Source organism: Schistocerca serialis, chromosome 1 (assembly GCF_023864345.2).
Source record: "Schistocerca serialis cubense isolate TAMUIC-IGC-003099 chromosome 1, iqSchSeri2.2, whole genome shotgun sequence".
NCBI lineage: Eukaryota > Metazoa > Arthropoda > Insecta > Orthoptera > Acrididae > Schistocerca > Schistocerca serialis.
In genome coordinates, this window is record NC_064638.1 from 1,112,528,360 (window position 1) to 1,113,681,792 (window position 1,153,433).

Here is a 1,153,433-nt window from a genome sequence, read left to right on the forward strand (position 1 = left end):
GACCCTTTTCGCACACGTCATGCAACTTCCGCACCAGATGTATTGCATTGGTTACAGATCAACAGGATCTGGCCGAGATGTCAACGTGAATTAACTACCATGCTCCTCAAATCATTGTAGCATGATTGTGGCCTAGTGACAAGAACAATAATGTTGATGAAATACGCCTTCGGCGTCAGAGAAAATACCAAGAGTGTAGGGACACAGGTGTTACGCAATGAATAATAATATTGAATAATAATAACAAATTAAATGAATAACTGTCATCCTGCTTACGGATTACTAGCATAATCCAATAGAAGCCCAGGTTGTATATCTCATTTCATTTTAACATTTCCAGGATAAAAGTACATTTTTCTTGCGATATATTTTGAGAAAATTGTTCAAATGGTTCAAATGGTTCTGAGCACTATGGGACTCAACTGCTGAGGTCATTAGTCCCCTAGAACTTAGAACTAGTTAAACCTAACTAACCTAAGGACATCACAAACATCCATGCCCGAGGCAGGATTCGAACCTGCGACCGTAGCGGTCTCGCGGTTCCAGACTGCAGCGCCTTTAACCGAACGGCCACTTCGGCCGGCATAGAAAATTGTTCTCTGAGATTTTTAGCAAGGCAGCTATTTGCATTTATGCCCTCTGGATTCTCACATGTCTTCCACTCTGTGGAGACGAAGACAATATCGGTGGGTAGTTCTGCTTCATTAGTCAAATAAGCTAGAAGGTTTTCCAGAAGGATCAGGAATATGCACTTTACGAGATATGAATATTATGAAAGTATAGTTTAATGAAATATTACTTCGGTATACAAAATTTTAACCACAATCGCATTAGAATGTACTGAGTGCATGTTGTAAGTTAACAACAACACTGCTAAAAAAATTACAAAACAAGACACGAAATGCTTTCTTTCATCATTTAACAGTAACTATTAATCCTTCAGAAATTTATTTTCGTAGAGCTTGCTGACGAACAGTGGCGCAAGATCAGAGAAAAACTAATTGTTCTCGTATCTCTTACGTGGTGTCCAAAGAAATAAAATAGAGTATCAATTGTTATCAGTTTTCGATGGTCGGACAGTATGAAAATAATTTTTTGCCAAGATATCATAAATTGTGACATCGTCAACGGTCGCTGAAATTACGTTTCCAACTGACCTGCTGACCTACATACTTTAGTTATTCGTCTTATATGTATTTTATTGTGGATCGAGAAACTATTCTCTTTTCTGTGAATTTTGTTACGTGTACAACGGATAACGGCCCGAGGTGTAAAACTCAAAATGCTGTCCAGAAATCCATTTACATGGACTTGGCACACAAGTTGACCAAATTTTTCTCACTTTCGGGGAAGCAAATTTTACACGGAGTACTATCAGTAGATAGTCTCTTCCGGCTCCATTAATATCTGGAAATAACTATAACGTGCAGATTAGTAGCATCAGTAGTAATATGCACCTTTTCTTTGACCTTAAGTAAATTATTTATAATACGTAGCATTAACGTAGCAATGCTGCCTGTTGTGCTACAAGAAAGTTTTTCTAAATTTTATCAGCCATTGTTGCGTGCAACTAACTTTCAGGACCATCCATGTTGCCCTGTTGCATTTAGCTAATTACTTGAAATACCCGAGAGTAATTGTTTTCAATAACTTTGTGGTTTAACAAGTATTTAAATTTTAACATTGGATTTGCGTAGTCCCTCTGTGGTAAGTCGGATGAAGTGCGTTCAGCAGCTTATGAACATAAAGCTGCGCCAGAGAGCGCAACTGTTTAAACCACTGAACCAATAATGACTCACGTGTCAGCGGAATTGAAGACCATTGTAGGTGTCGTAACTCGCATGAACGCTTGACAGGCTTGGTGAAAAAATAGACACAGTTAACTCTATTCTGGGGAAAGTTAACATTTTGGATATTGTTAGTAAAGAGCAAGCCCACACAGCAGATAAGGTTAACTGAATAGATTGTATTCTTGAAGAACAGACACACATTGCGTTGAAAATTAACTCTTTAGATTCCATCGCCGAAATGGTCAGCACAACTGAATCAAATAAAATCAGTTAACCAGGTCGTCCGCAGCTCGTGGTCGTGCGGTAGCGTTCTCGCTTTCCGCGCCCAGGTTCTCGTGTTCGATTCCCGGCGGGGTCAGGGATTTTCTCTGCCTCGTGATGACTGGGTATTGTGTGATGTCCTTAGGTTAGTTAGGTTTAAGTAGTTCTAAGTTCTAGGGGACCTATGACCATAGCTGTTAAGTCGCATAGTGCTCAGAGCCATTTGAACCATTTTTGCCGGCCGCGGTGGTCTCGCGGTTCTAGGCGCGCAGTCCGGAACCGCGCGACTGCTACGGTCGCAGGTTCGAATCCTGCCTCGGGCATGGATGTGTGTGATGTCCTTAGGTCAGTTAGGTTTAAGTAGTTCTAACTTCTAGGAGACTGATGACCACAGCTGTTAAGTCCCATAGTGCTCAGAGCCATTTGAACCATTTTTTGAGTTAACCAGGTCCTGCCCGCACGGTTGGCCGTGCGGTCTAACGCACGGCTTTCCGAGCGGGAAGGAGCGCCTGGTCCCCGGCACGAATCCGCCCGGCGGATTTCTGTCGAGGACCAGTGAACCGGCCAGTCTGTGGATGGTTTTTAGGCGGTTTTCCTTCTGCGTCGGTGAATTCCTCCTCAGTTACACTATGTCGGCGATTGCTGCGCAAACAAGTTCTCCACGTACGCGTACACCATCATTACTCTACCACGCAAACATAGGTGTTACACTCGTTTGGTGTGAGATGTTCCCTGGGGGGGGGAGTCCATCGGGTGCCGAACCGCACAGTAACTCTGGGTTCGGTGTGAGGCGGCGGAAGGGTGAAGTGGACTGCGGTAGTCGCCGTGGGGTTGTGGACCACTGCGGCTGCGGCGGGGACAGAGCCTCTCCGTCATTTCCAGGTTCAAATGGTTCAAATGGCTCTGGGTCATTAGTCCCCTAGAACTTAGAACTAGTTAAACCTAACTAACCTAAGGACATCACACACATCCATACCCTAGGCAGCATTCGAACGTGCGACCGTAGCGGTCTCGCGGTTCCAGACTGCACGTTTCTAGGTCCCCAGTTAACATACAATACAATAACCAGGTCATAGTTGAGCAGAACCGCTTATCTAAGGAACAGAGTGTAATCAAAAGACACTGTTGAAGCTTTATATCACTGAATAGATGTTATGTCGGTCGCCATAGATCGACATATCGAAGTAATGGTTGCGAGGACATTACTTCAATGCAAACACTAACGTCTGACTGGACCGCTCACCGAAGCAAACAACAAGGAGCGGAGACCACCGAAGAAAACTCCTCTTCAGGAGAGCTAGCTTCAATTGTGCAGTGGAGTGAACAGGAGGGTAAACAAATAAATACCGAAATCAGAACGGAACTCAGAAAGCAGTCATAGGACCTAGGTACGCGTTTAAGAAGTTTCATGGAAGCGTTAAAAAAATTAATAGTTGTCACCGCGACCACGTTGACAGTATAAGCAAAGGTATGAAATCCATGCATCACGTGATTACACACATCAACAACAGTTTCAAACTGTTGGAAGCCGGCATGTACACATTCAATGTAGATGATGTATACAAAACTAACTTATGCTAAGAACAAGACACACACCCATACCCGAGGAAGGACTCGAAACTCTGGCGGAAGGGGCCGCGCAGTCCGTGACAGGACCGTAGGCAGTTATGTCCCCCAAAATAACAATGACAATCCGTGCACTGCTGTCGGACACAAAGTGGGATCAACCCTTCAGGACTTGTTTAGGAGCAGTGCCATGTCTTCCTACATACTTTATGGAGGAAAACATGGTCTGACAGTGACAATTTGATATTTTTTCACCAGGATGCTGTGATACACATCCGATTGTGCTCATAAAATCATTTAAAGATGATCCGTGGCGGATTTAATCTTGGTGACATGGCATTCCACCGTCACCAATAATTACTTGAGTTGCAGAAGCCGAGTTGATCGCATATCGCGTGCTAAGGTCTTTGGGCGAGGTGTGTGTATGGTTGGTTTGCCTGGGCCTCGAGATGCAATTGGCTGGAGGGCACGTGGCTGGCAAGTTGTTGTTCTCGGCGGACTGCGGCTGTCCGGTGCGGGTCTCGAGAAGAAGTGAATTGTTAAGTCAGTCGGAGGCAAGCTTTGGCGGCTCGCTTGCGGATTGGTAGCGGTGAGACGCGGGAACTCTAAGAGACGTCACGTGCAACGTGGTCGGCAAGTTCCCGGCTTATTCTTCTAGCTTAAATTTTATGGTTCCTTGACGACCACTTGTACGGATTGGAGGCAACAACACCCCAGCTGGAATCCTAGAGCTCACGGTTCCTTCACATCTGAGTGGAGTTAAATGTTCTTTTCTTATTTTTGAGTCCTTGATATTGTAAGGCCATGTCTGTGTTATGTGGAACTGGACCTGTTACTTTAACGCGCCTACGAGAGATCGGTCATTGTGCTTTGGAAATTTGTGGTAGGGTCTTATGGGACAATACTGCTGAGGTCATCGGTTCCTAAGCTTAAACCCTACTTACCTAGCTTAAACTAACTTACGGTAGGGACAACACACACACCCATGCCTGAGGGAGGACTCGAACCTCCGACGGAGCAGGCCGCGCGAGCGGCGGAAAGACGCCGTATATCACGCGGCTATCCCGCGCGGAAGCAATTTGTGTTTCAGGCCACATGCCGTGTAAGTGTACGAGTATTCCGTGCTACAAGTTCCATGGACGGAATTAAACTGTAACCTAATCTGTGTGGGAGGCAAAGCAATCCTCGTGGAAGGGTATGCATGAGTTGTTACATCAGCAGGCGCTGATATTTTTGCTTCTGAATAAGGTTAATTGTGAGGAGTGTTCAAATGGTGACTTGTATCGGTTGTTGCTCGTGCGATTACTCCAGATTTTCTAGTCCTTAGGAATTCTTGTGTGTAGCCTTATTTGCGCAGATTACTGGTCCCTTTTGATGTCTTTTGGCAAGGTAGCTTTATCGGCAGACGACGCTTTCCTGTTCTTCTGGGCTCGGAGCATAGGCGGGTTGGCCGCCATTCTGGTGCCTCTGTCAGCGTCGTGGTTCCTGCAGTTAAGCAAAGGTGATCGGTAGATGCGTGCCACGGCGGAGCGTCGCCGATTAAGCGGGAAACAGTAGTCTGCTCTGTTTGGTGCATTTAGCGAGCTCATGAGGTTTAAGGTATGTTTGGCGAACCCGAAGTTCTCCTCACGATATCTCTTTAACTACTCGTTTAAAACTTGTGCCCTTATTACTGCCTGTCGAACCTTGCCTTGATCCAGAGTCAATAGCTATCTCCACTCATTCTGAAACATGGCTGCTCGTCCCTTGTTGGCCGTGATAGCCGACTGCTGCACCTCTCAGCTTACCTGGAATTTTGGGCAATTTTTAAAGGTCATTGTCAACGTTTCTGCTCCTTGTACCAGTTGGGAGTTACATTTTAATTGAATGTACTCCCAACGTGTCATGGATTTTGGACAATCCTTTATTTAAGGGTCATTTTCTGTGTTCTGTTGGCGTGTACCAGTTGAGATATATATTTAAATTAGTAGCCTGAGCGCATCCGAATGTTCATTAGACTGGCGCGTAAAAATTTGATGTAAAACCGTCAAGAACTTTTCGAGATTTTTGGTAACAACGTTTTCCTTTTATGTATTACAAACATGAAAATATATATAGCCTATATTCATCAGAATCTTCATTATACAGTATTGTGTAAAAATTTGATGTAAATTGCTAAAGAACTTTTCGAGATTTTTTTGTATAAAGTTAAACGAAGAATTGTCTTCATAGTGTAGTATAGATAAGGCATCACAACTTCCTGTGTTCAATATCGCAGGTAATAACGACATGTATGTGGCGCCCGATAACATTAAACTTCCGATTATGCCCCTCTACTACTGAAGAAATTTACGTTCCGTACTGATAACGAACGAATGTCCTCATTCGCAGTAGTTGGGCCTTTCGAGACGTTTCGAAGCTCCTGAACTGGAGTTCTTAGAGCATAAAACGGGGTGGCGTAAACCCGCGGATGTCTCGCAGTTCTCGGATAGGGGGGACTCTCGGAGGAGTTACGAGCGACAGGTAGCTCTCTGGAACAGCGGCTTTGGCGCGATCCGCGAGGCAGCTTGGAGCCCGCTTAACGAGATGTCACAAGAGCTTCATTACCAGCCGCTCGTTATGGGGTACCGGTGGGGAGCAGGTGGCAATCACCAGACCGCACCGCAGTCTGGCGTGGCTGCGCAGACCGGGCCAGCATCAGCGCCACTGTGCAGTCTTGTTCAGACATTGTGGGGGAGTGTAGAGCAAAACGGGGTACCTTAACTTTTAAATCATACAATTTTTTTTCAGTGATCAGTAAGTCTGCATATTTAGGTTATTCGGATCTTTTATATATTCAACGATGTTACTGTAGTCAGGTTTCAGCTTAAAATAAACCAGAATAAAAAGTAGGAACCTTGCTGGGCACTAAGTACCCAGTTTTCCCCCACCAGTTGGGTAAATGGGGTTCCCATTTAAATTTCTGTAAAATCTTGAAAACGTAAAGAAGTTCTATTTTACTGCGTAAAATATATGATCACGTATAGAAATCTTTGAAAAGACTACCAGTGAATACGATAAAACTATTTTAAGTACCGAAACCTTTTCAAAGTATTACACTAATATAAAGAAAATTCTAAACAATTGGTCCCAAACAATAATATACAGGGTGTCCCACTCAAACCTCCCTGATTTCAAGGACCCAGGAGAGAAAAACCACAGTAGATACGACAACGAAAAATGCACAACAGTGTAGAGCATCTCAAAGAATTTATATTCCCACGTCAGATGTCCAAGTATCGTGGCCAGAGTGCAGCGTGGTCGCCTGAAGTGAAAACGGCGACTCCACAGCAGCGCCCGCAAACAGTAGTGTGGTTTGCAGTAACAAAATCGCCGATTACTGTGCAAATAAATTATCGTCGTGTTAATGAATGTGATCCACCTGATGTGAAAACAATTAAGGAATGGTATATGAAGTTTCTGGCAACAGGAAGTGTTCTGAAACATTCTGGCGGTGCACGTTACGGAGTTTCAGAAGAGACAGTGGAGGACATCAGGCAAACGTTTCTCAGAAGCACACGTAAGTCAATTCGTCAAGCATCTAGGCAATATGATATACCTCAATCAACGTTGCTTCGTCTAGTTCACCAACGCCTTCGTATGTGTGCTTACAAAGTGCAAATTCTGCAACAGCTGACACCGAACGACAAACCACGCCGTAACAATTTGCTGCTGATATGCTGCAGCATATTGACATGGATGCCAGCTTCCTGGAAAGATGTTTATTTTCAGGTGAGGCAGCCTTTCGTCTATCAGGTAGGGTTAATAGGCATATTGTTCGGATTTGGGGTTAGCAAAATCCGCACATTGTCATTGAACATGTTCGTGAAAGCCATAAACTAAATGTCTGGTGTAGCCTAATGCAAGACAGGATTGTTGGACCGTTCTTCTTTTCGGAACTAACAGTGAATGGGTCAGTGTATCTGGACATGTTGGAGCAGTTTTTGTACCCTCAGATACAATACTTGCAATCCAACATTATTTTTTAACAAGATGGAGCTCCCCCACATTGGTCAACGGCTGTTCGCAAGTTCGTGGATAGGCAATTTCTCTATCGTTGGATCGGACCCGGAGCAGCCATTGTCTGGCCACCAAATCAACCGACATTACGCCGCTTGATTTCTTCATGTGGGGATTCGTGAAGGCCGCTTGTATGCGACCAAAGTGGAAGATATTCCTACTTTTCGACATCGTATCACTAATGCGATTGCAAGAATAAGAGAATAAATGTTACAAAGAACTAGGCAAGAAATTGAATATAGACTCGATATTCTTCGTGCTACAAATGGTTCACATGTAGAGGTGTATTGATGATAAATAAATAAATTCTTTGAGATACTCAACAATGTGGCGCATTTTACATTGTCGTGTCTACTGTGGTTTTTTTTCCCCTGGGTCTTTGAAATCAGCGATATCTGAGTGGGACACGCTGTATTTTGTGAAGGTAAGCATGCAGTGTGATTGCCGCTAGGACTCAGAAACGAGTCCCTGCACAATCAAGGGGTGTTTTGGCAGCCCTCTATCCCATATCGAGAAAGAAGGTTTCCTTTCTTAAGTAAGGAGCGTGTTTTTGAAGATATAAGGCTGGGAAGTTTCGCCCCCCAGAAATTTCTAGAACATCCCAGAATATTCGAGAGTACTGGAGAGCATCCCACAAGATTCCAGAATGTTCCGGAATGTGCTACAATGATCCGGGATATTCTGGAATGTTCCGGAATAGTCTAGAACATTCGGGATGATTCCAGAACGTTCGGGAACATCCCGGAGCATTATGGAATAATTCAGAATAGTCTCGAATGTTGTGGAATTTTATGGAACACTGTGGACCATTTGAAGCCTTTGTGGTGTGTTCTGGACTACCCATTGGTAGGGGTTTATAAATGAAGACCCGTCGTGGGTTCGAACGTCATTTCTTTTCAGTGACGAAGGGAGGAAGCGAAAACAAGAAAAATCTTTCACGGACAGAAACAACGAATTCCCTTAAAAAAATCCATCCAGGAAACACGTAAACTGGCCCACTAGGCCGAGTATACATCGTACATCCGAAAAAAGTCAAACGTTTCTATCTCCGGATGTTGCTGCACGAAATACCGGGACAAACAAGTTTCACAGATCCCAAGACGTTCACAGCAGCATGTTAATGCTTAGGACTACTGGAAAACGGCAATCACTGGGAATTAACACTACAATAATCCTCACTCGCACCTTCAGCTGAACAAATAAGAGACACATTCGCCACAATTCTAACGCTGAACCCATTGAATCCAAATACATTATACGATTCCCCCAAAGAGAGTATTAGTCATGACATACTCTACCAAATACGACAAGCTCATCGAACGGAAAGACGACATCTTCAATGAAATACTCATTCGCCTAGAAGATAAATGACTAAATGTTTAGCAACATGCAACCAGACTTTGGTACCACTTGGGATGCAAGCACCATGAAAAGATGCTATCGCAGTGCTAAACTTCGAAATTACAAAGGAAAAATGCTACAAAACTATGAATTATTTCAACGTATTGTTCACAACAATCCACTCCACAATGACAATCAAAAGTAAATTTATAACGTTGTTGGTGGAAATACGTGCTTGTTAAAATTATCTCCTGGGATGAATAGAAAATGACACATAAAAAATCACTCGAAGCCATGGGCAGAACATTACAAGACTTGCGAGGAAACTCTGAAGTGATGGGAAGAATTCTACTCATACTCTCAGATTTTTGACAAACACTTCCAGTTATCCTCAAGCCAACACCAGCAGATGCGATTAATTCTTAAAAAGCTCACGCATTTGGTCGAACACACGGATACTGCGACTAAAAAAATGAGAGTTGACCTATCGAAAGCCGAAACAACAGCACATTTTGCTCAACAATATAGTTACAAATACTCGAAGGCACATACCCTACTGACCAAACGACCGGCCACATTAAACTCAACAGCGATTTCTGCAGCACAGCCATTCCTAAAAACCAACTCATCGACCAAATATACCCAAACATTGTTCACAACTATACCAATCCAGACTGACATTTGAAAAATCAATTTTGGCAACTAGAAATAATATTGTCGAAGACATCAACTTTAATGTTCAAAAGAAAATTCCCGGTGAAGAGAGAACATACAAATAAATACACACTATGTTAAGCGTTGAAGATAGTGTGAACTTCCATACAAAATGTCTAAAGTATTTGCAAGTACCGGAAATGCCATTCACTGCCTCAGAAATCTCAACTCACCAAAACTTTGTACAAGGATGGTCGTCTAACAGTTATCGAATAACGTCGTCGAAGTCGAACATATGACTGGAATGAATAGACGACACACACTATTATCCCAAGAACACTTCTGATTTCTACTGAAGTGCCATTTCAATTTAAAAGACTGCAATTTCCAATCGAATTAGTCTACATTTTTACAATTAACATAGCGCAAAGACAAACCTTTAAATACTGCGGCATCAACCGCGAAGACTCCTGCTTCGGTCATGGTCAGCTATACGTAGCTTCCTCTCGTGTAGAAAATTCGAAAACTTTGTACACATATAACTCGGACAACAAGATGAAAAATGTTGTTTGTAAGTATCGTAAATAGAATGTTTCATTATAAATTCTCTTACCTCTTGTACTTTAAACTAAATTTTATTCCAACTACCCCATAATCTCGTATCAACTCCCTGAACGAAGTCAGGTATCCTAGCTAGTAAAAAGTTTAAATACAAGTTATCGAGAACAGTAAACGCAGAGGAAGTAGTTGTCTCCCTCAACTTTGGAACATTGTTCATAAGTACAGAGCGACCATATAGAGACTGGATCAATGAGTCCTTCTATAATGAGTCTGTATGTAGCCTATTACAAAATGTGAAAGTGTGTATGCTTCATGTGCGTTCATTTTGAATTTTTCTTCTTTCCCTTTCCTGGCTTTTTCTTCAGCTACCAAATCAGACTTGGTACGGAGAGGATTTTCATATTACTGTTTTGTCCTTGTAGGTGATTTTCTTTGTACATTCTACCAAATCAACCTTTGCTGGAGGCAATAGAAAATTTGATAACACAGAGAATGACGACGATGTACCTGAAGCACCAGCAACCGAAATCAAGTCTACACGATGTCGTTTCCGAAGTCCAGAGAGCACTTATTACTTCATCTTGTAGTTCTGAAAGCATTTGAGCAGTAGAAGATTATGAAACTTTGTCTTGGAGAAAATTGACTCCAGGGGCATCGTATTAGCTTCTGATATATCCCTTTGTGGAGTTTCGCTGTGTGGTTCTCATTATTTCTTTAAAGCACGCCCTTTGTGTGGTTTCGCTGTGTGGTTCTCTTTATTTCTTTAAAGCACGGTTGAAGTCGGGCTGGCCGGTTTTGTTCCATCTAGTGTAGACAATTTTTGTCACAAACAGCAAAACTGACAAAGATATGGCTTTGGAAAGTTAGTATTCACATTATGTGCATCATACATACATTCAAATACACGCTTAATTGAGAAAAAGTTACTTACCTATTTCTTGTCAGTTCATGTGCTAGCCACACGGGGTAGCCGCGAGGTATACGGTGCCTTGTCATGGTTGGTGCGGCTCCCCTCACCGTCGGAGATGCTCGAATTCTCCCTTGGACATGAGTGTGTGTGTTATCCCTTGCGTAAGTTAGTTTCACTTAGATTAAGTAGAGTGTAAGCCTAGGGACCGTCGACCGACGACCTCAGCAGTTTGGTCCCATAGGAACTTACCACCAACCAATTAGTGCATCTCTTCAACACACATCTCCAGGAAGCTCCATCATCGAAGAAGAATTCTGCAAAAATCTCAAAAATGTCTATAACGGAAACGAACAGACGTCCGCTAATGACGACTATCGGCAACTCCCAGAAACGGCGGCTGCTAGTAGTTTCGACCGCTATCAGACCAATGTCAGCTCTAGGCACAGAAATCTAAAGGTACTCTGTTTGATCCACATCTTCAGTTTTACCTTACACTCGCGTATAGCAGTTGTGTTCTATCACGCAGGTAATTTTGATTGTAGGTCTTGATATGAAACTGACACTGTTTCCCCTTGACAATTGATAATGGAAGTTATCTACATAGCGAGCGCTGACGCTGTGTGAATTTCTCGGTACGATATGAAGCGCTAATTTCAATAGTGGTACAAGTCTATTTTTGTTCATTTTGAGATACAGAGTCCTAAAGTTAAATGAGCGCTTAAAAATCTTCATTTGAGATACCAGAAAAATTCAAGCATATGGCCTTTTGCTAGAGATGAACCTTTCTTTCTGTTTGTTTGGATCGTTAATTTTAGAAGCAATATAGGCAGAAAAGTGGAGGTAAAGGACTTGTACCACTATTGAAATAAGCCCTTCATATGACAACTGTCTAATTTCTAAATTACAATTACAGATTCAGATCTAAAACTTGCGTAGTTGCCTTCCTTTGAACACGAACTCATTTGTGCCACCTACTTCTTGGGAATGTTATTTTAATTAACCTGAAATGCCTCTGAGTATCTGTATTTTAAATTCCATAAAAGAATGATTCACAAGAATACGCTGAACAACTAACTGTTTCCTAATTCTGGTTTATCTGTTCAATGTACATAAAATTTACCTAAATGAAAACTGTTACCAATATTGTGTAAAAAATGTTCCTATAGGACCTACAACAAATTCTTACCTTGCAGCGGCTAACTTGATTACCGTCACTGCACTGTGTATGATGATCTGAAATAAACCACAATATCTTAATGATATTTCTTTTAAGTTGAAACTTGAGCCAATTAGTCTTTGATTCTCGTTTCCATACCAGTAACTGCTGTCCAAGCGAAAGTGCGAGGCATAACAAATCAAAATTTTCCAAATATGTTGTTTTGAGCAGTGTGGATGTGCTTCGTGAAATATTTATAAAAGACAAAAGGAAGTACTTCGAAACTGAACTTCTTTTAATGACACAAACGTGCACTTCAGCTTATACGAACAATCGGCATTCTCTCCCTTTGTACTCTATACTGTCTGCTCCTACAAAATATTTCTATTACAGAATTTGTTATATTGAATTCTTAGTACAATATCATGTAACTAATCTAATACGGGAGCTAATTAAAATACTGGACGTGTTGTTGATAGTTCTCCCCGATTGCTAACATGTAGATATTATTGGACACAATGAAATCTTTGCACAGCAATAATAACTGAATTCGCACTTACCGCTAACAAACCAAAGTAAGTTACCTTTCTCTGAAGCGCTGTTTCTTTATACAGTCATCTAAAAATTATCCATCGTTCTCAGGTTTCACATCATGGGATCTCTCAAATCCCAATCTCTGTGCGACACCCCTGCTGTCTAAGCTCCTCATTCTGCCGTAACGCAACACCTTCTCTCCAAGGCTACACATCTACTACCGTACAAGGCTGCGACTTGAATCGATTCATATCTACTAGCTTACACGCGCTTTTCTCAACAGCCCAACCTTGGTAAACCAGAGACTGCATGCCGCTCATGTGTTCAGCATGCAAAGATATCTGACGTGAAAGTACTCCGAATAACCAGATAATTTAAATTATATTGGCATGCAAATATGCACATAGTGGTAATGCACCAAACTAACTGTGACTTACTACCATTGAAATGAAGTGTATAAAATTTTCTACTAGCTCAAGAAATTTTCCCACGTTAATAACTGAACAACAGCCTTGCTCAGGCGCAACATGTTGAAAAATTCCTTAATCGTCAACTTTGTGTTATCATCAAGAGAAAAGTAAATATGCGATTGACTCAACAAATGTTTTACTGGTGTATGGCCAGAGACTATCTTAGACAAATGGCTCAAGGAAACATTATAGAACCATTATTGTTCTGAATCTATGTAAGTGACCTCGCACATAAAGAAAACAGTACACTGAGACACGTAAGCACTCAGTTACGTAACGGAATGTCGCCTCGTTGGGAGCTATAAACATACTGAAAATGATTTGGACATAATATCGACTTTCGTGAAATAAATAACACACTGGTTTGAATTTAAATTGAAAGAGAACATAAATAAAGTCAGTAGGTACATGAATTTATGAATATCGTTGTGAAATGTAGACTAGTAACAGCAACAAAAGTATTATTGGGAAACAAAAATTTGTTAATACCGTTCGTTAATTTAAATGTTAGGAATTCTTTCCTGAAAGTAGTTGAATGTAGCGGTGTGTTGAAGTGAAAATAGTATGATGAACTGTTGAGACAAGAGAAGAATAAAGTCTTTTGAGATGTCGTTTCTATACGAGAATACCGAAAATTAATTGAATACATCGGCTAACTAATGAGATGGTTTTGAACTCAGTTGGAGTGAAAGAAATAAGGGCAAAACTTGATTGAAAGAAGAAATTGGCTGATAACACACATCATCCAGCATCAATTTTTCGTCAATTCGGTAACTGAGGGAAGAATGTGGAGTAAAAATTGTAGGAGTAGAAAGTGACTGCCGTAAGCAGGTCCAAACTAATTTAGATTGTAGTAATTATGAAGAGATGAAGAGACTGGAACACGACAGCGTAGTGGAAAGTTGAATCTGTCCAGTTCTTGTACAGAGGGCTACAACTATAGTCGTTACAAAGCAACATCAAGTGTGGACGGAACATCAGTTGTATGTTGAGTTAATAACCTACTTAGACTTAGCGTGAGAAAGCTATGAAACAGAAGCAGAAAAGCAGTCAGGCAAAAAATGAGCATTTAGCTCGGGTTAATGAATACTGCTCGAGTGGAATTTCTTGTCAGCCCAGGAATGTGTGCTGCAATCCGACTCGACCTCTGAGTTTTATACGAGTATATTCGAGAATGTTCCTATGCCTTGAGTATTTTTGATGCTCTTTACAATGAGTAAGACGAATTCGTCACAAACCATCAGACGTGACTCAGTTCGAAGTTCAGAGAGTAGATTAAGGAACTAAAAAGAACGTAATAGGAAGAAAGACTACGTTCGTTTTCCTAAACTATGTCTATACTCGTATGTAAGACATGTGGCATGGCAGTGAAAAAGTGACAGAAGTATAAGTTTTTGAAGAGAATGTATCGCCATTTACAGCTACGGAGTGTTTCTGTTTGATTTCAAAATCCGTTTCATTTTTCTTAAACCTTACCTTCTAATACAATGATGGTGTCTGCAAAAATAGCTACAGTAGTTGCAATGTTTTCTTAAAGAGTCAGCGTATTACGCATTTTTGATACGTCGCTTTCCTACGTCACTTGAGTAAGATTCATTTACATAGTCGTTTTTTTAGGTTTCAGAAGTATATTATCGTATTCAAATGACAAGTATTAACTTTAAATGAAGTACTGGAAGGAAGTCAATAAATAAAGTGTCGATTTAATTCTCGTTCCCAGAAACAAGTTTAACTGTAGCAGAAACTAAATTGAATGACCGTTCCAAGTTAAATGAACAGTTTTAACTTCCAGATTTGGTTCATTCAAAAGGGCCGACGGTGTATTGGAAAAGGTATCATCGATTTTAAGGCGAAATTTCTCAGGGTGAATTTAGTCACAGTTCCTTTTCTAGTGGCACATGCAGTCATATGTTTAGTTGAAAACAGAAATCATGGTAAGCACCGAAGTGTTTCAAATACTTGGCAGCTAAATACAACGACCCAACAGCTAAACAGAAGAAGTTCGGCAGCCAAATTAACACTTAGTGTGGTAACCACGCGATCAAGAGTGGTAAAAAACGCATTATAGTTAAATATAGTGTTTCAAAGCGCAAGTAGTGTGGTTTGGGTTCGCGATTACGCTTGTAGGCGCTATGTAAGACAGACAAGGTCGTAGGAAGGTTGGTCTGCTCCTCAGACGCGACCAAATTCTCTAAAAAACTCACGTAATAAAATCACTATATTTTAGAAAAAGAAAAACGACATCATGTGCTCTCTAGTTTACTCATAATGGCGTCGTCTTGGGTAACGTATTACAGAGCTGTAACAGTGCTTCATTGAGATGCCAATGCAAAGCTGGCGTGATGAGTGATACAATGACTATAGATGTATATTAATTTGATGCATCTTAAGCATAAGTTTTCTAACAAATCAGCGCCTGGGAAGGACCATATCGGAAACGGCAAGCTGATGTGCTGTTTGGGTGTTACTGCACCTATAAAAGTGGGGTCAAGAAAGATGAAACCATGAGGAGACAAAAAGGTGTTTGAGGTCTGCGCCTCATCGCAGAACGTGCAAGTCGGAGGCTTGCCTGTCCTGCAAAGTAGGATAGGCGATCATCTGTAGCGGATACGACGACAAAGTACAATGTTAGTAGAGGAATAAATGTTTCGTAACTCACCCTTCAGAATACATAGTTGAAAATAGTTTTTGTATGTTGCCCCAGCGTTAACATCAAGTACGATTGCAATACGAATGGAATCACAGAAACTAGTCAGCGGATCAACGCAAACGTGTTGCCTGGTCGGATGAACGGATCGATGATCGTGTATGGGTGCACTGTTATCCAAGCTAAAGGCTGCCCGACAAACTTTCTGATCTGCAGATGCAGTCCCATGCGGATAGTAATATGCTAGGTTGAACACTCGCCGGCACTTCCTTCCAACCTCTGCTAGTAATGAAGCCTTCATGATCGCTCTGGACAACATGATTATTATTCTGGACCACATGAGTCTCATTATACTCGATGTCTTACTCGATGGCGACGACGTCTTCAAGTAAGATCGTTTTTTTGACTGCTTGGGTGTGGCCTGCCTTTCCTGTGCCGATCATCTCATATCCGAATAGCTCTTGAAACCTACGTCTTCAATTACTTTCAGGATGTACCCAAATCTCTGTCTTCCTGTACAGTTTTTGCCCTCTACAGCTCCCTCTGGTAGCACTGAAGCTATTCCCTGATGTCTTAAAAGATGTTCGATCTTTCTATCTCCTAGCTTCATGTCCCTTCTTCTTGTCAGTGTTTTCGACATATTCCTTTCCTCGTCAATTCTGCAGAGATCCTCCAAATTGATTACTTTATCGGCCTTCTAATTTTCTACATTCCTGTGTAGCACGACATCTCAAATGCTTCTATTCTCTTCTGCTCCGGTTTTCCCACCATTTTTTCACTACCATACAATGCTGTACTCCAAATATACATTCTCAGGAATTTCTTCTCGAAATTAGGGGCTACGTCGGATACCAGCAGACTTCTCTTGGCCAGGAATCCCCCTATTGCCACTGCTGTCCGTTGTGCTCCGTCCGCCACGGGTTATTTTGCTTTGTAGGTAGCTGAATTCCTTCATGATCACCAATTTAGATGTTAAGTCTCTCTTTGAAGTCATATCTGCTACTTCTCATTAATTACGTCCTCCATCAATATACTCTCAGTCCATATTCTGTACTCAATACACTCTTCATTCTGTTCGACAGACTTTAGTGAATCTTACCATTGACATCATTAGTAGCGGGATAATGGGGTTTCTGGCAGTCTGCATTGTTGTCAAATTCATTCAAGATGGCAGATTCTCTCCCAATCCTGCCCACTAATGATGTCATTCACAATGTAACCAGAGTGAGCTCAAAATCGTTATGGCATGGGTGCAAACATTAGCAGGAACCAGTAGCAATGCTGCATATGGTCTTTTCAGGATACGAGGTGAGCATGGCACTCATTACCCGAATGTCTCCCTTCCTCTATAATGACACCACATCCTCGAGGTCAGCAGGCAGTGTCTCCATACAGTCTGGCACTGGTGATTGGACTTCATGCAGCTAAAGCTCCTGCTCTATTTCTTTCACTCACTGCAGCATTTCCTTGACTGGATTGGCATCGAACCACTGGTTCAGCTCCCATTATAATTTGCAACAACAACAACATACTGATCCAAAAAATGTATAGAGCACTATGAAAAAAAATTAAAAGAAGAAATGTATTTGCAAGACATCTGCAATTCTTTGGGGCTGGCGTAACTTTACCCTAGACTTCCTTAAAATCCCCTACAATGGCAATAACATATCGATTTAAAAATATGTAGATATACACTAATTACAACACTACGGAAAAATTAACGTAACATGTACTTTCAAGGTGGAATCATCACTGGAGGCTGCTTCGGGGGTTGGTACAGACTCATCAGCCTGCATCCTTTTACCCCCCGCTGCTGATCAAGGTCAGTCAACATTCCAGGAAACCTACTGTGGGCTGCATCAAAACTGGAGCAAAGTCTTCTGGAACAAGTGTTGTTAACAAGGGCAACGCTCAAGAATTGTCTCTGTTGGTGGTGTTCACCAAGTACACCCTGGAAACCAGTTGTCTGCTACATCAAAGACAATGTCAGCACCTTTGTTTTTACCATAAAACATTCCAAGACATCTCTTGAACGTGTGTGTGTGTGTGTGTGTGTGTGTGTGTGTGTGTGTGTGTGTGTGAGTGTGTGTGTGTGTGTGTGTGTGAGTGCGTGTGTGGTGAGAAGAAATGCACCGTCATTCAGCTTTGCTGGCTCAAACATTCTATTGGATAGGTTTGTTCACAAGAGAAAAGCATCTTTCACACAGAATACAGGAAGTACACTGGAGAGGCAAAGACGACACAGAAGTGCCACAACTGACATGCATTCACTCTACTAATGTAGTGCTGAAGGGAATTGACACCATGAACATGCAGGGCAGTCCTTAAAAGTACGAGGGGATAGAGATCTCTTCTGAACAGCATGTCGCAAGGCATCCGAGGTATGCCCAATAATGTTCAGGTCTGTGGAGTTTGGTGGCCGGTGGCAGTGTTTAAACTTAGAAGAGTGTTCCTGGGGTCACTCTGTGGCAATTCTGGACGTGTGAGGTGTCGACTTGTCCTGCTGGAATTGCCCAACTCCGTCGGAATGCACAATGAACGTGAATGGATGCAGGTGATCAGCCAGGAAGATTACGTACATGTCACCTGTCAGAATCGTATGTAGATGTGTCAGGGGTCCCATATCACTCCAACAGTACATGCCATACTCCATTACAGAGCTTCCACCAACTTGAACAGTCGCTTGTCGACAAGCAGCATGCATGGATTCATGAGGTTGTCTCCATACCCTTACATGTCCGTACGTTGAATACAATTTGAATCGAGACTCGTCCAACAAGGCAACATGTTTCCAGTCATCAACAGTCCAATGTCGGTGTTGATGGACCCAGGCGAGGAGTAAAGCTTTGTGTCATGCAGCCAATAAGGGTACACGAGTGGGCTCTCGGCTCTGAAAGCCAATATCGGTACTGTTTCGTTGACACTGACACTTGTTAGTGGAGTAGCATTGAAATCTGCAGCAATGTGTGGAAGGGTTGCACTTCTGTTACATTGACCAATTCTCTTCAGTCATCATTGGTCCCGTTCTTGTAGCATCTTTTTCCCGCCGCAGTGATATCGAAGGTTTCATGCTTTACTCGATTCCTGATATTCACGATGCACTCGTGACATGGTCATACGGGAAAATCCCCACTTCGTTGCTATCTCGGAGATGCTGTGTCCCATTGCTCGTGCCCTGACTATAACACCATGTCCAAACTCACTTAAATCTTGATAACCTGCCATTGTAGCAGCAGTAACCGATCTAACAATTGCGACAGACACTTGCTGCTACAAGCCGACAGACCACATCAAATTGAGACTGATCCAATGGCCTCAAGAAGCTGCTTCCATTCTGGCTGGCAGTGTGCAAGACAAGGCCTAGGTGGAGCACTCCAGGTGCACCACATCATATGTGGTGTAGCGCCATCAACACAATTTCAAGCATGGTAGCTGGTGCCAGCGATGCATTTCCTTTTTTGTTAACCAAGGTATGCAAGACAACCTTAGCACTGTGTAGTGGATCTTTGGCACCGTGTATTGGATATGTTTGTAACTGGGACCTTTAGCACTGTGTATTTCGACGCTTTTACATACATGTGTGATTTGCTGTCAATTTCTTTGCGTGTCATTATTGTCAGGTTCAGTTTCCTGCTATTATTTTTACCTATCATGATGTTTTTAACTACTTCTTTTCGTGGTATGTGTCGTTTCTTGACAAATTCTACGCTTATGAACCGTCTAAAGAGATGTCTGTTCAGTTTCCCATGATTTTTTTTCTTGGGATAATGTTTTTACCTAGAATTTTTCCTTATATATATGATTTACTGTCAGTTTCATTGTGTAATTGGAACAGGACATCTTCCCAAGAGTTTTGAAACATTTTATATTGGGATGACATCATTTGTTGGGCCATGTATTGAATCATATGCTTGATGGTCTTTAAACAGCGTACAGGCCAGTATGTACTGCCAAAATTTTGAATGTTGAGTGGTATTGTGAAATAGTTCACACATCAAAGCTATAGAATTTTTGGCAGTTCTGTTTCCCACAAAGAATTTGAATTTAACACCAATTTAGCCCCAAAAAATATAAAATAAGTAAAATTTTCCAAGAGGATAAATCGTTTGAACTTCACTTTCCTTCTTTCTTGCTTCTAATATCAAGTGCGATATTGGGACTGCCTCTCTGGTGCCTTTACCTTTCTAAAGGCCAAACTGATCGTCTTCTAACACATCCTCAATTTTCTTTTCCATTCTTTTGCGTAACAACCTCGTCGGCAACTTGTATGGATGAGCTGTTAAGCTGATTTTGCGATAATTCTCATAGTTGTTGCAGTCTTCATAATTGCATGGCTAATGTTTTGCCAAATGTCTCATCCATTCAACACATCAATGTGAATGGTCGTTTTGTTGCCAAATCCCCCATATTTTTAGAAATTCCGAAGTAGTGTTATCTATCCTCCGTGCCTTATTTGATCTTAAGGCTTGCAAAACTATTTTAAATTCTGATTCTAATACTACACCCCTATATGTTCCATATCAACTCAAGCTTCTTCTATTAGGTCATCAGACAAATCTTCCCCCTCATAGAGGCTGTGAGTGTAATATTTCTGTCTGCTCTCTCCTATGCATTTAACAATGCAATTCACTTTGAACTCTTAATGTTATCACCCTTCTTTTTAATTTCAACATAAGTTGTCTTTTCAATATGCAGCGTCATTCCTTCTGGCAATCACTTCTTTTTGGATGTCGTCACATTCCTCATGTAACCATTAAGCCTTAGCTACTCTACGTTTCCTATCTGTTTCATTCCTAAGCGACTTGTATTTCTGTATTCCTGGATATCCCTGAATACTTTTGTACTTCCTTATTTCGTCGATCAGCTGACGTATTTCCTCTGTTCCCATTGTTTCCTTGCAGTCACCTTCCTTTCTAGGATTTGTGATTGACCATTTTAGAGATATCCATTCCTCTTCAGTTCAGCGGCCTGCTGAGCTATTGATTACCACAGTATCCATAGCCGCAGAAAACTTCAGACGTATTCTTAATTCCTCAGTGTCTCCGTATCAGACTTGATTGTGCATTGATGCTTCTTGACTGGTCTCTTAAGCTTCAGCCTACTCTTTATCAATAAATTGTGATCTGAGTCTTGTAAGGCCACCCATATTTAGGCGTGCTAATTGGCCGCTCAGTATTTGTACAAGGTAAGCTAGGATTTTATGGATAGATCATGTAATTGCAATCACCAGTGTTGTACTCCGATTGCGTAAACATTCTGTTGGCACCCACCAACACAGGAGAAATGATCATCACCATAAAATAAAAGATATGGCTCGCACTTAAAAATTTAAGTGCTCGTTTTTCCCGCGCGCCGTTCGAGAGTGAAACGGATGAGAGTAGCTTGATGGTGGTTCATTGAACCCTCTTCCAGGCACTTTATTGTGAATAGCAGAGTAATCACGTAGATGTAGATGTAGAACTAATGAGGACGTACTGAATAGGATTCGTGAGAAGAGAAACTTGTGCCACAAATTCACTAGAAGAAGGGATCGGTTGGGAGATGTCCTGAGGCATCAGGGGATTACCAGTTTAGTATTGGATGGCAGTGTGGAGGTTTAAAAATCGCAGAGCGCCACCAGAAAATGAATACACTGAGAAGATTCAGAAGTATGTAGGCTGCAGTAGGTACTGGGAGATGAAGAAGCTTGCACAGGATAGAGTAGCATGGAGAGGTACAACAAACCAGTCTCTGGACTGAAGACCACAAGAACAACAAGGTGAATTTATTCTACGGCTGAACGCTAGCAAGCCCAGGATTCAGGGCGCAATGCAACAGGTCTGGCTAGTTAACTGGTGAGTTCAGCTACAGAGACGAACAGTGTCGCCGGAGTTTGGATGGCTGTTACTCGCATGGCCTTAATGCAGGAGATCCACGAAAACTAACGGCCAGTCAGACAAGCTGAAAGATGGCTTTTCACAACTCATTGAGAATGCATAATAGCTGAAAGGAAATCTTTAGCGCAATTTCACAAAAATGAGACGCATCCAAGGACACAATCTCAGAAAAATGAGGTGCATTCAGTGACACAATATTTTCAATATCTTTAAAACTACGGAAGTTAATATTTTTCACTAAATAAACATTTTCACAATGGACGTCTGAATGAACAACATTCAAACGCTTCATACACACACGAAAAGCGTTTTGCACCACCTCGGTTCCGAGAGTTCCGGAACCTGTCCAGAAAATTGGAATAGAGATAAACATAAACATCATTTCCGCCCTTTTTATTGCTCATGTAAACCACACATTGCATATTGTACCACCATGCAGCGAGACCTTCAGAGGGGGTGATCCAGATTTCTGTACACACCGGTACCTCTAATACCCAGTGGCACATCCTGTTCGACTGATGCATGCCTACGTTCGTGGTGGCATACTGTCCAAAGTTCATCAAGGCACTGTTGGTCCAGATTGTCCCAGTTCTCAACGGCGATTCGGCAAATATTCCTCAGAGTGGCTCACGTCGTCAATAAACAGCCCTTTTCAATCTATCCTAGGCATTTTCGATAGGGTTCATGTCTGGAGAACACGCTGGCCACTCTAGTTGAGCGATGTCGTTATCCCCGGCCGCGGTGGTCTCGCGGTTCTAGGCGCGCCGTCCGGAACCGCGCGACTGCTACGGTCGCAGGTTCTAGGGGACTGATGACCTCAGATGTTAAGTCCCATAGCGCTCAGAGCCATTTTTTTGATGTCGTTATCCTGGGCGAAGTCATTCATTCTCGTCCATGAAGACGAATGCCTCTCCAATATGCTTCCGATATGGTTGCACTATCTGTCGGAGGATGGCTTTCACGTATTGTAAAGCCGTTACGGTGGCTTCCATGACCACCAGCGGTGTACGCCGGCCGCATATAACGCCACCCCAAAACAATAGGGAACCTCCACCTTGGACAGTGTGTCTAAGGCTTTCAGCCTGAGCGGGTTGCCTCCAAACCCGTCTCAGACGATTGTCTCGTTGAAGGCATATGTGACCGTCATCGGTGAAGAGAACGTGATGCCCATCCTGAGCGGTCAATTCGGCATGTTGTTGGGCCCATCTGTACAGAGCTGCATGGTGTCGTGGTTGCAAAGATGGACCTCGCCATGGATGTCGGGAATGAAGCTGCCCATCCTGCAGCCTACTGCGTACAGTTGAGTGGTAACAACACGTCCTGTGGCTGCATGAAAAGCATTATTTAACATGGTGGCGTTGCTGTCCGGGTTCCCCCAAGCCACAATCCGTAGGTAGCGGTCATCCACTGAAGGAGTAGCCCTTGGGTGGCCTGAGCGAGGCATGTCATCGACAGTTCCTGTCTCTCTGTGTCTGCTCCATGTCCAAACAACATCGCTTTGGTTCACTCCTAGACGCCAGGACACTTCCCTTATTGAGAGCCCTTCCTGGCCGAAAGTAAGAATACCGACACGATCTACCACTGTATTGACCGTCTAGGTGTGGTTGAACTACAGACTACACGAGAAGTGTACCTCCTTCCTGGTGGATTGACTGGAACTGATCAGCTTTCGGACCCCATCTGTCTAATAGGCGCTGCTCATGCATGGTTGTTTACATCTTTCGGCCGGTTTAGTGATATCTCTGGACAGTCAAAGGGCCTGTGTCTGTGATACAATATCCACAGTCAACGTCTATCTTCTGGAGTTCTGGGCACCAGGGTGATGCAAAACTTTTTTGGTGTGTATAATGTCATCAAACGATATCTAAGGTGATAGCATTTCACAATAGACATCATCCAGAAACCCAACCACCTGTATCTATTTTATTTAATCACTTATGAAATCTTTTATATCTTTATTTCTTACGCAAGAAGTTTGGCTTATATATTTATGAACACAAGTGCATTTACATTTATTGTGAATTGGTTGATTGTCACGGAATGTTTTTAAGATTTCTTTATTTCAATATTGTTGTAATATATTTGTTCAATCCGGAAAGTGGTGAAGTAGTGGCAAATCATGTCTGTAGAACTTAAGGACGATGTACATTTGGTGGGGACGGAACATTACGAGGAACGCAGTGGAGACTGGGACTATTCTAAAGAGGAGCTCAAGAGAATGATTCCATACACTTAAATGTTCGTTTTGGAAGAAGGCTTACCGCCTTTGGTAACATAAGATATTCGGTCGTTTAGGTGATATACTCTGTGTGGTGAACGGCCGCTACAATAACTTCTGAAAAGGATTTTTATATCGAGAGATCTCATTGTGCTCCAGAGTAGGACTCTAAATTTTTCCGCTTGCTTTACGGAACGGAGGATAGACAGATTATGAGTCACTATTCTTTCTAATGCGTGTGCTAATTTGTAATACGTCATGTTGAAATGGGGACTGTTTTGAGATGGTGAATCTGTCGTGCAATGTGTTCACGAAATGGACTTCGTCTTAACGTATCTTTGATGATTTTTTAGCTTGGGGACTTTGCTATCATTCTCGTGACGCTGTCAGTGCTACTTTACTGCATTTGATAAGTAAATCCTCTGCCTGTATTTTCATTGAATATCGTAGGGTGACTTCCCATGTATTTGAGTTATCCTTTCTTGAATATCTGTTATTCAACATAATTCTCTGTCGTGTACATCAAGTACAGACTTTAGAATAGAGACCTTGCTATTAAATTATTCATTTAATTTTTATTTTTATTTCTGTGTATTTTATTAACTGGCAATTGTAGCCAATGCGTACATTGTTTAAGTGCAGGATCGCAGCTACGGGTTATTATTTGCACAGAATTAGCTGCGGGACATGAAAGCAGACGTGTGCGGCTCGTTTCCATGACAACATCGAATGGTTCTTTTTTAAAAATAGCCGCGTACAGCCCATCTACCTAAAGTAACAGTGTTTTACTTTATCTGTATTATACGAATCTGCTATTAACATTTAATTAAAGATTTAACCACTTAAACTTCGTTTTGATCTTGTTTGTAATGCTTTTGTGAATACATGAAGTAAAACTAAATGTAATGCGCTGAACTGAACTGTTATACAAACAATGGTGTGAGAGCTCAGCGATGGCAGTAGTCGAACAAAGAAAGTCTGTGTGTGTGCAGTCTCGTGTGCGCATGTACGTTGTATTACGCGCTGGTATCGCGCCGCATAAAAGCTCAGGGAAAATTTACGGGCGGTTTCTTTTGTTTCGCATATGAATTAGATATTAACGTTAACGTTATAAAAGCAGTTGGTAGGCTGAGTACTGCTATTTTCTTAGTGTTATGAACGCATTAAAGATGCACATGTGAGTAAATTTTGACTGTCGGCATTAAAACCAAATGGTTTATAGCAGTTCGAACTGCACGGTGCATAAGTTTATGCACATTACAGCTCTGATTTTATTTGTAATTTCTTGAATTATCGCGCGCGTTGACACATTAACCGTCGCTGTGGAAACATTTCCACGGTTTACTACATGTGAAACTGGTTCGGCGAAATTGTGAATTAGTGAAGGCGAATCACACTCTAAAATGGACGAACCACCTTCGTGAACGGCAAGCCGAAGTGAATTTCACACCGTTTGAAACTGATTCTGGAACGTTACTAAGAGTATCGTGGCAGGAACGTTATAATCGTAGCTCTACACGTATGATCTTGGATCTGTCAATAATTAAATATGTCCGACGCGTTTTGGCCAATGGGAATCAGACGGAGGACATCATCACCAGGAGAATCATGTACTAAGCTATAGGATGTAAAAATCGCAATACACAACTGACGGATCTACTTCTGTTCCCCCACCACCAGCGAGGAGCGGCCGTCAGCGTCGCAACTCACCGACCACACGAAGAGATATGATGGAATGCAAAGCCCTCGCTCAATCAGCACTACTAAAATAGTTAAAGAGTTTCAGGTGAAATTTCTTGCTTCTGGTTTTTCTGTGACTAAATGCAGTTTTTCGGAGACAGTGGACAACATTTGTGTTAAAATAGTAGATCCACCTATTAGATAAAGTCGTTACTATTTACCAGTTTTTATTTTGTAATAGCTGTTATTGCAAGTGTTGTTACGAATGTTTTGAAAGGATATGTTTTACCTAGGTGTGCAGCTTTTATATTGGGAAATTTACATGTTGTGCTGTGGTATGTCGCAGGCTGCGCTATCTGTGGCGCCCACTTTTAGTTTCCGAGAACCGACCAACAGTAGAAACGCTACTTTCTTGCTACTGATGCAGGGCAGTAACTCGGGAGGAACTTTAAATATGTGAGCTACATAATTCCGCAGACTTCGTTTAAATTCAGTAGACCGTCATGTAACAGCGTACTCATGACCGAATGCAGGTTTACTTGGTTTTCATAGTTATAATTGAGCAACATTACAGGTCGTTCAGCTGTCGTTTATGAAGTGCACTTAGGAAATTCTGATCCAGTTTATATCAGTAACTTCGGTTCCGAAACAGATAATTTCGAGTTCTAAAATCATTTCACTACGTATCCAAGATAATATTCAGATAAATTCGCGATCAAAATTTAATTCTCTTAAAGCCGATAACTCTATAAGAGGTGGAAACATTACGACAAGATGGTAGAAGAATTACGTAACTACGAGCACTTAGTTATCAAAATCATTATGTGACTGCTATTTGGTGACTATCAAGTGTATACTGGTATCCCTTCACATGTCCTCAAACAAACTGTGTCAAAAGAAAATGCTATCTACCAGCGGTAACCTGCTTAAACCAGCCCTGATACAGAACTCTTTTATACTGCTACTAAGTATTAGAAACATCAAATTTGAACATAAAGCGTTTCAAGTGAGGCCTCTCAATATCTACAGGAAGCTCTTACATTGGATTCGTTTAGGGTCCTTTTTTTATATCCAAAGGCAAAATCAAATCTTTATTTACTGGCGCTGATTTGCATCACAATTCTAACTTGTTACTGCGGTAACCACAGTGGCGGATCACAGTTTTAATTGAAGCGCTTTTGGACGTGTTCCCTTAAAACGGTCATAATCAGAAGTACACTGTACCGTAGTATCAGAACCTGATATTAAATAAGTCTGTTTCGATGACCTCCTAATTATTGGTGGGTCAAAATACATTTCTGGCGATTTTTGTACGTGAGAAATTAATTCTTCTGGGTACAGGAGTGTCAGATAACATAATTGAATACCAGATTCCATTTTAGAACAATCGATTAATACTCTAAAACTGGTAACCTTAGCATCATGTGTGCTATTTGCTTGCACTGCATTTTTACAGAACCCTGGAATATCAGTACAGCATGGAGTCTTGTTTGCTTTAATCCTTTTAATCGTTTTTTATTTCTAGGGTTGCCTATTATCAGTAGCTGTCAGTTTTGTGTCAGTGCGGCCTTAAACATTAGCACGTTGTCCTCCTCTTGCATGAATACATTTTTAAATGCGAAATTTAAGTTGTCTGCTTTCTGTCTGCTGTCTTGGGTTCGAGCTCCAAACGTATCGAATATATCTTGTGCATGCTACTGTACAGTGCAACGGCCTTGCCGCAGTGGATACACCGGTTACCGTGATATCACCGAGGTTAAGCATTGTCGGGCACGGCCGGCACTTGGATGGGTGACCATCCAGGCCGCCATGCGCTGTTGCCATTTTTCGGGGTGCATTTAGCCTCGTGATGCCAATTGAGGAACTACTCGGCCGAATAGTAGCGGCTTCGGTCAAGAATACCATCATAACGACCGGGAGAGTGGTGTGCTGACCCCACGTCCCTCCTACCCACACCCTCCTCCGAGGATGACACGGCGGTCAGACGGTCCTGGTAGGCCACTAGTGGCCTGAAGACGGAGTGCATGCTTCTCTGCAGCTACAAACTGTATGAAATACATTGCAGTGATATTCCAACAGGGCTGCTTTTTAATATATCTCTTTTATTTATTGTTATCAGTTTCGAGGATAGCTCATTTTCTAGCGGAACTTTAATACACTCCTGGAAATGGAAAAAAGAACACATTGACACCGGTGTGTGAGACCCACCATACTTGCTCCGGACACTGCGAGAGGGCTGTACAAGCAATGATCACACGCACAGCACAGCGGACACACCAGGAACCGCGGTGTTGGCCGTCGAATGGCGCTAGCTGCGCAGCATTTGTGCACCGCCGCCGTCAGTGTCAGCCAGTTTGCAATGGCATACGGAGCTCCATCGCAGTCTTTAACACTGGTAGCATGCCGCGACAGCGTGGACGTGAACCGTATGTGCAGTTGACGGACTTTGAGCGAGGGCGTATAGTAGGCATGCGGGAGGCCGGGTGGACGGACCGCCGAATTGCTCAACACGTGGGGCGTGAGGTCTCCACAGTACATCGATGTTGTCGCCAGTGGTCGGCGGAAGGTGCACGTGCCCGTCGACCTGGGACCGGACCGCAGCGACGCACGGATGCACGCCAAGACCGTAGGATCCTACGCAGTGCCGTAGGGGACCGCACCGCCACTTCCCAGCAAATTAGGGACACTGTTGCTCCTGGGGTATCGGCGAGGACCATTCGCAACCGTCTCCATGAAGCTGGGCTACGGTCCCGCACACTGTTAGGCCGTCTTCCGCTCACGCCCCAACATCGTGCAGCCCGCCTCCAGTGGTGTCGCGACAGGCGTGAATGGAGGGACGAATGGGGACGTTTCGTCTTCAGCGATGAGAGTCGCTTCTGCCTTGGTGCCAATGATGGTCGTATGCGTGTTTGGCGCCGTGCAGGTGAGCGCCACAATGAGGACTACATACGACCGAGGCACACAGGGCCAACACCCGGCATCATGGTGTAGGGAGCGATCTCCTACACTGGCCGTACACCACTGGTGATCGTCGAGGGGACACTGAATAGTGCACGGTACATCCAAAGCGTCATCGAACCCATCGTTCTACCATTCCTAGACCGGCAAGGGAACTTGCTGTTCCAACAGGACAATGCACGTCCGCATGTATCCCGTGCCACCCAACGTGCTCTAGAAGGTGTAAGTCAACTACCCTGGCCAGCAAGATCTCCGGATCTGTCCCCCATTGAGCATGTTTGGGATTGGATGAAGCGTCGTCTCACGCGGTCTGCACGTCCAGCACGAACGCTGGTCCAACTGAGGCGCCAGGTGGAAATGGCATGGCAAGCCGTTCCACAGGACTACATCCAGCATCTCTACGATCGTCTCCATGGGAGAATAGCAGCCTGCATTGCTGCGAAAGGTGGATACACACTGTACTAGTGCCGACATTGTGCATGCTCTGTTGCCTGTGTCTATGCGCCTGTGGTTCTGTCGGTGTGATCATGTGATGTATCTGACCCCAGGAATGTGTCAATAAAGTTTCCCCTTCCTGGGGCAATGAATTCACGGTGTTCTTATTTCAATTTCCAGGAGTGTATAATCAAGCTATAACCAGTAAATATACACTTTTGTTTCCCTACATTTGAACATGGTCGCTATATTATCGATCTGTGTGTCAGAGATATTGTTTGTTTACAAATTTTTATCTTCGATGAAAATCGATTTATGTCACATGTAAAATTTAGAATTGTGTTTAGCTTTAATTATGTGTCTCCAGTAAGACATCGTCCAAGTTCGTATTTTTGAGTTCGGTTCGGTCATTCAGGGCGTTAGTTGGATATTTTGCCAGATATGTGTAGATATGTGTTTCCTCCGAAATGTTTATGTAGCTTCCTTTTATGGCTCTGAAACGAACGAAAATATTAGTGTTTAAACCCACCTAGAGCGTTGATTTCCTCTAAGATGCATAGTAAATCAACCTCTAGAGTAGATATAAACACTAATCTTTCTGTCCTTCGCAGAGCCGAAAAACGAAGCTACACACCACTTTGGAGAAAATACGAGGTGTTCAAAAATTCTCTTCGCAGTGCCATATGATTGTTAGCCGCGAGTATCGTACGTTGATGTGAATATACCGAAATGAAGCTCAGTGAAATACAAGTTATTAATTTATTGAATATTTATTTTTAATTACATATTTTCGCATTAAATGTTGAAAGTGTCCCCCCTGATGATGAATGCACAATTCAATTCGTCTAATCGTGTTTGCAAACACAAGCTTTAACATTTCTTCTGTAACAGAAAAAAGTGATTTAAATGGCTCTTAGCACTATGGGACTTAACATCAGAGGTCATCCGTCCCCTAGTACTTAGATCTACTTAAATCTACCTAACCTAAGGACACCACACACATCCATGCCCGAGGCAGGATTCGAACCTGCGACCGTAGCGGTCGCGCGTTTCCAGACTAAAGCGCCTAGAACCGGTCGGCCACAGCGGCCGGCTTCTGTAACAGAAGCAGTCATAGTGGATATTGCCGTTTTCAATTCATCGACGAATTTTGGACTGTAGACAGTTGCTTTCGCTGCACCCCAGAAGAAAAAGTCAGGTGGTGCTAGGTCAGGCGATCGTGGAGGCCAAAGTCCCTGTGAAATTATGCGATCACATCAGCAAGCAGGGACATTGAAACGCGAGCTGCATGCGTGGTTTTACCATCTTGTTGAAAATAACAGTTCAGTATTTCACTTAACACAAGTTCTCCTATGAATAGGTACAGAATATCACTGCAATATCGTTGTGCGATTATTGTTTCATTGAAAAATATGGAACCCACAACCCGACGTCTAGAAATTGCAATCGAAACTCCTATTTTCACAGAATGAAGTGGTTCCTCATGAATACACAATGGATTTGCAGTACTCCGCATACAAGAGTTTTGCAAGTTCATGTACCCTGATAAAAGAAACCACGCCTCATCAATGTAAAACGTTTCATTAATACTATCCCTTCCATTTTGTTGAACGAAATTTTTGAACCATTGACAATAATGCAGTCTCTTGCCATGATCAGCATTTTTCAGTCATTGCACGAGTGTCACTTTGTATGGGGAATGTTCTAATTTTTTCCTTACAGCTGTGTGGGCCGTTCCGACAAAAACATCGATTTCGTGGGCGAGTTTTCTTACTGACGTGTTGGGACGCAAGGACATTTTATCGGAAATATCGAGTAGTTTATCCTCAAACAAAACGCTAGAACGACCAGTTCTCGGTGCATCTGTCACTGAACCCGTACTTCGATATTTGTTAATCAAATCTCGCACAGTATCGCGATGTGGGAGTGTCTCAGGGAAAACTGAATTCATTGTTTGACGAATTGAAACTGTGTACTTAACCCCAGTTTTTCGACTAAAAACACACGTTCTTCAATGGTTAGCATTTTAACAGTGACGAAAACAAAACAAACGAAGAAAGGAACCAAACTTCGCCCGCATCTCGTGGTCGTGCGGTAGCGTTCTCGCTTCCCACGCCCGGGTTCCCGGGTTCGATTCCCGGCGGGGCAGGGATTTTCTCTACCTCGTGATGGCTGGGTGTTGTGTGCTGTCCTTAGGTTAGTTAGGTTTAAGTAGTTCTAAGTTCTAGGGGACTTATGACCACAGCAGTTGAGTCCCATAGTGCTCAGAGCCATTTGAACCATTTTTTGAACCAAACTTCAACGTTCACGTCGACACGTAACGACACGCACCAACGATACTACTGACGCTGGCTGAGGTAAACGAAAACAGTGGAATGTTGGTAGAGTCCACTTGAAGGGAAGTAACCCAGGCAGGCGAACAATCATACGGCACGCGGGGCTAACAATCGTACGGCACTGCGGAGGGACTTTTTTGAACACCCCGTATACATTTACACACATATCCAAAAAATCCATAACACCCTAAATTAACAAATAGTACTGAGAACTAAAAACATATTGAGAACTTCGACAAAATTCGTGTTGGTGACAGGTAATTCTGAACCATATGAATGTGTGATATCTCATCTTCCGGACATGTCCGAGAGAACAGATACCTCGCGGAGTCCGCAGCTGTGATACATTATATGTAAATTGAAGATGGTGGGGAGTAGGGTGGTAAGGGAAGGGATTACCAATGTCAGACGCACCGGGGCATAACGCGGAATCAGCAGCGACGAGTGAAAATGTGTGCCCGACTGGGATCTCCTGCTTGATAGGCAGGTGCGTTAGCAACTGCGCCATCCAGGACTCACGGCAGACCCACACTGCGACCGAGCGCCGCGTAGTCGCAGTCCCGGCTCACGTCCTCCATGCTCGCTGCTGTGAGATTCCCACAGGAGGTCAGATGTACATCGGCACTGAAGAAGGCGGATTCATTCCCCATGTAGATGAATCAATTATGTGCGTGTGTGGTGTCTGTTCTTTTGGAATGTCCGGAAGAAAAGACGCCGGACTGCGGATAGGTGGCCCTCGGTGGGAGTGTGGGTCGGCCGAGACAGTCCACGCAGTTGTGCTAACGCTGTGTGCTGGCTGGCGCAGAGGTTAACGTACCTGTTCTAGTAAAAAGAAGACCCGGGTTCGAATCCCTGTTCGTTCAACATTTTTACTCGTCGCCGCTGATTCCGTTTAATGTCGTGATGCAGCTGACATAAGTAATACTTTCTCTTCCCTTTCTACACCCTCTACCTCCAGTCAGCATAAAACAAAATCCTAAACTGAATGTATGATAGAAATCGATTTTCATCAAAGATAACAGTTTAAAAATAAACCGTATCTCTAACACTTAGGTCGACAATATAACGACCATATACAAATGTAACAAAAGAAAATTACACGTAGATAGTATCTGTTCTTTCGGACATGTCCGAAAGAACAGATATCATCTTCATATAGTTAAGGGTAACCGGCCATTGACCTTCTTTTTCTGTGCGGATGCACACGCGTTGCCCGAACTCTTACGGGACTCGGTAAGATTGTCTGCCGCCAGTAATGACTGTAACGGGCAGGGGCAATACGAATGTAGCGTGTGGACATTCAGTTGGGAATGTCGGTCTCACGAGGACCATGCAAGGGATAAGTCCCCGCAGTCGCACTATTCCCTGTGCCCTCGGTGGCTCAGATGGCTGCCGGCACGGTAGCTCAGCGTGTTCGCTGAGAGGGGTTAGCTACCCTCTACCCTCTGTAATAAAAAAAAAGAAAACTGATCAACGAACAACCTGAACGGGTCTCATCGGACGTCCGCTACGATCAAATTCAACGAACAATATAGAACAAAACGAGATAAAAAAAATGGATAGGTTCAAGTCCCCATCGGGGCACACATTTTCCACTGTCCCCGTTGATGTATATCAAAGTCTGTCGGCGGCGTAGGGTCTTTATTTCATTATCATTTCAAAGAAAAGTACATCCTAATTGAAAGATAGCATTTACTATCTTATTGTGTAAGAAAAAGCTTTTATTGCAACTAAATATTACATATTTGTACGTGTATACAGCGTGTTATGTTGCAAATGCATGTATTTTCATTGGTTACTGAAGACAGTCCGCTGAAAAACATGACATCAGTATTTAATTGCAGACTAAGAAATAACACATTTTTAGGTTGATTAGGAGACGAAATCCTGTTAGAACGGATCAAATCAGGAAGAAGACTGGTGACTCAAAACAGAAAGAGATACTGATTAATGCCTTCAAATGTGTGTGGTAAGAGCAAGCCATTAATGTTTGTTTTTCCAGGGCACTCGGTTCAAATGGTTGAATTGGCTCTAAGCACAATGGGACTGGACATCTGGGGTCATCAGTCCCCTAGACTTAGAACTACTTAAACCTAACCGACCCAAGTACGTCACACACATCCATGCCCGTAGCAAGATTCCAACCTGCAACTGCAGCAGCAGCGCCGTTCCGGACTGAAGCGCCAAGAACCGCTCGGTCACAGCGGCCGGCTGGACAGCGGGTCAGGTATTGAACTGTGGTTGCATGTAATTAAAACGGCAAGTCTACACTGGCACGTGTCGTACACTTACTGCCCCAGCTATGACTGTGTAGAAAACGTCAGCTAGTAAATTATCTTATACTTTGTCGAAAAGACCATTAGACGTAGAAAAAAACCAATTAACACTGTGAAGTTGGTATACAGTAAAATAAAAACGGTCACATAATCTGCTTTTATACACCTAACAATCTTTATATAAATGTATATACTGATAATAGCTTGTTTATGCTTAGATATCTCTTGAAAATAAACCATGCTTGAAACTGATAGCAATAAATAAAAAATATGTATAGAAAGGCAGCTCTGGGAGTATATCACTAAATGCATTTTGTTCGAGACGTATCCGCGAGAGATTGGATGGCATGTTAGAACCCGTCCGTTGGCTTTACGTATGATCAGATCTTATTAGGATTTTCTGATATCGCAAGGATTTGGCTGAGAATATTACGGAGAAGAAATATGATTCAATCTCGGGTGTTGCTGCTTGATTTGCGAGTATTTTACTCAGCGCTTTTTACACCCCTTTCTAGTTTGATATAGCTACCAAACCACTGACAAGTGGAGGTATACTCACGTAAGAGCTCTCAATATCCACCATGTGATGTGGAATCAAGAACATCAGTGTATCCGATTACAAGTAACAGACGCTGTCGTTTCGCAGACGGGAGCATATTCACGCAAGTGTCAAATTTAAAAGCAACAGTCACTAGAATACACTCCGGCCATCCTTAATGCTATAAACATCTTGCCAAAGACACATTCGTACTACAGTAACAGCCCAGGTCTCTAGCCATCATTAAATTCGCGGCTGTGAAGAAAATGATCGAGAAGCTCTCTTACCAGGCGAAGCAGAAAGTAAATAAAATACACATAGGAGCCAAAGAATAAGGTACACGTGACTAATACCTTTTAGGTGCCCCAAGAGCACGCAGAAGTGTCGCAACACGACATGGTATCAACTCCACTAATGTCTGAAGTAGTGCTGCAGGGAACTGACACAATGAATCCTGCAGGGCTGTCCATACGTTCGTAGGAGTACAAGGGGCTGGAGACCTCTTCTGGACAGCACGCTGCAAGGCATCCCAGATATGCTCTATAATGTTCATGTCTGGGGAGTTTGGTGGCATGGGAAGTGTTTAAACTCAGAGGACTGTTCCTGGAGCCACTGTGTCGCAATTTTGGACATGTGGGGTGTCGCTTTCTCCTTCGGGAATTGCTCAAGTCCGTTGGAATGCGCAGTGGACATGAATGGATGCACGTAATGAGACTGGATCCATACGTACGTGTCACCTGTCAGAGTCGTATCTAGACGCAACAGGGGTCCTATCTCACTCCAACTGCACGCGCCTCACACCATTACAGAGTCTCCACCAGCTTTAACAATTCACCGCTGACGCTCAGCGTCCATACCCATACAAGTTCATCGGCTCGATAGCCATACAAGTTCATCAGCTCGAAACAATTTGAAACGAGACTCTTCCGGCCAGCAACCTGTTTCCAGTCATCAATAGACCAATGTTGGTGTTGACGGGCTGAGGTGAGGCGTAAAGCTTAGTGGTGTGCAGTCATCAAGGGTACACAGGTGGGCCTTCGGCGCCTAAAGCCCATATCTATGATCTTTCGTTGAATGGTTCGCACGCTGACATTTCTTGATGGCCCAGCATTGAAATCTGAAGGAATTTGCGGAAGGATTCAACATCTGTCACGTTGTCTGATTCTCTTCAGTCATCGTTGATCCCTTTCTCGTAGGATCTTTTTCGGCCGCAGCGATTCAGAGATTTTATGTTTTACCGGATTCCTGATATTCACAGTACACTCGTGAAATGGTCCTACGGAAAAATCCTCACTTCATCGCTCGTGCGCCGATTATAACACCATGTTCAGACTCACTTCAATCTTGATAAGCTGTCATTGTAGCAGCTGTAACCGAGCTAACACCTGCGCGAGACGCTCGTCGTCTTATATAGGCGTTGCCGACCGCAACCCCGTATTCTGCCTATTTCTACCTCTCTGTATTTGAATACGCGTGCCTGAACCGGTTCCTTTGCTGCTTCAGTGTTCTTGCAAATAAAGCAACAGGAGATTATATGGAACCATGCCTTTGTCCTGCAATAAACTGACACCATACGAAAAAACGGTGAAAATTATCGTAGGCTTCACACACGGTCATATTTACAGTCGTTCGAGTTGCCTTTAGCTTATCTCCCTCACTTTGTACGCAGTCTCTTCTGCAGCGAGAGTGCAGTAGTCTCTGTTTTGACAACAGTCGGCGAACGCTAAATGCTTGCCGCTGTCACAACGAATTTCGAAAGTTCCCTTTTTTGTGTCACTCTGTCATACCACAGTACAAAAATCCAACACCGAATAGGAAGCCACAGGAAAATTCAGTCAATCACCGTTCCGATTGATTCCACGGAGCAGCAACTGTCAGTTGTGTGAAAGCCTTTCTGATGAGATCGCACAGGACGGGTTAAAATAGTTTTCAGATCTGACATGTGTTTGTCATTTACATCTCCGGGACGTCTATCAGACTAATAGAAGACCTATAATGGACGAATGTCGCTCACGTAGCAGAATTTTATTGCGGCTGCAGGCTAAGTAATTTGGGTCCATTCAGTTCCAAACAGGTGGCGCACGATGGCAACAGCAAGTGGCCTGACCGGTAGCATAGGGCCAAGGGGGGGGGGGGGGGGGGAGTGGAGGGGGGCAGGACAGCCGTTAATTCCGCAAATGGCCCCTATTTACCGACAGGACACCGAGCCGCGCACAATGGAGAGCAATTACGGACAGAGGGAGCCGGCCGGCCGCCAGTCGATACTTGTAATTTGCAGCGCGGTCAGGGCTAGCCCGGCAGCGCAGGATCACACGAGCCGCCCGCCCCGAGGACCGGCGGGGGATGAAGCACGGACACTAGCGGCAGGCGATCCACCGGGCCAGTGGGCCTGGTCGTAACTGGTCAAGCGGCAGCGAGAAAGGGGCGCACTAATGATGAGCAATGACGTCGGTCAACACTTAACCACCTCCTCACATTGGCTGAATGTAGTCGGCAGTAGTGTTCAGAGGCAACTGTGAGTACTGGTTCTTACCTGTTTTTGGGTGGGATGAAGAAATTCCTCAGCCACCAAAGCGCATTTTTAAAATTAGTAAATGTCTATCAAATATTGCTGTTTTGAAGAGCGCGCCACAGCGCGTAGTGTGAAGCAGTCGCCCTCCGTTTCTGGCGATGGCGCCGTTGTGGCAAATCGCAGCTTTGGTGTCTCCCTCTGGTGGGAAGGGGAAAGGTTGCCTGTTCATGTGCACTTAATGGGCGTTATGAGCTCGCCAGTGGTCAATTTGGGTCAGTCTCTCGTCCCCAGCTTGCTAGTCTGTCTCTCGTCCGCATTTGTTAGGCAATTAGTGTCTGTCTGTCAGTCGGAGTGCTAGTATGTCTCTCTTGCGGATCAACCTTTAAAGCCGGCAAAATGAGAGTCTTTTCACTCCACCAGTAAGAGAAGTCAGCGTGTGGTCGCCCGGTCGGGGCTTAGTTTCTGCACCTGATTCTGCGCGTTAGGCCGCCAATCTGCTCGAAATTGCTCAGGCAATGGTCATTGGCGATTGGATCGATCGGTTGGTCTGAGACACAAGATGACTTGTCCGTCTTGAGCGTCGGCGCATGTGAGGTCATGTAACATCCACGAGACAAATTTTAGCTACAGTACGACGAGAGTAAATTATGCCTCTAACAGTTATAAACGTTATCTATCCTACAAATGAAAAAACAGTGAAAACGATGATAAATATTAATTATTTATATAATATTTTATGATGTATTTAGACATATCGATATGTATCATACAAAGACAATTTTAAATTCCTTTCATGATCTGCGTTTGTCTTCCTTTGTTTTTATCTTTTGTTGGTTGGGTTTTGTAGGTTGCGGACGCATATCAAACTGAGGTCTGTTAAGAAATTGTAATTATTAGTTAATTATTACTTGAGATTAGATTTCATTATTATTATAAATATGAGTGAATAGTTATTTGTAACTTTAATTCCTCACTCAATAAGCATTATCTGTGTTATTTCTTTCCGCTGCAAGGAGCGCAACCATTGATGATAGCGATTTGTGTCGCATTTTTTGCCTGTGTTTTCCTCAGAAAAAAAATCAAATGTTTGTTTGATGAAGTCTAAATAGTGCACAATACGAAAGTAAAGTTTAATAAGCATTTCAAATACTTATCTTATTTGCTCTAACAAAAGAAAGTCTCTATCAATTGTCTGCCGCCATCTTAACAATTATCTCAGCGGCAAATTCAAATTACGCAACTCTGCAGACATAAATGCCGAACTTAATACAAATGTGTAAAAATAAATGTGCACCGGTGGTCCCGAACTCATTTTAATTAAAATAATTCGAATCGGATTGGTTCTTTAAAAGCAGTGCTCATAGCACGATCCTTATAAGAAACTTTTCTAGCTGATGTATGGAGCCGAAATCAATTACGCACGAGTTACGAAGAATATTGTTTCAGGTAACATACGTCAGTGTTGTGCGCGGCTGATATTCTGTGGTTTTAATGACCATTTTGCTGAAGATAACTGTTTCCATCATAATCCATAGTTTGACTACTAATCCATAGTTGTATAGAATCTGTTGTACGAACTGTGATTTAGTGACACTTACACAACTTACAGACAACACTTCAACACAACGTTAACTTGGAGTTCTTTAGCAACTTGACCCAATCTTTAGCCGGGAGAAAAATTATTTAGTAATTACTCAATGTAATAAAATAAGATTATCATTTTCATTTACAAATTAGTTAAATGCCAAACCAGTGAATAACACAGCGAACGCCACAGTCACCACGTGAGTCGAGTGGGCCGCGCCGTACAGCGAGGGGTAGTGGCTTCGCGGTCAACACGAGAGCAACAGGAGTCAACCCACGACATCAGTTTGGCCGGTGCGAGCTGCGACGCCGTGAGACGGGAGATCCGCGCGTCTTCCTGCGTCCGTTGAAGCGGCTGGCAGAAGACGGTTCGGGAGAGCGATTTGGAGGTGCTGCGCCAGGTCTTCTCGAGTAATCGCAGTTTATTAGAAGTTAAGTGATTGGTGATATGTTGTGTGGTTTACTCTTGTTAAATTCTACTTGTTTTCTTTGTCAGTCTCTCGTCTCAACCTTGCTCGTCTGTCTCTCGTCCGCATTTGTTAGGCAGTTCGTGTCTGTCTGTCGTTCGGAGCTGCCTCTGTCATGTTTGTCGGATTTGGTGTGTTAACGAATTTATTGCTTGGAGTGTAACGGCCGAATAACTGAAATATGTTTTGACCTTACCTTTGATCTTGAGAGGCGATATTTGTGTACTGTAGAGCATCTCAACTTGTTTGGCCAACTGTGTAGAATTTTATATAAGATTGAATTTCATTGGCTTTTATTTAAATGATAATTTTACTATATAAAGTTGCCACCCTTTCACCGTAAGACTTTTCTTAGAAATTAAAATCAAGTTGCACCTTCGGTGGCAAAGTTAATATTTTAGTTTTTAGTGTTTTGTACCATTTCCATCTCTCCTACGGAGTGCATAGTTTGTGTGCTTGTGTAAAGTGTTAAAACTTTTAGTTTAAAGTAATCTGGTGTGTTGTAGATTTGCACCAGTGTAGTCTTTCAGAGGCTGTTGTGAGCGGTCGTAACTACGGCCGTGTCAAAAGGGAGCGGCAAGGTTCCCTGCCCGAAGCCTCATATAGTCAAAACTTGTTTCTTTCTGCCTCTGAATAAATTGTAACTTGATATTTAGAGGGTGCTTTCTGATTATAATTTTAAATCTGTTTCTTTAAAAAAATGATTTTAGGCGCTATTGAAGTGAATAAATTTCTATTTGTTGAAACCAATTTGGTTATGATTTCATCAGTTACTCCCTGGTAACTACTTCCACGCTCACATAGCGTGATTAAATGTGTTAATGTTCTTGATAAATCGCTAGTAAATAAAATTAGTTCTTAAGACTATTCAATGAAATTAAATCACGGTTCAATTGAGAAACTTAAATAAAAGTCGTGAGTAAAGGTGAGTGTGAATGTAGCCCACGGGTTGGAGAAAAGTATGGAAACACCACAGGAGATGCATGTCTGAAACCGCAGATGCTATCAAAGCCTGCAGGCTGCGCTCTTGTGTTTGACCACCAGTGGCACCTGTGCAGTGTCCTCAACACGCTGCAAGTGTCGGTCGTGGTCAGAACAGTGTTTTGTGCAGTTGTGAGTTCATTATGTCGGAGATGTGTGAATTCGAACGTTGGCAAATCGTTGGTCCTCATAAGGTGGGTTCTTCCATAATCAATTTAGCGAGAGTGTTTGGTGTTTGACGAGGCACCGTACCGAAGATGTATACCACATACAGGGATACTGGAGAGACGTCACCCAGTAAGTTACAACAAAAGATGGCTCTAATCACTATGGAACTTAACATTTGAGGTCATCAGTCCCCTAGACTTAGAACTACTTAAACCTAACTAACCTAGGGACGTCACACACATCCATGCCCGAGGCAGGATTCGAACCTACGAAGTAGCAGCGGCGCGGTTCCGGACTGAAGCGCCTAGAACCGATCGGCCACAGCGGCCGGCTCCGATATGTTAAAACGCGGCCGAAAAACGTGTGTTGCGAGTTCATGAGGGACGGTCATTGAGGAAGATTGTGACGAAAAGTAAGAGGACGACAGTTGCGAAAGTTGCTGTAGAATTGATGTGCCACTCCGGAACTCTGTAAGCACGAAACGAAGGGAGTTTCATAAGCAGGGCGAACTGGAATTCCAAAACCTCTCTTCAGTGATACAAATGTCCTTAAAAGGAAGGCATGACGCCGAAGCCATAAAACCAGAACTATGGAGCAATGGAACGTCATTTGGTCGGATGCTTCTGAACTCACAATGATTCCAGCTTCTGGCAGTGTTTACATCCAGAGAGAGAGAAACATGGCTCGGTGATGACTTGGCAACCACATTGTGGTAATCCGTGGGCCCCATGGTCAACTCCAAGGCTGCAATTTTGCCAGGGATTATGTGACCCTTTTGGCTGATCAGATCCATCCCTTGGTACAATGTTTTCCTCAATGGTGAACCTGTCTCCCAAGAGTAGAGGACCCCTCTTCACACAGCTCACATCGTTCAGGACTGGTTTTGTGAGCACCTGCTTGAACACCATAGTCACCAGACCGCAGTGCACCAGACCGCCAATTCTTGATGCTCTTACTTATTTCCATCAGTGCTTCTTCGATGCATAGATTGTTCAGTATTAGAAAATGTCTTATACCCTTTCTAATACCAGCATTTCATTCTCGTTCTTCCATTCTAAGCTATTCTGGCACAAATGACGATCCATCCTCACCGCGGTTCTCTTAGTTCTTTTCTCATCCCATCCTAACTTCACAGAAGCTCTCAGGGTGAACTATCCTCCTGGAAGGAAATATATGGAGGAGGAATGCTTATTAATAGCTCAGGTATTGTTACTAGGATGAAATGTCAACTTTCCCCCTTTCGGCTGCCTGGTAGACTAAAACAATTTTTAAAGTAGAAAATAGGTAAGTGACTCATCCAAGGACAGCTCATTAAGCTGGGGTATTGCACAGAAGCTATCACCCAAATGAAAATTCTAAAATACAAATATCTGGGCTTGTTCCCGATGCTGCAATCAATATTATACTGCCTGGAAGTTCCAAAACATCGATCAGTCCGTGGAGGAATAAATGCGTCACTCTGTGACCAGGTTACTTTGTTGACTTACTAGATGACCTTTTCGGGTTATATCCCTGTCTCCGAATAATATGAACGATACACCAGAGGGCTGCTAGGTTTATGAGTGATCATGAGGGGAGTGCACTCTATTGAAAAGATATTTATTTTGCGTACTTTATCATTGAGCCGATCAGTCGTACATTACAATTGCATTTGTCACAGTGTTTTAAAATATTTCAGTGACTATAGAACATAGTTTACAATAGACACATTTCCACAACAAGATAGTTTTCTAGATCACAGCTTTTTTGCATTTAGAATCAAGACACTGCAAGGGTGATGGATAACACAGAAATCGGAAGAGATTAAGGATTAAGTTCTTTTTAAGCATACTTAAAGCAAACAATAGAACCACTGTTCATTGATAGGAGTAGAATTACATATCAAAGCAATTAACAGCCACGATCTTTCCATATACTGTATGTTTAATACAACCCGTACAGTCACTCTTCATCCAAGGCATTAGAATTATATATCGCAATAAAACAACAAAACAATACATTAAAGAGAACTTTGACTGAAAACAGTGCGAGACAGAGAGAGCGACAAGTGCCAGTTCCATAGAGCAGGGCTGATAGGTGCAGTAATGTGGCTAAGAATTTGTCATAAAAAATTCGAATTAAGCAAAAATGAGAAAAACCACAATTGTTACAGCAATCACGTGAGTGTAGCAATCAGAATGTGGATTCACAGTGACAATGAATTCGACGATGTTCTTGCCGTTGTAGAATTATGAACTGATAATGCCATCAAAATCACTGTTCAAGAGACGATGACTATCAGACGAATGTTCCGAGCTGTATGAGCAGTTGCGTGGTGGTCAAAGACACGCCCTTGTGCAGTCTGCTTACTAAAAGAGGTCATCTTGTATAGTATCTGTTGACTCCTGCAGCATTAGTTGAATCATATCCATACTAAATACACACAAGCATAACTATGTGTACATATTTTTTTCCTAAGTATTTTATAAGGATTTGCACAAATTATTTAACGTAATTTCCAAGTCATGTAATGATTATTAGTTGTTCTTTTACTGTGCCTCGTGTTTTTATTTAAATTCGCAGCATTATAACTATGTAGCAATATGCCAAAGAAATTGCTAATGTAAGAAGTTATGAAGACTCGCACCCCGGTTAAGACAGATATTTATGTATCTGTGAAATGGGGAAGCACTCATGGCGTGGAGGACGCGGTAAGCTAGCACGCACGCCGAAACGTTCGAGTGGCAGCAGTCGTGGTCGGCCTAAGGAGCCAGAAAGCTTAGTTTTGTGACAGTTGGTAGCCATGGTCTCATTAAGGAGCTAGAAGTGAAAAATTTTTCAGTCTGTCGTGTTATTCGTATGAAGTGGGTCGCAAGCATATAGTGGAAGACTGAAGAGGGTTCTGCGATAATAACTGTTAGCATAAAGTCATTTAGTAATAAGCTTCGTATGAGTACAGTGATGGAATGGACAGTGGCTGATGCTTTAGCAATGGTGTGGCTATTTTGTGGTGTGAGGCGAGAAGAATATTAGAGGAAATGACTTATAGAAATTTCCTGCTCTAAGTACCAACAATACACATCCGTACACCTGGAGGAATACAAATAGCAGGTAATGGTGCACCGGCAGTAGAACATGCAACAAAGTATGTGGTATATATCACATGGAGCCCTGCCTATGAGCAGCCACAAATTTTGCACAGAATTCATCGACTTCGATCAGTAAAGGCAAGATCGAGAGATTGTGTATATTACTCATCTAACAGGATCAAGATTCATATTTTCACTAACTTTGACGCCGGCCGGTGTGGCCGAGCGGTTCTAGGCGCTTCAGTCTGCAACCGCGCGACCGCTACGGTCGCAGGTTCGAATCCTGCCTCAGGTATGGATGTGTGTGATGTCCTTAGGTTAGTTAGGTTTAAGTAGTTCTAAGTTCTAGGGGACTGATGACCTCAGATGTTAAGTCCCATAGTGCTCAGAGCCATTTGAACCCTTTGAACTAACTTTGACAATAGACTATATAGATACTAAAAATTTATTGTAGTCGTATGTTAATAATCCATGTTATTTCTCTAGTCCCGCCACAGAGTATAAATTTATATGTGAATGCAAAATACATTGAAAATTTGCCTTATCAACATATGATTACCAGTACTGCTTCAAATTATTTGTGTCAATGTACGTTTTCCAAGTGGCTAGTTTCAATTGCTCTATTGCGACTGACGTAAATCGTAATGTATTTAAGATATGCAGTATGATAATAGTTTTGTTTAAAATCCGAGGAATAGGAAGCATCTGTTGCCTCATATTCTAACAGCAAGTACAGTAACCTATACGTTATTAAAAAGCAGTTTCAAAGAGACATTGTTTAAGGGCGCGTACGTTCATCTTCACTGCTTGTTAGAGCTCCAGCAAGTTTTAAAAATCGTAAGATAATGGATAATCAGACTGTTGTTGATTTCTCTGTCTTAAAGTCTGCTTAACGGAACAATAACTGAGTGATCAGAGTTTTGCAGTTGGAAATAAGTGAAATACCTTTTGATTTAATAGCTCAGTAAGTGGAAATGCATCTTGAGTTTTGCATGACTGCTGCCATTGCTAATTTGTTTAGGAAGTTTTTTTGTTTAGCAAAAGCCATAAGTCAATGTGCCTTTGTATCTTCTGATATTCATTGCCTTTTCTTGCTAAGCACGAGTACTTTAACTATTCATGCTAAAAAATAATTTAAGAGCTTACACAGTGTTTGACTTTCCACTGGAAACAGCAGTTCTACTTTCTCCAATATAATGCACAATAATAGGATTAACGATTTTAAATACTTTCTTTAGTACGGTTCAAAATTAATAGTTAGAAACTATACTCAGATTCTGAAAATTTTCAGTCTAAAGCTTTCAGAGTATTTTTAAAAATCACAACATTTGATTGTTTGGTATTAAATACTAGCTTCCGGCTTAACTGCAAATACTGCACTGCGAAATAACGTACTTATATTAAAGTAGAATGAGCCGTTGTTTAGGAAGTTTTTTTGTTTAGCAGAAGCCATAAGTCAATGTGCCTTTGTGTCTTCTGATACTCATTGCCTTTAACGTTGAATTAGGTCGCGGTTGAGGCACATCGGAACTGCCTCGATGATTTAAATCTGAAGTAATTGTTATTTTTTTGCTTTTAATAACAATTTTTTTTCATTACAACTACTTCGTAAGGCAACCGTTTACTAAATTAAACGTCAGTAATCAACCAGGTGTCCGCAGCTCGTTGTCTTGCGGTAGCGTTCTCGCTTCCCGAGCACGGGGTCCCGGGTTCGATTCCCGGGATCAGGAATATTCTCTGCCTCAAGATGACTGAGTGTTGTTTATCGTCTTCACCATCATCATTCGTCCTCATTACGGTTGGAGGAAGGCAATGGCAAAACCACCTCCTCAAGGACCTTGCCTAATACGGCGGTGCGGGCCTCCCGCATCGTCTCCGACGCCTCTCGGGGTATAGGATCTCATCATCATCATCATCATCAACAAGGCAATCACTTGCACAGTACTAATTGCATAGGTCGTTTGGAATAGTTATTGTTATTGCAGGAACGTATAGCTGAAGATTAGTTAGAAGTAAGACAGTTAGATCCGCCTTTATGATAACAGGACAACTATATAAAGAGGTCTTGCGCTATGTATTCAATGAGAGTGCTAGCTCATACAGTTTGGAACATGTTAAAGGACTATTACAGAGAAAGAGAGAGAGAGAGAGAGAGAGAGAGGGGAGAGAGAGAGAGAGAGAGAGAGTTAACAGTGACGTTAGAAAGACTTAGAGTCTGAATTATTTTGAGTCCGCACGTCAATTTTGAACATTCGCAGCCATCAGGTGATTCGATTAAACTGAAATTCGCCAGTTGAGACGAAGCAGTGGAGTCCACACGTTCAGTTGCTCCTTGATACTGTCATCAGATGTCTGTCCCGGAGGAACATGCATCGCCCTTAGGGAGCAGACTTATCGCCAAATTTAAAGTCATCTGCACAACTGCAGAATTTTTCTAGGTCTCACTGCATGTTCTGCACACAAACTTTGTTTACAAAAGTTGTGAAGGAATTTTATCTCCAGGTATAGCGCTAGGAACCACTTAGTTCCCCTAGAAGCCAGTGAAAGAAGACAATTCTCTCTCCTTTTTCGCTGTTGTGTGGTGCACACCTGAAATGATTGCACAGCTTCCCAACAGAGTGAAATGACCCAATGATGAAGACATTGTTTCCGTAATCGGGAAGATCGCGGCTCGAATCCTTGTCCAGCAGTCAAAATTTCTTTTTCCCTAAATCTCTTACTGTAAAATTATAGCTGCTTCCTCTGATACACACGCGGCCGATTACGTTTCCCATCTTTATCCAAATCTTGCTTTTGCCCCATCTGTTCCATCGACGTCGTCGACAGGAAGTTAATCTTCCTTCTGCTGAAAAAAAAAAGATCAAGGACAAGATGTTGGATACCTCCTGCATCAGGAACGAGTATACAGTAAACTGCAGCATGTAACGTATTTTTTTAAGGTATGTTAAATCATTGAATCGAGAAGTTTTCATTTTGCATTAGCTGGAGCAATATTTCATGCTAAAGTCAGCGATGGCACGTAACCGCACATCAACAGCTGTCTCTCAGCCTTCCCATTTGGCGACCAATGTTTAATTGAACGACTTTGCTTGTATTTCTGTATGCTTTAATCCATGTCAGTTTTCATTTTTATTTACTGTAAGTCTTTTGTATGTATATATTCGTATGATATGAATACCAGCCCAATAACATTGGTTCCAGCAACAACGATCGTATGAAACCCAGCTCTCACTGTTGGTCCACGGGATACAGAAAGCAGTAAATAAAAGACGCTCAGGTAGATATCGCGTTCCTTGACTTCCAAAAGGCAGTGTTCCACACGGCCATCTAATGAACAAAATACGAGCGTGTGAAACATTAGACCAACGGTATGACCGTATTGAAGAGTCTTTAGCAAAGATAACACAGCTTGTCTTTCTGAACGGAAGGAAGTCCTCGAACGTAAAAGTAATTTCGGGAATGGCAATGTGGCTGTTATAGGACCATTTTCACAATATGTATAAATGAGCTAGCAGGTAACGTCAGAAGTTCCCCGAGGCTTTTCGTGGTTGGTGCTGTTGTATACAGAGAAGTTGCGGCGCTAGAAAATAGTGTCAAAATGCAGGAAGACATTAAAAGGATCGACGCTTGCCCCAGGGAGTGGGAACTGACATTCACTATGAGCAAGTGTAACGTATTACTAATACATTTGAGGCGTAGCGCCGTATACCGATCCTGCCTCGGTGGCGGTTAAGTGGGAGATGTGTCTCAGAGTTGCATAGTGACAGATGGTGACGCGAGACTGGTCGCGCACGTAGTTTATGTATCAGCCGATAGAGGACAATATTGGATAGGGGGACTGTGAATTTAGTTTCGATTGTGCCCACTAGAGTGCCATAAAGTAATGGAATGTTTTTAATAAACTGTTCTAGTGTTTTCATGAAGTGTTATTACGTCTTTTTGTGTATGTAAAATGTTATAAATGTGTTTTAACAGTATGAATGATGCGTGAGTGTGGTTTAAGGTTACTATGAAGATAATTGTTTAACGAGTTATGTAGTGGACTTTAGTGTGGGAACATTTCGAAGAAGTATGGATATTGACAAAGGGGATTCTTGTAGAATAGTTTCGAAAAATAAGTTTATGGTAAAGGGAAAGTTAATTCAGGTATAAATAATAATAGTAAATAACTGTAAGCATAAGCAAAAGTTCAGCATATTACATAATTACGTCGGTAAAAAGTGCAGTTGTTAGGTTTACTATTTTGCGATTGGTTATTGATGAAAAGCGGGGATTGACGAGGGAGAATGTTATTTTGCTATTAGCTGTTGATTAAACTGACCAATGGTAAAGCAATATTCTTCGCGCGCCTTTCTCTGCTGGGAGAGAAGACTTAAGGTAATCTAGGGAGTGGGAGCCTAGCCATGAAACAGTTCGGACGTGTGTAGTAGTAGTTCCGATGGAAACGATAAGTTGCCAGATCTAGCAGTGTTTCGTACATCAAAAGTGTGGTAAAGTGACGGCATAATTATTCCGATGTGTGTGTGTAGAAATTTCAGAATTTTTAAGTGAATTTTGTGAAGAGAAAAGACATATATTCCGCAGGGGTATGGTGCAGGTCGGTGGCTAAAAACTGTAACTGCATTTGGTACCGACAGACTTAATATTTGGCGAGAATTCTCAGTCAAAAACAAACAGTATTTTTGTAGCTATTACATTTTCGGGAAACGCAACACCATAACCTTGCTAACGTGAGTGAAAGGGATTGCAAGTGACTGTGTTAAGACCAGCACCGACTTGGCAGTGATACTTGTTCACCTAAGTTTCAGAATATATTAATTAAGGACAAAATTTCCAACCTTTTATTTCTTGTGAAAACTTTCTCCCGAAACGTAGATTAGTGACTTTGATTGCAGTCTGGTTCACGTCGAAGTACAGTAGGTTTCGCTCGGCTTCCCTACTGATGAAATGCTGAAACAATGTTCACAGGTAGGTGCAGGTTCGTCGTAAAGGGACAGAAAGAACCTCTCCGCCGCACACTGACGGAAAGACCCTTCACTGGATGACTACAAATTTGTAGAACAATCACTGGAAGCGCTTCCTTCCACAAAATATCCAGGAGCTGAAACACGTATGTAACATAGCAGCGATGGCGAGGCATTGTAGCATCTGTGACCAGAGAGTATGCGCTTGACCGCGCGAGTGTTGCGAGTCTGTCAGTCAGTCGTTGCGAGTCTGTAGCTCTGTCTAGTTGAGGGCCAGTCTGTCGGTCAGTCGTTGCGAGTCTGTAGCTCTGTCTAGTTGGGTACAGTACTCTGTCAGTAGTCGTCGCGTGCAGAACGCTAGTAGTCGTCATGCAGAGCGGTCGGTCAGTGGTAGCAGTCCAGTGGATTGCGTGATGTGGTCTGGCGACAACACTGGTCAAGATGCTGAATGAGGTATACTGTTAATTAAGATAATCATCGGATAATGTAAAGTTTAACTATTGTAACTAATTTTCAACAAGTGTCCCCAATAATAACTTTGATTTCAAAAGCAATTTTACATAAAATTTTCATTTAATTGAAGTAACTATTTCGTTCCACTTCCCTTAAACAAAAGTTTCAGTTTTCAATTAGATTACAAAAAAAAAAAAAAAAAAAAAAAAAGGAATATTATTATTTGCAATGCAGTTCCTCTAAGCGGTGCGCAACAACAAGAGCAGAAATTTGACTAGGTGTTGCAATGAGGTAAGAATTTAATTTTGATTTTTTTGCACAGGGCCAAAGACCGATATTTCGGTTTAATTGAATAATCATTATCACTGAATGGACCTTAATTTTTTTTATGAAGAACTTATACTTGAGTCAGATTGCGATTCTCACTTTTATTGTCATTAAATTTAATTGCAGGGAGGTTACGTTTGGCTCCCATTTCTATTAAGTATTGTCATTACATTCCTTATAAATTTTTGTGGGGAGGTTACAGAGTATGCGTACGGAGTGTTTTAAGTGGAACGACCGCATAAAATTAATACCGAGTGAGGCAGACGCCAGACCGAGATTCATTGGAAGAATCGTCAGAAATGTAGTGCATCAAAGAAGGAAATAGTTTAACCAACACTCGTTAGACCAATGCTTGAACATTGCTCGTCAGTATGAGATTCGTATCCGAAGAAGAGCAGAACATTCATTTAGTAGGCACGGAAGTGTCACAGTGATTTCCAACCAACTACAGTGGCGGAAGCTGAAAGACAGGCGTTCTGCATCACGTTATAGTCTGCTATTAATGTTCCGAGAGCATACGTTCCTGGGAGAGTCAACCAATATATTGCTTCCTCCTACGAATATCTCGTGGAAAGACCTTGAAGATAAAACCATAGAGATTGCCCCCCCCCCCCCCCCCTCCACTCGTTACTGGAACAAGAAAAGAAGAAGTAACACTGGTGCAGAGAGTACCCTCCGCCTCATACCGTACCGTAGTTTTCGAAATATAGATGTGGATTTGGATGTAGAAGGTCTTTTATTTTCCTACGATGGCAATTAAAACTTATTTAGTGGCAATGAATCCAACACGCGTTTATAGAGTGCTACATGTATGAGCTCTGCTGGAATAAAAGAATCCTCAAATCATTTTGCATGTGATTTTTGTCGACTATTTAATACGTGATTATGTTATCAGTTTAGCCATTTTGAAAGGCAGGAAGAACTTATTTAATGACAAAAATCGAAAAGCTGTATAATACGCTATGCAATCAAAAGTATCCGGACACCAACGAACACATACGTTTTTCATATTAAGTGTGTTGTGCTGCCACCTACTGCCAGGTACTCCATATCACCGACCTCAGTAGTCATTAGACATCGTGAGACAACGGAATGCGGCGCTCCGCGGAACTCACGTACTTCGAACGTGGTCAGGTGATTGGGTGTCACTTGTGTCATACGTCTGTACGCGAGATTTCAACGCTCCTAAACATCCCTAGGTCCACTGTTTCCGACGTGGTAGTGAAGTGGAAACGTGAAGGGACACGTACAGCACAAAAGCGTACAGGCTGACCTCGTCTGATGACTGACAGAGACCACCGACTGTTGAAGAGGGTCTTAATGTGTAATAGGCAGACATCTATCCAGACCATCACACAGAAACTGCAAACTGCATCAGTATACATTGCAAGTACTGTGACAGTTAGGCTGGAGGTGAGAAAACTTGGATTTAATGGTCAAGCGGCTTCTCATAAGCCACACATCACACCGGTAAATACCATACGACGCCTCGCTTGGTGTAAGGAAAGTGAATATTGGACGATTGAACAGTGGAAAAAGGTTGCGTGGAGTGAAAAATCACGATACACAATGTGGCGATCCGATGGTAGGGTGTGGGTAGAGCGAATGCCCGGTGAAAGTCATCTGCCAGCATGTGTAGTGCCAAAAGTAAAAGTCGGGTTTTTCATGGAGTTGGCTTGCACCGTTGTTGTTTTGCGAGGCACTATCGCAGCACAGGCCTACACTGATGTTTTAAACACCTCTTGTTCCCACTGTTGACGAGCAATTCGGGGATGGCGATTGCATCTTTCAACACGGCCTGTGTAGGAGTGGCTACATGACAATAACATCCCTGTAATGGACTGGCCTGCACAGAGTCCTGACCTGAATCCTATGGAACGCCTTTGGAATGTTTTGGAGAGCCGATTCGTGCCAGGCCTCACCGACCGACATCGATATCTCTCCTCAGTGCCGCACTCCGCGAAGTATAGGCTGGCATTCCCCTGGAAACCTTCCAGCACTTGATTGAACGTATGTCTGCGAGAGTGGAAGCTGTCATCAAGGCTAAGGGTGGACTAACGCCATACTGAAATCCAACATTACTGATCGAGGGCGCCACTAGCTTGTAAGTCATTTTCAGCGTGTTGTCCGGATACTTTTGATCACATAGTGTATAGGTTTGAAAGTTTACTACATCCTCTTGTCTCACTGTCCTAACAGAATGGATAGTGAATGGAAAACCAAAATAGTGGAGAAAACGGCGCACGTATAGAAAAATATATGGAGTGGCGTCAGACCGTGACCACATCAGACTGCCTACCAAACATAAAACTGAAGAGGTGGAGTAGAGGAAGAAGGGAAAAACAAGAATAAGAAGAAGAACAAGAAGAAGAACAAGGAGATCAGTTTTCGTGTCGTGTTCATACAAAACATGTACCAACAGTAACTTAAGACATTTACGAAGAAACAACAATTCTCCTTCGTTCGATATATTCCCTCTCCGGTTCCATGTAATACGAAGGAAGATATTCCCAGACGTCTTAACAACTGTCCAATCATTCTGTAGATTTTTGTTAGTGTTTTCAATATGTTATTGTCCTCGATTATGCTGCGGAGACCCTGCACAACTTTTAACATATCAGTCTACCTAATTTTCAACATTCTTCTATAGCACCATATCTCAAACGTTTCAATTGTTACTTTTTCAGTTCTTCCCATGGTATATGATTCACTTCTATGCAAAGTTACACGGTCCAGTTACATGAATATAGCTATCGCCTTTTTTCGATGACGATGTGCAATAACCACTAACAGACGGCCGATGGCAGCACCAGGAGTGAAGGGTACATAAGAACACGCGAAACAGTGCAGTCGTTGTAATGCCGAAAAGGAGCAATTTATCTGACATCCGAGAAAGCATGGCCATTAGCTTTCGGGTCACAGTGGAAGCATTTCTGAAACGGCTATGTTTGTAAAATGTTCGCATGCCACCTTGGTTAAAATATACCGGGGATGGCAAAATGGAACTATCCAAACTTGGTGCAGAGACAACTGTGGTGACAGGGGTGTACGACGGCTGCGGACATTTGTAGAGGCGAATAGACGAGCAGCTGTCGAACAACTGCCTGCCCAGACAAACCAAGGGGCTACCAACAACACGTCTTATCTCCCACCGGCGTGAAACTCTTAAAGCAAACATTGTGGAACTATGTCCGCAGCTCGTGGTGGTGCGGTAGCGTTCTCGCTTCCCGCGCCCGGGTTCCCGGGTTAGATTCCCGGCGGGTTCAGGGATTTTTCTCTGCCTCGTGATGACTGGGTGTTGTGTGATGTCCTTAGGTTGCTTAGGTTTAAGTAGTTCTAAGTTCTGGGGGACTGATGACCATAGATGTTAAGTCCCATAGTGCTCAGAGCCATTTGTGGAACTATTGCTGGAAGGCTCAACCTGGAGGAGGGAGCGTTAAGTTTAGCAAATGTTTTCGTGGCATTCTTTGGGTGATGTCGTCATCCCGGAAGGCACATTCGATCAACACAAGTATGTGTCTATTCTTGGGGACCATGTCAGTTTCTCCAGGCAACTTGTTTTTCCTTGGTTCAAATGGCTCTGAGCACTATGGGACTTAACTTCTAAGGTCATCAGTCCCCTAGAACTTAGAACTACTTAAACCTAACTAACCTAAGGACATCACACACATCCAAGCCCGAGGCAGGATTCGAACCTGTGGCCGTAGCGGTCGCGCAGTTCCAGACTGTAGCGCCTAGAACCGCTCGGCCACTCTGGCCGGCTGTTTTTCCTTCGCTCGGTGGCATTCTGCGAGCCGGACGGTGGAACGTGTCACACAGCTCGCAATGCACATGCGTGGGTCGAAGAGCCCTAGTGTATGTCGGCAAGGCTCCCCGTCGATAACTCCCCCACTGATCTCTTCCCGCACACATAGCAAGGTTCCGCGCAGCGAAAGCTGGTTATCCCAAAAACATTTTCTGAGAAATATTTTTGCGCGGTATTCCTGGGCTCAGTGGACTATTCATTCCATTTAGTATAGCCTTTATTTCTTCTTCGGTTTCACTGAGAATAGCAATGTCATCAGCGAATCTTAGCAGAGATATTCAGCGTGAATTATTCACTTTTTTCAGTTAACCTGTGTATTCATCTTGTCAAAAAATTGGATGCCTAAGCTGTAAGCTGATTGTGTGCCTTTGCTATCTTCGGAATTGAGTTGGTGATATTGTTCCGATAGTCAGATAGTCTGTCTCCAGTCTTATAGATCCTCTATACCAACTTGAGTAGTCGTTTATTTGCCATCCCGCTCACTAGGGACTTTTATATTTTTAAAGGAATGTGATCTATACTTTCTCCTTTATTAGACTGTAAGTCATCAAAGTCTCTGTAAAAACTCTCAGTGTAGCAATGGTTTTTCTATGCCAAATGTTTTCGATTCCAGTCTTTGATCACAATATCAATTCTTTCGACGATAACCGATTTTAATCAGTAATGACAATCTTCAGATCTGCAATATAGTGAGCAGTGTGTCTTTCAACACAATACAGCAACACGTATCACAATATATTATTATAGAACCAGGGAAAATTACCGATAATATAGGGTAAAACGTGCCTTTTCTAAACCATGTCCTAAAGTGATAAGGCCGTAATAGCATCGTCAAAACATATAAATGTACTCAGCACAGCACCGTCACATAGATCTAAAGTAAGGTGTAGAATAGCCCACATCGTCCACACGCTCATTATTGCAAATGAATGCTGAAATACAGTAGCTACCAGAAGTATGTTTGCCTACATCCTACATAGATGTTGCTACTCTGGGCTTAGATGTATTCATCACTCACGTAAGAAACATAATCTGATAAAGCATATTACGTAAAATACATGTAGCAGACTTTTAAATATTGATAACTACTATAGAAACCAATTGTGATACAGTAAAAGACGAATACAGTTACCCATATAAAATTATTACAAGGAAATACATAAAGATAATAGGTCTGACACTTTTGTGGTGAATTTACGGTCAAAAATTAATATACATTGCCTGTAGCAACCTATAAATTACCTATGAAAGATAAAATGTCTATATGACAGCTGAAGAAAAGACAGATCAATGATCAGCGCCCTTTATTGGATCGGTCACCAGGACTTTATGTAGGCGCGCACTGATCGTAAGAACATAACTACTAAAGGGCTTTACATACATCGTGCTATGTCTCCCACAGGAAACGTTTAAACAACATATTACCAGTCAATAAATAAAATTATGTAGTCTGGCCATACAATCCATGAATAGGAAGGACATAATCAGTTACAAGATTAAAGCGAGGAATGTATGGAAGTAAGTCAAATGCCTACTGTTCTGAACATAAATCATCAAGCAAGGCAAGGTAGAAATACACGAGGCATTATTTGGTTATGGTAGCACGTTATCAAACGAAGGAAAGTAGGCGTTGGGTATAAAATGGTTTTGTTTTTTGAGTACCGTAGTGGGTTCGTGCTTTTTGGCCTTGTAAATCTTCAAGTTATCCAACAAGTCGAGAGCGCGACATTTCTCTGCCTTGTGCAGTATACACATAGAACTCTCAATATTGCTTACAGTGTAGTCCCTTTCTGCCAAATGCATTCTCAATGCAGTTTTGTTATGTGCCTGCAAATGAATCTTATTTTAAAAGAACTGCCAGTTTGAGAGATATAAAATTTGTCGCAACTACTACAAACGATCTTGTAAACCCCAGAACCGCCGCATTTATCAGAATCATTACTCAAACTACGTTTTACACGGAGTGTTGTTAACTTGAAAACCACATCTAACCTTAGATTTATTTACTTTTCTATTTGTTGGGACATTTTTCCGTAAAATTTCACTGGAATAGTTTTCAGGTTTTCTTTATTGTTACTTTTTTCTGGATAATTGCGGGTCTGCCTACTATTTACTTTCCTTATCACTTTAGAACATGGTGTAGAAAAGGTAAGTTTACCGTATTTGATCTGTACATTTCCCTGGTTGTATGATAATATATTGTGATAAGTAACGCCATATTGTGTTGAAAGACACACTGCTCACTAGGTATATATATTTTTATATTGTAGATCTGAGGATGGTCATTACCGACTGAAATCGGTCATCGTCAAAAGAATAGATATTGTGATCAAAGGCTGGAATAGAAAAAAATTGACAGTATTGGATCACTGTTCATATACACGACTACGTCGCAGCTGGTGATTTTCTATGTCTTCCGCGACTTCAATTGTTTCTTGTACCACGCCATCATACAGCTGAACTCCCCCTCGGAGCCCTTCAGTGTCCTCTTTCCACCGCTCCACTCTCTTCTCTCCTCTGCTTTTGATCTTATGGGGTGTCTACTTTTTGTGTGCGCTAAACCTGTCCTTTCCGTCGACAATTTCTCTTTTGATTTCGTCGATTACTTCCTGTATGCTTTCTGCTTAGCTTCAAATGGTTCAAATGGCTCTGAGCACTATGGGACTTAACTTCTGAGGTCATCAGTCCCCTAGAACCTATAACTACTTAAACGTAACTAACCTAAGGACATCACACACATCCATGCCCGAGGCAGGATTCGAACCTGCGACCGTAGTGGTCGCGCGGCTCCGGACTGTAGCGCCTAGAACCGATCGGCCACTTCGGCCGGCTGCTTAGCTTCCCTGCCCTTTATTCCTGACTTATATTGCTGTATTTCTGTATCTCACTGCCGGCCGTAGTGCCGTGCGGTTCTAGGCGATGCAGTCTGGAGCCGAGCGACCGCTACGGTCGCAGGTTCGAATCCTGCCTCTGGCATGGATGTGTGTGATGTCCTTAAGTTAGTTAGGTTTAATTAGTTCTAAGTTCTAGGCGACTGATGACCTCAGAAGTGAAGTCGCACAGTGCTCAGAGTCATTTTTTGTCTCTCACTGATCTGTTTTCTATTTCCTTCTTTCATCGACGAACTGAAGCGTTTCTTAATTACTCAGTATTCCCTCGCATTTACCTTCATTGTACCTACATTTGTCTGTCCAACTTCGTGATCGCCCTTTTGAAATTTAAATACCTCTTCAACTAAACCGCTATCGCACCCTCAGAGAACTTCAAATAGACATCTCTCCTCAGTACTTCAGTATCCCACTTTATGCATCCAGACATGCCCTTTGAATTCCAGCCCACTCTTAATAATTACTAAATTCTGGTGTGAGTCTATAGCTGTGCGGGTATGTCTTATAGTCCAGTAAGTCAATTCGGAATCTCTGTCATCATCATGTAATCCAGCTGCTACCTTCCAGTGTCTGCAGACCTTTTCCTGGTATATATTCTGCTCTTGTGAGTTCTGAACAGTGCATTTGCTGCTACTGCTGCATAACTCTATCGGTTCTTCTCCTCGCTCATATCTAGTACGGTTCCCATATTCTCCCGCAACTCTGTTCTCCATTCGTTCGCCTAATACAGTTCTCCAGTCTCTCATGATTATTAGATTATCGTCTCCTTTTACAAACTGATTTACTCATTCAGTGCTCTCGTGTACTCTCTGTGACTCTATATCTTTTGCTTGTGACATCGGCATGTATACATGAATTATTATTGTTGGCATTGATTTGCTGTCTATTCTGATGAGAACTGTGAGGTAACGGGCGAGTTGCGGCGCCCTGGAAATTTTCTTCATAGTTGGCGGCCACCACTCGGGCCTCGCAGCATCCTCTTGATGCCTCACAACGGCCGGAACACGTGGTCCATCGAGCACGTGGCTGGGAATTTCTTGGTGACGCTGTGCGCTGGGAGGGCCAAAGGTGGCGGACTTTGTGAAACCTTAATGGCAGACATTTCACAGTTCATATAGATGTTAATAGTAGCCAGAGGTATCACGATACCTCAAAAAGAAACATGTACATTACCATTATTTGCACGACGATTCTGATGGTGCAATCAGATATTCAGTATCTGTATTAGTTTAAAGTTTAGTATCTGACTGTAAATTAGACAGGGTAACACCCAGCAACGTATTTTCCAAAATGTAAACGCTTCATCCGATTTCGTCGATCGACGTGTCTTTAGAAAGCTATTAGTGTAAACCTAAATTGGCATAAATTACAGGTATGTACCTTGAATAGTACATGAGTTATAGGAGGTCCAAGTGGCGGATTACTATCAATCCCGTCAGGCCATAAGTACTGCACAGTGACACGAAAAAACGGTAGCAGCATGCTTACAAATGTTTTTATTCATCTATGTCTTTGTTTATATCCAATATATACTATTCATGAAGAAATTGGTTAAATATTTACTGTGTTTTACAAAGGACAGAGACATTAGGCTACTGTCCTACCTTTTGTTCCATTCCTTTGATATATGTTTATTTAATTTGTTTATCTACCTAATAATGTGTGTTAGAGCGTGTTTATGGTCCAGCCGTAGGAATATTTACTTAACTTCATGTTATTTAAATGTAACACCTGTATTTCGTATGTTTCATTATGGTTGTGAGTCAGCGATGGCTTGAAGACAGGGCGGGAGCGCTCTAGCCAAACACAGCGGTTGCGTCCGGGGAGGACACGAGGTAGTTCTGGCAGTGAAGCAGTTCTGGAGAGGACGGCACAGGACACGGGAGTGCTGGACGTATCGGCGTGACGTACGTTCGGTCGGCGGAGAGACTTTTTGAGTGTGGAGCGGTTTTCGCGTGGACACTGCAGGTAGAAATACTTTGGAGTGCCGACTTGTGCACTTATGAGATTTCCGTGGCTTCTACAGTGAAGACGTAGTGTGCGTTTAGAAGTGAACATCTCGCGAGCGGTGTTCATAACTAATTATCTGCTGTAGGAATCTATTGTTTCCCTGTTATTCAACTTGCTGGACCATCGACCATCGACCATCGACACCAATAAGTGTTTTGCAGAAATATACCTCATTCGCAAAAGTACTTCTACTGTCGTACTCATCATTTAAAGTCGTTAAGATAGTAACTGAAGATTTTATTTAACTGCAATCTTTCATTTATAAATTTATATGTTGCATTCGTAATTCGCAATTGTCGAGTGATAGAAACCTTAGACCATTCGATTCATGTGTGTATTCTTATTGTATACTGTAGACTAAGCAGTATTTGGCCCCTAGACAACGAAACCAGCCAAAATTTTTAATACTGGAATCCTGAGTCTGAGGGTGCGTAGTTATTTGAAAGCCCGCAGAGCAAGTCTGTCTGTGAGTCCGTAATAATAAACACACCTTCTTATTCAAAACATATGCTCCTCTTGTTTTATCATTTTCTGCTGCTGTTGATGTTCCCTTACATTTGTCTGACCTTAATCCTTAATTTCTTGTGTTGCATTTCCTTGATCCCTAATACATCTAGGATTGAGCCTTTCCATTCCCTTTGCAGGTTTTCTAGCTTCCTTAGCACCTTCAGACTTCTGACATTCCACTCTCAGAAGCATAGTATGTTTCCCTTCTTTCGTTAACATCAAAATTGGGGACTATGTGGTAGAGAAATTGAAGGTCTGTTTCCTTGCAGAAAGTACATAAAAAAGCAGAGAGACGGAAAGAGTGCATTCCTGGACAAAAGAAATCTACTATTGTCAAACAGCGGCCTTAATTTGAGGAAAAAATTTATCGGTATGTAAGTTTGAAGGACAGTATTTTATGCAAGCGAATCACGGACCTTGGGAAATCGGAGAAGAAGAGAAACGAACCATTTGAGATGTGATATTGTAGAAGAATGTTAGAAACTATGTGAACCGATAGGAAATGAGGAGGCTCACCGCAGAATCTTCAGTTACACTAACATAAAACGTTAACAAGGAAAAGAAACTGGATAACAAGATATGTTTCACAACATGAAGGAATAAATTGTAACTTTCGTGTTTCTTGAGGGAGCCGTGAAGTCTACAATCTCTAACGGACGGCGTAGATTGAAATATATCGAACAAATAACTGATGATGTAGGTTACAAGTGATTTAGGGTACAAGCGTTACTTGAGTATGAAGAGAGTGGCGCAGTAGAAGAATTCGTGACGGAACACATCGAACCAATCACATGACTCACGACCCAAAAAAGAGCTTCGGCGATAGCAACACTGCTACCGGGTTCGAGGCCCAACCCACCACACAGCTTTAACTTGTAAGACGTTTCATATCAGTATGTAGATATTCGTTAAATCTCCCAATATAACGAACCAATTTTCCATTTTATTGTTCGTATGCTACACGATATAATGTAACCAATTTTAAGAGGACCTATAATTAGAGCATTAATTTGGTTTTCTATTTACTTAAAATAATCTGACATAATTGTAGCGGAGCCACAAATGCAAATTCTTACGCGGTCTTCACCTCCAGCCACGTCCGTCACACTTTCGTATTAGTGAACATTCTTTAGTTCTTCAGGCTTTCGCGGCGATCTGTTTACATCTCGAGGTGACGGTATCACCTGATAAAGATAACTAATCTCGTTGTCGAAATGTTGTGCATGAAGGACGCTGATATCCGGCAGAATGCTCGGCACCTCAGAATGTCAGTGAACATTCTTTTCCGATTTTAAATCAACTTTCTGAATTCTGAATATTTGTTTGCGTACTGTCCATCATTGTTTATGTTGTACAGCTAAATCTCAGCGATTCAAACAGCAGTAGTTTTACGGCACCTTCCATTGCCCAGTATTACATAAAAAAATTTATCTGTGGGCAGTGGAAATAATCAGTGGTTGATACAGCCTGAAATGAAGACTGCGTTTACATTGATTCTACAGCTACTCTCTGCGAAACACTGTGAAATGCATAGCAGAGGGTGCGTCTCATATTGCCCGTTATTAGGGTTTTCTTCCGATCCATTCACGTAAGGAGTGCGGAAAGAGTGTCTGCTTAGATGGCTATTGTAATTAGTCATAGCTTGTCTTCGCGAACCCTACGGAAGTGGTACGTAGGCAACTGTAATATATTACCAGATTCATCGCATACTTGATCCCAGAAGCTTTCTACATAGGTTGTCACGGGAGGGTTCACATCTCGCTTAGTGTCTGCCAGTTCAGTTATTTCAGCGTCTTCATGATACTCTCCCGTGGGTCGAACAGAATTACGGCTATTCGTGCAGCCTTTCTATTTATCCGTTGTATATCCCCTTTTAGTCCTATTTGCTATCGGTCCCACTCAAATGAGCACCGGTGTTTTGTAAGCGTCTTCTTCGTAGACTGAGTGATTTTCCTAATAATCTGCCACCTGCTTGATTTACTACTCACTACACTATCTTCAGTTCACACGTTTATTCACAGCGATCATTACAGTTATAGCAACGGTTACAGCCACAACAGTGCTGCATAAGACAGCGCAGTCTACCATCACCAAGAAATGTGTGTGAATTCCTAGGGGACCAAACTTCTGAGTTCATCGGTCCCTAGTCTTACACACTACTTGAACTAACTTGTGCTAAGAACAACACACACACACCACTGCCCGAGGGAGGACTCGAAGCTCCAGCGGGAGGGGCCGCGCAATCCGTGACATGGCGCCCCTAACCGCGCGGCCACTCTGCGGGGCCTACTTTCTCCTGTAAAGACGCCAACAAACGCGTGAGAGACTATGTGAGCGTTCCATTTCAATCACCATATGTAAGGTGTCAGACAAATCCAACACCTTCCATGAAAACCCTGACATGATAAGCAAATCCAGTAGTATGTCGCATAGATCCGAAGAAATCGTGACATTAAATTAACCAAAGTAATACGAGTAACGAGTGAGCAAATGGAATACCACAGACTAACACAAGAATGCCTAAATGCATGCCATACCTTCCCACCCTGAGACAGACGCAGTTCCGAAGGGAGAAACGAGAACAGAAGCCGAGAGCAGAACCGTGTTAAGCGAGAAGGCCCTACGATAAGGGACGGACACTCACGTCGCCAGCTAACCGCTACGACCACACCAACCGCAAGTTTTTAGCGTGAGACTTTTTCGCGTCTCTGTTACGTTAGGGCCACCCCCCAGCCAATGTTAAAAGGTAGAACCCTCCAGAAGAACAGTATAGATCTTACGATAACGCTAAAAGGACCACACCAGCTGCAAGGTTTAGCGTGAGACTTTTTCGCGTCTCTGTTACGTTGCAAACTTTAAAAACATTGCCCCACCACGAAAAGTATAACGTTTCTCATTGGATAGACAGAATTTTTGTAGGCGGAGCTTAAGGATAACATTGAGACCCTGATTGGCCAGATGAAAACATAGCCAGATAGATTTTTTTAAACTAACTTCGGTAAATTGTAGTAAGGAGAAGTTATGAGAGTTGCTTCGGAGACGGCGAGGTGAGTGGAGTTGTGCTGTCCGCCGCCCCCTGACGAACACCTACAAGGTAATGAACGCAAGCGATGCCGCATAACAGCGCATAAAGCTTCACTCAGAACTGCAGAAGTCTCGTCTGTCACATCCCATTTTTGCGTTATACTAGTGTCGATCGTCAATTAAATTTCTTGGTGTTCACATTTGTCACTTGAAGTAAAAATCTGACACGCGATGATTTTTCTGTTATATAGTTATTTAGAAGCCACATCAGCCACTGTAATTTACGACAAGTTAGATAAGTAATTAAAGATAATTGAGGGTCACTGTAGACCATTTTGATAGTTTTCTCTCTTGTGAAACTTAATTTAAACCTAGATTATAGATGTGATATGGCATAGGTCATCCTTCGATCCATTGTAGAACTTGGAAACCCATTCAGGGAATATTCGTTCACATTTTTGTTGAACGCAGTTGGTTTTCATCATCCAGTATTAAAACGTTTCCTTTATCAATAGTGCAATTTATAAACAATGTTTTGTGAGTAGAATAAAATTTCCAATGGTAAACTTAACTGCTTTTTCGACGTTATTTTACCAGCTAACTAAAAATAGGAAAGCCTTGAACCCTTCCACTAAATTTAGGTAGTATTAAGATTCTTTTACAGGGAGTGCAGTGGAGGTGACGCTGAAATCATTAAGTACTTGGTTATATCATCGCTAGTCTCACTGAACTCTTCTGAATTCTACATGTCATGTGTGGTCTGGCGTCTCCCTACCAGTAACAGGTCCCAGGTTCAAACTAGTCAATTCCCTAAAAAACACGCTCAGGGCGTCGTTGCGCGAAAGTGGTAGGGAGACACGATATAGAACAAACAGACACCACGCAGAATGTTTAGACATAGATCGTTATATCCATGTATTTGTATGAGCTGATTGATTTCAGCCGTGATTCACTGCTATTATAGTTTTGGGGTACAATGCTTTTTTCGTTTTGGGAAGAGCACAGTTTTACGTCACCAAAAATTGAAAGCACGTTGCCAGCCATCTTATCAAGATCTACCTGAACGTTAGCCCAGCTTCTTTCAAATGATACTTCGTTACAGATATGTGCAACGTCTGCAACATATCTGAGGTTACTATTAATATTATCAGCACAGTACCTCTAGCACACCCGAATTTACTTCTATATCTGTCGATGACTCTCCATCTTATATTATTTACTGCGTCCTCCCTAACAAAAAATCCTCAATCCAGTGACAAATTTCGCTTGATACCTCATAATGGGTGCCTTTCATAATACGCACTGACGTTGTATTGAGTCGAATACTTTCCAGAAATCAAGGGTACATGGCCTTCGGTATGTTTTGTGAAAAGAGTGCTAATTCGGTTTCGCTTGATCTATGTTTTCGGAATCCATACAGGTTGGTGTTGAGAAGGTCGTTCTGTTCTAGGTAGCTCAGAGTATGTTGTACGATTCTACTAAAAATGAATCGTTCAAATGGCTCTTAGCACTGTGGGACTTAACATCTGAGGTCATCAGTCCCCTAGAACTTAGAACTACTTAAACCTAACTAACCTAAGGACATCACACACATCCATGACAGAGGCCGGATTCGAACGTGCGACCGTAGCGTCCACGCGGTTCCAGACTGACGCGCCTAGAACCGCTCTGCCACAAAACCGGCACTGAAAATGATTGTCAAGGATATTGTGCTACCCTTCTTGCAAACGGATATGACTTGTGCTTCCTTCTTATTGGGCAGGGCTTTTTTTCGAGCGGTCTATGGTAGATTATAATTAAAATAGCGGGTAACTCAGCTGATAGTTCAGTATAGAAACTGATGAGGATTATACAGTGCCCTAAAGTTTTGTTCAGTTAAAATTGTTATCTGTTTCTCAACTCCGCAGGCATAAAAATCAATTTCACTCATCTTTTCAGTGGTCCGAGGGTTAAATTGGGACACTAATTCTGTGCTTTCCTTTGTAAAGAAACTTTTGGAAGTGGAGTTAAAATTTACTAAATTTCCCTTGCTACCCTCAATTTCTTTTGCTATATGGTCCTTGAGTGACTGGGCACCAACTTTGGTACCCCCTAACAACACAGAGGATAAAAGCTGCAAACGAAGACGGAAATTGCAACACATCTACATCCAGCAAATAAATGAGGGCGCATTACGTTAGTCAGAAAATATCCTCTCTTTAAATAGGACTATAAATTCTTTGGTGATCGTGGAGGATCATTGTACAATAATATTCTGCTGTGGTAATTATTGAAGGCTTCACTCATTGTTCTTTTGAGAGCTCTCTGGTTTTACACCTATTGTGCAATACTCTCTTGTTTCTTCAAGAGTTCCTATAGAGTGACTGTATACCATGGAGGTCCTTCCCACAAAGATGTGTTCCACTGGTTATCCATCTACCCAGTTCACGATCAACTATTGTTTCAAACTTCAGCAATAATTCTTCCTCATCCTCCTGTCCTTAGCCAAGAATTTCAAATGCCTCAATGAGGGCACTACTGCTTCTTTAACCATTTTGATTAAGATACATATTCCAGAGTGCCGAAATTTTTTTTGTGTCCTACCGCCTCATTTCATAAAGGTTAATACGACTGACAGTTGTATTCTTTAATGTGACTATCATGCGTGGACTGGGATGAAATTTATCAATCGTTTACATATAAATTCCCTGTCGTCGAATTCAAATTAGAGTTTCTTTATAGGTCCTCTGACAAGAGCAATAACCCTTCTCGAGATAAAAGAGAACATTACGCTGATATATTGGTTGCTTACATGTACGCGTGCGGGCGCGTATATGGATTTGTGTGTGTGAGCGGAGAGAAAGATATGTAGACATAACAAAATTACTTTCACGACTGTGGATTGCTGTTCAATTACAAAATTCAAGGAAACTTTTTAATGACAGCAGTTATTACGTCGTCTTTCTAAAAAAAAGAAAAAAAAATACCAACGTCGAACATGGGTTTAATTAAATGTGAACCTCTGGCAAGCTGCTCGTCACGTCTTCGTCTGCTTCATTTCCTTTATATGAAGAGATAAAGGACATTGATCTGCTAAGCTCAGACACTATGTTATTAAATATAGCCGATCACCTCCGCCTTCAGACTGCCTCGTAAACTCAGCTCTGCCGTGTCGAACACTTGTGGCCACAGTAGCATTCGACGGTAACCACCAGTCATGGTACATAACACAAGAACCAATAGACAACACAGGTCACGTTCTCCCTCCACCGCAATAACCTATTAAAATAAAGTTCCCTCTCCTTCTTCCTTAAGTGACCAATGAAACTAACTACCTTTTTAAAATTATGACGTAACGGCATGCGCAGTGAACTCTGACAACAAAATATAAAGGACACTGCATAGCTAGAACGCACCACTAGACCCAGAAGAAGGCCGCTGCTATCGTGGCCGAAACGTTGGTTTTTATCCAGCAGCAGTAGTTTTTACATTATGACGCGGTACTATACCCAGAAAACTTTTATGTCGACTGACTCTGGCCGCTGAAACCTACGCAATTATATAAATACTTGTTTTGCAAATCAAACTGCCTTTTCCTGCTGCTGGTTACTTTATTTATCCCATACGCGTTTCTCCTTCTCCTATTGTAAGCCATCATCAGTGTGATATATAACGATACAGTTTTGTTAGTTATAGATAATCAAAGAGTTCACTTCGCGATTTTTTGTAAAAAAAATTGATTACTTACGATTTTCTGATCTGCGTTTAATCGCATCTGGTCTGGAGATAACACTACCACTTTTACCACTGCCATATATTCACATCTTTGTGTTCTCGCCATCCACACACTGTTCACCACGTTTCTCACTCTTTTTTGTGGTGGACTATCGTTCTTTTGTCACTCGATACAACTATTTCGTCGTACACTTCGTTTCACAGCGTAAATATTGCGACTCCATTACGTGTTTCATCTTCTTTGGCATGTTTACCTATTTGTTGCCAACCTAACGAAGTATATGTTCGTTACTAACTTCTATTTATGATGTTTATACCGTGTGTGTGTGTATGAGTGAGGTGTAAAGATGTTGGGTTCTATTATTATTACATTGGACAGTATTACTATATTTATCCTTTTTGCAAACATTATTCTATTATTTTATCTATTAGTGTAAATAATGAATTGCTTGGCATGTGTACTTGAGTCATTCAACAAGATTTTCCACTCTGCTTTGGTTTTATGTATACGGTAATTTTCTTGTATGATCAGAAGATGCTTTTTATTGTTGATTCTAATTATTCTCATATCACCTTCTCTAGTGGTTGGTTTGTGGTCATTTTCTCTTAGGTGTTCTGCAAATGTGAAGTGGTTTGTCCCGTATTTGCATGCTCTCATGTGTTCCTTATATCTGACGTCAAATTTTCTCCCTGTTTACCCTATGTATGTGCCTTCACAAGTGTTACACTGTAACTGGTATATACATGCATTCTGGTATGTGTCTCTGTTTTTTGTCAGTTTTGGGGTTTATTTTTGTACAGAATAGTCTGTTGTGTATGCTATGTTTATTCCCCGTCTTTTGAAAATTTTGGTGATTTTATGGGTGATGTTGCCGATGTGTTTATGTCCGTACGACGCGAATTGACAGACTGTGAAAACGGAAAGGTGGTTGGAAGTAGACGTTTGGGATATTCCGTTTCGGAAATCAGAAGGGAATTTTATATTCCGAGATCCACAGTGTAAAGAGTGTACCGAGAATACTAATTTTCGGGCATAACCTTTCACCATAGACAACGCAGTGGCCAACGGCCGTCACTTAACGAGCGATGGCAGTGGTGTTTGTGTTGGGTTGTAAGTGCTAACAGACAAGCAACAATGCCTGAAATACCCGCACAAGTCAATGACTGACGTACGACGAACGTACCCATTAGGTTAATGCGGTGAAATGTGACGTTACTGGGCGATGGCAGAAGACCGCCACTCAGTCTTTGGTAACAGCGCGATATAGTCCGAAGCGCTTCTCCTAGAATAGTGACCATATCCGGTCGACTCTAGGTGAGACTTGAAAACCGTGGCCTGGTCACATGAGTCCCGATTTCAATGGGTAAGAGCTGATGGCGGGGTTCGAGTGTGGTGCTGACCCCATGTTGCCATGGACCCAGGCTGTCAACATGGCACTGTGCAAGCTGGTAGAGGCTCCATAATGGCGTGGGCTGTGTTTACATGGAATGGTTGGGGTCGTCTGGTCCCACTAAACCGACCATTGACAATAAATGTTTATGTTCGGCTGTGTGGAGACCATTTGCAGCCATTCATGTATTTCATATTCCCAAAGAACGATCTCATGTCACCAGGTCACAATGGTTCGCATTTGGTTTGAAGAACATTCTGGATATTTCGAGCGATTTATCTGGCCACCCAGACCGTCCGATATAATTCTCATCGAAAATTTATGGGACGTATTTGAGAGATCAATTTATGTACAGCATCCTACACAAGCAACATTTTCGTAAATATGGCTCAATATTTCTGCAGGGGACTTACAGCAGCTTGTTGGGAGCATGCCACATTGAGTCCACGCCACGTCTTGATGTTGCACTACGTCGGGCAAAAGGAGGTCCTACACACCTGTTTAGGTGGCACCTCATCACCTTTGTCTCATAAATGTGTGTAGACAAGTATGCAAAGTGCGTTGCGAATAGAGGCAACAATAATGAAGTAATAAATTAAAATGGCATGTCTGATGTTGAAGTTTTATCGTATCAACAACGGAAATGTAGTAAGTGATAAATTTTTCCCTTTTATCATTTTGTGGGAGAAAAGAAAATTTTGGCACCGTCTGATTAGAAGGAATAATCGGACACATTTTGAGACATCGCGTAATAACGAATTAATATTGGAGTAAAGCGCGCGAGGTAAAAATCGTATAGCGAGACTAAGAGATGAATACAGTAATCATATTCAGATGGCTGTAAGTTGCCGTTGTCATTTGCAGATGAAGAGACTTGCTCAGGATGAAGTATCATGGAGAACTGCATCAAATCATTCTTCAGAATGTATACCACAACAACAAATAAGTTTTGTGGGGGGCATCAGCGAGAAACAGTTTAATAAAGATAGGAAATTAGGTGTAAAGTTTGTTGTAAGTCTCCAAGTGCTCTCATTCACAAATATTGTATGAATAAAGTCAGCAATTTAAATTTTTAAATTCCTTCTGTTATCACGCGAAATATTGAAAATCAAATTTTTGTTGCCGCCAGCAGCCGCTAGATAGGTAGGCGGAAACTAATACCTGGTTTCGGGTTTGAGTTCCGAGATAGTCGCTTAGTAATACAAATAACAGGAACTCTTAACTGAAAACCTGATAAATACATGTTCTCGGTAATTGGAAGTGTTATAAACAAATTGTACCAATTAAGCGTTACGCGTTATTGGTTCAACATTTATTTTCTTCATTGCGAACTGCTCCAAAGTTGCAACGATAAATTGTGGAAATGAAACTACAGGAAGATAGATTGAATGTAAGCCATCTGTCTCGTAGGTGATACATTACCTGTGATTTAATTGTCCTCCATTACGGTGATACTATCAAAACTAAGCCTAAAGTATCTGATGGATTTAGCTGAGGAAAAGAGCTCTACATTGTTGAAGACGTGTATTCATCAACATTAATTTCAAACGTTTCATTAATTATTAATGCAGTGTAGTTCGAACAGTCTGTGATAAACGAACTGATAATTGTCGATTTTGAGGAGAAACATCGTTATGATGCGAGAAGGGACTGCTAAATATCGAGCGAAATTTTACCTGGCGGTTCCTTTACTAGACTTCCTCCTCGAGCCTTGCATGGTATTCCTATCAGGAGTATTAAATAGCAACAGTAATCTAGGATGTTCGTGAAGGATGGAATTAAGCTACGCATGTTTTATTATTTATTTTTATTCACAATTTGACATCAATTTGAACAGAAATATACGTTTCACGAATATCGTTGGGTATAAAATATTATCTTCAAAGATAGGAACAATATTAGCGTATTTAAATATTTTCAGAGGTTTCTCTTTCAAACTTAATACACTCATGATAGATGTTATTTTCACTGGAAAATTATTAAATAGACATTCAAAAATTTCTTCACACCAATTACATAATAACATACACTTTAAAAAACATTTGTAATCTATATCAATGAGATTAAAGCAGACGGTAGCTGCACTTAAAAAAATTATCACAGTTTCAATTAACCTGTGTATATTCGTATATCATTGGTCACACATAATTTACCAGCAGGATCACATAGAACTCTTCAGCAGTAGTTTATGACTGAGAATTAGACAATGCCGTGTGAAAGACGTAAAAATGTTAGTAATTAAACCAGTGAGTGAATTTCAGGTAATACTGTCACATACAAATATCAGTTACTATGTCGAGGCAGTAATTCTGTAAGTAACAAAGTAAAAGCTATATGTAACAAAAGACGCAAATGCCCAAAAGCTCATTCCCAGGACCGATAGAAGAAAATATAGTGTTTTTACGTCGAGGGCTAACGTTTTGTTAAGAAAACTCTTCAAGAGATTTTCGATTTCATTAAATGCAGTTATCGTAAGTTATATTGTACCATTCAAGTTTCTTGATTTTTCTCTTGTGCCTGTGAGGTCTGTGACAACTTATCAGTGACAAGACAAATTGTGGTGGTTTGTGTAATGGTTTTTTAATCATGATTATTTGTTTTACACCTTCGTGTCAGGATCAGTAGAATAGCGACTTCGTCTACTCGACACCTGTAAGAATAATTTCAACTTGTTCCGTAGTTTGATGGAAGAGAGTCTCTGTCTCTCCAATAAAAATAATACAGTTGCTAAATAACTGTAAATTTCTACAGGTAGGATTTTTATTTGTTTCTTTATATCGTAATACGACTGCAAATAATAATACACGCCCATAAATCACCGCTGTGTTTGAAGCATAATAACCGTATTTACAAAAATAGCACAAAAACGTATTGCTTGATACACTTATTTCTGGTTGTACTCAAACTATGGCACCAGAAGCATGCTCCCACAACAGACGTACAAATAACTGAAAATCAGTGGAGTTAAGAACTAACGTTATTAGTCTGGGGAAACGTTGCACTCATCTACACTTTCACTGTTGAGTGACTAACTGACAAGAACATTTGAATTATTTTTGTCCTAACACTTATAAGGAGACAGTTTTCGTTGAGATATGTGAATCAAGACAACGGTTTGGCATTTTGAATGCATTGTGTTATGCGTCAATATATTTAAATATACCAAAAATTCTGTACATACATCAAACATTGTGAGATTCAACTGTGCTTCTCTGTGATACTGAAACTACGAGTTTCAAATCAAAATGACATTTCTCCAGTGTAATATAGTTTTATTATGTAGCTACAGCAACTTCTAACCTATAAATTTAATGACAAAATAAAATAAAAGCTTGTAACGACAAATACAGTCACGCAATTAAAATTTATTGGTACAGACCTGGATACTGACGATAACCTCGCGCAAACCAAAAAAAGACAGTTATACAGATGACAGCGTGAAGAAGTTTTTAATTTAGTTATTCCTCAAGAAAGAGCAAACATTCTATCACAGTTGTTGCTGTAGTAAGTTGGTCATCAAGTAAGGGCAGCGAAAGCAATTGCGAGCAAATATGCAGTAGCCACCAAAGCAACAACATGTAGAAAACTGAACCTTGTCCGATATTTTCGTCATTATTGTAGAAAAGTCAGCAGCACACCGGCTGCATAAGGAAAATTATTTGAACGTTTAGCATATCACTTTTTTGTTGCTAGACCGACGAAACTTACAACATAGAAGTCTTCTACACAATAAAACAAAAATCTTGACAAATATACGGTAATTGGCCGTTAACATGCTGGCAGCGTCATGTAGGTACTGAATTAGATGGCATTCTTATTGCCAGAAGTAGGATTGAAAACGTTTTGTCAGGAACTGTTCACTTACGGGAATTAACTGTATACAATTTCTGAGCTTATCAGTCCAGTGACAATGGTTCACGAGAATACAGTGTCTCATTGATCGAGAACCATTAAAGCAGTGGAAATGCTTTGATGACAATATCCACGTACTCGCTAGATACTTAGAGCTTCGTTCTTCTGTTGTGGTGCCTCATTTGTTTTGACATGTAGAACAAGAGGAAAGACAAGTAGTGTTCTATGGAAGAAAATGTACATTTATCATGACTGTTGTTCTTACCGTTCCAATGCAGAACGAGTTTTATTCCTGCGCTTTGCGAGACGGACCTATGGAATTTGTGAACCTAAGTCCCAGTTAACACTGTCGATTATATGAGCGGCGTTTCGAGGTGCCGCAACATCAAGTCAGAAAATATTCTTGATTGTGGAACGCAACAAAACACGTCAACGGCTGGAAGACAGCCTACTCGGAGAATGAATAGTAGCAGGTGAAACCGGAAGTGTATTCATAGCCGGCAGGCGTACAAAAATTATCTGCGGTGACGTAAACATAAAAAGAATGTTTATCACGTTACTAAATTCAACCAAGTTTCAAAATATTCCGATGTTGTTCACAGATTATTTCCTAGGATTAATGGTGCACGTAAATGCGCCGGTTTGTCACTTTGAAATAGTTTCGTTATATTGGCTGTAAAGTCTTGATCTGGGAAAAGGAGTCTCCGAGAAAGAGTACAACAGATACTTTTCCTCTTCAAGACATTCTTAGTGTAAGAAGTCTACTTCAGTATCGAGTACACCATGAACTTTGCAAGTTTCATATGAAACATATACTGGGTAGCATGTCCATTGGTTCTGATTGAATGCGTTGGAACATGTGAAGTTAATGATGAAAAATTTTCGACCATAAATTTAATGTAGAGATGTTTTGTTTACAAGGCAATGGGAGGGTTATATTAATGTTCGACTTCTGGAGGTTAAGTTTGCATTTAAAGCCGTCTACATGGGCACAGTTTCAGGTGCACATATTTCGTAGCGCTGTAACTCTTCCAGTCTTCTTGTTAACTCCGGCGGTTGAACGAGCACTGCGGAAGTAATCATCCAGTAGCACTGGATGATCCGAGGCCTCCGCGTGCTTCGAGCGGCGTGCTTCAAGCGGCTTGCGTCACGTGCTCTCGGTGTCACGATGGCGTGCCGGACACACACAGCAGCAGCGCCGCTGCCAGCACGGCGGCGGCCAGAGCAACTAGCGCGGCTGGTGGCCGGGGAACCCCCGCCGCTGAGTGCAGCGAGCTGGCGGCCACGGCGAGGCAGCGGCGCAGTGCCGCGCGCTCCAGCTTGGTCGCCGAGCAGAAGTGCGCATGAGCGCACGCCGAGTCGCACCACGCGCCGCCGCCGCCGGCGCCAGTGTATCTCACTGATGCCGCCCTGTCGTACCTGCGAAACGGCTTCACTATAAAGCGGCCCCGAGACGGACAAGAATACTGCACAGCAGTACTGTGCAAAAATACTGACGATCGCCTTACACTGCTCAATAATTTCTTCAATTACACTGTCAATAATATTGTGCAATAGTACTGTGGTTCGAGGTGTTGGACGATAAATCAGCTGTTGGTGTGATAATTGCTCCACTTTATTGTCAGTACTTGGAAAAGGTGGACCAAAAATCGTGTCAAGGAGCGAAACTTGTCAGAACTGGGGTTGACGGAAACTGTTGTAAGTTTTGTGCATACACGGCCCAACATTTCAACATTATATAAGTCTGCAGTCTTTCGTGGCCATTGTCACTGATGTTGAACTCCTCTGGGTTGTTAGGCTGCGTTATATTTCTTCAAAGAGTCGGCATTTCGACCCCTCTGCTGGAATCTTTTTCAAGATCTGGTGGTGTCGCCTTTTCTTGTAAAGAAGACTTTCCTGTGCTTGTACTGGAGAAGTTGGATTAGTGGACAAAGAATGTAAGACGTCGTGGTCTCCTGACCTTCATTGCTTACATATTCCGCTCTCACAGTCATATTCCACACATCAAGACGCTTCATTCGACCCTAAACTCGATGAGGTAAAGTCAATGTTGTATGAATTCATGTAAACGGTACGCAAATAACTAATAAATCGCAAGTGCGCACTGTGGTTGAAATACTCGAGGCTGGCGTACTCACATACATTCCAGACATGACGGTCACAAAAGCTTTTAGTTCGGGAGAGGCAACCGCACGCCAGGAGCCCGGTCCCAACCCACATACGTCGGCCGGTGACCGCCCGTAGAGCAGACACCGTTTGCCCGAGGGAAAGGACGACCCCGAGTTCAGCTTAAAAGCAAATTCCGCTACATTGTGTGGGAGTGATCAGCCTACAAATTCTTTACACAGAGCACACAGTTGCAGAGATTTTCACAGGGAGACACCAAACGCCAAACGTCGATACTACAGATCTCGGGACTGGTCGCCTTAAATGAAACGTCATTTTCCCGTTTTAGAAGAGCAACGCTGATTGGCAAACGATATTTCTGACGCCTTGAGCTGAAAGAACAATGGAAGCCCACGTCTGGCGTGGAGAGGGGCATTCCAATATCGCTCTTGGAGCGAGGACACGTAACGAGAGCGTGCGCACTCGTACGTGTACTCAAAGAGCGAGGAACAAGACTCTCCTCTGTACTTCACTGGGAGAGCACCTTTGTCGAGAGCGAATCGACGTGCGACTCTATGAGTCCTTGCGATTAAGCACTGTTCACTGTGTGCGGTGCGGACGGACAGAGTTATAGTTAAACGCCTGAGAGCGAATTTTGAGTGGCATCGCGGTAGACTGGTTGTCTGACTGGTGTACCATGCCAATAGTTAGACTAGGGGTGAATAGGAGTCCTTGACTTCATCAAGGCGTAGGGAGAGTTTGATTGGCGAAGGTCAGTCGAGATAGAACGAGAGTTATCATATTTGTCAGCAGCGAGTGGCGCAGACAGCAGTCATCGCAGCTTACGGTATTGTGCACTACAGCCCTTGCGAGACCCATATTTCCTCCACAACAGTACACTTCACTGCATTTCACATGCCACAGCCTCGACCTTACCTAGCAACATTCTAACGGATAATTATTCAAGTTTAGTAGGTGCGGCTCTCTTAAACTTTGTACAGAAATTTTATTAGCGAATCCTATCCTTGAGAGGTAACTTCACATTCCGAAAAGAATGTGTTCAGTTCATGACAAAAAGTGCGATTGTGATTTCTCAGAATTTTTGCAAAATAAATAATAATTTTCGTTAATTTCATGTTTTTCTTACACTAACTAGCACTACTCCAATTCCCAAGTATCCCACTAGTTATGTAAGAAATTTTGTGAATTTTTGTGTCATTTCCTTACAGCGGACGACTCCAGAAGATATTTATTGCTGAAAGTATCTCAGGCATTTCTCTTTAGAACGCTAGGAGTGTCTTTCCGACTTCTGTAGTAGTGTGGGGGTGGAAACTGCATCTTGCAGGAGCCACAGGGAGAAGAGTACATCTCACATTAATCTATTGCACAGAATGACAGAATAGCAATCCCACACGTTCATCACAAGAAACTTGGGCTGACATTGGAGTGTGCCATCGTCACTGGATAATTAGTGAAGTTTGTGCATGCTAAGGTCGAAGAAGGGGGTTATTGGCTTCAACTACTGTGGCTACCATTGATTGGTCAACGTCTTTGGTTAGAAAGGAATTTTTCCTGCACTTATGTTGGAAAAGAATTCCTAGTTAAAATTCCCCCTGCTGCTACTGGTGGGCCCACATCATTGGCCAGAAGCGAAACCGGCAGAGCACGAGAGAGGAAATTTTCATCAACCTATAACTGTCCGTAGAGGTGGCTTCCAGGGCATTGTTTGTATTGCTCGTTCACAGCAGCCACGATGCTGGAAACCTACAGCCGTCCTCTCGATTGAAGATACAAGCTTTCTTAGAAATTTCAATCGTTTCTCGGACTTTTCTTCTGCAAATGTTGGTTTCCTTAGCCAGTTCACGAACGTCATTGAAATCAGTGTCAAGGCCCCAATTCTCGTGATGTTCCTCTGCCGCTGATTTTATGCATAGATTTGCGTGTGGCGTTTGAGTTCCTTAATACGAACAACGCCCTGTAAGCCTCCTCCGCAGACTGTAATATTTTGGATGAACATTCACCCTCTCATGCTCTGTCCGTTTCGCTTCTAGCCAATGATATTGGGCCTACCAATAGCAGCAGGAGGAATATTAACCAATAACTCTTCTCCAGCAAAAGAGCGAGAAAAATCCCTCTCTAACCAGCGACACTGGCCCATCAATGGCACCCACAGGCCTTTTAGCCAATAAACCCCTTCTTCGGCACTAGTGCAGGGACACTTCTCTTAATATCCTGTGATGATGGCCCACCAGTGTAAGCCCAAGGCATTTTACCCAGTAATCCAACTTCTCCAGTACAAGCACCATGACAGTGCCTAATCTGCTGTAAACACCACAAGATCCTGAGGAAGACCCCATCAGAGGGGTCGAAATGTCGGCTGCCTGAAGAAATATGACGCGACCTAACAACCCAGAGGATTTTAATTTCATTTGACGCATTACTGGAAATGGTTCTCCCCATACATTGCCGTTAGCTTTACACATACTGTAGGAAAAGCTTAACCCAAATGCTGTCTTTAATGCAATTTATTTACCCACTGGTTTCAGTCCAGGAGCATGTTCACAGTGCTGTATAAAAACAGAACAAACATTGCAGTAAAATACAGTGAACAACAGGACCTGCAAGACAAAAATATTACGAAAACAACATTCATATGGTACTCACGTCAAATATGCATTTTTATAACCAGCATTACATATCGTACATTTTTCGAAAACCCCAGATACATAACTGAAGTAAAGCAGAAGAATTCTGAACACAATAATTGAAATGTAGGCCTTAATCACTACGAAGGAAGACATTAAACCGGCTTAAAGTACTTAAAAACAGAAACACATGTAATCACAATATCATGGTGAAGCATCATGGAGTACAAAGATAACACAAGGATGGAACATAATTGAAGACAACAAAGATTAAAAGGTCAAAACGTAAAACATATGTACATAAAATACTTAAAATACTATAGAGCATCTTACGTAAAATACATAAAATAGTAAATTAAGTCAGTCTTTCTTTCAACTCTAAAACTAAGCACAATTGTTTTAACATTATAGAAACTGTGTAACACATTCATAATTATGGCTACAATCAGGCACAATATGTCACCACACCATACGGTAAGCTGAAAACACGTAAAAGAAGAAAAAATATTGATATAGCTAACATCAGCTATCAACCTCAGAACCAACGAAGTATCCAGGTTCTCGCCATCCCCCCATCCCCTTCCAACCATCAGATAATTTACTGTGGATGCATGTATACCACATATGCTCATATCAAAAAACAAAATAATAGAACGAGAGACAGTGTTACACCAATTATCTATAAGGGGCGACCAAAAAGTATTAATTTGTGGAAGTTGCTGCAGCGTATATTCAATTTAGTGCGGCTGCGATGCATAATTATGCAAGGGTTTAGTATAGCATTCGGACTTTCCGGAATCGTGGACTATAGCGAAGTTACCACAAAATGCGTCCAAACGGGACCAGTGTGCTGTTATTCTTTTCTTGGCTGCTGAAGGGCAAATAGCGATAGATATCCATCAGAGAATGAAGAATGTGTATGGGGCATAATGTCTGCCGAAAACTACCACTGTGAAATGGTGCACGTACTTTTGTGCTACTGGTGATTCGACACAATTCGCTGGTTGATCCTGTGCGGCAGGCAGTTATGGACTTCTTCACGTAGTGGGACGTAGTGTTTTACCAAATGAGTATTTTCAGCGCATCAACTGGATAGTTGCCTCAAAGCTCACAGCGATTTTGCCTGATTTGCATACCGATTCTGAGCTGCACTGCCTTCTTATGGAAACTTTTTGATTGCCTCTTATATTACAGTACTAATCCTTGTTTTCGGAAATTCTTACAAGGACTTGAAATTTAAAGGTTGGTGTCACCTTATAGTATCTAAGACATAGTTACAGTCATGCAGTAATGCTCGTTTTATGTTTCAGTAATGTATACACAAAGATATATATCTATTGAGTGTATGCTTTCATTCATAACTTGGCATTAATTAAACTTTTTAACGACGTCTTCCTTCGTGGACCTTCACTATCTTTTCTGAACAATAAGGCTAGAATAAAATATTCATAACACCAGTCATGTTTCATAAACAGTCTGAGATACCGAAACGAGCTTTCTGGCAAATAATAGTGGACAAACAGGAGAGTATTTTGCCATATTTTCAATATACAAAACTTCAGTATCTATTGTATTATTCAACACATTACAACTTTTTCCACTCAAACAGTGTAATATTTAATGGTTATCGATAGCTGGTAAACGGTATCTGTTGTGGGGTTTGCAACGACGTTAATTTTTATACCAAGGATGTGCTTTCTCGTAAGCTATTGACCTGACTTGTCAACAGTATCTCAACTAATATATAACTGTTTCAGGATTCTGTTAGAACTGCGTCTGCACTAGTATGTTAGTGACGCAACATTGTGTAAACACTGCTGTACTTTAGCAAACATAGCAACTTTTAATAATGCAATCAGAAAACTTAAGGTTTTTAGTCGAACTTCGCTACTGATGACATTTGTCTAAAGAAGAAAGTAAGAAAGCTAGGACAATTACATCATTCCATTTGTTGCAATTACGTAGGAATCATGTAATCCAGTTTGTTTATATTAATTAACAGGTAGTAGTGAAACTCACCAAAGGATTCTCTTTCCACACCTCAATGGTCTGAGAAATATGAAAAAATTAGCACCAAATAGCACACCACCGTTTCAATTCTATGAGTGAGGGACTAAACTTATTTACCTCAGACATCTTACAGTTCATCAAAGATACGGATCATCTATTTCAAAACAATTTTGAAAGCTGTCAGAGTGACCACAGCTTCAAAGATATAACATATATTGTCTCTACGGGAACTCCTATTCCAGAGCCAAAAAGGAGAATAGTTCTACACATAACAGCGGGTATAATTCCATTTATGAGCTGTTAGACCGTATGATTAGCATATCAAAAGATATTTGAGGTGAAGCAGCTGAATTATTTTTTTCTGAAATGTTCTAATTTTTCTCAGAGCACTGATAGCTAGAACAAAAGTGCTTTGGTACATTTTAGTACCAACTGCTCATTATTTCAAACACACCAGCTTACAGAAATCCTTTAAAAATGCAACAAAAGAAACGATTTACTGTAATCTGACTTGTTAACCGTCTTTAATGTTCAGGAAAGTGTCATCAGTGGCGAATTTTGAGTAAAATAGTTGAAATGTTAAAATCTACTTCTTAGTGCAAAAATACAGAGGAGTTTACACAATGTCACCTTAGTAACATGTGTGCAGATGCATCTGCGACAGAATCATGAAACAATCGTTTTCTAAGTGAGAGACATCCCCGGTCAAAAAGCAAACATGTAAAGTCTTCGCTTATGTTGTAGGAAAACCCACAGCAATTCCCGTTAGAGCAGTTATAAATGACCATTAAAAATGACATTGTTTCACTGAAAAATCGGTAGTGTGTTAAATAACGCAGCAGATAATGAAGTTTTGCATATTACCCATAGAACAAAATACTCACCTGTTTGTATGCTATCACTTCCCAAAAACTCGTTACAATATCCCAAATCATATATGAAATATGAGTGATGTTATGAATCCTTCTGGCACTATTGCTGGAAGTGCGATGGCAGAAGACTGAACTAAATAAAATGAGCTTTATCGAGGGTGGTGACAGATGAGAGCTGCTTCCAAATATGAAGTGAAATTCAGTATGTTACCTAAATTTCATACTCACCAATAGGTAATGCAGCCTGGTGCTAATGCAAAATCATTTGTCCTTGAATGTTTTCGAATTTGGCACAGTGTCTCAGTTAAACGCAAAACGTGGCATTGACTTCATCGTTAACGAAATGATGGGCACTTCACCACGCAGCTGGCATATAACGCCATAGCAAAACTTTTTTAACAACCACTTTGTTTAAAATCGTTCGAAAGAAATTGCAGAATGTGCACCCTCATTCTAACAACGCAGCACATTGCCAACCGACACTTCGGAAGTGAGTAGAAAATGTCGTGTACATTCTGCTCGCAGGTAGATACGGGTCCATTACAGTTGTCACTGTCACCAGGTGGCCATTGTGTGATGCCGCAGTAGGTAAGACGCTGGTAGTGGCACATGCTGTGCAGGAAATCCACTTCCTTTCTGTGAACACTGTTTTTGCAGTGATAAATATGTAAAAATTTCCTGGCAGTTTAAAACTGTGTGCCGGACCGAGACGCAAACTCGGGACCTTTGCCTTTCTCGGGAAAGTGCAAGGCAAAGGTCCCGAGTTCGAGTCTCCGTCCTGCACACAGTTTTAATCTGCCAGGAAGTTTCATATCAGCGCACACTCCGCTGCAGAGTGAAAATCTCATTCTGGATAAATATGTAGTTACGCCCTGAAGATGTCATTCCAACACGACCAAAATGTCGGACATTTTAGTATTTTAGCGTTTTACTGTTTTATATGCTGATGTTTGACTGGAATACTCTGTTTCAAATTCTGAAGGTGGCAGGGGTAAAATACAGGGAGCGAAAGGCTATTTACAATTTGTACAGAAAGCAGATGGCAGTTATAAGAGTCGAGGGACATGAAAGGGAAGCAGTGGTTGGGAAGGGAGTGAGACAGGGTTGTAGCCTCTCCCCGATGGTATTCAATCTGTATACGGAGCAAGCAGTAAAGGAAACAAAAGAAAAATTTGGAGTAGGTATTAAAATCCATGGAGAAGAAATAAAAACTTTGAAGTTCGCCGATGACATTGTAATTCTGTCAGAGGCAGCAAAGGACTTGCAAGAGCAGTTGAACGGAATGGACAGTGTCATGAAAGGAGGATATAAGATGAACATCAACAAAAGCAAAACGAGGATAATGGAATGTATTCGAATTCAGTCGGGTGATGCTGAGGGAATTAGATTAGGAAATGAGACACTTAAAGTAGTAAAGGAGTTTCGCTATTTGGGGAGCAAAATAACTGATGATGGTCGAAGTGGAGAGGATATAAAATGTAGACTGGCAATGGCAAGGAAAGCGTTTCTGAAGAAGAGAAATTTGTTAACATCCAGTATTGATTTAAGTGTCAGGAAGTCATTTCTGAAAGTATTTGTATGGAGCGTAGCCATGTATGGAAGTGAAACGTGGACGATAACTAGTTTGGACAAGAAGAGAATGGAAGCTTTCGAAATGTGGTGCTACAGAAGAATGCTGAAGATTAGATGGGTAGATCACATAACTAATAAGGAAGTATTGAATAGGATTGGGGAGAAGAGAAGTTTGTGGCACAACTTAACTAGAAGAAGGGATAGGTTGGTAGGAAATGTTCTAAGGCATCAAGGGATCACCAATCTAGTATTGGAGGGCAGCGTGGAGGGTAAAAATCGTAGAGGGAGACCAAGAGATGAATACACTAAACAGATTCAGAAGGATGTAGGTTGCAGTAGGTACTGGGAGATGAAGAAGCTTGTACAGGATAGAGTAGCATGGAGAGCTGCATCAAACCAATCTCAGGATTGAAGACCACAACAACAACAACATGATGATTTGCGCTTGGATCTATTTAAATGGCGTTTTTAAAGCGTTTGAAAACTACCAAGATATTTGTTGTGAATGTTCGATGTTGTTTGCTGACTTTTTTAACTTAGGAACTCGTATTAGCCGGCCGCGGTGGTCTCGCGGTTCTAGGCGCGCAGTCCGGAACCGTGCGACTGCTACGGTCGCAGGTTCGAATCCTGCCTCGGGCATGGATGTGTGTGATGTCCTTAGGTTAGTTAGGTTTAAGTAGTTCTAAGTCCTAGGGGACTGCTGACCACAGCAGTTGAGTCCCATAGTGCTCAGAGCCATTTGAACCATTTTTGAACTCGTATTGTCAGCAGTGGATTGACAAATTGAGTATACAAAATCTGTTAGAAAGTATCCAGACACACTGACTAGCAGGCTGTCCAGCATTTGCTGTGTGCACTCGTAAGCATACATAGCTCCACTGGACACCATGGTGAGTTGGTACACAGGAAGTTCTTACACCAAGACAATGGTTCTTAAAATGGACCTGTCCACTCAGAGATTCATATAGGCTCTGTTCACCCTTCATTTATATGGCGACATGAACTCTGCTGGGGATATTTCAATAAGGTGCCTGAATATCTCAGGAGTGATGACAACCCATTCATCCTTAGTGACTGAAACCAAAGAAGGTGATAGAGATGGAAGCTACCGATTTCTAACTTATTGCAAAGGTGTCACAGTGGGTTCAGCTCAGGAGTGGGCGAGGCTATTTTAAGAACCATTGTTTTGGTGTAAGAACTGAAAGAAAGCCAGTAGTCTGTTTGCCGACTCAACATGCTGTCCAGTGCAGCTATACATGCTTACAGGTGCAGCAGTCCCGTTGTGAGTACGATGTCACGCACTCTGTGTGAGTTACGTACTCTTTATCACACAAGTTAAAAGGAACTATTCATTACAAAAAATTTACTTTTACGTTACGTTTAGCTATGTATATCAGCTTCATGGTGAAGTGTCAGTCATTTTGTTAATGGTCATACTTACTGTTATTTTTGTTGTAAGGTGTCAAACAAATAGCGCACCTTACATTAAATTCCTGAAACAATTCTGTTTAATTCCATATGTCACACGACATGAAAATGTATGAATTTTTTGATAGGCAAAGCGCAGTGAATAAACAAACCGACATTTCGTGAATATAAACCACTAACACTCACGCTAGTAATTACATGCTAGTAATTTCCTTGACCCGAGCTATGAGACGCAGTTCTGACAAGGGAACCTCCCCATCGCACCCCCCTCAGATTTAGTTATAAGTTGGCACAGTGGATAGGCCTTGAAAAACTGAACACAGATCGATCGAGAAAACAGGAAGAAGTTGTGTGGAACTATGAAAAAATAAGCAAAATATACAAACTGGGTCGTCCATGTGCAATATATGCAATATTAAGGGCAGTGTGAGATGAGGAGAGCCGTGGTCCCGTGGTTAGCGTGAACAGCTGTGGGAGTGGAGATCTTTGATTCAAATCTTCCCTCGACCGAAAATTTTAACTTTTTATTTTCAGTTTATCTGACAAACCCTTATGTTTCCATCACTTTTTTTGGAGCGAGTATTACATCCACAAGGTAGAAGAATCTTTTTACCCATTCGCCAAGTGTACTAGTTAGGTGGGTCGACAACATATTCCTGTCATGTGACGCACATGCTGTCACCAGTGTCGTATAGAATATATCTGACGTGTTTTCCTGTGGAGGAATCGGTTGACCTATGACCCTGCGATCAAATGTTTTCGGTTCCCATTGGAGAGACACGTCCTTTCGCCAACTAATCGCACGGTTTTGCGGTGCTGTCGCAAAACACAGACACTAAACTTATTACAGTGAACAGAGACGTCAATGAACGAACGGACAGATCATAACTTTGCGAAAATAAAGAAAGCAAAATTTTCAACCGATGGCAGATTCGAACTAAAGACCTCTCCTTCCGCAGCTGTTCACGCTAACCACGGGACCACGGCGCTCCGCGGCTCACATCCCCCTTAATATTGCCTATCTTAGGCATGGACGACCCAGTTTGTATATTTTGCTTATTTTTTCATAGTTCCACACAACTTCTTCCTGTTTTCTCGATTGATCTGTGTTCAGTTTTTCAAGGCCTATCCACTGTGCCAACTTATAACTAAATCTGAGGGGGGTGCGATGGGGATGTTCCCTTGTGAGGGAAAGCGAATTTTACAATGGCATGCCGTCTCAAGCACCTGAATTCCTCGCCACGGGACACCTAGCGGATACAATGAGACGCCACAGCCACTGTGGAGGCCGCCGGAAAAAGCAGCTCTGGTCCCTGCTTTTAACGAAGACCCTTTGGAAGGCTTACTAAGGAACATGGTTGGAGATCACAGATAAACGTCTGGAGAACCCCAGCTCAAGACACTAGTGACTCACTGTAGCCACCTGCGTAAAAACTCATATGAAAGAAAAAGCTGATTATCACAGTATTGCATAGCAGAAGTTAAAATCTGCATTACGAAAGAAACGACACCTATGATAGGCTACAAGAAACTCTAGTGTGTGGAGATACTAGAAGTACGAAAACACTGACTGGGCAGGAAGACAACGCGTGGCCACCAGCTTTGATATGGCCAAATTGCAGACAGAGTAATTGGCTTCGTCTCTTGCAGAAAATCGTCAAGTGTTTGAGCAAGGCGACTCGCACCATGCTGAGACGATTGCGAGAGTCATTACGTGAACACTGGTTCTCAGGCTCGTCATAAGGAGTTTAACAGCAAAGTCTCCCAGTATGGAGAATTGCACCAAGCACTGTCAGTTAACGCTTGCGAGTGATTTGAGGTCAACAACGTACATGCTATTCCAGCCAAATGGCTTGTACCATGCCACTTAGCTATTGAATAAATAGGAGTCTCGGCTTCACTGAAGATATAGGGAATTTATCAGGCTGGTGTTTAACAGCCGAGAGAGATTTACGTAGAACAGTTTCTCAGACTGTCACCTCGTGCTGTCAGCCGCCACTGTCGCCGTCGACGCAAGATAATCACGCGCGCTCATGCTGCTCCAGCGAGTGATTTCAATCGATACTGAGAACTCCAATTGTCTCCATTTCTCCTAATTTCCATTCATTCACCCATGATCTGTAGTTATATTCACGATTGTCGAGCTTAACTGAAGCAGAATGCAAGATGTCGAATCTAACGAAAAGTACTGATCAGCCACTGTAGAGTTATTAGTTGTCTTAATTGTGTACTTCTTTTTGATTGCTCTTTACCGACCCTCATTCAATTTTGCGTATTTTCATTGTGCATTTTAGCATAATTTATTCTTTGGACCCAATTGTATTTAATTTGTTTGTATTTTTATCGACCCCTCGGACAATGTCATCAATCACCTTACCATTAAAGAGCCTTATAATAGTTAGGAATTTCGCTTCACAGTTGTGGACATCCAGTATCAATATTTTACCATCCAGTACGTAATTTTGCTAACATTTCTATGCCATTAAGTCATACTTAGACTAAAAATAAACCTTAATAACGAAAATTTAAGATTTTCATTTTTGCTAACATTTAGGTACACCTGAACCCATACTCTAATTTCTGTTAACAATAATATTACCTTTACAGGGAGTGTAGTGGAACTGACGGTGATATCAGACACCAACAGAAACATACGTTTTTCATAGTAGGTGCATTGTGCTGCCATCTACTTCCAGGTACTCCATATTAGCGCCCTCAGTAGTCATTAGACTTGTGAGAGGAGAGAATGGGGCGTCCTGCGGGACTCACAGATTTCGAACGTGGTCAGGTGATTGGGTGTCACTTCTTCATAAGTCTGTACGCGAGATTTCCACACTCCTAAACATCCCTATGTTCACTATTTCCGATGTGATGGTGACGTGGAAACCTGAAGGGACACGTACAGCACACAAGCGCACACGCCGATCTCGCCTTGACTGACAGAGACCGCCGACAGTTGAAGAGGGTCGTAATGTATAATAGGCAGACATCTATCCACACCATCACACAGGAATTCAATACTGCATCAGTATCCACTGCAAGTACTACGACAGTTAGGCGGGAGGTGAGAAAAGGATTTTGTGGTCGAGCGGCTGCTCATAAGCCACACGTCATGTCGGTAAATGCCAAACGACGCCTCCCTTGGTGTAAAGAGCGTAAGCATTGGACGATTGAATAGTGGACAAAAGTTGTGTGTAGTGACGAAACACAATACACAATGTGTCGATCCAATGGTTGGGTGCGGATTTGGCGGATGCCCGATGAACGTTATCTGCCAGCGTGTGAAGCGCCAACAGTAAAATTCGGAGGCGGTGCTGTTACAGTGTGGTCGTCTTTTTCATGGAGGAGGCTTGCACCTCTTGTTGTTTTGCATGGCACTATCACAGCACAGGCCTACATTGATGTTCTAAGCACCTTCTTGCTTCCCACTGTTGAAAAGCAATTCGGGGATGGCGATTGCATCTTTGAACAAGATCGAGCACCCGTTCATAATGCACGGCCTGTGGCGCAGTGGTTACACGACAGTAAAATCCCCGTAATGGACAGGCCCGCACAGAGTACTAACCTGAATCCTGCAGAACACCTTTAGGATGTTTTGGAACGCCGACTTCGTGCCAGGCCTCACCGACCGACATCAATACCACTCCTCGTGAAGAATAGGCTTCCATTCCCCAAGACACCTTCCACCACTTGATTGAAAGTATGCCTGCGAGGTCGGAAGCTGTCATCAAGGCTAAGGGTGGGCCAACACCATATTGGATTCCAGCATTACCGATCGAGGGCGCCTCGAACTTTCAAGTCATTTTAAGCCTGGTGTCAGGATACTTTTGATCACGTAGTGTACATTCCCGACAAGACTTCCTGTAATGCTGTAGAAGCAAAACCTAGCCTATCGCAGCCCCATTACACAACCTCGCTCAAACTGTATGAGTTGTTGGTAAGGTGTGTTTGTCACCTTAAAGGCGTTCTCGACTATCGTTAGCTCACCAAGTCCAATCTCAAAGGAAACTGACGTTCAAGATCGCTACAGCTTGTATTTAAAAGATACCTGATTTGCCTCCTCATGGAGGCGCTACTACAGCCAGTCTTATGCGACTGGCATGAAATTTCAATAGACACAATCTTTCAGATGTAGTAACACGTTTACCAACTTTCGTTTATGTCGCACAACTCCTTTTTGATGTTGCGACTTTTTTTTCGTATGTGTGTATTTTTTTCCCCTTTATTGAATTTAAATGCCCCCCGAAGGGGGGCGGGCAGGCAGCAGCTTAGTATGCCGCTCATCAGCCTACAGAATTTGTCAGAAAGATGAAGAGAATAAATAATAAAAACAGGCGATAAATCGGAGACTTAAAGAGTAACATGGTGAAAAGAAATCTTGGAACTTAAAACAGACGGATGATGACGCTAAGAAAATATATACAAAGCAGACAGGTAAAACAATAGACAGACAATTAAAAAAAACACGGCGATAGTCTCGTTTTTGTTCGCAAAAGATATAAAATTCACACCCAGCGACAGCATGGTTTCTGTTCGCAACCCGAGAAAGACGAACAACACTGAACAGTCACTGGAACACTGCACTAAAAAGGTGTCAAATGTGACATACCACAGCCGAGAGCAAGTGGGGGGATATGTGTGTATTGGAATATTTTCAGTATAGCTTGAATACGTCCCAACGTACATTACGAAAAGAAAAAATTAAGAACAAGACACAGACTTGTATTGAGCAGTGGGAAGAAGTTATATGAGGGTAACTAATGGTGAAACCGATAGTCAAAATAAAGTGCATATGCGATTCATGACCGAAAAGTACACATGTCAAAAAAAGTTTTGCAACATCCCTGTTCCCATAACTCCAGAAGACAGACACTGACTGTGGATATTGCACCACAGACACAGACCCTTTGACTGTTCTCAGATGTCACTAAACCCGCCCAAAGATGTAAACAACCATGCATGAGCAGCCCCTATTAGACAGAGGGGGTCCGACAGCCGATCAATTCCAGTCATTCCACCAGGAAGGAGATACACGGCTCGTATTGTCTGTAGTTCAACCATGCCTAGACTGTCAACAACACGGTTCGATAGCATCCGCATTGTTACTTTGTCCCAGGAAGGTCTCTCAACTTGGTAAGTGTCTAGGCGTCTCAGAGTGAACCAAAGCGATGTAGTTCGAACATGGAGGAGATACAGAGAGACCGGAACTGTCGACGACGTACTTCGCTCAGGCCGCCCAAGAGCCACTTCTGCAGTGGATGACCACTACCTAAGGATTATGGCTCGGTGGAACCCTGATAGCAACGCCACCATGTTGAATAACACTTTTCGTGCAGCCACAAGACGTAGTGTTACGACTCAAACTGTGCACAACCGGCTGCATGATGGGCAACTTCACTCCCAACTTCCATAGCGATCCCCATCTTTGCAACCACGACTCAATGCAGCGTGGCACACATGGGCCCAACAACATGTCGAATGAACTGCTCAGAACTGGCATCACGATCTCTTCACCGATGAGTGTCACATATGCCTTCTACCAGAAAATCTTCGGACATCTGTCTGGAAGCAACCCGGTCAGGCTGAACGCATTAGACACACTGTCCAGCGAGTGGAGCAAGGTGGAGGTTCCCCACTGTTTTGGTGTGGCATTACGTGGGGCCGACGTACGCCACTGGTGGTCATGCAAGGCGCCGTATTGGATGTACGATACGTGAATGCCCTCCTCCGACCGATAGTGCAACCATATCGGCAGAATATTGGCGAGGCATTCGTCTTCATGGACGACAATTCCCGCCCCCATCGTGCATATCATGTGAATGACTTCCTTCAGGATAATGCCATCGCTTGACTAGAGTGGCCAGCATTTTCTCCAGAAATGAACCATATCGAACATGCCTGGGATAGATTAGAAAGGTTGTTTATGGACGACGAAGTCCACCGACCAGTCTGAGGGACCTACGCCGAATCACCGTTGAGGAGTGGGACAATCTTGACCAACAGTGCCTTGATGAACATGTGTATAGTACGCTACGAAGAATACAGGCATGCATCAATGCAAGAGGACGCGCTACTAGGTGTTAGAGGTACCGGTGCGTGCCGGCTGGAATGGCCGACCGGTTCTAGGCGCTTCAGTCTGGAACCGGGCGACCGCTACGGTCGCAGGTTCGAATGCTGCCTCGGGCATGGATGTGTGTGATGTTCTTTAGTTAGGTTTAAGTAGTTCTAAGTTTTAGGGGACTGACGACCTCAGATGTTAAGTCCCATAGTGCTCAGAGCCATTTGAACCATTTGAAGGTACCTGTGTACAGCAATCTGGACCACCACCTCCAAAGGTCTCACTGTATGGTGGTACAACATGCGATGTGTGGTTTTCATGAGCAATAAAAATGGTGGAAATGATGTTTATATTGAAACTTTTCCAATTTTCTGTGCGGGTTGCCCAAGTCTCGGAACTGAGGTGGTTCAAAACTTTTCTTGATGTGTGAAGTAGTAATGACACGTGATGGAGGCAGAAAGAGGGGTATAAACTGCAGACTATCACAGGCAAAGAGTCTCTTCTGGTCAATTGAAGTATTTTTGTCTTTAATAGGAGGAAAAAATTTCGGAAAACATTGTCAAGAAGAAGACACGGCATGTTTCGAGATTTTTAATACATCGAGTTACAGCTTCCATGGTAACTGAGGCCGCTGTAGAGATAAAATCTGTAGGTAAAGACAGAACTAACTGAAGACTTCGGGTGCTTGAGCTGCTGTGACATGGGAAACTGGCCGCAACAAACCAGTCAGAAGGTTAACGACCGAAAAAAATAGACCGATCTGGTGGCTTATTGACGCCCAGCGATATCTGTACCTGATGATAATACCAGCATATCGTTACCTGAGACAATAAAGAATACAGTTCATTTTTCTGTGTGAGAAAGTAACGGATGCCTGTGAAATTATAGAAACTATTAACAGTAGATTTTTTTTTTCTTTTCGTAAACTAGCTGTATACATAAGTGCGGAAGAGAACTGGTTACAAACTTGGAGGAAACAAAGACCATCCCTTATTGGAGGATACGTTAATGCTGACTACTGACAAAAAACTACAGAACTGTAGTGTCTGGAAGGTGCAGGAGAAGAGAGACCGAACAAGGTAATTCACATGCGAGGGCTGAGGTCGCCTATGCACTCAACTGTCTTACCCAATTGTCTAAGACTTTTGCTGGTGCTTTTATTCACTGGTGCGTTTCACCAGCTGAATTGCTGGCATGATCCGTGAACGCACACTGTACGATGTAAGACGCCGAGTGGCACATGCCTGACGATCGATGGCATAACGGCAGTGAACAGCCTGCATCGTAGGGGCTCAGCGCGACGTGGCTCCTCACCCCAAGCTTCAGGGATATTTTTATGATTTAAATCGCCAACCACAAAGCATAAATAATGTTCAGTTTATCCGCCACACAAGTCAAACACTGTTTATCGGGCAACTGACGCGCTAATATCCGCGTTTGGCTAAAAGCGAAAATAAATAAATTTGCCTGTTTTAATGTATGTCGTTGCTTCATTAACCGTGTTATCATTTTATAAATTTTATTCATAACGACATGTTCCAAACGTCAAAATGAAGGCCAAAATCTTTTATATGTAATTAAAAAATAGTGTCTTAAGAATATTTCGGTAGGAGGACAAAATTCCACTTTTTATCTGCCCAGACAACGTTCTAAATAATTATTTACGCAGTGCCCCTCAGCTGTCAAATGATTCAAGAATGTCACCTTCAAAAGCTGAAACATCAATAGTTCAGTCATATAGCCAGTTTCGTTCGCAGGTCAAATGTTCACTTCTTATTTCTCAATGAATGCAGCTTAAATTATTTCGGACTGCTTCTGATCTATGATTCGTAAATTTGAAAAAGATTGTAGCAGCTTTTTGCCAACTTGGAGATGTAACTCTTGAAAAATTTGACAGCTTTGAAGCACTGCCCGCAGAAATTGTTACATACAGTGCTACCTACAGTGATCGTATGTCCAGCCATTAAAAATATATCTGATAGGGGAATGGGCATAGTATATCTGTCGTCCAATGTGGGGCCAACAGTTAATATCATAGACTGCATTCGCAGAAACAACAGCCTCTTCATTCTCACAAATGAGAAAAACGAGCCTGAAGAATTAAATGTGACAATAGCACTCAACATTACGTAATATGAACAGCCTTTTTTTTCTTTCCTTCGCACACCTTGCTCCAGTGTTATTAATATAATACGTCACTTATATGGTTGCAGTTCCAGTTGGTCGTCCAGCACAGTTGAATATGTATCTTTCAACCGTGTATCACGTATTACTGGGGCTTCATACTGCTCACTCTTCACTTTGTAATAAACAGCGCCCGCCCTTTATACCATTGTGTTCTGTGAATCAAGGATTCTGTGAACTCAGTCCAACGCCGTGCTGATTTGTCACTTTTTACTTCCTACGGTATTGGCCCATGCGAAGAATATTATTGCGATGCTACAGAAATGAACTGCTAAGCAAATAAGCAAATAAAACAACTTTCCTTCGTTTTACGACCACACAAAAATGTGAAAATTAATTGGATCCACTTAACAGCAAGTGAACTCACTTTCACACACTGTATTCAGTCGCAAATAGACGTATATTTCTGTAAATAAAAGTTATTTTACATGAATACATCTCACGACAGGCACTTCGTTCGTTATGCTATTTACCCACAGTGAAACAATATGTGGGAGTCGAAATGGAAAATGATTTCACTATGGTACAGCTCCGTAAAATACCACTAATTTAAACGAAATAATTTATCAACAAAACATTTACAGTTCTATAAACTGTTCACAATATATAAATTTAGGATATGTGTTTTCCTACATCACATCCACTACATTCGTAGGGTTTTCTGAAGAACGAAATTATCGTTTCACTTGGATTGATATGTCAGGACTGCGGCTTATGGGCAATACTGCATAGGAATGGGTGATCTCTGTTCTTTCTGACAGGTTCCACGTGGAATTTGCAGCTTTGATACATATAATCTACATTGAAGGTGAAGGCGGGAGAAAGGAAAGGAAAGGAAAAGATGATATCAGCTACATCGGGACTTCACGCTGAAACAGCGGGTTTAAGTTCCGGAGCGTCACACATTTTCACTCGTCGCCGTCGATTCCACATTAAGCCCCGATGCAGCTGATGTCATTAGTTCCTTCCTTTTCCTTTTTCTTCCCCTTCCCCCGACCAGGTTCGTCACTTATGTTCACCGTTCCATTCTTTGCAGAAGGTATACAAGATCTCTTATGTCGACCGAGTTACGAAGATGAAAGTTTGAGATATTTGTTCCTTTTTGCTAAGGAAAAAGAGAAAAACAGAAATTTCGAATGATCCGGTTATCATGTATGTAAATCTTACCCCTAAGCTTCACGTTGTCGTTACATGGCGGGCGCGTACTCATTGTGGCTAAGAAAAAACCGTGAAGCCGAACTAAGTATTGCCCGTTCCTAGCGAGAATCTAAGAAATGCGGCACAGGTGGAGGTAGACGATTGAAGACTGTCACAAGTCCACAAGTCCGTTGGGCTAGTAACAGAGAAGGTAGGCGTAAATCATGTTATTTATTAAGTATTCTAGATTAACTTTTTATTCATTACTCTCATAACAGACGCGTTTCTGAGTTATTTTCCTCAAATCAGAGGATTTCTTAACGATCATACGAAAATGCTGTACTTCACTTTATGCAGGTAGATGTCAACAATTTAGGGTTAACGCAGAAACAATTTAATCCTATGTTTAAAGAAATATGATGTATATATTCTTAAAATATCGTATCATAACATATGTCTCATGCTGAAAATCATCATGTACACGAAGATCCAATAAAAATGTAAATACACAGTAACGAACGTGACTTCATCTAAACTAACACAGACACAATTCAGTCCTATATTTTACTAATATGTTGTATTAATTTTTAAAACATCGTCTGATGAAATGATTCTGATGCTGCAATGTGTCACGTATACGAAGCACGAATAAAAATTAAAAGAATGAATAACGAACATAACTTTCTATGAACTAAATTGCTCATAACTGAAAAATTCACTTTAGTCACCAGGATTTGCTAATTGTAGTATCTTTACTGGTAATGTTTGGTGTTTCTATGCGCATCCAAAAGTAAAGTTTAAAATTAAAAATTTTTATATCAAAGAAGCGGTGGTTACATTTCTGCCAATGGCATCAATACAAAGGTTGTGAGGTATCATTGATACTCAAGTGATGATATCGTAATGGAACCCACAGATTATTCTCAGATACAACCTGAAGCCACTCTTACGTAGTATAGTAATTGACATTGTCAATTTTTGTTCGAAATTTATAAGTTTATTAATGTAAAAAAATAATTTAGGTTTTTAAAGGAAACTGAAGACATCAGAATAACAATACGTGTTACATTGTTCGATGTTTTATTTTTAGTAGTATAAGTATATATTTTAGACCGTAGCGATATCTACGTCTGAAGCTGATTGGTATAGAAATACTAGACTGCACTTACTACAATTTTGAAGTCAGTCTCAATTCAACATCAGTTACAAAATTTTCATGAAAAAGTTAACTTCCGAGTGCAGCCCAGAGCGATCGGCTGACTGTCATTTATTTGAAGAATTTCACCGACTACATTGCAGCAACCTCTCTGACTTTCAGCGTGTAATCTGACCTTAAAACTTAGGAGGAATATAAGGCGTCAAGAAATTTATTTTCAATTCTGTGTGCATGAAATTAATACTAGTTAAAAACAAATAGTGTTTGTTCACCGAATTAGACTTAGCTTGCTTAGTAACTGGCTTGTGAATAAACAATTTACGACGATGTCAAGCTACGTTACGTACGCTATTACTGTTTCAAGAGATTTTAATGAAGTTTTTGACTCATTCTCCCGGCTGTAAATGAAAATAAATTGAACAAGACCCTGGCGATCGAAGACATCGTCACCCGCCAACTTAATAAACTAAGATTTAGTGCCCACGAAAGACTACAAAAAGGATGAGCCACAAACCATGGACCTCGAGTGCCTCAGCGATGCAGATAGCCGTACCGTTGGTGCAACCACAACAAAGGGGTATGCGTTCAGAGGCCAAACAAACGTGTGGTTCCTGAAGAGGGCAGCAAACTTTTCAGTAGCTGCAGGGCCAACGGTCTGGATGATGACAGGTCTGGCCTTGTAACATGAATCAAAACGGCCTTGCTGTGCTGGTACTCAGGACGATGGGAGCAAATAGGTATTTCGCATGTACTGCAATGTTAGTACAAACGAGATCAGTGACACGTTATCTGTGGTAACACATAGGAGGTATTAACTTGCCGTAGCAGTCCTTGTATATGAACTTTTGGAAAACATTGCGGAAATCTCGCCAAGAACTGATTATATTTGATTGTCTTTCTTTGAGCTTCCAGTATTGGTGTCTATGATTGAAAGGAAAGCAAGTCCATGAAGATTTTTGTGACTGTGCCACAGAATAGAAACTCTGAGAAACGGCAGACATATTTGACAATTTTTTCAGTGTTTCGAAAATGACGATTTATGGACGCCGAAAATCCTCTTACACATCAGTGAATCTTGTTTCATTGAAAATAAAAATAATATTGCAATTGTTTGTTTTAATGTACGTGTTGCCCTGCTCATTGCTTTTCCTTCCTGTAGTCTTCTCCTCATCCAACAAAACAGATCTTTATTTTATTATATCCAGCGGTCTGGCACCCAGCAACAATAAAAACGACCGATAGTAAAAAATACTTACTACGTAATTTGAAGCTAGCAAGAACGCTACAAAAGCAGCTGCTACAATGTTTATGCCAGGCCATCACGCTTCTTGCACAGGAAAGTTGCAAATAGAAATTTAAGAAACTTATCTCTTGAATTAGTCATGTAGGTTCCTTTTGAGATGACGCCCCAGGATGAAAGTTGGTGAAATGGTTAAGCGCCTGGTATTAAGAAAATTGTAAGATTAGATTTTGTTGGGAGAAATGTCATATTTTTAGCGTACGTATCATACGTGCTGAGGTTATCATAATTCATAACGAAAACAGACAGGGTGAAATTATGATGGTGGTGATGATGATGATGATGATTATGATGATGTTTGGTTTGGGGGGGCGCTCAACTGCGCGGTTATCAGCGCCCGTACAATTTCCCAACCTTTGCTCAGCCCGATTTCGCCACTTTCGTGGATGATGATGAAATTATGAGGACAACACAAAACCCAGTCATCTCGAAGCAGGTGAAAAGGGTGAAATTATATCGTAATAGAAAGAAAAAAGTTATATTAAACATAGGTCCCCAAACGAGCAGATTCACCCGTGTCTCACGTTTGAGGAATGTGATAGAAGGGGCAGTACCTACGGCTCTTAGATGTGTTGGCCAAATTTTTTTCTAGATCTTTATGTCAGAGGTCGTCTTAAAAGCGAAGTGTACCCACTCCCATTGATACATTTGAACAACTGGAAGAGCGAATTGTACAGTACAGTCAAGATTTACGAGATGATCTGAGAGTGTCTGAAAGAATTCGTAACCCACTGTTGAGACTGGCACAGTGTTCCATAGAAATGCGAGGACGACGCTGCATCATATCCTTCAACAGGTATTACTTTAGAGCAAATTTCACCATGTCCCGTACTTGAAACAGTATTGTATTTCTCATTATTACACGTGAATTTTTGAGCCCAAATATACGATGACTTAATTAGAAAGTCTACATTTGAAATCCACCTTTACTAACCAGGAAAATATTTCAGTGGCACCTCGTAACAGCTCATTCTCCATTATCTCTCAGACGGATGATTTGCGGAACTATGTTTACTGAAACGTTTCTGCTTTCAATGTCGTGTACTTTTATTGCTGGTATCATGAGAGTTTTGGGTGGGGTTGTTTTGATATCTGGTCGCTAAAGTTAGCGGCAGAGATCGGGCCTGGCTGAGAGGTACTAGGTGCTTCAGTCTGGAACCGCGCGACCGCTACGGTCGCAGGTTCGAATCCTGTCTCGGGCATGGATGCGTGATGTCCTTAGTTTAGTTAGGTTTAAGTAGTTCAAAGTTCTACGGGACTGATGACCTCAGATGTTAAGTCTCATTGTGCTCAGAGCCACTTGAATCATTTTTTTTTAGATCGGGCCTGTCAAACCGTTTTCACAGCAGTGCCTACCATTACTGAATGCCTCCAGCATTCTCCGATTTGTTTTTCTTTGTGTTGTGCGTCGGTTGTTGCTCGTGTCGTGTTTTGAAATGTGTGAAGACGCTGCTCCAGGTCCATCACAGGGTTCCAGTATGACTTCCGCGTCCCTTAAGAGGAAAGGGAGATTTGTAGTACGAAGCGATGCTCATAAAATGATGCACAGTATGTTCGAATGCTGTGAGGTGGTAAAGGAAAGCAGAAAGCCGCTACACCCTATCACTCAGCCCCGTAAGAAAGGTGCCAGTTACACCGACGGAAGTGTACGAACATTAGAAAAGATCAGAAAAGTTTGTCAGAAACGCCCGGTATTCCAGGAAAGGAAAGGACTCAGTTCTAATTTGTACTGTAAAAGTGTACAGCTGTTTATATTTCACGATGTTTCGAACTGCGCATCTGCTAGGTTGAAATTACTTTATTTTTATTTTGTTTCACTTACGAAGAGACGCAGTGACATTCAAGAAGTAGTCGAAGACTTCAATAAATTAGTTATAAGATACACCATCATGTAGTTCTACACGCATCAAAAAGCCTAATGTGGCAAAATTTCTTCCACTGCTGCGTGAGAAGATAAATTGGGGACGGGGCTGTAAGTCATTAAAAACTTTACTTACGTCGATCGGAAATCCGTAAGGAACAAACGAAATACTTTATTAGAATGTGGTGACATTTCTGTTTGTCTGTCTCGTTTCCTAGCACAAATTAGGAGCATTAGGGAAGCTGAACAAAATATTTTTATCTTGATGAGTCGTCGATCGATAGCAATCTGATTTGCGGCAAATAGTAGCAGAGGCCACAACATGTATTGGATGTTATGGCGTGGAAAAATGGCTCCCAGAAGATTGACAGTAGCAAGTGTTGGCTCGAAAGACGGGTTTGTGAAGCAAGCGGGGCTAAAGTTGTGCGTGAAATTGACGCAAGCGGACTATCATGACCAACTGGACTCAGACAATTTCGAGAAGTGGTTTTCGAAGAAGGTGCTCCCTGTATTCCGCCAAATTCTGTTATTGTTATGAACAATGCTTCGCATCGTTGAAGACAGTTGGACAAAACACCATCAGTAAGCTTTCCAAGAGTGGCGATAATAGAATGGCTGCCAAGAAGAAAAGTTGAATGCAATGACAGCATGACAAAGGCGGAGCTGTATGCTTTTGTGCAGGCGAACGAATCGAGTGAAAAGACGTATGTAGTAGACGAACTGTCAAAGAGTGTAGGCCGCACCTTAGTTTGCCTGCCGCCGTACAATTGTGACCTGAACGCAACTGAACTTGCAAGGACGAAAATTAAACAGTACGTCTCTGGCGACGTCTTCCGCCACTCTCAAAAGACTGTCGGCCAATGCCTTCAATTCGGTCACTCAAAACGACTGGGAAGGGCACTGCAGAAAAGTGCAAGAGGCGGAGCATGACTGCAGGAGACACGATGGTCTAATGGAAATAGCGGTTGACATCATTATACGTACTAATAATCCAGGGAGGATTCATCTATTACAGCCACAGCGGAACATGAGCGCTTATCCCGCACGGACACAGCAGATAATCTTCACGTACCGAAACGGCCGAGAGCTACGGTGAAAGTGGCTAAAATAATTCTTCAAACTGTTTCGAGCAGTATATAAACTTTGCATAGACTGACTTACATTTGTTTTCTAGCAAAAATTGTCTTTGTCTGTAATTTATATCATTTCTGATCACTGTTACGCACTTTCTAGCGGTAGATTCCTTCACTGAATTCGGCATTCACCATCACCATGCTTCAAATCTGCTTCCACTGAAGCACGAAACATGGGTGTGGGCTGGCTGCCCTGAGAGAGAGGGGCGGGGCATGACCCCCACCCCTCTCTTCTCCACTCTACAGACCTAGCCCTCGGTTGTTTACGCCCGCTGGCGGCTGCTACAATATAGTGTCCGAGTAATACCCACGTCAATTTTCACGACTAATAATTATGATACAACTTATAAAGGGTATTTACCGCAGAATTCCGTGATTTCTAAATTAAATTTCTCGCTAACTAAGACCGATAGACAAGTGTAAAAAATGGTACGTTTATTACGAATTTTTACAAAAGTTAATAAATAGTTCAAAAAGCTGTAGGCCGTGCAGCTCATTCAGTATCAGCGTTTGTGTCCACGATTAAACTCGTCCTCTGCAATCAGTCTTCGCTGTCACAGCACAGTCTTTTCGAAGTGGCCAGCATTCACAGTATTGAGGTGGGGCATACGAAAAATGCAATTTCTCATTTCATCCCTTAGTGTCTCAACGGAAATGGATTCAGATGCGTCACAGATCACCGATTCAAGCTCGTCGAGCGTGCTGGACTGGTCCAAGTAGACAGCGTCTTTCAACGCGCCCCCAAAACGTAGTCACAAAGAATCAGACAGGGTGAATAAGGTCGCAAATCTCTTCCTGCACCAGTACATTTGCAATAAGCCAGACGAAGTGGCCCTATTCCCGAAATATTCAAGAAAGCGAAACATCTGTTCAGTGCGATGTGTCCTGGCCTCATTTTGCATGAACCACTCAGTGCCTGGTCGATCCTAGCTATTTGGCGATGAATTGTTCCAAAAGTATCACGTAATGTTCACTAGCGACCGTTCCCAGCACGAAAAAGGGCCAACGATTCCTCTGCAGCATACCGAAGCCCATACAGCAATTTTGGGAGAATACAGTGGTTTCGCTTCACAAATGTGGGGGTCTTCCGAAACCCCAAAATCGTCGGATTTGTTTATTCACGACTTCATTCAGGTGAAAGTGTGTTTCGTCATCACCGAGATGCAGCCAACATCAAATCACTCATTAACAATGGTAGTGACGATCTGGTTCGCAGTCAGCCCTTTGTTGCACAGCTCGTAAAGGCATGATTTTGAATGAAAACATGTGTAGCTCTGTTTCAACGTCCTGGAACGCTTCAGACCAATCTCTGCTGCAATTCTTAGGATGGATTTCCTTGAATTTAGCTGAATAATTACAGAAAACATTTTTAAATTTTTGGGAGTAAATACGGTTTGCTGAGGGCCAGCATTCCCCGCAATCGCGTTGCCTCTCCTTTGGAATTTGGAAAGAGCTTGCAAATAGTTTTCTCATCGGATCCTTAAGGAACATTAAATCATGCGAAAATGGAATAAGTGATTTCAACATCATCCTTCGGTAGGATAACCTCCTTTCACGTTTCAGTGGTGGAACTGGTCACTCTCAGCTGCGGCACACTATATATTGTCGCTATGCGACTACAGCTCCACCTGCAAACAGCTTTTCGAACTATTTCGAAACATCCTCATGACTTCTGTATAAAATTCTTACAGCTTTAACAATAAACATACCGTTCGTTGCACTCCTCTATCGCTCTTACTTTTCGAGATATTTAATTCTGAAAGTAGGGACACCTTCACTGGATACCCTGTGTATCTCTTATGAAGTTTTGCTGCGCACTGTAACAGATCAGTATGACTTCAAAGATGAAGAATATCATAAACGATTCTATTGTATTAAGTTAATCATATACGGAAATTATTCACCGAGTTTTACTAATCCTTAATCTGTCACATCCTCTGTTATGCCAGTTCCACCTTGATATCCACCCTGCCCCCCCAAATTCTATAAGTCCCTCCAGATCCTCGAGTGCCATGTACTCCACTTCACCTTTCGTATATGCCTCCCGTCCCCCATGCAGATCCTCTATGACCTGATTCCTCTCCCCCATATGCTCCTTTTTCTCGAACATATCCACATCCTCTGCACCCTCCACCGCCTTGATCCCCCTCATCCCCTGGTTGCTCCCCTACTTTCAAACCCCCACCCCCGTTGTGTCCCCCCTACCCTCCACCTCTACAACCTTCATCTCCTTTCCTAATCTGGCTTCCGTCGACTACCCCTCCTGGATGATGCCCTCTCTCCCTCCATTTATCCTTCCTATCAACCACCCCCTCCCTTCCTCTGTCCTTTTCCTGGGCTCCCTCTCCCCCCTCCCATTCTGTTTTTCCCCGCCTACCCTCTCTCTACCTCCCTCCTCTCCCCCTGAGTCCTTTTGCATTCCCCTCCTCTGCCTTTCCCCACTCCCTCTCATGTCTGCCCTGCTCCCCCCCCCCCTTATGAGTCCCTCCGTCGACTCCTCCCCCCCCCACTTTGTTTTTCCTCTCCTTCCTCCTTTTTTCCCCTCCTCTGTCCAGGTCCCCCCCCCCCCCCAATCTGCCCTTGGCTTTGGTGTGACATTTTTGTGCCAACTTTTTAGTGTGGTGTTTTAAGTGGCTGTTCAGTGTTGATCATCTTTTCTGAAGAGTTGCGCACAGAAATCGTACTGTCGCTGGATGTGATTTTTATATCTTGCAAACAGAAATCAGACTGTGACCGTGTTTTCTTTAATTGTTGTGTACTATTTTACCTGTCTGCTTCTTGTGTATTTTATTAGTATCGCCCCTTTGTTTTATGTTTTACCTTCCACAATTTTCCGCCATTTTACAATTTAAGCCACCGTTTTTATCGCCTGATTGTATTGTTTGTTATCTTCTTCTTCTGGTGTAAGTTGTGTACTAAGCTGCTGCCAGCCCGCCGCCGTTTGGGAGGAATCGAAACTCAACAAAGGAAAAAAAGCTGCCAAGTTTTAAAAGAGCAAATGAATAGCGTGACAGTTGACGACGTTCCCTTTCTGGAGGACTAGTTTAGAATGTCTGATACATCTATTGCTTGATTTCATTAAATAATCTCGAGTGAAAGTTGTGCTGGTTCCTATAACAAGGTCGTCTCATTTCCCAGTTATCAGACACACATTTCATGGCGGAGAAGTCATCGGTATTACATAGTATATCCGGGCAACGTCTTGGACTGAACACGGACCTTCAAGCAACACCTTATGAACCTAGCTCGGATATCTTATAGCAGTTTCATGGAACTACCTGGGGATGCTCAGCAACCATCATGAGTTATTCAGCTTGGGCTTAGTGCACTCAAGTGCTGAATATAATTCACCTTTAGTGGATGAACAGCCTTCATTCTATGCTTTTCGACACTGAACTGAATAATATCTGGTGCCATTAGTTCACTGGCTTCCACTCTTAACAGACATTATGCCACCTGATCTGCTCTGATCTCCTGTTCTTATAAGCGAATTCAACAAGATCTATGGTAATAGAAAACCTAATCTACCCACGCAGGGGGACCCACAACTTTTAATTATGGAAAGTTGCTTATCACAATATCAACTTTCAAAACTAATCTTTCTTCCAGGTATTCTGAATTGGAGTCATACTGCAAAGATGTTCTATACCAAGCGATCGAGTACTGCTGGTGTCGCAGTCTTTAGCTGGTTGAAAAGACATGCATTACGACAGGTAATTTAGTGAGTAGTAACGGATGAAATGTCGTGTCGGGTAGACCGTTCGTCTGGTGCGGGTCTTTGAATTTGACGCCACTTCGGCGACCTGCGCGTCGATGGAGATGAAATGATGATGATTAGGACAACACAACACCCAGTCCCTGAGCGGAGAAAATCTCCGACCCAGCCGGGAATCGAACCCGGGCGACTATATAGAAAGCCAGTGGGCTCGCTTGATCTCTGCAAGTGTATCCGTTTGAAACCACGCAACGTACTCCACTGAGCTGATTTGTCTGTTCCTGTCTACGTTTCTTGGTGGTCGTATGTGAGTGTCTTGCTTCCACGTTTGCTGTTATAGATGACTTATATAGCAATTTACGCTGAAGTTACTTTCCGATGGTCCTCTTCATGCAACAAGTTACAGAAACGTGCTGAGACTGTCGCTCAAATCTAGCAACTTTGGGTAATATTGCTCGTGTATTTTAAAGTTCATAGTTGCCTTTAATTGTGTTCAAACTTCACGTTCGGTGCACAGTGCGGTTCTTAGCATCCGATGCACATAGTACAGAGCCGATATCTTATTAATCCATCCGAAAGGAAGGTTTGTTGAATACATCCCAGTCTAGTTTATTAAAATGACTACGAATTTTTTGTGGTTCGGTTCTCTCTTACGGGGCAAACCAGTATGTCACTTGTTTTAGGTGTGTACAAGTGTATTCTTTCTTTTATCAATGACACTGATTTGATCCTAAATTACCCATCCATCGTTGCTTTTAATTCCGACGTCAGTGTTAAACATGATCAAAATTCTTCTGGATGCTGCAACGTGTAATTGTATAAAATACTAGTCTTGCTGTGAGGAAGGCCTTTGTGATACGGTCGAAACAGTTATCTTAAGTTAATAGTTAAATTACTTTAATAGTTAAATTACTTTACACAATGACACGATAAAACAACTTGGCTACGGTCAAGGAACCTATGCAGTAATGATAAATAAATGTCTAAAGATACGACTATTTTCGTGGCATTGTATGCATTTTGCTCTCTGCGCTCAACTGCGAGTATGAGCTCTCATCTTTCTTATTTCTTCATCAGGAATGTTAATAACGGGCATAACTGCAAACAGTATAAACTACTCTATGTCATCAAAAGAATCTGCACACCTGGCTGAAAATGATCTACAAGTTCGTGGCGCCCTCCATCGGTAATGCTGGAATTCAGTATGGTGTAGGACCTCCAAAAAAATGGCTCTGAGCACTATGGCACTTAACATCTATGGTCATCAGTCACCTAGAAGTTAGAACTACTTAAACCTAACTAACCTAAGGACCTCATACAACACCCAGTCATCACGAGGCAGAGAAAATCCCTGACGCCGCCGGGAATCAAACCCGGGAACCCGGGCGCGGGAAGCGAGAACGCTTCCGCACGACCACGAGCTGCGTACTGTAGGACCTCCGTTAGCTTTGCGACAGTTTCCATTCTCGCAGGCATACGTTCAATGAGGTGCTGGAAGGTTTCTTGGGGAATGGGAGCCCATTCTTCACAGAGTGCTGCACTGAGTAGAGATCTCGGTGTAGGTCGGTGAGGCCTGGCACGAAGTCGGCGTTCCAAAACATCCCTAAGGTGTTCTATAGGCTTCAGGTCAGGACTCCGTGTAGGCCAGTTCATTATAGCGATGTTATTGTCGTGTAACCACTCCACCACAGGTCGTGCATTATGAACAGGTGCTGGATCGTGTTGAAAGATGCAATCACTATCCCTGAATTTTTCTTCAACAGTGGGAACAAGAAGGTGCTTAAAACATCAGTGTAGGCCTGTGCTGTGATAGTGTCAGGCAAAACAACAAGGGGAAGTCCCTTCTACGTAAAACACGACCACACCATAACACACGCTGGCAGATAACGTTCATCAGGCATTCTCCATACCCGCACCCAGTCATGGGATCGCCACATTGTGTACCGTGATTCGTCACTACACTCAACGTTTTTCCACTGTTCAATCGCCCAATTTTTACGCTCCTTACGCCAAGCGAGGCGTCGTTTGGCATTTACCGGCGTGACGTGTGGCTTATGAGCAGCCGCTCGACCATGAAATCCAAATTTTCTCACCATCCTCCTAACTGTCACAGTACTTGCAACGGATCCTGATGCAGTTTGGAATTCCTGTGTGATGGTCTGGATAAATGTCTGCCTATTACACATTACGACCCTCTTCAACTGTCTGCGGGGACACAAGTGTGACACAAGTGACCCCCAATCACCTGATTATGTTCGAAGTCTGTGAGTTGCGCGGAGTGCCCAATTCTGCTTCACGATGTCTGACGACTACTGAGGTTGCCGATATGGAGTACCTGGCAGTAGGTGGAGCACAATGCACCTAATATGAAAAACGTACGTTTTTATGGGTGTCCGGATACTTTTGACCACATTAAAATTCATTTGTGTCCATAAGAATCTGTCGTAGCAAGGTAAGTACTAACTACTTTTGAATATATTTTTAAAACGTAGTCACACTCCGTCAAAAATTCATTTCTTTGGTCGAAAGTTCGTGTAAGAACAGCCTTTCGTGGCATTTTTTTAAAGACATTTTTATTGTACTGAGAACAATACACAAAAGAGTAGTAGGCCTATAATCTTAAAACGCTACGCTCACGACATCCTACCGTGCGTGATGCCTCTGAATGGTTTCCAGAGGTTTTTAAAATTCCCGAAGAATGGTAGGGTCAGTGAGTAACAGTAGCAGTTCTGCACCTGAGCAGATACTACGCAGGTCCATTATTGCTACTGCTCCTCACCGACCCCATGGCCGACGTCTTCTCAGGCGTTGCTCTCCCAACTGGATCTCGCCTATCACACTAGGCCTGGGCTGCCGTGGATCGAATTCCAAAGGGCCACGGCAGGTGCCAAGACGCTCCCACCGGTGGGAAAAGCTGCCCCATCCACATTGTGACTGCCGAGCTGCACACCAAGCTATGTGTCGCATTGCCAGCTAGTGTTGGATTCGAGGATAACCACGTAGTGAATAGAATTTCCTGTTAGCATAACTGGAGACAGTGCACTGAAATGAAGAACTGGACATTGTTATTAAACATATGTGACCTTTGAAAGTTCATCGTTTCTTATTCTTATGTGCAGGCTGTACCATATTTAATGGCGTAACCGTATACAATTGATTGTACATGATAATAGAATAAAAATAGTTTCAGTAAACATAGGTCTCCAAATCAAGGCTTTGCGGCCTAATAGGGACTTTGTGTTTACTAACCACCACTGACTTGATTCTTCGTAAGCGTCATCCCATTTAGGAAAAAATATGAATATTATACAACATTAACAAAAATTATTATCGATACTTTTGTGGACGTGTAGGTTTGTTGAATGAGCACGACGACATATCCTAAGAGGTTTCGGGGCAAACTAATCTTGTTGACTTCTAGCCACAATATTTTGGCTGGCAACCGTTCAGCCATCTTCAGGTGTCCGCCACTGGAGACAGTCGGCTTTACAGCAAAAATTGGCGCGGCACCACATGAACATAGGCGGACGTCACAGGAACGTCCTCTATCGAAATCCACGACCTACGAAAATAGTGTTCCATTTTTGGTGCGCAGGCGCATACGTAAAGGTGAAACTACGTGCAAGCCCTCTGGCGGCACTCTTGGTAACGGGGCAAGAAACAAACGTAAGATGTCGCCAGATGCTCACATGAATAAAATATTTTCTGTCAGAATAAATTAAAGAACTCAAATCGTCACGGTTTGTAAGTCCGAAAAGGATCTCGCCGAGAGCAGGAGGCTTTTTTTTTTTTTTTTTTTTTGCTTGGGACCCGTTGATCTCTTTAATCTCTTCTGAGGGAAAACGCTCTTCTGATTGCCGCCTATGCACATGCGTCGCAGCACAGATGTTTGCTATAAAGCCGACACCGTGAACTCATAGTCTCTATTGGCGTACACCTGAAGAAGGCTGAACGGTTGTCAGCCGAAACATTGTGGCAAGAAATCAATAAGATGCAGCTGAAATCCCAGAACCTCATAGAATATTCAGTACGCCGGGAAAACTTCAAGAATCACAACAGCGCGACAACAGTAACATAACTGTACTCGTAATGAACGGAGGTGTTCAAAGTGTCGTCCCTATACCCGAACGCAGGTCTGTACCGCCGACGCAATGAGTTTCGAGTCCTCCCAAATACGCCTGTTTCGATATGCTTGACAAGCACTGACGAGTCTGTGCTCCAATTCCTAAACCGTGTAACCAGCGTGGCCTACACTACACCTGTAAGGTGGTCTCAAACACAGAAATCCTTGGGGTTCAGGTCAGGTGATCTTGAAGGGCACGTTACAGGTCCTCCTCGCCCAGTCTACCTTTCACATATCGGCGCATTAGATGTGGTTTCACCATAGCATCAAAATGTGCCGGTGCTCCATCATGCATGTATTACATGGTCTAGCGTCACTCTGAAGAAACATCCTCACTTAATCCTGCACAAAGGTGCCGCAGAAACCGAAGGTAATTCCGTCCATTGAGTTTGTTTTGGTAATATTCACGGCCAATCAGACGACCATTTAGTACCATTAATTACACATTCAATGAGAGAATTAGGTATAGCTTGTGAGTTGGAGCCTAGATGACTCCAATTGCTACAATTTTACTAATTAAATACATCATCACGAGTGTACTCTGCTTTATCTGTAAATAAAATTTTACTGTGAAATGAAGGGTTGCCAACAGCTTGTTGTGTCATCCACTGACAGATAGTTAGTCTAGGAGCGAAGACCGCCTCCCTAAGACGCTTAGGACTTTGGGGTTGGTACTGGTACACTGCTTTGCAATGCATTCTTCTCCAAACACTGCGATGTTTCATTCGAGGAATTTGGGTGGCCAGTGTCCCTGTCGTGATGCCTGGAGAGTTTTCATCTGTTTCTAGCACCACTTCTTTACGTACATGTGTAATTCGTGCTGCCCTACCCTCTCCCACAGCATATGCAAAGCTCTCACTTTCTCAGACGCGATAATGCTCCTGATGGCTTTGGACAAGGTATCCTTCTTGGTACAAGCGTACAGCCACTCGTGCATTGTCATTAGCCCTTACATACATGAAATGCATACCCGCATACTTCCTAACGATCAGTGTTACCACCAAAACTCCTACAAGACAACTGACGCTCCACAAACATCTGCCATGAGTGCCACTAAAACACGTGTACTCCGCTGTCGTATCCATTGTGTTTACAATTCCACGTCTCGAAAATGTAAACAAAAACTACACTACGGATCAGCACGCGGTGCTCACACAGAATAATGTCAGTGGCAACTAGTAACCACAAAGTCTCAGTTATCTCGTCAACAGTTAGTTAGCGGACCTATGTTTACTGATTCTCTTTCGCTTTTGTACCTTCTATTTTCAACTGTATGCGTTTACGCCATTAATTAAGATACAGCCTCTATGTATACACCTGTAAGTATCTCCCGAGAATTATGAGTATTAGTCATATGCTAAACAACAATACTTAGTGTACACATCAATGAAAACACATTCACATTCAACAGCCTGCATATTCTTGCTGAGGAAATAAATTAAACGTACTTCCCATCCACCGGTTCTATCCCAGGTTGTTGTGGGGTTTTTCTTTTGTTGTAAGGCGATTGTAAATCTTCTCCCAAATGTTCCAAAATGGGATTCCGTCTTCCCCACTGTCACCTCTCTTAGTATTTGGCTGAAGAGTCCGTTTTCTTCAATGGGTCATTGCTGGAAGAATCTCTAAGAAAAATATATTTACTCCATGAAAAATAATCTAAGACGAATTACCCTAATTGGACGAAAAGCGGGGGAAGTGATGTACATGTGCAGACAAACAAATGATTACAGTTTCTGAAAAATTGAGTGATTTATTCGAGAGAAAGAGCGCCACAAATCAAGCAAGTCAGTAAAGGTTTGTTGGTCCACCTCAGGCCCTTACGCGAGCGGTTGTTCGGCTTCACATTGATTGACAGGATTGTTGGGTCTCCTCGTGAGCAATATCGTGCCAAACTCTGTCAAATTAAAGCCATGCATCTTCAACATCCCGTGATGGCTATGGGGTCTTGCCCATAATATTCCAAACGTACACAATTGGGGAGAGATCCGGATACATTGCTGGCCTCGCCCGAAGACTAGCTGTACAAGCTCTCGCCGTGTGCGGACAGGCATTATTTTGCTGAAATGCAAGCCCTTGACGTATTTCTGTACTATAGCCATGCCATGGATGACTGATATGAAAAGAAATGGCACCCCAGACCGTCACTCCCCGTTGTAAAACCGTATGATTGGTGACAGACGGGTTGTTATCCCATCGCTTTTCGGGGTGTCTCTATACACGTCCTCGCTGGTCATGAAAGCTCAGTTCTAAGCGGCACTCATTAATAAAGACAGTTCTAGTCTATTCAATGAGACTGCAGACTAAGCAATTCTGGAGAGGTCTCGGACAGCGATGGGATACCAGCCTAAATGTCGCCCACTATACGACCCGAGAACAAGAATTGATGTTTTGGTCTGCCATTTCTTTTCAAGCACGGCCCCTATGGTTGTCATCCACGACACCCTTACAGCAAAGCGGTAGGTCGACGATATTCTACGCTGTGTTCTAGTGCCTGACGCAGCAAGTCATCCTGGACTTAAAATTCAGCAAAGAAAATGCCCGCCCGCACATGGCGAGATTTCCTACTACATGTCTTCGTGCTTGCCGAACCTTACCCTGGCCGCAAGGTCACCGGATCTCTCCCCAGTTGAGAAAGTCTGGAGCATTATGGGCAGGGCCCTCCAACCAGCTCGGAATTTTGACGATGTAACACGTCAGTTAGTCAGAATCTAGAAAGATATCCCTCAGGAGGAAATCCAATAACTCTATGAACCAAGGCAAAGCCGGATAAGAGTTAGGTTAGAATTCGTGGTGAGTGGATACCAGTGATAAATTCGCTGATGACATTGCTATCCTTAGTAAGAAGAAGAAATATCACTGGATCGGCTGAATGGAATGAACGGTCTAATGAACAGTGCGTATTGATTGGGAGTAAATCGAAGAAAGACGGAAATTATGAGAAGGAGAAGAAATGAGAACAGCGAGAAATTTAACGTCATGTCATGATGTAGATGAAGTTAGAAATTTCTGCTTCCTAGGGAGCAGCATAACTCATAGTGGATGATGCAAAGAGGATATGAAAATGAGAGAAGCACTTCGAAATAGAGCATTCCTGGCCAAGAGAATTCTACTAGTGTCAAACTTGCTGAGGGAATCAGATTAGGAAATGAGACACTTAAAGTAGTAAAGGAGTTTTGCTATTTGGGGAGCAAAATAGCTGATGATGGTCGAAGTAGAGAAGATATAAAATGTAGACTGGCAATGGCAAGGAAAGCATTTCTGAAGAAGAGAAATTTGTTAACATCGATTATAGATTTAAGTGTCAAGAAGTCGTTTCTGAAAGTGTTTGTATAGAGTGTAGCCATGTATGGAAGTGAAACATGGACGATAAATAGTTTGGACAAGAAGAGAATAGAAGCTTTTGAAATGTGGTGCTACAGAAGAATGGTGAAGATTAGATGTGTAGATCAAATGACTAATGAGGAGGTATTGAATAGAATTGGGGAGAAGAGGAGTTTGTGGCACAACTTGACAAGAAGAAGGGACCGGTTGGTAGGGCATGTTCTGAGGCATCAAGGGATCACAAATTTAGCATTGGAGGGCAGCGTGGAGGGTCAAAATTGTAGAGGGAGACCATGAGATGAATACACTAAACAGATACAGAAGGAAGTAAGTTGCAGTAGGCACTGGGAGATGAAGAAGCTTGCAGTGGATAGAGTAGCATGGAGAGCTGCATCAAACCTGTCTCTGGACTGAAGACCACAACAACAACAACAACAACATCAAACATATATGGTAGTGAAATATGGGTTGTGGGAAAACCTGATCAGTAGAGAACTGAAGCATTTAAGATGTGGAAAATTAGGTGGTCTGATAAGATGAGCAATGAGGTTCTCTTCAGAATCGGTTCTCTGTAGAATCGGCGGGGAAAGGAATATTTGGTAAACAATGACGAGAAGCAGAAACAGGATGATAGGGCATATGTTAAGACGTCAATGATCAACACCATGGTAATAGAGGATGGTGTAGAGTGTAAAACCTATAGGGGAAGACAGGGATTGGAATGCATCCAGCAAGTAATGGAGGGCGTAGTCTGCTATTGCTAGTTTGACATGAACAGGTTGGTACAGAAGGGCAATTCGTGGCGGGCTGCATCAGACTAGTCAGAAGACTGATGATTAGAAACAAAAAATTCGGATCCCCAATTTCTGACCAAGGTTCTCCTTAGTTGTAAGACTCGCCTGGTATGTGGCTGAGAAGTCAGAGACTCTACAGTGGATCATTGCTCGAACAGCCTACTTTACCTTTAACGACAAAAAATGAAATGTAATAATAACAATAATAATAATAAATCCAAATTATTGGAAAAACGAGTAGACTAGAAGCAGCGCTGTTACGTCTTTGTGGCTTTACGTTTCATTAATTGTTGCCGTTGTGCAGTAGTATAACCTGCACGTGGGGGAACGCCGTGTGCATGGGCGCCTGGTCTTACTTGTTGGCTAGTTTGGCACGTGCTGGGTCCGGGAAGGCCTCGGCGAGGCCAGCGAGAGCCTCCGGCGAGATCTCGTGGACGCCGTAATAGGAAGTGAAGTTGTACTCGAGCTGCCATTCGTCGGCGTGTGGCGTGTGGTGGTGGTGGTGCTGGTGTTGGTGCTGCTGTTGCTGCTGCTGAACCAGCGCCTCCCGCGCCGCCACCTGCTGCAGGTCCAGGAAGTACTGTGCGTAGTCCAGCACCTGCAATGAGCAGTCTACTTAGTGGGGTGGTGGCCTCACGTGAGGCGTATCTGCTTCCGCAGATGTCGTTTAACAACAAGTCTAGGAAGCAATCAGTGCTGCCTAACACCTGAATTGTCCTCTGTATTAATACTGTGCTTTTCTATCGTTGGGTGTTTGTGCATCTTGGGCAGGTGCAATGGATGACAGTCACCGTAATTCTAGGAAATGCTGAAATTCACTTTTCCCTCTATGTCTAATCCATGTGGACTACAATAATACTGATATACATACGATGTCTCATACTGATTCATGCAACTATAAAGAATAATTCACTATTGTAATATACACAGCTATTCTTTAATATTTCGTATTCACTGTAGTACACTGGAATGTAGTGGGATACACAGTGTGAACCACCTAAAACTTGTACGGTAAATATTGCGGTAATGGAAAGTGCTATTGATGTGCGGTTTTCACAGAATGGTTTAGAGGACGGGGGCTCGTGTTTTTGGCCAATAAACAGATTGTAATAATACACACATCAACAGAAGTCTGCATCACCTCAGTTCCGAGTTCCGGAACCTGTACAAAAAATTGGAATAGAGATCAACATAAACATCATTTCAGCCCTTTTTATTGCTCATGAAACCGACACATTGCATGTTGTACCACCATACAACAAGACCTTCAGAGGTGGTGGTCAAGATTGCTGTACACACCAGCAGAATACAGCACGTCCTCTTGCATTGGCGCATGCCTGTATTCGTCGTGGCATACTGTCCACAAGTTCATCAAGGTACTATTGGTCCAGATTGTCCGAATACTCAACGGTGATTCAGCGTAAATACCTCAGAGTGGTTGGTGGGTCACGTCGCCCACAAACAGCACTTTTCACTCTATCCCAGGCGTGTTCAATAGGGTTCATGACTGGAGAACATGCTGGCCACTCTAGTCGAGCGATGTCGTTAACCTGAAGGAAGTCATTCACAAAATGTGCACGATGGGGGCGCGCATTGTCGTCCATGAAGAGGAATGCCTCGCTAATATGCTGCCGATATGGTTGCACTATCGGTCGGAGGATGGCATTCATCTATCGCACAGCCGTTACGGTGGCTTCTATGACCAACGGCGGCGTACGTCGGCCCCACATAATGCCACTCCAAAACATTAGGAAACCTCCACCATTTTGCACTCGTCTGACGGTGTGTCTAAGGCGTTCAGCCTGACCGGGTTGTCTCCAAAGACGTCTCTGATGACTGTCTGGTTGAAGGCATATGCGACACTCATCAGTGAAGAGAACGTGATGGCAATCCTGAGCGGCCCATTCGGCATGTTGTTGGGCCCATCTGTACCATGCTGCATGGTCTCGTGGTTGCCCATCATGCAGCCTATTGCGCACAGTTTGAGTCGTAACACATCATGTGACTGCACGAAAAGCATTATTCAACATGGTGGTGTTGCTGCCACTGCAGTAGTAGCCCTTGCTTGGTCTGAGAGAGGCGTGTCATCGACAGTTCCTGTCTCTCTGTATCTCCTCCATGTCCGAACAACAATGTTTTGGTTCACTCCGAGTTGCATAGACACTTCCCTTACTGAGAGCCCTTCCTGGCACGAAGTAACACTGCGGACGCGATCGAACCGCAGTATTGACCGTCTAGGCATAGTTGAAGTACGCGATCGAACCGCGGTATTGACCGTCTAGGCATGGCTGAACTACAGACAACGCCAACCGTGTACCTCCTTCCTTGTGGAATGGCGGGAACTGATCTGCTGTCGTAGCCCCTCCGTCTAATGGGTTCTGCTCATGCATGGTTGTTTACATCTTTGGGCGGGTTTAGTGACATCTTTGAACAGTCGAAGGGACTGTGTCTGTGATACAATATCCACAATCGACGTCTGTCTTTAGGAGTTATCGGAACCGGGGTGATGCAAAACGTTTCTAGATGTGTGTACTTAGAAAGTCTATTTTCGTCCTTACATACCCTTTTTTAAATGTAACACTGCCTAGTGACATTAACAAACTAAAAGAGGGTAAATCAGATTGTCAATGGTGTTCATTGCAGGATCGCTTACCAGGTATCGTATTTTCAAATGATCCCACACCGACACTTTTACAAGACCTATGGTAACACTAAGTTAAGAACAACACAAGTGTATACACTAATTACGTGGATCCTGACCAGTAAAGAGACAGTTGACCATCACAGGTTGCATTCGAAACGACAACCAGTAACGGCAATAGACGCTTCCAGTCTGATACGGAAGTACTGCTGCAAATATGACAGCATCTGATCGGAGATGTCCGCACAGGGTGCAATAGTACGTCGTTGCATTTCATCGGATGTCGTTGGTACGGCCTTTGTAGACAGCGTCTTTAAGCTTTCCTCACAGAGTAAAGTCTACAGGAGCCAAATCCAGAGAATGGGTGGGCAGGGTACAGGTCCTCTGCGTCCAATACAACGATTTGGAAACAATACGCGAAGATATGCTGTAGTATTTCGTATTCTATGACAGCCTCAGGTTGGTACCACAGATTCCTCCTAGTCTGCAGCGGGTAGTCTTACAGCATCATTGAAAGATGATCTATTAGGACACTGCTATACTTGTGTGCGATATGTGTTCCGTCTACCAAAAACGGTCATACGACCTGATGGTTCACCATGACACTTTTCATGGACGTTGACTTTCCACCTGACGAAGCCAACGAGTACTGTCAACAGACAAGCAGTTCATGTTTAGGCGGTTTTCCCTGCCATGATAGGTAAATGTGGCTTTATCACTAAACGAGATAAATGATGTATCCGGAGTGTTCTCTCTTAATTCATATGTACAAAAGTTAACACGAGTCTCATAATCGTATCTTCGTAACTCTTGATGGAAAGATATGGGATGAGGGTTGAACCTACGTTGACGGAGAATGCATAGGACACTTGCCTGACCTATACCACCTCCTCATACATTTTCATGGGAGATAACATGCAAATCAGCTGCAACAGCAGCTATAACATTTATTTCTCACTCTCCTGTCGCCATTTGTTTCATTCTGTTACGTCGTCTAGGTATTACACAATCACTCTTCACGTAACTGCCTGAAGAGTTTGGTAAATAACTGCTGAGATGATTGACGTTTATTAGATATGTTGCCTCCTACATTATACAAGAAAGAACTGTATTCTTCCTACACTCTCCATAGACCATGAGCATGTCAACTTATTCTTCACTGGTAAATACCGTTGTCCACTCACGAACTACAGCTTGGGGTGTCACACATTAACTGACAAGCAAGTCGTAATGCATTCAAATAACACACAAGCATACTGTAAGCAAACATAACAACATCGTATATGGTACGGGTTATAGAGAAAAAACAAATGTCAGTGTAGAAACTTCCAAAATGATATCTCGTAAACGACTCGTACTAGAACCCTGCAATAAAAACTATTGACATTGTAATTTACGCATCTTTCAGTGTGTTAGTGTCAATAGGTATTGGTAGACTTAAAACGTGTTTGTATGCACAAAAATACATTTTACAAGTATTGTTACAATCTGTGTAAAGGCAACAAATATGAGCACCTTACTGGCTATCCAATATGTGGAAACGGCACGTCAATATTTGTGGTGCAAGCTCTATGTGATTCACCCTGTATATGTCTTTCTTAATCGTCTCAGTACCTACGTATTTTCAGTAAGGTGTATTACAAGCTGGAGTTTGGAGGCTAGTATGTGCCAACCCTACGAAAAATTTTAAAAATTTCTTAACTGTTGTTGGCTTATATTAACAACATCTAGTTTAAAGATGTACAGATGTGTAAGTGGGACCCAGAACTTGGAAATATCTATAAGCACACTCTTAGAAATGGCAACGTATTTCCAGCAACGCATACTCCCTACAAACGGGGGTCTTACTTTGTGGCAAAGAGGAGAAATATTTTTAAAAATGCGAATTTCAATAAATGTTCTCGACTTTTACTCACTACATGTATTTTAAAGAGATGCTGATGTATATGTAGGATCCTGAACCTAAAACATTGAATATGACCCTTATTGTGAAAAGTCATATCTACTGAGACATCACTTTTCGGATATAGTTTATAGCGAGGGTTAATGTTTGTGCACACGCCTCAAGAGAAGCTGAAACCACTTTTTGCGCCATTGGTTCAACCATTACTACTGTATGTAATTTTGCTATCTGGCGTGGTTACAGTGGATGCAATTATTCTGGATCCTTACGGGCTTCGGCGAAACCTGTCTCTCGTCACGGAGCTGTAATGGGAGATGATTCGTCAAATGGAACAAAAAAAAAAAGCAGTTCTCAGTTGTAACAGAATAAGAAAGTTAGGCCATCCTAATGCCTAGGCTTTGGAGCCAAGTAAAGATCATTGTAATGGAGGTGTAGATTCGTAATTGCGCTGATGTTAATTCTTGCCTCCACCATCGGCTTGCTATTGCAACATTGTTGCGTACATTTTATTATTACAGATTACCTCATCTTCCACGCTCTGTGTCTCAGCTATTATCCTACCAATACGACACTGTTATATGCAATGGATGACTGTCGATTGCCACGCCTTACACGAGCTTTCACATGTAAACGAGTCCGGTATCTCGTTCGACATTAACCGCAAGTAAAAGGAGAGCGAATGTCGTTTCGATTGTGTAGGACTAATTTAATTGCAGCGAAATACTTGCGTGGCACTGTTGTGACTAATTAATCATTTTGAAAAGCTCAACCACCAGTCGTGGCTTCTGGTTGCATCAGAATATGTACGGAATCACCATTTAGGTGAATCTCATACCAAAAATGTAAGCATCTGCTGACGGATGACGATGTCTTTTCCATGGGGTACGATTTTATCCATCAATACAGCTCCCTGTCACTCTGAAAAACCAAAGTCGTACTACAAAGTGTCTAGGAGTTAGGTGAGTGCCAGATGACCTAACAGCGCCAAAACAGACATTTTGTTAAAATTTTTGGGTCTCGTGGATGTGATCGATGCATAAATCTGGAACACATTCTCAGAGTTGAAACCCAAGTCACTGTGTCAAACGCTCAAGGGAATTCGTATTTATAGGAAACTGAGAAATTTTTTAGAAGGCTCCATGATTTATTATGCAGAGTCGAAAGCATAAGCTTGTGTGTGATAGCACCATTCTCGATTAAAAGTAACCAGTCTTTCAAATCCCTCTGTGCAAAAACGATATCATTAGGTTATTTATTGTACCCTCTTTTCCTTTCCGCTAAAATTATTATATTATACCATTTATAAATTTATGTTGTCTGTCTATATATGCATGCACGATTCTTTCTTCACTCAAACGCTAGTCTTAGAAATTTTACTTCAGACCTCCATACTATAAAGCACATTTAGCTACTGTCGAAATAATAGTATGATCCCCTCAATCTACACCTGCACCCGTACGAATTCAAACAAAGAACTTCGAATTTATTTCAATTCACTAAACGATGTAAGAATATATGTTAGACATTCTGAGTGTTTCCAAAATAAAATTTTGACTCTGAAACGGAGTGTGTACCTATCTTACACTTCCATAACAAATTAATACTGTGATTCTTCAGGTACCTGATGATGGGAACGTGGTAGTTTGCCGAAATATTGTACTCGTTTAACACTAACATCCGGCAGTTCAGCCGTGAACTATTTCAACAGATTAAAACTGTCTGTCGTAACGAGACTCGAGCCTGGATCTTTGTGTTTTGCGGGCAAGTTCTCTCCCGTCCGGGTTATTCGATCAGGACTCATAGTTTCATTTTCGGCAGTACCTCTCCTCCTACTTCCAAAACTTCACAAAACGCCCAATTCACTTAGTTTTAATCTGCCAGAAAGTTTCAAATCAGCGCACACTCTTCAGTGGACCGTAAATGAATTCCGGTAACTATCTTCCAGGCTGGTTCTAAGCCCTTTCCCGACAATATCCTTTTTCCAAGAGTGCTACTCCCATAACGCTACCAGGTAAACGTCTGCGAATTTTTGGAAGGTAGGAGAAGTGGTACTGGTAGAAGTAAAGGTATGAGCTTTACTTAAAATAAATAAATAAATAAAAAGAAAGTTAAAAACATAAAATAACACATAGCTCAGTCGGTAGGGCCCTTCGTGACGAAAGACGAAGAACCCAAGTTCAAGTACCGGGCCTGCACATAATTCTAATCTGCCAGAGAGTTTGACTACACTCTTTCGTATTGTCCCTTCAGTGTTTTGTATTGGTACTGTTTCTACCAAACTGCGTCCTACATTGTGTTATTAAAACATAAAATAAAATAAAATAGAACGAAAACCACGACAGCGGCACAGCAGCAACTCACCTTCCCCGTGTCGGTGTCGAACTTGTAGAGGCGAAGCCCCGGGTTGGTCGCAGAGCCGTGGCCCCTGCGAGGGGAGACGGCCGGAGCCACCATAATCCACGACACGGGAACACCTGTTGGCCAAGACAGTCTCCTTCATCATGCCCGCCTCGCCATCACTGTAGCTGGACTAAGCTTTGCGACTATCGTTGCGAGTTCAGCGGTACCCACACGATTATCGCAGTTAACAACAGCATGTAAAGTTCCACAACGTAAACTAAATTAAGATGTAGTTACCAGAAATCATTATCTAGAAACCTTCCTCTGTAATGGTGGAAGGCAAAATCTGAACGTGATCCTAAGCAAGAAAGGGTATTTATGCCTTTTGAGCACTTGAATTACGCTCCGATGCTGCTGTAGCGCCTGTGTGAAGATAGCCGCTTGGAAGGTGTGTCGAAGGGTTTGCATACCCTCAGGCACTAGAGCGCCATTCAGATAACAGGGTTTCAATGTCTCCTTACATTTAAATTTTTGAAGTACGCACCAAAGAGGCGCAGGTGGTACTGAAGCTGTTGCCTAACTGGGGGTCAGTTTTAGAGGAACCCTTTGCAGTATTATCATGCATGTGTCAATGTTGCGTTAGTTTATGGTCCAGCCATGTCATGTTGAAGACAAGAGTGCTCCATCTGCGGATGAACTCTTCAAGCTCGAAACTCGAACGGAACAAGCTGTTTCTCACGCACAGACATACAGGGTGTTTCAAAAATGACCGGTATATTTGAAACAGCAATAAAAACTATACGAGCAGCGATAGAAATACACCGTTTGTTGCAATATGCTTGGGACAACAGTACATTTTCAGGCGGACAAACTTTCGAAATTACAGTAGTTACAATTTTCAACAACAGATGGCGCTGCAAGTGATGTGAAATATATAGAAGACAACGCAGTCTGTGGGTGCGCCATTCTGTACGTCGTCTTTGTACTGTAAGCGTGTGCTGTTCACAACGTGCAAGTGTGCTGTAGACAACATGGTTTATTCCTTAGAACAGAGGATTTTTCTGGTGTTGGAATTCCACCGCCTAGAACACTGTGTTGTTGCAACAAGACGAAGTTTTCAACGGAGGTTTAATGTAACCAAAGGACCGAAAAGCGATACAATAAAGGATCTGTTTGAAAAATTTCAGCGGACTGGGAACGTGACGGATGAACGTGCTGGAAAGGTAGGGCGACCGCGTACGGCAACCACAGAGGGCAACGCGCAGCTAGTGCAGCAGGTGATCCAACAGCGGCCTCGGGTTTCTGTTCGCCGTGTTGCAGCTGCGGTCCTAATGACGCCAACGTCCACGTATCGTCTCATGCGCCAGAGTTTACACCTCTATCCATACAAAATTCAAATGCGGCAACCCCTCAGCGCCGCTACCATTGCTGCACGAGAGACATTCGCTAACGATATAGTGCACAGGATTGATGACGGCGATATGCATGTGGGCAGCATTTGGTTTACTGACGAAGCTTATTTTTACCTGGACGGCTTCGTCAATAAACAGAACTGGCGCATATGGGGAACCGAAAAGCCCCAAGTTGCAGTCCCATCGTCCCTGCATCCTCAAAAAGTACTGGTCTGGGCCGCCATTTCTTCCAAAGGAATCATTGGCCCATTTTTCAGATCCGAAACGATTACTGCATCACGCTATCTGGACATTCTTCGTGAATTAGTGGCGGTACAAACTGCCTTAGACGACACTGCGAACACCTCGTGGTTTATGCAAGATGGTGCCCGGCCACATCACACGGCCGACGTCTTTAATTTCCTGAATGAATATTTCGATGATCGTGTGATTGCTTTGGGCTATCTGAAACATACAGGAGGCGGCGTGGATTGGCCTCCCTATTCGCCAGACATGAACCCCTGTGACTTCTTTCTGTGGGAACACTTGAAAGACCAGGTGTACCGCTAGAATCCAGAAACAATTGAACAGCTGAAGCAGTACATCTCATCTGCATGTGAAGCCATTCCGCCAGACACGTTGTCAAAGGTTTCGGGTAATTTCATTCAGAGACTACGCCATATTATTGCTACGCATGGTGGATGTGTGGAAAATATCGTACTATAGAGTTTCCCAGAACGCAGCGCCATCTGTTGTTGAAAATTGTAACTACTGTAATTTCGAAAGTTTGTCCGCCTGAAAATGTACTGTTGTCCCAAGCATATTGCAACAAAAGGTGTATTTCTATCGCTGCTCGTTTAGTTTTTATTGCCGTTTCAAATATACCGGTCATTTTTGAAACACCCTGTAGGTTACACACCGTCACGTTACATGCTAAAACTCGGAGACCTCTAGCGGCAGACAGCTGCAAATATGTAGACATGAGAATAAAGATTAAGATGTTTTGTTTTATTTAAGAAACTTTAAGAGTTTTCACATAAGAAATCGGAGGCATTACTTTTCAGCAAGCCCTCGTATTTTCTGGGTACATTACACTAATTTCCGCGTTTAAAGTAAAAATTTATGTTTCCTGTGCAGCTTGTAATGTCCGTCACGTCAATACAACATCTTATATCTTCTACTGAGGTAACTATATGATGCGCGTCAGAGGAACATCATTGTTACCTCGTGATCTCCATGTCTGTTCCTAGCACTACAGGAAGCGTAGTCTCGTTTGGGAATCAGCAATCACGTAATAAGTGGTCTTCCTGGTTATTTCGGTATTTTCACGTTACTAACCTTTCAGACGTAGACAGTATTTGACGAGAGCTCTATTTCAATAAACCAAGGTTCACCAATCATCTCTATAAATATTTCAGGGGAAAATCGTCCATCTCCTTGTCGTAGACCGCTTCGGCACCTCATGACATAGCAATTTGCAGTGATCGATGCGTAACTTGAGCCATCCCAATCCGATTTACTTTCAGAACTGTCTCACACGGCCTATTGTAATCCTGAACATTCTGTTTGTTTCTTTATAAGCGTGATTAGCTCCCAAGTACACCTCGGTGTTTCAAACGTAATAAATATCACAAACCTTATAGTTTGGAATTTTGTGGTAAGGTTTTATGGGACCAAACTGCTGACATCATCGTTCCATGAGCTTATGCAGTACTTAATGTAACTTAAACTAACTTACGCTAAGGACAACACACAAACCCATGCCCGAGGGAGGGCTCGAACCTCCGACGGGGGAAGCCGCGCGGGCCGTGTCAAGGCGCCTCAGACCTCGCGGCTACCCTGTGCGGCACAAATTTTATAAATGCATTGTTTCTTCGATTACATCTACGTGATTACTCTACCATTCACATTTAAATGCTTTGTATAAGAGTCCAAGAAACCACTTTCAATCTATGTTTTCACCGCTGCGCTGTCAGTCAGCAGTTGAGAAGAATGAACATGTCTTTCCAAGCTTGTTTCATTTTTACCTCAATTGTCCTTTCTCCCTAAATAAGAGGGAGCACTTCAATTTTTGGTCTGCCTGAAGTGAAAGTTATTAATTTAAATTTTTAGTCGCTTACCATATTTTGTGATACACAAAGCAAGGCTTACTTTTTCAACGTTCCCGACGTCTTTCGTTAATGTTGTCTCATAAGGATACCACAGCGAGCAACAATTGTTTAGAAAATACAGACAGGTGAAGCGTGAAGTGTATACGTCGAGCGAGCAGACGTACAGCTGTACTTTTCAACAACGATGTTTCCTGAATGCTTATTGCATCATTATGCGATACCCTGTTGTACATTCATGTTCAGAGATGTCAAAACACCTTCAATGACTAGAGATAGCAGGTTGATATTCACAGGGCATGTAACTTAGCAGGTTCTGCGGAAATTTTGAGCACTTCAGTCACCTCTTTTCGCATGTATCCTGTTACATAGTAGGTAAAGGTTCCGCCATTTGCCCTGATTCCTTGTTGAATGCGTGATGGTATCGAAGCGTATAAGACGTGAATGGCGTCCCGTGATGTAGCCATCCAAGGTGCATTCACCTGGTTCCAAAGTTGATCTATGGTGGTTGGCACTGAGTCACAGCACTGCGGCCGTTGTTCACAGTATCCCGCACATTTTCGATTGGCGACAAGTCTGTTGATCTGGCGGACCAGGGCAAAACGCTGACATCCTGTGACACCAAGAAAGCACGTGTTTGTACAGCAAAATGTGGTCATACATTCTATTGCTGAAAAATGGTGTCCGGGGTTTTGTGCAGAAAGCGTATGGCTACGGGTCACAGGACGTAATTCATGTATGTCACATTTGTCACAGTACCCTGGACACGTACCAACTGCGATTTATGGTTGTACACAATAGCACAGCTCACCATAAGACTCTGAGTTAGCGCTGTATGTCTTGTACGAATACAGTCGCTGTGATTCCGCTTCCCCTGTCTGCTGCGAACCAAAATTCGGCCACTATTTTCAGACAAACAGAAACACTATCTGATGCTATTCTTATCGCCAGTGACGTCGATCCACACACCATTGCAGTCTAGAATATTTCTGCACATTCGCCAAATGAAGAAGGAGACTCAGACCGTAAAAAAGGCAACGGACTGTCACCCCTGATGGTGTACGATGTGTTCCACTGTTGCGGCAGAGCGGAGGAACGACGCAAATCTGTCCTGCAATGCCATTCGGATGAGGTGTCGATCATCTCGGGGGTAATCTGGATGGTGCAACCTGGCCCATCTCGTCGTGTTCTATGGCCTTCCGTGAACCACTCTGCACACACCCGTAGCACTGGCGAAAAACTTCGTCCCATACGAGCAGCAAATTCCAGGCGGGATGCGCCTAATTCTCTCTTGCCGCTACCGCGTTGGACCGTTGCCATTCATAATATACATAAATGACCTTGTCGATGAGATCGGAAGTTCACTGAGGCTTTTTGCGCATGATGCTGTGGTATATCGAGAGGTTGTAACAATGGAAAATTGTACTGAAATGCAGGAGGATCTGCAGCGAATTGACGCATGCTGCTGGGAATGGCGTTTGAATCTCAAGTGTAATGTGCTGCGAATACGTAGAAAGAATGATCCCTTATCATTTAACTACAATATAGCAGGTCAGCAACTGGAAGCAGTTAATTCCGTAAATTATCTGGGAGTACGCATTAGGAGGGATTTAAAACGGAATGATCATATAAAGTTGATCGTCGGTAAAGCAGATGCCAGACTCAGATTCATTGGAAAAATCCTAAGGAAATTCAGTCCGAAAACAAAGGAAGTATGTTACAGTACGCTTGTTCGCCCATTGCTTGAATACTGCTCAGCAGTGTGGGATCCGTACCAGATAGGTTGGATAGAAGAGATAGAGAAGATCCAACGCAGAACAGCACGCTTCGTTACAGGATCATTTAGCAATCGCGAAAGCGTTACGGAGATGATAGATAAACTCCAGTGGAAGACTCTGCAGGAGAGACGCTGAGTAGCTCGATACGGGCTTTTGTTGAAGTTTCGAGAACATACCTTCACCGAAGAGTCAAGCAGTATATTGCTCTCTCCTACGTATATCTCGCGAAGAGACCATGAGGATAAAATCAGAGAGATTAGAGCCCACACAGAGGCATGCCGACAATCCTTCTTTCCACGAACAATACGAGACTGGAAAAGAAGGAGAAACCGATAGAGGTACTCAAGGTACCCTCTACCACACACCGTCAGGTGGCTTGCGGAGTATGGATGTAGGTGTAGATGTAGGTGCGCACTCTTTTAAACTCACTGATTTGAATGTATGGTTCGCGCATGCGTCTGCGGGGCATTTTGCACGTCTGCTCAAGTGATACTAATTCTTTGCGTTCAATTTATAGCGACAACGAGAGCCGCAGGCACGTTTTACCATTAGATGGTGGTGCGCCGAAATTTCGATGTTGACCTTGAACAAGCAGGCCGACATGGTTAAAACGTTGATCATTTCTGCAGAACATATTAATGTACATGTCCTATGAAAGTGAACGTCCTATCTCTAGTCGCTCGCCGAACATGAGCGTATAAGTAAGAGATATGTTCCAAAACCATATTACAAGTCGTTGATTAAATATTGTACCGGGCGTCTGGACTGAGGCCTACACAAATAAATGAGCGTAAAGAAATATCTCGATATATTATGTTGATGAGTAGATACGAAATCTATAGAGACACTATCAAAAATGTGATCGTCACTATTTCATGAACAGTGCTGAGTCACATGGCGCGTACATCTGTCTCGACATGTTGGGCGAACTATGCACCTCCGCAGATGCCTCCCAATATCATCTTCCAACAGGATGGTGCCCCATTCCACTATCAAGGCAATGTTACCAAATTTCTCCATGAGATGTTTCCTGGGCGTTGGATCGGATGGGGATTGGGATTTCCCATTTCCTGGCCTCTCGGTCTCCCAATCTGACTCCGATGGATTTCAGTTCATGTGAGTTTATCAAGCAAATAGTTTACAGAAATAAGGGCAGAGTTCTGTTAAATTTGATACAATGGAGCTATTCCTCAGTACAGTGCATAAATCCTGTCACTTTTATGAAAATGTGGCTGTGAGCCGTGGTGGCTTTAAGTTTGGAAGGCATACCACTCCACTGGCGCCACTAACTACTTGTACAGCCGATATCGAACCCGGGCATATGCCAGGGTTAGGGTGTGTGATCGAGGAGTGTGTTGTTGAGCTTGGCGGGCCGTGGTAGTAGCAGTTAGCTGGAGAGCACGTGGCTGGAGAGCTATTGGTTTTGGGAACTCCTTCTGTCCGCTATGGGTTTCCAGAAGCCGCTAGACGTTAAACTGAGGCAAACTTTTCCAACTAGATTAAGGATTGATAGCTAGGAGTTGCGGGAATAGCAGCGGACGTCGCGTGCAACATGTTCAACAAGTTCCCGGCCAACTCTGCAACCCTAAATTTTACGGCACCTGGAAGATCACCTGTACGGATTGGAGGCAATAACACCCATGCTTGAAATTCTGGAAGTCACGGCACCTTCACACCTGGGCGGTGTTAAGTGTTTATTTTTTTATTGGTGAGCATCAAGGTCGAAGAGGCGTCAAGGAGGCTGTCTGGCTCCGAGTTGAATTATTTCGTGTATGAATGTGAGGCATTGTCCGCTCTGTTCGCCCTAGGAAAATTCCAGTTCTGTCTGGAACATAGGGAGTTCAATTTAAATACCGATATTCATGCTCTAAGTGGGATCTGGCCAGACCCAGGAAAACGAGTAGAGTCGCGAAGAAGTGGTCTGGATTTCGGCGTTTCATTTTAAGGTGCGCCACATTAAAGGTTTCGACAGTCAGATAACCGAAGCGCTCAGCTGCATATTTGAGTAGGACATCGAGCCCTTGGTTCCAAAGATGTCGCTTGTGCTGTTCTGAGCGAAGTGCCCTAATTATTTGATGATCTTAAAATTAAGCAGAACCGGGCCCATTTGTGCTGACCGATTGGGAGGCAGTTGTTGTCCGGGGAGGAGGTGCCGAGGTTTTCAATGCAGAATGGAATATTGTGCAGAAACAAGTGCGCAAACTTAGGGAATTCAGGTTTGAGTTAGTCCCCTCCATCTGTCATTACTTCCGCAGTTCGTTGGTGGGTGACCATTTAGCCCTGTACAAGACCTTGGCGAAGATACGAACTCACCTCACCTGGTCGTCATTGTACGGGGAGATCAGTCGACTGGTTGACGGATGCGACCGTGTAGAAGGGGGGAACTACATAACAACCTGCCTATGGGGCTATTACAATCCCAGAACGAACAGTACCATACGGATAAAATCTTTATTGATTTTGTGTGATCCCTTCCCCTTCCTAAGAAAGGAAACCGCTATGTCTTTGTGGTCGTTGACGCCATTTCCCGAATTTGTTTGGCTCGTTCTTAGCCAAGGGGATACGGCCGCTATCACTGTTCGAAAACTGGCCAACATCTTCTCCTGGTTTGGGCCTACTAAGGTTCTGGTGAGCGGTAACGCTCTGGCATTAGTTTCTAAGCAATTGAAACAGTTTCGTTTTCGCAATGCCATTAAGCACATCACTACCAAGTCATATCATCAAAAATGGTTCAAATTGCTCTGAGCACTATGAGACTTAACTTCTGAGGTCATCAGGCCCTTAGTCATATAATCCTCAGTCGTCCTTTGTCGAAAGAGTGCACCATAAGCCTAAGTTGGCCTTCATCGTATACCACAATAAGTCTCCGAGTAAATGGGATCTGCCCTCCCTTGGCTCATCTTTGCATTTAGTCCGCTCAACACAAAGCATCGAAAGTGGTTCTAGCCACCATTACGTTGTCTTATCCCCTCAATTCTCCAGCATCTAAATCATGGAATATTAATGACCTTCTGGTATGTATGGTTCGCGCATGCGTCTGCGGGGCATTTTGCACGTCTGCTCAAGTTATACTAATTCTTTACGTTCAATTTATAGCGACAACGAGAGCCGCAGGCACGTTTTACCATTAGATGATGGTGCGCCGAAATTTCGATGTTGACCTTGAACAAGCAGGCCGACATGGCTTAATTATATAGTGAATGCAAATACTTTTTTAATTTTAGTCGCTGTATGTACGATTACGAAGTCTCGTAAACGGTAGGCCCTGACTAGTAATTGTACGCAATCTGACTGCATAGAATAACAACAAAGAATGAAAGAAAACTTCCGTTAACACAATTAATTAATTAAGTCCCCAGCAACTATAAAACCTAGGAAACAACAAAACACAAGTGTAGCTGTTCTGTGTGTGGAAGTGTGATTCAACGTACACATCTGACACGGTTCTTCCTCAATAAGACAAGATATTTTAAACACCATTTATACGGAAGTTATTAAAAAAAAACAGAAATACTATAATTGCACATAGAAACCAGAAATGCAGTCTAATACAAGAACACGAGCCAGATGCCTTGTTGACTGAACCTGTGACCAAGAGGCATTATTGTTTAAGACGTTGAAATAAAAAAAAGGATTTTTTTATATATATATTGACGAAAAGCACACTCTAATCATTACATCATCCCCAATCGAACAATATCTGGTGTCTAGCCCATCAAACAATATGACAACATCTGAACAAGCACTCTCCATGGGAACTTCTCAACAACGACTCACCACTGCTACATCTCAATAAGCACTCTCCACCACGACTTCTCGACAAGAACTGCCAGTGGAGGCGGCGGAATAATACTCTTTGGCGCAATCTCTGGCGCTGTGGCTCAGTGTAGCCACCTTTCATATGCCCCTCCTCCACGGGCCAGAATTTGATGGTATTTTTGCCAGCATTGGTGGTGAAAATACCACCAAATTCGCCCAAAAAAAATACAGACAAAAATAAAAGATAATATTAATAAGTAAATATCACTTCACTAAATAAATTTTGGCTTTGCACTGACCCTTCAATAACCTAATATATAAAATACAGTAAGGAATACAAATGCTTTCATACATATGATTTTACATAACAGTTTACACAAGTATCATGTGGTTAAACAATTCAATCAATAGCGTCAGCAATGACGAATAGGTGCAGCTAAGAATCTCATAACATCTCATAAACAGTAAACACACAAAAAATCAGTTCTTACAAATATTCACATAAAACCCTTTCCAATAGTTCAATAAACAAGTAGGACTCCTCAGAGTAGTTGACAATTCCTACAGTAGCACTCAGCAATGATCAACAGGTGCAAATAGCAGTCTCATAACATTTCATCAGCAGTATTTAAACAGCTTCAACAGTGGCACCCAAAAATGGCGAGTAGGCGCAGACACCAACAAGTGACGTTATCTCAGTAGAAGCAGTCCATCAGTGGCACCCAGCAATGTTGAGCAGGTGCAGACAGCAACAAGTGACATCATTTCAGTATAAGCAGTTCCATCAGTGGCACTCAGTAATGTTGAGCAGGTGCAGACACCAACAAGTGACATCATTTCAGTAGAAGCAGTCCATCAGTGGCACCCAGCATTGTGGAACAGGTGCAGACACCAACAAGTGACATTTCAGTAGAAGCAGTTCCATCAGTGGCACCCAGCAATGTGGAACAGGTGCAGAGACCAACAAGTGACATTTCAGTAGAAGCAGTTCCATCAGTGGCACCCAGCATTGTGGAACAGGTGCAAGTAAGTCCATAATATTCACTATCACTACTCAGACAGTTCATCAGAGTTTATCAGCAGAAATTAAACATTTCCAAGTGGCACCCAGCAATGTTGAATAGGTGCAAGCACGAACAACAGTTTGAAGGCGCACACAATTGCTTTTACAAAATTATTATCAGTGCTCTTACACTGAACATACAAATTATAATAAACACACAAATGGTATCAGATAATTGTCATATTAACTATTACAATACACAAATAACAGTAAACCTATAACATATATGGGTGTCACTGCAAGCCACAACAAACAAGAAAAATTATATTTAGGAGATAGGTCGGTACCAATTATTTGGGATTAGGAAAGGAAAACACACTCACTCAACTATCATCCACTTTAAGTACTACTGTGTAATTGAATAGTGTTAACGGTGTAAATGCAATTCTGTCAAAGATTTTATGTTCAACTTGTGTATCAAGTAGTAGTGGCAGCAATATATAACAGTCAATAATAGTTAGTCAACGTCGTAGTCATCATGTCAAGACCAATGTTAGCCAAGCCAGATCAAAATGCACAGTTGCTGAATAACTGTCAGTGTGCCAAGATATGCAAATGCTTCCTTTCTCAAAAAATATATATACTACTTAGTGATTTAACAAAGTGTGTGTGTAGACAATCTTCCTTCCACTTGAGTGTTCTAGTCTGCCAACTTCATCTTCCTTGTTCCATACAAACCAACAAAAAAAAATATGCTCCTCACTTACTTTACCTCTTATCCACCAAAACTCCAATAATCATCAGCATCACATAATCTTAATACTTCAATAATACCTCTTACGTCGATACATATAAGCCTTATCATCAATATCATTTTCCTTAGCTCTTGTCCACTAAAGCTCCAATAATCATCAACTTCACATAATCTCAATACCTCAATAATACCTCTTCAATACGTCGACACATATAAACCTTATCGCCAATATCATTTCACTTCCACAACAACTCTTTCCTCTAGTCTCCTCGAACAAGAACAGACAAAATCCTAGTGCAAACTTCAATTCATCATCCCATACAATCCGAAGACACAATGTCCATACACAACCTCTGTGTAATCCATCTGACCCAATCTTCTACTCATTTTGAATTATAAAATACAATTTGGTTACCTTGTCCATCACTAAATAAAAGAAATGCATACATGACCTCTAACAGCCTTTAGTTTGAATAACTTTCAGTAAGTAAGTACAATTACGGAGTGTGAATGATCATAATATTTCACAGTGTGTACACCACTTCAAGAATCATGGCAAAACAGAAGCAAACATGTGAAGTATTTCTTGTGTCAAGTGTCACTAATTCAATTGCTCTCGAACAATGCAGTGTAATAACTGTCAATGGTCTAAACCTAATGTTGGTATTTCATGTCGTTAGCTTCGTCTCTATTAGCATAAATTTATACAGCTTCCATAAAACCTCCAGCTCATGTGACTTCTATGAAGTTTCTTGTACTAATGTCGTTCGTCGAATTATAGTAGTTCATTTTCTTATCTTAAAATATAAGGCACTGAGCGTAAGCAAAACATGCAATAGCGAGTAAATATACCAGTAGAGAACAGAATGTCAACAAGTGGATGCAGCACAATCCCTACAACGAGGCTCTGCCAAGCGAACAACCTATAATTAATATCATAGTGTGACCTAAACTCCATGTTCATACACCGTATATCAGCATTTCTATATATCAAATTGAAGAGTGGTTATGACAACAAAACAGAAATGTGTAAATATGCAGTCCATACGCAAAGCAGCAAATATATATCTAACATAATAAACAGGTCATTAGCATCATATCAGCATAGGCAAATAAATGTTCATACGTAATCTTAATAAGCAGACATGAAGGCGCAAGCAGATAAATGACAAAGTATAACTTACATACATGACCACTGTCAGCACAATTCATCAGGTGACAACTATAATTTAAATAAATAATCACAGCAGGCACATAATAGAAAAATATGACATCAGTGAAAAAGCAGTGCAGCCTAGCGATTCATAATATACACAAGTAACAACCCTGTTCATTAATCAATCATTGTCAAAATCAGTTAACACAAAGTATAAATCACGTAATCGCGAGCAGCAAATTACGTCTAAAGTACATACCTATGGGGAAATATGATACCTGAAAAATAAACTCAATTAATAGTTACCTTTTTAGTTTATTAGTTTCTACTTCAAAATTACATTCTTCCTGAAAATTTCTCGATAGCAAGTCCTCTTAACGTCGGACACACAGAATTTACCTGAAGTACTTAAATATTTTATACAACCGTATCCTGAAAAATAATGAACGTTAATAACATAATTTATCAAGTCACTATAGCTATATACTGAATTTAATCGGAGAAATTAGACTGTGTATTTGTTTACGGCTGTCAGTGCATTCGCACTGAGCGCTCGATCAGCTGTAGGTACGCGTGACGTAGGAAGTAATTGTTTGCGGTCAACGACTGCCTTGTGCGGCGCGCAGACTTGACTGTTGCTTTGAGTATGTGCCGCCGCCAAAACACAGCGCGGTATCCTTGTATTCTCTGCATGTTTACATGTAGCTGTTAGTTTCTCAAAAGTATGTCATTCCACAAAAATTTTAACGTTAGATATATGATGTATTCCCTTAGAGCGCCGATATTTAAGAGTTTCTACTTCAACAGTGTTATCATGAATAATTTTGCGAACTCTATATGGACCGTTATAAAGCAGAAAAAATTTGCGACACAAGCCTTTTCCTTTGTGAGACAATCGGTGAGACTTAATTGACACCTTGTGACCAACTGACAAAGTTTTTAAACGACCAGGACGTTTAGCTGATTTCTCTCTTCTAGCAGCCGCAGATGCAATATTTCGTAGAGCCAGGTTGACAACTTCAGAATGCCGCAGTTTCCGTGTAGGCGGAAAAGGAACAATTTCAGAAATACGATTTGTCAGTGCTTTATTTTTTAATATCAATATAGGCAGTAAAGAAGTTGAATCATTAGGGAGTTCATTCAGAATGTTTTGAAAAATATGAAGATACTGATCCCAAGTTCTGTGATTAGCTGATTTCTCTCTTCTAGCAGCCGCAGATGCAATATTTCGTAGAGCCAGGTTGACAACTTCAGAATGCCGCAGTTTCCGTGTAGGCGGAAAAGGAACAATTTCAGAAATACGATTTGTCAGTGCTTTATTTTTTAATATCAATATAGGCAGTAAAGAAGTTGAATCATTAGGGAGTTCATTCAGAATGTTTTGAAAAATATGAAGATACTGATCCCAAGTTCTGTGATTCTGATGACAATAAAGACGACACAATTTATTGATTTCCTTCATCCATCTCTCTGAAGCGTTAGATTGAGGGTGAAAAATTGAAATGAAAATTGGTTAAATCTAACGACGCCGTAGAGTACGAAGCCAAATTTTAGAGCGAAACTGTGATCCATTATCTGATATAACCTTATCAACATGACCCACTTCTTTAAGAAAATGTTTGATGAAAGCATTAGATACTGAACGAGCTGTTGCTTTGCGTAAAGGTGTAAAACACACATATTTTGATGTCAGTTCCACTGCTACTAAAATGTACGCAAAACCATTAGTAGAACGAACCACTGGACCGAACAAATCGACTGCAGCCATGTCCTTTAATTTCGCTGGAATCATAGGAAACAACGGTGCTCTTTGAGAAATAGTTGGCGGCTTAGCCTTTTGACATAATTTGCATTTGGCAAGAACAGATCGAATACGTTTTTCCATATTACTGAAGTAGCAATTTTCTCGTAATTTATGAAAGCATTTTCTGGGACCAAAATGTGCATAACTGAAATGTGTGTACCAAATCAATTTATTGACCCACTCATCGGGAATACAAACTAACCAAACAGAGTTGTCGACCGATTTTCGTTTAAAAAGAATATCATTGCGAACTAAATAATACTGTCTAATCGCTACGCTTTCCTTTCTCCTCCACTTCTCCTTAATGTCCTTCCAGATTGGATCCTTATTTTGCTCCTTAGCGATGTCCTGGAGCGAAGACAAAATAAAATTCTCAAACGCAACACCTTGAATATACATCAAACAATAATTGTTTTCTTTGCAGTCCTCCTCAGCACTTTGTTTCAAACCCATAGGTGCACGTGATAAAGCATCAGCAATAATATTTGAAGAACCCTGTATGTAAACAATACTAAAATCAAATTCCTGTAGGTACAGCACCCATTGTGACAATCTTCCATGTGTTAATTTTGTTGACATAAGAAATTCCAAAGCTCAGTGATCGGTGTAAACCTTAGTATGTCTGCCATACAAAAATATGCGAAATTTTGTGAAAGCCCAAATAACAGCCAAGGCTTCAAGTTCCGAAATCGAATAATTATTTTCTGATTTAGAGAGAACACGACTTCCAAATGCAATAGTTTTCTGTACTACAACGCCGTTTTCCTCTATCTCTTGAAATAAGTGTGCACCTAGGCCTTTGTATGACGAGTCCGTCGCCAAACAAAAATATTTAGATAAATCCGGATGTGAAAGAAGTGGAGCAGCAACTAAAGCATCACGAAGTTGTTCAAATTCTGACTGTGCTTCCTCATCCCAACACCAATTAGAATTCTTTCCGGATAGTTCACATAAACGAGGTGTGGCCAAATTGTCCAATCTAACAAACTGTCTAAGAAAATTACAGACACCAAGGAAACTACGAACATCACGTTTTGTGGTAGGAACAGCATAATTACGAATAGCGTCTAGTTTCTCTGGATCAGGAAGAATACCTTCTGTAGAAATAATGTGACCAAGAAATTTCACCTGAGAACGACCAAATTCAGATTTTTCCAAGTTCACTGTGATGCCAACTCTTGCAAAAATACGTGATAATGAATCCAAAATTTTGTTATGCTCACTCCAAGAACGTTTAGCAATAAGAATATCGTCAACATATGGAGTAATATTGTCACGAAGATGAAGAGGTAAAATTTCGATTAAACTACGAATGAATGCTGCTGAAGACACAGTAAGTCCAAACGGTAATTTCCGAAACTGATAACAGTTACCAAAGGCTAAAAAGGCAGTGTATTTTCTACAACCAGGATGGAGTTCTATTTGCCAAAAACTTGCGCACATATCAATCGTGGATAAAACTTTAATTCCATGGAAATGTTGAAGAAGTTCATCTAAATTTTGTGGACGGTCAGTTTCAGGAATGATGATATTATTTATCTGTCTGGAATCCAGAACCAAACGAATTGACCCATACTTTTTAAGAACGACGTGTAATGGGCTGGTATAAGGACTGACTACTGGCTCAATAATGCCTTGATCTAACATGTATTGAAGTTCACTCTTAACCTTATCTCTGTAAGCCAAAGGAATAGCGTACGTTTTTCCTCGAAATGGTGTGTGTTCTTTTACTTTAAATAAATATTGTAAGCCTTGTATAGTTCCTGTGTGATGACTAAATACTGTAGCATGTGAAGTCAAAATTTGGTGCAGCTCTTCTCTTGCAACGTCATCTGGCACTTCAGCTTTCTTAACCTTTTCATTAATTAATTCTTCGCTATTAATTATATCATCAATCCCGTATCTGTATCTATTGTCATTGTCATGAATGAACACATTGTCGTCATAATACTCAGCGAAAACATCAGAAGTAAGAAACCTTAAACATTTTGTATCTGATTCAAATCTTGTTAAACACTCGAAAAATTTCAAACATTTCGGCATTCCGGCAACACTCAAATTCACACTTCCTTCTTTAAAGTTCAAAATTGCCTTATGTGTGTTAAGAAACTCCATACCAAATATAATTTGTGTACTGAGTAATGGAACAATAATAAAATTAGCAGAAAATTCGTATCCTTGACAAATGAAATTTAAGGTGGTCTGTTGTTTGACTTTCACACTTTTTCCAGAAATAGCGCCTCGAATTGTAGTTTTAGAAACAGGTAACACAGGACAGGCAATAGTTCTTACACATATACGAAAAACTGATTCACTAATGGCATTCAATGGGCTCCCAGAATCTAAAACTGCAGTGAACTTATTCTTACCCACACATACTTCAATAACAGGATGTAAAAATGCGTCTACATTATTTTCCTTTTCGTCTAGAAAAATGTCTCTCATGTCTTCCAGGCGTACGTAGTGTAAAGTCGTAGTGTCATTACTTTCTGAACCGTCTATATTGCTGCCAGAAGCCGAAGCTACAAGTCATTGTCGATTGCCTGCGTCACGTCTTTGATTATTCGCGTCATTTCGCGGATCAATTTGTACGATTTGCACTTGTCTCTCGGAACGTCTGTCACGCGGAGGATGCCAATTAGATCCCTCCTGTCTGTTAGATGTAAATTCTTGGTTGCGTCTGTTATAAAAATCTCTATTTTCCTGTCTATCTGAACGACTACTTCTTGTGTAATTTCGACTGTCACTTCTGAAATTACTGTTAGATCTACTACCCTGGTTATGTCTGTAGGAAGAATTTCTATTATTGTATGAATAATTTCTGTCTTGATGATACCAATTACTGTTTCCGTATGATTGATCATTCCGGTAGGAACTACCGTTATTGTAATTGTCATAAGGCTGGTATCTATTGTCCTGTCTGTTTCGTCTGTCATTCTCAAAATTACCCATATAACGTCCGTTCCGATCATTATCCCTTCTCTCTGAAAATCTACTGTGATTACCGTTACTGAAAAAATTACGAGAAGTCCCGTCGTCGTTGTCATACTCAAGTTCTTGTAGCAAAGTCTTAAAAGTCTCAATGTCATCTTTACATCTTCCGGCTAAAGCAATTTGTCTTATCGATTGTGGCAGCTTAGTTAAACAAATGCGAATTAATTCAGTCGGGCTATAAGGGTTGGAAAGGAACTGATTCTTTCGAATCATGTTTTCAAAGTATTCTGCTGGCGTGAGGAATTCAGACAGTTTAAAATTACGCTGTATAATAAGACTGTGTTTGACTCTGTCTTGCGTGTTTTCGGACCAATATGCCGATAGAAATGCATGATAAAAATCATTTAGATTATTACAATCTCTAATAAGTGCGCGCATGCGCGTCGCCGGTTCGTTTTCTAAATATCCACACACAAATTCCAGTTTGTGACTTAGTGGCCAGTTTGGTGGAAGTGCGTACATAAATTGATCTAACCATGAACATGGATGTATGTCAGTCTTAGAATTCCGAAAGATCTTAAATTTCCGAACAGTTAAGAAGTGTTTATAGTCAAAATTTTCTCCTCGTGGCGACAAAGACCTACCGCGTCTGTCCCTGTCCCAATGTCGATATTATTGTCAAGTTCGCGCGCCTGGCGCTCTCTTGTTGCTTCTCGTAAATGAAATAAATTACTTTCTTCAAACCCCTCTGCTATCTGTGATTCTAAATTTCTTCTGCTGTCTTTTCCAACGATTTCACCTTCAATTTGTTTGACTTGCCTTAGTAATGCCTCAAATTCCCTTTTAACGCGTTCATTAAATTTTCCCTGTTTTTCAACATGCTTATTTATGTTCTGGTACTCTTCGGTTTCTGCAAATGGTAATGGAGCTGTATCATCCGAATCTCTGTCCCTATTTAAACTAAAATTTGTCAATTTATCTGAAATCTCCTCCACTCTTTCCGATAAGTCACCTATTTTTTCTTTCTGTTTATTTACGTCTTCCGTAAGTGTCGCGACTCGGGTTTCAGTATTCACACATTTAGTAGTTAACTGTTCATACTGTTGTGTTAAGTTATTTATTCTGTCATTTGGTACGGATTCCTCGATTCTTTCAAATATTTCTTCCTTATCATGTGCACGTTGTAAATTTAACTCTGAAAATTTTTGTACTATCGCGCGATCTCTTTCTTCCTGTTCTCTATCCTGTTCCTTATGTCTGATTTCTATTGAAATTAATCTATTATTGTGAGCATTCAAAATCGGTTGTACTTCCTCTCTAATTTCTTTCTTTAATTCATCTTTCATGTTTTTGAAACATGTCCCTGTTCGTAAGTCTAACCGTGTTTCCATTGTTTCCATCTCTGTTTTAATTGTTCCTATTTGTGAGTCTAGGCGTGTTTCCATTGTTCCCATATCAGTTTTTAACCATGTTGCAAAGTTCCCATCTCTGTTTTAAATTCAGATCGTAACTGTGATCCCACTGTTTTTAATTCAGATCCAAAATTAAATATTGCACTCATCAACTGCTCCATATTAACTGGTTCGAAATTCTTTTGGCCCCTAACATTTCCCACAAAACCAACTTCTTCCGTCAAAGCTGTAAAGCTATCTGTGTTCGATACTATTCCAGAGTCTTCTATCGTTAATCTCGTATTCTGAAAATGTTTTGAATGTGAAAAATATTGGACTGGTTCTGGACTATTTTCCCTGCTTATTAAATTGTTTTCTACTTCATTATTCATGATACTGTTTTCCTCTGTTGGCGAGTTCGCCATGTTAACAATTTCGTCATTCTCACTATCCATCATTTTTGCCTTTTTCATCGATCGCGTAACCATTTACAAAACATACAAAACTCGTCACTATATGAAAAATAAACACAATATGACACTTTATCTCCAACAATACCATTCACACGAAATACTTCCCGACAAACACGATTAACGAACAATTGAAATCTTCATAATTGCACAAAATAGTCAAACGGGTACACAAGACATCAAAAATTAAATTCTGCAAAAATACCATTAGAAGAATGACAATTACCAAATCTACACATGCAATATAGACTACAATTACTAAACTACAAATTACTACAACAATACTACTGTCTGCTATTTTTACTATCAGAAGATTCCAAGGGACGATCCGAAGCAGCGGTCACCACTTGCATGGGGGCTTAATTATATAATGAATGCAAATACTTTTTTAATTTTAGTCGCTGTATGTACGATTATGAAGTCTCGTAAACGGTAGGCCCTGACTAGTAATTGTACGCAATCTGACTGCATAGAATAACAACAAAGAATGAAAGAAAACTTCCGTTAACGCAATTAATTAATTAAGTCCCCAGCAACTATAAAACCTAGGAAACAACAAAACACAAGTCTAGCTGTTCTGTGTGTGGAAGTGTGATTCAACGTACACATCTGGCACGGTTCTTCCTCAAAAGACAAGATATTTTAAACACCATTTATACGGAAGTTATTAAAAAAAACCAGAAATACTATAATTGCACATAGAAACCAGAAATGCAGTCGAATACAAGAACAGGAGCCAGATGGTTTGTTGACTGAACCTGCGACCAAAAGGCATTATTGTTTAAGACATTGAAATAATAAAAAAAGGAATTTTTTACCTTTATATATATTGACGAAAAGGACACTCTAATCATTACACCATCCCCAATCCAACAATATCTGGTGTCTAGCCCATCAAACAATATGACAACATCTGAACAAGCACTCTCCATGGGAACTTCTCAACAACGACTCACCACTGCTACATCTCAATAAGCACTCTCCACCACGACTTCTCGACAAGAACTGCCAGTGGAGACGGCTGAATAATACTCTTTTGCGCAATCTCTGGCGCTGTGGCTCAGTGTAGCCAACTTTCGCTGTCACTCCTGATGCCCTGAAGGGAAACTAGTAATGGGCTAGGAACAATATCGAATCGGCCCATCGTCGGCAGGCAAAGCGCTATACCCAGCGTAGATGTCCCTTTCATGGGAAGGTAGCGGATAACATCTTTGTTAGAAATTACGCTGGGTGAGCACAAGGTGAAGTTTGACTTGGTAAATTCATCTCCAGCTTTACAGGCCAGTGTTCCACTGTCAAAGTTCTGGGGCAAGTTAACTTTCTGCTCAAGGATTTAACCACTGCCAATGGCTTCAGGGTCCACCTCAGTCAAGCTGGTTATTTGACCTCACTGCCTCTTCCTGGAGTGGGGGTGGGGGAATGTTTTAAGAGGGCGTGGCTTTAGTTTAGATAGGCCTGACGCCGCTTTTAGATAGGCCTGACGCCACTAACTACTAGTACAGCCGATATCGATCCTGGTCATATGCCAGGGCTAGGGCGTGTTTGGCGGACCGTGGTCCGAACAGTTAGCTGGGGTGTACGTAGCTGGCAAGTTATTCGTGTTGGGCGACTCCTGCTGTCTGGTACAGACCTTGAGAAGCTGCGAGTGGTTAAATCGTTTGGAGGCAAACTTTGCCGCATGGATTAAGGACTGATAGCGGCGAGTTGTGGGAAGATCAGCGGATGCCACGTGCAACTTGCTCAGAAAGTATTCAGCTAACTTTGCAGGCTTAAATTTTACGGTAGCTGGAAGATAACGTTTTCGGACTGGAGGCAATAACACCCCTGCTTGGAATCCTGGAAGCAGCGGCTCCTTCACACCTGAGAGGAGTCAAGTGTTATTTTATTTATTGGTATTTCTTAGCCTAGGGCCACATCTGTGTTAAGGTGGAATTAGACCTGTCATATTAACGCACCGCCTAGTGATTATATGGGTGGTCATCGGTGAGTGTAACTGATAATTATTTGTTGTTCGTGGCCATATTCTGAGCAAGTGAACGAGCATTCTCTGTTGTAAGTTTAATTGATGAAATTGAAATTGTGACACGGTCTTTGCCAAAGGAGAGGAGCCTCTTTTTCCTTATATTACCTTGTTAATTTTCAGGAAACTTTAACGAGTGTTAAACTTGTAACCTGTATATATATATATATACAAATACTAGAATAAGTTAATATTGCCTACATACTAGACATTCTCGTTCGTTGCCTTAATTGGGCAGATTACTGTTCCCTCCTGATGTTTGTTGGAAGGGTAATTCTGGCAGCAGACGACGCTTTCCCGTTTCCTGGGCCCGGAGCAGACGCGCGTTTCCTTTGTGCTGCAGCCTATGACGTCTATGTTGGCCCGCGATGAGGCGTATCTACCAGCCGCCTCATGTTGGCTCAAGTTAAATAAATTTGATCATTTGACACGTGCCACAGCGGAGTGTCACCAAATAATTCCGAAACTCTTGATCTATTCAATATTGTGAATTCAGCAAGCACATAAGCTTTGAAGGGTGTTCTGCATGTTCCTTGTCACTATATTTGCTCTTTAACTACTTGTTATGCAATCCAGCCCCCCCCATGAACCATGGACCTTGCCGTTGGTGGGGAGGCTTGCGTGCCTCAGCGATACAGATAGCCGTACCGTAGGTGCAACCACAACGGAGGGGTATCTGTTGAGAGGCCAGACAAACGTGTGGTTCCTGAAGAGGGGCAGCAGCCTTTTCAGTAGTTGCAAGGGCAACAGTCTGGATGATTGACTGATCTGGCCTTGTAACAATAACCAAAACGGCCTTGCTGTGCTGGTACTGCGAACGGCTGAAAGCAAGGGGAAACTACAGCCGTAATTTTTCCCGAGGGCATGCAGCTTTACTGTATGATTAAATGATGATGACGTCCTCTTGGGTAAAATATTCCGGAGGTAAAATAGTCCCCCATTCGGATCTCCGGGCGGGGACTACTCAAGAGGATGTCGTTATCAGGAGAAAGAAAACTGGCGTTCTACGGATCGGAGCGTGGAATGTCAGATCCCTTAATCGGGCAGGTAGGTTAGAAAATTTAAAAAGGGAAATGGATAGGTTGAAGTTAGATATAGTGGGAATTAGTGAAGTTCGGTGGCAGGAGGAACAAGACTTCTGGTCAGGTGACTACAGGGTTATAAACACAAAATCAAATAGGGGGAATGCAGGAGAAGGTTTAATAATGAATAGGAAAATAGGAATGCGGGTAAGCTACTACAAACAGCATAGTGAACGCATTATTGTGGCCAAGATAGATACGAAGCCCACACGTACTACAGTAGTACAAGTTTATATGCCAACTAGCTCTGCAGATGACGAAGAAATTGAAGAAATGTATGATGAAATAAAAGAAATTATTCAGATTGTGAAGGGAGACGAAAATTTAATAGTCATGGGTTACTGGAATTCGAGTGTAGGAAAAGGGAGAGAAGGAAACATAGTAGGTGAATATGGATTGGGGGACAGAAATGAAAGAGGAAGCCGCCTGGTAGAATTTTGCACAGAGCACAACATAATCATAACTAACACTTGGTTTAAGAATCATGAAAGAAGGTTGTATACATGGAAGAACCCTGGAGATACTAAAAGGTATCAGATAGATTATATAATGGTAAGACAGAGACTTAGGAACCAGGTTTTAAATTGTAAGACATTTCCAGGGGCAGATGTGGACTCTGACCACAATCTATTGGTTATGACCTGTAGATTAAAACTGAAGAAACTGCAAAAAGGTGGGAATTTAAGGAGATGGGACCTGGATAAACTAAAAGAACCAGAGGTTGTACAGAGATTCAGGGAGAGCATAAGGGAGCAATTGACAGGAATGGGGGAAAGAAATACAGTAGAAGAAGAATGGGTAGCTTTGAGGGATGAAGTAGTGAAGGCAGCAGAGGATCAAGTAGGTAAAAAGACGAGGGCTAGTAGAAATCCTGGGGTAACAGAAGAAATATTGAATTTAATTGATGAAAGGAGAAAATATAAAAATGCAGTAAGTGAAACAGGCAAAAAGGAATACAAACGTCTCAAAAATGAGATCGACAGGAAGTGCAAAATGGCTAAGCAGGGATGGCTGGAGGACAAATGTAAGGATGTAGAGGCCTATCTCACTAGGGGTAAGATAGATACCGCCTACAGGAAAATTAAAGAGACCTTTGGAGATAAGAGAACGACTTGTATGAATATCAAGAGCTCAGATGGAAACCCAGTTCTAAGCAAAGAAGGGAAAGCAGAAAGGTGGAAGGAGTATATAGAGGGTCTATACAAGGGCGATGTACTTGAGGACAATATTATGGAAATGGAAGAGGATGTAGATGAAGATGAAATGGGAGATACGATACTGCGTGAAGAGTTTGACAGAGCACTGAAAAACCTGAGTCGAAACAAGGCCCCCGGAGTAGACAATATTCCATTGGAACTACTGACGGCCGTGGGAGAGCCAGTCCTGACAAAACTCTACCATCTGGTGAGCAAGATGTATGAAACAGGCGAAATACCCTCAGACTTCAAGAAGAATATAATAATTCCAATCCCAAAGAAAGTAGGTGTTGACAGATGTGAAAATTACCGAACTATCAGCTTAATAAGTCACAGCTGCAAAATACTAACACGAATTCTTTACAGACGAATGGAAAAACTAGTAGAAGCCAACCTCGGGGAAGATCAGTTTCGATTCCGTAGAAACACTGGAACACGTGAGGCAATACTGACCTTACGACTTATCTTAGAAGAAAGATTAAGGAAAGGCAAACCTACGTTTCCAGCATTTGTAGACTTAGAGAAAGCTTTTGACAATGTTGACTGGAATACTCTCTTTCAAATTCTAAAGGTGGCAGGGGTAAAATACAGGGAGCGAAAGGCTATTTACAATTTGTACAGAAACCAGATGGCAGTTATAAGAGTCGAGGGACATGAAAGGGGAGCAGTGGTTGGGAAGGGAGTAAGACAGGGTTGTAGCCTCTCCCCGATGTTGTTCAATCTGTATATTGAGCAAGCAGTAAAGGAAACAAAAGAAAAATTCGGAGTAGGTATTAAAATTCATGGAGAAGAAATAAAAACTTTGAGGTTCGCCGATGACATTGTAATTCTGTCACAGACAGCAAAGGACTTGGAAGAGCAGTTGAATGGAATGGACAGTGTCTTGAAAGGAGGATATAAGATGAACATCAACAAAAGCAAAACAAGGATAATGGAATGTAGTCTAATTAAGTCGGGTGATGCTGAGGGAATTAGATTAGGAAATGAGGCACTTAAAGTAGTAAAGGAGTTTTGCTATTTGGGGAGCAAAAAACTGATGATGGTCGAAGTAGAGAGGATATAAAATGTAGGCTGGCAATGGCAAGGAAAGCGTTTCTGAAGAAGAGAAATTTGTTAACATCCAGTATTGATTTAAGTGTCGGGAAGTCATTTCTGAAAGTATTCGTATGGAGTGTAGCCATGTATGGAAGTGAAACATGGACGATAAATAGTTTGGACAAGAAGAGAATAGAAGCTTTCGAAATGTGGTGCTACAGAAGAATGCTGAAGATTAGATGGGTAGATCACGTAACTAATGAGGAGGTATTGAATAGGATTGGGGAGAAGAGAAGTTTGTGGCACAACTTGACCAGAAGAAGGGATCGGTTGGTAGGACATGTTCTGAGGCATCAAGGGATCACCAATTTAGTATTGGAGGGCAGCGTGGAGGGTAAAAATCGTAGAGGGAGACCAAGAGATGAATACACTAAGCAGATTCAGAAGGATGTAGGTTGCAGTAGGTACTGGGAGATGAAAAAGCTTGCACAGGATAGAGTAGCATGGAGAGCTGCATCAAACCAGTCTCAGGACTGAAGACCACAACAACAACAACATGCAATCCAGCCTTTTTGATAGTTTTCGAGCATGTTACGTTTCCAAGCCCTTTACTTACGAGTATGAACTGTTGATATTTTCCTTGTACAGTAATAAGATAACTGCGTTCATTGTCAAATTTGCCCTCTTGTTGCCGGTTGGTTGTCACAGCCAACTGCTGCAATTTACCATCTTTCCTTATATTTTTGGCAGCTTCATATTTATTTAAGGGTTGGCTAAAAATGGCTCTGAACACTAGGGGACCTAACTGATGAGGTCATCAGTCCCCCAAAACTTAGAACTACTCAAACCTAACTAACCTAAGGACATCACACACATCCATGCCCGAGGCAGGACTCCAACCTGCGACCGTAGCGGTCGCGCGGTTCCAGACTGTAGCCCCTACAACCGCTACAACGGCTATTTAAGGGTCATTGTCAATGTTTCTGCTGGTGTGTGCCAACTGAGAGTAACATTTAAATTGTATGTCATTTCAGCTGTTCTTGTATTTTGGGGGTTCGTGTATCTTATTGTTTAATGGATGTTATTAATGATTGTAAACTGATAGGTGCTTCCCAACAGTCGCAATCTGTGGCATGGACGTGTCTAATTGTTTAAAGTTTATCTGTTCTTGGGACTTATTAAGATCTTTAATGGCAGTCATTTGTAATTCATTTTACTGGTAAAACCCAGTTTGTTGAACAAGGTTCCAAACACATCTAGTAGGTGTGACTTCTTAGTTGTATTTTGGGACTGATGCATATTCCTGGTTTTAAGCACCGTACAAACAGGTATAAATTTTTAAGGTATTTTATTAATGAATTTACCATGTTCAAGTTCTTTAAATTATTGTGAGCGTTGTTATTAATTTTTGAGAAGGTTTTTAATTTGTAATCATAATAAATGTTGATAATCAGTAAAATGTATTCCACTAAATAACAAATGTCGACATTTGTGGATCCACCTTCAATGTGTTTTTCCTTAAAATTACCCCAAACCTTGTTGTGAGATTTCAGGCGAGAAGTGGAGTACCGTTTCAATACCTGGCGAGCTAGAAAAGGTGCCCACATTGAACTGTATCAACATGCATAAAAATGTTTAAGCGGGGTGTTCAATGTTGGTCAAATAAAGTTATATACCCTAATAGCTACTGAAATATAAACAAATGATTTTGTTTACATCTATCACGGATATCTTGTCTATTGCTTCTATTTTGAATTTGTGTATTTATGTGTAGTCTCACATTCTTTACGCATGAATATTTCGTTTACCGAACATCTGCTTGTGATGTCTAAAAACTTGTACACAAAGCAGACTTTAGTTACCTCTACAGCATTGCGTGGTCGCATTCATATAATTTTCTCACTTTGGTGGACAATGAATCCACCACCTTCAGTGTGGATGCACAATTATCTTAGACCTCCTGTGGGAATCTCAAAGTAGCAGGCATGGAAGACTTGGATGGGGGAGGGGGCGGCGGATATGTGGCACTAGTTGGGAAAGTGAGTCAGCCAGAAGGTGTGCCGTGAAAGTCCGCGCAATTGCTATAAACATTGTATCTAAATGGCACAGCGGTTAACACAACTGCCTAGTAACAAGGAGATCCCGGGTATGGATCCCTGTCCGGCACACATTTTCACTAGCGTCCGCTGATTCCACATAAAGACACGGTGCCACTGACGTCAATAGTCTTTTTTCTTTCCTATGTCCCTCCCCCTCCAGTCTCAGTTTATTTAATATTCAAACAGCCAACCGGTTGCACATAAAAGGTAGGTACATTGAACTAGGTTTCGACCCCTACTAGCGATGCCTTCATCAGAATGAAATGCTGGTAAATCGTAAGTCTGATGTTGTTCCCAGCTGGACGCACGTGGTAAAAGGTAGCAATTTTATTTTACTTTTGACTTGAGGATAGCCACTCCAAATTCTGACTAATACTTTTTAGCAATGTAATTTTACGATTTAGCAACAATTCATTCTGATGAAGACACCACTAGTAGGCGTCGAAACCTAGGTCACTGTCCAGAATGGGATTTTCACTCTGCAGCGGAGTGTGCGCTGATATGTGGTACTGGCGGAAGTAAAGCTGTGAGAAAGGGGCGTGAGTCGTACTTGGGTAGCTCAGTTAGTAGAGCACTTTCCAGCAAAAGGCAACGGTCCCGAGTTAGAGTCTCGGTCTGGCACACAGTTTTGATCTGCCAGGAAGTTTCATATCAGCGCACACTCCGCTGCAGAGTGAATATCTCATTCTGGAAACATTCCCCAGGCTGTGGCTAAGCCATGTCTCCGCAATACCCTTTCTTCCAGGAGTGCTAGTTCTGCAAGGTTCGCAGGAGAACTTCTGTGAAGTTTGGAAAGTAGGAGACGAGTGGGAGTAAAGCTGGGTCAGTGCATCCACCTTTTATGTGCAACCGGTTGGCTGTTTAATCCTAAGTTAAACTAGTATATGGTTGCCGAATAACAGGCATGTTCAAAACTGTAATATTTAGTTACTTCAATAAACCTTTCCGCCCACAGCCCCCTTTGAGCGACTCAGACGTCACAGCGTGGCGGCGCTCGGAACCTTAGTGGTAGATATTCTTCCGCTATACCGAATTCAGACTTTGCTGACACTGAGGAAGCCGCCACACAGGTCTCCTGAAAGCGAAATTGCATCACTCGTGCGCTGCAGTACCGCTGACATTGCGTAAGGACTGGGCCCGAGGATCAAGCCTGGAGGAAATGCGTGGACGTTTCAGAAATAGCGATTGGACAGGAGCACATAAATACTGTCTGTTTTTAACAGGCAGGTTCAGTCACCACCAGGAGCAGGTTATGAGGGGAGTCTATTCCGATCAACGTTCAGAAACGGATCATCATCCGTCGCTTCTAGACGCCATTCGCTAGCTGAAACTCTGAGTCTGAATATCGCTGACTTACTGCCTTCCAGCCTGAGGGCCATCTGCGGGCTAACTTCCGTCTACTGGTGACAGCCTACCCTCGGTGTCCGCAGGCCGTGTCTGCGCTACTTAACTGTCAGCTTCCATCGCCCTGTGTGTGCAAATTGTTGGCTACTGTCCCTACTGGCGCCCACGGTTCGACTCTGCACACCATTACGCATCACGCGCTGGGTCGCGCTTCTGCCCAGCTAACGAGACCGACTTTGCAGAGTCTGCAGTAACGTAGCCCCGACCGACAGCCTGGCAGCTGATACAGCACTAAACCGCACACTGCTGACCACATAACCTGGCAGCCGGCTGGGCGAGGCGACGAAGAACGGGGGCCGCGACAAGAGGCTGTTTGCTGTTCCTAACACGCTTCACCAACAGAGCCCAGCGTGCACGTTTGGGGCGCTGACAGCTTTCTGTCATCACCACTGTTTTATATTTCGTTCGCAATAAGAGTACTCTGGCAGTATATTTTTTTATGCCTAGACATCCGGTCATCCACCGGATACATACCCACCCCACCGCTGCAACAACGAACAGGGCGAAAAGCTAAAGGCCTTCCTGACCACTATCAGCCCAGCTTCACCACTCACTGCAGAGGTCAATCAAACATAACCTGTACGATGACGTCAAAAGTGTTCCTTCCATCGACATCTTGATCGAGAACAACGTCGGTAGTTGCAATGTATAGCATCAAGATGCTGAGCCAGATGCTGTCGCCTGTCCTGTTTTAGAGGATACCACTTAGCCTGCAAGATCCGGGCAGTCATAGAGGGTGGGATTATTGGTAGTTGGGAGCTCCAACGTTTGGCGCATTATGGGTCCCCTTAGAGACTTGGCTGACAAGAAGGGTAAGAAAACCAATGTGCACTCCGTGTGCATACTAGGTGAAGTCATTGCAGATGTGGAAACGGTCATCCCGGATGCGATGAAGACCACTGGCTGCAGATAACTGTAGGTGGTTGCTCACGTCGGTACCAATGATATGTGTCACTTTGAATCAGAAGAGATTCTCTCTGATTTTGAGCGGCAGACAGAAGTGGTAAAGGCTGCCAGTCTTGCTTGCAAGATGAAAGCAGAGCTGACCATTTGCAGCATAGTCGACAGGACCGATTAAGGACATCTGGTACAGAGCCGAGTGGAGGGTCTGAATCAGAGGCTCAGACGGTTCTGCGACCGTGTAGGCTGCAGATTCCTCGACTTGCGCCAAAAGGTGGTCGCGTTTCGGGTTGCGCTGAATAGGTCAGGTGTCTACTATACACAGGAGGTGGCTACACGGGTAGCAGGGGCTGTGTGGCTTGGACTGGGCGGTTTTTTAAGTTAGAGAATCTCCGGAAAACACAAGACGGGCTTCAGTCACAAAGGGTGCAGGCTGAACACAGGAAGAACGCAGATACAGGAACCATTGGTATAAGCGTTGTAAATTGTCGTAACTGCGTTGGGAAAGTACCAGAGCTCCAAGCGTTAATAGAAAGCACTGATGCTCAAATCGTTCTAGGCACTGAAAGCCGCGAAATTGAAGTGGATACTTTCTGTGAGTTAGTATGGGCAGAGGTCATTGTTGGCAACCAGAATAAAATAATAATTGGATCCTTTTACGGCCCTCCCGATTCAGATAATATACTCGTAGTTGCGGAAAGGTTCAAAGAAATCTTGAGTTTGATTTCAAACACGTGCCCGACTCATACGATAATGGTTGGTGGTGACTTTAATTTACCCTCGACATATTGGCGAAAATACATGTTTAATTCAGGAATTACGCATAAAATATCATCCCAAATTGTGCTAAACGCATTCCCTGAAAACTATTTCGAGCAGCTAGTTCATGAGCCCACGCGAATAGTAAACGGTTATAAAAACACACTTGACCTCTTAGCAACAAATAATTTGAGTTAATAACAAGCATCAAAACCGATTCAGGGATTAGTGAACACAGGGTGGTCGTAACGAGATTGAATATTGTAATCCACAAATCCTCTAAGAAGAGCAAAAAATATATCTATCCAAAAGAATCAGATAAAAATTCACTTGACGCCTTCCTGAAAGACAACATCCATTCATTGCAAATTAATAATATAAGTGTAGACCAGATGTGCCTTAAATTCAAAGAAATAGTTTCGGCAGCAATTGAGAGATTTACACCAAATAAATTAACAAACGACGGAGCTGCTCCTCACGGTACACAAAAAAGTGTTATAACACTGTTGCACAAACAACGACATAAACATGCCAAATTTAAACATCCGCAAAATCCACAAGACTGTCGATCTTTTACAGAAGCTCGAAATTTAGCGCGGACTTCAATGCGAGATGCTTATAACAGTTTCCACAACGAAACTTTGCCTCGAAACCTGGCAGAAAATTCAAAGAGATTCTGGTCGTATGTGAAGTATGTTAGCGGCAAGAAACAATCAATGCAGTCTCTGCGCGATAGCAATGGAGATACTATCGAAGACAGTGCTGCCAAAGCACGGTTACTAAACACAGCCTTCCGAAATGCCTTCACAAAAGAAGACGAAGTTAATATTCCAGAATTCAATACTCAATAAAGGTATTAGGAGTAATCCAATAAATTACAGGCCCAAATCGTTAACGTCGATATGCAGCAGGATTTTGGAACATATATTGTTTTCGAACATTATGAATTACCTCAAAGAAAACGGTCTACTGACACACAGTCACTATGGGATTAGAAAACATCGTTCCTGTGGAACACAACTAGCTCTTTATTCACATGAAGTGTTGAGTGCTATTGACAAGGGATTTCAGATCGATTCCATATTTCTGGACACTGTACCACACAAGCAGCTCGTAGTGAAATTGCGTGCTTATGGAATATCGTCTCTGTTACGTGATTGGTTTTTTGATTTCCTGTCAGAGAGATCACAGTTCGTAGTAACTGACGGAAAGTCATAGAGTAAAACAGAAGTAATTTCTGGCGTTCCCCAAAGTAGTGTTATAGGCCCTTTGCTCTTCCTTATCTATATAAACGATTTGGGAGACAATTTGAGCGGACGTCTTCGGTTGTTTGCAGACGACGCTGTCGCTTATCGACTAATGAAGTCATCAGAAGATCAAAACAAACTGCAAAACGATTTAGAAAAGATATCTGAATGTTGCAAAAAGTGGCAGTTGACCCTAAATAACGAAAAGTGTGTGGTAATCCGCAGGAGTGCTAAAAGAAACTCGTTAAACTTCGGTTACACGATAAATCAGTATAATCTAAAAGCCATAAATTCAACTAAACACCTAGGTATTACAATTACGAACGAACTTAAATTGGAAGGAACACATAGAAGATGTTGTCAGGAAGGCTAACCGAAGACTGTGTTTTATTGTCAGGACACATAGAAAATGTAACAGGCCTACTAAGAAGACAGCCTACACTACCCTTGTCCGTCCTCTTTTAGAATGCTGCGCAGTGTGGGATCCTTACTAGATACGACTGATGGAGTACATTGAAAAAGCTCAAAGAAGGGCAGTACGTTTTCTATTACCGCGAAATATGGGAGATAGTGAGACAGAAATGATACAAGATTTGGGCTGGACATTATTAAAAGAAAGGCGTTTTATGCTGCGACGGAACCTTCTTACGAAATTCCAATCACCAGCTTTCTCCTCCGAATGCGAAAATATTTTGTTGACACCGACCTACATAGGGAGGAACCATCACCATGATAAAATAATGGAAATCAGAGCTCATACGGAAAGTTATAGGTGTTCATTCTTTCCGTGAGCTATACGAGATTGGAATAAACGAAAATTGTGAAGGTGGTTCGATGAACCCTCTGCCTGGCACTTAAATGTGATTTGCAAAGTATCCATGTAGATTTAGATGTAGATGTAGAGGTAAGGGGAATGCAGAAACTGCTTTCTTGTTTTAAAAATGGAGGGTCTAGCGGCATTAACATTGATTAAAAAGCTGCAGGTAAATCTCTTGACGGAGAATTTTGAGGATACTGCTTTAGTCATGGCGCCATTAAAGCCTAGTTCTTTCTTTCCATGCGTTGATGACAACGACGTGAGAAACTTCGCGAGTTCATGGAACAACTCTAAGGCATAGTATTATCCAGTTCACCATAGAAGTAGGAAAAAAAACCACAGTGCTACTGTTTGCGGAAGGCGGGCTGTGTGAAGCCCGATCAACAGGCAATACATGCATTGATCAAAAATGATATTGGTATGTAATATACAAACCATATGGGTTAAGCCATTAATTGCAACATTTTATGACATCATCTAACTATGTACCTCTTGCATTCGTAGCACTGAGAATGGCTAATTTCTAGCTGAAATCTAGATCTGCCAATAAAATTTAAAAAGGACGACTGATAGTTGAAATCTATTATTTACAAAAATATTAATATTTACTTGAATTTTAATTTTGTAATCTGTGTTTTAGAAAAGGCAGCTGGAACTGCGAGATCCGCAGACCATAGGAAACATACGAAATGGCCGAATGCAGTTCGCGTTCAGTCATTGATTTTATTTTGCTATAAACAAAGAACCTCCCTGAGATTATTTACTAATCATTTAATACTCTCTTGCGATTATTTTGAGGAAGGGATATGTGGTGTCACCGCCAGACACCACACTTGCTAGGTGGTAGCCTTTAAATCGGCCGCGGTCCGTTAGTATACGTCGAACCCGCGTGTCGCCACTGTCAGTGATAGCAGACCGAGCGCCACCATACGGCAGGTCTAGAGAGACGTACTGGCACTCGCCCCAGTTGTACAGCTGACGTTCATAGCAATGGTTCACTGACAAATAAGCTCTCATTTGCCGAGACGATAGTTAGCATAGCCTTCAGCTACATTTGCTACGACCTAGCAAGGCGCCGTATTCAATTGATAATTAATATTATGAAGCATGTACCGTAACGAGAGATGCTCTACAATTGTGGATTAAAGTTAAGTATTATATCAACTACTTACTTTATTTGCAATTCTCAAGATATTGTCCTGTTCCAGACCTCACGCCAGTCAGCGTGTAATTAAACGCGTGCATTTCGGCCTCCTCTAGAAACACAGTTTTGGCTCTTCTGCCAACACTACAGGATATCTACGTATAATTGTGGCACCACAAAACTGATGGTAGTGTGGAATCACAATGACTCGGAAAGAATAATACCTTCACGAGTCGCCTTTTATCTAAAAACTCTGCATTACTTTTAGACGCGTATGTGACGCAGTAGAAAGATTCCACGCTACCATCAACAATGACCGTTTCTCCACTGATCAATGAGAAAGGAACTAAATCTTTTTATAAGTAGATTTCTAAAAATTTTGATACTTTATTTAAATACTAGAGCAAACGCGTCACGTCTGCTTCCACCACATAAGAAATAGATACCTTGGCCACATCTTCTACTGAAAATCCACTGACATCTATCAATATTTCTTCTCCATTAGCCATCATCATCCAGGACACTAGCGCACTGTGTTACAAATATTGGTGCATCGTGCGAGAATGACGTCAGACAGTGGTAACCTGCCCCATGAGCTTAGAAACCTACGCAAGGTCTTCACGAACATAACGTTTGACAAATAAATGAAGCAATTTCAAGCAAGAGTTACAGTAAGACCACTAACAAGGAGCAGGAAATTAAACTTGCTTTCTTGCCATTCTGTGGCTCGGTGAGGGGTAACGTAAGCCGACCGCTGAAGAAGATAAGATGAAATCGAACTTCAGGCCTCCGAGGAAAATTCGCTAATTAGTGAGTCCAGTTAAACACTAAGCAGGTCACAGAATACCTGGGGTCTACAAGATACCATGCGAGTGCGGCCAGTCTTACGTCGGGCGAGGAGCACGAACAGTGGAACAATGCACGAAGGAGCATGTGTGGTTTTATCGCCTGCACTACCCCGAGAAATCCGCTTGTCTGAGCGTGCTTTAGAAAACAGACAAAATTTCATGAAACATCCGTCGGTGTTCACACTAACAGCTTCTGGGACTGTGTAATTAAAAAAGTAGTTGAAATAAAAATCACCGATACCACCCTAAATAGAGACGGTAGCCTACAGCTCAAAACGGGGTGGGATCCAGCGATCACGTGGATGAAGCAGGCATACCGATCGTCGACTCGACGTATATCCATATATACCGCCAAGCACTAACACTTTTCAGCCAGAAGCTGAGCGTACCAACAGCCCATTGGCGGTCATACTACTCGAGAATGGCCAAGGAGTGCTTGGTCGAAAGTTCGTGTAATTTTAATACCTTGATGCAGCTGGGAACCAGAGAACTTTTTTTGATTTCTTTTAATTTTTGCAATGAAGAACCAGTCTCCTACACATTTCAGATTCCGGTTTGGAAATGCAGTGTGTGGCATTATGGTCAGATGATGATTTGACGGCATGTACAATAAATTTTCAGAGGAATGTATGCTAGTTTTTTCCACTCAGTACGGCCAACGTGACCGTTTTGGAGTGTGTAAGATGTGGGCAGTTATTCAGGTGCGGAAATTGGGTTAGAGCATAAAGTGTGATGATAGTGTAACATTTAAATGTCTTTCTCGTCATTTGACTTCTTCTTGTTCAATTGCTGCTGTTTTGTTTTGCTGCTGTATTTTTGTGTATTCGATGGAGGTTCCACAATGTCAGAGTCAGAAACACAGGCAATCACCACGTGAGAGACGGTGAAATCTTTAGTAGAACAGTTAGATCAGTTGGTCTTGTCCAGTTTTACTGATCCCTCGTTATATTCGCCTGCCTCTAGTTCGGTTAATCCTTTTACAGGGAAAACAACGAACGATGTGGTAGCGTTTATAGATGGCCTGATGACAGCTGCAAGACTGAGCTTCTGGACAGATGAGCAGTAGTAGCAGATGGTCAAACTGTGATTGACTGGTGCACCAAATACACACGTTATACGAAGCTAAGACTTACGAAATGCGCTTACATTGAGATAAAGGACCTTAATGCTGGCCTGGTGCAGAGGAGTAGAATATTTTAATAGAATAATTAATATAAAAGTGAATAACTATGAGTTGACAGGGAATGACCAAGCAGGAATATATCTCTCGACCACGGTCACCACTATTTCTTTGAATTTAGGTACTACAGTCGACGCCTACACCGTTAACGTGTTGTTTTGAACACGCATATTTTCGAACTGCCTATTGGCCGAAGATCCCGAGACAGAAGCCAACAGGCAGTTCGTCAACAAGTGGCCACGAAAGCGTTAACAATTACGCATATTTTCCTTTTCTCTGTGATATGCCTGAATGTTAGGGAATTCAATTTCGTTATAAGGAATGATTTTACAACTTGCCACACCCGTTATGAAACTGTCTGTTGGTTTTGGGTTATTTATCACTAACAGATCATGTATGTTATCGTTTACAATTCTCGTCTGCTCCGGAACTAACTCCTCAAAAGCAATTTCACAGACAGCAGCTACTAAATCCGGTGATATTTCATGCCTCCCTCCTATTCGATACATAAATTTTTACCAAGGTATGAGGGATAACTTGGGACCTTAAGCATTCGTCTGAGACAGTTAACCATTCGAAATGTCTTTCTTGTAATGTTTCGAAATATACATCGCATGAAGCGGCGGGGGAATCGGTAGAAGGAACTAATTTCTAATTTAACAGTGTTGTGGGATAAACTTCTATCCATACTGCCTCATAATGTTAGGGCATACCTACATCAACTTCATTCTATATATATATATTAAAGTACAGAACAGAAACGCATCTCGAAGAAAATACTTAACGATAATAGCATTCGGTGTCCCACAAAAGCTGCAAATTTTGTAGGTAACGAAGGAGGGAAGATACGCTTAAAGTTGGTCAGCGTGCAAAGCCAGTTTCGTTTCGTAAAATCTGAACTTGAATTGAATACGTGGAAGAATGATTTACACGAAGTACGAAATACACGCCAAAACGAAACTCGCTAAGTTGTGAGAGGAAAACGATGCGAAAGGTTTATAACTGCTCGTCAGAGTCACTGCATCGATATCGACGGAGATCGACGTGACTAGGCCATCTAAACTGCACGTGAGATTAATGTTACTGATTTCCAGATTTCTTCGACCTAGTTACAAAGATTCATGCAGTTATACAGGAAAGGTAATCGCAAGTCAAGTAAACGCGTAGAGGAGATGTGATTGATAGATAACACTCTAGAAAAATTCGTAGCTGACACATAGAGGATCTTTTTATCCCTTAAAATGCTTTGTATAAAGACAATGAATCAGGTTCTGTGCAACAACTGCGTGCAGACCGCTCTTCATCATTTCGAGGGAAAGAAAAATTCGCTTGTGCAGTTGAAGAACGCTATGACACATTTGTTTTCAACAATGCCAATGATAAGTATCAGGGTATTACCCTTTCTGCAGCCTTACACCTGTCTTCAGGAACCACAAGGCTAGTTAGAATCAAAAATTAAAAAAAGGACTGTTTACTTGCAGATTTCGCTGTAGCAAAATCTGGAAGAATGGAAGAGAACAATTTTCAGTATTATGTCCGAAACGTATTCTTAAAAGCTGTAGCAAATAATTCATTGCTTTTGTTGGACTCTTGGTCTGGTCATAACATCAATATTGTCTGCACGAGTATGAAATGATTCATCTTCTCCATTAAGAAATTTTTCGTCATTGTTAAACATTTTCTGGAAATTGTTGCAAAATATAATTTTTGTTAGAGCTTTGTAATTTCAGATTTATCAACGGAATAGTGCTGTTAAACTTCAGTTACTTTGCATTGTCAGGCTGCATCACCAGGTTTTACGAATTTGATGAAGTAAGCATGGTAGGCAGCACTGTAAGCAGAACGACCATTTCTTACTCTATCCCAGCTCTGTCTAAATAAAACTAGTGAATGCTGTGCCTTGCCTAAATGCATTAAATTTTCTTTTCCTACTTGCACCTGATGTAGAGAAAATATTTGTTTTCGTCATCCAATAGAAACTTCGCATTTTTGTGACAACTACTAGAGGTCAACAAATTGTCTCGCTGTTAGTAAAATATACCTTACTCAATACTTACCATAAGGGTTCTGCTAGATAAATTGTTATAAAATATTTCATGTCAACATATTAAAGTACCGAATGATAAAAGTCGTTTGTAATGTAACATCATACACTGCCTTTATTGTCTTTCCTCTTCTAGTTGCTTGTGTATCAATTAATGTGCAACAGTTTACCTGACGATACGAACTGCTAGTTATTCAAAGAGTTAAAGATTTGCGCCATTTTTGGTGTGGTTTAAGTGGTTAAAAGCTGCGTGTGTGCACTTACGACTTGGAGCAACGTGGCACTACGCTCTGTTCTCCCGGCTTCGTCTGCTTACTTGCCGCCTCGCGCGTCACGCAGGAAGAGCTGTACAAACAGCTGTTATGAGCGGTTCTTCGTGCGGTCGAAAACGGGTGACTAAAATTTTCTTTAAAAATTAACTGCAGTGCACCTTACTAACTAAAATCATGACAGAGAGCATTTCTTTCTTCCATTTATACAATTAAAATTCAGATTTTACGAAACGAAACAGGCTTTGCACGCTGACCAACTTTAAGCGTATCCTCCCTCCTTGGTTACCTAAAAGATTGCACCTTTTCTGTGACAACGAAACTGCGCTTTTGTTCTGCACTTTAATACACACACACACACACACACACACACACATATATATATATATATATATATATATATATATATATATATTCAGTGAAGTTCATGTAGGTAATCCCTAACACTATGGGCCGGCTGGGGTGGCCGAGTGGTTCTAGGCGCTACAGTCTGGAACCGCGCGACCGCTGCGGTCGCAGGTTCGAATCCTGCCTCGGGCATGGATGTGTGTGATGTCCTTAGGTTAGTTAGGTTTAAGTAGTTCTAAGTTCTAGGGGACTGATGACCTCAGATATTAAGTCCCATAGTGCTCAGAGCCATTTGAACCATTTGAACCATAACACTATGAGTTAGTATGGCTAGAAGTTATATCCCTTAACGCTGTTAAATTAGAAATTAGTTCCTTCTACCGATTCCCACGCCGCTTCATGCAATATATATTCCGAAGCACTACAAGAAATACATTTCGAATGGTTAACTGGCACAGGCAACTGCTTAAGGTCTCAAGTTATCCTCGACACGTTGGTAAACATTATGTATCAAGTAGGAGGCAGGCAGGAAATATCGCCAGATTTACTTGCAGCTACCTGTGAAATTGCTTTTGAGGAGTTAGTTCTAGAGCAGACGAGAATTGTGAACGATAACATACACGAGCTGTATGAGAAATTTCAGATTAGGTTTCGACATGACGGGTTGGATCATTACTTTTTTAGAAACTGAAAACACATCTATTACAGGCACCAACCTACAGCCAGAACCGAAATGACCACCTGGACGCGGAGTGCACCTATTTATCGAACATTCCTTAGTTTTGGTGTTTATAGAAACATCGAATATATCAGAATATACAAACATTACAGCAAAAGATATCTGGAAAAACTTCCAGAAACGATAGGCACTAAATAACAAATAATTACTGGCGGCTCGTGTTTATAGTGGAACCGCGCAGACGACAGCCAGTGACTCTGGCCGCTGCACTACACTGTATCCACTCCAGTTCTGTCTATACGGTTGCATCGAACGAAAATTTTGATGTTACGATGTCTTTACAAAAATTGTTTTTCTGGAGTGTGGCCTTTATGGAACTTAGATGATGAAATGGGTAGATCTGTAGACGCTTCTGAAAAGTGTTGTTAAGTAATAATGCCGAAGATTAAATAAATTGTTGGGGAAACCAATGAATAGGAACTGCATCTAATACGGGCAGAAACAAGTCTATGATACCACTTAACTAAAAGATGGCTGTGTTGATATTACATATGCTGCAACATTAAGGACAAGTTAATTTCCTTGTGGATCGGACTGTGATGGGTAAAACTGTAGAGGGAGAACAAAGGCTTGACTAGAGTACGGAGGTTCAGATGGATGTATGTTGGAATGGTTACCCAGAGAAGGTGATAAACCAAAACATGATGTCCAGTGCCGTCCACCACACTGTATGGCGATTGGTGGTGTTGCGTGCATGTGACGCGGTAACAGAAGTATGTAAGTGGAGCAGACTCGGACGGGGATCACCCTAGCGAAGATATGGACTACAAATGTTGAAATCCATTGAGATAGGCGACTTTGGCAAAGGGCAGATTATTATTAGCAGGGCCTATGAACGAGTACCCAGAAAACGGTGGAGTTGGTTCAGTCTTTACGTGCTACTGTCGTCAGCATATACAGAAAGAGTAGAAGGACAGTGAAACTACCACTAGGTGCTAAATAGTTGGACATCCACGACTCTTCACAGAACCTGGGATTTGGAGGCTCGTCTGCTTGTGACGTCGCGAGTCAATATGCAATAGCATTCATTGCCCTACTTTGCAGTACGGCACGTAGCTTCGTAGCCGTTGGCGGTGATAGAAACAGCCGCTTGTATCTAAGCGTGACTCGTTCGCACCTGTCGCTAGCCTAGCTGTGGGAAGCGGTAACTGTCTCAATTCGAGCGACAGAATATTCAAGCTCCTAAGTATCTAAATAAGCTATATTAAATATTGTTCAACTTAGCTGAAAGTCGATACACTGCCCTTTGTTATTAAAAAGAAAATTGTGTACAAATTTCAGCTTTCTAACTGGCCTACTTTCAGAGTTAGAGAAAATTACCGAAAACACCCCAAACCAACACTTGTAAAATTAAAGTCAGTTAGGATTCATAACAGTTTGTCTTTTAGTACCATTTGGAACCATTACTGATGTTCACAATATGTTAGGTCAATTTGATTGAATTTTCATAATTAAAAATGTTACCTATTTTTCATTTTCGTAACATATAATTCAGATATGATCATTATTTATTTAATGTGTTGCTGTGTGAGTAAATGAGAATGAGTGAGAGTGTGTATGTGGGAAATTCGCAAAAATTCAATATTATCTCATGTTAAACATAATACAACTACGTTATGGGAAACTGTAAAGCAAGCAAGTTGCAATGAAAAATGTAATTTCCCCACCGTGCTGTTGACGTATGTCCAAGGGTACTTTCTTTTGTAAGAAGGCAGCCAGAATAGCCATTTGCAGAGTAACAGTTTTCTAAAGTTATTTCAAGATTAGTTATCTTTTCGCTTGGTTTTTTTAAACATTTTACTAATATTTGCTTGATGAAGTGATGTAAATGCATGTGTAAGTGTTGATTGGCGTAAGACAGTTTTAGGACGAGAAAGAACTCTGAGTATTGTTTTGATTTGCTGTTTATTTTGAACAACTAATCAGCGTTAAGCATTTCCCGCTCACTGCAAGTGGTTATAGACCCTGAAAGGATCGGCAGTGAGGGAGTCGCTAATCAGCGACCGGACGTGCATATCATGTTTAACGCTTCTTTCTTCAGTGTGAGTAAAATGAAGAAATAATTGGCTTCTCGCGTCCAGATTGTGTGGCCAGAATAGTAGTTGAAATTACGGACAGATTGGTGAAGTCTGAAAGTTTGTGGATTGTTATGTTAGAAGGAGAACCGCGTGTGAACTTTCGGCCTTAGAAAAAATTCCGCGTGGCATGTTTCGTATTCGTTTATGGAATATTTGGAGAGCAGTTTATGTTAAAGAAATCCTCTGAAAAGGACTGAATGTGAAATTCAAATATAGTAGCTGAGTATTGACTGTGAAGTCACGTATTCAATCGATTCGGACTTAAGTGCATTTCTGGCTGCTTTGCGTGTGAAATGTATGGCATGACTGTGAACTGAACCTAAAGAAATAAAAGAACTCTTGTCAGAATTTTGCCATTCTTCTAAGGAGATAAAGCAATCGCCTTCCACCTGGAATTTGTTATAAGGTATTAAGGGATAACTTGCTACCAGAGTTAACGCGGACTTCGCTAACGTAAGTATTTACGGTGTTTTTCTTTAGTGCTGCTTTTAACATCGTCTGGACAGTATCTACGTATGATGAGAAACGGGCTGGTGATCAGATTCCGTACTCAGGTAGGTGGAACTTTTGTAGCGCACAATACGACGAGAGTCAGTGAACAAACATTAGGGGCAACACGACTGTCTAACACGCCCCGCAGCATGCTCTGTAAAGTAGGACAGATGGTGATTTGTGGCATCTCTGCCGAAAGAGCGCAATGCTGGTGCACGTACGACTGGTTCGGAGCACACCGTTCGTCGTACATTACTGAACATGGAGCTCTGCAGCAGACCACCCTTACGTGTTCACATGTTGATCCAACGACATCGTCAATTACTATTGCAGTGGACACGGGGCTATCGGGATCCGTGCGTCAATCAGTGGAAACGTGTCGGCTCTTCGGGTGAATCACATTTTTGCTACTGTCTCGATGGTCGTTTCCGCAAACGCCATCAACGGCAACTGGAAACATGCAGTGCGCCACGGGCGCAGGCTGCTACGGGTAGTACTATGCTGTGGGAGACATTCCTTTGCGCTTGCGTGGGACCTGTGGTAGCAATTGAAGACATGCTGACAGCCACGAACCACTGCATCCCTTCATGCGTGATGACTTCCCCGGCGGCGATGTAATCTTTCAGCAGTATAAATGCCGTTGTCTCGGAAACAGAACCGGGCTACAGTGATTTGAGGAGCATTATAGCAAACTCACGTTGATGTCTCGGTGATCAAATTCGCCTGAAGTAAATCCTACGGAGCCCATCCGGGTCGGTATCGGGCGTCATCGCTGCGTACGCAAATTACCGGCCCATTATTTACGCAAATTACATGACCTGTGCGTAGACATCTGATGTCACATACCTCCACTAACCCATCAACAACGTGTCGGATCCCTGATACACAGAATCAGTGATGTATTTATCTCAAATACGGACAAACAAGCTATTAAGCAGGTGGTCATAATGTTTTCGCTCAACAATGTATATATAGGTTGCAGAACTGAAACCGTTAGGGGCAGCTGCAAAAAATTTGCCTTTAAATTGACAACGACAATAAGTGAATAAAATGACATAAGCTCCAAACTGAAATAAAATTAAAAACATGCTTAAATGCCATTGATTCTACGTATTCTGTAAATATGGATCTCTGTGATCTAAAATTCCTGCTAAATGGTTTAAATGGCTCTGAGCACTATGGGACTTAACTTCTTAGGTCATCAGTCCCCTACAACTTAGAACTACTTAAACCTAACTAACCTAAGGATATCACACACATCCATGCCGGAGGCAGGATTCGAACCTGCGACCGTTGCGGTCGCTCGGTTCCAGACTGTAGCGCCTAGAACCACTCGGCCACCCCGGCCGGCCAAAATTCCTGTTAGCGTAATGAGGAATATCAACGTTAATTTTGCTGAAAGTTGGCGACCATGCTCATTTTTCATCTTCACGTACCTTAGTCATCGTCACTCTACTTAAAAAGTAAAACAAAAGGTAATTTACTTCTATTACTGATCAAAGCTTTGAACTGCTTCTACGTACGATTGATTCGTGACCAATAAGAGAGAATTGATGTCTTTACTCATTTTATCATGATTCCAGGGCTTGAAATGAAGACTGTGATATAATTTCCACAATAAAAGCTTTTGAGCTAATAAGGTATGTCATTGAAACCACTTGTTACAACTGAGCTACTCGAATTCACAAGATAAGCAACGAATAAACCGCTTCCTTCGCCTCTCTGTCTCTCCTATTCCTTTCCTCTTTAATGTCCTCTTCTCATGCTTCAACAATAGTGGATGTAAGTCTTCCCTCTCCTTCCAAAAGATTCGTATCTGAATATGATCAAACGATTTTGGAACGTTCCAAAAACAATTACGAGTTAGTTAGCCTTCTCCAGAACGAACAGCCTCTTTATGAGGAATGATATATCATCTTAAACTAAAAAACTAAACTGCGTCCGAACGGGCCGTGAAGGCCCAACGGTACTAACAGGCTGCGGTGTCTTCCTCGGTCTACAGGCGTCACTGGATGCGGATACGGAGGGGCACGTGGTCAGCACACCACCCGACCGTATGTCAGTTTACGAGACAGGAGCCGCTACTTCTCAATCAAGTAGCTCCTTAGTTTGCCTCACAAGGGCTGAGTGCACCCCGCTTGACAACAGAGCTCAGCAGACCGGATGGTCTCTCATCCAAGTGCTAGCCCGGCACAACAGCGCTTAACTTCGGTGATCTGACAGTTGTTCCCACTGCGGCAAGGCCATTGGCGATATACCATCCTAATCACTACAATTTCAAGATGTGTAAACATAGATTTCGTGTATAAGTCAGGCTATTATGTCTGTTAATGGGTGATTTTACATAAACTACATAACATTAATGAAGGATCGCTTCCTCGGAACCACCTATTCATCACCGTTGCAGGGTACAAGTTTGAAGTTTGGCTCGAAGGTGCTTCCTACCTTAATCTCTAATAGTGCAGAAGCGTGAGGCCCTTTGATGTCACCATCCTGCTCGAAACTTCAAGCAGCAAGACGTCGACACGTCGGAAGAAAAGGTCAATGTTCAAAAAATCATGTGAGGTGTAAGGTGGATTAATGACCTCACACTGGCACCAAATTTCACCATTATTCTACCCAGTGTCACCGTGACCTTGTCACATTTTGGGAAGGTCGTCAGACCCTCTCTTACCCTCATCAGACCATCTCAACTTATTCCTTCTTCGGGCGCCTCTGTGGTGGAAGTCAGAAACGCGACGCCAAGCACTGAAGACGCACGTTGTCTTACATGAGACCGAAGAAAACGCTTCAGATAGACCGCCGCTCAGGATCGAAATGAAGTGGCCTTAGTGAGTAGCATAAATGGTGTCAATTAAACCACCCTTTTTCTTGGTGCATTAAATTCCAGACATTTCATTGCCGAGAGCAGTTGTTGGCAGTGTGATGAGCAACAGAAAGATGTTCTTGACACCTTCTGACGCAGCTGACACCCCAGGAAGGTTCGACAATTCTCTAAGCAGATTGTTCACCAGCAATCCCACTGAAATCGATCGCGCCACATTGGAGCGCAGAGCGACAGCAAATTTTGCTATGGTTTACAGGTTGATACCACTAGTGCTCCTTCTGAACTATTCGATGAAATTTGAATGTGATGCAAGGCAACAAAGGTTGCTTATGCTTTTTCAGTCCCGTAGTTTCGTGTCATGATTTGGCGAGATTATGGAGTATTGAGACATTGACGCTTGGTTCTCTGTAAGATTGGAAGTTGGTTGATTTGGGGGAGGAGACCAAACAGCAAGGTCATAAGTCCCATTGGATTAGGGGAGGATGAGAAAGAAAGTCAGTCATGCCTTTTCACAGGAACCATACCGGCATTTCCCGGAAGCGATTTAGGGAAATGAAGGAAAACCAAAATCAGGATGGGTGCACGCTGGTTTGAACCGTCGTTCTACCGAATGCGAGTCCAATGTGCTAACCACTGCGCCACCTCGGTCGGCCCCTCTAAGATCGGAGCAGTTTGGCAACACGCTTCGTGTCAAAGTCCCATCTTTGTTGAGCACATTAAGAATTACCTGAATGTATAGGCTGATGGTATCCTATAGACAGGCAACCACTTGACAACTCTCTGATCGCCACGCTTACTAGCAAGCGTTACAGAAGCATCGTAGCCTCCCTGCAGGCGCCTAGCACTGTGTCCATACAGGTACATTCCTAAACAATAAAGGTGGGCGGCACATACCGGGAATGTTGCTGAAGTGGCTGGTCTCAAAGGGACCTTTTGTCGTTTTATTCATTCATTTGTCATATCACAAATCTCACCTGGTTGCCCCCTTTCCAATGACGTCACAGGAGGGCTGGAAACAAAGAGGGCTGTGCACGTTTTGTTGCTTCCGATCACGTTCGGGTTTTGTCGAATGGTTTTGCACTGTCCCAAGTCGTACTACCGAATACACCAAATTGAAAATTGGAGTCGCAGTGCACTCCAAATCGGTGCGATCACGTCAGTAGGTTCGCTGGCCTACAAATCGTGGGCCAGCAACTCTGTTGAATGTAACCACACCACTTTGGACTGCAGTGCGACTTCAGTTATTGAATATTGTACACACGGTGGTTAGAGAAGGTTTGAAACGTACGGGAGGGGTGTAATCAGTGTCAAAGACTGTCAAGAACATCGCCCTCTCGTTCGTCTCGATGCAAACTATCGTTTTCAACCGCGAAATGTGAAGCAATCAACGCCCCAAGGGAGAGGGAGGTTTTATTGATACCACTCCCGACGGCCGTTTTGTGTCGATTCGAGCGACGGATGTGTCTGAAATATTTTCATACGAAAACGGCGTGAGGTCAACGCTGGGCATCGCGGATCTGACTTCCATCGCAGAGGTGTCAAAATGAGGAATAAAATTTGGGTAAGAGGGGGTCTGACGCCCTTCTCATCGTGTGATATATCCACAGCGGCATTGGGCAGAATAATACTAAAATTTGATGCCAATATGACAAAATTAACTCACTTTACACTCAGCATGAACTTCTGAGCTATGGCCATTTTTTTCATATGTGTCGATACATCGGTGTCTGAAGCTGGCCGAATCCTAAGGTAACATCGAACGGTCCCACGTTTTTGTGTTATTCTATATAATAACGTTGTAGACAATTCTCGAATAAGGTTGTAGCCACCTTCGAGCCAAGTTTCTAACTTGTACATTGCAGTAGGGTAGTTACGTGGTTTGTAAATAGTGATCCTTTATCTGTGTTGCGCAGTATATTTTAAATTCAAAGTCCGAGTCCTGTTAATATCTTCCGGCCACTGTGGCCGAGCGGTTCTAGGCGCTTCAATCCGGAACCGCGCGACTGCTACTGTCGCAGATTCGAATCCTGTGATGTCCTTAGGTTAGTTAGGTTTAAGTAGTTCTAAGTTCTAGTGGACTGATGACCTCAGATGTTAAGTCCCATAGTGCTCAGAGCCATTTGAACCATTTTTTGTTGATATCTACATACTGACTGCATGCTGCCCGCTCTGCATCATTATGAGCAATCGGTTATTGGCGCAAGTCAGCACTGTAAAATACCTTGAAGTTAGCTAAAATGGAACGATGACATAAAAATTGTAGGATCTGCGCCATGTATTATTTGCTGTACGGAAGTCTGGAACCGGACAGAGTTTGGTTGGAAGATTGTATTTCATACGCCAAAGTGGTAGCCCCTATAACGTTTTTTCGATGTGAACTTCAGTACAGCTTTTCAGTCTGGGACGCTTACGAGCAACGTTAAGTTTCAAACAAGAACTGAGCGTTTTGACACAATTTTGTTTACTAAGTCAGAGAGTAGGCCCTGGTGTAAAGGAATTGTAACACCATGCGTAGTAGAACGAAAAACCAGTCCAAAGTTGCAAATTTTGCTTTTTTATTCACTCCATGACTAGGTTCGGGGCGAGGCCCATTTTCAAATCATGGTAACATAGTCGGAAATGGCATTTCCGAAGATGTGAAAACCGTGTAAAGACGGTGCAACTAACAGTTACAGCGGATACAGATACAGTAACTGTATACACGTTTTTGACAAGGTTTTGACACCTTCGGAAATGCCATTTTCGACTATGTTACGATGATTTGAAAATGGACCAAGGCCCGAAATTAGCCATAGAGTGAATAAAAATGTAAAATTTGCAGGTTTTGACTGGTTTTTCGCTCTACTGATTAACAGAATTTGCTGACCAGCAGCTATTTCAGCATGCTTGAAGTTCATATACACTACAAGTAGGTTTACGGTCATATTTTAGAAAGCGCACGTTGAATGAATAGCCGAGCACAATACACGTCCGTCCATAACTCACAAAGTGACCATAATGCAAAAATCAGAAATATTTCAGCTTATGCCATGGAGGTATAATAAGTTGAGCCGCCATTACACCACAAAGCAGACGTCCGCCATAACAGTAGGGTCAAGAATTAGCTTCTGGTGGTAGTGTTTTGAGAAAAAGAGGGAAAGGGCCACATTATATCATTTACAGGTGTACTGGTCATAAGGGTATCACGTATCATTCATAAGCGCACTCGTTCAAGCGATATGTTCCTTTATGTACATGAATTTTAGTTGCGCTGGTTGCTTTTACTGTCGTAGTTTTGTTTCTGTAAATGGACTTCAGTTTTCCTATCAATACAACTCAAAGGATGCTCTGGTTGAACACATGGACTCGATAGAAATTAGGAACAAGAAGCAGTTTTTAACACTAGACTGCTACTGTTGAGGATCTATTAACATGGCGGAGCCAACTTCAAAGCAATGTACAGCGCACTTCCGCTTATTTTATCTCCATGGCTTATGCATATCCTGCACGTCGTTTACGACCGAAGTAAGGCACGCAACGATTTTGTAACTCGATGTAACCTACTGAACGTAACACATAGTGGCTAGCGAAAGAAAAAAAAAATTAGGTATGGATACATAAATTTTTCCTCGCGTTGGTAGTAAACCAGATGTGCTTTTTTCATGTATTTACGTTATTTCCTTACAACTGTCTAACTGCAATCTGTTTACTTTTTTCAACCATATTTGGAAAAGCAGTTGAAATTTTTAATGTTCGAGTTATAGGATAAAGACAATGTAAGTTAGTTCATCTCAGCTGCGGTGATACTAGTAGATTGTTTGTATTGTTCTCTGTCCATAATTAATCATACTATAAGCAAAATACCGGAATATATAGTACATGCTAGTATCCATTTTCTGACAATATTTGGCAAATATAGGTGCCCTGTAATCCACTTGCCTGTGCGGCAAGCAACAGTGAGTTCACGCGGCATCGAGAACAGGTCTAGAGCTTCCACGTAATTACTGGACGCCATATCATATGCCGGTAAATTGCCTCCGTTGCTGATGGGGTTAGCACAGGCTAAAATCATTTGGCTCCATGAATGCAATTAATTACGAGAACAACCGTGCATCTCTGGCACCAGAGCAGGTAACGGCCTCAATAGCCTGAACGCAACTTACACAACATTTGTTCCCTTTCTGAAAAAAAAATCATTCCACGGAGATAAAAGCTTCAAATTCTGTAGACTGCCCTTAATCAGTCGTAAATTACAAGAAAATATTTGTGTAAGATGTGTAGTTTACGTAACAATTTATTTGGAACTGTAAAAATAGCAGTACTGTGCTTAACGTAATTATTTCGTTCCATGTTGTTCTGAAGGAATATTTTCTCCCAATTTCCTCTATTACTTAGATTCTGAATGGTGCTTGTTAAACACTTTACGTCAACAAAAAAAGAGAATATAAAATTACTGTAAACAAAGCTGGGAGAGCCTCAGTAAATTTTTCAGTACCACCCAACTAATATATTTGCCGGTAACGTAAGGGTCATTGTGATAATTAGAAACATTTATGTGACCAGCCTGTAGTCGCACAACACACAAATAATTTACACGTAGCCTGCAAGCTGCATCATTTCTGTGGACATCGTGCGAATGATATATGAAAGACAGAATTAGCAACATTTTGATAACGTAAAATTAATTTCACAGTCTCACACGGACGTTGGCAACTGTGTTTGTACTTTTCTTCGATATTTCACAGGCGGATCTGACGTTGTCTTTCAGTAACATTATGGGAACTTCAACATTCTATTTATTGTAGAAAGCGGAGAACTAAGTTCACTTTAGGGAGAAATTTACTAAATTACCTTCTTTTTCTTAACGTAGTGGCATGTCTGAAATGGACTTCAGAATAATTAAAATAGTAAATTATTATTACAGCTTCTGAAAAGAAAAAGAATCTCGCAGATATTATTGATTGACCACTGAAATAAACATTTATTTCTCTATGTGGGTGCGTTGTACTTTGGGTCATTCTATCTCAGACAGCCGACCGTTGGTGGCCATGCGGTTCTAGGCGCTTCAGTCTGGAAACGCGCGACCGCTCCGGTTGCAGGTTCTAATACTGCCTCTGGCATGGACGTGTGTGATGTCCTTAGGTTAGTTAGGTTTAAGTAGTTCTAAGTTCTAGGGGACTGATGACCTGAGATGTTAAGTCCCATAGTGCTCAGAACCATATCTGAGGTCATCAGTCCCCTAGACTTAGAAATACTTAAACCTAACTAACCTAAGGACATCACACACATCAATTCCCGATGCAGGATTCGTACCTGCGACCGTAGCAGCAGTGCGGTTCCGGACTGAAGCGCCTAGAAGCGCTCGGCCACAGCAGCGAGCTACACGGGATTTCTCCGTTTCAACTTTCATTTAGGGGGGTTGAAACTTTAATAGTGGAAACTATTTATTTACAGCTCCTACAAAATAGATACGTGTTTCAGAGTTGTACAGCACTGTGTATTACCAGTTGCCAGTGATGTGGAAGTCGTAAGATACTCTTAGCAGTGCCAGTTGTGTTGACAGTTCGAGCGGAGCGTTCTATTGCCGTGAAGTGTTTTCTTCAGTTTAGAAATCGAACTGAACTCACGAGGGCTTAAGTCAGGGGAGTGCAGGTGGTATAGCAATTAGCAGCTCCATCAGTCAAACAGATCAGTAACAGCTTGCACTGAACGCGCTTGAGCATTGTCCTGCAAAACGATGGTCAGGTCCTGCAGAAAGTGTCATCACTTCTGTCTCCATGCTGTTCATTTTTGGAAACAACCTACGACTCTGCTCAACAACCATACACTGCTGTGCTCCAAGTGTACATTCTCTGAAATTTCTTCCTCAAATTAAGGCCTATGTTTGATATCAGTAGATTTCTCTTGGCCAGGAATGTCCTTTCTGCCATGCTTGTCTTCTTTTGATGTCATCCGTGCTCCATCTGGTATTGGTTATTACGCTATCTAAGTTGCAAGAATTCCTTAACTTCGTCAGCTCCGTGATCACCAATTTTGACATTTTCTCTCTGTTATCATTTCTGCAACCACTCGTTACTTTCGTCTTTCTTCAATTTACTCACAATCCATATCCTTTACTCATTAGACGGTTCATTCCATTCAGCAGATCCTGTAACCCTTCTTCATTTTCATTGAGGACAGCTATGTCATCAGCGAATCGTATCATTCATTTCCATTTCCATCATGAATTTTACTTCCACTCCTGAACCTACCGTTTATTTCCATCACTGCTTCTTCGATATAGAGACTGAACAGGAGGGGCGAAAGACTACATCACTGTCTTACATGCTTTTAATCTGAGCACTTCATCATTTGTGTTCCATTGTTACTGTTCCCTCTTGGTTCTTGTGCATATTATGTATTATCCGTCTTTTCCTATGGAAATGCAAATGAAATGAGCGTTTGGCGTCATTGGCCGGCAGGCCCCTTGCCGGGCAGGTCCGGCCGCCTTGGTGCAGGTCTTATTACATTCGACGCGACATTGGGCGACCTGTGCGCCGGATGGGGATGAAGTGATGATGAAGACATCACAACACCCAGTTCCTGGCCGGAGAAAATCCCCGACCCAGCCGGGAATCGAATCCGGGCCCGTAAGTCGGTAATCCGTCACGATGACCAATCAGCTATAGGGGCGGACGTCTTTCCCTATAGCTTACTCCTATTGTTTAAGGATTTCTAACATCTTGCACCATTTGGCATTGTCGAACGCTTTTTCCAGGTCGACAAATCCAATGAAAGTGTCTTGACTTTTCTTCAGTCACGTTTGCATTATCAACCGCATCGTCAGAATTGTCTCTCATGCCTCTTGCTTTCCTAAAGCCAAATCGATCGTTCCCTGATACGTTTTCAGTATTGTTTTCCATTCCTGTGTACATTATTCTTGTCAGTAACTTGGATGCACGCGCTGTTAAGCTGATTGTGAGATAGTACTCGCAATTGTCGGCTCTTGCAATTGGAGCTTTGTGGGTGATGTTCTTACGAAAGTCTGCTGATATATCGCCTGACTCATCCATTCTACACATCAATGTGAATAGTCTTTTTGTTGCCACATCCCCCAATGATTTTAGAAATTGTGATGGATTATTATCTCTCATTCCTACCTTACTTGATCTTAAATCTTCGATAGTTCTCTTAATTTCCAATACTGGATTCCCTATCTCTTCTAAATCTACTCCTATCTCTTCTTCTATCACATCAGACAAACTTTCCTATCATAGAGGCCTTAAATGTACTCTTTACACCTATCCATCCTCTTCTCTGCATATTACAGTCGATGTCCCGTTGCACTCTTAACGTTACCAGCCTTGCTTTTAATTTCACCGAAGGATGTTTTGGCTTTTCTGTGGGCTGAGTCAGTCCTTCCGACAACCATTTCTTTTCCGATCATTTTCAAATCATTCATATATCCATTTCATCTTAGATTCCATGTGTTTTCTATTTATTTCATTCCTCGGTTACTAGTATTTCAGTATTCCTGAATTTTCCTCTACATTTTTGTAGCTCCTTCTTTCATCGATCAATTGAAATATTTCTTCTGTTACGCGTGGTTTCTTCACAATTACCTTCCTTGTACCAGTGTTTTTCTTTCCAGCTTCTGTGGTTGCCCTTCTTAGAGATGTTCATTCCTCTTCAACTGCACTGCCTACAGGGCTATTCCTTAATGCTGTTTCTACAGCCTTAGAGAACTTCAAGCGTATCTCATCATTCATAAGTAATCCCGTATCCCACTTCTCTGCACATTGATTTTCCTGACCAATCTCGTAAACTCCAGCCTACTCTTCATCACTCCTACACTGCGAACTGATTCTGTATCAGCTCCTGGGTACGCCCTACAATCCAGTATCTGATTTCGGAATATCTGTCTGACCATGATGTAATCTAACTCAAGTCTTCCAGTATTTCCCGCGTTTCACCAAGTACACCTCCTACTCCAGTGATTGTCGAACAGGATATTCGCTGTTACTAGCTGAAATTTATTACTGAACTCAATTAGTCTTTCTCCTCTCTCATTCCTAGTACCAAGCCCACAGCCTCACCTGACCTCTTCTTCTGCTCCTTCCCCTACAACCGCATGCTAGTCCCCAATGACTATTAGATTTTCATCTCCCTTTACGTACTGAATTACCCGTTCAATATCCTCATTCACTTTCTCTATTTCTGCATCTTGAGCTTGCGACATCGGAATCTATACCTGAACTATGGTTGTTGGTGTTGGTTTGCTGTCGATTCTGACAACAATCCTATCACTGAAGTGTTCACTGTAATACATTCTCCGCCCTACCTTGACGTTTATGAAGAACCCTACTCCCTTATACCACTGGTGCTGATATTACCCTATGCTCATCTGAACAGAAATCCATGTAATCTTTCCATTTCATGCCACTGAGCCCTACTGTATCTAAATTGAGCCTTTGCATTTCGTTTTCTAGCTTCCCTACCACATTCAAGCTTCTGGCATCCCACGTCCCGAATCGTAGAACGTTATCCTTTCGTTGGTTATTCAATCTTTTTCTCTTGGCCACCTCCCCCTGTGCTTTGGCCTCCCAGAGATCCGCATTAGGGGTTACTGCAGAATCTTTTGCCAATGAAGCGATCATCATGACACTTTTTCAACTACAGGGGGCGTGTCCTGTGGATACACATTACGTGTCTTTAATGCAGTGGTTCCATGGACTTCTGGATCCAAATGCCACTGATCAACGCTGATTCTTCCGCCTTTACGGGGAGTTTCCCACCCTATAGGCGAGAAACTGCCCTGAATCTCTTTTCGCTCCTCCGAGCTCTTTGGTAAGACAGTTGGCAGTATGAGGGTCACTTATCATGCTTAAAATTTTCGGCCGCCATTGCTAATTTTTATTCAAAGTTTAATCGTTGGGGGGGTTGAAACCCAGAACCGAAAATGTTTTAATTTCTAATCAAAGACGCTATCCCTAGGCAATGGGTACACCGTTACATCGTGTATTTAAAACAAGCCTGATTTCCCTCTTCATCGAGGCTTGACTAGTGCCACTCGTACACAACAGGCGCGAAATGTAAATAGATATCCATACTGAGACGTAGAAATATGCCTACAAACTTTCGTTTATGTAGCACAGCTCACTGATTTTGCTGCGACTTTTTCAATCACTGTGCAGCACATAACAGGCAATGATTATCATGTTTCAGTCCCAATACCGGTGAATTCATTCCCCCACTGCTGTCCAAAAGTCATCCTGGGCATTTCCATAGAGTGAGATGTGTGGTTCAGATTTTAAACTCATGAAATCATTAATCTGCAGCTTTCGCTGTTTTTGTGCAATGGCCTCCTTTTCTGCAACCTGCACGACGTGTTTGAGTCATAAGCCATCAGGCTTTACCGTTGTCCATTAATGCTGACAAATATACCAACGACAGGTCTAGATTCTTTTCACTCGGAACGACAATTACAATAGTGTTATCCTTTGACATTGTCAATGGGGAGATAAGCGACCTGTTGATGTTAAACATGTGTGAATCAAAATCCTACTGAATCAAAATCCTACATCAAGATCACACGTTTTCTTTATTGATTACCGATTTCGGTTCATTGACGAGCCATTCTCAGATCTAAAATACATAAAATTGCACACAAAGGGTGAAAAATAAAAAAAGACATTCAATATTAGGATTCCAATTCTGAAATGCATACCTATCTAAAGTGCTGTTCAGTGTGTCGTCATAGTTAAATATAGGCATAAGGGGAAAAATATTGATTTACATAACTACGATTTTTCATTTTAGGTAACGTGTTTCATTTTGATCACCATATATTTATGCATGTTTTTATTATGTCACCTTTTAATATTTTTTGCCTTACGCCAGTATAATTTTTTATTTATAAAAATTTTTCATTATATTAACATCTTGTCTTATTAGAGTTACTCATGTATTCCATTAGGTGGATGATGGAGCCATATGGCAGTTAGTGGTTTTGTATAACTATGACGCTACACCTCAACAAGTTGGCTGACATCTGTCACAAAGACATTCCCTTGTCGTGGGGTGAATATTAGAAATGATCTGTTGTTTGCATCAACTCACGGGCGTTGCAAGTATCATTGCTGTCGATCGTTTGTACACATGTGTAACAGTAACAGATCTGTAACAATGTTGGATAAGTGGTTAATGTTGTCAATTTTCGTAAATCTACAAATTTTAGGTAAGGTGTTTCATATCACTCACCATATATTTTTGCACGTTTTTATAGTGCTACTTTTTAACATTTTTCCTGTTACGCCTGTAGATTTGTTATTTAACTAAGGCCACTTAGCTTTAATAATACGACGATTAGTAATGACTGTACACACTGAACAACATTTTAGCCTTGTATCTATTGCATAGTGGAAATTCTAATATTGAATGTATTTTTAATTATTCACTTTTTATATGCAATTATCCGTATTTTGGATCAGAGGATGGCTGGTCAGTGAGCCGAAACCGGTATCAATAAATTATATTTGCGATGTTGACGTAGGATTTTTTATCCACACACGTTTTAATTACAATAGTATTTTCGAAAAGGGGCCGGTGGTGAAATTGCCCTTTGCAGTCTCCTCGTAGTGATACATCACAAAATTTTAGATTGGAACGTTTCAGAATGTTGGTTTAAGTGGTAAGCAGGTTAACGTACGTATGTTTGTTCGCTTACGATACAAGGACATAGTACGTTGATTGCGTTTCTCTTAATTAAGGAGTTGCTGTCGATAACCAGTAGTCAGCGCGGACTTATAGCCCTGTTCAATGCGAATGAACATATACTAAGACTAGTATTTCTATGTATTGTGTAGCTTGTAGCTTTATATGTCTGCGCTTGTGTCATTCATCCAGTTTGTGACGACATATAACTAATAACATGTTAACATTGATCAAGAATGTCAGAAAGTTATCTGATATGCGACCTAAAGACGAGTTGTTCGAGTACAATTTTAGCTGCTGATAAAATGAAATGTCACTTATTAGCTATTACCCGTAAAAACCAACTAAAGACCTGGCCAAGGAGCAAGCACCGCCGTGTTTACATTGCTGGAACAGGGATGTGAGGTAGCTGCAGCGAACCCTCCAATAGTCTTACAGTGGAGGCTGACACACGCCAAACATCTATAGACGCCCTGCGTAGCACTAACAATTAAACGTATACTGGCTCTTTTTTTTGACAACACACTAGGGAAACTGTCCAATTTGTCAGTATTTATTCACATAATATGCTTGAGTCCACATTTCGCCTGAATAAACCTCTGGACACTTTAACACTTACACCGCAATTTTTTATTAAAATATGAGTTTAATATAGTTCATCTTTTGTTTTCAACTATTTTGTTACGTTTGTACATGATAACACTATTCTGACGCCGTTTGAAAGCAAATTTGACACCCACAACAAATATTAACGATGGAAAAAGGACGAAGTAAATCTCCTCACAATCTACTAAAATGGCACTGGATTTCGTCGTAGTGAGACAGCTAAGCACGTATAGTGTTGGACTAAGACGGTTGAGATCGTCGGTTGCATACGAGTCACATGTTAATTAATATTATTTTGTTTGCTTAGGAGTCAGAATTGTTTGATGTATAACATCGTAGTGGAGAAGACAGCTGGATTTAGGTTAGAGGCTGGTTTCGAAAAATTGTCGTATTAAAATCTAATGTACAAAATTTTGATGACGAAGTTTCCCTAAATTGGACAACGGCCTTGCCGCAGTGGATACACCGGTTCCCGTCAGATCACCGAAGTTAAGCGCTGTCGGGCGTGGCCGGCGTCTGGTTGGGTTACCATCATAGCAGCCATGCGCTGTTGCCATTTTTCGGGGTGCACAGTTTTAATCTGCCAGGAAAATATCATATCAGCGCACGCTCCGCTTTAGAGTGAAAATCTCATTCTGGAAACATCCCCCAGGCTGTGACTAAGCCATGTCTCCGCTATATCCTTTCTTTCTCGAGTGCTGGTTCTGCAAGGCTCGCAGGAGAGCTTTTGTGAAGTTTGAAGGGTAGGAGACAAGGTACTGGCGGAATTAAAGCCGTGTGAACGGGGCGTGAGTCGTGCTTGGGTAGCTCAGTTTGTAGAGCACTTTCCCGCGAAAGGCAAAGGTCCCGAGTTCAAGTCTCGGTCCGGCACACAGCTTTGATCTGCCAGGAAGTTTCATATCAGCGCACACTCCGCTGTAGAGTGAGAGTTTCATTCTAGAAACATCCCCGAGGCTGTGGCTAAGCCATGTCTCTGCTATGTCCTTTCTTCCAGGAGTGCTAGTTCTGCAAGGTTCGCAGGAGAGCTTCTGTGAAGTTTGGAAGGTAGGAGACGAAGTACTGGCGGAATTAAAGCTGTGTGAGCGGGACGTGAGTCGTGCTTGGGTAGCTCAGTTGATAGATCACTTGCCCGCGAAAGGCAAAGGTCCCGTGTTCGAGTCTCGGTCTGGCGCACAGTTTTGATCTCCCAGGATGTTTCATATCAGCACACACTCCACTGTAGAGTGAGAATTTCATTCTAGAAACATCCCCGAGGCTGTGGCTAAGCCATGTCTCCGCTATATCCTTTCTTCCAGGAGTGCTAGTTCTGCAAGGTTCGCAGGAGAGCTTCTGTGAAGTTTGGAAGGTAGGAGACGGGGTACTGGCGGAATTAAAGCTGTGTGAACGGGGCGTGAGTCGTGCTGAGGTAGCTGAGTTGGTAGAGCACTTGCCCGTGAAAGGCAAAGGCCCCGAGTTCGTCTCGGTCCGGCACACAGTTTTGATCTGCCAGGAAGTTTCATAGCATCGTACTCTCCACTGTAAAGTGAAAATTTCATTCTAGAATGGTGCCTTATTTCACGACGATAATGCACCCATTAACACAGCCTGGACCGTACAATCGTGGTATTAGGAGCATGCAACTGAACTGGAGCGTCTTCCCTAGTTAGCACCGCCCCCACACTTGAACATTATCGAATCCTTGTTGTCGACATTGGAGCGTCCAACCCCTTAGTAATAAACCATTCCCAAGGTACAGGTGTTCACATTATTTTGTCTATAGCCTGTATTTGGAAAATGTCATATTATCTCTTCTAACTCCTGTAGTGACGAGTTAGGCGGAAATCTGTGCTCCTTTGCCGCCCTCAAGGGTTTGATAACGTTGAAGTCCGGGTACTGTGCTGGCCAGAGAAGTCGCGGCTCTTCAGTTACATGCTCATAATGCAATGATTGTACTCTCCTGCCTGTGTGAATAGGTGCCTTGTTGTCCTGAGATATGGCATCATTGTTGGGGAACATTTGAATCATGGTGTAAAATTCTTTATTTACACAACGAGTCTTGTCGTCTGAACGTCACCAGGCTCATAAATGTACTCCCAGCATCATATTAAGCGTAATATAAGATTACTATGGTGAGGTGACGAAACCATTAATAACACATTGTTATATGGTAACATAAATTACATCCTTATTCTATAAAAGCTGTTCTCAGCAGGATAGTCAGTCATTTTGTAACTGTAACCGACGTTAACACTGTGAATAGATTCATGACCTTAAAGCTTGGTCGCTAAGACATTTACTACTATCAACTTCGATAAGTTAAGTATACACGTGGGAGTCTTTCAATCTCGGAGAGCTTTTGCGATTAATGTGTCTCGTGTAAACAGCACCGAGAGTCTCCTCGCAGGCAGTATCCGACAGTGCAGGTATTCTCAGATAGCCGTCGCAGAGTTGTTTACATTAGGAACGAATTTTCGCTGAAAGTTATTATCGCTTGTCCTTTCAGTAAGTGTCTGAGAGTCTTCGAGAGCAGATGTCGGAAGCGTTTACACGCATTAGGAGGAGAGCGTCTGCAAGAGCTGAGAGAACACTCTCCGCGAATTTGTTTTTGTCGTACGTCTGAATAAGAAGGAAGAGGTTGCGATGGAAAGGGGTCGGTCTGCAGCTGCACTTTTAATACTTTAGTGGGAAAGAAGAAACGTAAAGGACCGTATTCACGCCGAGTAAGAGGGCGTATTGGGCGGTGGGATGATTTTGGAATATGCAAGACTCTTAATGTAGAGCTTGTAACGGAAAATCCATAACAATATTGAAATTTTACGAGAGTGACAGCTATGGAAATGGAAGAAATAGTTGCCAATATGGATACTATTATGCATAAGTTTGTTAATGTTAAACATAGACTGATTCTAACACAAATTTTGCTGCCATCTCGAACGTTTATTCTCTTCAGTACTTGGTAAAGTGACAATTGCGATGATACGATATTACATCAGTTTCATTATGATGTCTTTAAAAGTTCAGAAGCCGAATAGCGTGTGCATCCAATAAATGAAGCATTTCCGAACATACATTTATTCGAAAGTCTTGCTTATATTGACTTAAGGAAACACTAGTAAATTGCTGAAGATCTGATCCCAACACCCAGTATAATAACACAATCAATAAATACCACTCAAAAGTTCTAGATACAGAAGTATTGCTTTCCGAATTCCAAAAAGATTGCATTCAAGCATAAATTTCTCAATATTAATTAATCTGTGTCATAAAATTACTTTGCTAGATTCTTTGTATTATCGATATTCTGATAAATATCTTTACTGGAGGTATTAAAAACTGTAGCCATTTCAGCCAACAAATTTTGCTTCTTATCTTATTTTCTGTAGTCCAGTAATTGCACATTGCATAGCGATGGCCTTTCCTCGTACAAATTAATTTAATGAACAACTTCGTCCTGGGTTCTCTACATGGCAGCTTCTTTTTTTTCCCCTGACACATTCTCTTTTAGTGTGTATCCATCACCAGTCTGGTCTCAATTGCCTGGCAATGGTACTCGTAGTATGCGTATATAGAACGCCTTCTTTCACTGTTAATGTTGCGCCCTAGTCTATTATCAAATTTTTGTATTAACGTGGGATCGAGTCTCGTCAGTGACTTTTATTTTATTTTCGTTTGTAAATTGTATGTTACATGTCTATGAAGTTTTTATATGTTATTTTTTGTGAAAGTCTACAACTTTCGTAACAGGATACCTGCTGGTGGTGTTCGGTTAGCAGATAAAACAAGCGTTTTCTACGCTTAGAAAGATGCCGCGCCTACATATTGTGGTTCAAACACACAGTTTCGAGAGTTTATCTAAAGTGTGTGACTACGGCAAAATGTATTGCCCTTCAGTCTGGAACCGCGCTGCTGCTATGGTCGCAGGTTAGAATCCTGCCTCGGGCATGGATGTGTGTGATGCCCTTAGGTTAGTTAGGTTTAAGTAGTTCTAAGTCTAGGGGACTGATGCCCTCAGATGTTAAGTCCCACAGTGCTTAGAGGCATTTGAACCAAAATGTATTTCTAATTTGTGGTAGTGAACAAACTGTGAAATACAGCACAAATCTGGGACGCAATATGATTCTCAAGCGCTCCCCGAGTCCTCAGTTCTCTCTACAACGCTGGCATAGTTTTTCTTGTCTTAGAGCTACCGCGAGCAGCTCTCGAGAGATGTAGGTTAACGTCTACACGTCTAAACTCGCAGAGCGCCACTATCTCAAGCTAAGTATACACGTTTGAATTTTTCAGTCTAAGAGAACTTTTGCGAGTAATTCCCCTTTGTGTGTGCTGCGGGAACAGAGTCAGCTCGCCGGCAGTATCCGAAAGTGGGACAAGAACTCGTTCTACACTAAACTGGAACGTGACTGCAACTAGTCACATCACCAGGCCTACAGTTCGCTTCTTCGAGGGATAGCTAATATCTTCCACCTTTTTGTTGTTCTTCTTGTTCTTGGATTGTGTTACGTCTGACAGTCACTTGTTCCGCAGTTTTCGCGTAAAGGTTAAGGTGGCGAAGACCTGTCAGTGCAGCGGCAACTGATGAAGCGGCAGCGCGCGATTTACGTACCACTCGTGTCGTAGACGACGCGGAAGCAGTCCGCATGCAGGTGTCCGAAGAACTGGCCCACGATGATGGAGCTGTAGCGGCGCACCAGCTCCAGGTAGCGAGCGTTGAAGCGCTCGCGGAAGACGGCTCGGGCCGGCGGGGTCACCAGGCCGCTCGTCCGCTCGTCACCGCCGGGAGGTACGTGGCCCACGATGTACACCTGCGAGAAGCGCAGCTCTCACAAACGCTGCACAGCACGATGTAATATTCACTCTGGCATACACCGAGGCGGCAAAGACATGGGGGTAACATGTGCGCATGTACAGATTGCGGTAGTATTGCATACAAGAAGTACAAAAGCGAAGTGCACCGGCGGAGTCGTCATTTGTACTCAGGCAATTAGTGTAAAATGGTTCTCGACGTGATTATGGCCGCTCCGACGGGCTTTTGCAGACTTTGGAAGGGGAATCTTCGTTGAAGATAGATGCATGGATCATTTCATTTTGGAAATCCTTAGGGGATTCAAAATTTCGAGATACACAGTGTCAAGGGAGTGTCGCGAATATCAAATTACCTCTCATCACGGACAAGACAGTAGCCGTCGGCCTTCATTTAACTACCGAGCGCAGCGGTGTTTGCGTAGAGAGACAAGCAAGACAGTGTGAAATAACCGCAGAAATCAATGTGGGACGTACGACGAACGTATCCGTTAGAGGAATGCGGCAAAATTAGGCGTTAATGGGATATGGCAGCAGAAGAACACGCGAGTGCCTTTGCTAACAGCGCGAAATGGCCTTCAGCACTTCTCATTGGCCCGTCAACATATCGGTTCGATTCTAGACTACTGGAAAACCGTAGCCTGGTCGGATGAGTCCCGACTGCAGTTGGTAAGAGCTGATGGTTGGGCTCGAGTGTGACGGAGACCTCACGAAGCCATGGCCCCAGGTTCTCAACAACGCACTGTGTAAGCTGTTGGTGGTTCCATAATGGTGTGGGCTGTGTTTACATGGAATGGACTGGCCCCTTTGACCCAACTGAACCTGTCGGCCGTGGTAGCCGAGCGGTTATAGGTGCTTCAGTCCGAAACCGCGTGACTGCTACGGTCGCAGGTTCGAATCCTGCCTCGGGCATGGATGTGTGTGATGTCCTAAGGTTAGTTAGGTTTAAGTAGTTCTAAGTTCTAGGGGACTGATGACCTCAGATGTTAAGTCCCATAGTGCTCAGAGCCATTTGAACCATTTTTGAACCCAACTGAACCGATCATTGACTGGAAATGATTACGTTCGGCTGCTTGGAACCATTAATGGACTTCATAAGCCCAAACGGCGATGTTAACGTGTCATTCAATGGTTTTAAGAACATTCTGGACTATTACAGAGAATGATTTGACCACACATATTCCCCGACATCTATCCCATCGAACATTTATGGACATAATCAAGAGATTAGATCGTGCACAACACCCTGCACCGGCGACATATACGTATCTATTGTTAAATTTTTTGCATTCCACTACGTTACAAATTTTAACTTTTTGTTTCTCCTTGTGTTGAGAAGAAACATCGGGATTCTGAATTATAAGAGAATAGACAGTCAGATCATGTGAACATTGGAGATCCCGACTTTGTAGTGGAGAGGAATCAGTACTATTACAGCCAAAACGATATAAATGATTTGGTCAGAGATCTAGGTCTGACCAAGTCAAATGCCGAGCTTTTGATGTCAAGACTGAACCAATGAAGCGATGGGAACCGTTAGATGCAAGTGCAAAACTCGCAGGTAAGAGAAAGCGTTATGAAACTTTCTCCGCTTTTTTTCCTTCTAACAAAATTGTCTCTGCATTGGTCATGAAATTCATCTACATCTGCATGAGTACTCTAAAAATCACAGTTAAGTGCCTGGTAGAGGATTCATCGAACCACATTCAAAATAATTCTGCAATATTCCACTCTCGAACAGCGCGAGGAAGAAACAAACACCCGTATCTTTCCGTGCGACCTCTAACTTCCCTAATTTTATTATAATGATCGTTTCTGTCTATGTAGGTCGGCGTCAACAAAATATTTTCCCATTCGTAGGAGAAACTGAAATTTCGTCAGAAGATTCCGCCGTAACGAAATACGCCTTGGTTTTAACGGCGTCCACTCCAACCCTGTATCATGTTCTTTACACTATCTCCCCTATTTCTCGATAATACAAAGCGTGATGTCTTTCTCTGAACTTTCACGATGGATTCCATTAATCCTATCTGCCAAGGATCCCGCATCGCGCAGAAGTACTCCAAAAGAGAATGGACAGTCGTAGTGTAGGCAGTCTTTCTAGTAGATCTGTTACGCTTCTAACTGTTAGGCCAAAAAACCGCTGTCTTTGGTCCGCCTTCCCCACAACATTTTATGTATGTTCTTTCCAATTTATGTTGCTCGTTATTGTTGTTGCTAGATATTTACTTAATTTTTCGGCCTTTAGATTGGACTGATTTATCGTGTAACCAGAGTTTGATGGATTCATTTTAGGACTCATGTTGATGAACCCACACTTCTCATTATTTAGGGTTAACTGCCAATTTTCGCACCAAACAAATATCTTTTCTAAATAGTTTGGCAATTCGTTTTGATCGTCTAGTAACTTTACTAGACGATAAATGACGTCATCAGCAAACAACCTGAGACGGCTGCTCAGATTGTCTGCCAAATCGTTTATTTAGATAAGGAACAGATAGATAAGGAACACTACCTTGAGAAACGCCAGATATCACTTCTGTGTTACTCGATTACTTTCCGGCCGTTACTGCGGACTGTGACCTCTCCGACAGGAATTCACCGATATAGAGGATATTCCATAGGCACACAACTAGATCACAAGTTGTTCGTGAGGTACGGTGTCAAAAGCCATCTGGAAATTTAGAAATATGGACTAAAGATTAGCGGTGTCTTTGACGAAACTTGAATCATATTGAATCCAAATGACTGGTGCTTCCTCATGGACAACTCAGCAAAGAGCCTCAAAGCTGTGAAAGTACAAAATGAGAACAAGTACCCATCTTTTCCTATGCCCCACTCAGTGCATCTCAAAGAGAAGTATTGGAATATTAAGATCTGGAACTACGACTGACGTACGCGGGCCATTCGGAAAGTAAGGTCTGGTCGATCGTGTAATGGAAACCACTGTGAATGTCAATAATGTTGTACTTGCAACAGATACCTACACCTTCCAGCTACTTCTCTAAATTCGTCCCTTCGACTTAAAATTTTGTCGTTGCATTGTACCAACTTTCCAAGATCCTCGTCATAGAAGGCAGCCGCCTGTGTTTTACGTTAGTTCTCTACGCTGGTCAGCAGTTAAGTGCCTGCCAAAACGTTGTCCTCGTTGTCAGTGATTAGTGTAAGCAGACAGACAATCACAGGTAGCCACGTCCGTGCTATATGGTGGACGATGAACGTCTTCTCATCAAAAACGATGCAGGAGCGGTCTCATTGCCCTTGCAGCATGCTGAAGACAATCGTCATGAAGAAGGAAATGCATGACACTTACGTTATGTGGGCTGCGTGAAATCACGGCTGACCCCCATTTTTGGCGGGAGACACTATTTTCTTGGCATGTTTACCTATTCACCGTGCATTCAGAAGTGGAAAGAGCGATGTAACTCCGTCGATAGACATGCCAGAGACACTTCCCAATACATCTGTGCAAAACCTCTTAGGATTTTCCCTGTGGTTTCCATTTCGTGTCCGATTGGACCTTAATTTCCCAATAGCCCTCTACTGAAGAGTATGGATTTTCAGTAAATCTCACAGTTTCAAACATGGGTATCTCTCAGCAACAGTGTAGAAGTTTCTGTAGAGGAATCACACAGCCGACCGTTTGGAAATAACTGTTTAGTACATTGACCAAGGTTTCGATACCTCTAAGGATGTCTTCATCACAATGAAGTCTTAAAAAAAGAATTCATAGATAATTAAGTTTGACAAAATTATTAACCAAGATGATAACTTTCGTGGCATACAGAGGTTACTTACTTAAAATTCCAATGCGAGAACTAGGTACTGTTCTAAATAAAAATAAGTTAATTTCAGAAGTAACAAATTCCTGCTAACAAAAACAAAGGTTGACATGAATAATTAAATTTTTATTAACTTTTCAGATATAATCAATCTTAAAATAGCATTTAATTCCCAAAGATAAAAATCGTGTTACGTATTGTTAGCAGATCTCTGGAGGCGTGAAGGCTTGAATAAAATCTCTGTCACGTACTGGGGCCGTTAGTAAGCCAGTGGTCTGATCTACCGTCGTATAGAACATCATCGATTGTCACCGATGCCACTATGTAATTGCCATCTCTGCTGATGCATTAGTAAGTTTATTTTCAAACCGACTCTGCTCTCTACAATTACTACATAAAGTCTCGCTAAACAGAGATGTTGCACCACAAATATGGAAGAAAATAAAGCCAACTGTTAGGGAAAAGAGCCTATCGCAGAAGATTATATCTTCTAAAGAAGAAAAACCCTGCCACGAAAGTGACTGATGAGCTTAATGTGAGTCCAGAGAATGAAGGTCAACAAGAAAAAGAAAACATTAACGATACAGTTGTTATTGTAAAAGCGTTATAGAACATGCGCTAAGCTTGCCTGTTTTTCGAGGTCTGTGTTTTACGCTTTCTAAAATTATCTATATCTTGTAATATTTGCATCTGCTTGTCTGCATTCGATTGTAGTCTAGGTTTTGTATCAGCTTCTTCCTTACATTTACTTAGATGACGAGAGTTTTAAACCGGACACTTAATCACACTAAAATGAAAGCTAATTTGGAATGAAAATGAACCTGCTTTACTCGTAGATAACCTTATCTCTGCAACATGCCTGCCTTCACAGCTGTTTCAAGCAACGTTGGAAATGATTTATACCATGTGAACGAGAGTGAAATAGCACATTCACCATGCAATGACAATCCCCAGAATTAGTACTAAACCTTAATGGTTTGTACTGGAGTAGCACTGCAGATTTATTTAGCTTCCAGCAGCTTGTGTTCAAACATTAAGAGTGGCTTTCTTTGCGAGTAAAGGTATAAAATCACAGTGATTATCATGTAGGTACTGCATGCTTCTGTTCTGAATGCCTGAGGGCGTTCAATACTGTATTTGGTTGGTGTAAAATATCTTTAGCCCAAAATTTTTTCTAATGAAAGGACTTACGAAGCCACAACTTCTGAACCAAATCAAAATTGGTTACAATGATAATCGTAAATTAAAAAATAAAAGTGAGGTGACAAAAGTCATTGGAGATCTCCTGTAGCCCCACGTAGTGCAGCAGTTCGACAAGACATGGACTCCACAAATCGCGGGTAATTGCCTGCAGAAATATTGAAACATGTTACCTCTATAGGTGTCCATGATTGCGAAAGTGTTCTCCATGCTACATTTTGTGCACGAACTAATCTCCCGATTATGTCCCATAAATGTTCGAGGGAATTCATGTCTGGTGATATGGGTTGTCAAGTCAGTCTCTCGAACTGGCCAAAATGTTCTTCAGACCAATCGCGAACAATCATGACCCGCTGACACGACGCATTGTTACCCATAAACTTTCCGCCGTTGTTTGGGTTCATGAAGCCCATTAATGGCTCCAAGTAGCCGAATATAATAATTTTCAGTCTATGATAGGTTCAGCTGGACCAGGGGACCCAGTCCATTTCATGTAATCATAGCCCGAACATATATGGCGCCATCACCAAATTGTACAGTACACTGTTGACAAGTGTGTCCATGGCTTCGTGCGGTCTGAGCCGCACTCGAACCCTACCATCAGCTCTTGACAATGGAAATAGGGGCTCATCTGACCAGGTCACGGCTTTCCAGTCTAGGATCAAACCGATATGGCCTCGAGCCTAGGAAAGGCACTGCATTTAGCGGCTCTTTGAATTTCGCCGCGCTACACTCGTTCCCTCAGATATAAATTATACCGTCGCAGCTGTATGAGCGCTCGACAAAAATGTGACTCTTTTTTTTCTATCCGTCTTTTGTCTCTCGAGAGCGTAAGCTTAATGCAGACGTAAAAAAACTTATTAGCTAGTCTTGATCTCATTAAGACGAAAAAACTTAATGTGTAGACATATTGTGGAAGTTGTTATGAAATTCGGAGGATGGAAGTAGCAACGTAAAATAAATTGCATTCACTATCAATATGATTCTGATTTGTATAAATTAGTGATTCCTGGACGATTGCAAGATTTCGGAGCAGCTACTACGATTTTTCACGCAGAAATGAAGTAGGAGATTTTTGAAGACCTGGACGCCGCACGAAAAGAAGACATGTTAACATGATAAAGGATGAACTCTTATCTACGCCATTTCCCCCTGTTAATCACATTTTGTTATTCTCTGTTCTCTTTCAATAATTTTTGTAGTGGAAATTGGTTCGACGTTTGCTCAGAAATGCCACAAGGACCACCCCAACAACAGCTTTTCCGAATCACAAAGTCCGATAACTTTTCTGTAATACGAAGTCCGATTTGCATTTCATTCTTTCCCCTTTTTCATGGCCATTAACGATTTTAAAAACCCCTTTTTATGCACTATTTCTGCCCACATTTTCAACCTTTTCTTTTCCTCTCTTTATCTTTTTTTATTAACCACTACATGCAGGCTATGTCGTGTTGTCAGCAAAGGAACTCGCGTCGTTCGTCTGCTGCCATAGTCCATTTACGCAAAATTCCGCCGCACTGTCTTACCGGATGGTTCCGTCGTACGTCCCAAATCGATATCTGCAATTATTTCACGCAGTGTTGCTTGTCTGTTAGCACTAATTACTCTACGCAAATGCTTCTGCTCTCAACCGTTAAGTGAAGTCCATCGACCACTGTGTGATGAGAGGTAATGCCTGAAATCTGGTATTCGAGGCACATTCTTGATACTGCCGACCTCGGAATATTGAATTACGCAAAGAGTTCCGAAATGCTTTTTCCAACGTGTCTTACTCAACTACCATTCCGCGTTAAAACGATGAAAATTCTCGTCGTGCGGCGATAATGACATCGGAAACCATAAGTATGAATCATCTGAGTACAAATGACGGCTCCGTCAATGCACTGCAGTTTTATATCATGTGTACGCGAGCCCATGTTTTTGTCACCTCAGTGTACAAAGATGGGAAGCGCTGCCCGTGAGGGAACGCACCGTCTCCCTGTTGTTGAGCGACTTCTGAAGCGTATTCTCCAGCCACGCCCACTGACCCGCCGGGTCGTCGTCAGACCCATGGGAGGCGCCGCCCACGCCGATGTAGAGGTTGGTGTTGATCAGTATGAGTCGTAGCTTCCTCTCCTTGCGCTCGATCGTGTAGTAGCCGCCTGCAACAGAGATGTAAATCGACACATTTGGCGCCATGAGTTACAGAAAATGTGAGTAACGAAACTGTGCATGACCAGAAAGAGAAATTTCCCCCGTATGTTTGACATGCAATAAATTAGTTAATCGCAATTTTACTTTCAGAAACGTTTTACCAACGATGCAAGACACACTGTGCCAGCTAAATTAAAAGAAAATGATTTGCCATTTTGCTACTCCATTGCTCTTTTCTATTTATAGAATTCTGATGGCAAGGGTATAAGAATGGCACCATATGATTGCTGAAGTTGCACAACAATACGAAATGGGAGGTGTTGATTATAAATCTTATAAAATACACTGTGAATCCGGAAATACACTAACAGAAAAAAATAAGAAAAATCGCAACACCAAGGCGTGTTTCTAAATGTGAAAGATGATGTCTGTTCAAATTTAGCGCCAGTCGTATAGGAGAAGCGCTAGTAGCGCCATTTGCTTTAAATGCACGCTGTAACGGTCGTGAGCGGTAGTTACTTTTGAGATTTGACGTGGTGCGTTGATGTCAGTCAAGAGTGCCTTTAAGACGAAAAAGGCGCCATTATCAGCCCCTCGGTGAGTTTGAACAAGGTCGGAAAATAGGGTTACGAAAAGCTGGATGTTCCTTCTGCGATATTACAGAATGAAGCGGCAGGAATGTAGTCATTGTGCATGAGTGCTATTCACCAGAACGTACGATCTTAAAATGACTGGCCTCTGGACAGCCAGGTGGCAACTGCGAGAGGAAAGACAACAGTGTTCGTAGTATGGCTCTGGTGCATCAGACTCCATCTGCAGCAACAATTTGAGCAGCATTTGGCACAAAAGTTACACAACGACCTGTAGCGTGCATTGCACTTGTAACGCCGGAAATGCATATCCTATTTCCATCTATTGTACTATAAATTTTTTCCTTATTTTGTTACCTGAAGATATCACATTTCGGTGCTTTTATATATTGTAATTGTCTTACAATTTGTATGTATGTATATTAACGCATTTACGTCGATGAATAATTGGTTTCTTTTGTGAATATTATTTGTATTTATACGCTGGGTCTGGCCTGGGGAAAACTATGCTATCGAACGATTACATCGATAGGTCGAGTGGAGAACCAAAGTGTTTAGGATCTTTGGTAGTGTTAACTCTGCTGCATGGAGCGCGGGCAGGGAGAGTCTGGCTGAGTAGGGCGGTGGAGCAGGGGTGTTGTGTGACGCTCCCGCGAGTTGCCGCGCTTTCGGGGTTTGGCAGCATGTAATTGCGCTCGACTTGCTATGATAGTTTCTGACACGGTGTCGCGGACGGGAAGCATTAGCTGGCGCACATCAAGAGCCCGTTTCGCCTGGTGACCGTGTCGAGAAAAAGAGGCGCCTACATCCAGCTTCTGCAACAGCGACGGCCGACAATGAGTGACTGTCGCCACCTCCCCGATCAACAACTGCAAACCTTCAATCAGCCAACAAGGAAGACTGGAAGCACGTTAAGTTTTAGAACTGTATGGCACACCTCAGCTTTTCAAACTGGTCAATTAGTGTCACCAAATTACAGCAACTTACCATGAACCTTTGTTGCTCATTGTCCCAATTGCATTATCAAGCAGGGTCCCTTCCTTTTCCGAAATGAACTCAAGTGTTGTTGAAATTCAAACGCCAGCATTAAAGTAATATCATTCCATTTCACTGCTTTAATTTCAAAGTTCAGTTAAAGTATTCATAGCTGGCTACAATATTTGGATTACATAAGCACAAATTAAGAGTGCGAGTTTTGTTACCATATTTTAGCTTACCTGTGACTGCAGCTCAACTTGGTACGTACTAAATTTTACTATTGTTAAATGTTCAGAATCATTTAATTCAAGTTCAAAGTTATATCTCTTATCTCTAAACTGCGTAGATTCAAGTAGCTTTTGAAATGATTGTTGAGGTAGCCCAAGACTAACCTTGTTTTATTGAATTTCGTAGTGCTTCAGAAACATAGTTGACTATTAATTTCAGTCACTAAATTAATTTCAATTTTCCGGTTTTATTAATTCTTTTGCTGAATTAAGTCAGAGTGTAGCGAAATTTATTACTTCTGACAAACATTCAGTTTTCACACAACACGTGTCAACCTTCAGTTGCCACGCTTTTAGTGCTAAATATATGTGCATTAATCTTTCATTTTCAGTTATTATAGTAGTTGTCCATGGGACTGGCGACCGTAATTTTCCCCAAATCTCAAATATCTAACTAACGCCAATTAACTGTTAACGTAACGACAGCACATTTACTTTCTGTATTAACTTTATCCCTTTTCAAAAGTAATTTTCACCAATTTCATTTGCATTTTTCCTTTCATTAAGATGTACCCCTTTCCTCCCTCTTTACCGACAAATTATCTTCGGTGACGATTGCTTTTCCCAAATTTCCATTAGGTGCACGCGGTTTAATTTTTCACTGTCATTAAGGTCGATAAGTGAGGGGGAGGTTACACACTGACCCTAAACCATCGCCATCTGCGACTTTAGTCGTGTCAAACGAGAGCTCATTTGAGGGGAGAATGGAGGTCTGTTATATTTTCTGATGAAAACTGGTTCTGTTTCTGTGCCAGTGATGACCGTGTGTTGGTTAGAGGCCAGTGGTAGACACACTGGACCATGACAAGGAGCTATGGTCCTGGATGTGGTTTCGTGTGACAGCAGGAGCACTCTCGTATTCAAACCCCGCACCCGGACTGCAAATTTGTACATCAATCTGGGGATTAGATCTGTTATACTGCCACTCATGGACAGCATTCCAGCGCTCGCCCACACACCGCTGTCGTAACCCAACGTGCTCTATAGAGTATCGACAAGTTGCCTTGCCCTGCACCATCACCTGATTAGTCTCCAATCGAGCGCATACGGGGACACCATCAGACGACGACATTAGTGTCGTCCACAAGTTGGATTATCCGACCAATTGCAACAGACGCGGAACGCCAACTCACAAACTAACATCTAGCACCTGTACAACACAGTGGAAGCACGTTTACTCACTTGCATTGAAACGTCTGTCGGTTAATGGACCATCATTTCACATTTGCAAATGTTGGACGTCGATTTTTCTCGGAGGATCCACACAGGCATGGTTTACATGCTTGGAAAAAATACAATGGCGACTAGTGTCCACGCAGGCATGGTTTACATGCTTGGAAAAGATACAATGGCGACTACAGTGAACGGAATATGAGATGATCTTGCGTTTTCAGAATGTTACCGACCTAACCCTATAAAACCAAAAACACAACAAAAATCGCGGTAGTGAGACGAGCTTAGCGTTAACTCTAGACTACGGCAAGTATTGAACAACGTGCAATTATTTTCAGTTGTGAGTATTACGCTGAACAGTCCAGATTAATAACAAGTTAATCAATGTAGACATCACTTCATATGAAGCATCAAAATGAAAATCGCTCTGACTTTTTTTTAACAAAATACGTTTTCAGTTTCATTTTGATCTCGGTACTTTGTTATATGACCCTACACTTACTTCAAGTATGTCCGCCTCCGTTGCCAATTGGTAGCGTTACCACCTATCACGCAGGTGGTCCGGGTTCGATTCCCGGCGAAGTGGCGTCACCTCAAAAGGACTCGCAATACGGCGGCCGAACTCCCCCGAATGGGGCATCCCGGCCAACAATGCCATACGATCACTTCATTTTTTTTTCTTCAAATATCAAATCACGGAGAAAATGTTCTAAACATTCACTGCTAGATGTCGTATGGTCTTTGTGAAGAGCTTTGGTTCCCAGTAAGTTCCAAGTGACATGAGTCAAGCTCTCCTTCGTATTGCCTGGGATGGTTTCACAAGATAATAAATAGTCAAAGTTTTTGGTGAAGAGGCACAACACGTGAACCGTGACCGAGATTTTGCAATTATAGAGAAACGGAGAACGGTAAACAAGGACTTTTGTTTCGCAAAATTTACGCAAATCATGTGAAGCTGTGTACCGACTCCATGCAAGTCCAGTGAATAAAATAGACTTTCTTGATTTTAAAGATGCTCCTGAAACATTTTTGTGAATGTAAATGTGTCCTTATACTCATCCATCACAAATAGATACATGAAAATTCATATTTTGGAACGGAATAATGGATAAATGAAAGTTTATTCTGAGAAAAGACTATAACAGATGCATGACATACCGTACATCATATGAAAGACCAGCTGTGATTATCAGTTGCAAAACAGAACTGCCTGTTGAAGAAGTTGACAATTTTTCCTCAATACCACGGGGAATTTGACACTGAACTTGCAACGTCTGATCCGAAGAATAGATGTTGTAAGAAACAGAAGTTACTACTTAGATACTGTTTTCTTAAATTTAACTATGTTATTTCCTTGTAACAGATTAAAACAAATGTGAAATGGCTTTTGTTGACTAGAGTCCTGCTACTACTGACGTATTTCTGCGCTTTTAATATCATAAATAAAAAGTAGTGCTTCTGTGTTAATGGCGCATGAAAGAATAGCTTTCTTGTTGGAACTTAGAACCAGTCAGTTTCTTGATATTGCACTTTGAAAATTCTGAATAAACTATTTATTTTCTTAACAGTTTCATTTTTTTTTTTTTTTTTTTTTGCAGTGATGAGGTCGGCAACACCATTTTATGGCATCAGAATATTTTCTCAGCTTTATGGGTGTACAATAAGAAATATACTATTTTTTTAATTCTCCTAATCATATGATATCAGCAAACACAAAAATACACACATTTTAAATCCTGCTGCATACAGAAAGCTACAGACGATTTTATAAATAATAGATATGCAAATGTGCCACAGATACAGATCCTACGCAAGATGAAGAAAGCAAACTTTAACAACTTCCTCACATAATCATTCCAGGTAATGACTACTTATGTTAGCTATTAGATTACACTGTTATTTATGTAAGTGGACTTGAATAAAACTTGTATTAAATCTCGATGGAAGTGAGAATAATAAGTAGTACATCATTTGTATGAAAGAACCTTCTTGAAGCTGGCTAAATGTAGTAGGTCGTTTTAATGTAAACTGAATAATTTGATGTAAGCATATTCAGAAAATTTGTTGATAACTTTTGTAACACTGTATTGTTTTTCTGATGAAAGATCGCAAAACGATAGCAATAATTGTGGGTTTATTGAACTAATGTGTATATATGTGGAGACTGTTTACTTTAGAATCTTGGTGATTGTTTCAATATTTAACACGTAGTCAGTAATTTGTGATATCACATTTATATCAAGTATTCAAGATCGAGCAGCAGTGCAAACATAGTCTTTGGTTTCGAGATTTTCGTCAGGGGAGGCTTTTGTCTCTTGGATTGGTGTTGTGTTGGCGGCTGTGCTTGACGGCCATCGAGATAGTCTGGGCAGCTAAGCAGTTGCCCTACTAAAACCAGGTTCGGGTATCAATCGTTAGAATAATTATGGTGAGATTAAGCTAGAACTTTAACTTTTGATCGGGGGTAGAATATTTGACGGTGCTTTAGGAGAACGAGTTTTAGTGCCGATACGAGCTTTATTTGTGGGACTAGAAGCAGATAAGTATTTTAAATATTTTGCTGCAGTTAATACTTAGATACGGTATAGTGGGCTAAACTGCTTGATTTGCATTGGTTATTTGTGCTAAAGAACGTAAATTTTACGTCCCGATTAATAGTGAGCAACTATACTGTGCGACTTTGAGTGCTTGCTTTCGAATTTCGTAATTGAAGAGCTTTTATGCGAACAATGCATGCACGTGTACCATATATACTTCTCCGCTGCGCTGCATTACTTGATATTTACCTTTGTTTCCAATTTAATCCGCAGTTCTGTAACGCTACCGCTCATACATGTGTGAAATATTTGCATGCACGTGTTCCGTATATACTTCTCCGCTGCGCTGCATTACTTGTTATTTACCTTTGTTTCCAATTTAATCCGCAGTTCTGTAACGCTACCGTTCATACATGTGTGAAATATTTGCAACAGTCATTTACTGCATTTAAATGATGCTTCCACTACATTATCACTCAAATGGGATTTACCCTTACAGTTTACCTATTTATGAATTATTTCGTCAACCTCCCCACTAAATTATAACAGTCTAAAAGTCAGTTCATCAGTAAATGCATGGGTTTCAGAGCGCTGAAGCACGAACGACTCTTAAGACCCTGAAGTGAACAAAGATAGTAGACTAAGTCGTAGATTGTTCCTCACCAAGACTGCCGGTGTAGTCGCAAGGGTTCCCGTACTTTGCTTTTCCGTTGTTCGATCTCAAGTGGCCCAAAGTTCCTACAGATATTAACAGTGGATCAAATCGACCCAAATTTCTTCTTCTATCACGTCAGCAGACAGTTCCTTTGCCTTCTAGAGCCCTCATTGTGCTGCTTCTACCTATCCACTCTTTCCTCTGCGTTTAATAGTGGATTTCCTTTTTCACTCTTTTATGTTGACGCCTTTGCTTTTAATTTCACTGAATATTTTAAATTATTTATATTTTGAATTTATTTGTAAAGATCGTTTTATTTTTCATTACTACACACTTTTGATGCTACCATATCTCTTTGGAAACCAGCACAATTCCTGTTTAATTTCATTTCCAAGTAACTTACATTGATATGTTCCTATCTATTCCTGGATTTTTTGTAAATATCCTTCGTCCAGCCATAAACTGGAGTAAACCCACATTCCTTGGCTGTTAGCGTCCTCTCAAACTTCTGTTCCTGCAGTATTTAAGAATGTCGATTCCTAAACTTCCTCCACTACACGAAACCAGACCACGGCAGGGAGAACGGAATTGGTTCCACGCCCTTGCATAATGCGTCAAATGACGCCGTTGACAGAGTATGACTCGGCTGTCGGTTGGTACAATGGGTCCACCAGGGCCTGTTGACGAGGTTTACGAACCATCTCCAGCTTAGCTGGCGACCGTGGTGTTCATTTTCATAGTAACTATTTTGTCGGAGAGCTCCACACACCCTCATTAATTCAGTATATCACGGATTTCCACATTGATTCTTCCTCATGATTCTCTTAAACGTCATCATTGTTTCATTTGATATTACGTCTGTTCTAGGGTGCGACTTACAATCGAGTATCTGATTTCGACTTTTTTGTCTCACCGTGATATATTCCATGTTTTCTGTTTTACTCTTTTTCTGTCTCTCTCTCTCTCTCTCTCTCTCTCTCTCTTCATCGTCTGTTTGTGACTTCGTAATGTCTAAACTGTTCTCTTTGGCGTTAGTTTCCTGTCGTTTCGCTGAAATCACAGTAAACCACTTCGTACTATCGTCTTATACATAACGAACCCTACTCTCGTTGATCCATTCTATGCTCTTGTTGATATTATCCTATATTCTTCTGAACAGAAATCCTTACCTTCTTTTAGTCTCACTTCACTGACCCGAACTATATGTAGACTGCGTCTTTGTATTTTCCATCCCTGCCACACTCAGACTTTCGAGATCCCGCGACTGAGTCGTGGAATTTTTCCCTTTCACTGATTCCCATATACTTTTCTTATGGACTCACTCGCGTTGACAATCCTTTCCACCGGAATCCCAATGCGGAACTAATCCGTCATCTTTTCCTGACACTTCATGTTTCATGGGGATTAACAATAGGTGTATAAGCTGTGGTTTTCATTGCCGATATTCTTGTAGCCGTTACCCACCGTAAAGGGAACTGGGCAACCTGATCCCTATACACTTACTCTCTTCGTTCTTTCACCGAGGCCGTTGACACAATGAGACTGACTGCTCATAATTTGGTCATCTTTGTCGATTAAACAATTGGTTGGTTACATACTCCGCTAATCGTTCGAACAATTCTTTTATCAAAATTATGTGGAACTAGTCATTCTACACGATATGTATACCTGATTCATTTTAATGGACTTCAAGGGGTTGATGGAATACAACTAGAATAGTTACGAGGGTCACTCTAAAAGAAACGCGCAGTGCTATTTAAACAGTTTTTCACACCTTCCATATTTTTACGATGTCTTGATGCATTCTTAACATCGTTAGTTACTTTTAATTAGTTAACGCCACCTGCACCGTTTGAAGCATTGTTTGCCACCTTTCAAAACGGAGTCATCATCTTCAAATCTTGTTGCACAAAGCGATTTTTTTCAGTTTACTGAAGAGGTAGTAATCATTCGGTGATAGATCAGAGCTGTAAGGTGGGTGTTTCAATGTCGTCCTCAGAAGCTTTGTGATCTCGGCGGGATTATTCTCTGAAACCGCCTGGCGCAAGCCTTTTCCAACCTCAACTGTTTCACTATTCTACACACACTCGCTTCTGCCACTCCCAGTCAGACTGTCAGTTCTTTCACTGCTATTTGTCTGTCAGCCAACACCATGTGGTGAATACTCTGCACAGGAGTCAAGGCAGTGGTCTATGGAGCGCTCGGTCTGCCGCTGTGAGAGACGTCCCGAGTACTGGCGCGCTCACTCTCGCCAGACAGACTGCTTGCCCGACCGGCAACTGTACTGCAGGCTACTGCGTCATCCCCAGACACCTCCTTCAATTTCTTCTGAATATTTGTCACTGCCCGTTCTCACATTAGGAAAATTATTATAGTATGTCCAGACGAACATTAGGTGCAGCAGCCACCTTGCCGGCCGTTGTGGCCGAGCGGTTCTAGGCGCTACAGTCTGGAGCCGCACGACCGCTACGGTCGCAGGTTCGAATCCTGCCTCGGGCATGGATGTGTGTGATGTCCTTAGATTAGTTAGGTCTAAGTAGTTCTAAGTTGTAGGGGACCGATGACCTCAGAATTTAAGTCCCATAGTGTTCAGAGCCAGCCAGCAGCCACCTTGATGGAGCGGTATCACAGCACAGCTTCCAGAAACAAGTTGAATTAAATTTAAATACATGCACGAAGCAAAGTTGTAGAACAAAAGAAGCACTTTTAGAAAAATGTTACGTATTTCTTTTAGAGTAATCATGTAAAGTAGACAGTTGAGCGAAAGTGACGATCAAAATGGTTCAAATGGCTCCAAGCACTGTGGGATTTACCATCTGAGTTCATCAGTCCCCTACACTTAGAACTACTTAAGGGGCTCCGGAACGCCCTATACTTGCAATGTTAAAATAACGCTTATAAATTACATCTTTCCTCACAAAGTATTTGAGGTAGGAAGTTGTACTTTTTACAGATTATTTATTGGAATATGGGCTACAACTTAACACAGGGATTTTACAAAATTTTAGTTCAGTTATTAAAGATGATTTTTTTTTCAATTGTAATGAAAATTCACAACATTTTTTTGCAATTTTTTATTTATATATTCAAAAATATACAGTTTTTTGGAAGAAGGCTGTGTTAAATTATGCAGAAGGTACTGTGTAACATTTACTGAAAGTTTGAAACAAATATGTTTGGAAGATCCTTAGAAAACATGTAATTAGTATGAGAAAATAAAAGTTTTGGGGATCGAGCGACAAAGATTGGATTAACTTTTTAGTGCATTCCAGGTCCATAGGATGGATTATCTTCATCCTCTGCAAACTCCTCTCCAACTTCCTCTTCTTCCTCCTCCTGTTTACTCTTGCTTGTATTTCTAGACTCTTTACAGCCCTGTCTGCAGCCCGAAGGCGTTCCTTGTCTAAAGCAAGCATCGCTCGTTGTTGTGTTCGTAGATTTTGCTACCATTTTCTTCAGTTGCAGTTACTGCAACACTGTTCCAAAAGGTGGTCATGTATGAACACTTATCACATTTCAGTAGTATTTCACTAGCAAGTCCTACGTCCTTTATTATGGAGAGTTCCAGACCAACTTCACTACAATGAATACATCTTACACAGTTTGAAAAACTTCCTTTGAGAACCGACATATCAAATATTTCATTCACATCCGATTCGCCCATAAAACATTCATAGTTTTCACTCATTGAACCAAGTTTCTTCTGTGAAGTATTTTCTTTCCCACTTTGACTGCTATGGGCAGGTGTATTTGAGAGGTTAGGTTCACTCACTTGGCTATCGTCTTTATTGTTTAGAGTAATAACACATACCTTTGGCTTTCCAACATTTCTCCTTTTCTTAAAAGCCTTCAGAGGATTTCTAATAACTTTACTTTTATTCATTATTATACTTCAAGAAAACGGAGACTCAAGAAACAGTATTAATTACGAATATTTTCGAGATAACGACAGAGTAAATAAACATGAAACAATCGACAATCACACCAGCTATATATATTGAACCATCACAGGTTAGCCTCAACACATACTTTATCTCACATCACTAAAATGTACCTGATGAACACGGACGTTAATAATAACACCATTTGACAGCAGTTTAACAGCGCCACAGTGGGTCACGCCTATGTAGAACACATTTCAAAAAAAAAAAATTTAAAAATAGTTGTAGTCTTCGGAATTGAATAAATTATATATCTATTAAAAGGTAATAGTCCGCAGATTCAGAAAACGCAGAAAAGTAAAAATTGAACTTTTCATGATTTTGAGCCTTTCCGGAGCCCCTTAAACCTAACTAACCTAAGGACATCACACACATCCCTGCCCGAGGCAGGATTCGAACCTGCGACCGTAGCAGCAACGCGGTTCCGAACTGAAGCGCCTAGAACCGCTCGGCCACAACGGCCCGCAAGTGACGTTCACATGAAGTCCCACTGCCAAGTAACATAGCGCGACGAAACTTGTAGCACATAAAGAAAGAACTGCTACAGTATAGTGTAGAAGGTAACGTAAATAAATATGCAACGAGACCAAAACAATGACTTTTCATTCAAAGACAATAGTTGCTCTGAAGCCAAAGGGATTCATGATGGTCCCCTGCACATAAGAAATTGTGGGACACGGTCCTTAACAGAGATTGTGATCACCACGGACGGGAATGCATTCTCTGCAACGTACTGCCATGCTGGCCACAAGGTTGGTAAGTAGTTTTTGTTTTATGACGTTCCATTCCTCAACCATCGCGCTTGACAACTGCTGGATGGCCATTCTTGGATGCCGATCTGCTACAATACATGCCCCCCACTCATACCACACGTGCTCGGTGCGATTTAAGTCTGGAGAATGGGCAGGCCGGTCCAGTCGCCGAATACACTATGTGATAAAAAGTATCCGAACACACCAAAAACATAATTTTTCATATTAGGTGGATTGCGCTGCCACCTACTGCCATTTACTCCATATTAGAGACCTCAGTAGTCGTTAGTCGTCTTGAGAGACAGAATGGGGCGCCCTGCGGAACTCCCGGACTTCGAACGTGGTCAGGTGATTGGGTGTCACTTTGTGATACACGTCTGTACACGAGAAACGAGATTTCCACACTCCTAAACATCCCTAGGTCCATTGTTTCTGAGAGATAGTGAAGTGGAAACGTGAAGGGACACGTACAGCGCAAAAGCGTACAGGCCGACCTCTTATACTGACAGAGACCGCCGACTGTTGAAGAGGGTCGTAATGCGTAATAGGCGGACATCTATACAGACCATCATACAGGAATTTCAAACTGCATCAGGATCCACAGCCACACATCACGCCGGTAAATGCCATACGACGCCTCGCTTGGTGTAAGGAACAGTGGAAAAACGTTGTGTGGAGTGAAGAATCACAGTACAGAATGTGGCGATCCGATGGCAGGGTGTGCGTATGGCGAATGCCCGTTGAACGTCATCTGCCAGTGCGTGTAGTGCCAACACTAACATTCGGAGGCGGTGGTGTTATGGTGTAGTCGTGTTTTTCATAGAGGGGCTTTTATCCCTTGTTGTTTCGCGTGGCACTATCACAACACAGGCCTACATTGATGTTCTAAGCACCTTCTTCTTTCCCATTGTTGCAGAGAAATTTGAGGATGGTGACTGCATATTTCAACACGATCGAGCACCTTATCATAGTGTACGGCATGTGGTGGTGTGGTTACAAGACAATAACGTCCCTGTAATTGGATGGCCTGCACAGAGTCCCAACCTGAATCCTACAGAACACCTCTGAGATGTTCTGGAACGCCGACTTCGTGCCAGGCCTCACCGACCGACATCGATACCTCTCCTCAGTGCAGCACTTCGTGAAGATTGGGCTGAAATTCCCCAAGAAACCTTGCAGCACCTGAATACACGTATGCCTGCGAGTGTGGAAGCTGTCATTAAGGCTAAGGGTACGCACACGCCATGCTGAATTCCAGCATTACCGATGGAGGGCGCCACGAACTTGTAGATCATTTTCAGCCAGGTGTCCGGGTACTTTTGATCACATAGTGTACCCTCTCGTTTGAAGAGCTCCTCCACCTGCTATGTTCGATGCGGTCGCGCACTGTCATACATGAAAATGAAGTCAGAGCCGAATGCACCCCTGGAAAGATACACATGTGGAAGGAGTAGAATGTCCCAACAACGTTTACCGGTGATAGTACCGTACTCATATATTTGGAAGTCAGAATTCCCATGCAACATTATGCCTCCCCACACCTAAGCACCCGGAAACTAAGACGATAATGTGTGACACTGTTTCTGGGCACCTTTAATACCCTCACATGGCGAGACGTTGGGACACGTAATGCACCCAAGAATATTGTCGAATATGTTCTGATGGGCCAGGTGATAACAGGTGGGGCGGCATTATACTGCGTGGCGGTACTTACTTGCAAATGTTTGAACATGGTACTCACTGTGACTCTTGAGTTTCTCTCGGCGTATTTGATAATCAAAATATCCACGATATATATGACTTTTCCTACCGGAAGATCAGCGTTGACCCTACAAAGAAGGTGGAGAACAAGACGAGGTCGCTTCTCAAGGACGCAGATTTACCAGAGGGTGACGTTAAGAAATTGTTACCCCAAGGTCCGGTACCGCCTAGACTATATGGACTCCCGAAGGTTCACAAAGAGGGGGTACCATTACGCCCCACTGTCAGCAACATCAGGGCACCAACATATTTGTCGGCCAAGTACCTGACGGGAATATTAAGTCCTCACCACATCCATAATTCCGTTGATTTTGTTAAACGCCTGGATAGCTTCAGGTTGGATGAGTCAGATATCATGGTGAGTTTTGACGTCGTTTCCTTGTTTACGAGGGTACCTCTGCGAGAGTCACTAGAATTGATTAGTCAGAAGTTTGACGAGAAGACCACTGAACTTTATAGGCGTATCTTGACTACCACGTATTTTCTTTTTAATGGAGAATACTACGAACAAACGGAGGGAGTCGCCATGGGTAGCCCACTCTCACCGGTGGTAGTGAATTTGTACATGGAGAACTTCGAGGAGGTAGACCTGTCGTCATCCGAATGGAAACCTACTTGCTTTTTCCGTTATGTGGACGACACGTTCGTCATCTGGCCACATGGTATGGATGAACTCCTTGACTTCCTCACACATCTAAACTCCAAACATCCCAGCATCAAATTAACTATGTAGACTGAAACGGAGAGTAAATTACCTTTCCTTGACGTCTTGGTCCCGAGAAGGGTGGACGGCACCCTAGGTCATGGGGTGTATCGGAAGACAACGCACACTGATCTGTATTTGCACGCAGACAGCTGCTACCACCCTTCACAGAGGAATGGGGTACTTAAAACTCTAGTACATAATCCGCGCACTATCTCTGACGCAGAGAGTCTACCCCAGGAATTGGAACATCTGAGAACTGTATTTCGGAAAAATGGGTGCTCTCCGCCCAACCACTACAGCACAACCTGTGGAGATGGATGAAATGACGAGGGAGGAGGTAGGCACTGCGTTTATTTCATATACAGGCGCACTCTCGGGGAAAAATCTTCCGCACTTTGAAGAAACACCGGGTCGGAGCTGTGTTTTGTCCTCCGAATAAAACTCGTGCACTGGTGGGGAGCGCCAAAGAACACCTCGGTTTGAGGAAGGCCGGCGTGTACCAGATTCCGTGTCAATGTGGAAAGTCGCATATTGGTCAGACGATGCGTACCGTCTAGGATCGTGAATACCAGAGGTACACTCGACTGATGTATCCGAGCAAGTCGGCGGTCGCTGAACATTGTTCGCCGGAAAATCACGCTATGGAGTATGAACGCACAAGGATTCTGGTACAGACGTCGAGATACTGGGACAGCGTTGTTAGAGAGGCCATCGAAATTCGCACCAATGACGACCTCATAAACCGTGGCTGCGGCTATAATCTTAGCAAGGCTTGGGAACCAGCGATTGGGTTAATCAAGAGTAAATCGAGCAAACGAATAGTTGTGACGACCACGGCGGACAGAGCCATCACTCCGACGTCATCTCAGACGCCGTCGCAATCCGTCCCACCGCGCGACCGTGGCGCGGGGCGCGGACAGTGGAGGGAGCGCGCCGCGGGCGGAGGGTATTTAAATTGGCCGCCGCCGCGACCGAACCCAGTTCCCTCTGAGTAGCCATACCGTACGGATCTCCGTGCCGGCACGTTCACAGGAGCTCAGTCCGTCAGTTCACCCGATGATGGCGACATGTATGATCGCCGAAATATTGTGCCCGTAGGACACTGTAGACCGGCAGTACACCCGTGGATATTTTGATTATGGTACTCACTGGTCAACATTGTTGTAACGCTGTACTCCTTCCCCACGCGCACCTTTTCAGTATGCATTGCGGAGAGCTATTGCAGCACGTCGATTTTGCACCAACGACCGGCGTCCGCCCCGGTAGCTGAGTGGTCAGCGTGACAGACTTTCAATCCTAAGGGCCCGGGTTCGATTCCCGGCTGGGTCGGAAATTTTCTCCGCTCAGGGACTGGGTGTTGTGTTGTCCTAATCATCATCATTTCATCCCCATCGACGCGCAGGTCGCCGAAGTGGCGTCAAATCGAAAGACCTGCACCAGGCGAACGGTCTACCCGACGGGAGGCCCTAGCCACACGACATTTCCATTTACCAACGACCGGCAATTGACAGCCGCGCCGGTGGAGATATGGAACTGCCTACCACAAGAATTCGCTACCAACCAGCATAAAAGGGTATTGCAGAGCATGCATTACCATCTGTGTTGATGACACACCCTGTTAAGAACCATGTCCCGTCTTTTGTAACGTCCAGGGGACCATCGTGAATTGCCGTGAGCCCAGTGTAATTACTGTCTCATTGCGTATTTCTTTCTGTTAACTTCTCTCAGTATTTCTGTAGAATTTCCTTCGATGTACGGTCCAACTTTCGCTGAGTTATGTTACTTGCAGTGGCTTGTCCTGTGAAGGTTATATTCGTTCTTAAGTTCATACCAGTGCACACTGAATTTAAGATATGAAATAAAAAAAAGGATCCAAGTGCTAAAATCATGAATTTGAGGAAAATGACTTTTAAGCATACTACGTAATTAATGGTCGTAATTGCTGTATTAATGTGCTTTGTGTCAAAGTTATGGGTAGTTTGGATCTAGTTTTCAAAGGACATTACAAACATAGTGTTGCAACTGAATGAACAACATACTGGACGTGGAAATGCAATAAGTAGCTCTAAGTCATGTAGTTCATAGATAGTAAAAATTCACTGCGTTTCGCAAAACTTTACGTGGACATTATTTGTCAGGTACCGAGACATTTAAATCAAATCTTTCTTCTTTTCTACACAGATGTGGCTTGTTACATCCAGGGCAGGTAGTTGCATATCGTAAAACTCTACTCCAAATAGGGATCCCTTCCCAGGTCTCAATTTCATTTAAGCTTCTCCTGGTCTTAACCACATGAGACTAGCATTTCTCCAACCATAACCACGGTACTTTAGATATGTTTTTTTTTAATTTTCTGCGTTTAAATTACTATCCACTCCTTTCTTCAAATCTACGAAGTCATACGCATTCATGTTACTAAGGTAAATGGCAATATTTGTCTTGATTGCTTATCATGCAAATCACCCCAGGCAAATGCCGGGATGATTCCCTTGAAAGGGCAGGGCCGCCTTCGTTCCCTGTCCTTCCCTAATCCGATGAGACTGATGACTTAGCTGTCTGGTCTCCTCCTCCAAAACAACCCAACCCTTACCATGTACTTTAAATCTTCTGGACCAAAACACTTGGTAAATCATGAATAAATCTTCTGGCGAGTTATGATGTTCGTTAGTGATCGGTAAAGAAATTTACCTTGTGTGCTGGGCGAGCTTCTGCAGGAATACGTTTATTACTTGAATTTACAAATTAATTCCCTCCTCTTTTCATCTCTTTTCTCATTGTTGCCACAGTATCTTCTCTTTTAATTCATCTTTCTTTCCACTCAAACTACTACAAATGTCTAGGATGTAGGTCACATCTTACCCAACGTTGAGGAGTACCATCTTTTGATCGCATTTGGTACCGAATTTTAATTCGTGGCAGTTTGTGCCTGTTATATGTTATTTGGCTTGACATGTAGGCTCCATTTCAGACAAAACCTCAAAACACCTTACTATGGAATTTACAGCCTTTTTTTTATTTGAAATCTTGAAACGTCTCTATAAAAGTTGCTTCACAGACTTCCAGTGTTGATGTCCAACTCTACATTTCTTCATCCATTACGTGTTGGCACTCCTATGAATTCACACTGAAAGATAGATGATCTTACAGGAATACTGACCTTTCAATACTAAATTACCATATATATTTCATATCTAAATCATCTTCCACATTAGCGACATGCATATTAAGATTTTCATTTAATACAAAACAGTAAATAACCATTTTCTTGCATTTTCATCCTTAGTTTTTCTTGTTCCATCCCTTTGGTTGTCTACTTCGAAGTGTGTTTGTCGTGTGCTGCAGTTTCTGTATGTCAAAACTAAGGTAATGGGGGCATGAGCACAATTTTGATATCAAATAGATATGAAAGTTAATGAAACTGATCAGTTAATTATTCCAACTACCCTCCACTCCCCCCCTGGCGCCCCCAGGATGACGTCATGTGTTTTCCTCAGCCTACATGTGGCTCCCTGCCATCTCTCCCCCCCAAACCCTCCCCCGACCACCATCTAACCTACTGACAGGGTTTTCGAATTTTGTCGGGAATTTTCAAAATGGTGGGAATTTCTTTGACCTAGGGCTGTATTGCCGTTCTCCCCCCCCCCCCCCCCCCCCACCACACACCCGGGAATTGTCGGAGAAGTAAAATTGGCGGTGCCCTTTCTGGAAGTCGAACACTGATCCCTCCGAGGTGAGCGATAGTGGACATCTTTCCCCGATTTTACGCAGGTTGGACATGTATAGGTGGTGTATAGCCCTGACCCCTGCAGTCTGATGATCCGTAATCGGGGGTGGTGCTGTAGTCTTCTTCACTTTCTTGGATTGCAATATAATATGACGCTAATTATGTCCTGCAGTCGAACGTAAAAACTACACCGGTTTTGCTCATAAAACCAAAAGAGAGTGGACTGCACCTATTTTCATACAATGATGATATTTATTGTTGTCGCAAATGTGTTTTGCTTTTTAATAGAGACTCACTTGTGAGAGGTGCGTTGACGTTAAATGCAACTGTTACAGTGAATTTTTTCCCCCTCTGAACGGCGTGCGCTTGCTGGTGGAGGTAGCAGAGATGTGGTGGGCGTCTTCCATAGGAGGACGCAGCGGCCCTTTTAGACAAAAACATGCAGTCAGGATAACCATCATTAACCCCACTTTTGTTCAGGGGACGACAGTGTGACCGTCTGTTTTAAGCGTAGCTTCTGTCGGCATCGATAGTGTTGACCGCCCAGTCACATGCTCATCCGGGACGCATTGTACTGCAGACTCCGCCATCAGATCGGCGGGAGGCTGGTCCAGGGGCAGCGGTCAGCATAGGCAGTGAGCTGCCTGTTTTCCAAGCAGCGGACGTTTGAAAAAGTGATCTAGAGATTTCTCCGAATTTTCGTTGTTGCTCCAGGAGTGATCCAGTCCTTCAGAGAAATACGTTTAATAGATTGTATGAAGCATCTTGTTCTTGTCTTCTGCCTACCTGCGACTGATTTTTGCAGACTGGAGACTGTATATCAATGCGATCAAAAGGATTTCTTTTTGGACCATCAGCGACAAGACAGAACAGGCTTCTATCCCTACCTACAGTTAGGAGAGAGACAGATGAGGGGTGGTAGGGTGGTGGGGAGTAAGACTGCCTCCAAGTTGGTCAGTTCATGACCGCCCGTCGAGGAAGACACAGCTGCAACTGCTGACAAACTGTAATCTTCTGGGGACGGTTTTTGCGGTAGTTCTTTTATTACAAATATTTTTTCCCGATCCCAAGTACATGTGTCGTTATATGACCCGTTGATTACAAGTGCTTCAGTTTTTTCACGACAGTTCCGATACCTAATTAGAACAGAGAAGCATTTTCAATCAGCTGTGGTAGCACGTATTGGTCTTGATTACCTGGACTGCAGGGTGATTGTCGAGCAATGCAGGGTGAGGTGTGTATAGCGAACTCTGACATAAAACAGCAATAGACAAAGTCCTCAGCTGTATGCTTAAGGTAATATAGCTATCAAAATCCTCTCTGTCCAACACCAGCATCTTGTCAGCTGAACACAATTCCAGCCACAAATAAAGATAGTATCTTCCACTCCAGCCTTTTTGTCCCCACCAGCTTGCAGGTGAAGGGTAGTGTTTGAGTAGGTCTGCCGCTAATTTAGGGTAGTATTGTGAAATTTTTGCACCAGGAACCGGTTGTAATTCCCGCCAAAATTCTAAATTTATGCCAAAATTCGAAAGTACCACCAATTGCATAGGTGGGGAAGTGCGAGGGTTAGGAAGGGGGAGGGGCGGGGCTCTCGTGGAGGCTGAGGAAAATACATGACGTCATCTAGGGGGAGGTGGTCGAGGTGGGGGTGGGGGTGGGGGTGGGTGCGTGAGAGTAATTAATTGATCAATTTAATTAATTTGGATATCAATGTTATATCAAAATTGCGCTGATGCCATCCTTACAATACTACTTATGTCTCTGGTCTTGGGATAAGTCTTTGTGAATGTAGGGGCAGCTTAGCCAACTTTTGCGTTTTGCAACGGGGATCTCTTCTGGGTCAGAAAAACATCAGCGATTGATGGTCTGTAGTCCTTGTTACGTTGGCACAGGCACAATATGCATATTGTTTGTGTGCCAACTTCTGGTCCACAGTAGAGATTGTAGGTGATAAGTGAGCAGTCCCACTGCTCTGAGAACAGGTAGCATCTAGTTTTAGTCCTTAGTGCTGCAATTTTGTGAATGTATAAGTTTCAGCTTCATTCAGTCCTTAATTCATTTCTTAGTTAGTTTCAGCTGTTATAGAATAACTAAGAACACCTTGTGTAGGCAGGAGTTGAGAATAATTTCGCGATTTTTAGAATTTGTACTAATGTTTCCTTTGTGCTCTGTAACTTTATGATTATGGGAAACAGGGCGACATGGATCTATTAATGTGATTAGATTGCTATATAAATCGTGTAATTAATTTGAGCAGTGTGTATGGTTTTAATATTCGGTAGTCATATTAAGCAAAAAGGCCACTGGGTTTTGTACAGATTTGAGTGAGTTTTCTTTGAGCACTTGTATGATTTTTTAATACATTTAAGAACATTTCCCAATCTGATTCTCCTACAGATTTAATCAAGACTCACCAATAACCATTTCATTAATTTTTCCTGAATTGAAGCCTATCCGGTAATTGTTTTTCCTTTCCAAGCAAATTGTTGCTTGGTAGGTCAATCCAGGCGGAGAACCGAGATATCTTCTATACTTAAGTCCCAATTTAAATTCATTTAATAAATAACTTATTATGGTCGAAGTAGAGAGGATATAAAATGAAGACTGTCAATGGCGAGGAAAGAGTTTCCGAAGAAAAGAAATTATTTTTACATCGCGTTTGGATTTATATGTCAGGAAGTCTTTTCTGAAAGTATTTGTATGGATTATAGACATATACGGAAGTGAAACATGGACAATAAACAGTTTAGACAAGAAGAGAATAGAAGCTTTTGCCGGCCGCTGGTGGCCGAGTGGTTCTAGGCGCTTCAGTCTGGAACCGCGCGACCGCTACGGTCGCAGGTTCGAATCCTGCCTCCGCCACGGATGTGTGTGATGTCCTTAGGTTAGTTAGGTTTAAGTAGTTCTATGTTCTAGGGGACTGATGACCTGAGATGTTGAGTCCCATAGTGCTCAGAGCCATTTGAACCATTTTTTAGAAGCTTTTGAAACGTGATGTTGCAGAAGAATGCTGAAAATTAAATGGTTAGATCGCGTAACAAATGAGGAGGTACTGAACAGAATTGGGGAAAAGAAAAATTTGTGATACAACCTGACTAGAAGAAGGGATCGGTTGATAGATCACACTCTGAGGCACCAAGGGATCACCATTTTAATACTGGCGGGGTGGGGGGGAGGTTTAAATCGTAGAGGAAGACTAAGAGGTGATTACACTCAGCAGATTCAGAAGGATATAGGTTGCAGTAATTACTCATAGATGAAAAGGATTGCAGAGGATAGAACAGCATGGAGAACTGCATCAAACCAGTCTTTAGACTGAAGACCACAAAAACAACAACAATAATGTACCAGGCTACGTAACAGAATAATTTTCCATCAGCCAACTCCACTATATAAATAACCAGGTACGTTACGGACTTCAGTTATCACGATGTTTTACCTTTGCGCATGGTGTGCAGCGCCTCGGAGGGCAGCCAGTAGCTCCAGAGCTGCGTGAGGTTGTGGTAGGCGCCGGGCGCGTCCTCGTGCCCCAGCACGGGGAACACGAATTGGCTGCTGAACGACTGCCGCAGAAGCGCCGTGATGTTCTGCAGCGCCGACAGCTGCTGCTCCTGGCCGCGAGCGCCCACGTGCGAAGCGCCGTCCCTGCGGAGAGAGCGACAGGCGCACTTAACAATCGTGGCCAGGGCTGTACCACTAGTAGCACAGATGTTGGTACCCCAACATCGAAAAAAGAAAAAGTCAAATTACCCCCATACTCAGAGAATGTGTGTAGCGCAGCAGATGTTGAATCCTGCATCACTGCTACACATACATCTACATGACTGCTCTGCAAATCACAATTAACTGCCTCGCAGAGGGTTCATTGAACCATCTTCAAGCTATTTCTCTATCATTCCATTCTCGAACAGCGCAAGGGGAAAAACGAACACCTGTATCTTTCTGTGCGAGCTCTGCTTTCGCCTACTTTATGATTACGATCATTTCTGTGTATATAAGAGAGCATCTTCAAAGTATTTTCGCTATCGGACGAGAAAGTTGATGACTGAAATTTCATGAGATGATCCTGCTTTAACGAAAAACAGCTTTGTTTTAATGACTGCCACTCCAATTCAAGTGTCACGTCCGTGGCACTCTCTCCCCTATTTCATGATAGTACAAAACGAACTGCCCTTCTGTTAACTTTTTCGATGTCTTCCATCAGTCTCACCGGAGGCGATCTCAAACCGCACAGCAGTACGTCACAAGATAACAGACAAGCGTAGTGTAAGCAATTCTTTAGTAGACCTGTTGCATTTTCTAAGTGTTACTGACTGTACATCGCAATCTTAGGTTTGTTTTACCCACAACATTACCTATGTTACCGTTCCTATTAACATTATTTTTAATTATAATCCTTAGGTATTTAGTTGAATCTACAGCCTTTAGATCTGTGTGATTTAGTGTGTGACCGAAATTTAGCGAATTTCCTTTAGTACTCGTGTGGATGACTTCCCACTTCTAATTATTTAGAATCAGTTGCCACTTTTCGCGAGATACCTTGTCTAAATCGTTTTCCAATTAGTTTTGATACTTTGACGTCTTTACTAGTCGATAAACGACTGCATCATCTGCAAACAATCTAAGACAACAGCTCAGATTGTTTCCTAAGTCATTTATGTAGAACGGGGGCAACAGACGGCCTGTAACACTTGCTTGGGGAACACTTGCTTGGGGAACACCAGATATTACTTCTGTTTTACTAGATGACTTTCTGCAAATTACAACAAACTATGACTTTATGACACGAAATCACGAATCAAGCATTCATCTGATCCGTTAATCCATAGGCATGCAGTTTGACTAGAAGACGCTTCTGAGGAACACCTCAGAAGCCTTCTGGAAATCTAAAAGTATGGAATCGGTTCATCCTCTGTCGATAGACTGATTACTTCGTGTGAAGAAAGAGCTAGTTAAGATTTAAAGGAACGAAATTTTCTGAATCCGTGATGACTATTTGCCAATAAATCGTTTTCTTCGACATACTTTATTATAATTTAACACATTACATGTTCCAAAGTCCTACTGCAAATCGAAGTAATGCTACTGTATTTCAGCAGATTACTCCAACTTCCTCTCTTGTGTAGTTGTGTGACTTGTGAAACTTTCCAGTCATTAGGAACAGATATATCGGAGAGAACTGTTGTATATGACTGCGAAGTATGGAGCTATTGTATTAGCATACTCTGAAAGGAACCTGACTGATATACTGTCCGGACTCGAGTTCTTACCTTTATTAAGTGATTTAGACTGCTTTGCTATATGAAGGAAATCTGTTTCTAAGTTACTTATATTGACAGTTGTTCCAGATTCTAATTCTAGAATATTTGCTTCATCTTTTTTGGTGAAGGTGTTTCGCAACACCGTCTCAGTGGCACTGTAATCAGTGACATCACCTTTGTTATCGCACAGTGCAGGTATTGATTGCGTCTTGCCGCTGGTGTACTTAATATATGACCATAATCTCTTTCGGTTTTCTGACAGATTTCGAGACGTAGTTTCGTTGTGGAAACTATTAAAAGCATCTCGAGTTGAAGTTCGTGCTAAGTTTCGAGCTTCTATTAAACTTCGCCTGTCATGCATGTTATGACGTGTCACGTGTGGATCTACGTCGTGTGGATGATAGTGAATGGTTTGTGTTGTCATGGTCTAAGAGAAGAAAGGGGTGAATCTTGGAGCCGGCACATAGACTACTCCTCTCGTATTGCATCAATGGCGCTACTGAGCGTAACGTCTCCATCCTAGGGATGGATCACCATCCACAGTGTCACATGCTCTCACTTCATGTGACACTGCGGAGAAGTTTGGAATGTAATCCAGGACACTGGTGCGAAGACTGGTGATTAGGAACTCTATTTATTACCCCTCTCCGCTCAAATATTGGCAATGAAGCTTTCCCACCACTCAAACGCCACTGCATAAGCATGCGTTAGCGATCCCGACTACAGAGTTGGGTCCAACACTGCCAAACAAGACAGAATACTCATGGACAATTGAATCAGACACATCTTCTGTTCTGGGACTTCCAAGCAGGTGTAACGCAGAAATTATCTGTTACAGTAAATTTGGTAACTATTGTGCTATCAATGCACGACTTACGACCCTCCCTCACAGCATGAGAGGAAAGTAGGAGATATGTTAAAATGGAAGTAAAACTGTGTTGGTGGGATGTCATGGTTCTAGAGTGCTCAGTCGGTAAATTGATTTCTTGTCACAGGCATGGTTCTATGTTTGTCATGGTCCGGCACAAAAGGTTTGATCTGCCAGAATGTTTCAAAAAACGTGCGCTACCTGATCAAAAGTATCTGTGCGCCTACTAATGCACACTCATGAATTATCAACCCTTCCCCTTTATAAGGGCTTGAACTTCGCCTGAGACACTTTCAAGGGTATCTGAATGGCTCTGGAGCAACTACAGCCCATACTACAGTATATTAAACAAGAGAAGTTAGTGATGTTGCACGCTGGGGTCTTGAACGAAGTCGGCATTCTAATTCATCCCAGATGTATTCTGTGGGCTTGAGGTCGGGAATCTGGGCAGGCCAGTACATTTCAGGAATGTTACTCTACACAAACGGTTACCTCATGGATGCTGCTTAGTGAGAGAGTGTATTGTCATGTTGATACAAAGAATCATTGTTTCCGGGTTGTTCCTCTATTGGCCGCAGTATATACTGCCGCAACATGTGTTCGTATCCTTCTTCATTTGGCGTTTTCTTAAGCAAAATAAGCCATATATAAAAGCTACCATACCACTAAACTACAACCATGGTGCTTCGCTGTTGGCACTACACATGGCGACAGGTAACGCTCTCCAGGTGTTAGCCGGACCCAAACACTTCCATCGGCTATAGCGTGATACTTCAGTCCAAACCACTCGTTTCCAGCCACCCATGGGCGTCACATTTTACACCACCATAAGCATAGCTTAGCACTGACTACAGAAACATCTGGTTTACGGGGAGCAAGTGGACCATTGTTACACAACTTTGTAACTCCCCATGAGCTCACTGACCGACCAATTCTGCCCTTGCTGCTTCCCTACTTCTTTCATACTAGCTGGTACACTTCTCGCGGCGTCTAGCGCTCAATTCGGCATCACATATTGTGTCTTGATATTTTTGGTCAGGTAGTGTGTGTACTGCACTGCATAATGAAAGAATCGACCTGCACAACTCCCGTGTTCCAAAAGACAGTGGTCCTGTCACCGTGGTATGTGCAACAGGTGTCCTTGTCTGTCGCCGTGTTAGCCGTCAGTTTCACCGAGAAGTGCAGTGTGGGAAAACTGTGTGATGTTCGTACATTTAATCGCTATCATATCGCGGGTACTCGGCGGATGGGACACTACGCCTTCGAGTCACACAATGAAGATGTAAAAAGGGTCTATTCTCAGTACCGGCTGTTCGAGACAAATGCCGATGGCCGTGTTGTCTTGATGACTGAGGTCTCTTACGACTGTCGTGCATCGTTGGAGCACGTACACCCATGCTCATAAATTAAGGATAATGCTGATACATGGTGAAACAACGCTCAAGTGGGCAATTTGCGGGTTTAAATCACCTCGGGGTATGACCATGCGGTGCATTTGACCTGCGGTCGTCGCACGGTGGCGCTGGCAGCAGTCCACGTACGCAGAGGTGTGTTGGTGCATGTCCGAGTACGATGCAGCGAGTAAGTGTGCACACGTTTTCAGACGTGCTAATGGTGACTGTGTGTTGAAAATGGCTCAAAGAACACATATTGATGACGTTGAGACGAGTAGAATACCAGGGCGACTGGAGGCTGGTCAAACACAGCAAGTCGTAGCACGGGCCCTCCTTGTGCCACAAAGTGTGATCTCAAGATTATGGCAACGGTACCAGCAGGCAGGAAACGTGTCCCGTCGCTACAGAATGGGACGTCCACATTGTACAACATCACAAGAACACCGATATCTCACCATCAGTGCCCACAGACGACCACGGAGTACTGCAGGCAGCTTTGCTCGGGAACTTATCGCAGCCACTGGAACAGTTGTCTCCAGTCACACAGTCAACGGATGACCGAACAGACATGGTTTATTCGCCCGAAGGCCTGCAAGGTGCATTGCACTGACCCCTGGTCACAGGAGAGCCGGTAAAACCTGGTGTCAAGAACATAGTGCATCGTCATTTCAATAGTGGTCCCATGTTATGTTCCCGGACGAGTCCAGTTATAGTCTGAACAGTGATTCTCGCCGGGTTTTCATCTGGCTTGAACCAGGAACCAGATACGAACCCCTTAAAATCCATGAATGGGACCTGGTTTATGGTGTGGGTTGGGATTATGATTGGTGCACGTACACCCCTCCCTGTCTTTGACAAAGGAACTACAACAGGTCAGGTGTATCGGGACGTCATTTCGCACGAGTATGTCCGGCTTTTCATGGGTGCAGTGGGTCCCACCTTCTTCCTGATGGATGATAACGCAAGGACCCACCGAACTGCCATCGTGGAGGAGTACCTCGAAACAGAAGATACCAGGCGAATGGAGTTGCATGCCTGTTCTCCAAACCCAAACCCTATCGAGCACGTCTGGGATGTTCTCGGTCAACGTATCGCTGCATGTCTTCAGACCCCTACGACACATCAGGAGCTCCGACAGGCACTGGTGCAAGAATGGCAGGCTATACCCCAGCAGCTGATCGACCACCTGATTCGGAGTATGCCAACCCGTTGTGCGGCCTGTGTACGGGTGCATGGTAATCATATCCCTTATTGATCTCGGGGTACATGCGCAGGAAGCAGTGGTGTTTTGTAGCACATGTGTTTCGGTACGGTTTTCTCAACCTATCACCAATACCATGGACTTACAGAGCGGTGTCATGTGTGTTCCCTCTGTGCCTACGCTATTAGGGCCAGTTTTGTGTAGTGCCACGTAGTGTGGTACCATATTCTGCAATTATCCTTAATTTATGAGCATGAGTGTAGATTGGACAGAGACAGGCATGTTACCAGCCTATTTGTTCCGGACGACAGGGGCCATTGAGTGAGCAAGCTGCAGTTTTTTCACACAAACGCATCCGAATACTGGACGTCAAAGAAGTATGAAGCAAATTTTGAAACGGAAACAATATCAGTTGAGATTGCCTGAGAAGGGCAAAAAGAAGGTGAAATTTCAGAAGATTAGGTGTATCTTTTCTCATGTCAACACTGTGGACTGATGTTGTCGAAATGTAGCAGCTTGTACGTTCTACTGACGATGTGCAAAAAAAGTGTGTTTCTAAGAAGTCTCTTTCCGATGTCTACCTGCTTAGCTGGCAGGTAACGTGCTTCCCTCGAATGCAACAGGCCCGGGTTCGATTCCCAGGCGGGTTGGAGATTTTCTCCTCTCGTGGAGTGGGTGTTGTGTTGTCCTCATCATCATTATATCCTTAACACCGGCACGCAAGTCGCCTCACGTGGCGTCGACTGAAACCAGACTTGGACTCGGCGGCCGAACTTCCTCGGATGGGGCCTGTTGGGCAACAATGCCATACGATCATTCCATTTCTTTCTGATACCAGAACAACACAAGAATTCTGTGAAAATCGCGAACATCGGCTGAAGTTGAATACGTTTATCTATGAGCTTACTATCAAATTTACAGAAATTGGCATGATAACCAAATGTATTAATGTGCTTCAGGCTTTTACAATATGCTGCAATGTAGTCTACATTTATCATTCTTGTTTTTATCAATACGTTTTCCCCTTCTTATGAGTTATCTGCAAAATGTGATAGTCTTTGATAACTTTTTCAAAGAGGCAGGTGACGTAAATACCTACTGATGGCAACACATAATGACCTTGAAGACGGACACCTGAAGCAAAAGTAGTGTTTCGCATTAGGCAGAAATTCCATTCTAGTTTTTCAACACTTATGACGCTCATGTGCGCATTAACACAGCAAAAAGATCACAATATGTATTTAGGCCTTTCGATATAGTTTTAGAGTGGGTTTCAGTGGAGTTTTGCTAATATATGACTGGAAAACTTAGAACCACGTTTGAAGCACCCACTGCATTATTCTGATCAAAAATGTATTCACGCGCCACACGACGATTCCGATCTGGCTAACTACGTGATGTTATGGGAAAAATACAGTGGTGGTGTCAATCAACCTGCGTGCTCATTACACAGCGAATAGCAACAGGAATTCACTTCGAATTTCCCAACATGTTTTTCTTTAATGACTTGAAATTTTTTCTAATGATTTTGTAATGCTGCATTAAACAAAAATTGTTCATCTCATATGGTTTGCAAACAGTAAAATTTAAAATACCGTAATGTTGGGCAACCTTCTAGCAGAAGGGTAGAGTACTGCTCCCAACTCACAGCCGACAAAGGTCTGACTACATTGCAAAACAGTTACTCGCATACTGCTAACAACATGTTATTTGCACCATAGATCAAGTGGTCCGTGTTCTTGCCAAAAATTGGCCATAACTTTAGTGATAATTTGTTCGAGTAGCTTGACATAGCATATTGGAAATGTAGCTTGATATAGCATATGCGAAATGTTAGAGAATACAGTGCTATACGTTTAATTTACCGCAGGGAGTGGCGTAATGGCGCACAAAAGTATAACTCCAGGCCAAATTTTGAGCTGATCATGATCTTCAACAAAAGATTAGACTCTCTAGAGATAGGTAAACTTTCAGTGCGATTAATGAAGCCTATCTATATCGGTAGGACGGTATGTGTGTGCTGGACCTCTCTAATATCCACATGTACCACTTTCTTTTAAACTTCGCTAAGCAGCTCTTTGCTAATCCAAAGTTACTTTATATGGTTACATAGAGACTCACCTTCTGGGTGCATGACCATTATCTATATGAAGCAATTAGTTACCTTCCCGAGGAATTCAGCAAATCCGAATTCGTGGTGATAATTCTTACGGTGTACCATCGCAAAATAATAAGGTTATCGGTCTGAAGAGAGACGAGGCGAACGGCTCAAATGGTTCAAGTGGCTCTAAGCACTATGGGATTAAACATCTGAGGTCATCAGTTCCCTAGAACTTAGAACTACTTAAACCTAACCAACCTAAGGACATCACCCACATCCATGCCCGAGGCAGGATTCGAACCTGCGACCGTAGCAGCAGCCTGGTTCCGTACTGAAACGCCTAGAACCGCTCGGCCACAGCGACCTGAGCGAACGGCTCGCGCGATTGCGAACTCTGTAGTTCTCTGATCTAAAGCGTGTGGATACCCTATAGATACAGGGTGACAATTATTGAACTATATGGAAAAAGGTAAATTAGTTCCAAACTATGGCGTGCGCACACATTATTCAACATGTAAATGTCACTACAGATAATCGGATTTACGTTATTTTACGTTCGATTATCCCTGCCATTATTGGCGACGATGTGGCGCAGGAGAATAGCGAAATTCTGCTTGATCCGCTGAAGTATTGCAACGTCGATGCTGTCGATGACCACCGGATTGGGTGTTTCCAGCTCTGCAGTGGTTTTGAAACTATTGCTGTACACTTTGTCTTTAACATAGCCCCACAAAAAGGAGTCTCATGTGTTCAGATCCGGAGAACATGCCCAATCGAGGCCCATGCCAGTGGCCTCTGGGTACTCCAAAACCAGAATGCGGTCTCCAAAGTGCCCGTCCAAGACATCACTACCCTGCTTCGATACGGCCGAGCTCTGTCTTGCATGAACCTCATCTTGTCCAAATCAAAGTCACTTTGGGTAAAGGTGGTGAAATCATCTTCCAACAGCTTCACTTGCCGTTGGGTAATCACCATGCCATCGAGGAATATCGCACCGATTATTCCGCGACTGGACATAGCACACCACACAGTCAGCTGTTGAGAGTGAAGAGACTTATTGCTCGCGAAATGCAGTCCCCCTAAATGCGCCAATTTTGCTTATTGACGAATCCATCCAAATGAAAGTGGGGTTTGTCGCTAAACCAAACATAAATGCGCTTGCTAATTCCCATCATGCCCCGCAGCCAACCGTGCAGTTTGAACGTCATAACGCAAACCGTTCAGAAACTATGCCGATTTCATTTCATATAGTTCAATAATTATCTCCCTGTACTTGTGCCACCCAAAGGCGGGGTAAGGGTTTGCAGCAGGCGACCTCAGTGTGGTGCTGCACCTAAGTCAGTATATATGGTGCGCCAAGTAGTCTTTCGATCGCGAGGTCATGTGATCCACACCACTCGCAACCGAAAGCCTGTTTCTCACGGCATGATAACAAGCTATTCATCCATGAACGCGAGACTAGCGCTTTATCATTCTCACACTATTCACCAGAATGTGATTGAATTCCTGTTGCGTGGATGAGGTATTTATTTGTGAATACAGTGAGGGACATGTTTGCACGCCGAGTAGTGGCAGTGTGAGTCTGCCTGTCATAAGTATTTATGAATCTATGTGTGAGTGCGTGCGTGTGTGTGTGTGTGTGTGTGTGTGTGTGTGTGTGTGTGTGTGTGTGTGCGTGGGTGTGTGTGTGGTTCCCTACTGTTGTTGCTGCTGCTCTTGTTACTTCTGTAAATATAATATACATAAGAAATATCACCTCTCTCACACTGTCTCTCTCTCTGCTATTAATGAGTGTTTATTCCTGCATACACAATGTAAATGAAAGCAAATTACTAAACAATCATTTATAAATCTATGATGTAGTTATGAAATGAAATTACCAAAAAATTTCTTTGTAAATATGTTGTAATTGAAGGAGATAACAAAGAGCTTTTTGGAAATATAGATTGTAAATACGTAATAAAAAAGTATTTGTATGAATAATAAAAACTGTTCATTTTCTTTTCTTCTTGTTTATTTTTGAAATACCCTCTTTCGAAGCCTATATATTTTTCATATATTAATGATGACAGAAATCCAACCCCCCCCCCCCCAACCCCCCGACCCCCCAACCCCCCGACCCCCCAACCCCTCCCCCCCCCCCCCCACACACACACACACACATCAAACATTTCAGTTTTACGTGCATTGAATTCAGCTTGGATTGCATTCAGTCCTATCAGAGCAATTACATACACTCACATTCCCTCAGTGTATTCCACATCCAAACTTAAAGGATCAGCTTTCATGGATCGTGGCACATGAGGAATACACGATTTGATATACAGATCTAGCTGGTCCAACCTCACTTTTCCGGAGTGCAGGTACGTAATACAGTCGTCAAATGCTTCTCTAACATGCTGCTACCAGCGACACAGTTTGTCTGACACAGTCATTAATGTGTGTTACAGGTCACATAAATGCACTACACTTGAATGTAAGATGTATCTGGCTGCACCATCACTGCAGCATTACATCTCCATACATGTCCACTACAACTGCTTTAGCTTCTATCATTTCGTTGTTAATTGGAATAAGCAGAGAACAGTACTCATCAATGATTTTTCTTTCAATGAATTCTGTCCTGCCGCACAAATAGTCTAATCCTATTCACCTGTAGCTCACTACGTTGCAACTTTGCTACACATTCTGGATGTCGATAACAGTTTCAAGAGTCCTTGTCTGACAACATTCTGCTAGCATTAATACTCTTGTGCAGTTTCGCTGCTGCTGCTGCTGCTGGCTGGGGTCGATCGAACGCCAGCAGGTCTGCGAGGTCTAACGCAGACTGTTTCAATCTTCTTATCTGCCAATTTGCTCCTGTTGAATGCGTTTCATCCTGATTATTGCTCGAAGTACTGGACGCAAGTGGCCCTGGTGTTGCACAGGTATCTGATAGTATGAACTACTGCTCCACGTGGAGCCCATTGGGCGAAATGCATCGACACTCAAACGCTGTTGGACCCCTCCACCCCCCCAACCCACCCACAGAATGGTGGGATCGGGGAATGGGGGAGGGGAGACCGAGAGGACACGAGGGCACAGAGAGAGACGTAAGAGACCAATTACATACCAATTAATTGAGTTGTGTCTGCTTGCTTAGCTGAGTGGTAACAGCGGCCCCGTGTTCGATTCCCGTTCGGGTTGGAAATGTTCCCCGCTCGTGTGCTGAGTGCTGTGTCGTCCTCATCATCCGTTTCATCCTCATCACCGGCACGAAAGTCGCCTAATGTGGCGTCTGCTGAAATGCACTCGGCGGCCGAACTGTCTCTGATGGGGCCTCCCCACCACCAATGTCAGACGATCATTTTTTAATTGAGTTGCTATCTTCTCACGGATCAATAAATACGTAAATTTGATAAAATATTATGGAGAAGGTACAGTCATCCAACTGGTTTGTGTACAATTATGTATACCAAGATAAGGTGACACTCATGTGAGATTCGTTCCATTACTGTTTCCTATATTTTGAAAAGATTGATTCCTGCCACAGAATAGTCGGGACATGAAATGGAAGGGGTGGGATGGAAAACAAGGAAGTCGATGTTACTGTTCTACTAGAAAATGGCTCTGAGCACTATGGAACTTAACATCGGAATTCATCAGACCCCTAGAACTTAGAACTACTTAACCCTAACTAATCTAAGGACGTCACACACATACATGCCCGAGGCAGGATTCGAACCTGCGACCGTAGCAGTCGCGCGGTTCCGGACTGAAGCGCCTAGAACCGCTCGGCTACCGCGGCCGGCTGTTCTACTAGACTGGCGGATATAAGATACAGGGTTGGCTGTGATTGACAGTGATAAATAATAAACAGTCTAAGAGAAAAAAAAAAATCACATACTGCTAACAAAATGTTATTTGCAGCATAGATCAAGTGGTCTGTGTTCTTGTCAAAAATTAGCAATAAATTTAATGATCATTTGTTCGAGTAGCATTTCACACATTAACCTCTCCCTGACTCACATTTGAACACCAAGTGCTTCCTCGGTTCTTGAGAACAAAATTCGCCTTAAATCTACAGTAATGATATACGGTATATAACGTCTAAAGCGTCATATGACTAATTTCCCTGATGAATGCGATGCAGGACGATGGGTGGAACATGGACTCCGGGAAAAATTAAGGATCCTTTACAATCCGTGTCGCTCAACCGTTGGCCACAACACACGGATGTTAGTGTCTCCTATACCCCAGAACCTCAGCGATTGACGTTCCAAATATGGTTCGTACGTAAGACGACCTGTGGGGCCACACAAACACACTCATTTTCGTAGAGTGTACTTCAACCCATTCTGACACGATTTAGGAACATTGTTTTTTCTAAAGCTTTAGATTGCCTGCGGGGCGTGATAGTCACACAAGGAATGGTCATAACATTTTAATTAACCTTCGAAGAAATAGACAGGGCCATGAAAAGTGTTAGTGTGTAGTCCTGGTTACTTATTCGCCCTTCAATGTGACATATTTTTCCCAACTAAAGATGACCTGGAGGAGACAGTTGCAGAAGTATGATTTCGAGCTTCTCAAGAAATCTCTCACCACCAAAATCACTTCATCAGCATTCTGGAAATGCCTGCCACACAACGAAGGAAAGGGAAAGCCGTCACTAGATGGAGAATGTAGGGAATTAGGCAAAATTTGATAGACTAAAGAAGCATTGTGTATGACAGTGCCTTGTGCGAAGTGAGTGGAGTTCCAGGACAAAAACAACCTCTTGGAAAGTTTCGTCTTCTCAGCCTCTCGAGATCTCCTCAGGAGATTTCGGTACAATCCTTCAGTAAGGGTTTGCGCCTTACAAACGTAATTAGTTGGCCCCAAACCATGTCAGTCACGAAAAACAGATTGACCACGTTCAGACGATGGTTAGATAATCGCTTTTTCTGGTGGTATAGGAACCACACATTAGGAGCCGCTGCCTGCATTGCTTCTTTGTCTCGGGGTTACAATGATCGACCTAGCAGCTCGCCCATTGGCGTTAGGGATGGGGAGGGAGGAGGGGCGACGGAATAGGGAAGTCATCCTCACATACAGATGGTCTTCCATTTCGTCCTTCGTCATTCACACGTATCACACCAAATCACCAGCATATAATGATGTATTTTTGCCATACATTTCCAGCATCTCAGCATGAACTGATGAAGTGTTGTTAGATTTTAGGCGCAGTGTAACGACACGGGCCCATTCGAGGACGAATTCCGAATTATAAGCACTTGCTGTCACGCGTTGGCTCACCATAATGTCTTGGCAGCAGCTCCTCAATCACGACACAGTCCCTCGGGCCATGACAAGCCTTAGAGACATTTCAATTGCTCTTGGAGAGGTCTGTAGGATATCTGCAGTATGAAGTCGAAAATTCGTTGGCTGCGAATTCCTTGACATGGCCTGTGTTAGGTATAGATCTACTACTAAATAGTGACATATTAAAATTTTTGCTAGACTAGGACTCGGATTTCCTCTTTAACCCGATCTGTAGCCTTAACTACTTCGGCTATCCGTGCACGCTCCCCTGAAACACACAGGCTTCCATAAGTCACCGACTACCCCCTTAAATCGTAGTCCACTAAGATGGACGAAATCTTGTTCCGTCTGGGGAGCATGCACACATGCTAAAGCGGCGAAGACTACCGCTCACAACCGGCGGGACATTCAAAATCGAGTACCGGTCCAGCAGAAGGTTTTGTATTTCACTATTGGGTAGCAGATGTATACCTAATACATCTGGTGTCAAGGAATTCAGTAAATTAATTTCGAAGTATTTCGTACAGCTGCAGATCGTCATCAGTGTTTGTTCTTCCAAATATGCTTGTAATTAAGACCTATGCTGTAGGATATAGAGATAGCCTCCGAACGGGCTGATGATGGGTGGAGCCGGGCTTGAAATTAGCGTCTGCCTTGTGTACTCTTCCGCCGTGAGGTCGCCATCACTATTTCGCCACCTATACGCGACCGCCAGCCTGGTGATACAACCGAAGCTTAGATGGACCAGGGATCAGGTATGACCCTCGAAGCACCGAGCCATTGGAATGCACCACTGCCTCTCTCCAGCCACCGCTCTGCGATGGCACTGGGCAACACCGCCGACAACCACCGGGCGGTGGAGATGATGCGCTGATGTCTGACATAGCACTGCGAGGTAGGTTGAAAGACGCGTCTGAGCAGAGCCGCGCGTGCGAGAAGTGTTGACACCAGCCTTCCCAGGCCGGAATTTCAACCTCGCCTCATATCCGCTTCCCGTGGACGCGCAGTTTCTACACCCGTCTAATAAAAAAGTCAGTCAATTATACCGTCAATCACTGGCTGCCCGCAACTTCTTCACCCGCACCCCAGCTTCACCAGAGAGCCTCACGCCCACATCGATCTACACCCTTACGGTACAAAACGAATTAAAGCGAGATATTTCATTGTATCAGTAGGATAAGCCATTTTGTTTTTTCACCTATTGTAGGAGGATTTGATTTTGTGCGAGACATGGCGTAAACAGACAAAATACAGGACATAATTAATAGACTTTTACTAACAAGGAGGACAGGTTCCTTGCAGCAAAAGACGAAAAAAAGGTCATTAAAATGTGCTTGGTTTTCGACTTACTAATGAAATTTGACGATTTAGGTGATTCTACCTCATCAGCAGATAACTTTTGTTAATAAATTTCCTCTTTTGCATCTAAAAACTCATGCACTCGTCGAATTATGGGCTGTTACACCCTTTCAGCTACTCCTTGATGGTTTAGAAAGGTTTCGCAAGCCACCCTGACAAGTCGATTAAGAGCTTCTGCATCCAGGTCGTCTGCTGCGTAGACCAATTGTCTACGGAACGTTTTGCGGTGGCCGGCCGGAGTGGCCGAGCGGTTCTAGGCGCTACAGTCTGGAACCGCGCGACCGCTACGGTCGCAGTTTCGAATCCTGCCTCGAGCATGGATGTGTGTGTTGTCCTTACGTTAGTTAAGTTTAATAGTTCTACGTTCTAGGGGACTGATGACCACAGCAGTTAAGTCCCATAGTGCTCAGAGCCATTTTGAACCATCTGAACATTTTTGCGGTCTATCTCCAATTGGTACACATAAAAAATCGAGATGGTGCAGCAACAGAAATCTCATGATGCACAGCAATGTTCTGAATTTGCTCTTCAGTTTCTGGCACGGATCGAAGTTGATAACTTATGGCCGGGCAATATTCTATGGTATGATCATGGTAGTTGATCGTGCCCCCAGCGATAATAATCGAAAGGACTGAGGGCAGGGCAACGGGGTGGCCTTAGAATTGGTCCTCCGCTACTTGTCCGTCTGTGACGGTAGATGCCAGGGAGTACTTTTCTAAAGCTGAAACTGAAATGTGATAGAGCTCAATCATGCATTAGCAACACGTTTCTGTTACTTTGCAAGGGTCCGTCTTATAATAGGACTAGGAGGATGTTCTGAATATAGTTCCTGTAAGCGTGCTGGGAGAACGTATGACACTACCAGACAGTCTCTCACAATTCCAGCTCAAACATTACTCTTAGACTGACGCTGATGTCTAGTCCGTACTGTAACATGAGGATTGCGACCAGCTCATATGTGTTGGCTGTGGAAGTTTGTTATTCCATCTCCTCCAAACGTTGTTCCGTCTGGAAAAAAAAAAATCTTAAGAGACAAATGACTCTGTACACTATGGGGCTTAACTTCTGAGGTCATCAGTCACCTAGTACCTAGAACTACATAAACCTAACTAACCTAAGGACATCACACACATCCATACCCGAGGCAGGATTCGAACCTCCGACCGTAGCGGTAGCGCGGTTCCAGACTGTAGCGCCTAGAACCGCTCGGCCACTCCGGCCGGAGGAAGAGACAAACAACCGACTGGCAATTTGTGCAACAAACCATAGGTAAAAACTCTCGTGTGGTGGATGATCAGCAAGCCTAAGTCTCTGCACACGTTCAAAATGAAGCGGATACGTGAGTTGTACGTGAAGTACCCTCCTTGCTGTACTTCGAGATGTACCACATGCAAGGGACACTTGTCTTACGCTAATACCTGGCTGCCCGTGGGGCTTTCTTTTCTTGTTCTTGCTCGGTCAGTAATCTGTGGAGCTATGGACAACGTCTGGGTAATGCGACTGTACGCAGCACCCAAGGTTGGACGACTCGGCTGTCTTCGGTCTGGAAACAACGCCTAATACAGCCACGCAGCCTCGTGTCCATTACCATTCGTGCGACCGTACATAAATTTCATGTCTGCTTGCAGACGAAAACAACGTCCTGCCATGTTGAACGAGGCTCTTTCAGTTAACATATTCGAGCCATGGCGTTTTGCAGGCGCGACAGCATATTTGCAAGTACCTTGTCTTCGCGCTCTTATCTTTGCTTGGGACGCATACTGAGTCTTGGCTGCCTTATATTATCCGGAGGAGTTAACTGGAGGCTCTCCCGAAGAATGTGACAGTGGGCGTTCGATGTTACCTGAGGCCGCAGTGCGTTTAGAGTGGAACGGGAACCGACCACGTGTATGGGGCGGCTTGGTGGAGAGCCTTTCCTGTCGCCTGTGAGGAGGCTTTCTGCTGCCCTGGTTTGCGTGCTGCTGGTTCCGGACACGGCTGTCTACGGACGTCCGCTGCCTTATTTCCGCCTGCTGTACCCGACGCAAGCCATATCGGACGTCCACCGAAAGGTTAAGTGAATATGTCAGTGACATGTGACTGCAGATTTGTCAGCAGTGCGGTAGTGCTTTAAAATATATCGAACATTTTTCATTTGGCTTATGCCATAATAAACTTCCTGTGGTGTGAATGCATTCTGTGGTTTTTACTATTGGTGCAATTCTGAAACCTTGGGTGTATAAGTTCTGAAGGTGTTCAGAGTGATATGCTGTGTAATAAGCCTTGTATGTAGTAACCATTTATTTAGTGAAGTGTGTAATTCTTCTTTTACATTGCATGATTATGCTTCATTGTATTGCCACAATTAATTCAAGATTCAGTATTTTTCATTATAAATACACTCCTGGAAATGGAAAAAAGAACACATTGACACCGGTGTGTCAGACCCACCATACTTGCTCCGGACACTGCGAGAGGGCTGTACAAGCAATGATCACACGCACGGCACAGCGGACACACCAGGAACCGCGGTGTTGGCCGTCGAATGGCGCTAGCTGCGCAGCATTTGTGCACCGCCGCCGTCAGTGTCAGCCAGTTTGCCGTGGCATACGGAGCTCAAACGCAGTCTTTAACACTGGTAGCATGCCGCGACAGCGTGGACGTGAACCGTATGTGCAGTTGACGGACTTTGAGCGAGGGCGTATAGTGGGCATGCGGGAGGCCGGGTGGACGTACCGCCGAATTGCTCAACACGTGGGGCGTGAGGTCTCCACAGTACATCGATGCTGTCGCCAGTGGTCGGCGGAAGGTGCACGTGCCCGTCGACCTGGTACCGGACCGCAGCGACGCACGGATGCACGCCAAGACAGTAGGATCCTACGCAGTGCCGTAGGGGACCGCACCGCCACTTCCCAGCAAATTAGGGACACTGTTGCTCCTGGGGTACCGGCGAGGACCATTCGCAACCGTCTCCATGAAGCTAGGCTACGGTCCCGCACACCGTTAGGCCGTCTTCCGCTCACGCCCCAACATCGTGCAGCCCGCCTCCAGTGGTGTAGCGACAGGCGTGAATGGAGCGACGAATGGAGACGTGTCGTCTTCAGCGATGAGAGTCGCTTCTGCTTTGGTGCCAATGATGGTCGTATGCGTGTTTGGCGCCGTGCAGGTGAGCGCCACAATCAGGACTGCATACGACCGAGGCACACAGGGCCAACACCCGGCATCATGGTGTGGGGAGCGATCTCCTACACTGGCCGTACACCACTGGTGATCGTCGAGGGGACACTGAATAGTGCACGGTACATCCAAAACGTCATCGAACCCATCGTTCTACCATTCCTAGACCGGCAAGGGAACTTGCTGTTCCAACAGGACAATGCACGTCCGCATGTATCCCGTGCCACCCAACGTGCTCTAGAAGGTGTAAGTCAACTACCCTGGCCAGCAAGATCTCCGGATCTGTCCCCCATTGAGCATGTTTGGGACTGGATGAAGCGTCGTCTCACGCGGTCTGCACGTCCAGCACGAACGCTGGTCCAACTGAGGCGCCAGGTGGAAATGGCATGGCAAGCCGTTCCACAGGACTACATCCAGCGTCTCTACGATCGTCTCCATGGGAGAATAGCAGCCTGCATTGCTGCGAAAGGTGGATATACACTGTACTAGTGCCGACATTGTGCATGCTCTGTTGCCTGTGTCTATGTGCCTGTGGTTCTGTCAGTGTGATCGTGTGTTGTATCTGACCCCAGGAATGTGTCAATATAGTTTCCCGTTCCTGGGACAATGAATTCACGGTGTTCTTATTTCAATTTCCAGGAGTGTAGATGCAAACATTTGTTAAAACTGATTATGTGCCTTCATCCGTCAGCTAAATGATAGACCTGTTGTACAGTGTATATATATTTGGAAGTTGATTAGCTGTTTCTGTATGGGCGTCATTCCGGAGGAGAAATGGTTATAAATGTAAATCGAGATATAAAGTACTTGAACTTAAAGAAGGCAGTGTGCCGCTTTACTAGTGAATAATTTAACCTGTTATTTATTACCTTTGGTGGTTGTTTACATTGGCCCTGAGGACCTGTTCTGTGCGCTTGTTAAATGTTACAGCTGGCTGGCTGGTGTTTTGGAGTAAGCACTACCTTTCCACCTACTGGTACCGGGGCTGTGAAATCCTAAGTAACGGGAGGTGACTCCGGGTCGAAGTTCGAGAAGGGGGTCTTGTACGAACTGCCGGCTTTCGCCTTCTGCCTTGGCTTCTCCAAGTTAAGTTTTCGTTAGGTCTTCGAGCGACGTGGCGTCACTCCTCACTAATTAATTCTGGTGATAATTATGTGTACTCCGATAATTATTACATTTATTATTTATTAAAACAGGCCGGGGTGGCCGAGTGGTTCTAGGCGCTTCAGTCTGGAACTGCGCGACCGCTACGATCGCAGGTTCTAATCCTGCCTCGGGCATGGATATGTGTGATGTCCTTAGGTTAGTTAGATTTATGTAGTTCTAAGTTCTAGGGGACTAATGACCTCAGATGTTAAGTCCCATAGAGCTCAGAGCCATTTTTTTTTTATTTATTAAACTTTGCCTGAAGAGCAACATGCAATTGTGAATCAGTTTTAAGCCGTCAGGCGCATAATTGTTAGTGGTTTTAAAATTGGCTTATATATGAGATAGACCTTGTTTCAAAAAGTCATTTGTAGCAGATTAAGATATTGTTGTGTTAAAGGAATTTGTTTATATGATTGTGAAATAAAACGAGTGATAACAAAAGGGGTCCAGTCCTTCTTATTTGTTTCTCTATCCCCTAGTAGACTAACGTACCAACATACCTGCAGTACATGTATGTAATGGAGACGTTGAAGCCGGCCGGAGTGGCCGAGCGGTTCAAGGCTCTACAGTCTGGAACCGCGCGACCGCTACGGTCGCAGGTTCGAATCCTGCCTCAGACATGGATGTGTGTGATTTCCGTAGGTTAGTTAGGTTTAAGTAGTTCTAGGGGACTTATGACCTCAGATGTTAAGTCCCATAGTGCTCAGAGCCATTTGAACCATTTTGAGACGTTGAAGACGTTCAAATGACGAATGCAAACAAGTCTCCCCCGGTAGCGCCCTCTAGGAAACAATGAGTCTTTAGCGTGTGTAGGCAAGTGAACCTGTTGGATGGTACCTGGAAAGCCGCTGAACGTCAGATTTCATTAATAACCCTAAACCAAAATATTCTCGGACATATGTTTACCCGATCTATTTTTCTTTTTTTGGTTTAAGGAAACTGTTCCCGAAGTTTGTAAATATATTTTTGAAAAACACTTTATTAAACAGGTAACTTAATTTTTAGAGGTAAAAAATAAACTTTATTATTAATTCTCATAGAAACGGATGAATTTTATCCGAGTTTAGGTTTCTGTAACATTCATCCCCGATATATGACGACCATCTTTCTAGGGATGATTTTAATGCCATTTAAACCACCTCCACCTGAGAATTGTTCCATTATTTGACTAAATAGCGTAGTGCTAGAGAGTGGGCTTGCGTCACCTGTAACAGTTCTCAGTGCCCTCGATATCGCTGTTAGCAAAACGAATATAGTAAAGTTTTACTGGAAAGGGATGTCACTAAATTTCGTTATTAAATCTTGAAACCATTATTAAAAATAAAAGGAGATATTAGTTCGCAGAACTGTGTTTTACAGCACCCACTCATTAGCCCGATCAACGATAAACTTCAATTTTTTAGCAAACTTATGTGTGGACAGGGTTTGCGAAATGTGTTGCTACTGTAGCTAGTAATGAAGAAGAAATAATTTAAAACGTCATTCATGATGCGGCTGTTTCACTGAATGAACAGCGAAAATTTAGTAAACTATAAACTTAATTCCTTGCATCATTTTGTGGATGGTGCCAGGGAGGAAAAGTTTCATGTAGATTTGAACTAATGTGTGAATTTAGTTGCAAATCAATGCGTCCTCTCATTCTCAACTACTGGATAAATACACTATGTGATCAAAGGTATCCGGACACCTGCATGAAAATGACTTACAAGTTAGTGGCGCCCTCCATCGGTAATCCTGGAATTCAGTATGGTGTTGGCCTACTCTTAGCCTTTATGACAGCTTCCACTCTCCAGGAATACGTTCAATCAGATGCTGAAAGGTTTCTTGGGGAATGGCAGCCCATTCTTCACGGAGTGCTGCACTGAGGAGAGATATCGATGGTGGTTGGTGAGGCCTCTCACGGAGGCGGCGTTCCAAAACACCCCAAAGGTGTTCTAGAGGAATTTAGGTCATGCCTCTGTGCAGGCCAGTACATTACAGGGATGTTATCATCGTGTAACCACTCCGCCACAGCCCGTGCATTCGGAACAGATGTTCGATGGTTTAGAATAATGCAATCGCCGTCCCCGAATTGCTCTTGAGCAGTGGGAAGCAAGAAGGTGCTTAAAACATTGATGTAGGTCTGTGCTGTGACAGTGCCACGCAAAAAAACAAGCGGTGGAAGCCCCCTCCACGAAAAGCACCATCACACCATAACACCGACGCCTTCGAATTTTATTTGTGGCACTACACACGCTGGCGGGTTACCTTCACCGGATATTCGCCATACTCACACCCTGCCATCGGATCGCCATATTGTGTAGCGTGATTCGTCACTCCACACAACGGTTTTCCACCGTTCAATCATCCAATGTTTACGCACATTACACCAAGCGAGGCGTCGTTTAATATTCACCGTCGCTCGACCATGAAATTCATATTTTCTCACCTCCCACCTAACTCTCATAGTACTTGCAATAGCTCCCGATTGAGTATGGAATTCCTGTGTCATGGTCTGGATAAATGTCTGCCTATTACGCATTACGACCCTCTTCAAATGTTGGCGGTCTCTGTTAGTCAACAGACGAGCTCGGCCTGTACGCTTTTGTGCTGTGCGTGTCCGTGCACTTTTCCACTCCACTATCACACTGGAAACAGTGGACCTAGGGATGCTTAGCAGTGTGGAAATCTCGCGTACAGACTTCTCTCACAAGTGACACCCAATCACCTGACCACATTCGGAGTTCGAGATTTCCGCGGACCGTTCCATTCTGCTCTGTCACGATGTCTAATGACTACTGAGGTCACTGATATGGAGTACGAGGCAATAGGTGGCAGCACAATGCATCTAAAATGAAAAAAACGTATGTTTTTGGGGTGCCTGGATATTTTTGACAACATAGCTTATATTCTGGGGATCTGCGCGCATTGATTTAGACTGCCTCAGTGTATCTACCGAGTGGTCAAATTAAAGTGCAACTAGTCATCGAGGTCCAGTGTGGGCTCTAACTATCGTATGATAACGAAACTTGGTAAATATGTTGGTGCTTTAATTTTGAACCGATTTGCTTCGAAAAATATTAGTTGTCGTTTTGGCCACAAGTGCAAATCTGGCACTGTACACTGTTTGTATGACGGTATGATATCTGCTCTGTTATTTTATTTGACACGCCATAGCGTGAGAGAACAGCATAGTTGTAGAGTTGAAGAACAGTACACTGTGAAATTTCAGTGTGGAATTGATAGAGTATGGCCGATTAAGAGGTCTGAGGAGAAGCCTGATGTCATTAATTAGTTCAAAGAAGATAATAAGGAAATTCGAAAATACGGATGAGCTTGGTGTGGCACCTCGTAGAGGAAGCTGCGATTTATTGATGAGATTTGGAGTTGCTGTGACTTACAATGTAGCACGTGCCCCAGGTAGTGCTAGTGCTCGTGTAGTATCACGAGAACCGTCCAGCCCATGGTCAGCGATACGGAACGTTTTGTGGTGTATATCCAGCTGGAATCCATCCAAGGTCCAGACGGTGCTGCAAATGTAACCTCATGATCCACAGCAATGTTCTGAATTTGCTGCTCGGATTCTGGCACGGATCGAAGTTCGTGACTTATGGCCGGGCAATATGCTATGGAGTGATGAGGCATATTTTACACTACATGGTGCAGTGAATATACAGATCTGCCGAATAAGGGTACTGTTGAACGCCATCTTGTGGACAAGAGCCACTGACCTCTCCTGTGTGACCGTGTGATGTGAATTCACAAGCACCTTTTTCCCGGGCCGTTCTTCTTTCGAGAGAATACACCCAAAGGGGTTGTCAAGTGTACCGTGACACCTTCAGATTACCAAGTCCACCTTGTTCAGCTCGTAATTCGCGCTCCGGAAAAACGCAACTGTGTGGAAACCACTGTTCCCATGCAAGATGGTACAACACCTCATGTCACTCGTCCAGTGAAAGATATGCTTAATGCAGCCTTCCAGGAATGTAATATTTCCAGAGATTTTTAAGGCACGTGTACTGTAAGATCACCTCACCTGTATCCACATGACTTTTGGTTCTCGGGATATCTAAAAGGAGACGTTCACCAGGAGCACGTTCGATCTCCAACCCATCTGAAGGCCAGCGTACAGGAATGCGTTGTTCGGCTTTACCAAAGTGCTGCGAGCAATTGTTGATCACGTCGTTTTACGGATGTAGCATCACATCGACGTCTCCGGGGCTCACACTGAATAAATCAAGTAAGCAGCGGTTAATACACTACTGGCCATTAAAATTGCCACACCACGAAGATGACGTGCTACAGACGCGAAATTTAACCGACAGGAAGAAGAGGCTGTGATATGCAAATGATTAGCTTTTCAGAGCATTCACACAAGGTTGGCGCGGGTGGCGTCACCTCCAACGTGCTGACATGAGGAAAGTTTCCAACCGATTTCTCATACACAAACAGCAGTTGACCCGCTTTGCCTGGTGAAACGTTGTCGTGATGCCTCGTGTAAGGAGAAGAAATGCGTACCATCACGTATCCGACTTTGATGAAGGTCGGATTGTAGCCTATCGCGATTGCGGTTTGCTGCTCGCGTTGATCGAGATCCAATGACTGTTAGCAGAATATGGAATCGGTGGGTTCATGAGGGTGATACGGAATGCCGTGCTGGATCCCAACGGCCTCGTATCACTAACAGGCATCTTATCTGCATGGCTGTAACGGATCATGCAGCCACGTCTCGATCCCTGAGTTAACAGACGGGGACGTTTGCAAGACAACAACCATCTGCAGAAACAGTTTGGCGACGTTTGCAGCAGCATGGACTATCAGCTCGGAGACCATGGCTGCGGTTACCCTGGACGCTGCATCACAGACAGGAGCACCTGCGATGGTATACTCAACGACGAACTCGGGTGCACGAATGGCCAAACGTCATTTTTTCGGATGAATCCAGGTTCTGTTTACAGCATCATGCTGGTCACATCCGTGTTTGGCGACATAGCGGTGAACGCACACTGGAAGCGTGTATTCGTCATCGCCATACTAGCGTGTCACCCGGATTGATGGTATGGGATGCCATTGGTTACCCTTCATTCGATTCCTGCGAAACAATACATTTCAGCAGGATAATGCACGATCGCATGTTTCAGGTCCTGTAAGGGCCTTTCTGGATATAGAAAATATTCGACTGCTGCCCTGGCCAGCACATTCTTCAGATCTCTCACCAATTGAAAACGTCTGGACAATGGTGGCCGAGCAACTGTCTCGCCACAATACGCCAGTCACTACTCTTGATGAACTGTGGTATCGTGTTGAAGCTGGGTGGGCAGTTCTACCTGTACACGCCATCCAAGCTCTATTTGACTCAATACCCAGGCGAATCAAGGCCGTTATTACGGCTAGAGGTGGTTGTTCTGGGTACTGCTTTCTCAGGATCTATGCACCCAAATGGCCTGAAAATGAAATCACATGTCAGTTCTAGTATAATTTATTTGCCCAATGAATACCTGTTCATCATCTGCATTTGTTCTTGGTGTAGCAATTTTAATGGCCAGTAGTGTAACTAAAGTAAGTTTATGCCTTTATCACATGTTAGACCTTTATGTCCACTTCCAGTACCTAAACCATTACATATGTGAACATTTCTATATGTCTCTCTTGCATCACAGCGCCAGATTCGCAGCGGGTGGCCCTAGTTGGAACTACTTCTTTTCAGGATAAATCGGTACCGCATTAGAATATCTAATAAGTTTCGCTGTCGTACGATAACAGCCCATATTAATCCTCTCTGTCGGTACACAGTTTACAACTTTAATATTTTTCGTACTCTGTTGAACCATTCACATAAGATTATACCTCTTAATAAGTATATTACATCAGCATTTTAATTTTTAGATTCTGTCATAACGCATATGGAGTATGGAAAATAAAATTATTGTGGTCTCTGGAAGCCGTGCGATAGGCAGCCTGCAAATGGAACCTGTTCCGGGCCCCAGGATAATCATTAGTAATACAGGAAGGTGATGAAAACATAATACACATTTCCAGTACTTTCCAGACCCCGGTAGCAGCTTTAAAATCTTACCGACAATCCCCGTTTTCCCCACCAGTGGGCTAGGAACTATGAAAATAAACATGAAGTAATTTGCTTACCAAGTGAGGTCAAAGCAAATGAAGTTTATTTCCAGGGTTTATTGTAAAAATACCTAACACTTACAATTTACGGAATTCATTACCTCACTTCCAGGCGATTCTATGTAAATTCAATTCTGCCCGTCAATTCCGTGAGAACATCTGCGGCAGAACACAATCACGCAACTGAACGAGATATGGAACCCCACGGTGCAGCGCACACGCAAAGCAAATAAAGCTCTGAAGTAAAATATTCCATTGGTGTTCTCGTCCGTAAATCTCAGTACTTGTTTTTGCGCGCACGTACTATTCAATCTAATGAACAAGCTTTGTGGAAGCATCGAAGTTATTTCAATTTCGATGCAGTCCTTCTGTATCTGATTCTCTGTCCAGATACACGTACAAAACAAGCACGCACACACACACACACACACACACACACACACAGCACACACACACACACATATACTGTAACACCATACGGTTAGCAGTTTGATGAAATATATCCACATGAAAGCGATTATAGTTGTTTAGTCAGTGTGCTTATTTCGATATTATGTAAATGTGCTGAAGGGGCCGCTATTGACATTTTCATCTAAAGACATCATTTTTAGAGTCTTAATGAAAGAAAGCAGGGCACCGGTGCGAACCTTTCACACTTTTAAAGTTTTAAATAATGACGGTATTTGGAATAAGCGTAATCATTGGGATAAGGATAATTGGGGGGAATGAAGAGAAAATATCTTCAAAATTGAATCGAATGACATGAAATAATAATCACGAATTTATGATACATTCTATGTGTAAACTTTTCCAAGCACATAATTTTTAACGAAATTCAGTTATAGTAAAAACGTTAGGCCGTAGTAGCAATGGATAAATCACAATTCAAGGTGACAATGACAAATATACTTATCGTTTCGGAAAGTGTATTCGTTTCTAAAAGCCAACTTACGCGACGAGTAGAGACAATGGACTACTGCAGTGGTCTCGGTTATTTTCTATGACAATACTGTACACTAATTATTCAGTAATTAATAACTTTAAAACAAATAAAATTTTGTTTTCAGTTAGATAATATGAAAAGGGAGTCTCTTGTTCGTGATTAATTAGTTAGCTTTTGTAAAATATGGGTATGAAGGTGGGCATCCGTGATGTTTTTCTTGACTTTGATAGTTAAAAGCCTCTTTTATCTAAAAATTTTCCAGCAATAGAACGTATTAGCGCAAAATAGGGAGGGCGTGTTAGAAACCCGTTAAAAACCTTTCTAACGTTACCACCTTTATCCCTGCTGTATCAGTATATGTTGCGAAAAAAGGATGTTGATTTGAGAAATAATATGCTTCATAAGGGAATGATAAGGGGATGAGCAGTTTGAATTTGATTTTCGTTACCTTTTTCTACAAACGTTTCATTTGTGCGTATCTTATTGGTCTCGCAAAGCGATATTTTCAAATGATGCCAAGTTCCCACATCATCTGCGAACAAAACTTCAGGTGGCACCTTAAACACCATCACACCATCATATTACAAACTCGTCAAATGCAGGAATCAATTATTTTCTAGGGCTGTGACACTGCAAGAGATCTCAGTTTTCAGCAGATAACACTCACATGAAGTAAATGAACTGAAATCCGTAAAAGTTTTGTTAAAAAAAAAAAAAGAAGAAGGAAGAAATCCATAACCTTCTAAGCACATAAGTTTTATCTGATTTTCGACCTAAATTTCCTCTAATTCTTCATCTGTACTCTGCAGCCCACCTGATCGTGTGTGGCGGAGCTTTCTTCTGGCACCACTAACTAATCCCCACTTCCCTGTTCGTTAATGGCGCGTGAGAAGAATGATTTGGCACATCACTGAAACATGGAAGGATATTGAACCCACAGTATTTTATTAACCCTAGCAATACCAAGGGAATTTTTTTAACGCACTCCACCAGTGGAATTGGGAAGGGGGTTACTTTGCGCCCACTCTGAAAAAATATTAGAAAACAACCAGATTCATTAGTTGTCGTTGAACTATATGTACAGCATATTTCGTAAAGACGTACTGATGTGTAATTAGGACCCAGAACTTGAAAAGGTGGTGTAGCACACTCTTAGCAAAAAAAAAATCACTTTTAATAACGTATATTACCTACTTTATGACCACCATAAAACAATTCAAATTACGTTCATTGTTGTTGACATTTGTTTTCACCATACATGTTAAACAAACTGAAATGTAACTAGAACCCTGAACCTGGAAATATTGAATACGATCTTCAATTAAAAAGTGGCATCTACTACTGAGACTTCCATTAAATGGGTTAATAGGAACTGAAGAACAAAACAAAAGGCGACTGGTTGCAAAAATTTCAAGAAACCTTGAGACTTGAACTAATGCGTCAAGTTTAAGCGAAAAACTTAAGACATAAATGGAATCTGGAAGAAAAATTCATTAAAACCAATAATTGTTTTGTTAAAAATTTTACAATAAATGAAAACTGAATGGATTTTAGCACCCGCAAAAGGTGGCATAAAGTACCCGCTCCTGCCCTCGTATTGTGAGGGTTAAGCGTTATACGTTCCAAAATTTCATCATCAGGAGAAAGCGGTAGAATAAAATGTAAAAAGGAATTACCGATAATAAATGTATACAACGTAAGTATGCATACTAGTGATCGATATACTGAATTTTCAGGTAGTGTACTACTTTTGCATCAAATATCAGTGCAAAGCTCACAAAAGCAAACACATGGACTGAATAGAATATATATTTCATATGGACGTATTTGACGGCGCCATTGTCTATTTGAAGAGAACCACAACCAAAGTGACTGTGGAAATTAAGCTATCTAAAAAGTAAACAAAGGCCATTAGGTGGCGCTAGTGTTGATCGTAGAAATGAAATCAAAGGGTAACTTTACAAAGAAACCATACGTAGCGTGGATAACGTGACAAACATACATTTACGCTACCTATGTAGAAAAGAGACTTATACTGTCATTATATAAAATTTGCATAGCATGAAATGTGTGCCGTAAAGTACCACCGTAAAACATGAGATGCTCATTAGTCAGTAATCAAAACAGAAGACATATTTGCAACCGTTAACTAGTGTAGTACAGTGTAAATATAAAACCGATGCAGATCATAAAATAAAAAATATATATGGTGTGAAAGTATAAGTTTCCAGTCATCATAAGGCAAAATGTTACTTGCGTATGACCAAATGTAGTCATATTACAATAGTAGAACATATAATAAATGACATACAAGAGAGCCGCACACGTAAGCCAAGATGAATGGCAACAACTTCAATTAAATGAGAAGCCAATATTACAAATATAAGGATCTTTAAAGATTCTTTTGATAATCGTAATGATATAACACACGATCGTAATAACTGTCTAGCTTTGTCTTTCAATGGTTTTTCCTGTAATTACAAATTCTACTCACAGCAAATGACTTAACTATGGGTATTTCACCTTGGCAGAGGTTTCTGTCAATTGCTTCGAAGGCACATTTTTGTAATCCCATTCATTGTTCATACCAAAATGAAAATCATATCATTGTTAAGCAGATGACTTTGTTGTGCGCAGGATGTGATGAGAAAATTTCCAGTTTATGCACCCATTTATGCTCCATACAGCGTAATATATATTCACCTCTGAAGTGGAAGTGCATGATTTATTAAATTACTTAGCTCTCAGGAAAGAAAATAACCTAGTTTTCAGAGTATTTAGTATAGAAATTACAACCGATATTATAATTAATAAGGATTCACGTCATCCGAGCACCTTAAAATTGTCGAATGTCTGCTCCACGGTATATAGAATTTCAAGGTTAGATATCAGGTAGGAAGCAAGGTGTAAGTAGTTGCAGAGGGAGGCGTAGTAAATGGGCATCAACCTAAAAATATTCGTAATGTGCTTCATTCTTTACAGAAGAAGAAATCCAAAGTATAAGAGGAAAAAGAGGATAGAAAATTTCGTTTGTTAGGCCAATCTATAAATGCCCCACTGCAACAAAACTGTGAAAGTTGTGAATAAGCCTAATGTAAATATTTCCTTCAAAACCAGAGATAATTTACACATGCGATTAAGGCATGACGCAGGACAGAAACAAAGAAGTATTTTTAGTAAAACAGGTGTACAAAAGACATAGTGTGTCGTTTGCAATAATTCCTATGTTGGTAAGACGGGGAGGATTTCATTGATACAGGGGGGCGTCCATATCCCAGTAACGCTAGTGGTCTGGGCCAGCATTTAGAGACGAAGAAGCATGGCTTGTAGCCGATAACTGATGGGCTTCAGGTTTTGCATGTCGCCTTCATAATCGACTGAGCGACATATAATGGAATCATTACAACTCAATTTTCCTTAGGTATCTTCCGCCCTGTTACTTGCCGCCTCCATTTTCGTGGATCGTTCTGATGCGGCTATCTCACCAGGATTCCACTGTAGATTCAGTCCGCCCCAAGAGATGAAGCCAGTGTTCTCGCAAGCTGTACGATGATGTACCTGCCTCGATGAGCAGCAGCGTTAAATGCAGACACTAAGTATCGCATCGGTACTTTGCATTTCGCTAACATTAGTGCTTCCTACTCGTAAGTGCTACCACTCCATGAGTTTCACTTAAGGGCACGATAAATTAGAAATCTGGTATCGCAGGATAGACCAGATAAGGTTATAGTTGTGGAGTGGGCCGTAATCAGGTGTTGTCAGTTCCACAAAACACACAAAATTCTATTTTCCTAAAAACCACTTAATTACACTTCAGCTCGGCTGAAGGCCACACGACATTGAACAACACAGGGCTTAAGGCCTGTAGAACAAGAATTTAAGATAGAATTTTCAAAATTTCGTTTTTTATCAAATTAATCTTCAAATTTTTATTAATGTCAGCTGAAGGCATTATTTTAAAATGTAAACAAACTAAATTTAATAGACGGCTGAAGGCCTCGCACAGTACATCCGACAAAAATGAAGATCACAATCTAAAACCAACAGAACAGTGGTGCTCAGAAGGGGTCCAAGGATCGGCCTGAGAAGGTAACTCAAATGTAAGGTGACGTGAGACAGGAATCCAAGAGTAAGGTTAAATAATCGGATGGCAACCCTACCTAGGGATGGCTGAAGGACTGACCAACAAGCTAATCCATTCCCTTCTGCCCGAATTCGGGACGACGACGGTTCAATCCCACGTCCGGCCATCCTGATCTAGGTTTTCCGTGATTTCCCAAAATCGCTCCAGGCAAATGCTGGGATGGTTCCTTAGGAAGGGCACGGCCTACTTCCTTCCCCATCCTTCCCTAATCCGATTAGAACGATGACTTCGCTGTTTGGTCTCTTCCCACAAACAACCAACCAACCTTCTGCCCGACCAACGGCATGACAACGGAAAGTATCAGCTGAGGACGAAGATACCAGCAGCACTAGGTCTTCAAAATTGGCGTCTAAAAACAGCCAAGGAACAATAACCACTCTAAGAAAGAAATAAGAACAAACAACTAAAAGGCTGTCGAACTACACGCCGTGCCGGACAGCATCAACATGGCGAGTGGGGCGCTAAAGGCCACAAGGTAGAAAATACCGCTGGTGCACTTCACTGATAAGTAACAACCAATTTCATAGTTAAAGGCCATACAGGAAGACAGCTGTAAAAGTTCGCCAACTCCAATGCCCCATATGTTGCTGTTAGCCGAAACAGCCCAGGAAGCAACAACTGGCAATGAACGAAGAGATGTTACAGCAGTTGAGGTTTCATAACAGGTTAACTGATCACTCAACTTCAGTGTCCAGGTTCGGTGGGTAACGAACTTTGTAGTTCTCACAGCTAGCGCCTCACAATCCGACTGCGCGCGCACGCCGCCAGCAGTCTAGGCCTGACCTTGTGCTGCAGAGACTTCCTCAGTGCTCTGTCCCAAGCGACCGACTGCCACACACACCATCACACGGAAATATAGCTGTCACACCAAAGATGGTACAGCAGTACTGGTATCGATAAGTGCTGCTGCTGCCACTGACGGAGGCAAATCAGCAACTCGTTATGGTAGTAAGTGGTTATAGTGGGTGGGGCAGGTAACAGTATTGACAGAGATCCTGGGTACAGCATAGAGTGTGACCTGGCGAAGATTGCATCAGCATCGAGGCATACCAGTGTTGAGTTTGTATCTGTTCTTGGGCGCCATGACCGACCTCATTTGAACTCTTCTGTCAAGAGAGTTAATTTGGAGCTGGAACGGCTGCTCATGTCGGGTGCGGGGTCACACATTGGTGTGGTTCACGTTGATTCTGTCAGTAGGTGGGATTATACTAGGCATGGCCTTCACCTCAACAGGAAGGGGAAGGGTAAATTGGCTGGGGAAATAGCAGGAAAGTTAAAGGGGGGAGGCACTGTCATGAGTGGTAAAATACCAGTGGTTATAGGATTCAGAAAAGACCCTTTTTTAGGGTAGGGAGGACAGAAAGAAAACAAATTTTAAGAGAGGTTAGAACTGAGACAAACCTTCAGTTTGAGAAAGAAATCAAAAAACATAATTCCAGCTTATTACATCAACATAAACAGCCATTGGTTAAGAATTTTCAACTGTCAGCAGATATTTTAACTCCATCCAATTTTAAGTCAGTCAATGTGAAATGTCAGCTATCTTTATTGCATCAAAATATTCGAGGACTGAGAAATAAAATTAATGAATTAACTATCTGCATAGATGAATTAGAGTCTTCAAACCCAGCTGACATAATCTGCCTCTCTGAACATCATGTGACCACTGGTATAGAACTTTTAAGTGTTACAGGGTTTAGGTTAGCATCTCACTATTGTAGATCAGAAATGGAGAAAGGAGGAGTTGCCACATTCATCAGGAACTGTCATAAATTTAAGAACATAGACATTTATAAATTTTGCCTAGAACAGCATATGGAAGCATGTGCAACAGAATTAGATTTTCACAAAAAATCTTTCATAATATTAAGTGTATATCGAGCACCTGCAGGTAACTTTAATCTGTTTGTAAACCACCTTGAAGCTGTACTGGCCCATTTAACAACCAAAAACAAAGAAATAGTGGTTGCTGGTGATTTCAATGTAGATTTCCTTAAAGACTCTCCCAATAAGAACCTATTTGAGTTAGTAACACTATCATTCAACTTAATTCCCACAGTAAAGTTCCCCACTAGGATAACCACTTGCTCACAAACAGCCATTGATAATATCTTTATAGAAAAGTCAAATGAACAAAATTATATTACAAAACCAATAGTCAATGGCCTCTCAGACCATGACATGCAGTTCCTTCTGTTAAATGTTAATACTGAACAGGATATAAAATCTGTTAAATCTGAGCTCAAGAGGGTAATCAGTAAGCCAAAAATTGATGATTTTAGGACACTCCTCAGAGACATTCACTGGACTGATGTTTACAGTGCTCATGGCATGAATGAAAAATATAACATTTTTGCTAATAAAGTGCTTACCTTATTTGAACACTGCTTTCCCCCAAAACTTACCAAGGTTAGAGCAAAGTCTACAAAGAAGCCATGGATTACTCGAGGAATAGGGGTATCTTGTAAAACAAAAAGAAAACTGTATCTGTCAATCCGAAACATTTCCAATGTTGATGCTATAGCACATTATAAGAAATACTGCAAAATATTAAAGACTGTAATACGGATGTCAAAGCAAATATATTACAAGGAAAAGATAGTCATATCAGATAACAAAATAAAGACAATATGGGATATAGTGAAGGAGGAGACCGGTAGAACCAGACATGAAGAGGAACAAATAGCATTAAGAGTAAATGATGCATTGGTGACAGATGTGTATAGTGTTGCAGAACTTTTTAACAAACATTTTATAACTGTTACTGAAAAGATGGGGTTGTCAGGTTCGGTAGATGCTGCTATGGATTACCTTAGACCAGACATTTCAAGTAACTTCCATAATATGAATTTGACCCTCACTACCCCAACAGAAATAATGTCCATCATAAAATCTTTAAAATCAAAAACATCTAGTGGGTATGATGAAATATCAACAAAGTTAATTAAAGAATGTGATTCTGAGCTAAGTAACATATTAAGCTATCTGTGTAACCAGTCGTTTATCAGTGGAATATTTCCCGAATGGCTGAAATATGCTGAAGTTAAGCCACTGTTTAAGAAGGGAGATAAAGAAATAGCATCAAATTTCCGTCCAATTTCACTGTTGCCAGCATTCTCAAAAATTTTCGAAAAAGTAATGTACAGTCGTCTTTATAACCATCTTATCTCAAATAACATACTGTCAAAGTCACAGTTTGGATTTCTAAAAGGTTCTGATATTGAGAAGGCTATCTACACTTACAGTGAAAATGTACTTAATTCGTTAGACAAAAAATTGCAGGCAACTGGTATATTTTGTGATCTGTCAAAGGCATTTGACTGTGTAAATCACAATATCCTTTTAAGTAAAGTAGAATATTATAGTGTAACAGGAAATGCTGCAAAATGGTTCAAATCTTATATCTCTGGCAGGAAACAAAGGGTGTTATTAGGAAAGAGACATGTATCAAGCTATCAGGCATCATCCAACTGGGAACTAATTACATGTGGGGTCCCACAAGGTTCCATTTTGGGGCCCTTACTTTTTCTTGTGTATATCAATGACCTTTCATCAGTAACATTACCAGATGCCAAGTTTGTTTTGTTTGCTGATGATACAAACATTGCAATAAATAGCAAATCAAGTGTAGTCTTAGAAAGATCAGCCAATAAAATATTTGTAGACATTAATCACTGGTTCCTAGCCAATTCTTTGTCACTAAACTTTGAAAAAACACACTACATGCAGTTCAGAACTTGTAAGGGGTGTCCCAAGAGTATATGCCTAACATATGATGACAAGAAGATAGAAGAAGTGGACGGTGTTAAATTCTTGGGATTACAGCTTGATAATAAATTCAACTGGGAGGAGCACACCACAGAACTGCTGAAGCGTCTTAACAAATCTCTGTTTGCAATGCGAATTTTGTCAGACATAGGGGATATAAAAATGAAAAAGCTGGCATACTATGCTTACTTTCATTCCATAATGTCATATGGGATTATTTTCTGGGGTAATTCATCAAGCCAAGCTAAAGTTTTCCGGGCACAAAAACGTGCAGTAAGAATTATATGTGGTGTGAACTCAAGAACATCCTGCAGAAGCCTGTTTAGGGAACTAGGGATACTAACTACAGCTTCCCAATATATTTATTCCTTAATGAAATTTGTCATTAAAAATATATCACTTTTTCAAACCAACAGCTCAATTCATGGAATCAATACTAGAAATAAGAATAATCTTCACAAGGATTTAAAGTCACTTAGTCTTGTACAAAAAGGTGTGCATTATTCAGGAACACACATTTTCAATAACTTGCCAGCAGCCATAAAAAGCTTAACAACCAATGAAATTCAGTTTAAGAGAAGCCTAAAGGATTTATTGGTGGCCAACTCCTTCTACTCCATTGATGAATTTCTGAGGAAAACCAACTGATTTGTATATAAGTACAACATAACTTCTGCACAATTTCAGTGCAGTAATGTGTTCACTGAAAATTTGTGTGTGTGTGTGTGTGTGTGTGTGTGTGTGTGTGTGTGTGTGTGTGTGTGTGTGTGTAAGTATAATCTAACTTCTGCACCATTTCAGTGCAGTAATGTGTTCATTGTAAATAAGTATTACAGTAGTTGTATTACATGTTTCTTACCTTATAAATAAATATAAAACTTTTTTATTTTAAATTCAGTGCAATAGTATTTGTAAAATGACTCTTAGTGTTCATTAAAAAATGACGATCATTCCACTTGGGACCTGTGGAATGGTACATTAGCTTATTTGTTTTAGTTTAAATATTTGTCATGTATTGTTGTTTTTCTGACATGTTCCACATCCTGGAGGACCTCCGCACTACGGATCAATTGGAATGAAAGTAAATCTAATCTAATCTAATCAGGGAAAATGCCAAAGAACAAACTGCATCAATGTGAGCCGGCCATGGCTCAAGCTTTAACTTGTCATCTGGAATATAATGCATGTTCATTAAACTGTAGTTAACCTTATGAACCACAACTCAACACCACACTCCCCATAAACTCTTCTCAGCATTCAAAAGCATCCCATCGACTCGCTGGTAACAGCTCCGCACCACACTACACGCTCCTTCACAATAACCATCCCTTACCTGGCAAGTGGAGCAAAGATAACAACTGTGCAACCTATCTCTACGACATCTACTTCATATCCAATGACTCTTGATTTAGTTACTCACTATTCTCTGTTATCCATGAGTGTACTGACACTACTGACCCATCTCTGGCTCCCAGCTTCCAACACTTCAAGGACATACCACAAAAAGATTTATTTACACCAATGACAGAACTTGACATAAGAGTAATAATTCAAAGAAAATGCAACACAACGGCTGGTAACGACCACCCCTCACCTTTCTTGTGACTCTTGCAACCCTTTATACCACTATCCTCTCCACATGTTACTATACTGAGCTGTGGAGAACCCCCTACATTTCCTCAAACCGCACAAACTCCCTAATGCTACTTCCTCCTATCACACTGTCTGCCTCACCTCCGGGTTTAGCAATGTCTTCGAATCCATACTCTTTCCACGCATCCATCAACACTTGAACCAACATCGCCTTCTTCCCATTGACCGGTGTGGTTTCTGTCCCAATTTCTCCACTGCAGACCAGCTCCTTCATCTCAGCCATCTCCTATACCACCATCTTAACTCCTGCAAACCGCTATTTTTGTCTCCTCGATATAGAGAAGCATACTGAGGGGGTGGACTGGTGGGGGTTGTCTGGGCATGTCAGCAGTCTAGAGGAGATAAAAGATAGGAGAGAGGACAGAGCCTAGGGAAACTTCTGCAGCGAGGAGGAAGGCACAAGAATTGATGATGTTAATAGTGACAAAGTAAGGACGAAAAATGAAGGACGATTAGGTAGGAAGGATGCAATAAAGTGGACATAACTAGTTGAAAATGCGTATATCTGGAGTTTGTAGTAGAATAGACTGCCTTTATTACGTTAAAAATGAAAGACTGACAGTTGAAAGACGAAAAAATATATATTTCAAAAACACGTTACAGGATGGTGACAGCAATTTCCTTGTCCTTTACCCTATGCTCAATCAGAACGATATCTCCAAATCCACTACAATTAGCTTACCTCCTGATGTAACCAATGACTCCTCAAGATCAACCCTTCCAAACTCAGGCAATAATTATAGGATGAAGCACTCCCACCTACCACCTCCAAGACTTGTACTTCATTATTTATGACCATCCTATCCAGTTAACAATATCACTAAAATGTCTTGCACCATCCCTCGACTTAAACCTCTCCATTACTCTCCACACCTACAGAAGACTTATCCTACCCATCATTTGCTATATAAGCTTTGGATGGCTCTTTACCCCACCAAAGTTCTAGATGTCCCTCAAAATCTTTGAATGCCATACTGTCCCACTTGCTTTCCTCATCCTTTTACATTCACCCACATAGATTCTCTACCATTTCATCAAAGTTCCATCTCTCCTCACCAACATAGAAAACCTTTGTAGCTTCTACACTATCCTCAAACTTGATTCTCTTAACCCCACTCTATCTCCACTCCGATCACCGACCCTGGTATACTGTCGCACCTTCACAAACACATCCCTCCGTTCCCATAATTACACTCTATATATCCTTTCCGTTTTTCGGACACTGAGATCCGCTCAAATATTTATCCTTCCTACCAATTTTATCTCTTCCCCACCCTTCTCACCCACCATCAGGGCTCCTCTCCTTATCCTTCCCCAGCCATCCCCATCTGATTCCTCTTGTAACCACCGATCTACCCACACACCACACTGCTCCCCACTCTCTGTCTTAACCACCTCTGTATTTCCAGCTATCCACCTCAACTCCTACTTATCATTTCCATAGTTTTCCGGCCTAAGAGTCCCCTGTTTCTTTACTCACACTCCTGAACCCTATGGAACGTATTTTCTCCCCTCACGGTACTTCTCACTCAGTACAGGCCCTTCATATTTTAAGCGAAAGTGCCATGATTCAGAGCATTTTATCAAAAGAGTTTGACCATTATGCGATGTGTCTTTAAAATGCATATATTTTCTTTTTTTAACTGACTGTCTCTGATTTTTAATTTAAAATAGGAAAAAGCCTTCATGTTCGTTTCTCATTCCATATTTTTCAATTCGCTTGACTGAAGAGCGGAATATTGTACCCCTGGCAGCCCTACCCCATCCATATTGGGCGGGGGAATGGAATAACAATATACTATAAAGAAAAATATTCATATGAACGTTTGGGGTTCACTACCATTTCCTAATGATTATTTTGCTACATATAATTCTGTTTTCCCATACTGTTATGTGCGTTCGCATCATATTATGTACAACATTTACATACGAAATCCATTACTTCCTAAACAGTATTATCGCCGTTTCACCATTACTCATGCCAAGGAACCAACTTTTGACTCTTAGGATAGTAGCTCTACATCCTGAGCCAAGATATGCATGGATGTTTGTACTCCTTATGCTTGGTCCAATATTATACCATTACGCTTTCTAATAACAATAATAAAAGTGGAAAACAATTTTTTTTAAATATTTTAGTTTTACTATTAGCGTCTACTATTTTAATTCACGTTGCTGCCACTCATCTAAGTCTACCTAAGTGGTTCTGTTGTATGTCATGTATTATTATTTTTTCGTAATATGACTACAGTTGTCATTCTTATGTAATATTTTAGCTTGTGACACTTTTAAGCTAATAACATGGATACTTAAATACGAAAATCGGTGTCACATACAGCGCATGTACAAAAATATTTTGGACAATAGTCAAAACATATTACGTGGATAGGACACATATACTTATAACATATATATTCGGTACAGCACTGATAAGCAACACATATAGCGTAGAACCTCGAAACTAATAATACGTAAAGTTGAGCAGTGTGTGAAGTTATATCTGTGTCTTTATTGTAAGACGAAGCGTTCCTAACTATACGGCATCAGAAATCAAGTCCTGGTAAAACATACTTTTTAAGCCACATAAATAACCGACATTTCAAAATAATAAATTAAATCTCGAAACTGTGCTCTACAACAACATGCTTAGAATTGACGAATGTAACTTCAGTAATGGGTTTGATTGTTTTATGCTGTCCCACTGCTTTTTTTATATATATTTCATTGTGTATATTCCTTGCCATGTTACAGTATGATTTTATATATTTTTCCTACCACTGTACTTCTTTTTATCTTTTGATCTTTCTGCCAGCATGATTGTTTACACTGAACAATATATATATTAAGTTTTTGGTATGAATGGATTCGCCAAGTGGGTGGTTTCTTGTCGTTGTATAAATTTATGCTATTGTAGGGAATATCTCTTATTTGTTGAACAGTTTCAGGTAATAGTAATACTCTACGGGAAGTTTTGAGCTGTGCCTTCAGAAACGACCAATATTTCCATACGGACATAATGTGCAGTGTACAGAAATAGACTGAAGCGCCAAAGAAACTGGTATAGGCATTTGCATCCAAATAGAGTCGGCAACGCTGCGGTCGGCAACGTCTATGCAAAACAAGTATCTGGCGCATTTGTTAGATCGGTTGAATATACTGCAATGGCAGGTTATCAAGATATAATTGAGTTTGAACGTAGTGTCATAGTCGGCGCACAAGGAATGGGATACAGCATCTCTGAGGTAGCGATGAAGTGGGTATTTTCCCGTTCGACCATTGTGCAGTTGGAGTGATATGAGACCCCTCATTTGTCTAGATATGACCCTGACGAGTGACGCGTACGTAAGCATCCTGTCTGATCACCTGCATCCATTCATGTCCATTGTGCATTCCGACGGACTTGGGTAATTCCAGCAGGACAATGTGACACCCCACACGTCCAGAATTGCTACTGAGTGGCTCCAAGAACACTCTTCTGAGTTTAAATACTTCGGCTGGCCACCAAACACTCCAGACATGAACATAATTCAGCATTTTGGGATGTCTTGCAAAGAGCTGTTCAGAAGAGATCTTCATCACCTCTCACTCTTAAGGTTTTATGGACAGCATTACAGGATTCATGGTGTCAGTTCCCTTCAGCACTACTTCAGACGTTAGTCGAGTCCATGCCACGTCGTTTATCGGCCCTTCTGCGTGCTCGCGTGGGCCCTACACGATATTAGGAAGGTGTACCAGATTCTTTGGCTCTTCAGTGTATATCTTGTACAGCATTATGCACATTTCATCCGCTTGATGCTATTAGTTTTTATTTTTGTCCACTATTACAACTTCACCTTAATTATTTTCCGTGCGGACATCAGTTATCTATGAGCCTAACAAGTTTGTTTTGCCCGCACTTGATTTCAGATTTCTGTTCCCCATGTCGTGACGTGCTATGTTTATGATCGCTTGTTTTACAATGAATACAAGCACATAACATCATAAGTTTTTCAACTTCGTGCACTAAGATTTTAGTTTCGAGTTTGATGCTGTGTTACGCTCGAAAATAATGTACTGAACATATATGATGTAAATATGTATTTCTGTCCATGAAACATATCTTGAGAACTGTACTAGAAGATGCTGGATGGTACTTAATATGAGACACCGATTTGCTTATGTAACTATCCAGCTGTTAGTATAAGACATGGATATACTCTGAAATCGTATCGTGTTTTTATTCTCTGACTGACAGTTAAAACTTTCCCATCCATTCAAGCACATGTGACAGTTATATAAACAAATGTATATATTCTGATTTGTTGCAAACATTATAAGGTGCATTCCCTTGTTGTTTCTGGATAGATTTGACATTTTAATAGCGTAGTAATGTTATTGTTCTCGTAAGTACCTTCACGTCATGCATCTTATGTTTTACAAGATGATCATTGACGATCGTGCTGTGCACCAATATGCAGCGTACGTGATTTTTGAACGAACTGCAGACGATACATCCACACCTGTTGCTGAGGGTAACTACTATGTTCGTTTAACACTACATCCAATGTAGTTACATGAATCTCATATATTTGGTCTCCTCTTCAAGTATGGTGAGTTGCATGTTTTTTAGATGCACTTTAGAAAGGACAGTGTTCGAAACTAGAAGTGAAAAATAAATATTTTAAAACACAACCTAATGGAATGAGATAATTTTCCATCATTTATTATTCTGAAATTCGTTTGGTGCTATCCTTACACTACAAAAAATGTTAATGGAATGGCATAAGCTGCAGTAATTAATCATATTGTTATAGTTAACTCAGTAATTTCATAAATATAAAGAAGATTAATATTGTAACATAACTTATGTTGTAGATTTATAATAATGCTTCAGTGCAGGGTTATTATGTGGAACAGTTGTTGTACCCGTGTTTTACAATCTGAAACATAATTTTAAGCAAACTGATGAAGTGCGCTAGCCAGAAGCAGTACCGAAACTTTACATGGGAATGGTCCGACATGTAGGAACATGCCCTGAAATTTCTTATACAGAAATAAATACGCGGAAAGTAAGATTCTGCCAAAATTTTAGCTGGTAATGCGCACTGCATGTACTCGTATTTAAAAAAAGTGTTGAAATTGCTCAAGTCGTCGCTCGGCAGGTTCTGGTTACATGCTCATCCTACTGCATCTGTAACTAACTGCACATGCGTAAACGAACGCAAAATCCCCAAGATTGGCGATCTTTTACAGAAGCTCGAAAAATAGCGCGGTCTTCAAAGCGAGATGCTCAAAATAGTTTCCACAACGAAACTTTGTCTTGAAACAAGAGATTCTGGCCGTGTATAAAACATGCTAGTGGCAAGACACAATCAATGCCTTCTCTGGAAATACAATCGATGACACTGCTGTTAAATCTGGGTTACTAAACACAGCCTTCCAAAATGCTTTCACCAAACAGTGCAAAGTAAATATTTCAGAATTCGAACCACTAACAGCTGCCGACATAGAAGTACATATCCTTTGAGTAGTGAAGCAACTTAGATTACTTAATAAAGGCAAGTCTTCCTGTCCACATTGTATATTAATTAGGTACGTTTCAGAGTATGCTGATGCAATAGCTCCACCAATCGTGTACGAACGCTCGCTCGATGAAAGATCCAAATCCAAAGAATGTACAGTCGCACAGGTCACACAAATATTCATGAAAGGCAATAGGAGTAATCCTTTAATTTACAGGCCCAAATCATTAACATCGATATGCAGCAGGATTTGCGAACACCTCTAAAAGCACGGTGTATTGACATACAGTCATTGTAGATTTAGGAAACATTGTTCTTGTGAAACACTAGTTGCTCTTTATTCACTCGAAATGCTGAATGCTATCGGTAAGGGATTTCAAATTGATTTTGTATTTCTAGATTTCCAGAAGGCTCTTGACACCATACCTCACAAGCAGCTTGTAATAGAATTGCGTACTTATGGAATATCGCCTCAGTTCTGCGACTAGATAGTTGATTTCCTGTCTCACAGGCCACAATTCGTAGTAACTGACAGAAAGTTATCGAGTGAAAGAGAAGCAATTTCTGTTTCAGATGAGGAGACTGAAATTTGTTCAAGTTCTTATTTCTAATATTAAACTAACATTATATTTCTTGTCAGGAGAGCAGTATGAACGCCCATTTCTTCCGACTTCAAACAAACAGGCTTGTAGTCTTAAAATTTCTCTGCAACTAGAAACGTCTCGCTACGTAATGCTGTTGCTCCAGAAAGATAGTAGATGAAATCTGAGAACGGTTTCTGTCATGTTCAACAACTGTAAACTAACTAACACAAAGGCGTTTCTGAAAGTAGACTACGAGGGTAGTCCCAAAAGTAAGGTCTTCTATTTTTTTGTACGTATATAGACCTGTTTCTTTCTACAATGGTTTACATCAATTTACAACTTGAATATTTAGCTATTATTCGACATAATCACCATTTCTGTTGATGCACTTTTGTAGACGCTGTGGCAGTTTTTGTATGCCCATGCCCTTGCTGTTCAGAAAGTTCTGAAACTTTTCTTTCACCTCGTCGTGTCGTCGGAGCAGAATCGCTTTCTGGCCAAATGATCTTTTAACTTAGAGAACAGGAGATAGTCACTGGGCGCCAAGTCAGGACTATAGGGTGGGTGGACGATTATGTTCTACTGAAACTGTTGCAGGAGAGCAACGGTTTGCCGAGCGATGTGTGGGCGAGCGTTGTCATGAAGAATGTGTACGCCCTTGCTTGACATTCTTCTTCTCCGGTTCTGAATTGCCCGTTTGAGTTTTTTCAGAGTCTCACAGTACCTGTCAGCGTTAATTGTGGACCCAGTGGTCATAACGTCGACCAACAATATTCCTTTCCGATCCCAAAAAACGGTTGTCATAACTTTACCAGCAGACTGCGTTTGTTTGATTTTCCGCAGCTTTGCCGAAGACGGATGCCGCCACTGGCGTGATTGTTGCTTGGTCTCAGGTGTTAAGTGGTGTGCCCAGGTTTCGTGACCCATGAAAATTGAGTCCAGAAAGTTGTCCCGTTCGGCTGCAAAGCGGTGAAGAAATGTCCGGGAAGCATCAACTCGTTGCCGCATGTGGTCCTCAGTCAGCATGCGTGGCACCCATCTTGCGCACACCTTCCGGTATTTCAATGTTTCCGTTAAAATTATGTGAGCGGAGCTTTGGTAAACCTCAGGAACCAACGTGCAGAGACCACCCAGGATGATCCGCCGATCTTCACGAATGCTTTGGTCAACCTTCAACATTGTCTCCTCAGAAATTGACGATCTCCCGCTCCTTTGTTCGTCGTGAATTTTGGTCCGACCAGCTGCAAACTCTCTACACCACTTACGAACATTTTTGACATCCATGCACGAGTCACCATACACTTCCGTCAATTGGCGATGGATTTCAATTAGCGCAGTGCCCTTTGCGTTCAAAAACCGAATAACTGGGCGCAATTCGCAGTTGGCAGTAACATCCATCGGGAGCTCCATTCTCAATGGCTGCCAAGCCAAGACTGAGCGCCTCAGCACGACGTGCGCATGTTTACACACAGCGCGTGAAGCACTCTTCATAACACTGTGACCAACTGCCACACAAACAGAGTTCTATACTTACAAAAAAATAGCAGACCTTACTTTTGGGATTACCCTAGTATTTTCCACACAACTGTAATTTAGAGTTTGACTAGGGTAATGATATATACAGTCTGCTATATGAAATGTATTCGAGGTTTCGCTCTTCTTACTATGAGGCAGATGATGAATCAGATGTATGCTCACCAAACAACAGTTTAAGTACTTGGCCCCTGTTGTCCTGAAGGCTGCTCTAAACAAGTCTGCAGCTCATGCTATAGTGGCTAGTGTTGCTACCAGGGGTATCACGGGGTCCCTGGCTCAGTTCCCCAAAAGGTTGGGGATTTTCTCTGTCCGGGGACAGGGTGTTTGTTTTGTCCTCATCATTTCGTCATCATCCGTGGAAGTGGCTACATTGGACTGTTTGAAGATCGGGACACTGTACAGGCGCTGATGACAGCGCAGTTGAGAGCCCCCCAGAAACCGAACATCATTATCTTCATCATATTGTAAACAAAACGAAAGTATACAGCAGGACCCATTGATATTCGAATTGAATTTGAATAACCGGAAAATTTCCCACCAGGCACTGATGCATACTCATTATTATTGCACAGTACTGTGTTCAATTACTCGCCTTTACTAGCGTTGTACAGCAAGCTGTGTGAAGGTATGTATGTGTCTCACATGTGCGACATTTCAAGATCAATCCGCATTGCGTAAAAATAGTCGCTGACGTGCAGGGATTTCATAACGACTGCAATCGTTTTGTCGCATTTACAGACTCAGAACGAGTTTTAATAGGTATCGAAGCTTCCCCCCATTCATTCACAACAATAAAATGTGCAAAGACTCAGAAGAGTGCAGTGTGGTGGACCTCGTTCTATTATGGCAAAAGCTGGGAAGAAACAACATTGTGCTTCTGGGATATGCTTTGATCACGTAAAAAGCATCATTTACAGAATAAGATTTTCACTCTGCAGTGGAGTGTTCGCTGATATGAAATCTGCCAGGATGTTTCGATATCGTTTACGTCCAATGCCGTGAAAACGCGGTATGCATGTGTCAAATTTCCGGGAATGAAACTGTCCTGAATTTGGAGTCATTCAACTATCCGTCAATTCTATGTCTCAATAAAGTGTGTGGTTGTGCAGAAGAAGCAAAAAGGGCAGTTTCATATGTTCTTCAGGTAACGTTCAAATGCTGTTACAGTGGTTGAGCGACAAATAACACCTTTTTTCTTTTAATAAATACCTCGTGTATTTATATAGAAATCTCGACATCATTTTTTTTTTCTTCACAGATTTGTTTCCCAGGTAAGGTTTCAACACATGATGTCCATGCGCTTCGTCGGTAATCGGTGAAAGGATTTTCGAAGTCTGTGCGATACGCTACTCAAAACGCCGGTGGTCAGCAGCTGCTTGTAGCCAGATATACCATCTCATTCTTCTCTGTACGCGGAGTAATCCTAGTCAAAAAAATGGTTCAAATGGCTCTGAGCACTATGGGACTCAACATCTTAGGTCATAAGTCCCCTAGAACTTAGAACTACTTAAACCTAACTAACCTAAGGACATCACACACACCCATGCCCGAGGCAGGATTTGAACCTGCGACCGTAGCAGTCCTAATCCTAGTCGTTTACCAAGCGAACTACCTCTTTTGAGAAATTATCCCGCTCCTGCTTCTTCTCCATGTTTGGCAAGTAGTACTGTGTACCGACTCGCTGGGGCTTTTTGCAATACGCTATAGGTAAGTATTTGTACCACCTAGAGGCAATACATGACTCAAAAAAGAAAAAAAAAAGGTTGCTGTCGGCAGACGACATATTCCATGGTAAGTAATGATATTAGGTTTGCGTAATAAAGAGAAGAAAAGGAAATTGGATTGGGCATATATTAAGAAAGAATGACGGACTGATAAAAACAGTTTTAGAAGGTTATGTAGAAGGGAAAAGGAAGCGAGGAAGGAAGAGATTCCAGATACTGGATGACATGATGGACGGTACAACATACAGCAGCCTTAAGAAGGAAGCAATGGATCGCAGAAAATGGAGAGGCAAAGGACTTGCTAATAGAGCAGATAACTGATGATGATGAGTAGTAGTAGTAGTAATACCGAGTTCATTTAAACACACTACAACCTGTCGCAGAATTTTACGGGTAATTGCGTTTCGCTGGCTGTACTGTGCACGAGAAGCAGCAGCAGGGGGCAGCGGTTTGAAATCCTTATCGGTGCTTGCCGCACGGCTGCCGTGTACGGGATTATAAATAGCTCTGAGGAGCGTAATGCCAGCCGCATTCTATCTCAGATCACCGCATGGTACTGACGTCTGAAAAACGAAACGTTTAGCCAGTAGTATTAGTCGTGATAGCTACAATGACCGCAGTAAGTAGCCATACAGTCTCATGATGACAACACCATACAATTATCATTATTTATAAACGATGGTGTGATGGCGTACATCTGAAACGACATTGCAGGGAATGTGGATGAATGTAGGCATGAAGTTCTATTCCTGTTTTGACGTTTATTCGTGATTCTTCTGTGCTCTTTCTTTACTTTCTAGATGCTCTAGTTCTGCTGTGGAAAGGAAATCCTGTGAATGAGGATGATCCCTCGGTAATGCAGATGCGTGAGCAGCAGCAGTAATCCACCCATTATACTACAATAAACTATTTCTTGTAAGAAGAGGTTGATGTCTTGTAGGTGAGAATATTGGCGTTCCACCAGCATCACCATCACCACCACCACCATTACCACCACACCCAGCCGTTTGTGCAGTAGCACAAATGCAATCATTTGTCAAAAAATGGTTCAAATGGCTCTGAGAACTATGGGACTTAACATCTGAGGTCATCAGTCCCCTAGAACTTACAACTACTTAAACCTAACTAACCTAAGGACATCACACACATCCATGCCCGAGGCAGGATTTGAACCTGCGACCGTAGCAGTCCTAATCCTAGTCGTTTACCAAGCGAACTACCTCTTTTGAGAAATTATCCCGCTCCTGCTTCTTCTCCATGTTTGGCAAGTAGTACTGTGTACCGACTCGCTGGGGCTTTTTGCAATACGCTATAGGTAAGTATTTGTACCACCTAGAGGCAATACATGACTCAAAAAAGAAAAAAAAAAGGTTGCTGTCGGCAGACGACATATTCCATGGTAAGTAATGATATTAGGTTTGCGTAATAAAGAGAAGAAAAGGAAATTGGATTGGGCATATATTAAGAAAGAATGACGGACTGATAAAAACAGTTTTAGAAGGTTATGTAGAAGGGAAAAGGAAGCGAGGAAGGAAGAGATTCCAGATACTGGATGACATGATGGACGGTACAACATACAGCAGCCTTAAGAAGGAAGCAATGGATCGCAGAAAATGGAGAGGCAAAGGACTTGCTAATAGAGCAGATAACTGATGATGATGAGTAGTAGTAGTAGTAATACCGAGTTCATTTAAACACACTACAACCTGTCGCAGAATTTTACGGGTAATTGCGTTTCGCTGGCTGTACTGTGCACGAGAAGCAGCAGCAGGGGGCAGCGGTTTGAAATCCTTATCGGTGCTTGCCGCACGGCTGCCGTGTACGGGATTATAAATAGCTCTGAGGAGCGTAATGCCAGCCGCATTCTATCTCAGATCACCGCATGGTACTGACGTCTGAAAAACGAAACGTTTAGCCAGTAGTATTAGTCGTGATAGCTACAATGACCGCAGTAAGTAGCCATACAGTCTCATGATGACAACACCATACAATTATCATTATTTATAAACGATGGTGTGATGGCGTACATCTGAAACGACATTGCAGGGAATGTGGATGAATGTAGGCATGAAGTTCTATTCCTGTTTTGACGTTTATTCGTGATTCTTCTGTGCTCTTTCTTTACTTTCTAGATGCTCTAGCTCTGCTGTGGAAAGGAAATCCTGTGAATGAGGATGATCCCTCGGTAATGCAGATGCGTGAGCAGCAGCAGTAATCCACCCATTATACTACAATAAACTATTTCTTGTAAGAAGAGGTTGATGTCTTGTAGGTGAGAATATTGGCGTTCCACCAGCATCACCATCACCACCACCACCATTACCACCACACCCAGCCGTTTGTGCAGTAGCACAAATGCAATCATTTGTCAAAAAATGGTTCAAATGGCTCTGAGAACTATGGGACTTAACATCTGAGGTCATCAGTCCCCTAGAACTTACAACTACTTAAACCTAACTAACCTAAGGACATCACACACATCCATGCCCGAGGCAGGATTTGAACCTGCGACCGTAGCAGTCCTAATCCTAGTCGTTTACCAAGCGAACTACCTCTTTTGAGAAATTATCCCGCTCCTGCTTCTTCTCCATGTTTGGCAAGTAGTACTGTGTACCGACTCGCTGGGGCTTTTTGCAATACGCTATAGGTAAGTATTTGTACCACCTAGAGGCAATACATGACTCAAAAAAGAAAAAAAAAAGGTTGCTGTCGGCAGACGACATATTCCATGGTAAGTAATGATATTAGGTTTGCGTAATAAAGAGAAGAAAAGGAAATTGGATTGGGCATATATTAAGAAAGAATGACGGACTGATAAAAACAGTTTTAGAAGGTTATGTAGAAGGGAAAAGGAAGCGAGGAAGGAAGAGATTCCAGATACTGGATGACATGATGGACGGTACAACATACAGCAGCCTTAAGAAGGAAGCAATGGATCGCAGAAAATGGAGAGGCAAAGGACTTGCTAATAGAGCAGATAACTGATGATGATGAGTAGTAGTAGTAGTAATACCGAGTTCATTTAAACACACTACAACCTGTCGCAGAATTTTACGGGTAATTGCGTTTCGCTGGCTGTACTGTGCACGAGAAGCAGCAGCAGGGGGCAGCGGTTTGAAATCCTTATCGGTGCTTGCCGCACGGCTGCCGTGTACGGGATTATAAATAGCTCTGAGGAGCGTAATGCCAGCCGCATTCTATCTCAGATCACCGCATGGTACTGACGTCTGAAAAACGAAACGTTTAGCCAGTAGTATTAGTCGTGATAGCTATAATGACCGCAGTAAGTAGCCATACAGTCTCATGATGACAACACCATACAATTACCATTATTTATAAACGATGGTGTGATGGCGTACATCTGAAACGACATTGCAGGGAATGTGGATGAATGTAGGCATGAAGTTCTATTCCTGTTTTGACGTTTATTCGTGATTCTTCTGTGCTCTTTCTTTACTTTCTAGATGCTCTAGCTCTGCTGTGGAAAGGAAATCCTGTGAATGAGGATGATCCCTCGGTAATGCAGATGCGTGAGCAGCAGCAGTAATCCACCCATTATACTACAATAAACTATTTCTTGTAAGAAGAGGTTGATGTCTTGTAGGTGAGAATATTGGCGTTCCACCAGCATCACCATCACCACCACCACCATTACCACCACACCCAGCCGTTTGTGCAGTAGCACAAATGCAATCATTTGTCAAAAAATGGTTCAAATGGCTCTGAGAACTATGGGACTTAACATCTGAGGTCATCAGTCCCCTAGAACTTACAACTACTTAAACCTAACTAACCTAAGGACATCACACACATCCATGCCCGAGGCAGGATTTGAACCTGCGACCGTAGCAGTCCTAATCCTAGTCGTTTACCAAGCGAACTACCTCTTTTGAGAAATTATCCCGCTCCTGCTTCTTCTCCATGTTTGGCAAGTAGTACTGTGTACCGACTCGCTGGGGCTTTTTGCAATACGCTATAGGTAAGTATTTGTACCACCTAGAGGCAATACATGACTCAAAAAAGAAAAAAAAAAGGTTGCTGTCGGCAGACGACATATTCCATGGTAAGTAATGATATTAGGTTTGCGTAATAAAGAGAAGAAAAGGAAATTGGATTGGGCATATATTAAGAAAGAATGACGGACTGATAAAAACAGTTTTAGAAGGTTATGTAGAAGGGAAAAGGAAGCGAGGAAGGAAGAGATTCCAGATACTGGATGACATGATGGACGGTACAACATACAGCAGCCTTAAGAAGGAAGCAATGGATCGCAGAAAATGGAGAGGCAAAGGACTTGCTAATAGAGCAGATAACTGATGATGATGAGTAGTAGTAGTAGTAATACCGAGTTCATTTAAACACACTACAACCTGTCGCAGAATTTTACGGGTAATTGCGTTTCGCTGGCTGTACTGTGCACGAGAAGCAGCAGCAGGGGGCAGCGGTTTGAAATCCTTATCGGTGCTTGCCGCACGGCTGCCGTGTACGGGATTATAAATAGCTCTGAGGAGCGTAATGCCAGCCGCATTCTATCTCAGATCACCGCATGGTACTGACGTCTGAAAAACGAAACGTTTAGCCAGTAGTATTAGTCGTGATAGCTATAATGACCGCAGTAAGTAGCCATACAGTCTCATGATGACAACACCATACAATTACCATTATTTATAAACGATGGTGTGATGGCGTACATCTGAAACGACATTGCAGGGAATGTGGATGAATGTAGGCATGAAGTTCTATTCCTGTTTTGACGTTTATTCGTGATTCTTCTGTGCTCTTTCTTTACTTTCTAGATGCTCTAGCTCTGCTGTGGAAAGGAAATCCTGTGAATGAGGATGATCCCTCGGTAATGCAGATGCGTGAGCAGCAGCAGTAATCCACCCATTATACTACAATAAACTATTTCTTGTAAGAAGAGGTTGATGTCTTGTAGGTGAGAATATTGGCGTTCCACCAGCATCACCATCACCACCACCACCATTACCACCACACCCAGCCGTTTGTGCAGTAGCACAAATGCAATCATTTGTCAAAAAATGGTTCAAATGGCTCTGAGAACTATGGGACTTAACATCTGAGGTCATCAGTCCCCTAGAACTTACAACTACTTAAACCTAACTAACCTAAGGACATCACACACATCCATGCCCGAGGCAGGATTTGAACCTGCGACCGTAGCAGTCTCGCGGTTCCGGAGTGAAGCGCCTAGAACCGCACGGCCACCAATCATTTGTCACCGACAGGATTCTCTCGGACGCATTCTCCAACTGGCACCGTACACCTTCTTCGCCAATGTTGCTTGATATTCTTCTAGCAGCTGATGATGATCCCCCAGTTGATGACAGGTTGCTATAAGCATATTTTATGCATAATATTCGGAAATTATTAATATTATTATTAATATTATGAGTCACCTCATATTATTAATTTTTAATACTGAAGTATTAGATATTTATCAGTTTCATTCATTCTTCTTCTAAGCCCGAATTAACGGATGCTGGCAGGTTCGCACTGTCATCTCCGCCATTGCTTGTGCAGCCAGCCCCATCTGCCACCACCCTCACAGTTGTCTGCTCTACGTCTTCATAGATATTCCCAAGCCACGGAACGATGAGTGGCGGAGGGCACCATGTACCACTAGTAGTTACTTGCTTTACTCTTCCACTCGCAAACAGAGGGAAAAATAATCTCTGTATGCCTCCATGTGAGCACTAATTTCTTGTGTCTATCTTCGTTGTCCAGATGCGCGGTATTTGATGGCGTTTACCCGTGATCTAGGTTTAGTGTCTTTGATTAGTAATCAAAACTTCCTCGGCCCAGAATTCGAAACCAGCCACTGCTTAAATTTTGATTAATAATCAGCACTAATGGCTGAAGACTTCCAGAAAAAGAAGTCACCATCATTCTGCTAACGGCCTTGTCAAAGAGGGCGAAGGAGCGGACAGAGTTTCAGTGCACTCTCTTGTCCTTGGGGTGGAAAACTGCCCCTAAAAGCGGAAGAATCAGCAATGATCAACGGCATGAGGATGCAGAAGGCGATGGAAACCACTGCATTAAAGACATCTGAGTTTATCCACAGGACGTGTCACATGTAACTGAAAAAGTTTCACGATGATCTCTTCATTGGCAAAAGATTCCAGAATAGCCCCCGTTCCTATCTTCGGGCGGGGACTGCCAAGGGGGAGGTAACCACGAGAAAAAGACTGAATAATCAACGAAAGAATAACGTTCTACGAATCGGGGAGTGGAATGTCAGAAACTTGAATCTGGGAGGGAAAGTAGAAAATCGGGAAAGGGAAATGCATAGGTTCGATGTAGATGTAGAGGGCTCAGTGAAGCGAAATGGCAAGAAGACAAGGATTTCTGGTCAGATGAGTACAGGGTACTAACAAAAGCAGCAGAAAATGGTACAACGAGACTAGGATTCGTTGTGAATAGGAAGGTAGGGCAAAGAGTGTGTTATACATCTACATCTAAGTGATTACTCTGGAATTCACAATAAAGTTCCTGACAGAGGGTTCAATGAACCACCTTCATGCTGTGTCTCTCCCGTTCCACTCTCGAACGGCACACGGGAAAAACGAACACTTAAATTTTCCTGTGCGAGCCCTGATTTCTCTTATTTTATCCTGATTATAATTTCTCCTTATGTAGGTGGGTTCCAAGAGAATGTTTTCGCAGTCGGAGGAGAAAACTGGTCATTGGAATTTCATTTGATAATCCCATCGCAACGGAAAGCGCCATTGTTTGCATGATTGCCTCTCCAATTTATGTATCATGTCTGTGGTACTATCTCGCCTATTTCGTGATAATACAAAACGAGCCGCCCTTATTTGTACTTTTTCGATGTCATCCGTCAGTCCCACCTAATGCGGATTCCACACCGCACAGCAGTACTTCAGAATAGTGTAGACAAGCGTGGTGTAAGCAGTCTCCTTAGTAGACCTGTTGCACCTTCTAAGTGTTCTGCAAATGAATCAGAGTCTTTGGTTTGCTCTACCCACAACATTATCTATGTGATCGTTACAATATAGGCTATTTGTAATTTAATTCCTAAATGTTTAGTTGAATTTACAGCCTTCAGATTTGTGTGACTTATCGCGTAATAGAAATTTAGTGGATTTCTTTTATTACTCAGGTGAATAACGTACACTTTTCTTTATTCAGGGTCAACTGTGAAAAAGTTCAAAAATGGTTCAAATGGCTCTGAGCACTATGGGACTTAACATCTGAGGTAATCAGTCCCCTAGAACTTAGAACTACTTAAACTTAACTAACCTAAGGACATAACACACATCCATGCCCGAGGTAGGATTTGAACCTGCGACCGTAGCGATCACGCGGTTCCAGACTGAAGCGCCTAGAACCGCACGGCCACCACGACCGGCGTGAAAAGTTCAGTGACAGGTTTGGTATTATCAGAACCGACAGCAAACCAACACCGACAGCTTGCCGATGTCGCAAGCTGAAGATAAAGAGACAGAGAAAGCATATGAGGTTATTGAAAGGGTAATACAGTACGTACAGGGAGATGAATGTCTAATAATCATGAGGGCCTGAATGCAGTTGTAGGGGAGGGAGTAGGAGATAAGGTTGCGGGAGAATTTGGGCTTGGGATAAGAAATGAGAGAGGAGGAAGACTAATTGAGTTTTGTAATAAATTTAAGGTAGTGATAGGGAATACTCTGTTCAAGAATCACAAGAAGAGGAGGTATAGTGGGAAAAGGCCTGCTGATACGGGAAGATTTCAGTTAGATTACATCATGGTCTGATGTTCCGGGAAACTCAGGAATAGAGAAATACTAGCCGCTGAAGAATGAAATAAATAGGAAGTGCGGGGAAGCAAATATGAAATGGTCGCATGAAAAATGTGAAGAATATGAAAAATAAATGATTGGAAGGACAGATTCAGCACACAGAAAAGTCAAAACAATCTTCGGTGACATTAAAAGCAAGGGTGGTAACATTAAGAGTGCAACGGGAATTCCACTGTTAAATGCAGAGGAAAGAGCAGATTGGTGGAAAGAATAAATTGAGAGCCTGTTTGAGGGGGAAGATTTGTCTGATGTGACACAACATGAAACAGGAGTCGATTTAGAAGAGATGGGTGATCCAGTATAAGAATCTGAATTTAAAAGAGCTTTGGAGGATTTAAGATCAAATAAGGCAGAAGGGATAGATAACATTTCATCAGAATTTCTAAAGTCTTTGGGGGAAATGGGAAGAAAAAGAATATTTACGTTGGTGTGTAGACTGTATGAGTCTGTCGACAGCTTAACAGTTTATGCATCCATGTTGTTAACAATAATAATATACATATGAATGGAAAAGAAAATTGAGGAGGCACTAGATGACGATCAGTTTGGTTCGAGAAAAAGGAAAGCCACGAGATAGGCAACTCTGACTTTGCGGGTGATAGTGGAAGCAAGACTGAAGAAAAATAAATACACGTTCACAGGATCTGTCGACCTGGAAAAAGCGTTCGTCATTGTAAAATGGTGCAAGATGTTCAAAATTCTAAGAAAAATAGGGCTAAGCTGTAGGGAGAGACGGGTAATGTACTTTATGTACAAGAGCCAAGAGGGTATAATAAGAGTGGATGATCAAGAACGAAGTGTTCGTCTTAAAAAAGGTGTAAGAGAGGGATGTAGTTTTTCGCTCCTATTGTTCAATCTATATATCGAAGAAGCAATGATGGAAAGAAAAGGAAGGTTCAGGGGTGGAATTAAAATTCAAAGTGAAATGATATCAATGATACGATTCGCTGATGACATAACCATCAGTGAAAGTGAAGAAGACACATGGTCTGCTAAAAGGGATGAACAATCTAATGAGTATAGAATATGGATTGAGAGTAAATCGAACAAAGATGAAAGTAATGAGAAGAAGCAGAAATAAGAACAGCAAGAAACGTAACTTCATTATTGTCGGTCACGAAGTAGATGAAGTTAAGGAATCCTCCTACCTAGGCAGTAAAGTAACCAATAATGGACGGAGCAAGTAGGACATCAAAAGCAGTCTAGAAATGGCAAAAAGGGCATTCCTGGTCAACGGACGTCTACTAGTATTAAAAATAGGCCTTAATGTAAGGAAGACTTTTCTGAGACTGTACGTCTGGAGTACAACATCGTATGGTAGTGAAACATGGACTGTGGGAAAACTGGAAGAGAAGAAAATCTAAGCATTTGAGATGTGGTACTACAGACGAATGTTGAAATTACGTTGACTGATAAGGTAAGGAATAAGAAGGTTCTGCGCAGAATCGGAGAGGAAAGGGATATGAGGAAAACAGTGGTAAGGAGGAGGGACAGGAGATAAGAGGGAATGACTTCCATGATACCAGAGGGAGCTGTAGAGGGCAAAAACTGTAGAGGAAGGCAGGAACTGGAATACATCCAATAAATAATTGAGGACGTAGGTTGCAAGTGCTACTTTGAGCGGTGACGTTGGAACACGAGAGGAATTCGTGGCAGGCCGCATAAAACCAGTCAGAAGACTGATGACCATAAAAAAAATGATAGCGGCTGTAGAATCGTTCGGCAGTCGGCTTAAAATGCCGGTTTTCTGAATTTTCTCAATAGCGTTTTTCGAAAAGCACATCGCCTTCCCTCCAGGGATTCCCATACGAGTTCCCAAAGCATCTCCGTATCGCTTACATATTGTTCGAACCTACAAGAAACAAATCCAGCAGCCCGCCTCTGAATTGCTTCATGTCTTCCTTCAACCCAGGCCAGCAGTATTCAAGAATGGGTCGCGCCAGCGTCCTATATGTGGTGTCCTTTAGAGGTGGATCACACTTTCCTAAAATTCTCCAGTAAACTAAAGTCGATTACTCACCTTCCCTACCACAGTTCTCACATGCTTGTTCTACCTCATATCGCTTTGTAGCGTTACGTCCAGATACTTAAATGACTTGATTGTGTTAAGCGGGGCAGTAGTGATACCGTATCCGAACATTACAAGTTGGATCGCCCCTAGTCATCCCTATTCACTTACATTTTTCCACAATTAGTGCTGGCTGTCATTCATCAGGCCAACTGGAAATTTTGACGAAGACGTCTTGTATCTTCCCACTGTCACTTAACTTCCACATCCTACCGTAAACCACGGTTCCGAACTGAAGCGCCTAGAACCGCACGGCCACAGCAGCTGGCCACGCTCTCTACCAAGCTGACAACAGACCTGAGAATCTCACTGATGACCGTCCACATCGCCACAGCCAGGTCCCCCCAATTGGTGGCCAACCCGCCGTGCTGCCACTTCAACACCACCACCACCCTCTCCACGGTCTGGCTATACAGCAAAGATGCAACAAGTGCATTTCCCATCATACGCTCTATGCAGCAGTTTGCCACCATCCCGTCCTGTTAACATGGACTGTCAGGTTAGTCAGTTTTTAACTTTCTCAGTGATTGCTGACGCCTTCAAGACCAGGAACTTCTATACCTGCAAAGATAACTCTACTGCTACGTGTAGGGACTCATCTCATTCCTCGATGCATGTATGCCCATTTTGCAAAGAGAAATTCCAAGAATTGTTAGTAGCTGCCGGTATCCCATTATCAAAAGTGGTGCAGTTCTGTGCTATGAACTCACTTCCCCCCTCACAAAAGAAGACAGCACTGATAGTGTTGGTGAAACATTGAATGTCTACAATTGTGGGGGAATGGTATGATGCAGGAGGGTAATTTAATCGCAAAGTGGTTCATTACTTTTGTCTGGAGTGCTATACTGGGCCAGTTTTACGAAATGCTGAAAAGAGGGTCCGCTAAGGTGCTTAGTAGTGTGCTGCTCCTCGATGTGTCCTCGTATGCCTATTAGCCAGTAAATGGTGGATTCAACTTGATACGTCTTTCGCATCAGATTGCCATAGAAAATGACTGCATCACTGCTCAAAATACTGCTAAGGGCGAAGTATTTTGCTTCGCATGGCTGCTTCTGGCTAGTGATATAAGTTATGAGCATAATGTTCATCGTTATACTCAGTCAAAAGTAATAATGTCAGTGAGCACTGTAGTTTCAACGGTTCATCGTTCCCTATATAAATCACATAGATTTCCTGTTAGATTCCAAGGTAATAGACAGCAATATGTCTCGAGTAAGAGGATTTCCGACCTACTTTCCTCCTAAATGAGTAAAGACAAAAACAAATGACAATTTTGTCAAATGTGCCTCCACTTGTATACTTCATGCTAGTATTAAGCTAATACTTAATTGATTGATAAACCCTGGAACCTACGCACGTAGAAATGGCGAGTGGGACAAACAAGTTCTTGGATTTTAAGAGCACCAACCACTAGGAGAGATGTCCCTTTGTAGTTCACACAGACTTCGAGTGCCTCCTAGCTACTTCGGCACGTTGTGAAGGTAATCCCTTAGCCACACGTACAGCCTTCACAGAATGACATGTACGATATGTGGCTGTACTCCAGGTTGTGTGCACGTACTATTCAGCTCAGTCATTTCAGATCGTGCGTATTGGGTAATCCTGCGAGATGATTGCTCACTCAGCTCAAAATCTCGCATGGGAGGTTGATCATCATTACAGCAACAACGGTCCAGTAACCGACTTGCAAGAAACGCAGGGAATTTTACGAGAAAGCCATTGATTGTTGTGTCTGAGGGCTTTCGCTGGATAAAGATACAGACACTCCTCATAGCGATCACTGTCATCGAACGGGGAGCCGGCATGTGTGGCCGTGCGGTTCTAGGCGCTTGAGTCTGGAACCGCGCGACTGCTACGGTCGCAGGTTCGAATCCTGCCTCGGGCATGGATGTGTGTGATGTCCTTAGGTTAGTTAGGTTTAAGTAGTTCTAAGTTCTAGGGACTGATGACCACAGATGTTAAGTCCCATAGTGCTCAGAACCATCTAACGGGGAAATTCCGTGGGGCAGCTCTGTATGCATGATATTGCGATGTACGAAGTCTACCTATGTCGGTATGTGTGAGTTGGACCTCTCTAAACTTCACGTGTACCGCTTTCTTTGAAAGTTCGCTAAGCAGCGCTTAGGTAATCCAAAGTTACTTTACATGAATACATACAGTTTCATCTCCTGAGTGCTTGGCCGCTGTGTAATGGAAGTAAATAGGCACCATCCCGAGGAATTCGGCAAGTCCGGATACGCAGCCGATAATTCTTATGGTGTATCATCTCGAAACAATAAGGTTATCGATCTAAGGAAAGACGAGGCGAACGGCTCGTGCGATTGTGAAGTCTGTGTTCCCTATTGTAAATCCTATGAATGTCCTACATATACAGGTTGACAATTATTGGTCTATATGAAAGAAACGTAAATTAGTTACAAATTACGGAATGCAACACGTAAATGTCACTGCAGATATTCTGATTTAGTTATGTTACTTTCGATAGCGCCTGCCATCATTGGCGATGATCTGACTCAGACGAACAGCGATATTTTGCATGACCCGCTGAACACCGAGGCTGTCGATGACCTCCTGAATGGTTATTTTCTGCTCAGCAATAGTTTTGGAGCTATTACTGTACATGTTGTCTTCAATATAGCCCCACAAGGAGGAGTGTCATGTTTTCGGATCCAGAGAGTATGGTGGCTAGTCGAGGCCCATGCCACTGTGTACCCCAGAGCCAGAATGAGGTCCCCAAAGTGCTCCTACAGGACATCAAACACTCCCTCGCTTCAATGGGGTCGAGCTTGCATGGGGGCTTAATTATTTAAATTTGAAAATCATTTTTTATTTTTCGTAACTGTATGTCCGATTACGCTGTTTCGTAAACGGTTGGCCCTGACTAGTTTTAGTACGCAATCTGACTGCATAGAACAACAACAAAGACTGAAATGAAAATTTCCTGTTAACACAATTAATTAATTAAGTCCCCAGCAACTATAAAACCTACCAAGCCAACAAAGCACAAGTGTAGCTGTTCTGTGTGTGGAAGTGTGATTCAACGTACACATCTGGCACGGTTCTTCTTCAATAAGACAAGAAATTTTAAATATCATTTATACTGAAGTAATAAAAAAAAATAGAAATACTGTAATTGCGTAAGGAAACCAGAATTACACTCTAATACAAGAACACAAGCCAGATGCTTTGTTGACTGAACCTGTAATGACACATTATTTAAGACATTGAGATAATAAAAAGAAAAGGAAAATTTTTTTTCTTTTACCTTCATATATTGACGAAAAGCACTCTAATCATTACAATATATCTCCACACCGACTCTCTATTACCACATCTCAACAAGAACTCTCCACCACGACCTCTCGACAAGCACTCTTCGCTACGACATCTCAGCAAGCACTTTTCACTAGCACATCTCAACAAGCACTGACTACTACGACTTCTCCCCCAGCACTGCCTGTGGAGGCGGCTGAATAATACTCTTTGGCGCAATCTCTGGCGCTGTGGCTCAGTATAGCCACCTTTCAAGCTTCGTCTTGCATGAACTACAAATTGTCGAAACCAGAGTCACTTTCGATAATGGAGACGAAATCGTTTTCCAAAACCTACATGTACTGTTGGGTAGTCACCGTGCCCTCAAGGAATATCGCACCGATCATTCCGTGACTGGACATAGCACACCACATAGCCAGCTATTGAGAGTGAAGAGACTTATCCATCGCGAAATGCGGATTCTCAGTTCCACTAAATGCGCCAATTTTGCTTATTGACGAATCCATCCAAATGGAAGTGGTTTTTTTTCGCTAAACCAAACAACAATGCGCATACTAATTCTCATCATGCTCCGCGGCCAACCGTGCAGTTTGAAAGTCCTAACGCAAACCGTTAGGAAGTTATGACTATTTCATTTCATATAGTTCAACAATTATGATCCTGTACTTGCGCCACCCAAAGGCGGGGTAAGCGTGTGCAGCAGGCGATCTCAGTGTGGTGCTGCACCTAAGCCAGTATATATGGTGCGCCAAGTAGTCTTCCGATCGCGAGATCATGTGATCCACACCACTCGAAACCGAAATTCTTTTTCTCACGGCACGAAAACAAGCTATTCATCTATGAAGGCGAGATGGCGCTCTACCATTCTCACACTATTCACCAAAATGTGATTGAATTCGTGTTGTGGGTGGATGAGGTGTTTATTTGTGAATACAGTGATGGACATGTTTGCATGCCAAGGAGTGGTAGTGTGAGTCTGGCTGTCGTAAGCATTTGTGTGTGTGTGTGTGTGTGTGTGTGTGTGTGTGTGTGTGTGTGTGTGTGTGTGGGTGGGTGGGTGGGTGGGTGGTTCCCTACTGCTGCTGCTGCTGTTGCTTCTTTAAATATAATACACATAAGAAAAAATGGTTCAAATGGCTCTGAGCACTATGGGACTTAACATCTGTGGTCATCAGTCCCCTTGAACTTAGAACTACTTAAACCTAACTAACCTAAGGACGTCACACACATCCATGCCCGAGGCAGGATTCGAACCTGCGACCGTAGCAGTCGCGCGGTTCCGGACTGAGCGCCTAGAACCGCTAGACCACCGCGGCCGGCAATACACATAAGAAATTTCACCTCTCTCTCTACAAGTAATGAGTGTTTATCACTGCATACATAAAGTAAATAAAAATTACTAAAGGATGATTTGTAAATCTATGGTGTAATTATGAAATGAAATTCCCAAAAGTATTTCTTTGAAAATATATTGTACCTGAAAGAAATAACAAAGAGTGTTTCGGAAATGTTTATTGTATATATCAAACAAAAAATTTATGTGTATGAATAATAAAAACCGTTCTTCTCCTTCTTCTCTTTGTTCGCTTATGAAATACCCTCTCTCGAAGCCTATACGTAGCCTATATTAATGATGACGGGATTCAGAAAAATTTAAAGAAATATTTCCTGAACATAACGTTTATTATTATTATTATTGTTATTATTATTTCACACACACACATACACTTATATATATATATATATATATATATATATATATATATATATACTGCCTAAACAGTTCAGCTTCACGTGCATTGCATTCAATTTCGATTGCATTCAATCCTACCAGGGCAGTTACATACACTCAGATCCCCTCAATATATTCCGCATCCACACTCAAAGGATCGGCTTTTATGGATTGTGGCACATAAGAAATACACGTTTTGATATACAGATCTAGCTGGTCCAGATTCACTTTCCTCTTGTGCTCCAGATTCACTTTACTCTTGTGCAAATGCCTAATAAAGTCATCAAACGTGTCTCTAACACCTTGCAGCTAGCTACACAGTTTATCTGACACAGTCATTAATGCGTGTTACAGGTCGCATAAATGCATTACACTTGAATGTCTGATGTATATGGCTGCACCGTAACTGGAGTGTTACCTCTCCATACATGTTCACTGCTAGTGCTTTACCATCTATCATTTCGACGTTAATTGGCGTAAGCAGAGAACAGAACTCATCAGTAATTCTTATTTTAATGTATTCAGACATGCTGCACAAGTAGTCTGATCCTATCCACGTATAGCGCACTTCACTACAACTTTGCTACACATTCTGGATGTCGATGACGATCTCAGAGTCCCTGTCTGGCAGCATTCTTCTAGTAGTAGTCCTCGAGCGCAGTTCCCGTGCTACTGCTGCTCCTGTCTGGGGTCGATCGAACGCCAGCACGTCTGGGAGCTCTAATGCAGACTGCTGCAGTCTTTCTATCTGGCTACTTGCTGCTGGTGAATGCGCTTCATCGTGATTACTGCTTGAAGTACTGGACGCAAGTGGCCCCGGTGCTGCTCAGACATTTGGAACTATGAAATATTGCTCCACGTGGAGTCCACAGGCTGAGAAGCCCTTGGCCGAAATGCGTCGATACTCAAACGGCATTGGACCCCCAAACACAACATCTCGTGTGAGCTATGGGGAAGAGCGGGAGGGGAGACCGAGAGGGCCTAAAGAAAGACGTAAGAGACCAATTATATACCAATTAATTAAGTTGCTATTTTATCAGGGATCAATAAATTTGTAAATTGCATAAAGTATTATGGAAATGGAACAGTCATCCAACTGGTTTGTCTACTGTTAAGTATATCAACAGAAGGAGACAGTCATGTGAGATTCGTTCCGTTACTGTCTGATAAGTTTTGAAAAGATTGGTTCCTGTCAGAGAATATAAAGGTACTTGAAATGGAACAGTTGGGATGGAAACCAAGAAGGAAGTCGATGTTACTGTCCTACTAGACTAACGAATATAAGATACAGGGTTGGTTGTGATTGACAGTAAGAAATAATAAATAGTCTTAGAGAAAAATAAGAATTCGAAAACGTATTAGTTTATTGAAGTCTCGCAGATTAGGGATTCATTACAAAATTTGCTGTTGCCGCTATTGGCGCACACACACACACACACACACACACACAAATATATATATATATATATATATATATATATATATATATATATATATATATATCCTCATACTCCAGGGTAGCCGAGACTGCTAATGCGCTGCTTCCTGGACTCGGGAAGTCACGCCGTCCCCGGATACAATGCGCCTGGCTGATTAACGACGAAGGCCGGCATGCCAGCCAGCCTGGATGTGGTTTTTAGGCGGTTTTCCACGTCCCACTAGGTGAATACCGGGCTGGTCCCCAAGTTCCGCCTCAGTTGCACGACTCACAGACATTTGAAAACGTTCGCGCTCTTGCATGACTTACACTAGACACAGACACCTGGGGTACACTACTTCTGTCCCAGAGGGTTTGGGGTGGCGTCAGGAAGGGCATCTGGCCACCCTCTGCAATTAACACTGCCAAATCTGTACTGACAAAGACCACCCCACGTTGGAGCGGGACAAAGGCCCCCAGTAAGATATATATATATATATATATATATATATATATATATATATATATATATATATATATACCAATACAAATGAATGGATATAACATAGACTCAAACGAAGAAAGAAAGACTAAACAGGACAAGGCATACAAAGCAGTGTGGAATCATTACAACAAGAAGTCTATCTCACAAAGAGCCAAATTACGCCATTACGACACGGTGGTGCTCCCCGAGGCACTACATGCAGCAGAGACCACACTAATCCTAGGGCATACACGTATCAGGCAATTCGAAAAAGTAGAACGGAAAATACTTAGGAAAATATTTGGCGCAACTAACAACAATGGAATATGGATCAGGAAACCTACAGAGTAGCTATACAAACATGCGGAGACAATCACAGAAAAGATTAGAAAACGCAGACTACAATTCTATGGACACTTATACAGAATGCCATCACACAGGCTAACCAAACAGATCATTGACCGAGTAACCACTAGAAATAACAAATGGGTGGCAAAGGTAGAAAACGACCTTAACCAACTCAACATAACAGCAGACACAATAAACGACAGAATAAAATTCAGAAACATCATTAAGAAAAGTAGACTACATGAGATACAATGTGACAAACGAACAGGCGTAAAATGGACCGAAGAACGCAAGCTAGATCACAGCCGGAAGATGAAAGAAATATGGGCAACCAAAAAGGCAATCAAGATGAAGCCGAAGACACAAAGCCGACAAGAAGCATGGACAGAGATCCGGAAACAGAAACACAGCGAGCGAATGAAGGAAGTTTGGGCAGCAAGGAAGGCAGCAAAAGGAACTGGCCATGTAGTCTAGTCCAAATGCGCTCTTTAAGGGCAAAACACCAATAATAATAATAATAATAATATGCCAACACAAAGAGCGCATCACTCGGTGGCGTGTTGTGAAAAATACATCCGATGTAAAATTTTTAACATCGGTTCCCGTGAGGTCACCGAAGTTAAGCGCTGTCGGGCTGGGATGAATGACCATCCAGTCTGCCGCGCGCTGTTGGTAAGCGGGGTGCACTCAGCCCTCGTGAGGCAAACTGAGGAGCTATTGATTGAGAAGTAGTGATTCCTGTCTCGTAAACTGACATACGGCCGGTAGGGCGGTGTGCTGACCACATGCCCCTCTATATCCACATCTAGTGACGCCTGTGGGCTGAGAATGAAACGGCGACCGGTCGGTACCGTTGGGCCTTCATGGCCTGTTCGGACGGAGTTTTATGTCCCCTTTTAGCTTTGTCCACATTTACTTCAACTAAACAACGCCGTTATTAATATGAATCAATTTGTATGGAACTAATTCTATGGTTTGCCTAAAGTCACACTCAATTCACAACCAAAAAGTTGAAAGTCATCTGTTATAAGTGGTTTGTTGGCATTCTTTTCTATGACTAAGACTCTGTAGTCAGTGTCTCTGTCTGCTAGTAAACATGCCTTTGAATGAGTGGTGCCAGCCATGTCTTTAGTCAGCATATTGAATGTGGTGTCTAAACAGCCTATCACATTGCCTGGAGCCGAGACCTTGAGCTTGGTTGGGCAGCGCGGTCAGCCGGACCTTCTTCTCTCAACATCCGCCAAATGTTGTTAAAATCGTTCTGCCTGCACCGACTTGGAACGTAGAGACATTTGTCTTGTGACACTGACTGCGAGATGGGCATTTTGAAATTACGTCTTCCAGGTTTATTGATGAGACAGTTTCTTGTTCGCACTGCACTGGCGTAATTCTACTTTAGGTGATTCTTCAGATTTATGTACGGGATCTATTCACATGGGAAATGATAGCTGTATATTTGATTCACATCTGTATTAGAATACTCTAGGAGCAATGTCTGCTTCTCTTTGGGTCATCTGAGCAGATTGGTCGCTTTGTACATTACTTTCCCGCTCTTTAAATAATACTGCTGGTAATTATCATAAATAATATTGTGTGTAGTTATCATTAATAATTGGTTATCTTCCAATATTTCGCAAATGTGTTGTTACGCAAAGTCACGTGATCTGCCAGCGGATGTTTGTAAACATTATTCACGAGCTTTAATGTCTGCTTCCTGGATAATAACAGAGTTTAAATTGAAGCCTCTACTGATTTAATTTTCCCAAGGATACATATTTCAGTTCTTAGATCTTTAATTCTTAGTCGCACGTGTACTCATTGCAGCTTTGTTCTTGAATGTAAGACGTTCATGTGCAACCCATTTCAAACGTATTTAAACGGGCTGGCCGCAGCAGGCGAAACATTTCTAGAAACTGCTTTCAGCAGCTATACTATTTTCCATTTATATGCAGTCTTCCGTTTTGTGGCTAACGAAAGTCGCAGTGCTCTTCGAGGCACTTCCCGCAACGATAAAAGCTTCGAGACCTTGTTTTCAAATAATTTTTCCCATTCTTTAATTATTAGAACATTCATGTAAAATGTGCAGTGCAAGTATTTTTCCTTGAACGAAGAATATATTGTGTCAGAACAGTTAGATCTTGTTTGCAATTTAATCTTGATTTCAGTTATGCTAAAGGCATCTTTATTATTGGGTCTCTCTATGAAGGTTGCTCCACCACCTCATATTTCATGAACCGTAGTCAGATCTTGTTGTTGTTCCCTCATAAAAACCTAGTTTCACAAAAAGGGGAATATTTTCAGGATATTAAAATCGGAAACAGTATTCATAGAAGGTAGTGGCGTCATTCAGAGTCAATCAAATTTGCTTCAATAAAGTTATTGTGATGCAAGTGCCAGCGCACAAACTCTCAGACAGGCAGACGAAAATCCGTGTGCGAAGATCTGCAGCTCGTCTAGTGCCCCTACAGCCCATTCATCATGACTATAAAATGTCAATTTTTTTTAGAAACTGCCTCTGTTGGTGAAGTGGCTAGTATACGCAATTGTGATGGAATTCGCCTCGAAGATATAGTACTAAAAAATATTTCGCCATCCCTAGTCGGTTAGCTAGAAGACATCACGAAGTTTTTGTTAATGACAGTGCGAGACTGAGCGGTTAATCGTTCGTCGAATGACAAGAAAGCAAAGCGATGACATTGACACGACTCAATGAGGAAGAAATAAACAACACTTCGGTATTTCTAGATGATCCATGAAGGTGGATCGTAATCTCTCGACGCACTCCATTTTAAGGTGAGAGCACAGATAAATAAGAGGAGTAAAAGCAAACCGATGTGCGCTCGGGTACTGGTCCAAAAGAGAATTCCATTTTTACGGTCTGTAGTGGGGAAACTGAGCTAACCGTTTTCCTCCGGTCCTCCTGTTGACGATTCGTTGTCGTTCGCTGCATCATTTCCAACATCAGTGCCATACGCGAGATCTACAGGTTGCCAGCTATACTCTTAGATGCTCATTTGTCACAGTCGTCCGCACCAGAATTCCGTCAAACTCACACTATTTCGCTGTTTTCCGAACTTACGGATGATGCACCCACTCAGTACAAGCCGAGAAGTTCCAACCGATTAAAGGGCGTGATATGACCATGCGGCATGAAACTGCTTAATTTTCGCGAACAGCTGAACTCAATCCATCACAATCTAAACTACATGCGAGAACATGGACGACTGAGCTACTTTTACTGAGACGTGTGTTAGAATGGCAGACGCACTCTTGGTCTGTACAGAGTATCTGCGCGCAGTGACCTGTGTCTGCAGGTGTAGAGATTTTTGCCATTTTTACGAAGGAATTCTGTGTTGAGGAATCTGGCCATACCGCTTTCAAGTTGTCAGATTTTCCAATGGAATGTGACATCCAATCGATAAATAAAGCGGCCGTTGCGAAAAAAATTTAACAACGTCTTTTTAAAGTATCGAGACCGAGAAATAAAAGAGGAAATCGAAACATCTCTTACCGTAACAACGCTGGCTCACTTTCACTGAATCCTGGCATTCGCCGAATTTCATTCCTGTCGATAGAAATAAAAAGAATGCTATGTAGTGTTGAAGACAATATCGGATCCTGAAAACTGGCTACTGCATACGCCATTGTAACGGCCTTGAGCGTCGTTTCTGTGGTCCAAACAGCCATTATCGTGGAGCTGCTGAAATTTCTAACTTAACATAATTAAAGACTCTACCAAACTGAAATAAACCTTACATGCAGGCAAGCAGGTTCCACGCCAAGCAACAGTTTCTTGATACCCAGGTATCATATATCTAAAAATCCAGAATAGAAGTATTGCTTTACCCTAAAGTTTTCGATACGAATCTCTGATTAGAAGAAACATGCATTTATTGGTAATAAAGTCACGTGCATTACTTAAGGATGAAAGAAACTTTCGCACTGCTAATTCACGTAGCTCGATGAATCTTGGACCATACATAGAAAGAATTGCTACAGTATAAAACAGAAGTAACTAAAAGAAATACGTAATGACACGAACAGCAGTAAACTTTTTATTCAAACACAATAATTAAACTACACTACTGGTCATTATAATTGCTAAACCACGAAGATGACGTGCTACAGACGCGAAATTTAACCGACAGGAAGAAGATGCTGTGATATGCAAATGATTAGCTTTGCAGAGCATTCACAAAAGGTTGGCGCCTTTGGCGACACCTACAACGTGCTCACATGAGGAAAGTTTCCCACCAATTTCTCATACACAAACAGCAGTTGACCGGCGTTGCCTGGTGAAACGTTGTTGTGATGCCTCGTGTAAGGAGGAGAAATGCGTACCATCACGTTTCCGACTTTGATAAAGGTCGGATTGCAGACTATCGCGATTGCGGTTTATCGTATCGCGACATTGCTGCTCGCGTAGGTCGAGATCCAATGAGTGTTAGCAGAATATGGAATCGGTGGGTTCAGGATGGTAATACGGAACGCCGTGCTGGATCACAACGGCCTCGTATTACTAGCAGTCGAGATGACAGGCATCTTATCCGTATGGCTGTAACGCATCGTGCAGCCACGTCTCGATCCCTAAGTCAACAGATGGGGACGTTTACAAGGCAACAAGCATCTGCACGAACAGTTCGACGACGTTTGCAGCAGCATGGACTATCAGGTCGGAGATCACGGCTGCGGTTACCCTTGACGTTGCGTCACAGACAGGAGCGCCTGCGATGGTGTGCTCAACGACGAACCTCGGTGCACGAATGGCAAAACGTAATTATTTCGGCTGAATCCATGTCCTGTTTACAGTATCATGATGGTCGCATCTGCGTTTGGTGACATTGAGGCGAAGGCACAAGGGGGGCGTGTATTCGTCATCGCCATACTGCTGTATCACCCGGCGTGATGGTATGGAGTGAAACTGGTTACACGTCTCGGTCACCTCTTGTTCGCGTTGAAGGCACTTCCAATTGTAGACGTTACATTTCAGATGTGTTACGACCCGTGGCTCTACCCTTCATTCGATCCCTGCGAAACCCTACATTTCAGCAGGATAATGCACGACCACATGTTGCAGGTCGTGTACGGGTCTTTCTGGATACAGAAAATGTTTGACTGCTGCCCTATCCAGCACATTCTCCAGATCTCTCACCAACTGAAAACGTCTGGCCAATGGTGGCCGAGCAACTGGCTCTTCACAATACGCCAGTCACTACTCTTGATGAACTGTGGTATCGTGTTGAAGCTGCATGGGCAGCTGTACCTGTACACGCCATCCAAGCTCTGTTTTACTCAATGCCCAGGCGTATCAAGGCTGTTATTAGGGCCAGAGGTGGTTGTCTGGGTACTGATTTGTCAGGATCTATACAATCAAATTGCGTGAAAATGTAATTACATGTCAGTTATAGTATAATATATTTGTCCAATGAACACCTGTTTATCATCTGCATCTCTTCTTGGTGTAGCAATTTTAATGGCCAGTAGTGTATATCTAAAAATCCAGAATGGAAGTATTGCTTTACCTAAAGTTTTCGATACGACTCTCTGTTTAGAAGAAACATGCATTTAATGATAATAAACTCGCGTGCATTACTTAAGGATGAAAGTAACTTTCGCATGGTCTCACTACCAATTTACGTAACTCGATGAATCTTAGACCACACATAGAAAGAATTTTTACAGCATAAAACCGAAGGTAACTGAAAGAAATACGTAATGAGATAAACAGCAGTAGAACTTTTATTCAAAGACAATAACTAAACTAAATTCATAGAGATTGATGATGGTCCCAGGGACATTATAGATGGCGGGACACGGTTTTTAACGGGGTGTGTGGTCCCCACGGACTGGAGCTCATGCTCTGTGCCGTCTTACCATGCTGGCTACGAGGTTGACAAGGAGAAATTGTGTGTGTGTGTGGGGGGGGGGGGGGGGGAATAATATGTTGTCCGACTCTTCTCAGAAAGTGCTCTGTCGACATTTCAACAGCAGATCTCTACGTGATACACAAAGCCTCTCTCTGCCAATGGAGTTTGTTGAGCATCTACGTAACGCTTTCGTGCCGACTAAACGATCCCGTGACGAAACGCACCGCTCTTCGTTGCATCTCTCCTATCTCTTCTATCGGTCTTACATGGTAGGGATCCACGACAGATGAACAGTATTCAAGCATCAGTCGAACAATTGCTTATAAACCACTTCCTTCGAGGATGAGTCACATTTCCTTCAGCTTCTTCCCATTAAGCTGATTCTGGCATTTTATTTTCCCACTATTTGTTTTATGTGGTCCCTCCACTTTAGGTCACTCTGGATAGTTACTCCTAGATATTTTCCGGCTCTTTGTCATCAATAGTATACCTGTACAGTAGTGGATTTCTTTTCCTATGTATGCGCAATGCGTTACATTTGTTTTCGTTCAGTCAACTGCCGGAGCCTGCACCATTTATCAGTTCTCTGGAAGTCATTCTGAAAATCGTTGCTACCTTCTGGCGTTGCTACTTTGTTATAGACAACCGCATCACCTGCGAACATTCTTAAAAAGCATCCAACGCTTCGTATTAGACCTTTTATGTATATAGTATGATTATATGATAGCGGAACAAACACTGGTAGCAGTTACTTCTGTATAATATCTGGGAGTATGCGTGCGGAACGATTTGAAGTGGAGTGATCATATAAAATTAATTGTTGGTAAGGCGGGTACCAGATTGAGATTCATTGGGAGAGTCCTTAGAAAATGTAGTCCATCAACAAAGGAGGTGACTTACAAAACACTCGTTCGACCTATACTTGAGTATTGCTCATCAGTGTGGGATCCGTACCACGTCGGGTTGACGGAGGAGATAGAGAAGATCCAAAGAAGAGCGGCACGTTTCGTCCCAGGGTTATTTGGTAAGCGTGATAGCGTTACGGAGATGTTTAGCAAACTCAAGTGGCAGACTCTGCATCGCGGTATAGCTTGTAGCTTGCTGTCCAGGTTTCGAGAGGGTGCGTTTCCGGATGAGGTATCGAATGTATTGCTTCCCCCTACTTATACCTCCCGAGGAAATCACGAATGTAAAATTAGATTCGAGCGCGCACGGAGGCTTTCCGGCAGTCGTTCTTCCCGCGAACCATACGTGACTGGAACAGGAAAGGGTGGTAATGACTGTGGCACGTAAAGTGCCCTCCGCCACACACCGTTGGGTGGCTTGGCGAGTATAAATGTAGATGTAGATGTAGTAAACAGTAACGCTTCTATCACTCTTCCTTGGGTTACACTGGACATTACCTTCACATCTGCCTATTTAGTTCTGTTAAGAGGGATGTGTTGAGTTCTCTCTGCAATGATGTCTTGAATCTAGTGGCAGATCAGCTCCGATATTCGATAAGCTCGTATATTTTTCATTAAACGGCAGTGAGGCAGGGTGTCAAATGCCTTCCTGAAGTCAAGGGCACAGCATCAACATGAGGGCCGGCGCTGTGCATCTCAGGAAAGATCAGAGCGAGCTGTTTCGCAGAATCTCTGTTTGCGGAATCCATGTTGACTTTTATAGAGGAGATTTTCATTCCCCATAAACATCATAATTCTTAAGCATAAAATATGTTCATAATTCTACAAATGACTGGCATCGACGATAAAGGTCTATAATTGTGTACATCTGTCCTGCAGCCCTTCTTAAAAAGAGGGAATGACGTACGCTTTCTTCCAATCGCTAGGTATCCTTTATTGCTCAAACCATCTACGATAAGGGGAGCAAATTATTTCGCATAATCTTTCTAGAATCTTATACACTCCTGGAAATGGAAAAAAGAACACATTGACACCGGTGTGTCAGACCCACCATACTTGCTCCGGACACTGCGAGAGGGCTGTACAAGCAATGATCACACGCACGGCACAGCGGACACACCAGGAACCGCGGTGTTGGCCGTCGAATGGCGCTAGCTGCGCAGCATTTGTGCACCGCCGCCGTCAGTGTCAGCCAGTTTGCCGTGGCATACGGAGCTCCATCGCAGTCTTTAACACTGGTAGCATGCCGCGACAGCGTGGACGTGAACCGTATGTGCAGTTGACGGACTTTGAGCGAGGGCGTATAGCGGGCATGCGGGAGGCCGGGTGGACGTACCGCCGAATTGCTCAACACGTGGGGCGTGAGGTCTCCACAGTACATCGATGTTGTCGCCAGTGGTCGGCGGAAGGTGCACGTGCCCGTCGACCTGGGACCGGACCGCAGCGACGCACGGATGCACGCCAAGACCGTAGGATCCTACGCAGTGCCGTAGGGGACCGCACCGCCACTTCCCAGCAAATTAGGGACACTGTTGCTCCTGGGGTATCGGCGAGGACCATTCGCAACCGTCTCCATGAAGCTGGGCTACGGTCCCGCACACCGTTAGGCCGTCTTTCGCTCACGCCCCAACATCGTGCAGCCCGCCTCCAGTGGTGTCGCGACAGGCGTGAATGGAGGGACGAATGGAGACGTGTCGTCTTCAGCGATGAGAGTCGCTTCTGCCTTGGTGCCAATGATGGTCGTATGCGTGTTTGGCACCGTGCAGGTGAGCGCCACAATCAGGACTGCATACGACCGAGGCACATAGGGCCAACACCCGGCATCATGGTGTGGGGAGCGATCTCCTACACTGGCCGTACACCACTGGTGATCGTCGAGGGGACACTGAATAGTGCACGGTACATCCAAACCGTCATCGAACCCATCGTTCTACCATTCCTAGACCGGCAAGGGAACTTGCTGTTCCAACAGGACAATGCACGTCCGCATGTATCCCGTGCCACCCAACGTGCTCTAGAAGGTGTAAGTCAACTACCCTGGCCAGCAAGATCTCCGGATCTGTCCCCCATTGAGCATGTTTGGGACTGGATGAAGCGTCGTCTCACGCGGTCTGCACGTCCAGCACGAACGCTGGTCCAACTGAGGCGCCAGGTGGAAATGGCATGGCAAGCCGTTCCACAGGACTACATCCAGCATCTCTACGATCGTCTCCATGGGAGAATAGCAGCCTGCATTGCTGCGAAAGGTGGATATACACTGTACTAGTGCCGACATTGTGCATGCTCTGTTGCCTGTGTGTATGTGCCTGTGGTTCTGTCAGTGTGATCATGTGATGTATCTGACCCCAGGAATGTGTCAATAAAGTTTCCCCTTCCTGGGACAATAAATTCACGGTGTTCTTATTTCAATTTCCAGGAGTGTAGATATCACATCTGGTCCGGACTTCTTTCTACTACTAAGCGATTGTAGTTGTTTTTCTATTCTGCGGTCGGTTATCTCAAGATCTGCCATTTTTGCAGGGCGATTGAAAGGAGGGACCGTGTTACGATCTTCCGCAGTGAAACAGTTTCTGAAGCCCGAATTCAGTATTTGGCCTTCTCTCTGTTACATCCGTTTCGCCGCCAGTATGTTGACTGAGTGATTGAGTAGATGATTTTGACCCACTTACTGATTTAACAAACAACCAAAACCTCTTATGGTTTTTGCTCACATCGTTTGACTAAGTTTTACTTTTCTCATTGCCCTCCTTACACTCATTTTTGCTTCGTTCAGCTTTTGTATGTCAGCTACGTTTTTGATTCTATTGAATTTGAGACGAAGTTCTCTTTGTTTACATAGCAGATTCATAACATGGCTATGGGTTTTAAGACCTTACTCGGAACATACATGTTCGAGGCATACTGCAAGATGCCGTTGAATTTTTCTATTTGTTCTCCACATCTTCGTCTTTCTCGCCGAATATTTGATGTTGACTGCTCAGCTACTCTAAAATTGGTATCCGGTCACTCTTACCAAGCAAAAATATCTTCCTACCTTTCTTAACATTCTTAACATTCTTGGTAAGGCGCGTTGTCATAGATGCTATTTCAGCCTTATGATGACTGATACCTACCTCTACATTAACTGATTCTATAATTTCAGGGCTGTTTGCTGCCAGAAGGTCTAAGAAGCTACCCTCACGAGTTGGTTCTGTAATTATCTGCTGAAAGAATGTTTCGGACAAGACATTCAGAACATGTCACACAAATTCCTGTCTATGGTACTACTTTTGATAGCATGACACTCCCAATCTATACTTGACAATTTGACGTCACCCCCTATTACAACAGCATGATCAGGAAAATTATTAACGATATTCTGCAAATTCTGCCTGAAGCGCTCTACCACTGGAACTCCTGGCCCAGATGGTCTAAAAAAGCATCAGATTACCAATTTTGACCGATCTTTGATGCTGTACTTCACCTACATCTAAACGATTACTCTGCAATTCACATTTAAGTGCTTGGCGGAGGTTTCATCGAACCACAATCGTAGCATCTCTCTCCGATTCCACTCCCGAACTGCGTGCGGGAAAAACAAACACCTAAACCTTTCTGTTCGAGGTCTGATTTCTCTTATTTTATTTTGATGATCATTCCTACCTATGTAGGTTGGGCTCAACAAAATATTTTCGCATTCAGAAGAGAGAGTTGGTGACTGAAATTTCGTAAATAGATCTCGCCGCGACGAAAAACGTCGTTGCTTTAATTACTTTCATCCCAACTCGCGTATCATATCCGCCACACTCTCTCCCCTATTACGTGATAATACAAAACGAGCTGCCCTTTTTTGCACCCTTTCGATGTCCTCCGTCAATCCCACCTGGTAAGGATCCCACACCGCGCAGCAATATTCCAACAGAGGATGAACGAGTGTAGTGTAAGCTGTCCCTTTAGTGGACTTGTTGCATCTTCTAAGTGTCCTGCCAATGGAACGCAACCTTTGGCTCGCCTTCCCCACAATATTATCTATGTGGTCTTTCCAACTGAAGTTGTTCGTGATTTTAACACCCAGGTACTTAGTTGAATTGACAGCCTTGAGAATTGTACTACTTATCGAGTAATCGAATTCCAACGGATTTCTTTTGGAACTCATGTGGATCACCTCACACTTTTCATTATTTAGCGTCAACTGCCACCTGCCACACCATCCAGCAATCTTTTCTAAATCGCTTTGCAACTGATACTGGTCTTCGGATGACCTTACTAGACGGTAAATTACAGCATCATCTGCGAAGAACCTAAGAGAACTGCTCAGATTGTCACCCAGGTCTTTATATAGATCAGGAACAGCAGAGATCCCAGGAAGCTTCCCTGGGGAACACCTGATATCAATTGAGTTTTACTCGATGATTTGCCGTCTATTACTACGAACTGCGACCTTCCTGACAGTAAATCACGAATCCAGTCGCACAACTGAGACGATACCTCACAGGCCCGCAAGCTTGATTGGAAGTCGCTTGTGAGGAACGGTGTCAAAAGCTTTCCGGAAATCTAGAAATACAGAATCAACTTGAGATCCCCTACCGATAGCGGCCATTACTTCGTGCGAATAAAGAGCTAGCTGCGTTGCACAGGAACGATGTTTTCTGAAAACATGCTGATTACGTATCAATCGATCGTTCCCTTCGAGGTGATTCATAATGTCTGAATACAATATATGGTCCAAAACCCTACTGCAAACCGACGTCAATGATATAGGTCTGTAGTTCGATGAATTACTCCTACTACCCTTCTTAAACACTGGTGCGACCTGCGCAATTTTCCAATCTGTAGGTACAGATCTATCGGTGAGCGAGCGGTTGTATATGATTGCTGAGTAGGGAGCTATCGTATCAGCGTAATCTGAAAGGAACCTAATCGGTATACAATCTGGACCTGAAGACTTGCCCGTATGAAGCGATTTGAGTTGCTTCGCAACACCTAAGGTATCTACTTCTATGAAACTCATGATAGCTGCTGTTCGTGTTTCAAATTCTGGAATATTCCATTCGTCTTCCCTGGTGAAGAAATTTCGGAAAACTGCGTTCAATGACTCCGCTTTAGCGGCACAGTCGTCGGTAACGGTACCATCGGCACTGCGCGGCGAAGGTATTGACTGCGTCTTGCCGCTTGTGTACTTTACATACGACCGGAATTTCTTCGGATTTTCTACCAAATTTCGAGACAATGTTTCGTTGTGGAACGTATTAAAGGCATCTCGCATTGAAGTCCGTGCCAAATTTCGCGCGTCTGTAAATTTTAGTCAATCTTCGGGATTTCGCGTTCTTCTGAACTTCGCATACTTTTTCCGTTGCCTCTGCAACAGCGTTCGGACCTGTTTTGTGTACCATAGGGAATCAGTTCCATCTCTTACCAATTCATGAGGTATGAATCCCTCAATTGCTGTTGCTACTATATCTTTGAATTTGAGCCACATCTCGTCTACATTTCCATAGTCAGTTCGGAGGGAATGGAGATTGTCTCTTAGGAAGGCTTCTAGTGACACTTTATCCGCTTTTTAAAATTTAATTATTTTGAGTTTGTTTCTGGTGGATTTGGAAGAAACGGTATTGATCATAGCTACAACGACCTTGTAATCACTAATCCCTGTATCAGTCATGATGCTCTCTATTAGCTCTGGACTGTTTGTGGCTAAGAGATCAAGTGTGTTTTAGCAACCATTTACAATTCCCGTAGGTTCGTGGACTAACTGCTCGAAATAATTTTCGGAGAAAGCGTTTAGGACAATCTCGGAAGATGTTTTCTGCCTACCACCGGTTTTGAAAAAGTATTTTAGCCAACATATCGAGGGAAGGTTGAAGTCCCCACCAACTATAACCGTATAAGTGGGGTATTTATTTGTTAAGAGACTCAAATTTTCTCTGAACTGTTCAGCAACTATATCCTCGGAGTCTGGGGGTCGGCAGAAGGAACCAATTATTAACTTAGTTCGGCTGTTAAGTATAACCTCCACCCATACCAATTCGCACAGAGTATCTACTTCAACTTCACTACAAGATAAACCACTACTAACAGACACAAACACTCCACCACCAATTCTGCCTAATCTATCTTTCCTGAATATCGTCTGAGACTTCGTAACAATTTCTGCAGAACTCATTTCAGGCTTTAGCCAGCTTTCTGTACCTATAACTATTTCAGCTTCTGTGCTTTCTATTAGCGCTTGAAGCTCAGAGACTTTCCCAGCTCAACTACAACAATTTACAACTACAATTCCGACTGCTCCTTGATCCAAGCACGCCCTGAATTTTCCATGCACCCTTTGAGATTGCAGCCCCCCCCCGTACTTTCCCGAGGCCTTCTAACCTAAAAAAACCGCCCAGTCCACGCCACACAGCCTCCGCTACCAGAGTAGACGCCAGCTGAGTGTAGTGAACTCCTGACCTATTCAGCGGAACCCGAAACCCCACCAACCTATGGCGCAAGTCAAGGAATTTGCAGCCAACACAGTCGCAAAATCGTCTGAGCCTCTGATTCAGACCACCCCTCTCTGCACCAAAGGTCCGCAGCCGGTTCTGTCAACGATGCTGCAGATGGTGAGCTCTGCCTTCATCTCGTAAGCAAGACCGGCAGTCTTCACGAAGTCAGATAGCCGCTGGAATCCAGAGAGAATTTCCTCAGATACAAAGCGACACACGTCATTAGTGCCGACATATGCCACCACCTGCAGCTGCATGCACCCTCTGCTCTTCATGGCACCCGGAAGGACCATTTCCACTTCAGGAATGACTCCACCCGGAATGCACACGGAGTCCACACTGGATTTCTTCGCCTCCTTAACCGCCATGTCCCTAAGGGGACCCATTACGCGCCTAACATTGGATCTCCCAACTACCAATTAGCTCACCCTCTGCGATTGCCCGGACCTTGAAGGCTGAGAATCATCCTCAGAAGCAGGGCAGGCAGTTGCATCTGGCTCAGCCAGAGACAGTACCTAAAATCTATTTGTCAGACGCACCGGGGAGGCTTTCTGATCTGCTCCGGGGACGTCTTTCGCTGCCTGCCACGCCTTGGAACGACCTCCCAACCACAGGCGAGGGCTCAGCCCCACTGCGGGCAGCAACCGGGGTAACCACAGCGGCAGACCAATCTGGGGACAGATGGGACGAGGTTGACATCCCCGTGATACCCAAGTCCGGCTCCCCACAGTGGTGCCCATTGGCAACAGCCTCAAGCTGCGCGACCGATGTCAGCGCCGCCTGCAGCTGTTAGCGAAGGGTGCCAACTCAACCCTCATCCGAACACAGCAGTCACAGCCGCTGGCCATTCTAATCGATGTTGAACAACAGTTACTGAAACACGAGTCCGTGCCTAGATAATGCAAGGGAAACACGCAAAGAATGTATGAACTAACCTGTACAAATGCCTAACGACTGCGCTACAATCTGCCTGAATTTACGATTACAGCAACTAAAACTCGAAATTACACCTATACGAAACTCACATGCAATTTAAGTAAGAATCTACGAAGTAAACACAGAAAAGAAGCTATACACGTATCTTTCTGCACTGTCGATGTGCACCAACTGGGAGTTCAGGCCACACTGGTCTCTGAGAGCCTACTAGACAGACAAGACCTAGATTAATTCACAATAGGAATCCGTGATAACCTTGCTAGAATTTAACGAATTCTTTACTGCAATTAACATGCCACCATCAATGGCGACTGATCTATCCTTACGATAAATATTCTGATCTGCACTTATCATTTCGTCCGGTTTCAAACAGCTTTCTGTCACTAATGCTATCTGTGCATTACAACCTTCAGTAATCGATACTAATTCTGGGACCTTTCGTTGGATGCTCCTGCAGTTTACTAGAATCATATTAACCTTTTCTATCTCTGCTTTGCGAGGTGCAACATTCTCTGAAGACGCTGTGTCGCGTTTATCAAGCAAATCGTCATTGATACCAAAGGAGAGTTTCTCTACCCTAACATGATTTAATACGATTTAATGATAACAGTTTATGATCATAATTTTGCTTTGTTGGGAATGTGCTATTTTGTAATACCATGCAAATTTATTTCTGAACCAGAATTGCTCAAAACAGTGAGAGTACCAGTTTAAGTGAAGATAAATATGAGGATGACTTTCTACTGTGCACGAAAAGTGACAATACAGAACAGATATTCTAATGTAAGGGCTTTTCTACGTTTAGTAGTTGCAGAAGATCTGATGAAACCAACTTCCTCAGCATACAACAGTTAAATAAATCCACACACCGTCGTTAACATTCTGTTTTCTTCATATTTTGCCTTTTCCGTTATCATTATAGGACTGGAATGTTGAAAGATTGTTACATTATGAGAAGTGGCAGTTTTGTCTGTGATATTGGCTAGAGTAAACACTTTTCCCTAGTACACATGAATATATAATAAGGGGAGATGGCGCTACACACCTACGCCGTACGGTGCTTTGAAGGCGGCGGCGTCGTTATAGATGCCCCAAAACATTACCAGACTACTGTTTGAATTGCTTCTTCTTCCTTATTTCTGTTGTGTGCAAGCAGCAGTTGTTTCAAATATAAGATGTTAAAGTTCTTTCTTGAATAATACAAGTTCAGGATAGCACTTTCAGACTTTTCCGATGTTAATTGCATATTTCATCCAGTAATACGACGAAATTCGGATCGATAATGTAACTGTTTTTGCTATATGTTTTGCATTCGGACTGACGAAGCTGATGTTTGGTCTATGTTCTCTTCCCAAAAATACTGAGAAAATATTTTTTCTATGCTTGGTCGGTTACCATCCTGTCCTTCTCACGGCGTTCACTCAGAGACTTTCCTAGATGATCGAAAATATACAGTCAAATTACAGAAGTAAAGCTACTAAAGTAAAATTGAACAGCACAACCGAAATTCAAGTAAATAAATGAAAATTTCACTTGAATGAAACTACCTATGAAAAAAACGTGACTCCTTCGCACTTTAATCAGATTGATTGGTGCATAACTGTAAATGACGGAAGCTGGCGGTGTCGAGCAAAACACTTTCATCAGAAGCTAATATTTGAGACAGCTAACACGGCAGGTTCTAGCTTCACATTCGTGACGTCATGACAACTCCCTTCATTATATCTCCACGTGAATGCATGTACAAAGGGGAATCTCTGGATTCCAGAGTTGATACTGTTCTCAAGTAGCCGGTCCGCATGAGCAGAGAGTTCGGTGTCCAGCCTTACCTAAGGTAGTCGTGTGTCCTGGTGTGAAATCCTGATTTTGGATTACTGTTACTACAGCCTGGCATTGTTAGAAGAAGGTAATTTGTCTCGTGCGATAGCTTTGCAGAAATAGGGCTGACTCGTTAATTTTGGTTTGTAAATTTCGTAAATTAGATTTTTTGACTATAACGGTGTGTTTGTTTCAACAACTCGTAAATGCATACAAGCAGAAAAGAATCACATCACTCTTTACTCCTACACGTTTTCAAATACTGAATGTGAATTTCGTTTAAAGAATTAATTTTCATGAGAACGTTTTCTAATGAGTTAATTTTGTTAACTTACTGTTTATTTAAAAATTTTAACAGTTTGTTATTAACAGTTTCCTATGATGTGGGTATGTCCATACCTCCTAACTTTTGCTAATGAGTACGAAGTTAAAGTGCAATTAATTTTCAAATTGTTCGACACTAGGTTTCCACATCCCTCGTGGTATTCAAAGGCTGTTAATAGAAAACTAATTCGGACTCAAATTGCAACTCGCTAGATCCGACCGTTAACTGTAGGCATGTGCGCTATTGCACTGCATATGACAAGATTTATTAAAGTATTGACAAAGCAGAGTGATTTATTTCAGGTTGTAGCAGTGGGATGCAGTTCTTAACGGCAGCCTGATTAGCCTTTAGCACACAAGCAAGCCAAAGCGATTATTATGGCTGGAAATTTACTTTGTGCTCCTTGGAAACGTGATTGTCTATTCAGATTACATTCATTGAAACACTAATTGGTATGACGTAAATTCGTATTTTATTTAGTTCAAAATATTGAGTTTATTCAGATGTGAAGGGTCAAATGCATTGTGTTCATAAGGGTTGCATGTAATGTGTGTAATAATGCACGTAGGTATTTTAAACACAGAAGTTTCAGATGCAGTGCATGTAATGCTTACATACAGGTGCTAGCGAGCACAAAATTGCACAACGTACAGTGTCTGGCTAAGCCTAAAGGTTCCACTGAGAAACAAAAGTAAAAATAATCTTTTTAAAAAATTGCACAGATGAAAAGTCACACCGAATGCAGAACAGAAAGCAAAAACGTAACAGTGTTAGTGGACAAATGCCCTAGCTGACTCCCCCACGTCACCCCCCCCCCCCAACCCTCCGCCGCTACCAACACACACGCACACCAAGAAAGAAATCGGTGTACCCCATCTGTCTGTGTCTGACAACATTTCCAGATATTTGTGTAGGACGTATTGGAGTCAGTATTTACGAACTTGGAAGTGAGAAACTGCCTAGAAGCCATATCCACGGTTGTCGGCTACCTCTCCGCGCCGTTAACCCGTCGGCCGAATTTGAGCCACGTCCCGGAAGTGGGCGCCTTAACGCACTCGGTTGTCCGGGCAGGTGAGCTGTCCACGTGTATAGTGATACTAATTTATTTGCAGCTTTTCGTAGATGACGAACGTTACACGTTGTTTCAAGGTAGGCTATATTTCAGCAAAACCCACTACTCTGGGTATAGCAGAAAGGCAGGTGATGCCGCATGTGATGCATCTTATGCGTGGACGTGAAATTACGCCAAATTTGGAACTGACAAAAATCTGTCAAAAGTCAGAACTGTAGCAAGAAAGTGATTGTTTGGAGAAAATGTGAAGTGGAGTGGGGAAATAAGAGGAAAGTAAGATCCATTTGGCGAAATGCGGCTGGCATGCTTCAATCATACGAGGGAAGCTACGTGGCATCAGACGGCTGGAGTGGCAGATCCTGCAGCTGACCGGCCGACTGACTGGATCGACAGCTGACAGCTTGTGTAGTGGGCGGGAGCCGGCGTTCTGAGATCGGGGGGCGCAGTGTTCGCAACCCCCGCACCTCCCCCCCCCCCTCTTCCCACACGTGTATACACCGCGCGTCTGCTGCAGACAACGAAAGATAGGTCCCATTTATTTCGTTTGGTACTTTCTGGTGTTAAAATAATGGTCACAGCGGAAGGGAGTGATGGTGGAGAGATAAATGATGCATTTCAGTGTCGTAGCAAGTGAAAATAGCATTCCAAATCTTTCAAGTCTAGCACAGTGATCGAATTATCCTCTTTTGAAAACTGCTTATTTTCTTGTACATTATATCGACTGTAATGCCTATACGTGTAGTGTAATGCTACAGAACAAGCCTTCACATATTCTAATAAATAATAAGTACAGTTTTTGGCTTCTCAGAGGGATGGAATTGAGCTTGGAGATTAAACTCTAATGTACTGCGGCGTACAAAACTTAAGAACGAATCTAACTTTCGCGTGATGTGTCAGTGCCACGTCAGATAGCTCGACGAAACTTGGACCGTACGTAGAAGGAACTGGTACAGTATAATACAGAAGGTTACAAAAAGAAATATGCAACTAGACAAACATAAATAATTATTTTATTCGAAGACAACGAACAAAAATTGAAATAATCGTGTGGCATTGTTGGCAGGGAAGTCTCATTCGCGGAAGTACGGCCGTCCAATGAACGCCACACTGGGCGACTTGCACCCAGGATGAAATGACGAGGAAAACAACACAACACCCAGTCCACTAGTAGAGAAAAAATCTGCAACCCTGCCAGGTATTTAACCTGGGTCCACTGCGTGGCAGACAAGCACGTTACCACTGAGCTAAGCAGGCGGACAATATTTATACTGAAGTCACCACAATTTATTACCTTCCCCTGGACATTAGAAACAGCGGGAAATGGTTCTCAGTAGCTTAGTAGGATGTGATCGCCTCAGACGGCAACGTACGCTGTGCAACGTGCTCCCACGCTGGCCACGGGGTTCGACAGGAGTTCTTGTGTTAGGGCGTTCCATTCCTGCACCACTGTGGTTGACTTATGCTGGATGGACGTTGGTGCCTGTGCTCATGCTGCAGTACGTCTCCTCAACACATACAAACGTGCTCGTTTGGACTTATGTCGGGGCAGGCTAGAACGTATGTTGAACTCTCTCTTTTCAAGAGGTTCTCCATCTGCGCTGATTAATGCGGTCACGTACTGTCATCCACAAACCTGAAGTCATAGCCCAGTGCACCCTGAAAAAGACGAACGTGGCAAAAGACTATAGAGTTACAATAACGTTAAGTGGTAAAAGTACCGTGTTCAAAGATTTGGTGGTCATAAAATGCAACATTATCTACTTAATGATGAACGTCGGGAATTTGGAATTTGCATCATACCAAAGTGACGTTCATAAACACATGAAAAAACGTTTAGCATCAACCCAGTTGTCAGAACTCATGAAGACAGACGTTCACTGTGGGTATTGTATCACAGACACGTTCCCTTTAACTGTTCAGAGATGTCACTAAACCCGCCCAAAGATGTAAACAACCACGCATGAGCAGCGCCTATTAGACGGAGGGGGTCCGACAGTCGATCAGTTCCAGTCATTCCACTGGGAAGGGGATACACGGCTCGTGTGGTCTATAGTTCAACCATGCCTAGACGGCAATATCGCGGTTAGATCGCGTCTGCATTGTTACTTTGTGCCAGGAAGGGCTCTCAACAAGGGAAGTGTCCAGGCCTCTCGGAGTTAACCAAAGTGATGTTTAGCAAACTCAAGTGGAAGACTCTGCAAGAGAGGCGCTCTGCATCGCGGTGTAGCTTGCTGTCCAGGTTTCGAGAGGGTGCATTTCTGGATGAGGTATCGAATATATTGCTTCCCCCTACTTATACCTCCCGAGGAGATCACGAACGTAAAATTACAGAGATTTGAGCGCGCACGGAGGTTTTCCGGCAGTCGTTCTTCCCGCGAACCATACGCGACTGGAAGAGGAAAGGGAGGTAATGCCAGTGGCACGTAAAGTGCCCTCCGCTACACACCGTTGGGTGGCTTGCGGAGTATAAATGTAGATGTACGCCGAATCGCCGTTGAGGAGTGGGACAATCTGGACCAACAGTGCCTTGATAAATTTATGGATAGTATGACAAGACGAATACAGGTATGCATCAATGCAAGAGGACGTTCTACTGAGTATTAGACGTACCGGTGTGTACAGCAATCAGGACCACCACCTCTGAGGGTCTCGCTGTATGGTGGTACAACATGCGGTGTGTGGTTTTCATGAGCCATAAAAAGGGCGTTAATGATGTTTATGCTGACCTCTGTTCCAATTGTATGTACAGGTTCCGAAACTCTCGGAACCGAGGTGATGCGAAACTTTTTTTTTTATGGTTTAAGAGAAACGTTAATTGTTTTAGAGTGCTGCCAGCATCTCTGCCATATGCTTCCGTGTCTAGTGTACTTGTAGTCTCCTGGTCGCACCACTGTTTACGACACACTCGAGAAGTTAGTGTCATTGTTTGGACAATTACAGCTAGAGATAATGGTAAGCAAAGCCCAGAAAATTCTTTGTTCGTTCTGTACTATCTGTGATGTAAAACAAATAGGTGGACGTCCAAGCGAATTCCGAAATACTGTTTGTGAAAAATACATACCATTACTCGTTTGTATACCTTTGTGCGCAAGCGAGACGAGACAAAATCAAGTGAAGTGAAAGCAGATATTTCTATGTATTTGTAGCACCACAATACCTCATTGACCAACTGTGGTCATTATTTACTTATAAATAAAGTTACTTTAATTTATTACAAGTCTCTAATAATTCATATGAACATCCGACCTCAACATTGTTTTCAATGATTACGCTCCACTTTTACCGCGATGTTGAAATCGTATTGAAGTGCTAATACCCTGAAGCATTTGTTTTATTACCGATGGCTCACCGAGGAATTACGTTCCATGAAATGCAAATGGATATTTCAAATCTAGGCACCAGTTGCGTAGCGGACTGTGACAGTTTCAAAATAATGCAAATACTGTCAGTATAACGTAAAAACTGTTAGATAAAAATCTTATACTGATTGAAATGTTGTGAGTGTTCATGTTCTCGATTGACTGTTGTGGTGATATTGTACTCCTTCATCATGTGCATCTTTTCAAGAGTGCAGTCGGCCATGGCCTCATTTTTATGGCTGACAACTCTCGATCGCATCGATCAGCTAAAGAGTAGAGAGGAGAACGAGTGGATATTCGGTGAATGGACTGACCTGGTGCCCGTTCCCCCGACTGAAATCCCATCGCCAACAAGTGGGACGCGTTGGGCAAACGTACTGCAGCACGTTGTAACGTAGCAAATTTTCAAAAAATGGTTCAAATGGCTCGGAGCACTATGGGACTCAACTGCTGTGGTCATAAGTTCCCTAGAACTTAGAACTACTTAAACTTAACTAACCTAAGGACATCACCCACATCCCAGTCGGCCATGGCCTCATTTTTATGGCTGACAACTCTCGATCGCATCGATCAGCTAAAGAGTAGAGAGGAGAACGAGTGGATATTCGGTGAATGGACTGACCTGGTGCCCGTTCCCCCGACTGAAATCCCATCGCCAACAAGTGGGACGCGTTGGGCAAACGTACTGCAGCACGTTGTAACGTAGCAAATTTTCAAAAAATGGTTCAAATGGCTCGGAGCACTATGGGACTCAACTGCTGTGGTCATAAGTTCCCTAGAACTTAGAACTACTTAAACTTAACTAACCTAAGGACATCACCCACATCCATGCCCGAGGCAGGATTCGAACCTGCGACCGTAGCGGTCGTGCGGTTCCAGACTGAAGCGCCTTTAACCGCGCGGCCACTCCGGCAGGCGTAGCAAATTTTCACTAGTTGTCACACTAGTATAGAAGTGAGAGAGATAATCTGACTGGCTGCTTAACATACTAGCCAATAGTAATTCAGCATTTCCCGCGCGTCTGAGCGGCAGTTGCTGCCCCAACTCTGTGAGTCGAGGTAGTCGCTCAAGAGCCGTTTATGGTAAACGCCCATGTCAAATGGCACTAATCAAATTTGTACCAAAATGAAGAAATCCGGGCGTCTGATCGGTTCTTGTGTAGTTGATGAAAAGCGACTACATGGTTGAGTATTTTGAGAAAGTTTGAGCTTTGTGAGTGATTTATTTTAGGAAATTACGCATGTGAAATTTTCAAGTCGTAAATAAACTCCGCGTGGCGTGTTTCGTACAAATTGCGAGACATTATGACCAGCAGGCAGCAGAGGATCAAGTAGGTAAAAAGACGAGGGCTAGTAGAAACCCTTGGGTAACAGAAGAAATATTGAATGTAATTGATGAAAGGAGAAAATATAAAAATTCAGTGAATGAAGCAGGCAAAAAGGAATACAAACGTCTCAAAAATGAGATCGACAGGAAGTGCAAAATGGCTAAGCAGGAATGGCTAGAGGACAAATGTAAGGATGTAGAGGCTTTTCTCACTAGGTGTAAGATAGATACTGCCTACAGGAAAATTAAAGAGACCTTTGGAGAAAGGAGAACCACTTGCATAAATATCAAGAGCTTTGATGGAAACCCAGTTCTAAGCAAAGAAGAAAAAGCAGAAAGGTGGAAGGAATATATAGAAGGTCTATACAAGGGCGATGTACTTCAGGATAATATTATGGAAATGGAAGAGGATGTAGATGAAGATGAGATGGGAGATAGGATATTGCGTGAAGAGTCTGACAGAGCACTGAAAGACCTAAAACGAAACAAGGCCCCGGGGGTAGACAACATTCCATTAGAACTACTGACAGCCTTGGGAGAGCCAGTCCTGACAAAACTCTACCATCTGGTGAGCAAGATGTATGAGACAGGCGAAATTCCCTCAGACTTCAAGAAGAATATAATAATTCCAATCCCAAAGAAAGCAGGTGTTGACAGATGTGAAAATTACCGAACTATCAGTTTAATAAGTCACAGCTGCAAAACACTAACGCTAATTCTTTACAGACGAATGGAAAAACTGATAGAAGCCGACCTCGGGGAAGATCAGTTTGGATTCCGTAGAAATGTTGGAACACGTGAGGCAATACTGATCCTACGACTTATGTAAGAAGAAAGATTAAGGAAAGGCAAACGTACGTTTCTAGCATTCGTAGACTTAGAGAAAGCTTTTGACTATGTTGACTGGAATACTCTCTTTCAAATTCTGAATGTGGAAGGGGTAAAATACAGGGAGCGAAAGGCTTTTTACAATTTGTACAGAAACCAGATGGCAGTTATAAGAGTCGAGGGGTATGAAAGGGAAGCAGTGGTTGGGAAGGGAGTGAGACAGGGTTGTAGCCTATCCCCGATGTTATTCAATCTGTATATTGAGCAAACAGTAAAGAAAAGTTCGGAGTAAGTATTAAAATCCATGGAGAAGAAATAAAAACTTTGAGGTTCGCCGATGATATTGTAATTCTGTCAGAGACAGCAAAGGACCTTGAAGAGCAGTTGAACGGAATGGACAGTGTCTTGAAAGGAGGGTATAAGATGAACATCAACAAAAGTCGAATTAAGTCGGGTGATGCTGGGGGAATTAGATTAGGAAATGAGACACTTAAAGTAGTAAAGGAGTTTTGCTATTTGGGGAGCAAAATAACTGATGAAGGTAGAAGTAGAGAGGATATAAAATTAGACCGGCAATGGCAAGGAAAGCGTATCTGAAGAAGACAAATTTGTTAACATCGAGTATAGATTTAAATGTCAGGAAGTCGTTTCTGAATGCATTTGTATGGAATGTAGCCATGTATGGAAGTGAATCGTGGACGATAAATAGTTTAGACAAGAAGAGAATAGAAGCTTTCGAAATGTGGCGCTACAGAAGAATGCTGAAGATTATATGGGTAGATCACATAACTAATGTGGAGGTATTGAATAGAATTGGGGAGAAGAGGAGCTTGTGGCACAACTTAACTAGAAGAAGGTGTCAATTGGTAGGACATGTTCTGAGACATCAAGGGATCACCAATTTGGTAGTGGAGGGCAGCGTGGAGGGTAAAAATCGTAGAGGGAGACCAAGAGATGAATACACTAAGCAGATTCAGAAGGATGTAGGTTGCAGTAGGTACTGGGAGATGAAGAAACTTGTACAGGATAGAGTAGCATGGAGAGCTGCATCAAACCTGTCTCAGGACTGAAGACCACAACAACAACAACATGACCAGCACTTCTGTACAAGAAAACTGCTGAACGACTGTCTGTGTTAACTCGCAAATAGTCGTGAGTTGGTGACTGTTTAGTACGTATAAAATAACGAGTCGGACTAAATATTTTCCGGTTGCTTTTTGGTGTGAACTTGTTACAGAGACAGTCAGTAACACTGCATAGTTAGTGTCGGATATTAAACGCGGACTTTATAGCCGTTTTCCATGTTTCAGAGACAATAAATCAACTAAAACGAAGTTTTGGACTTTTTTTCTAAATGAGTCGTGCAAGAACCGCGAACACTCAGCTGCTGCCTATGGATTGGAGTTACGTGGCCTTTGCGAGGCAGGTATTTAATCGAACTTCTGTCAACCCTGCTTTTGTCGGGTAAGCCACTATCTGCCATCGCAGAGTGAAGAGGCAAATAATCTGAATCCTATCCAGGTAGGTGGACAGATTGTTTAAGGGATAGTGAGAGAGCAACCCGCTCCACCGCAGCACCCACATGCACCAAAGACCACCGAGCAGCTGTCAAACCCCGTGGTTGGGGAACGGAACCTTCTACCGCAATAACTCTTGACCATCCTTGTGGCCAGCGTGGGATCACGTTGCTGAGCACGCACTGCCAGCTGTGGCGGTCACTCACGCTATTAAGAACCTTGTCCTCTCTTTGGTAACGACGTGGGGACCATCATGAACCGTGGTGACTTCTGCGTAATTATTAACTTGAAACAGAAGTATCATTTCTGTTCTTCTCATTGATCATTTCTGTCACTTAGATTCTATACTACGTCGTAGGAGGACTAAATACGTATGGTCCAAGATTCGTGAAGCTATATTAATTGGCAGAGACTCCCTATGAGAGAGTTACTTTCGTCCTTAAGTTTTGCACACCAGTATATACCGGTAGTGACAATAAATTTGCTTTCTTTATTTCGACAAGTAATGCAGACGCTCCGGATGTGTAAATATTTATTTCATGGTTCTTCACGCCTTGCATACTGTGGTGCAATAATGGAAATAGTATTCTCAACATGCGTAGCTTAAACTTTTATTTAGATTAACGGTGTCAACATGCGAGCTATATGTATATTTTTAAATGTTATGGCACAATTAAGTTATGGCAGTAATGCCACGTGCGATTTGTACTCAAACACTTTAGATATTTTGATAAATAATTTTGTTTTTGGGCAACAGCTGTGTTTTCCAGTTACTATTCTCTCCTTTCTGTGTGTGAAACCTTGTCCGTAATTTTCTTCGGCCATTCATCTTGTTTACATTTTCGTATTTGTAACTTTACAAGGTTATATTTATGTACTACGAAAAGGTGAAGTTTAAGTGATATGGTGCACTAACGATCTCGTCAAACCGTCTTCATCTTCCCTAAAATGATGCTTGGTCAAAAAGCTTTTGTGCATGTCATATAGGCCTGTGACGAACCATCTGCTGCCTACTGAGCGTGTTACCTTGATCACATATATATCTTTTTCATTCTGTTGATACATCGTTGACGCGGGAGAACGGCTGGTCCAACATTTATCAGAGAAGATCGCCAAACAGCAGTACGTTTTGAGGAGTTACTTTATTTTGTTTTTAAACCAGTTTCGGGATTTCAGTATATTGTCTTCGTGCCCCATATGCACTTCTTACGCAGTCATTCAGATATGTCGATATCGGTATATTGGAGCCATCATTATTAGGATACCGTGAATTCGTTATTTCTAAGCACTTGAATAACGAATTCACGGTATCCAGATACTGATGGCTCCAGCATGCAAGTATCGGTGCGTATGAATGTCTGTACATGAAGTTCCCATTGGGCATGAAGATCGCATATTGAAATGCCGAAACTGGTTGTCAAAACAAAACAAAATAACTTCTCAAATCATACGGCTGTTTGACGATCTTCTTTGGTAACTTTTTTTCACGTGGGAGTACCAATATGGCGCATAATTTGGGGAACGGAGTCACATTTCACACATCAGTTATATGTTACACAATGTTTGCACGTTTCCAATAGTCGACATCGCATTTAAGCTAACCATGAATATTACAGAACAATTTAGACCTGGTAGTAACAGAGAGATAACCATTGTGTGTGTGCTTACATTTTTTGATGTATTACCAGTCTTATTCACGCCAACGAAGGAAGATTAGATTTCAATGTCCCGTCGACATAGATGTAATTATAGACGGCGCATCAGCTCGAACTCTTGCAAACATGTGGCAGTAAATTGGCTGTGCTCTTTAGAAGCAATCATCTCGGAATTTACTTGCACCAGTTTAGGGAAATAATAGAACATGTAAATCTCGATGGCCAGATACAGATTTGAAGTATCGTCCTCCGAAACGCGAATTCAGCTTTGTAACCACCTCGTTCGGTCATTTGAGTTACCAGGAATTTCTAGCTGCCTGCTTTAAATGAATATAGGTGGGGAGAAGATAAGAAAAATTTGGCCACCAGTGAAATAACATTTACGAGTTGGAACTGAGATGCTTGAGCGCAGTATGGACGCTAGAAAATACGAAAACAGAAATTCGAAGCCTCAATCAAGACAACGGTAGTGAGAGTCAGTGGAAAGAAGATAAAGATATCTGATCAGACGGATATAGGGCAATGTGAAAGGTAGCAGAAACTGGTATATCGGGAGCAGGATCCGTTGTGAACAGTAAAGTACATCATAGACCAATCTATTGTAATAGATCAGAGATAGGGTTGTACTCTACAGATATCACAGACAAAGAACCGCCGTGAACTACAGTCCAGGGATACATGCCGATGTCGCAAGCAGAACACGAAGAGACGAGAAAGTATGTGAAGATATTTACCGAGTAATTCACTATGTAAAATTAGATGAAAATCTAATCGTCTTGGGCAATTGGAACGCGGTTGTTGGGGAAGGAGTAGATGAAAGGATAACTGGAGGCTATGCTTTGTAGCAGACTGCCCGCATCTCGTGGTCGTGCGGTAGCGTTCTCGCTTCCCACGCCCGGGTACCCGGGTTCGATTCCCGGCGGGGTCAGGGATTTTCTCTGCCTCGTGATGGCTGGGTGTTGTGTGCTGTCCTTAGGTTAGTTAGGTTTAAGTAGTTCTAAGTTCTAGGGGACTTATGACCGCAGCAGTTGAGTCCCATAGTGCTCAGAGCCATTTGAACCATTTGTAGCAGACTAATACAGTTCTGCAATACATTTCAGATGTTCAAGAATCACAAGAGGAAGAGGCATTCTTGACAAAAGACCTGGAGATAAGGTGAGTTCCTGCACGATTACATTATAGGCACAAAGAGATTCAGAAATCAGGTATTCGAATATAAGACGTACCCACGTGCAGATATAGAATCAGATCGCAATATAGTGATGATAATGAGAAGCTGAAGTTTAAAAGAATCGTCCGGAAGAAGTAGTGTAGTAGGAAGTGGGGTACTGATGGAAATAAGAAATTCTGGGTAGCTACGGCGAAGTGGTTGAAGGACAGAAAGAAGAAAATTGAAAAACAAACGTGCATCGCGAGGAATGGCTCACTGTAAAGGAAACTCAGTACAACTTTTGGTGAAATTAAAAGCAAGGATGATAACGTTAAGAGTGCAACGGAAATTCCACTGATAAACGCAGAGCAGATAGCGAGAGGGTGAAAGACTACGTTGAAGGACTCTGAGAGGAGGATTGTCTGATGGTGTGGAATGAAAGAGGAGTCGATATAGAAAACACATGGCATCTACAATTACATTCAGAATTTAAAAAAATCTATGGAAAGCTTAAGAACAAATATGTCAAAAGCGACCGTTAACAACCACCGACTACTCAAGTCCATCTACAGCATCTACAAGACTAGCGACGTATCATCAGACTTCCGGAGAAATATCATCCACACAATCCCAAAGAATGCAATAGCAGATAAGTGCGAGAATCATCGGACAATCAGCTTAACAGCTCCTGCATCCAAGCTGCTGACAAGAAAAATGTACAGAGGAATGAAAAAGAAAATTGACGATATGTTAGATGACGCTAAGTTTGGCTTTAGGAAAGGTAAAGACGCCAGAGGGGCATTCTTGACCTTGCGCTTGATAACGAAGGCAACACTGAAGGGAAATCAAGAGACGCTCATATGATTTCTTGATCCATAAAAAGCGTTCGACAATATAAATTGGTGCAAGATGTTCTGAAGTCTGAGAAAAGTCGGAGTAGGCTACAGAAAAGAAAAACGGTAAAATACGCTATATACTAGTACAAGAGCCAAGAGGGAACGATAAGGTTGGAAGAACGAGATCGAAATGTTCTTATTAAAAGGATGTAAGACAGGAATGCAGTTTCTCATCCCTGATGTTTAATCTCTACATGGAAAGAGTAATTACAGAAATAAAAGAAAGCTTCAAGAGTGGGATTAAAATTCACGGTGAAATAATGAACAGTCTAATAAGGAAAGAATATGAATAAAATATAAACCTACAAATGTGATATGTAATGAAGAAAAGTAGAAATGTGAATAGCGGAAACTTCACATCTAAATTTGTGAGCATGAATTAGGTGATGCTAAGGAATTCCACTACCTTGGAAGCAAACCATGATGGATAAAGCCAGGGGGGAATAAACAACAGATTAGCACAACTAGAGATGGAATCCCTGGTCAATAAGAGTGTACTGGTATCAAAGGCAGGCCTTAATTTGAGGGAAATATTTTCGAGAATATGCGTTTGGGGAGTATAGCACTGTTTCATTGTGAATGCGGACAGTGATATAACCAGAATAGAAGAGAATAGAAGCGATTGAGATGTGGTGCTACAGAAGAATGATGCAAGTTAGTTGGACTGGTAAGATACGGAATGAAACGGTTGTCTGCAGAATCGACGTAGAAAGGAACGTATAGAAAACACTCAGAAGAAGAAGGAAAATGGAGAGGATGATAGGACATGTGTTAAGACAACAGGGAATAACCTGTATGGTATTAGAGGGAGCTGCAGAGGGTAAATACTGTAGAGGAGACAGAGAGTGGAATTTATGCAACAGATAATAGAGGACATAGGGTGCTAGTGTTACTCTGAGATGAAGAGGTTAGTACAAGAGAGGGATTCATGATGGGCTGCATCAAATCATTGAAAAGACTTATGACTCAAAGAGAATTGACATAACCATGTGTTTGCTTACGTATTTATGATAAATAACAGATAATTTAGAGGCTAAAATACTGAATTTCTGAATCGACTTTGCCTTACAGAGATCAAACTAAGTTCATTGACAATTGGTACTAAGCGAATAATTTTTCTAGATGAAATCTCTTTAGACTGAAATAATGTTCTCTATAAAAATAAACTAAGTCCAGCTGTATGGTAAATTTCTTGTAATTCCGTGTTCGACTGTCGACATGCTGACAGGAGTATTTTAAATATTGAGTAGATGGGACGAAATTAAGAACACAATTCCAGAATGAGATATTCACTCTGCAGCGGAGTGTGCGCTGATATGAAACTTCCTGGCAGATTAAAACTGTGTGCCCGACCGAGACTCGAACTCGGGACCTTTGCCTTTCGCAGGCAAGTGCTCTACCAACTGAGCTACCGAAGCACGACTCACGCCCGGTACTCACAGGTTTACTTCTGCCAGTACCTCGTCTCCTACCTTCCAAACTTTACAGTAGCTCTCCTGCGAACCTTGCAGAACTAGCACTCCTGAAAGAAAGGATATTGCGGAGACATGGCTTAGCCACAGCCTGGGGGATGTTTCCAGAATGAGATTTTCACTCTGCAGCGGAGTGTGCGCTGATATGAAACTTCCTGGCAGATTAAAACTGTGTGCCCGACCGAGACTCGAACTCGGGACCTTTGCCTTTCGCGGGCAAGTGCTCTACCAAGAACACAATTCCTGGGAGAAGGGCACCAACGCCAGAGGAAGGGATCAGAAAGTGTAAGCGTAAGCTGTAGAATAAAGGAATTAATTGAAGGACGAAATAAAAATGGAAAGAACTTGGCATGGATCCAGTGGAATCAGGAGTAATATCTAAAAATTACTGGGAAAGCAGGAATAAATGCCTTTTATTATTAGGAACTTCTCTTACTACATTTAATAATTGAAACTGCACTCCGAATATCATGATGCTAGGAATTATTATTCTGAAATCACAGATATATTTTACTGCAACGAAACATTATCTCTGGTATGAATATTAAAAATACTTCCTTCTGAGTCAAAATAAATTCAAAAATTCTTTTAATTCTGAAATATTATTTAGTCAGTCTTCAGACAGGGTTAATGCAAGCTTCTGCAAGTGACATTTTTATGTAGAGGTAAATTTTCAACAATCGAAACTGAAAGGCTTCCATTTCAAAGCAAGAACAATTTTTTAAAATTCAACACTGGTAATTATGTTTAACACTAATTCAACTTACATGCATAGGCAGCAAGCCTCAATACATCGAATTGCATACAGAGTCAGGAGCGCAAGAGAAGACAAAAGCTAAGTAACAAGATCAAAAAGACAAGCGATAAGAGATAGATGACATGGCTCTTTCCTTTATATAGTAGTTCGTCAAATCTTTATATGCCACCGAGAAACTGGATGTTTCAATACACTACCTGTGATAAATATTCTTTAAGTGCATATCACTGTAATTACTATTACTGTTAATTAGAAGCCTTACACGAAAAGGAGAATCAGAAAAGATTAATAAGTGACTAGAAATACTTTTTTATCATTAAAGAACATTCACAATTGTTTGTAAAAACTATGCCAACAACAGAACATTATAAGGAAGAAGTCAGGGATCTCATTCATAACATGCTCAAATTGCATTCATGTTCCGCTAATTGGGGTGCCTAATCACGATGTGTGAGGTAGGTTAGTATTGTACGTCACAGCCCTGAATAAGATAGTATTATAAAGTCCTGCCTTTCAGGTTGAATATAATATTTTGTGTGTTTATATGAGACATGTCCCAAATGTTGGGTGGTGGATTATGGGGTCATGTGTATGGAGATGATGTTTTGATTTCCACCTCAGTTTGGGATGGGCATTCTACGCTGGACAAAGGTCTTGGAAGCAATCGAAACAGGGGAATAAAATTAAAATGAGACAGAACAGTGTCTACAAAACGGTAAGTGAAACTTGAACTAATGCCAAGTCGCTGCCACCACTTTTTTCTGTCACTACCTGTTCCTTTCCCTTCCATGTAGTTCTCATATTTTATATTTTATCCTCTTCTCGATGTCTCCCAGAAAATTCATCATCGGCCGTCTTCTTCTTTTCTGTCCCAGTGCTTTCCCCTGAAGAAAGTGAAAGAAGGAAGTGTGGTGTCTGATGACTTATCCAATAAATTTTATTTTTCTGTTTCTCCATTTCTTTTAATACTCTTAATTTCTTCGTTGACTTGTCTAAGGACTTCTGGGCTAGTTTTTTTTTTCAGCCCCTTCTTGTCATTTTCCACCATAACCACATTTCAGCAGCTTTATGTCAAATCCTTTCAAATTTACTCAAAGTTCAACTTTCACTTTCATAGAGAAGTGTCCTCCATAAATATGATTTAATAAAGTATTTATTTTAGTTTTCGGTCTGTTCACTTTCAAATTCCGTAGTATAAGAATGTCTGGGATTGCAACGTTCTATTCATTTCTGTGTCATTGTCAGTAACTATCACGATGTCATGAGTAATTTTGATAAATTGGATCCATTTACAGTTGTTTTAATTCCCTTTGTTTTCTTATTCGTGATCTAAATAGCTTCCTCAATGGACACATCAAATAAATATGGAGAGAGAGGACACGCTTTCAAACACTTTTTCTATTGCTGGATGGCATTTACATCTTAGGTACACTTGAAGCAATGTTACTATTAGTAGATGAACTTGAAGCAATGTTACTGCTAGTACAAAGAACATATTTTGGTTTTCAGTAATGCTTCATCTCACCAGGAAGTATTTTAAGGGGAAGAAGATACTGCATGTGCCACAGAAAAGTTTAATCGTTGTTTGGTTTTTATTACATTTTATCTGGAAACTACCCTTGGTGGCATGTTTATCGACAAACATCGCATTTTTCCATCACACAGAATACTCTTGACTCCCCTAAAATGTTCTTTATCAAACCATTTTTATGTAAAGTCTCATTTTAGCGTAGGACTAACTGTCAACTGCGTGCTTGGACTGTTATGTTACCAGCTCACGTGTTTTTTGTATAATTTCATAATTATACGTGGAAATATCATTATGGCCGTTAATTAAAATCCACACTCATGTTTTACACTTCGAATGTAACTTAAAGGTTAATTGGACTCGTCCGGTAGCTGACAGACATAGAACAGTAATTTAAACTGCCTATTTGTGTCAGCTATCACTGCTAACCAGCTTAGCACAGTATTTTAGCCAACATGTGCTTTTACAGTTATATGGTTGATCATATTAGGATTATACATAGCTTCATTTAGAATTAAAATGAAGTGTCAACTGCTTGGGTAGGATCTTATTTTTAGCTACAAAAATATGCGATATAAGTGATGCACTCAGTTAAAGATCTCTGCAAAACATAACAATTTTAGTATGGTTTGTTGCTCTTTAGTGTCGGAAAAAGTTCCATATAAAATCTATCAAAAACAAAATTAGCCAGACAGTAACAGCGATTATATTCTTCTAGTCTAGAACTCCATGCATTATCTCCTTCCCTCTTAAAATGATATTGGGGGAGGTAAGGCACTACTGAAAAATCTCCGGAAACGTCAGGTGACGATAGTTCGATCTTTTTACAACCAGCAATATAGCATCCGGAAGACCTGAGAACGATAAACAAATTAAACGGAGAGATGTGGAACATTACCCACTGTGTGTGTGTGTGTGTGTGTGTGTGTGTGTGTGTGTGTGTGTGTATGTGTGTGTATTTTATGTGGAAAACCTTCCCGTATTGTTTTCTATATACAGTTCAGGTCGTATTGATACATTTGAACATGACGCCAACTTAGCTTATAGCATCAGTGGGCTAGAATGCAAAATTAGGCTAGTTTCTCCTTCTCGCATTATTTAACTTTTTGAATTTTTGAAATATCCTGCCACATTGATCTTCACTTTTTTAATTTCATGCAAAGTTCACTTTGCATTTGGTTAAATTTCCCACTGTCACTATTTTGGATTTTTTTGATTTTCTGTCAGCAAGATCTTGTATTTTTGGAATTTGGTATCAAAATTCTGCCGAAATTTTTACAAAGGTACAGACGGTGTTTAGAAAGGATAGATTGCGTGCAACCGGTGGTGGAGTGTTCGTCGCTGTCAGTAGTAGTTTATCCTGTAGTGAAGTAGAAGTGGATAGTTCCTGTGAATTATTATGGGTGGAGGTTACACTCAATAACCGAACTAGGTTAATAATTGGCTCCTTTTACCGACCTCCCGACTCAGCAGCATTAGTGGCAGAACAACTGAGAGAAAATTTGGAATACATTTCACATAAATTTTCTCAGCATGTTATAGTCTTAGGTGGAGATTTCAATTTACCAGATATAGACTGGGACACTCAGATGTTTAAGACGGGTGGTAGGGACAGAGCATCGAGTGACATTATACTGAGTGCACTATCCGAAAATTACCTCGAGCAATTAAACAGAGAACCGACTCGTGGAGATAACCCGAACTTTTCGACTCTGTATGTACAGAACAGGGAATCAGTGATCATAAGGCCGTTGCAGCATCCCTGAATATGGAAGTTAATAGGAACATAAAAAAAGGGAGGAAGGTTTATCTGTTTAGCAAGAGTAATAGAAGGCAGATTTCAGACTACCTAACAGGTCAAAACGAAAATTTCTGTTCCGACACTGACAATGTTGAGTGTTTATGGAAAAAGTTCAAGGCAATCGTAAAATGCGTTTTAGACAGGTACGTGCCGAGTAAAACTGTGAGGGACGGGAAAAACCCACCGTGGTACAACAACAAAGTTAGGAAACTTCTGCGAAAGCAAAGAGAGCTCCACACCAAGTTTAAACGCAGCCAAAACCTCTGAGACAAGCAAAAGCTAACCGATGTTAAAGTTAGCGTTCAGTGAATTTGAAAGTAAAATTCTATGTACCGACTTGACAGAAAATCCTAGAAAGTTCTGGTCTTACGTTAAATCAGTAAGTGGCTCGAAACAGCATATCCAGACACTACGGGACAATGATGGCATTGAAACAGAGGATGACACGCGTAAAGCTGAAATACTAAACACCTTTTTCCAAAGCTGTTTCACAGAGGAAGATCGCACTGCAGTTCCTTCTCTAAATCCTCGCACACACGTAAAAATGGCTGACATCGAAATAAGCGTCCAAGGAATAGAAAAGCAACTGGAATCACTCAATAGAGGAAAGTCCACTGGACCTGACGGGATGCCAATTCGATTCTACACAGAGTACGCGAAAGAACTTGCCCCCCTTCTAACAGCCGTGTACCGCAAGTCTCTAGAGGAACGGACGGTTCCAAATGATTGGAAAAGAGCACAGATAGTCCCAGTCTTCAAGAAGGGTCGTCGAGCAGATGCGCAAAACTATAGACCTATATCTCTGACGTCGATCTGTTGTAGAATTTTAGAACATGTTTTATGCTCGAGTATCATGTCGTTTTTGGAAACCCAGAATCTACTGTGTAGGAATCAACATGGATTCCGGAAACAGCGATCGTGTGAGACCCAACTCGCTTTATTTGTTCATGAGACCCAGAAAATATTAGATACAGGCTCCCAGGTAGATGCTATTTTTCTTGACTTCCGGAAGGCGTTCGATACAGTTCCGTACTGTCGCCTGATAAACAAAGTAAGAGCCTACGGAATATCAGACCAGCTGTGTGGCTGGATTGAAGAGTTTTTAGCAAACAGAACACAGCATGTTGTTATCAATGGAGAGACTTCTACAGACGTTAAAGGAACCTCTGGCGTGCCACAGGGTAGTGTTATGGGACCATTGCTTTTCACAATATATTTAAATGACCTACTAGATAGTGTCGGAAGTTCCATGCGGCTTTTCGCGGATGATGCTGTAGTATACAGAGAAGTTGCAGCATTAGAAAATTGTAGCGAAATGCAGGAAGATCTGCAGCGGATAGGCACTTGGTGCAGGGAGTGGCAACTGACCCTTAACATAGACAAATGTAATGTATTGCGAATGCATAGAAAGAAGGATCCTTTATTGTATGATTATATGATAGCGGAACAAACACTGGAAGCAGTTACTTCTGTAAAATATCTGGGAGTATGCATGCGGAACGATTTGAAGTGGAATGATCATATAAAATAAATTGTTGGTAAGGCGGGTACCAGGTTGAGATTCATTGGGAGAGTGCTTAGAAAATGTAGTCCATCAACAAAGGAGGTGGCTTACAAAACACTCGTTCGACCTATACTTGAGTATTGCTCATCAGTGTGGGATCCGTACCAGATCGGTTTGACGGAGGAGATAGAGAAGATCCAAATAAGAGCGGCGCGTTTCGTCACAGGGTTATTTGGTAACCGTGATAGCGTTACGGAGATGTTTAATAAACTCAAGTGGCAGACTCTGCAAGAGAGGCGCTCTGTATCGCGGTGTAGCTTGCTCGCCAGGTTTCGAGAGGGTGCGTTTCTGGATGAGGTATCGAATATATTGCTTCCCCCTACTTATACCTCCCGAGGAGATCACGAATGTAAAATTAGAGAGATTAGACCGCACACGGAGGCTTTCAGACAGTCGTTCTTCCCGCGAACCATACACGACTGGAACAGGAAAGGGAGGTAATGACAGTGGCACGTAAAGTGCCCTCCGCCACACACCGTTGGGTGGCTTGCGGAGTATAAATGTAGATGTAGATGTAGATGTAGCCTCTTGTATCGATTATGTTGGTTTGAGATATCGTTGCCATACCCATGCATCTAGGCAACTGGCAGTTACTGGTGAAGCTGCCTCACCAGGTCCTGAGACAAGGATCTCTAGATCCAAACTCAGGGTTGAGTGTTGCACTGAGTCGCTGTAGCCATACTGCTGCTGTCTGTCATACGAGCACTTGAAACGAATCCACGGAAGCCCCGGTGTACACTCAGTAGATAAAAGTTGCCTCCAAGCACTATTGCATTACTTGTCTAGTTCCACACTACTGAGCGTAGACTTTCTTTGAATTATTCTACAGCAGTTGCACCCGAATCAAGTGGCTAGCAGTCATCCGATGACTGAATGTACCCGGATCAGTTACTGCCATCGATATAAGTCGGCAGTTGGACACTATTTCAACCTTGGTAGACACAATATTTTATGTTGTTGCAATGAACCCTCTCCCTTCTATGATATCTAACCTGTCTTTTGGATATACGTTCCACACATCGTTAAATATTTTAGGGTTTTCTAACTCGGGTTTCATTCAGCTCTTTGTTCGAGTATGAGCGTGACAGCTTCCCTGGAGGGCGGCAAATTCAGGCACATAGTTACGAGCTTGTGCTCCAAGTGTAATAGGAGTACCTAAACCTGTGCTTCATTTCATTATTTAATTGCGCGATTGTAAGCTCGGTCGGATTTGGTAGCCATTCTGTGTATGAAAAACAACAATACGGAACAAATATTGAATGTATACATATTTCTTCAATTTTTAGTTTCAGCAGGCCTCGTGACATAAACGAACTATCTCAGCATAAGTCAGTTCAGTTAAATTAATCTGAGCACCCGGTTGACGTGTCTAGTGCAGCTAATTTTTTAGCGGTTTTTTTTAGCCGAGGAACATTCTACGTTGACATGTCTAGTGCACCTAATTTTTAGCATCTTTTTTATTTTTTATTTCTTATTTTTTCAGGTGAGGAATATCATACGTAACTTCAGGGTAGATCATAAAAACAATGGCTCTAAGCACTATGAGACTTAACTTCTGATGTCATCAGTCCCCTAAACTTAGAACTACTTAAACCTAACTAACCTAAAGACATCACACACATCCATGCCCGAGGTACGATTCGGAACTGCGACCGTAGTAGGGTAGATGATACTTTTGCAGAACTCACTAAAGACATTAATTTCGATGTCAGTCGGAAGGCTGACGCACACTCACCCCGTCCAGAGGATGAAGTCTATGTTGTCGCCGTGCTTGCTCTTCATAGCACGCACAGCAGACTCGACCAGGTCCCACGGAGCGTCGCAACGGTAGTCTCCCAACTGGCCAGGAGAGGCGCCACCTACACCTCCTGCTCGACCAGTGTCCGATCGCCAGCAGTCTGTGACAGTACGAAATGTGGCTCTCAGGTATGTCTCTGAAATAGTGATTCAGATTCAGTTTCTTACTGTCTAGAATTGTTGGTGAAGATTAAAAGATGCAGATAATGAATGAGGACATTGAATGTGTAATTCACTACATAAAGAGGTTTGAAAACACAGTCAGAGGTGATTGGAAAGCAGTAGCAAGGGAAGAAACAGAAGAGTTACCAGACAACACGGCTATGGTAGTAGGAGTTAGAGAGGGCTGGGACTGATTCAGTCTTGCAGTATATTTCAGCTATTTATATTGGAGGAGATATAACCTGTCAGTTCACGGTTTTGTAATGATTAAGAGTGCATCGAAGAGAATCGTCTGGAAGAGGCAATGAGAAGACAGATGGGAGGAATGATGAGGTGTATTTAAATCGCTGTATGAGTATAGACGTTGCGATAATGGATTGCATAATAGACAGTTTAGCTGAAGAGGAATGGACATTTCCAAAAGTGGACAGACAGATACTGAAACAACGAATGTAACGGCAAAAGAACCTAGAGGAAAAAAATAAATACCCAATTATCGACGGACGAAAGAAATACTTATGTTTAGGAAAAGAATTGAGTAAAGCAATATAAATCACATAGGAATAGTTCAAATGACTCTAACCACTAGGGGACGTAACATCTGAAGTCATCAGTCCCCTAGACTTAGAACTACTGAAACCTAACTAACCTAAGGGTACCACACACATCCATGCCCGAGGCGGCGCGGTTCCAGACTGAAGCGCCTAGAACTGCTCGGCCACAGCGGCCGGCGAGGCACATAGGAATGATATAAATATGAAGTGTAGGGAAGCTAAGGCCAAATGACAGCAGGAAGATTGTGAAGATATTAAAGAAGGAGTGGTAGTCAGAAAGACTGATTCAGCATACACAAAACTCAGAACAAGTTTCTGTGAAGCTAAAAGCATAACAGTCAACATTAATAAGGCCAGCAGAATTCTAGTAAAATGCTGAGGAGGGAGCGGATAGATAGAAAGAGTAGACTGAAAATCTCTATAGGGGGGGGGGGGGGGGGAAGGACTGTCTAATGATGTGATTGAAAAAGAAGTGTGGGTAGATTTAGAAGAGAAGAAGGATGCAAAATTAAAGTCAGAGATTAAATGAGGATTGGAAGTGTTGCGATCAAATAAGACAGAACGCACAGATACCATTCCTTCGGAAGTACTAAAATCACTGAGGGATTGGCAAACAAACAGGTTTGTAGAATGTATCGATCTGGAGACATACATCAGGTTTCAGAAAAATTTTTATCCACACAATCCGAAGACAGCAGGAGCAGAGAGTGAGAGAACAATTGCACAAGCAACGACACCAGAGGGCAGATGTGACGTTGCTCTTGATGGTAGAGATAAGACTTAAAACAAAAAAACGCCTCAATAAGATCTGTCGATCTAAATCATTGTTTGACAATGTAAAATGGTGCAAGACATTATAAATTCTCACAACAGTAGGTGTCAGGTATACAGGATATGTTCGGAATCCCACTCACGGTGCAAATATAATAGATCTGAAATCAACAAATTGACCAGATTTCTTCGAGGATGGCGGTTCTGGAACTGTTCTCGCTGACCATGAGGCAGTTGTAGCCACAATGAATGTCAGATAGGGCAACTTGAGGAGAAGGATTTATGATTTCAGCAGAGTAAATGAAGAGGCAGTGGTGTCGTATCTCAGTAAGTAACTCCAAACGTCTACATGTGGAGAGGAGCAGGTAGAAGAACTGTGGCTCAGGTATAAAAGAATGTTTGACCATGAGCTTGATCAATATGCACCCAGCAAAAGAATTTACGATGGAATAAACCCTCCGTGGTAAATATTTATTGCAAAGAAACTTGTAAAGGAACAGATACTACAACACAGTAGATGTAAAACAAAGCCTAGAGCTAAATATAGGGATGATGAGATCCCATATTTCGAGGAGCGTAGGGGACGATGCGGGAAACCCGGACTGCTGTACTGAGCAAGATCCTAGCGGAGGTGGTTTGCCATTGCCTTCCTCCGACCGTAATGGGGATTAATGATGATAGTGATGACGACACAACAAAATCCAGTCATCTCGAGATCCTATGTAATACGCATTTGGCTATCAACAGGGCAATGCATAAAACCTTGAACCAAAAATATATCACAATATCATCGAAGGACCCCTCACAAATCCTAAATAAATTTGGTTGTATGTAAAGACCGTTATTGGTACCAAAGTTAGTGTCAAGACACTCATGGACGTGACAGTAACTTAAATTAAGGACAGCAAAGGAAAACCAGAAACGGTTTTCATGCGTTACTTTACAAATGAAAATCCAGGAGAATTTCCCCAGTTTAATTTCCACACAACTGGAAAGATGAACGACGTAGATATTAATGGTGCTGAAAGACAGCTGAAATCGCTAAAATTAAACAAAGCTACAGTGCCAGGCGGAATTCCTATCAGTCTCTACTTCAGGTTTGTGAAAATTAGCTCTTGTTTTAACCCTAACCTACCACAAATTTCTCGAATGGAAAATGATGCACATTAGTTGGAAGCAATGACTGGTCATATCCGTCTATAAGAAAAGTGTAGATGATACGGAAAACTGCCATCCAATATCCTTGACATCTACTTGTTGTAGAATCGTAAAACACATTCCAAGTTCAAACGTGCATAGGTATTTCGAATAGCACGACCTCCTCCGTGCCACCAGCAAGGGTTCCGTACGTATAAATCATGTGAAATCCAACTCGCATTCTTCTCATACGATATCCTGAAGCCATGGATCAAGACAGTCACGTGGACGCCGTATCTCTATTTTCCTAAAGTATTTGTACTATACCCATGCTAATAGCCAAAAGTACGATTATATGAGGTATCAAGTGATAAATGTGAGGATTTCTTGGTAGGTAGAACACAGCATGTCATCTAGGTTAGAGAGAGACATCGACAGATGTAGAAGTAACTTTGGGAGTGGCCAAGGCAAGTGTGTTGGGACCCTTCCTGTTCATGTTGCATAATAATGATCTTGCATAATATTAATAGTAACCTGAAATTTCTCGCGGATTATGCAGTTATCTATGAAGCACAGCCGGAAAACATGTGCACAGGTATTGAGTCGAATCTTGATATGATTTCAAAGTCTTGTGAAAATTGGTCACTTGCTTTAAAAGTTCATAAGTACAAAAACTGTGCAATCTGAAAACTAAAAAACTGAGTATCGTATGACTAAAGTACCAGTGAGTCACAACAGCAATCAGTCAACTCATACAAATACGAGTACCAGGGTGTAACGCTTTGTATGTATAAGAAATGAGACCACCACATAGACTTAGCCTTATATGAAGCAGATGACAGGCTTTCGTTTATTGGTAGAATAATAAGCAAATGTACATCAATCTATAAAGAAGACTGCTTAGAAATCACTCGTGCGACACGTCCTACAGTATTTCTAAATTTCATGGAACCTGTACTAACAAGAGATATTGAATGTACACATGGAAGGACAGCACAAACGCTCACAGGTTTCTCTAACAGGTGGTAGAGTGCTATAGAGGAAGAAAAAAACCTGAAGAAAGACGCAAACTACCTGCAGACAAATTACAAAGTTTCTGTAACCAGCTATAAATGATGAATCTGCGATTAAATATAGCCCCGGCATACCTCTCCCATCAGCCCATAAGCGTCTTGATGACAAGATTAGGTTAATTATTGCGCGCACAGAGGTATGCTGGGGGAAGCTATGCTTCTGGTAGGGAAATCGGTGTCAGATTGATATGCCGGAGAGAGACCAGACAAAGAGTAGTCCGCAAAAGAGTTCCCCCTTCATGGGTACATGTGGGCGGCAACCAGATGGGCCCTGAGCTATGCTTCCACTTAATTGTGTCAGATAGCTTATGTTCTCTTTTCCATCAGCCTCTGTTGGCCAACTCTTGATTTTTCGACCCCAACAGAATTAGGTTGCGAAGCTCGATGGTGTCTTTCGTCTGAAGAAGATATCGACATCCAACGGTAGAAGAGGCGGAAGACATCTCTTCGGGGCAGACGAAATCGAAGGCTGGGAATGGCAGTCGGCCTAGGAGAAGGAGTCCGAAATATTTAGCAGCAGGCTTGGAAGCAGTGAGGTGGCAGCCCTATCCCCAAGCTTAACTTGCGAAGCTCTCGTAGCGCGGCCAGGAGACCTTATATATACTGACTCTCTTCACGATTTATTGCGTATGGTAAAAAAGGTTGGATCATGGAAATGACCTCCACAAATCAAGGATGAATGATTAGGTATCACAGATAGGCTTAAAATAGTTATATGTAAGCAACGAGGGGTTGGAAACAAATAAATGGAGCTCGTTCGTAAATTAAGAGGTAGACAAAATGCTATAACTATTATAACAGAAATATTAAGTGCCTTGAATCTTCCCTTGTAATGGTGCAAAAACTTCGTTCCCTGCGACGTCAGGGGTCGACGACGCTTCAGATTCCAAGGTGTCAACACATGCGCTAATTCTGTAACGTTACAGGTAAGGTGATTTTGCTTGCTGAGTGCGAATCGATGAGACGAGAACGTCAAGCTGCCGCTCCAGACGAGCCATGTGCAAGGGCGTCAGTAAAGAACTGGTTGGAAACCCTAGGGACCGTTCAAAACCATTCAAAATTGGTTCAAATGGCTCTGAGCACTATGCGACTTAACTTCTGAGGTCATCAGTCGCCTAGAACTTAGAACTAATTAAATCTAACTAATCTAAGGACATCACACACATTCATGCCCGAGGCAGAATTCGAACCTGCGACCGTAGCTGTCGCTTGGATTCAGACTGTAGCGCCTAGAACCGCCCGGCCACTCCGGCCGGCCAAAACCATTCGATGAAATCTGAACGCGATCTGAAGCGGCAAAGGCTACTTTCGTATATTCAGCTCCCTCCGCCCCCCCCCCCCCCCCCCCCCACACAACACACTTTTAATGGACAGGTACTTCAGTTCGTAACGGGTCATGAAAATCTAATAGTCATGAGCTACTAGAATGCGATTATAGGGGAAAACGAAGAAGAAAGTTTTACAGGAGAGTATGGGTTTGGCAGTAGAATGAGAGGAGAGAAACACTAATTGTGTCCTGCAATAAATTTCAGCTGGTGACAGTGAATACTCTGCTCAAGAATTATGAGAGGAGGAGGTATACTAGGAAAAGGCCGAAGATACGGAGAGATTCCAGTTAGGTTACATCATGGTCAGGTAAAGATTCAAAAATCAGGTATCGTATTGTAAGGCTTTCCCAGGAGTAGATATCGACTCAGATCACCATTTAGTAGAGATGATGAGAAGGCTGAAGCTTACGAGACTAGTCAGGAAGAAAAAGAAGTTGGATACGGAAGTACTAAAGTATGAAAGGACACTTTTGAAGTTCTCTGAAGCTATAGATACAGCAATAACGAATGGCTCAGTAAGATGTTCAGTTGAATAGGAATGAACATCTCTAGAAAGGGCAACCATTAAAGTCTGGAAAGAAAAACATATACAAGGAAGGGAAGTGGGAAGAAACCCGGTGTAACACAAGAAATACTCCAAATGATTGATGAAAGAAGTAAGCACAAAAATGTGCAAAGAATTTCAGGAATACGGAAATACAAGTCACTTAGGAATGAAAGACATAGGAAGAACAGGGAAATTAAGGAGAAATGGCAGCATGAAGAATGTGAAGAAACCGAGAGAGAAATGTTTGTCCGAAGGACTGACTCAGCAAACAGAAGGGTCAAAACAGCCTTCGATGAAATTAAAAGCAATGGCAATAACATTAAGAGCGTAATTGCAATTCCACTGTGGAATACAGAGGAGAGAGCAGAATGTGGAAACAGTACACTGAAAGCCTCTTTGAGAGGTAGGACTTGTCTGATGACTTTATAGAAGAAGAAACGAGAGTCGACAGGGAAGAGATAAGGGACCCAATATTACAGTAGAATCCAAGAGATCGTTGGATGACTTTAGATAAGGCAGGAGGGATGGATAATTTCAAAATCACTGGGGAGAGTGGCAACAAAACGATTTTTCATTTTAATCTATAGACTTTGTGAGACTGGCGAAATAGCACGAGACTTCCGAAGAAACATCATCCACACATTTCCGAAGACAGCAAAAGCCAACAAGTGCGAGGATAATCGTTGAATCAGCTTAACAGCTCATGCATACAAGTCGCTGACAAAATGATATAAATATGGATTTAAAAGAAAATTGAGGATCAGTTGGATGACGGTAAGCTTGGCTTTAGGAAAGGTAAAGGCATCAGAGAGGGAGTTCGCCCGTTGCGGTTGAAAATGGAAGCCAAACTGAAGAGAAATCAGGACATGTTCATATGATTTGTTGACATAGAAAAAGCGTTCAGTAATGTAAAATGATTCAAGATCTCCGAAATTCTGAGAAAAATATGGGCAAATTATAAGCAGATGGCTAACATATAATATGTACAGGATCCAAGAGGGAACAATAAGAGCGGAAGACCAAGGGCGAAGAGCTTGCATTAAAAAGGGCCTAAGAGAGGGATTTATTTTTTAGTCTCTACTGTTTAATCTATTCACCGAAGAAGCTATGATGGAAATAAAAGGAAGGTTCATGAGTGGGATTAAACTTCAAATTCAAAGACTGTCAAGTTTCGATGATGACATTGTTCTCTTCAGTGAAAGTGAAGTAGAACTGCAGATTCTTTTGAATAGAAGGAACTGTCTAATGAGTACAGAATATGGACTGAGGCTAAACCGAAGAAAGTAACGAGAAGTAGCAGAACTGAGATCAGCGAGAAACTTAACATCAGAATTACGGATCACGAAGATGACCGTCGTAGTACTAATGGAGGCTGCACAAGGTAAAAAGTGCAGAGGAAGACAGAGGCTGTAATACATCAGGCAAACTGAGGACGTAGGTTGCAATACTACTCCGAAATGCAAAGCTTGCTGCCGGACAGGAATTCTTGGCGGGCCGCATCGTGTCAGTCAGACATACGAGGACTAAAAATAAAAAACAAGCTTAAATAAGGCTGCTGCCTGTGACCAACCTTGTTGAATGTATATATAAATGATCTGATTTAGAACTAAAGATAGAACTTATATACGGTTATACAGATTAACAGAAATGAGTGTGTTAATATCCTCCTGTATGCAGTTGATGTTACAATTTTGAAAGAAAGTGAAGATGAGCTACAATAGCAGTGTATAAACTATATCAATTAGGAAATGGAAATATAACATTCGAATATAAGCAAAGAAAACTAAAATCATGGGAGGAACGTTCTCCTTGTGCCCGCTGAAAAATAGTGATTGATAATACGGAACCTGAGCAGGTCTCTAGCTTCAATATTTAGGATGCGACGTAAGCTGTGATATGGAAAACGACACGTAAAATAACGTTAACAAATATCATGCAGTATGAGGAATGATACAGGAGGAATGGCTACGACCATGTTGTTAGATAGAAGTGAGTCATGGATCCCTAAAGAACGCGGTAAAAGTATACTATAAGTAGTAGAAATGAAGTGCCTTGGGAAAGTGAGAGGTGTTACGAGGTACTACCGTATAAGAAATGAAAATACTAGAAATGAACTAAATTTTTATAATAATAATGAAAAGATTGAAGAAATTGAAACATTATGGTAACAACACCTAGAATTAATGAGTGCAGAGAGAATCCCACGTCAGGCTATGATGCACCAGCCAAGAGGGAGAGAGGACGTAGGAAGATCTAGAATGAAGTGGCAGTGAAAAGTAGATACGGAACGTGTACAATGTCCTAAACAATTGAAGAGCAAAAGATGAAAACAGAGGCGTTTAAACAATTATTCTCCCAAAGCCTCATAAGTGAATAGAATGGGAAGAAGCCCTAATAACTGGTAGAATGGGAAGGACTTTCTTTCATGCACGTCACAACGGTTTGCAAAATATGGATGTGGATGTAGATGTATATGTGTACAATAAGCAAGAAGGAACTATAACTGTGGAAGAATAAGAGCGAAATGCTTCCATTGAAAAAGTTGTCAGACAAGAATGCAGTCTTCCGCTTCTACTGTTCAATCTGCACATCGAACAGACAAGGATTAGTCATGGAATTGGATTCTAATTCAAGGTGAAACGATGTCAGTTATGAGTGGCGGATCACATTGCTATTAGCAGTGAAAGTGAGTAAGAACTGTATTGTGTTGAATGGGTTGAACAGTCTACCGAACAAAGAACACGGATTACGTGCAAACCGAAGAAAGGCAAAAGTAATGAACAATGTCAGAAATGAGATTAATGATAATCTTTACATCAAAACTGGAGAGCGCAACGTAGATTAAGTTAACGAATTCTGCTATCTTGCAAGAAAAATGACACATGATGGACGAAGGAGACCAAAAGCATGTTAACACTGGCGAAGGAAGCATTTCTGATCCAATGATGTATCAAATATCGGCTTTCATTTGAGGAAGAAATTTCAAGGAATATACGTTTGGAGTACAGCATTGTACAGATGATACCAATGATACCAATAGTGAGAATTATAAATTTTAATGAACGTTGATTGTTTTTCGAAGTGCACAAAATCAGTAACGTTGTGGTGCATTTGGCTGAACCGTAGTTTGCCAACCTCATTAATACGAGCAGTGACTCTATGCTTTTACGTCAAAGAAGGACACGATTTTGTTCTTACCAGTGGACATGTTTAGGTTGTTTTATTAACTCTTCTTCAATTTCAGTTGTTTCAAGGTAGCGTTGCTCGTACTTCTCGTTGTGACTTAAAATATGTGACTGTTTATTTATCACCTGATATGAAACAGGAAAATATGTCTCAAATTGAAAGCGAGTGAATCGTCTGAACATAAGAGAGAGAGAGTGAGATAGAGAGAGAGAGAGAGAGAGAAAACACTACGTCGAAATTTAATGAAAAATATAGGAATTATATCTGTCAGAGTGAGGCGGCAATGATAATAAAACAGGAGGAAATTACAAATGTGACTAAATACGTATTTATGGAAAGCGTCAGTGAATGAACGAAAACCGTACCAAGATTTAGAATACCGGTACTTGAATTTAGAGAGAAAAATTTATCACCGAAATGTACTAGAGCGGCCGTATATGTGTTCCGTATTACGTTGAAGACGAATATCTATCGTATGTCTGAACCACTGCTACTGGATGATGTTTCAGAGGGCAAAGGCACATTCGTCTTATTTGAATAGTAAGGGTGGCGATAAGCTATGGCGTTAAGAATCAGTCCCGATGTTCTGGTCATAAATCATGGTCAGGCCTGCCAAAAATTTATTCGTGGTCACTTTTCTGGCGGCCACCTGCACCTACAAAGCCACAAGGAGATTTCTCACAAGAACCGTAACTCGCAGTCAGGTCTTCATTTAGAATCGTTGTCAGAAGTATATAATGTATAAATTCTTCCAGAATGAGAGAATGTTCTTGTCAACTGCAGATGAAGTCTTTTGTAGTACTAAAATTGTTAGTTATGTGTAAAAATATCGTTCGCCGTTTAGAATAAGCAGCAAAATCGTTTCTATACTTCAGCTTCTTTGTCTATATGTGATGTTAGCCTCAACAGAAGTGCAGGCATAAGTCGCTGAAATCTTTAGATTCTAGAAGATTCCTCTGTAGAAGGAGAGTACCAATTCTTCATTCACGTCACTTTTACACGTGGATTAACGTTTGATTATGTGTTTCTAGCCCTAATTTCGATTTTATTATGCAAAAGTGTTAATGAGTGATGTAGACAGTAAATTAAATTTATGAAATGAAGTCAAAATTTGAAGTACTCTGATTAAAGTTTATACGCCTGGACATTCCGATGGAATGTAAGGTATTTTCTGGTAGAGAAGTGGGAAGCAGCAAAGATTTTATTTATCAGTACTTACTGGATTTAGTGTCACCGCTGCGATCGTACTTTGGGTCGTAATGGATGTCCGTAATATGCCAGAAGTATCCTGCAAAGGAGTAAGAAATATCATGTCAGTTTTTCAATGTCTTGGAATGGGCTAGTAGTTTCAAACAAAGGTAGAATTTATATAACACTTCCAGTCACAGTGCGGGATATACATTTCGTTTAATATTCTAAGAAATTAATTTTCTAATTTACATCGATATAGTGTATACGTAGAGGCCTGCATCTGCAATCTCCAATGGCTTTCTAATATAGCCTGACACTAATCTCCTTCTCTCAAAAAGTATCACACAAAAGCATGATTTCACGAAAAAAGACTGTTCACTCTGCCACAAAATTTCGAAAAACTTGCTGATTTTCAATTCTGAGCCATATAACTACCCACAAGCAGTGCAAAACTCCAACCAACAAAACTACGCCATAGCAAGACACAACTTCATTCACATACTGGATAAGACACAAATCCTCCGCGCTGTGTGACAAACAAAATCATCTCAGTTGCAAAGGCAGAAGTTGTTCTTTACAAATAGTATATACTTCCACAATACAAGAAGTCTTCAGTCTTCAAAAGAGGACCAGGAAAATAATGGTTTAACCATAATCACTTCTTACTCATAAGATTAATTTCTCAAAATTCATCATGTACATGTAGTACTATGACCCCAACGTTTCAGATCGAACTGACATATTCGAAGAAATATACGTCGATTATAAGGGGCGATAAAAATATTTCCTTTGGGAGGTCACACTAACTCCTTACCTGCATGTCAGTGCTTATATACACACATCGGAGCCACATCGGGGTGCCTACACGCTGCAGCAACACCCTCGAACGGAAAGTTTTTAATTGGCTCTTTTTCGTATACGCTACATGTAGCCTTTAGCACTAAGAGTTACTGAAAATGAACCCAGTAACTGCAATAGTAAATTACATCTGTGTATTCGTACAAACCCCAACATGGAGTGACTCTACGGCCGAACGTATAACCTACACCGAAAGAATGTACTTCGCACAAGCTAACTGGTGACAGTAATGATCATTTCATTGAAGCCTTCAAGAGTAATTAAATATTCGTACAAGTACAATAGGATCCTAAACAAATTACTGTAAGTCCCCACACAAAATCTTTAATTCTCCACTGCCAAAGTTCAAGAATATCTAAACAGATGTAAGTCTTGTTCATGTCATGTAATCAAAGATGTTGTACATAGAATGTATCAGAGCATTCAAGCACTATTCCACTACCAAAGAACATAGCATGAACTTCACACTATACCATACCCTTCAACAAGCGGTAGAGCTGAGTAATGTAATAGTAATATCCCTTGCAAAGTGCCTCACTGTCATTACCAAGAAAATCAGATGTGCTATTTGCACTAAGAGAGACACAACAGAACAAGGAAGTACTATGATAAACTGATAAACATGGGAAACATTATATGAGGGACAGAATTAGGAATAAATTATTAATCAGAAAGGTAAGAACGCAGATCTTGGGAGGTGTCAAGTACAAGCACCCTCCACCGTGTTGAGAACTAATATGATATCATGCGTGGCTCCCCACAAGTAGGTAAATGAATTTATCAAAGGAACACACACGCTTATGTACATCAGCGCAACGGAAAGTGGACGTGTATAGCTTTTGTAATTGAGCATCAAATAGTAGGTATTCCACGTAAATAAAAATGTAAATGTTCGTTTGCTCAAAATCGTATATCTCCGAAAGTACACTTTTGGCCATTAAAATTGCTACACCACGAAGATGACGTGCTACAGACGCGAAATTTAACCGATAGGAAGAAGATGCTGTGATATGCAAATGATTAGCTTTTCAGATCATTCACACAAGGTTGGCGCCGGTGGCGACACCTACAACGTGCTGACAAGAGGAAACTTTCCAACCGATTTCTCATACACAAACAGCAGTTGACCGGCGTTGCGTGGTGAAACGTTGTTGTTATGCCCGTGCAAGGAGGAAAAATGCGTACCATCACGTTTCCGACTTTGATAAAGGTCGGATTGTAGCCTATCACGATTGCGGTTTATCGTATCGCGACACTGCTGTTCGCGTTAGTCGACATCTAATGACTGTTAGCAGAATATGGAATCGGTGCGTTCAGGAGGGTAATACGGAACGCCGTACTGGATCCCAATGGCCTCGTATCTCTAGCAGTCGAGATGACAGGCATCTTATCCGCATGGCTGTAACGGATCGTGCAGCGACGACTATCAGCTCGGAGACCGTGGCTGCGGCTACCCTTGACGCTGCATCACAGACAGGAGAGCCTGCGATGGTGTACTCAACGACGAACCTGGGTGCACGAATGGCAAAACGTCAATTTTCGGCTGATTCCTCACGATATATGCACCCAAATTGCGGGAAAATATAATCACATGTCAGTTCTAGTGTAATATATTTGTCCAATGAATACCCGTTTATCATCTGCATTTCTTCTTGGTGTAGCAGTTTTAATCGCCAGTAGTGTACTTCACTGATTGCTTTGAAATTATGACGCAACTTTGCATTCGAATACGAGCGTGTTTTTACGTACCTACTGGAGCACCATACGGTATATAGATACTTACACAGCGTGTCCATAATTAAAGGTCCAGTTTCACAACAAAACGCTGTAGAAAGAGAACCATTCCACGGAGAGACGTCAAATTTGAACAGCATTTTATTAATAGGCGCACAATACACGACTGTTTCCCTGTTTGTGTCCATGTGTCTATGAAGGATCGGGCGCTGCTGGTAAAGCAACTTCACAAGAACGGTGACTGTGAGCCAGTAACCCTGCAGAAGTTACGAACACTCAAGGGTATGAAAAAAGACGTTGGTCCGATAGCTGCTGAGGATCTGAAGAGAATGATTATAAAATTAGATAAGACAGGTTCTTTTGAAGCGCAATGTGGCATGTGGCAGATAGAGGAAAGTCGAGCGTAGAGTGGTGATGTGCAAATAAGCAGTGCACGGGGAATTACCTGAATGTTAGAGATGCCCGCCAGCAGGGTGAATAAAATGTTGACCACCCAGCAAAGCAAAGGGTCACTCTCTAATTTCTGGCTCACTTGGAAACAGACAATGAATGGCCGTGGAACAGACGAAGCCCATTTCCGTCCCCAAAGACATATCAATACGCAATAGGAAACGTAAAATCCGCACGCATATCATCCGGTACCACTTCATTCTGCATAGGTGACTGTGTGTTGCTGGCCGACGGTATCGTTTATCGTAGGACTATATCTTTTCGAGGAGATGAGTCCTGCAGATCCTCTTAACTGTACCGTCACTGTCAAACGCCGTGTGATTCTATGGCGCACCAATGCCATTACAGCCATTCGACAGTGTGGATGTGAGGGCAGGATCATTTTTATGGGAGATGGTGCTCCTCATCACACTGCCCAGCCAGTGAAGCGGCTGCTCAGAGGCGTTTCGCAAATGCTACAGTTATCAGCCGTCATTTCCCTACAGCCAAGCCATCCAGACCACTTGATCTTAACCTGTGTAGCTTCCCAATGTGGTGTTATCATAAATGCTTTGAGTTCAGTGTTGCAATTACGAATGTAGCTGAACTGAAGGCATACATAGTGCAACGTATTCTGAACATGACCCCCGAGACACTCAGATCTAGCTATTTCTCGATTTCAGCTTGTGGCAGGAATCGGTGGACAACATACTGAACTTGTCTTTCGCTAGTCTCACGGTAATTATGAACAGGAATCATTTTGCTTTTTATGTGGTTTTTGGTGCAAGGGCAATTAAAATCCGTGTATTTTTGCCTTTTATGTCGTTTTGATCCCAGGAGAAACGATGTCATTTTCCTTTTCATTTTGTTTGTAGTCTCAGGATGTTTAAAAAGAGGTGTTTCCCATTCTACGTAGTACGAAAGAAAGTTCAGGGTTTAAAGTCCCGTCGAGGTCATTAGAGACGGACCATAAGTTCAGATTGTTTCAAGGATGGGGAAGCAAATCGGCCGTGCTCTTCCAAAGAAACCAACCCGACATTTGCTGGAACGATTTAGGGAAATCACATTAAACCCGAATCAGGACGGGCGTCGTTTTCCGGAACGTGGGTGGAGTATGCCAACCATGGCCCGCCCGGTTTGCCGTTCGGGCTAACGTACGGCTTTCCAGGCCGGAAGTAGCGCCCGGCGGATTTGTGTCGAGGTCCGGTGAGCCGGCCAGTCTGTGGATGGTTTTTAGGCGGCTTTCCTTCTGCTTCGGCAAATACGGGTTGGTTCCCCTTATTCCGCCTCAGCTACACAAGTTCTCCACGTACGCGTTCATCACCATTACTATACCACACAAACATAGCGGTTACACTCGTCTGGTGTGGGACGTTCCGTGGGGGGAGGGGGGGGGGGTGGAGTGGAGTGGACCGCGGTAGTCGTTGTGGGGTCGGTTGCGGCGGGAACGGAGCCCCTACGTCGTTTCTAGGTCCCCGGTTAACATAACATTACGTAACATGTCCATCATTGCGCTACCTCGCTAGGTGACGTGGTACGATCTTACCGTGGTGGATGTACTTATCTCACTAACAGAGCCACAGCTGTTGACTGCTGAACTTGTGGTGTCATGCCTACTGAAAAGTAAGGATGGTGCAATCTGCAACTCAAATCATAGCCGTCGAATAGTGATTGATCATTCGTTCGTAACTGACCTGATTTACATTAAGACACTTACAATCTATTCACAAAATTTAGAATGTTTTGTTTTGTTTCATTACGTTTCCCCTGTCTCAGTAATATGCTGTTCAAATCTGACGTCATTCTGAGCAGTGGTTCTCTTTCTACAGCTTTCTGAAACTTTAACTATATGAAGGGGATACATTGATAGTGTAAACCTCATATTCGTTTGTTAAGAATATTAAATCTCCAAAAGTTCTTCACCGACTGCTTCGAAATTTTGTCACGACGCTGCATTTGAATAGTCATATTCTCATATACCTACTTTCAATACATGTATAAACTAAACTAAACACCGTCCGAACAGACCTTGGTAGGCTCAATGGTACCGACCTTCCGCCGTGTCATCCTCAGCCCACAGACGTCACTGGATGCGGATGTGGAGGGGCATGTGGCCAGCACACCGCTCTCTCCGCCGTATGTTAGTTTACGAGACCGGAGCCGCTACTTCTTAATCAAGTAGCTCCTCAGTTTGCTTCACAAGGGCTGAGTGTACTGTGCTTACCAACAGCACTCGACAGACTGGATGGTCACCCATTAAGTACTAGCCCAGTCCGACAGCGCTTAACGTAGGTGACCTGACGGGAACCGGTGGGTAGTTGCGGCAAAGCCGTTAGCTTAATATATATATAGTATATATTACATGTAAATCTTAATTAGAAATTCTATTTCCAAAAATATCGAAGCATTGTTGAGAGATTTACTTCACATTTTTGCACGATACTCTTAATTAACATTTGGACACTCATAGACTATATACTATATCCGATGTGTATAATATTCATAACATAATTACCCTATATAAACCCAATATATATTGCTTTCACATATATATAGTCGGGTCCCGGTAGCTGAGTGGTCAGCGCGGCAGAATGTCAATCCTAAGGTCCTGGGTTCGATTCTCGGCTGGCTCGGAGATCCTCTCCACTCAGGGACTGGAAGTTGTCATATATATATATATATATATATATATATATATATATATATATATATATATATATATATATGTGTGTGTGTGTGTGTGTGTGTGTGTGTGTGTGTGTGTGTGTGTGTGTGTGAGTGTGTGTGGAACCTTATTAGGAAACAGGAAAGTTGTATTTATGGTTTACCCGATTATGTTTAGAGTACTACTGCAGTACCTAATTTTCAACAACAATAACGAAGGGTGTAGGTCAGAGAGAGTGGGGAAGTGGAAATGGACAGAGAGGTGGCAGGAAACGGATTTAGATGAGGAGATAGGGGGAGGGGCATTAGGAGATGGAGAGAAGGTCGACAAGATGACATAGAAAGGGCGGTAGCTTGTACACGCGCATACACACGTTATGTTAAGGACCACCACACACTTTAATACCCTTCTATATGGCATCCAAGTTTCTGGCAGATTTCCTTGGCATTTTGTGTAAACGTTTTTGCATTAGGTATATCTTCTGCAGAACCAGTTGTTTTGGGTGATTACGCAGGTAATAATACAATGGATTGAGAATAGGAGCGCATAACTAGTTCTCTGCTACATATACATGGTGGAGAACATCCACTGCATATCGAAAAATGAAATATGATGGACTCCCAAAGCACTATTGCGACCCCGGGCAGCTGGGCTTGAGAACGGGAGGCTAAGCACAGAGTGTGGGTGAGTGGTCCAGGAGGTGTAACTGATACCGTGTTATCTGCAATGACATTTATTTCTCGTGCACAGGGTTCCACGTTGTGTGACATCAGAGTGGCGGTCGGCGGCGGGTGTAAAAGCGGCTGCTTGCTGCGCTGGCGCCAACGGTCGGGGGTGGAAGAGGGAAAGGGGGGAGGGGAATAAGGAGATGTCACCTGCCCAGTGACAGGCCGATACAGTAAGGCTTCCGCTTCAGTGCTCTCAAAGACAGCTCGTTGTGTGCTCAGCTGAAGACTACTGATGGTGGCCGAGGACGTCGGTTGCCGGGAAGACTAGCACTTGGTCATCCATCATGGATCGACCACGACTGCAGCAGGTAATCACATGTTGGCCAGGACACTGCGTGAATGCGCCACATCTGGTCAATGTGGAGATGACAGCTTGCAGACCGTCTCCAATGACTGGTAGTACGGGAGGGCTGGTCATGTACCAGCATTCTCATCTATGACGACCCAATAGGCAGCAACGACAGACTGCGGCTGTGGTACGCATCAAGCTGGCTGCGGGTAGCAGGCAAACCATCATCAGTCAGCTATTTGTGGTTTCATTGAAACTCAATGGTTTGTTCTTCTCTCACTCTTGTTCTAGCGATTCGGACAGAATTGCAGCACGAGTGAACGTGTCTTTTAGCTCCGATTCCTTCGTTGTTTATAGGACCGAGTCTACGTCGATGATCTGATGGCTCTGGGTGTATGATCGCATTTCCCCTCATTTATCAGACATGTAAGCATTCTTTGCCCCGGTGTCATAATTGAGTAATTATTCCGGGTTGCCGAGCTCTATTCTTTCAGCTTACGTTTAATTTTACAGTCTTCCTCAGACGCTAAAGCTATTAGTGCTACCACATAGTGCCCTGTTATGTAGCATGGAAATGTTTACGTTCCTACCTGCCTCACTCTGAGTTTGTGTGGCAATGCCCGCCCTTGCGCGGACATCTGTTACACTGGTGGTACGCCTTTTTGGCAATACGACAGGCCCGCTAGTAATGAGCTCTCCTGGTAGAACTTTAAAAAACCGAAATATGTGCAATAAAATCATCCTGCTGCACAATTGCACACTGAAAATATGCTACGTGCTGTTTGAAGGGGTATTTCATGGAGCAAGTCGGATTGTATTCTCAGTAACTTTCTAGCGGACAGCACCTACTGTATAAGTCGTGCTGCGAGAACATATAGACGCTCTAAATAGTGATCTGCAAACCCACTCCATATATTAATATTCAGCTTATGCAGATATATACCCTGTGTTATACGATACGGATGGTTATACATTCACAAATGTTGTTGCTCGATACAACTTAATTCCTTGGTTATATCTCGGGCTGCAATGAATAGACACCTACATTTATCACTTACAAATAGAATTTTGAATTCTAATTTTATCAGATCTTTTATTACCGTTTTTGAGCTAGGAATTCACTCTCTTAATTGATACAATTTTCAAAAATGGTTCAAATGGCTCTAAGCACTATGGGACTTTAGGTTATCTGTCCCCTAGACTTAGAACTACTTAAACCTAACTAACCGACGGACATCACACACATCCATGCCCAAGGGAGGATTCGAGCCTGAGACCGTAGCAGCAGCGCGGTTCCGGACTGAAGCGCCAAGAACCGCTCGGCCACATCTGGCCGGCCGATACAATTTTCCTGACACACTCTGTACGTTCACCTCTGCAACTGTTACATTTTTTGTCAGCAAACTGTTTCTCATTTTGTCTCTCTCTCTCTCCATCTCTCCCACCGTCTCTCTCTGTTTCTCATTTCGAGCCACACTACATCTTTCACCTACAGGTTCTGTTACCACGTCTTAACAACGAATAGACACGGACTCCTTTCTACCCATCAAATTACGTATACCATATCTAGCATACACATAAAACGGTTTGCGATGTATAAAAAATGAAATTACTCTTATCTAATCCAACCTGGCAAATTAGAAGAGCCGGCCGTTGTGACCGAGCGGTTCTAGGCGCCTCAGTCCGGAACCGCGCTGCTGCTACGGTCGCAGGTTCGAATCTTGCCTCGGGCATGGATGTGTTTGATGTCCTTAGGTTAGTTAGGTTTACGTAGTTCTAAGTCTAGGGGACTGATGACCTCAGACGTTAAGTCCCATAGCGCTCAGAGCCATTTGAACACTTTAGATTAGAAGAACGACGACATATCAGGTGGGCCTGCTGAATTTTAAGCTTGTTTTCCATACTGAAAAGGATGACGATTAATAATGCTTTTACATGTTCGTCCCAAATACCATATTAGATGAAGACCAGTTGGTCTACAGCCACACAAGTAACAGGTTCCTAGTATTTGTTGGGAAGTCTTGCTCTATGGTGCAGTGTCTGCTGGAACCAACCATCGGTGTAAGCTAGTAGTTTATCTTACGACAGATAAAAGAATTGATCCTGAAAGCAATCCTGAACTTCTGTCAAAGTCACTATCCACCATATTGCCCAGGAGAACGAAAATAGCGTATTTAGCAGCCTAATGCTAGTGTAGATCACTTGGGTAGAATGAGGTATGAGCAGCCTGAATGTTTACATCGATTCACAAGATATTTTTATTAAGTACAGTCCGAAACATAGACTCCAGCACACATTTCTAAGAAACAAAAACAGTTTATTTGGTGTTAATTAAACTTCACTACATCACTTGCCGTAACGGATAAAGCCTTTGTAAACGAAAACTTGGACTTGGAAGAGAATAAATTCGCGAATTCTCTTCATATCAGAAACGAATGAAAGAAGTTATTGAGTCAACATCCATTTAAGGTCGAGATAATTAGTACAGGTGGAATAGTTCTTTTGAGCAAGAATGGGTACAGGAAACATTTAAGTACTAATGAAGATTTTCTGATGAAGAGTGATTGATAGCTTCCGCCTTAATTCATTCACAGATTCCACAGTAACTCTAAAGAAAGATTTCTAAAGTTTCATTAAAATGTGCTGAATATTTTGGGGATTAAGAATGTCTCGTCAAAAGAAAAGTATTTGGGATTAAAATCAAAATACGTGCATCACTCTAGTTATGAAATTCCAAAATAAATTAAACTGTATTTCTCCTTTGTTACAGTACTAGTTAATTGTTGACAGTTTACTAACTCTTACATTTCTCTATGCGCTACAAAAATACACTTCAGCGACGAATATTTCAATATCGTAGATCACCTGCCTATCGCAGAACTAAATTTAATAACACTGTTATACAACAGTGCAAATAAAGGCTTTTGTCTTCCTTTTCTGTCTCCATCTGATGCTTGTAAATCGGATTACCATTGGCTATAGTCTCGCGCAGTTTACACAAGTGCTTATTAAATGTTTTACTGCTATCATGTCACGAACTTTTAATCTCGGAGTAAAAATATCGGATTATTCAGCCCTAAATGTCCTCTGAAACAAATCAGTCTATAGATGACCATCGCAAACACGGGACCTAAGTAATCCTCTTACAGATGCATCAGGCAATGAATTTACAATTGTAGCAATAATTTCAGATCCTGTTTCTGTTTTGTTTTTCCTTTTGAGTGGGCGTGAAGCAATGTGGATGACATGTATGTGTTTAAAAATGATCCTGTATCAATGTGCTAAAAGACGTGATGAAGTGCTTGTTTCAACCTTCGTTTTGCATTATTTTATAGGCTGTTTGCTGAAGCAGACCACGTTGATTGTGGATTAAGGGATAAAGCCGAATCACCAAACGATTTATTTTACGCTTTTTTGGAGTATTTCGTTGACATTAATTAACTTACATGACAAGGCTGGTTCTCAATACCGAGAATAGTACTGCAATTGTTTTCTCTGTTTCTGAAGTCACCAATTATACAAGTAATGTACTGAGACCAAACACATGCCGTAAATTACACTGTTTTTATCACAAATCGGGCAAGAGTTTGATTAACTTCACCTTCTTATTTGAATAAATTATTAGGGTTGTACTAACTTAAGCCTCTGAAATTAAGAGCTTTATCACTGATACTGAGTTTTAAGTGACACTGTAGCTCAATAACTTTTTTTCTCTTCCTCATCAAAATTACAGGAATTTAACCGTCTGCCCCGATAACGGAGAGCAACTTGAACGGATGTCTTGTGACGTCCGCGTAGACCAAACGCAACGAACTGTATCGAACAGAATGAGAAAAAGAAAGAAAAATAAAAGTGCTCAGCGTGACGGATTGTCGTCCTACGGGCCCGGGTTCGATTCCCGACTGTGTCGGAGTTTTTCTCCGCTCAGGGTCTTGGTGTTGTGTTGTCTTCATCATCTCTTCATCATCATTTCATCCCCATACGGGGCGCAGGTCGCCCAATGTGGCGTCAAATGTAATAAGACCTGCACCAAGGCTGCCGGACCTGCCCCGTAAGGGGCCTCCCGGCCAATGACGCCAAACGCTCATTTCCATTTCCACAGGAATTTTACCGATTAATTTGTTGTCTGCCAGAGAAAGACGAAGTTAGTTTCTGAATTATTGAGACCGATGAGTTTATACGGACTTTAGTTCTAAGAAAAATATTTTTTTGGAATTTGGCACTAAGTTTTATCTTCCTGAGACAAATGCTGAAATCAATCATTACAGTTCAAGATTTGTATCTAAGTGTTCCTAGACCTAATGTTTATTACATACATTCTAATCCCTTCATCAGCGACATTGCACGTACATTTAAGTGATACGTAAAAGCAAGTAAAGATCAACTGGAGAAAACCATCGTTTCATTGAACCGAATTTTATGACAGTTTCGTTTTTGAAGAACGAGAAATATAAAACTGAGAAAGACAAAAAATGTGTACCAGAGAAGAGGCAGACAGAGAGGCAAAACTGAGGAAGGCGAATATGGGAAAGAAGATCGATTACTGTAGTGAAGTATGACCCTGTTACGAAGGAAACAGGCCTGGGAATGAAGTCACATTTTTCGTGAACCGAGTGCACGTCAGGAACTCATCGGAAACCATTGAACAGAGAGGAATAACTAGAAAAAGAAAAAGCCGTAAGAGATCAAACAGTTCACGCTGGTGCTCAGAGAGTAAGAGACAGTAAATAAGTAGTGGAGCAACTCAAACAAGAAAGAAATAACAGTCATGTACGATGACCGGGAAACTGCAGAAGGCAATTCTAACTGGCAGGGTTGTTTTTGTTGTGGTCTTCAGCCCTGAGACTGGTTGATGCAGCTCTCCATGCTACTCTATCCTGTGCAAGCTTCTTCATCTCCCAGTACCTACTGCAGCCTACATCCTTCTGAATCTGCTTAGTGTATTCATCTCTTGGTCTCCCTCTACTGGCAGGGTATCAGTAATTATTAGACAACGATAGTGGAACAAACACTGGAAGCAGTTACTTCTGTAAAATATCTGGGAGTATGCGTGCGGAACGATTTAAAGTGGAATGATCATACAAAATCAATTGTTGGCAAGGTGTGTGAGAGGTTGAGATTCATTGGGAGAGTCCTTAGAAAATGTAGTCCATCAACAAAGGAGGTGACTTACAAAACACTCGTTCGACCTATACTTGTGTACTGCTCATCAGTGTGGGATCCGTACCAGTTCGGGTTGACAGAGGAGATAGAGAAGATCCAAAGTGGAGCGGCGCGTTTCGTCACAGGGTTATTTGGTAATCGTGTTAGCGTTACGGAGATGTTTAGCAAACTCAAGTGGCAGACTCTGCAAGAGAGGCCATCTGCATCGCAGTGTAGCTTGCTGTCCAGGTTTCGAGAGGGTGCGATTCTGAATGAGGTATCGAATATATTGCTTCCCCTTACTTATACCTCCCGAGGAGATCACGAATGTAAAATTAGAGAGATTCGAGCGCGCACGGAGGCTTTACGGCAGTCGTTCTTCTCGCGAACCATACATGACTGGAACGGGAAAGGGAGGTAATGACAGTGGCACGTAAAGTGCCCTTCGCCACACACCGTTGGGTGGCTTGCGGAGTATAAATGTGGATGTAGATGTAGCTCGCACAATGTGGACTGAAAGGCAGTGTGGATGCAAACAGTATTTGCAACAAAAATCGTGACAGCGAGTAGCGGCATGAATAAATGAATTATTCGACATCAGTAGTAATTATATATTTATATGTATATGCTGTCTGTTCTTTCGGACACCATTGATGACCTGTTGAAGTCTACAACGAAATTGGAATTATGTTAGTACCTCCAGCTGCTGACGGCCTTTGATATATATCAACGGGTACAGGTGAAAATGTGTGCCCCGACCGAGACTCGAACTCGGGATCTCCTGCTTATATGGCAGACGCTCTATCCAGCTGAGCCACCGAGGGCACAGAGCGCAGTGTGACTGCAGGGACTATCTCGCGCACGCCTCCCACGAGATCCACATTCTCACCTTGTATGTCCACACACTACATTCGTAGTGTCCCACCCCAACACACTCATTACTAGTGGAAAACATGCTCACCAAGTCCCGTAAGAGTTTGGGGAATATATGTGCATCCGCACAGAAGAAGAAGGTCATGGCCGGTATATTTTTTGCAATACTGGCCATGACCTGTGGTGATGCACACATATCCCGGGTTCGAGTCCCAGTCGGGGCACACATATTCACCTGTCCCTCGTTGATATATATCAACGCCCGTCAGCAGCTGAAGATGTTAATATAATTCTAATTTAATTCAGTAGTAATTGGTAATACACACAAAAACAGCGACGTGGTAGGCGGGGAAACAGCAGCAAGGAATGAATATAGAATCATATGCGCGTGCTATCTTCATTGACGAACTAGTACCAAGTTTGGAAAGAAGATTGCGCACCTGTTTGAGCCCAATTTTTGAAGGAAGGTGCTGATTAGGGAGGATGGAGACAGTAAAGTATCACTGAAATAAAGCGACGTACGAAAGTGAATGGTGCAGACAATGCAAGTACCGAGACAAATGTCATGCAGCGCTAATAAAACTTACATATTGTTATCGTTTTCCTTAAACTGAAATAACTGAAAACGTGAAACTTAAATTGCTGAATGCTTACTGCACCTTCTTAAACTGCTGAGTGGAACTGAACGTACTGTCTCTTTATTTGTTTTTATCATTTCAACAATGGCCTGCAGAATTTTCCCTGACAAATACAGCTCAAATTTATTCAATTCATTTATAGCCAACAATATACAAGGATATCGCAATCTGACTGCTCAAATAGTCAACACAAAAGAATGGCCCTGAACAATTTCCTACACTTACCTCACAGAGAATCTTCGTGACACTATCTACAGCAAATACAGCAAGCAGCAACTACAGCCAGCTAAATAAAAAGGTTCTAACTACGAAAGTCTCTAGCTACTAATGCGCATATGGTTAGCAAAGGAAAGATTTTATTGCAGAGCAAACAATGTATTTATCATATTTTACCTTAATCATGAGACATTCAGTTCTAAAAATTATATAATCGTCAATGATTCCATATTACGAACATCAGCAGATACATCAATCATCATTTTACAATTCATGTCCAACGAATACTAAATCTTTATGACTGACACACGTGCAAATCGTCCGCTCGCGCTCACATAACACTTCCAGTGCTATTAACTTCTAACTGCGAGTCTGACCAGCCACAGAGTCTCTTAGCGAGAGCGCAGAGCGCTGTCGGTGATATTAATGGCCGGGCGCGGTGGTCTAGCGGTTCTAGGCGCGCAGTCCGGAACCGCGCGGCTGCTACGGTCGCAGGTTCGAATCCTGCCTCGGACATGGATGTGTGTGATGTCCTTATGTTGGTTAGGTTTAAGTAGTTCTAAGTTCTAGGGGACTGATGACCACAGATGTTAAGTCCCATAGTGCTCACAGCCATTTGAACCATTTTTTTTTTTTTTTATATTAATGCATTCTGTAGCGCCACCAATATACAAACATATAAAAAGGCTACTTTATTTCATTGAACCAAATTAAATATTGTAAAACGCAAGTTTTCTAAATTGATTACTGACCGTCGGGAATACTACTACATAATGATCTATTAAAGTCGACTTTACGTCAAAAGAGTTAGTAAAATGCCGTAATTGTCTTCGTATATAACATACGTATCAATTCAGCAAAAATTATGAAATAAAACCACAAATATGCAATAACGTACTCAGGACTTGTTTTTCCATTAGGGTTAGCAGTTCCTGGCACAGTTACAGTAATTGCCGAAAATGGTCCTACTTCCATCGACGGCGATCATAGGAGAAAGCTCTCCGTATATGAAACAAGAAATAAAAGTTATATGTTCATTTCTACCTGGAGTGGAAATATTCTTTTGTCATGGTACTGAGATTGGAATAATAAAATAAAACAGCGCATAATATTGTCATAGACAAATTGGTGGTGAAGAGTATTCTTACACTGTCCTGCATTAAATTACTATAGATCTTTTAGTCAGTCGTTAGTTCACCGACAAAAATTTGCGCTTTACTCCCTACACGACTATTAGACGTCACGGGTTTGTGGAAACATCGCAGAGTACGTTGGCGGCAGCAGAATCGCTCTGCTGTCAGCCTCGAATGCCAGTTCTCCAAATTTCGTCAGTACATTCTGCGAAAAGGGCGTCTATTTCTACCGCTTTAGTTCACTGAGCATGAAACACGAAATAAAAATATATTTTCATGTCTATAAGGCGTGGCAAAACGTTTCTTGTCTTCGTGCTCCGTAATATTCACGTACTATCAATAAATCTGCCAGAAAGCTACTGAACTTCTTCGACATCTTCCTTTAATCAGATCTGGTGGAGATTGGAAATTCAGAGGGTCCTTCCCGTCCTTAATCCAATTATTTACTACATATTTCCCCAGAGCACGATTTTTAGAGTTTAAACTAGATCCATCGTTCTTCTATGTCCATCATATTGGAAATAAATGGTGCTCATTCACTGTCTATGAAGCATGCTAACAACTTCAATCTGCTCTAGCTAGCATAAAAGCTCTACTAGCCTTCTTGAAGGATTCTATTGTAGTAACGGTAGTCTGTATTATGCGTCATGATCACTTTTCCCGGTCTCTATACAGGAACTATGAACCAGGTCAAATGGCTCTGAGCACTATGGGACTTCACTTCTGAGGTCATCAGTTCCCTACAACATAGAACTACTGAAACCTAACTAACCTAAGGACATCACACACATCCATGCCCGAGGCAGGATTCGAACCTGCGGCCGCAGCGGTCGCGCGGTTTCAGACTGAAGCGCCTAGACCATCTCGGCCACTCTGGCCGGCTCAACCAGGTCAAGCCAGTTTGTAGTTACAAGACCTGAATTGTTTCCACTGCTTATGGGTCGTCAAATAACTGCTCAAGACAGCTTCCGAAAAAACAGTCAAGAACTATTTTTCGAAACTGTCTGTCCTCACCATCTACAATGAATCGATAGACTCCCTTTCTATACTCGATATGCTTAAGTCACCTCCGACAAATGTTGTATGATCTGGGTACATTGCCATTAGTAAGCGTAGACTTTCTTTGAAAGATAGTACATCCGTTGCGGCGGAATCATGTGGTCAGCAGAAATCTGATGAGTAACTTCACGTTGGCCGATTACTCGCGCCCGGGAAACTTTACTGTCAGACTCGATTTTGACCTCGAAAGACAAAATACTTTTGTTGACTGCAATGAACACTCCCCTACCAATGACGCCTAACCTCTCTTATCGATAAGCGTTCCACTGCTCGTTTAATATTACGGAGCTACTTCGATGTCGCCCAACTCTAGGTTACGAGCATAATGTGATCGTGACGACTGTTGGGTGGGCGGTAAATGTGGGCAACTTGTTACGAATCCTTCGGCAGTTTATTGTCAGAATTTTTATATTCGAAGAGTGTTTTCTGTCAACGCAGTCTGATTTCACTCTCTGAGTACAGATTAGCGAGCATTCTTCACGCGACCTCAAACTATCCGCTAGCCTCAAAAACCCCCTTTGCACTCCACTAGTACTCTGCTACCCAAGTAACTTCTTCTTCTGTGTTGTGCACCTCTACCTATCAAGGTTGCAAGATCCCCTCGCTTCTAAACTGATACTGTTATTACTCAGCTTATCCGCGAGTCCGTAGAGGGTGCCATATGTGACGTACAGTATAACTGGTCAGCATTTCCACCCGGAATTTGCGCGTGTAAGTCGGACCTTACTTGATCCGCCTTGGTGGGTCGTGTCGTCGGATTTCCTCCTACCTGTGCGCGGTGCAGCTCTCGTGAATGTCGTCTTGTGCAGATTCTTCATTAGCGCATTGTATGTCTCTGTCGGTGGAAGGTACTTATCTGAAATTGCTGTCGATCAACTTTGGGGTATCTGTTTACTCGAAATTAACATTCAGAATGCCGTAATATCACTTTTATTCCTATTAGATCAATAATGAAACAGTCATGTCACTAACTATTCGTGACCGAGAGAATGGCTACCATCGAACAAGACAGGAAGAGCTCTTAACGCCGACTACCGACTTTGGCGCGCAGTCCGTATCTCTCACTAGTTTCGTCACAGTTCGTGGATTTCCGATCAAGTTCGAAATTACTAAGATATGCATTTTTTAATGAACGAGTGTGAATTTTAACGAGGCAAAATTATGATAAACGTCCAGAGGCTCCTCCTAGTATTCATGTTGTCATAAATGTCTTTAATTATTAAATATAGATAAACTAAATCGGTGACTTTGGCGCCAAGATGGCGGTACTTCCCGTCATGTATATTTCCCAGGCTGACGCTTGTTGCTACGGTCCAGCGCCGAGCCCCACCCCGCTACTCGCGACATATGGTCGCTTCGTCACCTAGCCAGCCAGCATGGGAAATGCTCTTCGACTCATGGCCAGCTACGAACTACAGCACTTCCTAACTGTCGTGAATACATTGATAAGAGGCAATAGTTTATTAAAACTGGTAAAAATGTCTTCCCCACGTAAGAGGCTCCTTACAAGTTGAGTCCTACAGTTCTTAACCCCATAACGAAGGTCTTGAAATCCGCTGCCAAGATGGGCAAAGAATCAACACGATCTCTGACTGAGATTCTCTACTCAGCTCCCAATCAAATTACACAGATCAATTCCGAGTACGACGACGAAGAGTACTAGTGGTGCGCACAAAGTTTTTTTTTTTTTTTTTTTTTTGGGCCAGCCGATTGCTTGAAGTCCTCTGATGAATGCTCGCTAGTCTCTACTCGGAGAGCGAAATCAGATTGCGTAGACTGTGAACACTCTTCGAATATCCGAATTCTGACTATAAACTGTCAAAGGATTCGTAACGAATTTCCCACGTTTACTGTCCACCCAACAGCTATCACGATCACATTATGCTCGGAACCGAGATCTGGATGAGAGGGAAGTACACTACTGGCCATTGAAATTGCTACACCACGAAAATGACGTGTCACAGACGCGAAATTTAACCGACAGGAAGAAGATGCTGTGATATGCAAATGACTAGCTTTACAGAGCATTCAGACAAGGCTGGCGCCGGTGGCGATACCTACAACGTGCTGACATGAGGAAAGTTTCCAACCGATTTCTCATACACAAACAGCAGTCGACCGGCGTTGCCTGGTGATACGTTGTTGTGATGCCTCGTGTAAGGAGGAGAAATGTGTAGCATCACGTTTCCGGCTTTGATAAAGGTCGGATTGTAGCCTATCGCGATTGCGGTTTATCGTATCGCGACATTGCTGCTCGCGTTGGTCGAGATCCAATGACTGTTACCAGAATATGGAATCGGTGGGTTCAGGAGGGTAATACGTAACGCCGTGCTGGGTCCCAACGCCCTCGTATCACTAGCAGCCGAGATGACAGGCATCTTATCCGCATGGCTGTATCGGATCGTGCAGCCACGTCTCGATCCCTGAGTCAACAGATGGGGACGTTTGCAAGACAACAACCATCTACACGAACAGTTCGACGACGTTTGCAGCAGCATGGACTATCAGCTCGGAGACCATGGCTGCGGTTACCCTTTACGCTGCATCACAGACAGGAGCGCCTGCGATGTACACTCAACGACTAACCTGGGTGCACGAATAGCAAAACGTCATTTTTTCGGATGAATCCATGTTATGTTTACAGCATCATGATGGTCGCATCCGTGTTTGGCGACATCACTTTGAACGCACATTGGAAGAGTGTATTCGTCATCGCCATACTGGCCTATCACCCGGCGTGATGGTATGTGGTGCCATTGGTTAAACGTCTCGGTCACCTCTTGTTCGCATTGACGGCACTTTGAACAGTGGACGTTACATTTCAGATGTGTTATGACCCGTGGCTCTACCCTTCATTCGATCCCTGCGAAACCCTACATTTCAGCAGGATAATGCACGACCGCATGTTGTAGGTCCTGTATGGGCCATTCTGGATACAGAAAATATTCGACTGCTGCCCTGGCCAGCACATTCTTCAGATCTCTCACCAATTGAAACGTCTGGTCAATGGTGGCCGAGCAACTGGCTCGTCACAATTCGCCAGTCACTACTCTTGATGAACTGTGGTATCGTGTTGAAGCTGCATGGGCAGCTGTACTCGTACACGCCATCCAAGCTCTGTTTGACTCAATGCCCAGACGTATAAAGGCCGTTATTAAGGCCAGAGGTGGTTGTTCTGGGTACTGATTTGTCAGTATCTATGCCCCCAAATTGCGTGAAGATGTAATCACATGTCAGTTCTAGTATAATATGTTTGTCCAATGAATATCCGTGTATCATCTGCATTTCTTCTTGGTGTAGAAATTTTAATTGCCAGTAGTGTATGTCCGAAATATTTAATGAGATGTGGAACGCTCAGCCTTGCCCCTCTCCATTTCCGCGAGCCATCCGTACCGACTGAGAATGGTCTTACAGTCAAAGCAACGGGCGTCAATGGTATCGGCGTGGGCCAAAACATGAGGATGAGTACATCCTCGACAGCAGCGGATAGGGCCTTCCCATATTCGGATGAATCTCTCTTCCCCTCGGCGGAAGCAACGTGCACACAGTGGACGTCTTTCCAGACCTGGACACTATCTCCCTAAGGAGCTCCATAATGCCTCTAACACTGGAGCTCCCGTTAACTAGCAATGCCGCAACATCCCGTGCACCTGTTTGGACCCTACCGAAGATGCGACCACCTATCCAGTCACAGGGTGAATGAGCAAGGCCTGATAGTCAGTCCCGAGATTGACTCATTTGGTATTCGTTGTCGGCTGTTGGGATATTCCCACGAGCAACACGTGGTTTTCAAGTTGGAAAATTCTAGCCACTCTCCGATGGAGTTTCACTGTATTTGGTTATTTGAACTGAAGTGCACCACCGGAATCTTCTGCCTTGTGGACTGGGTGAAAGGTTAGAGACATCTGTCTTAATATTGTCAAACACTGTGTCATACACCCTGCGTAGACTTCTCATGACGTAGTGCTGTACCCACTAGAAGGCCCTCTCTCTTCCTCCTTCTCATCCACCACGGCTGGAGGAAGATTTATTGAATCGCAACGCAATTTGTGTGTTCCATCGTCGTTAGCAGGGTCGGAAATTTAGAATTAAATGTCAGTTTCTTGTCGGATTCGAAAATCTAGACTCACAGGAGAACGACCATAAAGCCGAGATTGACTCCCCCGCTTCGAGCGAAGCGAAAGCGTTAGTAGCCGCCACCCACCTGCTCTGACTGCCCCACTTCCTCCACCACCGGTACACCCTGAGGCACCAGTCACAGCCAGATGACAGCAACGAACACGTCTTCAGCTGTTTGCGAACTGCGGTCTACCTCTCCGGCATCTGCACACAGCAACTACATCCCCTATCCATCTTACGTTTATGAGTCATCAGATTGGTTTGATGTGGCCCGCTACGAATTCTTCTCCTGTGCCAACCTCTTCATCTCAGAGTAGCACTTGCAATATGCGTCCTCAATTACTTGCTGGATGTATTCATATCTCTGTCTTCCCCTACAGTTTTTGACCTCTATACCTCCCTCTAGTACCATCAAGTCATTCCCCGATGTCTTAATAGATGTCCTATGATTCTGTCGCTTTTTCTTGTCAGTATTTTCGATATATTCCACTCCTTTCCGACTCTGCGCAGAACCTCCTCATTCCTCACCTTATCCGTCCACCAAATTTTCCACATTCATCTATAGCTCCACGTCTCAAATGCCTTGTTTCCCTTCCTTTCAGGTTTTCCAACAGTCCATGTTTCACTACCATCAACGCTGTGCTCCAAACGTACATCCTCAGAAATTTCTTCCTGGTATTAAGGTCTACTTTTGATACTAGTAGCCAACGGCCTTGCCGCAGCGGTAACACCGGTTCCCGTCAGATCACCAAAGTTAAGCGTTGGCGGGCTGGGCTAGCACTTGGGTGGGTGACGATCCGGTCTGACGAGCGCTGTTGGCAAGCGGGGTGCACTCAGCCCTCGTGAGGCAAACTGAGGAGATACTTGATTGAGAAGTAGCGGTTCCGGTCTCGTAAACTGACATACGGCTGGGAGAGCGGTGTGCTGACCACATGCCCCTCCATATCCGCATACAGCGACGCCTATGAACTGAGGATGACACGGCGGCCGGTCAGTACCTTTGGACCTCTCCATGGTCTGTTCGGGAGGAGAGTATGATACTAGTAGACTTCCCTTGGCCAGAAATGAGCTTTTTGCTAATGCTAGGCGGCTTTTGATGCCCTCCTTCATCCAACCGTCATAGGTTATTTTGCTGCCTACGTAGTAGTCCTCATCTGCTACGTGGTCACTAATCCTGTTCTTACGTTTCTCGCTGTTCCCATTTCTGCATCTTCTCAGTACCTTCGTCTTTCTTCGATTTACTCTCAGTGCCTATTCTGTACTCATTGGACTGTTCATTCCATTCAGCAGATCTTGTAATTCTTCTTTACTTTTACTGAGGATCGCAATGTCATACTGCTAATAATGATTTAAGAGTGCACGGAATTTAATAAAAACGGATGTACGTGTATATGTATCTCCCACTAAATCATTGGACCAATATCCACCCAAAATATGCACCCATATCACCCCGGCGAGAATCATGGATGCTTGGGGGAGGGGGGTAAGAATCATATATCAGAGGGGGTAGGTGTAAGATCACTTTATGACTTCCAACAAACTTATAGTTTCAAACCTTTAGCAAACTTCTTCTCACTGACGATCCCCATAAAGTAACGAGAGAAGAAAGTCTGTCGATTACTAAATTTTCGCTGCCGATGCAGTAAATCTGCCGGATGAAGCATGACATTCAATTTATTACTTCTTTACTGCTACGTATATTGAGCCAAATTATATCTTTATACGACACGTAGTTCAGGTGATATGACGCTATGAACACCGAGATGCATGAAAAAAATATCAGATCATGCATAACGTTTAAATTAGTACGTCATTACCTATAACTCTATTCACAACACAGTGGGCAGGCAGTAGTCGCAATTTACCACTGGATGTGACTGCAAAATTATATCATTCTAGAACACATAATTCAGCAGATATGTCGTAAGCATGGAGCAGCGCGGAAATCAAACAGCGGGGTGAAATTCGCTAAATTCAGGCGAAATACGTGTACAAATATGAGTGAAATACGTTAAATACATATGAAATATATTTGAGATGTGTGTACACGGGCAAAGCCACGATTGAAATGACTCGTCCTAAACCCCTACAACGATTTCAACCAAATTTGGTACACATATACGTTATGATCTACAAAGAAATACTGCGGGGGTAAGAACCACCGGCCCCCTATTAGGATGAGCGTGATAACATAGAGAGAGGAGGAGGAGCAGAAGATGGACATAGAAAGGGGCAGGAGGAAATGCATACAGAGAGGGAGTGGTCCAGAGGAGGGAGGAGAAGATGGACGCAGACAGGAGAGAAGAAGGACTAAGAGAGGGAGGAAGAAGGAGATGGGCAGAGAGGGAAGCAGCAGATGCACAGAGAAGGGAGGAGCAGATGGAGAGATGGAAGGAGGTGATGGACACAAGGAGTGGCAGGAGTCGCTGGAATGGGTGTGGAGGTGTGGACGAGTTGGACTGAGAGCTGGGGTGGAAGTGAGATGGACTAATAGAAGACTGGAACGTTGGTTATTCAGCTAACTAAACTACAAAAGCACAAAGGAAAACAGTTAAATAAATAACTCTCTAATCTCCTGTTGGTTCATAATTGGAGCCTTGCACCTGATTCAGTTATCTACAGCGGGCACTGGTTGTTCTAGACAAGCGGCAGCGGCACTACAGAGTTACTAAAACGCGATACTATCTCTCTTAAATACACAAACACTCAAGGAATTTAAGAACTAAACTATGAAATAATGCAAGAAAGAAAGTAACTCGCCACTCTCCTGGTGGCTAGTGATCAAAAGATCAGTGTACCGAGACACCCACACCGAAGAAATATAAGCGGAAAGTTTATCTATTTAAAACAGAGGAACAGGTAAAAATTTGCGTGATCACTTCCTTAGAGACAGTCTCCATTCCTCCAGAGCGTAGACCTGATGTGGCTTGAATTAGACGAAATATTGTCAACAGATACTGGGAGATTTATTCAAAAAAATTAATAATAATTAGAGAAATTTTTGGAACATTGTCCTTCGGAGAGACAGTTTCATTGGGGTGATTTTAATAGAAATAAATAATAGACGGAACTGGTCCCCCATGGTATACAAAACACTGTTGCAGAAGTAACGGAAAAAAGTGACAAATTTAAAATAACGCAAAATCCCCATGATTGGCAAAGTTCTGCAGAATCTCGAAATTTTGTGCAGTTTGCGTAACGAAACTGTGTTTCCGAAAACTGACGGAAAATCCAGAGATATTCTAGCAGTATACAAAGCTTACCGGTGGTAAAATAAAATCGGTAACTTCACTGTGGTATAGCGATGGGCTATGTTACCGGTGACGGTGTCACTGAAGCAGAGTTACTAAGTACGCTTTCTGAAATACGGGGTGATCATAATTAAATTTAAACTTTGAAAACGCTGTAGAAATAACACCACTGATGAGAATGACATCAAATTGGAGCGGAATATTATCGGAGAATGGGAAAAGCGCATGGCAGAAGAAAATAAATAGTGTGAAAATTGATCAATAGATGGTGGTGTATGTGTCATAATAGGTAAATGAAATTACCTGTCATGAGCACGACCCATTTAAGTTGGTATAAACACGCCAGTACACGGCTTTACCTCCCTTCGCGTCTGACACGTTCGCCATGACTGTCTCAATGCAGGATTGCGCTCTGCTTGTAAAGCTGTGTTACAAGAATGATGGCGGTGTAAACGTTGCTCTACAGAAGTTCCGGACACTGAAGGGTTTGAAAAACGGCGTTGGTCCGATGACTGCCGTGGGTCTGGAGAAAATGATTCGGAAATTCGAAAATACGGGTTCATTTGGTGCGCAACCTGGAAGAGGGAGGACACGACTTGATTCGACTTCAGTGGAAGCAGTGGCCACAGCAATGCAGGAGCAGACGAGTAGTAGTTTGCAAACGTGTAGTACACAGGGAATTGCCCAAACATTGGCAATATCCGTGAGCACGGTGCGTAAAATCCTACGAAACATCCTTCTTTGCTATCCATTCAAAATTACCCATGTCCACGAGTTGCTTCCTGTTGACCTTCCAGCAAGAGACATCTCTGCTACAAAATTTCTTGCTCGCATGGAAATGGACAATGATCAATGGTGCACGATTTTGTTTACCGACGAAGCCCATTTCCACCTGACAGAATATGCCAATACACAAATTGTCGAGTATTGGCAAAGGAAAATCCAGAAGCAAATCTACCAGTAGCACTTCATCCTGAAGAGGTCAGTGTGTGGTGCGGATTTACGGCATAATTTATCATAGGGCCATATTTTTTCGAAGAGACCGGTGCTTCCGGTCCTGTTACCTGTACCGTCACTGGTATGCGCTAAGAGTGTCTTTTGCGCAACGATGTCATTCCAGCTCTCCAACACCGTGGATATGTGGATGGGATAATTTTTATGCAAGATGGGGCACCTCCGCACATTGAAAGTCCAGTTAAGTAACTGGTGAATTATCAGCCGCCATTTCCCTACAGCCTGGCCGTCCCGATCACCTGACCTTGATCAGTGAGACTTCTGGCTGTGGGGCTATCTGAAAAACGTTGTGTTCAATGTGCCGATTGAAAACTTAGTTGAATTGAAGGCACGCATTGCACAACACATTCTGAACGTGACCCCGGAAACACTTCGATCAGTTGTGGAACATACTGTTACTCGATTTCTGCTTAATTAATAATTCGATTTGATTTTGACTGATGCTTTTTATGCGGTTTTTGGCCTCAGGACAGTCAAAAACCGATGTGGTTGATGCTTTTTATGTTGTTTTTGGGCTCAGGACAATTAAAAACCGATTTTTCCCAGGCGATGTGATATGACCTTGGCGTGGTAGATGGTCTTACGTAAGTAACAGCAGCACACCTGTACCCCATGCACACTGAGTAGCACAGTTTGCTTAGCGTCAAACGTACACCTTAGGCATTGTTGAATGATTCATTTGTCATCTGTAGCCGATCACTATTAAATTATGATGCTTACAGCTCCATCTATTGCTACGTTTTTTAACTGTTTATTTTCCTTCTGCCATACGTTTTCCCCCTTCCCTTCTCCAATAATATTCCGTCCCAATTCGACGCCATCTAACCAGTGGCGTTATTTCTACAGTGGTTTGAAGTTTAACTTCAATTATAATCACTCTGTACTTCCACCAAAGAAGACGAAGTTAATGTTCTCAAATACAGATCAAGAGCAATCGGCAATGAGTAACTTAGAAGCAGATATCCTCATTATAGCGGAACAGCTTATATCACTTAATAAAGGCCAGTCTCCAGGTCATGACTGTGTACCAAACAGGGTATTTCGGAATATGCTGATGTAATAGGTCCATACTTACCAGTCACATACAACTGCTCGCTCGATAAAAGATTCGTACCAAAGGACTGGGAAGTTGTACAAAGGACACCAGTTCTCAAGAAAGGAAACAACAGTTATCCAGTGAATTATAGACCTGTACGTTGTCGTAAATTAGCAGTAGGAGTCTGAATAATATACTATGTTCGAACATTATGATCTAACTTGAACCAAACTGTGATACATAACATGGATTCATAAAATACACTTCTTTTGAAACGCAACTAGTTCTTTATTCGCTCTAAGTAATGAATACTTTTGCAGGGTATATCAAACAGACCCAATATTTCAAAATTTCCAGGTAGCTTTTGATACTGCTCCTCACAAGCGTCTTCTAATCAGACTACTTACCTAGGGATTATCATCCCTGCTCCGGAACTTCCTTCGCCATTTCATGTTAGAAATGACACAGTTCGTATTAATTGGCGGAAAGTCATCGAGTAAAACGGAAGTGATATCTGGCGTAGTCCGAGAAAATGTTATTGACTCTCTGCTGTTACTAATTTATTTAAATAGTTTAGGAGACAATCTGAGCAGCTCTCTTAATTTGTTTCTAAGGTAATCATAAGACCAAAACCAATTATAAAATGATTTAGAAAAGAATCAGTATGGTGTCAATAGAGGAAAATGACTCTAAATATTGAAAATTGTGAAGCCATCTAGAAGAGTACTGAAAGGAATCTGCTAAATTTCGGTTATACGATAAATTTCACAAATCTAAAGCTGTCAGTTGAAAAAAATATCTAGCTCTTCGCAACTGTATTCCCTAGGTAATACAATTACGAAAAACCTAAATTGGAACGACCACATAGGTCATGTTTCGGGGCAGGCGAACCAGAGATGCAACAAACTCTCTAAAGAAACTGCCTGCACTAAGCTTGTCCGTTCTATACTAGAATACTGCTGTTCGTTATCTGGTCGTTACCAAAGATAATTGACTGAGACCATAGATAAAGGTGAAAGTTGGGTAGTAACAGGAGAAAAGGGGAAAGAGTGTCACAGATATGACGCGTGAATTGTGGTGGTACTCATTAAAGGTCTTTTTCTTAGTTGCTATAAGATATTCTCACGAAATTTTCATCTCCTGCTTATTTCTTTAAATGCTAAGACATTCCGTTGACTCTCATGTACGTAGGGATAATTGATCATCGTAACAAAATAAGAGAACTCAGAGGTCGCATGGAAATATTTAAGTGTACGTTTTTCCCACAAAAGCTGTTCGTGAGTAGAAAGGTAGACGAAGAGTGTGAAAGTGGTTCGATGAACCCCCTGTCAGACATTTAAGACATGTAATAGCTTCTTGGAGACGTCATGGTTGCAAACAAATTTATATATTGTGATGCGTTTCGATATATTATTTTCAGAATACCGCGGCAATAAAGGACGATACAAAAGTCATAAATAGAACAAGCTAGGATGTAAGATAAAGAAAAATCAAGTAGCAGCTGGAATGAAGTTCTTGCTGAAATGTAAGTATTTATAAATTGGTCAAAAATGTTCACACCTCCGATCAGTGCAAGTAAATTACACTCTCTCATGTGAAATGCACATGTTAAGTACAATAAAAAAAACATTTAACCAAGAGACGTCGCATGCCAAACGATATCTAAGTACTCCAATGAAACATTAAACGTATACTGTAGAGCAACAAACTAGGGCTCTGGTAGCCAATAATGAGACTGTAGGCCGCACTTAGAGCCACATATGTACCGATCTTGTTATTAATTGACAACCTATACAAATTAGTATATTATGAGTCTCAATAGGAAATCTTCAGTAAGGGCGCGGTACGGCGGCCGCCAGCCCTTTAGACTAATCCTCCCCCCCCCCCCCCCCGCCCCCCGACCTCCACGCATTTCATTTCACTTCTCGCTCCTCACCTTCCCCTCCAGCTCGCATTCCATCACACTGCTATACACTTATGACCACTCATCATGGGTTCTCCCTCTCCTACACAAAAAACCCTCGATAGATATTCCTTCCCTACTCTTACACAGTACATAAATACACTGAAACATAATTACATAAAATTACACATATTCAATAGTCTGGTAATTAAGAAAAGTTGTAAGCCAAAGGCAAAGCAGTGGAAAGGTTACGCTGGCAACACTACAAAACATAAACCACAACACATACTTAGAAGTACAATAATAAACACAGTACGGTCGTGCACATAAAAATGTGTTGTGAAAAACATAATAAATGCATAGTGCTGCAGAACAACTAAAAATTTACCAAAATTATCAGTGTCTAACGCAGAAAAACAACCATGTGCTAGTAGACGGCATTTCCCTCTGTAAGCGAGAAATCAACCCAAAATCACCGTAAGTACAAATCATCCTATTCTTAACATACTGTTTTTCGATCAAAAAGAAAATCAAAATCTAAATAATTACAGGCCACTGATAATGCTTTACTTCAATAAAGCGTCCACGTCTGGCGAAAAAAATCACGCATTTTTGTAGTTTCAACGACAGAACAAAACTACCCTCAAGAATTATATGCTTAAGACCTGCAACCCTACATGGCTGGGAGACAACTAAGGAGAGGCCATACAACATGACAACGAGATGCTCTACATCAGAGCATCCACTTACAACATTCTGAGACACTGACATCCATTTCATACAGCTGCCGTAAGGAGTACAATATTACGAGAAATCGAATTCAGCTACCTATAGGAAACAAAATAACTCACTGGTAAACGTTAAAAAATTATGTCCGACCGTGACTCGCTCCTCTTCTTTATACCTGTAAATTTCACCGACTCGGCCATCTGGACACGCTTCCTGTCCCCCTAAATTCTCAACCTGTCACGCGCAAGTGGCACCCCATCCATTATCCCACTGCTCATAGCTTTCGATAAGTGCTGCATGAGTTCGGATGATATGGTGCACACGCGCAGAAAGTACCTAGATCCGCCTTCCGGTTTATATTGATATGTGATTTCTGTTCCGACAGACTTGTCACACTGACGTGGATACTCATACATAACATGGCAACAGAAATGTTACGTATTACTTTGTTTGTATATACTTTGCACCTCGTGAAAAAAGAAAGAAGGCACAAAACACTCGCCAATGATACAGCCAACAGGGCAGCGTAACAAATTTGGAAAATACATATTTAGGAGGTAGCGTCTTGTGACGTATTGCTCAAATTTGTTGTGGTCCAATTTTTGGTTGTATGATTGACGGGAATTTTGTGTCCTCTGTATTGTTCATCAGTTTAAATTTGAATTTTTTTTCTTTCTTTTTATTTCATACCTCGTGCCCCACATGGACAGGGGTGTGAGCTATCAATGGATACAATTTGCCGCTCTTTAGCCACATCAGACTAACCATTTTGAAACATGAAGAGGTGAGTGGTTGTAGACTGCTAGGGATAAGTGTCTCCTGGAACTGTGGCGTTCAAGGGTAATGGTAATGTAAAGACAAACAAAGTAATACGTAAGATTTCTGTTGCCATGTTTCTGTGTGAGTGTGAGACCTTTTGAAGAGATAACATAAATATTTTTACGCTACTCTCTGATAGATAGATTTTCCTATCATAGCTCCCTTCACCTATATCGTCACCTACACTGCTGTATGTTGTCAATAGGTGTAAAAAGATGCTATGATATGAAGCTCATAATTGTTGTCGCCCAAATATACTCTCTGTGATACATGCACAGATACTCTGACTTGTGAATGTATTTTCGCGCCAACGACATTAGTTCGCATGTAAACAGCATGTTAGAACATTAATTTGTGACAATTTATGTGAAGAATGTTAACATTAGTAACTATTTACATAATGTACACTATTTCACAATGCACAGAGCTCCACACTCGTATGGTGTTACTGTATTCATACAGAGAAAAGACTTATCCTTACAATGACATGTATACGTGCTTGAGGATTTACTGTCTGACATATGTGCTGAAGCAAAATGTCTGTGATGTATTTTTGCTATCGTGCACAAGTTGGAACCAATAAGAACTCTTCAAAATCATTTGACGTAATTTCAACCTGATCCGAAGCAGCGAAGTGTGGTAATGCTTTTTCAGCCTTCCTGTTTCACCCTCTCCTATGGCGTGGTCACAGTGGGGTCTAACACTAACACATGCTTGAATACAATGGTAAAGGGTTCCTCTAAGACCGTATAGTTTACCAATCTTTTCAGGGGACTCTCACACATTCATTGATAATTTTTAAAATGTGCCGTCACAGAGAAAGTAGCCCAAGGCGCCTGCAGGCAGCCAACTATTTTACACCCGTGCAATGCCAGTTACCTCCCTGCAGGGATCTGGGGCTGATCCACGCGCATGTTGGGTGCATGCCACGAAGGACATTGTCAAACCTGGGGTGGCGGTGGGGGAGTGGCAGGGATGTACTCTTAGACACACCCTTTGCTATTGTATTCATACATCTGTCAATGATGCATCCGTCCGTGGTCATGCCACAGCCATGAGTGAAATGAGCACATTTTTGCCTGTTTCGGATAACGTTCAAACTTCCCAAGTAATTTTAAACGGTTCCTAGTGGCTCCAACCTTTATACGAGATCAAAAATTGCAATCACGTTCAGTGGGAATGCAGCCCCACTAAGTACTTAGAGAAATGTCCTTAGAGAGTGGTTGAAACGTCTAGGTGTATCAGCAGCGTCCAGTACTGTCAAGACCGTCGTCCTGTTGCTCATCACACAACGAACTGTCGTTTTCGACCGTGAAATATGCAGGAATCAACGCCCATATAAAAGAAGTGGCTTCATTGACGCTCTTTATGCCACTGCCTGAGGCCTTTTCCACGTTTGTCTTAATCGACGGTGTATCTGAAATGTTTTCCTCCACCACTCATCAGAAAACTGCGTGCTTTCCACGCTGAGTGTCGTCATTCTGTCCTCCTGCTGTGGCGTCAACACAAGGATGCATTGTGGTTAGCAGGGGGATGTGACGACATTCCCATCGTGTGTCACGTCCATGGTGGCATTGAGCCAAATCGCAGTCATATTTGGTGTCAGTTTTTGTTTGTTATGGTTTTGGGGCGTAAAACTGCTACAGTCATTAGCTCCCGGTCTGTAGCCTAGTAAAAGGGAAAAAAAACCAAATTGGAAATCAGCAGCAATGGGAGCGAAACTCAAGAAAGAGGGGAAACTAAAAAACACAGGGAGAGCTTAGAAAACCACTATAGAAGGAGGGGTTGTTTGTCCCCAAAAAGAGCTTCAAATGACTGACGTCATCTCACTGACACTAATAAACTCGAGAACGCGATCGGCTGAGCGCGTGTCATCTGCTAAAATGGAAGATATATCAGGCGACAGCTGTAGACGGGCGCGTAGCGGAGTAAACTAGAGGCACTCAAGTAATACGTGTCGCACCGTCCACAGTTGAGAGCAATGGGGTCAAAGGGGGGGAGGATCGCCACTTAAAAGATGTCGATGGCTTAAAAGACAGTGCCCTATCCGGAGTCTAGTTAAAAGTACCTCCTCCCGACGACGAGTTCGGGAGGAAGAGATCCAAGCACAGGGAAGAGCTTTCACGTCCCGCAATTTATTACTGGGAGGTGTAAATCAATGTGCGTGCAATAAAAGAGCAACACGACGACATATAACATTCTGTAGATGGGCGAAGGGAAACATGCGAATAGCAGGTTGAAGAAGAGAGACTGAAGCCTTGGCCGCTATATCGGCCGCCTGGTCTCCACGGGTACCATCGTGTCCTGGGATTCAGAGGAACGCCACAGAGACGCTCCCCAAGTGGAGCGAGTGGAGGCAGTCCTGAATCCGGTGGACAAGAGGGTGGACAGGGTAGAGAGCTTGGAGACTGAGGAGAGAGCTGAGAGAATCTGGACATATAATATACTTATCCGCTGATGGCGACGGATTTATTGCACAGCCTAGAGAACAGCGTAAAGCTGCGCAGTAAAAACTGAACACCGGTCGGGAAGCCGAAATCGGTTAGGGGTGTCGCCAACAATATAGGCACTCCCAACACCGAATGATGTTTTTGGGGCGTAAGTGTAAATAAATGTGGTATCCTTCATTTGTGCGCATAGAGCAGCAAATGTCCGACGATAAAAGAGAGAAGGGGTACCATCCTTGGGAAACTGACAAAGGTCACATAGCAAACAGGTCCGGGGGCGGTGCCAGTGTGACATCATTAACCCACCTTACATGTAACGTGAACTTGAGAGCTATGGCCTTTTTTCGCATGTCGCGACACCTTGCTGTTCGAAGCGTCTTCGAGGCCGCGGGTGACGTCACAGGGTGACATGCTCTTTCACCCCTACACAGAAATGATGTACGCATCTTCGAGCCCAATTTTAAACTTACGCGTTGCAATGGGATTCTGTTAGGTCCTTTGTGTTGCGCGAGGAAGATTACACAAGCCTGCGTTTTGAAAATTTTCTGCAAATGATTTCCCAAAAACGTATGTCATAGGATCAACACAATTCCGAAAATTATTTTCATTTTGTTCTATCACATCAGTATGTTTCACAAAATAAGATGTTTCATTTTAAACATCTATATCCATGTTCTGTAAAAGTACTACCTCTCGTGGTTCCTTGTAATATGATGTGATAAGGAAATTTAATAATATTCAAATGGATCAAATGGCTCTGAGCACTATGGGACTTAACAGCTGAGGTCATCAGTCCCCTAGAACTTAGAACTACTTAAACCTAACTAACCTAGGGACATCACGCACATCCATGCCCGAGGCAGGATTCGATCCTGCGACCGTAGTGGTCGCGTGGTTCCGGACTGAGGCGCCTAGAACCGCTCGGCCACTCCGGCCGGCCTTTAATAATATTACTGGCGCTTTTAAGGATCACTAATTTAATCTGAGTCTTCCTAATAGAAGCTTTCATCCTTTCTCTACCCGCTTCCTAATGCCATAACCTGCTACGCTACGAAGTAACAACCACCATACACAGTGGAGGTTGGGAGAGGGGGTGAGGGAGGCAGGGAAAGGAGGTAAATTTGTGTCTGTCGCCGATGTTCTTCTCATGACGGATCGGGATGAAAGGCCATAAGCGCCCTTATTTAGGCAACTAACACACTTGTCTAGTTTGATTGAACTGGAGTGGAGAAAATGGTTCAAATGGCTCTGAGCACTATGCTACTTAACGTCTGAGGTCATCAGTCGCCTAGAACTTAGAAATAATTAATATATTATCCACCAATTAGTATTAGATCTATTTATCTGGTTACTTTCGGTTTAATAGGAAGGGCAGATGTCATCACATGGTACAAGCTCCCGTAATCTGCAAACACGCTTTGTTTACGAAGTAACGTTTGGTCACTTTGACGGCAGAGTGGACTATTGCTCTTAGGGCAATACGTCGTGCAGATGTAATTAAGAATCGTGAGTGCCTCTGTATAGGCAACGCATTGTACTAAGCTGGGTTTAGATTTTGTGGGGAGAGTTCTGGTTTGCTTATATATAGGCATTCACAATTTTTAATTACATCTGGGTGATATACAGTAAACTGATTGCCGCATGGCAATGCAGTGGCACCTGAAAATGATATGTTCACTGTTCTCTTCCGCAGCGTGTAAGTACAGGTGTTTGTTCATCGTAGACGGCAGAGGTGCTGCATGAATCTACCTTGATCAAAGCGGAACCGAAAAACTGTAACGAGGAATTTTCTGTGATGCATCCGAAAGCTGTATCTTTGCTGTGCAGGGATGTGCTGCACTGTATCTGCACAATGTCTTCTCCTAAGCGTATAGTAGGTGCTGCTATTCCATACGCCTGATTTACCATAATCCTCTTTAGGAAGATTTGTTTACTTGGTGGTTAGTCTTGTGATACCATAGTGCCTCATCACCTCTATCAATAAAACTCTCTTGTTGTGACGGCGCTCTGCTAGTTAGTACTACTGACTCCACGATTCTGTGTGAGCAGCAGCATTGAGTGGCTAAAGAGACAGCCTACATTACACTTGTCCGTCCTCTACGATTGACGGAGGACACCGAAAAAGTGCAAAGAAGGGCAGCTCGTTTCGTGTTATCGCGCAATAGGGGTAAGTGTGTCACTGATACGATACGCGAGTTGGGGTGGCAGTCACTGAAACAAAGGTGGTTTTCTTTGTGCCGAGATCTATTTACAAAATTTCAATCACCAATACTCTCTTCAGAATGCGTAAATATTTTGTTGACGCCCAAATACGTAGGAAAAAAAGAATATAATAAAATAAATCAGAGCTCGAACGGAAATATTTAGGTGTTCCTTTTTCCCACGCACCATTCGAGAGTGGATTGGTAGAGTAGTAGTATGAAAATGGCTCGATGAACCCTCTGCCAGGCCCGTAAATTTGAATTGCAGAGTAACCATGTAGATGTAGATGTAGATGAGTGAGCTCCACTCTATGTGCCTTTCGTAACTTGTATTTGCCGACAATTGTGCCTATTTTCTTCGACGCATGCGTTGTCAAAGGCAGTTACTACTTGATCCACGTTAGGAGAGGCGGCACGCCTGTACTCATCTACATGAAACGCTCGACAGTTCAGTGTTCACATATTCCAAGTATTGTGTGTCAGGGATCATTCGTTGTGAAGCAGAAATTTGCATTAGCTCTGTCTCGTTGGATAATAGGTTAGTGTGGCGTAGCGTATACAGGAACTGCAGTAGAATTCACAGGCTCTATATGGGCTAGCTAGCCTTGTACCGGTATACTTTCCATCCGTCTACCGCTAATGCAGACAGAACCAATGCCATTTCCTTATATCAACTTATTTTTTGTACGATCTCTATGTATTTGAGCGTGAGGTTATACTTTTGCGTCCCTGGTGAGACAAACTAGTATGTCTTTCACATGTCTATCACTATATGGTGAGACAAATTAGTATGTCTTTCACATGTCTATCACTATAGCAGTTAGAACAAAATCATTTTGCTTATATCAGATTTATTTTATTTATGACTGAATTAATATTGAATCCACAGATTCAGAGCGCACACGCTATCTTCAAAGCTCGTCAGGTACAGAGTGCTCCTCCGCCGTCCCCACGTTTTTCGAGTCTTCTAAAGGTCAGAGCTGCCAGATGCTACGATGTACTTTCGTGTCGTTTGCAGACAGCTTCGGCGCCGCCTCTTCTTCAGCTTTTGTGCTTCCAGCGACCTGTACGCAACAGCGTCGTCGTCGTCGAATTCAGATAAATCCAAAACTCTGAAAAAGAAAGTGAATATATGAGCAAAAGTTTCTCGGGAATCGTGGATCTCCTGAGTGCTAAGACTCCATGGTATCGTTCGCAGTTTCGTCACCGCCAGCTCTGCGTTTGCGCTTATACCGACTGGTACAAGCCGCGTTGATATCGTCCTCAAATAACTGCAGTGCTCTGGAAAAAAAAAGAAACCAATCGTGAAGAAGAGTTAACTGAGTCGGGGGAGCTTTTCTGTACTCAAGACACCATGACATACCTTCCAACCGTTCGAAAATAACGTCGACGTCACCACCTCCTCAGCTTTTGCACTTCCAGCGGCTTGCACTGCGATGATTTCTTCGTCATACTCAGATAAATCCAAGGCTCTGAGAAAAGAAGAGTACATGAGCAAAAGCTTACCGAATGGTGGGAGCTCGTACATGCTCATAAACCACGCATACCTTCGTATCGTTCGTAACTGCTTCGACGCCGTTTCCTATGCTTTTGCGCTTCCGGCGACTTGTACACGGCGTCGTTAACACATGCAAGTCTCTGAAAAACAAGAGAGAATACATGAGCAAGAGATCACTGCGAGTGGTGGGAGCTCGTACGTGCTCACACACCACGGCATACCTTTGTAACGTTCGCAAACAACATCGACGCCGCCAAATCCTCGGCCTTTGCTCCTCCAGCGACTTGTACACGGCGGCGGCGTCGTCAAAATTCGTTCGCATGCTGCAGCATGCTGTCCGCTCTCAGTGACCTGTCTCTGACTCTCTGCCTAAGCTCCCCAGCGTCTCTCCTTATATAGATGTACGACAATACTAAGCGTGGTTTCCGTGGAAATGTGCTGTGACGTCGTTCCTCTACCCATTGTTCATTACATTTCCTCATGCATGTATCGATACTACACAATAATTCGTAAAATATGAAGCGGGGAAATATAGTCTGGCTTACTCACTGCTTCTATGCTGGATATATGGATTGAAAATGTAGTGATTTTAGTCCACAAATAGTGGACTTGTAACAATTTGTTCCTTAGTTATAATAAGGATGCGTGCGAGTACCATGCTCAATATTATGAGCTTTCCAATATTATTGAGGGAAATGAATTTTTTCTTATTTCATCAGAGTGGTATCCGAGTGGTACTAATAAGTTCAAGTCTCCGGACAGTCTCCTGTATATTCTTATTCCGTGGTTTCTTTTCACAGGTCAACAAGACCAAATAGCCCTCAACCCCCTTTCAGGCTTAGGGTCTTGTGACTTGGATGGCAAAGAGACACGGATTTCCAAGCTTCCTGTTTCGTAATTTTGACTATATGTTACAAAGCTAGACTTTCAGTACAAGAAATCATCGTTATTCTGCCAGAATACTTGTCGAAACGAGCGTAGGAGATGAAAGAGTTTCAGTGGACTTTCTTGTCCTTTGGATGGGGAACTATACCTAAATCGGGGATTAACTAACAACAGTCATCGTTATGACGATGCAGGAGGGAATGGATACCATAGCATTAAACATACATAATGTGTATCTAAAAGAGAAGTGCCTTATTATATATATGGCGGACCACATAAAGCTAGCCGGAAAACCGGTATCTCTCCCCCTATATAAGGCAGTTTGAATCATTTACGTAATAGGTGACGTAGGAAATTGCTAAGCGGAGGACTCTGGTTCGATACAACTTACTGGAAAACTAATAACGCAGGCTGGAAAGAGCTACAGAGCTACGTGCCGTCCTTGCCGTACTCATATTCTGAGGCTGCTTACTCACAGAACGAAGCTACAGTAGGTCGCTATTCCAATGTGGTATGGGACGATTGAGCTATAGACTTCAGTTTATGAAGACAGTTCTTGCGTCGGTCTTAGGCCCGCGTCCTTACGCTCGCGTGCCACTGTGACGGGGAAGGAACTGGTGCATGTACTTGCTAATAATTTTAACAACAAGCTAAACAAAGTAAACTGACTGAAAAAAAGTAAAGTACCTTGAAGACGTGGTCGGATTTGAGTGTAACTTCGTACGTGTGTAATCCTTCGCTGGGGATGTAAATGATTAGAGTTGCAATTCTGTGACTTATAACAACCACCAGAGTGCATCAGTATTATTAGTGTTTAGTGTTTTTACAAGGTCTAAGAGGCTATATAAGTAGTTTGAACAGTATCAGATGTTGAGTAGTTACTATAAAGAACTCGGAGATGCCGTGTACTCGTGTGAAACAGTGTTATTAGCAATTATCTCAAGTGGCTTCGTAGTGGGTCTCCATTCCACTGGCTGATCGAATTGTGCATTATCTCGATTTTTGGAGCATTCGGGTTTTACTGTGGCCCGATGTTGGACTACATGGGAAAGTGAGAGCGGTCATCCTCTTCGTCAAGGTTCCAGTCGATCACGTGCGACCACCACAGTGGAGGATTATCGTATTTTGCTCCAGCCGTATCACAACAGCTTCGGACATGCGCCGCCTATCCGAGAACAAGTAATGGGCTTCCACAAACATTCTGTGTCATCCCAAACCATTGGGTGGAAAATAGGCAGGATGCAGCTAGAGCATTTTCGTTCCACGCGAAACCTACCGTTAACACCACAACACAAACACATGCGTGTGGACTGGTGCTGTGACTGGGAAGAATGAACTGGCGACGAACGGTGTCGTATTGTGTTCAGTGATGAACCAATGTTCTGCACTGCGCACTATGACCATCGCCGACAAGCATGACGGCGACCAGGGGTGTAGTCCCATTCTTCGAATGGGATAGGCACAGTGGTTTTACTGTACATCTCCATGTAGATATATACTCCGTTAGCCACGATATGGTGTATATTGTAGTGCACCTCGTACCAAATAACAGTCATTTCCTTTCAAGTCAAACTCGCAAACAGAACGGCCGAAACAGACTGTTAAAACGCCTCCGTACCAACCCTTATTTCTCTTATCTATTCTTCGCGAGATTTATGCGAAATCTACTATGGTTGCAGTTGAATCGTTCTACAGTCAGCTGCAAATGATTGTTCTCTAATGTTCCTCAGCTGTGTTTCTCGGATGGGACACTGTCTGCTCTCAAGGTATTCATTCCCATTTCAGTTCACGAAGCATCTCTGTAACACTTATTTGTTAAACAACCTACCAGTAACAAATTTAGCAGCACACTTCTCAATTGCTTCTATGTCTTCCTTTAATCCGACGCGGCGGGGAGCCTAAACACTTCAGCGGTACTCAATAATGGGTACCACAAGTATTCTATATGCGGTCTTGTTCGTACATGGGCTACACTTTCCTAAATCACTCTCAGTGAACCGAAATCGATCATTCTACTTCCCTTTTACCGTCCTTACTTTTTCGTTCGATTTCATATCGTTTTACATCGTTGCGCTGAGATAGTTAATCGACGTAACTTTGTACAACTGCACACCATTAGTAATGTATTCGAATTTTACATGGTTGTTCTAGTTACTCATCTGTATTAATTTACATTTTTATACGTTTAGGGCAAACCTCATGACGCCAAACACAAAATTATCTAAGTCATCCTCTGTCCTCCTACAGCAGTCAACGACGAAGCTTTCCCATAAAGTGTAGGGTCATCGGTGAACAGCCGGCGTTGGTTGTTTGTCCTACACGACAGTTTATTTACATTAAGAACAAGAGCGGTCCTATCACAGATCCACGGGACAGTACTGAGTATACGTTGGTCCGTTGGCTTCTGCTGAACACTCGCCGTCCATGGCAACTAACTGATGCTCTGGAGACTTTCATTAATAATCTGGAGTGGATGACCGTGTCAAACGCATCTCTGAAAAATACGATATATGGAATCTGGCTGTACCCTTCACCCACGGTTCACAGGACAAACGGAATTTCGCACCAGCTATCCTTTTTAAGCCCTTGCTGATCTGTTGACAAAAAATATTCTATCTCAAGGAACATTTATCCATTCGAGCTTAGAATACGCTCAAGAATTCTGCAGCAAACCGATGTTTCAGGATATTAGCCTGCTATTTTTCGGGCCACGTACTGGAGAGCTAGAAAGAGAGATAGAGATGAGAGAGAGAGAGAGAAGAAATCGAAGAAATGCATCAGCTAGTGGGCTCGAGTGGCAGGAGTACTTATTTCCGTAATGAAAGTGAAAAGAGGTTGAAGAGAACATGTAGCCCGACGAATGGATGGCAGTTGGAGGAAGGAGGTTTTTTATTAGGTAGTAGGAAAAGACCGAAGCTATGACATTAGGAAAGAAGGGTGCGTACAGCCTAAGATCATAACGCTTGGAAAAGATAGTTATGATAACTCTATTGAGATCAATCAGTTCGAGCAAATTATAGACTGCCTGAGCAAAATAAAAATGGGAGGAAGCACCCAGGAGGCGAAGCGGAAATTTCATGGGATGAGGGAGTATATGACGTTATTTCAGTGATTGCAAAATAGAGAAGAAATTATAATCAACTTGACAGTAAGACGATGACCTGCTCTGAGTTCCACACATGGTCTGGTTCGGTATGAAAAGGATCATAAAGCCGTTGTATTCTCTCCTGAGGCGAGCTGGCCCACAACTGTTGCCTTTAGGCTATGTACTGGGGGCAGAAGCCGTACAGAACTATACGACAAACAAATGTACAATATTAAGGGACACTACTTAAGTAACTACTTCCGCAAATTACGATTTGCATGGTTAAGATAATGGCTAAATGATGTCTGTTCTTTCGTACATCTCCGGAAGAACATGTTCGTTGCATTCATGTAAACAGTTGTTTGTGCCGTGGTGTTCACGGTAGCGTAGGCGTGCGACAACAATTCCCTAGTGTGCCTGCAGCTAGTTTTCTACTAACGGTGCGGAACATTTGTAATTGTTCGCTTAGCTTCCATTACGAAAGCATTTGTCGTTAATGTGAGTGCCCGCTCACACACGGACTAAAGGTAGCGTGTTAACCATGACCGGACTGCGTTTCTGCCGTAGTAATTGGTTCGTAGAATGTAAATTAACGACAGTAGCACACAAAACAGTTTATATGTTATTATACGGAACGCTACGAAGATCGAGAAACCGCAAAAATTAAGAGAAATGGTCAACCTGTGAATCGAATATAAGTAACTACTTCACTATATACATCGACGAAAATTAGTTCTTGCACACATAGAGATACTTTGTCACAGAGGTATAAAGATCTGGAATGAAAGATTAACAACAGGGCAAAGAAGCATTCAGCTACCGCTAAGTGCGGTAAGAACGAACCACAACGAAATGTTAGTCTTCGTTATAAGCTGCCGGTTGAATACATGGCTCGTAGATCCAGAAAGGTAAATAAAGGACATGCTCTTCGGCGAGCACAGAAAAGTGTACTATTGTGTCTGACAGGCGTGGTCGTCAGATGATGCTGCTCTAAAGCCTCTACTGACATTTGGGTCGGCACCTTGGACCGTAAATGTGCCTCTCTTGCGATTAAATGGTAACCTACATCAATTAGTGTGTTACGAATCGCCAGTAGACTAGCTACATTTAGGGTACGGTAAGTTGACAAGGGGCCCCTTGGTACTGATCGTTGAAAGTCGGTACCATGCGAAAAACCTTGTATCGACTGTTCTCTGCTACTTTTAAATGCTTTATGTAGTATGAGACGATCGCAGCTGTTTACTAAATGTTTTGGATGCCATTTTTGTTATACTCATTGCATTGTAATACAACAGCCTTAGACCTTGCGACAAACACGAACCGCATTTTAAATCCACAAGCAAACCTACCAGTAGCGCTTTATCCTGAAAAGATCACTGTGTGGTGCGGATTTACGGCATAATATATCATATGGCCAAATTTTTTTCGAAGAGACTGCTGCTTCCGGTCCTGTTCCCTGTACCGTCACTGCTATGCGCTATGAGAGTCTTTTGCGCAATCACGTCATTCCAGCTCTCCCATACCGTGGATATGTGCATGGAATCATTTTTAAGCAAGATGGTGCACCTCTGCACATTGCAAATCCAGTTAAGTTGCTGCTGAAACGCCATTTCGGAAATGCTAGAATTATCAGCCACCATTTCCCTACAGCCTGGCCGTCCCGATCACCTGACCTTGATCCATGAGACTTTTGGCTGTGGGGCTACCTGAAAGACGTTGTGTTCTGTGTTCCGATAGAACAAAACTACACTCAAGAATTATATGCTTACGACCTGCAACCCTACATGGCCGGGAGAGAACTAAGGAGAGGCCAACAATTTGACAACGAGATGCTCTACATCAGAGCATCCACTTACAACATTCTGAGACACTGACATCCATTTCAAACAGCTGCCGTAAGGAGTACAATATTACGAGAAATCGAGTTCAGCCACCTATAGGAAACAAAATAACTCACTGGTAAACGTTAAAAAATTTTGTCCGACCGTGACTCGCTCCTCTTCTTTATAACTGTAGATATGTCCGACAGTAACTCGCTCCTCTTCTCTATAACTGTAGATTTCACTTACTCGGCCATCGGGACACGCTTCCCGTCCCCCTAAATTCTCAACCTGTCACGCGCAAGTGGCGCCCCATCCATTATCCCACTGCTCATAGCTTTCAATAAGTGCTGCGTGAGTTCGGATGATATGTTGCATACGCGCAGAAAGTACCTAGTGCCGTCTTCCCGTTTGTACTGATATGTGGCTTCTGTTCTGACAGACTTGTCACACTGGCGTGGATACTCATACATAACATGGCAACAGAAATGTTACGTATTACTTTGTTTGCATACATTTTGCACCTCGTGAAAAAACGAAGAAGGCACAAAACCCCCGCCAATGATACAGCCAACAGGGCAGCGTAACAAATTTGGAAAATACATATTTAGGAGGTAGCGTCTTGTGACGTATTGTTCAAATTTGTTGTGGTCCACTTATGGTTGTATCACTGACGAGAATTTTGTGTCTTCTATATTGTTCATCAGTTTAAATTTGTATTTTTTTTCTTTATTGTTATTTCATATCTCGTGCCCCACATGGGCGGGGGGTATAATTATCCGCTCTTTAGCTACATAAGACTAGACATATTGAAACATGAAGAGATGAGTTGTTGTAGTTTCAAGGTATAAGCGTCTCCTGGAACTGTGGCGTTCAAGGGTAATGGTAATGTAAAGGCAAACAAAGTAACATGTAAGATTTCTGTTTCCATGTTTCTGTATGAGTGTGAGACCTTTTGAAGAGATAACATAAATATTTTTACACTACTCTCTGGTAAATAAATTTTCCTATCTTGTCTCCCCGCACCTATAACGTCACCTGCAAGGCTGCATGTCTTCAATAGGTGTAAAAAAATGTTATGATACAAAGCTCACAATAATTATTATTACCCAAATATACTCTCTGTGATACGTGCACAGATAGTCTGACTTATGAATGAATTTTCACGCCAATGACCTTAGTTCGCACGTAAACAGTACGATAGAACATTAATTTGTGACAATTTATGCGAATAATGTTAACATAGGTAACAATTCACGTAATTTACACTATTTCACAATGGACAGAGCTTCACACTCGTTTGGTGTTACTGTATTTATACAGAGGAAAGACTTATTCTTGACGATGACACGTATGTGTGCCAGAGGATTTAATGTCTGACATATGTGCTAAGGCAAAATGTCAGTGATGTATTTTATGTTCACCATTTTTGTAAAGTACTAATGTGTTCATGACATGTTCGTGGAGATCTGTATATACAGTCTGTGCTTCATTTTTACATTCCTTTAGCTTTTTCAGTACCACTTGAAAATATCCCAAAGACTGAAATTACTATTGGGAAGTAAATAATTGCCACAGCCAACGGCGAATATGGTGTCCTTTATAAGAGTTATTAATAACTTTTGATGCTGCTGACATCCCCAGACTTACAATCCCTCTCTAAACTGAATATGGGACTGCGTAGCGACAGAATACGGTCACACCTCCTTGGAGCGCAGTGCACCGCTATTTCTGCGTAGATGTACAAGTTGGTACCAATAAGAACCGTTCAAAATCATTTGACGAAATTTGAACCTGATCTGAAACCGCAAAGTTTGGTAATGCTTTTTCAGCCTTCCTGTTTCACCCCCTTCTATGGCGTGATCACAGTGGGCTCTAACATTGACTCATGCATGAATATAATAGTAAAGGGTTCCTCTAAGACCATATAGTTTACCAGACTTTGTAGTGGCACCCTCACACATTCATTGATAATTTTTGAAATGTGTCTTCACAGAGAAAGTAGCCCCAAGCGCCTGCAGGCAGGCAACCACTTTACATCCTTGCAAAGCCTGTTACCTCCCTGCAGGGATCCAGGGCTAATTCGCAGGCATGTTGGGTGTATGCCACGAATAGCATTGCCAAACATGGAGCGGCGGTGGTGGTGGGGAGGATGTACTCTTAGACGTATCCTTTGCCACTGTATTCATACACCTGTCAATGATCCATTCATCCGTGGTCATGCCACAGCCCTGAGTGAAATGAGCACCGATTGCCTGCTTCGGATAACGCTCAAACTTCTCGAATAATTTAGAACGGTTCCTACTGGTTCCAAACTTTATACGACATCAAAAATTGTAGTCATGTTGCACTCCAAAGCGGTACGATCTCATTCAGTGGGAATGCAGCCCCACAATGTCCTTAAAGACATGTCCTTAGAGAGGGGTTGAAATATCCAGGAATATCAGCAGCGTCCAATATTGTCAAGTTCGTCGTCCTGTTGCTCATCACACTACGAACTGTCGTTTTCGACCGTGAAATATGCAGGAATAAACGCCCATAGAAAAGAAGTTGTTTCATTGACGCTCTTTATGCCACTGCCTGAGGCCTTCTCACGTTTGTCTTGATCGGCGGTGAGTCTGAAATGTTTTCCTCCACCACTTATCAGAAAACTGCGTGCTTTCAACGCTGAGTGTCAACATTCTGTCCTCCAGCTGTGCCGTCAACACAAGGGGTGCGCTGTGGTTAACAGGGGGTTGTGACGACATTCCCATCGTGTGTCACATCCACGGTGGCATTGCCCCGAATCGCAGGCTTATTTGGTGTCAGTTTTTTTTTTTTTTTTTTTTTTGTTATGGCTTTAGGGTGCGAATCTGGTACGGTCATTAGCGCCCGGTCTGTGGCTTACGAAAAGGGAAAAAAACCAAATTGGAAATCAGCAGCAATGAGAGCGAAACTCAAAAAAGTGTGGAAACTAAAAAACAGAGGGGAAGGTTAAAAAACCACTATAGAAAGGGGGGAGGGTTGTTTGTCTCCAAAAAGAGCTTCAGATGACTGACGTCATTTCACTGACACTAATAAACTCGAGAACGCCATCGGCTGAGCGTGTGTCATCTGCTAAAATGGAAGATATATCAGGTGACAGCTGCAGACGGGCGAGTAACGGAGTAAAATAGGGGCACTCAAGTAAAAGGTGTCTCACCGTGCACAGTTGAGAGCAATGAGGACAAAGCGGGGGAGGATCGCCACATAAAAGATGTAGATGACTAAAAAGACAGTGCCCTATCCGGAGTCTAGTTAAAATTGCCTCCTCCCGACGACGAGTTCGGGAGGAAGAGGTCCAAGTACAGGGAAGAGCAGCAAATGCCCGACGATAAACGAGAGAAGGGGGTACCATCCTTGGGAAAGTCACAAAGGTCACGTAGCAGGGAGGTCCGGGGGCGGTGCCAGTGTGACATCATCAACCCACCTTACATGTAACGTGAACTTCTGAGTTGTGGCCTTTTTTCGCATGTCGCGATACCTTGCCATTTGAAGCGTCATCGAGGCCTCGGGTGACGTCACAGGGCGACATGCTCTTTCACTCCTACACAGAAATGATGTAGGCACTTTCGAGCCAAATTTTAAACTTATGCGTTTCAATGGGACTCAGTTACGGGTTTTCGAATAAGTGGTCCTTCGTGTTGCGCGAGGTGGATTACATAAGCCTGCGTTTTGAAAATTTTCTGCAAATGATTTCCCAAAATCAAATGTTCTAGGATCAACAAAATTCAGAAAATTATTTTCATTTTGATCTATCACATCAGTATTTTACACTAAAAGAAATGTTCCATTTGAAACATCTATATCTATGTCATGTAAAAGTACTACCTCTCGCGGTTCATTGTAATATGATGCGATAGGGAAATTTAATAATATTACTGACGCTTTTAAGGATCACTAATTTAAACTGAAATTCCCTAGTAGAAGATTTCATCCTTTCTCTACCCGCTTCCAAATGACATAACCTGCTATGCTACGAAGTAACAACCACAATACACAGTGGAGGGATGGAGAAGGGGGGGGGGGGGCAGGGAGTGAAGGAAAGGAGGTAAGTTTGTGTCTGTCGCCGATGTTCTTTGCATGACGGGTCGGAAAGGAAAGGTCATAAGCGCCTGTGTTTAGGCAACAAATTCACCTTTGTAGTTTGAGTGAACTCGAGGGGAGAGTTTTCAGTAAATATCGGTAGATGGTGTAGTAGATCAAAGGTAACTGTACTTGGACAATAAATAGTTGCGTGCTGATATTATCTGCCGATTAGTATTAGATCTATTTATTTCGTTACTTTCGGTTTAATAATAAGGGCGGACGTCATCACATGGTACAAGCAACTGTAATCTACAAACACGCTTTGTTTACGAAGTAACATTTGGTCATTTTGACGGCAAAGTGGACTATTTCTCTCAGGGCAAAACGTCAGCCAGACGTAATAAAAAATTGTGAGTACCTATATATACGCAACGCATTGTTCTTAGGTGGGTTTAGATTTTGAGGGGAGAGTTCAGGGATTCTGATTTTAAGCGGAGAGTTCTCGGTTTCTCTCGATATGTATATATCCCCCTAAAATCCAAACCGAGCTAAGAAGAATGCGTTGGCTATATATAGGAAATCACTATTTTAAATTACTTCTAGCTGACATGGTATATACACAGTGAACTGATTGCCGCATGGCACTGCAGTGGTACCTGGAAATGATGTGTTCGGTGTTTCTCTTCCGCATCGAGGAAGTACAGGTGTTTTTCCGTCGTAGACGACAGAGGTGCTGCATGAATCTAGTGGCCAAAGCGGAGCCGAAAAATTGTAACGAGGAATTTTCTGCGATGCATCCGAAAGCTGTATCTTTGCTATGCAGGGATGTGCTGCACTGTATCCGCATAATGTCTGCTCCTATGCTGGTATGTATAGTAAGTGCTGTTATTTCATACACCTGATTTACCATAATCCTCTTTAGGAAGATCTGTTTACGGAACATCGTCACATGTTTTTGTCTCTTGGTGGTGATTCAGGTGGTACCATAGTGTTTCATCACCCATATCATTACAACACTCTGGTCGTGGCGGTGTTCTGTTAGTGCTACTGACTGCACGATTCTGTGTGAGCAGCAGCACTGGCTTCGGGTGAGACAGTGATCTCCACTCACTGCGTCTTTCGTTAACTTGTATTTGTCGACTACTGGGTCTTTTCTTCGATGCATGCTTTGTCAAAGGCAGTTACTACTTGAGCCACGACTAGGAGAGGCGGCACGCTTGTTCTCATCCATATGAAACGCTCGACAGTTCGGAGTTCACATATCCAAGTATTGTGTGTCTGTGAAGCAGACATTTGCATTAGCTCTGTCACGTTGGATAATAGGTTAGTGTGGCGTAGCGTATACAGGAGCTGCAGCAGAATTCACAGGCTCTATAAGAGCCAGCAAAACTTATTATACTTGGACCGGTATACTTCCCATTCGTCTACCGCGATTGCAGACTGAACAAATGCAATTTTCTTATATGATTTTTTACCAGCTCTATGTATTTATGAGCGTGTGAGGAAATACTTTTGCGTCCCTAGTGAGACAAACTAGTCTTTCGCATGTCTATCACTATAGGAATTAGAACAAAATGATTTTGCTTATATCAGTTTTATTTTGAATCCATAGATTCAGTGCGTACACGTCATCTTTAAAAGCTCCTCAGGTACAGAGTGCTTCTCCGCCGTGCCCACGTGTCTAGAGTCTTCTAAAGGTCAAAGCCGTCAGACGCCACGGTGTACTTTCGTGTCGTTTGCAGACAGCTTCGGCGCCGCCACTTCTTGAGCTTTTGTGCTTCCAGCGACCTGTACACGGCAGCGTCGTCGTCGTCAAACTCAGACAATTCCAAGACTCTGAAAAAGAAAGTGAATATATGAGCAAAAATTTCTTGGGAACCGTGGGAGCTCCTGACTGCTAAGACTCCATGGTATCGGTCCAGTTTCGACACCGCCAGCTCTGCTTTTGCGCTTATAGTGACTGCAACACGCCGCGTTGTCATCGTCCTCAAATAACTTCAGTGCTCTGGAAAAAAGAGAAACAAGAGCGTGAAGAAGAGTTAACTGAGTCGGGGGAGCTTTTATGTACACAGACACCATGGCATACTTTCGAATGGTTCGAAAATAACTTCGACGTCGCCACCTCCTCAGCTTTTGCGCTTCCAGCGACTTGCACAGGGATGAATTCTTCGTTGTACTCATATAAATCCAAGGCTCTGAAAAAAGAAGAGTACATGAGCAAAAGCTTACCGAATCATGGAAGCTCGTACGTGCTCATAAACCACGCATACCTTCGTATTGTTCGCAACAACTTCGACGCCGTCATTTCCTATGCTTTTGCGCTTCCGGCGACTTGTACGCGGCGTCGTAAACACATGGAAGTCTCTGAAAAACAAGAGAGAATACATGAGCAAGAGATCACTGCGAGTGGTGGGACCTCGTATGTGCTCACACACCACGGCATACCTTTGTAACGTTCGCAAACAGCATCGACGCCGCCACATCCTCGGCCTTTGCTCCTCCAGCGACTTGTACACGGCGGCGTCGTCGTTCAAATTCGTTCGCCTTCTGCAGCATGCTGTCTGCTCTCAGCGACCTGTCTCTGACTCTCTGCCTAACCTCCCCAGCGTCTTTCCTTATATAGATGAACGACAATGCTAAGCGTGGTTTCCGTGGAAATGTGCTGTGACGTCATTCCTCTACCCATTGTTCATTACTGTTCCTCATGCATGTATCGATAATACACAACAATTCGTCAAATATGAAGCGAGGAAATATAGTCTGGCTTACCCACTGCTTCTGTGCTGGATATATAGATCGAAAATTTAGTGATTTTAGTCCCCAAATATTTTTTGCGTAGTTCGCAGACACTATCCAGTACAATGTGCTTTTAATCTTTTTTGCTATCTAGACTTGTAACAATTTGTTCCTCACTCACAATTAGGATGCGTACGAGTACCATGTACAATATTATGTACTTTTTAATATTACTGAGGGAAATGAAATTTTTCTTATTTCATCAGATTGGTATCCGAATGGTACTATTAAGTTCAAGTCCCCTGACAGTCTGCTGTATATTATTATTTCGTGGTTTCTTTTCACAGCTCAACAAAAAGAAATAGCCTTCAACCCCTTTCAGAGTCCGGATCTTGTGACTTTGCTGACAAAGAGACACGGGATTCTAAGTTTCCTGTTTCTTAATTTTGCCTGTCTGTTACAAAGCTAGACTTTCCGTACAAGAAATCATCGTTATTCTGCCAGCATCCCTGTCAAAGCGGACTGAGGACGTGAAAGAGTTTCAAGGGACGTTCTTGTCCTTAGGTGGGGAACTATCCCTAAATCGGGGATTAACTAACAACAGTCATCGTTATGACGATGCAGGAGGGAATGGATACCACAGCATTAAACATACATAATGTGTATCTAAAAGAGAAGTGCCTTATTATACACTCCTGGAAATGGAAAAAAGAACACATTGACACCGGTGTGTCAGACCCACCATACTTGCTCCGGACACTGCGAGAGGGCTGTACAAGCAATGATCACACGCACGGCACAGCGGACACACCAGGAACCGCGGTGTTGGCCGTCGAATGGCGCTAGCTGCGCAGCATTTGTGCACCGCCGCCGTCAGTGTCAGCCAGTTTGCCGTGGCATACGGAGCTCCATCGCAGTCTTTAACACTGGTAGCATGCCGCGACAGCGTGGACGCGAACCGTATGTGCAGTTGACGGACTTTGAGCGAGGGCGTATAGTGGGCTTGCGGGAGGCCGGGTGGACGTACTGCCGAATTGCTCAACACGTGGGGCGTGAGGTCTCCACAGTACATCGATGTTGTCGCCAGTGGTCGGCGGAAGGTGCACGTGCCCGTCGACCTGGGACCGGACCGCAGCGACGCACGGATGCACGCCAAGACCGTAGGATCCTACGCAGTGCCGTAGGGGACCGCACCGCCACTTCCCAGCAAATTAGGGACACTGTTGCTCCTGGAGTATCGGCGAGGACCATTCGCAACCGTCTCCATGAAGCTGGGCTACGGTCCCGCACACTGTTAGGCCGTCTTCCGCTCACGCCCCAACATCGTGCAGCCCGCCTCCAGTGGTGTCGCGACAGGCGTGAATGGAGGGACGAATGGAGATGTGTCGTCTTCAGCGATGAGAGTCGCTTCTGCCTTGGTGCCAATGATGGTCGTATGCGTGTTTGGCGCCGTGCAGGTGAGCGCCACAATCAGGACTGCATACGACCGAGGCACACAGGGCCAACACCCGGCATCATGGTGTGGGGAGCGATCTCCTACACTGGCCGTACACCACTGGTGATCGTCGAGGCGACACTGAATGGTGCACGGTACATCCAAACCGTCATCGAACCCATCGTTCTACCATTCCTAGACCGGCAAGGGAACTTGCTGTTCCAACAGGACAATGCACGTCCGCATGTATCCCGTGCCACCCAACGTGCTCTAGAAGGTGTAAGTCAACTACCCTGGCCAGCAAGATCTCCGGATCTGTCCCCCATTCAGCATGTTTGGGACTGGATGAAGCGTCGTCTCACGCGGTCTGCACGTCCAGCACGGACGCTGGTCTAACTGAGGCGCCAGGTGGAAATGGCATGGCCAGCCATTCCACAGGACTACATCCAGCATCTCTACGATCGTCTCCATGGGAGAATAGCAGCCTGCATTGCTGCGAAAGGTGGATATACACTGTACTAGTGCCGACATTGTGCATGCTCTGTTTCCTGTGTCTATGTGCCAGTGGTTCTGTCAGTGTGATCATGTGATGTATCTGACCCCAGGAATGTGTCAATAAAGTTTCCCCTTCCTGGGACAATGAATTCACGGTGTTCTTATTTCAATTTCCAGGAGTGTATATGGCGGACCACATAAAGCCAGCCGGAAAACCGGTATCTCTCCCTCTATATAAGGCAGTTTGAATTATTTACGTAGTAGAAAACGTATGAAATTGCTAAGCGGAGGATTCTGGTTCGATACAACATACTGGAAAACTATTAACGCAGGCTGGAAAGAGGTGCAGAGCTATGTGTCGTCCTTGCCGTAATCATATTCTGAGGCTGCTTACTCAGAGAATGAAGCTACAGTCGGTCGCTATTCCAATGTGCTATCGGACGGTGGAGCTATAGACTTCACTTTATGAAGACAGTTCTTGCCTCGGTCTTAGGCCTCCGTCCTTAAGCTCGAGTGTCACTGTGACGGGGAAGGAATTGGTGTATGGCCTCGTTAGTAATTTTAACAAGAAGCTAAACAAAGTAAACTGACTGAAAAAAAGTAAAGCACCTTGAAGACGTGGTCGGATTTGAGTGTAACTTCGTACGTGTGTACTCCTTCGCCGGGGATGTAAATGATTAGAGCTGCAATTCTCTGTGACTTATAACAACCACCAGAGTGCATTAGTACTATTAGTGTTTAGTGTTTTTATGAGGTCTGGTAGGTTACATAAGTAGTGTGAACGTATCAGATGTTGAGTAATTGCTATAAAGAACTCGGAGATGCCGTGTACTCGTGTGGAACTGTGTTATTAGCAATTATGTCAAGTGGCTTCGTAGTGGGTCTTCATTCCGCTGGCTGATCGATCTGTGCGTTTTCTCGATTTTTGGAGCATTCGGATTTTACTGAGGCCCGATGTTGGACTACATGGGAAAGTGAGAGCGGTCATACTCTTCGTCAAGTTTCCAGTCGATCACGTGCGACCTCCACAATGGAGGATTATCGTATTTTGCTCCAACCGTATCGTAACAGCTTCGGACATACGGCGCCTACCCGGGAACAAGTAATGGGCTTCCACGAACATTCTGTGTCATCCCACACCATTGGGTGGAAAATAGGCAGGAGGCAGCTGGAGCATTATCGTTCCACGCGTAACCTACCGTTAACACCACAACACAAACACATGAGTATGGACAGGTGTTGTGACTTGGAAGAATGAACTGCCGACGAACGGTGTCGTATTGTGTTCAGTGATGAACCAACGTTCTGCACTGCGCACAATGGCCATCGCCGACAAGCATTGCGTCGACCGAGGGTGTAGTCCCATTCTTCCAATGGGATAGACACAGTGGTTTTACAGTACATCTCCATCTAGATACATACTCCGCGAGTCACAGTATGGTGCCTATTGGAGTGCACCTCGTAACAATAACAACCATTTCCTTTCCCGTCCAACTCGTAAATAGAACGACGGAAAAAGGCTGTTAACATCCCTCCGTACCAGCCCTTACTTCTCTTATCTACTCTTCGCGGGATCTACGCGAAATCTACTTTGGCTGCAGTGGAATCGTTCTACAGTCAACTGCAAATGTTTGTTCTCTAATGTTCCTCAGCAGTGATTCGCGGAAGGGACGTTGTCTACCCTCAAGGTATTCATTCCCATTTGAGTTCACGAAGCATCTCTGTAACACTCGTGTGTTAAACAACCAACCGGCAGCAAATTTAGCAGCACGCTTCTGAATTTCTTCTATGTGTTCTTTAATCCGTGGTGGTGGGGGGCCTAAAAACTTCAGCGGGACTCAAGAATGGGTACTACAAGTATTCTATATGCGGTCTTCTTCGTACATGGGCTACACTTCCCAAAATCTCTTTCGGTGAACCGAAATCGATCATTCTACTTCCCTTTTACCGTCCTTACTTTCTCGTTCGATCTCATATCGTTTTACGTCTTGCTTGTGTTGTGGTGTTAACGATAGCGTAGGCGTGGGATAACAATTCCCTAGTCTGCCTGCAGCTAGTTTTGTACTAACGAGGCGGAATATTTGTAATTTTACCGTTAGCTTCCATTACGAAAACATTTGTCGTTAATGTCAGTGCCCTCTCACACAAAGACTACAGGTAGCATGCCAACCATGACCTGACTGCGTTTATGCCGTAGTAATTGATGCGTAGAAAATAAATTAACGATAGTTTATATGTTACTATAAGGAAAGCTACGAAGATCGAGAGGCCGAAAAATTAAAAGAAATGGTCAACCTGTGAATCGAATACAAGTAACTACTTTACTATAAACATCGACGAAAATCAGATCTTGCACACATAGAGATACTTTGTCACAGAGGTATAAAGATCTGGAATGAAAGATTAACAACTGGGCGAAGAAGCATTCAGCTACCGCTAAGTGCGGTAAGAACGTACCACAACGAAATCTTAGTCTTTGTTATAAGCTACCGGTCGAATGCGTGGCTCGTTGATCCAGAAAGGTAAATATAGCACGGACTCTTCGGCGAGCTCAGAGTACTGTACTATTGTGCCTGACAGGCGCCTATAGAACAGTGGTCATGAGATGACTTTGCTCAAAAGCCTATACTAACATTTGGGCCGGTACCTTGGACCGTAAACGTTCCTCTCTTGCGATTAAATGGTAACCTACATAAATTAGTATGTTACGAACCGTCAACAGACTAGCTTCAGTAAGGATACGGTAAGTTGACTAGGGGCCCCTTAGTGCTGATCGTTGAAAGTCGCCACCATGCGAAAGACTTTGTATCGACTGTTCTCTGCTACATTTGAATGCTTTATGCAGTATGGGGCACGATCGCTGCTGTTTACTAAATGTTTTGGTTGTCATTTTTCTTTTTACTCATTGCAGTGTAATACAACAGTCTTACCCCTTGCTACAAAACCCGACCGAATATTAAAGATAATAGTCGCCTTAATGCGTATTCACGAACCATAGTTACTTCCATGTTAAAATTTATATCATAGCAGGTGCTTGGCACGTACACGCACGCCCTTGAGTTGCCAATATTGGTATTACTGGAGGTGAACCAACAAAAGATTCCCTCTCTTAAATCCTCTGCATCTGCAGAAGCCGTGACACTTGTCCTTCTACCCTGTGGCAAGCGACCAACATTAATCAGCTCACGGCAGAATGCACCAACATCAATTAAAACTAAGTACATCTTGAAATATTACTGTCTCTGTAAGTATTTTTGTTTGTTACTCGGCATGAAATCTACACTCTTAAGAAGCTGTGAACGTTAGTTGGTGTTTTTGAATTCGGCTGTTAGTTGCCAGATGCATATTATGAAATACGACAACCGGAGGCGGCACGAATAGTTGACTCGGGACGTATGCGGCCGGCGGGCCACAGTTTGGCGACCACTGTTCTGGGGAAACCAAATTGCAATAAAGTTGTAATTGCTTACAAAAATTGAGCAAATATTAACCCACTGCATGTACAAATGGGATATGCCACGAAGAAAACAGCCAAGACTTTATTATGGATAACAGACACCATAAACGTATACAGACACTGTAAGCTATGAAACAGTAATAGTTCGCTAAGATGGTAGCTGTTAGCATATATTTCATGATACATTCAATTGAACTATTTGTTTCGTTGCTTACAGTGTCTTTACACTTAAAAACATACAAAACTTTATTATTGGTAACAGACACGATATTATATGCTGACAGACATCATCCTAGCGAACTATTCCTCTCTCACTGCATACGGTATGTTTATTCGTTTATGGTGCTGTTATCCATAGTAAAGTTTTGTTTGCTTTATTCGTGACGCAGCCCATTTGTACAGATACGTAGTTAATATTTGCTTATTTTTATGAAATGATCACAATTTTCTTCGAATGTCATTTCTCCTAGAATTCAGTATCTATTGCAATATTTCATTCCAGTTATTCGATGTCCTGCTTTTAGTATTTTTACACTTTACGATGTCTTTATGCCGGGTAACAAGCTATATTCATAAGTGATGCTTGTAAAAAAATTGGTTCAAATGGCTCTGAGCACTATGGGACTTAACTACTGACGTCATCAGTCCCCTAGAACTTAGAACTACTTAAACATAACTAACCTAAGGGCATCATACACATCCATGCCCGAGTCAGGATTCGAAGCTGCGACCGTAGGGGTGCGCGGTTCCAGACTGTAGGGCCTAGAACCGCTCGGCCACCCAGGCCGGCCGATGCTTGTAAAAAATTGGTGTAACTTTGGAAATGCTCTCTGGAAAAAATAGATGTGTGCATTGAAAAATATTTTTACGATTATATTTCACAAACTGTAAACTTTGTTGTGTCGGTATGTTATGATTTCTGACTTTGATATCAATGCCAACTGGCGCTTTCTTGAGTTTACCAGGTTCACGACATTGCTGCCAGCGGCAGTTTGGTATGGGATGTTTCATGATAAACAACGTTTGAAACTGTACTTAATTTACGTCTCACATAAGTGTCTACATTTTACTTGCACTGCTTCCTAGTGTGAGCAAAAATGGTTCATATGGCTCTGAGCACTATGGGACTCAACTGCTGTGGTCATCAGTCCCCTAGAACTTAGAACTACTTAAACCTAACTAACCTAAGGACATCACACACATCCATGCCCGAGGCAGGATTCGAACCTGCGACCGTAGCAGTCGCACGGTTCCGGACTGCGCGCCTAGAACCGAGAGACCACCGCGGCCGGCTAAGTGTGAGCATTTTCGACAAATTTATAAGTACTAATTTTTCAGCATGTGTATCGTTTTTGCTGCTACTAGAATTTTCTTTGTCATATATTCTAGCATTATCTACTTATGACTTTTGTACTGTTTTTTTATTGCCACAGTTTTTGAAAAAGATGTTTCGAAAAGCGTTACAGTGCCCTGAGGTGACAAAAGTCATTAGATGTCTCCTAATATCGTACCGGACCTCCTTTGCCCGGCGTATTGTAGTAACTCGACGTGACGTGGACTCAAGTTGGTAAAAGATCCTTGCTGAAATATCGAGACAAACTGCCTCTATAGCCGTCCATAACTGCAAAGGTGTTGCTGATGCAGTATTTTGTGCTCGAACTGACCTCTTCATTATGTCTCGTTAATGTTCAATCGGACTTATGTCGGACGGTTTGGATGATCAAATCATTTGCTCGAATTGTACAGAACGTTCTGCAAAGCAACCGCGAACATTTGTGGCCTGGTGACATGGTGCGTTGTTTGGGAACAGGAAATCCATGAATGCCCGCAAATGGTCTCTAAGTATAGCCCGAATCCAATTCATTTCATGTAAACACAGCCCTGACCATTATGGAGCCACTACCAGCTTTCAAAGTGCCTTTTTGATAAATTGGGCCCATGGCTTTTTACGTTCTGTGTCACACCCGCACATTGTCATTATCTTTTACCAACCGAAATCGTGACTCATCGGACCAGGCATCGGTTTTCCAGTCGTCTGAGGCACGACCGACATGATCACGATCCCAGGAGAGGCGCCACAGTCATCGTCGTGCTGTTAACATAGGCAATTGCGTCGGTAGTCTGCTGCCATTGCCCATAAACGCCAAATATCGGTGCACTATCCTGACGAATACGTATGTCATACGTCCCACATTGGTTTCTCTGGATATTTCACGTTGTGTTGTTTGTCTATTAGCACTGACAACTCTACTCAAACGTCGCTTCTCTCGGTCGTTAAATGAAGGCCTTCGGCGACTGCATTGTACATCTACATCTACATGGATACTCTGCAAATCACATTTAAGTGCCTGGTAGAGGGTTCATCGAAACACCTTCACAATTCTCTATTATTCCAATCTCGTATAGCACGTGGAAAGAATGAACACCTATATCTTCCCGTACGAGCTCTGATTTCCCTTATTTTATCGTGGTGATAGTTCCTCCCTATGTAGGTCGGTGTCAACAAAATATTTACGCATTCGGAGGAGAAAGTTGGTGGTTGGAATTTCTGAGGAGATTCCGTCGGAACGAAATCCGCCTTTCTTTTAATGATGTCCAGCCAAAATCCTGTATCATTTCTGTGACACTCTCTCCCATATTTCGCGATAATACAAAACGTGTTTCCTTTGAACTTTTTCGATGTACTCTGTCGGTCATATCTGGTAAGGATCCCACACCGCGCAGCAGTATTCTGAAAGAGCACGAAGAAGCGTAATATAGGCAGTCTCCTTAATAGGTCTGTTACATTTTCTAAGTGTCCGGCCAATAAAACGCAGTCTTTGGTCGGCTCTCCTCACAACATTTTATATTTGTTCCTTCCAATATAAGTTGTTCTAATTGTAATACCTAGGTATTTAGTTGAATTTACGGCTTTTAGATTAGACTGATTTATCGTGTAACCGAAGTTTAACTCATGTGGATGGCCTCACACCTTTCGTTATTTTGGATCAACTGCCACTTGTCGCACCATTCAGATATTTTTTCTAAATCGTTTTGCAGTTTGTTTTGGTCTTCTGATGACTTTATTAGCCGATAAACAACAGAGTCATCTGAAAACAACCGAAGACGGCTGCTCAGATTGTCTCCAAAATCGTTTATACAGATAAGGAGCAGCAAGGGGCCTATAACACTACTTTAGGGGACGCCAGATATCACTTCTGTTTTACTCGTGACTTTCCGTCAATTACTACGAACTGTGACCTCTCTGACAGGAAATCACAAATCCAGTCACATAACTGGACGATATTCCATAAGCACGCAATTTCACCACAAGTCGGTTGTGTGGTACAGTTTCAAAAGCCTTCCGGAAATCCAGAAACACGGAATCTATCTTAAATCCCTTGTCAATAGCACTCAACACTTCATGTGAATAAAGAGCTAGTTGTGTTTCACAGGGACGATGTTTTCTGAACCCGTGTTGAATGTGTGTCAATAGACCGTTTTCTTCTAGGTAATTCATAATGTTTGAACACAATATATGTTCCAAAATCCTGCTGCATATCGACCTTAGCGATATGGGCCTGTAATTTAGTGGATTACTCCTACTATCTTTCTTGAATATTGGTGTGACCTGCGCAAGTTTCCAGTCTTTGGGTACGTACCTTTCGTCGAGCGAACGGTTGTATATGATTGTTAAGTATGGAGCAAATGCATCAGCATACTACGAAAGGAACCTAATCGGTGTACAGTCCGGACCAGAAGGCTTGCTTTTATTAAGTGATTTAAGTTGCTTCACTACTCCGAGGATATTTAGTTCTACGTTACTCATGATGGCAGCTGTTCTCGATTCGAATTCTGGAATATTTACTTCGTCTTCTTTTGCGAAGGCATTTCGGAAGGCTGTGTTTAGTAACTCTGCTTTGGCAGCAGTGTTTCGATAGTATCTCCATTGCTACCGCGCAGAGAAGGCATTGATTGTTTCTTGCCGCTAACAAACTTCACATACGACCAGAATCTCTTTGGATTTTCTGCCAGGTCTCGAGACAAAGTCTCTTTGTGGAAACTGTTATAGGCATCTCGCATTGAAGTCCGTGCTAAATTTGGAGCTTCTGTAAGAGACCGCCTATCTTAGGGATTTTGCGTCTGTTTAAATTAGGCATTTTGTTTCGTTGTTTCTGCAACAGTTTTCTAACCCGTTTTATGTACCATGGAGGATCAGCTCCATCGTTTGTTAATTTATTTGGTATAAATCTCTCAATTGATGCCGACACTATATCTTTGAATTTAAGTTACATCTGGTCTACACATCTATTATTAATTTGGAATGAGTGGAGATTGTCTCTCAGGAAGGTGTCAAGTGAATTTTTATATGCTTTTTTTGAATAGGTATATTTTTCGCTTATTTTTCGAGGATTTGGGGATAACAGTATTCAATCTCGCTGCGACAACACTGTGTTCACTAATCCGTGAATCGGTTTTGATGCTCGTTATTAACTCGGGATTATTTGTTGCCAAGAGGTGATGCCTGAAATCTAGTATTCGCGCCACAATTTTTACACTGTGGATCACGGAATATTGAATTCCTTAACGATTTCCGAAATGTAACGTCCTATGCGTCTGGTTCCAACTACCATTCCGCGTTCTAAGTCCTTTCAATCCCTTCGTGCGACCATAATCACGTCGGAAATCTCTTAATATGAATCATCTGAGTACAAATGACAGCATCACCAACGTACTGTCCTTTTATAGCTATTTACGCGGTACTATCGCCGTCTGCATACGCGCATATTGCTGTGGTACGACTTTTGTCACCTCTTTGTAAATTGGCTGCTGCAAGACGTCTCTTTCATTAGATGCTGAGTCTGAACGGTAGCATACCTTAAACGTGGATGAATTCGATAGTCACATGTAAAAAATCTTAAGTGTGAATTGCAGAGCAGTCATGTAGATGGAGATATGATTCACTGTGGCAGGCTGGTGTCGGATCACTCAGGTCAATTCACTGATTCCAGTAGCATTAACTGCACACCACACACCTGTTTTCAAATCATGAAGAGGCCTCTGGCGTAACCGACAGTAGTTTCCGAATTACAGCGCTGACTGTTTTGTGAGTTCACATTTGGCGATAAATACAGCCATGCTTTACATCACGCACGTACTGCACAGCCAGTTGCAGTACTTCTGTAAAGTTTGCAAGGTAGGAGACGAGATACTGGCGGAACTAAAGCTGTGAGTACCGGGCGTGAGACGGGCTTCGGTAGCTCAGATGGTAGAGCACTTGCCCGCGAAAGGCAAAGGTCCCGAGTTCGAGTCTCGGTCGGGCACACAGTTTTAATCTGCCAGGAAGTTTCATATCAGCGCACACTCCGCTGCGGAGTGAAAATCTCATTCTGGGAACAGTATCTCAATTGGACAGCCGATGCACTGCTGTAAGGTAGTAGTTTGTACGGATCTGTACAGAGCTCTCTGTCGAGATTCAGCTGTCCCGAGCGTCTGATCTATGAAATAGCGCGACGATTTTCGCGGGCTTATTCGCAAAACCGCCAGTAACTGGCCTGATTTACTGACGGTTATAAATGGTACAGCTACTGCAGTCATCGGGACCTGCCGCAAGCTCTATTCGTTTGCTGAGTACTGGAGTGCGCTTGCGTCGTGCGTGAAAGGCCCGAAGTTCACACCACTGTCCTCCAAAATAGAAGCCACCAGATCCAACCAGAAAGTTATGCGGTCACATACCGAAACTGAAGTACGTAGAAACTGGTTCATTAAATTTCTATCAACTCTTTCTTAGGGCGGTACACAATCGAGAAAGTATTTTTCGTATAGCTGATGCATTTTTTCGTCGGCAGCAAGGTAAACATTACATATTGCTCTACTAGCGGTGCTGATTCCCGTGAGATTGAGTAAACTCTCGGATAGCGTGCCATTCAAACAGTCGCAAGACCTGCACAAATATTTCCGTATGTAATGTTCTGTGCTACGTAACTTCTTTGCAGACCAGCTGAATAATTGATGTCGTTCTGGTCTTTAGTCCAAGGCTGCTTTGCTGCATCTCTCCCCGCTACTCTATCCAGCGCAAGTCTGTTCATCTCTGCCTAACTACTGCAGCCTACACCAATTTAAGCTCGCTTACTATATTCAAATCTTCGTCTTTCTATACAGTTTCTCTCTTTAATTTTCCGTTATGTTGCATTCATCTTTGCCATTTTCTTACATGCTTCTACTTCTCTTACGTCTATGAAGCCCAAGATTGTTTTTATATTTGTTTTGTGCCGATTTTCTGTCTCATACCGAAAACAAAAGATGTAAGAAATGCAAGCAATTAATTATGAACTGATCACAGGATCCAACATGCCGCTTTTCGAATTACAAATTCAGCAGGGATCTTATGTAATAAATGACTTAATTCCGTGGCAAGGAAATTCTATGTTGTTTCTACAGCAGAGTTGTAACACTGTATGGCGGAGGGTACTTATACCATCAATATCGCTCTTCCTCTTGTCTATTCCATGCGCAAATGCTGCCCTAGAAGAGCGGCTGACGGTAAGAATTCGTATCTGCGATCTATGAACAAGTGAAAATTACCAAAACTTGTTGACTACAGTTAGTATAATTGCATATGGAGTCTCTAAAAAGCAGGTGCTCAACTTCCAGTATTTAGATGAAGTGGACACTCTGAACGTCAAAATAAGGTCAACAGATCAGCCTTCGTCATAGCGAACGATAGCCACTAATAAAATATAATTAGGTGAAAGTAGACAAAAAATTAAATAATAAAATTAAAAAAAAATAAAAATACCATATCCATCTGCACGAGTACGCGTAGACTCGAAGATTGCCGAGGCACTCACACCAGTGGGGCCAATGTAGAACAGTGTAACAACAGTAGCTCTAACTCTTTATGTGTTTGTAGTTGGTAGGCAAACTGCGAACTCATCCGACGCTACTCTTGAGAAATCTAATAATATAAACTGATAGTTGTTAAATAAGAACTTTAAATCAATTTTTATTTTCTGTTACATTTATTTGATTACATCATTTTCAATAATGTATTTTGTTCTATATTAATGTTAAGAATAGTAAATATTAATATAACTTTATGTATACAGCGTGAGTCACTAACTGTTGCCACCAAGAATAACTCCGAAAGTATGATAGTAGCTCAAAAGTTACATGGGACAACGGGGGCCATAGTATGACGGTGGTCTTTTATTGCTAGGTGGTGTCGCATAAGAGATAACCAGGTTAACTTTGTTTTTTTAAGTGTGGTGTTAAATTTTGGTACTTATTTTGTGATAGCGGCTATCGAGGGGAATCCCATGATGTGTAACAGTAAGGCCATTGAAGGTCAAACAAGGTCACAAAGGTGGCATGAACGTCCATTTACAGAAGGCGTTCGAAGTGATGACCATTGGTATCAATGCAGTGGTGGAATCTACTGATCATGGATTGAGTGGTATTCCTTATCACATCAGCACTTACCGAAACACACGCTCTGACAATTCTCTTTCTTATATCTTCAGTTGTAGTTGGAACGTCTTTATAAGCAATGTCTTTTACGAATCCCCACAAGAAAAACTCCAGAGGCGTGAAGTCTGGCGAACGAGCCGGCCACGACACATCTCCTCCTCGTCCAATCCAACGATTTGGGAATTAATTGCCTCTGCAACTCATTTCTAGCCATCAGCGATAAATGTGCCGGACACTCATCGTATTGAAATTAAAGTCTTTTCCTATTTCCTAAAGGTATTTCTTCCAACAACATGCCTAATGTTTCTTGCAGGAATGTGGTGCACTTCCTAACATTAAGATTTCCTTCGATTAGATAGGGGCCTATAATTCTGTCCTCCAGAATCCCACACCATACACCCACCGACCACGGTTATTGGTGTGCAACTTGCTGCAGCCTACATGAATTTTCAGTTGTCCAATAATGCATGTTATGCAAATTAATATTTCCATGATTCGTGAATGTAGCCTCGTCAGTAAATAAAATAAAATAAATAAATATGTCATCCCTCTGAATCTGATGGTGAGCCCATCGGCAGGATTCAATTCTTGGTGGAGGCTGATATGGTAAGGATGATATTTATGGCGATGCAGAACACGAACAACACTACACTGGCTCATGCCAGATTACCTTGCTATTTGAGGCGAACTAACACAAAGATCTCGAACCACAGTGGCAAGAGTGCCAATTTCCGTTTCCTCATTAGTATCTTCCCTTTGCCGGATATGTTTCGATGCGTTAAAGATCCAGTTGTTCTTAATTTAACTTACACATATTTAAATGTACGACGTGTAGGGTGAGTACGTTGAAGATATCTTCCTGCGTATAAGTCTCTAGCCCTCACTGAATTTCGTTGGCATTCTCTGTAAATGAGAAGCATATCGACCTGTTCTTCGAAGGAACACATCATTCACATTCGCCTGATTTGAGGAAACTAGTTTTATCGTTCCTGTTAGTCTCGTATTGCGAAATTGTCGATTGGTATTTAAATGTCAATGACACATTAGATGGATACGCCGTATTCGGCGAATATTTACTATTTGCACCAAATACGAGAGAGAATTGTCAGAGCACGTGTTTTGTTAAGTGCCGAAGCGATAAGCAATACCACTCACTCCATGCTAAGAATATTGCAGCACTGCATTGATACCAATGATCATCAGTTCGAACACCTTCTGTAAATGGACGTTCATGCCACCTTTCTGACCTTCGTTTACCTTAGTCATGTACAATATGTTTACAGACTGTTTGAGCATTGTCAGTGCCTAAAAAATAATAACGGAAACAAGAACTCCACGGGATGAGGCCAAAACGACTGTGAGGCGCCGTACGGGCGCCGTGTCATCCTCTGCCAGCCACTTGTTGCGTGGAGGGTCTTGAGGTCGGCACACCGTCCTCTCGGCCGCTGCCGGCTTCCGGTTCTCGGAACTGCTTCTTGTAATTCAAGTGGCTTCTCGGTTGGCTTCACAGTGCTGTGTGGACTCCGATCCGAGAAGGAAATGTACCTAGCAGTTTCGGGGTCTGAAACCAGTTCCTTCACATGGAAATCAGACGCGTTGACTAGTCTGTTACTAAGGAGGAGCATGGTGAGTACTTTGAAAGAGTAAATAGGGCTTGACTTGTTGCATATAAAATTGAGAATTACAAATGTTCAAATGCGTGTGAAATCTTATGGGACTTAACTTTTTTCTTGGGGGGGGGGGGGGGGGTGGAAGAGACCCAACAGCGAGATCATCGGTCTCATCGGATTAGGGAAGGACAGGGAAGGAAGTCGGCCGTGCCGTTTCAAAGGAAACATCCCGGCATTTGCCTGGGGCGATTAGGGAAATCATGGAAAACCTAAATCAGGATGGCTGGACGCGGGATTGAACCGTCGTCCTCCCGAATGCGAGTCCAGTGTGCTAACCAATGTGCCACCTCTCTCGCTATGGGACTTAACTGCTAAGGTCATCAGTCACTAAACTTACACACTACTTCACCTACATTATCCTAAGGACAAACACACACACCCATGCCCGAGGGAGGACTCGAACCTCCGCCGGGATCAGCCGCACAGTCCATGACTACAGCGCCCTAGACCACTCGCCTAATCCCGCGTGGCTGAGAATTACAGAAATGAATGCAATTGATTACGTACAGCTGCCCACAACTCTGGGAAATCGTTGCGGGAGTCACCAATCATTACATTTACATCTCTCTCTCTCTCTCTCTCTCTCTCTATATATATATATATATATATATATATATATATATATATATATACATCCATAATCGGTGAAGCACTGTGAAGTGCATGACAGAGGGTAGTTTCCATTGTACAACTTGTTACTACTTCCTGCAGTTCCACTCACGTTTGGAACACTGTAGATACAATTGCTTGAAAGCCTCTGTGCACTATGTGATTAGACTAATCTTGTCCTCTCGATCACCACTGGAGCGATACACTTAGCCGCTTAATCAAAGTCAGTCTTACGGTCCAGACTGTATTCCAGTTAGGTTCCTCTCATAGTTTTCTGACGCAATAGCTCCATACTTAGCAATCGCATAGAACCGTTCGCTCGACGAAAGATCCGTACCCAAGACTGAAAAGTTGCACAGGTCTCACCAATACTTAAAGTTAGTGTGAATAAGCCACTCATTACAGGCCCATATTATGAACGTCGATATGATGCAGGATTCTGGAACATGCATTGTTTTCGAACATTACGAATTACCTCCCAGAGTCCGCCCCCGGTAGCTGAGTGGTCAGCACGACGGGCTGTCAATCCTACGGGGCCAGGTTCGATTCGCGGCGGGGTCGGAGATTTCCTCCGCTCGTGGACCGTGTGTTGTGTTGTCCTAATGATCATCATTTCATCCCCTTCGACGCGCAAGTCGCCGAAGTGGCGTCAAATCGAAAGATTTGCACCAGGCGAGCGGTCTACCCGACGGGAGGCCCTCGTCACATGCCATTATTATTATTATTACCTCCCAGAGAATGATCTACTGAAACACAGTCAACACGAATGTAGAAAATGTTGTGAAACATAACTAAGTAGTTTTTGCACACACGAAGTGTTGAGTGCTGTTGACAAGGGATTGCAAATTGATTCGGTATTTTAGACGTCAAGAAGGCTTTTGACACTGTACCACACAAGCGGCTAGTAGTGAAACTGAGTGCTTACGGAATATCGTCTCAGTAATGTGACTGGATTCATGACTTTCGGTCAGAGAGGTCACAGTTCGTAGTAATTGATGGGAAGTCATCGAGTGAAACTGAAGTGATTTCTGGGGTTTTCCAAGGTAGTGTTGTAGGCCTTCTGGTGTTTCGTATCTATATAAACGGTATTGGAGGCAATCTGAGTAGCCATCGTAGGCTGCTTAGAGATGGTGCTGTGGTTTATCGTCTAGTAAAGTCATCAGAAGATCAAGACAAATTGCAAAACGATTTAGAAAATATATCTGTAATGTGCTAAAATTGGCAATTGGCCCTAAATAATGAAAAAGGTGTGGTCTTCCATATGAGTGCTAAAAGATATCTGTTAAACTTCAGTTACACGATAAACCAGTCAAATCGAAAGACCATCAATTCAACTAAATACCTAGGAACTACAATTACGAACAACTTAAATTGGAAGGAACACACAGAAAATGTTGTGGGGAAGGCTAACCAAAGACTGCGCTTTATTGGCAGCACACTTAGAGAATGTAACAGACCTACTAAGGAGACTGCCTGCACTACGCTTCTCCGTCCTCTTTTAGAATACTGCTGCGCGGTATTGGCTCTGAGCACTATGGGACTTAACATCTAAGGTCATCAGTCCCCTAGAACTACTTAAACCTAACCAACCTAAGGAAATCACACACATCCATGCCCGAGGCAGGATTCGAACGTGCGACCGTAGCAGTCGCGCGGTTCCGGACTAAAGCGCCTAGAACCGCTCGGCCACCGTGGCCGGCCTAGAGAGTTCCTTACTGAGATATGACACCACTGCTTCTCAATCTAGTACGCTAATCATATCAGTCCTACATATTTTAGATACCCTTTGTACTTTGATAATAATTGTTTCATGGTTGCTTCTACTGTCTCATGGTAACTGATGCCAGTTCAAGTGTGGACACCCTCAATCGTGTCAGGTCTATTTATTGCCATTAAATTCAATAGATTTTGGGTCGTGAACCAAGAAGCTATTTGTCCTAGAAGACGTCTTGTCGCGCCCACCACACACAAAATAATAACATCCCCAGGTTATTGTCGGATAACTGAAGTCTCGTCCGATAATCACAGAATGGTTGGGAAACTTACGTGGTAGAAGACTGAGGTGTGATGTAAGGTTTTCAGTCACACTTGGCCGTGGGTCTGGAGGTCGATAGAAGTGTATGTCCTGCTTAATACTGAGTGTTGCCGAAACAATCTCTCATTCAGCTTCATTTGTATCTCCGTTTACTTGAGTTTCTAGCCTACTGCGACGTATATACGACTTCAATTCACATTAGTCTATCCCTTCAATATAAACCTACTCCCCGATATATCTCGCTCGTATCAAATTCGGGTTTTAGCCAGCAGTCTACACCTGGTATTATGTAAGCGCCTCAGTATTTCAGGAGTGCGTGAAGCTCTGAAACTTGGTTCGGAATTTTATGACAGTTAATCACTAGGACTTTAATACCATCAGCTGTAGCGGGCATTTCTTTGGTTCTTGCAATAATGCTTTCCATTATCCGCCAGCTATCATTATTTGGACTGAGTAGAGTCACCAAATCTTTAAAAAAGTGTATGCATCCTACACAAAGCTAGTAAACCAGCTACCTGGGTAGCAGCCCCTGATGTGTAGTAGACATCTGACTCATTTACGGGACCACACAGTTCTCATACCTATGACGCAACTCTACAAAGTCGCACACTAGCTTGTCACATAATTCTCTATATCTGTGGTTCAATCCTACCATTCGACTCATATTGGCAGTGCCTTGAACAGTTACGGAGACAGTGTTGCAAATTGTGAGCTTCGTTGAAATCCAATGAAGCACGTTGATCTCGTCAACCTTATATGCTGGAATGACAGAAGTATAGCATCGATGCTCAGACGTTATGCATTATTTTTCCCAACGTGCACTGCAATTTGCAGTTGGTTGTACCATGTTATGTCAATGGCTGCCGGAACAAAGTCTTTAACGTATTGAACGAGGCTTCCAGGCTTACACATTGGTATTCTTTCCCTTCCCTTGCTGCCATTTTCCTATTGGGCACCACTGCTGGTCTGCACTTGAACTTCTTTTTCTCCTAGGAGACTACAGTTGTCATTCCATCCGGCATCTCTGTCGCCAGGCGCCTCGAGCTCGACGTTCTTATTCTTCTTTTCCTATTCCGCTCCATCGCTTCTTGAGTACCCCTTAGTCTTTCTCTTCCTCTGCTTCCAGAAGGTTGAACTTTACGGCCATCTGTCTGCTTCCATTCCTTTTAAATACCTTAACCATCCCAGCTGTCTTTCTTTCTATTCAATTCATATTGCTTCAATGGGTCGTTCTCTTATTTCCTCATTTCTTACGACGTGAAGTAGGGAAGTTCTACAGCGTCTTTCCAAGTGGCCCATTTCTACAGCTCTAACTCCCACTTTACTTCCCTTAAGAATTCCTAACACTCACTGCCATAACTTGTTATTGTTTCCAAGATGGATTTATGTAATGATATTTTAACCTTTAAACATCTTGGACAAATAGGTAGATGACTTCATAGCAGCCTACCCAGTCTTATTACTTATTGTTTACCTCTGTCACATATTTCATCACGTGACGGTATACATCCTAGACACTTAAACGCTTTACACATTTTAATCTGGTTTCCTTCTATGTCAAAGTTATTCCCGCCCTATCCACGACATAGACATTAACTTTCAGACCCAGTTTCCTTTTCTTTCAACAACTTCCTAGGCATGTAAGATATAGCCTCCTCATCAATTGATGCAACGTCCTAATCATCAACATGGAAAAGAGAGTACATACACTATTTCCCTACTTCAACCCCGATGTCCACGCATTTTCTACAGTAGAGATCCAGTGTCCTCTGCACATACATCATGAGAAGTGTGGGAGACAGAAAGCATCTTTGTTTCAGTTCTGTAGCTATTCTGAATGCCTCTCTAGAAATTTATTTATCAGCTTTAATAACACACTTAGGCTATTTGTAGATGTTTTTGATACTTCATAATATTTTGACAATTTCCCTGGCCACAGGAACTCGAACAATAGCGCTAGTTACATTGTGTCATACACTTTCTCAAGATCTACGTAGAGCAAATAGCTGTTCAGTTGTGTTTCAAAATCTATTATCCGCGTTCTGTCTTAGGCTAGAGATGTTATCTACACAAGACTTGTCTTTTCGAAAGCTACATTCTTCTCCCACTTCTGTTGTAGTTCTCTACGTTCTTGGTTATAAAATCCTCCTGTACAACCTACTTATTGAAACTGTGACACATATGCCAGCAATTAACGAACCCCTAGAGGTTTGCGTTTTCTCCCTCTTGACACTGAAAATAATAAGTTTTCCAACATGTTCAGCGAGTCTCACTGGATCAGTTTCGTCACTAGTGTAAAACACCACCTCGGTCTTGTTGGTTGTGGGATGGATGTAACGGCTTGTCTCCTCTTCTGTATAGGACGCCTTGTTATGCCACTGACGTGCTGCTCACAAGGGAACCTCCCCATCGCACCCCCCTCAGATTTAGTTATCAGTTGGCACAGTGGATAGACCTTGAAAAACTGAACACAGATCAATTGAGAAAACAGGAAGAAGTTGTGTAGAACTGTGAAAAAATAAGCAAAATATACAAACTGAGTAGTTCAAAAGTAGATAAGCAACAATAAGGACGACAGAAACGCAGGAGCGCCGTGGTGTCGTGGTAACGTGAGCAGCTGCGGAACGAAAGGTCCTAGGTTCAAATCTTCCATCAAGTGTAAATTTTAATTTTTTATTTTCAGTTTATGTGACAAACTCTTATGTTTTCATCACTTTTTTGGGAGTGATTATCACATCCACAAGAAAACCTAAATCGGGCAAGGTAGAAGAATCTTTTTACCCATTCACCAAGTGTACAAGTTAGGTGGGTCGACAACATATTCCTGTCATGTGACGCACATGCCGTCACCAGTGTCGTATAGAATATATCAGATGTATTTTCCTGTGAAGGAATCGGTTGACCTATAACCTTACGATCAAACGTTTTCTGTTCCCATTGGAGAGGCACGTCCTTTCGTCTACTAATCGCACGGTTTTGCAGTGCGGTCGCAAAACACAGACACTAAACTTATTACAGTGAGCAGAGATGTCAATGAACGAACGGACAGATAATAATTATGCAAAAATAAAGGAAGTAAAATTTTCACTCGAGGGAAGACTTGAACCAAAGATCTCTCATTCAGCAGCTGCTCACGCTACCACGGGACCACGGCGCTTCTAAGCACAGTTATTCCATGATGTTGCTTATGTGGCCCATGGACTACTCAGTTTATATATTTTGCTTATTTTTTCACAGTTCCACACAACTTCTTCCTGTTTTCTCAATTGATCTGTGTTCAGTTTATCAAGGCCTATCCACTGTGCCAACTTATAACTAAATCTGAGGGGGATGCGATGGGGAGGTTCCCTTGTCAGTGCTAAATGGACGACTAGTAATAAATCCTGTATTTCTTCTAAAAGAAACAGGATCAACAGAAGAAGATAGTACGTGAGATGACTTTGGATGTCTGTCCCAGCTCCTTACCAACGGTAATTACTTTTTTGTGCCTGAAAACAGCATTCAGAGTGGGGGACTACTGTGACTAGTGCAGTGTTTTACAGAACAGTAAACACACAATTTTTCTGTGGTTATACTCACATAAAAACTCGGAAACAGCTTTAACTTAAAGATAAATGTAGATCATACACATTTCCGTAGAAAAAGAGAAATAAGTGTCACGCGATATTAGGTAATACATTTTTCAGTAACTGTAGCTTATAAACAGCTATTTACAATGACATATTTTATGCATAATATTCGCTGCTTTGGAAAATTGCCCACACTATACGGTTATTCTCGTAGATAAACAGAAATTTGGGACAGTGATTTTTAAGAAAAGTAGGATACTATTTACGAAATGTATAAAGTACATTGTAACGTGATCAGAAGTTACAACCAACTGTGTAGCACAAAATACGCATTTCGTGGTACTCAGCGTACGAAAGTACACTATAATGACGATTCGTCACGTGGTTAGATACAATTCACACATAAAGCATGTTTAAATCTTATGTTAAGTCTTGGAATTAAGATTTTCGAAGCATTTATCTGCCACACGTGATAAGGCTTGGAATCAGTTTTATACACTTACTTGTAAGTGCACAGATTTAGGAACTAGCTGCTATTGTGACAACTTCTACACCAGAGAGCCAAAGAGGAGCACTGTAATAGCAGTATAGCGCAAAAAAAACAACGTCCCCATCCTAAGACCTAACTGCTCTGAATACTGTAGAGAGGTCGGGAATTTTATCTACAAAACAGGCATGAAATCTGACATTGGGGCACAATTCTGCTACATCTCCTTTCTTTGCCAAGTATACATCATTGATGTTTTTTATGGTCTAAGACCGATTTGGTAGAACTCTCCCTGCTACTTCATACAACAAACATTCTTACACGATGATATTTTCAGTAGCCACCGTAGGTTTGCTTTACAGCGCACTGTCACGAAGGCAATTTCAAGATAGAAGGGAGACTAATATTATCATCCTGGTGCAAGTGACGTCATGTGCAACAGCGATTTCTATTCTACATTTGTTTTCACCTGTTGAACCTATAGAAATAGTACGGCAAAAATTAACCATTAAAAGAATAGTGAAAACAGGTAGTTCGCGAAATACTGAATGAAGTAAAGTATATGAACTTTTAATAGTTATTATTTTGCAGAACTCAAAAGCTTAAAACTTTAGATAATTTACTTCATTTTGTATTATGATGGCACTTGAACAAATAAAACAAAAAATACATCGGCTTTTTGTAGCCTCAAGAAACAGATCGATTTCGTTGAGTAACCAGCATTGGAGAGACACATTGTAATTGATGCGACCTGCTGATACGTACAATCATACAGCAATATGACCGCAGCTAGGTAAGCTTCTTTTAGAGAGATGTGTTACACGAAACCATTTGCAGAAGAATTGTTGCATTTAAGCTGTTTTAGAGCTAGAATTTCAATAGTGATGGCTTTAATGTTTGCTAGAGCGCTTCTAAAAGAGCGGTGAAATTCTAACGCACGCTGAAATCCAATCTACTAGTAATCCGCTACTATACTGTTCTGTTAAAGCTCATCAATAGCAAATCCCCTCTCGATGACTACATTATCTCTCTTTTAAGTACATTTATTTCAGTTAATTTATTGTTCTGATATGTCTATTGGTATGTAACAAAACTGGCCATATTTTATCAACTGACAATATGTGAATGAATTTTCACAATTCAGCGCTCTTTACTTGTGTTAGAGAGGCAAAACGATGGAACAATAAGTACTCGTAGCAATGTTAAAATCTATGTTAATAATATCTCACCACGTGCTGTTACAATAAGCCGTTCATATGTAAGCAGGTACTTCCGTCACTTTACTGTAGTTTACTTTACATCAGAGTACATCACGGTCAGTCAAATTCATTCTTGATCCTCTCTGGAAATCACACTCACGTGAACTTCATAAGGCTAGAAGAAACAGTGATTTCAACTCCCGTCGACTTCCAGTCCATTAGAAGCGAAGAAACAAATGAGTTAGTCTGGTAAAAATCTTACAGTTTTAAACATGGTTGTGAACCAACAACAGTACAAGAATACGATCTGTGTATTATGTAGGACAAACAGGACGAACATTTGCTGTTAGATATAAAGAACACCTCTTAGGGAAAAAGGTACAAATATATATATATAGCTCATCCCTTGCTGGTTATTTAGTAATTACATGCCTAAAGAATTTCTTTACATCAGTGTCCTACACACAGAAAGAAAGGGTTCAGAATTAATATCCTTGAAGAATTAGAAATCTTCAAACATCTTTCTCTTAACGATGGTTTCATTCTGAATGAACAAATGCAGTTGCATGATAAAAATTTCTTCAGTGGTATAAAGTCCAAAAACTGTCTCCTTGTTCTTCTCAGAGCAGACTATAAAATATCGTCTTCCTCTTTCGTTTTTATTTTCAGACAAGATGCGTACAAAGATGAACAGTTACACTTTTTAGAACGTTTTTGTAACCAAGCAGTTGATTTACTTTAGAGTGTCAACAGATGGCACGGCTTAACTAGTGTACACGTTGTGGCAACTTCGGCCTGTAATCCTCTTAGTCTGACGTCACCTCCAGCGCCTGTTTCCTCTTACAGCCCTTAGTGGCGTATAGTGTGCTGGGTCATGTATGATTTTACTGACAGTTACCAATTTTATGTCATTTACCATATCTGTATTGCTGTATGGTTTAAATATTATCTTCATACGAAATATTTTATATGCTGAGAGCATTCCGCACTTAAATCTGCCCCATTCTTACTACATGTGAGTCTGGTGTATTCATAAATATACTTGACTTGCAGAAATTCTTCGTTACAGCCATACTTATGAAACAATGGCTAAATCGAGCCAGTGCTAACTGTATTTGGAAATACATTCACCTTTCTGATCTATTGTCCGTCTACTGCGTTTGTGTCTCACGTAACTCAGCATATCATTATAGTTGATTCACAACAGGATACCCTTCCCTATGGACAAATTTGAAGACTTAGGTTTCTGATATGCCTTCTAACAAGAATTATAAACGCCTTTACTGACATTCTAAATACATGAAGTCGCAACAAAATATTTTCCCACAAACTCCCATTTATCCGTGTTTGTCTGTAACTTCGAAAAGTTATTACAAGCGACAAAATAGCCCTCTTTCACGCGAGGACACTCGATGTCACAGAACTAATTTGAATCTGCACTTAAAAGGGAACTGTAATGTAATTACACTTGCGTACATGTCAACGCAACTAATAAATGAATCGCAAATAATTGCAGTAGTGCACTGAACAACCCATACTGGCAGCAGAAATTTTTATCCTTCTAAAGCCCTCCCCTCCACTTCTAAGCTCTATAACCCCCATCCCTTCCATTTCATATCTAGCAATACAGCCCTGAGGTACTTCATTTTAGCAAAATCACCCTTCATGTACAAAGCGTGTCTTGCAAATGGGTCTCAAACCACTTGCCATGCTCATATTCATCTCTGGAAAATTTAGTTTTGTAATAAAAGCAGGAAACATGGAGCCTTTTTTATGATTTTTTTTATTTACTGTCTTTACAAGTGAAAATTGTTAAACGGTAAGGAATTCGTTATTATTTATTATTAAAAATTCTCTACATCTGCATCATTTTTTAAATCAACGCAGCGTCGCTTTTCATGTCTCTGACAGTTCCCTTTGTTGTTTGTTTGTGTGACGACACAAAATAATAAAAACTTCTACATCACAACGCAGAAGTCTAAATAGCACTGTGCTGTTGAACTCTCTGATCCTTCGGTAAATGAGGACGTCGTTGCAAAGGTGCGGTAATACACTCTTACACACACGCCTGCACACACACCCAACACACACACACACACACACACACACACACACACACACACACACAGACACACACTCACACACACATACACACACACATAAAACGACGCACCACGAAGGAATTATCCGAATGGGTCGGAAGTCTGTAGATGCTATGTACACTCACATACACAAAGAAACAAATAGTTACAGTTTCATAAAAACTGGATGATTTATTCAAGAAAGAGATTCACAAATTCAGCAACTCAGTAACATGTTGCCGCACCCCTGGCCATTATGGAAGCAGTTATTCGGCTTGGGATTGATTGACAGAGTTGTTGGAAGTCCTCCTGAGTGATATTGTGCCAAAGACTGTCCAACTGGAACGTTAGATCGTCAAAACCTGGAGCTTGTTGGAAGGCTCTGCCCATAATGCTCAAACAGTTTTAGCTGGGTAAAGATCCGGCGACCTTGCTGGCCAAGGTAGGGTTTGCCAAGCACTAAGCAAGCACTAGAAACTCTCGCCTTGTGCGGGTGGACATTATCTTGCTGAAATGGTAGCCCAGGATGGCTTGCCATGAAGGGCAAGGAAAGCGGGCGTATAATATCTTTGACATACCGCTACACTGTAAGGACGCACGGATGGCAACCAAAGGGGTTCTGATATGAAATAAAATGGAACTCTGGACCATCGCTCTTGGTATGGCAAGCGACCGTCTGTCTGATTATCCACCGCTGTCCATGGCGTCTTCAGGCACGAATTAGCTGCTTATCGGGGCTCTGTTAGAAGCGGCGCTCGTCACTGAAGGTAATTCCGTTCCACTCAATGAGATTCCAGGCCGAAAGTGCCTGACGCTATCGCAATCGGGCTTATTGATGTACTGAGGTCAACGATGGTGCAAGGAGTGCTGTGAACGTAGTTCCTTGTCTGTGAACCGCCTATTAGTGGTCCTTGTGTTCACTGAAGCACCAGTTGCACTTCGGATCAATGATAATGATGAATCCGGGTCTCTGAGTGCCTCTCTGACGACTGCTCTGTCGTCGAGTTCTGTCGTCTCCCCAGATCAACCGCTTCCTGCTTGTGGCTGTGTTCGTCCGTGATTCCACCATTGCTGCCAACATCGTCTAGTAGTCACATCGCTCCTATTGAAATGCCGAGTAATTCGCCGAGTACTCCCACCGGCTTCTTTGAGCCCAACTACACGTCCTGTGTCAAACGCTGACATCTGCGTATATTTTTCCTGCGCTTGTCTGCGAGGTATACTGTGCAACTGAGTACACGCAATGAAATTCGCGAAGACTTTATGCCCTGGTATCGACATGTCCCCCTATTTACATTCTTTCCACCTATCTTAATATTTACCATAAATATTTAGTTATGTAACCATCAGATTCCATAAATGTCCAATGGATCGGCCTCATTTATAAATATACCATCAAACCAAAAACTTGAACCCCCTATCAGCTTGAAACTATAAGTACATCAACTAACAGCACAAACTGTACATCTATCTGCATATTTTAAAGCATTAACCAAATTATTAACGCAAACTTTAATTAATTATTACATATAACAGATAAAATCTTAAGAATCCCCTGCTTTGCAACGTTTGCTCTCATCCAATTACTCCTTCCACTGTCTCTCTCTTTTTCTCTTTCTCGCCCTCCGCCTCCAGTCTTTTATTCCCATCTCTGAATCCCAAACAAAATTGTTATTTATGTGTGATTTTACCGCGGTTGCCAGTATAACTACTGCACTTAAAGTCTGCAACATGTTTACTGTTTATGTAAACGATTTTGAAATTTAAGCTACATAAACTTGACAGAATCGGATTTGTATACCACGCGAAATATTTATTTCAACGCACGTATTCAGCACCTCAAGCAAAAGATCTCTACATTCCTTTGAATCTAATTCTGAAATAATAATGTTATCATGTATATTCTTTGTATTTTGTGACAGTGTTTCTCTTTTGCTATTTGATCCGTGCATCAAATAATTTCTAGATGCCATCTTTGCTTACAAAATATGACAGTTTATATGTGATGTGTTACGACAGTGAAAGGAACCTGTGACACAGGAGGTGGTAGATTTACGTTCTGTTTCTAGTGAAAAATGAACCCAAAATCATCTTCTCAAATAGTGTTTTGTTTCTACAGTATACAGTTTCAGTACCCCCAAAATTGTAACACAACACACACATATGTCACACTAACAAATGTAAACCGACTTCATCATGGAGCTCTAAAATTTCGAAACGCGCCGTGGAGATAGACAGTGACGGGTAACAGTAAACTCTTTGTTTCATTCGATATCAATAAGAATTACGGTACAAACTAACCAAAAATATTCGTATATAAAGCACGAGAATTTGTTAAAGCCAAATTCTCAAAGGGTTTTCTTTTTACAAACACGCACTCTTGCTTTGCAGCTATCCTGATTATTGCGACTAGCATTCGTAGGAAACTGATATGAACGGAGGATTAGCGGCGGTTTCCAGTCATAACTAACATTAATTGCAACTGAATGGGAGACAATTATCCAGTGCAGACGGTGTTTTTCCCTTTTCAGGGTGGTTATGAGCAGGTGCTGCATGATTCGCATTGAACGTCAGGGAGCCATGATGCTCCACGAGTGCTCAACCCACAACCAAAGGAAGTTGATCTTAGTGGGAGAGAACAAGCGTACGTCCCATTCAGTTGCTCACAAAATAAGCTCAGGCTCCTCTGGCGTCAGGAACACACAAATACCTTCACGCCCCCGGTGTATAATTGATTTGATGAATAACATCAAAAGCATAATGAAGCGGTTTCGTTGATGAAGCTGTTGTGTGTAGGGAAGCCACACCGACAGAAAATTGTAGCGTAATGTTAGTAGAACAGAGGATGATCCTAGCTAGCCTGGTGTAGTTTCGGCAGCTATCCTTCAACACGCATAAATAGGCTGAAAGAGTCAATTTTAATCGATTACAGTAAAACAAGAGCACACAACACTGATCCTCGAAATACGCATTTTTTTTTCTCAATAGAGCTGTAAAATTACAGAATCCGCTGGTAAACATCTCATATCATTACACAAGTCTTTCTTGGCATCGCCGCACAGTTTAGCACTAGCGCTTTTGTTTGCGAGATAAGTATGTGACCAAGGTGAGAATTTCTTTTGTTCCATTTAAATACAATCCAAGCAGCGATTTGATGTATGTTGGACTGGTTGACTAGTCAGCATTTGGAATTTTTCTTGTATTTGATGTCTGAAATCGTGTTCGTAAGGTTTGAATCGCTTAGACATACGCGCACAGTATCGGCAGAGAAGCTGCGCTGCAAGGAGACTCGTTAGAGGTGATCTTTGGTCTGGGATTTGCGCACCAGATTTATCTGTTGATAGCGAGGAGAGGAGATGAAACAGACAGTCGAGCATTGGTGTTAGATGTGAACAGTCGAGTTTTGATTGAGTAGCAGTAAGCAGCAAGCTATGGAGGTTTGTGAATTATATTACGGATTAATGGACTATTCGTTGTGGAGGCTAAATGAATCGAGTTTTACATTGATACGATTATACTCTTTGTGATGACTGGATTGCGCGTAATAATTAAGTTTGCTTTATTCGCAGCACCAGTTTGACAATGCAGCATTCTTGGCTCGTCAGATCAGGAGCCTTTTTGACTTTATATTCTTTTTGTTAGAATTTATCAATCATTGTGAGAGAAATGGATTTAAGAAGTAGATTTTGGCATTATGTTTAAGGGAAGATTCCACATGTGAAGTTTAATTTTTATAATTCTTGAATTATTACGCGATTTAAAAAATCTTTACTATTATTGATGTTTCATGAACTGTTATCAAGTCAAATGATATGAGATTGCTGTTGGAATCATTTAACCTAGAATCATTGCCCACATTCGAAGAGCAAATTAATTTTCAATTTATTAAAATCCATTATCCAAAATTATGAACCGAGAATGATATCAATGCCTTTAGAGAGTACATTGCACCTTTTCTTATCTCAGTAGTTAGCTTTTGCATCTAAGTTATTAGAAATCATATTATGTCCTTAATTAAGTTTCAACCAACTTTAGTTATAAAGTAATCAGTTTTTCGTCAAATTTCATGGTCAGATTTTCCGATAACAGTAAGTTTCAGACAGGCCATGATTTTCCTAAAATTCTCGCACTTAGAATTCTCTATGAATTTTCACAGTTGAATTTTGTCACCATTGTTAGCGTTACATAAGTTACCAGCTTTAAAATCCGGTGCGCACACCATTCAAAACTGGGAGCCCAATGGTTACCATCTAACAGACAATTTAATCTTAAGAACACAACTGACATAAAATAAATCCAAACAGATAACTTTAAAGGTGGGAGAAGGAAAAGACAATACAGGAATACCACCACTTGCGAGTGACAGTTAAGACGTTTCCCAGTTAAAAAGACGTGAAATGTATATTTTCCTTTGTACATTTTTCTTCAACAAATCGAAAGCAATGACCTCCAGCGAAAACATAAACCCTTACAAATTTTAAGTAAACTAAATTTCCTATAAAACCCTTTGTTTATTTTTTCTGTAGGACTAACAGTTCGTGCGTAGTGAGCGAAAACGTATGAAAATCTCGGAAGTGGTTTTCGAACTCCAGGATCAGAACTGCTGTTTTCATAAAACGACATCGGTAGGGGCAGCTCAATTGGCGTTTTACTCTATGAATGCCACAACCATTATTTGTTATTTTATGATTTTAAGAGCTTGTATATTACCTTAAGGAGATTAAAAGGTAATCTATCATTACGCCTGGAGGTTTGGGGGACTACTATTGTACGAAAATGAAACATCTACAACCATCTTTATGGTGTCATTTCTCCAACCAGGAACTGTTATCTCAAAGCTGCTTTCTGGGCAACCCTCGCACAAACTGAAAGCGCACGCAGACACACACACACACACACACACACGCACACACACACACACACACACACACACACACACACACATGCGGTAAACTGATCTAAAACATAAAACATTGCAAAAAATTAAAAAAATGTAAAAAATGAATAGACAAATTTGTGGCTGCCGATGACGCAAAGCATAGAATGAACCAACAAAACCGCCACATTTCAATTTCTCCTATCTACTACTGTGCACTCACACTCTTCCCATCGTACTCTAAAGAAAAGATGCATTATTTTATTTAACACATTTTGTGTATTTCACGTACTACAGTCATTCTATTGCAATTTTAAACTGCTAGCAGCTCTCATTTACTTCAGAATAGGCCCCTCTGTTAGTTGCTTGAACTATATTTCACTGATAGGAGTACGTCATAGTCCTTTCTAACGAGTGGTCCCTCACGCTGCCACAGTGATCCTTACGACAAATATGCATGGCAGTAAGTACAAAATCTCTTCTTCGTGGCCAAGTAGAGGAAGCTCTGGATCTTGTTTCGGGATTTGCGTGTTGAAGCTATAATGGTCGCTCAATCGTTGATATTCCTATATTCGCACTATGTCACTCACATATAAGAAGCTTGTTAGCACTTCATGTGGAAAATTTGGTTGACACCATGAAGTTGTTCTGTAGTAGTTTCTCCTGCTGCTGGCTGGTTCACTGCTGTATCTTGATGTTAATGTTGGCTCTATATGTATTCGTCTAGAGGTAAAAACATGAGGTCCCGTGTTGTTGATGTGCTTGTTGATAAATAATGAACGACAGCATAAGTGAAATTCAACTATTTATTGGCATGGTAGCCATCTTAACTCCGCTGACCACCCAAAGACGTTGACACAGTACAGAGTAACACTTCTTTTACAACAACTTTGCATTGTTTTTCCACATAAGACAATAACATACACACTTTACAAAAGTTCTATCAAGACTGAGCTGATGAGGCTTCTTGCTGCTTGTATTTATAACCTCGTCAAAGAACTACTACGAAGAGATGTGGTTTATAAATCAGGCATCCATCTGTTATCGTAATTTGTGCAAAAAAGTTATTAATTTACATGGAGTGACATAATTTAATAGGTCATTAAAATGACAGACAGATTTGTCAATTTGTCAGAACAATTCTCTGTTGCAAAGAGGCCGTGTTTCAAAAGCATATCTATTGACTTCACTTCTCTCATTTGGATACATAAGTAAATAACGTGAATTATTAAAAATTACAGTGTTTATCGTTTAAAATAGACGTGTTTCGAAAATAGTCCTCCCACCGATGAACCATGGACCTTGCCGTTTGTGGGGAGGCTTGCGTGCCTCAGCGATACAGATGGCCGTACCGTAGGTGCAACCACAACGGAGGGGTATCTGTTAAGAGGCCAGACAAACGTGTAGTTCCTGAAGAGGGGCAGCAGCCTTTTCAGTAGTTGCAGGGGCAACAGTCTGGATGATTGACTGATCTGCCCCTGTAACAATAACCAAAACCGCCTTGCTGTGCTGGTACTGCGAACGACTGAAAGCAAGGGGAAACTACAGCCGTAATTTTTCCCGAGGGCATGCAGCTTTACTGTATGGTTAAATGATGATGGCGTCCTCTTGGGTAAAATATTACGGAGGTAAAATAGTCCCCCATTCGGATCTTCGGGCGGGGACTACTCAAGAGGACGTCGTTATCACGAGAAGGAAAACTGGTGTTCTACGGATCGGAGCGTGGAATGTCAGGTCCCTTAAACGAGCAGCTAGGTTAGAAAATGTAAAAAGGGAAATTGATAGGTTAAAGTTAGACACAGTGGGAATTAGTGAAGTTCGGTGGCAGGAGGAACAAGACTTCTGGTCAGATGAATACAGGGTTATAAATACAAAATCAAATAAGGGAAATGCAGGAGTAGGTTTCATAATGAATAAAAAATAGGAATGCGGGTAAGCTACTACAAACAGCATAGTGAACGCATTATTGTGGCCAAGATAGACACGAAGCCCACGCCTACTACAGTAGTACAAGTTTACATGCCAACTAGCTCTGCAGATGATGGAGAAATTGAGGAAATGTGTGATGAGATAAAAGAAATTATTCAGGTAGTGAAGGGGGACGAAAATTTAATAGTCATGGGTGACTGGAATTCGAGAGTAGGAAAAGGGAGAGAAGGAAACATAGCAGGTGAATATGGATTGTGGGTACGAAATGAAAGAGGGAGCCGTCTGGTAGAAATTTGCACAGAGCATAACATAATCAAAGCTAACACTTGGTTTAAGAATCATAAAAGAAGGTTGTATACATGGAAGAATCCCGGAGATACTAAAAGGTATCAGATAGATTATATAATGGTAAAACAGTGATTTAGGAACCAGGTTTTAAATTGTAAGACATTTCCAGGGGCAGATGTGGACTCTGACCACAATCTAATGGTTATGAACTGTAGATTAAAACTGAAGAAACTGTAAAAAGGTGGGAATTTAAGGAGATGGGACCTGGATAAACTGAAAGAACCAGAGGTTGTACAGAGTTTCAGGGAGAGCGTAAGGGAACAATTGACAGCAATGGGGGAAAGAGGTACAGTAGAAGAAGAATGGGTAGCTCTGAGGGATGAAGTAGTTAAGGCAACAGAGGATCAAGTAGGTAAAAAGACGAGGGCTAGTATAACTCCTTGGGAAACAGAAGAAATATTAAATTTAGCTGATGAAAGGAGAAAATATAAAAATGCAGTAAATGAAGCAGGCAAGAAGGAATACAAACGTCTCAAAAATGAGATCGACAGAAAGTGCAAAATGGCTAAGCAGGGATGGCTAGAGGTCAAAAGTAACGATGTAGAGGCTTATATCACAAGGGGTAAGATAGATACTGCCTACAGGAAAATTAGACAGACCTTTGGAGAAAAGAGAACCACTTGCATGAATATCAGGAGCTCAGATGGGAACGCAGTTCTAACCAAAGAAGGGTAAGCTGAAAGGTGGAAGGAGTATATAGAGGGTCTATACAAGGGCGATGTACTTGAGGACAATATTATGGATATGGAAAAGAATGTAGATGATGATGATTTGGGAGATACGATACTGCGCGAAAAGTTTGACAGAGCACTGAAAGACCTAAGTCGAAACAAGGCACCGGTAGTAGACAACATTCCATTAGAATTACTGACAGCCATGGGAGAGCCAGTCCTGACAAAACTCTACCATCTGGTGAGCAAGATGTATGAGACAGGCGCAATACCCTCAGACTTCAAGAAGAATATAATAATTTCAATCCCAAAGAAAACAGGTGTTGACAGATGTGAAAATTACCGATCAGTTTAATAGGTCACGGTTGCAAAATACTAACGCGAATTCTTTACAGACAAATGGAAAAACTGGTAGAAGCTGACCTCGGGGAAGATCAGTTTGGATTCCGTAGAAATGTTGGAACACGTGAGGCAATACTGACCTTACGACTTATCTTAGAAGAAAGATTAAGGAAAGGCAAACCTACGTTTCTAGCATTTGTAGAGAAAGCTTTTGACAATGTTGACTGGAATACTCTCTTTCAAATTCTAAAGGTGGCAAGGGTAAAATACAAGGAGCGAAAGGCTATTTACAATTTGTACAGAAACCAGATGGCAGTTATAAGAGTCGAGGGGCATGAAAGGGAAGCAGTGGTTGGGAAGGGAGTGAGACAGGGTTGTAGCCTCTCCCCAATGTTATTAAATGTGTATATTGAGGAAGCAGTAAAGGAAACAAAATAAAAATTCAGAGTAGGTATTAAAATCCATGGAGAAGAAATAAAAACTTTGAGGTTCGCCGATGACATTGTAATTCTGTCAGAGACAGCAAAGGACTTGGAAGAGCAGTTTAACGGAATGGACAGTGTCTTGAGAGGAGGATATAAGATGAACACAAACAAAAGCAAAACGAGGATAATGGAATGTAGTCGAATTAAGTCGGGTGATGCTGAGGGAATTAGATTAGGAAATGAGACACTTAAAGTAGTAAAGGAGTTTTCCTATTTTGGGAGCAAAATAACTGATGATGGTCGAAGTAAGGAGGATATAAAATGTAGACTGGTAATGGCAAGGAAAGTGTTTCTGAAGAAGAGAAATTTGTTAACATCGAGTATAGATTTAAGTGTCAGGAAGTCGTTTCTGAAGGTATTTGTATGTATTGTAGCCATGTATGGAACTGAAACATGGACGGTAAATAGTTTGGACAAAGAGAGAATAGAAGCTTTCGAAATGTGGTGCTACAGAAGAATGCTGAAGATTAGATAGGTAGATCACATAACTAATGAGGAGGTATTGAATAGAATTGGGGAGAAGAGGAGTTTGTGGCACAACTTGACAAAAAAAGGGACCAGTTGGTAGGACATGTTCTGAGGCATCAAGGTATCACAAATTTAGCATTGGAGGGAATCGTCAAGTGTAAAAATCGTAGTGGGAGGCCAAGAGATGAATACACTAGGCAGATTCAGAAGGATGTAGGTTGCAGTAAGTACTGGGAGATGAAGAAACTTGCATAGGATAGGGTAGCATGGAGAGCTGCATCAAACCAGTCTCCGGACTGAAGACCACAACAACAACACGTAGTTGGTGAGTGAAAACAGTCCTAGTGAATAAATAGGCTTCACTGGGTAATTTTTATTTAAGGAGATCCAAAATTCGTAAGTTGACCAATACCATTCGTATTTCATATTAATAATTTCAGTTGAATATAGTGTTTCTACATAATGACATCTGCTGTATCAGTGTTCAAGTGATGTTAACTTTTGTGTGGGTCAGTTATTAATTATATTTTAATGGGCCGACTTTTTATGTAGACATGTTATGCAATCATTGCTACCATACACAATTACTCTTCTATTATCATAATCGCTAGTTCAACTGGTTGAATTAGGAGGGTATCGCATACTTCTTTATAAGAAAGCCTTTAATAGGTTCCATTACAAAGCTCACTGACTCAAAAATCTCAGTCATCTCATTCCTTGGTCCATTGGGTGTCAGCTGTGAGCCACAAGCACCATTCATTGCTTCAACAGATGTTTGTTTCCCTCACTCCTCCCTGCCTATGTATTCGACTACTTTGCCTTTTTGCTATAAGTAGTGAAAAGTATCTTGAATGCGCTGGAATGCTGGATACAAGTACGGGTATTGGGCTATTGATAACCTTGCTCGATCACGTTTCCTCTGATCCAGTGCCTTCAGTAGCACAAGGTGCTCTGCGTCAATTGAACTCCTTCGAAATACTAATCCTCGAACCTTCATGAGAGAACGTTTATCCCTGCTTCGATGAGCCTGTGGATATAAATCTTCAAACTTTTATTACATCGTAAAATATGGTTTAGATACGAGAATTATCGGATTCCAGTAACCTTACATACGCCCAGGGCCTTTACCGTATTCACGGAGAAGACCAGCTCCAGACTTCCATACTTGATACAGCCTAAGCTTATCGCACTCTGTAAAGTGGGTTTCCTGGAGGGATACACCTAATGACTTTTCCTTTGATAACAATCTAAGCTCTTCTTCGTTCGTGAGTCTTGTATCCGATTGTGTTCACTGATCGTTAAGCCATTTTTCGACCATTTTGACGGCTGTGTGTGAGGAGGGTGGCAGAGGTGTTGCAGGCCCGTTTCTGAGTCGAAATATTCTTTGAAAATGGGAATAGTTACCCCAAAATATAATGCCAAAAGACGTAAGCGAATGAAAATAAGTCAAGTAGACTTATTTGTGAGTCGAACGATCACTTACTTCAGATACCATTCGAATAGTAAAAATGGCATCATTAAATCTTTGAACAAGATCCTGAACGTGGGTTTTCCACGACAGTTTACTGTCTACCTGAACACCAAGAAACATGAACTGTTCAGTTTCACTAATCACATGCCCATTCTGTGATATTAAAACGTCGGGTTTTGTTCAATTGTGCGTTAGAAACTGTAAAAACCGAGTCTCACCGTGATGTAGCGTTAGTTTATTTTCTACAAGCCATGAACTTATGTCATAAGCTGCACTAATTGAAAAATCCTTTACCTCCAAGCTAGTGTCATCAGCAAACAGAAATATTTTAGAATTACCTGTAATTCTACAGGGCATGTCATTTATATAAATAAGGACCAGAGTCTGAACTACCGTTACAGCGAGCTTGCGTAGACACTCACCTATCTTGGCGTGAGAAGCCGGGCAGAGCAGCACCAGTAATAGGGCTGCGCCCGCCACCAACATCGCTGCCTGCAACAGACAACTCGCGTCAGATAACCACCTCTGTGGGACACACTATCAGCGCAAAATGGCACTCAGGAACACTGAAAAATAGCGCACCAAGAGGAGAGCATCAGACTGAAATCATATTTATTAGACATAATTATAGAGATGAGAGATTCACTTTAACTAAAAATCCAGACAAGTAAACAGACATATTGAGGACAAGTTGTAACGCCGAATATGCATACCATCATATTTCCATGTATAGTACTATAAATGTTTCCCCTATTTAGTTACCTGAAGATATGAAATTTCTGTGCCTTTATATATTGTAATTGCTTCATATATGTATTTATGTCGATGTATAATGGGTTCCTTTTGTAAATATTATTTGTATTTTTACGCTGGGTCTTTCCTAGGGAAAACTATGCTATCGAACGACTACATCGATAGGTCGTGTGGAGAACCAAAGTGTTTAGGATCTTTGGTAGTGTTAAATCTGCCGCATGGAGCGCGGGCAGGGAGAGTCTGGCTGGAGTAAGGCGGTGGAGCAGGTGTGTTGTGTGACGCTGCCGCGAGTTGCCGCGCTTTCGGGGTTTGGCAGCATGTAATTGCGCTCGACTTGCTATGATAGTTTCTGACACGGTATCGCGGAAGGGGAGCATTAGCTGACGCACATCAAGAGCCCGTTTCGCCTGGTGACAGTGTCGAGAAGAAGGCGACCCAACATCCAGCTTCTACAACAGCGACGGCCGGCAATGAGTGACTGTCGCCGCCTCCTCGACCGACGACTTCAAACCTTCAATCAACCAACAAGGAAGACTGGGAGCGTGTAAAGTTTTAGACTGTATGGCAGACCTCAGCTTTTAAAATTGTTTCATTTGCCTGACAAAATTACAGTAACTTAGCATGGACATTTTTTGCTCATAGACCCAATAGCATGACCAAGCAGGGTCTCTTCCTTTTCCGAAATGAACTCGAGTGTCGTTGAAATTCAAACGCCAGCATTAAAGTAATATCATTCCATTTCACTGCTTTAATTTCAAAATTCAGTTAAGGTATTCATAGCTGACTACAATATTTAGATTACACAAGCACAAATTAAGAGTGCGAGTTTTGTTACCATATTTTAGCTTACCTGTGACTGCAGCTCAGCTTGGTACGTACTAAATTTTACTATTGTTAATTGTTCAGAATCATTTAATTCAAGTTCAAAGTTAAATCTCTTATTTCTAAATTGCGTAGATTCAAGTAGCTTTTGAAATGATTGTTGAGGTAGCTGAAAACTAACCTTATTTTACTGAATTTCGTAGTGCTTCAGAAACAAAGCTCACTATTAATTCCACTCACTAAATTAACTTTCAATTTTCCGGTTTTATTCATTCTTTTGCTAAATTAAGTCAGAGTGCAGCGAAATTTATTACTTATGACAAATATTCAGTTTTCACACAACGCGTGTCAACCTTCAGTTACCAAGCTTTTAGTGCTAATTATATGTGTATTAATGTTTCATTTTCAGTTATTATAGTAGTTGTCCAGAGGACTGGCGACCGTAATTTTCCCCATATCTCAGATATCTAATTAACGCCAAGTAATTGTAAACGCAACGGCCGCACATTTACTTTCTTTGTTAATTTTACCCTTTCCTCAAAATTAATTTACACCAATTTCATTTGCAATTTTCCTTCCACTTAGATGTAACCCTTTCCTCCCTCTTTACCGACAGACTAACTTCGGTGACGATTGCTTTTCCCAAATTTCCAATAGGTGCACGCGGTTTAATTTTTCACTGTCATTAAGGTCGATAAGTGATGGGGAGGTTACATAGTATACAACATCAACAACGCGTTGGTTCTCGTTTTGCTGCAATAGATGCAGTAAGACGATCTGGTATCAAGTTCATTCAACATCTGATGTAGTTTTGAGACACTTGATCCACAAATCTTGAACAGCCGCCTCCGAATCATTCATAGAGTGACACAGCAGCATCTGGCATTTCGCATCTGGCGTTTCAGCTGGTTCCACACATGTGCTGTAGGAACGAGTATGGAGAGCAGGCCAGCCATGGCAGAGTCGGAGCATGTAGAAAGTCTGGAGTAACTTGAGCTGTCTGTGCATTATCTTGCTGGAAGAATACCTGTCTGTGGGGACCATGCAGGTAATGTCCGGTTTGAGGAACGTCATCAGCATAACGCTTCAAGGTGCCATGCACCACAATTGGGGGGGGGGGGGGGGCACTCCTCCCCACTCATCCCCCCAGACCAGTACGACGGCTGTGCAGGCAGAGTGGCACGCGACAGGGTGAGCGGAATTGTAAAATTCAGCAGACTACCTCGACAACAGCATGCGTCTCCAAAATTAATCGGAATTCATCACTGAACACCGCGTTCTGACAGCCTGTGCCAGTCCACGTCGCTCTGGCTTGGCACTATTGTAGACAGAGTTTTCGATGTGTCATGTTAACAGAAATACACGACAAGAGCGCCTGCACTGCGAATTCGCATTCGCATGGCTGTTGGAAATGGTTTGTGGAGCAACTGGCACCCGTACATCTGCTTGAGTCACTGTCGGATCCCTGATTGCTTGCCGCTCGATTCTTCGATCCTCTCGCCTCGTCGTCTTCCTAATCGCTCCACACGCGGAACGTCGCACGTGGGTGTACCATCTCGTGTCGATATCGACAGAACACTGCGAATGATCGATCTGGCTAGCCACACAGCATGTTGACCAGACTGCGGTTTTCGTGACAATGCTTAGGCCGTTCTCAAACCTGCATAGCTGCGACACATGTAACGCATCTACCTACCATTCTGCTCTTTAAAGCCCTTCTTGAGTTGGGATGCTACTGTCAAGTCCATGACGTCCACTATGCTTCACTTAAATAGCGTCCACTGACCGACTGCAGCGCCACTGCAGGGTCTCTGGGCATGTGCATTGGCACCAAACTTGGACCATTTGAGTACAGGAACTCACTATAGTTATTTGCAAAGTTTCGATATCAGACGCTGGTAAGGTCCCATGAGGTGAGCCACCTACGCAAGATCTTCAGCAACAAAGTCTATAACGTCCATCAAATAAATACAGAGATTTCAAGCAAGACTCACAACAAGCCCACTGACGAGGAGCAGGAAAAGCAACTTGTTTTCTTTTCGTTCTGTGGCGCAGTGTCAGGCAAGATAAGCAGCCATCTGAAAAGTTACAGTATTAAATCGACCTTCAGGCCTGAGCCGTGGTAATAATTGCTGTTTTGTAGAGCTCTCCGCAGCGCGTAGTATGAAGCAGTCGCCCTCCGTTTCTGACGGTGGCGCTGCTGTGGCAGTCGCAGCTTTGGTGTCTCCCTCTGGTGGGAAAGGGGAAAGGTTGTCTGTTCACGTGCAATTCAGAGCGCTATGAGCTCGCCAGTGAGTGAGTCTGGGTCAGTCATTCGTCCCCAGCTTGCAAGTATGTCTCTCGTCCGCATTTCTGAGGCAGTTAGTGTCTGTCTAACGTCCGGAGTGCTAGTATGTCTTTCGTTCAGATCAACCTTTAGGCCGGCAAAATGAGAGTCTTTCCACTCCGCCAGTAAGAGAACTCAGCGAGTGGTCGCCCGTCGGGGCTTACTTCCTGCATCTGAGCCTGCGCGTAGGCCGCCAGTCTGCTCGAGTTTGCTCAGCAATGGTCATTGGCGGTTGGATCGATCGGTTGGTCGGTCGCGCACTCGGACACAAGATGACTTGTCCGTCTTGAGCGTCGGCGCATGTGAGTCCAGTGGGCCGCGCCGTGTAGCGAGGGGCAGTAGCTTCGCGGTCGACACGAGAGCAGCAGGAGTCAACCCACGACATCGGTCTGGCCGGTGTGAGCTGCAACCGTGTGAGACGGGTGATGGGGGCGCCTTCCTGCGTCCGTTGAAGCGGCTGGCAGCGAACGGTTCGGGAGAGCGATCTGGGAGTGCTTCGCCAGGTCTTCTCCAGAAATCGCAGTCTATTAGAAGTTAAGTGATTGGTGATATGTTGTGTGATTTACTCTTGTTAAATTCTACTGGTTTTCTTGGTCAGTCTCTCGTCCCCAGTTTGCTCGTCTGTCTCTCGTCCGCATTTGTTGGGCAGTTAGTGTCTGTCTGTTGTTCGGAGCTGCCTCTGTCATGTTTGTCGGATTTGGTGTGTTAACGCATTTATTGCTTGGAGTGTAACGGCCTAATTCCTGAAATATGTTTTGATCTTCCCTATCATCTTGAGAGGCAGTATCTGTGTACTGTAGAGCATCTTAACTTGTTTGGCCAACCTTGTAGAATTTTATAGAAGATTGCATTTCATGGGCTTTTATTTAAATGATCATTTTAGTATATAAAGTTGCCATCATTTCACCGTAAGACTTTTCTTAGAAGTTAAAATCAAGTTGCACCTTCGGTGGCAAAGTTAACTCCTATGGGGGTGGATAGCTTGTGTGCGTGTGTAAATTGCTAAAACCTTTAGTTGAAAGTAATCTTGTGTGTTGCAGATTGCACCAGTGTAGTCTTAGAGAGGCTGTTGTGAGCGGTCGTAACTACGGCCGTGTCAAAAGGGAGCGGTAAGGTTCTCTACCCAAAAGCTCATACAGTCAAACTTGTTTCTTTCTGACTCTGAATAAATTGTAACTTGATATTTAGAGGGTGCTTTCTCATAATAATTTTAAATCCGTTTCTTTTAAAAAATGCTTTTGGGCACTATTAGAGTGAATAAAATTCCCATTTGTTAAAAGGAATTTGGTTATGATTTTATCAGTTACTCCCTGGCAACTACTTCTGTGATTACATAGTGTGATTAAAACTATTAATGTTCTTGATGAATCGCTAGTAAATAAAAAAAATTCTTAAGAATATTCTTTGAAAATAAAACACGGTTCAAGGCCTGCGACAAAAATCCGTCAATTACTGATAGCAGTTAAACACGCAGCAGGTCTCAGATCACCTGGGGTCTACAAGATACCTTGCGAGTGTGGCCATTCTTCCGTCAGAAAGCAGTACGCACTGTGGAAGAATGCAGGAAGGGACATGAGAGGTTTCATCGCCTACGCTACACTGAGAAATCTGTTTTAACTGAGCTTGCTTTGGAATACAGACACTGGATGAAATCCGACGAAACATCCGTCTTGACTCGCACAGAGGGCTTCTGTGGTTGTGTAATTAAAGAGGCCATTGAAATAAAATCATCGATAACACTCTAGAGATGGCGGCCTGCTGCTCTGCACGGTGTACCATCCGGCGATCCCACGGTTGGAGCGGTTGCTTCAGACAACGAGTCAATATATGCCCGTACATGGCGATGCCAAGGGCACCAGTGACGTCAGAGCCGTAACTGGTGTATGTAAGAAGGGTACCAGTAGCCCACTGGCAGACGTATCACTTGACAACGTCCAAGGAGTGCTAGGTCAAAAGCTGGTGTAGCTTTAATTACTTGACGCGACTGGGAACCCGAGAACATTTTATACAGCAAACAAATGTGTTTGTGTGGCCTTTATCCGCAGCAAGTACATACATATTGGTTTTACAAATTCAAACGCCATTTTCTTGATGAAGTGTACATTTTTTTCAGTTAAAGACGAGATTCTTCTTTCACATTATTGGATTTAACAGTTATTCGTTTTTCCGGCCAAAATCTGCGTTTCTCTCATCTGATGAAGTGATCCTGCGACATCTGAACTATTGTCAGATTACAGGTAATGGAGATTTCGGTTAGTATAAGAGGTAACCACTAAATCCCTGAATATAGCTTAACGTAAAAGTGAAACGCGTGTGGAACTTACATAAATATAAATTACAGCAATAACAGTGAGTTTGAATTTATAAAACGAATACGTACAAGAAGCTGTTCGCTGAAACCAATCCGGATAGAGGCGCGCGCTAAAACGCTGCTCTGGGGGTTTGTGGGGACGAGCAGGCCTCGATCGAATCCTCCCTGCGCTGGCAGGCTGGTACGTGAGACCCGCCTCTGTTATAGGATTCGCAAACATTTCGAAAACATTCCTATACTCTCACATAATTAAAGTAGGCGCACATGGTGGGGGTAGATAGTTTCCTTTCTGGTGGGGGCGGGGATGATAGAAAGGGCATCGGCCGACCCTATACCACTATTATTGAAAAACCCGAATTAACACGTCGAACTCTCGAAGATACGGGACAAAGACCAGGAAAAAGGGAAAGGTTGTTTGTAGAAGGCCGGCCGGTGAGGCCGAGCAGTTCTAGACGCTTGAGTTTGGAACCGCGCGACCACTACGGTCGCAGGTTCGAATCCTGACTCGGGCATGGATGTGTGTGATGTCCTTATGTTAGTTAGGTTTAAGTAGTTCTAAGTTCTAGGGGACTGATGACCTCAGATGTTAAGTCCCATAGTGCTCAGAGCCATTTGAACCATTTGTTTGTAGAAATTGGTCAGCAGTTACCAGGTGTTACTACTACACCAATTTATATTGCGGTCAGTGTAAATTGTTGGCTATCGTTACTGCAACAGACTGTTCTATATTCTATGATTGAAGAGCACATTTAATGAGCGACTAATTTTCATTAGTGGATTAGTGCTCTCAAACATAACCGGTCCCTATAACATCGTTTGGTAACCAGTAGACTGACTGCATCGTGACTGTGATTAGCATCTCACTTCTTTAGAGCAGAAACGGGTAAAGGTGGAGCTGTCACGTTTATAACGAATTTCTATATATGTAACAAACTGACTGTCTGTTACATAAACCTTGCTGCTTCTTAGATTTCTGCTATTTGTCAATATTTCTTTATTAAGAAGACGAACAAACATTTAACTATGAAAGGTAGAAACTTCTTCTGCTGGATTACATTTACAGCTTCTTTAAATCTTTATTTTTTTCCTAGTATTTTTAATGAAAGTTAGGGTTTGGAACAAATATAAAAGTTTATCAAAGTCAAATTAATTGTTGTTTACTATTCTATTCCAGCATTAGACTTTCAGTAACTGAGAACTCACAACCTAGAACCATAATTATAAATTATAAATTGTTACACTTTTCTTCAAATACTATAACATTTTTGAGTGGTACCCCTTTGTGTTGGCCTCCTTTCATTGTTGTCAGGAATGATGGTTTGTAGTTCTACATTGATTAGAGAATTACTGTAGTTATTTTCGGAACCTACAACAAATAAGAAAGAAGTATTTCATGGTTTAGAAAATGAGAAAACATAAGAAAATATAGTAAACGAGAATTTGATGGAACTCGTCTTGCATAAAGTCAGTATGATGAGCTGAATCAACTCTACCGTCATTCTCACTGGCATTCTTAACAAAATGTTCCTCCAATTAAGGCCCTAAGAAAACCTGAAGCCACGTCTTTCATTTCTTTACGTACCGGTAATGAACGAACAGCCACCGCTACAACCGGCTGTTTGAGGAACTACATGTCCTTCGCAACACAATGAAGATTGACACGCGATCGACAGTCTACCGAAATTTTCGCTTCCTGTCAATTAAAGGGAGTGGCAGTCAAAGCGTTAAAAAATCGCTACTAACGAATCTTTCTTAAAACAGCACCCGGAAGCATGAGCATTAGAATTATAATTTCATAAGATAACTGAGAAACTACGAATTTTTTAAAAAGAAGTTTATGCTGTTGAACTGAACTGAATGCAAATTTTCTTAATAAGTCTTACGTCAGGGAGTAACATTATTGTCCAATATAACAGATAATGCAAAATTGATTTAAATCAATGAAATCTTTATAAACAGTTACTAAACAAATATGACACATATTCCGAAGCCATTGGTCTCTGAAACCATGACTTGCAGTTTCATGCGTTCATTGTTAAATGCGGTAGGAACTATGAAATCTGATTTCTGTAGGGTAATCACTAAGATAAATGTTATTAGTTTAGGAAATTATTCATAAACATGAATGGGCAATTGAACGCATTTATTAACACATTCCTGGTATTCGAAAACTGTTTCCTCAAAAGCTTACACCCAAATCTACAAAAAGACATGGGTTACTCCACGAATACAGATATTTTATGCGACGAAACGGTAATTGCATGCTTGTCAGCCATATCTCTGATATTAACGCTACAGATCACTACAGGCTTCATCGTAAAATATTAATACAGTAATACATTCATCGTAGCAGATGGATTATGAGAAAAATATAAACACATAAACCAACAAGAGAATGACAGTATCAAAAAAGTGAAGCTGAGAAATGATAGATCCAGAAATGAGGAAGAGTAAGTATCTTTCAGATTCAATGTTACATTCGTAGAATATATGCGTAGTGTTACTAAGTTTGATCATGCATATTACAGCTTTTACTAGGAAGATGAGGTTGTCAGGCTCATTAAATACTACCATGGAATACCTCTGATCAGCCATTATAAATAGCTTCAGTAACATGAATCTAACATTCATGATGCCAGATCAAGTAAAAAATAATTCTTATGACAAGTAAGATACCAACAACGAGCATTGTTCGGGAATTTATCATGTTCTTATCACTGTGGCATATCCAGTTTTGCTGAAATATGAAGTTAAGCTACCATTTAAGAAAAGAGACAAAGAACCAGCTTCAGAATTCAATCGCATTCCTATTATAATGAGAAGTCTCAAAAAATTAAAGGAAAGTTAATATACAAGCTGCTTCCTCACTACAAAGTCACAGTTGAGATTTGGAGATTTGTAAAGCTCTTCGACATGAAGAAGGATACTTATTTGGAAGGCATAACTCTCTCTCCGTTCGAACAGGTCTTGAAGGCCCAACGGACCGACCGAACGCCGTGTCATCCTCAGCCCATAGGCGTCACCGATTGGGCATGTGGTCAGCACACCGTTCTCCCGGTCGTTATCAGTTTTTGTTCAAACAATGGTTCAAATGGCTCTGAGCACTATGGGACTTAACATCGAAGATCATCAGTCACCTAGAACTTAGAACTACTTAAACCTAAGTAACCTAAGGACATGACACATATCCATGCCCAAGGCAGGATTCGAACCTGAGACCGTAGCGGTCGCGCGGTTCCAGACTGAAGCGCCTAGAACCGATCGGCCACAGCGGCCGGCGTCAGTTTTCGTGACCGGAGCCGCTACTTCCCAGTCAATGAGTTCCTCACTTACCCTCATAAGGGCAGAGTGCATCCCGCTTGCCAAGAGTGCGTGGCAGATCCCGATGCTGCTAACCAAGCACGACATGGCATAACTTCGGTAATCTACCGGGAGCCGGTAATACTAATGCGGCAAGGCCTTTGGCAGAGTGCATAAGGCGCGCAGAAATGAAAAGCAGACTGCAGTTACATCTAAGGAAAATTTAACAACAACACTATAAAAACAATTCATGTAGAACAGTGCTACCATACATAATTGCCATTGATACTGTTACACCGATCCCAGCGCGTACAGGTACGAAGGGAGTAGTTGGCTTCGGTGTGAAGACACCTGGATTGCTGATGGACCCAGTTACCGGTGCTTGGCACTTGCGTGTCACAGGTGTAAACCTCTGACCTTTCAGAGATTGTTTTAAGGTGCCGAAGATACGCGATTCACATGGGGAGATATCGGGGCGGTGGGAGGATGTTCCAGGACCTCTCATCAAAATTTTTAAAGGAGTCGAGGGTTTTCTTGGCCGCACATCTCGCCTCATAACGCTGCAACCCCCGGAATACTGTGCACCGTGTGAGACACTGATCGCCGTACACCTGTCGCATCTTGCGACAAATTTGTGAAGCATGCTCCCCTTCTGAGCGAAGAAATTGGATAACCGCAAGTTGTGCTGATCTTCAGGAGTCCATCATGCAACGAACTGCAGAAACATCTCTCCAGAACTGAGGAAACTGCTACGAAGCCGTTAACTCTGTTCGTGCAACTGGGAATACTACACACCTTCTTTCAGTAAACATATTGACCCACTGGGATTATATAAAAGGCCGCTATAGCAGAGGCCGCCTTTTCCATTGGTCATACCTTGTAGTCGATTCATCCGACTACAAATTGCATGTCTCTGGTGTACTCTGTTTTCCGTGGCTCTCCACTGCGAAGCTCAAAACGCATTTTAAGTAAATTCAACTATTGTGGTAGCTTAGGAACTACGATAAAGTTCAAATCATATCTATTTAGCAGAAAAAAGTGTTAATAGGACAGAGTTTGTATTAACGTATTAATTATCATCCGAGTGGAAAAAAGTTACAGCTGGTGTCCCAGAAGATTTCACCTTGGAACGCTTTTGCTTGTATACAGTGTGTAAATTTTAAGTTGACTAACTAGAATAACTCGAAAAATAAGCTACACACGAAAAAATGTGTAGAATCCAAAGTTGATTATTTTCGAGGGTACATCTGCTGGTGCTGAAATTAGCCCGCCACCCCTGCCCTCATAGGCTGGGTTTTTTGAGAGAGAGGAAATAGAGTTTTACAAATGTTGACCCAAATACTGTATTAAATTTCTCCGCAGATACGGATAGGTTTTGTTTGTTCCGTGGTCATGAGGCCACAGAACTTTTAATTATCAAACAAATCATCTGACTAGCTAAATAACGAACCAAACATCCTACTTAATAACGAGTGAACTCATTTTTCATTTATCCGTAACCATTTTCCACGGAAAATTGAGAATACGGATTTTTTTTAATCAAAACAAATGTTTAAGACAAAATGTACGTAGGGTTTTATGTAGAATCTGATTCTGCAATAACAAATGGAGGTTCTCATTTGAAATTATAAAGTAGCCTCCCACCCTAGCCCCAGGCTGCTGGGGTGGTGGGCTAATTTTAGCTCCAGCAGATGTATCCCTCTAAAATAATCAACTTTGGATCCTACACATTTTTTTTTGTGTGAAGCTTATTTTTCGAGTTATTCTGGTTTGTGAACTTAAAATTTACACCCTGTGTATGAAAGACATTACATCACTCATATTATCAGATGCAAAGTTTGTTATGTATGCAGGTAATATAAACACTGTTGTAGTTGATAAATATAATTTTTAGATAGAGATGTTAATGAGAAAGAGTTACTAGACAATTTTTCATTACATAAATTAGAAAACTATTTGGTTCACTTTGCTTATTTTGATTGTATAAAGTCATTTCTATTTTTTCCTAGCTTTCATCACGTCTAGTACGGGGCCCTCCTTTCCATGATCTGGAAAATTTCATTCGATTAACAAACGTCGGGGTAACCTGGAGGGGAGTTGTGTGCGTCCTCTGTCTGTAAATCGTGTTAAACTGTTCTGTCCGTTACCGCATTTCAACTGTTTGCGTATGTCGTACTCTCTGAGATGCCATTACGGGCCCATCTCAGGTTTTCCCTAAACGAGCGAGGGAAACCATCCAAAAACCACATTCAGATTGGCACTCTACCTCCACACTGTCCACAATCCGTTGCGTATAAGCGATGCGCCTCTGTCTCAGTGCCCTCTCTCACGAAGTAGCACGCTGTGGATTACGCCGTGCGAGCAGGCCGTTTATGAAGACGTAAGGGATAGCATTTCGAGGGAACTCATCTAGCCCAGCTAAGGCTTTGCCGTACATAAGCGTGTAATCCGAATTACTGCTGGTGTGAAATGAAGCACCTGCTGCAAAGGTCAGCTCAAGGAACTATAGGATTACACACTACTACTGGCGAGTATTATTCAGCCCAGAGAGTTTGAGTTAAAAATACACTTTTCTCGATGATCAACCACTGCAGTGCACTAGTGGTTGTGTGGTAGACTAGCTCTTGGTCTCTTGCAGTTATAGTTCGTGCAGAGTAAGGTAGCCGATGCGCATTGGCCGATTTTCGTCTAAAGCGCTGGGCGAGATTATTCGTTTGTTCGGTAGGGGAGGCCGACAAGTGTTACGTCGGTCGGCGATGACAAAAGCGAGGTGCACGCCCAGCATCTTTCTCAAACGATTTTACAGGAACTGTTCGGTAAAAAAAAATCATTTTTGTGTTACTTATAGCTTTATGTCTCAGGTTCATGACATATGCCCATCATTTCTTTGATGGTCATAGTTATTGTGGTAATTAAATGGAAGTAACACATTGCGCGAAATTCGTAAACGTTTGCAATAAAAAATTGGGGGTCGCTATGACTTTGCGTTTGGTGCAAATTACGTAATATGTTGCTGAGTATGAAATTTAGCTAACATGTCGATGGAGTTTGATGGAGTTCTCTATCTGTTACCAACTTTGAGAAAATTATCTGATGTAGAACACTCATTTCCGATCGCACCGCGCTGGCGATGAATCCAAAATGAAATAGCCACAACATTCTTCATATTCCGTAAACAGTCTGAGACACCGAAATCAGATTTTGGCAAACGATAGCACACCAGGAAGGGAGTATTTTACCATGCAGTTATCATGCAAAACTTCATTTCTACAGTGTTAATCCACTTTTTCGATGGAACAAAGTAATTTTTAGGAACCGTACGTAGTGATGAATTGAAAAATGCTGTACGTTTTAGAACAAATTAAGTGAAGACACTGCACGCTTATTTTGTACCGGGGATGTGCTTATCTGATAAGCTGCTGCTCTCACTTTTTCTCAGTTCCTCACTTAATAAACTTAGTGAACCACTCATTCGGAACTCTCTTGCAGCTGCGTTTGTACAACATGTTAGAGAGCGGACACTATGCAAACTCCGCTGTGTTTTAGCAAGAGCAACACATTTGAACATGGCAAAAGATATGTGTAGATTTTACTCAAAATTCACCACTTTTTCTCTGGAAGTTACAAATGATTACCAAGCCAACAAAAAAGGAATCGCTACATTTTCAGCGGAGTTCTTTTTCGACACTAATCAAAGCGAGGTGACAGATCTTTCTGGATGGTTACCGTGCAAGCGTGGACTTGTAGGGGCTCCACTTACTGTTTACAAAAAACATGGGCGTAGGCTTCAGTTTAGAACAGCACTTCCCCTCGACTTTTCCGCTACAGCGCCTGCTCGTAACCCTCACCACTGCCGCTCACTCTGCGCGTATCCTGCCGACTGCTCATCTACCGCCCACGGAATACAGCGCCTCACGCAATGTGTTTATGAATAGCGTCTAAATCAGTTTTAATATCAATAATTACAATAGTTATTAATGATTATAATTGTTAAAAACAGCTATTAATAGGATTATTTAGGTATATCGGTTGTCCCAAACCTTTCAGGTCAAACTGAAGCTGGTTGCGATAGTCGCATAAATTATTATATTAAGACAGAGAATCAAAGGATGGGAACACTTATTTATTGTGTTAGGAATGTACGCAGCATACACCGCATAACAATAACGTAGCTCATAGTAACTGTTCAAAGCGATTACCGTCTGTATCAACGGTACATGCACTCCTGCAGCACTCTCGTGAAGTTCCCGGGTGCCTGTTTTACACAGGGATAGGCAGTGGCTGATAAACAATGCACACACTTGACAACTGAACAGACATACTATATGCAGCTTAGCTTTTAGCACGTGTTATGTGACAATAGCATGCATGGCCATTTCGCATGAACTTGTGTGGCCTACACATCCCTGCTGTCACTTGTCCATTACACAGACGGCCTGTGATGTGTACACGGTCAAGTGTGTTAGGGTGTACGGTACATGGCGCGTATTTAAAGACGGGACGTTAATCGTCACGAGAGTAGGCAAACATCCATTTAAAGTACGGTGCGGAAGCATGTAGAGCACGCAAAGCAGCACGAATGTACAGGGGACTTTCCCAAAAGGTGTAACCCTAAATGGAAGGAATTTATGTCCGTGATCACCAGCTAAGGAGAGATGGGGTCGTTCACGCCACAGAGAGTCGGCCAACGTTTCTGCGAAAGACATGTCCGAACACCAGACGTTAAGGGGATGAAGTTGGATCGTGTGGCCGACCATCCAGCAATAAGCACCCGTCAACTTGCCTGTGAAACGCACACTTTGAAGGATAGAGTGTGGAGAGTTCTAGTAGAACAAGTATTACACCTTTATCATAAATAACGTGTCCAAGCACTGGGACTAGCGGATTTTCAATCCCACATTCACTTCCGGTAATGGATTATCCACCGCGGAGATGTAGTGCCAAAGTTCGAACACTTTTTGTTGCTCACGGATGTGGCCTCATTCACCTGTGATCGTGTTTCCAACAGCCGCAACTGCAGTGTCTGGTGTGAATACAATCCCCACGCCACCCACTTAGGTGTCCACCAGCGACGATTCTCTGTCAGAATTTGGGTGGGTACTCTCTAAGGTCACGTAGTAGGTCCTCATTTGCTGCCTCCCTGTTTGACTGACCCACTTTACCTGATGTTCGCCCGAGATGTGCTGCCACAGTTCTTGGAAACTGTACCGCGTACTGCCCGCGAAAGGATGTGGCTTCAACACGACCGTGCACCAGCTCACTTCGACTTTAACGTCCGCGAGCACCTGAACACGTATCCTCGTTGTTGGAGTGGAAAAGGAAGTCCTGTCCCATGGCCAGCACTATCGCCGGATATCGCAATTCAGAACTTTTTTCCTCACGGATTACGTCAAGATTTCTGTGTATGAAGGTCCCACAGAAACGGATGAAAACCTGTATGCTAGGGTTCAAGCTGCCTGTCTCCTGGTACAATGGACACCATCGATATTTGAGTGCGGCAGAACTTTCTGAGCCGTTGCCAATGGGACTGGCGGGCGTCACTTTGAACAATTACTGTGCGCTACGCTGTAGTTACTCGGAGTACGCTGTCTAGGTCCATGAGAAATAAATTTGCATATCCGAATATTGGTTCCCTATATCAATGTAATCAGTTGTCGACCAGTTGTAACGTGTTTCAATTTGACCCTAAAGATTTGAGATACCCTTAACAGTTTTTTTATTTGTGTCTGAAATCTTCCACAATTGTTTAAATCGTTTTAGAATTTTCTAGCAACTTCAAAAATTAACTCTCTCAGAAAATTCTAAAATGTTCAAAAAAATTCAGGCTTCCATTCTCGAAGATATTTGAGACTAAATTCATCAAGAATTTCTTCAATTCGAGAAATAGAGTATATTCCAATATTACAGAATATATAAATCGAATATATCAAATTTTAATAGCTATAAGTCACTCCTCAGCGAGTTTTCATCGGTCACCTTTTAACAGCGATCAAGAGAGAGGATCAATGAGAAAGATACCAAAAAATAGAAACTGATTGTTCAAATGGTAATTACAAAAAATGTTTTGAGTATTCAAACGGTAAAGTAAATTCGGAAAAAATAAACAGTTATTTTTTTTATATATTTAATCGTTTTCTTAAAATTGGTTACCAAGTGAATATAACACTTCTGTCATTTTATTATTGGCTGGTAATGCAACTAGGAATTCAGCCACATCGGCAAAGTCAGTTTGATGCTACAAACTATTAGTTACTAAGGGAAAAAGTTACAATATCGATTGAATGCATTGCCCTATCCAACATAATAAGGGTGTGTTATGTGGGATAGCCGGCCGCGGTGGTCTAGCGGTTCTAGGCGCGCAGTCCGGAACCGCGCGACTGCTACGGTCGCAGGTTCGAATCCTGCCTCGGGCATGGACGTGTGCGATGTCCTTAGGTTCGTTAGGTTTAAGTAGTTCTGAGTTCTAGGGGACTGATGACCACAGATGTTAAGTCCCATAGTGCTCAGAGCCATTTGAACCATTTTTTGTTATTTGGGATATTGGATGGAGCAACGCAATTGAGAATCAAAGACAGCCAGATGACATAATAACGGATTATTGTAAAAAACAACAGAAAGGCACCGTATTTCTTCACGCACCTGGCGGTACGGGTAAAACGTTTTCAATTAATTTAATAGTAGCTGAAATTTGCGCAAACAATGAAGTAATACTCAGCCTGGCATCATTAACAATAGCGACCACACTAATGGATTGCGGACGAACAAGACATTCTGCGCTAAAATTTCCGTTAAATGGAGCCGAACGTGAACTTCCGGTATGTGACATCACAAAATTATCAGCACGTGAACAAATATTGAAACGGTGAAAGGGGAGGAGAGCACAATGGCCAACAGAAAATGTTTGAAGGCACTGAATCGAACTCTCCAGGACCTAAAATACAAAGCGGATTTAATGGGAACTGTACTATTAATACTGTCAGCCGATTTTCGTCAAAGGCTACATGTCATTCCGAAACTGACACTTGCGGATAAAATAAACGAGCGCTTAAAAAAGTAATTCATATGGTAGCAAGTAAAAATAATAAAGTGAAACATAAATATGAGATTGCAGATGCCGGTAGAATAAAGAGGGCAGCAGTTTGCCGAAAACCTTTTGCAAATAGGAGAAGACACCTGTCCTGTAGACAAAGATTCTGAACAAACAGTACCGACAAATAAATTTTGTAATATCGTTAAGACATCTGAACAACTTATAAGAAAAATATACCAGGATACCGTCGATAATTATACCAGTTCAGAATGCTTAAGTAAGCAAGCTATTCTGGCGACGAAACATAAATCTGTCAACGACACCAAATATACCTTCCAAGAGATGATTCCGGTGACAAAGAAAATTTATGTGTCGATCAATACCATGACTGATGAAAATGAAAGTGTAAAGTTTCGTACTGAATTTTTAAGTTCGTTGAATGTTCCAGGAATGCCATTACACTGCCTTAAATTCAATGTTGGGACGGCAGTCATTTTACTGTATAATCTGAATTCGCAGATAACGTGTAATGGTAGAACACTGCAGCAAACAACTGCAGAGTAACGTCATCGAAGCCAGTATAACGACTGATAAAGAACAAGGATATATAATTTTATACCGCGAATACCTTAAATATAGTTGGATTGCCCTTCAGTTTAAAGTGACAGCTTTGGTAAACATTTTTGGAAAACAGTGATCAATTAATTATTATATTTTGACTAAAGTTCATTCTTGATCACACCATTTATGTTTTCAGCGAGGAGAGCTCCGCCTACCATCCTAAGGGAGCCATGGGCCTGATGATGGTTTTGTAAAAAGAACCGAAACCGGTTACCTATATCATTAAAGCATAAATGGAGTGATCAAGACTGAACTTTAGTCAAAATAAAGTGACAGCAATTTCCGATAACTTGGGCTTGCAGAATGACCTTCAACAAAGCACAGCGCCAAATGTTTCAAAATTTTAGCGTCAAGTAAATGGAATCATGCTTTTCTCACGGCCAATTCTACGCAGCATGCTTACGAATTGGATCGCCACAAAATTTGTTCATTTCAAGTTTGAAGTACAAAACTGCAAATGTAGTGTATAATGAAAAATATTTATATCTGTATACAACAAAATTAATATTTCTTATTAAATTAAGTAAATTATGATTTTGACAAGTTTTATTTAGATACTAATATCTCATGGTATTGTTGATTAATTAATTTAGTGTAAGCTAGATACATCTTTTGCGTAATGAATTATACATCTATATTTATCTGCTAGGGAGAATGGTCCTCTTACGATCAATCGTACAATATATTCTCATCGGGGCAGCTCCGACTATTGCAACTAGTAGTAGAATAAAAATAATCTACAAGCAGGTTTAAAATTGCTTCCTTTGGTCCAGAATGACGTTCATTATTCAGCAACTTACCAGCAGCTATACCAATAAAGTGCACTGTGAAGCAAGCTTAAAAGATTTATCAGAGGCAAACTCCTTTACTCGATTGACGAATGTGTTAGTAGAATCAGCTGATGTATATGCACTGCTGGAAAGAAATAGTATTCCTGGAATGACGACGTCGATTTTGATCCCATGATAGCATATCCCACCTGGGGGATAGTAGATGTACTGAAAATGTTTTCAGTGTCGTCCGCCAACAGACAGAGTAGTGGCGTAGCTACCACAGCGCCATCTGTGTCTACCGTTTACTAGGGAATGTTCTCAGCTAGGAGGCTCAGTGTGGTGCAGACGTGTGAAGCAAGCAGGCAACCATGCCACGGAGACGCGCTTGTGCTTCCTGCAGGCAACTGATCAAATATACGAGGGTTGGAACTTTCAAAGTGCCAACTATTTATTTACAGCTCGTACAAAATAGATACGTGTTTCAAAGTTTTACTGACATTCGAAGTAGTCACAAGCATTGTGTATAACCCGTTGCCAGCAATGTGGAAGTCGTAGGATACTCTTAGCCGTGCCAGTTTTGTTGGCATTCGAGCGGCGCCGTCTATTGTCCGACGAATTTGTAGCAGTTCTGAAGAGTGGAACTATTGAGGGCTTAAAACAGGGGAGTGTAATAGGTGGTATAGCACTTAGCAGTCCCATAAATCAGACAAATCAGTAACAGCTTGCACTATACGTGCTTGAGCTTGTACTGCAAAATGATGGTCAGGTCTTGCAGAAAGTGTCCTCACTTCTGTCTCTATGGTGTTCTATTCTGGAACACAACCTACGACCAGCTTAGAGACAGAAGTGATGACGCTTACTGCAGCACCTGACCATCATTTTGCAGGACAATGCTTAAGCACGTACAGTGCAAGCTGTTACCCTTGTTTGACTGATGGGGCTGCTAAGTGCTGTACCACCTACTGCACTCCTCTGACTTAGGCCCTCGTGAGTTCAACTCGATTTCTAAACTGAAGGAAACAATTCACGGCATTCGCTTCAGAACTGCTACAAATTTCGTCGGGCAATAGACCGGGCAGCTCGAACTGTCAACACAGCTGGCACTGCTAATAGTAACCTTTGACTTCCACATCGCTGGCAACGGTTTATACACAATGCTGGCGACTACTTTGAAGGTCAGTAAAACTTTGAAACACGTATCTAGTTTTTAAGAGCTGTAAATAAATAGTGTACAGTAATAAAGTTCCAATCCTCGTAAAAGGGGCCAAATTGTGGCCTTCCGAATGGCAGAATGTTCCTTTCGGAACTACCACACAAGATGGACGGGTTGCGTCAGTCGTGCAACGAAGCTGGTATCAGTGGTCATAGGAACATTCTCACATTCGCAGACGATGTTCTGGACGTCCACGCAGCATGGATGGCCGCCAGAATTGTCGTACTGTAAGAGCAGCAGTAACAGATCAGCTGCCAGAGCACAGACAAGACGGCTTGTGAGCTCAGACGTGTCAACACGAACTGTTGCGAAATGGTTGTTAGCAGTGGGACTACGATCACGCACATCTCTAGCCCGTGCTTCAATCACGCCACAGCGTCGACGTGCAAGGCTCGACATTTGCCATCAGAGGATCACTTGGAAGATGGAATGGCGGTTCTATTCGTTTCAATCGAGAACCGCGCTGCTGCTGCGGTCGCAGGTTCGAATCCTGCCTCAGGCATGGATGTGTGTGATGTACTGTAGTTAGGTTTAAGTAGCTCTAAGTCTAGGGGACTGATGACCTCAGATGTCAAGTCCCATAGTGCTTAGAGCCATTTGAATCATTTTAGCAGGCCACTGTGGCCGAGCGTTTCTAGGCGCTTCAGTCCAGAACCGCGCTGCTGCTACGGTCGGAGGTTCGATTCCTGCCTCGGACATGGATGTATGTGATGCCCTTAGGTTAGTTAGGTTTAAGTTGTCCTAAGTCTAGGGAACTGATGGCCTCAGATGTTAAGTTCCATAGTGCTTCGAGCCATTTGAACCATTTTGAACCAAGATGGAATGGCGCGTCGTGGTCCTCGGCAATGAAAGAACATTCTCTTTGCAAGTGATGGTCGTTTGCACGTAGATATGGTGAGCAGTGTCTCATAGCGTGCATTCGCCCAAGATAAAATGCTATAACTCTCATTTTTCTTTGGTGTTTCTAGAGATGACGCTAAGCAGTGTTCGGTTCTTGCATAATGTTATTACACCCGTTCTTTAGGTGTTCTTCCAACAAGAAGGTTTTATCGCGAAATAGGGGAGAGAGTGTCACTGAAATTTTATAGGATGTGGGTTCGACACCATTAAAACAAAGTTGTTTTTCATGTGCCGGAGTCTTGTCACGAAATTCGAGTCACGAACTTCCTCCACCGAATACGAAAATATATTGCTGACACCGACCTACATAGGGAGAAACGATAACCATGATAAAATAAGGGAAATCAGAGCTCCTACGGAAAGTTACAGGTGTTCGTTCTTTCCGCGCGCTATACGAGACTGGAATAATAAGAAATTGTGAAGGTGGTTCGATGAGCCCTCCGCCAGGCACTTAAATGTGATTTGCATAGTATCCATGTAGATGTAGACATGTAGATGTAGATGTGGTTGTTCCAGCAGAATAATGCTTTCCAACACTCTGCGTGCTTAACTCAATGTGCTTTACAAGACGTTTAGCAACTTCCCTGGTCATCACGATACCCGAACTTGTCTGACTTATCTCCTATCGAGCACGTGTGGGGTATGATGGGACAAGAGGTGACGTATGCAAATCGTCAACCAACAACAGGTGGCGCAGTCTTGGCATAAGTTATGCCAGGACAGTATTCGCCACCTATACTATCGACATGAGGCCAGAGTTTGCCCCTGCGTACTAATATGGCTGTTTGAGAGTCGGATGATTACAGGTATCTCGTGCTATTGATCTCTAAATGTAATCATTTCACGTACTCCAGAGGCACTATTGTAACAATTAATCTTGAAATAACTGGAAACCTCTAAAAGGATGTACTAATTTTTTTGCAGCAATATATTACTAATAATACGCAACAAAAATATATTACATTCAAGCCGATATCTTCGCATCTTGATTGCAGGAATATGGTGTCTGCAAATAATGTTGTAAAATTATCTGATACACTACACATTTGAATGTTTGTGGCAATTTAGGTATTCACATCGAAACGAAAATAAGTTTCAAATATTTCATTTGTTACATTTTCTTGAGGACTATTTCGCTTAGGATATGTCGAATAAGTAGCAGCACATCTCCTTTTTTGTAAATATACATTATGTGTGGCTTTAAGGCAAGTTCTACAGTCTTGAGAATCTACTTTTTAGGAATATATGGAACAATTCATCTGTCTGCCTTTCTGTAGAAGCCGGACTCAATTACCTTCAAACCAGGTTGCTCAAATAGCTCACATCAACGTTATGAATATTTCTTGAGAAGAATTATTGATGCATGTCCACGTAATGTCTGAAATGTTCAGTATGTTGTTAGTTTTGTAAACTAGATTTTGTTCAGCCACAAAAAAAAATCCTTTGTTGTATGATTATGTGATAGCGGAACAAACACTGGTAGCAGTTACTTCTGTAAAATATCTGGGAGTATGCGTACGGAACGATTTAAAGTGGGATGATCATATAAAATTAATTGTTGGTAAGGCGGGTGCCAGGTTGAGATTCATTGGGAGAGTCCTTAGAAAATGGAGTCCATCAACAAACGAGGTGGCTTACAAAACTCTCGTTCGACCTATACTTGAGTATTGCTGATCAGTGTTGGATCCGTACCAGTTCGGGTTGACAGAGGAGATAGAGACGATCCAAAGACGAGCGGCGCGTTTCGTCACAGGGTTATTTGGTAACCGTGTTAGCGTTACGGAGATGTTTAGCAAACTCAAGTGACAGACTCTGCAAGAGAGGCCCTCTGTATCGCAGTGTAGCTTGCTGTCCAGGTTTCGAGAGGGTGCGTTTCTGGATGAGGTATCGAATATATTGCTTCCCCCTACTTATACCTCCCGAGGAGATCACTAATGTAAAATTAGAGAGATTCGAGCGCGCACAGATGCTTTCCGGCAGTCGTTCTTCCCACGAACCATACGCGACTGGAACAGGAAAGGGAGGTAATGTCAGTGGCACGTAAAGTGCCCTGCGCCACTCACCGTTTGGGTGGCTTGCGGAGTATAAGTGTAGATTTAGATGTAGATGTGTGCACTGACTACTTCCAACTGCTTCTATGGCAATGCTCTCGATTATTGCATCATTCTTTAGCTGACGCCTGCAATTGTCTTCTGTCTGATCTCGTGGTTGCTTACACTTTGTTGTGCTGTGTTAATCGGATCTTGTTGGAAGTACGTGAGCGAGAGAACACTTGGGACTAGTCACTGTTAACGTAGAATCGACGAAGGAAACGTGACGTGGAATTCCTGATGAGCTTCAGAGGCGCACTGTTTCTTGAGGATGCCTGGCTCGACTCCTTGGCAGACAATGACACGCCGGGCCCGCGAGCGGAGGGCGGCCCGCCATTATGAAAGTTAATCGGTGCGCGTGGCGCCAGCAATTTGCATAAGCCGCGTCCAGACCCTGGCCGTGCGATTAATTAACTCCGGCAAGGACGTGCGCGGCCCGATGTGCGTGCGACGCAATTACACAGCGGCTTAATCACGATCTATTACGGGTGACCGTTAACAATTCGCATTGCCTGAGGCGCGCCGTCGATTATGCATTATGCAAGTGATTATACGCATCCAGTACGGAGCACAGAAGCCGGCCCCTAGCAGGTCTGAAGTGAGATGAGACCATGAATAAGCCGGCGGGTTACTTTGCGATCTGAATAATTCATCGCACTTCAGACGTCCATCACTTGCAGACGCAATGAGCCCTCTTGTAGCGGACAAGGAAAGGTATTCTTGTCTTTGTAAGAGAGTTTCCAGGTTACTTCTTATCAAAGTTGTTTATGAAACGCCATGTGTGAAGAATTTAATTATCTCTTAACCGACAAAGTAACAGAATAATTCATTTTACCACCAGAAGCCAGTGTAAGTAACATTGATTTACGGGATTACTGTTGCGTATGATCTAATTCCAAGACACGTGTTCCAGTTTAGTAGCTGTTCGTGCTTTCAGCAATTTAGAGTGTATACACGGTTTGGAAAGTTCTGACAGAAAGTAAATAATTCAACAGTGACGCAACTACACACAGAGTGGAAGAGCCCCTCAATCGTCGACAAGTACGCAAAAGAGAGTGAAAATTCGCCAGCTTTCGGGCGAATTCTGTTTCGATCTAGAGTAAGCAAAGACAGAGTAAGCAAAGACACACACACACACACACACACACACACACACACACACACACACACACATACACACGCAGCGTTGGTACATTGTGTATATATGTACGTGTGTGTGTGTGTGTGTGTGTGTGTGTGTGTGTGTGTGTGTGTGTGTGTGTGTATGTGTGTATGTTTGTGTGTACACACATACAAACACGTAGTAGTACAGGTACAAGTGTATGTGTGTGCGTGTACGTGTACTCTAGGTCGTAAAAAGTTACAAAAGTTTTCATTCCTTTCTACGTACCTGTCGATAACTCACCGCTTTTGCTACTTTGTGAGTTTCACTCTTTCCGCAACATACAAACACTCTAAACTAGTGAAAAAACAAGCAAGAGATAATCTGTGAAAATGTTTTATGATGCAGACTGTAAGCACCAGTAATCTCATAAATTAATGGCATTTACACTGACTCCTGAGGGTAAAATGAGTACGGCCTACTTCTGTTACTTCGTCCGTTAACAGAAAATTAGAACGTGCACACGTGACCTTCCATACAGAGGAAACAGTTAGAACTGCTAGCAGGACGAGCATCTTTAATAAGAAATAAGCTAGAAACTCTATAATACAGAAAATAAATAAGTTGAACACTACTATAAAAGAATAATGATACATCATTTGTTCGTCCTTTTGCGAGAGTGCTCATTGCAACTGCTTGTCATAGGCGTCTCAACTGCGATTAATTATTCCGATCACAAAGTAACTAGTCGACTTACTCATGATCTCTCCAAACTTCAAAATATCAGTGGGCGGCTTCTGTATTGGATGCTTACGGACATATGTATCACGCATAATCGACAGCATGTCTGTACAGTGGTTGACAAAAACGTGAAGCACGCAGAAGTGGAGGTGGAAACGAAATGAAACTTCACTGATTGATGGGGTATGCAATGTTATTTCAATGACTACAAAATCCTTTCAAAGTTACAAAGAATTAGACAGTATGAACCTACTCATTAGTATAACGGTGCACCCCGTCTAGCCTGGAGGTATGCACACATACAGTTAGGAAGGGTGTCATAATGTCGTAAGCCGTAATATCATCTCCTGAGGCAGGCTGGTAGAGAACTTCTGTAAATAGTCCGAGCTGGTCCCGCACATGTTCTGTAGGGACAGAGCTGGGGATCTTGATGGTCAAGGATGTACCTCAGTACTGTCAGTTGATAGAGACAAGTGCCATGTGCACTGTCGTGTTTAAAAATTGTATCACTATATTGTCGCATGAGAGGTAACACAAGAGGAGGCAGAATATCCGTGACGTACCGTTGTGGCTTCACTGTTCGCTCAACCCCTACCATCCGTCACCTCAAGTCATATCCAATGGCTCTCCTCAGCAGCAGTAGCATCGCTCTTCCGCTCCAAAGCATTGGAAGAATGGGACCCCTCCCCACTACCCAGATCGCCGCCATACTCACCGACGATGGTCATCCAGGATGGTGCAGAAACGCCACTCATAACTCAATACAATAAGAGGCCATTCATCAGCAATCCATGCTTCCCGGTAACGGCACCACTCCAGACGTAGTGGTGCTACACTTCGGACGATGAATCCTTAGTCCAGCAGCTGTTAGTCTCTGTCCACTGCTAATGGATGACACTGACTGTTGCAGGAAGTCTAATATTAATTTCTTGTTGGTAGGTGGGGATACGAAAGGGTTAAGATATGATTGGTAGCTAGATGCGGAGAGTCGGCCCTCACAGTTCCATACAGTTCTTCTTCAGGCCACTGATACTTCTAAACGTTCCACAAATCTAGATATTGCACTATTCGACAAGCCGGCCAAAACGGGACCAACAATGAGGACCCCGTTCAAGTCTGTGAGGTGCTGACAACGATGTCTCACGCTTGTACATGGCATCTCCGTTTCCTCCATAATAACCACACATTTGACACTGTTCACGCCCCTTACATACCATATCTGTCCTTGTAACAACACTAAACGCTAGCAACACTAATGTTCCCTGGTAGCCGTTCTACCTGTCACACAGAATTGCAAGTCTAATCATATACATACGTGCCGATGGTGAGTACGTGTACGAGCTTATACTGACATCTTATGGTGACTGGTAGTAAGTCGAAACCACATGTGTGACCTAAGATTGAAAAAGCGAGCCGCTGTGGCCGAGTGGTTCTAGGCGCTTCTGTCCGAAACCGCGCCGCTGCTACGGTCGCAGGTTCGAATCCTGCCTCGGGCATCGATGTGCTTGATATCCATAGGTTAGTTAGGTTTAAGTAGTTGTACGTCTAGGGGGTCTGATGACCACAGACGTTAAGCCCCATAGGGCTTAGAGCCATTTGAACCTTTTTTTCAGGCTGAAATATATAATAGAAAGAATTACAAGACGTCACCGTGTTTCCCCATGACAATGTGCCTAGCCTGTTAAAAAAGAATTATTTCGTCCAATAGTACTAGAACAATAGCAAGAAAAATAGATCAGTCTAAATCGCCTCATACTACACGAACTGGTAAACAACGTAAACAAGTGGTACGATTCTTCCTATTCACTGCCTGTCAGTAAACGTGAGTTTTTCCGCTTTGAAAGATGTCCTTACGGAATATATCCACCTCGTTAGACTAACTCAGAATCAATGTAAGATCAGCTCTCCAAATCGTCGCAGAACGCTACTCGTGAGATTCTACGCTAAACATACAAGACTGGGCTTGTGAATCTGTGTTCTTAAAAAAGTTATGTTCATCTACAACTAAATCGCTTCTTTCACCTCTCAATATACTTCTGGCGTTTTCCGCGAGGTTGCACAAGAACACCGTCTTGCTGAAGTAATGTAAGACGTCCCGTTCTCTTGCTGTAAGACTATGTATTACGTACTTCCTGGGATAAATGGTGAGTTAATCTAGTTGATGGGGTACTTAGTTAATTAGTTATTCTTTCATCTATGAATCATTTACAAAATTATATCACAGATGTCATTTTAATTGTACAGGACTCAGAGAATTTTTCATCTTTTTGGTTTTCTGTACATACTTCAGCCCAGCTTTGTGCTGATTGCACCCTCGAAAAATCTTAAGTTTTGGGATTGGAAAAACTTCTTCATTAGGACTGAAATTTGAACAGCTTCTGCAATGTAGCTACTTTCATTACCTGGCAAAACTTTTCAGAGTCCAAAAACCTTTAAATGCCCAATAAAGTGTTCCCTCCTATAAATTACTGATGCTAAGGGTTTTGTTATCCTTGTCGTCGTATTCAGCAAATGTGAAACGCCAAAATAATGAGGCATGTTTATGAGACTTGAAAGCTGTCTGCTACGAACTTCGTCGGCCGATGTGGCCGAGCGGTTCTAGGCGCTTCAGTCTGGAACCACGTGACCGCTACGGTCGCATGTTCGAATCCTGCCTCGAGCATGGATGTGTGTGATGTCCTTAGGTTGGTTAGGTTTCAGTAGTTCTAAGTTGTAGGGGACTGATGACCTCAGATGTTAAGTCCCATAGTGCTCAGAGCCATTTTTTTGCTACGAACTTCTTCCATGTTATCTATCTACAAGCAAGCTGCGAATTTTTCATATGAGTCACTTTATACTCCTTTATTCGTCCGTTAGGTTAGTCTTATCTTTGGCTGAGTAGTGAAAAGCGTGTCCTGAAGCTATAATTTTATTGTGGAGCCTAACCAGCCAATCAGGTTGCTTGGTGCCCAGTTTCGAGTTCGACAGGGCCGTGTGGACAGACACATACTACACTTGGTCTCCGCCTGAAGCTGTTACCATGCCAAGTTGAGACAATTGTCTTGTTTATGACTGAGGTGAGGGTTTCGAAGTTAAGACGTCCAGGATTATTGGTGTGATCACTGTTTGCTTCATTGTGTATTACATGATTCAACACAGAATGGAAGTTATTTATTGATTCCTGTGAGCAGTAGCCACGTCCGGCTGAAGCTATGTATTCACATTGAATTGTAATCATGTTTTTACTAACAAAGAGCACACAACAGTAGAGTGTCGACGTTTGGTTCTCATTTTCACTGTTACCATCATAAAAACTCGAAACAATGGGCCTCTCGAGGACATACAACGTATGAAGAAGTATTGAGAGTGACAGCTTAATTTCCAGGTATAACACTTCATTCACAGAGCTTAAGCACAGAACATCGATGAGACGGGAAAACGGTTACGTTCTTCTTGAAGGAAGCATCCCACAATTCGTCAAAAATAAATACCAGAGCCAAGGTTGATGACTGACCGTGAGTTTGAGTATTCTTATCCAACAAGACACCATTGCTTTATTTGCTGTTTTACTTTCGTGGTGTAACCATCAACACGAACTCCCTCTTACCATGAATATGAGCTGTACCTGTTCCTATATTTGGTGATGGATCGCTAAGCACAACCGTCAGTACATTATTTTACTCTTCGAATACATTGTAAAGATAGGCATTTTGTCCGTAAATACTGCCAAGCGCCCAGGCAAATTATAAGCAGGAAAATGTATTAGTGCTAATATGTGCATACAACTGTTACAAAAGGCTACTTTGTGTAAAGATGTCACGTAGTTTTCAGAGGAGCTTGAGGAAATCGAGCCAACGATGCGTGAGCAGTGACAGCTGGCTGACAATACGATTACCTTAGCAGTCAATGTGTGTTGGGCGTCAATGCTGCTATACGAACATGCTGAAATGATGATTTGATCCGAGCGGTCTAGGGCGCTGCACTCATGGACTGTACGGCTGGTCCCGGCGGAGATTCGAGTCCTCCCTCGGGCATGGGTGTGTGTATTTGTCCTTAGGATAATTTAGGTTAAGTAGTGTGTAAGCTTAGGGACTGATTTCACACACATTTGAACATTTTGATGATTTGATACACAGTTGTTTACCAGTTTATACGTACGTACGTATTTTATTTTGTGCCAGGTCGAGAGTTTTACTGATTATTAAAACCTAATAAGAATTAATTGAAATAGTTAAAGTCGGCTAGGAAAATACAAAATGCAGTGAACGTGTATTCACAATATACCATCCTCAGTTAGAGCAAAACTGGTTCTTTCTTCCCAGCAGTTGGAAGTAATTGTGTGTTGAATCAGGACTGTGTCTTTAATGTATTGGTTAATACACTCTTAAGCAGTTGATTTTACTTAAAAGCAAACTCGAACAGTTTAAGATGTTTAATCGTTGGAGCTAATATAAGAGGAATTAAAAAGTTTCCGTTCGAGTCTTTATGCCAGTCAGGTAAAATAGCGGTGAACACTGAGGCAAACCGAGCAAGATGGCACTGTGGTTAGCACACTGGACTCGCATTCGGGAGGACGACGGCTCAAACCCGCGTCCGGCCATCTTGATTTAAGTTTCCCGCGATTTCCCTAAGTAGCTTCAGGCAAATACCGGGATGGTTCCTCTGAAAGGGCACGGGCGACTTCCTTCTCGATCCATCCGTAATCCGATGGGACCGATGACCTCGCTGTTTGGTCCCCTCCACCAAATGAACCAATCAACCATTGAGGCAATCATACCACCTACACACCAAGTTGAAGATATCCTTATGTTGAAACACCGTGTCCCGCTGGGAGAATTAGTCCATAACTGCTTGCTGCACATTCTCGTCCAATAGGAACTGTGCAACATTCAAGACCTTTCTTAACGGACAGATGACGTGAGAATCGAATAGGGAGAGATCTGGACTATGAGGCAGGTGCCTGAGTGTTTCCCACTTAAGTTGGCGTTACATTTGCTGTACGACTTTTTGCTATATGGGGAAGTGCGTTATCATGAAGCCTTTTGTCGCAGTTTCCCGGAAGTTTCGTCTTGTGCAAACCATAATTTCTCCAGATTGCGCAGCACAGTTCCCCAGTGGTGGAGATATAGGTTCCTTGAATTCAATAAGCTATTGGACATGGTAATCCCGGATTACCATGAAATTCTTGGGACAAGGGGACAATGGATCAGACCACTGCATTGTCGATGCTTTCGACTTCAGTTTCCACTGGCGGCGCCAGCTTTCGTCGCCGGCATCAATGCACTCAAGGAACGCCTTGCCGTCAACATTGAGATGCATCAGGTGCTTCAGGCAAACAACCATCCATTTTGCTTTTTATCTAGTTCCATCTTGTGGAAGTGAAACGGGACTGCAACAGGTCAAAGACTTGCACACTTGGCTATCGCTATTTGTCTTATTCAAAACTTGCTTTTTCTTCGATATTCTGTGCCTGGGCTATCCACTTGCTGCAGACCATACAGAAGCTTAACTCTGGCTGAGTAATGAATTGCACGCTACCTAAGCTGATTCGATATCCTTCCCTAGCTCACGAATTGCTATGCATTGGTCAGCCGATGACATCATCAACCTCCCCCCTTGTTGCCTTTCGTAATGGATGAGGCTGGCCTCCCAGATCGACTGGCGTCTTGTGTCGAATCGCGACCAGCACGGAACTTGAAATGCCATTCCACAACGGTCGTTTTCTACAGATATACAGATTCTTCCTTTTCCTATCGATATATGACTGTGCTTGGTCCCGATTGGGCGCATTTGGTAATACCGTAGCTTCAGCTGACATTTTCGCATTTACCACACGCGCGTCGGAAAGACACAAATTCCACGCTAATACCTTGCATACATGTCGATGCCAGCATACCTGCATCGGAGTCTCACTAACTGGCATATATGCTGTAGGAATACTCTCAAACAATAACTTTCCGTCGTCCTTGATACTTATTAGCAGAGATTTGCAAATATCACAGATCGCGTGCGGAGAGAAATATTTTGACTTTTAGAGAGTTAGTGCCAACAAATTAGCTGACCATCGGGCTTTAGTAAGGGGATTTTTTGACGTCTCTGCCCCTGGATCGAACTTAACAGCTTTTTAGCGGCCATGATCTGGAAGATGCTAAGTTAGACGAAATTTTTACAACACCATTCAATAAATCGCCTCCCGAGCGCCAGATCGACACAAATTATTACGCTACACTGTGTAAAATTTCACTACCATTGTTTGACACCACTAAGTGATTTCTCTTACGACTAAAGAGGAATATAGACTGAAAGCGTGCACATTGCAAAATCGATACTGGTTTCATCGGAGATAGCTATCTGGGTAGCTAGCTTATCCAGCCCCGAACAAAAGAAGCGGCAGCACTAATGCGGTGTTCCGCACGGAAAGCCGATAAGACTGAAGAAGTTGTTGCGGTGCTGTGGCGTGGCAGGCCTGGTCGTGCCGCTTGCAGATAGCGCCGGCGCCGCGGGGCTGCACCTTTAACGAGCAGCCAGGCGTGCCAACCTGATAAACTGGTCACGGGCACGCGACGCCACGGTCAGATTGCCCGCGGGCGCGCCGAGATGAGGCGCGCTGTGTAGCTGTCCAGCTGTGCGGGTGGCACTAGCTGACGCCACGCCATCTGCATTCCTGATAGCGTTACCCTAGCCCCGAAGGGAATCCGCTAATGCGGATACTGGTATTTGCCACTCGTTAGCTGGAACTGATGTACCCATTGCGAGCACTTTTCTACGTGAGACCAACAATGACCTGTATTGATCCGTTCGCAGGGACGAAAAACACTTCGCTAGACAGCGTGACGTGACCACACCCAAACGGAATATGCACAACGGGCTCAAGACAGCTTGTCAAGTAATGTAACTAACCAGATATTCATGACTTCCAGGTAATGAACATACGACAGACCAACAGTTTAGATACTATAATGTATTTACCTTTTTATTTTATCTGACGTTATTATGGCGAGGATTTTTTATCTTACATATGATCAGGCACCTTTTAAGTTCTGCTAATATAAGATATCGCACTAGATATCCTTCAACGCAAATAATATTCATGATGAAGAGCCTGAAACAAATACACTGGTGTACAAAATTTAAGGATGAAAGCAGGTTTCACTTGATGTATTAAAGTCAAATAATATAGCTCAATGAAACTTGGACAATATTTGGAAAGAGCTGCTACAGTACAGGACAGAAGGTAACTGAAAGTAATATGCAAAGAAACCATCAGAAATGGGGCTTTTATTGAAAGACAATAATTACAGCCGCGCGATATTAGCCGAGCGGTCTTAGGCGCTGCAGTCATGGACTGTGCCGCTGATCCCGGCGGAGGTTCGTGTCCTCCCTCGGGCATGGGTGTGTGTGTTTGTCCTCAGGATAATTTAGGTTAAGTAGTGTGTAAGCTTAGGGACTGATGACCTTAGCAGTTTAGTCCCATAAGATTTCACACACATTTCAACATTAGAGCAATAATTACAGTGAAGTCACCTCGATATATGATGGTCATTTGGCCATCAGGTGGAGCATGGTTCTTAATAGGGTGCGTGATGAGTGCGGACAGCAATGCAATGTACTCCCATGCTGGCCGCAAGGTCAGCAACGAGTTATTCTGGTAGGACGTTCCAGTCCTCCACCATCGTGATTGAAAACTGTCGGATGGTCTTCGGTCCTTGTGGTCGTGCTGCAAAACGTCTCGCTAAAGCATCCCACACCTTGCTCTGATTTTGCCCTGTGGGATTTAAGTAGGAGAAAAGGACATGCTTGTCCATTCGCCGAATATCATGTCGGTCCAAGAACTCCTCCGCCTATGCTGTTCGATGTGCTCATGCATTGTCATCCATAGAAATGAGGTCAGGGCGTAATTCACCCCTGAACAGACGCACAATGGGAAGGGGTACAGCATTGGCGGGCAGGAATCCTGCACGTGTGCGGTGCACGTGCTCGTGTGCACTTAATAGGTGTTCTGCTTGCACACAGGGGCAAGCTGGCCACCCTCTTCTCTCCCCTCCCCGCCATACCGTCTCTCCGATCCTTCCTCTGTAATCCGATTTGCTTCCTAGCTTGCTTTACTGAATGAAGGCATAAGTTTAGTAGGAGTGCTTTAAAAAATCATGCTTTGAAAGAGTACCTGTTACCTACGATACGTTTCATTTACTTATCACAGGTGGAGTTTACAATACATTTAATGTCTGGAAAAAAATTTCTACGTACAGACAAACGCTAACTGTTACTTAAATTTTCATAACTGATGTTTGCTCTTAACGGAGACTTATTAATTTTCATAACAGAAGAAAATCTCTCACAAACGTATGTCGAACCAAACATTGACATTATCTTCGCGGCTTCACAATGGAGACAAGGAATCTCCTGCTGTGGAAAGTCTTGATAAGAGTCTATTAAACGTCTTGCCAAAATGAACTTGTCTCTCAGACGAGAATTACACTGTAGATCTATTAATTGCATTTGCAAATTGGGATGAATGTCATCTACGGAAACAGCAAATGGTCTCGAGAACCATTCATAAGCTTGGGATAAATATGATATATCCCCAAGTCGCTTGAGAAATTCCTCTTTTATTGCACTAAGCACGGAAGCATTCTTTGCAATTCTGTTCTCACACAGTAGACAGAGTATGGAAATGCAGTGCGTTCCGTGACGAGAGCTGTCGTTCCCACAACTCAAGCTTGCTAGTGAAAGCTTGCACCTTTTCAGCCATTTCACAAATTAGCTAATTTTCTCATTGCAGCTTGTGTTCAATGCATTCATGTGTCCGGTAATGTTCACTAAAAATGCAAGGTCGGCAACCCACTCTAGATCTTCTAACTTGAAATCGTACCTTCCTTTTTCCTATAAAAACTGATTTATTGGTATTCTAAGCTCAAAAAATTCGAGGCTAAGCCAGCGGCCTTCACTGTAATATTGTATGTCACCGTACTCTTCCCCAATTTCAGCTAAATACGTGTGAAACTATGTGTAAGCCCTTGGGATCTCTAATAATTAACTGCCCGAATAACCACTTGCATGACGTCCCCCAGATTTGCTGATTTTGCACAGAGTACTTCTTGGTGCAAAATGCAGAGGCCGCTGTACAATGGTTCTTCTGTACGCTGAGGCTTTTTTCTTAGTAATCCAACAAATTCCATTTGTTCCCCCTTCATTTCAGGTGCTCCGTTTGTTGTCACTGACACCAAACGTTCCCAATTTAAGCCAGCTGAATCGACAGCTTCTTCAACCGCTTTTAGGATGTTCACGCCGGCGGTCGTGCTTTTTAAAGACATCATACCTAAAAAATCCTCTGTTATGTGCAGAGCAGTGTCCACGTGACGGACATAAATCTCTGTTTGTACGATGTCTGAAATATATGTGGACTCATCAAGTGCGATGGAAAATGCAATATACTCCTGCACTGCACTCCTTAATTGATGGTAAACGTCACCTGCCGTGGTACTTATACGACGACTTACAGTCCGCCGAGAAAGAGTGATAGCTCGATACTGATTTGCATTCAGTGGGCAAAGTAAATCAGCAGCGTCATTGATGCACTCCTTTATGAATTCACCTTCAGCAAATGGTTTTCCAGCTCTAGCTATATTAAGCGCAATCTTAAACTTGCACGTACCGCTGGGCTATCATTGTTGTCGTCCTGAAAAATTGAAAACAGTGGTACATAAAATGTTAAATCAGTTAGATGAGAGACATGACGAAAGAAAGTCGCAGATCTCTCGTGACAATAGCAACTTACGTCAGATTCATCTAGTATCGTCAGATCGCTCTTCTTAAGGTCAGTCAATTTCCCCATCCGCTCAGAATCCGACAATAAACTGTACTCGTGAGATTTATTATAATGGCGTTCAATACCAAACTTCCGCTGACCAGCGAGAATACTGCCACATATTAAACATTTCGAATTTTTCCGGTTTTGCACAAAGAAAAAATGATTCTCCCATTCATTTTTTCATTTTTAAAAGATAGCAAGTCTCCACTACTCCTTTTCCTTGATTCACTCTTCATTTTCCGGTTCTTGAAATACAACGTTCAATACAGTGTCGCAACAGCGTTGGCCGCTGAGTGAACCGTGTTCAAGGGTTTGGAGGTCAGTACGCACACGCAACATTATGTCGCCCCACACCATAGTACCTGGCTACCAAAACTATCGTGTTCGACAATGCTGTACGTATCGTCGTAAGAGGGCGAGAGGTTGGAGCATGTATCGTTCTGGTGATGCACGTGTTATGATGTTGGGAAACATAATATTGTATGACTGTAATGACCTTCTAATCTTTAACGTCATTGTGACACTGTACTCCTTCCACAAGTGCGTCTTTTCAGGGACGCGTGCGGCACAGACTTCATTCTCGTGGACGACAACGCCCGACTGCATCGAATTGTGCTGATGTGAAAAAGCACAGTCTGTCTGCTATGTGCAACGAAACACTACACACACAGTTACTGAATTTGCGTCACGCAGATTTCTTCGAGGTCGTTGTCTTCCGATTAAATATATACCCCGAACATTTGATTATGTGCTGCCTTTCTCTTCATGGTCTACGTGTACTGATCGTGCCTCACAATGAGAAGTTACAGCTTTTAATACAGGACAGATAATCCCGAAATATACAACTTTCTAAGCCATCTGAAAGTGAAAGTAACAGTAGCCCAAGCTGACAACAGTCCAGGAAAGTAATCGGGCAGGTAACTGCTCGCCAGGGGTGGGGAGTTGGCTCTCTCCTCGTGAACTTGCCTGGAAGAGCTTCCATTCTGACGGCAGGGTATCGAAGGTGACCTGAATGGAGGACGGATATTTCCATCTCCGCTCACGTTGCGCTCGAAAGGACCAGCAGAGGGGGAGAACAGGACAGCAATACATGGCTCTGACGTAGAAGAGGTATTGCTTCCCGCCTGTTCCCTTCCACTAGAGCGAACCCATAGTACGAGCACGATTTTAAGATGGAGAGGGATAATACCCTACATATATTGATATTGGCCACTGAGTGGTACGCACGGATCTTTTATCATTCGCGGAGGAAAAGTTCGAAGCCTTCCGAAGCAGCTTATGTCGCTGGAAGACAATCCATTTTATTTCGTTTGTTCCAATGTGATAAATGTGCCTTTGTGAACTTATCATTTCTGAGAACACACGCTGTTACAGCGTGATTACCTGTAAATACCACATTAATTCAATAAATGCTAAAATGATGTCCGTCAACCTCTATGCATTTGGAAACACGTGTAACGACATTCCTCTCAACAGCGAGTAGTTCGCCTTCCGTAATGTTCGCATATGCATTGACAATGCGCTGACGCATGTCGTCAGGCTTTGTCGGTGGATCAAGATAGCGAATATCCTTCAACTTTCCCCACAGAAAGAAATCTGGGGACGTCAGATCCGGTGAACGTGCCGGCCATAGTATGGCGCTTTTGCATCATCTGCAAAAAGTCTGAGGTTGCTACTGATATGCCATGTGGCACATCTGAAATACATCTTTATCTGTCGGTGACTTTTCATCTAAGATAACATACATATATCCTTTTCCACCTTAACAAAAAACTCATAAGTCATCCGTAAATTTCATTTTATACCCCATGTGGTCGTACTTTCGTTAGTAAGCGCTGGTGTGATGTCCTGTAAAACGGTGTTCTAAAGTCACAAATTACTACATACCCCAGACTGACTTCTCCTGTAACTTTCAGGACGTAATGTAAGGAAAGCGCGATTTGGGTTTCGGATAACTAATGTTTTCGGGATCCATGTTAGCTGTCATGGAGGGTGTCATTAGATGCAGAACGTCATTGTGTTCTTTGCCTCATTGCGTTTGAGCTCAGAATATGATGTAACTATCTAAACAGAATGGCCGCACAGTCATTATATGGTTTCTACTAACCCACCTGTAGGCGGCTGTGATACTGTAGTCAAAATGCCGACTAAATAAGTAGAACCTATTCATAAAATCTAATAAGAACTGCGTTAGGTTCTGAGGCTTTGTGAAATTTTAGCGAATTTAGATCTTTTTCACACATCACACATCTTTGCAGTAGTGTGAGAATTTAACTGGGACGGTAATCCTGGATCTTGCTTCGCAAATCAACAACTGAAAAAGTAATTCGGCATTTTTGCTTTTACTTTGCTACGCTCAATGTCATTTATTGTGTTATCCAAGAGTGTCGGGGCACTTTGGTGGCACTGACACCCTTGACATACGTCCAGAAGTTCTTTGGGATTTGTTGGAGGTTTTTAGTAAGATCCCACTAGAATTATCGTTGAGGGCTTCATGCACTGCTCTTTTGACAGTCACATATGTTTCATTTATGGCCGGCCGGTGTGGCCGAGCTGTTCTAGACGCTACGGTCAGGAACCTCGCGGGCGCTACGCTCACAGGTTCGAGTCCTGCCTCGGGCATGGATGTGTGTGATGTCCTTAGGTTAGTTAGGTTTAAGTTGTTCTAATTTCTAGGGGACTGATGACCTCAGATGTTGAGTCCTATAGTGCTCAGACCCATTGGACCATTTGTACTATGTGTTTCATTAATCATTTCTCTATCTGAACGAGAAAAATCACAATATAGCAGTTACTTAAGGCAAATATGACACAGGCGTAAGATTGCAATGGTCAGTAAGCTGTTACTACGACTACTGTTAGTATAACGTTACTATTAATGCTGCTGTTACGCAGATTTAACAGCGTCCTACCGAATGTGAAGACAGCTTATTACCTTAGCGCCCATCTTGCGCGTTAGTAATAGTAGTAGCAGCAGGTCTCGTAGTGGCAGTGATAGTAGTGAATATAATGGCAACAACAATGAAGTTAATCCGGTAACATAGTATTACGGTACAAGCTTTTCGTGTCTCTTACAGTCCCAGGTTCGTAACTTGCTGTTTTGAAGACACTGTTGACAGAGAGTACTGGAATGGAAGCATAGAAAAAATCGTAAGGTCGCTTGTCGGATGTAAATCTGAACAACATCAAGATTTGCATTCTCATTTTTCAGCACAAAAGAAAAGACGACAGAAAGGTAAAGGTTTAATGGAAGTCAGCGTCGTTAGAGAAGAAAGGCAAGTTGGCTGTGGATGGAAATGGTCCTTGTCCTTTTGAAAGGAACTTTTCCGGCATTTGTCTTAAGCGGGTTAGGGAAATAACGGAAAATCAGCGTCTGGAATTCATGATTGGGACCTGAAACGGCGTTCTCGGGAATGTCAGGGCAGCTTGTTACCAGAGCGCTATCTCGCACGGATTTCCAGAATCTGCTTGTTGAGGAACCCACGTCCCACGTGGAATTATCACTCAGAGCTGTTCGTTTCCAATTTCTATATGTACTCCCTTATACCAGAGTACTGCGAACAGGTATTCAGTGCTATACGATGATCTCTGTTTCTGGAAGTTACACTCCTGGAAATGGAAAAAAGAACACATTGACACCGGTGTGTCAGACCCACCATACTTGCTCCGGACACTGCGAGAGGGCTGTACAAGCAATGATCACACGCACGGCACAGCGGACACACCAGGAAATGCGGTGTTGGCCGTCGAATGGCGCTAGCTGCGCAGCATTTGTGCACCGCCGCCGTCAGTGTCAGCCAGTTCGCCGTGGCATACGGAGCTCCATCGCAGTCTTTAACACTGGTAGCATGCCGCGACAGCGTGGACGTGAACCGTACGTGCAGTTGACGGACTTTGAGCGAGGGCGTATAGTGGGCATGCGGGAGGCCGGGTGGACGTACCGCCGAATTGCTCAACACGTGGGGCGTGAGGTCTCCACAGTACATCGATGTTGTCGCCAGTGGTCGGCGGAAGGGGCACGTGCCCGTCGACCTGGGACCGGACCGCAGCGACGCACGGATGCACGCCAAGACCGTAGGATCCTACGCAGTGCCGTAGGGGACCGCAGCGCCACTTCCCAGCAAATTAGGGACACTGTTGCTCCTGGGGTATCGGCGAGGACCATTCGCAACCGTCTCCATGAAGCTGGACTACGGTCCCGCACACCGTTAGGCCGTCTTCCGCTCACGCCCCAACATCGTGCAGCCCGCCTCCAGTGGTGTCGTGACAGGCGTGAATGGAGGGACGAATGGAGACGTGTCGTCTTCAGCGATGAGAGTCGCTTCTACCTTGGTGCCAATGATGGTCGTATGTGTGTTTGGCGTCGTGCAGGTGAGCGCCACAATCAGGACTGCATACGACCGAGGCACACAGGGCCAACACCCGGCATCATGGTGTGGGGAGCGATCTCCTACACTGGCCGTACACCACTGGTGATCGTCGAGGGGACACTGAATAGTGCACGGTACATCCAAATCGTCATCGAACCCATCGTTCTACCATTCCTAGACCGGTAAGGGAACTTGCTGTTCCAACAGAACAATGCACGTCCGCATGTATCCCGTGCCACCCAACGTGCTCTAGAAGGTGTAAGTCAACTACCCTGGCCAGCAAGATCTCCGGATCTGTCCCCCATTGAGCATGTTTGGGACTGGATGAAGCGTCGTCTCACGCGGTCTGCACGTCCAGCACGAACGCTGGTCCAACTGAGGCGCCAGGTGGAAATGGCATGGCAAGCCGTTCCACAGGACTACATCCAGCATCTCTACGATCGTCTCCATGGGAGAATAGCAGCCTGCATTGCTGCGAAAGGTGGATATACACTGTACTAGTGCCGACATTGTGCATGCTCTGTTGCCTGTGTCTATGTGCCTGTGGTTCTGTCAGTGTGATCATGTGATGTATCTGACCCCAGGAATGTGTCAATAAAGGTTCCCCTTCCTGGGACAATGAATTCACGGTGTTCTTATTTCAATTTCCAGGAGTGTATTAACAGTACTCTCTCCGATCATAATGGAAAGCACATCACAGTCGCTGTACGAGGATCAGTGGATTGCATGTATATTTATTGACCCTTTACGCTGTTTCGATATGTAATCGAAAGCGCGGTATAACCTCTTGGCCTCTAGCTAAGCAACGGCCCGTTTCGAGGAGCACGTCATTCGGATTTGGTGGGCGAGGTTCCTGTAATATATTACTAATGGCTACGGAATGCGCCAGCAAATTGGAGTTATTTAATCTTAGTCATTGACGTCACTTCCGGTAGACTGGCTTTGTGAGGATAGTAGTCTGTAGACTGCGAACATTCGCGGTTATCCGCTGTATTGTAGGGATGACTGCAGAGTGTCAGCGTGTGTTTTAGGTTTGAGCTAATCTGTGTCTTTCAAGATAGCTAACCTACATTGCTCAAGCCTACTGTTAGTTCATCGCACAGTCATTTTCGCTTAACAGGTTTCAGCCTGTTTTTAATTTAACGCTCGAACTCGTGACTGTGATTTTAAATCAGACACACCAATTTTGTGCAAGGAGACATGTTTGGTTCTGTATATATTTAGTTACCAAGATGGGTAGCCATACTGAATCGATATGCTATGACGTGTGACAATTATTGGAACTTTTATACCATGATGATAATGTAAACCAAAACTGGTAGCTTTGTAAGGGCGTGCTGAAAAGTAATGCCTCTGAATATTCTGTGCAAAACTCTTAATGCTTTACAAATAAAATAAACGTTGTTAACGTGATACTCTTTGTGGTGTCACCGCCAGACACCACACTTGCTAGGTGGTAGCTTAAATCGGCCGCGGTCCATTTAGTACATGTCGGACCCGCGTGTCGCCACTGTGTAATCGCAGACCTAGCGCCACCACCAAGGCAGGTCTCGTGATACGAGAGAGCACTCGCCCCAGTTGTACGAGAACCTAGCTACCGACCAGATGTACGAAGCCTTTCTCTCTCATTAGCCGAGAGACAGAATAGCCATCAGCTAAGTTAATGGCTACGAACTAGCAAGGCGCCATTAGCCATACAGTGATTGTACTTAAAGTCTCCTGCGTATCGTCAAGATCGATGTACCACAAGGAATAAGTAAAGTTAAGTATTAAACCTGCTCCGTACTTTTCTTCCTAACATTAATTACGTATCCTGTTCCAGTACTTCACGCCCGTCTGCGTTAGCCTAGCTTGCCTTTTCAGCCATCTCAACTTCACGGTGTCGGCCCAGATACCGACACAACATTGGCGACGAGGGAAAAGAGTTATTTCTGATTGCTTACATTTAATTGTGTCATGGCTTCGCCACATTCTCCAGATGTACTGTCCGAATTTTATCGCTTGCAGAATCAGCAGACGCAGGCGTTATTGGATGCCCTTGGACAGCTCGTCCAGGGTCAACGTGCGCTGCATACCCACGCGGCCGCCGCCGCTTCTTCGCTACCGCTGCCACTAAACGCTGTTGCACCTCCCTTTCGACCATACGTGGCAGCCGATGAGACCTGGCACGAGTGGTCTCGCCAGTTCAACTTTCATCTAGCAGCCTACAGAATTCAAGGTAAAGAGCGGCAGCCGTTTTTGCTTTCTTGTGTCGGTGTGTCCACATACCGTGTGATAGTGAAATTGTTTCCCCGACGAGACGTAGCAACTCTGTCCTACGAGGAAATTTTGTCTGCTTTAGATGCCTATTTCAAGGAAACAGTTAATGTGGTTGCAAAACGGTATACGTTCTTTCGTACAAAACGTACGGCCGGTCAAACTAATAGGGAGTGGGTAGCAACATTGCAAGGACTTACTAGGGACTGTGCCTTTGAATGTGACTGTGGTCTTTCTTATTCAGATACAATGGTGCGTGATGCAATTGCACAGAACGTTTCTGATGTTCGCATACGGGAGCAAATTTTGAAACTAGTTAATCCCTCCCTTCAACAAGTGATAGACATATTGGATAGACAGGACACACTTGACTGTACTCAGGAATCTTTTGAAACTTCGCCAGCCGTGTGTAACATTAACCGGCCCGCTGGACGCGCTGCGCGGCCCGGTAACCGGGCCTCGCGCACGTCCGCACAGCTGCCGCCGCGCGCTAAGCCACGTGTGCCGCGCCAGCCCACAAATGTAGTGAAATCGTGCCCGCGGTGTGCTACTAGACATTCGCGTGAACATTGCCCGTCACGCCAAGCTATTTGCTTTTTCTGCAATAAGAAAGGACATGTTCAAAGTGTTTGCCAGAAAAAGCTCAGATCAGACAATCACAATCATTCCAGGCCTTTGCTTCGCGCCGGAATCGAACCAAGGACACTCAGGCTCGTGGACCTTCGCCTATGGACATTCATGTCGTTAATTCCACTTCGTCCAGTGACACTTTCTCTAACAGTGACTGTGATCGTCCCACAAAAACTGTGCATCGACGTCGCCGGAAATCACGTCAATTAGCAAGTGATTCTGTACCAGTGTCTATTCAAATTGCACAAAACAGTCGCTCTTGTCGTCAGCGGAACAATAAACTTTTTGTGGACTTAGACTTTGAAGGCAAAGTGATACCATTCCAGCTCGATACCGGAGCTGCAGTTTCATTGCTCAATCATGACACGTACAAACAACTGGGCAAACCTCCGTTGCGTTCCGCAAATGTTAAGCTAACTACATATTCCGGACAGAAAATTCCTGTGTTAGGACAGTGCAGCCTTCTTGCAACATACAAGAGACAAACAAAACTTGTGTCATTTTACGTTCTTCGTTCTTCTTCTGCAGTGAACTTGTTTGGTCTCGATTTATTTCAGTTGTTTAACATGTCTATTGTAAATCAGGTCCTATCAGTGAATTGGACTGTGCCTACAGACGGTGTTTCTCGCTTATGTGACGAATTTGCAGATATTTTTGCACCGGGCTTAGGTTGCGCTAAAAACTATGAAGCACATTTAGAACTGAAGGTAAACGCGCAACCGAAATTTTTCAGGGCGCGCAATGTTCCCCACGCATTGCGTGATGAGGTCGCAAGAACGTTACACGATCTCGAATCACAGGGTGTAATTGAACGTGTGCAAGCTTCTCTCTGGGCCTCACCCTTAGTAATTTTGCCAAAACCTTCCGGAAAATTGAGACTTTGCGTGGACTTCAAGGCCACAGTGAATCCACAGCTAGTGACTGCTACTTTTCCTTTGCCCCGCCCGGAAGATCTTTTTGCTAAACTGTGCCCGGGAAAATATTTTTCAAAGTTGGACCTAGCCGATGCGTACTTGCAAATACCGGTGGACGACGAATCCCAGCGCGTATTGGTGGTTAACACGCATCTTGGATTGTACCGCTTCAAAAGACTGCCATTTGGGTGTGCATCCGCCCCTGCCCTGTTTCAGCAATATTTACAAACTATTTGTGCGTCGGTCCCTACTGCAGCAAACTATCTGGACGATATAGTGATCTCCGGACAGACAGAAGAAGATCATCTTGCGAACTTACGAACATTATTTCAGGTCTTGCGGCAAAATGGTCTGCGCTTGAGGAAGGACATATGTGTGTTTTTTGCTCGTGACTTACCATACCTGGGACATGTCATTAATGCCCAAGGCATACATCCGAGTCCAGAGCACCTCCGTGCCATACAAGAATTGCCTTCCCCTCAAAATGTGAAACAGCTACAGAGTGTGTTGGGTAAAATTAATTATTACAATAAATATGTGCGCAATGCCTCTTCCATTTCAGCTCCGCTTCATCGCTTACGCCGTAAAGGTGTTCCGTTCGTCTGGACGACGGAATGTGAACGCGCCTTTCGCCAGTTGAAATCGGCGTTGCTTTCTAATACTTGCCTTACGCCATTCGATCCCCAGAAACCCCTTTTGTTGATGGTAGATGCGTCGGATTTCGGGATCGGTGCTGTGCTTGCGCACAAAGTTGGCTCGCATGATCGCCCTATTGCCTTTGCGTCCAAATTGCTCTCGTCTGCGCAAAGAAATTATTCACAGATAGAGAAAGAAGCTTTGGCTCTCGTGTTTGGTGTTACTAAGTTCCAGGATTTCTTGTATGGTCGTCACTTTACCATCATCACAGACCACAAACCTTTGACATCGCTTTTTCATCCGACCAAGCCTGTACCTCCACGTACAGCGCAGAAATTCATTCGCTGGTCTATTTTCCTCTCGCAGTACCGCTACGATATCTTGTATCGGTCCACTGCTAAGCACGGAAACGCCGATGCGTTGTCTGTCCCGTTTGCCTGTTGCTGAGGATAAAGCATTCGATTCTTCCGAACTTGCTTGCATGTTCATTGATTCGGAAACCGATGAAGTGGTCGAATCGTTTCCGATTGATTTTCGTCGTGTCGCTACAGCCACAGCTGCTGACCCTGTCCTTGCTACTGTTTTACGTTTTGTTGCTACGCAATGGCCTTTGTCAAAGTCTCGGATCGAGGATCCGTTGGTTCGCCGATTTTTTGCTCACAAGGAGAGACTTTTTGTTCGACGTGGTGTTTTGTTGTTGCGTTCTGATAATGATCAGTCCAGAGTCGTGGTCCCACGTTCGTTACAGTCCTCTGTTTTACGGCTTCTTCACCAAGGACATTGGGGTATAGTGCGAACGAAACAACTTGCTCGTCAGCACTGTACTTGGTTCGGAATCGATGCTGCGATTACGAATATGTGTTCTTCGTGCCCGGCGTGTGCCGAACAACAGTCCGCACCGCCGCGGAAAGTCTTTGCGTGGCCACAAGCCACTTCCCCTTGGCAACGCTTGCACATTGATTTTGCTGGTCCATTCTGGAATGCTCGATGGTTGGTTCTGGTCGATGCCTTCAGTAATTTTCCTTTTGTTGTCCGGATGTCTTCCACGACGTCCTCCGCCACCATCCAAGCGTTGTCTGCTATCTTTTGCATTGAAGGTCTTCCGCAGACTATTGTTTCCGATAATGGCCCACAATTCATGTCCGCAGCATTTCAGTCATTCTGCCAGGCCAATGGTATTCAACATCTGACATCCGCGCCGTTTTCGCCTCAGTCAAACGGTGCCGCTGAACGATTGGTCCGGACTTTCAAGTCACAGATGTTGAAATTGAAAGAGTCGCATTCTCGGGAGGACGCATTGTTGCTCTTTTTGTCTTCGTATCGCTCTCAGCCCCGAGATGGTCGCTCGCCGGCTGAGTTGCTCCACGGTCGTCCTCATCGCACCTTGATGTCTTTGCTGCATCCGCCGCATCAGGTTCCTGTGCAGCGGCAGACTCCTGCTTTTGCTCCAGGCGACGTTGTATTTTATCGCAACTATAGAGGTTCACGGCGTTGGCTCGCAGGGCGCATTCTTCGCTGCCTCGGCCGCGCGATGTATTTGGTTTTGGGGGCCTCTGGTGAGGTGCGTCGGCATCTCAATCAGCTGCGCCTCTGTCGTCGCTCGGGTTCTGCCGCTCCCCGTCTGCTTTCAGCGACGGTGCCGTCCGGTCAGCGCCCTGGGGACCCATCTACTGGCTCGCCTCATCCCCAGGTGTTACCGACGATGCCTTCCATTTTGCCCCATGGCGACGCGCCGCCGCCGCCGCAGCAGCAGCAGCAGCCGCCGCCGCCGCCGCTTGTTCTCCCGCCGGCGCCGCCCGCATTCGACGCTTCGTTGCAGCCGCCAAGCGCCTCCCAGGGTCACGCGCCGCCGATCGCTTCCCGTGACCAGCTGTCCTCCGCCATGGAACTCCCGCCCGCTCCGGACCACATGACGTCATCGCGCGTCGGCTACCCCGACGCAATGGAGGTTGATCCTTCGGTCCCTCCTGTCTCTTTACGGGCGCGTACGCCGCATGTTGACGTGCACCCTGGACTAGTTTTTCAGGCGTTTCCTAGCTCCCCTCGGACCGAATGGCCGGGTGCGGGTGGCACAGCCTCGCCTGTTGTTAGGCTCCCCACCTCATCGCATACGTCAACATGTGGTCCTCCCCACGGCGGGCGGAAGCCTTATCACACGACCGTTCGCCGATTTGCGGGGGAGGAATGTGGTGTCACCGCCAGACACCACACTTGATAGGTGGTAGCTTAAATCGGCCGCGGTCCATTTAGTACATGTCGGACCCGCGTGTCGCTACTGTGTAATCGCAGACCTAGCGCCACCACCAAGGCAGGTCTCGTGATACGAGAGAGCACTCGCCCCAGTTGTACGAGAACCTAGCTACCGACCAGATGTACGAAGCCTTTCTCTCTCATTAGCCGAGAGACAGAATAGCCATCAGCTAAGTTAATGGCTACGAACTAGCAAGGCGCCATTAGCCATACAGTGATTGTACTTAAAGTCTCCTGTGTATCGTCAAGATCGATGTACCACAAGGAATAAGTAAAGTTAAGTATTAAACCTGCTCCGTACTTTTCTTCCTAACATTAATTACGTATCCTGTTCCAGTACTTCACGCCCGTCTGCGTTAGCCTAGCTTGCCTTTTCAGCCATCTCAACTTCACGGTGTCGGCCCAGATACCGACACAACACTCTTCATTCTCCGTGTCTACATACACTACTGGCCATTAAAATTGCAACACCAAGAAGAAATACAGATGATAAACGAGTATTCATTGGACAAATAAATTATACTAAAACTGACATGTGATTACATTTTCATGCAATTTGGGTGCATACATCCTGCGAAATCAGTATCCAGAACAACCACCTCTGGCCTTAATAACGGCCTTCATACACCTGGGAATTGAGACAAACAGAGCTTGGATGGAGTGTACAGGTACAGCTGCCCATGCAGCTTCAACACGATACCACAGTTCATCAAGAGAAGTGACTGGCGTATTGTGACGATATAGTTGCTCGGCCACCATTAACCGGACGTTTTCAGTTGGGGAGAGATCTGGAGAATGTGCTGGCCATGGCAGCAGTCGAACACTTTCTGTATCCAGAAAGGCCCGTAAAGGACCTGCAACATGCGATCGTGCATTATCCTGCTGAAATGTAGGGTTTCGCAAGGATCGAATGAAGGGTAGAGCCACGGGTCGTAACACATCTGAAATGTAACGTCCACTGTTCAAAGTGCCGTCAATGCGAACAAGAGGTGACCGAGATGTGTAACCAATGGCACCCCATACCATCACGCCGGGTGGTACGCCAGTATGGCGATGACGAATACACGCTTCCAATGTGCGTTCACCGCGATGTCGCAAAACACGGATGCGACCATCATGATCCTGTAAACAGAACCTGGATTCATCTGAAAAAATGAGGTTTTGCCACTCGTGCTCCCAGGTTCGTCGCTGAGTACACCATCGTAGGCGCTCCTGTCTGTGAAACAGTGTCAAGGGTAACCAAAGCCATGGTCTCCTTGCTGATAGTCCATGCTGCTGCAAACGTCGTCGAACTGTTCGTACAGATGGTTGTTGTCTTGCAAACTTCCCCATCTGTTGACTCAGGCATCGAGACGTGGCTGCATGATCCGTTACAGCCATGCGGATAAGATGCCTGTAATCTCGACTGCTAGTGATAGGAGGCCGTTGGGATCCAGCACGGCGTTGCGTATTACCCTCCTGAACCCACCGATTCCATATTCTGCTAACAGTCATTGGATCTCGACCAACGCGAGCAGCAATGTCGCGATACGTTAAACCGCAATCGCGATAAGCTACAATCCGACCTTTATCAAAGTCGGATACGTGATGGTACGCATTTCTCCTCCTTACACAAGGCATCACAACAACTTTTCTCCAGGCAACGTTGGTAACTGCTGTTTGTGTATGAGAAATCGGTTAGAAACTTTCCTCATGTCAGCACGTTGTAGGTGTCGTCACCGGCGCCAGCCTTGTGTGAATGCTCTGAAAAGCTAATCATTTGCATATCACAGCATCTTCTTCCTGTCGGTTAAATTTTGCGTCTGTAGCACGTCATCTTCGTAGTGTAGCAATTTTAATGGCCAGTAGTGCATTAACTTCTGTTAACATAGTCACCGTGGTGGACAACACACGAGAGACCAGTTTGCTTGTAGCGCCACTGTAAAATTACTTTGTTCATAAGAGTCTTAACTTACACCTCTCTTTGCATCGCTTCATCAATCTCACAGAGAAGTCCTCGAAGGTGTTCCTTAAGTTCTGGTAACAAATAAAAATCGGATGGGAACAAGTCGGGACTGTATGGAAGACGATCGACCAAAGTGAACTCAAGGTGTTGGATTGTTGCAGATGTAGCTAGGCTTGTGTGTGGTCTGGCATTGTCACGCTGAGGGACAGTGTGTTCTATGCGTTGGCGAACTCTTCGAATTCGAAACTCAATTACAGTACGTTGTTCCTCACCGACTGACATAGACGCGTTACACACCGCTTTGTTACATCCTACAATTCTGAGCACTGTAGTGGTAGAGGGCTTGGAAATAACTAGTATGTAGAATGTTGATAACGTTTGTTTTATTTAAAAACCTCGGAAAGTTTTCACATAAAAAATTCGATGGCGTTACTTTACAGCACGCCCTCTTACAAATGGCAGTTGAACAGCTGCGTGCCGGGCGTTTCAAATAATACGGGTCACCTGTTGGTATTCATCTTCAAAATACGGGGCTTGGAACTTAAATAGTGGCAACTACTTTTTCACAACCAATACAAAAGAGTTACATGTATGCACCTGCTACTGTCCTTCAAAGTAGTCACCAGCGTCGTGTAGAACTCGTTGCCAGCGATGTGGAAGGCGTAGTATACCGTTAGCAAAGCCTGATCTGTCGATGGTGCGATTGGAGCTGTCTACTGCCTGTTGAATCTGTGCAACAATACTGAAGCGAATGCCACGAAGTGGATCCTTCATCTTCGAAATCAAATCAAAGTCACAACGACTTACGTCCAGGGAGTATGGAGGATGGTACAATACTTCCTAGTCCCATCGACCGAACAGAGCAGCCACAGCTTGCGCTGTATGCGCCCGCACATTGTCTTGCAAAATGATGTGTGGGTTGCGCAGAAAGTGCCGCCGCTTCTTTCGCAAAGCTGGTCGCAGGTGATGCTCCAAAATCGAATAGTAATAATGTCCATTGACGGTCTGGCGAGGAGGAACGTAATGCGTTAGGATAACACCATCACAGTCATACACGAGAATCACGATAACTATCACCATGATGGAGCTCTGACGCACTTTCTACTTTTGCGGCGACCCATAATGACTCTATTCGTTGGACTGGTGTTTCAGTTTTGGCTTCCTGGCATTCACCTCAGAATTGTTCCAGAGATTCGACAGGCAGTAGACCGCTCCATTCGTACCATCAACAGAACAGGCTAACGGTATACTACGCCTTCCACATCGCTGGCTACGGATTCTACACAACGTTGGTGACTACTTTGAATGACAGTAACAGGTGCAAACATGTAACTCTTTTGTATCGGTTGTGAATAAATAGTTGCCACTATTTTAGTTCCAACTGACATGTTTTCATTTTTTCACTTTAATGCCACATCCCTGACGGTTACAAATTCTTCTTTAATGCAGTGTTCTCTGTTCTGCATACTCATGTCGTTGATCACAGCTGATTCTTCCGTTTCTAAAGGGCCAGAGGCGTATCCTGAAACTCTTTCCGCTCCAAGCCCTTTTTGACAAGGCTATTGGCAGGTCTAGAATGACTTCTTGTGGTTAAAATTCTCGTCCACCGTTGCTGGTGATTTTTATTCATAAATTAACCAGTGGCTGAGTTCGAACCTGGGACCCACGATAATTTGATTGCTAGTCCAGGACGCTACTGGTATACCAGACTGAAGACTGCTAGTCTCAAATATGGGCATCGGAAGAAATTTCTGAGAATGCACCGGGCACAGGATTATATAAACGTGAATCGTAAGCAGTGGGAAAATCGAGAAGGAAGAGAATCGAAGCCTTTCATATGTAGTGCATTATAAGGACGTTTACATTTAGGTAGACTGATCAGAAAAATGCAGATTTTATGCAGAATATTTCAGGAGAGGAACCACTAAGCTTTGCCGTCACTTGTCGGAGCGTACCTGTGGACAAGAAAGAGCGGAATGATATGACATATGTTAGGACGTCTAAGAACAACATGCATGAAAAATGAGGGAACTATTGAGGATAAAAGCTGTAGAGGAAGACATATTTTGAAATATAGTTAAGGAAGTAAGGCGCCAGAGCTACTATGAGATAAAGTGGTTGACACAGAAGAGAAAGTCATGGAATGCTGCATAGGAATAGTCAAATGAACAGTAAAAAATCTGGAAATCTGTGTAGAGCTATAGAGATTGAATCAAAAAGGACTTTACAACTTTGGAATACATCAGCAATTTGCTGACATAACTTTCAGAAACGGTAGATGCATTATTTTGTAGCAAATAACCGCCAATCTGATTGAAGTAGATTATTAGTGGCTGATTCAGCCACCAGGAGCGCCGGCGAAGTGCGTAGTTAAATGGCTACTTTCACCGGGGTAGAACGTGCTCGCTGTGTGTTTTGGTTTCATGAAACCAATTCCGCAACAATTGATCGTCGTAATTTCGGACCGAATACGGTAAAAAAACCTCCAAGCAGGCTTACAATCTTGCTACGAGAATTTTGTTGAGATGGGTTGTTCACTGCGGCTTGATAAATCACCAGGTCGCCCGCGAGAGTTTCGCCTGTAGTCCACATAAATCCACGCGACGTGCGTCTCGAGAGACTGGCATTGCACAAAAGACTGGTGATTACTGCGCTGACGTTTACACTAGGAACCGTAGAGTTCACAAGGGCACAGCACATTAGTGTTGCAGATAGGGTTGCTCGTGGGCAGTTCTGTGCGGAAATGCTGTATTGGATGGAGGACAACGAGACATACCTGAATACAATAATCCCCAGCGACGAGGAAACGTTTCGCATGAATGTCATGGTGAAAAGCTACAACAGCTGAATAAGGGCGGCGAAAATCCACATGCAACCTTGCGACACGTTCGTGACAGCCCCAAAGTTGACTTGTTTTGTGCCTTTAGCAAATTGAAAATATGTGGCCCTTTCTTCTGAATGGAGAAAACTGGCGCTGGTATTGTCCTGTACCTGGGAATTCTTGAAACCTTTTTACACTACTGGTCATTGAGACTGCTACACCAAAAAGAAATGCAGATGATAAACGGGTATTCATTGGACAAATATATTATATTAGAACTGACATGTGATTACATTTTCATGCAATTTGGTTGCATAGAACCTGAGAAATCAGTACCAAGAACAACCACCTCTGGCCGTAGTAACGGCCTTGTTATACCCGGGAAGTGAGTCAAACAGAGCTTGGATGGCGTGTAGAGGTAGGTACAGCTGCCCATGCAGCTTCAACACGATACCACAATTCATCAAGAGTAGTGACTGGCGTATTGTGAAGAGCCAGTTGCTCGGCCACCATTGACCAGACACTTTGAATTGGTGAGATATTTGTAGAATGTCCTGGCCACGGCAGCAGGTGAACGTTTTCTGTATCCAGAGAGGCCCGTAAAGGACCTACAACATGCGGTCGTGCATTATCCTGCTGAAATGTAGGGTTTCACAGGGATCGAATGAAGGGTAGAGCCACGGGCGTAACACATCTGAAACGTAACGTTAACTGTTCAAAGTGCCGTCAATGCGAACAAGAGGTGACAGAGATGTGTAACCAATGGCACCCCATACCATCACGCCGGGTGATACGCCAGTATGGCGATGACGAATACACGCTTCCAATGTGCGTTCACCGCGATGTCGCAAAACACGGATGCGACCATCATGATGCTGTAAACAGAACCTGGATTCATCCGAAAAAATGATGTTTTGACTTTCGTGCACCCAGGTTCATCGTTGAGCACACCATCGCAGGCGCTCCTGTCTGTGAAGCAGTGTGAAGGGTAACCGCAGCCATGGTATCCGAGCAGATAGTCTATGCTGCTGCAAACGTCGTCGAACTGTTCGTACAGATGGCTGTTGTCTTGCAAACGTCCCATCTGTTGACTCAGGCATCGAGAAGTGGCTGCACGATCCGTTACAGCCATGCGGATAAGATGCCTGTCATCTCACCTGCTAGTGATAGGAGGCCGTCGGGATCCAGCACGGCGTTCCGTATTACCCTTCTGAACCCACCGATTCTATATTCTGCTTACAGTCACTGGACCCCGACCAACGCAAGCAGCAATGTCGCGATACGATAAACCGCAATCGCGATTCGCTACAATCCGACCTTTATCATAGTCGGAAACGTGATGGTAAACATTTCTCCTCCTTACACGAGGCATCACAAAAACGTTTGACCAGGAAACGCCGGTCAACTGCTGTTTGTGTATGAGAACTCGGTTGGAAACTTTCCTCATGTCAGCACGTTGTAGGTGTCGCCACCGGCGCCAACCTTGTGTGAATGCTCTGAACAGCTAATCACTTGCATATCAGAGCATCTTCTTCGTGTCCGTTAAATTTCACGTGTGTAGCACGTCATCTTCGTAGTGTAGCAATTTTAATATCCAGTAGTATAATTCCACAGATAGATGAAGATGATCGATATGGGATGGTTTACTACCACCAAGACGGTGCACCACCTAATTTCCCTCGACAATCACTTTCCAGGTAGGTGGATTGGCCGTGAAGGACCAGTCGCATGGCCACCTCGTTCTTCAGACCTGACACCGCTGGATTTCTTTCTCTGGAGCTTCATTAATTTAAGCGACGTGAAAAATCCAATTTATGCTGCCTACAAGTAGATTTGCTGCAATTAGTATAAGAAAGAATTGGTTACCGGTGGAATCTATGCCGCTTAACAACTGGTAGTTACATTTAACCAAAATGACACTTGGCACTTTTACCTGAAAGTTGAGGCTGTTTGCTACGAAGTGACCTATCTACCGATTGATTCTGTAAGTTAATAAATCTCTATATCATTCCAAAGGTCTAAAGTCCTGTTTCACTCACCCTTGACTTCGTAGAAGGGAAACGATATCAGGCATTTCCAGCTAGCACCATGAACGTTTTGCCGCATTTGTTGACGCTTCACGTGACAAAGCTCCGTGTGACAGTTGTGCGCAGAGCGACCGCCGGTAGCGCTCCTAGCGGGAAGCGAGCCAAGACGACGCCCGCAGAGGGCGCGCCAGTGGCGCTCTTTGCCAGTTGGCTCGGCCCTTCCCCTTTAATCTCTGTCAGCCGTTCCCCGCTCCTCGCCTTCATAACTCTTGTTTGAAAAGTTCTCCTTACGCGACGAGAGAGTTCGCCAATGACTGTCAAGTGACTGCGGCCCGAAACCCCTCTCTGCGCTCTTCATAAGACCAGCCAGCCTTGCTCTGGAAGTACAGCAACAGGCTGGAGCGCTACCGCTGTACTGCAGACGATTCAGCGCTTGAGAATCTGAAAATTCCACGGACGTTGATCCTAAATTCGACTACTGGTGGTGAACGACCAGGCGACTTAAGCATGGACCAGACGAAGCTCATTTATAACTATTAATGCGCAAAAAATCTCCTTAAGAGCCTGCGTTCCACAATGATACACCTTTGCACTCTTTCCCTATGTCCATACTTTTTATGCGTCATGTATTTCAACATTACTTCCCACTTATAAATAATAAGTTTGCCAACTTTCGGTTGCGCTACCACACCTAAACTGACGGCCATAGTTTCCGTATCCCTGGTGGCCTGACTGAAAAGAGGTTGGCCCAGTTAGTGGATCAGATATATGCCGATACGCCACTGGGATCTCAAGTTATTGATGCTGGGGTGAAGGTGGTGGAAATCGCAACACAAATAAAAGAATTAGGAACTATCACAAAGAGTTATATTCTGAAATTAGCACAGAATAACGTACTCGTAACCGAGGACAGCCTCCACTGACATAGACACATTTACTGAATCACCTTTATAAAGACGAGGCCTGCTCGGTTGGTCTCAAAATAGAAACCACTGTGAAAATCAAAAATGTTTTATTTGAAACATTTAGCTACACGTTCCAGCAATTTCTCCTTATAAAAGGCCGCCTCCTGCGCTTCCTGCCAATTCTCTACGTTGGTCTGCAGCTTGTTATCTGCGCCAGAAAACTGTCTTCATAGACAGCGGTTCATGTGAGCAGAGATGAAACTCAGGGATGGTCAATTACGGGCCCTATGGTGGGTGATCAAACACTTCCCATCGAAAACGCTGCAGGAGCATCTTCATTGCCCCTGTAGAGTGAGGGGCAAGTGTCAAACATCCCGCGCTCAACAGCTCACAAGGGGCAACATTAACTACTGCCCTTGCACGCTTACAAAGTTCAAACCGCGCAAGTATTGAAGCGAAAAGCAGCTTCGCCAACAGTTTGCTACTCAGACGTTGTACTGAATGGGACAAAACCACCTGTATCAAGGAAATGTCGTTTTCTCTGACGAAGCACCCTTTCACATACGAATATGTGTGAAGGTTAATCGGCATCTGTGCTTCGGAAAACCCGTACCGTTTTCAGGAACGTATCAAAGACAGCGAAAATGTGAACGTACGGTGTGCGCTGCTGAAAGACAGCATGGACCACGTTTTTGTCATCGAATAAATAGCAACAGGAACCGTTTATCACCACATGTTTGAGCAGTTTCCTGTCCCTCAGCTTCTTCCCCTTCAACTGCGTGTCATATCCCAGCGGGATGATGCGCAATCCTACTGGAGCTTACATGGTCGTGAATTCTTGGACCGAACATTTCTACAGCTACGGAAATGACAATATGGACCAACGAAGTGGCTACCAACATCTCTGACGTAGCCCATCCCGATTTTTCCTGCGGTATTGTGTAAAAGACATTGTGTATCCTCGCTCGTACGTAATCTTAGCGATCACCGTAGAGGAACTCTGGTTCAAACGCACCCATCATCGCAGAAATGCTTGCACGCACGTGAATTAAGATGGGGAAGTGTGTAGACATTTTATGGGTTACGAAAGCAGGCCATGTTGAAGTGAGTAAATTTTTTGTATCAAACTTTTCGAGTTGCTTTCCTTGGTGCTGTAAACCACAAGAATGTATCCGTCGTAGTTTATTTTCACTGTATTTGGATATGAGGGAGATGTTTATATCGACTTACTGCACGAGCCATTTAAAACATGAGAACATTATATTAAATACCAGTTAGTGCAGTGTTTTTTTTTCAGCACTTAGTGTAGCTTCTTGTCAAACAGGCCCAAAATATCGCAACTTAAAATAAAAATGTCCGTAGGTCCACTATAACAAAGGGAGCGTATAGAATAAACACTGCTTACTGCTATGGTGCGTATATGTATACTCAGAGCGACGTCACTAAACAACGGGCAGCTGGGCCAGGTGGGACTTTCTAGAGTTTTTGCAAATCTCATTCATTCAACCATATTGATTTTCCGTTCTTCTAAGAAAGAAGATTGATTCTAACAAGTTTCTCTGAAGAAATGAGAGTGGCTTTAAACACTCACACCGTATAGACGTCTGTTAAAGGAGCGTTAATGTTACCTGGTACTGAAAAATTATTCGCAGGTGAAACTTTGTACTCAACAATGTACTTGAATTTGGGATTAATACACAGCATATCCCCCATAAGTGTGGTCAGGCGTACTTTCTCTCTTGTTTCAACAGATATTTGAAAATTCGTTTCGGCAATGTATAATTGCATTCAGATCAAAGAAATACTACTAATCACAATGTCAACAAAAAACGTTGTTTTCCTTCCACTTACGAACACAACGATTTTCAAAGCGAAATTTTTAAAGCCCTTTAGATAGGGTGGGTTCAGATTAGTGTAATGCGGTATTCGGTTTAGCCATATGTATTAACAGGGACACTAAAACAATATGAATAACCTGTACTCCACCAGCGGCTGACAATCAGCAGCGCTGTTGCATGACTGTACCAGTTAGTGCAGATGAAGACGGTGTTAATTCTGCTGCAGTACTTCGTGTTTTACTGTCCCTGTTAATACATATCGATAAAATCTAATATCTCCCAACGCTAATCTGGGAGAACTCTATCGAATGGGCAAGTAAAATAAAGCTATAAAAAAGATTTTGTTTGAAATGGGAAATAAATCGACACTTTTCGTTGACACTAGCCTTCACATGAAAGATGTGGTGAGCATTATTTGTTTGGGCTGATTATAGCTATAAATTCCTAAAAGGAAAATGCAAATATATGCCGAAACAGTAGAGGAGATGTGCTTGACAACTCTTGCGAGGGACATCCGCATGTATTCACAAAATTAATAGTAAATGGAATTCTAGCCTAGCCTCAGGCGAATCTAGTTTTGTCAAGTAAAAAGTTATATCTACAGTTATAAAAAGCTTTGATAATTTGTTCAGCGAAATAAATGTGTGACATGAATAGTAGTTTCAAATTCAGATATTTTCGATATGCGGTGCACCACACCTGTAACGTATTTTACGGAAATTATGTTGGATAACCTGGAACCGCGCTACCGCTACGGTCGCAGGTTCGAATCCTGCCTCGGGCATGGATGTGTGTGATGTCCTTAGTTTAGTTAGGTTTAAATAGTTCTAGGGGACTGATGACCTCAGAAGTTAAGTCGGGCTCAGAGCCATTTGACCCATTTTGTTGGAGAACGCCGACAGTTACTGAGCTAATGTCTTTATTCTTCTACCAACTGCGACCTGCATAACCATCATCAGGTCACGAATTAGGATGCGTTTGTATAATACATCACAATATTATAGACAAAAATTTAGGACCATTTTAATCTTACATATCTTAAAGATAGATTATAGTTTTTCGAAACCATGATAGAGTATAAAATTATTTGACAGGATTATGGTTTGTAGCCTCATGATGATATTACAGATCGAAACGGAAGCAGAGTAAAAACATTAACTTGAAAGCGGTCGGTATATTTTCCATTGAATTTTATAGCATAATTATACCTTTCTCCTCAACAATCCCTTCTTTAGTCTAGAGAAATTCTTAAATAATAAGTGATTTACTAACTCGTCTGTCGTGCACCTCACATCTTACATAATGTTCTTACAATTCATTTTCTCAATTTTTCGAGAAGTAAGACTTCTATTTGGTGGTATTTTGCTGTGTCTGCAAACAATTTCCACCGTGTCAAACGTCAGATGCTTAAATTTCTTAACAGATGTGATTGTTTAACGGGATGAAACGGTGGCATATGAAAGGAAATTGGACTTAACGTTCTATCTGCGCTGACATCATTTAAGACCTTTACTAAAGCCAAACTAATTGTCGTCTAACAGATTCTCAACGTTCTTTTCCATTCTTCTGCATATTATTCTTGTCAGCAACATGGGTGCATGAGGTGTTAAGCTAGCTGTGCAATAATTCTTGCACTTGTCCGCACTTTCGATCGTTGGATTTGTGTAGATGTAGTTTTTCCGAAAGTCTAATGATAAATCGCAACTCGCATACATTCTACTCACCAACGTAAACAATCGCTTTGTTGCCACTTCCCTCAATGATTTTAGAAATTTCAGTGGAATATTATCTATCCTTTCTGCCTTATCTGAAGTGTACTAAAGATATTTTAAGTTTTCATTCTAATGCCAGATCCCCTGTCTCTCCTCTATCTACTGCTGTTTACCCTTCTATCTCATCATCAGAAAGTCCTTCACCGAATAGAGGCTCTCTTTCCACCTATCCACTCTCTCCTCCGCATTTAATAGTGCAATCCATATTGCACTCTTAATTTTAACACCTTTGCTCTAGATTTCACCGAAGCTTATTTGGACTTTTCTGTATGCCTTTCAGACCTTCCAGACAATATTTCTTTTGCGAGTTCTTCACATGTTTCATGTGGCCATTTCGCCCTTTCTTCCCTGTGCTTTCTGTTTATTTCAGTCCCAACTGTCTTGTATTTCTGTATTCCTGAATGTCCCTGAACGTTTTTGTACTTCCTTCTTCCGTCAATCAGCTGAAATATTTCTTCTGTTACCCAGGGTTTCCTCGCAGTTACCTTCCTTGTATCTACGTTTTTCTCTCCTACTTGTCTGTGTGCCATTTTTAGAGATGTCCATTCATCTTCAACTGAACTGCCTGCTGAGCTATTCACTGTCGCAGTATCTATAGCCTGAGAGAACATGAAGCGTCTCTCTTCATCCCGTTGTAATTCCGTATCGCACTTCTTTGCGCTTTGATTCTTCCTGGAGAATTTCTTAAATTTCATCCTACTTTTTATCGTTACCAAACTGTGATTTGAATCTACATCTGCCCCTAGGTACGCCTCACAAACCAACTTCTGATTTCGGAATCTCTGCCTGCCCATGATGTAATGTGACTGAAATCTTCCCGTGTCTCCCATCCCCTTTACAAATATAACTCCTCCGCTTACGATTCCTGATTAGGGTATTCGCTTTTACCATCTAAAATTTATTTCAGAACTCAACTGGTTTTTCTTCTCTCTCAAGCTTAATACCAATCCCATATTCTTCCGTGTCACTTTATTCTACTTTTTCCTCCATAACCACATTCCAGTCCCCAATGACTATTAGATTTTCACCTCTGTTTACAAATCTAATTACCCGTCCAATTTCCTCATATACTTTCCCTATATCTTAATCGTCTGCCTGCGACGTCGGCTTGTATATCTCAACTACTGTTGCCGGTGTTGGTTTGCTGTCGTTTCTGACGAAAACAACCCCATCACGAAACTCTTTCCACTAACTCAGTCTCTGTCTTAACTTCTTGTTCATAACAAATCCTACTCCCATTATACCATTTCGGCTGCTGTTGATATTACCCTATACTCGTCTGACCAGAAATCATTGTTTTCTTTCTTTTTCACTTCACTGATGGCCACTATATCTAGATTGAGCCTTAGTATTTCCCTTTCCATATTTTCTAATTTCCCTAGCATGTTCAAGCTTCTGACATTCCACGCCCCGACTCTGACATCGTTATTGTTCCGTTTGTTACTCAGTCCTTTCCTCAGAATCATCTCCCCCTTGACAATGATCTGTCTATTTAGTCACATGACGTTTCCTAGACCTAGCACGATATTTACCTACATTGAAATAGAAAAATTCCAGGATATTGTGTAACGATAATACGATGTTTCAGTAAGAATTCTAAAAGCACACCGGCCGCTGTGGAAGAGCGGTTCTAGGCACTTCAGTCGGGAACCACGTTGCTGCTACGGTCACAGGTTCGAGTCCTGACCCGAGCATTGATGTGTGTGATGTCCTTAGGTTAGTTAGGCTTCAGTAGTTCTAAGTCTAGGGGACTAATGACCTCGATGTTAAGTGTCATAGCTCTCAGAGTCATTTTTTACTAAAATCACGGGCGAATCAAAACACTTCACTCGGTTTCACTATTTATAGTAGTCCACAGGACATCTATAATTTTATCTGGAACATGCAAGAGTCTTTTGTACGTATGCAGTTTCACTTACCTCTCTTTCATTCCGGAGACTGTTGTCGACCTTGATTGAAAGAATACGATGTCTGAGTTTATTTAACGGGTAAAATAATACTAATAAAAATTGGAAAAAGCTTCAGATGCCAACCTGTGGCCGTGATTTTCTTACGTTGATGATATAACTATTACTTTTTTGTGTTTCTTAATTTCTTTTAAACACACTTTAATAGGAATTTTTTCATGTTATAAAGTTTCAGCTTTTTAGCACAAACTATTCATGATTCACCTAAGGTTGCTTGTTTCATTAAAGGCTTAAATACGACCTCTTTCTTGACGGGATGTTACACCATGTGCGGATAGTAACAACTGTAAGCGTTGTAGCATAAAGAGTCAGCACTAACAAGCACACACGTGAGCCTGTGCGTGAGCTGCACAGGTGTTTGCCACAAACGGCGCCCTTTGGTCTTTCATATAATCTCCTCGCTAAAATGGCTGCCGCAGGCATTCAGAACGCGGTCTTTTGATTTACGCAGTGAAAAAGAGTGAGCTGACTGTAAGATTCGACAGTCAGCCTTAATGACCATCATTCTCTCTCCTCTGCAAACCGTTTCAGTATTTACATGCTATAACTAAGGATACTAAAAAGACGTACACAGTCCGTCATAAGCTGTAGTTACGACACTGCATTCAGGTTTACATGCAGAGTGCTTTCGAAAGACCTCTGTTTGGCATTGAAAACCGTTTCACGTTTGCTGGGTGACCTCTTTAATATCTCCAACATGTAACGACGAGAATGTCTTCCTATGTTGTCGAACTTAAGAAAAAGAAATTGTTGCTTCGTTGAATTTACTATTCCTAGTGACTATAATTCTATAGTTATGCAACATGTTTCGAATCACTCCATACGGCACGTGTAACGACGCGAGTCAACACGCAGTAGCATTTATTGCATTACTTTGCAATATGGGTCGTAGCTTTGGAACCGTTGGCGGTGATAGAAACAGCCACATGTATCTTAGTGTGACTCATTCGCAACTGTAGCTAGCCTAGCCGTGGGAAGTAGTACCTGTGCCAATTCGAGTGACAGAATATTCAAGCCCTAAGAATCTAAATAAACTGTATTAAATATTATTCAATTTAGTTATAAGTCGATAAGCTGCCCTTCGTTATTAAAAAGAATATTGTGTAAAAATTTCACCTGTCTATCTGTCATCGTTTCAGAGTTAGAGAAAATTACTTAAAACATTCCAAACTGACACTTGTGAAGTTAAATTCAGTTAGGATTAATAACAGTTTGTCTTTTAGTACCATTTAGAATCATTACTCAAGTTCACAAAATGGCAGAACAATTTATTTAGATTTTCATCATTAAAAAGAGTTAACTACTTTTCATTTTTCGTAATATAAAATTCAGAAAAGATTATTATTTAGTTAATATGCTGTTATGCGAGTAAATGAGAGTGAGTGAGAGTGTGTATGTGGGACATACGTAAAAATTCAGTATTATCTCATGTTAAATATTACGTAACCATGTCATGGGAAAGTGTTAAGCAAGCAAGTTGAAATGAAACGTGTAGTTTCCCCACCGTGCTGATGACGTATGTCCAAGGGTGCTTGCTTTTGTAACAAAGCAACCAGAATAGCCATTTGCAGAGCGACAGTTTTCTAAATTTATTTCAAGATTAGTTATATTTTCGTTTGGTTTTGTAAAACATTTTATTAATATTTGGATGATGAGGCCACGTAAATGCATCTGTGAATGGTGACGGCCGTAGGACAGTTTTGGCACGAGAATAATCTCGAAGGATAGTTCTGATTGGCTTATCATTTTGATCCACCAATCAGAGTTAAGCAGTTTCCGCGCACTGTTAGGTAGTTACACTGGGAGAGAATCAGACTGAACAGGTATCGCTGGATAACTATCGGACGAGCAGGTCATGTTGGATGTGTCCGTCTAAATTAAGAGTAAAATGAAGAAGTTACTGGTTTCTCGCGTCCGGATTGTATTGCCGTGAAAGCAGTTGCATTTATGGACAGATTGGGAAAATCTGAGCTTTGTGAAGTGATCTGTTGGATAGATAAACGCGTGTGAACTTTCGGCCTTTGTAGAATTCCGTGTGGCATGTTCCGTACGAGTTTATGGAATAGCTGGCGAGCAGTTTCTTTATTAGAAATCCACTGAAGAGGACCGAATGTGAAACTCGTGTATTGTAGCAGAGTAATGACTGTAAATCGCGTAGTAATTCGGGTCGGACTGAAGTGTGTCTCTGGCTGCCTTGCATGTGTACTGAGTTGTCTGAACTGTGAGCAGTGATATTATTCGTTAATTAAATACGAACTGATGGATAGTGTTTATTTTGAACCTAAAAGAATAAAAGAACTCGTTTGCTTAATTTTTACAATTTTCTAAAGAGATGAAGCAATCGTCCTCCACGCGAAATTTGTTATAAGGTATTACAGGATAGCCTGCTACCAGAGTTTATGCGGACTTTGCGAACGAAAGTATTGACGGCGTTTTTCTTCAACGTCTGGACAGCATCTACGTATGCAGGTAAAGAAAGGGGCAGGTGATCAGACGCCGTACTGGGGTAGGTGGAACTTCGGTAGTGCACAGTATGACGAGAGTCAGTGATCAAACAAGTACGCCACCCAACTAAACGCGCCCCGCCGGACACCGTTAAGTTATCTCAATATTTTATAAGGTTACTGCTTGTAAAAATCAGACAACTGAGTGATAAATTCAAAAACCAAAATAAAATAAAAACGCTTTATGATTTGTTATTTCCTAGAGAAGGATTATTTTCCCAGAACAACAGCTTCTTTCCTGGGCATTTCAAATACAAGAAACACTTCGACGCAATATATGCCTGAAAACTTCATAATATTACAGAGGTAATTTCCGATTCAGTACAGTAAAGAACACATTCTTACGCTAAAGTAACCGTCTGTTATTGCTTACAATATGAATAAATATATTTTTTGTTAACACAGTTATCGGTACTGCTAAAGTTTCAGAATTCATTTGACTCATTAGATTTAAATTCTTACGGCTACCTGTCTTACGATATCGACCAACTCTACTCTTTGCTCTGCTGATGTCTCTCTTACTCGTCTACTTCCTTGGCTCAGTTTCCTCAAAAACGAGTGATGTTAACTGTAATCTGTTCCTCACTAACAGGCACATGTCATGCTATTTTGAACTCGTGACAAACAGTTCTCACTTCTCATTCATTCTAACCTCATTTCATTTCATTTTATTATTTATTCTTTCCAAAAATATATTAATGTAAAATTTCAAATGCTACCAATTTCATATATAGACTGCCCACTGTCCACATTTATAAATGACTTTAATTCTATTCAGATTAGCGTGTTCAGTCGACAGACTTTACAATTTCTTAATGTCTTCCTCACTTCAAGTGACAAGAGCTGTTTCGACTACAAACCGCTGCATTTGCGTTGAATCATCTTGCTCTTTCATTCACTTTCGAAGTTTTCTATGATTTGTAACAGACATCCGGCATCAGAAATAAACCTCATTATGTCGTTGTCAAAGATGGCAGAGGCATCTGGGCAACCTCTTACTCGTGGAATGAGAAGAAAAAGCATGCATGAGCAGGTAGACTACAATGAAAATCACTGCATTAAGGACAATGTGAGTCCGCAAGACATGTGACCTGTAATCGAAGATACGTCATGATTATCTCCCCATCTGCGGAAGATTCTGGATTATCCCCATCGGATTCCGAGGGAACGGAAGAGAGAGAGAGAGAGAGAGAGAGAGAGAGAGAGAGAGAGAGAGACTATCAGAAAGGACGTGAACTTCAGGAGGATATTGAGATACCAACGAAAGGGTAACGTTCTACGAATTGGAGCGTATAGGGAAGTAGTATGGAAACTAGAAAGTATGAAAAGGGAAACGTGCTGTGTAGATATAGCAGGGGCCAGTGAAGCGAACTGGAAACAATTTTTTGAAAGACAACATGTTTACGCCAGTGACTGTTAAATACTTTATATGCACTATTGAAATTTCGGCCTTAGGCCATTACACTTGCAGATGTTTTGGCTTAAAGCCAAAGTCAAAGCCAAAACATCTGCAAGTGATAATGGCCTAAGGCCGAAATTGCAATAGTGGAAATAAAAAGTTTAACAGTCACTGGCGTAAACATGATGCTTTCAAAAATATTTACATGACTGTGAATCCCAGTTATAAAAAGTTAATGGAAACAAAATGACTTTTCGTCAGAGGAATATAGAGTAGCATCAGCAGCAGTAGGAAATGCTATAACGGGAGCAGGATTCGTTATGACTAGAAGGGGACGGCAGAGAGTGAGTTGCAGTGAACAGTTCGGTAATACGGCTTTTGCTAGAATCGTGTTATTGTGAACAGTTCATTGAAGCGGCTTTCATCAGAATCGACAATAAACAACCCCTACACTAATAGTTCTCGGATACATGCCGACAAGATCAGCAGAGTGAAAAGACAGAGAAAGAGTATGAACAGGTAATACAGTATGTATGGGATACTGAAACACTACAGCAGAAGAAGGAACAGAAGGAAGAGTTACTACAGAATGTGGGTTTGATAATAGGAATGAGAAGACGGAAGGCTAACTGAGATCTACAATAAATTTAATCTAGTAATGGAGAATACACTGTTCTAAAATCACAAGAGGAGAAAATATACTTATAAAAGGCCTGGAAACACGGAAATATTTATTTTTTAATATCATCCAAGGGTAATCTCACAATGATAAGGAAGTGGTCACGTTAATACAGTAAAAGTCAGTAGCTGATAATATAGATATACACTGTGTACTTAAGTACAAGGATAAGACAGGTGGTCGGCCATAAGCTTAATGAAGGAACAGTTCAGGCATTTGCCAGAAGCGGTCTAGGAAAAACAACGGAAAACTCAAATCAGTATGGTCCGACAGTGCGAACTCCATACTTCAGAATGTGAGATCAGGGCTGTAACAGCTGCACCGCCTCATGTGACTCGATCTTATTGTACAATGTTCTTCATTTACAAAAAAATTTTGATAACTAATACTATAAAAACATAATTTTGCTCTTCTTCGTCACACATACTAAACATTCCCGCTGATGATAACTGGATCATGAAGATGCCGCAATACCCCTTGCATAGCTCCAGCCCGTTCACACAACCAATTCCTGGAAATTGCGTCAGCAAGACGTTACCACCATATACGAGGGCAGTTCAATAAGTAATGCAACACTTTTTTTTTCTCGGCCAATTTTGGTTGAAAAAACCGAAAATTTCTTGTGGAATATTTTCAAACATTCCCACTTCGTCTCGTATAGTTTCATTGACTTCCGACAGGTGGCAGCGCTGTACGGAGCTATTAAAATGGCGTCTGCAACGGATGTGCGTTGCAAACAACGGGCAGTGATCGAGTTTCTTTTGGCGGAAAACCAGGGCATCTCAGATATTCATAGGCGCTTGCAGAATGTCTATGGTGATCTGGCAGTGGACAAAAGCACGGTGAGTCGTTGGGAAAAGCGTGTGTCATCATCGCCGCAAGGTCAAGCAAGACTGTCTGATCTCCCGCGTGCGGGCCGACCGTGCACAGCTGTGACTCCTGCAATGGCGGAGCGTGCGAAAACACTCGTTCGAGATGAGCGACGGATCACCATCAAACAACTCAGTGCTCAACTTGACATCTCTGTTGGTAGTGCTGTCACAATTGTTCACCAGTTGGGATATTCAAAGATTTGTTCCCGCTGGGTCCCTCGTTGTCTAACCGAACACCATAAAGAGCAAAGGAGAACCATCTGTGCGGAATTGCTTGCTCGTCATGTGGCTGAGGGTGACAATTTCTTGTCAAAGATTGTTACAGGCGATGAAACATGGGTTCATCACTTCGAACCTGAAACAAAACGGCAATCAATGGAGTGGCGCCACACCCACTCCCCTACCAAGAAAAAGTTTAAAGCCATACCCTCAGCCCGTAAAGTCATGGTTACAGTCTTCTGGGACGCTGAAGGGGTTATCCTGTTCGATGTCCTTCCCCATGGTGAAACGATCAACTCTGAAGTGTATTGTGCTACTCTTCAGAAATTGAAGAAACGACTTCAGCGTGTTCGTAGGCACAAAAATCTGAACGAACTTCTCCTTCTTCAGGACAACGCAAGACCTCACACAAGTCTTCGCACCCGAGAGGAGCTCACAAAACTTCAGTGGACTGTTCTTCCTCATGCACCCTACAGCCCCGATCTCGCACAGTCGGATTTCCATATGTTTGGCCCAATGAAGGACGCAATCCTTGGGAGGCACTATGCGGATGATGAAGAAGTTATTGCTGCAGTACGACGTTGGCTCCGACATCGACCAGTGGAATGGTACCGTGCAGGCATACAGGCCCTCATTTCAAGGTGGCGTAAGGCCGTAGCATTGAATGGAGATTACGTTGAAAAATAGTGTTGTGTAGCTAAAAGATTGGGGAATAACCTGGTGTATTTCAGTGCTGAATAAAACAACCCCTGTTTCAGAAAAAAAAGTGTTGCATTACTTATTGAACTGCCCTCGTATTATATCACATACGACCTTCTTGCAAAAGTGGTATATCGTGACCATGTATTGAAATATGACAGGGCTTCGCAGTTAATTCGTTATTACCCACAATTCTTGAATCTTTCATGTAATTTTAATTGTGTGGTTTGCATATGTTACGAAGCATGATTTAGCTGCATTTTTGAAAATATGTGATTTATTAATGTCTTTCATTTGATTGGACAGTTCATTATACCATTTTATTCCCGGGAAGAATACCCCTTTCCCCGGTTTGAGATTGTTTGTTTTCCGTTGGTAAATTTAAGTCCATACTGGCTCTCGATTCTTGAGCATGCATACAGCTGTTAATGATTACTTAGCAATGTTATCCCTGACATGCACCACATATTGGTGGATATAATCTCTTGGTGCAGTAAAATAGGCTTTTGCAACGAGCCGACTACTGCTTATCGTCATTATTCTAACGGTTCTTTCCTGTAGTTTAAAGATTGTATCCACGTTTCAAGCCTTCGATCCGTTTCCTGCCTCCGATCCCCAGAAAAGTATCCCATAGCTAAGAGTTGAGCGTATGTGTGAATGGTATGTCACCACAAGACATTGGCTGTTACAAACTGATGGTAAATCCCTAAGATATAACATGCTCACAACAACCTTTTTGCCAGCATCCTTGTGTGCTCATTCAACGGTAAATGATAACTGATATTCATTCCTAGAAGGTTTCTGTTTGTTACACAAACTATGGATTTATCGTCTGTACCTAGAAAGTCACAGTTGTTTGAAAATATCTCCTCAAAAATTAATTTAAACAATGTAAAGAATCTAGAGAACTCAGCATTTACGTTGTCATTGTTTTCCATATATGATTCAACTTAAGTATGATTTACCACTGTTCTACAAAAAATATTTATTTTACTTTTCGAGAAGATCCATTTGCACTTTTGCAGTTTTGTGGGATCTAACAAACTGGATTTGATCATCTTGATATAGAGATTCGAAACCAGATATTACATTCTATCGTACTCAGGAGAAGATTGACTACGGCCGCAATTTCGTAATGATGAAGAGTAGGTTGAAGTTTAAGAGAACCGTCAGGAGGAATCGACATGTAACGACGTGTCATACTGATGTGTTGAAAAATTATGAGATGTGTTCTGATGCTATAAATACTGCCTTAGTGAATAGCGAGGGGTTGAAGAGAAATGGCCATCTCTAATAAATTAAGCACGGAAGTTGGACAGATAGATGTAGTTACAAGGAAGGTAAAGGCGAAGAATGCTAATAGACGAATTACTTCAACTGATCTACGAAAGACAAAAGTATAACCGCGCGAAGTGGCCGCTCGGTTTGAGGCGTCATGTCACGGATTGCGCGGCCCCTCCCGCCGGAGTTTCGAGTCCTCCTTCGGGCAAGGGTGTCTGTCTTGTTCTTAGCATAAGTTAGTTTAAGCAGTGTGTAATTCTAGGGACCGATGACCTCCGCAGTTTGGCCCCTTAGGAATTCACACACATTTGAACATTTTGAACAAAAGGATACAAAAAAGTTTAGGGATAGACAGGAATACAGTACAATGAGTCACTTAGGAAGGAAATGTATATAGGTAAAGCAGATAAGACGAGCGGAAATGTTTGAAAAGATAAAAAAGAGCACTCTCGCCTGACTGATTTAGCATGTGTAGAAATACCAAATACCCTTCGAAAAAATTAAATTAGAAGCGAGAGCGGCGAGATTAAGAGTACAACGGGAATTTCACGGTTACACTCAGAGGAAAGAGCGTATAGATGGAAAGAGTACGTTGAAGGCCTCTATGATGGGAGGATTTGTCTGGTTAGGTAATAGAGGAACAGATAGGAATCAACATCGAAGACATCAGGAATCAGTGTTAACATCAGAGTTTAACAAGGCTTTGCAAGACATGCGATTAAAAACACAGAAGCTCTAAAACCATTGGCGGATGTGACGGTCAAACGACTATTCATATTGGTGAGTAAAAACCTGTGATCATGGAGGCATATTATAAAACTTATCAAAGAACATCATCCACACATGGCCAAAGACAGCAACAGCAGGTAAGTGTGACAACTCTGGTACTATCAGTTTGACAGCTCGTTTATTCAAGTTGCCGGCAAGAATAATTTACAAAAGAACGGAAAAGAAAATTAAGAATTTGTTAGCTGCCAATCAGTTTGGCTTCAGGAAAGATGAAGGCACCAAAAAGGAATTTCTAATGTTGCATTTATTAATGGAAACAAGGGTTAAGAAGGATCAAGACAGCTTTACAGGATTCGTCGACATAGAAAAACTGCTAATAATGTAAAGCCAAGCTATATTTTTAAAATTCAGAGAGAAACTGGAGTAAATTATAGAGAAAGATGCGTAATATATTTACAAGAAGCGAGAGGGAACAATGTGAATAGAAGTCAAGAGTGTAATATTCGGATTGTAAAGGGTGTAAGGCAGGAATGCAGTCCTTCGTCCGCTATTGACAATCTACAAATTTGAGAAGTAATGACGGAAGTAAAAGAGAGGATCAAGACAGCGAAAAGAAATCAGGGCGAAAAGATATCGATGGTAAGATGCACTGATCGCAATGCCGCTGTCAGTGACAATGAAGAAGAACTACAGGAAGTTTTAAAAGCAATAAACAGTGTAATGAGGATATGGACTGAGAGAAAACAGGAGAAAGACGAAAGTAATGAGGAGCAACAGCAATGAGATAAGTGATAAAATTAACAAGATTGGTGTCGAAAAAGTATAGAAAAGAATTATACGACCTAATGGAGTAAGACCTGAGGGAGTAACTCCTATGGTACTAGAGGAAACTGCAGAGGGTGAAAAAGTAGAGGCAGACAAAGACTGAAATACATCCAGCGACTAATTCGGAACGTAGGGTGCAAATGCTACAAGGAGATGAAGAGGTTGGAACAGGAGAGGAATTCGTGTCGAACAGCATCAGGCAAGTCAGAAGACCAATGACACAAAAATAAAATAAATTAATAAGTAGAATAAAAAGAAAGTATCACTATATTTAGAATCATGCCTCAAGATTCTTTTAGCATGGACTTGTTTTCCTTGATTTTTCATTTCAACAATTTCGTTTTAATACGTGGTTGTCTTATGCACAAATTCTACATCTACATCTACATGATTACCCCGCAATTCACATTTAAGTGCTTGGCAGAGGGTTCATCGAACCACAATCATACTATCTCTCAACCATTCCACTCCCTAACAGCGCACGGGGAAAACGAACACCTAAACCTTCTGTTGGAGCTCTGATTTCACTTATTTTATTTTGATGATCATTCCTACCTATGTAGGTTGGGCTCAACAAAATATTTTCGCATTCGGAAGAGTAAGTCGGTGACTGAAACTTCGTAAATAGATCTCGCCGCGACGAAAAACGTCTTTGCTTTAATGACTTCCATCCCAACTCGCGTATCATATCTGCCACACTCTCTCCCCTATTACGTGATAATACAAACCGAGCTGCCCTTTTTCGCACCCTTTCGATGTCCTCCGTCAATCCCACCTGGTAAGGATCCCACACCGCGCAGCAATATTCTAACAGAGGACGAGCGAGTGTAGTGTAAGCTGTCTCTTTAGTGGACTTGTTGCATCTTCTAAGTGTCCTGCCAATGAAACGCAAACTTTGGCTCGCCTTCCCCACAATATTATCTATGTGGTCTTTCCAACTGAAGTTGTTCGTAATTTTAACACCCAGGTACTTAGTTGAATTGACAGCCTTGAGAATTGTACTATTTATCGAGTAATCGGATTCCAACGGATTTCTTTTGGAACTCATGTAGATCACCTCACATTTCTCTTTATTTAGCGTCTACTGCCACCTGCCACACCATACAGCAATCTTTTCTAAATCGCTTTGCAACTGATACTAGTCTTCGGATGACCTTACCAGACGGTAAATTACAGCATTATCTGCGAACAACCTAAGAGAACTGTTCAGATTGTCACCCAGATCATTTATATAGATCAGGAACAGCAGAGGTCCCAGGACGCTTCCCTGGGGAACACATGATATCACTTCAGTTTTCCTCGATGATTTGCCGTCTATTACTACGAACTGCGACCTTCCTGACAGGAAATCACGAATCCAGTCGCACAACTGAGACGATACCCCATTGGCCAGCAGCTTGATTAGAAGTCGCTTGTGAGGAACGGTGTCAAAAGCTTTCCGGAAATCTAGAAATACGGAATCAACTTGAGATCTCCTGTCGATAGCGGTCATTACTTCGTGCGAAAAAGAGCTAGCTGCGTTGCACAAGAACGATGTTTCCTGAAACCATGCTGATTGCGTATCAATAGATCGTTCCCTTCGAGGTGATTCATAATGTTTGAATACAGTATATGCTCCAAAACCCTACTGCAAAACGACGTCAATGATATAGGTCTGTAGTTCGATGGATTACTCCTACTACCCTTCTTAAACACTGGTGCGACCTGCACAATTTTCCAATCTGTAGGTACAGATCTATCGGTGAGCGAGCGGTTGTATATAATTGCTAAGTAGGGAAAAATTGCATCATCGTTATCTGAAAGGAACCTAATCGGTATACAATCTGGACCTGAAGACTTGCCCATATCAAGCGATTTGAGTTGCTTCGCAACCCCTAAGGTATCTGCTTCTAAGAAACTCATGCTAGCAGCTGTTCGTGTTTTAAATTCTGGAATATTCCATTCGTCTTACCTGGTGAAGGAATTTCGGAAAACTGCGTTCAATAACTCCGCTTTAGCGGCACAGTCGTCGGTAACGGTACCATCGGCACTGCGCAGCGAAGGTATTGACTGGGTCTTGCCGCTTGTGTACTTTACATACGACCAGAATTTCTTCGGATTTTCTACCAAATTTCGAGACAATGTCTCGTTGTGGAACCTATTAAAGACATCTGGCATTGAAGTCGGTGCCAAATATCGCGCGTCTGTAAATTTTAGCCAATCTTCGGGATTTCGAGTTCTTCTGAACTTCGCAAGCATTTTCCGTTGCCTCTGCAACAGCGATCGGACCAGTTTTGTGTACCATGGGGGCTCAGTTCCATCTCTTACCAATTTATGAGGTTTTAATTTCTCAATTTCTGTTGCTACTATATCTTTGAATTTGAGCCACATCTCGTCTACATTTGCATAGTCAGTTCGGAAGGAATGGAGATTGTCTCTTAGGAAGGCTTCTAGAGACACTTTATCCGCTTTTTTAAATAAAATTATTTTGCGTTTGTTTCTGGTGGATTTGGAAGTAACGGTATTGAGCCTAGCTAGAACTACCTTGTGATCACTAATCCCTGTATCAGTCATGATGCTCTCTATTAGCTCTGGATTGTTTGTGGCTAAGGGGTCAAGTGTGTTTTCGCAACCATTTACATTTCGCGTGGATTCGTGGACTAACTGCTCGAAATAATTTTCGGAGAAAGCATTTAGGACAATCTCGGAAGATTTTTGCTGCCTACCACCGGTTTTGAACAAGTATTTTTGCCAACATATCGAGGGAAGGTTGAGGTCCCCACCAACTATAACCGTATAAGTGGGGTATTTATTTGTTAAGAGACTCAAATTTTCTCTGAACTGTTCAGCAACTATATCCTCGGAGTCTGGGGGTCGGCAGAAGGAACCAATTATTAACTTAGTTCGGCTGTTAAGTATAACCTCCACCCATACCAATTCGCACAGAGTATCTACTTCAACTTCACTACAAGATAAACCACTACTAACAGACACAAACACTCCACCACAAATTCTGCCTAATCTATCTTTCCTGAACACCGTCTGAGACTTCGTAAAATTTTCTGCAGAACTTATTTCAGGCTTTAGCCAGCTTTCTGTACCTATAAAGATTTCAGTTTGTGTGCTTTCTATTAGCGCTTGAAGCTCAGGGACTTTCCCAGCACAACTACAACAATTTACAACAACAATTCCGACTGTTCCTTGATCCAAGCACTTTCTGTATTTTCCATGCACCCTTTGAGTTTGCAGCCCACCTCGTACTTTCCCGAGGCCTTCTAACCTAAAAAACCGCCCAGTCCACACCACACAGCCTCCGCTACCCGTGTAGCCGCCAGCTGAGTGTAGTGAACTCCTGACCTATTCAGCGGAACCCGAAACCCCACCACCCTATGGCGCAAGTCAAGGGATCTGCAGCCAACACAGTCGCAAAAACGTCTGAGCCTCTGATTCAGACCCTCCACCTCGGCTCTGCACCAAAGGTCCGCAGTCGGTTCTGTCAACGATGCTGCAGATGGTGAGCTCTGCCTTCACCTCGTAAGCAAGACCGGCAGCCTTGACCACATCAGAATCCAGAGAGAATTTCCTCAGATCCAAAGCGACACACGTCATTAGTGCCGACATGTGCCACCACCTGCAGCTGGCTGCACACTGTGCTCTTCATGGCATCCGGAAGGACCCTTTCCACATCAGGAATGACTCCACCCGGAATGCACACGGAGTGCACACTGGATTTCTTCCCCTCCTTAGCCACCATATCCGTAAGGGCCCCATTACGCGCCTAACATTGGAGCTCCCAACTACCAATAAGCCCACCCTTGGCGATTGCCCGGATATCTAATCCATGATGTACAACAATACAAAGAAGTAAAGTATTCGATCTATCTACTCAGGCAAATATACATTCACTATATTCCTTCATTTTTCTATACTTTTAATAGTCATAACAGACTATGGCATGTTAACAGATATTTCGGGGCCCTGCTTATATTAAAAACATTGTCTTTCTGTTCAAAGCGATGAAATCTCACATTTCAGCAGCCACATGAGGTAGAAGGATGCGTTTCCTGCTCTAGAATTTTCAGCTCTTCAGTGGAAGGGATCCGGAACTGATTACCTGAACGAATAAACAGCTAAATATTAATCAGCTGTGGAAGTGACGTTACATTCAAATTCTTGCACTACCCTCTGAAAAACACGACATTTAATAATTACTAATTTAGTAAAATATGACAAGCTACAATAGAACAGTTGAAAGAAGTGTTGCACCTAACAAAAGTAGAACGGTCATATGAAGATGACATTTCGTCAATCGTTTGCTACATTACACATTATTGTAAAGTATTTCCTGTATTTATTGTCTCTTCAAACACTGTTATTTTTACAAAATAAGCCAATGGACATTATCGGCCATTAGCATAATAAGGCCATTTTTGGGGGACATTGCGTTATTTCGCTGATGTAATTTTGTCGATAAAGCCCGAAACCTGCCAACATGCTAATATAGTGTGCGAAGTGCTGACGTCAAGTCGTCTTCGGCTAACAGTTGGATGGAGTAAATATTCCAACAAAGGACGTGGATGAGCAGTCAGCCCCTAAGTGAACAAGTTCACTACTTTGAAGTTCCCTTAGTGCTTGGAAGGGGGGGGGATTGATTGTTGAGTACACTGAAAATGGTTCAAATGGCTCTGAGCACTATGGGAATTAACTGCTGAGATCATCAGTCCCCTAGAACGTAGGACTACTTAAACCTAAGGAAGTCACACACATCCATGCACGAGGTAGGATTCGAACCTGCGACCGTAGCGGTCGCGCGGTTCCAGACTGTAGCGCCTAGAACCGCTCGGCCACTCCGGCCGGCGAGTACACTCATACCAGTTCTAATTCACACTGCAGAATGAATTCCTTTCTTCCCTTATCACCAATTGCCTTCCACGTTTATTTCTCATTTCTACTTCTGCAGACTTCACACCAATCATAGGACAATAATAAGGAATGTATAGCTAAATATTCTTCTAATCTCCTCAGGAGAGTCCTACCGTCAATTCGAGGTTTGGGATGTTTGTTCTGATATGTATTGCTTCTGTGAGTTGCTTAGGTATTTGTTGTCTGTAGAAGTAAATATCTGTATGTGTGGTACAGTATAGCTCTGGAACGCGTGGAGCAATGTTATACAAACGTGCAATACGTATGACTTCGTACCTGGAGGGATATATACGAGGTGTGTCCGAAGTGAATGTAGACATGAAGAGGGATGATAGAGTGGCTCACAAAAAGCATATTTCAGATAGCAACCCCCATCCCCATTCCTTGGCGTGTAGCGCTAGGCGTTGTGGAACAGCGTCACGCGCCGCCTAGAGGGTAGGCACACAACATGCCGTTCGAGCCCTCTTGGTAACAGGTCTGCAGGGCAACTTTTTCAATCTACGAGGCCTGTTCAGAAAGTAAGCTCCGATTGATTGCCAAATTGAAACCACAGTGAACATCAGAAATGTTTTACTTGTAACAATTAGCTACACCTTTCAGCTACTTCTCTACGTAGTCGCCGTTCTGACTTAGACTTTTGTCATAGCGTTGTACCAACTTTTCAATAGCCTCATCATAGAAGGCAGCCGCCAGTGCTTTCCGCCAATTCTCCACGCTGGCCTACACCTCGTTGTCTGTGTCAAAATGTTGTCTTCAAAGACAGCGGTTCATGTGACCAGAGATGAAACTCAGGGGGAGACAATTGCGGAATGTATTGTGGGTAATCTCACATTTCCATTTGAAAACGATGCAGGAGCATCTTCATTGCCCCTGCAGAATGCGGCTGAGAATTGTCTTGAAGAAGAAACAGCACGACAGTTATGTAATGTTAGCTGCATAGCTTCAGGCGAAATTTCTCACCTGGCCCTCGTACTTGGCGGCAGACACTATTTTCTAGACATCTTTACGCACTCACTGCGAGCTCAGAAATGAGAAGAGCGACGTGATGCTAACTGGGGTTATACTAGAGACACTACCCAACACATCTGTGCAAAGCTTTATCGGATTTTCATAGTCGTTTCCATTTCGCGACCGATCGGAGCTTACTTTCTGAACGCCCCTCGTGTTTGTGATATCAGGGTAAATGAGAAGTCGGGTTGAAGTGTTATAGCTTTTATTTGGAAACAGTTACAAAAAGTGTTTGAAATTACTCCCTCCTACTCGACTGCAGGTCTTGGAACGACGCTGGAGTAACTATCACTCTCTTTCAAACACTCTTGGCAAAGTGGAAATGATATCGCAGGCTGCCATAGTTCTCGCTATCAGCTGTTCATCAGTCTCAATGGTTGTTTCGTACACAACTGATTTCAGGTGGCCCCAGAAGAAAAGAATGTGAGCGTCAAGTACGCGGAAAGTGCAGCCCATGCCCCTAGCCCATCGCGCCCTATCCAGTTCTTATGAAAGGTTTCATGCAAATGCATTCGCACTGCACGTGAGAAGTGCGCAGGTGAGCCATCATGATGATACCACATTCTCTGTCGCATGAGCATTTCCATCCACCGTCCCATACACACTGCATGTCTGTCCTTTTCTCCCAAGAATAGCGCTTTATTTCCTGTCCGCTCCGCACAATACCAAAAACAAGTATGACCCCGTTTGAAGACAACTGACGCAGGCCGAGCCCGACTCTACACTGTACACAGTTGTTGCCCTCTACGCAACACCAATCAAGCACGCACTTCCACAGTCAAAAGCAACGCGCACACGTCCCATTAAGAGGTGCAATGAAGGTCATGAAACTTAAGCGCTATGTTTCTTTCAGCCATGTCACAAATAAATGGAAATCGTTGGCCCGCAGACCTGCTACCACGACGTCTCGGATGACATGTCGTGTGCTTATCCTCTCGGCAGCGAGCGACCCTGTTGAACAAAGTGTGGTTCCGTACGCTAAGGCATGACGACATACTATGTGAAAAATGTTTGTCACGGCCCACCGTACCAGCCCTCTCATTTTCTGCATTCATTTCAGATACATCCTGTATATGTAATAAACAGCTTGAGTCACTAGCTATTGCCACCTAGAATAATTCCTAGAGTATGATAGGAGGTGAAAAGTTTGTGGAACAAAAGTTGCATAGGACAACAGGGGCCATTATATGACGTTCATTTTTTGTTGCTAGGTGGGGTCGCTTCAAAAATATGAAGGTCAACTTTGCTTTTTTTTTAAAAATGGGATGCTGTAATTTGGTCCTCATTTTCTGATAGCGGCTATCGAGACGATGTGGGACAGTAAAGTCTTTGAAGGTCGACGGAGGTCACAAAGGTGGCATGAACGTCCATTTAGAGAAGGTGTTCCAAGTAATGACCACTGGTATCAATGCTGTGCTGCAATCTTCTTATCATGGATTGAGTGGTAGCCCTTACCACATCGGCATTTATCTAAGCACATGCTCTGACAATTCTCTTTCGCATATCTGCAGGTGTAATTGGAACGCCTTTATAAACAATGTCTTTTACGAATCCCCTCAAGAAAAAATCCAGAGGCTTGAAGTCTGGCGAACGCGCCGACCACGACACACCTCCTCCGCGCCAATCCAAAGATTTGGGAATTGTCTCTGCAACTCATTCCAAGCCATCAGCGAAAAATGTGCCGGACACCCATCGTGTTGATACCACATTCTGTTCCTTGTTCCTAAAGGTATTTTCTTCCAATTACAGACCTAATGTTTCTTGCAGGAATGAGGTGTACTTCCTACCACTAAGATTTCCTTCAATCAAATAGGGGCTATAATTCTGCCCTCCAGAATCCTACACCACAGGTTTTTGGTGTGCAACTAGCAGCAGCCAAAATGGATTTTCAGTCGCCCAATAATGCATGTTACACAAATTAACATTTCCATGGTTTATAAATGTAGCCTCGTCAGTAAATAAAATCAAATTAATAAATATGTCATCCCTCTGAATCCGAAGTTGAACTCATCGGCAGAATTCAAGTGACGCATACAATCAGTACCAGTTAATTCTTGGTGGAGACTGATATGGTAAGGATGATATTTATGGCGATTCACAACACGAACAATCTTACTCTAGCTCATGCCAGATTCCCTTACTATTTGACGCGAACTAACAAATAATGGTTCAAATGGCTCTGAGCGCTCTGGTACTTAACTGCTGTGGTCATCAGTCCCCTAGAACTTAGAATTACTTAAACCTAACTAGCCTAAGGACATCACACACATCCATGCCCGAGGCAGGATTCGAACGCGAACTAACACAAGGATCTCGAACCACAGTGGCAAGAGTACCAATTTCCGTTTCCTAGTTAGTAACTTTCCTCTGCCGGATGTATTCCCGACTCGTTAAAGATCCAATTGTTCTCAATTTATCATACACATATTTAAATGTACGACGTGCAGGGTGAGTACGTTGAGGCTATCTTTCAGCGTACAAGTCTCTAGCTCTCATTGAATTTCGTTGGCATTCTCCGTAAATGAGAAGGATATGGACTTGTTCTTCGAAGGACTACATCATTCACATTCGCCTGATTCGACGATTTTTTTGCACTATATACAAGATAGAAGTGTCAGAGCATTTGCTTCGATAAGTGCTGAAGTGATAAGGAATACCACTCAATTCATGATAAGACGATTGCAGCACTCAATTGATACCAATGGTCATCACTTCGAACACCTTCTGTAAATGGACGTTCATGCGACCTTTTTGACCTTCGTTGTCCTTCAAAGACCTTACTGTTACACATCATTGGATTCGTCTCGACAGCCGCCATCAGAAAATAAGTACCAAACTGAAGTATCCCCTTAAAAAAAATCTAAGTTGACCTTCATATGTCTGACGCGACCCCACCTAGCAACAAAAAACCAACGTCATATCATGGTCCCCGTTGTCCCATGCAACATTTTTCACACAACCGTTTCAGCTGCTATCATACTTTCGGAGTTATTCTAGGTTTAGTTTAGTATTTTCTAAGTATATCTCTTGGTTCATATAGCTGTCTGCCGTGGCTGTTTTCCTGAAGGAAACGAGATGGGTTACGAAGAACTCTCAGACTTCAGCTGGCGGTTTATGGGCGGTTGTATATCAAAGGCCTTCGTTTCTACAATGTGAGATCTTTCCTGCATCTCATTCCATAGAGGCATTTTAGACTGATGATATTGTCTCTTGAAATAAGTTAAAAAAAGTGGCGTTTCCGCGTATCTACCAGCAGTTTCCTTCAGGTAACTCCTGTAATGTAGATCTGTAATAAAAAAAAAAGGAAAATACCGGGTAACGTGCCTAGAAGGTACTCTGCAGAAGACTAGAAGTATTCTGAAACAACGCTTTAGATATGCGAATCCTATACAGAGGCTATCCGTTCTCAATATGCAGTAATACACTACGTACATTCCTGACTGTTCAGCTCCGAGTATTGCACTCAACATTCATTTAATTTGATGGAGGAGTAGCATTTACAGTCATGTGTCCAATATTACATAAAACGCTCGTCCAAAATAGAACTCTTTTAAGAATGACAAAGTTTCTGAATACGGAAAATAGTTCACTCGTTAGGCGGTAATACAAGTCGATAATGCACAAGAAACTGACTCAGCTACGCAAAAAAGAAGTTAGTGTCAGAACACGAGTAGAATGATAATGAATTTTCTAAGTGCACGCGTAAGACTTGATTTACCAAGACAGACAATAGTGTGACATAGCGACTGCTTCCATGTCGACTCCTCACTTGGTTGCTAGGGGTGCAGCCTTCATCTGTCAGAGCTGATGGCGGACAAAACATTTGCCTTTAGTGTTCCAGCGGCTGCTTCCACGACGAGCAACTGCTGCCCACGTGATCAACTTAATTGCTGATAGAGTTCCCATCTGGGACTCCACTATTGTTTCAATATTTTATATCATTTGATTTTCTATGGCTGAACCAATCTCAGACAATAGTAAACAGCAGTACAATTTTTCTTAAAGAGTCAACATGGCTGCTAACAGCTCAGAAAAGAATCAAAAGCAACTTCATTATTTTATGCCAATCCAAAACCAAACAGGAGTATCTACACAGTACTACGTATACAAAGTTACTAAACGGAGATATCAAAAATATAGCTTCTTAAAATAGGTAATGTAAATCATTACTAACAAGACAACTTCGTCTAAATGGAAGCCAGGTCTAAATTTTCACAGGCTGGGTTTCGCGCACAATAGTTACACGCTACGACTGAATTAAAGTGTCCTAACGCCATTTTCAGCCAACGATAAATACACTTACGGGAAATAATCGCGAAACCGAAAAATAATTAATGTATAGTAATAGCACTTCGGTAATATAACCTTGTAGGTAACATATTTAAATGACTAACATTGCACACGTTAATAAAAGAGCGAGATACGCCATTGCAAATGCGAAATACTGGTACATTAATAACCAGTGTAACCACCCTTCACTGGCTTGTCCCTAACCACCACACGGCCGTCACGTGCAGCGAGGCAGAACCAGCTTTCATCGGATTAGATTAGATTAGATTTACTTCCATTCCAATTGATCCGTAGTGAGGAGGTCCTCCAGGATGTAGAACATGCCAGAAAATCAACAATACATGACAAATATTTACAACTCAAGCAAATAAGCTAATATACCATTCCACGGGTCCCAAGTGGCATGGTCGTCATTTCTTAATGAACGCTATATGAAAGAATCATTTTACAAATACTAATGCACTGAATTCAAAAGCCGGCCGGAGTGGCCGTGCGGTTCTAGGCGCTACAGTCTGGAGCCGAGCGACCGCTACGGTCGCAGGTTCGAATCCTGCATTGGGCATGGATGTGTGTGAAGTCCTTAGATTAGTTAGGTTTAAATAGTTCTCAGTTCTAGGCGACTAATGACCTCAGAAGTTTAGTCGCATAGTGCTCAGAGCCATTTGGATTCAAAATAAAAAAAAGATTTTTATTTATTTATAAGGTTCAAATGGTTCAAATGGCTCTGAGCACTATGGGACTTAACTTATGAGGTCATCAGTCCCATAGAACTCAAAACTACTTAAACCTAACTAACCTAAGGACATCACACATATCCATGCCCGAGGCAGGATTCGAACCTGCGACCGTAGCGGTCGCGTAGTTCCAGACTGTAGCGCCTAGAACCGCTTGGCCACCCAGGCCGGCTATTTATAAGGTAAAAAACGTGTAATACAACTACTAAATACTTATTTACAATGAACACATTACTGCACTGAACTGGTGCAGAAATTAGATGGTACTTATATATAGACACAAATCAGTTGGTTCTACTGAGAAATTCATGAATGGAGTAGAAGGAGTTGGCCACCAATAAATCCTTTAGGCTTCTCTTAAACTGAATTTCATTGGTTGTTAAGCTTTTTATGGCTGCTGGCAAATTATTGAAAATGTGTGTTCCTGAATAATGCACACCTTTTTGTACAAGACTAAATGACTTTAAATCCTTGTGAAGATTATTCTTATTTCTAGTATTTATTCCATGAATTGAGCTGTTGGTTTGAAAAAGTGATCAGAAAATACAAGAGACTTCCTCCCTGTCTTACAATGAGCCCTCGTTTGTTACCTCTGAAGTCGTAAATACCGGTGATTAGGAGTCAGTGGAATGTACGCTACAGGGCGTCTGGCTCGGAGCCATCCTTGAAGTAACCGATTTGTAACAGGTCGTTGTGCCACTGTGGTGCCAACTGCTGATCAAATTGCTGCTGCAAATGCAGTACGATGCGTCAGAGCCATACGCAGAACAGGATGGTTTTCCCTCTCGGTAGTGTCACGTAGCCGTCCGGAGCCCGGTCTTCTTGCGACGATACGTTCTGGTGACCGCCACTGCATAAATTATGAACAGTGGCTAGATCCCTGCCAAGTCTTACTGCAGTATCGCAGAAGGAACATCCAGCTGTTCGTAGCCCTGTTACTGAACCTCGTTCAAACTCAGTGAGTTGTTGATAATGGCGTCTTTGCCGACCGAAAGGCATCCTTGTCTAACATCAACTCACCACGTCCAATTTCAAACGTAACTGACGCTCACGACCGTGTTTAAAGCAAACCTGATTTTTATCCTCATTGCGGCACTGCTAGCGGCGCTTTTATGCGACTGATGCGTAATCTGAATAGACATCGTCTTTCAGGTATAGAAACAAAGCTTCCAACTTTCCTATGTGTTTGTGTTACAATTCTTTCTTGTCAGTGTACAGATAAAACAAGCAATACCTGCAAAAAGCATTTGTCTAGTCTTCAGGCAACTTTGCATGGTTACTCAGTACTTTCTTTGCATCGACAAAATTTAATTTACTGCATAATCTGCTTCGAGTAGCTAAAATAAGTGCGCAAGAGGCTGTGCGCCACCGTTGGCGCTGCGCGCGCTTGACTGAGGTTGGTTGTACAGGGGAGGAAGCCTTACTTGTTTTTCCATATGCCATGACTAATACTTTCACACAGGCACATAGGAGATATTCGACTATAACCCTACCTCCAGGCTAGATAAAGGTCTCAATTTGGCGAGAAACGAAGTCCACAAGCGATAGAGCCCTGTTGACATTTTGAAAGACGGGGCTACACAGTATTCTCATCATGAAGATGTAGAGCAAAAGGAAGCTTGTCGTTACCGTAAATGGTTATGCGCCGCCGTGAACAAAGGACTGTTGCAAAGCACCCGACTCCAGTTCCCTCTGCAATATTAGGTCGCAAACCGTTTGACATGAGGCTTCATCACTGTCAGTTCCAGTTCAGGTAGGATTGTAAACTGTCATTGAAAAGACGTAGCACTCGTCTCCAGTCGTATCGGCTAGGGTGTCTTTGTTCTTGAGACGTTTTGCAAGGCTGCGTGAGGTATGTCTTTCATTGCAGACAAGCTGCACGGTTCCCTTTGACGTACCAATGAAACCGGGCAATTTCACTTACGGTGTATTCATGGGCACATCCAAACACGATAGCTTCTGTGTGCGAAACTTTCACGACTCCTTGTCGACCTGTCTCACAACGCTGATTCCATACAACGGACTAGTTGGTACATGCACACTACAGTACTTCATTGCCATGAATTACGCCCGCTGTGGACGGTCAAATGCTTGCTTTTGCACACCATACGCAGCGCTCCAAAGCGTTCAGTGTGCTCATTTAAGGGGGAGACGAATATTTTATGTGACGAGCTACGTGACGTATAAACAATCGAAATATTTCATACACTTAATGATTAATGAAAACCACCTTAGCTGTATTATTACACTTTTATTGTGTTACGACTAGTTCCGTTCGTGAAACATCCTTACGTTGTCAGTATTAGTCTTGTCCGTTCAACAAAAAAGGCAAGAAATAATCGTCAGTTTGTCCATCCTTCTTAGCAGGGACGACAGAGCGACAGCCTTTATTTATGTTCCACAGCCCACCGGTTTCGCCATTCCATTATGTCATCATCGGACCCTATGTGCTAACTTAGTGGCTGAGCTTATACAGGGTGTTAGAAAAAGGTACGGCCAAACTTTCAGGAAACATTCCTCACACACAAAGAAAGAAAATATGTTATGTGAACATGTGTCCAGAAACGCTTACTTTCCGTGTTAGAGCTCATTTTATTACTTCTCTTCAAATCGCATTAATCATGGAATGGAAACACACAGCAACAGAACGTACCAGCGTGTCTTCAAACACTTTGTTACAGGAAACATTCAAAATGTCCTCCGTTAGCGAGGATACATGCATCCACCCTCCGTCGCACGGAATCCCTGATGCGCTGATGCAGCCCTGGAGAATGGCGTATTGTATCACAGCCGTCCACAATACGAGCACGAAGAGTCTGTACATTTGGTACCGGGGTTGCGTAGACAAGAGCTTTTAAATGCCCCCATAAATGAAAGTCGAGAGGGTTGTGGTCAGGAGAGCGTGGAGGTCACGGAATTGGTCCGCCTCTACCAATCCGTCTGTCACCGAATCTGTTGTTGAGAAGCGTACGAACACTTTGACTGAAATGTGCAGGGGATCCATCGCGCACGAACCACATGTTGTGTCGTACTTGTAAAGGCACATGTTCTAGCAGCACAGGTAGAGTATCCCGTATGAAATCATGATAACGTGCTCCATTAAGCGTAGGTTGAAGAACATGGGGCCCAATCAAGACATCACCGACAATGCCTGCCCAAACAGAAAATCTGTGTTGATGACGTGATTGCGCAATTGCGTGCGGATTCTCGGCAGACCACACATGTTGATTGTGAAAATTTACAATTTGATGACGTTGGAATGAAGCCTCATCCGTAAAGAGAACATTTGCACTGAAATGAGGATTGACACAGTGTTGGATGAACCATTCGCAGAAGTGTACCCGTGGAGGCCAATCAGTTGCTGATAGTGCCTGCACACGCTGTACATGGTACGTAAACAACTGGTTCTCCCGTAGCACTCTCCGTACAGTGGCGTGGTCAACGTTACCTTGTACAGCAACAACTTCTCTGACATTAGGGTTACCGTCAACAGCACGAAGAGTTGCCTCGTCCATTGCAGGTGTCCTCGTCGTTCTAGGTCTTCCCCAATCGCGAGTCATAGGCTGGAATGTTCCGTGCTCCGTAAGACGCCGATCAATTGCTTCGAACGTCTTCCTGTCGGGACACCTTCGTTCTGGAAATCTGTCTCGATACAAACGTACCGCGCCACGGCTATTGCCCCGTGCTAATCCGTACATCAAATGGGCATCTGCCAACTCCGTGTTTGTAAACATTGCACTGACTGCAAAACCACGTTCGTCATGAACACTAACTTGTTGATGCTACGTACTGATGTGCTCGATGCTAGTACTGTAGAGCAATGAGTAGCATGTCAACACAAGCACCGAAGTCAACATTACCTTCCTTCAATTGGGCAAACTGACGGTGAATCGAGGAAGTACAGTACATACTGACGAAACAAAAATGATCTCGAACATGGAAATTAAGCGTTTCCGGACACATGTCCACATAACATCTTTTCTTTATTTGTGTGTGAGGAACGTTTCCTGAAAGTTTGGCCATATCTTTTTGTAACACCCTGTATTGCCAGACAAAATATCATGCAAAAGTGAAATACGATATATTGTCTGGCAATGTAAGGTCAGTCACTGCGTTACCATAGAGCGCCTGATGTTCGCATATTACAATGGTGAAACTGGTTGCCTCTGGAATAAAACACTGTTGAAAATGCAGCTGTAAACAATCTTGGTGACTTACCGTATCTGACACTAATCTGGATGATAATGAAAACCACCTCAGCTGTGTTATTGTACATTTACTGCGTATCTTATCAAGAGTTAACAGGATGTACATCGTTGCTATATTTTGACTCTTGATGCTGAGGGGAAAGCTTGTAATTAAAGAAAAAAGGTCTTCAAAGTACTTTGATATGAACTGGATTCAAAGTAGCCTCTTTGCATGTTGTAACTTCCCAAAAACTTTTTAAGTGAATGTATTCCTTAGCTTTATTCAAATTATATTCTGATATATTAGATATCAAGCTTAATCTGAGATCCGGACTAGAATCAATAAGTGGTTCCCCGTTTTTCGAAGAAAGTGCACTAACTGGTTGTGCACCATCTACGAAAGGTGGTATTCAAATCCAACTCCGACAGGTCAAACCCGTCATGAAAATACACCCTTCGTTGATTGTTTCGAAACATTGAACACGTTGTGAAATATTGGAGTAGTGGGCTTGTCACGTTTCCTTGAGTCACACTGGGGCTTATCTATATCCAAGGCATTACAAACAATAACAGCTCTTCAAAACGCATAAATTTAATTAAAACATTTAAGATGGATAAATTTTGCATTTTTCCGCTTATTATAGTTGTACTGCAATCTTTTCTGTAAAACTCATCACTTACGAAGAAAATATTGTTAGCACTAAAACGATTAGTGAGAATGATACGCCGGCCGCGGTGCTCTAGCGGTTCTAGGCGCTCAGTCCGGAACCGCGCGACTGCTACGGTCGCAGGTGCGAATCCAGCCTCGGGCATGGATGTGTGCGATGTCCTTAGGTTAGTTAGATTTAAGTAGTTCTAAGTTCTAGGGGACTGATGACCACAGATGTTAAGTCCCATAGTGCTCAGAGCCATTTTCACCATTTTTTTGAGAATGATACAAGGCATATACAATTTTCCTTCTAGTGCGTTTCTGTAATCCGATATTCTAACGACACTTTTTATGCGCTATTGATATTAGTCATGAATGAGCTTATGCAGTCTGAGAAGAATAGTATCGCCCACAACCACACACTTCGACACTAACCAGTGACGCTGTCAGTGGCCGTAGGAGGCATTACGAAGCAGCTGAAATCTTTCATCACTGTCTCGGTGACACAAAGTGTATGACAAATGAAAAGAAATTTTAAAACTAACCTAAAATTATTCCCTCAGGACAACTCATTGCATTCTGTCGACTAACATTTAATGAAATACAGTGAGTCATATGTGTTGTATAATATAAAAATATGTTTACTTTCTTTATTTCGTACGTAACACGAGTAGAGACAAAGATTAATATGTTCACTCTGTTGATGACTAATTTTTTAATGAGTCAGTATCTGAATACATATAAATAAATTAAGTCTGAACAGCCTTCAAACTGTCGCTTTTCCTCATAATTTCAACAGAAATCTTGCAAAAGATCTACGGAATGTGTAACATAATAGGGTATGAAGCACGTGATATGTGTTTCATATACGCTGATTTGAATGGAAAGTGTTGCGCTGTAAAGTACCAGTCGGATGTTTCTCGAACATCTTGGAGATGATCAATTCATAACTTGTATTAAACGATTAAATGTTTTTTTTTTTCCATCCGGAACTGATTTCCATCATCACCATCAGTATGAGAACAAGAAGATGTTATGCACATGCTTCAAGGAGTTGTGGTGTGGCGTCTCACATCATCTTTCAGGAGTGTGCCATTTGGCACCGGGGTCATGAAACGAGTGAAACAGGGTTTACAATTACAGCCACATACTGGCGAGCAGTAAGGCTCCCTTCAATAACTACCAAGTCCTTCCTGCTGTTATATGGTATAGGGCCGCACATAGTGCTTCAAGGAGTTGAAGAGGTGTATGTCCCAAGAATCGATAGCTCCTGTGACCTACCATCACGTGGTCTACAGAAACTGGCAACGATCTAACTGCCACAAAGAGAGGCGAGAATCGTCACTGAACACCAAAGGTCACCAGTGGTTCAATTGGCTCTGTCTCTTCAACATGCCTCTAGTCCCAGCTTCATGTTAACACGCATTAAATAATAAACTGCATCGTATATGTGATGTTTATACAAAAGACCATAGTAATTACGAATAAAAATGAAGATAATTGTAAGTTTGTACCTACTGAAATTCAAGGCAATAATTATAAAACACGACCAGACATTTAATCATCATAAATAAAATATAGATATACGGATACAAGGTAAACTTCACAAATAGTGGTGTAGCTAAAATTTGCAAGAATTACAATGATATTCTTCATAAAAAATTTTGCTATGAATTTTAAAAATATCTGTTGTGATGAGACGACAGCCGATGGCAACGGGCACGTGAAGCACATCATAAGATTGTTGTAGAAAGCTACCGAAGCTAATCAGCATACGTTATTTGTATAGTGAACATTGCGGTTTAGGCATTAAAATGAATGTTATTAAAATTGATAAATTAGGTTGAGACCGCTGTCTCCATCCTGACAACGTAAAGCTTCACTAATCGTAGTACAAAGTCAAGGTATATTTACATACAACAGAGTAGAAAAAGACAAAATATTAAGGTTATTTAATAATAAACTACTATCGCCCTGTAGATAACGGCCATGCTCTAATGATTCTGACTGTAAAACCATCTGCCCAGGATTATAACCTCTTTAACATTAGTTCTAGTTACGTGCTGTTTAAGTTTCTTCAGATAGGTCAAGGTTATAACATGAACTCGATAAATGGCAAAAGTATCGTCAGTGTGTGTGTGTGTGTCTTTGCATGTGTAATGTAGTGTAGTGTGGTGTAGTACGTGTGCAGTGTATCTCCAATTCTTTTGCTCCTTGTGCTTCCATTTGCTTAACAGTGTTTACATCTCTTGCCACAATTGCAATATCTTTTGTATATGCACATATCGGACTGGATTTCTTCACAGTTGTATTTCTCTTGTCTATTCTTTGCATGAGACTAGTGTTCAGTCAAACAGGAATGCAGAGATTCCATAAAACCGTTTCACTCCGTCTGCGTAGTTACAGCTCTTGGTGATTTTGTTACTCCTTACTTTCGAATTTTTGTCCTTCATTGTTAACGCAACTTACCTCCTTAGCTTGTCACATGCCCTCAATTATTTTAGTGCTTCACACAGTATTGTAGGACATAGGAAGTCGAAATCTATGACACAGTCATAAAAGTTTTCCACTGTTTGTCTAATAACAAGCAACTGTTCAGACGTCCCTCCTTTTGGCCAGAACCCACACTGATGTTATTTGAGGATACTTTCGCTTGAGTTGTTTATCCTTTCGTTACCACCACTGAAAATACATGTGTTGTAGACTGTCTTCATGCAATTTGTGCTTCTATAGGTTTGTAAGGCTTTTCTCCTTTCTTACATACAGGGCATATCATATAAGATTTTCATTTTATTTCTCTAAACGAATAAAAGACAAAACATGTGTAACGTTCAGTTGTAAGGCTAGAAAAACACCACGTAACCTTAAGGTGTATAGTAACCTTTTTGAAGCTGTTAGCTGCTTCCATTATCCAGGTGTCCTTTTAACCAACGATAACAATATGATAAAATGTATTAGAGAGAGGATTCAAACAGAAAGTAGAGTCTCTTACGCAAACTCACATGTATTTAGAGTGCCGGCCGCGGTGGTCTAGCGGTTCTTGGGGCTCAGTTCGGAACCGCGCGACTGCTACGGTCGCAGGTTCGAATCCTGCCACGGGCATGGATGTGTGTGATGTCCTTAGGTTCGTTAGGTTTAAGTAGTTCTTAAGTTCTAGGGGACTGTTGACCACAGATGTTAAGTCCCATAGTGCTCAGAGCCATTTGAACCTTTTTTTTTTTTTTTTTTTATTTAGAGTTCTCTGATGACGAGATAAGCGAAGTTAAGAGTACACTATTCTGTTGTAGATGTTGTTGCATATGGATCAGAAATGAAGACGATGACAGAAACAGACGTTAACAATCTAAGAGAATTTGGAAGTAAAATCATGGGAAAATTACAGGCCTCAGAGAGGCAGAGAGACAGAGCGTTGGAGACAACAATGAAATGCAGCTTATGCAGGAATAAAATGAAATAATATTTTGTAAATCTCACAGAAAACATTAGCTGGAGCACCTGAAGGGTGTGATAGGTGACAGTATGCTCAAACGAATAGTTGACTCTCTCTGAGCACTATGGGACTCAACATTTTAGGTCATAAGTCCCCTAGAACTTAGAACTACTTAAACCTAACTAACCTAAGGACATCACACACACCCATGACCGAGGCAGGATTCGAACCTGCGACCGTAGCAAAACGAATAGTTGAACATACTGTTTTTCACCAGAAGGAGACGCCACCCAACATCTACACCGGTGACCCGAAACATTATTACCACCTGTTTAATAGCTTGTTTCTCCGTCTTTGAAACGAAATATGTCGCTGATTCTGCTTATCAGGGACCTGAGAATTTGTTGGTAGGTTTGTGGAGGTATGAGGCACAGATGTCTACGCACAGGTCATGCAATTCGCGTAAATATCGAGTTGCTGATCTGTACACAAGGTGCCCGATAGCGACCTAGATGGAATTCATAGGATATACATCAGTCGAATTTGGCCACCAAGACATCAAGAGGAATTCATTATAATGCTCTTTAAATTACTGTAGCACGGTTGTGGCTCCGAGACATGGACAATTGCACTGCTAGAAGATGTCATCGCAGTCGGGAAAAGCATCAAAGCATAAAGAGATGCAGGTGGTTCGCGGCTGTCTGTCTTCCATTACGATCACAGGTCCTATGCAAGAGCGGGAGAATGTCTCCCACCAGCCTATGGCTCGCTACACGTTTCGAGTCGCTATTCACGACGATGACGGCATCTTTCGAGAGGAACAGCGACCTAGTGTAGCAAAAATGTGATTCGTCTGAAGAGCCGACATGTTTCCGTTGATCGACCGTAGAATCCCGACGGTCCCGTGTCCACTGCAATCGTAATTGACAACGTCGTTGGGACAACATGTGAACACGTAGAAGTGGTCTGCTGCTGAGCGCCATGTTGAACGGTGCGCTCCGAACCACTTGTGCATGCACCAACATTGTGCTCCTCCCGCAAAGATGCCAGAGATAACCATCTATCCTAGTTTACAGAGCGTACAAGCCTCCCAAATTCACGTTTTATGAGGAGTCGAGGACGACCAACTATTTAGCTCTAGTGGTAGTTTCACTGTCCCTCAAATACGTTCGCCGTTTTCGACATGCTGGTTCACAGGCTCTGCGTAATAATAATCTACATTTTGTAAAAGCCGCTTACCTAGATGGATTTTTCCATTTGCAGCACACATGTTCGCTGGGGTGATCCCCCGTCCGTCTCTGCTCTGCTTATATACTTTCGTTACCGCGTGACGTGCCCGTAACGCCAGCAGGTGGCATCCAATGTCGTGATAGGCAGTGGTCATACCCTTTTGGCTGATCATTCTATAAGGTTGGATAATGTGTCGGCTGCGGGTGGAATAGAAAAGCAGACGAGTGTGGATGCTGATTATTGAGACGCCTAGGGCCGTAAGAAAACGGCTGTGCTTATTGTATGGGGAGTGACCTGTGATATCATAAAATGAGTAGTGTGAAAGTACACTACTGGTCATTAAAATTGCTACACCGAGAAGAAATGCAGATGATAAACGGGTATTCATTGGACAAATATATTATACTAGAATTGACATGTGATTACATTTTCACGCAATTTGGGTGCATACATCCTGAGAAATAAGTCCCCAGAACAACCACCTCAGGCCGTAATAACGGCCTTGATACGGCTGGGCATTGTCAAACAGAGCTTGGATGGCGTGTACAGGTACAGCTGCCCTTGCAGCTTCAACATGAAACCACAGTTCATCAAGATTAGTGATTGGCGTATTGCGACGAGTCAGTTGCTCGGCCACCAATGACCAGACGTTTTCAATTGGGAGGGATCTGGAGAATGTGCTGGCCAGGGCAGCAGTCGAACATTTTCTGTATCCAGAAATGCCCATACAGGACCTGCAACATGCGGTCGTGTATTATCCTATTGAAATGTAGGGTTTCGCAGGGATCGAATGAAGGGTAGTCATGGGTCGTAACACATCTGAAATGTAACGTCCACTGTTCAAAGTGCCGTCAATGTAAACAAGAGGTGACCGAGACGTGTAGCCAATGGCACTCCATACCATCACGTCGGGTATGGCGATGACGAATATACGCTTCCAATGTGCGTTCACCGCGATGTCAGCAAACACGGATACGACCATCATGATGCTGTAAACAAAACCTGGATTCATCCGAAAAAAATGACGTTTTGCCATTCGTGCACCCAGGTTCGTCGTTGAGTACACCATCACAGGCGCTCATGTCTGTGATGCAGGGTCAAAAAATAAAAAATAAGAAATAAAAAAATTAATAAAAATTCAAATGTGTGTGAAATCTTATGGGACTTAACTGCTAAGGGCAGCAGTCCCCAAACTTACAAACTACTTAACCTAAATTATCCTAAGGACAAACACACACACCCATGCCCGAGGGAGGACTCGAAACTCCTCCGGGTCCAGCCGCACAGTCCATGACTGCAGCGCCCTAGGCCGCTCGGTAATGCAGCGTAAAGGGTAACCACAGCCATTGTGTCCGAGCTGATAGTCCATGCTGCTACTAACGTCGTCGAACTGTTCGTGTAGATAGTGTTGTCTTGCAAACGTCCCCATCTGTTGACTCAGGGATCGAGACATGGCTGCACGATCCGTTACAGCCATGAGAACAAGATGCCTGTCATCTCGACTGCTAGTGACACGAGGCCGTTGGGATCCAGTACGGCGTTCCGTATTACCCTCCTGAAACCACCGATTCCATATTCTGCTAACAGTCATTGGATCTTGACCAACACGAACAGCAATGTCGCGATACGATAAACCGCAATCGCGATACGCTACAATCCGACCTTTATCAAAGTCGGAAACGTGATGGTACGCATTTCTCCTCCGTACACGAGTCATCACAACAACGTTTCACGAGGCAACGTTGGTCAACTGCTGTTTGTGTATGAGAAATTGGTTGGAAACTTTCCTCATGTCAGCACGTTGTAGGTGTCGCCACCGGCGCCAGTCTTGTGTGAATGCTCTGAAAAGCTAATCATTTGCATATCACAGCATCTACTTCCTGTCGGTTACATTTCACGTCTGTATCACGTCATCTTCGTGGTGTAGCAATTTTAATGGCCAGTAGTGTATTTTCTTTTCACACAACCTGTTAATTTAATAATGTATCTGGATAAATTAATTTTACTGTTTGCTTGAATGAATCTTTTTTAAATGTTTCCATTTGCAATTAAGTTGACGTGACATTTTGCAAATGATCCATAGACGCATAAACAAATAAGCCAAGGGCACCGCCTAGGGCTTATGTCGTATGGTCTGTTTACTAGCTTATCACATGAGAAGCTTGAGACGAGTGGTACGTGTCACTCCCTCCCACCGCCCCAGAGAGCCCGCCATGCGCGGTCAGCGACGGCTGACGGAGTCTGCGTGTGGCCGCCACTTTTTTTGCGGCCTGCTGCTCCCGCTGACTGCTGACTCCCCCCCAGCGGCTGGCCAGACCGGCGCCGTGAGCACGGTCCGCCAAATCCCAACTGATACCGGTAGGCGGTACGGCGAGCCGCGGCCCGCCAATAACATATTTCCGCTTACCGCGCGCTACCAGGATTACCCGGGGATCTGATCCCCGCGCAAACATCCTTCCGTTCCTTTCCTCCGCCGCTGCTCGGCTGCCTCCTGAGCTCTGTATATTTCGCCGGTATCTGACTTTTCCCGTTCCCTCGGCGGCTCTATCCGTCGCTTCGAGGATTTGCTCGTCTGCACCCCTGTGCAGCTGCGGATAATAGTGTTCTCTCGTACAGCGAGATGGGGCGAATCATGAGAAACGGCCGTGTTTCGATGAAATCGATATTTCGTGATCGTACTCTCGAAGGAATCCGTTTAAGGCCGAATGCAAATTCACATTCGACTATGCTCAGGAATTACGCAAACTCGCTGGCCTGAAATGACCCAGGCTGGTTGAAATGTCCAAAGCATTAAAATTCTTTTTCTATGTCGAAGCACATAGAGACGCAAAAGAAATTTTTTTTTATTGAAATCATAATTTTCCAGCGTCAATATTGTAACAATATTTCTACTTTTGTGCGGTAACATATAACCGGAGTGGCTGAGCGGTTCTAGGCGCTACAGTCTGGAGCCGCGTGACAGCTACGGTCGCAGGTTCGAATCCTGCCTCGGGCATGGATGTGTGTGATGTCCTTAGGTTAGTTAGGTTTAAGTACTTCTAAGTTCTAGGGAACTGATGACCTCAGAAGTTAAGTCCCACAGTGCTCAGAGCCATTTGACCCATTTTTATAATTGGCGGTGGAAATATATTTGCAGAGAAAAGCACATAATGATATAAATTGTATTTTAGGCCAATAGACATAACTAGTTATTGTAGTCGTTTTGAATACCTTTACTGGTCAGGGCTAAATGACTATTGAAAACATAAATGTTTTTGGATAGATCAACATGAATTTCCTAAGGGACCGTAGGTTATCACGCATTTACCAGTAGAATAAGGAGGGGAAAAACTAATCCGCCGTATGCAACTTCCGTCCGATTTCGACGAAACAATTTGTGACTGTGAACCATCAAAATTTGCAGAGACATAAAAGAAAATTAAATACGTATGGTCATGAAGTAGTGAGACATAGGTTCTACCATATACTAAATAATTAGTCCACACACAAGTTCCACTTAACTTTGAATTTATGGCAGTCAATATATAACGAACTTACATCTTTTAACATTTCCAGATACACGTCGCACAATACAGTATAGTTTCTCACATGAATCTACTGCTATGCAGTATGGCACTTTCACATTACACTAAAATAATATTTTTAAACAGTAATAATACGGTGGCACGAAATGCGTGTCCGACACTAATTACGAGAGACAGAAGAATGAGTAACTGTTCATCGAGAATATCTCGTACATCAAAAGAATGTGTAAAAAATGTTCTTCCTTTGTGCGCCTTCCGCGCAGCGGTTTTCAAAGTCAATAGCTCACTGTAACTCTGCAAGCGCTTGCACAATGAAGACATGACGTCACAGGACGTTATTTGCTAACTGTAGCTGTTGCCGAGCGACTGCTCGGTTAGTGAATGATTTAAAATGGTAGGGCAATCACATAATGTTACAATATATAAATATCCGTTTCTGAACAGAAAGCCTTATGTTTGCTGGAATGCTGGTTTACCATTTCCCATACAATGATTTGTGGAGTAGTAGACTCACAATTTATTTATAAAAAATTTTATTTTAGACACTTTTAATTCTGATTGATATATTTTGAAGAACCACATACTGTTCTAGAACACTGGATATGCATTTCATAAGAGGCGAAATCTACCTTCAAATATAATTACCAATTTTGCAGCAAGCGAAAGACGTTTTGTTGTATATGAGTAATTACACATTATATCTTGCTACTTGCTTGTAGGTGCTTTACAATTAAGTGAACAGAGTCATAGGTACTTCCTAATATCGCGTCGGACAGCAACTCAAATGGCTCTAAGCACTATGGGACTTAACATCTCAGGTTATCAGTCCCCTACACTTATAACTACTTAAACCTAACTAACCTAAGGACATCACACACATCCATGCCCGAGGCAAGATTCGAACCTGAGACCGTAGCAGCAGCGTGGTTCAGGACTAAAGCGACAGCAACTCGACATGGGATAAACCCAACAAGCCGCAGTGTGCCCCCGCAGCTGCATCTACAGCCGTCCATAATTGCGTCGCCAGTGTACGATTTTGAACACAGAGTGTTCTCTCGATTGTGTCCCATAAATCATTAGCACGAATTGTCCAGAATGTTCTTCAGACCACTCCCGAAAAATTGTTGTCCGGTGACATGACATTGTTGTTTGGGAACATGAAATCCAAGAATGGCTGCAAATGATATCCGAACATAACCACTTCCAGTCAGCGATATGCAAAGTTGGACCAGTGGATCCAGTCCATCCCATGTAACCACATCCCACAGCACAGTCACCGGATCAGCTGCACCAGAGGACGCAGTCCATTCCAAGCAACCACAGCCTACATCATTATGGAGCCACCTCCAGCTGCTATCTGCCTTGTTAAAAACTTGGATACATGATTTCGTGGCGTCTGCGCCACACTCGAACCCTAGCATCAGCTCTTAACAACTGAAATCACGACTCATCTGACCAGGCTACAGTCTCCCAGTTTTATAACGTCCAACCCATATGGTTACGATTCCAGGAGAGGCACTGCAGATGATTCTGCGCTGTTAGCGAAAGCACTCGCGTAGGTCGTCTGCTGCCAGAGTCCATTAACCACAAATTAGGCCGCAGTGTCGTAACGAATACGTTCGTCTTACGTCCCATATAGATTTCTCTGTTATTTCACTTTGTACTGCTTATATGTTAGCACTGACAACTCTGTGCAATCACCGCTGCTCTCGGTCGTTAAGTGGAGTCTGTTAGCCACACTATTGTCTAAGATGAGGGGCAGTGCCAGAAATGTGGTATTCTCGGCACACATCTGACACTGTGGATTCCATAACGAATTCCGAAATGGAATCTCCATTGGAATTTCCATTGCATCTAGCTGCGAACTATCATTCTGCGTTCAAAGTTTATTAGTTCCTACCGTGCGGCCATAATCACATCAGAAACCTTTTCACATGAATACCTAAGTACAAATGAGAGTTCCATCAATGCACGCTCTTTTGTAACTTGTGTACGCAGTACTACCGTCATCTGTATAAATGCATACCGCTATCGCATGGCATTTGTGACCTCAGCGTGTATGTTACTCCAAACAGATGTCCTAGTGTGTTTTGCTTGTTTGTTACATTAAACTTTATTTCCGGTCGAATCATAGCTCCTCCGTAAATTACAGCTATAGTAGTGAGGCATATATGTCATGTATGTTAGACATATCGTCTTACTCGACAGTCCAATTCGTCATTCCTTCCTTTAATCAAATTTGTTACATAGTACGGCTCATAATTTTTATCCTTATTCCCTGTGTGTTTGTATGTGTTTTGTGAACCAAATGACAGGCTCCGAAATTCTACTCGTAGATTCAACACTATCTAATAACGTTTAGTTATGGGACGAGTCGTGCAATGAATTCTTAATTTACTGTCGCTCTTTTCATATGTTTACATTCACTCAAGAACTATTATGTGGATAGATATAAAATATTGTTGGTTCCTCATTGTAAAAATATTCTCTAATTTTAGATTTTTGTGTAGAAGTGCTCATGCCTTTATCCAACTTACATTAATTCCGATTTTCCAATGCTTCATTAGAATTTTTCAATGTTTTCAGGAAGTGCGTGACTGTTGATGCACTTGGTTGTTATATGACGTCAATTTCTTCCATCAGTCGGAAGATAAACGGTCAGGGAACTTGACTAACATTTTTGAATAGTTTGCAGAAGCTTATAATATCGGTAGGTTTGTAATGTATCGCCACTGAAAGTTAAGTAAATTGGCGTAACTAGTTTTGGCAGTTAGCACCTCATCAACATACTGTAATTTTGTAGCTTTATTGTGACGTTTTATTATAAATGTCTGTGTGACCTATGTAATGTTAGATATTACAAGCTGACATCACATTTCACGTCCGTTAGGAGTAAGATTGAAAACGTTTTATGAACAGTAACTTGGAAATTGTTGTCAGTAGTATGGAACCAATTTCACAGAAATACTTGGAAGAACAGATCGTTATTGTAATCTAGTTGGCGTTACTAGAGAAAAACTAATGCAAACATTGAGCAGTCAGATTTTTCCTCGAGCGGTGTAAATTTATGTACGCGTGATCTGTCGAAACATTTTCTTTCACGGTAAGATATGTTGCCTTCAAGAGACGAAGCTCGACTAAAGCTACAATGTCAGAAATGAACGACGTGAAACGGAGCATGTGCTACCGTTGTCACTGAAATCTATGGTGAGCTGTTTTAAAAAAAAAAAAATTATATGTTCGGAAGCATGTCCAAAAAGTGGGGGACTCATAGACACCAGTAGCTGTTCCGCATATGACGAAGACTTTGTGCGTAAAGGTGCGTTTACACCTGTGCGCTTTGCGTCTAGTCGCCGTGCGGTTTTTCTGGCCCGGTGCGTAAGTAGAGGCGCCCAGTGTGAACACAAGTGTGAATGGAATCAATTGTGGGCACATGTTGTAGAAAAGGCGTCCACCGGCGTGTGCCTGCCTCTCTTTGCGTGTGGGGCAAGTACAGCCGCGCGGTGACTAGCTGCAAGGTGCACAGGTGTAAACGCTCCCTTAAGGACCAAATAAAAAATTATTAGGCATTACTGGCAGAGAGACCCCATCTGCGCCTTCCCGGCCTCCTGGTACGACTATATCTGGCTGATGCCTCTTCGACGACTTCGAACTCTTTGAGATGAAGATGAAATGAAACAATTAGTGCTACGCAAACACTCAGTCCCCGAGAGAGGAAAATCTGCAACCCAGACCGATATCGAATTCATGGCCCCGCAATGTGGGACAGTTACACTAGGCATTAGATTACGAGCAGCAGATCGCGTCTTCATTCCAAAAAAACTAACACACTTTACGATACTCTGTGTCGATAGCGTAGCCCCATTCTCCCGATTGAACTTTACAACTCAACAAATACAGAAACTTACACCATCGGATATCCAGAAATGACTTAAATTTCTAAATGGGAATCTATTACAAGTTTTTACTACAAATGGGAAATAATGCGGGTTGTGTCTGAAACGTCTTGTGTATGCGATGAAGGCCTTTCACTGAAAATCAGTATACATGTGCACAGCTGTCGACATCTGGGTGACTAAGGACCAATACGCAATTGTGGAATCACACGTGACCATCAATATCCCGAGAGCATATTCTCATTTCGAACACAATAAATTCCCACAACAAGGAAAACGTCTGTCCTCAAAGCAGCACAGTTCTAGAAAGCAATGCTCGCCCGAAACTCAGCTTGCACTTTTCTTAAATGATATTCTGCATATCATGGATGAAGGGCTGCAGGTAGATTCCATATTCCCAGATTTCCGGAAAGCGTTTGACACGGTGCCCAACCGCAGACATTAATGAAAATACGAGCATGCCGAATAAGTTTCCAGAAACTTGAATGACTCGAAGACTTATTAAGTAATAGACTCCAGTTCTCGACGGCGAGTGTTTATCAGAGACAAGAGTATCGTCTGGAGTGCACCAGGGAAACGTGATACAACCGGGTTGATTCTCTGCATACGTAAATGACGTGACGAACAGGATAATAAGCAATTTGCAAGTGTTTGTTGATGAAGCTGCGGTGTGCGGGAAGATATCGAAGTTGAGTGACAGTAGGAGGATACAAGATGGGTTTGACAACATTTATAGTTGTGTGATGTATGGCAGCTAGCTCTAAACGTACACAACGTAAATTAGTGCCGATAACTAGGAAAGACCATCTCGTAAAGTTCGAATGCGGCATTTAGCAGTGTGCTGCGTACAACATCTACATCTACATCTACATTTATAATCTGCAAGCCACCCAACGGTGTTTGGCGGAGGACTCTTTACGTGCCACTGTCATTACCTCCCTTTCCTGTTCCAGTCGCGTATGGTTCGCGGGAAGAACGACTGCCGGAAAGCCTCCGTGCGCGCTCGAATCTCTCTAATTTTACATTCGTGATCTCCTCGGGAGGTATAAGAAGGGGGAAGCAATATATTCGATACCTCATCCAGAAACGCACCCTCTCGAAACCTGGACAGCAAGCTACACCGCAATGCAGAGCGCCTCTCTTGCAGAGTCTGCCACTTGAGTTTGCTAAACATCTCCGTAACGCTATCACGCTTACCAAATAACCCTGTGACGAAACGTGCTCTCTTCTTTGGATCTTCTCTATCTCCTCTGTCAACCCGACCTGTTGCGGATCCCACATCGAGGAGCAATACTCAAGTACAGGTCGAACGAGTGTTTTGTAAGCCACCTCCTTTGTTGATGGACTAAATTTTCTAAGGACTCTCCCAATGAATCTCAACCTGGCATCCGCCTTACCTACAATTAATTTTATATGATCATTCCACTTCATATCGCTCCTCACGCATACTCCCAGATATTTTACAGAAGTAACTGCTACCAGTGTTTGTTCTGATATCATATAATCATACAATAAAGGATCCTTCTTTCTATGTATTCGCAATACATTACATTTGTCTATGTTAAGTGTCAGTTGCCACTTCTTGCACCAAATGCCTATGCGCTGCTGATCTTCCTGCATTTCGCTGCAGTTTACTAATGTTGCAACTTCTCTGTATACTACAGCATCACCCGCGAAAAGCTTCATGGAACTTCCGACATTATGTACTAGGTCATTAATATATATTGTGAAAAGCGATGGTCCCATAACGCTCCCCTGTGGCACGCCAGAGTTTACTGTAACGTCTGTAGACGTCTCTTCATTGAGAAAAACATTCTGTGTTCTGTTTGCTAATAACTCTTCAATCAAGCCACACAGTTGGTCTGATATTCCGTAGGCTCTTAGTTTGTTTATAAGACGACAGTGCGGAACTGTATCTAACGCCTTCCGGAAGTCAAGGGAAATGGCGTCTACCTGGGAGCCTGTATCTAATATTTTGTGGGTCTCATGAACAAATAAAGCGAGTTGGGTCTCACACGATCGCTGTTTCCGGAATCCATGTTGATTCCTACAGAGTAGAATCTGGGTTTCCAGAAACGACATGATACGCGAGCAAAGAACATGTTCTACAATTCAACAACAGATCGATGTCAGAGATATAGGCCTATAGTTTTGGCATCTGCTCGACGACCCTTCTTGAAAACTTGGGACTATCTGTGCTCTTTTCCAATCATTGGAATCTTCCGTTCCTCTAGATACTTGCGGTAGACGGCTGTTACAAGGGGGGCAAGTTGTTTCTCGTACTCTGTGTAGAAACGAATTGTTATCCCGTCAGATCCAGTGGACTTTCCTCTGTTGAGTGATTTCAGTTGCTTTTCTATTCCTTGGACACTTATTTCGATATCCGTCATATTTTCGTACGTGCGAGGATTTAGAGAAGGAACTGCAGTGCGGTCTTCCTATGTGAAACAGCTTTGGAAGAAGCTGTTTAGTATTTCAGCTTTACGCATGTTATCCTCTGTTTCAATGCCATTATCATCCCAGAGTGTCTGGATATGCTGTTTCGATCCACTTAGTGATTTAACGTAAGACCAGAACTTCCTAGGATTTTCTGTCAAGTCGGTACATAAAATTTTACTTTCGAATTCACAGAACGCTTCACGCATAGCCCTCCTTACGCTAACTTTGACATCGTTTAGCTTCTGTTTGTCTCAGAGGTTTTGGCTGCGTTTAAATTTGCAGTGAAGCTCTCTTTGCTTTCGCAGTAGTTTGCTAACTTTGTTGTTTAACCACGGTGGATTTTTCCCATCCCTCACAGTTTTGCTTAGCACCTGCCTGTCTAAAACGCATTTTACGATTGTCTTGAACTTTTTCCGTAAACACTCAACATTGTCAGTGTCGGAATACAAATTTTCGTTTTGATCTGTTAGGTAGTCTGAAATCAGCCTCCTATTACTCTTGCTAAACAGATAAACCTTCCTCCATTTTTTTTATATTCCTATTTACTTCCATGTCAATTGAATATCTAGGCGTAACGTTGCGATATGAAATGGAACGAGTGTAAGGACGGTAGCAAAGAACGGGAATGGTCGACGTTGGTTGGCAGGGAAAGCGTGGTTCGTCCGTTAAGGAGACCGTGTATAGAACACAAGTGTTTGGGAACTCCACAGGCTCCGAGTATATCAAGTCATCGAAGCAGTTGAGCGGTGGGCTCCTAAAATTACCGGTAGCATTGAACAACACCTAAGTATTACGGTGATACTTCGAGAACTCAAATGGGAATCTCTGGAGGACAGACGACGTTCGTTTCGGGCAACGCTATTGAGAAAGTTTAGAGAATCGGCATTTGAAGCTGAATGCAGAACTAATCTACTGCCGACATCGTAATTTTCGCGTAAGGGCCACGAGGATAAGAGACATTTGGGCTCGTACAGACGCATATATACAATAGTTTCTCCCTCGTTCTATTTGCGAGAGAAACAGGACAGGCGACGAGTAGTAGCAGAGGTACAGGGTACCCTCCGACAGGCACCGTACAGTGGTTTGCAAAGTATGTATGTAGATGTAAAGTCTTGACAACTTGGTTGTTTTCCAGGGAGTGTTGTATTGTTTTCCCGTTCTCTTGGAGGATGTCACAGGAGGTGAATTCTAAGCTGTATCATTTAAACTTGTGCAGCATTTGATGACTTTAAGGTAGAGCGAGGCAATGCACTGTATGTTCCTCTGAACATCAAACGACCAGTCTGCATTAGCCTTATGCTTTTTTTCTGAGACTCTCACCTCCATTCGAATATAAATCACCATGTTTCGAACGTTCCTTTCCCTTCTATCTCTCTCTCTCTCTCTCTCTCTCTCTCTCTCTCTCTCTCTCTCTCTCTTCGCGCACTCTTGTTCTCTCCATATATCTCACTTTTACGCATGCACACACATACATACACACTCAGATACCCATGCCATGGTCGAGTTGGTTTCCCCAACCGCAGCGGACACTTTCAAGGGGGTTCATAGGTTCTTTCATACCGTATCTCGCTATTGACTTCAGTAAAATTCCATTTCTTTTATTTCTGTAGGCAGTAGAGAGCCAGGGTCTGAAAGAAGCTACGATCCCCCATGAAAATGCCCTCTGCGGTCGACGACGGAACTTTGGGTTTTAAAGTGAAATCCATTCGACAACTGCATCATAGCCCGGAACATTTTATTAATTGTTAACTTTTTATTTAATTTGCCACCAAACAGAATATTTTCCGTTTGAGAAGGAGTGTTGTTTTGAAGCAACCATGACGGAAAACGGCGCTAAGCGAGTAATGCAGATAGTATATAGCCTTTGATCCTGTAACGTGGGGATAGTGCTTACCTTTATGGTGCCTGGCAGGTTCCCATACAGATTTTATTTAAAACTGAAGAGATAAATTTTCATTCAAGGAAGTCTGCTGTCCGTCTGAATACGCTGATCCATATAACAATCCCGTTGCTGACGGTGGTGTGTTAGATATCGCAGCTGCGTACTCCTGTTCAAAGATATATGAGCAAACACTGAATGGTATAGATTATCTCGACGCACTGAGAGGGAGACAATGGCTGCTTTATTAGAGTAAATCAACTAAATGGGAGTAGCCTGACGGGCTGTCAGTGGCATCCAGATGAGATGTGCTTCATTAATGTTTTATAGTCTACAGTCGACATTACCACGCGTAACCTACTTGACAGAATAATTCTCCAACAGTGTGTTAGGGATGCTCAGTCATCTATCAGGTAAGACTTGTGAGTGGTAAGGCCGGCTGCAGTGGCCAAGTGGTTCTAGGCGCACGCAAAACGACCGTAGTTGTCTCATAGCGGCAGCGAAGGTGTGTGATATACTTGACAACGACGTCAAGAACTGGACAGTTTTATGTGTCTTGTACGACAGGCAAAGAAACTACTATTATTCTGCCTTATTCTAACCAAAACTACAGCTTCTGACAGGTTCAACTACAACGTGCGCCGGTTTCATAGCAATAACTGCCGAGATTTGGCCAGACATCCAGTGACGTAACTAATAGTAATGACAATGCATCGAGATGTGTGCGGAAAAGGCCTACTCAATGGTTCAAATGGCTCTGAGCACTATGGGACTTAACATCTGAGGTCATCAGTCCCCTAGACTTAGAACTACTTAAACCTGACTAACCTAAGGACATCACACATATCCATGCCCGAGGCAGGATTCGAACCTGCGACCGTAGTAGCAGCGCGGTTCCGGACTGAAGCGCCTAGAACCACTCGGCCACAACGGCCGGCAAAAGACCTACTCGTGTCAGAATAAATGTAAAAAAGTATAATTTCTTATAACATGACGATGGTTATAACCCGATATCAGCCAAGCAGCTTGCCAATTGCCAATTATAGTTTAAATAAGGAAGTGTAATGGACACGAAAATGGTATGAAGTGTAATGGACACGAAAATGGTCAGAATGACGGGTAGTGTTAGTGGGATCAGTCGTACCAAGGTATACTTAACTCGAAAATCTGAGTTTGAAAAAAGAGGTGGTTTGAGAGATATGTGATACTGTGTCTCGTGGGTAGGATTGTGTAATCTGAGAAGGGGAGCGGCTTTGACAGAGTAACAGAAATCATCGAAGAGTGCAGTATGCCATACGAAAACAGACTTAATGATGGAAGACTACGTCATTGAAAAAGGAAAACAATTTCGACTGTAATATCATTCTTATGTTCGTATTACGTAAAGGTTTGTTTATTGTACAAAATCTGCTGCAAATGGTTCAAATGGCTCTGAGCACTATGGGACTTAACATCTGAGGTCATCAGTCCCCCAGAACTTAGAACTACTTAAATCTAACTAACCGAAGGACATCACACACATCCATGCCCGAGGCAGGATTCGAACCTGCGACCGTAGCGGTCGCGCGGTTCCAGACTGAAGCGAATAGAACCGCACGGCCACCACTGCCCGCAAAATCTGCTGCGACTGCTGTATAATCATACTATAGCACTTCATCATCCTAGAACTGAAATCTCCACCTCCTCGTCGCTTAATACTTTATCCACTGCATTTCTCGGACTGCGCAGCAAAATGATGCTGAATGACGATACTTGAAGTGCATGCTATTGCAGCATAGCAGGTTAACCGTTCTTTGTTACACATGTTTCACCGAAAATAAGTACCGGATTCCATTTTTTCAAGACTCGCGAATTCTTGTTCACTCTTATTTGAATCGCTTGTTACCACGAAGGCTATCACTTTTTAATCATCATTTAAGTTTTATGTAATTTCCTTCATGAATCTGAAATGTCATTTAATCTGTGTTTGTGACATTTAACACTCTTCCGACGATGGCCTAAGAAGCCATAAAACTGACAGTGGCCAAATACATAATACTTTGCAGGGCGTAAGAAAAGTGTTTTCTACTTGCGAGGACAACAAGGCAAGTACAATAACCAGATTTCACAAAAACTTCACCTAGTGGAACAGGGGTCAAAATAAACAAATACATGTCTCGGCTTATCCGTAGATAATTGACTGTTTCTGTGAAAACGACGGTCAAAATTTTGGGGGTAACTTAGAAGCCATTGAGTAAGATCAACCGAAGCGGTGTCACAGTGGCTGTCATCGCCGTTGTCCACTTTAGCGCCCCGTTATTTTTTTCGTTTATCTACCTATGTCTGTAGAAGATTTCTACACAAAAGTGAAAAAAACAGTAAATGAATACACCAAATCTTCCTGAAGAATAAACAGAAAACTGAAGTATAAGAATTTACATACGAATTGGTATAAGGCCAAAATATAAGGATATGAAAATTTAACAATATTGTAGTAACTGAAAATACTATACACATATACTGTATTTAATAGATGCATCACACTTACTGTGAAACCTATTTGTAATTTTACAATTAATGTAAAGCCCTTATATTCCGTAACTCAATAAGAAACATTTGTGCACTAATATTCTACGGCCATGGGTAGATGAAATTAAGAAAAAATTAAGAAAAAACAAAAATCGGGTATCGAACACGGGTCACAAAGGCGCGAAGCTGCGGCGGTAGTCACTGTGCCACCACTTCGGTGGAACATACAGCCCGCTAAATGGTATATAAACTGTACCAAAAACTTTGATCGTCGTTTTCTCAGAAAAGGTCGAGTATCTACGAATAAGCTGAGACATGTGTTCTGTTATTTTGACCTCTCTTCCACCGGCCGAAGCTTCTGGGAAATCGGTTTCTGGCATTTCCCGCATTCTCCTCGTTATCATCAAATGGAATATTGATTCAAAATGAAGACATAAATTTGACAGAAGGGAGAGAGGAGAGAGGGGAAGAGTCCTGTAAAGACTATGGTGACAAAAGAAATAAGACATAGTATGGCTGATTTTCATGGTATATAGGTCAAAATGCAGCTTTACTATATGGTTAAATGATGATGGCGTCCTCTTGGGTAAAATATTCCGGAGGTAAAATAGTCCCCCATTCGGATCTCCTGGCGGGGACTACTCAAGCGGATATCATTATCAGGAGAAAGAAAACGCGTTCTACGGATCGGAGAGTGGAATGTCAGCTCCCTTAATCGGGCAGGTAGGTTAGAAAATTTAAAATGGGAAATGGATAGGTTAAAGTTAGATATAGTGGGAATTAGTGAAGTTCGGTGGCGAGGGGAAGAAGACTTCTGGTCAGATGACTACAGGGTTATAAACACAAAATCAAACAGGGGTAATGCAGGAGTAGGTTTAATAATGAATAGGAAAATAGGGATGCGGGTAAGCTACTACAAACAGCATAGACAACACATTATTGTGGCCAAGATAAACACAAAGCCCACGCCTACTACATTAGTACAAGTTTATATGCCAACTAGCTCTGCCGATGACGAAGAAATTGAGGAAATGTATGATGAAATAAAAGAAATTATACAGATAGTGAAGGAAGACGAAGATTTAATAGTCATGGGTGACTGGAATTCGGTAGTAGGAAAAGGGAGAGAAGGAAACGTAGTAGGTGACTGTGGATTGGGGGTAAGAAATGAAAGAGGAAGCCGCCTGGTAGAATTTTGCACAGAGCACAACTTAATCACAGCTAACACTTGGTTCAATAATCATAAAAGAAGGTTGTATACATGGAAGAAGCCTGGAGATACAGACAGGTTTCAGATAGATTATATAATGGTAAGACAGAGATTTAGGAACCATGTTTCAAATTGTAAGACATATCCATGGGCAGATGTGGACTCTGACCACAACCTATTAGTTATGAAATGTAGATTAAAACAGAAGAAACTGCAAAAAGGGGGGAGTTTAAGGAGATGGGACCTGGATAAACTGACTAAACCAGAGATTGTACAGAGTTTCAGGGAGAATATAAGGGAACAATTGACAGGAATGGGGGAAAGAAATACAGTAGAAAATGAATGGGTAGCTCTGAGGGATGAAGTAGTGAAGGCAGCAGAGGATCAAGTAGGTAAAAAGACGAGGGCTAGTAGAAATCCTTGTGTAACAGGAGAAATATTGAATTTAATAGATGAAAGCCGAAAATATAAAATTGCAGTAAATGAAGCAGGCAAAAAGGAATACAAACGTCTCAAAAATGAAATCGACAGGAAGTGCAAAATGGCTAAGTAGAGGACAAATGTAAGGATGTAGAGGCTGATCTCACTGGGGGTAAGATAGATACTGCCTACAGGAAAATTAAAGAGACTTTTGGAGAAAAGAGAACCACTTGCATGAATATCAAGAGCTTTGATGGAAACCCAGTTCTAAGCAAAGAAGGGAAAGCAGAAAGGTGGAAGGAGTATATAGAGGGTCTATACAAGAGCGATGTACTTAAGGACAATATTATAGAAATGGAAGAGGATGTAGATGAAGATGAAATGGGAGATATGATTCTGCGTGAAGAGTTTGACAGAGCACTGAAAGACCTGAGTCCAAACAAGGCCCCGGGAGTAGACAACATTCCATTAGAACTACTGACAGCCGTGGGAGAGCCAGTCCTGACAAAACTCTACCATCTGGTGAGCAAGATGTATGAGACAGGTGAAATACCCCCAGACTTCAAGAAGAATGTAGTAATTCCAATCCCAAAGAAAACAGGTGTTGACAGATGTGAAAATTACCGAACTATCAGTTTAATAAGTCACTGCTGCAAAATACTAACGCGAATTCTTTACAGACGAATGGAGCAACAGGTAGAAGCCGACCTTGGGGAAGATCAGTTTGGATTCCGTAAGAATATTGGAACACGTGAGGCAATACTGACCCTACGACTTATTTTAGAAGCTAGATTAAGGAGAGGCAAACCTACATTTCTAGCATTTGTAGACTTACAGAAAGCTTTTGACAATCTTGACTGGAATACTCTCTTTCAAATTCTAAAGGTGGCAGGGGTAAAATACAGTGACCGAAAGTCTATTTACAATTTGTACAGAAACCAGATGGCAGTTATAAGAGTCGAGTGACATGAAAGGGAAGCAGTGGTTGGGAAAGGAGTGAGACAGGGTTGTAGCCTCTCCCCGATGTTATTCAATCTGTATATTGAGCAAGCAGTGAAGGAAACAAATGAGAAATTCGGAGTAGGAATTAAAATCCATGGAGAAGAAATAAAAACTTTGAGGTTCGTCCATGACATTGTAATTCTGTCAGAGACAGCATAGGACTTGGAAGAGCAGTTGAACGGAATGGATAGTGTCTTGAAGGAGGATGTAAGATGAACATCAACAAAAGCAAAACGAGGATAATGGAATGCAGTCGAATTAAGTCGGGTGATGCTGAGGGAATTAGATTAGGAAATGAGACACTTTGAGTAGTAAAGGAATTTTGCTATTTGGGGAGAAAATAACTGATGATGGTTGAAATACAGAGGATATGAAATGTAGACTGGCAATGGCAAGGAAAGCCTTTCTGAAGCAGAGAAATTTGTTAAAATCGAGTATAGATTTAAGTGTCAGGAATTCGTTTCTGAAGGTATTTGTATGGAGTGTAGCCATGTATGACAGTGAAACATGGACGATAGATAGTTTAGACAAGAAGAGAATAGAAGCTTTCGAAATGTGGTGCTACAGAAAAATACTGAAGATTAGATGGGTAGATCACATAACTAATGATGAGATATTGAATAGGTTTGGGGAGAAGAGAAGTTTGTGACAAAACTTGACTAGAAGAAGGGATCGGTTGGTAGGACATGTTCTGAGGCATCAGAGGATCACCAATTTAGTATTGGAGGGCAACGTGGAGGATAAAAATCATAGAGGGAGACCAAGAGATGAATACACCAAGCAGTTTCAGATGGATGTAGGTTGCAGTAGGTACTGGGAAATAGAGTAGCATGGAGAGCTGCATCAAACCAGTCTGAGGACTGAAGACCACAACAACAACAACAACAACATAGTTAAAATAGACATTTCATACGTCTCTTACGTGATGAAAAGAGCTATGTAGTCTCTTTTTGGGCAGACTTCCATAACGATTCGTTTTCTATGCCTTACAAAAATGTTCTGGGTTATATCAGAGCCAAGATACGATGATTCTGACTTTACCATATGGTTTCGTTAAAATCAGATGCCATACTGTAGGGAAGCAGCCTACTCAAGCTGTATAAAATTCACATCAGTTTTTCAATTGTGTGCCAGCCAGTCCGCTGTAACTAGCTCTGACGTCATAAATGTTGCGCAATACTTTAAAAATCAAGTAAATAACCTGAAACGTTTCTAGCATGTCAGGAGTTATACTAAATCAATATGTGTTGAATATCAGTTCAAAAACTTTAACCATTTTCGAAATTTGGACGTTTTTCGGTAAAAGTCATTGGCGCAACAGAAAAGAGCTAGAAACTTAAAAATTTGTATTTAGATTCCTTTTGCATAATAATTTAGTAGAAACAGTATTCTGGATCTCACAAATTAAAATTCTAGTTTAAATTCGTGATTTTCTGGTTTTTGTCTCAAAAATTAAGGAAGCAAGATAAATTAAGTAAGCGAATGAATAAAGCTAGGATGTTTCAATTTAAGTAGAAGGGAGATCCGCTATAATCATAAAGATGTGAGAAGTTTTAACTGAATAACTATAAAACTATAGCGATACGTATCTCCAAAGGGAAGATCAGAGCTCGTCTACTGCGTGTAGTGTAATTAAATTAATTCTCTCACCCAAAATATTTGACTTAGCCACGTCAGACTTTTATTATGATTCCTTAACTGTGTGGTGATTGCAAATTTAAATTGAGAGCTTCATTGGCCATCAGCAAAGGAAGCAATGATTTATTCGATAACTTAAAGTGGTGCATTACTAGCCCAGCGGCTAGTCGCGAGAGCCCATTTGATCAGGCGTTCCCTTTGCCATCCACACCGCGGCTTTATATATAAGAACGCTGCGCGAGGGAAAAGGCCCCAGTTCTCTCCAGACGCTGAATAGCGCACCACCTGTGCCAGGACTCACGTCGCGTCAGTATCATTGCTATAAATAGCCTAGAGATACGCGTAACCATGAAATCGTTTTCGAGTGAAGTGTTACTTCTGGGATCACTTTAATGATCTATATTCAGTTTGCGTATGTCGTATTTTTATGTGCTGCCACGGGACAGACATTCTACCATTATTTAGCGTGGTGTTTGATGAACATTATCATCAAATTATGGCTAGCATTCACATAAACATTTAATTTGAACAGTTATAGTTGCATCAGCGCATTAGACCCTAAACTGCTCTGGTATTTGGATTGTGTGGATTCTTTTTTTTGGTCTGCAACTTTCAGAATATAGTGAATATTTTAGACAGAATCGTTTTTGATTATGAATCCCAGACAATCTCCTAATTCCTCAGAGCTATAAGCTGTAGCTATAAGTGTATTTCTCAGATGAAGTGGGCACTATGAATTCTAATTACAGGGTTCACGTTTTGCTAATCACTTTCTGGTTGCCAATATTGTTGTTAGAGAGCCAGTGTTGAGAACGGCAAACAACAGCATAAATAAAAATAACAGGAACATTTATATAACAATAATTCCACCCGCCGCCCCTCATATTGTGCATCGGCCAGGAAATGAATCTTTTCTACATTACATTATACACATTATAACATTAATTCCACATGTGCCCCACATATGGTGCATCAGCTGGGAAACAAACTGAGTAAAAGTGAAAGTGATTTTTAATATTCGGATTCGGAGTGAAATGCGACACGCAGCTGAGTAATAGAACAGTGATAGTGTTACGTGTGCATGTGGACGACGCAATTGGATTAACAATGCATCTGGATTGACGGAGCTGGCACTGAGTCTAGCGGCGCTGCCGGCATCGCGAGAAGCCAGTTTTGCCTCACCGCAGCAACCGGAGCAACGCCTGCAGTTGCGGGCCACGCAGTCACACAGCAGCCGTCGAAGTGACGTCTGCCGTTCTACACACCGTGTCGCATCAGTAATCCTGGTACGCCGCGCTGGCAACGCCATACTTCGTGCAGAAGGAACTAAGTTAAGTAAAAAGCTGTTAAAAATTTTACTAACCTGCTCTAAAAGACTGTCGGCGATGGAACCGCCCAAAGAAACTGAGGTTAAATTTAAATCAGAACCTATGTCTGTTGAGGGAACTGTAAATCCAGACAATGGTTCAAGTATAAATATGCATGAAAATAGTAACGTTAAAGTGGAATATGAAGTATTGTCTCCTGAGAGTAGTGTGAAAAGGGGCAATGATTCAATAATAGAGACCCCTGTAGTAAAGCAGAAATTAGAAATTGTTAATTTATTGGATGATAGAGTTTATCTGATGAGTTAAAAACGAAACAGTCATCAGAGGTGGCAGAGGTTAAAAAGGAGAAGTTAGATATGACTGATCAATCACATGTTTCATTTCGTTTTGATGATTCTGGTATTGGAGATAGTTTTTCGTCACCTGAGTGTGATAAAAAGCCAGCTAGTGAGCAACCCAAAGATACTGGGGCTATTGATTTAAATGTAATATTACAAGCAATAGCTGCCAGTAATGCAAAATTGTCAGCCAGTAATGCTGAATTAAAACCTGATATAATTGAGGTAAATAACAGAATTGTGCCTAGCCAAACCAATTTTAATAAACGGTTTGAGGCAATGGACAGTAAATTAGAATCCAATAAAGCTGAATTAGAAGCTTCCTTCAAGACTGCATGCAATAAGTGAAAAGAGGATCTGGACAGTTTAAATTATAAAATTGATTACAACCATGAGGATATTAAGAAAAAGGTTGCTCAACAGTTATCTGAGATGTATAAAACAGTAAAATCCGAAGTTGCTGAGGTTCGCAAAGACTTCCAAATGGAAGATGCGAAGCTGGAGCACAAGTTAACAGAAAAGATCGAGGCGGAAACTGAACTGTGCTCAGATAGGTTTAAAGATGTTAATATAAAAGTAAACATATGTCAAGCAGCAGTAGATGCAATCAAAACTGATACTACTCATATTGTGCAAAGAGTAGATAATGTTGAAATGAGAGTAGAAAATATTAGTACTACCATTGCTAACATTGAGAGTAAAGTAGCTTCAGTAACTTCTGGTAATGGTAGTATGCAACAAGTTGTAGCTGCAAACGCCGCTTTTATCGGATGTCGGCAGTTCTTGCGGTTCGATCCAGATAAAAATATACGCCCGCTAGGTTTCTGGAACGATTTTGAAGATGTGATTCCACCAGCTTGGTGTGAGCGAGAGAAGATCTCATTTATTGGAAGCCATTTATCCGGTGACGCCATGCGTTGGTCAGCTGATGTTATGTTGAAGTGTAAAACATTAGCGGAATTTAAAACGGCTTTCATTAATGAGTATTGGTCTAGCAATAAGCAAAATACAGTGTTGAGAGAATTTTGGAGTGGAAAACGCTTCAATGCAGGCAAGGAATCTATTAAAGAGTTTGCTAGGTCATGGATCTCACGTTAGTCACATTTGGCCGAGAAGCTAAAACCTGCAATGATAATACTAGGTCTTGAAGACAAACTGCCATGGTATTGGCAAACTAGAATTATATCTGCCCCTAGAGACAATCTGGATCGTTTCATTGAATATTTGGAACGTGTAGAGCGTGTGGCTGCTAATGAAGAGCAAGCACGTAATAACAGAAATGTTAATAACACTAGTAGTAATTTTAAGAACGAGCAGAATGGCAATGTAAACATCAGAACAGTAGGTGTTCGCTGTGGTGTCACCGCCAGACACCACACTTGCTAGGTGGTAGCTTAAATCGGCCGCGGTCCATTTAGTACATGTCGGACCCGCGTGTCGCCACTGTGTAATCGCAGACCTAGCGCCACCACCAAGGCAGGTCTCGTGATACGAGAGAGCACTCGCCCCAGTTGTACGAGAACCTAGCTACCGACCAGATGTACGAAGCCTTTCTCTCTCATTAGCCGAGAGACAGAATAGCCATCAGCTAAGTTAATGGCTACGAACTAGCAAGGCGCCATTAGCCATACAGTGATTGTACTTAAAGTCTCCTGTGTATCGTCAAGATCGATGTACCACCATGATTGAGTAAAGTTAAGTATTAAACCTGCTCCGTACTTTTCTTCCTAACATTAATTACGTATCCTGTTCCAGTACTTCACGCCCGTCTGCGTTAGTCTAGCTTGCCTTTCCAGCCATCTCAACTTCACGGTGTCGGCCCAGATACCGACACAACATTCGCCATCCTAAGAGAGGTAGGAATTGGAGAAATAATTATCAGAACCAACAATGGCATCCAAATGATGGTAATTTGGTTCCAAACAAAATTAAGCAGGTAAACAACAGTGCGGAAAGCAATGCTGTGCCAGTTAACTATAATGGAAATAAAGGAAACAGTAGTAGGCTGAGGCAGGAAAACTAGTTCCTGTCTATGAGGACACTGGCGCTCACCAGGCGGTTACTTTTCCTAAGCCAGTAATTACAGTAATTGGTAAGACAGATCAGAATACTCAGACTGAACATGTGGATGAGGGGTCGGTAGCATCTAAGGATACAGCAGAAATATTAGATCACTCACAGTATTTGATAGATACCGTGTCAGAGACGCTTTCTAAGTGGGAAGAGAAAGAGAAGGCGCAGTAGTGTAACGGTAGGGAAGAGCTACAAAATATTGAATTGTCAGGTGAAGAAGCAGAAGAAATTCATGCTTACATTTACGATGAGGATGATGTGCTCTTATCTAATGTGCCTGTGCAGGAAGTTGATACTGTACTAATAGATTGAGGACAGGAGGTAAGTGAGAATGTAGAGGATAGCCTGTTGGGGGTCGATGAACCCAGTAGCTGTGACCAGTTGTCACTTGAGAAGGAACCCGACGATAATAGTGAAAGTGGTTTAGCTGTAAGTAGTGTTATGCCCGGTCTGGAGGCGCAGAATCGCTCAGACTACAGTAATTTGGGTCATGTTCAGCAAACTAAATGTAATGAAGTCGTCCGGTGTTTCGATTTGAAATTAATAGACCGACTGGAAAAGGCAGCTGAAAATGTAATTCAGGAAACCCCTACACACTTTGACATAAGTGTAATGAAGATAGATGTCGATCATTTTAGTTGGAGACAAATCCAGAAGGAACTATTGGATGAGTTTGAGGAAACACCTGTACTAACTAGAATAAGCCACCCTATAATAATAGTGAATATGTTGGGTATCAGTGTACGTTGTCTCTTAGACAGTGGAGGTGAGGTGAGTGCGATATCTCAGTCCTTCTTTGATGCATTACCTGGTAAAGACAAGCTTACAGTAATGAGGGTATCAGGACTAAGAATAATTGGTGCTACTGGCAAGGTGTCAAAAACGGTAAAACAAGAAGCTTTGCTGCCCTTTAACATTAATGGTAATTTAATTGATCATCCATGCTTAATTGTAAATAATCTCAGTATTGAGGTTTTAATTGGTATAGATTTCTTGTCGAAATATCAGAGTGTTGTTGACTTTGAAAGAAGCCAGTTAAAATTGGTCTTGCCGATAACCGAAGTAATTACGGTACCTTTTATTGATAAACATGTAGTAACTAATGATGAAACTTGGGAGCTGCCTATACGAGTTCTGAAAAATAGGAGATATTGGGACGAAGGTGTTAATATTAGTAAAAGTAAGGTAAACACAAAAGAAAGAAAGAAGCGTCATGACGCAAAAGCTGTACCCACCAGTTTTGAAATAGGTCAGTTAGGCCTTGTCAAAACCAAGGAAAAATCAAAGAAACAAAGAAATTCATGTTCGTGTACCAAGGACCTTTCAGGATCATAGGAAAACCACATGCCAATGCATATAGGCTAGAGTGCCCTAAGAGTAAAAAGCTATTAGGTCTCAGGAACGCGATCGACCTAAGGAAGTTCATAGGTAGTGAATGAATTCTGTAGGGAGGAGGTTGTTCTGTAACCTCTACACAGTGCGGCAGCTGTGCAGTCCCAGCTGTGTGAGATCTTCTTTCCCATTTCAGATTTCACTCTCTCTTCATCTTTTCTATCCATCTAAAATTTCGATCTCTTCTTTCCAACACATTAAATTTTCCGTTATGGTTATCAAGCCAAGAATAAACTAATGAGTTCTTTAGGGAGGAGGTTGTTCTGTAACCTCTACACAGTGTGGCAGCTGTGCAGTCCCAGCTGTGTGAGATCTTCTTTCCTTTTCAGATCTCACTCCATCTTCGTCTTTCCTATCCACCAAAGTTTCGACTCCTTCTTTGTAGTACAAATTTTCCGTTATGGCTATCAAGCCATGAGTTCTGTAACCATTCTATCCAGCGATTAGTGAAAAAAAAACCTAATGTGACAAACCTAACAGTGACATAAACAACAGAGAAGTATGATTTAATTAAGATACAAATGCATTTGAGTAACAAGTATGTATAGAACCCTGGTAATATTGTAAGTACAAAGTTGTTGTTTTATTGGAAATGGTCCACCAACAGTAATTTAAAAAAATATACAAATTCGTGTACAAGCAGGATATGAAGTGGCAGTGAAACTTATTGTATGCTGTAGAGCTAACTAATTAATAGTAAAAGAGATTGCTTAGTGTTATGAAAAATATGCAAATATGCTGTAAGAATGAACTCACCTTGTATAGCAAGGAATGGCAGTGTAATAGAATTGAGTAGTGTTTGTGGTTGAGACGTGAAGGACACGTCCCTGAAGTATTTATAAGTTTGGAACTGGCCGTTGTTTGGTGTAGTGTGTGACAGAATACACCTACACGTATTGAGGTTATGAGTTGGAGGCGTGAATGCGAGCATAGGTACCCTTATGTTGGATGAGACAGAGCAGCTCATGGTGTCCTACAGGTTTAAGGAATTTAGAATTACGCTCGGCCATAATTACTTAATGCACTTTAGCGGTAGGTCGAGAGAGACTACCTGTGATTTCAGCTTCCGATCGAGTGGAAATGGATTGCCACATGAGCAAACTGATCAGCTGCAATACACTATAGATATGAAATAAATGTGCTATCCTATGCGTTAAATGTTAATAGAGTGAGTGTTAAATAAGTACATACACTGGCAACATGATTGAGTAACATAATGGCAGACGTGACACATTATTTATAGCTCAGCATAAATACACTTCGATGAAGTAAGTACATAACTGCAGATGTGGAACTGACACAGCAGCAGAAGACCGATAAGTGGATTTAGTAGTCAACTGAACGTAGTGTGTTTTGAACTCTCAGAACTGTACTATTACCACAAGTTACTCACATGTACAAAGAGGCTGAGAAGACAACTACTAATCAAATATACTCATACTATCTCTAACAATAAGGTAATCGAAGATGAGTCAGCTAAGTAAATGAAATACAAACGTATCAAGAATGTACCGAGAATTGGTTCAGTGTCCAGGCCCAGAAATGATAAATTGAGATTAAATAGGATTCATGATTGTATGCCTTGAGCATAGATTTTCTCTAGTACGTGACTAACGGCGTTTTGAGCCATTTGTTTACCGAATTTATGAAAGTTAAGTAACCGCGAGAGTAAAATTGAAAAAGTTCTGTTAACTTTGTTCCAGTTAAATATTGAAAGATAAAATGTATATATCCCCATTTAATTGTGACCCACCCTAAGATATTAAGTGAACAGAGTCTGAGGCACTCTTTTTGTTTGTTCTACAGGACAAACCAGATAACGGCAGCCTGGTAGCTGCATGAAAGCGTGGAGAGACTTGGACACAACTCACAGTGACCCCTCCCCTGTCCCCATGTAATTTAGAGTGAACGTGAAGGACGCACACCATAGCAACTTCCCCTCCTCTACCCTTGTGAATGGAAGTGTAGAACGCCAGCCAAAGCGGATACAACTACGTGTGTAAAAATGAAATTGTCATGATTTGTGAAATTTTCTTTCAGGTTTAGAAAAGACTGCTAAGATATAATTATCTCTTTATATATCATGAATAACTGTGATATTTTCTTTGAATTTGTGTATGTAAAAATGTATTTAATGGATTTAAGATTTTCATAATTTTACATATTTTATGTGTTTGTCTGTCTAAGGCGATATGTATGCCAGAGTGTTCCATTGATTTTGCTTAAATTTTGAGTGCTAATGTTGCTTATTAAGCAGTAAACATCCCAGAAATTTAAATAATTGAAGTTGGTAATCAATTTTCTTTTAATATTTCTATATGTTTACATATCTATTTTAATTTTCATAGGGAGTTAAGCTGTACTCTTGCTTCCCTTCTTGTAATTTTTTTTTTCATGTACATTCAAAAAAAATTAAGTACATGGTGATGTAAGGAAGCAGCCTACTGACGCCATATAAAATTCACATCAGTCTTTCCATTGTGTGCCAGCCAGTCCGCTGTAACTAGCTCTGACGTCATAAATGTTGCGCAATACTTTAAAAATCAAGTAAATAATTTGAAACGTTTCTAGCATGTCAGGTGTAATACTAAATCAATATGTGTTGAATATCAGTTCAATAACTTTAACCATTTTCGAAATTTGGACGTTTTTCTGTAAAAATCATTGGCGCAACAGAAAAGAGCTGGAAACTTAAAAATTTGTATTTAGATTCCTTTTGCATAATAATTTAGTAGAAACAGTATTCTGGATCTCACAAATTAAAATTCTAGTTGAAATTCATGATTTTCTGGTTTTTGTCTTAAAAATTAAGGAAGCAAGATAGATTAAGTAGGCAAGTAAATAAAGGTAGGATGTTTCAATTTAAGTAGAATGGAGATCCGCTATAATCATAAAGATGTGAGAAGTTTCAACTGAATAACTATAAAACTATAGCGATAGCGTATCACCAAATGGAAAGTTCAGAGCTCGTCTACTGCGTGTAGTGTAATTAAGTTACTTCTCTCGCCCAAAATATTTGACTTAGCCACGTCAGACTTCTATTATTATTACTTACCTGTGTGCTGATTGCACATTTAACTTGAGAGCTTCATTGGCCATCAGCAAAGGAAGTAATGATTTATTCGATAACTTAAAGTGGTGCATTACTAGCCCAGCGGCTAGTCGCGAGAGCCCATTTGATCAGGCGTTCCTTCAGCCGTCCGCACCGCGGCTTTATATATAAGAACGATGCACGAGAGAAAAGGCCCCAGTTCTCTCCAAATGCTGAATAGCGCACCACCTGTGCCAGGAGTCGCGTCGCGTCGGTATCATTGCTATAAACAGCCTCAGATGCCGTAATAAGTTACTCGGGATACGCGTATCCATGAAATCGTTTTCGAGTGAAGTGTTACTTCTGGGATCACTTTAATGATCTATATTCAGTTTGCGTATGTCGTATTTTCATGTGCTGCCACGGGACAGACATTCTACCATTATTTAGCGTGGTGTTTGATGAACATTATCATCAAATTATGGCTAGCATTCACTTAAACATTTAATTTGAACAGTTATAGTTGCATCAGCGCATTAGACCCTAAACTGCTCTGGTAGTTGGATTGTGTGGATTCTTTTTTTTGGTGTGTGACTTTCAGAATATAGTGAACATTTTAGACAGAATCTTTTTTGATTATGAATCCCAGACAATCCCCTAATTCCTCAGAGCTATAAGCTGTAGCTATAAGTGTATTTCTCAGATGAAGTGGGCACTAGGTATTCTAATTACAGGGTTCTGTTTTGCTAATCACTTTCTGGTTGCCAATATCGTAGTTAGAGAGCCAGTGTTGAGAACGGCAAACAACAGCATAAATAAAAATAACAGGAACATTTATATAACAAAAATTCCACCTGCCACCCCACATGTGGTGCATCGGCCGGGAAATGCATCTTTTCTACATTACATTCTACACATCATAACATTAATTCCACCCACCACCCTACAATACCTCTGGCAGTATTCTCAGAGCCGGCCTCTGTGGCCGCGAGTTTCTAGGAGCTATAGTCCGGAACCGCGCTGTTGCAACGGCCGCAGGTTCGAATCCGCCTCCGGCATGGATGTGTGTTATGTCCTTAGGTTAGTTAGGTTTAAGTAATTCTGTCTAGGGGACTGATGACCTCAGACTTTAAGTCCCATAGTGCTCAGAGCCATTTGAGCGATTTGAACAGTATTGTCAGAGCCACTGCACCTCCTGAGAACTGAAATAAGACTGGCATAACAGAACTTATATGTGATGCCCGTCAACATATGTCGCCTCGAGACCGCACGACGAACTGAATATGCACTGAAACTTCCTGACAGATTAAAACTGTGTGCCCGACCGAGACTCGAACTCGGGACCTTTGCCTTTCCTGGGCAAGTGCTCTACTATCTGAGCTACCAAAGCACGACTTACGCCCGGTACTCACAGCTTTACTTCTGCCAGTATCTCGTCTCCTACCTTCCGAACTTTACAGAAGCTCTCCTGCGAATCTTGCAGAACTAGCACTCCTGAAAGAAAGGATATAGTGGAGACATGGCTTAGCCACAGCCTGAGGGATGTTTCCAGAAGCTCACACTCCGCTGCAGAGTGAAAATCTCATTCTGAATATGCACTGTCACAACAGGTTGTATTATACGAAATGTTGTGCTGTGAACTTCTGTCTGGAGATTGGACTGATCCATCTACTCTATCAGTGTGACCTGCCATCTATGTATTGCTGCGTTAACCTAAATCTATCTGAACAAGAATACTTTAGGCTAGTCTTGGTCTCGCTACACAATATTGACTCCCGTCAGTCCGATTCCCCACTCAATTGGCTTTTTCTTCACGTCTCATGCTGCGCCCTGTCAACAGATATCGTCCCTTAGTCACGTTCGGAAATTGTACCACATATTTTGTTTTTTCCCAATGTGACCCCCTATCCGTTAGTTGTCCTAGCTGTGCCATCACTCCGGTCGTACTTATAGCGCGCTAAAGGGCATCTAAAACACACTTGAAACTTTGACTGTCGTGGTTGTCTAACCTACACAACTTTTCTTCAACGTTGTTCCATACCACCACTTTTCAAAAGCTTCTATTTTCTAATCGTCTACACTATTGCTATTTTTCAGAAAAATTTTTCTCACAATTGCTACCCTGTGCTTCCTCTCCACTTTGTCAATTTCTATTATATTGCTACTTAGATATTGTGGTAAGTACATGGTACAGCGTTACTAATAAGATTACTGACGCAGAATATAATTGTGCAGCAAAATTGTAAGGTGTCAGGCAAATCCAACACCTTCCATGAAACCCCTGACATGATAAGCAAATCCAGTAGTATGCCACATAGCTCCGAATAAATCGTGACATTAAATTAACCAAAGTAATACGAGTAACGAGTGAGCAAATGGAATACCACAGACTAACACAAGAATGCCTAAATGCATGTCATACCTTCCCACTGTGAGACAGACGCAGTTCTGAGGGGAGAAATGAGAAGCCAAGAGCAGAACCATGTTAAGCGAGAAGGCCCTACGATGAGGGACAGACACCCACGTCGCCAGCTAACCGCTACGACCACACCACCCGCAAGTTTTTAGTGTGAGACTTTTTCGCGTCTCTGTTACGTTAGGACCACCCTCCCCCCCAGGCCAATGTTAAAAGCTAGAGCCCTCCAGAAGAACAGTATAGATCTTACGATAACGCAAAAAGGGCCACACCACCGCAAGTTTTAGCGTGAGACTTTTTCGCGGCTCTGTTACGTTAGGGCCACCCCCCAGCCAATGTTAAAAGCTAGAGCCCTCCAGAAGAACAGTATAGATCTTACAATAACGCTAAAAGGACCACACCAGCTGCAAGTTTTAGCGTGAGACTTTTTCGCTTCTCTGTTACGTTGAAAACCTTAAAAACATTGCCCCACCACGAAAAGTATAACGTTTCTCATTGGATGGACAGAATTTTTGTAGGCGGAGCTTAAGGTTAACATTGAGACCCTGATTGGTCAGATGAAAACACAGCCAGATAGTTTTTTTTTTAAACCAACTTCGATAAATTGTAGTAAGGAGAAGTTAGGAGGGAGTTGCTTCCCAGAGGGCGAGCTGGATGGAGCTGCACCGGCCGCCGCCCCCTGACGAACACCGACAAGGTAATGAACGCACGCGATGCCGCATTTTTGAGCGCATAAGGCTTCACTCAGAACTGCAGAAGTCTCATCTGTTACATCCCCTTTACGTAATACTAGTGTCGATCGTCAATTAAAGCTCATGGTGTTCACATTTGCCACATGAAGTAAAAATCTGAAACGCGATGATTTTTCTGTTATATAGTTATTGAGAAGCCACATCAGCCACATCGTAATTTACGACAAGTTAGTTATGTAATTAAAGATAATTTAGGGTCACTGTAGACCATTTTGATAGTTTTCTCTCTTGTGAAACTTAATTTAAACCTAGATTATAGATGTGATATGGCATAGGTCATCCTTCAATCCATTGTAGAACTTGGAAACCCATTCAGGGAATAATCGTTCACATTTTTGTTGAACGCAGTTGGTTTTTATCATCCTGTATTAAAACATTTCCTTTCATCAATAGTGCAATTTATAAACGATGTTTCGTGAGTAGAATAAAATTTCCAATGGTAAACTTAACTGCTTTTTCGACGTTATTTTACCAGCTAACTAAAAATGGGAAAGCCTTGAACCCCTTCCACTTAATTTAGTTAGTATTAAGATTCCTTTACAGGGAGTGCAGTGGAGCTGACGCTGAAATCATTAAGTATTTGGTTATATCATCGCTAGTCTCACTGAACTCTTCTGAATTCTACATGTCATGTGTGGTCTGACGTCTCCTTACCAGCAACAGGTCCCAGGTTCAAATTAGTCAATTCCCTAAAAAACACGCTCAGAGCGTCGTTGCGCGAAAGTGGTAGGGAGACACGATGTAGAACAAACAGACACCACGCAGAATGTTTAGAAAATTACAAATTTTAAGCTGTATATATTACTAATGCTGCAAGAATCAATGCTGATATCAATTCTTTAATGGTTTCGGATGTGACAGGAGCGAAAAGTTGGACTGCATGGGAACGTGAGGATAGGCATAATAGTCGTCGTAGTTCGGTTCGATTTCGTCTTGACAATCAGAAGGAAGAATCGCCGTATGACCACCAAGTGCATCGCAACCCATTTAAATGTTATAAGGTTATCCGCGAGCAAGTAGTGGACTTCCTGAAACATTCTGTGTCAACCCACACGATTGGTTGAAGACTAGCGGTAGCCGGACTTCAGAATGACCGTCCCATGTGTAGGTTGCAGTTACAGTACGGCACAAACAGTTGCGTTTGGAGTGGTGAAGCAACTGAAAACCACGGACTGCGGATAAATGCGGTCGCATTGTGTTCAGCGGTGAATAGCAGTTCTGCAAATCACCGGACGACCAGCGCTGTGAAACCTGCGGATAAGTTGCTTTCTTCAGTGCCATGGATAGGCACAGGAGCGTCGTTGTATTTGAAACAACTGGGCATGACTTTACTTCACAGCCAGTAGTGACTGAGGGAACTCTAATAGCACGAGGGTACGTCGCGGACACCCTACGTCCTCAGTATCACAGTGCTATTTTTCAACGGTACAATGCCAGTAAGTACATGGCACGTATGTTAGCAAATTACCTTCGTGATGCCAAGGGACTCTCGTATTAGTAAATATCACGGTTCTGTCCCCGAAAGGATATGTGTGGGACCGCTCCAACCCAGCGCCAGTATGCAGGACGTCAGGGACCAGATACGTCAGTTGTAATCCATTGTGCCACAGGAGAGTCTATAACGGCTTTGTGACATCCTTGAAAACCGAATAAAAATGATTCAAATGGCTCTGAGCACTATGGGACTTAACTTCAGAGGTCATCAGTCTCCTATAACTTAGAACACCTTAAACGTAACTAACCTAAGGACATCACACAAATCCATGTCCGAGGCAGGATTCGAACCTGCGACAATAGCGGTCGCGCGGTTCCAGACTGTAGCGCCTAGAACCGCTCGGCCACCCTGGCCGGTGAAAGCCGAATCAGTGCATGAATTCGGACCAGAGGGGGTGCAGCGTCGTACTGAAAAGTGGACTCACACTGCCAAGTTCTTCGTAAACCTGACTCGATTTTGTAATCAATGGCCGGCCGGTGTGGCCGAGCGGTTCTAGGCGCTTCAGTCGGGTACTGCGCGACCGCTACGGTCGCAGGTTCGAATCCTGCCTCGGGCATGCATGTGTGTGATGTCCTTAGGTTAGTTAGGTATAAGTAGTTCTAAGTTCTAAGGACTGATGACCTCAGATGTTAAGTCCCATAGTGCTCAGAGCCATTTGAACCATTTGAATTTGTAATCAATGAAATCAAATACACTATCAACTCACGTAGTTTCGATTTGTTTCCTTCTGCTCTTCTGTGTGCTTCACTACTTTTGTTAGGCAGTATATTTGGAAGTTCAATACATATAGTACATCATCGCGCACGTTCAGCTACATTTCTCCTATGGGCCTTTAGTTTGCTTCAGATGCACTTCTTGTCAATCATCATATGCATACTTTAAGATCACTGTCGCTATCACAATGGACCTGTCAATACAGAATCTTACAACCATGCTACATTGTTTAAAATATATGTATTTATTGAGTTACGAGTCTTTTTTCTGCTCCATTGAGTGTCACGTTACCAGTTCCGAAATTCCGTAGCAGAAGTTCCACTAATCTGACACTTCGTCTTGTAATGGTCGTCAACGAACTCCCTTTGTCAGCTATTTTCGGTAGTAGTTCGTCATTTCGTACTGATTCGTCATTTCGTACCTTTTCTGTCCGCTTGACTTTCAACATTCTTCCACAGCACCAATTTCAAATACTTTCCATTTCTCTGGATGTCCTACGATCCATGTTACCAGTTCGATTTTACAGAGAGTAGTCTTCGGCCTTATTCTCGTACTTAACTTGCATTTACTGCGAATGTCTCGTCCAGGGGAAAGATCCAGTTGACTGGAAGCAAGCGCCGGTGACTACAATAGTACACAAGAAACGTAAAAGTTCTCGTATGATACATTTCCTTGAGGGAGAAAACTTCTATCTGCAAAGTAAGTTTGGTGTAGCTCATTCTAAATTGCCAGAGATGAAGAGTAACATGTAAATTCCATATTCCTAGCTTTACGAGAAGTTCAAAAATGTTCAAATGGGTGAAATCGTATGGGACTTAACTGCTAAAGTCATCAGTCCCTAAGCTTACACACTACTTAACCTAAATTATCCTAGGACAAACACACACACCCATGCCCGAGGGAGGACTCGAAACTCCGCCGGGATTTACGAGAAGTGTTTGGCACAGTGATTCACTATAAACTATTAACAAAGATGAGAACATAGAGAATAAGTTCACATATTTGTGAGTGGTTCGGAGATTAAAGTACTATGAGCTAGAACGTTGTCCTGGAAGTGTTCATCAGAGACAAAGGCATCGTCAGGAGTGATCCAGCGAAGTATGATCGGACTGCTCTTGTTCTTATATATCTAAACAATCTGAGGGATAGAACGAGCAGCAATTTGTTATTGTTCACTGATGACACTGTAGCGTACGGGACTGTGACATATTAAGATGACTAAAGGAGGATAAAGGATGACGTAGCTAAATTCTCTATTTGGTATCACGAGTGACTGTTTACTCTAAATATGGAAAATTGTAAGTTAAAGCAGATGAGTAGAAAAAAAATCCTTTAATGTGGTAAGACATCAGTGTTGTGCTGCATTCAGGACGATTTAAGGAGTAACGAGGGAAATCGACATGAAACAGAACCAGCGCATAAGGTCGCTCGTAGATAGGGTGAAAGCACAACTTCTGTTTAGTAGGAGATTTATTGGAAAATGTAGCTCATACATAAATGAGTTGACGTAGGGAAATACGTACAATCCATTCTTGATTACTGCTCGGATCTTTGGTTTATCTGTCAGTTCTAATTAAGCGATTCAGAGGCGTGGTGCTATATTTGATACCGGACGTTTGGTCAACACGCGAGTACTATGGAAATGTTCCGAGAACTCAAATGGGAATTCCTGGAGAGGAGAAGACGTTATTTTCCCGAAACACTGTTGAGAAAGTTCAGAGAATCGGTATTTGCGGAATACTTCAGAACGTCGCTACTGTCAATAACATGCATTTCGCGTAAGGAACAGATAAGAAAAGTTAGAGCTCGTACGGAAGCGTACAGACAGTCGCGTATCCCTCGCTCCTTTTGCAAGTAGAACAGGAAAGACAATATCTAATAGTGGTGGAAGCTACCCTACCTCTTGAACGTTATGGTGGTGATTTATGGACTACGGATATCGGTGTAGATGGATTTTTCTGTTTTATATAGTGCTGTGGTCCATAGCCACACGTTCAGAGCACTATTCTACACCAATATACAGTATGTAATCATTAGATCTCTTTGATATAAGAAATCTGTTTCACCTGCTTATGCTACCTTTCTTGCGTCTGCATTCCTGAGCAGTTTTCCTTCTAAGAATTTTTCTATTTTTTTCCTATTCTGCGTCGTTCCCGCATCTGATGTCAAGTAAGCTATTCCTCTACTACTATTTCAAGAACTTTTGCTACGCTTTTTTTATTCTTACAACACATTATTTGCGAAGTAAACTCAGTATTTCGCTCAAAAGTTCTTATCAGTCTAACGCGAAGCCAGAAGGGCTACGTCGTGCTCGAACGTCAGCATTGAAAACTTTTGCTCTTTTTTTTTATTCCCCTAATTTGAATTTTAGTACCTAGATACGTCCACTTTCTAATCAAAGGCACCTGAACACCTGTTAGTAGACTTTAATACAGAGTATATCCACTCTTCGCGTTTGTGATGGCCGGAGACATTTTCAAGGACATATCTGAATATGTGTGGAGGAAAGGGAGCCCATCCTTCCTGAAGAGAAGAAGCTAAAGATGGCTGTGATACAGGTCCCTCGGGTTTCCCGCTGCCTATCGCCGCTTAGCACAGACTATGGAAATGTGTGGCTTATTAGGAGATACTCGACAACTGTATCGCCTTCTTTATTACTCCTTCCGCTATCTAGACTGCTGGCGGCGCTTTCGAACTCAAAATGGATTCTTTCCGCTGATTTCATGCGATTTTTTACGCCTACCCTTCGCAGTGCTGGACGGTCCCTGTACATGACGTTTCCCTGGTCACGGTTTAGCTGCGATCGTTCCTTCACGTTTCCACATCACAGTCACATCAACAACAGTCGACTTGGACAGCATTAGAAGGATTGAAAACTGTCTGATGGATTTGTTACTCTGGTGGGACCCAATGCCTAGTCCGTATTGGAAGTCACCGAACTGCTCTCACTGCTTCTCTGCTGACTGCAAAATACTCTCTGGGCTGATCCACGTCGGTGGGTCCGCCTCTTATAATATCTATGGGCAGGTTCCTAAAAAATGGTTCAAATGGCTCTGAGCACTATGAGACTTAACATCCGAGGTCATCAGTACCCTAGAACTTAGAACTACTTAAACCTAAATAACCTGAGGACATCACACACATCCATGCTCGACGCAGGATTCGAACCTGCGACCGTAGTGGTCGCGCGTTTCCAGACTGAAGCGCCTAGAACCGCTCGGCCACACTGGCGGCGCGGATTCCTCATTACATGGGGAGGTACCGATATTTTTGATCAGCTTGTGTACATGTCATGATGTGATAAGAAATGTCACAACTTGTGTGAAATTAGCTGAGGCCGGGAGACGACAGGAAAGACGATAGAAAATTTTGTTCGTTTGTGTAGTGCCAGGTTCTGCCGTTAAGGGAAAGAAAAACAGTTTGGCGACAGAGTGAAATTTCTTGCCGATGTTATTCTTTTGGGGAAACGTAAAGGATTAAGCAAACAGAAGGCCATTCAGGCAGTCCACATATCGCGGCGTTGCTGATAGATCTGCACACAGTCGGAGGGGCGCGCGCCTCCTCTTCGGGAAACACTCCACAGCCCTTGTCAGTGGGGCTGCGGGAGGGGTCGTTCGGAACGGCCGGGCGCGCGGCGTGTTTGCACAGGCGGCCGGACCCTTGTAATTGCGCAGGCGCAAACACCGTTTTGCCTGTCAGAGGTTTATCGGCGCGATTCTGCGGCGTCGGGAGCCGCCGGTTATCAACGGGGCCTCAGTCAACACGCGACCCGTGGCAGGGCGGCGATTTGCCAGTTAGGCGCCTCGGCCTTTGCTGACTCACAGCTTGTTGCTGGCTCGCTGAGGCGAAACGCGCACGCATCTTGTTTGCCACTTACCTCTCCATTCGCTGCACGATGATGTTTTACCGACAGTTAAACGTCGTATGTATTTTGAAAGTCCATTTGTCAGCGAAAACGAGATCTCAGGTTCTGTCGAATATCCCCATCACGGCGAGTTCAGTTGTCGATGTATCATGGATCTCTAAATATAGTTACTATACTGCTTTTGGAACTATAGAAGTGCAGTATTGGAGTATCGCTACCGTCTTACAGTCATATCTGAAACCATCTAATGTAATGTGTTGTAAGGGGTCCATGACTAAGGAATTTATTGCTAGCGCACTCGGGCAGATAAATTTCGATGGATTGCTCAAGCGCTGCCTGCGATATGCAAGCTATAAGAGAATCTCAGACCAGAGAGCAGTGTCGTATGCGGTAGGAACTGTGTGGCTGTAGGAGTAAGTAGTAGCCAGTGTATCGAGTCGGCTGGGCCGGTCGTGGGGAACGATGGCGTGGTCTGAGTGATGTAGTGTAAGGTAAAAGCAGCCTCGCGCATTTATACGATTGTTGTATCAAGTCCCATGTAAATGTTTTAAAAATATCTTAATAATAATCTTTCTTATAAAAATAAACTTTTGACAATCATTCATCTCAATTTAAAGAATTTACTAATTTCTCCAATCCATGGTCATCCAGATTATTGTAAAGAAAAATCAGTGGTTCCTTTTTATACATGACAAATCTATCGGTCGGCATTGCACTGGGTTGTGCCAGAAAAATTTCTTATATGAGCAGATATATAACTGACTAGTTCTCAGAAATTCACAAAAATAAGATCCTGGCCAGTTGTCGCCAAGTGTAACCTCCCAACAGATAAAATATAATTATTTTATTCTCATTTAGCGTAACCTATCAACAGATAATTTCCGTAACTTATCAATAACAAAATGTGACTAATCTGCCAACAAAATTATGGCTTACTTATTGATGTGTTGGCAAATGTGCCAACACCTTGTAGATAGAGGAGGCCGAAATGCACGCTATCTAACGCAGACGGGCGTGAATTCTGGAACAGTATAGGTATTGAATGCTAATAAGAAAAGTATGCAGCTCCTCGAATACTTATCTTTATTTCATCCTTGTGGTACATCGCTCTTGATAATACAAATAAGACTATCTTCAGATAAGGTTAATGGCGCCTTGCTAGGTCGTAGCCATGGACTTAGCTGAACGCTATTCTAACTGTCTCTCGGCAAATGAGAGAAAGGCTTCGTCAGTGTAGTCGCTAGCAAAGTCGTCGTACAACTGGGGTCGAGTGCTCTTCCGTATCTCGAGACCTGCCTTGTGGTGGCGCTCGGTCTGCGATCACACAGTGGGGACACGCGGGTCCGACATGTACTAAATGGACCGCGGCCGATTTAAGCTACCACCTAGCAAGTGTGGTGTCTGGCGGTGACACCACACTTATAACCTTTCAATAATTAACTGACTGTGAATCTAAACTTGTAAATTTTGGACGTCAGCAGTGCTGCGTCATGGCCCTGAAAGATCGTAGTGAATAAATTGAAAATTCTTACCTCATTAAGGTCGCCGGATAACGCATATATATATATCTGCTCCTATAAGAAATTTTTCTGGCACAGTCCAGTGCAATGCTGGTCGATAGATTTGTCATGTATAAAAATGAACCACTTATTTTTCTTTACAATAATCAGGATGACCATGGATTGGAGAAATTAGTAAATTCTTTAAATTGAGATGAATGATTGTCAAAAGTTAATTTTTATAAGAAAGATTATTACTAAGATATTTTTAAAACATTTACATGGGACTTGATACAACAATCGTATAAATGCACGAGGCTGCTTTTACCTTATACTACATCATTCAGGCACCGCCATCGCTCCCCACGACCGGCCCAGACTGCTGGCTACTACTTACTCCTACAGCCACACAGTTCCTACTGCATACAACACTGCTCTCTGGTCTGAGATTCTCTTATAGCTTACATATCGCAGGCAGTGCGTTAGCAATCCATCGAAATTACATCTGCTCGCGTGCGCTAGCAAATACATTCCTTAGTCATGGACCTCTTACAGTGTCTCTCTGTGTTCGTTTGCATTCCACGGGACCGTTTATTGGTAGAGGATAACGGAAAGTTGCTTTTTCGAATGAAGTAAAGTTCTCTACCTGAAATGAGTTCCGTCCCAGTATGCGACATGGCTTCTATCAAATATGGTCCTGTCGTCCTTCTCTCTCTGTTCCTCTCTCTCTGTCTCTGTCTCTCTCTCTCTCTCTCTCTCTCTCTCTCCCCTCTCTCTCTTTCTCTCTTTCTCCCTCTCAAAAGCCGATGGTGACTGTATTGACTGTATGTATCTGTGTCAGTATTGGAGAGGGGGGGGGGGGGGAGGGGGAGGGCGTTCCAGTCAACAGATCGCTGGCTGTTATTTGAAACTAACTTAGGCTTCATGTAAATCGAATGAATGAGATTCTGTTTTCTCCTTTGAAGACTGCCAGAGGGCATATAACGATCATTTTGTGATACGAAACCACATATGCTAAAGTGGGTGAGTCAAAAGAGTTTTTAATACCAATACTCAGGTCAGTTATAATTTTGAAACAACCAGCAAGTTGCGGCGGCGCGGTTCCTTCCGTCCCTTTACGACGACCCTGCACCTACCTGTGAACATTGTCTCAGCATATCATCAGTAGGGAAGCCTAGCGAAACCTACTGTACTTCGACATGAACCAGGCTGCAATTAAAGTCACTAATCTAAGTTTCGGGAGAAAGTTTTCACACGAAATGAAAGGTTGGAAATTTTGTCCTCCATTAGTATATTCTGAAACTCAGGTGAACAGGTATCACTGCCAGGTCCATGCTAGTCTTAAAACAGTCACTCACAATCCCTTCCACTCATGTTAGCAAGTTTATGGTGTTGTATTTCCAGAAAACGTAATAGCTACAAAAATAATGATTGTTTTTGATTGAGAATGCTCGCCAAATATTAAGTCTGTCGGTACCAAATGTAGTCACAGTTTTTAGCCACCGACCTGCTCAATACGCCACGCGGAATATATGTCTCTTCTCGTCACAAAATTCACTTAAAAATTCCGAAATTTCTACACGCCCATCGTAATAATTAAGCCATCACTTCACCACACTTTTGATGTATGAAACACTGCTCGATACGGCAACTTATCGCTTCCATCGGAACTACTACTACACACGTCCGAACTGTTTCATGGCAAAGTTCCCGCTCTTCTCTAGAATACTCTAAGTCTTCTCTCCGAGCACAAAAAGGCGCGCGAAGAATATTGCTTTACCAATGATCAGTTTACTCAACAGCCAATAACAAAACAACATTCTCCCTCGTCAATCCGCGCTTTTCATCAATAACCAATCGCAAAATAGTAAACCTAACGACTGCACTTTTTACCGACGTAATTATCTAATATGCTGAAGTTTTGCTTTTGCATAAAGTTATTTACTATTGTTATTTGTACCTGAATTAACTTTCCCTTTCCATAAACTTACTTTACAAATCTATTCTACAAAAATCCCCTTTGTCCATATCCATACTTCTTCGAAATGTTCTCACACTAAATCCTACTACATAACTAGTTAAACAATTATCTTCATATTAACCTTAAACTATACTCACGCATCATTCATACTGCTAAAACACATTTATAACATTTTACCTACACAAAAAGACATAATAACACTTTATGAAAATACTAGAACAGTTTATGAAAAACATTCTATTACTTTAGCTCACTCTAGTGTGCACAATCGAAACTATAATCACAGTCTCTGTATCCAATATTGTCCTCTATCGGCTGATACATAAACTACGTGCGCGTCCAGTCTCGCGTCACCATCTGTCACTATCCAGCTCTGAGACGCATCTCCCACTTAGTAACCTCCAAGGCAGGATCGTCACACGGCGCTACGCCTCAAAGTCAGTCGGATTTATTGAAGGCCTTGTGGGGAATTGCCACAAGAATTAGAACTCAACGACGGGCACCCACGTATATTACTCGCACTCTTAAAATCGTGCGGGAATTGTAGAAAAACTCCCAAATGAAAGAAATTCACCACGAAAAAGGTTATGGGAGAACTACAGAAAGAATCAGTCCACACAACAATCAGCCAAATAAAAGACAAAGATCTCAACTGAAAGCTCGTGTGACCTAACTTTTCAGATGCGACTACAAGTTTAACACTGTGCTCGGCCGCTTACACGTACTTAAACGATCTGTTCCCGACAGCATTATGGTGACACCAGATGAGACTCACGGGAAACCCTTACTGTGGCTTGACTGACTGAGCGCTGCACCGAACGGTAGGCTCTACGCTAATCCTAGGCTTGTGAAAGAGGATTAAATTTAAATGTGCAATGTTATTAACGACAACAACGGCTGACCTTAACGCCAAGAAGATAATGTGCCGAGCTTGAAAGATGAGAATATCACGTGGCTTATATATTCCTTTAGAAACTAAGTTATCAATGATGAAGGGTAATCTGTAACCGAACTCAAATTATGCACCAAGAAAGGGACAGAAGTATCAGAAGCGACTGGGAAAAGAAAAAATATGGCTCATTCACACGCTTTTCTTATAAAAAATAAGGATGTTTAAAAAAGGAAAACATCAAACAATTACTTTTCAGTTAGATTCCTACTTTTTTCTAAAAAAAATGTTGTAACCTCCATATAAACATATATCTTATTAAGTGTAACTATCAGTTAAATGTCACACGAAATTACTATCAACCTAAACCTGTTAATAAATATACAATACAACCAAAACTTGCGTAATGGTAAGATTCGTTGCCTCAGCTTACTGACCTCGAGGTAACACGAACTCCCCTTGAAATTCACAAATAAGAAGTAGGTTGCAACTATGCTGGTGGTACCGCTGTGAGTCGCAGAACAGACTGGGACTTCCAAAGGCACATATAAGCGTCTCTTGTGAATACTGTTGACGTAAGCAGCAAATTACTCGCGTTTACCCATTCGTCACTTTATCGCAACTGACCCTGATTCCTGAATTTGGATGGCTGGTTGGTTCTACGGTTCGTGTTCGCGTGTTCAGTGGCATACGTGTGCGATATACCGTAATGAAAAGAAACGATTCAGTTTACGGATAATTGAAATCATTTGTACTTAAATACAGGTATGGTTGCATGTTGGGTATTTACAGTGGAATTTACGGAAGGGAAAATAATATTTCATCTTATGTCAGATTTTAATTTTGCACTATAGTAGCTATCATATTGTAAATACAAATTTTTCCACGAAATAAAAGGAAATGTTAAAAATGGTTCAAGTGGCTCTGACCACTATGGGACTTAACATCTAAGGTCATCAGTCCCCTAGAACTTAGAACTACTTTAATCCAACTAACCTTAGGAAATCAAACACGTCCATGCCCTAGGCAGGATTCGAACATGCGGCCGTAGCGGTCGCGCGGTTCCAGACTGAAGCGCCTAGAACCACTCGGCCACACCGCCGGCTTGGTTACAACATTCTTTTTTAAATACAGTATGTGGTAGTGCCGGTAGCAAAAACCGTTATGCAAACTTAAAGAAATTATTAGTGGCTGATAAAACGTCAACCATTTTTGCGAATGCCACGTACGTACGAGAAGAAGAGTTTTCGCTCAGACAAATGGGAGCCCGAGTGGATTGACGGGGCAGAGGAAGCCGTAAGAGAAAGACCCAATGTCCCACGTGCTTGTTGTAAGCGTTCAATGCGCTACGTCTTATGAAACACCACGGCGCCACGTGCTTCGCTCTAAGAAATACGAAACGACGCCAAATATAGAAATAAAAACTGTTTTCACGAACAAGCAGGAAAGTGTTTTGGTATACAGGCTTCAAGAAGTGGCGAAGAGGAGTTTTCCTCTAACCACTCAGTCTTAAGTACGCAGAACGTCTGAAATTTCGAAATTGTTTCAGCGAAAAAGAAATAACAGTTGGGTGAGACTTTTTCCAGAGTGTTAAGCGTCAACACAAGTATCTGTTCCTAAGAACAACTACGGGTATTTCACAGTGTAGCGTTTCTGGATTGACAAGGGTAACGCTCTCTGTATTGTACGACATATTGTAATCAATATTGGTCGGTTGGGTAGAACATGTGGGATAAAGGCGAAAGCATTACGTTGATGAGACTGGCCTTCCTCTCAATAGCTATTCTCTTGCTTGAGTTGCTACTGAAGGGCAAGGGCACACTATTAGCATAATGAGTGAGGAGATGTGAGAAAATGTCACTATAGTGGTCTGCTGCATTGCTACACTAATGTTCATTCTTCCTAAAATGATATATATAGTGGATGCTGACAAGTTATGGTTTCCGCATGAAGAAGCATTTTATAAAGATTTTTCGGCATTCAAGCCAGTAGTGCTTTTGAAGACGGCCACCTGGCGCACACAGTATCGGTCAGTTCTTGTGTGGACATTATGGCTTTTTGCTTTCGCAGCCTTACGATGCATGCACTCCATCCATTTGGCAAGGCAGTTTTTAAATCACTGAACACCTTCTCCACTCACGTGTCGCATGAACAAGTGTTAAGCACCAACATGAGACCATAACGCAATTTGGTTCTCTCTTGAAAGAAGCGAGGGGAAAATCAGCTACAATCCTGAACGTCGTAGGAGGATTCAGAGGGACGGGAATTTTCTCCCTAAATCGGCTGGAAATTCCGGAAGAAAAGTTTGTTTCTGAAACTGCACAGGAATCATTCAGTGAGCAACTTCTATGGCAGTTGAAAACAGAGAGGATTAGGATGTAGTAAGGAGCATAGTGCCGTCTCTCAAGGGAGAACGATCATATGACTAAGCGATGAGATGGAATTAAGAGATACGAGGCAGGAATATTGGCAGCTGTTCAAAGAATACAGTATTTTTGTAGCTATTACGTTTTCGGGAAATACAACACCATAAACTTGCTAACGTGAGTGGAAGGGATTGTGAGTGACTGTATTAAGACTAGCATGGGCCTGGCAGTGATACCTGTTCACCTGAGTTTCAGAATATATTAATGGCTCATGCAAAGACAGTGGTTTTCCTAACCCTTCTGAAGAGCATGAGGTATTACCTGAACGAACGATCTTTTATACAAATGTCTGTCTATTTTGTCGCATCACCTTCTTTGAACAAAGTGGCAGTTGATTTTACGATTAGGATAATTTGAAGTGAAATGAGGCAGATGGCACCACAACTGTCGGAACAGGAATGAGAAAAACTTCGTCTGTGGTAAATGCGGTTAATACCCAGTTCACCGAAAGAATCTGTTATTCGCTTAACGCCACATGTTGCGGTGATGTTAGCAAAACGCAACCCCAGAATTTTGACTACTTGAAATGTTTTCTGTGTGCATACAATTACGATTCTCATTTATGGTCTCGTTGATGTTTTTAACAGATTCTCAAAAGAAATAAAATAAAGACAGTGTAGTTCGCTTACTTTCACGACATGATGTCATATGGGCTAACAGTGTACTGAACTTCAGTTTTCCAAGTCTAGGAGCATGTGTTGCGGATAATTTGCGGTTTGAAATCAAGAACGTCCTATCAGTGTCTATTCCAGGAATTAGAGATTATTACTGCTGTTTCCCCGTTTATTTATTTCTTAGTGTAAGTCGTCATTAAAAACACGTTTTTCAAACCAACAGACACGTAATCAGAACAAAAAATATTATTAAATTTAGTACTGATTTAAAGTCACTTGCTTTCGTCCAGAGGTCCAATATTCAGGATGAAGAATTTTCAGTAATTTACCAGCAGCCACAAAAAGTTCAACTCAGTTGGAGCCTGTAGGATGTCCTGGTGGCTAACTCCATCTACTCACCTCCTGCTGGCCAACCCAGTGTGCCCCATTTAAGTATGTGAGGTTCCTGTTATTAATAATATGAGTGCCACATTGTAATACATATAGATGCCACCGGTTATGGCGCTTTCATGTTACCTGTACATACTGTAATATCTGTGTTTTTTAAATTATTTGAGCCGGCCGCGGTGGCCGAGCGGTTCTAGGCGCTTCAGTCTGGAACCGCGCTGCTGCTACGGTCGCAGGTTCGAATCCTGCCTCGGGCATGGATGTATGTGATGTAGTTAGGTTTAAGTAGTTCTAAGTTTAGGGGACTGATGACCTCAGCTGTTGAGTCCTATAGTGCTTAGAACGATGTAAATTACTTGAATTAAAACGTAGGGGAATAACTTTTCTTATTGTATAACCTTACGTAGCTGGAAATATTTTTGTGCATGTCCTTTTCAAAACTCTGTTCTTTCGTGGTGTATATAATGTGTGTGTGTGTGTGTGTAGCTCGTTCATGCTTAGGAACTTCAGGAGTGTATATATTGTAAAAGCCGCAGGGAAATCCTTCTGCAAAGAAAAGGCTTAGATGGGAGTGAAAGTTGGTTTGGCGCGAAGTGGAGCCAGAAGCCTTCGTGGAATATGTAGCCTGTAGCCAGCATCAAACTAGCGAAAATCCCGAGTACTTAGCGAAGCAAGGATTGCAGTATAAGGGGAAGAAATATGCTTTGAACTTGGATTATTATTTCCTGTAATATCATGGAATTTCTAGGTTTGCTCCTAAACGTAAAATTCCGATACTGAGAAGGTAATTTACAGAGCGTGTTACATGGCGAGCCATGATTCCATAATGCGGCTTTGTTGTGATGTCACAGGAGAGCACCACTACTACCGCATTAAGACTAAGTAAATATTAATTTTATGTTTACCTGCGTCGACGAGAAGTTTGCCAAAATAAGAAATATAAATATCCCAGTTTTAACTCTGTGTCGTGCACCCTCATCCATCCTTAATCATCTCCTTGATAGCGTCATTTCCAGTTACCGAGATAGGCCGGGTTTTCTTTTTCAAAGCTGATAAACTATACGCTCAATGTTGTTAAAAAGTTTTTCTAATTATCGTGGAGTAATACCGTTCTTAACTTATTAATTAGCACTTCTCTATGAGGTGTTCCACATTAAAGTGGCTATATTCAAGCACAGCAAAAGAGTAAGTGCTTAAAAAATTTAAATTTCAATAATAAATTTCATTTATTGTTATAATCATAGTGCAGTACTTAAATTTTGCATAGTAAAACACAGGTCACTAAAACTATGTATAGGCCACAGAATTTCGAATGCGTACAACTGGATTATTTACATTACAGGTCTGTAACAATGCTTTTGTTTATGTATCTGTGTTTATGTATATATTGTTGCTTGTCATGCTAGACGTAGCAATACAAACAGACAGGAAAGTGCTGAGTCAGCGGGTTAGTTATTCTACACCGAAAATTTGTGCATAGTCCATTAATTCTTCTACAAATATTTATTGACATCAAAATACAGCTGGCAGTGATTTCAGGGTACCATACATCACTTAGGCTCTGAGTAAAACAAAAGCTTGTATACATTCTACGAAAGCTATTGGTTTTCATCTTAGTTAAAATAACAATTTACTCACTATTTCAAAATTACTGTCCTTCAGCAGTAAAGATTTAGAGCCACATTATTTTGAGATCTTTAACAGGCCTACATTTTTTTCTTTTGAGTGGTTCATCATAATTAACATTATCCTTTACACTCTAAGGCAGGCAGTGTGCGTTAGTGTGAAGCAGTTTGTCGCCAGTACATTTAAATGTTTTTATGTCTTGCTCTTCAGAAGCCTTCTTGCCAACACCCACGAGGGGGCGCTGCTGTTTTTGTGTCCGATTTATCACACCGACTTCTAAGTAAAGTGAAGTTTAATTCAGTGCTTATTTCGCCATATCTAGTATACAATTACTTGAAACCATTTTTGCGTAATTAGGTTGCTAACCGTGTTTCATTTGCATTAACACAGCTCTACGTTTCAACTATAATACCGACTGCTCGATTCTCGAGAGAATAACGATCGCTTTCTTTCAATACGAAATCTTTCAGGTGATGAAATTGCGTCCTATTAACTTTCATTAGAACACAATCACCGACACATTAAATCATACCAAAGGGCTACCATTGTAGGATGAAACTGCTGTAACACTAATATCTTTGTGTGCATATTACGTACATCCGGTTTCTTTACCTGCCTATAGATAAGTGTTGTAAATTTTCGACAAGTACGTGAATACCTCATGAATGAATTGAGCTGTGTCGGCTCTTATCGATTACTCTTACGGTCGACTTCCTCTCCTTGGTATCTCCTCTGGTCGTCCGCTGGCGCTGCCGCCGCAACGTGGCCATGGGGCCGAGTGTTCACGATGTGCGAGCCTCGTTTGTTCAAAGGTAGGAGAACGCTAGGGCTCCGAGCTGAAGTGGTCGGAACGACGGTCGGCCAATTGTGCAAGAAGTGCAAGAGGCTGATGGCTATTAGTTTTCCATCGAATGTGTGCCGCCGCCGCCGCCGCCGCCGCCCCATTGAGTTGCCATCAGTCGAAGTGACTTCTTGGTAACAAGCTGCCAGTTGGCGATTCCATTGTAACCTTTTCCCTCGCCTGTGATTTCACCGGAAACGACCGTTGGTTGCTCGTTCGCTCGTCTCAGTGGACGTAGTGTACTGGGTCTTCTGGTGACTCCTGGATTGTGTGTGTTCCTGATTACTTGCTGTTCGTCCCTGTTGTTGCACAGTGACTGGTTTTAGTATTGTTTGAGCTGCTCGTGTTGATGTTTTTTTGGTAGATCTGAGAAATGGCCCCACTAAAAGGAGTCCTACGGATACAGGCAGGGCAATTATTGCGGCGAGTAGTTAAACTCTTTATTTAATTGTGTTTTAGAATTACATTGGCCATCCAATGAGATGTCCATTAGCCCCAGCCTTACAGGGAGACGGCTGTTATGTGGCCGACACTGTGAACTGTTGAAGAATGCCCTAGATTGCTAAGGCGCAGTATTTGTATCTAGTGAAATTTTTGAATGATCAGTCAATCTTAACTCTGCCCAAGTTCTGGATTGTGGAGACAACTTGTTGTAACTAACTTTGATTCATTTGTGTTTAAATATTACCCTCTTGTTTAAATGTTTGTCAGTATATATATATATATATATATATATATATATATATATATATATATATATATATATTGGCAACAGTTCATATATATATATATATATATGAACTGTTGCCAATTTACCAATGTTTAAGGCCCTACACGCCTGCTTGCAGTCACTGTTTTTACATTTGTGGTATTCCTTGTAGGCTGCACCTTGGTCTAGTTGGTTTGAACCGGGGCAATTACTCTCTTAAATTGTTTTAAATGAATTGTAAAATATCGTAATCTATTTTGAAACACGTATGTATTCAGTAGCAGCGATGGCGAGGCATGACAGAATCTCTGACCAGAGAGTTATTTATCGTTGCTAGTCTGCGCTTGACCGCGCGAGAGTTCAGTTCAGTTCAGTTGCAGTCCAGTTGTGAGAGAGTTCAGTTGCATGTAGGGAGTCGGCAGGTGCAGTTGCGGTCGAGTTGCGAGAGTGTTCGGTTGTACGTAGCATTTCGCGAGAGCATGTAGTAGCGCGCGAGAGACTGTCGGAGTTGTGTGTGAGGAGTCGTCGGACGTCGACATCGGGCTCTGGTCGAGATTCAGGACGAGGTATATTTTTTAAATAAGGTAATGAAGCAGCATTGCGCTCATCTGATAATGTAATGCATCTTAAGTGTAATTAATTTGTTCAAGAATCGCCCCAATAATAATTTTGTTTTCAAACCAAGCATTTTAACAGAACAAACATTTTATTGAAAGAAAATTTCCCATGCATTTCCTTAAAGAAAAAACTTACTTAAGTTCAAAGAGTTTTTGCGATGCATTTGCTCCAAGCTATGGCGAAAAATAAGAGCAGATGCAATTTTACTGAGGTAAGAACAGGGCCTAAGATCGACATTTCGGTCTATTTGCGTTTTCATTGTCACTGAGATTTCATTATCATTGAATTGTCTTACATTTTTGTGGGCAGCTTACATGGCTCAGATTGCTAGTTCTCATTTAATTGTCATTGTCAATAAATTATTTTATTTGCTGGGAGGTTACACTAGGTTCTATTCTCGTTAACATTTAAATATTGTCATTCAAATTTCTCTGGGGAGGTTACACTTGGCGACATCCGGCCAGGATCGTATTTCTTTGGGAATCTTCTAAGAAACAGTCAGATATCTGTTCTTATTTGCTTGGATATAATTAGCTTTTGGCGCAACGCTTTTACTAATTTTGTGACTTTCTTTCCTCAGATCATCGGCAATTCGTTGCTTTGTTGTATTTGTGTTGGTTGCTTTTTGCATTTGTGCTTATTTCATTTGTTAATAATTGTGACTATTGTAAAAATGCCGCGAAAGACTATGAATAGTGTATCGCGAGGTATAATGAATGAAACTACCGACTAAAACAACTTCACCGATAATAATTGTGACACGCAGTGTAATGATGACAATCCTGCGTTCACTGACAATCAGTGCATTCCAACCACCAATAATGATGTAGATCTTAATGATGAACAAAGGAACTTGATTGTGTCCTCTATTAATTTGACGACAATTGATGACGCGGGGCGCTCTACTGTACAGACAAATTTTTCTAATGAAAATGAACAGTGTACTGAAAGTACGACGGATTCATTTAATTCCGAAATAGTGACCGACAATGTACATTCGACTGGCAAACCTTTTTGTAAATTACAGAACGACCAAATGGTCACACAAAACGCGACAAGTGTAGGTACACGATCAAACAATACAAAGAATAGAGCCGGTAATATTGACTTTGAACAAATTATGGCAAGATTGCTACAACAACACAGTGAAAATCTCAAACAACACTTTAATGAAAAATTAGACAACAATGATGAAAATCTCAAAGAACTTAGTGAACAGAACAAACAGTTAAATGAAAAATTAAACAATAACTCCAGGCAGCTTAGTGAACAAATTAGAGCCTTTGCCGCGCAGTGCCATGACACTAAGGAACAGTTACGCGAGGAAATTGAGGCTTGTTCAAAGAAAAGTAGCGAAGAAATTAGATCGGTTGCTCAAGAATTAAGGGAAATGCAGACAGCTACAACAGAAACACTTAGAAATGAAATTAGCGGAGTCGCTAAACAATGCTCTGAAAAAGCTACACAATTACGCGACGCATTTAAAGCAATGACAGCAGAACTTTCGCGTACAATGGATGCAAAGATAGACGCGAAATTCGAACAACAGAACACTCTTAATCTTCACATACAAAACAGTGATACGCGTTTCCGCAAATTTATTCAGGATCAAAATAAAGTAAAACGTCAAGTCATGGAAACAATCACTGCTCAGAGACAAGAAGACAAACGTAAAATGTTTGCGAAGGCAAAAACATATGTAGACAACAATATTGCTACAGTGTCCGACGAAATTAATGCCACCAAACAGTCGAACACAGAATTACGTGACGAAATTTGCGATCTTAAATCGAAAACAGACACATATACAACAGATTTTCAGACAGTGACAGACAGACTCGAACAATTAGAACTAACACAGGATTGCGATGTCATCAAAGCTGACAAAAAATCGAACGAAACCACACGTAAATTACAAAAACAGATTAATACTTCTGACACTAAAACCGATGATCAGGTAAAAATACTGACTGAAAAATGTGATGAACTGGCCAGTCGTATTGACGTTATTGAAAGTAATAATGACAACAAATCCGACGATACTTCACTGGTTTCATTTAATCAAACACCTGAATTTCAAAATCTACAGCAGACAATTAATGAGATCGATTCGTCTAATAACACGTTGCATAGAAAATTGTCATGTTTACAGCAAGAAGTAACAGAGATGAAAAATATTTCAGTTAATAACACATCACAGCAGACGCCACTTTGCGAACATTTGTCAGACTCACGCAGCGCGTATCATTTAGGTAATCAACAGAGAGTACAGGACTTAGATTCCGAACAGCCACAGACAAATAGATTCTCTTACAATACTGAACCTGTTCCGTTATACAGAGACGATAATTTCGATTACAAACATTTTCTGTCAGTGAGAAAATTTAAAGTGTTTAAAAATGACAGAACACAGATTCACCCATTGGACTGGATACAACAATTTAGCTTTGCTTCTCCACCGACTTGGCATGTAATGCATAAACTTGAATTTATTTGCAGTTTTTTTGGAGGCAAACCGGCAACTCGTATGAGACCGATCGCGAGGCAATGTTATTCGGTAGAAGAGTTTCAGAATGCTTTTCTGTCAGCGTATTGGTCGAAGACGACACAGCGCGGAATTAAAGATCAGTTAATTAGTTTACGAAATTATGAGAACTCCAATTTCCCAGTGTGACGCAATTTTTGAGCATATGGTCCAACAAAACCAGTACTTAAGTGAACCATTTGGTGAATCTGCACTGATACAATTATGTATATCTAAATTACCACGATCATTATGAGTGTCACTCCTAGCGGGTCAGCAAAAAGAAAACATTTCGGCATTCAGAGATCTGCTGCAGCATTTAGAAGTGCAGCAATCAGATTATTCTTTCGTAAACAAAAACTTTTCGTATAATAACCAAGGTCAACAAACATACAGCAATCATGATCAGACACGTAATTTCAATAGAAAAGGTAACAGACGCTTTAGGAACGACAACCATCAGAACTTTAATAGCAGACAAAATTTTGATTATCAATATCGTCAAAATTTTCAGCAACAGGAACCACATTTTAGTAACAATAGAGGTTTTTCACAACAACAGCAACAAAACCAGCCGGTTAGCATACCTAACCAACAATGTGATGTACAAGGTCAGCATAACTTTAAAGTTTCGCCGCGTGCACGTATAGTCCCAGATCCAACAAATAGTAACGCACGGCAGAAAAGGAACAACTACGTACAGAAAACACAGTATTTCAATTCCTATCGCAATGCACCATATAGGAATGACTATCACGACAGACGTAAAAACGATGAGCACAATTATCAGCGTACATATAATAACAGTCGGTCTTACCAACGGCAAAATCATCCGCAAGAACATATTCTCATGAATGAACCCGACAGTAGGTATCATCCAGAGCGTAACACGTCTGGAAGAAGTAATAGAACTGTTCAAATAGTAGAAATGCCACAGCATCCTCCTGAAAATAGTAACACAAGCACTACTTTTGACACGCAAAATGTTGTTCACGAAAATGTAATTACTTTTGACGATATCAGAGACACTCTCTTGCAGGAAAGACCAGTTGTTCCGAAAACCATTTCACATCCTGTCATCGAAATTAAAATAGGTTCATCGAAATTCTCAGCAGTAATCGATTCCGGATCACCTATGTCAGTAATAAATGAGGAAACTTTTAACGAGTGTAACAAAGAGACTACATATCCTACATTACCTTTAGACAAAACGAAAGTAAAAGGAGCAGTATCGAGTAAAGGAGTAGACGTTAAATTACAGACGCATTTATCATTTTGTATTGCAGGTCACACATTTCACTCAAATTTTTGGATTGTTCCTTTATTGACAACAGACGTTATTTTAGGTACTAATTTTCTTGTACAACACGACGCAGTGGTTGATTTTCAACATTCCTATTTAATGTTGAAGGATGAAAATGTGCAATTGGCTTTAGAATTTCAGCACTCTTTATCTGCGGAAGAACAAACAATTAACCGCACAGAGGTCATTTCCGTATCACGTAACATAGACTGTAATTCGACATTGTTCACAGATATGTACGTACATAACTATAACACTCCAGACGAAGCTGACTACGATGTAACGCAGATGATTTCTGACAAAGTTAAACAAAGTAGTGCAAATACAGACGACGAACGCACGCAACTACACAAAATTCTTTTACAGCAAGCTCCAGTTTTCGACAATGTTCCTGGTACTATGTCCGGTTTTATGTATCAATTCCAAGTCAAACAGCAAGACTCATTTAAAGCAAAGCATTATCGCATTCCATATATCCACAGAGAACATGATAAAAAAGAATTGCAAGATATGCTCGACCAAGGTATTCTTGAACCGGCAGTTAGTCCGTACATAAACCCGCTACATATTGTTAAGAAAGAAGATGGCTCACTTCGCCTCGTACTTGATTCGCGTCACATTAATGACATTATTATTAATTAAACAGATCGACCGCAGACACTAGAAGAACAACTACAGAAATTTCACGGTACTGCTATTTATTCTACATTAGATTTGAAATCGGGATTTTGGCAAATTCAACTTCATCCGAATTGCAGAAAGTATACAGCTTTTCTCTGTTTTGGCGACTGTTATCAATTTTGTAAATTACCGTTCGGGTTAACTATTTCTTCTGCAGCTTTTATTCGCGGTTTGAACACAATACTTCCGACAGAACTTAAGTACAGAATTGCGACGTACGTAGACGACATTCTTATCGCAGAAGCTAACTGGTCTGAACACAATGTGATTCTAGAACGACTGTTGCAAACTTTTCATGCTCAAGGACTTACAGTTAATCTTAGTAAATCGCACTTTGGCAAAACTTCTATAAAATTTCTTGGACACGTAATTTCAGCAGAAGGTATTGCGCCTGATACGGAAAAACTTCAAGCTCTACGTGACATTACTGTTCCTACAACGAAGAAGCAACTACGCAGTTTTTTGGGCTTAATTAACTTTTTTCGTAAATTTATTCATTACTCTGCTTTAGACACACCTAGATTATGCCAATTAACAGGTAAAAATGCTATTTGGTCCTGGGATAAGCAAGCACATTCTGAATTCATGAACCTGAAAGAAGCCTTGTTGAATGCTCCACTTTTATCGCACCCAGATCTTACTAGAAATTTTTCTATTGCCACCGACAGTTCTAACACCGCTTTAGGCGTACATATTTTCCAGGAAATTGAAGAAGATGGCTCTACGGTAATTAAAAACATCGCATTTGCAAGCCGCATCTTGTCGCCTGCTGAACGAAATTATTCCGTTACCGAACTGGTAACATTATGTGTTGTATGGGCTTTTACGACATTTCGGCACTTTCTTTATGGCAGACATACCACCGTTTACACAGAACACAGAGCGATACAATTTTTACTTTCGGCTAAATTCACTCACGACAGATTAAGCAGATGGAAACTTTATTTACAGGAATTTAATTTTACAATTGTTTACATTCCCGGCACACAAAATGTTATAGCAGACGCACTTTCTCGTTCTCTCAGCAACAATCAGCATGACATCGCAACCAATTTCTGCAAAGCAAATTTCAGCGTTATGTACATTCAGCAAGTTGCATTTGAAAATTTTATTTCGTCGTCATTACAGGACATAGCAAAAGAGCAAAGTAAAGACAATGTGTGGAAAGAAATTAAACACCTTTGGCAAGATAAGAATAATGTTACGATTAGAAACCATTACACTGTACGCAATGACATTCTATTTCGCCGCTCTCATCCTGACAGCAACAATTGTTTATTATGCATTCCTGATGAACTGGTTAACAAATTAATATGGTATACTCATTTAAGTTATGCACATTACGGAGCCAGAAAATGTTTTCTTATACTGAGACAGAACTGTTATTTTACCAACATGGAAAAACGTATACGACGAGTTTTAGCGTCATGTAAAATTTGCCAGAAAGCTAAGTCAGACACCACTTCACAAATTCCTCCATTATATCCCACTGTACCTGTTAAATTAAGACATATGGCCGCAGTAGACATTTTTGGCCCGATTCCGAGAACTAACAGAGGTTTTTGCTACATCTTTGCCGCTGTTGAACTCACTTCAAAATTTGTTACTTTCACTCCGTTACGCAAAGCTACTGCTAAAACTGTTTCGAAAGCATTTGTAAAACATTTTCTATTTCATGTAGGGCATGTGATGAAAGTAATTTCTGACAATGGATCACAATTTCGATCTGCTATATGTTACGAGCATGTTACGAGCTAGAAACATTTCTCCGATTTATACACTCCTGGAAATTGAAATAAGAACACCGTGAATTCATTGTCCCAGGAAGGGGAAACTTTATTGACACATTCCTGGGGTCAGATACATCACATGATCACACTGACAGAACCACAGGCACATAGACACAGGCAACAGAGCATGCACAATGTCGGCACTAGTACAGTGTATATCCACCTTTCGCAGCAATGCAGGCTGCTATTCTCCCATGGAGCCGATCGTAGAGATGCTGGATGTAGTCCTGTGGAACGGCTTGCCATGCCATTTCCACCTGGCGCCTCAGTTGGACCAGCGTTCGTGCTGGACGTGCAGACCGCGTGAGACGACGCTTCATCCAGTCCTAAACATGCTCAATGGGGGACAGATCCGGAGATCTTGCTGGCCAGGGTAGTTGACTTACACCTTCTAGAGCACGTTGGGTGGCACGGGATACATGCGGACGTGCATTGTCCTGTTGGAACAGCAAGTTCCCTTGCCGGTCTACGAATGGTAGAACGATGGGTTCGATGACGGTTTGGATGTACCGTGCACTATTCAGTGTCCCCTCGACGATCAGCAGTGGTGTACGGCCAGTGTAGGAGATCGCTCCCCACACCATGATGCCGGGTGTTGGCCCTGTGTGCCTCGGTCGTATGCAGTCCTGATTGTGGCGCTCACCTGCACGGCGCCAAACACGCATACGACCATCATTGGCACCAAGGCAGAAGCGACTCTCATCGCTGAAGACGACACGTCTCCATTCGTCCCTCCATTCACGCCTGTCGCGACACCACTGGAGGCGGGCTGCACGATGTTGGGGCGTGAGCGGAAGACGGCCTAACGGTGTGCGGGACCGTAGCCCAGCTTCATGGAGACAGTTGCGAATGGTCCTCGCCGATACCCCAGGAGCAACAGTGTCCCTAATTTGCTGGGAAGTGGCGGTGCGGTCCCCTACAGCACTGCGTAGGATCCTACAGTCTTGGCGTGCATCCGTGCGTCGCTGCGGTCCGGTCCCAGGTCGACGGGCACGTGCACCTTCCGCCGACCACTGGCGACAACATCGATGTACTGTGGAGACCTCACGCCCCACGTGTTGAGCAATTCGGCGGTACGTCCACCCGGCCTCCCTCATGCCCACTATACGCCCTCGCTCAAAGTCCGTCAACTGCACATACGGTTCACGTCCACGCTGTCGCGGCATGCTACCAGTGTTAAAGACTGCGATGGAGCTCCGTATGCCACGGCGAACTGGCTGACACTGACGGCGGCGGTGCACAAATGCTGCGCAGCTAGCGCCATTCGACGGCCAACACCGCGGTTCCTGGTGTGTCCGCTGTGCCGTGCGTGTGATCATTGCTTGTACAGCCCTCTCGCAGTGTCCGGAGCAAGTATGGTGGGTCTGACACACCGGTGTCAATGTGTTCTTTTTTCCATTTCCAGGAGTGTATATCCAAGTACCATGCTTCTTCGAACCCCTGTGAACGATTAATGAAAGAAATTGGTAAACTGTGTAGAATATACTGCCACAAAAGACATATTGATTGGGACACACACATATTCTCATTCCAAGATGTAATTAATTCCATTCCAAATGAATCCACAATGCTATCTCCGTCTGTTATACTGAAAAATGCTGAACCACCTAACAAAATTAAAGAATTAGTAAACTTTCCTACATCTCGTCGATTACGACACCACGAAATAATTAACATTGCGCTAAACATCAAACGTGCCGCAGAGCGCCGAAGAAGACAGCAAAAACAGGTTTGTACACGCCGTGACTTTCACATTGGACAGAAGATATTAGTACGTACACACTATTTATCCAGCAGAATAAAAGGTAAGTGCAGTAAATTTGAACTTCTATACGCAGGTCCATATCGGATTCGCAGCATTCCTCACCCCAATGTTGTACACGTCGAAACTTTGAGAACCAGGAAAAGTAAGGGCTACCACCATGTGTCGAACATTAAACCCTTTATTGAATGAAACCACTTTATGATTTAACATGCTATGATGCCACTTATGACCACTTATACAATTACATACACGTGATTAATTATTGATGACTATTGTATTTTTTCTTGGCAAGTGCCCGGCAAGGTAAGGTTAGCAGGTCGCTCTTCTTGTCGTTACACATCAGACCGTGCATATTTTTCCAGACAAACTTACTTTTTTTATGAATAATTATGCAATTCTATGTAGTGACGTATTAATTTTATCAATTTCTCTCTCCATTAAAGTCTTTAATTCTCGCCTCTATTAACTACACTACATACAAGCTGAACACAACGAACGTTTCATTTTGTCTCTCTTATGTATGTACGATTGTTTTCATGTTTTGTTTGTATGCACTGTGAAATAGTTAAAGTATAACACACACCAGTTGACCTTGACATTTTTGCCATATGACATCTCAAGATCGTGACTGTTTTACATTTTTTGCTGCTGCATTGTGATATTCTGTGTACATTTTTGCATCTGAACACTGTCAATGTCTTTGACATATTACGTTTTCTGTCATGTTATGCTGTATGCTTAATTATATCACCATAAACCAGTCATTATTTAGTGAGTATATGATTTAAATGCAAGACATTAATCTTTGTTCATCAATTTCAGAAAGAAATGATGCGTAAAGGAAATAAATTAAATAGAAATGGGAATTTCAACTACGGAATAGACGAAAGAAGATACAAAAACCTTATGAGGAAGAGTAAATGGATCAGAATTAACAAGCATTAACAAGAATATACTATACACATCGTAGAATAGCAGTCATAACTAATTTTTTCTTTCAGAATACAAGGCGATTGATGCAGGCTGTCAGACAGAACTACACATCTTATTTTTAGTGATGAAATATGCTAGAGATAAGGAATAGTTGTGTAATGAGTAATGAAGTGATTTTTTGCAGATGATAATGAATGCTGATGAAGAGTAATGATGAAGAATATGCTACTATGAATAATGAAGTTTTTCTTTACAGGTGATGACAATAAAGAAGTTATGATAATATGGATAATGAAGTGATGGATAATGAAGTTTTTTCTTTACTGATGAGGATGATGTTGAAGTTTATGTATTTATGCTATGTAGTTATTTAAGTATTTGTTGCAGTTTGTTTTGACAGTATGTTTTATATCGTATGGTATGATGACTGAAGGTTTTGGAAAGGACAGCTATGGAACACATTTTTTATACACATTTCACTACCTGTTAATTCGAAGTTCACTACTTTTCAGCATAGTATGCGTTTCTTCTTTCAGCTCAATAATCCATTTTGTATTTTTTTCAGGAGAAGCTTTTCATGATACTTACTAAACCTGTTACTTATTAAACCTATACTAGTACTTGCATTTTTTTTACCCAGTTGTGTCACAACCTTGCTATAGCTGACTCATGACGAATGACGTTACACATTTTTCATTTACAGGAACAACCTAGAAGCAATTTTTTTCTTTTTCTCTTCTTGCTTTCCCTTATGATTACCCAAAGCAATGTATTGCTAACAAAAAAAAAGGTGTGTATCACCAATTCCAAATAATGCTACCCATTTAAGAGAGTTCTGAATAAACTGAATGATGAACAATGTTTTGTACTATTCAATACTTGCTGGCCACTAAGTGCCAATAATTAATGTAACTAAATGAATTATGTTAATACTATACCATTCATTAGCTCCTGTTTTCAATGATGACTTTTGATGTTTTGTAACTGGCCACTGAGTGCCAATAATTAGTGTAACTAAATGAATTATGTTAATACTATACCATTCATTAGCACCTGTTTCAATGATGACTTTTGATGTTTTGTAGCTGGCCACTGAGTGCCAATAATTAGTGTAACTAAATGAATTATGTTAATACTATACCATTCATTAGCTCCTGTTTTCAATGATGACTTTTGATGTTTTTTAACTGGCCACTGAGTGCCAATAATTAGTGTAACTAAATGAATTATGTTAATACTATGCCATTCATTAGCTCCTGTTTTCAATGATGACTTTTGATGTTTTGTAACAGGCCAATGACTGCCAATAATTAAAAATGTTGTACTATTCAATACTTGCTGGCCAATGAGTGCCAATAATTAGTATAACTAAATGATTTATGTTAATGCTATGCCAATAATTGACTCTCATTTTCAATGATGACTTCCAATGTTCTCTATAATCAGATGATTTATGAACATTATTCTGTAATACTTCATACATGGTACAGAAATGTTCAGTAACTGGGCGATGAGTGCCACCAATTACTTAAATCAGCTGTTAGACTAATGTAATTCTCAATGAAGACTAGTATGTGACCTAATGTCCTTCACCTAAGGACCTAACTACCCTGAATTACTGCAATATCCATTTTTCCTGTCCATCCTCATGATCATGGAGCACTATATTTGGTTTTTGCACTAATTCTACGTTGGTGTGCCTTGTAAGAGCGTGGTGCTGACACGACATGCTGTCCACCACCGTGAGCGATGAAGACGTTATTATGGTCCCACTGTTTGGTGTACCTGATGTACTGCCAAAATGGTAATAGGGAATATTACTACGACATTTCAGTGTCTTGGATACGCTGATAAATACTTCTGGGAAAAGAACTGCAAATTGTCTCACTTGGTGTTGTATTTCTGTGGAAAGATATGGACTTTCAATGCAGCTGCGTGCAACCTAAGTGCTACAATCATGACGCTATCCTTCCTATTCCTTCCCTAATTCTTGTAAAATGAAAAAGTCATATACAGTGCGTTTGCACTTCCTTTCATTTGTTAATAAGATCAGTTATCCTGAAATTACTTAAGACTTCTATAGTGCATGTGCACTTTATTACACTCCTTGATTTGTTTGTTTGTTGTAGAAAAATACTAGAGCGTACTACAGTGCGTGTGCACTTTTGTCATTTGTCAATATGATTGGTACTCATTAGGTTTATTTGTCGTAAAAATATTAGAGAGTTTTTCAGTGTGTGTGCACTTTATGCCATTTGTACTCATTACGTATATATTTTGTGGTTTTCTGATATGTTATGTACTACAGTGCGTGTGCAGTGCATGTGCACTTATGTCACTTGTCAACATGATTTTTTACCATTGCGTTTATTTGTTATGAAAATGCTAAAGAGTTTTTCAGTGCATGTACACTTATGTCATGTGTTAATATGTTTTGTGCTGAACGTCAGTGTGCACTTTTTCATTTATCAATATGATCTGTATATACATTTTTCTGATTTGCTGATACGTTCTGTACTCATTGTATATATTTTTTTTGTCATTGTCTGAAATATTTTGTATTCGCTGCATGTGCACTACATTTAATTCATGTTCTACATCTGAATATTCTGTGAATTGTAAAGGGTAATTAGTTAAGAAAAAATTTGTTGCTCATGGCAGGTCCAAATGACTCACCATCGCTGCCAAATTTTTGCCCCCCAGTGGAGGGTTATGAATCACGTATGTATTCAGTAGCTGCGATGGCGAGGCGTGACAGAATCTCTGACCAGAGAGTCTGCGCTTGACCGCGCGAGAGTTCAGTTCAGTTCAGTTGCAGTCCAGTTGTGAGAGAGTTCAGTTGCATGTAGGGAGTCGGCAGGTGCAGTTGCGGTCGAGTTGAGAGAGAGTTCGGTTGTACGTAGCGAGTCGCGAGAGCATGTAGTAGCGCGCGAGAGACTGTCGGAGTTGTGTGTGAGGAGTCGTCGGACGTCGACATCGGGCTCTGGTCGAGATTCAGGACGAGGTATATTTTTTAAATAAGGTAATGAAGCAGCATTGCGCTCATCTGATAATGTAATGCATCTTAAGTGTAATTAATTTGTTCAAGAATCGCCCCAATAATAATTTTGTTTTCAAACCAAGCATTTTAACAAAACAAACATTTTATTGAAAGAAAATTTCTCATGCATTTCCTTAAAGAAAAAACTTACTTAAGTTCAAAGAGTTTTTGCGATGCATTTGCTCCAAGCTATGGCGAAAAATAAGAGCAGATGCAATTTTACTGAGGTAAGAACAGGGCCTAAGATCGACATTTCGGTCTATTTGCGTTTTCATTGTCACTGAGATTTCATTATCATTGAATTGTCTTACATTTTTGTGGGCAGCTTACATGGCTCAGAGTGCTAGTTCTCATTTAATTGTCATTGTCAATAAATTATTTTATTTGCTGGGAGGTTACACTAGGTTCTATTCTCGTTAACATTTAAATATTGTTATTCAAATTTCTCTGGGGAGGTTACAATTTCTGTTAATGTGTTTTTTTAATTTTTTTAAACTGGAATGTTTCTAAGTCTTCTGGGGCTCTGTATTGATCCTGACCTTGTTGTAATACTTAAAAATTTCACAGCAATTTCTAAACCTTCTGGCACTTGGTGATTACTGATTTTGATCTCGTTGTAAATTTTTAAGCGAGAATTTTAAAAGAAATTCTAAGCCTTGTAGCGCTCTATGAGTACTCATGACGATTTTGTTGTAATTTAGTTTCTTTTAGAAAAAGGGTAAATTTCAGAGCAAATTTTTAGCCCATCTAGTGCTCTGTGATTGTTGGTTGTTGTTGTTGTCTGGCTTTTCGGGAAATAAATCTAGATGTTGAGAAGCTCAAGCGATGTTGGATCTGGGCCTTGGTTGTTCCATGAAATCCTGCCGCCACCAATGGAAAAAACATTTCAGGAACTTGTAATTTTTTTAGTTGCTCCACTTTCGTGAGAAAAATTTTTGCTAGAATCTGTGGAAGGGAAATTATCATGCCTCCCTTTTCATCCTTTTTTGTAAATACGTATAATATATTTGTGTTATGACATTTCCAACATCAATGAGGATTTAATCAGTATAGATGCACCACTCAAAAGAATACCAAATTTTTGGAATGCATTGTTCCTACAGTAAATCGCTGCTAAAAGGGGGGAGCGGGATAAGTTGCGTAGTGCTCAAAAAGAATAAAATGGTTCAAATGACTCTAAGCACTACGGACCTAACATCTGTGGTCATCAGTCACTACTTAAGCCTAACTATCCTAATGACATCACATACATCCATGCCCGAGGCAAGATTCGAACCTGCGACCGTAGCGGTCACGCGGTTCCAGACTGAAGCGCCTAGAACCGCTTGGCCACAACGGCCGGCTTGATCCAATATATTTCTTTTTTTTTTTTTTTTTTTTTACTGCGGATATAATTATGATATGTGCGTTCTAATTTTCCAGGCATAAATACACAGGTAAACATTTAAAAATCCATCCAAATACACGAGGTAAGTCTTTTGACTCTTCCTTCATAGGCAACGGACTACGCGGTACTGGAGTGAGGTACGAGGTAATAGCGACAGCTCCTCCACCCTCTAAGAAGAAAAATATGGACGTGTTATGAAAAATCGGGCCACTCTGTAATACTGAGACACATGTTGACTCTATAGCAGGCCCATTTTCAGCAGCTGGGGATTTGACTGCGCCGAGTAACAAGCGCCAGGTTTGTTCTCCAGTCTGGAAATGGATTTTGTTACTCGCTGTCAGTACTTTATTGTCCTTCTGTCAGTAAGGAATATATCACCCAATGCAACACAGTTAATTTAATCCCATTCACTACAATCATTTAGTATTGTTAAACTTCAGATCCATACCCAAGAGAGTGAGTGAAGCGGTGAAGAGGGTATGACATCGGTATTGCATTCTGGATGAGCAAAGATCAAATCGCAGTGAACTGTTTGGATGCGAATAACAGTATTTAACTGGCTAAACAAGCTTTGCCTTGTGCTGAGAGCCAGAGTCGTGTACGGCACTGGTTTCATGCTGCCCAACCTGCGTGTTCTTCGCTGCCCCGTAAGGGACACTGGCTGTCCTACACAGCTCACCGGGATGGTGTGCAGAGCGCGTCCACAGACAGCGACAGACAACGGGCTGCAACAGCAGGCCAGACCGCCGTATTGTCGGCTTACGAGCCTGCTGTCCTGGGCGCTGTGCTTGCGGAATCTCCTCTCTAAGCTGCGGCGCGCCTTACGACAAATGGTTCAAGCCGGCCGCGGTGGTCTAGCGGTTCTAGGCGCTCAGTCCGGCACCGCATGACTGCTACGGTCGCAGGTTCGAATCCTGCCTCGGGCATGGATGTGTGTGATTTCCTTAGGTTAGTTAGGTTTAAGTAGTTCTAAGTTCTAGGGGAGTGATGACCACAGATGTTAAGTCCCATAGTGCTCAGAGCCATTTGAACCATTCTGAGGTCATCATCCCCCTAGATCATAGAACTACATAACCTAACTAACCTAAGGACATCATACATATCCATGCCCGATGCAGGATTCGAACCTGCGACCGTAGCGGTCGCGAGATTCCAGACTGAAGCGCCTAGAACCGCTCGTCCACAACGGCCGGCGCCTTACGACATCTGAAGCATCCTTCAATTTACTGGGAGAAAATATGACTTTAATGGTGTGTCTCATTTGATTCCTAAAGTTGTGTGCAAAGCTTAGGAACGAACAAACTTTCGCCCTTGTGTCACTGCAAATTAACGTACTGCGATGAAACTTGGAGCATAAGTAGAAAGTAACTGAAAGAACTACACAGAAAATAGACTTCAAAGGCAATAATTACACTGACGTCATCACAATTCATGGTGGTCCCCTGGGCGTTAGAAAATGTGGGGATTAGTTCTTAATAGGGTGTGTGCTAACTATCGACGGCAGTGCACACTCTGCAATGTCCTCCGTAACTCTCCTCAAGGTTAGTAAGGAATTCTTGTGGTAGGGGTTTCCATACCTCCACCAGTGAAGCTGAGAACTGTTGTACGTTCGTTGCTGCATGCGGGTGTGCGGCATTACGTCTCGTCAACATATTTCATATTCATGTGAAGTGATTAACTTACTTTGTCTGGCAGTCCTGTAGAGCTCATTTTTTGCCACAAAAATCTCATTGAAATGAAGGGTGTAATCTGAACATGAGCATTGCGTGTCCGAGATATATTTTTAGATTTATGCCCATGTTCTGCTTTTATCACCCACTTCTCACATTGTCTAAATCTGTTTTGGAGCACTAGTAATAAGCATTTTGCAGTTGTGAGATGGATATTGATGCTCATTGAGCACATCAATTTACAAGATGATGAGCATTTCTATATTCCTACAATAGACTTTAAGATACTATTCGAAAAGATGATATTCTTTTTAAGTTGATGCAGCTCTGGTGTACAAGGAAGATCATGATAAACCCTTGCTTTTGAGAAAGAAAGTAGTGGACAAATGAAAGTAAAAAAGGGAATGTTGTTGTTGTTGTGGTCTTCAGTCCTGAGACTGGTTTGATGCAGCTCTCCATGCTACTCTATCCTGTGCAAGCTTCTTCATCTCCCAGTACCTACTGCAACCTACATCCTTCTGAATCTGCTTAGTGTATTGATCTCTTGGTCTCCCTCTACGATTTTTACCCTCCACGCTACCATCCAATGCTAAATTTGTGATCCCTTGATGCCTCAAAACATGTCCTACCAACCGATTCCTTCTTCTAGTCAAGTTGTGCCACAAACTTCTCTTCTCCCCAATCCTATTCAATACCTCCTCATTAGTTACGTGATCTACCCACCTTATCTTCAGCATTCTTCTGTAGCACCACATTTCGAAAGCTTCTATTCTCTTCTTGTCCAAACTATTTATCGTCCATTTTTCACTTCCATACGTGGCTACACTCCATACAAATACTTTCAGAAACGACTTCCTGACATTTAAATCTATACTCGATGTTAACAAATTTCTCTTCTTCAGAAACGATTTCCTTGCCATTGCCAGTCTACATTTTATATCCTCTCTACTTCGACCATCATCAGTTATTTTACTCCCTAAATAGCAAAACTCCTTTACTACTTTAAGTGTTTCATTTCCTAATCTAATCCCCTCAGCATCACCCGATTTCATTTGACTACATTCCATTATCCTCGTTTTGCTTTTGTTGATGTTAATCTTATATCCTCCTTTCAAGACACTGTCCATTCCGTTCAACTGCTCTTCCAAGTCCTTTGCTGTCTCTGACAGAATTACAATGTCATCGGCGAACCTCAAAGTTTTTACTTCTTCTCCATGAATTTTAATACCTACTCCAAATTTTTCTTTTGTTTCCTTTATTGCTTGCTCATTATACAGATTGAATAACATCGGGGAGAGGCTACAACCCTGTCCCACTCCATTCCCAACCATTGCTTCCCCTTCATGCCCCTCGAGTCTTATAACTGCCATCTGTTTCCTGTACAAATTGTAAATAGACTTTCGCTCCTTGTATTTTACCCCTGACACCTTCAGAATTTGAAAGAGAGTATTCCAGTTAACGTTGTCAAAAGCTTTCTCTATGTCGAAATGCTAGAAACGTAGGTTTGCCTTTTCTTAATCTTTCTTCTAAGATAAATCGTAAGGTTAGTATTGCCTCACGTGTTCCAACATTTCTACGGAATCCAAACTGATCTTCCCCGAGGTCCGCTTCTACCAGTTTTTCCATTCGTCTGTAAAGAATTCGCGTTAGTATTTTGCAGCTGTGACTTATTAAACTGATAGTTCGGTAATTTTCACATCTGTCAACACTTGCTTTCTTTGGGATTGGAATTATTATATTCTTCTTGAAGTCTGTGGGTATTTCGCCTGTCTCATACATCTTGCTCACCAGATGGTAGAGTTTTGTCATGACTGGCTCTCCCAAGGCCATCAGTAGTTCTAATGGAATGTTGTCTACTCCCGGGGTCTTGTTTCGCCTCAGGTCTTTCAGTGCTCTGTCAAACTCTTCACCCAGTATCTTATCTCCCATTTCGTCTTCATCTACATCCTCTTCCATTTCCATAATATTGTCCTCAAGTACATCGCCCTTGTATAAACCCTCTATATACTCCTTCCACCTTTCTGCCTTCCCTTCTTTGCTTCGAACTGGGTTGCCATCTGAGCTCTTGATATTCATACAAGTGGTTCTCTTCTCTCCAAAGGTCTCTCCAGTTTTCCTGTAGGCAGTATCTATCTTACCCCTAGTGAGACAAGCCTCTACATCCTTACATTTGTCCTCTAGCCATCCCTGCTTAGCCATTTTGCACTTCCTGTCGATCTTATTTTTGAGACGTTTGTATTCCTTTTTGCCTGCTTCATATACTGCAATTTTATATTTTCTCCTTTCATCAATTAAATTCAATATTTCTTCTGTTACCCAAGGATTTCTATTAGCCCTCGTCTTTTTACCTACTTGATCCTCTGCTGCCTTCACTATTTCATCCCTCAGAGCTACCCATTCTTCTTCTACTGTATTTCGTTCCCCCATTCCTGTCAATTGTTCCCTTATGCTCTCCCTGAAACTCTCTACAACCTCTGGTTCTTTCAGTTTATCCAGGTCCCATCTCCTTAAATATCCACCTTTTTGCAGTTTCTTCAGTTTCAATCTGCAGTTCATAACCAATAGGTTGTGGTCAGAATCCACATCTGCCCCTGGAAATGCTCTGCAATTTAAAACCTGGTTCCTAAATCTCTGTCTTACCATTATATAATCTATCTGATACCTTTTAGTATCTCCAGGATTCTTCCAGGTATATAACCTTCTTTTATGATTCTTGAACCAAGTGTTAGCTATGATTAAGTTATGCTCTGTGCAAAATACTACAAGGCGGCTTCCTCTTTCATTTCTTCCCCCCAATCCATATTCACCTACTATGTTTCCTTCTCTCCCTTTTCCCACTGACGAATTCCAGTCACCCATGACTATTAAATTTTCGTCTCCCTTCACTACCTGAATAATTTCTTTTATTTCATCATACATTTCCTCAATTTCTTCATCATCTGCAGAGCTAGTTGGCATATAAACTTGTACTACTGTAGTAGGCATGGGCTTTGTGTCTATCTTGGCCACAATAATGCGTTCACTATGCTGTTTGTAGTAGCTAACCCGCACTCCTATTTTTTTATTCATTATTAAACCTACTCCTGCATTACCCCTATTTGATTTTGTATTTATAACCCTGTAATCACCTGACCAAAAGTCTTGTTCCTCCTGCCACCGAACTTCACTAATTCCCACTATATCTAACTTTAACCTATCCATTTCCCTTTTTAAATTTTCTAACCTACCTGCCCGATTAAGGGATCTGACATTCCATGCTCCGATCCGTAGAATGCCAGTTTTCTTTCTCCTGATAACGACGTCCTCTTGAGTAGTCCCCGCCCGGAGATCCAAATGGGGGACTATTTTACCTCCGGAATATTTTGTCCAAGAGGACGCCATCATCATTTAATCATACAGTAAAGCTGCATGTCCTCGGGAAAAATTACGGCTGTAGTTTCCCCTTGCTTTCAGCCGTTCGCAGTACCAGCACAGCAAGGCCGTTTTGGTTAATGTTACAAGGCCAGATCAGTGAATCATCCGGACTGTTGCCCCTGCAACTACTGAAAAGGCTGCTGCCCCTCTTCAGGAACCATATGTTTGCCTGGCCTCTCAACAGATACCCCTCCGTTGTGGTTGCACCTACGGTACGGCCATCTGTATCGCTGAGGCACGCAAGCCTCCCCACCAACGGCAAGGTCCATGGTTCATGGGAAGGAAAAAAAAAAAGGGAATGTGCTGAGGGAATGTGCAGGCTAGCCCATTCACAGACTGTCATCTCGTTCCGTGAGCTCTTCGTTCGTTGTGGTCACACCTTGTCGACAATGCTGGGCTTAACCTCATAAGCCGAGACGTGGAAGCACATAAGGCACTGAGGGACACTGTCAAAAATGAAAATTCTGGTGCTCTAATTGTTAGGGTAAGGGTAGGCACAACGTTATATGGGTGTAGTGATATCGAACTCTTTGAGAAAAATACACTCACCAGTCAGAGTTTCTAGTCGTTTCGCACGGACGTATTCAAGGTGGCATTCAGCCCTTACTTCATTGTTATGGATGACAATTTTTGGCCGCATCAAACAGCCCAAGTGGTGGAGTTCTTCGAATGAGTAGATTTTTGTGAATAGACTGGCCTGCCCTTTCCAGTGACTTATTCATAAATCCAATCGAGAGCATCTGGGATTTGTTGAAGGGATATATTGCAGCAAATCCACGTGCAACAATGACTGTCTACCTGTTGTCAACCATGGTGGTGGAGGAATGGAACGTCTTACCACAAGAACGTCTTACCAATCTCGTGGCTAGCATGGGATGTCACTGCAGGGCATGGGTTTTCATCTATCGTGATGACACACACACTATTAAGAACCATGTGCCACTGTGTGTAAAGTGCAGTGGATCACCATTAATCGCAGTCACATCAATGTAATTATCGTCCTTGAATAAAAGTGTAATTTCTGTTCGTCTCATTGCGTATTTCTTTCAGTAACTTTCTGTGCTGTGATGTGTTGTACTGTAGTGTAATATAGCATTTCTTTCTATGTATGGTCCAAGTTTTCTTACTTAGAAATGAAAGAGCATGCAAAAGTTACTTTTGTTCTTAACTTTTGTACACCAACGTCCTACATGCCCGTAAATTTCCTTAATTTCCGTCATTGGAAGGCACTGTTTGTAAATTAGTAATTTATCTGTTTCTATAATTTTTTTATTCTTGATTATAAGCTCTTATATTCCAGATAATGGGGTTGGGTTCTCTAGTGTGCAGCTGAGGATAAATATAGTCACATTCAGCTTGGGAGCAGTAGTTTGATTTACTTTCAGTTTACAATGGAGATCATTTGTACACATCCACCAACACGTGTTTGTCGGGGGAGGGGACAGGCGGTGTAGATGGGGCTCCTCGTCAGCGATTCGTTGCCACAGATTGTGGTCCAGGAGAAGAGCGATCTTGCATGGTTGTCAAGCCCCGCTGGCGGCAGAGTTGCAAGAGAGGTGTGGCATTGAACACTGGCGTGGCTGTCCTGAGAGTTGAGCATGCTCGATACCAGCCTCAACAATGGGAGGTGATGCAATCTGTGGATCATGCGAGTGTACTCTGGCACCAAAGGCTGGTCGACCCAGGCGAAGTTATATGCCCAGCGGATTGGTAGCGAGAACAGCTGTGGTTCGACTTTCATCCTCAGAGCTGATGCTGGACGGTGCGGTTTTTGGTGTTGTAGGATGACGGACAACAATTGTTGTTAAAGAGGGTCACGGTAGAGTGACGATGCTTCGTTGCAGGTATGCTAGGCTATTTAATGGGCTTGAAAAGGGGCAGATGTTGAGTGATCACTGCGAATGAGACGGAGATGCTCCATACTCTTGTGAAATAGAGTTATCAGTAACTGAAGAGTTTCAAAGAAGCCTCATTTTGCTTTTCGACTTCGTCGCTGGTCCAAGTGGGCAATTCCAGTTTTTTAAGGCATTAGGATGTGACAGTTGCCCGACTATGGATTGTATGGAAACGTGAGGGCCAACTTACCCGTTATCAAAGTTCCAGTCGACCACTTCGGATCAACACAAATGAGGATCTCATACTGTCCACCAAGCACAACCTAACAACTGTACATTTGCGCCTGCCATTTGACAACAAGTAATGGGCTGCCAGTAACATTCCGTGTGATCTTAAACGACTCGTAGGAGCTCATTTATTTATTTCTCAAGAACAGACCTTCTGCCTCTTATTTTATAGCAGATCGCACATTTTTTGGTTTTATATGTTACATCATACAAACTCAGTTTTATATTAGTAAATTTTTTTTTTTAGAATTTTACAAAAGGATAAAACAAGAGAAAAACAAAGAAATATAGAAACATGTACAAATGTATATATTTATTTTTTAAATTTGTACATCTACATCTACGTGATTGCTCTGTAATTCACAATAAAGTTCCTGGCAGAGGGTTCAATGAACCACCTTCAAGCTGTCTCTCTACCGTTCCACTCTCGAACGGCGCGCGGGAATTACGAGCACTTAATTTTTGCTGTGAGAGCCCTGATTTCTCTTATTTTATCGTGATGATCATTTCTCCCTTTATTGCTGACATTTATAATGATAATAAATAAGATACATAATAGGTTGTGGATGCATTTTAAGCTAAAACTAAAATTATATTTAATGGAAGAATTAAGAGATGACAATTGATTTGACTTAGAGACGTTATCACAGTTCTTCCCTTTATACCTTCTATGTGTTCGCTGTACATGTGTTACATATGTAGTCTTGACTGTGGTTATACATAACTGATGATGTATTTGATTAATTAGGTTACAATTAGTTTACTTAAGTAACACCGGAAATTGGGAGTTGGTTTAATATATTATAACGGCAGCGAGCTCGATGGTTCGGTAAAACTTCTAGCCAGTTACACCTGATGCAGCGAAAGAAGAAGAAATGTCACATCTTGAGATGGTTTTTACATGTTATGAATCCAACTACACAGAGAGTTACAGTTTCAGACTGATTCGGTTTAGTGTTGGAAAGCCTTAGCATGTGTATTGTAAATTGAGCCGGGGAAACAGAAATAATGGAGAGGCTCCGTCCCGACGTAGCCTTCAGTGGTTCACAACCCCAAAACAGGCCGCAGTCCACCTACCCCACCGCCGCCGCACACCGAACCCAGGCTTATTGTGTGGTGTGTGGTTCGGCCCCTAGTGGAACCCCTACCCCCCCCTTCCCCCCCCCCCTCCCCCTACGGCAGCGTCTCATGTACCCAAATTTTTGCGTGGTAGAGTAATTATGGTTTATGCATACATGGAGAAAGTGTTTGCGCAGCAATCGCCGACCTAGTGTAACTGAGGCGGAATAAAGGGAACCAGCCCACATTCGCCGAGGCAGATGGAAAGCCGCCTAAAAATCATGCACAGGCTGACCGGCACACCGGACCTCGACACAATCGGCCGGGCGGATTAGTGCCGGGGACCGGCAAGCCTTCCAACTCGGGGAGCAGGGCGTTAGACCGCGCTGCTAGCCGGGCGGGCACAACCTTAGCTTACTTTCACTGTGTTTGTATGTGTATCTCGTCTTCACCCCCTACGAGTGGTATAGCATCCGATCGTCTGTGCTCGTGTCTGTGTCGTTTACTATGTACTGCTGATCTGTCCGGTGTGGAGCTTGTATTATTCTACCGCATAGTCTCTGCAATTTGTACGCCGCAAGCAGCTCTTGTGATACTTTGTCTGCGATATCGTTTATAGGGTTCCACTAATCCTCTCTGCGTATTAACTTTCCTGTGTGTTGGTTCCATAACCTCGGTCTTGTATGTCCCACGGTATCGTAGACGTGCACGATGTGTTCATGTGCGCTATTCTCACTACAGTTACAACTATGAGTCTGTTTTAGGCGAAACCTGTGGAGGGGCACAGGATAGTGGCCGTGGGAGGTGAGAAAGGGTAACAGGCCGCGTGTTGGGTTTATGTGCTTCAAATTCATCCGCTCTCGGATACGGGAAAGGAAAGTAGACCTCTCTTCCCTCGTCAGTTGTGTCCCATTCTGTCTTCCATGTGTCAGTTCTCCATTTGTTTAATTTCCTTTTGTCGGTGACGTCTTGTCCAGTAATTGCCCATATTTTGTAATGTCTTCCCCTTATCAGACAGTAGGCCACTGCTCTGTGGCATATTGTAATATCTATAGAAAAAAGTTCCAGCACAAATACAAGGCCTCAACCTAAGTCGTGCCGAATGTCCCCGACATTCTGAGTAGAACATTCCTATGGCCGCGCCTCGCAATGTTTTTAAGCGTGCCTAAGCGTAATCAATGTGCCCAAGCACCAGACGCAAAATGGAGGGCTGTGTTGTGTAATATGTCCTCATTGTCTGCTACCCCAGTCACGCAAATGCCCGAAATAAAACGAAAAGGTTTAGTACAAGACGAAGATTTCTTACTTTACAACAAAACACATTCACTTAATTGAGAACGGATAATACCCGTTGGAATACTGTAATGGGGACAGTGTTTCAAAGGGATTTAATATTGTAAACACTCAGTCTTCACCTCATTGAGAACTTATTTGAACAGGCAGTTAGTTATTTAGATACACACTGCTGACGGCGCAAAGATGGGGATGAGAAACGCTTTTTTTCGAGTTTTCTCAGGAGCTTCCCGTGAAGTAAATGAAGATTCCATAAGCCCCTTAAGGCTTACCGTAGACTACATATACTGCAAAAAGAATGAATCTATTTGCTCAATTTGCCTAATCTGGAGGAAGTATGTTACATCCAAAAACTGACCCTGTAACGTAGGATAGTTCCAGTAAGACGATCCTTCTGTTGGGTATACAAATGTTTCCTAGTCCAAAGGCTATCCAAAACACTTGCCCATACTTTTGTATCACCAACAGAAGAGGTGGGAGCCCTGAAAAAATCCCGTTCTTATGCGCGGTGGTTTGGAACACATTAATAGCTCATGCTAACGCTTGCGTATCTACATACCAGTACTCATATCTAGGGCGATTCCATACATATCTGTCCCGAAAGAAATACTTGTTGATATATGGCCTATGCTTTCTTGTGGTAGCCATAGGTAGCCATACAGTTTTGGCCATTAATACCCACACGACACTGTTTCGAATACCTTGTAAGTCTGATTACACAATGCACTCTTCCACGCTAACTAAACGCATTAGGGAGTGGTCTAATTGCTATATAACTGAAATTACTCTTCATGTCCGTTGAGGCCCTAAGTGGAGCTAATATTCATTTACAAACATTCTTCAGCCCTCCTCAAAGATTCTTGAAGTCGTGCTTTTCGTCAATGCTTGGGTGACACGCGCCTGTAACGTATGCATGCTGACAACGGGTTAGAACAAAACGTCTCCGTAGCCAGAAATCTAATAGGTGAAGAAGTCCCGAGAACGTCGAGTTTACGTAAAAAGTTTGTAAATTTGTGTTAAGATCTCATGGGACCAAACTGCTTAGGTCATCCGTCCCTAAGCTTACAAGGGGACTGATGACCTCAGCAATTAAGTCCCATAGTGCTCAGAGCCTAAGCTTACACACTACTTAATCTAACTTAAACTAACTTAATCTATGGACAACACATACATCCATGCCCAAGGGAGGACTCGAACGTCTGAACAAATATATCTTTCCAGACAAATGTTTACCACAATTCTTTGCTTGTTAGGACCTATAATATCTCCTACATTGAAGAGACAAAGAAACTGGTGCACCTGCCTAATATCGTGTAAGGAAAAAGAGAATGCGTAAGTGCCGCAACAGGACTTGGCATGGACCAAAAAATGTCTGAAGTAGTGCTGGAGGGAACTGACACCATGAATCCAGCAGGGCTGTCCATAAATCCGTAACAGTACGAGGTGGTGGAGATCTCTTCTGAAAAGAACGTTGCAAAGCATCCCAGATATACTCAACATTGTTCATGTCTCGAGAGTCTGGGAGCCATCGGAAGTGTTTAAATTCAGAAGAGTGTTCCCGGAGCCACTCTGTAGCAATACTGGACCTATGGGGTGCGCATGTCCTGCTGGAATTGCCCAAGTCCATCGGAGTGCCCAACGGACGCGATTGGATGCAGGTGATCAGACAGGATGCATATGTACGTTTCACCTGTCAGATTCTTATCTGTACGTATCAGGGTCCCGTGTCACTCCAACTGCACACGCCCCACACCATTACAGAGCTCCACAAGCTTGAACAGTTCCCTGCTGACTTGCAGGGTCCATGGATTCATGAGGTATTCTCCATACCCGTAAACTTTCATCCGTTCTACACAATTTGAAACGAGACCCGTCCGACCAACAACATGTCATCAAGAGTCCAATGTCGGTGTTGACGGGTCCAGGCGAGCCGTTAAGATTTATTTCGTGCAGTCATCAAGGCTACGCGAGTGGGCCTTCGGCTCCGACAGGCAGTATCGATGATGTTTCGTTGAACGGTTGTTGATGGCCCTGCATTGAAATCCGCAGAAATTTGCCGAAGGGTTACAGTTCTGTCACGGTGAACGAGTCTCTTCAGTCGTCGTTATTCCCGTCCTTGCAGGAACTTTTCCGACCGCACCGATGTCGGATATTTGATGTTTTACCGGATTCCTGATATTCACAGTACTCTCGCGAAATGGTCGTACGGGGAAATCCCCACTTCATCGCTGCCTCGGAGATGCTGTGTCCGACAGCTCGTGTGCCGACTATAGCACCACATTAAAACTCACTTAAATCTTGCCATTGTAGGAGCAGTAATGCTAACAACTGCGCCAGACACTTTTGTACAGGCGGTGTCGAGCGCAGCGCCGTATTCTGCCTGTTTACATATTTCTGTGCCGGCGGGAGTGGCCAAGCGGATCTAGGCGCTACTGTCTGGAACCGCGTGACCGCTACGGTCGCGGGTTTGAATCCTGCCTCAGGTATGGATATGTGTGATGTTCTTAGGTTAGTTACGTTTAAGTAGTTCTAAGTTCTAGGGGACTGATGATCTCAGCAGTTGAATCCCATAGTGCTCAGAGCCACTTGAATCGTATTTCTGTATTTGAGTACGCATTCCTATACAACTTTCTTTGGCACTTCAGTGTATAACAATGTACAACACTTTATGTAAACACTCTGCATAATAGACGCGTCGTTTTGGTAACATCGGTTGTGCTTTTTTGCTCCCTCAGTTATTCGCAACTTTGTTTCGAATCTCTTAAACGATATATAATCACCCGACATTCGTGAACGTGTGTCCAAGTTGAAGTGAGGGCAAAAGACAACAACCACGTTCGAGACTGTTCTTTGACAGTGCTCAGAGGCTTTGCTGCCTTGTGTTATTGTCAATTATTTACATACGTATTCGCGTAGAGAAAGTGACGTCGTGCTGCTTTGTGAGAGTATCATTCAAATACCTTATTCATTGGCTTGTACACTACAGAAAAGTGTGACATTCGGCTGGTAGACCTGTTCAACTAACGAAGTACGTGCAGTTAATATACGAGAGACCGATCTTGCTCTACAACACAAATTGTGACATGTTGAGCGTTTGTGGTATAGTAAGGACAATACGTACAGTCGCGTCACCTCTTTCCGAATTTTTCCACTGGTGCAGAATGTGTATACACCTTCCATTCCCCACCCCCTCCCCCCACACACAAATATAAATTACAGGGTGTATCAAAAAGAATCACCCGATCTGATACGTCCATATGTCTCAGAGTAATAAACATATACATTGAATTTGGTTTCTTAATGAACAGGAAATTCAATAAAAATTTTTCACATCTTTTCATATGTTTTTAATACGCCCCCCTTGAGATGCACGGCGTATGTCAATGCGGTACTCAAATTGTTCCCACTCTGTAACGAGCATGTGTTGAGTTGTAGCACAACTTTTTGTGGTTGTTCCATACCCCATATTCTCACACTACGACGGTTCACCTTTGTATTTAAATGGAATGTAGCCTCTCACGAAACACTAAGCGTGAAAAAAACTGTCATCCTCCATCTTGCCGCGAACGAAACTGCAGAGCTCCACAGGTTGTTGTGTGTCGCCTTAACGATGTGCTTGCAGTAGTTTCATATATAAGCGTCTACGCAACACATGCCAGACAGACATCGGGGTATGTTGAGCTGTCGAGCTGCACTCCGAACGGATTTCTGAGGACTCCATGTGAAACTATGGCTGAATCGTTCGACGGCTGTGTCAGGCATTCGTGGATGTCCCGGAGATTTGCTTTTACGCAAACAACCGGTTTCTCGGGATTGTTCATGCCATTGTCTAATGCTCTGTGTTGTAGGAGGACCCACACCATACCCATACCTAGTACGAAAGTCATGCTGAGCAGTTATTACTGGCGCGCACTCAGCAAAACGTAGAACACAAAATACTTTGTGTTGTCCCAACACTATTTTCACTACAACTGATGTGGGCGCACACTGCAGCTACCTAGCGGGAACCATGTAAAAGTGGAGAGTTTGCTCTCTCCTACAGTACGTAGTTCACCCAAATATCTCAAATAACGTAATAGTTAAGATTTTTTTTTAAATCGGGTGATTCTTTTTGATACACCCTGTAGTAATGCAGAACATCTGCATATATATACATCTGATTATTACATCAAACATTCTCATAATTCCAATTATTCGTCAGTATATCCCGATGTTTTGACCAGTGTAACAAGTGAGTAATCTGTTTCGTAATTTATGCCGTGGGCAGCATCAGGAAACAAAATACATATGCATCGCCTTTAACACGCAGGCGAAAATAAACAGCAGTAATGAAATATTAATTCATAGGTACCATAGTTTTGTTAATCAACACTTCAAAGCAGTCTTTGCCTCCTGGTGTTCTATTAATACTTATTACTAGAAAAATTACGAAGCTAATGCTTTCTATTTATTTTAATGGAAGCTGAAACAGATACAGAAAGCACAATAACACAGTTACATAGAGAGCGGTTTCAGCTACATACTGCCACTTTTCCACGTACCGGGTAGTTATAATTAAATTTCAGCTATACGCGGAAGTACAGTATGGGCTGTAATTATAGTACACTATGTAATCAAAACTATCTGGACACCCCCAAAAACATACGTTTCTCGTATTAGGTGTATTGTGCTGCCACCTACCGCCAGGTACTCCTTATCAGCGACCTCAGTACTCATTAGACATAGTGAGAAAGCAGAATGGGGAGCTCCGCGGAACTCACGCACTTTGAATGTAGTTAGGTGAGTGGGTGTTACTTATGTCATACGTCTGTACGCGAGGTTTTCACATTCCTAAATATCCCTAGGTCCACTGTTTCCGATGTGATAGTTACGTGGAAACGTGAAGGGAAGCGCACAGCACAAAAGTGTACTCGCCGACGTCGTCTGTTGAGTGACAGAGACGGCCGACAGTTGAATAGGGTCGTAATAAGCACACATCTATCCAGACCATCACACGGAAATTCCAAACTGCATCAAGATCCACTGCAAGTACTATGACGGTTAGGCAGGAGGTGAGAAAACTTGGACTGCATGATGACCTGGGGCTCCGCAAACCGGGTGTTTACCGTAGTCCGTGTAAATGCGGTAAGGCATACATCGGGCAAACTGTACGGACAATCGAAGAAAAATGCCAGGAACACAAAAATGTTCAAATGTGTGTGAAACAAGCTTACACTCTACTTAACCTAAATTATCCTAAGGACAAACACACACACCTATGCCCAAGAGAGGACTCGAACCTCCGCCGCGACCAGCCGTTCTGTCCTTGACTGTAGTGCCCGAGACCACTCGGCTAATCCCGCGCGGCCCAGGATCGCAGAAGGCACACTGAACTGAAGGAGCCTACATAACCTGCGGTTGCGGAACATTGCACTGGAGATACTATGGAGTACGCGAAAACGGAAGTTTTACGGCAGGCCTCGTCTTTTTGGGACTGTGTTCTGAAGGAGGCGATTGAAATATGTGTAGCTGATGGGCTGATCAACAGAGACGCCAGGTTCAACCTCAGCAAAGCCCGGGACCCAGCATTCAGCCAACTAAAAGCACAGCGCCGACGCAAAGCGACTTCCGCGCCTGGCGAAGGCCACAGGACATCTGATGGTCCACAGTTCGCATCCACCAGCCCGCCTCTCCCCACCACCATTCCACGCAGCTCCGCGTGCGGCATGACGCGGGGGAAGTGGTGGGGAGCCATCGGAGTAAAAAGGGGAGGACGTTCCGTCCCCCACGCAGATCCTCTATGACCTCATTCCTGTCCCCCATCTGCTCCTATTCCTCGAACATATCCACATACTCTACACCTGCCGCCACCTTGATCCCCCTCACCCCCTGGTTGCTCCTCTCCTCTCCCATCCCCGCCCCCTGCCACGCCTTCATTGTTGTGTCCTCCCTACCCTCCATCTCTACACCCTTCATCTCCTGTCCCAAGGTGGCTTCCATCAACTCCCCCTCCCGGATGATGCCCTCTCTCCCTCCATTTATTCCTCCTATCAACTCTAATCCTCATCCCCCCCTTTCCTCCATCCTTTCCCTGGGCTCCCTCTACCCCCCTTTTCGGCCCTGTTTTTTCCCCACCTAACCTCTCCCTACCTCCCTCCCGCCCCCATGAGTCCTTTTGTATTCCCCTTTTCTGCCTTCCCCTGGGTTCCCTCTAACCCCCTCTTTCCACCCTGTTTTTTCCCCACCTAACCTCTCTCCACCTACCTTCCTCCCCCCATGAGTCCTTTTGTATTCCCCTTCTCTGCCATCCCCTGTCGCGTCTGCCCTGCACCCCCCACCCCTTTTATGGGTCCTCATCCTCCATCGGCTCCTTCCCCCCCCCCCCCTTCCCTCTTCACATTTCCTCTCCTTCCCCCCTTTTTATTTTTCCATCATCTGCCCAGTTCCCCCCCCCTCCCCCCACCTCCACCTTCTCTCGGCTGTGGTACGTCATATTTGCCAACTTTTTAGTACAGTTTCCAGTGAATGTTCAGTGTTGTTCATCTTTCCAAAGTGTTGCGAACAGAAACCATGCTGTTGCTGGGTGTCAATTTTATGTCTTTTGCGAACGGAAACCAGGCTGCCGCCGTGTGTTTTTAATTGTCTGTCTATTATTTTACCTGTCTGCTTCATATGTATTTTATTAGCATCATCATCCCTTTGTTCTATGTTTTAAGTTCCACGATATTTTCGCCATTTTGCCATTTAAGTGTCCGATTTTATCGCCTGTTTTTATTATTTATTATCTTCATCTTTTTAACGCAATGTCTGTAGGCCGAAGAGCGGCATACTGAGCTGCTGCCAGCCCGCCCCTTTGGGGGGAATCGAAACTCAATAAAGGAAAGACAAAAAAAGCGGAGACGCACAGTCTGCAGGTATCACCTGCAGATGATGGCCAGGAACGCTGTCGAAATATCATGGTTTGAAAACGACTGCACCCGTCTGGAGACCCAAGAACAGTACAAACAGTTAATTCGCCGGGAAAGCCTAAGATCACAAATACATGGTATGTGAATTGAAGAGGATCACTGCCGTCAGCTGCATTGGGACATTATAAAAAATATAAGAAATACATGGCACTGGGTTTTCTTTCCTAATAGCTGTCAATGCGTCTGGATCTCGGACTTATAACTGTTTATTGTGATGGGAGCACATCTGAAAGTTAACAAAATGTATCAAAACATGTCATCCAGAAACGTTTTGAATCCATTGTCTTATTTCATCATCCAAACTAGGCCAAGGGTTGAATGCCAAGTACTGCCACGAAATAGTATTAAGCCCACTCGTGGCTACAAAATTGGGTGGCGTTGTAAAACTTGGAGCAGACATTAAATTCTACTTTTCGTTATTTTATTCACAAGTCACTCAATTTCACTGAGGCCCTTTCAGTATTGACCGATTCATATGGACTTAAGCACTTCCATCAAAATATACCTGTCAATGTTTCGTTTGTCATATAGCAAAACAGAAATCTAGGGGAAAAAACAGAGATCTTCGTTAATGTAATGAGTTTAAGAGATTTTTGTTTCAATGGAAGTGATAAGATATTTACGTTTTCGAACATGAAACATATGCAACGTACTCTATTTATATTTCTGTAACTGGCGAACCTAATACTTTCATTTATTACTAATTGCATTTTCGAAATAATTTGTAATGTAAAACTGAAATTAATATTTATTGTCTCACAAACGTGGTTTTCAGCTAAATTCCACACTACCCAACTGGCATCTAATATGGCACTTGATACTGGACATTACTATTATATGTTCGTATTAGCTTAAGATACTGATATATGCTTACTATACATATATCCCTCGGGCATTCATTTTCTGAATTGCCACAATTTTCGTTTGAATTAACACGAAGTACTGGAAGACAAATCTGTCACTAAAATTTCCATAAAATATAAAAACAAACCAAGCCTCACTCTGGAGGTTATTTGAACACCACAACGTTTTACTAGCCAAGTTTATAATGGAGGTGATATTCTCTCGCTTTCCTCTGATCCTCAAACTGGCATTCCTAGTTATTTATAGGTGGATCTACAGTTAGGCGTGGTCTATGAACCGCGGTGCAATTGGAAATTTTTCCGCACACAAATCATTGCCGGAAGTGAAAATCAATGAATGAAAAATACACAGTACACTTTTTTAAGTTCCTGCTTTGTTCCTCGTCTCTAACAGCTTCGATCGACGACCGTCCACCACCATTACAGGACGGTCTTGACGCTACCAATTCTTCAAAATGACTGAATCGTTATAAACTAGATGTTCAGAAAAAATGACGTTGACGATGATTCGTCTAAAAACGTTTTATAACGACTCTATGTTTGGCGTTACACAAACGATGTGAACCCTTACGAGACGACCACTTTCTATATCTCAATATGGAAAATAAATATGCAACGTTACTAATAAATATCAGCCATTTTGAAAATGAATATTTATGATACCCTCGTTTTACAGCGATATAAGCTTCACATCGGTACACACATTGAGACGCCATATGCCGTGTCAGCAAATCATGAGCGAATGTGTTCATGTTCAAAAGAAGATGTTTGATCGATATCAGTCATTCATCACAGTTTAGTACTGGATTTTGGGTGCACCATTTGCAACGGAAATATCTTCCATATTGATTCAACGATCGAGATGTGGGCCATATGAATTCGTTAAGGACGAGGACTTGCGCCTTGTTTCGTCCAATGTTTCATATATAATTTCCGCTTACGTTCAGCACTGTTGGTTACTTAATGCCGCAAATATCTTCAAGCACTTACAGACTAAATAACGGCACCAGATACAGAGACAACATGGGTGTGCTAAGAATTTCAATGGGGAGCGACTGAATGTCTTTTTAGATTTACAGAACTCATATTCTCTTCATAGTCACATTTTCATTTTTGATACACAGACCGGTGTCAAATAATCGTGGTGTCACATTGCAGTTTGTGATAATTTTTATAAGTTGAGTGCAAATTCAACAAACTACGTAGAGAACAATGTGTGCTGTGATTCATTACTTGGTCACGATAGGGTCAGCATCTAGGTGTATTGTTAGAGTCGCTATGAGATAACCAAGTATAAGGAAGATTAAAAAAAAAAGACTGATTGTTAATGTTTCCTCCACAGAACCCTATTGTTTCTCTCGGGTATGGAAAATTTAAACATTAAGATCCTTACCCCTGACTTGAGTGTACATGCATAAGTACTGTTGTAGCCAATCGTCATCAAATCGAAAGAACTCGCACTACTGCACTTCAGTTATGATAACGTCAGACGCACTTGTAGAATGTGATAGAGTTGGCATATACAATAACTGATTTAACTAAGGAATTCGTTAACGGGACGGGAGGATTTTGACAAAAATAAATCCCAAAGGGATTTCTTAAACAATTCTAGTAACTGCACTTCGTATACTTGGTGACAATTAATTGAAAATAAGTGTTCTTGAATGTGGATACCTTTTCTGTATCAAAATATGTGACTAAATCTTTATGAAGAGCGTTATTACTCTTAGTATTTATTTAGTGAACTGAAATGCTGGTTCGAATGAGAGCTGTGTTACTTGTGATAAATGTCGTTGAAGCAGGACGAAAAACGTCATCGCAAATCGCAAAATACAGTTTGTCACGAAGAGAATGTGTCTAATTTTGTTGTAGTTCCGAGAGATCTGTTTAATGCACACTTGACGATGAATTTTTGCCACCACTATTTGAGTTAATAAAAGGGCATCAGCTCCTTTCCTCTCCATTCTCGATATCGACTCTTACGAAGAACTTTACTTGCGCAAATTTTTCTTAAATGTAGGGATGTAGTGGCAGGAGCGAAGACAGTATGTTGTACTTAAAGTTACCTCGTATCAGTACTGCTGCGAAGTTCAGTTGCCGCAGTAGCCCTAACTTTCATGCACCATTTAGCAACATTATGCAGTGCGCAACCTAGAAATTTTGTAGTCATCGACACCGGATGAGAAATCCTACGAAACTACAAAACTAGATGTACTGTGAATTGAGAGTGGAACACCGTTCATGCTGTGTCTGTACAGGGACGGATAATTTAAATTTAAGACATTAACTTGTGATGTGTCTACATTATGTGAAATTCAAACGATTATGACTAGCACATTGCTGTGATCTATGAATAAAAGTACCTGACAGAGTAAGGGCTTGGATTTCCATTTAGTGTCCCTAGATACTGTTCGTTGCAGAGATAAGAGGCTAATCTATATGACAATAATATCATGTCTACTCACAACTGCCGCTAGAACAGAAGTTATCCGTACTCTCCAAGATCGATGTCGCAATACACTCACAAGGATATTCCTTACTCATCCAGGTATACATGTCGACCCACAACCAAACAAATGTCCACAATACTGGAACCACTGATTCTCTGTTAACCAGCAATTCGATTTTGTAAGCACACCGAATGAATCGGGCATGCATATTATTCATTGACACGAAATACGCATTTACACCTGCAGCGCAAAGCTAAACAAACGCACGGAAACGAGGTTTGATGTTGGTGCGTTGCGTCGTCATTAGCACAAAAATCAATTCGCGGCCACAGAGACATGACAAATATTTATACAGGAAATTACTCGTGACGCATAATCATAGGCGAACATGCGTGGCATTAAAACTTTCGCAATTATGTAGTATGCAGGGGCTGGACTCAAATAACGGAAACACACTGCTCCAAGCGGCAGGAAACCAGTGGTTGTTTACCGAGTGAGGAAGCACTGAGAATTTGTTCACAACCCTACCAAAGCACCATGATTTAGAGTCGCTTCGGTTTCTCAAAATTACTTAAGATGGATGTTTGGTCAGAGTGTTACGCATTCTTCGCCACTTCACATGCAGCTAATTAAATGCCCAGCCCATTATGATCTTCTACAAGTATATTCTGCAAGCAATATTATGGTCTGTGGCAGAGGGTATTTCAGATTCACTATTTTTTCCTAACGTTCACGAACAGCACGTGGGAGAGTATTGATCAGTAAACTTCTGCATGGACTCTACTTACTCTGATTTTCGCACTGTTGTCATATAGGTAGCCCCTATTACCTTGCACGGTTTGCCTGGAAAGCACGATATCGGAATTTCAGCAGTAATCTCTCCACGATGAAAAACACCTATCTTGTAGCGCCGGCCTCTGCAGTTCGTAAAGCAGCTTCATATCGGTCTCACGTTAAATACACAACCCGGTGTAAAAAAGAGCCATTCTTGGTCTTATCTTCTCTATCCCGTCTATTAATCCAACCTGGTAATGGTCTCAGACAATACCCAAGAATTGGTCTTGGAATTCCTTTGCAAGTAACTTCCTTCAAGAATGAATTACATTTTCTTCAGATTGTCCGAATGAGTTTCAGCAAAAGCCGCCGTTCTTAGTTCGATCTTCTTTAGTTCTTCTGTTACTCATAACTCGTAGGGCTCTCAGGTTGATGAACAATACACAAAAATCGGTCCTATACTTGTTTTGTAAATTACTTCTTTCGTGAATAAATTAGGTTTTCTTCAGATCGTCCCAACGAGTCTCAGCAAAACTCGCCATTCTTAGTTCGGTCTCCCTTATGTCTTCTGTTTCTCAAAATTCGTAAGGGTCCCAGGCTGATGAACAATACTCAAGGATCGATCTTGTTTCAGAAGTCATTTCTTTCCCGGATGAAGTAAAGTCATAGTGATTCTCCCAACGAATATAAGCAAAACGAGTCGCTCTTGATTGGATCTTCTACACTCTTCTATTAATCCAGCCTGGCAAAGTTTTTGTTTGGTGAACAGTACTCAAGAACTTGTTTCGCAAGTTTCTTTCGTGAATGAAAAAAATTTTCTTGAGATTTTCCTACAAAATATCGGGCTGGTTTCTGCCTTTCCCTATATTTCTTTTGTTTACAACACTTTATTTATTTGTTTATGCAGTTGGCAAGATTACTTTCTTCAGGCAATCTTTTATATCTAACCAGACATTATAATCTGTATAGTACATGAGCAGTATAGTGGATGTTAGGAGTATAAGTGCAGGTATTTCTATTGATGACTGAGGCCAGTTTGCTGAGTAACATTAAATCACTATTTACTTCATTTTCAATCTAATTATAGTTGTTACTACGACTAGTATGTTTCTAGTTCGTTAAGAATCTCCAAGTGGGGTTGTACCAGCGAGATGTTAATACTTATTTTCCCCTGGTCAGCAGGTCAGGTATCGAAATATGGACTCAAGGACACTTGGTATGCTACACTGACAGGAGTTGTCCATTTTATGGCGCATTTAGGACACTGCAGAAAACAGTGGAACACGTTACCCTTCGCCACGCACCTTGCGATTGCTTGAGGAATGTCTATGTAAATGTAGATGTAGACAACATCAGGTTACGAATTATTAGACCCTGTATAATAATGATAGAAATGGTAATATACAAAATTTAAGAAATGTCAGTCTCATTAACACTGTGTTAAGCAATATGTGTTTTTGAATGTGAGCGGGAAAACCAAACAAAAATATGTGTCAGCAATACAGAAAAAGTCTATGAGGAGAAGGTGTTCACTCGTCGGTGGAAGGTAGAGAGTTAATAGAGTGCGATTAGCAGATGAGATCGAAGGAAGAGAGAAATAGGGATAGAAAAGCATGAACAGTTTCCAATGTGACGGGGTATTGTGACTATAGATCGCTCCATGTGGTCACTCTTAGGCATTGTACGACAGATACAGTTTGTAGTTATTTATCGCCGATACTGTAATGGAACAGTAATGGAGCTTATGCCCAGAAATTGGTCCTAGAAGCTATGAATCTTTTTGCGCATGTCTTGACGTTGGTTACTACGAGTAGACGGAAGGTGTAGCCAAGGGAAACCCACTTTCCATTTGTCGCCGACCTATGTGTGGAACATTTCAAGAGAAAAGCCCTGGAAAGTGTTTTTTTTTTGTTTTTTTTTTTTTTTGGTATGTCGACAACAGCTTCGTCATTTCACCAAGTGGAAGAGATGAAATGAATGATTTCCTAATACCTTTCAGTTCCATACATCAGTTTTACCACGGAAGTCGAAATGGTGGTGTGCTTCTCTTTCTGTATGACCGGGTAAAAAAGAAGAGCTCACGACACATTGGACCACAGCGTATACACGAAAATACACACACCGTGATATATCAGCACGTTGATAGCTATCACCACCATGCGCTCAAGACTAAGATACTGATACACAGGGTTCGCAGCCTTCCTGACAAAAAGATTCTCTACGAAGGATTAGAACATCTGAGTACGGTGTTCCAGATGGATGGCTACACAGACAAATTCATAGAGCCTTACGATCTTCAACAACTGTACAACAGGTTGAAAGAGAGGTGGAGAAGCCGTTTACTGAATGGTGAACCTCTTCACCAACTTAAGCAAGATACGCTCCACTTATTTGCGTTGAGATTCAACTGCCAGTCCCTCGACCAAACGCAGCTCCTTTGTAGACCGTCATACTCTTCACAGCAATCTTCGAGAGAAACCATCATACTGACAGCAACGTCGTGAGCGAAAAACCTCAAGCAGGCCAACGTCATTCACTATGTCATTAATATATAGTGAAATCAGTAATGTCTCTGTCAAACTCGCTTCTGGTAGTTATAAAATGTCCTGTAAATAGGCCGCGCGGGATTATCCGAGCGGTCTAGGGCGCTGCAGTCATGCACTGTGCGGCTGGTCCCGGCGCAGGTTCGAGTCCTCCTCGGGCATGGGTGCGTGTGTTTGTCCTGAGGATAGTTTAGGTTCAGTATTGCGTAAGCTAAGGGACTAATGACCTTAGCAGTTAAGTCTCATCCGATTTCACACACATTTGAACATTGTTTGTCCTTTAATTACGTCGGTCATGTTCCGTTAACAATGAAGCATAGCCTTCTACGGTGGTATATCTGCAAGGAACCGCTGGATTTGATGACAAATCTGTCCTGATAACTCCGTAAGTCCGTGATTTGTTCATTAAATGACAATGTGGAACTATGTCGAACGCCTTCATCTCAGTAAGGCATTATACAGTAGCACTCCCATTCTGAACGATCTTCTATTAATGTGCTATTAATGGAATATTTATGCACTAAACAATATCCTGTACGTGGCGGTAAAATAAAAAAGTTATAGCATTAAGAGGGTTCAGTAACACAGCCATGTTAACTATAATACAATTTTAACAGTACAGAATGTATCAGAAATTTAAACAAAACTTTCAGGACGCATGCTTTACATTTAGGAAAAGAAAATGCGTTGTATGTATCGCGTCAGAAAACGCATTGTTATGTTCGCAGGAAAGCACCCGCTTGCTCGATTAAGTTCATCACGAACAAATGTCTCTGTCACTGTTTGGGCCAACAAATTTGGTAATCGTTCCATTTGATATTTTAGTTTAGTTAAACTGGTATTAGCAGGTTTCAACATGGCAACGGAACAACGAAAGTTGAAGCATACAGACTGAGCTGTTTCGCAGTTGACTTTTCTTTGGTGTGTGTAGTTATCTTTGTTCGAAATGTCGCACTAGTTTCAGAGCCCTGGTTGCTAGAGGAGGTAGAGGAGACAGAGACAGACCAGCGTCTTGGAGATAAGCAGTGAGTGCACGGACTCGGAGCGCGCGTGGAGCAACCGCTGACTGAACGCTCTTCCCTGCAGAGAAGAGCCGCTCACAGTAACGCTGTGGAGCTTTTTATTGCGTCCAGTGAGGAGACGCTTTTGTAGGTGCGGTGTTGCGCTCTGCCTGGCGGAACGAAGTACAAGGTGTCTCCGAGTCTGCCACCCGCTGTGTGCTACCTTGGCTTAGTTGGAAGCCTGAATCGCTGCTCTCAGTAATGTGATTGCCGCTGGTTCGCTATTGAAGGCGCCTCTGCAGGTGCAGCTTGTGAAAGAAGTTATTGCCGCGAGTGGGAGGAACGCGGCCAGCTTTGTATGGCAAGTATGTGTGTTGCAGTCTGTGGGAGTAGAGTAACTGCACTAACGCTGGAGGATGCAGTGAGCGTTTGACAGTTAGACAGCACTTGCTTTGTTCTAAATACACGTGTTGTAGTCTTCTTAGGTGAGGATAGCAATCCTGGTTACAAGACGCATTTTTTTTTCCAGATAAGTGATTGTTTCAGCGTTTTCGTAGAAACGCGACAAAACGACCATTTATTAATTTTAAACAGGACAGTGCACCAAGTGATTTAGGTGCTATATAGAAATATTTTAATTTACTACTTGTTACAGTTGCTCCGTTTTGTGCATTAACCCTGTTTACTGTGGATAGTAAAGTGTGGTGTCATCCATTGGCTATTGCTGACATGTTATTTGCAGTTTCTATTGCTTTTCGGTGCAACTTTTGATTAAAGCACAGGTATCGCACAAGGTACTTCTGGCCATTAAATTTATCATTATACTTAACTCTTTGCTCCTTTTCTTACTATTTAAAATTGTTGTTGGTGAATTAAATTCTTTGTTTAAAATTAAACGAAGAAAACTGCAGTTAATTACGTCGAACGCTGGTGGTTTTACGTATTAGAAGATTAAATCTACTTTCAGGATCCCTTATTATTGTGCATTATTGTTATTATTATTACTATTTAGGTTGCAGGAGCTATTGCTATGTGTTGAAATTGGTACAATGAAATTGATGTAAGGCCCAAATTTCAGCCATAGATGTGGCACCAATGATGTGAGCAGAGCGTTAAAGTTACTGTCAAACTAGTTTATCTAGAAACTTCCTGGCAGATTAAAACTGTATGCCGGGCCGAGACTCGAACTCGGGACCTTTGCCTTTCGCGGGCAAGTGCTCTACCAACTTTTTTTATTTTTTTTATTTTTATTTTTATTTAATTTTTTGTTTTTTATTTTAATTTTTTCTACAGACTTTTTTTTCTTTTTTGTTTTGCCTTTTTTTATAAGTGCTCTACTAATTTTTTTTAAGAAAACAAATAAAAACCTCTTGGGTATGAAAATAAAAGACGACGTTCTTCATAAAATAACACAATATCCTTTGAAAACGTAAAACATAAAAGGTAGCTATATTTCCGCAACGGCCTTCTTTTGTATTTTTATGTTTTTTTAACATAAATGAGTATACAGTCTCACCATCAGCAGCATTTTTTTTGGGAGCACAAGAGAAAGAAAACATATAGGCTGCAGATAGAGAGCTATGTGTGAAAAGGATAAACATGTCAAAGGAGAAAAAAACTTAGAAGAGGAGGAGAAAAGAGAAGTAAAATAAAATAGGAATACTTTCCGCGCCATGCTCCACTTTGGCGCGCCAGGAGAACAAAATGTATTCTATCATTGACCATTGAAGGGGAACGTGGGATCGTCCAGTCTTGGCTGGCACGGTTCGTTGAGATTCCAGCTTTGAGGCGGGTTGGTGAAAATGCTCTGTAAATAGTTCGCGAAAGTGGCCCGATAGTGTCGATGCCGGCGAAGGGTGTGATGATGTACTTAGAGGCGTGTCCAAAAGTCCGCCGGATCGACGATGTCGTCCCGGAAGAGGTAGTTGACAGCCATGCCACCGATCCATGTGATGGCGTGCCACTTAGCCGATGGAAAGTAGGTCGTGTCGAGATATATCATCATAGTGGGAGAAACGTGATGTGGTGGTACTCGGAGGTAGAAAGCCACAATCTTCTGTACGAGGGTCCAGACAGCTGCTGCTGGCCCACACTCAAAACGATGTAAATCTGTACCTTCGACATTGCACTTGAGGCACAGGGGTGAGTCCACCAGTGCGATGCGATGCAGTTTCTGTCTTGTAGTACACTTGCCGTTGACGAGAAGGTACCACATAGAGGTGGTGTCAGTGGTGTGATATGGCTGGTGGATCGTTTTCCAAACTGTAGGCCATGAAACCTGGGGGTGACGTGTTTCGACGGGGTTGCGGGGTGGAGACTTTCGGAGAAGGCGGTAGATGTCGCGGGTGGTCGTCTTCCTGGTCCTGGGGAGCTCGGTGCATATGTAGCTGTACTCCAAAAAGAAACGGCCGATATGTGACATCGGAGGTGGGATGTGTGCCAAAGACGTCGGTGGGCGTCTCGAAACAGGTGCGAGCTCAGTGGTCAACATTCCAGTAAAACTAGCATTTTGGCTTTTCCATAACCGGAGCATAGTATTGGTGTAAAGTGCCGTAGTCCTCGCTCTCACATTAACCAGATCGAGGCCACCATCCCGCTTCCGTAAGGTGAGAGCTTCATACTGGACTTTGAAGATGTGTCCAGAACAAATGAAATAGCCGAATGCCGCCTGTAACCTGGCCGCCATTGTCGCAGTGATGGGCAGAATCTGCGCTATATGGGGTATCCGAGCTGCCAGATGGGTATTAACGAAGGTGACTCTCTGGCACATATTCAGTGGGCGTAGTATGTGATTTTGTATGTTGGCCCGGATGCGTTGCAGCAGCGCCCGAAAATTGATCGCCGAGGTGCGGCGAATGTCTCGCGTGTACACCAATCCGAGACAACGAAGGGTTTCCACCAGCTGAAATGGGACTACGCTGTCTGCGGGAAGGCCGCGGCCGATCTTCATGGCGCATGATTTTGCCACGTTCATAGCGCTCCCTGCCCCTGCACTGTAACGGGTAATCCACTGCATCGCAGCTTGTACGTCAGCCGCTGAACGTACGACGAGGGCCAAGTCGTCCGCGTAAGCTCGGCAGCGGAACATATGATCCCGGAGTGGAATACCTGTCAAACGTCGTCGTAATCCGCAAATGAGTGGTTCCGTCGCAATGGCATAAAGCACCGTCGACAAAGGGCAACCCTGCCGTACTGAGCGTTCAATCCGTATAGGTTCTGTAAGTCTGCCGTTGACGAGAAGTCTGGACGTTGCTCCACGAAGGAGCCTCATAATCACTTGCGTGAACGTCGGGGGAATTATCATTCGGTCCATCACTGCGTTGAGGAATGCATGATTGACGCGGTCAAACGCTTGTTTGAAGTCGATGAAGATTAAAGCGCCTGGCAGTCGCGAGTGTGTTGCCACAGCGATCACATCTCGATTTCACTGAGGGCTGTCTGTATATTACGATCGCCGCCTAAGGATGTTTGTTCGTGGGAAACAATGTCCCGTAAGTCACGTTTGAATCGCACTGCTAGAAGGCGTGTGAAAATCTTGAAGTCCGAAATGAGTAACGTGATCGGCCGGTAACTGTCGAGTCGTGTTCCTCCTGCGGGTTTCGGAATTGGCACAAGTAAGCCTTCCATGAACATTGGTGGCGGGTTCGCCGCGCCGGACAAAAGTTCCCAGTACATGTCCCTCCATCGTGGCATCATCAAATCTTGGAAGGCTCTGTAAAATTCGAGAGGTAAACCATCCGGGCCGGGAGATCGATTCAGAGACCCCTTGGCCACAGCGCCTTGGACGTCGTCGGTGGTCACTTCAGCAGTCAGGAGGGTTGCAGCTGCTGCGTTTAGAGTACCAAGTGTCTCCCGGGCAACCTCAGCAATGGCCTCTGCACCGGCAGGTACTTCTTGATACAAAAGTCTATAGTGCGTTGTGAATGCATCCGCAATGGTAGCTTGCGAAGTCAGCCGTCGTCCATCAGGTAAGTCTAAAGTTGTCATTAAAGCCTGTCGGCGTCGACGAACGTTTTGAACAATATGATGCATAGAAGGTTCTTCACCGTTAATCCTGTCTTGGCTGCGGGCTCGGACAATGGCTCCCTCTAGACGGCATCTGCTCAAGGATAAAGTCTTTGCCTTGATGCGTTGAGCTTCTTTGAGGCGATCCGGGGATGGAGGATGATCCATGAGTTCACGTAGAGCGCTATATTAGAAATCAGTTGTATGGTGATTCCACCTGGCTTTGGCTCTGCCATAGTGTTTCAATGTGCGTCGGATGGCCGGTTTGGCGCACAGCAACCACCACTGCAGTGTGGTCTCGTAACGCATAATGCGGTGAACACAGGTGTGCCACGTGTCGGTGACCTGTTGTCGACATTCAGGGTCCCGCAGTAGCGCGACATTGAGTTTCCAAGTTCCTGCACTGCGCCATATAGATTGTCGACGTAGGTTCATGGTACAGATTTAGATGTCATGATCCGAAAAGGCAGACGGCCAACGTTCCGCGTCAAGGAGAACTGATTTTAGAGCGTTAGAGATGTATATTCTATCAAGTCGGCTGGCGGAGTGGCTCGTGATGTGTGTATACCCCGGGCGGTCGCCGTGTACCACTCGCCAAGTGTCGAGGAGACGAAGGCGGCGGACGAGGAAGCGAAGTTCGGACATGTGGTGAAATGGGGGTATTGGTCTGTGCGCTCGAGAACACAGTTGAAATCTCCACCTACGATGAGACGATCGTATCGACCGAGGAATAAAGGCGTGATATCTTCTGCGTAGAACTGGGAGCGATCCCTCCGTTTATCAGTGCCCGATGGGGCGTAGAGATTTATGATTTTGAGTCCTTCAACTGTTATGGCCACCCCTCGCGCTGTTGGGAGGTATGCGACATCGGAAACTGCAATTCCTTCTCGGAGGAGAATGGCTGCGCCTGTGTGTTCCATAGCTGCAGGGGCGGCGTACGTCTCATATCCATAACACCCAGTCCAAGTCGCTGTTCTCAGTTCTTGTAACAGGGCGATGTCGATGTCCGCTGCTCTTAGCGTGTCACGGAGCAGTTGAAGTTTAGTTTGGGAGCCGATATTATTAGTATTGATAGTAGCTATTCGGTACGCCTGATGGGAGATCCGTGCTGCCGATAGGTTCGAAGCTGGTGACGATTGTTATGGTGGATGCTGGAAGTCCATAGAAGTCGCAAGAGTCGCCATAGAAACTTCCCCCATTTTAGTTTTGGTCTAACGGAGAAACAGATCTTATTTCCGCATCAGATGGAGGTGGGAAATCCGTGTCATCCGCCCATGAAAAGTGTCCGACAGGTTTGACATCGGCGAGAGGTGGCAGCGCTGGCCGAGTCGGCTCAATGGCGTCGGTGACAGCAGGCGTGCTATGTTCCATGGCTTCTGGGCGCGGGGCTTGCGCACGATCTCTGTTGGACGGTTCACCATCTTGTGGATGACGCGTCTCCGTGGCAGAGGAGAAAGTGTTATCGTGTTCTCCGTCGGAGTGATGTGACATCTCTTCGTCCTGCGGAGGGGGCTCAATGGTCGAGTCTGATGTCTTGCGGCGTTTTTTTCGTCTTTTGGGCGACTTCTGCTTTCGGCAATGAGTTTCGGTGTCGGAGGAAGGAAGAGATTCACGTCGTTCCGGTACAAAAGCCCGGGTGCTATGATGCGGTCTTCATTCTCCAGAACACTCTCATTGGTATCCTTGTGATCTTCTAGCGTGGGTGTGTCCGGCTGTTGGACATGTTCACGGGCGGCATCGCCGGTGTCAAGGTGCTGGGACGCCTCCGGGTGTATCGGACCAGAGAGAAGCTCATGAACGGCGCCTTGTGAGGGCTGGACGTGCAGAGTCGCCGCATAGGTGACTGGAAGGGTGGTCGTGGCTCTGTCGGTGTTCGTATCGTCGGGCCTTAGTTGTGTGATGCGGCGTTGCAGGCATTCATTACGGACGTGGCCTTCTTTGCCACAACCGGAACATGTTCGAGGTTGTCCGTCGTAAATGACCACCCCTTGGCAACCGCCGATAGAAATGTACTATGGAACGTGCCGTTTGAGATCGATTCTGACTTCTCTCACACCATTAAGCACCGGATACGTCGTAAACTGTACCCATGTCTCGGCTACGTGTCTGTGGACTTTTCCGAACGGGCTTATCGCCGCGATGACTTCATCTTCATTCACCTCGAAAGGCAGTTCGAATACACGGATCGTCCGAAGGCCAAGTCCTGTTGTCAGATTTATTCGTGAATACTCGTATGAGTTTATTTACATCATAAGAACTTATATAGATTTTTTATATTATCAGTTTAACGGTGGTGAACGCAAAACATAACTGCCTGACAAAAAAAAGAGACACACTAAAAGGGGGGGGGGGGGGGAGGAAACAAAAGGAAACTTAACGAAGTTGACAAAAACTTGGCAGTACGAGCCCACTTACCAGTAAGACGTTGCACCCGCTTTTCCCTGGTTGCATTAAGTGATTTTGTTGGTTAGGATATCATGAATTCACTGTATTCTCTCCCGAGCCAAGCAGATCACATTTCTTGTGACCGGAGCGTGATGTCATGGATCTTAAGTTCGAGTAGATCCCACATGTGTTCTATCGGTGACATATCTTCTTGCCCGCGGGAGTACATTAACATAACGCTGACAGTTCATAAAGATACGTAGCATGTGTGGAGAAAATTTGTCGCATGAGAGTTAAGACACGAGGACGCGGGATGTCCTTGACGTAATCTTGTCCGTCGGAATTCCCTCAGTAACTTCCAGCCCTGGGCTGAAGTCATACCCGATACCAGGAGTAAGACGACTGTACCTCACATTAGGAGAACGGGACCTTGCCCCTGGACCGGCCATACTCGCCGACGATGTTTATCCGAGGTATTGCACAACCGCGATTTATCCCTGACACAGTGTGACGCCATTCAGCAGAATTCCTCGCTTTTCGGTCACGGCACCGCTCCAAACGCAGCCGTTTGTGTTGCAGTGTGAACGGCAGCTACGCTTGGGACTGAAATATCGTAACCCAGCTGTTTATTAGTCTCTGACAGTCGTTCCGGACCACGCGAAATGTTGCTGAGAGTCAATCAGGGAGCCCATCACTTGTTTGCAGATGGCAGGCGCAGAAGTACAGTGGTTAGGATGTGCTTGGTGCACAGTGCACTGATCCTCACTTGTGTTAGTCAGATGTGGTCAAGGGCAAATTTGATGACGAGTAAGCCTGCTCCCACGTTCCCACGCTGTCCAACGTCGGGTCACTGCCACATCTAAATGACCTAAGAATCTGGACATCAAACAATTCGACTAGTCAGCAGTATGGAAACCCACAAAGTGGTCTCTTTAAAACATTTGCTGATAACGCCGTATCACATGGATATACAGCACATCCATGTGCTCCATGTGCTTCGTAGTGACATCTGACGCTGTTCACGTCCCTAATCTAATATATCCTACAGACCTGGCACCAATACAAAGCCAAATGGCACTAATTTACTCTGGCGGCCATCCGGTCACACGGAATTGCAACATGTGTGTTGATGGAGCGTACATGTACGAAGTTACGTTGACATCCGAACATGTCTTCTGACTGCTTCACTTTTTTGTCAGCTGGTGTGTTTACTGTTACGGGAACGGAAGAACAATTTAGTGATTGGATGGTATAATAAAAGTTTACGTGTGGCTACCTCCCATGCCTCTATATAAACTTGAGAGCTATGATTGCGTAAGAGAACGATTTGCAGTATCCTATGCTGCTACCATTAAAATCCTAATTGATAGCGTAAACTCATGAAAAGTTCAAGTTATCAGTTTTGTCGTACGGCACTTATAAAGTCACAAAAAATTTATGTATATGCATTGTATAAAGAAGCAAATCCACCAAGACACACTGACGTGAGTATTAATTTGTGGTAGATACAAGACTAGCTCAAAAAACTCCTAAGCTTTTCCACAAAACTTTTCTGCGCTTACCTTTTACTTGCAGTGCTTGGTCTCCGAAATACGTCCTTCACAGTTGATGCGTCACTCCCAACACCGTTTCCACTTCCGGAAGCAGTCTTGGTATGCATCTTGTTGGACCGCGTGACGTACTGCCTGAGATTTTTCTTTTATCTCTTCTACCGTTGCAGATATTCGCCCTTTCAAATTCGGAAATAAAGAAGTCCGCGGGGGCATATTCTTTGGAGTACGGAGGATGAGGCAGCACAGTTATTTCGTTTTTGTGCAATAGTCACGCACCAGCAGGAATGAATGTTCGGATGCGTTATCGTGATGCAAGAGCCATGAATTGTCTCGCCGCATTTCAGGTCGTTTCCTTCTCACATTTCGGCCGGCCGCGCTTCAGTCCGGAACCGTTCTGATGCTACGGTCGCAGGTTCGAATCCTGCCCGGGCATGAATGTGTGAGATGTCCTTAGGTTAGTTAGGTTTAAGTAGTTCTAAGTCTAGGGGACTGATGACCTCAGATGTTAAGTCCCATAGTGCTTAGAGCCATTTGAACCTTCTCACATTTCCTCGAGGGTGTTGCAACACGTCCCAATAGTATCACTGATTAATAGTTTGTCACAGTGGCACTAGTTCATGATGAACTTCGTAGATGTCGAAGAACGTCCTGAATAAAGGTGATCTTTAACTCCCGTCCGCCCATTTTAAACCGTCTGAACCATTCGTAACACCGAGGACGGCTTAATCACTCATCACCGTAGGCTCCCTCCATAATTTGGTCGGTCTCTGTAAACGTTTTCTTACGTTTTACGCAAAATTTAATGCAGATGCGTTGCTCTTCTAACTCTGCCATCTCGAAATTCGCAAACTGTGCGACGCAAAGTGTTACTCAGTACAGCACTGAACAATAACGAACAGACATACAACAATAAAACTTCTAGCAGTTACACATTAGACGCAGGCGTATGCAGGGATGTCAACCGGATTTCGCTCCAACACATTATTGGCACTAAATTTTCCGTAATTTTTTGAACTGACCTCGTAAAGTGCCAACGGATTATTGTGTGCCGTATGCTTCAGCGATTTGTTGGAAGGATTCCTTCTCCGTCTACAGTACAGTACAGTACAGTACCACAGAGAAAGTTTCGGCAGTGATTCAGAGATGTTTTCAAAATATTTTGCTATAAGAACCTTTTAGTCTCCGGTGGCTCGTTATAGAATAATTAAAGTAAAATCTTGTGGGTGAAGACAAAATAACATTTTTTTGTTTTTTTACGATGGAAAACAGTTGCACCAGATTACCTTCACACCACGGGCGTCTATGAAACGACCTTTGCCTGCGGAAAGTGTATGTATGCGAAATGGGAGGGACTGTTGAAAAGATATGGAGTAACACAAACGCCACGCACGCATAAAACCAGCTGAGACGTCTATGGTGGCGAAAAATCTAGTGAAATGTGGTGCCTAAGGAAACCAACATTGATAGAGGAAGAGTGCGAAAAGCACCTGATATTTCTAAGAACGTATGAAACTACAATTGAGAGGACGGCTACAGGAGTCCGGCTTCGTGGAACCCCGCCATCCGTAGTGAATACGCGGCCGCGGTGTGCGAGCAGTAAAAACAACTTCCAGGAAGCCTCCGCCGTGGACAATAATATTTTTAGAAAAACATTCCCCCTCTCTTGTTCAGCTCGATTCGTTTCTCCCCAATGACGGTAGCCTACCCATAGCAGCCGGAAGAAATTTAACCAATATTTAACCAATAACTTTTCTCCGGGGTAAGAGCTGGAATACTTAATCCAGTGACGATGGGCCTACAGTAGTAGCCACAGGGATTTCACTCAATAACCCGCAATAATCTCCAGTAATTGACGACGTAGGTTGCAAGTGCTACTCTGAGATGAAGAGGTTGACACTCGAGAGGAATTCGTTAGCGGGCCGCATCAAACCAGTCAGATGCTCCCCCCCCCCCCCCTCTGCCCACCCACCCCCTCCCCAAAAAAGCACTTCTCCAGCATAAACGCGGCAAAACTCCCCCTTTAGAAGACAACACGGCATTGGTATTTGATACGGTTCCGTCAACCGTGGACAATCCAAGGTCAAGAAGAAAATCGTGTAGAAGAAATAAGACGCGGCTTCATAACCCAGAAGATATTATCTTAAGTCACTACGGCCACGAAAGCCTGCAGACGTACATAATGGCATTTCGTTTGATTTCTTACCCCTTGTGTCGATATTGCACTGAAAATATCTGCACAAAAGTGCGAATGTCGACGGTACGTGCTCTGCGTCTCATTTAGAAGGAAACTTGTTCGACTGAGTCACGGTAGTTGCAAGGGGAAAATGGTATGACAACGCTATGCTTAACTGTTCCCGGAACTGGTGATTGTCTATTACAGGCTTTTTCACAGTTGTGAAAGTGTTTCCACAGAAACAAAGGCAATTCTGGTAACATAGGGAGAAACTCATAATGACCTTATTACTCTCTAACGAGCCACCGATGACCGCATCTCCCATATACGGAAGTAACCAGAAAATATCCCTCAACAACCTCCGAAATATTGTCTGTGGAGTTCTGGTTCACCCGGTATTTAACAAAGAATAATATATAATTCTGCTTTCTATTATTCACGATTCTTTTTTCTTTAATCTCTACAAGGGAGCCTGCCAGAGGGATCTGGCTCAGCACTTTATTCGTGCCAGCCGCACTCTTCGCCATTATTTTGTTCAACCACTGTACACGTATACAACCAGTGCTGCGAGTCCGCATTTACGTAGGTTTACTGGCGCTTTTGTGCAGCACGAACGGACACAAGAGTATTATGTGAGCGAAGTGCGGCCGTTTCCCGCTTAAGGGCACTGGCTGGGATCCCCGGCGGCTGGAATAACGTTGCGCGCAATGTTAATTCACGCGCCGCGCGTCCGCGCGCGGACAGCGTATTCGCGCCATCGAATTGAACGCTCCGCTGACCGAGTCATTTCATTTGTCGGGCGACGCCGCAGGTTAAAGTATCAGAGGACTTGCAGCGTTAATGGTTGACCGGCGACTGTCAGAGGGTTTGTTAGGGGCGACAGAGTGGCGACAATGCAGCTGCTCGGCGGCTGCGCTCAAAGGTGCGTACGAATCCCGCGCCTCGCAGAACCGCCCGTGCACGTACACTCTGCGGATTAGCATTATGCGACAGGCCGGTATACGTCACAGCGACAGAGAGATGTTCGGCCGGGGGGGGGGGGGGGGGGGGAGCGGGGGAAGGGGGCAGAGTACTGCGCTGCGCTCCCGTGAGCCAGGCGGCAGCCACACAATCAGAATCCGGTGTCGCGCGCCGACGGAATGCCGCGAACAATGCGCCGGCACTCAGCGACGCCAAGCCGCCGGCCTCTGGCGCCATTATTAAGCAGCAGGCCAATAACGAAAACAATGAGCGGCGCGAGTGTCGCAACGCTGAGGAATTACAGCCCTCCACGGGAGGCGGCGCGCCTCCGCTGACTTCAGAAACGCTCCTGCTTTCGCCCGCCCCACAAACAGGACCGAGGCCCGGAAACCTGTTATAACTACACTTGTGACAGAGTTCTGTTGAATTTTATGACCCTTTTTAGCGTTCCGAATGTCAATCCGTAAAAACGGAAATCCTAAAGAATCAATTTGTTGTCCGTCTGCCTGTCAGTCCGACTGTTAAAAACACTTTCTCTCAGGAGCGGGAAGACGTCTCAAGATGTTTGTATCACATTTCAAGATCGATGGTCCATTGACGGTATAATAAACATTAGCGTCTAAGATAACGCAATCGAAAGATACGCTTGCTGCGATTTGTGTCACACAATAACGACTTCTACGCTCCTACAGTGTGTAGAGAATCTGTAAGTGGTTGATCTTTGGAGGGCGACAATGCCCAGTGGCGCAGAGAGTCGCAAGCAGAGGCAGCTGTTGAGAGGCTGTGGAAATTGTAGGCTGCGTGAGCCAAAGGCGGCTGCGTAGCCAAGGATTTATCTCTATGTTTAATAGTTGTGGCACACAGTTTGAATAATAGTGTGTTTATGTTTGTCCACTGTGATAAAGGAAATAAATTAAATTTTACCAGTTCTTAACGTGTCTCCATCAGTTAGTACCACACCATTGCATTTAACAATGAACGAAGTCTGGATATACATGGTCAACTAAAACAAGAGGACTGTAACATAATGATCATTAATTAACCCATATAATCTCCAAGGAGATAGGAGCTTATATTTGGCGACGCGTGTGGCTGACGTCGATTCCTTCGCAATCTTCGGATCGTCGGATAAGACGGCACAACAAACGGTGAGTGAGACAGCTCATTGCGGCCGCGGCGCGTCGTTTCTAATTGTTTTGTACGTTGCACAGGAGAAATTAGGAAAGGACCTCTGAACTACATTAGAGACTGTGGTATTTATAATATGATCTCTTAAATTAAGTGTTGGAACTAATTATTAACGGACAGTGATTTTTGTGAACATTGTTAACATGACGGACACAACGCAAAACAACAGTGAAGTTATTAATGAGGAGGGACAAGTTAATGAAGAATGCGAGTTTGGACTTGAGAATACCACACGTAACGTAATGGATGATAGTGATGTAGTTAGTTTCGATTCAATGACGCCTAGTTCAACACCAGTGAGTAGTCAACAAACGGGAACGATTGTTAGCCCTAATGATTTGATAGTGCAGATGTTGAGAGAAATCAAACAAGAAAATAGGAACGCCAATGAAAAAAATAAAGAATTTATCAAATTCAATGGTTAACTTGTAAACTGAGCTCACTAATTCACTTGATCAGAAACATAACGAGCTCCAAAAGGAATGTGATACCAAACATGAAGGACTTGAAAATAAAATGCAAGATCTTAACACAAAAGTTAATGAATAAGGTAAACAATCGAGCACGTTAGTTAACAAAGTTCAAGAAAGAGCTAAGGCTCAAAACGATGAAATTTCTAAAATTAAGAGTACATATAAAGGCAACAAAGAAACAATTCTTAAGTTATTTCAAGGCGTACAGACGCAATGTACTGAACTGTGTACCGAATATGCGAAATTCGCCAAAAGGTAATGTCATCGGAAAATGGTTTGAACAATGTCCATCAAGACCTTATACGTCAGGAAATCAATGCTGCGTTACGCGAAGTTCATTAAAGTATTGTTAATGTACCTCAAGTTATTGTAGAGAACGGATTGAGCTTTCGCAACTTTCAAGATTACGATCCGAAACAAGGTATCCATGCAGTTGCCTTTATTAAGCAATTTAAACACTCGTTTCCAAGACATCATACACAACGTGCGAAAATTGATACGTGCATTAGCCACATGAAAGGCGAAGCACATATCTGGGGTATTAGTGTTTCAGAAAATTATTCACAGTACAAAGAATTAGAATCTGCATTCTTGAGTAAATATTCGTGGCGAAAAAACAATGGGATGTAAAATCAAAGATTCTTATACCGCTGAACTACGCAACACATCATGGAACAATGCTTGAATCTATGCAGATATTTTGGAACGACAGTGCCTATCTTGATGATCCGGCCAAGGAAGAGGAATTGATGTTAATTTTGATACAGAAGCTACCTTTCGCAGTACGTGAAAAGTTAGCACTCACTCCAAAATTGAACATGGAGCAGACCTGACTAATGATCGATAGAATTGATATACTTAACCATGAACGCGAACAGCGCGAGAGAAATAACGGCGATCGTCATTCGCGTGGTACTGGACCACCGCGACAAGAATTTACGACTAATGGAAGACCAAGCAGATTTGATAGAAGAGGGGACGGAAAACAAGGAAGAAATGAGTATGACGCACCCAACAGATTTAATTACAATCAGTACTCGGATCGATCACAGTATGAAGAAAACAGAAGACAACAACGATCGCTGAAACAAGAAAGGAGCCCAGAGCGTAATCCACACGAACGTGAACCGGTAAACTAAGTCAAGTTTCGAAGACGACCCGCTCCGAAACTCAAGTTACAAGAAATGGGTCGGATTTAGCGATTAACGGAATCAAGTGTGAACGAGTAGATGATATTAAAGACGATTTGTATCGAGAGGACGAAAATAGTGATCAAGAAATCTTAATGCCTTTTGTAGAGGTGGACGTATGCGGAACTATTGTGGACGCACTACTGAACTCAGCGAGCGAAGCGAGTGCAATTTCAGAAAATTTGTTTTCACAATTAAATAATCTGGTGGCATTTCCAACATTCCCCGTGAACGGCGTACGGATAGTCAGTGCTGTAGCTAATAGAAGCAAACCCATTAAAGGTCAAGCTGTATTGAAGTTTAGAATCAATGAAGACGAGTATGAGCAGAGCGTATTAATTGTTGGATCTCTTAATGACGGGTTAGTTCTTGGAATCGATTGGTTGACTGAAATGAGGTGCAGTATTGAATTTGAAAAGGGTTGTCTGTGGACGAGAATAAATAATGTCGAGAAGAAGATAATGTTTAAACGATTTATTAGTGAAGAAAGTAAGGGCGTTGCGTGCGTGAAGATGAGGCTAATGCGTTTCCGAGGAGAAGAGGAACTGGCGACTTATGATGATTCTGAGGAAGATCCTTTCCTGCGTGAGAAGAATAATGACGATGCTCTGACTGGTATTCGAATCAACTTTCAGACGTCAGTGAACTTGACAGAAGCAAAAAGAGAGGGATTAATGGAAGTGCTGATAGGCGAAGTTGACCTGTTTTCAAAATTACCTGGATTAATTAAAGGATGTTTTTGCAAAATTAAAGTAAAGGAACATGAACCATTTCGCAGCAAATCGTATGCAATACCTTTAGCGAAGAGAGAAGCAGTGAACAAGGAAATCAAAAGGATGTTGGCTAATCAGGTAATTGAAAGAACAGACAGTGAATATTCGAACCCAATACATGCTGTAGGAAAAAGGGGACGGTACAGGATGCATTGTTCTTGACGCTCGCGCCATGAACCATATTATTCTATAACATGTTGAGAACATTAAGTTGTATAAGTGTCCTGAATTATCACAAGGAAGTGTCAATTAGTGAACCATTTTTAGTTATAAATAAGCTACGTTACTGATGGACAAATCCTTGGACAATAGTCGGTAGCTATTGTGAGATGTTGAAGATTGTAGTCGGTAGCTGCAGTGAGTGCATTTTATTCTCTGTATTTGATATCGTGTGACTTTCTCTTATGTTATGTGACAGGCGCAGCAGCGGACAACGGATCGACGCTTGTAGCGTATGTTTTGGTTTTCAGGAAGCAGGCAACAGTGCACAGCTAAGCGCGCAGCGCGTTAGTCTTTCGTTATCTCACACTGCCGTAATGTTATTTTATTGTTTTCATGCCTGCCTGCCAATGACCTTCAACGCACGGCGCGCTACGGTTAGGGGGAGTAGGAGGAGGTGTTCCCGGGTTCGATTCCCGGCGGGGTCAGGGATTTTCTCTGCCTCGTGATGAGTTACGTTTAAGTAGTTCTAAGTTCTAGGGGACTGATGACCATAGATGTTAAGTCCCATAGTGCTCAGAGCCATTTAGGAGGAGGTGGCAGACGTCAGGAACAGCTGACTGGCAACCGGCACTTGTCAACATAACGGGAACGTGCCACCGACGAACCGTACGGTGGAATGCTGCGATTCTTCGTGGGCGTAACAACAGCTCCTAGATCTTCCTGTCTCCAGCGGCGTCGATGTCACTCTTCCCTTGCATCAAACGTCGTAACTGCGTGTGACGACCAGCTCAACACGTAGGACAGTGATAAAAGCAGAGTAACAAGTGCTGTTACGTATAGTGTTTGTGAGTCCTCAGCGGCGACGATGCCACTCCCCCTAGTGAAATCGTGTGAAGTTCTGCTCAGCTTATAGGTAGGGCCCCAAAGCAGAGTACCCAATATTTCCTTATGGTGCGGAAAGTGCTCAATCCAACTCAATGTCTTTTGCTTATAAATGATTCACTCAATGTAACCTGGTTGTAAATGGAAAATATTTCTTTAAAGGTATGTACTGATTTTTGTGTAAGTAGTCTGTGTGCTGTGTGCCAATTTACAAAATTCAATTGTTAATTGATAAAATGTTTTATGCCTGTAACTGTAGTTTTGACAGATACATACTGTCAATGCTTCTGTGTATATAGGTTGTACATTTGTATTAGGTTATTTAAAATTAGGCTCATTTATTCAGATACCATTCCTTAGTGTGAATTATGTTCTTTACTGTGATTCATGTGTATAATTAAGAGTAAATTGTGTGAGTCACATTATCTTATCTTTTTTTACATTCTTCTTGCTGATTAACAGACACTAAGGAAATTGTGTGTAAAGTTCTTGCTATTATTAAATAATTTTCAAATTGCTATAGTCATTGATCATGTTTTGTGTGCGTGGAGATAAGATTAATTAACATTAGTTATATTTTGAAAATCATTTGTTCTCAGGGTCAGATACTTATTGCAACTACTTTGACATGAAATACTAGTTAGTGTAATTTTCAAATTCTGATTTTTTATTGTATAACGTTCACTAGGACTTATGAGTCCCCTCAAATGGTAACCTAGCTCTAGTTTTGTTTTGGTGGGGATGCGAGGGTACTGGTGTGTAGTATCTGTAAGTGGTTGTTCTTTGGAGGGTGACAATGCCCAGTGGCGCAGAGAGTCGCAAGCAGAGGCAGTTGTTGAGAGGCTGTGGAAGGTGTAGGCTGCGTGAGCCAAAGGCGGTTGCGTAGCGAAGGATTTATCTCTATGTTTAATAGTAGTGGCACACAGTTTGAATAATAGTGTGTTTATGTTTGTGCAGTGTGATAAAGGAAATAAATTAAATTTTACCAGTTCTTAATGCGTCTCCATCAGTTAGTACCACACCATTGCATTTAACAATGAACGGGGTCTTGATATACACGGCCAACTAAAACAAGAGGAATGTAACATAATGATCATTAATTAACCCATATAATCTCCAAGGAGACGGGAGCTTATAAGTTGTTTATAAAGACTTACTATCCACTCGAATGTGCTATGAAAATGTCATCTCTTCCAGGTATTAGGCGCGAACCATTTGCGGCCCAGCACGCCGCGCGACATTGGAAGAAGAAAAAAGGAAGAAGAAAACAAAATCACCAGATACTGAAACGATGGGACAAGCTGACAAAATACCTGTTGCTCACAGTTCACTCGTTTACTTAAGGAAAAAAATTAGGTGAAGGAGTAGCGAATTACGAAATGTGCCAAGAAGGGAGCAAATAATTTCACGACTGTTTGCGACATGCCTAACGCGGAAAAGATCATAATTGTCTTAGTGTGTATGGAGAGCCATAAATCTACTGTGATATGTGTCTGTAAAAACACATTGCGAGAATACTTTTCTCTGCATATACAGGGTGATTCAAAAAGAATACCACAACTTTAGGAATTTAAAACTCTGCAATGACAAAAGGCAGAGCTAAGCACAATCTGTCGGCGAATTAAGGGAGCTATAAAATTTCATTTAGTTGTACATTTGTTCGCTTGAGGCGCTGTTGACTAGGCGTCAGCGTCAGTTGATGCTAAGATGGCGACCGCTCAACAGAAAGCTTTTTGTGTTATTGAGTACGGCAGAAGTGAATCGACGACAGTTGTTCAGCGTGCATTTCGAACGAAGTATGGTGTTAAACCTCCTGATAGGTGGTGTATTAAACGTTGGTATAAACAGTTTACAGAGAATGGGTGTTTGTGCAAAGGGAAAAGTTCTGGACGGCCGAGAACGAGTGATGAAAATGTAGCACGCATCTAGCAAGCATTTGTTCGCAGCCCAGGAAAATCGACTCGCAGAGTTAGCAGAGAGCTGCAAATTCCACAATCAACTGTATGGAGAGTCCGACGGAAAAGGTTAGTTATGAAACCTTATCCTCTGAAATTGGTTCAAGCACTGTCTGCAGCTGATAAGATTAAAAGAATCGATTTCTGTGATTTTATCCTTGCTCAAATGGAAACAGATGAATCTTTCGTTTCAAAGATTGTGTTTAGTGATGAAGCAACTTTCCACACTAACTGGAAAGTCAACCGTCACAATGTCTGTATATGGGGCACTGAGAATCCGCGGGAAAAAACTCAGTATGAACGTGACTCGCCTAAGGTGAACGTTTTCTGTGCCATTTCAGCCAATAAAGTTTTTGGTCCCTTTTTCTTCGAAGGTGCTAATGTAACTGGACTACGGTATCTGGAGATGTTAGAGAATTGGCTGTTCCCTCAGCTCGAACAAGAAGCACAACAATTCAAATTTCAGCAGCATGGAGCGCCACCACATTGGCACTTATGTCTATAACTACCTGAACGTCAACTACCCGAGGCGATGGATCGGCCGCCAGGCAGCCCGTGACAGAGCCTCCAAGAAGCCCTGATCTTACCCACTGCGATTTTTTCTTATGGGGGTATGTTAAGGATATGGTGTTTCGGCCACCTCTCCCAGCCACCATTGATGATTTGAAACGAGAAATAACAGCAGCTATCCAAACTGTTACGCCTGATATGCTACAGAGAGTGTGGAACGAGTTGGAGTATCGGGTTGATATTGCTCGAGTGTCTGGAGGGGGCCATATTGAACATCTCTGAACTTGTTTTTGAGTGAAAAAAAACCTTTTTAAATACTCTTTGTAATGATGTATAACAGAAGGTTATATTATGTTTCTTTCATTAAATACACATTTTTAAAGTTGTGGTATTCTTTTTGAATCACCCTGTATGTTGAGATTTCACGCGAGCAGAGAATGTAGAACTTTCCGTACACTATTGTACCCAGATGAATACCTGTCACTTCTAATGCTTGTAATTTTATTTTTAGTGGTCGATAAGGCCACTTTCAAGGGGAACTGCAACAGTTTGAACTGGAAAGACAACTTCGTTGAGATAATAGAAGTTCTTGATATCAATAATTTTGTTTGTCAAAACAGTTAAAGCTAATCTTTACGCTAAGGTATTTAACTTCCTTGGATGACTTTCCGGTCACGTTATCCGTCCCACAGAACGTACTGTTGATCATCCCACGGGATCCATGGTTTTCTTCAGAGTAAGAGGCAGCCTATGTGTTAACTCAAAGCATAGGTTATCTCCATTACAAAGTTGATCCTAACCCTTTCAGCTGCCTGTCCGTGAAGGAATAGCAAACATACTAATTTTACGAATAAAGAAATGAACGGAACTTACAGTTCGGTGCAGCGCTAATTTTGTAATATTTGTACGCGCAACAACGTCATGAGCCCACACGTGTGTCCCCTGTTACGAGCGGATACGTTCACGTATCATAATCGAATGCAGCCTCACTAAAAGCCTGCCATGTTCTACATGTAAAAGCACAATTTCTCTCTGTGGTACCGCGTTTAAATGATACGGCCGTTGTGAATCTTCACGCGTCCCAGGAGCTATAAGATACGCCTCAGGCTCAGCAGCTAAAAGACGGTGGGCTTATGCGGGAGAACGGATTAAGCATTTTGAGCATTGTATAAGCACTGAATACATTACATTGAATCATATTATGTAGGAAACATTAACCAGTGAAAGCATTTTCTCAAATGCGATACTGTTCAAAAGTCAAACAGTAGAGTTTCTCAGAGTATTTATTGGTCCACATAACGCGTCATATTCTTCAAATCAATGAAAATCTAGTATTGCACACTTTTAAAAATAGCGTATGTGTTAATTTAGTATATAGGTTCTAAGCCAATTCCTTTCCAAAATTCTTCTAAACCAGTCCATCCGTTTTAGCGTGAAGCAGTAACAAACATACACGACAAGAGATATGATTAGAACGGGTATATTAGCACAGCATTAAACATTTCCAGTACGAATGAAAAATTAAAAAATGTTTTCGAAATTGGAGACAACACCTCATCAGAATGCCAGTTCACAGAATTCCTCATTAGATCCTGAATTACAAGCCGAATGGGAAAGGAGATATTGGAAGGGCTCGAGAAAGATGGGACTGGTTTTGTTTGCGACTTCGGGACAGGCAATAGCCTTATCCTTGAAAGGAAGATGACGATGATGATGATGAATAGATTCTAAAATAATCATAGGATTCGGCCTGAAATTAGGCTTACAAAATCGATTTTACCGTCTGTAATTCAAGTATTCGTCGACCCATATGTAGCTCTACTAAACATTATCGTACTACAAAGAAGAAATGAAAATTAATGTTTAATGTCCTCCCTATGATACAGTAGTTAGTGACTGAGGGAATACAGGGGAACGGCGAGGAACGAAATCGGCCGTGCCCTTTCCAGAGGAACCTGCCCAGCATTTGCTTAACACTGCTGAGAAACAATGGAAAAATCTGGACGTCCTGACGGGGAGTCGAACCACCATTAGCACGAATGCGAGTGCGTTGTGTCTCCACGCTCGGTTCCTGTGAGAACAAGGGGTGAATTACTTCTGAATTCCTCCGATCTTACAGTTTGACTAGGGATCTGATTCTCAGTGATTCTTGGCTTTTCATTTTACATTTGCTAACTCTACCAGTAGTGGTATCCACTTTTAAGTGCCTGTGATATGAGTGATTCATATCGCTTATCTTTTAGTCTAAAGACCGACACAAGTTAAGTGTAATGGAGCAATTTTTTATACTAACGTCTGAGCGATTGTCAGTAAATCTTAGTATTTTCTCTCAGTAGCAATCTTTCTTAAACCAACACTGTCGTCCATTAACAATCTTACATCGATAATTAAGTTTCATTCTTGATGAACTGAATACACTGGAACAAAATTGGCATTTCCCTAGTTTTAGGCTGGTTCGTATCTGCAGTGCGTAGTTCGACTCGATAGTTGAACGGTTTGTGTCACGCAGTGCATGTTTTGCGTGTAATAAGTTACTTCTAGTAGAGTTGCACCAAAGTGCACACATTCCAAAAATGCACAGTGAATTCCTCTTACAAATGAGGCGCTATGAAGTTAAAACATCACACACATCCTCTGAACAGTCTTCTATACAAGACGACACATAGCTTCTGTTACAACTTAGGCAGAAACAAAGTCTCACTTCGCTTAGTAGTTGTTAGAGCGTTTGCAAGAGTAACAAAGGTATAACATATTTGTAACTGTGCTACATTTCCTTATTAAAATACATGATCTAACAATTTTTAAAATGTAACAGAATTTTAGTTTTAGAAGGTTTATTTGGATCCATATACAACTACTTCTGTGCGGTGGCGCTCGACTCGGAGATAAGCCTGTTCGTAATCTGGTGATCTAAAATTTTCAGTATCACTATTTGCTAGCAAGAGGCGGAGATCGCCAATAATTTCGTCAATGTCCTGGATTAAATTCCATACCTCTTAACAGTATTTCATGAAATGAGGGCATAAGACACTGTGGATGGTGATCTGTGCGTCGGCTGGGGACATGATTCTCAGAGGTCCATTTCGAGCTATTCGAGAGCAAAAGGCTAACACTGGGTTTTACTTTCCCCCATACAAACATCCACAAACACAACAGCATACCGTACAAGCACTCATCACTCTTCCAAATGACACAGATATACAACGTGTTTTCTCTGCCCCTAGTGATAGGTTCTATGCAACCAACAAAGCCTTCAAACATCAAACGAAAGAATTTCATTTTCTCTCGCTCGCTTCACGAAAACTATTAGTCATACAGAAAAAAAACTGAGCAGGACCTTTTTGTAGGACATTTAAGGTAGTTAAATTTCATACCGGAATAGGTTTCCGCTAGAGCCCACAGTTTTCGAGTTGCTCGATAATAACGCATTTGGAGATCACTTACATACGTTTTTATTGAATAATTCGTAAACCGTGGCCTGTAGAGAAAACGTATGTCAGTAATTACCTTAAATTTCCTAGAAAAAGGTCCTGTTTATTTTCGCTATGGGAGCAGGAGTTTGAGTGAAGCGAACGAAGGAGTACGAAAATGTGTGGTGTTTGAAGGTGTTGCGGGTTTCATAAAACCAATGGCTGGCGGCAAGCTGAATCACCGTGTATGTTAACACTTCATAACAGGTCGGAGGAAGCGACGGCAAACTACCTCCAATAGGACCGTGCCAAAAGTGGCGCTGCTGGGTTACTGCACCTGCTCCCCTACACTGACTCCTAGAGTATGGGACCACTTCGGCTTCTTGTAGCAATTAGACCCTTTTTTCAATTTTGATACGATTTACTGTATTTTCCATTAACTAGTTTCCAAGCCACTGCAGGCCTATCATCAGATGGAGACGTTACTGGCACGTTATTTGGACTATGTGCATCTAGACGCTCATCATTGCCTCATGGTATCCAAGGCATATTCATTCTCATAATGTAGATTTCGCAGAATACACACACGTACACAGTACTTAACTCCAACAATTTCACACTCATTCACAGTAGTAAACAATGAACGTGTATAACCTGCAAAATCGACATTAGAAACTGCCATGGATACCATGAGGCAGTGCATTCAAAACGACCACATAGTGCAGTTGTACTTGGTATAATAATGTTCTTGTAACATATCCATTTGATGATAAGCCTGCAATGTGTTGAAAACTAGTGAATGGTACAAAAAAAATCACGATTAAAAACGTGAATGGTTTCACTTCACCAGAATAGATCGCTAATTTAAATGCACAGTGGACATAATGGATTCTAATTTTTGACACCTACTGAGACAATTATCTAAAGTATTGTGTCTTCTTTTTCAGGCGAACACTTTTTATAGAAACAAGCGTTTTTCTCAAGCGACTTGACGCATCTGTATGAAGGCTGTCAGAGGACTGTGTCTGCTATACTCATGATCCTTGCATGCGCTAGCCAGCGAGTCTAATATTCTGGAACCGTCTGTACGCTGCGTACCTTTTTTTGTGGCAGGAACATTCCCGAGTTCAAAGGACAGCGAACCAGCACGTAACAAACGGGCATGTGTGTTAGTTGGAGTCTGGAGTTAAAAGTATTGTTCGGAACGTTAGGATGAGCGACGGTAGCAGTGAAAGCTAAAGACGGTGTTGAGGGGAAGAATGATATTAAGAAAACGAACAGTCATTAATAAATAATAATAGGCATCCAGATTATGAGGAAGGAGAGAATGTTAGCTTTTGAAGTCGAAGCAACGCTGAAGTAAGTAACTTGCTAGTATTTATGTGACTTAACAACCTATATGAGACCATATAGAAGTCAAATGAAAATCAACTAAACAGTGGCTTCTCCGCAGTGACAACTTTACAGTGTGGATTGCGGAAGTGTGAATGTGGAAGACATGGTTAGAGACAGGCATTGTTGCCTCAGAATAGAAGAAGGAAAAGTCCTAACTGACTGACTCGTCATCACCCAGTCCAAACCGCTAATGATTTGGAGATGGTGTTGATCTTATGCTGAAGGCATTGTTTAAGAAGAGATTTTTCATAATTCCACCCTTATGGAAATAAATTAGGGGATAAAAGCTTTTTGAAAATTGAGGGAGCTTCGGAGCTAGAACTAGGAAAACTGATACATGGCTCCTCAGCCAAAAAAAAAGAAATGCATGTATCAGCATTTTGGAAGTTTAGCCCCTATGCCAGTGAAATAGTGGGTGAATTTATTTTTTTGATGATTGCTAAAGAGCCACTAAAGCGTTACTTGACTTCTCTTTTGGAAATAAAGAATTACATCTTTCACTGTTTTTGAAAACCTGTAGGCGAAATAGGGGATGAAACGCTTAACGAAAATATTTCGTTATCAAAGCATTTTTAAAGCTAGATCCGTGAGAATTTTAATTTGGCTTCTAGATTGGGAATTAAAAAGAAGTGTTTCACTGTTTTTGGAAATTCGACCTCTCAGGGGATGAAATAGGTGATGCATGTTCTTATGAAAATGTTTAATTATGATCACATTTTTAAAGCGACATTCTGAAATTTGGTGTTTGTCTTCTCAGTTATAAATAAGAAAAAATACTTGTTTGAGTATTTTTGGAAATTCAGTACTTAAGGGGGATCCATAGAGGAAGAACGTTTTCATGAAAATACATCCTTGGATGAAAACAAAGAGGCCGTTGATCTTATACTGTAGGAACTGTTTAAAAAGACATTTTCCGAAATCTCATCCATAAGGGGGTGAAATAGGGAATGAAACGTTTTTGAGATTACGTCACTATTAAGACAGTTTTAAAGCAAGTGCTATGAAATTTGATATTTGTTTTCTCGGTCAGAAATAAAAAACGCGTGTTTCAGCATTTTTTTAAACTAGACCTCTAAGGAGGTCATAAAGAGAGTGATAGATGTTGGGAAAGTAAATCAGTGTTGCAGAACTACTAAAGCTGTTTTAAAGCTGTATTACGAAAATTGGTATTTGACATCCCAGTTAGAAATAAAAAAGTACGTTTCTCAGTCTTTTTTGGAAATTCAACCAGAGGGAGTGAAACAGAGGATGAAAATGTTTATCAAAATATTTCATTATGAAAAGAGGATCACGTTTTGTTGAGAAGTACATTCGAAAAAGACCATGCGTTTATTACCCGGTGAAGTAAATCTAGCAAAATTATTTAAAAGTCACCACGACAGATCGTCTTTGTCAGAATTTCGTATACAAAGAAGCAGATCTTTCATACATAAACTTTTCAATAAGCCAAATGTATGGTTATGAAATATTTTTGATGCAATTACTACGCAATCGACATCTATTGTTACCATATTTAAATAGGATGTCCTGTACAGGAATATCCGTTTTACATAAGAGAATTGGTGCTAATAATTATAGAATCACTTATCAGATTTGCCTCTTTCTTTTTTTAGGTAGCTATGTGAAATTAGATTAAACCTGTGGAACAGTTTAATTGTACCAAGACTGGCGGCCATGTAAATCGCCACTAAGTCTTTTTATAGTGCGCAGATTTACACATAACCAACCAAAGTACATCACACACATCCATGACCGAGGCAGGATTCGAACCTGCGATCGTAGCAGCAGCGCGGTTACGGACTGAAGCGCCCAGAACCACACGGCCACAGAAGCCGGCCAGGTAATTGAAAATTTCCTTTCAATGAAGACAAGACAAAGGCCACATTGACCGAGGTGGTGGAGTGTTTAAGACATTGGACACAATTTCGAGAGGACCGATGTTCATATACCCGTCCGTTTGTCATGATTTATGTTTTTCTGCTTTTTCTTTTCAGGTATTATGCAAAATTGGCTGTCACAGTACCCACCGTTGCCGGACTCTTCCTTTATCTCTTCTTCCTTGGCACTTCTCATTTCTTGCGTTTAAGGGGAGTGTCACTCTTTCTGTGTTCGTTCCATTTTCTCCTAGATCTAGAATTTTATTACTAAGACTAAACATTTTTAGTTCTACTCTTAGGTTTTGATTTTTTCGTCTGTCTTCCATTGTTCAACCCTTAAATCGTCTCAAGAACTTAATTTCTTGAGCCTGAATACGGCTTTCTCGATTTTTGCTAATCACCCAGGTCTCACTTCCATAAAGCAATATGGGAACTGCATCTGTTTTGTAAAATTTAATTTGAGTGTCTTTCCGAGTTTTGTTTTTATCGTTTCTGTTAGTTGTTGCACATACACGGCTGAATTTACAAAGCTTAAATTCCATATCTTTGGTGTAGCATATGCCAACTCGCATCCTAGGTAACTGAACTGGTTTACTTGCTCTAAAATCTTCTGATCTGTCACTATTTTGAATCTAACATGTTCTTTCCTTACGAAGACCGTTGTCTTAGTTTTCCTGGTCAGATCTCAAGGAAAAATTTCGTTCTTACTCGTTTCAGTAAAAAAAAAAAAAAAAAAATTCCCACGCGGTCCTCTTGTTTATCCGCTAGGATCACTGCATCGTCAGTATATAGTAAGATATTTAAAAGAACCCTCCTGTCTAGGTAAATAACTTTTTAGAATCCTGTTTCACATTATGACATATATGTGAATGTTTAACAAACTTGAGAACATACAGCAGTACACCTTTTTTATTTGGTACCTCACTAACATTCTTCCGTTTGGATGCAAAGTGGTAGTCCTGTTATGAGACCAACTTTTTATCCCATTTATTAGATGTTTCGGATATTGTCAATTCCTACTGAGATTGGCAAAAGCTTTTTTCCTTTTTCTTTTAATCGATAAAACCAATATACACTTTTTTATTATATTATCTGCGTTTTAGTATTATCTGCTGTAAAGTAAAAACTGCATCTACCATATAGCGTCCTTTGCTAGAACCAAATTATTCCTCGCGCAGTAATACTTCCATTATGTTTTTAAGTCTTGTGTTTAAAATCTTAACATATATCTTGTATGTTGAGCCCAGTAAACTGATTCCTCTGTAGTTACTGCATGGCCTTCTATGTCCCTTTTCAAAAACTGATATTACTTTAGCGGTACTCTTGTTCTTCCACCATTCGTTTATAAGATGTAGCTGTCGTAGATGTAGCATCATTCCTCCATATTTTAGCAGTTCAGCATGAATCCCATATCTTGCTGTTGCTTTCCTGTTCTTATGTGATGTTCAGTCTGGCGTTATTTCATCATCCAATCCCTTCTCATTTATTGGTTCAGTTAGAGTTTCTTTTGCTGTGTCATTATACCCTAATCTTTTGTTATAATTTGCCCATTGCTCTTGATCAATGCTGTTTTATCAATTTAAGACATAAAGTCTGAAAATGTGATCAAGACCGATCTGTAAAATAAAGTGCCAATGCTGCTTATTTGTATCTTTATATTTTATGTTGTTTTTAACGCTTTTAACGCTTTTAGAACATTTCTGTCTCCCGTGGACATCATTTTCGATATTATAAATAAATCTATCAAAATTTTCTTGGTATGGTTTTCTTACTATATATTTATCAATACTTCTTCTCCCCTTATAGGACTACTTCTGTCCAGCTGTGCGGCTGCTTAAGTATTTTATATATGCCTCTTGTTTTTCTCCAACAACTCTCGTTGTATCCTCAGTCCAAATTTTTAGGCCCTTTCTTCTCCTTGTTCTTCTTCGTCTTTTTTCTTTCTTTCTTTCTTTCTTTCACTGAGAACTTGTCCTGCTGCTGCATAGTTGACATCCTTTAGATTTTGCCGTTCTTCTTCTATATTATCAAGTTCTATATTGCATGTTTGATAACTCTTTGGTCAACCTACTTCGATAAAAGTGTGTGATTATATCCTGTTTAAGCATGTATACTTTATAAACAGTTCGGTCGTTTTTGTTGCTTATTCGCTTTGTAATTTTCTTCCATTCCGCAAAACGATCTGTTCTGAAGATTGCTAGATAATGATCTCATCCTATATCTTGTCCTCTGAAAACTCTTCTTTCCCTTGCTTGACTGGCTAGTTTATCATTTAACAAAATGTGATCAATTAATCATCTAAGTCTTCCACTAACCCCAGTATACATATGTATATCTCTTTTCTTAAAAAGTGAGCTTGTTTCCTGTTGTTGTGGTCTTCAGTCCTGAGACTGGTTTGATGCAGCTCTCCATGATACTCTATCCTGCGCAAGCTTCTTCATCTCCCAGTACATACTGCAACCTACATCCTTCTGAATCTGCTTGGTGTATTCATCTCTTGGTCTCCCTCTACGCTGCCCTCCAATACTAAATTGGTGATCCCTTGATGCCTTAGAACATGTCCTACAAATCGATCCCTTCTTCTAGTCAAGTTGTGCCACAAACTCCTCTTCTCCCCAATCCTATTCAATACCTCCTCATTAGTTATGTGATCAACCCATCTAACCTTCAGCATTCTTCTGTACACCACATTTCGAAAGCTTCTATTCTCATCTTGTCTAAACTATTTATCGTCCATGTTTCACTTCCATACATGGCTACACTCCATACAAATACTTTCAGAAACGACTTCCTGACACTTAAATCTAAACTCGATGTTAACAAATTTCTCTTCTTCAGAAACGCTTTGCTTGCCATTGCCAGTCTACATTTTATATCCTCGCTTCCAGCGCCGGGTTCCCGGGTTCGATTCCCGGCGGGGTCAGGGATTTTCTCTGCCTCGTGATGACTGGGTGTTGTGTGCTGTCCTTAGGATAGTTACGTTTAGGTAGTTCTAAGTTCTAGGGGACTGATGGCCATAGATGTTAAGTCCCATAGTGCTCAGAGCCATTTGAACCATTTTTTTGTTTCCTTCATTGCTTGCTCAATATACAGATTGAATAACATCGGGGAGAGGCTACAACCCTGTCTCACACCCTTCCCAACCACTGCTTCCCTCTTATGTCGCTCGACTCTTATAACTGCCATTTGGTTTCCATACCAATTGTAAATAGCCTTTCGCTCCCTGTATTTTACCCCTGCCACCTTCAGAATTTGAAAGAGAGTATTCCAGTCAACATTGTCAAAAGCTTTCTCTCAGTCTACAAATGCTAGAAACGTAGATTTGCCTTTCCTTAATCTACCTTCTAACATAAGTCATAGGGTCAGTGTTGCCTCACATGTCCCATTATTTGTACGGAATCCAAACTGATCGTCCCCGAGGTCGGCTTCTACGAGTTTTTCCATTCGTCTGTAAAGAATTCGCGTTAGCATTTTGCAGCCGTGACTTATTAAACTGATAGTTCGATGATATTCACATCTGTCAATACCTCCTTTCTTTGGGACTGGAATTATTAGATTCTTCTTGAAGTCTGAGTGTAATTGTTTCATGTAATTTTCCTATATCGCTAAAGGTGAATGTCGAGGATATCCCTTTGAAATGTACAAACTTTCTGCTTCGTCTCTAAGACAATTAAGTCTAATCATTACAGTGACCACATCACCTATTCTCACTAGAAATATCAGCTGTGATTTGAGAACAGTGACAGTCAGATGGCGCCCACACAGCGCTCAGAGCAGAAGCCGGGTGAGCTTGCGGCAGGCCGCCACGCCTCGGATGAACGTCGGCGGCTCTTCGGGACCGCCCGCGGAGTGGGCCGCCTCTTAATCTCTCGGCGGCGCCTGTCGCGGAAATGAGAGCTTCCGGCCCACTGTGCGCTGCGGCCTCCCCAGACGTTATTACGGCCCGATATTAAGTTGGGCAAGAAGATGGCAGCAGACGCCAGCGCCATACATGTCACTCAGTCTCTTACCTCCGACAAAGAAAACCCGCCGACTGTTTACTCTGCTCTTTTATTTTCAGCACCTTTGTGGCAGTTCGCTTTAGTCTTCCTTTGTTGCCCTTCTCATGACATCAGAATCTCTTTGTATCACCTACGAATGAAAATTTCTTGTTTTTATTTGAGCCCAGTAGAACTTCCCGTCTGCCTTTTCCTCGTCACCTAATTTTATTACTTTCACATTTCTTTACAAGACGAGGCTACTTTAATTTCTTTTTGGTAGGCACGCAAGTGTTGATTTCAGGGACTGATAATCGAGAGAATAAAATCCCACGGACAACTGGTATAACGAGTTTTTCAACTTCAAATGAAGTTGTATTAATAAAGCCGGCAAGAGGAATTCACTGCAAGGGTACAACCCTTCAGAACTATTTGCATATAGACTATATTTTTCCGGTGAGTGGAAGATTAATGAGTTTCTCGGACTTAACAACAGACGCATTTCATCGCCTCCACACTGCGTGTGTCAATAATGTGACGCGTGGACAATACTGGAATCGATTAAAGAGCACGAACACCACACCCGTTTAAAGCGTGCTGTGAAATCTACCGTAGCGGAACAGTGTGAACACTACGGCCACCGAGTAGGTGGCTTGGTTCGAATGGTTCAAATGGCTCTGAGCACTATGGCACTTAACATCTGTGGTCATCAGTCCCCTAGAACTTAGAACTACTTAAACGTAAGGACATCACATACATCCATGCCCGAGGCAGGATTCGAACCTGCGACCGTAGCGGTCACGCGGTTCTAGACTGAAGCGCCTAGAACCGCACGAGTAGGTGGCCAAAGGATCTTTCATTCATAGACGGTAAACTTAACAAGCAAGTGAGATCTTTAAAAATGAAAATAGTTTCAAATAGAGATTCGCTTCGACTTGTCATAAAGGAAGTAACTAACCATCTATCTCCACGGCATGACAAATTAATTTGTTAAGATTACCCTTTAAAGGCGAACTTTTTTAGGTTAGGCTTTACCGTGATACTTACTGACCTTATATGAAACAACAAGTTCACTGTTACCAGTCACCGTTTTATTCTGAAATAGTGTCTTGTTTCTCCACTAGGCAGTGACACAAGTTCCTCCAAAAAACGTAACACAACACACGCACAAATGTAATACTAACTAACGTAAATCCACGCGATGATGGAGGTTTAAACCTTCGAAACGCGTCGTGGAAATAAATAAAACGGTAAGATTACTCCTCCACCCTCTTCAGTGCCGGCTATGACTACCTATCGCAGATCCCCATCTATCTAGCTGTACAGCGCACGGAAGCTTTCGACCTCCACCTTTTGTGATTCTGATGGGGGTAGGCGGGTGGGGGGCAGGGTGGCGCCTTTCCGTGGTTTTGCGGTTCTTCAACAAATTTCCATAGACGCACACGGCAGCAGCAGGCCAACAGCCAAGCAACATCGTCGTTTCCTAGATGCTTGGCGGCCATAAGAATCTGCCATTTGTCAAAACTGTTTATGTAAGTGAAGTGCCCCATTTTTGGTCGGCATCGTTGCCAGAATGATTCTCCATTCGTCTCTGTTCCCCTTATACACTTTTCTTACCGCGTCACACCCACTAATGACGCCAGGTGGCAGTCAGTCTCGCAGAGGAGAGTGGTCACAATATTCTTGCTCATTAGTGTAGGATGATGCACGTTCCTTTAAGTCTGATCAGCTAATTCGGACGATATTACATGCACTACCAAACTACCAGTTTAATAACACTTGTAAGTAGGCTGTTTATGTTTTCTCTATGTAAGTAGGCTGTTTATGTTTTCTTATTGGCAACGTTACGTAGCGCTCAATATGAAAATCACTGGCTGTGCTGTGTGCAGTCTGTGGCTAGTTTGCATTGTTGTCTGCCATTGTAGTGTTGGGCAGCGGCAGCTGGATGTGAACAGCGCATAGCGTTGCGCAGTTGGAGGTGAGCCGCCAGCAGTGGTGGATGTGGGGAGAGAGATGGCGGAGTTTTGAAATTTGTCATGAACTGATATATATATTACGACTTGTGATGATATCAAGGTAAATACATTGTTTGTTCTCTATTAATATCTTTCATTTGCTAACTATCCCTATCAGTAGTTAGTGCCTTCCATAGTTTGAATCTTTTATTTAGCTGGCAATAGTGGCGCTCGCTGTATTGCAGTAGCTTGAGCAGCGAAGATTTTTGTGAGGTAAGTGATTTGTGAAAGGTATAGTTTAATGTTAGTCAGGGCCATTCTTTTGCAGGGATCTTTGATAGTCAGATTGCGTTGCGCTAAAAACATTGTGTGTCAGTTTAAGCACAGTCCTGTATAATTGTTCAAAGGGGACGTTTCATATGTCGACCCTTAGCCTAGGATACCTCACTGGAATCTTCTGATTTTTTCTTGTAGTTTGTGTAATTGGTGTAGCTATTGTTTATTGGTAGCGCGTAATCATAGAGAGAATTTCCTTTGTAGTTGTAGTTTTTCATTGTTGTACAGTAAAACAGTTGTGGCATGCATGTAGATTTGCACCAAGTATTTCGCAGCTACGCTTGCAATTAACTAGATATTATTTTCAGTGTTATGTTAATGTGTTCTCTTATTTTTGCTCTTCAAATTGTGTTTTTCTGTGTTGTCGTGTGAAATACTGTGACAATAATGGCGTGTGAAAAACGTAATACTAGGCTCCAAAGTAAACTGAGAAATGGCAGTGAAGACGAAAGCAGTGTGTTAGCGCCACCGAGTAATGAATTAACTGATGTTCAAAGTAGTAATTTGGTAATCGTGCATAGGGAAATGGAGCGGGCTGCAAACAATGGTGTAGACAGTGAAACAGGTAGTGAAGAGGGAAGCATTATCGATCGATCGGTCGGCAACAGCTCGCCTCAGGAATCCGAAATGACAGGACACAATTTCGCAAATACTGTAGATTCAGGTTTTGGGTCATCACCGTTTTCTCAAATAAGTCAAGACACATTTTCTGCTTGTCAAAATGTGAATGTTTTCGGTGCAAATGCACTGCCGAAAAGTGTAGAGAAACAGATTCCAGACACTAATACATTATTATTGCAATTAATGCAACAAATGGAACAAAATCAGAGACAAACACAGCAAAAGCTTGAAAAGTTAGACACAATGGAACAAAATCAGAGACAAACACAGCAAAAGCTTGAAAAGTTAGACACAATGGAACAAAATCAGAGACAAACACAGCAAAAGCTTCAAAAGTTAGACTCATTGGAGCAAACTCTTGAACGAACACGTGAGGATTTAACTGCTGAGTTACATCACATTGAATCGAAATGTCAAAAAGTCTGTAACGACGTAAAAACACAAATTTGTGAGCATTTTCAACCTATTTTTTCGCGGCATGAAAATGCATTACAGAATCACGAAGCAGCCATAAAAGAACTGCAAGCCATTGTTCATCAAAATCATGAGACCTTGTGGGCTAAAATTGACTCAGTTGCATCTACCGATTCGGTTACGCAACTTGCAATAACTCAGGAAAACTTAAAGGACACAGTAGATACGATTTCAACACAAATGGACACTCTGAAACTTGGTTCAGAAAAACACACTGAGGAAATGTGTTCACTATCGGAGAAAGTAGCCGAACTTTCGGATCAGGTCACTAACTTATCTACAAAGGTAGATGATGATCTGAATGACACAAGACCTGTAGCCTTCACTGACACTGAAGAGTGCGAACAAATTAGGAAATTCAAACAAAATCAGAATCAGATTAATACGCAACACCAAAGAGAAATCCGGGAAGTACAAGATCAGCTGACACAGTTAATACAAGAATTACGTATTTCAGAGGATACTCGCGCCCCAATACGGGAAGAGGGACTTAGAAATACGGAACAACCACAAAATAATAACACAGGACACTTCGGAAGTTATGAAAGAAATTGGCAAGGTGCACCGAATTTTGAGATGGAACCGCCGACACGACCTAACAATGACCGATATGCGACTCGCCGACATGATGATTTTGACTATAAGCTGTTCATTACTACACGTAAATTCAAAACATTTAAGAATTCTGGCAACGACATTCATCCACAAGCATGGCTCCATCAATTCTCTCATTGTTTTCCTCCCAACTGGTCATTAGAGCACAGATTAGAATTTATGTGTGGCTACTTAGAGAATGAACCAGCTGTAAGAATGCGGTCGGTCATTCACGATTGCCACAGTGAAGGAGAATTTTACCATGCCTTCCTCTCAGCATATTGGTCTCAAGCCACACAAGACCGGGTAAAACATGGTATCATAATGATGAAACATTTCGAACAATCTGAATTCTCCAGTCTTGTGAAATATTTTGAAGACATGTTGCACAAGAATCAGTACCTGTCAAACCCATACAGCCCCTCAGAACTCATCCGCATTTGCTTAATCAAATTACCTGAACATTTACGACATATTATTTTGGCAGGACGTTGCAAAGACGACATTGAAGCATTTCAGGGACTGTTACAAGAACTGGAAATTGACACTGACAGTCGCCGGATGCGAAAACAGGAAAACAATCACTACAGGTCACATACGTCACAATTCCGTGACGACAGAAACAATAACTGGACACGACAAGGCTATTCTCACAACGCAAATCGTGACCAAAATAGACACCACCCGTACGACAACCGTTGGCAGAGTAATAATAGTTACAGGGAAAGATCACCTCTCCGTGGTAATGACTATCACAGAGACAATCAGAGAAACAGACAATATGGGAACCAAAACAAGTATTATCAAGGGAGGCAGAATAACTTCAGACGCAACAGTTCGGCGCAGAGTTACGATTCAGGGAGAAATTCTCCACCACATGACCGACAAACAAGAAACTATGTAAACTACCGACAAAACGACAGACGTGAATTTCATCAGAACTGGCGGGATTCTAACAGAGCTGGGCCCTCTCGGCAAGGCGAATTCGTAGAAGTTAGGTCTCCTAATCCCATTAACGACGCGCGCCAACAAAGAGACAGACAATGACTCGCGCCGCAGGCACCCACGTGCGCCGGCTGGCTCAAAGAAAAATAACATAGACGCTAACCTTGTGAAAAATTCCAGTATTCTTTACTGACGTATACTGCATGATAATTGCGTTCAACCTGAAACTCTGAGTACTATGAAGAGTAAAGGTTTACACCAGGTTTCACATGTAAAACCATTTATTGAAAGATAATCTGCTTTTTAACTTTGTCTTTGCCATCAAACTTTTCACTTCACATTTCTAGTATGCTTTGTCAGATTTAGAATCTGTTAACATGTAACAATGTTTGAAGTTAAATATCCAATCAAGAACCAAGAGAACTTATTTAAACAGAAATGACGAATGCATTGTTATAGTAAACAGACGTCACAGTGTTATTGTGTGTGTACATTCTTGCTTGTTAGTTGCACGATTACGTAACGACTATCAGGGTTACATACTTAGAACATTTACCAGTACTGCTAATGAGATTTTAATGCAACATTTTGGTTTACTTGAAAATACATTCCGGATTTAAAGTGCTTTCTGAGAGATACCAGATGACACAGAGGTTAGTTTATGTGACAGCTACACGATTTTTATCACGACGCTACTAAGGAGTGACAATTTACAATGTTGCTTTTGCGGTGTATCTGTTTTATATCTGCACAGTTTTCTGAATTCTTCTGGAAATCAAAACATGTTTTATTAGTAACTTTTGTGGTATAGCTACAAGGAGACAGCCTTTTCCATAGCACAACAATACGTTACAGCACAGTACTTTCATCATCACAACAATAAGCGTAATAACTAAGATATCTCTACGCAAAGCATTTCACTTTTGTTTATCATGAGGTAAGTACATTGGCTTCTGCAGAACTTAGCTTTTGGAGGAAAATAACTACGACACTTTCACAGAGATTATGCACATTTAGCGCTACAGGACACGCATTTCAGTGATTAATTTTGTACTTAAAACATTTATTTTTAAAGATTTTTGAATTACAAAGAAAGTTTTCAGTGATACATTTCATTTCATTGCTGTAATCTGTAACACCTGAGGGTATAATTACATTAATCCTCAGGGGGGTACACGCCTACTTTGTGTACCATGTGTTTGGCAAGCACAAGGAACCCTAGCTAATATGGTATTTGCTTATACAACTTTACACTTCGGTACCATATTTCTCTAACACAGAATTACACAGCTATCTGATTATTTGACAGAGAAACAAACATTCTTTTTACTACATCAGTGACAGATGTTTACGCATTTACAGAGTTGGATTACTTCACAGTTATGAAATTGTATTTTGTCTGTACTGTGTGAACTGTTCATATTTTTTCGGAACCATTGTGATACTATGAGAGCTTTGAATGATGTATTTGGTAAAGGGATTATGATTTTTAAAGTACGTTTGAGGCAGATGACACTTTTGACATGAGCAGAGAATTTTTTTAATTATTGGAGGAAGCTACGACGATTTTGAGATTTGACTGAGGTGTTATGATGTTATTTTTACGACGACGATGTGTATTATGCTGCTGAGGTATGTTTATGATTAATAGGCTGAGGCTATATGAGTTATTTGATTATGCTTCATATTTATAATGACGAAATATTGACGAGTGTCGATGGATACGTATATGGGTAATAAGGTAAGGAGTAATGAATAGTGTTTAGGGACTCTGATTTATGAAAAGGATGTTGGAAACCAAGAAACGTACTTTAAGAGTTATGAAATGTGTGTGTATATGCATGAATGTATTACAATGCAGACGAAAATTTTTTGGACACTGTTATATCTATAGCATTTTGTTTCTACAGATTTGCAACGCTAATTCTTGACCTGTGAAATATTTCTATGTGAGACGGTAGCAGAAACTGCTGTCGTAAATATTTCCGTACGAAAGTTAAGTGACCACCTGCACATAATGCGTCGTGGGCACCCAGGTGTGTCAGACACCTGGAGAACAAGCCATTAGTGTGAGTGCCTCGTCAGAAGCACAGGTAAAAAAAAAAACAGAAAGGGAAGGCCATTGTCCGCGCTACTGACATCTCCTTGTTGAAAGCATACTGTGGAGCTCGTAATTTATGATGTTTTACTGAAATGCCTAATGAAACGATGAGAAACATTTCACAGCTATTGTCTTGCTAGTTAAGAAAAATGCCAGATGGCTTGCTTTATGTATTTATTTACACATTTTGTTTAATATCAAGTTTCTAGCTGCACTGCAGCATTGGTTAAAATAAAATTTAATATATGTACTAATATAGTTATTTTATGCCTACAGATCCAGTCAATAAGAAATTTATGATCTACTTACAAGAAAACGAGGGCACATAAATAGACATTTCCCTTCACAGGAATTGCATAAATAATTTCTTTACGATTTGGTAACTTATCTGCTAGTGTAAGTTCTCGTGATGCATCACTCTAATGTTAAGATGTGACATAGGTATTAGACATGGCCATTTTAGTGTAATATTTTTTCTGCTTCCGCTATGTCATGTTTAGGTATAAGTTGCTGCTGTTTGCCAGGCATAGTGTTATTGAATTTGACTTTTGCTAATTTATACTGTAGCTTGCTTTGCAATTTTCCATTTTTTTATTGCTGTTTATAATAATTGTTTTACGTGCTGCTGCATTGCCTCGTCCCTTAGTTTAGCATCTGAGCTCAGTAGATTTAAGTTAGCTTAAGAGGGGGTAGACTATATGAGAAACTGACTATGGAGAATAGGTAAAGAATGCATTGCGAAGTTATATAAAAAGGATTTGGGCCCAAATGAGTATTGTACAATCAGAAATAATTATTTTGAAAGAAATATGAACGGAATACAGAAAGCATGCTTGGATAAGATTTTTTTGGTGGAAGCAAAGGTTGAAATAAGACGAAAGATCTATAGAATGAAGTTTTGGGTTGGACTGCAGTACCACATGTTACACTGAAAACGAACCCTGTCCTTTCTCATTGGTGTTATCCCACTGTGTGTTTGTGTACCCTTGTGTATTTGTTTTCTTCCTGTCTCTGTGTAGTTTCATAGAATTTTTTCTTCTTTTAATATTAAGCTACATTCACTATGATGAGGAATACTGTTATCCTCAAATATAAGTTGCATTAATAATATGTTATTTTCTTTGTAAAGTTGTTTACAATTCTGTTCTGTTTCAATGTTCATGTGTGAAATTAATGTTTCGAAAACTATTCTCATTATTTTATGTATGTACTTATGTCACTATTTTTGTAACACTGATGTATATGTCTATTTCTATTCTTTTGTAAAGCCTGTACTACAGATGTTATCTGTATTATTATGTTTTTAATGATGTATTTTGTACCTTTGTTATTGTATTTTTATGTTACCAAATTGTAATTGTCACCAGTTCATGATATTATTAACTTGTTAGTTACATTTCACTGCACACGTTTCTGTTGGTCATAGTATATGGACAATATGTGAGAAGTAGGGACTGATAGTGTTTGCATGTGTGTTAATGATTCAGCAAGGGACTGGATAACAGCATTGCTGGTTCTAAGGACAATTTCAAAAAACTTTGTGAGTGCACAAGTGGTGGTTTATGGACTTGCTATATTCTCTGCAAGACTCTTTGATGGTGAATGTGCACCTGCACAATCGCAACAGATGGCTGCTGGCCATCTCTACAAGGACTACAGTGGGTCTGCACCTCTGGTGGCCCACCAATACCATTATCTCTACAAGGACTACAGTGGGTCTACATCTTTGATGATCCATCAGTACCATTATTTCTACAAGGACTGCAGTGGGTCTGCGCCTCTGGTGGCCAACCAATATCGTAATCTCTACCAGGACTGCAGTGGGTCTGCTCTGTGATGACCTACCTACCAATATTCTTCCAAACTTCGAATGACTCTGCTGTGGGTCAGCACGGTCTTTCCATTGGAAGGACAACACTACTTCTTCAAGACTGCATGGAAATCCACTACTTCCGTGTGCATTTTCTTTTACTGCTCAGACTTTGAGACAAACACTGCTATTCTCCTGTTATGTACGATTAGGACTGTCTTTAGGGACTGTGAGAAAATTTGAGCTTTTGACCAACATAATATTAATAAGTGTGTGCATTTTATATCTTTGTTACTGTAATTGTGAAAAATTTTTGTCAAATCTGTATTGGCCAGTGCCCAACACCATTTGTAAAAATTTTTGTGGGGAGCATGGGGGCTATGTAAGTAGGCTGTTTATGTTTTCTCTATGTAAGTAGGCTGTTTATGTTTTCTTATTGGCAACGTTACGTAGCGCTCAATATGAAAATCACTGGCTGTGCTGTGTGCAGTCTGTGGCTAGTTTGCATTGTTGTCTGCCATTGTAGTGTTGGGCAGCGGCAGCTGGATGTGAACAGCGCATAGCGTTGCGCAGTTGGAGGTGAGCCGCCAGCAGTGGTGGATGTGGGGAGAGAGATGGCGGAGTTTTGAAATTTGTCATGAACTGATATATATATTACGACTTGTGATGATATCAAGGTAAATACATTGTTTGTTCTCTATTAATATCTTTCATTTGCTAACTATCCCTATCAGTAGTTAGTGCCTTCCATAGTTTGAATCTTTTATTTAGCTGGCAATAGTGGCGCTCGCTGTATTGCAGTAGCTTGAGCAGCGAAGATTTTTGTGAGGTAAGTGATTTGTGAAAGGTATAGTTTAATGTTAGTCAGGGCCATTCTTTTGCAGGGATCTTTGATAGTCAGATTGCGTTGCGCTAAAAACATTGTGTGTCAGTTTAAGCACAGTCCTGTATAATTGTTCAAAGGGGACGTTTCACACTTGCTTGCAAAACACTAACATGAATTATTTACAGAAGAATGGAAAAACTAATAGAAGCCGACCGCGGGCAAAGTCAGTTTGGATTCTGGAAAAGTGCAGAAACACACGAGAGGCTATATTGACCCTACTACTTGTGTTATAACATGGGCTAACCGAAGGTAAACCTACGTTTGTAGCATTTGTAGACTTAGAGACAGTTTTGACAGTGTTGACTGGAATACTCCCTTTGAAATTCTGAAGGTAAAAGGACTGAAATTCAGGTAGCTAGAAGCTATTCACAACATAAACCAAACTGTTCTTGTAAGAGTGGAGGGGCATGAAAGGGAAGCACTGCTTGAGAAGGGAGCGAGACAAGATTCCAGCCTACCCTTGATGTTATTCAGTCTGTACATCCAGCTCGCAGAAAAAGAATCCAAGGAAAAATTTGGAGCAGGGACTAAACTTCAAGAAGAAGAAATAAAAACGTTTAGGTTCGGTAATGACTTTGTAATTCTGTTAGAGACAGCAAAAGGCTTTGAAGAGCAGCTGAAAGGAATTGATGGCTTCTTGAAGAAAGGATATAAGTTAAACATCATCAAAAGCAAAACGAGTACAATAGAATGTAGTCAAATTAAATCAGATGATACTGGGGAATTAGATTGGGAACCGAGACACTAGATATAGTAGATGAGTTTTTCTGTGTGGCCAGCAAAATAACTGATGATATCTGAAGTAGAGAGGATATAAAATGTAGACTGGCAATGGCAAGAGAAGATTTTCTGAAGAAGAGAATTTTCTTAACAGGGAATGCAGATTTAGGTATTATGAAATCTTTTCAGGTGATATTTATTTGGAGTGTAGCCATGTATGATTAACATGGATGATAAACAGTTTAGGCAAAAAAAGAAAAGAGGCTTCTGAAATGTAAAGAACGCGAAGATCAAATGACCGTGTAACTAATGAGAGGGTACTGAATAGAATTGGGCAGACAAGACATTTGTGGTACAACTTCACTAAAACAAGAAAGTAGTTGGTAGGACGCCTTCCGAAACACAAAACGATCACCAATTTAGTGTTGGAGGGAAGTATGGGAGGATAAAAACGTAGAGGGAGACCAAGAGATGAAAACAGTAAGCAGGTTCATAAGGATGTAGGATGCAGAGCTGTTCGGAGATGAAGAGGCTTGTACAGGGTAGATTACCACGGAAAGGTGCATCAAACCAGTCTTCGGCCTGAAGATCACAACAGAATGCATATATCACAGTGTTGTGTCATCTGTCACGTTTCTCCTGGAATTGTTAAAGAAGTATCTTAGGGCTTCATTCGTTGTTTAATCCCTTCATAAGGTGATATGCGAGGCGCTGTGGGTACACTAACTTCACGCACTCCAAAACCTACTGCAGTGATTCTTTCTTTACAAATTTCAGCGTCTTGATGAACTCAGTAGGCTGCTTCGCTCGTTTTGGATGCTTCTGGCGCGTGGCTGGAAATCCTAATGGTAACGTCTAGTTTTTAACAGTAGATTAAAATCTTGAACTGGGAAAAATAGGTCATGTTTTGATTTATTAGGCTGACTTCAAACGTCAATGTCTAAGAAGAGTATTATGATACCGGTACTCAGTTTCTTTGAGCTTATTGATGCTCTTACTCTTTGGCCGTTTGCTCTGAAATTTTTCATCGAGTTTTCTTTTTCACGGAGGTTCTGCACTAACATAATAATCATTGGGGGAAGTGACAACAAAACGACTATTCACGTTGGTGTGTGGAATATATGAGTCTGGCGACATACCATCTGACTTTCGGAAAAGCATCATCCACACAATTCCGAAGACGACTAGAGCTGACAAGTGCGAGAATTATCGCACAATCAGCTTAACAGCTCTAGCGTCGAAGCTGCTTACAAGAATAATATACAGAAGAATGGAAAAGAAAATTGAGAATGCGCTAGGTGACGATCAGTTTGGCTTTAGGAAAAGTAAAGGGACGAGAGACGCAATTCTGACGTTACGGCTAATAATGGAAGCAAGGCTAAAGAAAAATCAAGACACTTTCATAGGATTTGTCGACCTGGAAAAAGCGTTCGACAATATGAAATGGTGCAAGCTGTTCGAGATTCTGAAAAAAGTAGGGGTAAGCTATAGGGAGAGACGGGTCATATACAATATGTACAACAACCAAGAGGGAATAATAAGAGTGGACGATCAGGAACGAAGTGCTCTTATGAAGAAGGGTGTAAGACAAGGCTGTAGCCTTTCGCCCCTACTCTTCAATCTGTACATCGAGGAAGCAAGGATGGAAATAAAAGAAAGGTTCATGAGTGGAATTAAAATACAAGGTGAAAGGATATCAATGATACGATTCGCTGATGACATTGCTATCCTGAGTGAAAGTGAAGAAGAATTAAATGATCTGCCGAACGGAATGAACAGTCTAGTAAATACACAGTATGGTTTGAGAGTAAATCGGAGAAAGACGAAGGTAATGAGAAGTAGTAGAAATGAGAACAGCGAAAAACTTAACATCAGGATTGATGGTCACGAAGTCAATGAAGTTAAGGAATTCTGCTACCTAGGCAGTAAAATAACCAATGACGGACGGAGCAAGGAGGACATCAAAAGCGGACTCGCTACGGCAAAAAAGGCATTTCTGGCCAAGAGAAGTCTACTAATACCAAATACAGGCCTTAATTTGAGGAAGAAATTTCTGGGGATGTACGTCTGGAGTACAGCATTGTATGGTAGTGAAACATGGATTGTGGGAAAACCGGAACAGAAGAGAATCGAAGCATTTGAGATGTGGTGCTATAGACGAATGTTGAAAATTAGATGGACTGATAAGGTAAGGAATGAGGAGGTTCTATGCAGAATCGGAAAGGAATATGTGGAAAACACTGATAAGGAGAAGGGACAGGATGATAGGACATCTGCTTGACATGAGGGAATGACTTCCATGGTACTAGAGGGAGCTGTAGAGGGCAAAAACTGTAGAGGAAGACAGAGATTGGAATACGTCAAGCAAATAATTGAGAACGTAGGTTGCAAGTGCTACTCTGAAATGAAGAGGTTAGCACAGGAAAGGAATTCGTGGCGGGCCGCATCAAACCAGTCAGTAGACTGATGACCAGAAAAAAAAAAAAAAAAAAAAAAAAAAAAAAAAAAAAAAATATTTCAAGTTTTCTGTTACATTCCGTCTCGCAGTGGTACCTTCATTTTCTGACAATTTAGGAAGATAAACTGTTCGAATAACTTTTAATAGACCGTATGTACTGACTGAAAGCCATATGTTTTGAATAAAGAGAAACGGAAGAATAATAATGGTCCATAATTAATATTAAAAGGCCGGCCGCGGTGGTCTAGCGGTTCTAGGCGCTCAGTCCGGAACCGCAGGGCTGCTACGGTCGCAGGTTCGAATCCTGCCTCGGGCATGGATGTGTGTGATGTCCTTAGGTTAGTTAGGTTTAAGTAATTCTAAGTTCTAGGGGACTGATGACCACAGATGTTTTCTCCCATAGTGCTCAGAGCCATTTGAACCATTTTTTTTAATATTAAAAAATTAATTTGTATCAAACTTTCCGCGAGAATGCAGTTTCATTTTTGAGATCACTAAAGGGATCTAACAACGTGTAAATGAAGTTCAACTTTTGATCTTGCATGTAATAACTACATCACAACGATTGGGTACTTCGATGCACTTTGTACGTGTTTGTTCGGTATTCGCAAACTAATCCCAGAAAAAATCTACTCTTCGATAGTGTAGCTCTCGCCACCGCCGCTAACGTCGACAAATAACGTCATAGTGAATGAAAAGTTGGCACATGAAACCAAAGTTGGCTTCCTGGGTGGGAGCCTAGTATCGACATTGCTCCAGCATACGAGAGTATAGCAAGTTTTCTGGTGCAGGATGCCAGTTACCGGTAGACTATCACTAAACATAAAACAGCTGTGTTTTTCCTTCTTAATCTTACTGCAGTTGAAGCGAATTTTCCACCAGACGCGTCTCGCTGTTATTTATAAAGCATCTTCTGTGCTCATTCCGGGAACGTGATATACGTAATATGTGTCAACATTTAAGAATGTATAGATTATATAAAAATATATTTATAACATCGGTGTTTTTGCCTCTAGTGAGAAGTCCAATGGTTTTTTTTTCTGTGTTGTTAGCGGAGGTTGAAGTAAAAACAGTTTTGCCTCACAACCAATTTTGGCAAATTTTCCTCCTCTTTGGCCCTGCTATCTCTTACACTATGTTTTTGTTGTGCTATCATCCCTGAATGCACTTCCCTTAGTCGGGTGGCTTGTGGAGGGGGGAGGGGGAGAAAGTCAATTGGAGAAGAGATGTTAAGTAGGTAAGTGAGGCAGGTGGGGGTGGGCGAGAGTGGTGTGTAGAGTTTGGGAGTGGGAAGGGGGGAGGGGATTAGTGGTAGTGGTGAATGGGAACTGAATGGATGAGAGGGATGGGCGGTAGGGAAAAGCAGCTGTCTCTCTGTCAGAACAGGCCTCGGAAAACCCAACGCTACCGTCCGACCGCCGTGTTGTCCTCAGCCAAGAGACGTTACTTGGTGTCGTTAAGGAGGGGCATGTGGTCAGCACACCACCTTCCAGACCGTTGTCAGTTTTCGTGACCGGAGCCGCAGCTTCTGAGTCAAGTAGCTCCTCGATTGGCCTCAAGGTCTGAGTGCACCCCCCTCCCCCACCCTCCCCCTCTTACCAGCAGCCTTCGGCAGAACTGGGCGGTCACCCATTTAAGTGCTAACCAAGCCCGACAGCGCTTAACTTCGGATATTTGAAGGGAACTGGTGTTACTTGCGGCCGGGCCATTGGCGTATTTAAAATTATACTAATTTAAATAGTGCGTGGGTTGCAGTCTTGGTGTGATCATTTGATTGTGAGCTGTTTCTTTTCTCTTACGGCCTTACGAACGTATTCGAAGGTAACCTGTTTTTTGTTGTGTTAACTGTATGAGCTCTATGTGATATCCTCTGGTGGTAATTTTACGTCGGTGTTGCTGTTTATATTGGACAAAAATCGAGTGATTTGTCCTGTACTTCCATGCTCTACGTTCTTGTGTCAAATGGTCTACTGATTTGACGTCTGTACTTTCGTTCACATGTATTACGTTTTAGTTGGTAGATTCCGGATTTCGATTACAGATCTGCTTTTTCTATTGGTTTTGGAAAATGTTTTATGAAGTGAGTAGGTTTGGTGAGCAATTTTTATACCTTGTATCCAGTATTCTTACTGGTGTACGCAATCAATGAAAATAGTTGCAGTTCAAGTTGTAGGGTGAATAGTGCTACAGTACACTCATACCTGGCTTAAAAATAGCCTGTTAGGGTAACAGAAAAAGTAGGAAAAGGAAAACTTAATAATTACTGGACGACGATTAGTCTTGTGTCGTAAAAGGTCAAGGTAGTTTTCGTAATGGCGATGGCCAGTACACGCCACGTTGCCTTAACCGCGCTGATTGCATCAAACACCTGTCGCAGCATTTCCTTATCACAGCCGTTCTCTGTATGTTGGTACGACCATCTAGTCAGCAAACAGCGGAATTCCCGAAGCCTGAGAGTACCTGCGGAATTGCGACAGGGAGCACCTGCATTTCAGTACACCTCACCCTGGCATATGTAAATACTAGCTGCCAAGCCGACGAGGTGCTTCGATCCGGCAACAGCTGTGGTGCGGGCTACCATCGTATGGCCCAGAGAAGCACCTACACTTTATCAATGTCTGCCGATGCGTCATCAAAGCCCGTCATCCCTTGAAAACATCCTCCGTACAGTCAGCATCAGCTCCGATGGACTGACAATCGAACTGAGAATCCTTTAGACACAGACTCGGTTAGCGATCACAGTCGCTAGGCGCCACGAGCCAGACGTTGAAGACAGGAGTTCGCTCCCTGGGTAGCACCGGCTTCCCGTCCCGTGGTCGCTGGGCCTGCAACCAACGTCGTATGGCCGCTTGGACTGTGAGGCAGGATGGCTTGGCCAGCATTGTCTCATCACCAGCCATGTTAGGTGCGTGCCTAACAAGGACTCACCACTGGTTGCATCTGATGGCAGTCGTGAATGCAGATAGAGTACATTTAGGAGCAATAACTGCTCAGCAAACAAAAATGGTTCAAATGGCTCTGAGCACTATGGGACTTAACTTCTGAGGTCATCAGTCCTCAAGAACTTAGAACTATATAAACGTAACTAACCTAAGGACTGCACACACATCCATTCCCGAGGCAGGATTCGAACCTGCAACCGTAGCGGTCACGCGGTTCCAGACTGTAGCGCCTATAACCGCTCGGCCACCCCGGCCGGCTGCTCAGCAATCAACGAGGGGTGACGGTCCAGCCGGATCCTGATATCACCGTCACCTAACGTATCGCCCGTTTGTCGAGTTGTTATAGTACCTTTGCTGTTAATATCGTTTATTACTGACTTTGCAGACAAAGTTAATAGTAACCTAATTTCCATAATGAAGGCCGGCCGGTGTGGCCGTGCGGTTCTAGGCGCTTCAGTTTGGAACCGCTTGACCACTACGGTCGCAGATTCGAATCCTGCCTCGGGCGTGGATGTGTGTGATGTCCTTAGGCTAGTTAGGTTTAAGTAGTTCTACGTTCTAGGGGACTGATGACCACAGATGTTAAGTCCCATAGTGCTCAGATCCATTTGAACCATTTTGAATCCATAATGAATAAGCCTACTATCACAAGAAAATACATATAAATTCAATAAGATATTGGTAACATTTGAATGTGGTGCAGTGATTGACAACTAGCTTCAAATGCTCAGAAATATAGAACTGTGCTCTTCTTAAAACGAAGGAAAGTATTCAACGAGTCAGAACTGGAATCAGCCAACACATATGAATCTGGATATAACAGTTTTAAGGACTATAAAATGAAATCATCGCTTAGGCCCAGTTGTAGGAAAAACAAGGACGGACTTCGATTCGTTGGAAGGATACTGGGAAAATATGGCCAACCCACAAATGACGTTTCTTTTCGCTGCGTGACTGACCCTACCACAATGCCCTTGTGTGCGAGACCCATGGCAGAAAGGACTACCAGGGGATATTGAAGATATAAATATGTCAGCTGCCATGGTTACAGATTTGTTTGACCCAGAGGAAAACATCATGGAAATGTTGAAATACGTAAACCAATAGGCTCATCAAGACAAATCCCAATCATCCGTTGATAACCTAATTTAAAACATTGGGAATTTAGGAACATAATACAGCCTCGTATGTACTGCTCCCTAGGAGACCGCGAAGACAAGATTAGAATTATTGCAGCTAGCACAGAGGCCTTATGCAGTCATTAATCCCAAGTTCCATACGTGACTTGAACTACAAATATTCGTACTACAAGATACAATGGAAAGTACCTTCTGACATGCACTTCCCAGAAGATTGCAGAGTATAGATGTAGCTGTAGATGGACATATAGAAGTAGATAATTGGTTTGGTTTGCTGGTAGAACAAACGGAACAGGGGGAAATTGAGAGAATGGACAAAACTAATATGTTTAATATGCACATTTTAATATGCACATCAGATTGTCAAGGAAGACGAAGTCATGACAAAGGTAACGAAACTAATACACATCATCATGCATGTTGAGCACAGTGAGTATTTTTGTCCACAAATTTGAGTGTCCTTTAAAATGGAACCTTTGGAGGTGGCAGCGGTGTACGGGAAAAGGAAAGTGTCTCTTATTTTTCAGTTTGACATTATGTAGCAAAGTATCCATTTCGAGAACTAAACTCCGTTGTTACGCATGTTTACTGCGAAGTAAATCAATACTCAGGTTACTACACGTTCGGATCACTTCGCTAGATGTTGATTGCATTATGGCAGTATAGCTTCTCATGGTACTCAGATACTTGCAATTTCCATTCTTGACGTGCTCATGTTGCTGGTAATCGAGTTGCTGAAAAGGGGGAGGGGAGGGTGAAACCGATGCTGGCACATAGCACACCTCTCTACCCTACCGACAGAGGCTCTCGTTCCTCCGTCCAACTGAAGCAGCACTATCTCACGAGGTATCATAGGTTTGGAAACGGATCCATAACACGGGTGCTGAGACAGGAACGTAAACAGTGCTCCCCTAATTGCAATAGCCAGAATACGCAGTTCAAATTACGTACCACACCGATGCTGTGCACGGAATATTTCTGTCACACTCAGTTTCTTTGTAGAGACGTAGTGCCCCTTAACATGTTGGTCACTGATATCGGTACAATAATGGTATTCGAACCAGACTTCAGGAAATACAGCATTCGTAACTTTAAGGGTTGGTTGACTGGCTTGTGACATTCTTTCTATCCCAAAAAATCTATTACACCTGAAATTCTCCACTGTCTCTTCGGTACATTTCAAAAATTCTGCAACGTCCACACAGTTCCATCTACTTACCAGAACTAAATTAGCTATTGTTGATAGGCTTGTTTGTGTAGACTTTCGACACTCTTCTTGTCTTCACTATCTTCCCATTATCCCTTCATTCCAAGTACTTCTAGTTTCTTCAACTCCAGATTCTTCTTGTTTAAAGTTTCACTGCCAAATAGTACTGCGCAGTGATTCGGGAAATGCTTCCTCATTCTAACATTAAAGTTAGATATCAGTGGAGCTCTTTTGTTGAAGAAAGCTTTCTTCTCTTGCATAAATCACATCTGCTACATTCTTTACTAGACAGGAAAGGTAGTTGATTTATTCTGTTACGTGTATTACCCAGATCTGATACTAAAGTGTTCTGCTTTCTACTGCTCCACCTCACTTTTATCTTTGCTATTTTTATATTTAATCAATATCCTGACACAAACCATATTATCCGCTTCATTCTAAATGTCCTCTAATTCACACCTGAATTCATATACCTTGTCTGTTCCATTTGCTCCGTTTCGCACTACCGGATTGATTTCCTTCAGATATATTGCTGCCTCCTTTTACAATGCCAGATCCCTCTCGTTCCAGAAATTCTATGAAATAATTTTCATGATTTCTCTTACAATTTTAAAGATGGGATCATAATGGCTCCCCTGATACCTTTAACCTTTCTGAAACTTAGACTGGTATTCAGCTTTTCATTTTCTTGTTCTGCATGGTGTTCTAGTCAGCAATGCCATGTACAGCAAATGACTACCAAAAGGTTATTGATGACTGCTGTGGTTAAGACTGCACAGGTAAGTGAAAGTAATTAACTCTATTCCTGTTAGCAATACCGCACACTTCGACACATTTAGATTCGAAGCAAAGCAGCAGTCTGTAACTTATCCTGCACTGTTTTAACTTATCGTTCTGCTCCTTTTCACATTATTCTGACTTCCACAAATCAAAGCTGTTGTTAAATCACTTATGTCGAATCGCTCACTACAACTTAGAAAATTCAATAACAGCGAGTGCATCTTCCAACACATTTTCAGTGCTTCTATAATTCTCTCACAAATGTCCTCAAGGGGCACTTAGGTGTATGCGTAACTGAGATTAACACTGTAATGGAATATCTATGACTATCAGTTAAATTGTAGAAAAACAATATTACCCATAAGGTAATATGAGGCAGTAATGAGCGAAGATGAGTTTTCTTTTCTAATGCTAATGACCTAGACAGGTATTAGATAATTATGTAAACATTCCTGAAATGGCAATCACAAGTTGTAGATTAAGTTTTACAGTAAGGAATCCTTTACTAAAGTACAGGGTGTTTCAGAGTCTTTCCATCAAACGTCGGGGCATGATAAATTACTTCAGGGGGAATAACGTTTGCTAGAGACAAAATTTTTGTTGACACTTCCTGGCAACACAGACGTCGTTTTATTATTGGAAACGCAACTGAGAGACGGAATGGCATACGCACTGTGCCGCATGCGTATGCAATGTGTGTTTCCTACAGTCCAGTCAACTGCCTCGTGTGAAAGGTTGAAGGCCGAGTAAAATAAAGTTTTTGATTTGTTGTAAAATATTTCCTACACTTATAGATGCCAACTCTTAAAGTTTCCATGTTGAAGAGCACTACCAGTTTACTTAAGTTGCTAGTAGATCCTCCTGGTTCGGTATAATCCCGTCGTCTTAGAGCCGGCGGATTCAGTGTAGGCATCTCGCTTTTCTTACATTTTCTTCATCGCTGCTTCTTTCCTCTAACCACCTTCGTGATAAAATTGATCCGCAGCCTCTGCTGTAAGGGAAGTAACTTTTCTGACGAATTGGAGCAAACATTCAGGAATATTGGAATAGTTTCCTCTCAATGAAACCCCCAGATTAACTTATAAATGAGACCGAGGCACCTCCTATATTAGAATAACTGAAAGACGGTACAATTATACCACAAATATCCATTTCTTCTCAGAGCAACAACTCGTCTTTTTACTATGGCCGCCAGGACAAGACACGAGATAAGCAAGTCCTTGACACGTTCACGCGGGACTCCAATCAGCGGCAGCTCACGGTAGTTCTCCCCATTGGGCGGCGTGTACCATCAGTGACTCACGCTCCACTCTACCGTTTCCACTTTCAAAATAAAAGATCGATATATTACAAGAGTAGCTTAAGGCATTTGAGTATGACCGCTGGCCCTTGAGAGAAACAGGTAAAGCAGTGTCGCCAGAGCATGTATAAGCGGGCCGTCCCGCAGTGAGATACAATTCACAGCGCCGACGTGTTGTTAAAACAAACCATGCTCACGAACAAAATAAATTCTTGAAAAAATATAAAAAGTGTATGCAATTTCAAGTCAGTCACAGGTAATGTATTCCTTGCGTCTTTTAAGAAAGAAACATGCGTGAAACTGAAAACAAGTGAGAGTAAGTAAGTTTCATGTTGATTTACAAGAAGGTTGAGTCCAGTATTGTACTATAAACGTAGGCTATGCAGGTCTTGTTACGTTAAAAAGTCCACACAAGAAACTAAAGCAGGTGTTCAAACTGGCGACCTCCCATGAGATCATACGGGTAGGCGTTGCAGATACATTGCCTGGAGGACTATTTTCGAAGATGCCAGGAGTCATCTGAATGGCATTACATGCTGCCTATATTCGTTCGAAAAGAAAGTTTTTCTACAGGCATAGTACACACGTTACTTTTGATGTGACCCTACAGGAAGAAATCAACTGACATGAAATTTTTTTGTACATGGCTGCACGTTCAGAGACCGTGAATAGTTACAGTTGAAAGAAAAAAATGGCACTAGCCCCCAAAATTCGTCTTTTGCCGACCCTCTTCTAATTACAGGTCATTCACCTAAAGCCATCTGCGATAGCAACATTTTGCACACGGAAAAGAAAGCGCGTAGACTAGATATTCTAGAAGAATTAGAGATTTTCAAACATTTTGCTCGCAAAGATAGCCTCATCCTTAACGAACAGCTACAGCTACGTAACAAAAAATTTTTCAACGGTATAAAGCATTTACTCGATATTTGACTTCGGGTCTCCTTGTGCAGATTGCTGAAATGTTCTTTTCCTTCTAAGGCAGTTTATGTTTTTTTTTTTTATTTTCAATTTTTCTTGGCTGCATTTCACGTCGATATTGCTTTCTATAAGTAGTCATTCAGTCCTACCTACATTTTCATAATGATGTTTTCATGTTTTATCTTACTGTTATAAGCTTTGATGTAGACAAAATGTTATGTTGTAGGCTCCTATCAGACAAACATTGCTTTCCATTATGTACCAAATACTATTTATTTATAATCATTTCTGTCTATATTTCAATGTGAAGTAGCCTAATGGGGTCTACGGCTACTAGATGGCGCGCTCGTTGAAGTGCCATGTTCACCTGGCCGCATTTGTTAACGGGGGCACCTCAGCCCGATTTGCAACCTGCACCACGCAAGTAACGAGCAGCCCTTGGTGGCTCGCCATCACAGTTTTCTTTACCTATAATATCTTTGTGACTAATGCCCTTTTGGCATATTTTATAAATGACATATAAGTACGATAATTCCGTACTTATACTCTTCCATACGTTTTTAGTCACAATTCTGTGACCATGTTATAGAATATAGACCATTCTTTGATTTAAATTCTGAGGAAGACACTCATAGCAGTGTTGAAACCCGGTTAATTCGTTTATATATAGTGACAGTGCTGGCACTGCGAACGGCTGAAAGCAAGGGGGAACTACGGCCGTAATTTTTCCCGAGGGCATGCAGCTTTACTGTATGGTTAAATGATGATGGCGTCCTCTTGGGTAAAATATTCCGGAGGTAAAATAGTCCCCCATTCGGATCTCCGGGCGGAGACTACTCGGGAGGACGTCGTTATCGGGAGAAATAAAACTGGCGTTCTACGGATCAGAGCGTGGAATGTCAGATCTCTTAATCGGGCAGGTAGGTTACAAAATTTAAAAAGGGAAATGGATAGGTTGAAGTTAGATATAGTGGGAATTAGTGAAGTTCGGTGGCAGGAGGAACAAGACTTTTGGTCAGGTGAATACAAGGTTATAAATACAAAATCAAATAGGGGTAATGCAGGAGTAGGTTTAATAATGAATAATAAGTAGGAGTGCGGGTAAGCTACTACCAACAGCATAGTGAACGCATTATTGTGGCCAAGATAGACACGAAGCCTATGCCTACTACAGTAGTACAAGTTTATATGCCAACTAGCTCTGCAGATGATGAAGAAATTGATGAAATGTATGATGAGATAAAAGAAATTATTCAGGTAGTGAAGGGAGACGAAAATTTAATACTCATGGGTGACTGGAATTCAAGAGTAGGGAAGGGGAGAGAAGGAAACATAGTGGGTGAATATGGATTGGGGGAGAGAAATGAAAGAGGAAGCCGTCTGGTAGAATTTTGCACAGAGCATAACTTAATCATAGCTAACACTTGGTTCAAGAATCACAAAAGAAGGTTGTATACATGGAAGAATCCTGGAGATACTAGAAGGTATACGATAGATTATATAATGGTAAGACACAGATTTAGGAAACAGGTTTTAAATTGTAAGACATTTCCAGGGGCAGATGTGGATTCTGACCACAATCGATTGGTCATGAACTGTAGATTAAAACTGAAGAAACTGTAAAAAGGTGGGAATTTAAGGAGATGGGACCTGGATAAACTGACTAAACCAGAGGTTGTACAGAGTTTCAGGGAGAGCACAAGGGAACAATTGACAGGAATGGGGGAAAGAAATACAGTAGATGAAGAATGGGTAGCTCTGAGGGATGACGTAGTGAAGGCAGCAGAGGATCAAGTAGGTAAAAAGACGAGGGCTAGTAGAAATCCTTGGGTAACAGAAGAAATATTGAATTTAACTGATGAAAGGAGAAAATATAAAAACGCAGTAAATGAAGCAGGCAAAAGGGAATACAAACATCTCAAAAATGATATCGACAGGAAGTGCAAAATGGCTAAGCAGGTATGGCTAGAGGACAAATGTAAGGATGTAGAGGCTTATCTCACTAGGGGTAAGATAGATACTGCCTACAGGAAAATTAAAGAGACCTTTGGAGAAAAGAGAGCCACTTGTATGAATATCAAGAGTTCAGATGGAAACCCAGTTCTAAGCAAAGAAGGGAAAGAAGAAAGGTGGAAGGAATATATAGAGGGTCTATACAAGGACGATTTACTTGAGGACAATATTATGGAAATGGAAGAAGTTGTAGATGAAGATGAAATGGGAGATACGATACTGCGTGAAGACTTTGACAGAACACTGAAAGACATTAGTCGAAACAAAGCCCCGGGAGTAGACAACACTGCATTAGAACTACTGACGGCATTGGGAGAGCCAGTCCTGACAAAACTCTACCATCTGGTGATCAAGATGTATGAGACAGGCGAAATACCCTCAGACTTCAAGAAGAATATAATAATTCCAATCCCAAAGAAAGCAGGTGTTGACAGATGTGAAAATTACCGAACTATCAGCTTAATAAGGCACAGCTGTAAAATACTAACGCGAATTCTTTACACACGAATGGAAAAACTGGTAGAAGCCGACCTCGGCGAAGATCAGTTTGGATTCCACAGAAATGTTGGAACACGTGAGGCAATACTGACCCCACGACTTATATTAGAAAATAGATTAAGGAAAGGCAAACCTACATTTCTAGCATTTGTGAACTTAGAGAAAGCTTTTAACAATGTTGACTGGAATATTCTCTTTCAAATTCTAAAGGTGGCAGGGGTAAAATACAGGGAGCGAAAGGCTATTATCAATTTGTACAGAAACCAGATGGCAGTTATAAGAGTCGAGGGGCATGAAAGGGAAGCAGCGGTTGGGAAGGGAGTGAGACAGGGTTGTAGCCTGTCCCCGATGTTATTCAATCTGTATATTGAGCAAGCAGGAAAGGAAATAAAAGAAAAATTTGGAATAGGTATTAAAGTCCATGAAGAAGAAATAAAAACTTTGAGGTTCACCGATGACATTGTAATTCTGTCAGAGACAGCAAAGGACTTGGAAGAGCAGTTGAACGGAATGGACAGTGTCTTGACAGGAGGATATAAGATGAACGTCAACAAAGCAAAACGAGGATCATGGAATGTAGTCAAATTAAGTCGTGTGATGCTGAGGGAATTAGATTAGGAAATGAGACACTTAAAGTAGTAAAGGAGTTTTTCTATTTGGGGAGCAAAATAACTGATGATGGTCGAAGTAGAGAGGATATAAAATGTAGACTGGCAATGGCAAGGAAAGCGTTTCGAAGAAGAGAAATTTGTTAACATCGAGTATAGATTTAAGTGTCAGGAAGTCGTTTCTGAAAGTATTTGTATGGAGTGTAGCCATGTATGGAAGTGAAACATGGACGATAAATAGCTTGGACAAGAAGAGAATAGAAGCTTTCGCAATGTGGTGCTACAGAAGAATGCTGAAGATTAGATGGGTAGATCACATAACTAATGAATAGGTATGAATAGAACTGGGGAGAAGAGGAACTTGTGGCACAACTTGACAAGAAGAAGGGATCGGTTGGTAGGACGTGTTCTGAGGCATCAAGGGATCATAAATTTAGCAGTGGAGGGCAGCGTGGAGGGTAAAAATCATAGAGGGAAACCAAGAGATGACTACACTAAGCAGATTCAGAAGGATGTAGGTTGCAGTACGTATTGGGAGATGAAGAAGCTTGCACAGGATAGAGTATCATGGAGAGCTGCATCAAACCAGTCTCAGGACTGAAGACAACAACAACATAGTGACCGAGGGCTGTTTTTCTTTCAACTGCGACTGAAGTGAGTTCTGGTGACTATGGTGGTCGCTGCACAGAGCCGTCTCTCCAATCCAATAGACTTCTAATGTGTCAGTGTCTCTCTTTTTCACATGGCGGGTAACATCTGGTGATGTGCCATCATACTGAAACCACAACTGCGCTCATACATTCAGCGAATATCTTCTAGCAGCTTGAGTAGATCATTAGCCAGGAAATTCTGATATATCTGGGTCTACAGACGAGGTGGAAGGAAAAAGTGCCAATAATATGTTCATCAACGATGCCAGCCCACAAGTTTTTTGAAAACTGTTGTTGGTGACGTGTGGCCTCCTTCGCACGTGGGGTATCTTCAGACCACACGTGGCTGTCATGGGTGCTCACATATCCATCTCTCGTAAAACATGCTTCGTCTACAAGAAACACACACAATACAAACTGTGGCGCGGCGGTGCATTGCTGCATAAATCACTGTCAAAGTAGAGCACGGGGCTCAAAGTCATTTGATCCAGTGACCTGTATCTCTTGCAAGTGGAATGGATGAAGCCCTTCCTTATGGAGTGCTCTCCAGATGGAGATTTGAGTGACACCCACGTCTCTTGCGATCTCTCTTCTGCTTGTGGATGAGTTCGCCTCATCTTTTTACAGTGTAGGAACACCTCTTCCGTTTGAAACGTTTCTTTTTATGTGCAAATAAATTTAAGCCGAAAAACTAAAATAATTTTAGTAAACCTACGTAAGAAACGCTATATTTTTGTATTAATTCCGTGTATTGTCTTTAATTGTATTATAATGTAAAGTTGTAATTAATTCTTAAATGTGAGAGAGCGTAAAGATGTTAAAATCAGAGAAAGAGAGCAACTGTATTTTGTAATTGACAACTAATGCATAAGAGGCAGCGCAAGCGGCATCAGCAATCAAATTCTATGCGATAAGCCGCGCCGGAGAGCAGCGCAGGGAAGTTTCTCGAACATTTTTCCTCGCAAGAGTCTTCCAGAAAAGAAAAAGACTCAGGAAAAATGACAGTAAAGTTGCCTTCAGTTGTCTTATATAAACACGACCGGCGTACGGCTCGTTCTCTCTTGATATCTCTCTGTCTCTCTCTCTCTCTCTCTCCTGAGGCCTGCTTTCTATTGAAGGCTCCACTCTTGTCGATCGCTCTCTCTTAATGATCGAGCTCTCGAATGATTTTGTAACAGGCAGAGTCATCTGTAACTGAAAGATATTTTCAAGGGTTGTAAAGTATTTATCTATGTAAAAGTATCGTCAATATATGAATAATTGTTATTGTTCACTTATTGAACAATAATCTCGTAATCGCTAATACTTAAGTTGTCACACGTGTGAAACTGTAAAGTATTTTATTCGCGTACATTGACGAGCTAGTCTGTGATCCACCTCAATCAACACTCATTCACTTTAATCTTGCGTCGATTCAAATGAGACATTATGTAGACGAAATATGTTACATGACCACAAGAAGCCTTGTTGTACAGCCTGAATCCGAACTTCATCAACACAGTTTTGGAGGCTTATCACTGATATTTCTGGCAGTATTCTAAGAGATCCTCGGTCTCCGGTGGCTCTGACTGAGCAATTGTATTTCGTTTTATTTCTTGCCCCACATTTACCTTTGTACCCGTACTGCACTGAAAAAGTCATCACAACACAGCAAACGTCGACAGTATGCGCTATGTATCTTGCTTGGAAAACGAAAAAACGTGAAAAATAAAGAAAAGAAAGCTTCTTCCATTCACTCACGGCTACCGCAGGGGCGGTAGCAACATGTGTATAAAGTTTGATCACACTGCGTTTCATGCTGAAAGTTTTGGTGACAGTAAACTGAAGGACTTTTTCCGCTGTTGTGACTGTATTTTCGCAGAAGCAAAGTGAATTAAAATAGCAAATCGAACCAATCATAATTACGTTATCACTTCCGAACGAGCCACTGGAGATGGAGACCACTGGTTCCTTTAACGGAAGTGCTAAAAAAAAATAAAAGACCCGTGATAAAAACTGATTCGTTAGACCGCGTCATATTTCTCTTCAAATTCCTTCAATGCTCGACGATTCGCTTCCTATGTTGATATCTTCTTCGTAATTCCACTGGTGTCCCCGGATGACACAGAGAATATCCCTTAACAACGTCCCAAGTTTAATTTAAGTCTGCAGGCTTTCGAGGCCGTTGTCGTTGAAGGTAAAACCTTTTAAGTGGTTAGGCCGCGAGATGTTGCTCTTCAATTTCTTCTTACACTGTCAGCGTTTGGACCCCTTTACTGCTGCCTTCTTCAGGCTCTTATGAGGTTCCAAGTTAGTTGAACAGAGTGATTGAAATGTCGGTCGTGTAAGAAGAAACTGAAGAGGAGTATTACGACGTCTAATGATCTAGAGAATTTTACCTAATAAATTTGTTCGTTGGAGCTCCAGTTCACCTCATATAGCAACTCAATATAAATATCCTGCGACAAAGAGAAACCACAAAAGGTGTGCGAGACTTGCGAACTTGATTCGATATTTTTCTCGGTGACAATAAGGCAGACTGTTTCCAAATGCGTAGTTCAAATGAAGTTAGCAACACACTTTGTATTGTGGGAAATCATAGCTATAAGAATTCATTCCTGTTAAACAAACAGTGCCAGTTGTTGAATAATTCTTTGTTAGTAGAATCGGTTCCGCAGCCTAAAGTTGCATCATGCGGTACATCTGAATTAAAATTACTTTGACATGAAGTCAAGTGAAATCAAAATGCAACGAGCAGAATACACAAATTCCAATAATTTACGGTGAAACGTAGAGATTTTTGGACGTCCCCAACACTCTCAGTCTAGTTGTATTAAAATGTCCTTAAAGGGGAAGGTAGTCAGATTCCGAGTGGTGGAATCAAGTAAACCCTTGCTTGTTCTCCAGTGACACGCCGGCTGCATACATAAAGACACACAATTTTTTATCCTTGTGTCTGTTTTCTTTTCCGGCCCCTCCTTTTATTTTTCGCCTGCGTTATTTCTTCATGGGTAGATGTATTTCACTACATTAGTTGACTCATCTTGAGTAGTATGAGGCGATCTCTAAAAATAACTTGACAGAAGGTGAACTTCATAAACAAGATCGCTTGTAATCAAAATCTGTTGTTGGTTTCGGTAAGCATGGTTATCAAACCAAGTCCATCTGGTATAGAAGACATACAACAACCTTTTATCGAGATCTGAAGATAGAAACCATACTTACCGAAAGCGGTAATCGACAATAAAGTTTGTTTACAAGCGATCTTGGTTAAGAAGTTCACTTTCACTCAAGTATTTCACTGAAGGATATACGATTTAATACTTTCATAGCACCGTCCGTTTCATGGACCTACATGATAATATGGTTATTTCCCTCTGGGTGAGCATTATACAACAGACTTTTACGAGTCTCATCCATTCCTTGGTCCGCTTGATATGCTTTTATTATATAATCCTCCATGTCTCTGTCTATAAGTTGAGGCATTTATCGTGACTATCTCCTTATTCTACCACTCGTATTTTGACTACATTTCTTTTTAAGGAAGTTTTAATACAACCGGACTGAAGAGGAGGTGGGCGATCAATAATTCTGTGTTTCGCTGTAAATGATTGCAGTGTGAGTATTCTGCTTGTTATGTAGCCGATTCTTTTGACTAATATGGTCCGTTTCTTATATTTAATATATTAACATCATTGAAGTTAAATATTGATTTCACTGGTGTTCTTGCCATAAAAAATTAATTTTTTCCTCCAATTCTTTTCTCTCTGTTCAAATTTAGGTTGCGAAAGCGGTTGTATTATATTATTCAACTGCTGCAGCAGTTCTGCTTTACAAGTATGCTATTGAGAAAGCTGCTAATTCGGAAGGTGCTTTTGTTATTGAGGTGAATGGGAGAGTTTGGCGCATCACGTGACTGGGACGAGGCCCAGTATAGACCCTGGCTTGATAGTTCAAAGTGTGATGGGATAGACGCACGATATCTGGGTATTTAACCGCGGCTATACCGTGCGTGCCCGGCGCATGTAACACTTCATCTTCGAGATCACGCAGGCGGTGGACTTTTCACGCGCTACTGTGTCAAGGGCGTATCGTGAGTGCTTCATATCGGTGAAGTTCACTGCTCCCAGAGTCAACAGCGACGGGCGGTAGCACGTTGGAAATGTACGTCACCACTGATTGCGATGGACTGCAATAGTGAGTAGACGGTTCTCGGCTCTTCAGTTTGGTCGCCAGTTCACGGCTGGACAACCACAAGTAGGGAGCGTACGTAGCGATTAGACTCATCTCCTCCGAACGTGACTCTGTACGAGATTTAAGTGTAGGTGTTGCAACACGGTCACTGTACAAGCAGAGCAAGGTGAGTAACGGACCGTATTGATTCATGTCGACGGCCGAGCTCGTGCAAACAGAAAATCACGAGTCGATACAACAGGACACAGCCTACGCAGGTGGTGGAGGTGTAACAATGTGACGGCATGTTTACACGGGAGACGACTGCGATCGTCGCTGACCGGTGGGACAGTTAATGTGCGCCCCTTTGTTCAAGCACAACGGCAGTAAGAAAATGCACTACACCACATCCAGCATTGCTTGAGAGTAGCTGGAAGAACGCTGTGGTGTAGTGGTTTACGTAACTGCTCACGCCTCTGCCTGAGGCTAAGTTAAAGTGATGGAAGTAGAATATGATTTTTTTTACTATTATCACCCGTTACAATGTACAGTTTTTCTCGCAGTGATAGTCAAGAAAAATTTAATGTCACTATAGATGTTTTCTGAAACTCATTACGAGACTTACTTGTTAATGCGATCGTCACAGATCTTTCCTGAACCTGGTCTTATAGGACACTACCACTAAAGTTTTAAGGTTCGCTCGCTAAGTATCCCAAGCATAAGGAAAAGGACGATAATCATACCTAGTGACTCGGTGATGACGCAAAAGACTCTCGGGGATAACAGACAAGGGTACTATTCCAACTTGAGATAAATTACTCATATCTGGAACGATCGAGTCGTAAGTTGTAAGAGAAAATCGTTCTGATACCTCTGACAGAGGAACACATTTACTAGTACCGTTGTTGTACGAATTTTAGGAGAAGCAACTTTCAGACATGGTAGTATGGGCGGAAACAAGAAAAAAAGTCTATTAAACATGGGCTCTAAAATGAATACCTAAAGAGCTATGAGCACTTGCTCACCTTCGATATTGTGAAACACATCTCTTCTACTGAACAAGTGCCCATACCTCTTAAGGAATGCAGTTTAGAGGCCATATTTAATTAACATTTTTTTTTTTTGTTTGGGCGCATACTACCAGCTCTGCAAGTTGTCTACCCTTACCTCAAATTGGTACACGTACACTTCTCCACCATCACAGAATCACCCTGTACATCCCACAATCCGAAGCCTAGTTTGATGCGGATATCTATACTATTGTATGGTAACCAAATATGTGTATAATTACTGCAACCCACATTGAGGAGCCAAAACAGCCGTTGTCCACCTTTGGAACGCAATACAGAAGCTGTTCAACGCGGCAAGGATCCGACAAGTAGTTGCTATGTTCCTGGAGTCGTGTGGCACGATATGCCTACGCAAGGGTCACGCAGTTCCCGTGAATTACGGAGAATGGTTTGTGGGTGCGGAGCTGGCGTCGACTTGGTGTGAAGATAAACGTAATTCATCTGACCGACTGACGCCCAGTAGCGTCCGAGATGTGTTTCCTCTGATTCAAAACAGGCAAATTTGATGAACAAGACACTGAAGTGTGTTTAGTTACTCCTCAAAGCGCTGCACCAGGGTACTAGACATGTGACAGGGACATTTGTCTTGCTGGAAGACGTAATCGCCGTTGGGAAAACATCTAGCACGAAGGAATGTATGTGGTCGACAGCATTGGTTAAGTAGTCCACAACTTTCATGGTGCCTTCGATTACTGCCACAGGTCTCATGGAAAGCCAGGTGAATGTTCCTCAAAGCAAAATACTGCTCCAACTTGTTTGCATCCGTGACATGGTTGTTCAAACAAGCTTTCAGCTGGATGACTGTGTGTCCGGACATTGGCAGTCGACTTGGTGTAACAATAAACGTAATTCATCTGACCAACTGATGGGGTTAACAAGGAAACATTTAGGGAACGTGCTGCGGTGCCTCGTGTTCAGCCAAGTGCCCTGCACGGTGAGCTTCGAGACACATGCGCCTACAGCAGCATTGTACTCTATCGTCAGGCCTGCCGCAGATCTGTAATTATCCAGCTTTATAGAGCGGACAAGCCTTTGACCTCCATGGACTTTGATACGGTGCAGTTGCCCAAGAACTCGTGGCTTCACCTTCCATCAACCATTTCATATAGGAACTCTCAACAGTGACTTACGAACAGCTCACCATCTTTAACGTTCCGACACTCTCGTTCGTAGGTGCCGAGCCATAACAATCTTCAGTTTGTGAACGTCGCTTACGTCAGTATATTTTCAGTTCGTATCGACGATAGAACGATTCCCCATCCACTCTTTCTATTTTATTTGTTTACTACAATCACGACATTTGCTCTGATGTGTGTCTAAATCATTCCTACAGCAGACCAGTATATAATATTACCCGCTTTTGTTTTTTAATTCCCACCTTGTAGATGCAGGGCAAACTACTGTAGAACTTAGTTCTTTCCAGCCAAATATACCAAAAGACTGGGAGCGGGGATTTTCGCAAGGGAATTACCAGTTCCGGCATCCGCCTGATGACCGATGGGAACCTCCCGAAAACCGTGGTCGGACTGTATCCTCCGCCTACATCCGAGAGCTTTACTGAAAGTCGTGAGCAACCCATTGTTAAACCGAGTCCCGCCAATGTTATAAAAACGACTGCAGGATCGTAATCTACAGACTTCACACGGCATGTTGCCATGTTGCCATACTGTGAAGTGATAAGCGTCTATGACATGGCCACAGGCAGTTCTTTCAAAATGGCCTACATCAATATTTCGTTTCGACAGTGTGCTGTCACTGAATTTCTTGTTAGAAAGGGGAAATGTGTTGCTGAAGTTCACTTCAAGGTGGCTATGGAGATGTCGGCATCGACTACGTTTGGTGATGAATGAAACATCTGAAAGATGGAAACACGAATATCCAAGATCAACCTCGTAGCGATTACCCACGGAACACAACAAGAAAATTTTTTCATTGATTTTCGAGAACCTGGAAGAACCACAGATGTTGCCGCTACGCAGTTCGTAACTCAGTTCCCTTTAGAGACGTTGATGAGTTATAGAGGGAACAAAGACTGTTAAGTTTAGCATAGGAACTCATGTTCGGAAGCATTTCATTTACAAGCTACACACATTCAAATAACCCGCATTCTCGGCTCCACAGACTAGGGTACTATGTTCGTCATTCAACGGCCACCTTACATCGCATGCCCACTACAGGTTTGTTTACATATCATTCAGCTGTGTTTGTGATCTGCCCAAAGACGTTTGTCTCTGCTGTTGTGCTTGTGGTCTTTGTTCATACTGCACTACTTTTGAGGTGTCGGCTGAGCTGTTAAGCATACCCCTAAAATGCTACACATCTGATCGCCGATGACCAACAGGGAAAGGAAGCTCCCCATAAAATCATGCAAATTTAAGAGAAATACTGTCGCGATATACATAACGTATGTTGAAAGAAAATGATTAAGAGTGGACCAGTTTAGCATGAAAGTGTAGCTACCACACTCACACGGACATATTAATAAAGTGATTCATCAAACTACAAAAGGAAACTGGTGGTCAAAACAAAAATTCGGCTTATTGCGTCACAAATGAAACAAAAAGATTTACTCATTGAATGAAGCATATGAACAGTTAAGTTACTGGACAAGAGAATGCTACAACGAACTAAAGCCTTGCCGGAACTGGGTGAATACATGAACATGTAATACGAAATTATATCGTGGATACTGTTAATGGCTGCAAAAATGGTTAGTGATTTGGAGAAAGGTCCCTGAAAAAGTAAGAACGAAAACTAATGCTGTCTTGAAAATAAACCACGAACAGCTTTTGTGCGATCGGTTAGTAGCACTTCCGGTTCTTCGATGTTAGAGCTGATCTGCAAGCACATTTATTTTCAGATAATTTTCAGGAAAAAGTTGAGCGCATTGCACATCCCATCATTCCCAGTCAAACTAAACTAAACTCCTCCCGAACAGGCCATGAAGGCCCAACGGTACTGACCGGCCACCGTGTCATCCTTAGCCCATAGGCGTCACTGGATGCGGATATGGAGGGGCATGTGGTCAGCACTCCACTCTCCCGGCCGTATGTCGATTTCCGAGACCGGAGACGCTACTTCTCAGTCAAGTAGGTCCTCAGTTTGCCTCACAAGGGCTGAGTGCACCCCGTGACAGCGCTTAACTTCGGTGATCTGACGGGAACCGGAGTTACCACTGCGGCAAGGACGTTGGATTCATTCCCAGTCTGGTTTCAGTAAATTCACTGAAATAATGAATAGTACTATTAGAGGATTAAACAACAGCTGCTTGCGGTTTATTTGCAAGACTGCATACCTTCCGCTGCGAATGACCATTTTTTAAGTTTGCTGCTACCAATGTATTCCCAAAGCGCCTGATGGTTGCAACTAACTGACCTTGAGTGTTAAATCTACATACTGAAACCGTGACGCAAATTAACTAGATTCGCTTTCCCCTCGCCCCGGTGGCTCCATCAACGGCACATGGTTACCACTCTTAAACAGTGCGAGTGCAGAGGAGGTCTGCAGTAGCGGCTAGAAATCAGGAGTCCAGCTCGGCCTGGGATACTTCGCTCTAAGTAGAAGACATTCTTTTCCACCATCCTCTTTCGCGACCTGGAGAAAGTCTCCCCTTGATTTCCCTGCAGCAAGTGTGCTCTTCGATGTCTCTCCTGCAAGTACGTTATGACTTGACGCTGTGAAACTTAGTAGGTTCTGGCAGTGCCGGAATCTCTCTGGTCAGTTACAACAGACCTTCAGAGTTCCTACCAATAATAGTTTTATAAACAAGTGTAACAAATTCCTGCTTTTGCAGATTTTTTGATGAGAGAAGAGAAAATCTCTGCCACTACGTGATAGATTTCTAGTCATGACAGAGCAAAAGTTTTGCACAAGGACATGTGCAGCAAAACATGCCTTCTACCAAAATATCTATTGTGAGCCAAACTGCTTACTCAGGCTTGAACGATTATTGCTGCACAACACAGCAGCGTCCAACGGCTGGTCCATTGTTCTGCCGCTCTGTGTTTTCATCTGTCCTTCAGATCTTATCTGGCCAAAAAAGGATTCCTTTTAGTCCCTCGCAAAGCACAGCTTTTATGGAACGCAATCCATGCTCTCTTACGGTCCAGCTACGTAGACATGGGAAACCTCCATTTCCCTGTTCTATGCGGAGATGGCTTTCATCACCAAAGAGTTTTACCACACTCTGGTACGTCTAAGTTAACTTCCCTGTCATGAGCAAGCTAAAGAAAGCCCCTAAGGCTGTGCAAAAATAACCAGTCTCCGTCATTGTGGTAAACGGAAAGGAAAGGGAGCCATTAATAGTATCATCATTGGCAGTAGTGAATATTGGCTACAGTTTTCATGCAGCATTACACAAATGGTTCAAAAGGCTTTGAACACTATGGGACTTAACATCTGAGGTCATCAGTCCACTAGAACTTAGAACTACCTAAACCTAACTAACCTAAGGACATCGCACACATCCATGCCCGAGGCAGGATTCGAACCTGCGACCGTAGCGGTCGCGCCGTTCCAGACTGAAGCGCCTAGAAACGCTCGGCCGCTGCGGCCGGCTATGTACATCTCATTTTTAATACTTTTGTGTTGACTATAGTGAACTACACATTTGCAGAATACGTCGAAATGATGTTATAGTACAGTAAAGGTCGGTTCAATGGGAGGGCCATTCGTCAGTTGTATGTGGAGCACTTTCCACATTGCCATACGCTTTCACACGTTACTGCATACCAGCTGGCCTAGAAGAAGCGTACATTCACCACCAGCAGGGCCGACTGTGGTTCTCCACGGCGTCGCTGCACACCTTATTTTGAAGAGGCTGTAATCCAAGCATCTGAAGTGGTTGCTACAGCGAGTATCAGAAACATAGCAGGTAGCCAGAATGTGGATCACCAAACTGTCTAGCGTGTTCTGCATGAGCAGCAACTACACCTATACCAGCCGCAGAAGGTACAGGTAATGCAGCCACAGGATTTCATTAAATAAATAAGTACATTGTCTGTTGAAGGCTAAAACGTTAATGTCGTGTGATTGGGGCCTCTCGTCGGGTAGACCGTTCGCCGGGTGCAAGTCTTTCGATTTGACGCCACTTCGGCGACATTCGCGTCGATGGGAGTGAAATGATGATGATAAGGACAACACAACACCCAGTCGCTGACCGCAGAAAATCTCCTACCCAGCCGGGAATCGAGCCCGGGCCCTTAGGATTCTGTCGCGCTGACCACTTTTTTTCAGTTTGTTCCTTATTGTTCGTTGTCTTTGGTCGTAGCGGACGTCACATGACATCCGTTGAAGTTCGTTGTTGATCCCTTCACTCAGTTTCTTTTATTACAGAGATCAGCCTGCTCTCTGACCGAACACGCTGAGCTACCATGACGGCGACCACTCAGGTAAAGGGGGCGGACTGTTGTAGGCTGTAGTATGCTTTATTAAAATCGTGATATTAGGCAACGTCAGCCATGAACCAGTATCTAACACTTTTCTTATGTCGCGTATTACATATCGTGCTCATCACAGTCTTTTGTCACATATATAAAACCAGAAGTCGCACTCCATTGTAAGTATCTGTCAGCAATTAGAGGCTCAACATGTTCCAGCTCCCGCCAATAGACGTACTCTCTACCTTTGTACGCTAACCTTCGGCAATCACGGTACCACTTCTCTGAATATAAATGTTTTATACAGATAAGTGTTCATTGAATCACGCCCCAGATATCATGTACAGGTTTGCCAAGCCCTTAGCTTATTACATCCAATAATTATTAAACAGCTTCTTTTGCTTTTTCTTGTAATAAACTGATTTGAGATCCTTGTTTAATTTCGCAGATAGCGATCCCTTGATGACTGTTTTGGTGTGAAACGATTTAATTATGTCAGATAGACATGGTAACAGTAATATATCTAGTTAAAGATTCACATTTTAAATCGTCACCGCCAATAATATAAAACCAACAGCTTTCAGCTGCATTGAAAAGTGACAGATTAATTGTGAATGTTGAAGCTGTTGTCCTATGATTATGGTATTCTCTTTTCTTGGAAAACAGAAATAAAAATAGGAGGAATTTCGTTTAGATTGACCCTAGTATAACCTGCTTTCATGTTTCTGAATCTTATCCTCTGTGCAAAATTCTACGAGGTGTTTCCTCTCTCTTTCCTTTTCGCCTGTCCATATTCTCCTCCTGTTTTTCCTTCTCTTCTTTTTCTTACTATCGAAATCCAGTCCTCCATCACATTAAAGTTTCGTCTCCATTATTCATCTGAATAGTTCCTTTTATCTCATCCAATATATTTTTTTCTATCTTATCATAATTTGCGGAGCTAGTAGTTGTGTATTCTTATTGCACGATGATGGGCTGTGTCTTTGCATATATACACTCCTGGAAATTGAAATAAGAACACCGTGAATTCATTGTCCCAGGAAGGGGAAACTTTATTGACACATTCCTGGGGTCAGATACATCACATGATCACACTGACAGAACCACAGGCACATAGACACAAGCAACAGAGCATGCACAATGTCGGCACTAGTACAGTGTATATCCACCTTTCGCAGCAATGCAGGCTGCTATTCTCCCATGGAGACGATCGTAGAGATGCTGGATGTAGTCCTGTGGAACGGATTGACATGCCATTTCCACCTGGCGCCTCAGTTGGACCAGCGTTCGTGCTGGACGTGCAGACCGCGTGAGACGACGCTTCATCCAGTCCCAAACATGCTCAATGGGGGACAGATCCGGAGATCTTGCTGGCCAGGGTAGTTGACTTACACCTTCTAGAGCACGTTGGGTGGCACGGGATACATGCGGACGTGCATTGTCCTGTTGGAACAGCAAGTTCCCTTGCCGGTCTAGGAATGGTAAAACGATGGGTCCGATGACGGTTTGGATGTACCGTGCACTATTCAGTGTCCCCTCGACGATCACCAGTGGTGTAAGGCCAGTGTAGGAGATCGCTCCCCACACCATGATGCCGGGTGTTGGCCCTGTGTGCCTCGGTCGTATGCAATCCTGATTGTGGCGCTCACCTGGACGGCGCCAAACACGCATACGACCATCATTGGCACCAAGGCAGAAGCGACTCTCATCGCTGAAGACGACACGTCTCCATTCGTCCCTCCATTCACGCCTGTCGCGACACCACTGGAGGCGGGCTGCACGATGTTGGGGCGTGAGCGGAAGACGGCCTAACGGTGTGCGGGACCGTAGCCCAGCTTCATGGAGACGGTTGCGAATGGTCCTCGCCGATACCCCAGGAGCAACAGTGTCCCTAATTTGCTGGGAAGTGGCGGTGCGGTCCCCTACGGCACTGCGTAGGATCCTACGGTCTTGGCGTGCATCCGTGCGTCGCTGCGGTCCGGTCCCAGGTCGACGGGCACGTGCACCTTCCGCCGACCACTGGCGACAACATCGATGTACTGTGGAGACCTCACGCCCCACGTGTTGAGCAATTCGGCGGTACGTCCACCCGGCCTCCCGCATGCCCACTATACGCCCTCGCTCAAAGTCCGTCAACTGTACATACGGTTCACGTCCACGCTGTCGCGGCATGCTACCAGTGTTAAAGACTGCGATGGAGCTCCGTATGCCACGGCAAACTGGCTGACACTGACGGCGGCGGTGCACAAATGCTGCGCAGCTAGCGCCATTCGACGGCCAACACCGCGGTTCCTGGTGTGTCCGCTGTGCCGTGCGTGTGATCATTGCTTGTACAGCCCTCTCGCAGTGTCCGGAGCAAGTATGGTGGGTCTGACACACCGGTGTCAATGTGTTCTTTTTTCCATTTCCAGGAGTGTATTTTCGTTATGATGATCATTCGCTATGCTGTTTCTAGCAGTAATTCCTATCTTTTGCTTCTGATTTTTGACATAATACTATCCTCAACTGACCTAAAATACTGTTCCACTTGCCATCGCAGTTCAGTAGTTCCCAGTACATCTAATATGAAACTTTTCAGTCCTGTTTTAAATTACTTAAACTAGTGACACAATGAATCCATCATTCATCAGTCGATTGGTTATTTCTGGTGAAGGCATCTTCCTACGTAGTCTCCCCTCCTCCCTCTCTCCCTCTCTCGGGAGACCCTATTTTTCGGACCACACTTCCGCTGTTCCTTAGAACAATGTTAGATTTCCAACAGTATGGCTGTTTGTATCCTCAAGGCAAGCAGGTGGATCCAAAAAATGTTCAAATGTGTGTGAATTGCTAAGGGATCAAACTGCTTAGGTCATCGGTCCCTAGTCTTACACACTACTTAAACTAAGTTATTCTGAGAACAACAAACACACCCATGCCCGAGGGAGGACTCCAACCTCCGGTGGGAGTGGCTGCGCAGTCCCTTACAGGACGCCTGAAACGGCGCGGCCACTCCACTCGGCAGCTGCATACAAGGTTCATTGGGCGTGGAGTAGAGTGGATGTTAGGGGAGTGTGAGATTCACACAATCGTATAAAATTTTACTTTAATGTCCCCTCTGGACTAACAGAAAAGAGTAGGCCAAACGACGTATTTGATTGGTTCAAGAATCTGATCCGTCATGTTCGGTACTCATCACAATCAAAGGTAAAGCTGAGGGTAGCTTACCACGTGCAGTTTGACAGGAATGCTGATACTGTCAACACAAGTGTACGTAAACTGTTCGCTGACAATATGTTGATGTAAGATGTACTGATGTAAGCGAATGGGTTACCTCTGAATAACTGTAAGAGTCATCAGAACTAGTAATTTTCGTTTTGCAGCAGATAAAATCTCTTTAATAATTGCAAATTAATGATCATCTAAAGGAGAAGTTTCCGTAACGTATAGTGAGAATGTAAGTGGTAAGTCTCTACATATAACCACATCGATTAACTGAGGAACATTAAGAGCTGCGTAGAGAGTGAAAGCGCAAAACCAATCGTCTGGAGGGTTAGTGATAGTCTTTTATTTATTGGAAGAATTTTTGGCAAGTGTAATTCTGACAGGCAAGTTTCTTTTATTGCTTACTACTGCTCCGTGGTTCCAGGTACGTGGAAAACGGCCAGAACGAAAACGTCAAAAGACATGTTGCTATTGTTATACCCAATTGTTTCAGACTGTACAAATATATTATGAATGAGGACGTGTAACTTTTACTGTAGGAAATCATAAATTGTCTTGAGAGGGCTGCTCAACCAATTAAACATAATTATTTCAGGAGCAATTTAGAACAACTTTACATCGTACATTCATATAAAAATGGTTCAAATGGCTCTGACACTTTGGGACTTAACATCTCTAGTCCCTTACAACTTAGAACTACTTAAACCTAACTAACCTAAGGACATCACACTCATCCATACCCGAGGCTGGATTCGAGCCTGCGACCGTAGCGGTCGCGCGGTTCCAGACTGAAGCGCCTAGAACGGCGTACATTCATATTCAGCGTAAGAAATTTAGATAGAGAATTCATGAGTGAAATACATGTAGCTGGTACGGCGTATGGGCAATGGGGACGTAAATGTCTTACTTAACAGCAATGGTGGTTACTTGAGTACGTGTGCTACCAGCCAAGAAAGGTTTTTGGGTATCATATTGCTACGTAAAATATTGCAGACTAATGTATTTAGGTAAACACAGTACACTGATATGACGAAAGTCATCGGATACCTCCTAAAATCGTGCCCGGAGGAGTGGAGCAACTCGACTTACAGCCATAGATTCAACAAGTCGCTGAAACTTCGCTGCAGAAATATTAAGCCATGCTGCCTCTACAGCCGTCCATAATTACGAAACTGTTGCTGGTGAAGGATTCTGTGCATGAACTGACCTCTGGACTATGTCTCATAAATGTTGTATGAGGTTCTTGTCAGGCGATCTGGGTGGTGGAATCATTCGCTCGAATTGCCCAAAATGTTCTAACCAATAAAGAACTTCTCTGCCGCGCGACCGCTATGGTCGCGGGTTCGAATGCTGCCAGGGGTATGCATGTGTGTGATGTCCTTAGGTTAGTTCTGTTTAAGTAGTTCTAAGTTCCAGGGGACTGATGACCTCCGAAGTTAAGTCCCATGGTGCTCAGAGCCATTTCAACCATTTGAATTTGAATATCTGTGGCCCGGTAACACGGCGCATTGTCGTCCATAAAAATTTCATCCCTGTGTGGGTTGTAGCCGAACATAACCATTTCCAGTCAGTGGTCTGTTCAGTTGGAAAAACAGCCATTATGGTACCACCAACAGCTTGCACAGTGCCTTGTTGACAGTCTGTGTCCATGGCTCCGTGGGTTATGCACCACTCTCGAACTTTACCATCAGCTCTTACCAACTGAAACAGGGACTGATATGACCAGGTTACGTTTTCCCAGTTGTCTAGGGTCCAACCGATATGGTCACGAGCCCTGGAGAAGCGCTGCTTGCGATGTCGCGCTGTTAGCAAACGCACTAGCTCCTGTCGTCTGCTACCACAGGCCACTGATGCCAAATTTCGTCGTACTGTCCCAACGGATTCGTTCTTCGTACGTCCCATATTGATTTGCGATTATTTTACGCATTATTGCATGTCTGTAACACTGACAACTTCACGCCAGCGCTGCTACTCTCGTTAATTGAAGGCCGTCGACCACTGCGTTGTCTCTCGTGAGACGAAATGTCTGAAATGTGGTATTCTTGGCATGCCCTTGACACTGTGGATCTCGGAACACTGAACTCCCTAACAAGTTTCGAAATGGAATGTCCCATGCGCCTAGCTCCAACTACTATTCCGCGTTGTTGTTGTTGTGGTCTTCAGTCCTGAGACTGGTTTGATGAAGCTCTTCATGCTACTCTATCCTGTGCAAGCTTCTTCATCTCCCAGTACTTACTGCAACCTACATCCTTCTGAATCTGCTTAGTGTATTCATCTCTTGGCCTCCCTCTACGCTTTTTACCCTCCACGCTGCCCTCCAATGCTAAATTTGTGATCCCTTGATGCCTCAGAACATGTCCTACCAACTGCTCCCTTCTTCTTGTCAAATTGTGTCATAAACTCCTCTTCTCTCCAATTCTATTCAACACCTCCTCATTAGTTATATGATCTACCCATCTAATCTTCAGCATTCTTCTGTAGCACCACATTTCGAAACCTTCTATTCTCTTCTTGTCCAAACTATTTATCGTCCATGTTTCACTTCTTTACATGGCTACGCTCCATACAAATACTTTCAGAAACGACTTCCTGACACTTAAATAAATCCTCAATGTTAACAAATTTCTCTTCTTCGGAAATTCTTTCTTTGCCATAGTCAGTCTACATTTTATATCCTCTCTACTTCGACCATCATCAGTTACTTTACTCCCCAAATAGCAAAACTCTTCTACTACTGTAAGTGTCTCATTTCCTAATCTAATTCCTTCAGCATCACACGACTTAATTCCACTACATTCCGTTATCCTCGTTTTGTTTTTGTTGATGTTCATCTTGTATCCTCCTTTCAAAACACTGTCCATTCCGTTCAACTGCTCTTCCAAGTCCTTTGCTGTCTCTGACAGAATTACAATGTCATCGACAAACCTCAAAGTTTTTATTTCTTCCCCACGGATTTTAATACCTACTCCGAATTTTTCTTTTGTTTCCTTTACTGCTTGCTCAATATACAGATTGAATAACATCGGGGAGAGGCTACAACCCTGTCTCACTCCCTTCCCAACCACTGCTTCCCTTTCATGTCCCTCGACTCTTATAACTGCCATCTGGTTTCTGTACAAATTGTAAATAGCCTTTCGCTCCCTGTATTTTACCCTGCCACCTTTAGAATTTGAAAGAGAGTATTCCAGTCAACATTGTCAAAAGCTTTCTCTAAATCTACAAATGCTTGAAACGTAGGTTTGCCTTTCCTTAATCTTTCTTGTAAGATAAGTAGTGGAGTCAGTATTGCCTCACATGTTCCAATATTTCTACGTAATCCAAACTGATCTTTCCCGAGTTTGGCTTCTACCAGTTTTTCCATTCGTCTGTAAAGAATTCGCGTTAGTGTTTTGCAACTGTGACTTATTAAACTGATTACGCGTTAAGACTGTTAATTCCCGTGGATCGGTCATAATCACGTCGGAAACATTTTGACGTGAATCACCTGAGCACAAATGGTAGCTCCGCCAAACTGCTGCCCTTTTATACCTTGTGTACGCGATACTACCACCATCTTTATTTTCTGCATTTCGGTGTCCTATGACTCTGGCGATAAAGGCAAAATGTACGTAATAAAAGCAGGAAGAACATTTCGTCTATTTAGTGAATGATGAAAATATGTCAGAACCATCGAAGCTTTGTACGAAAATAGGAGAGGAGACAGACCAATTAGTAACAATCGCATTAGATCAGCCGAAGTTATTCCATCAGTTGATGATCAAGGTGCTTGGTGAGGATGCTCTTGAGGCAAAACTATTAAAATGTGTGTACTAAATATTGTAACACTTTATCCATCTAATAAAGTCTGTGATATGAGGAGATTTCTGAAAGCATCCAAAACTATAAAAGGTAGATTGCAACAACAACGTACTTACAGTCTTCGTAAACTGCGGTACATTGAAAATAGTGAATATAGACGTTCGAAAGCGAAAGCCAACAGTCAATCTATACGGTGCAATATTTTTATTAAAAATGGAGAGAAAGTGTTACTGTGCTGCACTCTTGTCCTTAACAATAAGTGTTGTGGCAAATGAAATAATTTTACATACCGCGTTTGGGAGTAGATAGAGTGTGAAATTTACTACTGAGAGCCCCCACTATGGAGGCAGTAACAACGGCTGTAATCTGGCTCTGCATCAGGTTTAAATGACCGATATGGGTACTTCTTTCCATCTTGCTTCAAATCTATGGGGGATTTCTTCAGTAGTAGTGGCTGGTAAGCGACAGATTGGCAGTGGCTCGGAAACCGGCGGCAAACAGTCTTCAACTTTCCGGCCAGGCCAACAGTCGGACACCCTCCTGAGATAAGGCAGGGCAGCACGTGCATCAGGTCATGCGTTATCTTGTTGGAAGGTGACGTCACGAAGATATCTAAGACAGGACAAAGCCACCAGCCTTAGTATTTCAGAACTTGCCTTAAGCCTTCCGTCCACATTACCGCCTATGCGAACCTGAAGTAATCGCGTACTGTACTCAATGGCACGGCACACGATAGCGCGATGTGCTGGGAATGTACGACGGTGATGAATTCAATCTGGCAACGTCCGTTCTCCTCGGATCCTCCGCATATAGATAAGCCCATTGTGATCCTATTTGGAGAATCATGACTGATCTGGAAAAACGACATCGCCCAGTGTTGTCGATGCCCCACTTACGGCGCGCCACTCTCCGCTGCCGTGTTAAGGGAAGCCACAACAGTGGTCTCTCTGCCGGCGCTCTGTAGACCTGCAAAGAATCTCTCACCATCCTTATGAAAACTTGTGTCTTGTTGCACTTCCTGACTGAACGTAGGTGGCGCACCTGTTTCAAAAACGAGTGAACTGTATGTACTGTATATTCTCTTCCTCATTAGTTATGTGTGGCCTTTGAAATCTAGCATAGTATCGAATAGGGCTCTGCTGAATTACTGATTCTGCCCAGCGAGTGCAGCAACATCATGAAATGATAAACCGAAGACTCCATAGGCCACGACCTTTCCGCTTTCCGCTGGTAGCCGTTTTCACATTTTATACGACGCATAACTCGATCTCGTAAACAATCAAGAACAAAAAGCTATTTCATATTGATAAAATGAGCTACTCGCTACGTGGTCTTTCTTTATATGCAGAACGTAGATGGCATTACTACTACCTGCTTTCCGCCATTACGCTGAAATGCTAATCGTTTGCGCATCCAAGCATGTAGTGTAAGGCAAGATAAAGTTTCGCGTTCTGGCCCTGGATGGACCAATCGGGACCGACCGATTGCCGTGTCACCCTCGGCCTATGGCGGTATGGAGGGGCATTTGGTCAGCATACTGCTCTCCGGGGCGTAGTCGGATTTGTTATCCTTTGAATCACTACTAATCAGTCGAGTAGATCCTCACTTGATCTCACGAGGCTCAGAGCACATTGTACCATTCCTCCCGCCAATGAAAATTCCCTGGCAGTACTGGGAATCGACGTCGGGTCTCCCCTTATGGTAGTCAGCCGCGGCTGACCACGCAGGTACGGAGACAGACAAATACGTAGTGCACTTCCTGACAAATCGACGTCTGTTGCATGCTATCTTCATGCTGTTACAATTTCAGTGGCTAGCAGTATGTGGTAAACTTAATACTTTCTTCCTGGTTAATTTGAAGCAGGCGTATCGCGGTATACCTGTTGAGCGTATGTTGCAATGAATAAAACTGAACATATCAAAAAGCTGGTCACTTTAAAATAAATGTGAACGCATCGATCGATAGCATCAATGATGTATGATGAGACTTCTGGAAGATATGAAGTGGAATACGGTTAACGAATAGTGATGCACAGCGCCAGGTTTCATTCAATCTAGTCTGTTAATAGATGGTTAGACACGCAGATAAGACTAGGGTACAGCGGGGCTTTTCCGTTCAAGGTGATAACCCGTCTGAAATAAGAAATGTTGCAACAGTGTGCGTTAGTTTCTCACAGAGTAAACCTCGTTTTGAGTTAATTTTATGCCTCTATCTCTGTGTCGCCGCATGTGACTGCAGTAAGGGTGTTTTCTGTTATTTTATCGACAGGACAGAAGAACATACTCTAGAGATAAACGGAATTGTGATGAATTATTGCCACAGTTAAAGAATACAACGTAACAAGTTAAGGTGTACCATACACAAAATCCGACGTTTTAAACACTTATTGTTACTTGTATAAGAAAACACGTGGCTTTTTCCACAAAGGTCTGATTTGCCGCGCCATTCGAAATGTCTGCACATGGTGCTATTTCGTCCTTCATGCGTGGGGATATTTCGCTCAGCCAAATTATTAGTTTAATTAATGCTTTACTGTAAAATTCTAGAGAACACGTTTCCTTGGTTTCTTTTGAGACGGTCCATGTATCCAAAGGGAAGAAGCTAAGTGATTCATGGTCCGAGGAAGATATCAAACAAGCAGTAATGCGTGCTGTAGGCAGTTCCTCTTGGACAAAGTGCCAGCAATGTGCGACGTGGTTTCATGAAGTGTATGTGGGTGAAAAAGGGTGAAAAATCTTTACTTATGATAAATACCTGTGGTTTAGACACTTGAATAGGCCGGGTGGAATAGCCTCCGCAGGCAGTAAAGGCCGTGCGGTTCTAGGCGCTACAGTCGGGAGCCGAGCGACCGCTACGGTCGCAAGTTCGAATCCTGCCTCGGGCATGGATGTGTGTGATGTCCTTAGGTTAGTGAGGTTTAAGTAGTTCTAAGTTCTAGGCGACTGATGACCTCAGAAGTTAAGTCGCATAGTGCTCAGAGCCATTTGAATAGCCTCCTAACTGGGTGGAACATCCCCACCATTTTTATATACCGTGATTTCTGTCTTCTTCAGATGTTTGTTTAATACTTCGTTCGCGTACAGGAATTTCGACTTTTCATGTACTGGAATATATTCACAATTAACGTACCATAATTGCATCATATTGAGAGATTTTTAAAAGGTTTCATGTCACATTATATAGGCCTCATAGTTGAAATGAGTGGGGTAGCCCCGCTGTGCCCCGTGGATTGGTGACAACTGAACAGAAAAAGCAAAACCACCCAGGTGACATTGCGTTGATAACTCAAGATAAAGGCGTGTAGGGAATTGTAGCAGAAAGTAAAAGGGTAATGAAAGCACTACGCATATATGTGGAGTGAATAAGAAATATATATTGATGTCAAGGCTGCAGGACGGTCATACCCCGATATCTTCATATGGATTAATTTCCAAATCATTGGAGGCATTCACGCACAGGCAAGTACATAAAAGGAATTGCGTTTCATCACAAATACTCATTTAAGCCACCAGATGAAACAGAAGATACAGGCAAACAAACATTTATTTAGCTGCTAAACATGGAAGATTCTAAGCCTTACCATACATCAAGTTCTACAACACCATTGCGTGACTTCAGCTGTAAATAACTATCTGTATGGAGATAAGAAAATGGGTGACCTGGTGAAATCAGCAGTGAGAGAAAATAGTGGATAAGCGGAATTATATGTTGTGATCGACACAAGCCATTACAAGTAAGTGGATTCCGTAAGAAAACCTTACCCATTTGTCTATAAAAACACGAAGATGGATAATACGCAGCTAGAGACAATTTGTCAAGCCATCAGTTGATCATAAGAGCCTATGACCATTTAATGATTAACATGACGATTCTTGTATTTTTAAATTTGCCTTTAGAGAGGCTAACGGATACAAGAGTTTACAAGGAAGTTGCCATTTTCCCTTCTTACACAACTGAACGTGTAACCAGAGGGGCTGCAGTTGTCTGCTCTGGCGTGACGTCTCAGGTAATAAACCGTACTATAGTTGTTGCCTACTTAATTCCCGTAAAAGAGAGAATAAAATTAATACATAGAGATATCAGTCATAAATGGTAATTGCAACATTTCCTGTGCCTCATTTTTTCCATGCACTCTAGACCATAGGCTTGCAAATCGCATGTTGAACAATTGAAAATAGGATTTCGTCTCCAGGGAGGACACATCCGAATAACTGTGACACATTTCAAACTCGGAGTAAAAAAAAAAAAAAAAAAAAAATAAAATAATCTCTCCTGCAAATAAAACTAAAAAATTGTTCAAATTGCTCTGAGCACTATAGTACTTAAACATCTAACTAACCTAAGGACATCACACACAACATCCATGCCCGAGGTTTGATTCGAACCTGTGACCGTAGCAGCAGTGCGGTTCCGGACTGAAGCGTCTAGAACCGCTCGGCCACAGGGCAAAAATATTAGTTGTGAGTAGTGTTATGCAGATATGGAACACACGACGTATTAAGCATTAGATTTTCTAGTAGGCCCTACATACTGTACATAGCCCACTCAAGGTATTTCACGGCATTTCTTTTCCTATCCTACATTCTGAATGACTGTTTACGGAGCTGTGAGATGTACCGGATTCACTGCTCAGAATTAACAACTGGTTTCTTATTGCCGTAAAGTGCAAGCATGGTGATGGGCAATTGAATAATCAGTATAGCTTTATCCAGCCGTTTCCCCATTCTTGACCAATATAAACTGCACCTATGTTTGGCCCTTTACATGTAAACAGAAACGCTAAATTCATCAGTTCACTAGTGTCAGAGTTAATTTTTGTGTATCTCATTCCAGTATTGTGGACTGGTGAATGTTAGTCTGCTTTATGAACTACATAAGATAAAGTCTATGGCGGGGAGCTTCATACGTAACATCTTTAATTTAAAGTAGAGGGAAGAAACGCAAGGCGTAGCTTGATCCTTAGCGTTGGCCGGTTACATACGAAGTATGGAAGAAGTCGAAGAAACGGCCTAATCACTTTAAAGGGATTCATCTTATCCCAAGTGACTGTAGACACACGACTTTGGACGAAAACTATTTCAGACCTCTAGTTCACGACGAATTACGTATATCAGTCAAGGACTGGGTGGATGAATAATCTCTTATCATGTGGAACCAGCGCCAGGAGAACGTTTCGATATTTGTACTGTGGTTATCACAGACGTGCAACGAATACATTGAAGGTCCACCGTAATGGTTGTCACTTATACGTTCAATTTCGAACTGTTGTTGGTTCATGAATAACATCGACAACGGTCTTCGATATTGTTATTGTTCACGAGAAAGTGGTGTCTCTATACCAAAATTGTAAACGAAGTGTGGAGAAAGCGCGTGTCTAAGCGCTAACGTTAGGGCCTATATATGGAACACAACAATTAATGTCTAAGGCAAACAAGTAGTTTCTATCTTTCGTAATATGCTTTCAAAGATTTCGCTGTAACTGTTAGTATATGTTGCTATCTAATATGCCTAACGTTATTTGATGTATTTTATTATTTTATTTTATTATTTTATTTTATTATTTATTTTTTATTATTTTATTCTTTATCATTTTATTACCAATTGCACACAAATTACAAAGATATAACAGACTTTGAAGGCTTTTCCGCATGGACTACTTACCCACACAAATTTCTAGAGTCCATCTGCCATCTGTGATTGAATTTCCATATTTTTCTTTCCCTGTTTAATATTTTCATAATGAAAATTCTCCTGTCTTACTCGTGTCGCAAAACACTGTCAGACGAAGATTCGTTGATTCGTCTTTATGGCACTTGTGCATATAAAACCGTGCAATGTTAAGTATAATGTGTGATGTACATGCTATAGAATTATAGATTTTACCTGAATATTTACAAATGTGATATTTTTCTCGTAACTGACTGTTACGAAATCAGTTCGTGGTAGCGATATACAGTATATAGCGAGGACAAATACCGCAAGCTTTGCGCTACTATGCGCTTAAGACGGGAAGAAGAGTGGAAAATGTGACACATACATCCAGCCCCTTAGATCCAGACGAAGGTTTGTGGATACAATAGAGATTGGATAATTTTTTTTTAATTTTCTTAGATTCAAAAAATGAAAACTAATATGACATCAGCCTAATTGGACCCTAAATGTTCGTCGGAATAGAGAACTTATGGTAGCAGTACGAACCAAGAAGGATGTTATTAACGCATGAATTGCTATTCGCTGAAGGAAGTTAACGGTTGGTTGGCCATTTCTATCTAATGGCGTAACATTCTCTTTTGCTTTACTGTTTGAGCGACTAGGGTGGACGGGCATTTGGGTGCAGAACTAATACACTCAGTTCAAGATGTACGAAATACAAGGGTTGTCCAGAAAGCAATTTCTGATCGGTCTCTAAATGGAAACCACAGTGGAAACCAGAAATGTTTTATTTGCAACAGTTAGGTACACCTTCCACCTACTTCTCTACATAGTTGCCGCTCCAACGTCGAGTTTTGTCGTAGCGTTGTATCGACTTTTCAATGTTCTCGTCACAGAAAGCAGCCGCCTGTACTTCCGGCCAGTTATCTGCACAGGTCTGCAGCTCGTTGTCTGTGGAAGAATTTTGTCTTCATAGCCAGCGATTTTTGTGAGCAGAGATGAGACTCAGGGGGAGCCAATTACGGACTGTATTGTGGGTGAACAAACACTTCTCATCGGAAACGTTGCAAGAGCATATTCATTGCCCCTGCAGTGTGCGGTCGAGAATTGGCATGAAGAAGGAAATGCTCGACAGTTGTGTTATGTAGGCTGCATGGCACAGGCGAAATCTCTAACCCTGTCCTCATACTTGGCGGGAGGCGCTGTTCCCCACTCGTCTTTACGTGCTCTCTCACTCAAAACTGAAAAGAGCGTCGCGACACCATCGACGGGCATACTAGAGACACTGCCCAACACATCTGTGCAAGACTTTACCGGTTTTTCCCAGTGGTTTCCATTTCGCGAGCGATCGGAACTTACTTTCTGGACAACCCTCGTACCTCCTCACGCACAAATTGCGAAAGAGCAACTAAATTGTCGGCATGAATTTCATTCCCGTGACTAGCTCGAAGTAGTGCAGTTGACAAATTTTTAAACATAAATTTTTTCTTCAACGTAAGAAACAATCCTCCACACTCGTATCGGAGTGACGCTCGAAGGTAGGAGCATCTCAAGAGGAAGGAGCTATTACAAAACTGTAGAAGTACACAAATGATTCAAGTAAGTGAAGTGCGATGAATTCCAAGGAAATCTACGACAGGACCTTAACAAATTCTCGTCGTAAATTATTCTCGGAAGATTGTATTAAATATTATAAGAACCTATGGCAAAGACAAAAACTGTTTGACCACGAGTGCGTGTAAAGAAATCTCCCTCATCCTGCTTCCAGGTGGCCCGCATCTCGTGGTCGTGCGGTAGCGTTCTCGCTTCCCACGCCCGGGTTCCCGGGTTCGATTCCCGGCGGGGTCAGGGATTTTCTCTGCCTCGTGATGGCTGGGTGTTGTGTGATGTCCTTAGGTTAGTTAGGTTTAAGTAGTTCTAAGTTCTAGGGGACTGATGACCATAGATGTTAAGTCCCATAGTGCTCAGAGCCATTTGAACCATTTTGCTTCCAGGTATGTGTTCTGCACAAATCGGTCGCAAATTCACGGCGAATCCTAGACCGTTACTGGTGCAGAGTATTAGATAAATATTGGAAAGAAAATAAAGCGCCTCATGTGTCAAGAGTTTCTTAAGCTGCGCTGTGAAACGGAATCGATTTACCTATATCTTATGCATAACAATGACTTGAAGGAGATCTTTTGTCAAACTAATATTGCCAGAGCGTGATGTACACAGGAAAAAGGACACAGAATGGAACAAAGATTTCGAAACTTGATGTTACTCTAATGAGATGAAAGGGATTTTTTCCCCTTAGACTACGACGACTGGCCTTAAAGTAACGGTAATGCCCCTCAGTCGCTTCGACTACCGGAAGCTAATGACACTCTAATTACGAGTGATGTATTGACAGCCATCAGTCATGTCAAACTGATGTATCCACTGTCTATCGATTTCTGGAGACCATTCAGAATAATTCCTGTTTAGTGAGGAAAACCTCTCCCGAACTGGTGCTTAAATGTGTCGCAGGAATCGTGTGATCTACGTGGACGAGAAGCCATCACTGTATAAAGAATGAGTATGACACACACACACACACACGCCTGCCGTGGTGGTCTAGCGGTTCTAGGCGCGCAGTCCGGAACCGCGCGACTGCTACGGTCGCAGGTTCGAATCCTGCCTCGGGCATGTATGTGTGTGATGTCCTTAAGTTAGTTAGGTTTAAGTAGTTCTAAGTTCTAGGGGACTGATGACCACAGCAGTTAAGTCCCATAGTGCTCAGAGCCATTTGAACCATTTGAAAACACACACACACACACACACACACACACACACACACACACACACACATGTTACGAAGTTGGCTCATAATGGTGTTTGATGGGAGAAAGAGGAACTTAATGTACCGGAAGAGGTGGAGCGTAATGGTCCTTAGACAACTAGCTGAAGAGATACGTGGGCCTACTGCATCACCACCCTGGAGGTGCTCTAATAGATTTTCTCTTTTATTCCTATGGTGGTCACACACAGTTCTGCCTCATGTTTTATGTTTTCCACACTTCTATATACCGTACCGGACGAATTCCAAAATCGTTTCTTCAGCAGTTCTACGACCGAATTCTTCCCACGACATTTGTCCAATCACATCTTTTTTCGCATCTATCATGATACTGATATAAGCAGGTTACATCTTCCCGTTCGATTCTGCCGTATTTGATTATCTCACAATTCCAGTCGGGCATCTGTTGACAGGGAATGCAGGACATTGTTGACGGTTTCGATTACACAGCTGATTTACATTGACCACGAATTCGTTTTTTTCCCTGTAGTAAGCAATTATATTTAATCAATAAAGAATTCGTGAAAATAAATTTACGGGGCTCCTCAAACCCTTAACGTTCGCGACTGGTCTGTACGTTTTTCACAATTACTCCTGTGTATGACACCAAAATCTTATCAAATGCGCGGAGTTCCTTTACAATGCGAACGAGCTACAAATACAAGCAGTGACGTGATACAGTGGTTACGACACCAGATGCGTCCTGTGAGAAACGAAATACTCTTTCTGTCACATTATCCTGAATCAAATTTACTTTAACATTTATGGTTAGTGCAAGGAGAGTTACTTCAGCAGTGCTAAAGGCGATTTCTTCGTCATATTTTTCCCGCTGAGCCAGTATTATTTTTATAATCGGCTCCATGTTGCTATTTAATGGAATTACTTACGTATAAGGATAGCTATTTTGCAATGTAGTTTTTTATTTTCATATTGATTCAACAAATCTAGAAAAGATTTATGTGGCACTCAGAGATAATGTGAGATACATACGTCGTGTCTTATATATAACTCTCCGTATTTCTTTTTCTCTAGTTTCCTATAATTTATTTCGAGCTCACATTTCCATCTTCAGGGAAAGTGAGTTTCAATCGAGACTTTTCATCACGGGCTGGAAATATACTTTACTATTAGTTCTTCGAAAGTTCATCTATATTCTTAGAAACTCATTATAAGCATATCGTCATAACTGATGCATGAAAACACAGCAGTTTTACTTTAGTCAATGTAGTAAACACAACAAAAAGACAACGTAACGATACCGAATACTTTGAATACACTATGGCACGATGAAAGCGAAACTCTTGAATGCACTTGCGAAGAGAGATTACACAGAGGAGACAAAAGTCCATAAAAAATCAGGTACGGATACTGACAGATAAGGCGACGATAGCAACTGTGAAGTATTTTTGCTGACAATCCGTGAGAAACAAATAATAAGAAATTCGCCAAAAATTGGACAATACTTGCCACCTAGTGCTTCACAAGTTTGCATAAATTCACACAACTGTATATTCGCAGCGCTTTCGACTGTATTTACGTGGTGCTAAAGCAGCGTCTGTGATACCTATTTAGTAGTCTCGGCGTCATGCATATGTACTTTTATGCACGTTTAACGTATCCAGTTATCGCAAAGCAACAGATTCTCCACTAATATCGATTTTCTAGAATTAATCACGATAAAGCAAGGCCAGAAAAGGGGGTTTCAGTTTGCGGTTTATCTTTCTCGCTGGATAAACAGATTCTTTGTGTACATATTACGTAGGAGTCCTAGTGCGACATAAAAAGGGAACCTGGCGTATCGTTAATGCTGTTTTTGATGTAAACAAATTAATTCCAAGCGGTCAAGCAGCGAGTGGATACAGTTTGTTAGCGCTTCATACGTCACTGTCAAGCGACTGATACGAAAATAAGGGGAGTGGGGACCAATACTGCGTGAACTATAGTGCTAGAGCAATGCAATGATGTACTTAACAGTAACCAGGCGAAGAAAAATGAAAGTGTTTACAGTATGATGTTGTCTGGTACATAATCTGCATGGATACGATCGTCGACAGTCTCAGAAGGTAAATATCGTCTAACTACCAGCCTAAAAGATGACTTTAGTTTTGATGCCACCTCTGCGTCTAGCTGGCTGGCACTCATTATCGTAGGGGATTTTCATTCGCTGTACCAATACGCCAGGTAACTCCGTGTAAGCAGCTTCAGTTAAATATTGTCAAGCAGACACTGCTAAGATGTTATCAGCGAACTAAATACTTGAAGAACGTGAGAAATAAAAGTGAAACTTTAGCTGTAAGAGAATCGGTGACACTCCTACATAATGTAAAATTGCAGAAGCCAGGGAGATTCTACTATGTCTCATTCGCGTTGTTTTGTAAGAAACTGGATTCTCTTTAAGAGTTATACAATGGTCGCCGAAAGGAGACTGTGTTACAATTGCAGCGAATGTCATATGAAAGCGTTTAACGACATCAAATTTAAATTAGTGCCAACAAATTATCGTATTAAATCTTCAGGCAATTCTACTGCTTTCACGAATAATTCAAAGTTTGTTACATATTTCCTTACCTGTGTCAGTTTATGGTATGTTTGCATTATTGCAGTGTCACCTATATGCTGCCATTCTCGTAATTTTCCACACTCCATTTCCAATTTTCACTTCGTTCATTCTATGTCGCCCAATAAACCACGTAAAACTTAGTCACAAACCGTAAATCTCTAACTTTTCGGAATTTGAATTAGCTTGTTGTTTAAATTATTTTGTACAATTGCGTGTCGTCGTCACTTTCAGTATGAATTCTACGATAGAACTTCAAAATTCTCTCTGTTAGACTTACCGAACGAGGTAGTGCAATTTTTAGCACACTACACTCGCGTTCGGAAGAACGACGGTTCAGATGCGTGTCTAACAATCCAGGTTTAAACTGTTCGTGATTTTCCTAAATCTCTTCAGGCAGATCCCGGGATGGCGGCCAACTTTCCCAATTCCTGAAATATTACAGCATCTGTTCTGTCTCCAATGACCTCAATTCTTAATGGACGTGAACCTATTATCTTCGTTTTCTCCCTTCTTTCATGCTTACAAGGGGATCGTAAGAACTTCCCCTTAGCGATCTGATTCATATTGACAGGATGTGTAGAGACGACTATGACTTTAACGTATGTGAACAGGAAGATCCAAGTCACAACTGTTTTCGAGAAAATAGAGTTTGAAAAATTGAGGCGTCCTTACAGGAAACTTCCTGGAAGATTAAAACAGTGTGCCGGACCGAGACTCGAACTCTGGACCTTTGCCTTTCGCTGGCAGGTGCACTAGTTCGAGTCTCGCTCCGGCACATAGTTTTAATCTTCCAGGAAGTTTCATAACAGCGCCCACTCCGCTGCAGAGTGAAAATCTCATTCTGGAAACGTCCTTATAGGCTTCGTTTGGTCGGGAGAATTCAGGGGTTCCGCAGCCGAATGAGTAAGCGCTTCTTTCGTAAACGCCAGCTCTGCGGGGCGAATCTCGCTGCCGGTATTTTTTTCTCATATCCACGTAATTTTAACAACAAATATGCGTAGAACGCCACGAAATTGTCCGATAACCGAGAACCGTTTACGAATGTTAACGCAGAAATTTTGCAATAGATACAACGAAAAACCCATGGACATGCAAAACTTCGGCGTTCATTACAAGCGCTGTACATCACAATTATTATTGTTTCCCGTGTTTCAATGATCAGTATAATCCGGATCCGTGCAGTAGTCCATATTTTACACCGAATACTTATCAGAAATGTTGATGTAATGTTGTTGTTGTTGTGGTCTTCGGTCCTGAGACTGGTTTGATGCAGCTTTCCATGCTACTCTATCCTGTGCAAGCTTCTTCATCTCCCAGTACCTACTGCAACCTACATCTTTCTGAATCTGCTTAGTGTATTGATCTCTTGGTCTCCCTCTACGATTTTTACCCTCCACGCTACCCTCCAACGCTAAATTTGTGATCCCTTGATGCCTCAAAACATGTCCTACCAACCGATCCCTTCTTCTAGTCAAGTTGTGCCACAAATTTCTCTTCTCCCCAATCCTATTCAATACCTCCTCATTAGTTACGTGATCTACCCACCTTATCTTCAGCATTCTTCTGTAGCACCACATTTCGAAAGCTTCTATTCTCTTCTTGTCCAAACTGGTTATCGTCCATGTTTCACTTCCATACATGGCTACACTCCATACAAATACTTTCAGAAACGACTTCCTGACACTTAAATCTATACTCGATGTTAACAAATTTCTCTTCTTCAGAAACGCTTTCCTTGCCATTGCCAGTCTACATTTTATATCCTCTCTACTTCGACCATCATCAGTTATTTTACTCCCTAAATAGCAAAACTCCTTTACTACTTAAAGTGTCTCATTTCCTAATCTAACCCCCTCAGCATCGCCCGATTTAATTTGACTACATTCCATTATCCTCGTTTTGCTTTTGTTGATGTTCATCTTATATCCTCCTTTCAAGACACTGTTCATTCCGTTCAACTGCTCTTCAAGTCCTTTGCCGTCTCTGACAGAATTACAATGTCATCAGCGAACCTCAAAGTTTTTACTTCTTCTCCATGAATTTTAATACCTACTCCGAATTTTTCTTTTGTTTCCTTTACTGCTTGCTCAATATACAGATTGAATAACATCGGGGAGAGGCTACAACCCCGTCTCACTCCTTTCCCAACCACTGCTTCCCTTTCATGCCCCTCGACTCTTATAACTGCCATCTGGTTTCTGTACAAATTGTAAATAGCCTTCCAATCCCTGTATTTTACCCCTGCCACCTTCAGAATTCGAAACGTAGGTTTGCCTTTTCTTAATCTTTCTTCTAAGATAAGTCGTAAGGTTAGTATTGCCTCACGTGTTCCAACATTTCTACGGAATCAAAACTGATCTTCCCCAAGGTCCGCTTCTACCAGTTTTTCCATTCGTCTGTAAAGAATTCGCGTTAGTATTTTGCAGCTGTGACTTATTAAACTGATAGTTCGGTAATTTTCACATGTCAACACCCGCTTTCTTTGGGATTGGAATTATTATATTCTTCTTGAAGTCTGTGGGTATTTCTCCTGTCTCATACATCTTGCTCACCAGATGGTAGAGTTTTGTCATGACTGGCTCTCCAAAGGCCATCAGTAGTTCTCATGGAATGTTGTCTACTCCCGGAGCCTTGTTTCGACTCAGGTCTTTTAGTGCTCTGTCAAACTCTTCACGCAGTATCTTATCTCCCGTTTCATCTTCATCTACATCCTCTTCCATTTCCATAATTTTGTCCTCAAGTACATCGCCCTTGTATAAACCCTCTATATACTCCTTCCACCTTTCTGCCTTCCCTTCTTTGCTTAGAACTGGGTTGCCATCTGAGCTCTTGATATTCATACAAGTGGTTCTCTTCTCTCCAAAGGTCTCTTTAATTTTCCTGTAGGCAGTATCTATCTTACCCCTAGTGAGACAAGCCTCTACATCGTTACATTTATCCTCTAGCCATACCTGCTTAGCCATTTTGCACTTCCTGTCGATCTCATTTTTGAGACGTTTGTATTCCTTTTTGCCTTCTTCATTTGCTGCAATTTTATATTTTCTCCTTTCATCAATTAAATTCAATATTTCTCCTGTTACCCAAGGATTTCTATTAGCCCTCGTCTTTTTACCTACTTGATCCTCTGCTGCCTTCACTACTTCATCCCTCAGAGCTACCCATTCTTCTTCTAGTGTATTTCTTTCCCCCATTACTGTCAATTGTTCCCTTATGCTCTCCCTGAAACTCTCTACAACCTCTGGTTCTTTCAGTTTATCCAGGTCCCATCTCCTTAAATTCCCACCTTCTTGCAGTTTCTTCAGTTTCAATCTGCAGTTCACAACTAATAGATTGTGGTCAGAATCCACATCTGCCCCTGGAAAAGTCTTACAATTTAAAACCTGGTTCCTAAATCTCTGTCTTACCATTATATAATCTATCAGATACCTTTTAGTATCTCCAGGATTCTTCCAGGTATACAACTTTCTTTCATGATTCTTGAACCAAGTGTTAGCTATGATTAAGTTATGCTCTGTGCAAAATTCTACAAGGCGGCTTCCTCTTTCATTTCTTCCCCCCAATCCATATTCACCTACTATGTTTCCTTCTCTCCCTTTTCCTACTGACGAATTCCAGTCACCCATGAGTATTAAATTTTCGTCTCCCTTCACTACCTGAATAATTTCTTTTATCTCGTCATACATTTCATCAATTTCTTCATCATCTGCAGAGCTAGTTGGCATATAAACTTGTACTACTGTGGTAGGCATGGGCTTTGTGTCTATCTTGGCCACAATAATGCGTTCACTATGCTGTTTGTAGTAGCTAACCCGCACTCCTATTTTTTTATTCATTATTAAACCTACTCGTGCATTACCCCTATTTGATTTTGTATATATAACCCTGTAATCACCTGACCAAAAGTCTTGTTCCTCCTGCCACCGAACTTCACTAATTCCCACTATATCTAACTTTAACCTATCCATATCCCTTTTTAAATTTTCTAACCTACCTGCCCGAGTAAGGGATCTGACATTCCACGCTCCGATCCGTAGAATGCCAGTTTTCTTTCTCCTGATAACGACGTCCTCTTGAGTAGTCCCCGCCCGGAGATCCGAATGGGGGACTATTTTACCTCCGGAATATTTTACCCAAGAGGACGCCATCATCATTTAATCATACAGTAAAGCTGCATGTCCTCAGAAAAAATTACGGCTGTAGTTTCCCCTTGCTTTCAGCCGTTCGCAGTACCAGCACAGCAAGGCCGTTTTGTTTAATGTTACAAGGCCAGATCAGTCAATCATCCAGACTGTTGCCCCTGCAACTACTGAAAAGGCGGCTGCCCCTCTTCAGGAACCACATGTTTGTCTGGCCTCTCAACAGATACCCCTCCGTTGTGGCTGCACCTACGGTACGGCCATCTGTATCGCTGAGGCACGCAAGCCTCCCCACCAACGGCAAGGTCCATGGTTCATGGGGGGGGGGGGGGGGGGGTTGATGTAATAGTATCGATAAAATGACTGTACTGATTTGATCTGAACTTCTCGTGTATACTTTTTTCTATATCCATTCTCCTTAAGAATTTCCTTTTTCCTTTTCACGGCATAAAGGTTATGAAAAAAGAAATGAATCGTTAAACACTGATATTCTGCACAGACATAATAAATCTTTTGTTAGAATTACGCAGGAGTGAGAAAAAAGGAAGTTTCAGCAGCGAGATTATTTCCACAGACTTTACAATATGTAACAACAAGAAATCGGAATATAATATCAAAGAATCCGGTTCGCACCATGCTACAGAAAAGCGTCATTATTAATGGAGTGCTGCTGATTCAATTTACAGTGATTTGTGATCTATCAGACTGTACCATTCATCCATTCATTTATTTACAGATTCAGGTGTCAGGCAACAGAAACTAAATATGCATTGCGCGAGTCGATTTTCTCTTAAAACAATAAAGTTACATTGATACAATTCTTTTATCTTTCGTTTCTCGTCAACGTTTCACATATCAGTTAAGGTATTACAATTCAAATGTTACAATTTGGTCTGCACAATAAAATTTTCAATATCATTTTGCAAAATATCTTAAAAATTTCATTTTCTTCTTCATACAAAATTTATTGTGCACAGGGAAAACATGTTATGAAATATGTGCACTATTGTGCCGGCTACTTTCAAAAAACCGCAGTGGAAAATACACTCAAATAGATCTTAACACAGAAGGGAAAAAGAAATGTTGACAATCGACCGTGTTAGAATATGAATTGCACAAGTTTGATGTTAAAAGAACTGTTGGTTTTTGACATTAGAAATCAACTCCTTTTTCTTCCCTCTTTTAACACAAACATCATTTGTCACTTTTTGTGAGATGTATAGATGCCGTCTTGCATAAAGTATTCAATATTATAATCTTTATATGCAGCATTTTCACAGTTAGCCACATCCATCCAATGATTTAATCATAAATTATTAAATGCCTTCATCCACTGACCCAGTAACATTTATTGCTTTCAAATACTGCGAAAGATACTCTGTTAACATTCTGTTACCACATGAAAACTCAAATTTCAGTTGTCAGTTTCCCAATCGACGGTTGCAAAATAAGCAGATCATTGCCACATATCTTCCCTGTTTCACCACATACCATACGAGGAAACCATTGGCAGCAAAACACCCAAGACGACAGAGTTTGCTACTTATGTGATCTTCATTTTTCTGAACCAAAAGTAATCACTACTAGCATACTGAAGGGAATTGAGCGGTCAAAAGCAGTCATCAGATACACAGCAAGAGTAAATAGAACCTACTGTGTAACTACCAATAACACTCCCCCCTCCCCCCCCCCCCCCCTCTTCCGCAGATTCTTTAAAGAATCTAATTCCCTCGCTCGTATAAAACAAGTTTCACCCATCTCGATGTTTATTACACCGTTATCTTCTGATCTATGTGTCGCATAATGGTATAATTTTTCGTGTACTTTCAGTGCTACATGGAGAGTGTATTACGAGTAGAGCTAGCAATAAAGAAGTAATACATTAAACCGTCATGGTGAAGTTTTACAAAGAGAACAGTGAAAATAAACTACGTGATCAGTTACTTGTTTTCATTACTTTATGGGAGATATCAGCGACAAAATGATTATAAAGGGTTGAAATTATGTGGAAGGTTTGTTGAAAGCCGCTAACTCCTCTTATTCTCAAATACTAAATGAATATATTCCGTGTAATTTGCGCACCGTGAGTTATGTTGAGTCAAGATGAATACAGATTCTAACTGTAACACTGTGTGTTCAACCTATGACATACTCTTAATGAGTTCATTACGACAGCATATTAAATGTTATAAATTCAAACAGTTGTTATATGATATACTGAAAATCAAATTTTTTATCCTGGAGGCAACTTGCAACTGGGACTCACCGGGTTAGTCGTTTAGTACTACAGATAATGTGGCACACTTTTAGTCTAACACTTTTTTCAATGAACGACAATGCAGCCGCGTTTCTTAAGGATCTGTCAGTGAGTTAAATCTAGTTAGATGAGGAATTACATGATTGGTCTCAAAATGGCATGTTTCATTCTCCAACGTATTTATCGCAACACTGTATCCTTATAAGCTCTTCAAAGTTTCAGAAACCTTCATTGCGATGTGAGTCCGATGGAAACGCGATTCGCCTTCGAGAGACCTTTCTTGCGATATCAGCGCGATGAAAATGCTGTTCAGTGGACGAGTTGCCCTCTCGTCTCATACAAAATCTCCGTGTAGATCCCTCCTCACGTTATTTTTCACTCACATACACAGCAAACACATGTTGTAGAGTACAGTCTTTTGTGTATTAAACTTTGCTAGTACGAGAAAAAAATATTAGCGATGTCGGATGAGAGGACACGGCAAGCCCTTGACGTACGGTTCCTTCTGATGGACGCAGTGAAAAAGAAATTTCAATAGTAAAACGAAGATATGATGATGAAGCTGTGTGTAGAAACGAACTAAAACGAGTAAATTACACAGTTATACGATAGTAAACCTTATCTGTCACTCATTCGGTGGAATTATTGGCCACATTCTGTAGTGAGACGGAGAATGAGCAAGACTAAAATTTGGAAAAAAATATGTACAGTACAAAAAATAACATGTATAAACTATGATAATGAAGGAATGCAACTTTGTGCGTTCAGCTCCAGACTTACCTGTTGTGTTTCTAATGGAGTCCCCTCGGAGCGAAGCACTAGTCGAAGGACGGCATTGTCTTGTTTAGGAGCTTGTCCTGCCAGCACACTCCTCAGATTTTTTAATATTTCAGGAAGATACAATTACTCCTCTCTAGTAAATAAGAGCAACACGCTACGTAAAATATGAAAGTAAGCGATATAAACTTCACCAGATTCGAAAGTTACGGATCCAGTGTTTACAGATTCCTTGCACAGAGCCCGTAAGGTCTCTTGTAGACTGTGGCACGTTAGTTTCGTAACGTTGAACAACAGTTTAAGGTATCAGTTCGAGAGCCAGCTGGTTTAGTTTCCGGTGAAGATCCTCATTTTGGGGAGGAAAAAATCAGAAAGTTGTATGTTTAAATGGAGAGTGAATTCCGGTGTTTTTCTAGTCCCGTGAAGGGGGTGTAACGCCTAGCGGTCCGGGCCACCTGTGACCTTTTCCAGTTGACGCCCGACAGCCGCCGTGCTGCAGCGTGTTCCGGCTGGAGACGCTCGCGGCGGCCACCTGTCGCGGGGTCCCTGGCCGGCCGTGTAACTTCGCGAGCGCGCGCGGGACCTGCGACCCGCTGTGGTGCGCGGGGTGACGTGGAGCGAGCGAGCGAGCGAGCGAGCACGAACGCCGTCCGGCCGTGGCTGTCTCCGGCAGCCGACTCGCGCGTCGCAGACCGCCGCGCCGCCGCTGCCGCCCCGCTTCACTAGCGGCGTCGCCGCAGAGCGCATGCGCGCGCGCCGCTTCGCTTACTCTCGGAAACGTCACTGGTGATCGCCTGATTGTCGCCGGGGTAACGGCTGTTGCGCCGCTGTCGTGCGATTAAACGCACGGCGGATTGGCTTACGTACGCTGGTCACCGAGTTTACACGTAGTTAAAGATACTGGACTCCTTCAGAGACTTAAGGTTAATTCAGTGACACGAGGTTCATTCTAGACTTGTATTTTTTTGAAGCTTACCTACATACACTGACGGACATTAAAACAGCAACTCGACGAAGGCGGCATATATATAAAAAAAAAAATAAATAAAAAAAATAAAAAAAAAACATCAAAGTGCCGGGTAATCAAAAAGTCAGTATAAATTTGAAAGCTGATTAAGTCAAGGAATAATGTAGATAGAGAGGTACAAATTGACACACATGCCGGCCGCGGTGGTCTAGCGGTTCTAGGCGCTCAGTCCGCAACCGCGCGACTGCTACGGTCGCAGGTTCGAATCCTGCCTCGGGCATGGATGTGTGTGATGTCCTTAGGTTAGTTAGGTTTAAGTAGTTCTAAGTTCTAGGGGACTGATGACCACAGATGTTAAGTCCCATAGTGCTCAGAGCCATTTGAACCATTTTTTTGACACACATGCTTGGAATGACATGGGGTTTTATTAGAACCAAAAAGATACAAAAGTTCAAAAAATGTCCGACAGATGGCGCTTCATCTGATCAGAATAGCAATAATTAGCATCCCAAAGTAAGACAAAGCAAAGATGATGTTCTTTACAGGAAATGCTCAATATGTCCACCATCATTCCTCAACAATAGCTGTAGTCGAGGAATATGTTGTAAACAGCACTGTAAAGCACGTCCGGAGTTATGGTGAGAATTGGCGTCGGATGTTGTCACTCAGCATCCCTAGAGATGTCGGTCGATCACGATACACTTGCGACTTCAGGTAGCGCCAAAGCCAATAATCGCACGGGCTGGGGTATGGGGACCTGGTAGGCCAAGCATGACGAAAGTGGCGGTTGAGCACACGATCATCACCAAACAACGCGCGCAAGAGATCTTTCATGCGTCTAGCAACATAGGATGGAGCGTCATCCTGCATAAACATCGTGCGTTCCAGCTGGTGGTTATCACGCAGGCTGGGGATGATGCGATTCTGTAACATATCGGCGTACCTCTCACCCGTCACGGTAGCAGTTACAAAACCAGGATCACGCATTTCCTCGAAGAAAAAAGGACCTATAATGGTAGATGTGGTAAATCCAACCCATACCGTGACTTTCTCGTCGCGCAATGGAGTTTCCACGATAGTTCTAGGATTTTCGGTAGCCAAATTTCTGCAGTTGTGGGCGTTGACAGTCCCTCGGAGCGTGAAATGAGCTTCGTCGGTCCACAACACGGTACTCAACCAATCGTCATCTTCCGCCAGCATTTTAAACGCCCACACCGCAAATGCCCTCCGCTTCACTAAATCTCCAGGTAACAGTTCATGATGCCGATGGATTTTGTACGGATAGCATCGGAGGGTACGCCTCAGTGCCAACCAAACATTAGTGTATGGATTGTCGGTGCGACGTGCGACTGCACGAGCGCTGACTTCCCTGTGCATAGACGAACACGCTACTGTCTCCATTTCTTCCTGAACTGTCTCAGCAGTATTGCGCCTTGTGCTCGGTCGGCCACTGCGGGGTCTATCGTCTAAACAACCCGTGGCTTCGAACTTCGAAATCATTCTCGCCACAGCTGCATTTGTCAACGGACCTTTGCCCGTTCGAATCCCCGTCCTACGGAGATAGAATCGTAACGCTGAACTAGCACATTCCACATTCTGATAATACAGCTTCACTAAAAGCGCCTTTTGAGGTAACATCAACATGCTGCGACTGCTGGTGCATCTGATTCTCTCTCTCTCATTACAGCTCCTTCTATACACGATTGTCATGCGCAGTCACTGAAGTTTTGCTGTCCAGCGCCATCTGTTGGACATTTTGTGAACTTTGTTTCTTTTCGGTTCTAATAAAACCCCATGTCATTCCAAGCATGTGTGTCAATTTTTACCTATCTATCTACATTACTCCGTGGTTTATTAAGTTTTCAAATTTATACTGACTTTTTGATCACCCGGTAAGTGATGTAATTTATCAATTGAAGACACAAAGTCTGTGTATGAGTCCGCGATCATTTTGTTTTTAGATCTTTTATTTTTCCAAGTCCGTCTTGATCACATAGATTCCTTTACACTTTATGACCGGTTTCGGCTTATCGCCATCTTCAGATCTGTTGTAAATATAAATATTGTGTAAGCGACCAGCGGATTGGCGTGTGCCGGCAGCCGACGACGAGGAGACTGGGCCGTTCTCTGTGAGCTCAGCCACAGGAAAACAAGGAAGTCATTCAGAGAAATCACGACGTATTCGCAATCGATGCTTCACTCTAATATCGATTATCAGTTTTCTATTTTTAATTAAGGGTCACTAATTTATTAATTGTGTTATGATTTCGTTCACTGTTAACTGATCTTAGTATAGAAGATTTTGTGATTTTTTATTTTTATTTTTTATACTTTTTATAATGGCATTCATAAAAGTGGTATGTTGCCTAACCAGGCTAAGGGCTGTATTGTATATTATTTGTACTTTTCGTGTATCTCAAATATGAGTCTAATTTCATATATAGTATATCAGTATACGTTGTTTATGACAGACAATCGTTTAGCCAAGGGGGGAAAATTTTTTATCTAAAGACAATGCATACCGCATTTTAATCTTTATATTGGCGTGTACTCTGCCTAAAGTGACCTTTTGCTGGCATTAGGTTTTTGTATCAATACAGACGCAATCTGAGTATTAGCACTCACATGTTTAACTTGACGGTGATTTATATCAGAATATTTTAACGGTATGTATGACTGCCATACATGGCTATAAATATTTTCATATTTTATATTTCATGCATCACTAAGACTTGTATAGCTTTAATCTTAGATAATTGAACCTGGTCGCTTACACAATATTTATATTTACAACAAGTGCGAAGCCGGCGATTAGCCGAAACCGGTCATAAAGTGTAAAGAAATCTATGTGATCAAGACGGACTTGTGAAAATAAAAGTGCTAAGTGATGCGAACTACACCAAATTCGAAAGTTACGGCTCCAGTGGTTACAAATTCATTGCACAGAGCTTGTAAGGTCTCTTGTAGACTGTGGCATGTTAGTTCAGCTCAGTTTACAGTATCAACTCGAGAACCCCATCTTGGGAAGAAAATATCATAAATTTGTGTGTTGAAATGGAGACTGAATTCCGGTGTTTCGAGTCCGTGAAGGGGGTGAAACGCCTAAACGCCTAGTGGTCAGAGCCACACATACACACAAATAAAACTATGTTTACCGTGATAACAAAACAGTGTGACATTTTTGCACACAGTAAATGAAACATCCGTTATACCACATATGTCTCTCTACTCATCAAGTCTTGTACCGTAGATGAGCATTTAATACAGGTAACATTTAAATCAAAATGTGTACCTCTGGTAACACGCAAAATGTCCAGCTTGTATTGAATCTCTTGCCACACATTCGGTAACATTTCTGGTGCGATTGTGCCAATGGCATCTCAGATGATTTTTACAATGCCACCACATCAAGAAGTGCTGTTTTATGCGTAATATCTTTCACATATATTCAAAATAGAAAAATAAGGGGTGGCGTCAGGTAATCTCGAAAGCCGTGGAATTCGGTCGTCTCTGGCAGTCCACGTGATGGGGAACGTTTCATTAAGAAAATCGCGGACTTACAAGAGCCCGACGAGGCGGAGCGCCATCTTACTGAAATATGACAGTGTCTCGCATATCCTGTAGCTGAGGAATGACGTAATTCAGCAACATGTCTAGGTTTATATATGTATCCACTGACATTGCTTTCAAGGAAGAAAAATGGGCCAGTCACTGGATCACCCATTACCCCACACCACACATTAACCTTTGGACTGTCTCGAATATGAAGATTTTCTAATCCTCAGATCACGACATTATGGCTGTTAACTGAGCCACAAACATGAAATGTAGCCACATCTGGAAAACGCACACGCTTCAATAAATCATTGTCCTCATCCAAACGGATCAGTATGTCCACTGCAAATAGTTCATTCACTTTTTGGGCGATCATCCGGTTGTAAAGCGTGAACTGTTTGGGCCTTGTACGCATACAATTTAAGACGTTTGCAAACCATTTTATGCACTATATTCTTTGACAGTAGGAGATCCCGTGAAGCTTGTCTAACAGATTTCTGTGGCGACATCGTGGAGACGATTTGAACTGCCTGCACAGTCTGCTCCGAAACAGATGGTTTGTCGCTGCTTGTCCGTTTCTGAGCAAACCTCGTCGCTAAAAAAGCGTTCCATCCACGTTCTGATTGACATCAGGTGCTTTCTTCCCATAATGGGACACAAACTTTCACTCCACAGTAATCGAGTATTTGTTTTCTGCTAGCCACATAACACATTGCGCTTTCTGCTGGGGAGGGGGACAGGCCTGTTTATCATATAGCTCACACAGCACTCCTTGTGGCGAAAGTGTTGAATGAGACACAGTTGTGCAGAAACTTCTTGGGTTCCCTAGCAGACTTGTAACAAAAACAAACTTTACCCTCATGAATGTAATTAATGTTTAACTTTGAAATCAGCGTAAACCTTTGTGGACATCTCATAAGACCCTTGACCTCTGCAAGTGCCCTAGTAGGAATAGAGGTAATACTTGACACACATGCCTGTAATGTCATGGGGTTTTATTGAAACCAAGAACGGGTGCAAAAACCGACCAACAGACGCCGCTGGACAGCAACATCTAAGTGACGCCGCTTGAGAGTATCGCGTATAAAATAAGCTGCAGTGAGAGAGGGAGTCAGACCTGCCAGCAATCTCGGCTATTTGACTTTACCAGAAAAGGCACTGTTAGTGAAGCTTTACTACCAGAATGCAGAATCTGTTAGTGCAGCTTTACGATCCTATCGCCATACGAAGGACATTCGAACGGTAAAGGGCATCCGGCAAGTGTTACTGTGAAGAAACTGAAGTTCGATGCCATAGGTGTTTTGAAGAAAATGTCTGACAACAGCTGGAAAAGTTTTTCTTCCATTTATTCGCAATATTATGGACCGTATCTGGGAAGCTCTGGCCACGTTCCAAGTTGAAATAATCTTTAGACCCACCAAGATCATTGAGCGTTTAAGATCGGCGAAAGACGCTCAGCAGCCCTTAGCAAATCCTGGGGTCTATAAAATTGCGTGTAGCTGTGGGAAGTTTTATATTGGAACAACGAAAAGAAGTGTCAATACCTCTTAACTGAGCACAAAAGGAACTCTCGACTGGGACATACCGACAAATCAGCTGTAGCGGAACATGTTTTTGAAGATGGTGATCATGAAATAAAATTTAGTGAGACGAGCGTGCCAGCCACACATCGCATTATTATGCACGTATATATAGAGAACTATAGAGATTCAGAAACACCACAATAATATTAACAGAAAGGAGGATGGCTTAAATTTAGATAAGATATGACTGTCGACTTTGCACCATCGATGTGACAATCGATTACCTTCAGCTGAGGATAATGAAGTTAGTCAGAGATATAGTCGGCCCCACGTGTATGGTGGTGCCCTCTACGTACTCTATATAAACGGGACCTTCACGGCCTCGCAGCCAGTCGCTGACTCACATTGGGAGATTTTGCCCGCAGTAGGCAACGAAACGTCAGGAAGAAGAAGTTTTACAGATCGACCACGGCTTCTCAGCCCGGAAGTTTTGACTAATGGAACACCTAGGAAGCGACAAGATGCTGTAGTCAGTGCTAAGCGACGGTTGACGTTGTGCAAAGAATGACACCATTGGAAAGTGGATGATTGGGGACGAGCGATTTCTAGTGTGAATCATGTTAGTCACTGTCGTAATCCGATGAATTTCGCGAATGCCTGAAAAGCATTACCATGTGTCATTTTTTGTGCCAACAGTGAACTATAGAGGAGATGGTTAGGGTGTCGTCCCCTTGCAGCACCTAAGAAAGCACTAGCTGCGAAAGGATGTGAACACCCAGCTCTGTGTACAGCGTGCAATGGAGGAGTGTGGAAAGGAGGTTTTTAACAGCTGTTTTATTTAACCTTTAAATCTAAAGGGGGTGGAAGGGCTGACGCAATAAAATGAACATTTGAATTCCAATTGTTTTATTAACTACTCAAAACAATCTCAGATACAATTTGACAGGCGCCTATCGGGCAAGAGTATTTAAGAGACATTCATTACATTTCATAAGCAAGTTAATAAATAACTTTAACAAACCATTATAGTTAAGACACATTATTTAAGACCCATTCAATTAACATTACGTACAGCCCACCCTTTTCCACCATAATTGACAGAAACCACTGAGGCTGAATTTAACCATAGCTTTAACAAACAATTCTAGTTAAGACACATCATTTAAGACCCTTTCAATTAAAACCTTACATCACATGTAAAATAATATTTGACACACAGCCTCAATTTCAATACGAATACTTAAAATATATTTATAACTTGGTCAATCTTACAGAGCGACCACGAAATTATTCAAATGCCCATTGACTTATAAGATGGACTTTTAGGGCATAGAAAGTTACAGCCTTGTACAATGGTAAATGTGTAATAACAGAATCAAGGTCCAAGCTTGTAAGGCCGAAGTTTAACCACGATCAGTGGAACCGACTGAGAGGAGTAGTACTTCGCTTCGAACCAAGGCATGGCTCCAACCCCACGTCGAGTAGGCCACCAAAATGTGAACCAAGCAAACACTACCGAAGAGGAACACCAGAGCTCAGGCGAAGTCCACCGCCCGTAAGCCAAACTTGTAATCAAAAGGGAACCCCTGCTCTTTGGTTGACCGCTGCCTAAGCTCACTGAAACACAGACCACACCCGACAACAGAAGGCAGAAAAACTCTGTTTAACCTTAACATTTAAGATTGATCAGTAAATCAACTCTATAAAATGAAGGCTAAACAACAATTAATTTCACTAGGAAGTCCTTTCTTTAACTGAAACAGTACTTGGTAAGTAAACACTAAGAGTGGGAAATGACTGGCTCACGAGAACCGGCACTCACTAGAGCTTAATGACACACATCTGCAAATACATCAATATTATGCGGAAGCAGAGCACACGCATAGTAGGAGGCCTCAAATGAAATCGAACAAGCATCACATCACATGTCGTGCAACGTCTTACTGTACCAAGAGCGATCACAATCACAATTAACTAAGCGCTCTTAGTAATTAGCGTACTTAACTGGGTGTCTAGATTCTGGGGCGATTTTGCGATGCCAGAGCATCACTTCGCAAGCCCATACAGCGTGTCCCTCCAAGGAAACGGGCACATCCACAGCTCACGAGACTTGCCGGAGAATGCACAGGTTGATGCCATATTTCTCGAGTTTCGAAAGGTGTTCGACTCAGTTCCTCACTGTGGGTTGCTCCAAAAAGGGCGCACATACGGTCTACGTGATGACATATGCGGTTGGATAGATACTTTTCGGGAGCAGTATGTCGTCCTGAAGGGAGTGACTTCAACAGAAACAAGCGCAATTTCAGGTGTGCCCCAGGGCAGTGTAATAGGTCCTCTGCTTTTTACGATTTACATAAACGACCTGGTAGATAGTATTGACAGCCGCATTAGACTGTTTGCCGATGATGCTGTAGTCTACAGTAAAATAGCATCACAAGTAAACCGTGAACAAATCAATGAGGATTTGCAGAAAATAAATGGGTGGTGTAATGACTGGCAGTTATCCCTCGATATTAGTGAGTGTAACCTACTGCGTGTAACAAGGCGAAAACCCCATTAATGTACGAGTACAAAATAAATACCCAGTATTTGGAAGCGGTAACATCAGTCAAGTATCTGGGTGTGACTACTCGAAATGATATCAAACGGAATGAACAAATGATCGGATTACACAAGTAACGGGCAAGGCGAACTCTAGATCGCGGTTTATTAGTAGAATCCTGAAGCGATGCAGTCCTTCAACAAAGGATACGTTAGTTCGTCCAGTCTTAGAGCATTGTTCGTCTGTATGGGACCCTTACCGGTTGGGTGTGATTCAAGAGATTGAGAAGGTCCAAAGAAGATCGGCAAGACTCGTGACTGGTACATTTAGCCATCGCGAGAGCGTTACAAATCTCATAGAAAGTTTGAAGATAGATGGCGGCTTAACGGAAGGGGCTGCTCACTAAATTCCGAAATCCGATCTTCGCTGATGATGTAGAGAATATATTATTACCACCAACTTTCAAATCGCGCAACGATCAGCATTCAAAGATCAGGGAAATTAGAACTCGTACTGAGGCGTTCAAACAGTCGTTTTCCCCCCGCGCGATCCGCGAGTGGAACAGACGGGGGGAAATAAGACTTTGGGGCGTATTGTTCCCTCCGCCACACACCACTTGGTGGCTAGCGGAGTATATAAGTAGCTTTAAATGTTTGTTTGTTCATTCAGTGAATCGCTAACTGCTTCAACTCTTCTTAGCCCTCTGTGTGCATCCCACAGTATCCAAATGATGTTTTCACATTGGCAATCTTGCTGTGACAGTCCAAACACTGTAATTATTTCGATAGAAGACTCCTCACATTCGATTGATTGTCTGATCAATGATCATGTGTCGGGCCAAATTCTGAATTTGCTACGTAAAGGTGATGGATTAATTATAGAAGAATGATAAATGTGATTTTGTGAAGGTGTCAGACAAATAACACACCTTACATTGAATTCCTGAAACAATTCCGGTTAAATCGATATGTCAAAAGAGACAGTTACGTGAAAATGAACGAAGTTTATTGACATGAAAATTGAATAAACAAGCAGACATTCTGCAAATATAAAACACTAACACTCACACTACTAATAGCATGCAAGTAATTTCCCAAAACCGAGCTACGAGAAGCAGTTTTGAGGAAAGGAGAATTTTATGATGGCAGCGCCAGTCCCATGTTCGGCCAAAACCTTCACAGTAGGCTATACAGCAGACACTATGCGACGCTGCAGCCACTGCGCAGGCCACAAGCAACAGCCGCCCTTGTCCCTGCTTTAAAGACGACACTTCGTAAAGCCTATCTGCAGGAACCCGGCTGGAGATGACAGTTAAATGTCCAGAGAAATCAAACTCAAAACATTGGTGACTCACTGTGACCACCTGCATAAAAACCCACGTGGAAAAATCTTGTTTGTCTCAATATTATGTAGCAGAAGTTGAACTCTGTCCTACGAAAGAAACGATGCTTGTTATAGGCTACAGAAGCTCCAGAGAGTGGAGTTATCGGGAGTGCAAACGCTGTGATTGCATAGAAAGAAAAAGCGTGGCCACCAGCTTTGATATAGGTAAATTGTAGACAGAAAAATTCGCTCTTCTCTTGCAGAAAATCGTCGAGTGTTTGAGCAAGGCGAATCGCGCCACACTGAGGCGATTGCGAGAGTAATTATGTGAACATTTGTTCACAGGCTCGTCTTAACTCTCAAGGAGTTTGACTGAAAAGTCTCGTTGTATGGAGAATTGCACCGAGCACTGACGGATAACGCATTTGAGCGATTTGAGGGCAACTACATATGCGATATTCCAGTCAAATAGCGTGTACCATGCCAGTTAGCTAGGGAACAACTAGGAGTCTCGGTTTCACCGAAATGTGCCAGACCGGTGTCTAACAGTCGAGAGAGGTTTAGAATAGATTCTTGGGTTCACAGCTTGCGCCCATAGCAGCAAGTGCCGACGCCTATAAAAGGTAAACAGGCGCACTCACGCTACGCCAGAAAGTGATATTTAATTGACAATGTTCGATTGACACTCGGAACTGCAGTCGTCTCCGTCTCTCCTATTTTTTCATACATTCAGTCTTGACCTGTAGTTAAGCGAATTCACGATTGTCGGGCGTAACTGAAGTAGAAACGCGAGATATCCAATCTAACGGAAAGGACTGACCAGCCACTGAAGGGTGCCTTATACTCTGAAGTTATCGAACTGTTTTAACTGTGCAGTTACACTTGCAGTGATATTTTGGTGTACTATAAAGAACCCCATTCAATTTTAGGTATTTTCATTGTACATTTTAGCTTAACTGGTATCTGTGACCCCAATTGTATTTAATTTGTTTGTATTTTATCAACCCCCAGAGATGGTCATCAACAATCTTACTATTAAAGAACCTTAGAATAGTTAGGAATTTCGCTACACAGTGAAACACGTATGTATTCAGTGTATTCAGTACCAGCGATGGCGAGGCATGACAGAATCTCTGACCAGAGAGTTATTTATCGTTGCTAGTCTGCGCTTGACCGCGCGAGTGTTCAGTTGCGAGCTGGCAGAGCGAGTAGTCAGTTTCGTGTAGCGAGTCGGCAGGATCAGTAGTTGTGTGTGAGGAGTCGGCGGGCGTCGACATGGGTCTCTGGTCATGGTTCTGGACGAGGTATATTGTTAACGAATGTAATGAAGCAGCATTGCGCTCAGCTAATAACATATGTTAATTGTAATTAATTTGTTCAAGAATTGCCCCAATAATAAATTTTCCAGGAAGTAACCTTTTTAAAGAAAAAGATTCATTACAAGTTAAATAATATTTCCTATGCATTCCCTCCTAAAATCAAAATTAAACATGGGCCAGCATTGCACGAAGCTGTGCCATAAAATACGAGCAGATATAGATGCAGTTTACCGAGGTAAGAATTTTGGTTTTTGTGCTCAGGTTTAATTATTGCACAGGGCCGAAGGTCAGCGCAGCTGCCCTTATAAAATTTATCAGGTTCATCTTAACGTTAATTTTGTGGGGACTTAACATTTTTGCACATTTTATTATCATTGAGTTTTATTACTGTGGGGAGTTTACATTTGGGCCATTATTATTCATTAATTCTGTTGGGAGGTTACGCTTGGCTCCATTTTCATATTTAACGATATTTTGTGGGGAGTTTAGATTTTTGGTTCATTATCATTGTCTTTAAAATTTTTGCGGGGAGGTTACACTTGGCGGCATCCGGACCAGGATCGTATTTCTTTGAGAATCTTCTGAGAAGTAGTTAGATATCTGCTCTTATTTATTTAAATATAATTAGCATTTGGCGCAACGCTTTTACTACTTTTGTGACTTTCTCCCACAGGTCATCGGCAATCTGTTGCTCTTTGTTGTATTTGTGATTGTTGCATTTTGTATTGTGTTTGTTTCATTGTTGAATAATTGTGACTAGTGTAAAAATTCCGCGAATGACTGTTAATAGTGCATCGCGAGGTATAATAAATGAAATAACCGACTTAAATAACTTCACCGATAGTACTTGCGACACGCATTATAATTATGACAATCAACCGTTTACTGACAATCATCCGAGTGATGAATAAACGAATTCAATTGTGTCCTCTGATAATTTGACGACAATTGATGACGCGGGGCGTTTTGTTACGATGAACGCTGCTCAGCTTAATACAACCGGTTTGCTAAATTCACGTGACGAGCAGACAAATTTTTCTAATGAAAATGAACAGGATACTCAAAGTAGGACGGATTTATTCAATTCCGAAATAGTGACTGGCAGTGTACATCCGACAGGCAAACCTTTTTGTAAATTACAGAATGACCAAATGGTCACACAAAACGCGACAATTGCATATACACAATCAAACAGTACAGAGAATAGAGTAGGTAATGTTACCTTGGATCAAATTATGGCAATATTGCTAGAACAGAAAGGAGAATCCAAACAACTTAGGGAAGATTTCAAACAACAGAGTGAAAAACGAGACAACAATCACAAACAACTTATTCATGAAATTAATGAAAAACTAGACAACAATTCCAGACAGCTTAGCGAGCAGATTACAGCCGTTGCCGCGCAGTGTCATGCTGCTAAGGAACAATTACGTGAGGAAATTGAGGCTTGTGCTGGGAAAAGTAGCGAAGAAATTAGATCTGTTGTGCAAGAATTAAGAGATATGCAAACAGCTGCAACAGAATCACTCAGAGACAGAATTAGTACAGTCGGTAAACAACGCTCTGAAAAAGCTACACAATTACGCGACGAGTTTAAACTAATGACACAGAACTTTCGCGCACAATGGATGCAAAGATAGACGAGAAATTCGACCAACAGAACACTCAAATTGACGAACGTTTTAATCTTCACCTACAAAACAGTGATACGCGTTTCCGTAAATTTATACAGGAACAGAATAAAGTAAAACGACAAGTCATGGAAACAATTACTACACAGAGACAAGAAGACAAACGTAAAATGTTTGCGAAAGCAAAGACATACGTAGATAACAGTATTGCTACAGTGTCCGACGAAATTAATAGCATCAAACAGTCGAACACAGAATAACGTGACGAAATTTCCGATCCTAAATCGAAAACAGACACATACACAACAGACTTTCAGACAGTGACAGACAGACTCGAACAATTAGAACTAACACATGACTCTGATGTCATTAAAGCAGATGTTAAAAAATTGAGCGAAATCACAAGTAAAATACAAAAGCAAATTATGGCTGCTGACACTAAGAACGATGATCAGGTAAAAATACTGACTGAAAAATGTGATGAATTGGCCAGTCGTATTGATGTTATTGAAAATAATAATGACAGCAAATCAGACGATACTGCACCAATCTCGTTTAACCAAACACCTGAATTCCAAAATCTACAACAGACAATCAATGAGATCGATTCGTCTAATAACACATAGCATAGAAAATTGTCAAGTTTACAGCAAAAAGTAACAGAGATGAAAAATATTTCAGTTAATAACACATCACAGCAGACGCCACTTTGCGAACATTTGTCAGACTCACGCAGCGCGTATAATTTGGGTAATCTACAGAGAGTACGCAACTTAGATTCCGAACAGACACAGACAAATAGATTCTCTTACAATCGTGAACCTGTTCCATCATACAGAGACGATAATTTTGATTAGAAACATTTTCTGTCTGTGAGAAAATTTAAAGTGTTTAAAAATGACAGAACACAGATTCACCCACTGGATTGGACACAACAATTTAGCTTTGCTTTTCCACCGACTTGGCCCGTAACGCATAAACTTGAATTTATTTGCAGTTTTTTGGAAGGCGAACCGGCAACTCGTATGAAACCGATCGCGAGGCAATGCTATTCGGTAGAAGAGTTTCAAAATGCTTTTCTGTCAGCGTGTTGGTCGAAGACCACACAGTGCGGAATTAAGGATCAATTAATTAGTTTGCCGAATGATGAGAACTCAAATTTTCCCAGTGTCACGCAATTTTCTGAGCACATGGTCCAACATAACCAGTACCTAAGTGAACCATATAGTGAATCTGCACTTATTCAATTATGTATTTCTAAATTGCCACGATCATTAGGAGTGTCACTTTTAACGGGTCAGCAAAAAGAAAATATTTCGGCATTCAGGGATCTGCTGCAGCTTTTAGAAGTGCAGCAATCAGATTATTTCTTCGTAAACAAAAATGTTTCATATAACAACCAAGGCCAACAAACTTACAGTAATTACGATCAACCACGTAATTTCAATAGCAAAAGTAACAGATGCTTTAGGAACGACAACCACCAGAACTTTAATAGCAAACAAAATTTTAATTATCAGTATCGTCAAAATTATCAGCAGCAGGAACCGTATTTTAGTAACAATAGAGGTTTTTCACAACAACAGCAACGAAACCAGCCGGTTAGCATACCTACCCAACAATGTAATGCACAAGGTCAACCAAACTTTAATGTTTCGCCGCGTGCACGTATAGTCCCAGCTACAACAAATAGTAACGCACGCCAGCAAGGAAATAACTACGTGCAGAAAACACAATACTTCAATTCCTATCGCAATGCACCGTATAGGAATGACTATCACGACAGACGTAAAAACAATGAGGACAATTATCAGCGTACGTATAATAACAGTCGGTCTTACGAGCAGCAAAATGATCACCAACAACATATTCTCATGAATGAACCCGACAGTAGATATAATCCAGAACGTAGTACGTCTGGAAGAAATAACAGAACGGTTCAAATAGTCGAAATGCCACAACATCCTCCAGAAAATAATAACACGTCAGATAGAATCTGACTAGATACTGTACAGGTCGCATCTTCCAGTAACACAAGCACTACTTTAGACACGCAGAATGTTGTTCACGAAAATGTTATTACTTTTGACGACATCCGAGACACTCTTTTACAGGAAAGACCAGTTGTTCAAAAAACTATTTCACACCCTGTCTTCGAAATTAAAATTGGTTCATCGAAATTCTCAGCAGTAATTGATTCCGGATCACCTATGTCAGTAATAAATGAAGAAACTTTCAACGAGTGTAACAAAGAGAATACCTATCCTACATTACCATTAGGCAAAACGAAAGTAAAAGGAGCAGTATCTAGTAAAGGAGTAGATGTTAAATTACAGACACATATATCATTTTGTACTGCAGGTCACACATTTCACTCAAATTTTTGGATTGTTCCTATATTGACAACAGACGTTATTTTAGGTACTAATTTTCTGGTACAACACGACGCAGTTATTGATTTTCAAAATTCCTATTTAATGCTAAAGGATGAAAATGTACAATTGGCTTTAGAATTTCAGCACTCTTTATCTGCGGAAGGACAAACAATTAATTGTACAGAGGTCATTTCTGTATCACGTGGCATAGACTGTAATTCCACATTGTTCACGGATACGTACGTACATAACTATAATACTCCAGACGAAGCTGACTACGAAGTAATGCAGATGCTTTCTGATAAAGTTAAACAAAGCAGTGCAAATACAGACGACGAACGGACGCAACTACACAAAATTCTTTTACAGCAAGCTCCAGTTTTTGACAATGTTCCTGGTACGATGTCCGGTTTTGTGTATGAATTCCAAGTCAAACAGCACGACACATTTAAAGCAAAGCATTATCCCATTCCATATATCCACAGAGAACAAGTTAAAAAAGAATTGCAAGATATGCTCGACCAAGGAATTATTGAACCGGCAGTTGTCCGTACATAAACCCGCTCCATATTGTTAAGAAAAAGGATGGCTCACTTCGCCTCGTGCTTGATTCACGTCACATCAATGACATAATTATTAATGAAACAGATCGACCACAGACACTAGAGGAACTACTACAGAAATTTCACGGTACTGCTATTTATTCTACATTAGATCTGAAATCGGGATTTTGGTAACTTCAGCTCCATCCGAACTGCAGAAAGTACACAGCATTTCTCTGTTTTGGTGACTGTTATCAATTTTGTAAATTACCATTCGGTTTAACTATTTCTTCTGCAGCTTTTATTCGCTGTTTGAATACAATACTTCCGACGGAACTTAAAGACAGAATCACGACGTACGTAGATGACATTCTTATCGCAGAAGCTAACTGGACTGAACACAATCTGATTCTAGAACAACTGTTGCAAACGTTCCATGCTCAAGGACTCACAGTTAATCTCAGTAAATCGCATTTTGGTAAAACTTCTATAAAATTTCTTGGATTCGCAATTTCAGCAGAAGGCATTGCGCCTCATCCGGAAAAACTTCAAGCTTTACGTGACATTACTGTTCCTACGACAAAAAAACAATTACGCAGCTTTTTGGGTTTAATTAACTTTTTTCGTAAATTTATTCATCACTCTGCTTTAGACACACCTAGATTATGCCAATTGACAGGTAAAAACACTATTTGGTCCTGGGATAAGCAAGCACATTCTGAATTTATGAACCTGAAACAAGCTTTGTTGAATGCACCACTTTTATCGCACCCAGATCTTACCAGAAATTTTTCCATTGCCACCGACAGTTCTAACACCGCTTTAGGAGTATATATTTTCCAAGAAATTGAAGAAGATGGCTCTACAGTAGTTAAAAACATCCCATTTGCAAGTCGCATTCTGTCACCTGCAGAACGAAATTATTCTGTCACAGAACTGGAAACATTATGTGTTGTATGGGCATTTACGAGATTTAGGCACTTTCTTTATGGCAGACATACCACCGTATACACAGACCACAGAGCGATACAATTTTTACTTTCAGCTAAATTTTCACACGACAGATTAAGCAGATGGAAGCTTTATTTACAGGAATTTAATTTTACAATAGTTCACATTCCCGGCACACAAAATATTGTAGCAGACGCACTATCCCGTTCTCTCAGCAACAATCGGCAAGACATCGCAACCAACTTCTGCAAAGCAAACTTCAGCGTCATGTACATTCAACAAGTTGCATTTGAAAATTTTATTTCGTCGTCATTACAAGACATAGTACAAGAACAGAATAAAGACAACGTATGGAAAGAGATTAAACACCTTTGGCAAGATAGGAATAATGTTACGATTAGAAACCATTACACTGTACGCAATGACATTCTGTTTCGCCGCTCTCATCCTGACAGCAACAATTGGTTATTATGCATTCCTGACCAGCTTGTTAACAAATTAATCTGGTATACTCATTTAAGTTATGCACATTACGGAGCTAGAAAATGTTTTCTTATACTGAGACAGAACTGTTATTTTACCAACATGGAGAAACGTATACGACGAGTTTTAGCGTCATGTAAAATCTGCCAGAAAGCTAAGTCAGACACAACTTCACATATTCCTCCATTATATCCAAATGTACCTGTTAAATCGAGACATATGGCCGCTGTAGACATTTTTGGTCCGATTCCCAGAACTACATCTTTGTCGCTGTTGAACACACTTCAAAATTTGTTACCTTCACCCCGTTACGCAAAGCTACTGCCAAAACTGTTTCGAAAGCATTTGTAAAGCATTTTCTATTTCATATAGGGCATGTGATGAAAGTAATTTCCGACAATGGATCACAATTTCGATCTGCTATATGGACACGTATGTTACGAGCTACAAACATTTCTCCGATCTATATATACAGGTACCATGCTTCTTCGAACCCTTGTGAACGATTAATGAAAGAAATTGGTAAACTGTGCAGAATATACTGCCACAAAAGACATACTGATTGGGACACACGCATATTCTCATTCCAAGATATAATTAATTCCATTCCAAATGAATCCACTATGCTATCTCCGTTTGTTATACTGAAAAATGCTGAACCACCTAACAAAATTAAAGAATTAGCAACATTTCCTACATCTCGTCGACTACGACACCATGAAATAATTGACATTGCGCTGAACAACATCAAACGTGCCGCAGAGCGCCGGAGAAGACAGCAAAAACAGGTTTGTATACGCCGTGACTTTCACATTGGACAGAAGATATTAGTACGTACACACCATTTATCCAATAAAGGAAAAGGTAGGTGCAGTAAATTTGAACTTCTATACGCAGGACCATATCGGATTCGCAGCATTCCTCACCCCAATGTTGTACACGTCGAAACTTTGAGAACCAGAAAATCGAAAGGAAACCACCACTGGTCAAACATCAAACCTTTTATTGAATGAAGATACTTTATGATTTAACATGCTATAATGCCATTTGCTATTTGTATGATCACTTATGCAATTATATTCACATGACTACTTACTGATGATTATCGTATTTTTTCTTGGCAAGTGCCCGGCAAAGTGGGGTTGGCTGGTCGCTTTTCTTGTCGTTACACATCAGACCGTGCATATTTTTCCAGATGAATTTACACATTTTGTGACCATTTATGCAATTATATTTATGTGATTACTTACTGATGACTGTCGTATTTTCTCTTGGCAAGTGCCCGGCAAGGTAAGGTTAGCATGTCGCTCTTCTTGTCGTTACATATCGGACTGTAAACATTTTTCCACATAAAATTGCGTATGCTATGAATAATTATGCAATTTTATCTAGTGACATATTAATTTTATTAAATTCTCTCTCCATTAAAGTCTTTAATTCTCGCCTCTATTAACTACACAACATACAAGCTGAACTCAAAGAGGGTCACATTTCTTGTACGATTGTTTCATGTTTTGTTTGTATGCACTGTTGAGTGTTACTTAAGTAAATAAATTAGTGAAATCAAAGTGAACTAGAAATTAGAATATAAATGGAAAACTTGGTTTAGTTTAGAGAGTTACATACTGGCATTCAGCGGGCAGAACAGAAGAGACAATGACCATATGAAGTCAGCAAGTTCCACATAAGCGGGCACTGTCGATTCAGCCGTCAGGTCATCGCCCGACCGGCTCACGTGTTTCTCAGTTGTCGCATGTGAGCAAAGGCCCTCGCCTACATTCCAAGAGCCAATGACCGACGTTAAGAAGATTCTTCGAGAAGCTTTTCAACGTGACGGAAGAGGCAAGGACCGGCTCACGTGTTTCTCAGTCGTCACATGCGATCAGAGGCCCCCGCCTACATTCCAAGAGCCAATGACCGAGGTCAAGAAGATTCTTCGAGAAGCTTTTCAACGTGATAGAAGAGGCAATGGCCGTGAAGTCGTTCACCTCCAGTGAACTGAAGTGAATAAATACGCGAGACGCGGTCGGCCCGACAGATGAAGACAGATGAAAACAGATGAAGACAGATGAAGACAGTTGAAGACAGATGAAGAGAGATGAAGACAGACGAAGACAGTTGAAGACAGATGAAGACGGATGAAGACAGATGAAGACAGACGGAGACGAAGACAAGAGACGAAGGAAGAAAAGAAGAGTAGCAGTAGTTTTCAGTCAGTTTCGGTGCTGAAGTCCGTCATGCAAGAAGAGACTGCATCATGCACAGACGCACCAAGTCCGCCGCTGTAATGGAATAGCAAGCAGTAGCCGCGGCGCCAGAAGACAGAAGTTAAAAGGTATTGGAAGTCTGATTTTTACGTACCCGGGTGACTCGTGAGGACGGGAAGGAGACGGCCTCACCTCAGCAGTCACCTGTGAGCTGGGATAAAGACCTGACAGCCGAAGACTGGCAAGCGGGAGTCCGTGGTTCGAGTTCGGGACACTGGCCTTGCCCCGCCGCGCCGCTCCGCTGGTCGACGCACAACACACGCGGCCGCTTAGAGAAGAGAAACACTGGGACGCCACACCCAAGGTATCATCCGATGCACGACTTCGCTCGCAATAGTTAAAACCGGCCACCTCGCGCTGCACGTCTCCGGTCAGCTGGGCGAGACGGCGACACGAGATACACACCGCTACGCGTAATCAGACGCCGCCGCCGCCGCTGTCGCAGCAGAAGGCTACGCAAACGACACGGCTGCCGCTCTCCGAACCAGAATGTCCCAGTAAGATACAGTTGTACAAAACTTTCAATAGAAGTTATCTTATGTAAAAATGATGTTTCATTCGACCTCATACCCGAGCCAAGGAAGAACCCACCCTGCCCACATGTTGTTAAGAGAGAAAAGTTAATTTATTTAATATTTTCACCCTGACAGAATGCTTTAGAATGCTCATCCTGACAATTGACAGCATCCAAAGAGAAACCCAGTTACATTGAGTGACAGAAGTGTCACATTTAGTAACACAACTGTTACATTTAGTGTCATAAGCCGTCATAGTTGTTGCAATTGGTGTCAGAGAAAAATGCCTTGGCTCAATATGAGGTGTGAATGACAGTCACTAAAGGTCCACAGTTAGTATTGTTTAATGTGTGAAAGGATAGAGGTTTGCAGAGCAGTCGTAATATTTTTTTTATTTAGAAGTGTATTTTCTCTCATGATTTTAAGAGTTTGTCGGAAATATTTAAACATCTTTTTCATTCAGTGTAGTAAGATTGTGTAACTAATAGTCTGTAAAATGATGACACGAAATCGTACAAAGTCAGAGTCAGCACCACAAGCGGTGTCTACTGAGGAAGCTATTCAGATCTTAGTTAATCAGATAGAACAGCTTAAAAGTGACAATAATGCATTATTTAAGCAGTTGTGTGAGGTTAGGCAAACCAGTTCAATCCCTCCCGCCCTAGATTCCTCAGCAGCAGCCTTAGTAACTCCTTTTTCAAATAAACCTGGCGAGGACATAACAGCCTTTTTTGATGATTTAGTAGCAGCTGCAAAGTTAGGATCATGGTCAGATGAACAGCTCTTACAAATGACAAAGTTAAGATTGACAGGAGAGGCTAAAGCATACGTCTTATACCATGACGAATTACGGAATGCTCCAACATTTGAGGAATTGAAGAAAGGATTACTTAAACGTTTTCAAAAACAGAACAGCTGTAGATTTTATAGGGAAAAATTAAACACTATCACTCAGAGGCAAAACGACTCGTTAGAAAGCTTTGTAGATAGGATTAGAAAAGTTAATATTAACACCTATCAGTTGACAACTAGTGATGAAACAAATAAGGTTATTTTACAAGAGGCAGAAGATAGAGCTCTGGATACATTTTTACGTGGGTTACCTCCTGAAACGTCCAGTCGTGTCAGGGCAGAGTTTCCTAAAAATTTAGCAGAAGCTTTATCTGTGGTGACAGCTTTTGAAGAAATTGACATTGCCACCAGATACAAGGAGAAGCGAAATATATTTTCAGCAGGAGTACGATGTTTTAGGTGCGATCGACAGGGACATATAGCAAAAAATTGCAGACAACCTCAATGCACTAATTGTCAAAGAATAGGTCACACATTCAAGGAATGCAGGTCTAAGAAAGTTTTTGGAAATAGAAATCAGTTAAACTCAAACGGGAATGTCGGAGCCGCCGCCAGGCGTTCCCAATAAAATTTCATGCCATTAAGGCGAATGTGAAGGCGGAATGCTGGTTATCTGCTACCATACAGGTTAAAGAGGCAAGGATACTGGTGGATACAGGCGCAAACGTATCAATAGTAAGTAATGAATGTATTGGAGAAAAAAAATATGACCCTCCAAGGTATAGATTGTGTGGAGTAGGAGGAGGTACAGTTAAGTCATCAGGATGTACATAATTGATTTTCTATATTCACGGTGTACAATTTCAAGAAGATGTAGAAGTGGTAACAAAGGTAACTGACGGGTACGACGCGATCCTAGGGTTGGATTTCCTGAATAAACATCACGCTAAAATCGACCTCAGACAGCAAACTGTAGAACTTAGCGGAATAGTGTTTCAGCTAGGTGACACCGCTGCAAAGGGCCCTCTGCCGCAAGATTTCCCTAACCGGAAGGCGAAATCAGCTATACTGTGTGCAACGTCCTTGAAGGTTGATTCGCGGGATCAGATACCATCTGGCTCAGGAAAACTTCTCTGGATGACCGTTGACCACGAAGTACCTACAGATACAGTGTGTCTAATAGAGCCTTTAGAGGAAAATGAGGAATTAGATGTATCACATTGTTTTGTACGTAGGAGTGTTGTACGGGTTCAAGACGTTGAGGGAGAAAGAAAAGTACCGGTACATATTGACAATTTCGGAGTGGAGGACAAAGAGTTGCATAAGGGAATATTAGTAGCTACAGTCAGTACTTTTGAAGAAGAAGATTTCATTTGGTCAGATATTAATGATGGTTAGAAACCAGACGCCTATAAAACCGCATTGCGCCAGAAGATTGAGCATTTGAAAGGAAAGGATAGAGACACGATAGAAGCAGTTTTAGTTGAGTTCCAAGATTTATTTAATGTCGAAGGTCCATTGCCAGCAACAGACATCACACAGCATAGGATCCCAACAGGAAATAGCCCCCCAGTTTATAGGAAGCCTTATAGAGTTGCGCATAACTTACAACCAGTACTGGATGAATTTATAGAACAGCATCTAAAAGATGGAATTATAGAATATTCTGATTCGCCTTATAATTCAAATATCGTAATCATTCCAAAGAAGTCTCCCGACGGTACGAAACGATATAGATTTTGTTGTGACTACAGACACCTTAACAAACAAACTATCTCAGATGTTTATCCTCTTCCAAACATTACAGATATCATTGACAGTTTGGGTAACAGTAAATACTTTTCAACAATCGATTTACGTAGCGGATATCATCAATTGGAAGTTGCACCTGAAGATAGGCATAAAACAGCATTTTCTACCCCTGGAGGCCACTGGCAATTTAAAAGAATGCCTTTCGGTTTGAAAAATGCACCAGCAACTTTTCAAAGACTACTCGATGGAGTATTGCGAGGACTCAAAAATCAGCAATGTTGTGTATATCTAGACGATATTATTGTATTCTCCAGAGACATTAATGAACATGCTGTGAGTCTGCGTAATGTTTTTCAGAGACTTAGAAAAGCTAAATTAACATTAAATATGGAAAAATGTAGTTTTGCATTGTCAGAGGTGACATACCTAGGGCATGTCATTAGTGAAAAAGGAATTAAAACAGATCCTCGATTAATTTCGGCAGTTAAGGACTTCCCAACACCACAACGCGTTAAGGAAGTACAAAGTTTCATAGGTCTCGCATCGTATTACCGAAAATATGTTCCAAATTTTGCTGAAATTGCCCGACCCTTAACCCAATTATTGAAAAAGGGTGCAAAATTTCATTGGCCTGAAGATTGTAAATCAGCATTTCAAACCCTCAAAGATAAGTTAACACACAGTCCAGTATTACCCTACCCAGATTATAACAAAGAATTTATTTTATCCTGTGACGCAAGTGGTCATTCAGTAGGAGTTGTTTTGAGTCAGAATATTAATGGCACGGAACACCCCATAGTCTACGCTTCGAGACAACTAACAACGGCAGAAAGAAATTATTCCACAACGGAGAATTGTTAAGTGTTATTTATGGTATCAAATACCTTAAATGCTACTTGTATGGTAGAAAATTCAAGGTTATTACAGACCACGCAGCTTTAAAATGGTTGCTTGGATTAAAGGATCCACCTTGTCGTCTTACCCGTTGGGCCCTATGTCTTTCCGAAATGGATTTCGAAGTTATCCATAAACCAGGCAAAAAACACACGAATGCAGATTGCCTAAGTCGGAAAATAGCACTTTTGGAAGCAACAGGCCGAGATACTGCGGACTGGAGAAAGGCACAAGATGAGGGTACAGAATGTAAAAAATACGCAACTCAAAAACAATTTTGCTTTGAAGATGGTGTATTATGCCGTAAAACAAAACTTGGACCGCGAATTGTTGTCCCCCAACACCTTAGAGAAGAAATAATGGCAGAGGCCCACGATCATATCCTTGCAGGACACGGTGGACAGCGGACAACCGAAAGACGAGTAGCAGAGCGATTTTGGTGGCAAACCAGAAAGCAGGATGTTGCGCAGTACGTTCGTAATTGCATTGCATGCGCACAACGAGCTGAACTTTCTCGTTCAAAAATACCCTTACAGAGGCTCCCCGAGGCTTCATGTCCATTTCAAATCTGCGGAGTCGATCTCTATGGGCCATTTCATAAAACACCCGCTGGTAATAAGTATGTCCTTACAATTATCGATCACTTTTCACGCTATCTAGCTATGGTGAGTCTCCCAGATCAGCAAGTAAATACAGTTGCCCAAGCTTTAGTTAACAACTGGATACTTAAATTTGGCGTACCTGAAGCTATTATCACAGATCAGGGATCTAATTTTATGTCTGAACTAATGGAACAGCTCTGCCACTTACTAAAAATACGCAAATTACGCACAACTCCGTTACACCCTCAGTGCAACGGGCGCACAGAAAGAGTTCATCGGACAATTGGCAAGATGCTTAGTTATTATATTAACGAACAACATTCTAATTGGGATACGTATTTACCAATAATCGTGTCGGTATACAACGCCAAAACGCATGAAGCAACTGGCATGTCACCTTATGAAGTGGTCTATGGAAAGAAAATGCCGTCCCCTTTTGATGTAATCAGGCAGAAAAACGAAAAAGTCGGAGAAACAGTAAGAGATTTCAGTCGAATGATGAAGGATGTATGGAAAAAGGTTCAAAAATCTAATACAAAGGCTTTGGAACGACAGGAAAGATTAGGTAATACCCAAGCTAAATATCCAAATTACAAAATCGGTCAGTGGGTTATGCTTTCAACTCCTTACATAGCTAAAGGAAAAACGAAGAAATTTGTAACAAACTACAGAGGTCCTTATCAAATTATTGAGATCACGTCACCAGTCAACGTTAAATTGCAACTGCCCACCCGAACTACCATTGTCCATGCAAGTCGTTTAAAACCTTTTAGGGCGCTCCAGATGTAATTCCTTCAACAATAGTGTCTGCTTTTCCGAAGGGTGGAGGAAGTTCCCGTAAAGGAAAAAGAGTGGCCACGCCAGCACAACATACAGACATGGCACCATACAATCTTTGTTCAAGGGTGCGAATGTCGTAGTTCAATCTTAGTAGACTGTGGACAGTATACAAATGTAAATAATTAATAAATTATAATGGTTTATTTTTTAAGAAAGAAAAATTGCACGTAGAAACATGTAGATCTTGTAGTTAACAATGTATTTCCTCTTTTCTTTATTTTTGTTTTTACTAGATTGGTAGGTTCATAACCATGTTGTTTGCTTTTTTCAGAAAACGCCATGCAAGCATTTCCTACATAAAACCTATCCTACCTCAATGTCTCCCTTGACAGTTCCCTTCTGAAGTCATAAACTCACAGCAAGGCAAAATTGATGCCAATGTTATGATGCAACATGTCTTAAAATTAAAAGGTGAACACAAAACTAAAATTATAATGCTAGGAACGGGTATATCTGGAACCTTTGTGTTGGTGTTTCTGCTTTGTATAGTTTTCTTTTATTTACGACGAAAAAATAAGCCAAATAATAATATACCACTTCATCAAATACCTGTTAACTGGATACCACACTCTTAACTGGAGTACTTCAGCAGTTACTTTTGAGCATTAGTGTATTAATTTTGTTTATTGTACTTCATTCTTTATTAAACAGTCTCTTGTTAAAATAAACAATAATGTAGAATAGATATTCTTGTATTAGTATATGGTAGATTAAACAGCTGTTGCTCTGTAATTTTCTAAGTGCAAAACCTATTTTTTGTTTATTCACTGTCATCAAGATATGTTACACTTATTACAACCATTTATGTAAGAACTATGTGATTCATGACCGTACAGTGCTTATGTAAAGTGATAAAGTATTTTCCACGTACTTAATGTGAAGCGTGTGTAATCTTCTAAGTCGAGAGTTTTCAGTGCTTGTGCTTTTTCCGTGTGAAGAGTGGAGGAATGTTGAGTGGTAAATTCGAGGGCGAATTTCTCCGAAGGGTGGAGGAATGTTGAGTGTTACTTAAGTAAATAAATTAGTGAAATCAAAGTGAACTAGAAATTAGAATATAAATGGAAAACTTGGTTTAGTTTAGAGAGTTACATACTGGCATTCAGCGGGCAGAACAGAAGAGACAATGACCATATGAAGTCAGCAAGTTCCACATAAGCGGGCGCTGTCGATTCAGCCGTCAGGTCATCGCCCGACCGGCTCACGTGTTTCTCAGTTGTCGCATGTGAGCAAAGGCCCTCGCCTACATTCCAAGAGCCAATGACCGACGTTAAGAAGATTCTTCGAGAAGCTTTTCAACGTAACAGAAGAGGCAATGACCGGCTCACGTGTTTCTCAGTCGTCACATGCGATCAGAGGCCCCCGCCTACATTCCAAGAGCCAATGACCGAGGTCAAGAAGATTCTTCGAGAAGCTTTTCAACGTGACAGAAGAGGCAATGGCCGTGAAGTCGTTCACCTCCAGTGAACTGAAGTGAATAAATACGCGAGACACGGTGGGCCCGACAGATGAAGACAGATGAAGACAGATGAAGACAGATGAAGAGAGATGAAGACAGATGAAGACAGTTGAAGACAGATGAAGACGGATGAAGACAGATGAAGACAGACGGAGACGAAGACGAGAGACGAAGGAAGAAAAGAAGAGTAGCAGTAGTTTTCAGTCAGTTTCGGTGCTGAAGTCCGTCATGCAAGAAGAGACTGCATCATGCACAGACGCACCAAGTCCGCCGCTGTAATGGAATAGCAAGCAGCAGCCGCGGCGCCAGAAGACAGAAGTTAAAAGGTATTGGAAGTCTGATTTTTACGTTCCCGGGTGACTCGTGAGGACGGGAAGGAGACGGCCTCACCTCAGCAGTCACCTGTGAGCTGGGATAAAGACCTGACAGCCGAAGACTGGCAAGCGGGAGTCCGTGGTTCGAGTTCGGGACACTGGCCTTGCCCCACCGCGCCGCTCCGCTGGTCGACGCACAACACACGCGGCCGCTTAGAGAAGAGAAACACTGGGACGCCACACCCAAGGTATCATCCGATGCACGACTTCGCTCGCAATAGTTAAAACCGGCCACCTCGCGCTGCGCGTCTCCGGTCAGCTGGGCGAGACGGCGACACGAGATACACACCGCTACGCGTAATCAGACGCCGCCGCCGCCGCCGCCGCCGCCGCCGCCGCTGTCGCAGCAGAAGGCTACGCAAACGACATGGCTGCCGCTCTCCGAACCAGAACGTCCCAGTAAGATACAGTTGTACGAAACTTTCAATAAAAGTTATCTTATGTAAAAATGATGTTTCATTCGACCTCATACCCGAGCCAAGGAAGAACCCACCCTGCCCACATGTTGTTAAGAGAGAAAAGTTAATTTATTTAATATTTTCACCCTGACAGAATGCTTTAGAATGCTCATCCTGACAATTGACAGCATCCAAAGAGAAACCCAGTTACATTGAGTGACAGAAGTGTCACATTTAGTAACACAACTGTTACATTTAGTGTCATTAGCCGTCATAGTTGTTACAGCACTATGAAATAGTTAAGATATAACACACACCAGTTGACTTGGACATTTTTGCCCTATAATATCTCAACGTCGTGACTGTTTTACATTTTTTGCTGCTGCATTGTGATATTCTGTGTACATTTTTGCATTTGAACACTGTCTATTTTTTGACATATTACGTTTTCTGTCGTTATGTTGTATGCTTAATTATATTACCATAAACCAATCATTATTTAGTGAGTATATGATGTAAATGCAAGACATTAATCTTTGTTCATCATTTTCAGAAAGAAATAACGTGTAAACGAAATAAATTAGACATAAATGGGAATTTCACCTTCGGAATGAACGAAAGAGAATGCAATACTTCGTGATGAAGAGTAAATGGATCAGAATTAACAAGCATTAACAAGAATTTACTATACACATCGTAGAATAGCAGTCTTAACTAATTTTTTCTTGCAGAATACAAGGCGATTGATGCAGGCTGTCAGACAGAACTACACATCTTAGTTTTAGTGATGAAATATGCTAGAGATAAGGAATAGTTGTGTAATGAGTAACGAAGTGATTTTTTTGCAGATGATAATGAATGCTGATGAATAATGATGAAGAATATGCTACTATGGATAATGAAGTTTTTCTTTACAGGTGATGATGATAATGGAGTTATGGTAATATAGATAATGAAGTGATGGATAATGAAGTTTTTTTTTCTTCACACATGAGGATATTGTTGAAGTTATGTATTTATGCTATGTAATTATTTATGTATTTGTTGCAGTTCGTTTTGACAGTAGGTATTATATTGCATAGTATGATGACTGAAGGGTTTGGAAGGGACAGCTAGGGAACACAATATTATACACATTTCATTACCTGTTAATTCGAAGTTCATTACTGTTCAGCATAAAATGCGTTTCTTCTTTCAGTTTAATAATCCATTTTTGTATATTTTACAGGAGAAATTATTTATGAAATTAATGTGCTACAAGCAGTTGTTCATTAAGTCTATGTCATTTATGAAGGTGATTACATATACTCTACTTGTTTCATAATCTTGCTACAGCTGACTCATGACGAATGACATTACACATTTTCATTTACAGCAACAACCCAAAAGCTTTTTTTTCCCCCTGTAATTACCCAACGCAATGCATTGCTAACACAAAAAAAGGAAAGTATTACCAGTCCCAAATAATGCTACCAATTTAAAAGAGTTATGAGTAATACTGAATGATGTTTTCCAAACACATACTTTTAGTAATAGTTACAGTATAATAATAATGCTTTGTAACTGGGAAATAAATGCTACTGATTACTGTATTGAGATGACCAATGATTAATTATGAACATTATTCTGTAATACTATGTTATTGACTAACTCCTGTTTTATGCTCTGTGACTGGGAAATGAATGCTAATGATTACTGTATTGAGATGACCAATAATTAATTATGAACATTATTCTGTAATACTATGTTATTGACTACCTCCTGTTTTATGCTTTGTAACTGGGAAATGAATGCTACTGATTACTGTATTGAGATGACCAATGATTAATTATGAACATTATTCTGTAATACTATGCTATTGACTACCTCCTGTTTTATGCTTTGTAACTGGGAAATGAATGCTAGTGATTACTGTATTGAGATGACTAATGATTAATTATGAACATTATTCTGTAATACTATGTTATTGACTACCTCCTGTTTTAAGTAATGACTTCTGATGATTTGTAATTAGGAACTGAGTGTCAATGTTCTCTGTAAAACACCACATGAATATAATTATCTAATGACTTCTGATGATTTATAATTAGGCAATGAGTGCCAATGTTCTCTGTAATACGCCATATGAATATTATTATGTAATATGATTAGGCAATGAGTGCCAATGTTCTCTGTAAAACGCCAATTTATGAACATTATTCTGTAATACTACATACATGGTACAGAAATGTTCAATAACTAGGCAATGAATGCCACAAACTACTAATGTAATTCTCAGTGAAGACTAGTATGTGACTTAATGTCCTTCACCTTCTGGCCTAACTACCCTGAATTACTGCAATATCCGTTTGTCCTGTATATCCTCTTGATCATGGAGCACTATATATGGTTTTTGCACTAATTCTACGTTGGTGTACCTTACAAGAACGTGGTGTTGACATGACATGCTCTCCACCACTGTAAGCGATGGAGATGTTATTATGGTCCCACTGTTTGGTGTACCTAATGTACTGCCAAAATGATAACATGGAATATTACTACGACATTTCAGTGTCTTGGCTACGCTGATAAATACTTCTGGGAAAAGAACTTCAGATTGTTTCACTTGGTGTTGTGCTCCAGTAGAAAGATATGGACTTTCAGTGCAGCTGCGTGCAACCTAAAGTGCTACAACCATGATGCAATCCTTCCCTTTCCTATCCTAATTCTTGTAACATAGTGAAAATCATTTTTTTGCTAATATGATTTGTATTCATGACGAATACATTTTTTTGATTTGCTGATATATTCTGAATTATAGTGCGTGTGCACTTTTGTCATTTTTCTAACATGATTTCTAGTCATTGTATGTACATTTTTTTTAATTTGCTGATACGTTCACTACTTCAGTACATGTGCACTTATGTCATTTGTCAATGAGATTTGTACTTATTATGTCTATTTGTTGTGAAAACTTTGAAGGATTTTTCAGTGCATGTGCACTTATGTCATTTGTTAATATGTTTTGTACTCACATTTTGTTATTGCCTAATATGTTTTGTACTCGGTGCATGTGCACCATATTTACTTCATGCTCTATGTCTGTATATTCTCTGTTTGTAAAGTTAGTTAAGAAAAAATTTGTTGCTCATGGCAAGTCCAAATGACTCACCATCGCTGCCAAATTTTTGCCCCCCCAGTGGAGGGTTATGAAACACGTATGTATTCAGTGTATTCAGTACCAGCGATGGCGAGGCATGACAGAATCTCTGACCAGAGAGTTATTTATCGTTGCTAGTCTGCGCTTGACCGCGCGAGTGTTCAGTTGCGAGCTGGCAGAGCGAGTAGTCAGTTTCGTGTAGCGAGTCGGCAGGATCAGTAGTTGTGTGTGAGGAGTCGGCGGGCGTCGACATGGGTCTCTGGTCACGGTTCTGGACGAGGTATATTGTTAACGAAGGTAATGAAGCAGCATTGCGCTCAGCTAATAACATATGTTAATTGTAATTAATTTGTTCAAGAATTGCCCCAATAATAATTTTTCTACAAAGTAACCTTTTTAAAGAAAAAGATTCATCTCAAGTTAAATAATATTTCCTATGGATTCCCTCCAAGAATCAAAATTAAACATGGGCCAGCATTGCACGAAGCTGTGCCATAAAATACGAGCAGATAAATGGTTCAAATGGCTCTGAGCACTATGGGACTCAACTGCTGAGGTCATTAGTCCCTTAGAACTTAGAACTAGTTAAACCTAACTAACCTAAGGACATCACAAACATCCATGCCCGAGGCAGGATTCGAACCTGCGACCGTAGCTGTCTTGCGGTTCCAGACTGCAGCGCCTTTAACCGCACGGCCACTTCGGCCGGCTACGAGAAGATATAGATGCAGTTTACTGAGGTAAGAATTTTGGTTTTTGTGTTCAGGTTTAATTATTGCACAGGGCCGAAGGTCAGCGCAGCTGCCCTTATAAAATTTAGCAGGTTCATCTTAACGTTAATTTTGTGGGGACTTAACATTTTTGCACATTTTGTTATCATTGAGTTTTATTACTGTGGGGAGTTTACATTTGGGACATTATTATTCATTAATTCTGTTGGGAGGTTACGCTTGGCTCCATTTTCATATTTAACGATATTTTGTGGGGAGTTTAGATTTTTGGTTCATTATCATTGTCTTTAAAATTTTTGCGGGGAGCTTACAACAGTTGTGAACACCCAATATCAATATTTTACCATCCTGTACGTATTAAAATTATGATTGATATGTCAAAAAGTCCTACTTAGAGCATAATCTAAACTTTAATAACGAAAATCTAAGATTTTCAGTTTTGCTGACATGTAGTTACGCTTGAATCCGTACACTAATTTCTGATAGCGATAACGTTTCCTTTACAGGGAATGCAGTGGAACCAATATTGTGCAGATTGTCTGATTATATCACTGTCCGTACTGCTGCACTCGTTTGAACCCTGCATGGTGAGCTGGTGTCCTCCTACCTTGCAGGCCATAGGTTGAACACAAATTCCTAGAACACTCACAGAGCGTCCTTGCGCAGCTGTGGTAGGAAGGTAGATGAGAAACAGTCTCAAACATTTTAGACGTGAAAGCTACTTTATTTCGGTCAAATCCACCAGATAAGCGGGTGAGGACCCTCCATCACCTGGAACGGGTGCGTAGGGGTACACCACTCCTACTATTGCGGCATCATAACAGGTTTGTGGTGGTTATTCACATACAAAGTGAGGCATAAAGAATGGTCGTTAAGTAAGAAAACAATATATCTTTACTTCTCCTTCAAAAAAATTTTTATGTACGGAATAATACTCAAATGATGTTGCCGTTTAAAAGAAAATAATGCTTTAAAGCAACGTCTCCCAGGTGACGGCCGTTTTCAGCGATGCACTACTCAAGCCGCTCCCAGAAGTTGGCTTCCACTCTACCACATTTCTCTGTCAATTTGAACGACTTTCACACGAGTTGCCTCCTTCACTTCTTCAAGTGTACGTGGTTTATGTTCGTACGCACGTGACTTGAGGTAACCCCCCAACAAATAGTCGCACATGGACAGGTTTGGGGAATGAGGAAGCCGACTAATGTTACCAAACTGGGAAATAGTGCGACCACTAAAAACAATCCGAATAGCATCCGCTGACATTCTTACTGTCTGAGGTGTGGTCCCATTCTGCTGAAACTAAACTCGCTGTATAGGAATACGGTTCTTTTTCTTAGCTCAGGTATACGAATTCTGTCTATAGCGATTCGAAGTTATAGTTACAGTGTTCCCGTTATCGTCTTGTAAAAAGTGTGGACGAATAACATCTGTACCAATTGCAGCACATCAAACAGTCACCTTGGGACTATGATTAGGTTTCTCACGGTTTAGTTTAGGATTTTCACTAACTCAGTAGCAACTGTTCTGCTGATTTACCATCCAGTTCAAAAGAAAATGAATTTAGTGATTCATAAACAAAATAAAGTTATTATTGTGCTCAAGTATGACCATTTCTCGACCAAAATTTTGTCACTGTATTTAAACCCTACGGTTCAATTGTTGCACCGTGGACATTTTATAGTGCTGAAGCACCAGACAAATATGCGAAATACGCCTTACTGAACGATTATTGAGGCGCAGTTCTTCAGATCGACCACGAGTAAGGCGTATGGCTTGCCGAACTCTCAGCATTTTCTGCAGAGTGTACTGAGCGAGGAGCCCCTGGCGTTTGTCTATTCATCACTCTTCCTCCTAAACGAAATGACTCAGGCCATCGCAAAGTATTGTTAAGAGTGAAAACTCTATAACGTCTCGCAAGACTGAAATGGCGACGAAACTGACGATGAAATGCAACGACAGACTGATTATTATGCACAATACTATCGTAAGCAAACACGCGATGTTGCACAGTCCACTGCTCCATGACCTCGACTAAACAAAAGGCATGAGCTACCAAAAACATGACCACATCAGTCCCTCCACTCCCACTACCTGAGCCTGAAAGCCATCTGTTCTTCCGTCCTGCCTCACCCAGAATTATACAATTTTTAAAACCACAGTAATTAAGTAAAAATGGATAGAAATAAAAATGTATTTTTTGTTATCATCTAAAGTGAAACGTGGGACTTAGAGAAAGCAGGAAAAGGTGTGGACGGGGCCTAATCATTTACCGTTGGTTGCACAGTAAACACATACACTTTATTTAAGGAAATAATTTTTTTAAAAATCAATCTTTTTTTTTAAAGTGACTGTAACACAGGCTGCACTGACGGCTGAAGGCCTTATTAAGAAAGAATTCAAATTATTTGTCGGCTGAACAAGCAATAGGACAAATTTAAACAAAATATTATTTTTAAACAACTGACACAAACAGACCAAATAAAGAAGGCAATGATCCACAGACAGTGCTCCACGGATCGACCTGAGAAAAGTCCCTACAGCTGCGTAAGTGGTGAGAGAGGCAGCCAAGCGTGATGCTCACGTTACAGGATGGCAACAAAAACTAGGGCCAGTTTAAACGCCGACCAATCCTCCCACCAAGTCCACCTAACATCTAATAACCAGTACAACGATGGAATAATTCAGGCGAGGGTGAAGTGACAAACAGCACCGCGTCTGCAGTATCCGGTTTTTAAAACACCGGAAGGCAGAAGGAACCACTCCACAAATGCAGTACCCAAACAACGTTAAAATAACTGATCATTCAAACACACTATATACACGCGGACCCACGAAAACATTTCCACCAGCAACTCAAACAATGCTAAAACCAGTCACTGCGGAAGAACAAGCACGAACCACAAGTCGACAGAAACACAGAGGGCCCAGAAGCGATCGAAAACCAAATACACGTCGTCCGATGAGACGACCGATCGAACGACCAACCAATGGTCGTCCCCGCTCAAGTCAGGCAAGGGAAAGGTGCCAGTACGAATCGTCGACTGACAACTTATCGCCATAAGGTCACTTCCACGGACGGACACACACACACACACAAGTGAAGGTTGCACTACTCGAATTTAACGATCCATTCAATTTAAACTCGCTGAATCTGCACCGCGACGTGGTCGTGCACTCTCACGACCACATCCTTCCATCGGGCAGTGCGTGTATCGCTAGCTGTCCCGGCGAGTACTGGCGCTGTGCGGACCTCACTGCTCCTCTGTACTACGCGAACTGCCTGACACACGACGACCCGGAAATAATAGAGGTCGCTCCGAAGATAGTACCACAGTACTTGCTATTGATAAGCGCTGCTGCTGCCACTGACGGACAGACAAAGAGAGCAAACGTAGTGGCGCCAGTGAACAGAGTAAGAAAACGATAGGTGACAATCCCAATACACGTCGCCAACCTGTTAATGTCACCAAGACGAGCCGGAGCACGGCTCATATATACACTCCCGTTTAAGTGTGGAAACTTATATCAGGCATATGTCTACGTCGACTGTCTCGGCTGGATGTTACTTGGTCCATGAAGTTCTTGATGAACCTGTCACAGACATCTCTGTTCACATCGTTGATGACACGTTGAATTTCTTCTTTAAGTTGGAGAATTGTTTGTGGTTTGTTCTCATAGACCTTAGACTTCACATAACCCAATAAAAAGAAGTCACATGGAGCAAGCTCACAAGATCTGGGAGGTCATTCCTAGTCGCCAGTAAGTGAGACCACAGGTTGGGAGAATTTTCCATGGAGTAGGATTATTGTCTCGCGAGATGTGTGACACGTAGCCCCGTCCTGCTGAAACCACGTATTGGCTGTATCCACTTCATACAGAACAGACCAGAAGTTGTTTCTGGCCATTTCACGATAACACGTTATCGTTACCAAAAGCCCATAAGCCGCGCCCAAGAGTTGCACGCGGTGGATGCACGTGGCTCTCTTGAATCACCGTACGGCAGTTTCGTCCGTCAACGAACCCACACAGACAAAAATGTTGCTCGTCACTGAAGATTATTCTTTTTCGCAAAACTGTAGTTCCCTTCTTGCTTTGTGGGAATTCACTAGGCGAAATTTCTCCGTTTCAAATGATCTGTGGGTTTAAGATACTGCGTCAACTGAATCTTGCATGGATGTATAGGAAAATTATTTTTCAAAATTCTTTGCTAATTTCCAGTTGTCTACAACGGCACTATAGTGGTTTCTGAGGTCTCACAGCCACACTATTCGGCACCAGTGCAATTTTTGTTCCTTACGAATCGTATGGTTTCGTCTGCACGATTTTATGTTCGCAACGGGAAATAATATTTTACCAGTCAGTTTAAAAGTTGTGTGATATATGAAGACCCTGTAGACTGTTGATGAACAGAACATTGTTTGTTTAGTTATTTCACGACTATACAGGAAAACATTACATCACTCTCATCTCTGTTTAAATGCATTTAATGAAAACAATATAGATAGTTCAAATTGTTCAGTTTACTAAAGTTGTTTCATGTTTCCGTGCTTGTATCAGTGTGATTGTTAGTTCAACAATGTTTATCAGAGATATATACATTTTCAAATACCAATTCTTTAATCATGTACACTTTCTCAGTCAAAATATAGAAACTTAATTAACATACGCTTTTGATTTTAAAAATTTTCGTTAAATGATTGAAAACCGACTAAGAATGCATTGTACTGTTTTGTGATTTTTAGAATGCTCACACACACATTTTTCATTGTGTGATTTACATAAGCACTTATAGCAGAAGCCGTGTGAATTTCTTCAGGCATACTTGTCAGAGACATACTTTACAGGTAGGGAGCCTGAGCAGAATGAAGCCTTGATATCTTTATTCCAAAGGTAAGAATTTTCATTAGGGCAATGAGAAATAATTTTTTTGGAGAATTGAGCGAATAGTCAATGTTTACACATTGCCATATAAATTCACATTAGTCTCAGAAACTTTACATGGTTGTGCCATACTACAGTTAACATCTAACTTTTGATTGATGGAACTTTATCAGCCACAGATGCACTGAGAATACCGCGTTTAAAAAATTCTGTACCATTGTATATTCATATTGTTGCACACGTGCGTTTCACTTTCAGATTGTTGTAAAATCAGATTATGTTCGTGGCGCACCCAATAATTAACGAGCCGCAACATAAAAGGTTGTGGAAGCCGTGACGACCAATTTTTAAAAATTCGAAAGCGGTAATGCGTAAAAATGAAAAAAAAACTTTTTTACATTACTTACGGCCTGTTGCTATATTCGTGTCATAATCCCTGTATGACACTGAATTCAATATATTATATTAAATCCTGCCCCTGGTTAGAGACTGGCCGAGAGAAAAACATTAAAGAAAAAGAAAACACATTCACCGTGGTGGAATATAGGATTTAAAAGAGCTGCTAATGGGCGAAAAGTTTTCAGAACACTGTTAAACCTCAGTCAATGTCGCGGGCAATCAGATTATCCAGATTCGATCTGCAGACCCACTTAGAACAATAATGATATCTCTTCCCTTGCTCGTCCCTTTCCGCGCACAACTGGATTATCACACGGCCAGACAAGCATAAATGAACAGCGAAGTGTCCAGCTGTGATTTTTAAAACTACAATAATTAAATAAAAAAATTATTTTCATTTCCATCTACGTACACTCCCGTTTAAGTGTGGAAAATTATATCAGGCATATGTCTACGTCCACTGTCTCGGCAGGCAGTTGCTTGGTCTATGTAGTTCTTGCTGAGCCTGTCACAGACATCTCTGTTCACAGCTATATTGAGCGATATTCATTTATACAAACTAACCTTTATAAAACTGTGTATAACTGGTAAATGAAAAGATTCATTCTTTATTAGTAACAGGTCAATTATGAACGTTCCGAGGAACGTTCTTAATGGTGAAATTATATGACACCTGCTCTTTGCATACTTGGATGCTCTCTGAATTCCATTCCATCAATTAACAACTCTAATGCTCCTGACTTTCTCAGTTCAGTTCAGTTACGTTTCTTCTGCGTTCAAAAATCAGTATCAGTTTCTAACGTCGAAACTGTTATGGATCCTGTCACTCAGACTCCGACTGAGTACTTTTGCTGACTCTGCTTGTTATTAATTTTGACCAAATGTGATTTTAGGAGCACTGAGGTATGAGGCAGTGACTCATTTGTGAGTTTTGTCATTCAAATGGTTCAAATTGCTCTAAGCACTATGAGACTTAACATCTGAGGTTATCAGTCCCCTAGACTTACAAATGTTTAAACCTATGTAATCTAAGGACATCACACACAACCATCCCCGAGGCAGGATTCGAGGCTGTGACCGTAGCAGCAGCGCGGTTGCGGACTGAAGCGCCTAGAACCGCTCGGCCACATCGGCCGGCGTTTTGTCATTCTAAAAATGTGATATGCATTATCAGTTAGAGAGTGATAGAAGGTTTTCTCACGAACGATCTCTACCTAAAAATTCTGATGAGCTTCCTCTGCCTCTAATTTCATTCACTGTGTACATTCACCCACCTGTTAACGAAAGAAATAGGGACCGGCAGGTTATACTTCGGGTTAAGGCACAGCAGTACATTTTGACGAAATCTCAGTAAAACGTCTCCTATTAGACAATGTGTCGTGCTAATTTAAATAGAGTATGAGAATACCTGGAAACTGATATTAAGAACATAGGTTGCTGTACGAGGTACAGTTGTGTTTGAAGCAAGTGCTACGATGTACTGGCACTGACTAATTAATAAACAACTAAAGTTCTTGTTATTTGTAAAAAGCATTAAAATACATAGCTTTTGAAAATATAATTTACCGAAGAAAGAAACGAAGTAAATTTATACTTTTTACATTGTTTAGAATTCCTGAAGGCAGAGAAAGCAAATAAATACAACTGAGGACGCTTCGTAAAATTATTGAATACTACACTAAAGACTGTAGCGCCGCTCCAGTTATATTGACCACAAATACTCACTGTGTGGCTACACCGGTAGAGCTACGTCAGCAGGAGTCCATTACACCCACAGCGTCGCACAGCGCTCCGACATCTCACTAAATTCGCAAATTCTCTTCGCAACTGAGTAGTGGGCTACCAAACAGCCGATTCGTTTTGTAGTTTCATGATAGCCGCTCCCGAAAGGTCAAAACACGACGAAAATATCTTTGAGGCAGACTTCGTAATGTACGTTCCACTGAATGTACACTAGTGTGCAGAACGTAAGGACGAAAGTAACTTTTGCATGATGTGTCAGTGCCAAGTAACACAGCTGGGTGAAACTTGGAGCATACTTAGACCGAGCTGCTACAGTATAGTAGAGAAGGTATCTGAAAGAAATACGCTATGAGACTAACAGAAATGACACTTCTATCCAAAGATATTAATTACACTTATATTACAGTGGTTTACGTGTGTTCACTAGACACTATAGAAGACTGGGCGTGTTTCTTAATAGGGTGTGTGAGTACCAGGACAGCAATGAATCGCCGGCCGGAGTGGCCGAGCGGTAAAAGGCGCTACAGTCTGGAACCGCACGACCACTACGGTTGCAGGTTCGAATCCTGCCTCGGGCATGGATGTGTGTGATGTCCTTAGGTTAGTTAGGTTTAAGTAGTTCTAAGTTCTAGGGGACTTATGACCACAGCAGTTGAGTCCCATAGTGCTCAGAGCCATTTTGAACAGCAATGAATCCTCTGCAGCGTGCTCCCATACTGGCCCTATGGTGGGTAAGCCAGGTGATCCATTCCCTCACCAGCGCGGTTAACAAGTGCTGGATGGTTGTTGGTGCATACGAAGGTACTGCAGAACGTCTCCTCAACGCACACGTGCTGCATAGGATTTGCGCCGTGAGGACAGGCAGCGCAGTCCATTCACCGAAGATCTTCTCGTTCCACTAGCTCCTCCACCTTCACTGTTCGAAAAGGTGGAGATTATCGTACGTAAACATGGGCCGAATGCACCCCTAAAAGGACGCTCTTGGAGGAGTACAGTGTCACAATAACGTTGACACATGAGTGTACCTTCTTCAAAGGTCGGTACGTCCATGCAACATTATGACTCCTCACACCACAGCACCTGGCCCACCAATACGAACATGTACCCCAGACTTCCTGGACGCATTACGTCTTTTCATCGCACGCCTCTTCTGATTAATCCGTGTATACTACACGATAGAAAACACTGTTTTTATGTCAATATACTGGCCCTCATTTCGTTTATCTTGTCCGTACAAGTTTTATATGGCATATACGATTCAGCTTGTAGGAAACTGCAACTATACAGGGTGGTCCATTGGTCGTGACCGGGCCATATATCTCACGAAATAAGCGTCAAACGAAAAAACTACAAAGGACGAAACTTGTCTAGCTTGAAGGGGGAAACGAGAAGGCGCTATGGTTGGCCCGCTAGATGGCGCTGCCATAGCTCAAACCGAAATCAAATAGAAACCCCCTTTCTTTTATTACATATCCGTGTAGTACGTAAAGAAATATGAAGATTTTAGTTGTACCACTTTTTTCGCTTTGTGATGGCACTGTAATAGTCACAAACATTTGGCTCACAATTTTAAACGAACAGTTGGTATCATGTAGGATTTTTTAAATTAAAATACAGAAAGCAGGCACGTTTGAACAATTTAATTCGGTTGTTCCAATGTGATACATGTCCCTTTGTGAACTTATCATTTCTGAGAACGCATGCTGTTACATCGTGATTACCTGTAAATACCACATTAATGCAATAAATGCTCAAAATGATGTCCGTCAACCTCAATGCATTTGGCAATCCGTGTAGGAACATTTCTCTCAACAGCGAGTAGTTCGCCTTCCGTAATGTTCGCACATGCATTGACAATGCGCTGACGCATTTTGTCAGGTGTTGTCGGTGGATCACGATAGCAAATATCCTTAAACTTTCCCCACAGAAAGAAATCCGGGGACGTCAGATCTGGTGAACGTGCGGGCCGTCCTTCGACGACAAATCCACCTGTCATGAAATATGCTGTTCAATACCGCTTCAAACGCACGCGAGCTATGTGCCGGACATCCATCATGTTCGAAGTACACCGCCATTCTGTCATGCAGTGAAACATCTTGTAGTAACATCGGTAGAACATTACGTAGGAAATAAGCATACATTGCACCATTCAGATTGCCATCGATAAAATGGGGGCCAATTATCCTTCCTCCCATAATGCCGCACCATACATTAACCCGCCAAGGTCGCTGATGTTCCACTTGTCGCAGCCATCGTGGATTTTCCGTTGCCCAATAGTACATATTATGCCGGTTTACGTTACCGCTGTTGGTGAATGGCGCTTCGTCGCTAAATAGAATGCGTGCAAAAAATCTGTCATCGTCCCGTAATTTCTCTTGTGCCCAGTGGCAGAACTGTACACGACGTTCAAAGTCGTCGCAATGCAATTCAAATGGCTCTGAGCACTATGCGACTTAACTTCTGAGGTCATCAGTCGCCTAGAACTTAGAACTAATTAAACCTAACTAACCTAAGGACATCACACACATCCATACCCGAGGCAGGATTCGAACCTGCGACCGTAGCGGTCACGCGGTTCCAGACTGAAGCGCCTTTAACCGCACGGCCACACCGGCCGGCGCAATGCAATTCCTGGTGGATAGAAATATGGAACGGGTGCAATCGATGTTAATGTAGCATTCTGAACACCGACGTTTTTGAGATTCCCGATTCTCTCGCAATTTGTCTGCTACTGATGTGCTGATTAGCCGCGAAGCAGGTAAAACACCTACTTGGGCATCATCATTTGTTGCATGTCGTAGTCCATGTTTCACATGTGTCTGAACACTTCCTGTTTCCTTAAATAACGTAACTATCCGGCGATAGTTAAACCCGTCGGGCATTTTGATCACAATAGCCATACATCAACACGATATCGACCTTTTCCGCAATTGGTAAACGGTCCATTTTAACACGGGTAATGTATGACGAAGCAAATACCGTCCGCACTGGCGGGATGTTACGTGATACCACGTACTTGTACGTTTGTGACTATTAAAGCACTATCTATCACAAAGCGAAAAGAGTTGTCCTAAAAAAACATTGATATTTCTTTACGTACTACACGAATATGTAATAAAAAATGGGGGTTCCTATTTAAAAAAGCGCAGTTGATATCCGTTTGACCTATGGTAGCGCCATCTAGCGGGCTAACCATAGCGCCATCTGGTTTCCTCCTTCAGGCTAGACGAGTTCCGTTCTTGGTAGTTTTGTCGTTTGATGCTTATTTCGTGAGATATTTGGCCATGTCACTATCAATAGACCACCTTGTATATATTGAAACAAGGAGCAAATTTGGAAAGGCAATTATTGTCCATACATTGCAAGCCAAAATAGCTCTTTTCGTGAAAGGTACGAACTCAGTGCTTCCGTGAACCAGTTTTTCACGCTATCTGTAGTCTTTGACCTGTTGACGGACTATAGACGAAATCGCTTACCAAAATTAAAAGTAAATAATTTGTTGCGATGTGTATTCCTTTTTATTTTTAAAAATATATTTATGTTTCCTGAGAATCTATGACGATACCATTATAAGTTCTTCTACCTAACTTCGAAGTTTATTCAAGTACTGGGCGATAGTTGTGTTAAGATATCAGCCGAGGCGGCTTGAAGAGCCTTTACTTCATTTTTCCAAAATTGATCAACGAGGACATGGGAAACATAACTCATAATGGCAAGTATTAGCTTCCCTTTCGTCCACAACACAAAACTATTTTAAACCAACTGATTCGCAGCTGCCCAGCTTCATACACGACGTTTTTCCGGCGTCTGCCATGAAATACACAGGTTTCTAAGTTCTGTCGGGAATTTTCTGCGATTTATTTACTTTTGCGTATGACGTTTTCCGGGAAGGACAGTTGTTAAAACTTCTCCTAATGTTTTCCGTCTCCCTTCGCTTGCTACAGGAGGGCCACTGTCAGCGTCCGCAAACATAACACCTTTATTTGGGAAGAAGAGTACGCTTTTGTGCGGCTCTTGTGGTCTAAATCTGCTCTGAAGCAGCAATGCCAGTGACGTCCGTATCAGAGGCGACTGCCTTGCTCGGAGAGTGTGGGAGGAGGATGTTTCCGGCCACGTGTGTCGTCTTGAGACGGCATCTCGGACAGCAGAGTAGCGTCACCGACAAGAGAGCAGAGAGGCACAACCGAGAGGTCAAGAGAAGCTCTTCGAAGTCCTCTTGCATGTAATTTCAGGAACAGCAGAAGCCACAGACGACTGATATCACAGGACTCGGAGGCGGATAGTGTGCAGGTGCTCAAGATGGCGTACCACAGCGAAGCTGAAGTTGTAACCTTAAAATCAATTTCGCTATAAGACTTTGACTATATAAACACACACATTTACTTTCTTAATTCCAAATGGTTCAATCAACTATTAATGACGTCATTTTATTTACCACATAATAAAATTTTGAACGAGAAACGATCACGTTCTTTTGGTTTCACTCGTGTATTGTGGAGATCACAAAATTCTTTGAATGAATTAAAATATAATTCTATCAAAGGCACAAATAGGTATTTCATACCGAATTTATAGAAAACGGACGATTAGTTACCTTAATTGCATTACATAAGCAGTCATATGTTTGGCGACAAATAATTATTGGCGTGCTACAACCTATAAATTAACATGTAGTACTTGAGCCGTGGTGCCTTTGAGTTAGTAGACCGTTCTGTCTGGCGCAACTGGCTCAGGTGCAGTATCGACTAACCCTCTTGCGACCCCGTCGCCAATATCTATGAGGAAGAGGTGGCATCTGCTGATTGTGTCCTTAGAATGTCTTTGCTTTCCGATGTATATACGGGGTTCGCTGACCCGTGGGGAGGGGGGGGGGGGCACGAAGTTTGGGGATTGGCGGTAGCGTCGCGACGAGAGATGGTGTCGAGGTCCGAGCTGCCGAAGCCACTAGCTGCGCAATGCGCAAGGATGGCCTGCGCAGAGCGAAGATACCGGTGTACAGCGTCGACTGCGTGCTGCCGGCCGACATCCCGTCAGTTGGTTGGCAACATTCGTGTCGGACTACCACTCGTGGCTTGGCTGCCCTCTTCTACCTGGCTTTCATCGGCACTACCGTGGGTCCATGGAACTGCTTGTTGATAATAGGGACTAACATTCTGTAACCCTAGTGCTGATTTGTGTCATTGTCTACCAGCCCTTCTTATTGTTTTCTGGTTTGTACCCGACCCTCAGAGTTTTGTTCGGTCTGCTCTTTGGTCGTAAATATAGGCCGTAGTATTGTACTAAGACACTGGTTGTCGTTTGAAAATTTGCCCACTGTTATGTTGCCATTCCTTTCTGGTTTGTACCCGATCATTAATGTCCTAATTAATCAGCTCCTGGTCGCAAATACAGACGAAACAGTTGCACTATGGCAGCTTTATTATTGTCATATTGTTTGCTAATATTTTTAACCTTTAAGCACAGGGCCGTCCGGTGTGGCCGTGCGGTTCTAAGCGCGTCAGTTTGGAACCGCGTGACCGCTACGGTCGCAGGTTCGAATCCTGCCTCGGGCATGGATGTGTGTGATGTCCTTAGGTTAGTTAAGTTTAAGTAGTTCTAAGTTCTAGGGGACTGATGACCTCAGTAGTTAAGTCCCATAGTGCTCAGAGCCATTTGAACCATTTTTTTTTAAGCACAGGTACGCAGCTTAACACCGAACATTTCGACATACAGCTTTGTAATTAAAAGTTAAGTCTTCTTTTTCGAGTAAGTGAATCACTCTTGTCATCGATGGTACTTATATACGAAGGTAATTCAATTATTATGCGCAAATTAGTAATAACATTTTATTGTAATCAAATAGGAAACTTACAAGAACATCATTTTTCAACGCTCTTGGCCCATCGTTGTACAAGCTTCCTGATGCCCTCATAAAAGAAGGTTCTCGGTTGAGCTGCGAGCCAGGAATGCACCGCTTCTTTCGCTGCTTCGTCCGAGGCAAATCGACGGCCCCTTAATGCCTGTTTGAGTGGACCAAACAAGTGATAGTCACAAGGGGCAAGATCGGGACTATGTGGAGGATGATCCAATACTTCAAATTTGTGTTTCTGGAGCGTTTCAGTAGTGTGGGCAGCAATACGCGGACGGGCATTGTCGTGCAACAACACAACACTTTTCACAGCAATCTTAGGTGTTTGCTTCGAATTGCAGGCTTTAGCCTGACAGTAAGCATCTTAATGTAACGTACACTGTTTATTGATGTGCCCCTTTCCGCACAATGTTACAGTACTGGACCATGTGCATCACAAAGAACCGTAAGCATCAGACGGTTGGTTCTTAAATTTTTTCTTGCACGGCAAATTTCGATGTTTCCATTCCATACTCTGCTGTTTCCGGTTCGTAATGATGGATCCATGTTTCGTCACCAATAATGATCCTATTTAAGAAGTTATCCCCTTCGTTACCATAGCGATCCAAATGCTTTTGTAGATGTCCAAGTGCGTTTGTTTATGCAATTGTGTGAGTTGTTTTGGGACCCATCTTCCACAAACTTTATGAAACCCAAGTCTGTTGTGGATGATTTTGTAGGCAGAATCGTGACTAATTTGCAGACGATGTGCCACTTTGTCAATAGTTAACCGTCTTTCTAAGAGAATCATTTCACGTGAACGCTCAATGGTTTCTTCATTTGTGGCGCTAAACGGTCGTCCGGCTCCTTCATTGTGCGTAACACCAGTGCGACCATTTCGGAATTTTTCAATCCTTTCGAAGACACTCCGTTGTGGCGAAACACTGTTCCCGTAATGTACCGAAAGTCTTCAAAGAATTTCGGCTCCTGATACCCCTTCCGACCACAAACAACGAATCACTGAACGTTGCTCCGCTTTGGTGCAAATAGACAGCGGAGCAGCCATGATTAACAACAGGGCAGCGATAATGTAACTAATCTAACAGGTTGAAAATTGCAAAGATGTAACAACAAATAAACAAAGCAAGCGTCATCAACGTAAAACGACAGTATTACCAAAACAAACAAAAATGTAACTAAATTGCGTATAATATTGCCTTACCCTCTTAGTTTCCATGTGTTTCAGAAAGGCATTTAATAAGACAGTGTCCAGCGCGATAGTAAACACCGTTGTTTCGCCGGTAACGGGCGGGCTTAAAGTGCGGCCGTCTTGTAATCATTATCATATTGTTTGCCGTTTTGAATTCTTTTGCGAAGGTTTCTTCATCTTAAGGTTTAAGGTCAAAAGAATTTAGCAAATTTTTTCATTTTAAAAAAAAAGACTATATATATATATATATATATATATATATATATATATATATATATATATATATTGTTAAATAAATGGGTTGTGTGAAAAGAATGTAATATCGGTGGGTCCTCTCTTCCACGTTTTCCTTAAATCCAGTAAGTAACACGTGTCAGTACTATTCTTATTACGTATGTAAATAATCTTTCTCCTTGTACATAAAAATGAAAATAATCCTAGCAGTCTTTAATGTTTCTGTGTAAGCACATACATAAAATCCTTAGTTACAAATAACATATCGGAGTTCTTAAACTTTAAAATCTAGCTAATTTATATCTGTGTATTGTTGCCTAATGATGAAAAGGGGACGGTTTTGACATTTCCATTATTTTTTTATTAATCGCATATTCAATGGCACTTTAATTATAAAATGAAAGGAATTATATATGTATACGTTGGGCAACTTAAACGATCTGTAAGAAAACCGGCATACAAACAACTTCACAGTACATTTATTTCCCCACGAAGTTTGAAACTACCTGTAATACTTCTAAAAAATTCTCATACTGCAGCACTAAGACATAACCTGACTCTGCCACAGAAAATTATATAAGCGACGAAGTGGTCCACTACCACCCTGGTGGTTGTTGTCCTATCGTCCTGTCCCTTCTTGTAATCATTGCTTTCCATAGTCAGTGTTTTCTTATTCCTTTCCTAATCAGTCCACCATATTTTCAACATCTTTCTGTAGCACCACATCGCAAACTCTTCGATTGTCTTCTTTACCGGTTTTCCCGAATTCCATGTTTCACTGCCATATAATGCTGTGCTCCAGACTTACATTCTCAGAGCTTTCTTCCTCAAATTAAGGCCTATATCTGTTACTAGACCTCTCTTAGTCAGGAATGCACATTTTTCCAGTACTATTTTTCATTTTATGTCCTCCTTGCTCCGTTCGCCATGAGCTATTTTACTGCCCACGTAGTGGAATTATACCTTAACGTCATTTACTTCTTGATCACCAGTCTTAATGGTACGTTTCTCCGTATTCTCGAGTCTGCTACTTCTTATTACTTTCATCTTTCTTCGATTCAATCTCAGTCTATATTCTCTACTACTTAGTGTTCATTGCATTCGACATTTCCTACAGATATTCTTCGCTTTCACTGGGGTTAGCAATGTCATCAGCGAAACTTATCATTGATATCCTCTCACCGTGAATTTTAATCCCATTCTCGAACCTTTCTTTTATTTGCGTCATTGCTTTTTCGATGTATAGATTGAACAGTAGGAGCGAAAACATCCCCGCTTTACGCCCTTTTGAATTCTAGCGCTTCCTTCTTGGTCTTCCAGTCTTATTCTTCCCTCCTAATTCTTAGACATATTGTACATTACCTACATTTCCTATAGTTTACCCCTATTTTTTCTTGTACCAACTTACAGTGTCGAAAGCTTTTTCCAGGTTGACAAATCCAATGAACGTGTCTTGAGTTTTCGTCATTCTTCCTACCATTATCAAATGCAACATCAGGACTGCCTCACTGGTGTTTCACCTTTCCTAAAGCCAAACTGATAGCCACTTAACGGATACTTAGTTTTCTTCTACTTTCTTCTGCATTTTATTCTTTGTCAGAAACTTTGATGCATGAGCTGTTAAGCCGATTGTGCTGTAATTGTCGCACTTTTAGACCCTTGCAATTTTCGGAATTGTGTGGATTATGTTTTTCTGAAAGTCTGGCGGAATGTCGCCGATCTCATACATTGTACACAAAAACATGATTAATCGTCTTGTTGCTAATTCCGCCAATGATTTTAGAAATTCCAATGGGATTTTATCACTCTCTTCTTCCTTATTTCATCTTAGGTCGTCCAAAGCTCTTTTAAATCACGGTTGTAATACTGGATCCCCTATCGCTTCCATGTCGACTTTTGTTTTTTCTTCTATCACGTCACCAGAAAAGTTCTCCCCGTCATAGAAACTTTCCTTATACTCTTTCCACCTATCCTCTCTCTCCTGTGCGTTTAACAATGGAGTTCCTTTTGCATTCATAATGTCAGCTCCTTTTCTTTCAATTTTCCCTAAAGTCGTTTTGACTTATCCATATGCTGAGTCAGTTCTTCAGACGATGATTTCTTCTTCTATCTGTTTTCATTTCTCATGCCACAGTTTCACCTTAGCTTCTCTACACTTCCTATTAATTTCATTTCTAATTGACTTCTGTATTCGTCAATTTCTCTGAATATTTTTGTGCTTTCTTCTTTCTTCGATCAAAGGATGTCTCCAGTAGCTTTTCCCAATTACCTACCTTGCACGTACGTTTTTCTTTTCAGCTTACGTGATTGCCTACTGACCCATTCATTATAGCACTATCTATAGCCTCAGAGAACTTCAAGCGTGTATCTTCTTTCCCACTTCTGTGCGCTATAATTCTTACTGACTAATTTTTTAAACAACAGTCTACCCATCAAATTTTCTAAACGGTGATCAGAATTTGTATCTGTTCCTGGTTACGCATTACAATCTAGTATCCGGTTTCTGAATCTCTGCCCAACTGTTATGTAATCTAACTGGAATCTGCTAGTATCTCGTCGGCCGAGCGGTTCCAGGAGCTACAGTCTGGAGCCGCGCGACCGCTACGATCGCAGGTTCGAATCCTGCCTCGGGCATGGATGTGCGTGATGTCGTTAGGTTAGTTAGGTTTAAGTAGTTCTAAGTTCTAGGGGACTGATGTCCTCGGAAGTTAAGTCCCATAGTGCTCAGAGCCATTCTTTGCTCGTATCTCCCTGCCTTTCCCAAGTATACCTCCTCCCCTTGTGATTCTTGAAAGGAGTGTTCGCCATTACTAACTGAAATTTATTTCAGACGACATTAATGTTTCTCCTCTCTCATTCCTACTACAAAGCACATATTCTCCCATAATCTTTTCTTCTACTAATTTCCCTAAAACCGCTTCCTACTCCCCCCGTGCTTTGCGACTTCGGCATGTGTACCTGAAATTCTTTTATCGGTGTTGCTTTACTATCGTTTCTAATGGGAACAGCAATAACACTGAACTGTTTACAGTAACTCACTCTGTGTCCTTAGAATTTTCTGCAACTGTTGATATTACCCTACACTCAACTGACCAGAAATTCTTGCCTGCTTTCCGTTTCACTTCACTGACCCCACTATATCTAGACTGAACCTTTGCATTTCCATTTTCAGGTTTTATGACTTCCCTGCCACGTTCAGATTTCTGACATTCTACACCACGACTCATAGAACACTACGCTTCCGTCAGCTATTCAGTCTTTTTCTCATGATCGCATGACCCTTGAAAGTCCTCTCCCGGAGATCCGAATGGGAACAAGCCCAGAATCTTTCATCATTGGAGAAATCATCATGACACTTTTTCAATTAATAAACGCCACCGGTCCTTGGATACACATTGTGTCTTTAAGGCAATGGTTTCTATTGCCTTTTTACATCATAATGCCGTTTGTCATTGCTGAATCTTCCACGGTTTAGTGGCAATTTCGCACCCCAAGGTTAAGGGAGACCTCTGAGCCTCTGTCTTCTCCTCCACTCTCTTTGACGAGGCTGTCGGCAGAGCAAGGGTGTCTTCTTATGCAGGAATTTTTCAGCTGCCATCGCTCATTATTTTTATTCAGAACTGAAGCAGTTACGAAGTTTGAACTCGATACCGAGAACGTTCGGATTACTAGCCAAAGACGCTACCCTTTTCTTTCCTTCGTTAATTTAGTCGTCATTAGTATGATCATTTGGTCTCGGCGGTCGTCAGATGACACACCTTTGGTTCGTCTTTGAATACATCATTCAGTTTTTTATTTCTCTTACACAGTAGACCACAGGTCTACCAGTTATTAGAAGTGAAAACTGCGTCGTGGGTGGCGATGTATACATTGTGACAGCACCGGGCCGTGTGATATGCTATCCCAGGAGCAACAGGACAGGACAGTATTCTATTTAACAGCAAATGATTACAATAAAGAAACCTTTACAGAATACAATGTAGCTCAGCAGATGAGTGCTGAACTTAAATATCTTGTCAGATTGATTGTCAGACAGGCACAGGAATCTGTCCTGTTCCGGTACGCTGTTGTATTGAAGTTTTAAATAAACCTTCACTTGCTGCCAGTTTCAAACTACCTACGTAATCATTACCAGGCAACATAAAAGTCGTTATTGTAGTCTAAATATCACCACTAAACATAAATTTATAAGAACCCATTTAGACCACAGCAGTAATGATTTCACATGGACTTCAAAAGCAATTTTTACGTTACCTGATGATGACCAGACAGACTGAAGCTGGTAACTCAGACGAAGTGAAGAAGTGATTATGGACAAAATGCTAAGACTAATGGAAGCCAAGTGAGAAGACTCAGTCTTATGGTAAATTGTACCAATACAGAGAAAGATATATTTGACAACCAAGCACTTCTCTGTGAGAAGGGTTTTTACACAGTGGCTTCTCCTTTAACAGACCTAGCTCATCTATTTGAATATTTGTATAACTTACCAAATAAATCGCAGAATGTGAAAATCCCTTACTCCTATTGTGAAGAAGACGTGTATTGGCGAATAATTAGCTCATTACGGGCCTTCAAAAATTAAATATGAAATTTTCAAAATGTTCCTAAATGGGATGCATTGCACAACAATTGTTAATCATGAACATGAATAGCCACACAATGAACAGACCAGTAAGACGCCGAAATAGGGCTCGGCAGCCTGTCTGTCACCCAACTACTCCTGCTATAAAGACATATGAGCGTTTGACATGCGTTAGCCCCTCTACGTGTCTCATATCTTCGAAAATAGTGCTTGACCACTGGGCGCAACAGAAATTCGTCGCAGGTGATTATATTTATTATTTACTAGTCATCTAACCGCGAGGAAGTTGTATCACATTACAGATTTCAGAATGAAAATCCCATTGAAAATAAAAATCGTTTTTGTAATCTACTCAAGTGAACAACTGACAATGTACATTTACAGAGCAGTGACCTCGAAATATTAGCAAACTGAAACAAAACACTCTAAAATCAGGGTGACTCGCGTTTTATTGGAAGACTGCGCAGGAGGCAAAAATGAATTAAATTTCACCTCTGGACAGTTCGCAAGATGAAAATAAAGGGATCAAATATTTAATCCAGATAACTAATCATTCAAGATGGCTAACCAAATGAGTTAAATGTAAGCTGCTCAAAAGACAGATTACGCCATGTCTAAGGGAAACTTGTAGTCTTCAAGCACAGCATGATAACACCAGTCAGGCAAGACACGAGCCGGAAGTAAATCCTCCTCAGTCTGCGTTTTCTGCCTAACTCCACTTGGAGCGGAGACTGAATGCTGCTGTCAACCTGACGAATAAATATTTACCTTTCCTACGTGAAAGCGGGAGACAGAAGCATAAAGTTCCCATTTAAAGCTTGCAAAGCCATCGTTGCGATTCATGAGGTTGGTACTGGTTCCCTACAGTCACACTCCATCGTTAAGCACTGCCCACACCGCGTCTGGTGGTGGGGGCGTAATTTGATTGGGGAAATCTGTAGGTTTAGAGGGGCGCAACGAACTTACTCACTCCAGGGAAACGCCGGTAGGCGGCTGTTTATGTGGAGACAGAATGGAAAATTTTATCCATCACGACTGGTAGTACTATGCCCGTGTCAAGTAGATTCGCACCAGGAACTGTCCACAATAAGTTTCGAGAAACAGAACCATTTCGGTGAAAACTCGCTGCCACCCAGTGGGTGCTCGTTCCTACTTTTGAGACAACGCGGGAAACCTACTCCTGACCATACGGACTGCTGAGCCTTCCAGAACCAATCCCTTTTGACAAGAAATCGAATACTTTGCACACCCATGAATATGTACCAAAGTGACAAAATTATCACGTAATCGTAAGAGAGATGAAACAAAATGACAAAGCGATGTGTGGCAGTGATATTACAAGTGTTGTAATAACAAAGGTAAGCCACGTTACTGATAATGGTCATATTGCAACGTATATTTCACCTACATTGCAAGTAGGGTTCTTAGCAGATTTGTATCTTTGCCGACAAGTGAACGAGTACATCGAAATACACAAACGGCTCTACGCTCTCTGGGAGTTAACATCTGAGGTCATCAGTCTTTCATGTTTTCTGAGTGTCATTATTGTAGAGCTGTTACACTAATTTTAAGGGGGTATCGTTGTTATTGATAAGATTTTATTGTACGTAGCTGACTGGTCCGGTACGCTAAATACACTCCTGGAAATGGAAAAAAGAACACATTGACACCGGTCTGTCAGCCCCACCATACTTGCTCCGGACACTGCGAGAGGGCTGTACAAGCAATGATCACACGCACGGCACAGCAGACACACCAGGAACCGCGGTGTTGGCCGTCGAATGGCGCTAGCTGCGCAGCATTTGTGCACCGCCGCCGTCAGTGTCAGCCAGTTTGCCGTGGCATACGGAGCTCCATCGCAGTCTTTAACACTGGTAGCATGCCGCGACAGCGTGGACGTGAACCGTATGTGCAGTTGACGGACTTAGAGCGAGGGCGTATAGTGGGCATGCGGGAGGCCGGGTGGACGTACCGCCGAATTGCTCAACACGTGGGGCGTGAGGTCTCCACAGTACATCGATGTTGTCGCCAGTGGTCGGCGGAAGGTGCACGTGCCCGTCGACCTGGGACCGGACCGCAGCGACGCACGGATGCACGCCAAGACCGTAGGATCCTACGCAGTGCCGTAGGGGACCGCACCGCCACTTCCCAGCAAATTAGGGACACTGTTGCTCCTGGGTATCGGCGAGGACCATTCGCAACCGTCTCCATGAAGCTGGGCTACGGTCCCGCACACCGTTAGGCCGTCTTCCGCTCACGCCCCAACATCGTGCAGCCCGCCTCCAGTGGTGTCGCGACAGGCGTGAATGGAGGGACGAATGGAGGCGTGTCGTCTTCAGCGATGAGAGTCGCTTCTGCCTTGGTGCCAATGATGGTCGTATGCGTGTTTGGCACCGTGCAGGTGAGCGCCACAATCAGGACTGCATACTACCGAGGCACACAGGGCCAACACCCGGCATCATGGTGTGGGGAGCGATCTCCTACACCGGCCGTACACCACTGGTGATCGTCGAGGGGACACTGAATAGTGCACGGTACATCCAAACCGTCATCGAACCCATCGTTCTACCATTCCTAGACCGGCAAGGGAACTTGCTGTTCCAACAGGACAATGCACGTCCGCATGTATCCCGTGCCACCCAACGTGCTCTAGAAGGGGTAAGTCAACTACCCTGGCCAGCAAGATCTCCGGATCTGTCCCCCATTGAGCATGTTTGGGACTGGATGAAGCGTTGTCTCACACGGTCTACACGTCCAGCACGAACGCTGGTCCCACTGAGGCGCCAGGTGGAAATGGCATGGCAAGCCGTTCCACAGGACTACATCCAGCATCTCTACGATCGTCTCCATGGGAGAATAGCAGCCTGCATTGCTGCGAAAGGTGGATATACACTGTACTAGTGCCGACATTGTGCATGCTCTGTTGCCTGTGTCTATGTGCCTGTGGCTCCGTCAGTGTGATCATGTGATGTATCTGACCCCAGGAATGTGTCAATAAAGTTTCCCCTTCCTGGGACAATGAATTCACGGTGTTCTTATTTCAATTTCCAGGAGTGTATATTTAACAGAGTAATAATTCTGCACCGGAGAGCAACTGACCCTCGTTCGGTGAGAACCTGAGAATCTGGGACTCAGCAATATTAAAAAGTACGAAGGTTCTGATGTGACGGAACAGACTGTGCAAAGGAAGCAAATGGACGTAACCTAACAAATTCACGAAAGCAGCAAGTGAGGTGAGCACCTGTACATGTCAATAATACTGAAGTTTTCACCAGAAGGTGCGATATCCGTCGAATCACTGAAAGACTATAATGGATATCAACTCATATTTTCGTTTGACACACTTTCTGTAATCAGTCTGATTGTTTTTGACGAAAAGCATTTATCTAGTACTCCATTTTATTTTAATGGAATCATAGAAGACTATTCGGTTACTAAGCGCCGATCGAAGTAATGTCCTTAAGTGAATTGTTCATGTCACCGAAATTACTATCAGGAAAGGGGAAGAATCAAGTTGAAATTAACTGTCCATCATTAAAGTGACGTACCTCAAACTTTTTACGTGTCACAAAATAATTTTGTAAGATCATCAGAATAATTTAAAGTGAGAACAGATGTGTAGATTTCCCTGGCTACTCTTGTATGCTCGTTATCAACAAGGAATATGTTAGTCAACGAAATTATTGGCATCGTTGACGTGTTTACCAATTCATAATAAAACGGTTTAGATGTTAAACAATGGTTTGAGAGTAATATCGATGTGGTAATGAACAACGGACCCACTTTAAGGTAAGCTTCAACAGTTCCTTCCTGACACTCAGTCATTGTCCGACCACTCATTCAGTCGTAGTACCAAATGGAAATATCGGTGAAACCTTCCAATACCTGTTGTCGGAATATCTTTAACCCATAGCACAGTTCTCCCCCATCTTAGGCATCTCGACAAGATTGCGTCTCGTATCCGTACTTTGATGATACTCGATTTAATAAATAAAATTATTTTCCATCCACTTAGCTGCATTCGAGACGGTGGGTACGTCAATAGTATCTACGTTGTAGAATCATTGAATATATATATATATATATATATATATATATATATATATATATATATATATATATGCATGTGTGTGTGTGTGTGTGTGTGTGTGTGTGTGTGTCTGTGTCCGCCCGCGTCTGGGTTTCAAGTAATCAGACTGGAAAGAGATGAGATATTTGAAAATATATTTGCCGGCCGGGGTGGCCGAGCGGTTATAGGCGCTACAGTCTGGGACCGCGCGACCGCTACGGTCGCAGGTTCGAATCCTACCTTGGGCATGAATGTGTCTGATGTCCTTACGTTAGTTAGGTTTAAGTAGCTCTAAGTTCTAGGGGACTGATGACCTCAGAAGTTAAGTCCCATAGTACTCAGAGCTATTTCTTTCGTAAGTAAGTAAGTAAGATGTTATTTTCTCAGAAAGAGTTACAAGAAGTGGTATTGATGTCTATGGTGGTTGTAAAACGGCACGGTATACCAGAACACAAACAAAACAGTGCTAATACAACGAGATACAGCTTATTTCCAAAATGATTTCTTTGCCGAAAAGATTGTAACCAGCGGCCTATATTCTGGATAACAGTATCTCTCATGAATATACACGACAAAATCCATCACAATTTTTCATTTTACTGAATATTTGTGGCGCTCTTCCATTGTTCTGTTCGTACGGTGGGATGAGTTGGACTAGCTAGTTCATTCTTTCCTTCAGTTTTCTCAATAATTCACAGGATTTACTTTCCTTTCGACAAAAGGTTGTACACTCTGTAAAAGAATTCTTCATTTTTTCTTCCGTTAATTCACATGCTGGAGTAACCTGCAGCAGTAAGACAATGAAGACTTTGATACAACTTTTGACCCAAGCTTTCTGTCAGACGGCTTTGGGTTTTAGTTCAGAGGGTCATATCGCAGTGAAATCACATACAGCACGTGACATGACTTAATAAGATGACGATGTTCTTTAAATCAGTTTTTCCCACGCCAAAATACTCTTCTCTCTGCAACACATCGACCTAACTCTCCTCCTATAAGCCTATTACATCATAATGACGCCAGCTTCTTTACACCATTTGTGACATCCTTGAATGGAACAGTCTAGAAAGAGTAGAATAAATATCTTTTGTTTTCGTCTCAGTCAACAAAATTTAGTTGTTTATTCTCTGACTGTCGGGTTCGGTCAGCGGTGAACGTCTTCAAACCTGCAGAAAAATGACAAACTGAGTACCATTAACAGACAGTCTACACCTTAAAACAATAAATTACCGAATAATGAAATATATTGCATTCATACTAGTGGAACACATGCGCTTGAAGTACGACAAGACACACCAAGGCTTTTATATTGCAGTGTGATGATCGTAATGCATTGGACTATAATTAAATTTATAGAATTTGCTGTATTCGTAAACCTTACATGGTCTGTGGGCTCACCATACTGTTAGTTCAGAATTGCTTTTCAAGAGTTTTTGGAGAAATTATTTAGCTATCTTTAAGCAATTTTTCACTTCATCCACCGACTTTTCTTCTTAAGATTTAAAATTGAGGTGGTTTTTAAGTTTGGTAAGATCTGATTTTAATCAACAGCCAAACGGGTCAGGAGAAAGACGTTTTTCAGGGAAAATAAGAATGTGGACGGCGATTGTCTCTCTGCTAACGCTATACGTAGTGGATGCAATCTCTTTAATAATTTCATATTGAAAAGGGCTAGTCCAGATGTAAAAATGGTCACTCTTTGAACTGCTGATGTAGTAATGAATACTCTTCCTAACAATGTAACTTGAAAGCTCCAAATAGCTTAAGGGAAGGCAGCCGGGTGACGTCATCGAAAATAGCCGATATTTTGATGGGGGGACAGCCTGTCATTTTTAGGACAAAACGGCAGCAAATAAACGCTGTGCAAGTGAATCAAAACTTTGGTTTTCAGAGCAGTTCCGGAAAAGTAACACACACACACACACACACACACACACACACACACACACACACACACACACGGTAAACACCGGCAACACACAAACGAAGGTGAACGACGCCGAAAGTTATTGACAGTAAAAGTTCCTAAACAACGGGTGAGGTAGAAATAATTCTCCTGGTGGCAGGACAATGTTTGCAGAAGCCCATTTGTTTGGCTGTTGTGTGTGTGTGTGTGTGTGTGTGTGTGTGTGTGTGTGTGTGTGTGTGTGTGTGTGTCTGTGTATGAGTATGTGTGACGCATATGATCAGTACACCGGTCCTCTACGGTTGTGGCAGTCTGAGCAATATACGACATGCCACAGCCGCAAAGAATAGAACAGATATCCGCCCAACGCGATGTAGAAGGACCCTGATCTTAGACAGAGAACGGAAAACTCATTTTACATCATATCTCCGCAAAATACTAATCTTGTAAGAGACACTCCCTATGTAAGGCAGAAAAGCCGTAGACCCGGGTGCCTACTCGGTATTGTCATCACTCATCCGGATCACAGTTGGTCTATAACCCAACGCACGTTTGATCCGTCTTCCACTATATCCATTGTAACGGGAGGTGCCCTCAGGATGGGTTAACTCAGCTAACAAACACTCAAGGTCTGAAATGAAGTGGGCGCCTTGAACTAAGGTACGAAGTGTCCCTTCACACTGAGCCGGGTGGTGACAACTATGAGCCTTTAGGTACAAGTCAGTGTGACTACGATGCCTATAAATAACGTGTCCCAACGTACCGTCAACGTCCTTCCTAACTAATACATCAAGGACGGTAAGGCGTCCATTCCTTTCCACCTCCACCGTGAAACGAATATTGGCGTGGATTGAGTTCTGGTTTTCTCAAAAATTGCTCGACTTCTGACTGCCATGAGGCCAAACAGTAAAAGTATCGTCTACATTCCTGAAAAAAAAAAAAACACGCAGGTTTCAACCACCGACTTCCTCGAACTCTTCTAAAAACAAATTTGCATTAATATATGACAACGGGCTTTCCATCGCTACTCCATCTGTCTGCTCATAGCACTAGTCATTGAAAAAAATAAGTGGAATTCAACACATGTCGAAATTGGTTCGTTAAATCAGCACCAAACCTAACCTCAGTTAACCGTAAAGAAAGACAGAGGAACACGAGTGAAGATAGACACATTGAAATTTACAAGACTATCAGAATCGTTTTAACGAATTCCCTCGCAACCAAGTTCGAAATCCGTCGAGTTATAAATGTGGTGCTGACACCGACCTACTCTAGGGCTCAACAGAGTAGTTATATGTTTTGCTACAGGATATATCGAAACACCAATGATACTGAAAAAAACAAGAAGAGGAGCCCCCTTTCGTGGATCCTCGGAAGGCTGTATTACCCAGCGAAACAACGCAATAAGTTTGAAGACTCTTGGTAATCTCCCGTGACAAGGAACTTTTCTTCAGGAAGCTGTTAATCTTTGTCTCAACACATGTTGTGGATTCACCAGCGGTCCTGCTATACGCTGAATCACACTGTAAACACTGCATATTTTGAACGTAATGCTGCTTGTCCAGAGCAACTGTAGCGTTGCTCTTGTCAATGGGTAAAATAACCATAACCGGATCAACTCTAAGTGGACGTAACGCAGCCCTCTGTGCTGCTATTATATTACTATTTGGTTTGGTTAAGGACGATGTTGGTTTGTGTAAGACGGGAATGTATCTTATTCCTTGCAGTTGTGACACGTCATATATTGGTCAGTCCGCAGGACCGTGATGGACCGGTGTACCGAGCATAAGCGTCAGACACGCTTGCTGCAGCCTTTCCGATCGGCTATTGCAGAACATCGTCTTGCCAACGGTCATTAGAAGGGACAGAAAAACATGGAGATTCTGGAATTCCAGCTGTTAGGTCACCGTAGGAAGCAGTTGAGATTGATTAGCAAGTGACTTTGTAAATAGAGATGGAAGTTCTTGCTTAAATGCAGTGTTGAATTCTGCTTTCTCTCGTGTGAATTAATCTTGTCTCTGTTGTTGCTTAGCAGTTTTCACTATCGACAACTTCTGGCATCTGTCATCTTCGGTTATGTGCTTACAATGTATGTGTGTGTGTGTATGTGTTCGTGTGTGTGTGTGTGTCTGTGTGTGTGTGTGTGTGTGCGCTTGTTATCTTTCCGGAATTGCTCTGCAAACCTAAGCTACAAATTCACTTGCACAGCGCCAATTGGCTGTATTTTTGCTTTCAAAATGACAAGTTCTGCACTTGTCGAAATACCAGCCACTGTCGACGACGTCACACGGTTGTATTCCCGTAAATTATTTGGACATTGTATACCCCTCGAGGAATTCAGCTTTCACAATTTGAAATCTTATAATTTACTAGTGCGTTGTCAGCTGTTATATCTCGCGATACTTTGATGCTCATTCAATCAGCCCCGTATAACAGAAATTAAGTGAGCTATTAGTTGCAGTTGCGATTTAAAGAAAATCGAAATGAAAAGCTTTAAAATCAGAAAGTAATTATAAAAGAGACACGATTTATTAAAATGTTATTCATTTTGACAGAACCAGGTCATACGGAAAATTGTCTGTCATTTACAATTGAAACTGCAGCAATAACGAAATTTGCTGTATACAATTTCCTGCAGAAGGTGAGACTCCTATGCTACGCATCAAATCCAGTTACAGTGCCGCGCTGAATAATTGAAGCCGCGTGGCAATTACAGAGGAGTTTGTAACGAGCCTAATAACTGCTGTGTGTCAGCTTTGAACATTAATTACTTATTTGAATGTAGGTGTTTGAATTCAGTCCAAGTCACCATTTTTTTTTTCGTTTCACGTTATGCAAGCACACCATAGTTCCAAGAGTAAATAATGTCCTTTAGCACTGGCCTCAGCCTCTTAGTAATTTCATCTTTCGGTTTTCAATCCACATAAACTGTCACTTTCAGTGTCAGCTGACATATTGTCTCAAGTTTTGTGTATTCCTATACGGTCTGTAGAGCATTATTAGAGGATATTCAAAAATCTTATTAACGCTTCCTAACGTGCTCACCAAAATAAAGAAAACCTATCGCTACACTGAAAGACGTGTTCTTAAACGAAGACGCTTTTCATCGAACTATGTTTACCGTAATACAGGGAACTAAAGATAAATGTTAGACAACGTAACATTCCAGAGTATTTATCTGTAACGAACCTGAACGGTCGAATTTGAGTACGCCAATGAAGAGAAAACATCACGCACAGCGGCTAAAGATCGCTGAGATACTGAAATGAAACATAGATACGAAATGACAAAGTAATGCAAATGTTACATGACGTTTCGGAGGAGGGGAAGAACAAGATTGCGCTGTGGAGGTACTATTGACTCTTATTCCCAAGGAGCGGGTTTTATTAATATGTTATTCATTTTGACAGAACCAGGTCATACGGAAAATTTTCTCTAATTTACAATTGAAACAAGAGCAAAAAATGGTTCAAATGGCTCTGAGCACTATGGGACTCAACTGCTGTGGTCATCAGTCCCCTAGAACTTAGAACTACTTAAACCTAACTAACCTAAGGACATCACACACACCCATGCCCGAGGCAGGATTCGAACCTGCGACCGCAGCAGCAGCGCGGCTCCGGACTGGAGCGCCTAGAAACGCACGGCCACTGCGGCCGGCAAACAAGAGTAATAACGAAGTTTGCTCTACATAATTTCCTTCAGAAGGTGAGACTCCAATGCTATGCATCATATCCGAATGCAAGAGTGATTATTTAAACAGATGCTTTACTGACTTAATGTTTGTCTCGTGAAGGTAGTCTTAGTGGCCGCAGTTTCTAGTAGCTATTAAACTCTTGACTTGCCTTTAGGATACGCACTCTTGACACTGTGTATCTCGAAATATTAAATTCACTGGCGATTTCCGAAATGGACCTTGGTAAACAAGCTCAACCTAATGACTCTTTGTTAGGCTTGTGGTGAGGATGAACATTAGAGAATTTCTGTACTCCCTGGCTGTAATTACCCCGCTGGTTCATGAAAATGTTCTCCAAAGTCAGTTCTTTGTAGTTAATTTGTGGCAAAATATAGCGGTCGAAGCTTACTTGGGGAAAAAAAACAATACAAATTGGGCAGTTTTACGTACGTGGTTCGCAGAAAAGAAATTACGAAGTAATTTGACACGAAATCCTCGTTCAAACGAATTCAGGAACGTTGTTTGTCGATCTTGGATCTGTACCTAGATGGATTATCGTAAGGGATAAAGAAAATATTCAAATAAGAGATATAAGATTAGTAGTCTGTTCTTGTCCATCTTTATTTTGGGATGGGGGGGGGGGAGTAAGAGTGTTACTAGGACGCTCAACAAACTACTGTAAGACACACTGTGGGGCGGCGGGTGGAATTATGTCAATTTTATGTTGTTTCTATAAATGTTAGGTTTGTAGAATGTTAAACCAGTTCCTATTATTTAGAATGTTATTTATGCTGTCTTTCGCCGTTCTCAACACTGGCTCTCTAACTACAATATTGGCAACCAGAAAGTGATTAGCAAAACGTGAAGCCTGTAGTTAGAATTCCTAGTGCCCACTTCATCTGGGAATACACTTATAGTTACAGCTTATAGCTCTGATGAATTAGGAGATTGCCTGGGATTTATAATCAAAAACGGTCGTGAAAAAACGTTCTGTATTCTAAAAGTCACAGATGAAAACAAAAGAATCCACACAATCTAACTAACAGAGCAGTTCAGGGTCTAATGCGCTGATGCAACTATAAATGTCCAAATTAAATGTTTAAATGATGGCTCGCCATAATTTGATGATTAGGTTCATCAAACGCCACGCTAAATAATGATAGAATGTTTGCCCCGCGGCGGCACGTGAAAATACGACAATACGCAAACTGAAGATCGATAATTAAAGTCAACCCAGAATTAACACTTCACTCGAAAATTATTTCATGGCTACGCGTATCTCGAGTAGCTTAATACGGCATCCAAGGCTGTTTGTAGCAATGATACCGACGCGACGCGACGCGACTCCCGACACAGATGACGTGCTATTGAGCGTCTGGAGAGAACTGGTGCCTTGCTTCCTCACTCAGCGTTCTTGTATATAAAGCCGCGGTGCGGACGGCTAAGGAAACGCCTGATCAAATCGGCTCTCCCGACTAGCCGCTGGGCTAGTAATGCACCACATTAAGTTACCGAATAAATCATAGCTTCTTTTGCTGATTCTCGATGTAGCTCTTAATTTAAATGTGCATTCAGCACACAGGTAAGTAATCATAATAAAAGTTTGACGTGGCTAAGTTAAATATTTTGGGCGAGAGAATTAATTTAATTACACTACACGCAGTAGACGAACTTTGAACCTGCCCTTTGGAGATACGCTATCGCTGTAGTTTTATAGTTATTCAAAAAAAAACTTCTCACATCCTTACGGTTATAGCGGATCTCCATTCTACTTAAATATAAACATCCTAACTTTATTTATTAGCCTACTTAATCTATGTTGCTTCCTTAATTTTTAAGACAAAAACCAGAAAATCATAAATTTCCACTAAAATCTTAAATTGTGAGGTCCAGAAGACTGTTTCTATTAAATAATTATGAAAAAGTAATCTAATTATAAATTTTGAAGTCTCTAGCTCTTTTCTGTTGCGCCAATGATTTTTACAGAAAAACGTCAAAATTTCGAAAATGGCTAAAGTTATCGAACTGATATTCAACACATATTAATTTAGTATTACTCCTGACATGCTAGAAATGTTTTAGGTTATTTGCTTGATTTTTAAAGTATTGCGCAACATTTATGACGTCAGAGCTAGTTGCAGCGGACTAGCTGGCACACAATGGAAAGACTGATGTGAATTTACTATGGCGTGAGTAGGCTGCTTCCCTACATCACCCTCTACTCAATTTTTTTGTTTTTGAATGTTAATGAATGAAAAAAAAATTTAATTTCAAAAAGGGAAGCAAGAGTACAGCTTTACTTCCTATGAAAATTAAAATTGAAATGTAAACATGTAGAAATATTTAAAGAAAACTGATTACCTACTTTAACTATTTAAATTGCAGGCATGTCACTGCCTCTTAAGCAACATTATCTTTCAAAATTCAAGCAAAATCAATGAAATACTTTGGCATACATATTGCCTTAGATAAACAAACACATAAAATATGTAAAATTATGAAAATCTTAAACCCATTAAATACATTTTTATATACACAAATTCAAAGAAAATAACAGTTATTCAAGATACATAAACAGATGATTATATCTTAGCAGTCTTTTCTAAACCTGAAAGAAAATTTCACAAATCATTTTTACACACGTGGTTGTAGCCACTTTGGCTAGCGTTCTACACTTCCGTTCACAAGGGTAGAGGAGGGGAAGTTGCTATGATGTGCGTCCTTCACGTTCACTCTAAATTACATGGGGAAAGGGGAGGGGTCACTGTGAGTTGTGTCCAAGTCACTCCACGCTTTCACGCAGCTACCAGGCTGCACATTATCTGGTTTGCCCTGTAGAACAAACAAAAAGAGTGCCTCAGACTCTGTTCACTTAATATCTAAGGGTGGGTCACAATGAAATGGGGATATACACATTTTATCTTTCAATATTTTGCTGAACAAAGTTAACAGAACTTTTTCAATATTACTCTCTTGGTTACTTAATTGCCGTAAAATCGGTAAACAAATGGCTCAAAACGCCGTTAGTCGCGTACTAGAGAACATTTATGCTCAAGGCATACAATCATGAATCCTATTTAATTTCAATTTATTATTCCTGGGCCGGAACACTGAACCAATGCTCGGTACATTCTTGATACAATTGTATTTTATTCACTTACCTGACTCATCTTCGATTACCTTATTCTCAGAGACAGTATGAGTATATTTGATTAGTAGTTTTCTCAGCTTCTTTGTACATGTGAGCAACTTTTGGTAATAGTATAGTTCTGAGTGTTCAAAACACACTACGTTTAGTTGAATACTAAATCCACTTATTGGTCCTCTGCTGTTGTGTCAGTTCCACATCTGCAATTATATACTTACTTCATCGAAGTGTATTTATGCTGAGCTATAAATGTTTCACATCTGCCATTATGTTATTCAATTATGTTGCTAGTGTATGTACTTAAGTAATACTCACTCCATTAACATTTAAAGCATAGGATAGCACATTTATTTCATATCTATAGTGTATTGCAGCTGATCAGTTTACTCACGTGGCAATCCATTTCCACTCGATCGGACGCTGAAACCATAGGTAGTCTCTCTCGACCTACCACTAAAGTGCATCAAGTAATGGACGAGCGTAATGCTAAATTCCTTAAACCGATAGGACACCATGAGCTGCTCTGTCTCATCTAACATAAGGGTACCTATGGTCGCATTCACGCCTCCAACTCATAACCTCAATACGTGTAGGTGTGTCCAGTCACACACTACACCAAATAACGGCCAGCTCCAACCTTATAAATATTTCAGGGACGTGTCCTTCACGTCTCAACCACAAACACTGGTCAATTCTATTACACCGCTATTCCTTGCTACATAAGGTGAGTTCATTCTTACAACTTGTCTGCATATTTTCGTAACACTAAGCACTCTCTCTTACTATTTAGTAGTTAGCTCTAATGCGTACACTAGGTCTCACTGCCACTTCAGATCCTGCTTGTAAACGAATTTGTATATTTTATTAAATTACTATTGGCGGATCATTTCCAATAAAACAACACTTTGTACTTACAATATTACCAGGGTTCTATACATACTTGTTACTCAAATACATTTGTATCTTAATTACGTCATACATCTTTGTTGTTTATGTCACAGTTAGGTCTGTCACAGTAGGTACATATATTTTTTTTCCACTAATCGGTGGATAGAATGGTTACCGAACTTATGGCTTGATAGCCATGACGGAAAATTTTTGTATTACAAAGAAGGAGTCGAAACTTTAGGGGATAGGAAAGATGAAGAATGAGTGAGACCTGAACTGGAAAGAAGATCTCACACAGCTGGGACTGCACCGCTGCCACACTGTGTAGAGGTTACAGAACAACCTCCTCCCTACAGCATTCATTAGTTTCAGAAACTTTCCGTATTGGAAAGAAGGGGTCGAAATTTTTGTAGATAGGAAAGATGAAGAGTGAGTGAGACCTGAAATGGAAAGAAGATCTCACACAGCTGGGAATGCACAGCTGCCACACTGTGTAGAGGTTACAGAAAAACCTCCTCCCTACAGAATTCATTCACTACCTATGAATATCGTTAGGTCGATCACGTTCCTGAGACCTAATAGCTTTTTACTTTTAGGGTACTCTAGCCTATATGCATTGGCATGTGGTTTTCCTATGATCCTGAAAGGTCCTTGGTATACGAACATGAATTTCTTTGTTTCTGCATTTATTTTCTTTGATTTTTCCTTGGTTTTGACAAGGACTAACTGACCTATTTCAAAACTAGTAGGTACAGCTTTTGCGTCATGACGCTTCTTCCTTTCTAATGCTCTTTTTTCTCTGAAAGGTCCTTGGTATACGAACATGAATTTCTTTGTTTCTGCATTTATTTTCTTTGATTTTTCCTTGGTTTTGACAAGGACTAACTGACCTATTTCAAAACTAGTAGGTACAGCTTTTGCGTCATGACGCTTCTTCCTTTCTAATGCTCTTTTTCTTATATTTGCCCTAGCCTTTAATTTCTTCTCGTCTGTGGATATTTGCGTTAGAATAGAGAATTCTACCATATCTGCAATCACATTGTCCGGTTCTTGGCCAAACATCAATTCGCAAGACGCAAAACCAGTTGCATCATGCCTTAAGTTGTTAATTACAGTCTCAAAATACTTAATGTGCTCTGCCCAACTTGAGTGTTTCCGAGCACAATAAGTTCTGCAAAGCCCATTCAATTCTCTCATAATACGTTCACTCATATTTCCTTGGGGGAAATATGCAGATATTTTCAGATGTTTCACGCCGGCCTTATCTAGACATTCCTTAAATCTATCAGAAGTAAATTGAGGCCCATTGTCTGACAGCAAACTCTTCGGAACGCCAACGTTCACGAAGAAATCTTTTTCCAACTTTTCAACTAATGTTTTTGCATTTGCTCTTTTAATTGGGTATAGCTTAACATATTTACTGAATCCATCCACAACAACAAAAACATGGGTGCAACCACCTCTCGAAACAGGAAGAGGGCCAAACAAATCACAAGCCAGTAATTCTAGGGTTTCAGTTGGCTCTACTGAATGCATATCCCCTTGTATTCTGATGTTAGCAGCACGGACTTTCTGGCACACTACACAAGATGCTAGACGCTTGGCCACATGGCGGTACATGTTGTCAAACACAACCTTCTCTTTTAATTTTGCAATGCACTTCTTTGCACCGTAGTGCCCATACCTAAGGTGTACATAGTCGATTAGTAAGTCTACGTGTTGTGAGGGAAAGCACAGCTTCCACTCAGAAACACCTACCTTTTTTCTCCTAAACAGAATACCTTTATGCAGACAATAGTATTGCGAAACCTTTGGATAGTTCGAATCTCCTAAATAGCTCTTTACTAATTTCAGCTGGTCATCTGCATTCTCCTCACGTCTCAAGTTCTTAATCACCCTCTTTAATGCACTTTCTTCCTTTACTTCGTGCAACGCAAACATTCGTACTTCACTTAGGTCTGTTGCTGTAATTCCCGTGTCATCACAGAGCTCCGCACTTCTAGATAACCCATCAGCTACCAGATTGTCTTTCCCTTGAATATATCTAACCTCAAGGTCAAACTGCTGGCGATACAATGACCATCTTACCAATCTTACCAAACGAGCATTCCTCAACTTACAGGTCTTTAAAAAGGTCAACGCCTTATGGTCACTGTAAACAATTATCTTGTGACCTAATAGATACTGCTCAAACTTCTGTACCCCTAATACAATTGCCAATGCTTCCAGTTCTGAGATGCCATAATTTCTGCCAGCTACCTGTAAAGATCGACTTGCGAAAGCTATAGTCTTGTGCACTTCTTGTTCATTCTCTATTTCTACTTGGAATATCTCCACAGCTATACCATAGCCACTAGCATCAACAGACAGACAGAATGGTTTTTCAAAATCAGGATGATGTAAAATAGGAATATTAATTTAGGATTGTTTAAGCACCTCAAACGCCTGTTGACATTCTGCTGTCCAAACCCAAGGGGTATTCTTTTTCAGCAGGAGGTGAAGACAGGGCGCATTAAAAGCCTGATCACTAACAAAACGCCTATAGAAGCCGAAAAGACCCAACATCGATCTCAACTGCTTCTTGTGTCTGGGAGCGTCAAATTTTTCAATGACTGCTAGCTTGCCTGGGTCAGGCAGAATACCTTTTCCACTTATCACATATCCCAAGAAACCTATTTCCCCTTTAACGCACTTTGTCTTTTCAATCTTTAGTTTCATGCTACCTCTCTCAATAGCCTCTAACACTCGCTCTAATAAAGCTATGTGTTCTTCCCAGGTAGGAGTTCCTATTAACAGATCATCTACGTAGACTGTTATTTTATTACTTAAAGCTGGTCCTAAAACATCGCACATCACACGTACGAAGGCACAAACAGAGATATTAAGTCCGTAAGGTACCACACGGTATTGGTAACAAACTACTTCGTACAAGCTGTGTACTTCCTTGAACTTTCCGTCAGTGGCAAATTCCAATATCCACACGTGATGTCCATAGAAGTTAAGAATTTTACTCCCCAGAACTTTTGCAATAACTCGTCCATGTTCTGCGGTCTATCTCTTTCCCTAACCACTATTTCATCCAACCAACGAGCGTCCAAGGCCAATCTGACACTCCCTTGTCTTTTTGGTACAACAAAAAGAGGATTATTGTACTCACTGACCGCTTTTTCAATCACACCCCACTCTAGCATACTCTGTATCTCCTTTCGAACTGCCTCCTTCCTAGCTACATGTATTTGGTATGGCTTCCTGATAAACACTTGGCCGGGTTTCACCTTTAATTGACATTCATAACCTTTGACCACGCCAGGTCGATCTGAAAATACCTTATGATGCCTTTTTAAAACCTGTCTCAGTTCTTCCTTCTGATTAGCTGAAATTTTATCGATTTCCTGCAATTTAGCTTATATTTTGTCCAAAATAACTACTTCTTCTTCTTCTGTGTTTAGCTTACTTGTATTAAGATTAACACCTTCGTCCCAATATCTCCTATTTTTCAGAACTCGTATAGGCAGCTCCCAATCGTCATCATTAGTTACTACATGTTTATCAATAAAAGGTACCGTAATTACTCCAGTTATCGGCAAGACCATTTTTAACTGGCTTCTTTCAAAGTCAACAACACTCTGATATTTTGACAAGAAATCGATGCCAATTAAAATTCCAATGCTGAGATTGTTTACAATTAAGCATGGATGATCAATTAAATTACCATTAATGTTAAAGGGCAGCAAAGCTTCTTGCTTTACCGTTTTTGACACCTTGCCAGTAGCACCAGTTATTTTTAGTCCTGATACCCTCGTTACTGTAAGTTTGTCTTTACCAGGTAATGCATCAAAGAAGGACTGAGATATCGCACTCACCTCACTTCCACTGTCTAAGAGACAACGTACATTGATACCCAACATATTCACTATTATTATAGGGTGGCTTATTCTAGGTTGTACAGGTGGTTCCTCAAACTCATCCAATAGTTCCTTTTGGATTTGTCTCCAACTAAAGTGATCGACATCTGTCTTCATAACATTTAGGTCAAAGTGTGTAGGGGTTTCCTGAATTACATTTTCAGTCGCCTTTTCCAGTCGGTCTATTAATTTCAAATCGAAACACCGCACGACTTCATTACATTTAGTTTGCTGAACATGACCCAAATTACTGTAGTCTGAGCGATTCTGCGGCTCCAGGCCGGGCATAACACCAGTTACAGCTAAACCACTTTCACCATTATTGTCGGGTCCCTTCTCAAGTGACAACTGGTCACAGCTACTGGGTTCATCGACCCTCAACAGGCTACCCTCTACATTCTCACTTACCTCCTGCTCTAAATCTATTAGTACAGTATCAACAATTCAGTATTTTGTAGCTCCTCCCTATCGTTACATTGCTGCGCCTTCTCTTTCTCTTCCCACTTAGAAAGCGTCTCTAACACGGTATCTATCAAATACTGTGAGTGATCTAATATTTCTGCTGTATTCTTAGATGCTACCGACTCTTCATCCACATGTTCAGTCTGAGTATTCTGATCTGTCTTACCAATTCCTGTAACTACTGGCTTAGGAAAAGTAACCGCCTGGTGAGCGCCAGTGTCCTCATAGACGGGAACTAGTTTTCCTGCCTCGGCCTACTACTGTTTCCTTTATTTTCATTATAGTTAACTGGCATAGCATTGCTTTCCGTACTGTTGTTTGCACGCATAATTTTGTTTGGAACAAAATTATTATCATTTGGATGCCATTGTTGGTTCTGATAATTATTTCTCCAATTCCTACCTCTCTTAGGATGGCGAACACCTACTGTTCTGATGTTTACGTTGCCATTCTGCTCGTTCTTAAAATTACTACTATTGTTATTAGCATTTCTGTTATTACGTGCTTGCTCCACATTGGCAGCAACACGTTTTACACGTTCCAGATACTCAATGAAATGATCCAGATTGTCTCTAGGGGCAGATATAATTCTAGTTTGCCAATACCATGGCAGTTTGGCTTCAAGACCTAGTATTATCATTTCAGGTTTTAGCTTTTCGCCCAAATGTGACAAACGTGAGATTCATGACCTAGCAATCTCTTTAATAGATTCCTTGCCTGCATTGAAGCGTTTTCCACTCCAAAATTCTCTCAACACTTCATTTTGCTTATTGCTAGACCAATACTCATTAATGAATGCTGTTTTAAACTTCGCTAATGTTTTACACTTCAACATAACATCAGCTGACCAACGCATGGCGTCACCTGCTAAATGGCTTCTAATAAATGAGATTTTCTCTCGTTCAGACCAAGTTGGTGGAATCACATCTTCAAAATCGTTCCAGAAATCTAGCGATTGGATATTTTTATCTGGATCGAACCGCAAGAACTGCCGACACCCGATAAAAGCGGCGTTTGCAGCTACAACTTGTTGCATACTACCATTACCAGAAGTTACTGAAGCTACTTTACTCTCAATCTTAGCAATGTTAGTACTAATATTTTCTACTCTCATTTCAACATTATCTACTCTTTGCACAATATGAGTAGTATCAGTTTTGATTGCATCTACTTCTGCTTGACATATGTTTACTTTTATACTAACATCTTTGAACCTATCTGAGCACAGTTCAGATACCGTCTCGATCTTTTCTGTTGTGCTCCAGCTTCGCACCTTCCATTTGGAAGTCTCTGCGAACCTCAGCAACTTCGGATTTTACTATACATTTCAGAAAATTGTTGAGCAACCTTTTTCTTAATATCCTCATGATTGTAATCAATTTTATAATTCAAACTGTCCAGATCCTCCTTCAGCTTATTGCAACCAGCCTTGAAGGTATCGTCCATTACCTCCAATCGTTTATTAAAATTTGTTTGGCTGGTCACAATCTCAGACTTTAATTCAGCATTACTGTTTTTGACCTGTTCATTTATTTCAGACTTTAATTCAGCATTACTGGCAGCTATTGCTTGTAATATAACATTTAAATCAATAGCTCCAGCATCTTTGGGTTGCTCACTAGCTGGCTTTTTATCACACTCAGGTGACGAAAAACTAGCCCCAACACCAGAATCATCAAAACTAAATGATACTTCTGATTGATTAGTCATATCTAACTTCTCCTTCTTAACTCTACCATCTCTGATGACTGTTTCGTTTTTAACTCATCAGATAAACTATCATCCAATAAATCAACAATTTCTGATTTCTGTTTTACTACAGGGGTCTCTATTATTGAATCATCGCCCCTTCTCACACTACTGTCAGGAGACAATGCTTCATATTTCACTTTAACATTACTATTTTCATGCATATTTACACTTGAACCGTTGTCTGGATTTACAATTCCTTCAACAGACATAGGTCCTGATTTAAGTTTAACCTCAGTTTCTTTTGGCGGTTCCATCGCCGACAGTCTTTTAGTGCAGGTTAGTAAAATTTTTAACAGTTTTTCACTTAACTTAGTTCCTTCTGCACGACGTATGGCGTTGCCGGCGTGGTGTAACAGGATTACTAATGCGACGCAGCTCGCTGAATTGCAGACGGCACTCCGACGGCTGTTGTGTGTTTGCGTGGCCCGCAACTGAAGGCGCGGCGCCGGCTGCTCCGGCGGACGACTGCGGTGAGGTGAAACTGGCTTCTCGCGATGCCGGCAGCGCCTCTGGACTCTGTGCCAGCTCCGTCAATCCAGATACGTCGTTAATCCAATTGCGTCGTCCACATACACACGTAACACTTTCACAGTTCTATTACTCAGTTGCGTGTCGCATTTCACTCGCGAATCCCAATATTTAAATATCACTTTCACTTTACTCAGTTTTTTCCCGGCCGATGCACCATACGTGGGGCGGCGGGTGGAATTATGTCAATTTTATGTTGTTTCAATAAATGTTAGGTTTGTAGAATGTTAAACCAGTTCCTATTATTTAGAATGTTATTTATGCTGTCTTTCGCCGTTCTCAACACTGGCTCTCTAACTACTATATTGGCAACCAGAAAGTGATTAGCAAAACGTGAAGCCTGTAGTTAGAATTCCTAGTGCCCACTTCATCTGGGAATACACTTATAGTTACAGCTTATAGCTCTGATGAATTAGGAGATTGTCTGGGATTTATAATCAAAAACGGTCGTGAAAAAACGTTCTGTATTCTAAAAGTCACAGATGAAAACAAAAGAATTCACACAATCTAACTAACAGGGCAGTTCAGAGTCTAATGCGCTGATGCAACTATAAATGTCCAAATTAAATGTTTAAATGATGACTCGCCATAATTCGATGATTAGGTTCATCAAATGCCACGCTAAATAATGATAGAATGTTTGCCCCGCGGCGGCACGTGAAAATACGACAATACGCAAACTGAAGATCGATAATTAAAGTCAACCCAGAATTAACACTTCACTCGAAAATTATTTCATGGCTACGCGTATCTCGAGTAACTTAATACGGCATCCGAGGCTGTTTGTAGCAATGATACCGAGGCAACGCTACGCGACTCCCGACACAGATGACGTGCTATTGAGCGTCTGGAGAGAACTGGGGCCTTGCTTCCTCGTGCAGCGTTCTTATATATAAAGCCGCGGTGCGGACGGCTAAGGGAATGCCTGATCAAATCGGCTCTCCCGACTAGCCGCTGGGCTAGTAATGCACCACATTAAGTTACCGAATAAATCATAGCTTCTTTTGCTGATTCTCGATGAAGCTCTTAATTTAAATGTGCATTCAGCACACAGGTAAGTAATCATAATAAAAGTTTGACGTGGCTAAGTTAAATATTTTGGGCGAGAGAATTAATTTAATTACACTACACGCAGTAGACGATCTCTGAATCTGCCCTTTGGAGATACGCTATCGCTATAGTTTTATAATTATTCAAATGAAACTTCTCACATCTTTGCGGTTATAGCGGATCTCCATTCTTCTTAAATATAAACATCCTAGCCTTATTTATTAGCCTAGTTAATCTATCTTGCTTCCTTAGTTTTTTAGACAAAAACCAGAATATCATGAATTTCCACTAAAATCTTAAATTGCGATATCCAGAAGACTGTTTCTATTAAATAATTATGAAAAAGTAATCTAATTATAAATTTTGAAGTCTCTAGCTCTTTTCTGTTGTGCCAATGATTTTTACAGAAAAACGTCAAAATTTCGAAAATGGCTAAAGTTATCGAACTGATATTCAACACATATTAATTTAGTATTACTCCTGACGTGCTAGAAATGTTTTATGTTATTTGCTTGATTTTTAAAGTATTGCGCAACATTTATGACGTCAGAGCTAGTTGCAGCGGACTGGCTGGCACACAATGGAAAGACTGATGTGAATTTACTATGGCGTGAGTAGGCTGCTTCCCTACAACACTACAACAGCGTCCATCACAAATTGTACTGTGGTTTGTAGAGGACAGTCCTAGATGTAGGAGAGTGACGTGCAGTAAACATTTGCAGTGTAATTCCCTTATCCTTGTCGCTTCCACGAGGCAAATGCAAAGCATTACAGCAGACGGCTGTCACTTGAGAACAACTCATGTCACTACATTTCTAGTGCACGGGTAATCATCACGTACATCCATCTTTGTTATCCATGCATCACAGTAGGTGACATGTTAATGAATATCGACGGAACTCAGTGGCGACGAAATGGTGATGGAGAGCTGTAGAGAAAGGTTTAGGGAAAGTGCCGTGGATCGATGACTCGCAACTGCACAACACGATTGTAAGCAGTGATAGTCATTCACTGCGTTTAGTAACCATTTGAAGTAAATTGCAGTTAAACTTTATTGTAATGAGGAATGCAACAGTGACTCTGGTATGGAACGCAAGAAAGTCAGTAGCAGTTTCGAGAGAAGGCAGTTCAGTCTACATAAACATAATATATGTGCTCTACTAGCCACGATACAGTTTATAGCGGAGGGCACTCCGTACAGTATTATCAATTTACTTTCCTCTTCCAGTCATGTAATCAACAGAAAAGAAAATGAGATTATATGCCTCTGTAAGCGTTCAAATCTCACTTGCCTTATTTTCATGATCAGTGCAAGAAATGTACGACTGTGGCTTTGAATACAGGCTTTTAGAGTTTCGTGTGAACATCGCCGTCTTTGTTCCAGGAGTTAGCGTTTAAGTTTCTGAGCATTTCCGTTACAGTTTTGGATGTACCGATGCACTATGATCCTAGCATTAGATCTCTAAATCCATTCGAAATCTGTTGTCACATCCATCTTGATAAGGACTCTTATCACTTGAACACTACTTATACGATGTGACGTGGTCATGATAGTCATCCATGTAATTGTAGTGAGATTCTACCAGATTCTTTCTCTTTCTCATAAACATCTGCTTAGATTTTTGTCGCAGTGGCTCCTTGTCATTTAGAGGGCCCGCGCAACAGACAAGTAAGGTCGGCTGCCGTCTTTTCTTCAAGAGCTCAGATTGAAACATTACCAGTGGATGTAAACAACAACAGTATTTCCACATGAACACAGAACTACTTCGTGGAAAGCCATGTGACGGAAATCCCGAATTGGAACTAATGTAAATGTAGCACTCCGCCGAATTGACCCTATAAGCACACAAGCACATCAGATCGGCAGTGTGCACCTACAGCTCGGACACCTCCTGCCAACACCTACGCTGGCTCTAGCATAGCAGAATGTTATATATTTGTAATTGTGTTAAAATGGTTCAACTGGCTCTGAGCACTATAGGACCTAACTTCTGAGGTCATCAGTCCCCTAGAACTTAGAACTACTTAAACTTAACTAACCCAAGGACATCACACACATCCATGCCCGAGGCAGGATTCGAAACTGCGACCGTAGCGGTCACGTGGTTCCAGACTGTAGCGCCTAGAACCGCTCGGACATTCCGGCCTGCTTGTAACTGTGTAGAATAGTATTTTGATTATTATTTTCTTTTCATTGTCATTATCTGGATTTTGCCTCCAAAAAAATTGTTGTGATTCTTGTTATTCTTGCGTTTGAAAATTAGTGCACGCCAAGAAGGCTTTTTAGTTATAATAAAGTGTATTCAAACTCGATCGTTAGTTCTTTCCTGCCGAGTGCAGGACACTACAATTTGTCCGTATTTAGACAAAGCTGCCATGAATTATACTATCATTGCTAGTGAATAGTTTTACAGTGCTGCCAATAATATATGCTGCTACGAATTAGCAAAATATTATGCGCATTCGGCAGCGAAACGGTCTGTGTCAATGTTCAGACCAGTCATACTGGATTACCGTTGCTGACCTACCATGAAAGTGTGCGAATTTAGCAATGCGTAAAGATTCATAACGAAATTCAGTTAAAAATCATTCAGTGCTACACTTAAGTCAATTCAGTTATTGACAGAATCGGAAAAAGTAGGCAGTAACAAGTGTGAAATTCTACTAGAGTTTCATATTGACATCCACAGGGCGCCGGTACAGAATAAAGGTATCAATAAAACGTATTGGGGGTGCGAGAACTTCTTAAAATTGCTTTACTGATAGTCTATCTGCCTCCATCGAGATAAGAACCGAAAACAAACCAGACCTCCCTTGCAGTAGCAAATACCTTTCATTACACTAGCAGACAACCCAGGCAAACAGCCCTCTATTGTTACCCCAGACATAAATAAACCGGCAATTTCGCAATGAAAATGGCAAAATTATCTGCAGTTTCTGTTGCACAGAGCTTTCTCGACTCAAAAACATGAATTGTCTACCTTTGTGTCACCTCTTATGTGACAATCATTCGGGATGTTTATAGAAATAACAACAAAACGTTATTAGCGAGTAAATTTAGCAGGATAATTCTGCACCACCCCAGGAAATAAACGGCGACGTAGCTGCCAAACGTATTCTACAATGTTTATAATTCTCCATTAGACGTGCCACAGCCAGAAAAGGTTCATTAGCCAAAGTGTTCCTTAAGACAACTAGCAATGTTAATTCCCACACATCTAAAACGCGGTGGTATTAATTGTGGGATCGAATTACCACGTGTATAGGCAAATGGATTTCATTTGCGTTCCTGTAAACGTGATTTGGATCGAAAGCGTAGCTACGATTAATATGCTGATGTATCGACTGCAACTAGAACATTTAGAACAAAGAGTAGGAAGAATTATCATGCGGCCCTCATCTTCAGTAACTGTGGTAGCTATTTTCTTTGTTAGGATTTCGTCACTTAAATCCGTAAAAATGGAACCCTACTAGTCACAGTTTCTTGACCGTCTATCGGTCTACCCAACCCTTAAAATTCGTTTACCTCGAGTACGGGTGGACATAATAAGCGGAAATGTATCTTACTTCCTGCGGTATAGGGTCCCTTGGAAGTGTAAAAAAGTGAGCTATGTTAACGCAATCTATAGATATGGCCGTTTATGTAAAGAAAATTTACGCGAAAGGTCAAAAAATGACTAAGATTTATGCCACCAAACTGCTTAGGTCGTCAGTTCCCTAGTCTTAGAACTACTTCAACCTACCGAACCTAACACATCGATGCCCGGGGAAGGATTCGAACTGGCGGCGCAAGCAGCCGCGCGGTCCGCAGTATGATGCCGTTGAGCGCACGGCTAACCCGCGCCGGCAAGCTGTTAATATCACTTTGTGTTACTAAAACGTTATTCACTTCTGGTGAATGATTTTCTGCGCAGTTCATTTAAGAAAGAATACCTAAAATATATCTGATGTTACGGATGAGGAAGGACGCCTAAATCATTTCCCCTTTTCTTTATTCATGATGTTAGATTCGCAATCTGAGCATACGTACTATCCCAACCACACTTTACACCCAAGTCATAGTCACAGGTATGCGAATACAACACATTGGCTTATACTTGAGGTGTTTCGTTTTTCACTAAATGGTGGCAGACGATGCTGTGGCCTCCTTGAAGCGCGAGTTTCTCCAGTGATAGCTATCTCAGCACATCAGCTGAGTGAACTTGCATAGTATGTTGGTAGCACTTCGTAGCCTTGCCTGTTATGCTGTGTAGCAGACTTTAAAGCTGTGCGGATCAGCATAACGAAAAGGCGAGGGGTCTCGCTCGTTTTGTCCAAGACTGTACATATACCGATGGAGGTACTATCACATACATAAGGTTTCAAAGGGCGGTGCACGGTGCATTGGCGGTTCTGTCATTTGTATTCAGGTGATTCATGTGAAAAGGTTTGCGACGTGATTAAGGCCCCACGACGGGAATCCACAGTCTTTGAACGCGGAGTGGTAGTTGGAACTAGACACATGGGACATTCCAGTTCGGAAACCGCTAGGTAATTCAGTATTCCGAGATCCACTGTGTCAAGCATGCGCCGAGAATATCAAGTTAGACCTTGGAGTTGGAAACTGACCTTAAAGGCAGAAGAATCAGAATGATGAACGGTACAGAATGCTGAAAGTAGTGAAAACCACAGAATTAAAGACACACATCGTCTATCGTCAGGACATGAGGTCCGTTACTGAAAATGTTTCATGGTGATCTCTCTAGTGGGGAAATATTCTGTATTAGTGTCCTATTCGGCTCTACGCTAGGTGTCTCCCAAAGGGGATGTCACCATGAGAAAAGGATTAAACAAATAATTCAAGGGTAACGTATTGCAGGTAGTAACTTGGAATGTCTGAAGTTTGAATGTGGTAGGAAAGCTAGAAAATCTGAAAAGGAAAGTGTGAAGGTCTTTCTAGACGTAAGACGGGCCAGTGAACCCAAATTGATAGATGATAAGAATTTCTGGTCAGACGAGTATAGCGTAAAATCAGCAGCAGCAATATATGGTATAAAGGGAGTAGGATCCGTCATGAGTAGGACAACAGGACAGAGAGAAGTTGCGACACAGCCTTGTTTGGAGTAACGAACTGCCTAGCGCGAATGCAGCAAAACGTCACAGGGAGAGAGGTTCCATCATTTGTTTACGGCGCACTACGAAGTAGTGACACACATTCAGAATGCGCGAATATTATCCAGTAGATCTGCTCTTCAAATTATTCCCGCTTCTGAAAAGTGAAGTTGCGATACCTTTCAGCTAAAACCTACATAATTGATTGCAGATTTCGCATTTTAACTGGAATTCACTGCACACTGCCCACAGTAAGACAATGGAAGATAACTTCTTTTTGTTTTGATGGGGATGTATTTGAAAAGGTAGTTGCTTTGTGGAAGGGACACATTCTAACAAAGAGGGTCCAGTTGTCTAAAGTCACCGATGTTAAGGAAAATGCGAGGTTTTAATTATTCATTGTGACCTTGAAAGAATTTCAAGGATAGTTTCATAAAGATTTGAGGATACTGTCGGTCGTATATCTATTTTTGATACCATTTTCCGTTTAAGTTGAAAGTACCATTGTCCATGTGCAGATGGAACTCATGGAACTCCAAGTTAATTCCAGTTCTAATGACAAATATTTTTACGTTAAAGGTGTCCAGGACATCTATGCCACTTATCACAGGTAGAGTTTCCAAGTCTCCATAATGAGCTACAAAAGAGCTACAATATTTCGATCGACATATTTGCGTGAAAGACCTATTTTCGATTATGAAACTAAATAAGACAGTATTGCTAGACTGTGTCCGGATACCCACAGTTAGTAGAGGTTAAAAATTATATTACATTCTTAGTCCGCCAAAGATAATTACATAATTCTGTTCAAAATGTTCAAATGTGTGTGAAATCTTATGGGACTTAACTGCTAAGGTCATCAGTCCCTAAGCTTACACACTACTTAAACTAAATTTTCCTAAGGACACACACACACATCCATGCCCCAGGGAGGACTCGAACCTCCGCCGGGACCAGCCGCAGAGTCCATGACTGCAGCGCCTTTAGACCGCTCGGCGAATCCCGCACGGCGGCATAATTCTAAAAACAGTTTTGTTTGTAATCTGTATTATTCACAAATGTGAAATATAAAACCAAGTCGTATGTAATGTGATTGCAATGGCCTTAAAGTGTGGTGAGTTTGCAGTTTTCCCCAGATCCCCTCCTTGCGGACAGACAGCGTTGTGTGGTGGTCAGGAAAATGTGCAACGAAGCTGAGCGCCTCAGCACTCCTGCTTAGGCATGGCTCAGGGCCCAAAACCTTGTCCGTCACCCTGATGGAGAGCTCCCATCGCTGTAGGTGACCTTTATGAACAGTCGCTGAGACTTGTGCTGCTAACAGCCTTGCTGAGCGACTTGCAGCACAAAAAAGTAAATTGGTGGAAAGATGTACATCTGACAGGGGCAGCTGTTGGACTTAACAATGTTCTGATACTTGCATTTTTTTCTCTGAATCATCAGTCTTTTCTCTTAACAGGAGATATGTCCTGAAACCATCTAGTGCTTTCGTTTTCAGAAATAAATAAATAATTTTTGCAACTGTAACGGATTTTATCATTGACATCAGTCTTTTGATTGAGGCGAGCCACCTTGAATTCCTCTCTTGTGGCAGCCTCTTCATCTCGTCGTCTCAGAGCAGCACTTGAACCCTGTGCCATCAGTTATTTGTTTGATGTAATTCAAACACTCTTCCTCTACAGCTTTTGTTCTCCATACTCCACTATAATACCATGAAAGTTATTCACTTTGATTTTAACACATGTCCTATCATCTTCTTCATCTCAGTGTTTTCTGTATGGTCCTCTCTTCGTTGATTCTACAGAGAACCTCTCATTCTGAATCAGTCCAGCTTATTTTCAGCACCTTCTATAGCACCAGATCTCTAACAATTCCAATCATCTCATTTACGGTTGTCCCATTGTCGATACAATGCTGCACTCCAAACTTAATTCTCAGAAACCTTTTCCTCTGATTAAGGCCATTTTTTGATACCAGCAGACTTCTGTTGGCCAAGAATGCCAGTTTTGCCCTGCCCATATTGTAGAGCGTTCTCGGCCTCCTTTCTTCATCCATCACTTTTTTTATGATTATTATTCAGATTCAATAGAATTTCTTAACTTCGTCTACTTCATGGTCACCAGTTCTAATTTTGAGTTTGTCGCAATTCTCAATCCTGCCACTTGTCATTACTTTCCTGTTTCTTCGGTTTATTCTCAACCCATATTCTGTACTCATTAGATGTCCTGTAATACTTCTTCACTTTGACTCAGGACAGCAATGTCATCATCGAATTTACTCTTCGATAACCTTCCACTCTGATTTTTGAACTTTTCTTTCATTTCAGTAATTGCAGAAGAGCAGCGGTAAAAGACTGCTTCCCTCTCTCGTCCCTTTTTAATCTAAGCACTGCGTTCTTGTTCTTTCACTTTCATTGTTCCCTCTTGGTTTCTGTTCTTATCGCATATTATCTATCTTTTCCTACAGATTACACCTATTTCCCTGAATTTCGAATATCTTGCACAATTTTACATTGTTGACAGATTCTATGAATATGTCTTCATTTTTCTTCTGTGTTGGTTCCACTATCCATCACAACGTGTGAACTGAGTTTCTGGTTCCCTTGTCTAAAGCCAATGATAAACTGATAATCATTTAATAAAGCCTAAATTTTTTTCTGTTCTTCTGTACATTATTCTTTACAGATCCTTGGATGCATCAGTCATTAAGCTGATTGTGCGATAGTTTTCCAGCTCATCGGTCCTTGTTATCTTCGGAATTGTGTGGATGACGTTCTTACGAAAGTCTGATGGCATGTCTCCAAACTCATAGATTGTATATACTGACTTAAATAATTGCTTGATTGCCACTTTGCCCAGTGATTTCGGAAATTCCAAAGGAATTTTATGTACTTATTGTGACTTACCTGATCACTAGTTTTCCAAAGTTCTATTAAGTCCCTAATCCAGTGTTGGATACCGTAAGTCTCCCATATCGACTTCTACTTATTCCTCAGTTACATTTCAGCACATCAGTTCTCACTTCTTAGAGGCTTTCAGTGTACCCTCTCTACTTATCCGCGATCTCTATTCCATTTAATACTGGATTTCAATGTTGATACTACTGCTTTTAATTTAAGGGAAATGTGTTTTCTTTTCTATGTTGAATCAGTCTTCAGGACGATAATTTATTTTTTGGTACCGTCATATTTTTCTTGCAGCCATTTTGCCTTCCTTTTCCATGCACTGCCTATTTTATTCTTAAGTGATTGATATTTCTGTATTCCTGTTTATCTTTGAACATTTCTGCACCTCTTTCTTTCGTCGAATAATTTACTTATTTCTTTTGTATCCCAAGATTTCTTCCTTGTGTCTATGTTTGTCTGCCGAACTTTGTGATTGCCCTTTTTAGGAAGGTTCATTCCTCTTCAACTGCACTTTCTACTGTGGGTTCTTTATCACCATCCTATAGCGTTAGGGAACTTCAAACACATCTCATCATTCTTCTTTGGTTTAGTATTTCACTTCTTTCCATATTGATCCTTCCTCAGAGGTCTCTTAAACTTCAGCATACCCTTTACCATTTCTACATTGTGATCTGGGTCTATATTTTCTCCTGCTGCCTTACAATCTGATATCTTATTTGGGAATCTCTGTGTGTCCATGATGTAATCCACCTGGAATCTGCCGTTATCTCCAGACGTTTTCCAAGTGCAGCTCCTCCTCCTACACGTTTTCAAAATCGTATTATTGTTATGTTATTAGCTGCAGTGTACTGCAGAACTCAATACATACATTTCATTCATACTAAAAAAGCCGTATTCTTCCATAACTCTTTCTTGTACTCATTCCTCTACACCCGTATTCCAGTCCACCATGATTACTAGATTATCGTCTCCTTTCGCATACTGAATTACCCGTTCTGTATCCTCACACACTATCTCTGCCTCTTCATCTACTGCTTGTGGCTTCGACATACATATCTGAACCATCGTTACTGAAAGACGGAAGGAAGGAAAATTAGGCCTTAATGTCCCATCGATAACGAATTCATTAGAGACGGTACTACTTGCGTTGGTTTGCTGCCAGTTCTGAACTGCTCGCAGAAATTCACTCTTTTGGGGTCTTGAAGGTGATCCCAGCTCTGGCGGATTAACTGGCTTTTTGAATGTCACGGTAAAGCACTACTTCTTTCGCCTGGACGTGGGTTGAAATAGGTGCTAACTGGAATTCAGCAACAGTCCACCTAGTACCGCATCCCTGACTGAATTGGTCCTTTATTTGTGTTAGGTAAAGTAGTGAGATCCCCACTTCAGAGGGGCAAGTGATCCTGCGATGACGTAGGTCACAGAAGCTCAGCGTGCTGATGACAGTAGTGCGCCAGGGAGGCAGATTGCTTGAGCAGCGTCGTTCGACGACGTCAGCAAAACTGCAGAAGCTGGCAGAAACCGCTCGCACCCTATGGCGAGTGGCAACCTCGTCCATGCTTCCTGCCTGCCTCAGGTGCTTGGGATACAACGCCGGGAAGGATGCACTCAGACCATAACCCCTAGCACATCCGACGTCGAAGGTGTACACCTGTGCTGGGTGGCGATCAGTGACAAGATGGTCCACCATGTCCGCAATGCAGTGATGGCGTAGAGAGGCAGCTATCAACCTGGGCTCGACACACATTCCACCAGGAGGACGGATACCCTCTGGAGGAAGTCACCTGGCAGGTGGTCTGTCAGTACGAATAGGCCTAGTGGTCTGCGTGTTGAGCCCTGTTGGCTCGTATCTATAGTGGTTGTCCACTATTATCTGTAGTAGTACAGAGAAACGAATTCGACCGCGTCCCAGGTGAGGGTGTGACCTATCCGCCTACGAGGCTTCTACAATGGTCGCTTTTCTAGCTGCAATCCTTTCTGTTTCAGACTACGGACTGGAGTGGATAGGCAAAACAGTGCCCGTTGAGAACCGCGTAGTACGGCTATACAGGCTCGCAAAAGGAAGTGTAAGTGCTGGAATGTCTCCAATATTCGGTATCCCTGAATCACCGTCTATCAGCTGGTAGAGGCTGGATGACTGAGGAAATTGCTGATGTGAACTGCATCTCATGTATGAGCTGCTATTAAAATCAGTGAGAGCGTTTTTGAACATTTGCTACCGACGTTTCTGCGTTCTGTAAACCGTGCCTGTTGAAACTCATCCTATCCTGTTCTTCTTGGACTCTCAAGTGTCATCACATGCTGTGAAGCGTGGTTCTCATATTGTGTAAAGCCTCAAGCTCTGGATATGTTCTGGTTATAGGAGAGGCCTGTGAAATTGTTCTTTTTTTTCAGGGCTATTCTGTGTTTTGGAGCTTGAGAAACTGATTAACTTTGCATTGTATTGAGATTACGCAGGCTTTCCCGCCATAATAACTGACAGTATTCTCGTCTGGCCTGTTTATTCAGTGACATCGTATGGGCACATAGGAGAGACGCTATTAACTGTTCCCCAGATCACTTTAATTGCCCGATGGAGACTGAAAGGGACAGAAAGCTTCTGCTTCTAGATGTCTTGGTTTACGGAAATGGTGGTGATAGGCTGGGACACAGTATATATCGGAAGCCCACGCCAACGGAACTTTATCTGCATGCACTGAGCTGTCATCCATCGTTCCATTGCACGGGTGTCCTCCGTACCTCTGGCAAGACGAACTTACGTCATTTCAGACGCAGAAATCCTGACACAAGAGCTGGATCTTCTTAAAGTTCAAGCAGAACTGTCACACGGACAAAAAATATGAAGGATTTGGAAAAGATATGAGATAGAAAGTGTTTCTCGTTGGCGAGCCAACTTATGGTGCTCCTAGGCTCTGTACAGGATGGCTTGGGATTGACAAAGCCCCGTCTGTACAAAATTACCTAACATTTGTCAAACAATTCGTACCATTCTGGACCAATGTGTTGAGCACCAGCGGCACACAAATTTGTTTTCAGACTGAGAAATATTCATTACCTGAGCGCTGCTTACCGAAGACAATAAAATTTTGTATGAAGAAACGCAAATGGTTGTCCCTGCATCTCGCTATTGAAACTGTGATTTAAAAGAACCTACTGAAATTCTTATAAATAGAGACAAAGGTTACCCTTTAAGTAAGATCTGCTCCTTTCTCCCTACCTTTCACATATAATCTTCTGCTCAGGCGGATGATTGTAGCTTCCGGAGCCAAAATCCGGATTAGGTGACACGCTATATCATCGTGTAAAGCGAATGGGCCTCTCCTCGAAATTAGTGACTGGCGTTGACTACTTCGATGAGCATCACAGATACGCCTGATAAGTGACCGTGAACATGTAGGCACGCCTGAGCATATCTAAGGGAGAGGAGTGTCTGTCTCGAAACGTATTTATTAGCGCTGCGCGGAAAATGTTTTCTTCTTGACCGGAAACTAAAACAAGTTGGCGTGCAAGAGTGCCACCATTGAACAATGGTGACTACTACAGCCTGACTTTTTCGTTACACTCTGCCATAACTGAAAGATGTCTCAACTTCACTTTTCAGAAGCGGTGGCAGGAGTATTTTGCAGAGTCAGTATACTGAATAAGTATTACTTCATAGTGCTCGGTCAACAAAATGATGGTACCTCCCTCCCACGTCATTATTCTGCATTGGTTCCAGGCTTTCTGTCCTATTTTCCTATTCATAACTAATCCTACTCTCGTTATACAATTTTTGCTGCTCTTGATTTTACGCTATGTTCGTCTAACCAGAAAGCCTTGTCTTCTATCCATTTCAGTTCACTGGCCTTCACTATGTCTAGACTGACCTTTGAATTTTCCTTTTCAGCCTAGACCATTCAAACTCTTGACATTCCCAGTTGCAACTCATTCTTCTCCCTTAATAAATTCAACAACAGCGAGTTTCCAATCAAAAGATCGTTCCGGGCATTCCTACTGAATTGACAAACATACTTTGCAGTAATATGTGAAGTCTCAATAGTATTCGTCCATTTGTCTGCAGCTCGTGGTCCAGTGGCTAACGTTTCTACCTCTAGATCTCGGAGTCTCGGGCTCGATTCACGGCCGGTTTGGGGATTTTCTCTGCCCAGGGATTGGGTGTTTGTGTTGTCCTCATCATTCCATCGTCATTCATGGAAGTGGCTAGATTGGACCGTGTACAGACTGGGACTTTGTACGGTTGCTGATGAACGCGCAGTTGAGTGCCTCACAAACCAAAACATCATCGTCCATTTGCAATGAAAACTATCGCAACTAACAATGGAATAATGAGTGCGGCTTCAGGAATCTGCATATTTAGCACAACGTGCTTCTTGGTGCAAGGAACGATGAATCCGTGTGTCGATCGTTGTAATTTTTTGCTCTTCCATTGTCAACAAAACCTTTAAAATCTTCCTGCACGGTATTGAAATGTCGTTTCATAGGAAATATACAGTACTCGTCGTTTATGCGCATTGAGAACTATCCCTCTCTTCTGTCATTCCCATTCATTTTAAATGAGTGTGACGACTGAGCGCTACACTGCCGCCTTTTGTGCAAGCAGCCACTGGAACTGTGACCGCCCTTCAGACACCGAACAAATAGCGAAGGGTAAACAGGACTGACACCACGATTCTGCCGGACTCTGACAGTTATGCCGACTGGAAAATGCCGCACCGCAACGCTAAATGAAACATCGCGGTTTTCCGAGTACTTCTGAGAAGTACCGAGCAAAGCCAAGTGACTGTCCGGACCTTGGCTCGCACGGTGCCCGCACACACCGCACGCATGGAGTTTGGCCAACACCGACTCAAAGGAAGGCCTCGGCGCTTGTTGGTGACGTCACGTCAGCTAGGCACGGCGAACGCGAGGTCTGTTGCAGGCAGAAACGCCTGCGCGTGCTTATCACTATAAATCTCTTATTTTTGGACAAAATTTTTGGTATTGTTTTGGATTCTGCAGTTTTATTTAGATGAAAGATTTTCTTACTATCGTAAAGCTACAAATGAAGATCATAGTTCTGTATTACTGAATCCTGTCGAAACAAACGTAGATCAATATGAGAAGATGTTTTGCTCCACTGCAAGCTTCGGAAATTTTACATTCAAGTAACTATATTTACTTGATCCATTTTGTTATCGAAACTTACCCCAACCCTCTTACAATGAACTAGTTTCTTTTATTTATTTACTTATTTTCGTTTGACATCGTCACTGGAAATGTGAACTAATTTACATGTGTAAATGTTCAACTGTTGCCAGTCATTAGATTACAGTCGTTTTCAACGAAAGGAATTCTAAACAGGAAACAAAATAGCTTCATACATCGAAAATACTGCTGAGCTTAAACTTTTTTTAAACATGCACATTAGAAAAGATAAATATTCCCCTCTTGCAACTGAAAGGAGAAACTTTATAAGATAAATAAATTTTATTTGATAAAACAAGTATCTCTCTTTTGTCTCTTCTTCTGTCCCCCACCCCCTCCCCCAACGTGTACAATCGCAAGATGTTTCATTGACATCCAGTGCTCCTCACCCCATTGTCAACCAAGATACCTAAAGAAGAGCACCAATATCTTCACAGTTTCTTGTAAAAACAACCCAGTTCAAACGTAACTTCCTCAGATTTACAAATAAGGTAAAGAAGCACGAATTCTGTTGCTGCTGGACCACGAAGTTGTTTTTGTATGTCAATCCTTAAAACAGGTGGAAATTTAAGTTCAGGAGTACACTATTTGTTAAGAAGTGTAATGAATTGCACAATTAATTGATCGCAGAAATCTCTCAGAACATTGTGTGTTGGTCAACTACCGCCAATAGTTTCACATTTTCCTGTGTCAGAGAGGGAGACACCACCATTATGAGTATGCCAGCAACAGACCTGGCGTTCGCCGTGCCTAGCTGACGTGACGTCACTAACAACCGCCGAGGCCTTCCTTTGAGTCGGTGTTGGTTTGGCACGCCATGACCTGCCCTGCTCTACCACAACCACCACGTATAGCAAACACACATTACGATGACATCATCAGATCAGGAGACCCAATGGGCGAGAAGCTCATTATCCTCGACAGCGGCAGCCAATCGTGCTCGACCAATGTAGCAGTCCGCGTCGTATTATAGCTTGTGGCCCAAGAACAGATCGAGTTTCTGCCACAAGTACGGAGTTACTATCTGGTGCCGTTGATAACTTGTCACGGGCTGAGTTTTCCGTTTGTGTTGAATACTTGTATACGATAGTTCATGTTAAGGTATTTTGTGGGTTATAACGAACAAGAGTTCTTGTACTTGGACTAATTTATTTGTGTAGTTATTCCACAATTTGCATTGCACAGTCATTAACAGTGGCGCAGCCCAGCAATAGTAGAGAGCACATTACAGCAGTGAAACAATGAGGCCAAACTGCAATTCTGATATTAAAAAAACTCGTGACAGCAAACAGTAAAATCACATCAGCGATTTAACAAAAATTATATCTCTCTCTCATTGGTAAGTATTTCCAGGAGCTAACAAAACATAGGTGTTTGCAGCCAAAGTGTTTGTTTGTACGACAATTTTCATATTCCCTTATTTACCAAAGTAGTGTTGAATTTAATGCTTAATTCTGGCCCTTGCAATACGATTTAAATCCACGTGAGCAACACATGTTCCGACCTGTCAGCCGTGACCACAGAGGACGGGCATGGAACACCTGATAAGAGAGAGGAATACGTTTTTGTCCCCCACTGGCTCTTCCCAGTATGCCCTTAAAATGATGCGTGGCCTTTCCTGTTTTCTGGTGCGCTACAAGTGGAGAGGCCAGAATATCCTAACATCGTGTTCGTTGCGTGACTTCAGTTTTCTGAGTTAAATTTAGAAGTTCATTTTTGGAAGATACCAGACGACAGGAGTTGGCCATCTAGGGATTGTATAAGGTGTCTAGAGTAAGAAATTGAGGAACATCGTCTAATGATGCTACTGAGTTTCAGAATTATTATGACTAACGCTTTCTCCTAGACCATACTTTCGGCGGAAAATATGAGTTTCTACTCTCCATGGTGTCATCTGGACGCAAAGAACGTCATCCTACGTCCTGAATATTGTCAGGACCATTCAGGATAGTTCATTTGGCGGTCCACTAGCATTAGAGCTGTAAAACTAATGACCAGATTTTGTACAGTATGCATTTGGTTTTAGCAAGACACATACCTGTTACAACGTGTTCGTTACAAATTCCTTTTGTTACTGAATTAGTGTCATTATGCACAAATGTTTTTGGAAATTTGTTGCGACACGTATCTGACAGTTTGCTTAATTTCTTTGCTCTTCTCTGAAAGAAATCACACAGTTTACTTCTTTCCACTATATGGTTACTACAACAAACAATTAGAAAATGTACTCCATTATCATTAACGTGGACCATAAGAAAAGCTGATTACTTGGTGTAAAGCGGAACTAATCTATCCATTCACACAATCGAACACATTGTCAGAAACGTAGAATAGGTCGAACTATTTGACGTCTGCGACATGCAGTGCGAGACACACACGCCATCGATTAGTCGCGAACGGCGTTGGGAATTCCTAGGTCTGAATGGCAAGGTGCAGCAACACACCATCACAGGATGACAGTTCCGTTCCCGGCCATATGCCGTAGTGTACGAAAACAAACTAACGCTGAGGCTATCCAAAAGCCGGCGATTTGCTGCACAGTGGAAATCGAAGCGCGTGTGAGACTGTAGCGCTTGAATCGTGTCTGGGAGGAAGCATGGAAGACAGGATGTGGTCGTTCCCGGGTACTGCCCGGCTCACACACGAACAGTATGTGGGAATGAGCACAAGGCCAGTAACAAACATCTAGATTACTCCGTGCTTGTGCCAACTACACCTGTTGAGAATGAGAAAGTGGAGAGGCGGCACTAGCTACATGTGGCAAAGAAGACCTGCGAGTAACGAAACGTCACAGGTGGTAACAAAACAGGTCAAAAATGGCTCTGAGCACTGTGGGACTTAACTTCTGAAGTCATCAGTCCCCTAGAACTTAGAACTACTTAAACCTAACCAACCTAAGGACAGCACACACATCCATGCCCGAGGCAAGATTTGAACCTGCAACCGTAGCGGTTTCGCGGTTCCGGACTGAAGGACTAAAACAGACGAAGCCATCAGCCGTAGTCTGCGTAAGTGCTTACCTGCCGGAAGTGTGGCCTGTACGTACGCATTGGCCCCTGTAGCGACGACTCTCTGTGGCTTCATTGGATTCGGTCAGAGTTTCCCATAATTGTTCCTCACCAAGCCGTTTGATTCCCTAGTAGTTTGTCAGCATTATTTTGTTACACTCTGTCTATAACTGTCCTAGAATCTCGGTAGAGGACGCTAAACTAAACGTACGCAATGTTCAGTCACATTTATACTGTTTCTTGGTGTGTGGCTCCCTGCAACCTCGACGTAACATTTAAATTCCGAAACCATTTTTACCCACCGCCAGGTGTCAGAGTCCTTTTTCAGTGCGTGTGTAACTTAACAGTATTATGTCACGTGTGGAGTTTCTCTTAATTGGCTGGGGGGCGGGAGGGGGCGCGGGGGATATGTGGGGTCCTGCCACTCGTCGCTTATAGGGTGCCTAAGGGATGCTGTGTTCTCGGAATGCTATACAATAATTCAAGCAAAATCGTATTAATAGTTTTTATTACAAATAATAAGACTGACAAAACTTAACTTGAATTTACAAATGTGTCGCAAGCAATGGGCGACATCCAACCAAGTCAGTCCTTTGCTATGTACAGTGTTCACACAGTTTGTGGGTCACTAATAATTGCTACTGTAGCACTCTCTCCTAGGCCTGTCTGTAAACTGTCCTAATACTCTGTGAATTCTGAGCCGATTCTGAGTGGCCGAGGCTGGCAGGTGCGGTGCTTATATTCTCTTCTTGTAGAGGCTGTTCCCGTCGTGGTGCGGTCCTAATCAGCGCACCATTGGCCGACGTCGTTTCACCACCTTCTCTTCTCTTGCGTTCTTCGTCTTCGTTCCGGCGCTTGTGATTACGCCAGAAGAGGATAGCTGTTATGAATTATTCTTTGACATTGTCAATGAGGAGATAAGCGATCTGTTGATTTGAAAAATGGGTGCGTAAAAATCTTACGTCAAGATCGCAAATTTTCTTTATTGATTACTAGATCTTCAGATCAATCTAGAATGTTGTTCAGTGTGTGATAATCATTACACATCGTCGTATTCTTACAGCTAAGTAGTACCAAAATAAAATATCGTAGTTGGTTATCTATATGAACACTGTTAATCACTAATCAGATACTGTTACAGTGAACAGACGTGTGGCAATTTGGAAGCGAAGCTGATTTTCCGAGTGAAGAACACGTGGCACGACCAGACGCCTGCAGTCCACCGCTGGCGATACACTGCGTGGAGATGTCTGGCAGACATGACACCTCGTCTCACAATCTCCAGTTTTTCAACGTCAACTGAGTTCAAGCTATAACCATTTACTTATTAGGGGTTCTTTTTAATATTGTGAACTGATTATTGAAAGGAAGGTGGCCCACAATGTTCCACAAAAAAAAAAAAAAAAAATTGAAGACATGACCAGCTGTCAATGTAACTTCGGACACGTACAAGCCATGGGTGGCTTTTATTTTATAAGTCATCAGTCTTCTGACTGGTTTGATGCGGCCCACCACAAATTCCTCTCCTGTGCCAACCTCTTCGTCTCAGACAGCATTTGCAAACTGCGTCCTCAATTATTTGCTGGATGTATTCCAATCTCTGTCTTCCTCTACAGTTTTTGTCCTCTACAGATCCCTCTAGTACCATCGAAGTTACTCCCTGCTGTCGTAACAGATGTCCTATTATCCTATCCCTTCTTCTTGTCAGTGTTCTCCCTCTGTATATTCCTTTCCTCGCAGAGTCTGTTGAGAAGCACCTCATTGTTTATCTTAACAGTCCACCTAATTTTCAACATTCTTCTGTAGCACCACACCTCAAAGGCGTTGATTCTCTTCGAGGAGCTCCCACAGGCTATGTTTCACTATGCTGAGCTCCAAACGTACATTCTCAGAAATTTCTTCCTCAAATTAAGGCCTGTATTTCATACTAGTAGACTTCATTTGGAGAGGTATGCCCTTTTCGTTAGCCCTGGTCTGTTTTTCTTTATGTTCTCCTTGCTCTTTCCATTAGGAGCTTTTTACTGCTTAGGTAGCATAATTCCCTAAATTTATCTACTTCGTAATCATGAAGCCTGATTTTAAGTTTCTCGCTGTTCTGCTGCTTCTCTTTATTTTCGTCTTCCTTCGATCTAACCTCAATCCATATTCTGTACTCATTGGAATATTCTTTCAATTCGGCAGATCCTGTAATTCGCTGAGGATAAGAAGGTCATCAGAGAGTTTTATGCTTGATATTCTTTCATCAAATTCCGCTCTTGAACCTTTCTTTTATTTCTGTCATTGCTTCTTCGATATATAGATGGAACAGTAAGTGCGAAAAGCTACATACCCGTCTTATGACCCTTTAATCAGAGCTCTTCGTTCTTGGTCTTCCACTCTTATTGTTCCCTCTCGATTCTTGTACATAATGTATACAACCCGACTTTTAGTGTAGTGTAACCTATTTCTCTTAAAATTTCGAATGTGTTACTCCATTTTACGTTTCTCCAGTCGACAAATCCTATGAACGTTTCTTGATGTTTCTTCATTCTTCATTCCAACTGGAAGTCGGAGCTATATCTTCGATGACTTCACCTTTTTTAAAGCCACCGGATCGTCATCTAACGAATATTTTGTTTAATTTTCCATTCTTCTGTATATTATTCTTGCCAGAAACTTGGATTCGTGGGCTGTTAAGCTGATTACACGATAATTCTCGCACTTGGCAATTCTTGCGTTTTTGGGAACTGTGTGGATGATATTTTTCCGCAAGTCAGATGGTATGTCGCCACACTCATACATTCTACACACGAATACATTCTACACATGAACGTGAATATTAGTTTTGTTGCCACTTCCCCCAATGATTTTAGAAATTACAATGAAAAGTTATCCATCCCTTCTGACTATTTGATCTTAAGACTTCCAGTGCTCTTTCAAAGTCTGATTCTAAGACTATAACCCCTATCTCTTCTATATCGACTCTTGTTTCAATTTCTATCACAACATCAGACAAGTTCCTTTCTCCTCTCCCCCCGCCCCCTTCCTCCGCGCACACACAAACACACAAACACACACACACACACACACACACACACATACATAGGCCTTCAGTGTACTATTGCCACCTATCCGCTCTCTCCTCTGCATTCCTGTAACACTGTTAATGTTACCACACTTGTTTTAATTTCAGCAAAGATTTTTTGACTTCTGTACACGCTGAGTCAATCATTCCGACCGTTAATTCCCTTTCATTTTCTTCACATTTTTCATCCACCCGTTTCGCCTTTGTTTCCATGCACTTCCTATTTACTTCATACCTCAGCGACTTGTATTTCTGCAATCCTGAATTGTCCTGAAGATTTTTGTACTTCCGTCTTTCATCGATCAACTGAAGTATTTCTCTTGTTACCGATGGTATTTCGCAGTTACCTTCTTAGTATCTATGTTTTAATTTCCAACTTCTGTGATTTCTCTTTTTAGAGAGTTCATTCCTCTTCAACTGAACTGTGTACACATCCTTCTGAACTGTTCCATATCGCCTCAGAGAGCTTCAAGCGATTCTCTTTATTCGTTAGTACTTCCGTATGCCACTTCTTTACGTACTGATTCTTCCTGAGTTGTCTCCCAAACTTCAGCCTATTCCTTACCACTTCGAAATTTTGATCTGTGTGTACACCTGCTCCGGGGTACGCCTTGCTATCCAGAATCCGATATCGAATCTTTGCCTGGCCATGATATAATCGAACTAAAATCTTTTTCAAGTATATCTCCTCCTCTTATGATTCTTAAACTGAGTATTCCCTATCACTAACTGAAATTTACTGCAGACCTCAATTAGTCGTTCTCCCTCCTCACTGCTACTACCAAGCGTATATTGCCCTGTAACCCTTTCTTGTACTCCTTCCCCTACTACCCCTTACATTCGCATTCCATTCCCCCCCTCCCGTGACTATTAGATTTGCATCTCCCTTTATGAACTGAATTTCCCGTTCAATATTACCCTATACTTTGTCTATCTCTTCATCTTCGTCCTTGCAACATCTGTATGTATTGTTGGCGATTCAACCCTATTACCGATCTGTTCACAGTAAGTCACTCCCTGCCTTAGTTTTCTGTTCATAGCGAATCCTACTCCCGTTACAGCATGTTCTTCTGCTTTCGTTGGTTATTCAACCTTTTCTTCATGGTCACCTCCCTCTTGGCAGTCTCGTCCCGGAGAGCAGAGTGGGGACCATCCCGGGACTTTTGCTAATGGACAGATCACCATAACACTTCTTCGATTACAGGGCACATGTCCCGTGGATACTCATTGTGTCTTTAATACAGTGGTTTCCATTGTCCCCTGCGTCCTCATGCCGTTGATTCTTCTGCCCTTTGTGGCAGTTTCCCACCCAAAGGGCAGGAGAGTGCGCTGAACCTCTGTACGCCCCTCCGGCCTTTTTTGACAAAGCCGTTGGCCGAGTGAGGGTGAATTCCTATGCCGGATGACTTTTGTTTAAAATTTAATTGATGGCGGGGATATAACCCGGGACTGATAACGGTTTGATTAATAATGCTACTACTTTTTTGTTGGTCTCATTTTCTTTGTTATTGTCCGTTAAATTTTTTGGAGCGGACTTCCCATTACACCCGTGCAAGTTTATCGTTGATCCATTCACTCAATTTTTTTTTAATTTTTTTTTAATTACAGAGCGCAGCTAACCCTCTGAGCGAACACGCTGAGCTACCGTTCCGGCATTCTAGACCACGGCTGCCTGTCGCTTTCACAGAGCTCACATAATACGTTTTGTAACTGCGTTAAGAGAAGTAGGAAGTCCTTTTACCACAGTACATCCCCGTTCCCCCAGCCTCCACATTTACTGCACACATTCCCGCTGACATTATGTGGTCAACGTCAAGTGATAAAATTATAATCATCATTTCGTTGCTTCTCTACAGTATAATATCCACTTGGAAATGGCCTTCCGTGAAGGCCGAAGGCGGTCGTGCACTTAATAAAGTTCCTATTAACAGCTGAGCGGCTTTCCATTAGTTTAACTATTTCATTGTCCCAGAAGCGTCTAATAGTAATAGATTATCTACACACAATATAACAGTATTGTTAAACATGGGAGCGACTGTCTTGTATATCGGAAATTTAAATCTGTACAATTGGGATACATTAGCAGATGTACCGGTATCTGGGCAACACAACAGCAGTGTGAGATTAGAATTAATTCCAAAGCCTCACTGAACCATAGGATGCAACTAAATTTTTAAACAAGTGCAATAGAAATCCAGGAGGGCAATTTAAGTGAAAGAAATAAACACTTTTTCAACATCTTCGCCAGAGAGTGATCGTATTGTGTTTTATGTTCATGGGAATAGTGGCTAGATGTAGCTAAACAATCGTTTGTACGCTTTTTCATATCTGATTAGCTGTCCTGCATACATCTGAACTTAGTTCTTGTACTGAAACCTTACATTTAAAGTATCACTCAGCGCTATATATTGTAGCTTACTAGTTTACAGGTGAACCCCTAGCTGAGTGTCGGCACGCAGCGGTCAGAGTCCTGATGCGTGACCTAGTCGCACCTGCTGTTCCCCAGACGCTGCCTCGCTCCCAGTGGAGCCGTCTAGCGGAAGTACCGCCATAAGTGGGTCACACAGCAGCCGCCAGCATCAATATCCCTTATCTCGAGCGCGCCGCACTGCAGCCGTCTACAACGCATTCGGGCATAGCACAAGCTCTTCATTCTACAGGGAAAGAGGTTGTCGTGCCAGATATCTCTCTGGCTCGATCGCCAACGACGTATTTCGGAGTCGTTTGCCACCCTTGCTGTAACGTCTCAGGGGTCATTACCACGGGTTGTCATCTGTTAGACGATGGAACGATCAATATTGCCCCGTTTCTCGAACTTCTTCTACATCTACGTCTATGATCGTCACGTCACCTTACAGCTTACTCGGAGGACACTTCTAGCACCAGTATCCTCAGCTCTGGTTCATTCGCGATGCGTGGGAAGAAAGACTGTCAGTAAGCAAACCTTTACATGACATAACTGCGATTTTATCATTGTGGTCATTTCGCGAGACGCGTATGTGAGGAATTAAAATACAGGGCAACTCAAAATCAGTGTTGTGATTTCGGTCGGCTGTCGATATTACACTACTGGCCATTAAAATTGCTACACCAGGAAGAAATGAAGATGATAAACGGGTATTCATTGGACAAATATATTATACTAGAAATGACCTGTGATTACATTTTCACGCAATTTGGGTGAACAGATCCTGAGAAATCAGTACCCAGAAGAACCACCTCTGGTAGTAACGGCCTTGATACGCCTGGACATTGAGTCAAACAGAGCTTGGATGGCGTGTACAGGTACAGCTGCCCATGCAGCTTCAACACGATACCACAGTTCATCAAGAGTAGTGACTGGCGTATTATGACGAGCCAGTTGCTCGGCCATCATTAACCGGGCGTTTTCAACCGGTGAGGGATCTGGAGAATATGCTGGCCAGGGCAGCAGTCGAACATTATCTGTATCCAGAAAGGCCAGTAAAGGACCTGCAACATGCGGTCGTGCATTATACTGCTGAAATGTAGGGTTTCGCAGGGATCTATTGAAGGGTAGAGCCACTGGTCGTAACACATCTGAAATGTAACGTCCACTGTTCAAAGTGCCGTCAATGCGAACAAGAAGTGACCGAGACGTGTAACCATTGGCACCCCATACAATCACGCCAGGTAATACGTCAGTATGGCGATGACGAATACACGCTTCCAATGTGCGTTCACCGCGATGTCACCAAACACGGATGGGACCATCATGATGCTGTAAACAGAACCTGGATTCATCTGAAAAAATGACGTTTTGTTATTTATGCACCCAGGTTCGTCGTTGAGTACACCATCGCAGGGGCTCCTGTCTGTGATACAGCGTCAAGGGTAACCGCAGACGTGGTCTCCGAGCTGATAATCCATGCTGCTGCAAACGTCGTCGAAATGTTCGTGCAGATGGTTGTCGTCTTGCAAATGTCCCCATCTGTTGACTCAGGTGTCGAGATGTGGCTGCACGATCCGTTACAGTAATGCGGATAAAATGCCTGTCATCTCGGCTGCTAGTGATACGAGGCTGTTGGGATCCAGCACGGCGTTCCGTATTACCCTTCTGAACCCACCGATTCCATATTCTGCTAACAGTCATTGGATCTCGACCAACGCGAGCAGCAATGTCGCGATACGATAAACCACAATCGCGATAGGCTACAATCCGACCTTTATCAAAGTCGGAAACGTGATGGTACGCATTTCTCCTCCTTACACGTGGCATGACAACAACGTTTCACCAGGTAACGCCTGTCAACTGCTGTTTGTGTATGAGAAATCTGTTGGAAACTTTCCTCATGTCTGCACGTTGTAGGTGTCGCCACCGGCGCCAACCTTGTGTGAGTTCTCTGAACAGCTAATCATTTGCATATCACAGCATCTTCTTCCTGTCAGTTAAATTTCGCGTCTGTAGCACGTCATCTGCGTGGTGTAGCAATTTTAATAGCCAGTAGTGTACTTACGGGGTATGCCGTGCAGGGAACCCTGACTCAGTTGCATGTAGCCTATCTGACAGGTTCCAGGGGCCAAAAATTTGATGTTCAATATCCCTTTCAAATAGTGACCGAATTTAAAAATTTTAAATGCTGACACAATCTGTTCATTAAGAGGCAAAATCTTACGTGTAAAGTTCAACACAGTAAGTCTAGTAATACAGCAAAAATTTTTGTAGGCTTATATGTCTTGATGCAGCATTACCTCCCGCACGCAAATAGCCACACAATTTTTTCTTTTGGGGGGAATGCGGGGAGACGCGTTACCCTAAACTTTTCTGTTTGCAAAGTAACTCCTTTTTAATCTTGGAGGAGGAGAAAGTTTGCGAACGATTTATTTCACGGACGTAGATCAGATTTATTACATTTTTTAATGTTCTTAAGCAAAGTATGAACGATGCCGCAACCTTTCTTGACAGCTGAAACGCCGGCAACCAGTCAGTGAGTCTACTATTTTGTTATGTGAGTGAGCCGACGTACTGAACAGTAAGTATGTTCCGATACATTTACAGTCCCCTTTTTGATGGGTGTACGAGTGACTACCTTCTATCTCGCAAGTTAGCACGCGAAATACCAACCTGTTGTTGTCTTGAACGTAAAAAGCTAAATTGGCCAATAATTCTTGCGCAATTGAATAGTCAGGAACTTCGACGTTGTCGGTGGATGATAAAAGTGAAAATGTGAAACTGAACATTGAACCCACTTGCAAAAATACAGTGCTCGAACGTCTGTACGATATCAAGCCAAATGATCGTAGGAATTTTTGGACAATGGATTGAGAAATCACATGTTGTGAGAAAAATGACTGGTTAATCATTTCGAACAAAAAAGTAGTTACAAAATTTGCAAAGAAGTACAATATCTTCACGTAGAAACAAATAAAGAAGGCATGACCAGTAACAACCTAGGGCTTTAATGTACCTGTGTCATCTTCGGGTGATTAAAGAATGGGTTTTAAACACGACGGACTTTCCGTTCTTAATCTGCTGCCCAAATAACACCTTGTGCTACAGAGAAAACTTTGGAAATCGCCTGCACTAGGACATTTCAAAATGAACAGGAGGTGACAGCAAAGATATTTCACGCTGCTTTTAAAATCTCAATTAAGAACCAACCAATCAGTGCTAGGTAATATTAATTACAATGTAGTTTTATGATGAAGTAAATAATCATCTTTTTTTTTTTTTTTTTTTTTTTTTTTAGAGACAGAACAATGGCCTACACTATATTCATCTAGTATAAGAGAATGGAAGTACTTACTGACATTCAACAAATTTTTAACATAGTGTCGAGCCATTAAGAAACTTTTTCTCGCTGATACCACCGACAAAATGATGAAAGGAAAAGCCTTTGTCCCTTACTACATCTTCGTTGTTCACGCAGTAAAATCACCGCATCAGTCACGGCGTTTTTTATTTGTTTCTCCTTCGCTAATAGCTGTATTGCCACTACATTTTCCAGACCATGTAGACTTACAACACTGAATGTACCTGCAACATTATGGCATTGTACAACATATGATTCGTGAGATATGATGTCATAAATATTGAGATGACTGAAAGACTAACTTTTGCATGAAACGGAGCACATATTACCGAGAACACACTCACCCGGTGTTTGTTAACGAGAGAAATTAACGACTTCCACAATTCCTTTAACATAATTTCAATCCTCTTCTAAACGTTTTCTCGCTTACATGCTTAATGTCAAATATATAACCCTTATACACACTTGCAAAGCAATCAAAGGTTTGAAGGTGTTTTATACAAGGGAGTACAATTACTTAAGGAAAGGGCGTTTTACTGCTATCTAGAAAACGTACATCGGTAAGAATTGCAGAGGGGGGAGACCAAACTGTGAGGTCATCGGTCTCATCGGATTAGGGAAGGATGGCAAAGGAAGTCGGCGGTGCTCCTTCAAAGGAACTGTTGTGGATTGGCAAGACAGCCAATCCACTAGGAGGAAGCCGAAAGGCACGCGTTTAAGCTCACGCAGACTGGCGTGAGGTCTGGAACAGGACACGGAAATGAGAATAGCCAAAAACGTACGTAGCTGCTGGAATACTTAACTTTAATCCATAATTGGTGAACATCGCTCTTGACGGTACATGTCTTACAGCATCAATAGTGACTGGTAATGGCGCCTTGCTAGGTCGTAGCAAATGACGTAGCTGAAGGCTATGCTAACTATCGTCTCGGCAAATGAGAGCGTAATTTGTCAGTGAACCATCGCTAGGAAGTCGGCCGTACAACTGTGGCGAGTGCTAGGAAGTCTCTCTAGACCTACCGTGTGGCGGCGCACGGTCTGCAATCACTGATAGTGGCGACACGCGGGTCCGACGTATACTAACGGACCTCGGCCGATTTAAAGGCAACCACCTAGCAAGTGTGGTGTCTGGCGGTGACACCACATTCCTCCCCTGCAAATCGGCGGACGGTTGTGGCATAAGGCATCCGCCCGCCGTGGAGAGGACCCCATGTTGACGTATGCGACGAGGTGGGGATCTTAACAACAGGCGAGGCTGTGCCACCCGCACCCTGCCATTCGGACCGAGGGGGGCTAGGAAACGCCTGAAAACCAGCTCCAGGGTGCACGCCAACATGCGGTGTATGCGCCCGTAGAGAGACAGGAGGGGCCGAAGGGTCGACCTCCATCGGGCTGGGGCACCCGACGGGCGAAGACGACATATGGTCCGGAGCGGGCAAGAGTTCCATGTCGGAGGACAACTGGTCACGGGAAGCGATCGGCGGCGCGTGACCCAGGGAGGCGCCCGGCGGTTGCAGCGACGCGTCCACTGCGGGCGGCGCCGGCGGGAGAACAGGCATGGGGCAAAATGGAAGGCATCGTAGGTAACACCTGGGGCTGACGCGAGCCAGTAGATGGGTCCCCAGGGCGCTGACCAGACGGCACCGTCGCTGAAAGCAGACGGGGAGCGGCAGATCCCGTGCGACGACAGAGGCGCAGCTGATTGAGATGCCGACGCACCTCACCAGAGGCCCCCAAAACCAGATACATATCGCGTCCGAGGCAGCGAAGAATGCGCCCTTCGAGCCAACGCCGTGGACCTCGTTAGTGGCGGTAGTAGACAACGTCGCCTGGAGCAAAAGCAGGTGTCTGCCGCTGCACAGGAACCTGATGCGGCGGATGTAGCAAAGACATCATGGTTCGATGAGGGCGACCGTGGAGCAACTCAGCCGGCGAGCGACCATCTCGGGGCTGAGAGCGATACGAGGACAAAAAGAGCAACAACGCGTCCACCCGAGAATGCGACTCTTTCAACTTCAACATCTGTGACTTGAAAGTCCGGACCAATCGTGCAGCGGCACCGTTTGACTGTGGCGAAAACGGCGTGGACGTCAGATGTTGAATACCATTGGCCTTGCAGAATGATTGAAATTCTGCGGACATGAATCGTGGGCCATTGTCGGAAACAATAGTCTGTGGAAGACCTTCAATGCTAAAGATAGCGGATAACGCTTGGATGGTGGCAGATGACGTCGTGGAAGACATCCGGACAACAAAAGGAAAATTACTGAATGAATTTACCACAACCAACCATCGAGCATTCCAGAATGGACCAGCAAAATCGATGTGTAAGGGTTGCAAGGGGAAGCGGCTTGTGGCCATGCAAAGAATTGCCGCAGTGGTGCTGACTGTTGTTCGGCACACGCCATGCAAGATGAGCACATTTGTGTAATCGCAGCATCGATTCCGAACCAAGTACAGTGCCGACGAACAAGTTGTTTCGTTCGCACTATACCCCAATATCCTTGGTGGAGAAGCTGTAAGACAGAGGACTGTAACGAACGTGGGACCACGACCCTGGACTGATCATTATCAGAACGCAACAGCAAAACACCACGTCGTACAAAAAGTCTCTCCTTGTTAGCAAAAAATCGGCGAACCAACGGATCCCCGATCAGTGACTTTGACAAGGGCCATTGCGTGGCAACAAAACGCAGAACGGTAGCAAGGGCAGAGTCAACAGCTGTGGCTGTAGCTACACGACGAAAATCAATCGTAAACGATTCGACCACGTCATCGGTTTCCGAATCAATGAACATGCAAGCAAGTTCGGAAGAATCGAATGCTCTATCCTCAGCAACAGGCAAACGGGACAACGCATCGGCGTTTCCGTGCTTAGCAGTGGACCGATACAAGATATCGTAGCGGTACTGCGAGAGGAAAATAGACCAGCGAATGAATTTGTGCGCTGTACATGGAGGTACAGGCTTGGTCGGATGAAAAAGCGATGTCAAAGGTTTGTGGTCTGTGATGATGGTAAAGTGACGACCATACAAGAAATCATGAAACTTTGTAACACCAAATACGAGAGCCAATGCTTTTTTCCCGATCTGTGAATAATGTCTTTGCGCAGACGAGAGCAATTTGGACGCAAAGGCGATAGGGCGATCGTGCGAACCATCTTTGTGCGCAAGCACATTACCGATCTCGAAATCCGATGTATCCACCACCAACAAAAGGGGCTTCCGGGGATCGAATGGCGTAAGGCAAGTATTGGAAAGCAACGCCGATTTCAACTGGCGAAAGGCGCGTTCGCATTCCGTCGTCCAGACGAACGGAACACCTTTACGGCGTAAGCGATGAAGCGGAGCTGAAATGGAAGAGGCATGGGGAACATAGCGATGATAATAATGAATTTTTTCCAGCACACTCTGTAGCTGCTTCAAATTCTGCGGCGAAGGCAAGTCTTGTATGGCATGGAGGTGCTCTGGACTGGGATGTATGCCTTGGGCATTGAGTACATGTCCCAGATAGGGTAAGTCACGAGCAAAAAACACACATTTGTCCTTCCGCAAGCGAAGACCATTTTGTCGCAAGACCTGAAATAATGTTCTGAGATTGGCTAAATGTTTTTCTTCCGTCTTTCCGGAGATCACAATATCGTCCAGATAGTTTGCTGCAGTAGGGACCGACGCACAAACAGTTTGTAAATATTGCTGAAACAATGCCGGGGCGGATGCACACCCGAATGGCAGTCGTTTGAATCGGTACAAACCAAGATGCGTGTTAACCACCAAAACGCGCTGGGAGTCTTCGTCCACCGGTATTTGCAAGTACGCATCTGCTAGGTCCAACTTCGAAAAATATATACCCGGGCACAGTTTGTCAAAAAGATCTTCCAGGCAGGGTAAAGGAAAAGTTGCAGTCACTAGTTGGGGATTCACTGTTGCCTTGAAGTCCACACAAAGTCTCAATTTTCCGGAAGGTTTTTGGCAAAATTACTAATGGTGATGCCCAGAGAGAAGCCTGCATGCGTTCAATTACACCTTGTGATTCCAAATCGTTTAATGTTCTTGCGACCTCATCACGCAGTGCGTGGGGAACATTGCGCGCTCTGAAACATTTCGGTTGCGTGTTTACTTTCACTTTCAAATGTGCTTTATAGTTCTTAGCGCAACTGAGGCCCGGTGCAAAAATGTCCGCAAATTCTTCACATAGACGAGAAACAATGTCTGAAGGCATAGTGTGGTTCACTGAGCGGACCTGATTTACTATAGACAAGTTAAACAACTGAAATAAATCTAAACCAAACAAGTTCACAGCAGAAGAAGAACGAAGGACGTAAAATGACACAAGTTTTGTTTGTCCCTTGTATGTTGCAAGAAGGCTGCACTGTCCTAACACAGGGAGCCCATGACCTGAATATGTAGTTAGCTTAACATTTGCGGCACGCAACAGAGGTGCGCCCAGCTGTTTGTACATGTCTCGATTGATCAGGGAAACTGCAGCTCCGGTATCGAGCTGGAACGGTATCACTTTGCCGTTAATGTCCAAATCCACAAAAAGTTTATTGTCCTGCTGACGACAAGAGTGACTGTCTCGTGCAACGTGAACTGACACTGGTACAGAAGCACTTGCGACTTGACGGGATTTCCGGCGATGTCGACGCACACTATTTGTGGGACGAACACAGTCACTGTTACAGAGAGTGGCACTGGGCGGAGTGGAACGAACTACATGAATTTCCATGGGCGAAGTTTCACGAGCCGGAGTATCCTTGGTTCGATTCCGATACCGGCGCGAAGCAAAGGGCCGGGAATGGTTGTGAGTGTCCGATCAGAGCTTTTTCTGGCAAATACTTTGAACATGTCCTTTTTTATTACAGAAAAAGCAAATAGCCTGGCGGGACGGGCAAGTCTCACGCGAATGTGTAGTAGCACACCGCGGGCGTGATTTCACTGCATTTGCTTGCTGGTGCAGTACACGTGGCTGAGAGCCAGGCGGCTTTGGCGTGGCCGGGCACGAGGACTGTTTACTGTTCTGTGCAGATCACCCGGCCGGCCGGTTAACCTGACACACGGGTGGCAAAGTTTCAAATGATTCCTGAGCAAAGTCAAGTGTGTCCTGCCGATCCAATATGTCCATCACTTGTTGAAGGGAGGGATTGACTAGCTTCAAACTCTGTTCCCTTATACGAACATCAGAAACTTTCTGAGCAATTGCATCACATACCATAGTATCTGAATAAGAGAGTCCACATTGACACTCAAAAGCACAATCCCTATAAAGGCCTTGCAAGGTTGCAACCCACTCCCAATTATTCTGACCTGCTGTACGTTTTGTACAAAAGAACGTATACCGTTTGGCAACTACATTGGCTGATTCTTTGAAATATGCATCTAATGCAGACAAAATTGCGTCGTAGGACAGAGTTGCTAAGTCGCGTCGGGGAAATAATTTGACTATCACACGGTACCTGTGGACGCCGACGGACGAAAGGAGTTAAGGCTGCCGCTCATTACCTTGAATTCTGTAGGCGGCGAGATGGAATCCAAATTGGCGTGACCACTCCGTCCAGCTCTCCAGTGCCGCATCAAAAGAACGAAAAGGTGGTGCAACTGCATGTTGTGGCTGCGTGAGCGGTGGAGCGGCGGCTGCCGCATCTTTTGCATTGCACGTTGACCCTGGACGAGCTGTCCAAGGGCATCCAGTAAGGCCTGTGTCTGCTGATTCTGTAAGCAATAAAATTCGGACAGTACATCTGGAGATTGTGGCGAAGCCATTACACAAGTAAATCAGGGCAGTATAGTTACGAACGCGGTGTGGCCTCGTAGCCACTTGTTGTGGATTGGCAAGACAGCCAATCCACTAGGAGGACGCCGAAAGGCACCCGTTTAAGCTCACGCAGGCTGGCGTGAGGTCTGGAACAGGAAACGGAAATGAGAATAGCCAAAAACGTACGTAGCTGCTGGAATACTTAACTTTAATCCATAATTGGTGAACATCGCTCTTGACGGTACATGTCTTACAGCATCAATAGTGACTGGTAATGGCGCCTTGCTAGGTCGTAGCAAATGATGTAGCTGAAGGCTATGCTAACTATCGTCTCGGCAAATGAGAGCGTAATTTGTCAGTGAACCATCGCTAGCAAAGTCGGCTGTACAACTGTGGCGAGTGCTAGGAAGTCTCTCTAGACCTGCCGTGTGGCGGCGCACGGTCTGCAATCACTGATAGTGGCGACACGCGGGTCCGACGTATACTAACGGACCTCGGCCGATTTAAAGGCAACCACCTAGCAAGTGTGGTGTCTGTCGGTGACACCACAGGAACCATCCCGGCATTTGCCTGAAGCGATTTAAGTAAATCACCGAAAACCTAAAACAGGATGACCAGACGCGGGATTGAACCGTCGTCCTCCCGAATATGAGTCCAGTGTGCTAACCACTGCGCCACCCCGCGGCGAACTGCAGAGAATGTAAAAAAGAGTGTCAGAAATTTCTATCCGTGATGAAACACAGTGAATCAGAAGGCATATATGCGATGATGTATAAATGGAAGAAGTGGCAAGTTAAAATGGCAGTGCCCGTACAGGCGATTTTCTTCATGTTTAACAACTTAACACTTGTCTTTCTTTCATCATAGAGCAGAGATGGTTCTGTTAGCGAAATAATTGAGCACCGATAAATGTCAACAATCAGTAGTTTCAGAAAAGAGGAAATCTTCCCAAAGGGGAAAGTACCGGTTTGCCACGTGAATCTGCACAAAATGTTGAAAGAATTCTCCTTTTGTTTCAATGTAATCGATCTATGAAACCAAACAGGAGCTAAAAATGCAGCAAATAACAGTTTGGTGTGTTCTCAAAACGAAGATGAAAATGAAACCTTACACAATTCAGATTTTACCGAATTCAAACAGGAAGACTACTTAAGACTCCAAATTATGCAACGCCAATGTTGGAAGCCATGGAGCGACAAGCACTGGCTACCCGTCTTGTTTGAAACGATGAGGCTGCTTTTGACATGAGTGACAACGTTATCCAACACAATACTGCAACAGAGGTTACAGAATAGCCCTGGTGTCTAACTGAAAACAGCCTGACTCTTCGAAAGTTAATGTGTTCCTTGCGATCTCAGCATCAAAATTCTATTGCCCACTTTTCATCATCTACATCTACTTCTACGTGATTACTCTGCTACTCACAATAAAGTGCGTGGCACAGGGTTCAATGACCCACCTTCAAGGTGTCTCTCTACCGTTCCACTCTCGAACGGCACACGGGAAAAACGAGCACTTAAATTATTCTGTGCGAGCTCTGAGTTCTTTTATTTTATCATGATGATCATATCTCTCTATGTAGGTGGGTGCCAATAGAATGTTTTCGCAATTGGAGGAGAAAACTGGTGATTGAAATTTTATGAGAATATACCTTCGCAACGAGAAACGCCTTTGTTTTAATGACTGCCACTCCAATTCACGTATCATGTCTGTGACACTATCTCCCCTATTTCGAGATAATACAAAACGAGCTGCTCTTCTTTGTACTTTTTCGATGTCATCCGTCAGTCCCACCTGATGCGAATCCCACACCGCACAGCAATACTCCAGAATAGGATGGACAAGCGTAGTGTAACAGTCCCTTCAGTAGACCTGTTGCACCTTCTAAGTGTTCTGCCAATGAATCACAGTCTTTTGTTTGCTCTACCCACTATATTATCTATGTGATCGTTCCAGTTTAGGTTATTTGTAAATGTAGTCCCTACGTATGTAGCTGAATTTACAGCCCTCAGATTTTTGTGACTTATCGCGTAATCGAAATTTAGCTGATTTCTTCTAGTACTCATGTGAATAACTTCACACTTTTACTTATTCAGGGTCCATTGCCACTTATTGCACCATACAGGTATCGTATCTAAATCATTTTTCAAGTCGTTTTGATCATCTGATGACTTTACAAGACGGTAAATGACAGTATCATCTGCAAACAATCTAAGACAGCTACTCAGATTTTCTCCAATGTCGTTAATACAGTTCAGGAACAATATAGGACCTATAATACTTCCTTGGGGAACGCCGGATATTACTTCCTTTTTACTCGATGACTTTCCTTCACTGGGTTCAGTGCTTCAGCATTATTTACTTGGGCATCCTTGAACAATGTCTAATGCCACAGCTCGATACGGATTCCACAGGTTATAAACTGTCCAGTCACATTAATGCGATCAACTGCCAAAAATCTGAATAGCCACCTTTTGCAGAAGGGACCACTGTGAGACTAGGAGGAAGAGAGTCAGTGAGGTCCTGGGAGGTACCGACAGGCCATGTCGATTACAGTGCCCTGGTTAGCTGCGCTAGCTTTCTCAGTTGACAATCCATAGCTCAACCGAGGAGGTCCTACAGGATTTCGATTGGGTTTAAATCAGAGGTCTTTCGTAGCTATGGCAGTGTGGTAAACACATCCTGGTGATCTCCGAATCACTCATGTATGTTTCGAGCTGTGTGACACGTACACTGTTATGCTGTTAGATAGCACAGTACGTGCTAAAAATAAACTGCATGTAAGTGTGGTTAGCTCACTAAGGACAGATGCATACTTGTGTTGATACAATGTGTGTTCCAGAATGACAAGACCGTGAAATGCCACGAAAAGTTTCCACAGATCATAACTCATCAGGTTGTTTGCTTTCAGACGTTTCACGCCATGCACGCCAATGGACATCTCTCCGATGGAGCATAAAACGTGGTTCTTGTGAAAAGGCCACCGGTCACCACACAGTGGACGTCCAGTTCCGTATTGGCGTACAGATTCCAGGCTTCGTCGCTGAAGAGCAGAAGTCATGAACCAGGCTCCTGTTGCGGAGGCCCCTGCACAGCCAGTTCGCTGAATGCCCAGTGAAGAGACCCTGTTCGTTTCCCCTTGGCTCATCTGAGTGGTCAGTTGCTCAAAAGTTGGACGTCTATTCACCCGTATTCCTCGCCGCAGCCACCGTTCACATCTACGGGCATTGATGCAATGCAGTTGCCTCGGTGCTGTTCTTGTATAGCACCTTTCTGTTTTGCATGTCACACTTTAACCAGGAAGGCATGCGGACAGTTTATCGACTTAGATATTTCGGAAATGTTTCCACCTTGGCACGAAAGCCTATGATCATGCCCTTTGGAACATCAGATGAATCAACCTGTTTCCTCATTACAATAACTGCACTGTTTTCCGAGATCCACCGCCATGCTTTAATACTCTCTGCTACCAGTGCTGCAGTTTGCTGTCTTTGAGTGGTAATTGCACACTGACATCGAACATATATGTTGGTCACATTAGTGTGACTGGACTGAGTATGTTTCAGCTAAATCAAGTACCCCTGCATTGTGGCATGTAGATTTTCACATATTTAAAGCAATATCTCCGAAATCTTTGGGTTAGACGTGCTAGACATGACGATGTATTTTCAACTATTGGCTACCTAGCTCTCCAGACCTAACGCCCATGGATTTCTTTTTAATGGGTTATGTGAAAGTACTTAAAATGTCGTCATCATCTCCCATATGACCTTGGTGGGACAATGGTCAGTACTGAAGATGAATAACAATTGATATTACTTAAACTTGCTCATTTACCTAGCTGAACAAAGTCAGAGATCAGGGTAAAACAATAAGTGCCACAATACAACAACCTAACAATCATACTAAATCAGAAATTTTTTTGTAGCAATTCTATCTCCTACATACTCTTATGTTCATCCAAAACACTGTGCTTTTCGACAAATATAACAGGCCCTTTCAGGGTGTCATAAATTTCACACTAATTCAGAGAAAAAAGGAAATGTCTTTTATAGACCAACTCCACTTTCCCATTTTCAGGCCAATGAACCATATACATTCTCTACAACTGAACATTTTAGCATTATTCTATGAAAGGCATTGTGTTTTATTGATTGCTTGCAATTATCCTACATGCGTCATCTATGACTTTGCCTGTAGTATCTCCCTACAAATTGGAACATCCAGATATTTATATGAGTTGTATCACTCTGCACTCTGCTGTCCTGCTAATCAGGAATCGCCACCATTGCTAGAAACGTTAAAAAAGATCTAAAATTGTTTGAATATATATATATATATATATATATATATATATATACATATATATTGCCATGTCGACATTCTGATTGGCATACTGTATACACACATGTATATTATATTAAAGGATATACAACACATCTGTTTGGAAACATCCAATCCCCTTTGTATGAACGAGGAAACTAGATATGTACTAGAATTCTAAAACATGCCTTCTGTATATTTATCCAGCTATGGGTTGTAGAGAGAATTAGATGATTTGTCTGTAGATTTAAGTTATTAATTAAAAATAAGCAGGCTGTTATTAAAACAACACCAACAAAAATAGAGAGTAGTTTTCCGTATGTAGCTTTATGTGTGAAATTAATAAAAATTTTGTTCAACGATATTTGTTTTCTTATTCGCTACCCCGCCAAAAATTGAAAAGAAGTATCGCATTTATGATGAAATAAACTTGTGTTTTGGACTGTGATCTTGTTAAGTAGTCGAAAGTGAATAATTGGGTGAGCTTGAGAAGAACCTATTAACCTACAATTTATTTGAAGTGGTTCCAATAAGCATGCAGCATGTATATTAATAAGTGATACCGGAAATTTATATGTGCAACTATTAATTTGAAGGTCCACAGTGCTTTAAATGTGAGAAATACTGTTATATGTAATATCTTGCTCAAATTTTTGTAAAGGCGCTGTATATTATGATAAGCATACCGTCTCCATGTATTTTAGTAAATTATACAGACGGTTTAGAAGTGGAAATATTCAGTTTGGAAGTCCATATAGCTTGCAAGTGTGATACGCCTATTTTGTCAGTAGTGATAATATGTGAGCTTCAGGCATTTTAATAAGTAATAAGAAAATTTAGCTGCTGGAATATTTAGTTTGAAGCTTCACTGTGCTTGTTAATACTATCATTAATAAATAATTTTATTTACTTTTGAGACATTAAATCTGTAATTGTCTTTCGTGATTTCACGTTTCTGCCACAGTCTTTGGTCGTCTTTTGACTGTGTGCAAACAATGAATGTCGTTCTGAAGTTTAAGTGATGTATCGTAATAAAACAGCATCATCTGTCTTAAAATCGAGATGATAAAATGCCTTCTTCCTTCCTAAAATCGTGTTGTGTTTTTAGAGAGCCTTAGTTGTAACTACAGTAGTTTGCTCAATCATTTGTAATTCTTGGCATCGATGTGTGATGTCTTATGACGTATTTAAATAATGCTGTAACGAAAACATTACACTCTCTTGCATTGCTGCAGCATTTTAGGGCGTTGTGATGTTTAACAGGCATCACAGATTTGGAAAACAATTAATGAAAGGCTCTGTTGTGTCTTACGCCAAGTGCGGTTATAGATCGCTTTTCAAAAGCTGCCGTTTGTGGGCAAAGGCAAGCCACAGGAGCTTAAACCAGCAGTTCATTTTATTTTGCAGTTTTGAAATTTTGTGAATTAGTATTTAATGAGGTAAAACTATTCTACACATTACTAATTCGTTACTTACATTGCAGAAGCACGTACTGGATTTAACTGTTTATACACTGCCTGTTTTTACACTCACTTTCATATCAAATTGCATAAGCAAATATTGGTTTTTAACTTTTTACTGAAATTATGTTTTATACTCGTTCTCATATTCCATAAAGAAGCTGGCCACTTGTGATAATAGAGTTAGGACACTTAACTGACAAATCTAAATAGTGTCATTGATACCAATCTGACATAAATATTGCGCTTTTTTGCGTTGTTAATTCATTTTTGCATATCTGGAAAAAATGTTGCGATATTTGAAGAGTGTCATAGATATGGAAAATATTTAATTGACGACTGTGTTGTTAGGCACCAATCTTAGTACATAGATTTAACTTACGTTCTTACATAGGAGACATCTGTGGTGATAGTAAGCAGCTGGGGCATAAGTCAGCAACTGAGTTCATTTCGGGTTTCCCAGGGTTTGCGGAATGGTATTTAGAGTAAAACTCGTCTTCAGCAACTACACAGTACTAGTTCGTTACTTACATCGGATAAGCAAATGTTGGTTTTTAACAATTTATGGGAAGTATGTTACATTTTCTCCAATAATCCTTAGCGAAAGATACACAGCTTTCGATGAAAGTTATCAATGCAATTGATGAGCCAGTTCACAAAAGATTTTATGAAGTCAGTAGTAAGGACACATTTCCGAATATTATCATCACTATACGCAATTCAGAAATATTTTTAACTGGATAATTTACTTTTTACGAATAATTCAGATCGTTATGTTACTTCTGAGCACCGCCGAGATGAAGCTACCCTACAATGGGCTCATTAATTTTAATGGCGACTAAATTACTAGCATCAAACTGGAGGTGAGAAGAAGGGATGTGGTACATTTAATGGTGTGTGTTTACACAATTTTACGCAAATATTATTGAAATAATGGTACCTGGTGTCACTGTTACACATAATTTTAATACTGCACTCTGGTTGGCTGGAAAGAGGAGTGGGCTGGGGGATTGGCATTATAAAGATCAAGCATGCTAGGTCTCCATCTTGGATTTAAGATTGGCTGTCCCATTTTTAATACTTCCCTGCGGTTGGTGGGAGATGGAGAGAAAGGGGGACTGCATAAAACACAAATGAACTAGTCCCCCATCTCGAAATATTCGTTAGCAGTTTCGTTTTCAACATTGCAGAATGACTGGCTACAAACAAAAGGTGGGGAGGAGGAAGAGAGAGAGTGTTTTGTTTTCCATTAGCACAATTGGATTAACCAAGTTCGATTCCATCAGAACACCTGTGGACGGCAGTTGTAGTATACTTCAAAAAAGTAATCTACTTCAAAAAAGGAAAAGGGATTTCGCAATCAGTCGCAGATTCAATAACAAAGCTTGTCAAATCTTGACGAGTCTATATGACTCGATTTAAACGCACTGAAGATGGCTGTTCAATAACTGTAATCAGGATTTCGGGCTGATTGCTGAATCCCTTTTCCTTTTTTTAGACGTCGGATAGAGTCTGATCCTATTATTCAACATTATAGCATGAATTGGACAGAATCGGTAGTTTCGTCAATTAGAGCTATGACATTTCAGAGCGGGTCACACTGTGTATCTGATTTTCGGGAACTGTACAGATACGATATCAGGACACGGGCCAGTTGTGTTATCGACGTGCTTACAGAACATAGTCTTGAGTTAGGTTGTCTGCGTGCTAAGGGAGTGATCATACAAAGGCACGCGCATTATTCGCGATAAACAGTTCGTGCGAGACTAGATTACTCATCGGATGAGCGACCTAGCCGCGTCGTTCGGCGCTGCTACTTGTGTCAACAACCTCACGTCCGTGATTACACTGTGTACCTCGGAGCACTTCTTCGTAATTGAATTTCGCTGTTTTCTATCACCTCGTCGACTGAGGTAATCGGTCGATGGAGATACGACGAGTCTGTGCCTAAACCCTGCCTTCGCTAATTTTCGCCATAGCTGGCGATAAACGAATCAACCTTCCCTCTGCACATCACGGAAACTGTATAATTGTATTTTGCTAGACTGCCGCGAAAGGGACAAGAATAATTGTAGTGTTTCTACAGCAAGGCTACAGAGTTCCGCAAACCACAACTTCAAAGGAAACGGTAGAAGCGACAACAGTGAGCTTACTCGAGAGAAGGCGAAAATTAATTTCGCTTCCGAGTAAAGGCATAGTCGACAAACGTGAACTCAAGAGAGGAGGAAATCAGTTTCTCTTTAAGTGCTGGTAATTAATTTGTTTTGTCGTCCACATTTATTTCGTTAATGTAATGTGCAACGAGTTGTAGCTGTTAATGCAAAATTAAATTAAAAGTTTCAAGTGTACTTTGTGACAAACTCTAAGGGAGGTTACGATCTGCACCTGCGTACGACGGCTTTATTGAACAGTGAGAATTGTTATCTCTCCTTTTGTGTTCTACTGGGCATACTCATATGACAAAGACGGGTCATGTGTTGATAGAACTTCAGTGAGCCGCTGTCATTCGATAAACATATGTAGAACGTCGAAACAACTATCGATAATTTTTAGCTTAAATCGTACAATATTTCAATTTCCTACAAACATAGATAAGAGCAAGATTCTACATTTTGACTATCTGGACTATTCTTTTAACACATATACAGCCGGAACAGTTGCCGTGAGATTTATTGATCTCATATTGGTACGCAAATACGCACATCAAAAAGTTTTGCATCACCTCGGTTCCAAGAGTCCCGGAACCTTTACAGAAAATTGGAATAGAGTTCAACATAAACATCATTTCCGCCCTTTTTATTGCTCATGAAAATAAAAAAAATAGTTCAAGTGGCTCTGAGTACTGTCGGACTTTACATCTGAGGTTATCAGTCCCCTAGAACTTAGAACTACGTAAACCTAACTAACCTAAGAATATCACACACACCCATGCCCGAGGCAGGATTCGAACCTGCGACCGTAGCAGTCGCGCGGTTCTGGACTGAAGCGCCTAGAACCGATCGGCCACCGCGGCCGGCCATGAAAATCAAACATTGCATGTTGTAACACCATACAGCGAGACCTTCAGAGACGGTGGTCCAGACTGCTGTACACACAGGTACCGGTACCTCTAATACCTAGTAGCACGTCCTCTTGCACTGATGCAAGCCTGTATTCGTCGCGGCATACTATCCACAAGTTCATCAAGGCGTTGTTGCTCCAGATTGACTCACTCCTCAACGACGATTCGGCGTAGATCACTCAGAGTGGTTGGTGGCTCACGTCGTCCACAAACAGCCCTTTTCAATACAGGTCATGTTCGATAGCGTTCTTGTCTGCAGATTTGGTGGCCACTCTAGTCGAACGATGTCGTTATCCTGCAGGAAGTCATTCACAAGATGCGCACGATGGGGGAGCCAATTGTCGTTCGTGGAGACGAATACCTCGCCAATATGCTGCCGATGTGGTTGCACAATCGGTCAGAGGATGGTATTCACGTATCGTACAGCCGTTACGGCGCCTTCTATGACCACCAGCGGCGTACGTCAGCCCCACATAATGTCACACCAAAACAGCAGGGAACCTCCACCTTGCTGCGCTCGCTGCACAGTGTGTCTAAGGTGTTCAAGCTGATCGAGTTGTCTCCAAACATGTCTCCGACGATTGTCTGGTTGAAGATTGTCTGGTTGAAGGCACATGAGACACTCATCATCGAAGAGAGCGTGATGCCAGTCCTGAGTGGTCCGTTCGGCCCATCTGCACCGCGTTTCATGGTGTCGTGGTTACAAAGATGGACTTCGCCATGGACGTCAGGAGTGAAGGTGCGCATCATACAACCAATTGCGACAGTTTGAGTCGTAACACGACTTCCTGTGGCTGCACGAAAAGCATTATTCAACCTGGTGGCGTTGCTGTCAGGGTTCGTCAGAGCCATAATCCGTAGGTAGCGGTCATCCACTGCAGTAGTAGCCCTTGGGCGGCCTGAGAGAGGCATGTCATCAACAGTTCCTGTCTCTGTGTATCTGCTCCATGTCCGAACAATATCGCTTTGGTTCACTCCGGGGCGCCTGGACACTTCCCTTGTTGAGAACCCTTCCTGGCACAAAGTAACGATGCGGGCGCAATCGAACCGCGGTGTTGACAGTCTAGGCATGGTTTAACTACAGACGACATGAGCCGTGCACCTTCTTCCTGGTGGACTAACTGGAACTGATCGGCTGTCAACCCCCTCCGTGTAATAGGCGCTGCTCATATATGGTTGTTTACATCTTTTAGCGGATTTAGTGACATCTCTGAACAGTCAAAGGAACTGTGCCTGTGATACAATATCCACAGTCAACGTCTGTCTTCCAGAGTTCTGGGAATCGGGGTGATGCAAAACTTTTTTGATATGTGTATTTTATTGATTATGAAGTCATATCGTCAGGTGCCAAAAAACTGACCTAGTGAGGATGCAAAACCGGCTTTTATTGACCGACGTAGGATAAATTATGAGACAACACTCTTAATTACCTCATAAATATAAAGAAAGACCACAGAATGTTTTAGGCATGGATTCCGTTCCTCAATTAAAAACAGGTGTCCGCTATTCTCTTCATAATCACAACGTAAAAACGCAACCGTCAAAAAACTTGAAAATGAACTACATGCAAGATGTAAACCGCAACAAATAGGGGTGTTAAGAATGTAATTAAATTATAAATAAATCCTAGTGTTGATAATGGTACCCAAAGGAAATTGAAAATTCATTCTATGAATTGCCAAAAAATAAAATTTAACAAGCAGCGGTGAGAGGACGTGAGTGGAGCAGATCAGTTCACAGCAGAACATGTACTGACGTATCGGTAGAAGTACACGAAATACCATCCTACGGCGTATGTGCACAAGGGAAGCCCAGATTAAGCCATGTTGTAGAGTCGGTAGTTATAAAATGTAGTACAGCGCCAATTTAATCTAAATCAAATCGAAAATTAAAATAACTGCTAGCAAGGAAGGTAGTTTAATGCCTGCACAATGAACCGCTGATACAGAGAATATATTAATTAATGAACCATGTAAATTTTTCTAACACTAACGGCATTCTTTGTAGACAAATTAATATTTACAGTGATGTACCTTCATGCAGGAAACTAAATAGCACGGGAACAGGTACATATAAGTGAAGACGTATTACTGGAACAGGCTGTCTCCCAATAAAATGAAAATAGAAATAAAATAACAGTAACTTATCCAGCTCATGTACCCATAAAACAATGAATTCTAAATACAAGCAGTTGCAATATAAGGACAAGTGTCAGTATCATTATGTGGGCACCATGGTAAGTATTGCTTGTTGAAGTAAATTGTAGGTATCAGTTCGTTTAAAGTCGTAGTGAAGGAAAAGTTTTCAGCGAAAAACGCTTATGTAATGCCTCTGCTTGTTTTTTATTATTTATTTCTTGCGGCCTGCCACGAATTCTCCTCTCGTGCCAACATCTTTATTTCATAGTAGCATTTGTACACTACGTCCTCAAGTACTTGTGTACACCATCTACTGTTCCTTATAATACGAAGGAAGTTATTGCCTGAGGTCTTACGACCTACTAATATGTCCATTCTTCTTGTCAGAGTTTATTATACGTTCCTTTCGTTGTCGATTCTGCAGAAAAGCTCCTAACACCCTGTTGCTATAGTCAAACTGATTATCGACGTCATTCTGTAGCACCAGACGCTTCGATTCTCTATTTCTCCGGAGTTCCCACAGTCCATTATCCATTAATACACATTGCTGTGCTCTAGATATGCAGTTTCAGAAACATCTTCCTCAAATTAAGGCCATCATATGATACTACACTAAAGAGCCAAACAAACTGGTATACTTGCCTAATATCGTGTAGGGCCTCCGCGAGAACGCAGAAGTGCCACAACACGACGTGGCATGGACTTCACTAATGTCTGAAAAAGCGCTGGAGGGAAGTGACACCACGAATCCTGAAGGGCTGTCCATAAATCCGTAAGAGTACGAGCCGGTGGAGATCTCTTCTGAACAGGACGTTGTAAGGCATCCGAGATATGCTCAATAATGTTCATCTCTCGGGATTTTGGTGACCAGCGCAAGTGTTAAAACTCAGACTATTCCTGGAGCCACTCTGCAGCAAATCTGGACGTAGGCGTTGTCGCAGTAGCCAGCTGGAATTGCCCAAGTCCGTCGGAATGCACAATGGACATGAAGGGATGCAGGTGATCAGAGAGATTACGTAAGTACGTGTCACCTCTGATAGTAGTATCTAAACATATCAGGGGCGCCATATCACTCCAACTTCATACGCCCTACACCATTACAGAGCCTCCACCAGCTTGAAAGTTCCCCTGCCGACATGCAGGGTCCATTGAATCATGGGGTTGTCTCCATACCTGTATAAGTCCATCCGCTCGATACAGTTTGAAAGGAGACTCCTCCGACCAGGCAACATGTCTCCAGTCATGTACAGTTTACTGTCGGTGTTGACGGGTCCAGGCGAGGCGTGAACCTTTGTGTCGTGCAGTCATCAACGGTGGTCCTTCGGCTCCGAAAGCCCATATCGATGATGTTTCGTTCAATGGTTCGCACGCTGACACGGTATTGATGGCCCAGCATTGAAATCTGCAGCAATTTGCGGAAGCGTTGCACTTCTGTAGCGTTGAACGATTCTCTCGTCTTTGATTCAGTTCTTGCAGGAGCTTTTTCTAGCGTCAGCAATGTCACAGGTTTGTTGTTTTACCGGATTCCTCATATTCACGGTACTCTCGTGAATTTTTCGTACGGGAAAATCCCCACTTCATCGCTACCTCGGAGATGCTGTGTCCCATCGCTCGTGCGCCGACTGTAACACCACATTCAAAATCAATTAAATTTTTTTCTGCATTTTCAACTTATCGAGACGTAATGAACAGTCCACTAAATTTCGGGCATACAGCCGCGTAAGTAAAAATTTCTTCCACTGATATTTCGGTCGCTATAATCCGGCCATCCTCGGAGTCGCAAGACATGCAGCTGCAGGCCCGAAATTTAATGGACTCACTTAAATCTTGATAACATGTCATTGTAGCTGCAGGAACCGATCTAACAACTGCACCAGACACTTGTTGCTTATATAGGCGCTACCGACCGCAGCGCCGTATTCCGCCTGTTTACATATCTCTGTATTTGAATACGCATGCCTGTACCAATTTCTTTGGCGCTTCAGTGTAGTAGATTTCGTTTTTCGCGAGATCCCCTCCTTTCCTGTACTAGTCTCCTTTTCTGTGCTCCTTGCTTCGTCCGTCATGTGTTATTTTGTTTCCAAGATAAGAAAATCCCAAACTTCACCTATTTCGTGACTCCCAGTTTTCATGTTAAGTTTATAGCTAATCTCGTTTCTGCCATTCATTATCGTCGTTTTTCATCAGTTGACTCTAAATCCATATTCCATACTCATTTGACTGTTGTTTCCTTTCAACTGGATGTGTAATTGTTTTTCATTTTAAATGAAGACAGCAATGTCATCAGTTAATATTAACACTGATATCCCTTCTTTTGCATATTACTCTTGTCTTGTAGCGTTTTACGACCATATAATTTGGGGCTTGGCATTCGCATAAGACTGGATTATTGCAGAAAACGAGAGGGCTGGTAGAGAGGGTCATAACAAGCATATTTCACATAGGAGTCCATGCCCGCTTCGCTTAGTGCACTGCGTTAGGCGTCGTTGAACAGCTCCGCGCGCTGCCAAGAAGGTGGGCACACAATATACCATATGAGCAGTCATGGTAGCAGGTCTCTTGGTCAACGTTTTCAATGTACTTCATGCCATCAAGGTGAATGATAAATGGTCGTGAAGTTGTATACCTTTATTTGAAAAGAGTCACAAAAAGTGCTCGAAATTACGCCGTCCTGCTCGAATATGAGCTGTGCAATGATGCTGGAAAGGCTGTTGCACTCAAATACTTCTGGCAAAGTGGAAATTGCATCGGAGGCTGCCATAATGTGAGCTATCAGCTCTTAATCAGTCTCAATAGGTGTTTCATAGACAACAGGTTTCGGGTAGTCCTAGAAGAAAAAAATCAATCGGCTTCAAGTCCGGGGGGAAGATGCAGTCCTCCACACCTTGTCCAGTTCTCACCAAAGATTCCATCCAAATGCATTCGCACTGCATGAGCGATGTGCGCAGCTGCACCATCGTTCTGGTACCACATTCGCTGTCATACGTTGAGGGCAGTGTGTTCCAACAACACTGGCAGAGTTTCCCGTAAAACGATTAAGTATCCGATTGTGTTCAGTCAGAGGGGGGACATGCATAGAACGGCCAGATTATCGCCCACCATGCCGGCCCAAATGCTGACAGCGAAGCAATCTGGGTGACTATGAACAAAGGCGGCGTGTGTATTTTCCTGTCCCCACAGGCGTTGACTGTGGTTGTTGATCCCTCTGCCGGCCGGAGTGGCCGCGCGCTTCTAGGCGCTACAGTCTGGAACCGCGCGACCGCTACGGCCGCAGGTTCGAATCCTGCCTCGGGCACGGATGTGTGTGATGTACTTAGGTTAGTTAGGTTTAAGTAGTTCTAAGTTCTAGGGGACTGATGACCTCAGAAGTTAAGTTCCATAATGCTCAGAGCCATTTAAACCATTTGATCCCTCTCGTGTAAAGGGTGTGTCATTCTAAATATTAGATGGTTCTGTAAGTCCGGTTGATGGCATTGCAAAAACTACTGGCAGAAATCTCTTCTACGTGGAAAATCGACACTGTTAAGGGCGTGAACTTTCTGAAGGCAGTACGGGTGCAAATCATCTTCATGTCTCACACTCTTCATTGTGGAATGCACTTCCTATGTAACACCTCCCGAGCTTGTTGAGGGCGTGTCTTCAGCAGAGCCAACGCATGCCTCCTCTTCAAGCTCTGGTGCACGCACTGTGCGTTGACGCCCTCGCCCTTATGGCCTTCTAACCTGTAACACAAAATGAATACACCGCGTTTCAAAGTAGGCCCTAAATGCGCATGTGCCATTACGGGAAAGTGCCAGTGGAAAGCGTAACTCGGGTGAACCTGTCTCTTGTAGGGAGCTGTGGCAATAATAACGTTGCATGCCCTGATAGTAAGAAACCAAGAATTTTTTTGATGACAAAAGGACGCAGACTGCACAGTGTGCACAGATGCCGCCCTGTGTGCAGCATCTATCTAACAGGTATTTTTATAGCCAAAAGCAAAGCTTTTAATTCCAAGTTAGAGAAGGAAAACCCGTCGTGTTGTCCCGCCTGAAACACCCGCAACTGTGTCGACAGCAGTGTTTGCAGATAAAGGTCATAAAACCAGAGGTATCCTTTACCGTGGCGTCTCCTGGAAAGTCCTACACAAATTAAATTAAATTGACACTGGGAGTGTAAACTTGAAGTAAAATAAAGTATAAAACTGAGTGCATTTCTGTTGACAGTAATCGTAGCTAATAGGACGGATAATTACTGAACTTACAGCTCATTAATATGATGTTTTTTGCGTTAAATGTTAATAAAACATGTATTTTAGTGTCGAAGAGTAACTATACAATGTAAAGACATTCTTTGTAACCATGAACATCTTATCTCATGGAAAAAGGACTTGGTTCAAAGATGGCCTACTAATTTTGTCTCCACTCTGCATCGATGATTTCAGCCGTAGATAGAAATATTAAAAAAGGTAGGAAGATTTTTCTGTTTAGCAAAAGTGACAAAATTAGATTTCAGAGTACCTAACGGCTCAACACAAAAGTTTTGTTTTAAGTACAGATAGTGTTGAGGATCAGTGGACAAAGTTCAAAACGATCGTACAATATGCATTAGATGAGTATGTGCCTAGCAAGATCGTAAGAGATGGAAAAGAGCCACCGTGGTACAACAACCGAATTAGAAAACTGCTGCGGAAGCAAAGGGAACTTCACAGCAAACATATACATAGCCAAAGCCTTGCAGACAAACAAAAATTACGCGAAGCGAAATGTAGTGTGAGGAGGGCTATGCGAGAGGCGTTCAATGAATTCGAAAGTAAAGTTCTATCTACTGACTTGGCAGAAAATCCTAAGAAATTTTGGTCTTATGTCAAAGCGGTAGGTGGATCAAAACAAAATGTCCAGACACTCTGTGACCAAAATGGTACTGAAACAGAGAATGACAAACTAAAGGCCGAAATACTAAATGTCTTTTTCCAAAGCTGTTTCACAGAGGAAGACTGCACTGTAGTTCCTTCTCTACATTGTCGCACAGATGACAAAATGGAAGATATCGAAATAGACGACAGAGGAATAGAGAAACAATTAAAATCGCTCAAAAGAGGAAAGGCCACTGGAACTGATGGGATACCAGTTCGATTTTACACAGAGTACGCGAAGGAACTTTTCCCCCTTCTTGCAGCGGTGTACCGTAGGTCTCTAGAAGAGCGTAGCGTTCCAAAGGATTGGAAAAGGGCACAGGTCATCCCCGTTTTCAAGAAGGGACGTCGAACAGATGTGCAGAACTATAGACCTATATCTCTAACGTCGATCAGTTGTAGAATTTTGGAACACGTATTATGTTCGAGTATAATGACTTTTCTGGAGACTAGAAATCAACTCTGTAGGAATCAGCATCGGTTTCGAAAAAGACGATCGTGTGAAACTGAGCTCGCGCTATTCGTCCACGAAACTCAGAGGGCCATAGACACGGGTTCCCAGGTAGATGCCGTGGTTCTTGACTTCCGCAAGGCGATCGATACAGTTCCCCACAGTCGTTTAATGAACAAAGTACGAGCATATGGGCTATCAGACTAATTGTGTAATTGGATTGAAGAGTTCCTAGATAACAGAACACAGCATGTCAATCTCAATGGAGAGAAGTCTTCCGAAGTAAGAGTGATTTCAGGTGTGCCGCAGGGGAGTGTTGTAGGACCGTTGCTATTCACAATATACATAAATGACCTTGTGGATGACATCGTAAGTTCACTGAGGCTTTTTGCGGATGATGCTGTGGTATATCGAGAGGTTGTAACAATGGAAAATTGTACTGAAATGCAGGAGGATCTGCAGCGAATTGACGCATGGTGCAGGGAATGCCAATTGAATCTCAATGTAGACAAGTGTAATGTGCTGCGAATACATAGAAAGAAAGATCCCTTATCATTTAGCTACAAGATAGCAGGTCCGCAACTGGAAGCAGTTAATTCCATAAATTATATAAATTATTTGGGAGTACGCATTAGGAGTGATTTAAAATGGAATGATCATATAAAGTTGATCGTCGGTAAAGCAGATGCCAGACTGAGATTCATTGGAAGAAACCTAAGGAAATGCAATCCGAAAACAAAGGAAGTAGGTAACAATACACTTGTTCGCCCACTGCTTGAATACTGCTCAGCAGTGTGGGATCCGTACCAGATGGGGTTGATAGAGGAGAAAGAGAAGATCCAACGGAGAGCAGCGCGCTTCGTTACAGGATCATTTAGTAATCGCGAAAGTGTTACGGAGATGACTGATAAACTCCAGTGGAAGACTCTGCAGGAGAGACGCTCAGTAGCTCGGTACGGGCTTTTGGTGTAGTTTCTTAACATACCATCACCGAGGAGTCAAGCAGTATATTGCTCCCTCCTATGTATATCTCGCGAAGAGACCATGAGGATAAAATCAGAGAGATTAGAGCCCAAACAGAGGCATACTGACAATCCATCTTTCCACGAACAATACGAGACTGGAACAGAAGGGAGAACCGGTAGAGGTACTCAAGGTATCATCCGCCACACACCGTCAGGTGGCTTGCGGAGTATGGATGTAGATGTAGATGTAGAAGTCGCTTAGCTCTTTTGACACACTAAGTATTTTATGCACATATTTCTGTTACCATATATGGTAAAAAGTGAATTATCCATGCTCTTGTTTTAAACCTCTCGCTCCCAGTGCAAGAGTTCAAGTGAAAATAACTGTTTTAAGTGAGCTGTGTAACAGATAGCCATCTGGCTTTCTTTTGCCATAAAGGCGCACAGGATGCCATTGTGTGAAATTTCATTAAAATATTCATGATTGGCCTTACCCTCCGGTTAACATAATAAATATTTAGAATACTGACAATAATTTTCAAGAATTAAAATTTGCAAAGTTAATTTTATCAGAATTTTTGCGGGATTGTGTTTAAAGGTTTAACTGCAGCAGGCAACAAGGCTTAGGTTATCTCTGATTTTGCAATATATCTTTGAGTTTGCAATTAAATTTATTTCTGTTAAGGGAATGCTTATCCTAAAACGACGCCAGTGTGATAAAAATGAAAGTATTTCTCGTGAGTTCAAATCCTTACGCTACATAGGTGGTTACATCGCCTCTCTCTTCGCAACATTTAATTTAACGGACAATAGCAGTAATAGTTTCATACTACTTGTGATTATCTTTGAGCTATCCGCGAGATTAGATAAGGTAATTAAACCATTACATACAAATCTGTGCCCATTTCTAATCTGTTAGTCGCATTTACGAGCGTGCAGAATATACTAGACACCAACAGTGTATTAAATATCCCTTACCTTTTTCCCAACAATCCCGACCACATCTTACATTAAAATCAAAGCATTTTAATAAGAAAGAAGAGAGAAGGCTGATATAATCCCGAAAATACATTGAAATCGTTGCTCTGCAGACGTGCTACCATTACGGTTCCGATGGAATGTTGTGTGCCTACCCTCTTGGCGAAGCGTGACGCTGTTCTACAACTAGCGTCGTACGCTGAGGAATGCGGACATGTGAAATATGCTTGTTATGATCCACTTTAGCATCGCTCTACATTCATTTCAGATACATCATGTGCAACGACCAGTGACCCATTACTTCAGTGGGGATGCATACCAATTCCGAACTCTTTTTGCAATCCGAAATGGCGAGTGGGGGTTCATCGTTGTTACGTTAGTAGTGTGTAACAGGCTGGGAAAATTTGGGTCGGATTGGAAGCGTGCTCCGATGGTCGATGCGGTTAAGGCGAGCCGGCCGTTGTGGTCGAGCGGTTCTAGGCACTTCAATCCGGAACCGCACTACTGCTACGGTCGCAGGTTCGAATCCTGCCTAGGGCATGGATGTGTGTGATGTCCTTAGCTTAGTTAGGTTTAAGTAGTTTTAGGTCTATGGTACTGATGACCTCAGATGTTAAGTCCCATAACGCTCAGAGCCATTTGAACCATTTTCGGTTAAGGTGATAGATGCGTGTGACGGACGAGGCAAATTCGAGTCCCCGTGAGGTAGAAATTTTCACCTGTTACCATCGATATGATTATAGTCATTAAAAACTTTTGAAATAAATCGTTACCATAATTTGGACTACGAGCTGTAAACCTACACCACTGTAAGTTCTGTAATTTTAAAATTGTAATTTTCCATTCATTGAGACAACTGTCAGAAGCATTTCACGGATTCTGAAGCAACGAACTAAATAAAATATATGACTGCTTGCAATCATTGGGTGCTTCCATTAGTGCCTTTCGGTTCCATTATTAAAATTATTAATCACTTCCCTGTTTCTTTCCCCTTACAGGAAAAATCCAGTACTAATATTTCTGGATTCAGTTGGATTCTGCCTCCCAACAGACGCGTATGTTCAATCTGAATCAAATTGCAGCAGTAACTCAGTTTCGAAGAAATGCGACGTCTCTGGTTTTTTCCACTGCCATACATATGTTGATATGACGCTTCTTGTTCGGAATCACTAATAGTATCACGCCTCAAAACGTCTACATTTCCTCCTGAATCACGCTGCCTATCCTTTATTTTTCCGTTGAATTGCTCACTTTCTCACAATATGACTAGTTTCGCTCATACGCGATCATCTTCAGATCTATATATCTGCGTAAACCACCCGCCGTATCATGCTGAAACTACACAGAAGAATACGGACATCTGACGACCCAAAACATGGCGACCATCGCTCACTGCATCACTGCACGCCATCTGGTGAGGTTGTGGGCAGGTGTCTAGGTAAGAAAACATTCCTCGGTAAGGAAACAATAAAAGTCAAGCAAAGTAGCTGGCCCGTGGGAATAATTCGCACTCTACCATGATAAGTCACCGACAGGTAAAACAGTAAAGGAGAAAAAAGTAAATGCGAATATTTGTTAATAAATCTACTAAATTTTTAGTAGGGATAACAAATACTAGTCTCACTGTAAAAAATCTGTTTCATTATGGTATAGTTAACTATGAAATATTTAAAAACGAGATATTATCTTTATCAGATTAATTTTATATTTTAAAACTTCTTTATTTTACAGAACGTCTTTGAAAACAATCTCAGCAGTTACATTGTGATCATCGTTTACTTTCTGATTGCATGTTTCTGTAGCACTAACGTGTCACTGCATGTGTAAACTCGCCATAAAGCCACGTGTAACAGCCCATGAGAAAAAATATGTTATTGTAATTAAAAAATCGTACTTTGAAGCTTCTGACCTTGTGCTTTAGTAATCGTCAATGCGAATGGTACTTTTATTCACACGTGTGTTCTTATCTGTGGGAAAGTCATTGCTGGATCACAAGGTGTGAGTTTAATGAGGAGTATGAGCACAGTTTTTGGTTCAAAATGGTTCAAATGGCTCTCAGCACTATGGGACTTAACATCTGAGGTCATCAGTTCCCTGTAACTTAGAACTACTTAAACCTAACTAACCTAAGGACATCACACACATCCAGGACTCGAACATGCGACTGTAGTGGTCGAGCGGTTGCGGACTGAAGCGCCTAGAACCGCTCGGCCACACCTCCCGGCAGTTTTTTGGGAATCAATGAATTCAGCAATGATGATGTAGTGGCATGTGTGAGTAACTACTAATGCTGAAACATAATTAGTCTATTACTATTATTAAGATTCCTAATTAATATAGTATTACCATTTTCTTTAAAATCAATTAATGACGTGGTATATGGGCGGATTTAAAGAGTTCACGAATTCTACTGAGTACAGCTGAGCGTTGTTTATTTCTTCAAGTTGGACAAAATCAGAAGTGAGACAAAACTTCATCTAGCCAAGTAAGAAACTGGAACAATTAATTACTGTGCAATCCTTTTTTGGCATAGAATGGCCGTTGATTATAACAGCGAAACATTTTGTTCTTTGATTTCTGCGGCACTGTATATGGTGCTAATAAAACGATGTAATTAAAAAAAAACATTAAGAATTTTGATCGCTTCATTGAAGTAGAAGCGTCACGTAACGTAGCAAGCGCTGTAAACTAATGAAGAATTGAGTTATAAAAACAAATATGCAGATTAATTGTACTGCGGTCAGTAGTAACATAACGCAACGCTGCAAACGCTGTAAACTAAAAACGAATTAAAAGTTAAATAAATCAAGTTACAAAGTAAACAGTTTTTATCTGTTACGATGAACGTTGATATAATTCAGTTTCTTCGCGCAGTATGCAACGCGTGCTTAAAGAAAGTAAACAACCCGCAACGTATGGTTAAAGGAAGTAAACAACTCCAACCACCTGTTGTGCATAATAGTAAAATTAGATTGTCGAGAGGTTGTGCCTTCTAAATTCCTTAAGTTGATATAAGTAACTGAAATCGCGTGATGGACAATGCTTGCGCAAAAATTGTGAACAACTGCATCAACTCTCGTCAAAGAGCTTAGCTTTCGTGCATGTTAGTTAAAAAGATTGTCAATAGATGGCATTTACTAAGTGTTTTTTTTATTAAAATGTTCTCGAATTAACTTTATTAACGAGAAATATAACTTTAAACTATTTGTTTATTTTTTTTGTCATAAGTGATGAACGAAATCTTGAAAATGATGTCTCGGTCATTAATTTTGCTTCAGTTGTACGACAGATATAACGTAATGACTAAAAAACCCTTGAAAAATAATATGTATGACTCTAGCGACAATATGGGCCGCAGATGGGAAAAAATTCACCGATACCAGCAGATGTGGCTGTTTTGGCTGGCAGGAGAGCCAACACCGTGTTACTAGAGGAGGCCGAAAGGCACGCGTTTTAGCTCACGCAGGCTGGCGTGAGGTCTGGAACAGGACAAGGAAATTAGAATTTAGAAAAAAAGACGTAGCTGGTGGAATACTTAACTTTAATCCGTTAATGATCAACGTCGGTCTTGACGATTCATGTTTTAGAATATCAATAGTAACTGATAATGGCACCTTGCTAAGTCGTAGCAAATGACGTAGCTGAAGGCTATGTTAAACTATCGTCTCGGTAAATGAGAGCGTATTTTGTCAGTGAACCATCGCTAGCAAAGTCGGTTGTACAACTGGGGCGGGTGCTAGGAAGTCTCTCTAGACCTGCCGTGTGGCGGCGCTCGGTCTGCAATCACTGATAGTGGCGACACGCGGGTCTGACGTATACTAACGGACCGTGGCCGATTTAAAGGCTACCACCTAGCAAGTGTAGTGTCTGGCGGTGACCCCACAGTGGCAAACGACAGATTCTTACTGTTGAGCGCATGGGAACGATACCGTGGGAAACGGAGCTCTTCAACTCGTGGAATGCTATACCGTGAGGACCTTTTGGAAGGTGGTTTCGCTGTGAAATCGTGAGTAGGCGACAAGTTGTTGGGTGTCTACGGCACGTCACAGATCGTGGAAGTCTGGGGCTCGTCTGCTCTGTGAAGCACGATAAGAGGCGGCCTGCAGGATAAGTGGCTGTCTCTCCCAGATCTGACGACACCAGACGCTGCTGTCGCAGGACCAAGTGCTTCGTAGCACACACTGTTTAACATAAGGGACCCACAGTGGACAATCCAGACGTGTTTCCATTTTGAACCAACGACATTGTCAATAACGACTGCGGTGGGCATTATATATTTGAGACTGGACGGTGGAAGTATGCAAACGTGTTGAATTCCTTTTTTACACTACTGGCCATTAAAATTGCATCACCAAGAAGAAATGCAGATGATAAACGGGTATTCATTGGACAAATATATTATACTAGAACTGACATGTGATTACATTTTCACGCAATTTGGGTGCATAGATCGAGAGAAATCAGTACCCAGAACAACCACCTCTTGCAGTAATAACGGCCTTCATACGAATGGGCATTGAGTCAAGCAGAGCTTGGATGTGGTGTACAGGTACAGCTGCCCATGCAGCTTCAACGCGATACCACAGTTCATCAAGAGTAGTGAATGGCGTATTGTGACGAGCCAGTTGCTCGGCCACCATTGACCAGACGTTTTCAGTTGGTGAGAGATCTGGATAATGTGCTGCCCAGTGCAGCAGTCGAACATTTTCTGTATCCAGAAAGGCCCGTACAGGACCTGCAACATGCGGTATTGCAGTATCCTGTAGAAATGTAGGATTTCGCAGGGATCGAATGAAGGGTAGAGCCACGAGTCGTAACACATCTGAAATGTGACGTCCACTGTTCAAACTGACGTCAGTGAGAACAACAGGTGACCGAGACGTGTAACCAGTTGCACCCCATACAATCACGCCGGGTGCTGACGTATACACGGTTCCTGTGTGCGTTCACCGCGATGTCACCAAACACGGATGCGACCTTCATGATGCTGTAAACAGAACCTGGATTCATCCGAAAAAATGACGTTTTGCCATTCGTTCACCGAGGTGCGTCGTTGAGTACACCATCGCAGGCGCTCCTGTCTGTGATGCAGCGCCAAGGGTAACCGCAGCCATGGTCTCAGAGCTGATAGTCGATGTTGCTGCCAACGTCGTCGAATTGTTCGTGCAGATGGTTGTTGTCTTGCAAACGTCACCATCTGTTGACTCAGGGATCGAGACGTGGCTGCACGATCCGTTACAGTCATGCGGGTAAGATCCCTGTCATCTCGACTGCTAGGGATACGAGGCCGTTGGGATTCAGCACGGCGTTCCGTATTCCCCTTCTGAACCGACCGATTTCATGTTCTGCTAACAGTCATTGGAGCTTGACCAACGCGAGCAGCAATGTAGCGATACGATAAACCGCAATCGTGATAGGCTACAATCCGACCTTTATCAAAGTTGGAAACGTGATGGTACGCATTTCTCCTCCTTACACGAGGCATCGACAACGTTTCACCAGGCAACGCTGGTCAACTGCTGATTGTGGATGAGAAATCGGTTGGAAACTTTCCTCATGTCAGCACGTTGTAGGTGTCGCCACCGGCGCGAACCTTGTGTGAATGCTCTGAAAAGCTAATCATTTGCATATCTCAGAATCTTCTTCCTGTCGGTTAAATTTCGCGCCTGTAGCATGTCATCTTCGCGGAGTAGAAATTTTAATGGCCAGTAGAGTATTACCGAGGAGTAACCAACTGGACCGAGTAAAGCCGTCAACAATCAAACATATATAGCACTGCCCACCTTGAATCCACGGAAGACCTCTGACGTAATCAATAAAAGGATGCTCCAAGGGGACCTCCGCTCGAGTGGATTGAAGCAACCGCCTAAGCCCATTGGAATTCGGCTTAATCATCTTGCCTTCCCGACACAGGCTACTAATTTTTTTAAAATCACGATACTATGTGGTCAGGTTAGGGACTCACGGATCTTGTGAATGGGTTTTTTTTTTTACCTCCAGATGAGCGCCCACAACTGAAATATAATTTGAAAATAGCAGGGACAAGCACGGAACACAGAAAGATTTTAAGCTCTTCATCCTGATGCCCACGGTGGCAGAGAATATCCTTTAGGAGTTCGTACCCGGCTACTTGCTGACCAGCTCTCAACTGCTTCCTAATGGAGCCCAACAAGAGCCTTGCTTTTGTTGTTGTGCAAAGTTCTCAAACAATAAGAGCACCTAGGTAAGCACTGAATTAACAAGACCTTCCACCAACATGATATAAAGGGAAGAAAGACTTTCATGCTCCCCTTTGAACGTTTTGCTTCAGGTATCCGCTACAAAGTTATCACACCCCTCAATGTGATGCTCGTTGAAGCGGAAGTTGGAAATTCGGACAGCCCAACTCGCAATACGCTCAGTTTTACACAGGTGAGCCACACTCCATCTAAGGGCCTCATTCATATCTCCACTGTGAATTCCCGGTGTTTGCGGATGTATATAAATTTCTCCAGCGCGAAGAGGTATTTCTTCTCAGCTGGAGACGAGCACCTAGAGGCGTAGGCTAAGGGCCTGCTCTCGCCACCTGCCTTCTGAAGCAACGCAGAAGCAACTCCTTAATCAGAGGCGTCAGTTTGGATCATGATGGGATGACTGAAGTCAAGTACAGCCAAAGCACTGGCATTACTCAAAGCGATCGTAAGCACATCAAACGCAGATTTCTGGCTGTCGGTCTCTACGAATGCCTGGTCCTGTTTTGGTAACAGGTTTAACCGAGCTGCTAGCTCAGCAGACTTCGGAAAGAATTTTGGGAAGAAGTTAGTAATTCCAGTGAAATTCCAGTGAAATTTTAGTCGCAGGATGGCGGAAACTGTAAATACACTCCTGGAAATTGAAATAAGAACACCGTGAATTCATTGTCCCAGGAAGGGGAAACTTTATTGACACATTCCTGGGGTCAGATACATCACATGATCACACTGACAGAACCACAGGCACATAGACACAGGCAACAGAGCATGCACAATGTCGGCACTAGTACAGTGTATATCCACCTTTCGCAGCAATGCAGGCTCCTATTCTCCCATGGAGACGATCGTAGAGATGCTGGATGTAGTCCTGTGGAACGGCTTGCCATGCCATTTCCACCTGGCGCCTCAGTTGGACCAGCGTTCGTGCTGGACGTGCAGACCGCGTGAGACGACGCTTCATCCAGTCCCAAACATGCTCAATGGGGGACAGATTCGGAGATCTTGCTGGCCAGGGTAGTTGACTTACACCTTCTATAGCACGTTGGGTGGCACGGGATATATGCGGACGGGCATTGTCCAGTTGGAACAGCAAGTTCCCTTGCCGGTCTAGGAATGGTAGAACGATGGGTTCGATGACGGTTTGGATGTAGCATGCACTATTCAGTGTCCCCTCGACGATCACCAGTGGTGTACGGCCAGTGTAGGAGATCGCTCCCCACACCATGATGCTGGGTGTTGGCCCTGTGTGCCTCGGTCGTATGCAGTCCTGATTGTGGCGCTCACCTGCACAGCGCCAAACACGCATACGACCATCATTGGCACCAAGGCAGAAGCGACTCTCATCGCTGAAGACGACACGTCTCCATTCGTCCCTCCATTCACGCCTGTCGCGACACCACTGGAGGCGGGCTGCACGATGTTGGGGCGTGAGCTGAAGACGGCCTAACGGTGTGCGGGACCGTAGCCCAGCTTCATGGAGACGGTTGCGAATGGTCCTCGCCGATACCCCAGGAGCAACAGTGTCCCTAATTTGCTGGGAAGTGGCGGTGCGGTCCCCTACGGCACTGCGTAGGATCCTACGGTCTTGGCGTGCATCCGTGCGTCGCTGCGGTCCGGTCCCAGTTCGACGGGCACGTGCACCTTCCGCCGACCACTGGCGACAACATCGATGTACTGTGGAGACCTCACGCTCCACGTGTTGAGCAATTCGGCGGTACGTCCACCCGGCCTCCCGCATGCCCACTATACGCCCTCGCTCAAAGTCCGTCAACTGCACATACGGTTCACGTCCACGCTGTCGCGGCATGCTACCAGTGTTAAAGACTGCGATGGAGCTCCGTATGCCACGGCAAACTGGCTGACATTGACGGCGGCGGTGCACAAATGCTGCGCAGCTAGCGCCATTCGACGGCCAACACCGCGGTTCCTGGTGTGTCCGCTGTGCCGTGCGTGTGATCATTGCTTGTACAGCCCTCTCGCAGTGTCCGGAGCAAGTATGGTGGGTCTGACACACCGGTGTCAATGTGTTCTTTTTTCCATTTCCAGGAGTGTAGCTTGAGAACGATCAGTCCTCAACCCTTCGATCGAAACCAGAAACACGAGAAAAGATACCTTACGATGAGCTAAGGTAGCTTTAGACGGTTCGACAGTTAGACACAATTGCCTCAGACGCTCCAAAACCAGTCGCAAATGCTCCAAATGTTAGGAGAAAATGGCACCGTAAATGACAACATCGTTAAGTAGCTATGCAAACAGTGGAGCTCTCTGAGCACGCAATCGAGTAACCTAAAAAGAATTGTCACCCACTTAGAACAGCTAAGAGGCACCTATTGAATTCATGTGAGTCCCAGTCAGTTTACAAGGCAGTGGCTGCCTTGAATTCTTCTGCAAGAGAAATCTGGTAATACGCCTGGTTAACATCGAAAACGGAAAAGTAGTGGACCACGGAAAATCATGAAAAATAACCGGTGTAGATTAAAAAGAGCGACAGACTTCTAGAGCAGTTTATATTTAAGGACACGATAGTCGAAAAGGGTCTGAAACCTCCCCGTTATTCTTAGGGACCAAAAATATTGGTGATTCATTTGGCGAGGTGGACGGTCTTGTAAGCCCTCAGCGAGCATTTTATCCAGCAACTCACACAGTACCTTCATCTTAGTTGGAGATAGCTGGTAGGGTGATTGCATGACTAGAAGATGGTCGAAAAGTAAAATACGATATGTAGTACGATTAATCACACCTAATTTACCTGTCAGCACTTCGGGAAACCACACAACATATGAAGGAGAGCATCAGCCTGACCAGGAGGTAAGTGCGCAACGTCGAAATCCTGCCCAGCTAGTATGGCGGTACAAGTGAAACTTCACGTGAAGCTGAAATCCAAACTTATATTTCCCAAGGGCGTAATCCAATACTAATCCCATTTTACTTACAAAATGACACCTGAAATACCTTCATGGGTAAAGAAAATTCACCGACACGACAAGAAATTCACATTGATCCTATCAGAGCAAGAGCTAGATCATTAGCAGTTCTACAAGTTCTACTATGGACTGCAAATTGGGAAACATGTAAATGATCCTGTATTTGGAGTACCATTTACAGATTACTAAGAAAAGACTACTGCCAGAATCCAATAGCGCCCTCGTATGCCGCTACTGACGAGAGTGATAACACCTACCTTAGGAGAACCTCGTCGTACTAGGGGAGATGGCGCCCTGGGTGGATTTGGCGTAAGACTGATCTGACGCCTTCTCACAGCCTCTCCTTTGGTCAGCTTGTTTAATTCCCTCCATAAGGGTGATTAAGTAATCGAGGCCACGATACGTAGTTACCCTCTCGACAAACAAGATTCTAGCACGATCCTTCTGTTTAATCCTTTGCAAAATATCGGCAAAAGTCTCATGCTTAGCCCACTCTAGATCAAAGTCCACGGCTGCCATGCGTACTTCACGATAATACTCAACTAGATTTTCATAATCACGTTGGACCAAAAAAAAAATTTGTTTAACGAGATCGCTCTTAATCTTGGTACACAGGAGCTCCCTTAGCACACGGGCGCGCAGTTCCCTTAAACAGCCCTTCCTCGCTAAGACCTCACCTACCATTTATTTTAGGCCAAGGACCCTTGACACAAAGAATACGTCAACGGAAAAATATTTTGCAAAAACAGACATAATGTCTGGTGGGATACCGCAATCACTGTTTATACAATGTTACTTATAATCCCTGTGCGGCTGGTCCCGGTGGATGTTCGAGTCCTCCCTCGGGCATGGGTGTGTGTGTTTGTCCTTAGGATAATTTAGGTTAAGTAGTGTGTAAGCTTAGGGACTGATGACCTTAGCAGTTAAATCCCATAAGAATTCACACACATTTGAACATTTTTGAACTTATAATCCGTCTTGATTGCAAAAATGTTTATTCACACGCCGGTTTCGGTTCCTCTAGAACCATCTTCAGATCTGCAATTTCGGTTACAGGAGTAACCCGTCCACACGCAGCAACCTTCACATACTGTAACCGAAATTGCAGATCTGAAGATGGTTCTAGAGGAACCGAAACCGGTCAAGTGAATAAACATTTTTGAAATCAAGACGGATTATATGTAAAACTGAAAAAATAGTTTCCCCCCATATTTCAAAAACGTTGACTTGTGCTTCTAACCACAAAAATTTACCAACTCATGTTGAATATCGATAGCAAGGCATTCTATCCCGCAAAACACATTTATGAAGTTAATAATGATTCAGCAGCCAAGATAGCATAAAATAGTTCTTTATTTAAGACACCCGATTTCAATGCTATGCAGTCATCTTCAGGCATAGTCTATTGAAACCGGTAGTCTTAAATAAAGAAATGTTTTATGCGATATTAGCTGCTGAATGGTTTTCAACAGTTAAACAAACCGCCTTTCAGTTGCAAAATGAGAAAATTTAATCACATTCAAGACGGGATTAGGTAATTTAGTAAAACTGGACTGCGGATTCTCTGTATCGTAACTTTCGGGACCTAGGGAAACGATTTCGTTTTCGGTAACCATCGGATTTTGCAGTTCACTAGGCCCTTGATCGCTCTGTTTTTCTGAGGCTCTCAAACTAATTTGCAAATTTATCATTCTGTTATACAGTGGATTAGTTTATGGTTTGAACGGGGAATCCGTGACTACCAAAGCCAAGCGCTCTACGCTATACAAGCGTTGCGTAACTTTCGCCTGCAAACTGAGAGCCCGACGGGGCACTAAACCTAAGAAACTTTAAGATGGTTATGCTCACCTTACCAATAGTTTTCGCCCTCACCTGCACCAGGGAAGACACGCCGATTGCTCTACGATGTCCTCCATCCTCTGTCAATCCGCGGATTCTATTTTCGTACCTCAACAGGTCCTTGCGAAGGCATCGCATTCCCCCCACGACTCTAGCCTCCGTAATAGACGAATGCAGTGAAAACCAAAGCCAAAAAACAACAGATTGTGCATAACCAGACACGATACAAGTATTAAAGTATAATTAAATATGTATACAGGGTGTTTCCTTAAGTGCGTGCAGACATTTAACACGGCGTAGAGGTTGCTCCACAGAACAATATGAAGTAGAGAACATGGGTCGGAGAAGCCAGATTAAAAGAGATAATACGAATAAAATCAAATTATTGTGTATTTTTTATTTATATTAGTTACAGTTAACTGCAAATACCATCACTGACACAATGAAAGTACTATTTGTACTGTATTTTACGTAATGAGACGAAACTGACGTCTATAAACCTCAGTGCAAGCATGACATCGGCGAACAAGATTCTGATGCTCCCTGACAAATATTCCTGGCGTGTTTCGAATCACCTCACAGGCAGTTACAATTCTGGCAACTAATTCCATCACCGTATCTACTGGGGCTTCATATACAAGTGACTTTAGAAATCCGCATAGGGAATAATCAAGAGTATTCAGGTCGGTGGCCTAGCAGGCCATGGAACAGGATCTCCTCTTCCAATCTAACGACCAGGGAATAGAGCATTGAGATGGTTACGGACATCCAAACTGAGGTGAGGCGGTGCACCCTCATGTTGTATTGACATCCTCTCACGAACAGCGAAGGGTACGTTCTCCAACAACTCAGGTAGAACTCTTGGCACGAATCTCAAATACAGGTGGCCATTCGGACGGCCAGGTAGAAAATATGATCCAATGAGACTGTCGCCCACAATGCCGGCCCGGATATTCACAGCGAAACGTATTTGCTGGTGTGACTCTACTACAGCGTGAGGATTATCCTCATGCCACACATGACTATTCGTGCTGTTCGAAATACCATCGCTATCAAATAATGTCTCGTCAGTAAACAGTACGATTTGGAGGAAATCTGGTAATCTGGTCGATTAATCCAATGTTGGAACAACCACTGACACAATGCGATCCTTGGTGCAAAGTCAGTCACAAGCATTGCTTGGACTCGTTGTCGGCGATATGGGTGTAACTGTTGTTCGTAGAGCGCTCGCACACGCTAGTACATTCAGCGACAATTTCACTTGCGATACGACGAGCACTTGTAGTGGGGTCCGCTGCAACACGTTCCTGCATCTCCTTTTCAAGTTCGGCTGTGCGATTGGTCCTCAGGTTGCCAGGACCTTAATTTTTTCTTTCCAATGGGTCAGTCTGACGAACTCGTCGATCGAAACAAACAGATTTTCGTCGTAACGCTCGATCCCTGTTCCCTGTACAGCCCCTCAACAGGGAGAGCATGGCAAAGTACTTTACCATACACAAGGTGCATGTCAGTGAGTTCTGCAAAATGGTACCGGTACCGCTCCATCGTATTGTGCTGTACGTCTCTCAACAGCACTGAGTGACTAATGGGCCTGTCGTTGATTCAGAGCACGTGATGTCATGGAAAAATCTAAATACGATACCACAGAGCCACTTTATGGACAAGAAAAGTAAACAAAACCTGCATCCTGAATTCCTAGTAAACAAGCTCAATTTTTTTTATTTACATATCAATCAAATTCCGTCCCCCTCCACCCCCACCCCCACAATGAACCATGGGACCTTGGCCGTTGGTGGGGAGGATTGCGTGCCTCAGCGATACAGATAGCCGTACCGTAGGTGCAACCACAACGGAGGGGTATCTGTTGAGAGGCCAGACAAACGTGTGGTTCCTGAAGAGGGACAGCAGCCTTTGCAGTAGTTGCAGGGACAACAGTCTGGATGATTGACTGATCTGCCCCTGTAACAATAACCAAAACCGCCTTGCTGTGCTGGTACTGCGAACGGCTGAAAGCAAGGGCAAACTACAGCCGTAATTTTTCCCGAGGGCATGCAGCTTTACTGTATGGTTAAATGATGATGGCGTCCTCTTGGGTAAAATATTCCGGAGGTAAAATAGTCCCCCATTCGGATCTCCGGGCGGGGACTACTCAAGAGGACGTCGTTATCAGGAGAAAGAAAACTGGCGTTCTACGGATCGGAGCGTGGAATGTCAGATCCCTTAATCGGGCAGGTAGGTTAGAAAATTTAAAAAGGGAAATTGATAGGTTAAAGTTAGATATAGTGGGAATTAGTGAAGTTTGGTGGCGGGAGGAACAAGACTTTTGGTCAGGTGATTACAGGATTATAAATATAAAATCAAATAGGGGTAATGCAGGAGTAGGTTTAATAATGAATAAAAAAATAGGAGTGCGGGTTAGCTACTACAAACAGCATAGTGAACGCATTATTGTGGCCAAGATAGACACAAAGCCCATGCCTACTACAGTAGTACAAGTTTATATGCCAAGTAGCTCTGCAGATGACGAAGAAATTGTAGAAATGTATGATGAAATAAAAGAAATTATTAAGATAGTGAAAGCAGACGAAAATTTAACAGTCATGGGTGACTGGAATTCGGTTGTAGGAAAAGTGAGAGAAGGAAACGTAGTAGGTGAATATGGATTGGGAGGAAGAAATGAAAGAGGAAGCCGCCTGGTAGAGTTTTGCACAGAGCACAACTTAATCATAGCTAACACTTGATTCAAGAATCATGAGAGAAAGTTGTGTACATGGAAGAATCCTGGAGATACTATAAGGTATCAGATAGATTATTTAATGGTAAGACAGAGATTTAGGAACCAGGTTTGAAATTGTAAGACATTTCCAGTGGCAGATGTGGACTCTGACCACAATCAATTGGTTATGAACTGTAGATGAAAACTGAAGAAACTGCAAAAAGGTGGGAATTTAAGGAGATGGGACCTGGATAAACTGACTAAACCAGAGGTTGTACAGAGTTTCAGGGAGAGCATAAGAGAACAATTGACAGGAATAGGTGAAAGAAATACAGTAGAGGAAGAATGAGTAGCTATGAGGGATGAAGTAGTGAAGGCAGCAGAGGATAAAGTAGGTAAAAAAGAGGAGAGCTACTAGAAATCCTTGGGTAACAGAAGAAATATTGAATTTAATTGACGAAAGGAGAAAATATAAAAATGCACTAAATGAAGCATGCAAAAAGGAATACAAACGCCTCAAAAATGAGATCAACAGGAAGTGCAAAATGACTAAGCACGGATGGCTAGAGGACAAATGTAAGGATGTAGATGCTTATCTCAACAGGGGTAAGATAGATACTGCCTACAGGAAAATTAAAGAGACTTTTGGAGAAAAGAGAACCATTTGTATGAATATCAAGAGCTCAGATGGAAACCAAGTTCTAAGCAACGAAGGGAAAGCAGAAAGGTGGAAGGAGTATATAGAGGGTCTATACAAGGGCGATGTATTTGAGGACAATATTATGAAAATGGAGCAGGATGTAGATGAAGTTGTATCGGGACATATGAAGAGTTTGACAGAGAACTGAAAGACCAGAGTCGAAACAAGGCCCTAGGAGTAGACAACATTCCATTAGAATTACTGACAGCCTTGGGAGTCAGTCCTGATAAAACTCTACCAACTGTTGAGCAAGATATATGAGATAGGCGAAATACCCTCAAACTTCATGAAGAATATAATAATTCCAATCCCAAAGAAAGCAGGTGTTGACAGATGCGAAAATTACCGAACTGTCAGTTTAATAAGTCATGGCTGGAAAATACTTACGCGAATTCTTTAGAGACGAATGGAAAAACTAGAAAAAGCCGACCTTGTGGGAGATCAGTTTGGATTGCGTAGAAATATTGGAACACTGAGGCAATACTGACCCTATGACTTATCTTAGAAGCTAGATTAAGGAAAGGTAAACCTACGTTTCTAGCATTTGTAGACTTAGAGAAATCTTTTGACAATGTTGACTGGAATACTGTCTTTCAAATTCTGAAAGTGGCAGGGGTAAAATACAGGGAGCGAAAGGCTATTATCAATTTGTACAGAAACCAGATGGCAGTTATAAGAGTCGAAGGACACGAATGGGAAGCAGTGGTTGGGAAGGTAGTGAGACAGGGTTGTAGCCTCTTCCCGATGTTATTCAATCTGTATAATGAGCAAGCAGTGAAGGAAACAAAAGAAAAATTTGAAGTAGGTATTGAAATACATGGAGAAGAAATAAAAACTTTGAGGTTTGCCGATGACATTGTATTTCTGTCAGAGACAGCAGAGGACTTGGAAGAGCAGTTGAACGGAAAGGACAGTGTCTTGAAAGGAGGATATAAGATGAACATCAACAAAAGCATAACGAGGATAATGGAATGTAATCGAATTAAGTCAGGTGATGCTGAGGGAATTAAATTAGGAGATGAGACACTTAAAGCAGTAAAGGAGATTTTCTATTTGGGGAGCTAGATATCTGATAATGGTCGAAGTAGAGAGGATATAAAATGTAGACTGGCAATGGCATGAAAAGCGTTTCTGAAGAAGATAAATTTGTTAACATCAAGTATAGATTTAAGTGTGAGGAAGTCGTTTCTGAAAGTATTTGTATGGAGTGTAGCCATGAATGGAGGTGAAACATGGACGATAAATAGTTTGGACAAGAAGAGACTAGAAGCTTTCGAAATGTGGGGCTTCAGAAGAATGCTGAAGATTAGGTGGGTAAATCACATAACTAATGAGGAGGTATTGAATATGATTGGGGAAAGGATAAGTTTGTGGCGCAACCTGACTTGAAGAAGGGGTCGGTTGGTAGGACATGTTCTGAGGCATCAAGTGATCATCAATTTAGTATTGGAGGGCCGCTTGGAGGGAGACCAAGAGATTAATAAACTAAGCAGATTCAGAGGGATGTAGGTTGCAGTAGTTACCGGGAGATGAAGAAGCTTGCACAGGACAGAGTAGCATGGAGAGCTGCAAACCAGTCTCAGGGCTGAAGACCACAACAACAACAACATCAAGTTCCGTAGAAACATATTGAGGAGCAAATCTCCAAGGTCATGGAACGTGTCAGCACATAAAGTTACAACGTAACAGTAATAACAGATAAAAATAAATGTTTATGAACCTGAAAAAGTTCAGTCCATAAGATTAAGTAAACGCAATCAACAATGCAACAAGAAGTCCTCGGAAAAATAGGAGTGACTCATGAGCAAACTCTTCAGTTTCGCTTTGAAAGCGCGTGGATTACTGCTACTACTTTTGAATTCGAGTGGTAGCTTATTGAAAATAGATGCAGCAGTATACTGTGCACCTTTCTGCACAAGAGTTAAGGAAGTCGGATCCAAATACAGGTTTGATTTCTGCTGAGTATTAACTGAGTGAAAGCTGCTTATACTTGTGAATAAGCTAATATTGTTAACAAGAAATGACAGTAAGAAATATATATACTGAGAGGCCAATGTGAAAATACCCAGACTCATGAACAGGTGTCGATCAGAGATTCCTGAACTTACACCACTTATGGCTCGAACCGCCCGTTTTTGAGCCAAAAATACCCTTTTAGAATGGGAAGAGTTAGCCCAAAATATAATACTATACGGCATAAGCGAACGAAAATAAGCAAAATAGACTGATTTTCGTGTCGAATACTAATGTTCGTGTCGAATAATCACTCACTTCAGATACCGTCCGAATAGTAAAAATGGCAGCATTAAGTCTTTGAACAACATCCTGAACGTGGACTTTCCACGACAATTTACTATCTGTCTGAACACCTAGAAATTTGTTCTGTTTCACTAATCATATGCCCATTCTGTGAAATTAAAACGTCACGTTTTGTTGAACTGTGTGTTAGAAACTGTAAAAACTGGATCTTACTGTGATTAAGCAGTAGTTTATTTTCTACAAGCCATGAACTTAGATTTGAACTGCACTACTGGAAACGGGGCCATGTTGCAAACAACATCCTTTGCTACCAAGCTAGTGTCATCAGCGAACAGAAATATTTTAGAGTTTCCCGTAATACTAGAGGACATATCATTTAAATAAGTAAGAAACACGAATTACCACAACACTGATCCCTGGGGCACCCCACCCTTAACTATACTCTGCTCCGGCCCCACATGACAGCCATTTGCTGTCTGTCCCTATAGTAAGAGGTGATCCACTCGACATATTCGATAGTAGTCCAACTTCTGGAACAATATTTTGTGATCAACATAATCAAATGCTTTAGTTAAATAAAAATGTATGCCTAGCGTTTGAAACCTTTTATTTAACCCATCCAGTACCTCACAGAGAAAAGAGAATATAGCATTTTCAGTTGTTACACGACCTCTAAGGTCGAACTGCGCCTTCGACAGCAAATTGTGTGACATAAAATTATCAATTATCCTTACACACACAAGCTGTTCAATAACTTTAGCAAACCCTGATGGCATAGAAATAGGCCTAAAATTTTCTACACTGTCCCTTTCTCCCTTTTTATAAAGCGGCTTTACTACTGAGTACTTTAATCACTCAGGACACTGACCATTCCTAAAGGAAAAATTACAAATATGGCTAAATACAGGGCTAACATGTGCAGCACAGTACTTTAATATTCTGCTAGGCACTTCATCATAACCATGAGAGACCTTAGACTTCAGTGATTCAATTATTGGCTCACTCTCCCTCTTGTCTGTATCACAGAGGAGTATTTCAGACATCAATCTCGGAAACGCATTTGCCAAGATAGTTAAATGGTTGCCTGTAGAAACAAAATTTTTATTTAATTCACCAGCAATATACAGAAAATGATTGTTAAATACTGTACATATATTTGATTTATGAGTAACAGAAATATTTTTTTCTGCGAACTGACTTTATATCATCGACCTTGTGCTGTTGACCACACTTCACAACTGACCATATGGTTTTAATTTTATCCTGTGAATTATCTATTCTATTTGCATACCACACACTCTTTGCCTTCCTAATAACATTTTAAGCACTTTACAATACTGTTTGTAATGGGGTACTGTAGCTTGATTGTGACTACTTCTAACATTTTGCTATAATTCTCACTTTGTTCTACATAATATCCTTATCCCATTAATTGTTACCTTGTTTCTTTGCAGGAAATAAAGAATGTACAGATAAATAAATAGCAAAGCACGTGTAAACTTATACGCATGTTAGTTATAAATAAGCTGGAAAGAGCAATGTTAGACAAAACGGTAGGCAAGTTTACTTTCATATCTCCTTAAGCTGACTTCTCCAACTCCAGGTTCCCTCCCTCAAGTTATTCAGTGGAGCATTCTTTACATCCGGTTACATTTTTGCACGCTCTTACGGGAACACCCTGTATCAGGATGGTTTTAATAAAACTAGGTCCTTCAATTTCCAGAAACAACCGTTCTCTAGCTACTTGAATAGTACACACTACAGGCGTCAGATTGCCTGGGATTGGAAGGACATGGTCAAACAGAGACTGAACATTATTTGTATCAATATTTTTATTAACGCTCCAAAGAAAAAGTAGCTTCACCAATTATGACAACAGGACCTTTACATATTAAGACAAATGCATTCAGATACATAAGAGAAGTTAAGAACAAATACTGGTAATCCATAAAACAATATCTTCATCGATTCTTAAGGTTTATGTGCAAAACTTAAGAATGCGAAAAACTTCAGAATACCCTAAATAAAAGTGTTCTATAACTTTTACGTGATAGAAAAACAGTCTACAAAACGGGCAGGCTATACACATATCTAGAATGTGTTTGACTAAAATACAACAAATAATTCAGGGAGCTCATTAATAGGAAAGAGAAACAATTAAAACTGCTTGAAATGAAACCACCACCCGTCGGGCAACATGGTTCGAACAAACATCCCGGAAATTTCTGAGGCCGGGTTCGATACACTGCTCACCACACTCCTCCTTTTCTAAGGAACCGGTGGGAACACGCCAAAGGCACAAACATACAATGATAGCCTGATGAACAGAGAAGTCGTTTTTAAGTTAGACAAGCAAAAACTTACTTCATCAGATTACACACTGGCAGCGTATACAAAACATATGTGACAAGTGGTTAAAAGATAATAACGTAACTGGCAAAGGCATTCCCTCTCCTTACACCTGGTTGTAAAGAAGTTCAGCGGCCAACCGAGATTCAGCTTCAAACAACGCCACGATGCGGAAATGGACATACTTAGCGGTCGCGTGGGTTAGATAACATTGGTGGAAGGAAGACGCGAACTCTTGGTTGATGGACATCACCTACGTTAAACACAACCTAGGCTTGCGAGTATAACCCACCAAAATCCAGGCAACATGATTTGCCCTCGTGGGATGCACGAGCTTGCGGGCTCCAAATTTCTGAAGAAAGCGACTTGGCAATTTAGTGCACAACGTGCTAGGCAAAGAAATATTTCGAACGGCCATGATATTGACACATTAAATACAAAAAAAAATTATAAAACCCCAATAATTTGAAACACAAAATCAAACCACAACTCTAGGAAATTACCAGACTGAAGCTATAATGTTTTCTTACGAGCGACACGCTCCTCAAATCGTCCGACCAGATGTAAGAACAGGGAACATGAATCGAGTCTGATATAGCAGCAGCAGCAAGCCACAAGCACGAGCAGAAGCGAACCAATCGAAATTATTAAGCCCACGTCGGAGAGCTACATTAGTCTTTACAAATGGCACATGGCCTCTGAACTGAAGCAACCGAACGAAAAGTAGGTCACCGAGCATCCAAAGACTCTATGCGGTGACAACCAGGGGAAAAACTGGGAGCCGTCAGGAGATGTGTAGATGGCGACGAAGCACTGGACGCCTCCAAATCACGTCGGCCAAAGGACATCGGAAGATACTCAGCTAGACAAACATGAAAGTAGCACGGGCGGTAGAACAAACAGCCAGACCGTTACCCCGCAGTCCTTCGCTGTCCGTGTTGTTTCACTCTCTGCCTCACCTGGAAAACGGCCTCGACGCTACTCGCGACAAATGCGCTACGCTCCCTTCATGATAAAGATCGTGTTCCACGAGAAGTGTGCGAGCTATCGACCTCACAACGGTTCGAATGCGAACTTGAACAGAAGAAAAACAAGGCTAATGGACTTAACCAGAGGTACATGAGGAAATGCTTTGGGAATTTCATTAACAAAAGAGCTACTATACTACTGGCCATTAAAATTGCTACACCAAGAAGAAATGCAGGTGGTAAAAGGGCATTCGTTGGACAAATATATTATACTAGAATTGACATGGGATTACATTGTCACGCAATTTGGGTGCATAGATCCTGAGAAATCAGTACCGAGAACAACCACCTCTGGCCGTAATAACGGCCTTGGTACGCCTGGGCATTGAGGCAAATAGAGACTGGATGGCGTGTACAGGTACAGCTGCCCATGCAGTTTCAACAAGATACCACAGTTCATCAAGAGTAGTGACTGGCGTATTGTGACGAGCCAGTTGCTCGGCCACCATTGACCAGACGTTTTCAATTGCTGAGAGTTGTGGAGAATGTGTTGGCCTGGGCAGCAGTCGAACATTTTCTGTATCCAGAAAGGCCCGTACAGGACCTGCAACATGTGGTCGTGCATTATCCTGCTGAAATATAGGATTTCGCAGGGATCGAATGAAGGGTAGAGCCACGGGTCGTAACACGTCTGAAATGTAACTTCCACTGTTCAAAGTGCCGTCAACGAGAACAAGAGGTTACCGAGACGTGTAACCAATGGTACCCCATACCATCACGCCGGGTGATACGCCAGTATGGCGATGACGAATACACGCCTCCAATGTGCGTTCACCACGATGTCGCCAAAGACGGATGCGACCATCATGATGCTGTAAACAGAACCTGGATTCATCCGGAAAATGACGTTTGGCCATTCGTGCACCCAGGTTCGTCGTTGAGTACACCATCGCAGGCGCTCCTGTCTGTGATGCAGCGTCGAGGATAACCGCAGCCATGGTCTCCGAGCTGATAGTTCATGCTGCTGCAAACGTCGTCGAACAGCTCGTGCAGATGGTTGTTGTCTTGCAAACTTCCCCATCTGTTGACTCAGGGATCGAGACGTGGCTGCACGATCAGTTACAGCCATGCGGATAAGATGCCTGTCATCTCGACTGCTAGTGATATGAGGCCGTTGGGATCCAGAACGGCGTTCCGTACTACCCTCCTGAAACCACCGATTCTATGAGCACGTTGTAGGTGTCGCTACCGGCGCCAACCTTGTGTGAATGCTCTGAAAAGCTAATCATTTGCATATCATAGCATCGTCTTCCTTTCGGTTAAATTTAGCGTCTGTAGCACGTCATCTTCGTGGTGTGGCAATTTTAATGGCCAGCAGTGTAAAATGTAATAGTTGAGTTTTACTACTTGGGCAGCACAATAACTTTCGATGAATATCAAAAGTAGAGATGTTACGAAAAGTAGACCAGAAACGACAAGAGGATCATTTCTCAAAATGAGGAATTTGTTATCATTTCATATAAATTGAAGGGTTAGACTTTCTTTTGTGAATGCACATGGTGTACAACTTTGCTTCCGCCGTTTGCCGATAGGTGGCTACGACAGTAAGTAGCTGTAAGTAGCTGTCTAAAGAAACAGATCGCAGACGTCAGGCAGTAAGCTTCTACCTCGTTCAACATAACCTCAATCAGACATTAGTCGATTTGTGTCTGCATCATAAAGTTGTTCTTGACTGAAAATGTCGGTTTACGAGCCCAATTCTCGTCATTTGCGTGAGGTGCTACTGTTTTGTTTCAGTATGAAGAAAACAGCAGCTGAGTCTCATCGAAATGCTCTAAAGTACGTATGATAAGAACGCTATTAATGAACGAACGTGTCGTGAGTGATTTCAACGCTTCAAGAACGGTGATTTTAACGTCGTAGATCGGCATAGTGGTGGAAGGGAGGATATTTTCGGAGATGCAGAATTGGAGACACTGCTGAGTGCTGACTCGAGTCAAACTCCAGAACAATTGGCACGATTAATGGGAGTGACACAGCAAGCCATTTCAAAACCTCTCAAGGCTATGGGTATGATTCAGAAAGAAGGAACCTGCGTCCCGTGTGAGCTGACCCAAGAGACGTTGAACGGCGTTTGTGTGTTTGTGCACAGTTGCTTCAGAGGCAAAAACGGAAGGGATTTCTACATCGCATTGTGACCGGGGACGAAAAATGGGTTCAATATGATAACCCTAAACGCAAAAAATCATGGGGATATCCCTGCCATGCTTCCACGTCAATGGCCAAACCAAATATTCACGGCTCCAAGATCATGCTCTGCATTTGGTGGGACCAGCTCGGCGTCGTGTACTATGAGGTGTTAAAACCAAGTGAAATAATCACAGGGGCTCGTTATCGAACGCAATTAATGCGTTTGAGCAGAGCATTAAAAGACAAACGGCCGCAGTACAGCGAGAGGCACGATAAAGTGATTTTGCAGCACGACAACGCTCGACCTCACGTTGCAAAACAAGTCAAAACGTACTTGGAAACGTTAAAATGCGAAGTCCTATCCCAACTGCCGTATTCTCCAGTCATTGCTCCCTTTTACTATCACCTGTTTAGATCAATGATGCATGGCCTGGCTGACCAACACTTCCGATCTCATGAAGAAGTCACAAATTGGATCGATTCGTGGATCGATTCGTGGATCGCTTCAAAAGATGAGCAATTTTTTCGACGCGGGATTCGAACACTTCCAGAAAGGTGGGAGAAAGTAGTGACCAGCGATGGAAAATACTTTGAATGATACATGTGCAACCAGTTTGTTACGTCAAAGCCTCAAATGATGTGGAAAAAACGGTGGAAGCAAACTTATATATCTTGTATATATCTGGAGTGCAACCTCGTATGATTTGTGGACGATAAAAAGTTAAGGCCTGAAGAGAATAGAAGCTTGTGAAATATGGTGGTATAGGTGAATGATGAAGACTAAATGCGCAGATTAAACAGCTAATGAGAGGGTTCTGAATCGAACTGCCACAAAAAGAAGTTTGTGGCAGAATTTGTCTAACAGAAGGGAATGGTTTAGACGGGGCAAGGCCTTGGTAGAGGAAGCGCTTTGAAATGAACGTAGGATGTGGCGGTTGTGCAGGGATGAAGGGGCTTGCATGGAGAGGTGTACCAGACCAGTCTTCAGACTGGAGACGACACCAACAACATTTTTGCTTTCAGCGCATTGCACCAGAAACATTTCCTATTCCCCTGGTCATATCAACATTTTCGGATGTATCGTTTGGCTGCAAAGCAAATGTTAACAATTAGTTATCTGCGGCGAATTAATAACCATAATAGAAAACTCTCCTAATCTACACCACTGGAAATTGAAATAAGAACACCGTGAATTCATTGTCCCAGGAAGGGGAAACTTTATTGACACATTCCTGGGGTCAGATACATCACATGATCACACTGACAGAACCACAGGCACATAGACACAGGCAACAGAGCATGCACAATGTCGGCACTAGTACAGTGTATATCCACCTTTCGCAGCAATGCAGGCTGCTATTCTCCCATGGAGACGATCGTACAGATGCTGGATGTTGTCCTGTGGAACGGCTTGCCATGCCATTTCCACCTGGCGCCTCAGTTGGACCAGCGTTCGTGCTGGACGTGCAGACCGCGTGAGACGACGCTTCATCCAGTCCCAAACATGCTCAATGGGGGACAGATCCGGAGATCTTGCTGGCCAGGGTAGTTGACTTACACCTTCTAGAGCACGTTGGGTGGCACGGGATACATGCGGACGTGCATTGTCCTGTTGGAACAGCAAGTTCCCTTGCCGGTCTAGGAATGGTAGACCGATGGGTTCGATGACGGTTTGGATGTACCGTGCACTATTCAGTGTCCCCTCGACGATCACCAGTGGTGTACGGCCAGTGTAGGAGATCGCGTCCCACACCATGATGCCGGGTGTTCGCCCTGTGTGCCTCGGTCGTATGCAGTCCTGATTGTGGCGCTCACCTGCACGGCGCCAAACACGCATACGACCATCATTGGCACCAAGGCAGAAGCGACTCTCATCGCTGAAGACGACACGTCTCCATTCGTCCCTCCATTCACGCCTGTCGCGACACCACTGGAGGCGGGCTGCACGATGTTGGGGCGTGAGCGGAAGACGGCCTAACGGTGTGCGGGACCGTAGCCCAGCTTCATGGAGACGGTTGCGAATGGTCCTCGCCGATACCCCAGGAGCAACAGTGTCCCTAATTTGCTGGGAAGTGGCGGTGCGGTCCCCTACGGCACTGCGTAGGATCCTACGGTCTTGGCGTGCATCCGTGCGTCGCTGTGGTCCGGTCCCTGGTCGACGGGCACGTGCACCTTCCGCCGACCACTGGCGACAACATCGATGTACTGTGGCGACCTCACGCCCCACGTGTTGAGCAATTCGGCGGTACGTCCACCCGGCCTCCCGCATGCCCACTATACGCCCTCGCTGAAAGTCCGTCAACTGCACATACGGTTCACGTCCACGCTGTCGCGGCATGCTACCAGTGTTAAAGACTGCGATGGAGCTCCGTATGCCACGGCAAACTGGCTGACACTGACGGCGGCGGTGCACAAATGCTGCGCAGCTAGCGCCATTCGACGGCCAACACCGCGGTTCCTGGTGTGTCCGCTGTGCCGTGCGTGTGATCATTGCTTGTACAGCCCTCTCGCAGTGTCCGGAGCAAGTATGGTGGGTCTGACACACCGGTGTCAATGTGTTCTTTTTTCCATTTCCAGGAGTGTATTTCTGGCTTTGTAGCTCTACAATAGGTTGACCTCAAACAGTCAAATATACTTCATGTTAGGGAATGTAAACAGAATCTAAGTGCATTGTGTCAGAAACGTGTCTGGTTAGCGTTACCCAATTCTCTTTACTGAGGTAGGTAATCGTTCCCGACAGTTATTTCTGTGTCTGTACCTCATGCGCGGTGCATCACAAAATGCATGGGCCCACATAATTTCCAGAGGATGAGATCATCACTCGAATACAAATTTTTATGTTCACTCAAGTCTGAGCTGAGCTACAGTCCAGGAACACGCAATGCCGCTTCTTTCACGGCACTGCATGTGTGGAGAGCGTACGAAGTTCCACAAGCTCTTAACACACTTGCGTAAGTACTCTGCTTCAGGACTATGAACTTCGCCTGCTTCTTGACGTTCCGTGCTCCATTTCACGGATTAGACTTTGGATAATGTGACAATGTCGGTGTTTGGGAATGACATGAGCTTCACGCCTATGACTAGGACTTTGCTTTTAACTAATTCTATATTACGTGATATGTGACGTCCACGTATGAGAGTTCTGCCTCAGGAGAGTAATGTTTTGTCCACGCAAGTTACGAAAAGATTGAGTAAATCAACGTTCCGGAAGATTCATAAAGATCCTACAGGGAGAATAAAAAGAAAAAGTCAGCGTTGTCGATTTCCTTCTTTTCTTCCGAAACAATCTGTGAAAAGATGGCCATCTCATAGCTTTGGTGTCCCAGTATTATGTGGTCTTCCATTAACTCATAAAGGTCTACTATTACATCCTATTGCGAGAATATCGGCACACTGACTTATGACTTAGCTACAGACCTCACTTAGTTACTGAACAGTTTCGTGGAAATATGCTCACATCATATACGCAACTCTGATGACGTGTGATAAGTTTCGATGTCACCTCACTCTTCACTAGGATCCATCTAATGGATTCGTTATCACTCATCGACAGTAAGCTCGAAGGCGATAGAAGAGCGGTATTTCATCATGACCTTCTCTCAAATCACTTTTCATTCAACAGTGAGTATTTTGAGCAAATTGACGGTGTAGCTATGAGTATTCCTTTTCCCTCCTGGTAGAAACTTTAGAGAGAGCGCATTCCATTCGATGGAAATTACACCGAAAGTCTTCAGACGATATGTAAATGCTACTTTGGTGGTGTGTACCTACTGTGAAGAAGAGCTGTCACGATTTTTCGAGCATCTGAATTCAGTCGACGAAATATTCATTCTACAATGGAAGTGGGTAATGGCAGCTGTCTGCCACATCTTGAATCTGACAGAAACTGCCTTGAAAGAAGCTGGATCCTCCGGTCTGTATCGAAAGATAATGGATATTCATCACGTCAACTCAGCACTCACAATATCAAGAGAAGAAGAAGCGGTTCAACACCATGTCACCCGTCCTATATGTGGGTAGTATTTCGTCGAAATTAGGCAGAGTCCCAAAGAAAAATTATATTTAAGTGTTCAGACGATACGTAACAAAGTATATGAAACCTGCGTTGAATATTATCGCTACACTCGTCTTTGGCAGCACAATATTTCAGCCATGGCCCAACACTGTATCTCCGCAGAGCATTTCATGGATTACTCTGCCACGGAAATCTTGGCCCCGATGAGATCCTTCTCGGATTCAGTTTTTAAGGAATCCGTAGAAATAAATTTGGCGAAAGATCTTTGTAATAGCGCTGGTGACATTTTAAATGTTTAAGGCGTGGGAAAAGCTGATTTCTTTAATATCTTCAGAAAGAAAATATTTTCACCCAGTGACACGTTTCGCGAAAGTATATTTTAGTAATTCGACGTGAGAACTGTAATTATGTCGGCTCGCATTCCGCGTGGTTGCAGTATCATCTTTAGCACGGTCCTGTGAGCGATAGATGAGCAATTTTCGAAGAGGACACACATATGCTTTGTACCGTCGTTTGCATTCTGTAAGTCCGTAGTCGTGCGAACAATCGTTTGGTTTCATAAACAAGGTCTCTCAGTATCGAACCTCGCTTATGGTACTTCTTTCCGCCCCTTCTATCTCTAACAACGCATTTATTATGACTGTGTAAATGGATCATTTATTGTTTCCATAATCTTTACACGGACATATTGGATTTTTTCCTACAGTTTAGGAGGTAGTTCCCCATTATAACTGAGAACCATATTTGAATGTAAACCAAGTTTATTTTGCAATAGAAACATTGAAGAACCATGCACATTCATAAATTCGGCTACATTACATGTGCTGTATGTCGCAATAACTATTGTTTTCCACCTTTCTACGATCAGTATCAAACCGATACGTCTGGTGCCCCATAGGTCATTAACTATATTTGCCACAAATGTAGTTACAACATTTAAATTAAATGACCATACGGATCTCACTGAATTTTCTCGTGTTTCCTTATTTTATACCCTGTCTTCTTGCAAAAAAAAAAAAAAAAAAAAAAAAAAAAAAATCCCATTTCCTCCTTTTTCAAGAGAGTGATAGTAAAAGTAACAAATGAAAAATCAACAATTATTAAACAGCACAGTCAAATTAAGCCTGCTGTTTTAATTTCGTGAGAAAGAAAAAAAAGTACTGGCAGTCAGATTCGAACCATAGCCCCCCCCCCCCCCCCCTACTTCCGAAACCAAGCGCTGATTCGCTCCACTGCCGACTTTCTGTATAACAACCACATTACAAAAAGTATAAGCACGACCGAAATTTTGAAATTACATTTTTGTCGTAAACGTTTGAGAATTGTGGCTTGCTGTTCACATATGTTGAAGTCCTAGTCGTTCCATACACACCTTGTTTATACGAACCAGATCGGCCAAGGGAAATTCGTACGATCTTCATGTTAGAGGTACACCAGCCATCTCCAGTACAAAACGATCACTTGAAAATACCTGAATGGTTATCAGCCGGAATGTTGTGGCAAGTTGGCGTCATTCGGCTCCAATCCAGAAACTTCATAGAACACTTGCGTATTTTCTGAAAGTGTAGAATCATATGTGCTACGTCCAAGACCACGACAAGGAACGCTCTTCTCTCTGGCTAACGGCACTACATGACAGTGATAGCTATATTTTGCTTTTAAATTGTTGCTATTCGCCTATGATTACCGACGCAGTTCTGTGTATTTCATTATAGTGTCGAGTACACCCTTCATATTGTTGTAAAAATTTTTTTTTTCGAATTCGTAGCAGTGTAATTACAGGAAAAATGTTTTTATGAGAATATATTTACATTTGAAATAAATGCAAACACAGAGTGTCACACAAAGGGGTTTACACTGCTTTAAATTTTAATAACTCGAACAAAAACAACAAAAAATCTGAATTTTTGAATCACATAGACGGTATCGACATTATTCATGATGTATATAATGCTTTACTGTTGAAGACGTCCAGAATGTCATCGATCGGAAGTAACACAGCATTAGCAACGCTGCAGAACAGATCGACCCACATTTTTTACACCGGAATTTGGAATGGATTCACAAGCCTGTCTCGTGTCATCCAGCTCACGTGGGTTTGTGGCGTAAACGATGCCCTCCAGAGTTCGCCAAAGAAAAAGTCTAACGGCGTTAGATCGGGAGATTTGAGTGGAAACTCAACGTTTCCTTGTCGCCCTATTCACCACTCAACAAATGTTTCATCCACACGATGGTCGTGTGACAGTCCACCGCCGTGTTGAAGGAAACAATCTTGATACAGTTGGTGAACTGCTGGTACAATTCGTTCCTCCAACAAGGTAAGGCTTTTTTAAAACCTGTCACTGTTCCTTAAAAAAAGGTGGCCCTTCAAGTCCTCTGATAGACATACCTCGCCACACTTACAACTCAGGGAGATTAACAGCTCGCCCGCATCTCGTGGTCGTGCGGTAGCGTTCTCGCTTCCCACGCCCGGGTTCCCGAGTTCGATTCTCGGCGGGGTCAGGGATTTTCTCTGCCTCGTGATGGCTGGGTGTTGTGTGCTGTCCTTAGGTTAGTTAGGTTTAAGTAGTTCTAAGTTCTAGGGGACTTATGACCACAGCAGTTGAGTCCCATAGTGCTCAGAGCCATTTGAACCATTAACAGCTCGTTTTTCCGTAACATGGTAAGTATCTCTTCCCCAGTCCATACAGTTATGGTGTTATGGCGACTGATGGCTCCATTCAGCATACATGTTGTCCCATCAGACCAAACAACGATATCAGTCAACTGTTCATTATCGCAAATCCATTCACAAAATTCAAGCCACCTATCCGGATCCTCCTCATGAAGCTTGCTTATGGACTTCATTGGGGATCTTGTGAAAGCTTGTACCACTGCACTCCCCTCTCTTTTTCCGCACTTCTTTTCTTCCTGCCTCACCGTGCCTTCTTCAGATCATGCATACGTTCTTCCCTCTCAAATTTGTCGCGAAATTCCGTTATTCTTACAACTGACGCTGACGCAGTATCAGACACTGCCGACCATCATATCTGCGCTTCATTCATGGTTCGTTATTTCCAATAACACTTTAAAATCCCTATCCGTGTACCGAGGACAAGTTTTCAGCCATATTGTCATCTATGTGCAGTTACTAGCAACTGAAAATAAATAAAACAAAAACAAATAAATGGCTGAACACACTAGTCATGAAGGCACTGCTTAATCATAATTATGTTAGGTTTTCATTAATACCTCCTCACTTATTAAGGGTCGAATAGTGTAAATCTTTTGTGGGATACCTACTAATTACACTACAAGCCCCAAAAATAGCAACAAAGGCACTACGCACCCGCTCCACAAAGGAATTATCCAACTGGGACGGAAAACGATTTGCGTCTACATCTACATCTAAATGGATACTCTGACAATCACATTTAAGTGCCTGGCTGAGGGATCATGGAACCACCTTCACATTTCTCTATCATTCCAATCTCGTATAGCGCGCGGAAAGAACGAACACCTATATCTTTCCATACGAGCTCTGATTTCTCTTATTTTATTTTGGTGATCGTTTCTCCCTATCTAGGTCGGTGTCAACAAAATATTTTTGCATTCAGAGGAGAAAACTGCTGATTGGAATTTAATAGGAAGATTCCATCGCAACGAAAAAACTACTTTCTTTTAGTGATGTCCAGCCCAAATCCTGTCTAATTTCAGTGACACTCTCTCAAATATTTCGCCAATAATACAAAACGTGGTGCCATTCTTTGAAATTTTTCGATGTACTCCGTCACTCCTATCTGATAAGGATCCCACACTGCGCAGCAGTAGTCTAAAAGAGAACGGACAAGCGTAATGTAGGTAGTCTCCTTAGTAGGTCTGTTAGATTTTCGAAGTGTCCTGCCAATAGAACGCAGTCTTTGGTTAGCCTTCCCCACAACATTTTCAACGTGTTCCTTTCAATTTAAGTTGTTCGTAACTGTAACTCATAGGTATTTAGTTGAATTCACGGCCTTTATATTTGACTGATTTATTGTGTACCCAAAGTTTAACGAATTCCTTTTAGCACTCATATGGATGACCTCACATTTTTCGTTTTTAGTGTCAACTGCTAATTTTCGCACCATTCAGGTATCTTTTCTAAATCGTTTTGCAGTTTGTTATCATCTTCTGATGACCTTATTAGTAGATAAACGACAGCGAATCTGCAAGCAACCTAAGACCGTTCCTCAGATTGCTCACAAATCGTTTATATAGATAAGGAACAGCAAAGGGCCTGTAACACCACCTTGGGGAAGATAGAAATCACTTATGTTTCGCTCGATGACTTTCCGTCAATTGCTACGAACTGTGAAATCTCTGGCAGGAAGTCAAAAATCCAGTCACATACCTGAGACAATTTTTCATAAACACGCAATTTCGCTACAAGTCGCTTGTGTGGTACAGTGTCAAAAGCCTTCCGGAAATCCAGAAATACGGAATCGATCTGAAATCCGTTGTCAATAGCACTTAACACTTCATTTGAATAAAGAGATAGTTGCGTTTCACAAGAACGATGTTTTCTAAACTCTTGATGACCGTGAGTCAATAGACAGTTTTCTTCGAGATAATTCATAATTTTCGAACACAATATATGTTCCAGAATCCTGCTGCATTTCTACGTTAATGATACGGGCCTGTAATTAAGTGGATTACTCCTACTACCTTTCCTGAATTGGTATGAACCGTGCAACTTTCCAGTCTTTGAGTACGGATCTTTCATCGAGCGAACGGTTATATATTATTGTTAAGTACGGAGCTAATCCATCGGCATATTCTGAAAGGAACCTAATTGGTATATAATCTGGACCAGAAGACTTCCTTTTATTAAGTGATTTAAGTTGCTTCACTACTCCTAGGATAATTACTTCTTCATTACTCATGTTGGCAGCTATTATTGATACGAGTTTTGGAATTTTTACTTCGTCTTCTTTTGTGAAGGCATTTCGGATGGCTGTGTTTAGTAACTCTGGTTTGGTAACACTGTCTTCGATAGCATCTCCATTGGTATCGCGCAGAGAAGGCATTGATTGTTTCTCGCCGCTAACAGACTTCACATTCGATCAGAATCTCTTTGAATTTTCTGCCACGTTTCGAGACATAGTTTAGCTGTGGGAACTATTATAAGCATCTCGCATTGAAGTCCGCGAATCTTGAGGATTTTGTTTCTGTTTAAATTTGGCATGTTTGTTTCGTTGTTTCTGCAGCAGTATTCTGACCTGTTTTGCGTACCAAGGAGGATCAGCTCCGTCGTTTGTTAATTTATTTGTTATAAATCTCTCAATTGCTACCGATTCTATTTCTTTCAATTCAAGCCAAGTCTGGCCTACACTTATATTATTAATTTTGAATGAGTGAAGATTGTCTCTCAGGAAGGCGTCAAGTGAATATTTATCTGCTTTTGTAAATAGGTATATTTTTCGGTTATTTTTGGAAGATTTGTGGGTTGCAATATTCAATTTCGCTACGACGACCCTTTATTCACTAAACCCTGATCCGTTTTGATGCTCGTTAATACGTCAGGATTATTTATTGCTAAGAGGTCAAGTGTGTTTTCACAACCGTTTACTATTCGCGTGCGCTCATGAACTGACTGCTCGAAATAATTTTCAGAGAATGCGCTTAGCACAATGCGTACCTCCGGAATTAGACATGTATTTTCGCCAACATATCGAGGGTAAATTAAAGTCACCATCAACTATAATTGTATCAGTCGGGTACGTGTTTGAAGTCAAACTCAAGTTTTCTTCGAACCTTTCAGCAACTGTATCATCTGAATTGTAAGATCGGTAAAAGGATCCAATTATTATTTTATTCCCGTTACCAACAATGATCTCTGCTCATACTCACTCACATGAACTATCTACTTAAATTTCGCCACAAGGTAAACTACTTCTAATAGTAAAAAACACGCCACCGCCAACCATGTTTAGCCTATCCTTTCGGAACATCGTTAGGTTCATGGCAAATATTTCGGCTGAGCTTATCTCTGGCTTTAGCCGGCTTTCAGTGCCTATAAAGATTTGAGGATATAAGATGCACATCAACAAAAGCAAAACGAGGATAATGGAATGTAGTCGAATTAAGTCGGGTGATGCCGAGGGAATTAGATTAGGAAATGAGACACTTAAAGTAGTAAAGGAGTTTTGCTATTTGGGGAGCAAAATAACTGATGATGGTCGAAGTAGAGAGGATATAAAATGTAGACCGGCAATGGCAAGGAAAGCATTTCTGAAGAAGAGAAATTTGTTAACATCGAGTATAGGTTTAAGTGTCAGAAAGTCGTTTCTGAAAGTATTTGTATGGAGTGTAGCCATGTGTGGAAGTGAAACATGGACGATAAATAGTTTGGACAAGAAGAGAATAGAATATTTCGAAATGTGGTGCTCCAGAAGAATGCTGAAGATTAGATGGGTAGATCACATAACTAATGAGGAAGTATTGAATTGGATTGGAGAGAAGAAGTTTGTGGGACAACTTGACTTGAAGAAGGGATCGGTTGGTAGGACATGTTCTGAGGCATCAAGGGATCACCAATTTAGTATTGGAGGGCAGTGTGGAGGGTAAAAATCGTAGAGGGAGACCAAGAGATGAATACACTAAGCAGATTCAGAAGGATGTAGGTTGCGGTAGGTACTGGGAGATGAAGAAGCTTGCACGGGATAGAGTAGCATGGAGAGCTGCATCAAACCAGTCTCAGGACTGAAGACGACAACAACAACAAAGATCTGAGCATCAGTGCTTTCTATTAGCGCTTGGAGCTCTGGTACTTTCCCGTTCCACATATGGAATGACTCCATCCGGTATGCACACGGGCTGCACATTGGTTTTCTTTCCCTTCTTGTCAGCCATTTCCCTAAGGGGCCCCACAACGCCCCTAACGTCGGAGCTTCCAATTATCAATAATACCACTCTCTGTGGTTGTCCGGATCTTGCAGGATGAGAGGTTTCTTCTGAGAGAGTGTAGGCGACAGCATCTGGCTTAGCGACAGTGTCAGCCACAGACCACACCTGAAACCTGTTTGTCAGACAAACCGGGGAGGCCTTTCGTGAGGCCGCCTGGGAAGTCTTTCACCGCATGCTACGCCCCGGGGCGACCTCCCACTCGACCACAGGTAAGGGGTAAACCTCAGTGCGCGCAGTTAACTGGGCTGGCTACCTGTGAGGACCGATCGGAGGACTCGGAGGTGCTGGAAGTCCGTTGGATCCCCATGGCCGGCCCAGAACAGTGGTTCCCATCCACTGCAGCCTCAAGCTGTGTAACCGAAGCCATCACAGCCGAAGCTGAGAGCGGAGTGTTACCAACTCGTCTCGCATCCGCACATAACAGTCGCAGTCCCTATCCATACTAAAGACCGTGGAAAACTAAACCATACAAATACACGGACTATCGGCACGTGCTGCGTAACTCTGCTGTAGACCCTGACGAAAATGCAGGAACTGGGTCTAATAAATTAGATTAATACGCAGAGATTCAAAAATCTAACTACCGAAGCACTCAGGTGAAACTAAGTAATTCGCCCCTGATTAGGAACTTGTAATATGTCCCAAAATCGGTTTACTTTCCGACGTAAACGAAATCGCGAGAAGTGGGCCAGTTATACATTAAATTAACACGCAGAAACTCAACTATTAAAGCATACAGATCATATTATAAAATTCGCTCCTGGTTAGGAACTCGTAAAAGTCACAAAATCGGTTACTTCCCTGTTGCTGCTTGTGTCTCGGCCGGCTGCTGCTGCTATATGATTTACATACACAGACAAACAAATAATTACAATTTCAGAAAAATTGAATGACTTATTCAACCGAAACAGCTTCAGAAATTGAGAAAGTCAATAACGTTTTGGTCCATCTCTGGCCTTCATACGAATAGTTATTATTTGGCTTGGCATTGAGTGAGAGAGTTGTTAGATGTCCCCCGAGGGACATCGTGCCAAATTCTAAATGGCGAGCTAGGTCTTCAAAATCCCGAGATGGTTGGAGGTCCCTGCCCATAATGCTCCAAACGTTCTCAACTGGGGAGAGATCCAGCTTCTTTTTCGGTCTTACGCTTAACGGCTTGTGAAGAATGACGATCCAGTAACTAAAGACACAAATAACACTGAACACTCTTCCAAAGACGAAACTGCTGGGGAAAGGAAGTTAGTCTTTTTCTTAAACATCACAACGGCAGTCTCAGAAAAAAAGCCTAGAGGAACATCTTACAGCAGCACTCTTGGGTACAGCAAATAAAACGGACAATTCTAGAACCTTATAGAAGATATTGAATTACACCTAGTTTGAAACTATGTTTCGTCTGATTTAATGCTTTTCCCAGTTTGGTTCCTGTTGGTTTGATTATTTTTGGAAGGGAATTTTTTGGCAACTATTTTTCTAACTTGCTAAATTTTAAAGAAAAAGTTACTCACAATAATTTTTAACTGCATTTTCTAAGAGTAAAATTTAAATGATGTATAACATTGTGAAGTATTCACTACATTCTTTGAAACATAAATTTGTAATGTTTACCATACTTTAAAAATAAGAAAGACATGGGTGTCCAGTTTGGGTGTTTTCTCTTAACAATAGTTGTTTACATTACAGATAATACACATGACTTCAATCAAAAGACACTCTAGCCCAGTTAGCTTCAATACTACACGGTTCTGGTGGACCATTTGTTGCAGTACACGCTAACATGACTTTCTCATGATTAATTCTTACACAGGACGAGGATTTTTTTCACGTTTTGTTTATCGATGAGTCGTATCCCAGCAGGTAACCTTATTTCATTACTTTCAACTGAGACTACAAATACTTTCATCATTATGAACTCGAAGTAGCACAAAGATAGCTACTGAAGTTTAATTAACTAAGCCAATGTTAGATGCTATCGAGGCAGACAGAGATTTCTCTGTGTCAGTGCCCCTTCATCAAAGTTTGGAGGCCACCTTTTGTTTCCTCCCACCATGCTGATAAAACGTAAAGCTTCTAATTGAAATTGCTTTTAATTCCTTAATTCCAGCAATTCCCGAGGGTTATAAGGCGCTTAAGAGTAAATTTTAATTAAAAAACTTGAGTCCGGTTGTTTCAGATACAAAGTACTTTTCCGGTTCCGGTAATAAAGAAAGAGATTTTTCAATGGGTCACTTGTTGAATCTGCAAGCTACTTCTTACACTTTCTTCAAATACGGATATTAAGTAAGTAGAATTACATTTTTATGTCTCGTCTGTCACATGACAGTCATTACGTCCTGCTGATTTTTGTGAAGTATGTACTGATGATTTAGTGCACTCCATGTTGATAAGTTTGATTTCAGGTGCTTGATAATGACGTGATTGTCGAAACCTGTCTATGACACCACTAATTACAAATAAAAACAATACAGCCCACTATGGCACTATGTACCTTACTTTCCTTCGTATGTACAAGTAACTACTGGAATACATGAATGAGCTACGTGTGGACACACGTTGATGAAGAGAAATTACAAGAATTGTTAAAAATATCTTGATAAGCAACCCAGCAATAAGGGGCATAGTAAAAGCTTTCGTCTTGATAGACACCTAAGGAATATGGAAATACATAAATGTGGAGAGGCAATAATAGGAAGTAAACCGTACAACAGCTTTAGCATACTATAGGCCAACGTCATTTTCATCTACATCTTGAATTATACAAACACAACACTGGTGTAATATTCAACAATGTTTATTATTGTTACGCGAACCAGTTTTCGGCTGTTATGCCATCATTAGGCACAAATATAAGTATGTGGGGCAGAAAAATTTTGTTGCGTCGAAGATTTGAAACTAGTGCGTATATAGAGCCTCTCCATTTCCACAGATGAAAAATATGAATATTATAATTTGGAATAAAACAAGAGGAATTATTTCAATGTAAATGCGATATGATACACACTAAGTATTGAACTATAGACAAATTACAAGAATTGTACATAGAAGAAAATAACAGAACAGTAAACTTAGGTGTTGTATTCCAAAGACATTGCTGAACTATATAATCTTGTCTTTAATAGGTCCCAAATTATAGACAGATAAGATATAACAGTAATATTAAACAGGTGAGTGAAGCAGCTATGATTATACAAAGCAAAAAATTTTTATAACACGACGAAATAAATTACAGTAACTGACATAAAGGAAAAGGGGAATGTGAATAACACGGGTAATTTACAACGTGGTCAGGATGGGATTATGCGTAGTAGCTGCAGTTTGAAGTGGCGACTAAGGGAACTGTGTTCATTCACACTAACCTTGGGTTGATGGACACATTTATTAATTTCTAATATTTAGCCGGTCTCAGTGGCCGTGCGGTTCTAGGCGCTCCAGTTCGGAGCCGCACTGCTGCTACGGTCGCAGGTTCGAATCCTGCCTCGGGCATGGGTGTGTGTGATGTTCTTAGGTTAGTTAGGTTTAAGTAGTTCTAAGTTCTAGGGGACTGATGACCACAGCAATTGAATCCCATAGTGCTCAGAGCCATTTTTCTAACATTTATGTCCTTCTTTAAGCAGGTGGACAGCAAAAGTAAAGTCTCCTTTTCTAAGTATTCAACTTCTGTGATATTCCGTCAAGCGGGTACACATCGCCCTGCCAGACTGACACCGATAAAAGTTATATCACGGAACAGATAATCATTTTTATTTTTTACGGTTAATTGTATCGCTGTTAACTGGAGTGGCAGATCCATTTTTGATAAAATTTTATGTCGGGAGCCTCTACATCTCGTCACTATTCGTTACAAGACATTCATGCATCGAATTCTCGGCTGCAGTAGCTCAAATGACACAAGGAAATTTTTATTTATGAGATAAATTAGATGAATTTTTCCTCTGTAGCATTTTTCGTTGTATGTGGTGTGATATATCGTACAATGAGATTCTCTCTCTAAATCAGAGGGACTGACCTACGATGAAACTACCCCAGCGGATATTACTCGCAGCTTAATTAAATTACGACGGAAGTCGAGGAATAATAGTGACCGCGCTTTATGCGTCTACACGATTTAAATTTAAATAAACTGGTGGCTTGCGAACTTTTCCTGTAGGGAAAACAAACAGTTGCGGTAAACATCTCTGCAAATTTCTCCAATAAAAAAAAGCATGCGAATTCGTTTTTCTTCCGTAATGGGCCCATCGGTGATTAATTCTGTAACTACTCCTCTTAATTAAAGCTTTGTTTAAATTTAGAACGTGATAACTGCCTCAAGGTTTAAGGTTTAAAGTTTTAATGGAGATAAACTGCTATTAGGCTGCGTGCATGCGCCGGTGAAAGGGGGCAGAGTGGGGGTAGGGGAGATACGGGAGAGGGAGGAATGGAGAGGTGTCGTGCTGTAAATAGCGTAGGGTAGGTTCACCGTCGTGGTGTAGTAGGGGGGTGCAGCATGGAGGGGTGAGCTCTGCTGCGGTGTGCACTCTTGCCGGACATGTGATTTTTGGATGAGCACACAGTTACGAGTTTGCTGACTGGCTATGCGATCATAAGCGAAGAAACTCCCTTATCTTTTAAGTGTCTCTTCGTTGGACTCGACTTGCCGTGGGAAAACGTCGATCACATCTTTGTACATGATATGAGAGACGTGAGTACACTACGGACAGATTTTCTCACTGATGCTAATGTAAGGTAAAGTAGAAACATTACAATCATGTGGGTAAGCATCCTATGGGTGGACAGTCGACAGCAACGCACTTGTTGAAATACAGGGCTTTTCAAAAATATTCACCTCATTCTTAGAAAACTGTATCCCCCTTATGAAAAAAGATAAAAATTTGTGGTAAATTTTAACGTAAACACAGAACCTAAAAGCTTTTATTTTTGAAAGAAATCCGATTTTCCAACTCCATGTATTTTACCTTCATGTTCATACTTCCTTTTCAGTAAGGGACGAGCTGGTAGCGGTAAGATGCCAGGCCACGAAAAGGTAACCCTTTATTCAGGAAAAGGACACACATAAAATAAAAGATTTGTTTTCTCATCTGAAATTAGCAAATTCATATAAATGCTGGGAATGACCGAAAAGTATTTGACATTTGAATTTTAAGTGGCCATTGCAAATGGTAGGATGGTGTAAACCTCGACTACTCTTAGGTGGTTCTCCCACCACTTAAATCAAGGGTACAGTAGGAGATGTGTTACTTATATAACAGCAAAAACGTTTTATACCATTTAGAGTATCTGTGTTTTACGGTGTGCTATGCAATTGTCCGAAGGAACGTTGCATCGTATGTGTGAACAACACAGGAGCTACAATATCGTATTTATAGGTGGACAATGGGCAAGCCACTTTCAGTTAAAAAAAAAAATAATGAGCGTATGGCATTGGTGGTCGGGAGACCCCTCGAGGGGCGATTCGGCCGCCGCTCCACAAATTCTTTAATGCCACTACGGCAACTTGCGAGTGAATGAGGATGAAATGATGATGAAAGACACACAACATACAGTCATCTCGAGGCAGAGAAAATCCATGACCCCGGCGGGAATCGAACCCGGGATCACTTGCGCGGGAAGCGAGTAGGCTACCGCAAGACCACTTTAATTTCATTTTGTTCGCTTTAGATCATTGTATCTGCTCGGGGCGGACGTCGTAAGACATCCATTTAAGTTCGTTGTTGATCGATTAACTCAGTTTTTTTATTACAGAGGACAGCTCACCCTCTGACCGAACACGCTGAGCTACCGTGCCGGCACCACGAGCCGCGGACCTCAATTAAAATATCTGCCCTGTACCAGATTATACATGGCGGATGTATGAGTCAAAGTTGTAGGCACAAGGTTGACGACATATGGATGTCTCGATTGATCTTTGACATGTGGTCGGATAGCCAAATGCTAAGGCGACTACTGCTAGCGATAAGCTGGAAATCCGGGTCTTTTCATTATACGGCTGATGGTTGCAAATTCGAACACATTTCATGTATTTATTATCATTGTTCCTGCCTGTATAGGCATGGAATACTGTTTACAGTGTCTGCGTCTTACGTTCCAATGTCCTTCAGGCGTGCTCGCATGATGCTGAAGATTGTAGCAGTGTCTGTTCTTTCTGGCATACATGCATGTGTGGAGGCGTGCTGGGTTAACCTACTGGTTAACGCGACCGCTCGCGTAAGGCGAGGTTCGGTTCCCGGTCCAGCCTAAATTTTTCACGTATCACCAGCAAATAGTGCTGCTGAAGTCTGAACGTATTCGCTATTTCGATAACATTTGTTCTATTTCATGTAGCTGTAGATCGTAGCAGTGTGTATTCCTTCAGATATGCATTTGTGTCTGTAGGACGCTGCATAGTTAATGGTAAAACACAAACACTTCACATAGTAACTGCTGGACAGGCCGTGACAATAATAAAAGATCACTTCAATATGTGGGATCACTGCAATTGTGCGAGTGCAGGACTAGGACACTCAGTGACATATGGTGGTCTGGGTGGGCCCTGGAGATGTGCTCTGGTAGATGGCTCAAATGGCTCTGAGCACTATGGGACTTAACATCTGTGGTCATCAGTCCCCTAGAACTTAGAACTACTGAAACCTAACTAACTTAAGGACATCACACACATCCATGCCCGAGGCAGGATTCGAACCTGCGATCTTAGCAGTCGCGCGGTTCCGGACAGAGCGCCTGAACCGCTAGACCACCGCGGCCGGCGCTCTGGTAGATGGAATGGTTAAGGCGACCGCTCGCCTAAAGCCTGAAATCTGGGTTCAACATATTTTCATTGCCACTTATCCATTGTGCAGCTGAAGTCTAATCATATTTGCCGTTCAGAACACATTTCTTCCACAAACCTTTTCATTGACTCATTATCCCAAAAATATACATCAGGTATCAAGAAAGATTTAATTATCGATTGAGTTAAAACCTATAAAGTCAGGAAATGAGAACCGACCAGGAATGACTATAGAACAATGGAAATGGAAATGCCGTTTGGCTAAGGCCTCCCGTCGGGTAGACCGTTCGCCTGGTGCTAGTCTGTCGAGTTGACGCCACTTCGGTAATTTGCGTGTAGATGGGGACGAAATGATGATGATAAGGACACCACAACACCCAGTCCCTGAGCGGAGAAAATCTCCGACCCAGCCAGGAATCGAGTCCGGGCCGCTAGGCATGATATTTCGTCGCGCTGACCACTTAGCTACCAGGGGCGGACTATTGAACAATATAAACTATAGACAAGAGGAATATTATCCGACCAGCTAATAAATAATCAAGTAAAAGGCAAATCCAACCAGGGACCAGGTAGCTGTGTTGACAGGTGATTTTTAAATTGAGATAGCTCAAGCTAGTTTGATAAAAGACTGCATAAATGAAATTTAAATAAGAACGTACTCAAGGCTTCACTTAAATCAGCAATCAATAAAATTAATTTTGAATATGAAAATCAATTGCACAAAGAAAGGAAAAATGATTTTTATAAATTATGAACGAGACCCAGTCATGATATACGTAACAGTAACATAACCAGAGTAAATTAGAGCAGAAGATAAATTCACTAAATAAAACCAAGGTGAACTCTGACGTAAATCAGATCGTACGACTAACCTTACGACAGAGTCAATAGCTCCGAATAACAGCTCATACATTCTACACATGACGGAGCTCACCAAACAAGTTTATACTCCTCAGCGATTCCACGTTATCTGTGATTTCTGCGGGCACAGCGTACAGACCAAGCTCCAATGCTGTCTTACACCAATCCCGAGCGACATGCTTTTTGGGGATGCAAGTTCATAAATTAGCAGACAGTGACTCGCTTAAAATGACAATTAGTTTCAGCAGTTGTTCGTAGCGTCCAAGTCCCACGCAACTGCCAGCACTTCTTCTTGGATGTCCATCCTCGAATTATCGGTGGTTAATGACTGAGTGCATGCTCATCCGTGCCGCTCTTAACTCGGAAAGATCGAGTGCGTGTATGCCCCTTAGAGTGACATGAAGGATTCGAATGATTTGCTACAAGCAAAAGGGTATACAGGTTCGTAGGCTCCCACGATCGGTGTGATTTTGGATAAAATAGTATTGGGTTTTGGGCCGTGCCATTGTCAAATACTAAAACAACTAAGTTGTCGACATTTCGACCTACTTACTGCGGTCCTCTTCAGGATGTTTCACTTTATACACAATAAAATAGTGAATCGCCCTGAAGAGAACCGCACCAAGTCGGTCGAAACGTCAGCACTTTAGTTGTTCTAGTAGTTTACAACTGCGCGGCCCGAAACTTCAAAATTATTTTATCCAAACGGTTACAAGGTGCTTTCGATTTGATATCGAAACTACCCACTACTCACTTTACCATTACATTTAGGAGCAAAGGTTTGATTTACGTTTCACCAATATACCGTGACATCTGGCCGTCTCGGAGGCCAATGCTCCGATGCAAGATTCGTACCCATCTTACAAAAGCACCATCGTTGAATCAGCTCATTGTTGAGGACAACGGCCTCCTCTCAAATACAGGCACCGGTGCGATGCGACTCGGCGATGAGTTTTCTACACTTTCTCGCAAGTGTGGAAAAATCCACATGTCCATCGTATCAATGTATGTGTGTCCTGTAAGCTTTTTTTTTTTTCGAAAAAAAGAACGATCCGTAAGTGTTCTCGCGAGAGACGGCGGTAAGCGTATGAAGCTGTGAAGAGTCAGTTTCGGATACGACTGTGGTAAAGGCTGCTGTGTTCCTCATATTATCACGTTGTGCCGGTTCATTTTTCCACATAAATAGCACTTAGTCTTATCTTTGAATATAAAAACCGAAATTCCTTTGCTAACTTCCACCTCCAAGCCCAGAATGGTTTCTTATAACTCTACTGGTAGTTACAATGAAATGAATACCCTTAGCTGCATACAGGCGTTGATATAAGTCAACGGGGACAGTTGAAAATGTGTCCCCCGACCGGGACTCGAACCCAGGATTTCCCGCTTACATGGCAGACTCTCTATCCATGTTTTTTTTCCATTTTGTTCATTATGGTTCGTTGTATCTCGTCGTAACGGACGTCACGTGACATCCGTTGAAGTACGTTGTTGATCTTTGCATTACGTTTTTTATTACAGAGTCCAGCCAACTCTCTGACCGAACACGCTGAACTACCGTGCCGGCATCACCGAGGACACAGAGGATAGTGCGACTGCAGGGACGTATTTGTGACACGCCTCCCGTGAGACCCACATTCTCAACTTATCGTCCCGCACTATATTGATAGTGCCCCTGCCCACTCACGGCTTTACTGCCGATTCCCGTAAGAATTCGGGCACTGTTTGTGCATCAGCACAGAAGAAGATGGTCAAATGGCCGGTGACCCTTATATATATATATATATATATATATATATATATATATATATATATATTCTTTCGGACATGTTTGTCAACATTATAAAGGGAATTCTTGGAGTTTAATATTGTATGGTTTAAAACACAAACACCGTCACGAAGCAAAGCAGACAAAAGAGGAATGGCTCTCTCTCGACTTGCATGAATTTTTTTACTTTACTGTCATTTCATTTCCCTTCGCCCCATACGGGTGGGGGGCGGGCTGTCAGTGATACTTGCCCCCGTTCTTCGGTCATACGAGAGTAAAAGTACTATAAAATTGGACACGAGTGGTTGAAGAGGTTAATGTTTGACCTAAAAGAGACATATATTAAGTTGCATAATTTAAAATATATCAAAGAGAGAGCTGTTGATTAAGCAAAAGATTGACACAGATGAAGTGCCAAATGAATCTTTCACAAAATTTTAAAAAAGACAGGGTCAGTTGCGTAAGTTAAAAAGTAAAATTCCGGTATGTTGATTAACATAGGGTATAGGTGAAATGATGAGTGGGCCGTGACTGCCAGGAAGAGGGGTGTGATGAGAACTTAACATTTGTGGTAGCGCATAAGAGACTGAATGTGTGGACGGATGTTTGGAGGAGAGGAGGAATACGGGAGAGTGAAGAGGGATGTCGTTCCGAATTAAGCCTTAGGACGTGGGTGGAGAGGAGCGGAGTGGAAAGGAACCATGACAAGGGAGAGGTGCGGAGGGTTCAGATTAGATCTGGGAGGACAAGTATATAATAGGATGCATTTCACGGTCAAGTAAGGAAGACGATTAAATCTCCGCTGGCAGAGAATGTGGAGAGTGTGGAAGTCTGGCACGACTTCTGCAGCCTACGCCAAATACTGCGTTGGACGCGACGTCTCAAAACAGCACACGGAGGTAAACCGTTAATTTTTCCTTGCGTAGACGATAAGTAACTTGAAATTGTCGGTTCCATCGTCGAATGTTTTGTATTGTAAGAGGTGCAGTGTCTTCACCCCACGCGGCGGTAACTGATGTGCTCACTTTCAAACAGAGAACGTTAAACGCCGTCAGTAGTGTAGGAAAGAACTGAAGGTCCATCATCGTGAAAGTGTAGAATGAGCTCCGTTTGTAACGACTTTGAAGCTGTGATGAGAGCCGTCAGTGCGTTGTGCAAACATGAATGTGCGGCATAAACGTATTACACATTCTTACAAATCTTCTTACCGTTATGTATTTCGATATTATGAAAGCCACTACAAGCATAACAATGTGACTCATAATAATACTTCAGCAATTCTTCTAAGAGGTCAGTTCATTATATCCAGCATTATTTCTAGTAAAAAAGGAATTTTAAAATTGGAGCGCGGAATAGGACTGCACATTATCTATTGTTCTTACGTGGGCAGGAGTAAGTTTGAAGAGAATGAGTGAAATTACGAGATATACTTAGGATGTCTCAGATGATGCAGAAATAAAATGAAATGATCCTAACATCGCCAAAAAGGAACGTCAAACACAAAAAATGCAGTTTTAGCACAAGAAATATTTGGTACGTTTTAATAATTTTCATCTTCTATCAGATATCTTTCCAGAGTTTGCGGATATGTTCAGCAAAAGTATTCTGTTTCGTCGTTCGATTCTGAAATACTTTGGGTTATCCTTCTGTTGGGTCTCATTGTTGTAGACGGAAGTTTTTAAGAAAATATTTTGACTAAGCCTGAATATTACATTAAGCTACGATGATAATTAAGTTAAATGTGAAGATGATAATTGCAAGCCAGCATCTCTTTCAAAATAATGGCAAATATTTCGCTAGTACAATTTAGGAGTTTCTAGGCCGAGAAAAGGTATGTGTCGAAAGTGTAATGTATTTCATTTGCTTATCGATAGCCGGAAGCTTTGAAGGAAGATCTTAACGAATATTTACAGAGAAGGGATCTGGTTCGATAGAAGAGCAATGGGGACAACGTGGTAGGACAGAACGATCAAGTTTTAGCTTTAAATTTTGACATAAATCCATGTTAAAAACTCGAAAGGGACCTTGGGGTCACCAAACATACTTCCTGAGAAAACTGGCAGTGTATAATCTCACCTCACATAGACTACGAAGTCAAGACGTCAGGGGTTATTGGTGGAATAAGAGAGACAACGAAGGGGGGTCGATTGAAGATCTCAATATTTGTGTCTCTGCAAGAACAATCCAAACTAACCGTCAACTGATAACGAATTTTTCTGAAACATGTAACACAATAAATTGTGTGCGACTCTCTTCATTCCAAAATAAAAGGTTAATATCCCTGATACAAGAAGGTTGAGTGGATCTGGAACTGTCCTGGAGGGAGTGTAATGAGGAAAAAGTCCCTACTCCTTCCTGGGATTGAACTCAGGATCGCAGGGACCAGCAATTCACACTCGACCTGCTATATCTCGGTTACTATTCATTCCAAATGGAGAGACAGGCACAAATTATTCGAAACCCCAAGTAGAATCTTTGTTCTTCCGTCATCCTTTTATGCTAAACGATGATTCTCTAAATTTTAAAAATAATCAGAAATACACCCCCCCAGATTACAACACAGAATTTGCAAGGGGCTTTGGTGAAGCAGCCTCAACAGAAGGGATAACCTTCGGCAGATGCCAGGGGGCTATATTAAACCGACGTTAAACAGAGTGCTGCAGTGCGGCCTGCTTACACCGCAGGACGTTAAAACATGGTAAGTATGTTCATTAATTTGTGTGTGTTAATGACATGTGACAAGTGAAAACAGTTCATTAGGCCAGAATCTGCCACCTTTCCGACCGAATCATACGACACGTCTCACGGATCGCCACATTCTTGATTCCTTTGCATGCATCAAAGGAAACACAGAGTGGCACACACGACGCTGCAGACATTGTCTAGAAAACCGACATTGGAGAGGTTGATATCACGGAAGGCTCATGGATGTAAGTGAATCGGCCCTTGGACCATTTACGAGTGCCTCACTCGCATGAGAAGAGCACAGCCCTCTCAAGGCATGTGCCAAGCTTTGAGGTATTTACAATCACACGCGCTGAATGATAGTGCACGTTAGTCCGTATGCGTTCTTTCTGAAGAACTGTATACTGTATTCTTCGATTTCAGTCGTGTGAACAGTGTGACATTTTCGCTGCAGGTCGTATTGTCAGCTAGAAGTGCCAACTGAAATTTCTGTTATTTGAACGCTACACTTCCACCCTAACCTCATGATATTTGAAGATGCATTTGATGGAAACTGCTCCGCGATAATATAAATGTTCACTACAGCTTCTTAGTAAATTTTAGGCAAGTAAAATATTATGATGAATCAGTCTCGTGATGCGCAACCTATAGCCACTATTTAAAATATCTTTCTGTTATAGTTTTGCGAATTTATTTTTTATCACACTTCGAATGATCACTTTTGATGTCCTATCTCGCGTTTAAATTGTCCGCGGTGCACGAAAGGTAACATGAAACATCAGCGGGCTATATTATTCAGTCTTTTACTAAATTACTGATAAAACGTGCATCGTATATTTTAACCTCATAAGATAATCCTTCCAAAGTAAACCATGTGAAAAAGCGTTAATAGATATTAACTACATCGGAGGGATACTTTCTGAAGATCTTAGGTGAACTTCCACAATATTTATTCAAGTAACTGCATCATCATATTGATCAACGATTTGGCCTCTGTCTAAGTGTCCAGAAGCAAAGTAATGATATGATATGAGAGTCCGGAACGTTAGCCAATATCAAAGTGTAAAACTCGGTCACATATACCGAAATTTTTGTTTGAATCTCTTATATAAATCAGTTTCTACACTGCAGAAACCACAGTTCAGGGAGTACATAGTGTATTCCACACACGTATAATACACGGGAAGAAGGACTGTCTTCACCTTCCTGCATAGGAGCTCGTTGTGGCCCCGAATGAAATCGATAATTTCCACTCATTTAATCGCAGCAATAAATAAATATGTGTTGCTGAACCGTTTCACATTAGTCCAGTTTTGTAATAGATACAGATAAAAAAACACACACTTGAATTATAGGTGACTTTTTTCGCGTGTGATCTACACTTAAATGATTCTTCAAATATATTTCTGTTGTTTCCCTTCGCACTGCTAATTTTGTATCATCGATTCTTTACCGTGAATCAATTTTATAAGACGGAATTTAACATTACAGCTTTCATTTTATCATGATGCATTCCGGTGCTATTACGAAGCAAGAGCATCTGAATTGAAGACATTCTTCCACTGACTATGTCTGCATTATTCCAAAACTGAATGGACTTTTTTTTTTTGGCAACATGGCAGGATAGGTTTTCCTAGTTCATTAAATCTGTCGCGCACAACTGTCCTCATACGTTTTTTACTTCACTCATGTTTTGATTGTCTGTATGGATTCCGCTCCATGCGGCTAAGATTCCATAGTACCTTTCTTGTACTGGTCCAACATTATTCGTTGGTTCCCAATTCTTGCTGCGATTGTTGAAGCTAAAAAAGTTGGCATTTAACTACTTTCTGAGGTAGTTACTACTACATTTCTCAGATAATCGATTTCGTAAGCAATAATAGAAGGGCATCGTCCGCAAGAAGCGTCACAGTTAATTCATATATACAGATACAGCTATGTACAGAGAAGTACTACCTCTGGCACGATTCGAAATCTTTATTTCTGCTAACAGTTTCAGAATACACACATTCCACTTTAAAATGAATGAAAAGCATACAACTTCAGGGCTTTGAAGGGCCTAAAAGAGTATCCGCGCAAGAAATCTCGCACGATTTTTGTACGTATTTTACACAATATGGAGAATATTTTATAAAAAAAAATAAAATGATTTTGAAACCGGTTAACAGAACAAATAAATAATTATTTCAAAATAGTTTTATTTATGTACATTAAATAAACAGGCACTGGTTCTAAAACATCCGTAATGAGTAAGCATCATCATTTTAATATGTCGTTTGTCCAGAAACCTCGAAGACGCACGTTAGCTCTTAGTTGAGAAATATCGTACTTATCTATGGCAGTTGCTGTGCAAAACGTGAAAGTGCTACCTATATGCTTACACGTTGTAAGAGTACTGTGTCAACAATTCATAGCTCTAAAATTGTGTATTTTTGACTCTCAAGAGGTAACTCACATTTAATCTATCTTATATCAATGTAACCTAGATGTTTACGCTTTTACGTAAGGTATTTCAGCTCGTCATTATAAGCACTAAATTTACGTATTTGTTCTGTCACACACGTTTCGCTTTACTCACTTAAAGCATCGTCTGTGGTCTGGAGATAATATATTTAGAATCATAGATTTGGTTAAAGATTTGTGAACAGTTCATTTCATAACATAGAGTGGTTGTATTTTATTGGTGCCTTAACTAAGAGTTGTTCAGGCTTTGTGGTGCCTTTATTAACTGCTCAGATAGCTTCTCATGCTTTGTATCATTACACTTGACGTGACGCAAACAGTCCTGCTATGTAGCTTGAGGCACATGTTATTTTCAGTAACAATGCTCACAAAGTTTAACCATAAAATTTCCCAACACAGTGTTTACTGTTCATATCTGTACTGTAAGCGTCGTCCCGTTCGATGTGCAAGGATTTCCATCTCCAAGGAAATAATATATGCATTCATCTCTGAATCTCTGCTTCTGCACACGATCGCTAATACCAGGATGGTCTCAAACATTTTAGTGGTTTATTTGATACACACCCACGTCACTTATTTAGAGGGCATCAAGTCAGAAAGCGTGTCAGATACTTTACTGGACAGCAATAACACCTCTAACATGCCATCCCAGTCGACGTATACACCAGGATCAGGTACTGCGTATGTAGTATTCAGGAGATCCAAATCAGAAGCATAAGACAGGGGTTCCCTAAGGGAAAAGCTTGTGAATGTATCGAAATTTTCTTCAGTTTTACAGTAACAACCATTGCATAATGTTTTTTCATACCCAGTCAAGGAATCACTAGATCTACGTAATGTGTGCTACCGGCTGAACAGTCGATTTGCTGATTCCATTCTTATGCACGATATTGCGGCAACCGACCTAGTCGTCTTCTTCATGTGTGCCAAGCTGCTTACACCCCGAAACAGTCTGTTTGGAGTCCAGCCCCGTATATGCAGAACTGAACTGGCAGCACCTGAAGAATGAGACTGTGCCTGTCGTCGGAATATTGCAAATAAAAATAGAACCAACATATCGGCGTAACACCCGAAGGCACACTATCTCTCAATCACGCTGAGAAAAGCCGAGAGATCGTAACACCGAATCTAATGCTGGATTTAATTCATTAATCTCGAAAAAGGCTGTGTCTGAAACTGTGTAGCACAGGAAATGAGCACTTCCCTACTGACTTCTGAGAGGAAATCGTCTATCACAAAAAAATATTACATCACTTCTGTTGTTGAAACCATTAACTATATACTATCATTGCCTATCCAAATCTTCCGTTTCCCGACGTCCCTCATCTGATTTCTTTGCAATGTATGTATAGATACTGACCGAGTATGTCATTATATATGAAGATAGTAACTGTTCTCTAAAGAACACATACCATTGACGACCGTGCAGCTTCTCTAGAATAAATGAAATTAATCGAAACCCTCAGCTGTCGAGAGGTGTTGTTGACGTACCTTGATGGGGACAGCTGAAAATGTGTGGCCCGACCGGGACTCGAGACCGGGATCTCCTGCTTACATGGCAGACGCTCTGTCCATCTGAGCCACCGAGAACACATATGAATAGCGTGACTGCAGGGACTTATCCCTTGCACGCTTACCGTGAGAACCACGTTCCCAGCTATCCACAATCTCCATACTTAATGTTCCTAATAGATATTTGCCCATCCACTCATTACTCGCGCACACTAAGGTGACGATTACCGTAAGAGTTCGGCAACCTGTGCGCACAGACGAAGGTGAATGGCTGGATACACTTCTGCCATGTAAGCAGGAGATTCCGGGTTCGAATCCCGGTCGGGCCACACATTTTCAGCTGTCTCCATCAAGGTATGTCAACAACACCTGTCGGCAGATGAGGGTTTCAATTAAATATCATTTACTCTAGAGTATGTCATTTTTCAAGATTTGTTGTTATTGTCTGGAGTGGACCTAGTTCATAAAGGAGCCATTCTCGCTTCAAATTGCAGTGATATTAATTCTTCTGAATATCGCCAGCGTACAGAGAGAAAAATACGCGGTGCTGGTCTCCCAGTGACTTTCGCGTCTTATGTTTGGGCTACTAAGTATGCGTATTAGAAACGTTTTAGACCGTAATCTGTCGCCTGTTGTGACCACGCCGCCTGGCAGACGTACCTGCCCTTACCAGTTATCGATCCTACAAGCCAATTCACTACGGGCTGGAGCTCTGAATTTACCACACTCACAGCTACACAACATTTTATCAAGTGTGAAGTAAGGAATTGCACAACGTAATATGCTGTCGGAGTCTCACCTTTCTCAGTATGCTCTTGCCTGTTGTAACGATTAATCTCTGTCGTACTTTGACGACAAACGGGGACTGATAAAAACACTGCCTACGTGTCACTAGGATGCATTCGACAATGACATAATTTTCAAAATAAAAGTAGGTACAGCTGTATACAGTGTGAATGACTAGCTATTGCCACCAAGAAACACTCCGAAAGTATGATAGCAGCCGAAACGTTTGTAGGACAAAAGTTGCATGCGACAACGGGGGCCATAATATGACGTTGGTTGTTGCAAGGTAGGGTCGCTTCAGAGATATCAAGGTCAACTTTGTCTTTTTAAAAGGAACGTTATAGTTTGGTACTTATTCTCTGCCACGCGGGATTAGCCTAGAGGTGTAGGCGCTGCACAGTCCAAGAGGACTGTGCGGCTGGTCCCGGCGGAGGTTCGAGTCCTCCCTCGGGCATGGGTGTGTTTGTTTGTCCTTAGGATTATTTAGGTTAAGTATTGTGTAAGCTTAGTGACTGTCGACCTTAGCAGTTAAGTCCCACAAGATTTCACACATACACTTATTTTCTTATAGCGGCTATCGAGACGAACCCAATGTGTGTAACAGTAAAAACTTTGAAAGTCAACGAAGGTCACAAAGATGGCATGAACGTCCATTTACAGAAGGTGCTCGAAGTGATGACCATTGGTATCAGTGCAGTGCTGGTATCTTCTTAGCATGGACTGAGTGGTATTCCTTACCACATTCGCACTTATCGAAGCACATGCTCTGACAATTGTCTCTCGCATATCTTCAGGTGTAGTTGGAACGTCTCTAAAAGCGAAGTATTTTACGAATCCCCACAAGAAAAAATCCAGAAGCGTCAAGTCTGGCGCACGAGTCAGCCACGACGCATCTCCTCCGTGCCCAATTCAACGATTCAGGAATTGTCTCTACAACTCATTTCAAGCCATTAGCGAAAAATGTGCCGGAGACCCATCGTGTTGGTACCAAACTCTGTTCCTTGTTCCTATAGGTATTTCTTGCAATAACAGACCTAATGTGTCTAGAAGAATGTGGTGAACTTCCTACCATTAAGATTTCCTTCGAGGAAATGGGGGCCTATAATTCTGTCCACCAGAATCCCACACCATACATTCACCGACCACGGTGTTTGATGTGCAACTTGCCGCAGCCAACATGGATTTTGAGTTGCCCAATAATTCCTGTTATGGAAATTAACATTTCCATGGTTTGTGGATGTAGCCTCGTCAGTAATTAAAATCAAATTAATAAAAGTGTCAAGCCTCTGAATATGAAGTTGAGCCCTTGGGCCAAATTGAATGCGACGCATACAGTCCGTACCAATTAATCTGGAGTCTGGTATGGTAAGGATGATATTGATGGTGGTGCAGAACACGAACAACACTACGCTGGCTCATGCCAGATTCCCTTGCGATATGACGCTAACTAACACAAGAATCTAGAACCACAGTGGCAAGAGTACCAATTACCGTTTCCTCTTTAGTAACTTTCCTTTGCGGGATATGTTTCTGATGCGTTAAAGGACCAGTTGTTCCCAATTTATCATACACATATTTAAATGTACGACGTGCAGGGTGAGTACGTTTAGGGTTTCTTTCAGTCTATAAATCTCTAGCTCTCACTGAATTTCGTTGGCATTCTCCGTAAATTAGAAGCATATCGACTTGTTCTTCGAAAGAATACATCATTCACATTCGCTTGATTCGACGATACTAGTCTTACCGTTCCTATTAGTGTTGTACTGCGTAACCGTCGAATGGTGCTTACACGTCAATGGCACGTTAGATGGATACGCCGTATTCGGTGAATATTTACTATTGGGACAATATACGAGAGAGAATTGTCAGAGCACGATCTTCGATAAGTGCCGAAGTGATAAGGAACGCCACTCAATCCATGACAAAAAGATTGCAGCGCTGCATTGGTACCAATGGTCATCGCTTCGAACACCTTCTGTACATGGACGTTCATGCCACCTTTTTGACCTTCATGGACCTTCAAACATCGTACTGTTATACATTACTGGATTTGTCTCAATAACTGCTATCAGAAAATAAGTACCAAAACATAACACCACAATTAAAAAAACAAAGGCGACCTTCACATCTCTGACTCGACCCCACCTAGAAACAGAAAACCAACGTCATACAATGGCTCCCCTGTTCCTATGCAACATTTGTCCCACAAACGTTTCAGCTACTAACATAGTTTGGAGTTATCCTAGGTGGCAACAGGTAGTGACTCACTCTGTACATCGTGATCCAGTTCGTGATGGTGATATACTTTACAGGACGCCGTTGCTTATTTCCCATTTTGCTGGAACATGTAGGGAATACCATGTAACATGCAGCTTTTCCTCTACGTTTTTTATCATCTTTGGAGCATAGTTCATAACCAATTTGGAACTTCGATAAATTTTAGATGCTTATTGCCATTACATTTCGTAGGAAACTGTTAATAATCTGTGGAGAAAGTATGCATGTTCTTTTTAAAGTTTTTATTTTTTATTGTTTTTAATTTTAGTTTTCATTTTATTTTATTATTTTTTTAACAGCTGAAAAGCTTGACCTCAGCCTTGTACTTTCACTTTTCTACCTGGCACCCGTTGCCGACGTCGTTGCTGGTGATATGCGATTTACGTTGTCGGCGATTCCAATGTTAACGACAAAAAAAGTCTGGTATCTCGTCACGCAACCTTACGTCACCGAATTGGATTTAGGAAATATCGATCGAACGACGGTAATTCATTACCTGAAATAGGAAATTTACTGGTTTGAACGCGTGTTACGAATGAATGTGGGTTTGACGAGAAAGTACTAGATGAACTCTTCGCTTGCATTTAACATAAAGAGTTAGTGATTGGATAATATATTGGACTCGAGTCCATGACCAGAAACGGACCGTTTTAAAACGTGTTGGTAACGCGACCACTTTTATTAGTAATTAACAGGCGCCACCCACCACTTGTTTTTCAGTTACAGACATTAATACCGAAATTAATTGCTCGAGTATCCATTGACGGGTTTTCTCCAACGTGATGCAGTACAGCCTTTTCCAGTGCGGGTGTGCAGCATCTCCCTAGAGCACCACAGTCACGCCTGCTGACAGTGAAGGTACTTCAAATAGTTCAGATGGCTCTGAGCACTGTGGGACTTAACATCTGAGGTCATCAATCCCCTAGACGTAGAACTACTTAAACATAACTAACCTAAGGATACCACAGACATACATGCCCGAGGCAGGATTCGATCCTGCGACCGTAGCAGCAGTGCGGTTCCGGACTGAAGCGTGTAGAACCGCTCTGCCACAGCGGCCGGCAGTGAAGTTGCTTTCACGAGGCCGTTCCATAATTGTTTCAGAAAGGGTGTATGTTGCAGTCGGACGTCGTGGAGAACGACCTCGATAAAGGCTGCGAGCAGTTCTTCAATTACAGAGATCATCACCAATCAGAAGTGTAATATCGCTGTACTCGACAAACGCGTATTCAGGCGTGTTTCCCTAACACTCACAGACCAATGAATGAGGCTCGAACCAGATCAGAAAGGTTGGATGGACGTTAAATTAAATTAGCCACAATCTCTCACCCCCCCCCCCCCACTCCCCCACCCCCCTCCACCCTGTAGCATACCTACCTAACAAACATGTTTTCAAACGGCTGTATTATATCGTGTACGTACTCTCCTCTACAAGTTCTGGAAGTCTGTAACACGAATTTTCGGACACGCTCAACATTTTTCTAAAACGTTCAATATAGCCGCAATGGATAGAGCGGATCGTCGAGACTGGAAAGCTGTTAAATGAGAACATGTCGCCTGGTCGGAAGAATTACCTTCCTTGCTACACTAGGTCGAGGGTCGCTTCAATATACGTCATCATCCAGGTGAACGGCTACTAGGATGCCCGCGAAAGGCAAAGGTCCCGAGCTCGAGTCTTGGTCCGACACACAATCTGCCAGGAAGTTTCCGTCATAACCTATAGGGTACTTCCCATTAGTCTGGAATCATGGAATTTGGTAAGAAGAAAGGTTTTACAGAACATGTAAAGGAAATAAAAATCAGAATTTTTTTTTAATTTTTAGTTATATAACAGAAAAAAGGATTCTTTTGTCATTTCTTATACTCACGAATGTCTTGGAATCTTTGTGACCGATATCTTGCCAGTATCAATAACAAGCAATAAACGTCTATATCCTCTCCCTGAATGGAAGAACTGCCTATGTGCGGTACATTATTAGGTTCACACGGAATCCACTGTGTACGAATCCTTCCTGCACCTCGACTTTTTCTTTTGTGTAGGGATAGTCATCGATTTTTTGATAGATCTGATCTGGCTCGACACGGGTGACTTCCCTCTCTCAACCTTTTCATCTCGAAATAGCACTAACCGGTACACTCTTCGTACTCGATTACTTAATATACATTCCAGTGCACCTCTTCCCCATCAGCTGTTTACGTTTTCGTCAGGTGCCAAAGAAATTACTTCACAAGTGTCCTGCAGTCATTCTAGTCCCTGCCTCCTACATAATCCCGTCATCTCCCATTATTAAGACCATCTGCTTAATATCATATTGGTCCACCTTTTGAACGCAGTGTAGCGGCCCATCTTCGTAGCATGGATTCGACAAGTCCTTGGTAAGTTTCCGAAGGTATGTGGCACCAGTTCTCTACACGCAGGTAACGCAGTTCCGGTAAATTACGTGTAGGTGGTTTGGGGCGTGGAGAAGGCCCTCGATAGCGTCACAAAGGTGTTCCGACTGATTCAGACCAGGCAAATTTGATGGCCAAAGCATCAACGTCACTTCGCTATCATGTACGGCAAATCACATCAGGATGACGCTGGGCTTACGACGTGGTGTGTTATTCCGCGTCACTGTCGGTGAACACATCAAAGAGTAATGGAGGTAGGTGGTCAGAATTATATTCACGTGGTCCGCTGCTGTCATAGTGATGTCGATTAATACCACAGGTATCATGGAAACCTAGGTGAATGTCCCCCTTAGCATAACAATGCCATCGCCGGCTGGCGACCATAGCGCCGTCCAAACTGAGCTACCCAAGCACGACTCACGGCCCGTCCTCACAGCTTTACTTCTGCCAGTACCTCGTCTCCTGCCTTCCAAACTTTACAGAAGCTCTCCTGCGAACCTTGCGGAACAAGCACTCCTGAAAGAATGCATATTGCGGAGACATGGCTTAGCCCCAGCCTAGCGGATGTTTCCAGAATGAGATTTTCACTCTGCAGCGGAGTGTGCGCTGATTTGAAACTTCAGGTTATGACGGAGTTTACGAGTATCAAAATATGTGACATAAATGGAGTTTTGTTTTGATTGCATTGACTGAGAGGTTAACGTTTAATATACCGCCAAGGGACTGTAGATGTTAGTATGTAACGTAAATTTCAACATGGTATATATACCCGTTAATGAGAACAAAGGTGTCTTATCATACAATGAAGGCTTTGACGACCGGATGTTTCAGCTGCCAATCACTTCGTCCCTTTAAGGATAAACGTCCCCCTCTGTCTGCAAGTGATGAATACAAGATTCCGTGTGCATGTGATAGCGTCAACACTGGAACTACAAAGAGAAGTGTGAATACAAGCCTGAAGAAACATAAAAGTGTTTGCCGACTAGGGAAAACATAGTTGGCCGTGGCGGAACACACTCTCCACTCGGGTGATAACGTAGTGAAATTTTCGGAAACTGAAGTTTTATGTACTATGACGAACTATTTTCAAGGATATGTAGAGAAGCCATCGAAATATATAAAAATGTGGATACTTTTAACAGAAAAGAAAAATCTATGACACTCAGCGATATATGGACAGTGGCGCTACAGAATCGATGAGAAGTTTTGGTCTTTGACGTACAATAATCAATACTTATATTTTATTTTCATGCTTGAGAAGATTTATACCTGCTATCAAGTGAAATCCAGACTACACCCACTTTCCACGGTATTTAGGCCGTTCTTCGACGTCCGACTCGTCATTCGGCAAGACTCAGCACAACCAGGAGCACCTCCGAAGATGTCCAACGTAGCTTTTGGCGAAACGTCAGGGATAGAAGTGTTCTATGGACCACGGCCATACAACCCTGAAGAATTCTCGGCAGCTGAAAGGTGTCTTAACAGAGGGACAGAGACAGTATGATAACAAATGAAATAAATGTTTTTGTCTTGTGGTTTAATTACAAATAAACAATTTTCAAATTTTTCATTTCTTTGTAGTTTAAAACCTTATTTCATGGCTAATTTCATGATTGTAGTTCAATGGGAGTACCCTGTAGGTTTTTATGACTGAGTTTGTGCCCAACAAAAATGTGACAAAAATTGGCGTACTTTTTGATTGCATTGACTTTAGAAGCTTCAGTTTTTTATATTTCCAATTAACTGTAGACCTTAATGTGTGACAAAAATTTCAAATTGATGTCTGCCTCTTCTTGAGTAAAAGGGTTTTGGAGTGTCGAACAAACTGATAGGCAGACAACAGACACAAGGACAACAAAGTAATCCTGTACGGCTCACGTTTTTACCAATTGGGACACAGGACCCTACAAAATATTGGGGATCTAGCGTGGAATGCCTCTGCTGGAAATGAGCTGAGGCACTGGAACGTTTTGCGATTCTAGGCTCTTCAGTCCGGAACCGCGCTGCTGCTACGGTCGCAGGTTCGAATCCTGCCTCGGGAATGGATGTGTGTGATGTCCTTAGGTTGGATAGGTTGAAGTAGTTCCAAGTCTAGTGGACTGATGCCCTCAGCAGTTAAGTCCCATAGTGCTTAGAGCCATTTGAAGCACTTGAACGTTTGCTGGGAGTTCGCTCAAGTGTGTGGTCACGGTTGCAGGCGCTGACAGACTATTGGAGCTATTGGTTCTGTGGGATCACACCATAGCTATGAAACTCCGTGCATTTTGGTACAGTCGTTCGGTTTGTCAGGCCATCACTCAACAACCGTCTACGGGCTACTGCATCTAATTCACAGTGTGCCTATTAATGTTACACATGTCTGAAACTAAAATCTTGGCATGTTCTTCCTTCGAGAAAAGTAGCACCAGAACACGCAGCTTTGATTGTCGTTCAGTGCGATTAACACAGAAAGGAGGCGACGTTTTCCAGGTAGTCACTCGTGTGAAGGAAGGCACCTGTGTATCCGCTCAGGGACATGAAAGAGTCAGACTTTGAAAGTGGCAAAGATTCGCAGAAACACGAGCAAATGTGTGGCAGCGCTGCTAATAAAGTGATTCATCATGTGTGGGTGTCGGAAGTGACCCAGTGCACGGGGAGAACCCCTATTTACGACGTAGTTCGGAAGATGAGGTAACCAAACGCATCTCTCAGTGGACGAGAACAAAATAGCTTGGATTCGCGGCTCATGGTTCCGTTCATGCACGCAGCGCCACCATTGATGAAGCCTATTTCGCAGGGATCGAATGAAGGGTAGAGCCACGTGTCGTAACACAGCTGAAATTAACGTCCACTGTTCAAAGTGCCGTTAATGCGAACAAAGGGTGACCGAGACGTATAACAATCACGCCGGGTGATACGCCAGTATGGCGATGACGAATACAGGCTTCCAATGTGCGTTCACCGCGATGTCGCCAAACACGGATGTGATCATCATGATACTGTAAACAGAACCTGGATTCATCCGAAAAAAATGACGTTTTGCCATTCGTGCAACCAGGTTCGTCGTTGAGTACACCATCGCAGGCGCTCCTGTCTGTGATGCAGCGTCAAGGGTAGCCGCAGCCATGGTCTCCGAGCTGATAGTCCATGCTGCTGCAAACGTCGTCGAACTGTTCGTGCAGATGGTTGTTGTCTTGCAAACGTCCTCATCTGTTGAGTTAGGTTCAAAAATGGCTCTGAGCACTATGGGACTTAACATCTTAGGTCATCAGTCCCCTAGAACTTAGAACTACTTAAACCTAACTAACCTAAGGACATCACACAACACCCAGCCATCACGAGGCAGAGAAAATCCCTGACCCCGCCGGGAATCGAACCCGGGAACCCGGGCGTGGGAAGCGAGAACGCTACCGCACGACCACGAGATGCGGGCTGTTGAGTTAGGGATCGAGATGTGGCTGCACGATCCGTTACGGCCATGCGGATAAGATGCCTGTCATCTCGACTGCTAGTGATACGAGGCCGTTGGGATCCAGCACGACGTTCCGTATTACCCTCCTGAACCCACCGATGCCATATTGTGCTAACAGTCATTGGATCTCGACCAACGCGAGCAGCAACGTCGCGATGCGATAAACTGCAATCGCGATAGGCTACAATCCGACCTTTATCAAAGTCGGAAACGTGATGGTACACATTTCTCCTCCTTACACGAGGCATCACAACAACGTTTCACCAGGCAACGCCGGTCAACTGCTGTTTGTGTATGAGAAATCGGTTGGAAACTTTCCTCATGTCAGCACGTTGTAGGTGTCGCCACCGGCTCCAACCTTGAGTGAATGCTCTCAAAAGCTAATCGTTTGCATATCACAGCATCTTCTTTCTATCGGTTAAATTTCGCTTCTATAGCACGTCATCTTCGTGGTGTAGCAATTTTAATTGCCAGTAGTGTAAAAGGATGGAAATTCCTATCTCTAATGGTTATTGAACCTACTACCCATCAGTAAATATTGGTAGTTTCGGTGTGTTATGTCCATGCGGTTGACTGATAGTCATGGAACGTTAGCTCAGACCATATTATTTATATCCCACAGACATGCAGTCAGGTGGAATCCATGACTTCCTCCCGCTTATCGTCAGTGTCGTTCTCAGAGACGTGTACTGCTGTGAAGAGTTTGTGTTGCGACCGGAGCACCCGCGATCGTACGTCGCAGCCTAATTCCGGCGAATGACGTCACGGTTACGGCTCGCGAGGGTGTCGTCAATAGCGAGTGCGGTGGAGACGGCCCTCGTTACGCAGGCGGCGCATCCCGCACCTGTCTGCTCGGCGCCCAGGGTCGCAACGAGCCGCACGCTGCCAGCAGAGGTCAACAGGGTTCAGGAGCCTTACACGTGGCCATCAGTACATCTCGCACGCCACTGTAGAACACAGAAAACGAAACTTCTGCAACAAAGCCGTATCGGCACTCTCACAAATGAAGCTACAATTGAAACTTACTGCATGTTGCCAGATTTCGTTTAAAGTCTTCTTCTCCCAATCTCTCAACCTGAGATGTACAGTTTTGTTTCAGCGCAGCAGCAGGGTGTTGTTGATTTTAAACTATATCTACGAAGATGATACCTAGGAGCCTGGTAAGTAGTAAGGTGACAGGAATAAATTCGACCAGGAAATCAGCACAGATATTAGCTTAGTATGGGACTCATCTTCATCATTGAGGACAATTCGACTCCTGCTGATGAGATACCAGGCCGAATGAGCCTGACACAGTGGCATACGATCTCTGCAAGTCCATCTTTCTACGGATTTTTGCGGTACCTTAGCTGTTCAGAATAAAATATTTAAACTTCCAGTTGTTATTTTATTTGAGGAACCAATTGCAGCGCTAATTATGCCATCTTCAGGCCCCTTGACCGACTTGTAGGAAGAACCCTACCTCTGGTCCAGTCAAAACAGGAGCCAGTATTCAGTGACTGGTATCCGTAGACATTCCCTCCGATGTTACGATTCAAGGGGTAGCTCAAAAATCTGCGGATAACAGCCACTGAATATTAGTTCTATTTTGACTGGACCAGAGGTGGGATACTCCCTACATGTCGGTCATGGGGCCTGAAGATGGCGTAATGTAGTGCTGAAATTGGTTGCTCGATCAAAATAACAAATGGAAATTTAGACCGCTGAGGGTGTTTTGATTTGAAATTTGTTTGCACTTCATAAGGGCTGGTTGCTTTACAGAGGTCAAGGGGCACCATCAGACCAGCCACCTTTCTGTGGTCCTTGTGGGTACTCAAGCACCAGTTGCACGTCGGATCGGCAATAATGATGAATCCGGTGCAGTGAGTGATTGACGGTTCCTCGGTCCTCTCATTATGTCGTCTTTATAAGTGGACCGCTACAGTCTTAACACTGTTCTCGGCAATGGTTCACATATCCCTGCCAACATCGTTGAATAGTGACACCGCTTCTATTCAAACGTCGAGCGATTTGCCAGTTACTTCAACTGCAGTCTCTGCGCCCAACTACATGTCCTACCTCAAATGCTGACATCTGCGTTTACTGTCGATGCGAGCTGTGCGGTGAAACTGCTCTACAGCGTCACACTTTCATCCATGGGCCGCTGAAGTCTACAATTTTGTATTTCCTGTCGATACCTGTACGAATATCACTTTTTGATCAATTTCCATGTATCCTTCATGGTCTTAGAGTATAGTGTTAGTTATTGTTGTGCAGTCTGATTTCCGTTGTACTTGACTGGCCATTTAATAATCAGTTGTGAATGCTGTCATCTGTTGCGCGACTGAATATCTTGATTTCTATTTATAATATACCCACTTCACTTCTATTTCCAAAAAAAATGATCGGTACCCTTCACTTGATAATACTAACGCAAATGAAAATCAGTAATAGGGAACGAATTGGTTACAAGGTGATTCGGTTTTCATCGAAATCCACTGAGAGACTTTAAATTTCTTTCAACAATGAAGAATTATTTGCTAGTACGGTTTCCTTTTCCACCGCAAGTGTATCTGTCGGTCCCAGGCATGTCAGTTAAACAAATTTCCTGGCTACTAAATGTTCCCTTAATTGTCGGGTGCCGTTTAGTTACTTTACCATAAATCCTACTTTATAAGCTGTCCTGTACGCGAAAACTCTATGGCGGCAGAAATATTTATTCCTATTAGTAATATAAATCCCACAGTTCTTATCACTACTTTAAAAACTGAAAAGATTCTGCATTATTTGTAATACTTTATAGTTTTTATTTTAAACTTTTGATGTTGTGTTTAGCTCATCTGGTGCACAACAGTCTTTGTAATTATTTATGCAGAATCTAAAATGATCTTTGTATGAAGCACTCGCCTTAACAGATAATAACTTTCCAATACCGAAATGTTCGGTCTGATAGTGTGAGTGAACGCGTCCGTAGGTTTTGGCTAAACGATCGTGACTTCGAGTGAAAACTTTACGCCACTTGTCAAATCAGATTACATGCTTTCGAATGCGTCATGGACGCAAATGTAAATAAAAAAGATAATTACACTCCTGGAAATGGAAAAAAGAACACATTGACACCGGTGTGTCAGACCCACCATACTTGCTCCGGACACTGCGAGAGGGCTGTACAAGCAATGATCACGCACGGCACAGCGGACACACCAGGAACCGCGGTGTTGGCCGTCGAATGGCGCTAGCTGCGCAGCATTTGTGCACCGCCGCCGTCAGTGTCAGCCAGTTTGCAGTGGCATACGGAGCTCCATCGTAGTCTTTAACACTGGTAGCATGCCGCGACAGCGTGGACGAGAACCGTATGTGCAGTTGACGGACTTTGAGCGAGGGCGTATAGTGGGCATGCGGGAGGCCGGGTGGACGTACCGCCGAATTGCTCAACACGTGGGGCGTGAGGTCTCCACAGTACATCGATGTTGTCGCCAGTGGTCGGCGGAAGGTGCACGTGCCGGTCGACCTGGGACCGGACCGCAGCGACGCACGGATGCACGCCAAGACCGTAGGATCCTACGCAGTGCCGTAGGGGACCGCACCGCCACTTCCCAGCAAATTAGGGACACTGTTGCTCCTGGGGTATCGGCGAGGACCATTCGCAACCGTCTCCATGAAGCTGGGCTACGGTCCCGCACACCGTTAGGCCGTCTTCCGCTCACGCCCCAACATCGTGCAGCCCGCCTCCAGTGGTGTCGCGACAGGCGTGAATGGAGGGACGAATGGAGACGTGTCGTCTTCAGCGATGAGAGTCGCTTCTGCCTTGGTGCCAATGATGGTCGTATGCGTGTTTGGCGCCGTGCAGGTGAGCGCCACAATCAGGACTGCATGCGACCGAGGCACACAGGGCTAACAGCCGGCATCATGGTGTGGGGAGCGATCTCCTACACTGGCCGTACACCACTGGTGATCGTCGAGGGGACACTGAATAGTGCATCCAAACCGTCATCGAACCCATCGTTCTACCAGGGAACTTGCTGTTCCAACAGCACAATGCACGTCCGCATGTATCCTGTGCCACCCAACGTGCTCTAGAAGGTGTGAGTCAACTACCCTGGCCAGAAAGATCTCCGGATCTGTCCCCCATTGAGCATATTTGGGAGTGGATGAATCGTCGTCTCACGCGGTCTGCACGTCCAGCACGAACGCTGGTCCAACTGAGGCGCCAGGTGGAAATGGCTTGGCAAGCCGTTCCACAGGACTACATCCAGCATCTCTACGATCGTCTCCATGGGAGAATAGCAGCCTGCATTGCCGCGAAAGGTGGATATACACTGTACTAGTGCCGACATTGTGCATGCTCTGTTGCCTGTGTCTATGTGCCTGTGGTTCTGTCAGTGTGATCATGTGATGTATCTGACCCCAGGAATGTGTCAATAAAGTTTCCCCTTCCTGGGACAATGAATTCACGGTGTTCTTATTTCAATTTCCAGGAGTGTATTTGCATCGTTGTGGCTGACCGATCGGGGGTACATGATGTCTTAGAAATAACGAAGCGTGTGTCACATAACAAGGATTTTAGTGTTTTCTCTTTCACTGAAGACATAGTTGAGTTGCTTTTATCTCGTTGCTGTGATATATCTAAAAACAACATGCTTGCTTTTAATTAACACGGCTTAAGTCCCATCAAACTGCATGTCTGCTAAGATACAAACGATTGCCAATATTTTTAGCTAATTCTTATTTTTCACCAAACCGTTCGTTCTCCGATCTTGCATGGAGTTTTTTTGATTTCCTAGAAAACTCAAAAGAAAAAGAAAAATTTTCGATATAACGATTATTTGTAGATGGCGGCATCCATTAGCAAATACCCGTTGGTTCGCGGAGTGAGAATAGGCATTTCTTTTCTATTGTTTGTAACTACTGAAATAAAATTTATTCTCAGGTGGTTCCGCTTAATATTTGCTGCAGTACGTAATATCATAATTAGTTTCCACGAAAAATCTTTTCTCAGATCGGTATTTACTGTTTCTCCTTCAATTTGTTAGGACAATATGCAGCTTAACTTTTATAATTACCAGATCGTCGTCTTTCTCAGAACTGTGTCAACAGGAGCTTAAATAAGAAATTTATTCTAAAAATATGTAGATGGAAACACAAAGAAACGAGCGTATTGGCGGCAAATAGAAGGCGAGATCCACTAGCAAATGACCTTTGTTTCTGGGAATATACGTTTTCTCAATTGTTTTTAACTACTGAAATAGAGTTTACTTATTTTAAAGATAACTCTAGTAGTTGTGCTGTGGCAAAGGTTCAGTACGACGAATGTGATCTTAAAATTTACTGCGTTATGTAATTTCATAATTAATTTTCACGGAAAACTTCTTGTCAGATCCGTATGTACTTAACAAATTGGAACAAGGTTTTCCTATATACTTAACATAATGGAATAAGGTTTTTCCTTTAATTTATCAAAGTCAAGTATAACACAACTGCTCTAGCACACTTGTGGAGTCTGTCCGAAGTAAAATAGTCGTTTACGTAAATGTTGGGTTGCACAACTTTGAGCTTTAACCGACGTGTTCACTTTCGAATTGGTGTGACCTTACCTTCCACCACTCCTAGATGGATGCGGAGAAAGCTGGTAATGACAAAGGTTTCGTTGTTTGGTGATTAGTCAAAGACTTGGTTCGCTGGAGGACCACGACTGTAATTGCCGTCGGGTATTCCTAGCTCAGATTGTCTGGCCTGCTACGTGTGAATGCCATCAAGACCAAGGATGTCTCCTTTTCCTAGCCTCTACAGTCTCCGATGTTGATTGAAGTTTCACTCCAGAACCCGATAACTTAGTCATTTTCCCAATGACTATTAATGCCAAAAAGTAGAATTATAGCTGATTTGCACAAAATATTGCACACGTTACTAGGTGAAGGGCCTGTGGATCGTTGCGTCTAATAGAAGCTTTCGTCACCAACACCTGTTGGCGTGTACGAGGTGGACTCTAACTTTGAAAAGCCTTTGTTTTTTATTAGGTTCACCCTTACGTAGAGACATGTGTCACTGGGAGCAGAAAATATATTATAGCTTCCCTCAAAAAACTATTTCCTTGAGTCAGGTGCTTTTGAAGCGAGGGTGCCGCGAGTTTTTGGATATAGATCGACTTTTTTCTGCAAACAGGTACCGCGAAGCATAGAAGTCTGTAGTCAACACACGTAACAGCTACTACACTACCGTACTCACAACGATGGCTAACTTCTTTATCAAACAATATTTTAATAATTTCTTGAAACCTGTTTCATACTCCAATGTCAACAATATTCTTGTAAGTTATTTTATTTTAATTTTTGTGTTCTTTTCAGAATAATTGTAAATTCCAATGAGCTCTCTCTCTCTCTCTCTCTCTCTCTCTCTCTCTCTCTCTTTCTCTCTTTCTTTTTGTTTTTCATTTGACATTATTCCCGAAATTCGAATACGTATAAAGGGAGAAGATGGCAGCATAATTCCATATTGCCTGGTCTCCATTCTTCATTTCAAATGAATGCTTGTCAGTGGAGCTGATTTAGTGATAACCGGCTTAGCCATTATTGTACTATTTTCTTAGAGGAATTGTGTGTGTGTGTGTGTGTGTGTGTGTGTGTCCGTATCCGTGTCCGCAGCTCGTGGTCTTGCGGTAGCGTCTCACTTCCCGCGCACGGGGTCCCGGGTTCGATTCCCGGCGGAGTCAGGGATTTTCCTTGCGTCGTGATGACTGGGTGTTGTTGTGTCGTCTTCGTCATTATTATTTATCCCCATTACGGTCGGAGGAAGACAATGGCAAGCCACCTCCGCTACGACCTTGCCTAGTCGGCGGTGCGGGTCTCCCGCATTGTTCCCTACGCTCCTCGGAGTATGGGACCTCATATATCGGGGCGGTTAGTAGACCCGCAACCGAGCGCCTCCCCAGGTGGCGGATAGGGGAATGCCTCCAAGATGTAGGTGGTACCGAGGAAATGAAATACTCGGGGCGGTCCAAAACTACTAGTAGCGTCTGTTCCCACAGTGGGCGGATACAAAAGGCGTCTGCTCCACATGTCAGTGGCGGCCTCAACCAACCTCCTGATCTGGAAAGTCAGATTGTACTCGGCAGCATGCCATTCATCCAACTACTAAACATCATGATGGGACAACGCGAAAAATCTCATTACCCCGGGCCCCAGTCAACAGACTGGGATCATCGTGAGCATCGGATTCCGGGGGCTCACGGACATCATGAGATGAATCGGAGCTTCTCAAACTCCCTCAAGACCAAACGCAAGCACTACATCGGCACACTCAACGTGAACACATTGATGAAGGCAGAAAAGATGAAACAACTGACAGACACTCTCGAAAAATTTCAAATCCAAATATGTGCACTGCAAGAAACACGATTCACAGCCGAAGACCATTTCAACACGGAGAAATTCAGAATATACAAAGGAAAACCATCGAGACAACTGAAAAACCTAAGGCAGTTTGGCACAGGATTTGCAGTACACAGGTCGATCACGGACAGCATAATCGACTTTTCGTCACCAAACGAAATAATCAGCACCATCACAGTGAAATCAGCCAACAAATCCTACACAATAATCAACGCACATGCACCGACTAATGACTACAACAGGAAAAACCCGCACGAAATTGATGACTTCTGGACGACAATGGAAGAAACTATCAGAAAAATTCCTGCACATAGAGTCAAAATAATACTGGGAGACTTCAACGCTAAACTCGGAAAAGAAAAGATATACAGACATACCACAGGAAAACATACTCCACACAAGGACACCAACAAAAACGGAAAACACCTGATAGACTTTTGCAAAAGCCACGACCTCGCCGTTATGTCAACAAAATTCAAGAAACCAACACGGAAAATTACCACATGGAAATTCCCCAGCGGAAAGCAAGAACTACAAATCGACCACGTAATAGTCCAGAAAGACTCACAAAAAGAAATTTTGAACATAGCCACACGTAAAGGCTACTTCGACTCAGACCACCACCTACTAAAGATCAGGATTCGTCTCTTGCCCAAGAAAAAGCTCCAGAAGAACAAAATTGTTAGACCAGATCCAGAATACCTTACTTTAAACCAGACACAAATATTACACAAAATTAAAATGGAGAAAACGACAGACTGGACACAACTTTCATTAAGAATCCGAGAGGCCATGAAACTAACACAAGCACCACGCACAAGGAAACACCCTTGGTGGAACCACACATGTGGCCAAGCTATTGACCAACGAATCACTGCATGGAAAAAATCTTGTAGCCATAAATCCCAAGAGAATTGGATGAACTTCTTGAAAACACGAATCAATCAAGCTAAATCATTCGCAGTGAAAAACGGCAGTATGATAAACGGCGACTGACGGAGATCGAATCGGACTTCATGAAGTAAAATACAAGAAACTTCTACAGAACGTTCAGAGAAAATATGACTGGATATCAGCCACCTAACTTCTGCTTCAGAAGACCTGATGGAACCCTAGAAACCAATACCAAAAACAATTGTGAAATTCTGGCAAAGTACTTTGAAAACTGCTCAACACGGACCCCCCTATGGAAGAAATGATGACAGAAACGAGCACGTACAATCCAGATAGTGAACCTCCAACGCTAGAAGAAGTTAAAGAAATAATCAAGTCACTCAAGAATCGTAGAGCACCAGGAGAAGATGGCATCATCGCGGAAATCTCGAAGTTACAAGACCCCGAACCCACCAAAGACATCCACAGGATCTCGGAAGATATCTGGAAGACCATGAAAATTCCTGACGACTGGAAAACTGCCCTGATACACCCACTACACAAAAAAGGTGACAAAACTGACCCGAACAATTACAGAGGAATATCCCTACTACCAGTCACATACAAGACCCTCTCTAAAGCTTTACTGAACAAACTAGAATGCCAGACCGACCACTTGATTGGGGAATACCAAGCAGGCTTCCGTAAAGGGCGGTCTTGTGCGGAACAAATTTGGAACCTGAAAATGATCTTACAACACAAACAGAACCTGATCATTACCGTTGTCGACTTCAAAAAGGCGTACGACTCTATCGACCGGAAAACTCTCTTCAAAATTCGAGCAGAATACAAAGTAGACAACAAAACACGGGCTATCATAGAGCAAACTTTAATCAACACGACCGCCAAAGTAAAGTTCTGTGGGGAACTATCAGAACCCTTTGAAATTCGCACAGGTGTCCGACAAGGCGATGGCCTCTCACCTCTCCTTTTCGATCGAGTGTTAGGTAATAAAAGAATGGGAAACATCACAACAGGGGATAACCTTAGGAAACCTACAGATTAAATGCCTGGCTTTCGCAGACGATTTGGCGATTGTCACGAAAGGTATAAAGGAAACAAAAGACGCTATTGAAAAACTGCAAGAAATCGCTTCCAAAACTGGACTACAGATCTTTTACGAAAAGACACAGTTTATGAGCACAAAGAAACTCTCGTCTCTGAACACAAAGTATGACACGATCTAGAAAACGGCAAGCTTCTAATACCTCGGTGAAACACTACAAATGAGTGGACATAACAGAGACTCAAACGAAGAAAGAAAGACTAAACTGGACAAGGCATAAAAGTAGTGTGGAATCATTAAAACAAGAAGTCTATCCCACAAAAAGCCAAATTACGCCACTACGACACGGTGGTGCTCCCCGAGGCACTATATGCAGCAGAGACCACACTAATCCTAGGGCATACACGTATCAGACAACTAGAAAAAGTAGAACGGAAAATACTTAGGAAAATATTTGGCGCAACTAACAACACTGGAATATGGATCAGGAAACCTACAGAGTAGCTATACAAACATACGGAGACAATCACAGAAAATATTAGAAAACGCAGACTACAATTCTATGGACACTTATACAGAATGCCATCACACAGGCTGACCAAACAGATCATTGACCGAGTAACCACTAGAAATAACAAATGGGTGGCAAAGGTAGAAAACGACCTTAACCAACTCAACATAACAGCAGACACAATAAACGGCAGAATAAAATTCAGAAACATCATTAAGACAAGTAAATTACATGAGATACAATGTGACAAACGAACAGGCGTAAAATGGACCGAAGAACGCAAGCAAGATCACAGCCGGACGATGAAAGAAATATGGGGAACCAAAAAGGCAATTAAGATGAAGCCGAAGACACAAAGCCGACAAGAAGCATGGACAGAGGACCGGAAACAGAAACACAGCAAGCGAATGAGGAAAGTTTGGGCAGCAAGGAAGGCAGCAAAAGGAACTGACCATGTAGTTTAGTCCAAATGCGCTCTTTAAGGGCAAAACACCAATAATATATACAACAGGGATTCATTATTCAGGGTAATTCTCAGTTAGTAATTGGGGAAAGTAATCCAAAGGTATAAGTGCAGCACTTCTGACTGTAAATACGATAAATACATGGAAGAGGCTTTACTCATAACATTATTCTGCTGAATAATGTAAGCATCTCGCTTTGTCCGACGAGTCTTATGTTAAGAAAGACGACTGGTTAGAAATATAAAAACGTTTAAATAGTGAGCACGATTCTATTAATTGAAGCGAGCACATTCCAAGACGAAAATTTTCCTTTTCACACGACTGCTGTTATTCACAATTTGTTGGCAAACGAAAGCGGGGAGTAATTCGTGATCTCTGATTTTGTGTAAAGTGAGGCCAATGCGCCTGCTAAGATTTTGAGGTAGTACTTTGAAATAGTTTGAAAGCTATTTCATAAACGTGTTTCCTGTGGAAATGAAATGTCGCCTGTGAAGTACGTTCTCTCTTGAGTGTTGCAGGGATCAGTCCTGTTCCACTTTTGTTCTCGTTGTAGGGCGATGACATCTGTCTTTCTGAAAACATCGTTTCTGTGCTTCACGTCCAACTGCAACCAAGTGACAGGCCTGAAGGCATTAATACCACCATCGTATGATGAATGACGGCCTGTTTCATAGGCCAAAGAGTACTACAAACCTAATCGGAAGAAGTCCCATGTAATGCTGGTGTTCGGAAAGTTGCTGTGCGATCCAACGCATGTTGTAAATGACGTCCATGGACGGCTTTTCAAGTCTGCACCCGCAAAATTTTATTAGAAAGCTCTTTCTGCAGATTTGACTGCGATATGCTTCTCACAAATGCTGTTATATCAGTTTTCAAATCACAAAGCGTGCGTGGGCAACTGCAATATACTACGCATCTTACTGTTCTACAAAGAAGAAACGCCAGGTGGAGGCTGCAATAGATTTCTGAGATGAGACGTTCCCCATAATTTTTTTTCGAAGACACATGGTATTGTTAAATGTGCTCTTAGTAACCAACTGGTGAAACGATGAGTAGTTGATTTCTTCTTCCAGATACCACTTCGCGCACAGCTGGCCTCATCTGTGATTAAGATGGATGGCAAAACCCAGAATCATTGTTGCGTGGTGAAGAAACCAGTCACGAAACTGCTCCCCATGTGTGGCAAACAATCTAAACAAGAACCCTAAAAAGTTTTGGTCATATGTAAAATCGGTAAGCGGATCTAAATCCCCTATTCAGTCACTCGTTGACCACGATGGCACCGAAACAGAGGACGACCGAAGAAAGGCAGAAATACTGAATTCAGTGTTCCGAAACTGTTTCACTGCGGAAAATCGTAACACGGTCCCTGACTTCAGCCGTCGCACGGACGCCAAAATGGAAAATATTGAAATAAACGATATCGGAATTGAAAAACAACTGCTATCACTTAGTAGCGGAAAAGCATCCGGACCAGACGAGATACCCTTAAGATTCTACAGTGATTATGCTAAAGAACTTGCCCCCTTTCTATCAGCAATTTATCGTAGATCGCTGGAAGAACGTAAAGTACCTAGCGACTGGAAGAAAGCGCAGGTCGTTCCCATTTTCAAGAAGGGTCATAAATCAGATGCGAATAATTATAGGCCTATTTCGCTTACGTCAATCTGTTGTAGAATAATGGAACATGTTTTGTGTTCTCGTATTATGACGTTCTTAGATAATACAAATCTCCTTCATCATAACCAACATGGATTCCGCAAACAGAGATCATGTGAAACTCAGCTCGCCCTATTTGCCCAAGAAATTCACAGTGCCGTAGACACTGGCGAGCAGATTGATGCCGTATTCCTGGACTTCAGGAAGGCATTTGATACGGTTCCGCACTTACGTTTAGTGAAAAAAATACGAGCTTACGGAATATCGGACCAGGTTTGTGATTGGATTCAGGATTTCCTAGAAGAAAGAACACAACATGTCATTCTTAACGGTTCAAAATCTGCAGATGTAGAGGTAATTTCGGGAGTACCGCAGGGAAGCGTGATAGGACCTTTATTGTTTACAATATACATAAATGACTTAGTTGACAACATCGGTAGCTCCGTGAGGCTATTTGCAGATGACACGGTTGTCTACAAGAAAGTAGCAACATCAGAAGACTCGTACGTACTCCAGGAGGACCTGCAGAGGATTAATGCATGGTGCGACAGCTGGCAGCTTTCCCTAAACGTAGATAAATGTAATATAATGCGCATACATAGGGGCAGAAATCCATTCCAGTACGATTATGCCATAGGTGGTAAATCATTGGAAGCGGTAACGACCGTAAAATACTTAGGAGTTACTATCCGGAGCGATCTGAAGTGGAATGATCACATAAAACAAATAGTGGGAAAAGCAGGCGCCAGGTTGAGATTCATAGGAAGAATTCTAAGAAAATGTGACTCATCGACGAAAGAAGTAGCTTACAAAACGCTTGTTCGTCCGATTCTTGAGTATTGCTCATCAGTATGGGACCCTTACCAGGTTGGATTAATAGAAGAGATAGACATGATCCAGCGAAAAGCAGCGCGATTCGTCATGGGGACATTTAGTCAGCGCGAGAGCGTTACGGAGATGCTGAACAAGCTCCAGTGGCGGACACTTCAAGAAAGGCGTTACGCAATACGGAGAGGTTTATTATCGAAATTACGAGAGAGCACATTCCGGGAAGAGATGGCAACATATTACTACCGCCCACATATATCTCGCGTAATGATCACAACGAAAAGATCCGAGAAATTAGAGCAAATACGGAGACTTACAAGCAGTCGTTCTTTCCACGCACAATTCGTGAATGGAACAGGGAAGGGGGGATCAGATAGTGGTACAATAAGTTCCCTCCGCCACACACCGTAAGGTGGCTCGCGGAGTATAGATGTAGATGTAGAAGTCTGTCGCTAGTAAGCCCTGCACACGCACTAAGTGATAACGGTAGTAACAATGGTCATGGAGAATGTTCCACATCCTTGTCTGGCTTACCCTGTACTGGCAGGTAACTGCCTAGTACTGACATGGCGGTCGTCGATCACAGTGTCAACCACATTAGCCTCCAAGTCTGGTGTTCGAACATTTCGGGTGCGCAGTTCTTGCTGAAATGGCCCTGTTTCAGACAAATGGCGAAATGCTCTTACAAACGTCGAATGCTGTGGTTGTTGTCGGCGGAGATAGATCTCTTGATACAACCTTGCTGTCCGTCGCCCGTTGCCATTTGCCTTTCCCTAAGTAAACACAATTTCGGCAAGCTCTCAATTGGAATACAGAACCATTGTGTTAAACCCAGTATTACATGCAGTACAAGGTGAATCACCGAGAGAAGTGGTAAGGTTCTATGGGACCAAGCTGCTGAGGTCATCGGTCCCTAGTCTTACGCACTGATTAACTTACACTAAGGACATCACACACACCGGTGCCCGAAGGAGGACTCGAACCTCCGACGGGGGGAGCCGCGCGAGCCGTGACAAGGCGTCTGAGACCGCACGGCTACCCCGTGCGGTAGCAAGAGAAATGAATCAGTGACAACATTACCAACTACTTTGGCAGAAGAGGGCGGTAGGGCTGATGTATAAGTAAAAGTACCACACTCTAGGAGGAAACAAGCATACTGTAACTGTGGCTGCATGGTGCAGCTGTAACACCATACCTCTTCAGCTGTTCAGATTTATTTTACTTTTGTTTTATTTAATGTTATAACATTGAGTACCTGTAAATGTGTTTGTTTGAATGGGTAACACAAAACTGTATACTCCTTTCTATGTTAAAACTTTGGTGTCATGATTTGATTGTATGCTGTGTAGCATATCTCTCGTTTAAATGCTTTGTCCCATTTGGAAGGAACAAAACTTACTGTATATAATTGTAATTTTGTGTGAATAATTTTTTTGTAGAAGTGTCAATATGTGCAAATGTTCGGTTTTGTTTAAAATGGTTGTTTACTGTTATGTAAATTGCTGATCCTCACTTAGGGCTCGTAGTATTCTGTGTATAAGAGGTGTAGTGGTTCCCCTCAGGAACGGAACTGTGTAGCGCGCGCAAATTGTGGTTGACCTAGGTGGAAAAGGTGGAACTGATGGTCAGTCGGGGACGAGCCACCAGTCGGAGATGAGCTACGAGTCCGTGCACTGCCATTATAAAGGTGCATATTGCGCTGATTCAGAGAGAGAGGCTTTTCCTGCTTCTTTCCAAGCCCTCGGATGGATGGATAAATAGCTGGAACTATTCTGGAGTTTGTATCTATCATCGCCACCAAGAAATGACAGAGTCCAGCAATTCTGCCTACAATTCCACCTACCAACAGGCAGTTGCCACCATATTGCGCAATCATTGCAACGTAATACTATAATGATGTACAGTGAAGGATCTGCTTAATGGATGTGATATTGTGCTGAAATATAAGGTAATTTATATCTGAATTTATGTACCAACCTTGACTTTTCTCCTCATCATAACACCTCTCAGGTTCCTCTCCGTTTAAGCTAAAGTGATATCCGAGTGTCCTTACTAAAAGAAATTAAAGCCTAGAGTTTTGCTAATTAATGCCTCTTGAACTTAGTAAAAAGAAAGTTAAAGTTAATGTGGCAATAGAGTGAGTTAAAGTAAATGTTGTTTGTTAAAAATATTCCTATTAAAACTGTTTACTAAAGTGCTGTTGCCAAATTCAAAATTAAAAGTTCTTAAGACTGAGGCTTATAAAGTAAATGATCACATTGTTGCCAGTAGTAAATTCTAAAAGGTGAGTCAGTTTCTTGCAATTTTGCCAACATTGTGTTTCGCTGTAGTAAAAAAGTGGGAAACTGCAATAATTGAAAACTATATGTTCATGATTGCTAAGTGTTTGTCTCTCTTGTGTATTAGAAGTGCATATTAAGAGTAAGGTTATAAAGACCATTCACTTTGTGTAAGCCCTGAAAGTAATAGTGCGTTATGGCATATGTTATAATTAGCAAATAGTTCATGCTGCTCCAGTTGTCAGATTCATTCTTAAAACATATGTGTGTCAGAGTTCATTGCACTCGCGTGTGGCTAAGCCTAGGTTGTGTTTGTCCATTATAGTTACTTATACCTACTTTCATAAACGAGAACGTTAATCTTTCTCTTGCCTAATTAGGCTGGCGACCGTTTCCCTTATTCTGTAAACAATATAGCTAGGCAAAATTTTGTTTATTACTATGCCAATATTTACGTAATTTTGACTTTCATTTCCGATAAGCCACCTCCGTTAGGAACAACACGGTCAACATAACAAAATTCCTCTCACAGGGTAACACTGCTCTGTTGCTTTATACCATAATTGCTATAACAAATAATTCTGTTTTGCAAACTGCCTCCAGTTTTGAGGTTAAGGTATAGCAGTTAGGAGAGTTATACGTGGCTTTTCCGTGACAGGACTAGTTTGTTCTGTTGGGGCATAATACGTAATAAACCAAATTTGGTATTTGATTACATAGGCTACGTAAATGCTATTACGGTGTTATACGTGGCTACGTAAATACGCTGTTGCAGTGTTATACAGCGCCTAATAGACCACAGTCTCTGTGACATAGTATGATGGAACAAATGGCCTCTATTATGGAAAGCATGCATTTCCGGACATAAGCTCCTTAGACCTTATTTGTCCCGTATCCTCTCATTGATCAATCCCTAGAGCTTGCACACGGTGTAAATAATCACCCTGTATATCACATACAAAAAATCTGAATTTTAAGGGGTTTTTCGTATTAAAGATTGACAAAACTGCAAAAAAAACCGTTATGATAAGCAACTTTCTGAAGATCTGTTTGCGAACGAGGTATTGTTTCACGGTTTTAGTGGGATGACGCGATACGTTTGAAGCTGTATTCTGGACAAGGAGGTTTCTGCGTTTCACAAAACGTAGGTCTGGCCCTAACTATAAATGAAAACAGACCTGACTATACATAGAAACAGACCTTTACGTGCGTAGTGTGGTAACTCGCGTGATATCGAGGCTCACGCTGGGTGCCTGAAATGTCTTAACTCTTATTATATCAAGCCCTCGCTGCATAGCAAACTGTGGTGACTGGGAGTTTGTAGCAGGGCTCTAAGGCAAAATTTCGCCATTTCTTATTTCTTGAGCGACCTGCTTCATCATAACTACTCAAGCCAAAAGTCGCCTTTTTATTGGATGTGTACAAAATTTCGGAACACTAGAGAGTTACATAGCGACATCAAACAACTTCATTAGAACACTAAAGAAAAATGGATGAATTACCACTGAATAAAGGTTCTTAAGGAGCTTGGACTGGGCAGACACGTCACAAGTGTATTCTTTGAGGAACTGGCTCGTCAGGTAGGTCCCATGAAAGTCCTGATTTGGTCATCGTCAGTGCAGAGTTGGTTGTCGGCGGGCATCTACCTGCAGCAGCGTGTGTCTGGGGCATTGCGTGGCGGATAACTGACAGCTGTCGCCCGGTTGACTCCCTTTGCGGAGGTCGCTAGGAACAGCGCTGCTTTCCAGTGACGATCGCCAAACAGCCGGCGTGTTTACCTGTCAGGTATTGGCGTTACGAGGGGTTGGTTCCCCAAAATTTTATATGCGAACAGATTACAGGCGCAACACCCAAAGAATCACATTTGAACTTGGTCAAGTGGTCATGAGGATGTTTCGTTTACCAGCAGAGTCAGAACTGGGATCAGAATTGCAATCAGACTGCAAAAGTACCATCAGGTATAGGGCTTGGCTACATAAAACAGAACAAAGTCGAATTACCATGGGAATAAGCGTCGGATTAGAATCGTATCCAGCAAAGACAGGAAAAAGTCAAAACAACATGAAATAGATTGAAATCATCACGGGGTCGGATCAGCACTGAGGACAACTGCAGACCAAATCTCCTAATTACTAAGTATAAAGATGAATTGACAACACAAAGAATTAAAGGAATCATCACAAAATTTCACCCATGGCTCTACTGGGAAAATAAAAGTGGTTCACTCTCCGGTTCTCTTCCACATAAAATTTAGTTACCAAATGTTATCATTGGCTGACGATATATCAGTGCCAACGATCAGATGATTTTTCCTGGGTAGTTCTCCTCCTTTTGATTACCATTTCCAGGATACCAACTTTCCGCTGTTGTGGATGACACGCGTATCCAGCAAGCATTCTTACAATACAGGAAATACGCTCGCAGATGTGAATATGAAACACCATCGGCTACGTAACGAAGTCTAGACAGTGAAAATTTGTGCCGGACCGGGATTCGAATCCAGATTTCCTGCTTTATGTGAGCATAGACTTAACAACTTCGGCCATCATTGAACGAATCATGGTCAGACTCAAAATCCCATACGTCATCGTCCACGTGTCACAGTCTGCACTCGTACGTTCCGTATATTCCCTCCAGGAAGGACATATTTACTGAGAGTAGAGGGGCTGTTATTGGCGAATAAATACGAAAGGAAGGTTCCATCAACACGATTATTGCTATTTCGCGTTCTTACAGTCTCGTTCCATAGGATAATGGCTTGCAGCGTGTGTTAATATCACCTCGGTCACGTTTCTCTCAGAGGTGCAGATTTAGCAAAATAAGCGTTTTCCTTGTGGAGTAAATCGTCTCGCAATGAGTCCCGTCAATCATAAGCCTTCCACAGTAAGCAATCGTATACAACCGCAGACTTGACGATAGGTCTGTTCCTAAATACTGGAAAGTAGCACAGGTCACACTGATATTCAAGATAGGAAATAGGAGTAACCTATTGAATTGCAGACCCATATCACTGACCTCAACTTGCAATAGGATTTTGGAACATATACTGTACTCGAATGTTATAAATCACCTTGTAGAAAATGACTTATTGATACATAACCAACATGAGTGCTGTCGACAAGGGACATCAGATCGATTCCATATTGCTAGATATCCAGAAGGCTTTTGATACCGTTCCTCACAAGCGACTATTAATGAAATTGCGTTCATATGGAGTATCTTCTCAGTTGTGTGACTGGATTCGTGATTTCCTCTCAGAGATGTCACAGTTCGTAGTGATAGACAGTAAATCATCGAGCAGAACAGATGTAATATCTGACGTTCCGCAAGGTAGTGTCATATGCCCTCTGATGTTCCTGATTTACATAAATGATCTAGGTCATAATCTGAGCAGCCCCCTTAGATTGTTTGCAGATGATACTGTAATTTACCGTCTGGTAAAATCATCAGGCGAACAATTCCAATTCCAAAATTATCTAGAGAGAATTTCTTGTGTGGTGCGACAAGTGGTAATTGGCACTAAACGAAGAAAAGTGCGAGGTCATCCACATGGATACTAAAAGAAATCCGATAAATATTGGGTATACGATAAATCGTACAAATCTAAGGGCTGTCAATTCGACTAAATACCTAGGAATTGCAATTAAGAGCAACTTAAATTGGAAAGACCACATAGATAATATTGTGGGGAAGGCGAAACAAAGACTGTGCTTTGTTGGCAGAACACTCAGAAGATGCGACATTACACTTGTCCGTCCTCTGCTGGAATGTTGCTGCGCGGTGTGGGATCCTTACCAGGTAGGATTGAGGGAGGATACGAAAAAGTGCAAAGAAGGGCAGCCCGTTTCGTGTTTCCGCGCAACAGGGGTGAGATTGTCACTGATATGATACGCGAGTTGGGGTGGTAGTCACTGAAACAAAAGCGGTTTTCTTGGCGACGAGATCTATTTACGCAATGTCAATCACTAACTTTCTCTTCTGAATGTCAAAATATTTTGTTGACACCCACTTACGTAGGGAGAAATGACCATCATAATAAAATAAGAGAAATCAGAGCTCGAACGGAAAGATTTAGGTGTAGGTAGAGACGTAGTATGGAAATGGTTCGATGAACCCTCTGCCAGGCACTTAAGTTTGAATTGCAGAGTAACCATGTAGATGTAGATGTAGATAGAAGGAATGTCAAATGGGAAACGATACTCTTCTCGGCCCATCCGCCCGGCACATCGCTCGTGTTTCAAGGAATAATTTCCAAAGACTTCCAATAAGCACTTAACAATTCTTTTAGTGTGTAAAGCTGGTGCGTCCCAGCAACTGGCTGTCTGTCATAGTAAGCCACAGTTGAGAACTGTATCGTATGCGACTTTCAGAATTTTTATGTTTGTTCTATTGCTGCGGAGAGTGGAGTTCAGCGGTGACTGTCGCAGATAGGGCATGTCAGAAAACTTCGCAACTTTGGAGCAGAAATGTCAGATGACAAGTTCTTAAATGAGACCATTGTACAATGGGTCCTTTAGTAAGTCATTCGTGACTAATTCTAATTTGTGAAATAGATTACGTTCTCTTAAGAAGCAAGAATTTCATGTAGGTGTGATGCTCGCTCACTTACATGTCGTACATGTATTCTCGTGTCACTCCTGGTTTTTGCGAATAGTGGTGGAGTAAGCTTAGTAGCTCAAGATGTTGCTCGGCGCTTAGTAATCTGATTCCGCTGCTTTAGCCTCCGCTAAATTATCCACTTTACGTGCTTTTTCGTTATGGGCAACATTTGTGTCGCAATGAGCTTTCCCTAGTCGGTTGTTGTGTAAAAATAGAACATTCAGTCGTACGCGTTTTACCTTGACACAAGGCGGTATCTATCGTTAATGTCAGTTTTTCTTACAAGTTGCAGTGCAATCTTTTCTCCATGGTCTATTTTGCAAATAAGCCCGTTTGAGATGTCGATCTGTGGTTCCCATTCCAGGATTACAGGAACTTACAAATTATTTACTAATAGGAACGTGCAACAAATGGCTCCTTTTCCGACAACAACGTCAGCCTTAGCTGGTGTTTAATCACTTTCGGCATTAATAGCCCCCACAACAACACAATTTTGCATGGGGAAAGTAGGCAAACGGTTGACCTCATTGATACGATTGAAAAAAGCTGCAACCCATAACTGAAGTAGACGCTCCTGTGTCCATAGCTAACTGCACAGCGACACCGTTGATCGAACCGTTAACAGCGGCTTGTATCACAACCACTTGGTCTTTCATACAATCATTCCTGAGACAACAGAGCCAAGTGTCGTTGTGTTGTGCCTTCATTCCGTGCCGCGGCTGACTGACGAAAGCCTACAGGGATCGCCCACAGTTTGACGCCTGCGAATGTGTACTTTTCTCAGCTTCGTCACATCTACAATGCGTACACTGTGTGACTGCGTCTGATTCGGTACTGGACATGTTAGCGGAGGCTGCCTGTGTTGCATTGACTACTGTCTCGCATTGATTTCGCCAACATCTGATTAATGTGCACATTTGGTGGCTGCTGAGGTGGCAGCGCTCTATTTTGCATCCAACCACTGGTTCCGGGATTCTGCCACGACCCATTTGCAGACTTCATATTCTACTATAGTTGCTGTTATCAAAACCGTCATTATTTCGTCTTTTTCTATGATTGTTATTGTTGCTGCCGTTCTGATATTTTTCATTGTTGCTATTGGGAGCTTGGTAGTTTCATCATTGCCACTAGGTTTTGGCCTACCGTTATTGTTCTGACTGTTGTTTCTGGCGTTATTTTGTCTGAAACCTCCGTTTCTGCGGTTATCATCATTGTTGTTGTTGTTGTTGTGGTCTTCAGTCCTGAGACTGGTTTGATGCAGCTCTCCATGCTACTCTATCCTGTGCAAGCTTTTTCATCTCCCAGTACCTACTGCAACCTACATCCTTCTGAATCTGCTTAGTGTATTCATCTCTTGGTCTCCCTCTACGATTTTTACCCTCCACGCTGCCCTCCAATACTAAATTGGTGATCCCTTGATGCCTCAGAACATGTCCTACCAACCGATCCCATCTTCTGGTCAAGTTGTGCCACAAACTTCTCTTCTCCCCAATCCTATTCAATACTTCCTCATTAGTTATGTGATCTACCCATCTAATCTTCAGCATTCTTCTGTAGCACCACATTTCGAAAGCTTCTATTCTCTTCTTGTCCAAACTATTTATCGTCCATGTTTCACTTCCATACATGGCTACACTCCATACGAATACTTTCAGAAATGACTTCCTGACACCTAAATCAATACTGGATGTTAACAAATTTCTCTTCTTCAGAAACGCTTTCCTTGCCATTGCCAGCCTACATTTTATATCCTCTCTACTTCGACCATCATGAGTTATTTTGCTCCCCAAATAGCAAAACTCCTTTACTACTTTAAGTGCCTCATTTCCTAATCTAATTCCCTCAGCATCACCCGACTTAATTAGACTACATTCCATTATCCTTGTTTTGCTTTTATTGATGTTCATCTTATATCCTCCTTTCAAGACACTGTCCATTCCATTCAACTGCTCTTCCAAGTCCTTTGCTGTCTCTGACAGAATTACAATGTCATCGGCGAACCTCAAAGTTTTTATTTCTTCTCCTTGAATTTTAATACCTACTCCGAATTTTTCTTTTGTTTCCTTTACTGCTTGCTCAATATACAGATTGAACAACATCGGGGAGAGGCTACAACCCTGTCTTACTCCCTTCCCAACCACTGCTTCCCTTTCATGTCCCTCGACTCTTATAACTGCCATCTGGTTTCTGTACAAATTATAAATAGTCTTTCGCTCCCTGTATTTTATCCCTGCCACCTTTAGAATTTGAAAGAGAGTATTCCAGTCAACATTGTCAAAAGCTTTCTCTAAGTCTACAAATGCTAGAAACGTAGGTTTGCCTTTCCTTAATCTTTCTTCTAAGATAAGTCGTAAGGTCAGTATTGCCTCACGTGTTCCAGTGTTTCTACGGAATCCAAACTGATCTTCCCCGAGGTTGGCTTCTACTAGTTTTTCCATTCGTCTGTAAAGAATTCGTGTTAGTATTTTGCAGCTGTGACTTATTAAGCTGATAGTTCGGTAATTTTCACATCTGTCAACACCTGCTTTCTTTGGGATTGGAATTATTATATTCTTCTTGAAGTCTGAGGTTATTTCGCCTGTTTCATACATCTTGCTCACCAGATGGTAGAGTTTTGTCAGGACTGGCTCTCCCACGGCCGTCAGTAGTTCCAATGGAATATTGTCTACTCCGGGGGCCTTGTTTCGACTCAGGTCTTTCAGTGCTCTCTCAAATTCTTCACGCAGTATCGTATCTCCCATTTCATCTTCATCTACATCCTCTTCCATTTCCATAATATTGTCCTCAAGTACATCGCCCTTGTATAGACCCTCTATATACTCCTTCCACCTTTCTGCTTTCCCTTCTTTGCTTAGAACTGGGTTTCCATCTGAGCTCTTGATATTCATACATGTCGTTCTCTTATCTCCAAAGGTCTCTTTAATTTTCCTGTAGGCGGTATCTATCTTACCCCTAGTGAGATAGGCCTCTACATCCTTACATTTGTCCTCTAGCCATCCCTGCTTAGCCATTTTGCACTTCCTGTCGATCTCATTTTTGAGACGTTTGTATTCCTTTTTGCCTGTTTCACTTACTGCATTTTTATATTTTCTCCTTTCATCAATTAAATTCAATATTTCTTCTGTTACCCAAGGATTTCTACTAGCCCTCGTCTTTTTACCTACTTGATCCTCTGCTGCCTTCACTACTTCATCCCTCAAAGCTACCCATTCTTCTTCTACTTTATGTATTTCCCCCATTCCTGTCAATTGCTCCCTTATGCTCTCCCTGAATCTCTGTACAACCTCTGGTTCTTTTAGTTTATCCAGGTCCCATCTCCTTAAATTCCCACCTTTTTGCAGTTTCTTCAGTTTTAATCTACAGGTCATAACCAATAGATTGTGGTCAGAGTCCACATCTGCCCCTGGAAATGTCTTACAATTTAAAACCTGGTTCCTAAATCTCTGTCTTACCATTATATAATCTATCTGATACCTTTTAGTATCTCCAGGGTTCTTCCATGTATACAACCTTCTTTCATGATTCTTAAACCAAGTGTTAGTTATGATTATGTTGTGCTCTGTGCAAAATTCTACCATGCGGCTTCCTCTTTCATTTCTGTCCCCCAATCCATATTCACCTACTATGTTTCCTTCTCTCCCTTTTCCTACACTCGAATTCCAGTCACCCATGACTATCATCATTATGGTAGCTATTATTTTTCCAGTTGTTGCCGTTCGATTTCTTGGCGTCCTCCTGTATGACGTCCAAGGAATCAATTACTGAAAGGAAATTCTCCAGGTCAGTACCAGGAGCATTGACTAATTTCTCCCATACATTTATGGGAAAACGAGCTTTTAATATTCTCATAAGGTCTATAAGAGAGATCGGTTCATCCCAGTATCCAGTCGTATTAGTATATTTCTCGAAGTATTTCCTGGGATTTCTCGCTTTTGTATTGTATAATTCCGGGTTGTATACATGCTTCCTAAGACGTTCCTGCACACGTTTAGACCAGAACCGTCCTAAAAATCGTTTGTCAAAATCTAGAAATGTGATGCACGTCTCTGCAATTTCGAGTGCCCATACTGATGCATCTCCAGTTCTATGTGAGATGACAAACTGAATGCTCTGCCTTTCTGTCATGATCTTGGCGGAACACTTCGGAAATTCTATGTGTGTACCACAGGATGCATATTCTTTTTGCCATCATTGAAAGTTGGAAACTGGCGATGTTTGATCAAACTTTCTTCCAGCATTAAGTTTGTCAAAGATGGTATGCCTAGTTCCGTGTAAGACATATTTCGATTTCTCCCATAGCCTGTGTTATTACACTGCACTCTTTCATACCTAGTCACGGATTCATACATCGGCAGTGCAATTGGTGTATTACCATACTGAGGAACAGTGTGGCTTATATCATTTCGCTCTGTTTTTTCATTAAGTGTTTGCCTGTCAGGTTCTGCAACCTGCATCTGTCAGTTACCTTGTCACATCGGGAAGGTAGACTGCATGATTTCCTTAATACTAGTTAGCTGCTCGCGTAAGCGTTGGCAAATTTCACCTTCGCCAAAAGCTGCCTCTATCGTGGCATTTTCTACCTCTTTCTTCGCCTCCCTCCGCTCCTTCATCTGTGTACTCATTTCGTCCACAGTTGAAGTGACTTTTTTCACTTGACCTTCTAAAGCGTCATGAGATACTTTTATTCCCTCCAGGCCTGCCGTCAGCTTTTTCACTTCATCTGGCAAGTATTTGTAGTTAGTCTGCAAAGTAGTGATGCCTTCATGAATACTGTCTAGATCCTCCTTAACGTTCTCTACGATAGCTTAATTGCGAGCGTCTAAGACTACGTTTAGTCGTGATACTAACACCTCGTCTCGTGCAATTCATGATTTAGTTGTTTGTTCATTTCCTTCCCCCTAGCTCCTGCTTAGCATCTCGTTCTTTTTCTGAGGCAGCCTGTTTGGCTTCGCGTTCTTTTTCTAATAAAGCCAGCTTCCTATCTCGTTCCTTTTCAAACTCGATCAGGCGATGTTTTCCCCAATGAGCCTGTCGCTCTTGACTCCCTTTCTTTAATAAAGCCTGTTTGGTTTCACGCTATTTTCGTCTTACATCCAGTTTTTGTAACAAGATGGTAATTAAATCTATTCCTGGTATGTTCTTTGTTTACAGGATCAGTTGACGCTGCCTCCTGTACAGAAATACCGATAACATTTTCACTGCTGGATGTAGTAAACATATTTCCTTTGTTTACTACGTCCTGCTCCGAATCCGCAATACCTTTTATCTCTACCTTCGGTTTCTGCTTCCCGTGCGGGAACTGCAGTTGTCGGTAAGGTCTTAATCATTGTCGTATCTGTTTCCTGAACGCTGTCATTCTGCTCAACGTCAGGGATTTCCCTTCGATTTGGCCTAATCATTGTGCTAAGCTATTATTAAACGTCACACGTAATGCACATAAAATACAAAAAATACAAAAATAACTTACAACTATACACACAAATATTCGGCCAAAATTGTTAACCAGCTGCTCTCAAAGTCGCAGTAACAATCGAAGACTGTCTCGCAGCTGACATTTCGCACGGAACTCGTGCTACGATTATCAATAGCCAGATCAAAAACATGCTGAGCGCATGTAGCGTAAGCTTACTGCTAAACGACTTGAAAGTAATCACTTGCACATATGTCCTTACCTGTGATAGCTTCTGTCAGTAATACTGTGATACAGTTTAGTATAAGCAGCCAACTTCAATTTAGTATATAATCTGATTCTGTTTCCTTTACTTTTCTTCCTCTCAGTTAATTTAAATTTCGAAGTACTTGAAAATAAAGTGTGTTTCATTCGTATGAGACAACTTATAACTATATAACTACAATATTTTGATAAAATTTGTTTATCAGGCTCCACATTGTGGAATGCCAGGATAGCCCAATTGTGTGTTTTTATTTATATGTGTGTAGTGTAATTGTAACGTGTTGTATGAAATCGCCCTTTAAACAGATAATGGATAGTTGTTTTTATCACGCAGCTTCTTACACTCTTATAAACTGTAAAAATGTTAACACCGGCTGATTCCCCCAATGCTTCAGTGTAAATTATTTCCTTTTATTGAAGTTACCAAACCAAAATCAACATATGAAGATCACCTATTTTGATCTCAGTGGTTGAAACTTTAGGATTCGTATGTATGTATATTATTAGTAGAACACTGGTTTGTTATTTTTAATTGTGTGAAGCATATTTAGTTAAAGCTTTCTTTGGAATGGTACGTCCATGTAAAATAACTTACTCGACATTAGTGGCGCAGTACGGCAAGTTTTGTATCAGAAAACGAAAATGATGATTGAGATACATTAAGGCTTTCATAAACGCATAAAGTAATTATGTTAGCTCAATAATATCTGGGCTAGAAAAGCCGTAATTACCAAGAATTGTTGTCCCGACCCTGGCGGACAACGATAGGGTAATCTCGTAACTAATAAAACTTTTAATAATTGCAGGAAATGCCACAATTCTCCTGTAAATAAAAGATAGATTCAATAGTAAGAAATAACATTTTGTATTCTGTAAACTATTTAGATAAGTTAACGATTATTACACTTATTACAGCCCTCTTCATATGGAACGTAGGAAGATTGCGTCTTTTTAGGTCAGCGATACTACTCAAAAAGGTAAAATGTCCCCTCTTTTATCAGACAAATGAAAATTAACAAAATGTATATTGTCTTCTTTAATCATTGTCTACACTGATAATAAATTGTACTTATTGTGATTGTCCTTTTCACTCGATGTTCTTCACATGAAAAAATTCAATGTTTCTCATATACTACAGATATATGTTATGTCCTTTTTTTAAGTATATTCACAGGTAAAAATGTACTAGGAAATGGCATAGAACCCATGAAGTTTCTGTGCAGCTGTGTCTTACCCAACACTTTCGCCACAAGGAGCACCGTGTGAACTATATCCTAAAAATAGCTTCCGTCCAGTAGGAATCTCAGTGTGTTGTGTTACTGGGAGGAACAAATACACGCATTACTGCTCAACCCAAGTTTGTGTCCCATTATGGAAAGAAAGCACCTGATGTCAAGTTAATCAGAATATGGATGGAAAAATTTTCAGCAACGGGATCGGTTCCGGAGGAGACCGTGCATGCGGTTCAGACGAGACCACCAAAGAAATAGATTAGACAAGCTTCGCGAGAGCTTCAGATGTTAAAAAGTACAGTGCATAAAGTGATTCGGAAATGTCTTAAGTTGTACGCGTGCAAGTTCCAAACTGTTCAGGCATCACAACCAGGTGATCGCCCAAAACGTGATAAATTTGTAGTGGATATGCTGAACTGTTTAGTTGAGGACAATGATTTCTTGAAGCGTGCGTGTTTCTGATGAGGCTAAACCTTATGTTTGTGGCTCAATTGACAGCCATGGTGTTCGGAAATGGAGATCAGAAAATCCTCATTTTGTACGACAACACATTCGGGACAGTACAGAGGTTAATGCGTGGTATGGCTTAATGTCTGATCGAGTGACTGGCCCACTTTTCTTCCTTGAAAGCAAAGTAAGCAGATGAGTTATAGCTTTCCCCAGCTACAGGATATGCAACACACTATCATGTCTCAGCAAGATGGCGCTCTCGCTCTTCGTGCTCTACAGTTCCCTGGTTTTAGTAATGAAACTTTCTCCAACTGGCTGACTGGCAGAGACGGCCCAATTCTATAGACTCCGAGATCACCTGTCGTTATCCCGCTTCAATTTGTTTCTTTTCGGGTGTATGTGAAAGATATTGTGTACCAAACAGCAGTTCCTGATATTGTGAAATTGTAACAACGCATCAGAGACACCAGCTGCACAATCACATCATACATATTGAAGAATGTGTGTGCAAGATATTGATACTTTGGGTGTTATAGTGGGTTCGCATGTTGAAGTGATTTAAATGTTGAGGTGAATTACCTGTATTAAATGTTTACATAGTGTTCAAAACTTAATGCGTTGAGGCATATGTAGTACAACGCATGTTTCATTCACTACATTGTTCATGTTTCATTTCTACGTTGTTTTTTTGTCAATGTAAACATTTATGGACATTCTATACATTTCTGTTGTTGTTGCGTTGTGGCTATTCAGTTTTAAATTTTATTGTGCGTGTGTTCTAGCTTACCTAGTCCAAACTGAATAAAGCTAACGAACCATGTCTAGGCTTAGCTCAACGTGGTTGCTTAATAACAACATATGTTTAATGCCCGGAAGTATATCTTTCAGGTCTTCGAACAATGATTAATGGTCTCATTGTTTAACTTTGTTGATATTGATTTCTTCGCTGTTTACCATGTCTAAAAGCGATATGTACAACATTTACAATTTTCTTTAAATGTTATGGCACTTTCATTGTTGGAATCATTAACGAATTTATGGTGGCTTTTATAACATCTGCTTTACATTGTCAATTTTGTTCATTTTAAAATGCTGCTGATGCTAATAAACGTTGCTAAGAGTCTTTTGTTTTTTGGGTTCGGCAACTTACGTTTCCCAGCTCCATGTTGCCCCTCATTTCACGTCCATATGTTTCATTCACGTCTGTGAATTAACATAAAGGAGAGTGTTCTATGGTGAACTGGATGTTGTTGTGTAAATTATTGAATCTGAGAAAAATAACAAAATTAATTTTCTAGACATGACAATAAGTAACATAGACCAAACCCTAAATACGAATGTATACAGAAAACCAGCATACACAGACACAGTCATTAATAAATCTTCCACACATCCCAACATACATAAACAAGTTGCATTCAGACCCTTCTTAAACAGAGCACAGAAATTCCCACTTGGTGTTGCCGACTATGAGACAGAAATGAACACTGTCTAACAGATTGCACGTAATAATGGCTATCACGAATATGAACTAGAAACACTATAACAACGCATAACTAAAAATAACAACAAACAATGTGACACAGCTTCCTCACATAACATACAAAAACCCAAGTACATAACGTTACGGTCAGGGATTTTCTCTGCCTCGTGATGACTGGGTGTTGTGTGATGTCCTTAGGTTAGTTAGGTTTAAGTAGTTCTAAGTTCTAGGGGAATGTCGACCATATATGTTAAGTTCCATAGTGCTTAGAGCCATTTCAACCATTTTGAACATAACGTTACCATATTTAGGTGCCATATCAGACAAAATAGCCAAGCTTTTCACAAAAAAGCAGACAACAGGATCACCTTTGCGACCAACAACTACTGAAAAAGAAACTGATACATGATATCTCACATCCCACAGAGCAATTTAACAAAGCAGAAATCTATAAAATTACATGCAGTCTTTGCAACAAATTTTACATTGGCCAAACGGGAAGAAATTTTAAAACCCACTTTAAAGATCACATTGTTGTTTCAGACTTGACAAGCCGAATAAATCAGCTATAGCGAAAAATGTAAATGAAACAGGACACAGTGTTACAATAGACATCGATCTCTACATCTCTACTACATAATTTAGAAAGAAAGCTGGAAAATGGACATCTTGGAAGAAATGGAAATATTCATCTTTGGCCACATGGTGAATAGCATGGTCCTGAATGAAATGACAGCCTTCAAAAATTTACAATTTTTCCAATTTCTCTACATTACTCCTAGAATATAGGATTCGTAACATGACACTGTTGGACCAGATAGTCCCACTCCTCAATGGCGATTCGGCGTAGATCCCTCAGAGTGGTTGGTGGGTCACGTCGTCCATTAATAGCCCTTTTCAATCTATCCCAGGAATGTTCGACAGGATTCATGTCTGCAGCACATGTAGTCGAGCCAAATCGTTATCCTGAAGGAAATCATTCACAAGATGTGACGATGGGCGCACGAATTGTCGTCCATGAAGACGAATGCCTAGCCAATATGCTGACGATATGGTTTGCACTATCGTACAGTTGTTGCGGCGCCTTTCATGAAGACCAGCGGCGTACGTGGGCCCCGCATAATGCCACTCAAAAACAGCAGGAAACCTCAACCTAGCAGTACTCGCTAGACAGCCTGATCGGTTTGTCTCCAAACACGTCTCCAACGATTGTTTGGTTGAAAGCATATGCGACACTCATCGGTGAAGAGAACGTGATGCCAATCCTGAGCGGTCCATTCGGTATGTTGTTGGGTCCATTTGTATCGCGCTTCGTGGTGTCGTGGTTACAAAGATGGTCTTCGCCATGTACGTCGGGGGTGAAGTTCCGCATCATGCACCCTACTGCGCACAGTTTGACTCGTAACAAGACGGCCTGTGGTTGCACGAAAAGCATTATTCAGCACGGTGGATTTACTATTCCTCCGAAACATAATTCTTAGGTAGCGGTCATCACTGCAGTAGTAGCTTTGGGCAGCCTGAGCGAGGCATGTCATCGACAGTTCCTGTCTCTCTGTATCTCCACCATGAGGCCTTCCTGACACAAAGTAACAACGCGTACGCGATCGAACCGCGGTATTAACCGTTTAGGCATGGTTGAACAACAGACAACACGGGTCATCTACCTCCTTCCTGGTGGAATGACTGGAACTAGTGGGCTGTCGGAACCCCCCCACCCCTTCTCCCACCCCATCTAATAGGCGCTGCTTATGAATGGTTGTTTACATCTTTGGGCGGGTTTAGCAACATCTTTGAACAGTCAAAGGGGCTGTGTCTGTGATACAATATCCACAGTCAACGTCTATGTAAAGGTGTTCTGGGAACCGAGATGATGCAAAACTTTTTTTGATGAGTGTATATGTGAGCTGTATCAGTGAACGGCTAGGCCATGGCCGCCGCCGACGAGGTTTCAAACCGATTTTCCGCAGTAGCCACAGGATACCCAACATCATAGGTTCCACCAAGGATGCAGTCAACAAACCAAATACTGCAGGAGTATATGAACTACTCTGGACATGCGGCGCTGCCTGCATAGAAGAGATAAGGGGAGCAGTTTACATACTAGTAGCAAAACATGAAAACTATGTGCGATCAGCACAACAAAATAAATCGGCTATAGCGGAACACCAATTTGAGCGTGGACAGCTTAACTTGTTCCAGGAAACCTATATGCTAATGGAAGATTAGTGGACACGCCAACGAAAACTGGAGAGGCGATTGAAATTATTAAGCAGCCGGACAACATCATGGTTACAAACTTCCGGTGTCCTGGCTGCTAGCTATCCCAGTCCAATGGGCTCTGAGCGATTGCGGGACAGAAGGTGGACCGACGTGACAGCCTAAACTAACAGTTGTACGGGAACTGCCGGTGCATTTCCACTCACACAAGGTGGAAAACGTGCCCACTAAAGCACCAGTCACTGACAAGCCGGCTAGACCACCAACAGCTTACTTTCTACTCTCTCTCTCTCTCTCACTCTCTCTCTCTCTCTCTCTCTCTCTCCCCTTTCTGTTATTACTAGCCTATTATGTTCTAGGGCAATAAAGAGTTTCCAAAAAGTGATTTATTGTCACCCATCGTCTGCAATGAATAGTGCAACCTCTCCTGCGAGAAAGCCAGTGGTTCCCTGAGGAAGGTCGTTGTAATACGGTCGAAACTTTGGTTTTATGTTTATAATTAATTTTTTACAGTGCCGCGGTAAGGCACGCAGAAGAGTTTCTGGCATGATTATAAAAACGTTCTTACACTGGTTTCTATTGTACATGTAAGTACATAGTATGTATTCCAAGCCAAAACTATTTTTCGATGGTGCGCGCACAAAATGGCAGCCAAATTCCAGCGTTAAAAGGATTCACAGCGGATACTGGAGTTTGTAGACAGCAAATGTTATCTTATAATAAATGCGTGAAAACATTAGTGGAAACTGTATCGTGCATCGAAGTTTTTACTATGCTTCATACAGTGTGATATTCACAGAAACTCTGGGTTCTTCTGCTGCATAGGTGCTCCTGTTTTTGTCATAGCTTGCTCCTAGGGAATGCACTACTTATTTCACGCTAGGATAGCAATTGCAGAAGCTGACATACGCTCAACCACTGTAAATACCACAGAGATGGAATGTTTAACTTGCCCAGCTCAGCCAGGAGAGGTACCACAAACATTAGCTAGCGCTGTCGGTAAACACCTCGGCGTTCTTCACGCACGCACGCACAAACACACACACAAACGTACACACACAACCCTATTCCAATATTTGCATATGGTATCCCGATGACAGAAGTGCATAATTAGCTGTCTGTTAGAATAACTGACATAAGGCCGATAGTGACAGTGACCAAAAGTGATACATCACAAAGAACTGAAGGCCCATATTCTGATCTGGACGTCGACAGAGCAATAAAACAAGCCATACTTTCAACGAATATATGTTTCAAAGATATCTGGAAACAATCTATTTGAACTGTAATGTTACCGCGTTTCGACACTCATGGTGTGCCGAGTATGAACCCTCGGTCAAGGTTGCAACTTACTGCCACAAACACATTACTTAAACCCTGTTTTTCTGGAAAGGAAATCTCGTAAGATGAGTGTCACATTGCAACCACAGTTGTAGTAAATGCGCCACGACACATCATTCCATTGTTTTGGTGACTGTTTCGAAATGCATGCAGTGCTCCTCGCTGGCCAAAACAAGCGCTACCGTGAGAAAATATTCTGTTATCTGGACTGATACCTTCCGTCAAACTGCAAGGCAAAGTCAGTTGATGCCTCCATGACAAAGTCTGTGGAACTTTCATTTGCCTCAGGAGCAGCAGAATTTTAAAACACAGAGTAGTAACAGTTGCTCTGTATTATAGGCGTAAAGTGCACTATAGTACAGAAGCGAGTCCATCTTCTTATGGGGTGAACAGCATTGAATTTAGATGGCAATGATTGGAAGAGCACGCATCTCGTGGTCGTGCGGTAGCGTTCTCGCTTCCCACGCCCGGGTTCCCGGGTTCGATTCCCGGCGGGGTCAGGGATTTTCTCTGCCTCGTGATGGCTGGGTGTTGTGTGCTGTCCTTAGGTTAGTTAGGTTTAAGTAGTTCTAGGGGACTGATGACCATAGATGTTAAGTCCCATAGTGCTCAGAGCCATTTGAACCATTTTTTGAATGATTGGAAGAACATGGTAGTCACATGGGAGTGAGTTAAAAGAACTATTCTTTCAGGACATTTCTCCCGAAACAACTCATCTCTCAGGGGACAAAATACGGAAATTCCCCACATTTATTCGTCACTTATAGAAGGTGCGGCAGATCATGTTTTACATCTACATCTACATGACTATTCTATATCTCACAGTTAAGTGCCTGGTAGAGGGTTCATCGAACCTTCAAACTGTCTGTCTGCAGCGCTCCACTCCCTGATGGCGCGTGGAAAAACGAACACATAAGTCTGTCTGCAAGAGCTCTGATTTCTCTTGTTTTATTACGATGATAGTTTCTCCCTATGCCAACTGGTGCCAATAAAATACTTTTGCATTTAGATGCGAGAGTTGGTAGCAGCAATGAAAAACGCATTCGTTTTAATGTTTACCACCCCAACTCGCTTATCATATCCGCGACACTCCCTCCCCATTTCGCGATAATACAAAACGAACTGCCCGTCATTGGACTTCTCGATCTCCTCCGTTAATCCTACTTTGCAAAGCTCCCATACTGCACAGCTGTTTCCCAGCAGTGCAAGAGTAATGCAGGCAATCTATTTAGTAGAGATATTGCATCACCTACATGATTTGCCAATTAACGCAATCTTTGTTTTATCTTCCCACAACATTAGCCATGTGATCGGTCCAATTTAGATTGTTTGTAGTTGTAATTTCTAGGTATTCAGTCGAATTCATATCCTTTAGATTTGTGTGATTTACCGAATAACTGAAATTTAACGGATTTCTTCTTGTACTTATGTCGATGATTTCGCACTTTTCCTTATTTCATGTCAACTGTCACTTTTCGCACTACAGGGCTATAGTGTCTCAGTCACTTTGCAATTGGTTTCGATCTTCTGATGACTTTACTAGAAGGCTAATGGCTGTATTATCTGCAAACAATCTAAGAGGGGTGCTCAGATTGTCCCCTAAATCATTTCTACAGATTGGAAACAGCAGATGGCCTATGAGACTCCCATGGGGAACGCTGGATATCACTTCTGTTTCACTCAATGACCTTCTGTCAGGTACTATGAATTGAGACGTTTCTGACAGGAAATCACGAACCCTGTAGCACAACTGAAGAGGTACTCCATAGCCTTGCAATTTTAATACATGTATCTTGCGAGGAACGGTGTCCAAAGCCGTCTCGAAAGCTAGAAATATGGAATCAATATAAAATTCCCTGTCGGTATCATTCATTATCCGTGCGAATGAGAAGCTAGTTGTGTTTCACAAGAAGACATTTTCTGAATCCATGCCGCATGTGTGTCAATAGCCCGTTTCTTCACGACAATTCACAATGTTCGAATACACTATTTGTTTCGAAATCCTACTGTAAATCAATGTTAGTGATATGGGTCCTTCATTCATAGGATTACACAATTTTCTTTCTTGAGTGTCGATGTAACCTGTGTAATTTTTCAGTGTTTAGGCATGGGTCTTTCGTCGAACAAGCGGTTGTATTTGAGTACTAAGAATGGAGCTATTGTATCAACATATTGAAAGGAATCTAGCTGGTACACATTATGGAATGAAAGCTTTGCCTTTATGAAGTTATTCACTCTGTTTCGCCACACCGAGGATATTTACTTATAAATTACTCATTGTGGAGCCGTTCGTTGATCACATTCTGAATAATTTTCTTTGGTGAAAGAATTTCGAAACACTATGTGCTGAATCTTCGCTTTAGAGGCACTGTCATTGGTAATACTACCATTGCTATGGTGCAATGAAGTACATATTGTGTTTCGCCACTCGTGTGCTTCACATACGACCAGATTTTTGGATTTTCTGACAGCTATTGAAAGTATCACTAAAACATTGCGAATCTGGGAGATTTTTCTTCTGCAATAGTGTTCTGACCTATTTTATGTACCATATGGGATCAGTACCACCTTTTATTAATTTATTTTGCATACATCTATCAGCAGCAGCCGATAAAAATTCTTTGAATTGGAGCCGGATCTCAATTACACTTACATCCTTACATGGGAAGGAGTGGAGACTGTCTCTCAGAGAGGCGCGAAGACGATTTTTAAGTAGTTCTAGGGGACTGATGACCATAGATGTTAAGTCCCATAGTGCTCAGAGCCATTTGAACCATTTTTTGAATGATTGGAAGAACATGGTAGTCACATGGGAGTGAGTTAAAAGAACTATTCTTTCAGGACATTTCTCCCGAAACAACTCATCTCTCAGGGGACAAAATACGGAAATTCCCCACATTTATTCGTCACTTATAGAAGGTGCGGCAGATCATGTTTTACATCTACATCTACATGACTATTCTATATCTCACAGTTAAGTGCCTGGTAGAGGGTTCATCGAACCTTCAAACTGTCTGTCTGCAGCGCTCCACTCCCTGATGGCGCGTGGAAAAACGAACACATAAGTCTGTCTGCAAGAGCTCTGATTTCTCTTGTTTTATTACGATGATAGTTTCTCCCTATGCCAACTGGTGCCAATAAAATACTTTTGCATTTAGATGCGAGAGTTGGTAGCAGCAATGAAAAACGCATTCGTTTTAATGTTTACCACCCCAACTCGCTTATCATATCCGCGACACTCCCTCCCCATTTCGCGATAATACAAAACGAACTGCCCGTCATTGGACTTCTCGATCTCCTCCGTTAATCCTACTTTGCAAAGCTCCCATACTGCACAGCTGTTTCCCAGCAGTGCAAGAGTAATGCAGGCAATCTATTTAGTAGAGATATTGCATCACCTACATGATTTGCCAATTAACGCAATCTTTGTTTTATCTTCCCACAACATTAGCCATGTGATCGGTCCAATTTAGATTGTTTGTAGTTGTAATTTCTAGGTATTCAGTCGAATTCATATCCTTTAGATTTGTGTGATTTACCGAATAACTGAAATTTAACGGATTTCTTCTTGTACTTATGTCGATGATTTCGCACTTTTCCTTATTTCATGTCAACTGTCACTTTTCGCACTACAGGGCTATAGTGTCTCAGTCACTTTGCAATTGGTTTCGATCTTCTGATGACTTTACTAGAAGGCTAATGGCTGTATTATCTGCAAACAATCTAAGAGGGGTGCTCAGATTGTCGATATGACTCGCTTTTATTTTTTGTGGATTTGATTTTCACCATGTTCAGTCTCGTTACAATGAACTGGCGGCCACTAATCCCTCTAGCGTCCAACCCGATAGTTGAGTGGCCATCGGAAGGGGCCTGGGTTCAATTCCCGTCTGGGTCGGGGATTTTCTTTGCTCAGGGACTGGGTGTTGTGTTGTCTTCAACATCATTTCATCCCCGTCCGGCGCGCATGTCGCCCCATGTGGGTTGGAAGTAATAAGACCTGAATCAAGGCGGCCGGAACTGCCCCGTAAGGGGCCTTCCGGCCAATGACGCCAAACGCTCATTTCCATCCCTCTAGCCATCGTCACGCTCTCTGTTTACTTAAAATTATTTGTTGCTAAAAGTCAAGTATGTTTTCGCAACCGTTTACACTTCAGTTTGTCTCTCAACTAACTGCTCCGTTTGCGGAGGAAGCACTTAGTACGGTTTTGAACGGTGCTTTATGCCTACCAACGACTTTAAACATGTATTTTTTCCACCGTATCGAATAAAGACTGAAATCGCCTCCAACTATAATCATATGAACTAGGCACGAATTTGAAATAAGACCCAGGTTTTCTTGGAAATTTCGAACAACTGAATCACCTGAGTCGAGGGGGATCGATAAAAAGGAACCAATTATTGACAAGTTCCACATCCACGAGTATATCCGCAGCACGGATCTATGGAACAAAAAACTAATCTAATCTTATCCACTTCTGGAATGACTCCTCCCAGTGTGTGCACAGAGTACACACTAGATTCTTTCCCCTACTTGGTAGCCATATCACTTAGGGACTACATTACGCGCCTAGCCTTGCAACTACCACTAGCCCCACCCTCTGTGAGCACCCAGATACTTTGGGACGATACGTTTCCTCTTAAACAGGGCGAGCGACTGCATCTGGCTCAGGCAGACGGAGCTTGGAACCTGTTCGTCAGATGACTAAAGGCGGCCTCTTCTGTCGTCGTCGTCGTCGACGACGACCCCCCCCCCCCCCTCCCCCAGAGAGTCTTTCGCTGCCTGCCACACCACACACCTTGGAATGACCTCCCACTCGACTACAACAGGAAGATCATCCTCAACGTAGGTAGTAACTGGGGCGGCCACTCTAATGGACCAATCACGAGATGTTATGGAACGTGCTGGATGTCGCCTGGATCCCTACATCCACACCTCTTCAGTGATGCCCACTGGCAACAGCCGCAAGCCATGTGACCTGGATTTGCGAGTGAAGGGTCACTAAGTCAGCTTCCATTTGAACGCAGCAGTCATAGTCCCTATCCATACTAAAAAAAGCCACAACTATAGACAGTTATTAAAGAATGGAAATGTGGCTACTAGAAATTTGACAAATTAAACTAAAATGCACACAGTAAATCAAAATAACCCGGGGTTTAGATAAGTAACAACAGACAGCTCGGACGGGGTCATGCATGCAGGCATTCTTTCCAAAGTCCTTGTGTGAATGGAAAATTTATTGTATGGCACAGCCACGGTTCCCTCCGCCATGATATTCCGAAAGAAGCCAGTATAATCACAGTAATGTGGGTGAAGAATCAACTTCATTGTGATGCCGTCGCTTTGGGGTGATGTCGGAGCTCCACATTGTCGTTGGTGACAGGAGTAAAGCTATTAATACCCAGACGTACAGGATCAGTTACTGCAACCACAACTTTTCCAGAGATGCAGTGAGTGCACATTTCTTCGTGCATTGGTTACAAACTTCCTCTTTGTCGCTGATAATATGCATCCACATCTATGTTTCAGGGTAAATCAATTTCTCTCAGGTTGATAGGCATCACATCTACTGGCCTCACTGCAGAAGATTTTCGAATTGTATTCTAGAGATTAATGACAAGCTTGTGCGTCACACGCTTTTCATAGGTAAAACGACCGATGACAGTGGTCCTGCACCACCCCAAACCTACCGCTGTCAACTTCTTTAGAGGCTAGGAATTATTGTATCGTATACGAAACATATTGCTACTGTGGAAGATATTTTCCAGGTTTCTAATTTCTTTTAACGTTGCCTGTTCCAAAACTTTTCTAGTTTTTTAAATCTTCTGACATCGTACGCCGGAATTTCTAGATTTTGTTTCAATTATCCTTACGTACTTCTAAACAATGTCTTACAGTAGATATCAAGATAAAGTCTGATGTAGTCTGGAACCGGGAGCTATTTTTAAAATAGATGAACCTTTTAAATACAAAACCACATTCACTGATTCCGAGACTCTAAACATTTCATGCATTTAACAAAATGGCTACAAACACAAAACTTAGTTTAATGATCGTAGAATTAGAATTAGAAAAATCGTCTTGTGCTGCTGACAAAATTCTTTATTTACACTAGTTTCGGTCGACTGAACTTAACCAGGTTAATAAAAAAAAAGTATTCGCAGCATCATTCTATGCGAAAGATAAAATCATTAACGTCAGATAATTAAGCTATGAATTAATGCTAGCCGGCCGCGGTGGTCTCGCGGTTCTAGGCGCGCAGTCCGGAACCGTGCGACCGCTACGGTCGCAGGTTCGAACCCTGCCGCGGGCATGGATGTGTGTGATGTCCTTAGGTTAGTTAGGTTTAAGTAGTTTTAAGTTCTAGGGGACTGATAACCACAGCAGTTGAGTCCCATAGTGCTCAGAGCCATTTGAACCATTTTTTGAATTAACGTTCATTCTTGATGTAATCGATATCGGCGTTAACGAAATAAGTAGCTCTTACAGTGAAACGAACTGGCCGTACAAGGAAGGACTTGATAGATGCATACCTATAAAAAAGTTATTTTATGTGTATATTCTGAATCACACAAAAATATTTTTCGGACTAGAACACCGCACGCAGAGAGTTTGCTAAATAGAAACAATCTAAATGTAAATCCACATCTTCTATTCTGCATATTACTAATTTGATATGGAGATGATGGTTCTTCGGATACTTCTACGATTTACACCGTTTCCCGCTCCGTCTGTGCTGCGTGTGAAAAACGATCGCCAGTGAGCTCGAATTACTCAGATTTTCTCATTGTGCTAATTGGCGAGATTTTTGTAGACAGAAGTAAATCTATCAGAAGGTTCCTCTGGCGAGCCACTTCACGCCCTCTGTTCACCAATCCGATTGTACTTCATCAGTATGTTGTTGTGGTGGCACAACGCTGGTAGCTATTCGTGGCGTCGGAGAAAACCATGACTTAAAAGACAGCAGCCTGTACAAAAAGGCCTTATTATCACTTCGTATCGATTGATTAAGGGTACTGCTCTCTTTAATCACATGAAAAAAGGTGAATTATGTGATATATTAATACAAAATAAAAAATATTGCTAAAGTGGACTATTTTATTCGTTACACTTTTGCCTTTAACAAATCATTTCTGTGTCCACATCGGACGCCGTCTGTAGCCGTTGGACCAGGTGGAAAGACCCTTTGCAGCCGTAACAGTGGTCATCGGAGAGAATTCCTAAGGCCCTCTAATTGAACCTGTAACAAAATAATTGGGGTAATACGTTGCTATTACTACTCTGAGTTGAAAAGGCTAGCACAGCGGGGGATTTCGTGGTGGACCGCACCAAACTGGACAGAAGACTGATGACTCAAAAATTAAATATTTCATATGTGTCATTTTCAATAAATTTTCTATCAGAATGCGTAGGATAACAGAAAAATATTAAGTTATAACAAAACGGTGTCGCGCTGTAACAAATGTCATTTTCTTCTCCCACAAAATGGAAACAAAAGCCTGCACCGAAAATCAACTTTTGAAGATAACTCAAAACCGCTTTGTGCGCTGATAGAGAATTCAATTTAGAACGGCAGCATCAAAGTCTGATCAAAATCGTATAAACCATTTGCGTCTTACTTTCCGCGCCATTCTAAAAATACGGTTTCCAGAAAATCGCGTTTAAGTTTTGGGTTATATATTTTGAACAGCCAGTATCCTAATGAATGGCTTAGAGTAATTTACTTCCTGATTACATTTGAACATCAAAAAATTAATTGGCATTGGTACAGACAACCTGTGCTTTAAGTCAGGAACCACCAACGGTATTCATCAATAAAAATGAAACAAGAGATGACTACTTAGTACCAGTATGCTGTGTCTGTCATTCCTCGCAATTAGCTATGTCACATGTCTCTGAAGAAACATTACTCCTCCCGAACAGGCCATGAAGTCCCTATGGTACCGACCGGCCGCCGTGTCATCATCTGCCCCCAGGCGTCAATGGATGCGAATAGGGAGGGGCATGTGGTGAGCACACCGCTTCTCCCGGCCGTATGTCAGTTTCCGAGACCGGAGCCGCTACTTCTCAGTCAAGTAGCTTCTCAGTTTGCCTCACACAAGAGCTGATTCCATTCCGCTTGCCAACAGCGCGCGGCAGACCGTATGGTCATCCATCGAAGTGCCATCTCAGCCCGACAGCGCTTAACTTCGGTGATCTGACGGGACCGCTGTTACCACTGTGGCAAGGCCGTAGGCAGAAAAAACATTACCCAATAACATTAATCTTGTTCGTACAACGCATAATTGATTTAGTCATTCATCAAAACGACAAATTTAATATAAAGGTATATATTAAACCACGAACCGTGGATCAGAGCCTTAAATGATTCCTCAACAGACCTAATGTGCAACACAAGATGGATCTTCACCGAGCCAGCTGTATGCAGATTACTGAACAGTTGAATGAATTTAAATCTTTGTTTCAAGTTTCCGAAGCAAATGAACATTGTTAAATCGCGGAGATGCTGTACAGCATCTATTGTGACGCTACAAACCACTGATATTTATTTCAACTGAAAAATTCAAAAGCTCGAGCGAAGAGTAAAAATTTGGAAAGCAGTGATCTTGGAGTAAGCAAATTTTACAAAGACCTGATAGCCTTAACGTAACCTGTAAGTGGTCACACTCTGATTCCTGCAGCAAGACTTTAGGTCTGACGAAATGATGTCAGTTACTTTTGATCCGTCGTAGTAATATGAGGTAGGATTTCGAGACGAAGACAAGTGAATCTAGCGTAACACGTGAAGTGTCGCAAAAATTAAATACCGAATATTACTGTGACACTTCTCAGTGAACTATGAGCAAAATTGACTACAAACTTTGCAGTTCTGCAAAAAATGTCAAAGCCGTTAAGGTTGTTACACTATCAATCGTCGAAATAGCACCATAATTTAAAATGAAAGTAATCGATAAACTTCTATCGCAAAACATTGTGTATATAAAATGGCAGTATACTTCGTCCACTACTGACTTTTGATGCGAAGTTTTGAACTATAATGACGCCGCTCGAAATAATGACCTTAGGAACTGACTGGATATGCAACAAGATTATTAACTTTGCCACAGTATAACTTAGAGACTGAGCGTGTAATCAGCCAAGTTAACTTGGTTAAAAATAAACTCAGGAACAGTTTCTCAACCCCAAAATTAAACGTTGTTTTATATGAAACATTTGGTTTGAGAAAAGTGATAAATGCTGTCACACATACGGTGCCCTGGACCTAGAGACATAAAATAAAGGGGACATGTGCGCCCACGTTTTCTGCGCCAGACCCTCCAGCTGCTACTGTTCAAGAAGATACAAACTAGGGTCTAAATACATTGAAGAATCAAAGACACTGGTATACCTGCCTAATATCGAGTAGGACTCCGCGAGCACGCAGAAGTGCCGCAACACAACGTCGCATGGACTCGACTAATGCTTAAGACTGCTGGAGGGAACTGACTGACACCATGCAGTCAGGGCTGTTCATAAATCCGTAAGCGCACGAGGGGGTGGCGCGGTCTACTGCCGACGAATTTGTAGCAGTTCTGAAGCGAATTCCATAGAGTGTCTTCCTAAATTTAGTAATCGGGTTGAGTTCACGAGGGCTTAAGTCGGGGAGTGCAGTAGGTGGTATAGCACTTAGCAGCCCCATCAGTCAAACAAATCAGTAACAGCTTGCACTGTAAGTGCTTGTGCACTGTCTAGCAAAATGAAGGTCAGGTCCTGCAGAAAGTGTCATCACTTCTGTCTCTAAGCTGGTCGTAGGTTGTGTTACAAAAATGAACAGCATAGAGACAGAAGTTATGACGCTTTCTGCAGGATTTGACCATAATTTGCAGGGCAAGGCTCAAGCACGTACAGTTACTGATTTGTTTGACTGATGCTATACCACCTATTTCACTCCACTGAGTTAAGCCCTTGAAGGTTCAACTCGATACCTAAACTGAAAGAAACACTTCACGGCATTCGCTTCAGAACTTCTACTAATTCGTCGGGCAATAGACAGCGCCGCTCGAACTGTCAACAAAACTGCCGCTGCTAAGAGTATCCTACAACTTCCACATCGCTGGCAACGGATTATATACAATGCTGGTGACTGCTTTGAAGGTCAGTAAAACTTTGAAACAAATATCTATTTTGTACGAGCTGTAAATATATAGTTGCCACTATTAAAGTTCCAACCCTCGTATACAGGGTGGTCCATTGATAGTGACCGCTCCAAATATCTCACGAAATAAGTACCAAACGAAAAAACTACAAAGAACGAAACTCGTGTAGCTTGAAGGGGGAAACCAGACAGCGCTATGGTTAACCCGCCGAATGGCAGTGCCATAGGTCAAACGGACATCAACTGCGTTTTTTTAAAAAGGGACCCCCATTTTTTGTTTCATATTCGTGTAGTACGTAAAGAAATATGAATGTTTTAGTTGGCTCACTTTTTTCGCATTGTGTTAGATGGCGCTGTAATAGTCATAAACGTACAAGTACGTGGTATCACGTAACATTCCGCCAGTGCGGACGGTATTTGCTTCGTGATACAATACCCGTGTTAAAAAGGACCGTTTACAAATTGCGGAAAAGGTCGATATCGTGTTGATGTATGGCTATTGTGATCAAAATGCCCAACGGGAGTGTGCTGCACACGCTGCTCGGTATCCTGGACCACATCATCGAAGTGTCCGGACCGTTCGCCGGATAGTTACGTTATTTAAAGAAACAGGAAGTGTTCAGCCACATGTGAAACGTCAACCACGATTTGAAACAAATGATGATGCCCAAGTACGTGTTTTAGCTGTTGTCGTGGCTAATCTGCACATCAGTAGCAGACAAAAATACGCGAGAATCGGGCATCTCAAAAACGTCAGTGTTGAGAATGCTACATCAACATCGATTGCACCCGTACCATATTTTTATGCACCAGGAATTGCATGGCGACGGCTTTGAACGTCGTGGTACAGTTGTGCCACTGGGTAAAGGAGAAAATACGGGACGATGACAGATTTTTTGCGCGCGTTCAATTAAACGGCGAAGCGTCATTCACCAACAGCGGTAACGTAAACCGGCATAATATGCACTATTGGGCAGCGGAAAATCCACCATGGCGAGGACAAGTGGAACATCAGTGACCTTGGCGGATTAATGTATGGTGTGGCATTATTCGAGGAAGGGTAATTGGCCCCCATTTTATCGATGGCAATCTAAATGGTGCAATGTAGGCTGACTTCCTACGCAATGTTCTACCGATGTTACTACAAGATGTTTCACTGCATGACAGAATGGCGATGTACTTCCAACATGATGGATGTCCGGCACATAGCTCGCGTGCTGTTGAAGCGGTATTGAACAGCATATTTCATGACAGGTGGATTGGTCGTCGAAGCACCATACCATGGCCCGCACGTTCTGCGGATCTGACGTCCCAGGATTTCTTCCTGTGGGGAAAGTTGAAGGATATTTGCTATCGTGATCCACCGACAACGCCTGACAACATGCGTCAGCGCATTGTCAGTTCAAATGGCTCTGAGCACTATAGGACTTAACATCTGTGGTCATCAGTCCCCTAGAACTTAGAACTACTTAAACCTAACTAACCTAAGGACATCACACACATCCATGCCCGAGGCAGGATTCGAACCTGCGACCGTAGCAGTCGCGCGGTTCCGGACTGAGCGCCTAGAACCGCGAGACCACCGCGGCCGGCGCGCGCATTGTCAGTGCATGTGCGAACATTACGGAAGGCGAACTACTCGCTGTTGCGGGGAATGTCGTTACACGTATTGCCAAATGCATTGAGGTTGACGGACATTAATTTGAGGATTTATTGCGTTAATGTGGTATTTACAGGTAATCACGCTGCAATAGCATGCGTTCTCAGAAATGATAAGTTCACTAAGGCACATATATCACATTGGAACAACCGAAATAAAATGTTCAAACGTACCTACGTTCTGTATTTTAATTTTAAAAAGCTTACTTGTTACCAACTGTTTGTCTAAAATTGTGAACCATATGTTTGTGACTATTACAGCGCCATCTGTCACAAAGCGAAAAAAGTGGTCCAATTAAAACATACATATTTTTTTAGGTACTACACGAATATCTAATAAAAAAATGGGGGTTCCTATTTAAAAAGACGCAGTTGATATCCGTTTGACCTATGGCAACGCCATGTAGCCGGCCAACCATAGCGCCATCTGGTTTCCCCCTTCAAGCTAGACAAGTTTCGTTCTTTGTAGTTTTTTCGTTTGACACTTATTTCGTGAGATATTTGGCCCGGTCATGTTCAATGGACCACTCTGTATAAACTGCAACAGCCCCAGGCATCCGATGTATGCATTATAATTTTTATGTTATCCTGAACAGTAATGCCACTATTCGACGCTATTTGAAGTAATTTTTAAAGCTATTTTTACAACCTACGAATTCACTCATTAAGAACTACGTGATAAATTGTTGTAGGGGAAAGATTAGAAGAAATGGTTATATAAGAATATGGGCTTGGAACAGGGAATGAGAGAGGAGAAAGAGTTCTGTAATGAATGTCAGCAAGTAACAGCTAATAGTCTGTTCACGATTTATAAGACCGGGTGAAACAGGAAGATTTCAGTTACATTACGTCATAGTCAGACAGAGATTCCAAAATCAGGTATTGGTTTGTATGGCGTATCCAGGAACAGATACAGACTCAAATCACGATGTAGTAATGGTGAAGAGTAGGCTGAAGTTCAAGAGATTAGTAAGAAAGAATCAATACACAAACAAGCGGGATACGGAAGTACTAGGGGCTGGCGAGATACGTTTGAAGTTATGCCACGCAATAGATACAGCAATAAGGAATAGTTCAGTAGATAGTACAGTTGAAGAGGAATGGACTTCTCTAAAAGGGCATCGCAGAAGTTCGAAAGAAAAGATAGGTACAAAGAAGGTAACTGCGAAGAAAACATGGGTAACAGAAGAAATACTTCAGTTGATCGATAAAAGATGGAAGTCCAAAAATGTTTAAGGATATTCAGGAATACAGAAATACAAGCCACTGTGGAATGAAATAAATCAGAAATGCAGGGAAGCTAAGACGAAATGGCAGCATTAAAATTCTGAAGAAATCGAAAAAGAAGCGTTTACCGGTAGGACTGACTCAGTATGCTGGAAAGTCAAAAAAATATTAGGTGATATTAAACACTAGGGTGGGAACACTAAGAGAGCAACGGGAAATTCCACTGTAAAATGCGGAGGAGAGAGTGGAGAGGTGGGAAGAGTACACTGAAAACCTCAATGAGGAGGAAGATTTGTCTGATGTGACAGAAGAAGACACAGGAGTCTATTTACGAGAAACAAGGGAGCCAGCATTAGAAACGGAATTTAAGAGAGCTTTGAAAGACTTAAGATCAAATAAGGCAGAAGGAATAGATAACATTCATCAGAATGTATAAAATCATTTTTGGAAATGGCAACAAAACGACTACTCCTTTGATGTGTAGTATGTATGTGACTTTCGGAAAAGTATCATCCACACAATACCGAAGACTCCAAGAGCTGACAAGTGCGAGAATTATGGCACAATCAGCTTAACAGTTCACATATCCAAGTTGCTGGCAACAATAATACACAGAAAAATGGAAAATAAAATTGAGGGTGTGCCAGATGACGATGAGTTTGGCTTTAGAAAGGTAAAGGTACCAGAGAGGCAATTCTGACGTTGCGGTTGATAATGGAGCTAAGACTAAAGAAAAATCAATACACGTTCATTGGATTTGTTGTCCTGGAAAAAGTGATCGAGAATGTAAAATAGTGCAAGATGTTCGAAATTCTGAGAAAAGTAGGGATAAGCTATAGGGAGAGACGAGAGACGGGTAATATACAATATGTACAAGAGCCAAGAGGGAATAATAAGAGTGGACGACCACGAGCGAAAAGCTCGAATTAAAAAGGATGTAAGACTGGGATGCAGTGTTTCCGCCGGCCGGTGTGGCCGTGCGGTTAAAGGCGCTTCAGTCTGGAACCGCGTGACCGCTACGGTCGCAGGTTCGAATCCTGCCTCGGGCATGGATGTGTGTGATGTCCTTAGGTTAGTTAGGTTTAAGTAGTTCTAAGTTCTAGGGGACTGATGACCACAGCAGTTAAGTCCCATAGTGCTCAGAGCCATTTGAACCATTTTTTTGCAGTGTTTCCCCCTACTTACAACAAAGAAGTATTGATGGAAATAAGAGAAATTTTCAGGAGTGGAATTAAAATTCGAGATGATATATATATCTGAAAATCTGGAAGTCTTTTCGTGTAGGAAATCCTGCTCCAGCAACACCTTCCCAATTACTGAAGGCTGTATAGACAGCTTGGCTCATTATTTCTGCAGGGGCTTCAACGACTTGTCCAGGCCTTGCCACGTCGGAATACTGCAATACTCCGCGCAAAAGGAGGTCCGACACCATATAAGGAGGTAACCCACGACTGTTTTCTCCTCAGCACAAAGTACGTCGCGTCTTGTTATTTGCATAATAGTGAGACTTAACAGTGAACGTGTAGATGTAAATATTCATCATAAGTTAATCGCTGGCTCGTGGTGTTTCTTGCTGGAATGACTGTGCGATTTACGCGAAAAAAGAGTACTCAGTGCTAATATGCAGTGGTGTCACCAAGTGCTTCCGAGGTTTCAGAAGACGACTGCGCAAAACCAACAAGACGTACAGAGAAATGACACATATCAGTAAATACAGCATCTCGGCAAGTTTATATTCGTAATTTGTGACGTAGTTGCATTAGGTGGCAGACCTCAGAAAATACTGGTAAATCATCGCGACGAAACTGTCACATCGAATTACTTCGCGCCTGCGGGCAGACAACCCAATGCATTTCGTTTCAGCGATCAATGAGGTGGTGGCGTTTGCCGCGACGCAAAGTGCCCAAAAGAAGCACCTGTAATGACTTACCGACGATGTGTGTCTATTTTCTGTATCCCTCGAAGCTCACTAGCAGTCGTCTTTTGAAAGAACGAAGGTACTTGCGAGTGATCTGGTAGTGTAGGCACATTAAGCTGTTCACGCTTGAGCTCATATAATTTACATTATAATGCCTACCTCTCTCAACATCATTATACAATATCCTCCTACATTTTTCATGAACTAGTAGTCATTGTTAACTGCAGGTGTTTTCCGCAGTGCTCTGTAAACAGACGTGTTACATAAATATTCCTTCAACACTCAGAATCAGCGTTTAATATGCTTCTCTAATTGAGTACCCGTCCACTCGCTACGCACGGCAGTGACGACTGTTTCGTAATCGACGGCGGCGCTTTATTTCGAAATACTGAATTACTAATGCAATTTCACATGCGTGAATTATGGCGAATGTACGATTAAGAACTTTATTACTCGGATAAATTTCTCCCAAACGGCTACGCGCGACTGCGAAATGAGAGCGCAATATGCAGCGTGCTGATGCCATGTGGTAATTGAAGACATGAATAATTCTGTTGGTTAATGTACAAATGGTGCCCTCTGAGAGCTTAAAGAACACGGGGTACTGACGGTCACGTCACTGCAAAAAAGCTGATTACGACAGTCTGGCCACTGGCAGGAAAATGGCACTGCGTATAATCAACTAATTCGCAGAAACAAGAAAAACTGCGGGATGCTTTCATCTATAAATTGCGTCATCCGATAGCGTTCTATGTTTTTAGTACACCGGAAAATTGTATTTTCTGTCGTTTACTGCAGTAGTCGATAGGAATGTTCATCTACATCTACATCTACATTTATACTCCGCATGCCACCCAACGGTGCGTGGCGGAGGGCAGTTTACGTGCCACTGTCATTATCTCCCTTTCCTGTTCCAGTTGCGTATGGTTCGCGGGAAGAACGACTGCCGGAAAGTCTCCGTGCGCGCCCGAATCTCTCTAATTTTACATTCGTGATCTCCTCGGGAGGTATAAGTAGGGGGAAGCAATATATTCGATACCTCATCCAGAAACGCACCCTCTCGAAACCTAAACAGCAAGCTACACCGTGATGCAGAGCGCCTCTCTTGCAGAGTCTGCCACTTGAGTTTGCTAAACATCTCCATAACGCTATCACGCTTCCAAATAACCCTGTGACGAAACGCGCCGCTCTTCTTTGGATCTTCTCTATCTCCTCTGTCAACCCGACCTGGTACGGACCCCACACTGATGAGCAATATTCAAGTATAGGTCGAACGAGTGTTTTGTAAGCCACCTCCTTTGTTGACGGACTACATTTTCTAGGGACTGTCTCAATGAATCTCAACCTGTCACCCGCCTTACTAACAATTAATTTTATATGATCATTTCACTTCAAATCGTCTCGCACTCATACTCCCAGATATTTTTTTCAGAAGTAACTGCTACCAGTGTTTGTTCCGCTATCATATAATCATACAATAAAGGATCCTTCTTTCTATGTATTCGCAATACATTACATTTGTCTATGTTAAGGGTCAGTGGCCACTCCCTGCTCCAAGTGCCTATCCGCTGCAGATCTTCCCGCATTTCGCTGCAATTTTCTAATGCTGCAACTTCTCTGTATACTACAGCATCATCCGCGAATAGCCGCATGGAACTTCCGTCACTATCTACTAGGTCATTTATATATATTGTGAAAAGCAATGGTCCCATAACACGCCCTTGTGGCACACCAGAGGTTGCTTTAACACCTCTAGATGTCTCCCCATTGAGAACAACATGCTGTGTTCTGTTTGATAAAAACTCTTCAATCCAGCCACACAGCTGATCTGATATCCCGTAGGCTCTTACTTTGTTTATCAGGCGACAATGCGGAACTATATCGAACGCCTTCCGGAAGTCAAGGAAAATGGCATCTACCTGGGAGCCTGTATCTATTATTTTATAGGTCTCATGAACAAATAAAGCGAGTTAAAATAAGATTTGTTGTCATGGTAGTATTTAAACAATTTCGAAGTCTTGGCTTGACTTTTGGCACAAATGAAAAAGTATAATCACTAAAGTATCAGTAATCACAAGTTCCAGTCACATTACTGCAGCCAACACGTGTGCTCGACGTCAACGTTCAATCACCACTCATTGACGGCCGTTGGCAGGACTGGTAGTGGAGAATATGTAAAACATTTTGAGGGGATACGGGAAAAAGTGCACTATACTGAACATGGGAAAATGGCTCTGTAGAAGAGGGTGCTGAGGCAACTGCTCTGCACCACGGGCCACAAACGACAGGGGTGAACATCTGCGGGGATGTGTACGGCCCATAAGACGTGTAGCTGTTGAGCAACTGACCACCCACATAAATCAACAGTGTCTCCTGAAGATAATTTAGTGAATGTTGCTGCGTTTGGGCCTCCGCAGCCGGCGCCTGGTCCACGCACAAATGCTGACTGCTATTTATCTGTGACGAAGGCAAAAATTTCCACGCCAGTGTCGCAAAGAGATGCCCACTGACTTGCGGCAAGTATCCGCTTCAGATGAATCACGTTTTATACTCGATCGGACAGATGGCCGACGCCTTGCAACGATCGGGAAGGGTCCTGGCCGGAGGAGGGAGCCTTACTGTCTGGGGAATGTTTTCGATGCATACCCGTGGTAGTCTCTTCATTCTGAAAGACACAATGGATCAACACAAGTAAGCATCTATCCTTGGGGACGATATCCACCACTACATGCAGTTTGTTCTTCCTTGGTACGAACAATGTTTCTTGGTAGAAACAATCAATGCCTTCTCTGCGCGATAGCAATGGAGATACTATCGAAGACAGTGCTGCCAAAGCAGAGTTACTAAATACAGCCTTCCGAAATGCCTTCACAAAAGAAGACGACGTAAATATTCCACAATTCGAATCGAAAACATGTGCCAACATGATTAACGTAGAAGTAAATGTCCTCAGAGTAGTGAAGCAACTTAAATCATTTAATAAAAGCAAGTCTTCTGGTCCAGACTGTATACCAATTCGGCTCCTTTCGGAGTATGCTGATGCATTAGCTCCATACTTTAAAATCATATACAGCCGTTCGCTGGACGAAAGATCCGTACCCAAAGACTGGAAAGTTGCACAGGTCACACAAATATTCAAAAAAGGTAGTAGGACCAATGCACTAGATTACATGCCCATACCGTTAACATCGATATGCAGGAGGATTTTTAAACATACGTTGTGTTCCAACATTATGAATTACCTCGAAGGAAACGATCTATTCACACACAATCAACATGGCTTTAGAAAATATCGTTCCTGTGAAACACAATTAGCCCTTTATTCACATGAAATGTTCAGTGTTATTGACAAGGGATTTCAGATCGATTCCGTATTACTGGATTTCCGGAAGTCTTCTGACACTGTACCACACAAGCGGATCGTAGTGAAATTGCGTGTTTATGGAATATCGTCTCAGTTACGTGACTGGATTTGTGATTGCCTGTCAGTGAGGTCACAGTTCGTAGTAATTGACGGGAAGTCATCGAGTAAAACAGAAGTGATTTCTGGTGTTCCCCAAGGTTGTGTTATAAGTCCTTTGCTGTTTCTTATCGATATAAACGATTTGGGAGACAATATGAGCAGCCGTCATAGGTTGTTTGCAGATGACGATGTCGTTTGTCGACTAATAAAGTCATCAGAAGATCAAAACAAACTGCAAAACTATTTAGAAGAAATGTCGGAATCGTGCGAAAAGTGGCAGTTGACCGTAAATAACGAAAAGTGTGAGGTCATCCACATGAGTGCTAAAAGGAACTCGTTAAAACTTTGGTTAGACGATAAATCAGTCTAATCTAAAAGCCGTAAATTCAACTAAATGCCTAAGTATGCAATTACGAACAACTGAAATTGGAAGGAACACATAGAAAATATTATGGGGAAGGCCAACCAGAGACTGCGTTTTATTGGCAGGTCACTTATAAAATGTAACTGACCTACTAAGGAGACTGCCTACACTACGCTTGTCCGTCCTCTTTCAGAATACTGCTGCGCGGTGAGGGATCCTTACCAGATAGGACTGACGGGGTACGTCGAAAAAGTTCAAAGAAAAGCAGCACGTTTTGTATTATCACGAAATATGGGAAAGAGTGTCACAGAAATGATATAGGATTTGGGGTGGACATCATTAAAAGAAAGGTGTGTTTCGTTGCGACGGAATCTTCTCACGAAATTCCAATCAGCAACTTTCTCCTCCGAACGCGAAAATATTTTGTTGACACCGATCTGCATAGGGCGGAACGATCACTTCGATAAAATAAGGGAAATCAGAGCTCGTACGGAAAGATATAGGTGTTCATTCTTTCCGCGAGCTATTTTTTTTTTTTTTTTTTTTTTTTGTCATCAGTCTACTGACTGGTTTGATGCGGCCCGCCACGAATTCCTTTCCTGCGCTAACCTCTTCATCTCAGAGTAGCACTTGCAACCTACGTCCTCAATTATTTGCTTGACGTATTCCAGTCTCTGTCTTCCTCTACAGTTTTTGCCCTCTACAGCTCCCTCTAGTACCATGGAAGTCATTCCCACATGTCTTAGCAGATGTCCTGTCATCCTGTCCCATCTCCTTATCAGTGTTTTCCACATATTCCTTTCCTCTTCGATTCTGCGTAGAACCTCCTCATTCCTTACCTTATCAGTCGACCTAATTTTCAACATTCGTCTATAGCACCACATCTCAAATGCTTCGATTCTCTTCTGTTCAGGTTTTCCCACAACTCATGTTTCACTACCATACAATGCTGTACTCCAGACGTACATCCTCAGAAATATCTTCCTCAAATTAAAGCCGGTATTTGATATTAGCAGACTTCTCTTGGCCAGAAATGCCTTTCTTGCCATAGCGAGTCTGCTTTTGATGTCCTCCTTGCTCCGTCCGTCGTTGGTTATTTTACTGCCTAGGTAGCAGAATTCCTTAACTTCATTGACTTCGTGACCATCAATCCTGATGTTAAGTTTCTCGCTGTTCTCATTTCTACTACTTCTCATTACCTTCGTCTTTCTCCGATTTACTCCCAAACCATACTGTGTACTCATTAGACTGTTCATTCCGTTCAGCAGATCATTTAATTCTTCTTCACTTTCACTCAGAATAGCAATGTCATCAGCGAATCGTATCACTGATATCCTTTCACCTTGTATTTTAATTCCACTCCTGAACCTTTCTTTTATTTCCATCATTGCCTCCTCAATGTACGGATTGAAGAGTAGAGGCGAAAGGCTACAGCCTTGTCTTACACCCTTCTTAATACGACCACTTCGTTCTTGATCGTCCACTCTTATTATTCCCTCTTGGTTGTTGTACATATTGTATATGACCCGTCTCTCCCTATAGCTTACCCCTACTTTTTTTCAGAACCTCGAACAGCTTGCACCATTTTATATTGTCGAACGATTTTTCCAGGTCGACAAATCCTATGAAAGTGTCTTGATTTTTCTTTAGCCTTGCTTCCATTATTAGCCGTAACGTCAGAATTGCCTCTCTCGTCCCTTTACTTTTCCTAAAGCCAAACTGATCGTCACCTAGCGCATTCCCAATTTTCTTTTCTATTCTTCTGCATATTATTCTTGTAAGCAGCTTCGATGCATGAGCTGTTAAGCTGATTGTGCGACAATTCTCGCACTTGTCAGCTCTTGCCGTCTTCGGAATTGTGTGGATGATGCTTTTCCGAAAGTCAGATGGTATGTCGTGAGACTCATATATTCTACACACCAACGTGAATAGTCGTTTTGTTGCCACTTCCCCCAATGATTTTAGAAATTCTGATGGAATGTTATCTATCCTTCCTGCCTTATTTGACCGTAAGTCCTCCAAAGGTCTTTTAAATTCCGATTCTAATACTGGATCCCCTATCTCTTCTAAATCGACTCCTGTTTCTTCTTCCATCACATCAGACAAATCTTCACCCTCATAGAGGCTTTCAATGTATTCTTTAAACCTATCTGCTCTCTCCTCTGCATTTAACAGTGGAATTCCCGTTGCATTCTTAATGTTAACACCGTTGCTTTTAATGTCACCAAAGGTTGTTTTGACTTTCCTGTATGCTGAGTCTGTCCTTCCGACAATCATATCTTTTTCGATGTCGTCACATTTTTCCTGCAGCCATTTCGTCTTAGCTTCCCTGCACTTCCTATTTATTTCATTACTCAGCGACTTGTATTTCTGTATTCCTGATTTTCCCAGAACGTGTTTGTACTTCCTCCTTTCGTCAATCAGCTGAAGTATTTCTTCTGTTACCCATGGTTTCTTCGCAGCTACCTTCTTTGTACCTATGTTTTCCTTCCCAACTTCTGTGATGGCCCTTTTTAGAGACGTCCATTCCTCTTCAACTGTACTGCCTACTGTGCTATTCCTTATTGCTGTACCGAGCGAGGTGGCGCAGTGGTTAGACACTGGACTCGCATTCGGGAGGACGACGGTTCAATCCCGCGTCCGGCCATCCTGATTTAGGTTTTCCGTGATTTCCCTAAATCACTACAGGCAAATGCCGGGATGGTTCCTCTGAAAGGGCACGGCCGTCTTCCTTCCCCATCCTTCCCTAATCCGATGAGACCGATGACCACGCTGTCTGGTCTCCTTCCTCGAAACAACCAACCAACCTTATTGCTGTATCTGTAGCGTTAGAGAACTTCATACGTATCTCTCAATTCCTTACAAGGGAACCTCCCCATCGCGCCCCCCTCAGATTTAGTTATAATTGACACAGTGGATAGGCCTTGAAAAACTGAACACAGATCAATCGAGAAAACAGGAAGAAGTTGTGTGGAACTATGAAAAAATAAGCAAAATATACAAACTGAGTAGTCCAAGTGTAAGATATGTACCATCAAGGAGTATGTAAGTCGAATAGCACCGTGGTCCCGTGGTTAGAGTGAGTAACTGCGGAACGAGAGGTCCTTGGTTCGAGGCCTCCTTCGAATAAAAGTTTTACTTACTTTATTTTCGCAAAGTTACAATCTGACCGTTCATTCATTGACGTCTCTGTTCACTGTAATAAGTTTAGTGTCTGTGTTTTGCGAGCGCACCGCAAAACCGTGCGATTAGTAGACGAAAGGACGTGCCACTCCAATAGGAACCGAAAACATTTGATCGCAAATTCATAGGTCAACCGATTCCTCCACAGGAAAACACGTCTGAAATATTCTATACGACACTGGTGACGGCATGTGCATCACATTACAGGAATATGTTGTCAACCCACCTAACTTAGACACTTGGCGAATGGGTAAAAAGATTCTTCTACCTTGCCTGATTTAGGTTTTCTTGTGGATGTGATAATCACTCCCAAAAAAGTGATGAAAACATAAGAGTTTGTCACATAAATGGCAACAAATGAATGCAACAGTTTCACAATCGCACAGTTTTCCCTGTGCTCTGTCAAATCATATGTTTTTAACGTTTTCAAGTTTTTCCGTGTGTAGACCGTCAAATCCTGCATGTGTCCAAGCAAATCTGAACATATCCTGGAATTTTGGATAGCGAAGTTGATCATGTCTCAGTGCATGAACTTTGATAATTGTCTGAAAATAAAAAATTAAAACTTTTCACTCGGGGGAGTATTGAACCAGGGACCTTCCGTTCTGCAGCTGCTTACGGTAACCACGGGACCACGGTGCTCCTTAGTGTACATGTCCCTTGATGTGACTTATCTTGCACACGGACTACTCAGTTTGTATATTTTGCTTATTTTTTTCATAGTTCCATACAACTTCTTCCTGTTTTCTCGATCGATCTGTGTTCAGATTTTCATGGCCTATCCCTGTGCCAACTTATAACTAAATATGAGTGGGGTGCGATGGGGAGATTCCTTGTTAGTACTTCCGTATTCCACTTCTTTGCGTATTGATTCTTCCTGACTAATGTCTTGAACTTCAGCCTACTCTTCATCACTACTATATTGTGATCTGAGTCTATATCTGCTTCTGGGTACGCCTTACAATCCAGTATCTGATTTCGGAATCTCTGTCTGACCATGATGTAATGTAATTGAAATCTTCCCGTATCTCCAGGCCTTTTCCAAATATACCTTCTCCTCTTGTGATTCTTGAACAGGGTTTTCGCTATTACTAGCTGAAACTTGTTACAGAACTCAATTAGTCTTTCTCCTCTTTCATTCCTCATACACTTTCTCTATCTGTTCATCTTCAGCTTGCGACGTCGGCATGTATACCTGAACTATCGTCGTCGGTGTTGGTCTGCTGTCGCTTCTGATTAGAACAACCCGGTCACTGAACTGTTCACAGTAACACACCCTCTGCCCTACCTTCCTATTCATAACGAATCCTACACCTGTTATACCATTTTCTGCTGCTGTTGATATTACCCGATACTCATCTGACCAGAAATCCTTGTCTTCCTTCCACTTCACTTCACTGACCCCTACTATATCTAGATTGAGTCTTTGTATTTCCCTTTTCAGATTTTCTGGTTTCCCTACCACGTTCAAGCTTGTGACATTCCACGCCCCGACTCGTAGAACGTTATCCTTTCGTTGATTATTCAGTCTTTTTCTCATGGTAACCTCCCCCTTGGCAGTCCCCTCCCGGAGATCCGAATGGCGGACTATTCCGGAATCTTTTGCCAATGCAGAGATCATCATTACACTTCTTCAATTACAGGCCACATGTCCTGTGGATACACGTTACTTGTCTTTAATGCAGTGGTTTCCATTGCCTTCTGCATCCTCACGTCGTTGATCATTGTTGATTCTTCCGCCTTTAGGGGCAATTTCCCACCCCCAGGACAAGAGAGTGCCCTGAACCTCTATCCGCTCCTTCGCCCTCTTTGACAAGGCCGTCGGCAGAATGAGGCTGACTTCTTTTGCCGGAAGATTGGAATAATAGAGAATTGTGAAGGTGCTTCGATGAACGCTCTGCCAGGGTGATTAACAGAGTATCCAAGTACATGTAGATGCAGATGTAGATGTACACTACTGGCCATTAATATTGCAACACCAAGAAGAAATGCAGGTGATAAACGGGTATTCATTGGGCAAATATATTATACTAGATCTGATATGTGATTACATTTTCACGCAATTTGGGTGCATAGATCCTGAGAAATCCGTACCCAGGACAACCACCTCTGGCCGTAATAACGGCCTTGATACGCCTGGGCATTGAGTCAAACAGAGCTTGGATGGCGTGTACAGTTACAGCTGCCCATGTAGCTTCAACACGATACCACAGTTGATCAAGAGTAGTGACTGGCGTATTGTGGCGAGGTAGTTGCACGGCCACCATTGACCAAACGTTTTCACTTGGTAAGAGATCTGGAGAATGTGCTGGCCAGGGCAGCAGTCGAACATTTTCTGTATCCAGGAAGGCCCGTACAGGACCTGTGACATGCGATCGTGCACTATCCTGCTGAAATGTAGGGTTCCGCAGGGATAGTATGAAGGGTAGAGCCACGAGTCGTAACACATCGGAAGTGTAACACCCACTGTTCAAAGTGCCGTCAATGCGAGCAAGAGATAACTGAGACGTGTAACCAGTGGCACCCCATAACATCACGCCGGGTGATACGGCAGTATGGCGATGACGAATACACGCTTCCATCATGATGCTGTAAACAGAACCTGGATTCATCCGAAAAAATGACGTTTTGCCATTCATGCACCCAGGTTCGTCGTTGAGTAAAGAATCGTAGGCTCTCCTGTTTGTGATGCAGCGTCAAGGATAACCGCAGCCATGGTCTCCGAGCTAATAGTCCATGCTGCTGTAAACGTCGTCGAACTGTTCGTGCAGATGGTTGTCGTCTTGCAGCCATGCGGATAAGTGGCCTGTCATCCAGACTGTTAGTGATACGAGGCCGTTGGGATCCAGCACGGCGTTCTGTATTACCCTCCTGGACCCACAGTTTCCATATTCTGCTAACAGTCATTGGATCGCGACCAACGCGAGCAGCAATGTTGCGATACGATAAACCGCAACCGCGATAGGCTACAATCCGACCTTTATCAAAGTCGGGAACGTGATGGTACGCATTTCTCCTCCTCACAACAACGTTTCACCAGGCAACGCCGGTCAACTGCTGTTTGTATATGACAAATCGGTTGGCACTTTCCTGACATCAGCACGTTGTAGGTGTCGCCACATGCGCCAACCTTGTGTGAATGCTCTGAAAAGCTAATCATTTGCATATCACAGCATCTTCTACCTGTCGATTAAATTTCACGTCTGTAGCACGTCATCTTCGTGGTGTAGCAATTTTATGGCCAGTTGTGTAGATGGCATCTTTCAGTAGGACAATGCAATGTGTCAAGCAGCTCACAGTTTACGTGCGTGGTTCGAAGAGCACCAGGATGCGTCTACCGTACTACTGTGGCCACCAAACTTCACGTATTTAAAGCAAGTCGAGAATCTGTGACACTTTCTCGATCGGGCTTTTCGCGCCATGGATCCTGAGCCGAGACACCTACCGCTGTTGGCCGCGGCTGCACATCCCTGTCGTTATCTCCACAACCTCACTGACTCTCTTACTACACGTCTCAGAGCAGCCGCACTGCACAAGGTGGCTATGCAGGCTTCTGACCGATGGTCTCTTTACTGTGACTGGACAGTGTATAAAACGGTAGTTCATTGGTAACGACGAGGATTAGCGTCACATTTTAAGTTATAGTGAGAATTTACGATACCGTTAAGTCAACTTAAGCGAAAATTACTACAAACTCTTGCATCAGATGCCTTTCTTTGTGACTGAAAGTTAGTAGTCCTACGAGAAATGTGATTCTTTACTCCATCAGTCCTTGTTGCTCTAAAAAAAGCACAAGGGGTAAGCAAGTACCGCAAGTGAAACTGCACAGCTCCCATGCCTCAGTTCCAATACACCTGCAAGCGACACGAATCGGTATTCCCGCTAGTCGTGGTTCTCAGCGATATTTTATAATAATATGCTTCCAGCAACAAGCAGCCGCATCGAAAATCGTCAGACAACGTTAAAGATTAATTTTCCTACTCAATAACATACAACAATGGTTACAGATGTAATCACCGTTAAGCTGTGTTTAAATGTAAATCAAGTTGGTGAATTCGGCCATGAGCTATGTAACGTTGGCCACCTACGTCGAGGACAAAAGTTTAAGTAGCGTCCACTCCCGGCTTAGAAGATGTAAGAGAGGGAGTATTTCATTGTTTGCCTTCAATTGCTGCCTGCTCATAGTCTTGGGTGATTCATACCAGTCAGCTGCTGTGGTATAACTTTTGACACTAAATGTAAATGTCGTGTGACTAGGACATCCCGTCGGGTATACCGTTCGCCAGGTGCAAGTCTATCGAATTGACTCCACTTCGGCTACTTGCGGGTCGATGGGGATGAAATGATGATAATTAGTACAGCACAACACCCAATCCCTGAGTGGAGAAAATCTCCAAACCAGCCGGGAATCGAACCCGGGATCTTAGGATTGTCAGTCTGTCGCGCTAACCACTTTTTCTTATTTTATTTTTTTTTATTTTCAATAAAGATCACTCTGTTAAAAGGAACATGTAGATCATTTCATGGTATAGTATGTGCATTACGTATTGAGTGGTAACAGAAGCGTGAGGTTCATTTTCAGCTGTCAAATGTGGACACCGACTGCACCCAGCACATCCCAACTGCGTGGTGGGTCGAGGAAGACTGCCTGAAAATAGCTGGCAACGGTTTTCCGATAGTGTGACGATCTATGAACCTCACTGTGAGCTTGTTGCAAGAAATACTAAAAGTCAAGTCGCTACTTTGCAGGATCCCTATAGAGGTACGCGATCGTCCAACCTTTGACCCAGATGATCGACTGTGATTTAGTCGCAGGAAAGTAGTAACTCTCCGGATGTAAGAAGGAAGCAGGTGTACTATGTTGCAGGGTCACATGGAGGTAGCATGCTACCATCTGTCTTCCCAGGAGCCAAACGTCCTCCACCGCGATACAAGTTGATGGTGATGGTCGTCATCCACTTGGCGACATTTCGGGCATAGTGGAGTGTCCACTAGTCCAATTGCATGGAGCCATTGGTTGGTGTTGAACTTGCCACAGGCGACAGAGAACCACAGTGCCCAAACGAAGGTAGGAAGGAATTCTTGGTGCACATGTCTCCAAATCTTCGGCCAATGCAACCTAGGGTGTTTGAGTTCAACGACATTGCGACTTATCCGTCGTAGCAGCCAAACATAAAAATCCTTCGCGCATGGCGGTCTCGTGCGCAGAAGCTCGTCTCTGATATAACTAAGTTCCATGATAAATGTTGATACATGCGCAAAATGTGGCGTTATGTTGCCCACCGCCACCGGAGGTGTGAGGGATGCTGGAACCAGAAGATCCAGAATCACCCCCGTTACGCCATTGCTTGTACATCGTGGCTAGAAGGAGCGCCGTCGCTCGGCAGTGAACATTCGTAAATCCGAGTCCCCCCTTGTCCGTAGGGAGCGTGAGCGTTGCGTATCGCACCTTAAGGGGCGATCCAATTGTAAGTACGCTGTTTATGTTTTCTTATTGGCAACGTTACGTAGCGCTCTGTAGGAAAATCACTGGCTGTGCTGTGTGCAGTCTGTGGCTAGTTTGCATTGTTGTCTGCCATTGTAGTGTTGGGCAGCGGCAGCTGGATGTGAACAGCGCGTAGCGTTGCGCAGTTGAGGTGAGCCGCCAGCAGTGGCGGATGTGGGGAGAGAAATGGCGGAGTTTTGAAATTTGTAAGACTGCATGTCATGAACTGCTATGTATATTATGATTTTTCAACACTATTAAGGTAAATACATTGTTTGTTCTCTATTAAAATCTTTCATTTGCTAACTATGCCTATCAGTAGTTAGTGTCTTCCGTAGCTTGAATCTTTTATTTAGCTGGCAGTAGTGGCGCTCGCTGTATTGCAATAGTTCGAGTAACGAAGATTTTTGTGAGGTAAGTGATTTGTGAAAGGTATAGGTTAATGTTAGTCAGGGCCATTCTTTTGTAGGGATTTTTGAAAGTCAGATTGCGTTTCGCTAAAAATATTGTGTGTCAGTTTAAGCACAGTCATGTTTAATTTTTCTAAGGGGACGTTTCACAATCATCACGAATTAGCTTAGTGCTGATTGAGGTCGACGTCCGAGCATGAGTGGTAGGGGCAGGAACTGCGAAATATGCACCATTCGAGAAACCACGTAAGTGTACAGATACTCGACTCACTGCAAAGGATCAAGGCGCCGTAGGAGATGTTGTCGGACCATGGTAAGTGTTGTCTATAAAATACGTCGGTAGTTAACTGCCGCAGTATGTTTTACAGATGAGGTAAAGTCTATGCCGAGATAGCGGAATCGTTGCACATAAGGAGACGGACTGATTTCTTCCGGCCTAAGGTCCCTTCCAACCAGCGTTGCCGCCGATTTGTTCATGTTCACTGCACTACCCGCCGTCACACTGTGGTCCAACAGCAGTTCAAGGACCGTCTTCACCTCTTCCTCAGAACGAACGAGCAGGAGGAGATCGTCCGCATAGTCACCACATTTGAAGGTGTAGCCCCGTAGTTTCATCCCCGAAAGAGAATTTGTTAGCCTCCCAATTAATGGTTCCAACGCTATCGCGAACAGCAGCATCGAAAGAGGGCAGCCCTGGCGAATGGATCGTCGAATTGGAATGGGCCCTGCTATACGCCCATTAACCAGTACCAAAGATTGTGAGCCCCCATAAATCCTTCTAATGAGACCAGTAAAACGGTCTGGAAATCCCATTTGTTCCATTATAGCGTACAGCTAGTTGTGGCGCACTTTATCAAAAGCACTGTCTAAATCAACCGCCACAATCGCCTCTTTAAGCCGGCACTCGTCCGCTAGCGCTTTCACATCACGGAATTCGCCAGTAGCTGTTTGCACACCCGGAGTCGTCTGTTCTGGAGAGAGAACGCTACGAATTAACATACGACATCGGGACGCAAGCAACCGTGCGAAGATCACGCGTCGGAATTTAACATCTTGTCGTACATTTCCGTCCATCGCGGTGCCATTTCGTTGCGAAATTCTCGGTAAAATTCAACAGGAAGCCCATCAATGCCTGGGGGCCGATTCAACTCACCTTGTGCGATCGCATCATGTACGTCCTCCAGCTAATGTCTTCCAGTAAGGTTCCCGCGGCTTCCATCGTTAGTGTATGGGAGACGTGCGTGGGTACACGGTCGAGGTCATCGACAGGGACTGCTTCTACCCGACAGATGTGTTGGTAATTTTCGACAAATGCTGACATAATGTCCGCTTGACACGTCACTCTTCGGTCTTCGCGGGTAATTAATTCCCGTACCAAACCGCGTCATCGGTGCTTTCGTTCATTCACGACGTGGTACATGGAAGGAATCTCGTGCCTTATCGTATCGTGACATCTGGCGCGTACCATGGTTCCCTGAAGATATTTCCGAGCTAAAGCCACTAGTTTAGCCTTTATCCTTTTGCGTTCGATCCAGATGTCCTGCCCCGGCGGGCCATCATCCAGATCGTGCAGCGCTGCAAAATAAAAGTCGGTCGTACGGCGGCGCCATTCTGCGATCTCCCTGCTATATGAGATGAACGTACGGCGAAGCACCGGTTTAGCACACATCAGCCACCAATCAAGCATCGTCGCATGCCTTCTTACCCTTCGCTCGCAAATCGTCAGTGTCTCAAGGATCCGTTGACGACATTCAAGTTCATGTAGATGTTGAATGTTTAGTTTCCACGGGGCCTTACTTTTCCACGCCTCTCTACGGGGAAGAAGCACCGTACAGATGCAACCCTGTGATCTGAAAATGCCAATGGCCAGCGTTCTGCGTTCTGGACATCATTTGCATGACCCGTGAGATATAAATGCGATCTAATCTACTCGCCGGATGACTTGTCACTTAGGTGTATCCCTGTGCATCTCCATGTCGTAATTCCCACGTGTCACTAAGTACGAGGTCGTTGACAACGATTCGCATCTCCTGGCAGATGTTTGCTTCTTGCGGTCATTGGTCTTTCTGGATGAGAACACAGTTGAAATCTCCACCAATTATTACACATTCATAATGTCCATGGGTTAGTGGGGCAATGTCTTCTGCATAAAATCGCTCCCTTTCCCGCCGCGGATTACTTCCCGACGGTGCATAAAGATTGATGATGCGTGTCCCAAACGTCGTGAAAGCCATTCTCCTGGCCGACGGAAGATAACACACGTTTTCAAATGTGAATCCATCTCGCACGTAAACTGCCGCCCCACTCCCATCGTGATCTCCATGTGACGAATAGGATTGGTAGCCTGCGATGTATGGGGAGTGCAGCTATGTGGACGTCCTGCAGAAAAGCAAAATCCACATCAGATGCCCAAATCGTTTCCTTCAGTAGGCGTATTGTGGCCGGCGAACGCACGTAATTTATATTTAATGTCGCAATACGGTTCGCATGACGTTGAATCCCACTCTGTCGAGGCGCAACAACATCTTCCTGCATCGGCGCTGGGGGCTGAGTGAGAAGACGTTCGCCCGCCTCTCTCCCTTAGGCCGTCTTCGTGAGTGCCGGCTGCCTCTGTATTACGTCCGGCGCCTCCTCGATATCGTCATACGACGTCTTTTCAGGCAGTGATACATTCGTGTCCATAGCCACAGCGTCTGTGTTTGGAGAGCCAACTGGCTGTGATTCCTCTTCAGCATCACCACGTCCCCGTACCGTTGATGTGAAAGACCGCTGCCGGTCTGATCGAACAGCCTTTTTTTAATTTTTTAGAAAATCTTATGGGACTTAACTGCTAAGGTCATCAGTCAATAATCTTACACACTTCTTAACCTAAATTATCCTAATGACAAACACGCACACACACACCCATGACCGAGGGAGGACTCGAACCTCTGCCGGGACTAGCCGCACAGTCCATGACTGCAGATCGAACAGTTTCCATTGCCTCATCCTGTTGCGTAGAGGCTGTTGTGTCGTCTTGGTCCACAGGCACATCGTCGTCGAGGCATGGGGAGTCATCCCGAGGAGATGTCGTGCGACGCCGCCGTTTCCTCCTTTTCGGGGAACGTTGTTTGCGTGACCTTCCTTCCGTGTTCTCGGATTGTAGGGAATCACGTCAGCCCGACAGAAAAGCATCCGTAGGAACTGGAAGTGTTTCGAGTCCCATCAAGGTACTTGGCGGTAGTTCGGTCGAAACTGCTGTTGTCGTCACAGAGTGCGTTCCAGACAGAACAGCATCCGTAGTAGCTGGAACTGCTTCGTGTACGATCTTTGTGCTAGGTCGGAGTTCGGTCTCAACTGATGTTGTCGCCGTAGATTGTATGCTCGATGGAGCAGTATCCTCTGTCATCCAGACGTCTGCTACAAGGTGCCATCTTGATCTTCCACCGGGGCTGTGTCCTTTCGGTCATCAGCGGACGCAGTGAGGGCTTTGGCATAGGTGCTCGGTAGTACTGTCATCGCCCGCGACGGCTCCCGCACATCTGAAGGCAGTTGCGTACTCCACCATTGCATACAGGTCAACCTGAGGTGTCCCTCATGGCCACAGCCAGAATATGTACGTGGTTGACCATCGTAAATCACCACCAATTGTCAGATAGGACGGTACATGCTTCTGAAGATCAATAGTGATCTGTCGCACTCCGTTAAGAACGGGGTACGTGGCGAATTGTGTCCAGCGTTCTACTGTGTGACCATGTACCGTGCCGTATGGCTTAAAAGCCTCGATAACTTCGTCAGCCGGGAGCTCAAATGGCAGCTCAAAAACATGTATTGTCCGTACAACCAGACCAGCATGTTCTACAGTAACCGTGCCGACATTCCCGTCAACATGGCAAAATCAGAGACCTGCTTTTGTCGCTTGTAGAATTCTCTCACACGCCGCGTCATTTACCATCTTAACATACACCGTGGGACTAATGATGGACAGGTGAATTCCGACAATATCGTTTGGCGGTATCTTGACTTCCTCTCGAATGAATCATTCTACTGCGAAAGCCTTTGGTCGTTCGTAGTCTTTACAGAAATCGAATCGTAATGTAGCTTTCCTGTACTTGTTCGCCATGATCGTTGTTACTAGCCCGCGCGCAGACTAAGTCCACAAGTAAACAAACACTCGCACACGCCGCACAGGCGGAAGTATCGGACCTCCGCTCCGCACGGCCGCTAGCGCCAAACTGTGACCACTCAGCTACCGGGACGAACATTTTTGACACTGAAGTAACATCTTTAAATGCTTTGCATTAAATTAAATCAACTAACAAACCTATCCTATAGGTGGGGTAACCACAGTTCAAATAATACATGATTGATAAAATTGGAATTTTCGTACCACAATATCAAATGATAGTTAAAATGAAAGTCCATCTGACTGTATAGCTGTCTCTATTAGTTGTAAAACTACCATAGGCTACCGAAGACAATCATAAGTAAGCGTAGGTGGTGGTAGTTTTTCCTAGTAAGTTTACTTATAAAGTCATACCTGCGTTACCTGTACGTTAGGTGTATTGCATACCACGACCAGTGTCTTACTAGACTCCTCTAAAAAGCGGAAGCGGTGAACTCTCTAGAAACTGAGTGAAGATTTATAAAGGGCCAGGTAAGCTACAGAATGTTTTTGTTTTACATAGTTATCCTCCTGTTTGTTACTTAAAAATAGCATTTATAGGAAAGTTGAAATTGTCAATGTTTAATTCAGAGTTTATTCGGAAATTCTTGATGTGTAACGTGAAACAGAGGGATGTTTTAGTAAAAATAAAGAAATCAATACAGATTTATGCCACAGCGCTAGACAAAGGAATTTCCTAACAAAAAGGTAAAATAAATACATGCATAAAAAAATGCTGTACATCAAGCATCGCTTCAGTACGTCGTCGAACTTATACAAAACAAGTTTATGGTATTCATAAAAATATTTCGCATTTATCAATACACAAAGGACTAACACTGGACGATGTGCTTTTCTAATTATGTGTAAAATACACAACCAAACAAACAAAAAACAAAGAGAAGTCGTCCGCTCCCAGTTTCTCTCATACTCATTTGTTTATGTTTCTGTCCCTACCGGTGCTACTAATACTAGCGGTAATCCTAAAACTTACTACGTCATTTACATAATGTACCAAACTACAGAACCGTAGAGCAGAACTCTAATTGCACTATTTTCAAATACCCACGACCGGTTTCGCGCCTTAGTGGTGCAGCCTCAGGTGCATTTAAGAAACCACTTCATGCTTGACGAGAATTACGATGTTCCCAGGTACAGCAGCAAGGTATCAACCACAAATTAATTAAGTCTGTTATTTGTCGACGACGTCTCATATTCAACACTGAATTTAAATATAAGTACGAATATTATTGCTTTTGTTTTCTTTTACTTATTTTTTTCTTAATTCATCGGTCCTGACTGGACTGATTTGGCCCGGTACGAATTCCTCTCCTGTGCCAACCTCTTCATCTAGGAGTAGCTACATACGTCCTCCAGAACTGTTATTAATCAATTAATCATTCGGTCACATAGGCAACACAAGACTTCTTCAGGCCGTTACCGTGTCAAACGTTGGGGGTGTTGAGGCAGCAATATGAAACACAGAAGAGTCGACACGAAGTGTTCCGAATAGTGCTGGCTTTTAACCTTCATTATTTGAAGCTCACAGGCCAACTTAGAGCCTGGCCAAACAGAATGCTTGTTATTCCCGTTGTTGTTATCATGTCAGCCAGACAGAGCGCGACTCAGACGCGGCGGCCATCTGACCTGCCGCAGCGGCCAGCGCCTAGTGTCTCAGGATACAGAATCCCCGCCGGAAGCAGCAGTCCCTACGGATAGCCGTGGCCAGAGCCGCAACTTAAAATAGCATTCTGTCTGGCCAGCTTTTCACCGGCCACTTGTTGGAGCTAGTCTATTGGGGGCTCAGTACACACTAATTTATGTAGATTACCTACCTTCTACATTAATAAAAAATTTGTAAAACTTCCATGACTCTCTGTCTTCAAACACTCTAATCTCCAAACTATAAGACGAATTTGCAAGTGGTTTCGCAGTTAACTTGAGCTCAGTTGGTGCATCGTATAGGCTTTTGTTCACAGAATCGCATCAAGGAGGAAAAGATATTCATACATGTTATACACTGAAGAGTCAAAGAAACTGTTACACTTACTAATATCGCGTAGGCCCTCCCTGCGAACACGCAAAAGTGCCGCGACACGACGTGGCATGGAACCCACTACTGACTGAAGTATTGCTGGAGGAAATTGACACCATGATTCCTGCAAGGCTTCCATAAATCCGTAAGGGTACGAGGAAGTCTCTTCTAAATATCACGTTGAAAGGCATCATGGATATGCTCAATAATGTTCATGTCTGTGGAGTTTGGTGGCCAGCGGAAGTGTTTAAACTCGGAAGAGTGTTCCTGGAGCCACTCTCTAGTACGTCTGGACGTGTGGGGTGTCGCATCGACGTGCTGGAGTTGCCCAAGTCCGTCGGAATGCAAAATGGATATGAAGGGATGCAGGTTATCAGACAGGATGCTTACATACGTGTCACCTGTCAGAGTCGTATCTAGACGTATCAGGGGTCCCGTATCACTCCAACGCCCTCCTCCCTCCCCCCCACATGCCGTTACAGAGCCTCCACCAGCTTGTACAGTCTCCTGCTGACATGCAGGCTCCATGGATTCATGAGCTTTTCTGTATCGCCTGCTGACATGCGGGGTCCATGGATTAATGAGGTTGTCTGCATACCAGTACACATCCATCCGCTCGTTACAATTTGAAACGAGACACTTTCGACCAAGCAACATGTTTCCAGTCATCTACAGTCCAATGTTGGTGTTGACGGGCCCAGGCGACACGTAAAGCTTTGTGTCGTGTAGTCATCAATGGTACATGAGTGGGCCATCGGCTCCGAAAGCCCATATCGATGATATTTCGCTGAATGGTTCGCACACTTACCCTTGTCGATGGCCCAACACTGAAATCTACAGCAATTTGCGGAAGGGTTACACTTCAGTCACTTTGAACGATTCTCTTCACTCGTCATTCGTCCCATTCTTGCAGGATCTTTTCCCGCCCGCAGCGATGTCGGAGATTTGATGTTTTACCGGATTCCTGATATTCACGGTACACTCGTGAAACAGTCGTACGGGAAAATCCGCATTTCATCGCTACCTCGGACTTGCTGTGTCCGACTATAACACCACGTTATAACTCACTTAACTCTTGTTAAACTGTCACTGTAGCTGCAGTAACCTAAGTAACAACTGTGTTAGACGTTTGTTCTTTTATACAGGCGTTGCCGACCGCAGTTCACTTTTCTGCCTGTCACATTCCTCTGTATTTGAATACGCTTGCCATTACCAGATCTTTGCCACTTCATTGGAAAAATGTGTATAAGTGTATGTGTATGTCTGTGTGTATGTATGTTCTACATCTCCTCCAAACACATTGGACCGATTTCAACCAAACCTGGTGGACATATAATTTACGGTCTGATAAGAATCTTTGTGTGGGTAAGATCCACCAGCCTATCAAAGCGGTGGAGGTGAGAATCAAGGAGTGTTGGTCACGATGCACGAATACCCAAATTTTATTCATCCAATATTTTAGAACGAGAGCACTTCGTGGTCTGCAACAATCTTTAGACAAAATGCCAAACCCTTACGAATACGTTTTCCCTCTGAAAACCCCAAGAAATTATGAAAGGAAAAACTATATCGCTTACCATATTTTGATGTTCATGCAGTAAAACTGTCGCGTGATGAATGTCGCTTACTTTTATTGCTTCTTTTCTAGTAATTCTATTCGCAACACGTTTAGCAGACAGTATCTGCATAAGCTATAACCCTGGGTTTGGTGTGGGATAGGTAGGGTGGGTGGACTGCTGTGGCCTGTTGTGAGTTGTGAACCACTGAGGGCTAAGCGGGACGAAGCCTCTCCGTTGGTTCTAGGTCCCCGGTTTAATACACAACACACAAACAATTCACATAAGCTGCTGAATGTACATACAAGATTTTATTTTTGCAGGACGCATAGTTCAGCAGATAAGGGAAGAAGTTGTTGGACAGAAAGAAGGGGAAAAGGATATGGACAAAGAAGAGGAGGTGGAAGATATGGGCAGAGAAAAGAGATCGGAGATAAACAGAGAGGGGATAAGAGGAGGTGGTTCAAATGGATATGAGCACTATGGGACTTCACAGCTGAGGACATCAGTCCCCTAGAACTTAGAACTACCTAAACCTAACTAACCTAAGGACATCACACACAACCATGCCCGAGGCAGGATTCGAACCTGCGACCGTAACGGTCGCGCGGTTCCAGACTGTAGCGACTAGAACTTAAAACTACTGAAACCTAACTAACCTAAGGACATCACACACATCCATGCCCGAGACTGAAGCGCCTAGAACCGCTCGGCCATCCCGGCCGCCAGGAAGGTTGTAACGGAAGAGGAGGACTATGTGAGCGGTCTGCCCGGCGAGAAAGGCGAGCTTTGGACACGGAGACGACGAGTGGTTGATGGACATATTTCTGAATGATTCGCATCCGTGGCTGAATTCGTGCGTAGCCTGGACAGCCAGCTCTGGGACGCACCACACCGATGGGAGTTGAAGCCAGTTTCGCTGGGCTGAATACTGGGTCCCCTTTGGAAACATCAGGCTTCGGCTTTGATTCCTGAACTTCAGTAAGTTTTGGATTTTGAGGACTTAACTTTTATTTGCTTATTGGTATCTATAGGTCTGTCGGCCATGTGACTTTGCGAGAATAGTACCTTACAGTTGCTCGCGGAAGTAGCGTTGGGCGGCTCGGGCACAACAAGATAAAGTGTTTATGGCGGGTGTCCGTGGGTGCATCGTTGCTTTGCAGCTATTGCACTGTGGATTCTGAACGATTTCTTTCAATTGTTGCTTACATTGTTTGGCTTACCTAAAATAATGACTCGCGTGATTGCAAAAAAGAGCTCAAAATGGAGTAACACGATAACATGACCGAGCCGTGCACGGCTCGTGTTCATGCCATTTATTGTTTGTCATCTTCTATTACGCTACTGCCGCCTCGTTTTCTTATTCCATTTACAGGTGTCACTAACTGCCTGTCTTACTTGTCCGTGAGCGGCAGCGGCAGCGGCAGCGCGTATTGATAAGTGCACTGTCGTGTGATCTCTGGAGCCACCTGTGGCCGGACGGTTCTAGGCGCTACAGTCTGGAACCGCGAGACCGATGCGGTCGCAGGTTCGTACCCTGCCTCGGCCATGGATGTGTGTGATGTCCTTAGAATAGTTAGGTTTACGTAGTTCTAAGTTCTAGGGGACTGATGAACTCAGATGTTATGTCCCATAGTGCTCAGAGCCATTAGAGGCATCTGGAGCCACCGATTGTATTTCCGGGTCTTCGTGTGTCTGGTAGTCATTGGGAGATGGACCAGCAGGGCGGTCGGGACGCAGCACCAGTGTAGTTGGGCACAGAGCCCCAGTGAGGTCTCCACAGCCAGTGGGGACGACCGTTGGTTGGTCGTTCGGTCGGTCGTCTCATCGACGACGTGTATTTGGGTCGGTTCCTTCCTGTGCAGAGAAGTCGGTTGTGTTCCCTCTGCGTGAGTTGGGGAGATCGGACCTGGAGTAGTTGGAACGCGGCAGAAGCGCAGTCGGGACGTAGCCTCAGTCGGGGACGGAGCGCTACGGAGGCGCGGACAGCCAGTACTCGCCGACCGCTCGCGGCACAGGATGAACTGTCCGATGGACGGAGATGCAGCGGGATCGACCGTTCGTCGGTCGTTCAGTTGGTCGCCTCTTTCGGCGACGTGTGTTTGGTCTTTTGACCGTTTCTGGGCCTCGTCACTGGCTCATCTTGCTGGACGGGGCTCGGTTCCTTCTTTTACGGAGACGTCGGGCCAATGGACTAAAGTTATCTGTGCATGATTGTTCCGAGCCATTGTGTCCAGATTGCCGTGTCTCCCAGTTCCGGACAGACATCAGGTTGGAGTCGGGTTGGAGCTGCAGTGAGCTCTGGATAGTTAAGACTCGCTCAGCTGATACTGACACACGTGGTTTGAGTGACAACGAGCTAACGTGTGTTTCGCCACTGACCGTCTTTCGAAAAAAAAATGGCTCTGAGCACTATGGGACTTACCTGCTGTGGTCATCAGTCCCCTAGAACTTTGAACTACTTAAACCTAACTAGCCTAAGGACATCACACACATCCATTCCCGAGGCAGGATTCGAACCTGCGACCGTAGTGGTCGCGCGGTTCCAGACTGTAGCGCCTAGAACCGTGACCGTCTTTCGGTTTGGTGTGTATGTGTCCGCCTGTGATTTGTTCTAGTTGTTCATCAGTGATTCGTTTTACGAGTGTTCGAGTTTCTTGTGGCAGTGTTTCGTGCAAAACTGTGTACCCTGTGTTAGTCTGAGCAACGCTTTAAATGTTGTAATGCTGTCTGCGTACTGCAGTAGCCAGTTAATCGGCTGCGACAGAGCAGCGAGTAAGTGTTTTCTTACCATGTTGGTGCTGTCCGCCACGACGTGTATTCCCAAAGCCGTTGCGATGTTCATGTATGTCAGTAGTTAATGTGCCTTGGCTTATCAACCAACCAATATTTGAGGACGAGTGTTACTGGTCTCTTTGGCATTTTGGTTGTAGTGTTTTTGGTCTGGTGACCGAAATCAGGTAGTTGGTTGGTTCGTCAGCTGTCTGTCTGTTGGGTTGCCTTCCCATTTAGAAGTTACTGGTCAGGCTGCCTGTCTCGCATAAGCAGACGTTAGTCTTACAATTCCAGGCCGATCCTTGGAAACGTCTGAGCGCCGTTCCATGTCTGTTATGTAGTAACTTCCCTGATTGAGTTTTAGTTATTTGGTTGATGTGTGGCCTTCAGCCGAGTTTTAATATCTCTTAAATTAAAGTTCTTGTCTTGCCCTTAAGGCATAAGATTGTGATGCTTTTGTATGGCCGTCCAGCCGAATTTTGCATTCAATGTTTTAAGATAAGGCCTTCTACCTTTTGATTGAAACTCTTCTTATTGCTTAATATGCGACATCCAGACAAGTTCCATTAAAATTAAACTGCTAAGGCCTTCAGCCGATTAGATGGAAGATTAAGAAAATATTCTTGGGTGAAACCTCCAGAGGAACATTGTACTTCAGTTGTTGCTTAGGCCCTGTGTCTTCCATTTTAAATGTGGCCTTCAGCCAATTTAAGGTTAATTAAGGAGCTCGATTAAAGTTTTGAGTGTTTTTTATTCATGTTGTAATATTGTGCTGAATAAATTAAGTTAGCATGTTGAGTGCAACTGACAGGAATTAATTTTGGCCCCTTTCCACAGCCTGACACACTCTGGCCTGCTAGCCCAGGCATTTCAATGACGGTTTACTTTAAATCGGGGAAAACGGCGATGGAGACTCATGGAGCAATAGTGCCAGTGTGCGGTGTTGAAGCAGAGAGTAAATGATATGTGTTTCAGTGGATTAAACCGTTCAGAGACGGAAGGGACGGTATCAATAACGAGCCGCGTTTGGGACAATACGCACAAACCCAGACATCGAGCGAGTGCGACGGATGCTTGCGGATGATCAGCAGAAGAGTTGAAGATAAGCAAAGACACCGTAAGAGCTACTGCTCACAAACATTCGCAGACACTGCGGATAAGCAACTTCGCGTGGCCGCGGTGCTTCGAGCGCTTTCAGAACAAGCGTTTGCTGACCAGTTTCCAGCAGTTTCACAACCGATGTCAGAAGTCTGTTGTAGCTAAAGGTAATTATTTTGAAGACCAGTAAAGGTATGTGCTCCTCTGATTTCATACTTTACCCACTTCTATTCACATTTCCTTTTAACACATTGCGAACTAAAAATTTCTTGACTTTCACTTGGCATACTTGGGAATCACACCACTCGAGATACAATGCTTGTTGAATACGATTTTGAGCTGGTTAACCATATTCTCCTTTTCGCTAAATACGAAATTCTTGCGTCCTGTAAACACCAGCATTGCACAACAAATTGGAATTGTGACGTAAAGTCACGCAGGATAAGTGCTACAAAATTGATGAAAGTGTCGCCAGTAATGGTATTTCGTTTGTAACTTTTGTTTCCTTTATTTTCTGATACAATTAACCTTGTAGTTACTAATCTTCACCCTGTTTGCGGTGGAGATGTTGGTCGTGAAATGCTCTTTTTTCTGGTGAAACTCGCCTGCGGTCGTCGGGGTACACAAATTCTCAGAGCAGTCGACATTGGAATATAGAAAATCGTCATCTGTTACATCAAGATTGTAAGCATGATGTGGAAACAGGGCCTCCAGTGTGTAATTACTGCAGCATGAAACTGACTGATTTCTTTCCATCAAATCTTAGCTCCTGATACGCAGGTACTGCAAACTCTTTTTTCACGCAGGACGACGCAAGAGCACATGATGCATTCAGGTTTACACGATACGTAGACCTTTGCCTAAATGTGGTAACCATTCATTAATAATCTTACAAGTACTTGAATCATGTAGTACTGTGGAGGAATCTAAAAGCGGAGAATCTCAGCGTTTGCTGCTAGAGGAAGTTGTTGAAAGGCGGACTAGTAACAAATTGGGTTCTCAGTAGAATCGACGAGGAAAGAAATAAGTCGAAACACTGACAAGAAGAAGAGACAGGATGATAGGACATGTGTTAAGACTTCAGGAAACTCTGCTCGTGGTACTAGAGGAAGGTGCTGAGGGTAAAGCCGGATGATATCCAACAAATAATGGAGGACATAAGGTGCGAGTTTTAGACGAAGGGGTCAGCTTTGGAGAGGACTTTGTGGAGGACCGCATCAATTCAATCACTGGGCTGATGACAGTAAAAATCGACTAGTAGTGTGCGTCAGACACTTGTGAATACTTTTACGGTGCATCAACAGCCCTACTACTCTCATGCCCTCTAATTTTTGTCACATCCCTATTATTTAGGTCTCCCAGTATATCCATGTGTTTAGTTGAAAACGCGTCACAAAAAAATTTCATCTTTGGTTCTTCAAGTGATGTTGGCCACGGACCACGACATTTACAAATTTCGTTCTTTTGTTTGTGATTCTTGTGTGCGTGCATTTCAGTTAACGGGGCTGCATATTCCAACAACAGGATGCAGCGGTTGCTATTGTAATGGTACTTTGACTTCCGCGCCTCCGCCAATACAAAGTTATAATTTACGATCGCGCACGCAGAAGAGCGCTGCGCCAGCGACCGATTGTATAAATAATTTTGTTCTTTTTTTTACTTTTGCGTAGGTTTTTGTTTTTAAGAACTAATGGAGGACTCTCTCTCTCTTGTCTTGATACGAAAGACGTGTATTTTTCGGCGATGTGTTGAATGTGCCTTTGGGTGAAAATTAAAATTACATTACAAAGCGAGATTGTTTCAATAGCTAATGAGGAGAAGATAATAAAAAGGTAACAACACAATTGGCGTCCTGGTGACATAACTTGCAATCTTCGGATTTGATACAAGTGCAGTTTGGATTCGATACAAGTGCAGTTTGGATTTGATACAAGTGCAGTTATTATAAATTTTGGACATTTTATCTAATTTCAACCACTTAATAGCATCAGAAAATGAATTTGGACTAAGTCTCATTCATTTCAATTGTAATGTTATGTGCATGAAATTTACAACAATATTGTTTTCCCTGTTATTAATTCGTGTTAATTTTCATTTTCATGTTGAGGAAATTAATTTGGTAAAAAAAAGGGAAAAGGATAACGTTCCATAAAATAATTTGCACGGACGCGAAAGAAAAATTTTGGATTGAAAACTGTATATTTGACGCTACATTTGCAACATAAGACTGGAAAAAAAATGGTGAGTACAGAAATTTACATTTTTTCCAGTTTCAAGCAGCCATCTGTACTTCCTTTATTCCGATCCATTTATTTCGAAATTATTTTTTCAAATTGTAGTTAAAATTGATTTACTACTATTATTGCAAATGATAAGTGAAGAGCATATTCACAGTCATTTATTTGTGAGAGGGAAATTTCAGTACCAATTTAATAATTCAATTTCTAATTAGAAATCATATAGAAATATCGATTTCCATAAGAGAAATTTCAGATTTCAACATATCATATTTAAAATTTTTTTTTACCATTGGAAAATTTTATTTGCAATTAATTACGAAAATTGCAAGATGGACGCTAGACGCGTAGAAATTGTTTCCGCGGACGAGCTTAGTGAAAATGACACATTGCAAAACATGTCCGACAGTCAAATGAATATTGAACTTAATAGTGAGGATGTTCAAGACATAATTTTACCGGATCGATTAAGACAACAACCCCTATATTTAAACAGAGATGCAGGCGAATGGAGAGTGAGTACTATGCGACAAAACGTGACATTGACAACGTCAACTTCAGAACCAGACATCAATCACACATGAAAAAATGACGAAACTAAGACACAGGACTCTGACATGCTCAACCAGATTCTGAAGTTACTTGGTGACCAAAACAGAAAATTTGACACTTTAGAAAAGATTTGACGCTTTACACGACAATTTAAAACGTGACATTGGGAAATTTGACACTAAATTCGATGAACTGACACGGGACATAAAACAAAATTTTGAAAAACAATCGAGACAAATTGCCGACTTGACAGAAACCACCAGTAGTCTTGGAAGGAAATTTACTGACTTATCAGACAAGGTTACGAGACAAGAAAAGGTATTTGTGGAATTCAGTGACGAGACAAAAACTGACTTACAACGATGTATGAGAAATTGTTAACAGTAGTTTTTGAACAACAGAAAACCAGTACCCAAGTTGACGAATTACGACAGTCACACAATTCCGTAAAAACAAACCAAGAAACACTTAAACCTGACGATTACAGACCTTTCAAACAGATAACAGGTACCATCCAGGATATTTTCAGAGAAACAACATCCAACAACATCCAAACATGTATTGCAGGAATAACAGTAATGACAATACCAGTTACAGTCATGGGCGAAATAATGTATGGGGAAATCACAATGGACCACCGCCACGACACATGCAATACAGCAACTCTCAATTCCTACCTAACGGAACTCCCAATGCGACGTGGGGTAATGTCAACAACCAAACAGCTGATACTTGGGTGAGGCGCGACAGAAATGTAAATATTATTGAGTTGGGCCATGAACCCAACCCGCAGCAACAACCGAATTTGCCGGAAAACGAACGACGATCGAGCTAAGCGCTCGAGTTACGGTCGATAGGGAGCAGAGCGCAACGGAACCGACGATTTGTTTTCTCCAATATGATGACAGTAAGAAAATAGAAAAAGAATTATATCAGGATGTAGATTTTAATAGTACCAGTAAAACAGAGAAGATAATTAATATGATATACGGTTATGATGAGCCTACATTTAAGTTATACAGATACTTACAATCTAATGAATGCGGGTAAGTCTAGAAAGCAATGTGAACCATCCAATAGTTAATATTGGTTATAAGAGGAGTTGCTATTTAGGCGTATACACATCAGAGGAGGCATATACACATTAGAGGAGGCAGAGAACTGAACAGAATTATTTTCTTTAGGAGGCATGTGATAATAGTAATGTTGATATGAGTGATGTGAGTGACTGAATGAGATGAGTGAATGTAATTTTAGTTTAATAAGAGGACAAATAGTAATATGGAGGGAGGTAAATGGAATACAAGATGAGAAAAGGATATTACTATTATTATTATTATTATTGTTGTTGTTGTTGAAGTAAAAAGTAAGTGGTGATGAATAAGAGGAAAATATATATAATGCTGAGGAATAAGTATATGTTATTTGGTGAAGAATGAATAATGGATAGGTGAGAATGTTATGAGTAATTGAGAATATGTTGAGAGGAGAGAAACTAGATTTGAACGCTATATCACATGTACTCATGGAATACAGAATGAAAGTAGTGGAAAGAATGCTATTTATTGAAAGATTGGTATGCTTGAGATAATAACTTATGTGGTGTCTTATATATTCTTATAACTAAAGGTGAAAGTATAGATTTATGTGGAAAGAATTATTTACAGCAGCCACTGTTGGAAATATACCAGAAGATTTAAATCTATAACACTTTAACACTAATCTAATGGGAACTCGTAATGAAATTTTTGGAGTCGTGTAGGCTTGACACTTCAGATTGGAAGAATTATTTAAGAGAACATATTTAGCAGTCATCTAATGACATAATTAAAGCTCATCTACTGAACTGAACTGTTGCACCATTAAATAGAAAGGAGAGTAAGAAGAAAACAAAACGTCAGTCCTCTGTTGCGGCTCATACTCTCATCCCTCCCTTAGAAAAATTTATACATGTTGATGAAATATTTGACATTATATAATTCATGATTATCTGACAGTATGGAGAGACACACATATTTATTTATAAATAGAATTTTACAGGTACCACAAGGTAAATACAGAATGGATATACAGCATGGAACACAGCAGCAATTATCTAAGAAGATTTATTTATTTATTAAGTAAAACATTTATTTATATTGCTTGATACTCATGAAAGGAAGGAGATGAACTACACAAACCTTATAGGAACATGATTGACTTGAACTAGATATATATATATATATATATATATATATATATATATATATATATATATATATATATATATACACTTACCACACTGATGTACATACTTGTAGGATCCTAAGATATTTAGAGGGGCACCACTCTTAGAAACGGTAATAGAGGGGTACCGCTCTTAGAAACAGCAATAGTGGGGACACCACACTTAGAAACGGTATTAGGTATAGGAACTTCTACGTTATATTAAGTTAACATGTATTTTATTTATCGTATTTTATTTTGTGTAGTCCACTGTAGGGGATGACTTTACTAGTATTTATGAAGTAGTTAGCAACCATCCCATGAACCTATCCTCCTAGAGAGGGCTGTCTTGAAGCTTGAAATATGTGTAAGTTTTATTCCAGGAAGCAAGATGAATTTTAAGTTGAATATTCTAGCGAGTTGCCACAATTATCTTCAAATGTTGCAAGTGTAACGAAAGGGAAAGGACAAAAAAAAAAAAGAGAATGAGCTAACAAATAAAATAAATAAAATGTATATTTCAATCTGAATGTAATGTAATTCACATGTCAGCACAATGATATTGAATGTAAGGTAAAAATTTACTATATTTTTCATTTAATTCTGTATATGTGCTATATGACAACAATGTAACTATCTCATGTAATGATTAATTGTAAATATTTGTATATTTATGTACTTACTACAACAAGAAATGTATTTTAAAGAGATGTTAATGAGCTGCAAAGGACTTGTGCATGTAGCACATGATTCATATCAATGGAACTGAAAATGCAAAGAAGAAACCAACGTGATGGAACACTGGTCAAGCAATATTTACGTAGTGTCAATATGCTTTGAAGTGTATGGTGTTGTGGAAGCCGGCAGGTCTTCTGGTTGGTGTAAACGACAAGCTCATCACCTGTCGTAGGCAGTGAGGTGTTTCCTGTGCCCTCATTGACCATTTATACCCCGGTAGACGCCACCAAAATTCGACTGCTGGAGATCACAATTTCGTGTTGACACATTGAACAAACTTTGGATTTTCTTCAAGTCACACGCAAGAGATTCAGGCAGTACACACACACGCAGAATCCGATACTATGTTTAAAGACATTGGAGCAATATAATAGAAACATTTATTGTTCGAATTAATTCCATTGTAAACACGAATCATGTGAACTGAATTCAAACGCTGTGCTAAGCAACGATAATACGTTTTAATTCAAAGACAATAATGTTGTTGTTGTTGTTGTGGTCTTCAGTCCTGAGACTGGTTTGATGCAACTCTCCATGCTACTCTATCCTGTGCAAGCTTCTTCATCTCCCAGTACCTACTGCAACCTACATCCTTCTGAATCTGCTTAGTGTATTCATCTCTTGGTCTCCCCCTACGATTTTTACCCTCCACGCTGCCCTCCAATGCTAAATTTGTGATCCCTTAATGCCTCAAAACATGTCCTACCAACCGATACCTTCTCCTAGTCAAGTTGTGCCACAAACTTCCCTTCTCCCCAATCCTATTCAATAATTCCTCATTAGTTATGTGATCTACCCACCTTATCTTCAGCATTCTTCTGTAGCAACACATTTCGAAAGCTTCTATTCTCTTCTTGGCTACACTCCATACAAATACTTTCAGAAACGACTTCCTGACACTTAAATCTATACTCGACGTTAACAAATTTCTCTTCTTCAGAAACGATTTCCTTGCCATTGCCAGTCTACATTTTATGTCCTCTCTACTTCGACCATCATCAGTTATTTTACTCCCTAAATAGCAAAACTCCTTTACTACCATAAGTGTCACATTTCCTAATCTAATTCCCTCAGCATCACCCGTTTTAATTTCACTACATTCCATTGTCCTTGTTTTGCTGTTGTTGATGTTCATCTTATATCCTCCTTTCAAGACACTGTCCATTCCCTTCAACTGCTCTTCCAAGTCCTTTGCTGTTTCTGACAGAATTACAATGTCATCGGCGAACCTCAAAGTTTTTACTTCTTCTCCATGAATTTCAATACCTACTCCGAATTTTTCTTTTGTCTCCTTTACTGCTTGCTCAATATACAGATTGAATAACATCGGGGAGAGGCTACAACAGTGTCTCACTCCTTTCCCAACCACTGCTTCCTTTTCATGCCCCTCGACTCTTATAACTGCCATCTGGTTTCTGTACAAATTGTAAATAGCCTTTCGCTCCCTGTATTTTACCCCTGGCACCTTTAGAATGTGAAAGAGAGTATTCCAGTCAACATTGTCAAAAGCTTTCTCTAAGTCTACAGATGCTAGAAACGTAGGTTTGCCTTTCCTTAATCTTTCTTCTAACGTAAGTCGTAAGGTCAGTATTGCCTCACGTGTTCCAGTATTTCTACGGAATCCAAACTGATCTTCCCCGAGGTCGGCTTCTACTAGTTCTTCCATTCGTCTGTAAAGAGTTCGTGTTAGTATTTTGCAGCTGTGGCTTATTAAACTGACTGTTCGGTAATTTTCACATCTGTCAACGCCTGCTTTCTTTGGGATTGGAATTATTATATTCTTCTTGTAGTCTGAGGGTATTTCACCTGTCTCATACATCTTGCTCACCAGATGGTAGAGTTTTGTCAGGACTGGCTCTCCCAAGGCCGTCAGCAGTTCTAATGGAAGGTTGTCTACTCCCGGGGCCTTGTTTCGACTCAGGTCTTTCAGTGCTCTGTCAAACTCTTCACGCAGTATCGTATCTCCCATTTCATCTTCATCTACATCCTCTTCCATTTCCATAACATTGTCCTCAAGTACATCGCCCTTGTATAAATCCTCTATATACTCCTTCCACCTTTCTGCCTTCCCTTCTTTACTTAGAACTGGGTTGCCATCTGAGCTCTTGATATTCATACAAGTGGTTCTCTTCTCTCCAAAGGTCTCTTTAATTTTCCTGTAGGCAGTATCTATCTTACCCCTAGTGAGACAAGCCTCTACATCCTTACATTTGTCCTCTAGCCATCCCAGCTTAGCCATTTTGCACTTCCTGTCGATCTCATTTTTGAGACGTTTGTATTCCTTTTTGCCTGCTTCATTTACTGCATTTTTATATTTTCTCCTTTCATCAATTAAATTCAATATTTCTTCTGTTACCCAAGGATTTCTATTAGACTTCGTCTTTTTACCTACTTGATCGTCTGCTGCTTTCACTACTTCATTCCTCAGAGCTACCCATTCTTCTTCTACTGTATTTCTTTCCTCCATTCCTGTCAATTGTTCCCTTATGCTCTCCCTGAAACTCTCTACAACCTCTCGTTCTTTCAGTTTATCCAGGTCCCATCTCCTTAAATTCCCACCTTTTTGCAGTTTCTTCAGTTTCAATCTGCAGTTCATAACCAAGAGATTGTGGTCAGAACCTATATCTGCCCCTGGAAATGTCTTACAATTTAAAACCTGGTTCCTGAATCTCTGTCTTACCATTATATAATCTATCTGATACCTTTTAGTATCTCCAGGATTCGCCCAGGTATACAACCTTCTTTTATGATTCTTGAACCAAGTGCTAGCTATGATTAAGTTATGCTCTGTGCAAAATTCTACAAGGCGGCTTCCTCTTTCATTTCTTCCCCCCCAATCCATATTCACCTACTATGTTTCCTTCTCTCCCTTTTCCTACTGACGAAATCCAGTCACCCATGACTATTAAATTTTCGTCTCCCTTCACTACCTGAATAATTTCTTTTATCTCGTCATACATTTCATCAATTTCTTCATCATCTGCAGAGCTAGTTGGCATATAAACTTGTACTACTGTAGTAGGCATGGGCTTTGTGTCTATCTTGGCCACAATAATGCGTTCACTACGCTGTTTGTAGTAGCTAACCCGCACCCCTATTTTTTTATTCATTATTAAACCTACTCCTGCATTACCTCATTAATGTTACGACTCCTAAAGAAGATACACACCAAAAAGACTCTATACAAAGACTGATATGCAAAGAGCATTGTGCTCAGAAATATTTTTTGTAATATGTAAATTTCTTATTTTCTGATATATATATGTATCTATGTAAATTTTCTATACTGCCACGCTCGCTTGCGGAGCGTGTCAGTAGAGGAGGCATTGTAATGGTACTTTGACTTCCGCGCCTCCGCCAATACAAAGTTATAATTTACGATCGCGCATGCAGAAGAGCGCTGCGCCAGCGACCGATTTTATAAATAATTTTGTTCTTTTTTTTTTACTTTTGCGTAGGTTTTTTGTTTTTAAGAACTAATGGAGAACTCTCTCTCTTGTCTTGATACGAAAGACGTGTATTTTTCGGCGATGTGTTGAATGTGCCTTTGGGTGAAAATTAAAATTACATTACAAAGCGAGGTTGTTTCAATAGCTAATGAGGAGAAGATAATAAAAGGTAACACCACACTATTCAAAGGTACAGATGAACGCATTGTACAACTTAGGGGTTTTAAGTAACAAACCAATCAGTCTGTGTGATCCTAACGTCCACTAAAGAGATTGCCTACACTACACTTGTCCGTCCTCTTCTGCAGTACCTCTACGCGGTGTGGGATTCTTACCTGATAGGATTCACGTGTACATCGAGAAAGTTCAAAGAAGAGCAACGTGTTTTGTATTATGGAGAAATGGGGGAGAGAGGTCACGGACATTACACACGATTTGTGGTAGACATAATCAAAACAAAGGCGTTTCTCGTTGCGAGGTGGTCTTCTCACGAAATTTCAATGACCAACTTCTTCTCCGAATACGAAAATATTTTGTTGACACCCAACTACATAGGAAGAAACGATCATCATAATAAGATGAAATCAGAGCTCACACTGGTGTTCGTTTTCTCGGCGCGCTGTTATATCGTGGAAAGATAGAGAATTATTGTTTTGGTTGTTCGATTAACCTTGTGTCAGGCACTTAAGTGTGACTTGCAAGCCGACCGTTGTGGCCGAGCGGTTCTAGGCGCTTCAGTCCGGCACCACGCGGCTGCTACAATCGCAGGTTCGAATCCTGCCTCGAGCATGGATGTGTATTATGTCCTTAGGTTAGTTAGGTTTCAGTAGTTCTAAGTCTAGGGGACTAATGACCTCGGATGTTAAGTCCCATAGTGCTTGGATTCGTTTGAACCATTTGATTATTTCATCAAGAAATCTATAGAGACGAAGCAGCTCTCCTTTATGCCTTTTACGATTAAATTCAGATTCGGAAATAGACTACGCTGAAACGTATTGGTCAGTGACAAATTAGGAGTAATTTTTATTTGGTACCATGATGAATAGATGCTTCATTTGCAACTGGTGGCTGCTCCACTGTGTATTTAATGTACGCATCTCCTATTGCTTTACCCCTGTGGGTTATGTGCATTATGGACCCAATGAAACAACAGTGCACTCACTTTTTGCAATTTCTTCACATTGTTTCAATATTTGTGACCGATAGTCTATCTTCCGCTTAAGTTTTAGTGTATCAGCACAGGATCCAGAGAAAGCTGGGGGCTTTCAGCGTTACGCACAAAATCTTTCGGGTAGCTCTATTCAAGAATGTAACAAATAAACTGTATAGAACAATACTACTGAAAGCTCTCTAATACTAGTCGAAATAACTCTTCTAAAATTACACGTCATACGAAGTCCTTATCACAAGTTATCGATGACGATGAGTCATTGGTTATTACACTTCACTGGCACTCAGAAAGAGCGAGTTTCAAGTCCCATTCTGGTCACTTCGGGATTTGCAGGGTACCAATGTAGATGTAGATGCAGATGTAAATTATGTGGCTTTAAGTTACCAGGCTTTTTCTTAATAGCCTGGCTTTGAGGAACAATTGTTCATGACTAAGTTAGGTGCAGAAAAATCAGAACAACAGATAACTTTCACAACGCGCACTGCCGTTATACAGTGTGCAACAAATTTAAAACCTCTTTATGTAATTGTGTAGCGCACTCTTCAGATGCGCCCTCGGTATGTCTTACTAGAGAGTTCAGCTAAGACTTCCCGGCGAATCTTAACATTCACATCTGTGTCAAGGTATTGCTCCGTAAAACTTCATCTGATGGACCGGTGGTACAGTAATTCGGCGTCTGGTTGCTTCGCGAGCCCTGTGTAGCGTGCTAGAACTACTGACTATCAAATATGAGAGCATCCATGAACTTGGGACGCCTGAGTAGTTTAACACCAGGGCGGGTGCTGAAGCCGGTAACTTGGGCGCGTCTGGAGCCGGCCGCCTTTGCCTCCGCTGTGGCCGACCTCCAGCGCGAGCTCGGCTGCTAACGCAGTTAGCAGAGCTTCGCTGAGTGCTTGACACTCTGGGGCAGCCTGGGGTCGTCTGGGATAGACGCCTGGCCGACCGGTATTCATTCCGACCTTGTCCCCATTTAAAGGGACCCTCTGGCCCCAATCTCCGTACATACTTTACAGAAAAGTGTTTGAAGCGTTACGAGTCCTACAATGAGCACGGACTATATCATAGAGCCAAGAGAAATAAGTTTATTATTTAAGGAGACTTACCTGGGAATTCTCTACTAAAAAGCTTCGTCAGATGCAAATATGACTAACAAATGTGAGTCGGAGTTGGTAACCTGCGTTCAGTGAATGACGTGACCAGCTCAAGCTTTCTGATTAAAATAATTGAACTGCCTACTTTTCGAGCAACTTTGAAGCGGTCCCCTTCGTAGCGGTTAAGCTGATTTAGTGTTTAACGGCGGGCGTTCAGTAAGTATAGAACACGTTATTTTTCTCGGCCAATTTTTGTCAAATGAGGTAATTGTTGCGGGACGCCGTGAAATAGTCTCTTCCAGCCACTATAGTTTCGACTGATCACAACGCTATACGAGGGCTTCAAAAGGATGTCTGTTACGGAGTTTCGTTCCAAACAGAGAGCTATCATTGAATTTCTTTTCGCGGTAAATCAGAAAATCGTAGGGGCTTGCAGAATATCCACGGAGGCCTGGCAACGAACAAAAGCACGGTGAGTCGTTGGACGAGGCGTCTGAACAACCGCAACAAGATCGCACAAATCTGACAGTTCTCCTGGGTGCCGGACAGCCGCACACAGCTGTGACTCCTGCAGTGTTGGAATGTGCAGACACTCTCACAGCTGGATGTCTATGTTGGCAGTGCTGACACACTTGTTCATCAGTAGGGGTACTCAAAGGTTTGTGTCCGCCAGGTTCCTCGCCGCCTAACAGAAGACCATACAGAAAAACAAAGGACCATCTGGGCGGAAATGCTTACGAGGCTGATCGTGACAATTTTTTGTAGACCATCGTCACAGGCGATGAAACATGGGTTCATCATTTCGAACCGTCAAAAATGACAGTTTTCTCCATACAAAAAGTTCAAAGCCGCACCCTCAGCAGCTAGAATCATGGCGATGGCCTTCTGGAACATTGGAAAGGTTATTCTCTTTGATGCCCCCTCTCATAGTCCAACGATCAGCTCGCAAATGTATTGCGCTACCTTCGGGAAACTGAAGAAGCGTTTTCAGCTCGTTCGTCGCCACAAAAATGCAAATGAAGTTCTTCTCCACGACAATACAAGGCCTCACACAAGTCTGCACATCAGAGAGGAACTCACAAAACTTCATTGGGCTGTTCTTCCTCATCCACCTTACTGCCTTGCTCTCACACATTCCAACTTCCATCTTTTTTAGCCCAATGAAGGATGCACTGCGCAGGAAGCGGTACGTGGATGACGGAGAGGTTGCTGAAGCAGCAAGACGTTGTCTCAGACGTCGACTGGTATAGTGGTACCATGCGGCTTTAAAGGCCTTCCAAGTAAGGTGCGTGAGCATGTCGCAAATAACAGAAAAAAAGTGGAAATGTGTGTGAATTCCTAAGGGATCAAAGTACTGATGTCATCGGTTCCTAGACTTACACACTAATTAAACTATCTTATGCTAAAAACAACAGACACAACCATACCCGAAGGAGGGCTCGGACCTCCAGCGGGAGAGGCCACGCAATCGGCGCGCTGAACGGAGATTATGTTGAAAAGTAGGGGTTTTGTAGCCGGACGAGTGGGGAATAATATGTTGTATAGGAATCCTTAATACAACGAAACCGTTTTCGGAGAAAGAAAAAGGAATGTTGCAATACTTATTGAACGTTCATCGTATAATGATGATGCTGCTGAATACCCAAAGTTATATTATTGTGGCACTAGCTGTGAAAATCTACGAACCTATATAAACTCAAGCAATTTAAAGTGCACAACGGAAATGAAATCAAGCAGTTCAGTAAAATTAATCGTGGTAAGTGATCACATCGGCCACTGTTGGAAATGGTTTTCCTCGGGACTAGAAACACCTTCAGGAAGATTACTTGCTACAGTGGCCCAAACGCTGGTGAATTTTACATATTGACAATACTTTCACATACCCTGAAGAATGACAGTGAAAACGGTCGCGGAACTTGTATTTACATCTACCGAATGAAATTTCTAAGATATGGTGGCATTCTGATCGGCGTTTTGATATAATGAACGTCATGGTGATGGATAGACGTATGTGACATCTGTCTACACGTAAAATGTAAGCAATAGCATCTGAAAATGAGGAGAGAATAAGGAATTAAAAAATCTGTCATTTAGTCATGAACTTCTTATTATGACGATGCCTGAGATAATATGTTAAGCACCCAGGAGAGAAGCACGAAACGAAAGAAAACTACAAGAATCTAGAATCCGTGACGTTATTTCGGTGTTTACAAAGTCGAGTGAAATTTACAAAGAGCACACTTACCAGTATCACTTGTACCTCCTCTGGCCTGGATGAATGCACTGATTCGCTTAGAAAGGGCATCACAAAGAAGTTTTATCCTGTCATGCGGCAAACCGGGCCATAACCCTTGTAACTGGTCTTTGATATTGCAACTGCTTCTTGAAGTCGCGCATGACGTATGTGATCGTTACGATTAATTCAATAAACATATACCTCTTAATTGCTCGCAAATAACAAATCTTGGATGTTCCACAGAAGCGGAGATTGTATTCAGTGCAACATTTCTATGGAATATCCAAGATTTGTTATTAGTGACCAATCAGCAGTACATATGTTCATTGGCCTTTGATATCCTGGGTATTTTTACTGGGTCGGAACTTACCTTCGAGCTGGTCCCAAATATATTCTGTTTGGGACAGATCTGGAGATCTTATTGGCCACGAGAGTACGTCAACATCGTGGCGACATTTCATATAGGCACGACCCATGAGCTGATGTGATGTCCTGTCGAAATATGGCATATGATACTGTCGCTTGAGAGATAACACATGAGAGATAACACGCAGGTTGTACGCACCGTTGTGCTGTCCGAGTGCACTACGAGCCGTGACTTGAAGTTGTACCCGATGGAAAACAAGAACACTACAGAAAACATCGATGTGCTTCATCATAACATTGGAAGAATGGAACCTCTGACCAGGTAGCCCCCTTATTCACCGTCTATGGTCACCCAGGGTAGTGCAGAACTGCAATTTATCGTTGAACACAATGCGAAACTACAGATCAGTAGTCCATCCTTTCCAGCCACGGTAACTACGTTTGTTTTATGGTGTTAACAACGGCTTAGGCATGGGATAGTAGTACCACAGTCCGGCTGTAGGTGGTCTCCGACCAATTTTGAGACGTGACACATATTGTTGCAGAGACTCTGTTACATGTTGTCCGTTGACAGGCAAAGATACAAAGAGTTCACAATGTATTTAGTGCACAATACGCCGATCCTCTCTTGTAATGGCCAGACATGTCCGACCGGAACCTTGGAACCTTGAAGATGAGTAAATCTGCCCTCGCGTTCTTATGCAGATCAACATAGTGGAAATGACTCATCTGAATGTTCCACAGATCAGGATTTTGTGGAGTCGACCATTTGGCCAAATGGAGCTCCACAATGCGGCCCCATTTCGACTCTGTCAGGTGCTTCTAGCACTATCTCACACGAAGGTGTGGCATCTCTGTTTCCTTCATAGTGATTACTTAGCATACGTATATGCTCTACCAGGCCTAGCTGTTGTTTTTTCTTTTTTTCTTCAGTCTTCTGTGGGATTTGATGTGCCCCGGCCCGCTACGAATCTTTCCATGTTAGATTGGCAATTGCTACACAGCTTTTACTCTCTATAGTTCCCTTAGTATCATGGCAGTTGTTCCCTGATATCTTAAAAGATGTCCTGTAATTTTTTCCTTTCTTCTTAACATACTTCTGCAGCATCACATCTGAAAGGCTTCGATTCTCTTCTTTCTGGTTTTACCACAGCACACGTCTCACTACTATACAATACTGTGCTCCAGACAAACATTCTCAGAAATTTCTTCCTCAAATTGAGACCCATATTTAATACTAGCAGACTTCTCTTGGCCAGGAATGCCGTTTTTACCAGTACTTGTCTGCTTTTAATGACCTCATTGCCCCTTTCATCATGGGTTATTTTGCTGCCTTGGCAGCAGAATTCATCTAGTTGACGGTTCCCAATTATGATGTTAAGTTTCTCGCCGCTCTCCTTCTTGCTACTTCTCATTACTCTTGCCTTTCTTCGATTTACTCTCAGTCCATAGTCTGTACTCATTAGGTTATTCATTCCATTCAACAGGTCTTGTAATTCGTCTTCACTGTCACTGAGGATAGCAATGTCATTAGCGAACCGTATCACCATGATATTAGTACCACTTTTGAATCTCTCTTTACTTCTATCATAGCGTCTTCGATGTATAGATAGAACAGTAGTGGCGAAGTCTACACCCTTTCCTTACATTCTTTTTGCACCGAGCACTTCGTTCATGGTCTTCCACTCTTATTGTTCCCTCTTGGTTCTTGCAAATATTGTATATTACCCGTCTCCTCCTACACTTGAACACTATTTTACTCACAATTTCGAAGATCTGACACCCTTTGACATTATCAAATGCTTATTCCAGTTCGGCTAACTGAACGAACATGTCTTGATTTTCTCTTTAGTCTTGCTTTCACTATCAGCCATAACGTCAGAATTGCATCTGCGATGCGTTTATCTTTCCTAACGCCAATCTGATCGTCGTTTAACAGATCTTCAATTTACTTTTCCATTCTTCTGTAAATTATTCTTGTCAGCAACTTAGATCCATGAGCTGTTTGCACGGCAATTCTCACACTTGTAGGCTCTTGATATCCTCGAAATTATTCAGATAGTTTCAGGAGATGAAAATTTTTCCGACATCGTCCAAAGTTCTTACGGTTATGATTCTAATGTGGGTTCCCTTATCTCTCCCCAGTCAACTCCTGCGTCCTCTTCTTTCACGTCATCAGACAAGTCTTCCTAGAGGCTTCAATGTACTCTTTCCGCCTATCCGGTCTCTCCTCTGTTTTTAACAGCGTAATTCTCACTGCACTCTTAATGTTACGGCCCTTGCTTTAAGGTTGTTTTGACATTTCTATATGCTGTATCCGTCCTTCCAACAATAATTCCTTCTGGGACTACTTCACGTTTATTATGCACCCATTTCGCCTTAGCTCCCTGCACTAATTATTTAGTCCGCAGCTCGTGTTCTAGTGGCTAGCGTCGCTGCATCTGGATCATGGGGTCCCGGGTTCGATTCCCGGACGGGTTGGGGAATTTCTCTGTGCGGGGGCTGCGTGTTTGTGTTGTCCTCATTATTTCGTCATCATCGTCGTTTGTCGAAGTGGCTAAAATTGGACTGTGAAAAGATTAGGACATTGCACGGGCGCTGATAACAGCGCAGTTGAGCACATCACAAACCAACCATCACCACAAATAAACCATCATCACTAACTATGTATTTCGTTGCTAAGTGACTTGTATTTCTGTATTCGTGAATTTACCTGAAAATTTTTGTACTTCCTTCTTTCGCCGTCCAACTGACTTCTTTCTTTTGTTCTTCACGGTTCCTTCACAGTTACCTTCCTTGTACCTACGGTGTTGTTTCTAACTTCCGCGATTGGTCTCTTCAGAGAAATGCATTGTTCTTCAACTAATCTGCCTACTGGCTTATTCCTTATCGAAATATCTATAGCTACAGAGAACTTCAAGCCTGCCTCTTAATTCCTTAGTATTCCCATATCCCACTTCTTCTCGCATTGACGTTTCCTGAGTAGTCTCTTAAGCTTCAGCCTGCCCTTCATCGCCACTAAACTGTGATCTGAGTCTATACTACTCCAGGGTATGTGTTTCAGTCTAGTATCTGATTTCGGCATTTCTGTCTGACCATGATGTATTCTAACTGAAATCTTCCTGTAGTAGCCTCTGACCTTTACCACGTATACCTCCTCCTCTTATGTTATCTGAAGAGAGTATATGCTAATACGAACTGATATTTGTCGCAAAACTCAGTTAGACTTTCTTCTCTCTCGTTCCTACTACGAAATACATATCCTCCCATAACCCTTTCTTCTGCTTCCTCCACTACATCGGTGTTCCACCCGCCATTACTATTAGATTTTTATCCCCCTTTACGTACTTAATTACCTGTTCTATATCCCAAAAAATACTTTCTCTGCCTCTTCATTCTCTGCTTGCGATATCGGCATGTATACCTGACTATTGTTGTCGCTGCTGGTTTGCGGACGATTGTGATGATGAAAAAAAATGGCTCTGAGCACTATGGGACTTAACATCTGAGGTCATCAGCCGTCTAGAACTTAGAACTACTTAAACCTAACTAACCTAAGGACATCACACACATCCATGCCCGAGGCAGGATTTGAACTTGCGACGTAGCCGTCGCGCGGTTCCAGATTGTATCGCCTAGAACCGCTCGGCGACCCCGGCCGGCGATTGTGATGATAAAAACCCTGTCACTGAACCTTACCTTGCTAGTCATAACGAATGCTACTCCCGTTGTACTATTTTCTGCCCATGTTGATATTATTTTATACTTGTTTGCCAGAAATCCATGTTTTCTTTCCATTTCTGTTTACCAATCATCACTATATCTAGACTGAGCCTCTGCATTTCACTTTTCATATTTGCTAGCTACCCTACCACATTCAGACTTCTAACATTCCAAGCCCCAACTCGTACAATGTTACGCTTTCGTTGGTTAGTCAACTTTATCTGATGGTCCCCTTCTACTCGACAAACCCCATCCAGAGATCCGTATGGAGGCCTAGTAACAACACTAAGCATAAACAACGGTAATGTATTGTGATGGCCGCTCTACCTGTCACAGAAAAATGCAACTATAATCAATTATCCCCTCGCCCCACCCCTTTCACCCCAGTGACCCCAGTGAACCATGGACCTTGCCATCGGCGGGATGGCTTGCGTGCCTCAGAGATACAGAGAGCCATACAACAGGTACAACCACAACGGAGGGATGTCTGTTGAGAGGGCAGCCAAACGTGAGGTTCCTGAAGAGGGGCAGCTGTCTTTTCAGTAGTTGCAAGAGCAACAGTCTGCATAATTGACTAATGTGGCTTTATACCGTCAACCACAACAGCTTTGCTGTGCTTGTACTGCGAACAGCTGAAAGCAAGGGGAAACTACAGACCCAACTTTTCCGAGGACGTGCAGCTCTGCTGTATGGTTAAATGATGATGGCGTGCCCGCCCGGCTAGCCACACGGTCTAACCCGACCGGGAAGACGTCCCGGTCTCCGGCACTAATCCGTCCGGCCGATTAGTGTCAAGGTCCGGCGTGCCAGCCAGCCTGGTTTTTAAGGCGGTTTTCCATCTGCCTCAGCGAATCCGGGCTGGTTCCCCTTATTCCGCCTCAGTTACACTATATCGGCGATTGCTGCGCAAGAACTGTCTCCACATACGTGTACACCGTAATTACTCTACAACGCCAACATTTGGGGTCACACTCGTCTGCTATGAGACGTTCCTGGGGGAGTCCACTGGGGGCCGAACCGCGCAATAACCCCGGGTTCAGTGTGGGGCGGCGGTGGGGCGGGTGGACTTCTATAGCATGTTGTGGGGCTGTGAACCACTGAGGGCTACGGCGGGACGAAGCCTCTCCGTCGTTTCTAGGTCCGTGGTTCAATAAATAATGCACACAATGATGGCGTCCTTTTGGTTAAAATATTCCGAAGGTACAATAGTCCCCCATTCGGATCTCCGGGATGGGACTACTTAGAAGGATGTCATCAGGAGAAATAAAACTGGAATTCTACAGATAGGAGCGTGGAATGAGAGATCCCTTAATCGGGGAGGTCGGTTAGAAAAGGTAAATACAGGTTTATAAATCTAAAATCAAGTAGGTGTAATGCAGGAGTAGATTTAATGATGAATAACAAAATGGGAATGCGGGAAAGCTATTGTGAACAGCATAGTGAACGCATTATCGTAACCAAGGTAGACACGAAGCCTACGCCCACACAGTGATACATGTTTACACGGCAACTATCTCCTCAGGTGATGAGTTGACTGAAGAAGTGTATAATGAAATAAAAGAAATTTTTCAGATAGTTACAGGAGACGAAAATTTTATCATGATGGGGACCAACTACTCGGTAGGAGGAAAAGGAAGAGAAGGAAAAATAGTATATGAATATAGAATGGGCTAAAGGAAAGAAACAGGAAGCCGCCTGGTAGAATTATTCACAGAACATAACTTAATCGTAGCTAACACATGATTAAGACTTATAAAAGAAGGTTGTATACGTGGAGGAGACGTGGAGACACCAGGAGGTTCCAGATTGTTTATGTAATAGTTAGACAAACGTTGAAGAAGCAGATTTTAAACTGTAAGGCATTTCCATGGGCAAATGTGGATTCTGACCACAATTTGTTGGTTATGAACTATAGATTAGAATTGAAGAAATAGAAGAAAGGTAGAAAATTAAGGATAAACTGAAAGATCCACAGGTTGTTGAGAGCTTCTGAGGAAGCATTACACAATGTATGACAAGAACATGGGAAAGAAATAAGTACAAGACGAACGGATAGCTTCAAGAGATAAAATAGTGAAGGCAGCAGAGGATGACACAGGTAAAAAGACAAGGCCTAGTGGAAAACCTTGGATAACGCAAGAGATTTAGAATTTAATTGATGAAAAGACGAAATTTAAAAATGTGGCAAGTGAAGCAAGCGAAAGAGAATCAAAGGTTTAAAAAATAAGATTGACAGGTAGTACAGAGCTGCTAAGCAGGAATTGCTAAAGGACAAGTGTAAGGATTTATAAACGTAGAGTGGCAATGGCAAGGAAAGCGTTTTTGAAGAAGAGAAATTTGTTAACATCGACTATAGATTTAAGTGTCAGGAAGTCGTTTCTGAAATTATTTGTATGGAGTGTGAAACATGGACGATAAATAGTTTGGACAAGCAGAGAATAGAAGCTTTCGAAATGTGGTGCTACAGAAGAGTGCTGAAGATTAGATGGGTAGGTCACATAACTAATAAGGAGGTATAGAATAGAATTGGGGAGGAGTTTGTGGCACAACTTGACAAGAAGAAGGGACCGGTTGGTAGGACATGTTCTGAGGCATCAAGGGATCACAAGTTTAGCATTGGAGCGTAACGTGGAGGGTAAAAATCGTGGACGGAGACCAAGAGATGAATACACTAAGCAGATTCAGAAGGATGTAGGTTGCAGTAAGAAGCTTGCACAGGATAGAGTAGCATGGGGAGCTGCATCAAACCAGTCTGAGGACTGAAGACAACAACAACAATGACTAGGGGAAAGACAGATACCGTCTACAGGAAAGTTAGCTATGATTAAGCTAGTCTCTGTGCAAAATTCTACCAGACGACTTCCTCTTTCTTTCTGGTAGAATTCTGCACAGAACATAACTTAATCATAGCTAACACTTGGTTCAAGATTCATAAAAGAAGTTTGTATACATGGAAGAATCCTGGAGATACTAGAAGATATCAGATAGATTATATAATGGTAAGATTCTACAGTGATTATGCTAAAGAACTTGCCCCCTTTCTATCAGCAATTTATCGTAGATCGCTGGAAGAACGTAAAGTACCTAGCGACTGGAAGAAAGCGCAGGTCGTTCCCATTTTCAAGAAGGGTCATAAATCAGATGCGAATAATTATAGGCCTATTTCGCTTACGTCAATCTGTTGTAGAATAATGGAACATGTTTTGTGTTCTCGTATTATGACGTTCTTAGATAATACAAATCTCCTTCATCATAACCAACATGGATTCCGCAAACAGAGATCATGTGAAACTCAGCTCGCCCTATTTGCCCAAGAAATTCACAGTGCCGTAGACACTGGCGAGCAGATTGATGCCGTATTCCTGGACTTCAGGAAGGCATTTGATACGGTTCCGCACTTACGTTTAGTGAAAAAAATACGAGCTTACGGAATATCGGACCAGGTTTGTGATTGGATTCAGGATTTCCTAGAAGAAAGAACACAACATGTCATTCTTAACGGTTCAAAATCTGCAGATGTAGAGGTAATTTCGGGAGTACCGCAGGGAAGCGTGATAGGACCTTTATTGTTTACAATATACATAAATGACTTAGTTGACAACATCGGTAGCTCCGTGAGGCTATTTGCAGATGACACGGTTGTCTACAAGAAAGTAGCAACATCAGAAGACTCGTACGTACTCCAGGAGGACCTGCAGAGGATTAATGCATGGTGCGACAGCTGGCAGCTTTCCCTAAACGTAGATAAATGTAATATAATGCGCATACATAGGGGCAGAAATCCATTCCAGTACGATTATGCCATAGGTGGTAAATCATTGGAAGCGGTAACGACCGTAAAATACTTAGGAGTTACTATCCGGAGCGATCTGAAGTGGAATGATCACATAAAACAAATAGTGGGAAAAGCAGGCGCCAGGTTGAGATTCATAGGAAGAATTCTAAGAAAATGTGACTCATCGACGAAAGAAGTATCTTACAAAACGCTTGTTCGTCCGATTCTTGAGTATTGCTCATCAGTATGGGACCCTTACCAGGTTGGATTAATAGAAGAGATAGACATGATCCAGCGAAAAGCAGCGCGATTCGTCATGGGGACATTTAGTCAGCGCGAAAGCGTTACGGAGATGCTGAACAAGCTCCAGTGGCGGACACTTCAAGAAAGGCGTTACGCAATACGGAGAGGTTTATTATCGAAATTACGAGAGAGCACATTCCGGGAAGAGATGGGCAACATATTACTACCGCCCACATATATCTCGCGTAATGATCACAACGAAAAGATCCGAGAAATTAGAGCAAATACGGAGACTTACAAGCAGTCGTTCTTCCCACGCACAATTCGTGAATGGAACAGGGAAGGGGGGATCAGATAGTGGTACAATAAGTACCCTCCGCCACACACCGTAAGGTGGCTCGCGGAGTATAGATGTAGATGTAGATGTAGATGTAAGACAGAGATTTAGGAACCAGGTTTTAAATTGTAAGACATTTGCAGGGGCATATGTGGACTCTGACCACAATCTATTGGTTAAGAACTGTCTCAGAACTGAAGACCACAACAACAAACAACAACATACAGGAAAGTTAAAGAGGCGTTTGGGGAAGGAGAAGCAGACGTATGAATATGAAGAGGTCAGATGGTAAACCAGTCCTAAGCAAAGAATGGAACGCTGAAAGATGGAAGGAGTATATAGAGTGCTTATGCAAGGGATATGAACTTGGAAGCTATATTACAGAAAGGGAAGTGAACGTACATGAAGATGAGATGGGAGATATGATACTGCGAGAAGAATTTAACAAAGCTCTGGGAGATCTAAATGGAACAAGGGTCCTGGGGTATATGATATTCTGTCAGAACTATTGATAGTCTTGGGAGAGGTAGTCACGACAAAATTCGTCCTCCTGGTGCTCAAAGATGTATGAATACCCGCAGACCAAGAATAATGTAGTAATTGCAATTCCGAAGAAAGCAGGTGTTGACAGGTGTGAAGTATACCGAACTATCATTTTAGTAAGTCATGTTTGCAAAATACCAACACGAATTCATTACAGGAGAGTGGAAAAACTGGTTGAATCCGACTACGGGGAAGGTCATTTTGGATTCCAAAGAAATGCAGGAACGCACGAGGCAGTACTTACCCTACGACTTATCTTACAAGATAGGTTAAGGAAGGACAAGCCTGCATTTTTAGTGTTTGAGGGCTTAGAGAAAGTTTATGGTAGTGTTGACTGGAATACACCCTTTCAAATTGTGAAGATACCAGTGGTAAAATACAAGGCGCGAAACGCTATTTACAACTTGTACAAAAACCAGACAGCAGGTATTGGAGGCATGAAAGGTAAGCAGTGGAAAGAATGTAATGAGACAAGATCGTAGCCTATACCCAATGTTATTGAATCTGTACATTCAACAAGCAGAAAAGGAAAGGGAAGAAACACTTGAGGTAGGAATTTTGGATTCCAAAGAAATGCAGGAACGCACGAGGCAGTACTTACCCTACGTCTTATATTACAAGATAGGTTAAGGAAGGACAAGCCTGCATTTTTAGTGTTTGAGGGCTTAGAGAAAGTTTATGGTAGTGTTGACTGGAATACACCCTTTCAAATTGTGAAGATACCAGGGGTGAAATACAAGGCGCGAAACGCTATTTACAACTTGTACAAAAACCAGACAGCAGGTATTGGAGGCATGAAAGGTAAGCAGTGGAAAGAATGAAATGAGACAAGATCGTAGCCTATACCCAATGTTATTGAATCTGTACATTCAACAAGCAGAAAAGAAAAGGGAAGAAACACTTGAGGTAGGAATTTAAATTCAGAAAATGAAATTAAAACTTTGAGGTTTGCCGCTGGCATTGTAATACTATCAGAGGTAGCAAAGGATTTGGAAGAGCGGTTGAACGGAAATGACAGTGGTTTGAAAGGAGAATATAAGATGAACATCAACAAAAGCAAAACAAGGGTAATGGAATGTAGTCGATTTAAAATGGGGAATTAGATTTTGGAAACCAGTCAGTTAAAGTAGTAGATAAGATTTGCTATTTTGCAGCAAAGTAACTGATAATGACCGAAGTAGAGAGGATATAAAGTGTAGACTGGCATTGGCAAGAAAAGCATTTCTCAAGAAGAGAATTTTGTTAACGTCGAATATAAAGTGTTAGGAAGTCTTTTCTGAAGGTATTTGCTGGAGTGTAATCATGCATGGAATAAAATCATGGATGATAAACAGTTTAGATAAAAAGAGAATAGAAGCTTTCGAAATGTCGTCCTACAGAAAAGAATGCTGATGGTAGATGGGCGTATCACGTAACTAAAGAGAAGGTACTAAATTGAATTTGTGAAACAAGAAATTTTTGGCAAAGCTTCACGAAAAGAAGGGATCGGTTGATACGACTCGTTCTGAGATATCAAGGGATCACCAGTTTTGTATTGGAGGGGAGTGTGGGTGGTAAAAACCGTAGAGGTAGACCAAGAGATGAATACAGTAAGGAGATTAAGAAAGATGTAGGTTACAGTAGTTATTCGGAGATGAAGAGGCTTACGCAGAATAGAGTAGTATGGAGAGCTGCATCAAACCAGTCTTAGGACTGAAAACCACCACGACAACAGCAATCATTTACATACCTGCCGATGTCGAGTACGTGTATGTGTTGCATTGAGATCTGAACATGTCACCCGGACACTTCACTTTTGTTGTCGGGCAGTGTATTTCGTTCACAATGGAACCATTTTCAAGGTCTCCGAATAAATAAATTTTTCATCATTCAATCTTTTATCAGGTATTGACTTTTATCATATTACTGATTATATTTTTCAAACAGTGTTTTAATTGGTTTGATGTGGCACACCACGATTTCCTATCCCCTGCTGGCAACTTTATTTCAGCGTAGCACTATTCCTTTCGTCCATAATTGTTTCTCAAGTGAATTTTGATCCAACAGAATAATTTTCATCATCTACCATAATTTTTATCTTATCATGGCATCTTTACTGCATTTAGTTTCTTCACCGTTTCTGCTAAGAATTTTCTCGTTTCTTATGAATCCACATAATTCCAGTTTATATCCTAAAATGTTGACTAGTCTGTAGTCAACGGTGTGAGCAAAGGGTATGAGGTGTCTTGTGTTGGCTATAACGTTGTGACATTAAATTCAGCGGTGAATATTGGTACACGCTGTAACGTACACTTTTTCACACCGATACGGATGTATTTTCGGGGGAGTTTATTGTTCAACACGGATTTTAGTGAGGAGAATAATTTCACTTACGTACAGACACTGTTGACGAGACGGACGTGAGCCGCTTTTCAATTGTCGGAATGCTTTTCGAAATGTGCGTCATCGGAAAAATTCCCTTTATTGACAGCGACAAAGGGAGAGGGATTTTTCCGAATACCGGGAATTGCGTGGCACTCGGGTATGCTTTCACTGAACGAGGCATGACATATTGCACATGACATTACAGAAATTTTTCTGGTCTTTTTTTATTCGAAGGAAGAAGATGGGGACTATTGGGCCTGAATTGTGGAAAGTTCAGATTTTCGAAGGTGGGCTTAATCAATAAAGAGGAGGCATGCGGGGTGCTACTGTAACACCTTTTATTTATTAATAATGGATTGCCAGTTGTGATTCTCCAGGGCGAACGAACATTGGTGTAGCTAAAGTAGATATTATTCGGCAGTAGTTTTGTGTAGGGTCACCGAGCGAGTAGTTAGCTTGCAGAAGCGCCTTTTATTGTTGTGACGATGCCACTACTTTTCTGAGATTCACGAGGAATTTGCACAGTGGCATTTGAAAATTTAACCCTTACTACTCTGTACGTATCCTCACCTTCCTTATTCTCATCACCACTATGCAAAATATATAGTGCTGGTAGCGCAATGTTTATACACAGTTATTTTTTTACTAGTTCTACTACCCATCTGAGCTTCGCGAGAACTAGGTAGTCTCTGTTCCAACGATTCCCATGTAAGTTTCTCAAGCATCTGTTGGATTTTTATAAGCACAGTACCGACCTGTTACGATCGTAAGAGCGCGTCTCTGAAGTCATTCGATATCCATTGTCATGCCAGCCGACATTGGAATAAAAATCTACTATTGATCATTATAGCGAGTCTGCAGTACCCCTTATAGTTGCGTTGCATTATTTTTCTGTAATCCTTTCCACAAACATACGTTTTCCATTCCGTTTGTGTGGTTGCCCTTTTTCACATTGTTTTTATTATCATCCCGAAATACACGCGCATTATGCTCTGTTCAAGGCGTTCACCATGTATATTGTAATCGTATACCACCAGGTTATTTCTCTATTTTGTACACATTATGATTATCAGCACTGAAAGAAGACGAGATGGAAATTTGGTCCAAGTCTTTCTGCAATTATTTATTGTCTTCCAGTAACGATATTGTACACAACTGCACCGTCAGCGAAAATTGTAAAGTGCTGCCGATCATATCTAATAGTTTTATGGGATGTATGCTGCGGTCCTATTGTGTTTGCTTGAGGCACAGCCGCTGTCATACCCGTTTCTGTGGGAGCAATAGTGGCATTAGGACATGTTTTTATAAAAACTGGCAATATGGATGGAAACCGGTAGTCTGATGACAAAAAATTGTGATGGTCGGCCTGAAGTAAAGGAAGTTTATTCATTTTAATCTTGTTGATTTTTAAGATTTCTTGTTGTTAAATATTCTGGCCTTCTGCCTTTAAAACTCTATGGTAATATATTCTAAAACTTTGAAATTTAATTGTGGTCCTCAGCCATTAGTATTGCACCTTGCATATGTTTATTTTTTTATTTTATTGCTATCTTAATTGGATTTTTATCTTGTTGATTTGCTAAGATTTATTGTTTGGAGGCCTTCAGCCGTGAAAGAGTTGCATTCGGTAAAGGTTCGGCTATGTGCCGCTTTGGTTGGAAAGGTAATAAAATTACAATAAATGACAATTAGAAGGGGAAACGGACTTCAACCTTTGGCCCTTTCCACAATTCTATTACCTGTTCTGCCCAGCGGGTTTAGCGGACGTATCAACTTCTGTGTTTAATGTGGTGCAATGATTTTCAGTGTATTTCGTTGAGACTGAATGGACATGACTGAATATAGTCTTGTTTGCCCGTTCGCACTTACTGCGAGGTCCTTCCCACCATTTCAGTTTACCGGACCGGGCTGTACTTTCGTTGGTTAGCAACGTCAGGCGCCGATAGCCGTATAGCCTGGCGGCGACTACAGTGCAATTATGTCAGCAGCAAGCAACGCTTATCCACTAACCTTGGACTGATGGCACATTTCAGCACCTGTCGCTTGCAGCCATCCACCCACATAACCTCTCAGTGCTCAACTCAGCTACCATTCTGGTTGTCTATCTGGCATGGGGTGGCGTGGTGTGCGGACGTGTTCGGCGAGCCCTCCGTTTTTTTCGATTTTGTAGTAGGATAAATTTAATGTCATTTTGTGCAAGTTTTTGCGCGGACGGTGAGAGATGTGATCTATCACGTGACATAGTAAGAATTAATTCGGGGCTGGATTTGCCACGAGAATGTTTTAGCCATAGGGACATGAAATAGAAGTTTAAAAGCGGGAATTCTGGAGTGTACAGTTGTTTAGTGTGCTGGTGTGGACTCGGTGCGTGTGCAACAGTGGTCTAGTGTGTGACAATACGAGAACACACGTCAAGTAGTGGCTGCATTTTCACCAGCCGTGTGATAAGTTTTCGCCGATGGATCGGGAGACCATTGTCCTCTCCATCGGCGATGGAGCGTGGCGCCCTGTGCTTGTGCGGTGTGTGGCGTCATGTGCTTACGCGGCGTCCGCTCAGTTTAGTGACGTCAGCAGCGGGTGGTGCTCTGACGACAGTCACGAGCTGTCGAGGCCTACGAGAAACACAGGCCGCGACGAGTGCATCACAGCACGTATGACTGAACGCCTTACGAGTGCCAGTAGCCGTCTCTGGCGGGAAACGAAAAACTGTTTCACACGAGTTTGATGATTTTTATCAGCACGTGTAAATGCATGCAAGCTCTCGATGACACACGACACAGCTAAGAGCTTTAGCGGCTACCTTTTTATCGACAAATTGATTTCGTGTCTGCGCTACGCGGAGAGTAGTGTGACGTCACAACTTAGTTGCGAGTCCCGTATTTTTCGTGGGCACCGCGAGCGGTGCTGATTGCACGCTGAACTGTTCGGTTGTGGCAGAAGTAAATGTTTGCAGGGCTACTCGCTCAGGAAAACCAGCTAATGCACCGGGATAGTACAACAGAACTTACGCGTAAAATACATTTTGAAAGTGGCACAAAGCAGGGATCTTCACAGTAGGATGAGCCAAGGGATGATGACTGCTTTTCCTCTGATGACGGCTCTGGTTCGACGACACCACAGTCATCTTACAAGAAAAAGCTCCAGCAAACGCACTTTCAAATAAATTAATCAGTGAGCTCAAACGCAAAATTTGTAAATGGACTCTGTTTCAAGAACTTAAAGGGAGGCACGAGGAGCTGCAAACAGAGAATGGTAACTTACGTGGAAAAGCAAACTGACGCTCTGGTGTTAAAAGACTGTGTTGATCAACTAGGAAGAGGGAATCACAATTTAAAGAATATGGGGAACAATGTCGCTCTCACGTTTGACACAGTCGCATCGCAGAAACATGTATTAAGAACTGCTGTTCTAGATCCAACAGTGGCTTAACACACAAACAGACACTTTATTCAGTAGACCTGCGGGAAACAAAGACGATAAGGAAATAAAAAAAGGATTTACAAATGCTAGTCGCACGGGGTAGCCGAGCGGTCTAGGCCGTCTTGCCACAGTTCGCGCGGCTCCCCCAGTCTGAGGTTCGAGTCCTCCCTCAGGCACGGATGTGTGTGTTGTCCTTAGCATAGGTTAGTCTAAGTTACATTAAGTAGTGTGTAAGTCTACAGACCGATGACCTCAGCAGTCTGGTCCCATAGAAGCTTACCACAAATTTCCAGAAACAAATGCTATAAACCTTAGGAAGGACTAAACAGTTAACGGTTGCCTCACTGTTGAAACAGAAGACGATGAGGAGTGCAAGAAGTTACTAGAAATACTGGAAAAGACCAAACAGATAAGATGTATCAGGTTTCAGCCTTCGGAAAAGCAGCGCTCCTATTGATCATATGTATGATCGCAAAAGACATACATAATGGCGGCATTTTAGCTGACATTTAAGAATGGAATCTACAAAAACAACTCACAAAAAAGGAATTCAGTGGTGGAGTTAAGCTGAGATTGAAAATGGGTCAAAAAGGCAAGAACGCAAAACATAACGTGCTTGACGTTTCTCCCGTAACGCAGAGTATATTGCTGCCAGAGGTAATTCAGGACAGCAATTGTCCATGAATATAATGCAGTGTTCACACGTTTAAATGTTGCGTCTTGGACACATGACTCAGACATGTAGCAGGGATCACGTCCGCGCCAGCAGGGCAGCTAACAACTGCTGTCCATAGAGAAACGAAACATCTGTGTGCATTCCATGCTCATGCAGGGGCAAGCGTTGTAATGGAGTAAAAAAAGAAAGCGCAACATACGCATTTATGATTAAAAGAGAACTCCAAAGAACTGACTTTGGCCATTGAGCAGCGTGGCTCGAGTGCTGTATCTCAATACAGGCACTTTGTGTTGTCTTTACGTTGCGCGCTCGGCTTGGGCTGAAGCGCCGTCTGCTGGCACCTCGCGCAGGTGGGAGTAGTGGCTCCGGGTCGCAAGGAGAGAGGATCGGACACCGGTGAGCAGCGGACGCTTCGTTCTTCAGACAGCGCCGGGTGTTGCTTCTGCACAGTTTGGTGTCGCTCAGTTTCGCATCCCGCCTTGGAGGCGGCGCGTGGGTAAGGAACAGGAACAGGAAAAGGTACTAATCTCTCGGTACTGCAAATACGGTTTACTAATGGATAAACATATGCAAACATAATTCATAACTTGCAGGGTGGTGCGAAGTTGAAGCGAAGTGTATTGGCTGGCTGCACCTGATGAAATGGCCGAAGCATTCGCGGATCTCGTAGACCTCGGCAGCACCGGTTAGAGGGCGCTGTCGTCTGTGTCTCTCGTAGTGGCAACTTGAGAAACTATTCCGTGGCGTCGTTGCTATCGATACCACATCCAGAGGAAAAGCTGGATTACGGATCTTGCGTGGCTGGGTCACTCCGGCTGTGCCGTGGACGTCCGCGGTGATCTGTCCTAGTGTTTCCTGGCGAGCGGATAATGTGTTCCGATGGTATGGTGTTTTCTTACCCCTTGATTTGCCGATGATGGGTTCTTTCAAGTGATAGTGGGTCAGAGCGTTCATGCTGATTGTGCATCGCCGATCTGATGAACTATCTCGTCTCCAAGCACGTTTTTGCACTGTCATTGTTACCTTGAACACTACCGTTGGCAGCCACTTGCTGGTTCATTTCCCTGACATAAAGTAAATCCACCGTGTTCAGCACTGGTGGTGGACTACCTGCTCTCATTGCGTCAATGTGTTGCTTATCCAGCCATCCCTGGTTGGTCTAGCTACTGGCTGTCTGCTCAGTCGTAACGGCTCGGACTTTTGCAAAAATATGTTGTAAGGTTACACTAGGCATCACGAATGAGGCTCTCAGATTTTGTTAGTGGTCTTACTGTTCTTTAACACTGAGAATCAGATAGTCTTCTGTGGATGTAACAGCTGTTATTTCTGACTGGGGCTTTAAGGGGAGCCGGAGGTGCCTATGCTGCCCACGTTAAAATCGCTAAGTTTGAGGAACATTTATGAATACTACCAAATAGAAAAATTTGAATTTATTTTACGTATAGAGTGGTTTAGTATTGCAGTTATGACAGATGGATTTTGGAGTATCTTTTCTAGCTTCCTTCCAATAATTTTTTTATTAATGACCAAAATTTTTTTACAAATAATTGCTTTATAATTAAACTGAAATGAAGCTACTGAACATATTGCAAAATGGCTGTGTTACAATGTAAGTTTGACCACTAGGAGTGGCCGGCCGAAGTGGCCGTGCGGTTAAAGGCGCTGAAGTCTGGAACCGCAAGACCTCTACGGTCGCAGGTTCGAATCCTGCCTCTGGCATGGATGTTTGTGATGTCCTTAGGTTAGTTAGGTTTAACTAGTTCTAAGTTCTAGGGGACTAATGACCTCAGCAGTTGAGTCCCATAGTGCTCAGAGCCATTTGAACCATTTGAACCACTAGGAGTGCTGTATAAAAATTTCATCTCTCTAGCTTGAGTGGATTTTGACAAAATGTTCCTTATATTCGAAAAATTCTAATTTACGGGAAATGGCTATCAAAGTTTCTCAATACATTCCTGCACTATAGGATGGATTATCAGGGTCTTCTTCTTCATCCTCCAATAGCTTCCTCTTCTGTCTTCTTTTCTGGCCTGTTGTTCCATCATACTTCATATGCCTTTCTCTTCTTTCTGCTCCTCTTATCCTTTCTCTGTTAATAGTGCTCGTACAGTGTTCACCCCAGCTGTAAATCCTAATGCCTTCAGAACTTCACACTTCACACTGTTCCCTTGGTTGTAGGTTGCTATTCCATCATAAATGCCAAAGTGCAGTGTTTTTATGCTTACAAACACCCTTTTAGGAATCACTTTCCGAATCAAATTGTATACGCTCTCATTAGGATTCTGCATCTTTCCGTGTAGACATTTGTGTAACTATTCTGGCTGTGCTAAGTCATGAAAAATTGGTTTTATTGTTCCCTCCTGATTCTTGTACATACTGCATATTACCCGCTTTACACAAGAAGTATAATACTACCAACAACAGGCGCAACACTGAACTAATTCGAAACGGTAAACAGCAAAGAGACGATGTTCCGCGCTCTTATTCATTGTAGTATCACAACTTGGTATTAGTGTTAATTTTCTTTTCACTACGTTCTTCCTCTTCTTATATACACGGTTACTAAAACGTGGCATCGTAACCAGAACAAAAGTGTACGACAATATTAAATGGAGCAAGATGTTCGAAATTCTGAGGAAAATAGGAGTAAACTGTAAGGAAATACGGGTAATATTTGTCACAGAAAACAATGTAGCCAACCCTTCCACACTCGCTGTATGCGTAACATAAGGCGCTGTATGCGTAACAGGCCGAGAAAATCCCAAGCAATTCGCCAGGAAGTCACGAGAGGGTGTTAGATGCATTCAGCGGCCGCCCATTTCCTCTACAGGCGTGGGGGAAAATGGTAATAACCCCACTTATAGGGCGAGTACAACAATAATTCAAAGTTTACATTAAAGAGGAATGTTCCAATTAATTTTCGGTAGCAAAAAAAAAAAAAAAAAATCGTAATTTTTTGGTTTTGACCACCTCCGGCTCCCCTTAATTGTCCTGCTGTCAAGATTAAAACACCAGTTATGGTTTAATCTTGAAGTCTAAATTTGACCGCGAGAGTGCTGGCTTCATTAAGTTACAAAGTTTACCCAGCGTGGGCGTACACTGATAAGCCAAAACATTATGACCACTGCCTACTGTGACGTCATTGCGGGCACGTGGTGTGACAACAAAAGCAGACACGGACGGATGATCACCCTAGTGAAAGATATGGGCTGCAAATCGAGAAATCATTGAGATAACAGGCTTTGACATAGGGACTGTGAACGGGTATTTACAGAAACATGACGAACGGCAGTGAAATAGATGCTAAATGGTTGGACGCTTAAAGACTCTTAAAGAATATTGTGTTCGGAGACTTGTCTGCTCGGTAAAGCAGTATACTGATAGCACCGGCCGGAGTGGCCGAGAGGTTCTAGGCGCTACAGTCTGGAACCGTGCGACCGCTACGGTTGCAGATTCGAATCCTGCTTCAGGCATGGATGTGTGTGATGTCCTTAGGTTAGTTAGGTTTAAGTACTTCTAAGTTCTAGAGGACTGATAACCTCAGCAGTTAACTCCCATAGTGCTCAGAGCTATTTGAAGTATAGTGATATGGTTCAAATGGCTCTGAGCACTATGGGATTTAACATCTATAGTCATCAGTCTCCTAGAACCTAACTAACCAAAGGACATCACACACATCCATTCCCGAGGCAGGATTGGAACCTGCGACCGTAGTGGTCACGCGGTTCCAGACTAAAGCGCGTAGAACCGCACGGCCACACCGGCCGGCAGTATAGTGATATGTTGCATCTCTGGCGAAAGAGAACAATGCTAGTGTACGCACAAGAGTTTCGGAGCACACCGTTCATTGTACATTGCAGAATATGGAGCTCTGCAGCAGACCACCCCAACGTATGCCCATGTTGACTCAACGACTTCGTCAATTAGGACTGCAATGGGCACAGGATCATCGGGATCCGACCGTCGGTCAATCAAAACGTGTCGACTGTTCTGTTGACTCACATTTTTGTTACACTAGGTCGATGGTCATCCATGAACGCGGTGAATGGAGGTCGAAACGAGCAGCGCGCCAAGGGCTTTGGCTAGTGGGAGTAGTATTATGCTATGTGACACACTCCTGCACTTGTGTGGGACCTGACAGCTGCGACAGCTGCGAATCACCTGCATCCCTTCATGCTTTATCTCTTCTAAGACGGCGACGTCATCTTTCAGCAGTATAACTGTCGGTGTCTCGGAGCCAGAACTGTGCTGCGTTGGTTTGAGGAGCATTGTAGTGAACTCACGTTGACGTCTCATCGATCAAATTCGGCTGATGTAAATCCCACTGAACTCATCTAGGTCACTAACGGGCGCCATCATTGCATACGCAAATCAGCAGCTCTTTATTTACACGAATTACATGACTTGTGCGTGTACATCTACCAACAAATTGTCGGATCCGTGATACGCAGAGTCAGTGAGATGTATTTCGTTCGAAAGATGTACAAACGAGCTGTTACGCAGGTGGTCATAATGTCAAAACAGGGAATTTGTTTATGATTGTGGCGTGTTACTACCAGTTCCTGCGGACTGGCCTATTTGGCGTCCGTGAACGCTATTGTTATTAGTATCGCCCTAGCTGTTCGTATGTTGGTATGTGGCGTGGCCGCGCTCTCTGACAATTGTGTCCAGCCAGTCTGGACCTTCCCTGCTTCAGTCCAGTGCCTAAAAAAATGGTTCAAATGGCTCTGAGCACTATGGGACTCAACTGCTCAGGTCATTAGTCCCCTAGATCTTAGAACTAGTTAAACCTAACTAACCTAAGGACATCACAAACATCCATGCCCGAGGCAGGATTCGAACCTGCGACCGTAACGGTCTTGCGGTTCCAGACTGCAGCGCCTTTAACCGCACGGCCACTTCGGCCGGCCTGGTGCCTAAAGAAAAAGAAAAACGGGAAGGGGGAATACGCGATTCAGTGTCCTGCTTAACGTACATTTATGTCTGGATTGTATCTGTTCCAATAGCGCTCGCTCATGACCAATCTTAGTGTGTTACAGCTGTGATTTGATTTGGAATTTCCGGCCTGTAACCACTTTAGGGGTGCTGTGATAAGCGTCCCGCACGGCGGTGTGAGCCCAGGCGTGCCTTGTGGTGGGGTCGTGAATTGTACTTACTTTACCTATTGTAATATACCGTGATGAGCTGGTTTTCGTTTCAGGTTTTAAATATTTGAAAACTGGTTTTGTATAATCTATTGTCTTTAATATTTTGTAGAGTAGTAATTTGAGATCTGCTGTTTAAGTGTAGCTTTCTTAATATTATAACTCGGGCGTAAATTATTTGTTACTATTCAAAACTGATTTGTCTTATCTTTTGTAATTATTATTGTGTGGGATAAAATTATTAATTACGGATCCCTGTTGTTTAAGTGTAGCTTTATCATTGTTCTAGGTTAAAAAGTCTAATGTTGTTGCTAAGGTTTACTATTTATAGTTGTCGCATAGAATCACCAACTATTTACTATGGAGGTAACCTCTGGCTGTTTAAAAGGACTCACTATCTGGGTGTATTGTTATTAATTATTTTGAAATTCAGTAGCCGGCCGCTGTGACCGAGCGCATGTAGGCGGTTCAGTCCGGAGCCGCGCTGCTGCTACGGTCGCAGGTTCGAATCCTTCCTCGGGCATGAATGTGTGTGATGTCCTTAGGTTAGTTAGGTTTAAGTAGTTCCAAGCCTATGGCACTGAGGACCTCAGATCTTAAGTCCCATAGTGCTCACAGCAATTTGAACCATATTTTTGAAGTTCAGTACCTCTAGTTGAAATGTCATTCTCTCGATAGTAGGAAAAAAAATTACTCTTTGAAGCTGCTTTCTAATCAAATGGAAACCTTGATTATTAATTGTAATCTTGTTCAACCCATTATTTGGCACACACAGAAATATTGTCAACAAAAAATAGTAAGTTAGATGTATATGGTCATGTGAACAAATTTACATCCCTTTTTTTTTCATAATACATTATGTTGCCTGTAAACACCATTGCCCACGAAAGGCGCATGGGTGCAGCTACAGTGTTATTCCTGTGGCTAAAAGAATGGTTGCATTTTACGCTATTTCATGCAGAATGCCTTAATTCCATTTTGCTACAAAGCAAAAAGTAGTTCCACAGTTTCCATATTTTACAGTCCATTGCTCGTGAGGGCAATGTCTACAACTTTCCTTTTGGCACATGCTTCGGTACAGTCCTAAACTGTCGTGACATACATCATTCACTGGCACAAGAGGTGCTGTTTCCTTCTTGTTCTCGACTTTTTGTCCATCCTATAGTGAATATCAGTCTTCCTCTTACCAGAAACAGTTACGTTTGCTGAGTTCCAGGTAAAAACCTACATACACATTCGTGTAACAACTCACCTTCAAGACTTTCTCTCTTCTTTCATAAGCCTTTTCCGTTGCGCAAGAAAAAACAGCAACACAAAATCGGAAGAAGCTGCTGCATCAGTAATTGATGCTCACATAACCTTACACGGTGTCTGGTAAAGATCTGTGATATTCAAAAACTTTTCACTAGAGACAACAGAAGGTCGTTGTGTATGAGAGCTTGTACGTTGCTTGGAACCACCATTTCGCTTCCAGTGATGAAACTCGCAATGTGTTGGCCGCGTGGAATGGCCGCGTGGTTAAAGGCGTCATGTCTTGGATTGCGCTGCCCCTCCCGCCGAAGGATCGAGTCCTCCCTCGGGCATCGTGTGTGTGTATTGTTCTTAACATAAGTCAGTTTAAGTACCGTGTAGGTCTAGGGACCGATGACCTCAGCAGTTTGGTCCCTTAGGAATTCACACACATTTCAATATTTTTCACACTCAACATTGCCAAATAAGGGATTAAACTGAAGTCAGTTTCTGTAACTATGAATGCTGCTGCCCTTACATGTTTTCCTGGTCCAGCCGTCCACTCCACAGCCTTTGCGCTCACCTTGAGTCGTTTTAACCCAAAGTGACACATCAATCTGGTGGCAGGTTGTGATTGTGTTCTGGTCCCATTGTTAGTTGCAGCAACAGCCAAGGCTAACAGTACTATCAATTTTTCGTTTGCAACACCGTGTGATTTCGAATACCCGTCACAGGTTGTAACACGTTGTAACAAGAACGAAAGCACAAACCTTCGTCATTAGATAAAAGACTACTAACACTTGGTGACGGAGATAACTTGCCGAAAGTGTAAGAGGCCAAGATCTCCATCTATGAGAAAGTGAGATGCAGAGAGAGAACGGAATCTCTGGCAGAAAAAAACTAAAGGTGTACTAGAAATGCAGCTACCAGGAGAGGAGAATCATTCACAACCGATCTATGAAAACGGCTGGAAACAGTACAACATTTACCAAATCGAGAAACGTGCGTTTCACATCGGGAAACGGTACAATAACGCACCAGCAAAAGAAGTTACCAGAATTCAGTACTATGAGTTGTCGAGCACAGCTGGTAAAGATGGATAACACCGCAATGCACATTCTCAGTGCAGAGAGGTACCACTAAAAGTACACAACCACCAACAAAGAGAAATATCAAATTCATCAGAAGAGTAGTCGATGTACGTTAAAATTGTGGGTCAGCTCAATCAAGAGTTCGGAAAATAACTGTTGGGACAGAATATTCTGTGATGTGCCTCTTTAACGAGACTAGAACTGCCGTAAACTAATAACAAATCTGTGAAGATGTATATAGGTGGACTGAAGAGACGGGTGAAAACTTGTTTCAAGGCCGGGATCCGAGCCCGGGTAATCCGCTGGCTCCCAGCCTTCATATACATTTTCGCCCGTCTCTTAGGTAATTTCATTTGATTAAATCTATGAAGGGTGCGAAATGCACTCTAACTTGCCAGAGTGGAGGAACCTTCAAATCTGCTAACAGTTTATGCAATAAGAACCAAACACCCGAATGCAAAATTTGCAAGGTTCCTCTGCCCGATGCTGTTGATTGTGTTCAGCTGAGATCGAAGGACCTATCTACTCACCCCCAGCATCTGAAGAACTCACTGCTAAAAGTTTATCGTAAAAGAAATACAGAACACGATACTGAGGAACTATATAAGCACTTGCTGATAACGCGTGGTAAGTAGGATTTGCCCCTCAGCAATGGCAATTTTCATGTATCCATATATGGGCACAAAATGTTTAAAAATAACCCAGCTAAACTGCATGATAAGTCAGGGCGTCATACATAAAACTAAAAAAGTAGATCAGAATACGAACTGCAATATTCTAGGCTTACAGGAACCATATAGAAAAAGTCTAAAAATCCCTGGAATCCCGCTCGCAGCTTCAGGTCATCACACATTATCAAAACACGATAACAGCCGTTTTATTATTTAACAATAAAAACTCAGCTGTTTAAACAATACAGAACTGTAATTAACATGTGACTTGTGCTGAGGTTCTGACAGCCACGGAAAGTTTGATTTTTGTCTCAATGTGTTTCCATTTCAGAGACACCATGGATGAGTACCTTCCTAGAGGAAACCATTGGTCTACATCATGGACGCGAATGCTACGTCGCCATTATGGTTCAGCTCAGAGCAGGATGAAAGAGCCATTATACTTCAGGAACCACTAGCGACCACTACGCTATCATTTTCACAGTTGACTCCTGCGAAAATGATAGTAAACGCATTAAACATGTTAAAGATGTGTTAAAACATAGGGAAAGCCGTCTGGAACCATCTGAGGAGCATTTTCCGCTTGCGGACACGGTGCTATTAGATAACAACGTAGACACAAATGCGAAAGAACTCGTCACTGCAATTCAAAAGACCATGAAATGTGCAATACCAGTCACAAACCGGCTGGAGTTGCAAGTACCATGGAACGACGGTCTCCAAAGTCTGAGAGCAGGGATCAAAAGGGCAAGAGGATTTCACCAGTAGGGCCGCTCTGCGGAAGAAAGAGTTCGCAGACTGGGCTAATACAGAGACCTTAAGCGGCAATTTAAAGAACATCCGAGGCAGGCAAGAACAGACCGCCGGAAAAGTTTAGTGGCACAGAACTTAATCTGGATCCATAGGGTACGCCGTATAATATCTGTCAAAACATAAAGTCTCCAACAATGTTATCAACTCTGAAACGAGTAGACGGCAGCACTATACACAGGTGGCTGCAATTCGCACAGTTACTGATGGACACTGCTTTCCCAGAGAATTCAACACTGACCCAATTTCATGTACATAGCCGGCCGCTGTGGTAGAGCGGTTCTAGGCGCTTCAGTCCGGAACCACGTCACAGGTTCGAATCCTGTCTCGGGCATGGATGTGTGTGATGCCCTTACGTTAGTTAGGTTTAAGTAGTTCTAAGTCTAGGGGGCTGATGCCCTCAGATGTTAAGTCCCATAGTGCTTAGAGCCATTTTAACCATTTCTTGATGTACATAGATAATTCCGGACCAAAATGAAAAGCATACTATGGCTGCGGGATAATTTGTCCATTTTTGGAAGAGCAAATGAGAAAAGAAATTTTGAAATTCAAACGGAATAAACCATCTAGCCCTGACGCCATGCCTGCTGAAGGATTACAAATCATTCATATGCACATAACTTTGTATCTCTGATGATCTACAACGAATGTTTACTGCAGGGAAGTGTGCAAAATACATGGAAGAAACGAAATGCGAGGATTATGAAAGGGTGAAGATCCTCTAGTTTCAAAGCCCTACAGACCGAGTTGTGTTTGTGACACCTTAGGAAATGTTCTGGAACAGCTGCCATCCGTAGACTACGGAAAAAGTGACTGCTCCGTGGAATGAACTCGCAATATTATGATTTCAGAAGCAACAAAACAACTGAAAACGCCGCAAATGAGGTGATAAGATTTGTGATAAACGACCTGTGTAAATACGTCGTAACCGTAACTGTGGACATTGCCGAGGCGTCCGATCACTTGTAGTGGCCAGCAATTTCTGAGCTCCTGAGGGACTTGGGCTACCCATGAGCTTTACACAGCTGCCTTAAGAATTATTGTGAAAACACTGTCGTGGCCAAGAGAGACCCTAACAAAAGAAATAACGTTCTTTATGCGTCGTTTTTTCGGGGATTTGGTTCTCGAGCAGGTATTAGGAAAGCTGCAGGATAATGAACAGGTCGCAGGAGTAGTGGCTTCCTTATACAGAAGACCTGATGGTCCCTGAGAGGGGAAACTCGAGAAGCAACCTGAAGATGCAGTCCTTCAAAGGTTAATTCATTGGCGCCAAGGAGTCAAACTATCTATTGCGCCTGAAAAGACCACGTAGTCTACGTGCTGTTAAAAAGGTATCTTCTAAGACACCCTATTATGAAATCAGCCGGTGGAGTCATGAAGAGACAAACCGTCACCAGAAACTTTGGCGACATTTTGGAGGAACGACAAGATTATAATGCACATACTGAAGAAATAAGCTAGAGATCAAGTAATACTGTGAACAGAGTTATTAATCTCACCAGTCACGATTGTAACTTGCCAACTGAAACAATATGAGCGTATCATAAATCTATCTTCAATGCGATCATGGGATACTGTGTGATTGCTTCGGCGCACAGAATTCTGCTCGTAATACCAGCACGGGAGCTTTAGGCAGTGTGTCAGTTGAGGCGTTGTAGGTAATACTTGTAATGTGACCATTTGACCTCTATAAAGGGAACAAAGCGGCAATATATCGGCTGGAGAAATACTGGATTTAATGGGAACAGGGGCCATAAGCAAGCGGCAAATTCGCAACCTGATCCTCCACGTATAGCGTAAAAGATGGGACGATACTCAAATAGCGAGAGGTCCTGTGGTTTTCTGCCAAACACAAAACTTGGAATGAAGCACCTGAATCCCTCAAGAGCTCTGACACTCTTCTCGACTGATCATGTGCCGTGCTTCGCCTACTGACATCGAATTGGTGGAATACAGATCATGTGTGCATGTGGTGATACTATCGAGGGTAGGCCACAGTATGCCAATGTTGCCGATACTGATCGGCAGCAACTCAGTCGGTATCGCAGACCGGATATCTAGGAATTCTGCTTTTGCCACAGAGAATGACAGTTCTAGGACAACATTGCCGACGTGATTTTATGAAAGGCTTGTATAGCACGTTATCTAATCAATCAACTATCATCTATTGTATTACGAGAGATTGTGACAGAAGATTGAGAAGCAATGCAGCGAAGGCAGCTGAGATCAACAGTTGCGGTAAAAGAACAGAGAACACAGCATGTACGACCATCATGAAAACACTAAAGATAAAAGCAGGCGTGGGCCACGCCTCGGTACCCAAGGACCTGAGTGATGTAGGTCCGTATGTGCCTTTGCTCCTTACCGGCGCAACGACGCTCCCTCGGAAAAGGGGAATCGACCGCGTCCACCACAGCCAGGCAGCTATCGAGCAAGAGTAGAGGCAGCTGCAACCACAAGTCTCTCCACAGAGCCCAAGGAACCGGCAAGTCATAACTATGAACCATGGAGCGATGGAGTGCAATGTGGAATGTGACAGACAAGGATATTACATAAAACAAATGGCTCTGAGCACTATGGGACATAACATCTTAGATCATCAGTCCCCTAGAATTTAGAACTACTTAAACCTAACTAACCTAAGGACATCACACACATCCATGCCCGAAGCAGGATTCGAACCAGACTGAAGCACCTAGAACCGCTCGGCCACTCCGGCCGGCCATTTCACAAAACATTTTTGGACTGTTTGAAGCTTCAATTTCGGTTAAAACCTCGAGCTTTTGGCGATAACCTTCATCATCTTCGTCATGAACAACCGACTGTCTAATGTGCTGTTGAGATTGCCTGATCACATAAATGGCTAATGATTGGTTAGTAATTACGTAATGCCTTCGTAGATGGTTGTGCCACCGCTCTCACAGTAGCGTGAACGTTATGAATATCTCTGCTTCCTCTCTGCATCGAGATCTCGCTGCCATGCATCGCTAAGACCACATCCGCTGTCACGGTTGAAGTTCTCCTCGCACATTCTTATTTCTACAGCTTCTGTTATCCCAGTATACAGGACCCTAGGACAAAACTCTGGTTTCGTGAAACTGTATTTTGTGTTTGTTTGTCAGGGTGCGCTCAGCAACTGCAGATTTCTCCAGTTCTCCATTATTAATATTCTGCACTACGGTCGGAAACTATACCGACGGACTGGCCGATGTAATTGCTTCCGCATTTACAAGAGATCTTACGACTCGAAATCTGAGGGTGAGACTGTCCTTAGTAGGGCGTAGCATCACCTTTATATTCTTAGGAAGTCACAGAAAGGGAAAAGTACAATTGGTGGCTCATCGCATAAATGTTCAACATCTTCATGTTTCCTTTTATGGGCGAACTAAGACTTCATATCACATGAACAATAGCCGTTCTTTCAGCGTAAGTACTTCAGTAGATTAATTTCGGAATTTAGGTTTTCTCTATGTGCCAATGTATTTAAGGCTGCTGTCTTCTGGATCGGATGAGGAAAAGTGGGCGCTAACTTTTCGTTGTATCAAAACATCTAAAAATGGCTGCCTTCCTTCTTTCCCTGACTCGATAGGGAACTGAATGTTTGGATGCATGCGTTCAAAGAAGTGTTCAATAGCTTCTACGCCGTGTGGCAAACTCTAAACATGTCGTCAACATAAGGATAAAAAGGATATGGACAAAGAAGGAAGCCAAATTTAATGCATGTTCCTAAAAAGCTGCATAAAGAGTTGGCCACTGCTGGAGACAACAGAGAACCCATTGCCATACCCTCCGTCATTTTATAAAATTTGCCATTATACAAGAAGTAGATGGTCGGAATAATTTTATCGTCTCTGGAGGAAATTGCATCGCCAACAGTTTCAATGTGTACTCCTAAGGAACTTTTGTAAATAGTGAGACCACATCCAGGCTAGTTAAATTGGCCAACTCATACTTGTTTGACTTTCAAATGTCATGTCGGCCAACTCATACCTGTTTGACTTTCTCTATCAACATCTGAGATTTTTTGATATGATGTTTTCAGCAGAAAATTATCGGAATCATTAACATAGTTTAATCTGGGTATCCTGTAGGTAAGAGAACCAATAAAGCTAACAGTGAGTCTCAGTTGAATACCTTCCTTATAGACTGTACTTAATCCCTGCAGCCTGGGATGTCCACAAGCTCGAGCTCTAAGATTTTCCAGTACGTACTCTGCTAGACCAGAATTCTTCAGGAGCTCTATAACACAGGTGGGTCCTGTTTTAGACATTTGTACTTGCTGTCCTCCAACAATGATGCCACTTCGCAGCGATATTCAGTAGTAGTAAGAATACCCGTGGAATTTCCCTTGCCAGTCGGAAGTACCACACGATCGATCGTCATCTCTGCGCAACGCACTGAGCCCCGCTCGCACTCTCTGCCCCACTCGCTCCTTCTCGGTAGAGCGCGTCATTTCATTCAACAGTGTGACGTAATACTTTCTTCCAGAAAATGGCGCGGTTTATTTTGGTCGACACGACTTACATCAGTTCGGCAGAAACGTAGCGTGGGCTCTGGGTTCTGGGCTCTATTTGTTCGTGGTAGAAGGGAAGTTCACAGCTCCAGTGGCCGTTCGCGCAGAAAGAGGGACACTAGCGGTATATTGTTCAGTCTTTTAACCCTAGATTACTAAACCTTCGTAAAATTTACAATAGCCGTAGAGTATAGAGCAGGACATTTTGTACAAAATTTAGCATGTCACATACCACTGGAGACTTAGTAGTTGCAATCAAGTAATGCGTAACCTATAAATTATGACTTCCTTCGAATAAAATGTGGAGTAGTAAACTTTACGATGGTTTAGTAGCAATGTAACATTACCCTCCATTACCGTTCTATGGTAAAAAATGAATAGGAGAAACACAGAAGAAGGATGAGAACTCTCGATATGTAGTATGTAGTCGCATAATGGACGGATTCCGCAGATTTGCTGTGAAACTCTACTATAACATTACAGCTACAGAAAGAAGTTCAATATTTAGTTGACGACGAAAGATTTAAAAATGATAACGATGATAATGATATGGTATTCATTGTTCTGTACAAGTAAGTATAGAACGAACGATGGAATTGGAGATGCGAATAATCTGAAGTCGCGCTCATTATTATATCGTTAGTTTCAACAGTTTCCGACGGAACTGGACAAAGAGTATTGCTGCGAAGTTCGTTCATTAAGTCAGAAGACATGAATGAACAATTTTACGATGTAAGATCCACAACAGTGACCTTCAGAAGGAAAAAGGGATGCAGGATCGAAAGTTATAACAACCGGAATGGATTGCTAGCCATGGAATTTAAACAGAGTTGACTGCAAACAGCCCTCAGTAAGACAGTGCAACGTGAGAAGCAACTTATTTCCGATTTCATAACAGTGGATGCATTTAAACAGAAAATCGCATTGTGGGACAGCCTCTGACGAGAAAGGACGTCAATTTCCAAGAGCTCAATGGCGTTACAGGCAACGTGAATTCTGAACAATCCATTCATTGAAAGAAATTACAGGAAGAGCTTCCTGAATGTTTGAAGAGACTTCCAGCCTTGCTTTTGTCTTTGAGCTGTTTCCGAGACCGTTTGCCATTTCAGATGAAAACGCCCCTGTACATCTGTAGTGAAATGGTTGCGCTGCAATGTAATTTCCGTTTAAAACTCCAGGAGTTATTTTTCTCTAGGAGAGTTTCCACGTCTCCATAATTAGGTTACAAACGTAAAATCAGTGTTTCGAACAACGTATGTGCGTGAAAGACTTTTTTCGGTTATGGAACTAAGTAAGTCACGTGGCAACTTGAATGACGACAATCTGCGATGCTGTCTGCATCTGAACGCATACTGGCAGTTTTTGCCAGGTAACAATTTTTATCATATCCTCATCGCTCCAAAAATAATTAAATAATACTAAATACTTGTTTGTTTGTGATTTATGTTGTTGACTAACATGAAATATGAAACAAAGCCGCTTGCCACTTGCAGCACTTCCGCAATTTCCTCCCTTCTCCCTCTTCCAATCAGACAGCATGGCGTAGTTAGGGGGGGGGGGGGGGAGTTTATACTCGGGTGAGAGAGATTCGCATGCGTTCACAAACACTACATTCGAGCCAAGCTCTTGGCCGTTCTTGAGCTAAAATTATGCCAGACGGAAGTAGGCCCTCAGAGAAGTGGTGACTTGGAACATTTATCCTAAGATACATTCGAAACAGCTTGTGATAAAACGACGGCAATTCGCTTTTGGTCATGCATCTACAAGATACGTTACGACGTAATAATTAAACATGGGCCTGCACTCTAAAACTGTTTATAAGTTTGTAATTCCTGCTTCAGCAAGTTTACATGACGTTTTAGGAAACGACATGAAAATATCTAAACATTCCGCGTGGTGTCTGTTTGTTCTATATCGTGTCTCCATACCACTTTGCAGGTCGATGGTGGCCGAGCGATTCTAGGCGCTTCAGTCTGGAACCGTGAGACCGCTACGGTCGCAGGTTCGTATCCTGCCTCGGGCATGGATGTGTGTGATGTCCTTAGGTTAGTTAGGTTTAAGTAGTTCTAAGTTCTAGGGGACTGATGACCTCAGATGTTAAGTCCCATAGTGCTCAGAGCCATTTTCCCTACCACTTTCGCGCAACGACGCTCTGAGCGTGTTTTTCAGGGAATTGACTAGTTTGAACCTGGGACCTGTTGCTGGTAAGGAGACGCCAGACCACACATGACATGTAGAAATCAGAAGAGTTCAGTGAGACTAGCGATGATATAACCAAATACTTAATGATTTCAGCGTCAGCTCCACTGCACTCCCTGTAAAAGAATCTTAATACTAATTAAATTTAGTGGAAGGGGTTCAAGGCTTTCTATTTTTAGTTAGCTGGTAAAATAACGTCGAAAAAGCAGTTAAGTTTACCATTGGAAATTTTATTCTACTCACAAAAAACATCGTTTATAAATTGCACTATTGATAAAAGAAAATGTTTTAATACAGGATGGTAAAAACCAACTGCGTTCAACAAAAATGTGAACGAATATTCCCTGAGTGGGTTTCCAAGCTCTACAATGGATCGAAGGATGACCTATGCCATATCACATCTATAATCTAGGTTTAAATTAAGTTTCACAAAAGAGAAAACTATCAAAATGGTCTACAGTGACCCTCAATTATCTTTAATTACTTATCTAACTTGTCGTAAATTACAGTGGCTGATGTGGCTTCTCAATAACTATGTAACAGAAAAATCATCGCGTTTCAAAATTTTACTTCAAGTGGCAAATGTGAACACCATGAGCTTTAATTAACGATCGACACTAGTATTATGCAAAAAGAGGATGTAACAGATGAGACTTCCGCAGTTCTGAGTGAAGCTTTATGTGCTGTTATGCGGCAGCGCGTGCGTTCATTACCTTGTCGGTGTTCGTCAACGGGCTGCGGCTGGCGCAGCTTCGCTCACCTCGCCGTCTCGGAAGTAACTCTCTCCTAACTTCTCCTTGCTACAATTTTACCGAACTTGGTTTAAAAAAAAACTATCTGGCTGTGTTTTCATCTGACCAATCAGGGTCTCAATGTTAACCTTAAGCTCCGCCTACAGAAATTCTGTCTATCCAATGTGAAACGTTATACTTTTCGTGGTGGGGAAATGTTTTTAAAGTTTGCAACGTAACAGAGAAGCGAAAAAGTCTCACGCTAAACTTGCAGCTGGTGTGGTCCTTTTAGCGTTATCGTGAGATCTATACTGTTCTCCTGGAGGGCTTTAGCTTTTAACATGGGCTGGGGGTGGTCCTAACGTAACAGAGATGCGAAAAACTCTCACGCTAAAACTTATGGGTGGTGTAGTCGTAGCGGTTAGCTGGCGACGTGGGTATCTGTCCCTCCCTTATCGTAGGGCCTTCTCGCTTAACACGGTTCTGCTCTCAGCTTCTGTTCTCGTTTCTCCCCTCAGAACTGTGTCTGTCTCATGGTGGGAAGGTATGACATGCATTTAGGCGTTGTTGTGTTAGTCTGTGGTATTCCAATTGCTCACTCGTTACTCGTATTACTTCTACATCTACATCTACATCTATACTCCGCGAGCCACCTTACGGTGTGTGGCGGAGGGTACTTATTGTACCACTATCTGATCCCCCCTTCCCTGTTCCATTCACGAATTGTGCGTGGAAAGAACGACTGCTTGTAAGTCTCCGTATTTGCTCTAATTTCTCGGATCTTTTCGTTGTGATCATTACGCGAGATATATGTGGGCGGTAGTAATATGTTGCCCATCTCTTCCCGGAATGTGCTCTCTCGTAATTTCGATAATAAACCTCTCCGTATTGCGTAACGCCTTTCTTGAAGTGTCCGCCACTGGAGCTTGTTCAGCATCTCCGTAACGCTCTCGCGCTGACTAAATGTCCCCATGACGAATCGCGCTGCTTTTCGCTGGATCATGTCTATCTCTTCTATTAATCCAACCTGGTAAGGGTCCCATACTGATGAGCAATACTCAAGAATCGGACGAACAAGCGTTTTGTAAGCTACTTCTTTCGTCGATGAGTCACATTTTCTTAGAATTCTTCCTATGAATCTCAACCTGGCGCCTGCTTTTCCCACTATTTGTTTTATGTGATCATTCCACTTCAGATCGCTCCGGATAGTAACTCCTAAGTATTTTACGGTCGTTACCGCTTCCAATGATTTACCACCTATGGCATAATCGTACTGGAATGGATTTCTGCCCCTATGTATGCGCATTATATTACATTTATCTACGTTTAGGGAAAGCTGCCAGCTGTCGCACCATGCATTAATCCTCTGCAGGTCCTCCTGGAGTACGTACGAGTCTTCTGATGTTGCTACTTTCTTGTAGACAACCGTGTCATCTGCAAATAGCGTCACGGAGCTACCGATGTTGTCAACTAAGTCATTTATGTATATTGTAAACAATAAAGGTCCTATCACGCTTCCCTGCGGTACTCCCGAAATTACCTCTACATCTGCAGATTTTGAACCGTTAAGAATGACATGTTGTGTTCTTTCTTCTAGGAAATCCTGAATCCAATCACAAACCTGGTCCGATATTCCGTAAGCTCGTATTTTTTTCACTAAACGTAAGTGCGGAACCGTATCAAATGCCTTCCTGAAGTCCAGGAATACGGCATCAATCTGCTCGCCAGTGTCTACGGCACAGTGAATTTCTTGGGCAAATAGGGCGAGCTGAGTTTCACATGATCTCTGTTTGCGGAATCCATGTTGGTTATGATGAAGGAGATTTGTATTATCTAAGAACGTCATAATACGAGAACACAAAACATGTTCCATTATTCTACAACAGATTGACGTAAGCGAAATAGGCATATAATTATTCGCATCTGATTTATGACCCTTCTTGAAAATGGGAAAGACCTGCGCTTTCTTCCAGTCGCTAGGTACTTTACGTTCTTCCAGCGATCAACGATAAATTGCTGATAGAAAGGGGGCAAGTTCTTTAGCATAATCACTGTAGAATCTTAAGGGTATCTCGTCTGGTCCGGATGCTTTTCCGCTACTAAGTGATAGCAGTTGTTTTTCAATTCCGATATCGTTTATTTCAATATTTTCCATTTTGGCGTCCGTGCGACGGCTGAAGTCAGGGACCGTCTTACGATTTTCCGCAGTGAAACAGTTTCGGAACACTGAATTCAGTATTTCTGCCTTTCTTCGGTCGTCCTCTGTTTCGGTTCCATCGTGGTCAACGAGTGACTGAATAGGGGATTTAGATCCGCTTACCGATTTTACGTATGACCAAAACTTTTTAGGGTTCTTGTTTAGATTGTTTGCCAATGTTTTATGTTCGAATTCGTTGAATGCTTCTCTCATTGCTCTCTTTACGCTCTTTTTCGCTTCGTTCAGCTTTTCCTTATCAGCTATGATTCGACTACTCTTAAACCTATGATGAAGCTTTCTTTGTTTCCGTAGTACCTTTCGTACATGATTGTTATACCACGGTGGATCTTTCCCCTCGCTTTGGACCTTAGTCGGTACGAACTTATCTAAGGCGTACTGGACGATGTTTCTGAATTTTTTCCATTTTTGTTCCACATCCTCTTCCTCAGAAATGAACGTTTGATGGTGGTCACTCAGATATTCTGCGATTTGTGCCCTATCACTCTTGTTAAGCAAATATATTTTCCTTCCTTTCTTGGCATTTCTTATTACACTTGTAGTCATTGATGCAACCACTGACTTATGATCACTGATACCCTCTTCTACATTCACGGAGTCGGAAAGTTCCGGTCTATTTGTTGCTATGAGGTCTAAAACGTTAGCTTCACGAGTTGGTTCTCTAACTATCTGCTCGAAGTAATTCTCGGACAAGGCAGTCAGGATAATGTCACAAGAGTCTCTGTCCCTGGCTCCAGTTCTCATTGTGTGACTATCCCATTCTATACCTGGTAGATTGAAGTCTCCCCCTATTACAATAGTATGATCACGAAACTTCTTCACGACGTTCTGCAGGTTCTCTCTGAGGCGCTCAACTACTACGGTTGCTGATGCAGGTGGTCTATAGAAGCATCCGACTATCATATCTGACCCACCTTTGATACTTAACCCAGATTATTTCACATTCGCATTCGCTAATAACTTCACTGGATATTATTGAATTCTTTACTGCTATAAATACTCCTCCACCATTGGCGTTTATCCTATCCTTGCGGTATATATTCCATTCTGTGTCTAGGATTTCGTTACTGTTCACTTCCGGTTTTAACCAACTTTCCGTTCCTAATACTATATGCGCACTATTTCCTTCAATAAGAGATACTAATTCAATAACCTTGCCCTGGATACTCCTGCAGTTTACCAATATTACGTTAACTTTTCCTGTTTTTGGTCTCTGAGGACGGACATTCTTTATCAACGACGATAATGTCCTCTCTGGTAAGCCGTCAGGTATTTTATCGTTTCGCCCAAGGGGGGGTCCCTCTAACCTAAAAAACCCCCGTGTGCACGCCACACGTACTCTGCTACCCTAGTAGCTGCTTCCGGTGTGTATTGCACGCCTGACCTGTCTAGGGGGGCCCTACAGTTCTCCACCCAATAACGGAGGTCGATGAATTTGCAACCATTATACTCGCAGAGTCGTCTGAGCCTCTGGTTTAGACCCTCCACACGGCTCCAAACCAGAGGACCGCGATCGACTCTGGGCACTATGCTGCAGATATTAAGCTCAGCTTGCACTCCGCGTGCGATGCTCGTTGTCTTCACCAAATCAGCCAGCCGCCGGAAGGAACCAAGGATGGCCTCAGAACCCAAGCGGCAGGCGTCATTCGTTCCGACATGTGCTACTATCTGCAGCCGGTCACACCCAGTGCGTTCAATAGCTGCCGGAAGGGCCTCCTCCACATTACGGACGAGACCCCCCGGCAAGCACACCGAGTGCACACTGGCATTCTTCCCCGACCTACCCGCTATTTTCCTGAGGGGCTCCATAACCCGCCTAACGTTGGAGCTCCCTATAACTAATAGGCCCGCCCTCTGTGACTGTCGGGACCTTGCCGGAGAATCGGCCACTGGCCCAACAGGCGAGGCACCCTGTGGTGGCTCGGAAACGATGTCATCACCACTAGGAAGCACCCCGTACCTGTTGGAAAGGGGTAAGGCAGCTGCCACGCGGCCAGATCCCACCTTCGCCTTTCGGCCAGGCACGCGCGAGCCCACCACTGTCCGCCATTCACCCTGGAGTGATGGCTGACCAGTAAGATGCTCACTGCCGGAAGACGCAGCGACATCAGGGGTTCCATGTGATTCCAAGGCCACCGAAGTAGGTCTCACCACAGTTGCCCCAACGCCACTACGAGCCGGCGCCTGCGCCTCGAGCTCGATGAGCCTAACAGACAAAGCCTCCACCTGCCCCCGAAGAGTGGCCAATTCTCCTTGCGTCCGCTCACAACAACCACAGCCCCTACACATGACTATGTTTACCCTACTCTATACGGTGACAAATTCCCAAGATAATCTTCTGATGAGCTACTCTGATAATCAAGAAACACTCACTGAAATACGAGACGCGAAAACTACGCTAGGTTTTCCCAGAAAAACTATTTAAAAGCTAAGCGCAGCAAATAAGTACAAAAACGCTTTATACAAACAGTACTCGCTGCTGCTGGTGCTGTCGCTCTGGCTGTCACAAGACAACTGCTGATTCAAGTGACTAGTGGCTAACGGCCGCGAAACAAACAAAAGACGGTTTTAGGGCGCTTTCTGTTCTAAACGATCAAGAAAACACTAAGAAATCTAACACGAAAACTACGTAAAGTTTTATCAAGAACTGTTAGTTACTATGCAGAGCAGATAAACACAAATAGAACCCCTTCCTTAGTGGAAGGTCGTAAACAAAATGCAAAATAAACGCTTTATACAAACACTACTCGCTGCTGCTGTCGCTCTGGTTGTCACAAGACAACTGCTGATTCAGGTGACTAGTGGCTAACGGCCGCGAAACAAACAAAAGACGGTTTTAGGGCGCTTTCTGTTCTAAACGATCAAGAAAACACTAAGAAATCTAACACGAAAACTACGTAAAGTTTTATCAAGAACTGTTAGTTACTATGCAGAGCAGATAAACACAAATAGAACCCCTTCCTTAGTGGAAGGTCGTAAACAAAATGCAAAATAAACGCTTTATACAAACAGTACTCGCTGCTGCTGGTGCTGTCGCTCTGGCTGTCACAAGACAACTTTGGTTAATTTAATGTCACGATTTATTCGGAGCTATGTGACATACTACTGAATTTGCTAATCATGTCAGGGTTTTCATGGAAGGTGTTGGATTTGCCTGACACCTTACATATCACCACCCTACGAACTTAATTTTTGCACTGAATTTAGGCAATGATTGAATCGTTGTCTACGTTCAGTCTTAATTTTGTTGCCTACTGTTCAGCCACATTATTCTGTTCTATGCTAGTTTGTATTACTAATTTATATTTTTATATTCTTCCACATTACAATTAAAAATGACAAGAGAAGAATAAATTTATAGCTATTATTAATTTTTAATTATTTTCTTTCTTTATTTCGGTGTGAAGTTTGTTTTTTAAGAAGTTTGTTATCGAAAGTGAGGAGTCTTTCACACCGATTTTCTTAGAAATATTGTTTTTATAAATGTAGTAATTAAGTAAAGACTATTCCTAATACTTTTTCTAAATATCATGTACAAGTAAAATGTTTTTGATTCTAGACACTCATTTCAACATTGTTACACTAACAAATAAGAATTATTTCCAAGAATTGTTTTGACAAAGAAATATACATACACAAGTATTGAGATATTATCCTAACAAATGGTACAAATGTTGAAAAAAAGGAATACATCCAACAAGATAATTTTTTATTCTTTGTTTTTATAAGGAGAAAATAAGTAAAATGTAGTTATTCTTTTATTTTTATGAGGAGAAAAAAGTTGCATATAGTTTTAGTGTTTATTATGCCTTACTTTTGTTTTTCATATACTGTCCATTTCAGAATTAATGACTTATTTTTATCGATAGTCTATTTTTTACTTAAGTCCACAGTCAATGACTGTTATTTTGTAGTTTATTAGCTGTCTGGTGTGCGTAACTTATTTAGTTTTTCACACGTTTCTTTTGCACAATTCCTATATCACATAATTTGATTTCACACGTTCACACAATCCTGTGAATGTTTAAGCATGAGGTTGGTGAATGTTTTTGCACGAAGGTGATGGACTTGAGCGAGATGGATGTGGGCAAGTATTTGATGTACAGCTTCGTTCGTCGTTCCTTGTTGGCTTTGCAAATGTGTGTTGCTGTTGTGGAAGTCCCATCATGGAATGTAGCTGTGAGTGCAGAATCTCGTGGTTTACTGGCTTTGTATGCGTGAAAGTCATCGTTACGTGTCACTGAAAGCGGTCGTTTTTCGTTGTAATATTTCGCAGACGACTAGTTTACAATAGGATAGGGATTTGGGAAGGTATGTCGTCTATTCTTCACCCATCTTCTTTCTTGGTCTCAATTTTGCGAATCTTCAACTTCTGTTCTTCCTGCTTTTTCTCTGCTTCTTACTTGATTCTTCTCTGGGCAGGATATGGAAATATTTATTGATAACTAGTCGCTTTGAACTTCTCCTTTTAGTAACAGTTTGATAAATTGTTTGGGCATGTCATTTTTACTTTGTGGACTTCTTCAATTTTGAGCATCAGCGTGGTGTTTAATGGCGATAGTGTGACTTTTACAAATATTTTTTGCCAGTGGTGGCTTGCCCAAGCGGTCTTCTCGTCGGGCCGTTTTTTGCTCGCTTCGCACAGTAAAACTTTTTGTAAGAACCATTGTAAAAAACTCCAGCAAGGACGAGACCTTTCCGGCGTTCGGCGTTCGGCATCCCGTCGCGTCACTGCAGGGTTCCGCTACTGTGCGGGTCCATGTTCGTTCCAGCAGGGTTCCACCTAGTGGTTAAATTTATTGCCAACTTCAGTTACAAGGGCCTCCTGTTGGTCTCGCTGTCCTTTCCCTTCTCTCGACGCTTCTGCCTTGTAGGAATCGTGTCTTGCTAATTACGTCCTTTTCTTTCTTGATACTTCTCGAGTTGCAACTTGTGGGTCATTGCCTCTCGTCCTTGCTGGTGTTTTTTACAATGCCTCTTACAAAAAGTTTTACTTATAATCATCTAACATGTGTCTAGTACCTACATTATTTTGCGCCTTCTTAAAAAGCCTTACAAATTTCGGTGCCCTTTCCATACTACAATTCTAAGATATTTTGAATCTTAACTTCAACAAAAATCCTCAAATTCGTTTTACTTTTATTTTTTGTGTAGTGTCGTGGTGTATAGCATTTTAGTATTTCATGCTGTTAGACTATCTATGCTTTCCCCCTTCACCTTAATCTGCCTTGTACTGGTGTTATTATTGAAACTACTTTCTTTTTCCCACCTTCATTCTTGTTTCTCCTGACGATCTTATCTGCAACATAATCTTGAAATATTGTGCTGATTATTTACCAGTAATAAAATTAATCTTCAAACTTTTTGATATGGCTCACATGGTGAAGTCCTAAGGTTTTGCCTGTTTTTGGGTTCATTAGTTCCACAGCATTATCATGAGCAATTCGGCTAATTACGACAGGTCCTTTGTGTGCAGCGTAAAACTTATGTATTTTGTGTTTCTGTTTGCTGGAGAGATGGTGTGTTTTTACAAATACTTTCTGGCCAACTGAGAATGTTCTTTAATTGCTGTTCTATCTCCTCTTTCTTTTCTTTTAATGGCTGCCTTTCTGATGTTGTAGAGTGCTGTTGCTATGACTTGTTTGTGCTGTCTACGTGGTACAGTAGGAAATCTAACATTTTCTCTGGTTATGTTTGGGGGTTCAATATTTTTAAGTACAGTAACTGGAGGTAGTAGTGTAGTGCTATGTGGCATTTCATTTATTACTTCTTGAAAATCTTTAAGGTATATATCCCAAGTGTTGTGTCTTTTGCTTGCATATAATCGGCATAAAGTGCCTATGTCTTTCGTAGATCGTTCTGCTGGATTTACGCTAGGTTTGTACTTAGATATGTAGATGGGTTTTATTTTGTGCTGTTTTAACGTGTTCTGCCATTGCACTGATTTGTATTGTGGGCCATTATCCGAAATTATTCGTTCCACTCGAACTACTTGTCTGAGAAAATCTTGTCTAAATGCTTTGCTTATAGTAAGACCTGTTGCCTGTTTTAATGGTGTCAAGGTAACATATTTAGAAGTAAGTTCCAAAACGACAAATATGAAAATATATCCATTTTTTGTGCGTGGGAGGGGCCTCATCAAATCTGTTGCAGCTATTTGTTTTAATCTTTTAGGGATTATTGGAAACATAGGTGGTTTGGTTTGGAAAGTGACGTGTTAAGCCCTCAAACATTTTTTTCATTTGACTAATACTGTTCTAGTTCGTCTTTCCATATTAGGAAAATGGCTTGTTTGTTTTATTTTTGAAAAGCATTTCTTTGGTCCAAATTGGCCATTACTTAAATGTGTATACCATATGTACTTGTTAATTAGTTCATCTGGGATATAAATTAACCATTCATTCGTTGCAGCATTTCGTCTAAAAAATAAAACATTGTTTTTTACGAGATAGTGCTGTCGAATGTGTGGAAAATCATTACTTCTCCACTTGTGTTTGATTCCTAGTATTTCGGGATCCTTGTCCTGTTCTTTGCCTATGTTTTTCAATGCTGTCGTAATGTAGTTTTCGAAAGGTACTTGTTTCATGTAGTACATTGTAAACTGGTCTTCTGCTGCTTCCAAACCTATGTTACTGGATGCACCCTGTGGACATCGTGATAAAGCATCTGCTAATACATTCGCTGGTCCTGGTATGTGTGTAATAGTGAAGTCAAATTCTTGTAGTATTAACATCCATCTGGTTAGTTTGGCGGATAACAGAAATTCTAATGCTTTGCGGTCAGTGTATACTTTTGTTTTTCTTCCGAACAGGAAGTATCGAAAACGTTGGAAGCCCCATACAATGGCCAATGCTTCCAGCTCCGTGACTGAATGGTTTTTCTCGTTTTTGTGAGTACCCGACTGGCAAATGCAATTGTTCTATATGATCTTAGCCCTGCCTGTTCGTATTCTTGGAATAAAACAACTCCTAAACCTGTTTTCGCGCTATCAGTGGCCATACAAAAATTTTGTGTTAGATCAGGATGTGCTAAAATCGGTGCTGTTGTTAGTGCGTTTTTCACTTTTAAAAATTCTTCATTGGCTTGTTGATCCCATACCCATGGCGTGTTTTCTCCAGTCAATGCACATAGGCGTGGTGTTGCAAGAGAGTCGATCCAAATAAATTTTTTATAGAATCCGGTGAGACCTAGAAATCCTCTGAGAGTTTTCTTATTATATGGAGTACAGAATTCTTTGATTGCCGTTAGTTTTTCTGGGTCGGGCATTACCCCTTTCTCGGAAATTATGTGTCCTAGAAATTTGACCTCTCGCCTTCCAAATTTTGATTTTGTTATATTTACTGTGAGCCCATGCTCTTTCATCATCTGTAAAAACTGATTTAATGTGTCGTTGTGATGTTCGCAAGAGGGTTCTGCTATAATCACATCATCAACATAACAAGTAATTTCTTGTAAAATTTCAGGACTGAGTATAGTATTAAATCCCCTAATAAACGCTGCTGATGATATGTTTAATCCAAATGGGAATCGTTTAAACTGGTAACATCTACCGAATACGATAAATGTTGTAAATTTTCTACATTCTTGGGCCAGTTCTATTTGCCAGAAACTACTCCGTAAATCACTTGATGAAAATATCTTAGCACCGTGGAAGTTTTGTACCAATTCCTCTAATTTTTCTGGGCTATCTATCTCAGCGATTATGATTGTGTTGATCTGTCTGGAATCAAGCACTAACCTGATTCTCCCATCTCGTTTTTGTACAATATGGAGTGGGCTGTTATATGTGGAGGTAGCTGGTTCAATAATATCGTCATCTAACATTTTAGATATCTCCTGAAATACTTTATTCCTGTAGCTTAATGGGATTGTATAGGGTAGCACTCTAAATGGTTTGTGCTGTTTTACTTCAAACTTGTACTGAAAGTGCTTAATACTGCCAGTCTTAGGTAAAAATACCTCTGCTTTATCTCGTAAAATACCCTCTAATTCTCTTTTACTGAGTTCCGAAATACCTTGAACTTCTTGCAATTTTTCGTCGATTTCTTTAAGGACTTCTAACATGAGTTGAGGCGATTCCCCCTTTTGTGCATACCATTCCAATTCTTCATCCTCTTTATCTCGCACCATTCTTAATTGTTTGTTTATACCTGTTATTTCTTCTAATTTTAGCTTTTTCTGAAAGACAAGTGTGACATTCCCGAATGTTACGCTACCTTTCCCCATATCTATTATCGCTCGTTCTTATTTAAAAAATCTGCACCTATAATCAAATCTACAGTTAGTTTAGGTATAATCACGAAGTTGCCTTCGATCTTTTGACCTTGGCACGAAAGAGTTAACCTTGTTTGTCTCGTAACTTCTGCAGCATTGTTTCTAATAGGACCTCTTACTTTAACCTTTCTTGTTTTCAGAACTGGCAATTCCTCATTGGCATTACACTGCATGAATAAATTTTCTGAGATCGCAGTCAGTTCACTTCCGCTATCAGTTACAATATTGACTGGGATATGCTTTACCATGGCCTTCACAATTGGTTGCATTTGAAAGGGTTGGTCCTGCTCTTCTTATTCTTGCATCAACGAATCCTCCACTGAATCATCTTTTCAGGAATTTCCCTTGTGTATTCGAACTTTCTGTAGGATAAACTTCGACTGCTACTTCTCTCTCTTTTATTTCCTCTTCTCTATTTCTTCCTTCATTTACGCTTTCTTCAACATCCTCTACTTTTTCCTCATCCACGTTTATCTTCTCCTTCTTCGTCGCTACTTCCACATAATCGCATCTAAATGCTCTAATTATTGATTCACAACTTCCTTCATTATATACGTTGGGTTGTGTGCCCACTCGTAACTTATTTTCAACTTCTGTCGACTGCGCATATCCTCATTGAATTCGCTTTCCCTGGTTTCCATCTCAAATAGCTCTGCAATACTCATTACTTCGTCCTTTCCTCCTACATTCGTTGTGCATGCCTCTGGTAATTCATTTTCCTCATCAGTATTCTCCCAATTAATTTCGTCCCAATACGATATTGTTATTTTCTTGTCTTCGTTTTCATCTGGTCCCTGCAGATTTGTTTCTTCCTTCTTCTCTTCTCGTGATAAGATTTTTACTTCTCTGTTCAAGGTGCTGCAATTACCCTGGGTCGGTGCGTCATTCTCTTTGGCATGGGCGCTTAGCTGTCAAATCGAACGTTTATCGGGGTTTGGTGGTCTTACCTCCACCTCTTCTATGTGTATTCTCTTTTCTTGTTCAGCTTGTTGATAGTGGTTTCTTTGTTGATAATTTGTCGGTCTATTGGTTCTCCAGTACCCGTTCCGGTTGTCGCTATTCCCTCTGTAATAGTTGTTGCCGTTCCTGGGTGAGTTATAGTTATTGCCATATTCTCTCCTAAATCCATAACCGGTTGTTTGTTGAAATCTATTGTCGTTTCTTGGTGCGAAGTTATCATATGGTTCGTAATTATTGTTTCTTCGTACTGTGTCTTGTGGATTCCACTGTTTTTTGCTTTCGTTTTCACGCGCGCTTCGTCTTTTTCTTGCGTCATCTTCAGAAAATATGAGCTCTAGTTCTCTTAGATACCTTTAAATGCTTCGACGTCATTGCCTCCGCGACCTACTAATGATTGCTGGTATTTCAATGGTAGCTTCATGGCGCATAATTTAATCAACTCTCCGTCACTGTATGGTAAATCTAAGCATTAATTTTTCTTTGCCATTAAATCGAAAAATTTCACGGGACACTTCTTTCCTGAATTTTCAAAATATGGGTTCTGTAATAATTCGTACTTCACTCTGTTCTGTGCTTCGCTGGACCAATATCGTGAGAGAAACTTCTCTCTGAAATCTTCGTACGATCGGCATGTCGCTGCAACAATCTGCATGGTTTCTGCGACTGTTCCTGACATGTGTGCACATATAAAGTCTAATTTGTGTGCTAGCGTCCAGAGTTCTGGTAATCCTACTCGGAATTGATCAATAAAAGTTCGTGGATGTAATGAGTTTCCTTCTCGAAAGTGTTGAAATTTTCTGACTGTGAGGAAATGATGGTTGTCGTACTTTGTCATAGTTCCATATGAAATTCGCGATTCTTCGCCACTTTTGTTTCTGATCATTTCTCCCGTTGTTCTTTCCGGTTGTGGTAGATCCATTGGATATTGTCCACTGTAACTTTCGCCTACCCTTGCGTAGTATCGTTGGAGTGGTACACAAGAATTTTCTTCCATCGGTTGTGAACGTGTAGCTGAATGCATTGCACTGTACTCTTCGCGACCTGGCTTTCCATTGTCAGGCATTGGTTCGGTATCTTGTCCGGCTAACATTGCTGCTTCATTGCACGATCCAAACTGTCTTTAAACATACATTTGTGGTTCCGCATGTGTTTATGGTGACGTTTGTTCATCAAGAACTTCAAAACGTGTTTGTTGCTGTGCAGGCTGTCTGATTTCACGTATGTTACTTTCCGCCTGTGATTGGAAACGCAAATGTGTAATATCTTCGTTAATTGCTTGTTTTTCCGGTGCTGTTACAGATACGGATGTGGTTGCAGACTCTGTGCTTGTTCGATCCTGTTCACTACGCTCTTCGATGGTTTCCAACAACTCTGTTCGCAATTTCTGAAATTGTCGCTTCGTTTGCGCTCCTATTTTGACTATGCGATTATCATATCTTTTCAGTGCTGCTTTCGTGATACTTTTGGGTAACACACTGTTTTCAACAATTTCACGCGCTGTACCTGTTGCTTGTCTAGTAATTTCGTTTTTCTGTTTCTCTAGTTTCTTGACTTCTCCCTGGGTGTTTTTACGTAATGTTTTGATCTCGTCCTGAATGTCATTACGCAATGTTTGTACGTCCGCTTGTACCTTGTCAATGTCTGTTCTCAATTGATTGTGACCTGTTATTAAGTTTCCTATCACTTCTCGAGATTCTTTTGCCTCGTCTTCAATATGACTTAGGTGTAACTGAATTTTTTTTTTTTTTGTTCTTTAATCGCACGCATTTGTCTCGTGGTTTCTGCAATTTGTTTCGTCGTTTCTGCATTTTGTTTCGTCATTTCTGCATTCTGAATTTTAATTTGTTTCGCAATTTCTTTATTTTGTCTTGTCATGGTTTCCGTCATTAATTGTAATAATTCTGCCAGATTGGTGGGTCCTATTGCGTTTTCTTCCGACGTCCTACGCTCTGTATTTTCGCCCAAGTGTTGGTTCGCAACCGATTGCATTGAACTGTGCTGTGACACGTTTCTGCTCGCATTCTTTGTACTCTGTGGTGAGGGAGCTCTGATTACTTGTACTATGGGTTCTACGTATTGAAGGCGCAAGTTAGAATCCTCATCGACTGTTTCTCTACTTTCCTGCTCCTCTGTAGTATGCTGACTTACGTTTTCTATGCCTTGACGTACATTATCCTCGTTATGGTGCGTTATTTGTCCTATTTCTCGCGATACTGCATCGTCTGTTGTACTGTCCTCGATTCTCTGTCCATTTTCATGCTGGGTCTCTACCTCAATTCGGTCAAGGTCTCGGATCTGCCATTGCTAATCTTTCCGAATCCCTTATTTTCTGTTTTAAAAGCAATTCACGCGCCCTACTTCGAGTCAACATGCGCTCATACGATCTCACGCGTTTCATAAACTTGTTGTTCACACGACTTGACACTACCAAGACTGACAATCCATTCACTTACTTGTTGAGTCAGAACCAACTTGTCAACGATGTATCCGCCACCTGTGCGCTTGCATTGGGGATAAAACTTAATTATAACAATTTTTAAAATTCATAACTTAATTATGCTATTGTCTCTGCCAGACTCAATTTCTATTGAATACTTTTACTATCTATCGCTGCAGCTACCGTTTTCGACTATTTATAACTTTAGCAAAAAATTTTTTACTACGAAAATTTTTCAACAGAAATATTTTTCTGACCTAGTTAGGCATGTGGTCGACCTTCAATCATGGTATTTTACCATTCTTGCAGGGTCGCCATTTTCTAAACCTTATGCGTGGTGTCTGTTTGTTCTATATCGTGTCTCCCTACCACTTTCGAGCAAAGACGCTCTGAGAGTGTTTTTCAGGGAATTGACTAATTTGAACCTGGGACCTGTTGCTGGTAAGGAGACGCCAGACCACACATGACATGTAAAAATCAGAAGAGTTCAGTGAGACTAGCGATGATATAACCAAATACTTAGTGTTTTCAGCGTCAGCTCCACTGCAATCCCTGTAAAAGAATCTTAATACTAACTAAATTTAGTGGAAGGGGTTCAAGGCTTTCTATTTTTAGTTAGCTGGTAAAATAACGTCGAAAAAGCAGTTAAGTTTACCATTGGATATTTTATTCTACTCACAAAACATCGTTTATAAATTGCACTATTGATAAAAGGGGATGTTTTAATACATGATGGTAAAAACCAACTGTGTTCAACAAAAATGTGAACGAATATTCCCTGAGTGGGTTTCCAAGTTCTACAATGGATCAAAGGATGACCTATGCCATATCACATCTATAATCTAGGTTTAAATTAAGTTTAACGAAAGAGAAAACTATCAAAATGGTCTACAGTGACCCTCAATTATCTTTAATTACTTATCTAACTTGTCGTAAATTACAGTGGCTGATGTGGCTTCTCAATAACTATGTAACAGAAAAATCATCGCGTTTCAAAATTTTACTTCAAGTGGCAAATGTGAACACCATGAGCTTTAATTGACGATCGACACTAGTATTACGCAAAAAGAGGATGTAACAGATGAGACTTCTGCAGTTCTGAGTGAAGCTTTATGTGCTGTTATGCGGCATCGCGTGCGTTCATTACCTTGTCGGTGTTCGTCAAGGAGCTGCGGCCGGCGCAGCTTCGCTCACCTCGCCGTCTCGGAAGTAACCCTCTCCTACCTTCTCCTTACTACAATTTTACCGAACTTGGTTTAAAAAAAAAACTATCTGGCTGTGTTTTCATCTGACCAATCAGGGTCTCAATGTTAACCTTAAGCTCCGCCTACAGAAATTCTGTCTATCCAATGTGAAACGTTATACTTTTCGTGGTGGGGAAATGTTTTTAAAGTTTGCAACGTAACAGAGAAGCGAAAAAGTCTCACGCTAAACTTGCAGCTGGTGTGGTCCTTTTAGCGTTATCGTGAGATCTATACTGTTCTCCTGGAGGGCTTTAGCTTTTAACATGGGCTGGGGGTGGTCCTAACGTAACAGAGCTGCGAAAATGTCTCACGCTAAAACTTGCGGGTGGTGTAGTCGTAGCGGTTAGCTGGCTACGTGTCCGTCCCTCCCTTATCGTACGGCCTTCTCGCTTAACACGGGTCTGCTCTCGGCTTCTGTTCTCGTTTCTCCCCTCAGAACTGCGTCTGTCTCACGGTGGGAAGGTATGACATGCATTTAGGCATTGTTGTGTTAGTCTGTGGTATTCCATTTGCTCGCTCGTTACTCGTATTACTTTGGTTAATTTAATGTCACGATTTATTCGGGGCTATGTGACATACTACTGGATTTGCTTATCATGTCAGAGTTTTCATGGAAGGTGTTGGATTTGCCTGACACCTGACATATATACAATACGTAATCAGCCCTTCGTAGTAAACACTGATGGTCATCCTTAATGCAGATATCACACTAAATAGGTAAAAGTAATAGGCGGTTGTCTGTGAGTTAGGGAAGCCTGTAGTACTTTTCGAGTGAAATGATTCCCCAGCTATAGAAACAGGCTTAGAAGAGACACGAGTAGCCTTCAGCTGTGTAAGGGAATGACCACATTGGAATTTGTGTCAAATCGGGAGTCGATCGCGGATTTCCCGCTTTACACGAACGGTCGCCTTAACCGCTTTGGCTATCCGCGCACGACTTACGATCAGACCCAAACTTACGTATTTCATCGTTCCTGCGGCACAACCTGAGCTCATACGCACATTATGCCATCACCGTACAGTGGAGGACATCTTAATAGAAAGTTTCTGCCTGGTATCAACGGATAAATAAGATAATGCAGTGCCTGGGTTGTTAAGAGGAACGACTCACGTCCGAAGGAACATTGCATCGTTCTTCGTAACACCACAGGCACTACAGTGTCATATTAGAAGAGATATAAATTCTAATATACGTAAGTCTAATTTCCTTTGCTTTTTCCCTATTGTAACGGAAGTAGGCTTGAGGCGCAGATCTACTGGAGATATTTTCATTTGAACATAAATCGAGTTAGGTCTATTGACTAAGACAATGAATCCCTATCAGACAGTGATATTTTTCCTTCTCTTAGACCGATGTCAGACCCCTTAATCGGGCAGGTAGATTAGAAAATTTAAAAAGGGAAATGGATAGGTCGAAGTTGGATATAGTGGGAATTAGTGAAGTTCGGTGGCAGGAGGAACAAGACTTTTGGTCAGGTGAATACAGGGTTATAAATACAAAATCAAATAGGGGTAATGCAGGGAGTAGGTCTAATAATGAATAAAAAAAATAGAACTGCAGGTAAGCTACTACAAACAGCATAGTGAACGCATTATTGTATCCAAGATAGACACGAAGACCACGCCTACTACAGTAGTACAAGTTTATATGCCAGCTAGGTCTGCAGATGATGAAAAGATTGATGAACTGTATGATGAGATAAAAGAAATTATTCAGGTAGTGAAGGGAGACGAAAATTTAATAGTCATGGGTGAATGGAATTCGACAGTAGGAAAAGGAAGAGAAGGAAACGTAGTAGATGAATATGGATTGGGGCTAAGAAATGAAAGAGGAAACCGCCTGATAGTATTTTGCACAGAGCACAACTTAATCATAGCTAACACTTGGTTCAAGAATCATAAAAGAAGGTTGTATACATGGAAGAACCCTGGAGATACTAGAAGGTTTCAGATAGATTTTATAATGGTAAGACAGAGATTTAGGAACCAGGTTTTAAATTGTAAGACATTTCCAGGGGCAGATGTGGACTCTGACCACAATCTATTCGTTATGAACTGTAGATTAAAACTGAAGAAAATGCAAAAAGGTGGAAATTTAAGGAGATGGGACCTGGATACACTGAAAAAACCAGAGGTTGTACAGAGTTTCAGGGAGAGCATAAGGGAACAATTGACAGGAATGGGGGAAAGATATACACCAGAAGAAGCTACCCATTTGAGAAATGAAATAGTGAAAGCAGCAGAGGATCAAGTAGGTAAAAACGAGAGGGCTATTAAAAATCCTTAGTTAACAGAAGAAATATTGAATTTAATTGATGAAGGGAGAAAATACAAAAATGCAGTAAGTTAAGCAGGCAAAAAGGAATACAAACGTCTCAAAAATGAGATCGACAGGAAGTACAAAATGGCTAAGCATGGACAAATGTAAGGATGTAAGGATGTAGAGGCTTATCTGGTGACGGGTAAGATAGATACTGCCTACAGGAAAATTAAAGAGACCTTTGGAGAAAAGAGAACCACTTGCATGAATATGAAGAGCTCAGATGGAAACCCAGTTCTAAGCAAAGAAGGGAAAGCAGAAAGTTGGAAGGAGTATATAGAGGGTCAGTACAGGGGCGATGTTCTTGAGGACAATATTATGGAAATGGAAGAGGTGGTAGATGAAAATGAAATTGGAGATATGATACTGCGTGAAGAGTTTGACAGAGCACTGAAAGACCTGAGTCGAAACTAGGCCCCGGGAGTAGACAACATTCCATTAGAACAACTGACAGCCAGTCCTGACAAAACTCTACCATCTGCTGAGCAAGGTGTATGAAACAGGCGAAATTCCCTCAGACTTCAAGAAGAATATAAGAATTCCAATCCCAAGCCGGCCGCGGTGGCGTGCGGTTCTAGGCACTGCAGTCCGGAACCGCAGGACTGCTACGGTCGCAGGTTCGAATCCTGCCTCGGGCGTGGATGTGTGTTATGTCCTTAGGTTAGTTAGGTTTAAGTAGTTCTAAGTTCTAGGGGACTGATGACCTAAGATGTTAAGTTCCATAGTGCTCAGAGCCATTTGAACCAATCCCAAAGAAAGCAGGTATTGACAGATGTGAAAATTACCGAACTATCAGTTTAATAAGTCACAGATGCAAAATAATAACACAAATTCTTTACAGACGAGTGGAAAAACTGGTAGAAGCCGACCTCGGGGAAGATCAGTTTGGATTCCGTAGAGATGTTGAAACACGTGAGGCAATACTGACCCTACGACGTATCTTTGAAGAGCACTTGAACGGAATGGACAGTGTCTTGAAAGGAGGATATAAGATGAACATCAACAAAAGCAAAACGAGGATAATGGACACTTAAGGTACTAAAGGAGTTTTGCTATTTGGGGAGCAGAATAACTGATGATGGTCGAAGTAGAGATGATATAAAATGTAGACTGGCAATGACAAGGAAAGCGTTTCTGAAGAAGGGAAATTTGTTAACATCGAGTATTGATTTAAGTGTCAGGAAGTCGTTTCTGAAAGTATTTGTATGGAGTGTAGCCATATATGGAAGTGAAACATGGACGATAAATAGTTTAGACAAGAAGAGAATAGAAGCTTTCGAAATGTGGTACTACAGAAGAATGCTGATGATTAGATGGGTAGATCACATAACTAATGAGGAAGTATTGAATAGAATTCGGAAGATGAGGAGTTTGTGGCACAACTTGACTAGAAGAAGAGATCGGTTGGTAGGACATGTTCTGAGGCATCAAGGGATCACAAATTTAGTACTGGAGGGGAGCGTGGAGGGTAAAAATCGTAGAGGGAGACCAAGAGATGAATACACTAAGCAGATTCAGAAGGATGTAGGTTGCAGTAGGTACTGGGAGATGGAAAAGCTTGCACAGGATAGAGTAGCATAGAGAACTGCATCAAACCAGTCTCAGGACTGAATACCACAACAACAAACATAGACCGATCTTACAGAGACTATTGATACTGATCGTCACCGAAGGCATTGTTTCCAAATATACGTGCGTATTCCAGATAGAGCTACTCAATAAACGAAGCCCAACTGAAAGTGGAAAGAACTTGCTCCTGTGGAACTACGTAGCTGGTTCTGAACGTAGATATAAAACCCGTCACTGGTACAGCCATACTATATTGGTAACCCATCATGACTCTGACGTACCCATACAGTAGACATCAGGAAAACTTAACGGCCCCTAGGGGAATGACAAATTTTAAGGTGTATTAGGGAGAGGTGGGCAGCATTACGAAAATTCTAGACCTGGACAGTGGTATGTGACGTATCAGCCTCCCGGGCGAAGGCTTAGCGCACAATTTGATGAAATGGAAGAATATTAAGATCGTGCCTGATAAAACTTAGTCAACGACTAATCATGGGCTACATTCTGTAATTAATGTGCTTCGGACTCCATAGTTCGACAGGAAAGGAGCGGCTCTGCTGAAATATATGAATTATGATTATTCAGTTTGCTTCTTACTTCAGCAGTGTTTCTTGAAAGTTCACTAACTCTCATTCCTCGAGGTCCTTGAATTTTGTTAGCCATCTGCTCTAACTCAACAGTAATGAAAGCACGTTGCATATCGAAGCTCCACCACAGATAGTATTTAAGTATCCGTTACTTGACTGCTTGTGAGTTAATTGGCTCTCAAAGAAACTGGCTGAATGGACAAGCGAACTGAATAAATAAAAGTTAATTAATAACGCATTGGACTCAATATTTTATTCTTACATATCAGACGCACTTTTTTGTTCACCCAAAAGCAATTGACTGACGGATAGAGGCCAGAGACCCCCTGTAGCGCCTGTCACTGTTAGCATTAGCAGGTCATGTGACTGAAACACTGTTGGGGATGTGTGTTCTGCATCAAGGCGGCCACGAGCAGTACTTTCTGGAGAAGATAGAAACACGACACTGTATTTGCTGTAAATCTTCCTATTTTCCGTTAAAACGTATTTTTGCGTGGAATTTCTGTATAGAAAAATTGTAATTCCGCCGGACCTAGGTGTTTTGTCTCACAGTAAACCTTGTAGCTCCACATCTGTTACAGGTATTCAGTGGCTATTTATTGTAGGAATTAAGACAAAAATACTACAGCGAGGCAAATGGGCGTCGGTATACTGTGCCTCGAAGAGACACAGAGGAGTTTTTTTGTGAAAGAGTGTGTTGGCACAACGTTACGCTTTACGACAGTCCGCAACATCATAAGATTTACTTTCCCGAAAAAAAAATCCCTAAAGCAAAAACAAGGGAATTCATTTGTCTAGATAACACATTTAAATTAAAGCAAGTTCACAGGTTAATGTATACGCGAGAAAAGTCATTGTAAATGTGAAATGTTGGTACATTAATAAGCAGTGTAACCTCCAGAATACTGATTGCAAGCATGCTAACGTGCACCATGTATTGTGTTTACAGGTGACGGATGTCAGTTTTTGGATGGATTTCCATGCCTGTTCCACTTGGTCCGTCAATACAGGGACGGTTATTGCTGGTCTAGGATGATGCCGGGGGTGGTTGTCCGATGTTGTTCCATACATGCTCTATTAGAGACACATCTGGTTGTCGACCAAGGCAAGGCAACATGTCGACACTCTGTACAGCTTGTTGGATTACAGCAACGGTACGTGGGGGAGCGTTACTGTGTTGGAAAACGTCCTCTGGTATGCCGTTCATGAATATCAGCTTAATACGTCGATGCGTAATTTATGAAGTCAGGATGGGTGGAATAACCTTGAAAGTGCTCCCGCTGTCATACGACATCGCACCCAAGATTACAACTCAAGTGCAGGACCGGTGTCCCAGGCCGTAGACCTGGCCTCCACCTAACACACGGTCATCACTGGCACCAATGCACAACCGGATCCATGAGAAAACATCTGCCCTCCAATGGCCTCTCACTTGACAACAATGAAGCCGCAAATGGCAGTGGTTTGTGATACGATGCCCCATAGCCATTCACTGAAGACGACGGTCTTCCCTCTTGGTGATTCCATGTGGCTTACCAAAGCCCAGTCTTCTTGCGACCTTTCCTTGCGTGACCGCTACTGCCAGGAGTCAAGTACTGTGGCTTTATTCCTGCCAAATCAACACTGCCTAGGTCGTACAGACACCAGAATGTTCATAAGCTTCCTTGTGAAGTACCTAACATCAGTGCCTAGTTTTGGGGAGAATTTTCGTACCCTCTGTCGAGTGCCATGTGCAACAATGTGTCTATGATAAGAATCACCTTCAACTTTCCCCGACTCCACCACTGGATCGACGGCTGACAGCGCAGAAATCACACAATAATTCATTGCTGGGCAATCACAACCTGTAAACAGCCATATCACCAGAATAATTTCGCCGTTATGGAGTACAACAGAAGTCAGTACGTCACACATGTCTATCTATTTGCAGTACTTTGCTATGTGCAGAGGTCAGCATGGACACATGAATCATAATACGGATGACTATTGCTTGCACGAATGAGACTGATATGTACTGTTGGTAGGATACAATGTGTCGGAGATCCCATCAAGCGATGCATCCCACTTGCGAAAATGACGCCGTTAATGGAAATGTTTGAGGTATTATTTCGTGAAGAATGTTTACCAGGACGATATGGAGACTTCCACCGCCTCCCAACGGAGAACACTGCAGCAACATACCGTTGTGTTACGTATAGCTGCTCATTTTTCTAAGGTGCCTAACAACCCGTCTGTACCTTCGGTATTTTCCGAAATGGGTCAGAACCGTTTCAGAAATGCTCCGCAGAAACGATAGATCTTTAGTGGTCTTGAAGATAACTTGACCTTAATTCTGCTGAGAAAATATCAGACGTCAATGAGCCAAATGTTCCCTCCTTCGACGTGGCTTGTGTCAAGAATTGTAAGAGGAGAATCAGCAGTCATGGTTATGGTGATTGTCAATGATTTCGGTGTTTCTGGTCCACCCGAAGGAGCATACAGTCAAAAGGCTGATCCACATAATATTTATAAGGTGTCTTTATAATATATTCTTTTTTTTCTGATTCTGAAACCGCATGGTTGTAAGCTTCCACACAAAGAAAGCAACAGTAGAAGGAATACAGTTTGTTAATTACCAGCGGACCCGATAATGCTTCGCTATTGCTAATGTATGGAGCTGTATATATACATCCCAAATTCCTCTTCCCGCCATTTCCCGGCTGCCCATCTCCTGCACTCTTCCACTATTTTCGTCCATGTCCTCCCGTCCCACCCTCGCACTATGCATCGCCTTCCCTCTCTCACTCCGCCCATCTTCCACTCCCCTCTCTATATGTTCATTTCTTCCGCCACTTTCGGACCTCCTATCTCTCTCTCTCTGAACTTGAGACATGTTTATTGTAATTTAAAACTAACTTAGACTAGGAACTGAAGTACCTTAAAATGAATGGGTAAATAGTTTGGGCTCATTGGTACAAGGGATATGAGAGAGAACAGTCCAGCTGCTGATCTGTGACGATAATAGATTTGCTTACAATATGTAGCATAGTTTTAATCTCCGAATGGGTAGGATTTCTGTTACATCTGCCACAGACGGCCCCTGCCAGGCAGACTACACTCAAGACACCCCTGTGTACCATATAACAAACACAAGCACTTGCAGGCTCAACCAAGAGGAAAACAATTCTTCAAAATAAACAGAACTTGCTACAGACTAATGCGAACCTTTTTCTGCGGATGTCGCCTCGCAGATGAATGGAATGTTGGAGTACTCCGCCGGCCTCCGCCGGTTTTATAAGGCCAGCGCAGCAGCAGTACAGCCAGTTCCTCGGCGAGCTAGGACCAGCTCCGACGGACCTCTCCGACGCTCCTGATGAATAGTCGTCTACATCTTATTTGTTTTCTTTGTGTGTATATAGTGATTGTTCGAGAAGTGTAGTTTAGTTTCAATAAACGACATTATACTGAGTGTTCTTCAACACTGAGTATTCTTCAATTTCAAAGTTTCAGATTATTTGGATTCTGTAGCAGTATTCTAATCACAAGCCGATAACCCGCAATATATCTTCGCTGTTTTGTGTAAAACCAATGGCGATGGAGAGGACAAACTTGCACATTGTCGCGAAAAACGATTTTTGTTTAAAATTGTGTGTAAGAAGAAAGAAGATATACAAGGGAGAAACAATTTGTTTAACGATTTACGTAACCGGCTATCGTAATAAAAACTGTCTGCGAGGAAGAAAACGAAGCAGCACATTTTCATGATACAGCGCAGCAAAGCAGAAGGATTTTAACAGTAAACCTGTACCAAGTTATTTAAAAAGATATAACATATGCCTGTCTGAATGTTTATTAACATATCGTGTAAGAACTTGAGGTAAATCAGCCAAGTACCTTTCGATATTTTTGCTGACAACGTTTCCCTTTTTTATATTACATATATAGTTCCTATTATAAAATATATAGCCTATTTCCATTAACGTATTCAGTCAGAATTTGAGGTAAATCAGTCAAGAAGATTTCAAGATATTTCCCATTTCACTATTATTAATATATTTCTATATCATATGTCAAAAATGTGTAACCTCTGTCCAGCTCATTGTTTATTTATGTATCGTGGAAAACTTTGAGGAATATAATTCAAGAACCTTTAAAGAATATGATAACACTATTTCGACCCCTGAACAAACATAAGAAAGGAGTAGGACAAACTTGAGAAAACGAAAGAAAGTAAAAAAAGTTAAAGTGAGACAACATAACAGTCAGGAAAACAGTTTATTTCTACAGTAATCGTGCACCATCAGTATTATAAAAATCGTATTTTGGAAGCTCAACCATGAGTGAAGTTTACAAAAAATCTCCCACCGTTTTTTGTGCCCTGTAGCTGCAATACAGGAACAGGTAGATGGGGACAAGAGCTACTAGAAGAAGTGTAAGTACTGACGACGATATTGCAGTGAAATATTTCCACGGACTGTTATTATATTTACGGAAAAGGGAATTTACAAGCTCATCAGCCAGCTTAAAAAAGTCGTGTTCTTACAGGAGCGAGTTATATGATTATTTAAAGACAGTCCGACAAAATCTAATCGTACAGAGAATAGGGAAATGATCAGAACACTTATCAAGTGTTTGATACTCACGTAATTATCACGAAAAACGTAATGTATCGTATACTTTCCAGATTTGAATGTAACAAGACCCACAAATGACGGGACAAATATGCCGAAATATTTTGGTTGATAAGAATATGACTGCATAATCACGCTCAACCTCAATCCTGTAATACAGGTGTCTTTAACTGAACTGTTTACAGAGTTTACTGACAAGAAGTTTGCATCATACCAGGCGTGAAGAGGCCACAGGAACATGTGTTCCAACATCTGAGAGGAATGTAACCATCAAGCTCAGGGTGTAATTGGAACCAACCTCGTCTGCTTACTCCGGATGCTATCCACTATGATGTACTGTAACAGTTGGATACACAACAAAAGGATATTCATGACCTTTTAATCACGCAGAAAGTACAATCTCATTCATAGAAGAACGCTGGTATTGTAGCCCTTCCTAAACGAGCAAATAACACATTTTCCGCAACCCATGTGATAAAGAGGACTCTTCGATAAAAGTCGTTGGCTTTGGCGAGTGACGTAAAAAGCGTGCGACAAACGTCGTAAATATTATGTCCATTATGACGTCATATGAAAGTGGATTCCTTCAACGATGTATACTGAAACAGTGAGAAAAAAGACAACGTCACAGAACAAACACTTCAGATTACTAATATTGTAAAGCAAGAAATGTTTTTTTTTAGAACAAAGAAGGAAGAAGTCGCTATGGCATCCCCTCTTCATAGCTGTATAAACGGATATTGCTTCGCGCACTGACATTTGAGCTTCGCAGTTGAAAGCAGCCAAAAATGCTGCCAGCTGTAATGGATTTCCTTCAGCGACTCGCCTGTGGGAGTGTGTTATTAGTAAAGCGTAGGTGTATTAAAACTTCATGCGTGATACTGCATTTTTTCATGCATGTTCGTGATGTCATGTCTCTTGAACTATGTATCGTACAATGGTATATTTACGAAACTACATTCAGCGGTATATATGGGTACTGCGAATATGTTGCGAATAGACTTAAGTAGCGAAGAAATAATAAATTTAAAAGTCGTTCATGATGCAGCAGTTTTTCACGTATACAATGTGATCAAAAGCATCCGGATACCTGGTTGAAAATGACTTAAAAGTTCGTTGCGCCTTCCATCGGTAATGCTGGAATTCAATATGGCATTGGCCTTGACGACAGCTTCCACTCTCGCAGACATACGTTCAATCAGGTGCTGGAGGATTTCTTGGGGAATGGCACTCCATTCTTCACGGAGAGCTCCACTGAGGAGAAAGTGTCTCTGAGCACTATGCGACTTAACTTCTGAGGTCATCAGTCGCCTAGAACTTAGAACTAATTAAACCTAACTAACCTAAGGACATCACACACATCCATGCCCGCGGCAGGATTCGAACCTGCGACTGTAGCGCCTAGAACCGCACGGCCACTCTGGCCGGCCACAGAGGAGAGGTATTGATGTCGGTCGGTGTTGTAAGGCACGAAGTCGGAATCCCAAAACATCCCAAAGGTGTTCTATAAGATTCAGGACAGGACTCTGTGTAGGCCAGGCCATTACAATGATGTCATTGTCATGTAACAACTTCGCAACAGGCCGTACATTATGAACAGGTGCTCGATCGTGTTGAAAGATGTAGTCGCCATCCCCAAATTGCTGATCAGCAATGGGAAGCAAAAAGGTGCTTAAAACATGAGTATAGGCCTGTGCTTTGATAACGCCACGCCAAACAACAAGGGGTACAAGCCCCTCCATGAAAAACACGACCACTCCATAATACCACCACCTCCAAATTTTACTGTTGGCACTACACACACTGGCAGGCGACGTTCACCGGACATTCGCCATACCCACACCCTGCCATCGGATCGCCACATTGTGTACCGTCGTTATTCGTCACTCCACACATTTTCACACTGTTCAATCGTCCAGTGCTTACGCTCCTATTACCTAGCGAGGCGTCGTTTGGCATTTACCGCCTTGATGTGGGGCTTATGAGCAGCCGCTCGACCATGACATCCAACTTTTCTCACCTCCCGTCCAACTTTCATAGTACTTGCAGTGGATCCTGATGCAGTTTGGAATTCCTGTGTGATGATCTGGATAGATGTCCGCCTATTACACATTACGACCTTCCTCAAATGTCGGCGGTCTCTGTCAGTCAACAGACGAGGTCGGCCTGTAGGCTTTTGTGCTGTACGTGTCCTTTCACGTTCCCACTTCACTATCACATCGGGAACAGTGGACCTAGGGATGTTTAGGAGCGTGGAAATCTTGCGTACACACGTATAACACAAGTGGCATCCAATCACCTGACCACGTTCGAAGTCCGTGAGTTCCGCGGAGCGCCCCATTCTTCTCTCGCACAATGTCTGATGACTACTGAGCACCCTGATATGAAGTGCCTGGCAGTAGGTGGCAACGCAATGTACCTAATATAAAAAAACGTATGTTTTGTGGTTGTCCGGATCCTTCTGATCACATAGTATATCTCATTATTTATGACGCCATATCGCCTGAAGTGTAATATTAGGTGGTTCTTACCCCCACAGCAATTGCTGACTGTTATTTAGAGATACGTGTACCAATTTTGGCTGAAAGCGGTGCACTGGATTAGGAGGAGATGCAGAACACACACACACACACACACACACACACACACACACACACACACGTTATTTCACAGGTCGGTCTACCTAGGAAGGTTTCCAACTTTATCAAAACTCTTCCTTGCAGCTTCGTGATTCCATGTCTGATATCAAAGACGCTTTCGAACAAAATTATGCAAGGGAATGCTATGCCTCAGGGGAAGACAGTAAGTGTTATTGCCTTGAATGACATTAATCCTACAACCGGACTGAAGAAGGAGATTGTGAAGAACAGTTCTTTTAAAGGAAATCATTGTCATCTTTCACTGTCAGTTTGACTTTATTTGCAGTTTTTAATGATAATAATTTTATTTGGATCATTTTTATGCGACCTAATTTCGTGCAGTAGCATATGTCAAAATTTTAAAAGTATCTGGTAGTGTAAAAGTATTATATTGTAGACGATGGCATGTAATTTGCTGTCTTCTTGTCTTTCCTTTTTTCTTTTTTTAAATTTTGACGTATGGTAAAGCACTTAATTGGTGTGTTTTTAAATGGCTCAATGGCTGAAACAACAATCGTGGAACGTATTAATACAGTAATATTAACAGTCAAAGGCGACAGCGAACTCATTTAAAGGGTTTTACATGAACCCATAAAATTATATGTGTTGGTTTTGCTCCTCCTCCAGCTCGTAATCGCAGTCCGTCAATTACGGTCGACGTTACAGCGGCTATAAGAATGAACAATCTGCGTTTTCGGCAGATAAAGCCGTATACTCTCATTTCAACTCTGTCTGTTGCACTCTTAATGTGAGAATTACATTTTCGTGGGACTGTGCGCAAATTTAATGATTCAACCCTGATACTCAACAGATATTTAATTAAAAGTTCACATGGTTACCACATCTGCGGAACTCTATGGATACTTTAAAATGGCATAATGGAAGAATCTGTGGCGTAGAGGGAGACCGTTTGTTACAATTTTATGGAGGATGTATCGGGTGACAGCTAGACTACAATTTGCGTTGAAGTTCCTACCCTAAGATGTTGCTCCACAAAAAGCAATCCGGATATAAAAGCACTTCGGAGAGAATACTATACGTAACAATATTTTCCTCCGCAGTGTTGGAGCAAGCAAATGTCTAAGCTGATCAGAAGATCCAGAATGACTCTGTGAGTTATTCGTGTATAAGAAGCTGAGTGCAATGTACAGGGTTATTACAAATGATTGAAGCGATTTCACAGCTCTACAATAACTTTATTATTTGAGATATTTTCAGAATGCTTTGCACACACATACAAAAACTCAAAAAGTTTTTTAAGGCATTCACAAATGTTCGATATGTGCCCCGTTACTGATTCGGCAGACATCAAGCCGATAAACAAGTTCCTCCCACACTCGGCGCAGCATGTCCCCATCAATGACTTCGTAAGCATTGTTGATGTGAGCTCGCAGTTCTGGCACGTTTCTTGGTAGAGGAGGTTTAAACACTGAATCTTTCACATCACTATGCGTGAAACTTGCCCGCACGCATTCAACCGTTTCTTCGCTCACTGCAGGCCGACTCGTTGATTTCCCCTTACAGAGGCATCCAGAAGCTTTAAACTGCGCATACCATCGCCGAATGGAGTTAGCAGTTGGTGGATCTTTGTTGAACTTCGCCCTGAAGTGTCGTTGCACTGTTATGACTGACTGATGTGAGTGCATTTCAAGCACGACATACGCTTTCTCGGCTCCTGTCGCCATTTTGTCTCACTGCGCTCTCGAGCGCTCTGGCGGCAGAAACCTGAAGTGCAGCTTCAGCCGAACAAAACTTTATGAGTTTTTCTACGTATCTGTAGAGTGTCGTGACCATATGTCAACGAATGGAGCTACAGTGAATTTATGAAATCGCTTCAATCATTTGTGATAGCCCTGTATTTTGTAGAAAAATGTACATTTATTTAAGCTTTATCTAGAGACAGTCATGTTTCAATGGTATACACTGACAGCTCGAAATAACGGCTTTAGTTGGCTGCTCGGTTAGGACCATACCTAACTACCGGATTTAGTAGACTTATTTTTAACAAATGGTTCAAATGGCTCTGAGCATTATGGGACTTAACATCTATGGTCATCAGTCCCCTAGAACTTAGAACTACTTAAACCTAACTAACCTAAGGACAGCACACAATACCCAGTCAACACGAGGCAGAGAAAATCCCTGACCTCGCCGGGAATCGAACCCGGGAAATTTTGAACATTTAAGAGATCCTCGTTGTTCTCAACTAGAAGAGTTGTCAGCATTCTTTGACGTACCACTGGCATTTGTGACCTGCTGGCCGTGTAGCGTATTTTGTCCAGGATATCTCCGTTCCTATGAATTGTGGAGTAAGTATCACTCCATTTGTAACCTTGCGAGTCAATCCGCAATAGTGTTCTAATGCAGTACGGGCTCGTAGCTTTGGAGCCGGTGGCGGTGACAGCCGCTTGTATCACGGCGTGATTCACTCGCACCTGTCGCTAGCACGGCCGTGGGAAGTTTCGAGTCCCGAAGAATCTAAATAAGCTATACTAAATATTATTCAATTTTGATAAAACTTAATATGTAGCCTTTTGTTATTAAAAAGAATCTGGTTGCAAAATCTCAGCTTTCTGGTGGGGTACTTTCAACATTAGAGAAAACTACCGAGAATACCAGGAACCGACACTAGTAAGATTAAAGTCAGTTCGGATGCATAACAGTTTGTCTTCTACTATCATTTGGAATTAATACAGAAGCTTACAAAATGTTACGCCAGTGTGTTAGATTCTTTTGTAATTAAATAACGTTCAAAATTTTTCGTTTTCATAATACAAACTTCAGTAAGAGTCAATATTCATTTGAGAACTATTTGTTTTTTGTGTGAATAAATGAGAGTAAATGAGAGTGTGTATGCGGGACTTATGTAAAGATTCATTATTGTCTCCTGTTAAACATTATGTAACTTGGTTATGGGAAAGTGTCCAACAGGCTGTTGCAAAGAAAGCTGTAATTCTCCTTGCTTGCTGATGACGTATGTCCAAGACAGCCAGAATAGTTATCTGTAGAGTAATGCTCTTCTAAAGTTATTTCCTAATTAGTTTTCAGCTTGAAATGACGTAAATGAATCTGAGAATGTTGATTGGAGTAAAACAATTTAGGTGTGAATTTGATCTTGAAAGATTGATATGATTGGCTGTTTAATTGATCAACCAATGAGAGTGAAGTCTTTCCTGCGCTCTATGAAGTAGTATATGCTCTGTAACCAAGGGCATTGGGCAGTGGTGGTCTCGCTGTCGGACGCGCAGGTCATGTTGAATGTGTCCGAAAAAGGTTATATGTAAAATGAAGAAGGTACTGTTATTTCGAGTTCGGTTTTTATAGCCGCGAAAGCAGATGCATTTACGGACAGATCGTGAAAATTTTAGCGCTCCGAAGTTATTTGTTGGAGGGATAAACGCGTGTGAACTCTTGGCCTTTCTGTAGTGAAATACCGCTTGGCATGTTCAGTATTCAAATACGAAACATTTTTTGGGCGAACAACTTCTTTTAAAGAATCCACTGAAAAGTACCGAACGTTAACGCACATATTGTAGCAGATTATAGACTGTGGAATCGCGTAATAATCCAGCTAAAACTTATGTACATTTCCGGCTGTCTTGCATGTGTACGAAACTGTATTAACTGTGAGCTGAGGATCAGTGACATTAGCCTGTAGTGCAAATGTGGGCAGATAGTACCTGTTTAGTTTTGCTTCTCAAGGAAATAAAGAAATTGTGCCTCATTTTGATATCTTTCTTAAAAGATGAAGGAATCACCCTACTCCCGAAACTTTGTTATAAGATATTACAGGACATGTAGCTACCGAGGTTTTGCGGACTCTACAAATGTAAGTATGGGCGATTGTTTTCTTCAACGCCGCTTTTAACATCGTCTGGAGAGTACTCACGTTGCAGAGAAGCGGGTTGGTGACTAGACGCTGTGCTGAGGTAGGTGGAACAATTGTCATTGACAGTACGCCGGTTGACATTATGCAGTAAGCAGCTACCAACATAGAAACCAGCAACGCCGCACATTGATCTCCAAGACACGTCGGAATACATGAAAACAATGATGTGTCAAACGTAACAGCCAAATACTCTTGTTCCAAAACCAGTGTGTTCGAATGTGCTGACGCCTTGCATTTTTGCGTTGGGGAGAAGGATATCCTCAAATTAACGGCTAAAGAGTAGCTGGAAGAAGACGCGAACGTGTTCCGACAGATTAAGCCAAACACTGGACCACATGTATCCCCTTGCTTTTCAGCGAATGGAGGAAACAATAGTCCGTTTCAATATATCCTGCTGACACATAAACCATGGCTCACTTTTCCATCAAGAAGTAATGGCGCCGTGCAAGTGCGTCGTATCTTGATAGAATGACGTCTGGATTCCGAAGAAGCAACTTTCTCTTTTACGCCAAGTGACCCGATCAACACTACATACCATCCAGTTTTTGTGAAACTATTGTTCTTCCAACAAAATTCTATTAGAGGCGAACGAAGGACCGTACACAACTTTTTGTCGCTTTAAGTTCGATACTAGAAAAACATAAATACTTTATTTTTATTATATCCCAGTTAACAGTTTTATATACAGTTTTCCTCCTATTTTGTTGATGAATATCACTGAAATGAAATTAATGACCGACATTTCAAGCGAACTACACTCCTGGAAATGGAAAAAATAACACATTGACACCGGTGTGTCAGACCCACCATACTTGCTCCGGACACTTCGAGAGGGCTGTACAAGCAATGATCACACGCACGGCACAGCGTACACACCAGGAACCGCGGTGTTGACCGTCGAATGGCGCTAGCTGCGCAGCATTTGTGCACCGCCGCCGTCAGTGTCAGCCAGTTTGCCGTGGCATACGGAGCTCCATCGCAGTCTTTAACACTGGTAGCATGCCGCGACGTGAACCGTATGTGCAGTCGACGGACTTTGAGCGAGGGCGTATAGTGGGCATGCGGGAGGCCGGGTGGACGTACCGCCGAATTGCTCAACACGTGGGGCGTGAGGTCTCCACAGTACATCGATGTTGTCGCCAGTGGTCGGTGGAAGGTGCACGTGCCCGTCGACCTGGGACCGGATCGCAGCGACGCACGGATGCACGCCAAGACCGTAGGATCCTACGCAGTGCCGTAGGGGACCGCACCGCCACTTCCCAGCAAATTAGGGACACTGTTGCTCCTGGGGTATCGGCGAGGACCATTCGCAACCGTCTCCATGAAGCTGGGCTACGGTCCCGCACACCGTTAGGCCGTCTTCCGCTCACGCCCCAACATCGTGCAGCCCGCCTCCAGTGGTATCGCGACAGGCGTGAATGGAGGGACGAATGGAGTCGTGTCGTCTTCAGCGATGAGAGTCGCTTCTGCCTTGGAGCCAATGATGGTGGTATGCGTGTTTGGCGCCGTGCAGGTGAGCGCCGCAATCAGGACTGCATACGACCGAGGCACATAGGGCCAACACCCGGCATCATGGTGTGGGGAGCGATCTCCTACAGTGGCCGTACACCACTGCTGATCGTCGAGGGGACACTGAATAGTGCACGGTACATCCAAACCGTCATCGAACCCATCGTTCTACCATTCCTAGACCGGCAAGGGAACTTGCTGTTCCAACAGGACAATGCACGTCCGCATGTATCCCGTGCCACCCAACGTGCTCTAGAAGGTGTAAGTCAACTACCCTGGCCAGCAAGATCTCCGGATCTGTCCCCCATTGAGCATGTTTGGGACTGGATAAAGCGTCGTCTCACGCGGTCTTCACGTCCAGCACGAACGCTGGTCCAACTGAGGCGCCAGGTGGAAATGGCATGGCAAGCCGTTCCACAGGACTACATCCAGCATCTCTACGATCGTCTCCATGGGAGAATAGCAGCCTGCATTGCTGCGAAAGGTGGATATACACTGTACTAGTGCCGACATTGTGCATGCTCTGTTGCCTGTGCTATGTGCCTGTGGTTCTGTCAGTGTGATCATGTGATGTATCTGACCCCAGGAATGTGTCAATAAAGTTTCCCCTTCCTGGGACAATGAATTCACGGTGTTCTTATTTCAATTTCCAGGAGTGTATAACTTAAATGCATCGAGACATGAGTTTCATTTACGTGCACACTACGTCCCTTAGGCTGATAAAACTTCCGAAAGCGATAATTTCAGGAAGCTTAGTGCTACTTTTAAAGTCGGATCCAGCTCTTACTCTGTTTCATGACATCAGCTTCTATTGGCTTCTCGTATTACGTATGCACGTGAAACTATGTAATTCTACTGAGTGAACTATCGTGAACGGTACTGCAGGAATTCATAGTCTGTCGCGGACTATCCAGTGTCTCTGAAAAGTTGGCCAACGACTATTTCATCAAGAAATCCATAGAGACCTAACAGGTCTTCTTTATGCCTTTTACGATTGAATTCGGATTTGGATGGAGGCTACTCTGAAACAAATTCGTCAGTGATACATTAAGAGTCATTTTTATTTTGTACCATAACGGATATATGCCTTATTTTGCAACGTGTGGCTGCTCCGTTGCATATTTATTGTATGCACTGGTTTATCCCTGTGGACTTCATAATTCTTAGTATGTGCATTAAGGACATAGTATGTGCAAGGACTTAGTATGTGCATGTAAATAATAGTTCATTCTCTTTCCTCTTTTCTTGACGCTGTTTCAATATTTGTGATCGGTAGTACATCTACAGTGTAAGTTTTAGTGTGAGTACACGAGCAAGAGGAAGCCGGGAACCTTCAGCGTCATACACAAAATCTTTCTGGTAGCTCTGTTCACTGATGTAACAAATAAACTGTATAGAACAATATCTCTGTTTCAGTCGAAATACGTAGCAAAAGTTACAGATGGTGATGAGACAGTGGTTATTACACTTGATTGGCACACGGGAAGAGCGGGTTTCAATTCCCATTCAGGTCACCTTCATTTAGATGTTACAGATTACAGGAATAAGGAAGATACTGGATTGAGTCCTATGACAAGGGAACAGCTGATTTCTCTCTCCATCCTTAGCATTTGAGCTTCACCGCTAGTGATGTTGTGGTACACAAGAAGTTAAACGCTAATGTAGGTTGCATTAGTTATTCGGAGATGAAGAAGCTTGTGCAGGATAAAGTAGCATGGAGAGCTGCGTCAAATCAGTCTCTGGACAGAAGACCACAACAACTATAACAACAACAACCCTTCTCTCTTGTTGGTGTTGTACGAACCATGGTAAATGGATGTACTGTGGAACACAAGCATTTTGTAAGGAAAGTAGTGTAAAATGTTTTCAACGTCTCTTATTATTATTTTAAAGTGGTATGCTAGTTTAACTGTGGAAGTGATGAGAAGTAATTTCAACAATATCAGGGACCATTCACAAATTTACGAATATCTGTGGACCACGGTCTGTTGGAAGTGCTATATTTATTGAGATTACTACGCATTATCTGAATGTTGGTAAGAAATATTTAGGGAAATGGCAAACATCAAAAACCAGTTACCAGTAATAGAAGACGATTTCGTAACTGAACCACCAAGGTGGAGCGAAAAGTGAAGACAGAATTAGAACTACAGAAGACCAATTTCTTATCACGTTTAATGACCCTTTGTCGGTGATCTGTGAGACACATCACTTCCAGCGGAGGACGTACAACGACTCGCTTGAGTGTTGGTCAGTTCATCATTATTGAACGTCACTCCTATATTTGTACGTTTCACATATCAGAATGTCGAAATATGAGCTGTTGGGGTGTGACTGTTGTAATGCGTTGTAGCGTTTCTAAAGCAAAACTCACACACCACCCTGAAGATTGCTTGCGTCTCTTTTTCTGTCTCTGCTGTCGGTACCAAGGAAATTTGAGACGACAGACCCAGTCTTCATCTGGAAATCTCATCACATCTCTACTACAGTTGAGTGGCGAACTACTATTACAAAGGAAACACCCACTGGTGGTCACTGGTTCATACAGTCAACGTAATTAGTGGCCTAGTGGCAGCGTTACAACATATAATAATATTCCATTAAAATAATTCTGGTGATTGTACAATATTTGGTCAAATATACCTGGACTCTATTAATGGACATTAATATGGCGTGTGTACGCGCTTCGTCTTCATGATGTGGCTTGAACTTTTCTGGAGATACTGAATGTCTGTGAAGGAATTGCAACCCACTGTTCCTCAAAAGCTAAAATTAGAGAAGGTATTGGTGTTGGTCGCTGGATTCTGGAGTGCAGTCGACATTCTAATTCATCTCAGAGATGTTCCAGGACAGGAGAGGCCCTTTCAGGAATGGTACTGCCCATGCGCCTCACAGTTGCTTGGTTATGACAGGGTGCATTTGATTCTCATACAAGCAACCATCTTCACCGAACTGTCCCTCCACTGTACGAAATATACAGTGCCATAAAGTGCATTAATATCGTCCCATGTTTGGCATTTGATTAACAAACATGAGGGAACCGCGCCTTACCCACAGAAAACATCCAAATTTTGTGACACCATTTGCTCCGTTTGTTGCTATTGGCACTGCACATGATGCAAGAGTGGTTCTGTGAAGTTTGGAATGGAGGAGACAAAGTAGTGGCGGAACTGGAGCTATGAGGATGGGTCATGAGTCGTGCATCGGTAGCTCCGTTGGTAGAGCACTTGCCCTCGAAAGGCAAAGATCCCCAGTTCGAGTCTCGCCATGGCACACAGTTTTAATCTGCCAGGAAGTTTCATATCAGTACACACTCTCCTGCAGAGTGAAAATTTCATTCTGAGTTACTGTATGTTTACGCCTCTAAAGACAACTACCTTTATCCACATCATACCAATCACATACATAGTCGACGAATACTATCAGAGTACGTCTACCAATCAGGTCTGTCTGTCACAAACTGAACGAGTCGATGCTTGTCCGTACGCTCCTCAACTGTGGTGAAAGTGGAGGACTCTGGCCTGTGCTCGTTTTAGTTCATGGTGGTTGTTTGAATTTGTAGAACGGTACATTATGATTCGTACAGAAATTTTCAAACACAGAATGCTCGAGAGGGTAGCAGAGCTTAGTACGGTTACATACCGCAAAGGATCAGCTTCTGGCGTCCGTTGGCCCCCTCTTTGTCTTGTCTCGTGCGGCTGTGTAAAGGCGTAGCTTGGGACCTGGCGGACTGCGACATTACCGTGCGACTTGGGCCGTTTGAACTGCCGTCCTGCATACCACCAGCATGGCGGAACTTTTCTCTGGTCGTGTAGTTACTTGACGATGGATATTCGGGAACTCAACATACTGTAGATTCCGTTACATCGCTTTTGTCTTTTCCGTACTATTCCAATTCCACTATCTCATTGTCCATACTTTCCACTTTACTCAATACAATTTAAAATTAAATTGGTAACTTCGATTTCATTGTACACAACTCGATAACTTTATATACTATCGTTAGAGGGACATCACACCTAGTAGATTCACTGACGACTCATTTTTCTCCATGTTTAATAGTAGGAAGAAATACGCTTCGTGCGGAAGCGACTTCGTAGCGCCGGTGGAACATATAAGTGAGCTGCTGCAAGAAAAACATGAATTAAAGTTCAGTAGAACGTGTTGCTGTCCTTCAATGACAGCCAGTTGATGTTATATAGCTTAGAAGAAAAGTTTAATCATTCGTTCTGAAAAGAACACCCTGACTGACGTACGTTTTGGTAAGATCGGAACTGAGTTCTGTACCCAGCCTCGACCCTCATCTCGTCTTCCACGGGCAGTGCGCTTATCGACTGAGCTATGCGGGGACTCCTCATGACACGGGCTCAGAGCTTTACTTCCACTTCTTTCCCTTACTTTCCAAAGTTCATAATTCTCTTGTACGTGCATAGCCAACCACGGTAAGAGAGTTTTCATTTCCTGTGCCTGATCACTTTTTCACTGACGTAACATATCCGATAAGGCCATCATCGGCATATAGGCGTGATTTTCGACACGTTGCAGCACCACTCCAGAAATAAGCTTCTGTCCAGAGTGAAATTATGGACATATTCCGTGAGCGCTCCTCTGGAAGAGGCGGACTGACGATGTGGCCAGCACGCGCGCCGCACTTGGCTCCATTGCTATTCTATCTGATAGAGAAAGGAGGGGGGGGGGGTAGGATGTTGTGAAACAACCAGTGCGGCTAATGTTGGAGCTCCGCATGACTGGATTACTGCGGCGATGATTGTGAATGTGTAACAGAAGATTGTGTAACTCCCACACGTCGTCCGCGCTGCACGTGGTGCTCACATTGAGATTACTAAAATTCTCTGGCTATTTCAATGCAAGAAATAGTATATTTCTGAAGATATACGTCTTTCTTTCTCATCAGTTTATTCTTTAACACCTCGAACAGATAGAACCCGAACAGCATTAGCTGTGTTTTGGAGTTTGTTCAGTGATCTGAGAATCTCTAGAGCTAAGTGGCTAAAACAGTTAAGTCGGTCATCCAATCACCCAGTTCCAGTTTCAGGTTGCTTGTCTAACGGGTTCTAGAGGCAATAAAAATTCTAGTTTAAGTATTTCATATAATTATTGACAGAATTTGAAAATTTAGATTGCTGTCATAATCCACTCATTATCAGATATTATCTTACGTAAAGGGTGTAGTATTAACGCTAGAATCCATGTACTCACTCGCTCCAGGATCAAGAAAGAGCGTCACGAAGGAATTGTCCTAACGGGACGGAATTCTTGAACAGGCAAAAAAATGATTGTAATCGAAGAAAAAGCTGAATTATTTATTCATGAGAAAGAGCATCACAAATTGAGCAAGTCAGTAACACGTTGCTCCACCTCTAGCCATAATATAAGCAGTTATTCGGCTTGTTATTAATAGTTGAGTTAGTCTGATGTACTACGAGGAATATCGTGTTCAGCTGTGTCCAACTGGTGCTTGAGATCGTTAGAAACCCGATCTGGTTGGAGGGGCCTGACCACAATGCTCCAAACGGACTCAGTAGGGGAAAGATTCGGCAACCTTGCTGGCCAAGACAGGCCTCGGAAAGGTCTAAACAAGCAGTAAAAACTCTCGTAGCTTACGGGCAGGTATTATCTATCTCAAATGTGAGCCGAGGATAGCTTGCCACGAAGGGCAGTGAAACAGGACGTAGAACATCGTCGACGTATCGCTGTGCTGTAAGGGTGCCGCGGCTGACAACCAAAGGCTATGAAATGAAGTGGCACTCCAAGAAATTACTACTGGTTGTCGAGTCGTATGGCAGGCGAACATCAGAGTGGTCAGAGTGTTGTCGCGCCATTCTACATCTCTAGACACGACTTCGCTGGTCATCGAGACTCCTCACTGAAGACAACTCTACTCCATGTCGTTCTGCAGGTTTCGCAGGAGAGCTTCTGTAAAGTTTGGAAGGTAGGAGACGAGATACTGGCAGAAGTAAAGCTGTGAGTACCGGACGTGAGTCGTGCTTCGGTAGCTCATATGGTAGAGCACTTGCCCGCGAAAGGCAAATCTGCCAGGAAGTTTCATATCAGCGCACACTCCGCTGCAGAGTGAAAATCTCATTCTGGAAACATCCCCCAGGCTGTGGCTAAGCCATGTCTCCGCAACATCCTTTCTTTCAGGAGTGCTAGTTCTGCAAGGTTCGCAGGAGAGCTTCTGTAAAGTTTGGAAGGTAGGAGACGAGGTACTGGCAGAAGTAAAGCTGTGAGTAACGGGCGTGAGTCGTGCTTCGGTAGCTCAGTTGATAGAGCACTTGCCCGCGAAAGGCAAATGTCCCGAGTTCGAGTCTCGGTCGGGCACACAGTTTCAATCTGCTAGGAAGTTTCATATCAGCGCACACTCCACTGCAGAGTGAAAATCTCATTCTTGAATTCTACTCCAGTCAATGAGATTCCAAGCAGAAGACGTGTCTGATAACGCCCCGGACAGTGATGGGTTACGAAAGTGATTATCGCTCGCCCGCATTCGTCCGTACAGACAGGAGTGATGGTCTGGGATACCATTCCTTTTCATAGCAGGACCCCTTGGGTTGTCATCCGCGCCACTCTTAACAAGCCTGGGTTTTCATTTAGGTAAGATTATGCCCGCTCTCCAATGGCGAGAGTTTCTACCGCTTGTCTTTGTGCTTGTCAGATCCTACTTTGGGTAGCAAGGTCTCCGGATCCCTCTCCGATTGGGAAAGGTTAGAGCAGTAAGGGTGGGGCACTCCAACCAGCCCAGGATTTTGACGACGTAACTTGACACCTCGACAAAATTTTGAATGACATTCATCAGGAATGCATCCAACAAATCTATCAATCAATGCCAAGCCGAGTAACTGCTTGTATAAGACGTTGGCCAAGACGTTACTCACGTGATGCATTTGTGAAACTTTTTCTTGAATCAATCATCCAATTTTTCTGAAACTGTAATCATTTCTTGGTCTGTACGTGTACATCACATCTACCGATTTCCGTTCCATTCGGATAATTCCTTCACCGTGCGCAGTTTATATATATATATATATATATATATATATATATATATATATATATATATTAAAACGCCGTGGGAAGAAAGTTGATCGATTACTGGATTTACGTTCTTTATGCATTAAATTCATTAAAACTTCAACATCAGCCAAGGGGTTTTAAATTATAATTTCTTCACAACTAACCCTTTAGGCAACACATTTTGGAGACAGCATCGGCAAGAATAGCTGAATCTACTTGTAGTATTTTTGAATCTACGATGGCCTACGCGATATGACGTAACAAAGATTGACATGAATGAATAAGTGGCTGTTTTATACATAGGAGATAGTTTCTTTAAAGAGTCGGTGGTTGGGAAGAGGGGCTGGGGCATGATGGACCTGTAAGAGAATTTTTTATCGGTGGAGTTCGAGTACAGTTCTATAATTCATAGCAAGATATGTCAGTATGCATCTCACAAAGTAAAATTCAAACGAATCAATCATTTTTCGTTTTCTTTAACGTGCATAAAATGTTTCACAGGAACATCACAAGCTTAAACTCTTCCGGTTCTCATTTTTATTAACTGTACTCTTCCCATTTACAAATAATCCACAATACAGCCGTCCCATCTTTCAAAGTGCGTCGGCTATTAAAATGCGATGTATCGCCTCTAGGAAAGAGCAACAAATTCGCACTCGTTTATCCCCAAGTAATTAACATTTAAATCACGTCCAGTCTCAAAAAACAAAACTTCTGTGAAACAACTAATTAGCGTGTGTACGTAAGGTATATTTACTGCAAATATGAATACGCTACCGCACTATGAAAAATGTTGAGTTTAGCGTAGTGATAAAGGAAATAACAGTGGTGTGATAATAGGGCGGAGTATTATTAGTATTTCAATCTGGCTGCCATTGAATGGAGATTGAGCGGTCTTCTCCAAATCTGTTCCATGATTTATTCCGATAAGTTATTTCAACAGGGCGACATTCTTGCTTCAATATTAGCTATTATTAGGCTAGTGTATCGTCTCAGAAACTTTAAACATACCAATAAAAAGAAGTAGAGAAAATTATGAATAGCATCCCGAGAGAGCATTCGAATCCTAGCTGATACCAGGAAAGTGGATATTGGATATTTTCGGAATCCATGCTGTTTGATATGGAAAAGGATTTTCGGTTTGCGATCATTCATTATGTTGGAGCTCAGAATATTCTCCACGATTCTACAACAGGTGAACCTCAATGTATCTTGTATAAGGTGGTGATCTGTGCCTTCTTACAAATGTATATGTGGTGTATTATATCTTATTATATATTCAACTATCAGCACAGCCAGACATAGGGGACGTTTTATATCCTAGCCCATAATAGTACAGTGCGCTGACCCACCACGGTGTGACATAAGTACCATGGCCAACTTTCTTGGATCAAAACTCCTGCCCTGGATGTGAACTTTTGTGGAAAAAGACGTCATGCAGTCACTGGTTGCAACAGCCGACAGGTGGTCCTCAGTGGCCCAACCCAACCCATCATCTAGTTCGTTACTGGATAACATTACTCAGTGAAGAACCATGTCATGCAAAATGAGCCTATCCCTATTTTGAACAGAAACCATCGCACCCCACTTGCACCACTGCACAGCGGTCATTATAGAGCATAGTGATTTGTAGAAGTGCATTAGCGCCAAAGACTTGAAGAAGGGGATACGTGACCAGGACTTCACGGTACGTGCTGTACTCCAATGACAGGGTAGAAGCACGTCGAAAACCACGGGAACCGATGCGCCCCACTAGCCGGTATGAAGCCGTTCATGCAAGGATTGGAGGTATTATTTCGTGTAGGAAGCTAATATGGGTGACATGCAGCCTTCATTATGGTTGCTATTGATTGTCACAGATGAAAGATGCAGAAATCTGTCGTAATACTTTGCTACCAGATGTTCAGAACAAAAGGAACCCACTCTGACCGCAGCTGGACGACTTTCCCGAAAGCCAGAGAGGAACAGTTTAAATGCTCCGTTTTCTTCGCTTTGGTATGTTTGTCCCTTTCAAAGATTGACAGAAGTGACCCACCACTGAGCCATAAACAACTGGGGAAACCTGAGTGAAGCACACATATTGGCAACTCTAATAAGTGGGTTGGTGGTTGGGTTGCTGCTTTCTTGACGTTTCGCGAATGTGGTCAAATATTTACTTTAAGACCCTGCAGGATGATTGGTATGTGTGGTTGTGCAGTATCGATAGCTTATCGTCTGCAGTTGGAAATGGAGCCTACCAGTGACAAAGACAATATAATGAGAAAATCAGTGCCACGTAATTTAGAGAGGAGAGCTAATTGTCAGAAAAGCGAGAAGGAATCGGACAGCGAATGAAGATAACGATCGATCAGTAAGAGGAGAACTCAGCGATGCATGATATGGTGATTTTCGTGCAGTTTCACACAAAACGTTCTAATTTTGCCTTTTTGAGACATTTTAGCCTTCTATAAACTGAGATTTACGACTGCGTCCGATTCCAGCTTATTTTCCATTCCATGTCGGTTGGACTTACGTACGTTCTTATGGTTCAATCCTTAAACATCTGAGTGAGTATCTATTGTCTGACCTAAACTTCCAAATACAGAAGTGACAATCACTATAGACAGTACTCGTCGTGCAAGACGATAATAACACCGTCTTCGCTGCCAGTCCGCGCTCTGGCGACATGGATTAGGAAGGTAGCACGGAGTCTAGCTGTTCAAGACGTCGACTCAGAACTGAAGAACAAGGAAGATGAAGACGGATGCCGTCAACGAGCAACCACACAACATGAAAGGATATCAGAGCATCACGCCGCCATGGAGTCATCCCCACAGGACACCAAACAACCCTGACTTCGTCCAGTGGTGAGATGAAATGTTTTGCTACCACCCCTCCCACCCTTCTACTTACACAATTACTGAATCGTGCCCACACCCGGTGAAATCGACCCTGTTTATGAGTTATTAATAATAATAGTAATAATAAAAGTAAATGTGTCCATGTATTTGTCACTTTTTGATCAATTACAACCATGCCTTCAAATCAAATAAACAGGTTATTTCCAATTTAGCTCCATATCAGGGTGACCTGACAACACACTGTCCCATGATAGGACCGATTCTACATCTACATCTACATGGTTACTCTGCAGTTCAACTTAAGTGCCTGGCTGAGGGTTCATCGAATGATTTTCATACCACTTCTCTACCACTCCACTGTCTAATGGCGCGTGGGGAAAAGGAACACCTAAATCTTTCCGTTCGAGCTCTGATTTCTCTTATTTTATTATTATGATCATTTCTACGTACATACTTGGGGGGCAACAAAATATTTTCGCATTCGGAAGCGAAAGTTGGTGATTGAAATTTCGTAAATAGATCTCGCCGCAAAGAAAACCGCCTTCGTTTCAGTGACTGCCACCCCAACTCTCGTATCACATCAGTGACACTCTCACCCATACTACGCGTTAACACAAAACAAGCTGCAATTCTTTGCATTTTTTCAATGTCCTTCGTCAATCCTACCTAGTAAGGATCCCACACTGCGCAGCAATATTCCAGCAGAGGACGGAGAAGTGTAATGTTCATTGTCTCTTTAGTGGGATTGTCACATGGGATTGTCGCATCTTCTAAGTGTTCTGCCAACAAAAGGCAGTCCTTGTTTCGCCTTCCCCACAATATTATCTATGTGGTCTTTCCAGTTTAAGTAGCTCCTAATTGTAATTCCTAGGTGTTTAGTCGAATTTACAAGACAAAATTTATCGGATTCTTTTAGTACCCATGTGGATGACCTCGCACTTTCCTTTGTTTAGTGCTAATTGCCACATATCGCACCAAACAGAAATTCTCTCTAGATCATTTTGTAATTGGAATTGATCGTCTGATGGTTTTACTGGACGGTAAATTACAGCGTCATCTGCAAACAATCTAAGGGGGCTGCTCAGATTATCACCTATATCATTTATGTAAATCAGGAACAACAGAGGGCCTATGACATTATCTTGCGGAACGCCAGATATCACTTCTGTTCTACTCGATGATTCACTGTCTATCACTACGAACTGTGACCTCACTGAGAAGGAATCACGAATCCAGTCACACGACTGAGACGGTACTGCATACGCACTAAATTTTATTAATAGTCGCTTGTGAGGAACGGTATCAAAAGCCTTGTGGATATCTAGGAATATGGAATCGATCTGAGATCCCTTGTCGACAGCACTCACTACTTCATGGGAATAAAGAACAATATTTTCTGAATCTGTGTTGGTTATGTATCAATAAGTTATTTTCTTCAAGGTGATTCATAATGTTCAAGTACAGTATATGCTCCAAAGTCCTGCTGAAAATTGAGGTCAGTGATATGGGCCTGTAGTTCAGGGTATTAATCCTATTGCCTTTCTTGAATATTAGTGTGACCTGTGCTACTTTCCAGTCTTTCAGGAGCAGTAATGTTGTGGCGTGAAGCCACAATGAGCCATCAGGTCTACATTCTAAGAGGTATTTGTAATCACTGCGTTTCTCATCAGTGTCATATAGCGGTAGGGAGAATCTGCATAAGTAAGAGAGATTCTTCGATGAATTTTGCACAGCATACAAACCATATTTACAGGTGCATGAAACTCTATAATTTATTTAACTTGTGAAAAAATGAATGAGCTGTTACATTTTAAACGTCATGTTTAGAAAAAACTTAAATTTTATAGTTAATTATCTCAATTTTTACCACAGTTTTAATACATTTGGAAAATTCTAGAGTTTCGTACACCTGTAAGTATGTTTCGTATGCTGTGCAAAATTCATCGAAGCATCTCTCTTACTTATGAAGAAAAGTGTACCTATAGCAACAAATTCCCTCAGTAGTAAGTGAAAATAATGATGAAATTTCACATGTAATTTCTTTTTTTTAATCTTCCTCTGCTATGAGTTTGAATCCTGAATCCTTCCTGGTCGTGCTGACAAAGTTTCATGAATTTATTTGTGAAAGTATAGACAGTGGAAATTAAAATGTACTGTAGTGCCTCTTCTGCTCCAAGTCGGTACGTTTGACGTCCTACCCCTCTTAAGCAAAATGCGCGATTATATCCAATAAATCTATTCCTTCATATGTGCCGAATTGTTATTAGACTTTCCATTACCATGCTTGTGTACGATTCAATACAATATCGACGCTGTGAAATGCAGTTCCACAAACTTTTCAATGGCAAAACAGCCTCCAATTTACAGTATTATTCAGGTTTCCATCATAAACGGTTTATGTCTTGAACGCGAATACTCTGACACTGAATATCGTGAGGCGGCCCCTGTTATTACTTACAAACAAATTAACAACAGATTAACTGCCCAAAAAGGAACAACGAGAATGGAAAGACGTGGAACATGTTGGCGAGGTGAGCAGCCATACTGTAATGATAGTAATGGCAACAACAGTACGGGACACAGAGCAGTGGAAGAAGTCATGGGAGGCTATCGACCAATAGCAGAACTCTAATTCATAGTTACAAATAAACATGGATAAACAAATACATACACCTGTGGATGTCATTACTTACGCTCTGGGCTAAACTCGAACGGTTGACCTACGTTTAACTATAATACGAACGTGATGCTCACTGTGGATGAATGGCTATAGCTGAGCTGTTGTCAAAAGTGTTCCTACCTTCTGTCAGACATACCATATTGGTCCGATGTCGATTTACCTCTCCTGTCATGCTGATGGTATCAAAGACGTTGAAAAAAGTTTTCTTCGACCACAGTGCCTGTCCTCCAACGTAAGCCCAGCTGAAGCTGCACGAGTGTCAGCAAACATCTGCAATATGCAGATGAACTGTTATACCATATCCACACGTGTCACATATCTGACACAGTCATAAGTTTTTAGGTATCCAGCGTGCGCACAACTACTGAGCGGCAGTATCGTGTATGGTAAAGCTAAGCAAATTGACTTCAAGGATGACTACAGGAAAGAAGGTCACCTGTGTACTGGGAACTGTGGATCACCTGTGTACTGGGAACTGTGGATTAAATATCAACCTCGGAAGGTCACAAGTCTATCTACAACAGAATTTCGTATTCAGCAGAGCGTCAGGCGATGGTGAACCATTACAAGGGACACTTCACTTCCCTCTCAACGTCAGTTCGAAAGAATTGTGACCAGAGCACAAACATATGACTGGCTAGTGCAGAAGCGTCAGCCTAGCGGAACTACGCCACCACCGGAGGTTCAAATGGTTCAAATAGCTCTAAGCACTATGGGACTTAACTTCTGAGGTCATCAGTCCCCTAGAACTTAGAACTTCTTAAACCTAACTAACCTAAAGACATCACACACATCGATGCCCGAGGCAGGATTCGAACCTGCGACCGTAGTGGTCGCGTGGTTCCAGACTGTAGCGCCTAGAACCGCTCGGCCAACCATCAGAGGATTTTGGTTAACGTTTTTACTACCGATCACATCAGTGACACTCTCACCCATACTGCGCGTTAACACGATGTACTCTACACTCAAATTATGTTACGCTGTAGTCTGCAAATCATCTCTCTTCTGCTAACATTACGGTAGTTTCCTGACACTCCTTTGGCTCAGTTCGTGGGGATGGAACAATGGATCAGCTTGATGACACCACAAAGTCCATGATGTTATCCAGGCAGATTTTATGAACTAGACGCCCGGTTCTGTCGAACTCCGACTAGAGTTTTATCTTACGTGTCGTCTCCTACTGGCGCTGGCATGGACGGAAATTTTTCGGGACTACTGTCACCCAGATGGTTCCCTTGACGGTCTCCTCATTCCCATCCACAAACATGGAGTACATCATGGATATGCGATTGTGGTTCCTTCACGTTGCTCAACACACACACGAAGATTTTTGCAACCTACGGCTGCATGGTTGAAATTGATGACCCAGTATGTGGTTTCCCCTGATCAAACATCTTTGGGAGATGCCAATTACATCCGCACTGCTCTGCTTCGCTATCAAGACATTATCTCTCTTGTTAATGCTCGTCATGTGCTTGAACATTTGGTAGGTCGGGTCGACGGCGATTACCTGGAAGGGGTGATCTGGGATACCGTGATACTACCATCGACGACATAACGTGTCCCTTAGCGGAGCGACATCGCGTGTACTCTATAATGGCTCCTGCAATCTTGAGACCTATTTCGGTGCGTAGTAGCTGCTCACTCACATGATTGTTGTATGGTTTCGCTATGAAACCATGGCTCTGTGGCCTCCATCGGCGCCTGTCTGAGATGGCCCTCGGTGGCCATGAATTTTGCTGCACTGCTTATGTGGACGATCTCGTCCTCGTTCTTCGTAGTGACGCTGAGGTGAGGGAGGCATTGGCGTGGGCTAGCACCTAAGGTTAAGCTTGCGGTAGCTGCCTTAATGTTCACAAATCGAGCGCTATGGCTATAGGCTTGGGTCTTCCTGAGGACAGCGCTGCCCCGTTGTGTGTAGGTGCTACATTCTTTTGCTTAGTATGTGATTTCCCGATCTGTGGGGCACGATTTCCCTCACCTGCGAGCACCCATTGTCCAAATTACAAGCTGAACTTCGAGATAATATTTGTTTTTTTAAAGAAATTCAAATTCTTTTTTGAAAATTCTATATGCCTGCGGTCCCCCATGAAGGAAAGATGGTAGATCTTTTTAAGCCCTCGATATTCTGCTGTGGAAGTGATATGTTAAGGTATATTTGGCATCATGTACCCCCACGCGTACAGACACTCACCACGTGCTAGCGGCTTTGGGTTTGTATGTTTACTCTTGCTTGCTGTTCAAAATAAGGTATACGACCTTTACCCTTCCACTGTTAAAGGGAAGTTTAGGCGTGTATAATATTTCTGACAGAGTGATAACCCTTTTCATCAGCTCTGCAATAGTGCCGTGGCGCCATTGTTCCACGCAACGTGCTGCCTGGTGATGAAGGCCCTTGCACAACGATCTCTTTCAGCCCGTATCCAACTTTCGGATGTTTCACCGTCCTTCTTTTCCTTCCGCCATTTTTCATTGAAATAAGCCATCTCTCTTCTGCGATATTACGAACTCGCTTGATGGCCACAAAGACGATCTATGACTTTCTTCAGCAGAACAGGTCACCGAATGTGACTGAACGGAAGCATCCCCACGTCGACTGGGCTACCGTCTGGCGATCAGCCTGCGCTCCTTACGTTGTCACTGACATCCAGCTGCATTGTACCCCGCGTCAGTGGAAATCAAGTATGCTGGTTACGTCTTCGTGAGATTCACCTGGCACAAAACCCCATGGGCATCGCCTTTGATGTTCTGGACACGAACAAGCATCGCCTGGTATGCAGGCTGGCAATAGTTGTCTGGTTCTTATGCAACAGATTCTGGCCCTAATTACCTCTACGTTCCCTCATCAGATACCTCTTTGTCTGCTCCTTTTCTGCACTCGGGATGCTTACCACAAAGACGAGTTCTATGACGTTGATTTGTGGACACGTAGTTCACTACTTGTTTGCTAATGGTGAGGAAAATGTCCTTGATATTTGGCACTTCCTTAAGGAACGACATTTTGCAGCTGTTCGCAATCGCAAATACAATTTTTCTCTCTTTGAAATGTCGTCTTTAGCCCACCCAGGAGTTGGAGTGTTCTAGCAATTGGAAGTCCATTTAAGCATTTTCCACTATTTCCCTCTCTCTCTCTTTCTTTTTGTTTTTGTTTTGAGTAATCAGTCTTCTGACTGGTTTCATGCGGCTCGCCACAAATTCCTCTCTGTACCAACATTTTCATAAGTTCTACACAATAAGGTGAATAGTCCTTTTTTTCCATTTTCCGCAATGATTTTTGAAATTCCGATGTTGTGTTATCTACTCCTTCTGCCATACTCGATTTTATGTCTTCCATAGGTCTTTTAAAGTCTTATTCAGATACTGGATCCCTTATCTTCTCCATATCGACTCCTGTCACACCGTCTGATAAGTCTTTGCCCTCATAGGGGTCTTCAATCTATTTTTCCACCTTTGAACTCTCTTCTCTGCATTTAACAGTGGAATTCCCATGGCGCTCTTAATGTTACCAGCTTTCCTTTTAATTTCTTTTTGGATTTCTTCACCTTTTCATGCAGCCATTTCGTTTTAGTGCCCTGCACATCCTGTTTATTTCATTCCTAAATGACTTGCATTTCTGTGCTGCTGAATTTCCCTTAACATTTTTGTACATTTGTCAATCAACTGAAGTATTTCTTCTGCTACCCATGGTTTCTTATCAGTTAGCTTCTTTGTATCTATGATTTCTTTTCAACTTCTGTGATTGTCCTTTTTAAAGATGTCCAGTCCTCTTCAACAGAACTGCCTACTGAGCTATTCGTTATTGCAGTATCTATAGCCTCAGATAAAGCGCCTATATTCATTCCTTAGTACTTCCGTACACAACTTCTTTGCGTATTGATTCTTCCTGAGCTATCTCTTAAACTTCAGCCTACTCTTCATCACTACTGTATTTTGATCTGACTCGATATCTGCTCTGGGCTACGCCTTACAATCCAGTATCTAATTTGTAATCTAAGTCAAATCTTCTTTATATCCTGGCCTTTCCCAAGTATACCTCATCCACTTGTGATTCTTGAGCAGAGTATTTGCTATTACTGCCTGATCTTCCTTGCAGAACACAATTAGTCTTTCTCCTCCCTCATTCTTAGTACCAAGCCCAATTGTCTAATAACCCTCTCTTCTACTCCTTCCCCTACAACCACATTCCAGTCGCCCATGACTATTATATTTTCATATCCCTTTATGCTCTGAATTAACGGTTCAATATCCTCATATAGTTTCTCTCTCTCTCTCTTCATCTTCGGCTTGCAAAGTCAGCTTGTTCACCTGAGCTGTTATTGTTGGTGTTGATTCGCTGTCGATTCTGATGTGATAACCCTATCACTGAACTATTCACAGTAACACACTCTCTGCCCTATCTTTCTATGCATAATGAATTCTATTCCTATTATACTATTTTCTGCTGTTTTTGATATTACACTATACGTATCTGTCCAGGAATACTTGCCTTCTTTCCATTTCACTTCACTGGCTCCCATTAAATCTCGATTGAGCATTATTCTTCCCTTTTTCAGATTGTCTAACGTCCCTATTGCGGTCAAACTTCTGAATTCCATGCCCCGACTCGTAGATCGTTGTTCTTTTGTTGGTTATTGAATCTTTTCCTCGCAGTCGTCTCCCTCTTAGCAGTACCCTCCCTGAATTCCGAATGGGGGACTAGTCCAGAATCTTTTTCCACTCTTAATAACAGTTACTCTCTAATCATTCTAATGTTTTTCTCTGGAAGGCATTGCATCTACAGTCCCACAGAGTGTGGCAAATTGCCGCTCAATGCTCCTCGATGGTTTCCTGCTACTCTCGGGAAAGGTAAATAACAAAAAAGACTTGTCTCATTGACATGCTTTTTACCTCTGTTCCACGCTCCCTCCGTTTTCCTTTGTTCCTGGGGGATGCCTCAGGTCGTGACCCTTCTTCACTTTGCCCCTATACCTCCTTTTCGGCACCGGGAAGGTTCCACTGAAAAAAATTGGTCAAGGCCAAAAAAGTGGTTGGCATCGCCTGCATTAGCTCGACGGTCTTTAAGCTTCCAGCCTGGAAACGAGCAAGAAATTCTTTACAAAACCTCTGCACCCCATGGCTTCTTATGTAAATATTGTTCCTTGTTTCAGCTAAGACCTCTGATGGAGAAATGTAGCTGAGTTGTTTAACAGTAGACAAGCGAAATCGTTTCATTTGGACCTATATGAAGGGACATCGTGCTCGACGTGTCTGAAACCAAACAAAAAGCTTGGTGGCTATTGTAAAGGTAAAATGATGCCTTCGCGATAGGTCCTGGGAGCACCACTCTGGTCCATAGCTCCTCCTTAACGTGTATTCTGGATTGCATTAAAATAAGTTGTAGAGTAGCACATAGATATCGAGGATAGCAAAGCCCTCAGTTTGAATCGCAATGGAAGAAGTTGACAAAGTCAAAAACCACTAAGGTAATAGTTTTAGGTAAAATGAGAATTGAACAGAGTAAACGTTTTGGCACCAAAGGAAGTTCATGGCGTCTCTGACATTTTCTATGTCTGAGTGTCCCTAAGCGACGAAGAAATGTCTAATAACCGTCATAAATCGTTTAATTGTGCAGTTCGCGGTCGTGGTGACGAGCACCAACTCAGTCTTGGTTCGGTAAGGTGTGTAGGCAAGTATACCATCACTGGGGAAATTTGTCAACGTACGCGGATCAGCATTTGATTATTACCGAAACACCTTAGAGAAAAGTCACCAGCCTCTCCATGACCTATAAGAGAGCATAATAACGTTGCCACCTGTATATTACTATCAGCTGTGTAGCAGCCTCGTCACTTGGGGTTCCAAATTATTACCACTACACTTGAAACATGCATCGCTACCGGTCTGCAGTTAACTGCGAACCAGAATACTGCAATCTGAGTAAAGAAAAAAAAAAAAACAAGAAAAATTTTCTAAACCAGTGTTCAAAGCAAGAAAAATCCGACAGTCACAGGAAATAACCCACGCCAGTTCTCACGGAAACAATACAGTTCATTCTCATTTTAAGATGCCGACCGCTAGTCATTTTCGCGATGTGCTGCCTTCGATTAACAACACCGGCTTCTACTTTCCACGTCTCTGCTTTGAACCACAAATCCGCCGACTAGCTATCTCATATGGGGGCTACTGAGGTGATGACTCGCATCTCCACAGTAAATCTAAACAAGCCATCAGTAATCTGGTATTGCTCATGAAACTCTTCGCTTGGGCAGAGGGACATGAGACTTCTCTCAGTTCTTCCGTACTCAATATGTAGCTTGCACAATCTTCATAGACCCCAAATACTGGAGAAAACCACAGGCTATTGCAGTTAGTCACTGCATCCTGAGACTCTCTGGATGTCAAGACTTGGACGCAGGGAGCATGGAATATGGATGTGGATAGAAGGCAAAAATAGTGGACCTTATAGAAAAGTATGACATAGTTACTTTTATCGTTAGGGAGAGAGAAAATGGGTAAGGCAAGGATGTTTCCTGTTCGAGTGATGGGTAATGGAAGAGTGGGATTTAAAAGGAAACTTATTCATAGATTTTGGGAGATATGACTAACGAGGAAAGTTAGAAAGGTGTGAGGTAGAGACTTCGCAAGAAAACGTAATATTTCAGCGAAAACTGCTTAAACTGTCATTTTTGGGAGGATGGAGTAAAAGGCACATGAGACCAGAGTGAAAGAGAGAGAGAGAGAGGTGGGTGGGGAAATTGAAGGTGAAAAAAATATCAGAATAAAGGTTTTTCTTGTTTTTGAGAGCATCCGTAGGGAGGCAGTACAGGGGAAGAGAGAGATGAATTTGAAGTAACGAAAAATAGCCTTAAAAAGGTCCTCTTGATTCTTTTCTTTTTTAAACATATAGGCAGAGAGCAACTAAAGAGAATGTAATATTCAAAACATAAAATTAAGAGAAATGTATTTCAGGCAGAAGTGCAAAGTAATAGAAAACTAGCCTCATAGTTTCTTATCCCGCGTTCTATATTTTTCCGTCATTATGTGGTCTTCCACTTGCTCTCGCTGACAAGAAAATTCAGCGGTAGAACAATTAAAATATAAATAAATACAATGCTTTCAGTGCTCTAATGTTCTGTCCACAATTTTCCATTATTTTTTAATTTAACTACACATCTTGGCACAGAATATATGAGGCGTTTGACGTAACTGCCAGAAGAAACAACTTCATCTCTGGCTTCAAGAACGTGGTCCCAAAGTGCGTCGACAGTAACCAGCTTGTTTCGTCGCCCGTTCTCTCGCAACGTTCGTGCTAAATCCGCCTGTATGTTTTCTATTCGGTTCGTTGCAGCAGCCCGTGGCAGCCAGTCCATATAGCTGCTGCTGAACGATTGCTACCTTAAGCAGAGTGAATGGTCTTCCTATAGTGTGAATTCTCCTTCATTACAGTGCATTTGCTCTGAAGAAAGCACCTTCAGTAGATGGGCGTATTTCCTGCCAACAAGAGTTTCCTCGCTTTTATGAAGCATATCTGATCCTTTCGCAGAAATCCAACTCTGGCAGCAACCGACAGCCGGCCATTTACTCTTGCCGTTGCTACATGTTCTTCGCGATGCTCTATCCTTCGTGGCTAGTAAACTACCCTTGGGCTGTCGTTGCTCGCAGAAAACACCTATTCATCTGTTAGAGGTCCGCTTTTGTTCAAAAGCCTCCAACGACTTCTTCCACCGCTGTGTGTCCCGTACTGTTATTAGAATGACTATCCATCACAATACTGCAACGCATCTCGGCATGTCTTGCTCGTCTTCCCCTTCTTGTTGTTCCTTTTTGGGCAGTTAGTCTGTTGTCAATTTGTTTGTGAGTAGTCACAGGGGCATCCACACGATATGCAGTGTCCGAGAATTAACGTTCAATACATAAACCGTTTATGATGGAAACCTCAATGATATTGTAAATCCTATGAAGAAATTGGAGGCTATTTTGCCATAGAAAGCTCTGTGGAACTGAATTTCGTAGTGTTGATATTGCACTGAATCGTACTCAAGCATGGTAACGGAAAATTAATAATTCGGCGCATGTGACGGATGAGATTTGTTGGATATAATCGAGCGTTTTGCTTAACCAGGCCAGCGACTGGAAGATACAACGAATCACGAGTTTTTCTGTTTTCATTCTTTACCACGATGCTTGCTTGTTATATGTTCAACGAACTATACCGAGCTTAAAACTCATTAATTGCATTTACGTTACTACTCGAGATTCTAACGTCTCAGTTCAAACGACCTTGAAAGATTTAAACTCTGGAAATAATTTTTTTTTAGTAGTCCGTAACAGGCTTTACAGCTTACAGTTAATATTTTCTGACAATGAAGTTATCTAATTAAGTTGTGTTACTAATTTGATAACACTGCTCATGCATGAGAGCTTTAATGGCTGTATGTAGGCGAAAGCACACTCGATACAGCCTTACTCTTTCGCTCTTCGTCGAAGTGTTCTGTCCTTGATTTATTGGAAAATTTTAACCAATGCTGCAAACAGTTAGGGATAGTAAGTATTAGGTATAGCAGTGGTAATTCATAACATTTATTATGCTGATCTGCTAATGGTTTCATGTTCCACTCTATCATTTAGCAACAGCTCTGCAGATGTTGCTTTTGTGAATGGGTATTTTCTCTGCCATAAGACACCACATCTTTCGCCACTGAACCTACTTGAAGAAAACTGAGTAAATTACTGTGAAGCCGATATCAAGTAAGGGCAGCTATTTCGTTTCTCTGACATTCGATTACATAATTTGGGGAAAAGTGGTCTGAAATATCGCCGCCTTTTTCTTTTTAGATGACTGGCACAAACAGTAAAAAGAAATAAGAACATGTAGCTTTTACTTTATACCTTCAGATTACCATTCCACTATCCTATCCATTATGCCACAAGGAACGGATGTGATTGTAGTCTGAATACATGAAACTATGCGCTCGTAGAAGGTAGTCTTATTCCTTTAATCTTAGTTCCAGGACGTACGATGTTATGACTTAAAGTTGAAAAATACGAATATGGGAGGCTTTAGAAAATCAGAAAACTGCTGGTAAAATTCTTCTTCCATCCTTAGTTAGCATGAATGGTAGAAAATTACCCCTTACAGGTACATTATTAGGCGTTTTATAGCCCCTGTGACACATATTTATTGCCATACAGGTGCTGTCTCTCCAGTTCTAACGTAATGTGTGTCGTAAAGTAATCAATCCTTAGCACATAGGGTATTGGTAAATACAGAGTGATCTTTGGATATGTAGTATTTACTGAAACAATGACTCGCTTCCTCTCTCTGACATCACGGCCTGGCCCGGTTTTTATGCTGCTAACGCAAAATGCTACGATGTTTCAGCCGTTTAATTCCTCTGTGGTTTTTAGGAGCTGCTACTCGTCTTTCCTCTTACAAAAGAGTTTCCCTTGCTCTTCGTTCCAATGGCGTCCCGACAGTCGAGTCAACACCTACACCAGTACTTGCAGGACCGCCACTTCTGTTCCTAGAATGGCGAATGCAGGATCTATGGGTCGGGATATTCCAATACCAAGGTGACCGTGGAGTCAACAATGCTCACTCAATAGGAAAAATCTTTATTATGCGCTGCTTCCATACAGTAAGTCGGTGACTGTCCAAGGAGAATGGGTGGCGGGCGTGAGCAATAGGGCAGTGACGAACCGCCTCAGGATAACAATGATTGGCAATATGCATTGTCTCGCTGATGCATGACGGCTATCTGCTTCGCAGTGGCATTGTGAGACAGCCGAGTGGCGTAAAGTGCCTTAGTGGCAAGCAGAGGCCTGCAGATAACCCACGGTTGACCTAGGACACGCTTCAATACCTGGAACTATCATAGATAGCTGATCACAGACAGCAGCTTTGGTTGAAATTTCTTATAGTTTGAGATAAGAAGGATCGATCTGTAATTGCTTTAAAGAAAATTTAATTGCCCAGGTCGCATTCACTACTCTGTATTCCTGTTGACCAGTTTCAACATGTAAGACTGTCAGCGAACGATCATTAAAAAATTTGTTCTTATACATCCTGTTGCATTATGACTGTGTTGGCATTATAGCACGTTCCATACTTTTCTGTTTGGAATGTGCTACATGATATCCACTGTAATGTCAACATGGTATGTTGCCAAATAGTCATAATAGAACAGGACGTGTAATAACTAGTTTTTTAAAGATCAGAAGGTCACAGTCTTAACTGCTGAAGTTGTTCATCAGGAGTAAACGGTACTGAATGTGAACTTAGCTACTACATTCTCTTCGCTAGCAGGTTTGTTTAACTGATGTACTGTTCAGTGAGGTTGTAGCTATTCAGATACACATGGAACCACTAAGAAGAGCTGCTAATGACTCCGCCCAGGTGTGTTGTAACATGAGTCCGCTTCCTGTCATGTAGGATCCTGCAGAAGTCCAGCGTAGCACCAAGGCAAGTTGTAATCAAGGCTGCCGCTACAGTAGATTGCTGCGTCACAAAATGCTACGTCAGCACTATTTTAGGAACCAACTACAGGACTTTGTAGTTGGCGGCCTGCACGCCGCTTGGCTGGTTGCGAAGCATTGTCCAAGCTTGAAGCCACAACGTGTTAAAGAATGTAGTTTGGTCCTCCACGAGACTAAAAGGTGTAGGTACGCAGTGGACATGGCACATGATGGAAAAGTGTCTGATAAAGCAAGTGTCAAACACATTCATTGTGTTATGACTGCGTCCGATAAGTACCGAACATCCAAATGTACGATGTACTTTTTCCGTTAGCCGTGCTGTCCGTTATAATTTGGAATATCATCTCAATAATATGCCAGTTACTGTTTAGTAGTTGAAGTCAGTTTCTTACGTACTGGCCAAGACAGAGAGGATCCTATTCTCATATCCAAAGTGCAATATTTGTTTTGATCAAATGCGAGAGCTAATTTAAAAAACGATAAATTTAAAATACACTCTTTATGACCTAAGTAACAGATCTGAATCACCTGACGACGCAAAAAAATGAAGTTGGCGGGAATAAATATTTATACGAGTATCTAAATGCATGGAGCTTCATGTTTCCTGTTAATAATACATACACGCACAGACAAGTGCACATCATCTCAAGCAGAGGCACACTGAGCACATAATATTAGAAGTCGAAACACATGGCCCACTGGAATGGATTTGAGTAAGATTTTACAATTTTGTCAAAGTATCATTCTCATTTCATAAGTGTGGCGTTTTGGATGCAGGCCTATTTATGTCTACTCCTCTCAAATAGTACCGCGGGTACATAGAGCTGAATGTCCCTGTCGGGCGAACGACCATCAACAGTCGTATGCTTTCGCACAGTGGGATCGATTATGATACCGCTGTCGTTAGGAAACTGAAGAGCCGTTCTGCCACCTGCCTGTAACACAGATTAATGTTTTTTCTGATATTTTCCAACTCGCTTAGGGTGCATTCTGGGCCATTCCTTTAAAAATGGAACAAAATGTTTCCTTCCTCGACATTATCCATTTCTACTTTATGTTCTCTCTCTCTCTCTCGCTTGTTTTCAAGCCCTCACTTACTGGCTGTCATGGATGTGTGTGATGTCCTTAGGTTATTTAGGTGTAAGTAGCTCTAAGTCTAGGGGACTGATGACTTCACATGTTAAGTCAGATAGTGCTTAGAGCCATTTGAACCATTTGAACAGGGTGACAGTTATTGGAGTACATGAGAAAAACGTCAATTAGTTACAAGCTACGGCGTGCACACAGTTTCCTCAACATGTAAAGGTCACTAAAGATATTCGGATTTAGGTTATGACGTGTACGATATGCCCGCTGGTGACGATGGGTCGCAGACGAATAGCGAAATTCTGCATGACCTGCTGAAGTCTCGGAACATCGATGCTGTCTATGACCTCCTCAATGGCTGTTTTCAGCTCAGCAATGGTTTTGGAGTTATTGCTGTACATCTTGTCTTTAATACAGCCATACAAAAAGGAGTCGCATGTGTTCAGATCTGGAGAATATGGCGACCAATCGAGGCTTATGCCAGTGGCCTCTGGGTACCACAGAGCCGGAATGCGGTCCCCACAGTCCTCCTCCAGGACATAAAACACTGTTGTGGTTCGATGGGGTCAAGCTCCGTCTTGCATGAACCACTTCCTGTTGAAATCGGGGTCGCTTTGGATAAGGGGGATGAAGTCGTCTTCCAAAACATGCGCGTATCGCCATCAAGGAATATCGCACCGATTTTTCCGTGACTGGACATTTCACACCTCACAGTCACCCATTGAGGGTGAAGAGACTTCTCAATCGAAATATGGACTCTCAGTGCCCAAATGCGCCAATTTTGCTCGTTGACGAACCTATCCAAATGAAAATGGGTTTCGTGACTAAACCAAACCATACTAACTCCCATCATGCCCCACGGCCAACCGTGCCCTTTCAACGTCCTAACGCAAACCGCTCTGAAGTTATGACGATTTTATTTCGTATTGTTCAGTAAGTGTCGCCCTGTACCTAACTTAACAGTCCATGACTGACTGACAGCAGGTGTGTTGATTGAAACAGAACACTAGCGCAACGATGACTAGAAATACCAATTTCTCCGTTATCGACTGAACAACGGAAATAAAAGATTCTTATACCTCCTGGGTTCGAAAAGACAACCTCCGGCCTAGCACCGTCGCACCACGAGTGTGTCAGTGACCTCGGCGAAAAAAAAAAAATGTGTAGCAGTTCTTGTATGATGCCCAAAAGTTCCAACCAAATAAATATTTCGGCAGAAAAATTTGCACGTCTCCTCGAACTAATTTTACAACAGTGTGTGTTACTCGAAGATTATTTTGCTTGAAGAGCATTTACTCGACTTGCATGTCTATCTCTCTCTCTTTCCCTCTCTCGTTCCCCGTGGTTGGAAACTGATTCGGTAGGACGGCCATCAGCTGCGGCGATAGAAGTAAATGTTCGCCCGGTGGTCGCATTTCTTGATTTACGGCGAGTATAAAATGACGGATACTTTCCAGCCCTCTCGAGGGAAAGTAATATATTTTTTAAAGAGGGAGTGGAGGGGAAGTCATTATCCTTTAAGACCCCTCCATAAAACGTGACGGCATCGGGGTCGCGTTATGGTGGCAGTAACAGCTCTCCCCGTGTGTGCCGCACGTTTTCATGACCCATAACCATAGGCGCCGTCGCCACGCGCTTTTCATTCGGTGGCCCTTCAAGTGGGGAAACTTGTTGCACTTAACCCGCAACCCCGATCGACACCGCTTCTCTTCATCACTTCCGCCCCTAACTTGGCGGCGACCTTAAAGCTCCAAGAAAATCACAAATCTTTCCGAAATCAGGGTCGGCAATTATAGCTTATTGCAGAAGCTGACCATTCTCTTTGCTGCTGGCAATATTCAGTTGGAGGAGATACTTTTGACATGTCTTTCTATGTGGAGAGTGATATGGCTACGCTTTTATGCTAAAAAAATCAGCATTAAATAAAATTAATTTCTCATTTGTTTTTTCAGTACCAGTACCGCTTTTTTTGTTATGACTAGTTTCGATCTCCATGGATCATCTTCAGTTCTAGAAACGAAGTAAACCTAAATAAGTACTATCCATTATTTTGCAAAAAGTGTAAAAGGATCGTTAAAACTGTTGAGTTTACCTGTACACTTGTGTCAGCAACCAGTCGTGTCTGTATCGGAACTACTCATCAGAATACTGTAGTATGTAACTGTGGTCTCTGTTTTATATAGGTGATTATTGGGGGAAAGATACGGAGTGGAAAAGAGGTAGAGAGGATAATGGAGGAAAAGTCGAGCGAGGGGTATTCTGAGAGGGAAAGAAGACATGCAAGGGGAGTAGGAGCTATGTCAAGGACGTAATAGGTTTACTTTTGATGAAACATTATAGTAATTTGTGTAAAAGGAGATCTAAACGCTAAAATTATTTAAACAAATTGTGCAACAAGTTTTTTCCAAAAAAGTAAAGAAAATTAAAATTATGTACAAAATGTATATTTAGAGTATGGAGAGTGCAGAACTATTAGTTTAAAATATAAATGGTAAGTAATAGCACAAATTGAGAAGTGGAATTATTTGAAATAACTAAAATATAACTGTCTTAAAATATTAAAAATGTAAAACATATAAAGTATAAAATTATAAAAGGCATAAAAACAATAAAATTATAAAAGTGAAAGTCTGTGAAGCAAACATGCGTGGCGTCATGTGGACGATTGTAAGAGACCTTAGAAGTTACTAAAGATATGAAAATTAGTTTCTTCTAACGAAGCAGTTGAATTTTTGGATGATAATCTGTCGGATATTTTCTTCAACAGAGGAAGTGTGGACATAACAGAAATACTAGGTGATGGTAAAGACAAATGCTTGCCAGAGGAAGAGCCAGTGACTTAACACGACGTACAAAACGAAATTAGGAAGCGAAGTCAGCGCAGTGGTAGGAAAGAGCTGACAGAGTTCGATCAGCCACTCCACCTGCAAAACCATCTTATGTGATGTGACGGATAACGCGTCATACTTTGTCCATTTAGAAGGAAGGAAGTCGAATGTTTGAAATATGCATCTTATCACGGTAGGAAACTATTCTTGAAGAAATATGCTGCCAGATTGTCAACATACAGCTAAAAGGGGAAACAGGCTTAAAATAAAAAAAATTGCGGTATAGCTTTGTGAAACGTGTTGAAAGAGAGAAAAATCATAAACAGTGAATCATTTATTCCATATAAATATAACGGTAGGCCGACATTTAACATAATTAATATTTCCGATAAAAGTTATTGATGTACTTAAACTCGGCAAAGCGACATTCAGGGACAATGGTAAGTCTTAAATTGTTGTTGTTGTTGTCGTGGTCTTCAGTCATGAGACTGGTTTGATGCAGCTCTCCATGCTACCCTATCCTGTGCAAGTTTCTTCATCTCCGAGTACCTACTGCAACCGACATCCTTCTGAATCTGCTTAGTGTATTAATCTCTTGGTCTCCCTCTACGATTTTTACCCTCCACGCTGCCCTCCAATGCTAAATTTGTGATCCCTTGATGCCTCAGAACATGTCCTACCAACCGGTCCCTTCTTCTCGTCAAGTTGTGCCACAAACTCCTCTTCTCCCCAATTCTATTCAATACCTCCTCATTAGTTATGCGATCCACCCATCTAATCTTCAGCATTCGTCTGTAGCACAACATATCGAAAGCTTCTATTCTCTTCTTGTCCAAACTATTTATTGTCCGTGTTTCACTTCCATACATGGCTACACTCCATACAAATACTTTCAGAAACGACTTCCTGACACTTAAATCTATACTCGATGTTAACAAATTTCTCTTCTTCAGAAAGGCTTTCCTTGCCATTGCCAGTCTACATTTTATATCTTCTCTACTTCGACCATCATCAGTTATTTTGCTCCCCAGATAGCAAAACTCCTTTACTACTTTAAGTGTCTCACTTCCTAAACTAATTCCCTCAGCATCATCCGACTTAATTCGACTACATTCCATTATCCTCGTTTTGCTTTTGTTAATGTTCATCTTATATCCTCCTGTCAAGGCACTGTCCATTCCATTCAGCTGCTCTTCCAAGTCCTTTACTGTCTCTGACAAAATTACAATGTCATCGGCGAACCTCAAAGTTTTTATTTCTTCTCCATGGATTTTAATTCCTACTCCGAATTTTTCTTTTCCTTTACTGCTTGCTCAATATACAGATTGAATAACATCGGGGAGAGGTTACAACCCTGTCTCACTCCCTTCCCAACCACTGCTTCCCTTTCATGCCCCTCTACTCTTATAACTGCTATCGGATTTCTGTACAAATTGTAAATAGCCTTTCGCTCCCTGTATTTTACCCACCTTTAGCATTTGAAAGAGAGTATTCCAGTCAACATTGTCAAAAGCTTTATCTAAGTCTACAAATGCTAGAAACGTAAACTTGTACTACTGTAGTAGGCGTGGGCTTCGTGTCTATCTTGGCCGCAATAATGCGTTCACTACGCTGTTTGTAGTAGCTTACCCGCACTCCTATTTTTTTATTCATTATTAAACCTACTCCTGCATTACCCCTATTTGATTTTGTTTTTATAACCCTGTATTCACCTAAATGGTTCAAATGGCTCTGGGCACTATGGGACTCAACTGCTGAGGTCATTAGTCCCCTAGAACTTAGAACTACCTAAACCTAACTAACCTAATGACATCACACACATCCATGCCCGAGGCAGGATTCGAACCTGCGACCGTAGCGGTCGCACGGTTCCAGACTGTAGCTCCAGAACCACTCGGCCACCAGCGGCCGGCTGTATTCACCTGACCAAAAGTCTTGTTCCTCCTGCCACCGAACTTCACTAATTCCCACTATATCTAACTTTAACCTATCCATTTCCCTTTTTAAATTTTCTAACCTACCTGCTCGATTAAGGGATCTGATACTCCACGCTCCGATCCGTAGAACGCCAGTTTTCTTTCTCCTGATAACAATGTCCTCTTGAGTAGTCCCCGCCCGGAGATCCGAATGGGAGACTATTTTACCTCCGGAATATTTTACCCAAGAGGACGCCATCATCATTTAACCATACAGTAAAGCTGCATGCTTAAATTACATTACATTTATTCTAATATTCGATGTTTAGCAGGTTTCTCAATACATCTGTTTGTATGCCATACGACGTGAATTCGGCCTTATACATGTTACCTGTTAGGATCTTCTGCAAACTGTGTCCTGGAAATGCGTCGTGTGTCATGTGCAGTTTGTCCCATTCGATTGCATTATATACGTCTGACATAATATCGTGCTTTAACCGTGGAAAGGAACACCACATAAGTGTTAAGAAAATATAACCGCAATGTGAACGGCGTTGACAGGTACACAAATTCGCTGTGTTGCACAACTCGTCAGTCAAAACGCAATCGAAATTATTCAAAGAAAATCATACACGCATGCAGCTAGTGGACAACAGCGTCACCTGCTTATGCCTATGGAAGACCCACATCTGCAGACCAACAACAATTACATATGGAACTAACAGAATTTCCCACGACTGTCATTACTGAACCAGCGAACTCAGCAATCTGATGCAAAAGAAGACCACCATTTCAATGTTCAGCATCTTCAGAAACTCGTAGACAAACAACGAAGTTAATGCATCTCACTTCTTGTACTCTGCCGATAAAATTATTGAAATTGAGTGTGAGGTTGTATTTTACTCTCAAAATGTCCATTAAAAATTTCAGTGAACGAAAAGTAAATTGCCTCGATAAAGTAATCATTCAATTACGCTGTTCTGAAATGGCACATTTAGATTAACTTCGCCAGTGGCAGTTCCCACTTCACTGTATATTGTTGTGCTTTTGGTGGAGATCTTGTAGGTCTGAATGCACACAACTGGATCGGTGAAAGAGGCTTGATGCTGTAAAACCCTTTTACTCTGGGCAAGCCCTCGTTCACACGTAGCGAGGCTGGTCTTGGTGCTCCCCCAGCTGACACTGGAGGTGGGTTACGGGACATTAATTCCGTTCACGAAGCAAACATGAAATTCCTCGTGAAAGCCCTTATAACCAGATAAAACATCTCTTGGCTGGTCTGGTTTCTCAAGGCGTGTGAATGTTGATGCTTCGGAGTAATGTGCAGTTTTAACTTTCAGAATACCGCCTTCTTACTGGATAATTCTGTATTTTTCGGCAGAATCCACACTGTTGTGCTGTGCTTGCTAGCAGAGTTTTTCATTCTACATCTGCATCTACTTGTACATATATGCTCCTCTAGCCACCAAGCGGTGTGTGCCGGATGGCACAATTCGCACCAAAGTAATATTTCCCTCCCTCTGTTCCACTCCCGAATAGCGCGAGGGGAAACAACTGTCTGAACGCCTCAGTACGAGCTCTAATTTCCCTTATCTTTGAATGGTGATCATTGCGCGATTTGAAAAGTTGGTGGTAACAATGTATGCTCTACATCCCCGGTGAAGATCGGATTTGGGAATTTAGTGAGCAGCCCCTTCCCGGTTACCGCGCCGTCTATTTGGAAGTGTGTCCAACTTCAAACTTTCTATGACATTTGTAACGCTCTCGCGATGGCTAAATGTACCAATAATGAATCTTGCAGCTCTTCTTTGGATCTTCTCAATCTCTTGAATCAGACCCAACTGGTAAGGTACCATACAGACGAACAGTACTCTAAGACTGGACGAACTAACGTATTGTAAGCTATTTCCTTTGTTGAAGGACAGCATCGCTTCAGGATTCTACCAATAAACCGAAATCTAGAGTTCGCCCCACCCGTTACTTATGTAACCTGATCATTCCATTTTAGATCATATCAAATAGTCACACCCAGATACTAGACGTATGTTAGCGCTTCCAAATACTGGGCATTTGAAAATGGCTCTGAGCAGTATGGGACTTAACATCTGAGGTCATCAGTCCCCTAGAACTTAGAACTACTTAAACCTAACTAACCTAAGGACATCACACACATCCATGCCCGAGGCAGGATTCGAACCTGCGACCGTAGCGGTCACGCGGTTCCAGACTGAAGCGCCTAGAACCGCTCGACCACTACTGGGCATTTATTTTGTACTCGTACATTAATGGGGATTTTCGCCTTGTTACACGCAGAAGGTTACACTTACTAGTATTGAGAGATAACTGCCAGTCATTACACCACGCATTTCTTTTCTGCAAATACTCATTGATTTGTTCACAACTTTCGTATGATTCTACTTTCCTGTAGACTACAGCATCATCGGCAAACCGTCTAATGCCGCTGTCAATACTATCAGCCAGATCGTTTATGTGAATCGTAAAAAGCAGCGAACCTATTACGCTGCCCTGGGGAACACCTGAAGTTACGCTTGTTTCTGTTGAAGTCACCGCGTTCAGAACGACCAACTGCTCCCTGTCTGTTAGAAAACTGTCTATCCAACCGCATATGTCATGGGACAGACAGTAAGCGTGCACGTTTTGGATTAAGCGACAGTGCGGAACTGAGTCGAACGCCTTTCAAAAGTCGAGAAATATGACATCAACCCCGGAGCCGGTATCTAGAGCCAGCTGTATATCATGCACAAAGAGGGCCAGCTGTGTCTCGCATGACCGCTGTTTCCTAAAATTCAGAATCATGCTGTGGAATGGGAGTAGTCTCCTGGCTCCAACTGCTCACCTCTCAGCCCTTTACTGGTGTGTAATGAGACAGAAAAGACTAGGAGATCGTTTAGCGCTGTTGTGTATTTCTCATTCGTCGGAACTCTGAATCCCCACTCTCACTGGTGGTTAGTTCCAGTTCTGGCTGCAAGTCAGCCGAGTTTCAGACGGATTTTAAGGAACATACTTCCTGTCTGGTTGTAGTAGAGTAAGTACTCAGCATTAGGTTTTCATACGGTGATGGTCTTACCTTAGGTATTTGTGAAATACACTTGTGCTCAGGTTCTTATAAGCAACTCAAATTGGAACCGGAGAGATGATGCATGAAAAGAGCGCTACTATCGCTGGAAAGATGTCTGTACTTAAGCACCAAGTTCACAAGGAGAGCTGACATCACATAAATGTCTCAAATAGCCTCTTTATTTATGCACAGCCCGACTGGAAAAATAGACATCTGTGGATGTTTTCGTTCGTCGCGAAGTTCATGGCTCATGAGGACACGCTGTATATCGTAAATCAACGATGTTTACATTCTAGTAGGTGCCATCAGTAACTGTAAGTGTCCTTAAGACCGTACTGCACAGTGCATACTGAATATCCGATAATGGTAATTTTCTAGAAGAGCTCCCACATCTCTAGAGCATTTTTAAAGGGAATTTATATAAACAACAGCAAATTCGTAGAGAATTCAATGTCAATCCTAGAATGCAAATACGTGAGCTAGAAGAAGAACGTAATACCTTCAGATGAAGATCGTTTTTGCCTTATGTGGGTGCTCTTTCCTCGAATATAAGCGGTATTCTCGAGAAACACCATGTTCAGGCGATCTGCGAAGATTGCAGCCTTACTTGGTACTGTGAAGGATCACCTATTACTTCGTAAGACGGGTGTGTATCAGATTTCTTGCACAAATAGTCTTATATCGTATATAGGTCAAACAACACGCACCGTTCATGAAAGGTGCGTGGAACACGGAAGACACACACGCTTGGTACAGCCAGACAAGACCGACATCGTATGGATACAGGTCACTCGATGAACTACAGTTGAAACGTCCCCTTAGAAAAAATTATCAATTACTGTGCTGGTAAACCCCTTACGTTATTTGGTTTTCAAACAGCTGAGCAAAACCGAACGTACTCTGACATTTCTCTCTTTACTTATTCTGATCATCACTAAACTGACACACAATATTTTTAGCGCAACGCAATCTAACTTTCAATAATCCCTACAAAAGAATGGCCGTGACTAACAATAACCTATACCTTTCATGAATCACTTACCTCACAAAAATCTTCGTTACTCGAACTACTGCAATACAGCGAGCGCCAATACTGCCAACTAAATAAAGGATTCTAACAACTGAAGACACTAACTACTGATAGGCATAGTTAGCAAATGAAAGATTTTGATAGAGAACAAACAATGTATTTACCTTAATAGTGTTCAAAAGTCATAATATATACATCCCTTCATGACATCCAGTCTTACAAATTTCGTTTTTCTGACGGACACACGTCCAGATCGTCCGCTCTCGAAACTCTGCCATCTCTCTTCCCACATCCACCACTGCTGGCGGCTCACCTCCAACTGCGCAACGCTACGCGCTGTTCACATCCAACAATGCCAACCAGCCACAGACTGCACACAGCACAGCCAGTGATTTTCGTACAGAGCGCTATGTGACATTACCAACATAAAAATCTAAACAGCCTACTTACATAGCCCCCATGCTCCCCACAAAAATTTTACAAATTGTTTTGGGAAGTGGCCAATACAGATTTGAAAAAATTTTTTCATAATTACAATAACAAAGATACCAAATGCACACACTTATTGATACGCCTTTGGTCAAAAGCAAAGATTTTCTCATAGTCCATAAAGACAGTCCTGATTATTCATCACAGTAGTAATTGCAGTTTTTTTCTCAAAGTCTGAGCAGTAAAAGAAAATGCACATGGAAGTAGTGGATTTCCATGCAGTCTTGAATAAGTAGTGTTGTCCTTTCAACGGAACGATAATGCTGACTCTTGACATGCAAACAGGTAATGGGCTACAACAGACCAAACCCACCGCAGAGTCAGTCTAAGTTTTGAAGAATATTGGTAGGTAGGTCATCACAGAGCAGACCCACTGTAGTCCTGGTAGAGGGTATGGTATTGATGGGTCATGGAAGGTGCAGACCCACTGCAGGCCTTGTAGAGATGGCCAGCAGCCATCCGTTGCGACTGTGCAGGTGCACAATCACCATCGAAGAATCTTGTGGACAATATAGCAAGTCCATAAATCACCACTTGAGCACTCACAAAGTTTTTAGAATTGTCCTTAGAACCAGCAATGCTGTTAACCAGTCCCTTGCTGAATTATTAACACATGTGCAAACATTAACAGTCCCAACTTTTCGCATATTATGCATATGCTATGACCAACAGGAGTGTGCGCTGGAATTAAAGCTTACAAGTTACTTAATTTGATGAACTGGTGTCAGTTACAATTTTATAACATGAGAATACAATTACAAAGGTACAGATAACATCATTAAAACATAATAATACAGATAACATTTGTAGTAATACAGGCTTCTCAAAAGAATAGAAATAAACATATACATCAGTGTTACAGGAATTATTACATAAGAAAATAAATAAAATAATGACAATAGTTTCCCAAACATTAATTTCACCCATAAGTATTAAAACAGAACAGAATAAATAATGTCTAAAAGTCTTTACAAAGAAAACAACATATTATTACAAAAATTCTACAACATAACTCTTATCAGATAAACACATAAAGACAGGAAGAACACAAATACACAAGGGTACACAAACACATAGCGGGATAACACAAAAGGAAAGGACAGGGTTTGTTTCACTGCAGTATTTGTAGTATTTGCTTTGCAAACAAAACTTTCTTTACTGCTTGGAGATCTCCCTTTGTTCATCATTATTCCCAAAAAGTCCTATCTACACCTGTTGTCCCTAAACCCTACTGTTTTGTTCATATCCTCCTTCAAAATAATTATTCTTCATTGTACACTACTCATTTTAGCCCAGATCTTTTTCATATAACTTCTCAATGCATTCTTCCCCTATTCTCCACAGTTAGTTTCTTATATAGTATTCCCCCCCCCCCCCCCCCTCTTAAGCTAACTTAAATCTACTGAGCTCAGATGCATAAACTAAGGAATGAGGAAATGCAGCAGCACAAAACAATTAACACCACCAGTCAAACACTGCACACAGCACAGCCAGTGATTTTCATACATACGTGACGTTACCAACACAAAAACCTAAACAGCCTTCTTATACAGTAACTTGAAAATTTTAACATTCATCTCTTCCCTTTGCGATTCTTTTTTCAAGGAAGCCACAGAAATAAACAATGATCATGGTTTTAGTTTGGATGACACATGGGTCCGGCTCTTGGTGTAATTAAATTGCAGAGAAGTCGCCAAGGTGTTACCACCACGGAACATAGATCGATAAGCGAATCGAATGCCTGAACGCTTTCACCACAGATGACATGTACCTGTTTGTCCCGACCAGTATCTGTGACCCGCATGCGGGTAATTCCGTATGTGACGCGAGATGAACATCTGATCGTGATGGAGGATTCGATCGGGGTAGTAAGGGCGAAACGGGGCACAGAGGACGGAGTTACAGGAGAATATGGGCTCGGTAGTAGAAATAAGAGCGGAAGAAGAGTAATTGAGATCTGAAGTAAATTTCATATTGCAATAACAAGCACACTGTTGGAAAATCGCTAGGGGAAACAGTTTACTTGGAAACGTAACTGAGACGTGTGAAGATTCCAGCTGTATTAAATCATGGGTATTCAGAGAAAACGAAATCGGACATTGGATTTCAAGTGTACCCACGAGAAGATGCGCTTTTAGATCACCATTCAGTAATGATCAATTTGAAGTTTAAGAAAGTTTTCCGAAAGGAAGCCGGATAGTGAACTACTGAGGAAGGATGAGGTGTCTTTGAAATTCTCTAAGGTTGTAAATACGGCGAGAGTGAATACGACATTATGCGGTTGGACATATCCAAAAAAGGCAGTCAAAAAAGTTATAAAGACCAATATAGGTTCAAGGAAGAAAACAGAATAAATCATGAGTACTTGTAGAAATACTTCAACTGACTGATGTAGGAAGAAGGGCAAACATTACGAGGAAAAAACCGGAATTCAGCAATACAGGTCACTTAGGAACCAAGGAAATAGATAGGGCAGAGAAGCTAAGTCAATTGCCTGCTAGAAAAATGCGAGGAAATTGGAAAAAGAAATGCTCGTGGGACATCAAAACAACTTCTGGAGAAATTAAAAACAAGGGCATCAAAATTTACAGTGCGACATTGAAATCTACTGTTAAACTAAGAGGAGAGCGTGGATTGCTGGAACGAGTGATTTGAAGGCGTTTGCGTGGGAGAGGAACCATCGGAAGAAATGATAGTTGAAGAAACAGGAGTCGATATGGAAGACATGGAGCGTTAGAATTTAACAGAGCTGCGAACAAGTAAAGTGGAAGACCTAGATAACATTCGTTCTGATAACAAACGACAATTCTAGTTCCTGCGTACGATCTATGAGTTTGGGGAAATACGATCAGATTTTCGGAGAAATGTCGTCCAAACAATCCAAAACATAGCAAGGACAGATAAGTGCGAGATTTATCGCACAATCAACTGAACTTCTCATGTATAGAAGTTACTGACACGAATAACACCTGTATGGGTATAAAAGAAAGCTGGGTAGGAAGCTCCAATTGACTTTTTTTCTATGTCCGTGTATTAGTATTTTTAAACTCCGCTTTCTACTAGACTCAATGTATTTTTTTTTACCTATGTGTCATCTGCTGTGGGTCTCAATTTATTTCTGTAAAACATCATGCAATGTTCACGGTATTTTTCTCAGTTTTATCCCTAAAAACAATAACATGTGCATTTTGTTTATTTTGTTTCGATCGCTCATCTGGAACCACATTACTTATGAAAATGGACTTCTACAGGTCAGCTTGTTTTTATGCCTCATATCGTTTGACAGCATATCATCTGCAAAGTAACCACAGCTAATTTGCTTATTTAAAATAAATCCTTTCCGTGAGCAGTAATTGTGTATGTCCTGTACTTACTTTTTTCGTCCGTTGTGCATCTATTGTGTTTTTCTTTTTTCTATTATAAATACATGCAATGTTTTCCATACCAGTTATACAACAATCTCATCTGTTTTCGCACGATTTTTACAGAAACACGAGACCTGAGTGAAGACTTGCGTTACCGTAGTCACAGGAAGACTTTCTGTTATTGTCGCCGCTCACTCGTTCATCGTTTTTTTCCTGTACAGTAAGTCGCTTATTTTGAATGCTTCGTGAAACCTTTTTATGGTTTGTAGTTAGGTGGTAATATGGTGTATTTTTCAAGTTAATTATCGGTCTGAGTGGAGTGTTGATAGAATACTGGTAGAGTATTTAGGTTGAGTGCGTCTCACCATCTAGCCAGACAAACACACACATACACACACACACACACACACACACACACACACACACACACACACACACACACACACACACACATTACTACAGGAACTGTACACTTTCACTAACAAAAGGAATCTATAAAACACCAACGATCTGATAGAAAAACTGACGTGATACATTACCAACAGAAAACAGAATATCTCTTAGCAAGAGTCACATGTACACAAATGTACCAATAGGAAACAGTCAGCACTATGAAAGAACAGTTGTAGAAGCAAGGGAACAACAAAAATGCGCGCCTACATGAAACTGAAGCCATTAAAAACGTTAGAACAGAGCTGCTACACTTTCAAGGAGAAATTCTACTTACAGAAAAAATGACTACATTTGGGCTCACCTATCAGTGGTATACGTAAAGTATTCCAGAATCACATTGAAAACAAATTATTCAGTGAAATTATATACCCAGAACATTAAAAGGTTTTATACTGGTATCGTTATATGCATGACGTTATTCGTTTGGTAGATGAAGCAGACACAGAAATAAAACAACAACACAATGACAAAACACAAAGTCTACTCTAAAATAAAATTCACCGTTGAAGAAGCAGATATGAGGCTAAATTCCCAATTAGAAGTACAACCACCCACAACCAGTCCAATCGCCCGCTGTCACAGAAGCATTAAAGTTTCAGATACAAACTACACAGGTTTAAGAGAAACCCAGTGGACAAACTCAACAAAACGCAATACACAACGTAGCCAGAGAGAATGTGAACAACACACAAATGCGCTGTGAAATGTACAGCAACATAAGAAAGCAATTTAAGAAAGGACAGACCAAGGATAAATTACCAGCTACAACAATGAGCCGGAAACTCCAACACATGCCAAAAACAGAGAACACAGGGAACTAGGAACGCCATACAAGGAACACATTGACACATAATAAAATCCAGCAACATAAACGTCTACAGGGCGTATAACATTTTGCAGAGACAAGGACTTCAAATATCATTCAGAGCAAACTTAGTGTACGGAAAAATCCAAAAAACTAAATAAAAATATTCCAAAGACGAAATCTATTGATTAACTTATAGTTCATGCCAATCTGTCTACATAGATCAAACGTATAGGAATTTTACAACTAGACTTTATGGGCGCCTCAGAAGCTTAAAAAACGACAGTGCACATTCCGCTTTTGTAGATCATCTCATAGAGGAAAACCACAATCTAAAGAACAATGGACTTGATCTCAAGATCCTATGAGAAAGCAGTTTATCAGAATCTAGGATAACTGCAACATACTAAACTGAATAATATAAGAAAGTTGAACGAATACCCAACACTGTGCAACAGATCACTTTTTGCAACACTTACTGAACTACACAAAAACACTTTCCCAAATAAAAAGTAGCATTCAAACATCCTTGAATAAAAAAAATCATGCTCCTCAGTCCCCTAACACCCTCAACTTTTTTTCCAGCTCCCTCCCGCCCTTCCTCCCCCCCCCCCCCTGTCCCTCTTCCTCATTCTCTCTCTTTCCTCAAACACACACACACGCACACACACTCAAACGCACACACACGCACATATCAAACTCAAGATCATCCCATGCAGAGACACCTCAAAAGTTTCCACCGAAAATTCAAAATTAACGACGCACTGAAAAGAAACAAGTGACTATGACTATTCTATGACTATTGCAACATACGTCTTTTCCCAGATCTTGTTTTTCTCGAAAAATTGTGCTATACCATGAGAGAGTGAACCGCCAAAAACTTGTGAGAATTAGTATGTGTATTTACAACAGGAAAGAAACAGAACAAAGACGCACAACTGAACGAAAAATGTAAGTTCGAGACATACAAGACAAATATTTACGAAAAAGTATTTTTAAAAAGCAAGCAAGTTCTATACGATTAATTGGAAGATGATATGCTGTCAAACTATAAATCCATCAAAACAAGCTAATCTGTAAAAATTCATTTTCATAAGTTCCAGATGATCAATCGAAATAAAATAAGTAAAATGCACATGATATAAGTTTTAAGTGTCAAGTAGAAAAATAGTCATGTACTTTGCATGATACTGTAAAATAAATTGAGACCCACTGAAGATGACACATTTTTGCGTAATTTGAAACTGAAATACATTATGCTTTGTAGCCAAAAACATTTAATACAGAAGGGCCTTATTGTTGTTATGCTGCCTCGCTTATCTCGCTTATGATGAAGGACGGGAAGCAATTGCAATATTTCGTCCTAATCGTCCTAATGTAAAGCACGTTAGATGTTTAGCCCATGCTGTACATCGTGTAGCCAAAGAAAAAAAATAAAATAAAATGCTCTGAGCACTATGAGACTTAACGTCTAAGGTCATCAGTCCCCTAGAACTTAGAACTACTTAAACCTATCTAACCTAAGGACATCACATACGTCCATGTCCGAGGCAGGATTCGAACCTGTGACCGTAGCGGTCGCGCGGTTCCAGACTGTAGCGCCTAGAAACGCTCGGCCATCCCGGCCGACTGTAGCCAAAACAGCACATCTAAAATAAGACAATATTAATATGCTGATGTCCCCCACAAATCTGGTAAATAGATGCATAAAGAAAATAAGATTTGATAATTGTAAAAGCATTAATTATATTGTATGCTGATTTTTTCACATTAAAGGTTTTTCTTGAAAGCATCTGCCTGTGTTACAGCATTTAGATATATGCTGCCAGATTTAGCTTTACCACCATGACCTACTTTAACAAGATGGGGTAGCAGAGTAAATGCTGCCAGCTTTTAATGTGATCCGTAAATGTTTTGTAGTAACTGTTTGCTTCAATCTGTTGAAACAGCTTTAGTCACTGGACCTTAACTGACTACCAAAAAAAAAAGTCTTAGGCTAATTTAAAGCCACTGATGCAGCTTACACTAAAGACGTGCAAGTGGCTTTCAAGAGAACAGATTTGAAGCTAGAGTTGATAAACGAGTCAAATTTTTGCAATAGTGAAGTCTACCTCTGGTGCAATCTTTGACTGAAAAGGTTGTAACATCTTTGCAATCATCCCACAGAGAAGTGGGTGTTGCAGCAAAAGATAAACTGAACAAAGTTATCTGATAAAATCCTGATTTTGAGTTTAAGAAGTTGACAAAATAATATTTTAAATGTAAAAGACTTTCAACTCTACCATACTTCACTTCTTCACTTAAGTCTGCGTCTGTCACTTCTTGTGACGCAGAGAAGATCGTTTTCTATGTACAGAAATGTTGTGTGATACAAACACTTTAACGTAAGTGAAGAGAATTTGGGGACTTTTTTTTTTAGTACAAAACAGAAATAAGCGTACTCAATCGGATCAATACTATCCGGGCACCAAAATGTGTAATGTGTAATTGGCCGCTAGATGTCACGAAAGGCGGATTTGCCAGTATAAAATGAAAAAAAGGTATGACTGATGTTTATCGCCCCGTCGATGACGGAGACATTGGAGCAGAAGCTATAATTAAGGAAAGACGGGGAAGGAAACCGAGGTCCTCCTTTCAAAGGAACCATCCTGGCAATTGTATGAAACCCGAAACAGGATGGCCGTCGTCCCCCAGAATTCGAGCCCAGTGTCCTAACCACTGCTCCACCACTCTCGCTAGTATAAAATGAGGCGGGGAGTATTGTACTGTCAGTAGAGAAACAGAAACAGCAGAATGGTTCGGCCAGGAAAGCTCTGTGACGTCGAACGTAAACCAACCATTGCATAACACACGAATAACAAATCCATCAGGGGACATCAACCCTTCTAACGCTGCCCAAGTCGATTGTTGGTACTGTAACCGAAATGGAAACATGAAGGAATAATCAACGACAAAAGACCAGGCAGATCTAATGTACTGTCGTTTCTATCTACATAAATGATCTTTTGGATAGGGTGGATAGCAATGTGCGGCTGTTTGCTGATGATGCTGTGGTGTACGAGAAGGTATCGTCGTTGAGTGACTGTAGGAGGATACAAGATGACTTGGGCAGGATTTGTGATTGGTGTAAAGAATGGCAGCTAACACTAAATACAGATAAATGTAAATTAATGCAGATGAATAGGAAATAGTATTCCGTTATGTTTGAATACTCCATTAGTAGTGTAGCACTTGACACAGTCACGTCGATTAAATATTTGGGCGTAACATTGCAGAGCGATATGAAGTGGGACAAGCATGTAATGGCAGTTGTGGGGAAGGCGGATAGTCGTCTTCGGTTCATTGGTAGAATTTTGGGAAGATGTATTTAATCTTTAAAGGAGACTGCTTATAAAACACTAATACGACCTGTTCTTGAGTACTGCTCGAGCGTGTGGGATCCCTATCAGGTCGGATTGAGGGAGTACACAGAAGCAATTCAGAGGCGGGCTGCTAGATTTGTTACTGGTAGGTTTGATCATCACGCGAGTGTTACGGAAATGCTTCAGGAACTCGGGTGGGAGTCTCTGGAGGAAAGTAGGCGTTTTTTTCGTGAATCACTACTGAGGAAATTTAGAGAACCAGCATTTGAGGCTGACTGCAGTACAATTTTACTGCCGCCAACTTATATTTCGCGGAAAGACCACAAAGATAAGATAAGAGAGATAAGGGCTCGTACAGAGGCACATAGGCAGTCATTTTTCCCTCGTTCTGTTTGGGAGTAGAACAAGGAGAGAAGATGCCAGTTGTGGTACGAGGTACCCTCCGCCACGCACCGTATGTTGGATTGCGGAGTATGTATGTAGATGTAGGTGTACTGACAGACAGGGACGGTCGAGCAATGCGTGTTGTGGTTGCAAAAACTCGCATGTAATAAACACAAGTTATTTCGTAAGTCCAGCTAGAGAGCATAGAGAGCTATACAGACTCGGATACACTACTCGAGCAGCTCCTCATAAGCTATACGTTTTTGCAGTCAGTGCTAAGTGATGCTAGAAGTTGTACGAAAAGCGACCCCATTTATCAGTGAATGAGTGATCCGAAGTGATATAGACCAATACCCTCCAATCCGGTAGAAAGACTTGCGTTTCGCGAATGCCTGCCATCGTGCGTAGAACCAACAGAAATACCGAGAACATGGCATTGTGGTCTGGGCGTGATTTTCGTGCGATGCCGATATTGTGCGGGAAAATATAAACACATTTGACGGCATTCTATCCTCTGTACAGCAGAGAAACAGTTCGAAGTCGATGTTTATTTTGTATCGACAACAGTGCGCCCTGTAATAAAAAATGGTTCAAATGGCTCTGAGCACTATGGGACTTAACATCTATGGTCATCAGTCACCTAGAACTTAGAACTACTTAAACCTAACTAACCTAAGGACAGCACACAACACCCAGCCATCACGAGGCAAATAAAAACCCTGACCACGCCGGGAACCGAACCCGGGAACCCGCGCGTGGGAAGCGAGAACGCTACCGCACGACCACGAGATGCGGGCGCCCTGTAATAAAGCAGCGTCTTTGAGGAGATGTTTTGTCCACAATACCTTTCACGAAAAACACTGGCCTGCCCAGAGTCCCCATCTGAAGTCACAGGAGCGCCTGTGGCATGATTTAGAAGTAGCACAAATGAGAACAGCGGGAAAATTAGTATCAGAAGTAGGTGAAGTTAAGGAATTCTGCTACCCAACCAGCAGAATAACCCTTGAAGAACGAAGCAAGGGCGACATTAAAAACAGACTGGCTCTGGCAAAAAGCGCATTCCTGGCCATGAGAAGTCTACTAGTATCGAACATAGGCCTTAATATGAGGAAGAAATTTCTAAGAGGTTAGTGAAAGATGGACAGTAGGGAAACCGGAACAGAACTGAATCGAAGCATTTGAGATGTGGTGCTACACGAGAATGCTGAAAATTACGTGGACTAATAAGGTACGGAACGAGGAGGTTCTCCTGAGAATATAAGTGAGGAAAAGGAATATATGAAGACCAATGACAAGAAGAAGGGGCAAGATGGTAGATATGTTAAGACATCAGGGAATAATTTCAAAAAATGTTTCAAATGGCTCTGAGCACTATGGGACGTAACTTCTGAGGTCATCAGTCCCGTAACTAACCTAAAGACATGCCACACATCCATACCCGAGGCAGGATTCGAACCTGCGACAGTAGCGGTCGCGTGGTTCCAGACTGTAGCGTCTATAACCGCCCGGACACCACGGCTGGCGGAATAATTTCAATTTGACTAGTGTTGTAGAGGACAAAGACTATAGAGGAAGATAGAGATTGGAATACATCCAGCAAATAATTGAGGACGTAGATTGCAAGTGCTACACTCAGATGAGGAGTTCCGCACAGGAGTGGAATTCTTGGCGGCCCCATCAGTCCAGTCAGAAGACTAATGAATTCTTTTCTATAAAAAAGAGAGAACGGTTTACGAATATTTCAGTTCCAACCTCTAACAACCCTACCACAACAAAGGTCCAAATTTAATAATGATTGTGGTGTTTCTCACGCTGCTAAATACTGCATTTTCGGGCAACAACAAAGTTATTATGTGGTAGGTGTCATTAGAGCACAGATAATAAAGTCATTTCATGTAATAATGAATAAACTAGGCACTCATCTTTTCGTGTTCCCCACGCTGGTCTCCTTGTAAAATCATGGCTCAATCGTCAATAATCTAGGTTGTGATGATTCCAAGCTCGGATGCAAAGAGGCCTAGGTTCTATTCTGCTATAGTCAAAAGTTTTGTAGATGCGCTTCACAAACCATTCTTGAAGATTACCCTTTTGCAGGACAATGGTGATGTAAAGAAGGTAATCAGCACTCCGAATTTAAGTTACACTTCTTTTTTTATTACTTTTGATGCAATATCACGTAACAGACAAAAAATCACTTCAGAATACAAAACATACTTGAAAACATCTTCCTCACTGTTAAAGTTCACATTTTTATAAACTGGCTGCAATATGCATCTTTCCAACATGACGTCCAAGACTTTCTCAAGGTCCGACTCTCTAACTAACTATTAATCGCTTACGCGCCCAAAAATCATGAGTTACAAGTACGTCAAAGATCATAGTGACAAAAGAAAGAACACACATAAGAATAATATCATTGCAATATAAACATATCGATGTATCAAAATACCTCTACATTTATTACATCAAATCTGAATGTTGTCTCAGAAATATGTTAACTACTTTACAGAAAAACAGTATAATATTGCTGGTACCGAGAGGTTGAGTTGAGGTGCCGTAATGGTTACGTAATTCAAGTACCATTACAAACCCTAGAGCCCGACAATGACATTGACACACCTCGTTTAAAGTGTGCTCAACATAGCTCAAGCTGTCATAAGGGCGAAGGCTTGACACACCACATATTAATGTCTACGAATAGCTATCCGGATACATTTGGTAAGATAATACAGAACTGAGTTTTGATACCGCATGTTTTGTTTATCTACCTCATTGTGCGGGCATGGTGATACGATACTGCATGGCTGCATACACGTTTTACAAACTGATAGTGCTTGAGAAACCGGACTCTACTGATGCCCCAGAAACAGAGAAGAAAGAAAAAAAGAAGTGCCGAACCACGGAGAAATGTTTTACTGGAATTGCGCGACTCCAGACCAGCACGTGTCCATCGCGCCGTCGTGTTCCGGAGCGCGTGCGGCTGCACGGCGTCGGCGCTGGGGCGCGCCCGCCTCTTTGCCGGCGCCCGCCCTGCCATTCCGAGTACAGTGGCGCTGCGCCGCACGGCACACTCCCGTGGGAAATTCCGGCCGTCTACCGCACGCAGAAGCGGGGCCACCAGGCGGGCGCGTAAAACAAGTCCGGCCGCCCACCCACTCTTATTTCTCGTGGTGGAACGCCGCTTTTACCCCTACAGCCGGCAGCAAATAGTCGCTCAGAGTGAATATCACTTGTCAGTGCACTCTCACACGAATAAAAGACTTTTTTTTTTTTTCAACCATCGCTCAAATGTGTTATGAAATCTACATCTACATGACTACTCTGCAATTCACATTTAAGTGCTTGGCAGAGGGTTCATCGAACCACAATCATACCATCTCCCTACCATTCCACCCCCGAACAGCTCGCGGGAAAAAACGAACACTTGAATCTCTCTGTTCGAGCTCTGATTTCTCTTATTTTGATGATCATTCCTACCTATGTAGGTTGGGCTCCACAAAATATTTTCGCATTCGAAAGAGAATGTTGGTGACTGAAATTTCGTAAATAGATCTCGCCGCGACGAAAAACGTCTTTGCTTTAATGACTTCCATCCCAACTCGCGTATGGTATCTGCCATACTCTCTTCCCTATTACGTGATAATACAGAACGAGCTGCCCTCTTTTGCACCCTTTCGATGTCCTCCGTCAATCCCACCTGGTAAGGATCCTACACCGCACAACAATATTCTAACGCAGGACGAACGAGTGTAGTGTAAGCAGTCTCTTTAGTGGACTTGTTGCATCTTCTAAGTGTCCTGCCAATGAAACGCAACCTTTGGCTTGCCTTCCCTACAATATTATCTGTGTGGTCTTTCCAACTGAAGTTCTTCGTAATTTTTACACCCAGGTACTTAGTTGAATTGACAGACTTTAGAATTGTACTATTTATCGGGTTCCAACGGATTTCTTTTGGAACTCGTGAGGATCACCCCACACTTTTCGTTATTTAGTGTCAACCTGCCACCTAGCACACAATACAGCAATCTTTTCTAAATCGCTTTGCATCTGATACTGGTCTTGGGATGACCTTACTAGACGGTAAATTACAGCATCATCTGCGAACAACCTAAGAGAACTGCTCAGATTGTCACCCAGGTCATTTATATAGATCAGGAGCAGCAGAGGTCCCAGGACGCTTCCCTGGGTAACGCTGGATATTACTTCTGTGTTACTCGATGATTTGCCGTCTGTTACTACGAACTGCGACCTTCCTGACAGGATATCACGAATCGAGTCGCAAAACTGAGACGATACCCCATAGGCCCGCAAGCTTGATTAGAAGTCGCTTGTGAGGAACGGTGTCAAAAGCTTTCCGGGAACCTAGAAATACGGAATCAACTTGAGAATCCCTGTCGATAGCGGCCATTACCTCGTGCGAATAAAGAGCTAGCTGCGTTGCACAAGAACGCTCTTTTCTGAAACCATGCTGATTACGTATCAATAGACCGTTCCCTTCGAGGTGATTCATAATGTTTGAATACAGTATATGCTCCAAAACCCTACTGCAAACCGACGTCAATGATATAGGTCTGTAGTTCGATGGATTACTCATACTACCCTTCTTAAACACTGGTGCGACCTGCGCAATTTTTCGATCTATAGGTACAGATCTGTCGGTGAGCGAGCGGTTGTATATGATTGCTAAGTAGGGAGCTATTGCATCAGCGTAATCTGAAAGGAACCTAATCGGTATACAATTTGGACCTGAAGACTTGCCCGTATCAAGCGATTTGAGTTGCTTCGCAACCCCTAAGATATCTACTTCTAAGAAACTCATGCTAGCAGCTGTTCATAATTCAAATTCTGGAATCATTTGTCTGAAAGTGAGAAACAAATTACAGAAAAGATGTCATGCTGCTCATTTGTTGCACGTGATTTCGAGTATCTTTAAGGGGGGTAGGACGTCAAACGGGCCGACTTGGAGCAGGAGCGGCACCACAGGACATTTTAATTTCCACTGTCTATACTTTTACAGATAAATTCATAAAATTTAACAGTATGAACAGGAAGGATTCAGGATTCATTTTCATAGCAGTGGAAGCTAAAAAACGTAACAAAACACATTTTTTTTACACGTGAAATTTCATCATTTTTTCACTTACTACTGGCTGCATTTGTTGCTATAGGTACACTTTTCTTCCTAAGTAAGACAGATTCTTCGATGACTTTTGCACTGCATGCAAACCATAGTTACAGATTGATGAAGGTTTCTCGGGTCTCCATCCGTGTGATAGCGTTGATATCTCGCGACGTTTCGGGAAGTGTCATACTACCCATCTTCTGGTGAAGTGTCGAGATTCGTGGAGAGCGGGCTATTTATATGTTTGAGACCTGAGAAACCTTCATCAATAGTTTACGCCGGGTACAGTCACACATAGTTACAGGTGTATGAAACACTGCAAGTTATTTAATTTATGAAAAAAAGAATGAACTGTTACATTTTAAAATTCATGTTTAGAAAAAACTCAGTTTTATAATTATCTCAATTTTTACCACAGTTTTTTTAATAGATTTGGAAAACTCTGGAGTTTCATACACCTGTGACTACTGTTTGTATGCTATGAATAATTCATCGAACAATCTCTGATACTTAGGAAGAAAAGTGTACCTATAGCAACAAATGCAGCCAGTAATAAGTGAAAAAATGATGAAATTTCACATGTAAAAAAAAAGGTATTTTGCTACGTTTTTGAACTTCCACTGCGATGAGTGTGAGTCCTCAATCCTTCCTGGTCATGGTGACAAAGTTTTATGAATTTATTTTTTGAAGTATAGACAGTAGAAATTAAAATGTCCTGTGGTGCCTCTCCTGCTCCGAGTCGGCCTGTTTGACGTCCTACCCTCTTAAAAGGAGCATCAAATGTTTCTATAATCCATCCTATTACTTAGTTTTAGACACAACATTTCACCAAACATTTCACCGATTTCTTTCTATTTATTTTCTAATTTTTCACTCTTGTCCAGAAAGCGTGATCTTATTGACGCCTCATTTGATTCTAGGTGCTTCAGTACGGAACCGCGCGACTGCTACGGTCGTAGGTTCGAATCCTGCCTCAGGCATGGATGTGTGTGATGTCCTTAGGTTAGTTAGGTATAATTCACCAAACATTTCACCAATTTCTTTACATTTATTTTCTAATTTTTCACTATTGTCCAGAAAGCGTGATCTTATTGACACCTCATTTGATTCTAGGCGCTTCAGTGCGACACCGCGAGACTCCTACGGTCGCAGGTTCGAATCCTGCCTCGGGCATGGATGTGTGTGATGTCCTTAGGTTAGTTATGTTTAAGTGGTTCTAAGTTGTAGAGGACTGATGACCTCCGATGTTAAGTCCCATAGCACTCAGAGCCATTTGAACCTCATCTCATTTCCTATCGCCTTCCGTTATAGCGCACATGTGTTGAATTTACTGTCTGACTGGACGGAAATCATTTCGACAGATGTTACGAGGGGTGTTCAATAAGTAACGCAAAAAGTTTTTTCTCGGCCAGTTTCGGCTGAAAAATTGGGGTATCTGTTGTGGGACATCATGGACTATACCCGGGTAAGTCCGTATAGTTTCATGAAGTTCCGAATGGTGGCGGCACTTTACTTAGCGTTTAAAATGGCGTGTGTAAAAGAGGTGCGTTGCAAGCAGATAGCTGTCATTGAGGATCCTTTTAGCGGAAAACCAGAGCATCGCACATATTCATAGTCGCTTGCAGAATGTCTGTGGTGGCCGAGCTGTTCTAGGCGCTTCAGTCTCGAACCGTGCGACCGCTTCGATCGCTGGTTCGAATCCTGCCTCGGGAATGGATGTGTGTGCTGTTCTCACGTTAGTTAGGTTTAAGTAGTTCTAAGTTCTAGGGGACTGATGATCTCAGATGTTAAGTACCATAGTGCTCAGAGCCATTTGAACCAGTTATTTGAATAGTTGGGCGAGGCGTTTGTCATCATCATGACTAGGTCACGTGAAGTGTCCAAACTCCCGCGTCCCTGCCGGCCGCACATAGCTTTGACTCCTCCAGTGTTGGAACGTGTGGAGACTGTCATTCGAGGTGATCGACGAATCACAGTCAAACACCTCGCTGCACAGCTGAGTTTCTCTGTTGATAGTTCTGACACACTTGTCCACCAGTTGAGGTGCTCAAAGGTTTGTGGCCGATAGCTTCCTCGCCGCGTAACAAAAGGTTATAAAGACGAACGAAGGATCGTCTGAGCGGCAATGCTTGCGCGTTACGAGGCTCATCGTAACATTTTGTCGAGGTTTGTTATAGCTGATGAAATGTGGTTTTCTCACTTCGAACGGGAAACAAAACATCAATTCACGGAGAGGCGCCACTCCACCTTTCCTCCGAAGAAAAAGTTCAAAGCCACACCCTCAGCCGTTAAAGTCATCGCGAAGGTCATCTGGGACTCTGGAGCTGGCCGCGGTGGTCGTGCGGTTCTAGGCGCTCCAGTCCGGAGCCGCGCTGCTGTTACGGTGGCAGGTTCGGATCCTGCCTCGGGCATGGATGTGTGTGATGTCATTAGGTTAGTTAGGTTTAATTAGTTCTAAGTTCTAGGGGACTGATGACCACAGCAGTTGAGTCCCATAGTGCTCAGAGCCATTTGAACCATTTTTGGGACTCTGGAGGTGTTATTCTGCTTGATGTCCTTCCTCATGGTGCAACTAGGAAGTGTATAGTGCTACTCTTCGGAAACTGAAGCAACGACTTCAGCATATTCGTCGCCACAAAAATGTAAACGAACTTCTCTTTCTCCATGACAACGCAAGGCCTCACACCAGTTACGCTACCGAGAGGAGTTCACAAAACTTCATAGGACTGTCCTTCCTCATACACCTTACAGCTCAGACCTCGCGCGTTTCGACTTCCATCTGATTCGCCCAATGAAGGATCCAATCCGCGGGAAGCAGTACGTGGATGATGGTGAGGTAACTGATGCAGGAAGCCGTTGACTCTGACGTTGACCAGCAGCAGAGGTGTACCATGCGGATATACGGCCCTCCAGTACGGTTGAGCAAGGCCGTCGTATTCAAGGGAGATTATGTCGGAGGATAGTGTTTTATAGCCAAGAGATTGGCGAATAAAGCCAGCTCGCATTCAGAAAGAAATCTGTTTCATTACCTCGTGTCATACTAATTTAACTTTTTACAAGCAAAAGAGATAAGCTTAGAAAAGATAAATTTTTGGTACCTCATTTCTCTTGCTACTGTCTGCTTTGCTCTAAATCTCCTAGATTTTGAACTTGATTTGAAGGAAACCATTTTAAAAATCAGATATCAGGACAGTGCCTCTTTCTTTCACGAAAACTAGAGAAAGTCTGAAGAGAGAAACCTTTTGACACTTAATTTGCTTTCTTAGAGTGTTCTGTTTTCTAAATGTGCGAAATTTGGTACTTGATTGGAAGCAAGTCTTTTTTTCGGTTAAATGCAACACCAAAGTACGGCCGGACGGAGTGGCCGAGCGATTCTAGGCGCTACAGTCTGGCACCGCGCGACCGCTACGGTCGCAGGTTCGAATCCTGCCTTGGGCATGGATGTGTGTGATGCCCTTAGGTTGGTTAGGTTTAAGTAGTTCTAAGTTCTAGGGGACTGATGGCCTAAGATGTTAAGTCCCATAGTGCTCAGAGCCATTTGAACCAACCAAAGTAAGTTTTCATGTGCAAAATGGCTAAGTATTGACGAGATAAACATTTAGATATTTCATTTACATTGAATTATTTCAACGTTCCCTCAACGTTCGTCTTAAGTACACTACTGAAGCAGTTAAATACTTTTTTTAAATAACTAGGCCTCAAACTGAGTAGATCAATTTCATAGTCCATTTGGCAGTTTCCCACTCTTCGTTTGGCTGCGAAAACTCGGACAAGAATTCACTGTGTACATTTCCCGAATATCACAAGTTTTTCTCGATTTCCATAATTGTTTTCAAGCAACAATTAAATATTTTTTATGTAAAACTAAATACCAGGATGGTCAATTTCATTCCCATTTTTCTCTATTTCACCCTCTTCCACCAACAGTGATAATTCAGAAAAGAATATTCCCTCATGTCACTTAGGTTTATTAAGCACTGGGAATGGTTTCGACGGTTTTAAAACCGTCTTCTTCAGAAGATGATATACTTATTAGCAAGAGTATGTCATCGTGTGTGGTAACATTACAATAAGCAAAATTACAGGACGCGTTTACAAAATATATATTGAAGTATACTCACGTAAAATCATATTGTTCACTCTTTTACTTTACTTTCCCATTCAAGAGCTAAACTTAAACTGTATCTAAGGTTTCCTCTTGGAACGACAACTTTGCATTCCATGGCTTAAATATATTTGCCACTTTCTCTGAGATTTGCCTTAAATATGACACGGTGACGATATTCTAATCCCTTGGTAGTTCGACATCTTTTTTGCTCTTCCTGTTGTGGATGTGGTGATTCACCATACTTGTTACCGTTGTTTACGGCAACTTTTTTAATAATTTTAAACTCTTCAGTCTATCCGTTGTAGCCAAAGACGTGCAAATCAGTCAGTGCAGTGAACTTCTAAACGTAGCTTCCTCATTAATTTGTGAGACATATGGCCGTTAGGAATCACGACATCTGTTGCAGCTTGATTTCTATAGATGTTAAAGGCATGCAATATGACTTGTCTCGTTACCTCTAGGTCCAAGGGAACGCAACCAGTATCACGCTCAGCAGACGTGTTCAGTGGAATTGCTATAGAAAAGGAACGCTTTGGCGAACTGAACATAGCAAGACAGTGGGACAGGTGTGTGTCAGTATGTACCACATTTTATTTTATTTTACGACTATTCTTTCTGTTGTTGTTGTTGTGGCCTTCACTCCAAAGACTGGTTGGATGCAGCTGTCGATGCTACTCTATCCTGTGCAAGCCTCTTCATATTCGAGTAGCGACTGCAACCTATTGTCCTTCTGAATCTGCTTAGTGTATTCATGTCTTGGTGTACCTCAACGATTTTTACCCTCCACACTTCCCTCCAGTACTAAACCGGCAAGCCCTTGATGCCTCAGAACGTGTTCTACCAACCGACCCCTTCTTTTAATCAAGTTGTGCCACAAATTCTTCTCTTCAGTTTTGTTCAGTATCTCCTTTAGTTACGTGATATACCCATTTAGTCTCCAGCATTCTTATGTAGCACCACATTTCAAAAGCTTCTATTCTCTTTTTGTCTGAGCCAGTTATCGTTCATGCTTCACTTCCGTAGTACATTGTTACACTCCATAAAAATACTTTCAAAAAGGACTTCCTGACCCCTAACTCTATGCTCGACGTTAACAAATTTCTCTTCTTGAGACACGCTTTCCTTGCCATAGCCAATCTACATTTTATATCCCCCATACTTCAACAGTTATCAATTATTTAGCTTCACAAATAGCAAAACTCATTAATTACTTTAAGTGTTTCATTTCCTAATGTAATTCCCTCAGCGTCATCTGATTTAGGTGGACTACATTCTGTTATCTTTTACTTTTGTTGATGTTTAACTTATAACCTTCTTTGTCCATTCCATTCAGCTGCTCTTTCAGGTCCTTTGCTGTCTCTGACTGAATTACAATGTCGCTGGCAAACCTCAAACTCTTTATTTCTTCTCAATGTATTTTAATTCCTACTGCAATTTTTCTTTTGTTTCCTTTACTGCTTGCTCAATATACAGAATAAGTAACATCAGTGATACGTACAATACTGTCTCACTCCTTTCTCAACCACTGATTCCCTTTCATGCCATCGACTCTTATAACTGCCGTCCGGTTTCTGTACAAATTGTAAACAGTATGTATTTTACCCCTGCCGCCTTCAGAATTTGAAGGAGAGCATTTCAGTCAATATTGTCAAAATCTTTCCCTAAGTCTACAAATGCTAGAAACATGGCTTTGCCTTTCCTTAACTATCTTCTGAGGTAAGTCGTAGAGTCAGTATTGCCTCACATGTTCCAACATTTCTACGTAATCCAGCCGGGTCTCCCCTGAGGTCAACTTCTTCCAGTTTTTCCATTCCTCTCTAAAAAATTCGTGATAGTATTTTGCAACCGTGACTTATTAAACTGATAGTTCGGTAATTTTCACACCTGTCAGCACCTGTTTCGTTTGGGATTGTAATCATTACATTCTTCTTGAAGTCTGAGGATATTTCGCCTGTCTCATACAACTTGCTCGCCAGATGGAAGAGTTTGGTCATGGCTGACTTCCCCAAGGCTATCATTAGCTCTAATGGTATGTTGTCTACCCTCGGGGCCTTGTTTCGACTTAGGTCTTTCAGTGCTATGTCAATGCTCTGTCAAATTCTTCACGCAGTATCATATCTACCACTTCATCTTCATCTACGTTCTTTCGCATTTCCGTAATGTTACCCTCAAGTACATCACCCTTGTATAGACCCTCCATCTACTCCTTCCACCTTTCGGCTTTCCCTTCTTTGCTTAGGACTGGTTTTCCATCTGAGCTCTTGATATTCATACCGATGGTTCTCTTTCCTCGAAAGGCCTCTTTAATTTTCCTGTAGGCAGTATCTATCTTACCCGTAGTGATACATGCTTCTGCATCGTTACATTTGTCCTCTAGCCATTCGTGCTTACCCATTTTGCACTTCCTGTCGCTCTCACTTTTGTGATGTTTGTATTTCTTTTCGCCTGCTTCATTTACTGCATTTTTATATTTTCTTTTTTCATCAATTAAATTCAATAAATCTTATGTTACCCATGAATTTCTACTAGCCCTCGTTTTATTGCTTATTTGATCCTCTGTTACCTTCACTATTTCATCTCTCAAGGCTAACCATTCTTTTTCTACTGTACCTCTTTCCCTTGATCTTGTCAAACGGTCCCTAATGCTATCTCTCAAAGTCTCTACAGCCTCTGGTTCTTTAAGTTTATCCAGAACCCATCTCCCTAAATTCATACCTTTTTGCAGTTTCTTCAGCTTCAGTCTACAGTTCATAACGAACAAATTGTGGTCAGAGACCACATCTCAAAACTTCCTGTGTCTGCAGGCCTCTTCCACATATACAACCTTCTTTCGTTATTCTTAAACCAAGTGTTAACTATGATTAAGCTATGCTCTGTGCAAAAGTCTAACAGGCGGCTTCCTCTTCCATTCCTTACTCCCAGTCCATATTCACCAACTACTTTCCCTTCTCTTCCTTTTCGTGCAATCGAGATCCAGTCCTCCACGAGGATCAGTCGCGATATTCATGACTAGAAATGAATAATTATTGAAAATAGAACCAAAGGTAATAATGAAATGTTTATCAAAACTAGACATGATTGTCGCAATGGGAATTCCGCGATCGTTCATTAAATAAAATATGGCGTTTCAGTCTTCGATCGCTATTCTTTATTTTCAATTACCGGTTTCGGGCTAGCTGCCCATCTTCAGATCTGTTAGACAAAGTTAAAAATGTAATTAATAAGAGAGATACAGTTAGTGATAGAAATATCTTAGTTTACAAAAAGAAATTTTGGAACGTATTAAATGCCGACATACTATATATTGTAGTTACAGAGTAACTTGTCCGCACAGAACACATAGTTCGCTGTCATAAGTAAAGTAAATTTCAATCTGTTAAAACCTTATATCGCAGTTTTTAAGAGTAACCTCTACCTATAACAATTGTGCATCTGTTATTATTTCACCGTATATATTAATGGCGAATATTCTTTTTAATAAAACAATTTTTAAGGTAATAACATATGAATAATCTTTTTTGAGTGAAACATGAAACGAAAATTTTTTACATTAATTTAAAATTTCTTTATAAAGAAACATAAAATATAATTAAAATGCAGATATTCTTCCGAAAATGTTCGTTTCCTCTTCTTTGTTTTGATTGGTGGTGTAGTGGATTTCCCTACGTCAGAACGTATGCAACGCCACGCCGAGTCCTCTTCCGCTTCGCCCAATTCACATCGCCGCCAGTACGCTGAGGGCCGTTCCGCTGCACATGTTTCTTATTGTGGCGTGCTGTTGCATTCAAGAGTAAGCCTAAAACAGGTCTTTAAAAATCTCATAATAATTCCTGTGCATAAAATCACTTTGCTCATTAAGTAGTAGGCCTGGGGTTTTTCTTTGATGAGCGTATATTTCAATCTCTTCGAGCACGTTTAGATAGAGACTTTTTGGAACTTTATGTAGCACCTCCATTTGTTCATTTATATTACACACTTCATGTCTACTCTCTTTTACATGTGTTCCAAATACTGTTCGATTGCTATGACTGCAATGTTTCCCGTATCGAATTTCAAAATTCCGCCCTGTTTGTTCTATATTATAACTGTCACATTCAGCACATTTAATCTTATATACACCGGAATTATTGTATTTCATTTGTTTTGTCGTTGCTGGTTTGTGTCTTAGTCTATGTGCCATTTGCCCTTCATTCAGAAATGCCACTGCGATGTTTTTTGGAAAGCATTTAGCAATTCTTTCTGACACACGCCCTTTGTATGTCAGGGTGACAAACTTCTTTTTAACTTTAATTTTCTTAGAATCTCCTTCCAAAATGTTATGGCGAGTTGTTTTTGTTGCTCTGACAGTCTCAGAATGTTCCCTCTCGATTTTATTTTTGCCGTAGAAGTGCTATGTTTCTCTGAGGAAACTTAATAAGCTCACACCAGGTACTTCTTCAAATGAAGAATTCTCTTCACTGGTAGCACTCTTCGTTTCAAAGTGACCTTCAATTACTACAAAATCAGGATCAGCAGCAAAATCGTCGAAAATGTTGTAGTCGTTCCTCTTTTCCTCATTACCTGTATCATGTAACCGCCGTTGCACCGAAGCTTCAAAATCTGTATCAGCTGCAGACATCTTAATCCTCTTAAAATGTCGCACTATGTTATAGCTGAAATGTAACATAAATTCAGACCTGCAATAAAATTCTATAAAATAAGAAAGTTCGAAAAAGCAATTCAAATGAAAATGTATAGTAATTAGAAACATATGGTCTATTAGTCTTCCTAATCATTACAGGTAAAGCGGAACACTCGATTTCCAGCCCGGCCTTAAATAATGACCTTTGTAGCTATTATAGAGTGGCAAAGTGATACTGATTGTTGAACGTTGCCCCACACGCGGTAAGTATTAAGACGAAGACACTGAGACGGGGATACCACGGTTTTTTGCAGTGCTACATCCCTCGATTTTGAATAAGTCGGACGATTCTCAGAGACCGATGTTTCGGGTTAAGGGTTAACAGCAACTGATGATTTAGATCGTTCCGGTCGGCCGTCAACGGCCATCTCACCACGAAATGTTTAAAAAATGGGAAACCATCCCAGACCTCTGTACATCTCAGGAACACTTTGTGGTACAAGTAAACGTGCTGTGTCCGAAGAACTGAATATGAATAGCGTTGCGGCCAAATGTTTTCCATGAATACTTTAAAAGATTAGGAGCCATATTGGGAATTTGCAGGATAGGCAATAATTACTTCAGGACGTTTCAAGCAACCCTTCAAAGGTTTTCAGTGGTGGCTCAAGCTATATTCATAGCCGGGTAATGTAACAGTCCTCCGTCATGACTAAGAGAATGCTAGACAAGTCAACGAAGCCCTTTTTCAACATTTTAAAAAAGCAGGTAATAAGGGTATCATGTACAAACTCATCCTGCCTTCTGGTCAGTAGGCCAATAAAAAGTTGTATAGCAATGTTCTAAGATGATGGAAGGTGAGATGGGGATATGAGGAGGACACATCCATAGAAGTTGTGTGCGAACGACTGCGTACTGTTCGATACCAGTGCACGACAGCGCACACTCTACATTATTCAGGATTTTTTTTTACTACAAACACGATGACAATTATTCCTTGCCTCGCTTTTCCCCAAGATAAATTTCAAGGGACGAAGATTTAATATAGTGGAGAAGATTAAAGGAGAATCGTAGAAGGCACTAAACGCCATAACAGAACAGTTCAATGACCCATTTCAAAAGTAGAAGAAACGTTGGTATCTATGCAATCACTCCCAAGGGGACCTTTGTGGAGTCTACTGTGTAAAATAATATCTAGCTAAGACCTATCATTTCAAATGAACACATATAGGGGAGCTTATGTATAGCACCTACAATTCAGTGCTTCCATTGCATAGGACTTCACCTGTCACTGTATTTACTGATCTTCGGCTGGAAGTGAACCGCCTTGACCAAAGAGATGAATAATTCTGTTATAATCAGGCTACAGTGTTCGCCATTTAAAATTAAAGACCCGGTACAGAGGTAACAGCCAATGTTCTAAAGCCAAATAGTATACTATTCCATTAGCCTTGGTAATAATCTTATCCTATTAGGAAATAATAAATAGCGGTGCACCGTCTTAACCCAGAGGCTTTCGTCTGGTGGTTGCAGTATCACCAAGTGATCAAAATGATACCTCGCCGATTAATGGGCCAGCTTTTTGATCATATTAAGCCTTTATGAACTGAGTGAAACAGTGTAATATAAAAGCGGTTCAAAGTGTTACTGAACAGCAGCTACCCTCAATAAACATGGTCTGATGTGACAGTGATACAGACTTTCAGGGATGAACCTGAAGGCATATACCTCAGTTTGACTAAGAAAACCTAGACACGAATGAGATAGAAGTTGTAATCGAAAGAGAAAATTTGAAATTAACCGCTGCTCGGCTTACCTGATTCGCTTCAAATCTATACGTATTACAAATCGAACTCCCCCACAGTGATTTCTGTCTAAATGTGCAGGTTAATCTTAGAAATTAATGAAGTGATTTTTTTATGGTTTCAACACATACAGATTCACGAGAATTTTTGTGTGTATAGTTTCTTTTTGCCGTATCACGGTAGTCGTCTGGCTTTAGATACTTAGTGCTACTCGTGCGAAACAGGAGGGGGTCACTAGTTCTTATCATAATATTATTTTTCTGTACTACTTACACAAGATGCTAAATACACTTTAGTTGTTCTTGTGGCTTCCATTATCTTCTGTGCAGTCATGAAATCAGTGCAGCGCACGTAATTTTGTTGTATCTTTCCCACCCATTCTCCCATCCATAGAAAATTACTTAGACACTGAGAGAAGCAAAGCTATAAAGACAGGTCTGAGTTGTGCCTTTACAGCGCAGTCAGCAAAAGCACTGCCTTGGAAAACAAAGTTTCAGAGCTCGATTCCCTGTCTTCCTCACAATTTCAAGTATCAACAAATTAAAATCCTACTATTCTTTTACACAGGCGGCACAACCTGTGGCCTGGTGATTGTCTTTAGCTGCTAAAAGTGGCTTCCAATAGTGAAACAGAACAGGTTCTGGAACAATGAGCTCATTGTTCTCCACATGTAAACAAAACAGCCATTTGGCCTAGCCTTCTTATGTAAACAAGCAGCACTTCACTATGTCACTCGATTGTTTATTTAGGCCCATAATCAATGAAACTGCTTACTTGTGCATTTAAGTTAGGTTTACACATTCTAATTTATAACCAAATGCAGATAGCACTATCTCAATTACCATGACTCAAAATGGCTGCCTTCCCCCATTCCTCCCCCTCTCTAAGCAGTTCACTAGCATCCTCAACCTAATGTAAATAACCTGCTCACTTCTGCTCTTAGGGTATGTTTATGGAAATCTAAAAATGATCTGATGCCTTTACCGTAATTTAAATCATTTACGACCTAACAAGATTGCGTTATAGATGCCACCACTCCTCTAAGCCAATTGAGTAACCTATAAAGTGTGTATTGGGCTGAATTATCTTAATCAACTTAAGTTATCATCCAAAAAATTGACGTCACAGCTGCCCAGTAGCTTTGATATTACAGTGAATGCTGGAAATCAAAGCAGCGTTTCCTGAAATAGTATAATTTTATGATGTCTTGGCTGCCTACAGTTTTGCCATTCGCACTCCAACGTATGACCATGTTCCAGTGAGGCAATTAGTTATAGTTTGGTTCAGTGTGTTACAATTTTTGCTTAGTTTTATCCAAGTATCCTACTACATTTCAATGCAGTCATCAAAAGACAAATGTTGATTTTCGTAAATATGAGACTTTCAGTGTTTAACTATTACCTTGGTGCATTATTTGAACAAATGCACTCTTCCTGCAAATAAAGTTTCTTCATGTAATAATGTTTCACAACGCAAAACATGTTCTTGCACTATCAGTGAATGAAAAAAGATGGCTGAAACACTATAATGCTACTATCAGGCCACCTAAGAGGAGTCTAAAAACCTAACATCGTCACCTCCATTAATGGTCGCCAGCAATGGCTACAACTGAACTAACCAAATTAATGGTTCTTCCACACATGGCAACAGTGAGGCTCGGTGCACCGACAGACAGTAGATTCATTTTGCGACTGTTCACTACTAGTCTCCACGTCAAGCACTCTAAAGAGATACGTGTGCAGGTAATACTGAAACACTCCCAATTAATATAACGTCATTTGTTACTAACTGAAATAGCAGCTTAAGTTTAATTTTGATGTGAGTGTAAGGATAACTTGTCATTTTGTATAAAATAATTTGCTATCAATTGTACAGTTCGGCTTTAGAAGTCGTTTAACAACTGAAAATGCTATATTCTCTTTTCTCTCTAAGGTAATGGATGGATTTAGCAAAAGGTTTTGAACTATAGGCATATTTTTTTATTTAACTAACGGGTTTGATTGTGTTGATCACAAATTTTTGCTCCAGAAGTTGGACCATTACGGAATATGGGGAGTAGCTCTAAATTAGTTCACCTCTTACTTTAACAACAGACACCAAAAGTGTCTTTTGTATTGAGAATGGCTGTGATGTGAGGTATGAATGGGGCACAGCCAAATACGGGTGCGCCAGGGATCAGTGTTGGGGTCACTCCTGTTCCTTATCTATGTAAATGATATGCCCTCTAGTATTACAGGTAATTCTAAAATATTTCTGTTTGCTGATGACACTACCTTGACAGTAAAGGATGCTGTGTGCAACATTGGCTCTGTTTCAAATAGTTCATGGCTTGTAGAAATTAAACTAACACTAAATCACAGCAAGACACAGGTTTTACAGTTTCTAACACACAGTTCAACAAACCCCGAAGTTTTAATTTCACAGTATGGGCATATGATTAGTGAAGCTGAACAGTTGAAATTTCTAGGTTTTGAGATAGATAGTAAACTGCCGTGGAAAGACCACATTCAGGATCTTGTTCACAAAGACTTAATGCTGTCATTTTCACTATTAAAACTATATCTAAAGTAAGTGACCGTTCGGCACGAAAATTAGCCTACCTTGCTTATTTTCATTCGCTTATGCCGCGTGGTATTATATTTTGGGACAGCTCTTCTTATCCTAAAGTATATTTTTGGCTTATAAATGGGCAGTTAGGGCAATAAGAGGAGTAAATTCGCTAACCTCTTGTCGACCCCTGTTCACTAGCCTGGGTATTTTGACATTGGCCTCTAAATATATATATTCTTTGCTGTCGGCTCCTCTTAACAACGGCAGTTTGTTCCCAAGAATCAGCAGCTTTATCTCGGATAATAGTCGGAAGAAATCCTATCTGCATTTGGATCGCACTTCCTTAACTTTTGTGCAGAAAGGTGTGCAGTATACTGCTGCATCCATTTTCAATAAGCTACTAAGAATTCAAAAATCTTAGTGGTAATATAAACGTTTTCAAATCGAAACTGAAGAGTTTCCTAAATGGTCACACCTTACATTCTGTTGAGGAGTTCGTTGAACAATTAAAGTGATTCTTATACTGTTAATTGCTTTTACATCAATTTATGGCTTGATCTTTTTGGCGGGTTCATAAACATTTTATTTTATCTGTTATTACTTTCATGTTGTAATTTCATGTACTGACACATTCCAGGACCTTGAGATTTGCTCCTCAATTTGGTCTTACGGAACTAGATGTGCAAATAAAATAAAGTAGCCGTTAGTGCTGACTGAATTTAGCTGCTTCAGGCATCATTTATAATCAGAGAGCGGCTGCTCATAAATGTTCACAGAATGATATAGAGTTTTGTAATAAACAATGCCAGTATGCTTCAAACTGTTTGACTTATGTATCCTATTTAGACACAATATGATGCATCCACTACTTTTGTCCCACACCTCTAGTTATGGTTAATCTCAACAAGGGTCAGAGTTCTTGCTGTTGTCTCACATGCTATAACAATGGTTGATACGCACAATCCTCACAGAAATGCAATGGGTGGCCGGCGCCATCAACGTACATGTGAATATATGACACAAGGAAACCTTTGTAAAATAGTTGTCAGGAATATTATATGACATGAATTGGCAATGCTTTGCAGAGGGTCAGCCGACACTGGTGGGGACTCACTCAGCCAATACCACGGGACCCACAGTTCATGGCTCTGCTTGGATTCGACCGATTCCAAGCTCCACTTCTAACTGGCACTTCACTTAGAACTAGAGGCGCCTGACTGTCGACTTTGCCTATCATCAACTCATGTGAAGCAAAAATATTTTAAACTTTGATCGTGGGATCATTGATCCCTTGCATTCCCATTCTAAAAGACTTTTTTCTAGCTATAAGCAAAAAAGAAAATATAGAAAGTTGTCAAAGATATCAAAAAGGTAAATCACATTAAACTGAAAGACCAACATTGACATTACAATGCATCTTACACAATTCCTTTGACTCTGGTAGTGCACTGCTTCTATAAACATATTATACTTTAGTGAAAAATGATACCCCTTTCAGCAAGTGTTGTGGGCCATCCTATCCAGGTACGCTTTGTTGTGCCATCCTGTTGGCAGGGATCTGCACTGCGTGCTGTTATCACTGTTCCACTGAACCTATTTTTCCTATCTCTTTCGTTTGCCACCCTTTCAGTAGGGCTTTCGCCAACCACGCTGTTGTCATTAGTTAACTTTACCTGTGGCACCATGCATGAAAAGCTTAGAGAAAATACCTCATGCTAACGGCTATACTATTCTGATCTTTGCCGGCCGCGGTGGTCTCGCGGTTCTAGGCGCGCAGTCCGCAACCGCGCGACTGCTACGGTCGCAGGTTCGAATCCTGCCTCGGGCATGGATGTGTGTGATGTCCTTAGGTTAGTTAGGTTTTAGTAGTTCTAAGTTCTAGGGGACTGATGACCACAGCTGTTAAGTCCCATAGTGCTCAGAACCATTTGAACCATTTGAGCCATTCTGATCGTTAAGCAAAGTATTAAGGAAGGTAGGACGCCAAACGGGCGAACTTGGAGCAGGAAAGGCACCACAGGACATTTTAATTTCCACTGTCTCTTTTACAACTAAACTCATGAAAGTTTGTCAGCAAGACCAGGAAGGATTCAGGAATCACTCTCCTAGCAGTGGAAGCTTAAAAACATAACAAAATAATTTTTTACATGTGAATTTCATCTTTGTTTCACTCTTTATTGGCTGTATTTGTTATTATAGGCACACTTTTCTGCGAAGTAAGAGAGATTCTTCAATGAATTTTGCATAGCGAACAAGCCATACTTACAGGTATTATCTCATTCCATTTCATTATCACTCTTCTGATCTTTCATTACTCGTGAAATTAATTTACACGTTTACATAGTTTCGCTGTTGATAATGGTTACCGTTTCATGAGATTTTGATCGATGTTGCCTTCAGATCTGGCATTTTCCTCTATTCTCTCTGGCACTGCTATTTTTGTAGCCTGATTTTGAACAATTACACAAATTATGAACCCTTTCTCTGATATCTCAGTGACCACTTTAACATTGACATAATTTCATGAATGTACACCAGGTCTTACTGAACTCTTCGTACATGAAATATATCGACATCCCCTACTGAAGCTACTTAATTATATGTACTAGTTTCTTAAATCTAAGGACAGGAAAGGTGGAGTAAGACTTGAAACAGGAAATAAAGTCTCAACCACTGGAAGCATACCAGTCGCCACCTCATATACCAGCAAAAGAGTTCCTGTTTCCCTATTCCCTGTTTGATTATACTCTGTCTTCTGGGTTACCACTAGATATATTAAGAAATTTACAGTGTAGTAGATCTTTTAGTGTTTTGTAATGACAACTCTTGGACCAACATTCCTTCATAAATCCTCATTCAGACTGACTGCAATCATTAACTACTTCTTTTCTCGTAACCTCCTGGGCGAAAAATTTTACTTCCATTCTGTACTTTGCAAATCGGACTTCCTTGCATTTTTTAGGTATGTAATGAAAATTCCGTTTAACTATTTGGTAAATATCATAAGGTGCAATGATCTCTAGAGTTTATTCTTCTGTCTTGTATTCAAGGCTAATACAATACTTACTATCACTATCTGTTGTCATAATGACATTGTCTCCCCTCACTATTAAAGTTCCATTGTTAATCTTCCCATCAATTTCTTTAATTTTGCTGTCCTCTTACTGTATACTTTCTTGCACATGCCTGATCGCTTGTTTGTTTGCTGATCGTGTTCCTGCCCTTGTGTTGCTATTTATTCCCTCAGATCTATAGCATTTTCGCGTTCCTCAATTTCTAGTTTTGTTGTAGTGGCGTTCCCATCACATCCTAAACCTGTTGATCATAACAAATCTCGAATTTTTGAATCTCCACTTGTATTTGAGTGTTAGCTCCCATAATGACTTCCTCAGATTTTTCTGTTATCCGCATTCTAATCCTACAAATATCTTCGTGGAGTTGGTGTATGTTTTGCTGCAGTTTGCCTTCTCTTTCATTTAAGTCTGTCTTAATTTCTTCCTTAAATTCCTATAATTCATTCTTGAAGTCTCCTCGTTCTTGTAATAACTTTTCTATACTGTCTTTGGTTTATTTATTTTCTTTTGACATTTCTTCTTTCTTCTAGCTCGTTTTATCTAAGCTCTATTGGGTTTTATGTGATCTTTCTTCCTCTTCCTGTGCCCCTTCTCTTCCTTTTCTCGTAATATTCTTTTCATATTTTCTTGCTGTATCTTCTCGATACTTTCTTTGTTTCCTCATGCTCTTTTCTCTTTGCTTTCCCACATTATCTCCATGTTTTCTCTCAGCTTTCTTCGTTTTCTCATGCCATCTTCTCTTATTTTTCTTCTGATACTTTTAAGAATGCTTCCAACATCCATCATAAGTTTTCTCCTCATACATTTCACCTGTCTCCTCCTTGTTTTATTGGTATCTCAGGGTACCTGCTGGATGACCTAAAGGGATACTCTGACTGACAACCCACAACTACTGATTCGTAAAGCATCTCTTCCTTTCTGCACTAGTTCAATTTTATTGCGTAGTACATACCCAAAGTTTTGCTCTGGCTCAGAAGACATTATGATTAATTGAAACCCACCAACAGTTACTATTAATGAATCTTTGGTAACCTAAACTTCTCCTAATTAGCAGCTAATTAAATAAACTCGCATTGTTTCGTGAACTTAACTTAAACTAAGATTTCAACTATCACCCTTAAACACAGTAAGAAACACAAACATACCAAAATGAAACACTGACTTTACTATTCACAATTAACATTGAGATAAGACCCTCAACATAACTTAATAAATATATTAACCTGTAATTTCACGCTTAGTGGTATGGTGCATCTGAAGTGCGGCTGCTAGCTACCGTTCTACAGCTGTACAAACACATATATCAACACGCTATTCTCCAGAGATAAATTTTGAAAAAATTCAAAATGCTGTTTACATTTATATGTATTAACGAAAGATGAAATTTAAAGTCATTTACATACTCTGAAGATAGTGTAGTGTAGTTTACTACTATACCAATATATGGTTTTGACTTAGCCATTGAAGTTAGCACGAGTCGCGACTACTGAGGTTTGATGCAGTTGTATGTCTGTTTACAACTCACCATTCGTCTGCTAGCTGGCTGCTGGGGGCCAAGTACAGCGCCCACTGCCATGCCTGTTAGTATCCAGTATCTGGCTTGTGGCCAGATGTGTTTGAGGCTTCAGAACTAGATGTCCGAGTCAGCGCCACCATTATTCCCAACTTGCCACTGGAGGTGGATACAGTCAACTTCCTTGAGCGTTGTCTTGTAGCAGCATGTGGAATCACTTTCCTTCCCACTACTCTGACTCAACTGCTCCATACACCTGTGTGATGTCACTTGGCAATTGTCTTTGTCAGATCTACTGCAGACATTACTGCTTATGGGTCCACACAACATCACGCGATTTTAACCATTTAAAAACTAATTTCAGACAAAAAATTAGAAGTAAACACTTTCCTACATGGTTAGTAATGAAATTTTGTTTCGTTTTGCCATGGCAGTTTTTGTTTCTTTTACACTAGATTCTTACTGTCATTCAAGCTCTTTCACACTGTTTATGCTGCTTCATATTGCAAAAACAAGTTTCTCCATGAGCTACAAGATATTATTGCACTGTGTTACCAAAATACACTTTTCGTTCCACGATTTTTGATTTTTCACATTACGTTACAGTTTGTATACTTTCCAGTTCACACAAGCCAAGACGAATACGGCAAATAAGTGAAGCACTGTACTGCGTTGCGTATTCTTCATCGAAGATTGCAATTGTCCTTTCATGATAAGACAAAACGAAACAGTCCTGTTTAATACGCCGTCATTCGTTATTAACTCAAGCAGCAGCTCAGTTTTAATTCTGGTTTGACCATGACCTAATAAATTAGCTCTGATCAGATTTAAATGCTTCAGGAGTCATTTCTAATCAGATTATGGCTGCTCAACAATGCTCACACAATGATAAAGGGTTCTGCAATCCGGTGACGAGATATTCACACGGTTTGACTTACATAATCTATTTAGACTGAATATCAGGTAGACACTACTTTCATACTTCTAGTTACAGTTAATTTCTTCACAGATCAGAATCCTTGGTGTTACGTCACAAGTTATGACAGCGGTTAACACACACACAATCCTTTCTGGAATGCAATAGATGGCAAGTACACAGCACACTGAAAACCTTTGTAAAATACTTGTCAGAAACACCATATGTCAGGCATCGATCATGTTTTGCTGAGGTGAAACCAACAGTTGGATTTCATTCAGCTGGTATGACGTGATTCAAAGCTCACAGATCGACCTCGACTTGGCGGACTGCAGCCTTGACTCTGACTGACACTTCATTCAATTAGTTCTAGCAGCGGCTAACAGGGAATTTGGCCTACCATCAACCTGTTAGCGGCAAAAAGGTGTTAATGGTCGGGTAAGTGATTGCAGACCTCTTACATACTGCTACAAAAATTGCATCTAGGCAGTCTTGCACACTCTGAGAGTTTTATAACCGGAACTCCTCCAGAAATATGGTGGTATTAACATTCATAACCATGACAAATTTTCCTGCTGAAAGTCATGTACAGTAACATTTTTACGTTGCCTGTACTATATACCAAGACTCATCATGGGGGCTAGTGGTAGACCACCCAAAGGTGGTCAACACACCATGCCATGTATGCCACCTGTTCTCTTGTGTATGTAAAGAGAATATCTAGACATTTTGTAGACACAGGGATCTACATCATTTTATTTAGGAATAAGGGCGATGACTCAATGAAAGTCAGAAGCGCTACATCGTTGACAGGTACACAAACAAAAGGAACAGTACTTTGCTATGCTACCTTTTGGAATGAAATTCTTTTCTCAAGCTCGTAAGAGAAACATGCACACGAACACACACACCCTCTCACATGCACATGCCTGTCTCCTTTCATTGTGCTCAGTTGACTGCCATCTCTTTCCCAGCCCGCAGTGAGTGTACTGGGGTGAGTAGGGGGTGCATGGTGGGGTGGGATGAGGGATGAAGAGAGGCAGAAGACAGGGAGGGGGTGGGAGAGGCTAATGGCGGCTTTTGGGAGGGTGGTGAGCTATCTGTGGGCTGCCTAGGATTACAGGTAGAGGGGGCAGGTGGCAGTTGGCTGGACATGCTGTTCCACAGACTAGGACATGAGATGGCAGCACACAACTAGCTGACACATACTGGCCAAGGGTACTGGGACAGTGAATGGTGTATACGCATACAAACACACACACACACACACACACACACACACACACACACACATGCAGACACACCACTGGGAGGGGGCAAAGCGAATTACCTTAGGTTAAGACCAGGGAGGTTACAGGAGTGAAGGATGTGCTGTAAGAATAGGTCCCATCTGTGCACCTCAGAAAATCTGGTTGTGACGGGAAGGATCCAGATGTGACGCAGTCACTGAAATCTCGCATACTGTGCTCGCTGCATGTTATGCCACTGGGTGGCCCACCTTCTTTATGGCAACAGTTTGGCGGTGGCCACCCATTCTGGTCCACAGCTGGTTGGTTGTCAAACCAATGTAAGATGCTGTACAGTCGTTGAAGCAGAGCTGGTATTAATATGGCTGCTTTCACAGGTGGCCTGCCCTCTCATGGGTAGGATAAGGCTCTGACAGGACAGGAGTAGGAGATGCTGTGTGGATGGATGGGGCAGGTCTTGCATCTGGGTCTTCCCTTGTAAAAAATCTGCTGAAGAGAGGTTGCATACATTACTCTTGCCATTGTATACGTACCATCACTCGCTACTCCAGTTGTCCCAGTAAGTAAACCATACACCCTGCTTTTACTGCTATAGAACAAAATAAAATACAGCAGTAGAGCTACATATGCGTTTGTGTGTTCAAATTACTTAACAGTGACTGGTTTAAGTTTGTTTCCTTCATGAGTTATATTTCATATGACTTGGAAAACAACATCCTTTCTTGGACGTAATTACAATTCAATAATATCACTATATTTGACGGTACTTTGACGAACAGTGTTCTGTCTTGAGAAAAATATGAATTTTTTCCCTTGATTTTATATAATACTTCTGTGCTGATAGCACTCAATTCATTGAGAGAAACCCTCACGGGGTCAAACATGCATGGACCATTCAGCAGTTAAAAATAGTAGTTTGAAACATTTTTATTTTTCTGATGACTATGTCTGCTATACGGCTATGAGTGGACATTATGGAATTGATAAAATGTTTGCCATAAAGTTTTTCACACCTGGGCTTGTGATTTGAGATATAAACTTGTTACTTACCTTTACTCTGCAGCTGGAGCTCGCCCACGTTAGACTGCATTACATTACTATCCCTCTGGTAGTCTACGTTTTGCACTCGGAAGTCTTGGGTCGATGTTAGACAGTGACACATCTCCATTTCAACATTCTAGCAAATTCTTGCTCCATATCCATACCCATAAGCCATTACTCGTTTCCATGATTTGTGCAATTTTATTGCCACCTGGTCCATTGGAACATCGATTTTAATACTAAAACGTAGAACTGAGAAACAATTTCACCTTCTATTAACATTCCTTAATCTTAACCTGTTTTTTCACAGGATGTGTTAAGATCATGGTGTAATATTAACTATCATTATAATATGCAACTCATCTGTCTCGATATAAATGTTCATATACGGTATAACCATTAACAAAAACAGCTATTTTCTGATAATTCTATAACAGAAATTGTGACTGTTCATTCGTAATGCAGTTAAGCTATGTGGGGTTATTAAAACATTTATTCATCTTCTATCTGTGTCACTCAAAGTATCATATAAAATAATGTTTATGCACTAAGTGCCCTCAAATTTATCACTTTGCTGCAAGCAAGGTTAGTTTTTGCAGTGCACACAGTTATCTTTTATCGGCTCCTAATATCCATATTTTCTCTGCACAATGTGTTAAAAGTAATCTGTAATCCCTGGTTGCACAGTAGTAGCCATTTGCCCTTTATCGAATAACAGTCCTAATTTTTCATTTGTGGCACAATTTCCGGCCAAATACAGCATTTTTTTTCGTTTTATGACCTCAGTCTCTTCCATTTCCTGGTTTTAAACATTAACTACAGTTAAAGCAGTCATTTCTTTAACAGGAATTGACCTTAGTCTGTTCAACACACTGCTTCTTTTTCTTAAGACATGTGGAATCAAGTATATGTGGGGACAATAACAGTTCATGGTGCATTTTTCATACGACCTATGGAATGGAAGTTTCTAATACATTTTTCGTACATTCACTCTTGTCGTACAAAACATAAAATTCATTATTTTTCTCCCAGTATAAAGGCCGGTCAGTGTGGCCTTGCGGTTCTAGGCGCTTCAGTCTGGAACCGCGTGCCCCCTATGGTCGCAGGTCCGAAATCTGCCTCAGGCATGGATGTGTGTAATGTCCTTAGGTTAGTTAGGTTTAAGTAGTTCTAAATTCTAGGGGACTGGTGACTACAGATGTTAAGTCCCACAGTGCGCAGAGCCATTTGAACCATTTGAATCATCTCCCAGTATGCCAACATATGATCACTTCCCATCATTATACATGGTAAATGCAGATATCTTTTATTCCCCATGCACACCGAAATTCTATTTCCATTTTGTGTGTGTAAATGTATACGTAATTATTAATGAAGACTTTTGTACAAGAATATATCTATCTTTATTCATCACACTTCCAGGCGGGAATTGCTCTCTCCAGTATCCAACAGCGATTTACTCATCCATCTGCAGTATCTACGAAGTGTTTACAGGAGTATTTTTTCTTCCTCCTTGAGATGTCTACCCAGAAAGCTTCCAGAAACGAACAATGCTAACTGCTAAAGCATATCCTTATATTCTCTCCGTGACCACCTAACAACTGTAAGTCCCATTCTCGCTTTATCGTATGTTAATAACAGAGAACACTGTTCAACTGCTGCTGTCAAAACTTCACATACACTCTCAAGGTTTCAGATGTGTGAAGCAAATGGAAATAAAGGTGAGGGGACTGACTTTCTCCAGTCGTAAACAAATAACCCAAATGCGCTATTTTGCGTCTATGTTGGTTTTTTACGGAGGCTCAAGGATGGGTCCTGGGTAGTATTCTATGGTGGATCCATCAGTGCAACATCTCGAGAGGCGTTTGGGGTTAGATCTATGTCCATTATGGCCAGGGCAACGTTCTAAGGTGGATCCAATAATGCCATGTCTGGAATAATGTTCTCTGTTGTATCCACCTGTCTTACAGTCTGGAATAGTGTTCAGAAGTGCGGTCACCTTCGTTCAGTCTCGAGTAGTGTACGGATGTGGATCGACCAGTGTACAGTCCAAGGTAGGGTCTAGGATGCTCTGAAAAATACTTTTTTGGTATGTAGAACACTTTTAGCCACAATTCCGTCAAATATAAAGATATTATCGAATTAGGATCTGGTGCTGCAAAATTGTTATTTCACGGGTGTTAAGAAAAGGAATGTATGTGTCGAACAGACTTAAACCATTCCTTATTAAATATATCGATTTTAAAAGCGAGTAAATACCACTAGTGTTGTAACTTAATTTGTTCTACAATTGAAAAAAAAAGAAACCTACAGCTCACTTATTTGCGCCATTGAGTTCACAAGTGACAGTGAGCTCACTACGGCAAGGGTAGAGTATGCAGTCTGTCTTTAGTACATCTGCTCCTCCTTATAAGTGTAGCAGTAAAAAAACATGGTACTATTGTGACAGTTACCGATATATTTTAATTTACATTATACTTCGGAAATGAGAGGCTTAGAAGATAACTAGATATTTTTGATACTTTACACACTTTATATTGTATTAGAGATAGCAGCAAATGTTGTTGTTGTTGTTGTGGTCTTCAGTCCTGAGACTGGTTTGATGCAGCTCTCCATGCTACTCTATCCTGTGCAAGCTTTTTCATCTCCCAGTACCTACTGCAACCTACATCCTTCTGAATCTGCTTAGTGTATTCATCTCTTGGTCTCCCTCTACGATTTTTACCCTCCACGCTGCCCTCCAATACTAAATTGGTGATCCCTTGATGCCTCAGAACATGTCCTACCAACCGATCCCTTCTTCTGGTCAAGTTGTGCCACAAACTTCTCTTCTCCCCAATCCTATTCAATACTTCCTCATTAGTTATGTGATCTACCCATCTAATCTTCAGCATTCATCTGTAGCACCACATTTCGAAAGCTTCTATTCTCTTCTTGTCCAAACTATTTATCGTCCATGTTTCACTTCCATACATGGCTACACTCCATACGAATACTTTCAGAAATGACTTCCTGACACTTAAATCAATACTGGATGTTAACAAATTTCTCTTCTTCAGAAACGCTTTCCTTGCCATTGCCAGCCTACATTTTATATCCTCTCTACTTCGACCATCATCAGTTATTTTGCTCCCCAAATAGCAAAACTCCTTTACTACTTTAAGTGCCTCATTTCCTAATCTAATTCCCTCAGCATCACCCGACTTAATTAGACTACATTCCATTATCCTTGTTTTACTTTTGTTGATGTTCATCTTATATCCTCCTTTCAAGACACTGTCCATTCCATTCAACTGCTCTTCCAAGTCCTTTGCTGTCTCTGACAGAATTACAATGTCATCGGCGAGCCTCAAAGTTTTTATTTCTTCTCCATGAATTTTAATACCTACTCCTAATTTTTCTTTTGTTTCCTTTACTGCTTGCTCAATATACAGATTGAACAACATCGGGGAGAGGCTACAACCCTGTCTTACTCCCTTCCCAACCACTGCTTCCCTTTCATGTCCCTCGACTCTTATAACTGCCATCTGGTTTCTGTACAAATTGTAAATAGCCTTTCGCTCCCTGTATTTTACCCCTGCCACCTTTAGAATTTGAAAGAGAGTATTCCAGTCAACATTGTCAAAAGCTTTCTCTAAGTCTACAAATGCTAGAAACGTAGGTTTGCCTTTCCTTAATCTTTCTTCTAAGATAAGTCGTAAGGTCAGTATTGCCTCACGTGTTCCACTGTTTCTACGGAATCCAAACTGATCTTCCCCGAGATTGGCTTCTACTAGTTTTTCCATTCGTCTGTAAAGAATTCTTGTTAGTATTTTGCAGCTGTGACTTATTAAGCTGATAGTTCGGTAATTTTCACATCTGTCAACACCTGCTTTCTTTGGGATTGGAATTATTATATTCTTCTTGAAGTCTGAGGGTATTTCGCCTGTTTCGTACATCTTGCTCACCAGATGGTAGAGTTTTGTCAGGACTGGCTCTCCCACGGCCGTCAGTAGTTCCAATGGAATATTGTCTACTCCGGGGGCCTTGTTTCGACTCAGGTCTTTCAGTGCTCTGTCAAACTCTTCACGCAGTGTCATATCTCCCATTTCATCTTCATCTACATCCTCTTCCATTTCCATAATATTGTCCTCAAGTACATCGCCCTTGTATAGACCCCTCTATGTACTCCTTCCACCTTTCTGTTTTCCCTTCTTTGCATAGAACTGGGTTTCCATCTGAGCTCTTGATATTCATACAAGTCGTTCTCTTATCTCCAAAGGTCTCTTTAATTTTCCTGTAGGCGGTATCTATCTTACCCCTAGTGAGATAGGCCTCTACATCCTTACATTTGTCCTCTAGCCATCCCTGCTTAGCCATTTTGCACTTCCTGTCGATCTCATTTTTGAGACGTTTGTATTCCTTTTTGCCTGTTTCACTTACTGCATTTTTATATTTTCTCCTTTCATCAATTAAATTCAGTATTTCTTCTGTTACCCAAGGATTTCTACTAGCCCTCGTCTTTTTACCTACTTGATCCTCTGCTGCCTTCACTACTTCTTCCCTCAAAGCTACCCATTCTTCTTCTACTGTATTTATTTCCCCCATTCCTGTCAATTGCTCCCTTATGCTCTCCCTGAATCTCTGTACAACCTCTGGTTCTTTTAGTTTATCCAGGTCCCATCTCCTTAAATTCCCACCTTTTTGCAGTTTCTTCAGTTTTAATCTACAGGTCATAACCAATAGATTGTGGTCGGAGTCCACATCTGCCCCTGGAAATGTCTTACAATTTAAAACCTGGTTCCTAAATCTCTGTCTTACCATTATATAATCTATCTGATACCTTTTAGTATCTCCAGGGTTCTTCCATGTATACAATCTTCTTTCATGATTCTTAAACCAAGTGTTAGTTATGATTATGTTGTGCTTCCTCTTTCATTTCTGTCCCCCAATCCATATTCACCTACTATGTTTCCTTCTCTCCCTTTTCCTACACTCGAATTCCAGTCACCCATGACTATTAAATTTTCGTCTCCCTTCACATTCTGAATAATGCAAATGTATGTTGAGCAATTATATACCTTCAAAGAATGTAACTGTTTTTTTTTTGTTAAAATGAGACATTGCCCTTGAACACTGTGAATAGAGACAGGTAATACCGAGACCAAGACATGTCCACTGGATATGTCAACCTGCAAAAGGCAATCGACAGCGTAAAATACTGCAAGGTATTGAACATACTGAGAAAATATGAGTAAGCTGTAAGGAAAGACGGAAAATATACAACGTTTGCAAGGACCAAGAGGAAACAGTATGACTGGAAGATCAAGAATGAAGTTCTCAGATTAAAAGGTTTTCAACGCAGAGGTGGGGCCTTTTAGCACTACTGATCAGTCTGTAAATCGAAGGTGCGATGAAGGAAATAAATAGTAGGTGAGATTAAAATTCAGGGTGAAAGGATATCAATGATAAGATTCCCTGACGAGATTGGTATCCCTAATGAAAGCGCAGAAAACTTACATTATCTGTTGAATGCAATGAAAAGCCTGATGAGTACAGAATTTCAAACTGGAAAACCCAAAAGCAATGAAAGGTAGCCGAGATGAGAATGTCAAGGAGCCTAACATCAAAACTGGTGACCAGAAACAGACAAAGTTAACAAACTATGCTACTTTTGAACCAAAATAACTTATCTTGGAGAAAACGAGGTAGATATAAAAGGCAGACCAGTAGGAGCAAAGAGGCCATGCCTGTCCTATAGTAGTTTACTGATATTAAAGATTGCCTTAATTTGAGGAAGAAATTTCCAGGAATGTACGTTTGGAGCGCAGATTTATATGGTAGTGAATCATGGACAGTGGGAAAATAACGAAAGAAGAGAATCCAAGTGTTTGAGACATGGTGCTACAGAAGAATGTTGAAAAATGTCTGGACTGATAAGGCAAGGAATGAGGTGATTCTCCGCAGAATCCGTTAAGAAAGGAGCATAGGGAAAACACTGTGATCTTCATACTTCCTGTGGGAAAAACTCACTGTACTACACAGTTGTGTATCATCCGTTAACAGTTACTTTGGAATGAGGGGATGTTACGAAAGAGGCAGCTTGTACACTCCGCTAAACTAGTAACGGCTCAAAGCTGTGCTGTATTATATGAAACAATATTCGAGTCTGTCACTATACACAACATAGCAATTTTAATTGATTGCCAACAAACATATATCATATTACTTTAAGGGGCGATGTAATGGAAAATGTAAACATTTATTTGAAAAATCATTACAGCCATATTTATTAATGTACAAAACAAAAATTTTTATGTGTAAATCAAAAGAGCTGTGTTTTAACTGAAAAATATAACGAAATATGCACGATTAATATTTTGCTAGAAATTTGAATTTTTAATTTTTGATTGTCTTTTTAATAAAAAGTCGTAACTCAAATTTTAATGCCGCAATTAATCTGAAAATTTTATTGTAGTGTACTGAGAAGGTTATAAGATCACTGAACTACAGTTATTAATTTATGGTACAAATTGTATCCTTAACAAAGTTTTTACTTTTGCACATCCAAAATTAACTTATTTTTTTACATATAATCATCTAAAAATCGGAATGTAATTGCAGGATCTCGTATTTTTTAGTTCTAGGGAGGCAGAAACACGTCGCGAACTGCTACTGAAAAATTCATAGCAGAACAGGAAATATACTACGGATATTCGAGCAAATCTGTGACATGTGTGTCAGACAACCAGTCGAAAATTCGAACCACACAGGCGTGCAGAGGCTCTAACCTTCAATTCAGTTTCATCTTTAGACATTAGTGCTTAGTTTCTAAAGTAACTACCACTTTGTGCTGGCACATTGTACAGATGAGAAAAGACATATGTAATAAACTAAAATCAGAGTCATTTCATAGTCAAATAGTACGTGGGAAAATGAAAAATGTGTTCGCTACCACTTCGTAGGAAAATACTGTGTGCGATGTAATGCGGATCTGTGGATGCTATTCTAAGCAATGTATAATGAAAAGTGCAGTAGCAATGCATGTTTGATCATTGTTCTGGAAAGCTATTAGTATGCCTTTACCTACCAGGCGTGTCTCCATGGCCTGAAGTCGTGAGCAACGCTTTTACAGGACATCGGGCAACACTGGTGTGTAGCTTCGCTTCCCTATTCAAATCCCCACAAACCTGAGCCCGCTGCAGCGCTCTTAACTGGACATAGATTAAGGATGGAGCTCTCCTCGCATCTTCCGCCTGCTACAAGTTGCTTGTAGTGATCCGTCTTTTGAGTGCCAAAGGCACTGTTACCATTGAAATCCATCGTCAGTTATGCAGACGCAATGGGCCACTTTGCATGGGCACCAAAAACGTGAAAAATTGCGTCAGAGTGTTCAAAACGGAGGTGCAGACGTTCATGGCGAAAAGCGTCCTCATCGGCCTTTGGTTTCAGTCGATGCAATTGCAAAAGTGGAGAAAGAAATACCTGAAGAGGTACGTGTGACAGTTCACGAGTTTAGAAAGTTAAAAAGAGAACGATTGATAAGATTTTGACCGATAATTTGCGTTATCGCAAGGTGTGTGCAAGAAGGATTTCTACAATACTGACCTAAGCCCATATACGGCAACATGTTCAAGCGGCCTCTGGATTCCTGAAGTGCTATGCATAACAGGGCCAGGTATTTTTGGATTCAATTATCACTGACAATGAAATCTGGATACAGTACGTGATACCTGACAGTAAGGAAAAGTCTCGTTGGCGGCGACATTCGAATTCAAGGAAGCAGTGGAAGTTCAAAAAAAAAAAAGTTGTCTGACAGCAAAGAGATGGTTAGTGTGCTCTGGAACGGAAAAAGGTTTACTGCTGTGTCAGTATATAACTAGTGGCACAACAATACACGCTGTTCATTACTGTGAGACTAAAACAATGGTACTGAATATCGAAGGAGGGTGGTAGTCATAAAGGGAGTGTGTTTTCATCACGACATCGCTCTTCCCCGCACTGCCCATGTGACAACCAATCTCCTGTCGCATTTCGAATAGAACATCCTCACCTACCTGCCTACAGCCCAGACTAAGCACCTAATCATTATCATCTGTTTCATGTGCTGAAGTCACTCCTGGGTGGAACACAATTCCAGACCGACAATGGTTTGAAAAACGAGGTCGAGCATTACCTGCGCAAAGTGACGGAAGTGTTCTATAACAACGGTACACAAAAATGCCACAGGGCATGCAGATGAGAATCTATTACGTAGAAAAATAGCTGAAACTCCAACCTTTCCATCACTGTGGCATTCTCTGCCAATAAACGTGAACTACCCTGTATACAGCAAAAACAACATGCACAGTATACAATCAGTTTAAAACGTCCCCTTTGAACAATTATACATGACTGTGCTTAAACTGACACACAATATTTTTAGTGCAACGCAATCTGACTTTCAAAAATCCCTACAAAAGAATGGCCCTGACTAACATTACCCTATACGTTTCACAAATCACTTACCTCACAAAAATCTTCGTTACTCGAACTACTACAATACAGCGAGCGCCACTACTGCCAGCTGAATAAAAGATTCAAACTACTGAAGGCACTAACTACTGATAGGCACAGTTAGCAAAGGAAAGATTTTGATACAGAACAAACAATGTATTTACCGTAATATTGTTCAAAAGTCATATTATATATATCAGTTCATGACATCCAGTCTTACAAATTTACTCTCTCTTAATGAGACACGTCCAGATCGTCCACTGTTAACATCCAGTTGCCCAACACTACAATGTCAGACAACAATACAAACTAGCAACAGACTGCACACAGCACAGCCAGTAATTTTCATACAGAGCGCTACGTGGCGTTACCAATAAGAAAACCTAAACAGCCTACTTACATAGCCCCCATGCTCCCCACAAAAAATTTTACAAATTGTTTTGGGCACTGGCCAATACATATTTCTTAAAAAAATTTTCACAATTACAACAACAAAGAAATCATATGCACACACTTATTGATACAATGTTGGTCAAAAGCTATAATTTTCTCACAGTCCATAAATACAGTTCTGATCATTCATCACAGTAAAATTGCAGTTTTTTTTCTCAAAGTCTGAGCAGTAAAAGACAATGCACACGGAAGTAGTGGATTTCAATGCAGTCTTGAAGAAGTAGTGTTGTCCTTCCAACAGAAAGACAGTGCTGACTCTTGACATGCAGACAGGTAATGGGCCACAACAGAGCAAACCCACCACAGAGTCAGTCGAAGTTTTGGAGAATGTTGGTAGGTAGGTCATCACAGAACAGACCAACTGTAGTCCTGGTAGAGATTACGGTATTGGTGGGCCACCAGAAGTGCAGACCCAGTGCAGTCCTTGTAGAAATAATGGTATTGGTGAGTCATCAAAGGTGTAGACCCACTGTGACCTTGTAGAGATGGCTAGCAGTCATCTGCTGTGACTGTGCAAGTGCACAATCACCATTGAAGAGTCTTGCGGAGAATATAGCAAGTCCATGAACAACCACTTGTGCACTCCCAAAAAAATTTTTTTTTTGAAATGTCCTTAGAACCAGCAATGCTGTTATCCATTCCCTTGCTGAATTATTAACAAACGTGCAAACACTAACAGTCCTCTTTTTTCACATATTGTGCATATACTATGACCAACTGAAATGTGTGCAGTGAAATGAATGCTTACAAGTTACTTAATTTGATAAACTGGTGTCAATTACAATTTTATAACATGAGAATACAATTACAAAGATACAGAAAACATCATTGAAACATAATAATACAGATAAGATTTGTAGTAATACAGGCTTCACAAAAGAATAGAAATAAACATATACTTCAGTGTTACAGGAATTATGACATAAGTAAATATGTAAAATAATGAGAATAGTTTTCGAAACATTAATTTCACATATGAGCATTGAAACAGAACAGAATTAATAATGTCTAAACATCTTTACAAAGTAAATAACATATTATTAATGCAAATTATATTTGAGGATAACAGTATTCCTCATCATAGTTAATGTAGCTTAGTACTAGAAAAATTCTACAACATAAATCTTAGTCGCTAAACACATAAAGACAGGAAAAACACAAATACACAAGAGTACACAAACAAATAGCAGAATAACACAGGAGGAAAGGACAGGGTTTGTTTTCAGTGTAACATTTGGTACTGCAGTCCAACCCAAAACTTCATTCCATAGATCTTTCGTCTTATTTCAACATTTGTTTCCACCAAAAAAATCCTATCCAAGCATGCTTTCTGTATTTATATGTTCACATATATCTTACCTCATTATTTATTTTCCATTATTTTACCACATCATTTATTTCCAAGAAAATCCCACCTAAACCTGTTGTCCCTAAACCCTACTTTTTAGTTCATACCCTCTTGCAAACTAATTTTTTGGCCAAACCATTTTCTTATAGGTTCTCAATGCATTTCTTCCAATTCATCGCAACTCGTTATCTTAAGCTAACTGAAATCTACTGAGCTCAGATATATATACCAAGAGACGAGGCAACGCTGCAGCACATAACAAATTGTCACAAACAGCAATGACGAAAAAATGCAAATTGGCAAAGCCAGTAGCAGTATATCTAAATTGGCAGAGCAAATGCAACATTACAACTATTATGAGCCAATGTGCAGCAACAAGAAAAATAAATCAGTAGTAAAACTGGCTTAACAGAGTAATAAAAAGTGAAATTCAGTACCGCTTTGTCGACATACAGCAGCACCAAATACTATAACTTATACCTAAACATGGCAAAGCTCAAGCAGAAAAAATATTACACTAAAGATGGCCATGTCTAATACCTAAGTCACATCTTAGCGTCTATGTAATTAAAGTGGTGCACCACAACAACTTATTGTAAAAAAATATTACCATGTACTTGAAAAGAAAATTATGTATGCAGTTACTGTTACTAGTCCCTTCTTATTGTTCTTTCCTTTCCAAGTGCTCCTTTTTTGAAGAATGTGGATCATAAAATTATTATTTATCAGATCTGTTTGTAAGTAGGCTGTTTATGTTTTCGTATTGGCAACGTTACGTAGCGCTCTGTATGAAAATCACTGGCTGTGCTGTGTGCTGTCTGTGGCTAGTTTGCATTTTTGGCTGCCATTGTAGTGTTGGGCAGCTGGATGCGAACAGCGCGTAGCGTTGCGCAGTTGGAGGAGAGCCGCCAGCAGTGGTGGATATGGGGAGAGAAATGGCGGAGTTTTGAAATTTGTAAGACTGGATGTCATGAACTGCTATGTATATTATGATTTTTCAACGCTATTAAGGTAAATATATTGTTTGTTCTCTAATAAAATCTTTCATTTCCTAACTATACCTATCAGTAGTTAGTGTCTTCCGTAGTTTGAATCTTTTATTTAGCTGGCAGTAGTGGCGCTCACTGTATTGCAGTAGTTCGAGTAACGAAGATTTTTGTGAGGTAAGTGATTTGTGAAACGTATAGGGTAATGTTAGTCAGGGACATTCTTTTGTAGGGATTCTTGAAAGTCAGATTGCGTTGCACTAAAAATATTGTGTGTCAGTTTATGCACAGTCTTGTATAATATTTCAAAGGGGACGTTTCATATGTCGACCCTTAGCCGAGGATACCTCACTGGAATCTTCTGATTTTTTCTTGTAGTTTGTGCAGTTAGTGTAGCTATTGTTTATTGCTAGCGCGTAATTGTAGAGAGAATCTCCTTTTTAGTTGCAGTCTTTTATTGTTGTTGTGGCATGCATGTAGATTTGCACCAAGTATGTCGCAGCTGCACTTGCAATTAACTAGATATTATCTTCAGTGCTATGTTAACGTGTTCTCTTATTTTTGCTCTTAAAATTGTGTTTTTCTATGTTGTCGTGTGTAATCTTGTGACAATAACGGCGTGTGAAAAACGTAATACTAGGGCTCAAAGTAAACTGAGAAATGACAGTGAAGACGAAAGCAGTATGTTAGTGCCACCATGTAATGAATTAACTAATGTTCAAAGTAGTAATTTGGTAATTGTGCATAGGGAAATGGAGCGGGCTGCAAATAATGGTGTAGGCGGTGAAACAATTAGTGAACAGGGAAGCATTATCGATCGATCGGTCGGCAACAGCTCGCCTCAGGATTCCGAAATGACAGGACACAATCTTCCAAATATTGTAGATTCAGGTTTTGCGTCATCACCGTTTTCTCAAATAAATCAAGACACATTTTCTGCTTTTCAAAATGCGAATATTGCCGGTTCAAATGCACTGCCGAATAGCACTGAGGAACATGTTTCAGACACCAGTGCACTGTTATTACAGTTAATGCAACAAATGGGACAAAGGCTACAAAAGTTAGACACAACGCTTGAACAAAATCAGAAAAAAATGGACAAAATCTTCAAAAGTTTGACACAGTGGAACAAAATCAGAGACAAACACAGCAAAAGCTTCGAAAGTTAGACACAATGGAACAAAATCTTCAAAATTTAGGCACAATGGAACAACACCAGAGACAAACACAGCAACAGTTAGACACAATGGAACAAAATCTTCGGAAGTCAGACACCACACTTGAACAAACACGTGAAGATTTAACTACTGAGTTACATATCATTGAATCGAAATGTCAAAAAGTCTGTAATGACGTAAAAACACAAATTTGTGAGCATTTCCAACCTATTTTTTCGCGTCATGAAAATGGATTACAGAATCACGAAGCAGCCATAAAAGAACTGCGAACCATTGTTCATGAAAATCATGGGAGCTTGCAAGCTAAAATTGACTCAGTTGCATCTAGCCGTTCGGTTACGCAACTTGCAAAAACTCAGGAAAACTTAAAGGACACAGTAGATACGATTTCAACACAAATGCATACTCTGAAACTTGGTTCAGAAAAACACACAGAGGAAATAATTTCACTATCGAATAAAGTAGCCGAACTTTCAGATCAGTTCACTAACTTGTCTACAAAGGTAGATGATGATCTGAATGACACAAGACCTGTAGCCTTCACGGACACTGAAGAGTATGAACAAAAACAAAATCAAAATCAAATCAATTAACACAGTAGAAAAAATAAATCCGGGAAGTACTAGATCAGTTGGCGCAAGTAATACAAGAATTACATATTTCAAAGGACACTCGCGCTCCAGTATGGGAAGAGGGACATAGAAACACGGAACAACCACAAAATAATAACACAGGACATTTCGGAAATTATGAAAGAAATTGGCAAGGTGCACCGAATTTTGAAATGGAACTGCCGAAACGACGTAACAATGACCGATATGCGACTCGCCGACATGATGATTTTGGCTATAAGCTGTTCATTACTAGACGTAAATTTAAAATATTTAAGAATTCTGGCAACGACATTCATCCACAAGCGTGGCTCCATCAAGTCTCTCATTGTTTTCCTCCCAACTGGTCATTAGAGCACAGATTAGAATTTATGTGTGGCTATTTAGAGAATGAACCAGCTGTAAGAATGCGATCGTTCATTCACGATTGTCACAGTGAAGGAGAATTTTATCATGGCTTCCTCTCAGCGTATTGGTCTCAAGCTACACAAGAACGAGTAAAACATAGCATCATAATGATGAAACGTTTCGAACAATCTGAATTTTCCAGTCTTATGAAATATTTTGAAGACATGTTGCATAAGAATCAGTATCTTTCAAACCCATACAGCCCCTCAGAACTCATCCGCATTTGCTTAATCAAACTGTCTGAACATTTACGAAATATTATTTTAGCAAGACTTTGCAAAAACGACATTGAAGCTTTTCAGGGACTGTTACAAGAACTGGAAATTGACACTGACAATCGCGGAACGCGAAAACAGGAGCACAAGAATTACAGGTCACATCTGTCACAATTCCGCGATGACAGAAATAATACACGACAAGGCTATTCTTACAATGTAAATCGTGACCAAAACAGACACCACCCATATGACAACCGTTGGCAGAGTAGTAATAATTACAGGGAAAGATCACCTTTCTGCGGTAATGACTATCACAGAGACAATCAGAGAAACAGACAATATCGGAACCAAAATAATTATTATCAAGGGAGACAGAGTAACTTCAGATGCAACGGTCCAGTGCACAGCTACGATTCAGGGAGAAATTCTCCACCACGTGACCGACAAGAAAGACACTATGGAATCTACCGACATGACGATAGACGATATGATCGTAACGACAGACCTGAATTGCATCAGAACTGGCGGGATTCAAACAGAGCAGGGCCCTCTCGTCAAGGTGAATTTGTAGAAGTTAGGTCTCCAAATCCCAATAACGACTCGTGCCAACAAAGACACAATAGGCAATGGCTCATACCGCTGGCAGCCACAAAACGTAAATCTGAAACTGACGACGCAGCTGCCGTAGTAATAACGTAAAAATGGAAGACATTAGGGACATCTTACTCCAGAAACACGACGTAAAACATAACAACATTGCATATCCTGTGATCCACATTACAGTAAATGACGTAAAATTTACGGCAGTACTTGACTCTGGCAGTCCCATTTCAGTAATTAGTGAAACAGCCTTTAGCGAATGCAACAAATCGAACGATTGTCCCACACTTCCATTACGTAAGATTAAATTACAAGGTGCTATCTTTGGAAAAAATGTAGATGTACGCCAACAAACCAACTTAGAATTCTTTTGTCAAAGCTACAGCTTCTCTATGAATTTTCTTATTGTTCCATTATTGTCGACGGAAATTAAATTGGGAGTAGACTTTTTGAACGAATACAAAGCAATCTTAAACTTTCACGATGCTGAAATAAGTTTAGAGAAAGAAGGTAAATCAATAGCTTTGAAATTTGAAGATTGGCTCTCAAACCATGACGAAGAAATTAATCGGCTTTACCTTCTGTTAGACAACAGTTCGGAATTTTCTACGGAACTAGATACTAGCAATCACTCTGCAAGTACTGACAGGGATGATATCAACGGCATATTTGAAAATAATTAGTTAATTCAGAATAAAATTCAAACAATTGAGAATTGTAATGACACTGATAGGCAGGACCTTTTTGAAATTTTACAAGCACATTCCACAGTTTTTACTCCCAAAATAGGAACAATCAAGGGATTTCAATACCAATTTTGTATTCTTGATCATACTAAATTTTGTGTTAGACCATACGTAATTCCAGCGCATTATAGGGACCGTGTTAGAACAGAAATACAATCTATGCTTCACGAGGGCATTATTGAGCCTGCAGTAAGCTCATACAACAATCCATTACATGTTGTTGAGAAGAAAAATGGATCGATCAGGCTTGTCTTAGCATCGAGACAAATCAATACTATCATTATTCCTGAAACAGACAGGCCGCAAACGTTAGAAGAACTTCTTCAAAATTTTAATGGTGGAAAAGTGTTGTCTTCCATTGATCTCAGATCCAGCTTTTATCAGATCTAACTTCATCCAGAATGTAGAAAATACACAGCTTTCCTTTGTTTCGGCGTTTGTTATCAGTTTCGGAAACTTCCTTTTGGTTTGAACATTTCTTCGGCAGCATTCATTCGCGGGCTAACTTCCATATTACCTGAGTTCTTAAAACGTCACATCACCTTATTTGTTGACGATATTCTGATAGCAGAAGCCTCATGGGAACAACACAATCGCATCCTCAACAGCGTGTTACATACAGTATTTTTGTTGAGTCTGGAATTACAGTTAACTTGGAAAAGTCTGAATTCGGAAGGTCAAAGGTGAGGTTTTTTGGCCATATTATTTCTTCTGAAGGCATTCAGCCGGATCCTGAAAAGCTAGAAGCAATCAGAGCCATTCCAGTTCCATCCACAAATAAACAAGTCCGCAGTTTTCTAGGTCTCGTAAATTTTTACCATCGTTTTCTGAATATGCAAATTCTTGTTACACCAAAACTTTGTTCTCTCACTGGAAAAAATACTATTTGGAACTGGGACGAACAAGCACAGTTGGAATTCAATTCTTTGAAAGAATCGCTACTTAACGCGCCAATACTAGCTCATCCAGATCTGTCACAAGATTTCTGACTTAGCACGGATTCTTCTAAAGTCGCTCTTGGTGCCCATTTATTTCAAGAAGCCATAGAAAATGACACTACTGTTCAGAAAAGCATTGCTTTTGCTAGCCGAGTGCTAACAAAATCTGAAAAAAATTATTCCGTTACTGAATTAGAAGCTTTAGCTATCGTTTGGGCATTTAACAAATTCCGTTTCTTTCTTTCTGGTAAGCATGTATAAGTATACAGTGATCATCGTGCATTACAATTTCTTATGTCTTCAAAATTAAATCATGACAGATTGATACGTTGGGCATTCATTCTGCAAGAATTCCATTTCACAATAGTCTACATTCCCGGCGAGGAGAACATTGTTGCGGACGCACTGTCACGTGCACCGGCTGGGCTTGAGAAAAGTAACACAGCAGGCAACCTCGAGAAAAATTTCAGTATTCTTTATATTCAGAAAGTCGCCTTTGAAAACTTCATCTCCACATCTTTAAAGGACATTGCTCACGAACAAGATAAAGATCCGATTTGGAAAGACATCAAAAGCAAATGGCATGAAAAGACACACACACAGATTCGGCATTATTATCTGGTTAGAAACAACATACTGTTCAAACGCTGCACTGATGGTGACAAGCTATGGGTACTTTGCATTCCTGACGATTTTGTTAATAAGCTCATGTGGTACATTCATTTCAGCTATGCACATTTTGGCCCACGAAAACGTTATCATATTCCTCGGACGACTTGTTATATTAACAATATGGAAAAGAGAATTCGAAGAGTCTTGTCTATTTGTAAACTTTGTCAAAAGGCGAAACCATCTACTATCGCATATCGTGCTCCGTTGTTTCCTATCATTCCTTCTAAATTAAAAGAATTTGCTGCTGTTAATCTCTTGGGACCCCTTGTCAGAACATCTAATGGATTTTCGTACGTTCTAGTCGCTGTTGAATTTACTTCAAAATTTGTTTCTTTCACTCCGTTACGTAAAGCCACTGGACAGTCTGTATCCAACGCCTTTGTTAAAAATTTCTTACATCAAGTTGGCCATGTTGCTAAAGTTATTTCAGATAACGGACCGCAATTCAGATCTGCTGTTTGGTCACGCATGCTTCGGAATCATAAACTCAAACCTGTTTTTATTTCATTGTACTCACCACACCGTAACCCCTCCGAACGGATTATGAATCAAATCAATACGCTTTGCAGACTCTATTGTCACAGAAAGCATCAGCATTGGGACAGATATTTACACTTATTTCAAAACGTGCTGAATGAAATGCCTCATGACTCCACTGCTTTACCACCTACTCTTGTACTGAAGAATGAAGAACCACCGAACAGAATCACAGAGCTTGTACCTTTCCCGAATACACGTAAACTTCGACACAAAGACATAATTGATTTGGCTATTAAAAATATAACATCTGCAGCAGACAAAGGAGAAAACTACGCGGTAAAGCAAATGCAAAGAAATTATATATTGGTCGGAGAATTCTCATTAAAGCTCATTCATTGTCACATAAGAAGAAACACTTGAGTCACATATTCTTTCTGGTTTAAAATGGACCTTACAGAATCCAACGTATACCACATCATAATTGCATTGAAGTTGAAACTCTGCATACTAGGAAGAGTAAAGGTTTACACCACATTTCACATGTAAAACCATTTATTGAGAGATAATCTGCTTTTTAACTTAGTCTTTGCTATAAAATTTTTCACTTCACGTTACTAGTACTCTTTTTAAATCTTAGAAACTGTTAACATGCAACTATGTTTTAAAGTTAACTATCCAGTCAAGAACCAAGAGAACTTATTTAAACAGAAATTACGATTGCATTGTTATAGTGAACAGACGTCACAGTGTTATTGTGTGTGTACATTCTTGCTTGTTAGTTGCACGATTATGTAACGACTATAAGGCTTATATACTTAGAACATATACTGGTACTGCTAATGAGATTTTCATGCAACATTTTGGTTTACTTGAAAATACATTCTGGATTTAAAGTACTTTCTGTGAGATACCAGATGACACAGTGGTTAGTTTATGTGACAGCTACACGATTGTATCACGACGCTACTAATGAGTGACAATTTACAATGTTCCTTTTGCGGTGTTTCTGTTTCATATCTGCACAGTTTTTCTGAATTATTCTTGAAAGTAAAACATGTTTTAGTAGTAACTTTTGTGGTATAGCTACAATGAGACAGCCTTTTCCGTAGCACAACAATACGTTACAGCAGAGTACTTTCTTCATCAAGGCAATAAGCGTAATAACTAAGATATCTATACGCAAAGTATTTCACTTTTGTTTATAATGAAGTAAATTTATTGACTTTTGCGGAACTTAGCTTTCGGAGGACGATGACTACGACCCTTCCACAGAGATTATCTTACAACAAGACGCACAGTTTAGCGCTACAGTACACGTATTTTAGTGATTAATTTTGTACTTAAAACATTTATTTTTAAAGATATTTGAAGTACAATGATACAAAGGTTTTCCGTGATACATTTCATTCCATTGCTGTAATCTGTAACACCTGAGGGTATTATTCATTAATCCTCAAGGGGGGTACACGCTTACTTTGTGTACCATGTGTTTGGCAAGCACAAGGAGCCCTAGATAATATGGTATTTGCTTATACAACTTTACACATCGGTACAATATTTCTCTAACACACAAATTACACAGCTATCTGATCATTTAACTGAGAGATAAACTTTTTTTTACTACATCAGTGACACACGTTAATGCAGTTACACAGTTGGGTAACTTCACACTTATGAAATTGTATTTTGTCTGTACTTTGTGAACTGTTCATATTTTTTCGGAACCATTGTGAAACTATGAGATCTTTGAATGATGTATTTGCTATTGGATCATGATTTTAAAGTTCGTTTGAGGTAGATGAAACTATAGAAATGAGCAGAGAATATTTTTTTAGGTTTTGAAATTATTGGAGGAAGCTACGACGATTTTGAGAATTGACTGAGATTTATGATATTATTACGACGACGGTATGTATTATACTGTTGAGGTATGTTTATGATCAATAAGATGATGCTACTGTATATGAAGAATTTGATTATGCTACATATTTCTTATGATGAAATATTGAAGAAGTGTCAACAAATACGTATACGTATAATAAGGTAAGGAATAATGAGAACTGGTTAGGGACTCTGATTTGTGGAAAAGGATGTTGAAAACCAAGAATCATACTTTAGAATTATGAAATGTGTGTACATGTGTGAATGTATCACAATGCCACTGAAATTTTTTTGGACACTGTTATATTTATAGGATTTTATTTTCTACACATTTGTAACACAAATTCTCAACCTGTGAAAATATTTTTATATGAGACTGTCACTGTAGCGGAAACTGCTATCGTAAATATATTAGTAAGAAAGGTAAGTGACCTTGATGTAATGCGTTTTGGGCTCCCAGCTGAGAGGTAGTCGTCTGACAAAAGAAAGCCATTAGGTATAAAAAAAAGATGATATTATCCTCACTATTAACATTTCTTTGTCGAAAACATCGCAAATACGACACGCTCAAACCTGAAAACATATGATTACACTGTGTAGCTCTTAATTTATGATATTTACTAAAATGCCTAATGAAATGATGACAAACATTTTATATCTACTGTCTTTGTAGTTGAGAGATTGCTCATTTTGTTTAATATCTAGTTTCTAGCTGCACTGCAGCATTGGTTAAAATAAAATTTTATAGATGTACTAATATAGATATTTTATGCCTACAGATCCAGTAAATAATAAAATTTATGATCTACTTAAAAAAAGCGGAGGAGCACAAAAGACATTTCCCTTCACAGGACTTGCGTATGTAATTTTCTTTTCAACTACTTGGTAATATTTCTCGTAGAACAAGTTGTGGTGCACCACTTTAATGACATAGATATTAAGATGTGAATAGACGTTTCCCTTATCTGCATTGTTGTCTTTAGTGTAATATTTTTTCTGCTTGAGCTTTGTCATATTTAGGTATAAGTTATTTCATTTGCTGCTGTTGGTTGCCAGGCATAGTGTTACTGAATCTGACTTTGTATTACTCTGTTAAGCCAGTTTTACTACTGATTTATCTTTATTGTTTGCTGCACATTGCCTTATATTAGTTGTAGTATTGCAATTGCCATGATAATTTATTTTACTGCTGCTTACTTTGCCAATTTGAATTTTTATCATTGCTGTTTGTGTTATTTTGTTATGTGCTGCTGCATTGCCTCGTCCCTTGGTGTATATATCTGAGCTCAGTAGATTGAAGTTAGCTTAAGAGGGGGTAGACAATATAAGAAACTAACTATGATCAATTGGAAGAAATGCATTGAGAAGCTATAAGAAATTGGTTTGGCCAAAAAAAAGTAGTGTACTGTAGAGAAAAACTGTTTTTGAAAGAGGATGTGAACAGAATACATAAAGCAAACTTAGATAGGACTTTTTGCGAATAATGATGAATGAAGGGAGATCTCCATGCAAAATACTGAAGTAAAACAAACCCTGTCCTTTCCTTTTGTGTCATCCCTCTATGTGTTTGTACACCCTTGTGTATTTGTGTTTTTCCTGACGTTATGTGTTTAGCTGATGAGAGGTATGTTGTAGAATTTTTCTAATATTATGTTATTTACTTTGTAAAGATGTTTAGACATTATTTATTCTGTTTTGTTGCTCATATGTGAAGGTGATGTTTCAAAATTTATTCTGATCTTTATGTATGTACTTATGCCATTATTTTTTGTAACACTGATGTATATGTTTATTTCTATTCTTCTATAAAGCCTGTGTTACTACAAATGTTATCTGTATTGTTATGTTCTTTAATGATGTATTTTGAATCTTTGTTATTGTATTTTTATGTTATCAAATTGTAATTGTTACTAGTTCTTCAAATTAAGTATCATTTCACTGCACACGTTTCTGTTGGTCATAATATGCGCACAGTATGTGAGAAGTTGGAACTCTTAGTGCTTGCACATGTGTTGATAATTCAGCTAGGGACTGGATAACAGCATTGCTGGTTCTAAGGACATTTCAAAAAAATTTTTTTGTGAGTGCACAAGTGGTGGTTTATGGACTTGCTATATTCCCCACAAGACTCTTCGATGGTGGTTGTGCACCTACACAGTCGCAACAGGTGGCTGCTGGCCGTCTCTACAAGGACTACAGTGGGTCTGCATCTTTGATGGCCCGCCAGTACCATTATTTCTACAAGGACTACAGTGGGTCTGCAAGTTTGATGGCCCACCAATACCATTATCTCTACAAGGACTATAGTCGGTCTGCATCATTGATGGCCCACCAATACCGTAATCTCTACGAGGACTACAGTGGGTCTACTCTGTGATGACCTACCTACCAGTATTCTTCAAAACTTCGACTGACTCTGCAGTGGGTTTGCTCTGTTGTGGCGCATTACCTGTCTGCATGTCAAGAGTCAGCACTGTCTTTTACTGCTCAGACTTTGAGAAAAAAAACTGCAATTTTACTGTGATGAATGATCAGAACTGTCTTTATGGACTGTGAGAAAATTTTAGCTTTTGACCAACATTGTATCAATAAGTGTGTGCATTTGATATCTTTGTTATTGTAAATATGAAAAATTTTATCAAATCATAATTTGCCACTACCCAAAACAATTTGTAAAATTTTTTGTGGGGAGCATGGGGGCTATGTAAGTAGGCTGTTTATGTTTTCTTATTGGCAACGTTTTGTAGCGCTCTGTATGAAAATCACTGGCCGTGCTAGTAGGCTGTTTATGTTTTCTTATTGGCAACATTGTGTAGCGCTCTGTATGAAAATCACTGGCTGTGCTGTGCACAGTCTGTGGCTAGTTTGCATTGTTGTCTGCCATAGTAGTGTTGGGCAGCTGGATGCGGTATGTAAGTAGGCTGTTTATGTTTTCTTATTGGCAACATTACGTAGCGCTCAGTATGAATATCACTGGCTGTGCTAGTAGCCTGTTTATGTTTTCTTATTGGCAACGTTACGTAGCGCTCTGTATGAAAATCGCTGGCTGTGCTGTGTGCAGTCTGTGGCTAGTTTGCATTGTGGTCTGCCATTGTTGTGTTGGGCAGCTCGATGCGAACAGCGCATAGCGTTGCGCAGTTGGAGGTGAGCTGCCAGCAGTGGTGGATGTGGGGAGAGAAATGGCGGGGTTTTGACATTTGTGAGACTGGATGTCATGAACTGCTATGTATATTATGATTTTTCAACACTATTAAGGTAAATACATTGTTTGTTCTATATTAAAATCTTTCATTTGCTAACTATGGCTATCAGTAGTTAGTGCCTTCCATAGTTTGAATCTTTTATTTAGCTGGCAGTAGTGGCGCTCGCTGTATTGCAGTAGTTCGAGTAACGAAGATTTTTGTGAGGTAAGTGATTTGTTAAAGGTATAGGTTAATGATAGTCAGGGCCATTCTTTTGTAGGGATTTTTGAAAGTCAGATTGCGTTTTGCTAAAAATATTGTGTGTCAGTATAAGCACAGTCTTGTATAATATTTCAGAGGGGACGTTTCATGTTGACAAAAAGTTTTCACATTAGCAAATGCATTTAATTTAATTTTATAGAACCAATGCTGTAACACAGCTGGAAACCAGATATCAAATGAAATAAGCAACTATCGAAAGCGAAGCATAAAAATATCATTCAATAGTCATGTGGCATTTCATAAGTTAGTAGAAATTCTCTCAACTCTCATAGAAAGACACTTCTCATAATCAGGTGTAGAGATGTAAGAATATTTCCCATCAGTTCACAAGAATTTCAGTAAGTAGTACAAAGTACAATATGTTTCCAAGTAATGAGCGTGTCGTATTTGTGATGCTTTCTACAAAGGAATGTCAATAGCGAGGATAATGACCTCTTTTATTTCTCCACTTGTGCTTCTGAAAGGCACACACTAATGGCTTTTTTCCAGGCGACTGTCACGCAGCTGGGTACTTACAGTGACTTACCTTCCTTACCAAAATATTTACGACATCAGTTTCTGCTACAGTGACAGTTCGATACAAATATAATTTCACAGATCGAAATATTTGCATTACAAATCTGTAGAAAAAAATCCTATAAATATAACAGTGTCCATAAAATTTTCTTCGGCATTGTGATACATTCACGATTTACACACATTTCATAACACTTAAAGTACGATTCTTGGTTTCCAACATCCTTTTTCACAAGTCAGAGTCCCTAACCACGGCTCATTATTCCTTACCTTATTACAAATATACATATTCGTCGACACTTCTTCAATATTTCATCATAATAAATATGTAGCATAATCAAATTCCTCATATAGCATCAGCTTATTGATCATAAACATACCTCAACAGCAAAATACACATGGTCGTCGTAATAATAACATCATAACAGATCAATCACATCTTAAAACCATCGTAGCTCCCTCCAATAATTTCAAAACCTAAAAATATTCTCTGCTCATTTCAATACTGTCATCTACCACAAATGTACTTTAAAAATCATGATCCCATACCAAATACATCATTCAAAGCTCTCATAGTACCACAATGGTTCCGAAAAGATGTGAACAGTTCCCAAAGTACAGACAAAATACAGTTTCATAAGTGTGAAGTTATCCAAGTGTGTAATTGCGTAAACATGTGTCACTCATGTAGTAAAAGGATGTTTGTTTCTCTGACAAATAATCAGATAGCTGTGTAATTCTGGTACCGATGAGTAAAGTTGTATAAGCAAATACCATATTAGCTAGGGCTCCTTGTGCTTGCCAAACACATGGTACACAAAGTAAGCGTGTACCCCCCTGAGGATTAATGTAATTATACCCTTAGGTGTTACAGATTACAGCAATGGAATGAAATATATCACAGAAAACTTTCTTTGTAATTCAAAAATCTTTAAAAATAAATGCTTTAAGTACAAAATTAATCACTCAAATGCGTGTCCTGTAGCGCTAAATCTGCGTCTTGCTGTAAGATAATTCTGTGGAAGTGTCGTAGCTATCGTTCTCTGTGAGCAAAATTCTGCTGAAGTCAATGTATTTACCTCATCATAAACGAAAGTGAAATGCTTTGCGTATAGATATTGTAGTTATTACGTACCTTACCGTGATCAAGAAAGTACTATAACGTAACGTACTGTTGTGCTACGGAAAAGGCTGTCTCATTGTAGCTATACCACAAAAGTTATTACTAAAACATGTTTTACTTTCCAGAATTATTCAGAAAAACAGATACACTGCAAAAGCAACAATGTAAATTGTGTCACACATTAGTAGCATCGTGATAAAATCGTTTAACTGTCAAAGAAACCAAATACTAAGTCATCTTTATTCTCAGAGAAAGTAATTCAAATAAAGAACGTCTTTTCAACTAAACCAAAATGTTGCATTAAACTGTTATTAGAAGTATATGTTTTATGTATGTAAGCCTTATAGTCGTTACATAATCGTGCAATTAACAAGCCAGAATGTACACACACAATAACACTGTGTCGTCTGTTCACTATAACAATGCACTCGAAAATACTGTCTAAATTTGTTCCCTAGGTTCTAGACTCGATAGTTAAGTTCAAAACATTGTTGCATGTTAACAGTTTCTCAGTGTGACAAAATCTACTAGTAGTGTGAAGTGAAAAATTTTTATAGCAAAAACTAAGTTAAAAAACAGATTATCTCTCAATAAACGGTTTTACATGTGAAAGGTGGTGCAATCCTTTACTCTTCCTAGTACGCAGAGTTTCACCTTCAACGCAATTATCATGCGGTATATGTCGGTAAAGATACTGGAATTTTTCTCAAGGTTAGTGTCCATGTTATTTTTCGCTGAGCCAGCCGGCGCACGTGGCTGCCTGCAGTGAGAGTCACTGTCTGTTTCTTTATGGCGCACGTTGTTATTGGGATTAGGAGACCTAACTTCTACAAATTCACCTTGCCGAGAGGGCCCTGCCCTTTTTGAATCCCACCAGTTCTGATGCAATTCAGGTCTGTCGTTACGATTATATCGTCTGTCGTCATGTCGATGGATTCCGTAATTTCTTTCTTGTCGGTCACATGGTGGAGAATTTCTCCCTGAATCATAACTGCGCACTGAACTCATTACTGGGGAGAGGTGATCTTTCCCTGTAATTATAACTACTCTGCCAACGGTGTCATACGGATGGTGTCTGTTTTGGTCACGATTTACATTGTAAGAATAGCCTTGACGTTCCATTTTTATTTCTGTCTTTGTGGAATTGTGATGGATGTGACCTGTAATTGTTGTGCTCCTATTTTCGCATTCCGCGATTGTCAGTGTCAATTTCCAATTCTTGTAACAGTCCCTGAAAAGCTTCAATGTCGTCTTTGCAACGTCCTGCCGAAATAATATGTCGTAAATGTTCAGGCCATTTGATTAAGCGAATGCGGATGAGTTCTGAGGGGCTGTATTGGTTTGACAGGTACTGATTCTTGTGCAATATGTCTTCAAAATATTTCGCAAGACTGGAAAATTCAGATTGTTCGAAATGTTTCGTAATTATGATGCTATGTTTTACTCGGTCTTGTGTAGCTTGACACCAATATGCTGAGAGGAAGGCATGATAAAATTCTCCTTCACTGTGACAATCGTGAATGACCGATCCAATTCTTTCAGCTGGTTCATTCTCTAAGTAGCCACACATAAATTCTAATCTGTGCTCTAATGACCAGTTGGGAGGAAAACAATGAGAGAATTGATGGAGCCATGCTTGTGGATGAATGTCGTTGCCAGAATTCTTAAATGTTTTGAATTTACGTGTAGTAATGAACAGCTTACAGTCAAAATCATCGGGTCGGTGAGTAGCATATCGGTCATTGTTACGTCGTGTCGCCGGTTCCATCTTGTTGGAGCGCGATTGTCCTCTGAAATACGTAATTTTTGTATTACTTGTGCCAACTGATCTTGTACTTCCCAGATTTATCATTTGTGTTGCGTATTAATTTGATTCTGATTTTGTTTGAATTTCTTAATTTGTTCATACTCTTCTGTGTCAGTGATGGCTACAGATCATGTGTCAATCAGATCATCATCTACCTTCTCAGATAAGTTCGTAAACTGATCCGGAAAGTTCGGCTACTTTCTCCGATAGTGTACTTATTTCCTCAGTGTGTCTTTCTGAATCAAGTTTCAGAGTATCCATTTGTGTTGAAATCGTATCTACTGTGTCCTTTAAGTTTTCCTGATTTTTTGCAAGTTGCGTAACCGAATCGGTAGATGCAACTGAGTCAATTTTAGCTTCCAAGGTCTCATGATTTTCATTAACAATAGTTTGCAGTTCTTTTATGGCTGCTTCGTGATTCTGTAATGTATTTTCATGCCGCGAAAAAATAGGTTGGAAATGCTCACAAATTTTTGTTTTTACGTCATTACAGACTTTTTGACACTTCGATTCGATTTTATGTATCCCAGTAGTTAAATCTTCACGTGTTTGTTCAAGCATATGTTCCACTGAGTCTAACCTTTGAAGCTTTTGTTCCATTGCGTCTAACTGTTGGTGTGTTTGTCTCTGGTGTTGTTCCATTGTGTCTATCTTTTGAAGATTTTGTTTCATTGTGTCTGACTTTTGAAGATTTTGTTCTATTGTGTCTAACTTTTGCAGCCTTTGTCCCATTTGTTGCATTAACTGTAATAATATTGCACTGGTGTCTGAAACATGTTCCTCAGTGCTTTTCGGTAGTGAAGTTGCACCGGCAACATTCACATTTTGACAAGCAGAAAATGAGTCTTGACTTATTTGAGGAAACGGTGAGGACCCAATACCTGAAACTGCAGTATTTGCAAGATTGTGTCCTGTCATTCCCGATTCCTGAGGCGGGCTGTTGCCGACCGATCGATCGATAATGCTTCCCTGTTAACTTATTGTTTCACTGTCTACACCATTGTTTGCCGCCCGCTCCATTTCCATATGCACAATTACCAAATTAGTATGTTGAACATTAGTTAATTCATTACACGGTGGCGCTAACACACTGCTTTCGTCTTCACTGTCATTTCTCAGTTTACTTTGGAGCCTAGTATTACGTTTTTCACACGCCATAATTGTCACAGTATTTCACACAATAACACAGAAAAGCACAATTTGAAGAGCAAAAATAAGAAAACACATTAACATTGCACCGAAAATAATATCTAGTTAATCGTAAGCGCATCTGCGAAATACGTGGTGCAAATCTACATGCATGCCATAACTATCTTACTGTACAACAATGAAAGACTGCAACTACAAAGGAGATTCTCTCTACAATTACGTGCTAGCAATAAACAAAAGCTACACTAATTACACAAACTACAAGAAAAAATCAGAAGATTCAAGTGAGGTATCCTCGGCTAAAGGTCGACATATGAAACGTCCCCTTAGAAAAATTAGTGAATTACCGTGGTGATAAACCTCTTACATTATATGATTTTCAAACAGATGAGCAGAACTGAACGTACTCAGACATTTCGCATTTAGCTCTTTAACTATTCTGATCAACACTCAAATGACACACAACATTTTTAGTGCAACGCAATCTGACTTTCAAAAATCCCTACAAAAGAATGGCCCTGACTAACATTACCCTATACGTTTCACAAATCACTTAGCTCACAAAAGTCTTCGTTACTCGAACTACTGCAATACAGCGAGCGCCACTACTGGCAGCCAGCTAGATAAAAGATTCAATCTACTGAAGGCACTAACTACTGAACTGCGCAATGCTACGCGCTTTTAACATTCAGCTGCCCAACACTACAATGGCAGACAACAATGCAATCTAGCCACAGACTGCACACAACACAGCCAGTGATTTTTATACAGAGCGCTAATTGGCGTTACCAATAAGAAAACCTAAACAGCCTACTTACAAATTAAATATACATGATAGGGTATCAGTACAAATGTTCATATATTATTTATGTACCGCATTGTAACAATATGGTAGTGCTACTAATACTCCATCTCCGGAATTGTTGAACACCAAAAGGAAAAACTGTTGTCTGTACTCAAAAGATGGTGTATCAGTTGTCAAAGCATTGTCATCCGCTAATTTCAAACAGATCAAAGAGTAACCGACCATACATGTGTTTAATGCAAAATAAGTCAAACCAAAAATAAAGCTGCTGCTACAACATCCATTCATTGCTGAAAGTTACTGAAACATGTAAAACTCGTCCCTCATCCTAGCTTTAGGATAAATGTATACTACCAAAGTACAAGTCTGTTGGACAAGAGTGTAATGAAGAAAGAGAAAAATGGTAGCACCTAAGAGCCAATTGGGTAAAACTGTACAATGTATTATAACAAAAATTTGCGCGTAAGTGAAGATAAGGAAAATACAGGTGTTTGTAGTAAAACAGCATGATATTATTGCAATTATTTTATTGTATACATGTGTGTATATCCCATTTCTATATCTAGAGTCCATTTTTTGCAACATGTTTTAGTTACTTTAAACATTGAATGCTTCTAGCAGCACCATCTGTATCTTTTCTATAGTTTGTTCTCTCGTTACTCACGTCTGTGATCAGTTGTCCTCAGATTGATGCGATTAGTTATAACTGTGCTTTTATATATCACACACTACCGCCTGAGTATAGTTCATAACATAACAATAGAAGTTACTCAAGCAATAGTTAACTTGTTCGTCCCTTTGAAGTTCAGCAGTTCTATGGGCACGTAGTAATAACATTGCGATATTACTGTGACATGAAATGATACATCAGTAGTATAACAATTTTTTTAAACAAGTTATGCAACCTTACTGTAATCTTTTGCATTTCTGGTTGTTTCGTGAGTTTATTGCTGTATATAAACTGTGATGATTGCTATTATCTGAAACTGGTATTGATAACAGAAGATGTACAAGTAGCAGCGTGTCGTTCATTTAATAAAGTAATAAGAGAAATCTGCAACCTAAATAAGAAGAGTGTATTTTGTCCTCAGGAGATAGATGAAGGATATGGCATTAGTGGCAAGGAGCAGGATTCATTCCAGTATGGGCCCGCTTCAGAGAACTGTATGTCATCACCGTATGGCTTCGCAGAATCGATAGCAACGGCAACCACCAAACACACTGTTAAGCTATTTGCTTACCTGCAGCGTGTTCCAAGGGCTTTGCACATCGAACTATGCTTAATGCAGTTTCTGATGTACTGTACTACATTGGTGTTTGCCAGAACCAACAGCTGGCAAAGACGTGACAGGTCACTAGTGAAGAACAGATTACTCCATACGTAACAGTTTGTGTTTCCTAATCTTGCTACTTACAATTGCGGTCAGAGACGACTTGTAGCAGACGTGTTGGTGAAAAATATATGGTAGCTCCCGATATTCATTTTTATTTCTGGTCAAGAAAAGACTGCGTTTGTACTGTGTATCTCGTGTAAACAAATAAGCTACTATCATGAACAGTTAGTAATGACATGATCTATTAAGCTGTGCTATATGATATGATTTTTTACGACCTACTAACCTAATTGTACACGCAATCTGATGCCAAATCATAGAATACATACAACAAAAAAAGTTTTGCATCACCTCGGTTTCGAGAACTCCGAAATGTGTACAGAAAATTTGTAGTGGAGCTCAACATAAACATCATTTCCGCCCTTTTTATTGCATGTTGCATGTTGTAGAACCATACAGCGAGACCTTCAGAGGTGCTGGTCCAGACTGCTGTACACACCAGTGCCTGTAATACCCAGTAGTATGTCCTCTTAGACTGACAGATGCCTGTATCGTTGTGGCACACTATTACACAGGTTCATCAAAGCACTGTTGTCCCACTCCTCAAAGGCGATTCGCCGTAGATCCCTCAGAGTGGTTGGTGGGTCACGTCGTCCATAAACAGCTCTTTTCTATTTATTTCAGGTATGTTCCATAGGGTTGATGTCTGGAGAACGTGCTGGCCACTCTAGTCGAGCGATATCGTTATCCTGAAGGATGTCTTTCACAAGATGTATACGATAGTGGCGCGAATTGTCGTCCATGAAGACGAATGCCTCGCCAATATGTTGCCGATATGATTGCATTATTGGTCAAGGGATGACATTCAGGTAACGTACAGCCGCTGCGGCGCCTTCCATGACCGCCAGCGGCGTACGTTGGTGCCACATAAAGCCACCCCAAAACAGCAGGGAACATCCACCTTGTTGCACGTGCTGGACAGTGTGTCTAAGGCGTTCAGCCTGACCGGGTTGCCTCCAAACACGTCTCCGACGATTGTCTGATTGAAGGCATACGCGACACTCATCGGTGAAGAGAATGTGATGCCAATCCGGAGAGGTCCATTCGGCATGTTGTTGGGCCAATCTGTATCGCGCTGCATGGTGTCGTGGTTGCAAAGACGGACCTCGCCATGAACCTGTGGAGTGAAGTTGCGCATCGTCCTGGGGCTGCACAAGAAGCATTATTCAACATGGTGGCGTTGCTGCCAGGGTTTCTCCGAGCCATAATCCGTAGGTAGCGGTCATCCACTGCAGTAGTAGCCCTTGGATAGCCTAAGCGAAGCATGTAATCGACAGTTCCTGTCTCTCTGTATCTCCTCCATGTCTGAACAACATCGCTTTGGTTCACTCCGGGACACTTGGACACTTCCCTTTTTGAGAGCACTTCCTGTCACAAAGTAACGATGTGGACGCGATTGAACGGCGGTACTGCCGTCTAGGCGTGGTTGAACTGCAGACAACACGAGCCGTCATCTGTGTTCCACAACAAAGTTCAAAAATCGACTTTCTGTTAATCGGCTGAAACAGTAGCGTGCTGCTGAACGGGTTATCTGGACACTGTTGTTGATGATACAGTCCGCATGCTTAGCTTGGTGCTAACGTGCTTACTTCCTTGCAGCAATCCCGGGTTCGATTCCTGGCCGGGTTGGGGTTTTCTTCGCTCGTTGACTGGATGTTGTGTTGTCCTCATCATCTTTTCATCTTCATCAACGGTGCGCAAGTGGCCCAGTGTGGCGTCGACCGCATTATGGCTTCCACTTGCCGGCCTAATTTCCCCGGTTCAAATGCCTCTGAGCACTGTGGGACTTAACATCTGAGGTGATCAGTCCCCGAGATTTAGTACTACTTATAAACCTAACTAACCTAAGGACAGCACTCACATCCATGCCCGAGGCAGGATTCGAACCTGCAACCGTAGCAGCAGTTTGGTTCCGGACTGAAGCGCCTAGTAACTCTCGGCCACAACGGCCGGCAATTTTCCCGGATGGGGCATCTAGGCCAACGATGTCATACACTCATTTCAGTTTTTCGTTGATGATAGAAGACTGTAGTAATAAGTGTCTACAAGACGGCAGCATTCGAGAACGTAAGTATTTTAAATTCGATAGTAAATTAATGATTTGGGCGAGTAAAAGAACCAACAGAAGTGCAGAATATTGATAATACACTGTGGAGCAAAAGAAACGGATACACCTGCCTAACATCCTGTAGGGACCCGGCGAGCACGCGCAAGTGCCGCAGCGTGGACTCGACTAATGTCTGAAGTAGTGTTAAAGGGAACTGACAGCGTGAATCCTGCATGGCCGTCCATAAATTCGTAAGAGTACAAGGGGGTGGAGATCTCTTCTGAACAGCACGTTGCAAGGCATCCAAGATGTACTCAATAATGTTCATGTCTGGGGAGTTTGATGACCAGGGGAAATGTTTAAACTCAGAGGAGGAGTGTTCCTGGAGTTACTCTGTAGCAGTTATGGACATGTCTGGTTTCGCAATTTCCTGCAGAAATTGCCCAAGTACGTTCGAATGTACGATGAACATGCATGGATGCAGGTGAGCAGACAGGATGCATGTGTCACATGTCAGAGTCGTATCTAGATGTATCAGGGGTCCACTATCACTGCTCTTAATGCCTTACAATCATTTCAGAATCTGTACCCAACTGAGGAGATGATCCAGCTGATATATGACCAAGTGTACTTGCTCCAACGGCGGAGTAAGGAGGTGTCCTTCAGCTGGGTGCCTGGTCATATAGGAATGAATAGGCCGATCGGGCTGCCAAGGAAGCCTGCAGAGAGCAGAATGTGGTCCAGTGTCCTATTCCCTTGCAGTCTGTCATTTCTGCACTCCACAAGAAGTGCATGGAGTTGTGGGAGGAAGAATGGCTGGCGGTGACGGCCAAAAAACTGCGTTTGGTGAAGTCAACAACTCGGCCCTGATGTTCCTCACGCCGGTTGCTCAGGCGGGAAGAAGTGACCCTCACGCGTCTTCGGATTGGGCACTGTCCTCCCACACATAGGTTTCTATAACGGTGGGAGGATCCGCTTGTGGTGTGCACATCTCTGTCTGCCACCTTTTAACAGACTGCATTTTATACAGTAATGCAAGGGCAGAAGCACAAATTGATGGGGAACTGCCCTGTGTTTTAGCTAATGATCAGACGTGCGTGTCTAGGGTTTTAAAGTTTCGTGATGTGTCTGGACTCTGGCTTAAACTTTTAGGCTGGAGGTTTTAGTGTACTGCACAGTGGCTGACTCCTCCCTTTCCCCTTGCGGTCAGCAAGCCAGTTCCATCTGCTATATTGTTTTAGCTCCCTTTACCACTTCCTTCCTGTGTTGTCCATGTTTTACTGCTGGCGGCATGCTACGTCCTCGCTTCGGTGTGGGTAGGTCCATATTTTTCCAAGCTTGTTAATTGTGTTTTATGTTCTGTTTTATCTTACTGTTCTGAGTCTTTTCTTGACACCCATCTCAATCTGTCACTGAGCGGGCGCTGAAAACCTTGCCGTCGTGCGCCCATATAACCCTCTCCATCCATCCATCCATCTATCACTGCTGACTTACAGGGTCCATGGACTCATGAGATTGTCTCCATACCCGTACACGTCGATCCTCTCGATACAATATGAAAGGAGATGCGGCCGACCAGGCAACATGTTTCCAGTTATCAACAGTCCAGTGTCGGTTTTGACGAGCCTAGGCGAGGCTTAAAGTTTTGTGTCGCGCAGTCATCAAGGATACACGGGTGAGCCTTCGGTTCCGAAAACCCATACCGATGATGTTTCGTTGAATGGCTCGCACGCCGACACTTGTTGACGGCCCAGCATTGCAATCTGCAGCAATTTGTGGAGGGGTTGCACTTCTGTCACGTTGAACGATTCTCTTCACTCGTCGTTGATCCCGTTCTTGCAGGATCTTTTTTCCGGCCTCAGCGATGTCGGAGATTTGATATTTTACCGGATTCCTGATATTCAAGGTACAATCATGAAACGTTCGTACGGGAACTCGCTACCTCAGATGGGCTGCGTCCCATCGCCCGGCGACTATAACACCACATTCAAACTCACTTAAATCTTGATAACCTTCCACTGTAGCAGCAGTAACCGATCTAACAACTGTGCCAGACACGTGTTGATTTATATAGGCGTTGCCAACCGCAGCGCCGTATTCTGCCTGTTAGCATATCTCTGTATTTTAATACGCATGCCTATACCAGATTCTTTGGCGCTTTGCTTATGTTGTCACCAAAATTGTGCAAACATATCACGAAAAGCACATGGAGCGTCACTATACGTTAAAACTTGTTCACCAGATGTGTGTTGCAAACAGATAATAAATCGTTCATAATGCATTACTGGCAGCAGTTGGTGTGGAATTTGAACAACTTGTTCCTGTATACTGGCCTTCAGATGACGTAGGGACCGAACGCGTCCCTGGTAAACGTGTTGTTTTAGACATGGCCAGGGCCAAAAGTCACATGGATTCAGATCAGGTGATCTTGCAGCTCATGCACCTGGAAAACCTATCGAGATAACACGTTCACAGTAAGTTGCAGGCCGGCCGCTGTGGCCGAGCGGTTCTAGGCACTTCAGTCTGAAACCGCGTGACCGCTACGGTCGCAGGTTCGAATCCTGCCTCGGGCATGGCTGTGTGTGATGTCCTTAGGTTAGTTAAGTTTAAGTAGTTCTAAGTTCTAGGGGACTGATGACCTCAGATGTTAAGTCCCGTAGTGCTCAGAGGCGTTTGAGCCGTAAGTTGCAGACCGTTCACTGGGCGAACGATATGAGGTGTTGCCCCATTTTGCATGAAAGCAATAGTTTCCACACGGTTGCTGCACAATGCGTTCTCAATAACGTGCAGACGTCAGGGTAGACTTTTCAGGCCTCTTGGTGTATTCTGTTCAAAGAAGAACGGATCGAGACTAAAGGTGCTTGTGAATCCATACCACACAAAAATGGTTCAAATGGCTCTGAGCACTATGGGACTTAACTGCTGATGTCATCAGTCTCCTAGAACTTAGAACTAATTGGATCTAACTAACCTAAGCACATCACACACATCCATGCCCGAGGCAGGATTCGAACCTGCGACCGCAGCGGTCGCGCGGTTCCAGACTGTAGCGCCTCGAACCACTCGGCCACTCATGCCGGCAATACCACACAGTCACAAACTACGAGTCAACGTGTGTTCGTTCACAACACGCAGTTTAACAGTAACGAAGATTTGGCAGTTCCGTGTATTAACTGCACCCTGCAGTGTAAAACGTATCTCGTCAGTCCATAGAGTATTGCCCGGCCACAAATCAACAACTTCGATTCGTGTCAGAAACCGAAGCGGAAACTCGGAACGTTGCTCCGGATCGTAAGGTGTAATCCACTGTCTGGATCTTTTACGGATACCTGTGTAAAATATGCTACAAAAGGTTCTGTACTGTTGACCTTGAGTTAGACAATTTTCGTGACATTGCACGAGCACTAGAACTAGCCGGGGAACATGCTACATGGTTAGTTACAGCAGCAGCAACCTCATCAATGTTTTCCACTGGGATATCACGCCTTACTCTCCCAGGTACCACGCCAAGCTCACATGGTTTTTCGAATTTCATTATCATCTTCTTTAAGCCATATAACAGGTTGGGCGTCTTATCAGATCTTTCAGTCGAAAATACTCTCTTAATACAGCGCTGTAATCGCTGGTGTTAACATAAAACAGTTTCACTGATAACGCACGGTCTCTCTTCCCGATAGCCATACCGTTCACTCACGTCATGGCTTTTTAAATCACAGCGTAGACGTCATAGTGCATACGGTGTACAGCACCAGATTTGCACCTAGTGGCCACAATTTTAACTAGTTTTTCCAGCATAAATAGGTTCCACATTAGCGCATTAGTATATCTACCAACGTTCGCTACCAAACTGTAATTACAGCCCACACTGGACGTCCGTGAGTTACTGCACTTTAATTATAACGACTCAGTATTTATTCTCTCTCATTTCTTAATTTCAGTCCGTCGCCTAATTGGATTCCACTGCATTCCTTTACTTTTGCCGATAGTCATTTTATGACTTGTAAAATCTCTGTCCATTCCTTTCAGCTACTCTTCCAGGTCCTTTATCATCTCTGACAGAATTACTGTATCGTCGAGTAATCTCAAAATTTTACATCGTTCTCCATGAATTGAAGTTCGATTTCCAAACTTCTACTTGGTTGCTTTTATGGGTTGCGCAATGAACAGAGTGAATAACACTGGGGAGAGGCTACAACTCTGTCTGATTTCCTTGTCAAGTACCGTCCCCGTTCAAGTCACTTAACTCTTACAACTGTACAAGACGTAAATAATGTTTCGCTCGTTATATTTGAATCCTGAAACCTGCAGTATTTCAAAAGTGTATTCCAGTTAGTATTTGATAAAGCGTCCTCTTTATCTACAAATGGTGCAAACGTAGGTTTGCCCTTCTTCAACCTTTCTTCTAAGATACTTCTTATGGTCAATATTGCCTCAGATATTTCTACAGTTCTCCGGAAGCTAATTTAATCTTCCCGAGGTCTACTCTTAGGAGCATCTCCACTCTTCTGTTAATAATTCTGGTCACTGTTTTACAATCATGACTTTTTAAACAGACGGTTTGGGTAATATTCATACCTATCTGCTCCTGCCGTCTTTGGAATAAAGAGTTTTAACTTCTTATTGAAATCCATGGGTACTTCATCCGTACTTCCTTTCGTCTTGCGTATTACTGGCAAAAGTTTTGTCATGGATGGCTTTCCCATGGATCGCAGTAACTCTGTTGGAATGTCATCTAGCTCTCGAGACTTTTTTCTACTTACGTCTTTCAGGCCCGTGTCAAATTCTTTTCGGTGCACCTTATATCAAATCTCATCTTTATCTACATTTCCATTTCTTTCAGTAATACCGTCTTCAAGTTCTTTTCTTTAATATAGACACTCCATATATTTCTCTCACCTTTCAGCCTCCCCTTCTTCGCTTAATAGGGTCTTGCCACGTGAGCTCTTAATATTCATACACAGGTTGTCCAGCGAAGGAGTCGAGACTTCAGAATAAAATACCTCTAAAACTCAGACCGATAAGTCAGCCTAACAATTCAACTTTAATTCAAAACCATCGGCTATGAGCCATACAATTACACACAACATAAAATAAGAAAAGGCAGTGCAGGTAACGGCGCTCAGAAGTTTCGGGGGTCGGCCAGCACATGAAATAGTAACGATCACTTAGGTGAGACAGGCAGTCAGCCCAGCCATTCTAGATCCGACGACAACCCAACCAACAGACATTCAACGGACTCACCGACAAGGTAACTTGCGCTCCATTCGACCGGCACACAACCGGGAGATCAATGCAAAACGTAAAAGGCACGGACGCCCACAACCAAGCAATACATTGCCTGATGCCTGTAAGAATTTTATGCAGAAGTTATACAGAAGTTTCGAAATAGTATGAAAAGCTGGTAACAGGTGGCACTGCACGCTGTGCAGCTCGTTCAGTATCAAAGGACGTCACTGAATTCATCGTCTGCAAACAGTCTTGACAGTCGCTTCACAATCATTCCCAAACTGCCACGACTTGCAGGCGAACAATGAAATCTGTCATCACATCCTATAGTGTCTCAGCGGACATCGATTCAGTCTCCTCGTAGATCGCCTAGTCAAGTTCCTCCAGCATGGTGAGAAGGTTCCAGTTGAGAATGTTTTTCAAAAAATGGTTCAAGTGGCTCTGAGCATTATGGGACTTAACTGCTGAGGTCATCAGTCCCCCAGAACTTAGAACTACTTAAGCCTAACTAACCTAAGGACATCACACACATCCATGCCCGAGGCAGGATTCCAACCTGCGACCGCAGCGGTAGCGCGGTTCCAGACTCTAGCGCCTAGAACCGTTCGGCCACCCCGGCCGGCTGAGAATGTCTTTCGTTATGTCCCACAAGAAGTAGTCACAAGGAGTTAGATCAGGTGAATATGGAGGCCAATCCATCCCTGAACCAGTAAATTGGCGATAATCCACTGCAATGATGTTATTCCCAAGTATTTATCTAGAAATATATTACGTGAACCACTCTCTGACTAGTTGACCCTCCAACGCCAGCTGTGTGGGGACAAATTAGCAACGTAACTTTGACTAGTTATCGTTTTTCGCATGAAAAGAGGGCCAATATGGCTCTGCTGCATACCGCAACCCAAAGAGTAGCTCTGGAAGAATGCAGTGGTTTCGCTTCGCACAAGTGAGGATTCCCGGAAGCCCAAAATCATCAGTTTTCTTTATTCACAACTCCATTCAGGTGGAGGTGTGCTTAATCTATGAAGCACATACAGTCAACATCGAATCCTTTACTGCGAGAATCTCGTATGCAAAGTCATCCCTCTGTCCCACAGCTCTTCAGATGTTGCCTGCTGACTTCGGATTTTAAATGGAAATACCAAAGTTTCGTGTGTAACACCAATGTTACGCTTCCTGTCCTTTGGAATTTGGCTAAGAGCTAGCGAATGATTTTCGTATAGAGTTCCGTTTGGTCATTAAACTCGGTTTGGAAACTTCTCGCCGTAGGAATGCGTTCTTGCCTATGGTTTTCCAGCACCACGTCGCTCAACGGAATACATGTTTTCAACCTCTTTCTTGAGAAGGCTAACCTTCTTTCATAGTTCAACGGTGAAACTGATCGATCTGAACTTCGACGGACTATTTAGCAACTTTTCAAACTATTTCTAAACTTCTGAACGAAACCCTTATGGTTTCAGACCTGAGTTTACGTTCCTTTAGAGTTGATCCGGATCTTTTTATTTTGCTTTAATGCCGTTGTTTTGGACAAACACGATTATATTTAAAAAATCAAGTGGTTACTGTCAGAATCAGCGTATCGTAGCCCACAAAAAATTTTGAGAGAAAGGCTAACAGCCTCCTGAAAAATTCCTTGACGCACTAGAATATCAAGATTATTCCACTATTCCCCATAGGGTATATGGCATTCTTAAGGTCCACAACAAAACGGCCTCCGATTGTAACACTGGTGCTACGACATATCGTGTAGCTTTGTTGAGCCTATAGTATGTCGGTTTTGAGTGTCACAGAGCGAACTCGGCGGGTTGCTTACGCCGATTAGAGAGAATGGGTTCGGTGACTGTCATGTCCTAATACGTTTTGATGTGGTCTCTGTCTTCACTTGCGTTCCTGTGTCTGATTCGTTACGGTTGAATCAGATTAGGTTTGGTGTGAATTAACGAACCTATTTCAACATGTGTTGACTTCCACTTACTTTTAATTCAATGACCAGTACTACGAGCAGACACCTGGAGTTGCCATGGGAATCCCGTTGTCACCTATTATTGAAAATTTATTTATGGAGTATTTCTAGGTACGTGCGTTGGAGTCCGCGGCTGTGAAACCTACTTGGTTTCTTTTTTATGTAGACGATACATCTGCTGTTAGGTCTCGTGGCCGTGAGAATTTGAACGACGTTTCACAGCACCTTAATTCAAACCATCCTAATATTTGTCTCACGATGAAGGTGGAAAAGAATGGCTGGCTTCTCTTCCCTGATGTGTTGTCAGAAGGAAGGGTGATGTCATATTAGACCATGCCGTTTATAGGAAGCCTTCTCACACTGACCTGTAGATACAGACTGGTAGTAGTCACCATCCGGCTCGGCGTGAAGGGGTGCTTCGTACTTTGCCTCGCACGGCCCCTGTCATCTCTGACGCTGAGAGTTTTCAGCTAAGTTAGTCCATCCGGACGTCACCTTAGGTCAGACTGGTTATAGCAAAAGGCAGGTTAGACGTGCGTTGGGCTCTCGGCTAACTGAGCACCAGTTGATGATAATAACGAGGTGTCACGGAAGACTGTGTTCAAAGTGGTTCAAATGGCTCTAAGCACTATGGGACTTAACATCTGAGGTCATCAGTCCCCTAGAACTTAGAACTACTTAAACCTAACTAACCTAAGGACATCACACACATCCATGCCTGAGGCAGGATTCGAACCTGCGACCGTAGCAGCAGCACGGTTCCATACTGAAGCGCCTAGAACCGCTCGGCCACAGCTGCCGGCGAAGTCTGTGTCGTTTTTGCCTTACGCAATGGCGTTTCGTACAGGACTAGTGCTAATTTGCGGAAATATTACATGATATGTGTTTTTCGACCAACATCTAAGATCGAAGTCCTTTTAGGGTCCCTGGAGGATGATCTTGGCTTTCATAAGGCAAGTGTCTACCGTATTTCTTGCAGTCGTGGAAGTCATATATTGATCATACTATCAGGACTGTGAAGGACCTGTTTGCTCAGCATAAGCATCACACAAGCTCACAACAGCCGGGCACATCCGGCATTTGCAGAGCCTTGGCAATCGTTTGGAATATAAGAACACCGAGATTCTGGTATGAACTTCCAGCTATTGGGATAGTGTTATCAAGGAAGCAATTGAAATTAAATTGGCAAGTGAATTTATAAATAGAGGTGGTGGTTCTTTTTTAAATTCTATATGGAATTTCGGGCTCACTCTTGTCAAAAAACGGAGGAACAGAATTAATGCTAACCTCACCCGTTGATTATTAATTTCACAATCGATAATTTTTGACGTCAATCATCTTCGTATGTGTCATGACGTGTGTGTGTGTGTGTGTGTGTGTGTGTGTGTGTGTGTGTGTGTGTGTGTGTGTGTGTGTGTGCAGTATCTTTCCGAAATTCCTCTGCAAACCGTTGTTTTAAATTCCTTTGCACTTTGCTTATTTGGTTGAGTATGGCTTGAAAATGGCAGGGTGTTCCCCTGTTACAATATGAGCGACTGCAACGACGTCCCATAGCTGTGTTTCCGTACGTAATATGTAAAAAATTCTTCCAGCTTTTACATTAAACATACCGCTTGTTACACTCGTCGATCCCTTACTTTTCGAGATATTTAATTTTGAAATCAAGGACTACTTCGCTGGGCCGCTACTTCGCTGGTCCTATCTCTTCCATGAAAGTTCTGTTTAATTTTCCTGAAGACAGAGTCTGCCTTACCCCTAGATAGGAATGATTCCATAACACGGGAGGGGGGAGTGGTGATACCTTCTGTCTACCTTTTTAAATTATTGTAATCTAGTTAGTTACTTTATATCTTAAGATTTCGAAAAAAAGTTATTGATTCTAATAAATCCTTCCACCTGATATCATAAATGTTTCAAATTTCCCAGGTAAGCGTAAGCCAAAAATTTAAGTTTCAGTATTAGATGTCATTTCCCCCACTGAACGTCATAGTCAATATTTCCAGATTCAGGGCGTTATTGACACTTCAACATCTCATTAAACAGTATGTTGTGAGACAAAGCCAACAATACTTAACGAAATTTGCACTTTTTTCAATTGTTTAAAAATTAGGGGTGGGTATGAAGTAAACCCCAGACCCGCTGTACTGTTTCTCCTGGGTGGACTTGGGTTTAAAAAATGAAAACGAAATATTACGATAAACTTTATAAATAATCGACAAGTATGCCAAAGAAGAAGAGATTGAACTACAATGGATATGTCATTCCATGGACTCTTGCGCTTATATGCATGAACTACCCTTCCTTTGTCTTTCACTTATCTTATCTCCTTGGATTCGGACCTAAGAGGACGTTCTTGTGTATAGCTCATCTTGATATACCAGCTGATAATGTAAGTTGTACTTAAAACCCGAAAAATGTAATGGTTATTTTGCCAAAAGAATTTGTGTATGTGGTCAATGAATTGGTAGTCTGATACCTGGATTTTCTTAACTAGATATGGGGCTCAACAAAGAATTTTCATTGTTAGGGGCCATCTTAGAAAAATCTTTCACATTTTTCTTTTAGCTCAGCTACGATTCGTGGCGTCGGTTAGGACAATTAAGCTTATTTCAGATCCCACAACACCGGAGGCAGCTACTAATAGTTTAACAATTTTAGGTACAGATTTTCTTTATATAACGAGATAACATCCCAGGCAAAAAAGGTCTGGTCACAGGATTCCAGTTTCATTATATGATTTCATTTGTAGACGCTACTCTTGATATCTTACATTGGGGAATCGAGACGAAACCACGTTGTTAAGTTACGTACTACAGAAGTGTACACCGAACACACTTGGCAAATAATCTCTGCTGCTGTAAGCACACGTCTTCTCACGAGCCTGGAATAATATCTGTAGTGTTGGGTAAATAAGAACAGGACAATTAATTATGGACGATTACGTAACTATCCTGAAAACTGAGCTAGTATACTGAGTGCTTACACACTTCGGGCTAAATGAAACAACATATTACGCTGTTGATAATATTCCTACATTAGTTATTTCTCTTTCATGCTGAGCCATTGCATTAATGTATGTTTCTATTTTATATGAGTCACGGCTCATATCCATTCTATTACATTACAGTGATAGCAAAGAAAAAGAGTGACAAATAACTTTTATTTTATTACATCACACCGCGCCTGGTAGTATATGTTACTGAAGATGAGTTGATGTTGCTAAAAGTGTGCTACAACGTATTTTCATTTCCGGGATACTAGTAAAAGATCAGCACCTTTTGAAAAAGTATGTTACTAATATAAGTCAACCAAAGTTACCAGTTATCCCCTTTCTCATTTTCTCTTGAGCGGTCATAAAGTATCCTTCTTCGTAATGCGCGTTGTGTAAAATTTGGTGCTGTTAGGTTAATATGTCATTTTGTCGGCCACGGTGGCCGAGCGGTTCTAGACGCTTCATTCCGGAACCGCGCGACTGCTACGGTCACAGGTTCGAATCCTGCCTCCGGCATGGATGTGTATGGTGTCCTCAGGTTAGTTAGGTTTTAGTTCTAAGTTCTAGGGGACTGATAAGTCCCATAGTGCTCAGAGTCATCTGAACCATTTCTATGCCATTTTGAAAAAAACGGCTCTGAGCACTATGCGACTTAACTTCTGAGGTCATCAGTCGCCTAGAACTTAGAACTAATTAAACCTAACTGACCCAAGGACATCACACACATCCATGCCCGAGGCAGGATTCGAACCTGCGACCGGAGCACTCGTTCGGCTGCAGACTGTAGCGCCATTTTGAAGAAGTGTGATAGAATCATAGTGAAGCATACAGCGACCGAATGATCAGAATTTGGGGAACTGAAAAGTCTTTGACAGCTATTTTTTTTTTTTATTTCATGACCGGATTCTATCATCAGATGAGCCTACAAAGAGGGTGTCATTTGTTGTCAACAAGAAACTTGAACACTTGCAGGCAATAAATTATTCCGAACGCAACTGTCGGGGTAGAACAGGTGTCCACACGCGGCGGGATTCCCCGAGACGTCCTTGAGGTGTTCTTTTGGCTGCAGCGCGAGCTACGCGTCGGCGCGTGTTCCGCATCTGACCCTACTTTCCGTCCCTCTCAGTCCCTCCCCCGCCGCCCCGCAATCCCACCCCCGCCAGCTGCTGCTAGAGATAAATCAGGCCGACTGGGGTCGCCGGCCGGCGCGCGGCTATCAGCAGAACAAAGCCGTCTTTGATCAGCGCTGATACGGCCGACCCCATTATGCCCGCCGAGGCCGACCTACTTCAAAGGGGGAAAAATACCCCTCGTGTTTGTCGCCGTACAAAGCGGAGTGCCCTCGACTCGTGGCCCTGCCCGGCCCGGCTCGGTCCCAACTAGTGCACTACAGTACGCCGGCGCCGGCGAGGCCCCGTCCTTTGGCGCAGCGCGCCGCTCCCTGAGACGGGCCGGCCGGATCCGTTGCAGGCAGAACGGGGTAGGCGGGCAGGCAGCGGCTCGGGTAGCACGGCCGTCGGGGCGGTGCCCAGTGTCAGGTGGGGAACGCCTGCAACGGGACTCCTTTCCCGAGTTGACAGAGGCGAACCTCAGTCAGTGGCGGCCCGCTTAAACTACTTCTAACAAGCTTCTTTTGTTGCTATCGGTTTCTGTTTGAGACTACTGTGCTCCACAGTAGCACTGTACCGAGTAGGGCTGTAACTTTTTTATTCAAGAAATAAGGGACTTTTACTTAAAAATTCGGGATTTTTCACAAATATAAGGGACAGTGCATCAATACACTACTGGCCATTAAAATTGCTACACCACAGAGATGACGTGCTACAGACGCGAAATTTAACCGACAGGAAGAAGGTGCTGTGATATGCAAATGATTAGCTTTTCAGAGCATTCACGCAAGATTGGAGCCGGTGGCGACACCTACAACGTACGGACATCAGGAAAGTTTCCAAACGGTTTCTCATACACAAACAGTAGTTGACCGGCGTTGCCTGGTGAAATGTTGTTGTGATGCCTCGTGTAAGGAGAAATGTGTACCATCAGGTTTCCGACTTCGATAAAGGTCGGATTGTAGCCTATCGCGATTGCGGTTTATCGTATTGTGACATTGCTGCTCACGTTGGTCGAGAGCCAATGACTGCCAGCATAATATGGAATCGGTGGGTTCAGGAGTGTAATAAGGAACGCCGTGCTGGATCCCAACGGCCTCGCATCACTAGCAGTCAAGATGACAGGCATCTTATCAGCATGGCTGTAACGGATCGTGCAGCCACGTCTCGATCCCTGAGTCAACAGATGGGGACGTTTGCAAGACAAGAACCATGTGCACGAATAGTTTGACGACGTTTGCAGCAGCATGGACTATCAGCTCGGAGACAATGGCTGCGGTTACCCTTGACGCTGCATCACAGACAGGAGCGCCTGCGATCGTGTACTCAACGACGAACCTGGGTGCACGAATGGCAAAACGTCATTTTTTCGGATGAACCCAGGTTCTCTTTACAGCATCATGATGGTCGCATCCGTGTTTGGCGACATCGCGGAGGACGCACATTGGAAGCGTGTATTCGTCATCGCCATACTGGCATATCACCAGGCGTGGATGGTACGGGGTGCCATTGGTTACACGTCTCGGTCACCTCTTGTTCACATTGACAGCACTTTGAACGGTTGACGTTACATTTCAGATGTGTGACGATCCGTGGCTCTACCCTTCATTCGGTCCTTGCGAAACCCTACATTTCAGCAGGATAATGCACGACCGCATGTTGCAGGTCCTGTACGGGCCTTTCTGGATACAGAAAATGTTCGACTGCTGCCCTGGCCAGCATATTCTCAAGATCTCTCACCAATTGAAAACGTTTGGTCAATGGTGGCCGAGCAACTGGCTCGTCACAATACGCCAGTCACTACTTTTGATGAACTGCATCGTGTCGAAGCTGCATGGGCAGCTGTACCTGTACTCGCCTTCCAAGCTCTGTTTGACTCAATGCCCAGTTGTATCAAGGCCGTTATTACGGCCAGAGGTTGTTGTTCTGGGTACTGATTTCTCAGGATCTATGCACCCAAATTGCGTGAAAATGTAATCACATATCAGTTCTAGTATAATATATGTGTCCAATGAATACCCGTTTATCATGCATTTCTTATTGGTGTAGCAATTGTAATGGCCAGTAGTGTACTTGGAATTCAAACGTTACGTGAATTTCAAATACCTTGCAATTCGTTTCATTAACAGACTGAGATAACCATTGAAATTCATAAAAGAAACTACCCTTCATCCTCTTAAAAGTACATACACGCAATGCATTAGTTAAGACAAAGCACGCAGAAAAAACAGTAATAGAATTGAAATCCAATTTCGCAGGACAGAGCGGATCAGGTTGTGGAAAGGGGCCAAGGTCAATTGCTGTTAGTTATACAAGAACACATGCAACTTTATTCCTCAAACCAATGCACAGTTTTCTCTTTAAAACAACAAAGATAAATCGACAGAGGACCCAAGTAACTGCTCCAGAAAAAGTTTAAATGATTGCTTTTAAAAGACCAGGATTTAGAGCAACGGCTGAAGGCTTTACTTAAGTGAAATTACAATATCTTCTCGGCTACAGCCCGAAATAATATTTCATATTAGCTAAGAAAATTCTTTAAAGGCCAAACATTTACAGATTCCGGCCAAAAGCCATCATATTAAGGAAAATTCAAGTTAATTCTTCGATTGAAAGCCCAATAAAAAATTTTCTTTGCATAATAAAAGAGAGACTTCAAAAATAAGCCTTTACACTGTACAACAGAGAAACATCGTAAGAAAACTTGTAGTATCTTGTCGGCTCAAGTCCCAAACAATTACTCAAGAATAATTAAAGACACCCTTAACATGAACATTTACAGAACACGGATGAAGGCCGTTTCAAGAATTCAAGATAATTCAGGAGAAACCTTACAGACAAGGATTTACAATGTCAAAGACACAGATTCTGAAACAAACGCGGCTGAAGGCCTAAATGCCGAGCAACAAGAATGTTAAATGAAACACTGCTGAATGCCTAATCTTAAAGTTTGAAACCTCCCCTTAGAAAAATTCATGAATTACTGTGCTGGTAAACCCCTTACGTTATTTGATTTTCGAACAGCTGAGCACAACTGAACGTACTCAGACATTTCTTTCTTTACTTATTCTGATCGTCACTAAACTGACACACAGAATTTTTAGCGCAACGCAATCTGACTTTCAACAATCCCTACAAAGGAACAGCCGTGACTAACAATAACCTATACCTTTCATGAGTCACTTACCTCACAAAAATCTTCCTTACTCGTACTACTGCAATACAGCGAACGCCAATACTGCCAGCTAAATAAAAGATTCTAACTACTGAAGGCACTAAATACTGATAGGGATAGTTAGCAAATGAAAGATTTTGATAGAAAACAAACAATGTATTTACCTTAATAGTGTTCAAAAGTCATCATATATATATATATATATATATATATATATATATATATATATATATATATATATATATCAGTTCATGACATCCAGTCTTACAAATTTACTCTTTCTGGTGGACACACGTCCACATCATCCGCTCTCAAAACTCCGCCATCTCTCTCCCCACATCAATCACTACTGGCGGCTCACCTCCAACTGCGCAACGCTGCAAATGGCTCTGAGCACTATGGGACTTAGCTTCTAAGGTCATCAGTCCCCTAGAACGTAGAACTACTTAAACCTAAGGACATCACACACATCCATGCCCGAGGCAGGATTCGAAACTGCGACCGTAGTGGTCGCAACGCTACGCGCTGTTCACAGCCCACTGCTCAACACTACAATAACGAATATTCCAACAATGCCAACCAGCCACAGACTGCACATAGCACAGCCAGTGATTTTCATATAGAGCGCTACGTGCCGTTAACAACATAAAAACCTAAACAGCCTACTTTCAACTTGTTATGAAGCTCGGCTGAAGGCCACATACTAAACATAAAACAGACAATATTAATACACGGCTGAAGGCCCGGCACAGTACCTCCGACCAAAAAAAAAAAAAAAATGACAGTCACAAACAACAAACAGTGGTGCTCTGAAATGATCCAAGGGTCGGCCTGGGGAGGAAACTCTAACAACATTTTAAGTGAGACAGTCAGCCAAGCGTAATACTAAATAATAGGATAGCAGCACGACCTAGGGACGGCTGCCGAACCAACCAACAACCTAATCAACTCCCTTCCTCTCAACTAACGGCAAGACAGCCGAAAATACCAGCTAGGACGAAGACCGCAGCAACACTATGTCTTTATAATTGTCATCTAAACACAGTCAAGGCACACTCTCCCGCAACCGACGGACTGGCTACTCCAGTACGCAGACAGCATTCATCTGCTCAGAAGAAATCACAGAAGCTACACACGGTTCCACGTAAACACTTGCATCAAGAACTCCGACAATCTTAAAACCAATCACCGTGGAACAACAAGGAGAAATAACAAGTCACACACACACAGAGTTTCCCTAATCGGTCGGCGACTAAATGCACGGCCTCCGATGATACGACGGAATGAACGACCAACCAAGGTCCTCTCGACTCAACTTACGAGTGTTGGCAACGGTAGGGCGAGTGTTGTCTGTCAGGAGCCCAGTGCAGCTCCAACCCGACTCAACTCGATGTCCGTTCGGGACTCAGAGACACGGCGACCCAAGCTCACTGGCCCGGACCTAACCATGCAGAGGTAACTCTTGCCCGACGTCTCTGAACGAGGAAGGAACCGACCCACGTCCGGCAAGATGACCAAATGACGAGGCCCAGAAACGGTCAATGGACCAAATACACATCGCCCGATGAGACGTCCAACCGAACTACCAACCAACTGTCGTCCCTCTCCAATCTCCATCCGTCGGACAGAGTAACTGTGTCGCCAGCGGTCGGCGACCACTGGTTGTCCGTACTTCACTGGCGCTCCGTCCCCGACTGCTGCTCCGTGCCCGACTTCACTGCTGCTGCGTCCTCCGACTGACTTCCAGACACTCGACGACCCGGAAATACTATCGGTCGGTCCAGAGATAGTACGACAGAGCGCTTATCGATAAGCGCTGCTTCTGCCACTCACAGGCAGGTAAGGCGGGAAGTAATTGACGCTAGTAAATGGAATAAGAAAACGAGGTGGCAGTACGGTGAGAGAAGATGAAAAACAATAAACAGAATGAACACGAGCCGCGCACGGCTCAAGAATGCTTTATTTTCTCCATCTGTAGTTCACATTTGACATAGATGAATTGAAAATTGCACTGTCTAACTTTATCGCGCAAGGGAACTCTCTGTAAGACTTTGGAGATGTTGTTGTTGTTGTTGTGGTCTTCAGTCCTGAGACTGGTTTGATGCAGCTCTCCATGCTACTCTATCCTGTGCAAGCTTTTTCATCTCCCAGTACCTACTGCAACCTACATCCTCCTGAATCTGCTTAGTGTATTCATCTCTTGGTCTCCCTCTACGATTTTTACCCTCCACGCTGCCCTCCAATACTAAATTGGTGATCCCTTGATGCCTCAGAACATGTCCTACCAACCGATCCCTTCTTCTGGTCAAGTTGTGCCACAAACTTCTCTTCTCCCCAATCCTATTCAATACTTCCTCATTAGTTATGTGATCTGCCCATCTAATCTTCAGCATTCTTCTGTAGCACCACATTTCGAAAGCTTCTATTCTCTTCTTGTCCAAACTATTTATCGTCCATGTTTCACTTCCATACATGGCTACACTCCATACGAATACTTTCAGAAATGACTTCCTGACACTTAAATCAATACTGGATGTTAACAAATTTCTCTTCTTCAGAAACGCTTTCCTTGCCATTGCCAGCCTACATTTTATATCCTCTCTACTTCGACCATCATCAGTTATTTTGCTCCCCAAATAGCAAAACTCCTTTACTACTTTAAGTGCCTCATTTCCTAATCTAATTCCCTCAGCATCACCCGACTTAATTAGACTACATTCCATTATCCTTGTTTTGCTTTTGTTGATGTTCATCTTATATCCTCCTTTCAAGACACTGTCCATTCCATTCAACTGCTCTTCCAAGTCCTTTGCTGTCTCTGACAGAATTACAATGTCATCGGCGAACCTCAAAGTTTTTATTTCTTCTCCATGAATTTTAATACCTACTCCGAATTTTTCTTTTGTTTCCTTTACTGCTTGCTCAATATACAGATTGAACAACATCGGGGAGAGGCTACAACCCTGTCTTACTCCCTTCCCAACCACTGCTTCCCTTTCATGTCCCTCGACTCTTATAACTGCCATCTGGTTTCTGTACAAATTGTAAATAGCCTTTCGCTCCCTGTATTTTACCCCTGACACCTTTAGAATTTGAAAGAGAGTATTCCAGTCAACATTGTCAAAAGCTTTCTCTAAGTCTACAAATGCTAGAAACGTAGGTTTGCCTTTCCTTAATCTTTCTTCTAAGATAAGTCGTAAGGTCAGTATTGCCTCACGTGTTCCAGTGTTTCTACGGAATCCAAACTGATCTTCCCCGAGGTTGGCTTCTACTAGTTTTTCCATTCGTCTGTAAAGAATTCGTGTTAGTATTTTGCAGCTGTGACTTATTAAGCTGATAGTTCGGTAATTTCCACATCTGTCAACACCTGCTTTCCTACACTCGAATTCCAGTCACCCATGACTATTAAGTTTTCGTCTCCCTTCACAATCTGAATAATTTCTTTTATTTCATCATACATTTCTTCAATGTCTTCGTCATCTGCAGAGCTAGTTGGCATATAAACTTGTACTACTGTAGTAGGCGTGGGCTTCGTATCTATCTTGGCCACAATAATGCGTTCACTATGCTGTTTGTAGTAGCTTACCCGCATTCCTATTTTCCTATTCATTATTAAACCTACTCCTGCATTACCCCTATTTGATTTTGTGTTTATAACCCTGTAGTCACCTGACCAGAAGTCTTGTTCCTCCTGCCCCGAACTTCACTAATTCCCACTATATCTAACTTCAACCTATCCATTTCCCTTTTTAAATTTTCTAACCTACCTGCCCGATTAAGGGATCTGACATTCCACGCTCCGATCCGTAGAACGCCAGTTTTCTTTCTCCTGATAACGACATCCTCTTGAGTAGTCCCCGCCCGGAGATCCGAAACAACTGTTAGAATGGGAAAGGTATGTGAACGTGTATTTTATGTCTCCGCTTATGCGCTTTGCATGGTACCGAACTTTTCTGACTGCGAGAATGTAAACTTAATTTAGCTGCGAGAAAGTAAACTATCAATTACTTTAAACCAAAGTTTACGTAACAGAAAAACTGAATCTGATGCAACACTACCAATTTGAAATTGGTCCAGCTAATAAAACAAAACTTCATCAATTTGAAAATAAAGGTCGCTGTGCTTAATGAATGCTATCCCTGAAATAATAAAATTTCTTATTTTTATCTGCGCAATGGTAACGCTCTTCGCACCGCTCTCTGATAGTATTTTAAATTGTATAGTTAGCAAACAGCTATTGTGCAAAGCTATTGCTTAGCGTACATTGTAATTAAATCGAATGTGGCTAAGACAATAACTTCTTTAGAAAAATAGTTAATCACAAATGACGAGGATCTGGAAACAGGTATTGACTTGGGGTAAGTAACAATATGGCACTAACTGTAAAACTCTTGTTTTGATTCATTAAAATTAATAATGCTCACAATTAAAACCCTCAATAAACTGATCATACATTAACAATTACCTTTACAAAATGGCTGGATGTGAGTGCTATACATTTTCTCAGTCATCATTTACAAATACGCCAAACAACTTTCTTTACCTCAATTATGTTCTGCTTCTGTTGAGATTACTTTTACAGTTTGCAAATAAAAATTTCGATTAAATATATATCCAGCACATGGCAGATACAACACGTCTTTACACTTGAGAGTCCTCCATACATCTCTCGATCTGAGGTTCCTCTAACACATTACCCATAACACCTTGAATCAGCCATCGCTGTTGAACAGCGACGCTGCTACACAGTCGATACTACATTTGACCATCTCTGGTTCAACAAAATGTTATCTTACAAAACTTGAATTCATTTACCATGCGTCTATGTTTTACAACATGTTTATGTTTATAGTAATTAGCAGTTCAATTTTAATAAGACCTACTGAACGCATGATTCTACTGTCTGAGCACTTACACATTAAGGAGAAAATGCGTTCAACAAATGCACTTGGCCCAGGAACGCTCATTACAAGTCACGAGTTTTTCTAATTCTGTTAATTTCTGTTGTTCTTTATGACTAATAAACACTGACAATCACTTGCTTGACGCATCTTCCGCGGACCCCAAAATACTGGCAGTGATATTCCAAACAAGACAAAACCAATCATACATTTCTTCCGCATCAATTATTTGAGTTAGTTTGAGGGATTTCACTACAGCCACCTGGGAAGGGAAATCCATGCATCTGTTTAAACTAAAAAATTGTGACCTCACTGCAACATTCTCCTCCGAGAAATCATATGATTTTTGAAGGTAGTTGACGGGTTCTTGATACGACTGCGTAAAACTTCTTTCCAGTTTGGTTCTTTCTGAGGAAGACTGAGCTTCCATGGCGTTTTTAACGACAGTTCTGAAGAGCTCTTCTCTCTTTTGTTCGAGTTTTCTTTTCAGCAAGCGCATCTTGTCATAAGCTTCAACCATAGACGCACTGAACAAAAATATTAGCCACACTACTGAAGAATGGTGAATGGATTTCTAACAGAATATCGTTAAGTTCAATTTCTGGCTGAAAATATTTCTACAGAACTTTGGAAGAGTCATCTCCAATGAAGAAGCTTTTGATGACAGGACAGTTGTGGATTAATCTTTCTAATGTACGTTCTAAAACAAGCCAGCGACTTGTAACGTGTCATAGTATCTCCACCTGCTCCACCTATTCAATATCTACAAACTTATCTTCAGGACTTCGCGACGCTTCGCTGACATGGAAAAATTGGAAATTTGTGGTAAGGTCTTACGGGACCAGACTGCCGAGGTCATCGGTCCCTAAGCTTACGCACTACTTAATCTAACTTAAACTAACTTACGCGAAGGACGACACACGCACACCCATGTCAGCGGGATGACGGGGGGACCCTCGCGGACCGTGACAAGACGCCTAGACCGCGCGGCTGGACATGCAAAAATGACTATATATTTTCAGAGTAATATTTTCTGTGTCTATTTGTGCTTACTGGAATTGCCAATTTTGTTGTCCACAATATAGGCAGTAATCTGTTCTGAAGGCAGTCTATTTTCATTAACTGCCTGACTGACACACTCTTCAATTGAACCTGCGGCTTCTCTGGCACATGCATAAGCCAGAAAATTGTCTTGTACACCACTTTTAGCTGTGAAGTATCTTACACAGAGAGGAAACATTTTACTGTGCCCCTTATGATAGCACCTGTTCAACTAAAAAGAACCATTTTCAGAAGCAAGTTCGGTTACAATACCTTTTAGAAACTTTCGAACCAATATATCTTGCACCATACTTTCCCCCATCGTTCTTCCAGACAAAACTCTGTCAGCAGAACTGGAATCCACAAGAATACGAGATATCAGTTTATTCGAACAATCCGTGCTGGCGTAGCTATGGTTATATTTTACAACGTGTAACACAGTAGTTAGTTCTGCTGCAGTCACTTCATTTTCTACATCTACATCTACATCTACATTTATACTCCGCGAGCCACCCAATGGTGTGTGGCGGAGGGCACTTTACGTACCACTGTCATTACCTCCCTTTCCTGTTCCAGTCGCGTATGGTTCGCGGGAAGAACGACTGTCTGAAAGCCTCCGTGCGCGCTCTAATCTCTCTAATTTTACATTCGTGATCTCCTCGGGAGGTATAAGTAGGGGGAAGCAATATATTCGATACCTCATCCAGAAACGCACCCTCTCGAAACCTGGCGAGCAAGCTACACCGCGATGCAGAGCGCCTCTCTTGCAGAGTCTGTCACTTGAGTTTATTAAACATCTCCGTAACGCTATGACGGTTACCAAATAACCCTGTGACGAAACGCGCCGCTCTTCTTTGGATCTTCTCTATCTCCTCCGTCAAACCGATCTGGTACGGATCCCACACTGATGAGCAATACTCAAGTATAGGTCGAACGAGTGTTTTGTAAGCCACCTCCTTTGTTGATGGACTACATTTTCTAAGCACTCTCCCAATGAATCTCAACATGGTACCCACCTTACCAACAATTAATTTTATATGATCATTCGACTTCAAATCGTTCCGCACGCACACTCCCAGATATTTTACAGAAGTAACTGCTACCAGTGTTTGTTCCGCTATCATATAATCATACGATAAAGGATCCTTCTTTCTATGTATTCGCAATACATTACATTTGCCTATGTTAAGGGACAGTTACCACTCCCTGCACCAACTGCCTATCCGCTGCAGATCTTCCTGCATTTCGCTACAATTTTCTAATGCTGCAACTTCTCTGTATACTACAGCATCATCCGCGAAAAGCCGCATGGAACTTCCGACACTGGTGTGTTTGAGAACCCACTGGATTAGAAAAATACGAATCCAGACTTTTCATTTCTTTTTGTTGTCTTGTATTTCCTTAATGGGCTTCAGGTCTAGCATCTTACTCAAAATCCGACTCATCGCCATGAGACATAGAGAATCCACGCGCAGATGGAACGTCAGACCCTGTGGCATTGTCCAACAACAGGTTTCACCCACATATATTAGATTCCCAGCTCTTTTGGTGTGATGTTACTCGTTTAATATTCTTTGTAGGAGCTGTATATACTGAATTTTCATCGGAATCTGGCATCTTAACACTGATGTCTTCGATTAGCTCTGATAATTTTACAATTTACGTAGATTTAGTCTCAAACAGTATGAACAATTCCATTTGAAATTGGAAGAGAAGCCCCACGGAAGTACGTTGCGCAAGACGAGTTAAATAATCCAGCATGTTCAGCTTTGTCAGTGAATGGCGACACATCACGAGATTTCGTTTGTCTGTTGAAGAAAAGAAAGAAAAATAATGGAGCTACTTTTAAATTCAATGACGTGCATATCAAATACGGATTTTTAAGTAGTCAGAGACAAATGAAGACAAACGCTTCTTTTTACAGGACAACAGATCACAATACAGCACGACAATATCTCAAATACAGGATGTCCCGTACAATACGAGACAGGTGGCAACCCTAGTACCGAGGGATGGTGAGATACGAATCCACCAAGTGCGCAGGCTCAGAGGGAGCACAAAGACTGAATAGAAAAAAAAAGAGGGAGACTGGTTAAGTATTATTATATTTCTGCTCCGGGTCAGTTGTAATCATTAAAAATAGTTACTAATGGAACTGATGGGAGCAGCAATATGGTAAGGAAGACGAGACGAGATAAAATGAGTAAAGGACTACGGTTAAAAATTGGCGTACGTCTACATCTACATGATTACTCTGCAATCCACAATGAAGTGCTTGGCAGAGGGTTCATCGAACCACGTTCATGCTACAGATATCTTGTCTAAATTCTGCTTTCAAATTCTTTTTTGATCATCTGATGACTTTATAAGATGGTAAATGTGACCATCTGCAAAGAGTCTACGTATACTACTCAGACTATTTTCTAAATCGTTTATGTAGACCAGGGACAACAGAGGGCCTATAACACTTCCTTGGGGAACGCCAGATATTACTTCTGTTTTTCTCTATAGCTTCTCGTCAATTAATACGAACTGTGACCTCTCTGACAGGAAATCACTAATCCAGTCATACAACTGAGACGATAGTCCATGCGCACGCAATTTGATTATGAGTCGCCCGTGAGAAACGATGTCAATAGTCTTCCGTAAACCTAAAATTATGGAATCAATTTGATGTTCCCTGCCGATACCACTCATTACTTCGTCGGAGTAAAGAGCTAGTTGTGTTTTACCAGAAGGGTGTTTTCCGAATCCATGTTGGCTATTTGTCAATAAATCGTTGTCTTCGAGGCAATCCGTAATGTTCGAACACAGTACATGTTGCATAATCCTACTGCAAATCGACGGTAGCGATATGAGTCCCTAATTCAGCGGATTACCCCAATTTCATTCCTTGGGTCTTTTATCGAGCGATCTGTGGAAATATTGTATCAGCAAACTCTGAGACCCTACCTGGTATAGTCAGGACCGGAGTCCTTGCCTGTTTAAATGATTTAAGCTGCGTAGCTGATTTTCGTGGTTAGCCATTAATAGGGTGATGCTAGGTCGCTTATCAGCTACGAAAGTGAGAATCGCCAATGCTGGCGTGTATAAAAACGCGTACAACAAATTGTAATCGGACTTTTTATACCAATAATAGATAATGAAGGCAGGTTCTATGACTAATCGTGCAAATTTGCATATAAGCTGCTACGGTGTAGGCCGATTAATTGCATCACTTTATCAAGATTTACACTTTGCCTTGTCTCAAACTGACACTGAAAGAGTTAAAAACAGGTTACCACAAGGTTCTTACAATGACTTACTTTAAGTAATAAAATTCGATAGCTTGACTGATGTATTACGAAATTAGAATGATATTAATACCTTCAGCTGCTGACGGGCGTTGATATATATCAACGGGGACAGGTGAAAATGTGTACCCCGACCGGGACTCGAAGCCGGGATCTCCTGTTTACATGGCCGACACTCTATCCATCTGAGCCACCAAGGGCACAGCGCGACTGCAGGTACTAGCTCGCGCACAACTCCCGCGAGACCCACATTCTCGCCTTGTATGTCCACACACTACATTCTTAGTGTCCCTCCCCAACACTCATTGCTCGTGGAAGACATTCCTACCAAGTCCCGTAAGAGTTCGTGGAATATGTGTGCATCCGCACAGAAGAAGAAGGTCGTGGCCGGTATTGCCAGAACTATATACTTCTGCGTCGCTCATGTAGGTATCTGTCCTTGATTCTAATTCTAGAACGTTGATCCATTGTCTAACCTTGATGATCCTGTGCCGGCTGGATTCGTAATTGGTGATGGCCCAATTAACACTGTGATATCCCTTTTCCTAAGTTATTTGCCCAACCGACCGCTCCACAAGTAGAAAGATGCAATGCAGCAAAAATAACCTGTGGCCCTTCAGATGATGATTAATCCCTGTTGAAACAAGTAAGTGTACCTTCAGTAGCGAGAGATCTTGTCTCCCTCACCACTCTCTGCGTTACCTGCCGTTGAAGACACGGACTTTGATAGGAGGTGCGGTAATTTTCATGTATACATATTTCGTAACAATATATCAGGTATATGAATATGGTGTCTGTTCTTTCGGACATGTCCGAAGCTGTAATCAAGGCTAAGGTTCAAATGGTTCAAATGGCTCTGAGCACTATGGGACTCAACTGCTGTGGTTATCAGTCCCCTAGAACTTAGAACTACTTAAACCTAACTAACCTAAGGACATCACACACATCCATGCCCGAGGCAGGATTCGAACCTGCGACGGTAGCAGTCGCACGGTTCCGGACTGCGCGCCTAGAATCGCGAGACACCGCGGCCGGCTCAAGGCTAAGGACAGGCCCACATCATATTGACCTCCAGTATTACCGATAGAGGGCGCCACGAACTTTTAAGTCATTTTCAGTCAGGTGTCCGGATACTTTTGATTACGTCGTGTACCTCGTGTTGGCGATACTAAGTCCATTTGTATTGTGCATATCGCTATCACATGACTTTGGTCACCTCGGTGTACTACCGCTTGACTGCTGAATGTCTTCACGGCAGATGGTATACGCATATAGCACTGACCTTAACTACAAAATTGTATCATTGTGTGACTCGTAGTTCAAGTGATATGGCATCGCCGGCCGGAGTGGCCGTGCGGTTCTAGGCGCTACAGTCTGGAACCGAGCGACCGCTACCGTCGCAGGTTCGAATCCTGCCTCGGGCATGGATGTGTGTGATGTCCTTAGGTTCGTTAGGTTCAATTAGTTCTAAGTTCTAGGCGACTGATGACCACAGAAGTTAAGTCGCATAGAGCTCAGAGTCATTTGAACCATTTGATATGCCATCGTAAACAATGAGATGCCTGAAAAACCGTCGTATCACGCTTGACGTTTAAACTTATTACTTCTTAGTTACTAGCTCTATTTAGAATACGTTTCGGAGATAGTATCCACCTATGCAGCTAAATGTTCCAACACAAATATTTCACTGTGCGACAAATAGTTCAGAAGATATGGCGTCACAAACGTTGACCACAATCCCAGAAACTGGTAAGTTGCACATGTTACACTGACACTTAACAAAGAACATGAAGTGTAATGTGCGGAATTACAGACACATGTCACTAACGTCGATTTGCTGTAGCATGTTGGGACGTATACTGTGTCCAAAAACGACGAATTGCCTCGAAGGAAACGATTTACTGACAAATAGTCAACGCAGACTCAGAAATTACCGTTCTTGTGAAACACAACGAGCTCTTTGTCATCGGGAAGTGTTCGGTGCTGTCTGCACGGAATGAAATCATTTCACATTTCTAGATTTCCAGAACGCTCTTGAGCCATTCCTCATCAACTATTTTCAATGACAATGCGTGCCTAGGGAGTATCATGTCAGTTCTGTGACTAGATTCGTGATTTCCTGACAAGTTCCCCAAGAATGTATTATAAGCCTTCTGCTGTTCCTAATCTCTGAGTATATAAACGATTTAGGAGACTGTATATTCATCCCTGCATTATTAGCAGTCTCGTAAAGTCATCAGATGATTCTGTATGGTGTGGAAAGTGGCAGTCGACTGTGTGAAATCCATATGAATACTAAAAGAAATCCTTAAATTTCGGTTACACGATAAATCACACACATTTCAGGTTGTGATTTCAACTGAATATCTAGGAAGTAGAATTACTAACAACTTAAACTGGAATAATCACGTTTTAATGTTAAATATTTCTAGGGAGTACAATTACTAACAGCTTAATTTGGAAAAATCACATTGTTAGTGTTGTGCGGAAAGGCATCCAAAGACTGCGATTTAGCGGAAGAAAGCTCAGAAGATAAAACAGTTCTACTAAAGAGATTGCCTGCCTACGGTTGTCCTTCCTCTTCTGGAGTAGGCGCACGGTGTGGGACCCACGTCACACGGGACTGACGGAGGACATTGAAAACGTTTGATGAAGGGAAACTAGTTTTCTGTTATCTTTAAATATGGGAGCGCAGTGGGGGTATGGGGAAATGAGAGTGTCACGGATACCACGCCAGAGTTGCTGCGGCGATCGTGAAAACAAAGGCATTTGTCGTATATGCAACACCTTTTCACGAAGTTTCAGTCACCATCTTTCCCCTCCGAATGCGAAAACACTTTGCTGGCACACACCTACACAGGGAGAAATTAGAGCTCGCTCTGAAAGTTTTAAGTCTTCGTTTTTCCTGTCTGCCGTTCGGCAGTTGAACGGCAGAAAGATAGCTTGAAGGTGGTTCGACGAACCCTCTGCCGGGCACTTAACTGTCAACTGCAGAGTAGTCATGCAGATGTAAGTGTGAAGTGGAAACGTGTCGCCTAGTCTCATGAAGCACGTTTTGTTTCAGAAGAGAATGCGCCGTCATCCAGGAGAACGGCTTCTCGAAACAAGTGCCACGCCACGCATGCACGATGGACACATTATTATGCTAAGGGGAACTTAGTAGACCTATCGTCGTAATCGAAGGAACCATGACAGATGTAGGCTACGTGAACATTATTGTGGATCATCTGCCTCCCTTAATGATTGCTGTCCTCCCTGACGATGATAGCGTTCAGAAGGATAAATGTCTGTACCCTAAGGCCAGAATCGCCGCAGAATGGTTTTAGGAACACGATAATTAAATCACAGTAATGTCTTCTCCATCGAATTCACCCGATAAGACGCCAGTGGAACACAACTGTATCGCTATATGGCGCCACGTCCGCGTCCGCAAACCACCTTCCCGGTATATATGGGAATCGTGTGACCTGTATCTAGTCATCTATTACCACATATGTCCTGGAACAGGCAACAAGGGCGCGTACTAGTTAGAGTCAGAGGAGGCAAACAGTCAGGTCCTAGAGAAAGGCGCTGGGGGAAACCACTGAACATCATTTCTTATTAAGAACCTACATCAAAAATTTATTAACCAACAATATATTATTCTTTCCAAAACAGTTACAAGGTACACGTATAGGTGTTTTCTTTTTGATTTAAGAAAGAAAGATTACTAGAGATTAGTTTTATGTAAAATTATTAAACTCTACGTACCAGATGCTAAACAATTCAGACTTGCTTCACAAGTTTAAAAGGATTACAAAAGAATGATAAGCCTTACCTCAGCTCGGTGCACAACCCCGCTGCCGGCCCAATAGAGTCCAGGCGTAGACATCGGGCCCCAGTACCCAGTGACAACAAGACCAGCAATAGTAAGTTGACCGCTGCACTATGTACAGCAAACCCATCCTTAAAAAGTGAAAGAATAAACCAGAAATTAATATCACACTTAGAGCGGACAGTAGTTAAGAATCAAAGGTTACTTTTACACACCACAATCTTGACAAGTGCAAAAGTAGCTTTCAAAACTAGCATCCACAACTCAAAACGCACATTGACCCTTCTTATACGATTAACCCTTTTTTAGATTAATTGTCACATCAGGGATTCGTAAGTATTTCAACTGACGTTCTCGGGTTGTTCCTTCTAGAGCACTGTTTCAGTGTCACATAAAATATTACACTTATTGCGCTAAAGAGTAGTTGTGCTATTGAAGTAGGGGGATATATTACAGGCTGCAAGAAACAACTTACTGCCCCTGATTCTACATCAACATCTACATATATACTCCAGTAGCCACTAAGCAGTGTGTGGCGGATGACACAATTCGCCCCAAACTCATATTTCCCCCTTTTGTTCCACTCGCAGATCGCGCAGGCCTTAGTGTGAGCTCTAATTTCCCTTAACTTTGAATGGTGATCATTGTGTTATTTGAAAGTTATTGGTGATACTATATGCTCTACATCCTCGGTGAAGATTGGATTTCGGAATTTAATGAGCAGCCCCTTCCGTTTAGCGCGTCGTCTATCTGCAAGTGTGTCCCACTTCAAACTTTCTATGACATCTGCAACGCTCTCACGATGGATAAATGTACCAGCCACGGACCTTTCCTCTCTTCTTTGGACCTTCTCAATCTCTTGAATCAGACCCAACTGGTAAGGGTCCCATATAGACGAACTATAAGACTGGATGAACTAACGTACTGTAAGGAATTTTCTTTGTTGAAGGAATGCATCGCTTCAGGATTCTACCAATAAACCACATCTAGAGTTTACCTTGCCCGTTACTTGTGCAATCTGATCATTACAAAAAGGGGTTCAAATAACTCTGAGCACTATGGGACTTAACAAATGAGGTCATCAGTCCCCTAGAACTTAGAACTACTTAAATCTAACTAAGGACATTACACACATCCATGCCCGAGGCATGATTCGAACCTGCGACCGTAGCGGTCGCACGGTTCCAGACTGAAGCACCTAGAGCCGCTCGGTCACACCAGCCGCCTGATCATTCCATTTGAGATCATTTTGAATAGTCACGCCCAGATACTTGACTGATGTTACCGCTTCCAAAGACTGGGCATTTATTTTGACTCGTACATTAATGGGGATTTTCGCCTTGTTATACACAGTAGGTTAAAGTGGATCCTCTTTCTTAAGCTCAACACCGTAGCAAGATGAACTCTAAACTTCAAAATTGAGCACAGGTCCCAAGGCCTGAAATGAAAATCACAAGAAAACAAATATGTTCACTTTAGCTTAAAATTTGAATAAGAAACTAAAAGAAAGCGTACTTTAAACATATAAGAGAATTTCCATGTAGGAGGAAGTTGGGTACATGTTAGCGGCCCCTTCATGTAACCACCAGTTTACATTCAAAACGTGGGGACTTAGTACAACTGAAGTTGATAACTAGGAGGAAAGCATCGCTGAGCTGCTTCAGACATACTGCAGAGACAACTGAGAAAATTTTCTGGGGAACACTACTGTTGTGTACATAGTTCCGCGCAGTCAGCGCGTACACAACTTCCCACTAGAGCGCGCCCCGCTAAGCACAACAGTGCAGGCGCAGTGCTCGTCCATCTCCGCACTACGAGATGGCGCTGCCATAGAGACGGACCAAATTCTGCTTCCGCCGATCCACGTATTAATATGTAATGCAGCCAATGAGATTGCTGCTAATGGAGAACCTTTTCTCCTCGCGGATCACATTCACGCAGTGATACATGAACGCGCAAGGTATTATAACGAGTGTACAGACCTCCAATTAGTTTGTCTGCATTTATTTGCACCAGTCTGTACCAGTCTGCATTTGTCTGTACCAGTCTGTATGAGTTCTACATTTGTCTGTACCAGTCTATAGTCAAGTTTCAGTCTGCGCCTAATAAGATTACCGTATTCCTGCACATAGCCATGAAGATAAATGTATAGACACTTTCGTCAAGTATCAGAGATATATGTGAGAATAAGATTAACGTACCAATACCAAAGGAACTTCAGATTGTCAATTGTAAATAGCATCCAGAACCAAGTTAAATAATTTTTATGCTTGTTATTATTTTAATAACTGTGTGTGAAATGTAAGTTCTGTTTAAAGTTGGTCACCGTCAATCTGCTACTCTAAGCGTGCAAGTGGCATTTATATCGTCTGACCTAACGGCAGAAGATAAACACGCCACGATAAGACCACGAGACATATTGCTGACACTCGCCTACTTCGTTAGAGCGACAAGTCAAATAATCTGATGGTGTGTGTACTGAAGGTCTTAGAGTAGGCACACCACAACTACAAATAACGCTCACCTATAAACAGAAGGAGGTACGACGTGGCTCTGACCTTGACCGACAAACTTAAGAAGGCGTTGACCCAATGTGCGGAAAATGGGTGTTCCTAGCGACTATGGCAACCAGGGCATTTCGTGGAGGAGGAATGTGCTAACGATGCTGGCGCCAGCACACCACGTAGCATTGAGCCTGCGCGAAGATTGCCTGAGACCAAAAACAGACTCACAGGAACTACGCCACCAACGCCATCTCAGCCACCAGTATTTAGAATGCCACCACGGACTGGAGGTCCAGTTAGTTCAAGTTGTTCAAGTCTGTCACGTCGAGTGAGTTCCAGCACGTCACTGAGTCGGGGTCGCAGTCACAGCCTCTAGCTCAGAATCAGGCAGCACACAGCGAAAAGAATAGTGTACATAGCATATTTTGTGCTTCAACAGCAGTGAGGCTAAGGTGATGTGGAACAGGGAACTTGTACCACAGCACATGGAAGCTTAAGTAGCTCCTTGTTTATGTTAGTAAAGAACTCAGTTAATTATTGCATGCAGTTTGTGTTATAGAAAGAGGATACTGGCCACCAAACAACATCGTCTAGTTGCTTCCCATGGTACAGCTCTATGGAAACAATGAAATGACATAAAGCTATGGCCATTAACGTGCAGATATCCAGTAGAGAATGAAGCAATCATACGGAACTATAAGATGCGATTTAAGTAAAGTTTAGTACAGACTAGTTTCTTTCTAATTACAAGAAGCAGACTGCAGAGCAGCCGGCATGTGCACGACTTTCTACTGATGCTTCAAAATGGGTGAGTTAACCACAATTGTGTTCCCGCCCTACATTGAATGCAGTCGACCTGTAAAGGGATAAGCTGATTATGAATGGATGGAGCTGTTTGTTTTACCCAGCATTAAACTAACTGATAGGCTACACTGTGTCCCCCATTCCCAATTTAACAGTTCTAGATTGTCGGATTGTCCTCACTGTGCACTTGAAATGAATAATAGTCAAAGAGAAGCCGAAGTAAGTGTAGACGATTTGAAAACAGTGAAACAGCGAGAAGGATCTGATAGGACCTGACTCACGTATGACGAAACATAGCACTGGAGTAAGCCATAATCCGTCAGAAGAACTCAGATCCCTGGGAAAGCCAGCCAGGACAAAACTGTTCCACTTTGGATGCAAGATATACCAACTGGAGAAACACTTCACAGTTCAAGAAGGATACAGATAATTCCTATTTCTACAAAGGCAGGTGTTGACAGACATGAATACCAAAGAACTATGCTTATAGTAAGACATGGTTGAAAAACACTGACATGAATTATTTGCAGAAAAAGAAGAGCTGGTAGAAGCCAACGTTAGTGTTGATCGATATGAGCTCTGGAGAAATGTAGCAACATGTATGGCAATACTGGCTCAGCGATTTATCTTCAACTAAGGTTACACGAAGGCAGTCCTACATTTATAGCATTTGTAGAAGAGGGAAAGTGTTTGACAATACTGATGTAGCCTACACTTCAAAATTGTAGAAGTTACAAAATACAAGGAGCGAATATAATTCAGAAATTGCACTGAAACAAGCTGGTAGTTGTAACAGTTGAAGGAGTAACATGTCTAGCACATGCAACAGTGATTGCTCTGTTTTCATCCGAAGCATCTTACGTGCTATAGCAAGCAGCTGACGTCAAAGGAAAGAACTGATCGGTGTTTGCGACCAAAGAAAGTTGACAGCAGTTTATAGGACCACAATGTGGTAAGATCCCCCTTGCGGCTGACGTGGGGAAAGTGGAAAATGCTACGCCCTCATTGGCTACTGAGTTATGGCTTCCATGTAAACCCTATTGCTTCAATGTAATTTGAAACCTAGGCTTTTCCCTGTGGCTTTACCTGCATATGCATTCGACACATACATTGAGCCCACCTCCTCCACCCCTCTGTATGTCCACCTTTTCCTCCATCGTTCTACCCACCTATCCCTCCAATCTCTATCTGTCTACTCCTCCTGCACATCCCCTCCCTTCATCTCCCCCTCCCCTTCTCTTTGTCTATTTTTTCTGCCTCCTCTCTCTCAGCTTAACTTCCTTCCCCTTCCTGTGACCATGTCGTCCTCTGGCTCCCTCTCTTCTTGCCCATCTTCCTCCCCAGTCTACCCCTTACTTTCCAGCTTCCTCATGCATTTCCCACTATTCCCATCTCTCTGTCCATTTCCTCCTCCACCTCGTTCTGCATCCCCTCCTTTATCAATCTCATCCTGCTCCAGGCATCATTTGTCACTGACATACATGCCGTCTTCCTCTGCAGCTTTTACCCTCTGCAGCTCCCACTAGTACCATGGAAGTTATTCTGTTATGCCTTAACAGATATCGTGCCATCCGGCCCCTTCTTCATGTCAGAGTTTTCCGTATTCTCTTTTCCTCGCCAGTTCTCTGGAGAATGTACTCATTCGTTACCTTATCAATCCACCTAATTCTCAACGTTCTTGTGTAGCACTGCAACTCAAAGGTTGGATTCTCTTCCGTTCCACTTTTCTCATAGTCTGCGTTTCACTACCATGCAATGCTCTGCTCCAACCTTACACCCTCAGGAATTTCTTCCTCAAATTAATGCCTGCATCTCATAGTAGTAGACTTCTCTTCGCCAGGAATTCCCATTCTGCCACTGTTTGTCTGCTTCTTATATACTCCTTGCTCCGTCCCTCATGGGTTGTTTTACTGCCTAGGTAGCAAAATCCCTTAAATTCACCTACTTAGCGATCCTTGAGCCTGATGTTTAAGGTCATCGCTGTTCTCATTTCTGCTACAGTTCATTAATTTCATCTTTGTTATATTTACTCTCAGTTAATATTATGAACTCATTAGACTGCTCAGTCCATTTGACAGATACTGTACTCCTCCTTCACTTGCACTGAAGATGGCAATGTCATCTGCAAATCTTACCACTGATATCCTTTCACCTTGAATTTTGATTCCAGTCTTGAACCTTCCTTTTATTTCCGTCATTGGTTATTCGATATATAGTATACACTGAACAGTTCGGGGGGAAACACTACATCCCTTTTCTTCATCATTTTTAACCCAAACACTTCTTCGCCTTTCACTCTTATTGTTCCCTCTTGGTTCTTGTACATTTTGTTTATTACCCAACTTCCCTTATTTTTCTCAGAATTTCGAACATCTTGCACCATTTGACACTGTCGAACGCTTTTTTCAGATTGACAGCTCCTATGAATGTGTCTTGTCTTGATTTTTCTTTAGCCTTACTTCCATTATCAAATGCAACTTCAGACCTGCTTCTCTGTTGCCTTTCCGTTTCCTAAAGACACACTACACATCATCTTGCAGAACTTCAGTATTCTTTTCCATTTTTCTCTCTACTGTTCTATGTCTGTCAAGATGAGTGCGTGAAAATTCTCACACTGGCTGGAGCCGGCAATCTTTGGAATTGTGTGGATGATGCTTTTCCCGGAAGTTTCATGGTACGTCGTCAGGCCCATACATTCTACATACCAACGTGAAACGTCATTTTGTTCAACATTCCTCAATGATTTTAGAAATTCTGATGTAATGTTCCATTTGCCTTATTCGATTATAAGTCTTCCAAAGTTCTTTTAAAATCTGATTCTAATACTCGATCCTCTATCTCTTTTGTATGGTGTCCTATTTCACAGCCTATCACGTCATCAGACAAGTCTTCCCCCTTCATAGAGGCCTTCAGTGTACTCTTTCCACCTATCTACTTTCTCCTCTTCATTGCACACTTTATGTTTCCACGCACGCTTTTAATTTCACAGGTTGTTTTGACGTTTCTATGCGCTGAATAAGTCTTTCTGACAAACATTTCCTCGTCTTTTTCATTCAACCATTTTTCCTTCGTTTCCTAGAACTTCCTTTTTATTTCATTCCTAAGTTATTTGTATTTCTTTATTCCTGAAGTTCCCTTAATATTTTTGTACTTCCTTCTATCATCAACCAGTGTAAGTATTTCATCTGTCACCCATGGTTTCTCCGGAGTTACCATCTTTGTACCCATGTTTTTCCTTTCCATCGTCCACTTTCAAAATTTGCCATGAAACATTAGTATACAGTTAAGTTTATCAACTAAGCTCATGGCTGTCTTCGTGAACATAACGATGAATTATTATTGAAGAAACACTAGACGCTAGGTGTGCAGGTGTTTGGGTCATATTTTTACTTCTATTTCTGTAAGTAGTGGTAGTAGAAGCTATAATATTAATAAAAGAGAATAGTCAAAGAAGATAGAAATGTTCTCTGAGAAAACTAAGACAGAAATACAGAAATAATTTAACTCGGACGGCGGATGGTGGTCAATCCACCGAGTTCGCAAAGGGCACGAACTCCCTTGGAGCCTTAACTCTTTTAATTATATCTGTATTGTATAATCTTTTATCTTGCCATGTATCAGGGCTTATTAAATATATTGCTTTTGGTTGCGGTATATTCTGAACTTTAAAAGGTACACTGTAACGTTGAAAAAAATTGTTCCTTTCCTTCTTTAAATTCGAGCTATAAAGAAACTCCGAAACTAATATAAAACTTTTATTTGAAATTTTGGAACAATAGCATACTATCAAAAGTTCTGACTCTTTCTAGTGCCTGTGTAATCAGATCCTCTTATACCTTCTCTTGAAACTTTTCCAAGTCACCACCAGTGAATTCGGCCATGTAAACAATTTTAGCAAGGGCTCTCCTATAAATGTTTTATTCATAATTTCTACAGGAGCTAATCCTGTTGACACACGAGGTAATTCATTAAGGATTACTTGAAATTCAGGAAATAGTTGTGCCCAGGTAATGTGCCTCGTAGAACTGTATGTTTTACACAGTCGTCCTAATTCCTTCACAGCATATTTGCGAGGATAACACATTTGCAAAGATTAGTTCGTGGACTACACTTTGATATAGTTACGTGTCTTACCTTTCTCAATGTACAGTGACAGGATACAACTCGTTTCTGCAGTGAGAATATTTACATATTTATAGTTCTCCAAGTGTGGAATATTTCAGTCACCAGGTTCTGTAGATCCAGCAATAGTGTCATACAAGGCTCCTAACAGAACGATATACAAAACTGTAAGCGACAAAACGTCGGAAAAGCAGAATGACACAAACAGTCACGAATAGACATGCATAACGGTATCTATCACGGTCTCGACTTTCCTGTACATAACGCATGGCTCCCCTTTGTTTATGATACCATGGGTACACATACATACACAAATAAGCTGCAGAGAAAAGGTAGAAAAAGGAGCAAGTCATATCTATATATTAGTGAAAATTGGCAAACTTCTCTTTCTCCAAGCGAAGTAATCATTTGCTTTTGTTAGTTACTTGAAAAAATCCACAAAGTTAGATACAAATCTGTATCCAATGTCAGTTGAATGTGCTTTTTTATTTACAAATGTGCACTTGACAGACGACTTCTAATTTTGGAAAGCGCATACCATTACATCCTTGTTCACTAGGTGGATTGTCTCAGCCTTCGTTTTTATGAAAGTTCTTCTGTCTTGTAAGAGAAAGTTTCGGGGCTTGAAATGTACATTCATATATTTTTTATTTTTTATTTTTTCGTACTTCTTGATACCATTAGGCCCTCAGCTAATGTGCTATATTTTGTCAATACTGCTTTGTCATGTAATTTCAAGGATGTATGGACTATACATTAAATATTATTCATCATTATCACATTATCAAGGGATATAGTGTATCTTAGTAGGTTTGTATATAGACTTAGCTCTTAGACAGACGTGGCATGTCCTCAACAAACTGACTCTCGCATCTGTGCAGAATTGGGAGATAACAGTGCAACCCTACTTTTTGTTGGGATTTCTCTATTCCTACAAAGCCCCACGTCAAGTATGTATACCATATGAGGTGGTCCTCACGAGCTTGTGATATACAAACATGCCTTAATTTGGATTTGGCATTAATACGACTTAACAAAAAATTATAGTATAGCCTCTAAAATTTCGATATCTTATTGTTTGGCTGATGTTGGATGATCTGAATTGACTTCTTCGATCTGGTGACTGTGTTCTGTAAAGCACTCATATTTTTACACACCTCAAGATAACACTTGTCTGTGCTCCAGAAAGCCAGGTTAACAGGAATTTATGGAAGGGCTAGGCCCTAGGTTATGACATCATTCATTATTTGTCAAGTGAATGCATTTATTAAAAAAAATTCTCTAAAAACAGCAACAATAGTAAAATATAATTAAATAATCTTCCACAAATCAGGAGTTTTTAGAACAGTGAGTTGAATTATTTAAATTCAAAGGAGCACAATTTCTTAACCAATTTCACGACGATAGCAAAATATTTAAAGAAATATGATAACTTAGCTGTGCCAGTCTAACACAATGGTTTTAAATTGCAGACCCAAGATTTAACACGGTGTTTTAAGAGACCTGACAAATTTAAAGCAAAATTTTTGAAGATCAAATGTGACAACGACCAGCGTAAATTTAGTAACAGCTAAAATGTTTAATCAAATTCAATATCCCAATGTAACAGAATGCTTTTAAATTACAGACCAAAGTTTCTGAAGGTCAAATGTAACATCTACTAGCACAAATTTAGCAACAGGCAAAATGTTTAAACAAATTTAAATGCCCAAGCCAACAGAATGGTTCTAAATCACAGATCAAAATTTAACAAGGTCTTTTAAGAGACCTGACAAACTTAAAGCAAGATCTCTAAAAGCCATATGTAACAACGACTAGCACAAACATAGTAAGAATGTTTAAAGAAATTTAAATGTCCCAAGTTAACAGAATGGTATTGAATTACAAATCAAAATTTACCTGGTCCTTTAAGAAACTTGACAAATTTAAAGCAGGATTTTTCAAAGTCAAATGTAACATTGACTAGCAAATGTGACGGTCAGATAACGGTACAAGATGACCCACTGAACTAATCAGACTCGATGATCCACGTAAGGAATCTTGCCTTACAAAACCAAAGGGCGCCAATACAGAAAATTTCAAAATTTTCCAGCAACGCACCTAACATGCTAACAGATCTGTCCAGATCAGAATCTAAAACATAATTAAAAGACAACATCAATTATAAATGTTCACGACAGCAGAAGTAGTACCTGCGATCACTGTCGCATTCCCACAGTTTGCACAGACGTCATTTGACAAGGGGAAACACAGTTAAGAGAGAAGGTTCACCACGGTGAACGTAACAGCATTACCGATCCTATCTTAAAACCAAACAGTAAAAAAAAAACTGTTTCCACTATCGTCGCTCCCGGGCTACACAACTACTTTACTTTTCGGGGAAGCAACACAGGACACGCAGCGAATACCGAGGTGGGGAGGCTCAAACAGTTTCTATGAGCGATACCCACGCTGACGATGGATCCACACTTTCCGGAAAGGATAAATTCACAAGTCAGGTAAGAATCACATAGTTCAGGGCAGTAACAACAGAGCCTACTAACGTCGCTAAACTGGATCACACAACATGACTCGACAACAGGGAAGAAGTGCCAGTGCAGTACACAGGAATCAACCAATCACAATCAAAGTCGTTCCCACTGCAATGCTTCCCTCAACAGGATTCAGTCAAGACACCGAACACCGGCACTTAGCACCAAACGTTTGCAATTGACTTTCTTCCTCCACCTACTCCTCCACGGTGACTGTTTGACCTGCACTTATCTGCCTCTCAAGCATTTCAAACCGGAAGACGCAGAGCAAGAACGTTGCATGGCGAACCAGAGGGGAAACGTACCAGATATTCGATCTACAGACCACAATCGATACGAGCTGACATAGTTCATTGTGATGTGCTGTTTCTTTCATTAGGTATATCTTACAATCATTCTCTTCTTCTACTAGTTAGATCGGTCTTGGATACTCCATGAAATACCTGAAGTTGTTCTTCAGGCACCCCTGATGTGGCAAAAACAGATATTAAAATGTCATTTATGTTGTGAACGCTTGAAACCAAATGCAAACCACCTAATGCTTTGCTGATTGCTAAAACTGGACTGCTGTATGGCGACACTGACGACTCTATGATGTTCCAAGCTAGTATTATGCATATCTCTTGTTTGACTGCCTTATTCTTGGGCCAAGGAATGGAATAGTTTTGTTGGGTAAAAGTTTCATGGCGAACGACGGCCGTCTTGTATCATAACCTCTGATGACTCCCAGTGTACAGTTAAAAACATTTGCAAATGACAGTAATCAGACAGCTCAGTTTTCGCTCATCGCTCAGTTTCGCTAATCTACTGAGATTGTTGTGCCTTAGTGAGAACTTTACTTGTATCAGGTATGTCTGACTTTACGTCAGCTGACACGAGTTTGCCTTTACCATGGGCAAAATGATCATTGTCTGCTCACATCACTTTGCTGGCTTTGTCTGTAATTTCAGGTTCTGGCAAAATTTGCCTTGATGTGCCTTAGTGCGTATCAGATTCAAAATAATCACCCTAACCTCATCACCTGAACATGTAAATGGCATTTTCCACTCCTGAAGTCGACTTTTACATTCCCACTTAGTACAAATTGCATACCGAGTATACAAGGTACAGACAAACACTTAACTACGAAAAACGTGTATTTTATCGCTCCTCTTTCAAACAACACGTTAACCTGTGCCTACTTTTCAATACTTAGTGTCCGTGCCCTGGTGACTCCTGAGACAACACAGTTTTTCACTGGCAAGGGTAGCACCGTTTTTATTTCACGTATTATACTGAAAAACTGTGGAACAAGAACTTCACTCCTGTGTCACCCACTACAGCATTTCCTGCTGCCTGCACTTGTTCTTCATAACTTTTAACGACTGATATAGCGCAGATAATTCGTTTCCTATGTCCATCCCTCAGTTGTAACGAATAATGTTGGTCACCCTCATTCCAATCCATGGCGAATATCCACGACCAGTGTAGTAGAACTGCCTCTAGTCTACTGCCTGACTCGTGGTTTGAGGTCGCTCTTCCGTCACCTCACTAAAAGTAATGATTCAGTGTGTTGTTGTTGTTGTGTTGCTGATTTTGCCAGCTGGAAGGTGACTGATTGAGAATGCTTTGTCGGTGATGGTACCAGAAACATTGGCTGCCACTGATTTTCGTTACTGTGTTGTTGCCCTAGTATCCCTGATTACAGGCATGTTTATTGTTGCGAAATCCAAGGTGATACTCGTTACAACTAGTGTTATTCCTACGTGCAAAACCAGAACCGTTTTGATAATGATTTTGCATGTTATCTTTTCTGTGGCCTGCAGGAGGTGTGCTACCGCTGCTGCTACCAGCTTGATTCCGTCGATTACTGTGTTGACTTGCGAAATGTTGTGTGTCATCGCCACCGTTGCCATTCGCATGTTTTACGTCAGACTAAATTAAATCGAGAGTCTTAAACTGCCAGAAAATTTTCCACGATGTCTTCTGATGCGTGGATGACCTTTTATTGAATAGTAATTGGCAATTTCCTATTTAGTAATCCTATTACATCTGTGTGCGCTATGAGATTATCCCAATACCTTACTTTTTGTATGTATTTTTCAAAGTATCTCCCGAGACTCCCTTATTTGGAATTATAAGTCTTAGTATTAAATACTTCTCTCCTCAAACGTGTCTGAATATGACGCTACCAATATCTGGTCAACAATGCTTATTCAAATTGCTCGAATGCTGAATGGGATGTTGATGTAGCTGCTGCCGAGAACGAGTATTCACCTTCCACGTGTGATGCTGTAAATTAAATACATTGCTTTTCTTGCCGTTCATTCCATATCTTAGGTAAGTTTCATTTTAAAACTGCGGATGAAAATTACTGGAAGAGAAATTACTGGAGGAGGGGATTTCTTCTTAGCTACATGCACCTGGTGTTTCGGACGACACTCTTCCAAAGTTACGGATGTCAGTGTAGGTTCAGTTGCTATACAATCACAGATGCATCCGCCACTTGGGTTACTAGGTACTAAATCTTCAGAATGTGTTAGTTGTACAGTGGAGCATTTCCGTACGTTCGTTTCATGAGGGTCGGCGTATATGTTGTTTCACGCAGCGTCATTCGTATTTGCTCGACCTGCTGCTTTGAGTCAGTTACCTGGCTGTCAACTCCTCTGGGCTACTCAGGTAATGCAACTGACAAAATCTGTTTCATTTGAATAAAAGTCCTGTGCGAACATATTCTTCTCCATTCCTTGACTCTGATAATACTTCAGCACCACGGCTTGGACCGTTGCAGGTATCTCTTTTTCCGCTTTTCCCATAATGTCTCTGTTTTTCTCAGGAATCCACTCATCAAAAATCCACCGTATTTCGCCTTGAACAGTCAGCCTCTGAGACGTTGTTTGAGTTTGCTCAAGTGACAATTTGTGAACTTCACAATTAAGAGTTAATACATTAGATTCTTTTCTGTTTCTGTGGTTATTAACTTTCTAGTATCATCCGATAAATGACCGACCATACCTGGAATTTTACGATATGTATCGGTTAGATTGGAAATCTTCGTTTTGACTTCGTCTAATGTCGTAGTTATTCGCATGTTAATATCGATTGGCACAGCGTCTTATTTGTTACCGATTGTTCCTTGGAAAACAGAACAACATTTTCTTTCATTTTATCTGATTGCTGTTTTGCAAGTTGAGCAAACACATTTTTTTTTCATTTCATTTGATTGTTCTTTTGCAGTTGCTTCATTTTGCTCTTTTACAAAAAAAAAAATGGTTAAAATGGCTCTGATCACTATGGGACTTAACATCTGAGGTTATCAGCCCCATAGAACGTAGAACTATTTAAACCTAACTAACCTAAGGACATCACTCACATCCGTGCCCGATGCAGGATTTGAACCTGCGACCGTAGCGGTCGCGTGGTTCCAGACTGAAGCGCCTAGAACCACGCGGCCACTCAAACCGGCCGCTCTTTTACAATGTGAGAAAAATTCGCAGCTATTCAAATAATTAATTCGTTAAGTGGTGTCAATGATTGTGCTGGTGGCATAACTTCCTCACAACTTTGCATTTGTATGCCCGCTACATGAAATAATTCTCTTACATTCGCGACACCAGATTCTGATGCTTCGGTATCGAAATCTGCCGTTTCATTAGTCGGTTTGACTGTACTGTCACCATCACTGGAATTTGCTCTTGTGTGTCGAGAACCGTCTCCACTTTCTCCAGTCTCCCGACTTTCGTCATTTTATTAAAATGAATCACTAAATTTCAGTATTATTTTCCAAATAAAAAATGCTAATGACTAAATCCACGCTACACTTACAAGCATATCCGCCGCAACAACATCATGTAATGTAATGCGACAAGATGTACGCTCATTTAAAAGACAGAAGAATGGCTAGTAGTGTATCTTGCCGATGCGTTGCTTTATAGCGCCCAGTTGGACAAAATGTTTTTTCATAATGCCCTGCATAGTTTACAAGCACAAGGCAATAAATTGGTTTTCATAAACATTAAAATATGAGTCAGACACTAATTATTTGAATTTTGAGAAATAGTCGAACATGCTAAGGCGTGCTAGCTGTGCTGGCGCCCTTTACCTTTTCTTTACAAATAATAGTTCAAACGGCACTGAGCACTATTGGACTTAACTTCTGCTGTCATCTGTCCCCTAGAACTTAGATCTACTTAAACCTAACTAACCTAAGGACATCACACACATCCCAGGCCGGAGTCGCTGAGCGGTTCTAGGCGCTACAATCTGGAACTGCGCGACCGCTACGGACGCAGGTTCGAACCCTGGCTCGGGCATGGATGTGTGTGATGTCCTGAGGTTAGCTAGGTTCTAGGTTCTAAGTTCTAGGGGACTGATGACCTCAGCAGTTAAGTCCCATAGTGCTCAGAGCCATTTGAACCATTTTTGAGGCATCACACACATCCATGCCCGAGGTAGAATTCGAACCTGCGACCGTAGCGGTCGCGAGGTTCCAGAGTGTAGTGCCTAGAACCGCTCGGCCACTCCGGCCGGCTTTTCTTTACAATTTACTGTCTTATCGACAGTAATTTTTCCCCTCAAATACGTGTCCGTGGAACACCAATGGACAACAGTATCTTCATATCAGATTTATCTTCTCACAAGTTGGATACATGAAAATCAAAGTACAGCATACACTAAACATACACAATTTTATATCCGACACACCTCGTTGGGTGCCAGAATGAAGCGTTGTTGGTTCTGGTATTTGAATAAAATGACAGAATTTTTGATAATCAAATAGGCAAAAGAGTATAGTTTCTTTCTCACAGAGCATGGAGCAACGGCCAGTGTTGATGGTAGCGCTACTATTGCCTCTGATACTCATTTTAAAAAGAATACATTGACTTCAAAGTAAAACTGGCTGCTGAATTTTTTACTATTTACGAACCGTAGTAATTAAATACCACCTTTGTGCTGTGGGACCTTTATCTGACCAAAGGGAGAGGAGAAGCCGGCTGGAGTGACCGAGTGGTTCTAGCCACTACAGTCTGGAACCGCGCCACCGCTACGGTCGCAGGTTCGAATCCTGCCTCGGGCATGGATGTGTGTGATGTCCTTAGGTTAGCTAGGTTTAAGTAGTTCTAAGTTCCAGGGGACTGATGACCACAGAAGTTAAGTCCCATAGTGCTCAGAGCCTTTTGTACCACTTGGAGACGAGCAGATTCGCAGTTCGTAGACAATGCCCATATCATATGTAATTTTTTCTTGCTAAAATGATCGCAAATCACTGTTAAATAACCGGCAATTAATCTCAGGTGTGCGCTTTTCTTATAGGGGAATGAAATCAACGGCTGAAGGCAAACTGCATTCGCGCATTGCATCTTTTTACCGTGAACTGCTGAGCTCGCAGTTCCATCTAGCTTTTCTGAAACAAATATGACAAAAAATCATAATTCACGTACCGCTTAATAATTGTGGTTCGTACATTCCCTTTTAAATGAAACAAAAATATAACCGTTTTCGACATATTTAATTACAAATTAAAAATAATTATCCTACAGGTAGACTTACATAAGAATTGTCAGCTCAGTTCGAAGAAGATAGGAGAAAAGCGTACAGTTTGCTGAATGGAGCTTCGCTCCTCGGTTACAAATTATTACAAAGGATTTGAAAGTACAAATCCTCGGATTCGTTTCAGCGACAAGCTGATTCCTCTGATTTCGTTGATCTGAATTCACAGTTTATATCAACTTCATTACATTGTTCACAGACAACATGACACGCTTCCTTAAGAAAAGAACACACGCGCAAGCAAGAAAATCACTTTAAAATATTTTTTTATATTTAAGAGAGATGAGTTTCTTCAAATAAAGCTTCAATTTTCCCTCATCTTCATTTGGTGGTCCATACAGGGTACATGCTATCTCCGTATTTTCTGCGTATTCTGCAACTGTAAACTTTTGGTGTAATGTGATACGTTAGAGAGTAATTATATAATTGTGGTTTGTTTCACGAATTTTCTTGTTTATATTAAAATACATTCACGGCAGTGACAGAGCACACTACCAAAACGTACAGCTTAAACACGGGCAAGGGCAAAAACTGTCACACGTAATACATATACTTCACAACATTCGAGGAAGGGCTGCATTCCTGGCAAATTTATAATGTGTTAATTACAAATCTATTTTAGCAACTGTGCAATTATATCCAAGTCATGATGACTTATCGCAAATAAAATCTTACACGGTGCCAATAGTGATAGTACAGATAACCCACACTTTTATTTCAGAGTGTTACCTCCGCTTTGTCAGTGTACTTTGCAGTACGTCATACGTGGAGAACATTTTCGTTATAGGTATCGCTCCAAGTCTCGAGCGCCATGATCGTCATCGGCGTGTACAACAACGCTCCGTGAAGTGTCTTACACGGTCAAGTATCCCGGGAGTTTGGCGTACTGCTTCCGCATCTTAGACAATCCTGCCAACCTGATCTACATGAATTTTGACCAGTCACTCAGTTCTTCACATACCCACCAGTACCCACCAGAAAAAAGTCCATTGATTTCACATCTTCTCACAGAGATATCAATGGAGCAGGTGAGCAATCCATTTTCCTCCAAACTGTATATCAACGTGGCTGCCAACAAATGTAGTGTTGCGACGCCCTTTCGTGTTAAAACTAAACAAGATAACGAGTTCTTAGTGGTACTTTCTCTAAGGATATGTGGAGAATATTTTGAACATCTTGTACGCGACCCTGTCTTTGACAGAAAGTTCGTGAGGTCTAATCATTTACACGAAGTGCTTATTGGCCAAGTCTTCACCAACAAACTTAACCATGATGTTCTGTATCACTTTTAGCGCACAACTAACACTGCCAAGAAAACAAGGTTGAGGGCGAATAAAATATTGGTCATTACTGTTGTCAACACTTAGTAATTATGCATTTAGCGTATAGCGTACTACATCATGTGTATTCATTAAATGTAAATGATGTAAAACACAAACATTAAATGTGAGTATAAAAACATGCGAGGTAATTAAAAAAGAATAGATATAAAAATATAGGTATAAAAATACAGGGAATACACAAAACCAGAAAACACGGAAACACTACTGTAAACGGATGTCCATATTGCTGATATCTTCTATTGTCTTTTCGGTAGCATGCGCCGGCCAGAGTAGCCGAGCGGTTCTAGGCGCTTCAGTCTGGAATCACAACACCGCTACGGTCGCAGGTACGATTCCTGCCACGGGCATGGATGTGTGTGGTTTTCTTAGGTTAGTTAGGTTTAAGTAGTTCTAAGTTCTAGGGGACTGATCACATCGCTGTTACGTCCCATAGTGCTCAGAGCCATTTTTTTTTTTCGGTAGCATGCAGGAATCCGGAGCGGCCAACATTGAAGGCTGTCAGTGGGAAATCTTTAGCTGAATCTTCAACTGTTTGCTTAGCAGCCCCACAATCGAACTTGGGAGTAGCTATTTCCCCCCATCAACTCAAAACGTCAGGACATCTTCTGCACATTGTTCGACTTCTACACTCCTGGAAATTGAAATAAGAACACCGTGAATTCATTGTCCCAGGAAGGGGAAACTTTATTAACACATTCCTGGGGTCAGATACATCACATGATCACACTGACAGAACCACAGGCACATAGACACAGGCAACAGAGCATGCACAATGTCGGCACTAGTACAGTGTATATCCACCTTTCGCAGCAATGCAGGCTGCTATTCTCCCATGGAGACGATCGTAGAGATGCTGGATGTAGTCCTGTGGAACGGCTTGCCATGCCATTTCCACCTGGCGCCTCAGTTGGACCAGCGTTCGTGCTGGACGTGCAGACCGCGTGAGACGACGCTTCATCCAGTCCCAAACATGCTCAATGGGGGACAGATCCGGAGATCTTGCTGGCCAGGGTAGTTGACTTACACCTTCTAGAGCACGTCGGGTGGCACGGGATACATGCGGACGTGCATTGTCCTGTTGGAACAGCAAGTTCCCTTGCCGGTCTAGGAATGGTAGAACGATGGGTTCGATGACGGTTTGGATGTACCGTGCACTATTCAGTGTCCCCTCGACGATCACCAGTGGTGTACGGCCAGTGTAGGAGATCGCTCCCCACACCATGATGCCGGGTGTTGGCCCTGTGTGCCTCGGTCGTATGCAGTCCTGATTGTGGCGCTCACCTGCACGGCGCAAAACACGCATACGACCATTATTGGCACCAAGGCAGAATCGACTCTCATCGCTGAAGACGACACGTCTCCATTCGTCCCTCCATTCACGCCTGTCGCGACACCACTGGAGGCGGGCTGCACGATGTTGGGGCGTGAGCGGAAGACGGCCTAACGGTGTGCGGTACCGTAGCCCAGCTTCATGGAGACGGTTGCGAATGGTCCTCGCCGATACCCCAGGAGCAACAGTGTCCCTAATTTGCTGGGAAGTGGCGGTGCGGTCCCCTACGGCACTGCGTAGGATCCTACGGTCTTGGCGTGCATCCGTGCGTCGCTGCGGTCCGGTCCCAGGTCGACGGGCACGTGCACCTTCCGCCGACCACTGGCGACAACATCGATGTACTGTGGAGACCTCACGCCCCACGTGTTGAGCAATTCGGCGGTACGTCCACCCGGCCTCCCGCATCCCACTATACGCCCTCGCTCAAAGTCCGTCAACTGCACATACGGGTCACGTCCACGCTGTCGCGGCATGCTACCAGTGTTAAAGACTGCGATGGAGCTCCGTACGCCACGGCAAACTGGCTGACACTGACGGCGGCGGTGCACAAATGCTGGGCAGCTAGCGCCGTTCGACGGCCAACACCGCGGTTCCTGGTGTGTCCGCTGTGCCGTGCGTGTGATCATTGCTTGTACAGCCCTCTCGCAGTGTCCGGAGCAAGTATGGTGGGTCTGACACACCGGTGTCAATGTGTTCTTTTTTCCATTTCCAGGAGTGTATTTAGGGGGGTCCAGATTTTACGAGGTTTGTCGGGTCCGTGTGCTATGGTGCTGAGGCATGTTATAAATCGAAAGGCATGGAGTGCACGTTTGGTCAACTCTTCTTTCCAGCGATTAGTTAGGCTGAATCCACTGTTATCCAGAATTTTTGCAGAATCTGAACCCGGTAGCTACTATGTGACTGCCTGTCTCTGACAAGTTTTTCTCTGTGAGGTTTGCGGGATCTGGCACGTCTTGGTGTTCGAATGTCCGTGCCAATGACGGTGTAGTCCGTACTCAAAGTTCACCAGAACACAGCTTACGAACACACTTATCTGGAGTGTGCTGGGACGTGAGGAAGAGTTGGCTGGTGTTGAATGTAGCGATCACTGGGTTTCTGCTTGGTGAGTTGGTTTATGTTATTGGAGTTATCTGTGCCCACAGCATATCTTCAAAATTATTTCGCTAATCATTCGCAAGGTACTTGCAATTCACTTTTAAATTTCTCTGATTCACGTTATGAATTGTCATGAACAACGCGAAAATTTTAAGTTTCACGTGCCATTACCAACTTTCTGAATCTATATAGGTCCGTAGATACGCAATTTGGCACAGAGCACGACTTCAGTCATTTAATCCTCAGAGTACCACAGTCAATCCGGTGACGTTTCCCACAAGTTTAGCTTACTGAATATTTGGTGTCATGTATGAAAACTTTGCTTTTATGATGACTACGCGCTTGCATTTTACATAACTCATGTCGCTATGCATTGAAAAGGCATGTACTGCTCCGTCCATTTAAATTCTTAAATCAGTTATATGAAACACTATCCAATCATTTCATCTTATTTTGATATCCTTGTCATTTACTACTGAACTGCAACGTTTCTCGTATATTGTAGCTGTTAAGCGATCGCACAATGCAGTGTGCCATCTTTGACTGTATAAATTGATACATTCCAACAATTTAATAAGATATTATATACGATACCTTGTACTGTGAACATTACGTATCCCGTTTCATGCATACATTTTTCAGTAAGTACGGCAATTGTGACGCTGTTGTAGAGACGTTACACTTGATTCTAAAGAAGTGGACAAGCTTTGTCTTTCATATTCAACAGTTACAACAACAAATCGGGGTTCACATCACCATTGCATAGTGACTGGCTACAAGTCGCGTCGCTAAGCCTCACCCAGAAATTTTCACATTTTCACTGGGTTGAATTTCCTGCCGCTATGTTTGCTATTTGCTGTTGCTGTCTTAAAATAAGTGTAAACTGCTCACGTAACTTTGATTTTCAAATTGTACTCAGATTGTGTTCGTTAAATATCGGTCCAATTTTGTCTATGATACTGCATAGCTCTTCCAAATAAAGCCATATTAGAACCTACTTGTACCAGTAATTCAAATTTTTAACAGAGTTGTCACAAGCTGCAGTCGGTAGCATGGCACCTGAAGATCCCCACAAAGTGTCATCAAGTTTCCGCAAGATGACCTAGCTTGTTTTGAGTTTGGCGGGTGTATCCGACAGATAATTCTTGAAACTCTGCGTTCTGTCCAGAATAACATCTAGATATTTGGGTGTTGCGTCCAAAGTAATTCCGTTTGGATTAGTTGTTGTTGTTGTGGATTTTGGAGATTTCTACTATTGGGACATTGAGTTGCAGTATTCAAAGGCAAAAGTATTTCACAGTAACGTTTAGGTCTTACGCCAAGATGACATCAGTGGTCATTACATCTTTAAAAAATAACGCAGGGGTCCAGTCGTCACCATATTCAAACTTTCGTGAGGTGAGTTCACACACGTCACCCGTAAAAAGGTTAAATAACAGGGGAGCCAGAAAAAGATCCCTACGGAAGACCACTGTTCAGTTTCATTTCAGTGCTCAACGAATTTCCCACTATCACTGGGAAGCATCTATTAGAGAGAATGGCAGAGACAAAGTTGATACTTGTGCTGGGGATTTTTTCATCAGTTAATGCCCTGCACCAAAACTGCATTCTACGTTGCTGCAAGGTCTAAAAACGTGGCTTAAGTTTTCAGCTAATTTCTGTAGCCAGCTTCTAAGAACGTTCTTAATGACAGACTTTGATCCGAACAGCTTCGGTGACGGTGGGATCCTGCCCCTCCAGCGTTTGTTATTTTTTTTTTTTATCTCAGGACTGATCCTGTAATAACCTTTCCAAATGTTTGTAAATTATGAAGAACAGTGCAATTGGACTACAGTTTTCAGGGAAATCATTTATTGGTAATGATTGCTTTCTTGAATTGATGGGAAATATTGTTTGTCTGCAAGATATCGGTGTGAAAGCTGGCAGGTCACTGTCATGACTGTTTACCGAAATTTACGAGAAATTTGGTATGGATTCTATCGACGTTGGGCTTTTCCTGATTTTTCCTGAAGAGCTACTTCGATTTTCTCAACAAATGAGGGGGCCGAGTACATGTTTTCTGTATTGACAGTCGCTCTTTTTGTAATCTCAATTCTTAACATTCTGCCGTCCGCAGGTCTCGTACAAATTTATTCGATTGGCGCCGGCAGCGCTAATCCGGATTACTTGGCTTGTCGCCGGCCGCTTGTCACCTTTCCATTGGTGACAAGCTTCAAAAGCATTGACTTCTGCGCGCTTTAATTTTTCCGGAAATGCTATATTTTGCCTTATCGTTCCACAAACTCGAATTTTCTTTTCAAGTTACCTCTCTGCAAGTTTTACACTGTAGAGGTGATGCCACTTTCCATAAGAAGGTGTCAACAGTTCCATCACTGTTTTTGCTGAAGGTTGTCCAGCGCCGGAATATATCTTGAATGAGGAAATGTATCCCGTACTCGAATCACACAGCATCCGAATCATATGCCATATTTGGTAATTTCGGACGGATTGTATACTTTCCTCACCACGGTACCATTTCTTCATCAGTTGAGATGTTTTGACTTAGATTAAACGTTTCTTTAAACTTTTTTAAAAAATAATCAGTTACGCTGATGAATTCTTCTCGGGTTATCAGCCGAGTGGTAGTGTCGTCTTGTCTCAAGTTTTCAATGAGTTTCGTATCCATCATTCGCCAGAAGATGATGGGTACGAAACTCATTGAAACGTTGCGACAAGACGACGCCGCCACTCGGCTGATAACCCGAGAAGAATTCATCAGTGGCATACGCCGAGAGAGACTGAAATCGCATATAATCAATTACGAATTGCGCTTTGAAAAGCCGGTCGGATTTATCCGGTTTGTTGCAACTGTCGGAAAAATGTAAAAATGATAATATTTGTCTGAATGGGTTGCGGGACATCCTTTTGCGAAATATCAGTGTGTCTATCGGCGGATTTGTTGACCAGTAATCATCGATCCTTGCTTTTTTTACTATTCCCATAAGGATAGCAAGCCCAAACCATTTTCTAAGTTCGGGTCCCGTAATGTCGACAAATTTGGCATTTTTTTAAAATCCATTTTCCTTCTATTGCAATTTTGACTGTAATACTTGTTGGTTGCATTGCTAATATATTCAAATAAGTCGTTCCCATTATATAATTCTACGATACCCATGACGCTCTGTGTATCTTTGGGAGATATGTGTTGAGCCTGAGATCCTCCAAATTTACTATTGGTCCTCAGTAAATCATTTTCTGTCTTCTTCGTCTGATTCATCCGAATCAGTTGGCAACAGTAGTGTTCACCGGATTCTTCTTGGACTTCACTTTCATTATTTTGATATCCAGTGTCTTCTTCCCAATCGGCCAAGTCGTCCGGAACGTCAGACAAGACGTCCACGCATTCATCGTAAATAATCGTCGTTCCTTTCGTGTCCCATGATGAAAGTGCACAAGTACTTATAAAAACAAAAAAGTTGTTGACGTGAGTAGCTTATTGTTACCTAAACAAAACGCCAACAGAATGAAAAAGATACTAAAGTGCTGTCGCCGGCCATTGTGCGATACTATGCTCACGACACCAGTATGGTGTCGCCGGACGGCATAGTGTTAATATCTAACATGGTAAAATATAGAGACAACCGATTTGCTGTGTTAAAATTGTGGATTTAGAAAAATCCCTAATACTCAAGATTGCAAATATAATTTTATTGCTTACTATTTTCGGATTATCGGTAAGCCATCATCAGATTATAAAACTGGACAACAATTAGTGTTCAAGAGCCAACGGCCTGTTGGCAGTTGTACACTAATCAATATATTTTGCTATGATCGGAGGATGGCTTGTTGATAACCAGTAATCAATAAAATTATACTTGCAATCTTGACTATTCCTGGTTCTTCTAAATCCACATCGTTAACCTTAATAGCATGCTGTCGATTTCGTTGAATCTTGAAGTGAACAGAATTTGATTATCGTCTTTATTTTGTGAGACTAAGTCGGATACACGTTTCATTGGGCTAATATTCCATAACTCCCTCAACAAGGAAATAAGCTCCTCTACTCGAGTATTCAACGGTCTCAGCCCACATTTTTTTCGTATCCCAACATCAATGCTGTGAAGTAATTCGCCTGTTATCTCGAGATCTCCACTTTGCTGGACTTCATCATAAAAGTTCTCTTATTCAAAAGTCCACCCTGAACCGTATTCCTTCTATAAGGCTTTTTTTAACTATACTGAAAGCAGCCACAGTAAACCTATTGTAGGTTCTACTTGTGGAAGATGTCCATCACTTCCATTTTTATAAGTTAACGGAGAACGCTTCCCAGTCAGCTTATTTAAAATTCCACCAAGGTAGTGCAAAAGGTCGTTTTACTAGAATACTGTTATCAAGTTCAATGAGGAATGGACGATGCTGGCTATGTGGTAAATTTGAGACAACGTGAACTGTTCCTGCTGCTCGCTGGCGTATAAGAGTACACAAAGCAGATGTCAGAATTATAGTTCTAACGTCAAGCTGCCGATCGGAACATACATTGATTTTTAGTGAGTGTGTAGTGCCCCTCAGACGAGTCAACCAGAGCACTACCATTGTCATGATTTTCTTTATATTTCCAGCACTGGTGATGTCTGTTGAAGTCTCCGAAATGTACGTACTACTGGATCGATGTGGGTGCTTACCGCATATTGTGGCCAGGTGCGAGCGGTAGGCTTGTAGATGTTATTGATGCTGATTCCGCCAATTTTCACAATCATTTTATGCATATGGTTGTCAGTGAAAGTGGCAATAAGAGACCCATTTTCAGTATTTGAACTCACATATGTCGCTGCCCTATACACTCAGTCGTATGTGGTACACAGCAAATCGACGCCGGGTACTATGCCCCATGAGTTAAGGTTTCTTCAGATTCTGCGCGTTTCGGTTGTTGGTGACCATATCGTTATCGTTATCACTATTTTTAACCACTTGATGTTTAGCTGTGCTTAATACCTCTGCATTAAAATGGCAAAGTCCGAGAGATGGTTCGAGATTCCTATTCCCGATGGTCCTTAGAAAATCCCTTTCTTGGCATCATACCGTTAGTGCCGGCAAATTTCAGTGACTATAACGTGAGTGAATGAATCAAGTTTGTTTCCAAAACAGACACAGACCGCATGTCTTTTATAATTGTAATGTTGTGATGATATTTTCAGTGCAGCATAAATACGAAGATAATGGGAGTAAGAAATCAAAAGAAATGCAATTACGCCATAGTGAGAACTCTGAAACCGAGGGACCCTTGTATTAAAATATCTCTGACGGCTGCCAAAAATTGTTCGGTGGAGGTGAAGTTCACCCAGTAGCTATTCTTCGCCATTATTATGCCTATCTGCTGCATATTGAATGTTACAGCTGCTTTTTTATTTAGTATTGGAACTGAAGAAAAGTGAAAACCCGAATGGGCTTCGACATAGAGAAGTTAAAAAATAAGTTCTTGGTTACTGTATTTTTGAAGTAATTTAATTTACATCCACGGAGCTGAGCCACCATTACCACGGATAAATTTTTGTTTCATTGCTGTATTTCTTGATGGGAATTTGGGTCCACCTATAACGCAAAAATTATTGTGTTTTAATACCCAGACATGTTTCACCACCTTTGTGCCATCATCAGTGCGATTCAGATCTGTGAACTGCAGACGTGGTTTTTCTATAAATTGTTATGCCCTGTCCATTGCGTACGAATGGTGAGATTCAGAAAATTTCGCCTGCTTGTTTCTCTTTCTATTAAGAATTGAATTATAAGCCGCAAATGTAATGTGGTTTATCAGTCACACATATCATGTGATGGACGTAACGATACCAATGCAAAACTCTGGATTGTTTCAGTTTTATTAAAATTTGCAGACTTTGAATGTAGATTGTTCATGAATATATTCGGTGACACTCATCAAATTGGTGATACAACTGACAGTCCTTCGTGGTGGTAGTAAAATTTTTGCTGAGTATTACATAATAAAGTAATAACCATAACAAATATAAAATGTTTTAGGTCTAATCTTCTCAGTTGTTATTTAATTCACACCAGAAAATACGGCTGCTCATAGTGCTACAATACCAAATGATGACGGAAAAATTGTTTCATTGACATATAACTGCATTTTTTTCTGTTTGTCAAAGTAATCCGAATCCGATTATTATCACTTTTCTTCCAGGAAGTGGGAGTGTGTCATCATTCGCCATATTAGACTGACTGCGGAAGCGAAAGAAATATTACTGGTTTTCTTTCATTACTTACTCTAATAATTCGCCGGTGGAAACTGCCAAAATTATAAAACATTAAAAAAGCGACAAGCAGCGTTCACTGTTATTGAATTACACAAATATGTCATTCTAATAGTGCAGCAGCATCATGTTTAGTGTTCTACGTTACAGACAGTCATATAATACAGTAAGGATTCATTTGATTCGGATATAAAGCTATCAAGAAGTAAATCTTTCTTGGCAGTAACACGTTGAAGATGATGAGCAGGAACCGAATGCTGCAGTCTTTACTACAGAAACAATTTCCAGAGCTTCAGACACTGAAGTTTCATGTCTCGTTTGTTTTGCTTACTTTCACTCTGTTATCTCGTATGGTGTTGTATTGTAGGTCGGCTCTACTCTTCCAGGCCCAGAAAATGGCAGTGAGACTTATCTGCTGTATCAATTTGCCAATCTCTATAACTGACGTGTCTCGATACAAATTCTGCACCACTGTATGTATGTTCCACAATGGTATTTGTTGTTCACAGTATTGACCCGTTTACAAGAAACTGCAATTTTCATTCAGCGGACGCTAGACAGAAAAAAGATGAACACTTTCTAAAGCATTGTACAGAAAGGTATGCATGCAAGTGTGCACCACTGCAATATGATTCCAGCAGAAACGAAGAGAAAAGTGCGATATCCGGTAAAGGATGTCTTATGACACACTTATTATACTCTGTACAGGAGTTCCTGTTTTTTTCTGTAACGTGTTATTTATTCATATGCTGTGTAACTTTTTTCGTGTTTCATTAATTCTCACCAGCAATTTGTAAAATTCAGCTCGTACGGTCCTACGTAACCTGTTAAATAAATAAAAATAAATGAGCGAAATAAAAATGTTGAAGCCCTTCTCCAGCGTCTACGCTGAACGACGCACAGAATACTGCGAACAATTTTTGCCGCTGGCCTGAAGGACGTACAGCTGGGGTGCTGAGTACGACTGTGCGGAATATTTTACGTCCCCACTTCACAAGCTAATCTTCATTTACTGCTCCCCGGGGACGCAAATGATAACGCGTTGTAGCACAGGGGATTAACATATCTGCCGCCAGTGCCGGCCAGATATAAAAAGTTGCAGCCAGCTGTCTCCTGGCATAAAACAAAGTCCGCGGGGACGCGCACATACACATAAACACACACACACACACACTCACTCACTCACAGACGCACATGTAGTTCTGTGACAGGCTCCTCAGGGAGGGAACAGACTGCTCATTTGTTTCGCTACATGTGCGTCTAAGTGAATGTCGCCTCTCTGCTTCCGCTGTGATAACGCCCGTCGTCCAATAACGTGTTCTGAATGAGTTGTCTGGCGTTGTCTGGAGTAGGGAGAAGTTCCGCAGTTGACACGACAATCCGCTGAATTATTCGCTCGTAGATAAAGCAGCAAAACAGCTGCTGCAGCAAACTGCCATTTATAGAGCATCTGCGAGGAAGAGCACGCAGTGGTGAAACGTAGGACATGTATTTTAGACGAGCACTGAAATTTTGTTTCGTGAGTCATACTCTACACAGTAAGCACGCATGTGTAATCTTTTAATTTTTTTTAAATCCATCGTATCTTCGAGCATTTTGATACTGCCATCGACATCTTAGCATCCTCTAATAATTTTGATACTGTCAATCATACGAACCTCAAGTAGTATATCTTAAGATAACCGTTCTATTTATTCAACATAAAACACAAAGAAACAGTAGTTATGCAGAAGTTGATGTGGGGGTGAGACAGAACTGCAACCTGTTCTGCGGTTTGTCCATTGACGAAGCAGTAAAAGAAACCAAGGAGAAATTTGGAAATAATCAAGTCTCAAGAAGAAGAAATAAAAACTAGGAGGTTTGATGATCAGGTCGCAGTCCTTCATGAGAGGGGAAAGGAATTTAAGTAGTTGAACCGAATGGATAATATACAGAAATAATCTGAAAAAATGAAAATCAACACAAATAATACAAGGATAATAGGAAGTAGTTGTATTAAACCAAGCGATACTGAAAAATTAGTTTAAGAAGTGAGACACAAGAAGTAGCAGGTGAGTTTTGTTATATGGACAGCAAAATACCTTATCATGGCTTAAGTAGAGAGGTTATAAAATGCAGACAGTCAATAGCAAGAAATGCATTAACCAACTCTGATTCCATCAGGTACCGTTGTGCACACGACCGTAGATCGTAAGGAACGAGAGACACAGAGCACTCAGTCGCAATCCCGTTAGTTTTTATTACACTTGCAAATCTATAATTCAGCCATAATTAGCCATCTCCAGCACATTTTCATTACAACTCAACAGTTTCGCGGCAGTTCATGTCACCACTCGTTCCCACAGGTGTACAGGCAGAAGGACGCTGAGCCACAGTGTCCTCATACCTATACACCTGTAAGAACGTGTGGTCACATGAACTGCCGCGAGTCCATTGAGTTGTAACGAAAATGAACTGAAGATAACTTTTTATAGCCGAAATCTGCATTTGTAGGTATATAAAACCTAATGAGGTTGAGAGTGCTCCTGTGTGCCTCGACTTCCTAAGAAATGCATTTCTGAGAAACAGATATATTTAACACCAAGTACAAATTTGAGGCATTTCCTGCAGGGTACCCTTTAGCGGAAGTGATACACTTAGGACAATCTTTTGAAGTGTTATATTACAGAAGAATGTTGAAGATTAGCTGGTTAAGTTGTACAACTAATGAAGCGATAAAAGTCAAATGGAAACACCACTCATTGTAGAGGCATTACACCTGATCTCACGTCTCGACTGCTCCCTCTTATCCAATATGAGGAGCCACCTGCGACCGTAGGACATGTCATCATCATATTGCCACCCTGTCTATTTACTATCGACACACGATGAAGCTTGATGATGCTGCAGCTACTTCTTTACTATAGCAGATCCTCATAAGGCCTCATTAGACTCCTAACAATTCGGCTACGAAGGTGATGCTTTGAAACTGAAGCCAACTGTGGAAAACAAAATTTATGACATAACGTGACAAAAAGAAGGGATAGATTGATAGTACACGCTCCGAGGCGTCAAGCAATCGTCACATTGGTAATGGAGTTGGTGTGAAGGGGAGGGTGGATCTGAAAAAGAAGATCAAGACATGAATACAATATCCAGATTGAAATGGATGTACATTGCAGTGGGCCGGCCGCGGTGGTCTAGCGGTTCTAGGCGCGGAGTCCGGAACCGCGCGACCGCTACGGACGCAGGTTCGAATCCTGCCTCGGGCATGGATGTGTGTGATGTCCTTAGGTTAGTTAGGTTTAAGTATTTCTAAGTTCTAGGGGACTGATGACCACAGATGTTAAGTCCCATAGTGCTCAGAACCATTTGAACCATTTTACATTGCAGTGGTTTACACAGATGAAAGGGTTTGCACAGGTTAGGTTAGTGAGGAGAGCTGAAGCTAAGTAGTCTTTGGGAGGAGGAGAACAGCAGTACCCTGTTGCTTGGTCCGAGAGTCAGGCACTCATTGCCTGACTCAAGTGCTTAAATTCATCAAAGAGGTATACTTAAGCTTGCGAAGCTCTAATCATAATAGAATGTTGCTTGGCTAAAAGGTCCTCTGAAACGTCTGGTTAAATCCGCAGACAAAACAGGTAGTTGGAATCGTGGAAAGGGGCCAAAAATGAGCGGCTGTCAGTTACACTCTAACACATATAACTTTATTTAGTTGCCCAAACATTACAGCGCAAATTTCCGAGCTTAATTATCGACTGAATATGTCACACAATCTTATGGCTTAAGGGCACAACCTCTTTAATTTTTAAAACGGCTGAAGGCCCATGATTCAAAACATAACTACAATAGATTTTCAAAAGGCAGAAAGAGAAAGGTTTTATCCTTAAATAATATTTCAATGAGGCGGAAGGCCCAAACAATCCTCCTCTGGCTTTAACGTTGCTAATTCGTGTCATTCTATTTCCTAACTCTCGTTCACTAGGTTGCCTCTTCGCCTGCAGCGCGGCTGACTGCGTCCACTAGTTTTCACATTTTCTCGCACTGGTATTACATATCGATACCACCCCAAGGACGTCGCGAAGTTGGCATCGAAATTTCAAGAGTCCGTCAGACTTCGACAGTAGTCATGCGGGTTCAGATGGAGCCAATGGTGTGCGTCTACCACCAGTGACTCCCTGCCACGAGAGCCGCCCTCTGCCGCTACAACACAGAGCGGCCGGCGGCAGCCAGACAACCTGCTCGCCCTTGGTGCCCCTTCGCTCTGTGACGCTGCGCAGACGTCGCCTAGTCATGGTTCTGACACTGTCGTTCGTGGTTAGTTCAGAGAGTCTCTCCCTTGTTGGCCGGCCGAAGTGGCCATGCGGTTAAAGGCGCTGCAGTCTGGAACCGCAAGACCGCTACGGTCGCAGGTTCGAATCCTGCCTCTGGCATGGATGTTTGTGATGTCCTTAGGTTAGTTAGGTTTAACTAGTTCTAAGTTCTAGGGGACTAATGACCTCAGCAGTTGAGTCCCATGGTGCTCAGCGCCATTTCTCTCCCTTGTTGACATTGAGAGCTGGACTATTTCTTGCTGCACTATGTGTAATGCGTCTTCACACTCTTGGAGAAATACACTGAAGCGCCAAAGAAATTGGTATAAGCATGCGTATTCAAATACAGAGATATGTAAAAACGCATAGTATGGTGCTGCGATCGGCAACGCCTGTATAAGACAACAAGTGTCCTGCGCAGTTGTTAGATTGGTTATTGCTGCTATAATGGAAGGTTATCAAGTTTTAAGTAATTTTGAACGTGGTGTTATACTCGGTGCACGAGCGATGGGACACAGCATAACCGAGGTAGCGATGAAGTTGGGATTTTCCCGTGCGACCATTTCACGCGTGTACCGCGAATATCAGGAATCCGGTAAAACATCAAATCTCCGACATCGCGGCGGCCGAAAAAAGATCTCGCAAGAACGCGACCCGCGGCGACTGAAGAGAACCGCTCAAAGTGACAGAAGTGTAACCCTTCAGCAAATTTCTGCATATTTCAATGCTGCGCCATCAACAAGTGTCAGTATGTGAACCGTTCAACGAAACACCATCGGTATGGGCTTTCGGAGCCAAGGCCCTCTCGTCTCCCCTTGATGACTTCCGGACACAAAGCTTTACGCCTTGCCATGTCCCGCCAGCACCGACATTGGACTGTTGATGACTAAAACCATATTGCCTAGTCGGATGAACCTCGTTTCAAACTGTATCGAGCGGATGAACGTTCACGGGTATGTAGACAACCTCATGAATCCATGGACCCTGCAAGCCAGCAGGGGACTGTTAAAGCTGGTGGAGGCTCTGTAATGGTGTGGGACGTGTACAGGTGCAGTGATATGGGACCCTGACACGTCTAGATGCGACTCCAACAGGTGACACGTACAAAAGCATTCTGTCTGATGACTTGCATCCACTCATGTCCATTGTGCATTTCAACGACTCGAGCAGTTCCAGGTGGACAATGCGACACCACATGCGTCCCGAACTGCTACAGAGTGGCTCTAGTAACACTTCTCTGAGTTTAAACACTTCCCGTTGGCCACCAAGCTCCCCGGGCATGAACGTTATTGAGCGTATCATGGATATCTTTCTACGTACTGTACAGAACAGATCTCCACCCCCTCGTACTCTTACGGATTATGAAGAGCGCTGCAGGATTCATGGTGTCAGTTCCCTCCAACACAACTTTAGGCATTAGTCCAGTCCATGCCGCGTCGTGTTGCGGCACTTCTGAGGGGTCGCTACACGATATTGCTCAGGTGTACCAGTTTCTTTGCTCTTCAATGTACAAGATAAGTAAATTTTGTTTGCTGTGTTATCTTATTCACTAATCATTTCTGCTCCTGTCCAGCTTTCACACGACGACAGTTGCTGCATCACTCTGCAGCTCGTCTCTCCATACCATTGTGTATGAAGTCGCACACAACGCACATCAGCTGATTTCTGTTGCAGTGGTTTGGCTAACCGTTCTAAACATTCGAAGATAACAACATATGCATGCACTGAAGCGTACGTTTACATTAGTTATTTATGAGAAGTTTTGCACAGAATTTCGGAAAGAGCACGAAGAACTGGATAGGAATCTGGTTTGCACATTGATCTATTTGTCTACTCCGTCAAGGGAAATTACTATTTCAAGTTCTTCCAGTAGGTGACTCGTGGAATACCCCTTATTTTTCCAGTATCATTTATGTCCTTGGCTGCTATTGATATTCCATAACTGCCTTGCCTCACATCACTTCGTCCTTTATATGTATGCCGGACAAATAGTCAGCCCCCCACGAGACAAGATGCCAATACCGAGTAATGCTGCCTGCAGCCTTGATAACGGCCGCCGCCAAGAGGATCCACAACCTTCTTCCGGTACGCTATACCCAACATGAAGTTATAGGAAAAGGGAACACATGGTCACCGACAATGTTGAAATAAACATCATCGTTGACATTCACGGTGACCTGAACGACTTGCCCTCTGAATCATACACACGCTACATGTATGAGAGAAAAATGTGTTCACATAATACACTCCTGGAAATTGAAATAAGAACACCGTGAATTCATTGTCCCAGGAAGGGGAAACTTTATTGACACATTCCTGGGGTCAGATATATCACATGATCACACTGACAGAACCACAGGCACATAGACACAGGCAACAGAGCATGCACAATGTCGGCACTAGTACAGTGTATATCCACCTTTCGCAGCAATGCAGGCTGCTATTCTCCCATGGAGACGATCGTAGAGATGCTGGATCTAGTCCTGTGGAACGGCTTGCCATGCCATTTCCACCTGGCGCCTCAGTTGGACCAGCGTTCGTGCTGGACGTGCAGACCGCGTGAGACGACGCTTCATCCAGTCCCAAACATGCTCAATGGGGGACAGATCCGGAGATCTTGCTGGCCAGGGTAGTAGACTTACACCTTCTAGAGCACGTTGGGTGGCACGGGATACATGCGGACGTGCATTGTCCTGTTGGAACAGCAAGTTCCCTTGCCGGTCTAGGAATGGTAGAACGATGGGTTCGATGACGGTTTGGATGTACCGTGCACTATTCAGTGTCCCGTCGACGATCACCAGTGGTGTACGGCCAGTGTAGGAGATCGCTCCCCACACCATGATGCCGGGTGTTGGCCCTGTGTGCCTCGGTCGTATCCAGTCCTGATTGTGGCGCTCACCTGCACGGCGCCAAACACGCATACGACCATCATTGGCACCAAGGCAGAAGCGACTCTCATCGCTGAAGACGACACGTCTCCATTCGTCCCTCCATTCACGCCTGTCGCGACACCACTGGAGGCGGGCTGCACGATGTTGGGGCGTGAGCGGAAGACGGCCTAACGGTGTGCGGGACCGTAGCCCAGCTTCATGGAGACGGTTGCGAATGGTCCTCGCCGATACCCCAGGAGCAACAGTGTCCCTAATTTTCTGGGAAGTGGCGGTGCGGTCCCCTACGGCACTGCGTAGGATCCTACGGTCTTGGCGTGCATCCGTGCGTCGCTGCGGTCCGGTCCCAGGTCGACGGGCACGTGCACCTTCCGCCGACCACTGGCGACAACATCGATGTACTGTGGAGACCTCACGCCCCACATGTTGAGCAATTCGGCGGTACGTCGACCCGGCCTCCCGCATGCCCACTATACGCCCTCGCTCAAAGTCCGTCAACTGCACATACGGTTCACGTCCACGCTGTCGCGGCATGCTACCAGTGTTAAAGACTGCGATGGAGCTCCGTATGCCACGGCAAACTGGCTGACACTGACGGCGGCGGTGCACAAATGCTGCGCAGCTAGCGCCATTCGACGGCCAACACCGCGGTTCCTGGTGTGTCCGCTGTGCCGTGCGTGTGATCATTGCTTGTACAGCCCGCTCGCAGTGTCCGGAGCAAGTATGGTGGGTCTGACACACCGGTGTCAATGTGTTCTTTTTTCCATTTCCAGGAGTGTATTTTCACTTCTCTCTAAATCCACTTTCGCTGGAAGACTGGCGGCTTGCTACAGTACGGTATTCATGACAAAAAGGACGGAGGATACGACACTGCATAATGGTTCACGAACAGCGGAGCTTGAACTGTCTAAGAAACTTCACCACCCATTCGGCCTCGCACTTACTCTGCCGCCTGAAGACAGGCAAACTCTACCTAAGGGATGCCGAAGGGGTTACATAACCCTTTGCGCTAGAGTAGCCGCGAGGCTGGATGTGTGTCGAAATTTGACAGGTAAACCTGTGACGTGCTTAACGAAGGGTCGTAGGTGGCACCGAGAGTGTTGCTGAACTGGGGTTCTTAGAGGAACATTTTCCGTTTTATTCACACAAAAGTTAATGTTGCACTCCTCCCACCCTCCCGTGATCACCCTACAGGAGGGCACGAAACAGGAGGGGGTGGAAAAGCAGAGACGTTCTTCGTTACTTCGGACCACTTTCATATTTCGTCGAATGGTTTTGATTGGTCCTCAGCAGTTCCACCCCGTATGCGAACGAAAAAATTACTGTCGCACTACGGTCCAGACAGGTCAGATGACGTTCAATGGGGTTTCAGCCCCACAATATCCTTAGAGTAGGGATGAAACTCTCACGGGGCGGCAGCTGTGAAGAACGTCATCCTGCAGCTCTTCGCGTTGCGAACTGTCGTTTTCGGCCCCGAAATCCACGAAATGGAAGTTCATCGGCGCCCCAAGGAAAGGGATGTTTCCATTGACGCCTGAGGCCTTTTCGTGCCGATTGTAAGCGGTGCTACGTCTGAAAGGTCTTCCGCGGCCAGACATAAGAAATCTGAGTGATTCCAACGCTGGATGTAGCGGTTCTGACCTCCATCGCAGAGGGATGAAAAGAAGGGTTGAATTATGGGTATGAGGGGTGTGATGACCTTCTCATTCGTTACATGTCCACAATGACGTTGGACAGAATTTTGGTGAAATTTGGTTGCGATGTTTCATCATTAACCAACCCTACAGCTCACATGTACGTCTGAGCTGTGGCATTTTGTTCTCCTTGCACGTGACGAGACCTTACTGTTTTTAGCGCCGCCGAGCCTGAAGGTGACGTCGCATGGTGCCACGCTTTTGCGCCATTACAGAGGAAGGCTGTAGGCACCTTTGAGTCAATTTTAAAAGTTATGCGACATTTAAGTGGTTTCGGAAAAGTGATCGATTAATTTTGTTGCCGCGCGGGGTAGCCGCGAGATCTATGGGTGTCTTGTCGCGGTCAGCGCGGCTCTCCCCTCGGCGGATCGAGTCCTCCCTCGGGCATGGGTGTGTGTGTCGTCCTTGGCGTCAGTTATTTTAAGTTAGATTACATAATGTGTCAGCTTAGGGAGCGATGACCTTAGCAGTTTGGCCCCATAAGGTCTTACCGCAATTAATTTTGTTGCGCAGTGTATTTCCATTCGTTTTTATGTGTGAAATGGTCTACTATACTCTTCTGCTGGAACGGATTTCCAAGAAAATTCATACCTTTGGAAACAGCAATCGTTTTGAGAATATTATAGCATTTACTTCTTTAACTGGTGTCATTCAAATAAAAGCATTAATCCAAGGTATTCTATAGGAAATTTTCTGACTGGTACCTACCAGTCACACAGATTTAGTCTTTCTTATCTTCTGAATGTTTTCCCTGTGTATACCGCACTAATAGAAACAGTAAAGATAAAACACATAACCATGCTGGAAAAGGGCTCGACTGAGTTACCTACACATTTTATGGCACTTAAGTTGCCTCGTTACAGCAGTAATATTCCTCCCCTGTAAATAAATCAACATGAGAAAGGAAGACATGGAAGTACACGTTATTTAAAAGAAGTGTCATGTATTCTACAGGAGTCAGTATTTGTCAAGACGAGAAGATAAGTTCCTTTAGTGCATATCCGGGGACAAATCCTTTTTGAGATCTTGTCTAGTCTGCCCTCTCATTCGCATATGACAGTGCTGCTTGTGATTACGACGCACAGTCACAATCCTTCAGCCCGTCTTCGCAGTGTATTACGCACTGTTTCAGGTACTCTTGGCTCCATTCGGAGTGTGTGACGTGTGCTGGTCACATGTTCCTATAACGCCTGCGATTTTTCTGTGGGTTTAACGTACAACAATATCATTTTTTTATTTCATTAAATTTTATTTGGTTTCAGGCTCAGTCTCTTTCACCAGATAAAATTACTGCATGTAGCGAGACGGACAGGACACTGGTATTATTTCGGTACAAAATATAAAACGTAATTACATAATATAAGGAATTATCAAAGTTTTTTAGTTTGAGAACACCATTACATTAAAAGCCACGAAATTTTTGCATTAAATTTAATTAAACATACATATTTAAACATTAAAAGATATTCTCAAATTTTAATGTTCCGTATTACAAAGGCGAATGAAAGGGTAAATATACACTCCTGGAAATGGAAAAAAGAACACATTGACACCGGTGTGTCAGACCCACCATACTTGCTCCGGACACTGCGAGAGGGCTGTACAAGCAATGATCACACGCACGGCACAGCGGACACACCAGGAACCGCGGTGTTGGCCGTCGAATGGCGCTAGCTGCGCAGCATTTGTGCACCGCCGCCGTCAGTGTCAGCCAGTTTGCCGTGGCATACTTAGCTCCATCGCAGTCTTTAACGCTGGTAGCATGCCGCGACAGCGTGGACGTGAACCGTATGTGCAGTTGACGGACTTTGAGTGAGGGCGTTTAGTGGGCATGCAGGAGGCCGGGTGGACGTACCGCCGAATTGCTCAACACGTGGGGCGTGTAGTCTCCACAGTACATCGATGTTGTTGCCAGTGGTCGGCGGAAGGTGCACGTGCCCGTCGACCTGGGACCGGACCGCAGCGACGCACGGATGCACGCCAAGACCGTAGGATCCTACGCAGTGCCGTAGGGGACCGCACCGTCACTTCCCAGCAAATTAGGGACACTGTTGCTCCTGGGGTATCGGCGAGGACCATTCGCAACCGTCTCCATGAAGCTGGGCTACGGTCCGGCACACCGTTAGGCCGTCTTCCGCTCACGCCCCAACATCGTGCAGCCCGCCTCCAGTGGTGTCGCGACGGGCGTGAATGGATGGACGAATGGAGACGTGTCGTCTTCAGCGATGAGAGTCGCTTCTGCCTTGGTGCCAATGATGGTCGTATACGTGTTTGGCGCCGTGCAGGTGAGCGCCACAATCAGGACTGCATACGACCGAGGCACACCGGGCCAACACCCGGCATCATGGTGTGGGGAGCGATCTCCTACACTGGCCGTACACCACTGGTGATCGTCGAGGGGACACTGAATAGTGCACGGTACATCCAAACCGTCATCGAACCCATCGTTCTACCATTCCTAGACCGGCAAGGGAACTTGCTGTTCCAACAGGACAATGCACGTCCGCATGTATCCCGTGCCACCCAACGTGCTCTAGAAGGTGTAAGTTAACTACCCTGGCCAGCAAGATCTCCGGATCTGTCCCCCATTGAGCATGTTTGGGACTGGATGAAGCGTCGTCTCACGCGGTCTGCACGTCCAGCACGAACGCTGGTCCAACTGAGGCGCCAGGTGGAAATGGCATGGCAAGCTGTTCCACAGGACTACATCCAGCATCTCTACGATCGTCTCCATGGGAGAATAGCAGCCTGCATTGCTGCGAAAGGTGGATATACACTGTACTAGTGCCGACATTGTGCATGCTCTGTTGCCTGTGTCTATGTGCCTGTGGTTCTGTCAGTGTGATCATGTGATGTATCTGACCCCAGGAATGTGTCAATAAAGTTTCCCCTTCCTGGGACAATGAATTCACGGTGTTCTTATTTCAATTTCCAGGAGTGTATTTGCCAACGATCCTATTCATGGAGCTAAGAACTACTGTGAGAGGAGAGTAGGCTGTAATTTTTAAAATATTATAGAATGTAATTTTTCTTAGATAAAGGTATTTACCATATTTTATGGATGTGTGTACAATTTCCTCGTCAGTAAGACTCGACTCACAGCTCGGAGAAGCAATTAGCTTTAACAAATTCATCGTTTTATCATTAACCATGTGATCTCTTCCTGTAGGCGCAAAGGTGAGAAGCAAGTGTGGGATGGAATCTGTTACAGAATTGCCTAATAACATGTGCCTTTTATGTCTCGGTCTATGTCCACGAACTGTTTCCATTCCGTTATTGTTCGTCAGGCGAGTCTGTTACGAATATCGCTGTATGCCAATGGGAATTAAGAGGCAGCATCACTTTCTTCAGTTGATCTGTACGTTGGTGATTCCAACATGTCCCCTGCATCCACCGAAGATAAACTCGTTGACGCAACTCCTTCGCTCGATTGAGACTTCACAGCATATCGTGCGCCAAAGAATTAAGTTTCTCTTCCGGCTGCCCTCGTAAGACCCTGCAGCAGTCATCGAATGAGCAGATACTACGACCTTGTCGACTTGTATGTTGATTATGTAATGAAGAGAACCGAAGCTTTCAGTAAACCCACATTAGGAATCCAACGGATGGACGACAGATAAGAATATTTCACGTTGCTTCAAATCTGTGCCAGAATTTATGGCACTAAAAAACTGATATTCTGCCTAGAAATTTTCCTATTGTGTTTATTACAAATAGGATGCTATTTGTTAATTCTGTAAATCTTTAGATATTATATACTACCCATAAATGTGCTACACAGTGTAACATGTATAAATTACATTGTATTACCATGTATTTATTCTAAGTTAATACTGTTTTGAAAAGTTAGGAATAGCAATATCATTGGCAGCGAGTAAATATTTGTGTAGGAGAAATGTCTCTGGATGCCAGTATGACGTCAGACCAGAGAGCGCACGACACTTGCCTGGGAAGCATAAGAGTGAACGCACACAAGATGCATGTGCTGTCGGGCCTAGGTGAGGCGCAAGTGTTACTAACGAGGCACCAATAACATGCGGAGTGTGGGCAGATGTAAGAGGATAGGATAAAATAACGCAAAGTTCCTGCACCTTAATTGGTTACTGTGAACAAAGGTGTGCCAGCAGTTTTTATGGAGCGATGAGGGCACTGTAGATGACAAAGAAGATGACGACGTAACCTCTGCGACCACCTGTAATGTTGTTTTACTTTTCTTCGCGTTAGAAACTTTGTGAGGCATTACCCAGCGACGTACTCAGTGAAACTGATTGTAATAACAATTGTTGTGCGTAAAAACTGTAGATATCTGACCCTGTGAGTTTCCTCAGTCATTGTCACTTACTTAGAGTTCTAGTCCTTTTCAGTTACTGTCGTCGTCTAAGGTAGCTAAAATAACAGCATTAACAATAATTACCAGTTTTGTGTCTTTGCTACAAGATAACTGAAAGTAATTGAAAGTGAAGCCTCAGTAATTTAACAATGTTGTTCAATAATATTTAGACGCAAAGTCATTCTTCCCAATTGGCTGAAGCCAAGTAAAGAAAAATAACTAAAATTAAATTACTTCTGTCAATTTCAAGAAAAAGAAAAGAATAACTTAAATTCACGTACTTAGTATCTGTGTCCATTGTAATGATGCTGTTGTGTACTGGCATGATTCGTATTTCGGCGTTGTAAATCTGTAAGCCAACAGTTGCTTATTTGATCTAGTATATTTTCATGATAATTACAGTACATTTAAAGCACGTAGCTTGCCATATCCAGAAAACAAGTGCACGTAAGAAAACGTTAATCCTAGGTTACGTAAATTATTGTCGCACCAACAGATCAAACATTTACTTTCAGTAACGAATTTCAGTATCTTTTTTCCAAATTAATATAGTTGAGTTGTAACGATGCCAGGAATCTATTTTCTTTTTCGTTGTTATTTTGGAACGTATTGTGTTATCGTTCTGCTGCCACACGTACAGCCAAACGGTTGTGTAATGATTGCTGTTCGCATTATTGATCAGATAGCTGACGGACACTGCCCAATTGTGCTGCCGATCGTATTAATTAATTTCTGTATTTTTCCAATAAGATATTTTGTGAACTCTTAGATTCATGTAGTACCCCTTTTCCTTTCGTATCTTATGTGAGAGATGGCACTGTTTTAAATATTAAACAAAATCCATATAGGTAGACAGTGCTGGAGTGGAGAAGGTTGTTCTTTAGAACGACAGGTTGTATACTCCTCTGCACTAACCGATCATAATTTCTCGTGGGACGACAGTCTCATGCAAAATCAAGTTTATCAGGCATAAGCGCGCATTAGCCTACCAGTAACTGGGGAGGTAGGGAACTCACGTGCCCTTGGGGTGCCGAACTGCTCTTAAAATGTGGAAGAATCAGCATTGATCAACGGCACGAGGATGCAGAGGCAATGTAAATCACTGCACTCAAGACACGCAACGTGTATCCACAGGACATGTGGTCTTTTTTGAAAAAGTTCCTTGATGACCTCACCATTCTCAGATGATTCCAAACTAGTCCTGCTTTCGGATCTCAGGGAGGGGACTGCCAAGCAGGAGGTGACAGTAAGGTAAGGACTGAATAATCAAACGAAAGCATGACTTTCTACCGTGAGGGACGTGGAATGTCAGGGGTTTGAACGCGGTAGGGAAGCTAGAAAATCTGTAAAGAGAAATGCTAAAGCTCAGTCTAGATGTAGTGGGGTCAGTGAAATGGAAAGAAGAAAAGGATTCCTGGTAGAGGAGTATAGGATAATATCAATAGCAGCACAAAATAGTATAGCGGGAGTAGGCTTTGTTACGAATAAAAAGGTAGGACAGAGAGTGAGTTACTGCTAACACTTCAGTGATGCGGTTGTTCTCATAGTTCAAGTATACATGCCGACGTCGCAAGCAGAAGATAAAGAAGGAGAGTAAGTATATGAGGACACTGAACGGATAATTCAGTGCGTAAAAGGAGATGAATATTTAATTGTTATGGGGGACTGGAATGCGGTTGTAAGGGAAGAAGTGGAAAAAAGGATTACGGGTGAATATGAGCTTGGTACTAGAATAACAGAGAAGATAGAGTAATTTAGTCCTCCAATCAGTTGCAGATGGAAATAGCGAATACACCGTTCAAGGATCATAAGAGGGAGTAGTATACTTGGAACAGGCCAGGGGATACTGGAAGATTTCAGTTAGACTATACCATAGACAGAAATCCCGAAATGAAATATTGGATTGAAAGGCATACCTAGGGTCAGACACAGACTCAGACAACAATTTAGTAACGATGAAGCGTTGCCTCACGTGTAAGAGAATAGTCAGAAAAAATCAATGCATAAAGAAGTGGGATACAGAAATACTAAGAAATAAAGAGATATGTTTGAAGTTCTCCGAAACTATAGACACTGCGACAATCAACAGCTCAGTAGACACCTCACTTGAAAAGATAAATTCATCTTTAAAGAGGGCAACCAGAGAAGCGGGACAGAAACACGTCGGTACAAAAAAGATAGCTGCTCAAGAAACTATGTGTAACAGAAGATGTACTTTAGTTGACTGATGTTCAGGGAAGCTCAGTTTTACAGAAACACAAGACGCTTAGGAATGTAAAACATAGGAAATAAATCGAAGGCAAGGCGAAATAGCTGCATGACAATCTGAAAAAATTAAAAAAGAAATGGTTGTAGAAAGTATTGACTAGGCATATAGAAAGGTCAAAAATCATTTGGTAAAATTAAGAGCATTGGTGGTAACATTAGGAGTACAATGACAAATCTACAGTTAAAAGCTCCCGAGTTCGAGACTCAGCCCGGCACACAGTTCTAATCTGCCAGGAAGTTTCATATCAGCGCACACTCCGCTGCAGAGTGAAAATCTCATTCTGTTAATCTACAGTTAAATGCACAGGAGAGAGCAGATAGGTGAAAAGAGTACATTGAAGGTCTATGTGAGGTGAAGACGTGTTTGATACGATAGAAGGAAAAACACGATACAAGAGATTGAGGACACAGTATTAGAATCAAAGTTTGGAAGAGCTTTGGAAGATTTATGATGAAATAAGGGAGAAGGTATAGATAATATTTCATCAGAATATCCTAAAACCATTTGTGCAAGTGGCACCAAAACGACTATTCACATTTGTGTGTAGATTATGCGAGTCTGACGATATCCACCTGACTTTCGGAAACATATCAGTCACACAATCCCGGACACTGCAAGAACTGAAAAATGAGAGAATTATAGCACAATAAGCTTAACAGCTCATGCATTCAAGTTGCTGACAAAAACAGTGTACAGAAGAACGGAAAATAAAATTGAGGATTTGTTACATGATAACCAGTTTGGCTTTGGGAAAGGCAAGGACACTAGGGAAGCAGTTGTGACGCCGCGGTTGATAATGTAATCATCACTGAAGAAAAATGAAAACGAGTTCGTAGGATTTTCCGACCTGGAAAAAGCGTTCCACAATGTCGAAGGATGCAAGATGTTCGAAAGAAGTAGAAAAATAGGAGTAAGCTATAGGGAAAGATGGGTAATATTCAATATATAAAAGAGCCAAGAGGGAACAATGAGAGTGGAAAACCAAGAACGAAGTTCACGGATTAGAAAGGATGTAAGTCCGGGTTTTGTAACCTATCTACCCTACTGTTCAATTTACACGTCGAAGAAGTAATGATGGAAATATAAGAAAAATTCAGGAGTTTGATTAAAATTCAAGGTGAAAGGATATCGATGCTAAGATTCGCTGATGATGTCGCTATCCTCAGTGAAGTTGAAGAAGAATTACAGGATCTGCAGAGTGGAATAAGCAATCTAATGAGTACAGATTATGGATTGGGAGTAAATCAAAGAAAGACGAAAGTAATGAGACGTAGCAGAAATGAAAACAGCGACGAACCTAACATCAAAATTTTGGGCGACGAAGTGTATTAAGTCATGGAATTCTGCCATCTTAGAGCAAAATAACCGATAACATGCGGACAGAGACGACATAGAAAGCAGACTAGTATGACAAAATGGCATTGCTGGCCAAGAGAAATCTACTTGTGTCAAACATAGGTCTTAATTTGAGGAAGAAATTTCGGAGACAGTACGTTTGGAGCACTGCATTGGATGGGAGTGAGACATGTACTGCGGTAAAATCGGAAAGAAGAGAACAGAAGCATCTGATACGCGGTGCCACTGAAGGATCTTGAAAATTAGGTAGAAAGATAATGTATGTAATGGGGATGTTCTTCGTAGAATCGGCGAGGAAAGGAATATTTGGAAAACACAAGGTGACGAGAGGAATCATGATCCAAGGCTGTTTTGGGTACTAGGATCAACTTCCCTCTAGTACTATGGAAGTTATTCCCTGATGGCTTAACAGATATCCTATCATCCTGTCCCTTATTCTTGTCAATGTTTACCATACATTACACACATAAAAAAAAGTTTTGCATCACATCGCTTCCGAGAGTCCCATAACCTACACAGAAAATAGGAACTGAGATCAACAGGAACATCATTTCCGCCATTTTTATTGCTCATGAAAACCACACATTCCATGGTGTACCGCCATACAGTGAGACCTTCAGAGGTGGTGGTTCAGATTGCTGTACCCACCGATACCTATAATACCTAGTAGCACATCCTCTTGCTATGATGCATTCCTGGATTCGTCGTGGCATACTATCCACAAGTTCATCAAGGCACTGTTGTTCCAGATTGTCCACTCCTCAACGGCAATTCGGTGTAGATCACTCAGAGTGGTTGGTTGGTAACGTCGTCCGTAAACAACCCTTTTCAGTCTATCCCAAGTATGTTCGATACGTTTCACGTCCGGAGAACATGCTGACCACTCTAGTCGAGCGATGTCGTTATCCCGAAAGAAGTCATTCACAAGATGTGCATGATGGGGGCAAGAATTGTCGTCCATGAAGACGAATGCCTCGCCAATATGCTGCCGATATGGTTGCACTTTCGGTCGGAGGATGGCATTCACGTATCGTTCAGCCGTTACGGCGCCTTCCATGACCACCAGCGGCGTACGTCGGCCATGCCAATCGTGAGCGGTCCTTTCGGCACGTTGTTGGGCCCATCTGTACCGCGCTGTATGGTGGCTTGGTTGCAAAGATGGACCTCGCCATGGACGTCGGGAGTGAAGTTGCTTATCATGCTGCCTATTGCGCACAGTTTGAGTCGTAACACTGCGTTCTGTGGCTGCACGAAAAGCATTATTCAACATGGTGGCGTTGCTGTCAGTGTTCCTTCGAGCTATAATCCGCAGGTAGCGGACACCCACAGCCGTAGTAGCCCTTGGGCGGCCTGAGCGAGACATGTAATCGACAGTTTCTGTCTTTCCGTATCTCCTCCATGTTCTGAACAACATCGCTTTGAAACTTCCTGGCAGATTTAAACTGTGTGCCCGATCGAGACTCGAACTCGGGAACTTTGCCTTTCGCGGGGAAGTGCTCTACCATCTGAGCTACCGAAGCACGACTCACGCCCGGTACTCACAGCTTTACTTCTGCCAGTATCTCGCCTCCTACCTTCCAAACTTTACAGAAGCTCTCCTGCGAAACTTGCAGAACTAGCACTCCTTTCTTTCAGGAGGAGAAGAAGCCAGGGAAGCCAGGGAAAGAGTTGGGTACCGTGACAGGAAAAACAAAAAAGATCTAATGCTTAAATGAAATTGATGATGTTTATGAAGGTACTAATGGGAGCTGTACAGGGTAAAAGCTGAGACGAAGACAGAGGCAGGGATACATCCAGCAAATAATTGATGTAAGTTGAAAGTGCTACTCTGAGATGAGAAAGCTGGCACAGGAGATGATTTCGTGGGGGTCCACATCAATCAGTAAGAAGACTGATGGCAGAAAAGAAAGAGGGGCGGAGGTTTCAAATCAATCTTAGAGGCTGCCGCGCCTGTCTCTTAGCAGAACCGTAGTCGAATGATTTCAGTTGGCGAGACATGTAGAGAACTTGAACTCAACGAAACAAACAAGACAGCGCAGGCAGCATGCGTTCTTGCGTTATTTGATTTGACAGATTACATCACAGACACATCGAAATTATACCTTTTGGACGCGGCCAGTGTTCGTAGCATGTCAGAAATGTGATGACTGTTGTCCGACTTGTAAGCTGCCACTTCTTTTAAAAATACGACCCATAGATGACGTGATGTTACTTTCGAGAACCGACAGCAATAGCAAAGCGCAACGGAAATTGCCAGGAGGAGAGGGAGAGAGTTAATTAGCAAACAACACTACTGAAAAGGAAGGAGGGACCTGCTATCGACAACGAGGTCGTTATAGACGAAAACACAATTGAATACTGAACATGAGCATGAACTGCAAACCACATACTTCACAGTCTTAAAGTCTCAGAACTCGCACGTACTAGGTGCCCAATAACCTGGAAACATTGAACTTGTGCGACGAATGCGGTGATTTGCTGTTATGTCCTCCTACCAGCAGAATATCTCACAAAACTGTGTCAGTGTCAACCCTGCCGGAACGCTT

General features: G+C 42.2%; 1 protein-coding gene and 2 non-coding genes across 3 annotated transcripts; all 3 read right to left on the reverse strand.

The window, feature by feature from the left end:
* Positions 1 to 68,059: 68,059 nt before the first annotated feature.
* Positions 68,060 to 654,534, reverse strand: LOC126459342 (acid sphingomyelinase-like phosphodiesterase 3a). The gene is made up of 10 exons (XM_050095854.1): positions 654,338 to 654,534; positions 392,321 to 392,390; positions 309,497 to 309,565; positions 299,458 to 299,620; positions 201,053 to 201,258; positions 180,345 to 180,514; positions 173,195 to 173,393; positions 114,281 to 114,393; positions 107,732 to 107,973; positions 68,060 to 71,379 (listed from the first exon to the last, which is right to left on the reverse strand). Exons 2-10 carry the CDS (start codon positions 392,382 to 392,384, stop codon positions 71,124 to 71,126), a joined length of 1,482 nt encoding a protein of 493 aa, XP_049951811.1. The 5' UTR covers positions 392,385 to 392,390; positions 654,338 to 654,534; the 3' UTR covers positions 68,060 to 71,123.
* Trnap-ugg (transfer RNA proline (anticodon UGG)) lies at positions 155,772 to 155,855 on the reverse strand. The gene has a single exon. It is a non-coding gene; the product is annotated as a tRNA-Pro (tRNA).
* On the reverse strand, positions 322,064 to 322,138 carry Trnai-uau (transfer RNA isoleucine (anticodon UAU)). Its single transcript has one exon. It is a non-coding gene; the product is annotated as a tRNA-Ile (tRNA).
* Positions 654,535 to 1,153,433: the final 498,899 nt, after the last annotated feature.

Bases quoted from the DNA above. Each gene is read 5' to 3' on its own strand.
- LOC126459342 (XM_050095854.1), bottom strand. From the start codon at position 392,384: ATGTTGGTGGCGGGCGCAGCCCTATTACTGGTGCTGCTCTGCCCGGCT. The intron at 201,259-299,457 runs GTGAGTGTGCGT...CTCTCTCCGCAG, and splicing joins GACTTCATCCTCTGGACGGG to GGACGGCGCTTCGCACGTGG. The intron at 180,515-201,052 runs GTAAAACATCGT...TCTCTGTTGCAG, and splicing joins GCTGCACACCATGCGCAAAG to GCGGCTACTACACGATCGAG.